At 40.0% G+C, this 932,780-nt stretch overlaps 1 protein-coding gene and 3 long non-coding RNA genes across 7 annotated transcripts; 2 read left to right on the top strand and 2 right to left on the bottom strand.

The window, feature by feature from the left end:
• Positions 1–16,718: 16,718 nt before the first annotated feature.
• Positions 16,719–358,665, bottom strand: LOC108388651 (uncharacterized). Its single transcript, XR_012126578.1, has 7 exons — positions 357,886–358,665; positions 353,970–354,025; positions 353,120–353,201; positions 62,135–62,750; positions 43,365–43,474; positions 19,221–19,354; positions 16,719–18,565 (listed from the first exon to the last, which is right to left on the bottom strand). It is a non-coding gene; the product is annotated as an uncharacterized lncRNA (long non-coding RNA).
• Positions 358,666–359,697: 1,032 nt separating this feature from the next.
• On the top strand, positions 359,698–501,756 carry CDH11 (cadherin 11). Of its 4 annotated transcripts, none has more exons than XM_037025415.2 (14): positions 359,698–359,892; positions 419,076–419,200; positions 438,151–438,255; positions 453,301–453,688; positions 457,830–458,124; positions 461,349–461,468; positions 463,211–463,378; positions 466,623–466,810; positions 472,555–472,808; positions 478,972–479,108; positions 479,921–480,054; positions 480,285–480,402; positions 496,259–496,510; positions 498,854–501,756. In XM_037025415.2, exons 4-14 carry the CDS (start codon positions 453,461–453,463, stop codon positions 499,348–499,350), a joined length of 2,391 nt encoding a protein of 796 aa, XP_036881310.1. In that variant the 5' UTR covers positions 359,698–359,892; positions 419,076–419,200; positions 438,151–438,255; positions 453,301–453,460; the 3' UTR covers positions 499,351–501,756. The 4 variants fall into 4 exon arrangements, with proteins under 4 accessions (XP_036881310.1, XP_036881309.1, XP_073081546.1 ...); XM_073225445.1 differs by lacking the exon at positions 359,698–359,892 and adding an exon at positions 402,865–403,009; XM_037025414.2 differs by lacking the exon at positions 438,151–438,255.
• Positions 501,757–654,701: 152,945 nt separating this feature from the next.
• On the top strand, positions 654,702–669,583 carry LOC140846951 (uncharacterized). The gene is made up of 6 exons (XR_012126515.1): positions 654,702–654,817; positions 655,085–655,118; positions 656,669–656,758; positions 660,903–661,045; positions 666,657–666,741; positions 669,445–669,583. It is a non-coding gene; the product is annotated as an uncharacterized lncRNA (long non-coding RNA).
• Positions 668,291–676,004, bottom strand: LOC140846952 (uncharacterized). Its single transcript, XR_012126516.1, has 4 exons — positions 675,964–676,004; positions 671,614–671,708; positions 670,433–670,533; positions 668,291–668,427 (listed from the first exon to the last, which is right to left on the bottom strand). It is a non-coding gene; the product is annotated as an uncharacterized lncRNA (long non-coding RNA).
• Positions 676,005–932,780: the final 256,776 nt, after the last annotated feature.

Here is a 932,780-nt window from a genome sequence, read left to right as displayed (position 1 = left end):
CTGGAGGACGTCATCTCCTGCATCTCTCTGCTCCCGTAGGCCTTTATCTGCTCCTTTCCTACGACTTCCCACCACTTCCTTCTTAAGCCCCTGACTTTGTGTTACAGTGTCCCAGCACTTGCTATATGCACCTGCCTAGACTGTGAGCTGGGTGGCACTGGGTCTGTTCATGTCCCTCTCAGGGACCCTTGTCCCTTCCTCAAAGACCATCTCATGCCTTTGGTCTCCTTAATGCCAAGCACTGTTCCAGGCATAGATTCAGAGGTGAGCCAGAATGACAGACCTGCCCTCAGGACGCTCCAGAGGAGAGAGTTACTATATACAATTAAATCAGAGGAATAGATAGTCACACATCTGGCAGGCTCCATGCAGCAATGTAAAGCAGAAGAAGCCAGTAAGGAGTGTTGGGAGAAGTTTTTTTGGAAAAGGGAGGATCAGGGCCCAGCAGGTGTGCCGGGGCTTTGGCAGGGCATCCTGGGTGGGGCAGGAGGCCTGCCTGTTCTCTTCTCAGATCCCAGCCCTTCTTGCTGGGAAGTCAGTCCAAGGCAGCCCCTGTCTCTTCAGCAAACTTTTCATTTCCTAGGGCTGGTCTAGTATATTATCACCATCTTGTTGGTTTAAAAAAACAGAAATTTATTCTCTCGCAGTTCTAGAGGCCAGAAGTGTGAAACCAAGGTGTTGGCAGAGTCTCACTCCCTCTGCAGGCTCAGGGAAGCGTCCTGTCCCCGCTCTCCCAGCTTCTGGTGGCTCCAGGCGGACCTCAGCGTGTGGCTGTGTCACCCCAGTCTCCGCCTCTGTCTGCACATGGCCTTCTCCCGTGTGTCTGCGTCTCCTCTCTGCCTCTTCCAAGTTGTCTTATAAGAAACATGTCATTGGATTTAGCACCCACCTGGATACTCCAGGTTGATCTGGAAATCCTTAACTTATTTACATCTGCAAAGGCCTTTTCTCAAATAAGGTTGTGCTCACAGGTTATGGGCATGAGGGTGTGGCTCTATCTTTTTTGGGGTCAGTGGTCAAAACATTATGGCAGGTGATTCCAGCTTCTAGGCTGGATTTTCTAATCAGCATTTTACTTTGAATTAAACTTATTTCCAGTTTTATTTTAAAGTATTTAAAACTTTGGTGCCATACCCATGGGTTTCCTTTCTAGGCACAGTTGGCTTCTCCCCCTCCTCTAAAGTCTTGTTCAGTCCCTCCCCGAGTGCTCCCAAACACGCCTGCCCCTGTGCTCACACCGAGAACCACCGCCACCTGTCCCGGGAGGCTGTGGCTGACCTCCCTCACGCCAAACCTCCGGCAGCCTCCTGCTGCGCCAGGGCCCAAGGCTTAGGGTCTAGCCCGCCTTTGTTTTCTTTTGTGTTTTAATTCAGATTTCTTTGTTTCTGTTATTGAAACACATCCACATCCACACATACACTGTGCAAACCATTCATGTAAGTTGGAAATAAGGTGAAAAGTATAAAATGAAGTGGAAAATCCTCTTTCCCTTTTCCTTTTGCCAAAACCCACTCTTACAGGTACTTCCTCTAGAAATGTATGCACAAGTAGAGTCTGGTTTTTTGTTTCATATTTTATACATGTACACATTTATATGCTTTCAGTTATGGGAAAGGGCTATCCTTCCCCATGGTCCTGCACGTGGCTTTCATTCCCAATGATCTATCTGGAACAGCTTTCCTTATTTGGATATATGGAGAGATCTCATTTTTAGCAGCTACAAAGAACATTCAACGGATGTAAAACATAATTTGTGTAACCACTTTAACTGGCTTCTAACAGAATGAGTTACATACAAGGTTTAGCATTTTCAGTCCTGTTCTTTCCTCTACAGCTGTGCATAAGCAAATATATGTATAAATACTGTAGTAAGTATACATATATAGCATTATTTATGCATATAATATTACATATTATATAATACTTATGCATTATATGTTATCTATGCATGTATGTTATCACAACTCTGGGATATTGAATCCTTATTTACAGATAAGTAACTGACTTTTTAATCTCTGATATGAAGGTAGGAAAGGAAGATTCATTGAGGAGGTGAGGAGTTTATGCAAAGTCAAGGTACATGAGAATCCAAGTTGTTTATTTTTTACGTGTGCCACACTGCCCCACATTTTACCTTCCCTTGACAATTTGGTGCAAACCACCCCTTTTGGTCTCCAACCCTAGCATCCTCTCTGGCCACATTTTTCCTTTCCAAGTCAGTTCTCTGTTCCTAAATGCCAGTGGGAATGCAAACGTCCTCCTGTCTGAGTAAGTGCAGGAGCGGGATGACACGTCAAGCCTGGCTGGCTCCTGATGGACTGTAAAGCCCACATGTTGTCTGCATTACTTCCTGTGCAGCCGCCTCCTCTGGCTGTCACACTTGGAGGGAAAGGAAAAATAAACTTGGTCCTGTGCTAGCCGGTCTTGAGTCTTGGGTGGGCCTAATAGCTTTGGGGCTCAAATCACTTAGCTCACGGCCCAGAGCTACAACTTCCTGCTTTTTGAAATGGGTGCCGAAGATTATTGGGTGAGCTTTAGGGCTGCAGCAGGTGTCAACTTGCTCAATCCTGATAGTGGCCCAGAGACAGCTTCATTATCAGTCAAGTAGGATTTTGCAACTGTTAAATCGAGTTGGTGCGATACAAAATGGGCTGTGGAGCTTGTGTTCCAGCCTTTGCCACTATATGGTCTTGGGAAAGCCCCCAGCAATTTGAGCCTCTGTTGCATCAGCTGCCAAAAGGAGCTATAGCTAGTGTCCTCAGTGTTGTGTTGGTGAGTAAATGCGAATGGCAAGAGAACTTTCCAGGGCAGCCACTCTGAGATTTTGCTGCGTATCTGACTCATAAGCGAGGTTTCTCAAACCTTGATGCCCCGGCCGCATTCCAGGTTAGTTACTTTAGAGTACCAGGGGGTGGGATCCAGGAATCAGTACTTATAAACTGACCAACCAACTAGTAACCAGGGTTCCTTACAAGCAGCCACGCCTGAGAGCAGAGATTTAATCCAGTGCCTGCCCCAGATGGAGTCTTCACTCAAATGCCAATAGCGGCTGCCTCTTCTCTAAATCCTAAAGAAAAATGTAAACTTCCAAATACTTAAGAAACTGGCACATGAAGGCAAACAGGCAAGGAGGGGCCGAGGCTGCCATGTCAGTAGAGCTCCCTGACTCTCCATCTACTCTGAGGGCAAGGTGAGTGTGAGGTCAGGGTTTGATTTTTTGGAAGTTTCTGGAAAGTGAGGCAATGGTATTTCTGAAATTCCTGCCCTTCCTTCTTATCACAAACCCTTAGCTCTGTTTTGAGTCAGTCTCTCTGCCTCAGGTGGGAGTATTAAGTGAAAGGCCCCCTCTAAGGCAGGGCTTGCTGGGTGGGGGCAGGGCACCTCCATGTACCGTCCTCATGTGAGGCTCAGTACCCTGTCAACTTCAGGCCTCCCTCAGTCTACATTTAGAATCATCCCCAAAAGGCAACTTCAGTTGGTTGCTTTAAGTTAAAAACGATCCTGTGCATTAAGATACATGAATATAGGGAAGCTTGTAGAGATTCACGGTTCACAACCAGCTGCCCCACTTAGGGGAATTACCTCCACATCCTTGAGGACCATCCTGGTCATACCTGAGTCAGCCATCACCCAGGACACACCATCCCCTGCCATTCGCCATGTGCCATCACAGCTTCCACAGAGCCCACACAAGGGTTCCTCAAAAGGTGGCCCTTTGGGACACTTCATGGCTGGCCTAGGAACCCTGGCTTCACATGCCTCCAAGGCAACCCCTCTACTCACACACTTGAAACATCTTTTCTAAGCCTTCCCCAGAGAACGGTGAGTGTAGTTCATGTGTGCGCAAGAAGCAAAGAGCAGGAAAGGAAGCTCAACCTCCCTCTGCTGTTATGGTTCCCTTACCCATCTTGTTCACGATGCCCATGTGTCTATTCAGCCAAGGCTGGAATGCCAGCAGAGACCCACCTGCCCAGAGCACCTCAGGACCCGCGCTTGCCGTGGAGGGACTCGCAAGCAGAGCAGCTGTTGGAAAGGCAACTTGCTGCAGAGGGAGGCCTTTTATACTGACCTGTCTGGAATCACCAGGAATTACTTTCATCTGCGTGACAACTTTGCCTAAAGGCTCAGGGTCCAGTTCCCCTTCGTCCATGCAAGCTCTTTTTCCCAAAGTGTGGTACTGATCATTTGTTTCCTGGGATGTTTCTACAGGGGAAAACATCCTGTGGCCAGAAGAGCATGCTGATTATTAGATACCGTATTTATCTTTTGTGCAGTCATAATGCATATTAGCCTCTTAAAGATGTTGAGAAATCCTGCAATTAAAAAAAAAACATGCTTAACTTTATTTATTCTGAGATTTCCCAAAATCACTTGACTAAGGAATGTTCCTTCTCTTTCTCCCTCCTCTCTCTCTCTTTTTCCCAGCCTAACTTATTAGCAAACCAAAGAAACAATGTTCTTCAGAGGAAACATTGGGAAGCCCTGTCCTGGAAGAAACAGTCTGTTGTTCAATGAATGAATGAATCAAAAAGCTCATAGTGATGCCCTCTCGATACACACACATACAGCCTTCCGTGTGCCAGTGTTCTCTGCCTCTGTGGTCTCTGCTCCCTCAGGAAGCTTAGCCCCACCAGAAAGAAGGGCTTCCCAGGGCTGGAGTCAGATGCTTTCACATGACCAACATTAGTCGGGATGGGGAGCCCTAAAGTACACTCAGGGTCAGACCCCTGTGCTTCTTCTGACCGTGCAGGGACTGCTAATGGGACTAATGTGGTGAGTAGGGGTGACGGTGAGAATAGGTGGTGCTTCATGCGTGTTCTTCTGCAGACCTGGAAAATTGAGTATATCTGATTTAGAGCAGCAGTGACTCGGTGCTAGCTCTTCTTTTATGCCAGTAATAATTAATTGGTTCATTTTCAAAGATGGAAACCAGTTCTAGGACACTCAGTGGTGTCTCTGTGACATGAGGAAGAGCAGGCAGGCCTGGCGTGTCTCTGTGGTGACAGGTCCCTCAGAGAGCTGCCCTCTCCTGTGCTCCTTGAGATCTTCCTCGCTCCCTGGCCCCAGGATCAGGGTCTCCTGATGTCTGCCACTGCTCTTACCCATGGCCACCAAAGCCCAGTTTGGAAGCCATACATGTCTTATGAAAATGAAACAACAACAAAAACAATCTGTGTGTGTGTGTGTGTGTGTGTGTGCATTTGTGTGCGTTGTATGTATGTAGGCATTTCTGCAGGCAGTCAACAAATATTTGCAAATATTGAACAAATACATGCTAAAGACTAGGGACACGAGAGGAAATAAGACAGACATCTCTGGTCTTGAAGGAGAAGCATCTTGGTAAAATGATTAACAAAACAAAACAAAACAAAACAAAGAAACCCCACTGTGTTAGAAACCAGATAGACCTGCCTTCCATTATCAGTCCTGTTCCATTATCTCGGCTGAGTGACTTTGATACTTCATCCTCTGTTTTTTTGTTTTGTTTTTTTCCTAACTAAAAAGTGGGCATACATGTCAGCAGCTGCTCCTTCAAGGGTGATTATGTACCATTATTGTATCAATTGTCATTTAGTGTCAGCAGCATGGGAACTTTTGAAGGGCCTCCCCTATAGCAAGTAGAAGAATTTTTTTTCAAAATGAAAGAACTGGTTTAGGAGGAGGAGGCCCAGGATGGTGTGTGTGCATGTTCAGGGGTGCACCTTCTTGTGTTATGTTTTGTTGAAGAAAAAAAAGAGTGGCAAGTCATACCCGCACATGACTTTGGCTAAAAATTAGCAAAATGATGTGTTGGATTGAGTAGGATAATCCTTCCATTGCTATTTGTTACATCCTTACAGTTTATATTAATCTGACCTGCCTTAAATGAAAAATTCCATTGAGAGAGGAGAGAAATAAAGGACTCTTCCAAGAAAAGGATAGACACCAACTTGCAAGTTCTGCTGAACACCAGGAGCAGGACTTTACCAAAATCAGATGACAATCGGGTGAAAACGGCAGTGAAGTTTTCACACATGCACAAAGGACACCCATGCACTCAGGGGGCCCTAAATGTGTCCCGGGCTGCCCCCGAAATTCTCCAAGTGGATAGTTTCATTTAAGCCCCTCATCAACTCAACAATTCACACTACATCCCCATTTCACAGATTAGGAAAACTGTGGTTTATGGGAGCTAAGTAACTTGCTGGGTTTAGGGCTCTAACCACCCGGGCAGTTCGGCTGTCAAGCTTGGGTTCACAGTGCCTGTTACAGTGCTACAGGGAAGAACAGCTCGCTATTTCCCTCAAAGGAGGTGGAGGGGAACACTGGAGAAAAGGTAGCCCTAGGGTCGGAAAGCCTGGCTGCAGTTCTGGCCACGCCCCGCGGCTGTGTGGCTCCCAGGGAGTCGCAGCATTTCCTAGGCAGAGAGTTAACAAGAGCGGGCTGTGTGAGAAAGTGCCCGGGGCACAGCCAGACCCAGCCTGTGTGATGTTTTCCTTTTGTCCTTTTCTTTCTTTCCAACCAAAGCACCCCATCCTTGAGCGTGAGGCCTTGATTTTACTTTCTTTGGCTTGAGAGCAGCGTTTGAGAGCAGTCAACAATCTGGAGACGTGGGAGACAGCCAGGCAGAGGAAGACAAACAAAACTGACACCCAGCAAAAATGCAAAGGTATTCAGAATGCGAGCTCTCATTTTCACTCCCCTGCCTGAAGCCTGCCAGACACAGGGCTTTGAGAAAGAAAGAAAAAAAAATCTGATTTGTACTGAATGGGGCCAAAAATAACCTTGCTTTTCCTCCTGCAGAAGAAAACAGAAAGCTGTGGTCTCCTCCCATTTGGATGTCCTTTTTCCTTGGCTGCGGTGGGCAGGCTGAACCTCGGAGCTCAGGCCTGGGAGGACACAAGAGGCCAAAACACTCGGGCGTGACAAGGGGGACAGTGGGGCTGTGGCTGAGCCGGGCCAAGTCTGCTTTAAAGCCCTGGGTTTTGCCAGGGGCAGGCGTGGCTCCAGAAGGAGGCGGTCACTGGGAAAGAGGCCTTTATTTGCATATGCTAATTTCAAGCTATTTCTAATGAGTTTGAATTCTAGGCCTGTTTTTTTCAGCCTTCTAAAAAAAATCTTGTGTGTCCCTCCGTACCCACTGTCTCTGCCCTGTTTCTTTTTTTTTTTTCAGGCCAAGGCCCCCTCCCTGGGCTCTCAGACTATCTTCCCTACATTTTCTAAATACAACTCTGCTCTCCCTCCTTGTTTAAAAGCTTCCAGTGAGGCCCCATCAACCACAGAAAACTGTGTACACCAGATCCCAGATGCACTTTATCTCTGCCTCCCTCTAATCTCCACCGGCTCTCTGAGTGTGCCACATTTTACACAGCTTCTTACTTTGTTGGATCAATAAACTTCACTCTCAGCTCCTTTTTGTATCCCTGCCTCTTACCCATCCTTTACTGCGTGGCTCCCAGCTCCCCTTCTCCAGATGTCCTCCTCAGCCCCAAATGGTTCTTTTTCTCTGAGGGAAGGACTCTCTTTCATAAATGCTCTTGCAGTGCATGGTCACATTGGCCATGAGAACTGAGCAGTTTCCCCCAACTTACTGATGAGGACTCCGGGCCCAGAGAGGAGACGGCATGCCCAAGGCCACATCACTCATAGTGCAATGGCCTCCGTGCACCTGCAGCTTCCTGGCTGGCCCCCGCTGTGATTGGCAGCTGCCAGAACCATGCGTGAGGCTCCCGCACATCGTTCCTGAAGCCTCTGAACTGCATGGTGTTGCTTCCGAAATAATTAAGCAGCAAGTCCAGGTGTTGCTGCTGACGGAGAGTTCATGTCACAGCCCTGGACTCTTTAGGCCTCTAAATTTTTCCACAGTGCAGAGAATCTATTTTTAGCTCAGAAATCAAGCAAGGTGTGCTTATTTCTGCCAATTTTTTTTTTTTTCCAAATGCATACTCCATTGCCATGCACAGAGGAAAACCCTGCCCAGGCCAAAGAGAAATGCCGACACGGACAACCCAGGACCGAGAAAGAGGCCCTGTGGGGAAAGGTCTAGGGATTACACTGAACCTCTGCTGACATGCCCTGACTGTGCCAAGCACCTGTGGGAACAAAGACCAAAGGTGAAAGGCTAGGAGGCAGAGGGCAGTCTGTCCAGTGTCCTCGGAGAGCAACACCGGCGAGGTGGTGACCTCCAGATCTCTCTTCACAAGGGTCATGTACTCACTGAGTGAATTCATATTTCAGCTTCTGTGGCGGTTTCGGCTTCCGCAGCCCGGGTGCGTGGCCTCCCCCGTCAAGGCTGTGACATATAAGACCCAACAGCCCATGGCTACCTGGATGCTGAGTGCCTTGTATATGGGCTGGGCATTGTGTTAAACTCTAGAGAAATTGAAGAAAATAAGAAAGACAATAGCACCTGCCTTTGTGGAGCTAAGAACCTGGCCAGAATAATAGGTAGTATTAAAAATAATAGATATTAAGCACGAGCGATGTGAGGTGGTCATGCCGACTGAGGAGAGGGAGCAATGTGGACCTGGCCTGACTCAGTTCACCATGAAAAAGAGGAAAGGGAGGGAGATGGACAGAGGGAGGGGGAGCAGAAAGGAGGGAAAACTCTTAGCTAAACCTGGGTTCCTAAAAGAATCTGTATGTACCATCTTTTACACCTGCCTCAGATCAACACCTTAGAAAGGGTGTGGAAGCAGCGCCGCTTGGCAATGTCTCCTTTCTGCCCAGCAGACTCCTCTTTGATGGGAAAGCAGTCGTTCTCCTGCCCCCCAGCAGATTTTCCTACAATACAGCAGGATTCCCTATGATTGGTGCAGCATTTGTAACACCCCCTTGCTACACGGAATGCAGAACCTCAGGAGTCTGTGATGGAAACAGACCTGCCAGGAGCTGGGTGGCCATCAGGGATCCCCAGTTCAATCTGATCCTTGGTCCAACACCACCCCAGGGTGGCTGTGGGAGACAGGGGCTTGATGGCTGACACCCATCCGCTCCTTCCTTGCCAGCATGACCCAAGTTGGTCAACGTCTGGCACCTCATGTCTTGGGGGAATCTGTGCCCCTGGAGAACCTAAATTAGTCTTGACCAGTGGTTGTCTATCCAGATTGCCCATGAGAAGCATCCAGGGGGCTTTTAACAATTATCCACTTTGGGATAATTTGTTTGAGATCCACTTCTGGTCAATGAGCTATGTTGCCAGGAAGGACTGAAGGGCTTTCTTATTCTTAATAAGAGACCTACGGAGGGGGGACAAAGCCCCTTTCTGCTTCAAGACATTGCTGTCTGCTCTGAATGCCTGGGATTGCAGCAGCCATCTCAGGACCAGCGGTCCCCCTAGGGATGGTGCAGCAGCAAGGTGGAAAGAAGCTTGGGTCACTGAGGATGTCAGTGTACCTGAATTAACCAGCTCTGAACTCCTACCTCTGTATTTAGTAGTCAAGTGACTTTAACATATCAACTAAGCCCCATTTTCTTTATTTGTAAAATGAGGATGAAATCACCCCACCCATACTGTTGCTGTGGAGATAGATGGATCGGAAATGCTGAGCAGAGTGCTTGACACTAAAAAATGGCAGATGATTATAATAATAATGTTATTAATATTAATCATAATGCTGCTGCTGATAGTTGTTAATCCTGGGAAGAGCAGAATGCAGTTATCCACCCATCTCCGTACTTTACATATTCTGCTTTTCTGAATATACTTTGAGATTACGTTAGGGTTTTGCTTGTTTGTGGATTTGTCCTTTAAAGCTTTAACAATTATTATTATATAAGTATACATATTTTTCCCAATGTGTCATGGCATTGATTTGTTTCTGGGGTAGAGTCAAGTTAGAATGAACTTTATAGCATAAACTATAGTGAGTTTAAACACGAGTCTTTACACTGTGATTTGTTGCTGGGCCAGCTCTCCTCTGCCTGCTGCTTTCTCAGTGGATTTGTGAACAGCACCAGGACCGGGTGCCGCACGCCAGTGGTCCAGGCTGGGCTGCGCTGTGCTGCGCACTGTGAGTGATGCGGTCTCTGGGAGGCCAGCAGCCGCATGCCCTGTTCATGCCATTTTAATCAGACACACCGGAGCTCATTTATAATGAGCATGGCAATTAGATACGGACTTTTGCAGGTGGTGTCTGGACAGCCTCATCTCAGGTTGTTTTCAAATTCCTCTGGCCTCTTTTCTGTGTTGGGCTGGGCCCAGGAGGGTTCTGGTGGTCCCTCTTTTCTAGGTGCCCTGGAGCACCTCGATAAACAGCAGACTCTTCAGCATAGCCTCAAAGGTGAGCTCTAACGTCACGTTGTGGCTGTGAAAGCAGACGCTGGAGTCAAGCCCTCTGGGTTTGACTTTGCCCATTCATGTTTGATGATCTTAAATGAATCATATCCCCTCGTGGGTCATCCATTTCTGCACTTCCAAAATGAGGCAGCTGGACTTTGTAGCTCCAAGATTTGAAACATCCAGAGACATCTATTTCTCATGAAGGCGCGTATTAATTTATTTATTTTCACATAAAGACATTTCTCTCAGGGTGAAGGCTCTTAGTGTTTGAATAAAGTAAGGTTTCCTCAAGTGTGTTGTGCATTTTTATAATATTCAATTGTCTTCAAGTCTGGATGAAAGGACCCCAAATTCTACACAGTAAAGTTTGCATCAATCTTTTATTTCTACCAGATAGCTCAAGGTTATGATGTTCTCTTGTCTTCGAAAGAAAACAAGGCCAGACGAAGCAGAATATATGAATCAGGCTCAGCTTTCTCCTCAGAGGAGCAGAAGGGGGGCTGCCATTCTTTTTCCATTGTTCATAATTCATTATTATAGAGATTTATAAAGGGCCTTTTCATAGGCGCTTCACAAAGCAGATTGGAACAGAAGCTTCCTAAAATTTAGTTAAATCTACTAAATTGCTGATAGAGGGGAAAAGTTGGGTTGGTTTGGAGGAACCAAATGTGATCAGTAATATAGTTTTCAAAGATACTAAGACACTGTCCTCGGAGAGGCCTTTCTGGTTCCATTCTGAGCACCAGGAGCAGTGGCCGTGGAGTGCCTATGTCCCTCCAATCCTTCTCGACGGCTGCCTCTTGCTGTCATTTCTCCTCACTAACTTCCTTAACACGACCCCCAATTCCTATTTAGACTCTCTCAGTGCTCTGCGTATGGCACTCCATGCAGAAATCCTCCCTTGACCAGCCTCCCTGCACTGGTCTGGGGCCTCTCGTCTGTGTCCCCCCAGCAGGCTGAAGTTGCCCTGCTCTGGAATCACCTACTGGTCTGTCTGAACCCCTCCTCAGCACAGGGGTGGGAGAGCCCAGGGGAGGGAGGCATTGTCTTCCTTGCTCACCTTCGTGCCCAGCGCCTAGCACAAGGCTTGGCATGCTTTGCAGATGCTATATAAACCTCTCTTAAATGAATGAATGGATTTCTACACTCACACCTTCACAGGAGTCCCATTCCAGGACAGCTGGCCTTTCCTCTCTACAGGTGCGCTGAACTCAAGTGTATATTTTCCAAGAGACACCCTCAGACACCTCCACCTACTCACCTCCACTAACTTCACCTCACACTGATTTTCCCTTCTCTGAAATCACCATGGCACGTGCTACTGGGTGGGGTTTAAGACTATGGATTTTGGAGTGAATTTTCTAAGTTCAAATTCAGAATTCCCCCAAATACTATCTGTGGGCTCTTGGGCAAATGGCTTAACCTTTGAATTTTTGCTTCCTCCTCTATACAATGGAAATGAAATACTATTCCTCAGTATTACTGTGAGGATTGGATGAATAATAAAGTCCTTTGCATAGTGCCTGACAAAATCTAAGTGCTTATTGAAATGAAATAACCAACACCTTAGATGTAATTTGGAGTTTCTAGAATGTTCAAGCCCTGCTGCTGAGGAGAATCTGGGCTCTCTGTGAACTTTTTCTCAAAGACGTGACATCAAGACCACTGCCCTGGAGGCAGTCATACCGAGAATCTGCACACAACATCCTAAAGCCTGTGCTGGCCTGCAGTGTAGTGGTGTTTGAATGCAATTCTCCCCACTAGGACACAAGTCTTTCCAATCCAGGCATCATGACATTTTATCTTTGTATCCTGATACTTTACATTATGTTTGGACCAAAGTCAGTGCCCTATAAATGTTTGTTGAATGAATAAATGAGAATAGCATACATACTTTCCACCTAATATTGGTGTTCATTGCTCCTTGAGTGAACTCTGAGCATCACATACCTTCCCCTGTTCTAAGATGTTGTCTTTTCCTATAGGGTTAGTCTATATAGCTGGCTTTTTTCTTACGGGTTTGCCTCAGGTCTCCAACCATGTGCAAAACCCGAGCCCACATGTTTATAACTTCATCTGTGCAAGGACACTGGCTGCATCCCCCCTCCACCCACAATTTGGCAAATATTTCTAGAAGACAGTGTACCAGGCTTTGCGCTTAAGCATGGGATAAAGGTGTCAGCCTTGTCCTCATAGAGCTTACAATGTGTTACGGGTCATTTTCTGGGACAACTGCATGCTCTCTCCCCTGTCTCTACTCTGGCAGTAACTGTATCTCAAATATGGCTGCTCCTTGAAGAATCCTGATGTTGTGTTACTTTGGATATTAGCACTGGGCTGAGACTATTATGCCTTCTCAGACACCGACACCCTACGTAGGTTAGTTCCCTAAATGTGACTCAACCCATCTCCATTCACCCTCTTCCCAGCAGCTGGCAGCCAACATGTGCTTATCAAACGCTGGACTCTGAGTATCCTGCCATCTCTCAGAGAAGAAATCAAGGCAGCTTTCAAGTTAGCCCTCCCGACCCTCAACTTATGTGGAATTTGGTTGTTCTAGGCTCAAGGGACTTTCCAGAGTTAAACACCCACCACTTTCCATCCTACTCTAAAATAATTTCCTCTTCTGTTCAAACAGTACAGTGTGATGACTAAACCTCTTCTACCAGAACAAAAAAAAAATTAATATGGTCCAACTGGTTAAAAATTTTGCACTCATTTCCTCATATTTACAGACATTTATAAAAAATTGAGAAATCTCATGAGTTATATGGATGGTCACTGTATAATTACCTACAAAGAGAGAGAAAAAAGTATTTAGGATATAGAAGTGAAAGAAAAATATGTATTTCATAATATGGAGATGTAAGGTGAGTGAATGTGAAATGCCTCTTCCCCTGAAAAGGTTTAATCATTTTTAAATATCAACACACCTCATTATAAAGACAACATGGCTTATCCAAATATAATCAATAAAGTACTGCAGTCTTTAATAAAAAAATTATGGAATTCTCAAATAGTCCCTGAGAGAGAGCAGTTTATGAATATGGTTTGAATATCAGTTAAATACAGATTTTTAAAATAGTTGAGCCATTATGTAATTAAATAATATTTGTATAATGACAATTGCATACTCCATAAGTGAAAGTTAGATTTAATGAGACATTTATCGGCACAAATGATTAATAATAAAACTCTCCCTGCTGAGGTTAATTTATACACATTCAATATGGCCAAGAAGAAAAGCTCCTTTTCATGCTTGCCTTGTGCTCCGTGCTGCCTACTCTTCAGCAATTCAGATCAATTTCTTGTTAAAAACAGCAGCCCAGGACTTAGGAGCAATGATCACTGGGAGCAAGACAACAGACAAAGGCTCCTTTTGAAACATGTTGAGGTTATAGCAAATTTGGGGCAACATTTAAGTTTAATTTTGCTAGTAAAAATCAGTACATTTCCCTTAAGAATGTATGGAAATGTCTCAGGGACCAAATTAAGCCCAGTTCTGATCTTCTGGGGGTAAGGGGGTCGCACATTTGAAAATTAGGTAATTTGGTAGTCGTGTGAGCATCATCTCAAATCTGCCCCTTATTTCCTAAAGTGAAAAAGGTGATTTGGGCACGTATTTTCCAGGAAGTCCTAATATCAGTACATTGGTCAGTCAAATTGCAGGTCAGGTCAATGGGTCCAACAAGAACCAGCTCCTCATTGTCAGCTGTAAAAGCAGAAAAGGTGATCTCATCCAGAAACTAAGGGCAGACTGCATTCCATAACCAGATAGACAATGCCATTTTTGGTTATCTTCTCCTGGCCCCATCCTTTCGAAATACGCCTTTGAAAGTATGGGAAAGAACTCAAGGTCCACAAAATCTTGTTATCTTTTCTGCCTGGGAACACAGCTGGACCAGAGCTCCCAGGCTCCCTTGCATTTCAGTGGAGAGGGGAGCTGACTTAACACCAACAGTGTCTAAGCAGAGACGACAAACCTCCCCAAGCCAACCAGTACAACCTCCCGTGTCACCTGAGAAGCTCCTGCCCAATCGCTGGAAGGGTGCAGAGCCTCCAGGGAGGACTCAGAGACCCAAGGGAATGGCAGAACCACCAGAGAGAGGAGGTCTGGGTCTTTGAATCACAGTATTGGAAGACCACCCATCAAATGCCTGATTCAACTTTATGTGACTAGTAAATATACTTCCAGTATATTAAGCCACCAAGGTTCTGGGTTTTTTTGTTACAGCATTCAGCCTCACCACAATACAAAGGACAGGCTTGGATTCCCACTCAGTGATGACACTTGAGAGCCAATGTGACAGTCCCTCCCAGTGTTAAGTACATTTATAAATGAAGACAGTTGCTGACAATCACAGGTATGGAGCTTGAAAAACAGAAGCAGAGTTCAGAACGCTGAGGCTCTGCTAGGGAGGCGTCTGCTTCCTACACAAGGCTCCTGTGCCCTGGAGACTGACAAAGCCTTGGCAGACAGGAAACGTGCTGGGCCAAGCCCCCTGCCACCCTGCACACTGCTTCCAGAAAATGAGATCACCTCCACAGGAGTATTTTTAGATCAGCCTAATTTCTAGAACAAGCCACATCTCCATGCCCACACCGGATGTTCATGCTCTTACTGATGCTTTTGCTTTTCGATTTCCATTATTGATACTTACGACAGTATGATTAGTCTGATTCCGAGTCTCTGAGGTATAACTTTGCCAACTATCAAGTCCATGAAGAAGACACCTGTATTCTGCCTCTTCTCAAAAATTGCACAGATTCTTGGTTTATGTGCCTTTCCTCCCTTAGGTTATGGACTCTTTGTGATCAGGCTCTGGGATCCCTTCCTTGGGAATCTTCACCCTTTAGCTGGTTTCAGTACCCTTTCCTAAGACCTCATAACATCTAATGTTAATGAATGACATTTATTACAATGACAGTATATTATAAATATTTCAATTTGCTTTTCCCAGACTGTGAGCAGGGGTTGAGTCCAAATAGTTTAATTTCTAGCACTGGGGACACACCTTGGTGTATCCTTTTATTCATTTGAGAAAGATTCATTGAGCACCTGCTCTGTTCCAGACACTAGGCAGTCTCAATGGGAACTAACAGCTGTCAGGGTCCTAGTCCTCAAGGAGCTAACAGTCTAAAGAGGGAGACAGCAAAGATTGTCTCTAATAAATTCATAAACATCGATGTTAGGTGATCTGGAAGGAATGGGTATGTTTCTGTGATGATGTCTTACCTTTCTTCCCTCAGACAGACCCTGAGATAAAGGTTTGGGTGCAGGTGGCTTGTTTGGGAGGTGATTTCAGGGAGTGCAGTGAGAGACTGGAGAAGTGAGACAAGGAACTGAAGAGAGCCAGTCAAGGTTTATGTTAAGGAGCAGATTAATGCTGTGGGCAACTGCAGTTCAGCCTTGCTGGGGGCCTCTGAGAGACTGTATGGAATATGGCTGAGAACTGCCCCGCTGTGGGGCAAGACGGGTCTCAGGCAAAGATCAGATGCTTAGAAATGCAAATGGATGGATAGATGTATAGAAGGATATGGATGCTGCATGGTAGGGCCTAACTGAAGGACTGAAGGAGGCAATGAATGAGAAAACAAGGACTGAATGGGGAATGCATGATTGATGGATGCATGATAAAGTCCAGTGGCTTCTGCAAGGGAATGTCTGATGGTAAGCCATACAATGTCATTGCCCTGAGAGCTGTATGAGAATATGAATGTGCTAATTCCACATGGAAAGAGATGCAAACTGTAGGGAAAATGGATGTTCCATGGCCAGGACTCTCACCTGATCCTAAGTTCACCCACCCATTGTGTACATGCAATGATGTAATACTTAGCCTACTGAGCAAGCACATACTTGTATATGCATTGGCAGTAAGCCATTATTGCCATATTACTATAAAAACAGGTTCCCTGGTGCTAAGAACAGAGCCTAGAGAAGAGAGCAGGAGAGAGGAGAGCAGAGGCTGGAGGTGAGGGCTGAATGGAGCAGAAAGAGAGCCTGGGGCAGAGGCTAAGCCAGATGCCGAGATGGAGTCGGAAGGGATTCTGGCATTTGATCTACCGCTGTGAGAATAAAGCTTGGTATGAGTGCCTTCTTACCTCCAACGTTCTGTTGTCATAATTCGGTCTCACCAAATCCAAAGTAAACTTGCCTGGGGCTGAAACCATCAGATGAGACAAAACCTAGTCTGAGTTTTCTCATGCACACAGGTGGACCTTTGAAGAAATTTCATATTTATTCAGAACCTTTGGTTTAATGATACCATGTCTCACATGCCCATTGGTAAGGAAGTGGAATTTGTGGTTCTAAATCTTCCTAGAAGTTCCTTATCCATCCCCGAAATGCTGACATGGCGCAACCAGGCCTGCAGATGGAGGCATCTTAGCCAGTGAAGAAAGGAATGCAGTGAAATTGTTCACATGCATATGTTAAACAACCATGCATTCATGTTTATTCACTCATTTTCTTATTAATTTAGTGTATATTTATCGAGCATCTACTAGGTAACAGGAGCTGGCAATTCCATGGTAAGCAAGCAATACCATCTCTTCTCAGAGATTTCCCTGGTGGAGGCTGAAGATGTTCAGTACATATGCAGAATTATGATATGGTAATGAAGGAAATAGTATAGAGTCCCACAGGATGGCACATATGGGCGCTTAATCTATCCTGTAAAGAAAGGGAAAAGCTCCTTGAAGAAAGGGTGGATGAGTAGGAAGTAGCAAGTAAAGAGTAGAGTGGCCAGCCGGGGGAGGATCCATGTCATGACCGCCAGGAGGGGACGGACGATGGCCCATCCAAGGACAAGGCAGAATGCCGGGCAGGCAGGAGCGCAGGAATGTGAGAGTGCTGATTCCGCAGAGAACTTGATAGGAGGCGAGGCTGGAGAAATGGGCAGGAGACAGATGCACAGTTTCCTGTATACAGTGTTACAAACTTCAAAACTGATTCATGGTCAGTAGATTTTTGGTTCAGCAAATTTTTTTTTTTTTTTGAGAGGGCATCTCTCATATTTATTGATCAAATGGTTGTTAACAACAATTAAATTCTGTATAGGGGAGTCAATGCACCATCATTAATCCACCCCAAGCCTAATTCTCATCAGTCTCCGACCTTCTTAAGCATAACAAACAAGTTCTTATATGGTGAACAAATTCTTACATAGTGAGTAAGTTCTTACATGGTCAACAGTACAAGGGCAGTCATCACAGAAACTTTCAGTTTTGATCATGCATTATGAACTATAAACAATCAGGTCAAATATGAAAATTCGTTTGATTTTATACTTGATTTATATGTGAATCCCACATTTCTCCCTTATTATTATTATTATTTTTTTTTTAAAATAAAATGCTGAAGTGGTAGGTAGATGCAAGATAAAGGTAGAAAACATGGTTTAGTGCTGTAAGAAAGCAAATGTAGATGATCAGGTGTGTGTCTGTAGACTAAGTATTAATCCAAGCTAGACAAGGGCAGCAAAACATCCACGGATGCAGAAGATTTCTCTCAAAACAGGTGGGGGTGGTGAGTTTCTAAGCCTCACCTCTGTTGATCCCCAATTTCTCACCTGATGGCCCCCCTGGGACTGTGCCTGTCTTAGGTTGTTCCTCCCTTGAGGAATCTTGGTTCAGTAAATTTTATAAAAGAATAAACCGTGATGAATGGTGGAGTCAGAGGCCACAGGACGCAGAGGCTCCTGGGTCCTGGGTGGAGTTAGAGAGGCCGTCTGTCTTCTTCCCACACTCTCTATCTGCATACGAGCCAGCATGAGAGATGCTGAGTCAGAGACGCAGTTTGGATCTCACCTCTGCCGCCCACCGTCCGCGTGACCTCGTCATCTGAGTGCATCGAGCCTCACTGCAAAATGGGAGTGCTGACAACCGTACCTGGTAACATCAGCGGGTCTTTGTGTGTGTGCGTGAGCGGAGAGGGGTGGAAGAGACGGCCAGCCCAAGAGCTGGTGCTCCTTAAGTGCTAATTACTGTGCCCGCAGACGGTGGGTTTGCCCATGAGACCACGGAGAACGGACACGAGGCTAGAGGCCATAGCTGCAGAATGGTCTCTCGGCGTGACGCAAGGAAGGCTGCTCGCAAGTTCATACCTGTCCAGCAGTAGAGAGGCTGCTCTTGGAAGTTAGAGAGACTTGTGGCCCAGCCCTGCACTTATCAAGCAGAAGTTGTAAAACCACTCAGTGGGGTTCGTGTGGATAGCGAGTTGAGCCATATCAGCATCTTCCAAATGTTAGTTTGACCTGAAGCCAGGAAAACTTTTGTCCTGTAGACGTTTCCTGCAACAGCCTGATACATAAAAGAGAAAAACATAGCTGTTCCAGCCATACCTGTGTGGATATTGGGATGTCCCCAGAAGGGCTTGTTGTCTCCGTCTCTCCCCTGACACAGACTCCATGTTCTCACTACAGCCTTTATGGAGATGTGAGAAAAACTCGGGGCCCAGGCCCTGCATCCAGGGATTTTTAGATGCTCGGCTTGTGCCTGAGCCCCTGTGTGGGCCCGCGGTGGCCTGGGGCGGGCAGCACCGGCTGCGGCGGATCAGGGGTTGGATTCCCAGCAAAGGTTCCCACTGTGCCCGGCACAGGGGTCTCACTCTGGTCGGGCTGGTTTGTCACCATCCAAGGGAGCTCAGCTCAGCTGGAAGTCAGGTCCTGTGGCTCTGAGCGAGGCTTCCTGGGTGGCAGCCATATAAGTCTGGGAACACCTGGTTTTATGCTGGGAGTCTGGGGTCAGACTGATTTGCTGGGTGTTTTCCTGCTTTAAAATCTGCTAGATGACCGAGATGATGAAAATGGTAACCTTGCCCCTCTCCTCCCTTCCAAGAGGCCGTGCTGTCTGCTTGCAGCCGGGGGAGCCCAGGGGCTCCCTTGGAAGCCTGCCCCTGCCACTTGACGTCATCTTGCTGAGCGCTGGCTCAGGTTTCCCAGAGGGAGGCACCTACCAGAGTAAGCAACTGACGGGTGACATCCAGGAATGATGGAGAGATGGCGACAAAGCTGTGTTCTTCGGAAGGAGTTGTCACTGGAGGGAGTGAGAAGGCGAAGGTCGACACCACGTACGTTTTTTCAGGTCAGCCTGTGAAGTGCATAAAATTGAAAAATTTTTAACATTTGGGTATTTTAAAATGCCCAAATGATTTTAAAACGACCACACCTGTGTTAGTTAACCTCTTTGTTTTCCTGTTCCTTTATCTGAACAGTAGGAATAATATTTTAGCTCCCATAAGAAGGGCTGTGAGGAGAAATGAATTCTTAAAAAATTTTTAAAACATTTGACACATGGGAGGTGCTCCATATATGTATGTTTATTTTATATTATTTTACATTTGCTTAAAATGTGAATGTATGTAGATCTGCATTTCTTCATTCATTTGTTCATTCGTCAAACATTATTTTCTGCCCTCAGTGTCCTGAACCTGAAGCTGAGAACAAAGGGCAGGAAGACCAGTTCCTTCCTGGGAGCCTCAAGTCTACCCCTTCCTTGAGCCTCTGGTTCTGATGGCTCAGGTGTCAGGCAGAGTTCAGAGATTTTATTTCCTCTTGTAGCTTTATGACTTTCAGACTGTTCCCCCCAAATTGTGCTTAATTTTAACTTCATTAACTTCCTGTTCTGTCACAACAGTTGAACGAGGATTTCTCCATGAGCAGTATTCAAATCAGTTTTTAATGAGCTATTTAATTAAAGGCTAATTGAGGTGAATTCATTAAAGATTTCTAAATTATGCTTATCCGAGTAGCTATGTTTTAAGATAAGTTTTAAATATTTGTTTTATATTGCATTGTTTGATCATAAAAGTATGTATAAAATTACTTTTTTAAAATGACTAATTAGAATGTGGGTGCATTTTTCTTCCTTAATACTTGAGTAGGGCAGCTAGAAAATCAATTTAAATATGTTTCGTGCTGGGCTGAGGCAATAAAAAGTTACTAGTGACGATGGCTGAGGCTGTGTTTGATCCATGAAAAGTCCCCAAGTCTCTTGAGAGGTGGTATTGTTGGGCTGCCTTTAATCTGATGTTCTGACTGCACTGTATGCCATAACTGCTTCGATGTGGGGTTCTTACCAAGCCTTGGTGAGTTTGGGTTTCAGTGGGGAATGGGACTCATCTTTTCCATGCCCAGTGCTACTCAGAAAGTGAATACATAAAATATGATTGGCCTCCCCCACACATACCAGGGCAGACCTAACTGTCAGGGCCATTCACTGGGCATAAACATTTAGCTAAACAAACATGCACTGAGTGTCTCCCTCCACACTAGGTATGGTCCCAGGATACAGATGAACCGGGGCTCATAGTTTAATGAGAGAGACACACGAGTCAGTGGACATGCACACGCCACTGTGATATTTGTCCTTCCAAGCCAGGAAAGAGCCTCATGAGAGAAGAGTGGTGGGCTGGCTTGACGTGGGCAGCCTGAACTGCCCCTGAGGGATGGGACTCTTAATTCTTGACAGACAAGTAGGTGTTGTCCAAGCAAAAAAGTGGGGAGGGTCATTACTGGCAAAGCAAGTCAGGTTAAGTGAAAGAATGTAAAGTTGAGGATTAATGTGGAATTCAAACAGTGAAAGATGGAGATGGGAATGGGAGATCGGTCTACCTAGGGAATCAGGTGATGGATTGATCATGAAGGCCAGCTCAGGAATCTGAAGTTTGAACTAGAAATGTAAGGAACTGTAAAGCCATTGAAAACCTGTCTCCTCACCACATCCACACACACACCTCAAGGGGCTTTAAGGAAGGAAAGGGGAAGCTGACAGTTCACAATGTGTAGTCCTTGGAGCAGCGTTATAATGTTCAAGCAAGAGAAAGAAGACTAGGATGATAGTGTTTTGTTTTTTTAGATTAGGAGCTAGTTTTGTTATTGAAATTTATTGTTGAGCATGAATGCTTTCCTAATTGGTGATCCCTTTTAGGCCAACTCTGGTATTGAAGATAATAGTTTAACTGGAGATTTTTCTACTCTTTAGGCAAGAGAAAGGACAGTTAGTGGGTTGTAAACAGAGGAGGAAAAAGCCAAGAGAAAAATCAAGGGATAAATATCACAGGCTTGTGTGACTGGCATGTAGAATGGTCTTAGTTATGGCTGCTGTAACAAAATTCCACAGACTAGGTGGCTTATATAAACAGAAATTGATTTCTCACAGGTCTGGAGGCTGGAAGTCTGAGATCAGCCAGCATGGGCATGTTCTGGTGGGGGCCCTTTTCTGGCCCGCAAACTGCAAACTTCTCATTGTCTCTTCACGTGGTGGGAAGAGGGCAAGAGAACTCTCTGAGGTCCCTTTTATAAGGACACTAATCCCATTCCTGAGAGCCCCACCCTCTTGAGCTAATCACCTACTGCAGGCCCCACCTCCCAATACCATGACTTTGTGGGTTAGGATTTCAACATATGAATTTGCGGGTGGGGAACACAAACATTCAGTCTGTAACAAGAAGGGGAAGGAAAATTGGAGGAGGCTCTCAGATTTGGTCTTGGGTGTCTGCGTGGAGGGAGGTTCCAACAACCCAGACAGAGACTCTTGACCAGTACATGCCTAGAATGCTCTGTTCAATGCCTGTATCTCATTTTAAGCGAGATAATGAGCAACTTGGGCCTTCAGGTAGATAAATGATCAGGAAGGAGAAGGCACTGGAACCATCCGCCATGCACATCTACAAAAAGAAAGGGAGCTCTCGAACAGGGAGCTACAAACCAATGAATGGCTCACAGGAAAGGTTGAGGGGAAGGGAGGTAGAGCTCTGAGAATATGGGGAGACCTACCTAATTTTTCTCCTTTATTTCAAAACAAATAGTTTGAATGGATTGGCAGTTACATGGAGGAGAGTTTGGCAAAGTGGTGAGCTCCTCATTCTAGGCATGAGACAAGAAGGGGCTGTGGTACCTATGACATTTTTACAGAAGATGCTGGTCAGAATGGGGTGAGGAATGGCTGATAAGACTTAAATGCCATAAAGGTTAAATGCCAGAAAGGGTCCATCCAAAGCTGCAACTGAATGATTCTGTGAATTCCTGATTGCACTGATTCATCAATCATTTGGCCTCTCTCTTGCAAGGAATGGCTCCCTCATCCTGTGTGTGCATGTGTGAGGTAAAGGAGGAAACCCACATTATAAATATGGTGGAAAATGGTGCTTAGCTAATGTCACAAATCCAACTGAGTAAAACCACTTTCCTTTAAAAGGGCTACTTTGCAGTTGACATTGCAAAGACATTCTCAAAGACAGGGATTTGTCTAAAAAGTAGAAAGGCTGACGAATTAGTAACATCAATAGACCAGTGTCCCCAGCAAATCTCAGCAAGGTGCACGTAGGCCCTGCTCTTGATTTCTTCTCACTCAACAATGCATATGCAATGCCTGCTGTTTGACAGGTGGGAGGAAGAACAGAATGTTTTTCCCAGAGCATAGACAGTAAGAGGCTCTCCTGCATAAACACCTCCCTCTGCCCCCCATATTTGATATAGAGAAATCTCTGCTACAGGGGACAGACATAAGATGAAAGGCCTCATTTTATTCACTTCGGGCCAAAGCCAGGGTTTCATAAGGACTACTGGGCTGGGTTCATTCACTCAGTGGATTTCACTAACTCACTCAAAAAATGGCTTTCTGTTTCCCAGCTCCTCTTGATGCCCTCTTCTCTTCTCTAACCTTACATCCACTGTCCTTTCTTGCCCCGAAAACTGCAGTGATATCGAACTGGGCTCCCCTCATCTATTTTTGCCGCACAGTGATCTCTTCTCTGTACTTCTCTCCAAGCAGCGTCTTTAAAAGTGAATTGGCCCTGAGACTCTGGTTTATCATTAACCTTCCATGGCTCTTTGGTACTTACACTGAAAGATCCAACCCACCTGGCCTTCTCCAAGTGTTGTGGGCTGAACTGTGTGCCCCCACCCCCCAATGCAGGAATGTTGAAGTCCTTACTCCCAACATCTTAGAATGTGAATGTATTTGGAAACAAGGCCTTGAAAGAAATAATTAAGCTAAAAAGAGGTCATTTATTTGAGTGGGCTCTAATCCAATACAATTGGCGTCTTTTTTATAAAAAGAGGAGATTTGGACCCAGATGGGTACAGAGGAGAAATCATGTAAATCAGATGCAGGAGAGGTGTCAGAAGAAACCAGCCCTGCTGACACCTTGACCTCAGAGTTCCAGCCTCCGGAACCGTGAGACAACTTATTTCTGTTGTGCAAGTCCGTCCCCCAGTCTGCGGCATTTTGCCATGGCAGCCCTAGCTGATCAACACCCTGAGTTTCCCAAACGTGCCAAGTTCTGGTCCAGCAGGGCCTCTTTGGGCCAGGAGTGTGCTCTTCTCCCTCTCTGTACACCTGGGTCCTTCTCACTCCTCTGATATCGAGTGGAATGTCACCTTTCCAGAAATGCTTTCCCTAACTACTCACTGAACGCAGCCCCCTCTTCTCCGTCTCTCCGAACCCCACCATTATCTGCTAATTCAGCTCTCCCCACATACTCTAAGTTCTGTGAGTCCAAAAGTCTGCCTGTTTGTTGATTATTGTAGTCCAAGGATTCAGCACAGTTCCTAGTTTGTAGAAGGCCCTCAGTTGATTTATTAAATGAATGAATGAATAAAATACAGATTAAGAAGCTCTCACACACCTGTCATTAACCAGGCATGAGGAGGAGGAGATGAACATATCAGAATTGGGCTGTCACTGTGTGACGTAGAATCCCACAGGTAAAATGAAAATTGACATCAAACAGGTAAACATGATTAAGTATAATAATGTAGGCTTGGGAGAAATGCCCCAGACTTTACAAACTGTGACATCTTTGTCCATCCTCACAGGCCAGAGACCTTCTGTGGTTGCTTGGGGAAGAGGACACCCTTATTGAATAATTTCTGATGAGCTGCAATTGACCGAAATATTCTGACTCTGAATATGCTGTTTTTTCACGGAGAAATAATTCAAACGAAGATTGGTGCACACCCCATAGTCTCCTAGTGGTGAATTTGCAGGATTCTAATTCCCAGAAATGTCACATACGGAGGTGGCAAGTGGCAGAGGACCATCATGCTCTAGGTCGAGCAGAGCTCAGTTAAGAGAAGGCCAGGGAGAATTTACTACCTCTAGAAGCAGATTGATTGGAAAGAAGTGCCAGGCAATTTCCATTTGCATTTTTTCCCGGGTAGGGCAAATGAGAACAGCCCAATCATTTTCTCCTAAAACTTGCCCTAACTTGTGTCCTCGCTGCCAGAAGTTACTACCTTGCATAATTCAGGGAGGGAGGCAATCAGCACTTTGAGTTACATCAGTTTGGCCTGTTCCTTGATAAGATGGCAAAATTCGCCTGTGAAATCCTGGAGTTCATTATGGTGTGGTTTTCTCTTCCCTTAAATCAAAGCCATTTTATCTCCTTCAGCTGAACCAGGCTTCAGAAATGGCATCTTTGCTTTCTCTGGCTTTTAATTATTCATATTCCTTTGCTGACAAAAACCCAGGCAGTGCGATCCTTGGGTGAGTTTTAGCTCAGACTCTGCCAACTGCTCACCAGAGCTGGGCTCAGATTACCATCATTTACCACCAAATGGAAAACAGCCACCCACGGGGCAGCCACGGCACCGTGAAAAGGCAATTGTGCTGGGGACACATATGGACACAAACTCTGGCAAATGCAGGCTTTAATTGAAAAATAAAACAATTACCTTTTAATACTTTTGAAATAACAGAGGGAAGCACATTTATAGGATGACTGGGAAGACACAGCCATACGCTGTTTCTTTTTTAATAACATTGAGTTGTGTTCACTGTTAAGCTTATTAAAACACAAAAGCAGAACATAGCAGGACACCAGGATGCCATTCAATTGATTATTTGTGAACAGGACCTTGCTCCAAATTCTGCTCTTGAAAAACAAAATGAGAAACACAAATTGGAGAAAAGACTCCCTGTAAGGGGCTCATCTGTGTTTTCTAATCTGTTCCAAGGCTGGCCACACAAGACTGTGCACCAAAGGGCTTTTGAGATGCACGAGAAGAACACAAGGGCTTTGGACACTGTGCTGGTCCACCTGTCTGCGAGGTGGCTCACTGATGTGTACACAGCACTTCATTTCAGGAGGAGATGACCCAAGGTGCTCTGAGCTAGAGACCTGAGCCTCCGTCTGGGCAGCCTGTTTCCACAGTGGCTCTTGATTTGGAGTTTTCCTCCACATGCTCCACATTCAGGTGCTAGTCTGAGGGAAGGGGACCCTTACAACTCTATGAACAGGAAGGTCTATGCTCCATTCTAGCACTTTTCTATTCAAAATACATCCAGGGGTCCTTCAGCTCCTCAGCATGGCTCATAAAACCCTCTAGGAAACTGCCCCCAGAACCTATCTATCTTTATCTAGCCTCCCCCACCTGTAATTCACACCCAACCACGCCCATCTACTTGTGTTGGTTTTGCAACTCCATGCCTTTGCACGAATAGTTCCCCCTAAACGAAATTATTTTCTTCCCCTTCCGGCAAATTATTAATCATCCTTATAGGTTCCACTCAGATAAAACTCCTTTGTGAAGTCCCTAAACTCAGATAATATATCCTCCTCTAATCCTTCTAGTCTTCTGTTTGTTTCTCTCTGCATCTATTCTAATCACTGTGTGGGGGTCATTTCATTTCCCTAGAATATCTGGAGAGCAGAGCATTTCAGCTCAGACATCTGGCTTATAGCAGTCACCTAACACTATCTGCTGGATGAAATATAAACCTATGAGATGGACTGGTGCACCGGAACAAGGAATTCTGTAGGTAGCTTCATCATGAATCTCATTCAACCTGTTGAGTTTCCATAGAGGATATGACCAGAGGACAACATGGGCAGGTCCATTTTATTACCATTTGATTTTTTAAAAATGATAGTGATAAAAATAGTAATCAACTGAAGGATATTTTAGATAAAAAAATAAATAGCTCTAAGTTTCACTTTCCAGAAATCAATGATTTTGCCTTTCCAATGTTTGTAGGGAAAACAGCCATACAAATAAATACTTTTGAAATAACAGAGGGAAGCACATTTATAGGATGACTGGGAAGACATAGCCCTACGCTGTTTCAGAAACATAGGTTTCTGCGTAACTGTGGTCACAAGTCACATTCAAGCAGACATCTTGATTTCCTCACTTTTTAAATCATTTATTGATTTTTCACTTCACTTAGTTCTTCCAAGGGTTTAAGGCAGATGCTTCCTTTTCCATTAAGTAAGTATCCCATGGCTACATATTCTTCACACTCGTCTTCCAAAGAATGGGGCCATATGCACAAATGTAGGCTTTCAGTGTCTGACTATCTGTGTTAAAATCCCAGGTCCATTACTTTCCAGATTAGTGAAGTTGCTTAACTTCTGGAAACTCCAGTTTCCTTTTTTATAAGATGGGTATAATAATAGTATTTAATAAATCCTATTGTTATTAAAATTTTAAAATATCATTGAGAAACAGTCTAAGCATAATGCCCAGAACATTCTCATAGATGAGTGATTGTTAATTATCTTATCACTGTCATTATTATCAGCAAGAAAATGGAAATTTAAAATAGAATTTCATATTCATCATCTGTATAATAAGTTTAACCACTGCACAATATGTTTTTTAGTTGTCATTTTTGTTTGCAGAAGGCTAAAAAGAGATGGCATAATTAAGGTACTTATGTTTCTGAAAAAATTTAAACAAATGTCTGGTCATTCAATGAGAGGATAGTGTGTGTGTGAAAATCAAAGACATTCACACTAATTTTTCACCACACAGGACACTATCTAAATGTGTCTGGTGGTGAGGGCAATGGAAGTCTTGAGATCAAGCTAGAGACTACTGTTGGTTTAGGAGAACACAAATGGCTCTAAATAGTTTTTCTCTGCAATGGTGGACAAGTCACGGCCCCGTGCGGGCTTTGGTTTTCTCCTCTGTACATCAGGATGGTGGACCACATGATCTGTGGAGTCAATTACAGCCCTTAAGAGTTCTTTCTTTTTCCCCAAACTTGCCATTGGCACATGGATGGATTTTCAGTGAAGATTTTTTTCCTTTTAATTGTCCTCCTGTCTTCTATGTTCCAGTGAATATAAATTATTAGAGGGAGCTGCTCTCATGAAAGTATCTGATGTTCTGTTGAGTTGCCATATTGAAGAAATATGTGGGCCACTTTGGGGAATAATGAGTTTGGGTCTCCCAAAATATTCCACTAGGCATTAATGGTGCCTTTGAGTTCTTGTAAAGATGCCTAAGGTATCCCATTAGGGATTGGACTTGATAACCCTAGAGGATACCTTTGTAACCGTAGAGTTCATTAAAATGCTCTTCCCCTACTCTGGAATGAAGTTCCACAGGAGGAATTGCAACAGTTCCCTTTCATTGCACTTAGTCATCTCCACTGTTACGCTAAAGGGGAGGGGAGTGCTTGCTCCTTCTGCCAGCCAGTGGAGGCAGAGACTTGGAAGCAGAGACACTGCTGGTTTGTTTCTCTGCAAAAATGCAGGGTATGCAATGTTCACAGATCGAATCCATACATTGGCCCCTCAGTCTGCCACTTGCTGGGATTTATGGAGCAGCCACCTGCCATGCAGACAACAGTGGGCTATTATGGTGCTAAAGTTCAGCTCCTCTCAGAGCCAAAGTAAAGAAAGGCAACTGTGTTTATTTTAAATACATAATCAATCATAACCCTGCGAATAGCCACTTTTCTATTAATGCCTTCATATATCATCTAAAGCCCTCTTGATTCTACATAATTCTCTTTTGTCTGGTTCCTTGTCTTTCATTCAGAGGGTAATATAGAATTGCTGCTTCACACAAATCTTTCCTCTATATTCTTTCTTTAGATCCAGTGTTAGCAAAAGAAACATTTTCTATAAATAATGCAGATGGGAATGACTCGTGAATACTCCAGCTACAAGGGATTTTAGAGTAGGGGAAAGACCAAATGACTTTTGAGAAGTGAGCCCCCAGGGCTGGCTCAGGTATTTGCCATTTAATATCTGTGTGACTATAGGTCGGTCATTACTTTTCTGAATTACAGTTTCCTCAACTGCAAAGCAGGGACCTTGTAGGACTGCTTGTGAAGCTCTGTGTAATGAATACATAGTGGTTCATGAGCACTATGCCTACAGGAAGTTCTGTTGATATTGCTTCTCATTCACTTTGAGTCAAAGCTATATAAATATTTTAAGAAGCTCATTGACTGACAGACAATCAAAGTTAAGTGAACAACAGGGAGAAGGGGTTAAAGCCTACAGCAACAACTTAAACAGTTAAAGAAAAGTGGGTGATTAATCTTGAGAGGAAGCTTAGGAGGAAAAAGTGCTGTTTTAAAATATAGGAAACTGAGGCAGCTTGCTTTTTCTACTAAGAGAAGCCTGAGAATGGGTAGACCATTATTTGAGGCATATTGTAAGATCCAATTGCTCAAACTCTGCTTTCAGAATGTGCTGCCTTTCAGATTCTGAGCTTAACTTTGCTGCAAGTATGGGAACCTGAGCAGTGCAGCTGGGGGTTCTCAGCATGGGTTAGAGAGAGAGCTTAATGGTATCAAAGCATGGTCTGCCTTTCCCATGAGAGACTGTAATTTCTTGGTGAAAAATGTTGACTATAATAAGAACCTCTCCTTATTATCCAGATTACCAGAAGTCTTGCAAAAAGGAAAGAAGGGTCTGTCACTTATTGAATTTATACTATGTACAAGCCATTCGATACTCAGGTTATTTCAACCTCATAACACCTAGTGCAGGACCAGGTATCTAGTAGGCAATCAGCAAATATCTGTCAAAAGAATGAAGAAATCAGTGACTCTCTAAAATGCACTATTGTGCAAATTTGACAAATGAGAGAAGATAGTTTGTAAACAAGAAGTAGCCATTTTGAGTGGTCTTAAAAAACATGCCTGTAATTTTAGACCATCTTTGAGAAGGAGTTTTTACCGGCCAGATTCAGACGTCAAACTTCATTTTGTCTTAGTGGAGAGTTTTGAGTTGCAAAATCAGCAATTTAGAGAATCCTGCTGCTTATCAAAAGTTAGAATGTCCTCCACCAGCAGACAGGACAACTGTGCTAGTGAAAACATATGCCTTTTCACTATTAAGCCAATGTGAACAATGTGATTGGAACTGAGTAAGTCACAATAGCTACAAGATTTGTATATAACATTAGGATAATTTTAATGTTATAATTACCGCAAATCTTCAACATTTTCTATTTACAAATAGACCTTGGGAAAAGGATGCTTCCAGCAGGTGTAATGTTAATATCCTTGTATAAGTAATTTTAAAACGCTGAAAAAAGGCACCATATGCTAAACTGAATGAAATCTATGAGTTCATTTTCTACTTCCTTTAACTAGGAGAAAGTTTACTGAATTCCTGCTGGTCTTTTCCATCATGCAGACAACAGGGTCCCCCAGATTGATCCTTTAAGCTGTTGCCTTCTGAAAGACATCTATCCTTAGGAGTCCACTCCAATGATGATTTAAGGAATTGCCCTTGAACAATCTTCAGGTTCGAACTCCCTAGACCTGTATCCAGTTTAGAGACAAATGCAGAGTTTGTGGAAGACACCATCCTTCCCCCATCCCAAGTTTAGCAAACGTGGCAGGGTATGTGGTCCCCAGTGCCATGGGGCTGCCGAAGCATGCTGCTGTACCCTGAAACCATTTTCTTTCTTCAGGAGCAGTTAATTTATGCATATCCCCTGGGGTTTTAAAAAAACAAAGAAAGCAGAAGGCAGCTGATGATGAAAAATGGACTTTTGTTGTTTTTCTAGGAAAAGTGTGTGCAGCAGTTTGGGCACTAGATTGGAAGGTTGACAGTGAATTGGAGAAATGGGATTTTTTTTGGCCATCTATTAATTTACTAAGTTGTGCAAATGTGCAGTTTTCTGATTGGTATGTTGAGTGCCTTTCAAAGGTCAGTGGTAAAGTCAGAGTGAAACTCCAGTGATTCTCTGTCTTGTTGAATTCCATCAAGCTGAATAATCCACCACAAAAAGTAAATTTTTCTTGGACATCCCAAAAAAGGCATTTGGGGCATCAACGGCTGTCCTCAGTTATGGATTGACCCTGGAATTATTACCAAGAAATTAAAGAAAATTAAGGCTTTTTATTTTTAGTGTGTGTGTGGGTGGGGTGGGGTGGATGGTAAAAGGAGTCCATTACTTATATTGCCTTCTTATTTTTTTAACAAATATGCATGAGTATGCCTAATATATCCCATGCTCTGGAATGAAACACTGTGAATACAGAAAAAAAAGAAAAATATGTTTCCTTTTTCGAAAGAGATTACAGTCTATTTGGGGATGCAGGCCATACACACAAGTCAATATGAATATAATAAAATAATTGTATATATTATATATAAAATATATATACACATACATATGTATATATAGAAATAATATAATAAATTGTAATTATGCTTGTACTATATAGTTTATCGAATGACTACTCAATGAATTGTCATTTCTTGATGCTAAAAAGTACTTTGTATTTACCTATGTATGAGAAGATTCTGAGTGAAGAAATTGAGAGCTTGTGATGCAGTCTTAAAAACTAAGGTCCAGAGAAGAAAGCTGATGGTGTGAGGAAGAGCTGATGAAGGGGAGGCTAATTTTTGCTGAGGTAATCAAAGGCACTTCCCAGGGGAGGCAGCATTAAATTGGACCTTGAGGGACAGGACAGGGGCGTGCAAGCAGAAAGTGAGTGCGAGGAGACCATTCTGGGAAGAGGGGGTGCCATGGGCAGAGCCATCTTGCTAGGAAAAGAAAATGAAGCATTGTGAAATGAAGAGAAATGTGGAATAATGGTTTCAAGTTGTATAGGAGAATGTCAATGGAGAGTCTGCACTGGTGAGGTAGAGACATTTAACAAAATACTGAGGAATGTGGACTTTACAGTAAGGACTCCAGTGTTCCAGAAGTAGTCAAGCACCTTATTGTCCAGAAAGAGAGGAGGTTGGGTGACTCCAGCATCCAGACGCAGAGCTGGAGGGGTATGCAGAGGATTTAGACACTGATGTCAAGTCTTCATGACCTGGTCTGGTCACCACTGTAGCCTCATTCCTTGCCATTGTCTCTCTGGATTCCAAGGGAAAACAATACCAGATTTCTTTCAGTGCACTATTTTTGGCCTCTGGACTTGGCACATTCTGTAGCGTGTGGTTGTAATGTCTCTCTTTCATCTATAGCTGGTACTTTACTCATCCTCCAGGCTTTAGCTTAGATACTACCTCCTCCAAAAGATATATTTGATTCAGCAATTCTGAGTTAGGACCCCTACACTGGGCTCCTCCAGCTTTGTTTTTTCTTCAATGAGGATATGTGTTACACTGTATGTCATTGTTTGGCTATTTGTCTACCATCCCCTCCTACAACATATACACATATAAATGGGCTGTGAGCTCATGAAGACAGGGATTCTGAATAACTACACGGGGCATTCAAGTTGGCTTATGTTCCAAGAGTCATGGAGTTTGGTTTAAAAACAATTAAGTTAATTTAAACAATTTATATTTGTTGAAGTGAAATCCTTGAGAGGCCTTAAGATAGATGGTTAAAAATGAATGAAAGGCAGACATGTTGAGCTAGATGACAGTGTAGCTACTTTTTAAAAAAGTTTTTTGATCCCCAAATGGTAACAGCTGTAGGACCATGAACTCCCCAATCCTTTTCCAGTTTCTTGCATTCCTGCCATTAACGTGGGATTTATAGGGGCCCTTTTCAAAGGAGGCAGGATCAAGAAGAGCTTTGACAGAGGTGTAAAAATAGTGATGGAGCTGAGTGGATAGAAACCTCCTAACTGAGCCGCTGTTGAAATGTGAGACTGGAAAGCAATGTAGTCACAAGGGCACAGGGGCCGGGAGAATGTGGCTGGTGTCCTGTCCCTGCGGCCGCCTGGAAAGTCATTGCTGCAGACCTGCTTCAGCCTGATTGCAGTTTTTGTGGGTTTAAAAACAAACAGAGATTAACTGGAGCCTTTGGACATTTTGGGGGCAGAAGTGGACTTCTCAGTTGAAATGTCTGTTCAAATATTCCAGATGTTCCAGGAGCGGGGAGGACACAGAAGCGTCCCAATTGGAAAGGACCAAATGCAGGAGCTGAAGCTGAGGTTGGAGCTTAGACTCTGGGGCCAGGTTGCAGCTGAGTGGTTAGGTCTGAAGATGGCGGGGAGGGAGAGAGTGTCACGTGGAGCTACTTCATAGAAAACCCATTATTTGGGTTTGTTTCTGTGGCCCCATCTTTCCTTGGTAGTATGTGCAGCCAAGACCAAATGGCCCCCATTCTTCTGTTTTCCTGCCTTGGAAATAGAATTCAATTCTATTGTATTTCCATCACCACCACTAACACCAACACCACAAAAACACACCTTCTCTTCTATGCGTGCACTACTTGGATCACGTGAGGTCACGCTGATCACCATCAAGGCTGATGAAGACAGAGCAGGAAGCTCTCCCACGTCACATTTGCTGCAATCATTAGCCAGGGCCCCAGGAAAAGCAATCAATAGCCACAGAGTAACCAGAGAAAGGCCGTTGGGGGTCCAGAGCATTCAGGACTACACGGGAATCCCTGCCTGGGTTTGACTCAGAGATCGACTGCTCTTGTCTCGTGCTTTCCACACTGAATTTAAGAAGACAGGGTCACTCATTTGTGTCCAATTTTTGGCAATTGTGAATAAAGCTGCTATAAACATTTGTGTAAAAAAAAGGCAGGGTCACTAGATATTACACAGATCACACAAACCATCAGAACACAGATTCTTCATGGGTGAGGCATTAGATGCACTCTGAAAAGAACCCTCCTGTTCTAAAAGAGACTCTCAGCACCTAAAAAGCCTAGGTAAAAAGCAATTGGAAACTCCCATCTACTCTACTTATCCTTATGTAGAATTCAATTCTATTGTATTTTGCAGTATACACATACTAAAATATTTTATTATATATGAAAAACTCCCCAGTCATAATTCAGTATTAGTATTTCTCCATTCCTCACATATGTTGCTCTCTGTACCTTGAACCATTTTTCTGTCTCTTTTCTCTGAGGTCACTGAAGAAGGAACTGAGAAAGGAGTCTGTGAACCCTCCCACTCAATATTAGAGCCTCTATGTATTTCTGAAGATACAGGTTTTGTTTTGAAAATATCTTATTAATTCTAATGTCTGGTGTAACTGCAGGAAGAGTCACATTCTGCCAAGCAGAGACTTGTCCTGATGGCTGGTATCTTCCCTGGCTTAGGGGCACTGACTCTTTCTGGTCTCAGTGACCTGCTTCTTCCTGTGAATTGGGAGATGAAACTCTAGGATCAAGGACCACTCAGGGTCAAAGTTGATGATGACAGAAGTGGGAGACAGGGTCGTAAAATGCATGATGCGGGGAATGAGAAGTAGGGACACTCCTCTGAGAAGTGGGAGACCCTGGGGACAGAGAGCAGACAAAGTGGTATGGTAAAGCCACACCGAGTCCCTGTGGAAAGAAATACGTGACGAATGCCCAAGCTGGTGTCGGGTATAAACAGAGGCTGAGAGATGATGGGCTTCAGGGTGTCAGTCTTCTCAACATCAGGTGCATTGGACACCAGGTACTTATCGAGCTCATGCTCTGAACCAGGCCCTGTGCTGGATGATGAGGTCATAGCAGTGAACAGAAAAAGACTTCTGTCTCCCTGTGTGGCATCTGTGTCCCTATGGCAGAGCACAGGCAGGTGGCATGAAACTTGGGGTTTAGCTGGGTTCAGGCCTTGGTCTTGCCACACATACTGACCACATGCCTTTAGGCGAATGACTTAATCTCTCTGAATCTGTTTTCTCTTCTGTAAAGCGGAAAGGAATGTTGTAAGGCATGAACTATGCATGCAGTGTGCACAGTGCTGGCAGAGGCTCCTAGTACAGGGCAGCTCACAGAAGTGTCTCTGGACCCCCAAGGGTGTGATGTCCAGCATGTGGTGTGAGCACTTTTGGTTGAGAGCTGATGGTCGTAACTCAACCACTCTTTGACAGTACGTCAACATACAGTGCTGTCAACTCAGACCTTCCTGTTCCCCATCTGTCAAAATAAGTGGAAAGTCGATTCTAGATCATCAGGGTATATCTGGGACCCCAAGGCATCCAGAAAACCCTTCACTGCTTCCATTTTAAAACTGATGAGATTTACTGGACAGCCATTTAACTGAGTCATTTTTAGTAGTTGCTGTTAATTTACTAACAGCAGCCAAGTACCTCTTCTTCCTATGGTAAGTGGGTTCCCACCATTTGGGACTCAAGAAGAGATGACATCTATAGGGGAGTGGGCTAGAGTTACATAAAGCAAAGCTTCTGGGTCTGTAAATAGCAGATCAACCATAATGAATTCTCCTTAAGGAATTTCTCAAGAAAACATGAAGAGACTTACTTGGCTTCTCATTTTTCCAGTATCACCCTTATTGCAGTCCCCTGGATGAAAATATTAAGGGATTCATAGGCACTGAGATGCCTATATAGTTATAGTTTATTAACCTAAAGTTATTTTTCTAGTCAATTTTTTTTTTTGCTATTTTTACATGGAGAAGAAGGTGTCACAAACTAATAATGGCCAGTATAACAGCAATGGGGTAGAGGGCTATGGGGCCCATTGTTAGCTCCTGGCACTGTTCTTTCTCCAAAGCTTCTATCCCTTTGGCATTTTGTCACATTAAGGGCATGACAACAAGAAATGGAAAAATGATGCCTGCTTTTGAGACCTATTCTCACCTGGAAGTCAGCATTATGTGTCCTGCCTGACTTGGTGTTGAACTCCAATTGTACTTTTGTGTACATACTAGGCCTTCCCCTGTAATGTGATCATATTCACAGAAGTTTGCCTTGAATTCCCATTATGAAAGAATTAACTTTTCAACTCAAGACTAGGCATACCCTATACATTTAAAAATTTTATTTATTCACTAAATTAAATAAATTAAACCTGTCAATTAAACTAGCTGCTATGGTTTTGACAACCTACTATGTGTTTAGTAGACACTAAACATGTGATTTCAAAACCTTGTAGCAGTCCTACAGGAGCAGAAGATATTATGGCTACTTTTTGATGAGGAAAAGAAGGATCAGACATTGCTCAAAGCCAAATCGATAGTGAACACATCAAAACCAGGCAAGCCTGGAGAGCTTTTGAATCCAAGCCAACACAGGCGCCTCTTGTCTTGATGCTTCGAGTTTCCGGTGCAGATTACTGGGACCTGCAAAGGGGTTTCATCAATCTCCTTCTGTGTCCTGGGTTTCCAGTCTGCTCAATTCAACACTATGGTCGTGTCGTTTGTATGGAAATTGAGAGCTCGAAGGGGCTGGAGTCCCCGTCCCAGGAAATGATGGGTCCCACCTTCGAACTTGCCATTAATAAACTGAGCTGTCCCTGTTTCTCTGTGGCACAGCTTGACATTTAGGCTGAGGGTTTGTGATTCCAATGAACAGCTCAGGGTGGGATGGGTGTGCGTGTTTGTCACACAATTAAAAGCTAAACAAAGGAGGCTAAGGCTTTCATTAAAAGCCATTTGCTTTTATTTACTTAGTGTTTTCCGGAACCTGGAAAGAGTACAGATCAGGAATAGGCCTCCAGAGGACAGCTTTTTACACACCAGCTGGTGATACAGATTAACTAGTGGTGGGCAGACAGCCTGATTGTTAAGGTTAAGAAAAAAATGAACCAAAGAATGTGGTCATTTGAAGTAATCATACGTGTGATTATTTCTCCCTTGCTACAGAAGTACCTGAGAGATCTACCAGCCCCATCTTTGATTAATATTGCTTATGGTGGTTGCACGCTGCTCAAGGTGGCATTGCATTTATCAAAATTTACCAGAGCAGACAGGCATCACCATGCATGAAGAATGATTATAACGGGCCCTTGTGCCTTGCCATGGGGATATCTGAGCCCATGAATGAAAGAGTAGGGCATGCCCGGATGGGTTCATGGCCTGGATTCTTGGTCTTTCTTCCTCAAAACATTAAGGTTTCATAAGTATCTCCCAAGAGGAAGGCTTCACCTTGATGTTCCACATGAGGTCATCTGCATGGACCTCTTTAGAGGTCCTAGTTCCCTCTTACTTGTTACTTGGTTCCTGCCAAAAGCCAGAAGAGAGAGAAGGGCTCCAGGAAGAGCCATCTCAACCGTTTGTTCCCAAATGCTGACCTGAACTCTCTGTTCTTCATTCATCGGGATAGTGAATTAAAAACCAAAATACCCATTCCTGAATGCTATTGCCAGTGTTTCTGACTCAATGTGTAAAAAACAAGAAAAAATCCACAAGTGACTGATGTTTAATCAGTTTTGTGAAATACTGATTTCTAAATGTCATGCTGACCTTGTCTCTGGACGCTCAACCTTTGACAGATAGACCCTTAGCTAAGGGTCATTCTCTGGAAACCTAAGCATGATAGAGGTCTTCGCAGTACTTTGGTACAAACCTAAAATCCATCATCCTAGTCCTCATGCGACTGCCATTGCTGAACTGGATGGCAGCCAGCTCCTCTAACTGTAACTGAAGGTTGTGCGAAAAGCTCGAAGAATGGATTAAACTTCTGCATTTGCAGTAAAATTCTGGCAGATAATATTGACCTTCATATTATCCTGTGCCCCTTGCATAATGACCCAGAAAGGAAGTTTCCCTCAGAAACCTAGTTTCTCTTGGACTCAGTTAGATTTGGGAGGATTTCTCGTGGCATATGAAATGGACCATGTTTCCTTCTTTATCTTGGGTAATCGGGAGCTCAGTGCCCTACTTTATACCTAACACAAGAATATTTTAACCCTTATAATTGCTGTATCTATTTTTTTTCTTTTTCATTAAGTTATTTTCCTTTTAGAAGTCCTACTTCACCAATGTCATTTTAATAAGCCATTTGAAGACTTTTGGGGAAAAAAGCATTAAAATATGAGGATTTGGACAGTGCAGTAGACATCTGTGGGAAGAAGGGTGCAGGTTTTGAAGCCCTGCTAGAGGTAACAATGGCCAAGTAAATGGTTACATCCTTTCTTCCCTTCTTTCTTCTGCTGCAATATGTTCCCTGCCTTAACTCCTCCTCATGCCTTTCAGAAAAATGGCTGTGCTATTGGACAAGCTCTTCCCTGGTGCCCAGGCCGTATCATAGATCTTCTTAGATTGTGAATATTATTCATCAGCATGAGCTACGTTCCTAATATTTCCAGGTTCACACACATAAAACTTTTAAATTATATAGGTCTATAGATTTCTCTTATTACTTTTTATATTCAAATCCATTAATATGAAAAATTTCAAAGCCATTTTAGATTGGAAGTAATTCAGCCCGATAGGATTTGAATATGAAGTCTGATTTCAATTGGTTTAGAAATATTGAGAGGGTGCTGCATGTCCCTATTTTAAGAGCCTGGCTAAGCTCGAAACCATAAAGTTTGCCTTTCACAGAATTGCCTTTCGCTGTGAATCTAAAGTGCTCACTTGGGCCAGAGTCGGGCACCAGGGCCAAAGTTCTTGCTCTGACCTTTTCCCAAAGCACCTTGCAACACAAATAAAAAAATTAGCAAATAAACAAAATACAAGAACTATAAGCTAATGATAAACTCTGGTGACACAATTTTTAAAAGGAAGAACTTAGAAAATATTTGTCACAGGTCTCAGACATACCCAAATCTCTGCACTTAGTAATTCTATTTATAGTAATCAACTCCAATAACTGTACTGGAGATATTTCAAAAAGAGAGGGGAAAAGAAATCTATGCTCAAACATTTCACGGTAGTGATATTTATAACATCGAAGTTTTAGAGAAATCTCTGTATTTGGTGAAGTAGGAGTGTTTACAAAATTTCACATATGCCCCTTGACTGATGCTTAAAGATAAGAGTTGTATTCATTGGCATGGTGGTGTCATGAGTGAATAATTTCTCATGCCTTCTGACAGTCACTAACAGTATATTAATATTGTTTGAGCAGGGAAGGATATTCAAACTTAAATAATTTTCACCTAGAAGCAGAAGTGGAGATGTGTCCATAGTTCAGAAATTCAGATTCTGTTTAACTGTATTAAATTTAGGAAATTATTGTTTCTAAATGGCTTCAATGTGGCAAGATATAGAAAGGGGAATGAACATTCCTTGAGTATGTATTCTCTGGCGGTTGGTTTCTTACATGCATTTTGTGATGAAGTCTTCACAAAACATTTCAAAGTATGTTTCTTAGTTGTCACCAGCCTGATGGTGAAGGCAGGTCACAGTGAATTTCTAAAAATGGTATTTTTTTTTTCTTTGTGCCCTACCCACTGTGTAGGAAAGTCAAGATGTTCTAAGCTCTCTTTACACATTTCTAGGAATCCTTAAATGAGGGGTGTCTTCATATGATTTATAGTGCAAGTAGCATCTCCCAGTGTCCTGGTTTCTGGCATGCGACTGCCCGCCCCTGTGCTGCCCACTGCAGAACCCAAGTGGGTGCTGCTAGTCGTGGGCACCCTGGACACCATGTCTGCTGAAGCCACACATTCTGAATCTGCTCAATACCTCACGAAGACTTGGAAATACAACGCTTTAGACTTAAGCAAACTTTATGTCCTTGGAACAGTGACATTTATACTGAAAAGGGCATGAATCATGCATTTAGAGCCCAAAGAAGTTTCGCAAACTGAAAACACCTGTGCAACCATCAGTGATGAAGAAATAGAACATTTCAGCATGCTTTTTGTGTTTTTTCCCCTGTTACTCTCCTCACAAGGTAACCACTCTTCTCATATTTAAACCCATCAACTAGTTTGCCTTATTTTTGAACTTTATATAAATAAAATCATAGAGCACATTAATCATTCTACTGTTGATGGACATTTAGATATTTGCAGTTTGGGCCCATTATGAATCAAGAGGGCCTAAACATTCTTTCCCTTCTCCCAGCCTTTAGGTTTTACTTGGAGAAAAAGCTTTCTTTAAAGCCTTTCACCTTAGTAAAGTGGTTTCCAACTTAAGTCCTGCCCCTACAATCCAACACAAACACCTAGGTCATCACTCTACCGGCAGGAATCAGAGTTTTCTAGAAAAACGAGTTCCAATGGAGGGGGAATGTTCTCTCTAGGTATGTCTTTTAAAAGAGTCTCATGGGAAAGCACCCTCCCCTTTGGATTGAGACATATGCAATGGCTCAAAAACCCGAGGGAGTCACACTGGAGTGATGGGCACCCAGAGTGACGGGCATTGAGCCTCTCTACAAACCCCATGGGTGGGCCTTACTTCTTTCTCCTCCTTTTCAGGGCTCAGGGAGGTACTTTCCTCACTAGAACTAAGGTAAATACAGCATAGATTCAAGCCAGGACTCCTGGTCAGTATTGAAGATGGGTTCTGGTGAGCAAAAGGTTAAGAAAAAATAAGTTCTTTATGTATATGCTGACATTCACTCCTCTCATCCTAGGTGAGATGAGTAGAGCAGTGGAATTCTCTGCTTTTGCATAAAACAATGATTCCAATAATAATAATAGAAAGTTATTGGACATTTGCGGCATGCAGGCACTGTGTTATTGGGCAAGCCCTTCCCCAGCACTCAGGCCAAATCGTAATCTTACCACACATTAATACTCCCCACTAGTTTTGAGGCTGGTATGATTATGTCCATTTTCCAGGTAAGGAACCTGAGGTTTTAAGATGCTAAGTAACCTTCCTGAGGTCACTCAACTAGGAAGTGGTGGAGCCAATAGTTAAAGTTGAGTTTCTGTGACTTCAGAAACTATAGTTTTATCTTCCTTGCTACTTTGCTTTGTACAGAGGAATGCCTGTAAAATGATTTACTTTTCAATCATGAAATGTAGAGATGCCCAGCACCAGGCTCTATTATAATTGGCATTCAGGATAATATTATATGAGAAGAGAGTATAGTGAGTGATGCTTACAAGTCTATTGTGTTTATTTTTCATGGTTCTGAGCCTTCCTCTTTGTCCCTGATCTTTGTGCACAGTGGACGGGGATGGCAGCATGCTTATTCATGTTGGGTGGAAGGGGGCAGAGTCCATATTAATGGGATCAGAGCACCTTCTCCACAAAGTCACACCCATGGGCTTGGCCTGTGCTGACCCAGCAGCATATAAAGTCAGGCTGCTAACAGGAAATGGGGTGATTTCCAACTTGCTATCAAGTCGACTGTCATCCAGTGTCCAAAGCATCCTCATTACCATCTCAGAAACAGAGCTACCGGGTTGCAACTCTTTCTCCCTCCTGCTGATACAGGAGGTAGAATGCAAATCTTTCTTTCCTGGGATTGATGACAGCAATTCGTCTTTCTGGGGCTTCCACGACCACTCAGGCGGGCAGCAGCCAGGCCTGAGAAGCCCTCCTGATGTTCCGAGTCAGCAGATTGCTTCTGGGCTGGCCACGCTTTGGCGCCTTCCTGTTAAATACTGTATTGATTTCAGGGCCTTTTACCTTCCACAATGCCTAGGACCCTAGTTTGGCTGGGGTAGGAAAATGGGGAGGAAAGTGCAACGAGGAAAACGACTCAGCAGGTTTGTGCATGCAGCCTTAAGCTATCCAATGCTACTGATCTATTTTGTTTATTTAGCAAATGTAGTAAGACATGGATGCCTCCTGTATAAGTGACTCTGTGGGAGGAGAGACCTAGGGATGAATCAGTGGGTACAGGGAATAAATTGATGTGAAACAGGAGAAGAGGTTACATTAAGAAAGAACAACAAAGGGCCAAGAGAATGGAATTCCATCACTGCCTCCCTCCTAGTCTGAGCTTCCACTGTCCTTTCCTTAGACAACTGAAGTCATATCCATGCATCCCTCCTCATGTCCTCCTCCTAATTAATTCCCCATGCAATTGTTGGGTATCCTTTAAAAAAATGCAGTAAAGTGCATATAATATAATATTACCGTATTAACCATTTTGAAGTGTATAATCAGTGGCATTAAATACATTTGCAATCTGTGCAACTTTCACTACTATCTCAGAACTCAATTCATCGCTCCGAAAGGAAACCTTGCATCCATTCGCAGACTCTGCCCACTTCCCCTTCTCCTCCAGCCCCTGGCCACTACTACCTTGCCTTCTGATTCTATGGATTTGCCTATTCTGGACCTTTCGTGTAAATCAAAACAACAATACATGGCCTTTTGTGTCTGATTTGTTTCACTTAGCATAATATGTTCTAGTTCATACATTTTGGGTATGTAGAAGATGTGGAGAAATGAGAACCCTAAAACGTAGATGTGGGAATGTAAACTGCTGTAACCACTGTGGAAAAATGTGGCAGCTAAATATTTAATGAACACAGAACTCAGCAATTCCACTCCTAGGTATGTTGTATTGTTGTTTCATTAAACCTCTTATTATGATTTTGAGCTCATGTGTTTATCCTCCATGTCAGCAAGTTCAAGGTTCTAGGAAAGTAGACTCTTGCCCGGCAACACTGTGTGTAGTAACTACATTGTGGGGCAGGGAGAGCAATATGAAATATTGTCCATGAGCAGTCCCTGCTGAACATGTGTTCATCTATTTCTACAATGTACATGTACACATGTTTATATGTATTCATTAGCAAGTGCTAAATGACTGCCTGCTGCAGCTCTGACCACCTGAAAGGAAATCACCTTGAGAACTTATTTAAAAATTTAGGTTCCTGACACTGGCCAGAACACCACAGAACACCTCCACCAGGCCGCCGGTGATCGTCATGCACAGCCGAGTTGGAGCAGTGTGAGCATTATCCTGAGAAAGGCGGTACAGCCTCTCATCTCCAGTGCTACCTGCTGTCTGGGGACCTGCTGCCCTCACCTGAGTGGGCCCTGGGGCACCCTCTGCATTCTCTCAGCCCCTGTACACAGCTCAGCTGCACCCCCCACCCCGCACAGTGGGCCTAGCACAGCTCCTTCACTGAACTGCATGCTCCCTGGGGGCTTCCTATGCTCCATTCCACATCCTCACCCCCTACCCTTCCACACACTCAGCACCCAGAGCTCACTCGGCATTGCAGTACACACCATGGGGGTGTCTGAAGACTAACAAATCATCCAATCAGCAAATAGGTGATGATGAATAACGTAACAGAAAGGTTTGAATGCAGTGGAAGAAACAAATGTCAGTGGAAGAAACAAAGAGGCAATGTGGAGAGAGGACAATGACTTAGTAGGGGTGACTAAGAAACCATCTAAAGGCAAGACCTGGTGCGGGGCTGAGAAAAGCAGCAGAGAGGGCCGAGACGACAAATTTGGCCGCTGGAGTTGAATACACTGTGTCATCATTTGAATGAAGAGGGTTTCCCCTGGGACAGAGCCGGGACAGGGGCTGCTCTTACACTCTGGCCCGCCAACCAGTCTACCGCAGTGGTTAGGAGCAAAAGCTCAGGCTGAGGCCACCCTGGTTCTGGACCCTGGCTGTGTCCCTTGCAGGCTGTGTGGTCTGTATAAGGCCATCTGCTCATCTGCTGGATGGGGATAGTGATGACAGCGGCTCACAGGGCCGTGGGGGAAGTCACCGAGACGGCCCACAGCCCAAGGCCTCTCCTGCCGGCATGATGGTGTCTATTCCGAGCCCTGTGAGGAACCCCAAGGCCCTGGATTTTGCCTCTGTGCTATCTCCCTCATTTTACTTTTTCAACTTTTACTTTAATAGCAAGAGGATCCCTCTCACTTTTTATTTTTGGTTTCACTTGCTGCCGCAAGAGATTTGCTGGTCATCCTCCATTTGTATTTGTGCCTAAGGCTTACTGCCGTAATTTGGTCTTTACCTTATGTTCAAGTTCATGTAATTATGTTCTCAGCTCCAGGTTTTTGTTCTTTGGTTTTTTTTCCCCAAAACCTCTTGTGAAGAGCACCCGGGGTGAGGAAACAAGCCACTTGCCTTCTTCCCCGAGCGATGGTCAAGGACACGGGAGTATTTTCTGCTTGTCTCCAATAGCAGTCCCTGCTCCTCAGCCTTTCTGAGACTTGTGTCCAGTGAAGGTTCCCCTTCGTCCTTCACGTTTAAACCAGGTGATTCGCATCTGAAAGAGTCCAGCTGGCATGCCTGCAGGATGGGGGCTTTGTGTGCTGTGTGCTAGTTTGTGTGCAGTGGGAAAGGACACCAGAGGGAACCAAGATGCTCTAGAGCCTGGCCAGCCCCACAGGCCATGGGAAAGGAGATAGGACTCACCCAGAGGTCACGTGGTGACTTGGCAGGTGAACAGGCTTCACATCTCCGGGTTCATTCTTCTTGTGGCTGTGAGGAGCCTGGTGATATCAGGTCTGATTTGCATGTAGTATCTTAGAAGAGCAAAAACAAGGCTGAAAGATGTGTGTTCAAATTACACACAAATTACTTTACAAGTAGTACAGGCAAACCATTAAGCTTTCTGACCCTTACTATATTTATCTGTAAAGAGAAAGTAATAGTTTCTACTTGATAACGTTGTAGTGACAATTAAATGACTTGTGACATTTAAATAAAATTGTATGTGTAATACATTCATCACAGAGTTGACCAATACCTAATATTTATTAAGTATTACCATTAATAATAAACATTACTATTTATTTTCTTTACTATTACTATTTTTATATACTTTATGTATATTTAATCTATTATTTAATATCACCATTAATGTTAATAATATTAAATGATTACTATTCTTATTACTACAGGCACCCACCGAGGTTCCCCAAGTCTGTAGTGTATTATAAATTGTGCCCTGCCTGGGTTTGAATCCCAGCTCTGCTGCTCAATAACTAAAGGATCTTAGGCAAGCTGTATGGCCTTTCTTTCAGATTCCTCTTCTCTCAAATGGAAACAAGAATTCTTGATTTGCTCTTGGAAGTAAAACATAGCTCCAAGAAAATGATAAGTTATTGAAAGTAAATTATTGAAAACTCCTGCCCCTCAATTACTCTTTAGGACCCAATGCTAGTTAGGTAAATGCTGATCTCTAATTCTCAGTCATGGCTACCCAGGCTTAGCATCCTCTGATATGGATAATAGATGAGGTTCTTTTATTGTGGTAGCAAAGGAGCAGAAGCTGACTCTATTGTGCACGTTAAGCCAACAAAAATATTATCTATAGATGCACTTCCATTGTCAGAAATAACGGAGAGGGAGAAAAATACTAACATCACCCTCGCCCCCCCCCCCACAATAGCTATCCCCCAAAGAGTGCATGAAGGTGGCTTATTATTAACGTTGGTGTTATTGCTTCTGCTGGGAGAGGGTTGGCCTGGCCCTCTGTGTCTCCTCCGGGGCACACAAGGGGCTGTAGTTCATCCCAGCTCGTGGCCCTCCGTTATTGGTGATGGTGAGCACTGACTGGGGTTGGTGAACCACCACCTGATTATTCCATTTTTTAAGAAAGTGTCTCCCACAATCATATCAGGTGCCATGTTTTCCCACCAGGGCCCCTTCCGTTCGGTTTTTAATGAAATACCTGGGCAAAGAAATTACTTCTCTGAACATTTCTCTTTCTTTCTCCAGCATGGTGAAATAAATGGTTTAGGGTCTGGAGGCATAATTTAATGACTTCATTTCAATTGGACTAGAGGTGATGCTATTTACACAGCTGGTTTTTTGCCATGCCCACTCGCTCGCCTACTCCTTGCCACATCACAAAGGGTGAGCTCCAAGTCACCAATCCCAGCTTCCTTATTAGAAACAGTTTGTCTCTTCTAAACCTTTTTGGTTTAAACATGTGCAAACAGAATGAAAGCAGAAATGGTTAGTCAGACTGTATTGGAAAAATCAATGAGCCTGGACTCAGAGCATTGGGATTCAAACAACGAGGACAATTATAGGGCTGAGGACTGATCAGCTAAACCCTCTGAGCTCATTCATTTCTTCGAGCAATTTTCCAGATCCTGGGGATAAAGTAATGAAGAAGAATAGCGTCTCTGGATCCTCCATTAAAGTGGGGTAAGACCAATCACACCCAAGTCAACAAATACATGATCAAGGCTGTACAAATGCTGGCAAAGAGATAAACCAGATGGTAAGTAAGGACGACACTGAGCATGACTTTAGATGAAGTGGCCAAAGTCATACTCTTACGAGAGGAGGCATCTGGGCTGAGACCTGAAGGGTGCTGGTGAGTCAGCCACAGGAAAAGCTGCTAAAACAAGCACTGTGGCAGGAGGAGCAGCAGATGCAAAGCCCTGGGAGTGATGAAGCCACTGACACAGCTGAAGAACGGAAAGAGGCCAGGATGTTGAGCTCTGGGGAGAAGAAACAGGATGCATTTTAGCAGGTACGCAGGAGCAAGGGTGTCTAGGCCATTTGTAGACTGCACTAAGACTAAAGTTTCTAGATCCACGATTCTCAAACTGAGCTGGGCACTGGAAGCATCTGGAGGACTTTGCAAACATACGAGGTCCATCTCCTAGAGTTTCTAATTTATTTGATCTGGGGGTAGGGGCTGGGCATAGGGATTTAAAATTCCCCAAGTATTCTCATGTGTGATCCTGGTTGAGAACCACTGCGGCAGATTCACAGAAATTAACTGTAAGGTTTGAAGCAGGAGAGTGATCATGATTACATGAGACACTTAATTTTTCTCCTTTAATAAAATGAGGAAGCGGAGACTAACTCAGTACCCCTGTTATGAGGACTGAATGAAATGACATGTGGACAGTAATGCTGCATTGTAGATGCTCATCAAAAGGGTGGTGATTCTTAAAAATTTTTATACACTTGACTGCTCTAAAAACACTTGGGTATTTCACCTGTCTGGAGATTTTTTTTATGGAGGGAATATATATCTCTAATGGCTCAAAAGTCTACTTGGACACCCAAATTATTTTCCTAGCTGTGGCCAAGTGGGTTGATCTGAATATATCTTCTCATATCCGTTAGAGTCATACAAAGAGTTCACATTGGATAGCTGTCCATTGGCTTGTCATGAAGCATGTGAATGCTCAGAGTGAAGGTGGCAATGCTATCTTTTTAATCTCCTGGTGGGCTGGGGGTCTCACAGGGACACCCTGAGAACATGGAGGGAGACCATACTCAAAGCAGGTGGGCTGCCCTACCAAGCCAGCTAATCTGGATTTACCTTCAGGAAATGTATCCCTTTTTATCCTCAGTGCCCTCAAAGGTACAGTGGGAACAAGATGTGCTAGAGGTTTCCAGGAAGAACCACTGACGTAATGAATTTGACGGGGCTTTGGCACACTTTAAATCAGTGGTTCTCAGACTTAGATGGGCATTTTAGTTGCCTGGAGGCCATGCTAAACAGATTGCTGCCCACCCCCCTCCAGTGTTTCTCATTAGGTAGGCTGGAAGGGAGCCTGAGAATTTGTATTTTTAAGAAGTTCTCAGGTGGTGCTGATGCAGCCAGTCCTGAGATCACACTTTGAGAACCACATCTTTAAAATGCAGATAATTATATAAAGAACACCTGTTAAATCAAAGGAAGCCACAGGGTCATGAGAGAGTGGAGGGCTTTATAATTACACCCCCGGCCCCACCCCCTCTTCTCATGCTTTTGATTATTATGGACTATTTTTCAGATGAAGTTGTCAAGGCAGGCTCTGGCCCCAGTGACCATGGTATCCAAACAACCTTAGTTTTATGAACTTCCAGAGTGGAGGCATGTGTAATGGAACACCGCTGTCCACCCTCTGCCTGCTTGTTACGTTGTCCTGGCCTCAGAGTCACACAGACATTTTGGAGATATTTTTACTTGATTTCTCTATCCAGGAACCATTAGAATCAAGAACGTAATCATGCATGTTCTGTAACTAGATTGACACCTTGGCTCCAACATGGACAGACTGTGTGTCCTCGGAGAGCTTCCCCTCTTGTGAAGCTCAATGTTGTCACCTGTAACACGGGAAAAGGGGAGCTGCAGAGCTCAGGACGTTACTGCGAGGAACAGGAGCCAGTGTGGTTCGGACCTGGAGAAGATGTCCAAAACTTCTTATTCCTTTCTCTCTTTTTCTTCTCCCTCTTCTCTTTCTCTTCTCTCCCTCCCTCTCTTTCTGTCTCTTACTCTTAGTAAAGAGACCTCTGAGATGAAAACTATGAATTCTGTCCCCAGAAACAAATGGAAATATACCGATACCATAGGGAATTGAGGGTACTTTCCTATCCCCTGGCATTCGGTCATGAACTCCACCCTGGAAACTACTGCATCTCCCAGTTGTCTGTCCTTCTTGCCTTCCACCCTTTCCTCTTCCTTTCTAGCCTCTAGCCTCTGATCTTTATTCAGTTCTTGCAACATGCTATGTTCTGCCCTACTGACCACTAGGTCTTTTCTTATGCTGTCCCTCTGCCTGAAACACACTGTCTCCTAATAAGTTAATCCCAGAGTTCCTCAGATTTCACTCTGGCATGGCATGTCAAGTCACAGACAGTGTATGAGTTGTTGGAGCTCAGGGAGAGCTGGATAAATGGCTTTCTCAGAGGAAGGGGCAGTAGATGAGGTCCTTGATGAATAGGACTTTGTCAGGTGGAACTAAAGTGGGGGAGAATCTTTCATTCAGACTAAGAATCATGTGTAAAGGAATAAAGCTGGCCAAGTGCCTGCATGGATGGGGAATTCAGACATTGGATAGTGGCAGGAAATGAGGTCATCTGGCCGAGAGCTAGGAGACAATCCAGACATGTATAGTCTGGTGAGATAGTCAAGGGCCTTAAATCACCTTTGCTTGGTCAAAAGTCCATAGGTCAGGGGTTAAAATCTCAAATGCCTTCAGGGACAGGGCAAAGAAGGTCAGTAAACAACAGGACTCAGATAAAACAGAAGGAAATGGGAAGAACCAAATCCGGCTACTTAATGCAGTGTTAAAATATTCAGTTTGAAAATTAAATATGACAAACACTCTTTCAAATCTAAATTTGGCCCATGGCAGTAGAGTATCTTAGGTCAGGTCCTTAGAGTAAGTTCTGAGATGAGGATTAATACACAAGTGGCTTATTAAGAAGGCACTCCCAGTTCCTCTGCCCATTTTTAATTGAATCAATAGTTGCTTTGTGGTGTTTAATCAATAGATGAATGGATAAAGAAGATGTGGTACAGATACACAATAGAATATTACTCAGCCATGAAAAAGGAAATCTTGCCATTGGTGACAACGCTGGTATCATGCTAAGTGAAATAAGTCATATAGAGAAAGACAAATACCATATGATTTCACTTATATGGGGAATCTAAAAAACAGAACAAACAAGAAGGAAACAGACCCATAAATACTGACAATAGACTGTTGGTTACCTTAGGGGAGGGCATGGGGGGTGCAGGTGAAATAGGTGAAGGGGATCAGGAGGTACAAACTTCAAGTTATAAATTTAATTAGTCACAGGAATGGAAGTGTAACATAGAGAATATAACCAAAAATAGTGTAATATCTTGGTATGGTAACAGGGTAACTACACTTGCTGTGGTGAGAATTTAATATGCATATAATTATCAAATCACCATTTTATACATCTGAAACCAATATAATATTGTTTATCACTATATTCCTTTTTTTTTTTTTAAAAAAAAAAGGAAGGTGTTCCTCAGAGAAGCCAGTGTGGGAATTGGGAAAGCCGGACAGGCCGGGAAGAGCAAAGGTGTGAATCCAGGGAAAGAGCCCCAAGGGGAGTGTCAGCCGCTTCTGTAGGGCAGCTGGGGAGTGAAAGGGGTGCCTTGGGGTTGTCCGACCCGTGGCAAGAGGGCTGGCTTTCCTGTTTTCATGCTGCCACGCCCACGGGTGATGGGTTAGGGCTGTCCCACAGAAACTTCTAGGCTCCTGCAGCCAACTACTGGGGCAAAAGCACATGAAAGCCAAGACAGGGTCAAGCAGAAATTGCAAAAAGATAGGCAAAAACCTAATGGGAGCCCCATTAGCACCCCGTACAGACGTCCTGCTTGTAACCTCTGCTTCAGATTGTGGGGACTGCTGAAGATCGTTAAGCCAGACATGTCATGGCAAGCTCAAGTCCAGCCGGAGAGCTTTGATGTGGGTGAGGTACAGAGTCCAGTGGAAATGGATTGATTCTGGAGATGGACGAGAATGACGGCAAAGAGACCCAGAGGAAGGCTCTTCGCGGGGCCAGAATAGGGATGAGCAGAGCGGGGAGGGGTAGAGCTAAGGCGGGTCATGAGCGCAGGTGGAAGGGTGCCCCCGAGCCAGATAAACATGCTTTGCCAGCGAAAGCTGAGGGGAAGAGGAGGAAAATCACATTCTAGTCCCTCCTCTTTTCATGGAAACATTTATTTTTGAGAAGTAGAAAGAAAAGACACAAAGAGTAAATTGATAAAGAAAAGAGAAACATCTGAAGATGCCAATTTAGAAAGTCCCATTGAAGTGTTCAGTGGGCATCAGGTAGCGGACACTTCCCTGATGAATGGAAAGTTTCTTAACTGCTGACCCCACCTTGGGCCCCTGCCTGGCTTATAGCCCAAAGTTCCAGCTTTCACACATGACTGTGAAAAAAATGTGGCCTTAGCCCTGCCAAGCAATGAAGTGATTTTCCTCTGGGATTTGATTATCCTTGAAAAAATGCAGGAAATATGCCAACATAGTCTGAGTTCCTGTTGGTATCCCAGAAGCCACTGTCCTTCTGAAATGAACAGTAGCTGGATATCTTGAGACCCAGCTGTGGGCACCAGGACTGCACTGAGGATATTGTATCATAGTTTTGATGTTGCTGTAACTCATCAACAAGCATCATTTCTTATCAAAACTCAGGTCTAGGTCTTTTCTTATATTTACACTAATATTGAACATTGCCCTTAGTGCTCTCTCACACCATGTCACAGAATTCTGTTATTCACTTTCTTCGTGATGATGATCTTTAGGTGGGATGACTATGTCCCTCAAGAGTTAGATAAATTGGGGTCTGACCCCAATCCATGACTCTAGGACAGTCTAACAGCCTCTTCATGATATTTAGAGATTCCTGGAGAGATGTGTTCTCATTGCCAACTTTGAGAACACTGATATTGTTCCTATTTCTTGTTACACACTTTATCATCATTTACCTTGATTTTCACAAAAAACACCCTTAATTAAAGAAAAAATGACACGTGTGCTTCTGTAGAAGATTTTGATGAGGAGTATTAAAAAAAAAAACTAAAGCCAGTAGTTTGTAACTGAGCATTAGAGATCCTTGTTACTAATGTGCCTTGAACAGTGGTTAGGAGACATTTTTCACTGTGTACCACATCCTTGTAGTTCTAAGTAAGGCCTTTCCCATATTACCGAATTCCTTTTTCCAGGCCCTACTCTTCAGCCACTGTTGGACACATATTTCTGACTCTTGGACTTCTGATCACATGGAGGGACCTTGCTTCCCTCCTCTCCCTTGTGTTGGGTGGGCCGTGAGCAAGTTCCTACCAACAGGTTTTAGAAGCAAGTATTTTGGTGCACTTCTAGACTTGAGCACTCAAATTGCCTGTACAAGAGTCTCTCAATTCTCCCTGATAGTAACTATTCTTTAGTCTGACTTTAAGCCAAACCCTCCTGTTGACACACCATGGGCACACAGAATACACCAGAAAAATCTTGTTTTAAGCCACTGAGATTATGAGGTTATTAATGACTGCAATAGAACCTAGCCTGTTCTGATAAGACCTCTCCTTCCTGCCTCACCAGACTGTCCCTTCCCTACTTTGGGCATAAATAGAATCATACTTTATTTACTGATTAGTGTCTGGCTTATTTTGCATAGCATAACATTTTAAAGATTCATCTATCTTGTTGAGTAAATCAGTAGTCTGTTCTTTTTCATGGCTAAATATTATTCCATCATTCCCACTATATGAATGCCCCACAATTTGTTTATCCATCCTCTTACTGATGACCATTTGTTTGTTTATACTTTGGGGCTAATATGAATAAAGATGCTATAGAACAAGCTTAAAAGTCTTCACAAGCATGCACAAGTCTTTTTAAGGGCATCTGTACTCGTTTCTCTTAGATAAATACCTAGAAGTAGAATGATTGACTCATAGGCTATACACATGTGTATTTTTAAGCTGAAAGTTTCCAAAGCTATTTTACACACCAACTAGCAATGTATGAGAATTCTAGTTGCTTTACATCCTAGCCAACACCTGGTGTTATCAGACTACTTAATTTTAGCCATGCTTTGGGGTCTGATGGGTTACCCAATGCCCAATGGTAATTTTGATTTTGCATTTTAATTATTTAATTTAATTCTGCATTTCCCTGATGACTACTGACGTTGAACAGCTTTTCATATCCTCACTGGCTTTCTCTCTCTCTCAGTTTTTCTTCTGTCCTACATTCAGGCCTATTGTCTACCTCAAAATAATTTTTGGTTAAGACTAATTTTTTTATTTGAATATCCAGCGATGCCCACACCATTTACTGAAAAGACTTTCTTTCTATATTTAATCACATTGGAATTTTTTCAGTCAAAAATCTAGTGACCACATGTGTGTAGGTCTATTTCTGAACTTCCTTCCCAGTTTGATTAACCCATATGTCTATCCTCACACTAACAGAGCACTGTTTTAATGATTGTAGCTTTACATGACATTTTAACATTCAAAAGAGTAATTCTTTTAATTTGGTTCTTTTTAAACATTTTATTGGCTGTTTCAGGAACTTGCATTTCCATATAAAGTTTTAGAAGTGTATCGTTAATTTCTACAAAGTATCAACAGGATTTTGAATGCAAGTGAGTTGAATTTACACAATTTTGGGAAAAATTGTATCTTCAATATCAGGTTGTTCTATCTCCAAATATGGCATTTCTCTCCATTTAATTATGACTTTTTTAATGTCTCTTAATAAATTTGGGGATTTTAATTTTTTCAATTTTTGTTCCTGGTAGACAGAACCAATATGTTCTTATATTTCAATCTTGTATGCAGTGACCTTACTAATGTCACTTGGTCAGTCCTAGTAGTTTATTTGTGGAGTCCTTTGGCTTTTCTATGTACCCAGTCATGTCATCTTTGAATAAGAAGAGTTATAACTCTTACTTTTCTAATGGTCTTTATTTCTTTTCTGTAACTTATTTTCATTAACTAGAGCCTCCTATACAATGTGACTGGATGAGGTAAGAGTGAACACATTCTTCTTATTTCTATGTAAAGGGTAAATCATTCAATGTCTGTTATTAAGTGTTATGTTAGCTACAGTTTGTTTAGTGTCTTTTATCAGATTAGGGAATTTACCTTTATTCCTAATTTTATGAGAGTTTTTTCTCCTTATCATGCATAGGTATTGATTTTAACAGACTTTTTTACATTTATTGAATTATTCATATATATGTATTTCCCCTCCTTTATTCTGTTAAAGTGGTGAATTTAATTGACTGAATATATAGAAACTAACCTATCCATTGTAGTACCTCTTTTCCCTTCTAAATTATAGGATATTTCAATATAAAGAAAAGTATGAAAAACAACAATCAGACCTTACTATACCTGCTCACCACAGTTTAAACAGTTAATATTCTGTTATGTTTCTTATTTTATTTGTAAAGAGATAAAATATTAGAGATATAAAGACCCACTCAGTCTCATTTCATCCTCCTTACACAGTCCTAAAACTAATGAGAAATTTTCCCATAAATACTTTTATATTTCAACATCATCTAATGTCCCTACAACTATATTTAGGATCGTTCCATGTGCTTTTAGCATGTCGATTAGTGGCATCCGGAAGTTATTTTTGTTTTGAGGCAAGTATCTACATTTATTTTATTTTGTGTATAGGTGACAATCTGGACACCCCCTCTCCCAACTCAATACCATGTATTAAACTGTTTATCCATTGCTCATTCATTATAAATCCAAGTGTGACATATAGGAAGTACCTATTTATATGTGGCCATGTTTTGGGACTCTCTAATTACAGCAGTGTAAAATTGGTTCATACATAGACTGACCTATTTGTCCATTGCTACACCGATACCACTCTGTGAAAATTATTACAGATTCATATTAAATTGTTCATTGTTAATCCTCATCTTTTTGTGTCTCTGACCCTTACCTATCTATATTAATTTTAGGCTAAGCTTACCCAGTTCTCAAAAGAAACCCTTTAGGATTTTGATAATATTTGATGGAGTAAAGGACATGTTTTAGTATAAGTAAAGAGTCACATCAGATTAATTTAAGGAAAATTGATATATTTCAAAAAACAAATCTTCCAGTGTATTACCATGCTATATTTCACCTTTTATTAGGTATTATGTCCTTCTGTAAGTCTTTATACATTTCTCAAAGTATTTCATATTTTCATTACTATTGTGAATCTTTAAAAATTACATTTTCTGATTTGTTTCTACCAGTTATAGGACACCATTGTTTTTTAAAAAAAATATTTTGTGTGTTTTGACATTGATCTATTACCTAACAAGAGTGATAAACATTATCATTCATTCTAATGAATTATCTGCAGTTATTCATGTCCTATTTTCAACAAAGGAAGATCATTTTTGAACACTTTTAATGCTTCCCTTTCAGCTACTTCCCCTCTCCCTTCCCTCCCTCTCTTCTCCCCTTTCTCTTTCCCTCCTTCCCTTCCTTCTTTCCTTCCTTCCTTAATTTGCTGGCCAAGATCTGAAGAATAGGATTGAATAGAAGATGTAATAATGGGAATCCATACCTTGATCCTGAATTTAATAGAAAAATTTCCAAATCTTCATATTTACCTTTTGTCAGGTTAAGGAAGTTCTCTTCCATTGCTAGTTTCCTAAAAGTCTTTTTGTTGTTTGTTTGTTTTTTAAATCATGAGTTGTTGCTAAATTTTGTTTAATTTTTTTCTGTACTTCTTGAATGGATTGTATAACTTTTCTCCTTGAGTCATTCAATATGGTGAATTACATTAGATTTTCTAATGTTAACTACTGTTTCATTCTTCAATAAGTCCTATTGGTCATAACAATGTTCAATTCTTTTTGCTAACATGTTACTAGGATTTTTATATCAAAGTGATTGAGTGTAAGACTGGTCTATAGCTTTCCGTTGATTGAATTGTTTGAAATAAGCATCTTTGCATCTTTAATATCATTACAAATATGAAATAAAAGGTATAACGTAACAAGGTGACTTGTGGCTAAACTGCTACTATATTTCTTATATTGTTTTGGCTATACATAGAATCAGATTTTACTTTAAAAACCATTACCATTATTTTTAATTCTTCTGCTATTGTCAGAGTAGGTCTGACAGTGGGATTAACACTTCTAAAGGCTTCAGGAAAATGTGGATAGGTTCTGAGAAGCTTTGGGGGATAAGTGAAGCACTTTCATCCCCAAGGGGTTCTAATCTGGTCCCTGCCACCTGGTGGCAGGCTAGGGACCAAGTAGAAAGATGGGGAGGAGGTATTCCCTTGCAGAAGCATAGGACATGGAAAGTCCACAGTCTACAGTCTAGCTTTGAGTTTAACATGCCTTTATTTTACTGTCTGCTTTAATTCCTGAGGACCCCGGAGCTCATTTTCACAGCCTGGTTTCAGCTGTGGTTTAGGGGATTAAGAGAGTCAAGCCTATAGCTTGGGCTGCAGTTTAAGGCTAGAGCAGAAGCCTGAAGAAGCAGTGCAAAGTGGGTGACAGGTGATCTGTGAGGACAGGAACAGCTGTCCAGAGAGTGGTGGGGCAAATGGCAAGACCAGAGACTGAATGCATCCACTGACCCAGGATTGAGCAGGCAACACTGGTATGTCCATTAGGCCTCTGATAGAAAGTTGAATTTAAAGAATGTTAAGCAAAAAAAAGGAATTTATTATCTCACAGAGTAGAAAACTCCATGGCAAAGGGTGATCCCACTCTCACTCCAAAGTACTGCAGCCTCCACTCCAGTGCACATTCAGATCTTGCTGAGCTGATCACTTGCTGAACACACCTTGGTGCTCCCAGCCTAAGACAGGGATGGCCACTACCTAGATGCACCCTAAGATGCCTTAAGACCCCAGCCAATTTAATCCTTCCTTGGTTGCATCCAGTTCCTTGCTAGGGCTCAGGGTGATGGTGGACTGCAGCCCTTACCCCATCCCCCATCCATGCTACTCAGTCACAGAACCTGGCAGAGGACAGCAGGTCTTACAGAACAGCTGGATGCCCAGGGAGCAGAGCCTAGTGGGGGCTCACAGCCTCGGGAGCAGGGAGCAGATAGCTGAGGACTTGTCCCAGGGAAGCAGGGAGGTGGCAGGAGGCAGAACTACTCATGAGCCATAGCTCCGCACTGCTGGTGCATGCTGTATCGTTCCATTTAACTTCACTTACACTTTGAGGATGAAATTAGCACTAATTCAGGACAGTGACTTTGGAGCATTAAACTCCAAGTGTGGGCCCCTGTGTGACTGCACTGACCCCCTGCATGTGAAGCCATCCCTGGTAATATGAGGCAGAGGCAATATTCTTAGGGGTTCATTATTCCTGGGAGCTGATCACCCTCCATCTCTTAGTCCTGCCCTTTGCCAGTAGAATTAATATCACATAATACACAGCTGCCAGCACCTGAAGGCTCACATCTTTCCATGTTCCAGTTTAGAAGGAAAGAGGTCACCTTATCACCATCACTCCCCCCAAAAAAGAACCTTGGGATTGAGTAGAAGGATGCCTGCCCATTCTTGAACCAACTGCTGAGGCCAAGGAATTCAACAGGGCTGATCCTGGAGCCCTGAGGTCAACCTGACCCTGGAGATGAGATGGAGACAAGTTCAACAAAAGTACCCAGACTTTGGTTTTAATGTGGTGGGAAAGGTGGGGTGGTATGCAAGGAAACTTCTGGTGTTTTAGAGCTGGGAATGCAGTCATTTGGATGTTAAGACAGTTTTATTGCTAAATACATGAAATAAAGTCGACAAACTATGAAAGTTTAGAAGACCTGCAAAGAGGTGGGTGGGATCAAGTGGTTAAAAAAAAATCTATAAAATAACCGAAGGCTGAGAAGAAACCATTATGTCTGGAAAAGGCAGCGACTTAAGATCCTTGAGATAAAGGATTTAAAGATGACAGAAGGGACACATACCAGATTGAAAAGGTTGCTGAGTGATAACAAACCATCACTACTCCACATTTTGTTGAATCCTTGGGGGTAATTCCAGGATGAAAATATTTCCATTAGCAGCATGGGCTTCCTGGACCAAGGTCAGGGGTGTCTGCAGATCTATTCACGGATGCAAACTGAAGACAACATGTCACCACTGGGACCACAAAGAGAAAAATAAGGTCCAGCCAAATCAGCCTGAATAAGAGGCTGTAGAAATAAGACCATTCTCTTTTGAGAATAAGGTTCTAGAAAACTTGTAAAAAATTGTGCTCTTCATGTTTACAAATGCACTGATTCTGCACATTTAGCTTTTTCTCAGAGTATTTTATTCAAGGTCTTAACATTCTAATGTGCTTCAAAAATGAGTTATTAGAGGGAAAGGAAGCGCTAAAGAAAAAGTCAAGGGGATTTTTTCCCCCCTTAGGAAACAACTCTGTTGTGTTCCTAGCAAAACTTTTCTCTTGTTTCTTGTCTCTCTTCCCACCTTTCTCCCTATCTCTGTTTATAACATGTTTTTCCTTTTTCCTGAGTAGGATAAATTAAAGGTCGACCATGTGGCCAGAGAAACCCTGTTTGGGTTTGAATTTTCGCTAGCAACTTGGTAGCTGTGTGAGTTTGGGCAATTGGTGTAAAGGCCCCTAAAATCTCAGTCTCTTCACCTGTAGAGATCAGAAGGTCTGTGTCTCTGCTGGCTATTTTCAAGATTAAACAAAGTTTATATATGATATTCATAGCACACACTGCCTCTCACATAAGAACTGAGTTTATATGCATTATTGTGTACAAAATCATGCCCACTCTCTATTTTGAAAAATTGTTTTTAATAATTTAAATATTAAATGACAATAATAATAATTTTCATTACCTTCCTGGGTCAACATTATCCTTTGCTTTCAGCTTTGACAAACATGCCTCACTTGATGGCTGAGTGAGGAATTCATGTGAAGCCAGAGAAAGACCTTCTCAAAGTGAGACTCCATGGCCTCCCCAGTCACTGATGGGGAGAATAAGAGTCCACATGGGTCCAGGGATGATGCTGTTTGGTGGAGAGAAAAAAAATCCTCTGGCTGTTTCATTTGTACCATCATCTCCCTCTCCTTAAAAGTCTTTGCTGGGCTTGGGGTCATGAAAATAGATGTGGAGGCTATAATGTATATTAGGGGCATACCATGTGCTAAGAAATATTCAGGGTATTTCTCTTTTGTTTCTTCTTATTTTAATTGTATAACATACTTGCCATCTCCTCTGAGCCCTATGAGTTGTGTATGTATGAGTTGAGCCCTGTTGTTATTACTATGACTGTCATCATTAAAATATTTTGTCATTGGTGTTGGTGGTGGTGACGATCCTACCGGCACAATGCGCCAGAACGACTTTCTTCGGCATGATGCTGACAGGCATTTCCTCAAGACGTTAAATGTTGCCATACCAACTGCCTCAACTGACAAGAAAAATATGCTGTCATGTTAATGTAAATGGTATTAAAAAAATCCACAAAGAAAACAGGGGTGGGAGACGTGTTTGGTTTATCAAGTGATTGTATAAGACATATAATAATGTCTCCTCTTATAAAAGTATACAAAGAGCAAAGCATATTAGTGTAACATTTATCCTTCTCGTAGGCAGAGAAATGATCCTCACAACCTTTCAATGATATTTCGCTCTTTCATTCAAAGTTGAGGAATATGCATGTGGGATTCCCCTGCTGTCTCTGTCCATGCCAACCCCCTGCCTCCTGATCACTCAGCAGTCAGTGCAATGGGATGGGGAACCCTCCAGGGCCCATCCAAGGGTGGATCCAAGACACGCACATTGTATTTATCCCTTGCCCCCAACCCTCCTAGCTCTTACTTATTTCTACAGCCCAGTGACCTGTGAGTCCTTGCTTCATTTACTTGCTCCATTACTCCCTAGCCTTCCTTGGAACCCAAGTCAAAATTGGGGTTCTTTGGTTTGATATTTGGTGTTCTTTTTGATAAGAAGAACGCCAATATTAGGCTTTCCTGGCAATGCCTCATTTAAAAAAATTAATCCGTTCTGGACCCTTAACAACCACCCTGGGAATGTCCGACGTAGCTGTCCGGCACATGTCTGGTGAAGCTTAGCTTCCAGGCTCCTAGGGGAGAAACTGACGGCTGCCTCAGTGGAAGCCGAGTCTGTGACCAGCCCAAGGGGAGGTGCAGGTATTTCTAATAGTGTTTTCATATCAGTTCAACTAAAATCACAGCCAACGATCTGATTGTGGTGAAGCACTCTGAGCATTAATGTATTTGCTCTGTGTCGGACAATTTTTACTCCTTGAAGACCCAAAGATCAATGGACAGCTTTAAAAACATAATTTTTGTTTCTTTATGCTTTCATGCAATTTTATATCAATTACAGGTGTTTTTGTGTGTGTGTGCAGTTGTAAACATCCATTCCTCTCTAAGTGTCGTTCAGAAGACAGGGTCTGAAAGAATGCTGACTTTCCGTAAGTTAAAGAGGACTTGCGTTTTCTTTCCATTTCTCACTTACTGTCTGTCATATTTCTCAGCCTCCAGTCTGTGTGCGCTGAAATGCAGTTTGTCATGCTCCACAGGCAGCCTGGAAGCCAGACGAATCACAAGGACAAGAGTCTGATGGTTAGAAATGAAACTGTCCCTCGCTTACTTTGAAAAACTCAGTTTATACTCCTTTTCTATGTATTTGAAAATGAGTTTTGGACATTGGCTCTGCAACTAATAATCTTAAAACAGGGGGTTCTCAAATGGATGGCCAAAATCTATAGGATAATGGTAAAACGTTTTCCCACTGTATCACAGGAGCAGAGTTTTTCTTTGAGATATCAACAGAAAAGTTAATAACCCTGATGGCTAGATAATGTGATCTCTTCCAGTGAGTGAGTGAAATTGTAAATAAATGGTGAAATTAAAATGGTTGCCAATATGCAAAGACAAAGAAACTCAGGAAGTAAAGAGCTTCACCAAGGGAGTGACAAGTGAATGATATCAAATAGTGCCCCAAGTTACAGGAAAATCATGGCTGAGAAGGGGCCATTATTTGATGAAAAAAAGGGTCATTTGTGATCTTTGAAAAAGGAATTTCAAGGTTGTAGTAGGAACAGATAAACAATTGCAAGTGATTGCTGAATGATTACATACCACCTGTACTCACAGCTTTGCTGAACTCCTGGTAATCCTTCCAGGACAAGAAATAATTGCATTAGTAGGCCTACTTGGAATGCCATGGCCAGTGGTACATAGGGATCTACTCATAAACCTAAGCGGAAAACATCTCATAGAGATAAAAGAGGCATCATGGCCACTACACTGCATGGCTATGCAATGAAGAATATCATTTTGAACCTAAAAGCTAGACAATATATTAATATGAATTCTTAAATTATATTACATATAAGGTGTCACTGAGCAGAAGTGAAGCCTTTTCTCATGGGTATTTTATTTATGTGCATAACATTTCAAGACCCTGTGAATAGACATTATGAAAAAACAATGAGTCTTAAAGAAAAGTGGGGATAGAACAATCTAAGTATTTATACTGTTCAGGAAATGATGATTTCTCTGTATCTGCCATTTTCTCTCCCCAGTTACTGCTTTCTCTCTCTCTGTGTGCCTGTTAGCAGAGACACACAATGCCAGTGGAGATTTAAGAGCTCTGAAGAAAATGTGAATGACTCTGAACATCAAATTCACTACTTCCTAGCTTGGTGTCCTTGGGCAAGCTTCTTAAATCTTCAAGGCTTGGTCTTCGGCATCTGTGAAATGGCATATTTCCTATAATACCTCATAATAATAACTGTAAGTTCTTAAATGACATAATCTACATAAACTGTAAGTCAGGGTACCTGATATATATTCAGCAGCCAGTGACAGTCCATTGAATTGCACCAAAATACACAGTAAATCCATTCCTGAATGACAAATGTAGGTGTTCAAGTAGGAACCACTGTAATATTACACTCTTTTGTTGTCCTTAGAATTGAATCCAGTCACTTAGGAAGGTGAGACTCAGCCTAGGAAGAGTTACATTTGTTCTTTTATTCCCTGATTCATCCAATCATTTTTAAGTATCCATTTTGTACCTGTGATAGGCATTGCCTAACCATGGTGGTATGGAGTATGCCTCCTACTTTCCAAGGAGAGTTTACTGCCAAGCTGCAATGACCCACAAATGACTTCTCTCTGTCTCACTGTAAAATAAGGTAATAACAGCAGCTTCTTCCTAGGATTACTGCGAAGACTAAATGTTTAATACACGTGAAGTGCTTGCAAAGTGCCTAGTCACAGTATTTACTGAATAAAATCTATTTATTATTGTTATTCTTGCTATTATTATTTCAAATGACTAAAAATGTGACAAGAGCTACTAAATATATACACACAAAGTATCAAGCAAATAAATAGAAACAATTCAGGCTCAAGACATTTCAGACATATTTCTCAGGAGATGGTACCTTTGGCCTGGAACTTTCACAATGAGAAAAGATTTTCCTAGTAGAACAGGATATTCCAGGGTTAGTAATAGCAGGAGCAAAAGTATGAAGGATAGAAGAACATGACAGTTTGGAAGATGGAGAGAGACATTTGATGATACAAAATAATTCTGTCATATAATCCATAATGTAGTGTCTGACATCTAACTGTAGGATGGATGACGGGAGGGAGGGAGGGAAGGATGGAGGGAGGTATGGATAGAGAGAGAGGTGGATGCGTGGTGGATAGACGGATAGATAGATGGAGGGATGGAAGTGAGATCGTCATGAAATACATTAACTTATGTAACCATTTTCTCGAGCTGTTCTGCAGAAAGCACACCCAGAGCGACAGGAGCCTTGCTGAGTGGCCTGGGGGACCTGCACTGGGGAACTGGCTGGGGGGAGTTCTCAAGGCATGTGCAGAACCAACCCTAAAAGACTTAGAGGAACCCTTGCCTTATTAGCATGTGAAAATCCTCACCTGGAGGAGCTTCCCGGCCATTTGTGACCACGTGATGTGTGAAGACGCATGATAACATGTCACGCCTGTGCACTGGCTAGCACCGCCCGAGTCATGGAGGCCAGCCTGACCACCCCTCTTCCTTAACGAGTGAACATTCACTTGAGCCATAAAACCTTCCCTTACATAATGCCTGAGGAGGCAGATCTGAGCAATAGCTCCCGTGTCCTTGTCTGGCTGCATTGCAATAAAATCCCCTTGCTGCTAAAGACCACGTCTTGGTGGATGGCTTTCTATCATGAGGGCAAGTGAACGGGTTTTGGTTCTGTTTCAGAAGGATGGATGGAGGAAAGGAGAGAGGGATGCGTGGAGGGACAGACGCTGGATGAGTGGACTGATTTTACTCTGGTCCCAGCTTCTTTTCCAACGATGGTTATTGGGGGCAAGTTTGAGATGATTTTTTCATACCTCAGTCAGAGTAAAATATCCCTTCCGAAGGCTTCCTGCACTTTGCTCAAACAGGTCAAATCTAATCAATGAGCAAACTTGATCCTCCAAGTCTCAAGAGACAACTGTGTGAAGAGTGCCTTGGAATTCGTGGTAATAGTATAGGCCTCAAGATTCCTATAATGAATCTGGCTGTCAAATTTTACAGGTTGCCAGAACTAATGTCAGAAGAGAATCCTTACTTGCAACCAGCCAATGAGCCTCACCTAAGTGGGTTTTCTACCTTCTAGGGGTTGGCCAAGCTCTGATGATATAAAACAATGGACTCACATCCTTGTTCTTCGGTGTGGCTTCCAGCCTTAAACTGCCACCTCCATTTACGACTGACAAGGAAAGAACCCTCATTTTGACACATTTTGGAGCACTGGAACTTAGAAATACATACTGGAAGTGCTAAATACTGCAACTGGGTGCATTTTTTTTTCCCTTCTTGTTTCTTTCCCCGTTTGATTTTTTAAACTGCCTTTTGGACATTTGGTGCCAAGTTAAAAAAAAAAATCAATAAGCCCAAACATAATACCAGCAAGTTTAATATAGCTTACCTTCCTGGAACAGGCCTCAGGGAAAGCAAGAAGCATCATGTTAAAACGGTGCTGACCTCAGATCTCAAAAGATGTTTGGGATGGAAGAGGCTTGCTCAGCAAGATTTTGATACCTTCAGATGCAAATGAGACACCCCCTGCAGGACCAGGCTTGGTGGGAGAGGACATGGAGATATTTATGGGGAAATGATACTCCAATAAGTTCCGATGGCCATACCGGGAGTGCAAAGTAGGCACAGAATGCAAGAAGATGACTTCACAATCGCCGAGGTCTGTTGGAAGGTTAAGAGTGAAACTCGTGGCTTGAGTCCTGTAGAGGCCCGTCCTTCCTGGGGACAAACTGCTGCACTGATTGCTATGCACCAGTTCACTTCATGAGCAGCACACTGTCATTAGAGTTTCCAGTTTTCTTTTCTTCTTTTGAAGAACATAGACTTGGAGGGCCAAGTACGTTGGGCATTTTGAATAACTAATAACAGTAATGATCTGTTCATCCATTTGTTGCTTAAACAAACAATCACTGAAGGTCAAAGTTGTGATCACTTTTTCTAGGATGTGCTGGAGACACAACGTTGAGCAAAACCAATGCTGGTCCTGCCTTCATAGGCCTTCTGATCTGGTGGGGAAGAAAGACAGTAATCAGATAGTCACCCAACTCAACATGAAATTACAACTGTGGTAGAAGCCACAAAGGAGAAGGGTTACAGCAAAACATTTGTTGAATGTTTACTCCATCAGGCCCTTCATATGCAATATCTTACTTAAGTCTCACAGTAGCACTTCAATTTGATGTGTTTCTCCAAACTGGAAATCGATAAAATGCAGCAGTCATCGCAGCCAATTTTAGAGAAAAGGAATTATGAACATAACCTGAGCTGGGTTAGATACTACAGACACCCCGTGGGCCCTATGGCCCTCTCTTCCCTGTGCTCTTCACAGTAGCCCTGTCTCCGTCTCCGGAGCAAGTAATGATTTGCTAATTGCTGACTATGTGCAAGGAACTGGGGATGCAACTGCCCTCTTCTTCACTGGTTCCAGTTCAGTGGAGAACACGGACAAAAATCAAACAAAGAAACTGTTTACTCTTTGTAATTCTCTTTGACTTTCTGAGTCTCTAGTGACTAAAACACTATGGCCACAGTGTTAAAAAAATCTAATCACTTTAGCCCATAATTGATTATTACATCTTACTAAGAAAGTATGTGGGTATTTTACTTACTTTGCAACAAGATATTTACATAGTTTGAAAGGATAGCCACTTTGTAAATAGGAGACTATCACTAAACTGATTACTTGGTCTAGCACTCTGCGCAATTGGTGTTTAATAGGTCATATTATAAATTATCTTCTGAAATGTTAATTAAGTGGCAAAACATTTGCTGAAAGTTAAAAGTTACCAAGAATTTAATTATAACCTTGTGGATGCCATTTCCAGTTAATTATATATCCTTCCTATATTCTTGAAAAACCACAAAATGTACCCTGTTAATGATCAATTGGTATTAAATTAGCTGGAATTAGTTTTTATTAAATCCAAATTAGATTTTTATTTGCGATACAATAAAATAGTGCACCCAGCCCTTGCCACTGTGGTGTGGGGTATTTCTGTAGAGAGTGATTACCAGATGTCTAATTGGGCAATTAATAGATACAGTTTCCAAATGAACATAATTGGGGAACCTAGAAAGAAAACAAAATGATTATTCAGCCAGCAGACCATCTTTTTTGCATCCTGCCATTCAGTAAGGCATGTCAACCAAGTGCTTATTCTTTTGGAAAATTGTGCTTCCCAGGGCTGGCTTCCCACCAAAAGGGTCACTGTGACCCTCAAGTGAACAGCTTCAAAGTGCTCCAATGTGGAGAACGCAACTGTCGAGGCCACCCGGGAGGGCAGTTCTAAAGGCGGTTCTCCCAGGCTGTGCTGCGCCTGTGGGCAGGTACAGTGAGCCTGCGTGGGGTTTACCAAGCCACAGAGAGAACCAGCTAGATAATGGGGTGTTTACACAGCTGACAGGAGTCCAAATGCATAAGCCCATCTCTTTCCAAAAACAATTTGCCATATGAGTTTAGTCTGATGTTCCAAAGCTTTTTCATTTTGCCATTTAATATACCACAGAAGGGATAGAGACTTAACCTCTCCATTTCTGCCATCTACTTAAATCCCTTTATAATTGCTTTCCCAACATGTTCAGCGCATAGTCTCAAAGTGTGTCCGCTGCCATCTGTGTTCTCCTAAGAGATGGTCCTGCTCCCACATGTAAATAGGCTCTGTTCAGATCCCACCTATGAAAGGGGGTCTCGGCTGCTCTGTTCACTCTTGGTACCCACACCTTACTCTCTGATTCCCGTTTGTCCAATAGTTTTCTTAAAACTCAGGATACTAAGCCAGCAAACAAATATGATGAGAACTACTGAAAACAAGAAGCTTAAGCTCTTTATATATATATTTTAAAGAGAGCATTCACACCAATGAATTACATAAAGTTTATAAAAATGTGGAGAGGACCACATCGTCTTCCATTAGTACCCACTATCCTCAGAATGACACCCCACCATTCACTTCTTCCAGGGGCACTGGTAAAACGCTGTTTGGGATGGACTACTGCAGGTCAGGGCTGATGTTATTACTGGTATTCTTCCCTTATCTGCTTCCTAACTGTATGTTGGTCCATCCTGTCTCTCTCTCATTTAAGGAATCCGTGTCTTCAATTGCTTTCCTCTTTAGGAACTCATTCATTCATTTAGCAAATAGACATGGACTTCCTGTTCTGCATGGCTGAGCATTTAGTCATTGGGATACAATGTAGGTAAGACTGGTAACTGTCCCTGATCTCACGGGGTGCCATCTGAGTGGGAGAAACAGACGGAAAGGAAAAATATATATAATTATAAATTATCCTAAGTGCTATACAAGGCAAGAAAAAGGGAGACCTATATGGAAAATTAGGCAGACAATAAAGGTGTCTTTGAAAACAGGTGATTTCAGTTGAAAACCGAGTGAAAGAAAGTGTGCTGTGGGCAGGAGCAAGATACAAACAGGCTTTGAAGTGGGAAGGAGCTTCCTTATTAGAGAAACTTAGGGGAACCTGAAGAATAACAATGTGATTTTGGCATGATGAATAAGGGGGAAGGTGGCATGAGTTGAGAAATGGGAGGAAATAGGAAGTGGCAGTCAATGCAGGTGATGGAGGAACATGGTAGGAGGCGGGGCAGTTGGGGTGCTTTGAAGTTAAGCAACAGAACATCTGATCTCCTCGGGCTTTATGACCGTAAGTCTTGCTGATGGGTGGAGAATGCAAAGGAAGATGAGATGAGAAATGAGATGAGATGAGAAAGCTGACGGGAGGCTGTTGAAGCTCTCCAGGTGAGAGAGGTGGTGGCCTGGAGTAACGGACGGGCAACAGAAGGGGAGAGAGGTGGCCAACTGGAGATACACTTTAAGAAAGAACCAAAAAGATGGAGTGTGTATGGGGCTGAGGCTAGAGAAAACTCAGGAATCCTAGGTTTCTGGACTGAGCAACTGAGTTTATTTGTTCACTCAATAGGAACACTCCTTTAGTACTTAGTAGAGCCTGACTTTGGAAATAACAAAGGTGGACGAGACAGCAAAGGTTCCAGCTCTCAGGAAGTTAATATCCCTTGAGAAGGAAGTTGACAGGCTAACGGAAGAAAATTCTTTTTCTTTCCAATCATTCAAAATCTGATTTGGAGAGTACAGGACTTTCATCAGCTATAATTTTGATACAATTTGCTTTGGCAATGATTGTGATTTGCTCCCACCCAATGTGAATTTAGTTTCCTCCAAAATGACCTTACCTCCTGCTGGTGCAAGAAGGATTTCAGAGACCATCTTGGTGTTGTTATATAACAAATGATTAACAGGTCTAGGGTCACCCAGTTGTGACTGGGGTGGCACCATCAAACGCCGTTCATCCCAAGCTGTGAAGCCACATGTAAGACTCTTCGTTTAGGGTCTCACAGGCGATCTGTCATATAAAGACTTCACAAACAATTCCACATTTTTTGTTTTAAATAAAATTTTCTCCTAATTATTAAGGTGACATAGATTACCATTGTAAGATCTGGAAAACAAAGAAAAAATAAAGAGGAAGTATAATTACTTATGACTTCAAGATTTTATAAAGTACCTTTATAATTCTGGTGCTTTATATGCATATTTCAAAAGTTTTGATAACAAAAATTTTTATTTCAAGTTGAATAATAACAAGAATTTATTTAAAAAAAATTTTTCATTGCTAAAACTTTAATTCTTTGGACATGTAAGCTATTCTCAGTGTATCACTATCATAAATATAATTTCAATGAAGGGCTTTGTGCATGAATTTCTTGTGTCATTCAAGATTATTTCTGCATCCTGGAGGTAGAATTAATGGGTCAAAAGGTAGGAATGTTTTAAAGGGCCATGATTATATAATGCTAAAATGTTCCTAAAAGGATTGTGCTAATTGATACTCCCTAGAGAAATGCAGAAAAGTAAGTTAAACTAAACTCTTTCAAGCATCATTTTCTCTTCTCTCCTGTCTTTTCAATTTTTAATGTGTGTTAATTAGATCGGTGAAAACTGCCTCTCATTTTTGCAATTGCCTCTTATTAATTTTTATTAGAGAGGCTGAAAATCCTCCCCCACCTCACATGTATTTGTTAGTCATCTGTAATTTCTCTTTTGTGAATTGTTTTATTCATGTCCTTTACTTGTCAAATGGGGTCTTAGTTTCAGTTTTTCTCTCTTTGTTTATTTATTTGAAATCTTTATATATGTAGCACCATGTAGTTCTCTTGTTTTTTTGGACTTTTCCTTCCTAGCCTTACTCCTGGTGAATAAGGGCATCTTTAAATGTTCTTAACACATGGATTTCTACAGAAGTGGTCAATGTAAGCAAGAGAACTTTTTTTTCAATTAATTATTCTACTCTTTAAAAAACCCTAAAAGTCAGAAGTTTATATACCATAGAGAACTGGGTAGAAACACACATGCAGTATGACCTGCCATTGTTACTGATTCACTATGCACTCTGGGATCCAGGACACTGCACTGCTCTAGAGCAAAACCCCTCCAGTACTGATCATGTGAAAACACTCACAGAGCTGAGGCCAGGGCTCAGGATGGAAACAGAGAAGTAGAAAGGGGAGGAAGGAGTGTGATCTTGGGAAATGCACATCCCTCAAACCAATGAAAAACAGTAAGAAAGCAAGCAAAGAAACAAACACCATCAACAAAATACATGCACACATAAGCAAAGAGCTATCTGCACTGGCTTCTAAACACTGTACTTTCATGATTGGCTACTGGAAATTAGAATTTTTTCCAGGAATGGAATAAAGCTTGCACATCCTTCCAATACTGGTGCCCACAGCAGTTCCTTCTTGTCCAAAATCAAGCAAACAGCAGTGCCTGCCGATTGCTATTTAATTTCTTTCTCTAGGAATTTTTCCTTTAGCTGAGTCTGAATAATGGGTGATCTCAGTTGTAAGGATTCTTCAGATTTGCTTTATCTGCCTATCTGTCTATCTACTGACCTGTCAATATATCTGTCAGTTTATATTTCTGTCTGTGGTATTTTATTTTATGTATCAACTTGACTGGGCCATGTAGTGTCTGGATAGTTGGTTAAATATTTTTCTGGATATGTTTGTGAGGATGTTTCTGGATGAAATTAACAGTTGACTAAGTAGACTGATTAAAGCAGATTGCTCTCCCTAATGTGAATGGCCTCAGCCAATCCTTGAAGGCCTACACAGAACAAAAATGATGAGTAAGGAAGAGTTCACTCTCTCTGCCTGTCTTCAGGCTGGGACACTAGTCTTCCCCCACCCTTGGACTGTAATTTAGTCCATCAGGTCTCTTAGATCTCAGGCCTGCAGACTCAGACTGGAACTATACCCTCAGCTCTGCTGGGTCTCCAGCTTGCTGACTGCTAATCTTGGGATTTTAGCCTCGAGAATTGTGTGAACCAATGGATGTTATATGGATAAATACATCTGGGATATCTACATATATCTCCTGCTGGTTCTGTTTCTCTGGAGAACCCTGACTAATTCTAATTTATCTATCTATCTATCTATCTATCTATCTATCTATCTATCTATCTATCTATCATCTATCTTTGCCACTACTTCACAGTCAAAAACCACTTTTAATCACCTGTTAATCTCTCAGTGCAACCTCTTCAACCTTACAGCTCTGTTTTGTTGATGATTTCTTCATGAAGATATAGCTCCAGGTGTCATTCAGGTGAAACCAAATGCCGTGCGTGCAGTAGCTCCAAGGAGTGAACTCTGACTCTGGTGAGGGCAGCTGGCTGCTGTGCGCAGGGCTGGGGTTACCATTTCACAGGACACAGCCAACCAGACCTGGGTCCCAACGCCATGGTTGCCCTGAGTCAGACGATTCCTACTAAGCCCACCACACAACTTCCAATGGAGAGCTCTTCCTGTAAGGTATAATCAATCGTCTTCTATTGCTGCTATAACAAATTATCACAAGCATGGTGTTGTTTGTGGGCTACAACAGCACAGACTTACTATCTTACAGTTTTGTAGGTTAGAAGTCCATCACACAGGTCCCACTGGGCTAAGAGCAAGGTGTCAGCAAGACAGTGTTCCTTCTGTCGGCTTTAGGAGAGAATCTAGGTCCTTCCTTTCCCAGCTTCTAGAGGTGGCTCACATCCTTGGCTCGTAGCTCCCTTCCTGTGTCTTCAAGGCAAGGCTGCGTCCCACTGACCATCCTTCCAGAGTCACACCTTCCTCTGACCACAGCTAGCAAAGGCTATCTATCCACTTTCAAGAATTCACGTGACAGGCTGGACTCACCTGGATCATCCCTGATGATCCTCCATCTCAAAGTCTTTAATCAAGTCTCTTTTGCCACATAAGGTAATATATTCACAGAATTCACCTATTTGTGGAATTAGGATGTGGCCTCTTGAGGGGAGGAGTGTTTTATTCTGTCTTCCTGCTGTGCTCAGTTTGAGCTGCTACAACAAAATGCCATAGACTGGGTGATTTGTAAACAGCAGAAATTATTTCTCACAGTTCTGGAGGCAGAAGTCCAAGATCAGGGTGCTGGCATGGTCAGGTTCTGGTGAGGATCCTCTTCTGTGTTGCAAACTGCCTATTTCTTGCTTTATCCTCCTATGACAGAGTGTGGAGAGGAACAGCAAGCTCTCGCGTGGCATTTACAAGGGCACTAATCCCCATCATGAGGGCTCCACCCACAGGACCTCATCTGATCCTAACTGCCTCTCACTTTGGAGGGATAACACTACCACAGCAGGTAAGCCCCATCGAAAAGAAAAAAAAATTCATTTGATAATTTGAGTGGATTTTTGGTGCAAGCTCATCAACTTGTGATCCTGAGCAAGACTTCTGGTCTCCTAAGATCTTAAGTACTGGACTATTAAATATGATAGAGACCAAAAAGTATAGATTTGCTTTAAATGCTCACACTGGAACTCCTTTCTGTGTGGCCTTTGAAAAATGGCACCACTCCTGTCATCCTTGGAATGGGGGCATAGGCTTGCTTATGTCAGGTTACTAGTGTAGTAGGAATCTTAAAAATATAAAGCAGTCCTCTACCGACCCCACAGACTTTCATTCTCCTTTGGACTCCCCTGGACTGTAGGCCAAGGTGTTCCTGCATTATTGCATGCATGCCATGCCCTCCTTAACTTCCTGGAGAAGAGACAGCACTGACGACTTCGGTCACCCCAACACAGTGACTAAGATTTCCAAACACCTTGAAATATAAATATATTTTTAATGCTTCTGCCTACCCAATACCTCAAATCTATCTCAGAATCACCATGTTTAAAATCAAATTGTCTTCCCCACACCACCTGATCCCCTGTGGGTCCCTAATGGAACCCCTATTACAGATAATGGCACTAGCGGTCACCTTAAATACCCATGGGCCACCTACCTCCTGAGTAACTGTGGAATTCTTCTCCTTCTCCAGCAACCTCTGGTCTGCGCAGCAACCATCACCTGCTGCCTTTAGTGGGCTCCTAACTGATGTCTCCACACAATCTGCTGTCTTAATTGCCGCCCTCAGGTCTGCATGTTCCAGGCTTACCCATGCCCCTGCCCACAGCCTGGCTCCTCTAGCAGTCTGTTTTCATCCTTCCCCATCGTTCATGGTCTTTCCATCCCCCAAATGCTCACACCTCTCTCCAACATGCACACAGTGCCACAGAATTAGAGTGGTAACATGCACAAATCTTGTTCATGCATGTTTCCTGGCAGCCAGTTAACACATACTCACTGAGCTTCTAGAGCTTCTAGAGCTTCTATTACATACCAGGCACTACGGACACAAGGCTGAATAAGCATAATCCTTGCCTGTAAGGAGATAATGCTCTAGGGAGCGACAGACAGGCAAGTAGTCACTTAATGTAGTCTTCCAAGTATTATGATTACCCCAAATAGTCTATAAACTCCAGAAGAAAAAAAAATCATATCCTTGGCATCCCTTTCACTCACATATATTTTAATGAAGAAGAGCTGTCCAAGCAATTTCAAGCCCTCAGGGGCTTGTGGTAGAAAATGTGACTCTGTGTCTAAATACAAGAAAGTGTAGCAAATACCATAGCATTTTACAAAGTCCTGCATATTAAAAGTATTTCTGCATCAGGAATGCAGCCAGACCCAGTCCCTGCTGCATTCCCATCCCATATCTGTCATTAGGAGCCAAATGACTACACTTCTTATGCAGAATAATGAGCAGCAATGCTGATTGCCATTATAACAGATGACAGCCCAAACCATTCTGAGAGGCACTTCGAGAATACAGCCTTAATGCAGTGTTGTCTTAATCAAATACTTCTTTATCGATTGCTTATGGTTTACAAAAAAAAGGACGTGTTTGCATATGCCCCTAAGGAGAGGTGTTAGCCATGGCAGCTTTACTGTGCCTTTGTCTGAGGCAACCATGATGACCTACTGGAATCATTTAGAGGAATAGTAACGATCCAAAAGTATGACCAACAAATGACACACATGCATTTAAAAACACTCATTTTTTAAAGAAAAAAAATGAGAAAAGCTGCTTGCAACATAGGTGGAAGATAAGACAGTATCTTTATTTCTGGTATTTTCTAAATATATGCTTCCCTGCCTCCCCATCCTGTCCCATCTACTAGAATGCTCTCTCCATACTGGTTCCCAGGCAGGCACATGGCATCCTTAGCCCATGTCCCTCCCTCCCCCGAGGAATGCACTCCTCTTCCTGAGCTCATTACAGCCTGTACCCCACTAGCCTGTGAACTTAAAGAAGATACAGGTCAGGTCCCTCCTCCTTTATGTCCCTGTAATGTACTGTGGGTATCTGTCCAGTGAAGGAAGAGTTCACTCCCATTGGTTAGAAAATTAATAACTAAGTGGTAAAAGGAGAGGATACAGCAATCCTCTTCACAACAGGCAACACAATTTCATAGTAAACATTGGAAATACAATAATAAAGTCATTAATAAAAAATTATAGCTAAAACAAACTTTTCACTTGTAAATAAATACGGTCTTAAAATGATAATGCCAAATGCTGTAGAACTTATGGTTAAACTGGAATAGATCACCCACAGCAGTGCATAGAGTATTATTTATGCTAGGGAAGTTATTGGAAATAAATTAGTAAATCATGGCATTTCAGTCCAATAGACCATCATACAATAATTATGAATGATAGTTATGAAGACTATTCTGATATGAAGCTGTTTATGAGACTGTGTATTTCATAATACACCAGAACTGAAATGCAAACAGAAACAATTTGACTTTGGATGTTACACTATGGGTGAATCTTAATATGTTTTATTTTTATTAGTGTGCTCTACTGCTTTAGCATCATAAAATTGAACTCTTTTAGGACTATGTTCTAAAGTTCCATATTCAAATATAACATAATCCCCAGAAATTTCATTTTTGCATTGTACTGATACTCCAAACAGTTTTTTTAAATTTTAAAAATATTCCTTTCACTACCTCACACAAATCCTATATGTATGTGTTTATGGATCTGTATGGCTGTGACTGGTTTATTGCATTTATATAAGAAAGAAAAGGCTACAGGTGGATTCCAGGTAAAGATGACAGATTGAAGGTGTTACATATATTTTCTCTCCCTCTCAAAATGCAATTAAAATGACAACATAAGGTTTCTTTAAAAAGTATAAATAATAAGAATAGAAGTCTACAAAATTTTAGGAGCTGGGAAGCAGATGGATAAATAGTAATTGACTTACTAGGACTGAGAAAGAAAAATGAATCAAGCTGGCAATAGGGAAAGTTGAGAAACAACCCAATTTTAACCATAGGACCCCTCCATATGGATCAGGATTAGATAACATGTCTGAAAATGAAGGTGAAGATAGTGTCTTTAAGGAACAGAACCATTGCTGAATGTGTGTTGAGAAATAGTTGGATTTCCAGATTGTTTTGCCGACTCTGCTCAGAGACTTTCTCTACTCCATGCCAGCATAAGACTGGGGTTTTATTCTCCTTAGAAGATAAAGCAAAGGGTCTGCTTTGCAAATAAGGAACCTCACAAAATATATGTGTATACTTACCTTTTAGAATCATCAACTCTAAAAAGTCTTGCTCAGTAACATGCACACATCTTGTTCATGCATGTCTCCTGGCAGCCAGTTAACACATACTCACTGAGCTTCTAGAGCTTCTAGAGCTTCAATTACATACCAGGCACTATGGACACAAGGCTGAATAAGCATAATCCTTGCCTGCAAAGAGATTATGCTCTAGGGAGCTACAGACAGGCAAGTAGTCATTTAATGTAGTCTTCCAGGTATTATGATTACCCCAAATAGTCCATAAACTCCAAAAGAAAAAAAAAATCATATCCTTGGCATCTCTTTCACTCACATATATTTTAATGAAGAAGTGTTGTCCAAGCAATTTCAAGCCCTCAGGGGCTTGTGGTAGAAAATGTGACTAAAGTGAAAGAAAGGCCTAAAGTGAAAAGTTTGAAAGATGGGATGGAGCCAGAAGGCAGAGAAGCCAGCGAGCCAGCTTGTGAAATCAAGACAAGACATCATTTTCAGGAGGAAGCACTGGAAAGATATTTTTCAGGAAATAGACATCACAGGCCTTAGAGAGTGACCGGATGGAGGTGAAGGGCAGAGAGGAGTAAGTCAAGGATGATTCCCAGTGTACTGGATGACTTCTGCATGGTCTCTTTCCATATCTCTTTCCGTTCCATTTATTATTTTAATTCTCAGTATTTTTGTGATTAACCCAGTAGCTCAAATCTTTTTGGAAAGGAGTGGAGAAACCCTGTCTCAGCAATCATTTCTCCATCCTTCCTCTGCTCCAGGATCTGAAGCAGGACTGAGTTTCAAGGAGATTAGAGAGAGAGGATAGATGGCTATTTGTGTGAAGTGCTTATAAACCAGGTAGTGGTAACTTAGGATTTCACTTATTGAATGTGTAAATGCAGAATGATGCCCTTTTCCATGCAAATTAGCGATTTCTTCTATGTGCTATCTATAGAAATTATTCAATTTGTCTTTGCTATTCAAGTAGTTTGGGAATAACAACTCACACTAGCAACAAACATGTCTGCATTCATCCAAGTTGTTAATTCTGCTTGGATAATAATGCTGAAAAGTCAGGGCATGGGGAGAGGGAAAGATCAAGTGAATCCTTGCTTTGCCTTATCTGGGCAATATTTCCTTTAAGTGGCATTTACTTGTATTTGGTGGCAGAATGAAGCATATCTTAATGTCATGTAACTTTTAAAAAATGCTATTTTCTATTTTGTATATGTCTTTCTGTAATTGAATAAGGACTCAAGAAATACACAGTGACCTTGACAATGGCTGAGTATGGCACCTAGACTCAGTTTACCCATCACAAAGTTAATATATCTCATATTATGGCCAGTTTCTGGAGCCACATGCAGCTGAGTCTTAAAAAAACAATCCCTTTTCATTATGGCCAGGGAAGAACTGCAGAATATCTGATTGGCTAATGTTGCCACATCTTTTTTAGGGGAACAGCTGGTAGCTCAATGGCTTTCTTTAAAAAAAAAGTGCCTCTTGCTCTGAAGTTTCAGCAGGAAGCTGCTGCTTCATCATTGAGTCATGTCACATATTTTATGATGCTAAACTTTGCCATAGGAGTTGAGAAACAAAAATGAATGAAAATTGATGCACTATATGAATTGGTGCCAGTGAACAGAAAGTAATGGGTGGGCATAAAACTCAGCATTGACTGAGAATGAAGGGTGCGCAGTCCCCACTGACATTCAGAACTTGAACATTAGAACCATTTCAGATGCCTGGAGGAACAATAACACTCAGCAGAGGGTTTATCGGTGATGGTATGATCTGATCATGGGTTCTTGGTGCAATTTCAGGGGGATGGAGTGTGTAAGAGAATGAACTCCAATGAAAAGGTTTTGACTCTGAAAGAAGATAGAAATGATGTGACAGATTCCTTAGAAATGAGAAACAAGAGTCAACTATGATACTTCCCACATGGTAACTGGCAAGAATGAAACAAAATCTAACTCCTTAATATGCCCTTAAGAGGAGAAATAACTCTTCGCGTGTTTAAAAGGGAAACAGTATACCAGAGTAATTAATGGAAAAAGTATTAGTATAATTTATATTTAAAGAGAGTTTACAAATAATTAAGAAAGAACATCCTGATGATACATAAAGAAATGACACAAACATGAACATTACACAAGAAGAAACCCACTGCGTGAAGAAACATTTAAAAAGTTTAGCCTGAGTCATAAACAAAGTACGCAAAGTAGAACAGCTGTGGGGTATCATTTTGCATCTTTCACTTAAGTAGAAAATGGTAACATCAAGGTGCACTGAAATGGCCATACTGGAATGCCTGATGGCAATGCATTTTTATAAATTTCCTTTTGGAAGCAATTTGTCAAGAGGTATAAAGTCATTCCTATCTGGTAATCAGCATCTGGAAATCTTTCCTGCATTGAATAAGCCAAAATAGAAGAGAAGGTGCATGAATGGAGATGTTAATTTATGTGTGGGTAGGTGTTTTAAGTTTTAAATTTGGAGGCAGCCTTAATGGCCAACACCGGACAGGTTAAATAAATGGTAAGGTATCCATTGGACCAATGAGTCACCAAACATTCTAATTATTACAACTTTGTAGCAACATGAAGAGCATTTATAATATCCAATTAGGTAGAAAACAAATAAGAAGAATATTTAATAGGAAATATACTTTGATTATGGACACAAAAAATAATAGCTAACATTAATATAGTATTCTTTATTACCAGCCACTTTATTAAGCACTTTACATTGATTATCCTATTGAATCTTTATAACAGCCCCATGAGGTTATCATCACATTTACAGATGAGCCAGCTTTGACTTGGAGAGATTAAGTAAATTACTTGCCTAAAGTGACAGAACTACTAAGCAGATTTAGGTAGTGAGGCCTCAGCTCTGGAGTTCTTAACCACTATACCGTATCACCCTTTCCATGAGAACAGAAGGAAGGAACTGGACAAGAACATGAACAGATTAAAATAAGTATATTCGGCTGGTGGGATGATTACCCAAATTTCTTGGATATTAGATTTTTCATTCTAGTAATAGAAAATATTCTCTAAAACTCCTGCTTCTAATGCAAAGGAGATGGATACAAGTGTCTGTGTTACACGGAGGTAATGAACGAAAGTGCATCTTGGTCTCATTTCATCTTCCCCAAGTACTGGGGAAAAAGCTCTAACCGTCAGCCTCAACCATACATTATAAAATGGGTCAGCTTATTACCCTACTGCAGGGATCTCAATCTCAGCACTATGACATTTTGAATGGGATATTTCTTGTTGTGAGGGCTGTCATGTGAATTGTAGAATGGCCGGCAGTATTCCAAGCCTCTATCCATTAAATATCAGTGGCACAATCCCTCCGAGTTGTGACAAAAGAAGTCTCCAGACATTGCCAAATATCCCCTTGGCGGGAGGGGGTAGGGGAGCAAAATTATGCTGGTTGAGACACTAGGTAATCATTTCTTTCATTTGGATTCCATGGTCCCGCATAGCCTTTTGATATTGATATGGCTAATATGGTTTAATCTAGAGTGGTTTTCCTACTGGAAAGAGGACATCCAATCAGTCAAGACAAGGATAACCCTTGAGATAAGAATATTTCTATTTCTCAGTGAATGTTGACCCTGTGCCATTTACATGCATCAGTCAGTCTTTTGGGAACTTCTCACTTTTAAGCCTATTCTCCAGGGAGAGCAGAGGCACTATACCCTTGGAAGTGGGCACCAAGAAAACCATGTTATCCCATGGGAATACTAGGTAGGCGTGATCTTACCTCTTTGAACCTTGATTTTATCATCTCTAAATGGGAATGATAATAGCCACTCTGAAAAACTGTAATGAGGATTAGAAAAGAAAGTATGCAAAATCACTAAGAAATTTTAGGATAACCCCAAGAGTTTAAGAGGTGGTACTGGGGGACAGATAGTCATACAAACAATGGCAGTGTTGGGTGAGAAGGGTCTATGAATAGTTCTCTGCTCTTGATTAGATTTCCTTTTCCCAGGAAACATCTTTCCTTTGCCCCCATACCTCTGTCAGCATTACACTCATTGCGGTTTTGGTGACTTTCCACCAAGCCTACAGGTTACAAGAACATGGATGAGGTCATTGCAATATCCCTAGCATCTGGCATGATGTCTGGCTTACATTAGGTACTCAAGAAATAATGTTTAAAATAATCAAGTGAAGAAATAACTGCTGAATGTAAAGGGTATTATAAAAAGGAGAGCCAAGAGGAATTAATTTTGCCTGGATCAGGTGGAAAAATGCAGTGAAGAAAGTGGCTACATCTGTATTGGGTCTTCAAAGTTAAGTAGAATTTCTCTAGGCAGAACTAAGTCTGAAGGATGCTCCAGGCAATGGATGGTACGTGCTATGCCTGACTGTGAAAAGCCTTGTGTCCCATGTTAAATGGTTTGGAATTCAACCTGAAAACCACAGAGGAGCTCACTGAGTGGTTTAATAGTAGAATTGTTACTCTCAGATTCATAAATGTTGCCATGCAGTTTCTGACTACTTTTTTATAAAAACTTTTTAAAATATAGAAAAGATCAAGCATATATAAAAGTAGAAGGAATAATATAATGAACCCCCAAGTATCCATTACTTAGTTGAAAAATATATCAGCTCACAGCAATTCTTGTCTCATTAACATCCTTACCCAATTCCCCTACCTTGGGTAATTTGGAAGCAAGTTCTAGATGCCGGTTCATTTTATTTATAAATACCTCCTTTTGAACCTCAAAAGTAAGGATTATGATTTCAGGAAAATCGTAATACCATTATCAAACTCCCCTCTCCCTCTTTCTCTTTCCCATTCCCCATCTTTCTTTTCCTTCCTCTCTTTGTCTCTTTCTTCAATTCTCCAGCTTATTTGCTGAAGAAACCAAATCCTTTGTCCTACAAAATTTGCCACACTAGATTTTTTTGCTGTATCTCCACAGTGTCATGTCACTGAACATGTTACTCTGTCTCCTCCACTTTCCTTAAGTTGGAAGTTAGATCCAGAGACTTGATCGAATTCAGGTTTGATGGTTGTTGTTTTTTTTACAATACAGCTAGGTAGTCTGTACATCCATTGGAAGGTTCTTATTGTCTGATTTTCTTTCTGTGATATTAACAACCATTGCTGATCATTTCTTGGATGTATTATTTCACTAGATGTAAAACTGCTATTATTGCATTCGTCTATCTTCAATTATTAATTGGAATAGTCTATGAAAAGAAATTGTCCCTTGTCAACTACTTTGTTATCATGGGGTATAGTTTATACAGGAAGGGCTTCATTCCTTTCCTTTATTTACCAGTATTCAAAATAAATCAATTAAGTCCATAACACCATGCAAAGGTAACCAGAGTGCTGTCTTGGACATAATTATGGCCTCCTGGATTGATTTAAATGCATGTACAGCCAAATCACTATGTTTAAGAGATATTTGAAATGATTCCTGTCTGTACTAATGTCAACAAATCAATATACCATTAGATTAATTTGTTTTACTTTTCATGCCACTTTTAGGAACTCCTTTTTAAGAAGTTAATTTTCTCTTACAGTTATTAAGGCAGTGATATGTTTCCAAAGTCAAGCCTATAGAGCAAGAGCGAGACATAAATCCAGAGTGAATTTAGGTTTTATCCCTGACTCTTCTTTGTTTCTTTCCTTCTGCAGCTTTAAAAATATATGTGTATCAAATTGTGTGTATCTGTATATTTGTGTTCCTTCCTTTTCCTATGTATTATGGACCTTTTTGTCACCTTGCTTTTTTCATTTTAAAGTGCATTTTCTAGGTCATATATTTTTCATACTTCCATTACACCTGCATTAGATGGATATATGTTAGTATTCAAAGTCCAGTCTTTATGGACATTCCTCCCAACTTGTGCTATTACAGAGTGCTGCAAAAAACGGTCTTTTGCACATTTCCTTTCATGTTTGTATCTGTGTATCTTTCAGATAGATACTCCGGAATGGGGGTGCTGGATCAAAGATAATTAGCTAAGTAATTCTGCTAGATATTGCCAAGTTCTTCTCCATACCACATTTTTGTATTTCCTCCAACAAGGCTCAAGAATGTCTATTTCTCCTGAGTCACCAATAGAGAATGTTATCATTTGGATTTCAGCCAACCTGATAGGTGGGAAATAGTATCTCATTGGAGTTTAATTTGCACTTCGGTTGCTATGATTAAGGTTAAGCATCTTTTCATATTTTTATGGGATTTTTTTTGTGTGTATGAACTGTCTGATTATATCTCTTGCTTGTATTTCTATAGAATTGTTATTTCTATTCTCTAGTTTTAGAAGATCGTTTCTATATAAGGGATATTAATCCTGCCTGTGTGATTCGGTTGCAAATATTTTTTCCACTTTGTTGTTTGATATGTGACTACCTTTCAAAACAGAAACCTATACACAGTTTGCAAATTCTAAGCCAAGTTTATATTATAGATTTCATACTGATGCAGTGTTGAAAGGCTGCAAAGTACTCTTCTAGTGTCCATAGAGACCACTGCATTATCTGGGACCAGTAAGTTATTTAAAAGATCATTTATTTGAGTTCATACCAGTTGTAAGGTATGTCTAAGACAGAGAGCATAGAAAAGGCAGAATTCTAACACTCCCCAATGACAATTTTACATGTATACTATCAAAAACGTACAGTAATTTACAATCCATACATCATTTTCATGTCTTTTAGATCACTAACTTTTTAAACACCTGGAAACTGACTTTTGATAATTAACCTCATGTGTTTCAAAGATCTTAGCACATCATAACACCTCCAGAAATGTTTAAAGATAGCACATTAAAGGGAACAATAAGGAGGAAAAATAGAAAGAATAAATAAATGGAAAGTGGACAGCAATTAGAAGGTCAGACACATTTTCTTATGGAACATAATATTTTCCACCAAGATGCCTATAGTGAAGAAGAATTTTATTTTCTAACTCTCTGAATTCTTTCCCTCAGAAAGCCACATCAAAATAAGTCCATGTTCAAGACATCTCTAATAAGATGCTATAGAAAAGTAGTATTTTATGCTGCTGGTGTCCAGAAGTACAGCACATGGGGAGGAATCACTGCTTTTTAAATTGGAATGGATATGGATTTGAGATTGGACATAGACATCTGTGCTTGAGAAAGCTTGTCTCCCTTGGTCTGTCAAAGACTCTAGCAGTAGATTAATTACAGGAAGGACCTTGCCGAGCCTGGGAAGGTGGAAGGGAGGACAACCACTGATGCATCGAAGCTTTGCTTATGTGAGTCATGGAAGAATATTACACAGGTTGAAATGTTAAGTGGAGGGAAAGAGATGGATTTTAAAGAGCACGAAATTTGAAAATGACAGATTTACAAATTCTGCGTGAAGTAGAAATCTATAAGCTAGCAAACATATATAATATATACATATATGAGTATACATAAAACAGGTAAATACATACACAGATGTGTTAAATTCTTCTAAAACTCTACCAGAAGGTAGTAATAGAAGAGCTCAGAAGCTAGATTAAGGGCTGTATAATATTTATTGGATATTACCATAGGCTAAATATTTTGCATACCTGATCTTATTTCAGTCCTTCCAAAGATCCTATGAAGGTTAGTACAATGTATAGTGGAGGAAATGAAGGTTCCATGTAGTAGTTAAACAGTTTTTTTTAAAGTTTACTCGCAAGAAGTTGGGAGGCTAGAACCCAAGGCTGAATCTTCAGCCTTTCATTATTTTTTCCCACTGTACCTGCTGACTTTAAAATATATTGATGGTTTCTCACACTACTGCAATGGATTTGGGTCTCAAATCCACTAGTTCTCAACAAAAAGCCACAAGACACTAAGAATCTGGACCAAGTTTTATTTTTCATTAAGTGGAGTTATGAGAATAAACAAGAAATATTGCTAACATAAAATACAATGGACCCTTCTACTCAGGAATCAGTTAGAAATCCAAGAAAAAACCAAACTGAGCCACAGCTAGTAAATAGATATTTTTTTGGCTGAAGCAACAATGCAAGATTACTGCTGATGCCCTGTCATGGGGTTGAGGTCGAGCTTGGAGAACTCTTGGATCTTTTACTGGAACAGGACATAATTATCCCACAGCAGAGCCAGAAAGATCTCTTTTGTTTGTAAGACAAACTACTTGGATTACCTTCTCGTGACTGTAAGGATCATAGAAGTATAACCTTAATATAATTGTGAAATGAAGATGTAATTTGAGGATGCTCCATTATGTTGTAAAGTTCCTTCTACATTACTTAAAGTATTTTGTGAGAACAATAACTAAGTTACTTAATAACTGACAGAAATACTATCTGCATCTATTCTCTGACAAATTACCCTATCCAATATGTTTTTTGAAATCTTGGGATATAGACTAAATTGATAAAAATATTTTGAACCAGAAAACTGAGTACTCTCCCAAATGTTTCTAGATCTTTTCAAAGAGTAGACAGAGGTATAATTTTTGGAGGGGATAAAACAAATTATAAGTTTAATTCTGGACTGAAAGGTTTTTACTCGACCTCTTCAGTCTTATGTCTGCATGTCCCTTTTCTTCATACTGAACATCCTGCTTCGTAACATAACTAAAATTATAATTCATTTATTTTTCCATATACTTAACAGTCTGTATGAAGATCTCAACTCCATCTCCATATTATTTAGTTTTGTAAAGGCCAGTGGCACAGTTCTGATCCTCAGAATTAAGAATCATTCCTGGATGTTTGGGGATCGTGTTTGGAGTTGGATTCCAGGGACCAGAGGTGGATCCCAGCTCCACCTGAAGATCAATGTCTTTACCTGCAGAGTCACATCAACCACACACATTTGTGTGGGTCAAAATAAAATCTTTATAGTAAAAGCAGTTCTGTTAGTGTGGATGCCAAGTAGCTGTTGGCGAGAAGATGCATTTGCCCTGAAGTCTTTCTACAAGCTATGTTTTTTTAAAAAATGAGTGCCTTAACTTACAGTTTCATGAGGGGGGAATACTGTTTTGTTCACCCCAGAAATCACACTGCCTAGGCACACTACCTGGCATAGCTCTGCATCTCAAAGTCGTAGCTTCTGAATAGGGAGAGACAAATAATCCATCAGTAAGTTAGTGGGTCATCAGGTATTTATTGAATGCTTACAATACATGTGTGTGGAGCCAATGGGAATTATATGGCTGCTTTATTACTCTATTGTCAGCTCAATGAGAACAGTTACTGGTCCAACTGGCTCAGCTCTTGTCTTTATAGATGTATAGTATTGGGAACAGTTGCTTAATAAACATGGGGTGAGGGAATGATTCCTTCTATCAAGTGTGTATGATAACAGAAGGGAGAAAGTAGATGCACATGAAAACTTTGGAAACCAGTCTGCCCCCATCGGTGGGCCCTGCAGAGGTGTGCAAAGCTTTCAGTGGAGAAGGGCTTCACAGAGGACGTGAGAACCAGCCACGGTGACAGCATGAATAAACCTCCTGGAAGTAGAAAGAACCAGGAAGGCTTTCTCTGAGGGGAACCGCAGGTGCGCACACAGAGCAGCAGGTGCACACCCCGTGTGGATGTAGGGAGATGGACAGCAACAGGGCCACTCCATGGCCTTCCTTGGAGGGGCTTTGTCACTGGTAAGGATGTTCCTCTGTTCTGTCATGGATTGATAGATGGGACCAGCCATTTAGATTCCCTCAGTCTTAGCAGTTCTGTGATGTCCTGGTTGCAGTACTTATAACAGAGGGTCCTGGATATGACAGTGTCTCTTAAGATTTTTGAAACATGAAAATTGCCATTTCAAACCCTTAAATTGTTTTCTGTCTCTCAGACTGATATTTGCATTAATCATTGTAGTAGAGTATCTCTTTTCATGGAAATTACTTCAAGGTTCTCTTAGATACCAGAATGTTAGCAAAGTCCCACTGAAAGACCTCAGAGAAAAGGGAAACCTGGCTCCTTTGAATGCGGGTGACTTGGGCAGAGATCAAGCTCTACAAAGCTGTGAAGCTGACCATTCTGGAGATTGTGAGGGAAGAAATTTTGCTTCCTGTATGTACACATCAATGTACTTCAGAGTCACAGGTGTTCCCTGGACAGTCTATTGCGAGGTGTAGAATGCCACAGCAAGGCCAGGCAGGTTCATGCTTGACCTCCTGCCACTGAAATAGAGGCAATAAAACTCAAATATCCTGGGTTTGAAACGACTCAACAGATTTGATCTTTTGAGTTGCAAAATGTGATGATATTTAATACCAAGCGAAGTACGGGAGTACACAATTCTTTTCTAATCTGTTTTAATTGCAGGGAGGGGCTGGGCTTCCCTGAGCTAAGTGTACATTACCATTGCCAGTCTTCCTGAAAGGAGGCTGAAGGTAGGACCAGAGCCAGTGAAAATCTGAAGGTGACTCTAAGCTCTGAGATGAAAGTCACTATTAGGCTGGAGTGAAGGGAAATCATTGTCATCTCTTCAGTCCTCACCGCATTTGGGGCCTGGATCTCTGAAGAGCAGATGTGCTCAGGATGCTGCTTACGTAGGAGGTGAGTGGTGCCGTCATTCTAGCTTCACACGGCAGCCACAGTGGGGCAAGACGGTGCCATTTCCTGGGCCAGTGGCAATGGCTGTCAGCGTGCTCTGCACAGTTAAGAGTATGAACCCTGAAGTCCTGTGGCCTGAGTTCAAACTCTGACTTGATGCTTTGGTTGTTAGGCAAGTTACTTTATCTCTCTGGGCTTTAGATTTTCATGTATAAAATAAGGATCATGTAGCATCTGATGGACTATTGAGATACTATATGTAAGTCCTCCTACTGTGCTCTTTCTTTTATTTTCTCTGTAGCATGTATCATCTTATAATCTGTACATTTGTATGCTTATTATTGTTTCATATTGCCTCAGTCTCCCCAGAGGAATTTAAATGTCCCAATGCAGGGAGTTTTGACTAATCAATAGTGTAAATGTCTTTGTATTATTCATATTGCAGCATCTGGTGTGAGTACATTTATTATGTTTCTTGACTGAGTAAAGGATGCTCAGTAAACATAAGTGGTCATTGTCATTGCTCTTTCTTCCCTTCTGTCTCCCATGGTGTCCAGGAGAATCTTATACATTTGAGGCTGGTCTCTGGTGTGTGGCAGGCAACACAAAATGACCTATGTCACGGTTGGGACCAATGGCCCTGCTGCCTCCACACCGGCACTGCCCTAACCTGCACCAGGGAGAAGCACTGGCCACCACAGCAGCCCCGTTTTGGAATTTAATTCTGGTTTATAAGCCAGCAAAGTCCAGATGATTGTCTTATGTAAGAGGGAAGAAAGAAAGCTAATGCTACTTTATTTTTACCCACCAGGGACACAGACCTTAAACCAACAGTGTTACAAGGAAGTAAGGGCTACAACTAAAATAAGGGTAATATTAACAACAGCAAGAGTGTAGCTCATATTTACTGAGCATTCTTTTAGGCCCTTCCCGTGCTAAATTATCTCAACAAACCAGGTAATATGGTCATTTTAGATGCGGAAACTGAGGCCTCGGGAGGAAACTGAGGCCACTGTCACTCAGTGAGGAAGTCACAGGAAGAGGAAACCCCACGTGTGTCCATGGCTCAGAAGCAGAGCACAGAAGCCCTTGGCCAACGTCGGTTTTAACTGTGTGGGTCTACTTATGCGCATATTTTTTTCAATAAATATATTGGAAAATTTGGTGGAAATTTGTGATAATATGAAAAAACATTTTACTTTCTATAGCTTCCTTTATTGTAAGGATACAGTGTATAATTAATATACAAAATACATGCTCGTCGGCTGTTTATATTATCAGGAAGGCTTCCAGTCAACAGCAGTCTATTAGTAGTTAGGTTTTTGGGGAGTCCAAAGTTAGATGTTGATATTCCACTATGCGGGTAGTCGGCTCCCTTAACTCCAGCATTGTTCAAGCATCCCCAGCTGTATTACACGGACTCTCAATCTGTGTGTGGGTCCAGCTTTTAAAGCGGGGAAGGCATGTAAATCAATATGCATAGAACGGTGTTTTGGGAGTTGGGTTAAGATGCTCTGCACAGGGGCAACTGAACATGTTTAGGAAACTTAGAAGGTTTCTAAAAGTGGTGGCATTTCCCAGAGAGCAGGAGAGAACCAACAGCATTTAATAGGCCAAGAATGTCCCCACGGAGGGTCCACAGGCAATAGCATGTGGAAGGGCAAAGATGTGAAAGCAATGGTGCTTCCAGGGTATGTTGAAATGGACAACTGGCCTTATTTAAGTCTGGGGTGCTCAACCTTGGTATGCATAGAAATCAACTTTGGAGCTATTGAGAAATACAGCTTACCAGGGCTCATTAGGTCCAGGACAGAGCTCAGGAACTGCATTTTAAGCAAGCACTCCAAGTGCTTCTGATAATAGCCTGTGGATCACATTTTGGAGAACATGGCTATTTATGACTTTTGAGAAAGGATAAAATAAAGAATGTGGTCACATCCCTGTTTTTATAAAATTTCTCATGGGGCTTGAAGGATGGCCTAAAAGAGGAGAGCTGAGGCAGGGGAGCTCTTAGAAGATTGACCCAATAATCCAGGTGAGAGACGCAAATGGCTGAACCTAGGCAGGGCTGAGCAGGTAGGAGGTTTCAGGGGGAGCAGCCCGAAGCTATGGGCAGCTTCCTTTGTGTGGGATTCTTCATTCAGTAGAGTCATGACCCACTGAAAGTATAGCATGAAAGTCCATGCCCGCTGGGGGAAAGATCCATCAACAGTAGGAAGGAAATACACTCTGGAACAAATGAGGCTGACATGCAAGCAGAGTATGATTCAATTAGAACTATTTCGAGAAGTAGGGCTGTTCGGCTTTCATGACAGTTTAGCTTCCAAATAACATTTCAGTGTATCTCATAGTCACAGATACTCTTGATTAACTCAGCAGTTGGCAATGGGGCACCCCATCACCATTTCAAGGGATAAAGTGTATTGTAATTATTTATTTAACATTTACAGAGAACCTGCTGTGGTAGAGAGGAAGAGTGGTGGGGGAGAAAATGGCTTGCGTTCAGCACAGCCTTTGGGGTGAGGGTGGTGGAACACAGTAGCACAACTTGTGATGTGCAGGTTCTAGGAGATGCCCAGGGAAAAGTCTAAAGTGTTCAGAGGCAGGAGGGAGGGCTCCTGGCTGAGATGATAATCCTAAAGGCAATGGGTCTTTGGAGGATTTGGTTATGTGTGCAGAAATTACATGGGAAAGAGATTTTAGGCTGAGGAAATAGCTTGAGAGCATGACTAGAGATAGTCAAATGAGGATCGCAAACACAGGGGATGGAAGCTCATATCAACTGAAGTGTAGGATTCACACATGGGTCAGGGATTGGAAACAATGAGTAGAACACACAATATTTATTGAGCACTCATCATGTGTGGGAGTACGCTAAGTACCTTGAGTGTACTGACTGACTCTTGGAGCAGCCCTGTGGGAAGGCTCCAAAGCCTGCCAGGCAGAAAGGCTGAAGGGCCTTGAATATGGATCGGGCTAACGGGCTGGGATTTCCTCCTCAGGCCAGTGACCCCACACTGCTCTGTGTTCCCTCCTGTTCAGTGGAGCGCCTTGTATGTGTTCTGGGCATGAGCAGGGGAATCCAAGGAACGAAGTCCTCCACTTTTGAAGTCTAAACTAAAGATGATTTGCCCTTATCTGTTTTATCTTCTAGACTTCTAAGTAAGGTTTTGTTTAGAGAAAATATCCCTTGATTTTTTTAAGTCTGTAAATTATTTTGGAGATGTGGAATACTGTGATAAAGTTGAATTCATAAACACAAGATTAATGTGGGAGTATGTATAAGGGGACATAGGGAAGGATGTCAGTTATAGGTTGCTTGAATAGTCCAGGGAAGAGATACAGAACGCAGTGCTGGAACAATGGCGGAGGATATGGGTGGGGTAGAGGTTGGGGTATGGATGGATCTAGAACTAAGGCATGGGTGGCTCCAGGTGACTTGGAATCTGATCAGGGAAAGTAAAGGAGGAAGAGTGGAGAGAACTGGAAGGCTCTGAAGTGAGCAGACAAACAGGGCTCAAGGGATGAGCGGAGGAACTCAGGTCTGGGTGTAATCAGGTTCCATCTAATTCCACCTGCCATCTTCTCTCTATGCAGCGGAGGCAACTTTCATGCTGGGAAGGACTCTGCATTCATTCTACACCCCGACATGGCATTGTCAGTGAAGTAAGATCTTGATAAATCTGTACTGACTTCATTTGACTATCCTATGACATCATCTCAAGTTCAAGTTTTAGACAAGGTGGAGACAGAAGGTGCCTTTGCTTTTGACTTGAAATAGATGGAGGGAAAGAGAAAAGCTTCCAGCCAGCTCTTGGGGCATGTATTCATAAGGCAGAGTGATGCAACAGAGAAAGCAATGGTTTTTGCAATTGCAAGGACTCAGTTTCAAAAGCCTGCCTTGTCCAGTGTTAGACATACCCTTTGGGAAAGTTTTCTTAACTGTTTAGCATCTGTTCTCACCTTTTTTCAATGAGGGAAATGATATGTGTCTTCTAAAAGTGCTGTGATAATACGTTGTGCTAATTTATGTAATGATCAGAGTACTGTTTGGGTATTCAGTAAGTGCTGTGCAAATATTAGCACTTCTGTCCACCAGACCATGGTAAAGAAATTGTTCTCTCTCATACCTCTATCTGTGTCCAAGGTCACACAGCTTAACATCCTTAACACGTGTTTGTGTATGTGGAAGATCATTAGGTAAATTAATGATAACAGCCATGATATTCTCTGAAGTGGGTGCAAAGGTGAGAAATCCACTAGGCCAAGCTGTGAATGAGGGTTGTACTCAGTTCAGTACTGGGAAAAGTAAAACCTTCACTTAGAGATGAAAGAGCCCCCCTCAAGGGCATGACATTTTATTATAGGTTCTATGTGGGCAGTTAGAAATCTCAAAGAACTGAGGTCATTTCAAAAGTGCTTTGTCTTTTTAATTTAATAAGCATTTAGGATTATTAGTATACTTCCCATGTGATTCTTTTCTTCACTTTTGCTTTCTGAAGGAGGGTGTACACACACACACACACATATATAAAACTTGGTTTTGTAAAAAAGAAAAAAACGTCCAGCTTCTTGATTTAAAAAGAATAACTGTAAAGCACTTGGAGGCAAAGTCAAATACTGAGGATTTAATACCAGTGCCGTTTGTAATTTGCATAGACTACAAAAGTAATCAATCTTGCATTGTTTTAAGTTCAATGAGTACACAGCAGTTGATGACTTTGCTGGGATAATCCTTTTCAAATGTTATTTTCAATTCAAAAGTGCCTGCTAAACAATACTGGATTTCCCAAGTATGACAATAGTGTGCTGCCCACGGAGGGCGGGTCTGCTGTGGAGCTGAAAGGGATGATGCAGAAGCAGAGAGCACCTGGGATACCACAGGTGTTGCACATGAACAGGAGGAGGCAGGCGCCTACTGAGAGCCCTGCATTTTGTGTTTCTGCAGGCACAGTCAAGGCCTGGGGCCAAGCTGGACGCAGGGCAGCTAGGATAGGAGCATGCACCTCTTGTGGTTTGTAGACGCTGGCTTGTTTTGGCTTGTGAGATTCAATTATGACATATTTGGAAATTTTGGGAGCTAGGTTTTGAACTGTCAGTAGCTTGAAACAGGATGTGGTGGGATATTTACAGGAGGGAAATAGGCAAATTCTACATAAGTGGCCAGGTGAAAACATAAAGCCACTTGTGCTTCAGCACATACCCTCAGGACTAGATGGATAATCTTGCAGAGCTTGTTTTCAGTGAGATGTCTCCAACCGAGATTATTCTCTGCACATGCCTAAATTTTTGATTTTTGATTTCTCTTGACTCTTGAAAACAGAGGCGAGACACAGCCCTCCGTCCTTCTGCATCGTCCTTAAAAGGAAGGAAAGCTCTCCCGTCAAACTGTGCTTCCCTGTGAGGTGCAGCTAGGTTATGCAATGGCCATTTTGTGAGTTATTTCTCACTTTGACAGATTTTTCTCAGACTGTGATATACCTCTGAAGAGCAATAACATCCCAGATGGCATCTTCAGTGAGGTATCTGAATGGCCCCTAATTCCGAATCAATATGATTACTCAGAGTGAGTTGTGTATTTGCAGAGTGATTCTGTGGGTGTTGCCAACAGCAAGTTTGCATGATTTAAGAGGAGAGATTCAGAGATTCTTTGAGAAAGCAGCTGTGGGGTAGAAAAATGGTTAGCAGAATGGGTAGTATGATGAACCTAAGTTACCCATTTAATTGTCAAAGCAGAAACCAAGGAATATTATTTATTCACTCACTCACTTATTCCTTTTCTTTTGTCCAACAAATACTTTTGAGCATTAATGGCATGATGTTGTGTGCTGAGGACAAAGCAGTAAAAAAGACATAGGGGTCCCTGCCCTTAGGGAGTTGCCAAAGGGGGAGACAGTTATCAGACTAATTATTACACTCATAATTATTTAATTTCAACTGTCATCGGTGCTCCAGGGGAGAACTATGGGATGCAACAAAAACAAATAATGGGATCCCATCTAGGCCAAGGTAATCAGACAGGACTTCCTGGAGGAAGTGATATTCATCAGTGACTGGAAGGAAGGGGAGTTGCTCAGATGAAGAGAGAAGGATAAAGAGCTCCAGAAGGAGGAGTGTGGGTCAGAAAGGTTCTCAGTATGTTCAGGGAGGGGAGAAGGCCAATGTGGCCGGTGTGTAGTGAAGAAAGAGGAAAGATGGAAGGAAAAAGCCAGTGCAATAGGCAGGGGACATTCTTGCAAGAAGTGGCAGATACTTTCTGATGGGATGTTTATCGTAAGTTCAAATAACTAGAAGTGGCATGTTGAGGGTTTTTGTTTTGTTTTGTTTTCCTCAAAGATACCTTGGGCTATATGGGGCAAATTGGAAAGAAGCAGGAGAGGAACAGGAGAAGATCCTGGGATCTTGAATTCACTCATCCATTCATTCAGCAATTCCTAGACATTCCCATTCCTCTATGTCTCTACAGTCTGCCCCACTCTGCCGTCCTAAAACATCCTGTGAGAGTGATGCACAGAAGCATAGGCACTGGCCAAACAATTGAAGAACATGGCATTTTAGAAAAAGAATTTATTTGGTTTACCAGTTCCTGATTTGCTTTTCCTCTAAGCTGCATGACACGTAGATGCAAATGTCAGTGCCTTCCACAGAATACTCCTACCTTGTTTCTGTTATGTGTTTGGGGGAATAACTTGTGCAATTTTTAGTAAAGGAATCTAGACTGCTTTCTTCTTCAGATGTCCTTCCATTTAAAATATTTCAGTTGTAGTTATTCATGTAGAGAAGCAAATGGGATCTGCTTACCAAGGGGACTAGAAATCTCGCAGTCTACATGACACACGTCATCATTCAAGAGTCCTACATCAATACTAGCCTTAGGGATCTACAGATGAGACGGCAGTTCCCTGTCCTCAGAGAGTACACGCTGTCTAATGGCCCGTTTGGTATGCTGAGCTGCCATGACATAATGCAATTATAAAGGGACACACACGGGATCTAGGGGAGCAGAGAGCAGGAAATCAGTAACTAGGTCTTAGAGTCTTTCTGGAAAAACTGATGCCTGTGCTGAGGCTAATTCATGAGCAGGAGTTAACTATGGAAAAGGTGGTGAGAGGTTGAGGGAGGGGACCCTTCCAGCCACAAGCAAGGTATGGAGGTAATAGACCTTCGGTGTCCAGATCTCTTCTGAAGCATTCAATCAAAAGCATTTAACTATGTGTCTTTACATTTGTTCTTTCTTCGAGAACAAGGAGTTTCAGAAGAGTGCAACATTTCTTCCATGGTTATACTTTAAGGCAGTGTTTCATGACTGAAGGAGAGCAGTTTGTGGATCTCACAGAACCTGATTTGGTTCCCTTCTCCCCCATGAGCTGTGTGACCTTGGACAAAGCACTGTGACTTCTCATCTTCAGTTTTCTCAACTGTGAAGCTGGGCAATAGGGTTTGTGAGTGTTCCCTTACATGAGGTTCTCTAGGCAAGATACTGACAGCAAGAAGACACTCACTGAGAGTTAAAGTGGATTGAGGTCATCTGATGATTCATGATCCAGCTGATATTTATGTTTGTGTATTTTTCTTTCAGGTTTCTGGTGATGTAAGTAAGCACAGTCTTAGAATGAAAACAACTTGGTAAGTGACTTAAGCATCTGAACCAACCTTGAGGCAGTTGCTTCATTTGTAAAATGGAGAGAGCTCTGTTTTGGTGCCCTTCCACCTTTGAGACTGAGGTCTCTGATTCAAAGATAATCCTAGTTAGTGTTGAGAGAGCCCGGACAGGAGGACCACCTTTTGGAATAAGCTCACCCGCCATCTCAGAGAGACCTAGGTTTCATTTTACTTAGGCTACAAGCATTTTCCAGAGGACACGTCAGCAAGCCAGAAGCCCACCTTTTCCCTGACCCATCCCCTCCAAAGCCCACCAAACACCCAGCCATAAAAAGCCTCTTAGCCTGTAAGAGACGCCTTGTTTGTTCTGCTTGCCAGAACAGGGCATTCCCTCTCAGGCTGAGCAATAAGCCTGCTTGGACTGTTGAATTCGCGGTCCTTCTTTTCCTTTTATCTGGTTCCGAAACCCAGGAGCGGAGCTGAGAGCACGAGCTCTTCTGCAGCCCCGGACGTGGTGGGCAGGGGCAGCTGGTCCTGAGCTGACCCCCAGATCCCGAGAGCTTCCTGTGTCTCACCCTGTTTCCCTCCCCTCCCTCCCCCACCCAGTACCCCCTCGTGAACTCCAGTCAGGGGACTGTCCTGCCAGACCTCAGTCTACACATCTACCACGGGCCACTAATCTACGGCCATTCCCAGGTGGGTAAGATTTCACCTTACCAGCTTTCTCTTGGTGCCCAGAGAAAGCCGACCCGCCATCCCCTCTCCCTTTTCTCCTTTCCCTGCCTCTCTGTTCTCCATTTGAGATCACCATAACAAAAGGGGTCCTCCGGCCCTCTGACTGGGGGGATGCTTCCTTCCAGCGTGCAGGACAATCTCCTCTGGCTCCGGGAGCCCACGGACTCCAGGAGGGAAGCCGATCACAGGGAGACATCCCGGCACCTGTTTCCCAGCCATGGCCACCTTTCTCACCCTCCCACGAAGGGAAATTCTCCCTCAAAAAATTGGGAGACACCCCTCTCAGCTGTCTCCTATGTACTCTTTCCGAATTGGGATTAAAAGGAGACATTAAACCAAAAAAATTGATCTTTTACTCCACTTCCATGTGGCCCCAATACAAACTGGATAATAGGTCACGCTGGCCAGCTGAGGACACTTTCGATTTCCAGACTTACTGAGGATCTTGGTAACTTCCTCCAGGGGCCTGGCAGATGGTCAGCGGTTCCCTATGTCCAAGCCTTCCTCACCCTCCGAGAGCAGCCCTCCCTTTGTTTCTGCCTCTCCTGTCTTCAAATCATTCCTGCTGAACAGAAACCCCCTAAATCTCCTCCCACTGAACAAAAGCCCTCTAAAGTTCTCCTTGCCAAACAAAAATCCCCTGCCCCTACCCCGACAACATCGCGCCTTTATCCCCCCTTCCATCCTCTGTTGACGAGTTTGACCCCGCTGACCCCCCTCCGCCTTATGGTCCTCTTCCTCCTGACAGCCTCAGTGAAGCCCAAATCCCTGCCCACTGCCGGCTCCCCACGAGCACCCCAACCCTCCTACCTCCGGATATCCTCCGGCCAGTCTGCCTCTTAACCCAAGCCCCTCTCCAAACCCGCCCTTCCCCCCCCAGATGCCCTCTCTCCCTTCCCACCTAGTACCTCTCACCGTATCCCACTCCCCCATGAGGCAGCAGGCACTGAAAGGCCCGTTCGTGTTCACGTCTCTTTTTCAATTAATGATCTGGAGCATATCGAACAACAGATGGGGTCCTTCTCAGAAAACCCTGATAAATTCAGAGAAGAGTCCCCTCTCGTTACTTAAATGTACTATCTCACTTGGGGGACATTTACTTGATCTTCTCATCCACTCTCATGGATGATGAGAGGAAGTACAGTTGGCGTGTAGCCAAAAATCATGCTGACGAGTCAGCACCCTGCTAATGATGCCCCAACAGCTCGAGCAGTCCCCAGGACTGAGCCCCAAAACCCAAGTGGACAGACCAGCTCGGTGACCCTGGGAGGGCAAGTTGTGGTCACACGATCACTTGCCTCCTGGCAGGGATGGAAGGATATAAAAATGAACAGGTCAACTACAGCACCTCAAGAAATTACCCAGGGGGCAGATGAAAACCCAGGCCTCTGTATGACCTGCCTTTCAGAGGCCATGATCAAATACACAAACACCAGCCCTACCTCTCCTGAGGGTCTTACTCTCCTACACCTCCACTTCATCTCCCAGTCTTACCCAGACATTCGTAAAAAGCTCCAAAAATAAGAAAATGGACCCCAAACACCCCAAAAAGAACTTGCAGACCTTGCCTTTAAAGTTTTCAACAATCGGGATGAGGAACAAAAAACTGAGAAAGAAAAACAGGCTAAAGCCAAATATCAAATTCTGGCCTCTCTAGTTCAACCTCCTGCTAACAAGCCTGCAAAAGGCTCCACCCCACACCCGTCTAGCAACTGTTTTCACTGTGGCAATCAGGACCAATGGGCAAAATCGTGCCCTAATTCCAGGCCTCCTACAAAGCCATGTCTGAACGGCAGACAATGGGGTCACTGGAAAATGGATTGCCCTCTAGGGAGTCAGCACCTCCCTTGAGTTCTTTCCCCTCCAGGTGACCAGACACATCTAGAGAGAACCTGGAGGCCCTCATGGCCTTGTCTTCAGTGACTGATTGATGTGGCCGGGATCACAAGGCCTCCACGATGACACCCGTGGATCCATGGGTAATAGTTGTGGTGGCCGGAAGGCAGGTTTCTTTCCTGGTTGACATGGGGGCCAGCCTCTCTGTGCTTACAGAATACTTGGGACCTTTGCTCCCCTCCTCTATCTCGGTTGTTGGGATGAATGGCTTAATAGAAACACCAGCCCAACCCACCCTTTCTATTGTTCCTTGGGCCATATTACTTTTACCGCTCCTTTCTGGTCCTTTCCCCAACTGTCCCACACCCCTTCTGGGAAGAGATATTCTTCACTGCATGGGGGCATCCTTACACATTCCTTTACTTCCCTCAGAACACTCCTTCATTCTCCAAGTCATACCCCCTAAAGTGGGTCTCCCCTCTGAGGTGGAAAAACTTATTAAATCACAAGTTAACCCTATTGTTTAGGACACAAAAAAACTCTTCTATAGCTTCACATCAGCAACCCCTCAGAACAGCTCTGAAAGATGCTACTCGAGCTGTTGCAGTTAGCAAACACCCCCTGAGCCCCAGTGGCCATCTTGGCCTTCAGCCCATCATCAGCTGCCCTCTTAAGGCCCAAATCCTCATCCTTACCCACTCCCCCAACAATATATCCATCCTTCCTGTAAAAAAAAAAAAAACCTGATGGCTCCTTCTGATTAGTCCAAGATCTCCAAAAAATTAATGAAGCTGTTGCTCCCACCCACCTAGTATCCCCAACCCCTATACCCTCCTCTCTCATATCCCCCCAGTACTCAATACCGCACTGTCCTAGACCTTAAAGAAGCCTTCCTTACCAATCCCCTCAGCCCTGATCCCCAAGAACTTTTTGCCTTCACCCATATCTCTGTTCACCCAACAACTCACATGGACAGCTCTTCCCCAGGGATTTCAGGTCAGCCCCCACTTCTTTGGCCAAGCACTACAAAGGGACCTCCGATCTCCTGAACTCACCCCTAGCTGCCTGCTCCAATATGTTGATGACCTCTTGCTTTTCAGCCCTTCAAAAAATGATTCTATATCCCACACTACGTTCATTCTTAGATTCCTGGGGAAAAAGATACCATGTCTTAGAACACAAAGCTCAACTAGTTCAGCAAAAGGTCACTTACCTTGGTGTTGACCTCACCCCTACCACTCGCTGTATACCCACCTTCCGAAAACAAGCTATTAATAATCTCCCTTTCCCCACCATAAAGCGAGATCTTCTTTCCTTCCTGGAACTTCTTAGCTATTTTAGACTCTGAATTGCAAATTTCTCACTCACTGCAAAACCCCTCTATGAGGCCTCCCGTGGGGATCCCCTAGAGAGGGTGCCAGAGGCAAACTGAATTCCTACTTCTTTCTGGGCCCTTAAGCAAGCACTCCTCAAGGCACCTGCTTTGACTTTCCCTAACCCTAATAAACCTTTCTTTCTATTCTTAACCAGCAAAAAGGGACAAGCATTAGGGCTACTCGCACAATCAGCCAGGGACTCCCTCTAGCCTGTGGCCTATCTTTCCAAACAAGCCGACCTGTGATAAAAGGTTGGCCTCTTTGCTTAGAGGTCCTAGTGTCAGCTTCACTCCTTATCCCCAAAGCCACAAAATTGCTCTCCACCAGGCCCTACAGGTATGCTCCTCACACAACCTCTCCGACCTTCTCAGCCACTGTGCTGCTCTAACCCTTCTCTCCCCGGTCCGAGTCCAAGTCTTACACTCTTAGATTCTACAACCTTCAGTTACCTTCTGCTGCTCTTCTGTCCTAAACCCTGCCATGCTCCTCCCAGTACCTGACTTCCCAGACTCCACCCCTCAATATCAGTGCACCTAGGTCTTTGATTTCACCCTCACCCACTTCCATCACACAGCCTCAGAACATATTCCAGGGCCTCCTGACTGCTTTATTGATGGAAGCACTTCAAAGACTGCCCCCTCCCAGACAGGGTATGCCATTGAGGGCTATCATGATAACCAGTCTTCCTACTCTCCCCAAGAAGTATTTGAGGTGGCAGCCCTCCCCCTGGGGATGATCTCACAGCAGGCAAAACTTACTGCATTCATCAGAGCTCTTACTCTGGCAAAATATAAAACTATCAACATCTATACAGACTGCAAATAAACATATAATATCTTACATTCAAATGCCCAGATCTGGCACAAGAGAGGATTCCTAATAGGAAAAAACACCCTGGACCCCAAATTCAAGATCTCCTAGAGGCAGTACTTCTACCCCTTAGAGCTGCTCTCATTCATTGCAAGGGCCATCAAAGACCTAACTCACAGGATAAAAATCTCGGACACATCATTTGTGGAACTAACGAGGCTGACAGAGTAGAAAAACAAGCAGCTGCCAACCCTCTCTCCATTCCCTGCTTCCTGTTCCCTCTTACACTCTCCTACTCATCCCCAAAATTAGCTCTACTCAAAGAACAGGGGGCACTACAAGAAGGACAATGGTGGTTCCTCTATGGAAAACTGGTCGTTCCTGAAGTCTTACAAAATAAATTCCTTTCATCTTTCCATGACCAGTTCCATGCTGGATCATTCCTTCTGCTCTAATTCTTACAGACCCACATACATCTTACTCCTGGTCTTAGGACTTTCCTACAAAAGATTATTGCCCAGTGCTCCATATGCCAAACCACCAACTCTCAAAGCAGCCTCAGACCTCCTCCCTTCCCTACCCATGGTTCGGGGAACCCCTCCCCGGTGCTGACTGGAAATAGACTTTAACCATATGCGTCTGGTAAAGAAACAAAGATACCTGCTTGTTCTGGTTGACACCTGCTCTGGATGGATAGAGCCCTTTCTTACATCAAATAAAAGATTCTCCACAGCAGCACATATCCTACTCACTGAAATCATCCCCTGCCTTGAACTCCCAACCTCTATCCAGACTGATAATGGACCTGAATTCACCTTCACAGACACCCAACAGGTGTCCTCTTCCCTAAATATAACCTGGAGGTTCCACATCCCACATCGACCCCAACCCTCAGGTAAGGTGGAGAAGGCTAATTACCCTCTCAGACAGAGCCTAACCAAGTTTTCCCTCCAGGTTCGTTTGGATTGGGCTAAGCTCCTGCCCTTAGCCCTTTTAAAACTCAGTCTCCCCCCTGCAAACCATGCTCAGTCCCTCTGAGGTTCCACATGGAAGGCCCCTTACTGCCTTCACCTTTCCCACCTCCAACTCAAACCTACCCCTCCCTTTCTCAAATTATTTACTTAATACCCTTAGACATCTCATCTGGAACTGCTGACTCTACCCTCCAAAAACCCTCCCACAATCTCCACACTCTAAGTCCTCTGTGGAGACTGGGTATATATGCAGCCCCTCAGCCCTCCCAGTGGCTAAAACCAACATGCACAGGGCCCTGTTAAGTAATCCTCACTACCCCAACAGTGGCCAAATTAGAAGGTTATTCCTCATGGGTTCACTTTTCCTCTCTAAAATAGGCTCCCCTTTTCCAGTACACAACCGGACCCACATCCCTGAAGATCACCACGCTGTCTCACATGGCTGAATAGACCGAAGACACGGCTAAGCAATCCCATGAGTCTCAATCAGACAGTCTCCCACATGGCTCAAATCATCCAAGCCTTTAATGGGACCATCCAGCCACCCTGCTGGGTCTGCCCCACCCTTCCCAGATGGCAGACTCAGCCACCCCAGCAACCCTTGGGACATGGGCTAACACTCCTGCAGGGCTACATTCCACCGAGACTGCCAGTCCCAGGGGTTCAGCCGAGCTGAAGGATCTGACATTAAACTTCCAGGGGCACTAAAAGGTATCAGACAGGCCTTAAAGGCTCACCAACTTCCCCAGTGGGCCATAACCAGTCCCTCCCCAAGTGGACTCCATATAGCCCATTCTGTGCATCTCTCGAGCCCAGCAAGATCACTATACCCCAGTCGGCTCCTTAGATCCCTCCCTCTGCAAAACCACCGTTCAGCTTCTCCCACCCTCTGATCACTGCTGTACTAGCCATCTGGGAACTCTCTTATAGTTATGTGGGTACACTTTCTTCCAAGGTAGTGTAAATACCACCACATCTAGAAGTTGCCAAGACAGAGGAAAAAAAAAACCCTAAAAGACTCCCCTAGCCCACAGAGGAGCCCAAGAGCGCAAACATCTCAATACGCCTGAGGGCAGAATCTTCCTAAACCAAAAGTTCTCCACTCTTAGCCAGGAGAGTCCTCTGCTACTGCAACCAGCCTCACCCCTCTCCCCCTTGATGGCTGCAGCTATTAGCTCCTCCCTCTATACATGGCACAAATTCGAGGTCATCCAACATTTACTTCCCAACCCACCCTAGACCTCCTCTTCTTCTCTCAGTTTGATCTTATGGGATGCCTTTCCCTGGAAACAGGCATCTTTTGGGTGTATGGAGATAAGGCACACATTTGCTTGCCAACCAACTGGATTGGAGTCTGCACTCTGGGCCTCCTCACTCCCACCCTTTTCTTAGCAACATCCGATCTACCCATCCCCATCTCCCCCATAAACCATGTCAGGGCACAATACGCCGTACAGCTAGTCCCCTTAGCGGCCTCCTTGGGACTAATCACAGGTGCTGGGACAGGGATTCGGACCCTAAGAGTTTCTCTTTCAGAGTTCACCAGGCTGTCCAAAGACTTTGCCGAAGGACTCAAAGAGGTTTCCTACCAGCTAGGAGACTTACAAGATCAAGTGGACTCCCTGGCTTCTGTCGTCCTCCGAAGCCACAGAGGCCTTGATCTCCCGAGAGCTTCACAGGGCGGCATGTGTGCTCTACTCCCGGAACAATGCTGTTCCTACACCCACAAATTCGGCCTTGTCAGGGATGGAGCAAATCGCTTTCACGAGCAAGCTTCCCAACTTCTTGAGGGCTCTGCCAGTAACCCATTTCCGCTTCCTCTTCACTGGCTTCCACCCCCCTCTTGGCCCCACTAGCCTTTATCACCTTCCTTTCCTTCCCCGCCTAATCAACCTATTCCCAAGATTTTTACGGGATTGAATGGTGGCCATCTCCTGGGCAACTACTTGAGAAAACCTCCAAACAGCCTTCCTGCTTCAAAATATCTGAAAAACCCCTTCATCTCCCTCTCTCAGCAGAAAGTAGCCAAGAAAAGAACTGCGACCTGTCTTCCTATACCCGTCTAGAGCCAGGCACGACAAAGCCCAGACAGGAGTACCGCCTTTTTGAATAAATCCACCTGCCACCTCAGAGAGACCTAGGTTTCATTTTATTTAGGCTACAAGCATTTTCCGGAACACGCGTCAGCAAGTCACAGGCCCACCTTTTCCCGACCTGTCCTCTCAAAAGCCTGCCAAAAAACCTGGCCATAAAAAGCCTCATAGCCTGTAAGAGACGCCTTCCTTGTTCCGCTGGCCAGGACAGAGGGGTCCCTCTCAGGTTTAGCAATAAGCCTGCCTGGACTGTTGAGCTCGTGTCCATTCTTCTCCTTTTAAGTGTAACATGCTACTCCTTCCAGCAAAGTGGTGAATCTCTATAGTCAGGGGAGAGAAAGATGCATTGCTAGGTTGTTATTAACTTTTTATTGGGATCTCCAATATAAACGGGTAGTTTCCAGTTTTGCTCTATATCATTGTATTTCTAATTTAAATGAAATGAAACTTTAAAAAATCCTCTGTTTCTAAATATTGGATATTGACAGTAATTGCTTGCAGAAAGGGTCTTTAGGTCACTCCTCTAATTGGTCTTGCAGAATTGATTTGGGAATATGTTTTATAAACTTGAATTTTGACAGCTGTACTCAGAACACAATTATTGTATTCTATCCAGGAGCTATCAATTTTAAGGTATATCATTATTATATGTAAAATGAGAAAAGAAAAATTGCTGCCAAACTATGACACAGTGATTTCTTATCACTCTGAGTTTTTAAAAACTCATTGAAAGAGCTCTTTAAGATTTACTTAGATTTTGCCACATAGAAGTCTTGTGCATTTATTTTAAAAAGTGAAATAAACTGGCTAAGGTATTAGTGAAACTTCATATTCAAAGGAAAACTCTTCAAGTTCATTTCTTAATTCAGAGCTATTGACATATGGTCGTACCTATACCAACCTCTGGTGATAGAGCGTTTCTTGAAAGTGTGCACCGTTACTGTAATGGGGGTTTTCCCCATGAAATTATTGATCCTCGTTCTGTACTTTGAATACATATGGACAGGCAATGACAACCGAATCAAGATGCCTACCTGCCAGGCCAATAGCATTCTGATTTCAGAGAAGTTAAAAAGTAAAACGGGGGGAAAAAAGCAAGTCAAATGCATCTGAGAATTGCTGAAAAACAGTAAAATTGTGGCTCAGAATGTACCTGAGATTCATCAACTGGTCTGGGATTTATTCTGATCACTAGGAACTTGGATAATTGTACAATGAAGAGCCAGGCGCCACATTTTCAACTCTAGGATAGATGTTTTACTTTATGAAGTTAGCCTAGGTCCATCATGACTTTTTTATTGTTCTTGCTAAAATTCCATACTGGACCTCAAATTCTACAGCATCATGTAACACTGATCCAATTGTGCCTTGGTGACATGCCCGGTGCCATACGACTCTTCCAAGAAAATGGAAACATTCATCTGGCAATAACTGCAACTGCAAGAGTCCATATGATACAAAGGAAATTTTTTCCCCTCTGATTGTGTATTTTATCTCATCAATTTTCCCCGTTTATTTCACTTTGAAAATTGCTGCACAAATCTCTGGTGGAACGATGTGGGTTAGGAAGGCTTTTTACTTAGTTTCAGCTTCTACCATTTGTACTTCCCACTATGCACCTGACATGCCAGGTAACTGAAATGACCTGAAGAAGGGGGCCTCTGGGAAGAGCCAGGGCATTATGTGGCAGCCCGTAAAACTACAGTGACATTTCTGTGCCTCCCAGTGAGTTATCCACAGGTTACTCACTAGCAAGCTTACTCATCTATTATTCCATATATTTGGCAAAAATATATGGAGAAAGCTCTATGCAGTTACCTGTGTATACAATGTGGGATACAATGACATAAAGTAAATATCCCTGCCTTCTATGAGTTCACAGTCTAGCAGTAAGATTCTTAAGATAATTGAAGAAGTCAAGACTGTATCTTATGTGCTAACATCAAGGTCAGCATAGCATATCATGAGAGTGGTGAAGGGAGATGGGACTCAAGAATAAGAAGGGTCCAGTCTTAAGAGCAGGAAAGTAACATGAAATAAAAGTCCATTTTATGTTCGAAAATAGTGCAGCAGATCCCATATATGCACTACCCAGTTCCTTTCAATGGTGGCATCTTGTAGAACTCTGGTGCATTATCAAAGCCAAGAAGTCAGTATTGGCCCAATACAGTAACCAGTCTATGGACCCAATTCAAAATTCACCAATTTCTTCATGTACTCTTTTTGTCTTTGTATATAACAAGTGCATTTTAAACCTGAGCATTTAGTGCAGCTATTTGCAGAGCATGTGGGAAGAAGTTTGGAATTCAAGCAAAAGTTTCTTTCCTTGTCCAATAAGCAGAGGTGACTTCACTCCAAAGAGTGATGGAGACAGGAAACAGGCACATCAAGAGCAATCAGTCCCAACATCCATCTGGGTGATGTGCCAGAGTCAGGAAATGAACCAGCTGTTGAGCACTGCCAATGGCATCCAGCATCATTTGTTTCATAACGTGTCACTGGTGTCAGCTGACACTGGGCTTCTGTTTGAATTCTGATGAAAATGGTAATGTGATGCAATGGAAAGGTGCTTGGCCCCCAGGGCAGACCACCTAGGATCTGAATCCTAACCACCATTTACCAGCTCTGTAATCACTTTATCTGAGTGGCAGCTTTCTTTGTGAAATGGGCGTGCAAACAGCACCTTCTGGAAGGAGGTAAGGCTTTTGGTACAATACCTGACAACCAGTGGGAATTCAATGAATGGGGAATTCGATTCTATTGATCACTAACATTGTTCTGTGATTTGCATTCCATAGCTTAATGATATGACCCAATGGTTTTTTTCTTTTAAATTACAGAGTGCCTGAGAGTTTGCAAAATGCTTACATGTATATATTTTTTGTTTGTCCCTCTAAACAGTCTTGGAAGACTCTTCAGGATGACTCGCCTGAGGTTACACAGGTAGTAAGTGGCAGGGTGAGATCTAATCTTCAGTCTAATTTCAAATTCTGTGTTCTTCCTGCTATACCCGGCCATCTCCCAGGTGCCAAAGGGGTTGTCAAGATTCTTGTGAGGAAGAGAGATGAAATAGCTCTGGAAAATTTGGGGCAAAGGAAAGAAGGCTTTCAAGTTTATAACCCAGCCAAACTTGGGAGTGGGAGTCTGTCCCTTCTGGGGAGCACCCAGGAGGATTTGACAGTGATATTGAGTTTTGTTTTGGTTTATGTATTTCCCGTGGCATAGAGAGGATATTATTTGTCCATTGTCGTGTTCTCTGCCAAGTCATCTGTTTGGTCGTCCATTAACTGAGGATATACGGTGTGTTTCCCTTTTATGCTCTAGCCCAGAGAGTTAGAATGAAAAGGTACCTAGATAATAGATTACTTTTCCGTTTCTTTTGAGAACCTGTTGTTTCTGGGTAATTAGCAAACAGTTTGGCAAAACGCTATTAGGCAGAGGACAAACCAGGAACACATATAATTATTTCTCCTAGTTAGAGACTAGGAGCTACATTTGTCCCTTTGGGATTAGAATATAAAACACCTCCAGAAAAAATCTTGTCAGGTAGCTGTTCTGTACCAGGGAAATGTCTCTACAGCTCCTGGTATAGAAACACCAAGAAACACAGCTGGCCATCATCATCATTAGCCTCTATCCTGGCCTGTCTTCACTCATAAAAATGTGATCTCTGCCTTAGGGAGGGCAGTTCCAGTTGGAGCCTGGTATGGGAAGTGCTGTAGTGTGAGGGGACAGTGTGGGGCATGGGCTGGGGAGGTAGGTGGGCTGGTGTGTAATCCTGAATCCTCCATGGCCCACGTGAGCCTGGGCAGGCTGTCATAATCCCTGAGGCTCCTTTGTATTCACATTTATATAACATGAGTTCCAATATATCCTTTCAAGTGTTAGTGTGAGGATTCAGTAAGACAATGTATGTATGCTAAATGCCTAAAACAAGAGTCTGGCATATAGTACATGCTTGATGAATTTCAGCCTTAACTCTTTCTTCCTGTGATGTTTTTCTTTACTCCCTACAGGGAAGCAGTACAAAGTGCATCTATTACATCTTCAAGAGCCAATGCAATCTTGCCTGATTACCTACTTAACCCATTTTTTGTGCTTCTCAAGGTCCTAGCCCTCTTGACAATGAGGTTCAAACTCTCTCTGCCTGCTGAGAGCTGGACCGCCATCTTGGGAGGGCATTTGGAGCCTCTGTCTGGTGACTATGCCCTAAGCATTTGCACCCACCCACCACGGGATGGATGAGAGAAATTCTCCAGCTAATTTGCCAGTTATATGGAAGAGTGCTTCCCAAATCACAAGGCTGTTGAGATTAAACTGGTAATTACTACATGCAGATTTCCCGAAGTGTTCACTTGTCTGTATCCGACGCTGACTTAGCGGCTGAGATTTTGAGTGACCTGTGAGCCACATTTAAATTGTGGCAGATGTGGGTGAACGTGGGAACTGTAAAGAAGGTCTTAATGATGGCATGGTCCTTGGCCATGGAGTGTGGGACGTGTCAGTCAAGGCTGCGGATCTCAGAATGCAAATAACTTTCTTCCTCTGACTGAAGCCTATCAGCCTTCCACACATGGACATCTTCCCAGCAAAGCCTTCCTTGACTCTGTTCCTCAACCCAAGCTAGATTAATTGCTGCAGATCTGTACATTGATGGCGTCCTCAGGACTGTCCACATCCCATGACAGTTCTTGATGAATGTATGAGTTGTTTGCCTCCACCAGTGGGGAACTGATTTGAGATCAAGGATCATGATCCTTGGCGTCTATGCCAGTACCTGTCACATAGCAGGTGTTCACTGATGGTTGGGAAGGAGGGAAGGAAGCTGCCTGACTCCTTCAGAAGGAGAGTGGATCAGAAACCTTTCCTGCCAGGATTTTCCTGAAATCCTTCCCTTGTTTCTTGGTTAGAAATATATTTGGCTGCTATACAAGGGGGAAAAACAGCAACAGTGGCTTTTTTACCAACCAAGACAGAGCCTTATTTCTCTCCCAAGTAAAAGAAACATGGAAAGGTAGCCTTTTCCTTTGGGCCCACAGAGACCCAGGGTCCTATCTTTATGCTCTATCACATTGTCAAGGTCACTTTATGATCCAAGATTGGTCCTCCCCCTGCGGCTGGGAAGGGCAAGCTTCGGGCTGGAAGGAGGAGGAAAGGCAAGAGACCAAACCGGAGGCAGCCGCCGGCTGAGCTGACTATGAATCTGTCGGTCTCACTTCCGTGTCTGCTGCTTTGGCCAGAACATAAGCATACGGTAGCAGTTGGCTAAAAGGGAGGTTGAGAAAAATAGCCCGAACCCCACCCGTCACTTTTTCCCAGAAAGGCAATGTGTTCTGCCAAATTCAGGGTTCCGACATGAAGGAGTTCAGAGAGAATGTGCCTTGAGGTAGGCAACCAGCAGTCACAGCACCAGGGATAAAAATAAAAGAAAAAAGAATGAAAGTGAAGGGAGTTGCATTTCCCTTCTTGATGAAGATTCAAACCCCTAAATGCCGTTTCTCCTGAAAAGCACAATTTAGATGTCTCAGGGAGAGAGAAAAAGATGGGAAAAATGATGTCTCCTTCTCAGTTTCATGGAAACAGCCCAAAAAATTAACCAGCGGGAAAGAAGCAAATATGTATTAATTTCCTACTTGCCCCAGGCACCAGCATACATTTTATCTTATTTAATTCTCACAACATCCCCAGGAGGTAACTATTACTTATTACTTCCATTTTGTATATGGAGACTTATGTTCAGAGAGGTTGAGTGACTTGCTCAAGGATGCAGAGCTAGTAAGGAATGAAGCTGAAATTAAAATGAAATCCCCTTACTACAAGCTCCTGCTGCCTGTTTAACAATAACTCTTGACAAAAGTGATAACATGGATGGACCTAGAGGGTATTATGCTCAGTGAAATAAGTCATACACAGAAAGACAAATACCATATGATTTCACTTACATGTGCAATCTAAAAATAGAGCAAAAGAGAATGAACAAAACAGCAGTAGACTCATAGCCACTGAGAAGTGATTAGTGGCTACCATGGGGGAGGGGTTGGGAAGAGTAAGTGGGGAGGGTGAGGGGGATAAAGGGGCATAAAAATCCCAATCATAAATTGTCACAGGTATGGTAGTGCAGCCTGGAGAATACAGTCAATGACTCTGTAACATCTTTCTACGTTGAAAGTAACTGCACTAGTTGGGGTGAGGATTTAATAACATGGGAAACTCTTGAATCACTGTGTTGTATATTTAAAACCAATATAATATTGTATATCAACTCTACCTCAGTTGAAAAAAGTTTAGTAAAAAGTAGAGGAGGGAAGAAGAGGCATGACAACATCTCCTATTTAAAGAACAAAATGCCCTTGAATTTTGGCTTCAACATTTGGTGTAGAATATTAAATGTTCATAGTTCCTTTCATGTACAGACATTTGTCTGATAGACAACACTTTCTGCATGCATGAATTTTGAAAATATTTTAAATCTCAACCAAGATGCTCTATATTGATGGTGGAGGGGAGGGAGGAAAGCTGAATGCAGAACTTCAAAGTCTGCATGTGAATGGCCTGCTGGCCACTGAACTCAGGAGGACTTGTCCTATGCTAAAGCAATGCTAATACTTATTGGTATGGGAGCTGGGTCACACTAAGCTTCTTAGATACACAGCATTGGAGCTGAACAAGGATTCTGTTGGTGCAATCCCTGAGGGATCAAGGGGAACTCAGACATCAGTGTGCTCAGCCTCCCACCTCTGGCAGAATAGAATGCTCCTTAACATCTCTCATGAGTAATTATCCTGCTCTTAGAAGACTTCAAGATTGGGGGCTTGCTGTCTTCCAAAGTGAGGCATTCCACCGACAGGCATCTCCTTTGAAAATAAAGCCCAAATTCCAGCTCCTGAGTTTAACAGCAAATAAGTACTGAGGCTCTCCCATGCACTGTGCTCTATTTAAATTATCTTCAATAATCCTAACATTGTATTTACAAGCCCAGAAGGGAGGTAGAGCTTGTCCCTTTCCTTTTGTAACTGAGTGAAGAGTCTGGGAGTGTAGAAACTCTCCAGAAACCACACAGCTGAGATGATGATCAGACAGGCCATCTGCCTTCAAAGTGGATGCTCTATCCTTGCACGGTTAAGGCATCTTTGTCCTGATTCTTGGTGTCTGTTCTTAACATGTGTTCCCTACTTCACTGGTTGGGCTGGCTAAATGCTAGGGGTACCATTATCTTTTCCACATAGGACACAATCTTCAGATTATCCATTATTTAACTGACCTTTCTAGGATACTGGTCAACGTTTTCAATGGAGTTCTTGACATGGATCTCCAAGCTGGGCATACTCTGTTGGCTGTGGTTGGGATGGGATGGCGTTCGCACTCCTTGCATGAAGATCCACCTGCCCTTTCTGCTGAGCTCGTTCTTCAGTTAATGTCAGTCACAGAGGCTCAGGAGCAGCTGAGTCTCTCAAGTTAACCCATCACAATTATGGACTCAACTAACAAACTCAAGTTAAATACCCAAACCTTGCAACTGATTCTGAGCATTCACAACCTTACAGGCTCTCCTATCATTGTGAACATTATTTATTTCTATCTGTCTTTCAAAACTGTTGCTACGCTATCTTCCAAGACATTTCCTTTCCAGGAGGCAATATGACATACAGAAAGGCTACTAGTGTCGATGTTTAGTTACCCATGCTGCTTAACAAATCACACCAACACTTAGTAACTTAAACTAATAACATCTGTTTTGCTTCTAAATCTTTCATTTGGGTAGAATACAGGTGGATCAGTTCATCTCTGTTCTTTGAACCTTCAATAGGGCACATTCAACCAAGGACTGGAGGATCCACTTTCAGAACAGCTCCCTCCATGGCTGGCAAACTGGTGCTGGTAGCTGAGAACCTGGCTGAAACTGTGCATCAGGGCCAGAGGCCTCTGCTTCTCTCAATTGCGTCTCTCCATGGGGTTCTCTGGCTTCATCACAGCATGGTGGCTGGGTTTCAAGAGGAAATGTCCCAAAGGAACCAACTACACAGAAGCTGCATGGCCTTTCCTAACCAAGCCTGGGATGTTGTTCAGCATCATTTCTACCAAACCCCATGGATGAACAGGTCACTAAGCTTGACCCAGATTCAAGGGGTGGGGATATAGATCCCGCCTATCAACAAGAGCTGTGTCAAATAATTTGTGCTCGCAGACCTACCTCAGAAGGCAGTCAGTTCTGATATGTACTTTTGTGTCATCTGGAGCAAGTTCCATTACTACCCTGAACCCACCTTTCCCTTTTCTGTGGTGAGAAAGAGTCGAATCTGTGACAAGGTATGGCTGAAATACCTGTCACCATCCCCTTTCAGGGACATGTGAGCTGGCTTCCCCCTCTCTACTTAGTTTCTTGTTATTATTCAGTTCATGTTATCTGAATAAATCAGTCCATTTTAATGGATCAGTTCATCCTGTCTGGCCTCTCCCAAGGTTTTGATGAAACTTTCACACAGGTCAGAGCACTGGGCACATCATCTGGGGCCTCCCTTTAGACTGGCCTCCAGTACCACGCAGAGGCAGGCAGCCCACTATGGATCCTTGTCAGCCTCTTGGAGTTTGTATAGTGTTCCTAATCATCCTCTTCCAAATGTACCGTATTTGCAGAAGTACTGATGAATGAATGAACAGGCAAATAAACAAATGGAATCTATATGAACAAGCAAATCCCATACTAGTTTTACAATGATACATTCAAGTCATAATTTCAAGGTACAAGTTAAGAATTTACTTTCCTGGTGGTCAAATTAGGCGAGTTTAGATACAAAGTCTTCCAGAGAAGAAGCTTTGGAAATCAGGAACAAATAAAACTGTTTTTTAAACCGAAAATTTATATTGGAAATTATTTCAGTGGCACAATTTGGCCTCGAGTCAGCTTCCTATCAGGCCACCTAGTCTTAGCCCAGTGGAAGTGTTTACCACAGAGAACTCCCCTGATAAAGTATTTGCAAAAAATTTGCTTTCCTTTGTTGGTATCTTGACATCCTATCATTTGATTCTTGGTAGACTTAAAGTGGTTAGAAATCATCATGGAATTATTTGATATATTTGACTAAAACTGTTAATTACTGCATTCTGTTGTGAAGGCATGAACCAGGGAAAAGATAAAACCATCTTTCAGATGTAATGTCCCAATTAATTAATTTTTACTTATAAAACTGGACACTTTGCCAAGGCTTCTGGAAATATTATAAAAGATTGATGTCATAAAGATAAGAATTTAACTGGGTCAAGCCCAGCCATCAGATTATTCTTAATTAGGAATGAATCTTTCTATAATTTCTATAAAATTGGCTGAATAACAGACGACACACTAAATTACTAGTGTAATTCAAGAAGTGTATGATTTGAGAATGGGCTGCTCCTTTTTTGCTGATTTCATCAATGGCGCTCTCTGCTTTGATTCATTCTGCAGGTTGTTGTTTATTTTTCAAGTTCAGAAAAATGTCATCTTTAATTACAGATGGTGCCCAGGACATATATCCCCCTTCATGCCTACTCTCGGTATTGAATGTAAAATATTGGCCTGGATGGAAAACATGTGCTCATGTCAGAAGAGGCATCATTTCAAAAAGGTCACATTTGAAACTTGTTCAGTGAATCAGCTTGGAACTTGTGTGCTGTGGTTTTGAAGAATCAGAAAGGTTGGTCCCTCCAGGCAATTCCAGATATTGCTCAGGAAGTTAGCTTTTGCAGAGAGATTTTTTTGAGAGACTATGCAGCTCATGGATGAATCTCATAAATGTAATGTTGAGAATACATACTCTTTTATTTCATTAATATGAAGATCAATAACATGTAAAACTAGGCTATGCTGATAAATGTAAAAAAGTGGTTGTTTCTAGGGTGGATATTACCAGGAAGAGGCATAAGGGTTGATGGTAATGTTCTATGTCTTGATTTGAGTGGTGATTAGACATATGCACACACATAATTATATATGTTTGTATGTACACATGACACACATGCGAAGGCTCATTATGACAATGAAAAGTATGTATGTCCAATGATCCTAAATATAGTGGCTCAAATTCCAATTCCTAATCTTAGAATAAGTACTGTTTCTACTAGGTCATGTTTGTTCAAGTGTGTTCCCTAGACTTCCGTCTCAGAAAGAACTGGAGTACTTGTTAAAAATACAGACTCATGGACTTACCCTAGTCCAACATACATACACACAATCAGTGGAAAGGGGGTTTTGAGATCTTTCAGAAAACTTCCCATGCAATCCTTATATCTCCTGAAAGATCCTTGCTAAAATGTCGTTTGAAGGAGGGATCCATAGACCAGTAATTCTGTACTTCTTGTTAACACAGATGGGCTCATTACAATTATTAGTGGATTCTAAGGAACCTCAACATAGAACCAGTACCTGAGGGTGGGTAAAAACTCATGAAACCATTCCTTGAACATTTGCTGTCTTTGTTTACACTGCCTCTTGGTTATCACAATTCTGATGTGACTTACATTAGTTTCACTCTGTATTCAAGAGGTGCCAGTTGAGGTTAGGATGGATAATCAGCACCCCAAGGTCACAACCAGAACAGGAGGAGTTGCCAAGCTGCAGCCAGCTCCACAGCCCTGGCTGTGAGCCCCTACACCTCCCCAGATGTGTGAAGGTTATGGTGTCCCAGTCTTTCAACTTGGAGAATCCGGGGCAAGACAGGTCTCAACTGAAAGAGGACCCACTCTGAGCCTTAGAGGAACAGCGAGTTCAGATGGTTAAGCGGAGTCTCAGATAGACACCCGGGTGAGCAGAGGCAGCTGAGTGGACACCACTGCTTTAATTCCATAGGAGACGAGCGTCAAGAATACTGGATGCATACGGATTCTAAAGAGAAAGAATGAATAATAAACACAGATGGGGAGGCCGGGGCAGTCTGGGGAGGGTTTAAATGCCAAGTTACCAAGTTGCCCTCTCCTTCTGGGTTATAGGGAAATAATGAAGGTTACTGAGCAAGAGTCTTACAAGGTGACGCCAGGCACTAAGGGAGGTCACTCCGAGGGCAGCACCAAGAATGAACTGATAAGCCACTGCCTGTGAATGCCATTGCCTTTCCCTTGCATGAGGATCTTCTCCTTGTTTTTCTTAATCTCCCTCCTTCCTTTTCAGGTTCTGGGCCAGACTGTTTTCAACAGTATGGTTAGCCTCATCTTTTGAGGGCAAAAGTTTGTACTGCTTGACTACATCCTACTTTACAGAAAGCAAACTCAACCATTCAACTATGGGTTGAACTGATGGATGCATAATGCATATAATTTGATTCCACACTTTCCTTTTTCTATCGCTTACTTTTTTATTATGTACTCTTGAGGCTATACATTATTATGTTTGGATACATAGGTAGGTGAGGTTAGTCCGTTTTGTGATATATAAATGAATTACTCATTCATACACTCATTTCCGTATAAAATGGCAACTATCTGAAAGGGACAATGGAAAACCAACTTTGATTTGGAGTTCGCTAGGGCACACTTAATTTTGCTAGAGCTTAGGTTGAATTTAGAATTTCTTACACTGCTGTATTGTGATGTTGCACCTGAAGAGAATTACAGGCCACACAGAGCTAGGGTAGAAGAGAAAGCATGGCTCAGGAAGAATTACCTCCTATGCTAACAGAGTGACCTATGCAAAATTTGTAATTGTAAAATTTGACCTTATGAATCATGTAGCATCTTGACCACTGGGAACATGAGCTCTTGCTTCTGCTTGCCTCTGTCCAAATATCTTTTTTTTTAAAAAAAAACTCTTTCTCAGTGAAATAAATTTCAGCTTTCTCTGCACCATCTTTCTGTTCATAAGTGCAAATGAGAGTTTTCCGTTGTGAGCTGAGTACAGGACTTCAGCATGTACACAGTTCTACTTTCGTTTTACTAAGAACTCTTCATTTCTGGAAATCACCTTGACAAACAACACACAAGAATTACAGAGCTAAGCGTAACCCAAATGTTTATTTCTCATGACCATATTTCTCCAGGCTAAGGCAAGAAAAACTATAGCTTTTGCTTCATGAGAGCAGTTGACTAAGCCACAATTAGTCATAAGGTTTGTGGGAATAAATATCTCTTGAATACTGTGCTGGAGACTTTACACACAGTTGCTTATAGAATTGTGCAGCATCGGGTTATTTCCATTTTTAAGTGGAAGAAAATGAGGCTCAGACACTTAAGTGACTTGTGCATGGACATCCGGGTACTCCAGGTGGAAATGTGAGCCGCAGAATAGGCAAAGAGAATCAGGTACCGGTAGAAATTAAGAACCAACAGGCAAAAATGAGTGAAAACTGAGGAAGCAACTACAAGAGCCAAACAAATAGGAACACAGGAGCCAAGATTATGACAGAGTGGAGAGAAACTGCAAGATGACCCGTGCACATTATAGAAATCTGAATATGGAAAATAGTAATAACTTCATATCTGCCAGGTGCCAACCAGTAAGCTGCATGTGGAGCATGACAAGGAACAAAACAGATTTACTCTTTGCCCTCGTGGAGTTCTCAGCCTCAGGGGAAGCACTGCTGGAAAATGGCTGTCAGTTAGTAAATTTCAAACACATTTTAAACACTTAAGGGTGTCTGTAAGGCAGCCTGAAAGGAAACGGAGCATCAGCAGCCAGCCTGCTTGCAAAATCTCCCGTGAGTAGGACCAGAGGAAGCTCCCTCTCTTCTCCCCGTGTTTTGCCTCAACCCATCATGGACTTGTCCAGAACTCAGACTAGCTCCCACTCACAAGAACAGTTAACCTCAGAGGGCCCGTTAGGCATCTATCCCTAAATGGGCACTGGCTGCAACGTCTGATCTCTCCTTTAAAGCTCACTAGCCAAGTCTCCAGTTTCACTTTGAGGACACTCGGCTTCCCAGATGACGCAGCTGAGCCAGAATTCAAATTCCGCTCTTCAGAATCCACGTGCCCCCACTAGGATATCTCAGCAGGAAGCAAATTTCCATTTACTCATCTATTTCAGTTCCAGAGACTTTACAAACAATGGCGTTTGCCCATTCGAGGGCCCACCTCATCAGATGTCATTGTGTTTAGTTTAGTAAATCAATAAATGAATGAATAAATAAGCAAAACTGGGAATATCGCATTCATGGAAACACTTTGGCATCTCAGAAAAATGAGCTGTTGGGTGAACTTGGCCCTAAAGGACTGAAATTAAGTAGTTGCTCAACTATAATTAAGCACCTCCATCTCCCAGAAGAGAAGTTTGGCCTTTAACTCGGGAAAGTAATTCAGCTTTGGGAGATTCCCAAAGTGCTTTATACCAGCGTTGCAGCATTCGTCATTTCACTAAGACTGTTTAATACCTGGAAGTCTTGTTTTGTTACTTGAAATTGAAGACGCTACAGGCTCTAAGTGGAAGTAAGTATTTCTACAATTGTATGTGGTCTTTCAACTTTGATGAGGTGTTGCATATTATCAATATGAGCTTTAGAAGCAAAAGAGACATGTGCAGAGGCACAGGTAGTTAACAGATTTGTTAAGACAGATGCTGGCTACAGCTCTTTCGGCAGGGAAAGTATTGTAGAGATCTAAGCATTGTAAAGATCCTGATGGATTTTAATTCCAGAGTGACGTGGGTTCAAATCTTTGCACCAAACCTTACTAGCCGTGTGATACAAGGCATTATGATGTCTCCCCATTTCACGTGCACAAAATGCAGATGATAATACAGATGCTATGGCATTGCTGGTGCTCAGTACTTAGAGTTACAAGGGAACACATGTTAGGGAACTGATTACAGACCCCAATTTTTTTCAGAATTAATTCTGGCATCAGTACCTTGCTCCCATCCCTCAGTCCTCATAACCCCCAACCTAGACACTGGTTGGCTTAGAGCAAGCATTTGTATGCTGGACAGGAAGATCCTTTTCTGAAGAAGATTCTGTTGAGATGCTATTTATCTTCTCAGTATCTCAGGTGAGCATGGTGGAAACGTCAAAATGAACACCTGGGGAAGAGTCAAGAGAAGCAACTCCAAATCCCAGCACTGTCACCTGGTGCATGTTTTAGTATAAGTCCCCTGACCTTAGTCCCCTGGTCTCGTTTCATGTAAACAAAAGTGGTGGCAGTGGTGGGAAGGTGGTGCACAGGATGTAGTCAAAGAAACCTCAAAGTTTTCTCCATTTTCCCCTTCAGTAATTAAAAGAACACAACCCTCTGTCATTTATTTCTTGAGGAGGCGGATTTTTGATATATACATTAACCCACTAAAATAATAAATACATTAAATAAACAAAGAAATATCCCAGACTGATGCACAACATGCTATTCTTCACAAAGAATGGACTGGCATCCCAGTGTATTGGCATAGCGGGATGTTTTCCATTCCTTTTATGAAAGAATGGTTTTAAGGAGCATAAATATATGGTCTTTGTCAAACATACATGTCTGTATTTTCATTTAAATGTAAATGCAGCAGGGAGTCTTAGGAAACACACATACACACTCCACAGTCTTTGCAGAGAAGCCCCAGGAACCATGAGATTTTCAAATTGAAATTCCTCTTAAATTATTTTTTAAGTCTCTCAAGATCATCTTGATAATTAATTTCTTTTATCTGTTAAACATCCACTTTTTTTTTCCTTGCAAAGAGGAAGAAAGCACCAACACCAGTGAAGAACTCTGCCTGTCAAGACAGCACAGTGTGCTAGTAGCTGGGGAGACATTTGTGCAACTTACATAGAGATATAAATATATTAGTTTGGGGATTGCTACTTTCAGAGCAAATATTACATTGTCACAAATATCATACCCTCAAGCCAAGGTACGTATTAATGGCTTCATTATTAAAATCTTACCGCTTCAGAACCGTAAACCCATCAGTTGTGATGATTTTATAAAATGAAACCACAACTATTAATAAAAGTTTTTGGTTCAATAGAGCATCAACAATAATCAGATAATAATAATTCTGGGGAAGTTAGGAAACTGTGTTTTAAAGTGTTAAGAAAACATCCCCTAACTCAAAACTTTCACTTCAGTTTTCAAGCATTCACCTGGACAAAAATTTCTTCTACTCCCCTCCCGGCAACAATGCGTTGTTTTCACGGTCTGCAGAGAAGAGCCTATGTTTTCTCAGCCTGGCGTTTAAGAGCCTTACGCTTTTGCTCTTTACTAACCTTCCGAACCGCTTCCTCCACACTCCTGAGGAGCGCCTTATCCTGCAGGGCACTCACCCTCAGGCCTGCCCTTCATGACACCACACTGTCTTGACTTAGAGCAGCCCTCAACTCAGAGGCCTTCCCTTTCAATTATTTTTCTCAAATAGCCGAATTAAATTTCTGCTTGGATTTTTAAGCTCTTTACCCACTGTTTTGCATGTAGTAGCTTCTCAAAGGTTTATCTACGATGACTGAGTGCATAAAACAAATTTGATTCTGGTTTCTATGCAAGAGCCACAGATTTTCTATCTCTACAGTAGGCAAAAAAGGCTTTGCAAATAAAAGAATATTAAAGCTCCTTAGGGAAATTTTGCTAAAAGAAAGATCTGGAGAGCAGGCAGATCTACTTTACGCCAGGGAATTTTTTTCTTTGAATCAAATGTACGGCCATGTATGCAGTTATTAAGCGGCCGCACTGTTTAGAAGGAAGGAGCAGGCTGGTCCCCTGCAGGTTAAAGGCCCTTGATCCTAACACATGTGTCACAGATTGAACAGGGCTACACTAGACTTACAGAGGCAACAATGAATTATTTTCTTTCCAAATGGCCGAGGAGTCATCTCCCCACTTTTTAATCTCCATTCTCTCTCCAGCCATTCTCCTCTTAGTCTCATTTGGCAAGATTACACAAAGAGCCACAGCAATTCTGCACACCAAATATGCCCTGGCTTCTTCATAAGTATTTCAAAGTACACTATTAAGGCAAAAAGAAAATCGAATCTTATTAACAGGATTAACTTTTGAACAACAAGTCTCAAAATCCATTAGAAATAGAAGTGATGGTGTCAGCAATAAGGCTCTGAGAAATCATTTAATTAAAACTCCTTTATTTCAAAAAGCTGATTACTTATGTGTTCTGGTTTTTAGCATTAAAACCTGGCAGAGAGGATATTCTGTGGTGGGCCACCATTCCTAACAGTCTGTGTGATGTAGACTGTTTCTTTAAGTCACATATCCGATATTCTATCTTGCCCTAGCAAATTAATTTATCCTCTAAAGAAAACAAATATAAGGACCATGCACCCAAGAGAGGGAAATTAATGCTATAAACCTGTCATGAAATATTTCAAGTCAAAATGAGATCTGGTGAAACTGGAATTCTTTAGACTAGCTGAAGCAAACCGTGTAGCCCACAGTTACAGACCCAAGCCATCCAGTTCCAACTTCTTCAAAATAAAATGCCAAAATCTTCCTGAGAATGAGATGCTCTCTTTTCTGTTTGTCTCCATGATTTCCACCCTTCTTACCAAATTTAATGCAAGTCATTTGTTCATTCACTTTTTAAACAAATATTTGACATGTGGAAAGAGCTGGAGGATGCCCCTGTGAACAGGGCAAAATCCCCATCCCCAGAGAACAGAGGTGTCCTTGACAAGGAGGTGGGCCTGATTTAACAACCACTGTCAGAAGAGCCACCTGTCTGACTGGTGTCTGGAGGGGATGTGGGACCGCTGGTGAGGTGAAGTTTTGCATTAAAGGACTTAAACTTCACTGTTGTAAATATGCCAGGAAGGTAAGAGGGACAGAAATCTTTACTTCTTGCAGGTGGGACTGCCAGAGTTTTGAAATATCAATTTAGTGAAAAATGTTGTTCACAGGCACAGGTTCTAGAGAGCGAGCAGGGAGGTGGTTTCGAACTGATTTTAGAGCCTGGCCTACACTTGGCTCAGGGCTCTCTGGATCCTCTTAGAGGTGTGCTGAGATGCAGCCTGCTGCCCACTCAGCCCAGGCTGGGCTGCTCGATGGTCAGTGGATCTCAGCATGGCTCTCCCATCCTCCTGAACAAATGGAGCCTTTTGTAGTGAAGTTTTTGGACATAGTCCTTTTACTTTGATCTCCAGACTTTATTTGAAGAAGAAAACTGTTCCAAGTAGCCTAAGGACTAGCATAATTTTGAAGGATTTTGACTTGCAATTCCCAATAATCCAATTTTGAGTGCTATGGGAATAAACATGTAATTTTTCTTATCCATGCAGCTATATTGCTCTGAATATTGTAATATCAACATTGAACCTTCAACCCTGGGCTATTTGCTTATTTGGCTACACTATTTATATTGTAGCAGTTTTCTACCTATGCATGTTTTGCTGATACAAGAGTAATGTCTCTTATTTAGACAAGAATTCCACAACCCTTGATAGTATCTTTTAAATATAATTTAGAAAATAGAGAAAACATCCGTTTAACAATGAATTGTGTTTTGGATGTGTTTCAAGGAAGGGGGGAATGTTTTGGTTGTGAAAATGTGTTACCAATTCCAATGAAAAGTAGTCTAAAAGAGGAATATATCTATCTCTCTATGTATTATTTCTCTTAAGACACACAGGCACACACACATTAACATGTATTTATTAAGTTCCATCTATTATCCAAAAAAGTTATTTTCACTGAAGGAATAGTTGAATCCCCACATCAGTTAGCAAATTCCAATGAACTGGTTGATCTACTTTTGTTAGCGGTATGGCTGGCCACTTGTGTTGCGAACACCTCTTTCTCTCTCTGTCCCTTCTTCTTCCTTTCCGTCTTCCTTTCCGTCTCCCTCTCCCTTCCTTCCTCCTCACCCACCCTCTCAAGCACATGAGGTGAGAGTGGGAAGCTCACCCAAGGTCATCTTCTCTCAATCATCTGTCTTCCCATGAGGCGGAATGGAGAATATTCAAAAACTACATTTGGACTTTGTAGAAAAGACAGCTCATTAGTGCTAATATTGACCCTGAACTACAATCTAGCTCACCAGAATTTTCTGTCCTTAAGATTTGGGGCTCAAGCCCAACTGACAATGAAGGCTCTTTCACTTTTGTCTGCTCCTGTTCCCTAGGCACTCGTCTTCCTTGGAGAGGGTGGGGAAAAAGAAGGCGGTTTACGGACCGGCCTGGAAATTCTGAGTCCAAATACCATTTTAACATCTTCAAAAAGGCTGAATCTTAATATTCCTTCAGCTATCTGCTTTCTTCTCTAAAGCACTGCCTGCAGGTCCTCCTGGATGAGAAACAGCCCTTGAATTGGGCACTAAGCTGGTAACACAAGGTATCTGGTGTCAATTACAGTTTCAGGTTTTCACTTGACACTGATCATAGTAGACCCTGTGCTCCCAGCAGGAGACCAAGTGGACTCAGCTTTTGAAAGCAAAAGATCAGAGAGCAGGGCGTAGAATGGCTTTGGGCTGTAAGTCGGAATTAGCTTTACGTGGAAAAGTGATTCTGACTTCATAAAATGGTTTGGGTGTCAACTGTTGCTCTCTTTTGAGCATTTCCCTTAAATTTGGTCTTGCTTATTGGGTTTTGTGATGAAAGGCTGTTATTGATTAGTGCTGAGCACTTGAAAGTTAAGTGGCTCTGTGGAAAATAGGGAATTAGATGATCATTATTCTTTATCTTTTCTGAAAAGTGCAATTTCTAGTTAGACGTCTGACTAAATAAAACCCAGGGTGTCTTTTATACCAGAAAGTAAATGAAGAAGTGAAAAGTGGAATCTCAAATGCAATATTTCAGTGCTATTGGATTTAATTAAATACTTTATATGAACCTAGGGGGATCTCACTGGAAGTGGTGGGCATGTACTTCTATGAATGAACTGGTCTAGGTGGTACAGGCAAGCCCTGTTGACCATCAAGGTTCCCTTTCCTTACACCCTACCCAATCCCAGCGGAGTCTTAGGCTAATGCTTAGTGTCAGCATGTCTCTGTCCCCAGATACTTCCTACAGGTGTTAGGGAGCTTCCGCTAAAGCAAGCCTTGCTCACCTCATCTCTAAGTCATGTTTCAGAGAAATCAACAGAGAACTGCAAGTGAAGTGCATGTTCGCAGTGAAGCTGGGCACCCCGGAATGGGAGTCTGATCCTGCCATACTTGCCTAGCCTTCTTAATCTTCCACTCCCAGCCCTTGGCTGAGTCGCTGTGCCTGCCCACCAAATGCCTTGCTGCTAACGGTGGCCATGACGAGGTCATTTTAAGAGCTGAGAAGGTTGCCTACACAGAGACTGTTTTCCTGAACTTCCAGACAGATGGATGGGTTGACGTTACGGGAAAATGGTCTGTGTCCTCATGCACAAGACAGGCAAGGTCCCTGCTTGCTTGGAGCTTACACTTCAGGTGGAAGAAGCAGCCCATGAACTAAAGAGATGAATATACTAGACAAACGCAGATTGCGTCAAATTCTGCAACAAAAACCCTACAGGGCCTTGTGACAGAATTTCACATGGGTTTGTAGGGACAACGTCATGGTTCCTGAAGGTTCTCTATCCCTCTTACAGAGTAAATGAAAAGTGATAGACTAGGAGATCTAGTAACGTAGCCCAAGCAGTTCACTGAAATGCGGAAGTGCACTGAAACTCTTGTTTAAAAAAAAAAAGATTCACACAAATTTTGTTAGTATTCCTTCCTATATTTATGATTATTTTGCTATGGAATTTATTTTACCAGTAGTCATGAAACATTCAGAAGGATGTGTGCCATATTTTCCTACTACTTTGCATCTCTGGACATGTAATGTGCTCCAACCTGACATGAAATTTGGGACTAGTACTGGGCCACCCTCCCAGACAAGGGCATCTTTGGGGCATTAACAATACGGAGTCACATCCCAGGTTGCCCTACCCCCTTGGATACTGTGTCCTGGGCTGCTGGGCCATCTTATGCATCTTATTGCCTGGCTGGTCTGCCCATCTCCAGCCCTCCAAGGACTCTCTTACCTTTACCTATATAGTAGCCACACTGAGGTCCCCACTATGCTGTAACTGAACTCAAAACAGGTTACGACCCTGAGAATCCTGGTTGTTACTTTTGAATCCTGCTTACCCAATGGCCTCATAGGAGATTCTGGGAACGTGGTGCTGCCCAGTTTCATTGTGATTCTATTGGCTTTGCCTGAGTCATTGTCTGGCTCCATGGGAAGCTGGGTGTACATAAGGTTTCTCTTGATTCCCAGGTAATCATTTTAGAATACCTCTTCCAAAGACTGGAAGTTAATTTCCTTGGGGTCAAATGGAGCCCTTAGAAATCTAAGGTTCAGAGGGTAAATCAGTTAATATTTGTTCCTCTTGTGCTCAGGAAAATAGTGATTTAAGATTTCTGACAACTCACTTAGGGCAGAGGAGCCCAGCAACGGCTACTCGTTGAGGGTGTGGGTAGGTGGCTGTCAGAGGAGGAGACACAGGTCTTGGATACAGGTCTGAGTCCTACTCAGTTCCGATGTGGACCATCAGAGTGATGGAAGGGCAGGACGGGGAGGACCCTCGACTAATAGGAATTAACTTTTAAAGCCTCCCCTCCTGATTCAGACATGAATGAGAACAGAGCTTGACTCCCTGGGCAAGAGGGAAACAAAACAGTCAACATGATACCTTGCATTTCAGTAAATACAAAAATAAATGAAAATAAAGCCATGGCATGGAGTCCAAGATCTAGGTTCAAATCTAAGCCCTTCCATGAACTGGGCAAACCAGTCTCTCATTTTGTCTGCTATGGGAGTGTAAATAGATACAGAACTCTTGTCCTGTGAGGTTCCTCTGAGTTAAATGAGAGGAGGAGATGTGCTGACCCCAAATGGATGGGGAAGCTCAGCACAGACCATGGTGTCTCCCAGGAGTATGTCTGAGGAGGTTCTAAGGCAAACGGATGCTAAGTGGCAAACAAAACACCTTGTCAGTCTTCGCCCAGAAGATGCTGGTAAGAAGTCATTAATTAATTGCCAGCCACCCACAAGGTGTTACAGAGCCTGCTAAGTTTAAATACGCTTTATTATCTGACATCCAACATATGGCACATGGTTATGAGGTGGATGACACTAGTTTTAAAGGTCATCGTTACCCAAATGAGCAGATCTGAAAAGGAGAAATTAGTTAATGCTCTCATCTGCTGATTTAGTGTGAACACATCCAAGAGAGCTGAGGCACTCCAGATGGCAGGCAGCAAAAATAGCTGAGAAAGATGATGTGTGTTCACTGTTTTTTAATGACACCAGTGGTTCACCAGGGGGGAAGACAGAGAAGGAATCTTCTCTAAGTGCTGACTAAATTCATGGGCAAGAAGACTCTTTACCTGGTTCTCAGTAGATTAAATCCCAACTGCAACAAATGGAAAAACTGCCCTTGTATGTGTACTATTGATGTTGTTACTTATTATTATTATTATTATTATGCATTGTTTCAGCTAATAGTTAATAAGTGTTTCCATGTGCTAGGCACTGTTTTCTGTTTAATGTTCATTAATTTACTAATTTCTCTCAACAACTCGTTCATGCAGTTGTGGTTAAGAATGCTGCTTGAAGTCAGATTTTATGGAATCCAATCCTATCTTCAAAAAGACTGAATCTTAATATTGCTTCTCATATCTGCTTTCTTCTCTAAAGCAGAAGTGACTTCTCCGTGACAGCTCATCTGTGAAATGAAGATGATGTTACTACCTAACTCGCAGATAACTGAGGCTCTCATGAATAATACATACAAAGCACTTAGAAGAATGTCAGGGACACAGTAGGTGCTCAATAAATGCTGGTGCCCCCTGCACTCCCAAGACAATTACCCCCTTTTTTGCATATAAGAAAATGGAAGAGCCCAGATGTTAAGGAGCATGCCCAAGGCTACATGACTCAAATTTGCAGACAGATTCCAGTCTGACCCCTAAGATCGTATTATTACTGCCTTAGGCAGCAGATCCTTCTCCAGGGAAAGCATCAAGTCACCCTTCAGGAGAGTGAAGACAACAGTCAATCTTCAGACAGACACACTGCAAGCAGAGAAATTCAGAAGATTGTGAAAAGCCAGTCCCAAGTTTTTTTCCTTCTATTAAAAAAAAGCAAGCTAACAAACAAAATAATTCAGATTCTGGGTGTGATGGTGCAGAAATACATTGGAAAAATACTCATAAATCCTTAAATCATAATAATGACAAATAGCACTTACCAAGTCCCTATTACATGCCAGGTGTCAGGTTAAATACCTCATCAATATTGTTTATCTTCAGAGTGACTGAAGTTTGCCCTGTCACTGCCCCTACTTTATACACAAGGGGACTGGGGCACAGGAATGGTGAATAATGTACCGAGAGGCACATGGGTATAAAGCAGAGGAGCTTGGCTTTAACTTAGGCAGTCAGGGTTCAGAGCCCCTGAACCCCACCATTGCATCCTCCTGGCCTTCATCTTCTAGGCATGGGCCTGGCTTGATGGTTTGCAAGCCTCAGCATGCATCTGAGTCACCTGACTTGTTAGCTGAAGATTTTGGAGCCCCGCCCCCAGAGTTTCTGATTTAACAGTCTGGGGCAGGGGACCAAGAATTTTCATTTCTAACATCTTCCAATGGGATGCTAATGATACTGATCTGAAGGCCACCTTTTAAATACCATTGGTTAATTAGACTTCAGAGCCTGAAAGTCACAGAAAACTGGTTTAGGTCCCAGATCCACCACTTCGTAGTTGACATTGAGCAAGTCCCTTAAGCCCTCCAAGCTTCAGTTTCCTTATCTGCTCAGTAGGCGTCCACATCATTAGAGTGTGATTGACTATATTAACAGTCATTAAAAGGACACAGTTAATAAAACCTATCTCCTAGTGCTGTTATGAAGATTAAGTAAAGTACCATGTATAAAGTATTACTTAAGTAAGTAAGTAGCCTGAACTCAATAATAGCTCTCACATGGTGGGAAATAAATAAATGTGTCACAAAATTATTAATCCTTCCTGTGTACACAGCATGGGGAGAAAGAGATGAAGTCACATTTCCAGCCTGGAACAAGTAAATTTAAGGGACAAAAAAAATCTAAGAAATATGTGTACACACAATGCACATTCAAACACTGGCACATCCACACTCATGTACACACACACACACACACACACACCAAATAGCACAAATACAAAGTCAGTTGTGACTCTGCCTGCCCAGGGGCCTGCAGAGCACTAAGGGAGCCTTAGAGAATGAACACAAACTTTCAGCTGGAGAATTATGAGAGGTTCACGGAGAGAGGACAATCTTAGCTGGCTCCTAAAGTATTTAAGCATGCAATTATATTGCTTATTTAAAAAAAAACACGATTGAGTGCTGACTATGTGTCAGACATGGTTTGGCACTTTGCATGGAATTATTGTAACCCCACCTGCTAGCTAGAGGCTGGGCACTGTTATTCTCCTTTGAGAGTTGAACTGACATCTGGTATGATTAAGCAATTTGCCTGAAGTCACACTCTGTGTGTGTGTGTGTGTGTGTGTGTGTGTGTGTGTGTGTGTGTGTGGTGCACAGGTGTGGCCAGTAGCAGTGGGGTAGGTGGGAAGGCTTGTTTTCTTGTACTTAAACCCCAGGGAGTGATCCTGTCACTCTGCCCCACAATTTCCTCTAGTGGAGTGTTGGCAAGCCAAACTCCAAAACTTGTGATTCACAGTCTCCTCACTTGAAAGCATGTTCCCTGAGGAAGGCTAAGAAGATGTAAATGCACATACAAAAAATGAGCTTGGAACATCTGAGGTGAAGCTGGAAGAGTTCCAGGGCACCTTGATGAGAAGCTGTCTGGAGCCCCCGGGAAAGCCGCACCCTTTGATGACTCCCACTTCAGCCCGGGCGTGAATCTCTTCCGGCAACCACCCTCACTGCTCTTTCTTCTTCAGTGCATGTAAGTGCCCTGGAGGCTCATCTAAGCAATGACATGTAAGGAGGGTTGTGCGCTCTCCAAATCCATACAGAACACAGTTGCCCATCTGAAAAAAAAACCCCAGATATGTCTCCCTCTTGCAGATAATGCATTTGCAAGAGCAATGATGATTTTCTTCACTGTGGACACAGGAACAATTCATTTGGGTCCCCAGTCTGATCACAAAACACATCCATTGGTCAATGTAAGAGATTCAGAGCATACCATTCATGGGATATTTGATATCTCTGTATGTTCAGATATGTCCCACGTACTCAGATGCCAGACTTTTAGTCATTCAACCAAAATTTATTCCTGAAATTTGAAATAAGTGGGAAGTGGTTGAGATGGGCAGGAATAGCATCCCAAAATGACTTTACACACACACATACACACACACACACACACACACACAAAGAATTTAGAACTCAGTACCCATTGGCTCTAACTTTATATATGTTTCTAGTAAACCTTCTTATATGGTTTCAAACCTACAGGAAACAATTAGAAAGTGTCATTTACTGCTTGGCACACTGAAGGTGATAAAGCAGATCGATTACCTGCCAGTTTAAAGAAGGGTCCAAAGACAAAGAAGTAGGAACCTCTGAACTCCAGAACAGCCACACAAATGACCAGCAATAAAGAATAAGCAAATGGAAGTCTGGGGCAGGGGAACTCTGAAGTTGGTGTTAGCACTGGCAAAAGAGAGCACTGGCAGGCTTGGCAGTAGATGAAAGCCTGGCTGAGCCAGTAGCCCCAGGGCCTTGGAACAGCATCTACAACTCAGAAAGGCTGTGTGGTCTGGCAGAGGTCATGCCAGATGAGATGAGTCACCAGGGACAGAAATGTAGATTGCCCTCCAGGCCAATAAAGGAGGCCTTCACAAAAGGCAGAAGAATGCAGATTAATCCACATCTCCAAGACCATGAGCCTGGGAGCCTGTGCTTGCACTTGGGTTGATGTGAACTGTTTAGTTTTATCTACAAATAACAACCTGAGTTGGGGACCAAGGTTTTCTTGGGATTTCTCAGGTCTCCAGATTCCTAGGGCCTCTTCTGTATGTCTGAGCACTCCCAAGTGGCCCCTTTGGTGCACAGTTCTGTGTCCAGGACATGGACCTCTATTCCCTGCCATGGGTAAGGGATCCAGAATGTTTATTTCTGTTGCCATATTTTTCTGAACCCTGGCAAAGGAAGGCTGCCAAGATCCCGAGAAAGAGACAGCTGTATGTTAGTGTTCAGCACAGAGTAATGTGGTTCTAACCCCAGAGTCTGGGACCAGAGCTCCTTCAGATCCTACATTCTGAATCTAAGTATTCCACGGCTCTGTAGCTTAGATGCCATTATATGAGAGGTGCCCCAGGACCACTGAAAGGAAAAGCTGAGCTTCCCTTGAAAAACGGGTTCTTCTTTTCTACCATCTCCTCACTCCCTCTCTTCTGTTGTTTTATAGGAATTGAGACTCAAGTAAGCAATCGTATTTTCCTGTTTCGTTTTGCCCACTGGAAAGCTTAAATGAAAATCTTCCCAACACTTAGCATCTTTAAGATTATGCAGAATGTTTATACAGTGGTTATGGCTTTTGTCTGAGTATTGTCCCTTATCCTTATCTGATTACAGACTCACCTAACTATAAAGATAGACATTGGAACGAGACTCATTTGATCGTAATAAAAATCCTCCCAGCAAGAAAGATATGCCCAGGGATGTCCATGTGATCCAAGCTGGGCCAATTAGAGTCCAAGATTTTTCCACCAGCACTGGTAGAGAAACTCACGCTTTCCTGTAGGACAAACCATCTCATACCCTTCAATGGAAGAATAGAGACCCGGTGCACAGAGAAGGGGAGATGACAAGCCTGTAGAGAAGATCCTGATAGTGTTCAGGCACTAATTCTGATCAACCTCAAGGCCATTTCCACCATTGTTCACTACTGCACTATTTTATATACAGCAATTAATTGCTCGTCTTATCCTCAAACAGTTCCAAGCTGGATTTCCTTCACCTGCAGGCAGAGCACGAACCTGCAGGCAAAGCCACAGAGCACCTGCTCATGGATATCGTCCCTGGCTTTTCCACTCATCTTGACTCCTCCAGTGTATTTGTCCCTTTCCTTTTGTTTTACACACAATTCTGTAAACTGCCTCAAGTTCTTTGTGAAGAGAAGCAAAGTATAGACATGTATATGGTATGAAATAACATGAATACAGTACTTTTCCCTCTGCCACAAGTGTTGATAATGACAACCTGTTAAAAGGTTAACTTGGTTTCTTCATCTTCTGTTTCAAAAAGCAAAGAGGCGTATGATACAATAAATAGTGGTTTCCCCCTTAAGATAGTTAAAAAGCAATTTCCAGTGAAGGAAATGCTAAGTGTCAGTTATCTGGAAAACACACTTAATAAAAGATACTCTCTTATTTGGCCAAACACATAGATATCATTGTAATAAAAAAATGTATTTTAAAAAATGATGATTCATAGAACCACCAAAACAGAGTTCGTAGCTGTTATTTTAGTGTTGGTATCTCTTTTAGAAATAATTCTCTAGACTACAGAGACTTTCTAAAGCATAATAATATTTCATCCCAGACTCTAATTTCCTAGAGACCATTGTGCATAATGATTTTGTGTGTATGCCTCTGTGTACTTTGCCTAGTCAAATAAATACCTCTGTGCAATGATGTCTTATTTGATAGAGCAAAGTAAACGATAATAGGACTAGTTTCTTCAGTGATCAACAGCTTAAAATACAAAACCTGCTGGATTTTTTATTTTAAATTACATTCTTTTATAAAGAAGTCATCTCGAAGGTGCACTTATTCTGAGAGTCTGCTGCAACTGAGCCAACCCACTAATGGACATTCAGTGATTATACTGTCACACCTCGAGGGTACTGCTGAGCCTGGTGACAGGGGATGTTTAATGGGGCTGAGGAGGGAAAAAGGGTTTATGGTGGCTGTATTTATTCAGTGGATAGTCTGGTTTTGGCATAAGCATCACACTGGATTAACTCTTCCCTCAGAAGAGGATCTAAAATGCCTCTACTTAAGCCACAGTTGTCAAAATGAGAGGGAACCCCCTCCCCCACCATCCACATACACCACCACTACCACACCACTGGAGGGAGAGTATGGGGTGAAAATGAGTTCAGGGTAGCCAAACAGAGAGCTCCTTCTGAACACTCAAACAAGCATAGCCAGAAGTAGGTAGAGCATTTTGTGGGGATGCAGAAGTTGACAGAGATACATCCTTCCTGGTGTAAACTGACCTCAGACTGCAGGGAAGCTGAGGTGGTCCAGCACTCATGGCATAGAACAATGTCACACATAGACACAGACACAGCCACACACATTTTGGCTTTTTCCAGATGGGCCAGACCTTTCCCATCAGGCATAGTGGTCAAGGGTTTTTGCCAGCACTTCTGGGAGGAGAAATGTGAGTCCAAAATCAGAAATCCTTGTCAGTCTGGGTCCAACAGCCTTTTATTTAATTACACCTATCTTGTTTCAAATGAGAGTTAGAGATGTTTTGTCTCCACATGTATATATTTTAAGAAGTTCTCAATAGCAATATCAGCCATGCTTAACAATACAAGCTATCAGAAAATGCGTGAAGAACATGGTATCTGTGGTTGGACTACCCAGTTCTGTCCTTTGTCTCCTGTGCAAACTTGACAAGTGCCTTAACCTTCAAAAGGTTTCAGGTCCATCACATTTAAAATAGAGATATTAACACTACCCATTAGAGTTATAAGGATTTATGAGATTATATGTATGTAAGGGCTTGGTTCAATGCCTGATACATTTAAATGTTCAATAAATGCTGGTTATGATTGTTTCATTATCATCATCATAATTATTAATATGATTACCAGAATTATAGTGTTCATAAATCCCTGAAAGCTCTCTATCCTTCTTCTAAATATTGAGGTGGGAAGGAAGGAAAGAGTAAACGGAGAGAAGGAATAAAGGGCATAAGGGAGGATGGAGGGAAGGAAGGAAGGATGGATGGAGGGAAGAAAAAAAAGGATGAAGGAAAGAAGAAGGAAGAAACTAATTAACTAATGATCTAATTAGGATTAGGAAACCCTGACTATTCATAACTATTAAGATTCAGGTGACCAGAACAAGACAAAGCATACAAGATATCTCCTGTGGAATCTTCTACTCGGGGCTATTCCTGTTTGGGGTATTAATCATTAGAATATCTCTCGTGGGTTCTGCTCTAAGAAGGCATGCTAGGACCTGAGTAACACAAGCTGGTGAGGAAGTGAGGTGCATAGAGACCCATCCAGATTCTGGGGCTGACTCACAGTAGTTCAACCACCAGGGTGCAGAGTCAGCACATTGAATTCAGACTTAACTGGGGCAATTGTCTGGGCATGTTGAACTGATGGGAAGGTAATGGTATTTAGATGTCTAGGCAGTTATGATCTCCAAGGTCAAGAGGACAAAAGGAGGGACAGCCAAGTAGGGATCCAGGCAGCCTGAGAATTCCTGGGATGAGAATGAAAGTCCAACTCCAGCATGGAAATAGACAAGTCCCTCTGTGGGCAACACCTCTACAAAGTACAGGTTGGAGGGAAGCCACAGTCTTGAGTGTGGAGTAAGAGCATATATGAGTGAGACTATGTTTCACCTCTGCTTGCAATCCTTCAAAAACTTCCCACTGTACATAATATGAAATCCCAGCTCCTCGGTATGGTTGGCAGTGCCCAGGTGACCTGAATCCTGCCTGCTCTCCCAGCCTCATCTTCTCCACCTGCTCCAGTTCCTCAAGCATGCCAAGCTCCCTCTGAGCTTAGAGACTTTGCACTTTCATTTCCTTCTAACCAGAGGGACCTCTGCTCTTACCCAGATGACTAGCTGTGTCTTGCCACTCAGATCTCAACTCCAATGTCATCTCCTTACATGTAGACAACCCCCACCGTCTCATCACATGTACCCCCTTCAGAGCACATACCACAGTGAGAAGAAATAATCTCATTCACTTATTTCTTTACTGTTTATCTATTTCTCTTCCATGGTCTCCAGGGGTCATGTCTGTCATACCTGCAAGGCCATTGCTGTAGTCAGGTCAGCAGTTCCCACCTGACCGAGGCCAACCAGAAGAGCCAGGTAAGCTATGGACTCTATCAGAATTACAATAAATCCATTCTTAGTTTGGCTACATATTACAATTTATGAATAGTGGGTGGGAAAAAGAAACAGAATGTATACATTAGTGTTGCTCAAGGACAAAAGGTGTGAGCAGTGGTGGTGTTAATGAAGGATGTGGCATGCAGGGTACAGGAGAAAGAATACAGTTTCTACTTCTAGCAAAGAATAGAGGAACTTCTTTTCTCATGTGGCTGCTGAGGACTGTTCTGTAGAATTCAAGAGTAGAATAAGGCCACTGTCCCCTAACTTACAGATGATGTCCAGAAGGGAATTTGGACATTTTTCTTCCATGAAAAGTGTATCGCTTAGAAGGGTCTTTGAAAATATTTTTAGAAATACACTGATGCTGTGGGATATTGCCACACAGTTTCCTTCTGATACCACATAATGCTCCCTAAAGAACCTTTGAAAGCCTCAATTTTAATGCTTGAAATGCCGGTTTGCAAAACAGTTTCAATTCTATTCTGATGAAAACAAAAAAACTTCTGTGAGTATTCAGTATTTGAGAAATATGGCTCCTAGACATAGACAAACTGTAGAGATGGAAAATATGTGGGGTGAATAATAAACACTGTGGACAAGGCAAAATATGTGAAAAACTTATATCTGTACTTTTGTTTTTGCAGTGTACTTTACACAAATCACTGCTTAAGCATTAATATTTATATTCCAAAGCATCTTTTTTTCTACCATGCCCATCAAACTGTCACATAATCAGGGTAGTCCGTATATCACAAAGCACAGGGGAGAGAAACTTGTTGGTTTCCGTTTCTGTAAATATTTTTCTTTGTGCTGGGTTAAGATTATCCTCATGGTAAGAGTTCTTGTGCAAGTAAAGTTTGCCAACATATTTTATGATTTAAAAAAAAATGGACACTTAAAGTTTCCACAGAATTGGCATTTATGTTCTGCATGGAAGAGACCTTTCTGACCTAGCCCCTGATGTTTTTGAGATTTATTCACTGAATTTATTTTTAAGCTAAAGAGAGGGACACTTCCTACAAAGACATATTTTTATTGGCAGAGAACACAAATACCAAATTCATTCTTAGGTGATGGCTTGTTTGAAAGTACCCCTGCTACCTTTTAAAACTTCCTAAAGGAGGTATCTGTTCTTGCATTGTACCTGCTCAGCTAATTTTAAGGATGCTTAACATCTACGTAAATGGGTAAAGCTCTTTTGGCCTGGTGTCTGAAAACCTACATGTTCTGACCTCAACCTTCCTTTACCATATTTATTTCTGGGGGTTTTCTTTCTATATGAGAACAGCTAGTGGGGGTTTTTGCATGAAGGTGTGGAGTCAGGCAGACCTGGCTTTTCAGCTTTCTTTTGCTACTTGGTATGTGCCTGATCTTGTCTATTTAAAATTTAACCATAAAATTTGGATTATAATGAGCAGTCAGTAGAGCAAAATGGTTAAGAGCTCTGACTGAATTAAAATACTGGTTCTTATGCTTTCTTGTTACATTTGACTTAGCAGAAGTGACTTAATTTTTCTAAGCTTCAGTTACCTCTCCTGTAAAATGGGGATAGATACTAGTCCCTGCTTCACAGTTTGTCATAAGAAGTATATGTATATCAGCTAGCTATTGCTGCATAACAAAGTAACAAAACTCAATGGTTTAAAAAAAGTATTATTGCTCATGAGTCTGGGTTAGGGGGATAGTTCTGTCTTAGCCAGGCTCACTTACGCTTATATGGTCAGCTACAAGGTGGGCAGGAGCTTTGCTGATCTTGGCCATGTTCTTTCATATATTTGGGAGTTGGATAGCTCAATATTAATCTAGAAAGGTCTTAACTGGAAAAATGGGGTTCTCTTTTAAATGGTAACTTATTCTCAGCAGGCTGTCCTGGACTTGCTCTCGAGGTGGTTGAGCAGAGTTGAGAAAGAAAGAGAGAGAGAGATTTATTATTTTTCAAAACCTACTGAGGCTTAGACTCAGATCTAGTATAACATCGTTTCTGTCCCAAAGCAAGCCCAAAGTCAGAAAGAAGGGGGTTTCAAAGTTACAAAAAGGGACAAGGACATGGGTACATGGAGGCCAATAATTGTGGCCAACAGTACAATTAATCCACTACAAAGTGCAAAGCACTTAGCCTAAAGGTGATCATAGAGCAACTGCTTAATAAGAATTACATATCATGACAGATTGGATACTGCCCAACAGTATCATTGTGAGGATTAAAATTCTGAGAGATAACCGTGAGTACACTGACATTATCTGCCATGGGACAGATTCTCACTAAAGAGTGGCAGTGAGGCCCCCCTGTGTTCTATACCAGCAACAGCATATCTTCCATTCTTTTCTGATGCTTCTGCTATGCATGTTTACAGGGCCTAGGATGCCCTTTCTGTAACTTCAAGGTCTTGCTCCTGGTTCCTTCCCTGGTGAGATCACCCTTATAATGCCCCTGCCCTGCCCTTCACCTTCACACTGTGTCACCCAGCACCTCCCTTTAGATTTTGGTTGTCTGTCTTAATGTGCTGTCTCCCTGTTAATTCTACTGGTTCCTTGAGAGTGGGGACTACTTAGAAATCATATTTTATTTCTATGCACACTTAAGTACTCAACAAACACGGTATTAGGGAGTTGGCTTGGGAAGAGAGAGTGAGGGAGAAAACTAAATTGTATTTTACTCCCTGGTTTAAGGAATACTGGCTGATCTATCAATACATTAAAATGTTTTTGCACTAATTATTCCATGGTTTAGTTGCAGAGATAGAAAAGACTTACTAAGTTCCATACTTCATTTTCTCTCCATTTGGCTTACTATTTATGTTTAAAATTTTACCATTAGAACTTTGTTCCTTATGCTTAAAGCATTATTACTCCTTAAAATGGCTCATATATAAATTACTTTAATGATAATTGATGCAGTGTTTCAGATGAGGTGTAAATACATACTAATTTATGCCTAATAACTCATTTATGCAGATGTCAGCTCTTCTCTTAATCCTGCTAGTTCCCTCAGTCTCAACCCGAGTCTACTGATATCTATAGAACTTGGCAACTGTTTACACTTCCCAGATGTCATTCCTTTATGTCAAAGCCATGGAGAGTAATGTCAGTTTTACTCACCATCCCTTAGGGGAAGGACGCAGTACTGCTTTGCATCCTTACAGAGCAGCTTAAAAAATTCCCTTTTCACGGGCCCCTTCTCCTCCACTCAGAGAGCCAAACTGCTACTTGCTGCTTCTCTTCTCCTCCGTGGTGGTCTTGCCCAAACTTCCCTGTTTTCTTTTCTTCACTTTCATTTCTTTAGATTCAACTTCATGTTCCCTTTCATTTCTTTACTTTTCTCCAGGGCTGAAATTAAACCAATACCCACCCCTGAGGGTAGGAGTTAGGACTAGTCACAGGTGACTTATTACTTTCTTGTCATCCTACAGGCTAAATTTTCATGCTTTGCAAAACCATCCATTTTCAGGCTGCCAGAGAACCTTATATTATGCCCTCTGGTTTCTTGGGGTGTCATGCTGGTGTTAATGCAGGGGTTTATTTTTAATATCAATGTTAGATTTACTTTACTTTGCCAATGTCTCTGAAGGAAAGGCAGTAGATAAATACAAACCATCATTATTAACTATTATTACATCAATGTATAAAACATAACCATTGTTCCTGATAGTTTGGTCTGTTGGAATTAGATGATGGTTAAATCTTTCAGGCCAGCTTTCAATACCTGTGACTTTTGCTCAGGTTTTTTCAGTGTTCAGAACCCTAGTGAAAGAGGCAAATTATTTCATGGGGGCAGAGCATGGTAATGGGCTTGTATAGATCAAGTTTTTCATTCCACTCTCTAAGCAATGGTTGGAGAAGATCTGTCTAAATGTCAGTCCCTGCAAAGTGGGTGGTTTTTGGTTGACCTTGTTCTCATGATGGCCACCAGTATGAAACAGCTGCTGGAAAAAGACAATTATGAACCTAGTTTGAGTAACAGCATCAATGGAGAAGAGAACAGACAGGTGAATCATCTTCTTTTCTAAAGAGGCTGCAGCTGAAATTTTGTGTTACGTTAGGGCACCACATTTGAACTGGGCACTGAGAGAGCACAGTATTCCCCCAGGAGACGGGAGGCCATTAGGATACTTAGGCCAGAGAAGGAGAGACCCGAGCAGGATGACAATGGCAGGAAACAGCTGCCTCCAATCAGGTGAAGGGCAGGCACATGAAAAAGGTGATAGACAGGTTCAAAGCAGAGAGAATGTGAAGGTTGTTCCAGAGAAATTTATTTGGATGCACAAAAGGAAACTCCAAGAGGTAAGAATAAGTCAACAATGTGTACAGCATCTTTGAAATATCAGGATCACTCTGTTTACTGAGTGTTGAGCTGGGATGGTATTATTCACCATGTCAGCGGTGGCAGTGAAATTACTGACCTGGTGTTACTGGGACCACAGATGATTGCATCACCTCTGAGAGACCATGGTCCTAGTTGGGGAAGATCTGGGGAGATTGAAGTCCAGAGCTGGGGATTAAGTATGCTTAGCAATCCGTAGGTAGAGGACATGTAGGGTGGAAGAAAGAAGGACTTTTCCTATGAGAATGAGGAAAGGGATGAAACCAGCTGTTGCTGAGGGCAAAGCTTACGGAAGAGACTGTGGAAGATAAGTCTTAATGTGTAACATGGGCCTGGAGCATGAAGGGCACCCTTAGAATTGTTCTTGATGCTACAGGTAATAGAGGCCTTTGGCACTTTCAAATGAATAGATTGGGAGAAGTTGGAGAAAAAGAATATATTTGGTATAGTGTTTAAAGGAGATGATCTTAGCAGAGTTAATTGAAATATGACGTGTGACAGAAATGATGAGAAATATTCAAGTAAGTGAAATGAAGTACTGTTAAGACTCACATCTCTATCCCACCAGGAAGGTGGTTATGATTCTTTGCAATACATTGCATTAGCCCATTTTTCATGTCTGTTACTCATGCCATGAGGTTGAAGTTAGCAGAGTTTCTATTCTATTTATTACCCCATCCAGCCCTTAATAAGTGCTTAATTTATGACTATTGAATAAATATTCCAGTTTCAGTACAAAATAAGGAGAACCTATGCATCTGGCAAAGAATAGAACAAAGGAAAACATGGAGAAATAATTTTAGAATCATGGAAAAACACCATTTGAATGGAGTTGTGTTGGTGGTTCTGGTCTGGTCCTGGGACATACCCCCCATCTCCCACCCACATTTATTTATTCCTGAACACTTTGAACCCTCCTCTTCTCAGAAAGGGTGTGAGATGCTTTTTTTTTCTGCTTTGCAACAAAAGATATACCTAAAATGAAACAGAAATAGAAAATACTAACTGTGAGGATGCCAAAAACACCCCCCAGCTCTTCCCAGCTATGCAACAAAGGGAGACTGGTTGCCTTTGTTTGTTTAGGTCAAGACATAATTTTTCCCTTGCAGGAAATCGTAGCCAGAAAAGTGGAACTGAAGGCAAATGGACATTGGAAAATTTGTGTAGCAGGTGTATGGCTAACAAGCCAAATTTTCAAGACAGATGAGGTGGTTGGTGATGATGTATTTTGTTCTACCCATGAAAATGGAAACAAATTCTGTACTGGAATCTGGTGTTTGCACATCCCACTCCCCGTGGGCATAGGGAATCTCTGGTAGACTAAGACCTCTGTCCATTTGCCTGGTCATGTACATGAAACTTGTGTTTCTGTGGCCCAGTGAAGCCCCTCTGACAGTTAGCTGTGTTGGTCAGTCACCCTGGTGGAAAGCTGGGTCATATTCTGAGCTTCTTTAGATTCAACTTCATGTTCAAAGTTGCCTCTATACGAATCATACTAAAATCTCTTAGTTGATCCCAGATGGAGGAACATGTATTTTAGGAGGATCATGGATTTGAAGCCAGAAACTCCTGAGTTTGACTTGCAACTTCAGTTTGACCATGGAAATTCTTTTAATCTCTGTGACCCTCAAATCATCTCATCTGTTAAACAGGAAAATTTTAATACTTGAAATGTTTAAAAGCTCTAGGACAGAAACAGACTTTTAGTAGGGTCCCTATGGTTACTGAGCACTAATAATTAAACATACATAAAAAGCAGGTGTGTGTATATGCATTTGTGAGGGTGTGCATGTACACACACTTGTGTGTTTCTAAATAGCATCCCCATTTTTTAGTCATTTCAAGAACATCATCTTATGACTTGGGTTACTTGAGACTCAGTTTCTTCATTAGCAAAATAGGTATACAAAATGTAATTTAGTGTTTGGATGCAATATGAAACAATGGGCTTTATGTATCAGTCACGAATAACTGGCACATGAATATAAAGACATTTTATCATCCTCCTGCCCTTGAAAGATGTTGCTACAAACTCTTTTGCTGACAATGTTTTGTGCATAGACTTTGAAAATAAAGCACCAAAGACAAACCCCAAACTACTTAAAATAGGTCCAGGCCAAGCCAGGGCTGTGTTTGGTAATTGGGTGAATAGTTTCCCATTGTATTTGTCACTTCTCAAATCAAGACACAAATAAATTAATTAATTAATAAGCAAGAAGAAAAGGAAATAATGCTCCGGAAACCCTAAGAGGCCCAGGAGGCTGAGGCAGCCCCAGACCCAGGGGGCTAGTACTCTTGAAGGAAGATGCCCCATATTTGAGTTAGTATTTGGGCTCCACGGGTGAGGCTGCTGTTCTTCTGCATCCCGGAAACCACATCAGGGTTTGACAAATCCCTTTATATCCCCTACTGAGAATGGATTCATAAACGTTACCCCTTTTGAAAAGAATGTTAAAGATACAGTTCTTTTTTGTGATCACACATCAAAGCAAGGATGGCATTTCCCCTGTTCTTCTGTGAATTGTTATTAACCTACAAACTAAATCTGTGGAGGGTCTTAGTGGGTAAATTATCATTTCATTTTCAGAAGGCAAAAAATGACAGCTTTGGTGGCCATATCAGTTCAGTGTGAGGAAGGTAAATGCACCTTGGATCTCACTGCCAGGCCTTCCAGGGTTGCACAAAACTGACTGTAAGTCAATAGTGGGCGAATCTGCCTTTCCTTTAATGGAATGGAGCACTAAAATCACAATAGCTAGCCGTCTGCTTTAGAGTCTGCCTGTTTCACCAAGGAACCATGTGACATCTGGACATGATCAGGGAAAAAACAGCCAATGGCATTTTTGGCGGAGCATAGATGATGGGGATATACAATTCTCTTAGGCATACAACCTGAGGCAAGTAACCTCACTTCCCTGGGCCTCACTTTTCTCAAAAACAAAATGGGACATGGATGGAGGTAGAGAGTAATATGCTCAGTGAAATATGCCAGGCAGAGAAAGACAAGTATCAAATGATTTCTCTCACCTGTGGAGTATAAGAACAAAGAAAAAACTGAAGGAACAAAATAGCAGCATATTCACAGAACCCAAGAATGGACTAACAGTTATCAAAGGGAAAGGGACTGGGGAGGATGGGTGGGAACGGAGGGATAAGGGGGAAAAAGGGGTATTATGATTAGCACACAAAATGTAGTGGGGGGGGACACGGGAAAGGCAGTATATATAGAGAAGACAAAGTAATGATTCTATAGCATCTTACTACGCTGATGGACAGTGACTATAATGGGCTATGTGGGGAGTATTTGATAATAGGGGGAGTCTAGTAACCATAATGTTCAAGTAATTGTACATTAACAATACCAAAATAAAAATTAAAAAAAAAACAAAAAAAACCAAAAAACAGGACTGTTGAAAGCATCTTGAGAATGCCTTGGAGGTCACACAGAGCATGTTAGTAAGATCCACTTTCCCCTGCCAGTGGGAAGGTGTTAGGGATTGAATTACCCCCCCTCCCACCCTGCAAATTCATATGTTGAAATCTTAACTCCCAGTGTCTCTAAATGTGACCTTTTTTGGAGATAGGGTCTTTACAGAGGTAGTCAAGTTAAAATGAGGTCATTAGAGTGGGCTCTAATCTAATGCATCTGGTGTCCTTACAAAAAGGGGAAACTTGCACAGAGAGACACAGAGTGAAGATGATGTGACGGTAACACAAAGAACATCCTGAGAACATGAACATGGTTGCCTACAAAGCAAAGAGAGAGGCTTGGGGCAGATCTTTCCCTCACTGCCTCCAGAAGGAAACAACTTGCCAACACCTTGAACTGGATGTTGAGCCTCTGGAATGGTCAGATAATCAATTTCTGCTGCATGAGCCACCCAGCTGGTGGTCCTCTGTCACAGCAGTGCCAGCAGACTAGTGCAGAGGGGCTGATGGCATCTAGATCTTCAGGGAGGGGATGGAGGTGCAGGACCCAAAGCTCAACAGGACTCTTTTTCTCACCAGTCAAACATCCTCTCCAGAAATGACTGGTCCTTCCCAACATTTGGGTTAGTATCTCATTATCTCAAGAACACAGTTGCTATGACAACTGGATATAAAGTTTAGTTCCAGAATTTGAATCTAAACATGCTAAAATCTCCACAGGATATTTTCTTTGAGAGTAAATTAAGCAAAGCATGTGCATTCATACACAGCACAATCTCTCAAAAACATTAAAAAGGGTGACTCAAATCTCAGTGCTCAAGAATATGAGACTGACTTCCACTGCCATTAACCATCTCTTCATTCAACTGGCATTTACTCAATTGGCATTTACTGAGCAACTACTATGTGCCAAGAACAGAAACAGAATTCTTGGCAGGCTAACTGCTTATATCAGAAAAAACTTGAGATCGTTTGACTGTCAGGATTAAAAAATGACGTACTTGCCTGTGGTAGTTAGGGAGCCCTGAGTAGGGGGTCTGTGTCTTGTCTGTTCATCACTTCCTCCCCAGAGACATAACACAACTCCAGGCACCTTGTCAAAGCCTCATAGATATTTACTGTACAGATGAATGAATGAACAAAAAGAAAATTCAAAAGAAACCGGCACCGGGAATCATAAAACACGGAAATGCCTAGATGTGGATGTGACACTAACTAATATTTATTGAGCACTTACTATGCTTCTGGTACCAAGCACTCCACATATATAATATTATACCTTCTGTGTGACATTCACAAAGGTCTTTGCTACAGTGAAACACATCTCCATTTTATGGGTGAAGGAAACAAGGCTTTTAGCCTGTGGTTATAGAAACAAACAGACCTGCGTTGAGCCCAAGTCCAAAGCCGTGCTTCCTAAGACGGCTCCCACCTTACCATTTTCCCTGGAAACCTGACCACTTTGCTGACTCCTTCCAGGCCAGGATCTTCTCATGGGAAGTAGTGGAAGAGTGAGGTGTTTTCCAAATCTATGGTTAGTTGCTCATTTATATTCTCTTAAACGTTTTTCATTAATTTTCATAGATAACAGCCCAAAGGAGCAACTTGAAGAAACAAGACATGTGTTTCGTCTTTTTCACTGTCTCAGAAAACCACCTAGTGATTTTTATTCTATCTGACAAAAAAAGGCAAAATAAGATCAACCTGCAACATCTCCAGATAGGAGCATAATCTGGCTCCCAGTGATGCCTCACTTGGCAGGATTTTTATACTAATTCCAAAATCTGCCAAAGAATGTCACTGGTTTGAATTTACATAATTGATAAAATAAGGTATTGATTCATGTTAGTAAACCAGAAGCCTTGAACTGAAGATGTGAGTTTATTGGGATTAAATGTTATCATCTCTTGATGGACAGTAATGCTTTAGGCTAGTCTAAATGTTTTAGTAATGTTTTCTGTTGGTCTCTGCAAAATGTCACTGCTTTCCCTGACTCCAAACAAATGGGGACTTATCTCCTGGAATTGCTGAATGCAGAGTCAGACTGGAAAAAGAGGGCTATGATCCTTAATAATGAAATCAAAGAACCTTGACCTTCCTCCCTAATGGTGAGTTTTCTGGAGTAAAGGAGAAATTACCAATCATGTTGCTTTGAAATTCAGGTGTGTGTGTTAGGGGTAGGGGTGGGAGAGAAGATGAAGTGTTTGAAAGGCCTGACTTGTTTTTAATGCCCAAGAGAAACATTCTCATGAGCAACTCTCCATGCATCGTAAACTTGGCCTGTCACCATAATGTATGCATTTATTCATACATTTGTTCAGTATTGCTTATCTGCTGAGCCTGGCACTGTGCTGGATGACTGGAACAGTAGGGGACAATCCTGAACAAGACATATGTCAGTCCTCAAAAGGCTCAACAGTTAATGAAAGCTAAAGATACAAAGACAGCAATCACAGTAGGGCAGCGTGCTATGGGAGCGCAAGCAGGTGCAACTAACTTAGCTTGGGGATGGGGAGTTAGAGACTACTTTAAAGGAAGGAGCTCATTCCTGGGAGTTTAAGTGAATGAGGATGGCTGTATTTACCCAGAATGTGAGGAACAGGGCATTATATAACATAAAGGGGTCAGCTTGGGAGAATATGGCTGTGCTGGTCCCCATATGAAGTTCGGTGAGACAAGAGTAGACCAGACACCATCTCGAAGTGCTCTGCCTTCTTCCTTTCTTGCCTTTGTCAAAACTGAAAATCATTCATTTGTGATTGTTTGTAACACTATCTTCACAGCCTGAAAACTCGGTGAGGACAGCATATCTAACTGGCTTGGTTGCTACTTATTCTTAGGGCATAGATCAGTGACTAGCACATCCCAGATGGTCACTATCTGTGAGTTGAATACATGAATGGATGTACATTGTGAGCTAAGATCAGTATCTCATCTCACCCATGTCAGGTCATTGGGAGCCTTGAATGCCACCTTGTAGATGCTCATGAAGTATTTATTCAATAAATGAATGAATGATAGTTTTAAAAAGCACTAAAACTAAACTTGGAATCTACTGTGAGAGGGAAACTTTGAAGGATGCTAAAGAGGGCACTGACAAGGTTTATTCTACCCAGAGAATCCTTTTATTACATGCTGATTATACTGGTATGGTGGTTTGCGATGTATCAATGATTTCAAAACAAATAAAACATACCACTCTTTTGAAGAGGATTATATTCCAGGAGGAAAAGAATAGATTTACTGTATACTTTTAAGTATTTTGGAGACTTCTCTCTAGGGAAATATCTATTTTTTGGAATACAATGGAAAACAGGACTTGTGTTGGAAAGAATTCTTCTGTGGCCAAATGAATATTACCTAATAGCACAAACTATATTGAGAAACAGCTACAAATATCTGATTCTGTCCCAGGGACCAGCCAACTATGGCATGAGGGATGAATCCATTCCACCATCTGTTTTTGTATAACTGTGAGCTAAGAATAGGTTTTACACTTTAAATTGTCTTTAAAAAATAAAAAAAAACAAGAATAAGATTTGTGTCATGTGAAATGTATATAAAATTCAAATTGCAGTGTCCTTAAATAATGAAGTTTTATTGCAACATAAACACATCTATTCTGACATGTATTGTCTATTGCTCCGGGCTTGCTACAAGAACAGAGTTGAACAGTTGCTACAATAATGCCCACAAAGCCTAAGATATTTACTATCTGGGCCTTTACAGAAAAAAGTTTGCCGACCACTGCTCTAGACTCACCGTGAATTTAAGTGGCAAGGTTGATGCCAGGAGGCATTTTGGTGACCTTCCCCTTGGGAGAATCTGCTTGCCGAATCAGTGGTTCCCTGCAAATTAAAATGTAACTACACTGGGGAATTTCATTTCCTACTTCTTAAAATGACTGCCTTGCAAATGATGATTGATTATGCCTTTGATTAGGAAGTAAGGGATATACAGCTTAGTATGAAATGCAAAGCTATTTTAGGTCAATGCAGCATAGTTGAAACAACAGCAGCTTAAGATAAGGAAGCTCGTGTTTTCAGCCTGCAAGCTTGAGCAGCCCACAGCCCCGCTCTGGGTCCAAACCCCTTATTTATCCAACAGTGGGACCTGGAAGGCAGCCATCAACATTCCTTCCAGGACTTTTTCAAGTCTGTAATTCTGCAAGTACATGTCACTGTTTGTACTCAGAGTCCTGCCTATTTCTTCCTAGTAGAGATACAATTTACAGAGAATACACTGATTGACCAATAGATACGTCTGATCACTTACACATGTGTGGAGTTAGGAACTGGGAATGCAACCCAGTCTGGAATTTCAAGTCTGCAGGAAGTATGGGAACAATTAGGTTTCTGCATTTCATCTTGTAGTTTCAGGATGTATTATATCTCTTCACTTGGAGGTGACCAGGTAAGGAAAGAAACTTAATGTTTTAGGATGGGCTAAAGAGGGGAAGGGTGAATTTTGAAAAAGTATGTCAAGTTGAAACCTTTAGTCAGAATATCCTGCCTTTTCCCTATCCAATGCTTTAAGAGCTGTGATCTTTCTTCTTCACTCCATGATTATTCTACCTCAAAGCCTCCTAACAGAATACTGGCAGCTGTTAGGGCAGGATCCAGGCAGCATACCTGACCCCTGGGCACATCGACAGGGTTTATCTGGGCCACTGAATGATCCCTTCTTGTTTTCCTTTTGAGCCCTGATAGCGGGCGGGTGGAAATGCTGGAAAGGTGCTTGCAAAATATCAATGCTTAAGTGACTGTTCCAGTTGTTAAATCATAATACAGTGTGATTTAGCTGAAATGAAGTAATTACAGGGGGAGAGAAGAAAAGTCAAATGATATAAAAACAGGTCCTTTGGATTATCTAAGTACTGATGTGTTCTCTGATGCATATGCATTACTCGTTTCTGACATGCCCATCGCACAAAATGTTCCTCTATTTTAAGTGTGGAGATTAGTGTTATTTTGGCTCAAGCTCTTATCCACAAATTTGGGCAAAGATGCTGCACTTACAGGCCCTCAAAAACTTCTCAAAGACGTTGTAATCATTCTAAATGAACACATCTCATGTTTTATTTTGAATATTAAAATTGAATATAAAAATTGTCTGAAACTGACAATTTAATCTCCTTGCCCTCTGACCCTTACTTTATGCATACAACATCTTTATTCAAGTCGTGGCTCTCCCATGTCCTCCTAGCTGTGTGATCTTGAACACATTGCCTTAGATTTCCCATCCTCAGTTTCCGCATCCTTAAGAGCAGGATACTAACAGAACATACCTCATATGGCTTCAGTTATCTTCAATGTAGATGAAAAGCACTTATCCTAATGCCTGGCATGCAGTTAGCACTTAGTATATATTAGCTATTATTGTAATTATTTAAGGAAGGTTCTACTTGTACTTTGGACTCAGATGTTACCCACCTGGGACTCTGTTCTTGAAAAAGGACACAACCCCAGTTGCCCCTTCAAGCTTTTCTTTTTCCTACTTCTGTTTACACTGTTTCATAATCATCTGGTTATTTGCCTCTCTTGTAAATGGTGGGATTCTTGAGAGTTGCAAATCTAATTTAATTCTCTCTCTTTGGCTTCCTTCTCAGACCCAGATACATTGCTTTGATCATAAAGTTTGTGGTGAAGGGTGAAGAAAATGAAAGCAATATGTATAGTAAAGCAAGAAAATCATGGAACTTATTTTTTTATTTAGGATGGAAACTCAGTGTTCTTAGAATAATAGTAAAAGAAAAGAATCCAAAACCTTAGCAAGGCACCCATATGGCCCCTCCTGTGACTTTCAACCTATTCAAAATACTGCCTCTTCTCCTTTTTACCTGTTCTCTGTACTACTAGCCACAACAGAAATATTTCAGGACCTCTGGCCACAGGACCTTTGCCAGGCTGCTGTCTCTGACTGAAACTATTATACCACATTCATTCTCTGGATCACAGTTCAAATCTTGCTTGGAGAAGCCTTATCCCACGGCCTCAGTCTGGGTCATGTCTGCTTGTTATAGGTACTCATATACATTTATTCTATTTTTGATATTTAATTATAGTTTTAATTAATTATTTAATTTTGTGATGATATAATTAATGTCTGTTATTCCTCAGGTGATTGTAAATTCAATGGGAACACAGATCATGTCTATTATTTCTCTCTCATGCATTCACTGTGTTGTGCATGGACAGTGCCTGACACATAGTAGGTGCTCAAGAAATATTTGTTAACAAATTAATGAATGAAGATTCAGCGACGTGCATTTCAGAAGGGGATGCAAAACAGTTTTAGTTGCCTGTTAGGAATTAAATTCTTTATTCATTAGGTTCAAACAATGGCAGGATTGTACGTGTTTCTTAAGAAGCAGGACTTCATCTGCCTCATCACCTCAAAGCTTGTTTAGGAAGCTTCATTGTAGCTTCCCTGCACACAGGAGGCAAAACAAATGTAACAACAAGCAAAGGTAATTAATTCTTACCTAAAAGGAGATGTCAGGCTAACGGAGGACTGGTTTCTGAGCTTCCCACTTGACCGTGCCTTTCATCTTTTCTTTAACATTTTTGACTGCTTGTTTGCTGGTTCCCTTGACACGCCCTGGTCTGAGTCATGACAATTTGTGTCTGTGCCTTTACTGGTCACAGCCTTGATTCCTCTTCACATGATTCTAATTCTTCCTTTTCTCCATACCCACTCTGCTCACCACCTAAAATAGCATCTGGTTCCTGATTTCAAGGGAAATCCAGCCTGGTCAGACCCACGTCCTGGAGTCTTCCTCTGGACACCTCTAGTGTTCACCAAGTAGAGCATCGTGAGTGATGAAATCATAGTTGCCAATTGACTAAGGAACCCAGGTGTTCAGCAGTGAGGGTGAGAGAAGAGAAGCAAGATGTGCACTTTGATCTTCTTCACTATTTACCTGAGGATGTTGCAAACACCAGGACCCGTAACCCTTTAGGGACTGGCCTTTCACACTCAGGTGATGATCCTGAAGCTGCTTACAGATAGCAGTCCTGCAGCGATTGACCTGCTCTAAAAGCACAATCTTGGACTTTCAGTCCCTGTAGCCCAGGGCCATCCTCCCTACTTCTTATCCACCTCACCCAAAACCTACTATGTCTCAACTTGGAATTGTCCTTTTATCTTTGGTTTCAATATATCCATTTTAAAGAGCTGAGCTATTGGATCAAAGACCTGAATGTAAGTCATGAAACTATAAAACTCTTAGAAGAAAACATAGGCAAAACCTCTTGAAAATAACATGAGCAACTTTTTCCTGAACACATCTCCTCTGGCAAGGGAAACAAAAGCAAAAATGAACAAATGGAATTACATCAAACTAAAAAGGTTCTGTACAGGAAAGGACACCATCAGTAGAACAAAAAGGCATCCTACAGTATGGGAGAATATATTTGTAAAACATATATCTGACAAGGGGTTAACATCTGAAATATATAGAGAACTCACTTCAAAACCCAAAAAGCAAATAACCTGATTAAAAAATATGAACAGACACTTCTCCAAAGAAGAAATTCAGATGGCCAACAGACACATAAAAAGATGCTCCACATTGCTAATCATCAGAGAAATGCAAATTAAAACCACAATGAGATATCACTTCCTACCAGTTAAGATGGCCAATATCGAAAAGACTAGGAACAACAAATCCTGGTGAAGGTGCAGAGAAAAGGGAAGCCTCCTACACTGCTGGTGGGAATGTAAATTAGTTCAACCATTGTGGAAAGCAATATGGAGGTTCCTCTAAAAACTAAAAATAGAACTACCACTTGACCTGAGAATTCCACTTCTAGGAATTTACCCCAAGAAAGCAATATCTCAGATTCAAAAAGACATATGCACCCCTATGTTTATTGCAGCACTATTTACAATAGTCAAGATATGGTAGAAACCTAAGTGTCCATCAGTAGATGAAGGGATAAAGAAGATGTGGCACATATACACAATGGAATATTATTCAGCCATGAGAAGAAAACAAATCTTACCATTTGCAACAACATAGATGGAGCTAGAGGGTATTATGCTCAGTGAAATGAGCCAGGCAGAGAAAGACAGGTACCAAATGATTTCCCTCATTTCTGGAGTATAACAATGAAACAAAACTGAAGGAACAAAACAGTAGCAGACTCACCAACTCCAAGAAGGGACTAAGGTTACCAAAGGGGAGGAGTCGGGGAGGATGGGTGGGGAGGGAGGGAGAAGGGAATTGAGGAGTATTACGATTGGTACACATAGTGTGTGGGGTGATCAGGGGATGAGAGCAGAGAAGACAAGTAGTGACTCTGTGGCATCTTAGGACACTGATGGACAGTGACTTCAATGGAGTATGGGGGGTGGGGGGACTTGATAATATGGGTGAATGTAGTAACCACAATGTTTTTCATGTGAAACCTTCAGAGTACATATAATGATACCTTAGAAAAAATTAAAAAATAAAAAATAAAATAGCTGGGTTATGTTCCCACTACCTTCCTGGTTTCATGACTGTGTATCTCCCCCAACTCAGCATTCTCTACTCCCCATACCCTATCTCTCAGGCCTGATCTTTGATGCATTTGACATCCTCAGAAAGACCTCAAGAACCTGAAATAGCCAGACCTTTTTTTCTGCATCCTATTCCATAGTCTTGATTCAAACTGTTCATCAGTTTATTCATTGCAAAAAAGTGGCTAATTGGTGTTCCTATCCTCCTTTCTCCCCATTCTGCCATCCAAAAGGTTGACAGGGTCATCTCAACACAAAAATACTGTACTTACTAACCTGTGATTAAAAGCTCTTAGCAATAGGTACCTTCTGGTTTCTCTAGCCTCACCTGCTTTGTCTCTTACAATGAATCAGGTACCCCAGCCTTATGGAACTTTCCATCAGTATCTTCCACAACTCCAGATCTTTGAAAGCACTGCTAACTTTTGATGAGCTCCAGTTTCCTTTCTTTCACTGAAAAGTATCCTTCCACTATCCTCTTAAGAATCAAATTAAAGATCATCTCTCTGAAACCATTTCTAACTTTCCAGGGAGAATCAGTGACCACATCTTCTGCAAAACCCCATAACTCTGTTCATATGTTTAAGAGGAAAAAACAGATTTTTAAATAATGATCTCCTTGCATCTCTCTCCTTTCCTGGACTGTGAGGTCTGACAGTGTGAGATCTACTCTTCTAATCCAAATGTCCCCTTGGTTATTAGCCCACTATCTGGCACATAAAAAATATTTTATACATTCAGTGGATAAACAGTTTAGCTTAAAAATATATCCTTTTCCTTAGATAGCAAGCATTTACTGCACAAAAGAAATGTGTTCTCCCCTGACATTGAAGTGGTATTTTGTTGAAGCAGCAGCCAGTTGAGAAATATAAAAAGTGGGTAACATCTGCATTTTGATGTGTGTACATCTGTAGTAAATTTTCATTTATGATGATCAAAAAGAAAGGGAGTTTAAGAAGTTTATGTTTTAAGACAGACTATAAAAATAACCTAGATTGTGATTCTGCCACTTTAATATTATCTCAGTTCTGACAAATATTTCACTTTAAAATGCTTACCCTCCTAAAGAGAGCTGATAAACCCTCCAAAGAGATCTCCCAACTCCTTCCATTTCTAAGCCTTTGATTTGGGTTCTCAGTAAATGCTAAATGATAAAAATAATACCCACTGTTTTTGAGGTTCTAGAAATACTCTTTTCATCTCTTTTTGGTTTTTATAGACAATCTGTATTAACATTCCAATTCTTCACTTTTTGTATTTTAAGAACAAAAGTTATTTCAATTCCATGAGCACTTATTGAGTGCCTACTGTATCTCAGGTTCAGTGTTGGTGCTGGTGATTCTGAAATACGTAAGACAGGGTGTCTGCCCTTAAGAAGTTTTAAAATCTGAGCCAGAGGCTTAAAGGAATAAGATCTTAGTAATGACTGCAGTAAAAAAAGGTGTGTTTAACTTAAGGGGAAAGGTTAGACTGACCCTGTTAGGAAGGCAGGTAGCAAAGTTAACTTCAAAATATGGTGACTTTCAAGCTGGGCTTTGAAGGCTGAATAGGAGTTTGCTATTATGTGGAATATGATGCAAATCAAATGATTAAAAAAATTTTTTTTGTAAAGTAACATTGCAGTTGATTTCAATCAAGTCCAGAACATAGATATTATAGAGTAGGGAGGAGAGAGAGTAGAGATGATCTGACTTTAAAAAAACTTTCCCCTTCTGGCCTTTTTGCTGTCGTTTCATTGTCTTTGAGGCTGCAGGAAAAAATACTTTATGAGAGCTGCTTTGATGTATATGAATTATTTATCATTAAGAAGTCAAGCAGCTGACACTAGCCTTTGTTAAAGCTACTGAGGGTTTTATGGGCCCCCCGGAAAAGCAGTGTGTTTTCTATTCCTCACTGCCCTGTGTGAGGGTCATCTGCATGTGTGGGAAGGTCTTGGTCAGCTTTTCTCTGATTGATGCAAATCAGAGGACATTTTGAGCCTTCCTGTCCTGTCATTTTTCTCCATTCTCTTTTTAGGATGAAAATCGTTTGTCATTGGAGACACAGGCACACACACATACCAAAACCTCCTGGGCGTGTGGGCTGCTTGCTTCATTAAAAACTGAGAGCTCAGTCAGATAGAAAGGCATGACCACCTAGTCCATTAGTGTTCTTGCTCTGACACAGGCAGCTTGACCTGGAAGCAGCCAGAGCTAACGCGATGTTTCATTAAAACAGATTTTGTCAGAGCGTTTTCCCTGCCATGTAACATTCTCCTGAGCATTGTGTAGGATGTGGGGCCAGGGAGTCTCCCATCTCGTCTAGAGTGGAACAGTATACATAATGGAAACCTTCCACTGGTGTGGAGAGCCCACTGCCTTTCCCATGCTCTCTCAGTAAAGTACAATATCCACAATGCGTCATTTCACATACATGCTAACAGTGAGTCATAAAGCTAACACTTCATATGTGCTTACTGGATCTCAGTGGCTAAATGAAATGCTTCAGATGCATTACCTCATTTAACCCTAAAAACTCTGTCCTATGCTTTATTATTGTTCCTATTTGCAAATAAAAAAACAGCAAAACTAAAGCAGATTAATTAACTTGTTCAAGGTTAAGAGTGAGTTTTTGATGTAACCAGACTCTAATGTGTATGCTCTTTCTACCACCCTATTCCACTTGTAATCTTTTATCTCCATAGCAGCCTAAGTAGCATAGAATAATTTCAGCAAGAAGAATGGCTGTGATGGTACTTTTTGCAGCTGTTACTTTTATTACTGAAACCAGCATTTGCTGAGGGGTTGCTGTGCGCTGTGTCCTGGACTAATTACTCTATTTGGGTCCCTCATTTCATTCTCTTTACAAGCCCATGACCTAGGCACTCTATCTGTTCCCATTTTACCAATGTAGAAATAGAGGTTTAAACTAGTTAAGTAACAAATGTCAGCCATACTTTGATCCCAGATCTGACTGACTTCAAATCAGAAGGAAGAGACTGTGACTTGCACTAAGGTGATACATAGAGACAAGTGAAAAATCTTGAATGATATTAATGGTTTACAAGGGATGAAGCTTGGTAATCTTTTGTTAAAATGTAATTCAATTTGATAGCTTCTTATTGGGTACCTGCTGCTAAAAGGCATTATGCTAAGACCTAAGTACATTAAGATAAATATCACACTACTTTATCCTTATATACAAGATACTTATAACAAGAAAATCAACAGTTACATGAACAAAAACAATGATATTACTGATTAATATTTTATTAGCACACTAGGCAAATAATGATGCTAGCAAACAATCAGGCAGCCCTTACTATAAACCAGGCATGCTTGTAAGTGTGATACCTAAGCATTTATTTTTTCAATATTCTTAGAAATTTGATGTGATAGGTGCCACTATCATTCCCATATTACAGATGAGGGAAATAGAGGCTCAGGGAAGACATGTAACTTCTACAAGTTCACAGAGCTCCCCATATATCCAGAGAACAAAGATGAAGTTATCATTATCTTCACTTAGCTGGGGAAGGAAGAGGCCATGGTCTGTAATGAATTCTGTAGAGAAATGAAATTTGGAAGGTGGGGAGGAGAACAGAATCAATGCCCAAGTAAAAAGCCAGAGAAGTCCTGGAAACAATGGGTGGTTTGTGTGAGCTGACTCTCAGTTAACGGCAAACCTCTGGACTCATGCAAGGTAACAGAAGTAGATAAGTGACTCAGTTTGAATTCTAGTTGCACAACTTACTGGCTCTTAGACCTTGAGTCTCAGGTTCATCCTATACCTATCTGACAGGGTTATGGTGAGACGATAATGGGATAAAGCAGGTCCCGGCCCCACAGAGTCTACCTGGGCTATAGTAAATGCTCAGTGACAGTGGTGTGGGGGACACTGTGCTGGGCCGCTGCACAGCCCCTTCAGGGAAGGACTGGTGGCCACAGCAGCCTGGAATGTTACCTGAAAACAGCTTTCGTCTCTCAGCCCCTTCAGCACTTCTCTCAGACACCAAGTGTCACCTTGGTCAAGGTCATGACTCTCTCTGGGGCAGCCCGAATACAGCAACTGATTACTGCAGGGGTATAAAGACTAGGCCACTGATCCCGAGTCAGAACACCCACTGATGGACACAAATATCGAACCATGATGTTGTACACCTGAAACTAATATAATGTAGTATGTCAGTTATACCTCAATAAAACAAACAACTCTGACGGAGGCATTCCAGCTCCAGGGCTCAGCTTGACACTGTGCAATTCTGTCGTTGTGCCTTACATTTTTTCCTCTTTGCAGAATCCTGCTTCCTTCCCCTTTCTCCCACAGGTGCTGGTTCTGAGGTCACCCCTTGATAAACATTTTGCATGCCAAACTCCAATCCAGAATCTACTTCCTAGCTACCTTTGATGTTCATGCTGTCAATGTCTGGGGTGGTGAGGCCTGACTCAGGCAAAGCATGTCATGATCTAGGTTAGTGTCAGGATGTGTGATAAGTGCTTCCTGGCTAGAAGACAGCTTTAATGTGCTGCTGACTGCTTGCAAGGAGGCTTGCCTCTGGTCCTGGGCTAGCTTACTGGATCTGTCACTTAAAATGTGAATTGTTAATGCAGTCACTATTCACCCATTTTACAGATGAAGGAAGGTGGGTTCACACAGGGAAAAAAAAAGACTATCAAAATCACCAGCTATAAGCAGTGAAGTTGGCTGACTCTGGCTTCCAATGGTCCTTTCAGGATGAAAACATCTCACCATTGTGGCCCAATTTTTCTTTGCTTTAAATTCTCTGGGGCTGCATCATATTTGAGACATCTCCACACAGAAATGGTGTTTTCTACCTTATAGGACCTTGGGGGTCCAGGGAAAGGTCTTTTCCACATTCAGCATTCTACCCTGTCTCCAAGGGCTGTCAGCCAGAGATGGCTAGGTAAGTGATGGAGCTTTAAAAGGTTAATTACCATTAATCATTATGAGAAGCAGACTTATTATTGATTCATAAATTCAGAATAAATTTATTTTGCTGACAAGCAAAATGTCCCACTTGCCCTGTGGACCTGGTTTCCATTCTGAGAAATAAGTAGTTTTTTCTAGATTATGGTCTTTGTATAAACTGCTGTCTCTTTCAACACACCATGTGGAGAAAAGCTTAATTAAATTCATAAAGTTGGTTAAATTATTCTAAACTTATCAAAAGACTTTAGGATTATGTGTGTGTATGAGTATTTGCAGACCCAGATGTATAGACATATATCTATAAATAGAGATGCATAGACGTTGTTAACCAACACCTTTAAGTGTGTTTTATAGGTGACTCATGGATGAATCTTCTATAAAAGATCTCCAAAACTTCTATGTATTATATTTAAGTAAATAAAATGCTTAGGCTTTCCAAGTTGCAACCTTCAAATCTTACTCTAGCCAGAATCTGGGTGGCAATTAATGTATTATTAAAACCATGCCTCCCCATAATAATCTGGAATTTTTTAATAATTGCTTGCATTTTCATTAAAGAAATTATGAAGCAAAATAAAATGATCCAAAATATTAAAAATAATAAAAATAATCAATCTTCATCATTTTAGAATTCTTACGTGTCGGGTCCTATATTGTGATGGTTCATTTTATGGGCTGACTTGACAGGCCAGGGGTGCCCAGATTTTTGGTCTAGTTGTGTCTGTCTGTGAGGATGTTTTTTGATGAGATTAACAATTTAGTCAGCAGAACTACTCTCCCTAATGTGGGTGGGGCTGATCCAAACAGTTGAAGGCCAGCTAGAACTAAAGGCTGATTTTCCCCTGAATTAGAAAGAATTCCTCCTGTAGGCTTTGGACTGGGACACTGGCTTTTTTCCTGCCTGGGACCTGAATTGAGACATTGGCTTTACCTGGACCTCAAGCCTGTGGGTTTCGGGCCAAGAACCACACCAGCCATTCTCCTGGGTCTTGGGCATGCAGAGTGGGACTGGAACTCACAGCTGGCCCTCTGTGGTCTCTAGCTCACTCACTTTTCAGACCTTAGGACTTGCCCTCCTTCATGATTATGTGAGCCAATTCCCTCTAAATAAATCTCTAATACATATGCTATTCATAATATTAAATATTATACTAAATATTTTATTTATTTAACACAAATTGAATACTTAAATGACCTTAAGAGAGGGGTACAATATTATTTCTATTTTACAGATGAAGAAACTGACATGTCTTTTTGCATCCTCCATGCCTGGCCCCTTCTCCAACTCGACTACCTTCTTCAACTAAACCTCAGGTTGCACCCACACATGGGATCCCCCTGCTTTCAGGAAGAAAAAGAACTTAGAGGAAGTTGGGGGTAGCTGGGCAAAGGGGTCTTTGTCATATCCATCTTTCCTCAAGTTCCAGTACACTGTCCTCCCGCTGTGTCTAGCTTCTTGCTCTGGTGATTGAAGGGCAGGCCAGCACGTCTACTAAGGCTTCCATATGGAGACTTCTGTTGCGGTCTTCTCAGTCTTCATGGGTCATGTGTTGACCCCACACCTCTTTTCTCTGGCTTCAAGGAGAAGTAGTACCTTTTCCCTTTTCCACAAAAGGTGATAGAATAACATCTAAGAACAATGAACTCTCCCCAAACCTGCATTCAGTCTTCCTCTTGTACAACAAGAGAGGCTGGAGCTGTGGATGGGGTTGCTGGTAGCCCAGGCGCCCTGAACCACGAAGCCCTGGGGGGAGATGACTGGCATTCTTATGCCCGTGTATACTTGGAGTACTTATTAGCGTCACCACATTTAAAGATGTTGCATCCTTTTTCTCTTATTTTTTTCACCTCCGTGTCTCCTCCCTTCTTTTCTCTTCCTCACCCACCTCTCTTTCTCTCCCTCTTCCCATTCTGTCTCTTTCTTGGTTGTTCAGTAAGAGCACAAAATTACAACTCTATGTTTCTTCTAACTGCTCACACCTCTGGGTGAGATGGGTCCTTCCTGGTTCTATCCTGTCCCATGTCTTCTCTGGTTCCACATACTTGCCCGCTAGACAACAGGTTTAAGATCGTGAAGTGTGTTCTGGGCTTGACCATCACAATGAAGACACTTGGATATGAAACATGTGAAATTTGGGGAGTTTCAGAACATGGTATCATTGGTGCTCTTTCTGATGCTGGCACCTGGAACCTTATGCAACCCATTATTCCAGGTGTTCTCAGAACATCATTATAATTTGGTTTGGCAGAAGACCTTGTTTAAACCTTAAATAACAACAGGTGCCCTTCCCTACACTGGCTCATCATTTAGTCCTGCCTTTACTCCCTGTGGGGTGCCGGGAGCTGCTTTCATAAACTAGCCTCAAGGAGTGGGCCAGGACATCATCCTTCTGGGAGGAAAATGCCTTCAACAGGAAGCTGAGGAGCTGGGAGGATCCCTGGAGTTTCAGTTCCAGTCCTCCCAACATTACATGGCCACAGTAAAACCCTAGAAAAGCCTCCTTTCTCTGCACTGGGGTTTTCAGATCTCTGAATGAGGCAAGGTGGTTGGGAGCCTGGGTTTCTATACACCTTTTAGCCTTAAAATGCTAGGATTTCATACACTCTTCTAAACTAAAATCAAACTCACTTTGCTTATATCCTTCTTTCATTATGAAATGCATTCAGAGAACCTAAATTTACAACATAAGGGAATACAGGTACCTATATGATAAAATATTGAATAACTATTACAAATGTTGATGAAGATTTTTATCAATGTGGGAAAATGGGAATCAGAGTCTTAAAAGGAATATAAGAAAACAAATAAAGTTCTGTGTGCATTGTGATTTGTGGTAAGTGGGCAAAAAAAGAAAGATGAATGAAGTCAAGACAGAAAGAAGAATTTGCCAAGCTACTGACAGCTACTTCAGAGAGGTGAGATCATGTGACTTTTTGCTTTCTCTACTTTGTGCAGTAGTTTCCTAACTCCTCAAAGTGATTGTGTAGTCTCATCAGAGGGAAAATAGCAGTTTTTTCAAAGAAGTTACTTTTCATTTGAATTGGGAGTGATTTTGAATCAATTAGAATATCAAAAAAAAAAGCCTACTGTCCTAGCTGTACTATCATCATTCCTTTGAGATGAAGTTCATGTAATAAATGTATTCCACATTTTAGAAAAAACAGGTGTGCCCATCATATGTGTGTATATATAGATACATGTGTTTATTTTAAAGTTGCTCATGGAGCCAATTTCTAGATGTCCAGTGAGCCTATGTGAGAAATCTCATGGAGCCAAGAGAATGACCTGGCATGGGGCTATATTAATAAAATTGTCTTTATTCCTTCTAATGGGAGAGAAATGCAAAAATACCAGTGACCTCAATTTTTAAAATTCATTCAAATTTTAAAACACATTTCTCAATGTAACTGTTAAAATATTATAATCTGTCCAAATTTTTCTACTCCTGGAAAACTCTCAGGAATTAGCAGTCGGCACCTGAAACTCCTCACAGCCATTATCCACTTGCTTGTTACTTGCTGTGATAATGCCCGCGCTTGCCTTACGCCTTTGGCCACGACTCCAATCTCAGCCAGTTTCCAGAGAAGGTGAATTGTGTTTGATAAGGGCGTATGTGTGCAAGAGGAAATCTGAGGGAGACATAGGGTCAAAGCAGAACCTTGCTTTGCAAGCCCATTTTTAAAAAATTTAATATATTCCTTTAAATTCATTCCTTGTGCTGGGGAAAAAATTTATTCAGAAGAAGCTGCTAAGGTAATAAGAAAATATAAATCTCTTGGCTGATTGTGGAGATTTTTAAGTGATGCAGATAGAGAAGCTGAGTTTGGGTTGCCAGGTAAGCTAGGAATCAGGAGTCCCTATCAGCTCCCCCTGCCTACTTCCTCCGCACAGGCATCACATTTCCCTAAGCCTCACTTTGCCCATCTGTAAAGGAAGCGAGATGTTTCCTCTATTACAGGGTGTGAGGAAGCTTAATGGAATCATGGTCATTAAGAGCCTTTCACAAAAGCCCCATGCTGCTATAATGTGGTATGAAGACTAAGAACAATTACCCTGCCTGAAGCCTAGAAGCAATTTTTCTTAGGCAAGTGTAGACGGAATGACGCAGCGGGTCTCATTTATGTTTGCATCCCCAGACTGACTGCTTTGGAACATGGTTTTCGTTCGGCTTGAACTCTCCAGGATGTGAAATACTACGTTCAGGAGGACAATGGCAGATGATAGGCTCATCTCTGCGGCTGCCTCTTGCTGCCTCTGAGGGTGTAAATTTCACCTTTCAGGTGAATCTCAAACATCTCTCTTTGAGAAAAGACATACTTGAGAACAGGCATCCTCTGAAAAGGGTGGATGGGATTATCTTCAATATACCTCAGAAGCAAACACATCTGGCATAGAGATAACTGGAACACACCTATGACAGCCCTATTCCCAACCAGGGAGATGGAGCTCACCAGTCTGCATCTCACTTGGACATCATCAAATCCCCATTCTCTTCCACCCTTTACCATACTCAGGATGACTGAAAAGGAGGTCAAGGAGGAGAGGTTTTTCCATTTTAACAGCCTGACCTTAATGTAAATCTTCCTTATTTTCTTTCCCATCAGTGCCCATACCCATCAAATGATCCACAAATGTTGACTCATTGACTAAGCAGTTATAAGGCGAAGTTATTAGAAGAGATGTGTTTGCAGAGAAAGCACACTATACATGGGGTCTTGATGGGCTGGGAAGGTGTGAACTGTCAGAGCAGGGTTGGGGAGAGTCCAGGAAAGTGGGAAGGACCAGATGTGTCCGGGGGATAGGGAAATTTCCACTTGCCTTTCTATAATACGTCTTCCCTTCACCTGTTCATTTACACACCATTCCTAAACTTTTATTCTTTCCCTACAGCGGACCAAAACTCTTCTATGTCTGGGGGAAGTGGTACTTCAGCTACAGTCTTTGCCTTCAAAATACAACCAGATGTATAGACTCAGTCATAGGCAATTACAAACCTCTAGATTGAGTCGATGGTAGGGCAGGTGCAGGACATGAAGAAGCAAAACCCTCTCTCTGTTGCACTAGGTTTAGAAAGTTTTAAATAAGTGATTATTGGAGCGGTTTTATTCATGCATTTATGTGGTGGACCAATAGAACATAAAAGTCAGGAAATGGGTATAGAGGATAGGATAAGGCACAATGGAGGCCAGGGCAAGTGGAGAAGGTTTTCGAGCAAGGGAGTGACGTAGTGGAGGCAGGAGATTACAGCGTACGAGATACGCACACATTTGCTAAAGTACAAGAGATTCTCCAAAGGATACTGGAATTTCAAGGGTGGAAATTTGGTGAGTCCCCAGTTCTGAAGGAAGCACCGACTCCCCCAAGGTTACTGTGCTGCTCCCAGCAACATAATAGAAGACCCAGGGGACACAAGTTTCTACAGAGGGAAAGCGGATTCCTGGGAGCCTTGCTCGACACAGGGTATCCTGGTATCAAACTTGCAGGCAGTGAGGCAGAAAGGTCACCTCACTGTGCAACCCCCATTTGGAAAGATTATTTAGAAGCATCCCTAGGGATCTGAGTGTAATTTTGTTCAAACTTTATTTAAAGATCCACTTCTATGATGACCAAGTTTTACTGGCCCCTTAGGTGATAACTTAAGACTGATTTCTCTTTAATAGTTTTATAATAATTTAAGTCTCCTGTTCATTCATCTCATTTCATTTCCCACATCCTTAAAAGGAGTCTGGGGTTCTCACCAGGGAAAAGAGAGGAAGCCAGGTACCGGGAAGGGAGAGGCAGATTCCCAAGCCTCTCTAACTGGTTGGTTGTGGCTCTACCTGGAGTCAATTCTACTTCCTTGAGGCCCATGAGCCTCAGTATTCTGGGCTCTTGGCTAGCTGACCCTTCCTGCAGACCCTAATGCTGTGTTTTAAAGGTGGTGTGACTTTGAAAAGTCATTAAAAAATTGAGAATCAGTTTGCTCATCTGCAAAATGGAGATAAATGCTGCAGATATATTGTGTGACTCAATTGAAATACCCTGTAAAAGGGCCTGAGAAAGGTGGGTGACTCAACAATAAGGACCATTTCTTGAGCACTGAGAGGTAGTTACAAGACCAGAAAGACCATCATAAGCATTACCTGCCCACTCTCCTTTGTGGACCACCATTCATATTTCCTTTACGCTCTACACCCATAAGAAAGAATTGGTTACTGGATATTCCAATTCCTATAATTTACAAAGTAATACATTCCAGGGAGGCCTGCATTCACAGAGCTGGTATGGAGCATATACCATGTACCTTAACTAATGTTCATTTGTAGCCATTAATCTGTGTGTATTCCAAGTGTATGCCAATAAACTGAATTCACCATCAGGATGCAGGTACACTGAGGAAACATACAGTCATGTGTAAGGAAAGCCAAAGGACCAAAAAGAAGAAAAATTAAACTTCCACATGGTTGCATGGTTTTCTGTTAGCACAAGAAATAGAGCTGTGGGCAAACCAGTATCCTTGGAACTCCAACTGTGGGCCACATCCTTGGTTAAGGAAAAAGAGAGTGGAGCCAAGTTCTGAGAATTTCAGAATCAAGAAAGGTAGAAATTGAACATAAGACACTGTGTCTTCTGCCAGTAAATGTAGCTCAAGGCTGACTTTTCAAACTCTTTTAACCTTAGCTAAATATAACTCAGAGGTTTGAATTACTATAAACTCATATCACATTTATCCACATGGTGAGGGTCACATACTAAATGATTTTTTTACAAACATAAAAATGGTCCCAGGCCATGAATTCATTGTCTTTTCAGCATATTTCACCAATGTTCCTTTAGTTGTAAATAGCGGTGGTATTTCTATTAAACTCATTTTCTCACTTGGTGGCATATCTACTCCAAATACTACCTCATTATCTGCAAGGAGGCAGATTCCCTCTGGACCCCTCCAAATTAGGCCATCAGACTCCCTTGTTTGTACCTTTTAAACTCATTCATACAGGGGCAATGCTATCTTGTCCTTCTGAGAACAGAATCTCACCAATCCACTCTGCAAAAGATAAAGAAAAATGAAGCTGATATTTCTCTTTGCTGCGCCCATATTTACTGCCTCACCGCAGCGCAGCTCTTTCTGCTCCCCTCTCTGATGTGCGCTAACGCAGAGCCGATGCATTTTGTTCCAAGTGCAGCTTAATGTGCCCACAGATAAATCTTCTGCCCTGCTCTGTATCAAAAACATCTTGCAAGTCTAGGTAAATTATACACCACCGCTCCAGTTTGGTCTACTAATTTTTTAATGTACATGAAATATTTAGGGTGATTTGTGAGGCATGAAATACCTCTCATGAATCCATCCTGACACCTCCCTTGCTGAGAATACATTTCTAAGGGCTGCCCACGTCCATTTGGGGATGAAGTTTTCTAACTAAATTAAAGATCTACTGGCTGAACTGATAGAAAGATGTAGTGTTGAAGCCCCCTCAGGGCTCTCTATCCTAGTCCTTTGCTCCCCTCCTTTGCTGCCTGTGGTGTTTGGAGTCTTCATAACTCCTCTTTGTGTCTTCTGCTCCCTGACATATTTACCGGGATGGTAAAACTGGAGCTGGGGTAATTTTTCAGCTTCATGGACTCTTAAGACACGTTATGTACCAAAGATCTTTTCCCCTTACAATGGATTGGAGGTGAAAACAAAAGCATGAAAATGAAGCTCTTTGAATGTAAGTTAAGAACAGAGGACTCGGCATAGGAGAAGAGTGATGTCATAGCTTTCAGGCATCCTAACTGGATGGATTAAAATGACTCATGGATTTTACTGGTTGGTACGATGATCCTACAGGATCAGGACTTCTGTCTTCAGAAATTAGGGCTTGATTTGCAGATTTGCCCATCATTAGCAGAGAGACCTAAGACATTTCATTAAAGCTTTCTGCATCTCCATTTGCTCCTCTGAAGTTGGGGTAAATTAATGTCACTGTCATAGGGTTATTGTGAGAATTAAAAGAATTAATGTGCGTGTGTGCCCAGAACATGGGAAGGCTCAGTCAAGGTGAATTTTTGCTCTTCCCTCAGAGTTCATTTTTGTAATGGTTCCTTCTGCTGTACCACCTTACTTAGCAATCAGAATAGCTTTTATGTGGGGAGGTGTTTGGTAGGCCATTTACATGCTTTTCATATTGGATGCTTATAAAAGCATACCACAGTGGATATTAGTGTTTGTCCCCACTGAACAGGGGAAATACTGAGATTACAGAGGTGAGGAAAATTGGCAGAGGGCACATCTTCCACACATCCTGATGTTAAGACTCTAACTCCAATGGTATGATCTAGCTCCAATTCCATCTATGTTCTTTCAAACATGCCTCCCTATTCTTCATCCTGTGAGAAGAAAAAAAAAATCCCTAGAATATAATCTCTTTTCTTTCTCTCCTGTAGTATGGCTATTTCACATTGCTCCGAATGCCCAATCAATGCCTTTGGGGCTACCGTATTGCCACTTTAATTTCATAAGAGCTACATGTCTCTCAGCAATTAATTTGAGATTTCTTACATGGTTCGGAGATGTTTCTTTTCCCCCTTTTGCCATATGCATTCCATTTCTGTGCTTTTGTATTTTACATATCCATTCCCGTATTTTTATTACCTTTGATGGCAGCTTAGGATTTTAGTATCTCACATTATTGGCCATTTATTCTTTGCTTTATTTATTCATTTATTTTCTCCTACTTCAACTTCTATTTTTCACTGCATAGCTCCCCGACTTCTCCAGATGCATTAAGTTATTAACACCATCTATTTCTTTCCTGTCTCCACCTACAATAATATGACTTCACATATCCATTCCTCTTCAACTTTGTTTACTGGAAATCCAATATAGGCAGTTCATGTTTTCCCTTAGCTGCCGTACGCTCTTATTTTTAGCGTAATTATGAGTATAATGAAGTTGTGATCATGATTTTCTAGGTTTCCCCTTCAATGGCTTGAGTCATAACCTCCTTAGTTGCCAAGTCTGGTACTTTTACTTCTTAGAAACATGAATAAAATATTAAATTAGAATGCCATCCTGCCCTACATCGCAAATATTCTGCCACTATTACTTCCCTTCTTCATTCTCTGCAATCTCAGCTACATTTGGTAATTAGAAATGACCCAGTTTGAAGACCCTTGTTTTTTTGTTGTTGTTGTTCAGTGTGAAAAGGGATTGTCGCTGTGGTTAGGTTTCTATGTGTGCTGGCTGTGTTCAGTGTCAAGCCCCGTATGGCAGAATTAGAGAACACGAGCACTGGGAGAGAGCCCTTACATGTCATTTTGAAAAAAAGTGGCAAAGGACTGTGGGATTTTACATTAAAGAAAAATGGACCTGGGAAGAACCACTGACCACCCCTGACTTTGCTAAGTCTCATCTGTCCCCTCCTAAACAGGGATTACAAAAGCATGTATCTACCTTAAGGTACTGTGGCGTGGCACAAACAAGGTGGCATTTGTGAGCAATTTCAGCACAATCCCAGGCATGAGTGTCTTCTAAATAAATAGGATGCTAGTATCCTGACACTGCTGATCCCGAACAAGCCCGAAAATCAGTACCATGTGGTCAGACAGTCTGTATTTGACCAAGGCAAGAGGCGAAACCTAACAATGTTCCAGATTTACCCATGCTCCCTCCAGGCAGTACCAACCCCTAAATGTTCTTTCACTTTTGGACAGGGCCTATATCATAGTTCAAGATGTTTAGTCAAAAGTATTTTCCATATACAGAGCCATCATCTGGCTCCATCCAAAATTCATCCACAGGCTCCTGTGTCTCTTTCTCTTTTAGGCACATGGGTTACTTTTGTTATAAGCAGGAGAGTTATTCAGGTTTTTGAATAGAATTCCAAGGACTTCCCCAGCAACTTCAGTGATGCCTCATGGTTTCTGTGGTTTCCAGCCCCTTCGGCATCCTCTCCTATCACCTCTGTACTGTTCAAATGCGTAAAGTCCCAGACCTGACTGCAGTATTTCAGGAACCTGACCTGACTGCAGTATTTCAGGAACAGCCCATACAATGCAGAGTGGAACAGAAGTGCCATGTTTCTTGTTCTGGAGAGTCTACTTCTCTTTATAAAGCCCAAGATCAAAATCACTTCTTTAGCAGCTACACCTAGCAGTAATTCATTTTAATTATGTTTCTAGTCAGCCAGAACCTTCAGTTTCTTTTCCTTCATCTACAATTGTACAGTTGAGTTTTGGGATCTAGGCTCAGACCCTCACATTTACTTTGGGCCCATCTGATTCACTGACACAATCCATTGTGGTTCCAAGAGATCAAAGACCACCCAAGGGACTTAGTGACCCATTTTCCAAATGTTTTTCTTTTAGGACTTAGTTTGAGATGCTGCTTTAGACTCTGAGGATACATTGGTTAACAGGACACATCTTTTCTTGTATGAATGGAACTTACAGTTCCAGCAGAATAAACAGATATTAAACAAATAATTTCAACAAAAAGTATAAAAATGCTATCAAGGAGGCTTATTGCAGGAACCTGGTTTACTCTGAGGGGTCTGGTCTAGTCTAAAACTTCATGTGGATATAACTTTGATTTCTAACTTATACAGAAATCACTTTGTTTTAAGCAATGAATAGCAGAATTCCATGCAATGGGAGTAACATGTAGAAGGTTCCTGGATACTGAAGACCGATGCAAATTGAGGGATCTTCAAGTAAAATAGATACTGATATAGGTAGGAAGAAAAGAGAGGTACAGATAAGTCTAGAGATAAGTCTGGATCTTATCATGAAGGGGTATGAAAGTCTATTAAAGATTTTGGTTGTTTTAAGAGGATGAAAAGCTACTGCTAATATTTTTTTAAGCAATGGGGCAGGGAGGGGGATATGATTCGATTTACATTTTAAAAGGTTCATTGGGCAGCTCTTGCGTGAGAATATGGATTCAAGAGGGAACAAGAAGGATACTTGGTAATTGGTGGTTGTAGCAAGAGTCCAGTTGAGAGACAATGAATGGTACCTTGGACATGGGTGGTGGCAGTGGAGAGACAGGGAAGTGGATAGATTTGGAAGACCTTTCTGGAACTTGATTATACAGAAGAAAGACATTGATTTGAAAAGAGGGGAGAAGGGAAAAGGTATAAAGGATGATATTCAGGTCTCTGATCTGTACCTATGGGTGGATGTTAGTACTATTCCCCACATTTGGGAAAACAGGAGGTGGTAAGAGTTGCGATGGGAGAACATAGTTATGTTTGAAAGGTCTGGAGTGCTCACTAGCTCTCCAAGTGGAGACTTGGGGTTGGGTATTGTTATTTTTCAGTTTCCTTCTATCTGCAAGTATATTACTACTTTGTGCATTATCATGGATAATGCTTAATGACTAGTTATGCCAGCAAAGCTAAAATAGTTCCCCTGCTACTGTGTGTCCGTGTGTGTGTGTGTGTGTGTGTCTGCGTGTGTATGTGTGTAGAATATAACTTGATTTCCTTCAATCTTGGTTTTCTCTAAGATTTTCTTCATGAAGTTGTCCAGTAAGCACAACATGAGACTTTCCTGCATGAAAATATGTTTTTATGTGTTAAATATGCCTTTAAAAATCTCATTTAATGAATTGATGCTCAATATCAAACTCCCAGGTCCTCACCTGCTGAGTCGATTTAACCAGTCAGATATCCTGACAAAGTAACTGTCCAATTACCAGATTTTTATAATTGCTACATCGGGGCATTAAGCCTGAAAAATATGCATGTTCATGACCTCAGTGCCTCCTTATATTTTTCATCCCTCCATTTTGAGTTTGAAAAATTGGCATGAAAATTGTTTTCTGACATTTCTTTTGAACCCTTAAATTATGTATCTATGACTAATAGCTATGTCTCAGGATGTTCTTTCAGAGAGGAAATCTAGTTTGAAAATCTGTCCTGTGCTTTTCATTCCATTGCAATTTCCTAAAAAGATCAGTTCAGGGATGTTCTCTGCCCCCTACAGCACACATAAGCCTGCCCTCTACCACCACTCCTAAAATGCACTTTCTTCACATTAACAGGCAGCTTATTTTTGTCCACCATATTCAACATGTTCAAAACAAAAGCAGAAGCAGGAAAATGAGAAGGGCTTCCACATAGAAAGAATCCACTGTGAGGTTTAAAGTCAAACCAAGGCTGCATTTTCCCCAGTATCAGCCGTGGGTGCTATTCATAGGCAAGTACATGCTAAGCTCCCTGGAGGGGAAGGCTGAGCATGTCCTGCTCACCACTGTGGATGCAGCACCTGGCGCCCTGCAGTGCGTAAGTAGCCACTCATCAGGTGTTGAATTGTGAGTGAAGCTGTAACTGGCACCATCTACTCCTCCCTGTCTCTGATTCATCCAGGCTCTGCCTGGATGCACCTGCTTCTTTAAACCTTCACTCTGTTGACTGCATTCATAAAACTGGGCTCCAAAGAGGCTCATACTTTAGGGTCATTTTCCTGAGCTTCTTCTCTAACCAGTCCTGTACTTATCATCTCAACCTGGGATCAATCTGCCCTGTTCTCACAGTACCCCATTCTTGGCCTGGTGCTTCATATTTTGTGGTTCATTCAGCCCTGCAGTCCTAACACTTAGCCTGACTTTTTCACTGTCCAGGTTTTTGAATCCCAGTGATGCGGATGCTGACTTCTGCTGAGAATGTGACTCCAGCAGTGTAGATACAACCCTGGCCCCATAAGTTGAGGTCTCTACAAGTTCCCCATGCTCCAAGTGCAGTGGTCACTCAGCCACCTGGACACACCTGTCCTGCTTTTCCTTGACTGACTTCTGTATCCAGCCACATCTGAGAGCTGAATGCCTGCTTGTTCACTGCCCTGTCCCAGAAGCTCCTGTGTCCCCTTTATTTGGACAGATAGTGACAGAAATTTTATAGAAGTAATAAAAGCAACAGCTGGAAGACCTAATTAAATTATCCTTGATGTCTCTTCATCGGGAACTCCTGACTATACAAATAAGTCCTGCAAAATATGCGGAAGTCAAAGTTTACCTAAGCCATGCTACATTATGCAATGTGATTCAAAACTCTGCTAAAGGATCTGAGATGGTATGCAAAGTTTATACTGGAGGATTCTGTCCCTTACTGAATGGAGAGACTAAATCATTCTTCCCTGAGGGCAGGGTTCTTCTAGTGAGGATGGCTGCATGTCTATCTGGATGCCTGAGGGCCCCTTTCTGACTATTCTTTACCAATGTCTTTATATCTCAGGAGATGGTCTACCTCATCACAGAATCTTTCCACAGAGAGGCTGAGGTGGTCTTCTGTGTAAAATGCATTTGTTCTTGTCTTGCTGAAGTCCTTTGTGGCTTTCTATTCCCTGTGGGATAATCTCCAAAGTCCTAGACATGGCCTTCAAAGCCCATGAGGACCAGGTTCCTCCTCACCAGTTGTTTCAGCTCACACACTGTCTATCAGGAGCGTGGCTTTGAGCATTCCAAGCTGGCTGCACTTCAAGGACCACATCAGGCTACCTCACACCTTCCTGGCTTTGCCCTCAAGGTTCCCTCTGCTTTGGATTATCTTTGCCCACCATCTCCTAGTCAAAATCCTTATTCAACATTTAATTTGAACATCACCTCCTTTGGGAAATCCTCTTTGAATCTGAATTGCCTTCCTCTATAAAACTTTCCCTCTGTAGGCTCCCAACACAAATGGCCTTCTCTTGGACCAAATTACACTGAGTTGGTATATTACTTCTGCAAGTCTTTCTCCCAGTGAGCTCCACACTATAGAAGTCCAGATCTCATTCATCTCTGTATCTCCTTAGTCCATCCCAACTCCCAGCATTAGTAAGGACATTATAAGTATAAGTTAAATGAATACATGTTAATTGATTAAATAGATAAGCATAGTTATAATATATTTACATAAGCCAAATTTCCAAATTATTTCCCAACTCCCATAGTTATGATAAAGATGTTCAGAACTATTGATTTCTCATCTGTTTAACATGACACCACTCTAAATATCCAAATATAACTCTTTCACCACTTTTCAAAATTATCTGAACTCGAGATCCTAAATGGCTTTTTACTGAAGATCATTCTCAATTTCAAACTTGTGTCACCAAAACATTATTTCCTTATCACCACCTTCAACATCTTCAGAGTTAATTAAACTCTTGTGAGCATCTCACCTTTACTGATAGTGCTTCACAAAGGTGTAGATCGTAGCCCACAAACTCTTAGAGAAATGATAGGACTATCTGAGGTCAATAGGATGGAAGTCTACCAGAGTTATCTATCATTTCCTATATACACTTGATGGACAAAAATCTTGGCTAATGTAACTATTTTAACCTATATTTTTCACTCTGAATTTTACACTGGCTAATGAGGCATACCATTTGCCATGCTTTGACAGATTCACAATATTTTGCAGAATTCTGCTAAACAGTGACACAACAGAATCACCTGAGGACTCTTTGTTAAACATGGAACAACTGTCCCAAGCCTCATTCATATTCTGGATCTGTGAATTTTGTCTTTTAATTATCATTCTATCTACTTTTCTTTTTTATTCTTTCTCTCTCTTCAAATCCCTCATGACTGGTTATCGATTCTATCCTGGGAAGATTAAGAACAAGTTCTTAATGATAAGTAACCTAGTGGTTATTAATAGGTTCTTTTTAATGAGATAACACTGGGTTTATTTTCCCCTCCTCCCCCTTGTGAGATTTTAGGCAGCCACATGCTTCTAGTTGACTTAGTTTCCATTTGAAGTACTGACTTCATGGGAGTGCTGTAATGACTAAATGAGATGCAGCAAAATGTGATATCTGACATAGATAGTAAGTGCTCATTTAAGGTGAGATATCCATTGGTTTTTCAAACTGTCCAGAAGGCCATCTAAAATAAAGACCAGACTTAACATCTGAAAACATCTACGAGCCTGCAAAGCAGGAACCACCTTAATAAAGATTACATTTCCAGCCTCTCAGAGACTGTAGGATATGGAGCGGAGAGAAGAAAGGAGCTAATGTGAATTTAAACCTACTATGTGACAGGTATTTCTCCAATCATTCTGTATGTATTTTCTTACTTAAACCTCAGAATAATCTTACAAGGTAGCTATTATTATCCTCACTTTTCAAAAGTTAAAAGCAAGGCCTTGAGAGCTGAAATAGCTTCTGATGTGAGATCTCAATGCTTGGAAGTGCCAGACGAAAGCTCAGATGTGTCTGTCTCCTAATTTATGCTTTATTTTTCAAAGAAAAACTAATATTTGGTATAGGCTAAGGTTCTCTTTCTTGACGTATGTTGTGCAGGATGTTAAAAGAGATTACAAGGTGGGATACCTTCTGTGATTATCTTTGGGATACATTAAATTACACACAAAAAAAAGATATATCCTCTTTTTGCAGGACTTCTCAGATCCTTGAATGAGAGACTAGAATCAACTCTCACATCCTATAGTGTGAGAGAGTTACTATAGTTAGTCATCTTCCATAGAACATTCTGGAATACCCTGATCTAGGGAAATGATCTGTAAGTAAGTGCCCACCTTCTCCATTAATGGGTCCAGTATTTCAGTATATTCTACATTATTGAGCAAAATAATCTTAAGTCCAATTCTGTTCTTTGGGTGCCTAGAGAACGACCATAACTAAATCTTGTGAGGCAAATAGCCATCCTCAGCAAATATTATCATGGTGTTTATTGAGAGCAGATTTACACAAAACATGCATTTTCCAATAGTATTTTCTCCCAGTTTATTGTACAGTGCATGGTTTCTGGGTACCAGAGCCCCAGACATCCACCTGCTGTAAATCACCCAAGAAAGGTGATCATTAAATAGATTAAAATGCATGGAAATTACCTAAATGTGAACCATTAGATTAAATGAAGCAGCTACAGTAATGTCCTGATGGCTCCAGGAACTTTATTTAGATTATAACTGTACTGGTGTTGTGCAAATCACATGATTAAAGAGAATATTACAAATCTTACTACTTCCCCCCTTCCACTCAGGGTTTGCAAATGAAATTCCTCCAAGGCTTAATAAACAGTTACCTCCAAGAAGGCACTCTGAAACCGACTTTCTAGACCGATCTGCATTTCGATGTGGTTGAGAGCAAAACCTTATCTCTGTGCGGCATGTTTGCAGGAATAACAATGTTTAAATAATGTCTGAAATGGAGCATAAAAATCCTTTGTAACTCAAATGGACATACTGAGAAATCTTAAGCTTCGGCTCACATTACCTTTTTGATATTTCTTTTCAAAGACTGACAGTAAGACATCACCACTTGCCGAAAGTAATTCTCTAAGAGCCCTATGCATATTTTTGATGTAGTTCTCACTTGCAAACTCTCCTCATAACTCTAATAAATGCCAATTTGTGGAGCAGGAGTGGTTAGAGTTTTAAATTTTTCATGAAACTCTAGGTGAAATTGAAGCAGTCTGTCTATTTCTTTTTATCTAACCTGATCACTGGAGAAAGAAGGAATAAAAAGAGTGTACATGTGTGTGCCTTCAAAAAATACCTCTTAATTGGAGTCATTTAGGAAGCTGTGGGTAAGATCTTTTTGGCAGAGAAAACCATCAGCCAAGGTATTTTTTTCTCCTTCACGTCAAGAGCATTTTTGTTCTCCTACTAGATCATTTTATTTTATTGAGGCTGAAAGCAAGAAAGGGCAGGGAAGAGAATACAGGTTGTGTGTTGATTCAGTGCCCAGAACTGTGCCAGTGTTTTCCATATTATCATAGTTCCTGGCATTTAATGCTCATAACAACCTTTCCAGACAGATACTGTTGACTCATTTATCAATTAATAAATTGAACTTGAAGGGATTAACTAGTAGGCCATCATGGTAGAATCAGATTTTGAACCTATATCCATCTTGAACCAGCCCATGCTCTTCCTATTATATTCAGCTAATTCACTGTGGCTCACACATGTGCCAACACAAAGCATAAAGGAAAGTCATAAAACTCCACAACTGCTACTTAGGTGGTGGCCTTGATGGCGGGCATGGTGACTAAGCCTGGATACCTTTTGCAGAATGGAAGAAGAATGGAAAAAAGGCAACAATAACAAAGTACCTGGGTATATCAGGCAATCTGCTAAGCATTTTACATAGATTATCTCATTTAACCCTCAATTACAGTCCCATGAAATGGCACTATTATTTTCACTTTACAGATAAGAAAACTAATGCTTACAGAGAGAAAAACTGCCAAAAGTCACAGAGGTAGTGAGTTACAGAATTGTGCCCTAATACCTAGGTTGTATGAACCCAGAACACACTCCAGGACAACAGTGTAGTTTAAATACTATAGAGTAAAACAGCATTTGGGCTTTCTGTTTGTTTACCTGTATTTTAAAACAGTTTTATTGAAGTATAATTCACTTGCCAGACATGAACCATTTAACATATAAAATTTAACATCTTTAGTAAATTCAAAGGGTCATGCAGCCCTGTGAAAAACCACAATTTAATTGTAAACATTTGTATCCTCTGAAAGAAACCCTATATTCATTAGCAATCCACTCCCCATTCTCCCCCAGTTCCAAGTCCTAGGCAACCACTAATCTACTTTGTGTCTCTATTGATTAGACTATTCTGGTCACTTCAGATAAATGGGATCATACAATATATGGTCTTTGGTGACTGGTTCTTTTACTCAGGATAATATTTTTAGGATTAACCCATGCTGTAGCATGTATCAGTACTTCATTCCTTATTACTGCCATGTAATAGTCCATTATATGGAGACACCACCTGTTATTTATCCAATTATCAATTGATGGAGATATGAGTTGGTTCTTCTTTCTGACTATTATGAATAATTCTGCTATATACATTTACATACAAGTTTTTGTGTGGATATATGTTCTCAGTTCTTTTAAGTATAGACCTAATGGTGCAATTATTGGGCCATATAACAACTCTGTGTTTAACATTTTGAGAAACTTTCAAAACTGATAATTCCCCTGGTCATCAAAATAATGAGACCTACATGTATTCTTAGACAAGATTCCCAAGTCAGGATTGCTTATCACCAAGAGCAGAGAATCACATGCCTGTTAATGCTTCCAGACCTTAGGATGGAGTGCTGGGTCTAGCCTCTTGTCTTCTCCTGGGGCCAGGAGACTTCTCCAAAGTGAAAGAGGTGAGCTTTGGTCTGATTTATACGTGAGAGCAGACGCCCATCCTTGATAACCCTTCATTCCCACAGTCCTAGACCCCCTATCAGACCCAAACGGGTGTTTCACACACACCGCCCATTCTTTCCCTCTGATGAGGTCTTACCATTACAGCTTCCCTGCATCTTTTCCTGGAGCTGCCCTGACCCATTCTTCGCCAGAGAAGGCTATACCTCAGCCTATGTCAGATCTCCCAGTTCCTTTACTTCTTACTTGTCTCGAAGAAAAAAAGCTCAAAGACCCCATTTTTTTAGCGGCTTTACTGATGACTGTTTGAGGAAACAAATAGGGATTAAAAAGCTTGGGGAAGTAATAAAAGTTCTGGTGTTTGACAACTTCTTTGTTCATCTTGGTTCTTATCCTTTGATAATCTGAGATGTAACCGGAAGCTGCCTGAGCCTCCGCCCTCCCTGCTAGCTGAGGATGGAGTTTCACAAACTCTGCTGCTGCTTCTCTCTCTGGATAAGATCCTGCCGGCCTTAGCCCAGCTGCTGGCTTGCTGCACAACTTCACCTCCTTACTTGCTTACACTCAACTTTATGCTCTACCAATACCAAACTACTCTGATATTTTTATAACACCCCAGTCATTTCCCACTTCCCTGTCTTTCAAATAAAGTGGTTGTGTCCTGGAGTGTCCTACCATCCCCCTTATTCAAAATGAAAACACATTTTATTCCCTTCTTCAAAAATGAGCTCAAATTTTAAGCATTTAAGAAAGCCTTTCTTGAGTCATCCCAACACCATATACTGCAAATTTTTCCTCTTTTCTGTGCTTATACATTGTAGGACCAGACTTACCATTTGGTATGACAGTGTCTTTGTATGTCTGTCTTCTTCTCAGACTATATTTCTGGAGGGTTACCCTGTCTTATTTGCTTCTCTTTTAGCAGCAACTATTACTTGACACAGAGTCATAGCTAATTAGTATTCAGGAGATTGGTTTAGATGGAAAGGAAAGAAGTCAGAAATTGGTGACTCCACTTCTTAATAAAGAGAAAATAAATCTTCTGCTGAAATGAATTAAGATAAGCCCTGAAAAGTCCCGACTGGTGATGCTTACCAGGCTCTGAGAAGTTACTTGTATGATGCACACCCTTTGGCTTACCAACACAGCAAGAGCTTACAAATAATGTTCACTGGATGGCCTTTAATTAAATAACATTCCCATCTCTACTGCTTCCTTTGGCAGAAACAAGTCCACAAATTAATGGGAATAAAGGATAGGGGAGGAGTATATGAAGACAGGAGGAGAAAAGGAGGCATTTCATAATTTATCAAGATGTGAGCTCTGGCATCTCATTTATTTTACAGAAAGGACTGCTAATGCTCATATTTGTATGAGTTGGGACTTAGAATAGGATTCCTGCTTCCCCACTCCCATCACCAGTCTTGCAGTCTGTGGACATGTTAATTCACCAGTGGGTTCCCTAGAACGACCCTTTCCCCTTTCTTAAGCTATCACCTAGGGTCACTTCATTCCCATGACTGCTGCAAGAGTCCTGAATATATCTCCCTTGCCGGGCCTTCAGCTCAATCCCCCTTAGTCAATACTGAGCACAGAACCAAGGAAATGGCACTGTGCATCTGCAAACTTCCTTTGGAGCTGATCAGCCCATTTAGAATGAATTAACTGTAATCGGCAAGCAATCATGCCTAATAATTTTTGGATCTGCTCATTCTTCAGAGTCCAAGCTCTTAGGATACTGTCAATAGAACAGTTTCAAAGGCTCTTCCCACTGGAAGTCACTGGAAGAGTAGTGTCTTGTCATGCTCTTGTAACTAGAACTCAAGGCAAGTCCTTCCAGCTCAGCTCTCTACAATAACAATAATAAAATATTAATACTAATAATAGTAAATAAAATAAAATGAAATTGGAGATCTGTACAAAATTAGAGAAACAAGTCCTTTTAGCCAAGTCTGTATAAATAGAATGTGTCTGACTATCTGCCAGGGACTTTTTTTCTCCTGCCAAATTCTAATCAGTTTATATCGCCTCTCCCCCTCCCAATTTGTGTCCTGAAGGGCCAGAGCAGCAGAGCTTTCAAAACAATCCTTGGGCCTCTATTGTCCTTTGCAAGAAACCCCCTGGGGTCTTTCCTTTCAATGTCAGCCATCCATTTCATTTTTTAAAACAATATTTTTTTTATATTGAGTCTGGAGACAAGAAAGACAGAACAAAGGGAAATGTCAGATGGCAGAAAGATTAGACCAGATCATTCTAGGCTTGGAAAACACCAGAGGTTACAGGGATTTTTCTGAAACATTCGTTCAAATATCTTTACATTCCATCTCGTATACTGTTTTAGTTATTCTTGGCAAGGAACAATGACACAGACATGATCCTGACTTTTCTAGACCACTGAAGCACTGAGGATATGTCTACGGTTTATAACAGTGGTATTTTGTACCACTGCTGCACAAAAACAAATCTCAGGGGGTCTCAAGAATCCCAAGGCCCATCTGCTATCCTGGAAGAATTCTGAGAACCCTGGAGCATTCCATCTGACTGAATTTAGAGAGGTCCTTTAGCTGCTCTCATTCTACCCTCACTCTCCCTGCTCAGAGTAGGGCTGGTCACCTGACATGTCAGGTGGAGGTTGCCTCTGTGGTGGGTGCTAATGCCCTCTTGCGGCACCCGTGGCTTAATGCTGACCTGACTGTGAAGAGTCCCTTTTCTCATACCACTGGGGGCTAGTCCCATCAACAAGTGAAGCACTATTTCAGATTTTTCTTGTTCACGCTTCTGAAGAAATTTAGATAAATTACTCTGGGTCTTAAGTGAAAGACAATTGGGTCTTGATATCCTGACACATAGCCAGTGACCTTGACAATATTTCAACGCTCTGTATTAGAGTGAATCTCAAGATCTCAGAATACTTTTTCCAAATAGAATTTCTCCTCTTTCTTTGTTTCATTATCTTAAGTCCTAAAGGTTTAGGTCTTGAATGGTAGTTTTAAGAGCTTCTTCAACACGTTTTCACAAAGACTTAGTAGGTCCTCATGAAATCTGGATTCCTTTTGGACATCTCTGGAATGTCAGAGTCCCCAAGGTGAGAGCCCACCCCTTAGATCCTCATTGAGTGTGTATGTGTGTGTGTGTGTGTGTGTGTGAGAGAGAGAGAGAGACACAGAGAGAGACAGAGAGACAGAGAGACAGAGAGACAGAGAGACAGAGACAGAGAGACAGAGAGACAGACATAGGGAAGAAGAAGGAAAGGAGGAGGAGGCAGAAAAGAAAGAAAGAGGAGGAGGTGGAAGAGGAAGAGGAAGATGCGGAGTTGGAGAAGGAGAAGCATATTGATACTCTGCCAAAACATGTGTGAGTTTGGCCAGGAATCTATTCTCTTACTTTCTTTTTCTGGCTACGAAGTATCAACAAACAATTCATCTGATTTTTCTTGGCACAGGAATGAGTTGTCTTCTGTGACTGGATTTTCCAATGGTTTTGTCCTTGTGTAATAAAGGCACTGCCCCCTGACCCCTGCTGTTTTAAATATTATTTCAGCAAAAAACTCCAAGTAGGCAAAATATCTCACTGGTTCCTTTCCACATTTGCTTTCAAAATTTTCTCTATCTTTGTGAACCTTAACACTGCCCCCTCGAAACCTGAATGCCCCAGACCCCTCACTGAGATGCTTCAATGAGCACTGCCTTCTCCCCCAAAATACTTCATTTCAAAAGAAAAGTCACCATTTTCTTCTTTCCCTCTAAGGAAAACACAGCAATAAGAATCTAACTCCATCCACTTAACACAGATGGCAGTTTTCCATTCTTTCATTTTCTTTCTTCCCTCACTTCCTCCCTCCTTCCTATTTTCCTTCCTTCCTTCTGGTCTTCTGGTCTCATATATATTTTCTTAAGAGCACTTGCCTGAGAGTTACTTTGTCCAAGTCGTTCAATCTTCCCTGCCCTTATCTTTCTCAGGTAAACACATCATGTGTGAAGAAGTACAGAGCGCCACAACATTAGTTCTTACCACTGTAAAATCCCATGTTTATTTCACATTTCATTCTCTGTGGCTGACTTCTTTATCACTTTAAAGTAGACTTTACTGAGGTTTTATAGTGACTATTTTATACCACCCCTTCCTTTTATTTTTTGTTTTCATGAGTTTTATTATAATGTGTCTGGGCATTATTTTATTTGTGTTTATCCTGTTTGGAGTTTCCTGAGGTTCTTGAACCTGTAAATGTATGTCTTCCCCAAATTTGGGAAATTTTCAGCCATTCTTTTTTCAAGTATTTTTTCTGTACCCGGTCTCCTTCTTTCTTTGGGAACACCAATGGCACAAGTATTAGGCCCTTTCGTATTCTCTCATAGATTCCTGAGACTCCCTTCCCAATATTTGCTCTCTGTTCTTTAGTTTGGATGATTTTATTGATATACCTTTAAGTTCACTGACATTTTCTGTCATCTCTTTCTGTTAATGAGACTGTCTAGTGAATTTTTTATTTCATATGTTATATTTTTCTGTTCTAAAATTTCCATTTGGCTTTGCTTTTACAGGCTTTTATTTCTTTTTGGAGAACTTCTATCTGCTTTCATTTCAAAAGTACTAATTCTTCCCTTATTGACCATGGTTATAATATCTGCATTAAATTCTTTGCCTCAAAATTTCTAGCATCTAGGCCTCCATCTCAAAAAGTGATATTTGTTTGGATTATATTTTGCCTTAAAAGAATTCAGCACATAATTTTTCTGTAAGGATTAGACAGTAATTATTTTAGGCTTTGTGGCTTAGCCATATGGTTTCTGTTGCAATGACTCATCTGACATTGTAGTGTGAAAACTGCTACAGACTACAGAGAAATGAATGGGTATGGCAATACTACAATAAAACTTTGCTATGGACACTGATACTTGAATTGCATAAAATGTTCACATTTTACAAATATTCTTCTGATTTCTTTTCAACTGTTTATAAATGAAAAATTTCTTTTGACCCAATGAGCCATAACTAAAACATGTGGTGGAGCAGATCTGGCCCATAGACCACAGTGTGCCAATGCCTACCTTAAGAGTTAGTCACAATTTTCTGGTTCCTGTTAATGTAATTTATTTTTAATTGTATCCTGGACAAGTTAAATACGTTGTGAGACTCTGATTTCTGTGAGAATCCTCTAGAGAATATTATTATTTTGTTTCACAGGCTTGTTAGGTACAGATCACAAGTTCTGCTTTGCCTTCTGCAAGCAGAGGTTCTAACATCAGTTCAATTTCAAAGTCTTTGCTGTGCTCTTTGCACGCACCTCATCCACATTTGCAGCACTCGGAAGTTAGTGTGGTCATACAAACCACCACTAAATGTGGGTTATGGTTTATATTCCAGTTCAGTTCCCAAAGCCTTTGGTATGCTGCTTTGGGTCTGTTCTGCACACGTGCAGCTTAGAGGTGAGCTCAGAACTACTGACGGTCATACGCAGGACCAGGAGACCTCCTTCTCCAGCTCTCCTCTCTCCGGATTCCCCTACACTCCCAATGATTGAGTCCCTTTGCCTTACCCCTATTCCTCTTACCAAGAAGAAGTATTCTTCTCAGAGTTTATCTGCTCTTGGCCATTTCCACATTCCTGGGGCTGACCCTGGGGCAAAGCACTGAGAGAAGAATGGAGAGAAACATAATAATATGCTTCCCCTTTGTAGCGCAGTTTATCTGACAATGAGATGGACTTTTCTCCCAGGGCTCTAATTGCCCACACCTCTGTTCTGGTGTCACCATCATGTAGCAAGATAAGCTGGCTTCTGGGCACAGCCAGGAGAGAGAAAAGGGGAAGAAAAGTAAATCTTAAATAGCATCATCACAATAAAATGGTAATTATGTGAAAGGGAGGTGATAACTAACCTTACTGGTTAGTTTTGCAATATATCAATAAAAATCAAATATATTTTGCAATATATGTGTGTATCAAATTGCCACACTACACCCTTTCAGCTTACCTATGTTGTGTGTCAATAATATCCCAGTAAAACTGTGGGAAAATGATGAATAAAAAGTGGCTCCCTGGCTCACAGTGAGCGCATATTCTCTGATTCACAGTGTTCCCTCTTCTATCTAGAGAGAGATTCTCTCATAGCTTTTGCTGTATTTACCAGATATGCTATTCTGTCCTTAGGTCAATGTTGCGAGACAGAGGAGAAAAAAAATCTTACTTCCATATTGGTCATCTTCAAATTCTCACTTCCCTCCCCAAACAACCTGCAGGGTTTTACATTTGGAGACTTCAGGTAGTTGCTTTGAGCATTCAGTTTTTAAATTTTGCTTATACCCATAGGAGAGATAGGATACAGTGCACATATGCCAATTGGCTAAAACTGGAAGTTTTCACCTTCTCATTTTTGAAGAATCAGAAGCTAATGCTCCAGGAAGGAAGGTGTTTTGCACAAGGTCACAAAGTAAGGTAGTGGAAGAGGTGGAATCAGAACCCCAGCCTTCTGGGTCTCTTTGCCCCTTCTTGAGAGTAAATCCAGCAATTCTTACTTAGGGAGGATGGAAGGGCATGGGGGTCCCCATGCATGTTGAGCTCTCCTCTCCACAGGTCACCTGTGATGCTTACCACCCTCACTCTTACACCTGGGTACCCACTGGGTGCTACAGCAGTGCCACATCAGCTTGTCTTCCCCCTGGGCTGAGATCTGTCAAAGATGATTTTGGAAGGTTGTATAAAAACTCACTCATTCAGAAATAATGGTGGTGATGGTGATGGTGGCTTTGGTATAATGAGTCTTAAGAAATACATATATTTCCCAGGTATATTTGGTCTTCATCCTGAAGTTCCTGAAGACACTGTAGTGTCTTAAAGATGAAATGGGTGTCTTGTCATGTTAAGGAGAGACTTTTGGACCCCCACACAAGGGCAGGGGCTGGAGGCTGAATCAGCCAGTGGCCAATAATTTAGTCAATCAAGACTATGCAGTGAAGCCCTCACAAAACCCCTGACAAGAGGTTATCGCCCTCTTGGACCCTGTTTCTCAGTTGGAGAGAGCTTCTATGCTTGGGGAACCAGAACGCCTCCACGTAACACCAAGCCAGGCCCCAAGCTCCACGAGGATAGATGCTTCTGTATTTGGGACCCTGCCCTGTGTATCTCTTCATCTGGCTGTCAACTGGTATCCTTTATGGTCTTCTTTATTAAACTGGCTATTCTCCTGAGTTCTGTGAGCCGCTCTAGCAAATTAATCAAACCTAAGGGCGAGGTCATAGGAGCCTCCAATCTGTAGCCAGTAGGTCAGAAGCACAGGGAACAACCTGGGGCTTGCACCCAGCCTCTGGAGTGGGGGGTGGAGCCCTTAACCTGGGGACTCTGGTGCTGTCTCCGGCCAGGTAGCATCAGAACAGAACTGAGTTGAGTTCTCAGATACCCTGCAGGTATTCGAGAATTGCTTGGTATTATGTGTGGGAAGTCCCCCTCCCGCACACTTACACACCTTGGAATTAAGTCTGGGAGCCTGAGCAGACTTACACTACTATTGCCACTGTGTGGAATTCTGTTATTTTTGTATATGAAAGAACATGTAATAGTGGCAAACATGACTTTGTATGTATAAGGATGTGTGTGTGTGTATTTATATGTGTATCTGGGTATACATTTTGTGTGGTTATTTATTTATACATTTGTGTTTGTTTTTTTATATGTGTGTGTGCCATACATATGGGATAAGACCTTGAAAAGAATTTAAGAAGGGAATTTGCCTAATCTCAAATTGCCAGATGAAGAAACACTGAGACCCAGACAATTTAAATAACTACTCTGTTAATGGGTCTTGAACACTACTTTTCCAACATGTCATGAAACATAAACAATAACACTTAGTTAGTCAATCTGGAGATGGTGACATCTAATAAGGCAACAGAGAGAAAGGATTTGGGGTAAATCAATGATGACAGTGTAGCAGTCCAGCTTCAGTCTTAAAGTCTCTTACTCAACCAAAACAAAACTAGTTTCTGCATAAACTATCTCCCTCCAGAAAGAATGGAGTGCTGGTGTCTGCCCCTGTTCGCCAGCTACATGTGTTCTTCTGCAATGTCTGATTTCCCCATGCCATGCTCACAGATTCCTGTTTCGAAGGTGCATATTCATATTCTGACATTAAATCTACAAAACACAGCCTACACTCAGGATGTGTTCTAGGAAGTAGGAAATGAAGAGGAAAAGCTGTGTTTGGCTTCATTTGCTCTATTTGCTCTCTGGAATTGAATACTTTTATAAGTTTGAATAAATGGTATTGCAAGGCCATGTCAGAATGTCCCAACTAGCACTCAGATAGCACACCAGGGGTTGTAGATTTGTGGATGAAGCATTGGTTCAAAATCTCCTTTTGCTGCATTAAATGAGCCTAATTTGCAATGTTCTTTATTGCAAAGGGACTCTGACTTAGCTATCATCATGTTTAACAAAGGGGGAATATTCTAGTGATTTTGCTTTAGTAAAATGGCTGAGGCACAAGCAGCTTTAGAGGGAGCCAGTTCTGTGGTATGGCACTGAGTGGGACACTTGATAAGCGCAATCTCATTTGGTGTAATGTTCAATTCAATAAGCAGGGGGGAGGTATTATTTTTCCTATCCAGGGGGTATATAACTGAAGTTCAGGGAGTTAAAACAATAAGCAGAGATTACAAAGACTAATATTCATGAAACTAGAGCACTATCTTATACCACTTACAAAAATTAACTCAAAATTAAAGACTTAAATGTAAGACCTGAAACCATGAAACTCCTAGGAGAAAACATAGGAATAAAACTCCAGGGTATGGGTCTTAGTAATTATTTTTTGGATATAATACCTCAATTTCAGCAGCAAAATAAAAAAAAAACAAGGGGAACAATATCAAACTCAAAAGCTTTTGTACAGCAAAAGAAACAATCAACAAAGTGAAAAAACAATCTACAGAATGGGAAAAACATATTTGCCAACATATATTTGATAAGGAGTTAATATCCAAAATATAAAGAGCTCATGCAACTCAATAGCAAAAAATTGAAACACATATAACCCAATTAAAAAACTGGCAAAATACCTGAGTAGCAATTTTTCCATAGAAGATATACAAAAGGCCAACAGGTAAATGAAAAGATGCTCAATATCACTAGTCGCTATAGAAATGCAAATTAAAGCCACAGTGATATATCATCTCATGCATGTCACAATGGTCATCATAAAAAAGACAAGAGATAGAAGTCAGACTAAAGATGGTGGCATGAGAGGTTAGACAGAGAACTCCTCCCAAAGCTACATATAATATGGAAATATATCTAATACAACTAATCCTAAAAGAGCAACAGGAAAGACTGCACCAGACTGCATACACCTGGAGAACAGAGCAGACCTCACAAAACAGAGTCATGTACCAAAGCCTTGATCTGGTGGGACCCAAGCCCTTCACCCACCCCAGCTCACTGGTGGGATGAAGAGAAATGGAGCGGGGAGTCGGTGGAAGCCTAGGACTGCTGAACACCCATCCCTGAAGATCTGCTTTGAGAGCACAAACCTACACATTGCATGGTGCTTTGGAGATTAGTGGGGTTAGAAAGTTAAGACAGGCAAATACTTGGAGAGACTGAGATTCCAGCTGTTTGTGGAGGACAGGGGTCCACATCTGGCTGCTCTGGGACAAAGGAAAGGCAGGTAGTCTGAGAGGCTTCCTAACAGTGAGAGGGCTGCTGAAGGGGCAGGGTTTGCATGGAGCTTTCTCTGTAGGAGAAGGGATATGTGGACAAGGTTGTCTGGGCACACTCTGCCCAGCAGGTTGGGAACTTTCAGGAGCTTCAGGCTCTCCATCCCCTTGGCTTGCTACTCAGCTCCAAGGCCTCCCACTGTGATACACAGTCTGCTGCACCTTCCTCCTGGCCTATCGGCACCAGCTCGCAAACCGGCAGTCCCTGCCCTGGAGTCTGGCTGGCCCTGCCTATGGCAGCTACAGACACAAAGCACAGAGGCTTACACCTGTGTGCTCGACCCACTGGTTCTGACAGTGCAGACAGGCACTACAGCAGGGAAGCAGGAAAGAGCTTTTTCTCCCCCAAGGCACCAGAGCCACACCCCTGCAATCCCTGACATCACTCCAGGGGCTGAGCACTCCAGAGTCTGGAACTTCTTGGCACTATAGGATGCCATATACAAATAAGAAACATCAAAGGAACCTGGCTCAAATAAAAATCTCACAAACACCAGAAAAAGGGCCAAATGAAACTGAACTCACCAATCTTCCTGAAAGAGAGTTCAAAACAAAAATTATAAACATGCTCATGGAGGTACAGAAAAATATTCAAGAAGTCAGGGACGAATTTAGGATGGAAATTCAATCATTAAGAAATTCCATATCTGAAATGAAACACAATGGAGGGATTTAAAAGCAGATTAGATGTAGCAGAAGAGATGGTAAAAGGAATAGAAATTAGAGAAGAGCAATACAAAGCTGAGGCACAGAGAGAAGAAAGGATCTCTAGGAATGAAACAATATTGAGAGAACTGTGTGACCAATCCAAAAGGAATAATATTTGCATTATAGGGGTACCAGAGGAAGAAGAGAGAAAAGGGGATAGAAAGTGTCTTTGAGGAGGTAATTGCTGAAAATTTCCCCTATGTGGAGAAGGATATAGTCTTTCAGGCCATGGAGGTGCACAGATGTCCCAATATAAGGGACCCAAGGAAGACAACACCAAGACATATAATAATTAAAATGGCAAAGATCAAGGATAAGAACAGACTTTTAAAAGCAACTAGAGAGAGAAAAAAGATCACATATAAAGGAAAACACATCAGGCTATCTTAAGACTTTTCAACAGAAACCTTACAGGCCAGAAGGGAGTGGCATGATATATTTAATGCAGTGAAGCAGAAGGGCCTCAAAGCAAGAATACTCTACCTGGAAAGATTATCATTTAAAGTTGAAGGAGGAATTAAACAATTTTCAGATAAGCAAAGGATGAGAGAATTTACCTCCCACAAACCACCTCTATAGTGCATTTTGGAGGGACTGCTATAGATGGAAGTATTCCTAAGGCTAAATAGCTGTCACCCTGGGAAATAAAAACACAGCAAAGAAAGTAAAACATTGAATTATTAAGCAGATGTAAAATTAAATCAACTACCCCCAAAGTCAATCAAAGGATAGACAAAGAATACAGAATGTGATACCTAATATATAAAGAATGGAGGAGGAAGAAAAAGGAGGAAAAAAATAAACCTTTAGATTGTGTTTGTAATAGCATACTAAGTGAATTAAATTAGACTGATAGATAGTAAGGTAATTACCTTTGAACCTTTGGTAACCACAAATCTAAAGCCTGCAATGGCAATAAGTACATACCTATTGATAATCATCCTAAATGTAAATGGTCTGAATGCACTGACCAAATGACATAGAGTCACTGAATGGACAAAAAAACAAGACCCATCTATATGCTGCCTACAAGAGACTCACTTCAAACCCAAAGACCTACACAGACTGAAAGTAAAGGGATGGAAAAAGATATTTCATGCAACTAATAGGGAGAAAAAAGCAGGAGTTGCAGTACTTCTATCAGACAAAATAGACTTCAAAACAAATAAAGTAAGAAGAGATAAAGAAGGACATTACATAATGATAAAGTAGTCAGTCCAACAAGAGGATATAACCATTATAAAAATCTATGCACCCAACAGAGGATCACCTACATATGTGAAGCAAACACTAACAGAATTAAAGGGGGAAATTGAATGCAATGCATTCATTTTAGGAGACTTCGACACACTACTCACTCTAAAGGACAGATCCACCAGACAGAAAATAAGTAAGGACACAGAGGCACTGAACAATGTATTAGAACAGATGGACCGAATAGACATCTACAGAACACTCCATCCAAAAGCAACAGGATACACATTCTTCTCAAGTGCACATGGAACACTTTCAAGAATAGATCATATACTAGGCCACAAAAAGAGCCTCAGTAAATTCAAAAAGACTGAAATGATACCAACCAGCTTCTCAGATCACAAAGGTATGAAACTAGAAATAAATTACAACAAAGAAAACGAAAAAGTCCACAAACACATGGAAGCTTAATAAAATGCTCCTAAATAATCAATGGATCAATGACCAAATAAAAACAGATATCAAGCAATATATAAAGAAAAATGACAACAATAATTCAATGCTGCAAAATCTGTGGGACACAGGAAAGACCGTGCTAAGAGGGAAGTATACTGCAATACAGGCCTACCTCAGGAGAGAAGAACAATCCCAAATGAACAGTGTAAACTCACAATTAACAAAACTAGAAAAAGAAGAAGAAATGAGGCCCAAAGTCAGTAGAAGGAGGGATATAATAAAGATTAGAGCAGAAATAAATAAAACTGAGAAGAATAAAACAATAGAAAGAATCAATGAAAACAGGAGTGGGTTCTTTGAGAAAATAAACAAAGTAGGTAAACCCCTAGCCAGACTTACCAAGAAAAAGAGTGAGTCTACACACATAAACAGAATCAGATATAAAGGAAAAATCTCTATGGACATCACAGAAATAAAGATTTACAAGAGAACACTATGAAAAATTATATGCTAACGAACTGGATAACCTAGAAGAAATGGACAACTTTCTAGAAAAATATAACCTTCCATGGCTGACCCAGGAAGAAACAGAAAATCTGAATAGACCAACTACCAGCAAGGAAATTGAATTGGTAATCAAAAACCTACCTAAGAACAAAACTCCTGGACCAGATGGTTTCACTGCTGAATTTTTATCAAACATTTGGTGAAGACCTAATACCCATCCTCCTTAAAGTTTTCCAAAAAGTAGAAGAGGAGGGAATACTCCCAAACTCATTCCACAAGGCTGGCCAGCATCACTCTAATATCAAAACCAGGCGAAGACACCGCAAAAAATGAAATTTACAGACCAATATCCCTGATGAACATAGATGCAAAATACTCAACAAAATATTAGTAAACTGAATTAAAAAATACATCAAAAACATCATCCATCATGATCAAGTGGGACTTATTCCTGGGATGCTAGGATGGTACAACCTTTGAAAATCCATCAACACCGTCTACCACATCAACAAAAAGAAGAAGAAAAACCACATGATCATGTCCATAGATGCTGAAAAAGCATTCACCAAAATTCAACGTCTATTCATGATAAAAACTCTCAACAAAATGGGTATAGAGGGCAAGTACCTCAACATAATAAAGGCCACATATGACAAACCCACAGCCAACATTATACTTAACAGTGAGAAGCTGAAAGCTTTTCCTTTAAGATTGGGAACAAGACAAGGATGCCCACTCTCCCTACTTTTATTCAACATAGTTCTCGAGGTCCTAGCCACAGCAATCAAGCAACACAAATAAAAGGCATCCAGATTGGCAAGAAAGAAGTTAAACTGTCCCTGTTTGCAGATGAGATGATACTGTACATAAAAAACCCTAAAGAATCCACTCCAAAATTACTAGATCTAATATCTGAATTCAGCAAAGTTGCAGGATACAAAATTAATACACAGAAATCTGTGGCATTCCTATACAGTAACAATGAACTAGCAGAAAGAGAAATCAGGAAAACAATTCCATACACAATTACATCGAAAACAATAAAATACCTAGGAATAAACCTTACCAAGTAAGTGAAAGATCTATACTCTGAAAACTACAAGACACTCATGAGAGAAATTAAAAAAGATTCCAATAAGTGGAAACACATCCTGTGCTCATGGATAGGAAGAATTAATATTGTCAAAATGGACATCCTGCCTAAAGCAATCTACAGATTCAATACAATCCTTCTCAAAATACCAACAACATTCTTCAACAAACTAGAGCAGATAGTTCTAAAATTCATATGGAACCACGAAAGACCCCCAAATAGCCAAAGCAATCCTGAGAAGGAAGAATAAAGCTAAGGGGATTACACTCCCTGACTTCAAGCTCTAATTCAAAGCCACAGTAATGAAGACAATTTGGTACTGGCACAAGAACAGACCCACAGACAAATGGAACAGACTAGAGAGCCCTGATATAAACCCAAGTGTATATCGTTAATTAATGTATGATAAAGGAGCTATGGATATACAATGGGGAAATGACAGCCTCTTCAACAACTGGTGTTGGCAAGACTGGACAGTTACATGCAAGAGAATGAAACTGGATTATTGTCTAACCCCAGACACAAAAGTAAACTCAAAATGGATCAAAGACCTGAATGTAAGTCATGAAACCATAAAACTCTTAGAAAAAAACAGAGGCAAAAATATCTTGAATATAAACATGAGTGACGTTTTCCTGAACTTTTTCCATGGGCAAGGGAAACAAAATAAAAAATGAACAAATGGGACTACATCATACTAAAACGCTTCTGTACAGCAAAGGACACCATCAGCAGAACAAAAAGGCATCCTACAGTATAAGATAATATATTTGTAAATGACATATCTGACAAGGGGTTAAAATCCAAAACATATAAAGAACTCATACACCTCAACACCCAAAAAGCAAATAACCCTATTAAAAAATGGATGAAGTATATGAAGAGACACTTCTCCAAAGAAGAAATTCACATGGCCAATAGGCACATGAAACAATGCTCCACACTGCTAATTATCAGAGAAATGCAAATTAAAACCACAATGAGATATCACCTCACATCAGTTAGGATAGCCAACATCCAAAATAGTATGAACAACAAATGTGAGTGAGGTTGCAGAGAAAGGGGAACCCTCCTACACTGCTGGTGGGAATGTAAACTAGTTCAGTCATTGTGGAAAGCAGTATGGAGGTTCCTCAAAATATTAAAAATAGAAATTCCATTTGACCCAGGAATTCCACTCCTAGGAATTTACCCTAAGAATGCATGATCCCAGTTTGAAAAAGGCATATGCACCCCTTTGTTTACTGCAGCACTATATACAATAGCCAAGAAATGGAAGGAACCTAAGTGTCCATCAGTAGATGAATGGATAAAGAAGATGTGGTACATATACACAATGGAATATTATTCAGCCATAAGAAGAAAACAAATCCACCATTTGCAACAACACGTATGGAGCTAGAGGGTATTATGCTCAGTGCAATAAGCCAGGCGGAGAAAGACAAGTACCAAATGATTTCACTCATGTGGAGCATAAGAACAAAGCAAAAACTGTAGGAACAAAACAGCAGCAGACTCACAGAACCCAAGAATGGACTAAAAGTGGCCAAAGGGAAAGGGACTTGGGAGAGAGAAGGGGAATAAGGCACATTAACAATTAGCACACATAACGTAGGGGAGTACACAGGGAAGGCAGTTTAGCACAGAGAAGGCAAGTAGTGGCTCTATAGCATCTTACTACGCGAATGGACAAGTGACTATAATGGGGTATGTGACGAGGACTTGAGAATGGGGGGAATCTAGTAACAACAATATTGCTCATGTGATTGTATATTAATGATACCAAAAAGAAAGAGATAACAAATGCTGGTGTGGATGTGGAGAAAGGGGAACCTTGTGCACTGTTGGTGGGACTGTAAGTTGGTACAGCTACTACAAAAAAAGACTATGGAAGATCCCCCAAAAAACTAAAAAATAGAACTACCATATGACCAGCAATTCCACTTCTGGGAATATATCCAAAGGAAAAAAACCCACCAAATTAAAAAGATATATGTACCCCTATGTTCAAAGAAGAATTATTTACAATAGCCAAGAACCAGAAACAACCTAGTATACATTGATGGGTGAATGAAGAAACTGTGATAAATAGATATACAGACACATAGAGAGATCAACAGATAGAAGGTACAGATATAGAGTCAGAGATATAGAAATAGTGAGATGTATAGATATAGACACACACACATACATATAGTAGAGTGGAATATTATTCAGCTATAAAATATGAAGAAGTCCTACCATTTTTAATAACATGCATGGACCATGAAGGCATTATGCTAAATGAAATAAGTTACACTGAGAACTTATTTAAGTTCGTAATACTATACGCTCTCTTTTACATGTGGAATCTTAAAAAAAGGCAAAAACAAAACAAAACAGAACACAAACTCATAGAAAAAGATCAGACATTTTGTTATCAGAGGCAGAGGGTGGGGGAGGGGGAAATGGAGGAAGGTGTCCAAAAGTACAAACGTCTAGTTATAAAATAAATAAGTACAAGGACATAATACACAACATGATTACTATAGCTAACACTGCTGTATGTTGTATAGGAAAGTTGTTAAGAGAGTAAATCTTAAAAATTCTCATCACAAGGAAAACTTTTTCCTGTCTTTTTATTGTGTCTATATGAGATGATAGATATTAGCTGAACCTTTTGTGGTAATCACTTCACAGTGTATGTAAATAAAACCATCATGCTGTATGTCTTAAATTTATAGTGGTATATGTCAATCACTTCTCTGGAAAAATATAAAAATAAGTGAATAAGAAAAAAATGGATTCACTGTTTACATGGGTTTGAAGCCCACTTCTGGTATAAATCTACTGTCTGTTATTATTTTCAACATAAACCACCCAAAGTATATTAGATTATAAATAGCAGTTTATTTGCTCACAGTTTTGCATTTCAGGCTGAGTTTAACGGAGCAGTTCTAGCAAACATGCTCCTGGCTTATCAGGTGGCCCATGTACGGCCAGTTGTTGTAAGATTGTTGCATTTATATACCCAGCTGGGGCTGTCAGGTGCTGTATTGGTCTCTTCCCTATGTCCTTTGCAGCAGGAAAGCCCTCATTTTTTTCATAGTAGTAACAGAGTTCCAAGAGTACAAAGTTATGTGCAAGTACTTATCAAGTCTGTTTGGTGTCAAGTTAGCTTATATTCCATTAGCCAAAGAAAATTCACATTGTCAAGCTGAAAGTCAATCTGTGGGGGACAATGATCTTCACAAGGTATGGATTTGGGAAAACAGGATTTATGAGGGCCATTAATGTAATACTCTCATAGTGATTTTGAAACCTAGTTCTGTCTGACAGCAAGGAAAGGCCCTTTCCCCATCAAATAAAGTGATGCCTTATTGTTTCAAGCTTTTTTATATGATTTCTCTGTCTAAACCATCATCATTAGTAAGATGGCAATTTAAAACACACACACAATTTCCACACACATTACAGCAGTTCATAGGCATGTACACATAACCAAAGTTAAAAAGTAATAAAACCCACAATCATGGGAATATGTCAAAAGGAAGGATATAAGGGCCAATTGAAAGAGCCACCAATGGCCAAGGTTGGAACAATCTCAGCAATGAAATAAACAAAATAGTATCAGATTATAATGCAAAGCATAAATTTAATATCCATTAGTCCATACTGATATAAGTGACTGAATAGATAAATAGAAGAGAAGGAATACATTTCCCATGAATGAAAATTCCAAATAATTTATATAGATATTCCACCCTCAAGGAGGTGGATGAAGCCTAACTCCCCACCCCTTAAATGTGGGCTGAGCAGTGACTTTTTTTCAAGGAGAACAGTATGGAAAGGGGTAGGGAGACTGTAACTTCACTAGAGAGAAACCTGATAACCACTAGCCAGGTGATCAATATCAACATCAACATGCAGAGTTGTCATGTTTACAGTGTGTATTCTTGATGGGACGTAATGAAGCTGGCACTTCACCTCTGTGTTCTTCGTCTAACCCCCTAACTCCAGTTGGATCATGAGGAAAAATTAGGAAAATCACAGTTGAGCAACATTTTAGAAAATAATCTGCAAATACTTCTCCATACTCTCAAGATCATCAGAATCAAAGAAAGTCTAAGAAATTGTCTTAGCCAAGGGGAGCCTAAGATGACGTGATGACTAAATGTAACGTAGTGTCCTGGACGGGAGGCCAGAGAAGAAAAGGACATTAGGGAAAGACTAAGGAACTCTGAATAAAGTATGGACTTCATCTAAAAATAGTATATTGATGTTGATTCATTAATTATAACAAATGTACCACACTAATGTAAGATAAGAATAGGGAACCCTAGATGGATTGTGATATTGTAGTTAGAAGAAATATATATTTGGTCTTTGCCCGCAGTTCCTGGAATCACAGCTCTCAAAACTCTTTGAATTTCACAAGTGAAAAGAGCAATGGAAACAACTTTTGTCATAGTATTTGGTCTCTTGTCCTCAGTTCTGGAAATCACTTCAGAGCCATAAAGGTGAAGTGGGTGTCTTGTTTTCAGAACAAGCCCCATTCCACCACAACTGGGTTTATGTTAATGAAATGGCCTTTGGAAACCACCTAAGGATGAGGGCTGGTCGCCAGGGGGTCAACCATGTGATTCGAGGGTGGAACTTTCATTCCTACCCTCTGATTTGCGGGGAGGCGAAGGGGCTGGAGATTCAGTCAGTCACTGGTAGCCAATGATATGATCAATCATTCATGTAATGAAGCCAAAAGGATAAGATTCAGAAATCATCTTGTTAGGGAACACGGAGATTTGGGAAGAGCTTCATACTCAGAGAGGGCATGGATGCTCTGTACCTCCTCCCCATACCTTGCTCTATGCATTTCTTCCAACTGGCTGTTCTCAAATATATCCTTTTATAATAAACTGGTGATCTAGGAAGCACAATACTTCCCTTGAGCTCTCTGAACTGCTCTAGCAAATTCATCCAACCCAAGGAGAAAAGGAGGAGGCCTTTGGAACCTCTGATCCATAGCTGGTAGGTCAGAAGCTCAGGTAATAAACCAGGCTTGTGAGTGGCATCTGGAATGGGGTGGGGTGAGGGGCAGTCTTGTAGGACTGAACCCTTAACCTGTGAGATCTGATGCTATCTTGGGGTAGATAGTGTCAGAATCAAGTTGAACTGTAGGACATCCAGCTGGCATCAAAAAGTTGTTTGGAAACCCCCATTCCCCCCGCACTAGAACTGGGTTCAGAACCCATTTAAGGATATAGTAGTCCCTCTCTCCCCATTTTTACTTTCTGGGGTTTCAGTTACCCTCAGTCAAAGAGAAGCAAATGATCCTTTTTCTGACCTATTGTCAGAGGTCAATAGTAGCCTGACACTACGTCACTATGCCTGCATCATTCAGCCATTCGTCTCATCATGGAGGCAATTTTATCATCTCACATCAATGCAAGAAAAGTTGCAAGCACAGTACAAAAAGATATTTTGAGAGGGAGAGGCCACATTCACATAACTCTTATTATAATATATTGCTGGAATTTTTTTATTTTATTGTTGTTGCTAATCTCTCCCTGTGCCTAATTTATAAATTAAACTTTATTATAGGTTGTATGTGTAGGAATAAGCATAGTATATATATATATATATATAGGGGCAGTACCATCCATGTTTTCAGTCATCCACTACTGGGGGTCTTGGAATATATTTCCCATGGATAAGGGAAGATTACTATATATGGGAACACTGTACAATCTTAGCAATTTCCCTGTAAATCTAAAACTGTTGTGAAAAATAAAGTTTATTAATAATAAAAGCAAGAATCAGGGTTAAACAAAACACCTTTTCAATATATAGTAGACAAAGGTTTTGATAGTTTTAGCACTAAAGGTCTTAAGCAATAGAAAACAATAGGACCCTAATACACAAGTGGGCAAGGGACACAAACAGGTAATGTATAGTTAAAAATAAGAGTAAATGGGCACAGGGAAAGAAAAGTCCAACAATTAATAATCAAAAGTAGTCAATGCAATGTGAATCATTGTAACCTTTAAACATAAGAACTATTTTAAAAATTATACTATCCTGTGCTTATTAGGAAGCCTCACAAGGGTCACTTTTTAACAAGGTTGTAAAAATCCACTTGCAAATTAATTTGAAAATCTCTTTCCATAATTTAAATATGTACATTCTTTTATTCACAGTAGTTCCATTTCTGCTCATCTTCTCTGGCAAAGGAATATATGTATAACACATTTTCCACAGAAAGATAATCACTGTAGATTTATAAATATGTAAACTTAGAAACTACTTAAATGCTCAGCAACAGGAAGTGGTTAAATAGTTCTGAGTTCTCTAGTTGATGAAAAGATATGAAGTAATTCAAATGATATTTAAGAAGTTAATGTAATAACATGGAATGATGTCCATGTGAAAAATGTGAAGAGAAGTGGCCAAATGTTAAAAGTTCTCCATCTAGTATCTTAATGCTTACATTAAATAATGTCTCCAGGTGGAAAATGAAGACATCAATACTTACAATAGCTTTCTTGGCAGTGTGGAAGAGTTGTGGCTTTTGTTCTTAAATGCTTCTAAATTTCAACTCCCGAACAAGTATTTTATTTGAGAAAAAAAAGATTAAAAACTAAATGAAGAAGTGCTAAAAAAAAAAAAAGAAACAAAGAAACAGAGAAAAGAGAGAAAACCACAGACCTAAAAGGGAGTCACTTGTCCCACAACAGCAAACCAAGCCTTAGCAGCAGGAAGGTGACTATTAACCAATTAATCCAGAATTTCCTGATCAGTACCAGTGAGGCCTGACAGACTCCTGCCCTTCTCCCAAAGGAAGGTGGCCATGCCTGAAACAATCCTTTCTTTCCTTGTCCTACCCTGTTTCTTTCATTCTGTACAGCTCTCGGAGCTTTCTGCTTGTTAGGTGGGATTCATGAATCATTGAATACAGCCAATTAGATCTTCATATTTACTTGGTTGAATTTTTGTTTTTTAACAGAAGAAATTGCACTTTCCCATAGTAGCAAAATGTGTTGGTTTGGCACACAGAGCTTTGAGATATTCATTTCTGTGTATCTGCAGTTTCCCTACGTTTAGTGAGAAGACACTATACTAGAATTAAATATATATGTATATATTATCCATACAAGGAACTAACCAAAGCATTGATACATTTAATGTGTCCACCAGACCCTGATTTGCACAAAAAAGGGAAAAGTTTAAAGAAGTAAAAATAAATGACCATCTGTCAGCCTGAAATCCAGTTAGCTTATCTGAAAATCACTGTGAGCATACACAATGGAATACCAAGAATCTTGTGGGAGCCATAAAAAAAAATTTATTTCTTAAAAGCAGTCTTTTTGAAAAATTTTGTTGCCTTTTAATTCATTTTTTGCAGGCCATATTTTTTCTAATTAATATAAAAATTAAATTTATAACATTTTTGGTTTTTTGTGTGTGTTTTGGCTTGGAAAGAACGTTTGCTTTGCAATATAATAAATGGTATATATAGTATTCTTCAATTTTTTCTTGAACCTAAATGTTACTGCATATCTAGATCCTGAACATCTTAACAGGTTCCCACACACTGACGGATAGGTTGATTGATTAGGTTTGCCCCAGTCTGAAGGCAAAGGGCTGGACCAGATGCTCCATGGAGGTCCCTTCAGCTCAAGGGTTGAGATCTCATCTCAGCCAATCTTGACGTTGTCAGTGAGAATCACCCACAGACATTATCCCTTTTTAAGACGTCAGCTGTCACCAGAGCCCAGGCAGCAGCAGAAAGAAACAGCTGATAAAAGTTTCTCTTTTTTCTCCCCATCCTGATAAGACTTTCTAGATACCCAGAAATTTTCCTTACATACTAAGTACTTTCACTAAATATAAGAATCTTAAAGGTCCATAAGTTGACCTGTACCCCAAACTATCTGGGTCCATATTTAAGACATTTAAGGGACTGGGGGAGACTTTAGGGGTCAATAGACGCCTTGGGGAAGTAGCTTATAGCAAAGTCCCAACACAGATTCCAGACAAAGGGATCCAATTCTAACTTGTTCAGGGGACTGAATGAAGCTGTTATGACCCTAGTTTGTCAAATGGGAATCATCACATTTTCTGCATAAAGTTACTAAGAGGATTTTCTTAAAGTAGAAAAAAAATTATGCACACAAAATAATAAGTACTCAAAAGATACAAGTCATTATTAAGCAGAAGCACAGTGTTGCCCTTGGTAAGAACAGAACTACTCTTCCAGAACTTCAGGAAATTTCCATTGAGTACAGACTATTCTAACCTCACAGACACAACACCCACCGTTTGGTCTCTTTTAAAAAAGGTGCCTATTTTCTATCTTGCTTATAGAAGCAAGTTAAAAAATATATCAGATAAACATTCTCCACAAAGCAGTGGAACAATTTGAAAAATAAATAAATAGGAAAATATCACTTTTCTGCATACAGAATTCTTCCAACATCTAAAATTCCTAACAGATCGTTAAGGTCCTTCACCTCTGGCTGGCCTGCCTCTCACGGCTGGAGAAACTCTAGCCACGGTGACCACGCTCGCTGAGCCTGCGAAGTGCTCTGCTCTTTCTAGGCCCCAGGCCTGTGTTTATGCTCTTGCCTCCCTGCCCCTCCCCTCCCCAGCTCTGTCCTTGTCTCATTCTTCAGATTTCCTATTTATATCAACGTGTCTGTGGGGCCACCAATGGCCCTGTAGACTAATTTTCATCCCATTCTGTTACTCTCTTAGGGAACACGGTTATTTTCCTCCTTTACGCTTAGTACTTAAAACAAAATTTAATTATGTGATTTTTTTTCTGTGTTAAAAGTCCGACTCATCATTGGGTCATCAACGTCATGGGGGCAAGAACGTATGTTGTGCTCGTCATCATGTGCCAACATGAAAGGAAATGCCCGGCAGCAGGTGAGCGACATTATCACTACCCTCTAAGGCAGCATTTTTGGCAAGGCAGGCCTTCTCTTCGCTCTCTTCTCCATTCCACTGTGTCTCTCCTCTCCGAGTATCTGAGCTCAGGCCCTTCCCATGGCTCATTCACCTGTCCCTGCTCTGCCTCCTGAGGAGCCATGTCTGGAGCTATCTCCTTTCTCAGCTTCCTCCCCTGGACACCCATACTGCACACCCCCTCCACGCCTTTCTCCCTCCTGCTGGAAATCTGCTCTTTGGCTGTCTGCTGAGTAGACAGGTCCAATCAGCTTGCTCGGACTATGATTTCAATTACTGATAAAGGCCCCTTGTCATGCCTCTGCTGAAGGTATCCACATGCTAATCCACGCATCAGTGCACACGCAGTGGCTCTCTAATGGAATTCCTGGCATCAGTAGGAGATTGGGAAGGGATATTCCCCAGGGGTGAAGGCTTGCCTGTCCCCTTCAAATCATCTCTGGAAGGCTCAAAGAATTTTACCAGCAAGGTTAGACATAGGGTTTATTTGGGTTAAAACAAATAAAAAAAATACATGGGCTACCTGATAATATGAATACGGTGATCTTATTATAGCAACAAAGAAAATATATGTATGCAAAGATAATGTCTGGAAGTATATATTCCCAAGAGTTCAATCAGATTATCTGTTAGTGGTATAATTAGGGTTTTGATAGGTATTATATGTTTATATAATTACATATTTGTATGTATTATACTATCAAAAAATCCTGTGCTTTTGAAAAAGGAAAAGAATAAGAATTTAAAAGTAATTTGATAGACTATACTCAATAAATAATGATAAACAACAAAGAACAAAAAAATAAAAGTAAGTTGAAAAATGAAGGAAAAGAGGTCAAATGGTTCTGTGGACCGTTCTTCAGTCAGAATTCGGTTATTTCTCTCCCTGCAGATACCTCCAAAGTGCCAGCAGCCCCATCTTGCCAAGATTCCTGCCCTCTGTGCCTGTTGCCTGGTATCTTCTTCCTTCATTATGCAATCAATCCATAAGCAAACAGAGATAGTAGGAAGATTGAGATAATATTGGACCAGGGTCCAGAAAACCTGGTTTATTTTCCTGGATCTGTTGTTTGTCCACAAAGAGCTGAACATTCTTTGAGTCGGCTCTCTTTTCTGGGCCTCTCCTTTCGTCAGTTCATGAGACTGGCTTATGTCCTCTCCTAGGAGCCCTTTAAGAGCGCTACCCTTCCATGCTTCTGAGTAATGAGTGACTCCTACTCCCATTCCAACGTTAGGGGTCAGCAAATTGTTTATTCCAGAAACTTTCTAAGGCTTTTCTGGACTGAAACTTTTGGTGGCTGTCCTGGGCTGAGTGTTTCACTTGAGTGTCCTAAAAAAATTGTCCAGCTACAGGTCCTAGAAGGAACCCTAGCAGTCATTGGTAGTGTAAGCATATAATTTAATCATCCAAAACAACATACTAGCCGTTAAAAATTATGCTCGAAGATCAGCCATGAACGGGACTGTTCTAGGCTCCACAGGGCTCCATGAAGAAAGGGGAAAGAATTGTCCTAATCATAATGGCATCTTCTCTTAGTAAGTGCCACTAAAATACGTCTCAAAAGAATGATTAGCTGGAGGAGCTGTGCTTTCGTCAAGTGGAAACTGGGTTAATGACATATTGTTTTCAGTTTCATGTGGAGTCTGCACATGATCACATAAGTATCAAATTGGGTTGTTGTTTCTTTTTCACCCAATTTTCTAAAGGAACACTCTAAGGCTTAGAGAAGCTAAGTGACATGTCTAAGCTCCATGTGGGCTGTAATTTTTGTCTTTTTTTCCTTTTCCTTTAAAAAATAATTCCCCTAAATTTTTAAAATTTTGTTTTATATATACTAACACATATTTAATTTATAAGCTCATGCTACTAGTTGTTGATTAGATTTGGACTAGAATCCATGGCTATTGATGTCAATGCCAGGATTTTCACAGCTATCCCTTGTATAATTCTTTCCTATCTCAAAGACATTCTTTCTGTGTTCTTAAGCTCTATGAGAGACAGAGAACCTCATACATTTTCCCTTAGGAGACATGGCTCTAGTAATAGCTTCCTGCGCACTGCCCCCACCCCCGCACACACACACGCACACGTGCACACACACATGCACACACTCAATATGCAGTGCAGAACAGTCTCTAGCAAATATTACTTTGGGCTCTAAAATAAGGTCCTCTCCTCCCTGTGAAAAGGAAAAACTAAATAATGTTTCCTGAAAAATAAATGCAAATGTTTCCCTGAATGACATTTCTATTGTCTGAGACTTATGTGACTTTAATGAAAGTATTTACATCAGAAAAATGAGAGGAAAGCATAAGGTAACCCAAATCTCTTTCTGGCTGAAAAAGCTCTCGAGTCACTGAAGACAGTTTTGCCAAAAAGGCTTGGCAAGAGGCAGTGATATTTGCAAATTGTTCAGTGAAACTGCTTTTATTCCATCAATTTCATTCTGGTGTCCAATGGGCTCCCTGCACAGGGATATGTTTCTTAGACAACAACAAGCTTTACACCAAATTGTGAGCTAGCTGAAAATATAGTACCAAAATGTCGCTCCTGATTTGTTTTGAGCTGGAGCTACGTGGTTAGAAATATCAAAGTGGTGATCTATGGGAGTGCAAATGCTCATTTTGGGGAGAGGAAAAACTTGAAGTGCTGTGGAATTGGGCACCGAAGTAGGCAAGCATGGCCAGACATAACGCTGCTTGCTCCAGTTAAAGGGAAGAGAGAAGGTCCCCTGAGCCAGCTGGCGTCTGACCGGTGAACTCCCCATCGCTCTCTGGCAGCATTACTGCTTCTGTCACACAAGGATCCAGCTTTGCAATTGAACTCTGCTTATGAGATCCAAGAAAAGACTCCTCCCAGAGGATGAAAATGAGCTCTTCGGAGTCTATGCTCAGTTTGAAAGGGGAGAGTCATTCTGTACTAGCTGGAGACCTCAAAGGGATCCTGGATGTTTAAAGGAAGCAGTGAGGAAGGAAGTGTGTTGGGAGAAGGCTGACTTTGGTGTCAGGCTGGGCAGGCTAAGGATATCAGATTTAGCCTGGAACCATGGGGAAAAGCATTACCTTCTCCAATCTTCATTTGCTTGTCTGCAAAATGTGGAGGCAGTACGCCAGCACCACTCCTCCCTCTGGTTTGGAGAGCAGGGGCACTTCCTTAACCATGGCCCTTAGTGGGATAGAGGCTCTCCACTCAGGGTGACCCAGAGGCTGGCTGCCTAGAACCTGAAAATACCTGGCATCAAAATAAGTTGCTGTTTAATCAGAATCTTTAGATGTTAATGTGGGTCAGCTGGGAGTTGAAGTGACAGGAAATAGAATCAGAGCTTAGGTCCTTGTCTTGGGTGTACTCAACCCATCTCCTACAAGGGTCCTCACTATCTAAAGCAACCCACCAAGCAGAGCACCTTCACCGAATCAAGTCTCTCAGTTTTGTATTTGCTGCAACTTGGCTTGGCCCTTAGACATGGGCTGTGTCTGGCTTCTTCAGCCTGGATGGAACATGTGCCCCAAACTGGATAACATCCCAAAGGGTGACATTTCATGTAGGCTAGAACTAGATACGTGCTCTGCAGGGCTGGCAGGAGAGGCAGCTCTGGTCAGAGTGTCAGTGAGAAAGGGAAGAGTCTGGTGCCAGACCAAGGTGGGATTCTGAGAGGGGTGACCTTGAGCACATTCATCAGCCTCACTAAACCCCAGTTTGCTCATCGACAAAGTGGAGAGTATTTTATCAGATTTTTGTTGGAAATAATACATGCAAAATACTTAACATACTATCCTGGGTTAAGCCCTCATCTCAGTACAGGACTATTATAAATTTTCCAATTGTAAAAATTCAAAGTTTTGAGAACCCTCTAATATTCCTTCTTTATATCTTTAATTTAACCACATACACCCAAAAATTTTTAATTGGTTTTTTATTTTAAAATGGTGAATGGGATAAATCTTATTTTATTTTAATTTTTATTTATTTTTTTACTGAAGTATAGTTGATATACAGTATTATATTGGTTTCAAGTATACAATATATGTGTCAAATAAATCTTATTTTAGATTAAATATACAAAATAATCTCCTAAAAATCTGCATGTTGCAAGGACCTCCTTAAATCGCATACCTATTTTAACAGAACAAAGAAGAACCACAAAGAAAAGTAACCCATCTACACCATAGAGAGAATTAGTGACTATGTTTAGAAATACTCAATTGCTCTGTTTATTAAGTGGGGCCATTTTCCAGAGTCATACTATCACTGTGAGTCTCTAGTGCAGATGTGCTCCTGTTGGTCTTTGAAACTGTCCCAAAGTGTGCAGTCCAGTCATGACCTGGTGATTTCTGAGCCATACATGTGTCCACTAGTATCTCAACGTTTTATTGTATGATGAAGGAAAATAATCCCAACTGGCTAAGACTGCACTATCCTTACCAGGACACTAGAAGCAAAGTCTCCCCTCCAGACCTTGATACATGATGAGATCTTGTTGGAATTATAGTTAGGAGGTCATGGAAGATGCTCTGTCTTTTTAAGCCTCTGACATCTGCCTGTTACATCAAGAAGATCTAGCCACAGAATGGAAGACTGGCTATGGTTTTTGAAGGCAGGGACACTTCTGTTCTTATTCCAGCTCTGCTAATTACTAGCTTTGTGACTGTAGGAACATTACGTAGCCTTCCTGAGCCTTATTATCCTTGCTGGGAAAGCTTGAGATAGGAATCCCTACCTCATAGAGTCGCCATGATGGTCAAATAAGGTAATGGGTCTAAGACTTGAACAGAGTGTCTGGTGCATAAAGGGGCTTGATAAATGACAACCATGATTATTAGCATTGTAAGTTCCTCAAGAAATGTTCAGTTCCTTCATGGTTCTTAAATGCTGTCAGGAATAAATGATGGAACAAAGTGAAATCATTTGGTAAATTCTGCTCTTAGAGCCAGGAAAATTGGCCTGCTGTTGATGACTGTTTGAAACATGATTCATTTTCAAAACTTTAGCTATTTTGAGAAGTTAACTATATCATGCATTTTTTTTTGTTTAATGAAACTTTTTATATCATGCATTTTTAAACAATTATAGCAGCATCGAGTTTGCCAGAGAATGACATAATTTGACCTTCCTTGAGTAAAGGATGGGGACATAAAGATAACGAAGAAGAGAATGGAAGAGCTTTATATCAAAGGGACCAACCAGAAAAAAGAAGTTCAATGAGGATCTTTTAAGAATTCTGTAACTTTCATGTGTCCCAGCTTTTGCTGTTTTGTTAATTCATCTCCATTTCCCCATGCATGTGGGCAGACGAGTCTTTAATAGCCTGACTTCTTGCTTGCTGTGTAATAATAGGCAAATTATTTCCTCTTTGGTACCTCAGTTTCTTAACCTATAAAGTGGGAATAAAATAATGTTTACTATAGAGTTATTAGAAATGTTAAATAAAGCAACTCATATAAAGGACTTAGCAATGAGTCTGTTTTAAAGTCCTATTTGAAAAAAAGTTGAAGTCAATTAATATAGTTATTTTCTTCCTTCAGATTTCCAACTTTAAAAACAAATAAGCAAATAAAAAGAGAGTCCAAGAGTTTAACCAGAAGAACAAGAGAATTACGGAAGTGGTGGTGGATTTGGCTGGGTGGAAAACTAGAAAACGGGGAAGTGGCAGCTTCAAAGTAGAGGAGGCTTAGGACCGGGTCTCTGATTTGCAAGGAGGTGGGGAGGATGAGGAAATCTCCTTAAGACAGAGAAGAGGCCCCTAAACCTGACCCTGTAGCAAGATGACCTAAGTGAGGCCCCTCACAGTGATGCAAGTCCCCCAGATTGAGATGTTAGATCATTTTCTCCTCAAAACAACCATCAGACAAACCACCAAAGGATCTCCAACCAAACTCTTCATCGGGGTCACTGTCTTCACTGTCGACATGAATTCTTCCCAGAGGACATCCCCCTGTCGTGGGCAAACATTTCATGGGTCACCTCACAAGAGAGGACAATGCTCTGACTGAGAGGTGCAGCTGGAGGGCCGGGTTCCTAGAAACATGCTCCAGATGGGTGAGCGCCACCCCGGATTCTGTGCACTGGGCCATCCCCCTGCGCTGCAGGAAGTGCTTCTCACCTGAGACTAGACCTTTTAGAAGAGAGTTTATATCGAAACTGGGCTTCCCAGCAAGTAAATTCTACTCAACGAACTGAATACCTCCACAGATAAGAAAAGTCTTTGACCATCATAATCGATCTACAACCAAGTCAGCTGCCTTCATAGATGGTTGTCTTAGAAAGGCTAATACCCCTGCTCTAAGGTGGTTGAAGATGCCAACATTTTAGATAAGGGCAACACTGTCCATGTGCCTCCCTCCTCGATCTCCCCTAGGATATCTCTACTTTTCCCAATGTAGATCATATGCTTCATGACGAGAGAAGCCAATTCATCTTGGTGACTCTTAGAATGCCTAGACTGAGGCCTCCGGCAGAGTGGGTGTCAGTAAATGATTGATATTGGGAGGGAGGCAAATGAGTGGAGGCAGTAGCTTGCATGTCTTGATCCTCAGTGTTGCAAAAATATGGCCAGGCAGCCATCCCTGGTCATAACTTATTTCGATTAATACCTCACAAAGCCAAGTCGAGGCCTGCTGGTGACATTTAACTTTTCAAGGTGTTTTCGGCATACCACCCTTTACTAGGGCCATCTCAAAAGATGGAAAGCTCTTTTTTACCATGTTGACAGAGTCTCAACTCACTGAAAAATGCATAACTAGGATCCTGGAATCTGGTCAGAGCAGACCCAGCATTGGAATTCAAAGCCCTAAACTGGAGCGACAATATTTTATCCTGCTTTATATATGTCACAGCACACAGATATTACTATATGGCATTTAGTGGGTGCCCTGTAAATAGTGGTTGAATGAGTCACAGGAAGAAATTACCTCTTAGGTTGAGGACATCTATGGTTATAAATATTTAACCCAGGAAAAGAACCCCAAACTCAAAAAAGTTTAGTATGTTTCCCAAGACGACAGCAAGGATGCAGTTAGCAGGGCTCCAAATACAGTGTAATTCTACTGAATCATTCTGCCCCAGTAAGTGAATGCAAACCATTACACCTGCAATTATGTTACAAGAATCAGAGTGCTAGTGAAGAAGGGTTAGTGTTGGATGGGAGAGCAACGCTTGCTTACACCCTCCAGATCACACATGCTTGCATAATCGTCAACTCAGAATAATGGTCATGCTGTAATAACTATGAGTGCATGGTATCAGCCCCCAGTGCTCTCTCACCCCTTCTCCAAACTCTAGTTTCCTGCAGCTTTTACCACACCATGTCATCTTTTTCCCATCTGTAAGATAGGGACAGTGGGAATCAGTAATCTCTTCAATCTCGTAGTTCACATTAAGAGGTTTTGATTCTATAGCACAACTCCACACATTTTCATCTTTTTGGAATCACTATTGCCTGAACTGCTGCAGAGATATCCAATCTCTACTCAGGACAGATATCACATAACACAGAGTTGACAGTAGTGATCTACCATGAGGCTCTAAACTTTATTATAAAGCAACCAAAAAGAATGGGATACTTTGCAAATTTTGTCAGTGTAGTGTTTATAACTGGGAAGAACTTCTAAACAGAAATGAACGGAATTCCAAGCAAAAGATTCATGATGTTGGTGAGATGGGAGGTGAGAGAAATCCTTCTGGTAATCCAAAGTAAAACAAAATGGACTATAATTTGCGTCTGGACTTTTTCTTTTCTTTGCCTTGAAGCTATGTGCTCTGGCTTGATGCTATGGCTTTCCCCAAGAGAGAACGCAGCTGTCACTGTATGTCTGTGGGGGAAGATATCCATCACCCGGAACGTATCACAAACTATTAATAATGCATCACTGCAAATCTACCTTGTCTCAATAAACACCCTGTCTCCAAGTACAGATGAAAGGTCCAGGAGGCAGATGTTAGAATTTATTATCCCCACATTTCCCATGTCCTGTTTCTCTAAGGATGGTGTCCAGTATCTGTGTTATCTTGTGGGTAGTGTAGGAAGAGGAAACTCACATTTACTGAGTAACTTCTGTGTGCCACATGCTTACAGGAAATTACATCAATAGCTCTGAGAAGTAGGTTTTATCAACCCCATTTTGCAGATGAAGAAACTGAGGCTTAGAGAGCTGGAAGTGAGGTTTAGAGAGGGGACTATCTAAGAACATTCAGCTTATGAGTACCAAAGGTGAGATGAAATTTCTTCCAGCTGTCTTATGACAAAGCCCTCTCTATCCTCTGCAACATACACCATCAGGTGGTTAAGGAACTTCACATTTTCATCTTTCCTACTCTACCTGCCACGGCTCTGCATACAGGAGCTGCTCAGGCAAGCTAAGGCAAATTTCATTTTTGAAAAGTGATCATGGAAAAACGCCTGCAGGACTGCTTTCTGAAAATAGATTTTTACCCATGAGCAGGGCATGAACCTGCGGAGCACAGAGCACTCCCCCTAAGAGGGAGTTGATTCCTAAGGCTGTCTCACTATTTCTTTTCCTCGCTCTCTGTCTCATTTATAGCATCTGTGATTGAGTTGATAAAAATGCAGCCCTTTTCTAAGCCTTTACAGAACACATCAAGTGACACTCATACTTATCTGTTTCAGTCTATCTCTGTCTCTCCTGCTTGGTTGAGGACAGGATGTTACATGTGTGCCCTGAACCTCCTATTTTAGTATCGCATGTTAGTGATGGGAAAACCAAACAAACAGAGAAACACCTGTGACCTCCTGCGCCCTCCCCTCCCCACCTGCCACACTTTTAGCTCCTTTTCAAATGAGACACTGGAGCTGCTTGCTATTCAGTAGGCCCTGATTCACTAGTTGACAGGGTTTCACTCTGCTGAAAAGTAATGAGCATCCATCTGCAGTGCACTTTCCAGAATGGGGGGCCAGGCCAGCCCACCCCATCTAATGCAGCTGATCCTGTAGGAGGACTCAGCACCCATCCCATGGGCCCAGCGATCACAGATTGAAAGAAGAGAGATAATAAAGGCAGCTATAACTTCAATAACATTTCCTAGTAAGTTCTAAACTGGGAGCTCTGAGAACATCTGAGCTAAGAATATAATTGACACTATGTTTTCTCCATAATCATTGCTATTGTGTGTGCAGTTCCCTAGGTCCATAAACCCAGAATGGAGGAAGGGAGATGGGCACCAAAATTCCATCCAAAATTCTAGTTACTCTCACTAGATAGTATGATGGCAGGGTAGGTGCCAACACAGTACCAGAAATACGTTGGTGAGTCAAATACCCTGTGTTTTAACTTTCACTCTCAAATCAGTTCTATAGGTCACATTTTTATCACCAGATGAGGTAACTGAGGATTGGAAAGACTTCAGGTAATTTACTCGTTGCATAGCTGATCAAGGGCAAAGCTGGGGTTTGACGGTGACTTAGAGAAAAATGCATCTCTTGGAATTGTGCTTCAGTTGTGGCTGTTTGCGACAAAGCAACATCTATCCCTAGTCTTCAAGGACATCCAAAGTGAAACTCAAATTCCCTGGATATTGAGGTGTCCTTGAAGGAAATCACTCATCCATTTCCCTTTGAAGCAGCGCCCAGAGATAGCCTGAGTGTTGTGCAAGGGAGTTCTTGTAAAAATAGGCGTTGCTTACCGGGCTGCATTTCCACTGCCGCAGAAGGATGAAAAACCCCAAGTGGTCATAAGAAAACTGAACGATTTTACCGACAAATTAAAGGTTTGGGAGGCAGCAGGAGAAACTGGTCAGCTGCAACTTCAGAGAAAGCTGCACTGAACATTTCAAAGCCTCCACTTCAATTACGGAGGGAGAGGCTGAGGTCTGGGAAGTAGTCCCCAGTGGGTGTGCATCCAGCATTAAATATGTCCTCTTGCACTCAGAAGGACTTGAGGTCTCTTAAGGAGGCTGGAAAGGAGGAGAGGGAGGGGTACAAAAGAGCAAGAGCAGGAGACAGGAAAGTGGAGGTGGGGAGAAAATGAGAAAGAGAGAGAGAGCTGCCTGAAAGAAGTCTTGCTTTGTTCATGAAATTGTACAGCATGAGAATGGGATTTTAGTCTGCCTCTTGCAAAATGAAGGTAAGAGTTGGTGAGTGACTGGCCCAAGCAACTCAGCTTGGCAATAAGGGCTGCCACTGGCTGAAAAAAATTGAATATGTGAAAAATATGGACAAGGCACCTATTGTAATATACACATTATATTTATAATATATAATATATAATCATCTCAGTCCCTATTTTTTATCCATATTTTATAGAAAAAAAGGGGAACAATGTTCAAAGAGTTTAAGCAACATAAATCAAATGGCAGAGCAATCACCACCTTTTCCTAAGGAGCTGCTAAGATGTGTTTTCCCTGGGAAGTCCTCCTTTTTGCTTCAGGTCTGGGTTATGTGCCACCATCTCTTGAGTTTCTACCCCTTCCTAGCACCTGCCGCTTACATCCAAGGACCTATTTACATCCCTGGCTCCCTGACTAGACTTTAAGCTCCCTAAGCCAGTTTTATTGTTTCACCCCCAGCCCCAGGATAGCTCATGCTGAGCACAAAAGTGAGGTTTTGAATGAACTGACTGAGACCTTCTTTCTTACCTTCCAGGAAGACCACAGATTCTATTCAGACTCCCCTCACCCAAGAGTCCATGCTTTGGTTTTTATCTCCATCATTTTCCTCTTCATCCTCCTTCCTCTCTATTCCCCCCAAAAAATCAACAGTCAGCTCCAAGTCAAGAGAATCACTCAATACATAACTTCTCTATGAAGCAAAAGTAACAGAAAAGAGTACCACTCATTTCTACCCCAGCAATGTCTGTAGTTTCAGTAACAGAAGTAATTGAGGTGCAGATGATAACAGCAGTGTTGATAATAACAGCCGATTTCTGCTGAGAATTTACTATGCCCCTCTCCTTTTGCAAGAATTTCCTCATTTAATTCTCACAACAGTTATGAAATGTATGAAGTATCATCACCCCTTTTTTATAAAAGAGGTTCATGGAAGCTAAGTCCTTAGCCAAGGATACATAACAATAACTTAAATGTATTTCAGTCTAATTCTGAAGTAAAGGTCCTCTTACATCAGCTGCCTTTCAAAAAAATAGTAATAAAAGAACAATGAAAGCAAATGGTCATATATTGAGCATCTATTATATGCCAGCCACTATTATGCACTCCATGTATATGTTACTTAATGAGCTAATGCACCCAGAAATAAAGTTAGTATCCTTTACAGAATGATATAAAAGGAACTTAGGTAGCTAAATTGATTTAGGGAGGTTAAGGCAAGCAGTCAAACCTAATGACCTTTTGAATTCCATTCCAGGATTAACAGACAATGTTCTAAAGATATATGAGGCCACATGGTCAACAAGCAAGGGTGGCCTGGGCCATGTCTCAGCACAATCTCTGTGGATTCACATAGAATGGCAATTATTTAAAATTGGCCCAGGTCTGCATACTCCACTGGATTCTTTTTTATCCCACTTTAAGTCTTTCCCTTGGGACAACTTAAACAGCTCTATCTTTTTAATGACAAACTATCCATCCACAGGACTGAAAATGCAATGAAGCTTTTGTTTACCAACCAGTCTGTTTATTTTCTAAGTTCATGAGTGTTTGTATGTATGCTGCTCTTAATGGGCAGTGCATAAAAATGCCTCTCTTTATTTTATTTTCATTTGCATTGTTGCCGATAATGGCTATTATCAAGCCATTAGAGGCAGGAAAGCAGCATTTTTGCCTTCCAAGATGGGCTGCTTTTGTGTACGTGTGTTCTATGCAGATTGGCCAATATGTTAAACTTTCTCATTTATTCTTCCTCTGATGCAGATGGCTTTATGTCAGCTACATAATTTTTCTCATGAATGCATGGGATTACATATATAACATATACATATATGCCATGTATGTGTGTATATACACATGCACATTAATACACATATATAAATGCTCACACACACACATATATATATATATACACACACAAACACACACATTCACATGCATATGCACACCGGAAATCTTTTTCAATCAAAATGAGAAGTCTGTGGCAGGAATGTGAAATGAGTTTTATGCCACATCAAAATCTGAAGCATTGTTATGTAAATCTATGACACCATGGTCTTGTTTTAAACAAAAGACTTGATGGACTGAGTCCACACCAGCCCATTTAAACTTTCATAGTCAACTAAAATTATGGTTAGGTTGCATCTGAGAGGCACAGCCATATGGATAAAAACTAAGGAAAGTTATTCTTTATCTAGATGTTTCCAAAAGTCTACTTAACGTATAAATACAAAATAGTCAAATTGGGGAAATGACTTTTTTAAAGATTTCATCAGTTCTTGAAGATGGTGTGGGTTATTAAATTCTTTCATGGAAACAGGAAAAGGGGAGCTCACTTTTCTTTAAAGTTTAGGTGAAATGGGCAAAATGAAGTTAAGTAGCATTTGTTAAGTATCATCATGTTCTAGGTCTTTTAATAAATAATAGACATTGTCATCTATGAAGAAGGTCATGCTTAAAACTTCACATTACTTCTATGAAGTATTCCCCTCCTTTTTTTGTTGATCAAACTGAGACAAGAAGTGATTGTTGGCAACTAGGAAAGGTCAGATTGACAGAAACAAACTGTGAGGGAAGACCCAGGTACTCAGTGGCTAACGAATGTTATGTTCAGTCCTATAATTGATAGCAAGACCTAGAGTGACAGAATATATTAGAACAGTGTTTCTCACCTGGGGCATTTTGTCCCCCAGAGGAAACTCAGCAATGTCTGTAGACATTTTTGGTTGTCACACTGGAGTAGGGGGTGGTACTGGCAGCCATTGAGGGGAAGTCAGGGAGGCCGCGAAATATCTTACAGTGTACAGGAAAGCCTTCCACAAGAAGTATCCAGCCCCAGATATCAACAGTGTTGGGGGAGAGAAACCCTCCATCTTCCATCTAGAACACCTGGTTCTCATCTGCATTTTATCATCCTTGCCATTTTTATGTATCATCATTTTAACCAAGACCTGGGAAACAAATATTGCAACATTAGCATTGCTTTCAGAGGAAGCGTAAGGAAGAGGGACCAAATGCAAGCCCTGACTCTGCTGCCTATAACTTGGACACCTTGGGGGAGTGACTTACCCTCTTGATGACTCAGTTTCCTCAACTGCAAATTTAGAGAAATATTAGCACATCCCCCACAGAGTTCTTGAAAGGATTAAATGATTTAGTGCACAGAGTTTAGTAAGATACCAGGTACATAATAAATGTTCAACTTCTTCATTGTTATTTTTATTTTCATTGCTGTTAGTATTACTTCATCTTCTATTTGCATTTTCTGGAGAGCCCTCATTTTTTAATACTATGGTTGCTCTTTAAAGAAAGCTTTTATCTCAAGGTTAGGGAGACCTTCTTTCATCCATGTTTGATTATAGACTACAGCGGAACGAGAATGAGAGGGAAATTGCCATGCTGCCTGAAGGAGATGTGGGCTATTTTTAAAAGAAATGCTCTTCTATGAACTAACTCCATATAAAACTTTCCATATCGTATCCTCAGTGTCCTACTGACACACCCAGAGCTCCTTGAAAGTTCCAGTTCTCTCCACATAGCACAGTAGGATCTCCAGCTAGCACTCCCCCAGCACACGGGGTCATAGCTTTGCCTTCATCCCAGAGCTGTTCTCTCCCAAGGAGAGCATCTTGCAGCCCGAGCAGCTCACTGCAAATGTCTTGGGTGGCTTAACATCACTGTCATCAAGCGCAAGGAAGACGGGACTAGAGAGAGGAATGGAGTGAGGATGGAGGAAGGGAGACGAAAAGCAGGAACTGCACGTTATAGAACGCAGGGTTCAAGAAATTTGCCCAAGGCCACACTACAAATATATGGGGAAACCAAAACTAAAACTCTAGGAACCTTTTCTTCCTAAGCCCTTTGCTGTTTTTCTTCAGACTAAAAAGAATCCCCTGATTAGAGAAGCCATAAACAGGATCCTGAATTCCAGTACTAGCAAGAAAGGCAGACAGAGGCAATCTTGTTATTGATAAAACACCGTAAGGAATGAAATGCAATGTGTTGTTTACTGCCGAGTACAGAAAACAAGAGAAATAAAAATTATCCATCAAACTCTCCCACATAGAAAATAAACTTGCTGTTGAAAGACAAGAGAGAATTCTTGTGTTGGATGTCAAATCCCTCTGCTCCCTGTCGGTCTTCTGCCTGGAGGTGGCTGCACGACAACACCCCTGGGCAGGTGTGGCTCACAGCCTTGTTTGCCAATTGGGAGATGCCACTCCATTATTTGGGGCCTCGTGAATGAATGGACAATTATTTGGGCAGACTGTCATCATTCTGTGCATCAGCCACTGAAAGGAAGACCTGAGTAGCTACTGAACTCTGCAGCATGTTTGAAGATTAATGATATCCGTGCAAATTGTGCAGTTTGTTATCCCCAGCATCACCACTACCATCACTGGTATCACCACCAAAATCATTACCTTCATCCTCCTCATCACCAACGATACCATTACCACCATTACCAGCACCACTGCCACCATTATCAACGCCACAGTCATGATGGTCATTGCCACCATCAGCACTGTCTTTATCCCCCTCTTCCTTATCACCACCACCATCATCCTCAGCATTCTCATGATGACGGATTTACATTAAATACTTCATTTAACATTCACAGCATGAGGAAGGTAGACCTTATTAATATTCTTTTCTTCATGGTTGAGGAAACTCAGACTCACATGGGTAAAATAGCCCATCTAAGATCATACTTGGCAGGACATTCCCCGGTACGTAGCCACTTGCTAAGTTGTGCCCATTCTTCTAGGACTGATGCAAAGGTCTGTCTCTCACTGAGCCACCCTAAGTCTTTACTACTGGTGCATCTCTTCTGGCAGTATATTCTAAGGTGCATTATGCCTGTTAGCACGTAGTTAATCAGACATTACATCTAGCCAAGAAATGAGAGGACAGAGTCTATTATTTCCAAGCATACAGTCAGCATTTAATACATTCGACATTGCGATATTGGTGGCCATGGGATAAATTTTACAAGACTGTGAATTTTCTCCTGGATCCAAATTAAAGTACTAAAATACACCTTTATCTGTCTAATCAGGTCATAGTTGAAACACTCCTAACTTGAAAAATACAAGATAAGGAACAAAAAATTGTGTTTAACTCTAAGGCTGATGAAATTCAATGTTTTTTATAAAAAAAATACTTTCCAATAGCGATAGAACTTTAGATTTAGCCTCTGTAGTAACCTTGGGCCCATGGCCAGGCCACTTTGGCCAATGTCACTATGAGCTGTCAGTCCCTTACAAGGTTAGAGCTCTCACCAGGCTGTGGCTATTTCCCTTGTTTACCAGACAGTGAGCTTCTCAACAGCAAAGATGTTTACTCATTTTTCTCTCATTCACAATCCCAGCACAAGCCTACCATACAATGGGTGCTGTCCAAATGTTTGGCTGAATGAATGAATTTTGTTATTCTTTATTCATTAGTTTTCCAACTGTAAAATGCAAGGAAGTGTGTTAGGTAAGCCGCAGGGAACAGCTCTATTTCTTACATTATAAAAGGGTTCAGGAATCTACTGTTATTAGGTCTGGTTCGCAGCACTGATGGCTGAGGTGGTTTTTGTTCCTATGCAGTTTTAGAAAAGATTTAAAAAGGCTTAATCAGGCTGGGTGAGCCATTAATCTGCCATTCTCTTTATCTTTGCAAGTGCAATGCACAACTACCGGTTAGGAAAGAACCCAGAGGATGCTCCGCTTTCCTTTTCCCTCTTCTTCAATTCTGATATTACAGACCAAGGTTAACTAAATGAGTCACCACCCCAATCTTCCCAACCCCACTGCATTTTATAGGAGGAGGAGGAGAAAGGTGGGGGTCAGCTCTGAGTGTGAGTGGCGGCAAGATGAGGCAGGGAAGGACCAGAGTTGAAGATACCATTGCTCTCTGCCCGAGGCACAAACAAGGTGGAATAGCAGATCTCTTTTGGGCTCTAGGACATAGATAAGTCAACTGGCCACTCAGGCTACTCCCAGATGTGGGCCTTTCAAAACGAGATCATTGCCAGCTTCATGGAGGAAAGGTTCGGCCACACAGGGGAATATGAGACTGGTGGAGAGAGGAAATTTGTAGCATCTAAAAGGCCTTCAACAAACACAGACAGGAAAAAGCCCAGCACATGTTGTATCCATACTGGGTGCCTTTAAAGTACATTTGGAAGGATGGTGTGGGACAATGAGGGCAACATTCTTTGGGGAGAATTTCTTTAATGGTTTTTGGCCAAAACCAAAGGACTGAACTTTCTCCTTTCTCCATAGAGAGACCAAGACAGATGGCTCTGGAGGTATCCAGAATATTCAGATGCTCTTATCATCTCCTCCCTGACTACTTTAATACTTTGTAAATGGCCTCTCAACATTCATTTTTATCTCCTTCCAACTCATTCTCACACCAGGGAGAGAAATTCACCACTGCCTACATTACTCTCCAGCTGAAATATTTCAGTGACTTTTTGGTATTTTTATAGTAAATAACAGAATATCAGTAATCTTATCAGTCCTGCATGACCTGGCTGCACTGCCCATGTCTACAACCTACCCATGCAGCTCCTCCTCTTGATTTCTGGGTTCCAGATATATCAGTCTCCCTTTCACTTATCAAACATTCTAGGGAACCTTATCTCCCCATCTATCTACTCAACAAAAATTTCATCTGTCCTTTAGATTTCAAGAATGTCTTCACTCCCCAGGCCGTTTGCTCTGAAGAGCCAGTCTAGGGCAAAGCTCTCTACCCTACGTTCTCAAAGCAGCCTGCACTTTCCCTCCTGTCACTGAAATTCAGATTAGTAAGTCTACACATGGTTGATCATCCCCTACATCTATTACATTGTCCACAACATGATAAGTACTCAATAAATATTTGTGGAATTGAGGTTGTACAATGGCAGAATGTTACCTCAAAAAAAAAGAAATGAGAATTAGGGACACCTGTGAGGCTAGTTGGAGTAAATGGCCACAATTAGTCAACTAAGAAAAAAAAAAGATGTGTATTTCTATGCTGAGTGCATGTACATGCACAACACATACACCTTTCTGATTCTGCCTTGTTAATCTAGTATAATATATCCAGAGGCATCATGAAAAATATTATTAATTGCAACCTGACAAATGGGACTTCCTGTATACAAATATATAGGAAAAGACCTATATTTGAAGTCAGGAGACAAGGGGCTTAGATTCTGGCTCCAAAGGGATTAGTTGTGAGGCTTCTGTATATTATGTCATCTCTCTGAATGCCCTAATTCTCATTTATAAATGGTGATACATTTATCATTTACCAACTTTAAGAAGTCTTATTGTGTGCTGAGCTAGTCTAGATATATAGTGAAAACAGAAGGCGCTCCATCTCAGCATTTTCCCAGTTAAATGGGAAAAAGGCATATAGATACATCTTTACAGTAAAAGTTCAAGTGCCATTTTCAAGATCTGGCCAAAGGGTTTTGGTATCATGAGAAGGAAACAACTTCAGGATATGTTTGGAGGAGTCAGGGATAGCTCTCCTGAAAGCCTGCTTTGAGGATTAAGCTAGAGGATGAGCTCACCTACTCCATTAAGAACAGTAATGGGCACCAGCTCTGGGGCCAGGAAGTACTTAGTAGAAATCCTACTCCACCTTTCACTCCCTGAGAGCAGGGTTTCTACAAAACTCCTCCAGGACCATTTTCCTTATCCACAAAGTAGAAGTAATGGCCTCTCCCTTGCCATGCTGGGGTGGAATCTAGAGATATTCTACACAAAGTACTTCTTATCAAAAGATCTGACTTAACAGTAGGCACTCAATAAATGGCAGCTGGATTTATGATTCCTCCTGTGCTCCATTCTCAGGCACTGGCAGGTCAGGGCACATGCTTTCAATGGATTCACCTTTCTGTGGGGAACAGTTTGCATAACTAAGCTAAGGGACAAGGTAAGACAGCTGAGTGTTGTCTTTTGATGTGCTTTTCCCCAGGCGATCCTCAGAGGCTCCCTCAATATTGCTTTCCTTGAAATATCAGGAAATTACAGAATGCCAAGGGGGGTTTGCAGGAGAAAGCCACATCTGACAGCAGTGGTGAACCTGGGAGGGGTAGGATACATGCAGGTTTCTGCCAGGCCTCACACTAGAGCCTAGGAAAGGCAGAGAGAGCTTGAATGGACCATCTTGGCCCAGAGGGGGAGAATGGACAAGGGCTGAATGATGCAGAGGATATGGAGTGTTTTCAGGCAGAGAGAGAAGAGAATCAAACAGAGAAGACGAGTGTAAATATCAAGGGCCCAAGTAAATGTGCAAATTTCTAGGCTCAGATTTCAGAGAGATCTCACAAGGAAAGCATATGGAGTCTTTGAGACTTCTCTGAGAACAATCTCATCACCCAAGACTCCTCCCAGACATCTCCTTGTCCAAGACACTTCCCTGATCTCTCGGGTCAGACCGGCCGTGCTCTACCTTGCCGATCTGCAGGTGACTGTGTCATTTGTTGCCATCATGCTGATGAGGAGGACTCACAGGGCCCCCACTTCTGCTCTCATGCTCTCTCCAAGTCCTGTCTGCCACTGGAGGGATATGACAAGCACCTGAACCTTTGTTGTCAGTCATAGCCCACGCAAACAGTCCTCAGGTCAACCCAGTTCCCCAAGAAACAAGCTCACTTGAGCAAGGATAACATCCAGTCCCACGGAATAATGAAATCTCAACTGTCTTTCAGAGTTGGGACTTTCCCCCCTGCCTCAGCTGGGCCCCAGTGCAGACATGAACACCGCCACTTCAGGAGGAGGCAAGTGGCCAGTGCCTTCTCTCTCTCTCTCTCCTCCCCCAGGGCTTGGTCTCCTTCTCTCCTCATCTGCCCACTGAGGTTTCTGAGCCCCACCTGGGTGGGATGGTGGGAAGAGGCACAGCCAAGCTGTTGTCTGATGGGCAGTCTTGTAGCAGCGTGGCACGTGTGATGTCCTGTTTCAAACTGACTTTCTCCACTAGCACATTTTGGATCCTTCAAAGACCCCTAGCCTCCTTTCTGGGGGCTCACCCACTTTCCCTGCCAGGTTGTGGGTGCTCTGGATGGACACTGGCTTGTTCCTCGGCCCCTAGGTACCCAGATTCTCTGCTGGGATCTGTTCAAACCTCCAGGCAGCCCAGTTTGGAAGCAACCTAAGAGGGTGGTGCCAGATCTCACTTCCTCTTGTGTGTTCACACGAAGGGGGGAAGAGGGCTGGCTTTTCCAGATCTTGATGAACACTCATACAACATCTGCAGGGTCCTCTCTATGTGTGCAGCTCAGTCAACACACCATTCCCGCCTTTGTTCCAGCACTGAAGCAAGCACTTCTTTATTATTACTGTTGCTGTTGTTTTCAAGTCAGGAGTCAGACACCAGGTTGCTGTGCCACCAAAATTTCAACAAACAGTATACTAAATTCTCAGAGTAGTCCTGTCAAGGCTGCCTGTTGTGGAGATTTGAAGGAAGGAGGCATCCTCTTCCCCTTTCCATTGAGGGGAACCAGGCAGACTCACAGGAAACTAAAAGCTCTCTCCAAAAGCTGCCTCCTTTAATTTCCCATCACCTTGGGTGCGTTTGGAACATTTTATTACTATCAACTCAGTTTTCCAACTCTAGAATGTCTCTTGTCTTGAGACCTCAGCCAAAGTTTCCATTTGACATTCCATCTGTGCCACAATTACTGAGTAATAGGAACTGCCCCACACCAACAGGGACCTTTACCAAGGCATCGCAGAATATGAATTGGTACTTCATAATTTCTTATTTCTCAAACTGGAGAAATGCAAGATTTAATTCAGTAGGATGATAATCATATTGAAAGAAAAAAAAAACCCAGGAGAGTGGGGGTTCAAAATGAATAAAACTATGCAAAAGGATTTCAAATACTCCTAGGAATTTGTTAAATATACATTACAAAGTGCTCTAATTATTCTGTAATTGGCCGAAGCAATGGTAGTGAAGCGTGTTCCATACAATCAAAGTGAAATAGATATGTGGTTGATGAATCAGACACATTCTTTAATCCTCTTAATAAGCGGGCCATCAGCAACAACGCAACATAAATTTAGAAGCATCTCAGTAACACTGTAGGGAAGGGATTGTAAATGGAAAATAAATGTCAGTTAAGCACCTGAAATGGGAAAATGGCACTGAAACCCCCTCTATTTAGTTTTCTATCTTAAAAATGATCTTTCACACATGAAACACTACTAATTAATGATGAGCATATTCCTCAAGAATTTTAGTCTTCTCTGTTTTTTTGACTAAATTGGGCACTGTTATCTCTGTTTCCCCAGTGCCTGGGGAAAAAAAATATATACTTAATAAAAAGTTGTCAAAGAAATGGATAAACTAAAGCAGGGATGAATGAATGGGTCTCTAAGCGGGGCACAGACTGATGAATACCTAGAGACCTTGGACTCAAGAAGTTTAAGTCTAAAGGAAAAGAGAAGGAAATGTTTTAAAATGATGCAAAGACAAGGTAGATAGAAGTGAGATTGCCACACAGGAGCTTGCAGGCTTGTAAAGCCTTCTCGTTTCTCCTGCAGTTGGCTCTAGGGATTTAATTCTGGCCCTCAACCTGGGGCTTCAACACAGAAGGAGCCCCGAAGGCATTTCCTGTACCTGGCTGACAAAGGACTGAATTGTTACCTTCATGTAAGGTCTAGATTGGGAATGTTGACAGGGTGATGGAAGGGTAGTCCGTCCTCTAGCTGTTAGCATAACGGAGGGGAAAAAAGTACACACAGTGGAACAAGCCCTTCCCATATCAGGACAGATGAAAATTCATCTTCCACCCATGCATTCAACAAGCATTAATTGAGCATTTGCTATATGACAAACTCAGTTCCAGACTCTAGGGATACAGAATGAACAAAAGCAGATACAATCTGTGCAATCAGGTGTTCTTGGTCTAGTGGAAGAAACAGGAACTAAACAAATATGTATAAAAACAAATATGAAATTCAACTAAGATAGATACCCTAAAATGAATTTTTAGACTGTTAAGAGAATGTCCAATTGGGTGGCTTTGAATCAGCCAGAGAGGGTGGGTGGTGAGGGAGGTAAATTTTTTGACCCCTGCAAGTATGAACTATTCTTACAACACAATTCAGCAAAATTGATACAGCCTGTTGCATAACTTCCATTTTATTTCTTTTTTTTATCCCTTTATGTCCTCCCATCTCCATTCACCTGTTTTCTGGTTCTGCATAAATATATTTCTTATGATTTGTGCCAAATGTTGTGATGGCAGATCTCATTTCACAGAAACGCCATGGCCATGAGATAGGGATTAGAAAACACAGGGGAATCAGACAGGCCTTCAGTTGAATCCTCTCTGTCTCTTACCTCCTGTGTGCCTTTGGAGAAATTGCTAAAACTCCTGAGTCTATTTCCTTATTTAGAATCACTTTGTAATAAAATAATTTTATTGTGAAAGCCATATAAGAGCAAAATCAAATATAATTTTGGAAAACAGAAATGGAATCCATAATCATCTGTCTAATGCCTCCATCTTTATCCTCACCTCTTTGCTTTCCATCTTTGTAGATGTAGAATACACTGGGACCTAGAAGTGGAGCGTACTCTCACTGTGCTTGGCTTTTGGAACTCCACAGCCAAAGTTTCTGTATAAATTGCCCAGTCAGTGTGGACTCTAGTTCATGTGACTTTTGAATCTCTCTAAAATTCACATGTGGGGAAAGGAGAAACAATTCCAGAATCTAAATGTGTGTCCCTGCAATGCTGACACTGTGAGGGACCTAGGACATGTCCCGACAATGCCAAGATGGTGACCTGGCTCTGACTGAATCGCAGAGGGGTGCAGAGGGAGACTCAGTAGAGGGACTGGAGTGGAGTTTCAGTTCTGCAGGAACGGATCCACACACTGGATCAGTTATTTGAGATGCCAATGGTCTAGGATCTTCCCCTTGCTTGCTCAGTACCAGGACTTCCCTTTTATAAGGCAGAAGAACAGGAAAGCAAGGAAAAGAGCAAAAGAGACAGAAACGGGGACGCAGAGAGACAGAGAAGCGTGGCCATAAAGCACTGCTAGCATGCGGGAAAGAACCGCTCTAGGGCTGAGGCCAGGGATGACTGTGAACCGAATCACTTGGTTATTTCAGGTCTTTCCCCAATGTTTTATTCATTGAAAAGGAATCCCATAGGTAGCTTTTCAGGTTTAATAATAATAATACAACTAGGATATTTGTTTACTAGTATGTAATATGAACACTGGAAATTAGAGTTAAAGTTCAACTTTACCTTTGAAAAGTGGCAATGGTTTCCTATTTTATAAGTAATACATTATTAGGAACAACATGGAGAAGTCAAAACACTAATAAAATATGAATTATATATTTATGCATATGTGTGTATGAAATTTGCGAACAGGCAATATTTATCATTGTGTTATGGGGTACTGACAATTTTACTTCTGTATTTGTACATTTCTGATATAGTTATCGGATGTAGACCTGTTTTTATTTGCAAACTTGAGAAATGCCATTTACATACAGTTTCTTTTTTCCATTTGACATTATAGTAAGAGCATTTTCCTCTGACATTAAATATTCTTAGAGTATAATATCTTTAATTGATGAATTTGGATGGATTATTCTTTATTGAAACACTTACTGAATTTTCCCCTGTTGTCAGGCATTTGGTTATTTCTAACAGTTCTTTATTATAAGCGGCACTTGTGTATAAGACTTTGCCAGCAGTTCATTTCTTTGGATAAATTCCAAGCAGTTATATTACTCAATCAAAAAATATGGGTAATGTGAGGCTCTTGATACTTGATGCTAAATTATTTTTTTTTTGCAGAAGTTTATATTTCCACCAGGAACATATGAATATCATCTCCTGGAACCCTTGCCCATGCTGGGTTGGGTGTGTGTGTAAAATCATCACCAGTTTGATTCTTTAAGTAACACATCTTATCAACAGGCTAATTCTCATTGTCCTCACACATTTTTACCATTTGCATATTTTTTTTTCCTGTTGTGAATTTTCTGTTAATACTTCATGTTTATTTGTGAAATATCCTCATTCACTTTTCTGCTACTCTTACCATTTATATTTCACTGGCTTTCAAAAGGACTGTAAGTAACTCACAGCAAAAGACAAAAATGCAACCAGAACATTAAAAGCAAGCCAAACAAATCATGCCTCACATGTGTCTCAGGAATGCTGTTGTTTAATAAACACTTTGACCCTCATCCTCCCATTTGGTCTTTGCAAGATGTTTGGGAGGTGTGAGTAACTGTGACTCTCCTTATGTAGATGTAGAAACTGAGACTGTTGGATGGGAAGTGCTGGTGCTGGAGCAGATAGCTGTTTGCTGGAAGCAACAGAATTGTCACTGCAGTCAGCTCAGTCTCAAACCCACACTGTCATCCAGTCCAGCCCATTCATTCATAGGTATTTAATGAGGACCTGCTGCATATACCAGGCACTGTTCCTGGCATTAGGGTGCACAGGAAATAAAAGAGACAGAGTATTGCTTTAAATTTTAGAGTGGATGGGGGCAGGTATTGTGTTAAGTGAAGGAGAGCTAAGAAGAATAACAAAGGAAGTAGGGGGGATAGGGAGTGAGGGGCTCAGCGTGGGCAATGCAGTCATTATTGCTGACTGTGTGATCTTACCTGCCCCTCCAGTCTGTGCAAATCTGCCAGGCATGAAGACTATCCTGTGCAATCAGGCTAGGGCTCTTTAAATGAGGACAGGGAGAGAGCTAGGCGGCTGCAGACTACTGCCACATCTCACCCCTCCTGTGGTGTCAGGCAGCCAGAATGTATTCAGAAGTCAGAAGTGAAATTGTGCAACTCCGTCATCAACACTGCCTTCAAGGTTACCTCTAGGGGAGGTGAATGCACCTCTGCAAGTGAGCTGTACATATGATGATGGGGACAGAAATTCTGGGGGAGTCATAAATGACAGCAGCTGCTTCCGCAGGAAACCCAAAGGGAACACAGCAGGGGAAGAGATGGGGCAGCAGAGGAGCCACCACCCTCACAGAGGGTTCAATGTCACTCCTCAGACACAACCAAACAACTCAACGGGTCTTCCCTACAAAACAGCAGCCCCTCCAATCTGCTTTTTCCTTGACTGTGTAACCCTGATTACAAACACGACCGAGGGAGTTGCAGGGCATTACTGCAAAGTTAAGAAGCCTCTGAAGGACCAAAGAGTCAGCTCCACAGAAATCCTAATTCCTAGCAAGAAACTGGAGAATAAAAGCAAAAAGGGAGAGAGAAGATATGTGTATTCGTGTCACACAGCTGTGGCTGGATCCCAGCACAGTGGCTGGAGGCTGCGAGATCACATCCAGAGATGCTGATTGGTTTCGTAATGACAGCCCAGTCATGCAGGACGGGGAAGCTAACCTCCAGGGTCGGAGACGACGGTAACCCTCAGGAGACCTGGGAGGTTATCGGGTGTTCTCGTGAGACACCAGGTAACCATCTGATCCTCACTGTGCAGACCATCCCGGCACACAGGATCTTCATCAAACCTCTCTAGGTCTGACCCACACAAAATAAGAGAGGTTTTCTTTTAATTAAAATCTAGTTTCCTTTTTAATTGTGATAAAAAAAATGTAACATGAGATCTATGCTCTTGACAAATCTGTACGTGTATTGTACATTGTTGTTAACTACAAACAGTGTACAGCAGATCTCTGGAAATTTTTCATCTTGCATGACTGAAATTTTAGACCCTTGGAGCAACAACTCCCCATTTGCCCCTCCCTCAGGCCCCTGGCATGATTCCACTGATAGGAGGTATCTAAAGCTGTCAAGCTCATCAGAGCAGAAAATAAATTACACTATTGAACTAGGTTTGGAAGCTTCCAGCTTTTAGTTTCCAAGTCTTCTTTGCATGCTCTGATATTTTAAGTGCCAATAAACATTAATTGAGCACTTACTGTATGCCAGGCATCGGACAGAGCACAGCAGAATGCACATTGCTTGCGGGGGAGGAGAACACAGTTTTAGTGGGAACACTGTATGGATACCACCGTCATCATCCCTCTCAGCACATACACACATACATATTCACAAAGATGATGAAGAGGTCAGGACCCTCAGTGTGCACATTCTTACCAAGCTGGAAAGACGAGGTGGCATGGGGACCATGGGAATCCCTCAGCTGGTCTTGTCCCACCACTGCCTTCACTGCCGCGCTACGTACGACCTGTAACTCTCAGCATTCTATCTAGCTAGGGCTCCTCAATTCAGTTAGGGCTTCCATACATACTGGTCCATTCCCTAATTTTATTCATTTGGGTATCAAACAATATTGTGCTGGGGATACAATGGGAAATAAGTCAGCTAAAATCCCTGCCTTGGTGAAATGTTCACTGAGTTGGGAAAGCCAGTATGATACCAGTCATTTAAAAAGATATGTCTTGCAATAGAGAAGTACATGGTATCTAGTGAATGGGAACAGGTAACAGGAGTTCTTGAAATTATGCAGGGCCTGAGAAAGGATCTCTGTGTGAGTGATGTTTAACCTGTTATCCAAATGGTGTGTGTGTGTGTGTGTGTGTGTGTGTGTGTGTGTGTGTGTGAGAGAGAGAGAGAGAGAGAGAGAGAGAGAGAGAGAGAGAGAGAGAGAGAGGGAGAGAGTGATTACACTCCAGACCAGAGTGAGCCAGCACTCATGTGAGCTTGCATGAAGCCAGAACACAGCCGCTATTTCCAATGTAAATTTCTTGGCCAGGGCCCTGCTTAGCTGTTTGCTTAGCACAGGGCAGAACCAACGCCCCTTCATACAGGTGTCCCTCACCTTACTCTGATCTCTTCAACCTGGCTAGGACTTCCCTCCAATACAGACTGGAGCCTGTGGTCCAAACCTCACATTTAAAAACATCTGGCTGCTCCAGCCAGATTATTATCTACATCAAAGGGAAGGAAAAGCTGAAAATGGGAACTGGTGAGGTAAAAAGGGTGAATGTGGAGGTTGAACGGACACAGATGGTCAGTGGTGTGGAGTCTCACTCAAGGACCCCAGAACTGTTTTGTTTGTTAGTAAAAAGAGATAGGGGCAGGCCCTGATTGCCAGGCTCCCCCTAATCAGCACCCAGTGGGCCAATTCAACTTCACCACCTGTCAATGACAACCAACTCTCCATGTATCTTCTGGGCTGACTCTACTTTTCTTTTTTAATAGCAATACACTATAAACTATTAACATTATGTACCATACTAAATGAGTTACATGCCTTCATACTTTTAACACTTACAGCATCCTTACGATGGAGACATTATCACTATACTTATTTTATACAAGAAGGAAATCAGAATTAGGAAAGTGAGTTCCTTATCCAGGATCCTTGTGAATATCAGAACCCAGATTTAACCTCAAATCTAAGCCTATGCTCTACATAGGTTGCAATGCCAGTTTATAAAGAAAGATGTTAAGGAATAATCCAGAGGTTTAATTCTTAACCTAGTGATACATTTCTTTCCAGTCTTTTATTTTTCTTTTTGCATTATTTTCTTTTTTTACATAATTGGCATCTGTTTGGGTATAATTTTGCATCTTTCTTTTTTCTAAAAAATGTAATATCATGAATATGTTAGCATCAGAAATTCTTGGTAACTCTTCACTATAAATGATTTTATAGTCTGCCTAGTACAGATCAACTGCATGGCTTTGTATACCATAATCTACTCAGACCAATAATATGGATACATGCTTGGGTTATTTCCCTTATTGTTTTTATTGCTTTGGGGCTATAAATAACATGGCCATGAGCATATTCTTATACACAACACAATTCACTTATCAGAGTCCAAAAGTAATAACATCTTAAATGTCTTGAAGTGGCTTTCAAACAAGACTTGATTCCTTTCTTAATAACAATCACACCTCAACAATTGTTTCCTCAAGTGAGGAAAATAATACTATCTAACTTATACATTTTATGATTGTTGGGTCATTTATGTGCATGTGTGTGTGTGTGTCTGTGTATGTGTCTGACACACAATAAAACTGTATTGTCATCTGCTATGATGACAATGTTGAGCGTGATGATTCAAGTCATACAGCAAGGCTCCTGCCTCTCCCTGCCTCCTGCTTTTCATTCCTCTTCTCCTAGTACTTGATAGAAAACAGAGACACTTACAATGAGCAAGCACCTTTGATACACAGACTCTGTATTAGACACTCTACACACATCAGCTTCTTCACTCCTCGCCACTACCTTGCAAGAAAGAGATTTAGAAGACAATGGCTCTCAATAGAAAGACTTCCAAGATTATACAGCCAGGAAATACTAAGCATCCATGGCACCCTTTGAGAGACCCTGCATAACAAACCTTTAATGCCTGAGTTGCATGTAAGGACCTGTAGTGTATGTGATAAAAATACATTTTCTACTCTTTTTGTGACAAGTCTGAGATAATTCTTTCTGCATGGCTTTTCTTCAACATCTTCATCACATAAAAGGGATGTTTCCTCTTAGCACCCTGCATTTTTGGCTTTCTAGGACTTCAGTTCTCCCCCACCCCCACCTCACCCTTCACTATTTGCTCGCAGAGATGTAGGAAAGGGTCTGCAGCCTGCTGTGCTTGGCTGTGGTTTATGGGCGGGAGGTTAAGCTGAGAGGCGCCAGCCACTGCTTCAATTACACTTTACCTGTTCCAAGGGCTTTAATCATGACTTCTTTCTCAATGGATCCTTTCAGAAAGGCAATGGGGAGACCAGGTAATTGGAAACCCTGGTAGTAATCAAGGTCCCAGACCTCCAACTCTACTGAGAAACATCGCTGGGACACAGATTCATTAAAGGAAAAAGAAAATTGAGAGAGACTAGCCATTCCTGAAGGATCCATGTGTACTGGTAGCAGGGTGGAGAGTGCACAAGAATCATAAACAATAGAAGCAAAGAGTGGGTGACACTAATTAGTTTGTGTTTTTAATTTGGAGGTCTCTTGGGCCAGATGTTCACTGACAAAGCATGAAGACCCCTCCTGAGATACATGACACTTAGACCCCCACGACTGGGGAAAGGGGTGGAGATGTTGAGAACCAACCATTACAAGCTCATAGGCCTTTAGCCTGAAGCTTCCAGTGATGGGGGGGTCGGGGAATGTGTGATTTTGGTGGAGCCACTCTCTGACCTCAGGCTGAGGCATGTGTATTCTCTCCTAGCAGCCCACTCAGCAGATCATGCCTGCTTCTGATTAACATAAGGAGGACAGTCAGGTGACTTGACTCCCTGCCTGGGTGGGGCTGTCTCAGGAATCTGGGTCTCACTGTCATAAGAAAAGAATGGGTAAAAGCCTTCTTATTTCACCCCTGCCTCAATTAGGGTGCCATGCACAGCTGGTTTTCACCATGGAAAGGGGATGGGCTACAAGAATACTTTTGCCAATCCTCTCACTTCCCAGTTATCTTCCTGTCCTATGATTTGTTTCCTACGGACCCAATCATTTACTGCACTATGAGCTACCAGCTATTAAGTGCCAAACTCCTAAATGAAGAAACATGGAGCTTAGCCCAGAGGGATGAAGGAAGAAAATACAGTCATTGTAACAGCAGCTAACATCCAACTAGGCACTTGCTGAGCAGTTGCCACGGAGTATCCCATTAAAGTTCCAAGAAAACACTGCAAGGTGGTTCTACCCAATCTCATTCTCCAGAGAAGAAAATGGAAGCTCGGATAATTTACGGGTTGTGCCCAAGCTCACACCATTAGTGAGTGGCAGACCGCGGATTTGATCCCAGGCAGGGTGTGTTCAGAGATTTCTCTCTTAAGCTCTCATAAAAGGAACTGAAGAGGACCAATATCAAAGAAAGGTAAGAACTGGGCAAAAGAGCTGGGGCAGACAAAAGTACCTTCCTCTGGGCCAGGGGCCAGCAAACTTGTTCAGTCAAGGGTCGGATAGCAATATTTTAGACTTAGTAGGTTATACAGTCTCTGTTGCAACTACTCAACTCTGCAGTTGTGACACAAAAGCAGCCATGGGCGACATGTAAGTGAATGTGTGTGGTTGCGTGCCACTAAATCTTCATTTTCAAAAGTAAGTGAATTTGTCCCATGGGTTGTTGTCTGCCAATCCCTGCTCTAGCCATCAGAAATTGAGATATGGAGGGGCTTTGAGTGAAAATATAATTCAATACCCTCATTTATAGATTACTATGTTGAGGTTCCTGGAATCCAGCGATTGAGATCTTAGAACCAGTACTTTGTTTGTCCACTAATAAACTTGCCTGAGATCCCAAGATGGCAAGAGGCAGATTCTGGACTTGAACCCACATCAGTCTAACTATGATACCCTTATCATTGCCCACTGGATTCTACTGACTCTGTTAATAGTAATTGAAATGAATGCCTGACGGATTCTTCCCCAACATGTCCCAGTGTTGGGCAGAGCTGTAAATGGTGAACTACACTCCTGCCAACCCTGTGACCTTGAGAAGGGATTAGCTTCTCTGAGAATTAGCATTATCCCATTGTTATCAGGTGGGTAGGAAGATCAATGACTATTCAGGTAGACCTTGTTCTGTCTATCAGCCTTGGGATTTGTAGCTATGAGATCTTAGGCAATGTCATACTCTCCTAGAGATGCTGACCGTTGTCCCGTACTCACATATTTCTAAGATACGTCCACTTATCACTGCCCCTGCCAACACCCAGAACCTGTGCACGCTGTGGACCAAGGCACCTAACGGGAACCACCCTGGCACACCTCTCATCACAGCTCCCTGGGCCTGACCCAAGGCAAACCGTATGCTGAAATAAACTAAATCAGTTTCTCTCTCCCCAAAACGTGAAGGCCTCCTAAGAGTTGGCAGCTGAGTCCTATTCATGAGGGACAGAGGTGTAAGGACCTAGCAAATCTTCACTCTGAGGTTCCTGAAGGCCCACTGGCTTCTGTCTGTGCCCGGGACTTCAGTAATTCAGTTTCTGAATCTTCTGTATTTTGAACCAGTTTGGATATATATTTCTACTTTTTAGGAGCCCATATATTCTATGACTTCTCATCTGTAACACAAAGATCACTGATATATACTAAACAAAGTTGTCCTGATGAATGCTAATGTCTAAGGACCAAAATCATAGATGTGACACACAGTAGAAATATGAAAAAAAAAATGTCAGTTCCATTCTTGACATTTACTTTCTGAAATGGTGTTTCAACATCTATTTTCAAGAAAATAAATACAACAGCTATATTGGAATCACAGACTCTTCCTTATGAACAGGAAGAAAGTGTGAAAGCTATCCTGACCAACTGCTGACTTGATCACGAAAGTCCTCTGGCAGCCACAGTGATAGACTCCCTTCCAGTTTATGCCTGGATAATCCCATAGGAAAAGAGCTCTTCCCAGCCTGGTGTCTGACTCCCTTGTTAGATGGCTTTAATTCTGAAGTCCCTCTTAACTGTAATGTGCTGCACACCTGCACCCTTTTAGGAGTAACATGGTATACATGGCTTCCCTCTGATTTTCATCACTGGCCTTCAGACTGATTTTTGGAGCCACAGAGGATAAGCAACCCACATGCACTGCAGTCCTAGTGGAGAATATGCAAAATAAATAAATAGGGCTCATGTTGGAATACTGAAACCTTGAAGACCTTCATTATTTATTTGCAGATGTTCTCAAACTTGGTCAAAATGTCACTTATAATTTTTAATGTCAGAGATACTTTAAGACTGAAGCATTTGAATATGAGGGATTTTACACCCCATCTTTCTGAAGTTATTTATTTCATAGTCAAAACATGTCCCAGCCCTACCATTGTCTCTCGTGAGATATAATTTCTGTCTCTGGATGTCATCCAGCTTATCAATATCTTTTTAAAACAAGGAATTCAGAATGAACACAATAGTCAGCCTGTGAGCTGGCCCAGGTCATCACTTCTATTGTTGTTCTACCTACCTTGATGTAAGTCCAGAGGACTTAAGAGTTGCCCCAATCCAAGCCCCTCATCCTGTGATTTCAATGGGTTGTATCAGTAGATAAATAACTTGTAAAAACAGTAAACAGCCTTTATGTTAACAGCCACCCCAGGAAGCCTGTGCTGCCTAAGGCACGAGAGTAACTTCATCTCTTATGACTGGACCCACAAGGCCTCCTTGTCCTCAGGCACATCTTCCTTAAGTCAACCCCCTGGCACCTCAGCCTGTACGATGATTCTGTGACATTCATTTTCTCACAGGACTTGGTACTGGCTATTGCTTAGATATTCCAGCTAGTATCCTAGCCTGAGCTGTTTTTAACTCAAACTTTCAGCTTCCTAATTTGATGCCTTTTTTGCAACACTCTGGAAGAGAATTTAACCTTTTTAACATAAAATTTGTCATGCTTGGTTATGAAAACTGTCAAATTCCATGTCTCAGAGTTGGTATTTTAATGAAGGCCTAGAACAACTGTAAGAAAGTAAGGTACCAATCTTAGCAGAATTTCTTGGCATAAGCTGGAACCAAAACAGTGACAGGAGTGGCCTGGACCATTGGCCAATGAGTCCTCGCTCGCTGGTTATAGTCCAGGAACGAAAGCCTGCATTCGGATAGGGCAAGATTATTGGAGAATTGATTTCTTTGAGAGCCAAAGCCTAGGGTCATCCATGGTGCCTACTGAGAAGCCAGTGTGTGAATCCTGGATAAGGAACTCAGGAAGTCAAGACAGGATTTTGGTTGCCTCAGAGTATTTTGCCAGGTTCCCCTCCTTTGCCTCTTTGCATCTCACCACCTGCAGCCACTGAACCAGACAGAGGAAGCTGGGCTGGCCCATGTGGAAAATTATTTCATTGGGATTTGTTTTCACTGAATATAGCCAAATCTCACAATGCCTCGCCCAGAAGACTCCTGAGGGGCTGTTTCTCTGTTCCTGAAAACTACAGCTTTAACTGAAGGGGCTGGAAGAGACTAGAAAACCCCTGGAGACTAGTATCAGGGGCTGCTTCAAAAGACTGTAGCAGGCATGGGGTCGTGGTTTTCAAACTTTAGGGGGCACCCAAATCACCTCAGAGGGCTTGTTAAAATTCAGATCTCAGGATATTTAGTGATTCTCAGGTGATGAAAAACACTGATGCAAAGGCAGGAAAAGGCTCAGAGTCAAGATTATGCTCAAGTCCCACCGCTGCACTTATAAACAGGTGGCCTTCGGCCAAGTCACATCACCTCTTTGAGCTATTGGGGATTATTGTCACTGATGCTGCTGTTTATAAAATGTTGAAAATAGTCCCTAGGTCAAAATATTGTGAGTGGGAATCCGTAAGATACTGTGTGTCAAAGCAGCACAGCTGCACACACAGTAGATCTTAGTTTCTTTGCATCCCTCCATACCTGCGCAGGTGGGTCTCGAGGAAATGATGCTCCCACTTCCTTTCAAAATCACCTCCCCTGACATTTTACTTAACAGAACTACTTAACGTGACCTTTCTAAACCCACATTGTCCACCACAGCAAAGAGCACTCAAAGCTGCTGGCCCGGCCAGTGGGGACAGGATGTCCCTGTTGTCTCAACATCTGGTCTCTCCAGCACACGCCTCCAATTTTCTGTGGCTCTCTGCTGGCCTCCCTTCAGTGTGGGGGAGTGGAGTGGATAATGAGCCCCATCTGGGAGGCAGCTGGGTACTGAAGACCCCCCTTCTCCTGGCCTTTGAAGCGTCCATCCATGTTCTGCCTGGAGGTCTCCTGTTGTGACTGGCACCTCTGTTCTCTATTAGCAGTGGGGAGAGCATCAATATGTCCACATCAGTGCCCTGTTCTGAGATGTGCTGAGACACGCCAGCCCAGAGGCTGCTGCCGAGCAGAGTATCCTGGACACAGATACTACTGAGGGTGCATCCTCATTTCTCTCTCATCATTGCAGAGCAGGTCAGTGCGATAGATAAAAAACCAACCACGGGATTCAGAGTCAAACATACTGGGGAGTGAATTCAAGATCTACTGGGTTATGGTGACACCAAACCTCAGGGCAGGGGGAGAAGTACAGAAAGGTCTACAGAGGTGTTTGAGGAAGGTCTCCACCCTAAATTAACATAACGTTATTTTTTAAAGCAGAAATGGATAACTAAGAAAACTTCACTAGTCTAGTTTACTTTAAGATATTAAAACCAACTGACATTCTAGACATATGAGCTTCAGCAGGTCAGAGGTGAAGCACACAAGTTAATTTCCTTTTCTAATTTTTATATTCATCTGTAAAGTCATTGTCTCTAAAATCACAATTGAACTCACCTGAAATCCTCTCTGAATCTGTATCAATGGTATCCTGACTTACTTCCATCTGAATAGTTCTGTGTGGATTTGGTGCAAAACTCGAGGAACTTTGGTTTCATTCTACAACATCAATAGCTGCTGAATGAGGCAAAACCCATAAATAGTGCTGATCTTTCAGGCTATTATTGAGTAGTGAGCTTTTGCCACTTTCTATTTCTGTGAGTTGGGCAAGTTATTTAATACTGCTTAGCCTCAATTTCCCTGTCTATCAAATGGGAATAATATCTACTTTAAAGCTGTGGTGAAGATTGCTTAAGAAAACATATTCCCAATACATGGAAGATGTGGAAAACCTGCTACCTGCCAACTGCCCCTGCCCACACACACACACACAACTTCTTGAACGTGAGTGTTTTTTTCCGAGTACTGAGTATAGGTGAGTGCTTTCATAGCTGGACGATCTGATTTTTTTTTTAACTGAGAAAAGGTTATTTATATCAATGTTCTATTTAGAAAGTGGCCACAACAGTGGTGTGTTGGTAAATGTTTGACAACTGGTTCTCTGCAGGGGAGGGAGAGGAGGTCATTTGTTACCTTGGCCAAATCCCATATTGTAAATACTCCCATCAGGGCCAATTTATAAGCTACCAAGGAGGCATCACTGATCTTAGAGTTGGAAACAAATTAACACAGTTGGTTCTTCCAAGGTAGTAGGGACTAGCTTCACTACAGCAAGGAGTCCTAGGATAAAACATTGACCATTTCAAGGTAGCTACAGAGAAAGGCAAGAAGGAGGGAAGGGTGGAGACAGAGCATACACAAACCAAAAGAAAGAAGGAAAGAACAGAAAGGAAAAGAAGAGAGAAGGAAGAAATGTACACCTTAGATCTCTCCCCTGACAATTCTTCCATTTTGCAGAAAGGGAAACTGAGGGCTGGAGAGGAGAAATAAGCTTCCAAACAGTCACCCCTAAAATCAAGGGTGGACTTGGGACAGCAAGCCAAAAGATGAATGATTGTGATTAACAACCAAGTATTCCAGAAGGGAACTAGAATTAACAAATGTAACTAAGCAAATGACATGATAGTTGGAATCACATACAACACTGTCCCACAGTTAAATCTACAAATGTTACAACTTCTGTGGAGAAACCCCAACATTCAGTCACTTCAACCTGAACCGGGCAAAAAGAAATGGTCTTCAGGAATGCCTATGTGGCTGGAGAATGACCTTCTCCTAATGTCCCCAGACCCCAATGTATGTAATTCTGAAATTGAAGGGCCTGCCATTTGGTCCTTAGTTGCTGCACAGGAACTAGCAGTTCTAACCTGCAGCTACGAGCAATTAGCATGCACAATCTTGTGAGAATTGCTGAGAAATTTGGTGGAATTACTCTGTGATTTCTCCCTCTAGCATTCGTTTTGCAAAGGGAATAATTTCTGTTGTGTCTCAGGTTTTATTCCTTGCAATGTCAACATGCATTTAGACCAGATGTTCCAACCATCTTAGGAAATTCAGAGCTACAGATCCTTCTTTCCCAAATTGAAAAGCTCAGCATTCCAGTTAATAACATCAGACCACTGTCTGTCATGATGGTGTGCAATTATTTGAGACCAGAGAAAGAACTTAGAATTTAAGGATCTCCAAGGGTCAGACCCCTAGTTGACCTTAGCATTCCCAGAATTCATAACTCTGTCACTTACTAGATAGTTCATCTCTCACACCTCTCCTAAACTCTCTAAACTACCCTTCTTTCATTTTTAAATTAATGATACTGAACTCATTACAAAATAGTTTAAAGTAAGAATTCCACAGCAGTTTTATGGAAGTTTGAATCCTGGCTCTGCCACATAATAGTACAACAACCTTAAGTAATGGACACAACATCTCTAAGCCTCAGTTTCTTTTTTTTTTAAATTAATTAATTAATTTATATATTTTTGAAGAACATTGTGTTTCCTAGGCTCTCCCGTACCCCAAGTCCCCCCCACAAACCCCATTACAGTCACTGTCCATCAGCATAGTAAGATGTTGTAGAATCACTACTTGTCTTCTCTGTGTTGCAAAGCCCTCCCCTTTCCCCCACCCCCCCACATTATACTTGCTAATCATAATACCTCCTTTCTTCTTCCCCACCCTTATCCCTCCCTACCCTCCCATTCTCCCCAGCTGCTTTCCCTTTGGTAACTGTTAGTCCATTCTTGGGTTCTGTGATTCTGCTACTGTTTTGTTCCTTCAGTTTTTCTTTTGTTCTTATACTCCACACATGAGTGAAATAACTTGGTATTTGTCTTTCTCCGCTTGGCTTACTTCACTGAGCATAATACCCTCTAGCTCCATCCATGTTGTTGCAAATGGTAGGATTTGTTTTCTTCCAATGGCTGAATAATATTCCATTGTGTATATGTACCACATCTTCTTTATCCATTCATCTACTGATGGACACATAGGTTGCTTCCATTTCTTGGCTATTGTAAATAGTGCTGCGATAAACATAGGGGTGCATCTGTCTTTTTCAAACTGGAGTGCTGCATCCTTAGGGTAAATTCCTAGAAGTGGAATTCCTGGGTCAAATGGTAAGTCTATTTTGAGCATTCTGAGGAACCTCCATACTGCTTTCCACAATGGTTGAACTAATTTACATTCCCACCAGCAGTGTAGGAGGGTTCCCCTTTCTCCACAACCTCACCAACATTTTGTTGTTGTTTGTCTTTTGGATGGTGGCCATCCTTACCAGTGTGAGGTGATATCTCATTGTGGTTTTAATTTGCATTTCTCTGATAACTAGCAATGTGGAGCATCTTTTCATGTGTCTGTTGGCCATCTGAATTTCTTCTTTGGAGAACTGTCTGTTCAGCTGCTCTGCCCATTTTTTAATTGGATTATTTGCTTTTTGTTTGTTGAGGAGTGTGAGCTCTTTATATATTTTGGATGTCAAGCCTTTATCGGATCTGCCATTTACAAAAATATTCTCCCATACTGTAGGGTACCTTTTTGTTCTATTGATGGTGTCCTTTGCTGTACAGAAGCTTTTCAGCTTGATATAGTCCTACTTGTTCATTTTTGCTTTTGTTTTCCTTGCCCGGAGAGATATATGCATGAAGAAGTCGCTAATGTGCACATCCAAGAGATTTTTGCCTATGTTTTTATCTAACAGTTTTATGGTTTCATGACTTACATTCAGGTCTTTGATCCATTTTGAATTTACTTTTGTGTATGGGGTTAGACAGTGATACAGTTTCATTCTCTTGCATGTAGCTGTCCAGTTCTGCCAGTACCATCTGTTGAAGAGACTATCATTCCCCCATTGTATGTCCATGGCTCCTTTATTGAATATTAATTGACCATATATGTTTGGGTTAATGTCTGAAGTCTCTAACCTGTTTCACTGGTCTGTGGCTCTGTTCTTGTGCCAGTACCAAATTGTCTTGATTACTATGGCTTCGTAGTAGAGCTTGAGGTTGGGGAGTGAGATCCCTGCCACTTTATTCTTCTTTCTCAGGATTGCTTTAGCTATTCGGGGTCTTTGGTGTTTCCATATGAATTTTTGAATTATTTGTTCCAGTTCGTTGAAGAATGTTGTTGGTAATTTGATAGGGATTGCATCAAATCTGTGTATTGTTTTGGGCTGGATGGCCATTTTGACGATATTAATTCTTCCTAGCCAAGAGCATGGGATGAGTTTCCATTTGTTAGTGTCCTCTTTAACTTATCTTAAGAGTGTCTTACAGTTTTCAGGGTATAGGTCTTTCACTTCTCTGGTTAGGTTTATTCCTAGGTATTTTATTCTTTTTGATGCAATTGTGAATGGAATTGTTTTCCTGATTTCTCTTTCTATTGGCTCATTGTTAGTGTATCGGAAAGCCACAGATTTCTGTGTGTTAATTTTGTATCCTGCAACTTAGCTGTATTCTGATATCAGTTCTAGTAGTTTTGGAGTGGAGTCTTTAGGGTGTTTTATGTACAATATCATGTCATCAGCAAATAGTGACAGTTTAACTTCTTCTTTACCAATCTGGATTCCTTGTATTCCTTTGTTTTGTCTAATTGCTGTGGCTAGGACCTCCAGTACCATGTTTAATAACAGTGGGGAGAGTGGGCATCTCTGTCTTGTTCCCAATCTCAGAGGAAAAGCTTTCAGCTTCTCACTGTTAAGTATGATGTTGGCTGTGGGCTTATCATATATGGTCTTTATTATGTTGAGGTACTTGCCCTCTATACCCATTTTGCTTAGAGTTTTTATCATGAATGAATGTTGAATTTTGCCGAATGCTTTTTCAGCATGTATGGAGATGATCATGTGGTTTTTGTCTTTCTTTTTGTTGATGTGGTGGATGATGTTGATGGATTTTCGAATGTTGTATCATCCTTGCATCCCTGGGATGAATCCCACTTGTTCGTGGTGTATGATCCTTTTGATATATTTTTGAATTCGGTTTGTTAATATTTTATTGAGTAATTTTGCATCTACGTTCATCAGGTATATTGGTCTGTAATTTTCTTTTTTGGTGGGGTCTTTGTCTGATTTTGGTATTAGGGTGATGTTGGCTTCATAGAATGAGTTTGGGACTATTCCCTCCTCTTCTATTTTTTGGAAAACTTTAAGGAGAATGGGTATTATATCTTCTCTGTATGTCTGATAAAATTCCGAGGTAAATCTATCTGGCCCCGGGGATTTTTCTTTGGTAGTTTTTTGATTACCGCTTCAATTTCTTTGCTAGTAATTGGTTTGTTTAGTTTTTGTGTTTCTTCCTTGGTCAGTCTTGGAAGGTTGTATTTTTCTAGGTAGTTGTCCATTTCTTCTAGGTTTTCCAGCTTCTTAGCATATAGATTTTCATAGTAGTCTCTAATAATTCTTTGTATATCTGTTGGGTCAGTCGTGATGTTTCCTTTCTCATTTCTGATTCTGTTGATGTGTGTTGATTCTCTTTTTCTCTTAATAAGTCTGGCCAGAGGCTTATCTATTTTGTTTATTTTCTCAAAGAACCAGCTCTTGGTTTCATTGATTTTTGCTATTGTTTTATTCTTCTCAATTTTGTTTATTTCTTCTTGGATCTTTATTATGTCCCTCCTTCTGCTGATTTTAGGCCTCATTTGTTCTTCTTTTTCCAATTTTGATAACTGTGACATTAGACTATTCATTTGGGTTTGTTCTTCCTTCTTTAAATATGCCTGGATTGCTATATACTTTCCTCTTAAGACTGCTTTCGCTGCATCCCACAGAAGTTGGGGCTTTGTGTTGTTGTTGTCACTTATTTCCATATATTGCTGGCTCTCCATTTTAATTTGGTCGTTGATCCATTGACTATTTAGAAGCGTGTTGTTAAGCCTCCATGTGTTTGTGAGCCTTTCTGCTTTCTTGGTAAAATTTATTTCTAGTTTTATACCTTTGTGGTCTGAAAAGTTGGTTGGTAGGATTTCAATCTTTTTGAATTTCCTGAGGCTCTTTTTGTGGCCTAGTATGTGGTCTTTTCTAGAGAATGTTCCATGTGCACTTGAGAAGAATGTGTATCCTGTTGCTTTTGGGTGTAGAGTTCTATGGATGTTTGTTAGGCCCATCTGTTCTAGTGTGTTGTTCAGTGCCTCTGCGTCCTTACTTATTTTCTGTCTGGTGGATCTGTCCTTTGGAGTGAATGGTGTGTTGAAGTCTCCTAAAATGAATGCATTGCAGTCTATTTCCTCCTTTGGTTCTGTTAGTATTTGTTTCACATATGCTGGTGCTCCTGTGTTGGGTACATATATATTTATAATGGTTTTATCCTCTTGTTGGAGTGAGCCCTTTATCATTATGTAATGTCCTTGTTTATCTCTTGTTACATTCTTCATTTTGAAGTCTATTTTGTCTGATACTAGTACTGCAACACCTCCCTATTGTTTGCATAAAATATCTTTTTCCATCTCTTGACTTTTAGTCTGTGCATGTCTTTGGTTTTGAGGTCTCTTGTAAGCAGCATATAGATAGGTCTTGTTTTTTTATCCATTCAGTGACTCTATGTCTTTTGATTGGTACATTCAGTCCATTTACATTTAGGGTGATTATCGATAGTTATGTACTTACTGCCATTTCAGGCTTTAGATTCATGGTTACCAAAGGTTCCAGGTTACTTTCCTTACTATCTAGGAGTCTAACTTAACTCACTTAGTATGCTGTTACAAATATAAGCTAAAGGTTCTTTTCTATTTCTCCTCCTTTTTCTTCCTCCTTCATTCTTTATATATTAGGTATCAGGTTCTATACTTTTTCTCTATCCCTTGATTGGCTTTGGGGATAGTCTATTTAATTTTGCATTTGCCTCACAATCAGCTGCTCTACCCTCCCTACCATGATTTTACTGCCTCTGGTGACAGCTATCCACCCCTAGGAACACTTTCATCTATAGAAGTCCCTCCAAATAGACTGCAGAGATGGTTTGTGGGAGGTAAACTTTCTCAGCTTTTGCTTATTTGGAAATTGTTTAATCCCTTCTTCAAATTAAATGATAATCTCGCTGGATAAAGTAATCTTGGTTCCAGGCCCTTCTGCTTCATGGCATTAAATACATCATGCCATTCCCTTCTGGCCTGTAATGTTTCTGCTGAGAAGTCTGTTGTTAGTCTGATGGACTTTCCTTTGTATGTGATCTTGTTTCTGCCTCTGGCTGCTTTTAACAGTCTGTCCTTATCCTTGATCTTTCCCATTTTAATTACTATGTGTCTTGCTGTTGTCTTCCTTGGGTCCCTTGTGTAGGGGAATCTGTGGATCTCCATGGCCTGAGAGACAATCTCCTTCCCCAGATTGGGGAAGTTTTCAGCAACTGCCTCCTCAAAGACACTTTCTATCCCTTTTTTCTCTCTCTTCTTCTTCTGCTATCCCTATAATGCGAATATTGTTCTGCTTGGATTGGGCACACAGTTCTCTTAATATTCTTTCATTTTTAGAGATCCTTTTTTTTCTCTGTGCCTCAGCTTCTTTGTATTCCTCTTCTCTAGTTTCTATTTCATTTATTGTCTCCTCCACAGTATCCAACCTGCTTTTAATACCCTCCATCGTGTTCTTTAATGATTGGATCTCTGACCTAAATTCATTCCTGAGTTCTTGGATGTCTTTTCGTACCTCCATTAGGATGTTGATTATTTTTATTTTGAACTCCCTTTCAGGAAGAGTCACGAGGTCCATATCATTTAAATCTTTCTCGGGAGTTGTATTAACAATTTTACTCTGGACCAGGTTCCTTTGGCGTTTCATGTTTGTATATGGCGCTCTCTAGTGTCCAGAAGCTCTATTCTGGAGCTGCTGAGCCCCTGAAGCAATGTCAGGGGTTGCAGGGGGGCGGTACTGGGGTTAGGAAAGAGCTGTTCCCTTCTCCTGGCTGCTGTGCCTGTCTCCACTGCCTGAGCCAGTGGGCCAGGCACACAGGTATAAGTTTTTGTGCCAGAGCAGCCAGATATGGATCCCTGCTTTCCACAAGCAGCCGGAATCCCAGTCTCCCCAGGAACTCTGCCTGTATTAACTTTCCAACCTGGTTGTCATGCGAGTCTCATGAAAACACCATGAAATGTAGGTTTGTGCTCACAGCACAGATGTCTGGAGCCAGGTACTCAGCAGTCCCAAGCCTTCCACTCCCTCCCTGCTCCGTTTCTCTTCCCCCTGCTGGTGAGCTGGGGTGGGAGGAGCTTGAGTCCCGCAGAGCCACAGCTCTGGTATGTTACCCTGTTCGCTGAGGTCTGCTCTTCAGGTGTGTGCAGTCTGACGCTGCCCTCTTCCCTGTTGCTCTCTAAGGATTAGTTGTGCCAATTAAATTTTCTAACTGTATCCAGGTTTAGGAGGAAGCCTCTGTCTCTCCTCTTATGCCGCCATCTTTAATCTAGTCTACATAATTTATATGTTATAATTTTGAGAAAGAAAGGGCAGGGGATAGATAGGGGTCAAGGGAGAAGGAGACAGAGAGCATATTAATAAGCCAAAATAAAGTGAAGAAAACATTGAGTTGTTCTTCATTGAATAGAGACAATGATATATGACTGTTAGTACTTTACTTCAACAATACAAAGTGTGCATAAAATAAATGAATTAAATGCTGAGATATAAACTAAGGACCAGTATTAGCTAAGAATTGAATTGAGGCAGCCATTGTGAAGTTATAAAGGGGATTTGTAATTTATATCTCAGATGGAAGAACTTTGTCCGTTGGAAGTCTGTCTCTTAGAATGGCTGTTTTGGAGATGACATCTTTACAGACATTCCTCTAGGTTTAGAGGCACCAGAATCTGAAACTTAAAAGAGAACATGGAGGACATTTTGTTCCCCAGGTTGTATCCATCCACTGTGGGTTCATCACACATGCTTTTCTATATAAAACACTTAACTTTGCAAATCAGTATTCAGGGTGATCCTTATTTACCCAGAAACCTAAATATTATCATTTACATTTCCCTCTAGGGTGGCCAACCATCCCAGTTTCCTGGTATGGAGGGGTTTCCTGTGACATGGGACTGTTGATTGGTCACCCTGTCAATCCATCATATGATGCCTCCAGACTTATGCATCTCTACCATCTTAGACCCTCACCTCTCCTCTGCTCTGCTTAACAGACCAGGCTCCTCACACCTTGTAATCTGTGCTCCCAACTTCACCACAGTGTTGGCTTTGAAAAGCATGGCTGATCATGGCAAAATCTGCTTCAGACCCCTGAAAGACTTCACACTTCTTGTAAGAAAAAAGACATACATGCATTACCTGGGTCATGAGGTCTCACATGGCCATGCCCCTGGCTGCTCGAGGTCTGCTCTACCATCATCTCTTCCTAGGCATTCTCCATAGCCACGCTGGCTGCTTTTGTCCCTCATATGTATCCTTTGGTGGTTAATTTTATTTGCTAACTTGGAAAGGCCACAGTTCTCAGAGATTTGGTCAATACCAGTTTTGATGTTACTGTGAAGGTATTTTTTAAAGGAGATTGACATTTAAAACAGTAGACCTTTGAATTAAGCAGATTGCCCTCTATAACACAGGTGGGCCTTATCCTATCAGTTGAAGGCTTTAAAAGAAATGGCTAAGGTGCCCTGAAGAAAAGAGGATTCTGCCTCCAGACTGCCCTTGAACTCCCTTGAACTCACCAGTTCTCCTCTGGGTCTCCAGCCTGTCATCCCATCCTTAAGATTTCAGACTTGCCAGCCCCCACAAGCCAGTTGCTTAAAATAAGTATTTCTCACACATCCTGTTTGTTCTATATCTCTAGATAACCACATACATGCTAATGCTCCAGGAAGAGATTTTTCCATTTTGTTAGTTCTTCCTGACTTCTCTAACAACTCAAACTTCGATGCTATATTCTGTTAAAATAATTTTACCTCCCAGACATAGTAATATTACAGACATTTATGTGATTATTGACAAAGGCCTCTCTTCTCCACTAGAAGATGTTTTTGGCTTACCATAGCAGATGCTTTTTAAATATTTACCTTAAGAATGAGTGAACCCTGAATGAATTATGATGTGTATCTTGGATGAATAAATACTGAGAATCACTGATCTATTCCACCCCTTTTATTTTATGGATGGGGAAACTGAGGCCCATAAACATGAGAGTGTGCTGAGACTATATCAATTGTTCTTACAAATATATCCAATTATTACTTTTACACTGTGAATTATTTTTAAAAATACACAGTGCCTCAGATAATCAGTAGTTGTCAATCCAAACTGCTAAGCAATGAGAAAAATATAATTATCCCAACTCATTCAGAATCACTGTCTTATCTTCATTCTGTCTTTATGAAAACAAAAAAATATATATATAGTGTGGTCTGCAAAGGAAAAGAGAAAAGAAGGATGTTTAGTCATTTTTTTTTTCCTAGACTAAATCCTTGGAATACATATGAGCTTAAAAATCTATTTGATTGTTCTTTTGCTTGTGTTTGAAAAATGAATGCAGAAACCTATTGCCAACTTACCCCTGACATATACTCACTCATTCAGACAAGCATTAAAGCAAATAATTACAGGATACCTACTATGTGGCAGGTACTTTACTGGGTACCAATCGGGAAAGGGCAGAAATGAATTAGGCAGTGACCACCTTCAAGTTGATATCTCTTGAAAGTGGTGATATGTGTCCAAGACAACATAGAGTAACACATTCCAATTAGGATTCCAAGTTGTGTGGAAAAGAGGAAATTCACTTCCTGTGGGGTGTTTTGGAAGGCATGTTGGAGGAGGGGTTTTTGGAATGAGGCTTTGAAAGATGAGTGGGATTTAGGAAATGCAGATCTGGGAGAGGCTGTTTAATGTTTTAAATGCTGAATAAAACAGCAAAAGTAAAAACCTGGAGGCTAGAAAAATCAACAATAACAATAAAACACTAGATTTCATCAGGCTTTGTTTGATGGCCTGCAGTATAGGTCACTCCTTTCCTTTATGTAGTCATTCATCTATGCATTCATTCATCTGTTTATTCAGCAGATACCTATTGAGCATCTCTTAGTTACTGAGTTAGGTCTGGATTACAGACAAAGGAAATCACAATTTTTATGGCCCCTGCTACCAAAAGTTTCCAGTCTAATGGGCAAGACAGACTCCATTCAATAGTTTACCCCACTGGTTGTATAGTTACAGGCTGAGGGGAGGGCCATGAAGTAAGGACAGATGGCAAAGGAACTCAACTCAGTGGCCTCCTTAGGAGAAGAGACCCTGAGGTGAGAGCTATCAGGGAAAGGAGTTAATTAAATCTGGCAGGATGGGTGGAAATAGGCCATCATGATCCAACCAGAAGGAAAAGGTTGTGCAAAGGCCCTGTGGAGAGAGAGGTGGTCAGACAATGGCCATTGCCTACCTCATTATCTCAAGGATTTTTTTAAGGCCTGTCTGTGGCTTTAGAACTGCTACAATTAGTGTTTTTTCCATCTAGCCATGGATTCCCCAACTGGCTGCAGATTAGTCAGAGTAACAGATATGTGTGTCCTTTCTAGTTACCAACTTGGGACTCCTCTCCCAGTGATTTTGATTTAATCAGTCCGAAGTGAGACCTGGGTATTGATATTTTTTAAGACCTCCCCAGCAGCTACCAGTATGCATCTGGGTCTGAGACCCACCCAGCTCCTAGGTGATCAGTTCACCCAGTTCTTGAATAGTGTAGCTGCTCAGGATGAATGGGGAGCTCTTGAAAGTGGAGAGGCTGCCAACAATCCATCTTCTTATAACTTTCCAGTTGGATCCTGTTTTGTACTCCCTGACACCTGTGCCCACTGGGATTACTTGGTTATTATTCTAAGGTTAAAGCTCTACAAGTTGGCCATCAACAAATAAGCAGTCGTGATAGAATTCACCTCCTTGACCTCCCTAGGAAGAGTGAGTCACTTCCTTTTATATTTCCCACAGTGCTTTGGGGAATTTCTCTTGGCATTTCTGCCTTCCAATTGTTCTCTCTCTCATACACAGGACTGCTAGTCCTTTAGCAATCAGAGCCCTCCTTGGTCTCCCTCCTACCTTTTTCTAGAGCCCAGCACTGATTTCTGCACTCAATCTTCAATAACTGTTGGAAAGGCAGGGATTTTGCTGAAATCTGGGAATTGCTATTCTTTAATACCTAGAGCACACATTCAGCATGAGCCATGGTAGACTGGGAAATGCAGAGTTAAACAAAGGCAAACCTGGATCCACACACTACCCTTTACTAGCTGGGGGACATTATTACTACTTCTCTGTTTGGAGCCTCAGTCTCCTCTTCTGTTAAATGGGAACACACCAAACTTAATTTTAGGAGAACCTGGAGGATTTGAGAAGGAAAAATACATAAAAACACTCAATACAGACCTGGTAGTTAGTAGGTCCTAATGAATGGGTAGGAAGAACAGATAACAAAAATAGCCATTAGTAAACATAGGAGATGTCACATTGGTTTAGGCTGTGAATCCCCCAAATTCTATCCTGAATATTCCTCCAGGAGAACTTAGACTCTCCAGTTGCAGGTTCAGTGACCCTCCTTCATACCCCTTGCCTTTCCTCCCACCCAGACTGTAGACACTGGAGCACAGGAACCTAGTTCCTACTGGACTCCCAGCTCCAACTCAGGGCCTGACCCATCATGAATACTCAGAAACAGACTTGCTTCATCTGTAAAATGGTGGCAATACCACCTCCCTAACTGGTGGAAAATGGTTAGGCCTGATGCCCACTCAAAAGGCATTCACCCCTGAGATGAATGGTAACTGGAAAGTCACCTGACCCCCCAAACCTCAGTTTTCCTTCTATAACTGATACCATGGATCAAGCCCACAGAAAAAAATGCAAAAGACTAATTATTTCTGGCTCCATCTACTAGGCCAGGTTTATTTTATGAAATTAATTTGAGCTCATCATTTTATTCATTTATACATTCATATATTCATTCATGCAGTATTTATTGGGAATCTGCAATGTAATGTTTATTTTACTACATCTTGTAAATACAGAGAGGAATACAGCACAGTCCCTGATCTCCAAAAGGCAGTAGTCTACAGAGGAAGAAACTACAATTTTAATAGAATATGGGGAGTGTTCTGATATAGATATCCTGGCAATATAATGACTGCCTTTGAGAGAGCAGCTAATTTATTTATTCTCATCTGAATGATGAGGGTGCCGTGGATCACAGAATATGGAGGACATCTTAGATAACATGCCATACTGAATCAGTCTTGGAAAATGACTCGTCATTCTCAAAATAAAGGGAAGGAGAAAGGAAGTGTCAGAGGAAAGCAGATCCAATGGCACAGAGCTGAGAACACAGGACTTTGGCACCTACCAGTAGAGCTCTTTGTGCACAAATATGATGAATTTGTTGGGGAGCAAGAGCTAAAGTAAAAGAGTTAGCCAGGGGCCAAATTCAGAAGGGACCCTGGCCCCTCCAAACTCTGAGGGGTTGGCTTCACAAAGACCCAGCCTCAGGCAGGAATGCAGAGCCCTTTGTAAAGGGACACGCAGTGTGCACCCTGGGATCTGCGCCTGCTCTCCTACTGAGTTCCAGGGCTGATTCTGGTCTGTGTCCACAGTCTGATTTGGGTGTAGCCTTCTTGGTAACAGATTTTCCCAGCTCCTTATCACAGCTCTTCCACTCTTGTTATGGCAACGTCTGTGACTGTCTCCAGTGGGGTGGGTCATGCCCCGAGATTAGTTATCTCTGCTCCCTTTCTCAGTGTTGTTTCAGTTGGCAGGAAGGTGCTGTCATCACAGGGGGAAGAGTATGGGAATGCTACCAAGAATCAGCTAACCTTCTTCTCCCCTCACTAAGATTCCATACACAAATACTAGTCTGCTTTTAGTCGAAGTCTAAGACTTGTGTTTGATTCCTCATGACCCTGAATGTCCAGGACAAGATAACAGCCCACCAAAGCAAACTGGAGGTATCATGCCTGATGGCTTTGAATGGCAGACAGACCTGGATGCATATCCTGCCTCTGCCACTTCCTCGCTCTCTGTTCTTACGAAGTAATTAATTTCTTTGGTCTTTAGTTTCCTGGAAATGAGGACTGTAACACCTGCCTTCTAAGCTTATTTTGCAGATTCAATAGGGCGAGCACTTAAAAAGCCTTGACAGTAGTCTGACACAGGCAAGCACTTGATACATGTTCTTTATCATCATCACCATCTAAAATAAAATATTCCATTAAGTTGACATTATGCAGGTCTGACAGACACAGGCACCTGATTCCAGCCTTGGCTCTCAGAAAATCTCAGTGGGACTTTGGACGAGTCACTGAACCTCTCAGGCACTCAGTTTCCCACCATGATACATGAAGAAAGTGGAGTTGATGCTCTGTGATTATTTTCAGTTCTGGTAACCTGTGATTTCTTTTTCTTTTTTCTTTTTTACTTTGGTATTATTAATGTACAATTACAGGAGCAACATTATGGTTATTAGACTCCCCCTATTATCAAGTCCCCATCACATACCCCATTACAGTCACTGTCCATCAGCGTATAAGATGCTATAGAATCACTACTTGTCTTCTCTGTGTTGTACTGCCTTCTCAGTATCCCCCCACTCCACTACATTATGTGTGCTAATCGTAATACTCCTTTTTCCCCCTTATCCCTCCCTTCCCACCCATCCTCCCCAGTCCCTTTCCCTTTGGTAACTGTTAGTCCCTTCTTGGGTTCTGTGAGGCTGCTGCTGTTTTGTTCCTTCAGTCTTTTCTATGTTCTTATACTCCACAGATGAGTGAAATCATTTTTTATTTGTCTTTCTCTGCCTGGCTTAATTCACTGAGCATAATACTCTCTAGCTCCATCCATGTTGTTGTAAATGGTAGGATTTGTTTTCTCCTTATGGCTGAATAATATTCCATTGTGTATATGTACCACATCTTCTTTATCCATTCATCTACTGATGGACACGTAGGTTGCTTCCATTTCTTGGCTGTTGTAAATAGTGCTGCGATAAACATAATGTCTTTTTCAAACTGGGCTGCTGCATTTGTAGGATAAATTCCTAGGAATGGAATTCCTGGGTCAAATGGTATTTCTATTTTTAGTTTTTTGAAGAACCTCCATACTGCTTTCCACAATGGTTGAACTAATTTACATTCCCACCAGCAGTGTAGGAGGGTTCCCTTTCTCGACTTCTTCGCCAACATTTGTTGTCATTTGTCTTTTGGATGTTGGCCATCCTAACTGGTTTGACGTGATATCTCATGTGGTTTTAATTTGCATTTCCCTGATTATTAGCAATGTGGAGCATCTTTTCATGTGCCTGTTGGCCATCTGAATTTCTTCTTTGGAGAAGTGTCTGTTCAGCTCCTATGCCCATTTTTTAATTGGATTATTTGCTTTTTCTTTATTGAGGTGCCTGAACTCTTTATATAATTTGGATGTCAACCCCTTATCGATATGTCATGTATGAATATATTCTCCCATACTGTAGGGTACCTTTTTGTTCTATTGATGGTATCCTTTGCTGTACAGAAGCTTTTCAGCTTGATATAGTCCCACTTGTTCATTTTTGCTTTTGTTTTCCTTGCCTGGGAAGATATATTAATGAAGAAGTCAGTAATGTTCACGTCCAAGAGATTTTTGCCTATGTTTTTTTCTAAGAGTTTTATGGTTTCATGACTTACAGTCAGGTCTTTGATCCATTTCAAATTTACTTTTGTGTATGGGGTTAAACAATAATCCAGTTTCATTCTCTTACATGTAGCTGCCCAGTTTTGTCAACACCAGCTGTTGAAGAGGCTGTCATTTCCCCACTGTATATCCATGGCTCCTTTATCATATATTAATTGACCATATATGCTTGGGTTTATATCAGGGCTCTCTAGTCTGTTCCATTGGTTTATGGACCTGTTCTTGTGCCAGTACCAAATTATCTTGATTACTGTGGCTTTGTAGTAGAGCTTGAAGTCAGGGAGTGTAATTTCCCTGCTTTATTCTTCCTTCTCAGGATTGCTTTGGCTATTTGGGGTCTTTTGTGGTTCCATATGAATTTTAGAACTATTTGCTCTAGTTCATTGAAGAATGATGTTGGTATTTTGATAGGGATTGCATTGAATCTGTAGATTGCTTTAGGCAGGATGGCCATTTTGACAATATTAATTCTTCCTATCCATGAGCATGGGATGTGTTTCCATTTACTGCTGTCCTCTTTAATTTCTCTGAAGTGTCTTTCAGGGTATAGCTCTTTCACTTCCTTGGTTAGGTTTATTCCTAGGTATTTTATTCTTTTTGATGCAATTGTGAATGGAATTGTTTTCCTGCTTTCTCTTTCTGCTAGTTCATCATTAGTGTATAGGAATGCAACAGATTTCTGTGTATTAATTTTGTATCCCACAACTTTACTGAATTCAGATATTAGATCTAGTAGTTTTGGAGTGGATTCTTAGGGTTTTTTGTGTACAATATCATGTCATTGCAAATAGGGACAGTTTGACTTCTTACTTACCAATCTGGATGCCTTTTATTTCTTTGTGTTGTCTGTCGTGGCTAGAACCTCTAGAACTATGTGGAATAAAAGTGGGGAGAGTGGGCATCCCCGTCTTGTTCCTGATTTCAGAGGAAAAGTTTCAGCTTCTCGCTGTTCAGTATAATGTTGGCTGTGGGTTTGTCATTTGTGCCTTTATTATGTTGAGGTACTTGCCCTCTATACCCATTTTGCTGAGAGTTTTTATCATGAATGGATGTTGAATTTTGTCGAATGCTTTTTCAGCATCTATGGAGATGATCATGTGGTTTTTGTCCTTTTTGTTGATGTGGTGGATGATGTTGATGGATTTTCGAATGTTGTCCCATCCTTGCATCTCTGGGATGTATCCCACTTGATCAGGATGGGTGATCTTTTTTATGTATTTTTGAATTCGGTTTGCTAATATTTTGTTGAGTATTTTTGCATCTATGTTCATCAGGGATATTGGTCTGTAATTTTCTTTTTCTGTGGTGTCTTTGCCTGGTTTTGGTATTAGAGTGATGTTAGCCTCCTAGAATGAGTTTGGGACCTGTGTTCTTGAATAAGACTAATGCCCACTTGTACACCATTCTTAGTCTGGATAACCACCCAATGACTGTTCTCCGTAACAGCACAGTAATAATGAACTTGCATTAAATACCTAGAGGGTTTCAGGTTAGATAACAAATGGTTTCTCTTAACTTAAAATTTCCAAAAGCTTTCCCACTAGCAACTTTTCTCTTAACCCAGCAGCATACGTATATGTGGGTTTTCAGCTATCAAAGTACTTGTTGCATAGAACCATCAAGTAACCCTGTGACCTTTTTAAGGAGGGAAGAGTGCTTCATTTTTTTTCTCTGTTTCTCTGCCCCTAAAATATGGCATGACCCATGTTGAGCTATGTGCACATATTTATTAGGTGAATAAATAAAAATATAAGTGACTAGGTCAATGAATGAATACATAAAATGTTCCTAATATTTACATGGACTCAAGTCACTGGACTTCCCCTGGCCTCAGATGCAAAAAGGATTTAAAGTCTATCTCTCTTTTGATTCTGAGAATCTTTCTTCAATGTTCTCACGATGCACATCTACATAAAAGGTTGGAGAACCCAGTGCCTCTCAAGGCAATTCACTTCACCCTGGAGCATCTATGACTATGAATTCCTTCCCTCCATTGTTGACCATGAGTCTGTCTTCTGCTGCAATTAGATGAGGCAATAGGCATATAGACGTATCATCTAGGAAGATTAATTGGCCACACAGACAAACCCACCAACTGCACACTACATACCATCCCGAGTTCCTGGGAGTATGGGAGGGGGAGATGTCAAGTGATGGGATCAGCAACATCCAAGAGACTGTGTTTGGCCTTGTGATGACATCCAGAGCTGACCAGACCTAAGAAATTCATTCATGCCAACCAAGTTTACAAATACCAATATATGAGCCTAATCACAATTTACTCGTTTTAAGTAACTGTAGAACTTCTTTTTACATCACTGGAATATACATATCTGCTATTCCAGACATGAGAATTCAATTTTATCTTCACAAGGTAGCTTACTGTGATGGCACTGAGATCTCTGTATCTTAGACTCTTGAGAGAGGTGGTTGAAATATCCCTCCACCATATCAGAGGATACCTCTCAAAGGACAGAGTAAGGTAGGTTCTCCAGGTCATTTCACTTCCACGAAGGAGACCCACTACATAAATTGCTTCACTTTTCTGCTCTTGGTGCAGACCACATTCTGTCTGTTGCAAGATACAGGAATTCTTTATATTCAGTGAAATATGGAATAATACAAGTCAGTGTTTCCTGCCCCTTCTTATTGTCACTGATTGAGCTAAGCATTGGTTTCCAGTGGCAGATCACCCTGCGGCTTGTATTAAGGTTTTGGATATGCCAGCACAGCTAGGTCATTCCTGGATACACCCTGGTCATCTTAATAAACTCATACCTTCCTGCATTTACTTAGTCTCCTATTTCCTGAGTTTTCCTTGGGTTGGCTTGTTAACATATGCATGATATCATTTGTCATATGATTTATAGGATAACCATCAAAGGGGGAGCAGGAACTGCAGGTTGGTTCCCTCAGTCCTTTCTGGTTCCCTTCTCCGTGTTGACTTAGTCTCCTTAGAGGCATTTCCCAGTGTCTGCTGGATCTAGAGATGATCATGTAGCACTGTTCTGGCCAGTGAGTTCCAACCCCCAACCCTTTCTCCTCCTCCTTCTCTGAACTGTATAGATTGGTACCATATCCATTTGTAAATAAGCCTTTAGGATTTGGATCCCTGTTGTGACCTGGGGTGTTCTGAGGCTCATTTTTCCTACCTTTGGAATCCTCCCTGCCTCTCAGCTGTAACTTGGCCTCTTTAAAGTCTGAGCTTCTGTCTCACCAGTTGGCATCCTGTGTGACCTGACCCCATCCTCTGAGAGAGAAACTTGACAGGTATTTCTCTTGCCTGGTTACTGGTGGAAGACACAGACAAATCATAGACCAGGAAATGTGACAGCTCGCCAACTTGGCCAAAGCAAGTGGAAAGACTCAGTAGATAATTTCATTCCAACAGAAAGAAGAGAACAGTGTCTAATCCTAGAGCAACTTTTAAGGTATCTTAAAAAGGCAGATGTTTTAGAGAATACTAGTCTTTGGAGTCAACTCAATTTAAGTTTGAATCTTGGCTTCAGCTCTTCCTAGTTGTGTCACTCTGGGCAAATTGCTCAATCTCTCTCAGTCTTAGTTTTCTCATATATTAAATGGGAATCCTAGAAGAACCTAATTCATTAGTTTGAAAAGGACTCAATAAAACAATATATGTAAAGTACTTGGCAAAGTGTCATGTATCTAGTAAAGTGTGTAATCAGTGACAGGCATTGTTATTAATGAGCTATTAATGATTATTAAGCTATTTGTTTATTAAGATACTAGTATTTATTAAGCTATAATATTTTTATTTAATAGAGAAAGGTGAAATATCTAATACTTGATAAATAATGGTGTCATTGCCCAATAAGGTTAGACTGGAAAGACTGGTTTATTCTTTAGTAGATCATTGTTACAAAGCCACAATATGTACCTTTGCTGTAATTGTAAATTTATTGGGCGCGAATGCCAGGGGCTGATTTCTTCTTCATTTCAGGTCCAAAACTCTTGGTTGTTTCCCTTTGGATAGAAGGAAAGCACGTGGCTTCGGTAAAGGCAGAGACGGGAATGTTCTAGAAATGCAGTGGCCAGGCCCCTCATTCCCAGAGCTGCCAAGAGTCCACAGCCACCTGGGTGGCTGGCTGTCCCACTGAGTTGCCATGGGGCTCTTCTTTTTCTATCCTCAGTCATAGAACCAGAAGGATCTTTAGACACCATTTAATCACATTTCCCTTTATTCCAGATGGGTAAACTGACACCCAGAAAGGAGACATGACGAATAGAGATTATACATCTAGTTACTCAATTATTTCTATTTTTTATTTCCTGATTATTTTTTTCTGCAGTATATTAAATGCTTACCTACTGAGATAACTAATATCTCCTATCAAATGAGAAAATAGCTATATTCCTAGGTGGGAGATGATTATCTTGAGTCCCAATATCCTAATGAAAGAACCAGAACAATATAAGGAATTGGGTATCAGTATCAAAAATAACTTACACAATATGCTGGGACAGGAGAGCCTGGAATTCCCTATATGGCCCCTCAATACTGAAGAGATAAGGAGTTGTCTTTGCAGGAAGAAAAAATCTATAGAAACAATAAATATGGTCTGTCCCTACTCTAAGAAGGCCAGAGATGTCAGCTGGACATCCTCACATCATCCATCATCAAGAAGATGAATCACAGGAGAAACACAGATTTGGAGTCACAGCGACTAAGGTTTGAGTATCTCTTCCTGGCTGTGTGAACTTGGATGTGTTATCTGACTTTCCTGTGCCTGATTTTCTCACTTGAGAAATGAGTGTGTAGTTCCAACTGCTTTCCAAGATAGCTTGTTGTTCATAGAATCTGATTCTGTTTTTTTTAGCAAGTGGGCCTTTTTTTTTTTTTTTAAATCAGCCATGCCCAGTGTGACTTCACACAGCAGCAATGTGAACAGAAAAGAAAGGATCTGGCCCCAACTTTCTTCTCTCATAGTCGCAACATCCTGGGTGGATCCTGGACCAGTCTGGGTGGAAAGAGGTGTGTCTAAGGCCTAGTTTCTCCCCTATTTGTTCCCGGAGAAAATTCAGCTCTTAATTTTGGCATTCCTTGGGCAAGTGTAGAGAAAACTCATAGAGTGGACGAAACCCAAGTTTCTTAATCACTAGTTTCTGAGCAGTGCATCCCCACATTCCTTTTTCAGTACCAGTGTTTATCCCAAGTCGTCTACTGCATGGTGTTCCCTTCTGCCTCTAGTTCATCTTGAGATCTTCTTGCTTCTTCTCAACAACATGGCAAGTGATTTTATAATTTCTTTGTGGAGCATGAAAGACTCACAAAGATCAAAACCTAGCATTTTACAGATGAGGCAACTAAGTTATGGAGACTTATCTTAAAACTCACAGTTAGTTCAGTTCATAGCAGAAGCAAGGCCTGATCTCTGGAAATCCTCCTTAGACCCCTTTCCTCCATGCCCAGATGAGGAGACCTCTATTTTGGATATCACTATTATATTAAACCAGAATTCCTGAAAAAGAACAACCTGTGGATTTGTGACTGAGCCATGATTGGAGTTGCAACCTTGGCCAAATTAAGTTCTTTGCCCGTTGTCTCCATTTGGGCATTATTTAGGGTGGGAGTGAGAGCCAGTAAGATCACATGGTTCATATGCCTAACATATATCCCATTGGGGAGCTCATGCAGGGTTTTAAAGGGAATTGGCCTGATTACTCTGGCTATTGCAGAAAATGCATTAGAGGGAAAAGGAGAGAAAGTGTACAGAGACGGCTGAACTGATCCAGGTGAGAGATAACAGTCTGGACCATAGTGGATACTCTGGGCATGGAGAACAGCAGGAGCCCTGGATGGGAGCAGAGGGAAAAGGATTGTGTGGCTTCATGAGGTCCTTCAAAAATAAACCTCCCACAGGTTCCCTTTCATGCTTTAAATTAAAACCTTGGCCTGATCTTTGATCTTATTTCTATTATACACTGATGCCCATCTATTCCATTGCTGAGCATGTTGTGAAATTTCACAAAGTAACTCATTTTTTACTGGGTATCTATTGCATCAGGCCCTGTGTGAAATGAGTCAAATAAGCAAGATTTCATGATGGATTCGATGTGAAGGATGAGACGAGGTTTGGCAAAAAATGATTCTTTGGGGTCTGGCTTATAAATCAGGATGCTTGACGGAGAAAATATCGGGTGAGAAAACTGGGTCTGGTGAATAGACCTTGAGTTTGGTTTCGGTTGTGCTCAGATGTTCAAGGGAAGATTTCAAGTAGGCAGTTGAGAGTCTGAATAGAATCACGTACAATCAGCACGATCTTGAATAGTTTCCTTAATCTTTCTGAAACTCAGTTTCTCCATCTGTAAAATATGTAAATTAATCACATCTCTGAAGACTGCCATTGGACTTAAATAATCTCTCTAGAAAGGCATTTAGTATAGTGACTAGAGTCCTGAAGGTGCTCAATAATTGGTAGCTATTGTATTAGTGTGCTAGGCATAGCAACACACCATAGATGGAGTGGTTTAAACAACAGAAATTTATTTGCACACAGTTCTGCCGACTAGAAGTCCAAGATCAAGGTATTTAGCAAGTTTAATGTCTCTCGAGGCCTCTCTTCTTGGCTTGCATATGTCTGCCTTCTTTCTGTGTCTTCATATGGCCTTTATTTTGTGCATGCCCCTGATGGCCCTTTTTGTATCCAGATTTCCTTTTTTTTATAAGGACACCAGTTGAATTAGATTAAGGCCTATCCTAACAACCTCATTTTAAAATTAATTGTCTCTTTAAAAGCTTTATCTCCAAATAAGGTCAATTTCTCAGGTACTGGAACCTAGTGCTTTAACATACAAATTTTGGGAAAACATAATTCAGCTCATAACAGCTACTGTTTCATTATTTTACATTTTATTAAATCATAGGAATAAGGATTTATGCTCATTTTTGTCTGTCTAATAAGCCTTCAATCATGTCACAATATTTGTACTTCTCTAACTCGAGAAATTTGTGAAACACAATGCTGTGCAGTCAAGGTGATGTGGCATTGAAGTCAGATTCAGAAGGAATCACCAGTGAGAAAGTCGGCCATATGCCCCGAGTCATTTCTTCTGGTGTTTCTCCACGTCTCCCTTCACGCACTAAGCAATAAGATTAAATGGTTTGTCATCAGTAGAACTTGCTGTGCCCACCATCCATTCTCTCTTCTGGTAACAGAGATTCTTTTTTCCATTTGGAACACTCTCCTCCCTTATCCTTAGTCTATGCGATTTCTGCGGGGCTGACATCATTGCAGGCTCCAGGAGGAGAGGCAGGATCCAGGCATAGCCTGTAATGTACGACATCTACCTGGATTCAATATTCTACTCAGGATTTCTCCATATAACTCAAAACTTTTCTAAAACAGAAGAAATACTCTATCCTCAGAAACACTGTTCTCTACAGATTCTAAGCACTTAAAGAATAGCTAAGCCCTGTGGCATCTTGGCTATTTTCATAAATAGAGTCAAGCTGGAAATATAGCTGACCAAGAAGATATAAGAACCAAGAGATGATTATAAAACATTATTTGAGCAGTTGTCTCAAACCATATCTGACACCATAAGAAACCCCTTGACTTCCTCAGTATGTGAGTAAGTAGCTCTCCTTTTCAGTTGAAAATAGTTTGAGTTGTATGGTAGTCACTTGTAATAGAAAGATACCAGACTATAGAAATTGGCCCAAAGACTCAAGTTTTTCCAAGTCATCTTCAGGTGAAGAATGAATGTTTCCATCTCTAGATGCAGATATGTTAGGTTAGTTACTCCAGAAACAAACCCTGGTGTAAAGATCAGGTTGCAATCCATGGTGGGCAACATGTTTGACACGGCTTGCAGACGTTCCCCCAACCTCTCCAAGGTCTCCTTTCGGATCGCCAGTGTCCAGGGGCTCTGGCCACCATCTCAGTGCACAGGCCCATCAGAGACACTCTTGCCCTTTAGGTCTCATTGGGCACTGGGGGGTTCCATGATTCTCTGACTTTGTTGAATAAGTGTGTAACCACGAGAAGAGAACCTTGGGGCTCTGGAAACCTGCCCCAGGTCCCTGAGTAAGACTTGGGAACTTCTTAAGAGAAGTTAAGAAGTTAAGTTCTCTTAACTTTTCTGACAGTGAAGGCCAGCCACTTAGCCACTTAGCAAGTGTCAACTTGGTAGATGAATCAGGAAGCTCTGTTAGAAGAGAAGAGAAGTCACTCAGGAAAAGGAAGGAAGACAAAAAGAGTATGTTATTCTCAAGCTTACGGCTGAGAAAAATCAGATCAGGATTTGTTCTCCCTGAAGAACTTTTACATACAGTATAAAAGAGACTTCAGTGCTATGTTTGAGCAAGAAAGTTGGGGTATTTTCTACCAACTCCGGTCAGCCACTGGTTTAGGGGTGTTCTTTGGGCATGTCTGGCTAGCTGAGCAGGCTCCACTGGCTGGAGAAAATCTTTGGGCAAAGAGTTGTAGCTGCTTGTAGTTGGAAGCCATCAGTATGGAGATGGTGAGTGTTGAGGGGATATAGGCAAGGGGCAAGATAGAGACAGTATTAAAGTCAGAGTGGTAACAATTGCAAGGGATATTGCAATTCCTGTTGTTGTCCACCATTAAGTAAAGTTAGGTGGTTACGTTAGGTGATAACAATTGCCTAAGGCCTTAGTAGATTTGTGAGATTACGATGGACTCAGCAGGGGTGGGGATGGGGCATTGCATAATATGACATAATATTAAAAACCCTAAACACAAGAACAAAGACATAGGAACACAATGTGCCTAATGAAGTTATGTTCAAAGCTGGCTGGGAACCATCCTGTAAAAGTGGCCCAAACCAGGGTGGGAAGGGCACAAATAAAGCTCAAAACACAGTTGGATTTACACCCAGGCATTACCACCTTCACAGAAGTATCATTCTCCACCCTGATTTGGAGAAGGTTTACTTTGGAAATAGCCAAAGTAAAATATTCCCAAGATCTGACTGTAAGTTTGGTGTAAATTATATTGTGTTTCAGTGCAGTCTTATGGTGCAGATTATAGATTTCTGAAGAGACTGATTCTGACCGAATTCACTTCTGTGTACTAGAACCTATCTCCATACCAGTACACACACAATGCTGGAAGAATGTTTGTGAGAGAAAATAAAGGAATTTGATTTGGTAGTTCACAGAACCCACAATTGTATCAAAGCAGTCTTTCATGCTAAAAAAATTCCTTCAGACCATTAGTATTGTGTCTCTGTCCACTCACCTGGAGAAAGCTAAGGGAAACTGTGTACAGGGCTCATGCTCAGCCATAAATCTCTTGCCCTATGAGCAAGGGCACTCAGAGTAGCTTACAGTAGGAATAAAGGGTGATGCAGGTTTTCAATAGACATACATTGTCCTGAATGTGGAAGAATATAAAGGTTGTGACAGTGAAAAGAAAAAAAAAATTCAGGAAGAGATTTCCAGACATCTCATCTCTGATGGTGCTCCTTGTCTAGAAGTTTGCTTTGCCGGGTATTGACACAGCCAGTCCAGCTTTCTTATTTAATTAGTGTTTCTTTCACATATCTTCTTTTTTTACCTTTTTATTTTCAACTCATCTGGGTTTGCTAGGCCACACAATTCATATCTGGTGGGGCTGATATTTGAACCTAGGTCTCTTAGATTCCAAAACCCAGTCTCTTTATTTCCATATACGTCGCCTTCCATGACTGTCTCATGGGCTTGTGGGGAATCACATCAAACCTTCTAGAAAAATGTGCCCTTCCTGGTGTGAACCCATCCCCTGCATGTGTTGTTAACCCCTTTCTTCCCAGCTGTGCAAGAAGAGGACCAAAAAGTAAAGTTGTGCACATCATTCTTGCTAATGAATCAAACCTTCAGATGATGCTTTTAGTCCATCATTACTTTCTCTAATAATGTCTAATTTATACATTTCTCATAGGTCCTGTAGGTTAATTTACCGGGGGGAAAAAAATGAGTAAAAACCTATTAGTCTTTTTTTTTTTATCCTGCCTCAGAAATTATAGACTTGGATGTTTCTATGAGGCAACATTAATAATGCATTTATCATTTCAAGCCCTTAACCTCTTAAGTTCTTCAAACAGAATTAAAAGAATCCTGAACTACTAAATAATTGCATTATGTGGCTGAATGGAGAGCACGAACACCTCTAAAATGACACTAATCTATTTATTCTCCTCCTCACAGCCTCACCACTCAGAGCTGGGTGGATGCTTTCACTATACTTTGTTTCTGCCCCACAGCCTCTTTGGAACTTCTCCCCAGTGCTCTGGGTTTTCTGATTTGCTTGTCCTCTCTTTTCTGGTAGTTGTTTGGGGGCATAAGGACATATTCATAAGGCTTATACTTCAATGTATAATTCATTTAATCAATGACTCTGTGGCCCCGTGTAGGCTGGCCTCGGTTCAGGCACTGAAGACTTGCACCTTGGGGTCCTGCTCCACTCATTTCTTAAACCAGTGCTAATCAAGGCCGAGACTACCCTGTGAGACTTCAAGGGACACCACCTTCAAAGGGAATTGAGAATCAGTCTTGCTACTTTAGAGCGGGTGTTTGTGGCAAGGTGGGAAAAAGCCTCGGCACTCGTTGCTGTGCATTCTCTCACAAACACCTGGGGTTTTCCCTTGGTCTTGGTGACAACTTCCAATCCCAGACTTTTCTCTCCCTGACAACTTTCAATCCCCAGTTTTTTCTCTCACTCCAACTCCTAAATGTTTCCAAGCCCTGACCAGTAGAGGACCATCTTTAACACCCATCTCATATCCTGGCCACTCTGTTTCATTTATTCAAAAACTGAGTAAGTGATTGAATAGATGAATGCATGAATGAACACCACCCTATCTAGATTCCCTGCTCAGTGATGACTGGTATACCACTTAACTCATGCATATAATTCTTCCTGGGGTATACCCCACTCAGAGGACAAGACCCTTCCCCACCACCAATATTTCATTTTATTCTGCTGATCACCTTCTGAGGAGTCAGTTTTACCTTGGCCCATTTCTGCCCATCTGGCCTCTCCTCTCCCCCACCTGTTTGGTGGCTACACCAACAGCTAGCATGATAAATTCTGATGAATCCTTTCATGATGCCCAAACATTTGGGTAGACATTGCTGGTATGTTTCATTAGCAGAGTGAGAGTCTCATTATAGCTGAAATATATTTTTCATCCACAAAGGATCTAAAGAATGTTTACAAAATATGCCCTTTCCTATGACTTAACCTCGGTCTAAACAGATCCTCCTAGACATATACCCCAAACTCCTTTTCTTCCTGACTTCCCACCCATGCCCACTCCACCATCATTACTCCAGGTCTCAGTCAGTGCCTTCTTCTATATCCCAGGACCCCAGCTCATGCCGGAAGAGTGGCCTTGTAGAAACTCAGATGAGAGTAGCTTCAAGGCAGACTCACCTGCTGTCTTTTACTGGGGATGGCTTCTTTGTTTTTATCCTAAGAAAGTCTCTGTCACTGTATGCTTCCTCACCAAAGTCTGTCTCCACTCAAGAGCTTGGGAGAGTAATGATAAGGACACGGGTGAGGGTATAGATCCTTCCACTTTGCCTCCTGGGGTTCTTCACCAGGGACTTTCTGAAATGTGCTTTGAGAATTGTTCCATATTCGCAATGCTTTCTGTATATTTTCCCTCACCTTACTGTAGATGGCTAAAGTGGGTATTGGGGTAGCCGGGAAGGACACAGGGAGATTCTTATTTAATGAAATGTATACCAAAGGCCAACTAAAGTTAGACAATTCATCTATGTCCCCAAGGAAGTATGTGACTTAAAGAAGTCAGGCTTTCTCCCTTTTTTGGAGATGTCTTTCTCTTTTTCCTACCTGGGCAGCATCTGCCTTGGGGCAAGAGTGGAATCCAGTGTTATCTGACCAAGTACTTCTCCCGTGGCACACTCAAGCCCATGCATCCACACTTACACACAGACGCAGGGCTTCTATTTCAGTTTCTGGAAGAGTGTTTTATAAACACAGAGTTAAGGTTTGTTCTACCCTTGCTAATCCTGATTCTTAAATAAGAGGATAAGAAGTTCTAAAATGCATGTTGTTCAGTTCTCAGAGGTCTCACCATCGGAAAATGAACTTGTTTTAGTCATGCTTCACCTTGTCCTGATGCCATGCCATTCTGTCTGATGTTGCAGAACAGTGCAGAACAGTGAAGGTGACATATCTCCCTGGGGACTCTCTCTAACAGTTCCCATCAGGTTTGTGATGCTCTCCATTCATGATTCCAGTGGCTCCTTGCAAAAACTCTAGGGAGTATCTTCATTTGACACATTAGGTCCTTCAGGCTTAGGTAAATTTATTGGTTAGTTCAAAGATACATGGCTAATAAATAACAAATTAGGAATTTTCACATTGAGGATTATTATATGACCCCAAACTGGCATATTTCACTGAACTTCCTTAGGAAATAGTGTTTTAGTTTTCACATATTGCTGTTTTCATGGGAAGCTTTAATTATATGTCTTCATTGTGCAACATAAAGAAATATAGAAAAAAATAGCAGGGAGGAGGGGAAAAGTGAGAGAGAGAGAAACAAAGAGAGAGAGAGAGAGAGAGAGAGAGAGAGAGAGAGAGAGAAGAACTTAACATAGTCTCAACCTGCCAACCAAGCCACATTATTATTTTTAGGATAAATGAGAGCTGCACCATCAGTGCTAAGTGAGACCACTTCCATTAGAAACCCAAGAGCAATGATTGCAGGTGATGGGAGAACATTTTCATTGGCTGCTGTGTTTGGATTGCTCTTCTGTCTTAATCATAAAAGATCTGACCACTGAGTGGTGAAATTCTACTCCCACTATGAGCCCAGTGCCTCTCATATTGGCATATCTTGTGAGTGAATTAGCCATCTAATAGCTAACACAATGACATGAAGAGAAGTCAAATGTACTATTGATTTCCCAGGAGGCCTCAAAGTAGATCAAGTAACACTAAAATAAAATTGTCAAACTAGAAAATGGTTCTCATCAGAATATTTTTTCTCGCTTATAAATAAATGGCTTAGACCAACCAGTTCAAGAACTTCACAGCCTGTGGAAGACAGAGCCTACTGTGGTTTCACAAAGTGCTTTGTTATAATTTTTTATAGTTAGCTGTAATATGAGATCAGTCACTTGAAGACTAGGAACTGGTTTAAGCTTGAGATTTCTCTCCAATCCCTTTCTTTCAGCCTTTCCTTTTGAGAAAGACAGAAATAACAATGATAAAACTGACTCCCAGCTTCCTGACATTCAGCTACCTGGAGAATGTTTGAGTAACTTGTCCCAGAAATTGCAAGGTTCTTTTTGCTCTACTACTTGACTTACCGTCTGGTTCAAGGACTCCCAAACATAAAGATTTGGAAAGAAGAGCAGTTGCAATGATTATTAAGAATACCTGCTCCCCTACTTCCTATGAGAGAATTTTTGCAAAACTTACGTTATGACCAGGAATAGAGCATTTGGAATCAGATAGGCCTACACTTGAATCCTAGCTGTGTGTCTGCGGGCAAGCCACTTCTTTTCAAGGATCATTGTCCTTGTCCATCTAAAGAGGTCACAGATTTTTAGTATTATTATTAAATATATCCATAATATTTTAAAGTCAACATTTATTAAGGTTTATTGTGCCAGGCACAGTGCTAAGTACTTTATGCACATTCTCTGATTTAATCTTCACAACATCGTCTTTTACAGTATCTGTCCTTCCTTTGCTTTGCTTTTTGTTGTCATTGTTTTTGCAGATGAGAAACTGAGGAAGTGAAAGACCTATACCCTGTAAACTATAAGACACTTTTAAGAGAAGTTAAAGAGGACACTAACAAATGGAAACTCATCCCATGCTCTTGGCTAGGAAGAATTAATATCATCAAAATGGCCATCCAGCCCAAAGCAATATACAGATTTGATGCAATCCCTATCAAATTACCAACAACATTCTTCAACGAACTGGAACAAATAGTTCAAAAATTCATATGGAAACACCATAGACCCCAAATAGCCAAAGCAATTCTGAGAAAGAAGAATAAAGTGGCAGGGATCTCACTCCCCAACTTCAAGCTCTACTACAAAGCCATAGTAATCAAGACAATTTGGTACTGGCACAAGAACAGAGCCACAGACCAGTGGAACAGATTAGAGACTTCAGACATTAACCCAAACATATATGGTCAATTAATATTCGATAAAGGAGCCATGGACATACAATGAGGAAATGACAGTCTCTTCAACAGATGGTACTGGCAGAACTGGACAGCTACATGTAAGTGAATGAAACTGTATCACTGTCTAACCCCATACACAAAAGTAAATTCAAAATGGATCAAAGACCTGAATGTAAGTCATGAAACCATAAAACTGTTAGATAAAAACATAGGCAAAAATCTCTTGGATGTGCACATTAGCGACTTCTTCATGCATATATCTCTCCGGGCAAGGAAAACAAAAGCAAAAATGAACAAGTAGGACTATATCAAGCTGAAAAGCTTCTGTACAGCAAAGGACACCATCAATAGAACAAAAAGGTACCCTACAGTATGGGAGAATATTTTCGTAAATGGCAGATCCGATAAAGGCTTGACATCCAAAATATATAAAGAGCTCACACTCCTCAACAAACAAAAAGCAAATAATCCAATTAAAAAATGGGCAGAGCAGCTGAACAGACAGTTCTCCAAAGAAGAAATTCAGATGGCCAACAGACACATGAAAAGATGCTCCACATTGCTAGTTATCAGAGAAATGCAAATTAAAACCACAATGAGATACCACCTCACACCGGTAAGGATGGCCACCATCCAAAAGACAAACAACAACAAATGTTGGCGAGGTTGTGGAGAAAGGGGAACCCTCCTACACTGCTGGTGGGAATGTAAATTAGTTCAACCATTGTGGAAAGCAGTATGGAGGTTCCTCAGAATGCTCAAAATAGACTTACCATTTGACCCAGGAATTCCACTTCTAGGAATTTACCCTAAGGATGCAGCACTCCAGTTTGAAAAAGACAGAAGCACCCCTATGTTTATCACAGCACTATTTACAATAGCCAAGAAATGGAAGCAACCTATGTGTCCATCAGTAGATGAATGGATAAAGAAGATGTGGTACATATACACAATGGAATATTATTCAGCCATAAGAAGAAAACAAATCCTACCATTTGCAACAACATGGATGGAGCTAGAGGGTATTATGCTCAGTGAAGTAAGCCAAGCGGAGAAAGACAAATACCAAGTTATTTCACTCATGTGTGGAGTATAAGAACAAAAGAAAAACTGAAGGAACAAAACAGTAGCAGAATCACAGAACCCAAGAATGGACTAACAGTTACCAAAGGGAAAGCGACTGGGGAGAATGGGAGGGTAGGGAGGGATAAGGGCGGGGAATAAGAAAGGGGGTATTATGATTAGCATGTATAAGGTGGGGGGTGGGGGAAAGGGGAGGGCTTTGCAACACAGAGAAGACAAGTAGTGATTCTACAGCGTCTTCCTATGCTGATGGACAGTGACTGTAATGGGGTTTGTGGGGGGGCTTGGGGTAGGGGAGAGCCTAGTAAACATAATGTTCTTCAAAAAAATTAATTAATTAATTAATTAATTTTAAAAAATTATGTATATTTCCTAAATATTTTGAGTCAGTTGGAAACAACTTGCTTCTTTACTCCTAAATATTTAAATATTTAATGGGTATTTTCTAAGAAAAATGACATTCAACATTGACACAACATTATCTAATCTACCATCCATATTCAAATTCAATCAATTTCTCCAATAATCTCATTTACATGCCTCCTACCTGTCCCCCTGCCTGCCACATCCTGTATCCATGGACTTTTATTTATATATTAATTTATGTACTCATTTATCATTTATTTGTTCATTTCAAGAAATTATTTTTCATTATAAAGTAAATTACGCTTACAAGAGAAATGAGGAAATAGAGATGGAAAAGAAGTATGAACTCAGTACCTTAGCTCAAGAAGAGCTTAATTTCATCCTTTCTTATAAATATCTTAACAAACCTGTAAAAATCACTATATTACACAATACTATACACATACAATATTACATACATAGTTTAGTTAACCTAAATTTTGTCTTTCAACATTGGAATATTTATGTTTCCTCTGTTGTGCCAAACTCTTTAAACAGTCTGCTTGATAATTGTACAACAGCTCAGGAAATGTCTATTTGCACAATTTAGCTGACCAGTGGCCATAGATGAGCATGTACACGTTTTTTCTTTCTTTTTTTATACAAATGAGACATTTAACATATTTGTGCAAAAGCTGTTTTGTATTTCTGGTGATTTCCTTAGGCGAGATTCCCAGAAGTGGAATTTATGGGTCAAAGGGCATTGGCAGTTAAACGTTCCTGATACATATTGCAAAACTGCTTTTTCAAAAAGGCTGTAGCTTTTTTCTAAGCCTGCCAAAAGGTAAGGAGGTGCCTATGGAAATGCAAAAACCTAGACTGGAGGGCGTCACAGTTAGAGGTGATTATATGAGGGGCTCCTCACTTGTCTTGCCCCAAGCAGAGCACCAGAATTTACATTTCTAGCCAGGTGGGTTCTTGGCAATGTAGGCATCATTTTAGAAGAATTCCTAAAGGAGATATTTTATAACAGTACCTGGGATCCATGGACAAATTTCATGGAGTCTTTGACTCCTTTGATTTCCTGTGAAATCTTTGTTTTTGGTTCTGGCTTTGTGTTTGTATATTTGCCTGTTTCCTAGGAAAATGCTCAGAGTTTCATCAGATTCTTGAGGATATCTGTGGTTAAACCACTATTTTTGCTGCCTGTGATTCAACATTCTCCTAGTAAAAGAGTACTCATAATTTTCTTTGGGAAATAATGACTCCCTACATTCAGCCCCTTGGTTTGAATGTATCCTCTCTCTTGTTGGAGGGACCCTGATTAACGTAAGGCTGTTAGTGTTTCCGATTTTCCCAGACCCAGTGATTGGCTCAGACAAGCCACATGACCCCATTCAGGACAATGTGATTCGTGCACAGTGTTCCTGCTCAACGATTGAGAGAAAGAACCTTTTCTTCCTGGATGGAAGCTCCCATCTCATGTGCTCATCTGACCCTCCTTGACATTTAGAAAAGAAACCTACACACCTTAAGGAAAGGCTTTTAGATGAGTGGCAGACTCTGGGCCCTTGACAACATCACCCTTGTCCCCTGGGTCAGTCAACCCCGGGGCCCTTCAGCTCACTGAGCAAATGAATTTATGTTTCACTTAGTGGTTTGGGTTCTGTCACTCACCACCAAGAACCCTAACTAATCTAAGATATATGAAAATAATAAAATCAAGACACACTGAATTTCAACTTCCTCACTTTACATCTAGGGACATGCAGGCCCAGAGAGTGTCCCTGCATTGGCCAAAGTCAACCTAGAAACAGACCAGGATGCACAGTCTCCTTCTTTCCAGTATAATAATCTTATAAAATGCCTAATTCTCCTTGCATTTTAAGAAAAGATCAATGGTTGTAAAGAAAGTATTTTCTGATTATTTCTGCATTATCTACAGTGCAGAGAGGTCACTTTTAAAGACTCTGTGCATCCAGAAAATGTACTATATATAGTACAATTATTGGAAATTTTTCAGTGTCCTTTCTATAATATGGAATTTTTCTTAAAAAAAAATTAGAAAATTCTTCCAGTGGCTCAGAACCCAAGAACGTCTATCTTTATAAGCTCATTTGAGGAGCAGAAAGATTTTTAAAAGGAAAACTCAATAATTTCCTTGTATCTTTGGCCAAAACCAGACATTTTTAGGCTGTTGGCTTGGTTATAAATGGAGCTGGTCTCTGGGAACCCCAGGTCTGTCTCGAGGACACAGTTCAATGGGGCTTTTCTGGAACAGTTTCTAGCATGTGATTCAAGTCTTAGAAGCTTTCCAGTTTTTTATGTCATGACGTAGTGCTGATTGTGAGAACTTTTTCAGTATAATCTGCAAAACTGGTTACATAACTCAGAATGACCTACTGCACGATGCCGCAGGGACAGAGCACTTGACTGCACTTGTCAACAAGAGGTCGTCTATGTTCTCATAAACAGACAGAATTTTTGAGTTGGAAGGGCTGAGAAAACACTTTTGAAGCCTCCTTATTGTTCAGAGGTAGAAACGGGTTATAGAATAAGAAGGTGAGTTCCTCAAGAGCATATAGTGAGTTTGTGGTAGATCTAGGGTGATTTTGCCTTTGTGTCCAACAGTCTTTCCAGGGAACAGGCCACTATTTTGTATTTCCTCCTTTGTTAATTTGGTAGAGAGAATCTCCACTGGCTTCTGAACATACAGTTACACAGTTTACTGTCACTCTGTCACTCACTGTCTACTGAGTTATGGTTTAAGAGTATTATCACCTCTTATGACAACACTCTGAAATAAGGTTGAAGCATTAAAAATTATAATTGTTGTTCCACTCTTTACTCTGAAGCCTGTGGTAAGCCCCATTTGGAATGGAATAACCCCAGCAGCTTACCAAGATTCATTACCCAACCCTTTGGGGCTGACTTTTGCTAGCCTATACAACTAGTCTGTTGTGATTCACCAGACTGGAATATAGTAAGGCCTCCCAGCCAGTCTTACCCATACTAAAGAGGTTCTTAAGGGATATTCTCTGCTGCTGTTTCTGGCTAAAATTTTCCATTCTCTCTTGCATTGCCTTAAATTCCAGGATTGCAAATAATCATGCATATCCCAAACACTGTAGCTCTGTATCCTTCATGTGCCTAGTTATGACTGAGATTGGTTAGAAACACATGCACAGAATGAGAGATGCCATAGGTGATAATCTGAGGTGTACATTTTAGTTATTTTAACATTGAAGTAGCTTTACCTAGTGACGCTCTTCCAGGAAACTAATTCCTAAATCACTGGGGCTGCAGTAGCACTGAGTTCCAGGACAACTGATAAATTGGTGTCTACACATCTTCTTTTCTCTGAGCCTCCTTCACTCCGATGTGACCAGGTGGCTGCAATGATGATGGCTTTAAAAACTTTCAACAGTTTCTTCTAGATACTCTTTCCAGAAGAATTGATAACAGATAAAAACACAGGATGTGAGAAAGAGACACATAATAGAATGATTTAAAGAAAAACAAACAAAAAGGAACCTTTGCTAGGCTGTAAAAGATTTCAGTCCATTTTTAGGTTTGTATGACTGGCCGTTTTCAACAGGTAAGCATATTGGCCTCTCTGAGTTTCCATTTCTTCGTCTACAATGAAGATTCCTGGTAGGCTTTTGTTAAAGTTAAAATAATTGATTTTTTGAACTAGAAAGAACATTAAACTCCACTACCCCAAACCACAACACATCTCAAAAGTGCCAGTTCCATCAATCCAATTTCAGAGTAGCTGGACAAAATGAGAGGTTGGGGGAGTGGGAGTTGTCACAATAGGTAAAGACCAGCTCACTCCTGAGGGGCTCAGATTGGGACCAGGATCAAATCTTTGCTGAAGAAGATTAAGAGAATGGTGAAGGTCTCAATCAAGGGAGACGGGTTTCCTAGTCTAGTCACTGCTCCCTCAACTTTGAGGATATGGCTCCAGACCTCCAGCTTCTTCAGAAAAAAGTCAGTCTGTTCCCAGACCTCAACTGTTGACTTGTTTCTCTTATCTCTTTAGATATAAACATATTTAGTGAATTCAATGAGGCTTGCTCTGGCAGAAGAAGTCTTTCCCCTGCAGTTGTGGAAGACAGAGAGGATACAGATCTTAAGTTCAACTGGGAAGCCAGAAACAAATAAGCCAAAGACCCAGCTTTTATATGGACTGTCACACCCATAGCAGCCAAACTAAAGTGTAGATCTCAAAGGCCCAGCGCTAGGATGTCTAAGGTAGTGCGAGGGGATATATCTGTTCCATACCAGAGGGGAGCAACTTTCAGAATATTCCTGGGGGCTGGTGATATGGTTTCTCCCATAGTCACAGTGTAGCAGGTGTGGATGGGTCACTGAGGTTCAAGACACTGGTAGAACTGCCTGGGACAGTCAAGAATTGGAACCTGGATAACTCCACAAGAGATGTGAATGAACTGAACCATAGAAAAAAATCTGCAGTTGACTTGAGGGGAACAACTGGAGAAGACAGGGTAAGGAGGCATATGCATTGACATGGCATTGGTGAGCTACGGCTAGTGGGGGACAGTTTGTTCTATTCCCTAAAACCTATCATCTGCCTAAATCCAAGCTTCATTAATGGTCACTTGGCCAACGTGTGGTTCCCCTTCCTTCCAGAGGAAACTCCTTATCTCCCGCCCTTCTTCTCTGCACATCGGTACCTTTCCTTCTCAGTCAGCACTTCATCTCTTAACGGTTTGATTGCCCTGTGATTAAGGAGGTCTGTTGGGGTCTAACATACTGAGAAAGGGGTGGGGAGAAGGCCATAAATGTTTAATGAGAAATTTTCCTTCTGAGCCTTCCTCTTAGAGGAGAAATAGAAATCAAAAGTCTTCATTGGAACCCCTATTGTTGGAGGACAAAGAAATGTTCTTGCACTGCTGTGAAAATGAGCTGCTGGCACCTCAGCAAGAGGCAGCTCTGAGAGGGGGAGTCTTAATGAATCACAGAGCAAAAAGCCCTTTCCTGGAAGGAATTATCCCTGGTTCTTTCTCTAATAACACACTCAGGCCTCCGCTTGATGGATGTGGAGTTATGACTTTGGGGTAGAGGCTCGCAGATTATAAAGTTGAGATTTACGCGCCATTCTCTACCAGCGCTCCCAGCCCCCTTCTGAAGGCAGAGCCATCGAGCTGGATCTTGCGGCTCCTGGGCCACAGAGAGGAACTGTTTGGGGTCTCAAACAGTAACAGACTTAAGGACAAAACTTTCTCAGAGGAAGCCTCAAAAATTGTGGGAGCTGGATTTGTGACTTTGGACACACCAATGCACCTCTCTGCTTTTGAGAGATTAATGAGATACTATTTTTAAAAAGCACTTATAATGACTGACATAATAAATGCTCTGTAAGTATTGGCTAATGTTTTTATTATTGTCATTGTTTGTGGTCATGGTGGGTATTTTAGAGGAAGTTGAGGCTTGGAACTTAGATGTTGGCCAACCGCTGCCATGTGAAGAGGTAGGAATGTGGCTCATTCAGAAAAGATTCTAGCAGTAAGACTCTTAGTAGTAAGAAGTTGATGTACTGAATGCTTACACTGCTCAAAGGATCTGTTATTTATTATATCACTTAATCCTCACAGTAACCAATGATGAAGACATCACTACCACCACCATTGCCACCACCACCATCACTGTTACCATCGTCACCACCATCAATAACACCACCACCAACACCATCATTGTCACCACCATTGCTGTCACTGCCACCACCATCATTGCCACCACCAACATCACTGTCACCACCCACCACTACCATCACCACCATCACTGTCATCACCACCAGTACCATCACCACCACCATCACTGTCTTCACCACCACTACCATCAACACCATCGTTGTCACCACCATTCTCACCACTACCACCACCATAGCCACCACCACCATCACTATTACCATCACTTACCATCATCACCATCACCACCACCATCATTGTCACCACCACCATGACCTTGGCCACCGCCATCATCACTGTTACCATCACTGTCACCATCACCACCACCATCACTGTTACCACCATCACTACCATCACCACCATCATTGTCACTACCACCACCATCATTGTTACCATCACTGTCACCCCCATTACCACCACCATCATTGTCACCACCACCACCACCATTACTGTCACCACCATCACTATCACAGAGGTAGAAAGGTAGAAATCAAACCCAAGTCTGACTGACTTCAAAGTGTGTGTTTGTTCTCCCTCCCATAGCCATCTCTGTGGCCCACTTCAAGCCTCCCACTGAAAACGGTGTTGGGATATCAAGAAGTTATTACCTCTTATGCTGGCCTTTCTTCTACCATGCCCCTTCCAGATCCATTCAGTTGCCACCACTGATGATATGGACTTGGTACCCCAATTCTGCTCTTTCCCTGAGATAAACCTGACCAGATCCATTGTTACTGTCACACCAGCAGGTGTCTTACTGCCTTGGGCCCAGGCTCCCCGAGGCCTTTGGAAAACTCTGGGAATCAAATCCTCTCTTGTCCTTCCCCTTGCTCCTCAGAGTTGGCACCATCTCTGGCCTTCTGCTTCAGTTCCCCTCCTTAGCAGTTCTGCTCCTATTTAGATCTGTCTCAAATCCTAGCCTCTTAGCTGCAACCCTAGGTATCTTGGCCTTATATATCAAAGCCAAATTTCTGCCTGGGATCCTTTCCAATTGCCTGAAATATGGCACTACAACCCATCTTGCTCCTTGACCCCTACATGCATGCCCTGACTTGCACCAAAGCCCCCTGGATGGTGGAATGACCTGAGAGAACCTGCAGTATATGTACTATGGGCAACCATGAATAGGAGCCTAACATTGCTCCTCACTTTACAGCTTTAGACTCCAAAGCCAATTCAGCTCCAAATAAAACAATGGGCCACCTCACTCACTTCCTTTCTGCTTTATTCAGACTTGGATGAAGAAGAAGAGGTAGGATGTACTGAGTCACAGAGAATTCATTGCTGAGGCCCAATTTTCCTCTATCTAGTCCTTGTCCAGCTTCCTTAGTTCTGTTTCAAGATGTCTCTCTATGCTACAGGTCCAGGTCTGATTTTCCAAGGTTTCATCACCCAGAGAGGCCCCTGCTCTTAGTATGTCCTGTCATGTAGGTGGGAATAACCTACTGCTCTGAGTAGTTGCATCCGTACTTAGTCCCTAGGACAATCTTTCTATGCTACATCTTTGCTGGTTCCCACCACTTCACTCCTTAAATTTTCTTTACCCTCCCATGTTCATAAGTGAATCTGATATAGGAAGATGAAGTGTACTGATTTGTGCTGAATGTTTTCAGAAGTCTAGTCTCTCCCTCCTCCCTGGAGACATACCTGTGCACACATTGTTCATAGAGTAGCATGGGATGGACTGTGAACTACTTGAGGACAAGAACATTGATGAATGCATCACTGCATCTCCAGCACCAAGGAGAGTGCCCTTGATACACTGGGGGCCTGGTTCCCCATTTTTCCTGGTGTTCACCAACCTTGTCAGGAAAGGGACTGCAAAGATCCATAAGCTGATCTATTCTTAAGAGGGCCTGAGATGATTAAAAAGTCCTACCTATTTGGTTGTTATCTGATTGTTCACAGGTACTCTTCTTAAGAATTCTAACAAGGAATTCTTCCCTGGCACTGTCCCTTTCCCCACAAGAACAACACGCTCATTACAAATAGATTAATTAATGAACAAATGAATGAACCACAGTGAATGTATGCATACAGAGTCTCTGCTAAAATGACTCACTCAGCTTCAAGGGGACCACTGAGTATCATACTTTGGGAGGGATCACAGATTGAGGATTTTATAAGTGAACAGATGGGAGATTTTGGGGAACAGATGCAAGGCCAGGAAGGTCGGAATTAAGAATCAAGACCTCTTGGCTGCCGGTGGTATTCAAGGCAGCTGCAATCATACTCTGCCAGAAATTCTGCAAGGCAACAGGGCACATATCTGAATCTCCCTCCCCTTTCCCCCAACACTTATTTCCACTTAATTCTCTGAAGAGACAGCTGGACCAAGTCCAGGTGAACCAGGAGCCTATACTGGGCTCACCTTTCTTTCCACTATAACAGCTGGCTGATTGCTCTGGGTGAAGGGGTTTATGGTGACCCTGTTAATTGATGCACAAAACAACCCATCAAAAGGTAAACTGATCACACCAATCCCTGAGGCAACAGGAAACCTTAGTCTTTGCAGCCTGCCTTCTGTTGCTCTTTCTATAGCTAAGGTAATAATGCTTCTCCAGTAAACACCAGCAGGGAAACAGTTAAGCATTGTGTGGTGTATTTCACTCCAGTAGGGCACTTCAGTGTGTGACTGAACATTCCATCATCATTTGCCATTTTCAAATTGCCCATAAGAAACCCCAACATCTAGATGTGGTATTAGAACAAAGAGGGCTGGTTGCTTTCCATTGTAGGCAGTGAGCAGGAAAATTTGAGCAAAGGCAATAGGATAAATGGGATGATTGGAGAGATGATAGAGAGAGATTCTTCATAGATTGCTTTTGTTGATGATTTTTCTTCTTAATGTAGAAAGGCCATATTTTGTGGGAGGAAGAGCAAAGAGTCAAGAAATGTGGTTTTGGATCCCAATTTACTTTGATGAAAACAGCATTCACCCCCAGAACCTTTCTGCATGTTTATGGCAATGTATATAACATATAGATATTCAAGAAATAATCTTTTCTCTGAGAAGTTGAAGTCAAATCTTCCTTATAGAAGAGAAGCAAAGTTATTTCCAATAATCTTCAATTTTTTTAATCCATGCTATGTGCATGACTAAGTGCTATGGTTTATATATCCATTAGCTTATTTAATCCTAAAAATAAGGCCCCAAATAAATATAATGATATCCATTTTATAAATGAGGAACCTGAAGTTCAGAAACTGAAATTGCTTACAATTGGTCAGAGGGTTAGTATATTCTGGAGCTGGGCTCCCAGAACCAGGTTAATTTAGTTTAAAGGTGTGCTGAGGCAGAAACGGAGAGTGGTTGAGGGTATTGGATACTTGACCAGGTTGAACCTTGCTGCTACCATGGACCAACAGGTTGATATTAGGGCATTTTATTCACCTTCTCCAAGGCTTAGTTCTCTTATTTGTAAAATCAAGATAATGAAAGTAACTTCTCCACAGAATTCCGTAGTTATGAAATGAAGTAATATATGCCATGCACTAAGTAAAGGGCCGGACGCTGAGTAGACGCTGAATAACTGGTAGTTTCTATTGTTCCCAGTACCCTATCAGGATGCCTGCAGTCTCAATTACTAGAAGAACCATCTTCTCCATAGACCTTGCATTGGAGAGTCTAAATACAGGAGACCAGTTAGGAGACTATGTCAGTTTTCTCTGAAAGACAAGATAGGGCATGAGAAAAAGGGATCATATCCAAGGAAACTAAGGTGGAAAATGGGACAGACTCCTAGTCTTCTGCATTGGACCATGTATGATAACAAGCAGCTCCCAGTTGTCAGCTGGGTCAAACTGCTGGCTGGTTTGCCCTTAACCAGTATGGCTAAACAGCTGGGAGAGGGAGCAACAGTATGTCTGTAGCGACCTCTTATCCAGAAGGGAATACATGTAACAGCCATCATTTTGTAGAAATATTAACCAGTAACCCTATCCCTCACTGAACTTATATTTTATGGTAAGTATAGCACAATAAGAATCTGGCATCTAACTGTGGTAGAAACTGCTTTTAGAATTAGAGACTCAGGAAAAAGCACCCATGGTTCATGGAGTTTATATTATAATTTTCTCTTTGTTTCTGGAACCTACAGACTCAGTGTTCTTATTTACTACGAAGCAAAATTCACCATAACATTCTTAGGTACCAGTTTCCAAGAGCCCCCACTTAATAAAATCAGATTCACTTTTGCCCTACAAATTTAAGTTGGAACAAGGTCGAGGTGTAAACTAGGCTTGATCACAGCAGCCTTCTAATGAAAGCAACAATTGTGCCCCTACCTCCTTTGTGTAATGGGTAACATGAATCAAAGTCCTTTCTTCACTTTGAAACTTAAAAATGATGCTGAAGTCTGAGCAGGCTGAAGGAATGGATGAGGAAGCACAGAACCATTTTTTCAAATCAAGAGTTTCTCAACTCAAATGAAGGTTTTCATAAAAGCTCCTGTCTTGGCCATTGTTGCAGAAAGACACTTGATTTGCACCTTAGGACAAATGTGCTAGACTTTGGAATTCTACACTTTCCCTGAGCAGTAAAAAATTTGCAGAAGTCAGCACACTGAGGACCGCTGAGCTTCAAAGCAGAGTGATTCTGCTGAAGGATGGCAGGCTAATAGGCAAGGAGCATCAATCACGTGCCAAGTACAACATTGATTCAATTCATATTTACTGATCCTCTACGAAATGCCAGGTATTGATACCAGTACAGGGACACGGGTTCTTGCTCTCAGGAAACTTCATTTCTTGGGAGGAAGCATACCAGTGCCTAGAACACACTCTCTTGCCTTCCTTGAGCTCAAAGCTTGAGAGATGTTGAGATTGCTGACACGAGCAAGGAGAGAGAGCCACTATCCTGAACTTGGAGGGCACAGGTTTTGGAATTGAACAGGCCTGGTTTGAACTCTGGACCTCCCACTTATTTGCTAACTGGTCCTGGGAAACTTACCTTAATTCTCTGAGTCTTAGAGCTCCGAGAATGGGCTGTTATGAAATGCACGTGCAATGTTCTAGGGAAGCAGCTAATATACTATATGTGCTACATATTTTGTATTGCCTAAATCAAAGATGTCATTATTACTAAGGACATAGCTTCCAGCAAGTTCTTTAACCTTTCTGAACCTCAGTTTCCTTATCTGTAAAATGGGGATAATAATACCTTCTGTAGGGTTGTGAGAAAGATTAAATTTGATACTTTCTATAAGGCACCTAGGCAGGACCAGTTCAATAAATAACAAATATTATTGTTAAGTATTAAACAAAGCAAGAGTTCTCTAAGCTAAATGTTCCAGAGCAGGGTTATTTGTTCCCTTTATAAACTATGGAAAGTTTAGAAGGGGATTTTAAAGAGTCTGCAGATTGGAAAGTTCTTTTGAAAATCATCTCCCAGGGTGTTGTTAAAGATATATTTTGATGAGGACATAAACAATTCACAGACCAAGAAATTGTATTTCCCTTGCGGTAAGTGTCATCCAAAAATCTAATTGGAAAAGGATTGCGGCAGACATTCGGAACACGTCCACTCAGAGAGTAACAAGTTGTAATAAAAACACTGTCTGAGGTTAGAAATGTTTGGGTTTTTTTTTTTTTTAGAGACTAGCAAGGGCCATTTTTTGACATATATACCTGTTTCTCAGTAAAGCAATATTAAGTAACTTCGCTTTCCATTTTCAAGAAAGTAAAAGAGGCCCTTTGAGTAGATATCATTTATGTGTAGGAAATTTTTCATTAAATGAATCCTGTTACTGTAAACCCCCATCAGCCATTCATCTCTGGCCTGAGCAGAAGCCAGAACTGACTCGGGGCCTCAGAACTGCCCACCCAGAGAGCCTGCTGTCTTCAGGGGAGCCCCAGTCGCTGCCAGGCCACCTCTCAGCACCTGAATGCATGTTTCCCCCCACCCCCACCTCTGCTTATTTCTCTTTGTCTCCGAATTCTCTGTGTCTCTCTCCATTGCTACTTCCTCCCCTTCCTCCCTCTCTGCCTCCGGATTCATTGCTCGCATCTCTGTCTCCCTGTCTCTGACTCAGTCTCTGCATCTCCGACTGTCAGTTTTTGATTGTTATCAACTCTTGTTTCTCTGTCTCTCTCTGGGTATGTCTGTCTTGTCATTCTTTTTATTCCTGTTTCTTTCCCCCATTCTTTCTCTGCTTCTCAACCCCTCTCTGTTTTTCTCTCACTGTACTTTCAGCATCTTTCCATCTATCTATTTTCTTTCTACCTTGGTCTCTGCCCCTCTGTCTGCCTGTTTCAATCTCTCTCTCTCTCTCTCTCTCTCTCTCTCTCTCTCTCTCTCTCTCTCTCTCTCTCTCTCTATACCTTCCCCTATGTTTCTACTTATCTTTGAGGTGGATGTTTTTCTTTTTCAGTTTTTTCTCTCCCCGCCTCACCCCTTGCTTACTTTTCTTTGTATCTTTTTCTTGTGTATTTTTCTTTGCATCTTTTTCCCTGCATTTCTCTCTGGTTCCCTATGCTTCTCCTGGTTTTGCCACGTCTCATTTTTCCTACTTTCTCAGACAGACAGACACACACACACACACACACACACACACACACACACACACACACACACACGCCCTCTTTTCCTTCCTGCATCCTGACCTGGTGGACCCCTCCACAGACAGCAGGTTGTAAATTTAAAGGGACTCCATAACACCATTGGGTGTTGTTTGGTTTATGGTGCCTTCATGACATTGCAGACACATATTTCATTCTAGCAACCACTTCTTTCTGGTTGAGTCAGCATCATGCTCAGCACCCAGATATCCGCAATGTAGCTGCCCTCCTCCCCACCATATTTCCAGGTCCGCCAGGCCTATTACTCTGGAGGCCTCCTCCATCAGCGACGGGGGGCTTTCTTCTCCCACACAGCAGTGCACAGGTCCCAAAGAAAGCCTGGCTCAGGGGAGCCTGGACTTAGTCAAGCCAAATTAAATATAGGTTGAAAGAGTCAAAGAAAATTAATAAAAAGAAGCCTTTATTTTAAAAGGGGAAATGGAAGGGATCTGCAGCAAGAAGGTAAGCTGCTTTGTGGGATATAGCATTTGGAGTATTAAAGGCAGGGTGGGGTCCCAGTCCTCCTGCTCTTTTTTGTGACTCTATCACTCTGTGTGACACTTTCACTGGCAACTGCTTCTCAAGGCAAAAGGAAGGAGAAGAACTGGTTAGAACCTTTCTCCACCCCTTCTCTGAGCTATTAAGCCTCGACAGTTTGATCACCTGTAAAATAAATTCCAGATTCAAGCCCCCATTTATCACCCAGACCCCACGTGTCAGGAGGGGTGTAGGAACTGTCTCACATAGGCCACCCTTCCCTAGGCCTACTGGCCAGCTAGGATCACCCAACACTCTCTGGAAGGCTGTCTTCCTCTTTCAGGTCTTGGTTTTAATATTGTCCTTTATGCTGGGAGACCTTAACAGCATAGATTCTTTCCTCTTTACACTCCATCAGAGCAATCTGTTTATTATCCTTTTAGAGCTTTGGCAGTTTATAGTAACATATTTATGCATTTGTTTACTTATTTATGACTCATTGGCCCTCATGAGACTATAAGTTTCATGGGGAAGAAACTATGTCTGTTTCATTCTCCAACATACATCCAGTGCCTAGGGTAGTGATACAAAAACTGAGGCAAGGAAGATGAATGAACTCATCCTGAGGGCACATGCCTTAAAAGTGGCAGTGCAGGAATGGAACACACAACAGCTTGCCCCACAACAATGGGCAAACTCCCTCCTCACCTTCTTGTCTGAGAATATTTGCCACCCAGTATCCATACAAGGAATAAATGAGATGTTATATATGCCAAAGGCTTTGCAACTGCAAAGCTTTTGGGAAATGTTATTCTTTGTAAATCTGGAAGGTTAAGTCAGACCATCTTTCAACATCTACAGTTCCTTGAAATAGGCATGGGTTTCTTCGAATCTTAAGCAAAAGTGAACACAGAGGACTGATTTTTGTCTCTATGGAGGTCGGAAAGGGCCAATTAAAGATGTTTAACCCTAGAAACTGATGAGTGGCAAGAACCTGAAGGGGCTCTACAGATTCTCAGAGTCCTGTCTCCCTGGTGTGCTCAAAGGAGTCTTAAATTCTCTGAAATTGCTGAGAGTGTTTCTTGTGGCTTACATGAGCTTGTTCCATATCAGGCCCTATGGCCACGTGACAGGGAAATCTCTGCATCCCCATTTCTATTATGTGGTACTAGAGGGTAAAAGGGGAAAATTCCTTTGGCTTCTATCATCAATGGGATTTGAATTATTATTTGGTTCTTGGAATTTAAGCCTTGCACTAACTTCCCTCTCTCTTTCCTCCAGATTCTGACCCAATTCTCTTTGACATTGGATGAGTCAAGGGTACCTGCCTTTATCACCTTTCCTGGATGTCTCAAGAGGTGTGAGGCTGGGAATCTCCAGTCAGGTATACTATCTGGTTAATGAGGGAGAGCCTCAAGGCTGCTTTGGCTCCAACTTTGTTAGAAACAAAACTGACAACTATTGTATTTGTGATGTATTATATCTAATAACACTATGTTAGGTATACTAGGTGTAATATATTAGGTATATTAGGTATGATTAGAATTATCAATGTTGATGTTTATGGTGTTCAATAATTTGCTTGGGGTATTTCCTAAGGCTCTCCACAGCCCTTGTGATATATGTATCATCGTAAATCCCATTTCAGAAATGAGGACTATGAAGCTTATGGGGATACAGTGATTCACCCAAGGCTACATGGTTAATAAAGCACAGAATGGTCTCTAAGTTCTAGCCAACTTTAGATGCTGAGGCTGGCATCGCTGTCTGCTACATTATTTCTCTCTCTTTTAGGCTCTAGACTGTGAACTTTCCAATTAATTATTTTATCTTAATGGTAATCCATCCCCATTTGTTTTTATTTTCCCACTGCCACTCCAGGCCATTACCACCTCACAACAGGACTGTTGTAATGCTCCTAACTGGTGTTCCCTTTCCTTCCATCAAGTCACCTCTGTTTTCTCAAAGCTTCAAACTATGGATTCTAAATGATGCTTCCCAATCCATACCTGTGAGCATTAAGGAATGTTCTCTTTAATGCATGTGTGATTTTTCTCTAAGGGATTAGGGCCCTTGATAAGATTCCTGGTCGTCAGCCCTGCTTCGGCATATGTCCTCTCTCTCTCTCCCCTGCTCACCTCTCCAGGCCTTGCCCACTGGCCTGAGAACTATCCTTTTCAGGAGTCTTGGAGCAGGATTCCCTCCTCTCAGGTAAAACGCCTGATTATCAGATTGTATGGGGAATGCATTGGCAAATATCATTAAGGATCTTCTCTATGGCTTACCTCTAGTCTCTGTTTAAATAGCTCAACTGGGGAATACTATTCAGCCATAAAAAAAGAAAGAAATCCTGCCATTTGTGACAACATGGATGGACCAAGAAGGTATTATGCTAAGTGAGGTAAGTCAGGTGGAGAAAGACAAATACCATATGGTTTTACTTAACATGCATAATCTAAAAACAAAACCAAACAAAATGAACAAAACAACAGTAAACTCATAGACACTGAAAAGTGACTGGGGTGGGTGGGTGAAGGGGATAAAGAGGCATAAAATCTCAATAATAACATATTTTAATGAAAGGGATGAAAACATGGAACATAATCAATGGTTCTGTAACATCTTTCTCTGTTGACAGATAGTAATTTAAGGTGAGGATTTAATAATGTATGTAACTGTTGAACCACTATGTTGTATGCTTGAAACCAATATGATATTGTATATCAGCTATACTTTGATAAAATAAATAAATAAGTAGCCCAATTGATACAAAATTTAATATCCCCTCTTATAGTGTTTTTTTTTATCTGGACACACCAATGTATATTTACATTAAAACATAGCTAGCAATTCTCTAACATTGTCAACATGCTAGAGTCACCCCCTGAATACTGTATCTCCTTTAATCCTCTCCTGAACTCTGCAAGTATAAATAAACCCATTTTACAGAAAAGGAAACTGAGATTCAAAGAATAAAGAGAGGTAGCCAGTGCCCCAGAGTTAAGTGGCAGTGCTTGGAGTCAAATCTGGGTTCCAGCACAAGCTCTCCATTTTGAAGTGTTTTCCAAATGAACTGTACACCTCACACTACACATCATTCCTGGGGGAGGGCTCTGCCCATCCGTGCTTCCACAGCCCCTTTTGCTGACCTCAGCTGCATGGCCTTAGGACTGCCTCCCCACAAGGACAAGCATTCCTTGAGGGCAAAGCCTGTTATGGGCCTGTCTCCAGTAAGCACAGGACCTGCCCAAAGTTGGTGAAAACATGTGTTTATTAATATGTGGTAGACTGCACTGAGGTCATCCTAATCTACTCTATGTGAATTATCTCCTTCAACCCATGCAATAGGTATGACATTGCCCTTACCTTATAGATGATGAAACTGATGCTCAGAAAACTTCCCATGGCACTGAGACTGCCCTGTAGCTGTGTGACCTGATCAGCCAGGAAGCGACTTGCCTCCTTCCTCACTGACATTCATTGTCAACTGTAGTTGAGAATGGGTCTTAGTCTATGCATATGATGAAGACTGGACTTGACTGTTCAGAGCAACATGACTGGGTTATCCTTTTCTTCTCTGTTTGAGGGTAGGTCACCTCCTTACTAAACATTTCCCATTATTTCTTCCAGCTGTTGAGTTGGGCACACTGTTGTTCTTCATGTACCAAATGCTGAGAGCAACTTTACACACATTGTTACACTTAAACTTTGCAAAAACCCTGCAAGGCAAATATTATTTTTTATTTTTGGAAACTGAGGCTCAGATAAAAGTGAGTTGTCCAAGGTCACACAACTAGTGCCTAATAGAACCTAATTCTAATACAGACATGTTGACTCCTGACATTATTATGATCCCATGATGTTTTATAAGACATTTCTTTTCCTCTTGTCCCTGCTGCCTCACAGAAATAACATACAAATTAGGTCTTAGAAATCCCAACAGGGCTTTCAATTTCTGAATAAGATAAAGAGCATTCTGAAGACCTGGAATCAGATCCAGGTTTTGCCACTTTAGAATGAATGTGAGATTTCAATGAAGGTTGGCTTCCGTGGGTTCAGATTCCACAGACATATAATTAAATAGCTATTATATTAGAAAAGTCCCCATTCGATCCTTACCACAGTCCTGTGAAATAGGGATCATTATTCCTATTTTATAAATCAAATCAAATGAAAATAACTGGGTGACAGTATCTGAGTAAAGACACCTTCCTCTCAGCATTGCTGTTTCTACTAATGAGATAATAAATAGGGCTGTGCTTTACACATGGAATGGGAAGTACAGTTACTGCTGTTATACAGAACCTGTAATTGAAAGAGTAGATGTTTGTGACCTTGACTTGACCTCAGCATCTTAATTAGAATTTAACCGTGGTGGTGTTCTGAGAGGCACTGCAATGCTGAGACACAAGTCAAGAACCCAGAGGAAGTGCATGTGTGTAGGCATGAGTTCTAAGAGAGGCCGTTCCCAGGGACAGGGCACAGGCTCCTGTCACCCGAGGTGGTGAGCCATTTGTCCTCTCCAACGAGGCAGAGAAAGTGGGGTCCGAGCAGGGACCCCTGTCTCCATCTACCCAGCTCCGGCCTGGGCAGTGACCGCAGCAGCAGCTTTTGAAGCTCTCCAGAGCCCACTTGGCTTTCACTTATGCACAAGAAACAAATGAGCCTTCCTGGGGTGTTTTTCTCACAGATTTCCAAGCCTGGCTATTGGCTTTCTGTCACTTCTTTCAAGCCTGATTAAAACACAGTATAAAATTGAGGGGTTTTCAGCCATTCTTCAAGGAGGAGGAGTCAGTTTTCTTTGCTCTCATTCTGAAATAAGCAATTGCATTACCTCCATATGAATGGAGGCTGGGGATGCAAAGAGATGTGATCAATACACAGTTAGAAGAAAGGCAGAAGCTGAAACGGCAATGGATGTGGTGCTTGGCTCAGGCTGGGTTGCTGAGTCCTACAATCAAGGGAATATCTGAGGTAATTCATTTCTCTGCCCATCAGGAGAAGGCCAAGTGGTAACACATGCCCTGGGGGGGTGGGGATTGTAACAGTGATGATTTTTGACATCTATCGGGCACTTAACGTGTGCTCTGCGAAGTGTCAGATGTGATCATCTCATTCAATCCTCACAAAAACCTTATGTGATAAGCGCCACCATTGTCCCCACTTTATAGATAATGGAAACTGAGGCTCAGAGGGGTTTGTGAGTTGCCTAAGATAGCACGAGTGGTGAGCAGTGGAGCTGCCTTAAATCCCAGACTGTCTGAAGCCAGAGCTCCTCTCCTGATCAGCACACTCTAATGAATCCTGGGTTGAAGCCAGAGGAACTTCCTAATTGGACCTACTGGCTAGCCAATCATTCTGCGAGATGGATGGAAGAAATCTCAAAGACTCAATAAAAGTGGTTTCCTTTGGGCTAAAGAAGCAGTCTCTTTTGCTGATGAAAGTCTAAATTCAGAAGTTCCCACGGGGGTTAGCATGGTGGAGGGCAAAAAGCATAGAGAGATAGAGGCCTCAATTTGACTCCCAATTCCCTCCATTCACCATGCCTTGGGACTCTGAGCCAATAACTTGAACTCTCAGAGCCCAAATTTCCTGATCCACGAAATGAGGATGGGGATACCTATCTCTCAGCAAAGTGCCTGGCCCATTATAGGTGATTAATATCTCTTGGCTTCATTCTCTCTTTCTGGGAGCCTAGATCCCTTGAGGTCTCTGAATGTATCAATGAATCTAACCTCCACTTTCCATTTTCTGAAAACCTGGAGAGAATGCATGCAAACACCTGTGGGAGATGAAACTCAAGGCTGAGCTTCTTTGCTTTGGGTTGGAATTGTATCAATGGCTACACATCCTACTAAAGAGAAATTTCACTTGGCAGACAGAAAGGCTTACGGTGAAATATTTTGGCAGGAAAATTCATTCCTTTTGTAAGAGAACTTTTCCAACATCAACTGTGCGGGGCACTGTCTTGCCAATGGGTTTCAGCCTCAGGCAAGTTTGCTATGGATTCAATGTGACCAAAGAAAATTGACAGCAGAACGCTCTTTGGGGTGAAAGGGTTATACCCAACTTTATTTCCAGGTGGCAGGTCAGTCACTAGAATCCCATTCACTCAGAGAAAGTCTGCATGCAGGAAGCCGATCTGTGCCTCTGGGCTCATCTGTCCTCACAGCTGTCCTCTGGGCTTCTCTGCACAGCTGTCCCACATATCTGTCCTCTGGGCCTCTCTGCCTGCACAGCCGTCCTCTGAGCCTCTCTGCACAATCGTCCCACACAGCCGTCCTCTGGGCCTCTGTCCTCGGTGCTGCCACACTCCAGCCTCTGCTCTGCTCCCCTGCAGCCTTGTCATGCCCAGAGCACTGGGCGGAGGTCTTTTTATAGAGTCAACAGCTATGTATTGCCCACAGGCGTGCAGTGAGCTAGTCAACCACAGCCAGGTGAGAATTCTAGCTACAGGAACTCTCATTTTATCCACAGGCACAGTAGGAAAAATAAGAGATTCCTGGTGAAGAGTTTTGTGCCTCTATTTCCTCTGGCCAGGCTGCCCTTCTGCAGGCACCCAGGCTAGACACACGGAAGCTATGTCACCTTCCACTCACACCAGCCTCCTAGGACCAGATGCCCAAGAAAATCCACTTGCGTTGAAAATTACCTTGGAAAGGGCAACATTTCTGTGATTTAAATATAGGTAAATTGACCAGTTTGTCTAAAGTGATCAAAAGGGTAGCATGAGAACAGAATAACAAAGCTCTGCCCATGAGTGACTGAATTAATCTTTTATGGAGGCTGGCAAGGCAGGATTGACAGTCCTAAAATATTTGACCTTGCCCCACATCCAAGTTGTTCATCACTGTTACACCTACACATACAGAGGCGCTTTTCAACACTGACAGCACAGTAGGATCACCTGGGAAGTTGTGACAAATCTCCATGCTCAAGCCTCTAAGCAGATCACGTCAATCACCCTCTCCAGGGGTGGGTCTCAGGCATCAGAATTTTGAAGTCCCCAAGTGACACCAATGCAAAGGTTGACAACTGTTGTTTTATGGAAAAAAAACTAAAGTAATTCAGAGGGAAAATGTTTATCCTAAACCCCACCACTCACCCTGTGGATAAAATGAGAGTTTCTATGGCCAGGATTCTTACCTGGCTGTGGTTGACTAGCTCACTGCACACCTGTGGGCAATACATGGCTGTTCGCTCTATAAAAAGAGCTCTGCCCAGCGCTCTGGGCACAATACGGTGGCAGGGCTGGAAGGCTGCAGGAGAGCAGAGCAGAGGCTGGAGTGGTGGCAGTGCCGAGGACAGAGGCCCAGAGGATGGCTCTGTGTGGGATGACTATGCAGAAAGGCCCAGAGGATGGCTGTGTGGGATGACTGTGCAGAGAAGCCCAGAAGACGGCTGTGTGGGACAGCTGTGCGGACAGAGGGGCCCAGAGGCAGAGACCAGCTCGCTGCATGCAGACTCGCTCTGACTGAACGGGATTTTAGTGACTGATCTGCCACCTGGAAATAAAGTTGGGTATAACCCTTTTACCCCAAAGAGCATTCTGCTGCCAATTTTCTTTGGTCACATTGAATCCACAGTGAACTTGCCCGGGGCTGAAACCCACTGGCAAGACACACCCCTTTCCCACAGCCCTACAATTAAACCCCCTCACAACACCTCCCTAAGAAGCATGATCAAATTTTCACGTGGCTTCGTTTCTGAGGCCTCACGCATTTCAGTCTGAAAGCTGGCTGGCCAAATGATGTGTGTGCTCACTGACAAAAATTCAACAGCTTTTCTTGGCATGTGTGAGCTCAAAAAGCTGAGAGATAAAGACCTCACATTAAACTAAGGGGTCTTGCTCAGTCTCCTCCAATCTCCCCAGGCTGATAAATAATGGATAATGAAGAACAGTGCTATTACATGCATAAAGCACTTTGCATCTGCCTCCAAGACAGCACTTTCCATCTAATCTCAGGTCCAGTTCAGCATAAAATCTGTTTGTTGGTAAGGCCAGGTCCTTTTGGAGGGCTCTAAGATGTTGCCAAGTTATTCAATGGGAAAGGAAATAATTCAACTCTAGAATCGATTGCAGAGTTGGTTTCTAAAAGGCCTAACGGCTAGATTAGGATGGATGGAATTTCTCTTCCCCTTTTAGAACATGACATCCAGTACCTACCTATTTTTGAGGAGCTGAGCCACAAAGCTTCTCAGAGAGTCCCATCTAAAACTAAATAATTTAGAAATCTTCTACTATATTTTTTCTTTGTATCATGTATCACAATCACCGAAACCTGTATGCTTAATAGTTCTTTATCTCCTCTCGCCAGATGTTACACTTTACACGGATGACACCGTTTCTGTTTTTGTTTTGTATCTCTTGTGCCTAACACAGCACCTGGCACATAGTAGGCACCCCAAAATTGGTTGAATGGATCCTGAAGGTGCAATGTGCAACACTGACTTCACACAGACTTTCAACGCATGTTTTGCTTAATTAGGAGTATAGTCTGTATACATTTTGGGGAAACTGGAGCCTTTGAAAAGTGAAGAGGAAGGATGGGTTTGGAGGCAGTATTTCCTGTTCATCAGAAATGCAAACTGGGGAACCAATTAACTCCTACCCCGGCATATGGCTGTGCAGCCTTGAAGAAGTCATCTTTAACTTTGTGGGCAAAAGAGGAATTCCATTCCAACCCCTCTGATCATACTGACGTTTCAGTAAGATAACGTGCCAGAGGAGGCAGACCCTTCAGTGATCCTAGCATGTACTAGAAGACATTCTATACATGGTAGCAGGGGTTTATGTGGGAGAGCCTAGGGCTCAAATTCATGAAACTTCAAGTGTCATGGGGGCTTTTGGGTCAATTACTTAACCTCTCAGTTTCCTCATTTAAAAAATATCCATGTTTAAACTTATTAGGACCCTTATAAATATAACATTTCACAAAGTATGTTCCACAAAGAACTAATCTTTCTAATACCTTATGGATAAAGGATTCTATTTTGAAATAAATTTGAGAAACAGTACACACTCTATGCTTCTTGATCTAGTTAAGATTCAACAACATATTTATTGAACATCTATTGTATAGCATATACTAGACACACCAGTGAACAGAACAGACATAAAATTCCTCCTGCCTCCATGGGACTTAAATGTTACTGAGGGGAATGGGACAACAGACAAAATAAGCAAGAAAATACACAATGTGCTACATGATGATAAATGCTATGGACAAAAATATTGCAAGGAAAGGGGTTGGAAAGGAGATAGTGAGGAAGGGGGACATTTCTTCCTCTCATCATTTCTGTGGCATCCCAGGGATATCTCTGATTGGCTGGCATGGTTCATATGCCCACCCCTTGGACTAACTACTGTTGAATAATTTTTATGGATTCTGATTGGCTAGGCATGGTCATGCGCTCACTCCTGAGGAGGGGAGACAAAGTTGGCTTTCAGAAGGAGAAGGAAGACAAAACTTACATCAACTGCTGTCACAGGCCACTATATTCCTCCTGGAAGACCAAAAGCATTTTTTTTTAATGAATTAAGAATTCTGAGAAGTCCTGTGGTGAATAAATGTATATATTTTTACTTTGTTCCTCAATGTAGTTAACCACATGTTTTTGTTTGGCTAACAGGGCACACTTTGTTAACACCTAGCTAATAAGATAAGCACCTAACTCCATCTGCAGTTCATATAGTCTCATTATTATTAATTCTAGAGTTAGGGTAAATTTAAAAAATTTTAAAGACTTTATAGACTCAAAGAGTTTCACTCCTCTCTTCTTATTTCCTTTAATGAAAGTATGTCTTGGTACAAGTAGGTGTCTTTCCTCAAATGTAATGAGAAGTTTAAGGAATTAGCTTCTAAGGCAGATTTGCCTCCATGGTTTAGGAAAGGATCTGTAAAGGATAAGTGAATGAATTAGAAGTTGGAACACCTAGTTTTAATGCAAGAAAAAAAACCTTCCAAACCACCAATTGTCCCAGTCAAATTAGTTTAGTTTAATGAGAAACTTTCATGATGTTTTATAAGAAATGTTTGCAAAATCACAACCCTGTGAAATGTCATGTCATATTCCTTGTGACTTTGGGAAATGTCATGTAGTAAGCTATAACCAGTAGGGTTCTTAATGCTTCCAATAAAAGTCTCTCATGGAGAGGGAAGCAGATATTTACCATTGCTGTTAGGCCATAGGTCACAAAACATAAAACAGCTGGTTGAACAATAGAAGCAGGAGTCACCAAACTATTCACAGCAGCTGTTGGTGTTTGTGGATAGGGTCCAGAACTGACCTCAGTACTAAGTCACCACTTCACTCTGGCAAGTCATTTTACCCTCTAGGGAAACTGTATTCTCTCTCAGTGGATGCTGGGATAGCAGTAGTGAACTCCTGAGGTGTAGGAAAAAAAGGTCAGTGAATTTGGTGACTAAGGGGCCACCCAGCATACTTTTCCTTCAGACAACTTTTTTTGTTGGTTGGATTCAAATGATTCTGGTTTTCTTTCATTTTAAAATTAAATGCATGGCTATTTAAAAAATATTAACATGTATGAAGAAAAAAAGTATTTTTAATTTCTTAGCTTCAAAATAATCACTATTAAACTTTTGGTGAAGTGTTCATTTGTACGTGGTTCTTATACATTTCTGTTTACATGAGTGCACAAATGAGTGGGTGTTGGTATTAAGCAGTTCTGGGTATTGATTTAGCTTATTAGCTTTATATTATAAATATTTCCCCACATCATCAGAAAGTCCTCATATGTATCATTTTAATGGCTACATAATAGTCTATCTATTAAAGGCACTGTAATTCATCATTGTTCTACCTGGAGATGTATGTTGCCCCCCAATCCCATGTTTTTTCCACTATAATAAAACTGATGTAAAACTCTGACTACAGTCTCCAGAAAATGTTATATTTAGCCCCCTTTGGAATGTTGAAATTTTAAAAAGAAACATATGGGCTAATCAGTGATTTTCCAAAGTCCCTGTAAAAAATTAAATAAGCAAGAGGATAGTGTTTCCATAGCTAAGTCTATTGTTGATGCCACACAGGAGTTTGCTTTGATGCTGGGGAAGTGTTTTTTTTTTAACTGTAGGAAGGAGAAAATTTCAAGAGGATCAAAGCTAGAAATTACTCTTTTTTCACCAAGACACGAGAAAAAAGCAACAATCAAACAAAATCATTGGGAGGTATGAAGGGACTGGCATCACTGAAGAAAAACACAACAGCATTTAGTGTTGATGAAGACAACTAGGAGCATTCTACTATTAACGGTCAGGAGGGACCCCTAAGAACAGAAAATAGAATAACAAAAGAAGGGGCGCGAGTAATCAATCCTGAAACAATAGGCTTCTTCATACCCTTGATATATTTTTCCAGTAATGCCAAAATTGTATTATCTGCTCAATGATAATGGAGACTTTGTGATACTTACAGCATCAGAATACATTCATTCACATGTGTGTACACCTACACATCCTCTCCTAAGTCATGTTTTTCCTCAATAAGCTCCTAATAAGACTTCAGTAAAAACAGAAGGGCTGCTCTTTTGTCTACTATACAAGTATAGAAATTGGGTTAATCCTACCAGTAACGTGTGTTTCAAGGATCAAGCTGACATTCCTAAACAAGGGTACAGCGACCCTCAGGGGAAAGGTGCACTGTATTAACCTTCTCTGTAATAGGTCATGGCATGTCCCATATCTTACCATGGAAGCAATGGCCTTTTCAGCCCCTGCATCTTCAGTCAGTACCACACAGTTCTTTAGGCCATTCTGCATCCTTCACATGGTATTTTAAAAGACTGCTATTGTGGAAAATGTGGCACCAAACTTTGAGGTCAGGCTCACTAACCCCGTTTCCAATTTAACCAAAGTGGAAACAGTTAATTATCTTGGAGAAACAATTCCCAGAGTTTTCTTTTTCAACAGGATATTTTCTTCCCCTAGTCGGGGTGATTTGGATGGGTGGCTGAACACGTTAGTGTGCAATAAAATCTAATTTTATCCCCTGCTGTTGGGGTAACGTAAGCTCTATTTCCCTGCACAGATGCAGGATGGAAGGCGTCAGAGTGGCGACCTGGCCAATTTCCCATTGATCCCATCCTCATCAACTGAACAGAGTCGAGAGGGAGAATTGACCTATGGAAATCTTTGGCTCATTGCCCCCAGAAGTCAGGGTGTTAGTTTTCAGGCTCTGCCCGGCACTGTGGCCAAGGCCATGGGTACTCCGTCACATCTATCCCTTTCAATTAAAGGCTAAAGAGTTGGGAAGTAAAATAATCAATTTTGCAAGCTGAACTCAATCATCCTGTCGACACTTTATCTTTGCTCCGGATATACTTGTGCGGGATATGTTTAATATGATCTTATGGCATTATTCACCGATGACACTTCTGGTTAGAGATTGATCAAAGCTTCTTTGTAAAAGTTATCAAGCTACAGGAAAGTGGCAAAAGTTTTATATACATGTGTATATATATAAAACATATATATATTAAAAATATGTAATATAGGTATACATACAAAATTTCTTTATAGCAAATAGCCTATCTGTCACTGGACGATCTCTATGATCAAATGCCAAGCTTTATTACTGAATCAGCTAAATTTTTCCTTAACATATATCCAATGCTTCAATCAAATTTATTGATTACCATTCCTCCCACATACCCCACAAAGATTTGGACTTTTACTAATGGTCTTTCCTTTGACAGTAATGTTCCCAATCATTTACTACCTCTCGATGCAATGTTTTAGTCATTTATTGAACAATTATGATGTGCTAGGCATTGCATTTGGAGATGTCCATACATCACCTGGTTTGATCCCTAAATCTTTGGAATAGACACAAATTCTAATAGATAATTGTACTCAACTTCAGTTATTTATTATTTATTTATTCCACCCTACTGTCATTACAGACATCACAGACAGAATTTTTGTATTGCACTCATTGAAATGTGATCTGTTCAGTGAGGCTAAGGACTGGATCTGTCGTCATCACCACTCCCTAGCAGCTAGCAGGATGTGTGAAACTGGATAAATATTCAGTATTTTGAGTAAATGAGTGAACTATTATAATGTCACGATCACCCCATTATAAAAAAAATTACCTGACACTTAAGGTGTTCAAGTAACTTGCCAAAAGTCACACAACTTGTAAATGTGAAAGTTGGAATTTGTATCTGGCTTTGGTCAACCCTTTCTCTCCTCTGTCTAAGCCCAACTGACTGACATCTCCATGGCTAGTTTATATCAAACAGTACCCATGTCCTGGTTTACAGTTATTTTCTGCTTGCCTGAGCACATGGCTTCAGCTGATATACTCTGAAATAGAAAGTGAAGTTCTGTCAAAGAGTTAGAATGGAAATAGAGAAATGGCTGTTGTTAGACAGCCAACAAGGCCTGTTACCAAAAAGAAACAGTGAAATAGTACATATGGGCTCTTCAGAGTGAGGATTATTACTTAATGTATGGCTTCAACTACCACTTTAATACTAGAATCCTGAAACTTCATTTCTAATTAAGTTCTATCTCCTTAACTCTCTGTACATGAGTATCAGTTCGGTATTCCATGCCTGAGTATGCCACAGACACTTCAGCTCAAGTTCTACGTAAACTGACTTAATCATCTTCTGCACAATATTCATTCCTTACCTATGGTCCCTCTTCTTTGGGCCTCTGGCACCACATCTGTCAGTTCATCCAAGGCTGAAACCTAAATAGCTTCTTAAAATCTTTCTCCACTCCAGCTGCTACCCCTTGACTCAAACACATGGATGATGGCATTGAATTTTGGCACTTCTGAGATCCAAATATCCCTTAAATTTGTCCACCCACCTCTATGGTTGCCATCACTATCTAGGCTTATATCCCCACAGTGTTTTCTCCGGACTATTTCTAGAAACTCTATTCTGGGTTTCTCACCAATCTCTGGTTCCCCCAAATCCAATCTAGGCTCATCTATTCCACTATACCACATTTCTTATTTGCTCACAACTCACAAAATTATCCTGGTTATGATAAAAAGGCTGCTTGTTGTGTGACTTCTCTTCAGCTATCCAGACTTGCCTCGTGTTCTTCCACCCTTTCAGTTTACCAATGAGAAATCCTGAAATACATGAATTTGAATAACATCCTATGGATGACTTGTGCTTCCAGTCTACTTTCAGCAAATAAAGAGACAGAATTTATGAAACAATGTTAGGCATTGAATGAAAGGTAACTCAGGAAAGTGATCACTGACAGAAGGAAAACAAATGAGGTAAGCTCAGAACTGCCTGAAGCTTACTGCCTAGAAAGTTTCCAGGCTACAGGGAAGGGAGGGGGAATTCAAACAGAGCCTCGGCCTCTTTGAGTGGAAGGGGATGGAATTAAGAGTTTGGGGAGGTCAAAACAGCTAGGATTCACAGGGAAGTACTGAAGAGGCCAAAGAGGAAATGAACATATGGACAGGAGGGCTGTACAAAGAGAACTCTAGAGATATCCTGAGGGTTCTCCTAGCTTCCATCTGAGTACTGATCAGTGCATGCATGTGAGGAAACTTCTAGAGGCTGGGGAAAGAACCACCTGGAAAAAAAGAACAGTTGGAAAAATCCCTTAAGTTCACACAAGGCCAGAAATAGTTTTTGCTTTCACCACCCAGAGTAAATAAATAAATAAAGTCCGAAGAATACATGTGGCATTGGGCAGAGTGCACAGAAAAAGTATTAGCCTTTGGTAGTGGGGTAAAATTAGCCCCATAATCTAAATGATACTCCAAACCTGCCTAATGAAACTGAAAAGCAAACCCTGAAAGTATGAAACTGTTTTCAAGCAAATTATCTGTGTCCTGGAAAAAAGTATAAATATATTTAAAAGAATACAAAAATATCCAGCACCCCACAATGTAAAATTCAGTGTCATCTTTTCAATATAAAATGAATAGGCAGGCAAAGAAGCAGAAAAGTATCACCCATAAAGAGCAAAATTTATTAATAGAAACAGACCTAGATATTACACAGATGACACAAATAGTAGATAAAGTCACTAAAACAGGTATAATAAATATATTTTGCATGTTCAAGAATGTAGAGGAGAATATGAAAACACTAAGAAAGATGTGGAAGATATAAAAAGACCCAAACTGAACATCTAGTGATAAAAATACATATAATATTTGAAATTACAGAAACATAAAAAGAGACTAACAGTATATTAGATGCTGGAGAAGAAGAGATTAGTGAGCTTGAAGACACAGCAATAGATAGCACCCGAAATGAAATGGAAAGAGAAAAAAATACTTAGACAACACAGCAACAACAGAGTTGTGTGAGTGCATCATGTGGCATAATATATATGTAACTGGAGTCCCTGAAAGTGGGAGAGGGTTATATTTAAAGAAATAATAGCTAAAAATTTTCTAAATTTGGTGAGTACTTTTAAACTACAGATTAAAAAAGCTCAAAAAACCACAAATAAAAATATCATGAAGAACATTATACCAAAGCCATTATTAATGGGTTGCTTAAATATAAAGAGAAAATATTAAAGCATCCACATATAGGAAGAAAAGGGGCATTGGATGTAGAAAAGAATAACATCAGAAACAGTGGAAGCTAGAAAACAGGAGCACATCATCAAATTTCTTGCAGGAGTATGTTGGGAGGCTGTCAAATCAAGAATGGTATACCAGGCAAAGCATGGTATAATGCAGCCTTTCAAAAATGAAGGCAAAATGCAGCCTTTTTTCAGATAGACAAAACCTGAAATAGTCCATCACCAGTGGATCTGCATTACATGAAATGCTAAAGAAATTTTTTCAAAAAGAAGAAATATCATACTTGCTAGAAATTGGAATCTATACAAAGGGATAAAGAACCTCTAAAATGGTGAATATATATAAAAGATGTTTTTTCTTATTTTTAAAAACCTTTTAACATTTTAATTTTTAAAGCAAAATAAAAAAAAATACTATGTGGTTTACAAATATATAAAAGTAATATATATGACAACCATAACACAAAGTCCAGGGGAAGGAAAATGGAAGAAAACTTTCATAAGATAAGAGATAACTACTATAAACACTAAGGTAACCACCAAAAAGAAAATAAACAGTGCTCTTGCTAATAAACAAATAAGGAAGATCATTCAAGTCTTTAAAAACCACTTAATTCAATAACACACTGTATTCTGTTTCTGTGCCTATTAGCACATTATCTCTGTCCATTTCTGCTCCAGAATACCTAGCCAACACCTATTTATCTTTCAAGGATCATCTGAACTGACACCTAACTCTGGAGGACCTCCTATTTATTATGCTCATAGTCTTGCATAATTTTGGAAAAATAATTATGTTATGACCATATTGCTTGTTTCCATGCTGATTCCTCATTAGACTTTCTTAAGAACAGAGGTGATGCATTTTCATCTCTCTGTTTTGGGCAAAAAGTACCGCTCTGCCCCACCATAGGCCTTTAGTAAATATTTACTGAATGAATGGAGTCTTCATGCAATGCATTTATTAATTCACTCTTTGAGTCTTGCCATCCAAAGCAGATGTACCTTGTTTGCACCTGGTGATCTTTCTGATTGTAAAATAAACTGTACGATGACTAATAACTCAGGTTAAACAATACTTATCCTTAATACTCTTGAGATCATAGAGTCCAAATATTTCCACAGTAAAATAATAAGACTAGCTCCAAGGAGAATTCTGGTATTATCTTTTTTCAAGAAAAATCCAGTATATCTTCGAGAATTTCTACTATTAACATGATCTATGAACTCCTTTCCTGTCAACAGTCTGCAAGATTCCATTCAAATGGTTCCCTTGCAAAAGTCTACCAAGTTTCTCCAAATAGAAGTAACCTTTTATCTCTTCTGAGCTCCCCAGGCCCTCTGCATGTCCCTTTGGCCATTATGCATAGTACTTTTAGATATAAACTAATTCTGTGCCCTTATCTCTCTTCCTAGACTATAAGCTCCTTGAATTTTACTCATCTGTTCACTAGCCCTTGGACAATATTGGCAAATTTAGTATAAGTTCAATTACTGTCTTAAATCAATGAATAAAGAATTCAGAATACAATATGCACAATTTTGATAAAATTCATCACAATTATGGAGTAGTGGGATCCACTGAACTAAGATTTACACAGGGAGAAACTGAGGCTTAGCAAGATAATAGTACCAAAGTGTCTGCAAAATTTTTTAATCAATCATCCGTAATCCATACCTATGTTATGAAACTTTTCAAGGATATAGTTTACTTGAGACATTTCAATAAGAGGCCAAAATTCTATTTTTACTTTCTGTTTGTTTTCTTCCTGAAAAATAGTTCTAGAAATTTTATTAGAGATCTATAACCTTTATCAATCCACTAGTCATTCACTTCTTTATCCTTTAGTCATTCACTGCAGGCTCTCTATTGTGCAAGGCAAGGTTCTACCAAAGAGTGAATATATAAAGATTGATAAAATTACAATCTCTGCTCTAAATGGGCTTCCAATCAGCAAAGACTGGCATAAGGAAAATATCAGTGGCACATAATAATTGAAATATAAAGGCATGCACAGAAAAGGGGCATCTACCCAGAAAAAAGTTATGGACAGAAAAGGCATCCCGGGTCACATAATACCTGAAATGAAATCTGCAGAAAGAGAAGATTGATGCCAAGGTAGGGGTGAGCATCAAGAGATGTATTAACAAAAGTAAGTAAAGGAAAAATAATGGAGAACCTTTTGTGCATAGTAACAAAATTTAACTGTATTCTGGAGACAGAGAATCATTGAAGTGTTTTAAGTGAATGACATGTTTATATTTGCATTAAAGAATCAGTGGGTTGTTTGGAGAATGTGTTGGAGAATGAGACAGATAATGAGCTTGCATTGGGATTCATTTTCCTCATCTAGAGAATGAGAGGAAAGCAATAGATGATTCCCAATGCTAATAATCTATGATTTTCTAACTGCGGTGTTTCTTCCTTGACACTGCCTGAGGGATCTCGACTACAGCACCTTCCTCCTCAGAGCCTCTAAATTTCACCATCCTTAAAATGAGGAATTTGGGCAAGGCAGTCTCTGAGGTCTCCTTTCACACAAATAATCCATGGTTCTAAGACTATTTTCCTTCTCTCAGGTAATCATAAAAGTGTCAGAGTGTGTAAAACAATGTCTAACAATTTTATAATTAAAAAATATGCAGGAATATTGCACTCAGATGTCCACTCATCTTCACCAATTAGAAAGTAATTAGACTGCAAGTTTTTAAAACATCTTCCGAAACTTGATGGCTCAGCAAAAAATTATTAATTGAAACTAAAAATAAATAAACATGTAATCCTCTTCATGTTCCCTGTGTACCCTTCTTCTTGAACCCTAGTGTGATATCCCCAGTGAGCCCCTTCCCCCATTTCTGCAAGTGAGGAAAGAGTGGACCTTCCATTATAGATTCTTGATAAGAATCATGTGTCTTGATTGAATAGAAGACTGCAGGTGACTGAGAGCTCCTGGCACCCACTGGGTAATTAAGTCTGGGATTATGAAAGTTGGAATTGCTTCCTCCTGCTCTGGAGCTCCTGGAAGACCATCACAGTTGCCCTAAATGCAAATAGTATATACATCGTTTACAAATGGGAAAGAATATATAAATTGGAACTCTCAGAAGTCCAGGATCTGCAGCAAAGGTTATCTAGGGTTGAGTCCAGTTCTGCCTCTTACTAGGAGTATGACCACGGGAAAACTCAGAGACCTGTATAAAACTCAATCATTCTTCTGAAAAATAGGAATAATAATGATAACACCTATATCATTTGGTGACTAGAAAATAAGACACTGTCTTGCCAATGGGTTTCAGCCCCGGGCAAGTTTGCTATGGATTCAATGTGACCAGAGAAATTGACAGCAAAACATTTTTGAGGTGAAAGGGTTATAGCCAACTTTATTTCCAGGTGGCAGGTCAGTCACTAGAACCCCATTCTCTCAGAGCAAGTCTGCATGCAGTAAGCTGGTCTCTGCCTCTGGGCCCATCTGTCCACACAGCCGTCCTCTGGGCCTCTCTGCCTGCACATCCTTCCCTCACAGCCATCCTCTGGGCCTCTCTGCACAGTCATCCTGCACAGTTGTCCTCTGGGCCTCTGTCTTTGGCACTGCCACCACTCCAGCCTTGCAGCCCTGCCACCATGTTACACACAGAGCACTGGGTGGAGCTCTTTATATAGAGTCAATAGCCCAGTATTGCCCACAGGTGTCCAGTGAGATAGTCAATCAGGACCAAGTGAGAATCCTGGCGACAGGAACTCTCATTTTGTCCACAGACACTTACTTCCCTGTTTAATACTATAACCTACCCTACCCCCTTCTGCAGTTTGATCCCTTTCAACCAACTCAACTTTTCCTTTTTACCATGGCACTTCTCATCTTCTGTCATACTGTATAATGCACTTATTTATTATTTTTGTGCTAACTTATTTTTTTCCACCACTATGAAGAATTTGAGATTTGTGAGGACAGGGATTTTTGCTCTGTCCATTGATTATTCTAAATGCCCAGAACATTTCCTAGCACACAGAAGGTACTTAATAAGCAGTTGTTCAATAAATTGTGAATTTGAAACTGCCTATTAGCATCCAGTGAATGAAAAAGTATTGTCATTGATATGAACATAATCATCATCAAATTCTATGTAATTTGGTGTTTTTTATAGTTATCAAGAATTGCCTTTTTAACCTTATTTTATTTTTCCACCATTGATAGCATCCACGGTTGTATTTTCAAGAGATGATTCAGTCAGATTTCATTGAGTTTCCCCTGAATTCAGCCTGGTTGACTGCCTATTGTGCTGGGCACTCTGCAACATGCTGGGGAAATAAAAGGAGATCGAAGTCCCAGCCTTAGAAGATTACAAACATTGTAATCATTATTATTTTGCAATTAATGAACTGAATCTGAGGCCCCTAATGAATTCATTCCTTATCTAGTTATATTGCCTATGAGCCTCACACATGCACAGATAAATGGTTTTCTCCTCTCTTCCTTCCCCCACCCCCAACTCAGGAACTTCAAGGAGACCATGGGCAATATTCATGGTTTAGAAAGCAAGAGTTAACAAGGGGCACAAAAATCACCTGGGCAACTTCTTAAATAGGGAAGGACCTGAACCAAGAAATTCTGGTTCAGTAGCTTTGAGGTGGAACCCAGACATCTGCATTTTTAACAAGCATCCCGGGTGATGCTGTCCCAGGTGAAGTGCAGACTAAACATGGCAAAAAACTGATTTAGAGGTTTTATTTCATCTGAGAAATAGTTATGTGTTTATTTAAAGGGTTTCTTTCATCTGAGAAACAATTAAAGCACGTGATGGCTTTAGGATTCTGTGTATTGTGCTAGGAATCGTGATCAGTGCTTGCTCAGGAACAGCAAGGCGGAAATATGAGCCACTGCTGTCAGTGGGCACCATGGCTCAGGAAATGGATGAGAAAAATATATAGGGGAGACCCCAGAGTGATGTGGCTTAGGACAGGTGAAGAAAAATCAAACAGATGACACAGTGGTCTGGAGGCCAGAATGGAAATTTTTATTCTATTTGGTCTCTTCCTTCCAACTCCATTACTAGGTTAGCCCCATTTTCAGGTCTTCACTCCTCTTTTTTCTACCATCGTTTAGATGTAAGGTATCTTATGGTTCTGTCCTTTACCTCTTTACTTCCATGTACCTCCTCATTTATGACAACAGTTTCAATATCTTCTTAAAAATTCCTCACTGGTCTCTCTGCATTCCTCATTTTTGCTGCTGTGCATGCCCATGGAGCTGGCAGAGGAGAATGGGATTCTCAGGACACAGGACAACCTTCCTAAGTCCACAAGCTTGCTCTGAACACCAATTTTGTGGGCCTGCAGATCCTCACCCTTGGTCAGTGCTTCCTGAAACACTGAGACCACAGCTGGTTACGGGAATGGCTTCCTGTTTGTTTGATTGTTCTGAGGCCCTCTGGGAAGAAATGGGCCCTTTAGATATAATCACTAGAGAACAAAAAAGACCACATATGAAAATAGTATAGACAGATATTTCCTGAAATCCCTGATCATGAAGGCTCCAACTTACAAGTGGGGAAACTGAGTCCAGGGAGAGGAAGAGAGATTCCCTATTTTTAGAAGATGGTCTTACAGATCCTACAAATCTTAAAATCTTACAAATTTTCTTTGTCCCCTAACTAGTTCCTTACACTTTTTTTCTTCCTTAGCCACAAAGAAGATATTAAAACAGTACATTTAGAAAATGAAAATAATAGTTGTACAAATGTCAACATGTTGATTCTTTCAAATGTAAAAAGACTCAGCTTTCAACATGGACTTAGCAAGTTTGCAAAACAAAACAAAAGACACATGACTCTGAAGAGAAAAGCTCAAGTGGTCTCATGAACTCTACCTGCTGGAGTCTATTTGGCCAGTATCTAAAGAACAAAATTCTCATTCCAACCTTATTATTTTTAATTATAATATTATCATTTCTGAAATGCACAGATGAAAATATCAAATATGTCACAAAATGTGCATGGACGGTGAACAAATATTTAAATTCTCAGTGTGTCCATCATCCAAAAATGTTCATATCCATCCATTTACGTATTTGTTAAATACTTATTGAGTATCTACTATATGTCTAGAGTATTATAAACTCTAGGGATATGATACAATCTGGAACAAGAGAAATAAAGTCTATCTTCAAGGGAGCTTTAGTCCAGTGGAGGGGAGGGATAATAAAGAATAATGTCAGGTGACAGTGAGGGTGAAGAGAACAAGAAGGTAAGGGAGGCAGAGAGCGATGGGTACCGCTTTACAGAATGGGGTTAAGGAAGGCCGCTTGGTGGAGCTGGTTGCTATGCACAGAGTTGACTGCAGGGAGGCAAGAATGGATGGGATCCTAGTTAGGTGTTCTGACAGCAATCCATGGGAGATCAGAATGAGTGGCTTGGAATGTGGTAGAAGATACGTGGTTAGATATGAACAAAACTTGGATGCATTTTGGGAGGCAGAGCTCATAGGGGGTTGCTGATAAATTAAATGAGAGGGTGTGGAAGAGAGAACTTATGAATGACTCATAGGAGTCTGGGCAGAGCAAATGGGCGAGGAATGTGTCATTTACTGGTCTGAAGAACTTCAGGAGAGAGATTCAAGAATTACATTTTAGATGTGGACACTTTGGTGCTCACACTTTAAGTGGGCATCCATCAGCTAAGGCATACATGCACAGTGTTTCTACCTGGAAAATCTTTACCCAACTCCCTTGTTATTTATTATTTGCACATATACTTTTGTAATAGTCTATATGCTATTGATTTCAAATTTGACTCTAAAGATGTTAGGAATTCTAGAATCTCAATTGTGTTATGGGACGCTTTAAAAAGGAGAGAGAATTATATGAGAGAGATTCCTAATGAATAACAGAAGGAAAGAGCCAAAGGGACCCAGAACACAGTGCTCACTGGGCAGAGAAAGGATGCAGAGCTTATTGAGAGAATATAACCTTTTGTAGGAAATCAAGTAGAAGGAACCTGGACAAAGAGCAATGAACTTGGAGTCTTCATTTCCCTCTCCAAAACTAAATCTTCTATTACTATACTGTGTGGTCTTAGGCCATCTATCTGTAATCCTGTATCTTCACAGATGATGTCCTTAAGGAGATCAGAGAGCTGTGACAAACTCGTGTTATTACAGTGTTCAGATACCAAGCAAAGAAACAGTGTGTATGAGATTTCTCCCTATGATACATCCAACGGAGACAACTCCAGGTATTCATATGAAGTTCAGATGCTTCATTTCTGAAAAGTCTTGTCGAATTCTCCACATCCTGCCAGAATCAGAGCTTGCTCACAGCTGTGGGGTGGGTTCGTTTTACTGTCTCCCACTCCCTACTTGTCCTCTACAACCCACGTGGGCCATCAACAAAGGTGTCTTGCCATAGCTTCCTTAGTAAACAGATACAAAAACTTGATGGGACACATGCAATTCAGGACCATGTCACCTTTCTTCAAGAAAGAGAAAGAAATGCTGTTTTCATCTGCAGTGATAACCATCTTCAGCCAGACCCAAATGTGGCAATTGTGCAAGGGAGCAGCTACTTTTCCAGCATTTTCTATGTGAGACCCACTGCAGTTGGCAATTTTTATTTCTCACTAGGATTCTGTGATTTTTATGGAGGCAGGCTTATAAAGGAAACATTAAGTGAAACTGGTACAAACTACACTGTTCTCTATCTCTGAGGCAAGGTCACATGCTAACTTGTCCAGACAAGTATTTCTTTGTCCCGTTGATCTTCAAGTCAGGATCTGGTACAATATTCCATTTCTTCTATTTCTTGATCAATGAAAGGACCACCAATGATTATTACCATTCTCTTTTGTCTTAGAATAATTTTCCTTTGGCTTTTCCCAGCTTGATATGTTGGAATTATACAATTGAAAGGGTTGTTTGTTCAATTGCTCCCAGCCACTGAACAACAGGGACTCAAGCATCATCATACTTAGGGGTGAGGTATCAAGAATGCCTGAAATCCTCTGACAATATTTCAGTGCTTATGGATCAGTGCTTGTACTAGATCTCACAGGATTTGTGAATCAATCATATTACACAAAAATAAGGTTGCTTAGGACTGAGATCTCCAAATTATGAGTGAAGAAAAGATTGCCTTATACTTCTCCTACTCATGTCAGGAATGGTCCAAATTCTTATCACAAAATTGGGCTTGTTATGTGCTAGAAGAGAGCCAAAATTAGAGAAATGTTATAAAAATCTTGTATTAAGACAAATGGTTTTGGACTTGAGAATGTGCTCCTTTGAGGGCTGGAGTGCACATAGTCTGCCTCCGTGTTGTCAATGGGCATCAATGAGGCTGGTAAGTTTGCGTCCCCATTTCAGAACCAAAAATAAGTTTAATTATTGCTATTGATGTTTTTAATGATTTCCAGTACTACAGCTGACATAAAAAATAAAAATAAATATAATAGAGTGATAAGTGATTATATGATCCCTAAATAACATACCTAATATACAAGAGACTTTTGCTATGATAAACCTGGATCTCAACACCTTTGAGAATCATTTTACTTCCTAATGACACTGGGGCACAGGCTACTGTGGGAAATAGAGCAACACAGAGACTTGGTTGCTAAGCCTGTCATCTGTCTCTGATGAATGGGGGGCTCATGGGAAAATTCCCACTAATACTCAAGAGGGCAAAAAATATCAATTACATCTGTCCCTCAGAAGAAATGTTCAAATAAAGTTTGAATTTGGTAAAAGAACAATGAATTTCTAAAATAATATGATCCTTTGTTGGAAAGGCAGCAGTCAAGAATTCTGAGTCAATTCTCTCACTGTTGGACATACAGAAACCCAACAGAACAAATTAACTTTAGTTTTAATCAAGATGAAAAAGCTGTAGGAATGCAGAGGCAGACAGCAGACTCCGTCAAAGAGAAGTTTCTTGAGGTGGTGGCTGATGGAGGAATAAAAGTGTGGCTGATAAGAAAATGTAGGCTCTTTTGTTTATGAAACAGCTCACCTCTTCCTCCAGGAGTCATGCTGCCTCCCATTTACTCTTTAAAACAGGAAATACATATGAAGACTCTTTGCAAGTGAGACCTGTATGCAACTATGAAATAGCTATAAGGGTGTTTGGAGTAGTCACTGTATGGTGGCAGCAGCATTGCAGTGAAGTGTTAATGGCAGTAACAGTAGGAATATTAGTAATAGTAATAATAGGAGTAATGATCACAATAGAAGTAGCAGCTTATATCATAGAACCATGGCTCGGATGATGGAGAGTGTAGGGCCCCCACCAGTAAGATGGCAAACTTCCGGCTTCTCTTCTGGGTCCTCGGTTCCCGACAGCGCCACCTGAAGACCAATCACCTCTCTCCCCCCTCCCACTCCCAGCACCTAGCCAATAGCCACCAGCCCCGTAGAAGTAACACCACGATCACCCCATGCCCCTTCCTATATAACCCAGCACCTTTCCCTAATAAAGCGGATTTCTCCAGTGAATTGCTGCTGTGTGTCACTCCTTTCCTTTCAGAGAGGGTACCTTCTAGTTTTTCTGTCCCATTGTATACATTAGGAAACTAAAGTTAGGAGAGAACAAATGGCGCATATAAGGTCCTACAGTAAGAAAAACAGGACACCCAGGAACAGTGCCCAAATTTTGTAATTCTCAGTCTTATAAAATAGAACATAAATATATAAATCTATGAGTCACAAAGCTGTTTTAAGAGGTAGAAAATCTGGAACTCATGGCAGTTTTTGTAGAACAATGAGACATATTACACTAGTTATGTCTTCACATAAACTAAGAATAGTCACAGCAAAAAGCATAACTGTGCTCTCTGTCTACAATGCATTCATTAAAGGGGGAAAAACGGCTGCTAAAGCCTAAATAACAATTTCTGAATCTTTAATGTTTATTTTCTTAATGTGCATTTATTTGGATATTTTTTAGGAGGCCATAGGAACACGAATTGTGGAATACTGAAACAAGAATATCTTGAGAGGTTGTATTTGTAAGGGCTCTTTAAGTGTCAAAGAATTATAAGTTATTACAAGTTATTAAGTAGCAAAAGAAATCTTATGTCCATACATGCATCCAATGGAAGGCACATTTCAGTTTGAATCCGATCTTAAAATTACTCTTTATTTTAGAGTTTTGGAGCTGTTGCTGGAAGGATGCAGAGACTAGAGAATCCAGAGCTCTCATGTGAGAAAAAAAAATCCTGAAGACTGAAAGAAGAGAGAACAGATGTTTCCCGAGATGACTGGATGGCAGCAGTCTCATTTGCAGAGCAATTAGAGGGAAGCAAAGACTCCTTAGCAGTGTAATTGACAAAGAGGAGCTTTAAATGAGCCCTTAAACAGGGCTTAAAGATAAAGGTTGATTGAAGTAGTCAACCATTTCAACACCAACCACTACGGGCTTAGATCTACTTGAAATATACAGAAGAGAATGCTCAGAAGATGGACAACCTAAGGAGATCGTCAGACTTGTTTCAAACAATTCTATAGTAAAGAGGGATTAGAAATAATGTATTAGAAACCCCTCAGGATGCCATCTGTAGTGTGTTGCATGCAATTACGCTTCAGTGAACAGTGTATTATATACCGTCAGGCCGTCAGGTTCTCATTCCAGAGTGTGGTTCAGTCATTGCCAGGTAATCCTGTTATTTCCATGAAGTCTTCAATTAAAGAATTCCTCCAAAGATTATCACAGACAGCGAGTTAGGCGAAGTGGACCTTAACTGACCATCAAAGTAAAGATCCACAAAGGTAGACTGGGAAGCCCTGTGCTGCCCGCCCAAAGGTTCCAGGTTCCTTCCCAAATGTGTAATAACAAAGTAACATATACCACCAGCAGTTAAGCAATGGCAGGTGCAAATGTTTAAGGGAGAAACAAAAGGAAGGGAACAAGAAAAATAAATCTACTTCCCCCTCTATTTGCAGGGGAAGAAAAATCACTATTACTTGATATTAGCTCTCAGATCACAGGACCTGAGTGTTATGTGATGGGAGCATTCAGAGACAACTTTCCAGATTATCAAAAACCTCTTCCCAATCTTTCTCCATACCCCTTAAGCTAGGGCTTCCTCTCTGCCTTCTCCACAGCTTCACTGATTCACACTCCTTTCCATTTCTTCACCTGCCACTGCCTCCAGAACCCACTGCCTGAGAGCTTGGTTTGCTCTTTGGGTCAGCACAGCCCCACCCATGCCCGGTCAGACCGCACCAGAACAAGGGTGCTCTCACGCTTCTGAAAAAAGCACCAGGGTACCTGATCATATTTAGTGGTAAATCCTACATTCAAGTATCTGAATACAAAATTTCCATGGCCTCCTTGCCAAATGAGAAGACGTCACTTTGTGCTTTCTTTTGATGAGTAGGACAGACAGACAGAGGAGAGGTCAAGTGGGCTGGGGTTGACTACAAAGACGCTTGTCAATGACCTTCTGTAGCAGATACACAATGATACCTGGAGCGGATTTTGGTACTAAAATTCTGCCCTAGGCTCTGTAGGAGTCTGCAGTAGAAGCTTCATTCTCAGAGCTAACTCTACTATTTGGCCTCAGGAAAAGTTTCCCAGACAAGTTCAAACCCTTGGAGACTAGAGGTGTATAATTTAAGTACTAATATAAGTTAAGAGGCAAAGCAACAATACTAGTGCTCCCATAATGGAAAGATCATTATTTTTAGGTTTGTATAGAAAGCAGAGCTGGCAGCTGTGAGGGAAAATGTACCCTTTGAAAAGAACGTACCATTGTTATATTTAAGCTGTTGGGATACAGCTTTTGACTCAGAGGCAATAGTCACAGGCTCAGAATTACCCCATGAACAGTCACAGGCTTAATGATTCTGAAAGTAGCAGTATACAAACAAATAAAGGTGAGGGGCCAGGGTCTGAGAAGTGTTTTATGACCCATTATTTCTTTTCTGTGCTAAAGAATTTGTAACCACAATCAGAGCTGATGGAGAATGATATTATCTTTCTAAAAAATTTTTTTCTTGATCATACTTATTTACCTTTCTTTCTTTAAACAGGGTATCAGAATGCTTAAGTACTTGCTCAAAGAGAGGTTATTTAAAATACTAGTCTGCTACTTACTGTGTGGCCGTGGGTAAGTTACTAATCTCTCTCAGTTTCCAGCTATTTATCTAATAGATGTAAAGTGGAGATAATAATAGCATCTGTCTCATTAGACAGTGCATAGCATCTGTTGTCTAGATGATCATGTTTCATTCATTCTACACATATTTATTGGCAGCTACTCTGTGTCTGGAGATGTGTTTGGTGCTGAGGCTACAACAGAGAATGAGACAGATATAAGATCGTTGCTTTCCTAGCCCCTTACAATCTAGTGAATCAGATGAGATAATGCATGTGTGTAACTGAGTATAGTGCCAGGTAGGTATTTAGTAAGTGTTAGCCTTTATTCAATGGTAACATCCCATTGTAAAGACCACCGGGTTTGGGGGTTGGGTTGATGAGGCTTGATCTCAGTTCTACCATATGAATGATTTGGCTGGGGATAAGGCACGTAACCTCTTGGAGTTTTTTTCCTCATTTGCAAATCCAGAGCTGTATTCTATATCCCAACTTTAGGGTAAGCATGAAATGAGGTAACTTAATTTCTGGCATTTAAGTGAAGTTTACAACCCAGAAACCCCTCAGACTGAGGTACTGATAAATTGATAATGGAAGGAGTGGGCAGAAATATTGAGTCTGAACGCCAGTGAAACAGCTGGCCAATTCCTGCCTCAGTGCCACTTAATTATCCCTTATTAACATCTGCTGTATTCCAGGTATCACACTGCAGGTATCACAGAGCAAGAGGCAGAAGAGCTCAGTTCCCTATTCCAGAGGGTGCGGGGAGAGGCAGTCTCATGAGGAAGACAGAGAGGCAAGCAGTCTCTAAGGCTGGGAGAATTTAGTGTGCTGCAGGACAGGTACAAGTGAAGGAATGAGGGTGCCTGTGGGAACCCAATCAGGTCTGATTCCTGGGACGGCTGTCTGCCATGTGGTTGACCAGACCACTAGAGTACTGGGTACTTTGCAAACATTATGTTTTGTCATTCTGCAATCGTGGATGCCTACCAGGGAGAACACTCTGCTACACATGAGCACCACACTGAATAGAGGGAGGGGATGAGAAAAGCAGCATCTGTAGGGACTGCATTAGGGGACAGTGCCTGTGCATTGAACATCATCTCCCTTCAACCTTCCATCAGTTCTGTGAAGGAGACACTTTTGTGCTCCATTCTAAAGGTAAGGAAACTAAGATTTAGAGGGCCTAATTCACTTGAAAAATTTATATAATCAGTAAAAGACAATGCAATATATGTTCCCCCAGGTCTTATTGACTCAAATGTTCTTTTTCCTACTATATCATGATATTTCTTAGTAGTCATATAGAGAGAGTGAAATCCATTTTCTTCGGGGGGAAAATGTAAGTTAAGGAAAGTAAAAATGATTAAATAAATTGATTCAAAGTGTCATCCAACTGCAGTGCACTATCATTGCCAAAGGTCCTCAAGAAATACTGGATTTTCCAGACAGAGTAGTTTACCAAAGAAAGTGAAGTCTGTTTCAGGTCCACCATTCAACTTGTTTTTGTCTGCGGATTTTTGCCTGATCCCTTTATAGACCGTATGCAGCAGACTTCCGAAGGGCATGTATACACCTTGACTTTGAGTAAAGACCCAGGCCATGATCTTGAAATCATTATGGTGGTTCACGATCTAAAATGGTTAGATCATCTAGAACTATCCATGAATTGAAATATAATTGGACTGGTTGGTAGATATTGCAAGTGAATGTGGACTTAAAAAGAAACTAAAGGAAACTAAAAAAATGTGTGGTCAAAGACTAGGATCCTGAAAGAGGTGGCTTCATTGTCGTCTGAGAGGTCAACACCCAAAATTCATGGGATTAGTCATGTAAAGCAGTTTTCTTTATGGATCAGATTTATCCCAATCCAAAGGCAAGAAGAGATATGCTTAGAAATTTAGTCAAGGCTTGGCAGGGTGTAAAAGATCCTGTAGCCTGGTCAATGGGTACTGTTAAATCTGAAGAAACAGTATGTTTTTTTTTAAAAACAAAGGGAGGAGGTTTTTCTGCACCCAAGGAAAATAATGGGGAAACAACACTTTTCAGATTAATTAAGTACTGTCCACGGAAAGAGACACTAAATACAGCACCTACCCAAATTCTGGATACTGGGAAGATTTCATGAGGTGTCTCGACTACCTTAAGAATAGATTTCTCAATATTATCAATTTTTTTTTGCTGTAATTGATGCTTTCAATAGGATAATTGAAAAGTCTGATGTGGATTGCTTAGAATTACAGATGCCTATATTCTGATTATTTGCAAGGTAAAACCTGCAAATATATAATTGTAAGTTAATGTGTTGGCCTCTTAATTCTAATTTGATCTCTTGTGATTTTGGGTTGGTATGAATTAATCCCAAGCAGTCACTTGTATTTGAGCACCCTGACATTCTGAATCCATGAAGCTAAAATAAGACTCCGCATAATGACGGTTACACCCAGGCTTATTGCTCAGAGACACCTTATCTGGCTACTGGCCAGGACCTTTCGGTAAGACTCTTATTTCAGTACATGGCGAATATTAAAACAACTCACTTTTTTTTTGGTATCATTAATTTACAATGACATGAGCAACATTATGGTTATTAGACTCCCCCCATCATCAAGTCCCCACCACACACCCCATTACAGTCACTGTCCATCAGCATAGTAAGGTGCTATAGAATCACTACTTGTCTTCTCTGTGTTGTACAGCCCTCCCTGTGCTCCCACACATACTATGTCTGTTAATCGTAATGCCCATTTTCCCCCCTTGTCCCTCCCTTCCCATCCATCCTCCCCAGTCCCGTTTCTTTGGTAACTGTTAGTTCATTCTTGGGTTCTGTGAGTCTGCTGCTGTTTTGTTCCTTCAGTTTTTTTCTTTGTTCTTATACTCCACATATGAGTGAAATCATTTGATACTTGTCTTTTTCCGCCTGGCTTATTTCACTGAGCATAATACCCTCTAGCTCCATCCATGTTGTTGCAAATGGCACTTGTTAATGTAGAAAGTTATTTCCTGGATCTTAGGATAGAAGACAATGGGTGTATCTCTTCTTTACTTTTGACCCTGTGTGAGTGACTCTTGCTATGTGATATTCAGTGAACAGCCATTATTGCCTTCACTATGTTAGCATGTTCAGAGATGAGTACAATAGAGTTCTTCCCATCAAGTACTGAGCCAAGTGGAGGAAACCATTGATGTATTCATACACTGATGCACTTATACTTGCATTCATCCATTAATTCATACACCCATTCATTCAAACAACCATTAAACAAAAATGCATTGAATGTCTACTAAATGCCAGGCTCTGAGGATCCAGCAGTGATCAAAACAGACAAGTTCTTTGACCTTATCATTCAATAAAGAAAGAAATATGTAGTGCATCAGATGATGTTCTGTGCTGCATAAAATGTTAAACCATGGTGAGGTAGATAGGTGCTGGGCTGGGGGTAGGGATGGTGGTGGTCACTACTTTATGTAGAGTGGTGATGGAAGGCTTCTTTATTAAGGGGTCATTTGAGCGAAGACCTAAGGGAAGTGAAGGGATGAACTAAGTGGATAAATATGGGAACAGTGTTGCTGGAAGAAGGAAACATCACATGTAAGGGCGAGAGCATGGTCAGTGAACAATATGGAGTGAACATAAAGAGAACAGAAGGAGGTAATTTCAAAGAGTTAATGGGGGTAAGATAGTGTAGGACATTGTGGGTCATAATGACGACTTTAACTTTTCCTTGAAGTAAAAGGGAAGTAAGTGGAGGGGTTTAGCTATGCAATGATGTGATCTGACATTTTACAAAGATTACTCTAACCACTGAGTGGAGAACAGGTTATTGGATAGCAAGGGTGAACATAAATACACCACAGAAAAACTGCATCTAATGTTATAAGTACCATTCTTATCCAACAATTCAGGAATAATCAGTCTATGTAGAGAAATCTGTATCTATCTTCAGAAGCCAGGCCCACAGGCCAGGAATAACTTCCTTTCTGTTAGAAGGCTGACCTTTTAGAGGAAAAAAAAAATAGTGGCACATGATCTATGGAAAGAGAAGCTAGTAGAGAATTTGCCTGGAATCTACTTGAGGTTGAACAGGTTTCCACTCTTAAACAAGGTAGGGATAAAAACGATAGAGATTCTGTCCAGTACACAGAAGGAAACACAAGTGACTCATTTCTTACCCTATCCCTGACCCCACTCAGTCAGGGGACAATACAAATATCTTCAAGTGCCAATGAAATGATGTTGATCCCAAGCTTTCTTTACTAGCCAAGAAGATGAGAAGAAGAGAAAATGAGAGGAATTTGGAGTGGTCCCTCTTAAGGCTACATTTTTATCTTATTGTATCTATTTTATTTTCTCCAAAAGTTGAAATGGAGGCTTCACTACCATCTTTGGGAGAAAAAGGCAGTAGCTTTGATAATAATGTTGGCAGAGGCAACTGCTGTTGGCCAGCTAAGACTCCAATGTTTCTGAATACAGTGGCCTAGGGGATGGCATGAGAGCTGGTAGGAACAGTTGTATTGTGGTGGGAACAGTTGTGATGTGAGGAAAATATGGCGAAAGCTCCTCACTACTAAAACAGTGACTCCAGGCACCACAAATACAAACAGACAGGTCAGCAAGACTCTGACTGGGGATTCAGAGGCCATTTCCTTCAGTGATCACTGTCAGACAGGGAGAAAGCGGAGCTTTAATAGGGGTGCTAAGATGAAGAGATACACAGAGAGGAAGGAGGTCAGTCATTGACCAGATACTGACGGGATTTGGTGGAAGTGGAATTTGGAGCACAACAGAAAGGTGGTAGTGGTGGTGCCTCACACCCTCTCAATGCTGGGGTAAAATATCACACATGTGCATATGATGCTTCCTTATAGTACCAAGTGGGAAAGTCTAAATGGGGTTAGGATTCATCTAAATGTTAAACTAACAATGTATTTGCTCCATCATCTCCCCAACATTTGTTTTTCCATTCTAACTTGGGTTGCGCTAATACAGATACATGAGAAGGTCTGTGTTGTAATAAATGGGTCTGAAAAATGGGAAAGGGTTGAAGCATTATGAATAGCTTTGGCCACAGAAGGGATCATGGCATTAGACAAAATGCAATGCATGGAGGATAAACTGGGCTTGTAGAGCTGGGCTGACAAACAAGTGAGAACGCAAGAGTTGTTCCTACAGGACACAGAAACCAAAATTCATGGGAAGGAAACGGCTGGGAATGTAGATACATAGGAAAGCAAGCTCTTTAAAGAGCTTTCAAAAGCTCCCTCATATAACTGAGAATACCAAGTACATACCCACGGCTAGACACATGCTCAGGGAACACCCAAGAAGACCCTAAACTTTCACCTCAAGCTGATCTTCAGACTCTGCACAGGCAGAGTGAAGACTGAGGCAGAGCTCTGATGGACTGGCTCAGCACTGAAGGAGTGCCCTAACACAGTCAATCTGCAAAGACTGGGAATGTGTCTTTTTCTTTTGGCTCCAGGTGTTTAAAGAACATCTATGAAAATACTGGTTGACGAGGAAGCAAATGGAATACACACTTTGGTGGTCACACATGACTAATACATAATTTACAAAAATAGTTCAGGAAATCACTAAAGAATCAACAGTCCACAGCAGCAGCTATAACAAACCATGGGGTTGGGGGAGAGTAACTCCTTTCTGGAGTTGCCACATTTTATTATTCAAAATGTCGTTTCAACAAAAAATGATGAGGCATGCAAAGATACAAGAAACTATGGCCAGTTCGCATTTAAAAAAGAAATTAATAGGAACTGGAATGTGTATAGTTTCACCAAAACTAGTATGTCCTTTAATAGATGACTGGATAAATACACTGCGGTAAATCCATATACTGTAATATTATTTGGCATTAAAAACAAAGGAACTACCAAGCCATAAAAATACATAGATGAATCTAAATACGTATTACTCGGTGAAGGAAGCCAGCCTGAAAGAGCTACATACTGCATGAATCCAATTATATAATATCCTGTAAAAAGCAAAACTACAGAAACAGTAAAGATAATCTGGTTCTCAGGGGTGTGAGTGAAAGGGGTAGGGTTGAGCAGGTGAAGAATGGGATTTTTTTCAGTGTGATGAAATTCTTCCATATGATACTATAATGGCAAATATATGACCCTATGCATTTGTCAAAACAAAGAGAACTTTACAGCACAGAGTGAACCTTAACATATGTAACATTTAAAAATACTACTTAGGAGATGAGGGATCCCAGAATGAAATGCATAATATGATAAAAAAATCTTAACCACTTAAAAATATATGAAATAGCCACACTAAAGGGGGTGGAGAAGGGATGGTGACCTAAGGAACTTTAGAAATGAACAATGTCCACAAAATAAAAGCAGAAGGAGCTGTCTGTCCGCACTGTGCTCTCATTTCTTGGTGGAGGGGTTATTAATTCTCATACAGTATACAGGTTCACTGTAACCAATTGAATAATTGATGGTGAATGATGGCAGCCTGGTTTCTCTCCGTTGAGTGGGAGGTTACACAGAAGCAAAGGGAAGAGACTAGAAAGGACTATGTGAGAATGGATTACCATTGGAAGCATCAGTAAGAATCCATGTTTAGCTTTATATTGATAAAGGTGATTAATAGTGAAATATTTATAGATACACATATGCATATAGTTTTAGTACACATACATATATTCCCCTGCTTTGCCAGCTAAGAGCATGTAGAAGCAATGACATCCCAGTGCCAATGAGCACACGAAGCTCCCAGATCTTGGTTTCTAATGCCATTCTCCAGTAAAAGGAAACAGGACTCCTTGGAGAGGCGGATTTTTCTAAGAATGAGGCAGACAATATACAAGATGGGCTTGAGGTATCTTACAGTGCCAGAAGGTAAGGAAGTGCTAAAAATAAATATCAATAATGGGGATCCTAAGGAAAAACAGTAACTAGATATAATATGGTATCCTAAATGACCCTGGGTCACATAAAATACATAAGCAAAAAGATAAGGAAACCTGAATAAAATAGGGACTTAGTTAATAATAACGTATCATATTGCTTTGTTAATTGTCACAAATATACATACTAGTGCAAGATGTTCATATCGGGAAAATGGGTGTGCAGTATATGGGAACTCTCAATAATGTCTATGCAAATTTTTGGTAAACTTAAAACCTTTCTGAAATGAAAAGGTTCATTTACAAAAAAAAATTACTAAAATCATTTCGTATTTTTCTCAAGTGTTCTCTCCTATGTATTTCATGTACATTAAAATTTACTTCAGATGTACTTACATAATCTTTTCAATTGTTTCATATAAATGCATTTACCTTTTTTATTAAAAACATTTTATTTAAAATACTGCAGTTGAAGCAAAAATTATGTATGGAGGTCCATAATTTATTCAATCTCTATTACTGCACATGAAAATTGTTCTAAAACATATCTATCTGTAAGTCATCTTCCATATAGTAGAGTAATTTTTAAGGATTAGATATGGAAGTTTTTTTCACTCATTTTTCCAAGATGAGTATCAGCGATGTGGTCATTGGAAGGGCAGAAAGGAGGAAACAGGAATATATGCTAAATACAATGTTCTCACATTTTCACATACATAAAGCTGGCTCAAAGATCTTCTTGATTAAAATACAGATTCTGAATCAGTAGATTTGAAGTGAAGTTCAAGATTCTGCATTTCCATCAAATTCCCAGGTAACTGCTGTTGCTACAAGGCCACAGACCACACTTTAAATGGTTGTCAAGAGCACTGCCTGTAAGGTTCAGGTGAGCTGGACGGTCCTCTTTACTATTTCTCTTTCTTGTGCTTCAAAAATCACATGCCATCTAAGAAACATATGCACCATCTCATACCCACTACCCCCAGCCCATTTTTTTCCATTTTCCTCCCTTGGCTCCTGTCAATTAGATTATGAATGTAAAAGTTCTCTGTGAACTATGAAACACTGAATATATGTGTGTTGAACTTTCTCTCTCTCACACTGGAATGCTCACGTTGGTAAAACTCCCACATTGTACATTGCAGCTTTTGCACAAGTGTCTCAATCACAAAAAAGTGGCCACATTAGCAACTGAGACATGCATGAAATGGCTGCAGTACCATTAAGGTTCTTACAATCCTCATTGCCAGGAGTCGGACCGTTTAATCCTCATTAGGACCGATATCATTAACGAAGGAGTTAGGAGACATAAGTGGCAATAAAACCTGAGCCTTGTTTTCAAGGAAATTGACATTCTTAGCAGAGCTGGGCAGGGCACGGATTGTTAGGAATGGTGGAATCATCATTAAACAAGAGCAAGTCAATCACACTGCAAACCTTGTGTTTTCCCAGAAACGGATGTTCTTGGCAGCATGTTCCAGTCAGGGACCGTGACAACACTCTCGCCAAAATAAACAGGCATGTTGGGGTTGGAATTTCTGCCCCTGGGATATGATCATTGGGTCATCAAGTAACATGAGATCCAAGAGATATAGATTTTATATAGAGGGGAATTCCACAATAAGAGAAACCTACTTTATTTCATTTATTTAATTGACTGGAAATGAATCAAGTAAAGCATGGTTTTATCTTTATCATGAAGTCTTTGCTGGCACTGATGGATGGATGGATAGACTGACAAAAGGGTTAACAAATAAGCGAAGGGGTGAATGCATAATGGTTGGACAAACCCTCTCTTGAGATTTGGTAAATAATGCAATTACATTTTTAACATGCCAGAAACTCCATTAAACCTAAGGTCCTTACTAGTATATGAAGAATGCTAAAGCTAATGGAAAGCAGGCAGAGCAAATGTGCCTACATGCAGATAGTGCAATTGGGAAAGGAGGAAGAAAAATGGCAAAAGACCAGTTTGAGAAATCTGTGAGGGCAGGAACTGGGCCTATCTTTTATCTGTGACTATATGTCCAACATCAAGCACACATCCTGACCCACAAGGGGCACTTAATAAGTATCGTTGAATGAATGGATGTGCAAGTGATTGCAGCAATTGAGCTGCATCTTTAAAGTATATGAGAACCATTTGTCGAGTACACTCAAAGGCTCCATTTCCAAAAATTCTGATTCTGTAGATCTGGGGTCAATCTAAGATATTTACTACTCAACAACGATTCTTAGGTGACTCAGAGGCAGGTGAACCTGACTGACAAACTCCAACCAATTCCTTGTAAAAAGTTATTTCTGGGTGGCCCCAAAGAGGCACTAGACATGACACATGACATTCTGATGTGAACAATTTAATAGCTCAGTGTTGAAACCAGATCTCAGATTTCAGGTTTAAGACTTGGCCTCTGGAATGCTAAACTGGACAGGCCACTGGCTGGGCAGATAGTTCTATGAACAGGTTACATTTCAAACTACACTGTATGTTTAGAGATGTCTGTGTCCTGCTCTTTTCCAAGTTAGTACAGTTGTTCTTAACCATGCATCAACCTTAGAACTACCTGAATGAAGGAGGGGTTTTAAAAAGACCAATGCCTGAGGCATACTGCAAGCTAGCAAAATCACAAAGCTAAGTGGTATGGCTCAGGGATCAATTTGTGGACAGATGTCCTCAGTACACCCAGCCTAGGCGGTCCTGCCTCATCCACACGTGCACCACTTTCAGTGAAATTCATATAGCCCTTTTTGTCTTCTTCCCCACCATTGGTTGTTTTATTTTCTGAAATCTGCTTGATATCAAAACATTTTATGTACTGAATTCTGGTAAAAAAAAACCAAAGAAAAGGCCCACTGCATTAAAATGAACCAGAGCAGAAACAAACTGGGAAAGAATCCATTTTTGAAATTGTAGTTTCATGTCATTTACTTTTATTTAATAATTTAGTTTGGCAAGGCCACAGTATATTCCATTGTCATGCAGCTTGGATTTGGGAAGGGGGTAAATTTTTGTAAGTCCAGTAAGTGACTGCTGTCTTACTAGTCTGCCCTTTCAATGACCCCACTGCCTGGGCTGGTGTCCTCAAGTGAGAGAGGATCCTTTACAAATGCATAACCTCCCTTTATCAATTAATAATATATACATGCTTTATACACCTCCTGCCTTGTTTCAAAACTGATTAATGGAAGTTCAAACATAATTGCATACATAAAGGCAAGTAGGTAAAGACAATGAAATAAAGAGAAACAAGGACACACCCATAAAATGAGGCTAAATAAGAGTCCACATCACCAGTCTACTCTTCTCTGGTCTCCCTGAGGCTCCCGGGGTCTCTCCAGCCCACCTGCATACTCTTCTCCTGATACTGATCTCATCACGCCCACCCCTCTGATGCTTACTGATGCACTGCACCCAGTTTCCTTTCTAACACTTCTGCTCCCACAGTGTTCCTCCAGCTTTCACATGAGCAGGAATCCCCTTGAAGGACTTTTAAAACCCAGATTGCTGGGCTCCTCCTCCTGAATGTTCCGTTCAGCAGGTTAAGGGTAGGGCCTGACAATTCACCGTTCCCACAGATTTCCAGGTGATGCTCATGCTGGGGGACCACACTTTGAGACCCACAGCTCTTATTAATGGTTTCTCACCATAACATAGACTCTACAGATCAAGACGAAATAGTTTCCCTGACTTACAAAGGCCTTGTAGTTCTGGCTTCCATCTACTTTAAGTCTGTTTAGCAGCTTTCTCTCCCTAGCCTCCCAGCTCCTATGACAGTGCCCTTCGCCCAGTATCTCAAGTGCACCTTCTGGGATAAGCCCTCTGCACATGCAGCTACCTCTCACCATGAACCTCATCACACAACCCCTGCCCCACCACCATCTCCACCACCCTAAATGGCCTGTTAGCATAGTCTATGTGTCATTTCCACAGGAAAGTTTAAATCAGGTTTTCTTGTTTTATGATCCCACAAAGCCCCATTCCTTTCCTCTACAACACTCATCTCTATCAGTAATTCTTCCCACATGAGTGTGAAATGCACCCCAAAGGGTCAGTTTCAGCTAAACCCACAGGCTGAGGCCACCAAAAGAATAACAGTAACAAAATGTGTCAAGATTATTTTTCGGAGGCAATAGGAATTTAGGGAGCTGTGAGAAGTTGCAACTGTGCCTGGAACCAGCTTAAACCAGACTGGAAGACGTGCAGAAACAGTTCCAGACTTCTTCAATCCACCTTGCCTGATTACCATACTAAAATCTCCACTTTGATCATTTTATGGTATATGACGTACAAAGTAGCATGTTAGCTTTCTATAACATTTCATGCAAGCACAGGAAAAATGCCTGCCCCCCAACTCTGTTAATTTCCTCTTAATTTCACCAACACTGTTAAATATGCATAAACTCTTCTAAATCTGCATGAATATTCTGAGTAAAGTCTGCATTCCCTCTAATTCTAGGAAACAGATTTGAGATTGTTCTTCTGTTTCCTTGCTGCTCAGCCCCACAATAAAACTTTTTCCTTTTGCTAGCATCCCATGTTTGGCTGATGGTGTGTGGGGCAACAGACCCTTACCTGGTAACAAGATTGATAGGTGGATTAATGTCTTTCTCCTTCTGTAGATGCCAAGCCCCATGAGGGTGGGGACCCTGTTTGTTTTTATACCTTGATTAATTCTTAGGTCCTAGCACGCTATTTGGGACAGAGGAAAAGCACCGACTTTTGACAGAATAAGGTTTCATACATTTGCTAGAGTTGATCTCACATTTAGCTCTAACTTTCCATCCACAATGTGAAAAACAACACATCAATTATGCAATTCAGTCTTCACATTACCCCTGAGTTGAAAGAAAATCAGTTGCACAGACTTAGTACAACCATCTCTGATTCTTAAATTGTGTGGAGGTTGCATGTAACCTAAACATCCCGGTCAGCTAAAAGTAACAGAACGTGCATTGACGTTATCCCAACTACAAACCCAGTGATCAGGGTCTTGGCTCCTGCCCTTCCCTCCACTTCCAGAGTGGGCCAGCAGAAGACGTCCAGAGCACACTGTCAACAGGATGTGATACTCTGCAGGTACACTGCTGATGGCCCATGGCCTGGTGTAATCCTCAGAGGAACAGATGAATTGTACATTCTTTAGGCCATATTCCAAGGACACAGTTTCTCTCAACAAACCTTTGAAAAATATTGGACATCACCAGTATGGTCAAGAGGAACTCCCTGGCAAATCACCAGAGGTTAGTTCAGGTGGGTTCCATTAAAGAGTGAAATCTTATGCTTTATGAGGCAGCCTAGATAAGAAACTTGAACCTCGGATGAGCTACCCAGGGTCATCGGAGGTAGCTGGGGTTACATCTATGACCCTTTTAACACTCCTATTCTGACTTCCATGATCTGGAAATCTAAAGTTTCAGGCTTTAAATTTTCTACAAGAAACTGCAGTGCAGGCTTAAAGATTCATGTGGTGGAAAGAAGGTAAGCTGGATGTGGGTCACAGTAACCTGGGTTCAAATCCTGCCTGCGTCAATACCCTTGCCAGCTGTATACCCTTGAGTACATTATGTAAACCCTCTCTAACCACCAGTTTCCTCAACTGGAAATGTTGAATGTGTTTTCAAAAGACTAGGGATAAATAAGATAATGTATGTGAAGTGCCCAGCTTGTAAAGTATAACAAATACTATTTTTGTTGTCTTCCGTGACTCATGATTTTAATCAGCTATTATTTCAATAAACCCAAGGCTTGGCATACTACCACAAAGTGATGTCACAGGAATTTTCATTTGTGAAGCAGAGCAGATTTGAATCCAGGCTAAGCCTGACTACTAGCATTTATTCTTGTTCCCTCTAATGCCTTAAGAAAGACCCAACGGATGCCTTTTTAAATCACTAAAATAGAAAAAAGCGATTCCCTGGGGTCTAGGGGGATGATGGCACCAAACGAATCAGGCTGCCTACTGCTCAGTGGGGGGGCAGCAGAGAAGGACCTGGGGCCCACCTCCGAGGCTTCGTTCACAGTGGAGTCCTGCAACTCAGGTGCTCACAAACACCTTGTAATTCAGGTATTAACCTGGCTTGCTCAGCTGCCAGATCCTCTCCCCAGTGGTTTCTGCAAAGAGTTTTACGTTTGTCAGCTCATTTTTCACTTGCAGCCTCTAACTCTGCAAATGGCTGATGGTCTTGGTCTGCCCCCAACTCTGATTAGAACACAGAGCACTTTTTAACAGATTCTTCCATTTTTAATGATGCTGGGAGTGAAGCAGCACTCACTGGGCATTAGGAGACATAGTTTTGACTTGGCTCTGTCCCTGAAAGGGCATTCAAGGAGAAGGCATGGCATGTGCAAAGTTGCAGGGGTAACCCAGGGACCTGGGGTATGCAGGAAACATTCATAGTCAGTGTAGCTTTGGAGTTCAAGGGGTCGTGGTGGAGAATAAGGTCAGGCAGGGATGTTGAGAACAGACATTAAAGGGCCCTTCTTGTTTCACGGTTCTTCTTTCTCTCATTAGCCACAAGAAATTAGCACATGTAGGGGAGACAGGGAGGTGCTGGCACAATCAAATAACGTTTATGAAATGCTGCTCTCACTCTGGTGGGCTTTGTGATGGATGGAGACAAGATAATGTAGACACAAGTAAACAAAACACCAATTACAATGTTTTGAAGTAGTTGCTTGAAGTATTCCAGATTTTTAAATTATATATGTAATATACATATATATATATTCCTTATGTGAACATCTTAATGACCCACACACACATTGTTTAAACAGAGAAATCACAGCAAGGATGGAGAGGAGTCATTAAAATGAGGATGTAATCCTAAGGAAAAATCAACTGTATGTGGGAAGAAATGGGGGAAAGAGCAGGTTTTCCATGTGCTGGCTTAGTACGTCTGGGTGAATAAGGAAATTATCATAAGGGAAGCTTTAAACAAATGCCTTTTCCTTCAGAGTGTAGACTGTACCATTTTTGAGATTAGCAGATTGGAAGACAGGACTTTACTGGGGTAGATGGCCAGTGGGTGATCTCTGCTGCAGCCTCAGTCATGTCCAGTGTGGCCTTCTGATCAGCAAACAGCTGTTTTTTGGAAAGGAAGTTGGTAATTTGAATCTATAGCATGAAGTTCTACATGCAAATATTTAAAAACCAGGGTTAATGCTTCAGGGTGTGTTGTGTCTCTGAAAACTAGAATAAAAATTGTGCTTGATGAAATGATTCTGTAACCTGGAACAGATAAACCTGGCTTCCCAATGTGCCTGGACTATTTTAACTGAAAATTCAACACCATTCCCCAAAAAGGCTGAGTTTTCTTTAGTATGCATCCATGAACTGGTCCTATGTTCTTAAATAATTTACATATGTTTCTTCATGTTCTTAACTCTAAATGGGGCTACTAATACTAATGATCTCATCAGACTTTAGTGAGGACAGAATGAGAGAAAGTACATAAAATGACCACCACACGGTCTGATATATAGAAGGGCTCACTTGAAGTTACTTTTTCCATCCTTCTGTTTAGAGGATTGAGACTCATGTCATGAAATAACTTACGATCTGGAGTCAAACAGGCCTGTAGCCTGTCTTACAAGCTTCTGCAGTTTAAGTTTCCTGAGGCTCAATTTTCTCATCTGTAAAATGGAGCTGGAAGTAGCTACTTTACATGGTTGATGAAGTATATAGGCAATAATCTCTCTTCATTTACCACCCCCCCACCCCCCCACCCCTCCCCCACCCTCCCACCCCTCCCCCACCCCCGTCTCAATTAAATGTATCAGCTGCTGCTGAATGAGCTTCAACAGGAAGCAGTGCATGGTTACAATGATTTGCTCAGACAATAGCAATCAACCCCAGAGACAAAGATCTGGAACGTTCCCTTTGAACTAGGTCACTAGGTGATGAATATGTGGAGGAGATGGAGTCCTAAGCTCAAAATCATTGGGAAAGAAGTGGTGTCTAAATATTTTTCTTTTTTGGACAATCTATTACAAAACACAACTTTAACAATTCAGTAAATAGCAAATTATATATTTGAATTGATATAAAATATATATACTGATCAAATACTATGTGGCAGACACAGTACTGGGTTTTAAAAGAAATAGAAAAAGAAGAAAATACAAGCTCTCCCATCCTTCTCAGGCAAAGTAACCCACAAGCAAAAAGAAACAAGGGAGTGGAATCACTCTTTGAAGTAATAATAAGCCCATTGTGGCAGTACACAGAACCTATTTCTTAGCTTGCATTCCTTTCTCAGGAAGCCAATACTTGCCTTTGCAAGGAGTTAATTCTTCAGTTAGGAATGCACCCAATTTTACAGCTTGAAAAAGAACTAAATCACAGAGGTAGCAGAAGACTGTGCTCACCAAGAGAGGCTCACACGGAGACACAAAAAGACCTTGAACATCTACAGAACATGGGCCTCCGCTGAGGGAAGCAAGAATGCATTTTCTATTTCTAAACAGAACTTAATATTTTTCATCTGGAGTTATTTCTATTTGTCAGCAGAAAAAAATCTTTGCATGTGGTTGTGTATTTATGAGTGAGTTTTATCTCTAAACAGATTTGTAACTAAAAACAGAAATATCTTTTTATGGGAGACAGCTGGTTGGGAGATTAAAGATACACATGGAGAGAGAAAGAGGGGCTCAAATTAACAAACATTCCTAGACATAGAATGTCTGTGAGTATTAGGAGTCTTTAAACTTGTGACCTAAAAAATATCTCATTCCCGCCAGTTTCCCAGGATAGATTTCAGTGTACTTGGCATTTAAGAGAAAAAGAAAAATCTTGGAAAGCCTAGTACAGAACTATAACTTTTCAAAATCTCAAGGAGTCATAGGTAACCTATAAATACTATGTGAACATAAAATTCCTAAATATGTAGTTCCATTCATGGGATTCAGAAAAAAAAAATTAGCCAATCAAATCAGGCCAATTCTGGGCTTACTTTTTCCCTCTTGGAATACAAAAAAGATGTGTTTCTGAAATTTTGGATTCAATCTCCAAATTCTGAGCATCTGCCACGTGTTTGTTTTGGGAGTATGCTGTCATTGCAATAAAACTATTTTTGGCTTTATTTTCCAAAGGGCAGTGGCAAACATGAATGCTCAAACCTTTTTACTGAGGCTGGGTGAAACACTTTGGATTTGGTAAACCAATCCCCAAACTCCATTTAGAACACCAGTGATCAAAACAGCTATGGTATTTGCTTCCGAGTCTAGGAATGGCTTTCCTAATACATGGCAAGAACTCAGACTGGCTTCATCTGAGGCTGCAGTCACCATTCTGGGGACAATGGTGGGAGAGGGTGTGGGGACAATCACTTTCATGTGGTGGACTCCATGCCCAAACTCAAAAGTCACATGTGCTTTATGATGATTTAATTTTTAGAATCACTGGAATAAGACCACAGCACTGAGTTGGCAGTACTCAATGATTTTTAACAATAAAACCAAAGTTGCAATCGGGGCTGGCTAATGCAAGAGAAATTAGGCAAAGTGCATTTCCCACACTTCTCCCAGACTAGCGGGATGTTTCTCAAAATTCCATTATTAAAATTGACTTATACGCTTTAATTTGTTTGAAAAGAAATGTATGCCTCTCTCACTTATGGAAAACCAGTATCAACTGCTACAAGTGGAAGTTATGTAAAAATAAGTACACTGAAAATAAGACAATGCTAGAAACTGTCGCTTCATGCAGATTCTCAGTGAGGTTGCCTGCTTATTATTCTTTTGTGGTTGTTGTTTAAAGGAGGGTTAGCAGGTTTTAATAAACGTTAAAGACCAATTAACAATAAAATCACAAAACCATCAGAAGCAATATTACCCTGATTACAGATGAGGAATTTGGGGTACAGGAAGGTGAGTTTACTTGCCCAAAGTCACTCTGTTGCTATATAGTTAAGATTTAACCTTACAAATTGTAATACCATAAATAGCTCTTTAAAATTATAGACTGTATTGTAGATCTTGAAGAATATATGTCAAATTATCTTCATTTACCTTGTAAGGAAGTAGTAGATGGATGAGGGGTAGCTCTGCATCCCTGACAGGGCACATGGTATTTGTTCAAGGCCTAGTTTGAGTGTGGAAAGAGGAAAGGCAATATTTCTATTTATGCTGTGGGTACAACACCAGGCTCACACTATTACTCTGTAAGATGAAATATCTGGGATTAAGATCTTCCAAAAGAACTCATCCTTGCAGGATTTTATTTTCACAACCATGGCCCTATGGATGTTATCTGGGCTCACTGGTTCCTAGTCCTGATTCCTCAGCACTTCCCACCTCCTTGACCTTCTCAGTTTGGCAGTTATTGTATCTAGATCACCCAGCTCTGTTTTATTTGTACCTCTTCTAAAATTTGGGGTTCTTCTTAAGGCCTCTGAATACCAGAGCTCAGCTTTTCCCTCCTTTTTGTTGTGGAGGGGTGTAGTCTCCATTTCCAGAGTGTTGCTGAGCCTGCATTTATGTCCCCAGGTTAGGACAGGCAGGCTTGAGGCGATGACAGCCAGTGGTCTTAATCTTTGGATCCCATCTCCTTTCCAATGGGAAGCACAGAGATATGTTCTGGGAAGCTGTTGATGAAATCACTGAGGCAGGAGCTGGCTGATTTTTAAGTACATTATAATCACTATTGGCAAATCTATTCTGATAATCTCTCTGGGAAAATGAAAGCTCTGGGTGGTATGACAAGTACCACCTTCCTACTGACAACAACCTAATTATTATTATCATTGTTATTATTCCACAGAGCTTTATTTGCAAACTTTAAATGCCAAGTATTTTTATCTGGTTTCCTGCCAGATACCAGGTGTCCCTTCCTCTGTCTTGGTTCATGATGCTTATAAACATCAATTGGAAATGTTTTTGTGAGCAATTATGTGATACAAAGCTGCAAAAGATGACCGGACGTGGGAGGACTGAGCTATGGCAACAAGATCAGCACTTCTGCTGGGTCTGATATGGGGTAGACACTATGAAGTTCTTCATATCCAGAATCTCTCATTGTTTCGAGAACACATTAAGGTAAACAGTTTGATCCCATTTCAGAGACTGGGATATTGAGGATTTGAGAGGCCATGTGATTTGACCAAGGTCACCAGTAGGTGGTGTAACCACGATTCAGACGTATACCTTCCTCACCTAAAACCCACCACACTGTCTCATTCTGTCTTCCATGCCCAACTCACAGATTTGCTTTGGTAACTTCCCATCGATGAAAGGAGTTCCCTTGACCAATCTGGATGCTAAGGCAATTCCTCTCTAATTTCTGGGTTGTGGCCACCATGAAGGGGTGGGGACATATGGGGAGAGTTTCTTTTCCCTTCCTATCCACAGCTATGCATTTTGGAAGCTCCTAAACCTTGGCACTGTGCTAGATCAGCACACAGCTGTGAGCTGTCTTCCAGAGAAGATGTTTATATTCACTGACCCTTCCTCTCCCATGCTTTAGCTTTAGTATCACTATTTTTTATGGGTTTAAGTGTGAACAGTCACCATCTACATGAAATCTTCCAGCTGCTTCTGGAGCTTTTTGAAGACCAAGGTCTGAAAGCCATAGTCAACCCCGCCCTGCTGGAGGTCCTCTCTGAGGAAAGAGCCCTAAGGACAGGGTGAGGCTGGGAGCAAGGGTAGAGAAAATCCAAGCCAGAGATGCCTCGGAACCTCAGTGGATGGGGGGGACTGGCTGCTGGGATGATCAGCAGATGTGCAAAATCCTTCCAGCTCTGCTCCTGTTTATTTCCCTACTGGTCATCTTTGTAGATTTTAGGACTTGCTTCCAAGTGACTTTCATGTGGTCTAAAGCAAAAGGCCCCAACTTTTCTGGAAAGATCTGCAACATTTTTGTTTAAGTTTTGAATTACTGTTATTATTAATTTTTTATTTCATAATTTAGATGGTATCTTATTTTTGCATTTCCTTTTTGGGGGGCTTTTTTATTGAAGTATAGTAAATGTGCAATATTATATTGGTTTCAAATATACAACACACTGATTCAACATTATTTACGTTATTAGATGCTCACCCCAACTAGTATAATTACTATGTGTCAACACAGACAGACATTACAGAACTATTGACCACATTTTCTATGCTGTACTTTCATTCTATGACTAATTCATATTACGAATGAGATTTGGGGAGCTGCAACTTTTCACTTGACTAACAGGTAATGGGATTTACTGGATACAGTCCAAATGAATGGTGTTGCATTATATACATTAAAAATTTTTTTTAATTGAGGTGAAAAATTCATATCCCATAAAACTCACCATTTTAACCATTTTAAAGCATACAGCACAGTGGTTTCCAGAAGATTCACAGTGCTGTGCAGCTATCACTACTATCTAACTTTAGAATATTTCTGTCAGATCATCTCACTGAATCCTATCAGCAATACCATGAAACAGGTGTTCTTGTTTGCACTTTACCAATGAGGAAGTGAGTCTCAGAGACCTGAAGTGACAAGGGTTACCAAGGTGTGGGGTGGCAGAGCTGGGTTTGCACACCAGAGTGCCTCACTCCAAAACTCAGCTGAGCCTGACCACCTGGGTCTGCTCACAGGAAGGTTTCTTCTAGGTATATGAAGACATTTAAGAGCCACTAAACACTGTGATTTACTTCTTGTAAGAAACCCAGAACAATTAGATGGAGGAGGAACAGTTTGTGGCATAGAGCTTAAAAACCTATCAGGGAAAAGTGAGACAGGTTTCATGAGACTGCAGTCTCTAACTTAGGATGGTTTTTGGGGTGATGACTTTGATGCAAAAGGAGCGCAGGGTATATATGAAACAAGAAACAAGGAACAAAAAAAACCTGTGAAATATTTGGGGTTCCCATCAGAAAGTCTGCACCCATGTTGAGACAGTATCTCACTATCTCTGTTTCAGTCTTGTCTCTGTAGAAATCTTCAGGACATTACTCTGATGAATGAATGTATTCTACACACTTATCCAAGGATCAGTTCAGCCAATAAAGTAAGAAGCTTGTGTAGGGCAAGACCAGACTAGTATGGATGGGAACCATTAGATAAGAAGAATGGCTATGAGAGTGAGAGAGGTGGTGCCAGACATGTGATCCCTCAGCATTAGGGGAAAATGGGGTCAGGCAGGAAAGACAGGCGACAGGCGAGACCCGAAGATGGAGGGTTCTGATTTCTTGCATCAGAGAAAGCCTCAGGAAGAATCCTAGAAGGGAAGGAATCCTGAGCAGCCCCTGCACGCCTGAAGCCTTTATTCCTTGGGCAGCAGGCTTCCCTGATGCTTCCCTTGTGTCTCTGTAATGTTCTGTCTCTGAGAGACACTGCTCCTTTACTACAGAGCCTGGTCCACTTGGGACCCCAGAGTAATTCTCATTTCCTCTTCCATCTGGATTGGAGGCAAGAATTATGTCCCCTTTGAATGCAGAGGACTGGCTTCAAAGTCAAATGTATGGCTTCTTCCTTCTCACTGCTAGTCAGTTAATTCCCTGTGGTTCTCTTTCTCTAGGTTTCTGAGAAGTTAAGGCCTTCAATCAGAGCTCTCATCCCTAACTGTTTCCTCAATAATTCCATTTCCATTACACATACCCCTTTTTAATCTCTTACACCAAAACTCCTGAAATTTCCCCCCTTTAAAAGAAAATACATTTTAAAAAGATTACTGAAGAATCAATACAGTAAAGATGTCAATTCTCCCCAAATTGATCTCTAGGCTTAATGCAGTTTCTATCAAAGTCTCAGCAAGATATTTTTTTGTCAACCTGAACAAACTTATTCCAAGATTTATATGGAAAAGCAAAGGACATAGAACAGGAAAACTTGAAAAGGAAGAATAAAGGAGTCACTCTATCTGATGTTAAGGGTTATTACATTACCACAGTAACCGAGACAGTGTGGTGTTGGCAGAGGGAAAGACAACAGAGCAATAGAACAGAATAGAGAACCTGGATACAGACCCATACAAATATACTCAACTGATTTTTGACTAAGACACAAAAGGGGAGTTTTTCCAAAAATTGTACTGGAGCAATTAGATAGACATCAACAGGCCCAAATAAGTATATAAATAAGTGAACCTTGACCTTAAACTCACAACTTATACAAAAATTAACTCCAAACAGATCACAAACTTAAGTGAAAAAATGTAAAACTATAAAACTTTTGGAAAAAAGAAAGGATGAAATCATTGGAATCTGGGCTAGATGAAAAAATTTTAGACTGGACACTAAGGCAGGAACTGTAAAAGGAAAATACAATAAATTAGACCTCATCAAGATATTTTAAATTTGCTCTGTGCCAGATCTTGGTAAGAGACTGAAGAGACAAGCTACAGATGGGGAGAAAATATTTGCAAACCACGTATCTGGGAGATGATTAATTTCTAGAATGTAAAGAGAACTCTCAAAACTCAAGAGAAAAAAAACTAACAAAAATGATTCAATTAGCAAATTTACCAAAGACATGAAGTGAAATTTCAGCAAAGAGGATGTACCAATGGTAAATAAGTATATGACAAGATGCTCAACCTCATTAGCTATTAGGAAATGCAAATTAAAACCACAATGAGATATCATTACAAACCTATTAGAATGACTAAAATAAAAATAAAGAAAATATCACTGTTGGCAATAAGAAACAGTAACTGAAGCACTCATACATTGCTGGTAGGTAAAAAAGATGACCGCCACTCTGGATAAGAGCTTGGCAGTATAAAATTAAATATGCAACTGCTATATATCCCAGCAATTGTACTCTGGAATTTTTCCTAGAGAAATGGAAGTTATATTCACAGAAAAACCTGTATATGAATGTTCATAGAAGCTTTATCCACAAGGGGCAAAGACCTGTTAATAACCCTAATATTCTTCAACAAGTATATGGTTAAGCAAACTGTGGTACATCTACACCATAAAATACTATGTAGCAACATAGAAGGAATGAACTAGTAATACATGGGTTGGGTGTATCTTAGGGCAATAATGATGAGTGAAAAAGTCCATCTCAAAATGCACAATTCCATTTAAGTAACATTCCTGAAATAACAAAATTATATAGATGGCAAACAGCTTAGTAGTTGCTGGGCCTTAGGTTTGGGGTGGAGAGATTGATGGGTGGAGCTATAACGGGATAGTACAAAAAAACCTTATGATGACAGAAAAACTCTGTATCTTGATTTAATTGTAGTGGAGGTGGTGACACAAAAACATACATGACAAAGTCATATATAATGATACACATACACAAATGAGCACATATAATTGCTGAAACCTGAGTAAGCTCTGTGAATTGTACCAATGACATTTTCCTGATATTGATACTGTACATGGTTATATAAAATATCACCATTGGGGGAAACTGGGAAAGGATACATGGGACCTTCTCATACATTCTTTTAAAACTTCCATGATTATTTCAAAATAAAAAGTAAAAAATAAAAATTCTCTTGAACGTAGTATCCCTGTAAATGATCCCTATTTCTCTTCCTCCCATGAAAAAGAGCCTACACTGGCCTCCCATGCTTCTCTCTCTCATTAATTCTATGACTTACTCTCTCATTTCCCTCCTACCAATTTATTCTAATCATTTCCTTCAGGTCTCTGACAATGCTGGGGTGTCTTGTTGGTTTTTCTAGAGAGATTTGATCATGTGGCGAATATTCACCAAATTCTGTCCTAAGGAACACTAATTTAATTAAAACTATCTGAGTAAGAAAATGGGTGGCAGAGTCTGTTATTAATACATTTCTAAAATATAAACTGAAACAACATACTTCACTGCTAAATTTCTGAGAGCCCTTAATAAGGTGATTTACTCTATGAATCTCTAAGTATCGGTCAGAGCTTGAAGCATATGCCAAAGTATCTTTCTAAAGAAGTTTTCATTCAGGGAGCTAATTCATGGAACTGGTGTTCCATGTGAGACTATTTTGGAAATTTTGCTATGCTCTCTATAGCTCCCACACCCTTATATACCCACATCTTACACATCACTTCCTTTTATGCATACTTTCTCTGACTCCCATGTTTCTCCATGATTCATGTTATCTATTCTATTATGTCTCTCTCAAGGTACCTTATATTTCTTTCTTGCAACCTCCTATCCTGTTTCCTAAACTATAATCCTTATTGTTTTATGAGATTCAGTATTCAGGATGTACATCTTTTTATTCTGTCTGCCCCTTCTTGGTATAAGTTTTCATAGTTTCATTTATCTCTATGAGGCACCTTCTAAACCTGTCTCATTAGTCAGGTGTTGACCCTCTAATTCATACTCATGTATCCAGTCAACAGCTGGGTATCTCCATTTGGGTGCTGTGAAGGCAGTTCCAAACCAACTTGTTCAAAACTGAACTACAATTTCCAAATCCTGGTTATTATTATGGCTGAATGTGTCCTCCCCAAATTCCTATGTTGAAGTCCCAACCCTCCATGTGATATTTGGAAGTGAGTCTTTTGGGAAGTAATTAGGTTTGGATGAGGTCATGAGGGTGGGACCCCCATAATGAGATTATTGTCCTTATAAGAAGAAGAACAGAGATGAGAGCTCTCACTCTCTCTGCCATGTGAGGACACAAGGCGGCAGTAACCTTCAAGCCAGGAAGAGGGGCTTCACCAGGAACTGAATCTGCTGGCACTTTGATCTTGGACTTCCCAGCCTTCAGAACTGAGATATGAATGTCTATTGTTTAAGACTGCTATGGTATTGTTACAGTAGCCTGCGTTATATCCCATTGGATACTGAATTAGGTTTATGATTTTTAACCTGGAATTAAAAATGATTTACATTATGTTCCACCCTCTATCTCCACCTATAAATGTAAAATTGCACTGTTTCTTTTTTATAAAATCAAACCCTCTCTTTTCTAACTACTTATATCTATGTCTTTGGTTTTTACATTTATTTACTGGTATGAGAACCTCTGGATTGGAAGCCTGGGGTCCTAGTCCCAGACGAATCTCTGTCTTGCTTATTATCTTTTAACAAAGTGTATAAAATAATCTGAAGAACTGTTAATAAAATAGGTGGGAAAGAAAACAGATGGGAAAGAACTTAATAGTAAGCAGAAATGGATGTGAATTCAAGTCATTGCCCACATTCATACCTAGGAAGAGTTTTCAAAGGTGAGTAGGAGGATGGATGAATTGATACAAATGTGTGTGGATGAACAGGTAGATCATAATGTGAGTTACAGAACATCCCTTACATATGCAGAGAAAAATTAGCTAACTTCTTACATCACCCAGCCTGAGATACAAATTAGAAGAATTGCCTTCATGCCTACTGATAAAGGCATGAAGACTCTAGTGCTAATTCCTAATTCTCAGGGCCCCACCACCTTATTCTGGCCATCCTACTGCCTACTTATGCCACATGAAACACAAAGATACACTAAAAGACCATAAAAATCAATGGCAGGAGATAGTGTCCTATCTCATCAGTGAATTTCCTATCGATTTAAATTTCCTCATCAGTAAAATGAAGACATTGGATAAAGCAATGTGGTAGGATTGCCCTCACCCTGGACTGCTGATTCTCCGGGTTTCCTGCTGCAGATGAGCTATACGTGAAGTGCTTTACTTGTGTATCTTCCACTAGACTGGACTTGGAGAAGCATGAGTCATTTCCTGCATGAGCAGGATGGGACTGTGGGGTCTCAGTAGATCACCTGCACCTGTCTGAGCTTTCCTTGGATAACCTTCCTATCTGTCTCTGTTTCTATTGCAGGCTTGGATTCCTAAAATGAAGAGTAATGTAAGAGCTGTGGGATTTCTATGGGATTAGCACCTGTGGGAAGATAGAGAAGGAAGCAGAATTGCATAGATGGAGAAGTCAAGTGCATTGTAGTCTTATCAAGTCTTACTGTAGCTTCGCCAGGATTCAAATGATTTCCTGAGGAGCTCTGAAACTTGATGGCCTTTTAGAGTTGTCCCAGTTTGAATGAAGAGATAGGTCTTTATAGCCCTGTGTCAACCAGACAGAGGACCCAGGCTGTCCCAGTTGAGCAAAGCGGTTTCTTCAGCCAAGGCACTTCACAAAGGGGACTGACCACTGAGGACTCTCTGCCCGGGCAGTAGCTGGGTAAGAGACTCTGTATTCCCAAAGGGGGTCTGGGTGGCCCACTGTCACGATGGCTTCTTTCCCAGGTGAAGTGTGGTGTGTAGAAATCAGTAATGCCTGACAAAGAAGTACAAAGGCTTTGTGCTGGCAGAGGTGTCTTAGCGGTTGAAATTCTTGTGTCTTTTTCACTGTGTTGAGAATTCTCTGGCACTAGCTACAGCTACTTACACATTCCTCAATATGCTCCTTATCGTTGACATTGGTAGTGTAATTTATGGCCTGGCCTATTTGACCTCTTTCTCCCAATCTTTTGTTTCCTGATTACTTTTATTCCCCAATTCTCAATTCACTTTTGGCCAGAAGACATTGTTTTTACTTCTTTCTGGATTCAGTATCCATTGTTCTTTTGGATGGTTTGCTTACAATAGGTTGAATCGTGAAGGCTGACTTGATGGGTAAATGATTTGATGGGATAAATAAGGAAAATGGATGTGTTTATGGATCAGTAGATGGGTGTAAAGGTATTTCCTGTTTTTGAAAGTCTGCATTCTGCTATTTCAATTTTACTAAAGACCGACATTAGTACCTGTTTTCACTAAGGGAAAAAAATCAGAAGACGATTTTCACTTTTATGAAAAAAGACAAAAAGTGACAATAGCATTCAGCATTTGTTTTGCAGTGAGCCATTGCAGAGGCAGCACGCACCTGGAGAAGTGAGAGTAGCCCCACCAAGCACCTTCCCCAGGAGCTACTGAGTTCAGCATCTCAGCATCAAGCCACCAGTGCTTTGAGCTGTGTCTGTGAGCATCTGTGCTTTCTCTCAATTTATTTTGTGTAGCCGTTAACATCTGTCCTAAGGTATTAGAAAAGCCTAAGAGAGGTTATTTTTGGGGTGTAGAACTGCTCAAAATTTTTTCCATGTAGGTGAAAACTTCTTCACTTTATGCTATTTCAGTTTATGAAAGGTTTTGTAGAAGAACATTGCTCTACCTTCAGATAGTGGGGGAAAGCTGTATTTGTTGGAAAACAGTACCCTATGGCCAGTTATCTTGAATACTTCCCTCTGTTCCTTTGTAGCAATATCAAGGAGAAAGAATGAAGTTAAAACTAGAACTTTAGTTGGAAGAAGGAGAAGAAAGTAAAGTACACTAGTGCCAAAGGGGGATTAATCTTGCTGACCTCTAAAGCACCGCGTTCAGGTCTGTCTCTGTTTCTTTGCCAATGCAGTTCTCTACTTCGGCCTCCACTCTGGTTACATCCAAATACAACCTTCCTGATCCAAAAGAGTTCACCTAGACTACTCTTATCTTCAACAATCTTCCCTGAACCAATTTACTGCTCATTGCCTGGATACCCAAACTCAAGGTAAGAAAAATTCACTGGTCACATATTCTGTGTGGGGACTGTTATAACCTCAAGATTAAAGAAAAAAGGCCAACACTCAGTTCCTCCTTTAAGATGTTTGTTTTCCCTTTCTACATATTTCATGGCAGTACAATATGGCAGTCATTACCACAGAAAATGCAAGATGTATTGAGAGCAGAAGGCATATAATAAATGCTAATTTTTAAAAAATAAATAAATGAACAAACAAGTTTGCATTTTAGCAAACCATTCAGGATCAATGGATAAAGTTTGGGATGAAGGAAGACCAGGGTATTGTCTGAAATGAGACCCTTAATGAGAATAGTGGCAGATATATCAGAATTAACTGGATAGTCAAGAAAATAGTGTCTTTCTTAGGGACACACACACAGAGCCTCTCAGGGATCTGACATTGGGGCATGTTGGGTCAACGATGACAAGGTTTGTACCCTGTCACATCCAAAGTAATAAATACACAAATTTAAAGAAAGCTTATTTCCTTTTTCTTACTGTTTTGAGTCTTCATCATCAATCTTCACATTTCTCTCTTTTCCCCCGTCTGTAGCAAATGCATTTATACAGTTCGATTTATGTAATGAAGCATTTTACACAGCGATCTTTTCACATTTAGAATAATCACTTGGGTTGTTTTCCCCAAACATATAATGTTAAGATATTGTGGAGGCAAATTTGCAGTCAGCAGACATCAAACATATATTAAAGCTGAATTTTAGCAGTTTGCCAGTGAAACAGAACAGGTTGAAATCTGAGTTGTCAAACTGTCATTTTTGGTTCAGGAACGACTAACTGAGGAAGGGCAGGCCTTCTCCTAAGCTCAGTGCTACGGCATTAAACACCTTGCTTATTGCTGATGTGCTTAATACACATCAGCAATAAGCATTTTTGAATTCTGGATTTTAAAAACTTTTGCCTCTTACCCATCCCCCTGCCACCCACGTTTACTCTCATTAAGCTCAAGCTACAAAAGACAACTGATTTTGTCCCCCAAACAGTTTTTTTCATTCTTTGTGCTTTTGTTCATGAGCTTCCTCAGTGATAAATGTTTCTGTAACACTTCTCTCCCTGTTGCTTAACTCCTAAATTTCCACTGTGAGAATTAGCCACATTGTCTTCTCTGTCTAGCAGACATCATATTAATATGTGTTATTATTAATGTTTGGCACAAACGATGTGTTTGACAAACATCCATTGAATTAAATAAATGCAGTAACCACAAAAGAAAATAAAAGACCAGGAAAGAAATGCATTTATAAAATTTCAATGAATGTACATTTCAGATTTTTGCATCTCATTGTATATAAATTTTTATGTGAAAGAAAAATATTATAAATAAATATTAAAGTCTAGTTAGTAATGTGCATATTGAACAAGTTAGTGAAAGTGTACAGATGTCTACAATTTACTTCGAAATGTGTAAAAAGTAGATCAAGGATGGATAGATATGTGACTTACAAAAGAAGTAAAATGTTCATGGTAGGTATGTAGGTGTTAACTATAAAATTCAATTTTACTATATATTTATAAATTTTTATAATAACATGTAGGGGAGGAAAAAAATGGTGAAAGGGAAGATTAGCCAACAAATGCATAAATGCAAACAAAGTAACCAGTATGATTCCTCTTGACTCTCGTAATCAGCATTAACTCAGTTTTATTTAGTAACATGTTTTAAAGCTCCCACTGTGGTTTATACAACAATGCTGTGCCACAGGATAGGTAGAAAAGAACCTTTGCAAAAGAATATTTCCATGGGATAAAGAAACCACTAACGGTCACACAGGTGGTCTCTCTTTATTCACACTTACCCAAATATTTATGCATCAAGCAGATATGATAACATAACTCATAAACAGAGAGATTAATGATGGCTTATGCATATTTCTGAGGTATGGGCAGGGACGTTTCATGGAAACAACCAACCCAAGATTTGTTGGAGGATCACAGGGAGCTCTGACCTGAAGCCACTGCATCATTCATACACAGTATTTTATTTATTTGGATTGCAAGGCAATAAATTAAGGATACATGTGAGGGGCTAGAATGAAGATTTGGATATCACATACATCTTTCTTCAGACTTGAGAGTTTAGAGCAGACTAATAAATAAAGAGCTGGGGGTTGGTTGGTTAAATGTAAGGAAGGTAGAGAAAATGCTGCAGTAATAGGGACTCAGGTTTAAGTTTAGAGTCAGCTAGTTTCCTGGGAGAAGCACCTAATTCACAAGTTAATTCACTAAACTTATGACCGTAAGTGTGTTACAAACTTTCCATACCTTAAGTGCCTTATCCGCAAAGTGGAGCAACACGCTCTATCTGGAATGATACTGTGGACTTCCTTTCGACCATGGCAGACTGAATACATTGGTTTGTCTCTGATCCCTAACAGTTCACTAAAATGCCAGTAGAAGACTAAGAGAGGCACATGCCTAAAAAGGAGTGGAGAACACAGGAGGGAATCAAAGGAGAAAAGAAATGGAAACATAGGTTTGGAGGATAGAAAGCAGATGGAAAGGTGAAAACAGCCTGAGGGAAAGGAGACAGCTGGGAGAACTAACAAAAGCAAGCCACCTTGTGCCTGAGAACTGGAGAAAGACTCTGTAACTGGACACTTAGCCGTCTCAAAGGCAGAAGGAGCTGAAAGACTGAACTCAGGAGGCTTTCTTAAATGTCTTTATAAGGTTGTTCAGATCCTCAGGTCACCGCTTTTACTTCATGGGACCAAGTAATCACCATCCTCAAATTCACTAAAAACTGTAAATTGAATACTTAGAGAAAGTGAACCAGAAATGCCAGCTTCAGGTCACACGGCACAGTTAAGGGTTTAAATGAGACAACATACTAAAAAGAGAGATTAAGTGAATGTCTACAGACTGAAAGGTGAGACTCCACCTCAAACCCCCGTTCCTTGGTTAGTTCCTATAATTATAGTGAGCGATCATAGAATTGTAGGATATGTGAGGATTCTTTACTATGGAAACAGACCAGCTTAACAGAAAGCAATAAAATGGATGGGTGGTTGGATGGATGGGTGGATGGAAAGAAGGAAGGCAGGGAGCAAGAGGGATGGGGAAATACATAGAGGTTTTTAGGAATGTAGAGAGTGAAGACGGAATATTTGAGAAGGGGAAGTGAATATAAAAGAACTGAACCTCATCAATCATCATGATAGGAAGTTAATAAATGGTATCTAAAACTGAAAAAGAGACAATAGAAATATAAGCATATTATTTAGAAATACAAAGGTAAATGCTTGATAAAAACAACCAAGGGGATTTGAAAGCAGTTGTTTCTGGGTAGAAGTTTAGGGAGAGTTTGGGCAAGGAACACTTGATGTTTATTACCTGTGTTACATAATTATTTTTTTAAAAATCATGCACATGTTTTACTTCTATAAAAATCTAGCAAGCATAAGCATTAGGGCTTATCAATAACATAGACTATTGCAAATGGGAGGCAGTAGGTCCTTGTAGTTAAGATGTCAACTCTGGGCTACATTTCTGGATTCTTAGTCTGGCTCCATCCCTTACAATCTGTGTGGTCTTGGGCAACTTATGTCCACTCTCATTGCTTTAATTCTCCCATATGTAAAATGAAGACAGTTTCATAATAAAATGAAGGACCTATTTCACAGCTTTGTTTTGGGGATTAAGGAATTAATAATTACAGTGGATTAGTATAGTTTCCAGCAAGTAGGAAGTTCCCAAAGTATAGTATCATTATTATATATTGCCACTTAAGAATGAAGCTTACTTGTAAAAATGTGTATTAATTAATAAAAGGATACTAAGGTCTATATTGAGAACTCTGTTACATATTTTTTAAATGGGAAAATCGTGGAAATACAGCAACATGGTAACAATAATTTTCTCTTAGTTATGAAATTTTCTGCACTTTCAAATTTTTCTAATAGTGAATATATCTCACTTTTATAATCATAAATAAAACCTTGATTTTGAAATGCAAATGAGCTTTAGAAGATAAATCTGGCTGTTGTAGGGAGAAATGATGTGAAGATTAAATGCGAAATAGTAACATCTGGTATATCCAGACAAGATACTGGCTTGTCCAGACTTACGTTCTGAAAACAAAGGGTCTTAACTAGTTTTGTCTAATCTAGGCTCCAGTTGTAATCTGTGATCCTAGCACAAATATACCCATTTCCACCAATACCTAAGGAAATTCCTTTATTCATATGCATGCAACAACAGTAAAAGTTTAGTCAAAAATGACTTAAAAGCATTAGTTTTAAGCACTGCTCTGTACCAGTGTTTAACAAGTAGTAAACAATTTAAAAATATTTATGGATTGAGCAATAAGACTATTGGGTTAAGAACTATAAGCTTACTCTATATCATTATCTTAAGTGTAATTACTGGAGGACAACCCCAAAGAGCTGCTGATTGTATTCCTGATAAAAACTTTTAATCCCCTATTCGTTAGGGGATTCAACTCCCTTAACATCCATTGTCATGGGACAATTGTATCAGCTCTAGTTTCTTTTGGACATCTTTATATATATATAAAGATATATATATATATACACACACATCTATATATATATACACACACACACACACACACACACACACACACACACACATTGATTTCAGGTACATAGCTTTATAATTTGACATCTGTGTATACTACAAAGTGATCACCACCAGAAGTCTAGTTACCATCTACCACCATTCAGCTGACAGCCTCTTCCATTTCACCACCCCCCAACACACACACCACTTTTCCCTCTGGTAACTATTATACTATTTTCTGCATCTATTAATTTGTTTTTGTTTTATTTTGTTTGTTTATTTTTTTAGATTCCACATATGAGTGAAATATATGGTATTTGTTTTTTTCCATCTGACATTTTGCTTAGCATAATACCCTCAAGATCCATTCATGTTGTTGCAAATGGCAAGATGTTTTTTTTTTTTTTGGTTGAGCAATATTCTGTTGCATGAATATACCACATCTTTATCCATTCATTTATTGATGGACACTTTGACTATTGTAAATAATGCTGCAATGGGGGTACATATATCTTTCTGAATTAGTGTTGTTTTATCCTTAGAATAAACACCCAGATGTAGAATAAGCAGGTCATATGGTGTAGTTCTATTCATAATTTTTGACATATTTCTATACTGTTTTCCACAGTGGGTGCACCAATTTACAATCCTACCAACAGTGTATGAGGGTCCTCTTTCTCCACTTCCTTTCCTACATTTATTTCTTGGCTTTTTGATAATAGACATTCTTACAGGTGTGAGGTGGTATCTCTTTGCGGTTTTGATTTGCATTTCCCTGATGATTGGTGATGTGAAGCATCTTTTCTTGTGCTTGTTGATCATCTTTATGTCTTCTGTGGAGAAACATCTATTCAGATCCTCTGCCTATTTTTAATCAGGTTGTTTTTGGCCTTGAGTTGTATGAGCTCTTAATAAATTTGAGTATCAGCCCTTATTGGATATATGGTTTACAAACATCTTCTATTATTCAGTAGGCTGATTTTTCATTAACATGATGGTTTCCCTTGCTGTGCAGAAACTTTTTAGTTTGATGCAGTCCCATTTGTTTATTTTTGCTTTTGTTTCCCTTGCTTTTGGAGTCAGATCCACAAAGATGTTGCTAAGAACAATGTCAAGGAGTTTACTTACTGCCTATGTTTTCTTCTAAGAGTTTTACGGTTTCAGGTCTTATATACAAGTCTTTAATCCATTTTGAGTTAATTTTTGTGTATGGTAGAAGATAACGGTCCATTTTAATTTTTTCTGCATGTGGCTATCCAGTTTTCCCAACACTATTTGTTGAAAAGACTGTCCTTTCTCTACTATATACTCTTGACACCTTTGTCATAGAAACTGTCCATATGTGTGTGGGTTTATTTCTGGGTTCTGAATTCTGTTCCATATACAATACTATTTTGTACCAATACAATACTGTTTTGATTAGTATAGCTTCGTAGTACAGCTTGAAATCAGGGAGTGTGATACCTCCAGCTTTGTTCTTCTTGCTCAAGATTGCTTTTGGCTATTTGGGATCCTTTGTGGTGCTATGTAAGTTTTAGAGAAGTATACCACTAGAATTTTGATAGGCATTGCATTGAATCTGTAGACTGCTTTGGTTAGTATGAACAATTTAACAATATTAAATCTTCCTATTCATGAAGATGGACCATCTTTACATTTATTTTCATTGTCTTCAATTTCTTCCATCAGTGTCATAGTTTTCAGTGCACAGGTCTCTCACCTCATCAGTTAAATTATTGCTGTGTATTTTATTCTTTTTGATGCAGTTGTAAATGGGACTGTTTTCTCAATTTTTCTGTCTGATGCTTCATTATTAGTGTATAGAAACACCAGATTTCTGTATGTTGGTTTTCTATCTTGAAACTTCACTGAATTCATTTATTGGTTCTAACAGGGGATTTTCTGGACTTCTTTTTTTGTGCTGCCCAAGTTCTGCTGATTTGCTTCTGTGTACTCCTCTCGACTCCTGTTTACACTGATCTGCATTAGGTTGGTCACCCTCTTGCATCAGAGTCCTCAAAATCTATTTATAAAATCCCTAGCTTTTTGCTGCTATTCGCATTAATGTTCACTTCATGTAACTTAACAATGCAAAAGAAATTCACTCCCCTCCAAAATGTATGTCAAGTGTTTTCATTCACTCATCCATCCATTTATCCATGTTGCCAACAAATGAGTCCTGAGAACATACTAAGTTCTTGATGTGCCCTGATGAGCAAAACATAGTTCCTGATCTCTGAAGTCTAGCAGATGCCCAACAGGTATTTCACTTTACAACCATAAAGGATTGATGCATGCCTCCATAGATATAAATACAGGTGCTAATGTACGCCTATAAGGAAGCACCTAATACAAACAGGATGATTAAGGTGGACTTTCTGTGGAAGAAAAACTGCATATTACCTTTGTTCCACCTCTCTAAATGGAATGCTCTTCATTCTTCCCAACTGGTGCTGCATTTTAGTCCTCTGTTCTTTCTGGGACACGCAGTTTCCTGATGTGAATCTCAATTATAAATGGATCTTCCAATGGTCTGAAGAATGATTACCGTAATATGTCAGCGTAACATTATCAAATAAGCCCTACCTTTACAAGAGCTCAGGTGACTTCTTTTTAACTCTTTCTCATCCAATTAATCTAAGTAAAATTTTGAGTTCAAGAAAGGCTTACAAGCAAATCTTTCTTGTTTAATTTTTTAATGAAAGTGTTTAGCACTGTTGCTCACATAGCAGGTATTCTATGAATATTGGTCGCATAAATAAATATATGAATAGACTGTGGGAGAGGGTCAATGTTCATCTTTCAAATGAAAGGGCTGTATGAGATGGTTGCCAAGTCCTATTTCAGCTCAGAAATGCTTTAGTTACACATCAAGTGGTTCTTTTCAGAAGAATGTTGGTCTCTGGGCTCTCCTTCAAATGCCTTCGGATAATTCAGGGAAAAGACTTCAACCATAAATCAAGGGCCTTAGAATCAAATGTTTATGGAGCAAAGCTGTGACAGAATGGACAAAGGCTCTAGAGTCAGACAGACCTGGGTCTTGTTCCTGGGGATGCCAGTTACTAATTGTGAAGCCTACTGTCAATTCAGCTCCATTCTCTGCACCTCTGCTTTCACCATTTTCAAAAGACAAATAGAAATGTGTACATGATATATAGGAGGCACTCAATACATATTTGTTGAATGAATGAACTCAATAGAAAACTAAACGAAATAAGCTATCTATATCAACAGACACAGTATTCAGGTGTTCACTTCCTCCTTTCACACATTTTACAATCAAATATAAGTAAATAGGACAATGGCTGGAATGATGACTACTCTGACTTTGAAAAAAAGTACACATCATGTCATATTTTTAAAGGAATAAAATGGCAAGACTTTCCTATTTTCCCACAGAATTTTAATAGGAAAGAACATGTGAAATGAGACAAGCAACTTATTAATCAATTTCACAATGGGCCCATATTACATTATCTTTAGGGTCCTTTAACAAACAAAAATTAATTTCGAGACCCACAAGTTGCTGGCACATTGATAGACTCCTTAATTACAGAGTCTTTGGTTTAGAAAATAATGATTGATTATTTTAGACTGCATTTCACTTAGTTATGGATGAGACCCTGAATATTTGCACAGAGAAATTATTTCAAAGATATTATGATTAATAAGTGTTATAGACAGGATGTCTGAGTTACTGCAAAATCTGAAACAATCAAAATAATTTTCCAGAGTATGTGAAAGACTTGTTCTGAGGTAGATGACAGGAAATTGGGGAAATGAATTGTGTTCTAATTATTTATTCCACAAATATTTATTTGATACTTTCTAAATACCAAGCCCTGTGGTGGACAGTGCAGATACAAAGTTAGGTGAGGTACGATTCCTGTCCTAAGAAGATCACAGTGTAATGGAAGAAACCAAATCTTAGGTAAACAAATACAGTGTGGTGAGAGAGGTGTCACTGAGTTCAGAAAGTAGTCTCAAATGTATGTATAATTTTAGCCAATGTACTAAATGAACACCATTTCACAGACAAGATGACGTGAGCTGAAGTTGGAGAGATACGGAAGGGCTTCCCTGGTGGACAAAGGCAGGGAATACATGTCAGATTACTGAAATAGAGTAAGCAAAGGCAGCATTATGCTTAGAGGTCCCTTCCAGGGGCTTGGTTGTGGGGTAGAGGGTACCAGCAGGTGAATGGCAAGGAAGAGGTCAGGGAGGTGAACTGTCTGCTGGGGGTTTGCAAACAGGAGAAGAAAATGATCACAATCACATTTTAAAAACACCTGAAAACGGCTAAAACTGGCTCCATGAGGCTCTTTGAGAAACAACATGAATTAATGGGGAAGGGCAATGCTGGAGTCCCAAAAGGCAGTGGGTGCAGTAAAGGTTAGGTGATTCTCAGGTTTCTGACCAAGGGCACTGGGCATGAGGTCAGGAGTGAGGTCATTCATGGAGGTATGGGAGTGAGAAAGAGAAGTTAAATTTTTGGGGGGCTGGACAGATTACCCCCTCCAAAAAAAAGAGATCACATGGATCTGAACTACAGATGATTTTTGTTCATAGAGGTAATTTATCTAGAAGTAGTAAAGTATTTGCGATAGGTTAGTCTTGGTTTTTTTTCAAAGGAGTCCAGTCTTTCAACCTTCTTGTTATGAAAGACACTAAGCGAAGTAAACTGCCTTATGCTTTGGTCTTTCCAATGCAGTGTAAGGGGAAAACGGTTCATGGTGATTTCTGTGGTGGTTGTTCTTACTTTAGGATTTATCACATGCTGTAAAATGGGAGAGAATCCTATTTGATTCACAAGGTAAGCATATCAGGAGGAAGTCAGGCCAGAGGTGAAGAAGAACATAAACACTCATAGCTTCTCCCAAGCCCACGATGTTTGTATATTTAATTACATAGGAATTAAAAATTATTGGAGAGTAAAATCTAACTCCAGTGTAGCTTGATGTGACTTCCATCTCCTTCCCATGAAAAATCCCTGAGATGTGGTTCTGTTTGTATTTTTTGTCTATCCCTTTTTGTTCCATCTGCCTCAAATCCCTTGGCAGGAGAGTTCAAGGAAATAACAGTGGTAGCAGTGATAAGATGTCTCTGGATGGCCAGCTAAGGGTGCACCAAGATAAATAAATTGTAAACAAGTTTAACTTCTATGTGTATAGACAGTGTGAAACAGGGATTGCTCCAGGAATTGTAAAAGAGCAAAAATTCAGAAAAGGGATTATACCCTGGACAGGCAAAGGTCTTCTTGTCCTTTTAACTTCTATATTTTGCTGCAATATCCCTTAGGCAAAATCCTCCCATAGTGGTAGTTTTATGTACTGGGACCCCCAAAATGGAACAGATTACTAAATCTCTGATTTTTATTCATTTATGCTTTCATTGACTCATGGATGCAGGACAACGCAAGTGTTGTGTATTTGGCAGTGATTAAATGATTGAATTCACATTTTATAGGTAAAGAAACTAAAATGGAAAAAGAGTTTAGAGGGTCCATAGTGGAGCCTGGATTGGATTCCAAGTCTCCTGATAGTAACCACAGATATTTCCCACAGGAGATGGTAGAGGAGGACACCATTCTGCTTCTCAGGAGAATGGTTCTATGAACTTGATTTGGGTTCTCTGGAATTAAAACAGCACTTTCCCGCCATTCTCAGGTATATTTAGGGTTGTGGGGCATCAAGGGTAACTTGGACAAAAATATTCGAGTAATTTATCAGCTCTCCACTTTGCTTAGTCTGTTCAGCTCTGGCCTGAGGGAGACAAACCAGGAGCCTCGCTCACCGACCAAGCTCATCAATCATTCAGTGCATCCTTGTCCCCAACCCACACAGAAGAGCTGGAGTCGCTAAAGGGAAGTTTGCTATTATTTAGGGAACAGCCAGCACGTAAATATGGTCATTCAAGATGCATGCCTTTTAAAAAAGAAAACTGTTTTGCAATAAATAGAAGCAATGATTATCAGGGCAAGAACCATGAAATAGCAGATTGGAAATAAAATATGTTTTATTAAGTCTCCATTTCTATGTGGCGGAAAAGGAAATAAATAACAGAAAGCAGAGCTAGGGCTGAGAAAATATTGCTAAGGGTGGAGTCTAATGACTTGACCATGAAACAAAGATCCAGCTTTGGAGAGAGCTAAATATGTTGGTGAAATCAGAATGAATTTTTTCAAGTACTCCACTGACCTAACATGCCATGTTTCTTGATTTCCTGACTTTTAAGCTCAAGATGGACTCTTCAATTTTTTTCTTTTTACTAACCTCTCTTGATTTCACTTTAAGAAGTACTTAGCCATTGTTAGGCTCAAATAAATCCTGTGATTCATTAGGATTCATTGAGATTTTATAATACGGTGTTTTAAATAATACTGCAATTAACATTCTTTGTGCTGTGCTTGTATTCTCTGGTAATCTGTCTTTTGTCTCACCTTGTGCTGCTTTGAAGCTATCACAGCCAATTTCATATATATACATACATACATACATACATATATATACAATTTTGCTGGTATTTGTCTAAGGTAGGTTCTGACTACTTTCATTTTGTAGGTCATTACAATGTCATATTGAAGTCTTAAGTAAATTGTGCTTTGTGCTAGGAGAAAAGCAGAAGCATGTTAATTTTCTTTCCTATCCTTAAAAAAAAATTCTCATTTTTAGCATCTTGATGAATTTATAAATCAGGCTTTAAGGTTTTATTAAGTTTCAGGTAACAACAAATTAAAATCTCATTCACAGATGCTTCATTAATTTCATTTGTTACCAATAAATGCATCTACATTTCTTGATACATTTGAGTGTGTCCTATAAATATATATTCACAATGAATTCCTAGCAAGAAATATAACACATTGTTGTATAAAGCATATTATAATGACAAGTATTTTTAAAGTATGTGCTTAATACATAATTCAAATTATCAAGAATGTGGGTATATAAATCAGAGTTTAGAAATGAATTTTTTGAATTTGTATATGCAAATTTCTAGCAAGAATTCTTCTATTTTTCCTGTAAATGTGTGGGTTTGAATAATTACTTGATAGGCATCCACACATATTAATGGTTTCTAAGCACATCATAATTAATGTCTTCCTAAATGTAGTGCAAAGGTATTTTTTTTCTTCAGATTACCTTAACTGTGCCACAGCTTAAGTTTACCTGATAGAATATCCTAACTCTGGTTTTCCTCTTGGTTCACTGAGTAGTTCAAATACTAGATAGGCTGGGTCATTGTTTTTGCTTTTGTGTGATTCAGACTGAGAGCTGAAGAACTTGGAATTTAAACAGAAGAATAAAAGAACCAAGAACACCCAAGCTGTCTTCTCCCCCTGGATGTTCTGGCTTCAAGTATTTATTCTGAGGGTGTTAAAAATAAGTGTTATCAGCAGGAAAAGAGGCTGACATGGGGTCTAAGTAGATTATATGAACACAGTCTAGTCACAGAGATTAAAGGTAAACCTGTGGGTGAGTGCAACTGGCCAGCTTCAGAAAGAACATCTCATCAGCCCAAAGTATCTTAACACGAAGACAGTTTTAGAGGGAATGAGTTTCCCGCTACTGGAAGCACTTACGAAAGGCAAGAAAACCAGCTGACGGGGAAGGCAGTTTCCTGTAGACGACCGTGATAGGTTCTTTCAGTTTGGTCATTTTATGATTCTCTCCCTAGGCCAAAGGCTTCTGAGGGAGAGCAATAACTCTTAGGTATTCTTAAATCAGCAGGTTAAATATTTTTTGGTCCCCTAGAGGTTGGTTTTATATCCTGTACGAAATTAATTTTAGAGTTTGGTATCTCAAGACTTTAGAATCTTGAAGCTGAGGCTGCTTCTAGATATTTCCTGGCAAAGAGATGTCATGTTGAAGAAAGTGGTATTGAAGAGCAGAGAGTAAACATTATTGAATTAAATCACACAGTAAATTAAGTTAGGCCTTGTGATGGGTTGAATTGTGTCCCCAGGAATTTGTATGTTGAAGTCCTAACCAACCTCAGAATGTCACCTTACTTGGAAATAGGGTTATTGTAGACATAATCAGTTAAGATGGGGTCATGAGGGTGATCCCTAAGTCAGTGTGATTAGTGTCCTTATAAAAAAGGGAGATTTCAAACACAGAGATAGAAATACACACAGAGAGAATATTATGTGAAGATTGGAGGTCTGCTGCCAGAAGCCAGGAGAAAGCAGAAAGCAGGAGCTGGCGGGGAGCCTGGAGCAGATCCTTCCCTAGACTCTCCAGGAGCAGCATGACCTTACTGACATCTGGACTCCAGGCCTAAGGGTCAGACCTCTCTTTCAGAGTATGTCCAGCTCCCACCCAAGTCTGAAGACTGAGAAAGAGCAGACTTCCTCTTCATCTAAAATGGTATCCTTTTTAATATTTGGACATCTCCTTGGAAGTAATACTGTAAATTAGAACTCTTTTATGATACAAAGGAGGAAGCAAATCTTTACTTACTTTCTTTCTCCATGTTGCAGCTATTGCCAGGTTAAGGGACAATGTGTGCCTCCCTATTTAGAACGATCCCTGATCAGTGGGGTGAGTAGACATGGCAGCATCTGACACCAGGATCCCACTGGACTTTTGTTTATTTATGGTTAGTTTGATTTACAAAGCATTTTGACATCTTCAGTACTTAATCCTTTCCTATTATCAGTTCCGGAAAGTAGGCAAGGAGGCTAGTATTTCTACTTTAAGTAAAAAATGGCCTCATCTGTAGAAAGATTAAGTGGAGTGCTTATGATCACACAGCGCACGAATGACAGAGTAGGGACCAGTATATTGGTATTTTATACCAAATTATTTTGTCTAGTAGATGTCTGTATGTATTTCAATCCTCTCCTCTAATACTTTGATATGGGGCTCTCAAAATTATCTATTGCGTCTGTGTTGGAAAGGGTTAAATAAATTGGCTTCATTGGCTTCTGGCTTGGCCATGTGACTTGCATGGTGAATGAAATCTGAGTGGAAACGCCATCCGTATATTTAAGCAGAAACTTGTGCGTTGTGTGGTACCCACATGCATAGTCTCTCTGGCATATGATTGGCAATATTCCCAACAGAAACTTTCCTCTGTTTGAATTCTGACATAAAAGTGGCATGGTGTGGGACATATACAGCACATAATGGTCATGTAGAGTGGATAAGAATAATCCTTGACCATAAACTACTAAGAATTGAGGACACTTCCTTAGCAAAACACATATAAGCTACTAATACAGACTTCAAAGGAGTTATCTTCTTTGAAAAGAAAAGGGTTTACTGTTACTCAAATATCAATACAGTAAAAATATGTGTTGAATGTACTATAAAGGCTTTTAATTTATGATGGGCTCTAAGATTAATACAGATTAAATACTTGTGTCTGGTAAGACCTGAAAACTCACTGAACAGCTACTATGCTTCAAGCATACCTCATTCTCTCCAGCTCACCTCGACCCTGATCTGCGGCATGGCAGATGACAGAAATGTCGACCCTTCTTCCTCTTCCTTCACCATGCCTTCACATATGGTGTAAGAGCTGGGGAATATGTTTTAAAATCATTTCCTTCTTTTTGAAATGTGAAAATTAAATCTCAAAGAAAGGAAAAGGTTCACTTAATATCCATATTTAAGGTTTTGAGAGAGTCAGCACCAGAATCAGTACTCTCTGTATCAATGTTAGCATAACTCCTCAGAAGGAAGACTTTTTTTAGGTAAGGGTTGGGCCTGTTATTTCCCTCTCATCTGTAACAGCATTTATCTAGAGTTTCTCCAGGTCTAGAATGCTGAATGCTCCCACTTGACACAAAAATTTAAATTTGAACCTTTTTTTGTTATAATTTTTTCTTGCATCATTAATCTACAATTACATGAGGAACATTATGTTTACTAGACTCCCCCCATCACCAAGTCCCCCCAACATACCCCATTACAGTCACTGTCCATCAGTCTAGTAAGATGCCGTAGAATCACTACTTGTCTTCTCTGTGTTGTACAGACCTCCCCGTGACCCCCCCACATTAGGTCTGCTAATTCTGATGCCCCTTTTTACCCCTTGTCCCTCGCTTCCCACCCATTGAACCATTTTCATGATTGATATCATCAGGGCTTAAATTTGAGACCCATTTTATAGTATCAAACAAGAGGCCTAGCAGCGTAAGGTAAACTTGGTGCAGAAGTTTGGGACAGCATGCAAGTGAATTCGTAGTTGTAAGGATATCTATGAAGATGAATATTTACCTGTGAAAACTCAATGGAAGCCATAGATACTAGACCAGAGACCAAAGGTGGATGGTAAAATCTGGTGGTGTTCCTGAGGGTCAAGAGGGTCATCACAGTATATATTTTTAGAGGTCCCTATCTGTTAATGTGAGCCCTGATGGAACTGTTACAGGTACTGATCTGGCCTGGCCACCCAGAGGAGGAAGACGTGTCCATCAGCAATTTAGGGGTGAGGGAAGTGCTAGAGACAGTGGATTGATAGTGGCATCAATTAAGAGGGCTCAGAAAAAAGATGATCTCATAGGATGGACATACCTCACAGAAAGCTTCAAAATAAGCCAATACACTCTAATGTGATTATAACATGTGCCGACTGCCATCACTGTAGATGCTGAGTTATGGCTGGAGGAAATGAGAAGCACCTGTGTCACATCTTTCAGAGGGATGAGTAATACTTGTGAAAAGTGCCTGAGATCAGCTACATAAATTGTACAACATAAACCACTGTTCAGTTTTTTTGTTTTTTTTTCTGGCATTGGTGTAAAACTTAAACTACTTCAAAAAAGGATGAAAAAAGAACAACAAAGAAAACATGGGATGACCAGGAGACAGAAAGGTAGAGGTTCAGGAAAAAAAAATAAATGTCTTAAGTTTAAAAACAACATGGACAAGAATGTGTGTGTGCTGGTCTACAAGTGCCAAGAATGCACACAAGGGCAGGGTTTGTGGAAGAAGAGGAAGGATTTGCAATATTTTACTAAAGTTAGGCTTATGACCAGTTAATTATAACCACTTGCCTTTGCATCCCTACTTGCTAAAATCATAGTTCTTTCTAGATAATTCTCTCAGGAAGATCTGTGTGATGTGATACAATGAAGAAAAAGGCATTTGCAGGAATCCTGTCTACGTCCTGTAATTTCACTTTCTAATAAGCTCACCCCTAGTCCCTAAGTAACATCCAAATGACTGAGGTCTTTTGACTCTCTTTGAACATTTTAAAACTTTGCTGACATCTCTGAAAATTCATTATACTTTATTTGACTTTCTTTCATTGTACAGAAATAAGGAGGCCCTAATGGAATTCTGGAATCAATATAGTTCAGAATTGCACCCAGAAAAGTAGAGGAGAATCTCTAAAAAATGATGTTCCCTAGAAGGCAGTTAAGCATTTATGTTTGTTCACATACATGTGCAAACATAGGCATCCACACACTCGTGTGTATCACTCATGACGTGATTACACATTTCCAAGGAAGCTAAATCACCACACCTTGAAAGTGAGGTCTCCCCACCTTGAAAGTGAAGTAGGCATGTGGCAAATTACAGGGCAAAAGAAAAAATACAAAAAAAAGTAAAAAAAGTAAAGCAATTTGGAAGGGCAATAGAATAGAAAATAGTAGCTAATTATGATTTATAAACTTATTAACTTGCTAAGCACTGTAACGAACCAAAGAACAAATTTAATTTTAAGTAACACTAAAGTAGCAAAGTTGTGTAGATGAAAACATGAGCCAAGGAAATGTATTTAAAGACTGAGAAATCACATTTTTTAAGGAAATAGCCCAAATGTCACCTTTTAATTCCATTTTCATCTATTTAACATAAGCACAAGTAGAACTAATACAGAATAATACGACTCAACATTTCGCACTTGTTATTAAGTGAGGTAAACGTGTGTATTTTTTCTTCCTTTGATACAGCTTGTGTATTACTTACAATCACAAATTACTGTGGCACTTCATAGTTTCAAATTCTAATGTTCTTTGTGTACCTACTCCATGAAAATTATGCTCTCATATTCCAATTATTATGCATATACAGTGAAGCAGAAGAAAGCATCCTATCCTCTACTTTGAAAGTAAAAGAGCCATTAAAATGATCAATTTTGATATAGAAATCATTGACATAATGTGTGAGGAGAAAGGTAACATGCTATGTTTGATTACATAGTATTACACATAAGTTGAATTATACCTCTGAACTTTCCAGTTTTTGCCCACTGGCATGGGAAATGAGGAAAATTGTAGTAGAAAATAAATCAAAGTGTATTTCTTTAGGCATAGCCCACTTGTTAGTGTTTTAGCACCTGAAAGTGATTCTGTTCCTACACCAATCATTCCAGTTTTAACATGGATTGATGGTCAGAGATAAAGAGAATACCAGTGTGTCTCTCTATACTTAATAGTTTTAAAAGTCTGAAAACTTTACATACCTTAACCCTTTTTTTCCTGATGAATATATTTTTACAAAGTGCCTGAGTTTTAGGCTCATTTCCATTTTGTGTTTCTGAACTCTCCAGACAGAGCTAATCTGTGCCCCCACTGAATCTCTATTTTTATGTATTATAAAATTGTACATTTGTGTGTTAAGCACTTATACTCTATGCCAGGTACTGTATAAAAAGTTTTATGGAGATTATCTACTTCCTCAAAAAAAAATCCATTCACTGATGGAGGAATTGACGATTAGAGAGTTCAAGAAGCCTTCCTAAACACGTCAGGCTGAACTGGTGGAGCTGGAAGTGGATGTCAGGCAGCCTAACTCTGTACTTCTTAAGTCTCATCCTGTTAGGATTCTCCCCCCTCCACCAACCACCACCCCTGGTTGTAGGTTTTACTCTCCTACAGCTTTCCTCTTCCTCACTTTATTTCACATTTTTGCTTTTGTCCCTGAGGACTCCAAGTACCCCCAGAGTCTTTGCATCAGGTGTTCTCTGCCTGAAACCTTGCCTCCTGTTACCTACCCGGTCAGGGTCCCCACTTTGTTCAGGCTAATACCCAAATACCATCTTTGCCAAGACTCCTTCCATGACCAATGTATGTGAAATAATCCCTATTCCATTATTCTATTTAGTTTTCTTCAGAGGAGTTTCATCAACTCATATATTATATGCTTGTTTGTTTTTTACATGACTTCCTCCCACTGTAATATAAGCAGCACAGGACAGCAATGTGGCCCATTTTATTCACTGCTGTACCTAGAATTGTGCCTACAGTGTCACAATCTCTCTATAAATGTCTACTAGAAGAATGAATGAATGAATGTAATAATCATCTACGGTCATTTGGACTACGCACACAAATGCTAACACTCTATGTGAGTAGATTTAGCATTTGTACATATTTCCTTATCTTTTCCTCCAAATATAAATACATACATACACATATGGATCTTTGTTTTTTTTATTCATTTGTCTTCAGAATGGAACTCTTATAATATATTCCATTTTATATTTTAGTGTTTCACTTAATGTGAAAGCCAAACCATTTTCACACATTATTTTGAACTTCTCATAAATGAATCTTAGAACAACAGGGTAACCTTTCTTCAAACAGATGAACTGGATTTTACTGATCCATCTGCCCATTACTGGACATCTAGGCTCTTTCCATTTTTCTTAGCTCTTCTTAGTAACAGGGTGATAAGCATTTGTACTGAATAATGTTTTACTATTTCAAACAACATCTTTAGGATCGTGTAAATACAGAACGGGTGGGATGAGGAGTAAGTTCTCTGAGAGAGGTTTAAAAGATTGTTTATATAGCCTTCCAGAGTGTTACACTTACATGTAGTCTAAAAGTGGGTTTCCTTGATCGGCCTCTGACTTTTTGCTGATATGAACACATTGCCTTGATAAACTCTTTTTCTATTATTAATGAATTTGTTCTTATTAATTCTCCACTCCTTATTTCTAGAAATACATGTTTTAGTCCTATTTCTGATGCTCCAGAAATACAGTAAGTTTTTAAAAATACTTTTCTTGAAAGAGTTGGTCAATGAGGTTCAGGTATTTTTTCATATGGAAAAATGCGTGACGGGGAATAACCTTACTATTTTCAGTACCATTCTGCTTCTAAAAGAATTTAACCATTTCCATCAATCTCTACATGCTTTTCTGTCTGCCTAATATGATTGCTCATATTGGGTTGTATTACTGAAACAAATGGTTTGCACAACAGGGTTTCAGGCCTCACTGCTTACATGACTGTGGGAGTCACTATCATGTCCTGGGAAGAGCGTGGGCTTTGAGTGAGTTGGGTGTGAATTTAAACACCAATTCTAACACATACTCTGTGACTTTAAGTAGGTTACTGAGTCAGCCTGCACTCAGCTTCCTCATCTAGAAACAAAAGTGGAAAGAACAATATGTATCCATAGCGTTGTGGTCAAGGCTGAATGAGAACAATATATAAAGTCCCTGGAAAACTGCAGAGATACTAGCTCTCCTTCTTCTTCAACTACCTGTAGATTATTATTCTTTGCCAACTATTCCAATCTGCTGCTGTTGTTATTGTAGGGGCCTCTCTAAAGGAAGATTATACAAACCTACCCCATTAAACTTGGGTGCCAATGCATATTGCTTCTGCCAGTGAAATGTGGAAAAAACATTCCATTGCTTCTGAGCAGAAGCTTAGACAGTCATGCCTCGTTGTACCCTCGGTCATGATAACCAAAGGGAGATGACTCTACCAGCACGGGTCCCAGACTAGAGATGACAGAGGACAGAGCTATAGCTGACCTTCAGTGGACATGCAGCATATGAGATGGCAATGAGCCTCTATTTTTTTGACTCACTACTATTGAAGGTTATTTACTATCACACTTTAATGTACCCTATATCCTGATTACCCACCCCATCAACAACAAAAAAGCACCTAGTGTGTCTCACCATTTCAACACAAAAGGAAGCAACCAGATGAAAGAAAATGTAAAACTAACAAACACGCAAAAAGTCATGCTTACTTAAAACCTAAGTATGGCCAAGGCTCTTTGTGAGTTATTAAAATTATTTATAGATGCTATTTGCCCTCAAAGAGATCACAGCCTGTTATTTCAGCATATGTTGTTATAAATTATCTCTTTTCTGTTCACACAAGGGAAGATGTTCTCTGACCTGGAAATATGAAGGAGATGTCAAAAAATGTTCTTCTGCCAAATGGGTGTGGAGTGAAGAGAGATTTTTTCCCATCGTATCCATATCATATTCTACATAAAACCCAAAGTGACTGGCTCACTACAGTGTCTGTTATTGTGGAAGGACAAAAAGCAATTCCACAAGCTATTTTAGATTTTCTAATGGAAAAACTAGATGCTGCAGATGAAAAAGTCATTAGAAAAATAAGTCTTAGCTTTTCCATAAAAGCATCCAAAATGTGCTGCACGTCTTGGCCAGTCAGTCAGCTGTGAACATGTAAGTTAACAGACAGGAGCTCTAATGAAAATATATGTTATATTTAAACACATTTTTTTCCCTAGGAAGTAGTCAAAAGACACATGAAGTTGAATGAACATGTTTAAGTCCCCTCTTTTGATGCACCTTGTTACCAGTGACAAAGAAAAGTCCTGAGGCTGGGATTCACCCAGGCCATTGATCCAACCACTGTTTTCTCTCTTCCCTTTCCTGGCATTTTGGTGTAAGTGGGATAAAATACACATAACATAACATTTAGCATCTTAGCAACTTTTAAGTGTACAGATCTGCAGTGCTAAGGATAGTTATATCATTGTGCAACCAATATCCAGAACTTTTTCATCTTGCAAAACTGAACCTCTATACCCTCGCTGTCCAGCCCCTGGCAATCACCATTCTTACTATCTGTTTCCTTGAGTTTGAGTACACTTGGTACCTCATGTAAGTGAAATTATGCAGGACTGCCTTTTTGTGGCTGACTTATTTCACATAGTTTAATGTCCTCACATTTCATTTACATTGTGGCAGCTGTCAGAAATTCCTTCCTTGTTAAAGCTGAATAATATTCCACTGTATGTATGCACCACATTTTGCTTAGCCAGGCATTAGCTGATGGACAACTGGGTTGCTTCCACCTTTTGGTTATTTTAAATAATGCTGCCATGTACATGGATATGCCATCTCTTCTTAATTTTGACTTTGTGTAGAACCTCAGTGTCAGATAAAGTAAGTATGTTCTTCTGTTCACGACCATTTGGGTAGGGATCAAAGAGCTATGTTGGAAGCAGAGTGAGGTGGTAAGGCATTTATCTTTGGTATAAAGTTTAAATGGCTCCAAAAAAACTCAGTAATTAAAGCCCATGATATTTCAATTCACTCTTTCAAAATATCAGAATTAGCGCATAGAGTCCATGATAAAAAAAAATCAAAATTTTAAGTAAAGAATAAAAAGTAGCAGTCCTATAGAGTCATATTAGAGTCAGAAGCAATTGCCATTCTGTTCATCAGGAAGTATTTACAATATTTTAAAATTATGCATTAAAAATTAGAATCTAAAAAAACTTAAATTGTATTAACCTTGATTACTAAGCTTTTTGGTATCTCCTTAAATGCTGTGAGACCTGGCATAGGCACCACACTTTCCTCACCCTATTCCCAGCCCCATCAAACAGGTTATAGTTGCATGTCTGTGGTTCCCACTGACTTTATAAAATTAGACCAGACCAAGCAATAGCTCCTTTATCATCATCTTTCTAAACTTGAGAAACTGGCCAAGTTCCATAGCTTAAATTATCATTAATCCCACTGATGATCCTGCCAAATGTATCATCCCTTGAAACACCCCTTTTTGGGAAAATACATTTTTCATGGCCAAATCAGTTTTGTAAGTGATCAACTGAACAGACCTGAACAGATATTACTTGAGAATGTCTAGGAAATATATGCCAGATGTACTAATGTATACCTATGTGCCAATTTATATTATGAATCTCTGAGGTAGGTAGAGCCTTTAATATTTTCATATTTGAGCAAGAAAGCACCTTTTCAAGGATAATCCAACTAAGATATCCAAGGAAATGCCTAGACAATCTTGGGGAAGAAATCTTAATAAACTCACTTGGAGAAGATGCACATAGCTTGTGAAAAGGTAAATTGATAATAGGCGTGCTGACACAACCTAAAAAATGGTGTCACAACAGAAAGTTGAAAATAGCTCACTTGCCACTCTGGGGGAAGAGAGTTTACTTTGCATGATTTAACATCCTCCTGTTGGATAGCACACTGCTTCATGTAGTAAGGAGTAGGAGAAATGTGAGTTATTGTTCACAACCCTTTTAGAGCTGATATATTTTCATTGACAGAAAAGTACCATTTTGCTAATTTCATTATAACTTTCATAAAGTCATCATTTAGAGCTGAAAGATAGAGTCAGAGCTGGTTTTATAAGAAGGTGGGGAAATGAATTGAAATTGATTAATTTGAAAGCAAGGAAAAAGGTTTCTTTTTTAGTACTATAATGGCAAAATCCAATTCTCTGGTGAGGCAATGCAGGAGTTTCTTTTTGTTAGATATCGGCAGATCTGCAGTCTTAAAGTCTTAAAGACATCCCATTATAAAGAGTAGACAAAGTTTATTGGTTGCTTTCCATATGTAGGGCCCTGTGCTAAGCACTTACATGAATTATCATTTTTAATACATGACAGTCCCATGAGGTAGAAACTGTAATTACCCCCATTTTACTCGAGAGGAAATTAGGTTTAGAGAGATTAGGTCACTTACCAAAATCACAAACCTAGTAAATGATGGAGTTTGGATCAGAAGCCAGGCCATCTGATTTGGGTCAGTTCAGAGCCATCAGAGGGTAGAACCTTAAACCTTTTGCCACCTAAGTATCAGCAGGCATTAAGGTGGCATCCAGCTGGCAGCAAGTTCATGTGGGAATGCAAACCATTCTGGCTGGGACCAACTTAACGTTACCTTGAAGAAAGGAAAGAGTAACCAAGGAGAATGGTGACAGGACTACCAGCAATTGTATAATAGCTTCAGTCTTTTCCTAGGCACAGTAGTAAAAGCGAAGACAGGGACAAACTTGGGGGGACATGCTACGGCAGAGTTGTCATGGTAAGGGAACTACTTCTTGGAAAACTAAAGATTAAATGTCTCTATACCACACTTATCCACAAACGTCCAGAGCAAGCAAGAAAGAAACGTAGAGGTGAATGATTCTCAAAACCTGACTGTGGCAGACATTAACTCTACTCCCAAAACCTATGTATCCTCCTCCATGATTCTCAGCTTCCTTCCAAGAGGGCCATGTGATGAGTCCTCACTGATGGATTTGGTAAAGATTTAAGAGCTGGCGAGTGACCCTTCAGCTCTTCTCTTCATCTCCTGAGGATGTCCAAGAGGATATAGAGACAGAGAACAGAATTGTGGATAGCAGGGACTAAGGGGTAGGGGAAATAGGGAGATGTTGGTCAAAAGATACAAAGTTTGAAGACGAATTAAGTTCTGGGGATCTAATGTGCAGTATGGTGATTATAGTAAATAATACTGTATTGTACTCTTGAAAGTTGCTAAGAGAATAGATCTGAAATTTTCTTTCCATTAAAAAAAAGGTAATAATATGACATGATGGAGGTGCTTGGTAATTTAGAGTGGCTATCATATTATTACATAGAAGTATCAAATCAACAACATATTGTACATCTTGAACATACATATCAATTATATCTCAATAAAACCAGAAAAAAAGAAAAGAAAAGAGGGCATCTTCTCTAGAGAGTCATCCAAGCAGTAGATTTTGTGAGCAAGAATAAACTTTAATATGAAAAGTTTCTGAGATTTCTTGGTTTATGTATTACCATGGCGTTACATTATCTTGTCCTGATAAATTCATGCTAGAAAGCATATAGAAAAACACAGATTAGAGGCCCACATGCCAAACTGCTAAATCAGACTTTCAAAGATGGGATGTGAATCTCTGGCCTTACAAAGCAAGGGTACCCTAATAATTAGCAGCTCTTAAAAACACTGTTAGAAACACTGTTAGACTAGTCCCAATCAGATTTCCAATCTGTCTCCTCTCCAAACAAAACAAAACAAAAGCCAAAGATTGAAGCTAAGCTAGAACAGTACAGCAAGGAGCATGGGTGTGACCACCACTTGGGGGACTTACTGCTGGTGTGGCACTAGGCAAGTTATTTAACTTCTCTGATTCTACTTTTTCTTATCTGGAAATTACAGCTAAAAATAGCATCTCTTAGGGCGATGGAAATACTATCTTCTTGACTGGAGAATCGGATACACAGATATATACATTTGCCAAAATGCATGAAATTATACAGCTAAGATATGAGCATCTCACTGAATCTAAGTTTTATAATAATAATAATAATAAGAAAACGGTACATACTTGGCAGAGGCGTGAGGATTAAGCCAGATAATCATGGAGAATACTTAGTATGAGGCCCAGCATCTTTTGGATGTCTGGCTACTATTAGAAAATAGTAGCTATTGTTATACTTTTATCATATGTTATGTATTATTTATTATGTATCATTATGAGAATATCTTCCAAAGTTATATATACCTAAAGCTATGGTTGATTTAGGAATCTGTGAGGAGAACTCAGACTTTCTTAGATTGTGACTTGTGCTCTCAAGGTGTATATTTTCATATTTTAAGTGCATAAATTCTCTGTTCCAAAAGCATTTCACAAAGCAAATTTCATACTTCTCTGTGAGTTTCTTACAGATTGTTTTTGATTCATACCTCAGCTTATCCATGACTTACAATTTTGCAAATGGTGCCTGCTCTAACACCCAGTATATATTTTGTTATGCCTTCACTATAATTAATCAAGCAAAAAATGAGTATTATATTTCCTAATGACAACTTTGTGCCTTGTGCCTGCAAAGAAAAACCTTGCCACAATGTTAATACATCTATATAGTCACCTGCATCAAAATGCACAATCCTTAATTCTAATTTCAAGCTTTAATTGCTATGGGCCATAAAAATAAAGGATATAAAAAAAAACACTTTCTGTAGGTTTTCTCTTTTAAAAATGCAATGTAGTATAATGATATGTGACACACAGGCAACAAGAAGATAAAGAATACCAAGCATTACAAATGCGTTTGGAAAAGACAGATTAAGTTGCTACAAATTTTAATTTACTGGAACCCAAGAAAGTGCACTTAACAATGACAGACTTAAAGAATAAGGCAAACGTCTTTGTTGAAGGAAATGTGTGAAATGCGATATAGACTCTTCCATCAAGAGGACCCCAAGAAATATCTGAGTCTTTATTGAGCTTCTATTCACTGCTAGAAATACTGGCGATGCAGACAACCAGAAGAGCAAGATTCCTCTCCTAAGAACCATACACTTCTTACTGGGAATGTTGTTGCCTTAGAGTTGGAATTTTGATAAGTTGCCAATCTTTTGTCTCCAGAACAAGGGACAATACCTAACAACAACACGTTCTGAGATTAAAAACTATAAAATAAAATAAATGAGAAATATGATCATAACAAAAAAATAGCCCCTGGGCAGAGGGAAGATTCGGCTGTAGCAAAATTGCTTGTGTCAACCTATTCGGAGGAAAGCGTAGCTATCAAAAGAGAAGTAGGAGATGAGACAGACAGATTTACAATGTGTTTCAGCAAGGTGTGGTGGGGACATGCCCCTGTGGGCCCCTCTCCCCTCTGACAGGGCTGGTGCTATTGCAGAGCTGGCACAAAGGCTATGAGTCTGAGGCTGTTAGCAACCTGGGTGGGTCTTCCCTGAGGCATATTTCTTCATCTGTGAGACTCCCCCAAATCTACAATCATAACAGGTCCTTTTATGCAATTCTCAACACACACACACATGCATGCACAACAGGCACCCATCTCAGACTTCTCATTGTTACCAACTTCATTAACACACTTAGTTTCTTATCAGTAGTTCATATAAGTTGACTTTCTTATAAGCAAACAGTAAACACATGTTGAGTATCTATTTCCATTGAGTTTATATTTTCTTTGTTTAATCCTTGTAACAACCCCAAAAGCTATTAAGCATTATCTCATAATTCTGTGTAACCCAAATGTCCTCTGCTCCTTCAGTTTGTAAGATGCAGGGAAAGTATTGCTTCACTGATGGTGACTCAGATTTGTAACTTACTCCCTTTTTAACAGCCTGCTCCCAAAACAATCCAGTGTCATGAAAACATCAAACAGGATAAAACTTATTGAAGGTGTTTGGCAGGAAAATAAAGAAGAGGACTTATATTGCATCTGTATGGAAAATACATCTCCATTAGACATTCATCTTCTCCATAGGCACCTCCCTGCTTGGGCACCAATAGTACCACCTGAAGTTGTGCAATGTAGTAAACCCAGTACAATTTAGATCTACCTTTACTCTGACTTGACTCCCACTTTTTCACCTGTCAACCACTCAAGATGCTAAAGCATCTTGCAAAAAATTCTCCTGGAGCTATGCTGCCCTTGAAAAGGCAATGTGGAAGCCATTTCTCTCCACTTGCATATGGTCTTGCTGCTTACCATCCATTCCAGACAGTATATTTCTTCAAAACACATATGGGGCTCCCCCTGGGAGAAATCCTGGTACATGAAGTTGTCTTCATTGCCTTACAAGTAGTCAAGACTGTGAGATTCTGTTTTGCCCAGATCACCTCTGTTTAACATTGAGATAGCTGCAGTGTTAGGAAAATACAATAAATACCCTCATCAATCATCATTTCTGGGGTTCAGAGAAGACTGATTTCTTAGAATTGCAAAGCTGAAGGTTCCAAGTTAGATCACACTGTGCAGTCCCTTGAAGACCTCCAGTGGGGAAGACCTTCCCTATTGACCCTGTAATGTGCCATGGGCATTTCTCTCACTTGCATGTGCAAGAACAGACACAGAAGAAACCCAAAACTACAAGACAGAACATGATTCCAAATCTAATTTTGGGGATACAGAGGGTAATTTCTATAGGAGCTTAAGAGAGAACCACAGAGATCCGAGAAGTGAATACAGACTTTGTAGTGGTGGTAGGCTTGAAAGATGCTAGAGAATGTACAGCACATAAGGAGAACACCATACATGAAAAAATAGACACTTATTCTAAAAAATAGACACTTATTCTATGCTTTCTATCGTTTTATCCCACTGATGCTAGCATGTTTGTCAGAACCAGTTCACCCAACTTGGATTTTTAAGTCTCTTGAGGAAGACACTATCTCTGTCAAATTGCTCAGAATCATTGTTTTCAGATATGTGCTTCATTTCATTATTCATGATATCCTGATGATATCCCCAAATCTTCCACCATCTTTGATTTCCAATCCTATTCAAGGTCTTTTACTTACCTTACCAAAGTCCCCCTTGATCTCTCTTTTTAAGATGTGTATGAGCCATACATATAAATTGATTGTTCTCATGCAACTGTGAGACAGCTTTTCCTATGAAGGATGCAGTGGCCACAATATTAAACGTATTCATCAGAGAAAGAATCCAACAAATGAATCTGTCATTGAAAACTGCAATCTATACAACCAGCAATGTATAGCTGGATACACAAGAAATTAGTACATTCTAGGAAAAGAGTATCATCTTTTCCTAAGATAAATCTGCCTTAAGCCTAGGATTATTATCTGTTATTCCCCTCCTTTGGATTCTTCCCCTCTCCTCTTCTCTTCTCCCAGCCCCTTCTCTTAAAACAGAGACATAATTGATTTTGTGGTTGGGCACACAAGGGCTTGAGCTGTACTATGTGGCTAACCATGCAGATGGTTTCACCTCCCAGAGCCTCGATTCCCTACAGCTGCAAAATGGGATTGATAACATCAACTATTCAGGACTGTGCAGGTTAAATGCCATGGTGCATGCAGAATGCAAAAGTTTAGCAGAGGAAATATATACCTGTTACACAATAACTATCCTGCAAACAACACCTATTACATGACTATTAATAGTAATTATGGTTGGAGTGGTAGCAATATAGTACTTTAACGTTTTGTCTAAGGTATATGGTACTCTAGGTAGACTTAGTATAATGTCCATTAAAACTTAAAAGGGACCATGGTGGCTCTGTAACATTCTCTCCTGCCCACAGCAGAAGTCCCCTGTGAAACATGACCACACCTGCCAGGTGGACATACAGTCTGAGTTCCTATGCCTGAACCAAACGAAAGCTCTCTACTCCAAGGTACACAAGATCTAGGGGCAGAAACTTTCCTGGCCAGAAATCTTCCCACAGACTGAGAAGCACTCTTCTTCCCTCCCTGAAGCTTCTATCAGTCCCACTTTTGTACCCCCTGGATCCAACCAAATTAATCTAATCACTATTCTTCATGACAAACCTTTAGATATTTGAACAAAGTGATCGTGTCACTCTAGAGCATTCTCTTCTTCAAACTGTACACCCTCAAATCATTTTTCTGTGTGGCTCACATTCCAGGTCCTTCAATGCCCTGATTGTTAATGTGACACTAAGGACTGATAACTCTAATAGTCTGTGGCAGAATACAGAGGGCAGAGAACCGTCATGGATCTGCACTGCATGTTTATCAATGTGTTGCCCATCTTTCTGTGTTGAAACTTATCGAGTGTATGATTAGGTAAAGTATCCAGATCTGGGATGTGTATGTTGTATAAGTGTTTGCACAGGTAAGTTACATGTGTATTTGCATAAGCAGTCCTCCCGTCCTTCCCTCTCTCTCTCTCTGTCTCTATCCCTCTCTCAAAGATCCTTGTCAATAGATTCAATTTCACATGTATATGATAAGAATGAAATGAGTTTACATGTAAACTGCTTAGAAAGGTGCCTGACCCATCTACACACTAAATGAATGCTAGCTATTATTTTATCTTCACATGCACATATATAGTCCATTTGCCAAGAGCTATGGTAGTTTCTAGGGTGTTGTATATATCTGGGGATATGTATCCCCAAATTATTTATAAAATATGGCCCCTACCCTTAAAGAAATAAGTGTTTTGGGAGGATTTTTTTTTAAGTGACCATTCAAGTACCATATCAGAATTAGGCACATGGGGCACAGAGCACAAAGGAAGGTTATTAAATTTAAACTGTTGGCAGGGGAGAGAGAGGGGCAAGGAGATTAGGAAGATACTTCTGGAGGATAGGACACCTGAGCATTTAATTTTCTAAGAATGAATTGGAATTAGCCAGAGCATAAAGGGGAAAGCTTGTTCTAAGCAGGGAAAATGGGGTAGACGAGTATGATGCTATGGGCATTTGGAGACAGGCAGAGTTGGATAGGTTTCCATGCATTTGGCTTCAGAACACAGATGTATTATGAAATGTTAAATATCCAGTTTACAGGAAGTTATTACCCATCAGACTGAGTGCTCATCAGTTTACATCTGAGAAATACCAGGGTGCAGTGGAATGAGAAAGTTGTATCCCAGCTCCAGGATGTCTAAGCTGTATAAATTTGGGCAGGCTCCTATCACCTAGCATTACTGTTTCTTCATCAGGAATGTAGGTGCAATGAAACTTTGAATAATGGGAAGGTACCTCCATCCTAGTAACTGGGGTGAATGCTGCCATTGATGCTGGTGGGGTTTTCCATTTTTAACATGATATTCAAAACAGACACTGGTCAAAAAGAACAGGTAAGCAATCCAGAAGTTGCACTGCTCACAAAAGGAAAGTAAAACATATTTTTCATGGAAAAGTAATTACTGGGTGTTGGGCACGTGGGTAGGAAGTAAGGTGAGGAGGGAAGGGATGGAAAGGACTCACTGCTTTTTGTAGTTGGCTTTCTTCTTTGAAATCATATTTCCATTCAAGTGATGGTTTGGCTAAATCTCTATTCTTTCTATCAGGATCATTTGTAAGTATACAGACTTTTAGCTGACAAAATAATCTTACTCCGTTTTATACATCCACTACATTCAAAACTATTTTATCTGATGATTATTTTGATGTACATCTCCCAGTGTTTGCTTCTGTGACTCATCTGACTTACAGAAATTAGACTGTCTGTGTGCATTTTCCCACTTCCCTTGATGTAAGCAAAGCTATAGGAGGAGAGCACTTTAGACTGTAAATGCACATGGTAAATTTTGCTTCTTTTGATAAATATTTTTTAGTCAATCAAGAATTGCTTGTGCTAAAGACTAAATGATGACTGTACGTCACAGAGTAGAGAACGACTAATGTAATTTGGGCCAGTTAATGGATTCTGCTTTTACTCTGTTTTTCCTTCATATTCTATACCAAAATCTCTTTTGAGGAGCTGGCATGACAGATGGGATTTTTTTTTCCTTCTCTCTGTCCTCATCCTTCTAGGATTCCTTCTTCAAACATCTTGTTTGGCAGTAGAAGTAAAGGTTAGCACACATTAACCGAACACCTACCATATGCCTGTGTGCTTGAGGTACAGTGATGAAGTATCAATAATTATTGGTCTGGCTGTACAGCATCTTACTACACTGGTGGACAGTGACTGCAATGGGGTATGTGGTGGGTACTTGATAATGAGGGGAATCTAGTAGCCATGATGTTGCTCATATGATTGTATATTAATGATACCACAATAATGAAAATAAGTAAATTAATATATAAACTGGTTTTAAATGAAAAAATAAATTATTGGTCTCTAGATATCTCTTGCAGAGATGAGTGAGACAGGCCAGCATAGCAGATAATACATTGTGGCAAGATCAAATTATAGACAAGACTTTCTGTGAGTAGGGGAAGGTCAGGGGATGTGTTCCTGAAATGTTTGATCCCTTAGCCCTGTTCTGAAAAATGAAAGATAATGGGGGCGGGGGCAGGGAGTGGGAACAGAGGGAGGAAAATACTCACTGAGGAACCAGGCAATTGTCACCTTTCTAATTTAGCAATAATTCTCTAAAGTAGGTACAGATATTACTGTCATTTTACAGATGTGGAAACTGAGGCTCACAGAGGTAAAAGATTTGTCCACCTCAAGCAAGGGCCATTACCAGAATTCAAACATGGGCAGCTCAATTCCCAAGCCCATTTCCTGTGCCATGGAATCCTGTTCTCTCCCCTGAGAGGAGCCAAGGACAAAATGAGGACGAGCAATGGTGTGGACATTTTAGGCAGGAAAGAGAGCAGGTTGCCACGAACAACGTGTTATTGGCAAATAGCCCTGAGTGGCAACATGAGGGGAACTGACCAGTGTCCACCCCGAGCTTGGGGGTAACCTGAATGCCTTTGTGTGTCTTCTGGTCATTACCACTGCCCCATGTCCTATGACACCTGTGTCTCAGCACAGGACTCCAACTGACATAGAATCAATACAGATGTATCATTTGGACATCATTTTGAAAAGCTATGCCTGGATGGATCATAATCAGTTATCATGGGCTTCAAGAGGGAAACAGGAATAAAGAAGTCCATGGAGCAAACCTTCTCATTTTAGCCAAGAAGAAGTGACTCAGAGCAAGGTAAGTATTCATTCAAAGTCAGAGTTCAGAACTCAGGGCTCCTGCTCAGAGCTGAGTGATTTCTATTCTTACGTAATGAATCATCAGGTGATGCTGTTTTCCTGATCCAGGAGGATATTTGTGGGCACAGGAAAGGAGAGCAGCCTAGTGCCCAAAATGGTTTCAAAAAACTGCAGGTTGGAGAACCTTACCTCCCACACCTGGTCACATATTTGTCATCCTCCTAGTCAATAGAAGCACGTAGCTACCCAATTGCTTGACTCAGTCATGGGAGGATGATCTTTGACATCTTACTCTCTCATCTACCGTAACCGATTCAGCATAAAGTCCTGCTTCAATTTACAAACACAGCTAGGCACACACTTTCTTCTCTGCCATTATTACCAAACAAGCAGCCCCTTTCTCCTCATTAATTACAACAGTCTCCATGAACGCATTTCTGCTCTCAACAGCTCACAGCCATCATGCTCTATGTCAACAAATACAATCAGATCGTTCCTGTTAAGAAAAAAATTCCACAACATCCCACTGCCTTTGGGATATAATTCAGAATTCTTTCCTTACCCTACAAACCTCAGGATTATTTGTCTCTGTGTACTTCCCCAAAGCTCGTTAAACATCAGCCTAATGGATCTTTCTCAGGTTCACACTCATGGAAGGGTTGAAGATGAAAGACTGAAAGGGAGGAAGAGAGAGAGGGAGGGAAGGGAAATAGAAGCAGAGAAGGTAAGAAGGCTTACCTTCTCTTACATCCTCAAGAGAATGCCCCATCCCATTCTGCCTCAATGCCATTACACAGTCTATTCCTTCTATGGAATGTTCTCTCTCTACACCTATCCTAACTCTTCCACATGTTTTAATTTTAAAAAAGAATACCTTTAAAGAAGGCCATAACTCACCTCTCCTTACCATGGTTCTCATATAAATTAGTCCCCCAGTTATGTCCCCTTACAGACTCTGAGCAATCAAATCACATTTAATTATTCATTTATTAGCAAACTGTTGGACTTTGAGTAAGCTGTTCAATTCTCTGAGCTTTACCATCCTCACCTATAAAATGGGAATAAGAATATATACTTTGTAGAAGAGCTATAAGGATCACAATTAAAGCCCTTAATAAAACATTTTCTGAATCGCTATTTAAAGTAAAGGTGTTATTCTTAAATTCTACCCATAGCCCAGAACAATATTCTGTACAACGGGGAATCCATCACAGCTTAAGATCCAGAACTAAGGTGACTGTCAATCAAATAAAAATAGAGAGACTTTTGTGGAATATTGTTTCCAAGAAGAAAGCTCTTGAGCCAGCCATGTGTAATAATTCTGTTTGACCTACCTGTGCACTATAGACACACCACTATTAGCTCGTAACCACCAAAGAAGCAGCTGAACAGGGACAGGGTAACATACACAACTAGAAAAAACACTGAAATAGTCATAGCCCATGCTGTGTTAAGTTCATCTAGCTTAAGCTTAGGACACTGAAGAAATATTTTTTTTAAAAAGCTTTCCCATTGGAAAGGGTGATTTCCGCCTTTCCCTTCTCAGCACTGCTGGTTACTGTTTCAACATTCATGAAAATTGGAATACAGAGCTCTTTTAAACCTGTTGTTCAAATTGCAGACTATTTGCAAAGCAAGCCAGTACCAGTCTTGAATAACATTTCCAATGGTTCTCCCGGAGTGCAAACACATTTAAATGTGCCTTTTCACAAGTTTAAAAAACGATGTAAATGTATGCACATACAAACATTGAAATAGCCTTCTGTGAGGCGTTTTAATAAGCCCATCTCTTAGTCCATACAGCAAGCAAACTAGAATTAGAAATGAGAATGTAGAACTGTCATTATGCATACCTGTAATTCATTTTAAGAAATTCGAATGTTCAAGAAAAGTCCGTATACCACCATTTTGTAAATTAGATTATATTTTTAAAAGCACTAAAGGAGGTAGCGGATTTAACTAGCTTTCATACGAAACTTTTGGTAAAGTGAAGAATCACTTTTTGTAATGTGAAAAACTGCCATCATTAAATTCACTTTGTAAACAGGGACACTTGCACCATGTTTAGATTCAAGCAGATGATCCATCTGCTCTTGGTTTTGGGATTCATTCATTCAGTTAGCGTTTTTCATGCATTTACTATTCATGTATTCACTTTGCAAATATTTACTGAGTGCTTACCATATGTCTGGCACAGTATTAGATGCTCAATGCACGAGTGAACAGGAGAGATGACATCCTTTGCCCTCCTGAAGCTTGTATCCTAGTGGAGCAAGATGACCAATAAAAACAGGTAAATAAAAGTAAATATACAATTCCAAGCAGCTATAAGTGTTATGTGCAAGAATAAAGCCACCTAAAGGGATGGAAAGTGAAGGGCTGCCAGGGACTGAAGTGTTGAGTGGGTGTTTCCACTCATGGGAGATCCAGGGAACTCCTGGTTAAACAGACAATATGAGGAAGCAAGCCATGAGAATGACTAGGGGCAGGGTGTTTTGGGCAGGGGAAACAGCAAATGCAAAGGTCTCAAATCTGGAGAATTCTGTTTTACCTTCTAGGCTATGGAATGGAGGTGTGCCTGAGACCTGTGAACAGGTGTGCCTGTTCTCAGCACCAGTAGGGGCAGGGAACGCTTGACCCTCAGAATCCAGATTTCTGTCCACCATGGAAAAGGATAGTTTCTCCAATTAGATCAACAAACTTACATCTTTTTTTCCTTATAGCCTTCTCTTACCTTCTCTGCTTCTATTTCCCTTCCCTTCCTCTCTCTCTTCCTCCCTTTCAGTCTTTCATCTTCAACCCTTCCATGAGTATTTATTGCACACCTACTGTGTTCCAGGCACTCTGCCTAGGGATCTAATGGATGCCCTCTCCCTTGGATGGAGAGGAAATCTCTCCCTTTTCCCCACAAACCCCCCAATCATATTAAGACTAGAATCTATGCATGAGCTCCTCTTCTGAAAGGCAGGCTAGTGGGACTACCTGTGAGCTATAAACACACATAGGTTGAGATCCTAGCTCCAATACTTACCAGTGGTATTATACTGGGCAGTGCATACAATTTCCTTGTTGTTTCAAATTTCTCATCTGTAAAACAGAAATAATAATACATACTTTGAAGAAATATTTTGAGAATTTCTAGTTTTATATATAAGCTCGTGACTTATATATGCTTATATATTACATTGTATCTTCTTCCTTTGTTCTTTTTCTACTTGAGCCTCAAAGTAAAGGAAGGGCCTCACTACAAGGTTTAGTATAAGACTAAACATCATCTCATTCTTTGTTTCTTCTAATATTCACCATTATAGGATACAACCTAAGATGACTCAGATGAAGGAGTGCTGGAAACCTGATTCTGCCTGCAGGGGAATATATTAATGGCCCCAACTCTTCATCCTCCCCTGTATCCACACCCTTTACTATGCAACTGTAAAGTGTCTCCCACTATAGAAAACAGCTTAGCGTTCTCCACCCTTTCACTTTCAATTAGGTCATGTGATGTTATCAGGCCAAAACAATGAGAGAGAAGAGTTTCCAGTTCTAAGTTTATACCTGGAGAGGGTGAATGTATTTCTGTTTGATGTCCTGTGCAGTTCCTATCACCACGAGAATGTGTCCAGACTAGCCCCAGCGGGAGAATGACAACTACAGGAAGCTGAGCTGAGTTGCCCCAGACCAGTCTAGATCAGACAACCACAGCCAACCCACAGATGTATGAGTAAATAATTGTTATTTTAAGCCAGTGAGCTCTGGGGTCATTCATAACCTAGTATTATTGTGGTGATATCTGACTGATATATTGGCCTTATTACAATCGAAATATTTTGTAACATTATCAATTAACCAAATATGGACTTCCATATTTAATACACCAGGTGCTGGGGGGTGCAGACACAAACCAGAAGGGTATCCTCACCCTTGGGTAATTTACAGTCCGGGTGAGAGGGGAAAAAACCAAGAAATGCTACTGATAACATTAGAAGAGAGTGTGTTTTAGAGGCAGGCAATGCCTGGAGTCAGGGCTGAGCCTGAGATGACTGGTTGACTACTCTTAGTGGTGGGAAGGGGAATTACATCTATGAGATGCTTTCTATTTTAAGGAAGAGGACTTAAGTTCAGAAGGTCAGCTCTGTAAGGATCCTCCCCAGAATTTATCTCGCTTCAGCTTCCATTTACAGCTAGGTTCAGAGAAAGAGAATGACTTACACAAGGTGACTCAGTGAATTGGTGGCAGATCTAGGACATGAACCCAAGGCCCTGTGTCTGTGATTGGCACATAAAATTCTGTATGACCCCAGGTAGGTCTTACAGTGTCAGTAAATTTTGAACTGACATAATATTCTCAGCCAGAAGTTTTATTACTAATACCATTTAAGATAAGATTAATCTCCATCATTATTATAATTCATACTCATAACATGACTCATTTCTTGCTCAGGGCACTTAAGGTATGATAATCTACCTCATAATTAATAACAGTAATTAATAACTTTCATTTATTGAGCCTCTACTCTAGGCACAGTGCTTACTGCTTTAAATATGTGGGCATATTTAATCCCTGCAACAATGTAGACACAGATAATAAGCACCATAATGTGAAAACCATAGGCACCGTTTATAGAATTAGAAACTAGATCTTATGGAGATAGTCTTTGACCAAAGTTGTACAGTTATTAAGTGGCAGAACCAGGCATCAGACCAGATCAAAGCCTGTGGCATTCACACTTTTCTCAGCAGACCCAGGCATGGAAATCCCCACCTGAAATTCTGGTTCAGAAATGCCATCCTCCTTCCATCTTTCTCAAAGTTCTCCTTCTGTCTAGGGAGGGCATGATTGGAGCCTGGTGCAATGATAAAATCCATCTCCCCGCATGGATCTTTCCTCACTTTTTATACCATTTACCAAAGGATGCCTCTAGAGCAGGAAGCTTTGAGAAGGCCTGGGGGATCCTGGAGCTTCTAAGTGGAAACAAGGAACTGACTCAGCAGGGCCTGGCTCTCTGCAGTCTGAGGGAAGCGCATCAAAGGGCTGAGAGCCTGGTACCTTTGATGCCCAAACCACCAGGAAATTATCAGCCTCATGCTGATGAGGACAAAGACAAGAAAAAGCCCACTGGGGCCTCATCTCTGTCTGGATTGGAAAAGGCAGGAAGCAGAAAGGGCTGTTTAATCCTGGCTCCAGAGCAACTGTGAACTCTGGCTTCCTCCTTTGAAGAAGAACAAGGTGAAGGAAAGGTGAGGCAAGTTAAGATAAACACCCAAACTTCTGGCTGCCTGGATGAACTCAATCTTTTAATTTAAGCTGTCAGTGGAGTTTTTTTTTTCCCCTCTTTTCCTTTTTTAATCTAAACTGTAATCACACAATACTCCACCCAAGCACTTGATATGGATTTCTAAGACAGATCCTAACATAGTCATAAAAAATCCCCTTTGAAATGTGCACTTTGTACTGTGTCTATGTGTAGGTGTGTTTAAAATGTCACGAACTGGAATACCTAACTCTAGTTCCCAGGAATTAATCACTTAGAAGAGTGAAAGGAGGGAATTAACTTGCTTTAACACTTAGAAGACTCTGGAGGAGTTGCCAAAATAGAACTCGCTGAATAGAAGTATGGTTATCTTTCCATAAAAACTAGAACACTTTTTGTGTTTTTTTTACATTTCATTTCTTTCTATCTAAAACTGCCTTGCAAAAAGTTTTCTCCCTGAGGCTCAACTGCAGAACACAGACTCTAGAAATAAAGGTGTGGAAGGAAGTTTTGTGGATTTTTTGGGGGCCTTTTTTAAGTTACAATTTACAACTTTTAGTTAAATGTATAGATTTGTGCAAACATCACCATTATTCAACTTCAGAAAATTTTCATCACCCAGTAAAGTTCCCACATGTCCCTATGTAGTCAATTCCTGTTCAAATCCTTAGCCAGGACAGCCACTGTTCTGCTTTCTGATTCTATAAATTTGCCTTTTCTGGACGTTTATATAAATGAAATCAAACAATATGTGGTTTTACATCAGGCATTTAGCATTTCTTAAGGTTCATTCATGATGTAACATGCATCAGTATTTCTTTTCTTTTTAATGCTTTATACTATTTCATTTTATGGATATACCACATCTTGTTTATCCACTCATGTTGGTAGACACGGGTTGTGGAAAGGAGCATTGACTGTGGCTCTACATTGGGTTCCATTTGATTCAGGTGTGCAATGTCAGTGGAAATCTACCAAGCGATTTTTAACTTTAGTTTTTTAACTTGCTTTGATTCAGGTGTGCAGTGTCAGTGGAAATCTACCAAATGATTTTTAACTTTAGTTTTTAACTCGCTTTTTTAAAATGCACTAATGCTATCATTCATGAATGGGATGATCTAAACAAACAAACAACCCAACTGCTGTCATTTGATGAATTCTGAACAGAAAAGCAGAGGGCAAACTGCAATCATGTTAAATTACATGTGACAAGGCCCATTCTTGGATGTGCCTCTAAAGCGGAATTACTGGAACATTCCTCATGGATCAAGAGATGTCTCGCCATGACTGATCTTGGACATTTCTCTGTATGTGCAGTTAGACTGACAGCGGCTTCACGGTCCCTTTATTCCCACGTGGAAAGGATGAGAAAATCCAGATAGTAAGTTAGTAGGAGAACGAGAGCAAAATTCAAGTATCCTCTGAGGTACAGTTGGGACCCTCTTTCCTTCTCTGCTGTGTCACTTCATTTATGAGTGGAAATGGAGAGGTCAGAGCGCCCTGTCATCATTGCCATGCCCCCTTGGAGGGTGGGTACTTCCGGCGGCGGCGGCCTAGGTCACACTACAAGTTCCAAGGCTCAGAGCCCAGGGAGGCGGCAGCTGAAAAGCCAGAACCAAAGAGGCTGAGAGAGGAGGCGGGCCGTGGACCGGGGCTCCGAGGACACAGAAGCGGCGGGCACCGCGTCTCACTCACCTGCGCCCTCGGCAACAGCGCTCGGCCTCGTGGGCCGCGCGAAGCCCTCACACCGTCGTGCGTGCGGCGGGGCTGTGGGTGTCCGGGGCCCTGAGGCCTGTCACCTTGGAGGCGTCGGGTAGGTTAGGGCTGGGGAAGCAGAGCAGCAAGGGAGCTGGGCAGCCGGAAACTTGTCTCCTCCCTCGGACGAGGAAAGGGCCCTGAAAGGCCCGGCGTCGCGGAGGGCCGGGGAAACGCGGCCAGGGGCGGCGGACGCCGCGCGGGCGCGGGGGGTGTGGTTCCCGGAGAGCGCGCCCCGCCCGCCGCCTCCGCGCACGCTGCCCGGCGCCGCGCGGACCCTGGGGAAGGGCTGCGCTCGCGGACCCCGGGGCTGGGGGCCGGGAGCCTGCGGGCGGGGCTCGGCGCCCCCACCCCTTCCCCGGCCCTCCGTCGTCTCCCCGTTCGCGCACCGTCCGAGGCTTTCTCTCCCTTCTTCGGCCCTTTTCCGTTAACTCCTCGGCTCCGCCCCGCCCCGCCCCTCTCGCCCTGCTTTCCCTCCGCGCCGAGCTTAGCCTACTTCGCGGACCGGTCCTTCCCCCCCTTCTCCCAGCCTCATCCCCGTCCCCCCTGGAGATGCCTTTTCCTTTTCTATCCACTTGCTGCTTCACCTTCCCTTTGCCCCTTCTCTTTCCGCCAGCTCCCTCCCTGGAAACTTGTCCTAGCCAGGGGTCCCCACCAAGTCCCAGCGGTTCTCCTTCACCCCCAGGGCCGTGGAGGTGCGGGTCCACGCACGGCTTCCCTGTCACGAGCGCCCCGCCCAGTCCCTGGCGAGATTCCGAAGCCCCGGCAGCCTTTTCTCCCCGAGCCTCCGCGGGGGCAGAAAGCCGGTCCGGGGCTCCCCGCCTCCGGCGGGTCTTCCTTGAGGGCTGAAGGGGAGGTCGGTGGGAGGCTGCGGGCACTGCGCCCTCAGGCCTCCTCTCCACGCCAGCCGCACTTGCCCGCACAGCGGTGCGTGTGCGGCAGGGGGCTGGAGGCAACAAGTGACGCTACACACAGGGGCCACTGGTACCTGCCCGAGGCGGGGACCCAGGCACTCTCGTGGGGGCGGAGGGGAGGCGAGGCCGACCCCGGCGAAGCGTTCCCCGAGACCCCGTCTGCACAGAGGCATTGTTGGCGGCGTGGGGGTAAAAAGTGGAGAGGACAGAGACGTGGCTCTTCCCAAGTCCAAAATCTCCCTCCCCAGGTTTCACCGCTCGCGCCCCAGGCGGAGTTGCCAGGGATGGCGGAGAGGGCAGGGAAGAAGCCACCGACGTGGAGGGATTTTCGGAAGGTGCGGTGGTAGAGTGAGGAAGAACAATTCCCGGTTGCCTCTCCCACTTGGCGATGCTTTCGCCCAACCCATCATCCAGACCTCCCGGGCAAGGGCCCAGCATGCCCAGCTGGAGCGGATTTGGGCGAAGGAGGAAAAAGGGGCTCCCAACCCCTCCCTGGCTTCCCTCCGCCGCCCTCTCTGATTGGCTGTGCGTCCCTGGAGCCCAACTTCAGTCGCTTTAGACTCTGTCTGAGCCCCGAAGGGAGCCGAGTGCAGCCACCCGGGGGGGGCAGGGCAGGGGCGGCCACGGATCCAGCGGTTGGCATCTCCAGGCCCCTGGGGGGAGGGGCGCGGACGGGGTCGGCCCCCGCAGCCTCTGCGAGGCCCTACTCGCCGCGTCTCGCGGCCTCGACTCCTCTCCGCCCCCCGCCCTTTCCTTCCCTCCCAGCAGCGGCCTCCCTCCTCCTCCGGCCCCCCCACCCCGCCCGCCCGCCACCTCCCCCCGGTTTCTCATTCCTGCCACTAGCGCGCTCGGCGGCTCATTCCGCGGCCGCCGCCAGCCGAGGGGAGCGTCGCGAGCAGATGCCGCGGGGGCCGCTCGCAGCCGCCGCCGACTTGTGAATGGGACCGGGACTGGGGCCGGGGCTGACACCGCCGCGCTCGTCCTGCGCCAGGCGCCGACGGCCCCGAGCTCGCGCCACCCTCCAGGGCCCCAGGTGAGGCGCGCCGCCAGACCCTTCCTCTCGCCTGGATGGGGCTTCTGGGGCGTGGGGGTGGGGGGTCCTCTGAATGAGAATGTCTGGGGTGGGGAGGAAGTCTTGAGAAGGTTTCTCTAACGCAAAGCAGAAACGGGGGACGGGGGTGGTAGGAGAAGATTTGTTCAAAAATCGAAAAGGGAGAAGGGATCCGGTAGTGGGCGCGGGCAGCGCAGGGGGCAGAGGCGCCAGATGTGCTCTCCAACATCTCCCCCCCCGCTTCGGCCTCCCCTGGGGGCTGCGCTGAGGCCGCGGAAGAGCGGATCCGCAGCCGGCTGGGGCACGAGGCTGCAGAGCCGCGCTCGAGACTCGCCGACTGCCCCCGGTCAGGTCCCTGGGGGACGTCGTCCCCCGCGCGGTGGCCGGCCCGCGTGCACCCCTTTCCGAAGGCGACGACGTGACCGCGCTCTGCAGGGCTCTACCCCCGGCTCCCGGTTCCCCGCCGAGCGCTCCCGCAGTTCAGCCTTCCGCCGAGACCGCTGGGGACGCCCGGAAAACCGGGGGGGGGGGGACACGCTCGCATCGGCGAGGCCCCCGCACCTCGGCGGCGTGGGATGGGGCTGCCGGCCGCGGCTGCGGGGCTGCCCACTGCGGCGCGCGCCCTCGCCCTCAGGCCGGAGCTCCGGGGCCGTTCGTCAGCTCCCGCCGGCCCGAGGGGAGCTCCGCGGGCCGCCCTGCCTCGGGCTCGGCTCCGGCGGGGACAGAGCGGAGCGTGCCAGGGTCAGCGTAACTTTGCGAACCAAGCCTTTTCCGAAGCCCGCGCCTCCTCCCGAAGCGCGCCGAGCTTCCCGGCTGCCCGAACGCACGGCCCTCCTCCCGCAGCTTTGCCCCGGAACGCGAGCCACAGGCGGGAAGCCCCGAGAAGCCGATGGGGTGGGTTGGGCGGCGGGGAGAAAGCCCCTTTCCCCCTGAGCCTGGGCGCAGCTCCAAGAGGGCCCGTCTCCCGCCGTGAAGGAAAAAGTCCCCAGAGAAAGTGGGGTCGGGGAGGCCCCCGGGTCGCGCTTATTATCCTTTTCTTGCCAAGGCCCTGCTTTCGTCAGGCGGGGTGTGTGTGTTGGAGGGGGGGGGGCGGTCCACACGCCTCACTCTCCGCGGTAAAAGGTTTTCTAGACGCTGGAAAAGCCCTGTTGCTTTTGCTGATAATGCAGCAGAAATTTAACGGGCCATCGCACTGCTATTAAGAAATTGCATCTTGTAATTATTTAATAATGCCATTCCTGCTTGACGACGGGTCGTCCCTGAGGGATGGTGGAAGAGGATCGTTCCCAAAACCCTGCTGCAGGAGGGTGTAGTTCTGTCTGAAGTCTTCCCTTCTTTTCCCCCTCTAAAGAAATATTGTTCGGATGGCTCTGAAATCTTTGCTCCGTCCTCTTCAAATCATTCCCGTCAGTTTAATATGAGACAGGGAGAAAGTTTCTGGCTTAATCACAGGGAAGCCACGATAATTAATATGGCAAGAGGATGGATCAATTTCTTTATCACTTGGGCTTGCAGCAGACATCGATGGTTTTGCAGGGTGTCTGATTTCCCGGGGATGGGGATGTAGAAGTGTCCTCAGGAGCGAAGATTCACCAGAATCGTATCAGCACATTTGCCCAGCTGGGCTGCGAGCGCTAGAGTCTAAAACGGTGGGAGAAGAGAAGGCTGGCCTTCATTTCATTAATCCTGGAATTACTTCTGCAAATAATAAGGAGATGCAGACACCAGAACCCAGAGGTAGTCCCCTGCACAATCCCAGCTGCAGGGAGCCTGGTCTTCTTCCAGCAGAACAAAGGAATAAAAGTTGCACAACAAAGGGACAGAGCTGCGGCCAATACCAAAGGGACGCTGAAGCTCCTGGTCACTTCATTTCGTTGACCACGAGCTCTGATTTGAGGTTTTAGCGTTGGCCAGTGGGCCCTGGAATTCGAACCTCATGTGCCAAACTGAAATCCTGTCCAGTATAAAGGAATGTGAGTAAGTTCTCAAGTGTAGACGAGGGAAAGGCTTCTGAGAGGCCAAGAAACTTGGCTTCGAGTGAGTGAGAATTATCTTTCCATCTTGCTTTTGAAACATTGCAAATTAATTTATTACAAACGTGTTGCTGTCATGCCTTATTATTGATAATAAATCATCACCATCATTATTTTTGTTGGTATTTCAGAGTCTGCATAAGCTAGCCAATTTATTACATTTGTTTGAAAAAAGAAATCACACGCACCCCTCCGTCCCCACCCCGCCCCCGCCCTTCTCAGGGTGTGGATGGCGGGATGAGAGATGCTTTGAAAAGACTGAGATAGGATAATCTTGGAGGCCCAGACGATAGATGTACTCAGACTGGAGTTGTTCTTTACTAGAAAAACAGGCTTCTAAAGTAGTTCTAATTGAAGCAGTGGACCATCTTGATTGCATTTCAGAACTTTCATTGTGTTCTGCATTCTTATCAGAACACCAGACAGTAAAATTACTAGAAACCTAAATTCTATTTTCAATTAAGATGCAATCTTTGTTAATTTGAGAATTTTTATTTTTTTAAAAAAAGGGGCTCTACTTTTTTTTTATGATCCAGAACTCATGATTCCTCGTTGCAGGGGGGCCTGTGGATGTATTTATTTGTTTATTCCTGGAAGGGAATTGGGGAGCATGGTTGGAGAACCATGCCATGATTTGGGGAAATACAGATCAATTTCATGCCCCTTTAATGCACTTGTCTTCATAATTCATGGTTTTTCTTCTACTCTGAATAGAATTACATGGCTGCTTTGTAAAGATTCTGGTCTGGGGACCCTCCTTTGGGAAACACCATGACTTTGACCTCAAGGCTTGATTTACAATACAAGCTACACTCCCATGAGCATAGTGCGTCTCAGAACCTTGCCTGTGAATGTGTATGACTTAGAAAGTTGAACTTCATGTAAACTTTGATCTGTGATATTCAAATCTATTTTTCAGAGCCACCTAAATGAAATCTGCAAATCTGGGTTTAGTCTTCCTTCATTTTTAATAAATTTCTGTAGCCAGATGTTCAAGATGCATAATAATTTCGTTTATTTTCAATATTGACTTTTCCAGTTCAATCATAAGCATACCTAAACATTAGAGTTTGGAAGTAGGTACTAACAAATCATTTTTTACTTTTGAGCTGCCAGGTTTGCAGAATGACTCTAAATTTTTAAGTTTTTTTCCAAGAAGACCTGAGTACTATGTAAATTTACCAGCCAGTGTTTAAGGGATTGAGATGTGTTCGGGATGTTTTCTATCCCCTTCCAAATTTACTTGTTTCATGAAAAGTTGCCTAATTCTTCAAGAACCCCCTCCAATCTAGATTTGCCAAGCATTGTGAGTTGTCAACTTTTCCAATCCAAAGTTATTGCCCCTGAAATATGTAAAGACTTTTGCTCTATATTACTGTGTTATTCAGGGACTAGTGAGAAAACATCAACAGGTCTGTTAAAAAGAAAAAAATAAAGCTGGAGAGAAAGTTGGACAACTTCTTATTCAACAAAGAAAGAGCTTTTTCATCAGGATTACCGTGATAGCCATTAACAGCCTTCTCTATGGGCAGGAAAGACTAAAGAAAACACTTGAGGAGGATAATTAGACATCTTTCTCCTGAAATTTTATCCTGACATTGAGAGCCTTGTGCATCTCTGGAAATGGGCTCCTTCCCGGAAGATTGCACTTTTGGCCACTAGAGGGCAATGGCGCCCTTTTCCAACTTTGTGCGTGGGGCCCATCTGCTTTTGAGAGCACCGTGAAAAGAGGTTTTGTTACCACCAGCCTTGTCTGGCCCTCTCAGGAGAGACCGAATTCAGTCTCGCTGTGGTTCAGGCTACCGCTCTAGCAGTTTGTCAGGATTAACATCTTTCTGGTCGGTGGGTCCCGTTGCCTTCAGCCTCTTCTTCACACCTTGGAATTTACTAGAAAGTTGGAAAAGCCTGTAACTTGAGATGGTCTGAGCAGAAGATGGGTGGGGGATAGGCTGTATGATAAACAAGGTCAGCTCTCACTGAGGCAGTGATCTGGGAGGGTTTTCTGCCCCCCACCCTCTCCTTTTCCCCCTCTGCCAGAAAGAACATCTTTTTTTGACTCGGAGGAGAAGGGAATGAATAAAGGAGAGAAATATTAGTGAGGTTGCTGTAACATCGTTGCCTGTTCTTTCAAGAGGTTCTGAAGATGTCTGCAAGACATTTGTAATGTGCTAAAAAGAATAGCAGTCGATATATGGTAAACACTCGGGGGCATGGAGTTTTAATATACCGGTAACATTTTACTCTTACCTTTAAACCATTCTTGCTATTGCTGTGCAAAACCTAACTTTAGTGGAGAGTAAAATTGAATTCAGAATTGGTCCTCATGCACTGGAGTTTAATCATTTGACTTTTTTTTCTCTCCTCAGTGATATGGAAATGCTTATGATTAAATTGCATATTTCAGGCTGTACAAATTTGTATTTGTTACTGTTTGATAGTGTCATTATGGAAGTTCAGAAGAAGAATGAAAAAAACCTAATACTTTATTATAATTAAGAGGAAAGCTCTATTAAAAAAATAAGTACTCTCTTAAGTGGATTCTTATTTGTATCTTTTTTTTTTTTTTAACTGAGTACAATTGCCTCCCTGGTGAATCCTCAGTAGAGTTCTTTGCAGCTCTGTGTTGGAATGCAGAGACAGTTGATGAAGAAGGAATCAATGCAAATGGATTATGGGAGGGAGTATTAAGTAACTCTGGAAAAGTAAGACAAAGTGTTTTATAAACTGATGCTTACTTACCATCAGACAGTTTATTTAACTTAAAAAAAGAAGGCCCTTTTAAATTCTAAGTGCTTGTAAATAATGCACGTTTGCTAGGAGTGGAATCACAAAATTTCATTGTTATTTGGCTTAATTAGTCATCACATGGATGCAGAGTTCCAGGATTCTTATTAAGATAAAGCATTGTTCTCCTAGTTTGCATAGAGAACGTTTCTGTTCAGGCAGAGGCTGGTACACTGGGTGTTAAATGAGATGACAGTATGAGAGAGAAGAGAGGGAAAGAGTAATGGGAAGAAAAAAAGATAGAGACTAATAATGCTGTTCTCATCGCAGGCCAGGTAGTGGTGTTTCTCTCGCTTTCTCGCTGTATTCCTTTAGATCATTTGTAGTCCTGAATCCATAAAGTTGGCATAAACAGCTCTACTTGCCACAGTAAACAGTGGTCAGGCTCTTATTCTGTTGCATTCTGGCACTGAGTACTCCTCAAAGGATATTGTGACTAAGCACTGCCTTTTTCTCAAATATTCCTGGTTGTGGCAGGTGAAGAAAAGCCTTCCTTCAATTCCTCTGCAAACTCCCTTATTTGCCAGAAGTTCCTTGACGTGGTCCTCTGAACTAGCATGATTTCACAAATTAAGGTTACCTCTCTACCCTGGCTTTTCTAGAAGAAAATGGCTTGGGGCACAGCTTCTTCCCCACTGTGATGATCACCTCACATAGCAACTGGGGCAGTGGAGGCTCCTCCCTGGCTTTAGTTTAAGCCACGTAGAGCTCTCTTTTCAGCCCTCCTTAGGCTCCATTAGTGAGAGCAAGCCATGAGAACTGGGAAGAGCATCCCTGCCATCGATGCAGTTTTATTCCCAAGAACAAGCATGAGGGATGGCAGATGTAGACACATCAGCTCGAATTGCTCTGCACCCACCGTGCCATGGGTCTCTGAAAACGTGTCCCCAAGGTTTGGACCGTCTCCGGGATTAGGGTGAGGAGAGGGAGTCTAAGTGCTCCAGTCTTTATTTAAAATTTTTACATTCTGCTCATCATGGCTGTTTTCCTGTTCATCTTGATTTTTCAACTATTGCACTGCAGTGTTATTTATCTTGATTACTGAGTTTTTTGGCCATCCCTTTATGTTTTATGCCCAAGGCCAGTACCCTACCTGACTCATCTAGTTGCAGCCCTGCCCAGGAAGTCTGATCCTTCTCCATTCCAGCTCTGCTGCTTACAAAGTACGTGACCAAGAATAAGCGATGTAACTTCTCTACAGCTCAGATGCCTCACCTGTAAACATGGATAATAATAATATCAATGTCCTGGGATTATTGTAAAGATAAAATGAGAATTAAGTGCAATGCCTAGCTCATGATAAGCACTCAATAAATACTCAGGCCTTTTTGTCCTCTCACACCTGGGATTAAGTTTTATAGGGTAATGGTGGCAGGTAGCAGTTTGTCCTTAAAATTATCAGCCCCAAATCCTGCACCGAACATTTGTTTTAGATTGAAGCCTCTCCCAATTAGTGATGAATTGTTTATTAGTGTCTGCCTTTTTATTAGAATTATTTCACAAGTTTAAGTGATCCATCCCTCTTCCACTTAAAATATTCAAGAGGCAGTTGAGATTTTAAAGATAATTACAGCTTTTGAAAAGCACCTGCCTCCCTCCTACCTTTAGCATTTTCTCTCTGTTCATTTTACATATGGGCTGCTGAGCAAAGTTGCCCTGAAGTGATATCTTTTTACTGGGAAAGATTGCCAGGCATGGGATGTTGAGATTTTCATCACAAGGTTTGCTTTTATTTAAAAGGACTCATTACTATTCCAGACTGGTTTAAATGATAATTAGTCTCTTGATAAATCATCTCCATGTCAAGAATATTCCTGTTTGTTTTTCAGGTAAACGTAGCTGGGGTTCTCAGGGGCTTGAGCATTGACAGTTTCGACTTTATACTATGAAGAGCATTAGGCGAAAGCACTGTGATTTGGCACAGTGTTTAAAATGCCAGGAGCCCTCACCGCCATGCAGCCCTCCATGGTTTTCCAACTGTGTTCACAGTCAGGCTGGGCTTTGCAAGGCTCCTGGACCTTCTAGGTTGTCCTGCTGTATCCCATCTGCACCCTTCCGTGGTCACCCGTTCTTACCCCTGGCCCACCTTCCCTCCTGAGTGTACCTTGCAATGAAAGGAACTATTTGAAAAGGGAAGGGGAGAGCCCAAATTTTGAAGTCCAACAACGTGCTAGGTGCTATACCTGAGACCTCATTTATTCAATGCAGTCGCCCTGTGTGGGAGTACAAGCATCTGCATTTTACAGATGGGGAAACTGATTCTCAAGGAGGATTGCAGACACTTGCCTTCGCTCACAAGGCTGGAGGAAAGAAACCTAGGTTTCCAAGCATGTTCTGACTCCACCTGCCCAGCAGTTTGCTATTTTATGTAATACATGTCATGAACCCAGGCCTGCCTAGCTCTCTAGAGCAGAGCAGCTGGACAGAGCGCTGAGCTGACTGCTGGACCCTGTGCCCCTAGAAGATGCCAGATCTTATCCATAAAAGGAGCTTCTGAGATCTGCTGGCCTAACTCTCCTCTCAGCAGGTTTTCTGTTTGCTGTTAATCCTGCAACTTCCTAAAAGTCCTGATGACAGCCTGCTAACTCTCTCTGAGGGAGCCTGTGACACTAGATGTGGTTCATTAACTCCATTCATTAAAATTCCCCATTCTATGAGTACCTAAAATGCCCATCTTTTGTAACCTCCTCCCAATAGTTTTTCTTTACTTCTGCTCCTCAACGCTTTTTCCTTTTCCCAACAGCCCTACAAATACTTCAAAATCAGTATCAGATAATAGTTAAAAATCCAGCATTTATTGAGCACTTAGCTAGTTTCAGGCCCTGTGCTAATAACATTCCTATATGTGTATATACATATATTCATATATGTGTATATATATATATATATATTCAAACTAAGGCTATGTTTAAGTAAGAGTCATACCACAGGAGTTCTACTGTAAAAAAGAAACAAAACAAAAAGTACCCACAACTTTTGTATATAGATAGTGGCGAGAGATTGAGTTAGGAGCCAAGACTGCCCAATGTTTCTTCCTTCTGCCCCTGAATCACCATGCAATCGTAGGCAAGTCGTGGTTCCTCTCTGTGTCCCTGAACCCTCACCTCTCTCTATATCTATATATAGAATATACATATATATATATATAGAAATATATGAAACTTATCCACAGTTGATCTGCTGAGATAGTTTCCAGACCTCTTCCCACCCTCATCTCTCCCATCTGCCTCCACTGCATTTCGTCACTGTTCCCTTTAAATGTGGCATCTTAAATCAGATTCCCTGTGGCAGACAGGCTAACTAAGACCTTTGACTTCCTGTCATGAGGGATGCACTTCTGCTCTCCCAAGTAGAACTCTGAGGAATCGGGTGTCTGAAGTCATCTGAATTCTTGAGTATTCCAGTCAACCTTCTCTTAGAGGTTTTTGTTTTGTTTCTTTTTTACAGTAGAAACCCTATGGTGTGACTCTTACTTAAACATAGCATTAGTTTGAATACATATAGAAAGATACACCATGTTATGCCTAAATGTGTTTTTGCATGAATCTCTATTATTTGGAAGCCACGGTCAGCCAGTCTAGGATCATGTGACATGTCATTTGGTAATACTTTGCAAAATGTGCCAGTCGATCCTGGCCTTCTGCTCTGTCCTGCTTTACAGTCACCTAACAGTAATAGCTCCATTCCAGGTTTATACAGATAACAGAATGGTGGTTTACCTTGCCGCCCCAAGCCTCCACAGGGCCCTCTGGCAGTGTTTGGTGTGAACGCCATTTCAAACCCATCTCTTCATCACTCACTTTAATGAAAGTAGTGGACTAGACACACAGAAATAGTCAAGTCATAAACCTTTCCCTCAGAGAGCTGAAAATACCAATGGTGCAGGACACGCAGGGTCTGTGTATAAAAACTCAAGGCTGCAAACAGTAAAGGAAGTGCAAATGGGAAGAACGCATCACATCCAGTTCAGTGATCAAGGATCGTTTTGAGAAGGAAAGTAGACTGGCTCTCATGTATTCATGATGGCTGGAAGAGCATTAGTGTTATGAAACCTATTACTCCCTAATGCAAACCATCCAGGTATTAGGAACTTTCACTATTAGAAACACTTCCTTTGAATGAGCCAAATGTGATTCTTCTTCCATGTTACACTTATTCAGCATTTAAGGTGTCTTCCAGGGCAGGGTGCCTTCTCCCAAGTCTTAACATCTCCAAAATGAACACCCCACTCATTACAGCTCCAGCCCTCCTCGAGGCAAGGACTAAAGACAGAATGTAGGCAGCCAGACTCTAGGCTATCAACTCCTTTCTACACACTTCTTTTATTGCAGCCCAAGGCTACATTACATTAGCTTTTACTGCCAGCCACATCACCCAGAGGACTTATGCTCCACAGTTTATTTGTTTATTTGTTTTTCCTTATGTGCTGCTGTTAAGTCACATTTCTCCACCTGTCCCTGTGCACATAAGACATGATAAAGGTACCTTCAGTGGTTTAGCCCAGGCTCTGGAGTCAGGCTACCCTGCTTCAAAGCCTGGCCCTGCCACTTTGCAGCTGAGCAAGTTCCTTTATCTGTTTCTCAATTTCCCCATCGATCACACTGGGTTAATATCTGCCTTAGAAGGTGACCTTGATATGAAACAGTATTCATTTATAAAAATGCTTAGAACAGTGCATGGACCAACTGCTGTTATTACCATTTCTGTTCTATATCATAGCGTTAGGTTCAGTCCTTTGATACAGTCTCTTGAAACATTTTTCTGGTTAAATCTTTAGTCTGTCACCCAAGACTCTCAGATGACCCACCTAGTCTCATGCTAAGGGTTACTTCACTCAAGTCTCCAGCCTTTCTTGATAGAGACAAAACAGCAACAGGAGTACCCAGGATAGGAGCAGGGACAGAATGTTATTAGACCACACGAGACACTTCCCTTCAAGCGACCCCACACCCTGCAATACAACATTCTACACATCGCTCATTCCTTGTAGCACATATTTGTCATTTTGTTGGCTTGTCTGTTTGACTGCATAGCATTGGAACTCTGTCCCGTGTTTGGAGAATAACGCCCAGTAAGATTTTCTACAGAAAGAAGAGCTCCACCCCATAGGCCTGAAGGGACAGAGACTTGCTTCCCTAGCTCTTCTGGAAGCTCGAACACTGACTTAGTGCCAGCTGCCCAGTGTGGTTTAAATTTGGGTTCAGTGCCTTACACATACACGGGCATGCACGCAACAGCCACGGACCACAAAGTACTTACTCTGGTCATTGTGGTGGTGATTTGGCAACATCCAGTTCTTAGGGACCACCAGGGTGGCAGTTTGTCCCACACCATCCCAGGACAACTTCCTGACCATCTTTAAAGAAATCAGCATCATCCTTCCAAAGAGTGAAGCCTTCAGGGCAAGCTCAGGATTTCAGAGCTTCTGAGACGCAGTAGCCTATCTATTGAGCTAGGTGGTAGAAGCATAGAATGGCTCTGTTTTGTTGCTGATGGAGCCCCTTGCCTACACCTGACTCAGTCATTATCAGGCTGCACAGAACTCTTGGAGCCATGCACTTCACGTCCAGTAGGACAGCTGGGGTGCCCTCAGCCACCAGCAGGATCTGGTCTATTGTCCTGACCATCCAGGCTCCTGACAACCCTGTTCATTTTCTGAACCTGCTTCCCCTGTTTTCCTGCAAGAACTGTACTTCCCCGAGTTTTCCTGTTGCTTTGAACTAAGAAACCCAAACAGTGTCATTTCCGTGCATATCCTTGGAGAACTGTGTTAAGAAACCTTATCCACCACAATACTGAGTGGGGTATCTGGTATATCTTTTGACTGCTGAACAGAGTATTCAGAGGTAAGTGTATAGTGTAAGGATGGAGCAGAGGGAACATTTATTAAACACTGAATAGTCTAATTTGGGTTGAGCAAGAATTGGTCAGGATGTCAGGACTTGGGCAATAGCCTAGTGATAAAGCTCACTAGATGAGGTGGGATTTCCGCAGCCAGCTATTGCAGACAGCGTAGCAGTTAGTCATGTGAGGAAATGGTCTTTTGGAAGGGACACGGCAAGTTGTGTGGGAAAGTGACTCATGGATGCTGGCTCTGAAGCCAATACAGAACTCCCAAAAATATTGTCCAGAGGAAGCTAAGGCTAGATTCAGGGACAAGAGTCCAGATTGGATCCCTAACCCAAGGACAGCTAGATAGAAAAGAGGATTCTGAATTCAGAGCCAGACATCTTGGAGAAGCCAGAATGGAGTACATAGGAACTCTCTACGCATTGATAGGGTCACAAGAGATGTCTCCATAAGATCAGGGGCTAGCTCCCACAGACTCCCGGCAGGGTGGCCTGTGTTGGCCCGAGGATTGGATGACCAGGTAAAAATTGTCAGTGCTTATGGCTGGGCGAGTTGGGGCAGCAGCAAGGACAGACGGAATGTTTCTTCTGCAGTTGGTGCCATTCCATTCCAGGGTGACTTTCCTGGCCCATCTTTGAAAAAAAATCAGCATCATCCTTCCAGAGAGTGAAGCCTTCAGGACACGCTCAGGATTTCAGAGCTTCTTAGACGCGGTAGCCAATCAGTCGGGGTATGTGGTGGAAGCATAGAATGGCTTTGGTTTTGTTGCCGATGGAGCCCCTTGCCCACACCTGGCTCAGTCAATAGCAAGCCGCACAGAATGCTTGCAGCCGGATGCTTCAATTTTTATGTGATGCTCGTGGACTGGTCTCCATGGTCACAAATCCAGACTGCAAACCAAGGATGACTAACCAAACACTGGGGAGGCTAGCTGGGCAGCTATCTGTAGTTATCAACATTTCTTTGTCTTCTTGTTAAAGCATACATATTTAAAGGTTTTCGGTATTTAACAACATTTAAAAGTTTTGTAAACCCGTGCATCACCAATAGCAGCAAAACCATTTTAAAACTGAAAACCTAAATTGAAAATCAAGGGCCATTTATGCAAACAATGTCGATTTACAACACTTTGCCCTAAAATATCCCAATAGTGAAGCAAGGTTGCTCTTGAACTGCACCACTCCACTATATGATTCATATATAGATGCAGCTTTCGTTATAAAACAGGGTCTTCGTTTTTATTATTATTCTTGGAAACCGAAGAAGCACTCTGTAAATGAAATGTCATGATTAGTATTATTATCTTAGAGGAAGAAACCCTGCAATTTAGTGGTTAGAGCTGGGCGCACTTGCATTTGAAGCAGTACATTGATGGTTCTTGTGTTTTATTCATCACCATTCCTACTGCAAGTATCGCAGAGAATCTTCAGCTTCAGCAGATCTCGGCAGTGAATTTGAGAGCATCAGTCAGGAAACTAATGCAGCCGGGGAGGCTGCGTCTTTGAAGTGAATGGGTCCCGCAGAATCATTTCAGCTGCCCTCTCCCCATCCACCCGCTCCCCACCGTGCCCTGCATGGCAAGCCAGAAGGGCTCCTGGGTTTCACTTACACGCCTTGTGTTCTTTCCTTATTGAGAGCTTAACTTCTGTCTCATTTCTCACGAATGGAGAAAGATCACCTGTCAGCACATTTGCGACCAATTGCTGACAAATTCTCCTTAATAGGCTGCCCTGTGATTCCCTCCCTCTAGGCTGGCCAGTCTCACGCTGCTGATAAATAGCTGTATGGCCTCAGGCAAGCCAGTTAACCTCAGTTTTTCTCATCTGGAGAGTGGCCTTTTGGGTCCTTTCCAGCTCTAAAATGGCCTGGCTCTCAGATATTCTTCCACAAATCTCTTGACTTGATGCTTTCTGGTCAGTGTATCCTAGCATTCTAGGGAAGGGGTGATGTGGCCAAAAACACCAGGATGTGAATGCACGGACTTGGTTTGCCCAAGCAGAGTATGCCTGCAGGGTGATAAATTTGGGCCTCTGTGAAATATGTTGTATGAGAGATTCATGGATTTAGACTTAGTTCCCTAGTTCCTAGGGAGCCTTTGAAGGGTTTGGAGTAGGAAGGAGATTGATGTGTTCAATGCTTCATTAAGTGATTTCTGGGACAGCACTGAGAGGGACTGATAGAAAGGGGAAGAGACTTATCTAAGCAGGGAAACCAGCAGGGAGGGAATTACGGCAGAGATGATGAAGCCAGGACGAGGGTGGCGGCATTATCATAATAGCTGATGTGCACTGAGCATTTACTATATGCACAGTGTGCTCAGCACTTCCCATAAATTATCTCAATCCATCCTCACAACAACCTCAATGAGGTAGACGCTATAATTATCCCCATTTATAAAACATGGAAACCAAAATTCAGGGTCATTAAACAACTTTCCCAAGTGTTATACAGTTAATAAGTGGACAAGGAGGGATTTGAGTGGAGAAATGCCCTGTTCTTCACTGCTCTGTTATAGGTGGACAGGTTTAAGAGGCTTCTAGGGATAGGTTCATCAGAGATTTCTCTTTGTATTTTTCCAACCCCATAAACAGGATCCTCAAGATAACATGGGTAAATAGTTGCAAAGGATTTGCACTCAGGACCTGAAAGATCCAGAAAGCTTTTCCTGTGACTCTTCCAATACATCCAGGATTGATGGATTCTTGGCTTTCGCCCCACCCAGGATGATTTAAAGAGATGACACAGAGTATTATGTTTTCTGTAATATGTTCATAAAACTTAAATATTTAAGAAGACGTGTTAGGCAGAAAAGATGTTGTGTTTCCAAGATGCATCTTCTCCCTTGAAATTTTGGTTCCTGTCCAGCCCTGGCATAGATGAAGGGAAGATGCCACCAGGAGTGTCACATCAGAACATTTATTTTGCACCCAGGGTTTATAATGTATTTTGTAGAGTATGTTGAGAGAAGACATGTAAGCCCAGTCTTGTCCTTCATTGGGCACTCCCCACTTCGTGTTGTGTTGGCACCATGACCTGGCACAATATATGTAAGAAGTGGGAGAAAAGAATCACAGTGTAGTTCTGCTGATGCATATTAATAAGGACCTAGGCTTCTGAGAGATAAAAGGACACTGGATTTTAAGAGGATCACAAGAAGCATCCCATTTGTCACACCAATCTAGGACTTAAAAAAAAAGGCAATTGCAAAAACCGTTTGGCCAAGTTTTGTTCAAAGAGGCAAGAGCCACAAGGTCTCTATGCTTTGTATTTCCTTATTCTCTCTAACATTCTTGGAGCATTTAAAAAAAATCTCTGTAACACTTGATGCATCCTTTTACCCATCCCATCTTGTTAACCAGCTCACTGGGAGATAAGAGAGAACTCACTTCCCTTGTCTCAATTCAAGTTTCTGCTTTTGTAGAAGAGAGTTAGAATGGAAAACTGCCTCCCCGCATGAGGAATCTGAAAGGACAGTTGAACTCTGTTTTAAAAGTCCAAAAAGAAGTTCTGGCTACCCTGCTTGACCCAGAGAATACATGTATTATGCTGCTCTACCTCAGCTCCAGGGGTTCAGATTTTTATTTGGACAATGAAAATCAAAGTAGGCTCTTGAGAACTCAGGACTTTGTTCTCCAGAATCTGTCCTGACTCGTTTAAATTAAAGCAAGTAAGAAAAGCTTTTTGAGTAAGAATATGAATTGATTAAATCCATGGAAATAGCATCCCTCTTCAAGGATTGTCTGTCTTTGCTTAATGTTGAAAATATTGATGCTATCTCTAGCATTGTTTCCCCTTTTTTTACATTTGCATGGGTAATGATTCAATTAACATTTTCTCTGAAGATGCTTTCCTTCTGAGAAAGCTGCATTGATTGTATCGCTTGACCCACTGAACATGCTTTTCCAGGAAGGCTGATTTGGATGCAAAACAGAACTGTTTTGGAAACGGTAACTTTATTGCATTGTTGCATTTCCTTCGAAGGCTCAGTTGGGTTTGCTATAGCAGAGCATTGAGAATGCCATTCACATGCTCTCATATGTGAGTAATTGTGCTAATACAACTTTAATTTTCAAATCAAATTGAACAAGAAATGAGTTTGTTGGAAATAATTGTTTCTATTGCAGAGGTGCCAGGTCGGATAGTTACTGAGATGTGACTGTCACTGTGCGAGGTGACCTTGTGTTGTGGGGATGTGTAGATGGAGCTCATCCAGCATGCTGGACTCAGTTACACCCCCTGGGAAACTCCTAGGTGCCATTCCCGGCAGTGGCTCCCTCCAGCTAGGAAGATACCCTGACCTCCCAGTATATTTGTTTCAGCCTCTGCCTCATTCCCAGTGCCCTCCTGGTTCCCCTACAGAAACCAAACCAAATGAAAGGAAAAAAAAAAAACGTTTATGCAAATAGTTCAAGTTCTATGAAATTTAAGCTTTACCTTAAGGAAAAGATATTACAATTTGATGCTGGGTCTGCAGAGATGGGCCTGGAAATCCAAGGTAATGTGAAAGGGACTGAGTAGACCTGAGTGCCTCATTATATGGAGCATGTAGAAACTGATTGTAAACCTGATAAGTTACCTGTGAGGCCAGTCCTTTTGGCTTTGTATTTCCTAGGTTAACTTTTGAATATATTCCCCACAACACTCAACAATTGTTACAGGACCCAGGATACTACGAATACATCAGCACTTCCAGAGCCAATTTAGGCTCCTCCTCTTCTTTTGGGGTCTTTCTTTTGAGCTAATGGGGCACAGGCTGATTCAGATCTTCTATTTTCTCAATGCACTCTTGTGCCTTCTCAAAAGCAATTAAAAGATGTACCCTTCCTAGATTCTCATGCTTTAAGTTCATTGTCTTGTTAGTTCTCATGACAGCAGTGAAAGTCTGATCTGAGTGTTTAAAAGCCCAAGTGTTAAAGGGGTTCAGACTAGAAAAGTTCAGATTCCACTACTACAAGTTTTTAGCTGTGTGGCCATGCATATATAACTTATCCTTTTCTACTTTAGTTTCGTTGTCTGCCCCAGTGGGATGACAACAGCACCTACAGAGATCCAAGTGAATACCTAAAAAAAATCAACTATCACCCTGTGAGTTGGGAGTGCATTATTATTTCTGCTTTGCACAGAGGAAGTGAGGATGCAATGTGTTTGTACATCTTTTTCTGGGTTATATGGCTAGTGAGTGATAATGGAGAACTTAACATCCAAGTGCAGTGACTCCAACCCACTTGTTCTTTTCCATTCCCTCTACTCAGGTTTACCAAGTGATTGTATCTCTCTTCTGCACCAAACCCTCACCTGGATTAGATGAGGACTAGATTTCCATTGCTGAGAAAGATTTCATGCTTTACTTTTAAAGAAGTTGACACAATGTTCTCTTTCCCAGCATGAATCATATTTGCATGGCACTGAGGATAAGAACTCAATATTCCCAACCAAATCCTTTGTTTTTGAGCTTTATATGTTTATAATTGAAAGTCCAGTACAGTAGCTCTCTAAGCCAAGTGCTGCCCAATACACATATAACACAAGCCACAAATGTGAGTCATATACATGATTTAAAACTTTCTAGTAGTCCAGTTAAAAGCATAGAAAGGAAATGTGATAATTGTAATAATGCATTTATTTGAATATATCCAAAATACAATGACATGTAATCAATGTAAAATTATTAATGTGATATTTCTCATTCTTTCATATTAAGTCTTTGAAACACATATTATATGTCTCAACTAGAGACTAGACACATTTCAGTAGCTGCATGTAGCTAGTGGATACTGTGTTGATAGTATAAATTTTGATTTTTCAGTGGACAATGTATACATTAAATATTTTTAAAAACTATTATGATGGAGATTCTTTGTTAGGCACATTGTTACATTGCATAATTTCATTCTCAAACAAAAAATAACCTGTACTTTCATCCCTACTTTTCAGACAAGAAAATTTAAGGCTTAGATTATATAACATGCCCATCATTGTACAGCTAGTAAGATGCAGAACTTGAATTTATATTTCACATGTTTTGTCTCCCTTTCCAGGGCTCTTTTGACAATACTATAAACCACCTAATAGCAATGATGATGATGACAGTGATGAAACAGTAATAATAATATTAACACGCTAATTTTGTTAACACCAGGCATTGGTGTTAACAATTACATTAATTGGTATAACAATGAATCATAATGCTTTCTCTTACATTTTCTCATTTAGGGTTGTGTTTTGTTCACATTTAATACACAATCCTTTAAAATAGGTATGTATATCCTAAACGAGTCCCTAGCAGGTTGCAGATGGCAAGATGCAAAGCTCACCAAGGAAATGTGATAACTCAGTGAACCAAGCTTCTTCCAATGGCAAGTTCATCCAGGAAATAAGATTCATGTGAAGGTTAGAGAGACTTTCAATGGGATATATGATCTGTGAATACCAAGGAGATGTGGTGTGGTGCTTGGTCCATGTGTGACTGCACATGTGCAAGTCTTAGGCAGAGGGAGACAAGGGGAGGTACAGAGAAATGCATTCATTGCCATAGGTCAACCTTTTAAAACACAGCCACGGGAGCCACCTTCTTTCACTCTTTTTAGCTCCATTGCATTTGTCCTGAGTCTCCACCTTAAAGCTGGGTCTAACAGAGGAATGACTCAAAATGCGATGGCCACGATAGAGTCATTCTTTCCTATAACCAGAGATAAGCATGGCTTTCAGAGGTATGAATGAGCTAATATTGACACACGCTTCAGACCCCACAACCTGACCTTAAAATGTGGGACACCTGTGAGTAAAGGTGGCCCTGAAGCAAAATACACTAGACTGAAATGTGTCACCCATTCATCTATTTAACAAATATCAATGCACTGATAATCAGTTAGGCTGGAGCTATAAGGATGGGCAAGATAGACATTGTTTCTACTCTTAGGGAGCTTATATTTTAGTTGTGGGAAAGGATAATAAAATGCAAACAAATGAGCAATATTGTTCAATAGTGGTAAGAGGGATCAGTCAGACATGGCAATGTTATATGTGGGGAAGTGACTCTGACTTGTGAGAATGGTAACTACTATCTCTGCCCATCCCAGCTGAGGAGTACTGTGACGATAATGATATTTACCATTATTGGGGATGTGTAACAGGATGAACAGGGAAAGAAGAAGTTAAATATATCTGGGGAAAAAAAGAGGAATCAAAATGAAAAGGAAGGTGGGAAGGGAGAGATGTAGGGAGGGAGAAAAGGAGGACAAAATATTAGTATCATGGCTGACATTTTTAATAATTGATGACTGGGAATTCCAGCAATCGTCCTGAAAGTTAGGTCCCCTAATGTTAAAGGGGAGGCCCAGAGGGGAATAGGAACTTGATGGGCATCACAGGTGAGGTCAGGCTCTTCCAAGAGCAGAAGGCAGACCTCTCTGTCATGGCACCTGCTTGTGCATGCCCACCTCTTCGTGAGCGTTCACTGCTTGTAGGCCAGGGAAGGTCATTTCAGCAGTAATGTATGAGGAAAGTTGTATGCAGCTCTTGGGGTTCTGAGAGGTCAGTGAATGTGTAGAACAAGTTTGTGTAAGTAAATGATTGGAATGGATAAAATTATTAGAACATAGTTTCTTTGAGTAATGGATAGACGCTTTGAGATGGTGCCTAGAATACAGCCCAAACATATCTGAGGAATTGCTATGAGGGAGAAAGTTATCAGATTTTTCACTTCTGACAAGATATTTAAAAAGGCAACTAAATGTCCGTCTCAGAAAGAGACATTTGCATTAAATCTGAACTCCCTTCATAAGAGGTGTTAGCTTTCAGAGGAAGGGCATGGGATTGTTTTCTCAGAGGGCTTTGAACATAGCAATTGCATCTCCATCTTGGCCATCACCAGTCAGTGCCATTCTGGGGGTCATACCCTGAGTTGCCCCTTACTCTTACTTTTTTTAGTTTCCTTGATTGGCTACTCACCTCTGCCTTTTCCCTTAAATAGTGGAGATTCTTAGTGATTTCTTCCTTTGTCTTTTCTTCCAGACATCCTCACATATTATACTTGTTTTCCGGGATGACTCATGAGCTTGTAACATCTACCATCCTCACATTGGTTCATCATCAGGCCGCATTCCCAACTTAACTTAGCAAACCTTCGAGCATGACCCTTTTCCTGTATTTCGTATTTCAGTGGATCAGGGCTGTTCACAGATGTGTCCAAGCCTCCAAACGAGAGAGTGAGCATAACCCTGACCACATACAGCCCATTGCCTGTTATCAGGGCTTTTACTCTGGCTTTCCTCTCACTGTATGTCTGCTTTCCAATTCTGCTATTATCTCAGTTATGTCCCTTGTCATCTTTCTCCTGCGACTTAACATTCATCCTTAATCTCCTGACTTCTCTCCTGGCTTCCATCCTTTGACCAGAGACCACTGACTTTCAGCTCCATCATTTACCACTTCTTCAGTATTGAGCACAAAACTGTAGTGGTTACAGGTTATAGAAACCTAGCTTGAAATAGTTTAAGGGGAAAAGAGAAGTTTTGGGCCTTCTGATTCCCTGCTTCTCTTCAAATGCTGGCCTCAGGTTCTATTGCTATTGAGAAGTTTTCTCTACGTGACAAAAACAAGAACACAGTGACCCACCGGCAGTCTCAGCATATATCTGTTGTGTTGTAAGATCGCAAAAGCAGCAAATAACTATTTGTCTGCCCCTGTATCAGAGAACTCCAAAGAAGATCTGAGATTTCCTTGCTTGGGCCACAGGTCTGTCTCTGAGGCTTTTTGCTATGTCCTATGAATCTCTTAAGGACCCAGCTTGGGTCATGTATTCATTCTTGTGGTTGACAGTGAAGCTGGGACAGAAAAGAAAAACCCATCTATCACCTAGATGCTCAGAATTGTTATTGGATGGATGGAATGATGGATGGATGAATGAGTTAATATTTGGCTTCCTAAACCTTTCCTGTCTTTTAGTTACTGTATGTCTACATTTGTGCTGTTTGCTGTCTGAGGGAGGAGGGATTCATGGCACCTTCCAATGTAGAATTCACAGGGTACAGCTGTCTGTGTGTTGTTTCTCAGTGGCTTTGGGTTCCATGAAGCCTAGGCCAGCACACTACCTCACAGTCCATGGTGCCCAGTTATATTACGGGGGTGAGTGGAAGAGCAGGGTATTCAAAGTATACATGAATGAACAAGAAAATAGATGGTTATAAGACACTTGCTCTTATAATTTTAGGTTCTTTGCTCAGTAAATGCTTTAAAATCCAAGCTCCAAAAGTAACCTCCAAGGCCATTTTACTTATTTACATTTTGTTTTACAGATATAAGTGCTGATGTTTAAAGAAATTTAGAAAGTTAACCCTAAAGCCACATGGCATCTTGGTGGCAGATCCAAGAACAGGACTTTAGCAGTTTAAACTACTAGCAAGCGTGCCACCTCCATTACACATTTTCTTTTATCAACACATATATATTAAACAGGCACCTACTACATTCCAGGCCCAATAGGAGATGCAATGTAGGACAATAAAAAAGAAAAGGCAGAGCTCCAGTTCTCCAGCAGCTCATACAAGAATGAGGGCAAATTGATAAGTGCCAACAGCACAAATATTAAATACCTGGAGAAAGCGTTTCAGTTATCTCGGTATTTTCTTGCTGTCCAAGTGGTATCTGAACATCTCATGTAACTAGACTACCAAGGTCGTTTCACAGAAACATCTGAAGACATGTCAACTCCATTGGGCCAGTCAACCATCCACTCGTACCCAGGGAACTTAGGGATAATAGGGAGGAGGATGCGATAACACTTGGGGACAGTTTATTACTCACCACCTCATTTTTTGACTTCTGAAGATACCATATGGTCCAGGTTGTCCTTTCTAGCTGTTGCTTTATCAGTCTCATGGCTCTTCCACATTTGATCTCTTTTGACAATTTCTTTTCTCTATTGAGTTAGATCAGCTGAATTTTCAGGTAGGAAGGAAAAAACAGTAAGAGTTGGCATCCTTGTATCGCTCAGTAACCCAGACCATCTTCTGTTGGGTTTGAGTGACTCACCTGTTCTCCTGTGATAGTTAGGTCATCATTCTAACAGAGCTTTGCTGCCTAGGCAAAGTCACATAGGAAATCAGTTGGTCGACTCATATTCTGAATTTCCTGTTACATTTTTAAAATGTATACCTTAATTTAACTAACCTAAAGTCCCCAGTAGTGACGAAAAGGAGTGAATGTCCCTGTGGTTGGTGGGAGAACTGACTGCATTCTGTTCTTTGTTATAGGGATGGTTACCTGGGTGTGTTCCCATAGTAAAATTTCATAGAGGTATGCTTTTCCATATGTACGTTATACTCAAATGTTTTAGAAAAGATTTTAAAAAATGATTGTACTTTTAGGACAATGTTATCAACCTGGGATGATTTTTCCAATAGGGAATATTGACAAGGTTTAGAGACGTTTTTAGTTGTCTCCACTGGTAAGAGGGTGCTCCTGGCATCTAGCGGGTAGAGGCCAGGGATGTTGCCAAACACCCTACAATACACAGAACAGCTATCCCCAAACAAATGATTATTTTGTCCCATAGTACTGATGTTGAGAAGCCCTGCCCTAAACAAGGAAGAACAATCAGAAAGATTCATTGTTTAAGGGCCATGCAACTACCATTTACAGAAACTTACAAGACAGAGCATATCTTCATTTCACAGTTGAGGAAACTGAGGCTAATAGAAGCTAAACTGTCCAGGGTCCTCCAGTGAGGACCCTGGTCCCCATGTAGCCCCAAATCCTTACTCTTTTCACCAGCCTATTATCTTGACTATTACCCCTTCCCCAGCATGAGATAATAATTTGAAAACACACAGATATTTTTGTCAATAACCAAAATGCTTTTTGTGGAAAACAACCAGATAAAGGTATCAATGAGAAAAGGCTTTATGAAGATAAGGATCCATGTGGTCTTCTGCAACAATGCCTTCATCAAATCATTATAAACTATGTGAACTACTTTTTCCAAGAACTTGTGAAAAAAAACAAACGTGCAAACTGGAATCGTGGCGTTCTTGTTATTGAAACCAGTTGAAATTTGACCTTTGGATACAGCTGTCTTTCAGGGGAGTTAAAATGTGTTCATGGCTGCTATCAGGAAATTGCAAGGCCTCTTCCATTTCCCTGAGTCGGAAATTTTCTAAAGTTTCCCATTTGTAAATATTGATGTACTCATAGTGCATCAGTTAGGATTCGACAGGGGAAAGAGAACCAGTAATATATATATATATATATATATATATAAAACAAAAAATATGTATATATACAATTATTTATTATATGTAGGAGATTATTGAAAGGAAGTGGTGTAAGTGATTGTGAGATCTGGTGGGGCAAATCTGAAACCCATAGGGCAGGAGGGCAGAAAGGGCAGAAATGGGCACTCCAGTCTGCAGGTGGAACTCCCTCTTCATTAGAGAGGCTTCAGTTCTGCTCTTAAGTGCTTTCTACTGGTTGAATCAGGCCCACCCAGATTATCTGGGATAATCTTCTTTATTTAAAATAAACTGATTACAGACTTTAATTACATCTACAAAATACCTTCACAGTAACAACTTGATTCAAGTTGGATTGTATAACTGGGGACTGTTACCTCACCAAGTTTACACATAAAACTATCACATGTAGTAACTGTATTTCCTTTCAAAGCCATAAATTATTTTAGATGGTATAGTATGGTTATCAAAAAGCATGACTATGACATAAGGTAAAATATACTACTTCTCTTAACAGCATGAGAATATTGGTTGCCTACACCGTGTGATCCAGATCTCACTGTTCTCCATGTTTGAGACATCTTTGTATGCAACCAATTATTTGTGATTTTTGAAAGTCAGTATGATCTCACACTGAGAGAAAATAGGGCAGACAGGAAAGAGCTAGGAGTGAGGCAGACCAGGACTCATGGCTCCACTTGCCACATAGGAGCTGTGTGAATGTGTGTTACTTAACTGTGCTAGAGATAACACGCTGCCTCATAGGTTTTGGTGAGATTTGCTTGAGAGGCACTTATGTAATGAACGACAACATAGATGAATGCATAGATATACGTATATACATGTGCAAATACATACACATGGTAGTTATTTTAGCAACCATTCATTTATCCAACAATATCTGCTCTAATAGCCTCAGTGCAAGGAGCTAAACATGCAGATATAAAACTATTATAGTCCTTACCTTGAGAGTGCTAATAGTTTAGAGGAAGAGGATATAATTGAATTGATAATTTCAGTCTGTTCTGACACATTGTAATGCCCACATTTAGAACCAATAAAAAGGGCTTTTGAATGTTGAATAACTGAACGCAAAAATTAATTAGCTAGAAGTCTGTTCTTTGAATATGTGCTCCTTGGGTGGACATTAGGACCAACATTGCCTTAATAAGGAATTATTGTTTGTTAGGTTTTAACTGAAGCTCTGGGAAAGTTGCCAGGAAAAAGGTGATTGGGTTCCCAGTGGTTGGCCATGTGAAGAGCTCAGGCAGCATGGCCTGTTTACTTGCCCGTTTATTTATGGCCTTTCCGGTTCTTAAGAGATGTCAAAGTGGCCTTCATAAATACCAGCAAGGTGCTAAGATTTCAACAAGGGGAAGTTTTAAAGAAATTAGGAGGAAGGGGAAGGAAGGTTAAAAGAAATAGGAAAGGACATCACTGAAAAGTGTGCCATAATTTACAACATAGAGCATTGTTTCCAAGTAACCAGAGCAACTGGAGAAACACCAAGAGTTATACAACCACCACGAAATAAAAACGTATTAGTGTCCAGGTGAGACTAAACATTTCTTGACACTGATGCCAGTAGAATTTCTCCCAAAGAGCCTTATAAAGAGACAAGAGCCTTTAACGGTTACTTGAGCATAAACAGAAAACTACACACATGTGGTACATGGGTATTTATAGATACATATAGATTATAAATATATGAATATATATACAGATGCATATCTAGGACTGGGCAACTTAAGCTGGGGCCCTGGCATACTGGTCCATCTTAGCAGCTGTCAGGATTCTTAGGTAGTGACACTTGTGTGGAATTTAGAGGATCCTATCTCAGCCCCAGAGAAGCGAGGATGATACAGAAGAGAAGTAGAGGAATATAACCAGGTGAACCAGAGCTGCTGATTGTTCCAGGACTACACCACTCTCAGAGTCCTGGGCTCAGAGCCACTGAGAGCCCCGAGTCGTGTGCACCTGCCCCTCATTTCCTCTAGTAATTTCAGGCAAGGCGTTTTCCTTGATGACCTCAGTGTTTGAATGCCTGGGAGTGGATTACTGGGCTAAAGAGATAGTGAACAGGTATAGTGTCTGAGGTGGCTTTGGCCTTTGGCTTCCCAAAAACTCCTGAGAAAAGAGAAACATGTTGCTTTTGTCCTTACTGGAAGTCTAATGAATCTGATAAAAATGGACATTACATTACTGTATGAATGACATTAAGGCAGGGTTCTTCTTATTTATTTACCTATAAGGAAAAGTCCCTCAAAATGAGGAGGAAGCAGTGTTCACTGTAGAAGCCTGGTGCATGGGTGAAAACAAGGAACCTGTGACGTGAGCTGCATTAAAGGGAACCTCGGAGACACATGGGTGGACTCGGGACGTGGGCACCTGGCCCTGGGCCTAGGCTCGGTCACATGGCTGTGGCCAAGTGCTTCAGCTCCTGTGTGTCCCAGGTGTCCGCACCAGTGAGAAGATAGTAATAGTGCCCCAACTTTATGAAGGTTGAATGTGTATATGGCTGTCTAAAGACGGTATTATATTTAGATAAGGGTGGGAGAGAGCGAGAGACAAAAAAGAAAGCTTCCTATTAGTTTGGCTCAGTGCACTGCTATCTCCCTGAGATCAGTGGGAATGAGGGACTCCTTCTCGCTCCAGGGTGAGAGGTGGCCATCAGTGGGCAGCCGCAGAAGGATCATTGGTCTGGGATTCAGGAATTCCAAATTCTTGTCCAGATTCTGTCATTTCTAGTTAAAACTTGGGCAAGTAGCTCTCTCTTGGGGCATCTGTTCACGTATTTTTTAAGTTGGTGGCCTCTAAGAGCCATTCCAATTCTGAGGGGCTACAATGTACCAATCACAGTGCTACAGAATGGAGATTAGTGAGTGCACAGGACAGATGCCACCATCTGAGGTCCCGTTGGGAGAGGCAGAGCATCCATGATAGGACAATCTCAGGTTGGAGTAATTGTCATAAAGGAAATGGGCAGAATCATGTAATGGAAAGGTGAAAAGAAATGGGTCATTCCTGCTAAGGCAACCCAGGGTGACCTTTGATTTCCCTCTTCATCCTTGCAAACTAAACAGTTAAAATGACATCTGAAAGAAAAGCTTTGTCCTTTGCAAATCCAGCTCAGCAAAGAGGTAGAAGACAGAATTGATTCAAGGAGAGGTCTTCTGTCCTAAATTCTTTGTGGAATGTGCTAGGATATAAATAAAGGAAAATAAATAGAGAAGGATCTTTGCAACTTGAGCAAGAGATGGATTTATAGCTCTGTGGGAGTGATGGGGGTTGATAAGTAATTTTTAAGATGCATTAGTCAATTCAGTGAGTGTTTACTGAGCAGCTGTTATGTGCCTGACCTCAAGTAGGGAACTGAGGCTAGGGTATTGAGTCATTGAGACTCCTCCTGAAAAAAAGCCTCGTTTAGAGGGAGAAGAGGCTTATAAAAATAAATGTCTCTTTTTTATTGTAACAGTAGTGGGAAGGGGTATAGGGCAATCCGGGACATTGGCAATGGCTCTGGTACGGTGAGGTATGAAACAGTTTCACAGAAAACACTTAAGATGAATGTTCAGGTGAAAAATTATGCACTCAAATTATTTTGAAGTAGTGATAGTATTTCTGCTGAGATTTTACAATACTCTTCTCATGTCTTTTGGAATCAATACTAAAAAAATAGCTTGAAATGTTAAAAAAATTTGACAAACAAAATATTTACCATAGGAATAAAAAACAAAAGAAAAAGAATACTTAAGTATTCAACAAGAGAAGATCTGTTAAGCAAATCATAGTATATTTTTATGATGGGCTGTAATTGTCACTGGAAATATTAATGAAGAAGCTGTAGCTACACAGACATATGCTTAGAATAAAATGTTCAGCGGTGCACAGTAGGCCACTGGATTTTCTGGTCAGTGTGATTTCAACTTTCTATACACATATCTCTGAAGATGGATAAGAGTGACTCTGAAACACCAGCAGCAATTATGCAGAGATGGTATGATTAATTGCTCTAGGTTAGTTTTCAATTTTTATTATTTTTCAGTTTTTCATTACTGCACCATAATATGTGAGCAATAAACACATTGAAAGTAACCCAAACTTGGGGGTATTTGTAAAAGAGTAGAAGAGCTGTTCCTTCTAGTTCAGTCTTTTTCTGATGAATTAGTCATTATCCTCTGGAACAGAAGCTAAAACTTGAATTTAAAAATAAACTTTACATTTTGTTTTTAAATCTAAGCTTTTGTAATAATGCAATTCATTTTTACTGTCCACATTTTTTTTCTCTCCAAGTTTAAATCAAGCAAGAATAGAAAGCATATGTGAGTTTAGAAAACCTGGTTTTATTGTCTATTTCTGTTGGCCTCAGGAAAAGCTGGAGGGAAGGATGGAAAATCTATTGGAAATAAAAAGGACCTTAGCATAAGCAGTTTATGGTTAAAAGCTCTGAGGCTTAAAGATGAAGGTGGTTTGCACATGGTCACATGGCTGGTTTATAGGGACATTAGGCCTTATAATGGTACAGATGGGGAGAATAAGGCTAAAAAAGGTTTGGCCCAAGACTTGTTTTCATGGTGATGATGGTAGTAATAGTGGTGTTGGTGATAGTGTTGAATATGGTATTTAGAGGTATAATGAGGAATGGGACTTATGCTCAGTTTAAAGCCACAGTATGGTCATTGTAAGAGTATAGTTCAGGTTACATTCTTTTAAAAGCAGAAGCACAATGTCAGAACGGAAGTTAGAAACCCAATACTAAACAGATGAAACTTAAGGTCTAGATTTTAAGCTTTGCTATTCCATGAAAACTCAGAACATGTCAATTTTCAGAACAGAAATGTTTATCTCCATATCTGAATTTTAAAATTCATTGTGCATATGTTCTGCGATTTGAAAGTAACAGTCTTTTCCATTTTTCTCATTCTATTGCAAATTGCAATCGCACCATGTCATCAAAAAGTTATTTAGTGACAACTTATGGGAAGCCAAAAAGTTTCCTGTAATTTGCATATATTTTCCACATTTGGAATGTTAGTGATTAAGTTTTTTTGTGTGTTCACTTAAAATAATATATTATTATTGAAAATAAATGCAATAATAAATGCAAAATGTTGGCTCTAACGGCATATGCTAAACATTTTCACAGTGCAGCATGGCATATGCTTAGTTCTTCATTAAGAGATTTTAAAATAACTCGTATTTAGCAAGAATACATTATCTTTTATTCAGAATTAATTATATGCTGTTTTGTGTACCATAATTTAAAGTGCTACCCACTTCTAATATGTAATACGCAAAAGAAACTATGGTTACAATTCATTAGAATTGGCTTCTTTCCTTTGCAATTTAGTAGCATAATGAATACATAGAGCTGAAATGCTATTTGTTCCTTGAATCAAAAGTTACATGAAGTGCTGATAACTAACAGTTACGAATCCTTCATTTTTTTAAAATCACAGCATGCCTTAGGAGAATGGAATAAGTCATGAGAGTAATTCATGCATAGTTATTTTACCATTCTTTGATAGTTTCAAGAACAAGTTTTTAGCAGGGCTATTGGCACTAGAAGGTACAAGAGCATTTAGAAATCATTTTGTATTATTTAAACACAGTGTTATTCTATTGTTTGATGTACCCAGACAGACACTTCTTTGAAAGCCAACTATGACTTCTATAAAAAAGGGGGAAGGGTTGGGGAGGGTGGGTGAAATAGGGGAAGGGAATAGAGAGGCACAAAATCTCAATCATAATATAAATTAGTCATGGGATGAAAGTACAGTATAGAGAATATAGCCAAGAATTCTGTAACATCTTTCTATGTTGGCAGATGGTAATCACACTAGTTGGGGTGAGCACTTAATAATGTATATAACTGTCAACTCACAATGTTGTATAGTTTAATATGATATTATGCATCAACTACAATAGAAAAATTAAAAGAATTTGATTCTATTAACTAAATGTCACATACTTTCTTAAAAATGAACTGCCCGCCCATGCCAATCTCAAACAATGACCAGGAGATACATAGTTTTCTGGCTAAGTGTCTGCCACCTTTCTTTGATCATCTTGTATTTTCACTGATGAAGAAAAGGATGTCCGCAGTGGTTAAATCCTTAGCTAGGGTCATACAGCTCACGACTGGGAACCAAGAGTTGTAGTCCAGGTCTTGGGTTAAGGCTGTTATTTGGGCTGCATACAATGTGCTCATACTGTCTCTCTCAACCTTAATTTTTATCAAGAAGTTCAATAAGGGAGGGCTATTTGAATGCTGTGTTACCTTGACTAAGCAGGAAGAAAGGACAAAGGCCTTGCACATCAAAAGGTAAAATGGAAATTCCCAAGTGCGGTTTCCATTTTTTAACTATATGATGACATCTTGACCTTTTCATTAACAGTGACAGGACCTTAAATAATAATATTAATCCTTATGCTGACCAGCGTAGAATAAGAAGAGCGCTCTAATACTTTGCTGATGGGGATATAAATCAACACTAGAGCGCATTTGGCAATAGTTTCCTTGAACCAAAGCACATACTTTTGTTTTCTTTGTTTTATTTCTGGTTATCCAGCTTTAGGAAGCACTGTAAAACACAAAGGGGATTTCTTGTGGTATGTAAATCACACTTCAATAAATCTGTTAAAAATTGCTCATCACGTTTTTATTTATTGGGGTTAAAAGTGAAAACATGCTAAATGACCACTCCTTAGAGGGAATCTTTAAATGCTAACCATTCATTCATACAACTTAAAATTAAGAAGTTATTTGTTAGATACATAAAAGATAGTTTTGATAATATGGAAAAATACTTGGGGTATAGTATTCATCAGCAAATTCATGATGAAAATTGTATGTAAACCACAATTGCTACTAAAAAATTTTTTTTAAATGGTTAAAATAAGTAAAAGATATTAAACCAGCATGGTAACTAATGTTAGGTATCACAGAATGATAACATTATCCAGTCATTTGTTTATTTATTCAATCTACTTTATTTAATTTATTTTAAACCCCTGCATTTTCAAAATGTTCTTCCATAAGGATTGATTACTGTTAAACATCAGGAAAAAGGGGAAATGTGAAAGTGAGGAGTCTATACACACAAGCACCTTGGCTATATCAAAAGGTGACCTCCTGTGTTCTGCTTTTTTGTAGATTCAGCTATGGCCCAAAGATAGTCCTTACCTGGGAGGGAGGTCTCAGTGAAATAGGATTGACAGAATTCCTAACATTCCACTTTCTTAATCATTAGAATTGTGGATCAGCCCTGAGAATATCCTGTGGTACAGGTCACATCAGAAACAGCCCACCTAATGTAATCAATTTACATAAATTCCTCCTTTTACATTTAGCCAACAGCGGGGGTTTTTAATTTCCATCATTTGTATCAACTGTAACCAAAGTTAAGAGCACACAATTCAGAACTGGCTTACTATGGCAGCATGTGGCAAATGATTGGCATTAATAAGCCAGCCCCTTGCTGCTTGATACCTTCTCACTGTCAGGCTTTCGGTTCCAATCCAGGATGTAAACATGTTTCCTGCAACTTGTTAACTCAATTACACAGTCCTCTGAATTGCAGCAAACATTTCTTATACAAAGCCACTTGTATAGTCTCTATGGTAGCTGACACTTCATAATTCCTAAGGGAAAGTATGAAGAATTAGACTGAATTCCCTGGATTCGCAAAGAAAGGGAAAGTGATTAAGACATTGAAATTGCCCTTGGCTATGCTGCTGTCATTGTTGGAGGAAGTGATATTGTGTCAGGTGCAAAATGTAATAGGTCTGATTATCCGGTACCTATCTTCTGGGACATTTCCAATTCACACCTAACTGAAGCATGCTCTAAAACGCAAGATTCCAGAGTGTGCTGGTCTAGGCTTTTCTTTCATCTCAAATGATACCATTTTTTTTCTCATTTAAAATTCACTCTGAAGGTCCTAAAGTCGAATATTTCATGTTTCCATGAAAAAAAATTTTTTAAATGCACTCTCTCCTCTTACTCTCTGTTGTGGAATATCTGAGAGTATACAGTTTTGTAGGATGCCTCATCTCTATACCACACTCTGGCTTAAGAGCCAAAAGTCATGGGACCTATTTTCTTACATACTCTGGGACTTGTGACAGGTGGTCTGAACACCATCTTACTCCATGTTACCTGGGGACCTGATTTCAAAGGAAGCTTCCAGAGCCCTAACCCAGGCTTTGGGCACCAGGGAGTGGGCTCTGAGAAGCTGCGTTTATAACAAGCCTCCTGCTGATTTCAGGCTTTCTAAAATTTTAATGCTGCTTTAGTTTTTTTCCCATTTCAAAAAGCTTTTGCCCTGACTGTCCCGTGCTTTACTTCATAACAGCTTTCTTTGCAGAGGCACATGAACACTCAGAAAAGGTGAATAAACATTCTACTATCCCAGAGCCAACCAAGATGAATTTAGCCTTGACTTTCCAAATGCATTCCCTGGACCAGCAGCCTTGGTATCACCAGTGGCTATGTTAGAAATGCTTTTGGGGTCGGGCTGGGGGTGCCTGGTAGAGGGGTGGTGGCCGACCCTGTGATGTCCTGAAACCTAAACACTTGGGGTGGTTTTAAGAAGCCATCCAGGTGATCTGATGATTTATAAACTTTGAGGACCACTGGTCTAAAGGACAGTTTTTCAGTCTCCCAGAGCTAGCTGCATGCCTCCATTTATTCAACTTATTCACCCTACCTATTCCTGTAAAGGGTGAGACAGCACCCTTTTAAAAGGTGAAGTTCTTCCCTTCAGACCACAATTCCTTTTAGAGAATCTCACAGACTTGAAGATCCAGAAATCGGGGAGAGATTTTAGAATCAATGTCACAGGCAAATGGTGCCTTTAAAAATAATGGTCCTGTGGGAAGGTAATGGTTTGGTCTTTTAAAAGCAGCATCAAAATAGCATGTCAAGACCCACTGGGTTTTAAATGAGATGACGGGCTCCTAGGTCTAAGCTAGTTCAGCTGAATCTTGGCTTTGACATTCACCAGCTGTGTAGCTTTGGGGAAAACTCAAGATCACCCGGGAGCCTTACTTTCTGTATCTGAAGAGGCACAGTGACCGTGTCTTCCTTTCGCACAGCGATTCGGAGCATTAAATGAGGCAATGATTGCTTTGCTGAGGGCCTGGTGATCCGCAAATGCCCAAAGAATGTTCTAAGATGTAACCATGGGTATGCATTGCAGTTTTCTGACCTTTAGTTCTCATTAAAAACTGGGAGGAATCGTAGTGCCTTAAAGTGGTGAGCTTCAGTAGGAAAGCAGAACGGGGTGAATCTCGTAGCAATAGAATCTTAAGATCATCCTGTGAAAGATGAAAGATGGAGAGCAGACTTCTCCCTGTCCCCCGCCTCCAGCCCTGGTTTTGGCACTTGATGAATAGACACGTGAGCAAGTCATCAAAAGTTGAATTTTACGAAAGGAGCTAGCTGCCTTCAGAATCCAGTTATACATACTTGGGCTAATACTCCCCAATAACCTATGAGAAACCTTTACAGAAGTTTTACAGAGGAGGAACCTCAAGCTCGAGCTGGAATGAACTAAGGTGGAATGAGGTGACAACTCAGGTCATCTGACTGCAGGGCCCCTAGGCCTAATTATTCCACTATGCTGCTTCCACTTCAGTGCAACTTTCACCGAGCATCTCTAGCAATAAGCAAGTGGTAAGGGTAGGGTTAGAGATATTTTTTTTAAGCACTTGTGGAAAACACAGGAAAAGAAATTATGCATGTAGATGAATCAGTAATACTTTTTTTTTAATTCAGTAGCTATAAGCTAATTAACTCCTAGCCAAAGTGAGGAAAGAGGAAACACAATTTTATTTTGTTGTTAATATGATTTTAAACTGTGCTCTTGTTAGATATAATATAGGAAATCACATAAAACCAAGTGTGTAGCCGAACGCATTGCTGTAAGGTGAACACACCTTTAAACCACCCCCCCGTGAGAAGGTAGAACCTTGCCAGATAACGCAGGAAACCTTCCCAGCTCCTCTGCTCTGCGCAAGCAGGATCCCTTTCCCGACTTGTACAGTGACCACTTCCCCATTGCCAAGGCATGCATCTCAAACACTATCATTTAGTTTTGCCCATGTTTCTTTTTTTATCTTTACATAAACCTTTCAAGTTTAATCTGTAAGCACCTCCACCAACCCCTGCCGTTGAGGAGATGGTACCATTTACCCTATAATACAGGATTTCTCAACCTCAGCATTCCTGGCATTTTGGATAATTTATTGACATTATGATACAATGACATTACTGACATTTTGGATTTTTTTTTGGTGCAGGGGTGGTCCTGTGCATCATACGATGTTTAGCAGCATCCCTTGTTTCTACCCACTAGATGCCACTAGTGTTTCCCTCCACAGTCATGACAACCAGAACTGTGAAATGTCCCCTAAGGGGTTAAAATTGCCTCCAATTGAGAATCGTTGGTATAGTTTCCCTCTGTCCTTTTACTTTTTGGAAATTGGATCCCAGATGAAAGTCTTAATCAGATTCACATTCAATTTTTGTGTTTATTTTATTCATTGCTAAGATCACTTCTTGGTGGTGGTGTATGCATCCCCCTGGGGCCACATCATGCTGGTAATTCCTCTTTCTGTGATGTTAGCTATCATTGCTGCCCAGTGCTTAGGTCCTTGATAAGGAGTTGCAGAATGTTGATACGTCAATTCCATCATCCCTTTGTCATTGATTTGTCAATAAGAAACCTGCCTCAGCTATGACTGGGTTGCCAGATGGTTTGAATGGGAAAGGTATGATACAAATTCTCTGTTTTCCTGGCAGGTCTTTCACCGAACAGCCAGCCTTTTCCATCGTTGCCATTTAGACACACTCCTCTCAGCTTAAAAAACCCAACTTACCAAATGAGTCAGGACCAGCGTGCCATCTCCTGGGATCAGCCACTTCTCCCAAGCTATTCAGCCTCAGCATGAAACTTACCATGTTGGGCATAGTAATTGGTTTTAATTGGTTCCCATGTCATCCTCTTCCACAGTCAGTGAGCACGGAAAGCAACACTGTCTAGGTCTTCTTCATTTCACTGCCTCGGTTTGAAGCAGGCAGCCCTGTATCTTGGAATGAGCACAGGCTTTGCAGTAAGACAAACCTGGATCCAGCTGCTAAATCTGGGGGGTGGCTGTGGGGTAATTCAAGCAAGACACTCAGAGGTTTTGTGCTTCACTGTCTTCATTGTCAAAACAGATGAAAGTAAGATCTCACATAGCTGTTTTCAAGGATCAAGTCATTTGGAAACAGTGCTCATGGGAGACTGTTCACTCCACATCTACAGTGCTCTTTCCTATTATATGAGTACCTTATATTTAAGGAGCACTTTCTCTGTGCCAAGCTTGACCATGTAGCGCCCCTCATAGGCCTTCTCATCTGATCCCCCTGCAGTGCCCTAATCCTGTGTCATAGGAAAAGAAAATAAAGCTTACAGAGTGATGTCACCTATTCAAAGTTTCCAACCTATGATGGGTTGGCTCTAGACTTCAACTCAGACTTTCCTGTTGCTAAAATCCATTCCGCTATCCATTGTGCATCCTGCCTTTAATTAGGTGCTAAGCTTTGAATGAATGAATGAATGAATGAATGAATGAATGAATGAACGAGTGACTAAATGGATGGATATAAGAAGATGCTAGAAGTTTATTAGCAAATAAATAATTCTGTCCACTTTTTCCTGGAATTCAGTTGAATCTGGACTTTACATTTTACATTTGGGTTGAGTCAAGAGAGAGCAGAGCCATGCCTTTGGTGTGAATTTGAGGGGAAAGTGGAGTATCAGGTATCCAGTCTGACTTCTGTGAATGGACAGTAATATGGTTTTCCTGCTCCTTATCTGTGCTCAGACACTGCTTGGCACTTGTTCCTAACCAGCCGCTCCCTCTCTTACCATGAGGGGCTCTCTAGTTTACCCAGTCTTACAGGCAGCACAGTGCCTGGGTCCTTGCTCTTTCCTCTCTGCACAGCTCTTACCTGTTAAAGGGTGAGCTTCCTAGTTGTTACCCGGGCAGACAGAGCTCAGCTGAGCCCTGCACCTGACCAGATGCCAGGGTGTCCCTGGGAGGAATGTGACCTGGCATTGCTCAGGAAGCCAGGCTCCCCTGAAAAGGATGTGAGTGGACTTTACTATAGTTTCCTCTAGGGCTTGGAATCTCCTATCTAGAGCCTCTGAGTGGAACCTCGTCCAGGTGGGAAGGTGAGAGATGATTAGGCAAACTCGGAATGAAATAGTAAGCACTGGGCATGGTGCATGGACTGGAGTGGCTTGTGAGCATCTGCTCTTTCTTTCGCTCCCTTCCCTTTTGGGTATGTAGACATTGTGCAATGTAGACTTTGTATGACATTTCCTTGAGTCTGTTCTTTTTGTGCCGCAAGGCACATCTATGTTTTCAACACAAATTGATTTCAGAACACATCAATAAACTATACATATTTGAAATAGACATTGTTTTATTTCAGAATATATTCAGAGTGAGGATTTCTGAGTGATACGACCTCTCTGTGGTATGAAGAACACACACAAAAATTCAGGGTCCTTTTGGTATGTTCTGGTTTTTGATACTGACAAATAACATTCCACTTCGATAAACAACGAAAGTAATCCACCATTTTAATGGACCTTATTGCATTGCAATCAACAGCCTATACTCCCTACATATCTTGTGTGAGCCATTCTATCGTTACCATTTCACTGAATGGCTTATCCTTGGAATACCATTAAATTTTTATAGAATTTTCAGAATGTGTGGTTTGATAGACCAACTTAAATATTTAAGATAAATATTGAAATATTGAATATAGAGGCATATAAATATGGTATTATTCAATATTAAATATACTATATATATAAATTATAAACATTTGCATTTTAATATATAAAAGCAAATCATTTGAGAGATGACTTTTACTAAGAAAATACAATACAATACAATCTGACAAGAATTTATTGAGTGATGATTCTATTCCGGGCACTGCCCTTCCATAAAATGCTGGAGACACAAAGATGAATAAAGTAGGACACCTGTCCTAATGGAGGTCATGGTACATCAGGGAGCCAGGCATGTGAAGAAACAACCATAAAGGAAAAAAATCATAGAGAAAAAAAATAGACAAATTAAACTGCCAACTTCTATACATCAAAAATACCATAAGTGAAATTATTTCTAAAGAGAAAATCTGTGAAATACTCAAAACAGAGATGACCTAAGGAAGTATTGTAATGTTTTTTTAAAAAGTCTTGCAAATGGATAAGGAAAATACTGTCACCCCAATGGAAAAGAGGGGAAAGACCTAACCATACACACTGTACACACCACACACATACACCCTCCCTACACACACTTACATGGAGAATTCAATTGTGTTACTATTCAAAGAGAGTGAAATTCAAACAATAAGGCTTTTGTACCTTTAAGCAAAAAATCTGTGGGTGGTGGGTTTGTTACCATAATGGGACCCAGGGAGTATAATGGGCATTCCATTATAATGCATGTGGGCATGTTAATTAAAACAACTTTTCTGGAAAATAGCCTGCAATATATACATAAAGGTTTAAATCTCACTCTTTGGACCCAGCAATTTTACCTCTAAGCATCCAAGCGAATCAGCAGGTATGTGGACGAGATTAATGTACAATTAAGTTTGCTGCATTGTTAGTTACAACAGAAAAAATGTTAAGCTACCAAGTAGCCAGATAGTAGGGGGTTGAATGGCTATATAGTTCATTGTACATCCTGACAGACAATTATGCTACCATTATAAGCAGGGTTCCCAAAGAATGTTCAGTAGGGGGAAAGTCAGGTGCAATAGAAAAAGATCTCAATTATGTTTAAAAATAGGGGTAAAATAGTGGAAGACAATGTTTATTTTCTCAATTACACATTTTATTTCCAAAATTTTGACACCGAGTATGCATTATCTGGTAATTAGAAAAATATCAATAAAGAAAGAAAGGTTTCCAGGAGGTTGATCAATTAATTCCACTTGATAAGTCAGGCCGAGAAAGCTGGAGAAAAGAGATGGAGTTTAAAGACTGAGATGTAATTTGCCTTGTGGATAAGGGAAGGAAGGCCATTTCAGGACTTTCAGGAACATGCGTTGTACAAATGACAGAAGCATAAACATACCTGGCATGTTGAAAGAATGAAATTGATCTATTGTGACTGGACCACGCTCTCTGCAGGGCAGAGGGCTCAACTAAATCAAGAAAGGTGAGAGATACCGGGCTGTGAAAGGCTTCCACTTTCAGGCTATGCTAAGGGCTTTAAGCATCAAAACCTAATCATAGAATCTGGGAGGCTTACAGCTGAAGAATACTGATTGGAAAACATGTACACACACAGGGTAAAATAAATTTCATTGAAATTATCAAAGTCAAAGCACACATATAAACATATGTATACATACTTTCCAGAAAACATCCTGGGAGTAAAAAGTCATTGTATGCTCCGTGATAAAAATTCAAAGGAAACCAAGGTAGGAAAAAAAAATTAACATACTTAAAAATACTATTTATTTTCCCATCACTTACTCTTTCCTATCCTTCAGGGCTTCCCACTCAAGTAAATCTGTTGGAAGGCTTTTCTGACCCACTATCCTATAGCAGCTATTGTGTCTTACCTGTTATTTATTAATAATCACTAATTAGATTACAAGCTTTATGCAGACAGTAAGGGGGTCTACTGTATATGCCATTGTATCCCCAGTACCTAATATACAAGACATGTTTATTAATAGTTGTTACATAAGTGAATTTCAAAATGCCCCTGCACACAAAATGTTTTGTCAGAATTCATAGAGTTGCCTACTTCTGTAACATCTCATGACTCAGAATACTCCTAGTCTAGGAATAACACAGGCATGTTGCCCTGGGGGGGTGTCACTTTTCACAGACGGTTGGTGTTCCTTTGGAAATCACTGTTAAGCTTGGAGACAAAGAACAGCTGGATAATACATAATGTCAGGCAGTCAGCAGCTCTGGGTTCTAGCTCATCCTCTGCCACAAGCTCTCCAAATGGTATTAGCTCTGCTTTGTTCCTTCCCCGGTGCTATGAGGATCTGAGTTGCTGTTTCCAGGATCCCACTCTGTTTCTTACCCTGTCTCATGATTTCTAGTGTGAAGTTCAGCAGCAAGCAGAGACTGATAAATGCTTGATGACTTTTTGATCAGAATGTCTATTAGATTACAATTAGTTATATTTTGAGATTGATAACACCATCCCATGAAGTTTCTGGAAAGTTCTGGAAAAGAAATATATTCCCCCAGGGTGAAGGGATTTTTTTCAACCGTGTTTTAATGGGCTACTTCGTGGTTTCCTCTGGGGACTCTCCAGGCCTTTATTAGAGTAATGGCATAATATGAAGTAGTGTCTTTGCCGATGCTGATATGAAGATATTCTGTCACCACTGATAAAGTAAATGAGCCTGCTGCCACCGGAAGCACTAATATATCACATATCTCAAGCAGAAGGCAGAGAATTTGAGCTTAATAAATGCATGTATATTTACTCACTAGTAGGGATCTGTGAATTGTTTTTCTACACATGAAAAGCAGCAGAGTGAAGGGAAGAAACTGTAAAGTCTTACAGACAAACAGCATCACAGATTTAGCTCTCAGAATTTCACTATCAGTGTGAGGGAGAGGTCTGTGACTTTTATATAATGTCAGAATATATGTACACATGTGTGCATGTGTGTGTGTGTACATATATGTATGTACAGATGAAAGAAATTCCTGGAAGATTGAACAGATGATGCCATAATTTGCTTTCAGTGATAATGTTCCTCCTGGGGGTGGGGTGGGGATTGCTAGAGCAAGTGATTATAGTCCGAGAATCAGAGCATCAGCATAATTGCCACCTTCTGCTTCAGAAACACTTCAACTAAACATCTCTGTGTTTCCATATCTGCGAATGAAGTCAACGCTGGTGTTAAGCACACAGAGAAGGTACAGATGCATTTCTGGCTAACAGAAATTGAAGCGAAAATATTTGAGAAGAGTCTGCTTTATCCTTGATAGGAAGAGGTAAGAAAAAGTCTTGCAGATGAAGAGAATAGCAAACTACATGATGTTAAAGCTGTTTTATGTATTCCATCAAATACTTGCAAAACTTGATATTGCTGAGTTCTGTAGCTGTGTAATGACTTAATATTTAATTTAAAAGGATTTCCTCCTATAAGCATATTGTGTTGATTGTAAACCTGTACGTTACCTTCTGTAGCACTTCATAATTCACTTTTTCATTGTCTTGACTACAAGAAACAGGTTAAGAGACTGTGTGGGTGAAATGTCGCATCTGTCAATTTGATTTTTCCTTTTTCTTTTCTCAGTTACCATTGGGTTTTTGCATTAGAGTACCACTTATATAATTAGGCTATGCAAAATCCTCAATCCCATTGTTATTAATTGTTCTCTTTACATTAAATTTTAAGTTTTCTGTCACAGGTGCCTTATAATAATAATAAAAAAATTCTCTGGAACCGTGAAGGGAGATAGCAATGTGTAATGGTTTCTACATTGTGCCAGACACTTTGCTCCATTCTCTCATTTTATCTATATGTAATCATCAATAAAGAATCTTATGCCCTCTTTTTTTTTAAATGAGACAAATGACCTTTAGAGAGATTAAGTGATTTTCAGGTGTTCCTATGCTGGGGTGGTGGAGCCTGAAGTCACACCTGACAGCGCCGTTACTTCTTTGTGACCTTTTTATGGACTGTTTGCTTAGGAATGAGAGCCTACGGGGTATTTTTCCACTTAGAAATAACATGGCACAATGGAAAGTGTATGGAATGTGCAGTCAAGCAGATGTGGGTTCCCTTTATGCCCCTGATCCTCCCTCGATGCCTTTCGGGGAGTTGATTCTCTTGAGTTTTAGTTGCCCCTCAAAAAAAAATGCAGTTGACCAGAGCTCTCCTTCCAAGTGTCTGTAGGATTTGAAATGCCACACAATCCCAGGATGAACTGGATCAAAGCGAGCTATTTTTGTCTCTGTCTTTTTCTCTACCCAACCTCTGTTTTGTTCAGGCTGTGAGCCACTGGTGGGGGTTATTGATGGCTTCAACACGTGGGAAAGCAGCTCCGTGAGCCTCAGAGAGGGAGGGTTTCTCTTTGGTCTGTGAGCATCACCGGTGAAAGAGAAAAGAACAAAAAAAAGGCAGACAAGCCTTTCAAGCTGGGATGCAGGAATTGGAAGAGGGGTTTGTAGGAGATAAATCAAAGAAAATCGTCTAGAATTGGTACAAACGAAATTTGAGCTTAACAGGTGCTGGAGTGACTGGGCAGGATTTGTGCTCCTCTAGCTGAAACACCTGTACCTCTCAGGGGGAAGGCAGCTCATTGGCAAACTCTCAGAGGCACGGGCCTACTCTGTCTCATTCTACCTGGGACCAGCAACCTGTAGCCCTTCCCAAAGGCGGGGCACTGGGCCGTCAGTGCCATTTCCTTCTTATCACACCTCTTTTACCAAATATCGTAGGCATTTTGTATTGTGCCCCACCCATAAAGCAGGTATAAGGTACACCAGGTACTAGATTACACTGGGGGAAAATTACAAACAAGGGTACATCCCTTGGGCTTCTTATTAGTGTTCAACTTCTAGGCTGTTTTTTTTTTGTTGTTGTTGTTTGTTTATTTTACTTTGAGAAAAGTAATGTTATTGTTATAATATGTATATATGAATTATCTCACAGTAACAATTTAACCTTTATGACAGCCCCAGGAAGAAGACTTAATCATTTATACTTTATACATGAGACAGCTTTTGCAGAAAGGTTAAACTGCTGTCCCAAGGTCACACAGCTCTCTGGGACAGCGCTGGTCCTTTCAATACCATGTCGTCTATGCTGGCTTTGCAATAGCCCCTTATCCAGGGGCAGTATCCTGGGAGTATGAGGCTGAGCCTGTTCCATCAAAACAGATAAATCTCGAGGGCTGTATTGCTTGTTAGAGGTAGATTCTCCTGAAATACTCTTTTTCTATACTGTGAAAGCCAGTGATTCAAAGATCCTTGCCAAGGGATCATCATAAATCCTGTTTAGACAGAGAAATCCCTAAAAGAAGAAGGGTTCTTTGCAGTGGCCCACAGCCTGGAGCAATAGGGTCCAGAAGAGGAAAATTTGCAACAAAGCTTGAATGAGAGCTGAGGGGCTTGTTTACATGGCCGGGGCACAGATGCTCCCATAAGTAGGATTGATGAAGAGGCCCCCTCACCCCAATGGAGAGTGGGGAAAAGGCTTTTGGACAGTGTTGTATGAAAGGCCCCTGTCACATGTGGATTCCTATAATCCTCTGCCTCAGTTGCTGTCTCTTGCTGAGATATCCTGTCCCATGCCACAGTGAAAATGAAAGCTATGGCCCATAGCCATTTCTCCCCATCCCATCTTCTTTTCCCTGTCCCTTTCATCTCATCAGACTGGCAGACCAGTCTGGCAATGCACACCCACAAATGGTGGAGAGATGAGCAGATGACCAGCCACACAGCTTTTTCTTCCATGGAATAAGTATGCTCATATTTTCCAGGACCCACCATGGGTAGGACACAGTGCCCTGTGCTAGAGGGTTGTGGGATGAGAGGGAGGAAAATGTGAAAGTGTGTGTGTGTGTGTGTGTGTGTGTGTGTGTGTTTATGGATGCTTCTTTCCTACATGATGACATTCCCAGGTACAGGCATTTTAATAAAAAATATCGACCATATCTTCCACCTAAGGATGGAAAGTGATTTAATATTTCCCTAATAATTTTTGCACTATTCTATACAGTGATTAGGAAGGGGTTTTAAAGAAGAACTGCCGTTTTTAATACACTCCCCCCACCTCACACACGCACACATACACATGCATTCTAAGAATGGCTTGGACTGGGAAATATAAGGGAAAATTACAAAAAAACAAGGGTACATCTATGGGAACTTCTTATTACTGTTCTATTTCTTAGATGCTTTTTGTGGACTTTGGGAAAAGTAATGTTATTGTTCATATATCACACATGTATACATATGAATTTGTCTTACAGCAACAATCCTTTAGGGTAGACACCACATTCTAGATAGAGAAACTAAGGTTCAGAGAGGTTGTCACTTGCCTGAGGTCACACAGCTAGTAAGTGTTGGAACCTTCATCTGAACCCCTGGTACCTAGGTCCCAAGCTCTGCACTCTTGCTCCTCCATGGAGTCTTACTGAAAGGCAGGGAAAAACAGGTATTTCAGCTGTATTGGACTGGCAAGTTTTACGATTCTCATCAGCAGCTTGTTCCCTTTGGAGCCTGGACATTTTTGCAGTGCTAACCGATGCACAGCCCCTTCCTCTGTGATATTCCTGCCCCTGCTTCTGCAGCCAGGCAAAGCAGCAAGGGAAATAGAAAGTTAAATGAAGTTCCCAAAGGGCAGTCACCAGGAGTCACTGGGTATTTGCTTTATTCTATTTGCTTGATTTAGAACAAAACAAAACAACAAGTGTTCCCTGCCTCTGGGTCCAAGGACTTCACTGTCGATTTAACAACAGCAGTTCCCATGAATAATGAAAGAGTTTCCAGGTTGTCTGAAAACAACCAGGCCATCAAAGAGACACCAAAATGAAACTCAGGTATTGGCTTCCTCTCCCCTGTCTCCCATATCCCAGAAGCAGCACAGCCATCCCCTGGCCACTTACTAGATATGCAGGACCTCAGCCCCCTGCCCCAGGCCTGCTGGAGCAGAATCTGCATTTTAATGAGGTCTCAGGTGACTTGCACACAGAGCTGGGGAAGAGCTGTTACCAGAAGTGCTGGGAAAGAGGAGGCCTTACCTCCCAGCCAGGGCCAGAACTAAGATGAGCAATGAGGAGCACATTCACAGGGCTGCCAAATTTTAAAGTGTCAAAAAAAACCCAGCAATATTTTGTGCAATAGATAAGATATATTTTTTTAAAAATACAAAGGTGCCTGGACATCTGCAGTCTTCTCCTTTCTGGATCCTTGGGGTAGAGGGTCAGAGAAACTGCTGGAGGAAGGCGGGGAGCTTTAGTTTCTTGTTTGCTCTAAATACTCTGAATATGCAGAAAGTGAAATTGCAGAAAGAGCTGTTTGCATTTTGGTCTGCATACTTCTTTTTTATTGGATTTTCAATCACTGTGGTTGCACACAAGGAATGTAGCATTATCACCTGAACATTGAAGCTCCAAATTCGGTTTGACTGCGGAACGTACATCATACTAATGATGGTGGTAACGACTTAGGTAGGTAGCATTCATCGAGTGCTTGCTGTATGCTAAATGCATTACGTGAATTAACCTATTTAATTTTTACAAGGACCCTGTGAAGGAGGTACTGTTTTCCTCTCCATTTTAGAGATGAGGAGATGGAGGTCTACAGGGGATAGGTAACTTGTCTAAGGTTATCCAACTAGTAACTGGAGGTAGAAATCAGACCCTGCCAACTCGCCCCAGCGTCTTCTCTCTTTACTGCTGCACAAATCTACAGTAAAATAGTGTAAAAGGAATGTACCTGGGATTCAAAGTTATAAAGCAAAACTCGTGCCTGCCTGCTTTCTTTAATGTGTATTAGGCTGGCCAGTGTTTTTATTCTGAAAATCTGTCCCTTTTTACTTGTCTTATGTGAAAATGCTCCTTAGATCAATGAAATAAGAGTAATAGATGATGGTGGTTGCCTTTTAGAAATACCCATAACATTTTGTCTGCCACTTTATTTTTAACTGGGGCGGGAGGGTAATAGAAATGTTTTTAGTTCCCAGCAAGAGAAATGCCAGGGATCCTCCTGCTGTGCGGGGAATAGCAGCGAGCCTAGGTGGGCCTGCATGGCCCCGCCCCACCCTTGTCTTGGCCTTTTGCTTGGCTCTGTTTTGCAGCAGCTCCTGCACTTGCCTCCCTGGCTTGTTTCTGGGAGAGACTCATTAGCAGTGGGTGTGTGTCTTACCACAGTGGCGCATTCATAGGGCTGCCAGCAGTGCCTGGGACTAGGGCTGCCTCTCTGTCCTGGGAGGCCCCTGCTCTAGGCGGTCCAAAACAAAGCTGGGCCACACCCTCTCTGGGTCCTGTAGCCTTTGGTGTCCCCACAGGAGATGCCCTAAGAGCAAAGAGGGAAGGCATCTCTATGGCATTGCCAAGACTGGATCCTTACGCACAGGGAAGACTGCAGGAGGCCAGCTGTTTGCTGTTTTGTGACCTTTGCGACAGTGGAGTGAGTAGGCACTGGATTTAACAAGCCTGGTCTCTCCTTCTGCCAGCTGAGTGCAGGTGCCAGTGACGAGGGAAGGGAATGGTGGCACCGAGATCCCGGCAAAGGGGACTGGCTTTGGTGGGCACAGCTTTAGCCTGGTAGTGCGCGCGCTGTGCAGCTGTCCACTCTGCACCCCTGTACGCAGTTGCTGTTTCTGTTTTGCTACTGACATTGCTATCTCCGTCCGATTCAGGGTTTGTTTTTAATTTCGACTGGGTTACTGCCAGAACTGTGGCACCCAATGGCAGGTTCTGTGTTAGGAGTTTCCAGAAGTCCTGGTGTATCTGAGAGAAATGGCATGGAATGCACCCCATTGCCAGATTGTGGTGTCTGGGGACATGTGCTTGTGGCATTATTTCCATCTTCTGTCTTTGTCTGGTCTCCTCCTCATTAAATCTTCCTGGGTCTGTGGAGTTGACTACCAATTGGTGCCTGACCTAGTTACAGAGCGCCACTGTGTTACCCCTTCTCGTCATAATAAATGAATCATAACGCTTTATTCACTGGGATTCAAAGTGGACTCTATTACTTTAGAGTCATTTCTGTGTCCCCGGAGAGTGTGTGTGTGTGTGTGTGTGTGTGTGTGTGTGTCTTGGAGCTGCCTAAATGAAGGCTGACATTTTCTGTCACTGTGCTGGGTCTTTGCTGCTGGACAGCAGTCATGTGGCTTGTGCAGAATAGTTAATGGGCTTGTTGGTTCCCTGCATCCATCTCCTTTCGCTTTCTACTTGGAGTACTTTCTCTGGAGCATGGATTCTCACATCCTGCTCTTCGTGTCAGCTCTGTTTGTCTCTTGCCTGCCAAAGGGCACCACAGAGTTACTCAAAGGACTTTTGAACTGTTTGCTCAATGAATGAAGAGCTCAGTTGGGACAGTTAGTGGGACAGAACTCGCTCACAAGTTGCAGCATTGCTGGGCCATGACTCAGGCACTGACTTTTGGCTCTGCTGATTTCCAAAGCCATGCAGGAGGTTCACTTTGTCAGTATCCCAGTGTCTGTGACTTTTCCATCACCATCATACATTGTACTTTGAAAGATACTCCCCCACACTGTATTTATAAAGTAATAACCAATCTGTGTTCTCAGTTTTAATTAATCATATGTATATAAATTGCCAATTAGAGCTTCCAATCAATATGAGCTGATCAGTGAACATTTATTTATTTATTGAGCACCTCCTCCATGACTGACCTACGCCAGGTGCTGGGAATAGAAAGTGAACAAGATTGTCTTCGCAGGAGTTTCCCATCTACGATATTCATGTTAACTCAGCATTTTAATTTGGGTAAAATTTATTGAGCACCTTCTGAGTAGAGTAGCGCAGAGTGCCTCTCACATGCCATCTCCACAGCAGCCCCTGTGAATCAGGCCTGAGAGATGCTAGTTTTCAGGAGAGGAAATAGACACAAAGCTGAGTCACTTGCTCAAGTCACACACTGAATCCAGAGGCAGGATTTGAACCCAGGACTGTCGGACTCAAAACTTTCCCATGGAGATTATAGTCACCAACACCCTACATTCCTTCCTCCTCTTTCCTACTGGGTAGGTGTTTGGTTCTATGGGCAGAAGAGGGCCCTGGGTCCTTTCCATGCTCTATAGCCTCTGGTTTATCCCATCCCCCCAGTTTTACTGAGTTCCAATTGAGATTTAATATAGTATTAGTCCAAGGTATAAACATAATGATTTGATATATGTATATTGCAAAATGATTTCCACCATTAGTTAACATCAATCACCTCACATAGTTAAAATTTTTTCTAGTAATGAGAACTTTTAAGACTTTTATTCTCTTAGCAACTTTCAAGTATGCAATACATTGCTGCTTAAACTTTGTAAGTTAGTTCGAAGTCTCTGAAAACTCTGAATACCAATGAGTCTGTTGCCTCACAGAATAATGGAATTTCAAGCTAAGACCTTCAGCTTCCTCACCTGTTAGATGGGGAAACTGAGGTGCTGAGTGGCAAAGGGATTTTCCCACAGTCACACGAGCATCAGGGTCTGGGCTTGAACTCAGCACCCTTGATGTGCAGGCTGGTTGTGTTGGTCACAGCACATTCCCTTGTCACTGCCCAATTTCTTCTGGGTAGGTGGCAGATCTCAAGAGATCGTCCAGGTAATTCTATCCAGGCTTGAGGTAAGAGCAGCCAAATTTAGATTATGATACAAGCTTATTAAGAGCAAGAGTCTAATTCTATTCATCACTGAGTCTCTAATCCCCAGCACAGTCCCAGGGGCACTGCAGGTGATTAGCAGGGTGTGCCAGGTGAGTGGACTGCATGGAACGAAGGGAGCCTCCAGGGATAGCCTTCTCATGTTAACTATTTGGTAGTTTGCTGACGTCCCTTCTTGGATTCTCCCACACCAGAGAATATTTTAGAATCAAATTGATGGTATCAGTGTTTAATTTGACACTTTGATGATTTGGTCATTTAGGATCGTAAACTGTTTCCTGCTTCTATTTCAGAATAAATCGGCTGATTCTTTTGATATCTTGGGGCAGAGTAGTGTTTTGTTTGTTCGTTTTGGCTGCACAGAAAAGTGATGGCAGGCGTTCCGTTCTCTGACCACTAGCTCGCTTTGGGTGTGGCCAGCACAGGTATCCACCTTGCAGAAGAGACGCTTCCAGTTTTATGGTGAGACTACTTAAAATTATAAATTTGCATCTAGGACAGATCATTTTTTTAAATATGTGAGAAATGAGGAAGAAGAGGGGGAAAAAATCACCCATGGTTCATTCCCTCTGACTCATTAATTCTTATTTTTTTCCTTCCTTCCAGTACTCAACTGAGTCGGGAATAGTTTTACATGATCATAATTAGAGTAAAGATTGTGTTTCATAGTGAACCATGATGAAATATTCCAAACTATTTTTCCACCTTGCTTTACAATTCTCATAATTACAACTCGAGGGGAAGGACGGCTCTTCCATGATAGATGCACACAGGGTGTGCACTGTGTCTTACTTAGACATTCTCCTACTACAAGGCAATGCTGGCTTGATGTGGATAGAAGGCTGTAACTCTTTCTGGGAATCTGGGTGAGATAGAAGGGATCATAAAAGATGGTCCTATTCTTCATGTCAGTTTTTCCTCAGGAGTCAGTTCGCTAAAGCATGAATGTTCTCTTTCTGTAATGAAAAAAAGAGCACTTAAAACATGCAGAGAGAAACCTAGAATTAGTCCGTCTTAGAATGTTTTTGGTTCTTTTGCTATTTTTTTTATATCATTAAATAATTAGGATGGCTTTCAAAGCGAGCATCTTTCCTAATCGCAAGAAGCATTTTTCTCATGTCAGTTAAATGGATGGCATTTAACTGGAAAATGGAACAACGAAAGCAATAAAAATGTAAAATTAACTGCTCAGGAAGGCTATCCTGGTCTTTAATTTCTTCACAAAGAAAACAACTGGAAAGGAGGAAAACTGTTGAAATCAATCCATCTGCTCACTTTCAGGTCAAACCTGGTAGGATTAGTGCATTCACGAGGTTACAGGGTGTTAGGGGGTGCATCTGCAGAAGCGATCTGGGAATGAGCCGACTTGGATGAGAAGGTTAGGAGAGCTTTCATTAAGTCTGTTTACACCATCGTTTGGCAAGGTCACTGGAGAGAATCTTCTTTAGGCCACTAAAAATAGAAGTCTCATAAATCCAATTATGCTCCTTTCCTCTTTAGTCATGGCTTATTCTGGGGCTCCTTTCATTCTTCTCACCCACTGGCCTCTTCTATGACTCTGCATTTGCTCTGGATAAACCTCGGCCCGCTGTGTGTTGAGGAAGAAAGGGAAGACAGGAAACTTCAGGACCCCCACTCCCTGGCTTGCTTTACCTTGAAGATACCATATCCAACTTTCTTCCCTCCCTCTTTCCCTATTTATCTTCTTTTCTCCTTCCCTCCCTCCCTCTCTTTTTCTGTCTTGCAGCCACGTAGTCCCTAGTTCTATGTGTTTATCTCTGCAAGAAGACTGGTGCTACGTAATAACTGAATAAGTGAAAGAAACAGAGGAATGAATGGTCAGAGCTATCAGAAGGCCAAGTTCTAGTGAGGGATCCTTGAGGCTAGAAAGGCCTCTGCCTCCCTTGAAAGCATGTCCCAGTACTATTTTAATATCCCCCTCTTTCCAAAGCCTTGAACCCCCACTTCCTGATATGTAATCTGTTCACGGCAAGTGTGCGTTCAGTCACTGGTCATCTATCTGTAGTTGTGTACATCTGTCAGTGTCTTACTTAACATGCACAGTTGTTCAGAATGATGTTCTGTAAAAATTCGAAGGAGTCATGTAACTCCCAGATTCATTATTTCTATGTTTTCTATCTTGACTGAATTTCATGCAAATTATTGTAAATAAAATCTTATCCCAACCCTAATAGGTATAAAATGGAGGAAACAGACCTGTGGATTAAACAGAAGAAGGAGGAAGAGTTGGGCATCTCAGAACCACTCCCCAAATGCCCTCACCTACTATAGCTACTGTAGTAGCCTTTGGAGTACCTGGAAACTACCCGGTCTGCCAAACACAGAACAATCACCAGATTACTCACTGCTGAGTTTCCATTTGGCTCTTATATCCTGTGATTGGTGATGTCCCTCAAACTTTAAGTCTGGGTCTCTGTGTTCATGGTTTACAGCACCTGCAAATGATCATGCAGTTGGTGCTGTAGAAGCTATAAATGATGCAGCTAACAGAGCCTCTGCTCCTCATTAACTCCCAGGGATTGGGGATGGTGGACGAATGGTTAGGGAAAGGATTTTCTAGAACCACAACACATCTGAGGACTTAAGCATTAGGTGTTGCCTCTCATTCCATCAAATACTGATTGAGTCTCAGCTGTGTGCTTGGCATGTGTGTGCTGATTTAAAGGAGTCCTAAAAAAAAGACATGATTCCATCGATTTTATTAACTTTCTCAAATTTTCTGTGTCCTTTATCACTAATTGTTTGCTGTGCATCTTTCTGTTCACTTTCTAACTTTACCCCTGGATGAAAGTGTTATAAGAATAACACCCCTGTCTGTTTTGTATGCTGGTGCCTGGATCAATATCTGGCACATAGTAGGTGCTCAAGAAACACTGACTGATAGGATGAATGGTTGTTAGAGATGATGCCATGCTGAGGGGTGTGTATGTGTTGTTGGAAAAGGAAGGTGGGTTATCAGAAGGAAACAATTTGGCCAAGGCCTTATAGGACAAAAGTTAATAATGATAAGAAGAGAAACTTTGATTCTGTGCAAAAGCAATAGTAGGAGCAAAGGCAGGGGAACATGAGATAATACGGTGAGATGAGTAAGAACAGTGGGTTCCTGGAAGGTGAAGCTGAAGGCAGCTGGACTCACTCCAAAATGCAGGGCTTTCCCTAGGGGAAGAGCTGGTGGTGATGAGAAACAGAAGCTCTGACATCAGATTGCCTGGGTTTTAATCCCTTCAGGCTGGGCAACTGGGGTACATTACTCATCTTCTCAGCCTTGGATTTCTCCACTTTCAAATAGGAGTGACTGATGTGACAATTGAAAGCACAAGACCTAGAACAAAGCAGTGACTGCTTATTGTTGAAAGCAGAAGAGGCAGACCGAAGAGGCCTTTGGTGCTTTGAAACCAGGAATAGCATGAGCCTCCCATTTCAGAGTGAGCAGGTAGCAGCGTGTGGAGCATGGGCTGGCTCTTGGGTCCCCGGGGAGAGAGATGCTGCCTGCATCCTCTCCCTACTCCATCCCTCACCTGCTGGAGATACTGAGTGTCCCCTGTGCATCCATGCCACTCTAAGGTGCCAAATAATTCCAGTTCTGTTATGTTTACTCTAAAGATGTTGCCCTTTGCCTAAGTCAGGGTCATCTCTGAGAACCAATGGGTTAAAAATCTGCCTGTTATCAGTGTCTGGAATGGCTGTGATGTGAGGACCAGTTTTAACTTGATGAGCTCTGTGGTCCTGTGCCTGGCCGCGTGTCCCTGTGTGACACAGCCCAGGCAAGCATGACTTCTTAGCTTGGGCTTTGCATTTGAATCTCTATTCAGATTGTTATTGCACGCTTTCCTTTCTCCTTTTCTCACTTCTATTAAGTAAAGCAGTCCTATATGTTTTTGTACTGCATGCACCTTTGCAGGCAGCTTTAAATAGCCTTTGGAATAATTGCAGTGTGAATAAAATGCATGATATGAATTACAGGGAGAGGTGCAAGGTGGATTCTGTGCCCAGTGAGTGTTCAGCCTAGTTTCTTCTCCATGAAGACCGAAATTACTGGAGAGTTACTAGGCTGTTCCCACCTCTGTCACCAGGTCAGAACTGACATTTGTCTCTTCCTGCAGTTCCCTCTCTGCCCTTGGAAGAGAACTGTGGTCATTGTAGATAGTTCCTCCTCACTTGATTTGTGTTAAGGGAATGTTGCAGAGGGACCGTGGGATGCCAGAGGCAGGGTACCTGTGGGCTCTGCTCCTCACCCACTCCCCACTTGGGGCCTCAGACTCTCCAGCTGTAAACAATTGCAGGGTGGCAGATCATTGTTCTTCACCCTTCAGTCATTTGTGCTTGTCTTCAAAATATCTGGGTGCCACTTATACTGTTACTTACTTAATATTTTCTTTGACTCATTATTGCTTTTCTTAAATATTTTTTAAAAAGAATTCTATCACTATCATTGATGGTCAAATGAATATCTCTTGTGATGAACAGAAGGTAGCCCCAAAATAGGTATAATTACAAGGAAACACTATAATTGAATCTACTCTGAGCCTGAGATTGCCTTGTCTGTTAAAGGAGAGAGATGTTCAGGAATCGCAGCAAATGGTGAACTTGCCCTTTGCTGAGATCAGGATTGAAGAGAACTGAAAAGGTTTCTACTTACACCCTGATTCATTGTCATTTAGTGCCAATAACAATAATAGCAATTTGTTGGCTCTTACTGTGTCAGTCATTGCACTAATTTCTTTGTTTCTTTATATAGAGTCCTTATAATAAAAAACGGATACATTTTTTATCATGATGATGTCGACTAATATTTAGTGAATAATAAATCTGTGCCAGAAGTAATAGCATATAATAGACATGCATTATCTCATTTGTCCTCAATACCTCACAGCTGTGAGGTGTTCTGATGTTCCATTTTACAGATAAGGAAATAGAGTCCTGAGTCACTGAGCTGATGATTGTTGGTTTACAACTCCATGGAGAATGGGGCTGCTGGACCCAGAGTTCCACACCCCAGCATGGCTACACACCCTCCCAAGGACTGTCTGACTCCCCAGCTTGTCTCCCTGCTCTCTCCCTGCTTCCTGGGTGGCATGCCCACTGGGTTTGGCCTTTGGAAATGTCCTCTAGCTTTCTCTGAGGCAACGAGACCATCTCGTCAGGGACTGAGAAACCTGGCTGTGTCTGCAGATACCCCTGAGAGCTAAAGGGAGATCCCTTGCGCCCTCATGGTCTTCGGTACAAAGTTTCCTCTTGAAGGTCTTCATCGTGGTACCAGGCTCTGCCCATGAAAATACGGGTTTGTGTTGAATACCAGAGAGGGAAAGACCCCTAGAGATCCTCCAGTTCAGCGGTTCCCCAAGCGTGGTCAGAACTCTGCTGCAGGGAGGTGGGCTGCTTTGAGCTGGGGAACTGATTATTCCAATTACAGAATTCTGTAGACTCAGAATAGGAAAGAACCTTACACACCCTCAAATCCACATTAGTACCTAATGTCAAAATTCATTTTATAAGGTGCTGGATAGGGAATGTGCTTGAAATATTTCCAGAGATGAGAGATAAACCTCTGCATAGGGTGTGCATGTGTGTGTGTATGTTAACTTACACACAGGATCTGTGTGCTACTGATCCCAAAGAAATCATAATGAGCAACTGCTTCAAAGTCCAACCTGGTTTTCTTGGCTAAAGTCAGAATATGGAGATTTAATAAGTGGACATGACAGTGGAAAACCTCACAATGTCTCTGATATGAATACTAACAGGACCATTTGCCTGGCACTTCCACATCAGTGGTCCAAGCCTAGTCTAGTAAGATGACCCAACTCTATACAACTATTGACAATGTTATTTTTCTCTTCATTCTCAGGTCTTATCAATGGGATTTGTAAAGTAGGCTTTATTTGTAGTCATTTGAGAAACTGAAAAAAAAAGAGAAAAAGAAAAAGAAATGGACTGGTGTGTGTGTGTGTGTGTGTAATGTGTCTGGGAGGTGAGTCCTAGGGGAACAGCTTTCTACCAGAATATCAGATTCTTGATATTGGCTGCAATTTTTCCCAAGATTTTCAAGACTGCCAGAATTTATGGATACAAATGAAGAATATTAAACCACCAATAAAGTGCAGCAAACTGTAACTGAAACATTTTGATGTCCCGCTTCCCGTGTAGACCCTGAGTGAACCCAGTGAACTTAATGAGGTGTGGTGAGGATGCAGGGTGCCCGCTAGACTCGCTGGCTGGCTCACGTTGGCCCCTCTGTGGCCAAATTCACATCTGTGCCTGAAGAAAATTACAAGTCACCACCCACTGTGGGCCTCCAGGGGCGTGTGTGTGTGTGTAGGAATACTTACCTGACTTTGTGAAGATGAAGATTTACAGATAAATATCATCTGCCAGATAAAATGTCAGACATCTGTCCCAGGCCTTGGGTCATAAGCGATCTTTGCTGCTTATTTCATGTGGGGCCTTCCTCAACAGAGGCTCTTACTCCCTGGATAGCTCAGTAGAAAGCAAAGCAATGTAGTTCTTAGTCATTTTTGTATAACTCATTGGACTCGTTCCCTAAATTTGTGCCCTAGTTTATGTCTGGAAAAAACATTTGAGTATAGCTGTTGGGAGGATGGCTATAGATTCAAACTGCCGGTGTCCACTGTGCCCAGATCCTGGTCCTGCTGCTTGGTGGCTCTGTAAATGAGGGCAGCTTCACTCAGCCTGTCTGTACCTCCATTTCCTAGTCATGAAATAAAGGAAATCATAGCACCAACATCTAGGGTTGTTACAAGATCAAATTATATATTATAGGAAAGTGCTTATCCTGGGGCCTGGCATATTGCAAACTCTCAATAAATGTTAGAAATCGTCTCTGCCTGTTGGGATTAAGTTGTGTCTACGTAACAGCTCCTGGGGATGTAGAAGGGCTGAAAGAGCTAGCATGATGTGTTCATGACTATAATCAGGCCCTTAAATACTCAAAGATTATTAAATGCTTCACTCGGCACCTGAAGTATTTGAGAACTATCGATCATACTTTTTCAAAACTCAGTACTTGCATAAACACATGGATTTACTGTCAGTCAGTTAGGAAGTACTTCTTGGTCCCTTGTTAATAGCCGATTGTTTGCAAAATGATAGCCTATTTTACTGATCTTAACTATTTTAGAAAACCAACCTAACAGCTCGACATTGGTTTGATCAAGGCTGAATAGTTCAGGGTAAGCGAATACATCATTACAGCCCTTAAAAAAACTTAAAAATTATACCTGCCATCTAACATCAAGTAGATACAAAGATGGTAATTCTCAATGTCTTAGAATTTTTAAAGTAATAGTTTATGGTTATTCTCTGTTTACTGCCATTCATGTATTTCACCAATAAGCTAAGCAGGTCCTGAGTGAGGCCAGACATTAAATGAGAATTAAATGTTGTTTCTGTCTTCAAGGGGCTCAAACCTTCCTTGGATGCAGTGTTGGAAGTGGCAGACAGCTTTAATAACAAAGAGCTCCACCTGTGGGGGAAATCAAGAAACAGTCTGGTGCACTAAGGCAATCCGGGGGCTTGAGTCCACACCAGGAAGTGAGGAGAGTTCCACCACAGTGATGCTGACAGTGAATGAGAGGGGAGCTCAGGCAAGGAAATAGTATGTGCAGAGGAACAGAGGTGCATAGCTTGCCAGCATCAGGGAACATCAGGCCTTACTTGGACAGGAAGTGAGACCAGGGGGAGGTGAACAAGCTGTGCTAACCAGTGTGGATATCTTCTTACCTGAAAGAGAGCCATTGAAAGTTTTAATATTATCAAATTTTTTAATGTAAAGATTGCTACGCTTCGGGTAGGTGGCTTCTATCAAGAAGGGAGTTTCTGTTTTACCATGTGCATTACTATCAAATGTTGAACTATTGTTCATTCACAACAAGAAGGCCAACAAGTAAAATAAAATAAACTACAGAAGAGATAAATGTTCAGGAGCATATATGTCTGTTTCCTGGCTTCCCTGTTTGCTGTTTACCCCAGTAATTTTTTCTAAAACTTTACCAGTGGACCATATGGATGTCCGTAAACCTTTCCTAAAGTGGGTCATATTTATTTTTGTTTGCTTGCCATTTCCCTCTCCCCATCCCCTAACCAAAAAAAGGTTGAAAAGTAAAAAGGTGGGCATTTTAGGCTAGAAATAAAACTCTCTTGGAGAAAAGCTTTTTACATTTTTCCTTCTAAGTGTTCTGAGGCTCTATAACCATAAACTGACTTGATGTATATCTGTTAGCTTCTAGTGGTTATGCTTAGATTTCCCTCTCTTATTCTGACTCTTTATTCCTTTTTTATTCAGTAGAGAAATCATGGCAAAGTGGGAAGACAGAGTTGTGGAGCACAGGAAATCTAGGTTTGAATTCCCATTTGGCTGCTAATGAGCTCTGTTATCTTGGGCAGGTTATTTAACTTCCTTGAAGTTTAATTCCCTTCTCTTTTAGGAGGTAGAACGAAGTAAAACAAGCCCCTCCCAGTGTTGTTGGGAAGATTAATTAAAAGAAAAAAGATGCATGCAGAAACACCAAAGCAATACAGAGTGGGGGTATGTAGTAGGTGACAAATAAAACTGGAACTTCCAGTATTGCAACTGTTAATATGTTAACAGGGAGAAAGCGAAACTACATCATTTAGACAAGAAATCAGGATAAATTGTAAAGTAGCAGGAGGTTTGCTCATATGCTAGATGACTGTTTGTTTATTCATTTCTCAAAGATTTTACAAAGGCTGTGAATATTTATTTAGTTCTGCTCCCAATAGCCCTTCTAATAGGGAATTATTTGGGTACAACGAGAGACATTTGTTAATGCGGCTGATAAGACTGGCATCGGACAAGGCGAGTTTTGTTCAACACAGGAATTCTATTGTCCCTGGCTTTAGTTGTCAAGTGCCCGGAGAACCCAGAATTTATGGTAGCTGCACAATGGGCCTTTCAGGGCCCCACGAAAGAGCTGTGAGATCCCGCTCCCCGGCTTTTCAGGGCCTCTAATCTTTTTATCGGGTCCGGACAATGTCGAATTCAGCGGCTGCCTGAGCCTCCTGACTGTCCACTGGCCCTCAGGTATTGTGCAGTAATTACCATGGTGACAATGGACTCTGTCTGCGTCCGTCCATCGACTCTTTGGAAAATGGTGAGGGTTGTCACTTTGTATTAGGCGCCTCTAAAGGCATGGCTTACTTAGAAAAACGACTAAAGAGAAATAAAGATAATTGTGTTAAGAATTTGATTTAAAGGGCCACTGTGTCAAGTCCTTTTGGAGCCCCAGAAACTCGTTACGGATGTGTTCTTGTAATTACAGTCAGACACTGGGCGTCAGCCCTGCACAGGCAGTGAGTGGCTGGCCCTGGAGACTTTGCAAGGAGGTGTGAACTATAGGTAGCTGGCAGCCCTCCACGGCCTAGGGGGAGCAGAGGCCTGAGCCCAGTAAGTGAACTTAGAAGGACTCCTGAACATCTTTGAGTCTTAGGATACACATATGAAAAAGAATGGTGTAGAAAATGCGTATAGATGAATATGAATTGTATGTTCTATGATTGCATATTAACATATGCAAATATATGAATATTAGTTCCATACAAATGGTTATACATCTGCCATAGGGCTTTGTGAATAGCAAATATACAATAAAAGGGAAACTCATTTTTTAAATCATGTACTGTTGAAAAAGCATAATCCATATCTTTTCATAATCACAGCTACTGATTACTGAGTGCCTGCTCGGAGTGAGGTGTTGCATTTATTATCCCCATTTGTCACAATAATGCTACAAAATAGTTGTTATTATCCCCATTTTAGGTTGAGGAACCTGAAGTTCAGAGAGTTCCTGCTTGCCCAAAGTTAAACTAGCTTGGAAAAGGCAAAGCACGGATTTTAAATTCTCATATTCAAGAGCTTACTGCTTCCCCCCATTAAAAAAAAAAAATTATCATCTACAGACCTATCTTACAAAGTATGCTTCACCATATGGCTTTAGAACTTGGGCAATAACAGGGAAGAGAAACACCCTGTGAGGATCATTAATTTGGTGTCTTCATCCCACCAACAGCGTTAGGCACGTGGGACACCCACAGAAGGAAGAAGCCCTGTTTGCAAGGTGCCCAGGGTCTCCGCCAGTGCGCTGTCCCTTGACCTGCAAGAAAACCCACAGCAACGTCAGCAAAACAATCTGGGCTTTCTAGACTGAGAGGAAAGCATAGGGCCTTTTTTTGACTGCTTTGCCCAATAAAAGTTTCAAAAACCTATTATTTGACTTGTTTATTTAACAGTAATATAGTTAATTGTAGTTTGTTTGAGTCAACTCTATACCAAAATACCTGAAATTACCCGTTGTGTCACTATAACAAGAAGTAGACATTATTTCTGGTCACGTCCCAAAGGAATAGGCATGATTCACCCCCAAAATGGGTCTCCTTGTGGGTTTCTAAGGCTGGCAGGAAAGTGTCACTTGTAAGTGATCCTGTCCCGCTGTGCTGGTTCTTTGCCCTAAGCATTTGGGCATTTCCCACTTAGCTTCAGTTTCTTCATCTGTAAAATGGAGCTGTCACTGTCTCTTTGGCTACCCTGCTCCTGTCATTGACAGCTCTGTCCCTTTTAACCCATCACCCCTTTGTCATACCTGTTTGAGCATTTAGCAAATAGTAAGTGGCCTGGGGATCCTGAAATATGTGCTGAGTGGGGCCTATTTTAAGTTCATATACTTTCAGCCTGTACCCTCACCACCGTCCCCACTTCCAGCATTACATGTTTTTGTGGTCATTGTGCTTCTGACAGTGATCCTGGCACGTGACTGACCTGGCTGCATCCACATTCTAGAAGAGGACACATACACAGAGCTTGTCCTCTAAGCCAAGACAGTTGATTTGGAGCAGAGATCCTATAAGAGTGGTGGCAGCATGCCCCATGGGTCAAAGGGAAGGACATGGCCTTGCATGTACCAGGCCTTCTGTACAATCAGAGATCAGCAAAAGAAATCGCCACCATCACATGCTTTTCTTCTTGATTCTCATATGTTTGTCAAGTATCTCCTCCATCCCACTTTACACCCTCGGCTTCATGGTGTTCTTTCTCTTGAATTTTCAGTCTCTCTGAAATAATATATGGTATGAGTTTCTGTGCTTTTGAGGCTCTCAGTACTGTGGGTGGCTGAGAACAGCAATGGAAGGGGCTGATGAAAGGCAGTGCCCCTGTTCTTGGAGAAAGCCCGAGATAGCCTGCAGGCCTTGGGAAATAAAGGCGAGATGCCCTGAGAGAGGTAGGAGTAGATGCAGCAATTGTGGGTTGTATTTTCCTGGCTCAGAAGGGGGCACATGATTCCTGGTCTTGTAGTCATGAGACGTGGAGGACAGAAAAGAAGTGAAACTTCCATCCAAGAACACAGATGAAGAACAAGAAGCTGCTCACACCTGACCCTTGAACTCTCTCTCTCTTTTCCCATCAACTCTGCTAAAAACACAAAAGCATCTTAGATTTCTTATGTTCCTTTTTTTCTTTCCTAAAAATAATGGTGTAGTCATATACCAGCATTTTCTACAGAACCCACAGCCCACCCTCCCCAGTGCTCTCAGTGATCAGAATTCATAGACAATTCACACAGCTATTTTTGCTTTCCTATCAACACTTTTAATTGTCCGATCAGGCTTTTACTGAAAGGAGTTTTATAGAGGAGGTATTTTGCAGGGAGGTAAAGAATCAAGGCAAAGAAAGGAGATCGATTAGTTTTATGGATTTGAAAAGTAAAATTTCAAAAACATACTGGCCACAGATACAGCTGGATTATTAACTGACCGGAGACCACAGGACTCAAACAGAAAGGGTGCAAGCTGTGAAGGCAGCACCACAGTATTCTGATTCCCAGCTTGGGTGTTAACTGGCTGCGCACCTTGGCCAAGAATCATGCCCCTTTGAGCGAAGGGGTGAGACACCTAGCTGGGTCATGGTACCCAGGGCAGTTATATGTATTTAAAGAGAAGACACTGGCCTGTGGCAGATATTTGCTCCATCACTGTTTATAGAGTTATAGTTATTCATTGCTGAGTAACATACCACCCCCAAATTTAGTGGCTTATAACAACAATTTATTATTACCTCCTACAGTCAAATTGACTGAACTCACCTGGGTGGTGTTTTCTTGGTATCTCACGCTGTGTAGTCAGATGGCTGAGGTCAAATGAAGGTTTGACTGTGTTGGATGTCCAAGATGGCACCTTCACTCACCATCTGGTGCCTCAGCTTTGATGCCCAGAACAGCTAGTGATGGCTGGGCATCTCTCTGTTTCTGCAGCTTCTCCACACGGCTAGCTGGAGCTTCCCCACAGCATGGAGGTCTAAAGTGTTCCAACTTCTGACATGTCAGCTGACATCTCCCAGTTCAAGCTTTCCAGAAGCACAAGACAGGCTGCAGAGTTTCTTATGACCCAGCTTCTGAAATCATAACACCGCATCCCTTTTGCCATGTTACACTGGTTACCCGGAAACAGCTCAGATGCACATAGAAGGGGATTGCACAGGGGCATGGACGTCTGGGGGTGTGGTTCATTTGAAAAGGGGACAGTTTTGGGCACTCCCTATCATAGACAATGTCGTTACAAAGTAGGGTCTCTCTGATTCAGTTGTGTGTTGTATGAACTGCCCCATGTGGCTTTTTCTCCATGACACCATGTGCATCTGGGCATAATGCCAGTGGTGCTCTGTCCTTGGCATCCTGGGAACAGCACACGACAGGACACTTTTATTGTTCTTGCTATGGTCATCCAGATCAACGTGCTGTGCTTAGATATGCAATGCACCTGCAGCCCTTCACCAAGACAGGTTTTTGCTTGCCTCCTTCTTCTTGTTTTAGAGAAGGCATGTGTGTGAGGAGCTGTTAGAAAGGACCGAGATGAGGCAAGGAAGAATGGATTTGGGGAAAAAAATGAAGTATGATAAATAACGTCAGAGTAAGCCTCTCATTAAGCCCTCATATAGGCTGAGTTGATCCTAGAAGGTGGAAGCTGTGGAGATGAAGGGCATTCAAGAACTCCTTTATGCTGTTGCATGAGAGAAGCTGTGCCAGCTGCCACCTTCCTTGGTTCAGTGCTGCAGTTTCTAAAGACGACAGCTGTTCAGACACTCCATAGTCTTCTCCTTATTCATTCAACAAATATACATTGAACAGTTGCTCTGGGCTAGGAAATGTGTTAGACACTTCGGGAGATATGAATATGAATCAGACCAGAATCCAGGCGGAACGCAGCCCCCCCACACATTCCAGAGTGCGGTGTAGCGTGGGAGGGGTGTGCAGAGGAACGCGGCCTTGATGAAGAATCGTGGCTCTATTAGCACAACGCTGTGGTCTGCTGCTTGGGGGTGACATCTCCCATCACCACCGCCGCTGTCACTCTTTGCCCTTGAGACTGTCATTCCATGAGGATCAGGCGGCACAGAGCACTGCTTCTCACTTTAGGAAGAAAGGTACTAACTTTGGACTTAGAGAATGTGGATTCTATCAGAAGCTGGCTCTAAGACTTCCTATCCCCCTACCACTAAAGAAAATGCATGAAAATTTCATAACATGTTATAAGAAGTTGGATTTATTATTACTTTTATTTGTGTTATCAAAGTACCAAATGCACATGTGGTTAATCTCATCATCCTCAGGTACCTATAAATCCATAACAAGCTTTTCTCACTTTGCACATATTTGTGTTGTTTACATCTCTCTCAGTGCACCTGGGTTGTTATCTTCTAAGAGAAAAGTCTGTCTTCTGCCACTGTGTACCCCTAGTGTCTAGTAATGTATCACTTTATTGATTAGTGTCACCTCTAGGTTACTAATAATCCTTTCATTTTTTGCAGAAATTACTATATTTTTGGCTCCGTGACCCCGTGATCCTCATTCCTGTTGTCATTTGTTGAGTGACCAATCAGATGGGTGGAGTGTGTTACAGAAATTGGCAGCAAGTATCCAATGGGTGAAGAAGGTAAGATGGACCAACATTACTGAGTGATTCAAATGTTACTATATATGTGAAGATGGAAATGCTGCCTGCCAGGTTCAACCCTCAAACCTGGCTTGGTTTGAACCCTCACCAAATCCTAAGAATAATCTGAGATGGAAGTAGGTCTACTTTCTTGGACTTCGAGGAATTTGGTTATTCACTGTCATTACAGGGTTCTGTTTATTTAACACCTACTATGGGCCAGTACAAGGATGCTACTTTCTATGACAATAGAAGATTTGGAGAAGAAAGAATGAATTAAAAGGGATTATAATTCTTTAGCAAAGACTCAGCTGGACACATTAACTAAGATAATTGCCTTGTTGCTTTATTCCCCTTTTGTTCTTTTGAAAAGAATTCTTTAAATATGAACAAAATGGCTTAAATCCCACCAGGGAAAGTGATTAACAGGAGGCTAAACCTTATAGACCTCAAAAGACAGAGCATTACATCACAAGTCAGCAGGTTGATTTCGCTCCCAGGCCTAGCTCTGCCATTCACAGTCTGTGTGCCCCTTCAGGCGATGGGCTCTTTTCTGGGCCACAGAAGCGGTTAAACTCAGGGTCTATAACAGTTCTGAAGTTTTAGGATTCTGTGAATCCAATTTACCTCTGCCATCTGCTCTGTGGTAATGGAGCTATTTTTATAAGACATCTAAATATCCAGGCAGATATTTAAGAGCTAATTCTAGCAACATGGCTTTCCATACTTTAGGGTTCTAGACATATCTATGCATATATCTGTGGCTCATCTCCTCATGGGTGTCCACTGGGTGCCTTAAATGCAGAAGCCAAATAATACAAAGTCATTATTTTCTCCTCTAAACCTTTGCTTTGTTCTGTGCGCCACATTTCAGTGTAGCATCTAAATTCACCCAGATCAGAAACATGGGAAGGATCCCATGTGCTTTTCAATCCTTTACCTCCAAAAGCAATTAATCGATTCCTATTTATTCCTCTTGATTTTACTCTCTAATTATCTCTGCAATACTTCTATTTCTCTCTATCCCCTCTGCCACCATCCAAATGCAAGCCAAATCCTCTTTCTCCAAGATCACCGCACCTGCCACTCACCAGTTGTTTTTTTCTTCAGGGTTTCTTTTCCTTTGTTAGCTCCAGCATGATCCGTACGTCCTGGGCAATGTCCCTGAGTCCAGAAATTATGTAACTTTCCTGCTTAATCCCTTTCGGTGTTAGAGATCTGAAATCCTTAATAAGCTTAGGACCTTTCACTGATGGACCATTTTTCTGTCCAGACTCATCACAGCCACTGCATCTGCACAACAGCCCTTACTATGCATGTCCACCCTAGGCTCTACCCTAAGGCACAAGCATCATTTTCAGAGCCCCATCAGGAGTTCTTTCTGAACCCCAGAGCTCTGGGTGTCTCCTAGACAACACTTGAGTAATAAGAGATTACACCATTTACTGATTTCCACGTTGGGCTGTAATTGTTCAGTTGTCTGTCTTCCCAGCTAGACCTGGGGGTTCCCCAGGACAGGACTTATTTTGGGACCACCATGCTTCCAGTTGCAAGCACTGTATCTGGCCCAAGGTAGGTTTTCAATAAATATTTATTAAGTGTATGACTAGAGACTTTAAGTATATTTTGAATAGAAGACGAGGCAGGGTGTTAACGTTACCACAGAGAATAAAGCCGTAACCGTGGCAGCCTACAGGCACTGCCTGAGTGCTTACTGTGTGTCAGGCACAAGAGGTATCACCTCCCTCAGTCCTTGCAAAACCTAAGGTGGTCGGTACTATTCATATTTAAGATTTTCCCAATGAGAAAAGTGAGTCTTAGAAAAGATAAGTAACTTACCAATGCCCATATTGACATAATTTTTATCCTCAGAAATTTTTATCCTTGGGAACTCTGACTTTAGCTCAAGCTTATGTCTTTTACCACTCCTCTCTCTTGCTTTCCCCTGAATGAATCTCCTACATTATGAACAAAAAACATTTCCTCCACCTAAGACTGGAGGGTCTGCTTGCAGCCCGCACAGGCTATTATCACAACGGTCGTCCATTGTACCTTGTACATCCTAAATCTCACGTCCATGCATCATTAAGATGGTCATTCTCTGTGGCTGGGACCTGTTAATCTTGGTGGTTTTCTAGATGTTTCACACTCATATTGTATAGTGGATCTGTTTGGGAACAAAATTTCTGTTTGGGGAGCCCTCCCACCCCCAATTCCTTCTCCCCTGCTCCCTTGTCAAAGTTTGTTATGGGAATAAACCAGTGATTGAAAACACTCTTCCTGGCACAGAGCTGCACTCCCTTGCGAATGCACCATTCTGTCTTGGAAACTGTGTGGCCAGCTTGCAGCATTAGCATATCTTGTATTCATTTGCTCTGAAGCCTGGCTCAGCAGACGGAACACATCCCTCCTGTGGAAAATGTCTGTGAATGGTGATCATCTCATTTCAGCCAAGCCAAATAGGTCTCTTCATTTCATCAGCCCTGTGAATTCTTCAGGAGGACATGTGACTGACATTTCCTATTTTTCTAGATAATAGGGACAATTAGAATGAGGGATCAATGGAACAGAGTCAGAAGTTAAATAGAATGTACTTGAATTTAATTTACCTTCTATGAAATCTGCTAGACTGTTTTTTTCCACTAAGAAATTAAGAACAGCCTATATTGAAGAGTTTGGCACATCTTTCATTCCAAGGAGAGCAAGGTAAATTGCCCTAACCCTTGTAGCACCCCTAAAAAAAAATACTTCACAGCATGGTACAGATGGAATGGCCCTTTCATCTTCCAGGATACGATTTTTGTTCTACAGAGAGGGGTTATTTTTCCTAGAGAGAGGAAAAGACATGTTCATGATTATACTGTAAGGTTTTGGAAAGCAGAACTAACCCAGATTCAGATTCGTGATCCCCAATCAGCATTTTTAGAACAGGTGCCTATGATGAGCCTCCCCTCTCCTTCCAGGAGCTCACAGTCAAGTAGCTCTCAAAATCCAAGTATAAAGTACTCAAAACCTGAGCAGGATGTGAAAAGAGAGAAATATGGGGGTAGAGAGAGTGAGCCAGAACAAGAAAGACTTAATGAATGGTGGTGTGGTGTTCTGGGCTTACGGGGTCAGCTCAGGCTGACTTCTGGGGAAATCCACTTAGCCTCTGTTCCTGGTACACTTTTCTTACTTCTATATCCCCCAGAGCAGGGGAGGAATTACCTGGTTAGTTACAGGATAGGGCTTCTCAGCCCTGCTACCTCGCTGGGCTTTTCATAGGGCACTGAGGTACCAGTTATGAATATCTTGAAGTGGAAAGTATGTGTCCTTATGCTCATGAGAAGCATGCACACACTGAGATCCTCCTGAGTGACAATCGGCAGGGGCTGCTGGTCACAGATTACTCAGTTATCTTTCATTTGCACAAAAATCAATCCCAAGAAGCCCCCTTGTTTGTGTTGTTCGGGTGTGGGGGGGACGGGGAGGATGGCTCACGTGTGCTGGAGTGTCCACCAGGCTCTGCATTGTCCCTGACAGTTTGAAATGCTGGCAGCCTACCTCCTTGCTTGCTGGGTCTGTTTGTGAATGCACATTTCCTATTTCGGGATGTAGGCCACTGTAGAGAAAGAGGCCAAGTATCTGTTTGTAGCTAGTGTTGCTAGAATCATAAACAGACCCTCGGTTCCCTTGCTGACTACTTTGCTGAGATCTTTCATGAGTGTGATGAGACTATCACTCACACAATTAAGAATTACAGGAAACTCTCATGTGCCAGGCAATGTGAATGTCCTACCTTTGCCCAAATCAGTACTGAAGGAAACATGCCAATGAACCTTGTGGTTCTCTGATCTTGCTTTATTTAATGAATGAGGAACCAAATGTAGAGACCGCTTCTGATGATGACAGTGAGAGCTGATATGTAATGAGCGTGCCCGTGTACAGGCACTGTGCCATGTGTTTTACTTTCATGATCATGTTTGACCTCACCAGAACTTGGCCTGGTCTGTGGGGTCACCAAGATTTTTTTCAAAGGGGTTAATGAACTTGCTGAGGTCCACCTGATTCAGAGTAGCTACAGTCTGAGTCTCTGCTCCTGAGCACTGTCTCTAGTAATTCTTTTGCATATTGTCCTCCAGTCTTAACCAAGTTGGAGGGTAATTACATCACAGTTCATTTGGTATGGCCATACCCTAAATCTCTACTTGGGTTATAAAGGAGACCTAGCAGCTTCTGTCTAATGCAGCAGTACACAGCTGAATGTGTAAACCGAATGGGAGGTAACACGTGGGGAGAGACAAAAAGGGCCCTGATACATTCACTCATCAACTGTCTCTTGAGGACTATTCCTATTTGAGCCCTTGGACTAGGTACTAGAGATCAACAATAAGCCAAATGCACATGCATCTGTGAATATGATGAAGTCACAGTCATGCCATAAAAGATCTCCCCTTCTTGTGACGGAGCTACAGTAGAGTTCCTTCTAGCCAGCTCCAGGGTCCACAGGAGCCAGACGGACTGACTCTGATCAAGGAAATCATGGGACACTTCAGTGAAGAGGTGACCTTTGGGTTTAAACATGAAACACGAGTAGGAATTTAGCAGGAGATCAGGAAGGTGTTTCCAGGCAATGACAGCAGTACTGATGTCCTTGAGCCAATGTTTGTCGTGACCTGGCACTTGGTTTGTTTTCATTTTCATCATCTTTAAATAGGTGAGACAGTTCAACAGATAGAGTTGGTTTGAAATTCAAAAGATGAAAATTCGTCTCTGAAGAATTAAGGGCCCCTCAATCCCTATCATCTAGCCCATGAATTTCCTTCCCTGGAGGCAACTACTATTTCTGGTTTTCTTTGTGACTGTCCAAAGACTTTCTGGAAGTTACAACCACTCACACCTATGCAGTCACTTTGCCCACATTTGTATACGTAGATGGTATTCAATTGTAAACATTATTATGCACACTATTCTACATCTTGATTTTAAAAAGAACACTTTATTTTTCCCCTTTTTTGTTTTGCTGGCTCTCCTTTGGTTTTAAATTTAAAAAATTGTAATACATTTCAGTGTGTGGAAGTGGCAAAAATATGCAATGAACTCTTCCAAACCCTTCATCTAGAGTCACTGATTTTTTTTTAAGCCATTTTTGCCATCTTCTGGGCAACAATTGTATGGATATAATCCCTAATCAAAGTATAGCTTGGCTGTCAGTTTCCCAGAGGCACTTATTTTGTGAGATGCCCCAGGTGTGCTTCAACCCGTGAACATGTTCTTCTCAGTGTCAGTTTCTCTGAGATGCCTTATGTCAGGAGGGACACTCTTTGGGCCATTTGGTACCCACCTTGTGCTCAACATTGGGAAAGGTTTTTGCCCTGCCTTCTCAAAGGCTCACTCAGCAAGAAGCGAGCGCCACAGGCAGCCAAGCATCCTCCCTGCACTTGCCTCCTGGGCCTGGTGGTCCAGAGCTGGAACACGCAGTCCGGTGGAAATCCAATCACATTTCCGACAACCGGCCGTTTATAGACAGTGCAGCTCTTCTGTTCTGCTTGTCAGAGTCACATATCGCACCTCAAAGTCCTGGTGTAGGATTCCCTCTTTTGAAAGATGAAAGCACCTGAACACTGATCAAGTTATCTGTGCACTTCCTCCCTGCATTCCATGGCAAGGCACAGTTTGTCCTCATTGTGAGCGGGACTTTGAATACTGTGATTGGCAGGAAGTAACCCAAGAAGACAGTGTGATAGGGTTTTGCAGCCAAATGCTCTGGGCCTAGGATGGTTGTTTTCAGGGATTCATTCATTTACTCACTCACTCATTAAATAATTACTGAATGTGTTCGCGGCACCCTTTCATCCTTTGTGCCAAGATAGGTGCATGCTCTTTGCAGGCTAGGTGACTAAGATCTGTGGGATGGCAGACATGTAGATATATTTCAGCAGAAGAAAACAGGAGAGCCTGACTGGTGGGGTGGAATCTCCAAAGAATGACTTCTTGGCCATTCATTCATTAAACACATATTTATTGACTGCCTGCTCTGGGCTAAATCCACATGTGTACTTGTGAACAAGACCGTTGTCATTCCTATTTTTATGGGACTCATATGCCAGTGTTGAGGCATTATCCCCTGACCTCCTTCTAAGCCTGCCTGTTTCCTGAAGTTGGTTCCATCAGCAATGTTCAGCTGCTCCCCAGTGTTTCAGGGCAAAAATCAGGCCATTGCCCATCAGCTCTCCCTGGCCCCATGTGATTCCTAAGTCACAGCATCACCATGTCCTCTGGAAGCCATTAACCCAAATTACCCTGTGCCCTGTGGCGGACTCAGAGCTCAAGGAAGTTTGAGAGAGAAGAAAAGGAAAGGTAACAAGCCATACAAAAATCTACCACCAATTAACTGTGACTGCTGAGGATGTGGAAGGCTGCAGCTGGACACCTGGCAGATGCCTCCATTTGGAAGCTTTAGAAAAATTGTGGAGGGGCCAGTAAGTTCATCTTTTCAAGAGGCTCTAAATTTTAGAATCTAAGCATTGGAAATGCTGTTGTGTTGCCATAGCAACCATTCTTATACTTTTTTTTTTTTTAAGAAAACGAATATTTAAAATTTCGGCCACATACTTGCCAGGGCTAGTGAGGAGGTACCTCTCTAAATGAATGTCTCACAAGTTTCCTCAAGTACCAGATTTCTGTCTATAACAGATACTATTTTGGACCTCTCAACACTTCCAATTTCTCTCCAGAATTTCCACTTGGAAAATGAACCCAGGAGGATTGTTATTCGTTGCTCCTACACCATTTACATCATGCTTTGGACAAAGAAAGAAAAGGCTTTTGTCACTTACATAGTTTTACTCTCATCAGGGGTGTGAGCCGGACCTCCGTGCAGCAGGCAGCCTGCGCTCACCTGGAAACAGCCAGGGTGGCAGGTCCTCAGGGACATGGGAGCATGGCCGGTTCCTTCTCCCTGGTCCTCTGCCAAACTGCAGCAGGATTTCTCTAAAATCCAAATTGTATCATGTTGCTTCTAAAACCCCAAGCTTCAGAAGCTTGCAGTCCCTCACAGGATAAGTTGCAAGGACCTCCACCTGGTTTCTAAAATCAACATGGTCCAGGGCCCAACCCTCTCATTTCCTGAAGCCCCCATCCCACCCTCCCATTTGCTCTCCATCTATGTGCATTGCTGGTGGCCCCTGAACATGCTGGCACCCTTCCCTCTTGATTCTGTGGCACAGGCTTGTCCTCTCCATCCCCATTTGTCTGGGTAGGCAGAGAAGATCTCTTTTTTCTGGGTGGGGTTCCCCATAGGGTAGACTTTCTCACCTTTTGCCCCCCGACTGCCTTGGTTTCTTGAGAGTCAGTATGTTTTCCATGGGGGCCTGGGCATCTTTGCCTTCATGAGCTCCGTTTTCCATAAACATATTAAATATTATATTATGATTAAAATTCACACAGAGAGTCCTTGGGCATCAGTCCACTTCTAGATCCCTTCAGATGTGCATTCTCCATTCTCTGCAAGAATAAACCGAGGCTCAGAATCTACAAAACAGAGTTGTCTCCTGCCCTGGGTCATGCATAATACACGGTGGAGCCACAATTCTAATCCATTTTTGCCCGAGAGACCACTGTCAATGTTCTTTCAACCACAGATCAACCCACCCAAATTGAGGCAGGAATTGCTTCATTTTCTTTAATGTTTTTGGGAGTTCCAAGACCCATATGAAACAGATGATACCAACCTGGGTGGAATAACTTCCAAACTGCACACTGCTCTACACAGCCCCCTGCCTGCCTCCCTGAAGGACTGACTGGTGGTCCCAGCTGCAGGAGTGCTCCCAGCAGAGAACCTGCTGCTCTCAGCCCCATCTGGGTTTGCCTCAGTTGAAGCAAAGGTCACCACCTCAGTCAAAGTCCTGCCCCTTCCTGGGACAACCCATAGCCGATGACTGATCAATAAAAGCCAGGTCCTCTCAGCTCTACTCAAGATTGTTTTGAAGAGCCGTCCTTAGCCCAGAGCAGCACGCAGGGTTAGCTGCGTCAAGCTGTTGATTCTCCTTTCCATCTCACTTCCATGTCCACCACTCCTGCTACCCCATCTTTTCCCTCTCACATGTGTGGTTATCAAGGGCACCCCTTAAAAAACATCCCCAGCAAAACTCCATCTCAGAGTTGGCTTCCCAGAGACCCCAACCTGCCCCCAAACTCTACTGAGTATTTTGCAACAAGCCTCCTAGTGTCTGTGTGTGAATGTGCCAGATTCGTTGGTTCCTTCGCTGTTTTCCTCGAATGCATGTTCACTGGATGCTTAGCACTGTGCCAGGTACCAAGACATTGTGGGGAACAAGACAGAAAAGGACCTCGGGTCACATGCAACCTAAATTACATCTACAGGAAGATAGATTTTCATCCTGTTTCTGCACTCAAACTGTGCTGCCCCTGCACTTAGGTGGAAAGCAGGGAGGTCCCCCACTGAGCCCTGCTGATTGCTTTGCAGAACGGATGCTGCTCCCAAGTGTGTCTGGATGGCCTCCTCATCCGTCATGGGACTCCGTTGTCCTTTCATTTGGCCCCATCGGAGGGCACTGAGTGAAGTCCGGGTTAGGAGGGGCTTGAGCTTGAACGGGAGAACAGGAGTTTGAATGGCTGCCCAGAATGAGTACGGAGAGGGAGGGCAGAGGTGCAGATGAGAAGGCCAGTGGGAGTCAAGGTGAGGATTAGAAGTTGAATTGAAAAGATAAGATGAAGGGAAGACAGGGCTAGATTTACTCTGCAGCAGGATGTAAGGGACTGGAGAAGGGTAAGGCAATGGAGGCTTCTTTGCAATGGCCCATGGCCCTTACCTAGAACCACACTGTTGACATCCCATCTTAATCAGAATAAAACCCAGACCCTAACTATGCCATCTGCCCTCCTTGATATGGGCGCTCCCTATCTCTGCCTTCATGAAGTCTGCGCAGCTACACTGGATATCGCTGGCCCTTGGCCCTTCCTTATCATTGAGAACTCGGCGGAAATATCAAGAGCGTTTCCTGATGTCAGGAGCTCTAAAGCCACACCTGCCACCCACCCCATAGTCGTTCAGCACTTCAGCCTTCTGTCTAAGCCTTTACAGCAGTCATCATAACTTGGGAATATCATGTCTATTTCCTTTATAGTTTATGTTTTCACTGTCTGTTTCCCCCTGGAGATTCTAAGCCCCCTGAGGGTTAGAGATGTGATCTGCCTTGTCCACCCCTGTAGCCTCAACGTCAAGAGCAATGGCACCCACACGAGTAGTGGTTCAGTAAATATTTGTTGAATGAATGACTAATCCAGTACCTAATTCTTGAATGTTTCCCTATGGGTTGACAGGAATGGGATGGGTGTCCTGCCTGCCTTAGACACAGGGTTGGAACATGGACTGCCCCAGGAAGCTGGGTTGAGCAGAATCTTCTGACATCTCTGTCTGCATTCCTCTCTCTCTCTTGCTGTGAGCTCCTCTTGGGCCATCATTCAGATGTGAGTGATGTCAGTTCCCAGATCCCTCCACTCCTGGGAAGCCAACAGCTGCGTAATGGCTTCCCTGTGTGTACAAAGGTGGTTAACACGGGCTTTTCTGGGGCCTGCTCTGGCTTGCCTGACCCATCCCCTGCCAGGGGAGGACATGCATCTCTAATACTCTGGAAAATTGGGGCTGACATGTAGCTTGGTACCCAACACGGTTTCATTCAAGCAGACACAGAGAATAATAGCCCTGCACTTAAATGCTTGAGCAGATATCAATCAGAGGATTGTCCCAATAATCACTTTTATAAAGCTCATTAGGATGAATTTTTGAAATAACAACTTCTTCCACTTCATTCTTGACAAATGGCATTTGTAGCCTTCGAGATATTTTATTTCAACTATGCGCCGGTGTTGTAGGGAGAAGCTTTCTGACAATAGCAAGACATAAGCCATTTTTATTGTGCTTCTATCACTATTCCCATTGCTAAACTCGACTGGACAGTTCATTAAGATGAAAAATTAACAGCACATGCTTTGGGGAGAATAATTATGGAAGATGACAGCTCGTGGAGGTATCGGCCTTCAGAGAAGCTGACAGACGACATACATTCTGGTCTTCGGAAGAACAGCTATTGGCCAATCAGCCAGAAGCCATGAGGTTACCGAGCACCTACTGGGGTGTTCAGCCCTGGGCTGAGGTACGGGGGAAAGAAAATCCAGGAAACGTGGCCTTTGCCCTCCAAGAATATACCATCTATTTGGAAAGGCTAGGGAGATTTCAGATGTCAGTCTGGGAGCCCCAGAGGGGTATACATCAAGTGCCTGACACTGTGGTGCTGACTATAAGCTGGGGAGTAATTTCGTTGTTGGCTTTAGGGAAGATTTCTTAGACCTTAAAGAATAGCAGTATGTTCATTAGTATATGATGTTCTAAATATAATAGCTGCTTGTGGCTGTGACTTCGCTTTTGGGGTGTGATGAAAGTGTCCTACAATTAGGTAGTGGTGGATTGAGGCACAACTTTGCAGATATACTAAAAAATGCTGAATTTAAGAGTTAACTTTATGATAGATGAATTATATCTCAAGAAAGCTGTTATGTTTTAACAAACTCTACACAGATAAATTACAGTAAATTTTATGATATGTTCAGAGAATTGGGCTGAGTTCAAATAGAGAGATGGGATGGGGCAGACTAACCTTGATAGGAAGGAAGCATATGCCCATTTTAGAGATGAGGAAGTGAAGAGTCAGATCATTTCATGCCTTCCTTACCCATGAAGCCCAGGAAAAACAGACCCTAGAATGTAGTGACCACAATGATTTGCCTCTGCAGAGTGTCCTCACCTTTTCTCTCTCCACTGTTCTTAGGAGGGGGGGCTGTGATCAGTATGGGTGCAGCTGTAACTGTAGAGGTGGGGTGTGTTTTAGGAGAAAAGAGGGACAGAGAGAAAGGAGACTATGTCTGTTTTCCCCAGCTGCACAGAGAACATTGCATTCTCTTTTCCAGGCATTCACGGATTCACGGTGTGCCCCCCTCCACTAGGGCTCTGTCTCTCCCTGGACTTCCATCCGCATCCTATTTCTCCAATGCAAGTGGAATTTCTAAATGAAACCATAGAGATGTGGGATCCACGGATATTTAGAAACAAGGCTTGGAATTAGATGTCCTGTCCGTTAAATATGAAAGTCAATGCTCTTTCTTTTCTCCTCTTCAGAAGGAGCAGATACACATTTCTATTGTACAGCACATGTCTAGATTAAAGCCTCTTAAGTCATTATCTCCCCTGCAGTTAATAAAAGAGCTTTTGATGTCATTCTCAGCTTACTAGTGTAAATAATGGGTCAAATTCTCATCCTGTTGGACCGGATGGAAATCTGACTCAGGATTTGTAAATCCTGTTGCATTTAGTTTATTTTCATGGGGACATTTTCTTCCTGTGCAGACAGTGGAATAACAGCATCCCCCGAATCAGCCTGCAGACGAATCACAATGCATTAACCTAAGGAGAGAGATCAGAACAAAAGCTTTGTTTGCCATCTCCCACCAGGGCCCAAATCCCAGCAGTCCCCACTGTTTGGCTACATTCCGGAGCCGTAAATAAAATTAGATCTTCGTGCAGTTAAAAGGAACTAGGGTTTATGAAATGGAAGTCTTGCTCAAGCAGTAGACATCCTCTCTCCCCGTTTCATATGAGTTCTGTTCACTTTAAAGGAGCTCTGTTGAAAAGAACAATAAAGTGATAATGCTAATAACGAAAGATGAGTACTTCTTGGTGTGGATCCCTGCCTATTTCAGAGTATTTGCTTTTTTCCCCTCACTGAAGGTGCCTGACCTGTGGCTTGATTCAGGAGTGGGAAGGCTGGGGCTCAGATCTTGCTCCTGCCTGCCAGCTGCTGGGAGAGTGACTGCTCTGTGCTTCCCTTTGCTTATGTGTCAGATGCAGTCAGCAGTAGGGTGATTATTATACTCGCCCACTAATCAGTATCTTCCCTATAGGGATTGTGTGAAGACTGAAGGAGGACAACTGTGTGCATACATCTTTGGGAGGGGCCACTGCTCTTACTTATAGGACTGTTTCAGGGTTCAAATGAGATAGTGCATATCAAAAAGCTAGCACAGTTCCCAGCACACAGTAGTCACTCAATAAATGTTTATTCCTCTCCTTAGCATTACTGGTTATTCTGCATTCCTCCAGGAGACAGCAGGGGATTACCACAACTCTCTGCTCTGGCAGGAACGGTGTCCCTGTTTGGCAGTTGCTAGAGGTTTCCCCCCATCTTAGCCCTGGAAGGAAGCTGGTCTACAGAGAGAGTTTTGTCTGAATAACCCTCTCTCCAACAGTGGTAGCTTGGCCAGGTTTTGCCTCTTTTCTAAGTATCAGTTTTCTTATTTGTAAACTGACATAAGGGTGAAGGGGCTTGACTCAGATTCTTACTTCCATTGAAAAATCTATGAGTGATGATAACTGATCATGGATGAATCAAAAAACGTGCAAGTTATCATTAAGGCATTTTACTGGCTTCTCAGGGAAAACAGCCCATTGTAAAATAAGAGCAGCAATGGAAACAAGTGTCACCCCTTATAACCTTCCATGAGCCTCAGAAGGTCTCCTATCTGGATGCTTCTGGCTCAGGCTTGGCTACATGGTGACATGTATGGGAAACTGGCACTGGCCACTCTCTGATGAATGGATCAGCAGCCAAGTGAGGATTTGAGCTCAGGCTTCTGAGCTTAAGGCACGAGCCGACTTCATATATTTAGAAGATATGCTGTTCAAGGATCAAGGTTGGAAGAGGAAAAATGTGGGAAAAGGAAAACCCTATTATGTATCAACCACATGATCGAGGCTGTCTTCCTGTCCTTTAATTCCTACCATTTTGCCCTGTGCAGGGGAACATTTTATCTCCATTTTTTAAATGAGAAAACAGAGGCTATCAAAGACTGAATAATTTGCCTGATGCCTCACAGCTGGTAAGTGGTACGAGAAAAGAGGAATTGAATACTTCAAATCCAAAATGGAGCTTTCTACCTGTAACAGTGGGCCCTGCCTCAGCCTGACCTATCAGCTTTTCTCTCCATGTGCTGGAATTCATGGCAGACTATGCCGTCAACCCCCTTGAATATCTCTGCCCCCTCTCCCTAATGGACAGAAACCCTAGGCCACAGTATAATTTGTTGCAGTGCATTCTCTTTCACCCAAAGTTCTTGCAAAATCATCTCTGTCTGCCCTGACTTCTTCTTTTTATGTCACTTGATATGAGTGGTGCTGAGTAGTGACTTGTGGCTCTAATGAGATGGGTCAGTGCAAGTTCTGGGACTGGGAAGCTTCTCTTTCTGGACATTTGGATGCATGGGTTCAGGTGTTGGCACAAAACCAGTCTCTTTCATTGCAAACCACAGTCCCTAGGAAGGTGGAGCAGAGCAGGCACCTTACAAGCAGGTGCACATCAGATCTGTCACCTCCAGGAGTCCTGAGCAGAATGGCGCCGTGCCTTGAATCAAGCTCGTGGCATACCTGACCTAGTATAAAGCCGCAGGGAAAGTCAGGAGGCTCTGGAGGTGGAGAAAAAAAGACCAGATACCACAGGATTGTTTTTTCTTGTAAGAGAAAGGCTGTAGTAATTGTGCAGTCCACCCTAAAGTCAAATTGTTAGAAGTGAAATCTCTAAGATCAGATGTCAGGGGTCACACTAGTTGTGTGACCTTGGTTGAATTACTTAACCTCTCAGAGCTACAGTTTCTTCCTCTATAAAGAGGGGATAACAGTAGTGAAAGCCCACAGGGAAGTGTGCAGATTAACAAACTAAAGCATGTAGAGAGCTCAGCACAGCTTTCAGCGTGGAATAAGCTCCAGTAATTGTCAGCCACCTTCAGCATGGGCTACTGTTAGTCAGCTGTGGCCTTCTGGATGAGAAGCATCCCACTGAAGGCCGATTCGGGGCTGACTTGGAAGCAGACCACCCCCCCCCAAATGGGAACTCAGCTTCCCACCCAGGGAAGTCTTTTCCTTTCTTGGGGTAGGATTTTCAGCCTAAGCCTGCTCTCAAGATTGCAGCCCCTATCTTCACTAGTATAGCTGAGACGTATACTGTTAAAGAGCATGACTTATTCTTTCATTCTCCATCAATAAAATGAGGATAATAAAAGCCCTTACCTTTGTCGGCTGATGTGTAAAATGAGCTAATGTTTGGGAAAGCCCTTTGTAAATTACAAAATGCCATAAAATGTGAATTATTATTGGGATCGCTCTATTCCAGGCAGTTCATAAACAATTCATAAAATTAAAGACACATTCTACTGATACTCAAAAAGCATTTATGCCTTTTTAAGTGTATAGCTATAAACTATGAGCAGATGGGTTTGATAATAGAGTCTCCAATCTGATTTAAATATTAGTAACCGCCCACTGAGAGCAACTTTCTAGCAGGGACAGCGCTCCAGCTGCCAGCAGTCAGTGGGGCACAGTGGTTCACTGTGACAGCTCCGTGGTTCCACCGGCTACCGATGTGCTTTGTGACTTTGCCCTGAGTTGCGCAAGGTCTTCTGAACCTCACTTCCCTCATTTGTAAAATAAAGATACTAATACGGACCTCACTGAATCCTGGTGAGGAGTAAATAAGATTATGATCACAAAGTCCTGGACCATTACCTAGTGCAGGGGACCTGGGGACCTCCGAACAGCAGCCCCTTGCCCTCAGATTGACAAGGGTTTTCTCTCACCTTAGGCCCCTCATTGAAATGCTACTCAGCGTCGGAGCCCAGGCCACCAGCTGGACTCCCAGCAGCCTCAACAAGGTCACTGCCATTGCAGCTCAGCAGTCCACTCCCAGCACCTCGCTGGCCCTGCTGACTTTGAGGCTTCCACGGTCAGTCCCAGCAAGGCCAGGTCTTTTCAGATACCAGCACCCACCCTTGATTAAGTCTGTGTGTGGGGCAGCAGGGTGGGATGGAGTGGAAGACGACCTATTAAAACCCATGTGAACAGCTTGAATTCCTGGCCATCTCCCTCCCATGGTGTGGGGCCTCCCTAGACTCCAAGGACCCTACATCACCAGCCATCTCCATTTGAACAGTCCAGATGCAGCCATGTCCACACCACTCCAATGCCTCAGTGATAAACAAGATGTAAAATTGACCTCGACACTATTAAATTCTAGGTTTTAATGCTGCCAAAAAGAACAGTATTTATTGAACACATGTTCAGCATGTCACTAGAAGTATCTCATTTAATCTTCACAACAAGCCAAGAAGAGATGTGTTATACTGCTACCCCGTGTTTTGGATGCAGCTACGTGATGCAGAAGAGGGGAGGTTGGCTTTAAACCCAGTGCTGTTGGCCACCGCAGTACCCACCAGCCCTCGGGGGACAAATGTCCTTTTATCAGTAATTCCTGATGGCTCATCGAATGGGACAAGTAGCTTCATCATTCTGAGTAAATATCTAGAGAGAATGACCCGAGACAGGGACTAACATTCGATTGACTTAATTTCCATGTGCACATTGCCAACTCATCTTTTGCTTTACAAAGTGGCATGTGATTTCTTAAAGCTGATTTCTTAAAGTCTGTATGTGTGGGTTTTTTTTTCCTTGTTTACTGGTGGGGTGTCACCACAAGCCTCCCAGACCAAGTGCTGTAAGCAGGGTGATTTTACCAATATGTACCGCTTATTAGATGGAAGAACGATTAGCCTGTGCTCTGTTTAATTAAGCTTCTTTTAATGGGCAAACGTTTTCTTTAACGGGCTTGCTGTCACCTCATCAGTTATTTAAGGCAGTTCATTTCACATCAGGGGGAAAAAACGAGAGAAGGGGAAAAAAATGTCTCATTTGCTCAAACTCGATTGGTCTGCGAACAAGCGTGGCTGTCTAGAAGATGCCTAATTGCTGCTGTGATCGTGCGCTTATTCCCTATTTAGTCCTAGGCTTCTTGCTGAAACGCTAATCAGGGTTAGGTCTTACCTCTTGATGGATGATTTTGTAAAAACTTGATATTCTTCAGCTTAGCTAGGAATGTCTCCATGAAAGTATAATGCCACTCTGAATGAAAAGATAACTAATGCCCTTAATTTTGCAAAGATGGCTGTGATTTGGTACATACACTACAGATCAGGGGAAATCAGAATGAAATTAATTTCCTTCTTTGCATAGGCACCACCTCTGTTATATCATGAGCCCCTTTTCTTTTAGCTCTTTTTGCTGGGGATTTAGAGAACACTTGGCACGTGTATTTGGTCTTATTTCACATAGCCAGGGTCAAATTCAGGTTACGCCATTTTATCTGATGTCAGAACTTGGGGAACTTGAGTTCTGTGTTCCTCTTTTCAGTTGTCAAGTAGGAGTAATTATCCCTATCTCACAATGCTCTAAGGAGCAAGTACCATTCATGCTTCTCATGGAAGGTCTAACTTTGTAAGTATGCAGGAAACATTATTTCCCTTCCGTTTTACACCCTGCCTCTCCCGTCCACCAACCCTTGAAAGTAGAACAGAGGTTGTTCCTTCGGGATTATTTTTTTCTTCCCAGCAGCAGTCACACATCAATCCTAAATCTGAATCTTAGACCCTTTGCCAATTCTAAATTCTAGGGATTAATACATCCAAACTGGAAATGAATAGCTGAGGCAGACCTCTGTGTATTTTCACTGACGGACACCAAAATTACGGACATTTGGCTGTTTCTACACGTTCAAATGACTTCTTCTGACTTTCCATCTTTACATGCTGCAGTATAAGTATGAATCCAAGCATTTTCTTCACCTGCTCTGGCCCAAGAGCAGAAGTTATTTTTATTATAATTATTTGTGTGTATGTGTGTGTTTGTGTGTGTGTGTGTGTGGTCTACCACCTGCTGCACTTCTTGCCTCACCATTTCCTCTTTCTTGAGCAGCCTTTGTGCTTTCATGTCTCAAATTCCTGTCATTACCAAACACACTCTAATTTCAAGTCTTAGATGCTTGCTTCTGCCATTCCCTCTGCCTGGATTGCTGTTCCTACCTTTCAATACTTAGCTCATGTCTATCAAGTCAGTCTTCCCTGACCTGTAACCTTGTTTATGTGAGTCTCCTCTGAGCATTCTCAACTCCTAATGCCCCATCCAAGCATCTTTCACATTTTTATTTACAATTTTCTGGGCTTCCTCCCAGCCTGCCACCACTGTCATTAGACTCTCAGTGACTTTAGGGCCGTGACAGCATCTTGTTATTGCCTCTGCTTAGCTCAGTGCCAAGTTCGCAGCTCATGTAGGTTTGGTGAATGCATTTTTGTTAATATGCGTGTGTGTGTGTGTGTGTGTGTGTGTGTGAACAAACATCCATGAAAGCTGCACTCCTAAAAGATCCTGGAAGTTGCCCATGTTTCTGGCATGGTACATGCTCCTGATATAAATGATCCTGACTTCAAGATTTGGGTATTGGTTGTTTTCTCAGAACCAGTGTCAACTCAGAGGATGAAGGAGAACATTATTCCTAATTCTTCAATCAATTAGCACTATAGCTAATCCTTTCATCCTTAGGCCTTTTACATCGTAGATCACCTGTCAATATCTAAGGGCCTCCTCTATCTCCTCCAGGGAAATCAAACATCCTTCCTTAGTTTTCTCTGGCTTCAGTTACATTGATGTTAAAAGTTCCCACACTGTCCACATGTCCCCAACCATGATCTCTTCTGCCCAATGGTGGTGCTTCCCTGAGGACCAGGCAAGAGCATTCTGAGTCCATAAGATATTTGGAGACAAAATGATTCTGAGATTTAAGATAAAAATAACTTGAGGCTTGAACTGATTTCAAGCTCACCTAGTCCAGTTCTTCATTTTTGCAGATTGGTTTCCACTTTTTCCGACAAAATACACACTTCCAGTTCAATTTGAATTTCAGATAAAAAATAATAACAATAATTTTAGTGTAAGTATGTCCTTCCAAATTGTATGGGCCATCCTTATACTAAAAACAATGCTGTTTCTCTGAAATTCAAATTTAATTGGGTGTCCTGTATTTATATTTCCTAAATCTGGTTCCCACAAAATAGATTACGTGCTCATTTTGATTTGACAGGGTTAATATCATAGACAATAGGGTTTGAAACATCTGAGTCCCAAACATGTATCCATTCCTAGATCACATGACTAAGGGTGGACATTTTTCTACTCCAACATAAAGTGCATCTCACAAGTTTGTGACGATTATTCCTAGATATCTGTCCCATCTTAGCAAAGCAAGAGTTGGCCATATTAAGAGAGTTTTATCATGGGTATGTGCAACATTTTTTTGTCACAAACCTGACTGCAAGTGTCAAGTGAGTTCCCATTGAGGTCAAGCCCTTTCTAAAAAAAATGCTAGAGACTTTGGTTGTGTAGGATATTGAGAAAGTAACAAAAGGAGCTGTTTTGAGGATAACCAAAGCCACACAATAGAATAAGGGCAAACAATTTACTCTAAAGCTGCACATTTACCTAGTATATGTGACACCCAGTTTTCTCCAATGTAAACTGTCAGTTATCTGAGCTTGCTTGCTAAGGAACTGCTTTAAAATTCTTTAGCCAGTTAGAAGTGCAAGAATTGTCACTCTTCTGCTGTAATCTGAAAATTCCTCCTTTATCATGGTTCTCATGCTCCAAGATGGCTTCACTGAAAAAAAAAATCACATCTTTGTGTTAATGTCGTTATTACTCTGCAGAAAAAAGAATGTATCTTATCTACCTGCTTGAAGTTCCGTCTCAATGCCAAGTCTGTGATTTATAATGAACTGAAGGAGACTGCTTCTTTTAAATATGTTCAACGGAAGTGTCTGCTTGTTGTTTTTTTTTTCCTGATGACCCCAGAAAAATTTTCTCTGGCGTTTGATTTGAGCACCACCGGTTTTCACTTGGAGTTTTCTCAAAGTGACACTTCCTTCCCCTCCTCATGTCAAGAAATCAGTGCTCTGCTCACTCCATGGAAGCATCGCTTTTCATTTAGCATCCGGTCTGAAAAGTCATTCCTTCTTTCATGCAGAAGCTGTTACCCGGACATATCCCGTGTCACATGAAACCTTTCCTCCTCGGCAGGAAGATTTGACTGTTTACCTGGGCACTGAAGGTTGGATAGCTATTGAAAGAGGTGTGTAAACTAGTGAAATACTGACATAAGAAAAAGATATAAATTATGTAGCAGGCAAGCGCTCAGTTCACTCCCAGCAGGACAAAGTGCGATTCAGCGGCACTGAGCCATAGGGCCTGAAGGAACGATTCAGCTGCAGAGTAGGGGAGGGAAGGAAGGTGGGGCATAGGCCTGTGCGTGTAGGCATATAGGCTTACAGACATAGATATATAGACCCGCATGTAGGCATGTGGGGGGGGGGGTGCTGGGGGCTAATATCCAGAACAATTCCAAGGCAGTAGAAACTTTAAGATCCCAGAGCCCTTGATCTGGGTTGGTGGGAACAGTGTCCATCTGGGGGAGGGGCACAATCACGATCAGAGATACACAGATACAGGCAGGAGGCAGCATTGTTTACTGTCTCCTCTGCCCAGAGAGAAATAGGAGCTCAAGCAGTAGGAAGAAATGCCGGAGGCAGGGGCATATTCCAGGGAGAACCCCCTCCTCCACCCCAGCATGGCCTAGGTGGAACCTCAAAGCCCTAGGCGCTCCAGCTGGGCTTCTCAACAGAGGACCGGACAGTAGGTTTTCTGGGAAACGAGTCGTGGACTTGGTACATGGAGCGCATGTCTCCAGGAGAGGGATGAAGAGGTTCCACCCATTTCTACCTTTCAAAATTCTGCCCTTCTTATTCCAGATCTAAGTCCTGTCTCCTTTCTTCCTGTAGTGGCCATCCCATCCTGCGTATATCTGGACCTCTATTAATGTTTACATTTATCACTGATTTTAATGAGCTGATTTGATCTGGAGCTGTTATTTCTAAGTGTGTACATTATTCAAATCAACTAGCTTTCAAATTCTGAATCTCCCGCTTGCCCTTCCCTTGGGAGTTCTGGGTGGGCTTGATTATGTTGCCTCAGTTTAAGATCTTAAAATGTCTATACATGGAAGAGATGGAGGATGGGAACTTAGAGCTCGGGATGCAGAAGGCCTGAGCCCGGAAACCCAGTGTTGTGGCTGGATTAAGGAGCAGGAACCGACTCCGAACTAGGAGACTAAGTCATGTTTCATTGGCTTTGTGGGCAGCCATCCCTGAGATGCAAGAGTGGACATTTCTGCCATGGCTGTCTTACCAGGAAGGCAGTACAGTCCTTAATGGCAAAGTCCATGACCTAGAGTAACTGCTTTGTCGTTTTATTCTATATTGGCTCCTTGGTTGATTGAGGCAGTTGTGATCCAAAGGAGATTTGCCTTACTGAGTGATTCTGGAAAGCACTTTCTACCTTATCAATGGTTCCATGGACTGCAAATTGGCCCTTCAAGTGAAAACTTGTTTGGAGAGGGGTGCTTGGTAACAGGATGGAAGATGCCTGAGAGTGAGAGCCCAGCCGTCTCCAGCCCCGACACTTCTCCTAGGGAGACATTTTTCCTGCCTGGGGAAACACCCCGTTGGATTTTGTTGGCACTCTATAACCTGATTAAAGTTCTATATTATTTTATTTGTTTATGTAATTTCGTGAAACAAAAGCCAGCTGATGTCACTTCCCATTTGCTGTTGAAAATAAGATTGAACCTTCTTTGCCAATGTGGGTCTTGAAGGGACCAGTGGTGAACAGTGATTGGATAACAGCCACTCTTCCTGTCAAAGAATGATTCCCCGCCTCCCCTTTACATCCTCAGATGAAATATTGATGTGTGGGACTTGCCTGTAGCACCACGTAACTCCTCTCATGAACGACATACCTAATCCTTTCGACAGTGATTAGCCCGTGAGCTGTCACAGAGCTATGGCATGTTGGGCTGGTTACTTCTGTTAGAAGATATTGTCTGGCTGCCTTCCTACCGTTCCTGCACGGCTTGCATTTTATTACTCATTAGCACCTTCTTTGGAGGCTGAGGCAGTGAAGGACATAGAACAAAATTTCATTCTAATGTGGGAAACGTTATGAGGGAGAGCTTTGAAAGTCGTGATTTATTCCTTCAAGGACTATTTGGAAGAGCGGGCAGGCTGGAGAACATCTGGGGAAGAGTTGGGTATTTCCTCTAAGGAACCATTGGATGAACTGGCGATGTCTGAAGTAGAAAATGCAAGACTCTTGGGTGAAATACCCACTTTCTAAAAATTCCAGCAACCTATGTGTTCCTTGAGGGCAGTTTCACTAAATTCATAGCACTTAACTACTGCAGAAATCCCAGTCTCCACAAATATTTCTCAAATGGTTGCTTTGTGGAATAAAATCTAGCTGAGTTCTGAGCATCTCCAGAGGAAAAATATTAAGACTTTCACAGGAGAATTACAGAGAAATTTGTTTGAAAGGTGGAAAGGCAAAAGCTTCCAAATGGGCCGTATGTGGCTTCCTCTCCTATTTTGGGTGCTAACTAGCCATATGCACTAAACTGCATGTTCTGAAGGTGAAGGACCCCACGCCCTTGTTTCCTTATCTGGACACTGGAGGCAATAATGCAAAATTCTTGAAGATGCTGGAGGGAAAGAGTGAAAGGAAAGGAGCGACACATAGCAGCAATTCACCGGAGAGTTCCGCTTTATTAGGGAAAGGTGCTGGGTTATATAGGAGGGGGCATGAATTGATTGAGGTGTCACTTCTACGGGGCTGGTGGCTGTTGGCTAGGTGCTGGGATTGGGAGGGGGGCGAGAGGTGATTGGGCTTCAGGTGGCGCCGGCGGGAACTGAGGACCCCGAAGAGAAGCCGGAAGTTTGCCATCTTACTGGTGGGGACCCTTCAAAGAGGATGTAAAGGATGTATGTAAAGCACCTTGCACGGTGCCTGACACCCAGTAGGTGCTCATGTACACCCCCCCCACCAGGGGCTGGGCTGGGTCAAGTAGAGGCTGAATGGAGAATGAATGGTTCACCAAGATGGGCCCCTGGAACTTACCTGGTCAGGAAAGTCCAAACCATCTCATGTGACATACCTAGTAGCTTTGTCCACACTTGACATGATTGTTCTATTCTCATCCCATATCAAGGATAATTAAAAGGCCCGTGGTCTCTACAGAGGGCTTCTGGCCTGTATCCCTACTGAGTCTGGGCCCCTAATATAGTTTCACAGCTTTACTTGTTGGAGTCAGCCGTCCTCCCACCCCCAGCCATCATCCCCCAACCAAGTTGCTATGCCTGAAGGCAGCGCTCTCCTAGGTCAGCAGTACAGCATCCCTTTGAGTCCAGGGACAAATGTAAAGGATTCATATGCACACAAAAGGAACCCATTTGCAGCACCTGATGGGCTCTACGTCCCCATTAGAGAAAAGGAGCAAAATCCTGTCTCCTTCTTGTAATAATAACAGGTCATTTACATTCATCTACAGCTCACACTACTAAAGGCTGAAAGCCAAAACTTCTAAATTACCCAAAGAAATGTAAGTTGCCACTGCTGTCAGTGTTTCATCATCCTCCCTTCACCTGGGCAGCCCACATTATGCCTTTACAAAGAGCTTCCCAATCCATTATCTCATTCGACCCTCAATTAACTTGGGAGCCAGGGAGGTCAGGCATCATTTCTCCTTTTTTTTTCCATAAGAGAAAACAGAGGGGAAGTGAGTTGTCAGTTGTCAGCAGTCCCACTGCTTCCTGAGCAGGGGTCTGCTCCCCAAGCCAGGAGATTATAGGCACTGAAGCAGGAATTTACTAACCTGCCACTGGACTGAGACAGCAAGGCTGTTAGGTATCAAGATCTCAGAAGCGGCTTCTTTTTCCATTTCATTTTTTTTTTAATGCAGCAGAACTGCTTTTGCAAAGAAATCTTGTGCTGAGTCCAGCTGTACATTGTGTTTGCTGTAGGGTATGGAGCCAATGGGTCCCGCTACCCCTACCATTACATCCCCTCACCCACAGGTGTTTATCACGGCCGTCTGCGGATCACCTTTGGAGACCCCACCACCCATCTTATCCAGCCCTTCATTTCACAGAAAGGAAAACTGAGGTCTAGATGATTGAATGCTGTGCAGTGAGTTCGTGGCAGGCCTTTGAATGCCCAGTGAAGTGTTCTTCATACAGCTTCATTCATTGAACAGGCATTTGATGCTTCAGTTGAGGCAGATTAGTGCCTAAGACCAACACTGATTAATAGAACTTTTTTGATAATTGAACTGACCATTGAACACTTGAAATGGAAGTAGCACAATGAGGAAGTACATTTTTTATTTTATTTAACTTAAATTACTCTAAGTTTTTAAAGCCATATGTGTCTAGGTTGCTACAGTATTGGATAATGTAGCGCTAGACCAGAGGTTCTCACTTGAGTGTACACTGGAACCAACTGGGGAACTTCAAAAATACTGATTCTTGGTTTTTGTGGATTTTTAATTGGTTTAGACTTTAGAGGAAGGCCTGGGCAATGAGATTTTTAAAACTCCCCAGTTAATTCTAATGAGCAGTCAAATTCTAGAGACATTGGTCTAAATGTTAAGCTCCACGAGGGGCAGAGGCCATGTCAGCTGTAAACATCACTGTACCTGGGAGCAAGGAATTCTGGGAAGAGTCAGCTATGCTCCCAAATTGTAGGGGGCTCCATATGTCCTGGGGAAGAGGAAGACCTAATCAGGAGTAAAGAGTTTTAAAAGTGCCCTTATTAAATTATTTAAAAGGACAAGATGATCCAAAGAAGTGGTAATGTTCAGTTCCACCTGAGAGATGAAGAAAGAGAAGGAGTCTCTTTATGGTAATGATTCTGGTAATGAATTCTAAATAAAGAATTTTTTCCAGAAATGCATTTGTAGCAATAGATGTTTCTGCCAAGCACGTCAAAACTCATGTCTGTAATTCACAATAGGATTAACCTGGGATTATGGAAAATCTAATTAAGTGAACCATGCTATCTAAGACCCACAAAAGACACTTAATGTTGTCTTTGAAAGTCCTGCCTGTCTTGAGAATGTTCAGCACCTGCTTCAGAAAATGCTCTGCACACGTACAAGGCACTTGACTAGTTTGCTGTATCGCATTACTTTTCTTTTATGCTTAACTTAAAAAAAATCCCATTTCTTTTGATAAATGGCATTAATATATTTGAAAAGAAAGAATGGGGATTCAAGATTGCATTATTTGAAACCACAGTGAGATTATTATGAGGCTATTGTTGATGTCTGCTTTCCAAAAATAACAGGGTGGGGTTGGCGGTAGTGGGGAAAAGCCCTCTGTGGTATATGTAGAGATACAAAAATGTGATATAAAATGGGGCAGAGTTTGGTCAGCTCTGAGCAGGATGGCCTGGTCCGGGGAGGTATGTTAGAAAGAGACCTCCAGAACAGCCCACCCACATTCTGGTAAAAATCAGGTTTCCAATAATTGACAGCAGCTTGACTTTCTGCATTCCTCACTCCTATTCAGAGGCTGATTAAGCTGAGCAGATGCAACTGGACTGTGGTGGGCTGGGGTCACAGCTGGACTTCTCAGAATTGTAAAGGCTCTTGGCCATGGTGATTAGAGGCACTTTCTCCCTTTGCTTTGGTAATTATTTCAAAAAACCACACCAAACCCTTGTCAGTTATTAAGGCCACCTTGGGATAATTCCTCCTATTATTGTTTACACTTTTAAAAAGCTGGCTTTGTGGAAAGTGGTTCTCTGCAGGATGTCAGATTCCAGCAAGAATATTCAGATTGCTTTCTCTCTCCCAGGTCTCCACTGGCAGTCTTTAAAGAGAGCTCTCAGGTTCTTATTTCTGAATGTCCTTTCCCTTATGGATCCTGGGCTGCTGGTTTCCATAGAAATAGTTTGCAAGGGATGACTGCGTTTAAGCCAGGTTTTGGGTGCATCAGGGTAGGGTAGATGCTCTTTACCTTTCACTTGATGCTTTTCCCTCCCTTTTTTTATTCTTCCTCTATGGGGTGAGGACTCTAGGGTTTGTTCACTTTATCTTTTATTTTGCACAAGTTACTGTATCTCATTTCGATATGTTATTTCTGTATCTCAGTTTATCTTGGTTTTAATCCAGTTCTGAGATTCTAGATTTGAATAATGTACCAAAGTGTCCACACTTGAAACAGATGTGGTAATATTGATAATACCCACTCTTGGAAGAATTTGGGAGCCAGACTATCTACTCTGAACTTGCCACTGATCAGTAGTCAGTCCACTGGCTTCACAAGCTTGACATGTTTAAAACCAAACTCGTGTTCTTTATCTTCAAACCAGTTCCTTCCCCCTGGAGGCCAGGAGCAGGACCACAATCTTTCCATGATCCTTGGACGGCAGCCTCCATCCTTTTCAATATGTCCAGTTCTCAAGGCCCTCCACATATGCATGGTTTCTACAGGGGCCCCCTTTCCTCCACCCGAGGCTTATTTTTCTAGTTCAAACCATATTACCTGTCACCTAAACTATTGCAACAATTTCAGGAAGTGTCCCTTGACTGCATGCCGTGCTCTCTGAAGCAGACCTAAAGGGACACGTAAGGCTATTGAGCTCTGAAATGTGGCTAGTCCAAATTGAGAGGTGCCATTAGTTTAAAACACACATGGATTTTGAAGACTTCGGAAAAAAAAATGGAGAGGAATGCAAAATGTTTCAATTCATATATTGATTACATACTGAAATGGTATAAATGGGGGCATACTGGGTTAAAGAACATAGATTGCTAAAATTAATGTCACCCCCTTTAAAAACTTTAAAAAAATGCAGCATCTAGAAAAATTTGAAATTATACATGTGATTCATTATATTTTTGTGGGACATCACTGCTCTGCTTTGTCTCATCTCCCTCGTATGTGCATCATTGCATTTAGCAATCCCTGTTGTATTATTTTGTTTATCTCTTCTTCAGAGAAAACTTCCTGGAGCCCTTTGCAAGGCTCACACCTTATCGCATGTTGTATGTACAGTGTATATTAATTACGTCAGGGTATTCAGGGTGTGTAGTATATATCTACATATTCTTGTTAAACGAACAAAACTCCTCATTTATCCTCTTGATCACCTACTGTGTGCCAGGCCATATCAGGTTCTACACAAAGTTCTCTCCCTGTATCATCTCTTTTCATTTCAGTGCTCTGTGTTTAAAACCAGTCCTAGCTTTTTCACATTTCCAACATGGCAGGGTGGAGACTCAGAGAGGTTGAGTCATACACTAGCGAGTAGCAGTTTTCCAGCTTTAACCCTGTGACCCCGTCTGACGCTGGAGCTTGTGCTCTCAACCCTTTTGTCAGAACTGCCATTTCTCATGACACTTTCCCCTGTATGCCTCTGACAGCTCAGACTCTGTCCGTCTCCTGACCAGAGTCCTTAATGCATTCCCATTGCCTGTCAGGAGAAGTCCTGGCTCCTCGTGCTATGCTTCAAGGCCTGTCACATTATCAGGGCTCTGCACTGCCTCTTGCTAGAGGACACCATTCTCATCATATCTGATGTAAGTGGGGCCTTCTGGAGTTGCGCGCAGTGCAGACCTGCCAGCTGGGATGCAGACCTTCTAAAGAAGATGAAAACCTCTATCTGGGGAAGGTTGCTATGTCTCAGCACAGCAGAGACTCATAGGCTCCTGTTGACATGGAAAACCCCTAACAGGCTGTGGCTGGCCTTCTATTCACAGGAGGAAAAACTTAGTCCTTGAAGAAGTATCTTTTTCTAAGGTTACACAACTGTTCAGCAACAGAACCTTTGCTAGAACACAAGTATCTTGACTTTTGTTGTAGAGATCTCCCTAATGACGCAGTATTCCTCAAATTCAAAAAAGAAAGCATTTTCTATATCTGAACAAATGAGCTGCTCATCTATTGTACTTCACCTTCTACTAGAAGAACCACTGAACATTTTCCTCTGGATGATGGTCATTTACTAGATTTGCTGCTTAATGATAAAAGAAAGCATGCAGGTCAGCTCCCGAGCAGGAGGCTTATTGTAACGAGATGCATAGGGCATTGCAAATGACATAGAAATTCAGGAACAGATGATCTGTAGGGCTGGGCCCTGTGGACAAGCAGCTGGAGGGCAGTGGCCCTTGGACAAGCAGCCGGAGGGCAGTCCTTGAGGGCAAGATCCTCAGAGAACAGGCCAGGCGGTCTGCCGTTAATCCGGCTCAGGGACTGAGGCCATGCTTGTTTCTATTTGGTTTCTAAAGGGCTTGCTCATAACCTTGATTTCATTGAAGCACTGGCCATAAGATGTTACTTTGTGACTACTCTATACCCCAGGTGCCTCATAACCTTTCAGTCCCCTCACTAACTGGAAAATGGTTCCCGTTTTCTTTCATTCAAGTTCCCAAGTGAATCTGGTTCACCCAGTTTATCATCGTGAGCCAGGTTACATGGGTTGAGACCATCAGTGGTCAGTTTAAGGTTTGGTTATCCTTGGACCAGATGTGGTTCCATCAGCCATGACTCAGGGTAAGAGCTGAAACTTCCAATATTGAAGATGATGGAGATAGATGTCTACTTGGAAGAGGCTGACGTGGGCAAGTACCGGAAGACTGCAGTGTTATGGTACAAGCTCAAGTGCAGACACGTGGTCACTGATTCCTCTGTGCCCTTGTACATAGTCAGTTTGCATCAGTTCCATCGTCCCATTATTCATCTGTTTAGACAACTGTCTCACCACTGTTTGAGTACTGTCTACGATTCAGAGATACATGCTAGCCTATGTATCACCAGGATTCAAACCAAGCTTGGCACTGTGAAAAGTTTTTTGCTGAATGAAGGAACCAGCAAATGAAGAAAGCTTTTAGACATTTACCACTCTGAGACAAAAGGAAATTCACGTTTTTGCCTTGGGTATGGCAAATGATGCTACATTATGTTGAGTATCTGTTTATCATTGCCATCTCTGCCCTGCTCTTCCCTCAGGTATTTTAGCTGGTGCAAAAGAAAAATTGAAAATAAAAATCTCTCTCCACACATTCATATAGAGTGTTTATTCATAGTCTGAGATGACACTGCTGACAACATTATTTCCTGTATGTGTTGGAATATTTTATTCATCTTAATGATTAACATTTAAAAATATTACAGTGAGAAAAAAACTATCTTAGGGATTTAGCAGAGCACAAATAAGAAGTTCTTTACATACATTGTATTAATCACCTTACCATTTGAGGGTGATTTAATTATTTGAAGAGATAAGTAAATAGTCAAGGAATGATTCTACATGTTTAGAATTTGGGAACTCAAGTTGATTCTTATGATGCTTTGTGGCCAGGAGAGCCTAAGAATATAAAAGCTGATTGTACATCCTTGAAAATAAGTGAAATTCATACCTAACAGAGGTCATTTTCACTATCAAATACAATTTTGGAGCTGAGATGATCCTTAGAGGTGGATCGTGCAGTCTCCTTGTATTGCAAATGAGGAACACAGACTCTCTGAGCCTGGGAGCCAGGTAGAGCCGAAGCGTGAGTTTTGCGGTCCGATGAACTTGAGTTTGAATTGCAGCCTTGCCAGTAATTCAGGGTGTACCTTTGGGTGATTTACTTAATCACCCTGAGCCTCAGTTTCCTTATACATAAAATCTAGGTGATGTTTACATATAGCTGTGGTGAAGTATAATTAAATGCTGTATACCAAGCCCTGAGTATACTGCCCCGCACTAAAAAAATCTAGCACCTGGTCAAGGATAACCCCTTAATCCTTACCTGGTTTTATGTATCTGGTAAGTGATGGAACCAGGATTTAGACCCAGGTCTACCCAACACCAGGCAGTGAGTTATCTTTTCACTTGCAAAGCTGACACCCCCAGGTTCTCTCTTTCTCCAGAAGCAGAGAATCAGACTGACATTGCAGCAGTTTTAAAATGTCCGCTCGCCCTTAGAGAACGTCATATTCATTGAAAAGGGACCCTATGCGCTGCATACTTTAACATTTGGTCTTTGAGAGTAAAGCAACATATACAATGACCCTTTTGCCATCTCTGTTGTGTATTTTGCACCTGACCAGAAATGATTATCACCCCAAGTTTATGCTTTGCTCTAAGTGTAGAAACCAGGGAAGAAGAAATGTGATTCAATATACCTTGTAATACTTCCTCTCCCCAGTCTCTGTGATTTCCACAGACATGGCATAATTCCTGTGATTTGATTTGAAACTAGAAACTAGCTCAGTGCTGAGTGATGAGATCTGAACTGGGAATAAAATATGCGTGAATTAATTTGCATAATAGAACCCGATTGGTTACAAAGCTGTGTTTGTTGAAGTGGAGACGGGAGCCCCTGAGCTCCCTCCGCAAGGGGACATTGCACATGCAGGATGGAGTTTTGAGTTCTGGTGTGGGCCTTGGTAATATTCTTAATGTAATGATAACCTGTCTTTAACTGTAAATTAGCTCCCTGGTAATGAAAAGAACAGGTCAGCCTGTCTGATCCCTCCAGCTCTGTGGGGAGGAGAAAGCTGAAAAACCAAAGCTGCTTGCTTTCTGCTAAGCACTTTCGTCTTCTTTCTCTACCCGATAACAATTTCCAGCAGGAGTCCAAATATACTTAAACACCCGTATATGTCATTTTCTTTTACCGAGACAAAAGCAGGCGCAGCAAGAGAGTTTTATGTTCAAGGCGCAATAGCTTATGACGGGCTATCTGCTCTCAAGATAGAGGGGCGAGCCTTCCACTTAGAACTGGTGGTTTTGCAAATCCATTTTTCTGTCATGTTATTACTCCTATGACTTTCAACAACATTTATTTTTCCTTCCAAGCAATATACTCCCATCATAAAATAAAGTCTTCCTATATGTTTTAGCAGAACCCCAATGCTTAGACATCCTGGCATATTGCTATAAAGTGCTCTAATGGGAGGATTGTTAAGAACTGCCTTAGGGATCTTTTTAGAACCAATTAGAACATGGATATATTTCCCTGATTATTACCAACGTCAAGGTCTTCTTAGGAGGGCATATGTTCATACTAATGTTCATATGTGATCCCTGCAAACTCCCCACCATTGAACACATCAATTGAATCTGTACATTTTAGAAGCATGTGTTTACAAAAAAGAAACTCCCTAAACACATGTTTTTTAACCTATACATATAGAAATTTTGAAACAGGAGTTTATAAATAAAACAAACAAATTAACTTTCATAGGACCCAGTGAAACTGTTGTTGGCAGACAGATGTCATTGCCTCCTGCTCGCCTTCACTTTGGTCGTTCCTATAAAATGCTTTCTCTTCCTCTCTTGGGTTTTGGTTTTAACATTGGAGTCACAGTATGACTGCCTCTGCCCCAGTGCCACCAAAACTTAAATTGTTATCATCAGAAGACTAGCGTGCATATAACGGGGTAAGTGTCTGTAGGCGATCTGCACCTTTCTGTTAGAGATGTTCGAGATGCAGTCACACAGGATTGTAGGAGATAAGAATGCAAGTCTTAGAACAAACACCCAGGGTTCGTATCCCAGTTCCTCCACTTGCTAGTTCTGTAACCATGGCAAGTTAATCTTGCTATGCCTCAGAACTACTTACCTGTAAAATGGGAATCACAATAATATGGCTTCATATGGTTATTGTGAAAACTTAATGACTCAACTCATCAAAAGTACTTAGAAGAATGTTGGGCAGATAATAACACTGGACAAATGTTAACTGTTATTAATATTTTCATCATAGTCATGTTATTCATGTACTCCTTGTTCTGAAGTTGGTGTACTGCAGGTGGCTTCTAGGTTACTGTTTTTATCACAGTGTCTATATCATTTTCTTATAAACTTTAGATGTAAACAAGTGGGTGGCAAGACCTGGCATTGGTCACTAGTTAAGAACATGGACTCTGTAGCCAGATGGCATGGCTTCAAATACCAGCTCTGCCATTTATCAGAACCATAACCTTACATAAGCTGCTTAATTCATGTGGGTCTCAGTTTTGTTATCCTTTAAAATAATGATATTCACAGTACCTATTCATGAGTTTATTCCAGAAATTCATAGATGAATGAATTATTATAGTTAAAGTTTCTAGAACAATGGCCAGAAAAAGCTTTTACTAAGTAAAGTTTCATTCTGAAAGTGGTAAATAAAACAAATCATGTCTGAAAATTCATGTTATACATATTTGAGATAATTCATTAAAATAACTTTATACATTACATTTAGTCATATAAGCGCTTACAAATAATGGGTCTGATGAATTACTTTTAAAAGCAAGTCAATTTTGCTATTCTTTCCAACAAAAGAAGATAGATAATTTCATTTTTTCAACAAAAGGTTTGCTGTTTATTGGTCATGTGGAAACTTTTAAATTCATTAGTATCAGGCTAGAATGTTGTTTTTATAAAAGAAGAAAAAAGTTGTCATCTAGTTTCAACACTTTCACTGTCAGAAATAATTGTGCTGTACAGCAAAATGGCAGCCAGAAGAAAGAGGTGCAGAAATATAACTTTAATTAAACCCTTCCTTTCAAATACACTTCACAGTTTATATGCAAGAATAATTTATCACAGTGTGAATGAACACTTAATATTTGGCATGGTGTAAAATGGGCAGGGATCTCATCACACCACATGCTCTTTCCTTCTATTTCTTCTACTTGAGATTCTATGGCGGCAGTATCAAGTTGGAACTTGAACTGTATGGTTCAAATCATGTGTTAAACTTTTATTGATGGCCTGTTTTGAAAAGCTCAGGGACTGGACATACAATCGTGAATAAGATATAATCCCAACCATTAAGATGCATCCAGTCTTGTTGGGAGAAAATGTGTGAAGCAGAGGAAGTGCCCCACAATCTCTCCCTGGAGCTCCAACCAGGAATATGAAACTGGAAGCCATTTGTGGAAAATGTCACCCAGTGGCTTCATTTTACAGAGAATGCACCAGGAGGGGAGCGGGTGGCATCCCATGACAAGTTCGTGGCAGATCCCCAACTGCATAGCCAGCTACCTGGCATAAGCCCGGGGACCTTCCTTTGCGGCACGTTGCCTCATTTTAGGATCCGGCCCCTCCCAGGTCCTTCTCTGTGTTTGTCCCACAGTCATTTTGGCTGGCAAGAAACAGCCCTTGAATTCACATGCCTGAGTCTGAGGGTGGAGCTATTAAACGGCGACACTACCTTTTCATTTTTGTCTTTCTTCCCAGCCTTTTACATACCTGGAAGTGTTCAGTCTACAACAAATATTGAACTCCCTATTCCTTGAAAGGGGACAAACAGTACATCATAGAGTGGTACTGGGGACAGTGATGGACACCTGAAATTAAGTGCATGTCTGTGGCCTCCCCAGATACCATTTTGCCATATAACCAATGAAGCAGAAACACTTGGGTTGGTGAAATCAAAGGCTATCAGAAGGAAAGGGGTGGAATTAAAATTCCACCCAATTCCCTGATTTTCTAGACTACTAAGGCCAGATGGCTGTGGTACGTCCATGCAACTCTTATTCCTCCATTCCTTTCTTGGAGAAACCCCCTCACCACCCTGTCAGGGGCATCTCCATCTGCAAGGCAAGAGAGCCACCCTCTGCTGAGTGACACCTGCAGGCTTGGATTGTGGCACTCTAGGAAGAAAGAAAGAGACCCCATGTGTGCCCTGTCCCTACTCTGTGTTCAGCACTATGTGTGTGCAGCAATTCTTCACATCCCTGTTGCTCCAATGTGACCATATTGGAGGCTCAGAGTGCCTGAATGACATGCCCGAGGTCACCCACATTGTAGAATATGGAAGTGATATTCCAGTCCAGGTCCATCTGATCACCAAATATAGGTACATTCCACTGTGCCCCATCTATGCTCCCTTTTTCTGTTCCCCTCTTCCCCCTACCACTTCATCTAAACCAGACAGCTAAGAATTAGATGGTGGTTTTTATTCCTAGAATTGTCAGGAAGCTCACTGATTTCATTTAGACCCACCAGTGCTGAAATGAAGTGTGATTTCAACATCAATGTGTCATCCTTCAGGCCCAGCCATTGTCTGTGGTCCCCTCATGTTGGTGGTGGACATAGTGATGGGGATCGTCACTATGAGGTGGGAGCTGGGGCTCCAGCTGGATTCTGGGGGGCACTCCAAGCAGAGAGGATGATTGTCTAGAAAAAGGGTGGAGAGCTGGCAAGGGAACAGGCAAGGGAAGTTCCATAGGGGAGAATTAAGTTTCCAGCTTCAGAAAGACTAAGTCCAGTGAAGAAGTCCAGGAACCTGAGTCAGTTGAAAGACTGGAGAGAAGAACCAGAATACTGGAGAGAGGACTGGAGTGACCGCAGAGCAGAAGAGTTGGCACTTATCCTAACTGTTGGTGAGTAGCTGTGTCGTGGGTGGGTGCTAGGAACAAGACCTTTGGACCAGCTGGTAGGACGTGCTGTTTTATTTTGCTTCTCCTGGTTGGAGAGAACTTGTAAAGTTATCTTTGGCTGGTTAAGGAATGAGCTTCAGCTTCTGGACCTTTAACCAGACAAGAGCTAATCTTGCTCATTGAATTTATACTATAACCTTGATTCACCAATGAGAGCTTGATCAATTGTTTCACTGACAAATGTTTAGTGACCGTCCGTGGTTTCTCAGGTCCACCCAGACCTCTCTTCTCTAGCAGGGATCAGTGCTGCCTTCCTCCTTCATTATGCCATCCAGTCATGTCAGTCTTAACGTCTCCACTCCGTCATCTCCATCCTCAGTCCCTGTCAACTAGACGCTCCTCTCCTGGACTCCCATAACGCCCTAAATTTCTGTATTACAAAACATACCCAAGCAGAATCATGATCATGAGTAATAACACATTAATCTGGAGTGCTTGCTGTATAGATTGTTCTCAGCAATTTAGAGGCATTATTCATTTAATCCCTCTGTGGACCTGGGAGCACAAGTCTCTTTCCCAGTTCATAAATGAGCAGGCTGAGCTCAAAGAAGTTAGTTAGCTTACCCAAACCCCACAGCCAGCAACAGCTGGAACTGACGCTCAGACCTAGGCAGCTGGATTCCACAGCACACACATTTAAGCCTCAGGTGGACCTAGAGAGGCTTCTTATGTGTGTGTTTATCCCACTCACCACGTGGTGAGCTGGGAGAGGGCAGGGACTCATTTTTACTCATGCCTGCCTCCTCAGTACCCAGAACAGGGCATGCACGTGGTTCAATATGCATAGTGTTTACAGAATGGAATTGAAATGAAGTGCAGATGGAGTCTGCAGCTAATCTGACCTTTCTTTCTGCCTGCAGAAGCCGACTGGGAAAGTGGGTGATGTGCTCAGCGTGCAGAGGCATTCCATTGCAAGAGAGGCCTGCGTGACGAGTCGGGGAGGTCACCATCAGCCAGGCTGCCACACGGTTTCTGGAAGGGGTGACAGCCACCTTCTCCTGTGCCTAAGATAACCAAACAATGAAGGAGAACTACTGTTTCCAAGCTGCCCTGGTGTGCCTGAGCGTGCTGTGCCACAGCCAGGCCTTCCCCACAGAGCGGCGGAGCCACCTGCGACCCTCTTTCCACGGGCACCACGAGAAGGGCAAGGAGGGGCAGGTGCTGCAGCGCTCCAAGAGAGGCTGGGTCTGGAACCAGTTCTTTGTGATAGAGGAGTACACCGGGCCTGACCCCGTGCTCGTAGGCAGGGTAAGGCTGCTGCTGCTCAGTATTTATTTCTCTCCCTGTCGATCCCATTGTAGGGTGTGGTCAACAAGGATCTAGGCAGGAAGACACTGATGGTATGGGCAGGCAGTGAGAACCATGGAATTATTGTTCATACATCTTTCCAGCCTTTTTTTTCAATTCATAGACTTATTCATGTTAAGAACACTTCTGTTTTCCACTTAATATTGTACCATAAAAACTCCATTTTTAATGGCTACACACTAGTCTACCAAATTGAAGCACTGTGTATTTAACATTCCTCTCTGGGGCATTATCCTGACCACATCCTGACCCCAAGGTGGATGCCCCTTCCTTTGTGCCCTCATAACGCTCTGTACTGTTTTTATCAGCCCTTTCCTTTTTGTATTACGCATTGTCTGCTGATTCCTCTGTCTTTTCACTGGACCCTAAGCTACTTGCCTTCAAGAACAGTGTCATCTTTTGTCCCCAGATTCCAGCTTTGAAGAAGCTAATGTAAATATTTGATGAAATGAATGATGTGCCATAAGAATAGTGGGGGTTTATCTGCTTTGGCTTAGAGATGCAAAACTCAGTTGGGATGACACGAGGGTCCTAGCGCTACTCAGATTCTGCATTCTTTGTGTAACCTTCTCCCATCCCTCCACCCCCAACACACAAAAGTGCAAGAGTAGAAAAGAGAATGCAAAATATGTTTACACAACTGAATGCCTGCTATCACTTCATGGTAAAACGCAGCCATCTTTCAGAGGATTGTGACCTAATCTGCAAAGAGATAGATGTTCAGATATATAACAGAAAGCCTTGTATGCACATGTCCAGAGCTAGGCAAATGGTAAACTAGGATAAAATAGTCCCTAACCTCAGAATTCAAAGACGCGTGGAAAAGACACTTACTTAAGGACATTTCTTTTTAAGAAGCAAAATGGGGAGTAAGATAACGAGCAAATTCAACAGAAGTGATTATGAATTGACACAGTAATGTTTGGGAGGGAGGAAGGCAGGTTTCATGGAGAACATGGTACTAGCTTGTGACCTGGAAGAGGAGTCGGAGGTATCCAGCAGGGTGGAAGGAACAGGAGCAGAGTCGAGGGGTGCTACTTTCCGAGCCTTATCGGGTCCAGTGATTTTATCTTCATTATCCCTTACATGAAACAGCAATCCATGTTTACATAATTTATACATTTGGAGGAGGCTCATATCAGCATCTCAATAATACTGTATTGTTCAGGGTTGGGAATGTCTTTTTAAAGAGACATACCAAAGGGATTTTTATTCATTTACACCCCAAAATGGAAGGACTATACCCAAAATAGAAATAGACTCGGGAAATGGGAACACAGGGAAATTATTGGCATGTTGAATTTCCTGCACTGAGGACATGGGCTTTGTGCCCAGAGAGGAAGAAGAGACTTCAGTCAAGGCCATGGCTGGACAGCTTAAGCAATGTGGAGAGGTGTGCATGAATTGTCCTGAGAAAATACAACCTTTACCTCTGGATCTTTCTCAATGGGGAGCCATGTGTTGCTGTGGGGGAGCAAACAGGTGCCATGCCTACTGAAAGATGCATAGGGAAAAGCAGGGAGAAAAGGAAGGAGTGATCTTTACTGTCTAGGTACATGAGAATGAGTCTGATGTCAGACTGGATGGGGAAAAGGAAAACAGTGGCTGGGCCCTGCGGCTCTTCCTTTTGAGATAATGTGGGTATATAGTTACCCATGAATAAGGGGAATAGACGCCTAACTTCTTCCCTAATACCCTTTGACTTGGCAACATTCAAGATTGAGTGGTTTAACATGCTCTGAAAAAGTCGAATTTGGCAAACCGCAGACTGAGATTTCTTGCAGGAAACACAGTCTGTGTCATGCTGTGCTGTGCAGACGGGGGGGCCATCGGTCTTCGGGGTTAGGAATCGCTGCGTACGTCCTAGCAACTGGGTCCCTGGATAGCTTTGAATGACTTCCCAAACTACTTTCTGCGTTGAACCTAATAAATATTGTTGTATAGGTCCTCTTTGTTGGAGAGGGAAAAAGAAGGAATTTATATCTGACTTTCACATCTGAGAACACCATAGAAAAAAATAACAAGCAGGATATTTTTAATTTTTTTTGGTGATTTGATCACGAAACAGTATGTTTAACTCAGGAAACATGCCAAACTCATATGTAATATATGAAGGCCCCCCAGAAACATTCCTTCTCTAAGCGCTCCCTTTCAAGTAAGCATTTCATTTATTTTCTTTGTTCTTCATTCACAAGGCTGAGCCCCTAACTTTTGCCAGGTCAGAGGCAGAGAAAACAAACAAATGCAAACCACTGTTGGGCGGTTGGCAGAAGAGCCAAGGGAATGGGGTCAGGGTTCCTGCCCTCAAGTGGAAACTCACACTAAGATAGAGACAGTTCAGTTCCTCCTTTGGAGGCCACCAAATAGCTTCCTAATTTGCTCACAAACTGCCTTACTCATGAGCAAAGTACTAGCCATACTTTCAGGACAACACATAGCTTGTTTTGAATGGTATGTTCTGAAGGGAAGTATTCTTTTAAAAAAGATTTTCTTGAAAAACACTGTGGAATAAAATCTGAATGGTGTTTGTCATTTGTACCTACAGGTACCCCTCTGAGTTGAAATATGCAGTGGTTTCACCAAGGCACTGCAAATCAGTTAGATAATCTTTTGGAAATTGAAACAACACGAAAAATGTTTTAAAAGCAGGGTGTTCAATCTTGCTTTGTGATTCTGGGCAAGCTTTGTAGGCCTTAGCTTCATAATAATAATAATAACAATATTAAAATGATATTACTAATTAATTAATCTTAAAATGGCATTGATAATAATAAGTATTCTTATTTGTTATTGTTATTGGTAATGCAAGTATTAAGTATTGTTATTATCAATGCCATTTGAATACAGGGTTTTAGTTTATACTGAGTTTTCTTATGCAGTAGGTAAAACCCAGGGCTTTTTAGCCACTTGGCTACTCTCGCAGCCCATGAGCATGGTGAAGGTGATACTCACCTCTTCCCACAAAAGGCAGAACAAGGACAGGGGAGCTCTGATTAAGATGGGAGGGGCAAAAGTTGAGATTGGACAATAGAGGGTGAGGAATTTATTTGTACAGGAAAATCAGACATGGTCTTGGGGGTGACCACACACAGAACAGAGGCAAGGCCGAAAGGCGTGGGATGGATGATTAGGAGACCAGGATGATTTCCTGACCCTGCCAAGTGTGGATTTAAGCAAATGACATCATTTCTGTGACTTGGTCAAAGGAGGGGAAACACCTAAAGACATTGTCTGAGGAGCTGTAAATATATCAACCCACCCCACCTACCCCATGCTTATGATCAGAATGGGAGCTTCCTCCAGGCAGGCCACATCCTCAGATCTTCATACCCTGTATGCTACACAGCAGGTCTTCTGGAAAGGTCTCAGCAATAAATTGTTTGTATAACAAAAGCCTGGAAACAACCTTAGTGTCCTTTGGAAGGTGACTGGTAAAGGTAATGACAGTAACCTCCATGCAGGGGATGAGGTCCGTCCATATTCTCCGGAGTAGAAGGGCCACCTGAATTTATTGTTATAGGAATCAGGTGAACACTGGTGTCTGCACTGTGCCATGTTATTGCATAACAATAAAGGCATTTATGTATCTGTGTAGATATTCTTGCATGTGCATAGAATAGAGGATTCACAGGAGACTGGTGAGGGTGTTGTATGTCTCAGCAGGAAAATGAAGGAATGTGAATCAGAAGTAGATGGCTTATTTATCACATAAATGGTACTTTTTTATAATATGTGTATCTTTCAGAATAATTATTAATATATATGCATATGTTTGTATATTTTGTACCTATGTATATGTGTGGGGAGATGGGGAGGGAGAGCGCGAATCTTAGAATTCACAAAAATTCAGGGTTCAGGTTTGAATCCTGATTTTACTGCTCCCAGCTGTGTGACCTCAGCCAAGGCAATTATCTTCCTTAAGATTCCATTTCTCCATTTGTAAAATGGTGTGAAAAATGTCTCCCTCGTGTGTGTGTGTGTGTGTGTGTATACAGTGTACTATAAAAAACAGCTTGCAAGTGAGTCTACTTCCCCAATGCATCCCTCGTGGAATTAACAAGTCTCAACTTCTCTCCTCCAGCTTCATTCTGATATTGACTCTGGTGATGGAAACATTAAATACATTCTCTCAGGTGAAGGAGCTGGAACCATTTTTGTGATTGATGACAAATCAGGGAACATTCATGCCACCAAGACATTGGACCGAGAGGAGAGAGCCCAGTACACGCTGATGGCTCAGGCGGTGGACAGGGACACCAACCGGCCTCTGGAGCCGCCGTCAGAGTTCATTGTCAAGGTCCAGGACATTAACGACAACCCTCCTGAGTTCCTGCACGAGACCTATCATGCCAATGTGCCCGAGAGGTCCAACGTGGGTATGTACCGTAGGAGAGACATGCTTTGTCTACAGCCTGGTGTCTCTGTGGTGCCTGGTGGGTGGGCTGGTGCCTGTTCTCTCCAGTCAAGATATAGACCTTATGCTGTATTTTTTCTGGCAAAATAACAAAAAAAAATTGTTTCAAATATTAAAATGGACCTGGGGTTTTAAAATCTAAACTTACAAAACATGAGGAAGGTATGGAGGTATGGAGGTATGGCAAGTCCGTGATTGAATCCAGGTTATCCCAGCTCTGAAGCTTGTTAGCTGTGTGACTGGGAGCCAGTATGTCTGATTGTTGAGCCTTAATTCTCTCCTCTGTGAAATGGGAATAACAATTTCTAGTCTTGCAGGATTAGAGGTAATATACACTCAGTCACTAGTGCCTGATGACATTCGATAAGTAATAGCAGTGGCAATGTTCATTGCATGTAGGTGTCATGCTAATTGATTTACATGTACTATTGCATTTTATTTTTGCAATGATTCATCTTTGCAATGAGGTCCTATTTGACGTATCTTGCAGATGGGAAATCCAAGGTAGAAACAGTTTAACTAATTTATCCAAGGTTCTCTGAACTATTAAGTGAATCCATAATATACATTTAACTATGACACAATGTCACCATCTATTAGAATAATTCAGAAGTAGGAATGTCATCATGCATAAAGACACATTGTCCTGTTAATAATTCTCTGAAGGATTTCCTCAACTAGACACCTTCTCCTGTAAATAACTTTGGTTTGGTTTTATAAAATGCATCTGTTGGCATCTTTTGAAATATATACCTCAAGAGTTGTCTTTCAGACAGTGGCCGGTGCTTTTCTGCTCAGACAGTGAGTCCGGTTTCATGAATCAGGGATTTAGAGCTCGAATGAATTTAAGGATCATCAGGGACAGACTGCCCATTTTACAGATGAGAAAACCAAGCACCAAGAATTGAAATCAACCTGCTCAAGAAAGTTAAATGCAGAAGTGACCCTAGAGCCTTAAGCCCCTTCCACTTTGTGCCTAGAACCTGTGATGCTAAAAACATAGTCTCCTTCTCTTCCTCCAGGTAAAGTCAAACTCTACCCGTACTTTAGGAAGGCCAGTCCGAGCTGTTTCTTGCCTTCTTTTGCCTTTGTCCTGATCAGTCTGTTAGTGCCTTGGCATTTGCCTGGGGATTTAAGTGAGAAACAGCAGACATCACATGAATCACTGCACAGAGGACAGTAGTGTCAGCATCTGAGCCAGGGGAAAAGGCCAGTCATCACAAAGGGTACTCCAGGGGAATTTTCAGTCCCCACCTTTGGGGCTCCCCGATGCTTAGGGATCACAGCACAACTTGCCATCATGGCTTGTGAGCATAAAGCCTGCTGTCCGAAAGCACTGGGTTGGAAGCCCAGCTATGTCGTTGACAAGCCAGGTGAACCTGGACAGCTGATTACAACTGTTCAGTTTTCATTTTGTCATCTATAAAATTAGTGTCGCGACCCTTCAGGGGCCTAGGCAACACGCCCAAGGTCTTGATTCTTCTCTAGGCTTTATTGTCTAATCTCTCGCAGCGGTTACAGCAGTTGTCGGGAAGCTCCTCCTCCCTCCCGGCGGGCTCCCTTATATTCAGTCACCCAACCAATCCGGGACAGTATCATGCGTGACCTTTAAGCGGATAGGTGTCACGCACCACTCTAAGCGGGCAGCACGAGCTGTGCACGGTACGGAAGTCTGCTGGGCCAATCCCCAACAGGGAAGAGGGGAAAGGGTGGTGAGCAGGAAGCAGGCACCATCTTTAGGGCGTTGTCCAGCTAGAGTGGGGCTCAGCCTCCGCCGTAGGCTGGGCCCCCACAATTAGGATAATGTAAACTATGCTGAAGGTTATGTAATGTAACGTAAGTGTAAAATACAAAGCATTGTAAGGGACTTAGTGGAATTCTAGAAGCACATTAAGCATCAAAAACAATAATTTACTAGCTGTACAATGATGGACAGAGAATGGAGCTCATTCTCCTTTATAAATCTCTACTTCCTAACATGGTGCCTGGTTTTACGGGCAGAGCTCAGGAAAAGTGGTTTGCGTGAAACAGTAAATTACAGAGAAGTAATTAGGAAAAAAGTCAGATTTCTTTTTATACCAGGTGAAAATCATGGACAACCATGTAAAGAAAGGTTTTCAGAGGCTGTGTAAACGGGCTCCTTTGCCTCCCACCCAGGACCTTGCCCCTCTGCTGAAAATGTCGTGGGAAGAACTTAGGTTTGATTGTTTGCTGGGTGGGGGTTGGACACCTGGCTCTGGCAATAACCCACTTTGCAAAACAGATTTGCAAAACTTTATACCTCTCACAACCTGTTTCCCACAAATACAATGAATGTAAAATATGCCAAGCAGAGGGACACTGGCAGAATACACAGAATATGCCCCAAACAGCGCCAGGCAAAGAGGAATCCAAAAATTGCCAGTTTACTTCCGCCAGCATCTCTCCCCCATTCGGCGCCCAACACTCCTTGCCCTTGGGTATTTGTGACCACCAGGGAACAGAGGATTTTCTCGGAAAGGTAGAATCCCATCTTCCTCCAATTCCCTGGCTTCTTTTAGTTCTGATCCGTGAATTCTCACCTTAGGTCTCACAATATGTCAATGGTGGTTTCTGTTAAATGATTCCCAGACCCGTTAGAGGTGGGAAGATGCAATTTTTATGCCATTAGGGAACAACATTCTCTACAATATTTATAGCCATAAATTAATTAAAATGTAGTATTAGCAGCCATTTTATTACATGCAAAGCAACAATAAAATGATATATTTATTGCTCTGCTACAGATGGAGGACTGTACTCTGTCCTTTCCTGAAAAGCAATTCATCATTAATTATCCTTTATTATACTCTTTGGGAAGATTTTTATTTAATTATTTGATTTACTGAACATTTCAATTGCATAAGTCTTAGAATATTTTTGCAATAACGTTCATATCATTTCACCAACTAAGCAGGATGTACTATGAATGTAGAAAGTTCACTTACAAGCTATGGGAATTTTTAAAAAGAAGGAAGGAAAGAAAGAGGGAGGCATTGCAGGAGAGAGGGAGGAGAATTATTTTGCATCTCAAACCCAGAAAATGAGAATATGTTGAATGATCGTGGAGCTTTCCTCAGTTTTTAATTATAAGATGAAATGTTATAAACTAGAATATAATTTGAAAAGCTGAGAAGGTGTTGCTAATGAATTTATTTCACTTTAAAGGAACATCAGTAATCCAGGTGACAGCGTCAGATGCAGATGACCCCACCTATGGAAACAGCGCCAAGTTAGTGTACAGTATCCTGGAAGGACAACCTTACTTTTCGGTGGAAGCACAGACAGGTACCGTGGGATGTCAGTGTAATTTGTGGCACACTGTGAATAGGGAGTCCTAGCCTGCTCACCAAACCTGTTGGAGTCTCAGTTTTCTTGAATATAAATAGGGCTACCTTACAGGATTATTGTGAGGACTAGACACACATACATGTGCCCAGCATATCGTTAGCATCCAGGGAACCATATTTATTACTGCTTCTGCCTGTATGTCACCATGTCACAATAATAACTATCACCTTAAAATGCAAGTTTTATCTTACAATTTTTATCTTAACATTCAACTGTGGGTCCGAATTGAGAAACCAGTAAACTTGAGCACTGATCTAAAAACTGGCTGCTCTCAATGCTTGCTTTGAAAACCACTGTGCAGGGTGGTGGGAGCGGTTGTTAACATCCCAGTAACTTTAGGAGGTAGCGCACTCCCAATCTCTTCCACTGTGCTCATAGATTCCCAGTGGGCATCAGCATCCATAAAGAAGATTGCAAATTTCTTACAGAAAACAAATAGCAAACCAAAAGTGTGCCAAATGTAACAACCCAAACCAAAATGTTCCACTTCATTTATGCCAAATATTTTTCTAGGATCATTTTATGAGAGTAAACACTGAAGTCCTGTGAAACTGCTGTGAAATATAACATTATTTCCAAACCCTTTTTTCCACAATGTGCCCCATATATTTGAAAGATATTTACAAATAATCTGCACTTACTGTTATTATTAAGTTTTACCAAATATATATGTGAACATAGATACACAGTCTGCCAATCAGCTATGTTGCCCATTTACCATATGTAACTTCCAGTTACCTTTGCAATCCTTTATTTGTAGCTACTTTGCTTCAGAACACAATCTATGGGGCTACTTGCTATGATTTCATCAAAGTCATTTATATTTAGCCTTTCCAGATTAACTGCTGATAAATGTGTGATTTCACCTAGATTTTTAAGATGTTAGAAAATAGTAGAGCTACCCCATTTGCAATCTTCTTTGTCTTAGAAAATCTTGGTTAAGACCCTACCAAATTATTTGACAGATCATAAGGAAAATGAGGTTCAGTGAGTTCCGGGTTTTGCTGAGAACCATAGAAACATTAAGGGGTAAGAGAGGGACCAGGATTTAAGGCTTCCACAGTGCTCTGTATTTCCAGTATAAATATTACCACACCTACAGGGAGAAAAAGCATACACACATTCCCAAGAGATTTAAGTGAGCACGGTTTCCATGCAAATCATGTGCTACTGTCCAGGGACCTTGTAGAATTCAATCATTAATTTACCATTGTTGTCCTTGATAGGCAAGAGTAGACAGTCATGTTTGTATAGCACTGCATGTATTTTTAACCCACCTGCCTCAATCTTTTAAAATTTGGGATTAACATTTTAATGTAATACATGGAGAAAGTTCTGCTGACAGTGCAAAAGCATGTGTTTAGTCATTGATATCCATGCAATGGGCCCTCACATATTAAGTGTTAGGCCTGAGAATAGTGAGGTTATTACTTGCATTTACAGTGCAACCTATAAACATATAAAATGTAAATGCTATATTAATAAATATGGCCCTGTGCTGGAAAAGACATCTCTGTGATGCTCCATGTATTGGCTACTTTATAATTGTCATGTTGAAGTGACTTTGCTGTGAGGTCAGGGGGTGTTGTATTCTTCGTTGCTTCCCTGTGCCCAGAACATTTCTTGTTATCATGTTGTTATCACTGAGCATGTGTGATGTTTCCCACTCGCCTGCCCAGGTATCATCAGAACAGCCCTTCCCAACATGGACAGGGAGGCCAAGGAGGAGTACCATGTGGTGATCCAAGCCAAGGACATGGGGGGACACATGGGTGGACTCTCAGGCACAACCAAAGTGACGATCACACTGACTGATGTCAATGACAACCCGCCCAAGTTTCCACAGAGTAAGTACAGGGCTTGGCTTTCACTTCTCCACGGTGCCACAGCCAGTTGTCTCCTCTGTCCCATTCCTGCTCTCTCCACTTCCAAGAAGAAAAATCTGGAAAAACAGAGGCTCTTATGATCACTTTTGCCATAAATGAAAACAAAAACAACTCAACAGCATAAACAACAACAAAAATGTAAGGTGGAGCAGAGGTAGTAGGAGTAAGAAGAGACATGAAAAGTTCCATGACACTGGAAACAGAAAATCTATTTTATGAAGTTAGTAGATACTAGCGATGCAGTCTAGTAATCCATTAACCTTTCTCCATCTCAGTGTGCTCATTTCTAACCTGGACATAGCAGTGCCTGCATCAGGTATCTATTGCTTTGTAACAGACTTTCCAAAATCTTTGTGGCTTTAAACAATAATAATCATGTGTCACGAGTCTGCAATTTGGGCAAAACTTGGAGGAAACACCTTGTCTCTTGTTTCCATAGCATCGAGTAGGGACACCTTGATTAAGGCTGGAGGATCCACTTTCAAGATGTCTCACTCACGTCGTTGGTGAGGTGGTGTGAGCTGTTTGGTCCTCTCCATGTAGACCTCTCCCTGGAGAGGCTTGGACAGGCTTTGAAAATGAAAGCCCCAAGGACATCAAGCAGAAACTGTATGGTCTGTTGTGACTTGGCTTCAGAAATCACATAGCATCTTTCCGCTGTAGTCTTAAGACTGCCGAAATGTAAATGGAGTTCCTGTGGCCCCCACCTTTCAATAGGAGACTGTCAAAGTCATGCTGAAGAAAATGCATGTGGAATGGGAGATACTGTTTTGACCATTTTGGGAAAATACTGTCATCCACAGGACCTAATTAATAAGATGTTATTAGAATGAAATGAGCAAATATAAAATCTTATACCTGGCATAAATTGTCAACAAATTTTAAAAATATTATTATTGTCTGGGGGACAATGATCCTTCTATAAAATGTATAGGATTGCTGAGGGAAATAAAAGAAAACAGTTTAATAATCCTAATACATCATAATTACAACTGCCATCTTTCTGCAAAAGCCTACATTGTACAGATAAAACTGGATTCCATGAAAGGTGCAGGAAGTTGCCCAAAGAATGTAGCAAAGCCAGAATTTGAACACAAATCGATTTGAGTATGTAGAGGTATAGACCAAGCTGTAGTTTGATGATAATGATGCCATTGCTGCTGCTATGTGTGGGATTCACCAGGAAAGAATCTTCTTCCTTAGATTAGGGAGCAGCTGGAACTACCTGTGAACTTATTGCCAGAGAGGTGGTACTTTTTGCAAATGTGGGTACAAGGAAGGCAGACAAATACAGCCCCAGGAGAGATGAAGGAAGACTGCTTCGCCTGGTCACGCACAAAGTTCAGCATTCCCAATAAGCTTAAGGCTCATAGAGCACTCCACAAAGCTGCATGCTCCATTACCCACACTGTAAAATTGTTTGGTGTTCTAGAAGCAAGAGGCCAAACAGGATTATTAACAGGCAGCCCTTGCTCACACAGAGACTAGTTTCCTAGCCATGAACTCAAATGATATTTGGAGAAAACCAACTCACAGCAGGTTTTTCTAAATTTTTGTTTAAATTGGTAATGGTCTACAGAGACCCTGCCTCCCACTGGTCCCCGAATTTGGAGGTGTGATTAAGTTGAATATGGAGCCAAATGAAAGTATTCAAAGAGAAATCATATATATACATATAGACAGAGTACTGGAACTGATAAAAATCCACGTAGGAGGAAACTAAAATGTGAAGTGGTTAAATGGCTTGCCCGAGACCACTCAGCTTGGAAGTGGCCCAGGCAAGGTTTCCAGCTCTGGCTTCTCTATATTGCTTCACACAGAATGTTTTTAAAATATGAAAATGTTAGCAAGATCATCTCAAATATCACTTCCCTACCAAAACCCTTCCAGTGACTCCCCACTGAATTTAAGCAAAACCTGAAATCTTCTCTGTCTCCTCCAAAGCCCTTTTTTTTCACACTGTGGGGACCCATCCTGCCTCCATTCCTACGTGCCCTTATCTCTTAATGGAAGGCTCCAGTCACAGTGTGTTCTGGCCAGTTCGGATGCCCTCAGTGTGTGCCCGCATCAGGGTTTTTGGCATTTGCTCTTCCCTTGGTCTGTCATTTCTATCCCCAGGTATTCATATGGCTGCTAGTTCCGTCCATTCGAGGAGTTTGCATGCCCTGTGAGGGGTGTCTTCTCTGACCACCCCATTCTAAGCAAACTCTCTCCCTCCTTCTTCTCACTCCACCTACTGGGCACAACCTACACATCCACACACACACATAAATGCACGTCTCACACACTCATGTACACACATATTTGTACTCACAAGCACACACTTAACACTTAGATGCACATTAACACACACACACACATTCCCCTCATGCACAGCCATATACTTACACACAGAGCTGCACATGCACCATCTCATTACTGCCCACCCCAACCCTACTTTATTTCTCTCTAGCCATGACATCACAGTCTGGGTACAGTTGCCTTTTGTTCTCTTTAATGTACCCCACTAAGGGGGAGAAACTTGATAGTTCGATTTACTACTGAGTCTCCAGGGACTAGGACAGTGTCTGGCACATATTTGGTTCCCAATAAATATTAAATAAATGTATATAGAAGAGCCACCCTGGGGGACACCTGTCCAGAGAAGGCAGAGCTTGATCACATGATGAAGGAGGTAAAATAGGAGAAGAGTCAAATAGAGAGACAGAAGGGTAAGAACCTTGAAGGATAACTTTTTCTTTTGATTTTAAAATAAATATGGAGCTATAAAAGGGTTTTAAACAGAGAAGAGATTTTTCCTGAGCACCTCGCAGTGCCACACATGAGCCTTGCAATTAATTCATAGACCATCCTGAAGATATGAGAGAAAATCTTGTCTTTTTGAATGTATAAAGACATACATGGTCCTCCGTCATTTCCTGATGGGAAATGTAACTGAGTGTTGTTTTCCTTTCTTGCATGTGGTGGATGACCCCACCACATCACCCTGGACCCCAGTAGTATTTCATCATCTTTGTGGAGCACATTTCTTTGACAAGCAGGCCATGTGGGATCTTCCTCCCATCCATTCACTTATTTCATGTTTTCGATCAATAGAAAGTTCAAGTTCGAGCCCTTTGAGAAATTTATCGGGATTCAGTGAGATCTGAAGTCTTACAGCTGCCAAATAAAAGGGGAAATGCGAACAGGTGTCTCCTTCTTCCAGGCGTGTACCAGATGTCTGTGTCAGAAGCAGCTGTCCCCGGGGAGGAGGTGGGACGAGTGAAGGCAAAGGACCCAGACATCGGAGAAAATGGCTTAGTCACATACAATATCGTTGATGGGGACGGAATGGAGTTGTTTGAAATCACAACGGACTACGAAACACAGGAGGGCGTGGTGAAACTGAAAAAGGTGAGTTTGGGTGAGGAACGAGCTTTATCAGGGATGTGGCTTTGCTCAGCCAGGGTCACACTGCAGGCCGCAGGGAGTTGAAGGTTAAGAAATGAGAATCTGGGCAACTGTGGGCCAACTTGATGTTGCAGTTGAGCTCTGAGCTCTGAGGAGGTATCAGAGCTGTGTTTCTTTCTGGGAGCTAGCGAAGAGGCCGATGATGCCTGCCGGAGACTGCTAGTTAGTTCTTGGAGGATTTGGCACAATTTTCCTATGGAAAGATGGATAGCCAGATAAATCTAGGTTTGGGAGAAGCAGCCCTGAGCATGCATGGAGTCTCCCTTCTAGCTTTTCCAGGCTGCATCTATGTGCATAGGCTGTTGAGAACTTCTTTATCTCAAATGTCCAAGGCCTACTGCATTGCTGGGCCCTCTGTGAAACGTGAACCAATTCTCTGCTTGATTTGGTCTCAAAATTGAACCCAAGAAAAAAGAAGAGTGGGTGTTCTCCATAGTCAAATGGTCACTAAAAATCTTTTCCTTGGGATCAGTTCACTACAAAGGGGAGTCTATTATCTGTCCTTGTTTTATTTTAAAAATCTTGCATTTACTCAATACCAAATATTGGCCAAAGCCTGGACCTCTTACAAGCATTCATTTATTTTTTACAAAAATCATATAGCATAGTTACCTATTGTCCCAATAGGCAATAATACCTTGTTTTAGTTATGAGGAAATTAGTGCTCAGATAGATTAAATAATTTGACCCTCTCATAATTCCATGGCTACCAATTTGCAGACATGGAATTCAAACATAGGGTAAACGTGGGGTATTCTGGAAAATCTCCCTACCTAAGATGCTTTGGAAACAGCTGGACCAGAAAGGGTTTATAAAGGAGAGCCAGACAGGATTCACTTTCAAGGGGAGAATCAGTTCTGGTATGTTCTAAAATGGTTTCCCCCCTGATTTACCACTTGAGAAACCAACACCTCTCTATCATCAAAGTGCATAGAGCATAACCTTTGAATTGGATGACAGGATTACCTTGGTTTTAATCAAGCATTCATTTTCAGCTTGGTTTTGTGGCATGAGAATTAGGCTCCTTGGTGTGATGGAGAAGGTTGGACTGTAACACTGATGCAAAGTTAATCTGAAGAATCAACAGAGGCCACTAGCTGGAGAGGAGGCAAGGGCACCAGATGGGGAAAGATTCCAGGGAGGAATCTTTTGGTAAAGGGAGAAGGGAGACATGGGCTCTAGGAAGGTAACTTTTTGCAACATTCGGAAGCATTCTTGGTTTTGGGAGAAATATTATGGGACAAAAAAAGAGAATGGAGGAGGTAGGTGACTCTGTGGTAAAATAATATGGAAGTTGGGAAAAGTCAACATTAGTGACAGTCAATGGTATAGCCCAGGGACCCAAATCATCAGCCAGAAGAGGCTGGGCCCTCATGCCCTCTGGCTTCTCCTTTAGAAAAGCAGCTGTGTGAATTGTGTTTAGCATAGAGCTGTCCACTCACTCATCAGTTAATATTGCTGTCCCTCCTGCTTGTGGCTGCCGTATGAGCATTGCCATCAGAGATTCCTGCCTTCCAGCCTTTGCTGTTTAAGTAATTGCATAGTTGGTTATGCTAAGGTTGTCACCTGGTTTCAGTGTATTCAGGGTATAAACATACATTGTGTCTCTAAAATCCTGAAACATTTAAATCACCCCATGGAACTCACATGTTGCAAATGAGCTCTCTGCATATAATTAATTTGCACATTTCTCCCCAATTCAGTGTGTTTATTCCAGGCAACGGAATAATCTTCTATAAAGCACCGAAGTTTTGGTTTAAAACAATAAGATGTTGCTGCATTTGTAACAGAATGTTTGACTAAACTTGTACCACTAAGTTCCAAATGCCCAACAGGAAAAAAATGCGTATTTTTCAAGAGGTGAATTTAATAGCATAAGATGATGGATCCTTGTGGAAGTCATTAAGTATGATTTAATAGAAGCCATTAACTATGATTTAATAATTTAAAAGGATATAGAGGAGAAATCATCAGAACACTTTTGTCTCTTAAAAATATCCTTTAAATACAGTATTTTCATTCCTTTTTTCATTCATTCACCTATTTTTCTACCAAGAGTTACTGAGTTGTTATTATTGGTGAGGCACGTCCTTTGTGAGAGGCCAGGCATCTATAGTGAAGAGACAGCGGCTTGGCCACAGGGAGATCACAGTTTAACAGGAGAACTATGTGAAAAGACAATTCAATAGAGCTGGTGTTCTCAGCCTTGGCACTATTAACATTTCAGGACAGACAGGCTTTGTCATAGGAAGCTGTGTTGTGCATTATGGAATGTTTAGAACACCTCTGGCCTCTCCTCACTAGATACCGGTAAGCACGTACCCTGCCCCACCCCACTGGTTGTGATGATATGAAAGAGCTCTAGACATCACCTACCTATCCCCCAGGATGGGGTAGAATGAAATCCCTCCCCAGTGGAGAACCAATTATACTAAAGTGTGATAAAATCTATGAATATGGATCATGAGTGACTTCTTTCGGTGGCATTTCTTGAGCTGACTCGTGATGGATGAGTAGGAATTTACCATGTAGATAAGGAGAGGAAGGGCAGAATAAAAACAGCTCATGAGGAACTGGTATTGATGAAAACTGAGTCAGCTCAGTCTTGAGGGTTTTGAGGGGGACACAGTGGGACCAGTTGAAAATGGCTGTTGGAATTCATGGGGAAAATGACAAACAAAGAAGGCACAAGAGGTGAAGGGAGAGAATCTAAGAGATATTTAGGAGATAAAGTCATTCACTTATTGCATAGCTTAGGAAGCAATAAATATTTCTGGAGTACTGACTCAGTGTCAGGCACAGTAAGTGTCAGCGGCATAATGGTTCGTGAGAGGGAGAGAACCTGCCCTCAGGATATTCAGACAATCTCTGTGTAGTTAGCTGAAGAAGAATAAAGGCGGAACTTATACTGTAGGCAGCTTGGTAGACTTGGAAAGGAAAATCTAATTTGTTCACTGCGGTACCCTTGACCGAGGGCAACTCTCATTTATCGCAGAGAGATCCTGTCACAGGTTCTGAGCTATTTATTTCAACCAAATAAACTCCTTGTAAAGCAGTGTGAAAGCCCCTTTAGAAACATTTCAAATAATCCTATTTTAATAAACTGTCTTTATGTCTGATTATTTCTTTATGTTCTTTGTCCACATGTATAGATGTTGGCTATATAACATTTAACACAGCTGCAATCATAGGGGGATCTGATTTGTTAATGTCATGGCATAAACATTTTACATGCTGTTATATAATATACATAATCATTTTTAATGACTACATAACATCTCATCCTATTGATGGGCCATTATTTCCTTAATAAAATCTCACAGTTGGATTTGGTGTTCTGTGCGTATGTTTCCCCTGACTAGACATAACCTTCTGTTATATCTAACAAACATCATGCATTTTTGAATATTGTTTGTTTTGGCTTTCTGTTGAATTAATCCCTCTGGGAGAATTTTCAAAGGTGGGATTAGTCAACTAGGGGGTATGAAGCTTTTTATGGCTTATGTAGTGTGTTGCTTCATTTAGCTTTATTTCAGCTACTCATCACATGGATATAAATGCTCACATGGGAAACTACCTTAAATCTTTTTTGAAAAGAGTCAGGGGATAAATTGTAGGTAAATGTTTTCCATCCATCAGCCCGCTTCCCATTCAGTCAAAATGATTAGCGCATATGATCACTTGATAGAGTCACTCCTGGGTGATGGAGAGGCAGAGATGAACAAGGCTCAGTATGGTGAGGTGGGAGATGAGGGGTCACAGAAGGGCAGCCATGGGACCAAACCGATCTGCATGGGGAGTAGACGAGGCCTTCCCAAGGCAATGTGGCTTGGGCTGACCACCAGGAGACTTACTCATATTTCACCAGATCAGCCAAAGGCATTCCAGACAAACATTTGCAAAAATCTGGGGAGTTTTGCTTGGAATCTGAGAAGTATGAGTCCAGTTGCAGCATGACTATATACTAGCCTCAACCTCAACAGGGCCTTTCTTTGGGAATATGGCTCTGAGCCCCTAGGCATATGCCTAAACCAAGTTCAAAAGACTCTGTTCTGGGAGCATCAGTGGACTATCTGAGGTTAGAAAATCTTTTCTTACCTAGTTTCAGAACTATCATATTCCAGTTTTTGATTTTGTCTAATAATTGCCAAGATTTTTGAGAAATCGCAGCAATCTTATACCTTCAGCCTGTGCACACAATTCCTTTCAGCTGCTCGGTAACCCAGAGAAAGACAAAGGAGCTGCTGAGTTCCTAAATGATGGTACAGCTGAGGACAGATTTCACTTCAGGAGAAAGGAGTGTTCCCTGACTCTGGGGAGACCGGGGTGAGAAGATGATAGGGAAGTGTCAGGTATTTTGAATGTGTTTCACCTTCCAGAAACTGGAGTCAGCCTTAGTTTGGGGTTTTGTAGAATGAGGTCAGGACTAAATCCTATGATTATATGGCCCATTCAAAATAAGTGTGTGCCAAGCAGTCAACAGCAGCCTGGCAGGCAGATGCTGGTCTTAAAAGACCAACTCTCCAAACATTTGGTAGTTGAGCATCTTCCAGAGTGCTAATTAGAAAGTTCTGTTCCCTAAGCATGGGGGCTTGTTTCTTTGCTACAGTTTTACTTTCCACCCTTTGGTGATTGATTCTCTGTATGTACCTCCTCTCATTCAGAATTAGGGCATATTTACTATCAATTTTCCAGTATCTGCAACCATTCGAATGCTACTTCTCAATTTTTTTTCCATATCTGTATAAAATCTATACCATTTATAATTGTTTTTCTTCAATGGACTTTTAAAAGCATATATGCATTTTTTTAACAAGGAAGCATTATTCACATAGTCATATATCACATGCCATACATAAAAGGTAACCTAAAAATGAATGCAGTCAAAACAAAACTATGTCATTGTATTCTCAGCTAGAGAATTGCATCATAGTCTCTCAAAAGAGAGATTAAGAAGCATAACAGGTTTGTTAAAAATCAGCACTTACTGAGATATTCTCCTTGATGTGTTTGGGAATGGAAGAATTAGAAAAGGAATAATAGTGTCAATTAGTAAGTTAATGCCATTCAACAAATCCATCCACTGAAATTACCCATAAACCACCTTAAGTCATCGTACAGGCCACTGCTAGGAAGGGTCCCAGACTTAGGGAAATGCTACATGGTCAGATATCTTAAAAATGTCACTATCAGTATGATTAAGCCAGATGTGTATGTGTGGTGGGGGGTGTGGGGGGGTGTGGGTAGGGGAGAAGTCAACAGGTCCTATTTTTATTCTTTGGCTGAAATTCAGTGGGTATTTTTATTTTTATTACCAAGTACTTTACAGAATGGGCAACAGTATTTATTTTCGTGGTGTTTTAGTTCCTTTCCTTACATGATTTTGAGTGACTGATTCGGGCAGCCATAGTGTTGTTCTATAGAAAAGGTTCATTTTAGGTGATGTCGTGTTTCTGTATGTGTTGTCTCCTAGAATAACTAACCCATTAAGCACATTCCAAATTTCAGCAATCGATTTGTCTGAATTTCTGACCAAATGGCTCAGGTAATTGGGTATTGAATAGACGCTGATTTTCTGTCTTTGAGGAACTATTCACTCTGCCCTATAAAAAAAAAATATAGCCAGTGTTTCTCCTCCATTATCCTTTCAAGGAACTGGCTGTCAATCTTCTCTTTCTTCTTGCCAGCCTGTAGATTTTGAAACCAAAAGAGCGTACAGCTTGAAGGTGGAGGCAGCCAATGTGCACATCGACCCGAAGTTCATCAGCAACGGGCCTTTCAAGGACACTGTGACCATCAAGATCGCAGTGGAAGATGCTGATGAGCCCCCCATGTTCTTGGCCCCAAGTTATATTCATGAAGTCCAAGAAAATGCAGCCGCTGGCACGGTAGTTGGGAGAGTGCATGCCAAAGATCCTGATGCTGCCAACAGCCCAGTAAGGTACAGACAGATTTATTTTAAAAGCCTAGATGGTAAATTTTAGAGGCAGGAGGTTTTAGGAAAGCCCTGCAGGAAGCACATCCTTCCTTTAAAAAGGATCTAGGATGACCAGGTTCAATGCCATGTAAACAAGATTAAGATTTTGAGGGCATGAGTTCTACTCCACCTCTTACCCTGATTTTTTGGATAGGCTTGTTCGATTTCAGAATCTTTCTCTGGAGCAGATTTCCTGGAGTAGAGGTGGTGATGTAACCCTTAGCTGGACTTGTCTGTCTCAGGGAACTGTGGTGAAGTATAACTCATGATTGTGAAACAATTAGGTAATTATAATTTGTTGAACACCTTCTTATGCTCCAGTTATTCTACTAAGTGCTTTAGTTGTAGGTTCTAATTTATTTCATAGGAATAGTCATCCCTTCAGTTGAGAGGAAAGTGGGGCCTCTGCACAGGAAAGAGATTTGCCCAGAGCAACACAGCCTGTGGACAGGAGGCCAGGAAAGCAAGCTCTGTCTGTCTGATGGCTGCAGAGCACTTTGAGGAGATAACAAAGGGCGACACAAAGTTAGGGGCTTTTATTATTATGAGTGTATTTTTGTGACTAAGAGCGATTCAGAACCCTGCCTCCGCACTTCTCCCAACCTGAGTTAGTGTCCAGGGAGGCTGATGAAGAAAATGGGAGGCTGAGGAGAAGGCTGCAGTCAGAGATTCGAGCCATGTGCAGGGCAGAAACGTGCTGCTGTCTGAAACCTGCCCTGGACTGGCTTCTGGCAAGTGCTTGTTTTTCCATAGTCACTCCCTGAATCCCTTTCTTGCCTGGATTCCTTCCTCTGCCTCCTCATGGCCTCCCTGCCTTCAGTCTCCCATCTACCTTTCTATCATCCTATAGCCAGGCTGATCTTTTTAAAATTCACATCCAAACATCACATCATACTGCAGTTAAATGTCGACCAAAAAAAAAGAGCAATGACCGAATCATTTCCTTACCGCCCCTCCCCAATAATCCCAACTGTCTTACTTAGTTTAAGCCTCTTCTTCAAACGCCAATTCCCACGGTGCCCTGCTGCTCTCTTCCACTTCCTGTCTTACTCTCCATTTGCATCAGACTCGCAGTTGCAGCTACACAGTGCTAATGCCTGCTTTGAAGTAGAACTTGCTCTCCTCTAATTCCTGATCTTTACATGTTCTCCTCCTGCTTGGAGCTCTCTCCCTCTTTCTTTCCATCTTGTTACATGACACCCATTTTTCCCACCTCCACTTAGGTGTCATCTCCTCTAGGAATTCTTCCAAGGTGCCATGGGTCAGCTGCAGCTTCGCCTCATAGCACTCACTACGCTGTGTCACAGTGACGCCTCATGTGGTGTGTTGTCCTGGGCACACTCTGAGAGGGCCAAGGACATGTCTGTGTTGATCAGGGGTTGATAAACTAGAGCCCACAGAACAAATCCAGCCACCATCTGCATTTTGAGGAATCTTTATATTGTTTTCCTTAATGGCTTTATCTTGAAGAACTGTCTTTACCCCCATGTTCATTGCAACATTGTTCACTGTAGCCAACATATGCAAACTGTCTAGGTGTCCACTGACAGATGAATAGATAAAGAAATTATGCTGTGTATCTACAAAGGAATATTATTTAGCCTTAAGAAAGAAGGAAATTCTGCCGTTTGTGATGTCAGGGATGAATTTGGAGGACATTATGCTAAATGAATTAAGCCAGATACAGAAAGACAAATATAGCACGATATCACTTATTTTGTGGAATCTAAAAAAGTCAAACTTAAAGAAATAGAGAGTAGGACAGTGGTTGCCAGGGACTAGGGGATGGGAAAAATGGGGAGATGTCAGTGAGAGGCTATAACTTTCAGTTATAAAATGAATAAGTTCTAGAGATCTAATGTACAACATGGTAACTATAGTTAATAATAATATATTGTATACTTGAAATTTTCTAAGAGTAAATCTTCAGTGTTCTTTCCACACACACACAAAATGGTAACTATATGAGGTGATGAATATGTTAATTAGCCATATCATTGTAATCATTACACACAAGATATACTTATAGCAAAACACTACATTATGCACATTAAATACAGACAGATTTTTATTTGCCAATCATACCTCAAGAAAGCCAGGGGGAAAGTAAACAGATTTGAGTATGAAAAAAATTTCCATGGACGTTGGAGTTTTTCGATTTATACCAAAGAAAATGATGACAGGGCAGAAGGAAGTCCCAGATGTAAATGTTGTTTAGATGCCTTTAAATCTTTGAATCTTCTCCCTTTGGGGAGAAAGGAAGAGAATTACCCTTTATTGAGTATCCTCTCAGCCCAGACATGTTGCATTGTTAGGTAAGTTAACCCTCTAACACTCTTTGACACTATGGCTGTTTTAGGGTCCAAGAAATGGAAATACTGAGGCTCTAAGGGGTGACATGAATTCTTAGGGTCACATGGCCAGTCAGTACTGGAGACCAGATTTTAGTGTAGATCTACCTTGAGTCCATTCTGAGCTTTGTACTCTAGCCAAGCAGCTGCTAATGAAAAGATTACCTGAGAAGGTTGGAGTACTGTGTTCTCTTGTCCAGGAAGATACATTACATAATGACTAAGGATCATTGTAACACCTTTAAACTACTCAAAAATGTTCAAGGTGTGACTTTTAGATGAGTTAGCTTTAACCTAAAATCTTGAGATGCATTAGCACCTTTTTAGAAGAGGGGTGATGAAAAAACAGCTCATTTCCTCTGCCATCTCATTGTCTCCAAGGAACCACATCTGCAATTGTTTATTTGGGTCATGTTTGCAATGGTAGCTGTTCTGATCATGCAGACAATTTCCGTGTCTGTGATTATCCAAAGATGCTCAGTACTGCCCTTGAACTAACCCCCTCACCCACTCAGGTCTCATAGACTTGCCAAACAAATTGTAGAACATTCCAAGCTTTTTATTCCATGGGCCTCTGTATCTCCAGGAGTAAGGTGGTTCCTCGTCCAGGACAAGTTCATTAAAAGTCCGATGAAACTGAACGGCAGGGCAGGCTGGAAGGAAGGGTTGTATTGCTCACAGCTCAGTCTCCCATCGGCTCCTCTAGCTGGCCCCTGTTCTGTCCCTGCTGCCAAGGCACATGCTCACTTCCTCTGCCCGCCCGTTCCAGGAGGAACTCACTGAAGGGTCCCTGGGGACTGGCAGGCACCAGACCAATTAAGTACCAGGAATGGAGGGGAGGAGAGAACGGCTCTTTTCTCCCCACCCCTTGCCCACGTGTGGCTCTGCCATGGCCCATTGATATACAAATGGGCCCTTATCCTCAGACCACTATGAAAGCCAGGCAGAAATTCTGTGTGAAAACCTCCATGTACCCCACAGCCTCCTTTCCATACTACCTACTTTCCTGATGCCTCATTTTCACCTTTAGGGGAATTTGTGCCCTTAGACATGTGGGGAAGGCCTTATAGTGTCAACCGAACTCTTAGCTGCTTGGAAATTTTGCAGATCTTTCTTCTTATAGTCTGTAGCATTAGACACACTTTTATTTACCATCCCCTTCCTGAAATATTTTCTCCTCATTGCTTACTTGAAATAACCTCTTCACGCCTCAGATAGCACTGTAGGTCTTCACCAGTCTCTGATCACTGTCCCAGCACTGGGGGCCCCCTAAGACTCAGCCCTTTGACTTTGACCTCTCTCTTTCTCTATGCACTCATCTATAGAGCAAACCCATGCGCCCACCCCTGCACCACCCACCATGCCATGACTGGTTTGCATGAATACTCTAGATTCTCTGTCACTGGGCTGATCTTTCTCCCTGATTCTGCTCTGTTCTTCTGCTGTTAGCTCTACATTTTCATATGCTTGCTTTCTCTTTTCCTGGCTCACTCACTCATTCAAAACATATTTTTGAACTCATACTTATTGTGACATACTTAAAACAAAACTTGACTCCACACCTGGCTCTGTGAAACCTACAATAGGGTTTACTCTTTGCTCTCTTAGCATGGTAGCATATCCCTGGTGGAATTTCAACCTCTCCTTCCTACTAAGTTGGCTTTGTTTTTGTGTCTCCCAATGTGTCCCTCTCTCCAACACTCAAGTGAGAAACTCTCCAGGACTCTCCCAGCCTCCCACAGATATGCAAATATTAACTGAGACCAACTGATGCTCTCTTCATCATATAGTCTGCCCTTCCCTTTGTTCTGTTCTCACTTGCTTAGGCCATCTTGCCCACCCTACCTTATTAATCATGATGATCACCATATTCCTTTGATCAGAAACTTCCAGTGGTTTCTCAGTGGCTACAGAATGAAGGTCATAGTCTGTAGACTGACATTTGAAAGCTTCCCTAATCTTCTAATACAGTGTTATAGCCGCAGCAACAAAAATAACAACAGCCACCACTTGTTGCACTGCTTATTGTGTGTAATGCACTAGGTTATGTAGCTTAAACATCTACTATTTCATGTAATTATCAGAGATAACCAAAAAGTTAAGAACTATTGATACTCCAGTTTAAAGATAAGTAAGCTAAGATTCAAATCACTTAACTGGCTTTTCCAATGTCAGCCATGTCTTGGAGCATGATCTTGTGTGTAGGACATCACAGACTCAGATCCATACCCTTTACCTCTACAGAATATTGCTTTGAATTGCTAGTTATCTTTCTTCCTGAGAGTGTGTTTTGTCATGTCAACTAGCTACTAAACTGCCCGGTGGCAGCAAAAAAATACTCTCTTCTTCTCCTTCTCACAGCAGGCTATGTGCTGAGGGCTCGGTACTGAGTCTCTACTCACCCGCATTAGGTGTGTGATGGTTTATCTTCATTCTCCTCTCTGGGGAAGGGGACTCATCATTCCATTCCCACCAGGAGCTGGGAAGTCAGATGATACCACCGATGAGCTCATGTTCTCTAGAATGTGAAGCATGCTCCACGTGTCGTCCCTCTTTCTTGGAAAGAGCATACTCTAGAATCGGGAGATCTGGGTTCTGATCCTGGCTCCCCCAGAAATTAGATAATAGATCATTTGCAAATCTCATCATGTGTAAATTGAAGAGATTAAATCCTGTGATGTCCATGGGCTTTTCTACATTTAATATTCTTTGGTTTTATGACCTTCGGTGAATGCCTTCTGACGTATGTATCCTGTAAACTTTGTGAAAACACAGCTCAGCCCTTTAAACGCAGGAAACCCTCCAGTTATGAAGCGCAGCATGTAACCTGAGTAACATAACCATCTTTGCTCTTCTCCATTTTGGGGTCAGTGTCGGGGAGTGAACAGACAAAGGGCTTTGGAGTTCGGCAGCCTCCCTGAAGCAGGATTCCAATGCTCACAGCTCTGAGTATCCTGGGCAAGCTGTTACCTTACCGCCCGTACTCGATAAAGGCCATTCTTCTTGCTCTATCTCCGACTTCATCTTGCCATAAATATATGCCAATCAAATTCTGGGAATTATTTTATCTTGTTAGAAAAAAGTAAATTTTCTAGTGGACAGAAGTAGCTAAAACCTTCCAGCTGTGCTGTTAGGCACAGCCCGGAGTCATTAAGTGTGAGAAGAATGCTCTATAAATGAATAGCCAAGCCTGCTTTGCATATGTCACTGTGGAATTCAGGCAACCTGAAAACCCCTAAAACCAAATAAATTAACTAAATAAATTCACATGAAACAGAGTTAATTTTTTTTTAAATAAGGAAAAAACTGACTTTTTAGGTCCATAAATGATCCTTGATGATAAATTTAGATAAGCTTGAAACTACTTAATATTTCATATGCAAAACTCTGGCAAAGGTTTGATCCATTTGTGACTTTTTAAGTAGTTTGGGAGCAAGGCAAACCCACTTCCTAAATATATGCAATTTCATAACTATTCAGATGGTAGGTGATGGTAGTAAATATGGAGAAATATGCAACATGTTATTACCCTTCTCAATCAAATATGCTAACCAACTCTTTCATTGTACTGAATAAAGAATTCCAACATGGCAAAATGATTTCTATAAAAGATTCATGTATGAAGTTTAAAAACTAAATTTGATTACAAAAGAAACCTAGCTAAAGCAATTCATTGAAAAAGTTACCTTAAATATGGCATAGAGAAAAAAATATTCAAATATTAAGTGGCTCAGGTGGGATGTCTCGGTTAATTGCCTCATTTGCATTCTGCTTAGGTATTCAATCGATCGTCATACTGACCTCGACAGGTTTTTCACTATTAATCCAGAGGACGGCTTTATTAAAACTACAAAACCTTTGGATAGAGAGGAAACCGCCTGGCTCAACATATCCGTTTTTGCAGCAGAAATCCGTAAGTACTCTCTAAGGGTTTTGATTCCACTTGACCAAATATTATTCTTTCAGACTCTGTATATCCTGGAAAATGACAGACAGCTAAGACAGAATACATTTTTTCATCTTAAATATATTTTTCAATCTTTAACATTTATTTTTAGTCATCTATCTAGGAAGACATATAAGCAAATAGAGATGTTTTCATTTTCTCTGGCAGAACTGGGTACAGACTTGGCAAGTGAGCTGATGGCGCTTGACTAAGTTGAACTTACAACCATCGCTGAAGGATTCCCCCACTTTATCCTGCCACACAGTTTTATTTAAACCCAGAGCAGCAGCATCTCGAGAGCCAAGATCTGTGGGTTCTTGTTTACCTGTAGACCGGTGGTTCTCAAACTTGATCTGCAATGGAATAACAAGGAGAGTTTGTTATAAAAGATATCTGGATCACACCCTCAGAGCTTCTTCTCAGTAGCTCTAGGGTGAGACCTGAGAATTTTCATTTCCAACAAGTGTGGACCCCCTTTGAAAACTGCTGCTATGGACTATAGTCTGGGGGAAGTAGGCTCCATTATAAGCATCTGGAAGTAAGCCTCAGCATCAGGGCCAGCAGAAAGGGAATACTAGCGTGGTTCTTTCTGGTCTAGTATTGACACTTCCAGGACATGCCCCTCACACTGGGCCTAGCAGACTTCAGATGAGTTTTTGCCAGCAGTGCCTCTCCCTGCAGCACTGAGATGAGTAGCTGGAGCTCACTCTTTCGCAAGAGTGACCTTAGACCAGTTGGATTCCACCCTGGCATTTACTGTCTGTATTCTCTCCTTTCAGACAACCGGCATCAGGAAGCCAAAGTCCCAGTGGCCATCAGGGTCCTTGACGTCAATGATAATGCTCCCAAGTTTGCTGCCCCTTATGAAGGTTTCATCTGTGAGAGTGACCAGGCCAAGCCACTCTCTAACCAGGTAACATGCTTTCTCCTTCCCTGGTGATGAGCAAGGCATTTGGAAAGAGAATTTGGTTTTGAGCCTCACCTGGAGATACACCCACTGCCCCAGAAGCCTTCAGACCCCTCGTGCAGCTCTGGAGCCATGTTCTCTAATTAAAACTGGGCTTCTTAGCCAGCCAGGAATTTTTTAATAAATGATATGCCAATGTCAGCATGATTTATTTATGGGCCACCTTTCTCTTTCAGCCAATTGTTACAATTAGTGCAGATGACAAGGATGACACAGCCAATGGACCAAGATTTATCTTCAGTCTACCCCCTGAAATCATTCACAATCCCAATTTCACAGTCAGAGACAACAGAGGTTCGTACCAAGGTTCCTATGCATTCAGAGAAGTAGTGGAAAATAAATGGCTTTTATATATTGCAGAGCACAACTATTTTCCCTAATCTTAATAATGCCTTTCTGTTTGAAGAGCCAATAAGAAATAATAATGCCACCTTTTTGAGAAGTGGGCTCATTTGGTGCATATGAATAGGGAGTCTAATTTTATTTTACATATTTCTTTGTTGCCTTTGATATTCATGAAGCGGTGGGAAAACCAAACGGGAACGGGGAAGCTTTACAGGGTCAATATGCAAACAACTTCATTTATCTTTTTTTTAATAAGTTGATAAATCCTTGGGTGGAAGTTTGGCTTTATGAATATTGATATCAAGTAAAACATTAAAAGAGGTTAGATCAACTTTGTAAGGCAATGTAGATTTTCAGCTGGCCTTCCCTTCCAAGGCCACCCAACCAAGAGTGATGCAATGTGGTTGAATACAGAGCTTGATACCTAAAGGTGGTTGCAGAATTATTGCTTGAAGGGCATGAAGAAAACATTGACCACTGTAAACATGGCAAAATTTAGTACAATTTCTACTATTCATTGCATCAGTCACAGAGATTCTGGACTTGCAGATTATTTGAAGAAGTTGTTTCTGTAGTACAAGCCCAGACTGATGCAGTTACTGACAAACTTGGTAGCAGGGCCAGGATCAGAAAATAAGTTTCTTGACTCCCGGCCAGGCTATTTTGGTCTGCGTCTGTTCCTATTAACTTGTGACAATGCAGGTCAGTACAAACAGGTAACTAAATGCCATCATTTGACTTAGGACTAGAAGGTGGTCCTCCTGAGTACATATGTTTTCATTAGCCACGTGCCAGAACTGTGACCATTTCGAACTGATGGGGATCTTAGCCCCCAAGATCTCTGTGACCAAGATCAGGTTTCTAGGACCCTAAATTAATCTAGTAAGTGTCCATCCTTTAGCCCCATCACCACCATCGTTATCATCAATATCATAAATAGAGTAGCTATGTTCCAAACTCCCTGCCAAATCCTTGCCATATCTATCCACTTAATTCTCTCAACAAACTATAGGTAAAGGTTACTGTTATCATTGCCATTTGAAAGATGAGGAAATTGAGGCATAGGATCATTGAGCAACTTGTTCAAAGTCATTCAGCTACATGGAATTCAGACCTGGTTTTTAAATTCCAGAAGACAGGGGCTAGAGGTTTCAGCCTTAACCACTGCCCCCTTCTGGACTGATTGTTAAAATAGACAGGTGTTCCCTGTGGTACTTGGAATCGGGAGAATATGATCCGACATGCTTTGTTATTGTCCTTGAACTCATTTGAGCATTTAATTATTGCCCTTATTAATCAAGCATGTATCAAATGAGATCGTGGGCTGAAATTTCCAGATGCTATGACAGAGCTTTTCTCTCTTAATGCCTCGCTTTTGGCATCGGACCTGATCTTGAGAGGCTGCATGTGAAGGAAGCTACACGGAGGGACATGTGTTTTTCAAAAGGACCCTGCAGAGCGCCCTGTGAATCACTGTGCCCATGATCCCCATCAGTTCGAAATAGAAACACTACTTGGTGCTCTTTATTGCCTAGGACTTTTCTCTTACTGTTAGCTGTGGTTGATATTCACGTGTGAGCACTGTAAGCCCCTTGGAGGGAATTCCGCAGAGCATGGAGATAGACGAATAGTTCTTAATCTTGCAGGCCTACCTCTGGTGGTACCTGAAGATAATATAGGAATTTCCTTCCTTAAAAGTAGATTTCTCCAAAGCGGGGAGACCCTGGCATATAGTGGGCATTTAATAAATGCTTATCCAGCTGAATTGAACAAGATGGCATAAACAGTGTCCTCATGATACTTTCTAACATATTTATCTGAGTTCACGAGAATCCTTGCTCCTGCCCTTAGAATTTTCTTGATTCCCAAAGTATTTTCTGACCCCACCCTGGGATGATGGATTGCTACAGTTTTACAGCTTTTAGACTAATGTCAGTTTATGATAATGAAGATATTTATAACAAAAGATTTCAGCATCTTTTAATTTTATCCATAGTGAAGTGATCGACTCGGTTGTCCAGAAAATTGTTCTAAGATGCTTCTTGTACTGCCACCTCTGTTACTATCTGTTTACTCAAATATTTGTGGTCAGACTTTTATCTGTGTGTTCCTATAATCATCAGCTTACATTTGAGGTCTCGCGCCTGGATGTATTCCCAGCAGCATCGCTGTTTATTGCTGGACACCTCCTGGCACTTTCTTACTGTGCTAATGTCGCCTCCAACATCACCTGCCTTGTCTTCTTTCTTTTCACATGTGCAATACTCTTTAGTTGCTGTTAACCCTCTGAAAACATTATACTAAGCTGTATTGTTCTCCAGGGAGTTATAAGTATTTCACTTTGTCACAGTACTTCAAGGATGCCATTTATATTTTCAAGGAGATTTTATTACTATGGACAAGTCAACCTACTGCACAATCTGTCTCCCCTGCTCTTTCCTCTAGGAGATTATTCCTACGTGCAGCTACCACTTTCCCAGGGAAATTGCTACTTTTTAAGAAAAATGACTTTATTAACTATGGCAAACAGTTAATGAAACTCCCATGTTTAGAGCTATTACAAAATCTTAAAGCAAATACACTCCTACAATTATCATTTAATAGAGTTTCTTTCTACTAGCTCCTAAAAGTAATTACATGTTGAAGTAATCCAAAAGTAGTAATCACATTCCACATCCTATTAATAGCCTACTGAGTTACCAAATTTCTCGGCTGAGACTGTTTTCCATAGAAAACATGAGATAATAGTTCATATCATGCTGAGTAAAATCATCAAGTCTCTTTCTCCTTGAGTGTTTTCTTCCATTATGCCAACTAAATGATCAGGGCTGTGTTTGCCTAAACTCGTCATACACATTCGGCATCTTTCGAAATATGAGAAGAGACGCTATCTTAATACACACACGCCTTTGATTTCTGTTTGCCTTACTTCGTTCTATAGCCAAGCTTCAAAGATCATTCAGCAGGCAGCAGAAACGCAGAATACTGTGTGACTCTTGAACAGTTAAGTCCATCTTGAGCTATTGATATCAAGAATGGTACTGTTGCGGCAGATGAAAAGCTGATCTGCCAGGATTAGAGATGCATTTCCTTTGAATATATCAGACTTACAGCATCTCTGAAAACACAAGACACATGTAGTGGGTGAGAAAAGGGCCAAGGAAAAAAACAGTACTGGGAATACTGCCCATCTATCTTGCTTTGCTTTTCATTAATTTAGTAAACCTTCTCATGACGATTTTTTTTTTTCATTTAATTTCTCAAACAGTGCTATGAGTTAGGCATGTTGAACATTTCCTTTTATCCCCATCTTTTAGAATGGGAAAGCATATGAGATATCAGATGCTTGAGAGACTCGCTTAAGGTCACACTGCCAGTAAGTGAAAGAACAAAAATATTTGAGTGTTTGGAAGATTCTGGTGTATGCAACACACCATATTATAAATATAAGCTCATGTCTTCTTTAGTTAATTCTTTTTAAAAATCTTTACCCCATTTGCCCCACAGTCAAACAATAACAATAACAATCTTTAGAAGAGGAAAAATCTGAAACTCAATTCATTAGTCTAAGGTTCCAGGGAAAATATGAACAGTGAACAAATATTATTTCTATTTTAATCACAGCCATAATTACTGTAGTAAAACATATTTGCAAAGAATTTTATATTTTCCTTCTACTGCATTATCACATATTCTTTTACTGTATAAATAACACATTCATATATAATTCTGTGAAATTAGAAAACACAAGCAAAGATATCATTGAAAATAATAAAATAACTTGATAATGTGCTCTCCAGAAATAATCACTGCTATATTTTACTCTTCGAGACTCTTTCTTTGTATATATTTTGATCTTCAAAAAGGAAAAATTAAAATACATGTCCACTTTCTTTCCACTTAATAATATGTGATGTACACTTTCAGCATCAAAATGTGTATGACAACATTTTCTTCTAAATATCTTCCTAACCTTCATTTTAAGGGTGTCTGATATCAGTTGACTATTGTAGAGGTACAATTAGGCCTTGAACAATGTGGGGGTTAGAGGCACCAGCTCCCGAGCACAATTGAAAATCTGCATATAACTTTTGACTCCCCTAAAACTTAACCACTAATACCTTACTGTTGATCAGAAGCCTTTTTGAAAACAAATAACCAATTAACACATATTCTGTATAGTATATATATTGTATACTGTATTATTTCAATTAAGCTAGAGAAAAGAAAATTTTTTTTCAAATTGTCCCGTCTCAAAATATTTTTTCTATATATATATATATATATATATATTATATATATATATATATATATATATTTTTTAAATGCATGAATAAGTGGAATGTTACAGTTCACACTCATGTTGCTCAAGGGTCAACTGTGCTTTGTATTTACACATTTTTACCAAATACCTACTCTTTTAGGATAAATTCCTAGAGTAGAATTATTGGATCAAAAACTATTGATACTTACTGACAAGCTGTCCATCAGAAATATTTTTACTACCAGAAATACTTACAATATTGTCTATGAAATAGGTGAGGTTCATTTGCTCACATTCAAGTCAAATCTAGATTTTGTTCTTTTTAAATCATTGACAGTTGTGAAATATAACTGCATTTTAAAATGTCAATCCCTCATACTAGTAAAGTCAGAATTTTTAAACAAATATTGATCATTCCTATTTTTTTTGCTTTTGTAAATTGGCTGTGCATGTTCTTTGCCCATTTTTGAACTGCGTATTCATTGACTTGCAATTGATTTGTAAAGTTTCTTCATCTTTTAATGCTATTAACCTTCACCCTATCATACCCATTGCATAGATTGCTTCAATGCTTCAATGTCCTCTCAATTCAGATTATGCTGTGTTCTTAAGTGTAAATGTTGCATTTTTTGTTAATAGTTTTTCTGTTTAATATTATCCTCAGCAAGGCTTTCCTTATCTAAAATTGATATCAATATTCACATATTTTTTCTTTTTTCTTATATATTGTTTCCCATTTTTTGGCCATTTCCTAAATTTCATTTAAAAAATAATCAGTCATTTCCAACTGCTTTGTAACACCATCTTAATTATCATCTACATTACATACTATCAGAAAATGTTTGGACTTTCAAATCTTTTCAGTCTATTTACTCTAATGCTAATATCATATTTTTCTTTAATGGTTACATACATATACAAGTAACAATCTGACAGACGCTTTCTCCACATTTGTCTCATTGTATTCCTCTTTCTTGTATTTTGGTTTCTTTGTTCCTGTAGATACAATTTATTTTTTCAAGTGCCTAATAAGTACCTTTGTAAATTTTTTTTTGTTTTTAAATTTATGGATTAATTTAAGAGCTAAAAATTTAAAAATACTCTTCCCATTCAGAAGCATGATCTGACTTTCTATTGAATCAATTTTCTTTTTATTACCATCAGGGATACATAGTAATTTTCTTTATTTTTTTTCTAGACATTTCTTATTAAGTTTACAGTTAGCTACTTTATAATTTGGATGCTATTGTGAAGTGGATTTTTAAATTATATTTTCTAAGTGACTATCTTTAGTATAAACTGCAGTTATTTTTAATTAGTTTATTTATTCCTGGACATTGCTCTAAAGTGATATGACTTCTCAGCTGATTTTCCTGGATGTTCTAGGGAAACAACTAAAAATTATGTAAACTTTTAATCTGAAGCATTTTAAAGGAAAACATTAGTTTACATAAACACTAAACAATGACAATTAGTCTCATCTTTTTTTAATGTTTAAGGGATTTTTGGTCTAATTGCATAGATTTGTACTTTTAGAATAAGGGATTTTTGGTCTAATTGCATAGATTTGTACTTTTAGAATATGTGTTAAATAATAGCAATAATAGTGACCATTCTTGCTTTACTTGCTACTTTAATAGGGATATTAGTTCTAGTTTCACCATTAAGCATAATGTTGGTTGTTAGATTAAAATTAAGATTTGTGTTGTGGTGTATGTATGTGTTTTAGGAAATTCCTTCCATTATTTTTTTATGAAAAACTGGATGTTCAATTTTATTGCAATTTTTGGATTCTAACAAGAATGTAGTATGATTTTGTCCTTTAATCTAATGATATGCTAAAGTAATTGAATTGAAGTATCCTAATATAAAACCTCATATTTTTAATTTCCAAAACTTTTGTTCCAAAAATGATCATTTTATGAAGTATAGAAGAAAGAGCACGGGCTAGAGATTAAGTGCTTGGCTTCACTGGTTATCTCTACACAGGGGACAGTCTTAGTGTTAATACCTGAATACTTAACACATAATTAATCTTATTACTGTTTCATTTTAAAAATTGTCAATTATTACATCACTCCTTATTCATGGATTGAGCTGCTATTTTGAAAGACAATGGCCCTGAAGTACCTACCGAAAGCTGGGCACAACTGGAGCACATCCCAGGTTCCCAGAATCCCAAGACTGTATGCTTTTCAATGGGCCATCTCAGCTAGAGTTGGAGGCCTATCAGATCATGGGGCTATTTAGCTATTAAAACATCATTTAGTCATTTGAACAATAGAAGACAATTTTGAGAGCTTGCAATAAGTTCTTATTGTAATAACAACAAACATACTCTTAGGATTCTTACTCAACAAATTGAAAAGAGTTGCCCTTTAGACATTATGGAGCATCTTTCCTCCTTGTGACTTTCTCTGCCCATGATGTTTCCTGCATATTTAGTGTCAGTGTGACTTCCACCAAAACCCAGGTATTTCCTAGTTCCCCTACCACGATCTCTTCTTTCCATCTTACCCAATGGTAGAAAAATAGTCTGTTCTCAGGTACTGTGTGCCAGGATGTGTCCTGGGAATGGGGCTTTAGCAGTGAACAAGGCATAGTCCCTGATGTCAGCAAGTTTCCAAAAGCACATCCAGCAAAGTTAGTTATATTGTGAAAGCACAGCTCATTTCCATAGCAACCACTATCGAATGGCCTACGTACAGAGGAGCTGTGACTATCACGGTGGCCTCCCAACAGGCCACCGTGACTCCCGTCCTGCACCCCACTTAACTCAGCTTTTGCTAATAAACATACCTGATGGTGTCTTTCTTCCTGAGGTCCTCCTCTGGATTTAAAATTCTTCTATGGGTCTAAATGAAACTTCCTAGTTTAGGGGGCAGACATTATCTTAGCTGTCCCCCCCTGAAACTTTGCCTCTATCGTCTCCTTTCTCTTGCTACTTTAAACCTTAAGCTCCAGAAATTTCAAACCACCTCTAGCTCCCCAGATATGCCACCCTCTCCTATGTCCATGCTTTTGCTCTGTCAGGAATGTGCTCCTTCTGCCCATTCCTCCTCTTTCAAGTCTCACTATAAATGGAATCTCTTAGGTGAAGCTTTGCCAGACATCCCCAGTCTTTTTCTTATCACTCTGCATTCTGAACACTCATTTATCTGTCTCCCATCAGAATATGAGCTGAGTGAGATCAGTATCCCAGTACTTAAGAAAAGTGGGTTGACCACGTGCATGAATGAAAATGAAACAGTGCACACGTAGTGTGCTTCAGAAGTTTCAGGGAATTAGACATTACCATGGGGAAAAAATGGTCATGTTATGACATAAGCTTCAGGCTGAAAAAGACAACCCATCTTCTGATGTTGGAATGTTCTGAAGAAGTCAAGACCCTATCACTCACCCTTCCATCTGTACATTATTTATCCCACAAAGTTATATTGGACATTTAGGGTTTAGATCCAGGGAGAGATGACCTGTAAGTGTGTTTATTTTGCAAGTGTAGTATTGTCTAAGATGGGCCAAGTGACAGATAAAAAAAGCTCAGCTAGGTGACACATTCAGAGTCAAGTTAAAGCAAAACACAAACAAATAGAGCAAATAAAGAAAGTCTGTGTGAGAAGCACGTTTGGCTGAGAGGAAAGAAGGATGGCCAAGACAGATTCACCTTGTTAAACGAATCAGCAAACGTCTTTCTTTTTTCTTTTTTCCTCTAAATTAAGGGCATTTTTTTAATGAGCAGCACCAAATAGCACCCATATATACTTTGGGTTTTTCTTTTTCTTTTTTAATTTTTATCACTTAAAGATAGCCAGACAGATTTCTGTGGAACTCTTTTCCCCCCAAGTTGCTTCAATATGGAAGATGCCTCTGATGGCGGATCCAAATGGCAAATGTCTTTTAGTGCCCTGTTACTTTTTTTTATTTTTATTTTTTTATTTTTTATTGAAGGGTAGTTGACACACAGTATTACATTAGTTTCAGGTGTACAACACAGTGATTCAAGATTTATATACATGATAATTCTAGCTACCAGCTATCACCATACAAAGTTGTTACAATATTTTGACTATATTCCTTATGCTATACATTACATCCCGGTTACTTATTTATTTTACAATTGGAAGTCTGTACTTTTTTGTTTGTTTGTTTGTTTGTTTGTTTGTTTTTTGAGAGGGCATCTCATATTTATTGATCAAATGGTTGTTAACAACAATAAAATTCTGTATAAGGGAGTCAATGCTCAATGCACAATCATTAATCCACCCCAAGCCTAATTTTCATCAGTCTCCAATCTTCTGAAGCATAACAAACAAGTTCTTACATGGAGAACAAATTCTTACATAGTGAATAAGTTACATGGTGAACAGTACAAGGGCAGTCATCACAGAAACTTTCGGTTTTGATCACACATTATGAACTATAAACAATCAGTTCAAATATAAATATTCGTTTGATTTTTATACTTGATTTATATGTGGATACCACATTTCTCTCTTTATTATTATTATTTTTAATAAAATGCTGAAGTGGTAGGTAGATGCAAGATAAAGGTAGAAAACATAGTTTAGTGTTGTAAGAGAGCAAATGTAGATGATCAGGTGTGTGCCTGTAGACTAAGTGTTACTCCAAGCTAGACAAGGGCAATAAAACATCCACAGATGCAGAAGATTTCTCTCAAAACACAGGGGGTGAGGTTCTAAGCCTCACCTCTGTTGATCCCCAATAGTGCCCTGTTATTTTTGCTGTATAAATATGTTCCTTTTCTGCCCAAAATTAATTGTTGCAGTTTGTCCAACACAGCACAGTTTATGTGGGAACCCACCCCCATTCCAACCCAATAAAAAAAGAAATAGGTTGTCTTGGTGGGTCAGACACATTATTCTTTCAGGGTTCCCTCCAGTCACTGATTTAAGTAACTCCTAGGACTTCTCAACTCACTAAATGATGCTCAATGTTTATATCCCACTGAATTCCTTGGTAGTTTTTCTTGTCTTAACCCAAGAAATACTTAGGCAGTATATTTCCTTCTCCGTCCACATCACCAAGAAAATATCCTCAAACTAAACTGGAGAGAATTGATTCTAAGAGATGTGATAAATTATAACAATGAAAAATCTACTAATACCAGCAAATGGCTCACACTTAGATGTCTCATACACAATTGCACATAGGCAATGCTTCCTACAATGTTATATATTGTATTTCCTATATTTCCAATTCCTCAGTATTGAAGGTGCTAATTAAAAGATCATAACCATCCTCTCCTGAGCACATACAGCAACTTGTTTCAGTTGGATGACATTATAACCGTCAGAGTCTTAGTTCAATTTTCTTTGTTAGTGTTTTAAGGCTAGACTCTTACAGAATTTACCTCATTGTAGCATTTCCTTCACTCTAAAATACGGGGGAAGAGGCTTATTTTTGCCTCTTGTGTGCTGGTTTGTTTTGGAAGGTGTATGTGTGTTTTCAGGAAATGCTGTGGGAAAGAAGGTGGTAAAAAAGTACCCTTCATTCTTTGTAGGTCTCTTTACCATAAAGCTTAGGTTTTTAAGAAGAGCTCTTTTATATGGGACATGAATATGTCTGGATCTATTAATTAACTAACCATGTTGGGGAGATTTGGTTAAAGAAAAATAAAAAAGAACCAATGCAATTGGCATGCAATGCTATCAGGATTTTAGGGTCAGCAGTGTACTAAAAAAAAAAAAACAGTGAAAGGTAAAGGAGTTTGAATCTTAGCTTTGTTTGTATTTCCCATGTTATTGAACAGTTGCTTCACTCTTGCTTCTCCATTTTTTTTCCCTATAAATTAAGGGTAATTATACTTTCTGCACATAGTTTCAAAAATTCTTTGGGATAGGTATGTGGAAGCAACCAGGAATAAGGTTTGCACAGAGTCCTAGCTCAATAGATATTTGCTTAGTTGAATCTAACTCAACCTAAACAATAAGAAAAGAATAATAAGATAAACAAATGAAGATATTTAGCAGGAAAAAATCCACAATATATATATATAGGCAGTATTGATCATGTTGGGTTCAAAAGTGAGGAGTGGGCGATGGTAGAGACTGGAAATTGGTTGTAAACTAACAAATCAATGAAGTCTGACTACGTGCAAAAGCCAGATTGGTCCTGTGATGTAGTGAAAGGTGTAGCCTTTCAGCTATTCATTCCATTAGCATGCAAAACACTGCCAACTGAGCAAAAATGAATGGGAATGGTCCACGCTTTCGAAGAGGTTACTGTCTGATACAGAGCACAGACATTCAAACAATCACATAGACTGTGAAATGTGCATAGGTTTGGTGGTGCAGGTGGGTAGATGGTTCATATGGTGTTCAGAAAGACAAGAAACTATATATACACAAGCTATTAAGTTCATCTTTAAGCTAGCAATATCAGAAATGTAAATGCTACAAACTTAAAATATTATTTTAAATTTCTAGTCTTTCAGTCCCTCAGGCCAAAGATGGCAAATACTGGCATCAGGAGTTAAAATTCAGTTTTCTATGTCACAAATCTAAATGAGCATAAAAAATATCTAAGTAGTTAAGCTTTCCAGTGACATCTTTTATAATGCAGAGCATGTGTAACTTCAGAAACTATTAAAGCTTAAAATTCCACTAAGACTTCTGGGACACACACACTGTATGTATATTTCACATACATGCTTTTATTCTTTTTCTCATTATTCTGATAGAGCTATTGCCACCTTTCTAGCTGGAGTGGAGAGGGCTCAGGGGGAAGTAAGCAAATAATGATTAATCTGCTAGTGATGGCATCACTAAGTGTCTTCAAGTGTAGAGGAGCTTTTTATGTGGTACACAGATCTACTTTGTCTCTGAGGTTTGAGCAGAAAGAGTAGAATAGATAGACTTGTATCAGAAGTGAAGAAAATAAGAGCAAGGTTTGGCCTAGATTCTCTAGATCTTCAACAGTCTCAAGAGGGGACCCCAATCTGACGCATCCGGGACCTACTCTCACAGACCAAAGTGTCTCTGATCTGGATGAGCAACGGGAGGACTCAGGGAAAAGACTGGCAAGGAAGAGCATCTTAAGAACTTCAAGGAGCTGCTCAGGTGACTGAGTCCCACACGTTGGGTCAAGCCTCTCTCCTGATACCATGGTGAGAGCAGAATGTACTAATCCTTTGCTGCACTGCCTCCTAATTTTCAAGTTTTTAACATGCAGGGGCTATGCCCACAGACTCCATTTTTGCTCTGTTACCAGTGTGTTTTTTTTGGCTAATACAAGGTTGGCACCCAGTGCAGTCTTTCTGTTGGGTGCCATTTCCTCATCATAATTTTGCTTTTTAATGTCAGTTGTGTGCATCTCTCCCCTTGGGCTACATCATCATAACCCTTACATTATTTGCATTCCCAAACTGGTACCCCAGAGAGCATCTTTATCAGGAACCTTACGTTCTGTTAGTGTAATGACAATGTGCAGGTAAGAACACATTGTGATTAGGAGTCCAGGTTGTAGACATAAAAATTTAATATTTGAATTTATTTTCCATTAATAGAAACACTACCATTTGTGCCTGATATATGCTGGTAATTAATGACTCCATTTACAAGTGGAGACAAAAAAATGGAACTGGTTATATGTCTGAGGCCAGGGATGAGAACATTGGGTGTCAAGATGAAACACTGAAGTGCTTGAACACATTTTTTACCATGAGAAATACTTTGCAGGACTGAAGAGCATGAACTGTTTTCTTACCTCTGGATGATGAGCCCTTCTGGGTAGGCAGTTACGTTCCAAGTTGCAGTGACATTTCCAAGAATTCACTTTTCTCTCTTCGCCAATAAGTTTCTCTCCCTCATTAGTCTCCTGTTCAAAGACGACAGCTTCCAGAAAAGAATTAATATTTACTGAGCATCTCCAACAGTCTGGCACTGTGCTAAGCACCTTTATGAATGGAATCAAATTTAACATTAAATATTATTCATTTCCTAGTTGAAAATATAGAAACTCAGGACATTTACTTAAAGTCAGGCAATTAATATGTGACAATTCAAAATTCAAATCAAGGTCTATTTTATCCCAAAGACAACGAGGTTTGCTCTTTGGAAGCTTTATAAAGGAGAAGGATCTGGAACTGTCTTGATGAGAAATTTAAAAATTGATACATTCCTCTTTTCTGCCTCATCTTATAAATCATGGTGCCTGTTTGACACTTTCCTGGAAATGTGTCTATTTTTCTTGAGTCACCCATAAACCTCAGTAAAAGTGTATGTTCAAAGTGAGGGGAAATATGGATTGGGTGTGGCTGCTAATCTAAATAGTTTTGGAGAAAGACACTCTGTGGTCAAATTTAGGATGCATAATTGATTTGCAGAATAGGGGTTCTGTTAGCATTGTTTGTTATTTTTTCCAGATTTGTTTTTCATGCTCCTGCCCATAGTGGCTCCTTTTGTTAGTGAAAGATCAGTGGTCAGAGTGGACCCCAAGAAAGACCATCACAGGCCACAGCACTGACTCTTCTGAAACGGCCCTCCTGAAAGAAAGCTCATCCTCCCTTTGGTTCTGGGGCCACTTGGACCCAGAGGGGAAATACTTATTTATTTAAGCAAATCAACCGCCTAAGTGCCAAGCAAGGCTTCGACACATTTCCAGTCTACCATATTCACCCGTCTCCAGTTCACCAGCCCTGGAGAATGTCAACACTGGGTGCTGTTTTCTCGTAGAAGGGCTCTCTGCGCCCTCTGGAAGCACAGTGCAGAGCACCAGCGGCTTCTATTACACTGTTTGGTTCCACTAACAACCCCACAAGGCATGCTTGACACCAACCAGTGTTCTCACTTTAAAGATGAACAGGACAAAGGACTCATTCTAAAGCGATTAGTTAGTGTTTGCCCAAGAAGAGACCCTCAGTCCATTTCTTTCCTACTCTTGAACTAATGTTAAAGTCCATATGGGAAACATATTTGACTAGAAGAGATTTTTTTTTTCAAGTTCTTGAGATTCTACGGATCACTCAGAGATTGTACATAGTTCAGTCAGCTGGATACTTGGATGAGTTTTTATGTAATTGTTTCAGTGTGTCTAAGAGGGCTTAGCTGTTCAAAGTATGAAACATCTTGAATTCACCCTGTTTTCCATTAGCGTTTCATTCTCCATTACCTTCATGTCATAAGTCAGCCTGCTGTGGTCTGGAGGGACAGTCTTGCGAGAATAGCACCTTGAATAATGTATTTTAAATTATGGCTTCCACAGCTTTACAAAAACAAAACATTCAATTCACACTCCCTCCAAACCAACAGCTATGGGGGGCAGGGTGGAACCCAATTGATAAAATAATAAATGATCTACTGGGGATGACATCCATACCAGACAGGAATATTTGACTGAGCAATTTAATTCATTTGCTTTTCTTTTTAAAATTTTTTAATTTAATTTAAATTTGTATTCATGATGGTGCTAGTGACATTTCAGATCATTAAAATGGGGTAGATATTGTAACTTATAATTTGTGAGGATCTTATGTTAATTCAGAACATTTTATGAGAAGGAAAATAGCATATTTTGAAATGATTTATTATAGATACGTACCATTTCTGTAGTTGTTAAGCGTAGAACCATGGCATAACCTAGAACAGGAAAGAATACTCAGGACACTGGATTTTTGGTTAACATGTTACTTAACCAGTTTATTTTTATTTTTTCACTATTTTCCATTGTATATATAAATTTTTCCAGTGATAAGAGCAACATGTGCCCATCATAGAAAATTCAGGAAATAGGGAAATGAGGGCTGGCTGTTTCTCCTCGTGTTGATTGAAATGTTGGCAGTGAAGGGCAGAGAATCTGGCATTATACGGCTTGCCAAAAACAAGTGTATACACACACCTTACCTTCTGCAACACTCAGAACATCTCAGTACTCAGATTAAATGACATTTCCTTTAATCTAAAACACAACAATTTAAGTTTGAGATTCTAAGATATTTTTTTCCAAAGACAAGAACCAATTCATGGTACTGCCAATCTGTTTAAAACCTGCTAGCTACTGAGCCCTCATTCTGGCCATAACATTCATATTGCATAAATGACTGATGCTTAACTTACAAACAGGGGGAGACCATATCGAGGATCTGTGTGTGTGTGTGTGTGTGTGTGTGTGTGTGTGTGTGTGTGTTTATAATTAGATGGAGCATATTCAGAACTTTTACTATCTTATCATATGATTTGATGTATTACCTTAAATCAGCTTGGAAAGAAGTATTTTTGGCTTTTAGAGAGATGCAGAAAATATACTGAGGATGCATTTGGGGGCATAGCTCACTAACGATGGAGAAATACATGAAAGGTAACTTCTGGAATTTTGGTTAAACCTTTTCTAGAACACAGTCACAGCATTTGTTCAACAAATATTTATTGAGTGTCTGTTGTATGCCTAGCACTGGAGAGACTGAGATCAATCAGATAAAATCCCATGTTCTCCGGAAGTTCACAGTCTAGGAGCCGTCAAAGTGGCTATATCAACAAATAGTGACAGAAGAGTGGGATCCTGGCTTCTGTGAGGATATACAGTGTTTATCCTGAAAATGTGTCCATTTTTCTTGGGTCACCCATAAACCTCAGTAAAGAGGTTTGATGAGTGAGGCCTAGAAAGGCCTCTGTGAAGTGACAACTTCTGGGTTCGAATTGGAGGCTGGAGGAGTTTACTTGTCCTCATAGAAGGCTCAGCTTTTGTAGGCAGGAGGGCAGTGGGCAAAAAGGCCAGGCACACGGAAAAGTGTGGTGTGCTTGAGGGACACAGTGAATTTTGCATGCCAGGCTGAACTGGAACACGTGGAAGGTATGGGATGGGACTGGGTAGCAATACAGTCCAGACTGGGGAAAAATCTGGCGGTCCGACAGGTAGCGGTGGGCTGTGTGGTATGGGCAAGAGAGAAAACTTGAAATTATTTTAAGCAGTAGGAGTGACAAGTTTAACTGGGTAGCTGATGGTGCTTGTATTTCAAGGAAACCATAAACCTGCTTCTGGGCTTATAAAATATTTCCTCCTTAAAGCTGCTCTTTTCCTTTAGGACTCATGGCCAGGTTCATAGTTTGGACGAGGTTTGAACATGGATTGGAAATATGTTTTAAAAAACAAAAAACTGGCCAAAGGCTTGTCATGAAGTAGGGACAGGGCAAACATGAAAAAGAAGTGGGTTGTTTTGTTTTTTCTGCATGCTCATTTACACTGAATTATCCCCTCTACAAAATAGACTATGTAGTCAAAGCCCACAGCCGTTTGTGGCGTGCGAGGAAGGCGCAACTGCCACACAGAAGAGGGTGTGGTTAGCTTGCCAGCAGAGGCCTTCCTGTCTATCCAATAAAAAGGAGCTGGCTTGGGGGTTTTGTTCCAAAATGTAGAGACCTTATTCCCTGTGACTGTGGCCTCTGTAGATACCTAGATTAAAGAGCAGGTGGGAAGGACTCTGGTTGTTGGCCTCGGTGATGAGAAGCGCACCTCACATGTGCCACGCTGAGGGCGAAGGTGTGAAGGCTCTGCCTGGAGCGGTCCCGGTCTCCCCTCTTCCAACAGATAACACCGCAGGGGTGTATGCCCGGCGCGGGGGCTTCAGCCGGCAGAAGCAGGATTTGTACCTCCTGCCCATCGTGATCAGCGATGGTGGCATCCCGCCCATGAGCAGCACCAACGCCCTCACCATCAGGGTCTGCGGGTGCGACGTGAACGGGGCGCTGCTCTCCTGCAACGCGGAGGCCTACATTCTGAACGCCGGCCTGAGCACGGGGGCGCTGATCGCCATCCTGGCCTGCATCGTCATTCTCCTCGGTAAGGGACCGCCCGGCACCTGCGGGCCAGGCCTTACAGCCAGGTCCCAGCCCGGAAACAAAGATATTTCCAGAGCGCAGACTGGTACCCAGAACTATGTATACACTGCGTGTACAGTGTGTGAGGAAAGAGATGATTTGATGCAGTTTGGTGGTGGGGGGGGTGTGGGGGGATCCCTGCTCTCCTGAATTTTATGGTAAGGTCGGGAGAGTGGGCAACTGAACGCATAGATCCAGCAGAGTCTGGGGAAGGTTTTGGTGAGTGAAGTGCTGAGAACCACAGATCCGCACAGAAGGAGCCACTGGGAGGGCTTCGCAAAGTGTCGTTACACAAGGTTCTGCAGAAGAGGAATTTAGGCAGAGACTTCGTTTATGCGCAGTGGTTGTCTTACAAGAGGAAGAAGAGTTAGAATAATCGTGAGGCCAAAGACAGCGTGTGGACTGAAGGAGCTTAGGGAAGGTTGCCCTGGCTGAAGCTGGATCTCGACCCTTCTCTGATTGTCACTGTGATATCTGGGGGTAAGCCTCAGGGGATGGGGGCCCAGGGGAAGCTTTCCCTGCATACACAGGCTAAGTGAGGTGCCCCCTCTTCTGCACTTGTATCCCATTTGTGGTTACTCTGTAAAAACAACAATGTGCTGAGCTAATACCCTTTACTATTGCTGTGTCTCAGGAAGATTAGATCAGGTGCCCCAGAGTCTCAGAGCTAGTGAGGGACAAACATCAGGACTGAAATCCAAGGATGTCTAACACCACATTTATGTGTGTGCCTTGATGTTTGGCTCTCCATGGAATAAAGAAGAGAGGCTGGCTGCACGGGGAAGAGGCAGTGAGTTCTGTGCAACAGGTGGTTCCTGAGTATTATCTGGGCCTGGGACCCTGTGTTCAACCTTCAGGGATAAAGAGAAGAATTACACAAGATCTCTGTGCTTTTTAAGTTCATAGTTTATCAAGGGAAATACAATAAACTACAGAGGAACATGGTGAGTGCCATGATAAGGATGTGAACAAAAGGTAGTTTAGGGACGCAAGAGAACACCGTGCCCAACATTGCCTGGGAAGGTCAGGCACATCTCCCTGGAGAAGGTGACATACTTGCCAGATGCCGAAAGAGTTTTCTGGACGGTACAATGTTCTGGCATGGATGGATATTCCAAGCAAAGGGAGCAGAGTATGAAAGAGCTCTAGTCAAGTTCTAGTCAAGTGGGGAGGTGGGTGTGTACACCATGTGGTACGTGTTACGGTGATAGTGAAGAACAGGGCCGGGTGGATATGTGGGGCAGGTGACACCACCTGTTGTGCGGTGTCAGGATGAGTGCCAGGGAGACTTCCATGATGAGAGGCAAGTGTCAGCCAAGCACAGAAAGTGACAAGGGGTGGCCTGTGCAAAGGTGTTGTCAAGAACGAGGCACAGAGGCAGGACTGTGCTCGGGGAGCACGTGGAGCCACGTGCAGTCCAACGAACACCAGCCCTCACCCCCGCACCCAGAGCAGCTCTCGACCACATGCCGATTCAGCCACAGACATTTTCTTCAGTCTTGCTAAGTGTGTGGGAGAGAGCATTCTAATGGAACATTGTAGAAGTCTCTTGTAGGGAGGTGAGCATTCAGTAAAGAATCAAGCAGTCCCTGAGATTTCTGCTCTGCCCCCTCAACCTGAATTGCCTAAGCTTAGTGGGATCCCCTGTCTCAGGGAAAAGATGGGGTTGCTTTATCTGGAGTTTCAGCTGATGCTATTTTCCTAGAGCCAAGTAAATAGATTCGTCTCCTGAAGGTCTTTATAAACTTCCCCTCTTCTGCACAGTGGTCTGAAGAGACTCCAGCCAGGCTTATGATAAGATTTTCACTAAGGTAAGAGTAGGATCTATGCTGGCCCCCCACTCCCTGAACCTCTAGGCATCACCTCCTCTAGCAAATAGGACCTGAAGTCTGGGACCATCCTCCTTCATTAACTCTGGGGAGGCAGCTGTCTTCCTGTAAAAAAGAAACTGGCATAAGCCATTTTAAAGAGGCTGCAGGCCAACATATTTAGAATCTTCTGAGTTTTAGGAAGATGACTTCCAAATAGTGTCAGATTCATTTATAAAAAGCTAAAAATAGCTCCAACTCGCCAGTTTGTGTGGATATAATATCTTGCTGGCAGCATTCTGCACCCGGAGAGCCAGGTGGAGGGCACTTTTACACATCTTCTGGGATTCCAAGTAAAGCTCTCCTGTCGTAGACTGTTCCCAGTTTTGAAGCATGCGTACACCAGGCCTTATGGTAAGCAGGGTTCCCCCGGGGGCAAGAATAAAACAGGAATGCCAGGCTTCACCTAGGCTTACTTCCTTTTTCTTTCCCTGCAGTCATCGTAGTGTTGTTCGTGACCCTGAGAAGGCAAAAGAAAGAACCACTCATCGTCTTCGAGGAGGAAGATGTCCGCGAGAACATCATCACCTACGACGACGAAGGGGGTGGGGAGGAAGACACGGAGGCCTTTGACATCGCCACCCTTCAGAATCCTGACGGGATCAATGGATTTATCCCTCGAAAAGACATAAAACCCGAGTATCAGTACATGCCCAGACCTGGGCTCCGGCCAGCGCCCAATAGCGTGGATGTGGATGACTTCATCAACACGAGGATACAGGAGGCGGATAACGACCCCACCGCCCCTCCTTATGACTCCATTCAAATCTATGGTTACGAAGGCAGGGGCTCGGTGGCCGGGTCTCTGAGCTCCTTAGAGTCTGCCACCACAGACTCAGACTTGGACTATGACTACCTACAGAACTGGGGACCTCGTTTTAAGAAACTGGCAGACTTGTACGGTTCCAAAGACACTTTTGATGACGACTCTTAACAATAACGACACAAATTTGGCCTTAAGAACTTGTCTGGCTTTCTGAAGAATCTAGAAGAAATGTAAACAGGTATTTTTTTAAATCAAGGGAAGGCTCATTTAAAACAAGCAAAGTTTTACAGAGAGGATACATTTAATAAAACTGCAAGGACATCAAAGTGGTAAATACTGTGAAGTACCTTTTCTCGCAAAAAGGCAAATATTGAAGTTGATTACCGACTTCGCTAGAGAAAAACCACTCGGCATACGAAATATTTAAGTGAAGGAGCTGTCCAATGGTGAACTCTGAAGGGAAATTGTTTCTGTGTTATGAACATCCAAGTCTTTCTTTCTTTTATTTTTTTTTTATTTGTCAAAGAAGCTTCCACAAAATTAGAAAGGACAACAGTTCTGAGCTGTAATTTCGCCTTAAACTATGGACACTCTATATGTAGTGCATTTTTAAACTTGAAATATATAATATTCAGCCAGCTTAAACCCATACAATGTATGTACAATACAATGTACAATTACGTCTCTTGAGCATCAATCTTATTACTGCTGATTCTTGTAAATGTTTTTGCTTCTACTTTCATCTTGAACTAATATGTGCCAGATATAACTGTCTTGTTTCAGTGAGAGGCGCCCTATTTCTAAGTCATTTTTAATGTATCTATTTGTACAATTTTAAAGTTCTTATTTTAGTATACATACAAATATCAGTATTCTGACATGTAAAAACTGTTATGGCATCACACTTATATTTTATGAACATTGTACTGTTGCTTTAATATGAGCTTCAATATAAGAAGCAACCTTTGAAATAAAAAAAAGATTCTTTTTTAATTCTGGGTTTCATTCTTAATATTGAAAAAATTAAGTTTTTCTATTGACCCATTTATATTTCTAATTTAAGATAATTGTGATCTTTTAATAACCCTATTTATGATCTGTTGTAGTCTGCTGTTTTCATTGTTTATTTAAAATCAAATATGTTTTGCAAATGTTTTTCCAGACAAGATTCTGTAACATCATGTAAAGCTTTTTTGTACATTCTCCGTGTTAGCTTCCTGGCTTTGCTTCACATGCGTCTTCTGAAAAAGAAGGATGCTAAAGATCTAGGTCAGTCTATGATTCTGCAATACTTGTTATATAATATGCATTTATCTTGTATATCAGTAGTTCGATGGTTATGAGAGACAAATCCATGAGGGAACAAAATGATCAGAACTCTGATGTTCCAAGATGTAGATTTTATGCCCCATACCAAGCACTTGGGCATTGGCGAAGTGAAGAGTCAAAAATATAAATTTGCCAATGTGTAGTTATCAGACCTCCAATGTTACTCTCTTTTTCCCTGGTTTGAACTTGGCAGGCTGTCATAACAACTCTGCTAGTTGAAACTGCTTATTTTGCCTCCTGTAATATTAATTCCTCTTAAAAGAATATAGCATTTCAAATTTTGATAAAAGAAAAAGCAATTCACTTTCAAACCTTTGCTATAAAGTATGCTTTGGGCCATAAGCCCAGAATGAGGGTAGGGATGGCAGCAGATTTTAGGGTCAATGCCATTCGACCCATGAGCATGCCTACAGTCTCCAGCACTCCGCTCCCACTTACTGCCTGGGGAGTGGGACTTCTGTGAAGGACATTTCAGCTGCTCAGTTGGGCCTAGGGTCAAAACATAGCAATACTCGGAGAAGACAACAAAAATTCATGCTGCAAGCACTTTCCCTTTTCCCTTTCCCCCTAGACACAGGGCACAAGCTTTCTCTTGGATGGCAGACGATGTTTAGATCCTTTTTGTTTTACTTTATTGTGAAAGTTTGTTTCAAGCATTTCTTGATATCCTGCTACATACTATTTTTATGACTCAGTCAAAATGCATACAAAGAAATGTTTTTATGAAGTGCTCACTTCCATTTTACTTTGCATTTAAATCAAATTGAACACTTCAGTGGAATAAATTCTGTGGACAATGTCACTTTGGCATCTTTCATTTCACTGAAGGATTGCACATTCTCAATGCTTCCATAATTGCAGGTTTTGTTCGTTTTTTTACATAGTTTTTGTAATCCAAAGAATATTTTGCTAGATTTGCACAGATCTCCAATTGAATTTGAAATGAAGAAATAATTCAAAAGGAATTTGAATAGCACTTAAACAAGCATATAGCTGTAAGTAACCCCATCACCACAGATGATCCTTTTTCTAGGAATGTATTTGGATTAGATTTGACAACTACATTTTCACATTCTTATGTTTAAGTTTAAAAAACAAAAAAGGCTGTCTACTTTTCAATAGTTAAAAATACTTGTTTTTCTTTTTTCTTTTTATCTTCTCTTTTTATTTTATTTTTTTACTTAAAGCCTCTATTGTTTGTAGAACCCTCTTAGAAGCTTGGAAATAAAATGTCTTTCCCGACTAGTGGAGTCTTCTTTCATTTGGAACATATTACCTTAAAAGCAGTCTGAAGTTATATATGGTCCTTCTTCACATTGATATAAAGTAATCATTGCTGTATGGCATTGATTCAGCTGAACGCTGCTCTGTTCTCGTCCTTGCCTAGCGGGTATTGTTTACATTCAGCATTCATGCATTCATTCATCAAAACCTTATTTTGTGGCCCCTGTAGTGTCACCTAAGGATGCAGAATGAGTGGTGTTACCTTCCTTGCAAGGCTTTTGTCTTCTCAATCCCATTCCGATATGTCCATTCCATTGTCTTGTTATCGCCAATTTACCTCCACGCCCACCCACCTCTCCAGATGATGCAACGGGGTATTTCCTCCCCCTCAGGATTGAGGGAACAAAGTAAAAAAAAAAAAAAAAGAAGAGATGGTGAGATATTGACCATGAATGGAGGGTAAGCCAATTGCAGCAGTTCTGGACTGATCTTATGTTTAGCTAAGTTGTACTGTATAGGCCAGTGTTCCTGGGGATGATGGGGAAGGTAAGGGAGCAGATTATCTGCATCACGTGGAGAAATGTATTAAAAATACACAGTCATGGTGCTCAAAGAGTATCACTCTATACTCAGGTAGGACCTGGTCAGGGGTATTTGCAATTGCTCCTGGGCAATTGTGTGGCATCCTTCTGTTCTTTTTGAGAGCCTTTGTGGGACAAATCTGGGGGTGGGTGGGGAGGGCATTGGCATCTCTGAGCAGAAAAGGAGCCAAATGTGTATGGCAGGCAGCATGGAGGGCAGATTAGGAGCATCTAAACCTAAGAGGCACACCGGGAGGGTTTTTATGAAAGTCAACATGAGGTATAAATGAGGGCCCAAAATAACTCAGTAATTTGGGGATGGAAAAGAGACAAGGATATTCTGCTCCTGCACAGCCGTCTGCTGGTCAAGGCCATTGTGTCAGTCCTGGAAGACTGAAACAGCCTCCCGGCCATTCTTTGCCTCCCAATCTCTTCTCCACAAAGAAGCCAGGTGTATTAACACACAACTCAGATCACATGACTCCGCAACTGAAACCTCTTCGCTGGCTTACTGAAGTCTTGGAATAAATTCTGGCATCCTTCCTTTGTTGCTTTACATGACCAGGGCTCTGCAAACCTCTACAACTTCGTCTTACTCCATTGTGTTTTCAGTGCACTGTGCTCCAGCCACACTGGCCATCTGTCATTCCTCATGTGGACAAAACATGCCCCCTTTTCCAAAAAGTAATTCAGCCTTTGTACTGATTACAACTCTTTAAACGTATTTTGCTTACTGGCTTTTCTGGCTTCTATGAATCTGACTTCCCCACCAGAATGTGAGCTCCCAGAGGGCAGGGATCTCGTTTTCTCGTAAGCCCCATTCTTTACGGTGTCCTGAAGCATAATAGGTGCACAGTCAACACTTCCTGAATGAAGGCTGGCATAACAATACAGCAGATTTTTCAGGATTTGATGAATGATTAGAGAATGCCAATGTGATTTTAAGCTTCCTCCCCTGAGATCTTGAGTGGTTTGTGATCTTGGGACCTGGGGCTATGAATCCAAAAGGAAAAGTGGGTTCGGGGGAAAGAAGTTGAATTAAGTTTGTGTTGGACTTGTAAATTGGACGTGTTTGTGGAACTGTCAACTAGGTAACAGGAATTGGGGTTTGCAGCTAGCTCACTACACAAGTAGGGCTGGGCATGCTGAGGAAGGGTCAGATGGTAGGTGAAGTCTCAGGAGTGTCTGTGTTTTCTTCTAACTGGGCTTCAGTGCTGTCTTCTAGCTGTAAAGGAGTAGTTCGTTAATGGTGAAGTAAGTCCCTCTGGTGTTGGAAAGTAATGCTGACTTTAGTTTTACTAATCAGGATAATTAGGAAACATAAACCTTAGCCTTGTACATCAAGTGCTTTGAAAACTAAGAATGGATTATTAATTAATTCACCAATTCTTTCTTTGTCAGGGAGGCTTTTTTGAGTTCACACTGTGTGGGAGAGCACGTACTAGATATGAAACGCTGATCTCAAGTCTATGAGAAGGCAAACATGCTACAATCTCCAAGTCATGTGGAAGGAAATGGTAGACCAGAGAGGCTAAGCACCCCTCTGAGGCATACACAGGAAGTGATTGTCAAAGCTGAGTGGGAATAGGTCCCATTTCTCTGAGGCATACACAGGAAGTGATTGTCAAAGCTGAGTGGGAATAGGTCCCATTTCTCCCCCCCTTGCTCGAGGGATTTTTCCTTTAAACTTTGGTTAAAGAGCCAGCGATGATGTTGCTCATAATCAGCTATTCAGCAGCCACCCTGGCCAGAAACAACTTGGGAGGGATGTGCTCCAGCCTGTCTGGGTTTGGTTTCTTACTTTGACTGGCCAGTCACCACAGAACTGAACAAAAGGATCCGGTCAGGCCTCTGAATGCCCAGACTGCCCCCCAAGTCCAATGCAATACACGGGACACCGTTATGAATAGTTTCTACTGGGGTTTGCATCTTTCTACAATATAAATGTTGAAAATCGAATATAAAAGAGCCTGGTTGGGCATTTTATAGTTGTATTAGGCTTCACAGAAAATACTGGCATTTCATCCTCTTCATGGGATTAAAATTGCAGTTAAACGGAAAAAAAATCAAGGGTCAGGATTGGGAGCCTCTGTCAGGTCCCAATGGTCCCTGGGGGGAAAAAATTGTGCTTTCCTCTTGTAGACAAACTCTTCCAATGATTTTTCATTTTTGTATGATCAGAGGCTTCCAACTTCTTAAAAGGGCCTTCTTTATTCCAGTTATTTTTATATATTTTAGAGATGATTTTATAGTTCTTTGTCACTTTAATCAACTTGGTCATTAATTATTCCTCTTTCAAGGCTCATAGAAGCACCTCTCTAGTCTCTCCCTCTGAGACTATAGAACATGGCTCACCACGTGGTAGTTTAGTTTAGGTGGGAAACTGACAATTTCCTACCATTAAAAAAAAAAGAAAAACAAACCAATAACAAAAAAATAAGACAGTCCGATCAATGAATTCACTTACGTTATGTAGCATTAATATTGGCAAAGCAACAGGTAAAATAGCTTTTCAATGTTTTATTAGGAGATAATAAAATTCACAGGATTATGAATTATATTTAATCGGATAGAAACTGTGTATCCGCTGGTATTTAAAATTTGGATGGGCTTGTCAAGAACTGCACAAACTGACATTTCAAATATAAGAATGTCAATTTCATATATTGTTTCTCATTTGTTGAAACTATGGAGCTCCTTTTTTACAGACATAATTCTCTGAAAATATTTAGATTTGAAGACATGTAATTTCATTAGAATACCTTTTTTTCATAACGACTTTGATGAGTGTAATTTAGCCACAATTTTTACTTCATTTAGCACTCAGGAAATTGGAAATTATTTTATGCTATGGTAAATTTCTCCCTCTTCTTTCTTTTTTTTTTCAAACACTAACTGGGATGTGAAAGAAACAGCAGTGCTTGCAAATGTAACTTTCAAATTACTTTCTTTTATGAATCAGTAAAAATGTGGTCAGTTTGGGATGCTGACCTAGCAAACAATGTGGGTAAAAGTGCAGTATTTCCAGAATCTCTCGCCCAGCCTTAGTGCATTTGCATATCAATAGGTGTTTCCAAGGAGTGGAGAGTAGTCCATCTCCGTATCAATAGGTGATTACAAAGGGGGTGGGAGGAAGCACACACCAGGTCTAGAGAGGTTTGGTGGGGTCCGGTTGCAGCTGGGGCCCAAGAGACAAGGGCAAGCAGAAGTAGACGACTGCTTGTAAACAATAAACAGGTTTCTCCCACTTTATTTCTCCCTTTGACTGATTTCGGTTTCAAAGGTTATTTGCCCCAGGGAAGGAACATATTTTCCCTCTGGAGTTACAAACAGCATTGGCCCACTGTGGGGCACACGCTTTTTCTTGTTTTCACTTTGGATTCCCAGCAGAGAATAGGGGCAGGAATATAGCGAAGAGTGGATAAAGGGAAAGAAACTCATCATTCTGTGTTCTAGGCCTCATAGCAAAGTGAACTAGTAGATGTGTACATGAGTGTTCGTTGGGGTCGCCTCCCTCCCTTCCCACATTCGTGTATTTATTGATAGTTGATAGTATCATTATAATGCTTTGATTCTAGATTTCACGTGACTGGATATTCCTCTCTAGATATTCAACCCCCACACACTCAGATCAAATGGGCCTCATTGCACTGAGCATGACTGAAGTGCCATCGGATGATCTGACTTGCTAGCCTTGTAAAGTGTGCTTAATTTCTGTGGGTCTCATTTTCCTCATCTAGGCAATGGAGAGTAAGTAGTCTGTGTGGTATGTCTCCAAAAATTCTAGAAAGATTGACCTAGAATAGGAAAAATAACTAAATATATAACTTCCTGCATAAATGGATGATTTTGTTGTTGTTACTCTTATTTGGTCTTTTTCCTACTGTAAACCCTACTTTTCTAGCATCAGCAAATGATTCAGAAGACAACCTTAAATCCAAAAGTGATTTTAAGGGATCTTTGGCTTCTCTTTTGAAGATGCTGACCCTGTATCCCTAGGGTGGGCTTTAAATCGCCTCTAAGAGATGGATACTGCATCCTGTAGAGTAAGGATTTTAGTCCTAGGAGTTCTCCCAGCATAGCCTCTCATCTTTCTGTAGCCTCCTCCCGGCATGGACTTAGTGACTCCTGAGTCTAGGCACTGAGGACTCCTGGCCCATTGTTTTTCAAGTGTGGAATGTGCATTTCTGCATCTCTGGTGGTTGGAAGGAGTGGTTTTAAGTGACCCTGAATAACAATACATTTTAAAGGCAAAAAGGTATTCCCTTCTAAATTACTAAAATGATACTCTTCACACAATTCTCTTTCTGTCTGGAATTGCTTCCCTTAAGGTGTCTGGTTCTTTGACCAAACAACATAAAGCAGCCTCCCATTCCCTGATTGCTAGATTACCCTTCCTTCATTTTGTGCAGAGTAATGAAGCCCATCTCCTTTGTCCAAACTTTAATCAGCTTCCTCTGAGTCCTTGGTTCCACTAGGCCTGAACTTGGCTTTCCCTTTGTTTTTTGTAGAATACAGTTTGAGCAAGGATCCTACTGAGTCACTTCAGTAAAAATTCCCCACCCTTGGCATCTGATGTCTCTTCAGTCTTAACCACTCTGGCCTGCCTTCAGCAAGAAACCTGTTGAATCAATGTTGCAAATATTCCTCTTATCTCTGATGTCTCCCCTTAGTAATTTACCATCCATTCCTTGGAGTCCACCTGATCCTTGGACGTAAAACCCCACATGGCTGTGTTTAAGTTGGAGTTAAATCCCATCTCTCTCCCCTACTAGAAAACCCTGCTGCCGTAGCCTCCCTTGAATAAAGTGAGCCTTATTGTCTTTAGTAAGTGTCATGTGAAGGGTCCCCACCAGTAAGATGGCAAACTTCCGGCTTCTCTTCGGGGTCCTCAGTTCCCGCCGGCACCACCTGAAGCCCAATCACCTCTCGCCCCCCTCCCAATCCCAGCACCTAGCCAACAGCCACCAGCCCCGTAGAAGTGACACCTCAATCAATTCATGCCCCTTCCTATATAACCCAGCACCTTTCCCTAATAAAGCGGAACTCTCCGGTGAATTGCTGCAATGTGTCGCTCCTTTCCTTTCATTGGTGCCGAAACCCGGGAGACGGGACACCCCAACTGGGCCCCGTCTTCCCCCCGACACCAGCAGCAGCTTGCCCTCGTCCTCTTTTTCCGGCGCTGGTTCCTCACACTCACCACTCCTCTCTGGCCTTTAGGTAAGTTTTCCCCCCGGAGTGGGCCACTCTTCCCCGAGCTATCGCAGTGCCATTGACCGTGATCGTCCGGCAAGGCCCTGATGCTCGGAGATGAGGAGGGAACTCTCCCCGCCTCAGGCCTTCGCGGCTGCGGCGGACCCTCAGGCCCCTCCTCCGACAGCCATAAATCCCCGCCTCAAGCCTTTACGGCTGCAGCAGACGCTCAGGCCCCTCCTCCGACAGTCATAAACGCATTCACCGTCCCTTCAATCAGTGCTGAAACTTTTTAAGCAAAATTTCCCCGGCGTGGGCCGCTCTTCCCCGAGCTATCGCAGTGCCATTGCCCGTGATCGTCCGGCAAGGCCCTGATGCTTGGAGATGAGGAGGGAACTCTCCCCCCCTCAGGCCTTCACGGCTGCAGCAGACTCTCAGGCCCCCCCCTCCAACAGCCATAAACGAGGTGACTCCTTTGCGGATGAGAACGCTCCCTTTCCCCGCCCCCTCCTCCTTCTGTTCCGTCCTCCGAAATCTGTTATGTCTGCCGAAAACGCCTAGCGCTAGGTACCTCGTGACTCCGGCACTCTGCCTTCTTAGGGAAGTCTGGGTGACGACCCACACTTCCCAAGAAATTCCGACTCGTATACGAGTTTCCGCAGACCACCAAGGATCATCGGGGACGCCCTTTGTCTCCTTGTGGTCTGCTTCCAGTCCGAGGATCTCCGTTCGTCTTCCCCTGTTTGTCTCCTTCTCTGTCCTTTACCATGGGAGCCTCCTCATCCCTCCCTGAAAGTTCACCTCTTGAATGCCTGCTTAAGCATCTGGCTACCCTCTCCCTGATGCCTGATATAAAACCAAAACTTCTCCGTAAATATTGCTCCCAAGATTGGCCGACATACCCCCTAGACAATAAAAACCAATGGCCCGCAGGGAGAACTCTTGATCCTAACATCACTCGCGATCTTTTTAACTACTGCCAGCGCCTGAAAAAATGGAAGGAGATTCCCTATATCGAAGCTTTCCGCCTCCTCCTCTCCCCGCCCCCTCCCAAGTTCTCCTAGCCTGCAAGCCGCTGCCCCCGCAGAAGCCTCCCATTTACTCCCATCCCCTTCTTCTCCTACAACAGCCCTTCTCCCTTCCTCCCCAACCATCTCCTCCCCCATCTCACCTCCTCCACCTTCATTCCCTGCAGATTAAGCCTGAGCCTTTCAGCCCCCCTTTAACTAGGTCCCAGGGGTCTCCTCTGTCTTTGCCCTCATCACCTGTTTCTCCCCTGTTAGGGACCGCCTTTGTCTTCTCACATGTTTGTAGAGAGAATGGGAAAGCACCTCCCCCCATGTCTGAACGCAGCATGGGAAAGCACAAGCTAGAGAACAACGGGTGCAGTCCTTAGAAGTTATCTGTCCACAAAAACATATCTTGCCAAGACTCCTCACTCTGAAAATAGGGAGACCTTGAAGATGTGTAGAAACACCGCCCCTGCTTCTAGCTATGCCCTTCCCCCACTTGCCGATGTGGCAGGAATAGAAAACAACGCACTCCATAAGCAATTAACTGGAGCCCTGCTGTAGCTCAGTAGAGCATGGGACTCTTAACCTCAGAGTCATGAGTTCAAGCCCAACTAAAGCAGCAGAGGCAAGCAGCTGGGCTGCTAGCTGGCAACATGTGGGTCCGATTCTATCTTTATTTTCTTTGCCCCCCTTCTGCACTTCAGGACCTGCTCAACTAGGCACGGCTAGACCGCGTCACTCCCCCACAGACTGAGCCAGAACCCTTCAGTCCCCCTCAGACTCAGTCCCGAGAGCCTCCCAAAATTATCGCCCCCCTCCGGGAGGTAGCAGGATCCAAAGGCATCGTGCGCGTTCACGTCCCTTTCTCCTTAAGAGATTTAGCCTAACTAGAGAAACGCCTAAGTTCCTTTTCCACTGATCCCATGACATACATCAGGGAGTTTCAATAGACCCTCCAGTCTTACAGCCTCACACATCATGACATTTTCATGCTCCTGGCCAATACTCTCCTCCCTGAAGAGCATAGACGAGTTTAGGACTTCGCCCAAATGCAGGCTACTGAAACCCACAGGACTGACCCCACCTATCTCCCTGGCCCCACTGCTGTCCCCAAACAAGACCCACACTGAAATTATAACACCGCCATGAGTCTCCGCTCTCGAGATATTTTTGCCTCCTGCTTAATAGCAGGTCTGAAAAAGGGCAGCTTGTAAAGTAGTCAATTTTCAAAAGCTCCAAGACATAATTCAAAAGAGAGATGAAATCCCCTCCGAGTTCTTAGACAGACTCACTCAAGCCCTATTACAGTATACCAGCCTGGACCCAGAAACACCTGAAGGAAGACATGTCCTTATGACATACTTCCTAGCTCAAGGCTACCCCGACATTAAAGTTAAACTCAAAAAGTTAGAACAGGGCCCCACTACCCCACAAGACTGAGATCCTAACAGTGGCCTTTAAAGTCTTCCATAAGCGGGAGGAGGAGAAAGAATGCCGTAAACAAAAGGCTGATCAGGCCAATTTCCAGATGTTGGCCCAGCTGATAAAACCACAACCTGGGCGCCCCTCTACAAACAAGCCCCCCCAAGAGCTTGTTTCAAGTGCAGAAAAGAGGGACATTGGTCAAGGGCGTGCCCCTCCCCCAGATCTCCTACCACCCCATGCCCCAGATGCCACAAAAAGGGCCACTGGGGGTCTGATTGCCCAACCACCTGAAGGGGAGGCTGGACGAACAACCCCCATCCTAAGCCTGCCGTAGTGGGGCTGGCAGAAGAAGATTGATGGGGCCCGGGGGCTTCTTGCCCGACCATTTCCATCACCAAACAGGAGCCCAGGGTTACTTTAACAGTAGACGGTCACCCCATCTCCTTCCTCCTAGATACAGGAGCCACCTTCTCAGTCTTGTGAGAATACCGGGGCCCTACCACGCCAGCCATTACTCCTATAGTCAGAGTAGGAGGTAAACAGATTTTCCCATTAAACCCCCCACCCACCCTTTTATGCACAATCCAAGACAATCCCATACCTTTCTCCCACTCCTTCCTGGTTATGCCCCAGTGTCCCATCCCTTTACTAGGACGAGACATCCTTTCCCTCCTCCACGTTTCCGTAACTATATCCACTCCCACAGCCCCCAGTACTCCCTTTCTGATGGCCCTCATAGCCGACGACCCCCCTCTACCCAATGAAAGCTCCGGTTCTGCCCTCATACACACTGTAAATCCCAAAGTTTGGGACATTACAAGCCCCTCTGTGGCCCTATGTCCCCCTGCTTCTATCAAATTACGTGACCCCTCTCAGTATATCTGTCAAGCCCAATACTCCCTAACCACTTCAGCCCTCATAGGCCTCCAACCCATCATTCAAGATCTCTTAAACATAAATTACCTCAGACCCACTCACTCCCCATTTAATACCCCCATATTAGCTGTTAAAAAAACCAACAGATCTTTCCGCCTTGTCCAAGACCTTCGCCTCATCAACATAGCCATTGTCCCTATCCATCCCTTAGTTCCAAATCCATACAGCCTCAGCATCCCACTTCTCAGTCCTAGATCTCAAGGACCCATTTTTCTATCCCTCTAGACCCCTGCTCCCAAGATTTTTTCATCTTCACCTGGACGGACCCATACACAAGACATTCTGAACAACTCACCTGGACAGTTTTGCCACAAAGCTTCCGAGATAGTCCCCATATTTTTAGACAGGTCCTAGCTCAAGACCTCAAACAGTTTCATCATGATCACTCCAAGTCCACCTTATTATAATACATGGACAATCTTCTACTCTGCAGTCTCTCGTGAGAACAGTCTCAACTTGACACTGCCTCCCTACTTAACCTTCTAGCGTCCAGAAGTTACCGAGTATCCCCCGTCAAAGCTCAAATCTCTTCCCCTCCTGTCACTTACCTCAGATTCCTTCTATCTCAACAAAGAAAGTCCATTACCTTAGACAGAAAATGGCTCCTCTCTGACCTGCCCATTCCCAAAACCAAGACAGAAATCCTTTCCTTTCTAAGCCTGGCTAGATATTTTAGACCGTAAATCCCTAACTTCTCCCTGCTCCCTGTTGGCAAAACCCCTATACGACCTCAGCAAGAGCCCCCCCTAAAAAGCATTATCCTCCTCACCCCAACACTCCTTCATTAAGCTCCGTCAAGCCCTTGTGGAAGCCCCAGCTCTCCATCTTCCTGATTTGTCGAAGCCCTTCTCATTATACATTCATGAGAGGTCCAGTCAAGCTCTAGGAGTCCTAGGCCAATATTATGGCCCATCCTTTGCCCCAGTAGCTTATCTCTCCAAGCAATTAGACCCCACAGTTCTGGGATGAGCCCCCTGCCTACGAGCATTAGCCGCTAGACAGCTCTTGCAGAAAGAAGCTCATAAACTGACATTCAGGGTGCCCCTTACCATTCTGTCCGCACATCACCTAAAAGATCTCTTAACCTACAAAAGTTTACAGACTCTCCCTCCCTCCAGACTCCTGACCTTACTGTCCTCTTTCCTCCAAAATCCCGTTCACCCCCTTTGCCATCCATACCCGAATCATGACTTTTTCCTCCTTTACTGCTCTCTCGCTTTTTTTCCTCATTCCTATTGTCTTCCCCACCACCCCAGCCTCCTTTGTATGGCGATTCAAAGTCAGACAGACTTACACACAGCATCAAACAAAAGTTACTGCCCTCATTGCCACACCAGACTGCCCTCTGAAAAGCTGCTCTGAGCCTTTATACCTCCACTTTCCTCCCTCCACCGAAGTGTTCACTAGCAGCTACCCTTATTCTCCCTACCTCTGCTTCCTCTATGACCAAAAACAAGCCTATTGCAGGCAATAACCAGACACCTACAGGAGATGTCCCTACTGGTCTTGTGCCATTCACTACATGAGTAACTCCTGGTACCCACAGTATTACTCCTCCAACCGTTTCATGAAATATCCCAACGGCTCATTCTCCTTATCAATCCCAGATCCCTGGGACTCTTGATGAGCTGCCAGAGTCACAGCCTCAGTTTACTATGGGGGGGTCCTCGACCCCCACGGTACCCTTCATATCTCTCAAAAGTATGTTCCCTCTCATTCCCAGATCTCTCAAGTTGCATCAGATATCAGACATTCTGAAAAAGTCATTATCCAAACTCTTGACGGCGCCTCTTCATCTTCTTATCCCCGCCCCTCTTCCCATTTCTCCTACTCTTCATTACAGCTCATTCAGGACACCACCATCTTTCTCAACCACACCCTTAACACAGCCAATTGTTTCTTGTGCGCATCACTACAGCGCCCACTGCTGGCCGCCGTGCCCCTTAATATTTACAACTACTCCTTCCATGCAGAAAGACAACCCCTCTGCCCCCTGGCAGACATACCCCTATGGGAACCAGAATACGCAGATAATCTCACCATCCACCACTGTGTAGGCCCAACTCAACCCCCCTCCAGTGCACTTCACTGCCTCTCTATCTACACCCCTACCTCTGGCTCTAAGACTTTTACGCAACCAGGACACTTCTTTTGGTGTAATGGCAGTCTTTTCAACTCACTGCCTCTCAACTCCGATACACCCTGCATTCTCGTCACCCTAATCCCACAGCTTACACTTTACAGCATGGCAGAATTCCTTGAGCTCCAACCTCCCTTGCCCTCGCGCACAAAAAGAGCTGCTTTCCTTCCCATCATGGTCAGTAGCTCTTTGATCACCTCAGCCATTGGGACAGGGTTTTCAGGAGAAGCCTTGGGTCACTCTCTATGGGCAGTTAGAGATCTCAACGCCAAACTTGAGGGAGCCCTGACATCCACTGCCTATTCCCTAGCCTCTCTCCAAAGACAGGTCACTTCGCTAGCTAAAGTCACCCTTCAAAACCGGCGAGCCCTAGATCTGCTTACAGCCGAGAAGGGCAGCACCTGCGTCTTCCTCTGGGAAGAGTGCTGCTATTACATCAACGAATCCAGCATTGTAGAAACTGACATTACCAAACTCACTGACCTTGCCTCCAGCCTCCACTCTGCTTCCAATTCCAACCCATTCTCTTCAATACTAACAAACCCCCTCCTCACCTGGCTCTGGCCCATTGCAGGCCCCATAATAATCATTCTTCTCGCATGTCTCTTCTTACCCTGTATAATAAAGTTCATCAAATCCCAAGTCGGAAAAATCTCTAATCAAGCTTTCAATCAGCTTTTACTCAGGAACTACCAGCTTCTGGCCACAGAAGATCCCTCACCCTCACGTGACCTCCTCACCACACGCTGAGATGGACCCCTCTCTCCACTGGAAACTGTTCCTGGAAACAATAGCCGCAGACGCCTGGCTCCTGACACCCATATCCTCTTGGCCAACCTATGGTTACAGGGAACCTTCATTGATTTCCAAACCTGAAGAAGTCCACATGTACTCGTCCTTACTGCGGGGAGTCCTATCAACCCTTTCCTCCCAATCCTCAAGCCCTCACTCCCTTCTCCGCCCCTGTTCAGCAGGAAGCAGCCAGAGAGAAAGCAACGTCCACAAACCCATAGAGGAGAAAGGGGGGAATGAAGGGTCCCCACCAGTAAGATGGCAAACTTCCGGCTTCTCTTCGGGGTCCTCAGTTCCCGCCGGCACCACCTGAAGCCCAATCACCTCTCGCCCCCCTCCCAATCCCAGCACCTAGCCAACAGCCACCAGCCCCGTAGAAGTGACACCTCAATCAATTCATGCCCCTTCCTATATAACCCAGCACCTTTCCCTAATAAAGCGGAACTCTCCGGTGAATTGCTGCAATGTGTCGCTCCTTTCCTTTCATCATGAATATTTTTTCTTTAACAAGAGTACATATCACTTTGATTTATTTCTCTTTTCAATACTTCCTTTGTTCTTAGTAAATCTGTTTATTCTCTATAATGTAAGCCCCATGGAGAGCACTGTCTTCATCTTTATCACTATGCATCCCAGAGCCCCGTATGTTGTAGATGGTCAATAAATAATTGTTGGCCCATTAGGGGTGTTGGTACAATTTTTATTGAGTTTTCTCCTGGGGTATTGCTCTAGAAAGAAGGAGCTCCCCGCTCCACACAAGTTCACTATGAATTTGGTGAGACCCAATAAAGACAAGAGAAAGTTGGGGGTTAAAAGGGGCACACACCACATTTATTCTCATGGAAGTCACCTGGCTATGTCTCCCTTCCTAGCACTGGGGCTCTGATTTCTCTTTCCTGCACCCTTTCTCTGCCCCCTAAGCTCTCCACTTTTCCACTCCCACCTCTCTCTCTGCTCTCTACTTCCCCAGCCCAGCATCAGGAGGGACTCCATGAGCTGGTCTCTCTGGTCACTGGTGCGTGCCAGACTGATTACATCAATGCATTTGTGTGTTTTCTCTCCACCCCTTCCCTGGGTCAGTACTGCCATGATTGACCAGTGGTTCTGTTGCTGGTAAACATCCTGCGGTTCATCTGTATGGAAACAGCCTCTTCTATGTATTCAGCAGGTGACATTCAAGCCAGGTGAGAATCCTGGCCATAAAACTTCCATTTTCTCTACATGGGTTAAGGCCAAGTTTGGGGTTGTATGTCTAACCATTTTGGACTCCCTTTTTGGAAAAGGACATAGTCCTCAAGTTTGAATAACTTGTTAGCAACAAATGTCTAACTAGAGTTTAATAAAATGGTTTCCTTTCCATGTATTTATCTGTGTAGTTTACCTTCCATACCATGAAGAGTCTTCTAGTCATACAATTAATACAATCAGTTTCCTTTTAAAATTTTGAGTGTAAATCATAATAAGAAATACATGTCTAGTTTTTCTGGCAAAGCTACTAAAATCCTTGGAATTTCCTAAATGATGAGATCAACAAAGGTATCTTTTGTTATATAAATTACAGGTCTTTTGGATCCCACCCAGGGAGCCTGGTTGCTAGGAGAACTGACCATGTGATTAGGGGGTTGGGGCTTTTAGTTCCACCCCTGACCTCCAGGGAGGGGACAGGGATTGGAGGTTGACACAATCAGTCATGCCTATATAAAGGAGACTCCATAAAACCCAGGACAGGGATCAGAAAACTTCCAGGGAGATGAACACATGAAGATTTGGAAAGGGTGATGTACTCAGAAACAACATACATCTCTGTGCCCTTTCTCCATATCTTGCCTTATGTATCTCTTCCATCTGGCTGTTCCTGAGTTATATCCTTTTGTAATAAATCAGTAATCTAGTAAGTAAAATGTTTCTTCGAGTTCTGTGAAAAGCTCTAGCATATTTAGTGACCCCAGGGAGGGGGTTTTTGGCACCTCCAATGTATAGCCAGTCAGTCAGAAGCACAGGTGACAGCATGGGTTTGTGACAGGTATCTGAAAGTGAAGGGAAGGGCATTCTTGTACAACTGAGCCTTTAACCTGTAGAATCAGACCTTATCTCCAGGTCAGAATTGAGTAGGACACCCAGCTGGTGTCCAAGAATTGCTTGTTGGTGGGGAAATTTCCCTGTCTTCACCCCCCACATTGGAATTGGGTACAGAAAACTTTAAAAATATATGTTTAGATAACAAACTATTTAAAGACACATGTATATCACATCAATAGTACATCTGGCACTCAAATATGCTGATTGGGCAGAGGGTGTGGAGAGAGGGGTGATGTATTCCACAGTTTGGGCAACATTGATGGGGTCCAGCCAGCCCTTATGGATGAGAGAACTGGGGGTCTAGAAGATGAGATAATTTGTTTCAAAAATCACAGGACCAGAAAAAGGATTAGGAAAGAAAACACAGATCCCCCGCTTGTGACTTCCCAGTTCTAGGAAAACGGAACTCAGCCATTGGGCCAGTCCTTATTTCAACAGGTGTTTTTTCCTGTTCATATACAGGAATGACTTTCTCCTCATATTCACCATTGCTTTATTAAATGTTACCTCCCCAGGAAGGCCCCCCAGTCACCTTATATAAAATAACACCCCTTGTCACTGAGTGCCTTTCAAGCCCCTTATCTCATTTTTTCCCCCTTTCACTGCATTGACCACTACCTGACATTATAATTGATGCCTATGTGTTTGTTTATTGCTTGTGTCCCCCATCGCACTGTCAGGAAAATTCTATGAGGATTTATGAGCCAACAGTTGTTTACTAAACATATACAACATTCCAGGCTCTTCGATTCATAGTGAAAATGTTGAAGACTTCGCTGTCAACAGTGCTCTCATTCTAGAGAGTAACTAGATTTACTGGGAACAAGGAAAGGATTGAAAAGAGAAAGAAATCAGATAGTGATGTGCACCCTTATGGAAGAGAAAAATACTCATGACACTTGTTAAAGAAACAGTAGTTGGTCTTCACGTTGCTCACCTCTGACTTGCAGAATCTAGAGCAGTGCCTGGTGTATACAGTGGCCCAGTAAAGAGTTGTTGAATGAATGAGTGAATAATACTAAGCATTATCACCACTAGGCTTTTCATTTATTGTTTTACTTGAGTGAGACTTTTCATTCAACTTCTTTCAGTCCTAGTTGTTAAGCAATGATGTTGGCAGTCAAACGAGGATCAGAAAGGATATAGAGGAACTGCATTCATTCCCTTTACACAGGCATTTCAGATACTCAAGTGTAGTCATTGGTCAGCAATTGCCACCCCCTTTTGGAGTTTCACTTTAGCTTTTCTAGTGTCTGAAAAGCTAAAGCAGCAGAAACTAGGCAACCCCAATGCTAAAGAAGAGACTCTAGATGAAGGGAATGTAGCCTTGTGTGAGCTGCATGCACAATTTGTTCTTTTGGCCATTTTTCTCTAGGGTTCCAATGTTTAAGTGCAAGAAAGTGTCAAAATCCCATTCTGATGACCTCAAAGTATGTGCACAGCTTTGCCATGAAGTGAGTTTCCAGTTCAGGGGACAAATTTTTGTTTTCACTATGATGGCTTATTAAACCCAGACTAGTTGGTGGAAAGGGCACTAAAATAGTTGCTAGTCATTCTGCTAAATATTAAATGTCTGCTCTTACCGGTAATGGTGCACAACATGCACATACTCCTCACACTCAAAGATCAAAGGGACACTGTATCTGTTCTAGAAAGTGGACTCATGTAATATTCATAGTGACTCCCTTCCAACTGCTCAGCACTAGAGATAAAACTCCAAATAAAAAATATATTCTAGAAACCAAAACCACTATGTGGGAATTTTTAAAAACTTAATTGAGTTTTAATGAATTAAGATGATTGAAGTCCTGAAGACCCAAATGTTCCATACCATACTTTTCATTTATTTGTTTCTTTATTGGGAACAAGTGTGGGCGGTACAATTCTTACGGGTATCATCAATAACATGTCCTAGTTCTCCCTCGACTGTCCCAGTTTTTGTTAGCGGTTCTAGAGTAATTCTCAATAGTGCCCCCTTTCTTTCTCCCAAGTGACTCATTATGGATAATAATTTATATGGTCATCCTACCAATAATTTTACCCAAGTGTGTTGACAGTGTAATAGGTTTTCAGTGTCCCACAGAGACTTTTCTCCCAACTGCATAAGGTGATTGCCTATTTTAAGAAGGAAAGAAAAGCTCCATAAACCTTAATCTTATTAACATTAGAAAAATACACCAACATATCAACTTCTCCCCTCTTTCCAGGTTTAAATTTTAAGGCTGATTTAAAAGAAAATAACCTTAACCCTCTACCCCAACGTATAGAGATACTGAAAATTAAGAAAAGAATACTGGGTTCATATTGTTTATACAGTTTTACGTTCTCAATGTTTCACTTATCAGGAATGGTATTCTATATCAAAAAAAGGTATTTTAACTCTTATTTGAATCATTTCATGATACTATATTGTGCAGATGAATCACCAACTTATTTGTTTGCTAAATTAGTAAATAGTTATAAAATCACTTTTTATAAGCCAAACACTCATCAGGGCCAAGGGAAAACAATAGGCAAATAGACCAAGTCTCAACTTTCACGTGGATTCACCTCTACTGGACATGTTCAGATGGTAAGTAAGAACTGACATAGGCATGTAAGTTGATAGGAAACTTGATAGGACGAATGGCTTGCTTCCTCCAACTAATCAATAGGAACAAAAAGTGATGGGAGAGGAATCTAGAACTTAAGAAAGTTGTAGGTGCTATATCAACCAAACGAAATATAATGGATCCTTGTTCAACCTTTCTTGACTCTTCGTTTAAACAAACAAAATGCTTTGAAAAAAATAAAGCACTCAAAAAAAGTTGAACACTGCCTGGATATTTGATAATAATTTGATAATATTATTTTATAATTTGGCAATTGGATTTTTAAAGAGGTTTTCTCCTCCAGTGTTACCTATTGAAATATATATATATATATATATATCATGCTATCTGAGATTTATTTTGTATGAACTGGGCAATGGCAGGGCATAGGGATGAAACAAGAATGTCCCTGTAGTAATTGCTGAAGCTGTCTAATAGACACATATGGGCTCATTATGCTCTTCTTTCTACCTGGGTTTGAAATTTTCCATAATAAAAAATAAATAAAATGTTCACCTGGCTTAATTCTTGTTGCTCTTCTGGAAAATATCTTGCCCTCATCCCAGACCAAGTGATTCAGAATTAGGATGATATTTACACATCTGTATTTTTTTTAAAGCTGTGCCTCATCTCTCAGTAGTAGAGCCAGAAGAAAAAGGAAAAATGAATTATACCACTACTGCTTTTCTTTTAAAAGTTGACATTTTCTTCATCGTGCATTTTTTTGCATTAAATTTGAATTTCTAAAAAAAGATTTGCATTCCATTTTATTTATCTTGGTAATTAGTTTTGGGAGCTCTCTTAAATTTTGCACCCACAGCCACCCCATCAGGGCAATTTCTCACCCCTGGGATTCTAATTCACGCATGGTGACAGCTGAGAAACCTCTGGTGACTCATCTAGGCCAGCTCTTCTCAAATTTTAATGTGCATGTGAATCAACTGGGGATCTTGCTGTAAACTGACTCAGTAGGTCTGGAATGAAGCGTGAGATTATGTATTTTTAATAAGCTCCTAGGTGACACTGCCGCTTCTTGTATAGACCACACTTGAGTAATGAGTTTCTGAGCTTTTCTGAAAGGTATGAGATAAACATACGTCATATGCACATGGAACCGAAGTGGATGTTATCCCACTGAAGGCAGTTTCCTTCCACATGGAGATGAGGTGAAATGGACGGGGTTTCCATATCCCTCAGGATGTGATTGACAGTGACAAAGCCATCTTAAGTGAGCCATTTCATAACCCATAGGGCCCATGAAGTCAGAGATGTGGACAGCAATCAGCTATAGGTCTGAGGCTCCTCTGCCATTTCCATTGATCAAGACCTGATATCATTCTTGCAGGGTGGAGACCCTAAGTGCAGTTGCTTGGAAATCACCACTAACTGCTGCTGTACTTTATCACATTAAAATCTTTCCCTCAGGTCCCCATTCAAGCTTGTCACATCGGAAGGACAAAGCTCCTCTTGGGTCAGCTGTCATCAGGCAGCACATCCTACCGGGAGGACTTCCAGGCAAACTGCTGCTTTGGTTCCATGCATTCAGCCCGAGGTGGGCCGGGCCGCCACCAGCAACTCTCTGACAGGGAAAGTGTATAGGTTTTATATCTCAGACAACAACCTTAGTACTATAGAAAATAACACTCTCCTTTTTTCTTTGAAGTCTTATAATCTCCATAGGGCATGACCATTGTGCCAAGCTGGAGGAATTGCACCCCATCAATTATTGTCCCTTAATGTCCTATTTTCTATTCAGGGATGCGTTGGAATCCAGGAACCTTTTGAGAAATGGGGAAATGACTTTTAATCTCCATCTCTGTGTAGTCTCAGTAGATGTCTTAGTTTGGCAAGCCATACTTAGTTAAGATTTGAATCTTAACTTCCTAGGGTATAGAAGATACCTAATGCCTAGGGTCTCCCTTCCTTAATTACCCTGTAGCCCATTCCTCTGACATATGTCCAATTCCTTGGGGTTGTGCCAAAGAGTAACCTGTAGGTCAGCTCAGTGGGATGGACTGCACACCTTTTGTCTTAGGTGAGAGTGGAAGAGGATCGTTAACTGGCTCCCCTCTTGCTGTTATTATTTCTTCACTGGTTTTAATCTTTTATGAAATAGTTTGAAAAGCTATTTGACTTCAGGCTATGTCTGCTTTCTCCAGGGCAAATATCATTGAAGCTGGAAGCACAAAACACTCTGGCAGCCTTTTTAAATAGAATAGAGTAGGACAGAAAATATAAGGAGAATCGGGTCTGATTTATTTAGTGAAAATATTCTGCTATATCATTCTGGTGGAGGGACGGGGTAGACAGTAATCATGACAAACCAATAATATATATATATATATATATAATTTATAATTAAAGTCATATATAAGCTGTATAGTGATGAGTGGTAAGGAAAAAAAATAAACTAGGGAAGGTAGAAAGGAATTGTCAGGTGGAGGAGAAGGTGCTCAAATTTTATATGGTCTGGCCAGCGAAGGCCTCAGGGAGAAGGTGGTATCTGAGTAAATCCCTAAGGGGATGAGCAGCAAATCACACAGACATCTGGTGTAGGAGTATTTCAAGAAATAGAAACAGCAAGAGCAAAGGCAACTGAGTCAGAAAGGCAGGAGAGAGAAGGGAAAATATGTCCATGAAATCAGGCACCTAAGGGATCACATCTGTAACATCCAAATGGCTCCTGTGCATCAACAAAATACTAATAGATAAGAGAGTAAAGATTGTGAAGAAACTAGAGACTAGATGCAACTGACTCACAACGACCCAGACAAATCACGTGTATATCACCACCAACCAGCAATCAAGTAAATGTGTACTAAATGAAGGTAACATTGAAATCACTATGTTTCAATGAAAACAAGGTAAGAACAAATAAAAACAGTTAAAATTATAATGCTAGTACTGACAAGCATTCAGAGAAATAAACGCTTCCACGTTTTGATGGCAAAGTGTAAACTGGTATACTTCCTTGGAAAATGAATTTGGCAATGTGCCTGTGAACCAGACTGTCACAAGAGTAGTCATTCTAGCTCTGAGCATCTACCCAGGGATATTACCCAAATATGGAAAAATATGTCACAAAAGTGGTGAGTTGTATCAGAAGCAAATTAAATGTCCAACCATGTGATACGAACGAAATAACTGGCACATTCTCTCAACGGATTAATATGTAGCTATTACAGGTAATGATTCAAAAATGGTTTACTAACATGGTGACTTGGTAAATGCTTATGACATGTTGTTAAGTGGGAGTAGGTGAAGTCAGTATAGAGCATTATATGTGTATCTTGATTATAGTTTGTTTATAAACTATTTTTGCATATGTGCATGTTCCTGTGTGCTTTAATCTTCCTTCATTTGGAGAAAAGGATGGCCTCTGTATTCATCAGAGTTGTCCAGAGAAACAGAACCAAAAGGATGAGTGTGTGTGTGTGTGTGTGTGTGTGTGTGTATATATATATATATATATATATATATATATATACATATTTTTTTTTGTTTGTTTCCTTTTTCTATTATGACCTTCAACTAATTGGACGAGGCCCACCACATTATGGAGGTTAATGTACTCAGTTCAAAGTTTCCTGATTGAACTATGAATTTCATCTATAAAGTACCTTCATAGAGACATCTAATGTTTGATCAACTATCTAGTACTGTGGCCTAACCCAGTGGATACATAAAATTAAAATTAGTCTTCATGGCCTGCAATAGCTCTGGGTTTACATGAGGCTCAAGTCCATAATGCCAGAGGACAAAATGAACACCTTTTCCTTGATGATCCCATTAAAATCCAAGAAAAGATTGGACTGGCTTGGATTATATGGCAGTCCCTCAAGTAGTCCCAGTGGCAGGCATCATGGTGTTAGGGTTGGACAAGCCTAGATCACCCAGTGAGTGGGAAGTGGGGCAACCCCACTTATACCATATGGAATGGACATCTTGGAGGAAAGGGATGTAAGGAGGACAAGATAGGCATGTTGAACAGACAGAAGTCCTGACGAAGAGCTCACTACAGGCGTTACCCTAGCCAGCCTGCACAGCGCTTTCGGTATGGCATTCATACCTTCTTTTTATAATCATGTTATTTTCCAAGTATAATTCTTTATTGGTTCAAGAAAATAAAGGGGAAGATAATAGATTTCTGTCTGTTCTGATCACACCACAACTGTACAATTGTTTTTCGATATGAAAACCCCAGTTGTTAAAAAGCGCTAACAAATTGATGTCTGTCTAAGTGGGAAAGGATTTTAAAACATTTCACAAGGATAAGCACCAAAGGTCAAAGTCTTCTTAGGTTAGAAAATAGACCTGTCTGGATATATTTAGGACTGACAACAAACCCAAAGATTATCCTGGGAATGGGGTTAGGCTTCCTCCAGGTGAGTTTGTGGGTGGAGGTAGAAAAAACCAAAAATTCTCAGTGTACAGAAAGACCCCAGAATTTGTCTTTGGAGAATAATAAGCTCCTCATTATTGGTGGTACTTAAGGAGATGTTCTAGAATCAATGATAGGGGTATTACTTAATACATATTGTTGGGGATTAGACTCAAATCTAAGGGCCCTTTTTTCTCCCCAGGTTCTAAATACTATTACCAAACTCAGGAATGTTAGGGTTGGGTGGGTGCCTTATGGGCCTAACACCTATATGTCTCAATATAACAATGATTATTTCAACAGAGCCCCATTTTAAGAAAACCCAGCTTTTTATTTCCTCTGCTAATAAAAGAAATACATGGAACTTTAATATCAAAATATTCAATGCTGTGCCTTTTTGTTTCTCTTGAAAAACACATTTGGTTATTTAACCTTGCATTTTTGGAGGTATTAACACATTTTTATAAACTGTAAAAAAAGGGAATATTTGAAACCTCCTTTCAAATTGGTATTCTATAAGACCTGGGCCTATAGCTCTTCAATAACTTCATCGTCAAATGATTTAGAAGAGGGAGAAGTGAGTCAGTGAATTTGTCCAACTAAATGATAGCTTCTTATGAATTTAATTATCATATATTCTTTCTAAATGAATGCCTTTAAATCTTAACATTTCCTCAGAACTCTAAGCAAATAAGAAATTGAAGAAAAAAACAAAAATCAATTTACAACATATATGAGGAACTATTAAACATCAATTTGATAAGAAGGGTCCTATTAGGTTAAAATTTTGTTTTTATAGATCAAAATAGACAAGTATTGGCAATTTTAATACAATAATAATAACAAGGAAGAGGAGGAGGAGGAACGGGGGAAGGAAGAGGAAAACAGGAGAAAAAGAAGAAAAACAACAATGAAATTAAATGTTAATTAAGTAAATCAGATTATAAACATTCATGTACAAAGAACTTAAATCCATCCTTTGTACCTTGTGCAAAATTAATTCAAAATGGACAACAAACCTGAATACTGAGACCTAAAACTATGAAATGTCAAGAAGAAAAATACTTGTGACCCTAGATTAGATCGGGATATTTTAGCCCAATCTGTAAAGGAAAAAAAAAAAACTTGGTGAATTTAATTTCATCAATATTAAGCACTTCTGTTTTTAATGAAATAGCAAGTCATAAACTGAGTGAACATATATACAATCACATATTTTGTTAAAAATCTTATACCCAGAAAACTGAAACCCTTTTCAAAATTCAATAATTAGAAAACATACAATCATATTTTTAAAAATATACAAAAGATCTGAACAGATATGTCACTAAAGAAAATGTATGGATGTCAAATATACACATGAAAAGATGCTTAACAACATTAGTCATTGAAGCCACAATAAAATCCACCACTACACCCCTTTTAGAACAGGTAACAAAAGAAACAAAACAACAAAAATAAGGAGTGTTGGTGAGAACATGGACCAACTGGAATTCTCATAAACTGATGGCTATGTACCGGATATGACAGCCTATCTGGAAAACCTGTAAACAATCTCATAACATTAGGCATACCCACTCTACAGTATTTAACCAAGTGAAGAAAAAACCTACATTCACACAAAACCCTATATGTAAAAATTCACAGTGGTTTTATTTGTAATCACTAACAACTGGCAACAGCCTCAAATGTTCATCAACTGGGGAATGGATAAATAAACTGGTACATCCAGTAAAAAGAATGAACTGTTGATACAAGTAATAACTACTCAGCCATAAGAAAGAAACAAATCCTACCATTTGCAACAACATGGATGGAGCTGGAGGATATTATGCTCAGTGTAATAAGCCAGGCGGAGAAGGACAAGTACCAAATGATTTCCCTCATCTGTGGAGTCTAACAATGAAGCAAAACGGAAGGAACAAAACAGCAGCAGACTCACAGACTCCAAGAAGGGACTAGTGGTACCAAAGGGGAGGGTTGTGGGAGGGCGGATGGGGAGGGAGGGAGAAGGGGATTGAGGGGTATGACGATCGGCACACATGGTGTGTGGGGGATCAGGGGAAGACAGTGTAACACAGATGCATTTCTAAAGCATTTATGCTCATTGGAAGAAGCCAGCTTCAAAAAGCTACATGCTTCATGTTCCTATTTACAGGACCTTCTTGCAAAGACAAAGCAGTAGGCAGAGTAAAGCAGACCAGTTTTGCCAAAGGGTGGGGGTTGGGGAGGACTTGACCACAAAGGGGGATAGGGTAATTTTTTTCTATGTCTTAATTATGGTGGTGGTTTTGTGACTGTCTGTTATTTGTCCATACTCGCAGAACTGAGCACTTAAAAGTGTGCATTTTACTTTATATACCTTATACTTCAACAAAATAAATGGGGGAAAAAAGTATTAGGTTAACAACCTTTTTTGCCTCAGTAAACGAGAACATCTCCACCCTGTGCCATCCTCCCAACAAGCTTCCTGGTCCAAATGGGAAATCCCAGAAGGTGGGGACCTAGCCACATGGCATAGTATGTGTATTTAACGTAGGGTGGGCCTGCTGCCAACTCCAGGCAGCTTTTCAAGCTGCCAGGATGTATTCTTCAATTCCCATTAATCCCATTAAGAACAAGACAATGACTTTGATTTGGATTCCTGACTGAACTATACACTGCACTCCATCTGCTTCCTAGTCTCAGCAGCAGATAGGCCAACATCTCCTGGAAAGGATTTCACTTAAATACTTGAATAGGGGACATGGGCAGCTAAAGATACTAGTGCCAAACCTTTGGTGACTAGGAAGATCTCCTTCAGTCCAAGTGTGAGAAGGAACATTTTCTTGATATAACCATTCATCACTCTTAGGGCCCATCTGGCATTTGTGGGGGTGCAGAATGGTTACTGCATCTCTTAGTACACCTGATAAAAGTATATTTCTATCATCTGTTTGTGCAGTTAGACCCCAGACTAACAGGCTTGCCCCAAGTGGTCCTTGCTCAAGACAATACCTGATGTGGGCAGAAAGAGGTGTTTTCCAACTGGTGCCTGGGCTCTCACATGTTCGTTGCTACTTTTTTAAGAAAGATAAATTGTTCTGGTAACACTGGAGACTTTGGTCTGTGACCATAGCAGCATGTTTAGAGCCTTATCAATACTGAGGAGTTCCAGGAGAGAGGATATAACTGAACTCCAAAGTCCGGAAACCCGTGTGATGGAACAGAGCATCAAACTGATTATCCCCACTGAACAAATTCAGTCCTTGCTTGCCTGCTTTCTTTACCTAGTGCACCCCCAAAACTGAGCCTGTATGGCCAAGCTTGTTCTTTGGGGCTTCTGAGGTACAAAAGAAGAAGGAGAGGGGGAGACTGAAAACAAGTTAAGGTCTCAGGGTGGGAACAGAGGGGACATATTTCAGGGAGAGTTGAAGAGAGAGGTGATGGAGTAGTTACATTTATAAAGAGAAAAGATGGAAGAGAAAGTAATATTTTAAACTTAGTTGCTGTGATCTACATTCAAGATAGGCATGGAAAAAAACCCAGTTATTTTGCAATTAATTTGGGTTCCTCAACTTTAGTTGCTTTTATTTCTTTTTCTTAGTCTGCTTTAAATTTTACCAGCCATTGGAGCTCGGGGGTCACAACTATGATGAACTTTTTGCCTAAGACCTAGTAGATATCTTGCCTTTCTCCTATTTCTCACTCCTATATGTAATTGGTCATCATAATACTGCTTTACCTTAGAAATATCTCTTGCTTCTTCATACAACTGCCAATCATTTTCTTACGGGCAGAAACTTTGGTAACAGCCTCCTCAACTCCCTACTTCTGGTCTATCCTCATTAATCCTTTCTTCACCAGATTGCAAGAAAGCTTTCTTGAACATAAGTCCGATTGTGATTTAGTCAATATAAAACAATCAGTCAATAATTCTCCACTGCTTATGGGATGAGCTAGAAACCCACCTTTGAGATCTTCCATGATTTCAGTCCAACCTCTTCCATCCTCGTCCCCGACCAGGCACCTAGAAATACTGACCTGTTAGAAGTTCTCAGATGAGGCTCTATTTTATTGCATCGCGGTGTCTTTGGCATGCAGATCCCTTTGCCTGGAATATCCTCCCGAAGTGTTTACCTGATCCTCCAATTCTGCTCCTCTTGTGGTTCTCATTTCAAGGCATCGTCTCTTTTCTGGAATCTCCCTGTACTTCCTTGGTGTCCTTCCTTTCTAACCATCCTCTCTCCCACCACCTAAACACAAGTGGACATTCAACTAAATTAATATTTAAAAATATTTCTGCTAAGATGAACATTAATTTATGTGGAATGCATTAGCTTCTCTTCATCTCAACCCCCTAATTCCAGAATAAGATCTTAGTGCCAACAAAAGGTCATTTAAGGGCTGTGCTTAAGTTTATTTTTCCTTATCATCCCTCCCCCAAAACAACTGGTCCCCATCCTTATCCCAGCGAATTATGTGATCACTTCATGATGCAACTAGCACAAATTATAGCCTATTTTTATAACTGTATTGATGTATAATTCACATATCAAGCAGTGTGTGTATTTGATGTATACAACTCAATTGTTTTTAACATACTAATGAGGTTGTATAACCCTTAGCACAAACTAATTTTAGAATATTTTCAGCCCCCTCAAAAGAAGCACTGTACCCATTAGCAGTCACAGCCCATTGCCCCCAGCACCACCTCAGCCACTGCAACTGCTTATCAACTTCCCATCACTGTGGATTATTCTATTCTGAACATTTCATATAAATGAACTCATACAATATGTGGTCTTACGTGACTATTTCTTGTATGTCTCACATTTTTTTTCATTTAGATAACGTAGTAATGCATTGTTTCTTACATGTCTTGTAATTTTTCATTGCAAATTGGACATTTTAAATGATACGTTGTAGCAATTTCTGTAACTGATAACCAACCCCCCAGCAGCCTCCAAAGCCCTGCTCAGACCTTCCCCCTTGTTTTGAATCCTTAGACTGGCTGCTGGGGCTTGTCCCTGGGTCAGCATAAGCCAGACATTGGTCAACAGCTGTATGTAAGCCCTCTGGGTCAGTTATATTTTTACTTTTTATCATTGAATGGGTGAATGGCTTGGAGGCTGCTATTGATTAAGGAGTTCATGGCATTTTGTGGCACATTCAGCCAAGGACTGGCATTTGGGAGGCTCTTCTCTGATCTCTCCCAAGAAGGCACACAGCGGACATGTAGACGGTCTTCCAGACTGACAAAGATGGGCATGATTTTATTCTCAAGCTTGGCTACCTAGGAGTTGCCTCTTCATCAAAGTAGCTAGTATTTGGTCAGATGTTATGGGCGTAAGCAGCTTCTATTCCACATTGATGGATCTGTGTGTGGTTTTGAAAATGCTTTTCAGGTTGGCCCGCTTCCTACGTGCTCCCGAGTGGATTCAGCCGAGTACATGTGCACAGCCTTCCTGACTTTCAGCACTGACTACTAACTTCCATTCTGTTCCCTTGGTTCTCTCTTTTAAACTTCTATTGGCTTTGCCAGTTTGCTTCTATCCCAGAGCTACCAGCCTCATCTTAATTGCTCTCCACCAAGATCTCCTTTGTTTACCACAACACTCATCGTCTTAAGTCCTTTCAGGCTGCTATCACAACAGACTGGGTAGGTGATCAACAAGAAAATTCATTTCTCACAGTTCTGCAGGCTGGAAGTCTGAGATTTGGGTGCCAGCATGATTGTGTGAGGACCGTCTTCCCAGTTCATAACTGGCACCCTCTTACTGTGTCCTCTCATGGTGTAAGGGGCTAGGGATCTCTCTGGAGCTTCTATTGTGAGGTCTGAACCCCATTCATGAGGCTTTCACCTTTGATACTTGAATACCTCCCCAAACCCTACCTACTAATACTCTCATCTTTAGGGAGTAGGATTTCAACTTATGAATATTGAGGGGACACAAACATTTAGACATAGACCCTAGGCAAGAGAGCAGAATGTGGAAGGGATGGGACCCACTTTTCCCAGAGTGACACAAACATGCCACTCATGAGCACTGTGGGGAAGTGGAAGCCCGTGGTCCTCTCACCTTGCCACCCCCAGCATGGGAGACCCCCTCTAGGACTCCTGCACTGGGGTGGAGGTGATGGGGAGAAGTTGAGAGGTTGGGTGGGGTGGGAAGCATTGACTTGTTCTGCCTGAAGCAGAGCTTCCTCCCCAGGAGAGAGAAATGGGTAGGAGGGAAAGGCCACTGTAGATTGGAATAGAGCACAAAGCCTCCATGACATGGGGCTGAGGGCAAGCAGCCTGCTCTTCCCAGGTGGACTAGGAACCCCAGACTGTGAGCTGGGGATGGGAGATCATCCCTTTGGGGCCATCTTTCCAGAGTAGAGTGCCCAGGGCAGTTTCTGAAGCATGGGACTAGCATGGGAAAACGGAGCAGGTCCTGGCTTAAATGTCTATGACTCCTGCTTTTTGTACTGAAATTCAACAAATTTTTGTGAATACATATTTCTTCATTTGAGTTCTGTCCTTGTAACAATTCGCAGACACTTTAAATGATTGTGTGTGGTTTTTTTATAGTTTCTACCAGTTCATGCTATTATTATTATTATTTTGCTGAGAAATGGGTACACTGAACTACTTCCTTCACTATTTTAGAAGTCCTGAAATTATTTTATTCCCACAGCAAGTACATAATGGGCCAGGTCAAGGAATGAGTGGATGCTTTTGTCTGTACATGATCACTATTTGCTGACCTTATCACTTTGGTTTTATCTATATGAACTTTTTTCTCTTAGCTTGGGATTTTGAAATTCTGCCTCAAATTCACCCCTACCTCCACACACTCAGTTTTCATTTGTCTTTCTGCTTTCTTTATGAAAATAAATACAGTTGAGAGTGTTTATCAAGTTCTTTGAAATCCTTGGCTTTCTTTCTCCACAGCCAACTTTTATATACTTAGCATGTGGAAAGGGCTTAATAAACGGTAGTTCCTTTCCTTCCTTCTTCTGCATCCTTACCTGCTACGTCTGAGGTTCAGGGGCTAACCAATCCTGGCTCATCTCCCTTGCTAGGCTATTCAGTCTCTGAGGGCAAGGACACCCATGTTTCTTTCTCTGAAGTTCCCATGGACTTGGCACTATTCTCTTCAAGCAGCAGGCATGGAATATGTGTCTGTTTATTGAGTAATTACATCAAGCAGAGGTGCTCATGCTGGAGTTCTTCCAGAAGGAGGAAAGTTAGAGAGAAAGTGTCCAGAAAGATCACCATCAGATTGTGTATGCTTTAGCAGAAGACCACACTGTGGAGGAGGCTATTGGCCAATCCCACTTATTACCTGGCCTAAATCTCAGGCTGGATGATCAGATACATGAGTGTCATAGGCAGTGGACACCTGGGGCAATGCTAAGTATATCCTCATAAGATGTGAGAAAAAGGCCATACTATGTGGGAAGAATGCATTGGGCTAAATATAGATTGCAGAAATTTATGGAAATCTTGCAGCAACAGTTTGCTGGTCTAGCAGAAGGTTTGCAGTACAAGGGGCAGTGACCTTCCAAAAAGAGCTGATAATGGTACTTGGGAACCAAACTGTAGGTCATGCCAGAGGAGAGAGGCAGATAGCAGTGACAGCTGGATCAAGAACAAAGTTAGTATTGAAGAAACTGACATCTTTCTCTTTAGCACAATGTAGGGGTCAGAAACACCAGACAAATTACAGAAATATGTATGTTTGTTGTCTAGTAAAGTAGCCAGACTCTCTGTGCTGTGGGTGGGCTGTGTGGGAATGGCCTTGACCAGGGAGAGAGTGAGTCTGCCTCTGTCTGATGTTGCATGTGTGGGCTGAGAAGCCTCAAACATATATGGAATTTATGGGGATCTGAGTCCGATAAAGAAGGAAAGCAAACAGAGACATGGGGGCTGGGTGCCTGTGCACAAATGTCACCCTGGCAAGAAGGAGGAGAAACTTTTTGAAGAAAAGGTACTAATAAAAATTTTCTGCAAATATACCTGAAGAAAACAATGCTTGACCATTTGAAAGTACCTGGAGTATTCGGTAAAGTAGAAACAAAAGAGTGAAAACAATCCACACAGAAATTGACTGCCAACATTTCTGCCTCCTCCCTTTTCCCAACTCTACTTCATAGGCAAGTTTTACATGGTCATGATCATATTCTATGCACATTTCTGCACCTTGCTTCTTTCTCCTAACAATATATCATATATGTTTTTAATGTTACCAATTTTCCATAAGCACCATTTTAATGGCTGCATAACAGTCCATCATATGAATATGTTATCATTTAATAATTTCTTTTATTATCTATTTAGGTTTTTTTATTATCATATCAACAGAATAAGAAACTATGGTGTGATGAACATATTTCTGCAAATACATTTATGCATATTTATTTTCTCTTATGTCTTAGGTTATTTCATTTGGATGGATTTCTGGAAGTGGAATTGCTGGCTCATAATAATCCTGTATGAACATTTTTAAGACTCTTGATCCATTAATGCCAAATTGCTTTGCAGGATTTCTGCATCAATTTACATTTCCATGCAGTGTATGGGAGTTTGTGAAAGATAAATATTAAGACAGAGAGGGCGCACCAGAGTCTCTAGGTAAGAATTAATGGAATGAGCTGCTAGGTATCACCCCAAAGATGAAAAAGAATAAAATCATATCAGTGATGTACAAATAGAGAATATTCCTGGCATATACCTGAGTAATAAATGGGTGCTTGTTCTCGGAATAATCCCCTTTATTCAGGAGGCAGCTTCTATGATACCACCTCCATGACACCCTCCCATGTTACTCCAAACAGGTTACTCTTTCCTCATGGACAGTCTTTCAGAACCCCGTTTCTGACTCCTCTTATTAAAGTTAGCTCTACCCGGGGTGTCAACGCAAGTCCAGGTTCATCACAGGTGCGTGTGCAATGTTTGCTGTACCTAATCTGCAGCCCAAAGGCCATGGGAATATGAACATAAAGAAAGCAGAAGAAAGATGATTACAGGGGGACAGGATGAAGTCAGTGAATTCATTTATTGTGCATGCTTCACTTTCTCTTTGGTTTGGACAAGGAAACTATTGGTGTAAGGTTTTCTGAAGACAATAGGGAGGAGAGACGAAGGATAACTGGTGTAGTCTGAGGTCATCCACATGTGGGGTATGGGATGCGCAAAGCTTACCTAGAGGAAGATGGTGATGTCTGTGTACTATGACGGGGTCTCCTGGGGGTCATAGCAAGGTCATACCCCATAGGTCATTCTGGTGATGGGGGTGGGAGACTGTTTCTCAAGGGAAACAGGTATTCCAGCTATCAGTCACCCTGAGAAGAAGTTGTCTTGAGTAGGAAAGAATGAAGATGAGGAAATCCCATTTCTGTAGAGGCAGTCAGTGAAGCCTGGGTCCCAGTGAGGAGGAAATCAGGTTGCACCTTCTACAGTAATAAAATATTCGGCACAACTTCCATGTCCATGGCTGGCTGACAGTGCCTCTGTGTGGATGTCAGGGAGGGGCCTGATCCCAGGACCAGAGGAAAGGAAGCTAGACGAGCACAGAGTGGGAGCATTCAGGGTCACCGCAAAGATGCCACTTTGCCCAGGCAAATGGTGACTTCTGCAGGGTCACTGCCAGAGAGTGAGCCGAGGTCAGCTAGATGACGAGGTGTGGAAAAGGCCACGGGACCCGCTCCAAGCACACCTCAAGCACCACCTAGAGGACCAGTCAAGAATAGCTCATGATTACATTAGGCATGGCCAGTTTCCAAACCTAAGGGCCAAGTAACTCTTGTCCGATAGCAATACAATAGGGACAAGATGAGATAGATGCTCTGCTCAGGTTTTTCTTTTCCTCTTGTTATGGGATTTTCACATAGATATCTTTGTAATTTCTCACAGTCACCTTATATATTCATAGGATGTTCATACAATTTTCATGTAAAAAGAGGACATATACAATTCATATTAAACATAGATATTATATTCTGGGTCAGGAAAGTCAGAATCTGGTCATCTATAGAGAAAAGTTCAAAGAAAAGAAGAATAAGAGAGCTTAAAGAGAGAGAAATTGATCTTTCTTTAACAACAACAACAAAAAAAGTTAGGTAAAACCTAAAACCTATGAAACCAATTAACCAAGATGCTGGAGATACAGAGGTGCTGCAGATCACATTTACAAAGTAAAGGGAAGACATTTTATTCAAAGGTTTATATACAGTATAGGCTTTGGATTAGGACGAGGTGATTATAGTGATAGAGTCATTTTATTTAATGTTGATTTGACACATTCACTACTAATTTAATATGTTTAAAATTAAAGCAAGTTATCTTGGAACGGAAAGACAAAGGCAAAGTTTTTCAAGAACAAAGATTTTTTAAAGACATCCAAAAAAGCTGACATCTTTTAAATGTGTGTAGTGGTAGGGATTGGATGTGATTCATTCAGAGAAAGGAAAAACAAAAGTCCAAAACACAGGATTCATAAAAAACTGATGCACAACATCTAGTATATAGCTTACATTATTGAGAGAAGAGGCTTACATGTGCAATATAAGAATATCCTTTAAATGAAAATTTTATCAGGATACAATTAAATGCCATAAAAGTACACAAAAAGTATAAAATTAATCAAAAGTAAAAAATGATTTATCATTATTAATATGATTTAGGTAAAAGTACTACCAGATGAATTATCCCTTTATGGTCAAATGCCCCCAATGTCTCTTATATTCCAAATCAAAGACCTATCTTTCCTGATCAACAGCACTTTATATTTCTAAATCACTTAATTGTAATAGTTTCTCTTGGGCAGAGTCAATCTCCTCTGGAGATCCCTATTGTAGCGTTTTTATGTTTAGTGAGTGTTTGATAAAAAGAGACCAAACGCATACAGGAGAAAACTTGGTCATTTCAAAGACTTCTTCATTATTTCAGTTCAGTAATGTATCAGGTGTGAAAGTAGTCTCATTTGCAAATTTATACTAAAATGGACTTACCTCAGTCCCTTCAACTTCAATATTTGATAGCCCTCTGAATCAAACGGAAAATAAATAGCCCCACTGGTGAGCTCTTGTTGACACAGCACATCTATTCTGGGTAAAGTTCTGTGCTCAGCATGCGGGTGGCTGAATCAATAGAACACTAAAGCCTCAGACCCATCTTGGAGATGTTTGAATGCCCGAATGGAAATGTTGACCTTTCCTTGTTGGAAACTCACTCTCTCATTTAACGAAGTTGCAGCTGCAAAGAGAAGTGCATGGGCAGCTGGAGTCAGAAAATAATTTTGTACTGATTGGATGTTGATCGTTCCTGACATCAGATTCCCTATCTTGATCCTGTTATTCCCAACCCTTGTTAGAAGGCATAGTCTTGCATGGCCTCCCCTAGCTCCTCTCTGAAGAGAAACCAAGAGAAATGAGATTTCAGGAAGACTGGCTAAGGAACGAGTCACCCATTCATTCTCCAAGGGACTCAAACGTGGATCAAATTGGATCAAACAAGACATTGAAAAGCTATCAGCTTTGAGAGGTTGCAAGGTAATAAAAGAATAATGATTTAAAATTCTGGCTCCCCTCCACTGTCTAGCAAAAAGAAAGGGGACATGTTCTTGGAACACATAGATCTTAGAAATGTATGTTGAGGACACAGCTTCCCCTGGGCTCAGGGTGAGGTCCAGGGATTGTTTTGGTAAGGTCGGAATTTTTGATGATTGGGGTAAAAAACCAGATTTCCTTGATGCTCCTGATATATGGTCCTTTGAAAAGGAAACTTGGAGTTCCTAAATGTGAGGACACCAGAACTGGTGCCAGATTCTCTGTCACTCGGTGGGAATGGGTGGCTCCTTGGAGTTGTATCTGAGTAGAGAGATAAGAACTTCTCTCCCTAGCTGCAGAAGCCTCAAATAGGGCCTAAGGTCAGAAATGGTAGAGAAACTGCGTCTGGTTTGGCAGAGAGGGTGATCTTGTTTGTCTGTTTTTAAAACACCCAGGAGGCATCCCAGAATGGATGGGACCTTGAATCCAGCAAGACATAATGTGTGCAGAAAGACTTCTCTGCCATGTTATCGCGATATTAAAGGTGCCAGTGAGCAAGGGGTGGTCAAGGCAGTGGTTCAGATGTCCTTTATGGGCCCACTTCCATCTCCCAGGTCTGAAGCAATTTCATCACCTATAACAATGGGCATTTAGAAACATCCTTCCCTCACAGAGACTTCATGAAAGTTGAATGTGGCACCATGTGTGCCATTCCTAACTCAGGGCCACATCTCTGGCAGGCCCACCATTAAAGTTACTTCTCTTCATTTGAACAATTCAGGTCTAACCAAAGCTTCACTGTTCCTGGAGTTGTGATTAAACTTTTAAATCTATATCATGCTCCAAGATACCCAGCGGCAATGTCCCAGGAAAGAGAAGTTTTAATACATATACATGCTTACAGTGATGATATGCTGACATTTAAACGCAATAATATTTGAACTGATCAAGGAGAAAAGGCCGACACCCCAACGTGAATGCTTTGCATAATCACCGCGGCCCTTTTCTTGTTCACAAGGCAAGATTATACATCCTAGCTCAGCGGGGCACTGCTTGCTTTGTTGGAAGGTAAAACCTAGATCCACGGCCAGTCATTGATTTGTTATTGCTCTGTTTGTTGAATGAATGTCACAGTCAGAAAAGAAGAAATAGAAATCTGATTCCTCCTCATAATGCTCAGACTCAGACCTCTGGCAGGCAAGAAACTCAGTCCTAAGGGAGCACTATTAGGGGTAAGTCCTGTGTAGAGACACGAGGCAATCCCCTTTTCCTTTGATCCGTAAGGAGTAGCTGTATTATGAAACATCACTGAGTTAACAACAAAAAAAAGCCATTTGCTTAACATACCTTTAGAAGTTCATGCATAGAGTCCATCCAATCCTAAATAGCACATCAAGAGGAAATGCCCTGCAACAAAGTAAAATTATTATAAAATACATTTGGACATATACATGTCAAATAATAGTTTAATGAATTAGGGGATGCTAGCTCTTTTGAATATAAAAATATATTCTACAGCAGCAAAAATTAACACAGCATGGTGCTTATACAAAATCAGACAAACAGATCGATGAAATAGAAGGGGAAACGTGTATGTGCATTTACCCATATTACTTCAACCTATCAGTGTATAATTGGAGGCAAAGGGATCATTTTATAAATGATGTTTTTATAATTAGCTAATCTTTAAAGGAATGAACATTTCAATAAATCCTTTGCATTTATATACACTAGTATACATTCCTGATGGTTTATATAATCTAAGCACAAAAAGTAAAGTAAAATCAACATTCTATGAGATGTTTTGATGGAAAAATACTTGTAAATTTTGAAGTGATTAAAAAGGCGTAAAGGGAAAATCCAACAGTTTTATGTCCCATGGAGTGAAAATTTTCTCAACAGTAAAATAAAAATTTTAGAAGTCAGATTCAGAAAAAATAATTTTCTAGGGAAGTTCTTTAAAAATATGAATTCCTGAGTTCTGTGAGCTGTGCTAACAGATTTTCCAACCTAAGGAGAGAGTCGAGGGAACCTCTGACTTATAGCTGGTGGGTCAGAAGAGCATCTAAGTCACAGGGTGATTTGGAGTGACAGACAGCTAGATAGTGAGATACTATCTCTCTCTATCAAGGCACATGGGTACCTCTAAGTGTAAACACAGCATGCTTATATACACCGACGGGTATGTGTGCATTATAGGTATATGTAGGTATATATATATATAAACTTGCTCACATTTGAAGAATGCTCACTGGATGCTAATCTTTCTCCTCCCTCCAACACACACACTTTGCTAACCTCTGAGTCTCACAGATTTTAGAGGTCAGCTTGAGGATACAGGACAAGCACTGGGGAGGCCAAGAGGTCCACTGTGGTAATCCAAGCTGTGAGTGACAGAGCTCTAGGCTGGGGCAGCAAGAAGTGGTGAGTTCTGATTAGGGTGGGAGGCATTCAGGAGGTAAAATTAGGGAGACAATGTTCTTATTCCTTTGCTTCTGCGGGTGAATTGGGCCTTGGGTTTGTCAGTTGATAACACTGTTCCTGGTTTAAATGGCATCCTTTAAGTGAGAGGTCCAAGGGGCCTTCCTTGGTGAGGACACACAACATGGACAATATTGTTCCCAGCTCTTGAAACTTTAGAGCTGCATTTTATCAAAAAGTCCTGTAATTTGAGGTGTTCCTGCACTGGACATATTATCCTCCTCCCAAGTGAGTAGAACCAAAGGCTCGTGACATAAAACAGTCCTTCTGTTAAATGAAATCATGCATTCCATAACAAATCCCCAGGCACATTCTGCCTCAGTTTCCTGTGGATTCTTCCTCTGGACTCTGCTCTCCTCTTTAGCATGATCTGTCTCATCTCCTGTTTATCTTTGAATTCTAAAGAATGATCTTCTGCTCTCCTCCTGGCTTTTGCAGGCCAACATGCTGATGCAGAGGAAATTCAGCCTTGTGCTTTGTGGTGAACTTCCCTGATGTTTCTGACCTTGGCCTCTCTCCTCCAAAGCAGGGCTTCCTGACAGCCTTGGCCAGGCTTTTATCTCTCCCATCTATGCGAGGGTGTCAGAATGTCCCAGGGAATCATCAGTCAAGGGCACTCTCCTGACATGAGCTTGTTAGAATGCATCTGGAGATCTAGTCAGACCGCACTGGGCAGCTTTTATCCACAGACCCTTCACAGAGCAGTGAGCTGATTGATGGCAAAATGGAGAATTAAACATTCATGTGTGGAAGACCAGAAAGGCACAGGAAGAGAGGAGTTTAAGTGCATGTGCTTGCTGGAGGAACACTATCCATATCAGCACTGTGGTTTCCCTGTGCAACATCCATCTCCCTTATTCCTCTACGCCTGTAAGGACAATCACCTCCATGTAGACTCCCTGATTGACAAGTCATACTAGGTAGCTGAGTTACTTCTCAATCCAAATTGAAAAAGACCTTTTTCTCTTCCTTTAAGATTTGTTGAAGTATATCTTCTCCAGTTTGTTTTCTGACCTTCTTCTCCCACCCTAACTCCTCGATGAATCTCTTCTCTCAGAAATAGTTGCAAATCAGCCACTCCACTTCAACGAATCCCCTGGGGCATCAGGGGAGGGTGGATGATGCCCACCGAGTCTTATCGAACATGTGCCATGAGCGCATGAGCAAGAGGTGCCTCATTCATTCTAAGTGAGCATGGAACAGGGAGAGACAAAATTCATCTCAAGAGAAGCAAAAACTTTCTAACACTGTTGCCACAAAATCAAATGCACTGTTTTAGCAAGTAATGGAATTCCCTACATCTAGAGATTTTTTTAAAGATAGTGTTAGATAACTCTTAATAACAATGAGGGATCCATGTTATTGGTATAGAAACAAGTGATTTCTAAAGGTTCTATACCCAAATCTAAGATTCTAGGAGTTTCTTCTGCTCCTTGATATTACTCAGCTTTCTCCCCATAATATTTTAGGATCAATAATCTATATGCTAGACTCAAATCTCTTACAATGTTGGCAGATGCCTTCATGGAATCTTGACCAAAGGCTACCACCATTAGAGGACAAAACCAATCATTTATTTTGCTTCCATTCCTCAAATGAATTCCAAAACTAGGGTCTATGGGTTCAGATGCCTAATGGATTAAGGTTACTAAATTGGTATAGAAAAGTTATCTGCAAACTTAAATAGCTGCATTGTGCTAAGTGGAGAGGTGAATTGCCTACTTTTTATAATGATTGGATACTTCTTAAGTGTGACAAGAACTTTTCTAATGCAATGACAGCTTTCTCAGCATATGGTAGAAAGTGTGGCCACCTTAGGTCCCTTGGTGCCCCTAGTTACCCCCTCTTTGTCTCAGTGTCTCTGTTTCTATCTGTCTGTCTCTCTCTTTTTCTTCCTGTTAAACTGGATCATCCCACTGAAAGTGTGACACAAGTGCAGATGTCGTGAGTACTTTACATAACATAGGAGGCTATCAGAGGAACTTACCAGAGAATAGGTAAGTTATTGAAGAAGCATTTGAGATTTATAACCACATGAGACAACACATGCTTGAGCACAGGCTTTGGAGTTGGTTTAAAGTAAGTTTTAATTCTGCTTTGACCTCTAGAACTCTAATCTGGTATCTCACTAATAAAATGGAAGTAATAATGCCTATTGCCTCCAACAGATTAATATTGACAGATATCATCAGATCTTACAATAATTTCAATAGATTCTTGAGGCAGAAAGTCCTGATTCATTATTAATTATTAGGGTAATAACTTATAAAAACCACGGATGACATTTTTTTCAATTAAAAATGTCAGTTTTATAAATTTGATAGAGAGATGGGCTATTTCTTAGGAACAAAACTTATGTATTGACATACAGAGAAATAGTAGAAAGGACTCCTGTTTTCAGGAAGAGTAGTTTTTGGAGCTCAGTGATTCTCAGTGGTGGACATAGTGAGCTGACGACATAATTAGGCCTAAACTACAAAGTTGAGGTGTTTCTTAGTGTTGGAGTTTAATTTTTGCATATTTAAAATGTCAGAGTGTTGGGAGGCACTGAAGACCTTTGATTTCATTAGATAAAGATCCACTCTTGGAGGCTTCATTTTGCCGTGTGGTCACATGGCTTAATAGGTTAAGGAACTGAGCAAGAAGGTGAAGTAAATGGTATTAGTTTTATGCTACACATTAGGTAGGTGTGGGTCTTTTGCATGTTTCCTGGTATCTTCACAACTCAAGACATAGCTGCTATTTTTATAAGGGTTTTTCTATTTTCAGGAAGCATCATATTTTAGAGCAAAGAATCTTCTCACAAATTGCTAGCTGCTTTGTCACATATACCTTCCTTTTATCTGTCCTAAACTACTTCCATTGAACATCTTTGTCTTGATGTCTGAAGTTTGGTTCATTGTAGCCAGGACCTCAGTGACTCCATAGTCTGTGATCATATCTCTTTTTTATCTTTTGCATTTTAAGATTAACTTTTTAATTCTTATCAAATATATGCACACACAGACACACAATGGAACTAATCACATTGCATTGGAACAGTTGATTTATGGGTCTTTCCACTTTTGGGGACCACGAACAGGTTTTAATCATCTTTGCATGCCCAGCTCTTAGCATAGTTGCTACAAAAGAATGTGTTCAAATTGCTGAATGATGAATTTATATATGAAACTTTTCTCTTTGGATCTTCTCAGCAATGATTATCTCTAGTGTCACGCATAGATAATACTGGGTGAGGATTACTAGTTCCACCCTTCCACACAAGATAAAATGATCCTTTGGATTTTTTTAGAATCTTCTTTTAAGGAAGCAATTTCAGACTAATGGAAATGCTTTTCTGCCAACTTAGGTACATCATAAAACAAATCAGAATGATTTATAAAATTTTCATCTCAGTTCTAACCAGTCATTTAAACACAATCAAACATGAAGGCATTTCTTGATGATAATGAGTATGGGTTAAGTGGGAAAACTGGGTTTCTGTAACTCAGGCCCTCTCCAGGATAAGGTAGTATCACACTTCTCGGAAACTACATCAACAGCATTATCTTGGGGGTCCCCTTGAGACCACCTTCACACACATGCATTATGAAGGGTCTACTCTCTCCTGCTGTCTGATGGGCTGGTGGTTAGATATTTCAGCCTCAGTGAAAACAACTCTTTGGTGTGTGATCTCATATCCAAATGGCTATTTATTCTGGGCTTTCCTCAACCTATCAAACCACACTCCTTAGAGACTTCTCACTGGGTTTTAATGTATTATAAAAGCAGAAGTTATCACATGGCAAAGGAATTTTCCTCTGCATACTAACTGTCATCTGTAATAATATATGGTCTTTCCCTTACTATACATCAAACTACTCAGATATAAATAACTGTTATATTAGCTTTTGTCTTTCCTGAGAATGCTGGATCAAATGATACTTTTTGGAAGATACTTTTTTTCTCTTTTGGAAAAAGTCTGTGAATTCAAATGTGGATAAAAAGAGGATCAAGAGTTTGGTTTCTTCTTTTCTCCTGTTGGAATTTCTAATAAAAAAGACACATTGGACATTTCTGTTCCAAAATCACTGATGTGGTCCTATTCATATAGAGACAATTCAGAAACGTGGTGAACCTTGCAATCCTGGTCAATCCTGGTATTCAATTTTGACTCTATTCCAACTTTGACAGTGACTGGCATGTAATATGTTCAATAAATACTAAGCAATATTATTACTGTTGTCAGGGCAGTTCAAGATTGGTAATATGGCCATTCCATACTCCACTTGTCCTACATAACAGCCGCTCTTGGATAACATCCACTTGGATCCCATTATCTGCTCTTAAACTGGAGCTGAGCTCTTTGAACTCATTTCCATATTATATTGTGAAGGATGTTTTATGTTACATGGCTCTTGCCTACCTATTCAGTATCAGTTGTGACTCTTCCCTTCCTCTACTTTGCACACCACCATAGAGAATTCGTTATAGGCACAATGATCTGAGACAATTTGCCCAGCACCTCTTAGCCTTCTTACATGTAAGACCGCTAGTACCCACCCACAGGTTGTTGAAAGGCTATTTGAATTCATGCACACAAAGTGTTTATGGGCATTTCAAGCATCTCTACATGAAGAAAGACTGAAAGGATAAAAAGGAGAGTCCAGGGAGGGAGAAATTATAATTGAGATGAGATCCCAGACTAGAGCAGTAGCAGCAATGAAAATATCTACTGTGTATTGGCAGTTTACCTACCCAGGTGCAGGACTAAGTATTTTACCTGAGTTGGCACCGTTATTCCTTGGGAGAACTCTGAGATACAGTATCCCTACTTTGAAAATGAGGAGATTGTGTTTCAGAAAGATTAAAAATGGAACAAAACAAAATCCCTTTTGATTGGTAGAGTCAGGATTTGATCATATGGGAAGTGAAAGTACCTGTCTATTTTTGAAATAGAAAAGAAACAGATAGTTTATATTGTGTTCATAGCTTACAAAATGCTTTCGCACATTTTGTCTAATGTGCTTCCAAAGCATACAATAAAATCACAAAGAACCATATTTAAAGTCTGATATAAACAGGGGTATTATAATTTCAAGAGATGAAGGACTGAAGATCAGGGGAAATGGTTCATTCATGCAATGAAATATCATGTAGCTATTTAAAAAATGACGATGAAGTCTATTTTGATGTTGAAAAATGTACTCTGCATATTGCTGAGTGATACAAGTGGGTTAGAGAGCAGCATGTGAGGTGTGATGTCATGTTTACGAATGAACACGCATGGCTTCCATAATCAGAAAAAGATAATTACATTACTTACATTTGAAAACCAAAACAAACTCTTTTCCCTAGCCTGGCCAAAACAAAACTCACACTTCCCTTATACTGGTTTCTAATGACTGTCTCCTCCTCTGACCCATAAACTCCCTGAGGGCAGTGGTCATGTATTTCTATCACTTTGTCTCAGTATCTAACACAGGGACTAGCATAAGATGTTTTCTCAAAGGAAAAAGGGTTTGTTTGTGTTAAGAATGGATGTGTGCATATATAACGTAACACGTGAGAGAAGCCTCATCACTTAGATGAATCTGTCCTCAGTTTTACAAGCTATAATGCTAGATAAGAGTTTTTCATTCACTAATCTGCAGTAGTTTGCAGGAAACTTTTGCTCAGCCAATAATCTTGTACTTTTGAAGTTTCTTCTTAAAACAAATAAGCAACAGAAATTACCCATAGTCTTGAGTTCCCATCTGCTCCCCACACCTAACAAAGAATAAGCCTTATTGTAACTCTGGCGATATGGACAACAGAGCAAAATGTCCCAGCATTCCCGGGCAAGGGGTGCTACATTCTCCACTTGCTTCCAGTTTGTGGTGAGAGGTCCCTGGAGCCACACCCTATCCAGTCAACAGCTTTCAGTGCTTACAGCTGTCTTGCCTACTGATTTCTTTCCTAGAGGTCTGCTAAGCCTGTCTTCCTCACCCACTGTCCACCCATCTCCCCCTCACTTCCAAAGAGAATGTGATTGCACTTCATTTCAACCAGTCCTTGTGCAAGTTTATTCCCTGGTTAACAAACAAGGACAGTGCCATGCGCAAAAACTGCAGCAAAACAAGGGTGAGCTTCTCATCCAGGGCAGCTAAAGGCAGTGGGATGGAGTGGGATTTGAATCTTACTCCAGAAGTGAAGCAAGAGATCATAGCAGAATATAGCAAAATTAAGAAGAAAATTGTAAGATCTCTCTCTCTCTCTCTCTCTCTCTCTCTCTCTCACACACACACACACACACACACACACATACACACATAGACATACACAGACACACACACACACCATCAAATGACGGGGAGAATGAGAAAGGTTTGGAAGTACTGTGTGGGTTAAGTCAAGAGAAATCATTTCATACAAAATGTGCAGCCTGCATCAAAGGAGGTCTTTTATTTAATGCTGTCAGGAATAGACTTCGTAAATTAAGGGATTCAGAATAAACAGAAAGCGCTAAGAGCAGGCAAAGCCTTTTCGGGCAAGTGCTTTGTGGCAGACACACCCTTCTCCTCAAGTCTGCTTCAGATATGTCAAACTTCCTAATGCAGAGACTTAAATGTTGGTGTTCAGCTTTCATACCTACTCCATCCTTCTCCGGATTTCAAAGGGAAAAAAAAGTGTGGGGCAGGAAAAGTCTGAGTTAGAGTTCTTCCAAGGTACTTTTTACTTTCTTTTATCTGTTCAATCTTTCAGACCCACATCATTTTTGCTCTTGAGCGCTCTTGCACCATTTACAGGAACAGCGCGCGCGCGCGCACACACCCACACACACGCACACTGGTATTCAGGGTCTGCCTTGACTTCATTTGTGCTCAGCTTTGCTAAGCTTGCAGATGCCAGTTTGAGGACATTCAGAGGGAATGCAAATGGCCACCAGGAATTTTATTGATCAAAAGGAACATGTTTCAACAATTCTCAATGGATTTACAAATTAGAAAACTTCCCACATTAGAATTTCATTTCGTGAGCATTTCCTTCCCTTTAATTGCCTGCTTGCTCCTTCATTACACTGACATTCTCCATCAGTGTTTAAGTGCTGCAGATGTTTTTTCTCCCGGTGTTTGTCTCTTTCAGAGTAAACCATTAACTTGCCATTTCAATCTTCTAAAAAATGCTTATGATTGACAAAACTTTATGAAACAGTGGCAAATTGGAAGAAAATTAGCGCCATGAACAAGGAACAGCTAAGCGGTATTCACAGAGAAAATTGTCATTGTGGGCTAACAGTGTAATTGGCTGGTTAAGTATGTTACAAACAGGTTCAGCTTTATACCCCCAACCCCTCCCTTTTCTTTCTTTATTTTTTGTTCTCCGTTGACTTGAAGTTGTACAATTTCATGTCATTTGGCTTTGCAAGGCTTTCCATTTGGAAGGGTTTTTCAATTTTTCCAAAAAATTTGAGTCATTTTATTTTATTTGGTTCATTTTTAAATGCATGTTATGAATATAGAATATACTATATGGTTATAATCTTTTTAAACATGAAGTGGCATGTTTTAAAAACCTTTAGCGGCACGTTTTAAAGTTTGAAAGACATTTAGCTATTTTCTCACCAGTAAGTAATAACTCTTAATCAGTAGCCATCCCCTAAAAATAGTCAAGTGGACCAGGAATCTAGGTAAACTGGACTTTTTTTTCTAATACTTGTTTATTTTTAATTAAGAGGTATAATTTACAAATAGTAAATACACACATTTTAACGTAGAGTTGAGTGATTTTCTTATACATGTGTATACTGCCATGATCATATAGAAAGATATCAGGTTTCTAAAGTCTACTTTGTAGCACTATTTGTATAGGTTTTCAGCTCCCCCAAATAAATTATTTTGTAAAAAATCCCTTGTGAAGCATACTCCTTTAATACTTTGTAAAGAACTCATGATTCGAACTCTAAAATAAGCCTTGTTTAGAAGACCTTATTTTTGAAACAGCAGCTGGGTGAATGAACGAAGGAAATTCAGTGGGGTATGATGACTAGGGGGAAAACCAAGGCATTTTCCTGGACTGAAATATAAGTCAGTTAAGAGGTGCTGGTTTCAGTCTTTCTATAACTACTCCTTGAACCATAGTCACAACTCTGTGCTCTGAAACAGAACCTTGCCAACAGACAGAGCTGGAAAATCATGTATTTATTTTCCTTGTGTCTGTAGCAGCTTGGCGGCTAAATGCCTCTATAATGGCTAATTAAAATAGCTTTAGACACATTTTTCAATTAAGATGCAATCACTAAACCAATCAATTATAGGTTATTATAAAATTTCAAAGGTGACTTAAAATGCAACAGCAGGAAATTAAGAGACCATCATTTGCTCAAAAGGGCCACCTTGATTTTGAAGCGTCAACTAGCAAACTGTATGATCTCCAAAAAATGCGGTAATTTTATTTCCTCCATTCCCATGTTTGACTAATGTACTAAAATAAATTAGAAGGGCAATTTAGAAATATGCCTCTGAAGTTGCCCCATATTATTAAATCAGGGACAAAGAATCATATTCTTTATGCCACCTTGCCATCATTTATACTGCCCTTGAGATGAACACAAATTGGTACTAGCTAACATCAGTTTTTGGAAAAGAAGCATGTGTTGTTGTGAAGGCTCACCCGTCTTTTGGCTTTGCTAACACGCCCCTTTATGTATCCAGAAGTGGACATGTGCATAATTCTGATGCATTCTCCTGACAGAAGCTCAAAGTGGGAAAATTTTCATTAGCCAAGAGCTGTGGGTGTCATTAAAAAAGAACAAGATTAGTATTGACTGAGGGAAGCAAAGGTCAGAGAAGGGCCTGCCTTTCCCATTACTGCATTTTTTCATATGTATCTAATCATTTCAGGTCCAGATGAGTCCTCTGTGTGTGGGATTCCTGTTTTAAATGTTGTAATATATCAAGCCAAGTCTCATCTCCAAAAATGTGCTTCGAAGGCTGTTCCAATTTTGCTGCCGTAAATTTATTATTTAAAGAAAATGCTGTGACATCCAATATTTTAGTATCTTAAAAATGCAGGAGGGCTAGCACAGAGGGCAAAGCCAGGAAGAGAAGATGAGAGTAACCTTCATCAGTTGTTACACTGGAGCTGGACTCCCCAGCCTGGCCAGAGAGATCGAAAGCGGTGGCGGATTCAGAAATAACAGAGAAGATCAGAGGACAAGGCCTTTATCTGCACTGCCCTGCCCCCAGGGCGACTCCTGCAGCAGAGGTTCCAGGAGGCGGCGCTGGCAGCACCGGACCTGATAAAGAGAACTTTTCTCCTCTTAGATTGCCAGCAATGACAGCTTTAGCCTCCACTGCACCACCTTCGTCCCGACCCTCCGGCCAGAAATGCACTCCAGAGGGCCTCTGGCCCTCACACCCGCCTCCCGTCTTACCAGCCAACAGAGTGTGGCTGGGGATTGTCTCATTCCCTTCCAAAATCCCTCAGGTATAAAAACAAGTTCAATAGGCTTGGACCAAGGAGGGCAAAGGTACCCTTGCCCTGAGAAGAAATCTGCAGTCTTAGGGTGCCCACCACTGATGTCAGCCTGGGTTCCCATCTCCCTAGCCACACACTACGGGGCAGGGGAACATCTTCCTCTGTATATGGGGGGCCTCACTTGTAAATACATAGACCCTGCCTCATGATGGTGGGACAAATCAACAGTGCAGCACCGCCAGCGTGCTGGGCACAGGGCCCGCCACAAAGCAAGGACTCGGGGTACTAGCTCCTTCTTCCTGCAAGGCATCTCCCAGGTGCTCCTCTACCCGCCACCTTCCTATCATTCTGCAGGCCCAACCTGTTGGTGCCACCAAAATGCCCTCGGGGAAGGAGGTTCCGTTTTTTGCCTTTGCTTTGTCTGACTCAGCTCTCTGTGGTCGCCTGGGACTCAGTATCCAATGCTCCCAGCCTCCTCTTGACCTCCCTTTGCAAAGGGGATGCAGATTTTGTTCCCTGAAGCCACCTGCAATGGTACTGGGACATTCTGAGAACTGTTCCTTAACTATCATCAGTTGTTTGTCCATTTACTGATATTCATTTACTTAACCAGTATTTACTGGAAGCTTCCTCTGTGCCCTCAGCTCAGGCTCAGGGATAATCTCCGGCTCTCCAAGTCAGTGGGGCCCATACCTTAGTTCAATTTTTAAGAATTGAAGAAAAAAAAAGGGATACATGGAGGGAAGACTCTAACATTGTGGATATTCTCAGGCTGAGCCTCCCTGTGCCTGTGAGCATCATTTCCTCAAGGCTCATCCATGTTGTACATATGTCACCATTTCCTTCTTTTTTAAGGCTGAATAATATTCCATTGTATGTATATGTCACATTTTATTTATCCATGTATCCACTGATGGACACTTGTGTTGCTCTGTGATAAATGCTCCTACAAAAGTGGATGTACAAATATCTCTTCCAGACCTTGCTTTCAATTATTCTGAGTATATTCCCAGAAGTGGAATTACTGGATTATATACTAATTCCATGTTTAATTTTTTGAGAAACCCCATGTTATTTTCCACAGTAGCTGTACCATTTTACATTCCCATTAACAGAGCACAAGGGTTCTGATTGTTCCCTATCTTTGCCAACATTAGTTCTTTTCTTTTTCTTTTATGCTAGTAACCATCCTAATGGGTGTGAGGTGGTATCTCACTGTAGTCTGGATTTGCATTTCCCTAATGACTTGTGACATTGAACATCTTGTTATGTTCTTATTGGCTACTTACTTATATCTTCTTTGGAGGACCTTTAAAATGTATTATCTGTAACCCACAGCTTGGCCGAGTGTCCAATATCACATATATAAGGCAGAACTGAGTTTGGCCCCAGTGTTCTCCCAAACCAGCTGTGTGACCCCAATGTGAGGAAACTATGAGACTCAGTTTTCTTTCCTATAAAATATGGATAAAAAAAAGAGTACTCCCCATAGAGGAATGTCGTGAGCTGAGACCGTAAAGCACTCATTTGAGTCGGCTCCCAGCAAGAGCAGCAGATGAGCAGGGCTGCTGGTATGATCATCGGTTCTTCCTTATTATTATTATGGGGAAAGTGAGTTCCTTGATTACTTTAGCGGGAACAGCCAAATGGGATGAAGGTGTACCCTCTCTACCAAAGAACAGAGCACCAGGAAGTTGCAAAAAGACTGGGATGATCTGCAATGCAATTTGCATGCTTATATGACTCTTTTCTCTGTCATCCTCCCATTCTTTCCTAAAATCTCTCAGTGCCCAGGAAAACACACCTGAGAACCTCTTCCTACCACCAAACAGTGTGTGTGTGCCAGCTGCATGAATGATTCTTCTGGTCTGCAGTGTGGGTAACTTAGATGAAGTCAGTGTTCGTAAGGAACACAGACTTCTGGATGGCCCCCAAAGATGCAACATCTGGGTGATTTTTTCTGTGTACACTCAGATATACTAATACCTAAGAGCCAGTGTGAACTGCCTAAGAACTACTTACTTGTGATTACTATGAGCTGCAGAGCAAGAATTACACATATTCATCTCTTTTAATACTCACCATGAGTCTGTGATTTAATGTCCCCATTTTATAGATGTGGAGACTGAGCCTCAGAGAGGTGCATTAACTTAATTTTAGCTCACACAGCTTTTCTAGGAGGGCCTGGGATTTGAGTGTAGCTCTGTTTGAATCTAATCTTTCTACTCTGTTTTTCGTCCTCTGGGGCAACCCACAGAATACTGGCGGGGGAGACTCTTGTTTGTCTGTATATTTCAAAGTGGGTAGAAGGCAAGTGACACTTTAAGCATGGATTTTTAAGGAACTAAGAATTCAAAATTAGTACTGCTGTTTCCATGAGATGGAAGAAGGCTAATATTCCCAGTGCTAGTGTTAAAACTTAATGGACTGGATCATAAATGAATTATATAGAAGAATAACAAAATTTTTTTTAAAAAAGAGCCCCATCTCCAATATGTGGTTTTATTCTCATCTGTACAATAAAAATATTCTCCTCTCTGAAAGCTTGGAACTAAAATATTCTGACATTTGAAAGTGATGTCCAGAAGCTTCAAGAATCCTCCAGGGTTTAAATGCCTTTCTACCACATCTTACTCCCACCTCATAGATAAAGGAATGGAGGCTGACTGAATCCATTGCTGGCAGTCAGTCAGAAGGAATGTAGTAGGTCTAGTTGGGGTTCCAGACGATCTTTCTGGGGCTCATTCCAGACAGCAATTGCTCTTCTAGGAAGTCTTTACTCCATGCAACTTAGTGGTATGATTACAGGCTCCAGAATCAATTGGACTCTAGTTTGATCCCAAGATCCCCTTACATCTGTAGGACCTTGTTAGGTCCTGCCACCCCTGGGGACTTGAAGTTTTCTACCTGGAAAGCAGAAATGACATTGTTTGTCTCATGAGGCTTTTGTAACTATTAAATTTGATAGCATTTGTGAAAGCGCATTTTGCCAAGTTTGGTGCATGCTTCATGCTTTCTTTGAACAAATGCTGCTTTCACTTACTTCCCTTTGGACAGTTCTTTTAATAAATAAAGTAAACCTTACCCCATTGCTCAGATTAAGATGCTCAGTCTACAGCTGCTGACAGCTTGCATGGCTTTGTGTTCACCGAAGAGGCACATGGAAGATTTATCACCCAAATGTGACAAATGGGACCTTTCCCTTTTCATTAGCTGGTGGCAGGCCATACATTGAAATTACAACCTGCCATCTCTCTTGATGACCTTTGAGCTATAGATCCTTGCACTTTTCTTAAATAAATAGTTCATCTATAGTACACATGCCTGCCAATTTCAAAGATCAATTCCACCCTTTTTGGTGGTCATTATGGGAACTTGTTATGTTACTCATCAAACAGATGCTTGAATCAGAGGAAAGTGATTCTTTCTGTCCAGTGCAAACAGACCTCAGCATTTGGGTTGTGAAATCTAACAATCTCAGAGAATCACTTTTTCTAGTGGGCAGTTCTTAGTGGGAAGGGTTCTAACCTCAAGCAGAATTTGAGTCAGTCATTTATAGGCTCCTTAAAGATTTTTAGTTTCTTTGTACACCTATAGTGTGTCAGACGTGGTCCTAAGCAGACTGTCTATAATCAGTTCTATTTAGGATGAACACACACACATACACACATTACCTATATTTTATGCATGTACACACATACATGTGTGCACACATGTATATGTGTATATGGTAGAACTACTGATTTACAGGGATGCAATGCACATAAATAACTACTAAATGACCAAATATATTATATGTTGAAAGAGGTAGACAGCTAATATGTTATAACAATCTGGAAGGGAAAAGAGAACACCGTTTCCACACTGGTTGTATCAGAGAAGGATTCGTAGATTGTGAAGTTTGGGAAGAATTTGGACAAATGCATGTAAAAAACAAGGTATTGAAGAGAGAAGAAAAAGTGTAAGCACTAAATGTGTCCATGAAATAGACTATACACAAGATAATTAAGAGCAGGGACTTGTCTCACTGATTTTTGTTTTCCTGGCACCTGTGCTCATATGTAGTAGGTGACCATTAAAGGTGTGTTGAAATGAGAATAGCTGTGGATCTAAACAAGGATTGGGAACAATTAATTTTCTATCATAATATCAGTATTACAGATTCCATCTTGGGGAGATTTAGAATAAGAAGGGGAGATAGGTATATGGATATAGGTATCAATCATACACATTTCTCCCTCTGTGCTAAAATGTATACTTGTTAAGGTTCATAAACATTGTGCTAATGGTTTACCTTAAACATATTTGGTATTTAAATAACAAAAGTTACTTCTTTCCATTTAAAATGTGGTCCAAAACTCATTCTTATATTATAAAGGGGAAACTGCCAAGAAGGTGTACCTGCTTCTGGAGGGAGAAGCCCATATCTGAGCTGTAAATCTAACTTGTGGAGCCCAGTAGTTTGGAAGAAGCTTCATTTATTTCTGGCTGTCCTTTGAATCTGTAAAGGTCTTCACACTGGAAGAAGCTGAAATTCTCTGAGGCTGACCCCATTGGAATTCATCAGCAAGCATGCGGCAAGCCCCGGAAATAATATCCCATCTGGTGTGCTCAAGATGTATGTGGCCTTGGGGCAGGGTGAAGGGTGGTACCATTCATGGGTACTCAGCGTTTGACCTACTTTCCCATAATCCTGTGCACTGGTGGCAGCCCAATCTTCGGAGGCTGTTCATGTCATTGTTGAAGAAAGGTCAGGAATTTGAGAGAAGGCATGATAAAGGGGATTGATGATACAAAGGCATGGAGAAACAGTCTTTCAGTAGCATGGAGTAGAAATCTAACTCAAACTAACCTTGAGGAGGAGAAAGCATTTACTTGGTCACATAATGAGAAAGTCTGAGGTTAGCCCCAAATGTTTCCAATGACGTCAGCAATATTGTCATCTTCCCCTCTTTCCCTCCACATCTCTTCTTCATCTTCCTCCCCCTTTCTCCATGTTTTAGCCTTGATTCCCTCTAGCAGGTAGTCCTTGGTCTTTCATCCCATAGTCAGGCATCCTTTGCAGGATGGAAAAGAGAAGCGCATGCATATCCAGCTCCAGGCTCACATTAGATTAACTGTGCCAAACCTTGTCCATTTCTTTAGATTATTCTATCATTCAATCCTTCAGAACTCCCACTGGGGAGAAGTTGTTATCCTTTCTTCATCAGAAGAGAAAATTGAAACACAGATTTTCTTGTACAAGATCAAACAATGACCAGGGTAAAACCTATTTTTGCTACAGTGCCACGAACAAATGAAAGTCATCAGCAGTAACCACGATGTCACGATACTTCATCCAGGGCAATTAGTGTTATTAGAACAGAGAGACAAAATGCTTTAGGACCACGAAGGAGTGAGCAAAAAATCCTGCTGGTCTTGAAGGTTATATAATGTTAGCCAGAAGGAGCAGAGGAAGAGGAAATGGAAATGTATTGGGAAGGACTTTGCCAATGCCTAATGTTCTTAGACATCAGATATTTCCATTGTGAGCACCTGCCCCCACAAGCCCTTGGGGAATGCACATTAAAGGAGTGTATGAATGAATTGGAATGAATGGATGTTTATTCATTCAGTATTTTTTACTTATAAACCCTCATTATTAATTCACAATAGATATCACATCTGCTTGAGTCTTTGAGGAATTGAACTAATCAATATGCTCCTCATCTCATTTCCACAAAGCTTTCCACAAGAATGAAGTTGAAAGGGAATGGGGGAGGGGATGTTGGTGTATATTTTCCCTGCCTGTCTTCCCACTCTTCCCCACCCCTAGATAGCTCCCCTAAGGGGTTTGTAAATCTCTGCTTTATGTACCAAAATCCTGGTATCTGGCAAAGAAAAACTTCCCATGAATTATAATTTGGATTTTTTTTTTAATATAGGGCAGCAGAATGAAACTTTGTGGTGGTCACTTAATTTGGAGGGCATTATTTTTAGCCCTGCCAAGGACCAGTGGCACGAAAACAATTAGGATCTTTTGTCAAGTTAATTAAATTTTACTAAGTGTAGTAATCTCAGTGGGCTTCGTACACCAGAGGTAAAACTAATTAAAACGCAAATTCTTCCTAGTCTAATAAGAAGTTCTAACTCAGGTAGCTGAGGAATGTTGTGCATACTGAGAGATATTCAAAACTAATTTATAATGAGATGAGGGCAAACCCTTAAATGGCTCAGTTCTGTTGAAGGCTCACTTGAGAATGCCAGTAAGTATGTTAAATTGGAGGCAGCCCCTTAAAGAAAGGAAGGCAAATTGGCAAACCTTGCTGGGCTCAGGAGAAAAATGGATCCAGCTTAGACAAGTTAGGGTGGGGAAGACAGTATCCAGGTTTTAACTGAAAAGAACTATTTTCTCCCCAGGTTCCTTCTCTTCATTAAATTCTCCCAGGGCAGGCTGAACTAATGGCAATTGCTTTTCCTGTAGTATTCTTTTCTTGGAACGCTATAAGGAGCAAGCACGTTTAGTTCACAAGGATTCAGATTGGTAGTTAATCCACACCAAATCTCCTATTGCACTGGCAGACCCACTTTAAAGATGAGGCAATTGAAAGTCTAAACACTTCACTCTCTAGAAATTAGCAGAGTATTAAGATGGCAATCCAAATCTTAGCCCCTTCTTTAGAACCCAGTGACACTAGTTTCTACCTCCTGTCAAATGTCTAGGAATATTTGCGGTTGAGAAATTCGAAGTGATTGTTGAATCACAATGGGCAACCTTCATATAAACTTGGGCACACTTCAATTGACATGCTATTACTCTCCCATTGATTGGAAGTGGCATATACCTGCTGGCATTTTCCTCGTTTCTCTGTCTCATTTCACACCCGGTGGTCTGGCTCTGGACCTGATATCCCACCGACTTTGGCACATGCTGCCAAGACCCTTCTAATCACCAAATCTAATGGCTTTTCTTTGTTGCTACCACTTTCAACCAGATTGGATCATTTGTCACACTGACCACCGCGTCCCTCCTGACCCACACTGCTTTATTTAGTCTGTAATGCTGTTATAAACACAGCAGGACATGCTGGGAACAAGCAATAGCAGAGTCTCTTTCAGAGAAGGGGGCTTCTTGCCTAGTTTTGCTCAGCAGGTACACTGGGATTCTGCCTGAAAAGAGAGCTGGTGCCATCATATTTGATATCCATGATGAAACTGGAATGTTTCCTTGTCCTGTATCATTTGAATATTCTCATTACGTAAGTAATGAACGCTCATTGTAGAACATTTAGGAAGACCAGAAAAATAAAAGGGAAGGATGCAAACCACAACTTTACTATTTCTTCCTCCTTTTTTTTTTTTTTTCCTATTTTCTCCTTTATGGTCTTAAGGCAATACATTTATCTATGATCATCTTTGTTATACAACACTCTAGGCTGGGCATTTTTCTATGTCACTGAAAATATTGTAAGCAATTCAGTAAAGCGGGAAGAATGTGGACTTTTTAATTTGGCATATCTGGTTTACCTGGTTCCATGTTTACTTAGCAAGACTGTTTTTTTTTAGTCTATCTAGGTTCCTTGTCTGAAAGGTAAGGATGATATGACTATATCATAAACTTGATAATAGGATGAAACTGGCTCATGTTTGAAACTTGTTTAGCTGTGTTTTCAGTTGTTGATATTATTTTGAATTAAATACAGTGTGTTTCATAGTTCACAATATTTCATTTTGTAAATATTCTATGATTTACCTAAATTAATACCTACTGTTAAACATTTAATGTCTTCATTAGTCTCCTAATGCCATATTTTTATTAATAATATTTTCTACACACAGATGTACAAGTTACTCCCTAGAAAGCTGGCATCAGTTTCCACCCTTGCCAGCTGTACACAAGCAAGTTTGGCTTCTCCAAGCTCTTCTAGTTGCCTGGTGCCTCCAGCAGGAACTGGGGGGCCTTTCCAGCACCGTAGGCATTGTGGAGCACCAATGGCCTCTCCAGAAGTTTTCCACTCAAGGTTTCTTCCCAAGACTCAGAAACCTTTACCCCAAGCACAGTTGACTTACCAGCCTATACTTTTTAAGGAAATTCCATTGCACACAAGATTCTGCAAATAACTCTGATAAACTGCTCCTAGTTCTTCAGTGTCACTTCTCTCTCCTCATTCTAAGTGCTGAATCCATAAGACAGGTGTGTAAATCCATCTGTGTAAGTCCATGCCTAGAATTATGTGCAGATAAATAGAGAGATTTCAGTTCATTTGTGGTGTACTGAAGATGGCATGGGCCCTTGTGCTGCAAGGATGAGAAGGCTCAGTCCAAAATGAGGCAGCCAGGTAGACAAAACTCTTCCACTGCTATTGAAAATATAAGGAGGTAAATGCTCTGTAGGGTATACTAATCAGTCACTCTATTCACTGCACTGAGCAGCAATGTTCCAAACACTATCCTAGTCTCTGAGAATGCAAGATAAACATGAAAAGTATTTCTCCTTTGAAAAACTCACTGTCTGATTGGGTGGGGATCCACAGAAATAGGCTCATGAAAAATGACTCACTAAGGTGAGAAATATATATGGGAAGACACTGGAACACAAACGGGAGAAGTAAGAAAGATCGTGAGGTAGGAATCCTTTTCATTTGAGCTGGGTCTCCACAGCTAAGCATAGATGCATCACGTAGATGGGGAAACCCAGCGCTGGAAACAGTTTGGGTGATGGGCCACGCTGGGGAATGGATCTCTTACAGTTTGGCTGTATTGGACATGGTTTGGAGGAGACAGGATAGGAAATGAAGCTGAACAAGTAGGGGCATCACATCATAGCTCCAATGCCATTCTAAAGAATCTAGATTCTGCCGTCTGTGTGCTGGAGGATCACTGCAGATTTTGACCCAGTTTGTGTTGTCAATCAATAGCTTTAATTTACCCAGTGTAGGTCTATGCGTCATGGGGATTGTGCAGAAGCTAATGGACTATGTTCACTCTCCTAAAACTAAAAGGTAGGGGTGCCGCTGTCTGTCCTAATTCACAGATTGGTGGGAGAATCATAAAATGAGTAAAAGCAAAGCTAAGTACAAGGTAACATTTCCTTGCAAGAGTGTTACACAAAGGGCAGGGTCCTAAGGGTAATGCCATCACACTGCAGGGCCATAAGCTAAATGCTGTGTTTATCTTCTGCCTTCATAGAACTCCAAACTGAATGAGTAAACTTGAAAAATTAATTTAAAGTCATGAATAAGCAAAACCACCAGCTCCCGAAAGAAATCCAAAAGAAGAGACATATTAGGATGCTCAGACTCAGCATGTTAAACTGTGTTTCCTTTTCCCAAATCCAAAGCCTCTTTATTTTCGCTCACAATGCTCCTGCAATACTAGGAAAGCCAACGTGGGGAGGTCCTGTTCAGAGTCAGGGTTCTGATACAGTACACATTGCCTCAAGACAAACGTTCTAATTCTGACTCTGTGACCTCGGCAAATCACTGGTCTCTCTCCGACTCCGTTTCCCCCGCTGGCTTTGAGGCTTCCAAGCTCCAATATTACTCCATTAGCCACTTGGAGCCTTTCTATCCCCGGGGGCACTGATGAATATAGTTATTTTGAATCTTATTTATTCAATGCCTCTTTTTAGAACGATATTTTATAATATTCCCTCCTGAAATGAAATTCTTAGGTAATATAAATTATCTACATAATTAAAAAAAAACCTCAATGCCCTAATTGTAATACAGAAGAGAAATAAGATTATAATAAAGTAATAATTATTTCCCACAAGTTAAGTATTAATATTATACTAATAATTATTTTCCAGAAGTTAAGCTCTAATGTCTGACATGACATTATAAGAAAATTTAATGAAGTAGAGAGGTGCCTACATCTATACACAAAATAACAATGAATAGGTAATCTAAAACTGCAGATTGAAATGGGTATATTGTCCTGGCTGCATAAATACCAATAAGGGCATTTCTATAACTGATATGATTTTCCAAAAAGTAAAGAACTCTTGGTCAGATTTTTAAAATTGAGGTATAATTGACTTAGTAAGATTTAAAAAATCTACCTTTCTCAATTTGCACAAAAATTGTATTCCTGAAAAATTCAGTGCATTGCTAAGCAGTGAGATACATTATACATGTTCATAAGTAACATGGACTTGAATCTGGATACATATGATTATAAAGAGTTTTTAATCTACTTAAGTACCTGGTGGACTTTCAAAAGTCATATAGAATGCAAGAAAATTCTTTATTGTACAGAAATGTTCTTGCATTGCATTCCTGTGCTCCCCCAGTTCCAATACCAGTATCCTTTCCCCATCACTGTTAAAACACAGCCTCTATAGTATTCTCTCAGTTGAGTACCACAGTTCCAATGTTTTGCTTGAACCATTACTTAGATCACTACTTCTGAGGTTGAGTGCACTAGATTCAATAATATAAAACATTCCAAAGAATTCCTGACCCACAGGAACTTGGTATGTGTAAGGTCTACTATCATGGGCTGAATTGGAACTTAAATATTGCAGTTCTAACCTCCAGTAATTCAGAATGTGACTTTATTTGGAGAAAAGGTCTTTAAAGAGTAGTTAAGATAAGGTCATTAGGGTGGTTCCTAATCCAGAATGACTGATGGCCTTATATGAAGATCAGATTAGGACAGATGCATGTAGAGAGAAGACCATGTGAAGGGCAGGGAGAAGATGGCCATCTTCAGGAACAAGGTCTCAGAAGAAACAAAGCCTCCCAACACCTTGACCCTGGACATCTATAGTCTCCAGAAAGGTGAGAAAATTAACTTCTGTTGTTAAAGCCACCCAGCTCTCACAAACTAACATACCTACTTTTCTACTGCTACCATGATTACTATTGCAACTCTATAATTATTACCACTATTAGCACTCTTACAACCACTCCTGTGATTAGCAATATTTATTGAACTTGGAGTTATTTTATGGTAGCAATTACTCTCCATGACTAGCAGATAAGCAAACTAAGCTCCTGCATGGGCTACTTAGCTACTAGGTGGCAAATGGTATTTAGGTCCAAAGGCCCTGTTCTTTACTTCTATACTGTTCCCTTATTTTCAGGTGAATAATACTTGAGGTAAGTCAAATGTTTGGACCACGAGTCTGAATCCTCTTGGGCCACTATTAGGGATGACATCTGTGAGTATTCTGATTGTGAAGAACTCGTGAAGAAAACTTGCCTAGCCCTGGCAACAGATAATCCCGAGTCGGCAAGCACTAACAGATCATTCATGATATGTCAGAGGCGGTATTGTACAAAGGTTTAATAAGAACACTGATTTCAGGGTCAAGTTGCCTGGGATCAAATCCCAGTCCTATCATCTACAAGCCAAAAGAATCATAACCTCTTTGAGTCTCAGTTTCCTCATCTATAAAATGGTAATTCCTATCTCAGAGGGTCACTTTGTAGTTAAAGTGAGTTAATTCACATAAAGAACTTAGAACAGTGTTGCAAAATACAGGGGCAATATAAGTTACCTGGTATTATTTTTGGATTTGACAAATACCATCCCATTAGCAATTGTAGCAATTGAGAGCATTTTACCCTCCTGACACTGGAATGGAACTCAGGGAGGTTTTGTGATTTTCTCAAGATCACAGAGCGAGTAAATGGAAGATCTGTGTGACTCCCAAGCCGTTTTTGGTCTGTTCCTTTCTCAAATGTTTACAAAGCTACATATTAAAAAGAAATAACACTGTTTCTATACACCCACTACAAACAACCTCTATTCTTTTAGGCACGTAGTATACCTATCTTTTTCATGGCAAGGTGAGATATAATATCAAACCCTGGGATTGTGTGGTGTCTGGCTATTTTCCATTTTGCTGGAGAAATAGCAATGCTCATGAGTTAGCTTATTCATTCAAACCAGAAATAGATCCCCAAAGCACACCAATTGATATGCCCCACGAAAATGTGTAGATGTAACAGGAAAAATGTAATGTATCGCCTCAATTTTTCTTTTGCTATTTGGTGCCAAATACCTGAAGATATCAAAACATCTATATGCTCAACAAGGAGAAAATATCTGGAAAAAGAAACATTTTTTTTTACTTTCCATTCAGATGCTACAGCAGCATGTGGAACTACCAGGTCTCTAAAGGAAAGGTCTTTAAAGCTTTTTACCTTAATCTGAAGGTCTTGGAGCAGATGGAACTTGGCTGTGCCCATATCAGAGCACAGGGAATTAATGTTCTCTGGTTGCATGAAGGAATTACCTTCATCTCCCACCCCCACCCCACCACCAGAAAGTGTAGGAATGTATTCACTGCCAGATTCAAACTAGCATCAATTTGAATCTCTGCTTTACAGCACTCTAAGTTCTGTGAATATTAATGGAAATTTCTTTGTTGGATGGTTGGCTGCTTAAATTCATCTGCCGTTCTCCGGTTGGAGTCATTCAGGCAATTAATGTTGAGCATCTACTCACTCAAATAGGGGCCAGGGGCAGGTCACAGGCATGCAGGAAGTGGATGTTTTTAAAGGTCAAACTTGAGAAATCCAGCACAGGGACAATGGAAAGGCACTACCAAGACTGCTCATTTTGAATATATTTTAGGTAGAAAGTGATACAGAGACAGCTTATTTTTCATTCTTATTTGATAACTTTCAAGCCCCAGGTGTAATGACCACCTGCCTCTGAAAGTCACTTACTGTCCCTGTCATGCCAGTGCAGGCCAGGTGGCTCACATGGGTCCCATCATGGCCTCTATAATGGGATGTGAGGTTTTGCCAGGAGCTCCACTGAAGCAGAGGATAGTTTTGAAGATCTGGGTGAGAAACCCTACTACCCCATACAATTGCTGTGCACATACCAACAATTTCTTAACCTCTCTGGGCCTCTGCTTTCCCATTTGTGAAACGAGAATAGCAATGGTGTCTCCTTTGTGGACATGTATGAGGATTAAATGACTTCCTAGAAGTAAAGCATGTGAAAAAAATGCCCAGAACAGCATAAACACTGAGATACCAGTTATTCTTTTCAGAGGGAGTTGAACCAACTAACAATGTCAGAAAGAACATTAAGGATGAAAGAGTGATTTCAAAACCATGTCAAGATCAGAAGGATTCAATGTATTTATTTGCTAGGTTTAACGATCCAAATTAGTTTGCCTGGTGCTAAAGTACATTTTGAGACAAAGAAGATGACCACAGAGTCAGGCTATTCAGTTTGAAACCAAGTTTGGTGGTTCACGAGTTGATTGTTTTGGGGGGAACTGTTGAAGTTCTCTGAACCTATTTTCTCATTTAATACAAAAATAAAAACACTTGCCCATGTTATAAGATTTCAGAATGAATTAAAGTAGAAAAGTACAACATTGGGAGTACAGTTAATATTGTATTATCTTTGTACAGTGGACAGATGGTAACTCCACTTATCATGGTGAACATTTCATAATGTGTTTGATTGTCGAATCGCTACCTGAAACCAACATAATATTGTATATCAACTGTATTTCAATAAAAACATCAATACTTATGTCAACTATACTTCAATAAAAATTTTTTAAAAGAGAATTAAAGTAAAATACATGTGCTTAATAAATGTAGTTTAAATAAAGGACTTGAATTAGCCTTCCCAGCTATTTTTCTCATCACTCACTGAAATGGAGAATATGATTTTTCTCCATATTTAATTCCCAGAAATATCTTTTCCTTTCATTCAGAGGTCCCTTTGCACACAATGTCAACTTTTTACAATGCCTTTCCCCTTGCTTTATGCCCAGCACAACCTATGCACCCTTTAACCCTGCAGGTTGCTTTTGAGAAGAATGGAGAAGTAAAGCTATGAAGAACACTCTGCTTTTTGGTCAGATCCAGGGGGCGGATAGCCCCAGGGATGGAACACAAGCAAAGCCACAAGGAAAACAGGCTGGTGGCTGACAGAAGAGCCATCACAGACATGAGAAGCCATTATTTGTCTCCAGCTCAAAGGTGTAAGTCCCAGTCTGTTCCCTCAACTGTCTCATACAGTGCAAATGCCTTCTTGTGAAACACACATTGTTCCACCAGCTGTGGATAATTTAAATTGGTACAACTTTCTCGGAAAGACATTTGGCAATATGACTCAGAAGACTTAAAAATGTTCGTGACATTTGATGTATCATTCCACCGAGCAATACTAATATACAAACAAACTTGGGAACTGATAAATGAGGGCAAGATATTCATTAAAATATTATGTGTTACAGACCCAACTCAAAACCCCAAAATGTAAAATTTGTTAATATTACATCTATGAAACAGCCTTCTTTTCAGCCACGAAAAATTACAGTGTAGGAACATTTAGGAGTAATAGTCACGATGCAAACTTAAGTAAGAAGCAAAAAAATCTTTAGAAAGAATGAAATCCAAATTACGTAAGAGTGTGTACAATAGAGGAAAAACTACCCTAGAAATTAACAGTGGCTCCCTGTTGTGGAATGTTGGTTTTGATTTTGTTTTTTGTATTGAATCTCTTCCCCCAAATTAACTCAAATGATCAGGAAAAGTATTTTAAATGTTATTCTGGAGTTCTTTTGCTTTAGTTCGAGTGGTGTGTGGGTGGACTGGGTTACCAGGGCTGTCCCAGAAGCCTGACATGTTGCTTCTAAGTCTCAGCACCCCTGCCATGTCATCAGTGGTGGCTTTCTGATGGACTCCTGGGTGGCCAGGAACACGCATCCCACTCTAGGCATGGCAGGGAGCCAGGAGTAACATCCGGATATGGTTCTGGAGGTATCAGGCACACTTGCTCCCATAGTCCTGGACGTTTCTAGTTAAAGAGCACCATTTACTGGGTGTCTGTGCTGTGTAGCGCAGTAGGTGCTTTAAATGTCTCCATTCATAAGATTCTGAGGCTCAAAGACAGGTCCAGCATGACAGTGTGCAAGCAAGATGCCTAGAGGGCAAAATTAAAGGAGACTCTTGGGGTCGTGCTTGGCTCCTTAGATTTTACCTCCTCCGTGCCTCCCTTACACCACCCTCATCCTGGCCCTGCTCAGAGAGGAGAGAGAACTTGCTCAAAGTCACGAACCAGCAAGGGTTGAGCTTAGGATCAATTCCAAATCCAACTGATTCTGGAAAACCCCATGTCTTCTCCATTGTATCAAGCTACAGATTTTTAAAAGCCCAGTGTATTACAGGTATATAGGGAGGGCATTTATATGTGTGTGCGTGCACCATGATGGAGTAGAATTCTTCATACTTAAAAGCATAAAGAGATTGTATATCTGATAAAACACGAGCCATCTCCCATTTAGAAGGGCACTGTCAGGCACATCCCAGGCCCCCACCAGAAACGGACGTGGAAAGCAGCCGCAGGGTCAAAGAAATCTGATGCACAAATGGTTCTTCTAGCAGTTTGTGGATTTTTACCATTCTGTCATTGGCACTCAAGATTCATGTAATTAGACATTGAGTCTTTCTCAGCTGAGCTGAATTCTGGGTTCGCAGAGCCATCGGGGGCCGCTGGGCAGCCAGTTAGCACTTCACTGCTAAACCAGTGCAGCAGGAGCGAAGAAAAGGGCTTCTAGCCAATTTTATGGTGGAAATATAACCCGTCCTACAGTATCTCTTGGTGCTGGATGAAGGAGGGTTGTATCCTCCCTCCTAGGGATGGTATTCCAACACCTAGCAAAACAGAGCCCACCCTCTTAATTAACTTTGCTTTACCCAAGGAATAGATGGCCCACAAGCAGAGAAATACTCAAAGTATCTGTGCAGGAAAAGGAAATCACCAAAAAAAAAAAAAAAATCCTAGATATTTTATAAACCATTCATGCATTTAGGAAGCATTTTTAAGCACTTATGTGTCAGGCTTCTTAGTCTTTCCTTTATACTTTCTAGGTATAGTATGATTTCATTTACTCTTTCCCACATACAGTAAGGTCATTATTAATTATTATTCTCCTTTTACTGATGAGGAAACTGAGACTTACAGAGGTTATATGTTTCACCCAATATTACAGTCAGCAAGTATTAAAACCATGATTGAAACATATATCCCATGTTCTTTCCTTTTCCTGCCTTCTAAATACTTGTAAAAATGAATTGCATTGAATTGAATTACGGCACTGTGCACACAAGTGATTAATACATGTTGGCCGAATGAATGGTTAGTGACTATATTTATACCTTGTATCCATAAATTTAATATATGTTGTGCTGAGGGAGATGCCTCAGTAGGAAGATGAAAGTTAACAAGGTCATTTTCTGGTATGGGAAATACATGAATGTGTATGTGCCTCTTGCATTTAATTTCACCACTGCTTCTGAAATGGGTATTTGCCACTCAGCTGAGAGTTGCTCTTTGTTATCTGAACACAACACCTTTGTTGCATATAGTACAGAATAAAGAGGGAAGATTACCCCCCCTTGAAAATTTACTCACATCTTCCTAGGAATGGAAAGTGCTAAGGCAGCCAAAGAAATCACCCCTCTGACTCACACTTGCCCTGTGAATTCTGATAACTCATTTCCTGACCCTTGGTTTCCTTGTCTATTAGGCAAAGGGTTAGGACTAAAGCTTTTCTTGGGTTCCTGAAATTACATGCAATCTTTTATATGCCATATATTTAGGGACTGCTAAGAAGTATTGTGAACCCACCCAGCCTTTTTGTACCATGAAGCAAGCTTTTTTGTACTTGTAAAGAAAACTTCAGTTTTGATCTAGTATTGCGTTATTTTATGGTGCAAATTTTAGTTCAGAATATGGTTGGGATATCTTAGCTACTTCAGAGGAGCCCCACTCAGCAGGGTGTTCTTGAGATAGCTAGCCCACCATGCAGACATCACCTTCTCCCTGCCCAAACGGTCATAACCTCTCACTGTGTTTTAGAGATACTGTAAATGCTAATGGCTTAAAGGACCTGTGATGGCCTGACCTCATCTACTTCCCCATCCTCAGCTCCTATTACTCATATAACTCATAGAGGCTTCTTTGCAGAGGCTTGTTTGGCCTAGACCATGCTGATTCATACACACTGTATATACACTGCCTGGCATCCATAGTAATATAAAGTTCCTTTGCATTTTGAAAGATTAATGAGATTTAACTATATTTCAAATCAAAGCAAAACATTTATCAGTGTTGCCTTGTTAGCTGATAACACTGTATTCGACAATAATAGAATGAATGCATGCACATGTACATCAATTCACCACTTTATAATTTTTTTTTCCTCCATGGCTAATTTGAATGGGCATTTAAGGAGAAGAATATCAGGCTCTCTTGTTTTAGAAACAAACATACACTAACAGGCACATATGGGCTTCAACAACAATACATTTACTTAGAAAAAAGGTATATATCAAATATCAATAAAATAAGAATTACATTGGGTTATAGTTTCCTACTTAAGACGTGAGGCATGGCTAATTGTTTTATTTCATAGGAAATCGTTTAGTGAATTTAATTTCTTTCTATCAGAGTTTGGGTGTTCATATTTCTAAGTGTTTTTCAAGCTGTGTTTTTTCAAGTTTCTGTTGTACGTTTCTTCACTGAGGAAGGCTGTGCCAGAGAAAGTGGGCAGTGAATTCCTAAACCTAGGCTTAACTCCACGCTCTTCCCCTTTCTAGGTCTACAACCAGGGGCATTACTTAGTACTATTCAAATTTAGTTCCCTCATTGGAAAAATTGGGATAAAATTAGGATCAAACCTCATGGGGGTTTTGAGATGGTAACACATGACTACATATATTAAACACCTATCATACTAGTTAAGACACAGTAGGTACTCCATAAATGTTGAATTTTTTTCATGTAAACATTGCAGTGTTCTCTAAAATGATTGTCAGAAATTAGAGAATAATTTGAATACTTCCTTATTCTTTTGACTCCACTTAAAATCATGATTTTTTTGGGGGGGGGTTGGGGGCAGATGACATTTCCCTAAACTATTTCATTGTAGGCAAGAAATGATTTAATTAAAAATTAAAGTCAGAAAAGTTTCCCCTGTGATTCAAAATGCTCTTGCCCTCCTCAACATAAATGTTGGCTTTTAGACAAGAGCATTAATGAAAAGAATTTGTTCTTACTGCTAGAACAACCCAGTCGGGGCAACTCTTCAAGAGGTGAGCTGTAGCCTTTTATTCGTGATTAGATATTTTGGTTTCAAAGTTCCTACTTTGAAATGTACAGATCAGACTTTAGAGAGAAAAAAATGAAAGACCATTTAGGGATTTAGGGACATTTCCATTTCCTTGGAAGATGTTATCTGAATGCATTTGAAGAAGGCCACTGAATTATAGAAATGTTCTGATCCCCCCAAATCTTAAAAAAGCAATGGTCCATTATGGTTCCTCTTTTAGACACCTTTACACACACATGACCTGCAACTCTGTGACTCTCATTTTCTAGGCCTTTCTGGCAGATCACCTCCCTTTTTGATGGGCACCTTCTGCCTTTGGATAAGTTATTCCTGTCCGCCAGGTTACCATCCAGCTGTGGTGTCCAGGCAGCTGGAGGTCTAAATCCCTGAAGCTTTCAGAGAGGCATGTTGAGCTTCCCTGTCAGAATCCCAGCTTATTTACTTTATTTGCTGGCTTGGGGAGCACCTCGCAATAGTCCCCAAGAGTCAGTAAATTGAAATAGCATAACTAATTTATGAATTCTTATTATTTGGCTTCAGTTTCCAGGCTCTGTTCATGCCCCTTTCCACTTCTTCTGAGCTCAAAGACCAAATGATGCTTATGGCAAGTGTGACGCTTCTTTTCCTGGCTTTCCAATGTGTGGAGGGGCCTGTGTGAGAAGCAGCAGGCCCCTGAAGGGCCAGCTGGTGGGTCTTGAAGTCTGTCTGTTGACTCATTATACACTCGAATACCAGCTTCCTTTTTTCATCTAACACCTACTGCCTAGGTAGCATTCTTATTAATTCCCCCATCCTATAAATAGATTTCCAGCCTCTGAATGTGATTTTCTCAGTGGAGAATTTTCTCAGGTCTTTATCTTTTTTACAGCATCAGGACAAAGGGTGTTGAGGTAGTTATATCTAGAGAGACAACTTCAGAAAATACTATTTTCTGGGCACTTCTTCATGGCTTGGTGTAGCTATTCTCCTTAAAAGTTTGCAGAAACATCCATAGTTTCAGATTTACATAAATGAGATACATTTATAGGCTGCTGTGTATTTCATTTTCAGCAGGGTAGATATTATACCCTTTGGCTGGGAAGTAAGTTTCATCTTATGTGGCAACTCTGCTGTGTTAGTGATGGTTACTGAAGCCCCGTATTGAGAAGGATCCTGAGCTAAATTTTGGTTCAGCAGAATGGAAACATAATCATAAGATATGCAATCACGACAGTGTGAAATGAAAGTAGACATGGGAATTTCATAAATGTCCACCATGCTGGCAAACATCGTTTTATTAAATCACAGCATCTTAAAAATAAGAAAGTTTTTAAAGACTTTTTTGTGTGTCGCTTCTTAATTTCGCATACCAGAAACCCAAGTTCTCAAATTCTTGAGCCACTATCTGTAAACTAGAAGTTAAATAGAAATAAAATCAACCCCCACTTTTCTTCTCTTCTTATCCCCTCCACCCTCGTGTCTCCTACGGTCTACAAACTCATTTTTGATCACACCCGAAGTCTGAGTTCATAATGGCAAATTGTTCCTTGACAAGCTTGACACAAGATTTTTAATGTAAAATCAGTTGGTTTTATCCACAATAATAAGGCTAATAATAGTAAGTACCTACCTCATAGAATTGTTGCAAGGATTAAATATGTAAACCCATGTAAAGTATTAGAGCTGTTCTAGCATATACACATTTGGATATATCATTATCATTGCTGAAAATTAAGTTCTGGCTTTTTGACTACAGGTGTTATAAATAGATTAACTTCCAAATTTAAATTGGTAATTCTATTTGGGCCAAAAATTAACATTTCTTGAACAATAAGGAAGAGAGTTCCTCCACTTTGTAACCTATGTAGGGGTCCCATCATTTGCCATTAAGAAGAATGAGGGAGGAGTGGCCTGGTTTCCCATGTACACTATGGTTTCAATGGGCTTTTTTTAAATTTCCACATGAATATGTTTTTTCAGGGATCACAATACCTTGAAGAATTTATCTCAGTTGTCCCATAAGTCCAACAGGAATAAATTGACCACTTTGGAATCCCATGACTTCATCTACACTGTGGTCTGGGCTTTTGCAAAGTATCTCCCTACAGGTCTCCCTATGTTCACTTTTCCTGCCCTCTAAGGCATCTTGTCCACTGGCTAATCACCAGAGTGGTATTTTGCACACACTAGATCACATCAGTGCTTAGAACCCTCTATGGCTAACCCGTTGCCAACATTATGAAAAGAGCGGCTCCTGACCATCATTCTTGCCTTAGCTATGCCCTTATACATCTTTGTGACCAGACACAGAGAACTGTTTAGGGTTCTTCAAACACATCAGACACTTCAAACATGTGGGAGTAAAGGAGATCAGATCTGATTTCAGACTTTTCACATACTAGTATCTCAGAAAGTTTAATTACTGGTAAAATGGAGAGAATAACACACACAGCAGTGTTCGCCTCTGGGAATTGCAATACACACATGAAACAGAGGAGTACATCCCACATCCATGTTTAGTGGGAAAAAATAAAAGGATAGGTGGTAGTACATAATGCTTGGTAGGGTGTGAAGGATCCCTCCAGTTTTCCTCGTTTCTTTCATCTTTTATAATATCTAGTTTTTCAGAATGTCAGTTATGTTGTAGTTAAAAAAATAGGAACAAGAAAAAGGGAAGCTGACTGCTTACGTACTGTGCAGGTTAGCCTAAAAGTACAATGACACATTCACATTAGATGTTTTTAGATAACGAATTTAATGGATTATCTGACACATTATGTCAGAATTTGTTGTTCTCACCTAGGGATTCAGTTGAGAATAGAGCATTAATTAATTTGAATGGATGGTTGTTACATGTCTCAAAAGCATAGTTTCTGTATGTTCCACAAATGTGTGACTTAATAAAACCACAACCCACACACCAAACAATCACATCAGGAATATTCCCAATTCGCTTAATATTCAACTTCACAAAAATCCTTCCCAAGAAATCAACAGCTCTCAGCACTTGGGTCTCTGCATCGCTCATCCCCTGGCACCTTGGCGGGCTCACCGGGGCATGCTGAGAATGCTGGGGGGATGGGTTTGTTCACTGATTGTTCCAGAACCATAACACTTGGAGCGACGGGAATAAAACTGTGGGGTATGTCACTGGATGACTCCTACAGTCTCTACCTATGCAAACTATGTGTGATTAAATGGGAAATTCAGAAGTGCAAATTCCTGAGCTAGAAAAATGTCCTTCGTACCATCTTAATGGCATACCGTTCCAGCATCTTAACCCTCCTCACATGCTCACAACAAGATATCACTACTCATTTTCCTCTAGAAGGTAGAGGTGCATTTTAATGGCAGAAACAATTATAGGAAGTAAACTAATATAGCCATTATTAAACATTTATTAAGGTCCCACTGTGCGGGAGTCACTGATGCATTTTTAAAAATAACTTTCTCACCATAACACTTGCACTATAACCTAACTTACTTTGCATTTAATTTTTTCATGTATATAGGAAATTATAATAGTTATGCTTCTGCAATTCCCATGGTGGCTGGGGCAGAGGGAAATGAAACAAAACTGATATTTTATTAGCTTGAAGGAGTAATGCTCTGTAGGGGTCACACTGACAATCAAATAGAAGTACAAAGAAGATTCCAGGACCCTCTTAAATTTGTGGTGACAGAATATAATCTGGGGTTCCTCAAAGCCTGAACTATCTGGGGATTTGTAGCAGGAGGCTAATATTAATTAGTAAGTATGGAGAAGAAGACAGCTGCTACTCCAAAGTCATTGAAGTTTGTTAGGTGTAGAAATTCTTGTTGGTGAGAGGGAGCACACTGCAGCGATGACTCCTACATACAGTAGGTACTTTCAGGGGATATCTGTTATCTCTGTCTGCCCTGATCCAGGGAGACTGTGCCTGACAACCCCACCTGGTTCTCACGGGACTATCTTGGAGCATCTTCTCACATGCATATTGCCTGGTATCAGTTGCCTGTTCTCAGAGATGGATACAAATGGTGAACACCTGGCTCAGACAGGCTCTTCCACACAGCAGGGAACCTATTTGGGGAGCCAGGGGTTTCTTTTCCTTCTGCATCATAAATTTGAGGATAGGGGTTTGTTTCTGGCAGCAACCATTTTTCCAGCTTTTGGAAGAAACCATATCTGAAACAGGAGAGAGTCAGGCTCACGGATAAAGATACACAGAAGTAGAGATGAGAAAAGTGAAGTAACGAAGGAGGGGAGTTGGGAGGGGAAGAAAGGGAAAAGAAGGGGAGGGCAGACAGAGAAAGGAAGTGGGAGGGAAAGAACATGGGGCATATGAGGGAGATGGAGAAGATGGTGAGCATGATGGCATATTTTCATCTCCTGTGACTGCATTCACATGTTCCTCCAACCTTCCTGATGACGGAAGCCAATAAATTACTCTCTTGTTTAAGCCTGATTTCTGTTTCCAGTTGCTTACAACCAAAAACCTCAATTAATATAATCTTCAGTGATGTTAAATTAAAAGAGCATTATAATTTAATAGTATTATTATAGCAAATATTACCAAACTAAGTGCCAGGTACTAGCTACTAAGTTTAGTTCATTTAAGAATTTCATTGCCTCATGCGTTTGTATGGATGCTATCAACGCCATGTTACAGATAAAGAAACATGGGCAGAGTACGGTTGTGGCATTGCCTGGAAGTGTCACATATGAAGGAATAGGTCATCAGAACTCAGACTCACATGTGTAAGCAAAGTCGAGGTGCTGGGCTCTGCTCCTGGAGCTCTTTATAGCATTAATCCCCTAGTCATTTCTAGGAGGGTATGACCCTTCAAAATCCTGTGAGAGAATAAATCCCAGAACCTAAACTTCTACAGGAAAACCAGACAAACAAGGTTGAAGTGAAATAGTTGAAATACATTATATATGCATTTTACACACATTAAATTAATAATAACATTTGATGCTGTATTATAAATTTCCTTCGACTGTCTGATGCTCATTGGAGACTTTTAAGATTTTTCTCCTTGGCCTCCACAAAATATGCCTAAATGTGTCTTGCTTTGCCAGAGGGGATATACCCAGTTTAAAGCATCAGAGGATACAGATCTCCATTCTAATGCTTAATTCACTTCTGGTTCATGTGCCAGCCGAAGGGTCCTGACACCCACCTCACCTTCCCTGTTTCCCTCCTGAGGCTTTCAAAACTAAAATCTGTTCAACTTCATATTTTCCCAAGCTTTTCTATTCCCAAACTCCAGTGTTTTTATGTTAGACTCTTACTCAAATAGAACTCATGTTCGGGGAGGGATGACTCTGCATTTTTTACATAGGTAAATGTGGTGATTTCATGTACCAAATGGCATATAAAACAAATTTTGGTGGCTGCCCAATATCCTAGAAAAGGTTTAAGGCACATAAGGTAGAGATGAAATACTGGGTGAGATGATATTCTGAAGGATCAGTCTTAATGAAAAGAACTGGTTTTCTGAGTTGACTGCACAGAGTACTAAAGAAGTAAGAGTGTTTGGTGTAGGCTCTTCCTACAGCAGAGGGCAGAGTGCAAGAAGTTAGGTCAAACTACACCCACAGACACACCCACACCCACACGCACACACACACACACACACTTTAAAAACCTTTCTTTGGATGTGGCATATGTACATTCCACTGGCAAGTCACCCAAAGACAATATAGATCATGTGTGAGATGAAATCATGGTTGAAATCTACTGAGACAGGAAGGCTCTTTGTTACGCTAGCGAGACCCAGCTCATTAATACAAATAGCAAAAGTGCTTTTCATGTTCTCATGAGCTTTCTCATGCATTTTGTCATTTGAGTCCCATATCAATATTCTAAGCAAGTCAGATTGGTTATTATTCCCGTTTTAGAGATAGAGTAATTCAGGCTTAGATGGCATGCTAAAAAAATTTATATATATATATCCTCATCTAGGTATTGGAAAAAAATAGTCTTAGTGAATTTCTGATTCCTTTTCAGGCTCTCTGTTCTTAATCACATCCTGCGACATAAATCAGTTAAGTCCAGAAGGATCCTGGGTTCTCTGGAAGCTACATTAAGCCATTCAGGATACTAAGTGCACTTATTGTGAGAAGGACATGAAATATTAAACATTATCCTAGTGACCTGGAAAGTTTATGGAAAGGGGCCTCCTTATAGCATTCTGAGGGTTATTTACCCAACAGGCATAGACTCAAGAATGTGTTAGTCCCGGCCTTGACACGGTGGGAGTGGGTAAGGTCCCTTCTGGCTGTCAGCTCAGCCACAATGGAACCAGCTGCGTCAGATGTTCAGGAGAGCCAGGGCAGGTCAGCAAACCCCTGTTTCTGGAGAAACAACAGCCAGCGAAATGATAAGGGTGGTTTCGGAACTGAGTCAGGCAGTGATGAGCCCACATTTGGGTGGAGGGCCACGTGAGAGTAAGACTCTAGGAATTAGTGATGACCTGAGCTTGTGTGGGGTGGGGAGATCCAATACCAAAGAAATTAGAGCTGTCTATTTCAAATCTAGAAGAAAGGGACCAAAGAGTGTAATCTCCAATCCTATGGACATCATTACGACTTTTTATTTACAATTTTCTGCTTATAAAACTGGACTGCGTATTTACATTTTAGGTATTTCATTTATAATTCTGCTCTCTGCATTGTATAAGATTTTTTTTTTTTTGCATTCTGTTAATGTTGCCTCAGACAACCACTTCTCTTTCTCTCTCTCAAATGAAAGACTATGAATACTTGCCAGAAATATCAAGTTAATGTTCAAGCCAGCTCAGCTCTGTGTTCTGATTTATCTTCCATGTTGACTCCAAGTAACACAGCCATACATTAAGGAACAAAGCTCACTGCTGGGGTATTTATAACCTTGTCTTTTAAAACATTTGGCAGACGTTCAGACCCTCCATATGTTCACAGTATTAAACTTTACCATAAAAGGAACTTAAGAGTTACATTTGAAGAGAGCTGGTATTGTATGGTCTGCAAGTCTGGCGGTTTAAAAAAATAATCAAGTCCAACTTGAAATAACAGATGTTCTGTAATCCTGCTGAAAGTTTAAACGCTGCCCAACAAAGTCCTGCTCTGCTTAGCACTGCGGATGTCATATTTCAGAAGCATTTTCAGTGACGCAGAGCAGACACACCGTACTTCTGAGCCTGGTTTAATAAGGATGCATTCCTGGGTGGTAAGGACCAGAAAGAAAGGCTGTAGTGTGGGGGCTACAGTGTGCCAGCCCCCGTGTGTGCTATTCCTTCCTTCCGGCATTATTAAAGCCAACAGAGGTCAGCAAGCCTCCCTCCGGGGCAGAATCCCTCCAGTGGGTCAAGTTCATCTATGGAGATATGGAAAGAAAATATTGGAAACTATTTTTCTATTCATTTATCTAAATAGACTTGTGCCTATTTAACTAAAAAATGAGAAAAAATCAACTTTTTTCCCCCTGATACTTAGGCTGGCGCCCTTAGTTTCTTTGTCTTTCAGAGGGTGCCCGATACTGAACAATATTTGATGAATCCGGTGAAGGGGTGAGAATTCCATAACTTGACAAGGTTGGCAATTACTATTCTACTGTGACTGTATTGGAAAGTCCTGCAGCTTAGGCAGTTCTGTTAAGTAGATTTATAGATTATAGAATGTGGGCTTGACTAGAGAACTCATTTAAAAAGAAGTGTATTTTTTTGACCCTGTGACCTTACTATGTTGACGGATAGTGACCACACTGGAGGGGGTGAGGACTTGATAATATAGGTGCACATTGAACAACCACTGTGTTGTGTGTTTGAAACCATCATAAGATTGTATATCAATGATACTTCAATTAAAGAAAAAGAAGGCTATTTCAGTAATTCCTGAAAAGAGAATATGGGTTGAAGCTAATACCAGTAAGGCAAGCAGAACAAACTGCTCTTCTGAGGGTGAACCTGCATCAGCCACATTTCAAATTGGCCTATCAGCAATCTAGTTCTATGAGGAATTCGATAAGAAAAAAAGCAAACTAAATTTTATGTCGTATTTGGACTCCGTAGTAACTGCATTCTAGAACAGAAAAAAGGTGTTAGTGGAACAATTGGTGAAACCCAAATGAAGTATGTAGTTTAGTTAATAGTATTGTATTGATGTTAATTTCTAGGTTTTGATAAATGGTCATATACAGAATCAACATTAAGAGAAACTGGGTGAAGGGTATAACAAGCATAGTCTAGAATATCTTTGTCACTGTTTTTGTAAATTTCAGTCATTCCAAAATAGAAAGCTCATTAAAGTAATTCAAGGTGAACTGAGGATGAATACTTATAAAATAAACTAAAAATCATAGAAATGAGAAAAATGCCAATTAACCATTAAAAAATTTGAAATTCTAACCTAAAGAAAATGGTTTTATTTATTTAATTAGACATTTTTACTGATTTTATTTTTTTTCTGGTAGAGACCTTAATTACATATTCACTGATAGCTTTGACAAAATATTTTAGATCTAGTTTTATTTTTTCCAGCTTTATTAAAATGTAATTGACAAATAAAATTGTAAGATATTTAAAGACTACAATGTGAAAATCTGACATATGCATACATCGTGAAAAGATTCCCCCCACTGAGTTAATTAACACATCCACCATTTCACATATTTACTTGTGTGTGTGCATGTGCATGTTCATGCGAGTGTGTGTGTGTGTGAGAACACCTAAGATCTACTCTGTTAGCAAATTTCTATTATACAATACAGAGTTATCAACTGTAGTCACCATGTTATACATTAGATCCTCAGAACTTATTCATCTTATAACTGAAAGTTTGTACCCTTTACCAACCTCTTCCTATTTCTTTTCTACAACCACTTTCTACCCTGTTTCTATTACTTTGACTTCTTAAGAAAATTATTTGAAAGACAGACTATCATCCCTATATCCAAGATAAACCTCCTTCTAAGTATCTGATTTTTAATTCACAAAAGAAATAGAAGTAACATTTTTGAATGAAGGTTATGCTACAGAGAGAACATTTTGAGAATGTTTCCATTGCTACATGATTTTCTTGCTAAAAAGGATTTATCTCACCTACAAATTGTATTCACAGTTAAAACATACATTGATCAATAAGAAAAACAAATTAAAATAAATCGGGATTCACAATTTAAGAAAAAAGAGTGAGCAATAAATTGGTGCTGATTTATGGCCTTGGACTGTTCTGTCTCTTGAATAAGAGTCACTGTGTAAGGCAGGATTATGATTAGCTGATGATGGGCCAGTTGAAAAGGCCAACTGAATCAGCAAGAAATGTAATCGACTGTGTTGCCCAGCTCTTCCTTCATTAACCAACTCTTCCTCCAAACCTTATTTTAAAGTTCTGATAATTCGCAGTATGACTAAGCCACAACACCATTTTTAGAAACCGTTTCCAAAATTTGGGAAATATATGACTAAGATGAGTTCATACTAGTAAGTCTATTTCTAGGAATACATTGCAGAGGATAACCAGAGATGCATTTTTTTGTATACAGGGATGTTTACCATGACATTATTTGTAATACCAGGAAAAAAACAGAAGCTACTTAAAGATCCCAAGGATAAATTATGTTTTATCCATTCGACTATTATTCAATCCTTATAATCTTGGTCCAAATATTATATCAGGGTGTGAAAACACATTCAGGATCACTTTTTCTTTTCTGGGATACTAATGTGTATGTGCAAGATGCTTTAAATAGAAGACAAAAACCCAACAGAATGTGAATGTATTCCAAGCCTTATTTCCTTCAGTTGGAAAATGGAGATGATGATAAATGCTCTTCATGTAAAGTAGTTGTGAGAACTGCATGAGGTAATACCTGCCACATACTTAGGAGGCCAGTCTGATCCTGCTTCTTGCCTGTAGCAGGTGTATTTTGACTGAGGATGATGACAATAGCCTTTTGCAAAATCCAGTGGAATCTAGCTGGCTGACGGGCTCTGTGTGTTATTTCAGTGTAAGAACTGTAGCCGGCCAGCACTTTCAGGAAAAACTTCTGCTGAAGGTGGGATGCAGCATCCCAAAGATGTGGGTGATTCTTCCCCATGAGCTACTCCAAAAATAATGCCTGCTACTAATATGCATGCCATTTAAACATTTGTCACAGAAACACCTGCCACTATAATGCCTGCCACTTGAAGGTGTCTTGGTCAAGGTCACCCAGAACCCTTCTACTTCCTGGCACAGTGATCGGCATTTGCAAAGAGCGTTAAGAAGGTAAAATTATCTCCCCTCTTACTACTGGATGCATCATCTAAAATTCAAATCTGAGCAATTTGGTTCTTATTTTAAAAGTCTTTTTTGGCTTCCTATTTTTCACTGGGTAATGTTGATGGGTGCAGCATAAACATTTCTTCATCATTGAATCTCAATATGCTTCTCAGATGCATTTCAAACCAACCTCGCCATCCTATGCTTTGTTCTTATAGTACAGAAAAACCTCCTCCTCCTTGAAAGCACTATTCATTAAGCTCTGCCTAAAGACAGAGCGTATCCAGTCTCTGCGAGGCTCTGATTCTATGTGTTTGCCTTGAGGACTCTTGCTTCATCTTCCTTTGTCAGAGAAGGGGTCTACTCCCTGAACTTCCCTTCCCCTCATCCAGAAAGATTATTTCTCCTTCCTTTCTGCCACTGCTAAACTTCATATTGTCTTATCATGTAGCATCATAATTGATTGTTCCATGTCTGTGGCTACCACTGGGCTGTGAGCTTCTTGAAAGGCTCTCTGTTATTTATCTATAACTCCAGGCCAAGGAGCAGTATTTCGTACACAGTAGACCCACAGCTGACGGTTGATAATTTGATTGACAAGTCCTGTTTGAATGCCTGTGTGTGTACAAAATTCCCACCATTACTATGCCTAAGAAGGTACTTCTAGAAAGTCTCTGATAAAGTGCAAATAGGTTATTAAGTAGCATTCACCATACTAGTGTGGAGTATCTATCAAGTTTAATTTCATTGGTTAATTTCTATGGGCGAGAGAGGTGTTAATGGCTTTAGGCACAGGTAGATATGGGTATGAAAAGATCATCAAACCTTTTCTTTATTTTCTGCTTTATTTCATTCTCAGGCCAGCCGCCTCATGTGGTGGCACATATGAGCAGTGACCTCTCTCGATTTATATCCTCTCAGACTGTAGGCCCTGAGAAAGCACTTCTTTATAATATTTGCATTCATTATTTGTCAGAATTAGTTGGGTGTTACTCTTATTTGGTCAAATTTAGGTCTTGCCTCCCTCCTTAAATGAATCAATGTCTCACTCTGACTTATTAGGCAGAGGTCAAAGACAAATAAGATTTATGGATTGAGAGAAGAGGGGTAGTTTTGTAAAGGAACATTTTTATTAAAATAGGAAAGAAGGGGGAGGGACAGAATATGATATTTATGGTATGTTGGTCAAACAAAAAATAGCGGCCAGCCATAGAGAGGCTAAACAGAAAAACGTATTTGACACTACAAATCCTTATGAGATCCTTTTTTCTCCATCCGTCTTTAAGGCTCATCTCAAATGTAACTTTCTATGTGAAATCTTCCCTGAAACTCCCAGGCAGAGTGGGTCATTTGTACCTGTGTCCCCAACTCTTGATCGTGCTTCCATTACTGCACATATCAGGCCATCCTGCCATTCATTGTTCACCATCATCTTCCCCTAATAGAATGTACATTCCTGAGGCAAGGGCTATCAGTCTATTCCTCGTATGCATCTTCAACCCCTGTTGAACTAGTAATGGTCTGTTTTGAAAGATTTGCTAATTGTAGCATAGATATACAGGGGATAAAATTGAGAGGGAGAGAATGTGAACTGGTTGAGAAATAACAAGCCCAGGGAGGTCCTGTCTCCCTTATGAAAGAGAGGCCAAAAACAGGCGACACATTTTTCTGGGCCACATTCTATCTTCCTCCACCCTGCAGTGAAATCGTAAAGAATGTTCTGGCTGAATTCAGATAAGTCTGATTAAAATTGTTGATCTGACCACTTACCAGTGAGGCAAATTATTTACCTTTTCTGAGCCTCCAGTTTATCATATTTAACATAAGGATTATACTATCACAAAAGCAGCAATTTAAAAATAAAATAAGAAAATGTATTTGAAAGTACATGGGGGCAGACCCTCAGTCTGTGTTAGTCTTACTTCCCACACATGTAACTTCCTTACCTTTTATTGCCAATTATTTAGTTCTATCTCCTTCATGAAAGTTGTCTTGGACTCTGCAGCCAGCTACAAGTATAACTTATTTTCTAAACCAGTCCATCATCTCATGACATTGTTCTGCCTGAATTCTTTATTTTGACTTTCTCATGACCCTTGTGATTTGCTTCTTATGTGGAAACAGTATTCTTTCATTTGCTCAGCTGTATATGTTAACAGTTTTTCTGCACACATCTTCGCAGTAGACATGATGAACACATTTCTTGCACTTTGCTGGAAACAGAAGCTGGAGAGTGTTCTTGGAAGGAAATCAGGCCCCCAGTTCACGCAGGGATCTGAAGAGGGAAGGCTTTGGGTAACAATGCACACAGGAAATCGAGGGCTGCCCCCTGTGTGGTAGGGTCACGGCAAATGATAGAAACCCAAACCTAGAAACTCACAGATGAATAAAGAGGTGTATTGGCTAATGTGATTAAAAACCCAGTGATAAAACCTGTCTGGTTTCTTTCTGTTCTACTTCTCAGTGTCTCTTGTCTCCTTTTCTCCATTCCTTTCCATCTTTTGTCTGTGATTAGCTCTATTTTCTCATTCAGACTGGATGGGCAGAAAAATGGACCTGGTAGCTCCTTGCTTTCAAAATTCTTTCAGTTTTTTATTTTAAGACAAGAGCTCCATCCTTCTCTTTTCTTCTTTCTCTTTCCTCCCTTCCCCGCCATTCTTCCTCTACTTACCCCCCACCCCCCACCCTTCTGTCTCCGTCTTTACCTTTCCCTGACCTCCAGGTTTCTGTATTAGATCTTACAGAAGGCAAATTCCTGGATCACCCCTGCTGAAGTCAATGTCTCCCTCTCTGGACCTTAGGGGAGGCAGGATGGAGCACCATTACTGATGAACCTGCATGGCAGGTCCAATGTGCAGGCGATGCCATCAAAGGCTCCCTGACAGACAGCTCTATGAGAATCCCATGGGGTGAAGAAGGGTACTAGAGAGATACATTTGACAGATGTCCACCAGCCACTGAGAATGCTCAGCATTCTCGGTAAGGTAACCTTACCCATGGGGTTTATCATCAGGTATCTGAGGAACTCATAGCTTTAACAATTTGAGATTCTTTGAGACACACTTTTACTCCTACACAGTCATACAGCCCTCCTGGGTTGGGCCCTATAAGAGAAGGGTGGGTTTAGCCTAGGGTAGTGTTCAAAGGAAGCCTGATACTTATTTTTCTTTTATAATCTTAATAAATGCTTGTGTTTTATTTTTTTAATTAATAGGCTTTATGTTTTAGAGCAGTTTTAGGTTTACAGAAAAAGTCAGAGGAAAGCACAGAGAATTCCCACATACAGCCTCAGACCCTCCCACTCAAGTTCCTTATTACTAACATCTTGCATCCATGTGGTTCATTTGCTTTGATCGACATATCAATATTGCTACAATATTAGCCAAAGTCCATAGTTTACATTATATCCCACTCTTTTTGTTTAAATTCTGTGGGTTTTGACAAATACCTAATGACATATATCCACCTTATCCCAGAGATCCACAGTACAACAGGGGATAGTTTTCTGCCTTAAAAATCCCTTGTGCTCCAGATAGCCATTCTTGTCTCCCTCCTTTGAAGCCCTTGAACACCACTGATTTTTCTTTCTTTTTTTACTGTTTTCTGGTTTTTCTTTTTCAAAATGTCAGATAGTTGGAATGGTGCAGCGTGCAGCCTTTTTAGGTTGGCTCCTTGCACTTAGCAATAAGCATTTATGACCCTTTCAGATCTTTTCATGGCTTGATAGCTCATTTCTTCTTGTTGGTAATATCACCCCACATGGCTGCACCGCAGTGAGTTTATCCCCTCACCGAGTGAAGGACTTCTTGGTTGCTTGTATGTTTCGGCAATTATGAATAAAGTTGTTATAAACATTTATGCGTAGGATTTTGTGCAGAGATAATTTTCAACTCCTGTGAGTAAATACCTGGAAGTCTAAATGTTGGACAGTATGGGTAAGGCTATGTTTAGTTTTATTCGAAACTGCCTAGGTGTCTTCCTCCAAGATGTCATCCCAAGTGGCTGTGCCATTTTGCACTCCCACCAGCAATGAATGAGATCCTTTTTGCTCCACATTCTTCCAGCATTTGGATTTGTCAGTGTTTTGTGTTTTCCCATTTTAATAGGTATGTAGCAATACATATGCCCTTGGGACAGAGATCAACAGAAGCAGCTGCTCAGTCAACTGCTTCCTTCCCAGTGAGCTGGCTTCCACATATATCCATTTGTGCATCCTACCATTCCACTACCTAATTCTTATAAATGCACAACCCAGTCTTCTCTAAGCCCAACTGAGTCCATACTCCTTACCTGCCACTTCCAGGATTACTCGGGTAAAACGGCATGGGTGAAAGGTTATGAATTAATCACAGCTGGACCTATGTTAAACCTGCCTGGTTCCTCTACATCTCTACTTGCTTCACAAAGTTACAGGGGCTGAAGGGTAAAAATCAAGTGGAGTGCTATTATTTCCACCACAAAGGAGACTTTGATATGCCTGTGCTGATGATGTCTGTATGTCACATATACATGAGACAAAGCTTACAGAGGAGAGATCCTGACTTGAACTCTGAGTCCGCATGATGTTCTCAGTTAGAACTCCAGGAGGATGATCCAACCCAGTCTTATTATTTTGGAAATGCAAAAACGGAAGTACGGAGAGAAGTCATACTGTCGTTACGGCAGAGCTGGAGGTTAAAACTCTTGGACTTGAAAGTTGGCTTTTTTATGGACTTAGCTCTGGACTCTGCATCTGAGGTCAGCTTCTACTTGACTATGCTCTCTCCTTGTGTCCCTGTTATCTTGTGTCATATCTACTTCAGCTCCCTTGCTTAAAGGATTGATGGTTGACAGTTCAGGTTTCCATCTCTGCTTCCTGGCTTCTTATCTCTGATGGTTTCCTCAAAGGCTGATGATGGGCAGTGCTATCTCCCCAGTGATGTGACCCTAACATATCTATATACATGTCTCCCTCAAGACTCTTAGCTCCTTGGGTCCCAATCAAGACATTTTCTTTCGGCACCATGTTGCTTTTGGACAAAGCACTCTGTCTTAGAGAATGATTTTTCATCCCACTTTATTTTGAAAGGATGAGCTTAAAATATATTTTTACATTTATGTGCAAGAAAATACTCTTTTTGGTGTATAGCTCAATGTGTTTTGACAAATGAATAGATGCTGGTAACCACCATGGCAATCAGAACACTGAGGACTAACTTTTAAACTAATTCTATTTGTTCAGTGATATTTAATTCATTCCTTACTTTTTATTCCTAGCAGTTACCTTCCAATCATAGCTTCTAATCTGAGTGACAGCATCAGTATAGTTAAAATGAAACTTGTTAACATTTTCCAATAGGGCAGAGATGTGGAATTTTAATTGCCTTGGGAAGCCTGCTTGCCCATAGGTTTCATTCTTCTTTAGGCCTTAGTGGAAGCATCTCATGGATTCCTACAAGTACCTTCAGTGAAGCTAGACTCAGGTCTGAGGGGTATGAGGGGTATGTGTGGGTCTGGTCTAGAATTGGGTCAAAATGCTTTCCTTAAACCCTTTGAAGTTATTTCAGGGGATACCCCTGTGGGGGCATTCGGAAATTGTTGCAAAGATTATAGCATGGGGCTCGAAGATATGAGGTGTTATTCCTGGCACAGTATTAGAGAGTTTCTTCTATCAAGTCATTTTGATGGCTAAGTCTGTATTGATCTCTACATTCTCAAATATCAAAACCAACTTGTCAGTGATAAAAAGAAAGTGGCCAGAGACCTCCCAGGAATTTTCTGCTAGAAAAAAAATTTTTTTTTTGCTCTTTGCTGTCCAAATGCTCAGCATGTTAAACCTCACTTTGAATCAGTCTCTTAGGCAGATAATGAGGTGGTAACACAATACAGGCCCATAATAGAAACAGATTGAGTGAAAAAGAATTTCTCAGGATATGAGCTGAGATATGTATACAAAACCAGGCAGCAATCATTAATAAAACTCATTCTCTGGCCTCACTCTCAATCTGTCTTTCCTGCCTGGTCGGAAACTGAGATTTTTTAGAAGGGAATCACACATCAAACAACACATGTGCGTGGTTAATGAAGGTGTCAGACTGTAGTTGGGTTTTAAAATGGAAATCCTTTGGCAAACTGCAATGAGGAGATAACATACTTTTTTGGATTGCAAGAATTTAAATACTTTGAGTTGCTTTCACTGAATGTCCTTAAGTTTTAATAATATCCAGACATTCTTATTTTGCAGTGAATGAATAAGGAGAAAATGTGTCATACATTGCCATAATTACAGACAGACTGGCTATTTTGAAAACAAAATAAAGTAATGGGATCACAGTCTTTTTTTAAAGAATAGAAATGAAATTTGGAGCTACTAATCTCATCCTAGTTTTTCATGATAAGCAAACAGAGGCAAACCTATCTGTACTCTCTAAATAATTAAATAGTGACAAAGACTAGCATGGAACCAGGGTATTTAGGGACCATCCATGATTCAAAGTTATGTTAGAAAAGTGGTACTACATGTACCAGGCGTGTGACCCATGGATCATAGGATGGAGCTTATTTTAGCACCTCTGTTTTGCTTTGAATGCAATAAGAAGTTTAAAAAATAGGGGAGTTAGAAGTCATTTTTAGATCAGAGTGGTGGTCAGGAAGTAAGACCTTAAATGAGATGATAATGGGTGAGGGTGTTGTGCCTGGAGAAATCAGAGCTGAGAACTAAAATAACTTTGCCAATGAAAGAAAGCAGGTAGCAGACTGGATTCTAACACAATGACCAGCCTCCTCTGTGCTAGATGGTCGATCTTGGGCAAACTTGGCTCTCTCTTTAAGCTTCATTACACACACACACACACACACACACACACACACACACACACACTTACTGCACACTGCCATACAAAAAATGAAATAAATTCCAGTCAGATAGGGGTAGATTTATATTCCAGCCCAATGTAAAAGAGAGAATAATAAAGTAATAAAGCTTTCAGGATGATATCTTCATGAACTTGGGGTAGGCAATTAATTTTAAGAAAGACACAAAAAATGATGTATGCTGGACTGCATTTAAGTTGAGAATTACTTTTCAAGAAAAAAACTTTTTATAGAGAGTGAAAGGCAGTTCACATAATTGGAGACTACATTTACAATCCATATATCCAACAGTGGACTTGAATCCAAATGCAGAAAGAACTGCTGCAATAAGGCAAATGACCCAATCTTTAAAAATGGGTGAAAGACTTGATCGAGCATTTCACAAAAAAGGATATGAAAGCAGCCAATAAACAGGAATCCGTGCTTCACTCGTCATTAGGGAAATACAATTAAAACCACAATGTAAAGCTAGTACTCCTCAAAAACAAAGGGTAAAAATGAAAAAGACAGATGTCACAAGTTAGTGGGGAGAGGATGTGGAGCAACTGGAAACCGCTACAATGCTGGTTGCAGTTTAACTTGGTACAATAATTTTGAAAGAAATACACACACAACCGCCCTGGCAAAGCTGAACAACAAAAATAACAACAGAAGACATGCCTTAGGATCCAGCAGTTTTATCCCTAGGACTATAGAAATGTGTGCATGTGAGGCCAAAAGACATGTACTGAAGTGTTCATAGCAGCACTATTTGAAATAGCCCAAAGTGGACTGAATGCTTCTGTATGATAGCTAACTCGTGAATCCATGCAACAGAATGCAACAGTGGGAGTGTGAGGAACGAGTTACAAAGAAACACAACAGCATCAATGAATCTCACCAAATAACGTGGACTGGAAGAAGACAGCCCCCCACCCCAAGTACATATTATTTTATTTCACTTATGTAAAGTTCAAAAATGAGCAAAACAACCTGATAATGTTACAAATGGGGAGAGTGGGTATCCTCCCCAGAGGGGGTGGCTGCAAAGGGCACCAGGTGACTTCTCAGTATCTAGTGTGTTTTCTGATAGAAGTGCTGGCTTTGAAGTTGCATTCTCTTTGTGAAAGGTATTCATTTGTGTTCATTATTTCTCAATAAAATTTGAAAAAATGGTGAGAGGAGCCAGAGGAAGAATTTATGAGACAGTACCTATTAGGGTTTTGTTTACAAATAATAATCTTGGGGAGTCAGCTAAAATGACAGATAACAGGATTCCATCTATAGAGAATGTTTACTGTTAAGGCAAGAGTAGGGCTTATTTCAAAACAAGCCACCTAGGTAACCCTCACTTGAATGGGCTCATGGGCCACATTTTGAGAAATTGTCATAAAGAGTCGCTCAACTGTGATATCTTGAAGCTATGTGGGCAACTAGCAGCTCAAGCTAGTCATAAGGGTATGAGGGCAACTTCCCTAACAGTTTTGACCTAACAAGTTAGCATGGAAAATACAGGGTCATGATGCCAACTGGGGAGACTTCTGCTCTCAAGAGTGCTATCCTTCTTGGGGTGTTTTCGATTTAATAAATAACTTTGCAGTGACCTTGGAAGTAGCCACTAGGGTAGAGGAGAGGTTCTGATGATGGGTGTGGACAATTCTCTTGCTCAAGCCACCACTTCCAATTGGTCGGTTAATAAGGGCGTGCTGAAGTCATTATAATATGAGCACTTTTATGGCATCCCTAGAAACGAGTTTGGGGCCCAATGCAGTATATCACTGGCACTGTGTTCACACACAAAGGCCCCAGAAGGTGGAAGGGGGACACTTTGAATGACTTCATTACAGAATCCTGCTTCCTGGATCATTTGTCCTATGTGATCTCCAATAATAAGAACCTTCTACAGTGCACTGTTGCTGAAGAACACCACAGTTCATGTAATTCTCCTAAGACAATCAGTAATAAGACATACAATACATTTTTCAGTAAACCATTTAATATTGTTCATCTCATGAGAACTTTTTTTTCATGTAACTCCTTAATAGGCCCATCAGGGGAACTGCTGGCTTAATATGCATGCTAATGAAACAAATTTCTCTGTCCAACACTGGTTTGGGATTATCATCACTGGTAGAAATCATGTAGATGCAGGAAACAGTAAGGGAGGTGGCTTCATCCACCAGATGACACTGGGAATATTTCTCCTTCAGATGGTATTAAATCAATGATAAAACATTGTTAATGTTACTATTTTTTATTTTAATTTTGTATACTAATTCAGATCTTTGGCTAGCAGTAATATGTGTCTTGAGTTCATTTTAAAGGGAAACTAATTAAGAATGTTTAAATGAATTCAACAAATTTACGTGCATCTCTATCTCTACCTTTCACTTCCTTGTCTCAAGAAAAGAATGAAGTTTTTTCCTTCCCTTAGTCATCTGTCCACTGTGTTTTCCATCCTGTGTTCTTGTAGACTTTGAGTAGCCTTGCTTCATCAATAAATCCTCTTTTTCCTCTATCTTCAAATTTCCTATCAGCATGTAAATATAAACAGTTTTTGTTTTTCATTTCAAAAAAAGTCCTCCCCATTCTCCTTTCCATTCCTATGGTCACCCTTGTATACCCTTCTCTGTTCACCGGCTTGAAAGAACTGTCTGGTCCCATTGGAATCACTTCCTCACTACTCGATTCTCAAGTCACTGGAGTCTGGTTAATGCCTCCGTTACATCTCTGAAGCTGCTCATTAAAACTCATCAAAGCCCTCCTCGTTGGTGAATCCAATAACTAATTTTCAATTGCTCTCTTAACTTGAGGTTTCTGGAACATTTAATCTTATTGATCTCTCCATCTCATTGAAGTTCACTTTCTCTTTGGACTCAGCGCAGTTTTTCCTAGCTCCCGAGTTACTTGCAGGAAAGAATTAATTCTCCAGACCGTAGTTTTCAAAATGGGGAAGGTGCTAGTCACTCTGAAGGTGACATGGTGAGAGTGAGTGGTCCCCTTTCCCTGTGGTTCAGTCCTTCACAGGGAGGGCATGCAGGACTAATCTACTCATCTTGGGGATGACTTATCTGCTTGGTGAGAGAGCTGAGACCCTGGGTGTTGTTTACCAGAGGGTAATTTCTGAACCTGCAAAGGAAGCTCATGCTCTTTCTTTTCTGCCCATAGATATCGACTCAACTTGTCCTAGTCTTCAGGTGGAAATAGACTTGTTCTCTTATTTCCCTTTCTCAGCTTCTCAACTTTCCACTGGGTAGGTGTGACAGGTCAAGCCTGTTAAAAATAGTGAGAATGGACCCCATTTGTTTAAAGTTACTGTTTCTGACAGAGAGCAAGTAGGAGATCATTAAATTTTTGGCTTTTGTCTCCAGATATGTTTTTCATAATATGTAAGTCAACATCATATCAGGTTAAGGAAACAGAGGCCACTGTGGGTGATTCAAACTAGTTCAGTATAACGTGCTATACTAGTGACGAAGAGCTGAGAAGCCAACCAGGGCATGGTGGAAAGTCAAAAACTGAGAGATTTTGGAAACAATGGGAAGCTGCTCTGCTACCATCCTCAGGGATGAAGGGACGGGAAGAGGAAGTTGATGGTACAAGTAGAACCCAGGATCTGGGCCTATCTGGTGGGAACTAAAATCAGAGAGAAGTGCGCCTCACTCTGAAGAGAAAGTGGCACTCAGAAGCCAGGAACCCTGGGGAAACTCAGTCATCATCATAAACCATTCCCAAACCATCCCTTCCATCTTCTACCAGTATTATCCATTCACCAAAAACACCCAAATACCCACTGGCATGGTAGCATGAGAAGGATTCAGGAGACATTCAGGGACAGGGCTTTAGGCAAACCCAGTGTTTCTGAGGAGTTGTGTGTTTTCAGAGTTACTGGAACATGAATAATGCTGATCTATTGATCTCCACATGTCTTTCCTCTACTGGTTGTAACCTGGAGGGGACAAAGGGCAACTGATTTGCATTCCAAACTCTGTCTGCTTCTCCTGGGCAATTTTGAATGAGTAATCCAACTACTTTGACTTTTGCCTAAATACTGGTATTTCCAAGGCTCTCTTTGTTATTTCTATTGCCATTCTAAGCTGACTCCCAATAGCTACATGTCCAGATTTGATGTATTTCCTGAATTTCTATAACTTCCAACTGTCTGATTGACTTTTTTCCTAAAATATCCCACTTGTGGGATAAGCTGGTACATTCAATTCAACAAACAGCATCCCCAACAAACAGCATCTTGTTTTCTAATTTGTTTATCTTCCGTTATTGCTTATCTTAATGAACGGTGCCCACATCCTTACAGTTGTGTAATCAAGGATCCTGGAAATCCCTCTTATGCTCTTCTATACAAATTATTCAATTACTCAAAGGACTACCAACTATGTCCACCCTTAGTATCTCTCAAATTCTGACCACGACACAGTCCGATTGTCTCCATTTTATCTCTGCTGCTGATTTTTCAGGCTCTAATTGTCTGTCTTCTATGTCATTGCAACACTTCTAACTATCCTTTTTGTCTCCTATGTTTCACTCCCTTACTTCATTTTTGATATGAGCTTTCAGCTTATCTTTTCAAAACAAATTTCTAATCATGTTACTTCCTTGCTTGGAATGTTTCAAAAGTTTTCTACTACTTTTAAAGAGAAAATGGTCCCGTCAGCTCACTATATCATACAGAGCCATTTCTGCTCCGCTTCATCCAGCCATGATTTCATTTTCCACCACTGATCCATACATGTGATAGACTAACCTGTGCGTTAGGAATGGAGTGAACAAGAGAGTACTTAGTAATGAAGTCACACAGGTCATGGAAAAGTAGATCATTTAGCCTTGTAGGCCATGGAAGGGGTTTTAATTTGTGCTCTTTGTGAAATGGGAAGCTAATACAGATTTTTGGGTATGTAAACATCACTCTAGTTGATGTGATGGGAATAGGTGGTAGGCAGTCAAGGACAGAAATATGGAGACCTATTGTAATCCAGATAAGAAATAATGGTACCCAGACCAGGGTGATCAGGTTGGGATGATGAGAGGTGGCTGGATTCCTGCTCTATTTTGAATGTACAGCCAGCATGATTTCATGAAAGATGAAGGTGGGGCATGAAAGAATGGTAAAAATCTAGAGTCATTCCAAAGATTTTGGTCTGAGCAAGCTGTAGCTGGCGTTGCCATCCATGAGATGAGGAAGGGGAAGGGAGGATTCAGTTTGAACATGTTGAAGTTGAGGTATCGGTTCAATATTTGTGTAGAGATGGTGGTGATTTTGTGTAGGCTTCTTGTCCTTCAAGACACAGCTGAACTGGTAACTCCTCTCCAAAACTGTTAGCTGAAATAGGTGATTTTCCTTCAGCCTCTCACTACATGAGATGGAAGCTCAAATGTAAGGCTTTTGAATAAATAAAGAGGTAAATGAAAATAGAACTTTTTTATCTTAATGTGAAGATCAAATGAGATAAAGCAACCGGCATAATGTATGCAGTGGGTAACTGTGCTCATGGCCACACTGTTCCTGGGGTGGTTCATGCCCCGTGGCTTACTGAGGTGGGAATATAAAGGTAGGCTTTTTCAGCCCAAGGTGGAACAATGCTGAGGGGCCATTGTAACTACAGAAATTCCAGTGAGATGGGTCAAGCCTCACTGAGCCAGCATATCAGCTCGAGGTCTCCCTCCACCAGATCCTACTTCCATCCTCTCTCTCCTGCAGGGGTTGATTCCAAGAACATTCCCTAACAAGAGTCATCTTCCTGGAGAGGCAGACCCACAAAGCTGGTGCCAGGAGTGGTTTGAGATAGCAGTTGATAAGGTGGTGTTTTCAACCTGATCACTAACTACCTAGCTGGTGATGAGCAGTTGGTGGTGGTGAGCAGAACCCAGAGAGCCCCGGGCACAAAGTGATGATCCTATTGTTAACTTTTACTCATGGTGAATTGGGATCTATACCGGTGGAAAGGAACACATCGACTCCTGCAGTGTGTTGGGCTTTGATTAAAATCGGGGCTGTAATAACTCTAAGGACAATAGAATAAGGTAAGCTCCTGTCTCTTTCTAAGTGAGTATGTCAAAAGCTGGAAGTGATTAATGGGCAATCGAAAGTCCCAATGAAAGCCAGAGGGCATCTTTGACAATGTATAAAGAGGTCATCATCTCTTTGAGCAAGATAGAGAATGCTGAGGAGACCAGGATTTATCCAGCAGGTTAACTTAAAACTGGCAACATAGTGGAGCATGGGTAGTATTTTCAACAAATGGTGTTGGATCAACTGGACAGTCACACACAAAATAATGTTACACAGACCTCACACCCTTCACAAAAATTAACTCAAAATGTATCCTAGACCTAAATGTAAAACACAAAACAGTAAAACTAAGAAGGTAAAAGAAAACCCAAATGACCTCAGATAGGGTGATAACATATTTAGATAGAACAGCAAAGACATGATCCATGAAGACATAATTGATATGCCAAAAAATTTTTAAACTTTTAAATTTAAAGTTTCTGCTGTGAGTTTTTATTTAAATTTAAATCTAAAATTTATGATCTAAATTTAAATGTAAATTTTCTGCTCTAAACCTTTTAAGCCTCAAAATTTTAAATTTCCTCTCTGTGAAAGACAGTGTCAAGAGAATGAGAAGACAAGCCACAGGCTGTGAGGAAATGTTTTTGCAGAAGACACATATAATAAAGGACTGTATTCCAAAATATATATGAAAAAAATCTTAAAACTCAACAGTAAGGAAACAACATACAAAACTGATTTAAAAATGGCCCAAAGATCTTAACAGATACCCACCAAATACATACAGAGGGAAAATAAGATTATGATTATGAGAAGATGCTTCACGTCATATGTCATTAGGGAATTAAAAATTAAAACAGAAAAACACACTATACACATTAAGAATGGCTAATACTACAAAACACTGATAATATCAGATGCTGGCAAGGATATGAAGCAGCAGGAATGCTCATTCATTGCTGCTGGGAATGCAAAATGGTTCAGCTACTTTAGAAGACGGTTTGGTGATTTCTTACAAAACTAAACATACTCTTACTATATGATCCAGAAGTCACATTCCTTGATATTAACCCAAAGGAGTTAAAAACTTATGTCCATATGAAAACCTGCACACAGATGTTTATAACAGCTTTATTCATAACTGCCAAAAAGGGGAAGCAAACAAGAAGTCCTTCAGTAGGTAAATGGATAAACTGTGACATATCCAGATAATGGAATATTATTGAGCCCTAAAAACAAATGAGCTATCAAGCCATGAAAAGGCATGGTGTATGTAACCTTAAATGCATATTATTAAGTGAAAGAATCTGAAAAGACTATATCTTGTATGATTCCAAATGATATGACATTTTGGAAAAGGCAAAACTACGGAGACAGTAAGAAGCTCAGTGGTTGCCAGGCGTTGGGGGTGAGAAGAGAGATGAATGGGCAGAACATGGAGGATTTTTAGGGTAGTGACAATACTGTGTATGATACTCTAATGATGGACACATGTCAGTGTATATTTGTCCAAAGCCATAAAAAGTACAGTGTAAAAATGAAACTTAATATGAAGTATGCCCTTTGGGTGATAATGATGTTTCCATGTAGGTTCATCAGTCGTAACAAATGCTCCCCTCTGGTGGGACATATTGATAACAGACGAAGCTATGCCTGTGTTTGAGTAAGGGGTATATGGAAAATCTCTGTGTTTTCCTCTTAATTTTGCTGTGAACTTAAAGCTATTCTAAAAAAATTATTAATTCTTAAAAAAAAGGAAAAGAAAACAAGGTAGGTTTGCTGTGTGAAGGTCAGAAACCTGGTTAGGAAAAAAACAAATGGGAGTATCTAGGTTGATGAACCTGAAAATACTGATTTCCTACATTTCCCTGAATCATCTGTGGCCCACCCCTCCCTGTTTTAAAGCTAAGGCATCCCCTTCCTTCAAGGCCATTCAGAGAGCTTTCCTCCAAAAGATAACAATGGTCCCTTAAGATGCTCCTTCATTCCCCTCCTGGACGCCAGACCTGCGACCAGGGTTAAGTTGCCTCACAGCACAGCTGTAGATGTGCTGAACCTGATAATAAAAGCAAGAGACTATTTCCTAAAGGAATTCATGGATGGAATAATAGCGAGAGTTGGATAGAGTGTTTGAAACTGGATTCTGAATTTGCTTGTTCAAGGAAGTTGTTCACTTTCAGTTCCAGAGCTCCTTGTGGAATTAGTGTTATACCTGCATCGCAATTTGACTTTCTCCTTCCTCCCTAACCTTCCTCTCTCCCAAAGGCATTGATTCCAAGGGCATTCCCTAATGAACATCCCGTGTGCTATCCTCTATCTCTCAGCCACTTCCATGCAGAACATAACCTGTTAGCACATAATGAAATCTTTCTAAGTGACTCCAAACAGTTCACTTAAGTACAGAAAGTACACTTTAGGGGTACATATTTTTGTCCAAGTCAGAAACACCTCTGAGACCTGTCTGAAAAAAGAACTGACAGTTTCAAAAGTAGAGAAAGTCCTATCATTTGAGTGATTCAAGCAGAGATGAGATAACCATGTGGAGGGAACTTGACTCAAGGGTTTTATATTCAGAAAACTGAATAAGAAAAAAAATTGAACTTCTTCAGTACCACAACTAGCTTTCAAGCTCCATAGAAGGCGATGCTCAGGTTGAAGTGACTCAGGGGGCTTAGAACTTCACTTGGCCTTCCTATTCCTTCCGGTGGCTCCCTTGAGCAATTCTGAGGGAATCCCAGGGTTCCACAGAACACACTTTGAAAATTGCTGGAGTAGATGCTCTCACAGCTTCCTTCCAGTCCAGTGGTTTTATGGATTTAAAATTTAGTGGGAAATGACTCATCAGAAGGATTTGAAACAAAAAGATATGACTTGGGTATATTTGCTATGCCCTAAAGCATTAGAGTTGTCTAATTAGTAATTCATATATTTGGCATATGAACTATGATATAATCACGTTTAAATATGCAATCACTTTTCGACTTGATTGTAATAACTTGTCTATAATATAAAGAGGTTCCCTTTCATTGCTATGTTGAGTAAATGTTAAATTAATCATGGTCCCATGCCAAATCTTTTTACAAAAAAAAAAAAAAAAACCCAGTAAATAAATTGCCTTTCCAGAGCTGAATCATGCTGTCTTCCAAGAGCATTTTTGTAATTACTTCTTTGATTACCCAAGTGATAATATCAAGATGGATTTTAACCTTTATACCAAGGCTTTGTGTGCAAATACATTGGAAAAGATGGCCAGATGATTTAATACTCAATGCATGGGAGCCGGCCCAAGCACTGCCCCAGTTCTACAACAGACTGAACAAAACCTGTGATGGAAAGATGAGATAACAAAGGGAGAAATCCTGGCAGGAAAATTACTTTTCTTTGAATCCTAATGGCAATTTTGAAAAAGCTAAGATTTCACACAGAGGTTGCTTCAAATGTGAAGAAATTCAAAAGTAACACAAAATTCCCTGCAACAGGTAGATGTAAGGGAATAAAGTATATAGATGTACATCATGTGTGAAGAAACTCATTTAAATCACACTGTTTTAGAGACTTCACAAATTTTCAAAAATATTCTCAAGAAAGTTCTTTAACATCTTAGAGAAATAGGGCTGTGAATTTTGGAGGAAGGAGGGAAGTTCTGTGTAATTGAATCTATGTACCTCTTTTCACAGATGAGGAAATGGTTTCACGAAGAAGTTAAGTGACTTATCTAGGGTCTTATACCTAGAGTGGAACCATACAGTGCCATTTTTAAAAATTGGTTTAACCCAAGTATTACATTACTATTTTGAGTGAAAGTTAATTTAAAGATACTGTTTTGAAATTAAAAATGTTTTTATTTGCCTTTTGCTTCACAATCCTTCTTCAGTTATGCTTTTAATGGAAACCTTCAAGTTTCTCACAATTGGAGTCATTCAAGGAGGATGCTTGGAATGTGGAAAAAATAAGCTGATCCCCTCTCTTGGGATAAGGATTTTACCTTTCAGGATAAATCACATACACATAATTTCAACACTGTGGCTTGAGAATTGAACACAGTTTTCTGAGAACAAAGATGAGGGAACACCTTTTTGTCTGCTGTGTGTCTTAGAAGCAGCAGAACAGAAGGAGGTAGTGAAAAGCACAGAAGGAGGATGAATCAGAAATCCTTTCCATGCAATGGGGGAGGCAATTATTTGAGTCTCTCAGTATCAATATCAGTTTAGACTCTTTGTCCATCTGTCCTTGAAATGTCTGGGAAGTTCCATTTCCCCAGGCTATTCTGATTTGAACAAAGCCTCAAAAGTATTTCAGTACATACTTGCCATCTTGTTACAGGGTCCTTCCCTCTGGAAACTTGGCCATTTCTTTGGTCAGTGAGTTCCAGGCCTAAAATCTTGCCAAAGAAACTAAGAAGCAAAGTCCCTTTTTAAAAGACCGACATCTTTTGGGGATCAAGTAATAAATGCAGTCTTGTCCAAAATCTGGCTTACAGTTGGCAGCAGGTGTACTGATTTTTGGACACCAACAGTGGTCATTTTCCCAGTCCTCTAATGTACAATGAAACTGGCATTGTTGCAAGATTCAGCAACCTAAACATTATGGTTTTGGCCTGTGAGATAAGAGCTGTCATGGTAGAGAAGGTCAAGTGGAAAACTCTGAAACAGCCCCTGAAACAGCCAAGATATAAAATCAAAACAGTATTTTTTGGCAAGGACGGCATATGGTGGATCATGGAGATTAGTGTCACTCTTACTAACAGTGTCATCCTCAAAAACGTCTATTTAATTGGCCAGTCTGGCCCCTGTGGAAACTGTATGGATCCTGAAGGTGGATTGTAGGCGACTCATCAAAGTAGTAGCCCTGACTGCAAGTGCTGTACTGGATGAGGTACCTTCTACAGCCAATCAGCAAAGCTTCAAGGTGTGGCACTGAGGCAGCAAATGCATTCTTTCCTATCCTGCCTGGAAACGAGGATGAGAAATAGTTCTCACTCAGAGGGAATGCAAAAAAAAATGTACACTTATAATTTTGTCCCAGGGCTAAGTCCAATGTCCTATCCACTATTATACCATAGGCTGAAAAGGTCTGGGTCTTCTGGATCTCCCAGAAGACATCATGCTGCTCTGTCACTGATGACAACATGCTAACTGGGGCAAGATGAGCAAGTGGTGACTGGAGGATGGAGATAAACTCGACTAATATACAGGGACAAACTAGTGCCACTTCAACAAAGTTTTAATCACCAGTGGTCAGGGGTGGGACAAAACATCCCCTCCAGGATAAAAGATAAATTGCTATATCTTATATCCCCTACTACAGAGAGGGAATTAAAATGTCTAGTAGTCTTACTCTGATTAAGCAGAAAATAAATTCCACACCTAGGAATAGCTGTGTAGTTTATACAATGGGTGAAATTGGCAGGCCAACAGTTTTGAGTCAGTGAAGAGCAAAAAGGGCTTTGGCTGGTCCAGGCTACGGTGAAAGTAGGCCTGCCATTTGGCCATACAATTTGGCAGACTCTTTGACATTGGATATGTAAGTGGTGGGATAAGATGTAGAATGGAGCTCATAGCAAGCCTCAAGGGGAGAATCACAATGCAGGCCCCTGGAATTTCAAATCAGGCCATGCCACCTACAGCAGAGAATTAAACTCCTTTCGAAAAACAGTTCCTGCAATGCTAGAATGCCCTGGTAGTAACAGAATGTTTGACCAAGTGATCATGGATCCGGAATTGCCAGGAAGAGGTGAGTTCTAGTCATAAAGTTGGCATGGTCCAGGAACAATCATCAAGATTGCAGAAATGTTATTCTGGGGATCAAGCACAAGCATGAACAGAAAACATAAGCAAGGTGGATGAGCAGCAACCCAGACTCCCACGTCACCCCCCACCATTACACCAGTGCCACTCCCTCACCTCACGTACATTGTCATCATTTATGCGTGGGTTAGCTTGCCATCTGAAAACGGATGGCAGCCTTAGTCAGAGGAAGCCTCAAAAAATAGGTGGAGGGGAAGATTCTCTGGTTTGGATGAGACCTTGTCATTCATCTTGCGAAGAAGGAGAAGTAGCACGAGGTAAAAATATGTATGGATTCATGAGCAATAGATAGACACATGGGAGTTGGCACAAAGCCTGAACATCTTCATGTCATACATTAATACCCACCAGTACGTCTCCATCATTGGAATGGCACAAACCATCAAGAAGACAATATGATTTGGCCAGCTGATGCCAGCTAGCTTTTGTCAGTGGCCACCCCAATGTGGCTTGAAGCTGCTATGTCAGCAGAGGGGTAGGTTATGCAAGGACCTGACTGCATGGACTCCCACTCACCAAAACTGATCTCCTGCTATCTCTGAATATCTAACCTGCCAGCAACAGAGACCAATGTGAGCACTTACCTAGTAATATTTCTTAAGGAAGCTAATTGACCATGTGGTGAATAGTGGACTACATTGGGACTACATTGGGTGGACAGTGGAAACAGTTTATTTGTTATTATAGGATAGTTATATATCCTGGATATGAGTTTGATGTTCCTTCCCATAGAGCCTCAGCTAACACCTTATCCTAGGGCTTATGGAGTGCCTGATTCACAGGCATGGACCCTACACTGTAAAGCGTTCGATTGGAGGAAAAGTACTTCATAGTGAAGCGAGTGCAAAAGTGATCTCGTGTCCTAGAGGTGTCAGAGTCCTGTTACAGAGAGCAGCTCCCAGAAGCAGCTGGCCTGCACACAGCACTGAAATCATTTCATGGAGCTTTAGCTGAGGCACCAGCTCAAAAGAATGCACTCACCCCACAATAGTAATAACTTAAAAAGAGTACTCTGCAAAGATGGATTGCCTTCCTCTGGAATGTGGTGTATCCACTGAATTGAAGCCATTTGTATTATGCTGTGCTCTTTAAATGAAGATGACCAGGGTTTGGAAACGGGGGTGGAAGCAGAAGTAGATCTACTTACCATCATTCTCAAAGACCCACTGGGGAATTCTGTGCTTCTCATCCTTGAAACTCAGAGCTCTACAAGGTTGGAGCTCTACAACTTGTTGCTGCTGCTTGAACACTAGGAGCTAATTGTGTCGGTGGACCAGGAAAAATAATCATCTTGTCAGATGTAATGGGTCCTGATCAGCAGTAGGAGGTGGACGGCGAATGGACAAGAGCAGTGACTGCTGGGGAAAGGGTATAATCACCAGGAGCTCAGATTCCTCAGGAATGAGATTTAAGTTATTGGGTAGCTGAGCAAGAATGGGCATTTTGAATGGACAGTGGAGGAGGGAGGACAAGTTGAAGCCCTGAGTCTAACTATAGCTGCAAGTACTGTAATTCATCCCGCTAACCTTTGTCTTCCAAGTCTGCTCAGGAAGAGAGGACCCCCAGATCCTTGGGTATTTCTGCAGAAGTGGCCCCGTGCAGCACCAGGGGTACAGAGCATCAATTGCAGGAATGCACTCAGCTCCCGCTTCCAGAATAGACTTGCTCCCAGCCGGGAAGAGAGTGGTTAGCTGACAGCCCCAGTCCAGTGTGGGAACTCCTTCAAGGTCCACCTCTGCTTCTGAACAGAAATCACACTCATTTTGGGGTGTTTGCCAAGAAATGGCTGAGCAAATGGTGGTACTGATGGCCTAGCCACTTTCACCCAAGGTCCTTTTGTAATCAGAGATCTTTGTTCCAGACCTTCCGTTTGTGCTGTTAGTCGGCATCGCGGTTTGAGGGTCCTCCTGCCCAATCCTGCTTCCTCTTTTCAATCACAAGTGCTACTTCTCAACAAACCTTTCGTATTCCTAGCTGTGCCTCAGTGTCTCTTTCCGTCATAGTAGGTAAGGCCAGGTGTCTCTCAGCTCCGGCTTCTAAACACCCGTAACCGGTTGAATAAGTTAGATGTAGGTCCACTCAGAAGAACTAATGTCCTAGAGTGAAATGGAAAGGCTGTGGAAACCTCAAACTGTAGCATCTTTCTTACTGTTCGAAGAACTCCAGTTCCTGGAGGATATTAGGAACTAGCTTAAAAACCACTAAAGGGGTACTTTATTTCTGGGAGAGAACACCCCAGATTAAATGTGGGGTAGGATATATATATACTAAGACAGTAGCCCTGAACTCAAACCAGAACCAGTGGTAAACAATTTCAGACAACTGATTCTTACCAAAGCCAAGCATCCATGGGAAGAAGTTGCAAGACAGGATCAGATAATGAGGTAGACAAGGTTTGGATCACAGAGGGTGATCCCTTAAATGCTTTGCCAGAATGGCATCCCTACACAGAAGGGGCCAACTGGGTACAGGGATGCCACTCAGAAAGCCATTTGATTAAACCAGGCAATAAACTATGGGTGCTTGATGACAAAGAGTGGCAGTGAGAATAAAGAGAACTGCTGAAGAGGTAACAAAACTGATGGCTGATTGGTTTGGTAGGAGTGATGAGGGAGGGGGTGAGAAGCAGGAGTGCATCCCGGGTTCAGGTTCTGGGTGTGCAAGAAGGATGGCTGAGCAGATACTCAGTTGGGTTTTCACTATGTTGATTTTTAGGGGCCCCTGTTACATCTCAGTGGAGATAGCCAATGCGCACTGGGGATACATGGCTAGGTGGGCCTCTGACCCTCCAGGGCAGTTTGTTTGGTATCCTCTGGGTTCACACCTCCCTGTAGCTATGTGTGTGGGCCTTGCCCCCACAGTGAGATTAGCCGTGATACTCTGTGTATACATGTGTATTCCTTGTGACTTGGAACGCATGCCCCAGCCTTTATTAGGGGCTCCATAAAATTTGATGAAATGAAGCAGTTCACAGTGGGGAGAGGGGAGGAATAAATGTATTTCATTTACAAGGAGGCTCAACTGTCTTCCTAGAATTAAGCCCAATTTTCTGTGCATTTTAATTTAATGAACCATTTCAAATGTTGGTACATGGACAGCTGCTTGGCAATTAGAGATGCTTATACATGCTCTTTGAATTGAACTGGACTTTACAGACAATTTAAAAGAAGTTGGACTTTTCTTCTCATCGATGGAATCATATTTATTGAAAGGTTTTCTAATTTGACCTCCCATCCGTTTTAAGGATCTCTCGAACATCACTGCTGACGGTTGTTTACCAAACTTGTGCTGAGCACTTCTATTGGGGTTGACCTTCACACGGGACCACTTCATTGGACAACTACAGTTACTGGAAAGGTATCCTTATGTTGGACCAAGATCTCCACCCTCTGCCCTGTTTAATGCTTGTTCCTACCTCCTCCCTCGTAACTATAACCTTGTGTCTGAATTTTGAAGTCAGTCGTCTTCCTCCCTTGAGCCACCTGTTTTCAAGGTCAAATGGAGCTCTCATTTCTTCATTATTGCCCTTGTTAATCGACTTCCAATTTTCAATACCTCTGTCCTTGAATTAGCCAGTCTTTATTTTTTACATGCCTCAATATTCCTCATCTTAATCATAAATCCTTCTTTAATTTTTAAATGACTTTATTGAGATTTTTACATAAAATAACAGGTTCCCATTTAAATTTACACCTCAGTGAGTCTTGACAACTATACACACCCATGCAAGCACAAGCACAAGCAAAATATAGAGTATTCCCATCATCCCAAAAAGGTCCCCAGGGCCCGTCCGCAGTCAGCTCTAACTCCTAGCCGCTAGCTGAAGTACTCGCCGATCTCCCTTGTGTTCCTATAGATTAGTTTTGCCTCTTCTTGAACTACATATAAAAGGAGTTTTCATGATATACTCTTTGTGCTTTGCCTCTTTTGGGCAACAGGTTTCTCAGATTCATCTATTTTTGTTATATACCTCAATAGTCCTTCCCTTTTTATTTCTGGATAGTAGTTCATCAAACTGTAACACAGTTTGTTACATAATTCACCTATTAGTGGGTATTTGCAGATATTTGGGTGATTTCCAGTTTGGGGCTATTATGAATAAAGCTGCTTTGAGCATTTAGGCACAAGTTTTTGGGTGCACATATGTTTTCATTTGTCTTATTTAAGCACCTAGCAGTGAATTTGCAGGGCCATGTTTTGATTTCTGAAATACAGGAAGAGGGGACCATTAAATTATAACTTTCTTAACTACAAGACACTCTTTTTTTACCCAAGAGATGTCTAAAAATATTTCTTCCATAGAAGTTTGATAGGAGTGTGGATGCACACATTATTCATTAATAGCCCTAGATTTTGGAGTCAGGCCTGAGTTTGAAGCTTATCTCTGCCACTGAATAGGTGTGATATTTGGCAGGTTACTTAATTTCTGGAAGCCTCAGTTTTTCTCATCTGCAAAATGGATAGAACAGAAATACCTGCCTCACAGTTTATTGTGCATACCCACTGAGATTTGAAAAATAAATGAAAAGCATTTATTCCAGTGCTACTGGAGGATTCATATTTGAGACCTAATAAAATACCTTACATTACAGGGCACTTTCTCATTTACTGTAGCTTGAACAAAGCACCACACATTAGCCTGAAAGGACCTCAATCAATACTCGTTTGGATTACTTAAATAGGTCACTGGCAGAATCAGTTAAAATTATTTTAAAAAGGCAAGGGAATTTAACACAATTTAGCAATTATTCCTGGGGATCTTACCTCATAATTGCAAGCTTAGATGCTGTTGTAAACAAGCCTCTTAAAGATTTCTTTTAAAAAGAAATAGAGTAAGTAGTCACATTATAGAGGTCAGAAATACAGGCTAATGGAATGAAGAAGCATATTTTAGCAGGGGTTATTCCTCAAATGACATCATCATACAGGGGCTCAAAATCTCTGACATTTAGATAACTCTGATGGAAGTGAAAATTGTGTGGTCTGAAGAGCTCTATTAAGTGACACAAAGACACTGATCTTGAAGAAGGAGGCAAAGAGACTGATGTTTCATTTGAATGATAAAAGAATCTGTAATACATTCAATAACTCAGGTTGATGCTTCACATCTTTTTGGATTTTCACATTGGGAAAACAGATCGACTTATATTTGGGCATATATGGTATTTGCTGACCCCTCTCTGGTAAAAATACATGTATTAAAACCTCAGTAGATACAAGCCTGTGAATGAAAGACCACTGAGTCTCTTTTTTAAAGACGTGGGAGCTGTCTGTCCACAAGCTGTGACTATGATCACATGGGACTCATTGCCAATTCAACTGAGCAACGCCAGACACTGCGCTTTCTAGTTTAAAGAAAGTGTCCGTTCTGTTAGCAGCAGGAAGGAATGGGAAATTACCCATGAACAATGCTGGGGTTATTTGCAGCCTGGGGCAAAAGCCTGGGAGAAAGTGGGGATCAAATTGCTAACAGCACCACTTTTTAAGGTTTCAGAAATTACCTCAGTACTCTGATAATACATTAAAAATGTAAACCACAGCAAATATCAAAGATGTCTCCCATCCTGCTGGTGCGTGTATGTGTGCATATGTGTGTATACATATTCACATGCAGATGTATTTTGCTATAGGTTTCAAGATTACAAAGAAAGAAGGAGCACAATATTTTTTAAGGTATATTTTTTTAAGTATAATTTAAGGTACTTTGCATCGTAACTTGGAATCCTGAGTTGAAATTGGTTTGCCCAGCTGTCAGAGTTTTCAAGGTGATAAAATATCCAAAATTGGTAAGTATCTCCCAGTCCAAGGAGTATAGTGTTTTGATAAGGTCACTAGCATTATTGCCAAACATGAACCTGAGTGCCAGAAGCAACTGCAGTAGAATCTAGATTTGGGAACCTTACTAGGTTAATTTTGGAATATGTGCCAGATGCTATGAGGTGATTGAAATGTTATCTCAGTTCTTGAAGATCTTAGGATATTATTCTTAAAATCCTTAGATAGTCTTGTCCTTGCATTACAGATAAGGGACATTGCAGAAGAGTGACTTGCTCAGGGTGACACAGTTGTGGGGCTGGAAACCAACATCAGATCTGTGGATATCCAAAACCCTGAATTCTTTCAAATATAATTTGAGTGGACAGAGAGAGTCCTAGTTTGTTTTATCCACTTTATTCTACAGGTGAAAACAGCACATAGTAAGTGATCAATAAATGCTCTCCATAAATATTTATTCACTGAAGAAGTAGATGACACAGGCTCCAAAAATGTGTATCTCCCCTCTATTCCATCTCTCCTCGAGCACATTTCTATTTCATTAACTGGAACACACACACACACACACACACACACACACTCCCCATATACCAGAAGGTTTGCCTTTTTAAAAAATTGATTGGTTGGTCTGCTTCTTTAAAAAACATAATCAATGAAGTGTTTTCCCTACCGGTAAAAACTATTCAGCAGTGTAAGAAGCCTAATTTAAAAGAAGATATATCTCCTGAGGAATACTATAAACATTCAATAAAACTTAGTGTTTGTTTCAAATTAATGCAGGCCAAATAATGTCTATAATTTCTGCTGGATAAATACAAAAATTCCCTGTTTAAGAGCAGAAAAATCCCTTAGATATCACTGTCAACAGCCTTCTATTGGACGATAGTAACAGCCTCCTTACTGGTCTCCCTAAACCCAACCCCTGGACCTCCAGTTCTCTCTTGTGGTTGAAGCCAAAATGCTTTTCTCAAAGAAATGCAGATGAATTAATTTCAGTTTTCTGCATGGGAACTTCAGTGGCATCTCACTGCTCTTATAATAAAATCCTTAGCTCACAAGGCTCTAAATGCAAAGGGAGATACAGGCCAGACCACTTTCCCTGGGCTCCAGCCACAATGATCAGCTTCTGCTCCTCAAAATCCATGCTTCAAGGCACCCCTGGGTCTTTGCACATGCTGCCCAGTCTCTCTTTTGGGATGCCTCACACTTCTGCCTCATTTATCCTACTTGTCCTTCAGATCTTAACTACAGGAACACTCTCTCAAATAAGATTTTTCTGATCCCCTTAAGAAAATCAGGCTTGTTTGTTGTACAGGCTCATGGACTTCTATCCCTCACTTCAGACTACTTATCTCAGTTTGTTTATAAAAATTTACTTCCATGAGTATGGCACTGGTATCAGTCTCCCCTACTAGATAGCCAGTGTCCTGTGGGCAGAGACTGGTTCTGCTTTTGCTCACCCAGCACTCACCACATAGTAGGTGCTCAATAAATGCTTCCATGACTTGACACCAACTCTCAACCTTGTTTCCATGGCAGTGTACCCTGGTGGTATTTTTGTGGAAACACCCTGCAGTTGCCCCATGGGGATTTTAAACTCAGCCATGCATGCTAAGTTGGACTTGAACAATAATGGTACTGCAGGGGAGAGCCAGCACTAAGAAGCAATACCCTAGGGCTGAGATGGATCATATGAGGATTTTTCCCAGAGCTGCACAAGGTCACGTATCAAGAGAACAACTCTGAGTGTTAGATGGAGAAGAAAGCAGTAAGTGAAGCTCAAAAAGCAATGTCAAAAGTTAGGGTCCTTTGCCAATGATTAAATAATAATAATAAAGAGTAATAAATAACAATAAAATAATAAACTATTACCTTCAGCATCAGCACCATAAACATCTTCAGTTTTATCATTGTCCAGTTTAAAGGTCTGCAACCTGAGAAGATTGGAAATACGTTAGTAATTGACACACAGGATGAGCTTGAATGTGAGATTAATTACTAATAAAATGAGTAATCTGTGGGAGGTGAAGACTCACTATTTTTGTAGAGGTGACTATGGGATAAAAACACCAGATTGCTGGGTATTAACACAGCTCATTGGGCTTATTGAGACCTGGTTTTAAATTCCATCTCAGCTCGTTTCCTGTGACCTTGGACAAGTGCCTTCATATTTCTGAGCCTCAGTCTCATCATCTGGAAAATGGGGATAGTAACATTTCTGACTTTTTAAGGTGACTTAGAGAATTGAACGAAGCCATTCATGCAAAGTGTTGACATGGGGGTAACTCATGATATGGGCTTAATTAATGATCATTGTTATTACTAAAAAGCAAGATTGGGAAGATGTCATCTCAAAATACATCTTAAAAGAGGAAGATGTAATAGATCCCAAAATGGTTAAGGACAAATAAGGACACCAACATGTAACACTGACTAAATTCTCTTCATTTCTCCTCTGTGTGGAGAGGACCTCTGGGGGGAAAGACCATTCTTTATAACACTGTGTTCTATGGACATACAAATTAAGAATGATTGGTGCATCTCAGAATTTCTCAAAGTATAGTCCAGGGACTATAGTCTAACCCTTTAACGTGATCTTGTAAACAAAAAGTCCATGGTCAAAAGGGGTTTCAGGAAAATATTAAAGTCTCTGAGAAATCTTACAACAAAAATCCTGTCACACGCTGTTTAAATTACTTGATCACAGTACATTTTCTATGTTGTCATAATTAGCATGGCGATGAATGCACTTTGTGAATTGCTTATGTATCCCATTCTTTTCCATCTGACAGATGAGGGAATTGGGCCAAAGAGAGGTCCAGCTACATATTTTCCCTAAATGTTATGTTTGAATTAGAAAGTAATTTATAGCTGCAAATATTTAACCATATGGGAGAATGAGAAAAGGTGTATCATGCAAAAACATTACTGATTCACTGAGGACTTACTGTACTTGCTTAATCAAAATTTATCCTTTTAGTTTGTAATTTTTAAAGTTGGGCACGTGTATGACATTGAAATGGGAGGCAATAGACACATTCTTAACCTAAACTCTCTTTAGAATTTCAGAATACAATTTTGTCAAGATTGAGATGTGCTAGAATAATGACATGAGGTTAATATAAAAAAAACAGTTCTTTACCCAGCTTCTTTTCATAATACCATAATAATATAATGTTAGACGGATGATACCCATGGGTGCTTGGATGTCAGAGGGCATGGCAGATTTTTTATTCCAAAAATGGTCACAGTACTATTTGCATCTGCATATTCTTCCAGAACCCTGCCATTCCCCATCAAAAGCTAGAGACGATTTCCCTTTCCCTTGAGCCTGGGTTGGAAGGGACTGCTCTGACCAAGGGTACAGATCCCACCTGTCCTCCTCTCTGGACATGGAAACTAGCCACTATCTTATGAGGAAGCTCAGGACACATGAAGAGTCCACACATAGATGTTCCAACTGACTGTTTAGATGATTTCCCATCAAGTCTTAGTCCACAGTCAGTACTGTGATATAGTCCTACCTATGTGATATAGATATTATTTAATACTAGATATCATATAAGATCTAAATATCATATCAGCTAGGTATGAGAGTGACAGGGCCTTCAGATGATTCCAGCCCTAGCCTTCAAGGTGCTGGACATTGCTGAGTACAGACAACCCATCCCAGCTGTGACCCGTTGTAGTCTGGGAAACATGTATCTGTGAGGATGATAGATAGTTGTTTTGTGACCCTCAGTTTCACAAAGCAGCCAGAACAATGGGAACAAGGGATAATTTGAAAAGGAAAAGGGAGAGAAGACAACCAACTTTCAATGCATGCTTACTATGTTACTTTGGAGGTACTCGGGCTTTATTAACTCACTCATACTATGTATATCCCAATTCCTTCTTGTCGAACATATTTCTAAGTGTATATTATTTAACTACCACAATTCTATGGAGACAGTGCTTTGTCTCCATTTTTCAGGTAAGAAATTAACCCCATGTTCCCTTCATTTGCCAATGTTGGTATAAATTCAGTGTCCAGTATACTCAGGAAGGGAGGTCACATTTGTTGGCCATTCATACAAATGGTGGATTTCCTAAAGATTCCTATTCTGTTGGCAACAACTGTAATGCGCCCTGGTCAGATGTGTCTCCATAATGTGTACATCATAGTCATCACTCAATTTCCAGAGAAAACTTGAGTATTCTGTTCCTTTCATGTCCCTGAACATGCCCTGACCCACCCTGAGAGACGATATCAGAGGGTGCAGCCAGAGTTGGTGTTGGCATCTGCTTTATACACCTGACAGCAAGTGGAAGGAGTGACCCAAGTTACAACCACATTTCATGCGTAAGTGTCTCCACCTAAGAGTACCTTGATCTCAAAACACAACCTCACCTTTCCCTCTGGATTGTGTTCCATATATTTATTGTAACATTCTTTTTCTGATTTGGCGATCCAACAATAGACCTTAATTTTCCAATGCCTTTACTCTTTCAGTTTGATTCATTTAAATGAGATCATTAAATGAGATCATCTGAATAATGGGTATAATTTAGTTCCTAGTGTGTATGAAGCACTCAGTATGTGCAGGACGACTGTGCCTGCCCTTTTGTGCAAGTTTGCTCTCGGCACTCAGTATTCCTAAGGTGAGTGGGTCAGACGTCACTCTCTTCCATTTGCACCCTTTTCTGGTGTTACTCTGACCCTTGACATCAGTTCTCCCAGATTTTCTTGGTGACATATCCTTTCTGGTGTCAGATTCAATTCTCCTCTCCTTAGTTTCATACGCCATTCCACAGGAGGCAAACATTCTGGGCCACTGACCTGCAAGCAAGGGTGGTTCGCCAGACAGCTAAGATTTGGGGATATCTGAGCTGGTACAAAGTGAGGCTGAGGCAGAGGGATAAAGGCCTCCTGACAGCAGACATAGCTAGCGCAGTGTCTGAGATCACCGTTTCTGTGTATGATTACATACGATTTGTCTCCATTCAAATCCTACCCCTGCTGGTTACTGATTCTAATATCTTTGACAAGCTACTCAACATGTTCAAACCTTGGTCTCTCCTTGTATATAATGAGCCTAAGAATCACATCACCACTTAAGAATATTGCATACATGGAGTTAATGCTTTCAAGGTGCTTAGCACAGTGCGTGGCACATCCTAAGCATTTTTATTGTTCATGTGTATTTGATGCCCTGCCATACCACCTCCAGTTTTTAACCAGTCCCACAGAGGTGTATCTGGTGCCAACAGCAGATATCTATTCAGCTGTGGATTCAGCTGTGGCCATCTGGCAGGCAGTGTCTGGGAGTGCTAGAGAGTGAGGTGGCTTCTGTGTGGGGATCAGTAGCATCTGCTTCTGGGAGAGAAGCTCTCCATGCTCCCTGGCATGTGCTCCACTCATAAATTATCCCAGAAATGGGGACGCAGCTGAGCCCCACCATTTGTGGAAGCAGGCAGACTCCCTTTCTCTTTGCTTTATCTGTTTGGAGCTAGGGCCCAGCACCACTTGGTCTGACATGCAGCTGCTGTCTTATAGTGGCTTTCCCAGCAGAGTCCCTGCAGGCTTCACTGCCATAGTTCCTAGAGGAGAAGGATGCCTATTGCTAAAAGATAGCCACAGAGAAAGAAATGCTTATTTTAACAGATATAGGTAATTTAATTAGTCACTTTAAAAGCATTCAATGACTCCTGTGATAGACAGAATGGCTTACCAAAGGTGTCCATGCCCTCATCCCTGGAACCTGTACCTTTTTATGTTAAATAGCACAGGGGACTTTGCTCATAAAATGAAGGCCACAGACTTTAAAAAACAGTGAAGGTAGCCTGGATTACCCAAGTGGCCCAATCTAATTACAAAGCCTTCTAAAGCAGAGAACTCCCTCCAGCTAGAGCTAGAGAGTTGTGCCAAAAGAAGTCAGAGTGATTCAAAGCATAAAAGGAACTCAGCCTTCTGTTCCTGGAGGTGGTCACTTAGAAAGCAAGAAAAAATTTGAATCATCGAGTAGCAAAGACAAGCCCCCAGCTGATAGCAGCAAGGACACAGGGACCTCAGCTCCACAACTACAAAGAACGGGTTTCAGCCAACAACCTGAGTGAGCCTGGAAGTGGATCTTCCCCTAGCGCCTCCAGGTAAGAACGCAGCCCAGCGGCAGCCTGCATTGACTTCATCCCAGGCTACTCTCCGCAGTCTCAGTCATCCCCCTACATCACCGTCTCTGACTGAGACTCTCCAGCCCTGGATTTTTCGATGGGAGCATTATTGGAATTGGGGACAGAAAAATTCCTCATTGGACAGGACATTGTTTCAAGCACTGCAAGATTTTGGGCATCCTGAAGTGCCAAGGGTGGTCCCCAGTCATTGTGACAACAATAACTAAAATCCCTGGAAGTGTTAAGTTTGAGCATCACTGTAAGCAATGTGTAAATATTCAACGAGAATGTTTTGAACAACTACTAAACAGCAGGAAGCCTTTGATGCTGGATGATCGCAGTGAACAAACCAGATTTCCTGTGTTGATGGGCGTTACCTTGTAATGTAACAGATTAAAAAAAAAGAAGAAGAATGTGTAGACAAGCACTTTCAGGTAGTTTTAAATGCTGAAGAAGACAAAGCAGGATAATACAGTGGAGAATGAAGGGATGTAGTACATGCTTTTTCTGGAGTGATCAGGAAAAGCCTCTGTATGGAGGTGCATTGAGCTGAGACCCAATGTTGGAAGGGAGTTGCCACCTCAAAGTGAAGAGAAAGAAAATTCCAAGCAGAAGGATGACCAGGTTCCAAGCCCTTGGAGGCAGGCACAGCCTGGCATTTTCAAAGGCCAGGGAAGTCAGTAGATCTGGAGTAGAGTGACATTGTAGGCTAAGGTTGGAAATGTGTCTTGGATTCTGCGTCTCAATGGCAATCCACCAGGAGGTTTTTTTAAAAAACAAAACACAACAAAACACTTTTTTGGTGGAAAATTATAAAGTTAAGTTGAAAAAATAGTATAGTAAGTTAGCTGTGTTAATACAATTACTCACCGGGTTAAGCCAGTCTTGTCTATCCATATTGCCATCTGCCTTCCCCACCCAAGATTACTCTGAAGTGAATTCCAGGTGTAATTAAAACGACAGCTCAGCATTCAGTGTGAGGATGGTACTTAGAGAAACCAAGCTTTACTCACTGTGAACGGTTCTTCAGTGACACAGGGTGGAAGGTTTGAACTTAATCTACTTCAGGTCTGAATTAACAAAGAGCAGACACTTTCATTTCAGCCTAATTTGTGTAAACAACTTGCCTTTCCTGCCTCCCCCCACCTAACCACTTGCAATGTGGAAGTGAACTTAACCTATCCCTTCAGTCATTAAAGCTTTGCTTGGCCATTATTTAAGAGTTCAAGAGAAATCTTGGGATTTTACTATGTGGAAATTCGATCATGGCCATCCATAAATCCCAATTAGGAAGCCTGCAGCAGAGACTTGAGCACAATTTCTGTTTGTTCCCAGCGTCTCATTAATGAAATTCCTTCACAATGGGTTACAGATGGAAATAAGGTCTCCAACCTGGATTGTTAGCAGATGGGTGGAGAGAGGGGTCACAGGTTACTCTTTCCTGTGCTGTGAAGTTTTGTAAAGGCAGGAGGTTCAGGACCCACTTAAAAAAAACAACAACAACCTGGGAGTTGGGACGTGTAGATCCGCACTCACGTCTCTCAACATTGATATTGGACTCCTACCTGGGATTGAATCCAGCTTTTTGTAGTGACTAATTTAGAACCTTGGCAATGCCTCTGACCTTCTCCAAGCTTTCAGGATTTTCTCTTATACAAAAAGTGAGTACGTTTAATGCATTCCACATGGCATTCTATGAGGAGGAGAAGACTGTGTAAAGTGTGTAGCACAGTGTCTGGAACACAGTTTTGTCAATATAAGTAACTTCTCTCTATTCTTCCTCCCCTATCCCTCCATTTCCTTGTCTATTAACCAAAGAGACTAGTTGCAGCAGAATATTATTTGAGAAGAAAACCTGTAGTATGAACAAATAAAATGGCATCCATGTACTTCTGTTTCTGGAACCGAGTTTTCTATTTTGTAATTTAAAAGACAGTCTGGAACACTAAATTTTCAGAGACACAGAGACTTAAAAAAACTGTTAAGTGAGTACAAAGAAGTCAACTTAGAACTTAAAAATTAAAGATGGAGGCAGTGAAAAAGACAGTAGATTGTATCCTAAGTTGAATATAAGCTTGAAAATGACATTCTGCAAGAGCACTTTAAACTCTGGCTACACGACAGCTTCTTTACTCCTGCTTCCTGGTGATATCGTCTCGGCCTCTCACAGTTTTCATAGGAAGAAGTGGTTGTTCCGAGGACATAAGCCACCTGCCTAAGCTCAGGCAGGTAAGGAGGAAAGGGCAGGCTTGTGACCCAGGTATGACTTATTCAGAAGAGTATCACTTTTCCATTAGACAGAGAGGCCTCTCTTTTAATGAGATACTAGTTTGTATTTCTTGGATTGAGTTTCCTTGGTTTGAGTCTTTTATCTCTTCAATTGTTAATTAGCTAATTAGCTAATAATTAACTAATTCTGTAAACGCTTAGTCCCAGCTGTGAGTTGGATGGTCCACGCCCTTCAGGAGCTCACAGTGAGTAGGGGACAGGACGACTCCTATCCAGCCACCAAGCAGTAGGTGCCGGATGCCAGAGGAAGCTGGGAGGGAACACGACTGGACTATGCCTGGGAGGCGGGAATCTGGGGTGGCTTTTGGAAGAGGTGATGCTTTTACTATGTTCAGAGGGATGAACTGCCAACCAATGAGCCACAGAAGAAACAGACTTTTCATTTCCGCCCAGAGAGATACAGAAACTCAACAGTCTTGGGAAAGAAAAACTATTAATTGCCATTTTTACACTGGAACTTTTTGGTATTAATCATATTATTTATCTTGATAAAATATTTGTATGTCTCCTGGTGGAGAATCTAGAGAGAGAGAGAAAAAAAGAAATTCCTTTAATTCCCCTTCCCAGTAATAGTCCAGTTGTGGTGATCTTCTACCTACCTTTTCCTTTCTGTGTATGTTTGTTTAGGTATCTACATGCACTACATGTTATCCACTTTATGCAAATTAGAATCATTTTTACCACCACTCTTTGCCACAGGTCTTTAATCATCTTTATTTAATTATTCTCCAAAATCATGCTTTCAGATGTCCTCATAATGTTATTGCCATAGCTAATTGACATCCCCCACTGGATTTAACACCATATACTTAATCAGCCCCACGGGAGGCTGCCCTCTGAGGTGAGGACCACGCCCGCATCTCCTCATTCTCCATCCCACCCAGCACCTCACTCAGGTACGCTTGCTTGCACATAGTAGGCATCCAGTTCATGTTTGCCAACAAGCAGATTGGAAGTGGATATTTATATTTTCATCATTTACTTTTGCTTACACACATACACATACACACACCCATAGTACTATTGTGAACATTTCTCAACCCAAGTCTCAGTTGAGCCGTTTACATGTTTTTCTGTTAATTTACTACGAGTGATCTTTTGGATCAAAGGCCAAGGTGAACTTGCAATCTTTCAAAACGTGCTGCCAAATTTTCATTGCACTGAGGCTGTAAACACTTTTTCCCTCCCACCACTAATGTATGACAAAATCCTTTCCCTGTACTCCTGCCAGCAGTGGGTATTATTTATGTTTTAATCCTTGCTAATTAGAGAGGTAGGAAATGGTATATTATTTCATTAATGAGTAGTAAGGCCGAACATTTGCTTATGGGTTTAGAGTCCTTTGTAGCTCCTCAGTGAATTCTGTTCTTTTTCTTTTTGTTTATCTGACTTTGACTTCTGGATTATGAATATTTATGTGAACAGAATTGTGTCTGATATATAGTTAGTTATATTTTTATATATAAAGATTTAGTTGTATGTATATATATGTTTGTATGTAGATATATAGCTGAGTTAGTTTGTAGATATGTTAGCAGTTGGGAGAAGCCAAATTTACAAATCATTATTTGTGTGTGTGTGTGTGTGTGTGTGTGTGTGTATGCGTGTATGTGTATGTTTTAAATAGGATACAATGAAATAATGTGTGCAAATACAATAGTGTTTGAAGTTTTCAATTTCTCTTGTGAGAGATAAGTAACATACAGGACTGAGAGGCATAACAAAAATTGCAATTAAGAGCATAGCCTCTGGATCAAGACTTCCTGGGCTCAAATTCTAGCCCCTCTACTTAGAAATGAATCATTGGTAAATAAACCAATTTCAGTAAATCTCAGTTTATCAGCCTAGGAAAAGGGGATTGATTGTGCCACCTACTTCATGCTGGTATAATGAAGATCAAAGGCTTTAATAACTGTAAATACATAGAAATTGCTGAGACGTAAGTGTTCAATTTATTTTAGCTAGTTTTAAAAGTAAAGAGCTTAGTTAAGCATACCTAGAGATAATTATACAGAAGAGGTGCACAGAATTGTGAGAGAGAATAATTGCCAATGAGGCAGGGGTTGGGAAAAGATGAGGATTTACAGATAGTTAAGGATGGTGACTCTGAATGAGTGGCTGGATGAGTAGAAGGCAAAGCAAACAATGGGGGAAAGAAACATTCAGACACAGAGAACAGCATGTGCAAAGGCCCTGCAGTGGAAGGAAACAAAAGGAGATCAGTACTGCTGAGGGAGAATAAATGAACAGGAAATTTGGGTAACCCTAGGAAGAAAATGTGGGCTGAGACCAGACTACTCAGGGTCTTATGGGCCATCAAAAAAAAGTTGGGATTTTAGGAGACATATATAGAAGATGCTTTGAATTAAATGTATTATACATATTTATATCAAGATAAAAGATTGCATTTTTAACACCAATACCCATGAATGTCTTTCAACTACTAACAGAGCTGCAATCTTGGCTGTGAACTCACATTGCAGATAAAAATTTCAACTATTTATAAGGTGTGAGAAGGCTTCCTGCTTGCTTTTCTCACAGGAGAGTGGTTGGGCTCTATGCTGCCAGTGTCCCTCCAGGTTGTAGGTGTCTTTCTCATGCTCCAGTGTGGCACTAAGAGATTGTAACCGTTTTATAACTTGGCCCAGCTTATTCTCTTCTCTTCACATAGCTTAGCTACTGGAGTTACATCTATTTGATGCGGGTTCTTTTATATCTTTAGAACCCTGAGTTAGCAGCCAGAATGTTAGGTTACCACCAAGGTTAATAATAATGATAATAATAATAATAGAAAGAAGAACAAAATAAAAATATTGTTCGGTAACAGATGTCTGTATGAGGAAGCTCAATCCTAGCCAGCATCCTCTGCTAAAACCATATTTCTTTAAGCCTGGAAGGATGGCTTCTCATTCCTTCTTTAATCTCATTTATTGTGCTGGCCAGCAACTGGATAATGAAGTTGGTGATCTTCTACCTACCTTTTCCCAGGATTTGAGGGAGGTATTAATTAGTATATTGCTTTTTCAGTCTGGAACATCTGTGTAGCAAAGATGTGAACAGAAATGTACTGAAAGGTAATTAATAGTTATTTGCAAAATTTTTGATTATATAATTTAAGAAGTCAATCCTCCAAGGGCAACAGAAAGAGCTCAGACTTTTCATTCAGAGCCACTGGGTTTGAACCCTAGTTTTGCCACATGCTAGCTGCAAAGAATTTTAATCATCAGTCTCATTCTCTCTTATTCTCTTTCTCTTGTCTCCTAATGTAATAGAAAATGAAGGCATTTCTAATGCCTCATTTTTGTATTGCTCTAATAATTAAATAATACTGAGCTAATATTTATTGGGTGGGAATTGCTTATGCATTTCTCATTCAAACATCACAGTAATCCTAGGATGTTGGTTTAATTTTCAAGGAAGAAAACTGATATTAGATGACTGGCCCAAAGGAATCAGGTCTGACAAGCTCCGAATTTCATGAGCCTTCCAACCCAAACCATTGACTGGCAATGGATCTCAAGTAAACCAGGACAACTTGTTATAAATAAAGAGATGTTCATGCCCCAAAGCCCTCCTCTTGAGAAGTTACCACTCAGAGGACCATGATTTTTGTGATCATAAAAGATGGAGGTTGAACTCAGTTTTTACCCCCTTTCCCAAAGCTATCTACATCTAAGGAATTGTTAGGACCTGTTGTCTGTCTCAGATTTCATATTTGCAACCATTTCCCCTTTTTATGTCTGCCACAGCTGTTAAATTCCAGTTCACAGAATCTCTAGCATGGATTAATAATCCCACTTTCCCTCAATGTTTTCTCCTCAAGGCCCCTGTCAGTACTGTCAGGGTGACTTCTGTCATACAGAGTTCTATACCCCCTCTTGTAGAACTTGGCTTCTTCCATGGTGGTTCCAGACTAAACCAAAGGCCTGGCCTTCTGTGCTCTGGTCCCTCCCTTGTCCGGTGTCCCTCCCTCCCACTGTACCTGGAGTTTGGCACAGCCTCCTGCTGCCTTCTCCGCTTGCTATACCTGTTCAATCCATGTAGATGTGTCTTCCTGTAAGATCCAACTCCTACCTGTGTTGAAAGGCTTGGTTTGAACTTGATATGTTCTACCTTCCATAATTTCCCCCAGAGAGGAGGATTAATAGTACTTTATCATTTTCCTCATTAAATTAAAGTTCCTAATGATATATGCACATTATTTCTTGAGTTAGACTGTAAGTTCCCTTATGAAGAACTCTTGCCATTTTTCCAGAGATCTCTCCTGGTGCTCAGCACCTGAACCTGCACATAGAAAATGCACACACACACATGCACACAACCCCTAAAAAAATGAACCCATGAATGTAAGCTCTTCAAAGGCACAGGTTCCTATTCCAGGTTCCTGGTACAAGGGCTGAACTTCTGACACCTGGGATCCAGTTAGGTTGGTTACTGCTTCCCAATATTCCTCTGGGGTGAGGGTGGGACTCTACTGGTCCCTGATGTCTTTATGTGGGGTTCCATCAATCAGCATATCACATTGCACAATCACAGTGAATATGTGATTAATTCAGGATTAGGCAGTTAACTCAACCAAAGTCAGAGAGTATCCGAGAGAATCAGATTCTCATGCCTTAATGGAGGATGCAACAGTAATCCTCCTGTAACTCTTAGGGGAGATCATCTCCTAGCATGGATTCAACACGTGAGAAGCAGAGCTGAGATACGGAGGGAGAGGACCTCCACCTGAGTATAACTTCTGTGCGTCGTCACATCCACATCTGTATGTAGCCAGTTCTCCCTTTCACGCTAAATTTACTTGAAGAAACAGAGTTCTCTCTGCTTAAACCAGTCTGAGTTCAGTTTTCTGTCACTTACCACCAACTGAATCTTATGTGCTAAGCAGATATCTGTTAATATTTTGAAGAGATTCTTAAGGCAGTAAACAAAGCTGCCATTGACAGCCCCGCGGAAGAGCTCTTAACAAGCAGTCTTTGATATTGGAGAGAGGATCTGAATACTAATGCCGGTTCTCCAGTGAGGACAGTGAATCTTGGTTCTGACCTTCAGTAAAAGCTAAACAAACCAGACTCTATCAACTCCTCACAAGTTCCTGTCAAGTAGCATTAAAAGCACAACACCGCATAGCAATTGATGTGCAAATCTTTTATAGAATAGAACTGCTTATCAGTGAGATATTTAGGATACTGTGGGGTAAAGGCCAGAATGAGGGGTACAAGGTGAGAGAGGTTATTTAAATGATACAGCAAAATGGTGAATGAGGACATTTCATAGGTAGACCTATGAAAATTAGAAAATATTCATTTCACTCCCTCAACCTGCTTTTTAACCAGGTGGGCTCTGTGGTTCAAATACCTGTGAATCCTGACTTTCCTTATTATATCTAAGCCTCAGTATTTCCCATCTGTAAAATGAGACTAATAAGGTAATACATGTAAACTTTTAGCAATTATTCTGGAACTCCATGTTCCCTAGTTCAATGATTCTCAATGTTTTTGACTATGGCCACTGTAAGAAATAAATTGAATGTGTCCACCCGGGACATACCCATACACACCGACACCTGAAACAGAAGTTTCAGAAAACAATCTTTGCCCTTACATTGCACAATGCATTCTCATACTTTTTCACTCAAAGTGTGATATTCAAATAATATTCTATCATGACTTATTTTTATTTAAAGATGGCCATGATCCACCAAACTGGTTTCAAGCTCATCAATGGGTCTTGCCCTGAAAATTGAAAAATACTACCCTAGATCAATATACTATGAAAATGTATTCCAGGTAAGTACCCATTACATCTAAGCAGAGATTTGGCCCTAAATCCCTTCAGAGACTCCTAACCCAGTGAATAGGGCTGTACCATAACAGGCTTTTAAGTAATTCTATGGTCCCAGGCTTAAACAAAGAGTAGATGGGAGAAGGCTGCTCCACACCCTTCTCAGGGACACCCCTCTTACTCTCAGTCTGCTTTCAAGGTGTTTCTTCCCACCTACTTTGCTGTGTGAGAGGAATTGCCCCAAATGAAGAAACTTCAGAACAATAAGATGCTAAGGATCTCACAGTTCAGTTGTTATAAGAACCTCTCAAGGTTGTTCTAAAATGTTTAAGATGCTCAAAGATTGTATTTCAGAAGTTTTGGCAGGGGTTCTGGAGTCTGAATAACAAGCACCAGGGGTTTTTGATGACAGGGGAGGGGTATATATTCCTTAGATAAATACAAGGTTACCTAAACTCCATTTGAAGTAGAGATGTGGAAGCACACCATTCATGGCCAGCAGCAAAAGTGTGAAGATTTCCTTAAAACTGAGGGTTGAGGATGGGGAAGGAGAAGAAGCAGGTTGCCTCTGTCTTCAGCATAATGTGAAAGTGGAGTGGGAGAGACAGCACACAGAGCGGTTCCCTGTGCATGCGCTCCCCTCTCCTTCAGCCCAGCTGGCTTGCTTTGTTAAGCAAGTATTAAATGATAAGGGGATTTGGGGTGTGAAGAGCTGGCTGGAATGGGGGCAGTAAAAGCACTAGAGCAGTCTTCAGTCTTGTTATTTTTAAATGTGGGTGTTCCCTATGTGGGATCCCAGTGGGTGGCAGCCTCCCCGGACCCAGGGAAACTACGTTCCTGTAGTTGCAGTAGAGGGAGGGCCTTGTTGATTCTTCATTATTTATCCCAAGTCCTGCAACTCCACTCAAGTGAGAGCCTGTTGAGCATTTGTTAGAGTCGTGTTTGGAGAAATCACACCAATAATCAGAGTAGTAATTTAGTCACTGGAAAGCAGAGAAGAGAGGACCCAGCTTCCCACCCTTCATTCTTTGAAGCGAATGGTCACTTAACAGGTCACCATATGACATCCTGTGGGCTAGATGTCTTCTAAGGTCCCTTCCAACTCTACAGTGTCTAGAAATCTGTGAATTACTGGGATACAAAGGTAATTTAGTTCACAGCCTGAAGTAAAAGGTTGAGGAATGACAGAAATATGTTGGAAATAAACTTTGGCCAATGAATCCCATAGCTTCAAGTTTCTGAATCAGCCTGGGAAATAGCAACAGTTTAAAGAGGAGAAAGTTGTGAGAGGGTGGCAAGAAAACTCCACTCTGAGCCAGGGATGATTGAGATAAAAAACAAATTCTCTAACTTGTTAGCTGCATGGCCTCAAGCAAGCCACTAAAACTTCTCCAAGTCAGCTCCACTCTGTAAAATGGGAATAACACAGTTGTAAGGTGTAAAGTGTGTGTTTTCATCAGCCATCCATCCATTCATGTACTCACTCATTGAACTAAATTGAGTATCTACTATGGCTGGTTTCTGAATCAGCACTGTTTGATGAAATGACGGTAGAGAGGTGAGTATGTCTTGTTTAGTTAAATGTCTACTAATTGAGCATGTCTAATTTAGTAGAATGTATGATAAATTACTAGCTGTCCTCTATATGCCAAATTTTCCTTCCTCTGTAACTTTTCTGATAATGTTCTCTCAGACATCCTCCTTGTCCTGGACCTCTGCATGTCCTATGGTATTCTTTACAAATAAATCTATTATTTTAGCATTCGTAGTCTTAATGCCCTTTGTAAGGCTGGAGGCACTGGGGGGAGGGTTGAGCACATCGGACACTGATGACGTGCCAAAGTCCCCGGCTGCTGCCCCCTTCCAATCTGAAAAAGGTGCCTTAGGCTAGCCAATCTTCGTGTGTCACTGTAAATCTATGCTCTGCCTCCCACTACCTTCTTTAAAAACTCACCGCCTGCCCTGCTGGGCGCGACTTCCCCGGCCTGTGACTAGCCAGACCGGTGAACATCGCCCGGGATTGCACTCAAATAAACGGCCTGGCCGTTTGTTGCCTCTCATCGCCTGCTTATTTCAGTTAGAATTTATCTTACACCCTTCTTCTCCAATTTCGTTTTCTTCTAAGAACCACCCTTTTCTTTGAGAAACCATTCTTCCATTGTTCTAGGTGGTCCTGGTGAGGCTGTCAATCTCAGTAGAGCTAGGAAAATGACCCAGGCTGTACAATCAGAGTATGCCATCATTCTCGGCCATAGCCATTGGTCCAGGGATGCCACCTGACCCAAGCATGGCCAATCAGAGCCTTCCCTAAGATTTACTCTAGTATTCTGATAGAGAAAGATTCTCTTTTCTTTTGGATATTGAGTCATAAATTTAAGGCTTGAGTATGCAATGGTTTTCATGACACAGAAGGGTTTAGAACTGAAAAATAAACATGTCAGAGGCCTTAAATGTTCATGTGAGCACCTGGCTCCAATTGTGCCTGAAGCCAGACCTAGATCTCCCAGTTCTGTAAGCCAATACGTTCCCTTTTCAGCTTAACTTCAGTGGACTTCAGTTTCTCTTACTTGCAAGTCAGAGTCCTAAAAAATCCATCCCTCAAAGTCTGCTTCAGTTTATACTTCCTCATGTCATCTCCTTTGATCCCCTCAGCCAAAGGTCACCAGTAGAGTATATTTTATTCCCCTTTCATTGAAATTTTATCTTTCCTGACTGGTTTTGTGGTTAATTGTATACATATCTGTGCTCTCCTCTTGTCTGGTCTTAGATCACCTATTTTCAAAGGATGTTAAGTATTTATCCTTAATATTGTTGTGATGAAAAATAGTGTAATATTATTAGATAACGGTAACTATTATATGCCAGAACTTGTGCCTACTTATATATGCTGTCTTATGTAATTATTAAAACATAACCATGAAGTGGGCTGTATTTGTTCCTTTTATAGATTAAACAAAAACTAGATTCAGGGAAGGTAAGTGACTTCTTACCCATGTTCTTCCAAAAAGTCAGAAAGAAGGGTTAAATTCCAGGTCTGTCTTACTCAGTAAATTGTACGCTTAATCTTGTGTGAGTGTGTGTGTGCGTGCGTGTGTGTAATTTTTCTCCAACATAACAATGATCTCTATTCCACAATATTATCCTGTACCCCACACCTTCTCCCTGTTTAGAGCGCTTGGGATATGCCTAAAGCAATTAAATCAGTGAGTGAGTGGATTGATGACTTGACACTGATAACCAGAATAGCTAAATGACATGCAAAGGGCATCATATAGATCATTCATAGCAAAACACAGAGCTGAATATAGATGGCTCCATGACCTTTATGGTCTTACAACTTAGCAGTTGGCAAGAAACCCTACAAAGGTACCAATTTATGAAAGAGAATCCCACTTAGAGAAGAGTAAGCCATGATGGATGTGCAATCCCAGCAAACACATGATGAAGGATAGAAACATTGCTATGCATGATTTTTTAATAACTACAAAAAATCTCATGTATGGGATTTCTGCATATGAAAATTGATAGCGTTGCCAATGCCACTCATCTCTTTAAACAAGCAAACTCATCTTCCCTGGTGCTGTTATATCGGTAATAAATTGGCTCCTCCGACAGATCGGCTTGCAGGTTAGAACTGAGATTGAGTAGATAATATAATAACTTTTTGGGTAGCAATGCCTGGCATGGCAAATAATAAAGAAATGCATGACCTGCAAAGTGCAGGGAGATCATGTTCCAAAAATATATTTCACCTGGTCCCCAAGCATGTTCATTAGATATCCAAGAAGCTGCAAAAAAATATTCAGTATGTACAGGGAGGTGCCTCAAGAAGAATGATCTCAAATGTAGACAAACCAGTAGTTATGAAACATGTAAGTTAATGAGGGGCTTGTTGCTAAGTACCTTATAAAATCAAGACACAGTGCTGGGCATTTGGTGTGGGACATGCTTATCTCCATAAGGGAAAGTAAGCTGGATTTTTCTAGTGACTATGAAATGTGGCAGCTTTTGCAAATATTCCACTGGGGGCAGATCACTTTGATGGGGGTTCAGTAAGTTGATTCTCTTTTTTGGGTGATGATTTTTCTGCCTTAGAAAAATAAGTACGGTGTCAAGAGTGAGCTGAGTCTATCAATATTGTGTAAACATAATTAAACTGAATGAATGAAGTGGTAGACAGATAAAATTCCCCAGGAAGGTGACAATGTGGAGTGGAAGGAAGTTTACGTTGGGAGCTGAGGTCTGCATTCAAATTCTGGGTTTAGCATCACTGGCTGTATGACTCAGATCCTGTCATGTTCTAGACTTTCCTCATCTTTTAACACTAGGAATTTATGCCAGCTCGTGCCTTTGTCTGTGGGACCACAGTGATGATGAGTTTTATTTTTACTATCAACTAGGCTAGGGCCTTCTCAGTAAATATAAAAAGTACTAAGGCAATGGCTGATATTATAGCTATACAAGAAATATTAGATGCAGCCCCAAAACTGGTATTCACTTTTTCCATTTACTGCCCCCATTGGGATTCACCAGCAAACCCTGTTTCATGCCAGTTATTAAAATATATTAATTGATCAGGTCATGAGGTACATGAACAACTTTTATGCCATCAGTGTGTGGTTGCTGGTATCAGCAATTTTTGTTTCTTTGATTTTTTTTCTCCGCATGGACCTGAGATAATCTGGACAATGACGAGCCCAGACCACTGTTCTGGCTCCTCAGGATGTTGATTTCTACCCTCTACAGCCCTCTGATTGGCAACTGAGCTCTCCTGTTCATTAACAGGTCCTTTCCTATGTTTTGCCAGAACCTGGACCCTTCACACATTTCCTGTTAGCTCCTTGGCTCTAGTCTGGACCCTCCTGCTGGATGTTTTGGTGGCTCTATCCAGACCCCATTCTTGGGGAGGAGTGGGTCTGTTTTCCCAGCCCTCTCTAGATTTCCCATCTCCTCTCCTGAATTCCATCAGCCATGTTGCTGGCATAGGACGGCTCAGGTTTGAATCTCCTTAATTATGTATAGGGAAGTTATTTTTAAGAATTAGAGTGTTTATTTTAACAAATGAGTTAAGAACGCTAATAAAAATATAAACAAAGAAATCTCTTAGCACAACAGTTTGACTCCCTAAACTCCTCTCCTTTGTATATAGAATGAATTTTTAACAGTCTGATATCCATGTGCATGTAGAGTTTTATATAAGGATAAACATATTTAAGTTGTCAAATTAAGCATTTTGTTAAATAGGCACATTCTGGACCCAGAGGATTTTTTCTTTGCTAACTAAAATATGTTGATATTTTAATCTGTATGAGGACTCTGGTACACATGCCATCAGAAATACACACCTCCTGGGTCATGGTACTAGATGGCTTGAAAAGAATTCTGCGATTGGCATTATTTTGATGAAAGACTCAAATGCCCAAGCTTTAGGTGTTATTTTTATCCACACTCATGTTGTTGAAATTTAAAAAAAATCTCAGCAGATAGGCTTCAGAGTAACTTAAATCCTCCTTTTTAGTCCCTTATTTTAGAACACTGAGATGAGAACTCACATGAAGTGACCTTATCCACTACATGTTGAGCAGTGTGAATAGCAAGAGGAACAAACAACCAAAACAAAAAACAGGTAATTTTTAGTTCACTTGCTGGATTTCTGTTAAAATGTATTTTGGATTAGTTTAATTACGAAAAGAAACTTAGAAATACACACAGTGGTCATCTCTTTTAAGCCCTTTCTATATAATTCCAACTCTCAAGAGGTAACTTCTTTTTCAGTCTGTGTCTTTCCAATCCATTTTATGCACTATATATAATATGTATATAATATATACAACATAACATGTTATATATAACACATTACATGTACATATTATATATAAAATAACAATTTTATATATAACATATCAATATAATATAATGTATATATTATAAATAATATACACAATAAATAAATACATAGAAGTTTAATTTTATGTGTGTGCTGTAACTTTTGTTTCACTTAAAACTCTCACACATGTATAGATATATACTCATTTGTGGGATGTACTGTAATATATTCTTACTGATAATGATATGCATGTTAAACTATTTATTTATATACAAATATATATGAAATTAATTATCTGCGTATTATCTATTAATGCATATATAACATGCATTTATATATTAATACATATGCATATAATTCTTATGGATAATAGAGTGTAACAATAAAAGATAATATGGTATGGAAAACACCACAATTTTCCTTACGCTATATTATGTTCAATAGAAAGTAAATACCAGCATTTATATGACCAACTGACTAATGATGGCCATTGAAATTGTTTCCAAACAATGTTACAAATAATGCTGCAATCAACATGTGAGTAGATAATTTAGCCGGTTATTTGGCTTATAAGAAACTGAAAGTTCAATCCAATTATTTCACGTAAGCGGAGAAGTTCAGCACGCATATGCCAAAGAACCCAATAAGAACTGATGAACTAGGCCCCAAAATGTCCAGGGACTCTCCTGTAGGACAGGAATTCTGGAGTGAAATCTGTCTCTGGACCTCAGCCCCTCCCCTTGGGGCCCCTCCTCCAGCCCAGCCTCTTGTCTTTCCCCACTGCTGTTCCTTCCTCCCCTGCTCCTCTTCCCACACAGCTGCTGTTCACTCCGGAGGCCTCTCTGGCCTCACTGTCTGTAACCTGGCCTTTCAGGATTAGCTCTCTGACAAGTACTGATTCCTACATTTCTGAAGTTGGGTTTCTTACATCTGATTGGAGTGAGTGAGTGAGTGAGTGAGTGAGTGAGTGAGTGAGTGAGTGAGTGTGTGTGTGTGTGTGTGTGTGTGTGTGTGTGTGTGAGGCCAGGTCATGTGCCTCTGGTCCATGCTTTCTTTTGGTCAGGTGTCCACCAACAAGGAGAGGAAGGGCGGACTAAGTAACATGACTAGATGGGACTGTCCCTAATTTAGAGAGGCAGAGAGAAAGGACATTTCCCCCATGAAAGAAAGAATTTAGCTTTCTTTACTACTTCATTCCCAGCGCTTGGCCTAGGATGGCTCCTGGCGAACCCAGGATGGTTCACTAGATCCCAGGGGATGAAGGGTAAAATATATTGTCCCACAATGGGCCTCTCTGGTGTAAGGATGATTTTGACAAACTGCAGATACAATAGCAGCTCTGAAAACGGAGTAGAATTTATCCTTTTTTAAGGGAAATTTACATTAGAAACGGGCCCTGTACCTGAAAGAGAGCTATGATCAGAGATAACTTTTACACCTGAGAGACCCATCTGCTTGGCAGGACACCTTTGTTTACTAAACATTTCTCAGTTCTCACCTTCCTGTGAATTGCCTCCTCTCTTTGAAGCCCCAGAGCCTTATCCCTTTCATTAGCTCAGGATGGTATATAAATCTCAAACATCTGGCCACCTTTTGAGTCTCATATCTTTGTAGGGCTCTTGTCTGAAATATAAATATGTATTTCAAATTGTTTTTTCTCCTGTTAATCATTTATTATAGGGAGCAGGTTTGGCCAAGAACCTACAAGTGTAGAAGAAAATTAATATTTCCTCCTGTAAAGGATCATCACATCACACTCTCCCACGTACGTAGTATGAAAAGTTATCAGCAATGCTAGGCTATGATCCAGAGACCTGGTTCAGCTCCAGCTGCCCTCTGGGCTTTACCCTGTAATGTGTAAAGTAAATCCAATAACACACACATTACACAGAGTAAGGATTAAATGAGTTAAAGTCTGAAATATTCTATGTAAACTCTAAAGCACTGTTTGGCCAATATGTGAAACCAGTACTAAGAAAAAGAAAGTAAGTCAATAATCAGGAGAATGTTTTACTATCCCAGCACCAGGAGAGTTCCAGGCTCCACCAAACATGGCAATTGGTCATAATTCCTCTTAGCTACATGCTGAGTTTAAGGGTGTGAACAGAAGAGACTCAGTTTTTCTCTGGCAGCCACTCTAGCTTGGGAGATCCAATTCTATCATTGATTAAAGACACAGGTTTTTGTCATCTTCATGGCAGATGACATGAAGGAAAAAGTAAGGATGACATGAAAGTTCTGTCTCAAGCACACCACCGACCTTTTGCTCAAACTCCCTGGCATAGAATGGCCTCCTCTCTGCTTGTCAAAGTTTGGCCCTCCCTTTGCAAGTTAGATCATGAGGCATCTGGCCTCATCTATACTGGGAGGTAAGTGAGGCCCAGAAAAGCTTCCTGTTTGTGCATAACAGGCTTTTCGGGCTGCAATTCCCTGGAAATATCTTAATACCTATATAAAGCTTATTAATATTAGATTTATGTCATATGGTTTGGTGGGCATTTATTTATTTATTAAACAACTTAACTTTTGCCAGAAGTTTTACCATATAAGGATTAGATATCCTCAGAAATATCAGGGAATGTGGACAAAGCCATAAGTAAATAACTAAACAGCTTTGGAAAATTCATTCAGGTTTACCCACAGTTCTTATTTCATGGTTCCCTCAATAGCTCCATGAGATGCAAGGATTAATATTTCCATTTGGTGGATGTGGAAGGAAAGTTTTGGAAAGGCTAAGTAACTTACCCAAGGCCACAGAGCCAGCAGTAACTGGGTACCTATAACCAGCCCAGGGGTCGTTCCCTCCCAAATGCTTCTTCATAGTTTAGGTCCCGTGCCTTGATTGATGAGCCCTGCACTAGGTGAGCTGAAATCCTGCAGCATTAGCTGCAAGGTGGCACCTGAGCTTTAAGACTCATTCCGTTCATTAAGCAGTGCCATTTATAACCTTCCATTAGAGAGCGATAGGAGGAAATTGTTTAATGGCAGTCTGAAAGTAATACAGGAGCAATCATCTAGCTAAGCTTCATTTCCAGGCAAAATTATGAAGTCCACGTCGTAAAAGTGAAAAACGGGAAACAACCTAAACATCCACCAACAGGGGACTGATGATATAAATCATGTTATACTCATGTCATGGAATGTTGTGTGATCAAACTTAAGAAATAGACAAATATTAACTGGCTTGGAAAATAATAGGTGGTATTAATTATATGCCAAAAGGTCTTCAAATACCTTATAAAATATAATGTATGCATAATAAAAATGCATATATGCATATTAAAAATAGTGGTTATACATGGTTGTGTGGTAAAGTTGTATGTGATTTTTTGTTTATATAAGTAAACAGACTTTCTTAGAATAAAATGCTTCCTTCTACCCTAAGAACAAAGGAAGATCTCATCAAGCTTAAACATACAATATTTCTTCCTCTTAGATACAGTAGAAATGCAGAGGATAATTCTAATTAAGTTCCCAGAACACCTGTAACAGAAGGGACTGGACTTGCATGATGGCTTGGCAAAGTCTTACAAGGGAATCACATATTTTTTTAAATCTAATGTTAATACATTTTGTGCTGATCTCCAAACTAAATATATGAAAGACTTATCTGATTATCTCCATGCTCCTACCCCAGTCTGGTTTAGACCTCCATTCCTACTTCCAACCACATCCTTACCACATTATTATTATGCCTCTCTTATTATGGTCCTCCCTGGGAGTAATCGTGTATGGTTTCTTCTGTCTCCCTGACACCTAGCTTAAGGACTCAACGTGTAGTGAGAACCTAATAAATGCTGTGAAATATAAATTGTTGCAACTTAGTTGGTGCCTGGGACAGAGATGAACAAAAAGCCTCTAAAACCTCTTCCTGGAAATTAGCACATGTGTTTCAAGTCAGTGAACAAAGGTGTTGGATAACGATCTGAGAAGAAAAGGTAAAAATAAATAAATAAATGAGTGTGTGTAGGTGCTGCCCTAAGGGTTTCTGACTGGAAATTTCTGCCTAATGATGGAGAGCTAGGCTCATTCCAGAAAGTCCCATCTTCAGAGAAGGATGCCTTAATACCTAAGTCATTTTATTTAGCTGTTCATTTACCCATTTTACAATTACTGAGCATTATACTTCAGTATCAAGGAAGCTGGGTCGAAAGCAGGAATCTGTCTCCTGCTTTCATTTATCTGAAGTGTTTTTTGCCCAAAGCAGGGAAAGGACAGAATTCAAAAAGTTGAATTCTTATTTATTTATTTTTTTGCCTTGAGTTACCTTTTCCTGCTCATGAATCTCATTGAAATGGAACAGTACAACATGTATATTCTTTTGTGTCTGGCTTCTTTTACTGAGTAAAGTGTGTTTGAGATTTATGCATATTATTCTGTGCTTTAGTAATTTGCTGCTTTTTAAGGCTGTAAGCATTCTGTTGTATGAATATATCACTTTTTTTCTATTGATCTAGCTGTTGATGCATAACTGGAATGTTTCCAGTTTGGAATATTATCAATCAAGCTGCTATAAACTTTCTTAAACAAATCTTTATATGGACGTGTTTTCATTTCTCTTAGATAAATACCTAGAATTAGAATAACTGTATCACAGGTTGCCTTTAAAAGTGGGTGGGAGAGCTCATACAGTTCAACAGCAAAAATAAAATAACCCAATTAAAAAAATGGGTAAAGGACTTGAATAGACATTTTTCCAAAGAAGACATACAGATGGCCAAATGACACCTGAAAAGGTGCTCAACCTCACTAATCTCCAGAGAAATGCAAATCAAAGTCAGTTTACACCTTTTAGGATGGCTATTATAAAAAAAGATGAGAGATAACAAATGCTAGAGAAGATGTGGAGAAAAGGGACCCTTGGCACTGTTGGTGGGAATTTAGTGCAGCTACTGTGGAAAACAATACGAAGGTTCCCCAATAAATTAAAAAAGAACTTCCATATGATTCCACAATCCCACTCCTGGGTATCTATCCAAAGGAAGCAAAATTATTATCTCAAGAAGATATATGCACTCTCATGTTCATAGCAGCACAACTCACAATCACCAGTGTATAGAAACAGCCTTAATGCCCACTGGTAGGTAAATGAATCAAGAAAATGTGATACACGTGCACACACACACACACACACACACACACACACACACACACAATGGAATATTATTCAACCATAAAAAAGAAGGACATTTTGCCATTTGTGACAACATGGATGGGCCTGGAGGGCATAATGCTAAATGAAATAAGTAAGTCAGGTGGAGAAAGACAAATGCCCCATGGTATCACTTATATGTGGAATCTTAAGGAAAAAAAAAAAGGAAAAATGATAGAAACAGATTGGAAAAGTGGTTGCCAGAGGCTGGAGGGTGTGGGAAGTAGGGGTTAGTAAAATACTACAAAATTTCAGTTATAGGATGAATAAGGTGTGAGAATTGAGTGTATAACATGGTGATTATATTGTATTATATAATTAAGTGTTCTCAAAAACAACAGAAAAGAAAAGTTAAATAGGTAAAGTGATGGATGTGTTAACTAACTTGATGGGGGGAATCATTATATCATGTAGACATATACCAAATCATCACATAGTATACTTTAAATATTTTACAACTTTATTCAATTATACATCAATAATGCTTGAAAAAAATAATGGTGGGTGAAGATGAAGATGGACTAGGATGGGATTTGCGATAATTTTCTGGGGTATATAATATTCTATATCATAAGAGGAGTTTGATCATACAGGTGTATACATTTGTCAAAACTCATGGAATTGGATACAGTTGAGGTTTATGTATTTCAATATATGTAAATTTTATTTCAACTTAAAGAACCATAAATAAATATTGAACTTTAATGATATTATTCTCAAGTATTTGGGAGAAATTGTAATGATGTCTTGAACTCAATTTGAAGTGCATCAAAAAATAAGATAGATTAATGGATGAATAGACAGATGGATAGATAGATATTTGCTAAAACAACTATAGCAAAACAATTATAGAATCTAAGTGATGGGTATATGTGTATTCCCTGTATTCAACTTTTTGGTGTTATTGACATTTTTCATAGTAAAATGTTGAGAAATGGAAATACCATCATTTTTCTCCTGCACAAAATACTCCAAAATATTGTCAGCATACTTAGAATAAAATCCAAAAGTATTTTGGACTGTAAGGCCTGCACAATATAATGCCTGGCTACGTCTCTGACTTACCTGCTCATACTCTGACCATCTCTGGTGTTTTTATAGTCACAGTGGCTTTCTTACTGTTATAAGTTCTCCCTTAGCCTTCTCTGGGCTCGGAGCTTTTGCCTTTATTGTTACCTCTGCATAGGATGTTCTCTTCCCAGCTCTGTACATGGTTACCTGTCCCTGAATCCCATGCACATTTAGTCTTGTCTGCTCACTGGCCACTCCTCCAAGAGACCTCTCCTGCCTGTCTTGTCTGTCAGTCTCTCTTCCCTATCACTGTTATGCTGTCTTTTATATACTGTGCAGCATTTAGCACTGCAAAATATAATTTTAAATATATTTGTATTCTATTTATTTTCCTCTCCCAATGGTGTACGAACTCTCTGAGGGAGGGCTAGGACTTCATTTTGTTTATCACCCAATCACCAGCTCCTAGAACAGTATGTCAGACACGTACAGCCATCCAACCGTATTTGTTGGCTAAATCAATGAGTGGCCATTTTCCATAATTCTATTAATATTTTTAAAATGAACTTTTTACCTTAAAACAGTTTTAGATTCACAGAAGAATTGTGAAGTTATAGAGTTCCCATGTACACCCAACCATTCTTCTGTTATTAGCATCTTATGTTATGGTACATAGGCTAACATGAATGAAACAACATTGATACTCTGTTATTAACTGAAGTCCATGCTAAATTTCCTTAATTTTCATCTCATGTCTTTTTTCTTCTGTAGGACCTCATCCAGGACACCACATAATATGCAGTCATCATGTCTCCTTGGGCTCCTCTTGGCTATAATAGTTTGTCAGGCTACCTTTTTTTTTGATGACCTTAGACATTTGAGGACTGGTCAAATATTTTGCAGAATAGCCACAGGTGGGAATTGTCCATAGTATAAATTTACAGGACAGTGGATTAGATTGGAAAATATTACTCCCTCAGGAATGCTGACTTGAATGCAATTGTCCAAAACTTTTGTACTTTAAGAAAATGGATCCATTTTATAGATTTTAACTCGTTTTGTGTTCCTGTAAGCCCTGAGCAGTGTGGGAATGCAATTCTATGACCATCTTCCATATGAGCAAACTTAGTGTCCATATGGTAACAGTGAAAAACCACCCAAGATATGTGGCTGAGGAGAAGTCTAACCAGAGCATTCTGACTGCTGGTCCTGCTCTCTCTTAGGCCCCCACATCTTCTTGTTGACACCATCACAACCTGCCCTTTGTAGCAACTGCCCAAACCTGAAACTACTCAAAGGCATGTCGTATCAAGCATCCCTTTTCTCTGTTGCTTTCAATCAAAATAGTAGCACTGAGTCTAACAATCGTACTTAAACAGAACATGAGTGTTCTGGAATAAAATTCAAATTGAAAAGATGTATCTTATTAAAATACCACATTCTGGGGTTGTTAGGAGCTGAGATAGTTTTAAGGTATTTCATTAGAAAGGAACCAAGGGTGGTGAGTGACGGCTCTGTTCCCGTGTCACCCCCTCTCTCTGTAGCGGCTCCGTGTCCAGACTGAACACTGAGCGCTTCCTCTTTTACTGTGTACCTGAGGCATCTTGTGGCCAGCAGAGCAGTGGCCTGGCCTTTGCACACCTCATTCCCTCCCCCTGGAGCACTCTGTACAGCCCCAAGTCAGTGTTATCAGTCTCAAAATTCTGTTTTCCTTATGATTATAGACTCTACATTGATTTGTTTAGCTCCATTATAAAATGCCTTATTCTGCAGTTTAAGGGTAATTTATTATGCCGAGTCTAGGAGAAAGAAAGATACATTAGCTTACTAACTCCTATTTCACCCTTCAGGAAACCTTTTACTCCACCATATATTTCCATTGCCCTCATTTAGAAGAATCCATTGCCCATCTTCTTTAATTGCTTATTGTAAGGGTGGGGCTGTGTCCATCTTGCTCATCATTGCATCCCTAGGGCAGAGGTCATTGTACATGCCCAATAAGTATGTCTTAAATAAAGTAGCGTTGTATATACCAGGCTATTATTTATATTTTTTGTTCTTTGTGTACAACTGAAATATTTCATAATTTGAAACTACTTGAAAAAACTTAAAGTGCTCTTAGTGCACTGAATTGGCAATCACACATACTGGTGATCAGGAAGCAATGCTAAGCAAGTGAATAAATGATATACTGTGAAGCGTGGAAGAGTTTAAAGTCTAGATGGAGGCAAATCAACATTTGGGGCCATCCCATGATACAGACAACTTCCTACAAGCATGGGAGAATCCGGAGGTCCTTTTCAAATGCTCACCGTTATTGGAGGCAAATCAACATTTGGGGCCATCCCATGATACAGACAACTTCCTACAAGCATGGGAGAATCCGGAGGTCCTTTTCAAATGCTCACCGTTATTAGAGAAGAAACAGTATCATGCCCTCTGACACAGCAATGTGTACTCTTGTTAGTAGTATTCTCTATTTCTAAATAGGGAATAGGCTAATTTTATGTGAGTATAACATGAATGCCCATGACAAGGCTGATTAGAGGCCATGAATCAGGGATTTTGAATCCTTAAGTCTCCTTCCCAGGAGAGTGTCTCTGCTGGATTCACTTCTAAAGTGGGACCCAAGAGAGCCATGTGGAATTGGCTTAATGGGGGTATTTGTAGAGGCTGTGATTGACATAAATTGGGCCTTGTCTTTTAATGACATATAAGTTAATCCTGTCACTCATGTATTCTTTTGGTGAAAAGCCTCATTACTTTTTTTATAAATGACATGCAGTTGGGCAAAAGTCCACTTACTTAGGACATCACCTCTCAGTTGCCGGGTAGTGGCCAAAAGGGGCCTGTGATTATGAGTAGGGACAGACAGACTCAAAAGGCCACATTTGCAAAGTTGTTTTCCATATCTAATGTACTGTTTATGTTTTTCTCTGAGCTAGGACATTTTCCTCTCTAAATCTAGAACTTCCATGGAAATTTATCCCTTTTAAAGTTCTCCTGGAGTTGATTTGACTATGATATGCCATCCCAATCTCTGTTTTCCTATAGCATTTGTACCAACTGGGATACTATCTTGTGCAATATTTGTCACATTTCAGTTCCATTTTCTTCCCATTTTATATGGTGTATTGTTTTCTCTATTTAACTCTTTCTTCCATCTGGATCTTATGCACATTCGAATTTTACTATCCTTGTATCCAATAAATTATACATTAATAGGATAGTTATGGCTTGTGAGAAGTTATTTGTGATTTGTACAGAGAGATTTTAATCAAGTTTACCATTCTCAAAAATCTGTTTTGCATATAAATTAGGACCCCTAAAAATTGGTCTGTTTTGCTCAATTATAAAATACTTCGTTTAGAAGCCTAAGGGTAATTTATTACCCTGAATCGGTGGAAAGGAAGATGTATTGCATTATGCTTAATCTTATCAAATGGCTGCTATATTTAATGACAATGTCTGTTTATCATAATTATTATAAGTTGTCTAGGTTAATAAAATCAGAAGACTTATGTGAGATTTTCAAATGCTAAATTTATTATTTACGTACTGCCTCGGATACCAGCTGTCCCCCATGGGTGTGCAGTTGGCCTGTCTGTTTGATTTCTGCTGAGATTGCTGGAGAAATTTGTGTATGCCGAAGGACACTATAAAGCCAGGTCCTTAGAAATGTCTACAATTATGAATGTAGAAGATAAAAATACAGAAGAGGAAGGAAATAATGCATACCAGTTTTCAGGTATTTGATAATTCATTTCTCCCATCACTGAATATGTCCTTTCTAAACATGGCCTCATCAATAGGAACTCGCGCAATTTCCTAAGTGATGGAGTGTGTGCATGTGTGGAGGGGTGGGGCTGGAGGTACCTCAGATAGTTGTCTCCAGAAGTATCCTGTAGCACGTGTATCTTTATTCAAATTTAAAAGCAAGGAAACTGAGGTTCAGATCAGTGAGTAAGGAGCTCCAGGCCACACTGATGGAGGAGTACTATTTTAAACTCATCTCTCTGATTTCAAAGCCAAACTTTTCTCCCACACTGGGCTATGCTATGGTCTGAATGCTTGCATCCTCCGAAAGCCTATGTTGAAATCCTAATGCCAAAGGTGATGGAATTAGGACGTGGGTGGGCAGGGGTCTTTGGGCTGTGATTGGACCATGAAGGTAGAGACTCCATGAATGGGATTAGTGCCCCTATGAAAGCTCCAGGGAACTCTCCTGCCTCTTTTGCCAGGTGAAGGTGTGATGAGAAGTCTGTCACCCAGAAGTGGACCTTGGCCCCACCATACTGGCACTCTGATCTCAGACTTCCACCCTCAGAACTGTAAGAACTTCATGCCTATTGTTTCTAGGTTGCCTAGTCTCTGGTATTTTTTTCTGGTGGCTGGAATGGACTAAGACAGGTAACCAATGACTCCAGTGGTGGAGGTGAAAAGGCATGTGAACAAAAGCTTTTAGGACTCAGAATCTGGAACCTTTGGTTCGGTTCTTGGCTTTCCAGATCTGTGATGAGCCAGTTTCTTCATCGTGCAAAAAAGATAACAACCCTTCTGTGTCTACCTCATGCGTTTGTTGTGAGGGCACCAGTTGACAGGATTACTCTATCAGAATTAAACCCATATGCCTATCCAAACCTACTGCTCTTGCAAAAATGTTATTAAAAGCATCATTTATGAAAATGGGAAACTCACAGTCCATTCTTGCAATGTCAAAGTTACAATCACAAGACGATGCTGGCCTATGCTGCTTTTCCCATACTTTTACCTTAGCAGACAGCAATATACAGAAAAGAAGAAATTTGTTCACCCTTGGATATTCAGAGCTCCCTTTAGAGACACTGTCCTCTGAATTGGCAAGCTTCCCACTCCCATGAAACAATGTGGGTCTATGCTGGATGTTTGGCGGCTGACATTTTGACAAATGGGGGTATTAAACCATGCGTTAAATTTCAGTTAGGACTTTCTTTACCTGCCGTTTTTTTTCCCCAGATGTAGATGTACTTTAAAGCAGAAGGGGAGAAAAATCACCATAGTAGCTCCACATTTGTATAAATGCTCTTTTTGCCAAAAGTGCTTGGTGATTAGCCATAAAACATATAACTGCTTTTAAACTGGAAGGAAAATTCTATGACACGTTGCTCAGAAGGTGTTGTAAAGGTGATTGCTCTGGGGAGGGGACCAGGCCTGGGGTGCAGGAAGGTGCTGTCTTGCTCAATTTGTATCTGGTCCATAGACCCTGTCCATGTAACCACGATCGAATTAGAAAGAAAGGAAAGCTAAATGGGGTACCATCAAGGCAGTGTCCTGGGGTTCTGCAGTCTCCTCCGAAGTCCTTTGTCCAACACTCTCGATCAGAAATCTCATTCTGTAATCCCCACCTCTTTGTCATTCTTCTTATAGCTCATTCTTCTCCATTTCTGCTCAAACTACTAATGTCAGCGCTTACCACCTTCCAGGACTTGCAAAAACCCTACTGCTTTCCCTGCTTTCAGTTTTTCCAGTCCAATCAAGCCCTGAACCTGGATGTCAGATCATTCTGACTCTTAGTAAATATGATGCTGTAATTTGTCAATTCTCACCCATTCCTGAATATTGGAATCACTAGAAAAGGTTTCTAAAAAATTACTGATGACCAGGACCCATAAAGATGTACAATTGTGCACTAGGAGTCATTTCAAAAGAAATGTGCCGCATATTAGCAACACTAACCATGTTAGGCTGATTCAGGATGAGCAGATCAGAACCCTGTGCAGAACTGTATTTTTAACATGCATCCATTTCCTTTTCCACTGACCTGCTTCTCCCTCCCGCTCTTAAGTAGCTCTGTGTCACCGCTTTCCTTCAGGGTCACTGTCATGGATTTGACTTTAGAAGCCTTTTCTAATCAGGGTTGTGTGAGAGAACAAGCTCTGATAGTGTAAAGATATGATTCTCAAAATGTTCTTGGACTAGGAGCACCAACATCACCAGTATACTTAATGAGATGCAAATTCTCAGGCTCAGACTCAGACCTCCTGAATCAGAAACCCCAGGGATGGAGCCCAGCAAGCTGTAGTTTAACAAGCCTCCGGATGTTTCTCATGTATTCTCACGTTTAGGAACCTCTGGCCTAAAATGATCACAGTCAAGTATCTGGTCCTCAGAATTACAAGTCCAGGGGAGGTGTGTCTATATGAGAAACACTCAAAGAGTTTCAAAAATACAGGCTCCAAGGAATCCCGCTTATATGTTCATTCTTTGTTTGGGTTTGCAATGCGGCTTTGAGATCTGGATGTTAGATCTGGTTCCCTTGGTCAAACTGACCTTCACTCAAGTATTGGAATAAAGGGGCTGGCTGGTCTCTGAGCTCTCTGTCAGTCAAGAGATGTTGTCCTCTTCCCATCATTACTCCCTTTCTTCTTCCTTAGCTCCTGCGGGAGCCAGGCAGCATTGTCTCAAACAAATGAACAGGTCCCGCCCACTCAGAGTAAGTAAACTGTGTATGAGGGAGGGGCCTAAGCACTGGTATTCTTTAAAAGCCCCCCAAGTGATGTTAATGTCAACAAAGACAATACAAATGGGACACCAGGCCATGGGGACACTGTGCCATGTGTGGGCCACAGCTTAGTATGTGATGGAAAAGAATTTGGCTAGAGGCCACAGCTCTGCTAATGCCAAACTATACTCTTTAGACACAGAGGGAGATAATACCTGCCAATCAAGATTTTTCCCTGGTGGACACTGGAACCCTCAGCAGAGAGTGCACCACACCCGATGATGCCGTAGATGCAGTCTTAGTGCGGCTGTGTTCTGGAGACGAATCTGACAGCCGCTCTTTCTGCAGCTGCACTGGTTTCTTCCCACCTCGGTTTTGGTTGTTAAGCCTTTCTTTTGATTCTGTGCACCGCTCTAGTTATCTTTCCAAAAAGTCGTCGTATTTTCTTAAGTTAAAGTTGGTTTGTTTAGCTGGCAGCCCAAAGAACATTCTGCCGTGATTTGATGGTGTGCGGCTCATCTTGCACCTGTGGACCTCAGTTTCTCTCAGCTATAAAATGAGGCTAGTGATTCAGCTCCATATTTTTCAACTACGCAGAAAACAAGACTCTTATATAAACGAGTTGTGGGAAACTTGAATATATAAGACAAGTGAAGGGGATGCATGGGTTTCTCAGAGCAAATGTTTAAGTGATGAAACTTCCATCACTCTGAGCGGAGCCTCAGCAAATCTCGGAGAAGAGCTAAGCTTCCTTGCAACATGGATGACCCTAAAGCACACTACCTTTCAGTTTTGTAGTCCTTGAGTCAGAGCCCTGAGCCCAGGAACAACTGGAGTTTTCTGTTTCATCGCTTGATGTAAAAGGCTTCGTAATGATACTTAATGGAACACACAAAGTGATAAAAGTCGTGCAGACTCAAATGTAAAAACTCCTTCTCTAGAAGGCCTTTTAAAAGAGAACTGATTAAATGATCTGTTTTTTAGTTATAGAAAATGCTATCTAAAAATAGGTATCCTATTATTCTGGACTGTTTGGTTACCTGAGGAGTATTGTCTCTGAAGTGTTTCAGGACACAGTTAAAACCTGTGGAAAGGTCAAGACAGCTCTCAATTTCCAAATTAAATTGCTCGGAAACACACTTTGGTAGGAAGTTGGGTTTTAGAAGGCCTGCTGCGAAAGTTAGCAAGTGAAACGTAAAATGTGTGAAGTTTTCAGTTTTAGAAAAAAGTACCAATTTAAAAAAGATTGTGGCATTTTTTGCTTTACCAAATGAAGCTCTTTTGGTGGACCTAAATGTATCTCTTGCATATTCTGAGGCATATATGAAAAAAATCTTCAAAATATGATTCCATTAAAATCTGCTAAACTTCAGAGGTCGCAGTCTAGGTGATTTCTAGCACCTGTGCGTAACATTTCTGTATGATACTCTAGGCATGGCCTCCACAGCAAAAAAGAATAAGTATCAACCTAATAATGCTGATGGTGATCACACCGTGTGAAAAAGTATCTGTTGGGCATCCTTACAATCTTAGCCCACTAAAGCCCCACAAGTCTCCCTTGAAATCTATTCCCCACTTACTGCAATCTCACCTTTCTCCAACCCTCTATTGGAACTGCTCTTGGGGAAGGTTGGAAATTGTCTTCTAAGAGTCTCTACCCAGTGGATATGATGTTGCTTTCTGAAAACTGACTTCTTTGCTATGGGTGGCAGTATACATTCATGATGGTCATTTTTCTACGACGTCTCCCACCCTTCATTCAATACTCCTCTTTCCCTTCCTGAATATTACTTCTCTGTGTCATTACTGTGTTTCTCCTCGGCCCCGCCTATAAACATTTGTATTTCCTGGCATTCTATCTGTGGACCACTACTGAAACATGCGCTTGCTCCCTGGGTAACTCTACCAAATGCCAAAATCCGTCCCTTTGAGTTTCAGAAACCTGTGTCCAACATACCATTGACATCTCTGCCTAAATGGGTGTAGTCATCTCAAACTTGCATACCTGAAGATGATGGTCGTTGACAGAATGTTTTCTGACATTAGAATGTCTGGCCATGAATCCCCACTCAGCACTTATTATAGACTTAACTTTAGGAAGTGTCTTAAGCTCCCTGGATCTCAGTTTCCTTATATTTAAAAAGTGAGGATTAAATGAAACAAGAAATGAAAAAGAATTTAGTATAGTATATGTCAATTACTCAGACTTAAATAAAACTTAGCTATATTTAACCATATTTCCTTTGAGCCTGCTAATGTTTCTGTATCATGAAACTTTGGTTTCACATGTTTGCCCACCTCCATAAAAATCAATCATCAAATTCTACTAATTTTAAATTTAAAAAACTTTTTGAGTTTATTCTCTTTTCTTTGCTACCATTAACTTTGCCCTAGTTCATGTGTTTTCTCTTGGTTCTATTTATCATCTATCTATCTATCTCTATCTATCTATCTATCTATCTATCTATCTATCTATCTATCTATCTATCTATCTATCTATCTATCTATATCTACCTATCTACCTATCATCTATTATCTATCTATCTATCTATCTATCTATCTATCTATCTATCTATCTATCTTTCTACCTATCATCTATCTATTATCTATCTATCTATCTATCTATCTATCTATCTATCTATCTATCAATCATCTATCATCTCTCTCCCTCTGAATACGACTTGCACTTAGAAAACAGGGGGTTTAAAGTTTAATGGAGAGAGGCAATAAAGATAAAGGAGCTAGGGAGAAAGAGAGAATGACTGAGGAGAGAGAGATTCCTTACCTTGAAAAATCTGAGACATGTTCTCAATGGAGCTTTATGATATTGGGTAAAATTCAGGAAAAGAAAAATCTATTAATAAGCACACCTGGACATGGTGCCAGTACTTAAGGAGGTTGGCAAGCCAATGCTAATTGAATAGAACCATAGAACCATACTGCTGATGTGACTATTAAAATAACCTTTCCTTCCTCTAGGGCTGTTTAATAAAAATGCAGTGTTTTTATGTATATCCTAAATGTTGCTTTATTGAGGAACTTAAAAGCAAGTTAATAACAGCATTCTTAGGGTTTAGGTGGAAGACTACAATAATGGCATATTTGGAAAGGAAAATTACATAGTAAACGTAGTCACACACTGGAGGTGATTTTACAGATCAGATTTGGAATTCTAAGCAATCAAATGCAGGCAGTGCTCAAGGTCACCCTACCTAGTAAAGTTTAATGAACACAAGGAAACATTCAAAGCAAGTAATATCTTCAATATTTTAACCATTGTGGAGCTACTTTCTTGTGCCTTCCTGATACATTCACAAATCAGAAATAAGCACTATTCTTTTAAAAATTAACAAGGTTTAAAATCATACTTGAAAAATAGGATGAAAGATAAAATATATTAATTTTCTTACAGGCTATTATTTTTCTAAAATGAAAATCTGGGATAATGCTCACATTTTTCAGCTTATGCATACTTTCTCTTTCTCATATAAACAACCAAATTAGAATCAGAAAAGATTTTTTAGATTTCTAATTTGGTATCTTTACCTGAGTTGTATTAGTATTAATATATAATCTTTCTAGATAATAATGAAGTTGTTTTATAGAAATATCATTGATTGTTCTTCAAAAACATAAAATATCTTGCAACCTTTGACAATCTTTTAGTTCCTACAGACAAAAACACGTGATCACTGTCTTTATGGCTATCAGTAATGCAAAATGTGGCTTCCAAATATTGTGACCTACCACTGAATGATTAAATGCCAAACCTAATATGTAGAACTCAACAATAATTTACAAATTTTTAGTTTATTTTTGCTACCTTGGAGTTTAAATCAAAATGATCCTTTATCTTGCTCTTTGTTATCTTAATCATTGTCTAAACTTGCAGGACTCTTTCCCAAGTGTATAGCACTAAAATTGTTTTGTTAATTTTCAACCAAATGATCCATTTCCACAAGAAGGACACATTAAATCAGAGTTGTTGTGGTTTTTTTTTACACTGTAATTTACACTTTAATTAAGCTGGGTAGGTATTCTTAGATTGTATGTTTTATCCTGCTTGTTGAAGAAGGAATAGGACCAAAGGGAATATTTAAATAAAATGTAATGATCAAATTATTAAAGTCAAGAATTTATGAAACTAAAGAAAAACGTGACATGCCTTCCTTTGTGATGAATTTTAGTTGGATTAGGAAACACACCCTACCAAGACATAGATACTTGTTTCTAAATGTGTGACATACAGGAATAGGTAGTATGGCTAAAAACAGGCCCTTGAAACAGAAGCAATGAACCCAATTTGAAATATTTTCCATGGTGAGTCTGATTATCACCTTTAAAATCACTATAAAAAATTGAAATGTGGTGAGAAACCAGATTTCCTGATAAAATAAGGAACAAGGCAAGGATGTCTGTTCTCAGCACACATTTTTAACATCTTAGACATCCTACCTAGCTAGTGCAATAAGACCAGAAAAGGACATAAAACGTATACAGTGGGAAGGAAGAAATAAAGCTGTTCTTGTTTATAGATGCCATAATTGTCTATGTAGAAGATCCAAAAGAAGATCCCCCAAAATCCTTGTAACTAATAAGTAATAATGGCAATGTTGTAGGATAAAGGTTAAACTATACCAGCTATGAACAAGTGGAATTTGAAATGAAAAACCTAATACAATTTGCATTAGCACCGCACAAAATGAAATACTTAGGTATAAATCTAACAAAAATATGCTCAATATTTCTATAAGGAAGACTACAAATAAAAAAGGAATTAAATAAATGAAGAGATATACCATGTTCATGAAGAAGACTCAATATTCCCAAGATATCACTTTTTCCCAACATGATCTACAGATTCAATATAATCTTAGTTATAGTCCCAGCAAGTTATTCTGTGGGTATTGATAAACTGATTCTAAAGTTTATATGGAGAAGGACCCAGAATAGTCAAAACTTATTCTAAAGCTCAATAATCAAGACAGTCTGATATTGGTCAAGAACACACATAGATCAATGGAAAATAATAGAGAATCCAGAAATGGAGACCTCCATGAATACAGTCAACTGATAAGTAATAAGAAACAAAAATAATGCAATGAAGAAAAGATTGTCTTTTCAGGTATAGAGACAATTAGACATCCACAGGCAAGAAAAATAATTTAGACAGAGTTTACAATCTGTACTAGTCCTCGAGGGCCACCATAAACAGATCGTATGCACTGGGTGGCTGCAAGTCCAAGATAAAGGTGTTAGAAGATCTAATTTCTCTGGATTCTGTGTCTTGACATGGCTTTTGCTCTGTGTGTACACATCTCTGGTGTCTCTTCTTCTTAGAAGGACAATATTCCTGTTGGATCGGGGCTTAGCCTTAGGAATTCATTTAGCCTTAATTGCCTCCTCGAAGGCCCTGTCTCTAAGTACAGACAGAGGGTCAATTCATGAATTTGGGGAAGACATAATTCAGTGACTAACACACCCTTCACAACAATTAACTCAAAATAGATCATACAGCTAAATTTAATGCAAAACTGTAAAGCTTCTATATAACAACAGGAGAAAGTCTAGATGATTTGGGTCATAGTGATGACTTTTTAGAATAAAATACAAAAGGCATGTTCTATGAAGGAAATATTCAGTCTGCCAAGATAAGCGGAGATTACTTGTCAATCATCTCCACTCATCTATCACTTTTTAAATACTTGAAATTAAGCTTCAAATTTGATAAACAAGTGCCAGGCCACCATTAAAATCTGAAGATCCTTCAGACAGAGGAAACAGCATGCTCCAAGAGATGGGGTTTAAAACAAGATAAAATATTTTGATAATTTTTACTTCAGTTGATATAATTAAGAAGCACAAACAATACTAATGATGATGATGATGATAATGATAATTTGATATGTCAAGTCTTTCCATGTATCAAGCATCATGGTTTGTAATGAATTCTCATACAAGCCCTATGATAATTATTACATCATTTTTACTGATAAGGGGCTGGGGCAGAGAGGTTATATGACTTTCCCATGTTCGTATCGCTACCATGTAATGTAGCTGGAATTCAATTTAGGTTCCATCTAAATTCTGACTCCATGCTCCTCTCATGTATATTTTCCTCCAGGGCAGCCAATGGTCAGGGTATCATGGTCTTAAGCCTGTTATTTAGAATTAGCTTTTTATCTACCAATGCAGGTGTCCTCTTGATCTCTGTTGTCCTACTGAAGAATCAATCCAGAAATACTAATAATCAATAAAATACAATTTCATTGAACAGGGGAAACAGTACCCTAAATGAAAACTATTTATCAAAGAGGTCTGAAATTGGAGAAAAATGAACAGAAGTATCAGACAGTGGTTGCCTATGTTGCACAAACACAAAAATAAACTTATGTTTTCACAAGTTGTGACTGGATGTTTGTAAGTAGCTAAATGACAAGTTGAAAAAGTTATTGCATTTCACAATTCAATACTTTACAAACTCCTTTTTTTTCTTTTTAAATTAAATGGTAGCTTTGGTGATACTATAGGCAAATGGTGTGATTTCTTTGTCATAAAGCTGGTTTTAAAGCATCCATTCCTCTTCAGACAAGAAATACGTACAAAGTACCACTTCTGTTTCTCAGATAGTAGGAAAACAGACCAAACTTTTCAGGTTCAAACAAGAAGCACTAGTTGAACTTGTGAAGATAATTTTCTTGCAGTGATTGATTTAGTAGTGTCAAGGATAATATGGTTTTTATAGCCACAAGAAGGCTGTAATCTAATTTTGCAGAAATTCTTATCTCATTGGTACTGTGCTATCACTTTTAATCTTAGTGTTTTCATTTGCATTAGCTTAGAAAAATTCAATGGGCTGCTTTACTGACAGCTCAACCCTCAGATTGGTCTTCTGCACTGAATTTCCTGGTGCCAACGTTGTATTTAAATCATGTTATCATTACTCTCAACAGTCAATTAAGGAGTTATTTTTGCAGACTATTAGAGGCTGGAATTGCCGGGTATAATTTCTTCCACACAGTAAGAACTATTGCTTTTAACAATAGACATTGTAAACTTAATTAGAGTGGCATGGCCAGGTCTAAGATGAATTTTGGCAAGGAACAGTTTTCAAATTATCTATCTTTGAAAAGGAAGACATAACTTTTTCTTGCTCTTTTCTATATGTGACATGGCCAAGCAAGTTCCAAATGATTTCCTAAAGCCTACAATCTGCTAATCTCTTTAATTTAGGAGTCTGAAGTACCATTATAATGGAAACCAGTCGAAGTGTGTCAGTGTCTCTACAGTGATAGCTACAAGACTGTGGTCTAGATAATCTGTCACACGCCCTCCCCGCTTCAAAGCTACAGTTAGGAAGCATTTGCAGTGTAGGAGAACATGTCCAAGGACCTCAGTTCTTGTCAGTCTTCATTCCACTCCACCTGCTTTTCAGACCAGACTCCACTGGTAGTGGTTGAGACATGAAGGTGAGGAAATCAGGCTCTGTATTTGACAATTCTGTTGAATTTTAGCCGCTTGTATTTTCCCAGGGAGCTCGTTCGTGGTTTTTTCCCTCCTGCCCTTGATGAAGCAGGTAAGGTGCTGCACACCGGGGAATAGTTCTTGGAATCAGCCTGTGGGTGCCTGCTTGTAAGTTTTCTTGTGAAATGGTCCTCGAACCCTTTATGACCAGCCTGCTCACTGCATAGTTAAAGGAAACTGAAGATCCGTCAGTCATGGTTCTACACTTCAAGGTCATATTTGGCACTATATATATGCACCCACACAACACACACACACACACACAAGGTTGGTGAAACTTAGCCAAAAGAGTGTGACATCTCCAGAGCTGGTAAAAACTACCACCTGATGGATGGCTTCAGCTATCTGTAGAAAGTCTTAAAAAGATACTGATCTCACAGGAACAGAAGGAGATGACTTTCAACTGGAGATGAACTGATTTCATTCACATTTCTCTTGGGAATGTGACAAGAGGAATGGTCAGTGAGAAAATATAGACCCAATTTTACAATTACTTGTATACCTTTTAAAGTATATCTATCTCACCCACAAGTCTGTAAATCTCAGAAGGACAAGGGCCAAGGACATCTATTTTTGCTAAAATTGTATCCTAAGCAACACATCTCAGTGTCATGAATGAATAAATATGTGAATTAATTAATATACCTTTTGTTTACTGTTTGGAAGAATTACCATAATCTGGTAATTTATTAACCTAAATGCTTGCATTTAAGACCTGTTGGCAGTTACAAATTTCACTTCTAGTTAATATAATGGAATATTTCTATTTGTCCGTATTTTAGGGGCTTAGTTAATGGGAGACAGTTCCCCTGAGTCTGATTATATTTGAATGCATCATTAAGATGGGGTTTTGCCAAGTTCAGAGGGAGAAGCTGACATTGGACTTGCACTGACATCACAAAGATCCCTATCTAGGGTTCTGTTTTAGTGGCCCCAGGTGGTTTTTACATTGTCCCTTCCTTTACAGGCAACATCATGAATTCTATCCACCTTTCAGAATGACAGCTAATATGATTCAAATCACATGCAGACATCTATACACATCTCCCTTGGATTTCCCAGAGTGAATGTAAAATTAAATACACAATACTTTCAATACTTCCTCTGTAAGTGAATCAATACTGAATTCTATCCAGTTTCCTTATATGATTCAATCAGGAGAAATACTTTCCGTACATTTAAAGTATATACTTTAAGAGTATAGACTACTAATATCTATGTATTAAGCACTTGCTAGTATAATAAAGATATTGCAAAGCATAATATAAAATGTCTCAAGAAACACACATGGGAAAATTGTGTTTCGATTTAGTTAGATATAAAAGCCACAGACTAAAAGATGAACATCTCTTCCTTTCTTGCTAAATTCAATTTCAGATTCAAATCAACGAACATTTACTCGATACCTGCTATGCACTTGGCTCTAAGTGAAACAATTGCACATGTGTTTGTTTTCTTTTAATCCAGATACTTCATACAGGTGGAAATAGAAGCCAGAAAAGTTGTTCAACCTGTAAAGGTCAGAAACTGAGTGGAAGAGACAGGATTTGAAACCAGGAACTTCTCTTTCTGGGTTAGGTTATGCAATCTCTTTGTTTCCTTATCTTTAGAGGACTTGGTATTAGTATCTACTCCATTGATGCTATTGAGGAGTTTGATATATTGATATTGAGGAATCTGAAGGATTAAGTGATAGTTAATAAATACATACAGAGTCCTTGGAATAGTTCTTGACACATAATCAGTTTTAATTAAGTAAAGATGCTTATTTATTTTTTTGTTATTATGGTCCCAAGTCCATGAGTATATTTACCTAATGTGGGAAAACTGATATTTATTTGATTTTTTAAAAATTTTAAATACCTGATTGGATGTTATTTGCTAGGAACCCACTCAATATATTAATAATGTTTGATAAAAGTAGGAATGCTTCATAAAAGAATTTCCAAAGATTCTTCAGTTATTTTTCAAGAAGTTTGACTAACATGCATTTCTTTGCAAGTTCTAAAGCTCTTTTTGTGCACATTTAGAAAATAGAAAATTTCACAGTCTTATTAAAAAAGGTCTTTCCCTGTTGGAACATCAGTTGTGCCTTGCCTTGGTGATGGAATTTATGCTGTTTTTGCTTTTCATTGCAAATTCATGTGAGTTTGATTTCCTCATTAGCAATTTAGTTTGTTGGGTTCAGTTGTCCTTAGAGGGAGATAGATGCATATTTGTAAAACATTCTTATAATAGTTTTTAACTGGACTTAAAAACTGGATGAACTGCAGTTTAAATATATTATCTACGTCCATTTCTTAAGGAGATGCCTATGAATACTCCAAATATGCCTGTAAAGTGATTTTTGTTAATTAAAGGACTACTTCTGAAAATTGCTATTTAAATAATTTGGTTGATAATGTTAATTGTTTATTTTTAAGTTCAAATCATCTTGTTTTATAGTTTAAAATCATATACACAGCTACATGTATAAACAGTGTCGGTATATTTCTCTCCAACAGTTTGTTGTAACCAAGAGCTTTCAAATAGGGAGTAAGTGGGGCAGAGATTTTTGCCCTACTGAATGCACTGTGGTCAAAAAGTTTGCAGGCCACTTCTCCATTCCCTGCTGAGTCTGTAATGGTAAATGTGGTACAACTCTAGTGGGCATATCCTGAAGGTTCCTGGACCATATTTCTTATTCAGCATTAGACTTTCTTAGTACACCTGCTCAATTTATTGTTTTCCATGTAGTGTTCCATCAGGAATTTACAGAATACAGGGAGAGTGTGTGCAGCAGGCTTATTGTAAGCCTGTTCATCTTCCTTTAATTTTATAGAGTATTTCAATCTCCTTCCTCAACCCAAATCCTACTTGGAATACGTTTGACATTATGTTTTCATTTGAGCTTTGGATCCTTAATCTTATTACTTCCTGTTTTCCTAAAACTGGAGTGAATAAGCTACTTACAAGAGCATAAGCGGAATCTGTTCAAAGCCGTTTAACTGTATTTACTCCGGTCTTTGGTTTATCCCCAGTTCCTCTTCTTGTAAAAATTTCAGGGAAATTACAAACTCCCAAAACACAGTCCTGACTGGGGCATGACTTGAGGGGACATTCAACTAACTGCTACTCAACTTGATTTGTCTTCTCTAAATGTTAATGTCACACACACACACACACACACACACACACACACACACACACACGCGCACACACAGAGGCAATCATCCATTTGTTGTTGCAGTGTGGTGCTTTGTCCTAATTTTAGTTAACACTTGCAAGGGTCCTGAGAGAAAGTGAGGACTTGTTGCCCTTACTTTATAGATAAGATACCTTAATTGCAAGAGTTAAGCCACTTGTCCAAAAGCACAGAGCTAGTAAGTGGAAGAGGTTGGATTTAAATCCAGATCTGTTTGAGTCCAAAGTTCATCTTATGGCTATTGTATACTGTCCTCTGCTTAACAAGCTCATACATGGCTGGAGTGCTCCAGACATTCACAGATCAGAAGCCTGTGTTATTTGCTTGCAAAGTAAGCCTTTGGCTTCATACAAGTGGTGTTTGTTCTCCTTGACTAAACCACCAGATTCAAGGTGAATCATGCAGTCCTGGACATGGTGCATGGGGGTCCATTGTGCAGTGCTGTGGTGTGCTGGACGGTTGTGCTGAAGGAATGAGCCTTCCATGTGTCCTTTCTCAGCCACTGAGCCCAGAACTGCCAAAGTTCTTTATTGCAAAGACATTAAAGCCAATGGATTGCTCTCTGTTTCTAAAGCAACCACACTAATGTAATCTCTTTGTTTTGCAATTGCTCATTCAGTGAGCCATTGTTCATTAGACTCCTGGGAGTTTGCAACCCTGGAACAATTGTTTCTCTGCTGATCAGTTCTCATTTGTCACTTTGCAGACAGCCAAGTTTTATTTGCTTTGCAACCAAAATAATTAGCTGTTTACCTGGTGGGTTGGCTATGATTATGTACGACTAATGACCATAAACGAATAAACTTGGGCTTTTTTGGAAGAAAAGGACTGGGTCACTAGGCATGACTTTGATCACTGATTTTTCTCTGAGACTGGTAGTCTTAAATGAAGCACATCTACCTTTGATTATGGGGTATTTGTGTGGCTTCCTGTAACATGCCTTAGCAGAATCAAACCAGGATTCTATGCCTCTGCCATTTATAACTGTGATCTTGGACAAGTTTCTCAAACTCTTTGAAATTCAGTTTCCTGATGTGTAAGATGGATATAATGACAGTTAAGTCATGGGTGGTTTTGATGATCATGTGAGACAATGTATACAAACTAACCAGCACATATTAGCTTCTTAATATATGTCGAGTAATCCCTATACCTCTCAGTGCAAATCGCAGGCACTTAAAGATGAGTACTTGATTCTGAAACTCATCTTATTTATCTGTGGCATGTGAATAATATATAGCTTACATTGCTCCTGTAAAGATGAAATAAGATAACACATTAGCAGTGTCTAACACACAGTAAATACTTGCTAATTGTTGTTTGAGTAGTTTTACATATTTAGGGAAAAATCAATAGATGGTTTATGCTGTTGTTGGCAATGATGATGGCAGCTTTGATGATAAAATATTTCCTGAAATTATTCATTAACTTTTCCACAGTTTGCTTCAGGAAACTTTATGTAAATTCTCTTTCCTCTTTCCCATCTGCTGAAGTAACCGCAGAACAGGTTTTATATTCTCTCGTCTCCTCAAACGTATTTGAACTCTAATCCAAGTTTCTCCCTCACTCTTCCTGTTAGGAGCCTCTGTTGTCCTTCCTCATCTCTGACTGGTGATCACCGTCAAGTCTTCATATCCATAATTGCCTTGTTTTCTGCTCTATTGCAATCGCAGAAACATTTTCCACTTACTTCCTAATAAGATTTTGTTTTTCTGAATTCAATATAGTGTTCAACAGCACAGTCTATTTCATTTCTATTCCCTCTAATGCCTATAATGGTCATTATCCTGTGTTAGCAAAGAAATAGAAGAGCATTTCCAAAACTCCTACTATGTTCCAGGTAGTCTACTCTTTGAAAAGTATTGAATTATTCCTACAACAGGCCTGGGACATACATATTATCATCCCTTTAATTTATTATATTTCTGTGTTAAGTCCTGGGACTCTCAATTCACTACAGTGATGACCATGCCCAGCTACCTCTCTGAAAATGATCTGACAGAGAAGAAAAGACAATTTACTCACTCACATCTAAGACATCTGACAATAACAGAATCATGTTATGGTCATGCCAGGTCCGGGACCATTGTCTGTTCACCACTGACAGAAGAAAAATTCTATTCAAGCCAAGCTAAGTCACCTCCCTGTTTTCCATGAAGTGTGAGGAAGAAAACTAGAACCTGCAACTCAAGCTAGTACTAAAAACAACCAAAATTTATGTCATGAGAGGAACATGTAGATCTTTACACTTTCTAAGTAGGTTCCTATCAGTCCTGACGGTTGACACGTTTCAGGTGAATCTGAGTCAGTTGGAAACTTGTAATGAGTTTCCCTAAATTCTGGGAACTGAATTTGAATTCAGCTTTTGCCTTTTATTCTCTATGTGATCTTGGGCAAGTAAGTTCCCGAATATGTGCCCTAATTTCCATATCTGAAAAATAGGGAAATTTGTACCTATCCCACCCGGGGTAAGGATTCAACAACAACAAAAAAATGAAACAGAAGTCAGTACTCATGGTGCTAGAACATTGTAAGTGTCCCATACTTGATATTTCTTATCAGTAGTAGTTGAATAAGCCCATTTCACTCTCCAAAAGTAAGCTCTTTGTCTCCTCTCCCCCTGGTAACTGAGCACCATTTATCACCGCCACCCATGTTTCTCTCTCTCTCTCTTTCGTTAAAACGGAGGCAGTGCAAAGGATGGTTCATAACTGGAAATTGTATTATTTCTAAATGTCAGTCAGTGATATTTTCTCAGGAGAAATGATTCTTCCAAATACTTCCAAAAAAACATGATTTGAGAGGAAAAACAGCTGAAGGATGAATTCAGAGTTTTGAGTTGATATTTCTGATGATTGGACTTATCTTTCCTCTTTCTACAACTTTGGGTAAGCTTTGCAGACAGTAAGGTGTTCCCGGGCCTGTGAGCAGGAGACTGTGCTCCGATTATCTGTGATGCTCTAAGTTTCACTCACTTTTAAACATTTTTCTTTAGGAAGAGGTGTTCTGAGCTTTTACAAAAACAATGCAGCTATATTTGATATATTTTTACATCTTTACTGGAGACAGTTGTGGACACAAACTGTGTATTTATTTGATTCCACAAGAGTTACGGGGCAATGACTGAGCTGTCCTCAACAGCAGAGATGTGTTGGGAGCTTGTGCTTCTCTTGAAGGTGGTAAGTACCCCTGAGCACTGGACAAGGAGTCTAGTTAATCTGCGTGCCTGCTAACGGAGGAGTCTCTTCAGTCTGGAGCCTTCTCTGCCTCTTGCAGTTACCTGCTTTGTGCAGGAGCTGCCTTTGGTTAATTCTTCCAATGTGAAAGTGACCTGAACTATTTGTTAAACTGTTTCCTTTCCTCACATTTTAGGGCCATTTCTTTTCACTTACTATTAACAGGGAACACATTCTGAGCACTTGCTATATACTTGCAGAAATTACTAAGTATTGTTCATTCTGCATTTCTTGCATTTAAATCTCATAAAAAAAGTCCATCCTCACTTTAGAGATGTGAAAACAGAGGCAAGTGAGCTTGAGAAGATCGCTCAGGGCCACAGGACTGGGACATGCCTGCGGGCTGTGCTTCTTCACTGTCCCATCTTTGCAGTGCCTGCATGTCACACAACTCCCGGCTATACGGAAGGTCATCGGGAAATATGTGTGAAAGTGATGTGTAAAATCCAGAACTTCTCTGAGTCTTAATGGTTTCATTTATAAAATGGAGATAATAACCCCAACTGTTCTGGTTATTATGAGCATTAAATAATTTCGGGTACAGGAAGACAGCTAGTGGATGGCCAGGCATGTAATAGATGGTGTGAATGTATTTGTTCAATTTTATCAATAAGGCATATTTTCTTTTAAGAAAGATACTGATGGGTCAGGTAGCCTTGAATCTATCTTTTTTCAGTTATGCCACTGGATCCCAGTGTGGGGTAGGTGGGGATTTGAGCACTGTGGGACGCACGTGACAATGAAATGCAAACTGGCGAAACAGGGGGTGGCTTCCAGGGGCTTATCCGTGGGTTCTGTGCTGGGGGCCTGTGTAGGGGAGGAGTTCTCATCCTGGAGCACTCATTCGATTGTGAGGGCTGACCTCTTTGTGGGCATGGGCATATAGTGGTAGAGCAGGCATCATCAAAGGAATAGATACGGAGTGAACGCTGTGTGCTGGAGTCTCTCTTACCTTCATAACAAATCTGGCATGGGGATTAAAAGCCTATTTTACAGATGAGGAAGCTGTGTGGCTCATAGGAAACCAGTGACACATCCACACAGGTTGTAAATGACAAAGACCGAGTTTTACTGCAAGCAGTGGCTAAAGTGGACTTTGAGTTTAGGATATCTCACTCTGTAGTCGGGCATGTAATTACAATTATACTCCTGCTCTTGGGTAGTTTGGGGCCGATGAGGGAAGTAGGGAGGGGGCAGGAAAAGGTGTTTCTGGGAGCAGCGTCTGCACTGACAGAGTGTAAATGTTCAAGGTACTTGCCCTTTGGTACTGCTTGTGGAGTTGCATTGTAAGGGCGTTGTTCCAAGCAGGGGAAGCTAAGCGTATGCTTTAAGCTGGATTTCATGGCAGGTTAATTAAACAGATCGGGCCAGGGTGGACTTCCAGTGACGCACACAGCTGATGCCAGGAGCTGATGCCAGGAGCTCACTCAGCGGGTGGGGGCTCCTTGGGGGTGTCTCTGCTATAACGCGCTGGTCCTCACCGCCTCCTGCTTGCTTTCACTCTGTCAGCAAACTCATGGGGAACCAAGAATCTGTTTCTTTCTTTTTGAATGCACTAATATATAGTGGATATTGCAAAAACCTAAGCCCTCAATGAGGATAAATATTTTTTAGTATATTAGATATTAATCTTCCCAATTTGCCATCTCTTTGAGGGGAAAAATACCTTAAAAGCAAAAGGTAGAAACATTGCTTTGGATTTTTAACTCTCCTCAATAACATACATCCTCCAAATATCCAAGTCCAGAGAGTTAAACGTTGAAGATGCAAGAAAGTAGTAGGGCAGGACAGTAGAAGTTGTGCCATTAGGATGCCAAGGTTGTATCTGGAACTAGCTGAGGGATTGTTTGGGGGACACCTTCAGTGTACGTCTGGGGAAACACTGTAAGGATAAGAAAAAAAAATGCAACAGAATTTAGTTTGCAGACATTGCTGGGTGGCTTCTGTCTGCCAGATGTTATAATAGCCTCTGGGTGCACAGGGGAGAATCTGGACAGGTTCTGAATTCCTAAGGCGCTCTTTGATTGATTCAGATTAAGTCATATTGACACATATAAGAATGTCAATTTTATAGTTATGAGCATGCAAGTACGCTGGAAACAAATGCAGAGTGGGTCCCTAAATCAAACTAGATAGAGGCTTCTGCATGGTTTCCTGTTATTATCTGAGATACGTTTTGAAAGATTACAAGTAAAATAATATTTGGAAAGGTATTACAGGAAGAGGTAACAGAATTAAGAAGAACCCTATACAATGAAATAGACTTTTGTGTTCAGAGATTTGTAAGTAGTTCAGTATGACTGTGGTGAATTGTACAGGGTTCAGAATTTCTATTCCCTAAATAAATGACAGGCATTTCCCCATCTTTATCTGTGCATGAAAGAAGAAATAACATGAGACGAGGAATTTATACTTAAGGAGAGCTCCTAAAAGTGAGGAAGAAAAAACATATTTAAAGTAATCCACCCAAGGGTATTGCTCAGCTGACTATACAGAAGATGAATTTAGGGGGAGGGTATAGAAGATGAACTGGGTGAACAGGTTTTAATTTTAATCTATTTATTTATATGTGTATGAGAACAATATAAAGCAGCACACACCATACAATTTTTTGTAACTACTATTTAGAACACTGTTAAAGCTATTAGAGTAAAAAATAAGAGTTGCATGAAGTAAAATTATTAAAGCTCTTGGGTGGGTAATCTACATGGTGTTGACCCAAAGAGTAGTGTATTGTGTTGAAGGAGCAAAGCAGTCAATGTTGGTTTGACATAAAAGGAGTTACTAAGTTTAGAGTCCAAAGGAAGCTTGGGAAGTAATAACAACAAAAAGAATTTGGAAGAGGACAAGGGGGAGGGGGAGAGGATGAGAAGAGAAGAAAAAGGAAAGAACATTTTCTAGTATTTGCCTTCTTGCCATCACCAGCAAGAGCTGAGACAAAAATATGGTTCATGTCTGTCCAATGTGGCACTCAGCAAAAATCAGGCAGAGCTGTACCCCTCCTGGTTTCCCAGGCAACAGCCAACTTCCTCCATTACGTTAATGATATAATGATGAGAAAGCCAGTATAAGTGATAGAAATGGTAACAGAAGGGAAGCCATTCACGGTCTGGTTTGCTCCACTCGAAGGGAACATTTAAGGAGTTTGGGAGGTAATTGGGTGGCAGTGTTTGCAATCTTAAGGGGAGAAAATCCATGTTGTGCATCAATGAGTTAATGGGAACTGTGTGCTTGGGAATTTAGGATTCTGGCAATGCAGACAGTTCACTCATTTGTTCTTACAAGTGATTGATATTAATAAACAAAAGCATATATTTACCCTAAGAAAGGAGCTGCCATCAAGACCTGTTAAGGGGAAATAGACTCTGGAAATAAAAGGTGTTTGCTGGGCTTGAATGTAGGCATCATCATTCTCAGGCAAACAGCCCCTTCCCTGTCTCCCACTCCAGAAAACATTCTCCCTGATGTAGCTCTAGGGCAAGGAAACTGAGGGTCTGCATATTCCAAACACTTTACTATCTCCCGAAGCAATCAGCCAAATGAAATTGAATTATGGACAAGGATCAATGATTTTCTCAACTTTTTCCTGGGATGGATATTGAAGTGGGTGAGCTTCCAATGCTTTTACAGTCTTATCCCCAACCTTGCATTAAGCTCATCTCTGTCTACCTCTCTGTACAACCTCTGCTTTAAAGCTGCATTAGTTTTCCCAAATTTTGTGTTGACTTCCCCAAGCCCTCAGGATCAGAATATTAACTCTTTGGAGCAAAGATGCATTCTTCATCAGTCTAAAACACAATTCTGACATCAGGCATATTTCAGTAAGTGAACATTTAATAAACTCATTCTTACAAAACATTTAGAATCTTCTTTGTGCCAGCCCTACTGGTAGGCAATTGGAGGACTCAGTAAATGCATGACATGAATTTCTGAACTATAAAGATTCATTTAACACATAATAAAAGGATTTTAGAGTCACTGACATATACGTAGTAAGTCAGAAGAATGGGTAAGAAAATAGAGGAAGAGGTAGGGAGGGAAAATGAAAGAAAACAAGAAAAGTGGGCTCTGGGGGATATTATCTTGGAAAAGTACCACAAAGTGGCCAGAGATTTAAAAGAAAGAAAAAGAAAGACAAGACATTGAAAGGAGAGGGAATGGTTAATGGTGTCAAAAGATGTGTTGTGTCTTTTTCACAGAAGGGAGGCTCCCCACAGTCGAGCAAGCTCCAGAAGGCCAGGACCAACCATGCATTGTTCACCTGCCAGTGCTTCTCGAGAATTTAGCAACAGTTTCTTCTATGTGAAAAACCCTCAACAGATGTTTATTTGTATTTGAAACCTAGCACCAAGCACCGTGTTTGGCGTGCCGTAGCTGCTTTTTCATTGTTCATGAAGCGAAGAAGCAGTCAGTTATTTTGGGAATCAGAAATCGTCTACTGACAATAACGCATCAGCTCCTTGAGAAATCTCCATTTCAAATTTAAGTGTGGTTTGTCTTCTTGTTTATTTGCCTCCTTGGGGAGCTGCATCGCTCCATTAAATGTGGGGATTCTGGGAAGCACAAAAGGATGGAAACTCTGAAACAAATTCATTACATAGCAGCATTTTCCAAAATGTGGATGTTGAAACAAGAGTTACAGGACATACTAAAAAAAAAGCAATGGCCCATTCTGTTTGGGAACTGTAGCTACTGGGATATGATGTGGAGTAAAATTAGACATGATCTTTACTCACATGGTGCTTAGAGTCTAGTGGGGAACACAAAATTAGTCTACACTCATGAATGAAATATTAAGTTGTAATGAGTTAATTTTAAATATTGAATTGTAACTGCAAGGCTATGAAAATAGATGAGCAGATGTGGTCTAGTCATTCCGTATCTCTCTTGGGCATTTACAATGTGCTCTAGCCCACTAGATGCGCTGAGAGTCCCTGGGCGCAGGTGTTCCTTAGACATCTCCACCAGCACAGCGTAGACCCCAGCAATGCGACTCCATTCTGACTTCATTTTGTAACACCTGGAGAGTTTGCAGGACATGTCTGGGTGTGAGCCAAATAATCCCGAATTCTGTGATGGAGGGAACCAGCTGATTCTCATGTGTAGTTAGGGTAAAAAAAGCCTTTCCTCAAATTAAGGGAGTTTGGCACTGGGATTTCCCCCTGTTAAATGTGCACCAAAGTAACAGCCTGGATGGTGGTGCCCTTAGGGTTGAGTTGCAGGATGCTCCTCATTCCCCTGCTCTGTCGTCAGGGCCCTTCGGCACATTTTGTCTGCTATGTTTTCATGGTGGAGACTCTGTGAATATTGGCTCAATGAAAAAATAGCATTTCTGTCATTCCTAATAAGGAAAAATTGCACTTGTTAAAACAATTTTTGAAATCTTGGTCAGTATCATAAAATATGACACAAAAATACAGTAAAAAAGGAAAATGTTATGTCTAACAGTTTATTTGTGCACAATCCAAATAATTAAATAGAAACTCCAATCACATCAATATTAGGTCTCATTTTTTAAAAAATCTGAAATTGAAATGAGTCTTACTATCATGTGTCTACTTAATAAGGTTATAGTTTAAGTTGTTATTAAATCAATGATGTATTTTACGATAAAAGCTATCTTAGGTTTTAGTAAAATGTCACTCAAATCAGTAAATGTTTATTAGGCTGGCTGAATACAATGTAAATAAAATCAATTGTTTTTCTGTGAAGAGCAGTGCTCTGTTAGATAAGAACAAAAAGTTAAATTCCACTTTCAATACTGAAAACAAAATACTTTTACAGTAAGTATAACAAAATATTTGTGACCTCTATTTATAAAAAGTATATATAAAAGAAACTTTGAATAAAATGGAAACACTTTACGTTTCTGTATGAGAAAACTGAGCAATCCAGGTTAATTCTGAGACATAGATGCAGCAGACTAAAATGTATTGATTCACTCATAAAATATTTTTGAGCCCTTAATAGGCACCATATTCTATGCTGACTGCTGGGGATTCAGTGGAGAAATTTAGGTGGGTCCCCACAGAGTTTCAAATCTGCCATCTTTACTCTAAAATTTATGAAATAAATGCATTCATATGATTTGCAAACACTTATACCTTTAACTAAATAATAACCAAAAGTACAAGACGGTTATTCTCTTGGAAGAATCAACATTATCAAACATTATTTTGATAACAAAATCTCCAGAAAAAAGTCTCTACTGATAGTGATAAATAATAAGGGTATGCATCCCCCTTCAAGAAATACAAGAATCTAGATCAAAGGAACAGAGTAAGAGTTCAAGGAAAATATCTGATAATATATATGGGATTTAATATACAATGGAGAAGGATTTCATAGCAATGGGGAACAGAATAACCATTTAATAAACGATGTAGAGAAATCTTGTTGCCTATTGAAGAATGAAAGTTAATTTATATCCACATCTTACAGAATAGGTCAAAACAAATAATGAATGGATTTGTTAAGTAGATGTGTGTATATAATAAAATAAAATAGAACTAGTCATATTTTATGAAATGTAACAACACCTAAGCTTTAAATCAATACAGAAAATCTGAGAGGAAGTAATGAATTCAATATTGTACATATTTTAAACATTCATGTAGGGAAAATAGTATAATAAGAAATTAAAAATACAAAGCAAGAAAAACCATTGATATCAAATACACTAACTTATTTTAATTTTTAGATGTGATGAGGGGCTAACTTATACAACTTGTTGAAGAAAACAATTAAATCCCCAATAGAAACTAAAATAGAAGAAGAGGTAAAATTCACATGACAGGAAATATATTCAGGTTTAACAGCTTTATTCTGTTCAGATAATCATTGAACAGTATAATAAAACCATTGAATGCATAATCTATACATATTACTAAAAACAAGGACACATTATTGTGAAATATCTATATTAAAACGTGGTGTTTTCAGTGTAAGTGATAAGCCATTTGACAAGACCCATTAACCTTTAACCTCTGTCACCTGATCTATGGCTTACATTCTTAAAACATTGCTAATTCTGCTTCCAAAATGTATCTTGGATTTGACCAGCTTTCCCCATTTCCACTTCCATCACCTTAGTTTTAAGCCATATCAAGTCTTGTTTGGAAGACTGTTGTGGCTTCTCCCAGACCACCCCATACTGACTCTTCCTTATCCTGCACCCTGAAGACAGCAGGGTAGTTATAAAAAACAAACTGCAGAAGTTATTCTTCAGCATAAGGAGTTCTGCTGGCTTCTTATTATCTCTAGAATAAATCCCATGCTCTTAACTGTGGCTCACAAACTGCAGCATAATCTGGTCCCCACTGGTCTTCAGCCTCGTCCAGCCACCCTATTCCCTCACAATGCTCTGGCCACTCTATCTGGTCCTCTTTCTAGTCCCTTCCCAATTGCAAGGCCTCTTCTGAGCATGCTGCTCCCTATGCCAAGAATGCCACTGTCTCTTTCCTTTACAGACTGTCTTCTCCTCATCCTTGAGACCTTGCCCTGCCTGCCCTCACTTCCTGCTCTAACACCATACCTACATCAGACCACCTACTTCCCACTCCCACCCCACTCCATCCTTCCCCATGCCTTTTCTTCTTTGCAGTGCACATAATTTTTGAGTATTCACTTGTTCTTTTCTTCTTGTCAGTGTCTTCACTAAACTCCAACTTTCATGAGTACAGAGTCTATTTTGTCCATTATTCTTAGAATCATGCACAGCTCCAGGTGCATAGTTAATTAGCACTGATAACTGTGGAGAATGAATGAATGATTACAGGAGTTAATGAAAGAGTGATATCTCTCTGCGCTCAGTACCCTTATCTTTCCGTTGTTACACTGGCTTTCTACCCAGAGTTATCTTTTCAATATGACCACATTCTGTCTTATTCTAAGCATGTCAACGGTTGCTCCTTGCACTCATGATAAAATGCAAACCATTTCACAGGTTTATTAGTTTCCTAGGGCTTCCATAATAAATTACATGGCAAGGCTGAAAATATTTATAATGCAGAGGCAAAAATAAATAAAATTATACCCACATCATGAACACAAGCATGCAAAATGTGCATGGACATTAAGAAAGGCTCAAATGATATATGGAAATACAGGAACTGTTCACATGCCAAAGTAAGAGAAATGCAGGGTATTATTGTGGACTTTTCCCCTATTTTGTCTAGCATTGTCTGAATATTCTTTGTATAGTAGAACCATTTGGGGGCAAAACCTTCATGAGAGGAGGAACTCACCCATTTGATTTTTGCCAAAATACAAACAACACCTCTTACATTTCCTGGTTAGAAGTGGAAATGCCTGTCTTTGGCTGTGCCTTGTGACTATTACTATTAGTATTGAGAGACAAGAGTACTAATAAAGTAATCCATAAGACCTTAATTTTGGAGGCCCAAGTTCATTTACTCTAGCATACCCTTATTTTCATCTTCTATAAAATACACAAAGTTGGACAAGAAAATCATTTTCTTTTCTCCTCACAGAATCTCATAAATGTATCTATTATTCCAAAGGTAAGTCTTTACTCCCTGATTTATTTACTATTTCAAGCTTACTGGCTGGTAAACTCTACAGAGAGGCTTCTCAATCCTCATTCCATATTAGCTTTATCTGGAAAACTTTGAAAAATGCTGATGCTCAGTCTCTCCCCACCCTCCAAGCTTTCGGATATAATTGGCTAAGGAGGTGGGACCAAGTGTCAATGTTTTAAAGCTCCTTAGCAGGCAGGGCTGAGACCTTCTCTCCTGGAGAAAATGATTTGCCTCTGAGCCACAACTATTCCTGCTCGCTTCTCAAGGGGGCGTCGGGTGTGTGTGCAGGTCTGCATTGGCTGGTTTAAAGTTGCTGTTGGAGAGGCATGTTCTTGGTGGCTGTCGAGAGCCTGCATTTTGGGGCTATATCATCTTTCAGGTCTTAAGTTCACATTTACCACTTGTAAGATAAGCTTCCATCTAAAATGGACCCCTATTCCTCTGCCGCGGAATCCTCCTTGTCACGTGCCCAGCAGCGCTCTGTAGGGAGGACGAACCATTATAGCGGCGGCAACGGAGACAGGACACACCAGGCCTCCTCCTTCCTGGGAGTGGAAACAAGCCAGGCTATGCACGTGAACCACGCAGCCCTTAGTAACCTGAGAGGAAGGTACTGGTGGGACACTGCATGGCCCACCGATTTGTTAAATTTAATCCCATAAACTAACATTTGTAACTAGCAGAAAGGTGTAACATTCCAACTGACAGATATGTAAGGTAAAGGAGTCAGACAAAGGAATGTTGCTTCTAATTAAAGAGAGATTAGTTTTTCCTGAATCATAGGTGTTAGGTTTTTTTCTAAGTTTTCTCTACTGCATATCTGTTCCTTTAACAAACAGCAAAATCACATTTGTAATGATAATATGTTTTCCTTCAGGGAAAGAAAAAAAACATGCTGATGTGAGTCACAGGTAAGTTTGGCTTAAGAGCAACTGTGACAATTGCCTTTGGTGCGGTGACTGCTCTTCCCCTCCCCACCTCCCCCAAGTTCCTTTCAAAATCCTACATCAATAGTCTAGTACTCCTAAACATTTGCATTTGCAGTTTTATTGCGTTCACCCAATAAATTGTTTCTATAATTTCTCAGTTCCACAGAATTTAAAATGTTTCTCTCTTTTAGCCAAAATCAGGTCAATTTTATTGGCTCTTAAAAAGAGGTAGTTAGCAAGACTATGAAAAGGTATCCAATGACTCTAGGTTCATGGAAATAGCTTTAAACAGATTCCAAGTGTTGGAAAGATTGAACCTCAACCATGCTGACTGCAGCAGAAAGTAGAAATTAAGTCTTCCCTGAGGATGGTCAACTGTTTAATATAATTTTTAATGATGAAACACCTTTAAATTAGGAGGTGGGCAGTTATTTTGACCACAGAGGGAAATATGTAATGTAAACCCTGAAAGAATGAAGAATGAAAGTGAATTGAATAAGGCAAGATGAGAAGTAATATAGTGTCTCAAATCCTAAAATGATTAAAGTCTGTCTTCTGGGCACCTGTTTTCAAAAGTGTCCTCTACAATAACATCCGTCCCCAAACAGCGGTGATGTTTGCAAATAGGTCCCAGTTACGTGACTTGATTACAGATTCCACCCAGTGTCTTCGGCACCAACTAGACTCAGTGTCCTTTCCTCTGCCTCTCTGCCTTGGCCGTGTTGGATAAAGGGTGGCTTCGCAGAATTGCAAATACTTTCCTCATGAGCAGTGTAGGGAGGAAAACTTTTTCTTTTACCCTTCTAGGTTCTTTTTGGCTGGTCTATTAATTAAATTGACATCAGACAGATTAACAGGAGAAAAACAAATACAATTTTATACATATGGGATCCCCGCAAAGACATGAGAGGCTTAGACAATCAGGCAACTGAGCTTCTATGCCATCCTGAGCTAAGGAGAATGGGGTAGGGCTCTCGGGCTCCAAAGAGGACGAGGACTCACAGGAGGTGGGAAGAGCAAATCTTTAGTAAGTGTCATGCCATGCTGAGACAACGGGCCACAGACGTGAAGCAACTGCCCTGGTGAGCGCCCCACAGCTTACCACGCCTAGCGCAGGCTCTCTGTAGCTGTCTCTGGGGAAAGCTCTCTTCCTGAACCAGGCCCCATAGGTAAATTCTTAGAGGCAGTTGACAGGGAGGAAAAGCTCTTCTTCCTAAATCTTTCAAATCTTCATTGTTGTCAGTACAAAATAATCCACACAGCAAAGTGGCAAGTGGCACATTTTGGAGAGGCTCCTTCTGAACCCCTTCAGCAGGAAAACAGGAGAAACACATCTGCAAAATGATAAATATTACAGGAAGTGTTCTAGGGAGTGAAGTCTGCATGACACAGCTGCTGACAATTAGGAGTGTATGTGTGTATATGTTTATCTTAGGCTTTTGCAGTTTCATCTAAATGCCTTTACATCTGAAAAGCAGTATATGCATGTTATCTGTAATACACAGCTAAGGGTTTGCTTTTGTTTTTTTCAGATCATATCTGGCCTTTCCAGCAGTAACAGATGAAAATATATCAGCTTTACAGAAGAGGAAACAAAACCACAGAATTTTGAGTTCTTATATGTAAGAAAGAAAAGCAAACTAGAAGCCAGTCTCCTGACTCTAGTCTAAATTAGGGCTCTTTCCATTAAGCAGAGCTTCTTAAACATACAGGAATCACATAGGGTCTTGTTTAAATGCTGATTCTGGTTAAGCAGGTCTAGAGCGAGGACTGAGATTCTCTTTAAAGTCCCAAAGCTGGAAGGCCAAGCACTACACTTTGAGAAGCTAAGCATTAAATCATAGTAGCCAGCCAGAGCATATCCCTTAACCATACTTTGGCCTGAACATGCTCAAGTTTTTTCCAAGATAATTTTTCTTTCTTCCGGGGAGAGGGTACCAATTAAGGTAAATAAAAAATTACAGTTTCTGAAGTACTTAATATTGCCAAGTACTGTGTTAGGTACTGTGGCTGACATCCTATCATCTATTATATCATTCAATTCTCACTCAAATAATGTATTGTTTTCTCTTTTATATCCACCATGAAATACCCTTAGGGAGACTGAGGGGGGGGGGGGTTTCCCCACAGTAACGCACAAAAATGACAGAACAGGAGTCCGAACCCAATTCTTCTGACCTCCCTGTGGTTTATATCAGAGCACCGGCACCGGCACCGTAAAGGGGGTACCTTTGAGCTACTTCAAGCACATTTTTGTGCCTTTGTTTTTTTAATGAGTTTTAGTATTTCCAATAGTGAATGTATGTAATGCTTATAGGAGCAGCTTTATTCGTGGCTACTTATCTTGACACAGGAGTTCTCAGCTTGGCGGAGGCGGAGGGAGAGTTTGCAATGTTGTCTTAAGGTGTAATTTTGGATGGATACCAAAATAACTTTTTACTTTCATACCTCCTTTGTGAAAGATGAAAATCTTTTAAAAGCTGGAGCTCAAAGAAATGTAAATAAAGCTTATTCAGGTCTGACATTTCAAAAGAGGTCACCTCACCAGCAGTACCAGCCCTTGTCTATTATCAGGTTTTGTGTCACTCATGTTGATTAAGGTTGATAAACAGTATGAAGCACTAGGGGAAGGCCAGAGCGCACAAAGAAAGATGCAGCTGACTTAAAAAGAACCGCCTTTTCCTGAGAATAGAAAAGCCCACCCTCCCTCTATGCCTTTGCTTCCAAAGAGAAAACATTCTTATTTCAGAGATGGAGCAAACACCTCACAGAGTTCTGCTGCAATGTTAACTGTGCGGACAGTTAACCAAGCTACTAAGCCTACTGGGTGGAAGAGCTGATGCTCTAATCATCCGGCTCCCACTGTGATCCCCATTCCATCCCTCAAACGGGTCCTGGATGGACTTGGACATCAGTGCAAAAGGCGACTGGGATGCATGAAAGCTTCTGTGGGATAAAGAGATTGTTTTATCAGTCCTGTCCCATCCCCATTCCTACCACTGCCCTATCATATCCCAGTATACTTCTGACCTCAATTCCAACATAAGGGAGTGTCCACCACCAGCAAGCAGTAGTCTGCCATCAGCTGGGTGTCCTACCATTCAAAACAGTTCTGACTGTCTACTGGATACAGCGACAGACTTCAGGTTAAGGGCTCAACCCTACAAGATTGTCCCCTTTCCCACTACCCCCGCTTTAGACAGCGCTCCAAAGTTCAGGGTGGTACCTATGCTTCTGGCTGGCTGGCTATTGATCAGGAAGATTCCAATGATCTCTTCCTAGGGATAGATTAATTTTCTAGAGCAGCTCACAGAACCCAGGGAAACATTTTACTTACTAGTGTACTGGTGCATTATAAACATATATACTTCAGGAACAGCCAGAGGGAAGAGATGCATAAGGTTAACTGTATGGATAGGGCACAGACCTTCCACACTCTCCTCCCTGAGCAAGCCACTAGCCCCCAAACACAACGTGTTCACATACCTGGAAGACATAAGAACCCGTCCTTTCAGTTTTACGGAGGCTTCATTACATAGGCATAGATGAGTGAATCACTGGCCCCTAGCAACTGATTTGTCTTCCAGCCCCTCTCCGCTTCCCTGAGGTGGCAGTGGGAGACCTAAAGTTCCTGCCCCCTAATAGAGTGGTTGGGTCTCTTAGCAATTAGTGCCCATCTTTATCCAAAAGTCCCTTTATTAACATACAAAAGACACCTTTATTTATTGCTCTCAGTACTTAGGAAATTCTATGGTTTTTAGGAACTCTGTGTCAGAAAAGGGGATAAAGACCCAATACATATTTCCTATTATAAATTGCAAGGATTGCATCCAACATTGGAGACAGTCCCATGGGCAATGGCATCTGCCTCACATTCTTTCCCTCTTTCCTGGACTTTGTTTCATGGCCGGCGCTCTGCCGCCTCCTTGCCCACTGTGAGGCAAGAGCATCTTATGCAAGCCCAAGATCCAGGCATCGGGCCAGTCCCGTCCCCTCCTGATTTTGGTCATCTCTACTCTTTCCTCGTTGCTTTCCCTTTAAAGCACACAACTTTTTTTTATTTTTTCAGTATTTAGGAATAGACTTTGGATTCAGGCAACTGTTTTCTATCTTATAAAATCCCTAAAAAAAGGGAAGTGAAACTACAGGGATGACACACTCAAATTTATATCTCAATAAATTGTAACAATAATTAATTTCCTTTCCATTTGTTTATTTCCCCCTAAGTAGCACACTTAGGAAATATAGTAAAGGCACCGGACACAAACAGGCTGAGACTCGGTGCCCAAAAACATAACAGAATAGCTGTGTGAATTTGGGCAAACCTCAGTTTCCTCTACTGCAAAATAAATCCAGTAATATCCCTCCCATCAGGTTGGCATAAGGGCTATATCGAAAATTTTTACCCTGTAAGACTGTCTCACAGTGCCCAACAAATTGAGTCTTTGTTGCCTAAGACATGTTTAATCAAACCAGAGGAACTTTACATTCCAGAGAAATAGTACTATTTCTACCTACCACCTTCAGAGAGGTTTGAAAGGAATCTTTATATCAATTTGAAATAATCCTTAAGCTATAACACTCTACAGTAAGATTAACCTGCAGACCTATGCCCACCAATTCTAATAGTTTAAAGAAAAAAGGAAATAAAAAAGAATCTAGTAGGAAGTTCATAGTTGAATTAATTTTTGAGTTGTTTCTTCTAAATATAAATGTAAAAGTTCAACTCCACCATATAAAATATAGACAGTATTTCCCAGTCATTTTCATACTGTGATAAACAGAATATGATCATGTTTGCACAATATTGTGGATTAAATAGATGAGGTTGCTTGTGATTGAAAGCAATGGACGTGGGGGCCTAAATAGCCTAAGGTCCCATTTGGCAGCCCCTAGGGCTGACAAAATCAAGCTTTTGGCCTATTTGCAACCCATTCAGGAGTACCAGAGGCTAGAAGTTGAGGGGCTCTGAGCTAGGATGTAGAAACGATTTTCATACATGTATGGAATCTGAAGCATACAGCTGTATTTGGGAGTGGGGTATAAGTTGGAATAAATAATAAAGTAATTAATCAATACCTCCATTGATCCGTGGAGTAATCATATGTGCCTTTGGATCTACTTACTGGTTTTATAGGAAGGAATAAGATGCATTTACTGCTTTTGAGGGACTTCTGAGCTAGAATAAATTTGTCCAGTAGAAATAACAGGCAAGCTTTACATGAGAGCCACATATATAATCAAAAAATTTAGGAAGGTAAAAAGAAACACATAATATTAATTCTAATTAACTTTAATTAACTCAAGATAGTATCATTTCAACATGTAATTAATATGAGTCATTAAGATATCTGGCATCTGTTTTTTTGTACTAAGTCTTTAAAATCTAGCATCCGCATCTCAGTTTGGACTAGACATGGTTTTAATGCTTGGTTGCAACGTGTACCTAATAGCTACCATCTTAAACACTTGAAGTCTGCTAAATTAAGACAAGCATGCAAGAAGATAAGAGCAATAGAAAGATGGATAGAACTGAGTGAGAAAACAAAGGTAAAAAGAGGCGAACCCCCCTTTCAAGAGCACTCAAGTAAAATATATAGTTTTATCTCCTGCAAACTCAAGAATAGACCCACTTTCCTTATTCATTTACTTGAGAAGATATGGAGGCAAAGCTTCCTTTCAATTGCCCTAGAAATAATGAGAAAGCAATCATTTTAAGAATGATGTAATGCCCTGTGTTTATTTGCTCTCTTTTGCCTCTTACAGACTACCAAGTGCATTTTAATAATCCCATGTGAACTAAAGGTGCAGTGTTTTTCATCAAAGAGACTTTTGTGCCCATCACCCTCCTTCCTCCTACTCAGTCAGTGGGGCTGCAGCAGCTGCCCCACAGTGCGTGCCCCAACCAGGTAAAATCAGGCACCAAAAACTGGGCCTCAATGAGAAAGACAATGGACGGATGGGGAGAAGACGGTGCGGGAGTGAGGGTGGGTGGGGGGCTAGAAAGAGACAGTGACATAGAGACAGAGAGAGAGAGAAAGAGAGAGCTTTTAAAACCATTAAGCTCCAAATTCCTTAGTTATTTTACTTTCAAATGATTTGGGGTGTTGCCTAGTATGGAAAAAGTGACCTAGTTATGGTCTTTAAGACAGCCTTTAGAACCAGATTAGGCAGTAAAATGAAGCATAATTCACTAAGTGGCTCAGAGGAAGGGGAGAAATGTAATTCAATAAGTAGAAGTACTAGAGAGATATGCAAAATTCATGGGTTTCTTAACGCCTGGCATTTTAGGATAAGACTGTTCCTTATTTTAAAATTGGACTCTTTAGCAGGATTATTCAATATCAGCAGTGCTGGAGTTGGCTTTGGAACTGTAATTTAAGGTGTAAATTAAGGTGTCCTCAACTAGGATGAAATACCTTTAAAGAAACTGAGATATAAAATATGAGCCATTTTCAGGTAACAGAAGACAATTGGGAGCTATTGAAAACGGACCAACAAAAGTGAAAAGGGGAAATAAAGAAACAGATTACAGGACCAAGCCTGAGTACCTAATTTAAAACAAAAATGGTTTCCTATGGTTTATGATGAGTGATAAACAGAGTCCACTGTGTGGCCATAAACATATATCTTTAGCTCAGAAAATATGAGTCTCACTGTCAGCTTAATGTAGTGATTGAAGTTCATAGCCTTTCTCCTTGAAAGAGTTACAAGGCTGAAGTTACCATTCTGAATGATGTGCTTGGAAATTATGAACTATGACCAAGAGGTATTAGTTTTTAGTGCAACTTAATCATGAATTTAGCTATTGCAACTTATGTTGTAAAATATGTTTAGTTACATATTTCTAAGAGCAGCTAGAGCAGTGAAGTATTAATAGCGATAAAACTTCATTAAACTGGCATTAGACTTCTGAGAAAAACCCATAAAACTCGAAAGGAAGAACAGCCCGGGAATTCTGCCTCCTCTGGCTCCAAGTCAGCTTTGTTATAATAAAGTCGTTCAAAAGACTCAACAAGGAGCCAAGAAGGGTCTACTGAGAAACCTCCGGTGTTAAAAGAGGAAATCTCTGATTCACCTAGAAGACTAATCAGGGTAGAAACACAGGAAATTCTGAGATAAAGCTTCCTAGGAAACACTAAAATGGAAGATGGGGATATTGACTGCATTAGCATACAAAAACAAAGCAAAAAAAAAAAGGTCCAAGAACAAAGAAAAAAAAGAAAGAAACCATAAACCTGAGGGTAAAATGACCATTCACAGTTCTTCCATAGACAGTCTGCTCCCTGTGTCTGGGCAGCAAAATTTCCAATTCCAAGGTCATCATTCTATAAACACACTCAGGAAGGACGAGTCACAAATCATTGACTGTCAAGCAGAGTTCAACCAAGGGCAGGAGCCACGGTATTTCAAATGAGGAGTTCCACTGAGAAACCATCAAACTGGAGATTTGGAACAAATGTAAAAACCTGCTCCCATCTCCTGGAAGTTTTCTAATGGGAAGATGGAGAGAGCTGAGACTGGGAACCAACATTTCTGGATGTGTATTAATACTGGAGGCTCTGCAGCTTTGTTATTCAAACTGTGATCCACGGGCCTGTGACATTGGCCTCACCTGGGAGCTTGTTAGAAATGTGGACCTACGGGCTCATCTCCTTTGGAGCACAGTGCCTTTGTACAAGAGTCTGGGTGGTTTTTAAGTATCTGGAAAGATTGGTTGAGAAGCAAAGCTTTGCACCAGGTTTGTCATTTAAGACTGACAACAAACAAGCATAGGAAAACAGTGCTTGTAACTGTCCAAGGTTGCTGTGCTAGCCAACTGCAGAAATGCAATTCCAACCTAAATCGTTCAAATTCCTCTAAAAACAAAAATAAATTATTTTTCTTTTTCTTTGCTTTGTAATATTATTTGTATATATTGCATATACATTTTATATTTCATTGTAAATGAAAACAAACAACAAAAGATTCTTGAGATTGTGTTTCATTTGTTCTCATTTGCTTTTCTCAAGGGCCTAACAGTTGTTTAATATTAAAGTGTTGATGGAATAAGAGTTTATTTGTGGAACACCTGTTCTGCGTCCAGTGTGCTATAAAATAGACCACAGTCTCCTAGTATGATGGACAGACACATGGCTTGACATCTAAAATCAAAGTGAGACTAACACTGAAAAAAAAGATTTTTCTCAAAATCAGCAAAAATCCTAAGACAATTTTCAGTTTACAGAGCCACAGAAGAAAACGGTCATTTTCCAAAGCAATCTCTCAGTCAAAAATGAAGGAGGGGTTATTAAAAAGGGGAAAAAACTATGATAAAATCCCTCCAAAACTTTCTAATCTCTTTTTTAGGCAGGAAACTGGCTGTTGATTTTCCTAAAGCTGCACAATTGCTGAGAGTTAAGCAAATGCAAGTTCCCTTTGTGAGCCCTCAGAATAATAGCTCATCAATCTCCCCCCTCCCCCGCCCTCCACCTCTGTCTTGCTGAAAATTCTAGCACATATTATAGAAGTTTAAGGTGATGGCAGTAAAACAATTTGTTAAGGGGACTTGTAAAGAATCACAGTGTGCTAGTGTGGGACATTAAAGGTGGATAGAGACATCTTGATTCTCCTTCAATTATGAGTTCAGATTGAAGTGCCCCCTCCCCTTGAGTATGAGATGACCTTAGCTGTTTGCCTGACCAATCAGTAGCAAGCAATGTTCCTGGACTTTGACGCTAGGTTGTAAGAACTGTTGCAGCTTCCAACAGGGCCCCTTGGAACTCTTTGAGAACCCTGAGCTGCCCAGTAAGAAGATTGATACTAATACTGCCTGCAGGAGAGGCCGCAAGTACGTCCTCTGGTTGACAGTCCCAGCTGAGCCCAGCCTTCCTGTCATGCCCTCCCCCCAACCTCACCAAAGCACCAGACATGTGACTGAAGGTATAGTGGACCCTGTGGTCCGGCTGTTAGCTGAATACCACCAGTATGCAACTCTTGCTGTTCCATCCAGTTTCAACTTCTGATCCACAAAGTTAAGCAATATATTCCTATGGCTGTTGGTTTGAGAGTAGTTTTATTTTTCTGAATGCAGCAGTAGATAGCTAGAACAGCTGGTATAACCCAATCTATTCACGGGAAAGCTTTTTACTCTAGATCTAGCTTCATTACAATGTTCACAGCAAAAACTGAATTCACTAAGGAATACATTTACTTTGCAAACATGTCAGGAAATTTCAGAAATGTGTGAATTGATTATGCAGTAAACAACTAGTCAAGAATCCTACCCTATGCTCATTGCCAAGTGTGCATTTAAAGTGAGAGATGATGGCCCTCCCTACCCAAATATGGAGCAAAGCAAAATTCCAGGCAAGGAGCTACTTAGTCTATGCAGATGATTTAAAACTTCCAGCACTTTCTTTATGCAAAGAGCACCTTGAGTGTTCCAAAGCAATTACTGCAAAGATAACTGAGATGAAATGAAGCAGAATGTTGGATTTATCTTCATGGACAGTTTTCCACATAGTGAAATGTCTCCCATCTGTCTCTGCTTCTTTGACATTAGATTGATCGGTTAACTAGCTTTAGTAGCAAAAGATCAACGAGCTGACAAATTGTTCCCCTTGACTTCAAAGCACACTAAGGCCTAAATTTTAGGCCTAATGATTTTAAATCACCCTTCTGGTTACAACGAAATGCATGATGTGACTTAATCAAATCTCTAAGCAGTTTGTAAAACATGGTTTGTTTGTATAAGTCAGAGACACTGGGGTAATAAATGGATATGGAGTGGATGGGGGTGATCGTAGCTCCTATGTGCCACATGCAGGATTCTATTGAATTAAAAAAAAACCCTGTTAATGATGACACCATATAAATGGACTTGGCTGTAAATTAAGCAGACCTCATTAGCCTGCCTTTCTGGGGGAAATGCATTCCTTTTTGTGGATAAGGATGAAATAAAATCTCAAAGGCTCATGTAATAAAAAGAAATTGGAACATTCTACATGGAAAAGCAAAGCACCCAATGATCCAAAAGTGATTCATCTACCAATTTTGGCTCATGTTCCAGGACTTGAATGTTAATAATCATAATAATACCATTTGTTTGTAGTGAAATATTAGTAATATTACTGTGGCTATAATGATTATTATTAACACCAGCAATTACAGCTTCCATTTAGTCAGGTTTTTAAAAATAATAGAGAACAGACAAATTTGAGAATCTCATAAAAGTTAGGGACTTCTTTCTAATGAAAAGAAGGCCTCCATTTAGAAAAACACTCACCTACGGAAGGTTTATGCATACCTCAGGTTCATCTAGGGGTTCCCAAAGTCCCTCCCGGGGGGGGTTTCATTTCTAGGTTAAGAATCTCAGGATAAGTACACAAACTGAGCCAGGCCTTTAATATACAGTCTATTTGATTAATCCACTCAACAACTCCACATGTGGGATGTGACTGTCCTCATTTCTGTGTTGGAAAAACTGAGTCTCTAGGGGTCACTAAGTGAAGAAATTGGTTTGGGATGTCATGTTTGTCTGATTCCAAGGCCCTTGGTCTGTAGAACAACGTGGACTAATTTGAGACATTTTCCTTTGCATTGCTGCTTTACAGGAAGGGAACACTAGCCTTCAATTTTATTGAGATTGAGGAGAGGATAGAATGTGTTATGCACCCTTGCCTAATTTCCAGTTCTGGAAAATAGGCACTTGTTTCAATCAGTGAAATGTATATGCTATAAATACATATATATATATATATTTCATACACACATTCCTATCATAATACATATATAAATCATCAGTAGGCACTAGGCACTTTGTAGATAACTAAAATTTATCAGTTACTGGTATGTACTGGCTAACTTGTTTCTCTTTTCTATAGATCTTCCTTTTCTCATCTATAAATAAGGTGTTAAATGTTTGAAAGCCTGTGCTGTTGTAGAACTGCAAGAGTTTTGAAATACAAACTGGGGCACAGGGATGGGAGAGGAAGGAGGAAAGAAGGAGATGAGTGGAGGGAGGGAGAGAATCAGAGAGCAGAAGAAAAAGAAATGTAACAGAGAAGACAGGGAGTTTTATCCCAGGTTCGTGCTGTGAGCTTTCGTTCAGACAAAAATGGCTAGTCTCAGGCATTTTTGGCACCATGGTGAGCATCTGTCTTTCATTGACAAGGCTGTGTACACTCTGAGCAACAGAAAACATAGTCGGTCTTTTTAAAAAATAGTTCTCTCTAATGCTCTTGTGCCTAGTATTTGGACGAGGGTAAACGTGCTTTCTTCTAGAATTGCAATGACATTATTGACACATAAAAATCTACGTTTCTGAGGTTCATGATGAATCATCCCTCTCTACCTGGACTTTGTTGTAAAAGTGACAAGATGTCGTTCCTATTGGTGTTTTAGAACATATTTGCTTTTTATAAGTTGTTTTCTAAAAGTAGTTTTTGTTCTAATTATCATAATTATCAATAGTCATGGAAAAATTGAGATGCTTAAGTATGGAAATAAGTTGAATAATGAAAGTCACTCTATCAACAGCTTATACCTGTTCCAGTTTCCAGAAGTGCTGCTATTAAGAATATCTTGCATACAAGAGCCCATCTGTCTATCGTCTTTATATTATGTAAGTCCAAAAAATGGCTTATTATAAGAAAATATATTAAAAAATAAATACATATTCTCTAACATTTAAAATTATATGCATTAAGCAAATTCCCATATTTATACACAAAGATCTGCTCCATTCATTTTACTGGTTACATACAATTCCATTATATATGTTGCCATTATTTATTTGGCCCATGATTGATGAACACCTTAAAAGATTTTCCCTAGAACGGTACTATTACAACAAATACTTCTATAAACATTCTTGTAGGAATCACTTTGTTCACTTGAGTAAATGAATGTATGTACAGATTTCTAAAAGTGGCTGGGTCAAAAATATATCCATTTGAAATGTTGAGATATTACAAAATTGCCTTGCTAAATGGTTACACCAATTTTCATTTCATCTAATCCTGTAGAGCAGTGTCTGTTTCTCCACTCGGTCAAAATGCGACATTACCAAGCTTTTTCATATGTAGTCAGTGATATTAGTAAATTATGACTCTTAATGATTTCTAGGGTTTCTTTACATTAATTATTAATGCATTTCCCATTCTCCTCACCTTTTAATAATTGTCATATATCTCTGTTTCTATTTTCAAATCATTGTTCTATGACAATGCATTACTTCTGAGGCACCACCTATATTTGCTGATTGTAACTTACACAGAAAGAATTACCCTTTCGGATCTTACATTTTCCATATTACTCCCTCTCATCGCCCATTTCTTCCTGCTATGGCTTGCTAATACACTCATTTATATTCCATCCATTTCCAAGGCTGATTTGAAGTGTCATATGAAAAAATAGCAGGCATGAAGAAAAACAGCATTTAAATGGAAGGAAAAATTCCTTAAAAAATTAATATTGTGACTTTAGCAGTAAATCTAGTTCTGGGCTTCCTAGATATCAAGGCGAAAAGAGCAGTCAATGTTTTGATTAATACACAGACTATATATATAGAAAACATATTAGTTCATATAGAGATAAACCTTTATTCTGATGCTTAATTATTTAATAAATGTTTCAGGTACACATTAACAATAGAACATACTGTATCCTCAAAAATTAATGGCCACATATAGCAAAGATTTTTTATAGGACTGTTTAAAAAAGAGACAAATATAACCTGAAAATACCATTCACAAAAGGCATTTCTTCTAAGACAGAAAAAGCTTAGCTATTACTGGTAGATATTAACTTGACTATAAATCATTTTTTATAGTTAATGTTTTCCCTATTGAATTGAATTTTAGGTCTGAAGAGAGAAAAAAATGTGAAATATGTTTAATTGTCTGAGCAAAGGAATGTTGCTAATGATAATTATGATTTATCCTCAGACAAATTGCAACTGCTCTTTTTGTCACTTGCATCCAATATCCACTTTTTTTCCTCACAATAACACAAGAATTTCAGGTAAACCAACCTAGAGTAATTGGGGAACATGAAGAACATTTCCGAGCATTAATTCAGTGTAATCCAATCTACCACCTGAACAGCATCACCATATATCAAACCAACTCATCGATCCCTTTATTCATATTGTCTTTTGAGACAGCTCTTCTGTTCCCTAAGCACATGGGTGTCAGCGTTCTCTCATGAATGCCCTCCTTCTTTTTTTCAATTATTTACCTTTTGATATTTTCCATGTGCTGGTTGAAGAAAATGTTGACTCCATGCTCAATGGCAACTGTAGGAAAAACTAGGGAGAGAGCCCAAATAAATTGAATTCAACCATTTGACAAAGTAGCTCTTTTTTAAGGCTACATCTATCTGTACCTATGGTACCCACTGGATAGAGTCTAAACTCTAATGTACCCCTTTCCCATCATTCTGAACTACTTGTTTTCTGAAAACTCATGGAATTTCTTGCCTTTCAGGTTTTCCTCCTGCTGGAATTTCAATTGAATGACTTACTATTGCCTAAAGCCCTTCTATGCACAATCAGCACTTAATATATTTATAGTATGCATCATGTCTTATGAAACTCTATTGACTTGATTATTTCTTCCATTGAATGAATATATATGTGTATATTAACATCTGGTCACATGAGTCTAGTAAGCACTAAAAAATATTTCTTAAGCAAATTAATTAATATTTCTTAAATAATAAAGACTTTTCAATCACTCATCAGGAAAGCATTCATTCTTAACTGCTTTGTGCCATGTATGGTGAGAGGTTCTGTAGATGCAATGAGGGCTACACAAAATTCCTGTTTCAAGAAGCCCAAAGTACACTGGGAACGTGCGTCCACATATTCATAGCATATTGATGGAAGGTAGCAATGCTCTCAGAGATAAGCTCAGGACTCTCTCAAGTTACTCAGCAGGGAGTACCTGCACCTACATGTGTGTTCAGGAAGAGTTTCACATAGAAAATGCTAATGAAGGATGAATAAAAATCTGAAGGTTGAACACAGACAGAGGTTTACACTGGGCAGAAATAAGAATGTAACCACTCACTGAGGCCTTAAATCTGTATTAGGAGGAACACACACTCACAGATTTTCACATACAGAAAGAAGATAAGTAAATCCGTATAAGTATTAGCTATAGATTCATATGTCACCCTTCCTAGGAGTAATTGCATACACCCACAGGAAACACCAAGAAATAGTCTGAAATAGAAATGTACTAGACATAAGGATAAACTCTATAACATTTACTAATCAGAGGCTATACTAACTTTAAAATTTATATTTGAACTGTTTACTCAGAAAAACAATGGAAGAGACAGCCAGCTGCAGAGAGACCCTTGATTGTATGGAATTAAACAAATTTCTCACTGGATAAAGAAGTACTTTCTGAATCGACCCACTTCTCACCTTCACTACTGCACATCTAGCCCAAAGCCCAGTTGTGTCACATCTGGGTGAGTGCGGTTATTTCTGAACTCATCTCCTGCCTCCCTGCAATGTGTGAGCATATAAAAAAAAACACTGAGTGATCCTTCTGAAATACCAGCCAGATTATGTCACTCTCCTTCTCAGAGGCTGCCAGCTGCTAGGGAAATCCGTCAATCCTTGACAATAGTCTGTAAAACAGTAGACAATATGGCCTCTTGCTCCCCTCTCTCTGTCCCACCTCTCTTCCCACCTAGCTCCAGCCACATGGCTTTCATTCATTTTTAAACCAACAAGCCATACACCCATTTTCAGGACTGCTGCATTCTCCTTAATAATATGTCTATATCGCTCCATCTCTTCGTTTAGACTTTTGTTCCAATATCAGATTTTCAGAGCTTTTACACCTGACTGCCCTCTGTGGAATAGCATGCTCCCCAATGCTTAGCTCCTTGCCTGTTTTATTTGTCTTTGTAGCACTTATATTTTTACTGTCTGTTTCCCCACAACTAAAAGGCAAGCACCATGAGAGCAAGGAATATTTTATGCAAAGCTATCTATATACGGTGGACACTCAATAGATACTCACTGAGGAAATGGGCAAATGCCTTTCAGAGCCCTTACCCTGTAATGTGCATTATAAAAAATAACATAAATTACAAAATCCAAGAGAAGGATGTGATATTTTGTGCTTATTAACAGCTTGGACATGGAGCTACTCTGTCAGTTATCTCACATTTATCCGTCTTCTGAGCAGCTATTTACTTGTCATGTTTCTACTAGCTTAGCATGGAACCTATCACATTTCATACACACTTGGGGTATTACTCTTCCAACAGATATGAAGGGAAGAACACTTTACCTGCTTTGGGGCCTTCAATGAGTCAGATCAAAAGGAAATCAAGTGGTCTGTAGGTCTGTCCCAGTGACAGTCCAGAATTAGTGGTTGGATAAGACTCTGAGCTTTGAAATAAAGAGATAGAACAGAAAATCTGGTTGAAGCCAATGAACACACTCTCAGCGGGCAGGTGGTAAGATCATTAAAGGGAAGAATGTTTAAATTGCTAAAATGGAAGTTGTGATGGTTACATATATGTGTTAATTTGGCCCATGGCTGCCCAGGTAGCTGGTTAAACATTTCTGGGTGTGTCTGTGGATGAGACTAACATTTGAATTAGTAGACTGAGTAAAGCGGATGGCCGTCCGCAATATGCAATACAGGTGGGCCTCATCCAATCCAGAAAGACTGACTAGAGTAAAAATCTGAGTAAGCAAAAGTTAGTCCCCCTGACTGACTGTCTTTGAGCTCAGGTATCAGTCTTCTACCTTTGGACTTGGACTCGGACCACAACTTAACACCATCAGCTCTTCTGGATCTTAGGCCGTCAGGCTACTGGTCCTACACCCTGGCTCTGCTGGGTGTCCAGCTTGTGGACAGCAGATCATGGGATTTAGCCTCCTTTTATCACATGGGATTTCTTGGTCTCTTACAGTAAATCTCTCTCCCTCTCTCAATCTCTATCCATATGTTAAATATATGTGTATATATCTATATAATGTATACATATAGATATCTATATATATTCTGTTATCTCTATCTATCTCTACCTATCTATCTATCTATCTATCGTCTATCTATATCTATCTATCATCTATCTATCTATACTATTGGTTTTGTTCCTCTGGAGAACCTAGACTTAATATAGAAGTGAAGAAAAGAAGAAAATATAGCACAAAGGAATCCAGACAGTGGATTGAATATGCAATTCTAGATAAAAATTTTACTTAGATCTGTAATGAGTGAGAAGTTGAAAATTTCCATAAAAACTCTAGAGCCCCTTGCTTCTCCAGCCAGATGCAAGTGACTTATGAGGGCTGTGCTTTCAATAATATGCTCTAGATTCACGGTCAGAGGAGAAAAGCTTATGAAAGAGGGGAGGGCGCAGAGAGCAGGCAGGAAGAAGAAGAAAGGGAGGAATAAAGACGGAGAGGGGACGGGAGAGGGAGGAGGATCCAGGAAATGTCAATGGGTTTTCTACTCACTTTTCTCACGGTAACTTCTGAGTTTATTTTTCAATAAGAACTGGCTCTTCTCAAAATTCTGTTTTTTTTTTCTTTCTCAGGAGACTCACATGAAACTGCAGGGTTGGGGAGAGGGGTTGCCATTTAGTTTCCATGGAAACATCTCTGATTTCATCGTGGCACCTCTATCATCTTAATCAGCATGTTGTTAATAAGATAATTTGATGCTGAATTATAAATATGAGAGATGAGAGGAAAGCAAGGCTTGGTGGTGGGAGGTATGTGGGGAAGCCACTGAGCCCCCGAGGAGAGCCGGGGTCACATGGGCCTGGAAGGATCAAGCCCCAGGCTCATCGTGGTCCCACTGCCTGTGGAGCACATGCCCCGAGCAGGGGCACCAAATTGCAGCAGAGCTGGATTTGCATCTGGGCTCTGCCAAACAGCCCTGTGACCTTGGGACATTCTTTACACTCTCTGGGCCTCATATTTTATTTAAGCTTTGAGACGAGGATAATCATGCCTACCGTTTACAATGCACCATGACTATTAAATGGCATAAAAACATGAGGTGCCTGGCATGTGGACGGAGCATATTTGGAATTCAATAAATGTTAATTCATCCTTCCTTTCCTGAGAGAATATTTTCTTTCATTTGTTCAATTATTAATTTATTCAACAAATATTTACTGACCAACTCCTGGATGTTAGGTACTGTGCTAAGCACTGATGATAAATGATGAGAGAGAAAAAAGGAAAAATCTAGTTCTTTATAAGTGAATAAAAATATGAATCATTTATTATAATAATCACTATTTTTTATAAATTATTACTCATAAGCATGATGATGTACAGTATAATCATCATATAATATAAATAAAATAATATAAAATTATTTCTTAAAAACTATTATTTATAATTTTTATTATTGGAGCTATAATTCCCATTTCTGGAATTGTTGAGGCTCCTGATGACCTAGAATTAGAAGAGGGACATTTTGCTCTGATGACACGAAATGGCACCACACCTTCACAATGTCACTTCTTTCATCTAATAGACCTTCTCCACCCTTACTTGCCCTGAAAGCTCTCCAGAGTTCTTCTGAGGCCCTCTATATGTACCAGTGTTTAGCACTGAGATTATAGCATAGAAATAAAAAGATGTGGTCTTGGAACCCCAGAGGTTTACAATCTGTTTTTATAACTCGGGTCTAGCATCTAGTATCTAACACAGGGCTTAGCAAATACTTTATGCATGTTGAGGTAGCATATGAATGATGAATATCCTACAGGAACTGTGGGTATCTAGGAAATTCCAATCAGCACTATCATAATAATAGTGCCAAATCAGCAAGTCTGTATGGCTGCAGAGAGGTGGGGCTAAGGTAGTGGTTCTTAGCCCTGGGCACACTGGCATTACCCAGGGAGCTTATAAAGTCACTGATTTAATTGCCAGGAGTTTTAGGAACTCACCAGATCCTAAGCTGAGCATGGCTCTGATGGAAAGAGTCAGTGTGAAATCATCTTAGCTCCCTTAGGCTCCCTCAGAGGCTAGTAGAGGTAGATTTGGAATGACTGCTCTTCAGGCCTGACGCTGTTGACCTGAAACCTTTCCATCAGGCTAGTGTGCCTAGAATGTTATCTCCCAATATGGGACACTTTAAAAAATAATTCAAGTATTATACACTTATTCTAGAAGGAACCTGAATATGAACCTAAGTTCAAAGAATGTCACCAAAAAATATATATTCATGACAACTCTAACTCAAAGACAGAAAGAAAACATGACAGTGAACAAGAATCTTCCTCATTCTCCCTCCCAGACCCTGTCTCCCTCAAGGATAACTGCTGCTTGGATTTGTAGTAGCAGAGATTAATTTCCTTGTTTGTATACTTATATAAATGTAATCATAGAGTCTATGCTCTCTTGTCTGGTTGCTTTCATTCGGTATTTTGTTTGAAAGGTTCATCCATATCATCTGTTTAGTTGAAGACCATCCATTCTTGCTGCTGTATAATAGCTCATTGTGAATGTTACCATGATTTATCTGTTCATTGCACTGCTGGGCTTTTGGAGAGCTTCCAAGCTTGGACTAGTACTAATAAAGTCATTATGTGCAAATTAATACATGTACTTTGGTGAGCATATGTATGTATTTCTTTTGTTGAACTTTGGTAGATAACTGCCAGACAAGGAATGGTATCAATTTATTCTTCCATTAGCAAGGAACAGGGTTTTTACTTGCTCCACACCTCAGTCTTTATCAGTTGAGCCATTGTGACTGGTTTATATTAGTAGATAACTGTGGTCTAAATTGCATTTCCATAATGATGAATGAAGTTGAGCATGTTTTTGTATGTTGATAATTTATTTGCATAACATCTCTCAGGAAGTACATGTTCAAGTCTTTTGCCCCTAGTGGGCCGTATTGTCTTTTTTTCTTAATGATTTGTTGAAATTCTTTATGCATTCGGTATTTACAAATTATTTGTTCGATATATGCAATCAAAATATCTTTTTCCCTCTCTGTGGATAGACTTCTCACAATTTTTAATGGTATCTTTTGATAAATGGAAGTTCTTAATTTTAATAAGATCCAGTTTATCTTTTTTAATCCCTTGTGATTAGACTTTTTGTTGATTTTTAAGGAATAGATGCCTACTCCAAGCTCAGGACACACTTGAGAGTGAAAAGTGGTGCTAAAATATTCTAGCACAAATGACATGAACTGGACCATCTCAAGCCTACCAAGACATCTATGCATTCCAAGCTTGTTGTGTCCACTCTGGGATACGAGACCAGTGGGTCTCTATCCTGTTGGCCCATTAAATTACCTATGAAGCTTTTTCTTAAAACTGAAGTATCATTAATATATAATCTTATATTGGTTTCAAATATATAACACAGTGGTTCAACAGTTACCCATATTATTAAATCCTCACTCCCTCTAGTGTGGTTACTATCTGTCAAGATAGAAAGATGTTATAGAATCATTGACTGTATTCTCCATGCTGTACTACCATCCCTGTGACCAACTTATATTATGACTGAGAATTTTTGTGCCCCTTTATGCCCCTCATTCTTCCCACCTACCCAGCCCAAAACCTCCCCATGGTAACCACTAGTTCCTTCTCAGTGTCTGTGAATCTACTACTGTTTTGTTCATTCATTCTGTTTTGCTTTGTTTTTATATTCTACAAATAAGTGGAATCATATGATATTGTCTTTCTCCACTTGGCTTATTTCATTGAGCATAACTGCTGCCAAGGGTACCACCTCAGATGAGTGAATCACAATTTCCAACGATGTTGCAAGGTGTGGGTGACTTTTTATTATATTTGAGAGCTACCCAGGTAACTTTGTGACCTACTAGGTGTGATGAACGACCACTCTCGGCTATTGATTCTCAAACTGTAGGCTTATCCCAATGACGTTTGTCCCACTAAAAATTCTGATTCAATTTGGTGGGCAAGGTGAGGCGCTGTACTTCTATTTAGCATCCAGGTGATGCTGACATTGATGGTCTGAGAATGCCATTTGAGTAGAAGGATTCTAGACAATATTTCTTCTCCTGGGTAACTGCTGACCCAGGTATCTTTGTTGGGTGAAGCTGTCATATGCACTGTTAGATGTTTAGCAGCATTGCTGGCACTACCCGTTAAATGCTAATTGCATCCCCCAAGGTGTGGCAATAAAAATGTTCCCAGGCATTGCCAAAAGCCACTTGGGGGCAAACCCAATCTTGTTTGAGAATCACTTGCCTAAATCTTTTAGACACATCTTCATATGGCTGAGAAACACAGGAAGAGAGTGCCATGGTGGATCCCAGGTCACACTACTAAGTGGTTGGTTAGATAAAATCTTATACAAGTATTGCATAATATTTTATCATTGTGAATATACACAATCTTGATTCAAAGAGCCAAATCACATTGCCACATCTGGATTGGATGAGCTGATTAGATATTAGTTTGTTTCCTTTGAGTAAGATGACAAAACATGGCACCTGATCTCTGGGTACTTTTCTTTTCCAGGCCCAGGGTAGGAAGTGTCACTGAGGAGTCTGGCGGAGAAGGAGAGGCAAGGGTGACAATAACTGCTCCTTCACAAAGGTTTCAAAAGCATTACAACCCCATCCATGCATCCAAAAAAAAAATATCTCTCAATGCCTAGTCAAGTATTACAAAATGCTTTTCTTACATGGCTACTTTGACACCTAAGTCATTCTAAGTTACTGGAGCTTTAGATTTCAGAAAGCAACTGTTAGTATATTTAGTAAAGTCCTGTAGATTACGAAAACAAAAACAAACCACTACTCTGTTTTATAGGCTGGGCAAGATTTACGCATGCGCACTTTTCCCATTGAAACTGTACCTTGTGGATCATATTTCCAAAGCCACTGTTTCCAAAGCTACTATGCCTTCTCTACCTCCCTGTGACATCATAGCTGGCTTCGTGTTCATTCCATGATCATTTGGAAAAGGGATGCTCTGGTGCACAGAGGCATAGTTACCTGCTTTCCTTGTCTCCTGTACTTTAATTTTCTAGGGATCAAAATTCAAGGAAGTTCCAAATGATAGAGCACAGTGGACATCTTAACAGCCACGATTATTATCATTAGACATCCACTATCTTTTTTTTATTTTCTTTACAAGAGTGCTTTTTGCTACATTTATTTTACTTTTTTAAGAGAAAGAAATCGTGTGCCAGATAGAATAGAAGTAATCAGAATTCTGAATGCCAAATAGGATTCAAAATGCCTATGAATAATCTCAGCTTAATATGCTCTTAGCTTTGCCTTAGATAAGAGATCCTGCCCATAAAATAGTACAAGAAAATTGATGTAAAGAAATTGTTCAAAAGATAAAGTCTGTATCTTTTGCATTTGCAAGCCTTCAATTACCCTTACCCCAGTAGAATCCAAAGATAAAATCTATTTTTGAAAGATGGAGAAAAGGTCTAAAGGAAAGTCACAGCTATGAAAACAACTCTGAAGTTTCAAACACCAAATATACCAAGAATATCAGTCGTTTTGTTTAAGTTTTCTCTATGTGGTCTTGATCCAATTCAACCCAAATTGTTGAGCACCCATTATGCGCCATTCAATATGCTAAGAGGCAGGAACATTAAGATACACTCAGTTCATTCTCTAAAAATTTTGCCTTTTAATGTTGAAAACAAGACATGCGCCTAAATTATCATTATTATTATTGGTGATACCATCATCACCTCCACCACCATCGTCATTATCATCACTATGGTAATCATATATATTAGTGGATGTTGTGCCATAATAAATGAACAGATTCAGAGATTCAGGGGTTTTTTCTCTTTCTTTTCTTTTTTATTAATTTTAACACTGTGTGGGGTACAAAAATCAGGGAAAACCTTTTGAAGTAGATGCTATTTCAGAATGATGTTCATGCATTACATAAGGGCAAAGCTCTTGTCAGAAAGCTTCTCTTGCTACTTCTCTGAAAGGCAGAGAATTAGACACTCGCATCTGACAGGAAAAGATTCTGGGCCATAGGAGGACATCAAGTAGGAAAGAACAGAAGCCTGCAGAAGCCAGGCTACCTACCAGCATGTGCAAACTCTCAGCAGAGCCTGATGTAATCAGTTGAGCCTAACGGAGAGGACCAGTTTCCCTTGGAGGAGGTCTTGGTACAGCCGGATGACAGGGACAGGTGTCATCATTTCTGTTCTCTCCCTCTCTCAATTTGTTTTTCCTTTTCAAACAAGCAATTGAAACCAGAGGCTATTTTTAGTCCTCTGGCTGAGGGTGAGTGATAGAGTACATCAGTGCATCAGTGGGGCTGGAGGTAAATGAAGTGGGAACCTTGATGGTATAGCCCCATATAGATGGCTGCGGGCCAGAGATTGGAAGCAACATTACACTGACACACAAGATCGAATGGAGCTCCTCAGGGACTGCAATTTCACGAGCTGCAGCTAGTAGACTCTGCATAAATAGGAGGGAAGGAGCAGAGGGAGAGAACCAAGTTCTAGGGCTGATTCCTTTATGATTTGGGTGCACAGTTTCAAGAGACTGTATGGACTTTAGATCAATTATCATAGGCACAAAAGATCCCAGATGGTGACCCAGATAGTTTTGGTGTCGGTGTGCATTTTATAGGTTTGACTTGTATATGTAAGTTCCAAGAATTTAAAAATTAATTTCAACTATCTATCGTCTATTTTGCATTTTTAAATGTCAGCTGGCAGAGCTGCCTTAAACCTAAAGTCACATACCTGCAGCCAAAGGAAATTCACCTTTTCCTTTTCCTCAGTGAAGAATAATGACAATAGCTATTCTTGTTATCAGGTATTTTACTGGAGATCAGATTCCACACATATACAATATAATCTAATGACATATATATGTATGTGTGTATACACATGAGATCTAATTTCATATTCAGTGAAGCCCTACAGTGTAGACAATAACCCCAATTTGTGGATGAGTAATGTGAGACTCCCAGGAGTTAGATTTGCCTCAGCTCCAACTCCATGTAAGGAGCTGACCAGAACTTGAGCCCCTGTGTTTCCACCTGTACATCTTGCCTGTGCAATCCTTACCTGCTCGTTTTGTGAGTGGGGTAGTCAGCACCAAGGCTTATTCATGTATCATGGTTCAGAGAGATGATGGGAGGGGATCATGGTGGGGATCCTGTTCTGGTAAAGAAAACAGAAAACAATTCTTTGTAAATGGTTTGCACAACAGCTGTTACATGATGATCACTTCACATTTTTAAAAACACATGAATAAAAGTGGGTTATGGAAAGCCAAAATTGATGGAATTTAATCAATTAACTGTTGAGGTACAAACCCAGCCAATAGCCTTCTGGCATGAGCTGCAAAGGAGGCTAGTGCATCTAGTGGGCCAGTAATTATGGAATAATATGATTGCTTTAATCAGAGACCCACATTGTTCCAGGGAAATCCATACACGGGGGGAGGGGCACAGAGGAAGGGGGAACAGAGCTTCCTGCTGTCCAGTGCAGGATTTTCAGAGACAATCTATTGGTCCCTGGTTTGCAATTAACTGTGTGAAGAAAAAACAGCCCAGAAGCCATGGCTTGGCAGCTGAATTTGTCTATAGAAACTAGAAAGACCTGGAATGGTCTCCTTTCATTGTGCAAATATCTGAAGGTGGGAATAAACAAGCCTATGTTTCTGGAAGAAAAAGAAAAATACAATCAGTCAAGGAAATCTCCAAGTTTACATTAATTCACAGTTATGGAGAACTGGCCCCTATTCTGGAAACAGAGGAAATATAATAGTGATGAAGATAATACCAACAACTAAAACAATGATAATAACAGCAGTTATTGAATTCTTATTGTGTATCAAGTATTGCTGATGCACTTAATAAACAACATTTCATTTGACACAACAGTACTACAGGGCGAGAACTATTATAATCCCTTGTTACTGATGATGGAATTAAGGTACATTAGGTTAAGTGATTTTTGCAAGGTCACTTACACTAAATACATGATGAGGCTGGATTTTTATCCTCCTCAGTCTGATATCAGAGTCCATACGAAATGGGGACATAATCAGATAAAATATCAAGAGTGTTCTTTTGATTTTTTCTACTCTATGCAAGGATAGGACAGGCAGATTTTTTAAGGCAAATTCTACCCTGCAGTGGTCTAGTTACTCTTCATCTTATCTGCAGGGGCCATTTATCCATGCTCATTCAATCACACTGAGTGAGTGTATAGCACATCTGGATGTGTGGACTGTTGAAATAACTTCCCAGGACTACCATGTCATTTATGATCAGCCTCCTTTCTTCTTTTTGTTTCTCTGAGTGGCTTTATCTGTATAACCCAAGGTAGAATTTCTAGATTCCCCACTGGAAATGAAATTTGCCTCTTCCTGGTTAAGTGTCTTGCAGGCTGTTGAGGGCATTATGAGTTGAGAATGAGGCATTAGGGTTCAGCTTCCCACCCCTGTCCACAGCCATGATGGGCTTTTCCAGTCGAAACTCTAGAAGTGTGAGACCAAACAGGAATACATAATTTATAAAGACTACACGAATCCTCTGAAGAAGACAAGACAGTGTCTCTCCTTGCTGGCTACATTCTGGCACTTTCGTCTGTTAGTGGAGATGGAGAGAATATGGAAACAATAGAAATGAATTCTAAATTTAGGTTTAAGTGGTCACTTTTGACCACTTTTTAGAATCAAGGACTTAATACCCGAGAAATGTTTGAGTCTGTGCTCAAATTGAGGTATGTTCCGGATAAATTTTAGTTCTAGAAATTTGGACGAATGCCTTCTTCTGTTAAATGGGGAAGATGACAAATGCTCCCCACAAGCAGCCACAAAAGATTGCTCTATTTTGACCCTGCAAATTACAATGAATTGTTTTGTATTTTATCTTAATAAGAAAGAAAAATACCCTGAAGTTTATATTTCTTCCATATCCACCCGCCGCAGGGACTCATAAATGCCTGTTAATGAAATTAAGGAGAACTATGTGCTCAGGCACTATTAGCCCTAAGCACTGGAAAATGATTAAATTAAATGCTTATGAGAGGCATTCTTTTTTTTTTTTTTACTTGGTTCTGAAATCTTTAGATTATGGGAACATTTTGACCTTACTGTATCTGTTTAACTTGGGCTGAAACTTTTTACATTTTATTTGCTTAATAAATGTTTGATCATGATGGAAACCAAATAGTTTTGACTATTTTAACAACAGCAATAACAATCAAACACTTGTGGTGTGTACATTCCATTTTTTATTGTCAATATCCTTGGACTATTATCCCAAAAAATCAGCAAAACCAACTGAGAAAACAATCTTTTTCTCTGTCTTATGGACAGGAAACAATGACTGCTTGGAAACTTTTGAAACCAGGGTAAATTTTGAATAATTAATATCAGTTTTTATGCAAGTTTTCAAGTTGCATCAGTATTTTATTACATCTTTGTAAGTTTTAGAGGAAAATATTTAAGGCTTTTCATATGAAGACCTCCATGACGAGATTTCAGCCTGTAGCTCTGGTGTCATCAGTATTTTCCACAAGCCATGGCTATTCCCTAAATTTCACTTGTAACAGGAGTGAGGGAATTACACATCAATAACCCACAGTTCAAATCTGATGAGCAGCAGTGTTTTGCTTGGCCTGTTTGAAGTTTGGGAATTGGGATATTTTACTTAAAAAGCTAGAATTTAGCAACACTCTAAAAAAAAAAAAAAAGGAAGGTCTGCAAGTAGGGAGTTTATTCCTGTATGGCAATAGTGAGATAGAAGTAAGTAATGCCTGAACTGTACAGATATGAAAGGAACTCTCCCCTTAGCCCCAGTCCCTACCACTCCTTATTGTCCTATCTCTTGTTCTTTTTGCTCATTTGCAATATAATTTGACGATTATAGACATTTGAATTTGCCCATGATGTACTTTTCTACTGGCTTTCCTTTGTTTATAGTACCCCTTTGACCCTCTTCCTGCTTTTTTTCTCCTCTGACAGATGTTTTCTTAGCCTTCTTCAAAGGTTACCTCTTTTGTATATCTTTTTCTGATACATATGCTCTTTGAGGATATAACTGATTATACCTTCAGCTGTCTTCATTCATTAAACAAACATTCAGGGGCAGAGGTCATATGTCAGACACTCTGCAAAACATTAGAACTTGAGTGGTAGGTGATTACAATTGACCCACAGATACCTGGGACGTTTTCTCGGTGTCATTTGATCACACTGCAGTTAAAGTAGTCTGATTAGGTTTATAAATGTGGGAACTAATAATCTGATGTGAGAACTGTTTGAAAAGTCCATGTGGTTCCCCCTCATAACTGCAGTTTTTTTTTTTTACCAGGCAAAGTGTACTATTGTAGTCCTTCCTTTACTGTGTTAAGTATGGCTATTTGACTTGTTTTGGGGAAAGAAACATGAGAGGAACTGATGGGTATAACCTTTTCAGGGGAAAACATTACAAAATGGTGAATGATTGACTACACTCTCTCCTTCCCTCTGCCAAAGTGACCAGTAGCACTAGTGGCTGCTCCGGTGTCCTACAACCTAGGATGGGATAATGGAAACAGAGTCACCTGAGGACACATGACGGACATGAGCTCTGAATGAGAAATGAAACTTGTTATTTCAACTTCCTGACATTTTTAGTTCTCCACAGCACATCCTAGTCTATGCTGACTGGTACATTTAGTAATTCTTGAAGTGAAGACAAAAAGATTCATAAGATTGCTTAACAAATAAAATGTATTTACGACTAGAAGTGCATTTGACAACTGAGGGTGATAAAATTTCTCATTTGCTGTAATTACAGAAATTGAAAAGAGACTTATTATTTTAAAATTTCATTTTCTTAAGTGTTATCCACACTGATTTCTCTGAACAGAGTCTTTGGACTTCATTCAAATAGAAAAATTTGTCCTTTTGTCAAATGATCCATCCAATACCTAAACTCAAGAAATACTCTTCTGGGTGAAAAGGTCCTCTTCAAAAATCATCAATTTCGGTTTCGGTAAGTTTCAACGAAATGTAAAATATATGCAGAAAATCATACAAATCATAAAGGCCAATGAATTTTTAGAAAACGAGCACAATTGTGCCATTATCATTAAGGTCAGCATTCCCTCCTCCCAAAGCCTCTCTGTTACCCCATTCTGATCAATATCTTTCCTGCCCATGATCAATATCAAGATCAAGTCCTCTTGGGACTCCCAACACAACAGGTTAGTTTTCCTGATTTTTGCATACATTATATAAATGCCATCATACCGTATCTACTTTTTGGTGTTGGACTGCTTTTGCTTAAACTTTCTAGGATTTGTTCATCTTGTTCTTCGCAGCTGAGTGCCTTCATTCTCATTGATTATATTGTAATCCATTGTGTGGATATACCATACTTTATCTAATGTATTGTAGATGGACATTTGGATTGTTTCAGCTTTTACTATTTTTGAAAACATACACATTGTACATGTCTTTTGGTGAACATGTATGAGTACCTACTTTTGAGCTTGGCTGCATACTTCCAGGGTAGAATCGCTGGGTCATAAATTATGAGAAGTTCAGCTTCAAAGGATATTGTCAAACACTTTTTCAATGTGGTTGTACCGTATTATGTTTCTACTGGAAATACGTAAGATTTTCAGTTACTCTAAATCCTTGCCAACACTTGGTATTTCCATTGCTCCCCTGTCTTGCCTCTTTCTCTTCCTTCCTTCCGTCCCTCCATCTCTTTCTCTCTTACTCTCTATCTTTCTCTTTCTTTCCAAAATTGTTTTGGGAGCATTGCTATTTTAATTTGTGTTTGCCTGATTACTTATGAATTTGAGTATCTGTTTGTACGATTTTGCCATTTAAAAAAATATCCTTTGCTTTTTTCTTGTTGACTTGTAAGAGTTCTTCATATATTGTAATGCATCTCAAAGCATTGAAGAAAAAAATCTTACTGGTTACCCTTTACTCAGATTCCTCAAATATTAATGCTTTACTATGTATGTTTATGCTCCCTCCTCCTCTCTCAACTACGTAGATAATGTGAAATACATTTCTAGGCCCAAAACGGAGCTGCTCCTGCCTGGGGCACCAGACCAGCAAATGGAAACTTAGGGAACTTTCATGTTCCTGTAAATGTTCTGCTTGACCAGAAACACAGTACATCCAGTCAGCCAGTCCCCAAAGGCCAAGCCACCTCTGGGCTTTCTCAGCCCAAATGAGGTTGACTATATGGCCACAAACAATCAGATGTTTTCTATTTGTTTTTTCCTTGTTCTTTATTCTTTACCCTATAAAAACCTCTTGCCTGCCACCCCATGTTAAGTTCTCTGAGACTGCTTCATGAAGTGCTGAAATTAAGTTTGTTTTTATCATCTCAATTGTCTTCTTTAATCGTTTTTTAACAATAGATAAAGCTTTCATTTATGACTGTGCATTTTTAATTTTATGTAGTCTAGTTATCTTTTTTTTTTTTTTGGTCTATGTGGTTAGAGCCTTTAGTGTCCTATTTTAGAAAACTTTTCCCTCCAAGCCATGGATACATTCTGCTTATCTTTCTTCTGCTTCACTTCAAAGGGAGAGGTGTGCTGACATTGTCATTTATATTCCTGGACATTATTAGGTGGCATCGCAGATACTAAGTGAATATGTGGACAGAATTATGCATTTTCATTATTCCCTTAAATGTCTCTTTTTTATTTTATTTCTTGGCTGTATGTTTTTGTTTCTCTATTCCGTACATATTTTTTGGTTCTTGTTGTAGTTTAATATGGTTGTTTTAGATTTATTAAAGCGGTGAGTCCCGAGATATAAATTTCGGTTTCACTTAAAATTTCCAACCATAGCAAGAGAATTCCCCTTACAACCCAGCTCAGTTTACTAAGTTTAAAGCCAAAGCCAGTCATGTGTAATGTACCACCCTGCCTGTTTCTGCCTCGTTTGTGTCTGTATCTACCCTCACACAATGGGGAGGAATTATGGCCAAATGACTACCATGTTCAGATATTTCTAGATCCTGTGGATCAAGTATCCCTTATTAGACTCCCGCTGTCAACTCTGCCCTGATAAATACCTTATTTATCCTGTGAATTTTCTAGTAACTGAAGAAAAATCAGTAAGAAAAAGTAAAGCTGTGATTGGTTTGACTCACTAGGGAATGAACTTTCTGGGGACACTAGATAGAGTTAATGAGGAATTGGGGGAGCAAGAACATTACCTTTTGGGTGTAATTGTTTATTAATAAAACATGTGGGAATTAAATAATCTAGATTAGACAGTCTTCTCTTTGTAGTATATCTCATGAAGAACTGTATTATTTTACACTGGGATAAAGCCCTCCTACAGTATGCCCAAATATTTACTTTCACATTATGAACATTTGAACTCTTACGACATTTTCTACAAATCTCAGAGCATCCATTTAAACCCAACTGCTCACTTCAGCCTTTTAATTTCTTCATGCTGTAATTTAACACTAGAGTTACTTTTCTGATGTATTTGGTATGAATAAATTACATTCTACAAATGTTTCAAATGTTCAATAGGCTCTAACTAGTCATCATTTATCTATGAGTACCCTTTAGAAAAGAACAAAGTGATCTTCACTTTTTTTGATTTGTACAATTTAAATCTAAAAATGTGCAGTTATGTAAGTGCAAGATCAAGGACTTCTCTCATTGCAAATTTCTAATCCTCCTGCTGGGGGATTATAAACTCTCATGCTGTTATAAAGTTTCTCTGTACACCAGGGTCTTATAATCTGGAAGATTGAAGGCTTTCTTTTCCTTTTTTTTTTTTCCAATTTAAATATGCGTGAATTATGGGAGTCCATTAGAAAAATACAGTTTCATTGGAGTTAGGAGAAAACATACACTTTGTTCGACAGTTAATATTGCATTTCCAATTCACATATAATTGTTTATATGGTTTTCAGTCTCCCACAACCCAAATAGAAAAAAAAAAAGGTTTTATATTCTATAGCTGTAAATTTCAAAAGACAACGTCAAAACATTCAGTAGAACAGAACTTTCTTATCGCTCCTGGCAGACTCTCAGCTGCAACATGGCATGGGGAGAAAAGGGCTTAATTATAATCAGTTTCCTATTCCAGTAACCTACTTGGTTACCACATGTTTCAAAGTTAACAGACATGAAAAATGTGGATCTTGTTTCTGTTTATTTTTCCAAGATGTTCAGGGAGGGGAGTTGCATCAAGAGAGCAGAGTTATCCCCTTTGGGGACACCCCTTAACGATCACTAAATTTACATTAAAATGAACTATAATGAAACAGTCTCCATTCTGTGTGTGCCTGAACTGCGGATTATTCAGTAGACTGCAAGTCAGCCTAACTGAAGAAGTGTGTGCGTGTGTGTGTGTGTGTGTGCCTGAGCTTACATGTGGTGGTGAAAATAAAGAACAGAGGAGCAGCCTGTTCCCTTTCTTGCTGACTTAATGGAAAAGGGACCAGTGGGATGCAGACGGAGGGCCTAGATATTTGGCCTTGGAAATAGCCCTGATACTTTGGGCTTGTGCCAGTACCTACAACGCATAAAAAAGAGAAAGAAAGACAGAGACAGAGGAAGGAAGAGAAAAGAAAAGTGCTGGTATCCTCCCATAATGGTACTTAGGACTCAGGTCAAGGACACCTGGGTCTGTCTATCTAGGGCTCTGTCATAATATGTCACTGTGAAACCTTGGCCCCATCACTTCCTCTTTACAGACCTTAGTTTAATTTTTATTTAAAAATGGGGAGAGAGGATGAGGATTTTGTCTCTGACATTCCTTCTAGCAGTGCCTCAGATACTTAGATAACTGTCTGAAGAAGCTGGACCCCTGATAACCGGGGACAGTGGCTGAACTGAGATGCTAGGCTGGCCCAGGTCAATAACATGAGCTGGAGAAAATGCTGGGGGTAAAAGGATGTCTCCTGAGCAAGACTCACTGCTGGAGGTAATTTTATTTTCAACTGTCTATTAAGATGTGCCTGGTTCAGAACCCAAAACTTAGGAGATTGATACCTGAACCTAAGGGAGGGTCAAGCTGACCCATGACTGAAGCAGGCTCAAAGGCAAAGAGTATCGCCCGCTACAGGCTCCCGTTCCCAGTCTTGATGAAGTGTTGTAGCTGTAGATCTGCTAACCTCGTCAAGCTTTTGGCAAGCTCTCTCCTTCATCCCTCCTCTATGCCTTGCTTGGGCTCTGCTGCGAGTGAGCTGGTGGCTGCAGCCCCCGAGGCCAGCATCGCAGTGGCCCATGTTTAAGGGAGCTAGTGAAGCATCAAGCCCACAGGTAAGGAAAGCTTTCCCCAGACCTTCTGAAATGTGAGTCCAGCATCCCACCGCATAATAATCTACATCACATTTTTAAAGAAAATGAGAAGCATGGAGGGAAATAGGAGGGAAGGAAGGAGTCTAGTGCAGTAGGACAGAAGCCTTCAACTTGGCTTGAGAAGATTTGCATCGAATCCCAGCACAACTGCTTTCTCCCATATTCCCATCCCTTCCCTCCCTCCTTCCTTTCATTTCCTTTATTTGCATTTTTTTGTTTATTCTCCTTTTATTGTTAGTTGTACCAGGTGCTGTCACAGGCAAAGTGAGGGCAGGTGGTAGACAAGAACCTGTGCCTGCTCCCATAGGACTTCCTTTTTAGTGGTGGAGACAGGAAGGGAAGAGGCCGCTAGAAAATATCACACAGTGAGATGACAGATGATCTTAGAGAGAAGTGCTAGGTCTTAGCAAACCAATGATATGAAGGAGAACTGTGGGGTCTTAGAAATCCATGTAACATGAGAACTAAAAGGAGACCCTCTGTATAAGTAAGAGTAACAGGTTTCCAAGTTAAGAAAAATCAGAGACAAAATTTAAATCACTGTTCCCTTTTTTCTTTTTTCTACTTCACCTCTGTGCTTATTTGTGTAGCCAGCATAGACACAGCTGGCTATCATTCCTGATACATTTTAAATTCCTTGCTTTCTTCTTTCACAAGTTGATGGTTGAGGATTTTACTTCTAAAAAACTTAAAAAAATTTTTTTAGTGCTGTGTTCTTTCTTAAATTCACAGCCAGAAGGAAGTTAATAATCATCTTACTCTCTACAACGGGAAATGTTCTTTTGGGCAAAGCATCGAAAGATCTGCAGTTGTCGATTTTTGGTCACTGTACTGAGCATTTTAAGTACAGGATCCCTTTTAATGTTTGCACAACCATGTAGGATATTTACTATTGTTTTCCCATTTTACAGATGATAGAACTGAGTTACAGAGAAAGGAAGTATCTAGTCCCCAACTACTGATAAACTGAATCTGGAATGTGCAACCAGAAAGTTCTGATGCTGATGGCTGCATATTTAATTTCATCCATTACATGCCTCTTTAATTTAATCAGCTTTTGCTTTTACTGAAGCCCAAAGAAGGGAAATGCACTTGCCTAGTACGGCAGAGCTTCATGAGAATAGTGTCCTTATATTACCAATATCCCGTAAGGAGAGAAAAAAAAAAAGACTTATCTTAAGATACTAAATCTCTGTCTTTATCTCATCTAGGTAAATAGATAAAAAGATGAGAGGTGTTTAGTTTAGCTATGTCTATATTTATCACTTGGATATATCTATTTAGATTTAATGTCTTTTATGAATAGACATTTTAAACTTTATTAATAGTCTAGTCGATCCTTTTTATTTCCCCTTTGTGGTTAGAGTTTCTGTTTCAGGACTGGAATCCATAAAAGCTGTAGGAATTTTGGCAAAACATCTTAATGTCTCCACCCTGAATCTTCCCATGTGAAAATGGAATTAATTCACATCATGTGTCTATAATGTAGGCTAGTGGTTGATGGAATATATTTCTAGCAGCTTGCTCAGTGGCAATAGACAGCAGACATCAATAATGAGAAATTAAGTCAAGGATAACTCATAAGGCAGGCATGAAAGGAAAAGATCATTCAAGGGCAGTCTGAGTAGACGTGTCAATGGAGGGAAGTGGAGACAAAAGACATAAAAGCATTCCTTTTTATTTTAATCAGTTACTCTGTACTTTTTCATAACATACCCTAAGCTGGAAACATTCTATGAGCTCTAACAATGTGAGATGCTCCAAATTATGAGCAAATTTCCTCTAAATTAAGTAGTCTGAAGATGACTGATCATCCCTGAAATCTGTTTTTGACTCTGGATGCCATTTATCTGCGGCGCTCTTCCAAAATGCATCTCTCGCGATCTTGGTGACTAAGGTACGCCCTCCCATGATAGAGCATGAGCCCCTTAAAGGCACGGCCAGTATAACTGTTCTCTTGCCTTATGGCCCTTAGCACCAGTTATGCTTTTACATGGAGGAGGGAACTGGTAAATGTGGGCTGGCTGAATACAGAGAGATTTCTTCTTTTCTCTGCCTTTCTTTCTCTTCTCTGCCTTTGGTTTACAGTCACCATTACAAACACTTTTTTTCCTGCTTTGCCTACAGATTATCACAAGTTTGTGTACAGTTTACTTACCCAGGCCCCTAGGCATTTGGCTGGCCATGATGTGAGATTTGCAATGAACTTCCTTCTGGTTTCAGCTTGGACTTTGATGGACCACAGCTTTTCCATTTGAAAAATGAGGCTATAGGTGTGCTGATTTCCAAGATCCTTGATTATTTAAATTCCAAGACTTTTGGGTAGTCACCTTATTTCTAGAAGTAAGCTCTGAAAAAAATTGTTAAATGAGAAGTTTTCTTGTGAACAGGTGCTCATAGATTTTTATGAGGTTCATCATCAGGCCTGAGAATGTCAGGCCTCTTCCCGAATCTGTCCCTGTGTCTGGATCTTGCCTGGCTCCTGTGGCTATAGTCTTCTTTGCATGGATGACAACAGAACATCAGTTGAGTGTGATGTCATGTTCTCTTTCTCTTTCCTTCCAAAATTACCTTCTATTTACTTCTAAAAAATGAAACCATACCCTCAGATACATTTTAAGGTGTGAAATGCACATGCTATGTAGACACTTTACTTTCTATAGAAATCAAAATGTTTCTCAGACTATACTCATTTCATTCCTTACTTCATATGACATTAACTTTAATACAGAAAACAAAAGTTAAGCTGGGAGAAAAATAACCTCTGATCTCTGATTTTTGGCATTGATGGTTCCAACTCTGTCACAGACTTAATATGACATTTCAAATAATTTGTTTAACATTCCTTTGCCACTTCTTTCTTTATGTAAAATAGAGATAATGGTACTTTACTTTGTAGGGGACCTGACTCTGAAGTCTGAACCTGACTATGAAGTGACCTGTCTTTGTCACTTACTAGTTGTAGTGATAAATCACTGAACTTACTAGCACAAATCCCTTAACTTTGTGAACTTTCTTAAGATGATGGCACCTGGGTCATGGGATTGTCACGAAAGTAAGGACTGTGTCTTAATTTCTGGCACATAGTAGGTGTTCAACAAAGGGTAGTAGCAATAGCTAATGCTTTAAGATCACATATGTATACATATATGTATATATATGTGCTACAGAACAAGGCTACAGTTGCTACAGGGAGCATGTTGGAGTACACATGGTGTGGCCCAGTTGTCCTTTTATTTGAGGTCTGAAAGAAGACGTACAACAAACATAGAAACACATATGCCTGGGCCTTAACTGCTTTTTGATGTTTTGAAAATCATTTCCCATTCTCTTGTCCTTTATTTTTCCTTGACTATAATTTAAGGGCTTTCAATTAGGTAATTGTCAATGTTCCTTCAAGTTTACATTGTTAGGGGTGAGAGATTGAGCTCTTCTTTTTCCTGGGAGCAGTCAGTAGAGATTTGAGGGTTTAAAAATTCAAATAAATTGTAGCTGTGCCCTGGAGGTATAATGGGGAAAATTCAGGTATGTTAAATCCATTGTACAGTGGGGAAACTTTAGTTTCCAGGATGCCAGCAGCAATGCCCTATTTGTAATTTTAGTGGCTCATGTATTTCTTGGCCAAAATATTCACCAAGCCTCAGAAATATTTATACCATTCTTTGTTCTATACAAAGACCATAAGACTTAGCTTCTTAAAACTATATGTGAATTTTTTTTTGCACCAAGGCTTGATAAACAACAGGGTATGCTAATAATAATCATTATGAGGATTTTTTATGATAAAAGTATATCTATGCCAAATTCTCTAGGCACCTAAGAACGCCAAACTGAATATATTGTCTAATAAAAGGGCAGCCCTGCTCTATAAATCTCAAGCACAGTGAAAAAAAATTCTCCATAACCACCACCAACTGTATTATAAATAAAGCAACTATTCACCAATGTAAAACAAAGGAAAGAAGGAGCTTTAAAAAGCACCAGTGCTTTGTATCTAAGGACTCCGAAGCAGAAGCTGAAAACCTAGAAAGTTGTTATATGCTGAAATGATCTACTGGGCACTCAAAAGTGAACCCAAACCTCCTCTTAGGTACTGAGTAAACCAGTTAGCCATTGACAACCTTATAGCAGTTGAATTAGTTCGGATCGGATATGCGTGCTGCAGTAACACACACTCCCAACATTTCAGTAGCTTAACCCATCTGATTTTGCTTTCTGCTCTTGATAAACCCTATGAAGGTTTGAGGTTTTAACTCTCATCCCCCTCAATTTGGAGATCTGGGTTGGGTCTTGGCTGCTTCTCTCTGGTGACCTGGCCACTTTGGTGGTCTTCACTTAGATGCAAATAGAGAGGAAGCAGTACGAGAGCATACAAGACTCTCCAAAATTCCCTGGACAAAAAAACAGCACATTCCAATTGTACTCACAGCCCATTGCCCAGGACTAGCTTACTGTGAGACAGGCTGAAATAAGGGGGGTACTTCATGGTGAGCATGGCTGTTTTGCTATACTGTTTAACACCGCTCTTTTACCCACAGGGGTGGATTTTGCCTATGACTCTTACCTTACTACATGTCCTTGTGCAGCTTGCATGCCCTTTTGTGCTATGCTACACTCAAAGAGTGAAGACAAGAAATAGGATTGTGTCAAAGATCAAGTGGAATAATGACCATGAGAGTGTTGAGCTGGCCAAAAGCCACATCCAAAGGTGAGTTTATATATAGCATGGAGGGTGTGGCTCCCGGTGCCATGGTATCTTTGTTCAAATTCTGACATCAACACGTATTTTAACTACTTTTTGTAAGTTCCTTAATTATTTTTAAGTTTCAGATTTCCCATTATTTAAATGGAATAATATTTGCCCTAAAACCATGAGAGGTGAGTTATGAGTTTCTTTTAGTTGATACGTATGGAAGGATGGTCACATTGTTATGAACTTGATAAGTTTAACCACATTGGTAGATAAAGTTGAAGGTTTTAGATCCTCTTGAAGTCAGATAGAACAGCTTCAGTAGCAAATAATAGATGACCTGACTTAAAACAGGCTTAAATAATGAGGACACTCATTATCTCCCATAATGGAAAGTCCAGATGAAGGTTAATATTGGCAGATCTTCAATGACAGGTTTGTGTCATGTCTCCCCATCAATATCCTTTATGCTAACTTCATCCTCAATGCATTACCCAAGAGACTGGCAGCTTCAGGTGTCATACCCAGACAAAAGAGTTAAAAGCAAGAAGAAGGATTATTATTCATTGGTTCTCTTTTTTTTAGCCTGAAGAAACATTTGCATAAATTCCATCTTTCCCTCCACTCCTTCCTAGCAGAAATTCCCTCAAAGGTTATTTGTCAGAATTGGGTCACATGCCTATTCCTAAATGAATCATTGGCAGAGGGAATAAGACTGCCATGATGGGCTTGAACTAAATATGTCACGTGGAATTTAGGATGTTTAGCAATCAATCAGAATAACACCAAGATTTAGCTTGTTTTCAGTTCCTGGAGGAACATTTCCTTATTGAAGCTAGGTTTCCTTCTGACAGTTATCCGTGTTGTACTCTTTTGGAATCTAACAAAGAATATTAGCTCTCCTGTAGCTGTCAAGGGATTCTACCTGACACCAGGGTGAGAATCTCCCAGACACCAAGACTAGGCTGGTCACCTGGACTTGTGAAAACACAAGGGCATTGTATGCAGTCAGATTTAGATTAAAGTGCTGACATAGCCCCTAGTAACATGAACTTCAGCAGAGGCTTACATATCTTATGCTTCATTTGTTCTCTATAAAGCAGGATATTAAAAACTACCTCACAAATCTTCTGGGATGACTGAATTAAATGATGCATTCTTTCTGGCACAAAGTAGACACTCAATGGGTATTATTGGTAAGAGTATTAATAAGAGTATCAGTATAATGAAGAATTAGAAGAAAAACTATTCTTGGTATCTTATCCTATATCCCTTTTCTCCTGGTCATGTTGGGTATATGTTATTATGTTCCTTTTGCAACAAACCTGTCAATATGAATAGTTCTCATGTTTTTATGCAAATACAATTTGAAAGATATATTTGTCCCCATTGTTCAAAAACAGGGACATGCTGAAGTAAACTGGGGAAAGACCGCGTGATACAAAGTTGGTCAACCATTAAAAATGAAGTTTGTGTTTGTATTACAGGATTTAAAAGGTGTTCCCAGTGTATGTACCCAGTGTGGTCTCAACTACGTAAAAGAAAAATATTCAGAGGAAAAGAGCTAGGAGGGAAAAGCACCAAATTGAACAAATTTCGGATTTCACCAGAAAGATTCTCTGCAATTATTTTGTTCTTTAATTCCATATTATCCATATTTTCTTTTTTTGAGCATGTACCACTTATGTATTTAAATTAAATTATATGGAATATAGAGTTGTCATATAGACACATGGTTAGATATAAATATACAGATATTATCATTCACCAAGCTTATGTCTGGCCTTGTGTTAAACTCCTTACATAGGCATTACCCCATGAATTTCCTGCCAGAACCCCAAGGAATAGGTATAATTATTCCCATCATTATTTCCATATGATGAAATTGGATCTTAGAATAGAAAGCATATTACCAAGATTACCCTCTCCTATGGTGGAGCTCGAATTGGAAACTCGAGGTTTACCACCCAACATCCATGATGGTCCAAATACCTTTACCTTTATGAAGAAGAACTTAGAGATTAATTATGTGTAGGGAATAATGTAGAGGTGATTTAAGTACAGAACCACATAGCCATAAAGACCCCATGCAGTGCAGAGGTTCTCTGACTCCAGGAAAGTGTAAAGTGGGTTGCATGTTTTGGATGTGTGAGTGTTCAGCAGAAACTGCAAGTAGCAAGAATTACTTGGTTTTGGTAGAGATCACAGGGGGGAGAGGATTATGAAAATCAAGAGAAGTAGAAAACAGCATTTTAGTATTTCTGATTACTGAAGGCATGAGTGCACTTGCATTTCAGCTGTGAAACAATGCTTAGCAACTAAGTGTGGAAGCTGCAGTTTCTTGGAATGGGAGACCTGTGTAATTTGTGTAAAAGTCAAATAATTAAAAATATAAATTAAGCTGAGATAGCAAACCTGAGACATACAACTCACCAGTGCTGGGGATGTTCAGATACATTTTTTTTAACGCCTTGGTGACTCTGTGAAGGAGCTACAGTGAGCGAAGTAGAGGGAAGGTGCCCGAGTTAAACTTTTGTAGTCAGAGTTACATCTGATCTTCCATATTTCACTGATTTTTTTTTTTTGATGTGCACCAACACGATGATCTGTGCAAAGCTTCCCTTGAATCCAGTTAGACCTTAACTCTATGTGGTGGAAAGAGAGCAGTCCCACAACAAAACTCCATGCAACTCCTAATAGTTCCTGTGGATTCTGGTCTGTTTCATGTTGAAGAAATACAAATGTAAAGACTATGTTTGCTTGTTATGGATGTACTTAGATGACACGAAATGGCATGACTCAGTGGCTTTAATGTGCACTGTTCAACACATTATTTTTAAATGTTGATCTCAAACCACAGATGCTGCCTGGACTGAAATGTGATGTGCAAGTGAAGTTGGATGTAACCTTGACACACCAAAACCCATTAGGTCATCATCTGGCGACAGTGGGACCTCGAGGTCATTTGGAATTTGGTCAGTAAGAAAGTCCTTGGGAAGCACATGGTTAAAATTATAGAGAATATTTATCGTTTCTACCTGCTCAGCCTCTAACTCTCTTTCTTCTAAGAAGAACACTTGGATGCTGGTGTTAAAGATGTTAAAGATGACATCTTTATCTTTCTGGGTCCAGTAAAGCTGACGCTGTTTTTAGTGCCAGGAGTTGAGTATTGACCAGGTTTGGCCAACCAGAGTCTCACATCTCTAAGGCTTCAAAGCTTGATTCAGGGATGGTGAGATGGCCTGGACTGGGCTGATATGAGGCCACAATGCCTAACGACTTCTCTTAGTTTTCTTTGAAAGAAACACAGAGATGAACAGAGAGAGCAAAATGATGAAGACAAGCCTTATTCTAAATACATGGAATGAGCCCCTGGAGCCTGCCAAGTTTGCTTCTTGTTTATGAGTCAACAAAGTCACCTTTAGTTTATTCCAGTTTGAGTTGGGTTCCTTTCGTGCAAAACTAAGAATCTGTTATGTATGTATATAACACACACATACTCTTACTGTGTAAGACATATACATACATATAAACACATAGATTTTAGATAAATATATCTGTAGTTGGAAAATAAAACTGGTAAGTAGTTAAAAATAGTGTTGTAACTTGTACATCAAGAGCAAGCAAACAAAAACTTCACACTGTTCCAATGTCAAGTGGAATAATTTGTTTCAGAATTAATAAAAGGAGCCAGGACCTCTTGTAACAGGTTATAGAAGATACGGAGATATGTCCCTTGAAAGTGGGGTTAGTCAACAGCAGCTGATACCGCATTCAGCTGTCAGAATGTGTGTAGACCGGAAAAGAGAGAATAATCACAAAGGCTTGTGTTTGGAACCATTGCGTTTAGAAAGGAAAGACACCAATGTGTTCAAGCTTATCAGAGACTTCTGTTGAAGCATAAAAACACGCGCTACGTGAGGATTGATGTACACCAATGATGACCCCACTATGCTTGAGTAAATTCTGGAATTGTTCCCTAAGAATGCAGTAACTCACAGCTTCAGTACACATTGTGTGTCGCACCGTCATGAAAAGGCTGCAGATCCCATTCATCATGATCAAAGGGAGCCCTGCTTACTGCGGTGAACACAGTCAACTTCAAGGGAGGACGTACTCCTAATTATCATTGGTCCTATTTCTTTAGTGAATAAATTGACAGAGAGCCCTGATTTTCTTTTCCTCAAAGAATTGAGGTGACTTTCTTATAGCTGGATGAATATTAGTATTTTTTTCCAAATACACAAAATGTAAATCTGTTTCTTTACAATTAAAACAATAATTTAGTTGACTTAGAAATAATTGCCTATAGCAGATACACTCTAACACTTAAACGTACAAAATACTTACACATTAGTCAAAACCAGGTAAATGCAACAATGGTTAGAGTGAAATTATGTCTTTTTGTTAGGAAATCTATAGGGCTTATGGGACTTCAATAACATAATTATTTTACTACCATACTTTTTTTAAAAATTAAGGTATCATGGATATACACTCTTATGAAGGTTTCACAAGAAAAAAATGTACCATTCTTTTTTTAAGAAAAAGTTGTTACAGAAAAGGAGGGAATGACCTCCACATGTGACGAGACAATGCATTTGCAACAGCTGAAGGTTCTTTTCCTTCCGTGGGTCTTTTCACACTGGAGATGTTAGTGTGGGGGTTGGGGAGAGAGTGAGGGCTAAACCTTTTCCCAATATTGGTATGACAGATGCAGCACATTAAGTGTAAGCTTTTACACTGTAGTGTCCCAGGTATTAGCATCTGGCCCAGGACCTGGGATGTAGTAGGAGCTCAAAAATATATTGTGAAAGAAAGCAAGAAGGAAGGGTCAGTTGTTGCAAATGAAGGGAGTGATGCTGAAGTTTGAGAATGTCTGATGTGCTCAAGTATCCTCTTTCCCCACAATTTGCAAAGACAATGCTCTGGCCCTGGTGCTACACAGAATTATCATCACTTTGCACATCCCAGCAAAGACTGGACCACTGAATTGTGTGTGATGACGTGTGCATGTCTGTTTCAACAGGGGTCTCATTTTCTTTTCCCAAAGTCGTAGACAAAAGTTCTAGCAGAGGAGAAAATATATAAATAAATATAAGGACTAGTAAATTTGACAATGTTTCTTGCATTCTTAAGATTCTTTTGAAAATAAAATGTAAATGATAACCTTTCACTGCTTACTCATGATATATCTAAATGTTAATGACAAACCCCTCACATGGTTTTTAAAAAGAGGTATGGGGAAATATTTAAGAGCAAAAGGCAGGGGTTTGGGGAAGGCTGCAGTGAGATTAAGTACCCCTGATGTGGACAAGGGTGCACAGTGTTCTGAAATACACAGAAACTATCAGAAAGGAGAGACAGACTGCTCACAGCTTGCATCATGCAACCCTTTTGTACAACCTCTGACATTGCAGAGCCAATTTGAAGGAGGTGGGAGACTACATTTAGCCTCTGCTCTGTTCATCGCCCTCTTCTTGTAGGACCAAGACCTCAGTTAAACCTGGACTCTCATTCTCTGGACTCATGTAGGGCAGGTCAGAGGGTTTCAATTCTACTCATCCAGTACAGAGGAAGCCAGGCAGCAGCCATGGGGTAGGCATCTACATTTGAGAGTGAAGGTGTCAAAGAGCAGCAGAGCCTGGGCCAGATGCAGGAAGGATGCACTTGCAGGAAAAAAGAATCCAGGTGTTTGTTAACTCCAACCATATCATCCTGTCTTAGACAAAGAGATGGGTGAATATAACCCCAGCGCTAGAGCTCATGCAAATAGAGATGAACAATCACTTTTAGAGTGACCTTGATTTAATCTCCATCAAGTATAGCTGGAGGAGAAATCCTATGTGTATCCAAGCTATTTCTCCATTCTTCTCATGGGCAACAAAAGGCTATAACCCTAATGCACAGGACATGGCCTTCATTTGCCCGTGAAAACGTCATGCTGATGTACAGACAAGATGCACCAGCTTCTCTTAGATTCAGCTCCTTTCCCCATGAGGCTCTGGGAGCTGCTCCTTTGACCTCCATGCACTTGAGTTTAATTTAACCCTCTTTCCCAAGACTGCAGTGCAAAAACACATGTACTTCTGTTGTGCAATTCATTTTACATAGCATTTCCCTTATTTTCTGCCAAATCTCTCTTTTACAATTATTTCTTAAAAGTATAATTGTTAAACAAACCAATTACAAGCAAAGAAATTGAAACAGTAATCAAAAAACTACCCAAGAACAAAACCCCGGGGCCGGACGGATTTACCTCGGAATTTTATCAGACACACAGAGAAGACATAATACCCATTCTCCTTAAAGTGTTCCACAAAATAGAAGAAGAGGGAATACTCCCAAACTCATTCTATGAAGCCAACATCACCCTAATACCAAAACCAGGAAAAGACCCCACCAAAAAAGAAAATTACAGACCAATATCCCTGATGAATGTAGATGCAAAAATACTCAATAAAATATTAGCAAACAGAATTCAACAGTATATCAAAAGGATCATACACCATGACCAAGTGGGGTTCATCCCAGGGATGCAAGGATGGTACAACATTCGAAAATCCATCAACATCATCCACCACATCAACAAAAAGAAAGACAAAAACCACATGATCATCTCCATAGATGCTGAAAAAGCATTTGACAAAATTCAACATCCATTCATGATAAAAACTCTCAGCAAAATGGGAATAGAGGGCAAGTACCTCAACATAATAAAGGCCATATATGATAAACCCACAGCCAGCATTATACTGAACAGCGAGAAGCTGAAAGCATTTCCACTGAGATCGGGAACCAGACAGGGATGCCCACTCTCCCCACTGTTATTTAACATAGTACTGGAGGTCCTAGCCACGGCAATCAGACAAAACAAAGAAATACAAGGAATCCAGATTGGTAAAGAAGAAGTTAAACTGTCACTATTTGCAGATGATATGATACTGTACATAAAAAACCCTGACTCCACTCCAAAACTACTAGAACTGATATTGCAAAGTTGCAGGATACAAAATCAACACACAGAAATCTGTAGCTTTCCTATACACTAACAACGAATCAATAGAAAGAGAAATCAGGAAAACAATTCCATTCACCATTGCATCAAAAAGAATAAAATACCTAGGAATAAACCTAACCTGAAAGACTTATACTCTGAAAACTACAAGTCACTCTTAAGAGAAATTAAAGGGGACACTAATAAATGGAAACTCATCCCATGCTTCTAGGAAGAATTAATATCGTCAAAATGGCCATCCTGCAATATACAAATTTGATGCAATGCCTATCAAATTACCAGCAACATTCTTCATTGAATTGGAACAAATAATTCAAAAATTCATATGGAAACACCAAAGACCCCGAATAGCCAAAGCAATCCTGAAAAAGAAGAATAAAGTAAGGGGGATCTCACTCCCCAACTTCAAGCTCTACTACAAAGCCATAGTAATCAAGACAATTTGGTACTGGCACAAGAACAGAGCCACAGACCAGTGGAACAGAAATTAACCCAAACATATATGGTCAATTAATATTTGATAAAGGAGCCATGGACATACAATGGCAAAATGACAGTCTCTTCAACAGATGGTGCTGGAAAAACTGGACAGCTACATGTAGGAGAATGAAACTGGACCATTGTCTAACCCCATATACAAAGGTAAACTCCATGCACTTGAGTTTAATTTAACCCTCTTTCCCAAGACTGCAGTGCAAAAACACATGTACTTCTGTTGTGCAATTCATTTTACATAGCATTTCCCTTCTTATCTGCCAAATCTCTCTTTTACAATTATTTCTTAAAAGTATAATTGACAGCTTGCGAGCAGTCAATGGCCTTGTGAGAACGGTGCTAAGAGAAAACTATCTGAAGTGAAGGAGATAAAGTTTCTACTTTGTGACAGTGGCCATCGCACACCCAGAGTGTTGGTCTTCATTCTGGGTACCACACTAAATGAACCCTGACAAAGGGATGGTGTTGAGAGAGAATTGGCAAGAATGAGAAATGAATTGAAAATACATTCTTGTGACAAAGTCAAGGACCTGGAGCCCGGAGAAGAAAATGAACGACTGAACAGGAGGGTAGACAAGTTTTCCCAAAATGTGCTACTTTGGCATGTGGACTGTTTTGAGCTGAAGGCAGTTGAGACCATACAGGTTCAAGAGAAATATCTGCCCCTCCCTTAACTATCTTGTAGAATGTAAATGGGGGTCTTCCTCAGAATAAGAGTTAAATTTTATCTGAATGGCCCTTCTGTACATTGGGACAAATACCTGATTATCAAACATCTCCTCCTCTTCATATCATCCTGTGAATTGCCCTCCTCCCCTTTGAAGCCCCATGCCTCTATCCCATTCCTTAGCTCAGGATGGCATGAATCCCTCACTTTATCTTTCTGTCTTTGAACCTCTCACATTGGTGGGGTTCCCATTATGTAGAAACTTAAATTTGTTCTCCTATTACTTAGTCTTATGTTATTTGATTCTTAGACTAGCCAAAGAACCAAGAAGGGTAAAGGCAAATTTTTCCTTCCCCAATTCTATGAAAGTAGGGACTTTCAGTGTTTAGCAAAAGTTTGAATAGGTATTTATTTCAACAGCTCAAGATGACTTTGTAAGAACCATAGTCATCCATATGAAGGAAGAAAAAAAAAGCTTTATATCATATAGTGAGATATAAAGATCCCAGACCCTAGATGATCCATAGTCCTTGAAGAAACATCTGAATAGGATGTTGTAGAAGAGGAGTCAGTTGAAGAAAAGCCCTGGGCCAAGTCCAGCCGGCCTCCGGTTTTTTGGGACTCCCCTCATCCACTCCTCTGCATATTACCTATGCCCGCTTTGACTCTACAAAGCAAAGCTGAGTAGTTGCAACAAAGCCTATATGGCCAAACAAACTCTAATATTTACTATCTGTCTCTTTAAAGAAAAAGTTTGCTAATCCCTGCTGTAAAAGAAACCCAAGTGTGCAAGCGGAAACCCTAAGAAGTTAAATGTTCTGACTTTGTCTTGCGAGCTTATTACAAGAGAGAAATCCCCATTTGGATGCAATGGAGAAGAAAATAATTTAATTTCCAAAAATATTTTGTGGCAACACACCCTTATAAAATAAGTATGAAAGAGGGAATTATAGCCTGATGGTGAATTTATGGATTACCTCATTAAAATAGTCATGAGTGGGAGGCATTAATAGTCTAAGTTTAACAGTTCAAAATAGCTACTGTAAAGTCATTTTCATGATCATCAACAAAATATTATTACCTAGTTCTTTTTGAAATACATGGAACAATTTCAGATTTCATCTCGGTAATGTCTGCATACAAAGCATATTGGCAGAGGAAGCAAGTCACAGAAAGAATACAATTTTTAAGAAATAAATGATAAATCTCTACATAATAAAGCATACTCCAACTTTTATGGAACCTTATTCATAGTCTTGGAATACGTTTGAAAGGTTCAGGCATGTTTTTACTGTACCTGAAGTGAAGTAAGTCTTTTAATTGCAAACATTATGTTCATTTCCATATGCTCATAACTTCGAAGATGGTGAATAGCAGACATTTTGCAAGATTTATTGGAGTGTTATTTCCTGTAGGCATTCTTTTGGTGAGTTTTTATGTGATGAATGCCTTTCTAATTGGGATTATTTACATAGGCATCTGGGACCTGGTTAGGGATGGAAGAGAGGGACTGGGAGACTCAGGTTTAGTTGATTTTACATTTGATTCAACATTTTCTAGAGCATAGCAGAGTTCACATTATGTCATTTCTGCCACAATGTAGTGTGACACAGGTAGCTTTTCTGGTTCCTTCAAGTTCTCAGTGTCTATAATTCCATATTCCAACAAAATTTACCTTTATAACCTCCTGGCTATTCTTCTCTTTTGCCCTTTAACATATAGTCAGATTAAAGGGCAAGAGAGAAGATAAAGAGGTCATAAACCCCTTGCTCAGGCTGAAGATTTGTTGATTTTGTCAGTTGTGTTTGAATGGGAAGGAAAATATAAGCCTACTCCAGAGAAACAGAATTTTTTCCCCCAAATGCTGGCTGTGTGCCCATCCTCATGGGGCCTAGGGACAAAAGGAAGATTTGGGGGAAAAAAGCTCATAGAGTACTCTGGAAACTATTTTTGTTCACATAATTTGGGCATCCCTCATGTAAGACAGCTATTAAAACAAACCATTTTTCAAAAACCACTGTCAGGGTGGATAGCTATTTCGCCTAAAATAGTTCGGCTGTTCAGACTTGACAGAAGAATCGGGAATAACAATGACAAAAATTGTGTTCTATGTGTTTAAGTCTGCAATGGGCTGAACTGTCCTCACCTTGGGTTCTTTTTTTGGCAAATAGTTCACCAGAAAGGGACTGAAACCTCTGATAGGAGGGGAACTGGCTGGGAAGAGAGAAGTGGACCGGGGTACAAGGCCAGGCCCCACAGAAGCTGGGGCTGTCCATTGTGGAGAGTTATACTTAAGACAGGAGGTTGTTTAACCATACCAAAAAGAAAACATGTACCAAATGTTGTGTGTATCATCTTGGGAGATAGGAATCTCCTCTCACGATTGTGTAATTTTCAACCCTGAGGTCATCTAGTTTTCCAATGTCTATGTGAAATCTGAACTTGAAAAGTAGTAGAAAGTTACAAATGCAGGACCTTCCCTGGATTCTTTCTTCTTGTGTGAGACACTATGTGTTTTTGTTTATCTACTGCTACACAGCAAACAATCCCAAAATGTAGTGGGGAGCTTGTAGGGCTGGGACACTCTGGACAGCCTCCCCCACAGGCTTGGGTTCTTGGTTGTGGCAATTGGCTGGCGAGCTTCCGCGTGCTCCTTGTGGCTATTTTCTTGATCCCTACTTCTTCAGGAGCCTGATCCAAGTTGCTTTCTGTGAAAGCAAAAGTTGGCTCTGTCTAGACCTATTAAGGGCTAATCCCAGATATGGAGCAGGGCGATTTCTGCAACATTCTATTTGTTATATGAGACCAGGGTAAAGAGACTCAGCTGCTTTATGGGAGAAGCTGAAAGCACCTACAGCCTTCTGCATTATCTGAAGTTTTCTTTGGAGATAATCTACTACACCCTGATTAATGGAAGTGTTCAGAAATACCACATTGCTATTATGGAAAACTATTTTCAACGTCTATGTCTTATTTAGGGAGTGGGTGAAAGATGATTACATGTGAGGTAGAATATCAAAGTAGAAACTCGGTTATATGGGGTTTGAATAATGGCAATGTGGAAATCACAAAGAGCTCCCTGCAGTCATAGAAGTTTGGAAAATGCTAGGGTGAACCTACACAGGCAGTTTTTCTTACTTCTTAGACTTGTAGGATATCTGCAGGACTTCTCAGAGCTTTTAATATGCTAATATTCATTATTGGTATCAAAATAATATATTATGAAGCATACCTAAATGGATTTGATTATGGATCTCTATTTTTAATGGAACTCTTTGAAGATATAATGCTCAATTAAGACATTTTGGGAAATGCTGAAGCAACACGAGAGAGGGCCGGATAAGTAGGACATAGAATATATCCTGTGACACTTTAGAGAGATAAGGAAAAGTAAAGGGAAAGCCCACAAAGCATCATGGGACATGGAGGAAAACACCCATGATTTTGGGGTCGGACCACCAGCCGTGCTGACTATGCCTGACCAAGTGATTTCATTTCTCATATCCTCAGATGTATAGAAAGGAATAATTGAGCAACATTTCACATGGAATGACTCAAGGGTTCATTTGGGATACGAGTTATGATTTTGTTGAGGTAGTTTCCTAGCTTTTCATTAAGAAAGTTCTGTTTTATTACTTTCCTATCAACCCCATGACCCAAATTTGCTTACAGAATAAAGGTCAAAGAATGATTCAAGGATAAATTGGTGCATTGTAAGTATTTACGCACTTATTAGCTTGTTTAATTTTTATTAGTAAAAAGGCATATTCCGACTTCGGTCCCTCAGGAGGCCATCAGCATAGGATTTTACTTTGTGGATTTGGAGGAGGTAAGTAGATCTCCTGCTGACCGTCTCTTTGACTTCTTGGTTTTGAAATCTGTGTTCTCATCATTTCCATTCCTGCCACTGTTTTCTCAAAAAGAGCCTGAAGAGTAGCAGACAGTGGTATCCTCAGACTACAACGATCTTGAGGCATACTTTAAAATGATGTAAAGAGAACTTTCAAGAATTGTTGAATTACTGGCACCCAGGCAATTGTACCCAGAACGATGGTTTTGCCTTCCGTATTTCCACCAGGAAACATGGGTATTCGCCTCTTTTTAATTCCTTCCTCCCTTCTTCTCTCCCTCCTTTCCTTCCTTCATTCTTTATTTGTATCACACCTCTGTTAATCCTGAAGGATATATTAATTCTATTCTGCTCCTTAAGATTGAATACCATCATGTCCTGCATTAAGCTGCTCCAAGACTTCGAATAGCAACGTTGGTTAGCATCACTTTCTGTCACAGAAATTGTCAGTTTGCAGTTGGAATCTAACAGTCTCTTCTGTTGTGAAAGCTAAACTTTAAAGCCACATGAATGCTGGATTCAGGTCATAGGATATTTCAAATCCACCTTTGGCATATAATAGGTATTTGGCATATTTTGTGCAGTTTATTGATATCACTACTTAAAGGAGAATATAAAAAGGCATATAATAGGTATTTGGTATATTTTGTGTGGTTTGTTGATATCACTACTTAAAGCAGAATATAGGACTCGACACTTGGTAAGACAGTGGAGTAAGAAAAAAATCCCATGGTGTAATATATTTGAGAAACTTTGCATTCTTCTTAGAGAATTATAACATATATTCTCTTCTTAAAGTCTCTGACAAGCCCTAGAGCCAAGAAATATTTATTTTTCTTTAACTCAGAATTTTCAAATTATTTGAAGATAGAATTTTAAAAAATCTACCAATATTCTGGGGTTGCAAATGAAAGGCAATGCAGAGCAGTATTGGGAAACTTGTTCTAGAATTTCTTAGAATTCTTCAATCTATCAACTCTATAATTATAAATGCACAGGGTCTCTTTATGAATTTGTTATATTTTTGTTTAATGTTTTCTATAAATTCTGTAACCAAGAAAAAGAATCCCTGGCCTGCTTAGATGTAGTAATTGGGGTATAAATTATAATTTTGTGTGATGTGGTTTCCAATTTTTTCATTTTCATTCCAAGTTTTATTATTTTTCTATCATGTCCATAGCTTGAGTTTGCTTACCAAACAAACTGTATATATTAATACCTCAAATGTTTTCTTATAATTATTAATTGGAGATATACCTTTTGATCAGAGTGCCTCACCAACATGAGCTAACCACACTGACTTACATGAGTACCAACATGAGCTAATTACAGTGACTTCATAGAATTTCAGTCCCCGTGCCCCAACTCCCAACACACAAAACTATGCAGTATAATTAGGAGCAGGTTTTTTTAAATGTGGAAAATAGCTCACCCATCCCAGTTATTGATGTTGTAATACCCAAGGTCTAGAGCAGTGGTTCTCAACTTTGACTTGAAAAAGAAAATGCCGGTGCCTAACCTCCAGCCCAAATCATTTAAGTCTGAATCTTGGGAATAGGCCTAGACCTCAGTACTTTTTTAAAGCCTTCCAGATTATTCTCATTTGCAACAAAGATTAAGACTCTCAATCCCTGGTATCTCAAATTTGGTTAAATCATACAGGTGAGGCACAAATTTTCATAGAGGCAGTATTACCTGTTTTGAGAGGGAAGGCAACGGTCCTGACTAATAATGAGCCAGCTCATCCAGGATCATTGTTCCCTTTGAAAAGAAGGGTTTTTTGGTTTTATTCAACTTCCTGTGTTATTTTATAATCTTTGTCATAGAATTAAATCTTCCTGAAGCAATCACGTGGGATGTAAGTGGGCTTTTTGGGTAAGAACCCCAAAACAAATTCTGCTTAGCTACAGAGAGCAATTTATTTAACTCTATTGCTCTAAGTTTCAGTTTCTTTGTTATTGTTCCAATAAAAATATGTGTGTCACAGGTTTCTGTAAGGATGAAATAATATAATACAAATCAAAATAGCCAGCAAATTTTAAGTACAAACTCGATATTCAGTAAATGGTAGTTGATTCGGATCATTAATTTCAATATATATACATGAGGATAAACATCAATGATGAGTGTAGCTCCATCCTGGAGGAGGTTTCCAGCTCTGGGCAAGTTCACTTCGGATTCAGTGAGACGGAATAACAATGGAACATTGGGGGTAAAAAGGAGCTCATACCAAGCTTTATTCTCATGGTGATAGGTCAGTGCTAGAATCCTGTCTGCCTCTGTCTCTGCTCCCAACGTGGCCTCTGCTCTCCCCACCCCTGCTCTCTTGCTCTCTTCTCTAGGATCTCTCCTCTTCTGCTTCCCTCTCTGCCTCTAGCACTGGGCAGGAACTTTTTTATAGCAACACACACAATGATGGCTTATTGTCAGTAGGTATACAAGTATGTGCCTGCGCAGTAGGCTAAGTATTACATCATTGCACATACCCAATGGGTATCAGGTGAAGATCCTGGCTATGGATCTTCCATTGTCCCTAAAAAGAGCTTCAAAATTAACCAAGGATGAAGGGAAGTAAAAATCTTGCTTTGAATTAGAACCCTGAAATTGTTTTGATAAATATGAAACATCTCACTCTATCTTACCAAACACTATGAAAGAAATTCACTGATTACATTTTCGGTGCCTGCGGTGGCTCATAATACTGGATTGGTAGGAATAAGTAATAATAATCTTATTTTTTTATATTTAACACAAACTTGAAGAGGACATAATGCTAGTTCAATATGTGCATAGTCTAGAATTATTAAGAAAACAGCTCCTTAGTGATGTATTAATATATGTAGACTTGTAATTTTGTCTTTGGGTGAATTTTAATTTTTTCAGTATTTGAAATCTTTTCCGTTTTCTGGAGTCAAATCTCTCAAGCCTGTCTCACGTTGTTTTATTGCTTAGTAAGGTAGAAAAGTCTTGCCTTTCCCTGAATTATTAGATAATTAACTATACTGGCTTCTTATTTTAAAAATGTATTTTTAATTTCCATTTAATTATTTAATCTAGTTCAGAGTAATTTGGTATGTGTTCTGATACAAGGAACCAAATCTGATATTGATTTTTAATACTGGTATTCAGAAAATATTTGGCATATATAAAAGCTATTTTGAATTCTTTTCATGATGTTTATGTCATCTTATATTTAAAGTAGACTAATGAACATAATATAAACACTGAGCATGGCACACAGGTCTGTCAAGATTCAGCACTAACTCCTTCTCCGATGTGCCTCCCACTCCCTTCTGGCTACTGATTCCTAGAAAGCCTCTCCAAACACTACAGGAAACATCCAGCTGCACCTTGATCCTGCTACATCCTTTCATTCACAACACCACACATTTATACCCATTGATGTCTCCTCTTCAACTGGTAAGTTTATAAGAAGAGGAAGGAAGAATGGATAATGTCTGTCAGACTTTTCCTGTATGCCTGATGATATCTATAATTATCCCTGCAGTTTTATTTATTTATATTTATTTATTAAAGTATCATTGATATACAACCTTAAGAAGGTTTCACATGAGCAACATTGTTATCCCTGTATCTTTTTATCCTGAGAAGAATTTTCAGTGGAATTTCTTCCTTATTTTCACACCAGATGTGTCTAAAGTTGTGAGTCGTGAAAGACCTGACCAAAGTCACACACTGGCAAATGGCCAAAATGGGATTGTGTAATGTTGATCTATCTTAACACCAAAGCCCATTCACTTATATATAATATTATTTTGCTTCTTGTTTTAGCAACTTCATGCAGTCTGCTTGCCAGCTTGGACATCTCTAGTCATCCACATTTCAACATATGTATATTACTAGGCATCCTTATTTATTATGTATTATACTGTAAGTGTAAAATTTGTGCCTCTCACTTATGATTTTATGAGCTCCCTGAGGAATCATGTAGACTTAATGTTCGTGTCTTCAGCAGTCAGCACAGAGCTGGACACAGAGTAAATATGATAACAATGTATGTTGGGTAGATGGACAGACAGATGGACAGATGGATGAATATAATTTGATTCCACAGTTTTGTCTATTCTCTTATTTTACTTTCTATTTGAGTTATATTACACCTTTTAGAATAAAATTCCATTATCATGTATCATCCAAAATGGTTTGGAGGGGTTTTTATTTTAATTGAAGGTATAATATTGCAGTTGTGTGAGTGATATCACACCTTTGCAAGAGACAAATTCTTTTCTTTTAAAATACATACTGAAGAGTTTGCATAGGAATTGTTTCCAAGTTATAAAATTATTTACTGTTGCAGTGAAGAGAAAACAAAATCAATTTCTCTCCAAAATTTATGAGTGGTCTAGATAGAGTTTTAGCTAATACATCTCAAGGAGATCTTTCAATAGACCCTTGCTGCTGCTGTATTTCTTTTGAACCACACTCTACATTTCCTAATCAGCTATATCCAGACATTAGAGTAAAATTTATGATAAAAATAGAAAAGCCTAAAGTCCTTGAATTCCATTGGTTTGAATAAAACACTTGATGAAAAAACTTGTTCAACAGTTGATTTTTTCCATTAATCATCTTATTTCAATATTTTTCTAAGTCAGAGAAATAGAAGTGCATTTTCCACATTATATTCCATCAAGTCTAAGGCAGGGAAAGTTCCCTGCATAATGAGCACCAGAAACAAACAAAAAATCTTGTTACCAGTATCCTTCATTTTCAGCACCCTCATTGTAGTATATTTAAAATTAGGAAAAGAAAACAAGAATTCATACATCTTTGACACAGACAGGTTAGATTCGTTAAACTAAACTATTTCTATTTTTTATTGTGACTATGGAGAATTCAGTGAAAGGAAATAAACTATAGGAATTGACTCAGAATCAATGTATCTTACAATTACAAATATCCAATGGCATGGCAATTTTCTTCCTGGATGAAATTAGCATTTGAATATATGGACTCAGTAAAGCAAGTGTCCCTTCTCCGTGCGGGTGGGCATCATCCAGTCCCTGAAGGCCTGAATAGAACAAAAGCTGGATGAAGGAAGAATTCAGCCTTTTCTGCCTGATTGTTGAGCTGGAACATCCACCCTTCCTGCCCTTGGTGCTCGGGCTTTCAGACTTGGACTGAAGTACATCATTGGCTTTCCTGGGTCTCCAGCTTGTAGTCAGCACCCCGCGGAATTTCTTGGACTCCATGATTACATGGTCTAGTTCCTTATATGTATGTGTGTGTGTGTGTGTGTGTGTGTGTGTAGCTATATATATATATATATATATATATATATATGTATGTATGCATAGTTTCTATTTCTCTGGAGAACTCTAACTAAAACAGCACCCACTTTTATGCAGAAAACCACTATGTAAAACAAGAAAATGCTAAATTGCTCTTGTTGAAGCAAGGATGGGGACTGGAAACCTGCCCAATACTTCTCTTCTCTCCTAAATCCAACCCTAGAAGGCCCTCAGCTCTACAGATTACAGTTTAAAACTACGAACAAGTCCTATCGCTTCCTTCTAATGTTGTGGAAAAGGGGGGGCTCAGGGGAGTTGACGGGCCAACCTGAAATGGGGCGTACTTTTGTAACAGCCAAGTCAAGCTTGTGTAGTTTAGTTCCCAATTTCAGAACTTTGTAAATGAAAAATTAAATATTATTTTCAATGGAAAGTAAGTAGAAGCATGGGAATTGTACAACCAGGCAGTAATAGAAGAATTCTAGGATGGGGAGCGAGGTCGTATTCGTTCCTACCTTCTAATTCTCAGTACAGAGAACTTCCCTCATTTTGGAGAATTAGGAGAGCCTCATTTTCCATTCCCTGCCATGAAACATAGAAAACTTGAATACACTTTAAGTCATTTTAAAAAATGGTCAAGAGGATAAGAAGTATATTTTCAGTTAATACGAGTGAGTCAAAGTCTATTCTTGCCCATTGCGGTGTCAGTATGAGCGTACACGTAAAGGCAGAGCCTGCTCGCTTCGGTGAGCTGTTCTTTGAAAGGGAGGCCTGTTCTTCCTCTCATTGGCTCTTCAGGATGAAATTCTATTTTCTTTTTCTTTTTTTTTTCATGTATGTGCAGATGCCTTAGAGTGTTTTTCCTTTGTCTGGTTTGCTTTTGTTTTTGTACTCAGCGATACACAGAGTACGTGGATTTATTTTGTCCTTGCTGTTCACTTGAAGGCTGGTCAGCTTCTCTTTCAAACTCCATGGGACTCTCATTGTTGTGGAGTTCGACCCTGTTGTGCAAGAAGTGGTTGTTCCCTATCTCTAGTTCCTGCTCCTCTCATGCTCTGAATGGTTGGAAAGGATGAAAATCTATAGCGGGTTGAACTGCTGTAAGAACTCTTTATTGCCAAGTCCCTGACACCCCTTTTACCTATTACACTTGCTTCTATCTCTAGGAGTGCAATTGTCCATCATTTCCTTTTACTTCCTGTCCAATGATCTCCTTGGAGTTTTACACTCTCTTTGATGTTAGAAAAGGGAGTTTCTATGGGGAGGGGAATATAAGTAGCATCATTTGGGAAGCCACACATACGCCAGGGCACACATGTGTATGCACACACACACAATCAGTTAATGAAAAATCGGCATTCAGTTCACTGGGATGTGAGATGGATAATAGCTTGTCTGATACTCAACAGATTACAGAATATGAACTTGTGAAATAAGAACCAAGGAGTGAGAAGAAATTAGAGATTTTCCTACCTAATTTTGGGGGAAACAAGCATACTCTAGTTATAGCATTTTTCCATTTTTTTGCCTTCAGACTTGAGGAGAATTCCTCTCCAATTCTGGTAGTAAAATTGACAGATCTGTCTAGTTTTCTAGGATGTGATTTCTCACCTCTGGTATCTTCATAGGTAAGTTGGCAGAGAGGTGGGAAAGATGCCATCAAGAGCTGCTTTCCAAATGTCATTTAAACCATATCACAACTCTCTTTTGATAAAGGATGGGCAGAAGAATGTTCTATGCTCAGCTCCAGACGATTTTATTTCCCTCTTATGTAAACCACTTCACGTCAGAATAAGAGTTTATATAAAATTAATGTGTTATATATACCAAGCCTAAATGACTTAATTTTGGATATATAGACATTTCCAAAGATTAAATATTAGTATGTAGAAATTGAAGGGCCTCTCAGGAATGACAGAGCTCCCAACCCTCCTTTATGTTGTGTCTAAAGCAGGATTTAAAGGTTTTTAATAGACTTTGGAAGGGCTAGAAATCTCCATATATACAGCCTTGCCTGCCCTGATTTACTGTTGGGTTTCCTGTGGAATTTTTATGTGACACTTGATTTCCCCTGAGGGGTTTGTTAATTCCTGATTGGGTAATGTAAATTTCCAGCCAAGATGAGGCCCAAACAAGGCCAAAATTCATTTATTTTAATAAGAGAAATTGAGGTTCTGAAGGTTTGGTGTTTCCTTTTTCAAATAAACTAGTCTGCCAGATGATTCTTTTTAAAATATTTGGTAGGAATTAAGAAAAAATAAATGTTATGCTCTAATTTCTGGGTTAGTCATGAAAGTTTTCAAATGAGAACTGGATCTATGTGAACATATTCTGCTGGAGTCTTTCCTTATTCCCCACTTTTTTTTTTTTATTGCTCAAAGGATAAACTGTTAGAAGAAGTATTTTTCCTTTTCCTTAGACTTCAGTATTTCCCATCTCTAATGCCTTGCTGTACTCATTCTCAACACAGAGATGGCATTTCTTCTGGCCTTTCACAGATGAAGATGAATTTTCTAGCCTGAGAAAAACTAATGATATACTTGTATTGTAAACTGTATAGGCTCCCTATACATTTTTTTCTATTATGCATTTCTCACTGAAAATGAAAGTTCTAATGGAATGATAGACTTTCCAAACAGTGATGACACGTGATAGAGGAGAGCATTGCCAGGAAAGACATTTAGGAGATAGAGTTGACTGTGGGAGAACATCAATGGGAATAATGTAGGACAAAAAGGAAGAAATTAACATTCCATATTTGCTGACTGGAGTGAATTGATGATAGATTTACAGATGGGAAAGGCATGGGGAAGAGTACATTATTGGTTGGAAGGTGAGAAATTTAATAAACTAGTATTTTTTGGACTTGTTAAATTTAAGATTGAGGGGCCCCCACCTGTAAGATGGTGAACTTCCGGCTTCTCTTCGGGGATCCTCGGTTCCCGCCGGCGTCACCTGAAGCCCAATCACCTCTCGCCCCCCTCCCAATACCAGCACCTAGCCAATAGCCACCAGCCCCGTAGAAGTAACACCACAATCACCCCATGCCCCTTCCTATATAACCCAGCACCTTTCCCTAATAAAGCAGATTTCTCCGGTGAATTGCTGCTGTGTGTCGCTCCTTTCCTTTCATTGGTGCCTAAACCCTGGAGACGGGACACCCCAACTGGGCCCCATCTTCCCCCGACACCAGCAGCAGCTTGCCCTCGTCCTCTTTTTCCAGCGCTGGCTCATCACACTCACCACTCCTCTCTGGCCTTTAGGTAAGTTTTCCCCCTGGGGTGGGCCACTCTTCCCCGAGCTATCGCAGTGCCATTGACCGTGATCGTCTGGCAAGGCCCTGACGCTCAGGGATGAAGAGGGAACTCTCCCTGCCTCAGGCCTTCATGGCTGCGGCGGACCCTCAGGCCCCTCCTCCAACAGCCATAAATCCCCGCCTCAAGCCTTTACGGCTGTGGCAGACCCTCAGGCCCCCCTCCAACAGCCATAAATCCCCGCCTCAGGCCTTCACAGCTGCGGCGGACCCTCAGGCCCCCCCTCCAACAGCCATAAACGAGGTGACTCCTTTGCGGATGAGAACGCTCCCATTTTCCCCCCTCCTCCTTCTGTTCCATCTGCTGAAATCCCTTCTGTCTGCCAAAAATTCCTAGTGCTAGGTACCTCGTGACTCCGGCACTCTGCCTTCTTAGGGAAGTCTGGGTGACGACCCACACTTCCTAAGAAATTTCGACTCGTATACGAGTTTCCGCAGACCACCAAGGATCATCGGGGACGCCCTTTGTCTCCTTGCGGTCTGCTTCCAGTCCGAGGATCTCCGTTCATCTTCCCCTGTTTGTCTCCTTCTCTGTCCTTTAGCCATGGGAGCCTCCTCATCCCTCCCTGAAAGTTCACCTCTTGAATGCCTGCTTAAGCATCTGGCTACCCTCTCCCTGACGCCTGATATAAAACCAAAACTTCTCCGTAAATATTGCTCCCAAGATTGGCCGACATACCCCCTAGACAATAACAACCAATGGCCCGCAGGGGGAACTCTTGATCCTAACATCATTCACGATCGTTTTAACTACTGCCAGCACCTGAAAAAATGGAAGGAGATTCCCTATATCGAAGCTTTTCGCCTCCTAGCTCAAAATCGCAGCCTCTGCACCACCTGCTCCCCGCCCCAAGTTCTCCTAGCCTGCAAGCCATCTCCCTCCCCTCCCCACACTCCCAGTCCCTCTTCAATTACCTTTGACCCAGCGGACGAGCCTCCGCCATACAGGCTTCCCCCTTCGGCCCCTCTCCCTCCTACAACCCTTCCACCCTCCACTGCCACCGCTGCCTCCACCCCTGCAGAAGCCTCCCGCCCTCTCCCTTCCCCCTTCTCTCCTCCCTCCACCACTATCTCCTCCCCCACCTCACCCCCTCCGCCTCTGTCCCCCTCACCTCCCCCCTCCCACAGATAGAGCCTGAGCCTTTCAGCCCCCCTCTAACTAAGTTCCAGGAGCCTCCTCCATCTTCACCCCCTCAGACTCAGTCCCGAGGGCCTCCCAAAATTATCACGTCTTTGCCCCCATCACCTGTTTCCCCCCCACAGACTGAGCCAGGACCCTTCAGTCCTCCTCAGACTCGGTCCCGAGGGCCTCCCAAAATTATCGCCCACCCTCCAGGAAGTAGCAGGATCCAAAGGCATCGTGCGTGTTCACGTCCCTTTCTCCTTAGGAGATTTAGCCCAACTAGAGAAACGCCTAGGTTCCTTTTCCACTGATCCCACGACATACATCAGGGAGTTTCAATGGACCCTCCAGCCTTACAGCCTCACGCATCATGACATTTTTATGCTCCTGGCCAATACTCTCCTCCCTGAAGAGCGTAGACGAGTTTGGGACTTCGCCCAAATGCACGCTACCAAAACCCACAGGACTGACCCCACCTATCCCCCTGGCCCCACTGCTGTCCCCGAACAAGACCCACATTGGGATTATAACACTGCCGTGGGTCTCTGCTCTTGAGATATTTTTGCCTCCTGCTTAATAGCAGGTCTGAAAAAGGCAGCTCGTAAGGTAGTCAATTTTCAAAAGCTCCAAGACATAATTCAAAAGAGAGACGAAACCCCCTCCGAGTTCTTAGACAGACTCACTCAAGCCCTATTACAGTATACCAGCCTGGACCCAGAAACACCTGAAGGAAGACATGTCCTTATGACATACTTCCTAGCTCAAAGCTACCCCCATCCTAAGCCCACCGTAGTGGGGCTGGCAGAAGAAGATTGATGGGGCCCAGGGGCTTCTTGCCTGACCATTTCCATCACCAAACAGGAGCCCAGGGTTACTTTAACAGTAGACAGTCGCCCCATCTCCTTCCTCCTAGATACAAGAGCCACACCTTCTCAGTCTTGCAAGAATACCGGGGCCCTACCACGCCTGCCATTACTCCTGTAGTCGGGGTAGGAAGTAAACAGAGTGGGAACAGTCTCAACTTGACACTGCCTCCCTACTTAACCTTCTAGCTTCTAGAGGTTACCGAGTATCCCCCGTCAAAGCTCAAATCTCTTCCCCTTCTGTCACTTACCTCAGATTCCTCCTATCTCAACAATGAAAGTCCATTACCTTAGACAGAAAATGGCTCCTCTATGACCTGCCCATTCCCAAAACCAAGACAGAAATCCTTTCCTTTCTAGGCCTGGCTGAGTATTTTAGAGCATGGATCCCTAACCTCTCCCTGTTAGCAAGACCCCTATATGACCTCAGCAAGGGCCCCCCTGAAGAACCATTAACCTCCTCACCCCGACACTCCTTCATTAAGCTCTGTCAAGCCGTTGTGGAAGCCCCAGCTCTCCATCTTCCTGATTTGTTGAAGCCCTTCTCATTATACATTCATGAGAGGTCCAGTGAAGCTCTAGGAGTCCTAGGCCAATAGTATGGCCCATCCTTTGCCCCAGTAGCTTATCTCTCCAAGCAATTAGACCCCACAGTTCGGGGATGGGCCCCCTGCCTACAGGCATTAGCCGCTGGACAGCTCTTGCAGAACGAAGCTCATAAACTAACATTCAGGGCGCCCCTTACCATTCTGTCCCCACATCACCTAAAAGATCTCTTAACCTACAAAAGTTTACAGACTCTCCCTCCAGACTCCTGACCTTACTGTCCTCTTTCCTCCAAATCCCATTTACTGCCTTTGCCATCCATACCCGAATCATGACTTTTTCCTCCTTTACTGCTCCTTCGCTTTTTTCCCTCATTCCTATTGTCTTCCCCGCCACCCCAGCCTCCTTTGTATGGTGATTCAAAGTCAGACAGACTTACACACAGCATCAAACAAAAGTTACTGCCCTCATTGCCACACCAGACTGCCCTCTGAAAGGCTGCTCTGAGCCTTTGTACCTCCACTTTCCTCCCTCCACCGAAGTGTTCACTAGCAGCTACCCTTATTCTCCCTACCTCTGCCTCCTCTATGACCAAAAACAAGCCTATTGCAGGCTATGGGCAGACACCTATGGGGGATGTCCCTACTAGTCTTGCGCAATTCACTACATGGGTAACTCCTGGTACCCACAGTATTAATCCTCCAACTGCTTCATGAAATACCCCAATGGCTCATTCTCCTTATCAATCCCAGATCCCTGGGACTCTCGATGGGCCGCCGGAGTCACAGCCTCAGTTTACTATGGGGGTCCTTGGCCCCCCACGGTACCCTTCATATCTCTCAAGAGTACATTCCCTCTCACTCCCAGATCTCTCAAGTTGCATCAGATATCGGACATTCTGAAAAAGTCATTATCCAAACTTTTGACAGCGCCTCTTCATCTTATTCCTCCTACTCTTGGTTACAGCTCATTCAAGACACCACCATCTTTCTCAACCACACCCTCAACACCGCCAATTGTTTCTTGTGTGCATCACTACAGCGCCCACTGCTGGCCGCCGTGCCCCTCGATATTTCCAACTACTCCTTCCATGCAGAAGGACAACCCCTCCGCCCCCTGGCAGACATACCCCTATGGGAACCAGAATAAGCAGACACCATCCACCACTGTGTAGGCCCAACTCTACCCCCCTCCAGTGCACTTCACTGCCTCTCTATCTACACCCCTACCTCTGGCTCTAAGACTTTTACGCAACCAGGACACTTCTTTTGGTGTAATGGCAGTCTTTTCAACTCACTGCCTCCCAACTCCAATACACCCTGCATTCTCGTCACCCTAATCCCACAGTTTACACTTTACAGCATGGCAGAATTTCTTGAGCTCCAACCTCCCTTGCCCTCATGCACAAAAAGGGCTGCTTTCCTTCCCATCATGGTCAGTATCTCTTTGACCACCTCAGCCATTGGGGCAGGGTTTTTGGGAGGAGCCTTGGGTCACTCTCTATGGGCAATTAGAGATCTCAACACTAAACTTGAGGGAGCCCTGACATCCACTGCCAATTCCCTAGCCTCTCTCCAAAGACAGGTCATTTCGCTAGCTAAGGTCACCCTTCAAAACCGGTGGGCCTTAGATCTGCTTACAGCCGAGAAGCGCGGCACCTGCATCTTCCTACGGGAAGAGTGCTGCTATTACATCAACGAATCCGGCATTGTAGAAAATGACATTACCAAACTCACCGACCTTGCCTCCAACCTCCACTCTGCTTCCAATTCCAACCCATTCTCTTCAATACTAACAAACCCCCTCCTTACCTGGGTCTGGCCCATTGCAGGCCCCATAATAATCATTCTTCTCGCCTGTCTCTTCTTACCCTGTATAATAAAGTTCATCAAATCCCGAGTTGGAAAAATCTCTAATCAAACTTTCAACCAGCTTTTACTCAGGAACTATCAGCTTCTGGCCACAGAAGATCCCTCACCCTCATGTGACCTCCTCACCACACGCTGAGATGGACCCCTCTCTCCGCTGGAAACTGTTCCTAGAAACAATGGCTGCAGACGCCTGGCTCCTGGCACCCGTGTCCTCTTGGCACCATTAGAATCAACAAGTCCTCGACCTATGGTTACAGGGAACCTTCATTGATTTCCAAACCTGAAGAAGTCCACATCTACTCATCCTTACTGTGGGGAGTCCTATCAACCCTTTCCTCCCAATCCTCAAGCCCTCACTCCCTTCTCCGCCCCGGTTCAGCAGGAAGCAGCCAGAGAGAAAGCAACGTCCACAACCTCATAGAGGAGAAAGGGGGAATGAAGGGACCCCACCCGTAACATGGCGAACTTCCAGCTTCTCTTCCGGGTCCTCGGTTCCTGACGGCGCCACCTGAAGCCCAATCACCTCTCTCCCCCCTCCCACTCCCAGCACCTAGCCAATAGCCACCAGCCCCGTAGAAGTGACACCTCAATCAATTCATGCCCCTTCCTATATAACCCAGCACCTTTCCCTAATAAAGCGGATTTCTCCGGTGAATTGCTGCTGTGTGTTGCTCCTCTCCTTTCAAAGATACTTTTGGGACATACAAGGGGTCATGCTCACATTTTGAAATATTTATCTGGAACACGGTAGACTAAGGATGTAGTTAGACATTTTGGAAGAGTTTGTAGAAAACTTCATTGGAAACTCTGGATATCAAGGTTGTAATGTATGTTTTATCTTGTTTTCTGGCACGTATACGTCTGTAACACTCCATATGTATTTTTGGATGAATGAATAAATAGATGAATCAGTGAATGAATTGAAATATATTATTAGAGAGAGAGGAGTTATGTAGGGGTGAATGAAGATGCAATGAACATTTTAAATGAATATACCTTTTAATACTCTATCATTACTTGTCTGCTTGCAATTTTCTATACTCACTCATTCAGCAAATTCAATTCTGTTAACAGTTTCTACTCCTTAACTTTTCTAACACTTCAATGTCAGTCAGAAATTGCCACTATACTGTTTGACAAACCACTCCAAAACTCTTAAAATAAGAATGACTTATTTTTGCTCACATGACGTCACATCGGTTGGGATTCATTTGGCCCAGACTTGACTCATGTGGACTTGGCTTTAGGCTACAGGTTGTACCCAGTTTTTCCTCATATGTCCCTCATCCTCCTTCAGAACAACCACTCAGCTGGTCACAGCAGACACATAAGAAGCAAAGACCTACCCTCTGAGCACTTTCCCAAACTGCTTCCATCCCTATCTCATATCCAAAAAGAGTGACAAGACTGGGTTCAAAATTAAGGGGCAGAAGAGTCTGTTCCCTTCACAGAATCATGGAAGTGGAGATGAAAATTTTTCAACAATGGTCTTATCTATCACATTTGCAAAAATCAGCCCCTGAGGTTTTGTGGTCTTTCCAACATCTTACTGGTATCTTTCCTTGAATGTGCCCTTCTACGGGGCATCACTTTTCACACTCCTGCCAAAGGCTTCTTATTCACCTTACAGTTTCCATATAAGCTCTCAGGCTAGAGAGCAGAAAGCTTTATATACTTTGAACATTTCATAGCAATCAGTCCCTCTGAATATTTTCTAAGTTTCCAGTGACATTCCTCTTTTGTTTCTCCTCCTCTGCCCCATTCCAGCTGTCCCCAGTACACTGACTCCCTCACTCTCTCCTCCTGGGATAGCCATGCAAATTCAAGCCATCCTCTACTCAGATAAGCATGCATGCATATCATTTTCACTTGCCCACTTAAGTGTATTTTCTTATGTCAAGCACCTATTCAAACATTGGTTGACTATTTTATTAACACAGCACATATCTTTTAAGCCATCCTAAGTGCCAGGTGCACTGCCATGTGCAGGTTAAAATGTTGAAGAAGGAGGGGAAGGTCTCTTGGTGCTCATGCAGCTTCATTCTAGTAGGGTTAGAGAGAAAAGAAGCATGAAAGTAATCTGAGAAATATATAATAAGAATCTTAGATAATGAAAAGTACAATGATAAGCACTGAAGGGGGGTGATTGGACTGATCACTCCTGGAGGTCCCCATTAGAATGGGTGCTGGGAAGGCTTCTCTGAAGATGTGGTGTTGGATACTTGAATGACAAGAAAGTGACAGACATGAAAACACCAGTGGGCAGAACATTGTAGGTGAAAAAAGTGCCAAACACACGAACATCAGTAAGAAGAAATTCTAGGCAGGGTGAACAGCTGGTGCAGAGACCATGAGGTGGCAGAAATGACCTTGGCAAGGCTGAGGAACAGAAAGAAAGCCAGTGTGTCTGGAGCATGGAGATGGAAAATAAATAGATTGATAAGTGATACTGAAGAAAGGCAGAGAGAAAACCATTTCAGGGCTTGAGGTCAAGGAGATGAGATTTATACTCTGTTCTAAGAGTGATGAAAAAAGACATTGAGGACTTTTAATGACAGTGGCATGTTTTTTAATAGGGTACTTTGGCTATGTTTCAGAGAACTGCCCAGTCAGAAGTAGTCAGGATTGGAACAAGAGACCAAAATTGTGTGGTCACGGTACAAAAGTACAAGCCAAAAAAAAAAAATTATAATTAAAAAAATATATTTTGCATTGTTTTATTTTGTGAAGAAGTGAAATCAAGAGTTCTATTTAGGCGTATTAAGTTTGAATTGTTTATTAGACATGCAGGTGGAGCTGTCAAATAGACAGTTGAATTTAAAGGTCTGGAAATCTGTCGAGATCAGGGCTATAAATTGTAAGTTCAGCAATCATACAAACATTGTGTTGTACTTTCATTTCAAGGTATGAAGACTATTTGGATTAAGTGAGCTTCAGTAACTTGTTCAATCACAGATATGAGATGATGCTAGAACTAGTCCCTAGACAATTAACCTCCAACTAGTGCAGAGCCCTTGACTAACCTCGTCCTATGCTTAACACAGAATAGGTAGTTATTACAACCATTAAAAAAAAACAAAAAAACTAGATAAGGCAAGCAGTAGCTGTCTGCCAAGGCTTAAGAATTCTCTTTGGGTCTGGTCATATTCTACTTAACCAAAAGGATTCCTTGCTACTGCTCTACAGATTGGCCGCAGTCAAATCTCCTTGGGACCAACGTGGTCTTTTTCACATTCCAACTAAATGCTCCCACCTTTATCTTTACCCAAAATCCTGTTACTACTTTTCTCTGTGTTCTCTGATTTCACTCATTCAGGGTCTCAAGCATGTTAATCCATAAAACTGTCTTTTATTTCCCAGAGCCGACATTGATATCTCAACTCATTTTATTTCTTTTCTGTAAGATTCAACACTTCCATATCATCTTATGTCTATTTAATTGTCTTTGAGATCCCAAGTGGGTTTTCTTCCCAGCCAGACCATAACCATCTTTCTGGGTTCTCATATCTTGGTTATGGAAACATCAATGAGAAAAATATAAGCTTTGGAATTAGAGAGATCTAAGCTCACCTTGCAGCTCCATGCTTTATTAGCCTTGGACTTAGGGCTAATTAGGGTCTCTAAGTTCTCAATTTCCTTTCTTGTAAAACAGTTCACATTGGTTCTCCCTCATAAGGATGTTGTAGTTCTAGTATGAAATGGAAGATGCAAAAACTTCTCTTACAATGATCAGCATGTTGAAAATCATCACTACATAGTAGATTGCCTTATTTTCTTCTCCTTTGTACCTTAGCATCTACCCAAGTATTAGGATCACAATAGGAGTGGACACAAGAAAGAAAATTATAATTGGTTATGCATTTCTATACCAAAGATTGCTGTTTGTTTTTTCATTTGCAATACCCCACTGTGGCTCACTTGATTTTCTGAAATGTCCTTCTTAATCAATGTGCTGCGTGGCCTGCAATTTTGCAAATTGAAGTGGATTGAAATTAGTTTTGTTAGAGAATTGTATGACACCTTCAACTCCAACCTGGAAATAATTGGAGACACCCTGGGGTATCACAGTCCTGGGCTCAGGAATCATAACTCTCTGTGTTGCTTCCCTTGTGCTTTTATGAGAACCAAACTGACAGCACCAGTTCATTAGGGGAGTGTGGCTGAATGTGCATGGTTTGCTGATCAACTTGGAGGCACTTGGGGGACCATAAAAAACACCTTCCTTTTTCCCAAAGAGGTTGAGCAAAAAAGGTCTAAGTGTAGGTGTACATGTGTGCGTGTTTAATAAAAAATTAGCTTGAAATAAGCTGCCTCAAATTCCAATCCTAATAAGAAGTTAGTCATTATCAGGATAGGCATTTAGAGATCTACACATATTTTTCACTTCTTCACATCATGTACTAGGTCAAAGTATTAAAATCATATACCCCCACTACATGTTTGGTGCCTACAGATGGTACATAATTCAAAAGAGGAAAAGATAAAAGGAACAAGGGAGATAGAGGGAGGGAGCACCAGGAGTTTTTTCCTGAACTCCCGTGAATGAAGGAGGAAACTCCTCAGCATTGGATGCTGGGGGCAGGGGGTGGGGCGGGGGTACAAAGAAAGAGGCTATTAGACCTGAGTTGGACAGCTGCCCATCATGGATTTCCGAGGAAAAGCTCTCGCTCTAAAATCCACACACAAAGAATGGAGGACCACAGAGTTTGTTAATGTTGTATGTCTGACAGTTGTTTACTAGAATTTGTGTTTCATGTCTTCACCTTTTCAGGACTTGCAGTTCGAAATGTACCATCTTGTTTCCCAGCACTCCCGGACACGCAGGGCACTCAGACTAACTCTACATCCTTTGAGCATTTTAAGCTTATTCTATGGATCTGGTCATGCTCATTAGCAAATGATCTGCACACTAATCCTTCCGCCCAGAGGGCTCACAACAAGGAGAGATCTCATTAGGAAGTCCTTGGACATTCCCTCCCTCTTTCCTTTTCATCTGTTCACTTCATCCTGAAAAAAAGCATATGCGCCACAAGATCTGCCTCCTTTGGCCAGAGGCCTAACACTCATGGAAACCAGCCACACAGGAAATGTGAATTCAGGGGTAGACGCCTCCTTTCAAGTTCCTGGGGATTTTTTCAGCACTAATTAGAGCAAATGTTGGAGGCCCACAAGTCCTGAAACCAGCGATGGTGGGTCAAGGGTCAAAACTGCAGGAGCCTCCCCTTCCCTCCCCTCTGTTTTCTGAAGTATATTTTATCCTAATGTTTTCCCTCTCATCTTCTCCATGAGGACCCTCATGCAGTCTGAACATGAGGACAAAATATGGTTTAAAAAATGCAGTCATAACAAATGCATATAACAGCATATATAATAAATATTACTAATTACTAATGACTAAATATGGAAAAGCACTTTGTATTTTCTGATTTGATCCTCATGGCAATCCACAGATTTTACTGTTATTTTAAGTTAAAGAAACTGGCTCTTAATAAGAAACTTGCTCAAAGCCAGGAAGTGGTAGTCAGGTTTTTAAATTTCAGTCTGTATTATGTCATAGTCTGCGCTCCTCTCACCATACTAGGCTGTTAATAGACCCATAGATGAATGTATAGATAGATAGACACATGTATGTATGCTTATATGTACAAGGGTATCATCCATCAAGGTTGGCTTGATGTATTTTTGTATACAAAAACTTCTTATTCTATTTCAGAATTTTAAGATGGATATTGTATACATTCATTCATTTATTTATCATTCATTCCATAAGTCAGCCAACAAATATCTTTTGAACATCTACTCTTCCCTGGGTATTATTTAATTAATAATTTTTATTTAGCTATAATCAACATAACATTGTATTTGTTTTCAAGTGTACAACACAATGATTTGATGGTTACATGCATGGTGAAATGGTCATCACAATAAGTCTAGTTACCATCTATCACCACACAAAGTTTTAGCACCATACTATTTTTTTTTCCTTGTGATGAGAACTTTTAGGATTCACTTCCTTGGCAATATTCAAGTATTGCACTATAATGTTGTTGACTATAGTTACTGTGCTGTACATTACATCCCCCCTTATTTTTTTTATAATTGGAAGTTTGTACCTTCTGACTCACCTCACCCATTTTTCCTCTCCCCCAATATCCTTCCCTGCCAGCAACTACTATTGTCTTCTCAGTATCTATGAATTTAGTTTTATTTTTATACATTAATTTGTTTTGTTTTTTAGATTCCACATATAAGTGAAGTCATATGATACTTGTCTTTTCCTGTGTGAATTATATTACTTAGCATAATGCCCTTAAGGTCCATCTATGTTGTTGCAAATGGCAAGATTTCTTTTTTATGGCTGAATAGTATACCATTATATATACATGGGAGGGGTAGGTGGGTGGATGGCAGAACATATATATCATACCTTCTTTATTCATTTACCCATTGGTGGACAATTAGGTTGTTTCCATGCCTTGTCTACTGTAAATAATGCTGCAATAGACATAAGGGTGTATATATCTTTTTAAATTACTGTTTTTGTTGTCTTTGGATAAATACCTAGTAGTAGAATAGCTGGATCATATGGTAGCTCTATTTTTAATTTTTTGAGAAACCTGTGTAATGTTCTGCATAGTGGCTGCACCAATTTAACATTCCCACCAGCAATGGAAAATGGTCCACTTTTCTCCACATCCTCACTGACACCTGTTATATCTTTATTTTTTTATAATATCCATTTTAACAGGTGTGAGGTGGTATTTCATTGTGGGTTTGCTTTGCACGTTCCTGATGATCAGTGATGTTGAGCATCTTTCCATGTGCCTCTTGGCCACCTGTATGTCTTCTTTGGTAAAAATGTCTGTTCAGATACTTAGTCTATTTTCTAAATGAATTTTTTTTTCTTGCTATTAGGTTGTATGAGTTCTTCATGTATTTTGGAAATTAACCCCTTATTGGATATATGATTTGCAATAGCTGCTTTTTCATTGTGTTGATGGTTTCCTTTGCTTTGCAGAAAAGGTCAGTTTTTTTCTCTCTCTTTCAGGGGAAGGTCTTACGTGCTAAAAGCTGTCCCCAAAGTCAGAATGTGTGATTTGGGGGATGTGGGGAGGCTGCTTTAATCCTGGTCATTCCTACTGTTGATCAGCCCTCTTCCCACCCCTAAGGGTAAATCTTATTGACAATGCTGGCACCAGCTATAAGCTCTAAATTGATTTTCATTTGATAGGTGTCCTTTGATAGTAATTTGTTCTTTCCTTAGTGTTCATTGGCTTTGGTCTGCTTTCCTTTTAGTAAGCAAAATTTAATTAAACTTGGACGCATTGCTTGAAGTCCATTCCCCAATGCCCCAATCTTTCTCCTCCAAATCAATGTAATTACAGAAAATGTTGATGTTAAAATAGATTTGGGAAGGAAAAAAAGCATATAGCAAGAGAGTGGATTCCAAAGTTCAGGGTGGCCTTTCGCAAAGTCAGAGGACTAACAATGAATGAGAGGCTGGGGTGTGGATGGAACAGAGTAGACTGAGTAAAAGCTGAGTGTGTGGCTCTGATCAAGGTTAGCCTGGGAGGTTGGGCTCAGCAGTTCACAAGGGGTAGACTGACGCCGCCCCTTTCCCTCAGGAGCCCTAATGGGAGAAAAGTCACGGGGCCTCCCAGTTTTAGATGCTGCTCCAGGGAATGTCTACTAGCTGTTTTTGGGCAATGCTGCCTTCTCTGCTCCTCTTTTCTTCTCCCAAACCAGATGCCTTTGCAGGTCTCGTAGCCATTTAGTGGTTCCCCTTACTCTTTTGAATTTTACTGTTTATAGTGGTATTTGTCACCTATTATTGTAAATGTCATTAGTTTTGCTCTTGCCATCTACTTATTCTGTACCTTTTTATGTATATTTTGGAGAGCTTGAAACTGTTGTTTTTTTCCTTCTACAGTGTGATTCCATAGATCCTTTCAATGGTGTGGGACTCCTTGCTTTTCATTGCAGATCCAGACCATTTTCTTTCCCTTCTCCCCTATAACCTGAGTTCCTTTGAAACACACAAGATCAGAACATTCTACTCACTACCCCTTCATTAACTTTCAGGTCATTTCCTCTCATTCATTAAAGATTTTAACCATTAGTTTCTTATATGTCAGTCACATGGTTCCTTATTATTCTTAGAAAACACAACATCCTCAAAAACCATTTATTCAAAACCCTGGTCTCATGAGTCCCTGAATTCATTCTTACTTTAACCTACTATTTTCCCACCTCAGGAACACATCCTTCTAGTCATATCTGAGTAATACTAATAACAGCACCATTTGTAAAATCTTGATTTCAAGTACACCATGCACCTCTAACCACTTTCCATCATCCTGTTTAACTATTCTATTATCCCAAATCCAAGAGTTCTTTGATCTTATTGAGACTCCAATCCCTTTCCTAGCATATTTTTTCACTGAACATAACCTTCATGTTTTTATTATCATCCTTAATTAATTTAGAGAACGTAGCCCATCATTACTTCTCTCCCTTGAATATACCATTCCTGGAGTATAGTAAGATTGTGTGAAGCTTAGGACATATATTGGCCACCATTTTTGGAGGGAATTGCATATTCAAAGGCCTGAGGTGGAAGGAGGAGGCATTTTTAGGAGAATAAAGATTGATATTTTGAAGGTCAAACCATGTTAGGCTAAATAAGTACACAGAGGCCAGGTGGCAAAAGCCCTTTCAAAGAAGTGCCAAAGAACTTGTTTCTGTTTTGTTTTGTGTTCTGCAATAAAGTAGCATTGAGAGTCAATGAATTGATAGTTGATTGTGATATTCTGGGTTGTCTTAGTTTACTAAGGCCTTTGTAACAAATTATCATAAACTGAGTGGCTTAAACACTGGACGTTTATTATCTTTCTGTTCTAGAGTCTAGAAGTCTGAGATCAAGGGGTTGGCAGGCCCACACTGCCTCTGAAGGTGCTAGGGAAGGGTCTGTTCAACAACTGTCTCCAAATTTCTGGGACTTCCTCAATTCGTGGGAGCATGCCTCACTTTTCACATGACATTTCCCTAGTGTGCATGCCTCAGTGCCTAAATTTCCTCTTTTTTAAAGGACACAAATCCTATTGGATTTAGGGGCTCACCCTACCCCAGTATGGACTCATCTTCACTTAACTAATTACGTCTCCAATGACCCTATTTCCAAGTAAGGTCATGTTCTGAGACACTGGGGATAAAAAATTGAACATATGAATTGTAGGGAACACAATTCATCCCATAATGTGGATGTTCATGAAAAAATATTTTGACATATATGCAAATTTCAAATGCCACGGCACCAAAGAGGACCCCATTTTTTCCTACCACTAGGACATACATGTTGCTGTGGAATGGATGAGAAAAACCCAATAAGGGACCCTTTGTAGATTTCCTTTCTGCAAATGGCCTGGTTAAGAGATGGAGCAAGGATTATAAAATAATGTGCAGCCATCACTTGGGGCTCACGAGGGCATCCACATGGCAGGAGAGGAGGACCCAGAGCGGAACTCGGAGACGGAGCCTGTACCTATTTCTGTGGGTGATGCGCAAAAGGCCTCTGTTTTCATGTCTGGTAGCACTCACCAAAGTTAGGCCAAGAGAAGTCAAAGTAATTTAGATTCAATCTTCTTTTAGAAATGAAATGAACAGAAGTTTTATTAAAAGGAAATGAAGAGGAAATTGAACTTTCATATTTCATTGTGCAATTGCTATGACAAAAAACAATATTCGTGAACAGAAGTTTGAAAGATTGTTATTTATATGTCTTTTCTCCCCCTTTGTGCTCACCTACACTGTGCTTGCTCTTGTCAAAATAAGGGGCAAGGCATTTTGTTCTTTCCCGTTGAGACCTGAGTCATGGTAAGAGCTTGGCTAGCCTAAGCTGATGTGCTTCGGATTATCTAAAACATTTTTTTACATTTTCTATAAAGAACAAGTTTTCTTAAAACATTTAATAGTGAAAGATGAAATAAAACTCATAATTAACTTTATATATCGTTAAGTAGCTACAACTTGGATAAAAACATAGTTTTGGCCTTTTATATTTTCTTAGGGAATAGTGTATTAGAACACGGTTATAGTAGTAAAACCATAAAAGGATTAGAAATTACTTTCAGCAAATTTTCCTATTGAGAAATCAGAGCATGTATTTTTAGGATTCCATTTCTATTTAGCTGTGCAATCCTATATAAAGATAGTATGACTGAAATAAAGCTTTCTATGACTGAATTATTTGGACAGCAACTCTGGACACTAAAATGTTGACTTTGATGGTCAGGTAGGGCCTCAAGGTGAGGAATCTATAATATGGTCTTGAGGATTCCTTCATGTAGGACTTTATGAGTATGTAATGGATCTTTGAGAAGAGCTTTCTCTTCTCAAACTGGAAACTGCTTTCTCTGTATACCTAAAAATCAGCCCCTTTTTCCATGGCATTTAGTGTGTCCAGAGATCTTTCTTCTGTCTTTTCTCACTAAGGTGCTGGAGATAATTTTTAACCAATGAGTACTGAGGAATGTAACATCAGCTTAGACTGTGAAAAGGAGCAACTCCAACCATGACAACAAACGATCCTTACTCATCCAACCTGTCCCACATATGTGCATGAGACCTCTGCCCCACGCAGTCTTTCAGGGACTGAGGCTGACAGAGTCTCTGCAATCTTGTAGCTTTACTTTTAAGTCACGGCAGCAAAGGATAAAAGGATACTGGAGATTTGTGTATCACGTTTTTGCTGTTACAGCTCCCAAATGACACACATCAGTTTTGATCATGTTAATGGGCCAGAATTAGTCACATGCAACTAATTAACTTCAAGAAGCTTAGAAAGATTGGGAATGTTTAGCACATAGTAACATGGGTCCACGTTTTCTTACTGCACATCTGAGTTCACTTCATATTGCCCTCCATTTCTATAACCTGAGCTTTATGAGCTATAGTGCTCTTGGTAGCTGAATTTTCTTTTAGTGGTTGGCAATGCTGGGAAGGGATGAACGGACACTCAGTAAAGCTGGACCACCATGTGGGGTGAGATCAGAGGTTAGGGAAGGATAATGGGGAACAGCCTGTAGTCTAAAATGGTTATGATTTGGGAAGACTATTTATGAGTCAAATAATTTCCTTGACTTTTTCAACTGTAAGTTTATTACATCTTCAACTCTCTGTCCTTTTTATTGTAATAGTCAAATCCATAGATTCTATATTTATAATAGAAAAACTAGGATACCAAGGTGGAAGAATAGATCTTTTGAGGGAAACTTCAAAGAATTAATGTCTCCAGAACTCTGGAAGGTGACATTTGTGGTCTTCCAACTAATTAAAGGGTTATTTCTGATAAAGGTGGTGCCTCAGAAGTAGCTCTCAAAGTTCAAGGAGGAGCTAGAAAAAAGGAATGAATTTGCATGAAAGCCCAAGAGATTGAGGTCTTAAGTAGGGGAGCTTCTGTGTATGAATATGATAAACACTGAAACTGGTTAGCAGTGGGAAGTGGTGGAAGCACGTGCATTCCTAAGGCACAAGAGGTCCTGACATTTGGAGCCGGGTGTGTTCTTAAATGTCATCTAGTCCATCTCCTTAGTTTTTTTTTTTTTTTCTGAAGTGGAAACACCAAAAAAAAAATTAATTTCCTAGGATGTTAATAGGTACTCCTGGAAAATGTATTCTGTAGATAATTCAGTTTAGGAAATAATGCTTCAACAAAGTTAAGGACATCTGTGTGCTTCGGGCTTTCTTTTGTTCTTAAATAAGATAATGTACATAGTTGCTCTCTAAGATAGGGATATATTAAGGAACACGTCCTCAAGATTTCACAGTGGTAAATGATTTTTGTCAAAATAATCTGGCAAAATGTGTGTGTAGAATTATTGAAATAAACAGTCATTTCTTCTTGGGGCTGTGAATGTTGACATTTTTGTTAGAAAGGGATACACCTATCTTTCCTTCCAGAGAACCTCATCAGTGACAGCCATTCAAATATTAGGTCCAGAACTTGTTTTCTTACAGGTAAGGCTACCATTATAATTTGTTAGCTCTTTGCTTTCTTGGTCTTGGCACTTGGGGCATTGAAACCTCCCCGGAAATGCAACATTCAGCTGAGCCTTTCACTGTTCTCTGCCCTGAGACCCATCCAGTCTGTGCATATGCTTGTCAGGGGCTGTGAGTGTTCTTGCTGGCATCTGTGTAATTCAGTTGCTGGTCATTTCCATTCATACAAGGATGGTTTGGTATTTAGGCAAAACTAAGCTGAGAATTAGCAGGCCGATATTCCTCAGAGAGCCTTCTGTTCTACCGCACCCCCACTGAAACGCTTTTGTCCTTTTGCAGCAGTGGTGAAGGAGAACTTCAGAAACAAATTTTGCTGCATGTGCTCTGGATGGAGATTCTCATTCTTGCACATTAATCTGATGCTTGAAAACAACCATGATTTCAAATGTAAATAAGCAAATAAATGCATAGGGCCTTGTATATATAGGATAATACCCATCAGTAATAATATCCTACATTTCAGCTCTACAATTCCTCATTGACAATTACTGATCATTCATGGCCCTGACAGAAGACAGTGCATGGATACAAAAGGGTCTGATGTTTGCAGGAATACGCAGGTAAGAACTCAGAATGATCATATTGCTCCCAGACAGTGCTTTATTTTCTTTGTTCGCTTCGGAAAGTAGAAAGCTGCCACAGAAACTGCTGTCCTGATTTGCTCACTTACTGAATTTATTTTAGAGTCACAAGAAGCATTTAAAGTTTTAGGTAAAATTGAAATTCAATAAAGGTCAGTTCTTTTGGCTATGAAAAAGAAATCAGAGCATGAGAATAGTTGAGTGGGTCCCACCAAGCTGACCTATAGCAGTTAATAATAATGATTTCCGAGGCATTGCAAGGGGAAATGAATGACTTTTGTGAAAAAAAGTGGTGAAGTTGTTGGTAAAAAGGGGGGAACAAGAGAAAATGAATATCCTTTGTTAACATAATTAAATAATATTTCTAGCTGAGATCATTGTTAGAGTAACTGTCCATAGTACTTTCATTTTTATTAAGGAGCCTAGCTTTTATTCATGGTAAGTTAGATTATAATAATGGCATTAGGGACTTTCAAATGTATTTCAGTAACAATTTTTAAAGGACTGATTTTGAATCCATATGAAGAATTGAAATAGACCAAAGAAATTTTTGCACTTATTGAAAAGTTGAAAATCTGGCTGGAATATGAATGTCAACACACTTACTGGGGTTTTATTTGGATCTGTTAAGAAAAATCACTAAACCTCTTTACATATCATTGAAATTATGGGCTGCAGAAGGTAGATTTTTGTTCTTTGGTTTTGGTTTAGAATGCAGAGATGTGAAACAAAGTATGTATAAGTGTGAGCACATGGGTGACACATTTGTGGTCTGGTACAAAACGAGTTGAAGTCTTCTGGCTATTTCTTGTGAATATCATTTTGACCTAAATAAACATGCTATATTGAGATATAGTGAAGAATTAACAAGTTAGCTACTTTTTAGAGACATATACATATTTTAAGAAATTGGAATATCCTTAAGAGTACTGAAAATGATGACACTAATAATAAACTTATGTTTTCTCATTTTTATCCTCCTCATGTGTCTATGGATCAAGCATTAGTCTACACTCTTGAAAATTTAAAAAAAAAGAGAAATTGCTTAAACTTTCTTTGAAAATTCATAAGAATCTTCTAAGCCTTTAAATCTGCATTATAAATAAGACTTTTCATTGCATGGGTGAGTAAAGGAATAAATACCATATACAGTGAAGCTGAGTACAGCTTCCTGTTTAGATAGAAATGGTATTTTATTATGATGCAGGTTAGTTTCTGCAACCCAGAGGAGTTATACTTGTTTAATGTGTTCTTGTAGGTAATGTACATGCAGTCATTTTAATACTGGGCTAAGTTTCATTATATTTTATCAAGGATACTGAAAGCAAGCTGCCGCACAAAGCAGGCACACATAAGCAAAGCAGGGTTTGTCTTCCCTGGCCCTCAGAGTGAGTGACTAATGCCATCATTCAGCAGCAGACAACTCTCATCTTCTTAAAGTGTGTTTTAAGGAGTCAGAGGAGCACAAATTGTTGCTGCACCAGAGCCTTTTACACTTTGGTTTTCCTCACCATTCCTAGTTCTTATGGGGAGCCAGACCCTTTTGCATTCCAGCCACACTCAGGGTCAGTGTCACCAGGAGGGCACATGTTCTGGAGTATCATCTCTACCTGCTGCTTTGCAGCCCTGTGGAAGCCCATTGCCCTGTATATGGAATCCTCCACTCTCTCCCATGGGCATTTCTCTCACCCCAGTGGGAGATAAATTTCAAGAGACAGGGCTTGCTGTGCCTTTTGTGCTTACTGCTAAATTTTTCACAGTTGGATTGCCTGACACAGAATGGGGTGTCAGTTAATTCCAACCAAATGAATGCATCACTTCTTCAATAGATAAAACACCATCCACACCCAAGCTCCCTCTACGTGGAAGACATCAGAACCTAGGGGTCTTCTGACTTGTTCAATCATTCCCCATACTCTGGATTTTAGCTGCTTCATATGTAATAGACACAAAGAATCTTCTGACCTTTCCCAAGTCTGAATAAAACTTGTAGTACTCTCCCCACCAAGGTATGCAATTTAAATTTTTTCTCTGTTCTCAGACCATACTTCTTTCTTTTTCTAGCATACCGCTAAGAAAAACCTGAACAAATGAAATTTCTTCTTTCAAAAGCACTGTTGCAATTTCAGCTTGAAATAGTGACTAAAAACAAAAGACAGAAATATATTCCTGTATTTTTCCTGTTTGTTTTTGTCCTCATAAAAGTAATATATATGTATCATAGAAATTGAAGATGGGAGAAAGATAAACATCTCACATAATTATATCTTCCAGGGATTTTGTGTGACTGTGGTTTATATTGTTTCCTGCTCTGTCAGCACACACACACACATGCATACAAATACACAAGCACACACAGGCTAAGGCATATGTGTTTTGTAAATTGCTCTTCCCAAAAACATTTTATTAGACAAATTTTCTCCTGGGGCTCCATGTCATGTTATACTAAGTGTTGTGCTATAAACTTGCCTATTACAAACACAAAGAAATGCTGGACACAATATCACAATACTTAGTCATTGTCAACCAAGGTGATAAATCTGTGGGCAGATAGGTAGAAAAGGGAGCAATGAGGCTGGAGTGGGGGAAAGATCCAGATTAAAACTGGAAACAGAAATCTGGAAAATCAAAGTCCCCTGTTAGTATAGGAGATACAGCTTTGGGCCCCGTGAATCAGGGAGCTGGAAGACTTCCGCAGAGGACATACACATGGAAACAACACAGACTCTGAATAGAGGGCTCTAGTGCTGCCCCATGGACCACACAAATGGTAAGGAAACTTATTTCTGCCCAACTCTCTTCAAGGCTATATATTAAAAAAACAAAAAAAAAAACCCATGAGAATTTGAAAGCTCTAACCTTGTACCATAGACTGACTGATATGAGGCCTCAGTTTTCCAAACTCATGTGATATCAATATTCTTTGACAATATATTACATAAGGCATGTTGCCAGACCTAAGTTTAAAACTTAAACACATGCCTTAAGTTTTAGGGTCACATAACACAGCACCACTGGCTTTGGCAGAGAATACCACTCTCTTTCTCCAAGGGAGCTTAGAGTCCATAATTACAGACCAGCAGAAGAAACAATACTCTTTAAAAGCGAGCCAGCACACACAACTATCAGGAATACAAGTGCCAGTGGTGTACCTAGCACATTAGTCACCCAGTGAATCTGAATCTTTCTTTTTCTACAGTCCCTTCCCCTAACCACAAAATTATTCTCAATAGCAGTCATGAAATGTCATGATAATGATACTGCCTAGTAAAAAAAGGCAGAGAATGAAAATTTCTTTCATTGAAACTTCTATGTAGAGTCAATTCCCTTAAAAATAAAATAAATTCAATAATGCATAAAACTTAAAAAGTAACAGGTTGATAGTATTTGAGTACATTAATGTCTTCTTTGAAAAAGGGCAAAAAGCATTTAAAGCAATATTTCCCAGAGAAAGCTCTACAAATTTCATAGAACAGTTTGACATGGAATGCAAAATTGAGGTGATTTAAGTTTTGTTTCTGTGTCTACAATCACTGTACTATATTTAGTGTTGAACCTATGGTTTGCATTAAAGAATATAAAGTACCACAGGGCTAGAGATCCAGTTCCACTGAAAGAGAAAACAATTACTCCAAACATATGAGCTCACTTTCTAAACAAATGTATGAAGCTGAGGTCATATAAGAAGAGGTTCACCATATAACCAGAGCTATCAAATTAACTTCTATGAGGAATATGATGTCTATATGTGTGTATATAACAATTAAAACTCAACATTAATTGAAACAGTTGTTTAGAATTTTAACAAAAATAAGTTTTCATGGAGGAATATTTTTATCATTGTTATTGATTAGAATTGCAAGTACATGGTGATAATTAGTGATGATAAAAAGGAGATTGGTTTATCTTCTTTTTATATTGTTTTAAATTCTCTACAGATGACACACTGTTTATCAACTGGACCCAGTATATCATCTATGGAACACCACTGACCAGCACTCCAAAATCTTGAATTAATAGAACAAATTGAAAGGGAAAACAATAGTGGTAATAAAAATAATAATATTTAATTTCTTTATTGTAGCTATTGTTCTTTCTTTTTTTAAAGTGAGGAATAACTAAAATATTGGAAACAATTCATTAGAAGAACTAAGGGGATAGGTAGTTTTAGAATATAAAGGACCTTAAATTTTTGAAAGACAAATTAAGATACTGATTAATTACAGGCTTTATGTCAAGTATACAAGTTAAATGTTAAAGATACCCATTTTAAATGTGAAACTACAATAGGTGAAGAGATGAGAAGCAAAGATTATTAAAATATTCTGAAAGAGTATGGCAAAAAACCCCAACATAGTAAATATACATTTTAATAGAAAACACAGCATAGGATGGCAGAATTAAGTCCAGAAATATCAGTAAATTTCCAAAAGAAAACCTAGTATAGCAAATGGCCAATATTTATAGCTATTTTACTTATAAAACTATCATAATTCTTAAAATTATCAACTTAAAATTCTCAAAATTAAAAATTTTTTGTAGTAATACTTAATTTAAGGATATGGTTTGTGATAAAGGGAGAAACTTGCAAGAAAAATTACCTATAGTAAAGTTTTATGCCCCTATATCATTGGATAAAAAAGAATAAGGAAAAAATCCCACAATTTCAAAGAGAAATTGAAAAATCACAGCAAATTCATATCAAATAGACACAATCAATTAAGAAACTCAATAATAGAATGCTGAAACAAATAATGAATACATTTATATATCCATAAAAGTTTAAAAATTGATTATATGCTAAGCTGTGGAGCATGTTTTAATGAACAATAAATTAAAAATCAATAAGAGAACATGTTTAGAAAAGTCATTTTTGGAAATGTAAAATTATATAAATGAAAATTAAGATTTTTTGAGTGACATAAAATACCATGTATTAAAATGTGTATACATACTGCAGCTAATGCAATATTTAGAGGGAAATACATAGCCTTAAATGTGAGCTAGGAAAGAAAAAGGGCTGAAAATTAGTGACAGGTATTGAACTCAAGATGATAACTATAGGCAACTAGTCTAAATTTCAAATAGTAAGGGAAGAGTATAGTAAATATACAAAAGCATTAGTAAACTTTTAAAAAAAACAATAAAGAATATAACTAAAGTTTGGATTGGTTTCATGAATTTTCAGAATGAAAACAAATTAACTGGGAAGAGCAATGACCATGGGGGATAAAATCTCTATTACAGAATCAATATTGAGGATATACAAAAGGACCTTGCTGAGACACAAGATTTTTTTTAATTATAAGAAAACTTTCTCATGTCATTGGATATTGTTCAAAAACATCATTTACTGATTATATGCTATTCATTAGTTGCAGGACTATCTTGCAAAACATTAAGGACAATTATATCAGAAATAATTGCTCACCATTCCCATGGTTTAAGCGAGAAGAGCATCTTCTCACCAGATTCCTATTAAAGAAAAAGGAGAAATGGCAGCTGTCACCAAATCCCCCCATCCACCCACCTGCCTACTCCAGTCCCAGCCCAGGTAACTCACACTGAGCGTTTTTCATCAGAGAGGCATGACTAACCACAAATGGGATATTAATCATGCATTTTGTGACATGACTTAATTGCTTTGTGTTAACATTTTCCTCTCTCTTTCATTCTCCTTCAATTTCTCTCTCTCTCTTTCTCTCCTTCCCTCTCTGTCTCTTCTGGTTACTTGTTTCTCAAATGATAATAGTTTGGGCTTAGTTAATCTCAAGATATCACCTGCATAAGAACAATATACTTGATAAAAAATGGAACTAAGCATTCTTTAATCTCTTCAGAGAAGAGGTGCTACTGTTTTAAGTATGTTCGTTATATCAGAATTAGGGCCTTAGTTTCCAAAGAAACAAAATAATAAAGCAGCATTTTGGAAAATTCCCTGTAAATAAGCAAGCATGTGCTTTCATTGTTCCTTGCTCCATCTCTACTCCTGGTCAAGCTCAGATAATCAAGAGTAGACCATTAAAGAGGGATCTTTTATAAATGTTCTCCCACTGTTGGATTTTTTATTGGTTCTAATTTCTTGCTATGATAAAAATTTTATAATGGACATACATGTATAATTACTCAGCACCTCTAATTTTCTCTCCCAGAATACAGTCTGAGAAGTAAAACTATTAAGTCAAAGGGTGTGATGATTTTTAAGGATTCTGATACATATTGTTTTATTAATATTCATTAAAATCTTTTAATTTGTGCTCCTATCAGCAATGTATGACATATCCATCTCATGGCAGCCACATGAGTTTGGGAAATCAAATATTCTTTTTTTTACCAAACTTGTTAAGTAAATATGATATACATTGTTTTTAATTTATTTGACTACTGAAATGATTTTGCTTTAATGACATATATTTTCATCTTTTATATTTCTTTGCTTATCTGGTTCCTACCCATATCATTTGCCCACTTGTCTAGTAAGGTATTAACATTTTATCCTACTGATGAAAGCAAATATTTGTATATTAAAGTTTTGAGTCTGTTGTCTTAGTTGTTAAAATCAGTGCTTTGCATTTAATTTATTTTGAATACATTACCATTATTTATTTATTTTATCATTATTTTCATTACTTTTATGCTTTAACAAAAGTTCACTATCTTGAGATCATTATTTGTCTTTATTTCATATTCAGTTTTCAAGGTTTGGGTTGTGTATCTTTAACTATATAATTTAAAAAAATGCATGCATAAGTATAATGAATGAGGTGATAGAAATGGGTTAATTTTTAACAATGGGTTTTATTTTTATTGCATTCAAAATGATAATCAATTTTCTATTATATACATTATACATCTATCAATTCATTCTCATATGTATTTCTTGACAGCCATTTTTCATTCCTCAAGAAGTCATGGAATTATAAAATTTCTTGTTATGACACGAGGAATTCTTAAACCTGGCATGGTTCTACCCATTTTGAGTTACTTGGTGGTCACAAATCTCTAAGACAGAATGGTATGTGCCATAGATATATATTATTAATTAAAAATCTGTTTTCTTGTTTGGAAAGGTGAACTCCCAACTGTTATGAATCTATGGGCACAGATGGAGTGTTCTTAATTACTGTTTAAAATCTTTCTGGGTCATTCTACATGATTTCATGCCAAATGTAAGATCAGGGTCTGATGTGGGAGGGGGCAGCAGCCAGGGACTTTGACACGTCATCAGGGTCCCACGTGCTTGCTCCTCCCGTCAGTGCTCTCAGCCTTACATTTCGGCCTTTTGGTTATAATGGGTGCCGACTTGATCTTGCTACTTCCGGCTGAGGAGGGGCGATGTGGGGGGTTTAAGGCTGGTTGATGGCCAGAGGCTCAGTCGGGAGGGGTGAGTACTCACACAGCAACAGTTGATTAACTTTTATGTGTGAAATTTCTGCTATGCGCTGTTGAAGGAACTTGAAAACACATGGGGCAATTAAGAGTAAACCAGAAACTGTTATTAAGGGGCCTAGCAGAGGCATTAGCCAGACCATAATGGGAGACTGAAGCCACCCATAAGGGCTGCCTTCAGGTACTCGTGCTTTGTGGAGGTCTTTTTGTAATTCTTGCAGTTTTTTTACCCTTTGCTCTACGACCCCAGACTCATTGATATAGTAGCAGCATTCTTCTTGTAAGAAAATACAGGTTCCACCCTTTTCTGCACTAAGCAGATCTAAGGCCCGCCGATTTTAAAGGGTGACCTGGGCAAGGGAAGTAAGTTGTCGCTGGAGGGAAATAAGGGAGGTTGAGGTTTCTCCCAAGGTTAGGCTCACTCTATCGTCTAATGTTGCCAATTGACTTGCTAGACCCTGAGAGCTCACTAAGCTATGGCCTAACGCTCCTGCCCCTGTGGCGGCTGCGGACACTGCAGTAACTAGACTCACTCCCACCAGCACTGGTAGAAAAACCGCCCTCTTCTGTCTAGTGTTTTGATATATAGACCATTCATCTAGTGCCTGTCTTACCTCAGGTATGCTGTACAAAATTAATTGGGGCACCAGCATTACTGAAAAGCAGGGTCCTACCATGGTGCTGTTGATGCATTGGGTAAGCGTGCTGTTGCACCAGAAGAACCCACCTCCTTGAAGGGAAATTGGAGTGTCTAAGGTCACCCGTCATCGGCTTTGGCTTCCCATTGGCCATTCTGAGACAGTGGAATGCTGGGTCAGGTAGCAGGTGAGCGGGGACGATGGCTTTTCATGCCATTTTCTGGTGACCCCGGGCTTATGCTGAGCTTTGGGCTCAAGGCTTGTTTCCCACATCGGTCTTTTTCAGAGTTTACTGGTTGAGCCTGGAAAAAACTAATGGGAACTGCAGCTACCGGGGAGCGTTGGAGGGAGGCGCAGAGGAAACAATTAGACACATTGCTGAGGATATGTGAAGCATTAAGAAACTGCACTGTTTCTCTCATGACTCTGGCCCAGGAAAGTTGTGATCCTGCTGGTCGTAGAGAGTGGGGGTAGGGGCCTGACTGGATCCTCTGTTTTAGTGCCTGTTCTGTTTTTAAAATATTACTTGATACCCATGCTTGGGTGTTTAAAACCTCTGTGAGAGTGGGGTTTACAGTGGTTCATTCTCTTTTGATGTCGATCGTGCCCCCTGGAAAGGCTTGACTGCTTTCGTACAGCTTGCCCTGTACTCCTTTTTCCCAGCGTTGGTCCCATGGGTCACTAACGGTAATGTATAGCCTATTTTGTATCTTAGTAAACATTTTGTCATTGGTTCCCCTTGTCGTGTCTCTTACTGCATGGACTTTACATTTGTTTGCTTCAGGATGGCATTCTCCATACATGTCGAACTGGAATGTACATGTACTAGAGGTCTGGTCATAAGGGAAGCATAGCGTTGGGTTTGAGAAGGTATTTAAGATGTCTGTGTATATTGGTATTTGAACTGGTGCCTGACAGCCCGCACGCAGGCAGCTTTGGGTGCCTACTTCTCGGGCCTCAGTTCCACGAGGAAGGGTTAGGTTAAGCCTGAATTTCCATGCCGAATAGCTCTGCCTGGAGACTATAGGGTCATCTATTTGGCTGGCTGTACTTGACATGACTCACAAGACACCCAGCCATCATGTCTGGGTAGCCATTTGAGCCTAGAAAGGTGATTCCAGGAGGAGTGCCCGTGTAGTTTGGCTGCTGAGGGTGTAGTGAGGATTACTGTATGAGGCCCTGTCCAGCGGGGTTGGAGAGATTTTGACTGGAGTTCTCTTAGGAGCACTTCATCTCCTGGCTGAAGGGTCGCTACGTCTCCTGGGTTGCTGGGTGACGTAGGTTGGGGTAGGAGCTGGTCTGCGTCTTCCCTAAGAAGATGCCTCAACAGTGTAAAGTAAGGAAGGCAGGAGGCCAGAGGAGGAGAGGCAGCGGGCAGGCCTGTGTTCAGTAAGAAGGGCCTGCCATACATCAGCTCAAATGCACTTAGTCCTGCTGGTCCCCGGGGGCAGCACGCAGCCGAGTGAGAGCGGTGGGGAGAAGATCGGGCCACGAGAGCTTTACTTCTAGAGACAGCTTAGTTAGTTGGTCTTTTAAGAGACCGTTTAGCCCTTTTGACCTTACCTGACGATTGGGGGTGGTAGGGTATATGGAGGTTCCAGGTGACATTGAGAGCCTCGGCTGTTAGCTGGGTGACCCGAGAGATGAAAGCAGGCCCGTTGTCCGACTGTAGCAAGGCAGGCAGGCCAAAACAGGGGATGATCTGCACTACCAATGTCTGTGCCACCACCAACGCTGTCTCTTGGTTGGTGGGGAAGGCTTCAATCTATCCTGAAAAGGTATCAACCAGAACTAGTAAATACTAGCCGAAATATGCAGGTGAAGAGAGGCAACAAAGGGCCAGGTAATTTATTTGAACGCAAACACCCAGGTGAGATTTCCTCAGTCTACAGAAATAGAGGCTGGGGAATTCACGCGCGTAAGCAGACAGGCAGTGAGTTTTTAAAGAAGGTAGGGGGAGGCAGAGCTTAGATTTACAGTGGTGCGAGGATTGGCTAATGTATCAGGTTGGGAGGGGGCAACAGCCGGGGACTTTGACACGGCATCAGGGTCCGACGTGCTTGCTCCTCCCGTCAGTGTTCTCAGCCTTACACGAAATATCACCGCTTTTGGTCTATTTCCCAGTGATAAAGGTTTCCTGATGAACAGACATTTTCCCCTTCACTTTACCTGAGATCAACAGCTTATATTCTGAAAGCATCGATTATTTAGGTAAGCTCATATGCATATGTGAATAATGGACAGTAAAGATTATGGAATTAAGGGCAAGCTTTATGGGTGAAAAATTGATTGGAAAAGAGAAGTTACTGATAATTTAGAACTGAGATGAGCACATATTAAAAGGATTTGGGGGTTACTATTGGAGACAGAGAATGTGGGATCAGGCCTTCCTTAAGAATCTATCTTTCAGGAGGTCATAGGCAGTATTATAAGGTCATTATTAGTGTACAGACACAGGGACCAGTTGGAACTGGCCATCTCCTGCCTCTGTCACCTTACAGCTCTGTAACTGCTTAGGACAGTGCCTGTACATATCAAGACACAGTAGGGATTAGGTAATAATAAATAGAAGAAGAATTTCTATCTGCCACATTAGTATTTTTCCAGTTCACAGTTTATCTGTATCATGTCCTTGATCTTAGTCCACAAATTCAGCCCACTAAGATTCTGGCAAAATCTTTGTTTCCTTTGTGATATTTTCATCTGTATTTCTTATTCTGAAATTTACTCATTTCATTATTCACTCATTCATTTTATTCATTAGTTAACTCATTTTCATCATAAAATCACTGAAGATATACTCTGCTCAAACTACTAGTGGTTTACGAAAATCACAGAAGATATTTTTCCTTCTTAAAGCGTACTTGCATTGTCACCTCATAAGAGTTAAGATAGCAAACTCTGGGGACATTCTGAGAACACTGCTGAAAGGCATCTGCCGCAATCTTGATAGTCTCAGGACACTCCTTGGAGGAAATGAGTTTGAAAGAGAGACCTGAAGATGAATAGGAGTTGGACAAATTGGGAGAGTGTGGAGTGGTTATGGTGGTGAAAATATTATCAGGAGATGGAAGAGCATGTGCAAAGACGTTTTATTAGTTAAGGTTTTCAGGAGAGCAGAACCGAGAAAATATGAATGTTCCACAGACAGACGGAGAGAGAGAGAGAGAGAGAGGCAGAGACAGAGAATGAGGATGAAGAGAGAAATTTATTTTAAAGAATTGACTCATATGATGGATAAAGAACATACACAAAATGAAATGTTATTCAGCCATAAAAAGAAAAGAAATCCTGCCATTTGCAATGCCATGGATGTATCTAGAAGGTATTATGCTCAGTGAAATAAGCCAGGCTGAGAAAGACAAATACCAAATGATTTTTTAAAGTAAAGCTAAACAGAAGGAACAAAACAGCAGTAGACATAGACACTAAGAAGTGACTAGCGGGTTGGGGGAGGGAAAGGGGGATAAAGGGGCACAATAATTCTCAAGCATAATGTAAGTATGGGAGGGAAGGTAGTGCAGCATGGAGAATATAATCAACGATTTTGTAACATTTTTCTGCATTGATAGTAACCACACTAGAGGAAGTAAGGATTTGATAATGTGGGTAACTGTTAAACCACTGCCTTGTACATTTGAAATCAACATAAGATTGCATATCAATGACACTTTAATAAAAATAAAAGAATTGGCTCATCTGATGAGGGGTCCTGACAAATCTGAAATCTGCAGGACAGGTTGGCAGGGTAGAAATTCAGGTCAGAGTTCTTTCTGTAGTCTTGAATCCAGATTCTACAGAGAGCTGGGTGGAAACTCAGAGTTTTATGTTGCACCCTTGAGGAGAATTTCTTCTTCATTGGGCAACCTCTGTCTTTACTCTGAAGGCCTTCCACTGGTTGGATAACTCATATTACAGAGAGTAATCTACTTTACATAATGTCGTTTGATCATAAATATTAATGCATTTAAAGATTACCTTTATAGTGACATCTAAACTGGTGTTTGATGAAACAACTGGACACCATACTTTAACCAAATTGATACATAAAATTAATGATTATAGGCACCAAGAAAGCATCACGGTCTATGGTCCTAAAAGAGATCCCGGGTAAGTCAAGTAGAAGGGGTTAAGGTCAGCTATGACTACAGAGACTCGGACTACAGGGAGCCTCCTAAGACATTTAGGACTTCACTCCCAATCTTAGCTGTTTGGGCTTTAATATTCATTCTGCCTCCATGGATGGTAGCTGAACAGTTTCAAGGAAGAGACTAATACTTCCGAGTGTACAGCAATGGCCCTCTGACTCCATTTTATTCTTTGAATCAGCCATACTCTCTATTTATTCTACCTTTAAGGACATAATCCAAGTGTTCTCATATACAGTGACCTTGAATGAAAATGCTCATAGAGTTCAATAGTACTATAATAAATAAATTCAGTATTTGTACATGTCTGTATTCCAGAGGCATGAGATTGCTGTTAATTCTGAAGTCATGGTGAGGGGAGAAGGAGATTTTATTTTTCCCTGGCCTCTGCCCCACTTAGCCAGTTTACTTGCCAGACTGTATTGATCCTTCCTTTGTTATATTACTAAGTTTATCATTGATACAAATTTTCCTCAACCAGTGTGATCTGACCACCTCATACCTTCCCTGTGCCTATTTAAACTCAGCAGCTTCATTGGCTGTTTCACGTTAATCTGCTTAATGATCATTACAAAGGATATTATAGAGAACATAAAGTTGGCTATAAAGGCCAAGTTCCAATATCTTAATGAAATGTAAAGTTCCCTTTCCATCCTAATATGCTTTTGCCCCTTTATTGGGTCAGTTCCTTTTGGTGTGACAGCTTGTGCTAAACCATTAATCTGTGGACATGGGATTCTAATGTCTTCCAGAGGAAATGTTTCTGTCAAATCAATTTGCTGGAGATTTTCCCACTTTACGGCTCAATAGAACTTTGTGCAATGAGGGACATACTTCATGTCTGCACTGTCCAATATGGTAGCCCCTGGCCACCTGTAGCTATTCAGCATTGCAAATGTGGCCAGGGAGAGGGAGGGGCTGAATTTAAAATTTTATTTAATTTTAAATGAATTGAAAATTAAATTTAAAAAACCATATGTTGCCAGTGGCTCCTGTGTCTAACTTAGACCCTGTGTGGGGCCCTAGCAACAGAGTTTATTCTGTCAGACCCTCTCCATATGAGGGGAAAACCTGAAGGCTCGGAGCACATCCCCACCTGGAGCATATCCCTCTCCCCTTCAGCACCTCTTCCCCAGGACAGCAGAATTCCATGCACAGATGGGCCCCAATGGACCTCTGAGACTTGTACTGGCTATTTCAATTCTGCCCTCTGGAAGGGAATTCTTGCAATCTGAGTAGGGGTTTGGAGCTTCTGAGCGTGCTCTTGGTTGTATATATAGATGTGTGAGAGACCAGTAGAGAGAGAGGATGAGACTAGAGATGGGAGGAGAGAGGGGAACCCAGGGTCTGCTCTCCTTGTGCCACTAAGATATGAGGATTCCAAATCTGAACCTTGCTTTTCTGCCTTAGGTTCTGATGTGTGCTGGCTTAGAATGGGTCAAAGGAGAAGAAATCCAGCAGAAAGGGGGAGAGAGTATTGTTAGGTGGCCAACAGCTAACCTTGGATGGGGATAAAAAGAGCCTCCCCTCCCTCACTCCCCCAAAAAAGGGAAAGAAGTTGAATTTTGTCCTGTGGATTTCCCAACTGATTAGAAGAGATTGAGAGAACAAAAATGAGCAAGCCAGCAAGTATTTACTCTACTTTTGTTGCAATTGTTTATCTGTCAAGATTTAATATTTTATTAAACAGTTGCTAGCTTAATTTATTACTCTTAAATATTTAAAATAAAATACTTGGGTATCCATGTGTACTTTTGCTTCAGGCCCCACAAACTTCAGGAGTGAGCCTGGTGCCTACACTGAAACTTCCCCATTACAGTACCCATTAGACTGCTTCATTATTAATTTATACTTTTTATTTTCTCTTTCTAGACTAGACTGTGAGATAGTCTATTCTCCAATGACTAAGTAGATCCTTAATACATGAAAGTTGGAGGAAAGAAAGAATAAAGCGCCACATAAAAAATACTAATTTCCTTCCACAGTATCTGCAGGTATGAAGTACCCCCGGTTCTAGGATGATTATATCACCAAGTATATTTCTTAATCTTAAAATTCAGATATTATCACAATGATTATCTTGCTTCCTTCTCTATCAGACTAATTAGTAGATGTAAGCACTTCTTTCTGCATTTTCTGAAAATACCTTTGTGTGAAAGAAAGTAAGAAAGAAGAAAGAGAGGTTGCCAGTTGCTGGAAGCACATATTTTCCTTGAATCTGTCTCTTGCCTTTGACACAGTTTTTATAATCAGAATGTGCTTTGACACTTTGGAATAGATATTTTTCCTAAATTAATGAGAATTTATCAATTGGTGGACATGTGCTGCTACCTATTTGGTAAAGTCTGTTCTGTTTTATAAAGTTGTTGGACATGGTTGTGATACACAAGATGAGTACAGTAAACTAAATGCATGATTTTAGTAACGTGGGAATCAGAACAACATTTATTTGACACCAAAGATTCCTTAGCCATACATTCTACAATTCAGTATTGCCTATTAACTGAACCTAGCCTGTGACTGAGGGGTGGACTAATAGAGTAAATAAAAGACTGTTGGAATAAATCTGAAATTCAGTGTCAATGGATTCAGGTTTCTGTATACAACTCCAACATATATAGTGAAAAATAAATGGGTTCTATCTATTTCAGTGCATAAAATAAATTCTTTGGAATATTCTGAAGTTTAGTCAAGACAAAGAGTTATTTGTAATTTTTAATTCCCATTCTCTTTTAAGAAGGGCAGATCCTGGCAGCTAGAGGTTCTTTGCTTTGCTGATCACAAAATTATTATCTTCTGGGTAGTGGTCAATGCCACACTTGAAGACTCTTTAAATTGTTGGTGGAAGCAAGCAAGTTTGGCAATAGAAATCAGGACAGTTAACTTGTTCTGCTGGTGAGAGGGATAGAAGGAGGTGGGGAATACTCTGACTAAGGGCCAGGAGCAAAGTAGGCTCACTTCTGGAAGAGAATATATAGGGAAGACACAGTAGCATGTAGAGAAGAAGGATGCATCTAAAAGGGTTTTTCAAGTGAACTGTCTTACATTATGGGATATAAGCTCTTTCCTTTATCTTCTGTTTTATAATCCATTTTGGTAATGAAGTCTTCCTTGCTAATTTTCTGGGACAAAGGGCATTTGGGGACAGGTGGCCGAAGAAGAAGGTGAAAGAATTACAAACATAGAGAAAGAGGTAAAGTTCTATAAACAGAAAATAAGCATTTCTGTATGTATGTGTTTTTTGTATGTATATGTTTTCCTACCCAGATGTCAACTTATTAACCTGTCAGGGCACCTATTTGTCCTCGTCTGGCCCAAGGGGAACCTCAGACTGAGTTTGATGTAAGCATATGTATAACTGTAAGCATTTCCTAAAAACTGGCTGTATTTTAGTCTCTGGGTTACACGACGGTTACCTGCCTCTCCTCTCCTAGAGTTCTAGTCTTTTGTTCATTCATTCAACATGTGTTTCTAGAGAGCCCTTCTAGAAATATCTTCCTCCAGAGACATAAACTCACCTCCTTTAGAGTACAAACTAGGGCTCTTTATCATTTCAGTGATGAATGACATTGTTAGTGAGAAGTTTTGGATTTGATATGTCATATTTTGATAACAATAAACTTAACTGAAACATATTTCTGAAGTTCAGAAAAGTATCCTGTAGAAAGGAACTAGGTTTATGTTATATTGGAAAATAATGGAATGCTTACTTGCTCTCAAATTTCTTCAATACTGGAATTTTAGTTATTATTCCATATTTCAACAACCTCTTATTGAACATCATTTATTAGTTCCTTCTGCCTGTCAGTCACCTCTACTCTGACATCTCAAACTCAACATGTCTAAAACAGATCTCACAACTTATGCATTTCTTCAAAAATGGTATTTGGTTTGACTTTGAGATTTTTCTCTTGGATGAACAACTTGTCCGTAAGATGCTGGAATCCTCTACCAGTCAACAGCCTCCCTTGTTCTCCATCTTCAGTCACTAGGTTTCTCTGATAGCTTCCCTTATAAAGATTCATTCATCCAATTTCTTGTGGTTAGCTCAGAGACTAAGCAGGTCACAACTCGACTATTCAAAGAGCAACTTAGTTTGGCTTTTTACTCTCTGTTCAAGTTACCATGTCAGATAAAGATTCCAGAAGAGTCTGAAAATACAGCTCTGACCTCCACTACTCCCAATCATCCAAACCACCTCTTTTCTCTTACACATAACCTCCAAAAAACTTAGTTATTCCTGCATCTTACTGTCTTTTCATCTGAGTATCACCTTCCATTTTAACTGCCTCTTCCCACCATGGTCTATGTCTCTCTTCTCTCTTCTCTCAGCTGAGGAGATGTCTTTCACCTGAAATACTCTTTTCACTATTCCTGTTTCTTAAAACTGTACTTGTTCTCTCCTTTAAAACTCAGGGCACCTATTATGTTAATATGGGTGCGCAATTTAGTTAGTAGTTTAAAACCTATACATGCTTAAGTTACTCTACAAGAAGATATGTCAAAGAAATAATCAATCCTCCCATGTTTCCTTCATATGCTACCTCTATAGCTTTTCTTCTTCCTTCCTAATTACAACCCTTAAATAGAATTCGTGGCTCATATCGAATTTACCGAGTATCATAATTCCTCCAGGTGGTAAAGATACCTCAAGACAAGTGCTGGGCATAGAAGCCACAGGGCATAAATCTGCATAGAAGTAAAAACCTAACCTTTTCAAACAATATGGCTTCTCTCTCACTTACCAACTTTACATCTCCCTGTATGGCCCCGGAAGATGACTGGTTAGCCAGAGACGGGTAAGATTCCTCAAGGGAGGAACAACCTAAGACAGGCACAGTCGCAGGGGGGCCATCAGGTGAGAAATTGGGGAACAACAGTGGTGAAACTTAGAACCTCACTGCCCCCGCTGTTTTGAGAGAAAGCTTCTGCATCCGTGGATGTTTTATTGCCCTTGTCTAGCTCGGATTAACACAGTCTACAGGCACACACCTGATCATCTACATTTGCTCTCTTACAACACTAAACTATGTTTTCCACCTTTATCTTGCATGTACCTACCACTTCAGCATTTTATTAAAAATAAAAATAATAATAATAAAGGGAGAAATGTGGGATCCACATATAAATCAAGTATAAAAATCAAACGAATATTCATATTTGACCTGATTGTTTATAGGTCATAATGCGTGATCAAAACCGAAAGTTTCTGTGATAACTGCCCTTGTACTGTTCACCATGTAAGAACTTATTCACTATGTAAGAATTTGTTCACCATGTAAGAACTTGTTCGTTATGCTTCAGAAGATTGGAGACTGACGAGAATTAGGCTTGAGATGGATTAATGATTGTGCATTGAGCATTGACTCCCCTATACAGAATTTTATTGTTAACAACCATTTGATCAATAAATATGAGAGGTGCCCTCTCAAAAAAAAAAAAACTCAGGGCATATGGTATAAGTTTCCACATATTAATCCTTTTTTTGTTTTTATTCATTTTTCAAATACTAAATGAGTAAGCATTTTGTGTCAGTATACATTGATTAATACTCTTTGGGGTTCAGATAAGAGGAACTCAATTTAAACTCCTTTAAGAGATGTGTTTATTTAGATCACATGGTTGAATTGCAGTGAGGAAAAGTAGTAAACTATTTTATACACATCAATGTTTTTGGCTTATTCCACACCAAGGCAGATTTGAATTCCAAAAAAAAAAAAAGAATACTTTTAAAATAAAAAATTAGAAAGTGTTCTGTAAAAGTATTCAAGTGTCTCAGAGAGCCCAATAACAAGATCACACTTTAATTTCAAGAAAACCTGAATCCAAAGAAAAATCCTAGGAAAAAAATTTGACCACATATTCTATGTGATCTGTCATCCAATCTACTGAAGTTTTTATCTCCCATTTACACAATCCCATGCTTTAGAACATAGCAAACAAAGCTCCCAAGCGTACAGCAACCCTAGTTCAAAATAGTATGGGCACAATGAATTGGTATTTTACTCCATTCTGATAATCTGGGAAAGTATCTGATTGGTTCCACTTGGATTATTTGCTGATTTTGAGCTGGGAATTAATGCTACTTGGTATCAGCATGGTAGGGAAAGCGGCTGTTCCTAGAAAAAGAGGAGCTCTGGGCACTTAATATCATAGCTGCCCACTCCAGAGGTTTATAAAAACGAAGAAAACCAATTCCTGAGTCAAGGAGGTCAGGATGGGATGGAGAGATGAGGTGTTTCTCTCTGGGCACATTTAAAGTCATTTTCAAATCCAATAAGATATTTTAATCTAATCTTAACTTTGTCATCACATTGTTGCATTAATTTGTGATTTTACATTTTAAATATTAATCCCAATTTTGGCATTTTGGAGTAGTTCCATTTAAGGTGAATTTCTTAACAGCCATACTGGTGGGGAAACATAAAATCAAATTAGCCTTTAATATATTTTTCAGGTAATTGAGTTGCACCAATATGCTTGTACACCTCCCACCTAAATTTACTTTTCTCTGATACTTCTGAACCATTCTCAGTTTAATGGGATTGCTACCCCTTAAATTTCCAAAGCACTGTGGATGCCGCTGTTCACATATGGAAAAAGGTTTGGAACAGACTTAAAATTCCACTGGGCAGCAAAGCTGGCAACACCTCTTACGGTTCTGTTTTCCTCTTCCTGTTACACCTGGGCTGCTTTATTTATCTGGCAGAGTCCTTCCCTGCCAAAAATATATTAGTACATTTACCCTTCTAATTATTGCAGCACTGAGATTCTTCTGAGAAAAACTTGGAGAGGGGTCCCCACGCTAAAAGCCAAATGAGGAGAGGAGTGAGCTATTACCCAGAAATTTGATCAACAGGAATTTGTAAGCTGTGATAGGCAGAAGACCTAGCAAGGTCAGAGGCAGACCCAGTGACAGCTCTGGGCATAGTATCAAAAGATCAGAGAATCTGGGAAAATTGTAATAATAACTGGGTGACATTTTTAGACTCATGTTAGCATTTTCTATGTTTCAGAGAAAGATGAAGTGGGGTGGCAAGTGTAACGACTATAAGCTTTACCAAACATTTCTCAATGTCCTTTTCCATGTCATTAAATAGTTCAGTGGTATTCTTTCATTAAAACAAGTTACTATTGGTCTTTTACAGACAGGTTCACTTGGGAGTGACTAATCTTTATTTAGAACCCTTCACTGTATTATCTTTTCCCCTGGTCTTATTGATCATCACATCCAAACAATATGAATGGTTATCTCTTCCAATTAATTCCAAGTTCTCCAATCTCTTAATATTTCCAGAGAACATATGAACATTCTTTTCACAGGAAATGGAACACAATAATTTAAATACTATGATAGTGTGCTACATTGAACAAAAGCAAAAATAAATAGATTTAAATCTTTGAAAAGTTAAAAGGATTTAAATTTCAAGGGTTACACTTGAAGTGGTTATAATACTGAGGAGACAGAATCATGTAAACATCCCTTTTATGAGATGCAATAGCAAGTAAGAGTTTTCAGAAAAAAAATAGAAAGAATACTATTTTGATCACTAACTTTTGTTGTTACTGACTGTGAATGGATAAATTCATAAACTGCCTTAACTTTCCTCTTAAGTATCATACTTAAACCTCCTTTAATTCAGTGTTTGTAATTTTTTGTGATTCATTTTTGGTTATACTATACACTAATGTGCATGTCGATATACCTTTTGGGATAATTGCAGTTTTTTTCTTATCTCTTAAAAAATTCTTCCATTGAGAGTTTTCATTTTAAATAATATGGAAGAATCCAGGGGATTTGCCTGCTTTTTATCTGTAACTAAATCTATGGTTTTATTACATTTTTCAGTTGAATTATAAATCATTTAAAATTGAAGGACTTTTCTCTAAGATCAGCTGGAAGCTTTTAAAGTAGTAAGACTGTAAGATCTTGATGGTACAGAGATTGCTTAAACCAACTTGTCCTGGCTTTGAAGTCTCCGACCTTTTCTGAGAGCTTTGACAGTTTCTATTTTCTCCCATCACATTGCCTGATATATGACTGGAGATGATCTTTTCATAAAATGATTGTCATTTCAATCTTGCATCATGATATAATCTAATAAAATACATTTTCAGTGACAATTAAAAAATTAAGCTCAAATTAAAATTCATCCCCATGGGGCACCACCATACAAATGTCTCATCTTGCCTCAGTCATATAGATGATCACATAGTGACGTACTTGAACACAATACTAGGTTTGTTTGTGTGCTTTCAATATCAGCTCCTCACTCCTTGGGGTTGGCTTTTGATCTACGGAAAAATTCATCCTCATTTCAAAGGTATTAAACACTGAAAACGTGGTATCAGGATTAAAAAAGTTTTGCAAAGAATAGATTTTCAAAGAAGAAAAACACATTAAAACCAAATAGTTCCTCTCACACTATCTAATTTCTTAGATAAACAAATTAGGTAGATCCAAGGAGTTACCAAATATGACAGATTAGTTACCAAGTATGATGTAGCAATGTACCGGCAGAGCCTACAGCAGTTAATAGTTTATTTTACTTCTCAGTTGGGTCTTTTTTTTACCATGACTATCTGCTGTGTGAGCATAAGTAAATGTTCCAATTGAAGAAATGAGAAAAGCAATCCAGAGACAAAGAGACAAAGGATTCATCTTTACTGGGTATCTTTCCATTTACTGGGGTGAGAAGGGGTTGATCTCAGAGGTAAAATAATGAAACTTGAAATGAACTGTGCTAGACTGTCCACAAGGGGAAAAATGTTTTGTCAGATCAATCATTCTAGGAAAAGAACAACTGGCATTTCTCTGAGATTCATCAGGTTCCACAAGGTTAAAAGGCAGATGGATTATATCCCATAAAATACTAATTTATACAATAAAAGTTTTAATAATAATAGAATTCCACGTAACATCTATCTGACTGGCAAACTTTAAACTGTTAACACCTTACTGCTGAAGATGTTCTATTAAAAATAGCCTACCTTATTGGCAAGCAATTGGGGTTATAAAATCAAAAATAATTTGACTCAGTGAATTAAATTCTGGAAAAGGATACTAGAAATAACTGCAAAAGAAGTAATATAATGTGTACATTAAATTTTACTTTGCAAGACTAATTATAATCATGAAAAATAAAAATGGCCAAAATGGCTAAGAGTAGAAATCTCCTTGAATAAGTGACTATTTGTCTTCAAAAGAGAAAATAGTATAGCAACTCACTATGGTAATTGTGAAATCAGGAAAACTATGAACAATTCTTCTTGTATAATGATAAGCTAAAAAGGCAGAATGCAAAATTATCATGGTATTAAACATGATTTGATGTTGACAGACATTGGAAGCAATATATATAAATGTAAAGACTACCTTTAAGATCTAGGGATTACAAGTGAAAATCTTTTCTCTCTCACTGCTCTCTTCAGATTTCTAACAATGTCAATAAATGCATCCAAATCTCCTGACTCATTCCCACCTCGCCAGTTCTGCCTACATCTCAAAGAGCTCCCCTGGTATTCTGGGACATATCCAGCGCTACACAAATCTTCTGCAAAGCATGTCCAGACCATTTATTCCTCCTTTGTAGATGACCTTGGCTGCCTACAAAGGAATTAGAATTCATCGCCGACATTACGGCTGCAGTCTGTACTTTCCCAACAAAGCAGTGCCTCTCTTGGGAACTAGCCCCTTGTTGACTACAGAGATGCAAGATTCTTAAATAGCAAACTAGGACCTCCATTTCTTGGGATAGGGAGATGCTCTGGGTTCTGTGCAAACACAGAAAAACCTTTAGAAAAAGCCAAGAGAATTGTCTCCTCTGCAGTCCCCTCCCTGTGTTCTTCCATTCCGCACTATGAATTGCACAAGGGGAAGGAATCAGCACATTTTTATTCATTGATTACCTCTAGGTTATATGGCAAAATCAGGAATTCAACAGATGCTCAACACATAATTGTTGAATGAATGAACGTAGACAGATTAGCTTCCACCAGTCAGTCACAATCAGGATTAATGAATGAGTCAAGACTCCACCATATCCAGGTGTATAAGGTGTGGATGACACTCACCATGCAAAGTACACTTAGGTTACCAGCCATGCAGGCCTATTTTTAATCACACTTTGTATTCCTTCATATTTCAAAGTGGGTTGTGGTAGCTGAACTGTTATTAGAGAGTCTTGTAGGCGACCCTCCTGCTATAGGGGAACTCTCTCGGGCACTCATCCTGCCAATCTTTATTTCATCTATGTTTTTGCAGCTGCTGGTTACTCTTTTTGTAGAAGACCCCTCCCTAGAGCCTAGAACATAGGAGATACTCAATAAAAATATTTAATAAGACAACTATATGGCTGTTGTTTGCAAAGGGAAAAATATAATTCCATGATCCCTTCCTTACATTTAGGATATCCTCATGGAAATAGGGCTTCCTTTTCTGCTTCTACAAAAAAGTTTCAACACCTTAATTCATGAGAAAAATTTAAAACTGTACTCTCTCGTTACCTCCCCCTTATCTTAAGATGCAAACACTTTTAGAAAAAAAAGATTTAAAAAATCTTATGTAAAACACAACCTGTTTTATCTTATAATTATCATCTACATAATTATAGCTCTTCCTTATATTTCCACATTCTCTTTTACATTAAAAAAGCACTTGCAAATATACTATTACATTTGCTCTTTCATTTTTATTCATGCATTCATTCATTTAGACAACAAATAATTATTGAACACTCAGTAGATGCTGGGAAGTCTGTCAGCAAGTGGGAGTCAATATGGACCTGATAGACTGCCCAACAATACAGGGTTAGGGCAATGGCAGGGACCAAGCATGTCAAACTACATGAATAAATATGTACTTGCAGTCATGTAAGTGCTGCAGAAGGAAAGCTCAGGGTGCAATGAAATTCAAAAGAAGCTGTTTGTACATTCATGCTCTTTCAGCTGAAATGTAAATGATGGTAAAGAGTTATCTAGATTAAGAGTATGTTTAAAGCCCCTACTGAGAGGGAATGGGACATGCAATGCTCCAGAGGTCAAAATAATATTTTCCCAGTTTGATAAAGAAAGGGAAGGCCAGCATAGCTGGCACATAGTAAGAGACAGTGGAGTGTCTGAAGTGATGCAGGTGGAAAAGTAGCTGCAGATTATTCAGAGCTATATAAACCAAATTAGTGATTTTAAATTTTATTCTTCAAGCAGTGTGATGATATTAATGGCTTTTAAGCAAGCAAATGATGTCATGAGATTCAGACTTTACAAATATTTCCTTTGGCTATCAGATGAAGAATAGATTTAGAAGGAAGGGTCGAGAGCAAACATAGGTGCCCAGTCAAAAGCCTCTGTAGAAAGCCTGTAGATTATTGTGACACGAGAATGGAGAGTATTGGAAAGATCTGATTTTGTGTTGGAGGCAGAACATACAAAAAATGACAATTTCTGATACTAGTGAACTAACAGTTATTAATCTCAACTCAAAGAGAAGAAAATTGGTCCTCCGAAAACTATGTTGTAAGCATTCATAAATGTGAATACCCACTACTGGGCAGTCCTTTGAGATGAAATTAAATTTATATTAAGAAAATCTTTAAGAGAGATAGCTGGCTTAGTAGTGCTGTTCACCAAGTACCTTTAGCTCTCGTGAGGACAGACTTGGGGCTCTCCCCTCTTGGTGCTTGGTAAGCTTCTGTACCTCTCTTTGGCCAAGGAAATAGGATCATAAATGCCACCTGCCACTTCTGAGCTAGAGCTTTAAGGGCAAGCACACGTTTTTGTCCTTTTTTTTCTCCCCCTAACAAATCTAGATGGAGGCCATTTAACAAGCCTGGCTCTCGAAATGAAGACAACATGGAATAGATTCCATATAGAAGGAATAACATGCCTAACATTTGTTATTCTAAGCCACTGAGGATATTGGAGTTGTATGTTACTGCAGGAAAACCGATTTTTATTCCAGCTGTTTCAATTTATATGTTTCTCATTATTCTTATCATGTTTTGGAAATTTAGAGTTCAGAGAAGATTTAAAAAGTTGCACATAGGGAAGTAGAACCCAAATCTATCTGACACCAGATACAATGCTTTCCAAACAAGGATTAGGAGAATCTTTTCCAAATACTGCAAATGTAAGAATCCACAGACAAACGCACTGAACACATGAAGACTAGATGTCAGTGGAAAAAAGATGAAAACTATGTGAACTGAAGATAAACAGTAGACCTATTTCAACACTTTGAGAAGCTACTTTCTGGCTGGTGTGTAACTGAGAAGGAAGAAAGAAAACGAAAATACTCAGTAGGAACATGTCATTGTAATGTCTATGTTAAAACTGGTTATATTGAAGAATTAAAGCTGGGTATGCATTTTAAGATTGGAGTCAACAAAAAGGTGTTAGAAAGAAATACGTAAGTGTATAAAGTTTGAGATAGAGACAATCAGATGAGAAGCGCTTTTATTTTGGGGGGTCCTTTTTTTGGCAGATAGATGCACATAAAAAATGGGTTCTGGGAATAATAGCCATTGGAATTGTAAAATTTCTCTAAGATTTTTCAAAACAATTCCATCATTTTCAGAATGGAATTCTACAACATATGTCAGTGTCAGCTGTGTGGCAGTAAAGTGTCCAGTTCCAATGTGAGTGGGTTTAAATGGCTCCTGTTTGCCCCTGGCCAACCCCCCCCTCCCCCCCGCCCCCCTCCGCTCCCCCCCCCCCGCCCCCCCCCCCCCCCCCCGCTTAGAGCTCTCCTTTCCTTAAGAGTGGTTGTTAGAGAAGATCAACATATGGCAAATTTGTCAGTAAAACATCGTCAGTGAAAAACACCCACAACTGCAGAAAGTCAAAAGAATTTTGAAAACTACAAACAACCTTGAGGGCTTGATGTGGTTTGGAAATGTACTTCTCCGCGCCTATGCGGACGGTGCGCTGGTTACCTTACCAACATTCCTTCTGCTGCTCTAACCGTGGATTCTCACAGTGAGTGATTCAGGGTGAACGCATGACATACAATCATCAGATCAGATTTGCAGACACTCCCTGAAAAGAGTCTGTCTTTTTTTTTAATTGATGTATTTTTGATGAACAATTTTATCTTGGTTTCAAGTATACAACACAGTGGCTCAACAGTTTCGCATGTTATTAAATCCTCACCTCCACTAGTGAGGTTACTGTCAATGTAGAAAGATGTTCCAGAATCATTGGCTGTATTCTCCACGCTGCTCTATTATCCCCATCTTTTTTCTCTAGATTTCAAATTGTGAAAAGGTAAGATTGGAGCTTCTCTAGCCATCTTTTCACTTTGAAAGGAGAATAGAGACAACGTGAAAAATAGTAAATGGTAAATAGAGAGAAACTGGATCTGAGGATGTTGTAAGAATCCTTACACCAATTCACAGTCTCAACCTGGTCGTGTCTGATATGTGAACCAATGAAAATTATCTTTTTCTTTAATCTTCTTTGTGTGAGTTTGTTTTTATTTCTGTTTGTGTACTAACATTTTTTGGTCACTAACGCCTAAAAGACTCATAATTGAGGAAGTACTCTCAAAGTTAATTACCTCTAAGATAACATCTTGTACTCAACCATTCAAAATCCAAGTTACATATGAAAGTGTATTTAACCAACTTTTCGATGAACATTTTTTTGGGGGAATTCATTCTTGCTTAAGGGAATGGAGTTGGTGAGAATTACATAGAGACCTAGCCTTCATGGAAGTCTTCACTTATCTGGAAAAGGCAAATAAATAGATAATTGACATATAAGACAAAGAGGACAAAGATAATGGATTCCATGAAGGCGAAAGACAGAACAATTTGTAAGCCTGTGGACACTGCAGGTGCCCTGGGGGAAATGATGCCTTAGCTCTGTTTCTGAGAGGAGAAATCCATTTTTATGTTGGGGTACAACCTGAGGACCTGCTCCATCATTTCAGTATAAAGAATGCCAGCTCCCTCAATATTCCACTGGGGAAATGTTTTTCTGCCTGGTACCCTCCGGTTCCCAGGATCATTCCATTCCCTATCCCCAGGGTTAGTGTCCACTTCAAAGCTGTCTCTGAAGCTCCTGCTCCTGGAGGCTGCTTTCTCACACACAATCCTCTCCCTTTGGAGGGCACTTTTTTCCAGATCTTCTCCTTCTTCACTTTTACAGATTTCCTTAAAGACTCTATTCTTCTTTTGTTCTGTATCACATGACCACTTTCCCCTCTCCCTGGAGCATAGATGTTATAGCCCTACCCAGGGGGGCAGAGGGAGAGAGGGCAAAACGGGGCACTCGTGGGGCCTACTTAGGAAAGTTCAAGGTCTCTTTAACTGAAGATGATATTTTAAACAATAAGTGAGAAATCCAATGCTTTTAGAAAGAAATTTAGACTGGGAAAGGGAATTAAAGCCGAATGTTTAAAAGTGCTCTTATAGTTATTATATTTTGTTCCTGTAAATAATGTGTTATCGCTAAAGGCTCTTAATACGTATATACATTACAAAAAAGGGGTAGAAAAAAGGAATAAACCTAGGAAACAGTTTTCTTTTAATAAATATTTCCAAAATTCATTAGGTTTCAAATCAACTATTGCTTGATTTTACTTGATAAATAAAACAGACTTTAAAAATATTTAAACATATATGAACACAGTTGTTTTTACCAAAACTGTTATTAATGGTGAAAGTTGTATTCTATATCTGTATACCTATATAGATATATTTATCATATTATATGATTATTTTGGGAGACCAAAACTTTCATAGTGTTAACAAATACAATAATGTTTTAAAGACTATTTCATTTTATCATTTTCCTGATTGCATTTTGGAATATGTTTTACATTGTACTTTAATATATTACAGTGTGTAAACACATATTATTTTTCATAAATAAATAATGTATTTATGTTAGCATTTAAAAATATCTTCCTGTTCAATGTGTGATTAAAAGGAAAAAGATTTGAACCACTGTATTAGATTGTAAGTTACATGAAGGAAACAATCTTTTATGTCTTAATTTATTGTTTCATTCTAGAGTTTAGCAGCATGTCTGGCACATTCTAAGTGCCTAATAAGTATTTGGTAAATGAATGAATAAATGAAAGAAATCATTATTTTAGGTAACATTACTTTCTATTGTTACCTAGAAAATATCATTATTATTAGAAAATCACTTTGTAGGTAATATTTTGATGCTTAGCATTTGTGTTAAATTTTTGTTTGTTTGTAGGTCTATATCACCACACAGATGCTTATATTCTATTACTGTTTAATCATTGAAAAAATATTCAGTGAATCAATAAACAAGTTATTATACAAACATATATTTATGCTCACATTTCCTGTACAACAGACAGAGTATCACTTTATAATAAACACCTCTGTTGCCTGCTACAAAATGCCAGAGATGTGATTTCTCTGTTGCATTTTAGCCATGGAGAGCTGTTAGGTTTTCTGATTATTTTTATATCAGGGATATGGAGGTATGGATTTGGAAAGCTTAGCAGTTTGGGGAACCTCATCACCAGAATTTGTTGAAGGGCAGAAGGAAATTTTAATCTAGCAAAAAGAAAAAATCACTTATGATGTATATTGCACTGCTGTGCTGAATTTCAATCACAGACTATTGGGATTAGATGTAACAAATACTTGTGGAATCCAGGGAACAAACAACAAGACTGAGGTATTGGATCCATTTGGTAATGGAGAATATTTGACTAAGATATATGGCATACTTTTTTATTTATTTGCAGTAGCTCAGAAGCAAATGCACAATTCAAGGCTAGTTTTTAATGTGAAGCATTAAACTAAAAGCTTCCCTTGGGGACTTTAAATGGATAGCTAAGAGAATAATAACTCAGATCTTTTATGATGATTTTGCTTGCTTTTAAATTCTTTCTGATGGAGAAGAATTTTTGTATGGAATTTTCTAATCATCACACAGCTTGGATAGATATTGATTAATGTGGATTGTGTTATAGATGGTGACCAACTTAATGATATTTTTACTTCACGATAGTGCAAAAGTGATGCACATTCAGTAGAAACTATACTTCGAATTTTGAATTTGGACCTTTTCCTGGTCTAGCAATATGCAGTACACTACTCTTTCCTGATGCTGGGCATGACAGCAAGCCACAGTTCACGAGGGTAAACAATCCATTCACTTACAGCCATTCTATGCACATACAAGCACGGGGTATTTTTCACTTTCAGTACAGTATTCATAAAATTGTATGAAATAGTCAATACGCTATTATAAAATAGGCTTTATGTTAGATGTTTTGCCCAACTGTAGGCTAATATAATGTTCTGAACACATTTTAGGTAAATTAGGCTAAGATGTGATGTTCAGTACATTAGGTGCATTAAATGTTTTTCAATTAACAATATTTTCAACGCATGATGGGTTTATCAGGATGTAACCCCATTGTAAGCTGAAGAAGATCTATAGTAGATTATTTTTTAGGTTGTGAGATCCTTGCTATGAGAAATTAATATAAATCATTTTAACATCATTAATCTTCTACTTCAGGGTTATTTTTATGTTGAATATAACAAGGAATGAGTTCTTCACTTAAGGGATTTCATATTTAAAATCTGTATGTTGTTGGGGTGATACTTATTTCCTTTACTGTAGGGTGAAAGAAAGATTTCTCCTAAAGTTCCTGTCCACTTGATCTATCTGTTATTCCTTCTTAAGAAGATAAGAAATCACCCTGTTGATAGGTAGCTGTAGCCACCGTTCACTTTTCTCCTCGGCCAGAGATAATCCCAAAGCCCCAAGGCAGGAAATTTGGTTTATAGCTGTGTTTTCCTTTCTGAAAAAGGGAGGCAGAGATTTTAGGTTTTTGCTCCACATTCCAAACATTCCAGAGCCTAGATTAATCTGTGTGTGTGTATGGTGTGAGGTGGGGTGTCCAGGTGATGATAAAAGTGGATGAAGTATTAAAATGTCCAATGTTTAATTTATAAGTAAGATGATCAATCCAGCATTTACTGGATAAAATTGATATATATATATAGGGATCCATTTGAATGTATACTTTGTCCACACAGTTGTTGTTTAACTAGACATTGCCTAATGTTTTAGTTGTTATCTAATTCAAGGGGAAAAAAGGGTGCCATTTACTGGTTGCATCAAACCCCATTGGCTTTCTTAACTTTACACCATACAATTTTTGTCCTGCAATAAACCAAATTATTTGTATTGCATGTACGCTCCAATCTTTCACAACCTTGTTCTTTGCAGAGATTGACATTCCATTCTCTTTTCTGTGGTCTAGAAAACAATTTATCTTTCAAGACTTTATGCAAATTTGCTCTAGGACAAGAGTCCAGATCCGGTGGCTCAGTTTTTCTTGAAATAGAGTGTCAGGCAAACTTGAACCCAAATTTCTGTAAAGCAACTTTCTGTAAACTATATCCCCCAGGCCAAATCTGACCTATCATGTGTTTTGTAAATAAAGTATTATTAGAACACATATAATAGCCACAAACACTCAGTTATTTATTATCTATGGCTACTTGTACAGTACGAAAGCAGACACGAGTAGTTGTAACAGAGGCCATATGGTCCATAGTATTTACCATCTAGCTCTTTACAGCAAATGATTATCAACTGATACTGAAGGCAATAATCATCTGAAAACAAATAGCAAATATTCCTCTTTATAGATGCAGTGTTTTGTAGCTCACCACAAACCCTATCAGTACCTCTATTGTTGCACTCAGAATATATCATTCATTTATGTTCCCATCTTGGCTCTTACTGGCATTTGAATATATGTCATCCTTCTTAAGGAAGATTTACTTGATGACCACAATCTGGTATGGGTATGGTTCTGAACTATTTGTTTAGTTATTTTTTTATTATCTATATTTCTCTGCAAAGATTTGCTACAATTTCACTCATTATAGACATATTTTCCTTTATATTCTTGAATTTAGTTTTAGTAGTTCCTATAAAATCTTTTTCTGCTAATTCTAACAGTCTGGATCATCTCAGGGTCAGTCTCTACTGATTCTGTTTTCTTGAAAAGTGGTCTTATTTTCTGATTTCTCTCTGTAATGAGGAACTTGGAATTGTATTCTGGACACTGTCAATAATATCTTGTCAAGGACTCTAAAATTACTATTTTAGATTTTTTCGTAGACAATCAGCTTGGATTGACTCAAACTGACTAATTTATCTTTCTTCCAGGAAGAGAAAAGTTAAAATTACAGTTCAATTCTTTTAAACTTTTGGGGTGATTCAGACATTTCTTTTCAGTTTCTCCATCTAACTTTTGGCCATCCAGCAAACTTGGTATTAAAAGCCATAAAAATGCAGAACTCATTAATAGTTCTTCTCTTCTTTGAAGTATCAACTATCCATTATTTCTGCTTTTGTTTGCTCTCCAGTGTCTTTAGTGAGTTGTCATTATTTATTTTGTCCAGAGTATATTGTTATTTGAAGGAAGGTTGGTTTGACTGGAGCCATTTGGATACTGGGAATGAAACCACTGAATGCTAGGTTTTTGGTTTGGGTGTTTTGAGGGTCTTGTTCTCTTACTCATTGAGAAGCCCTGTGCTAGAATTTTCTACAAACAACATCTTCCTTAATACTCACAATCACCAGTTTAGTTTTACTATATCTAGTTTACAGATTAAGAAGCTGAGGATCAGAGAGAAAAAAACAGAACAAAAACAACACTAGCCAAAGTTTCATAGAGCATAAGATATGGAAACAGAATTCAAATCCAGATCTGGCTGACAGTTGTTCTATAATTATGCTGCCCCCATTGCATAACCTGTCAGTCTATTACTTAAAAACTTCTGTCATTTCAAGGGTAAATTAAGCTCTGTAGATAAGAGACTCTGCTCTGCTGTTAGGGCAAATTATTGAGAAACAATAGTAACAACATCTAAAACGAAGTTCAAAGCAAGCTCCCCAATTTAATCCTATATTTTTAATGTCTTAAGAGTATTGCATTTATAATTTCCCCTTCTTAATCTTCAGGTCATCTTTACATGATAACAATGGTATAAAAAATCATATTTCCATTGAACTGTTTCTCTACTATTTATCCAAGTCCAATTGCTAAAGGTACGAAATACCTACCTTTACTGATAGACATTAAATTTTAAACCTTCCAAAACATGCTGAGAATGAGGCAACCATTGGGATGTTGCTATTAATTTGTATTTTCATTAGCAAAGAGTTAAATGCATTTTTAGTAGTTCCAGTCAAATGAAAAGAATGGCACAAGGTGGATTTTTCCCTATATTTAATCTATGTCATGGCAACCTCTGTACTTGTTTGCCCACCATACTTCCCTGACTTGTCTGTCAGACAGATCCTCTGCGCTGTCCACAGGGACATGAATAGGACCACAGGTGGGCCAATTATATACTCCCAGGAACTTGGAACTAGAAGGAACACTCACAGGGACTGAATACTGTTGGAGGGAGCAACTGAAGAAGCAGCTGTAGAACTTGAAGATTTCCAGTGCTGAACTGAACTTTTTTTCCGAAAAATTGCTTTTATAGCAATAATTTTAATTCTGTAAGTAACTTCAGTTTCTCTGCATTAAGTTCCTATTTATTCTCACAGGACATCCCCTGTTGGTTGGTTTGTTACCAACAACCCAAATCCACATGGAATAATGTACAGACAAAACACATATGTTCAAGAAGGGAGGCCACTATGAATTATTTAGATACAAAATAATGGGAGTTCGAAATTATTTTTTAAATGGTCTCAGTTGCTTCAGTTCCCCACGAGAAAAATATTAGAAGAGGCAGTGGTGTTATTAGTTGTCAGATTTAGCAAGTGAGAATAGAGGATGCCCAGGTAAATTTGAATTTCAGATGACTTTAAACAAAAGACTAATAATGAAAGCTGATAATAGGATATTAAGAATATGATGGGATATGATATGTCTGGGTTCAACTGATAATTCAGAGTAAGTCCAATAATGTACTTATATATATCATGGAGAGGATTAGTCATTTGGGGAAACAGTGGAAGACAATGCAGCGTTCACCATTCATTAGTTCCCTCTTTATAGACATATCTATGGTACATTACATTTTGTGCTGAAGATTCATGAGATATCTCAAAGGATTGCAGCTATTAGTCTCAACCAACAACAAATAGGTCTAATGCTTATTGACAATATTTTTCTTGATAGGGCTCTTTTTTTCTCATATTATGTGAAGAAAGATTATAAGCGAGGTACACCCAGTTGTCTCAGGGAAAGGATGCTGCTGTCTCTCTGAGGGAGGGAGCTCAATGAAGCTTTCTGTTTCCAATAAAGTTATCTATAAATTTCATGCCAGAAGAAACTCCAACATAGGAGCAGTATATCACTGCTGCAACTTTCTTTCAAGCACAGAAGTGCAAAGGGGGAGGACGAACATTCTTCTGGACTAAATTCAACATTATGTTTCCTGCAAAATTGACCATAAGTAAGACACATGGAAAATACCAGAGGCTGTAAAATTGAGGAAGAATTTGCTGAGAAATGGCTGTAGATACTGCTTATGCAACTGGCATCTGCTTTAAAAATTGGATAAAGATAAAAGCTACAGAAAATTGCAGAGTCTGAAGTTTATGATGGTGAGGAATTGAATACATTGCGAACATCAGAGTCCCACTCTTAGAAGATGAAAATGATCTGGGAGAGTATCACAAATGGTTGAGACAATGGTAACAAATGAAAGATAGGCCATATTTCAGTTCTTACCTTTAAAAAGTGAGGTGTAGAGAATAAATATGATAGTTTGTGCCAGATGGAGTTGTCTTCTATTATGATTTCAAGCAGTTACCCACAAGTTGCATGCCCAGGAAAAAGTGATTTACTATCTCTGATCTTTAAAGTCCTTACTGTAAATCAAAGATAAGCCTAAATGTCCATGAAGTTTGATGGAATAATGAATGAAAGTAGGTGGCAGGTAAGCAGCTTCAGCAAATACTTGTCTTCTTTGACGCATTCATGTTACAGCTGAAATACCATTTTTAAAAGTTGTGGTAATTCATCAACTAATATATAACCACTGTACAGATCATTACTTACAAATCTCTGTAACAGGCAATAAGATTTTAAATGCACCTCACCATTTTATAGTGCAATTAAACGACTTCTGGAAGAGATCTCTTTGGAGAGAGAACCTTGAAGAATTTTCTGATTTAGATTGTTTCCATGCTGCCCTTCCATTTGACTGATACTCACTTTTCATCAGGAATTGAACACTGTTTAGCAAAATGATAAAATACCCATAAATTGGCATTTTGGAATTTATATATATATATATATGTATACACACACACACACACATTTTTTTTCAACTGGAAGCTATATAGTTATGTAAACTCTTTTCCTTGAAACAAAGACTATGAAGAGAAAATATGATTTGGCTTACTAATTTCAGTCAGGATTTGGGGAATCTTTGTTGATATCCAATCATCTTTTTCTTTTAAATTTAAATTTTTAAGTTTTCTAAAGCTAGATTTGATTTAACTTCTTCCCTGACTCCCCGTCAATTCAATAGATGAAGAAGCTGAATCACTGATTCACAATGAATAGTCTAGCTAAGAATGCCACAGGTCTTCTGGTCACTAGATAAAAAAATGCCTTCCTTTAAAGTATGTAGCTATTTCCTTGCCTCTTGCAAATATGATGAAAATTATCTGTTTTTTTTCTATTATTACAGTTTTTTAGTACAAAGATGATTTCAGTGCAAAAGTAGTTTCTATGCTAGTTGTTTGGTCAGAGGCCACCAAATGGCCATAATCTTGCCCTCATGGGGGTGTACTATATATGTGTGTATATATAAATGACTTTACTTAAAAAAATAACTATAGTAGTATATGCGTACATACTATTACAGTGTATATAATATATAAATATAATACATATAAATACATATACCATGTGTAGTATATTTGCTTAATGAATTAGCAATTACAATAAAGAGAAACAACCATTTTAATGTAAAATGTATCATTTGTGTAATAGAGAATTCCGTTTAGCACATCTCTTCTATGAAATTTTTATTTAAAAATAAAGTTCATATTATTTTTAGTTTATGTTTTTTTTTAAATCTATCTCATGAGGCAGGAAGGAGATGCATCAACATCTCCATGGAAGAGGAATCTCTTCAGATTAAGGAGCAGTTTATGTCGGTCTGCACAGTGAGACAGTGACTGCAGGGAAGGGGGTGGGTGGCAGTTTGCCAGAGATCAAAGGAGCAACCTTTCTAGGTTTTTCCATCCCACTATTCTTTCTTAATTCCACTGACATAGGAGTCCAGGGGGGGAAAAAGGGAGAAAGTGTTCATTTAAAACACCAAGGACAAAGTCAATGACTCAAGAAGCAGTTATAATAATCTTCTGATATGTAATTCAAAAAGAAATTTGTTGTAAGAGTTAAGAAAAAGGGTCATTGATTTTGCTGAAAGATCTTTTATGACAAAGCAAAGGGGCAACATAATGATGGGAATTTGGACATTTAATGCTCCGACAGTCTGAGAATTTACAATGAAAAGAAGAATTGAAGAAAAACAGAACTAGGGTGTCTTTTGGATTGAAATGTGTGAGAAAACTGAAGACGTGACAACTTGCTTGCATGGGAGTCTGAAATCCCTGTTTCTTAGGGAATAGAAAACCATACCGATGATATGGCTCTTTAACAGAGCTGACAGGAGCTGAAAGTGTGACTGCAGGAGTGACAAACTGTTTGGAACTTGAGACAGGAAATTGGGAAGCAAAGTAGCATTTCAGCCAAAAAAAAAGCCCACAGAAGGAGGTTAGCCATGCAGAGAGAGCGCCCCTTCAATAGGCAGTGTGTGAGACTGGACAGACATGATCTCTGAATCAGACTGGTCCAAGTTTCCATCCTAGGTCCACTAGTTGCTAGACAGATGAGATTGGGCAAGTCTCAAGACTGCACTTCCAAGGGACGTTGTAGCACTAGCCTATCAAAGTTCCTGTCACATGGCACTGTTGGTAGCCTATAAGTGGCTGTTGAAATTTTTTATCATTATCACCAACCATCACCACCATCAGCATCCTTGCTGATACAGGTGGACTCTCGTAAGGTCATCCCTCATCCTCCAAGATGGAAAAAAAGTTAAATTCAGACATACACATATAAAAATTTTCCTCTTCACCTCTTTATTTAAAGGTGTATTTCTTAATGAATTTTACTAAAGCTTTCTTGAAGAGGGCCACACAATTCTCGTAAGACATAGCTGAAAAGTAAAGTTTGTTTTTTCTAAGTAAAAGATTTTTCAACAACTATCTTCATTATTCACAACCCTTTTCTTTTGATAGGTTTTACTGTTTTTTCATATTTAATACTCTGTATGTAAGATTTAACCAAGTTTTCCTAAGAATTCATCATTTCCTTCCCTTCCTTTTTTCTCATTCTCTTTCTTTACCTGCACTTCTGCTTCCTCAGTCCTTTCTTTTCCTCTTCCCTCTTTTTCTCTGTCTTCCAGACTCCCTCTCTCTTTCTTTCTTTTCTGTGAGACAGTTTTGTTTCTCTACATCCTTGGAATTCTCAAGAGGAGGCACTAAGTATGGGTCTATCATTTACCCTCCGGCCCTCAGTGGATCCCTTCATTCTGAGTAGTAATGTGTTTCTTTAGCTCAAGAAAATTTTCTTCTATAGCATTCTTGGTTTTTTATTTTTTCTGGCGATGAGGAAACATTTTTTGAAATTCAGCAATTCCTCCAGTTTTATTCTCCTTATAATTTAAGTGAACTTGCATTTTATTACTTTTTATAAAATGTGACCTCATTTTCACCTTTTTTTGAATGTGTATCCATCTGCACACTTGTACACTTAGGGAGTTGTCTGAAGTCATGCTCACCTAACAAAAAGATAACTTGTCTTTAATTTTTAATTTAATTTTGATGTTTTACAATTATATTTATTGTTTTTATATATCCTTCTCACATTATTATTATTATTATTACTATTTTATTATTTTGCATTTGGGCTTCCAGTAGACAGATAATAAAAATTTGAAATCTTTCTTGTCTCTTAACTTCTATTTCATTTAAGTATGGTGTTTCTTTTACTTAATTCCTTTCTGCGAACTCCTCCACCCATGTATGGAAAGCATAACATAATTTTGAGTTTGGAGTATGTTATATTGTAGCTTGGCTGTGTCTTTTGTGTTGTGGCCTCTGTTTTCTTTATGAATGTACTGGTCTGTTGAATTACTCTTACCTAGTAAATTAATTTTTTTATTGAAGTATAGTTGATACACAATCTTATATTGCTTTCAAGTATACAACATAGTGGTTCAACAGTTACCCATATTATTAAGTCCTTACTCCAACTAGTGCAGTTGCTATCTGTCAACATAGAAAGATGTTACAGAATCATTGGCTATATTCTCCATGCTGTACCATCATCTCCATGACCAACTTATATTATGATTGAGAATTTTTGTGCCCCTTTATCCCTCTCATACTCTCCACCCAACCACCCCAGCCCTTCCCTCATTGTAACCACTAGTCACTTCTCAGTGTCTATGAGTCTACTGTTCTTTTGTTCATTTTGTTTTTTTCTATATTCCACAAATAAGTGAAATCATATGGTATTTGTCTTTCTCCACCTGGCTTATTTCACTTGGCATAATACCTTCCATGTCCATCCATGTTGTCACAAATGGCAATTTTTTTCTTTTTATGGCTAAATAATATTCTATGTTGTGTATGTGCCACATCTTCTTTATCCATTCATCTATTTATCCACACTTTGACTGCTTCCATATCTTGGTTATTGTAAATAATGTGGCAATAAACATAGGGTGCATATATCTTTTTGAATCAGGGATTTTTTTTCCTTTGGGTAAATTCCTAGAAGTGGAATTACTAGGTTGTATATTACTTCTATTTTTAGTTTTTTGAGGAAACTCCATACTGCTTTCCATAGTAGCTGCACCAATTGACATTCCCACCAACAGTGTAGGAGGGTTCCTGTTTCTCCACATCCTTGTCAACACTTGTTATTTCTTATCTTTTATATAGTGGTCATTTTAAGTGGTTGAGGACTAGTTAATCATTTTAAAATCTCTGTTATATTTATGTCTGTATTCAGGAGGAGGTCTGACTTTTCTTTATGTCAGAGAGAGTGGGGTGTTTAACCTCATGGGTTTTCACTTAATATTAATGACTTCTTTTTGTTTGCTTTACTACCACATTCACAACCGTACCCATCACCAGTGGCACTATTTACAAAATGGCAACTTTTCTTTGCTAGTGGAGACTAGTATTATGTATTCCTCTTGGAATAGCAGCCATCCTTTAACATATGTTTTCTTCATTTCTTCTGCATTGCTGTGGAGTTACCTCCAGATCTGTTCTGCTTCTTACTAATATATGTATCTCACTAGATTGTACCCAGGCAGAATGCTCACAATAAGTTTTTGTCTTTATTTTTATTTTTGGTTCAAAAACATTTATTCTTATTTATGAAAGGGATATGTTCATTGCATCACAGATCAATCATTGTTACTAAGATAGCAAACAAAAGAAGTACGAATTATAAAATCAGCCTACCCATTTACCACCATAGGGACGAGTTGATTGATTTATAGACCATTTTATAGACTTCTTGACCACAGCACAACTAAAGGGATTTTACTGCAGGGGAGGTGGGGCATTCAGCTTTCCTTCACATCATTTAAATATATGCTAACTCACTTAGTTTATGAAGACAATTAAAAGAACATTGTTTATGATTAGTGGCTTTTTTACCCTCGGGAATGTAAATACCTGTTTTCTCTACAACATATTGATCAAGAGCATATTACATCTACCAGATACAACTTTGGCTTTGAATAAAGGAAAAATATATTCTGGAATTAGCAGTTCAAATTTTTATCTCATGACAAAGAGATACAGGCATGCCATAATTAGGATCTTAATGCCGTAACAGTCTATAGGATGATGAGCATATCCATTTAATTACCTAAATATACCAAAATAAACCACTAAGAGGAGCTTTGAAAGAGGATGTCTGGTTTTCACCATAGAATTTTTCATCTAATTGTTTTAGAATATACTGTGGGTGTCAGAATTTTGAAAAAAATCCCTAGATGAGGTAAAGATAAAAACCATTGCTCAGCAGTTTTCTCTCTATGAGTCTACTGCTATTGTGTTCATTTTGTTTTTTGTTTTTAGATTCAACATATAAGTGAAATCATATGGCATTTGTCCTTTTCTACCTGACTTATTTCACTGAGCATAATACTCTCTACTCCACCCATGTTCTCACAAATAGCAGGATTTCTTTCTTTTATATGGCTGAATCATATTCCATTGTGTGTATCTTCTTTAGCCATTCATCTATTTATGGACACTTTGGTCACTTCCATATCTTGGCTATTGTAAATAATACAGCAAGAGACATAGGGGTGCATATGTCTTTTCAAATCTGAGATTTTACGTTCTTTGGGTAAATTCCTGGAAGTAGAATTACTGTGTCATATGGTATTTATATTTTTAGCTTTTTGACAAACCTCCTTACTGCTCTCCAAAGTGGCTGCACCAATTTGCATTCCCACCAATAATGTACAAGAGTTTGCTTTTCTCCACATCTTCAACACTTGTTATTTCTTGTCTTTTGGATAGTGGCCATTCTAACTGGTGTGAGGTGATATCTTATTGTGGTTTTGATTTGTACTTCCCTTATGATTAGTGATGGGGAGCATCTTTTCATATGCTTATTGGCCATCTGTATTTCTTCTTTGGAAAAATGTCTGTCCAGGTCCTCTGCCCAATTTTTAATTATTATTATTATTATTATTATTACTGGTATTGATGTATATGGAAATTAATCCTTTATCATATAGATCCTTTAAGAATATATATTTCCATACTGTGGTTTTCCCTTTCATTTCTTTTGCTGTATAGAAGATTTTTAGTTTGATGTAGTCCTACTTGTTCATTTTTGCTTTTGTTTCCATTGCCTGGGGAGACATGTCCAGATAAAAACTGCTCATGCTTATGTTCAAGAAATTTTTGCCTGTTTTCCCCTAAGAGTTTTATGGTTTCATGACTTACATTTAGGTCTTTATCCATTTTGAGTTTACTTTTGTGTATGGTGTTAGGAAGTAATCCAGTTTCATTGTCTTGCATGTAGCTGTCCACTTTTCCCAACACCACTTATTGAAGGGACTGTCTTTTCCCCATTATATATTCCTGCCTCCTTTGTCACATATGAATTAACCATATATGTGTAGCTCTCTGTTCTGTTCCATTGATCTATGGGTCTGTTCTTGTGCTAGTATCATACTGTTTTGATTACTGTAGTGTAGAATAGCTTAAAGTCAAGAAGCATTGCTCTTCTTTGTCCAGATTGCTTTGGCTATTTGGGGTCTTTTGTGGTTCCATATAAATGTTAAGATTATTTGTTCTAGTTCATTGAAAAGTGCCATTGGTATTTTGATAGAGACTATATTTAATCTGTGAATTGCTTTTGGCAGGATGGACATTTTGACAATGTTAATTTTTCTATCTATGAGCATGGGATAGATTTCTATTTATTTGAGTGTTCTTTAATTTCTTTTGTCAGTGTCTTATAGCTTTCAGAGTACAGGTCTTTCACCTCCTTGGTTAGATTTAATTCCTAGGTGTTTCATTTTTTTTGATGCAATTGTAGATAGAATTATTTTCCTGATTTCTCTTTCTGCTAGTTCATTGTTAGTATATAGGAATGCAACATATTTGTATATATTGATTTTGTATCCTGCAACTTTGCTGAATCCAGTTATTAGTTCTAATGTATTTTGGTGGAGTTTTTAGGGTTTTCCCTATATAGTATCCTGCCATCTGCACTCAGAAATAACTGGTAGTTACAAGAGGGAGGGGTTGGAGTGGGTGATAGGGACAAAGGGGTACAAAAATCTCAATCATATTATAAGTTGGTCACGGGGATGGAAATGCAGCATGGAGAATATAGGTTCTGGAACATCTTTCTGTGTTGACAGACAGTAATTGCACTATTTGGGGTTAGGACTTAATAATGTGTGTAGCTGTTGAATCACTGTGCTGTATACTTGAAACCAATATAATATTGTCTATCAAATATACTTCCATAAGAAATACAATTAAAAAATAAAAATCATAACATCCAAAACAAACAAACATTGTCAAAATCACTCCGTGAAGAGTCAAGGGAAACTTTGGTGGAAAAGGATTACTTGAACAGAGGTCAAAAGGATAGCTTTGATCAGAGGCCAGATTGAAAAAGAATACTCTGGCTGAGTTGAGCAAAGACAAAGTCTTCTGGTTTTTCGATGGATTTTACTTTATTAATCTGCTCAGGCTGCCATACAAAATACTACATACTGAGTGTCTTAAGTCACAGAATTTTATTTTCTGAGTTCTAGAGGATAGAAGTGCCAGCCAGTTGGTTCCAACCAGGGACTCTCCCCTTGGGTTGCACATGGCTGCCTTCTTGCTGTGTCCTCACATGGCTTTTTCCTTGCTGTTTCCATGTGCACATGCACACACACAAACACACACACACATGCACACTCACAGACACACACACACAGAGTTCTCTGATGTCTCTTAGTGGGCCAATCCTCAAATACAGTCACACTGGAGGATAGGACATCAAAAGTGAGTTTTGATGGAAACAGTCAGTTCCTAATAATTACCAAAAAGGAATGTGTGATGACTCATGCTAACTCCTTCCCTTCTCTTTTTTCTCACCTTTTCTATGACCTTCACTCATTGGTTTAATTTGTTTCTTCTTCCTTTTCTCAGTTTCTTCCTCTTTTATCCAAATAACCACTGAATGCTTACCATGGTACAGGTATTGTTCTAAGCTCAAGGAACACTGAGATGAATAAGGTCTGATTTCACTGCATCCATGGTGTTTACCTGTTATAGTGAAACATACCAAGGCAAAGCCTACAGTATAGCTTCACCTGTGTCTCCTGGGAGCCCCTCTGAACATCTCAACCACAGAGCATAGAAACATCTCTACTTCTTCCTTACTAGCCAAATTCAATGTCTACCTCACATTTTAATTATAAAGCCTGCTCACCCATTGTAGTTTTCATCTCCATGCTTGTTATCGACTCTACAATGGCAGTGTCAGGGGTGGCACCTGGAGAATCTTATCAGAGTGCTTCGAGACCAGGATACGGCTCCACGAGGGCAAGTTTTCAGAGCTTCAGTTCCACGATTCCGAGGACCCTCAGTAATGGGAGGGTTGATTCGAAGCAATCTTCCTCTGGTCAAGGGCAGACAAATTCCCAGAGATCCTGAGAATCACAGCTCAAGAGAGCAAATGAAACCTGTGAGAACACCAAATACAAACTACTCATCTTAGAGTAAAGCTTCTGGCACTAGGTACGGGAAAGGACCACCATGAGGAGTACCGTGCTCACTCAGTAATGAAGCCAGGCCATGTATCTGGGTATTCTAGTACTCAGTCCAATGTTGTATGACTACTTAAGAGATTTTGCATTTAAAAATTAAAAAAAAACCCACAACTATTGGACTCTGAAAAGGAAGGGTAAAAAAAGAGGGACAAAAGAGAATGCTCAGCAATTACACACATTTTGAGTTTGTGACTGACCTGGAACAGAATATAATATTAGCATTAATTTGAGAAAAACATTTCCACATTTTCATCACCCTTAAATACTGTTGTTTGCTTTTGTAAAAATCATTTCATGGTAGAGGTTAAAAATGAAACGAAAAACCAAAACATTTTTTCTTCTGTTTCTTCCAGAAGACTTCAAGGAAAATTGGGACCACCCAGTGGAAGATAAAGAAGCAGAATTATTTTCAGTGGTGTTTTTATTTAGTTCTTAAGTCAATGGGAAGGTTAATCCACATCTGCTCTGTATGTTTAGGTAATTCGGGATAGATCAACACTTCTGGTTGTCAATAGCCAGGTTGTCCTATTTCTTTGGTTAATGAGATGACTCCCCTTGTAACGTGAACTAATTGGGATGACAAACTTCTCCCTGACCTCCTGACTGTGTAACTTTGACACCAAGTGATAAATAGTCATTCCAGAATAAACCAGTGGATAAATCTCCCAAATCCAGGATTTCCTCTCTTACCATTTTTTAAAAATTAAGGCCGCATGGCTTTTATTTTTTGGCTGAATTATCCATGTAATTGCCTCAATTCTTCATATCATGGGTGTGAAATATTACCTTGTAATTCTTACATTAACTTGTCTCATTGCTGAACTAACATTTAAATACTTCTTAAAGTGTAAGGTAGCACTATGGCATTAGCAGCTTAAATTAAAATGCAATTTAAAAAGTCATAATTCTCATTCTGACAGGAGCAATGTAATAGAGATAGTACCATATGGGAGCATTAATTTTTAAGGAAATTTTAAAAAAGAAAGACTCCTACTTCTTTTGTGATTCTACTGCATTAGTCTTTACCACATTGCTAAACATTGCTTTAGCTTTCCACTTTAATAGTGGAAAACTCTGAGGTCTGACATGAAATAGGCTATTTCATCTGAGATGGGTTAAGCTGGCCTAAGGAGTGACAGGAGAATATAGCAAGCAGTCAGTGCTAATGACAGCATACCATTTTTATAGACTAAAGGTCCAGCAATGAATTTCAATTATAGAGTGTCAGGAGGCCCAAATGCAGGTACCTGATAACAAGTCAGAAGCTCACAGTTTCTGTAAGTCTTCTGTAGAATTTCAATAAAGCTCTTAGCCCTTAGCACAGCCTTCTTTATGCTTTTATTTTTTTCTTTACCAGAGCCAAGAGATGTAATCTTTTCTGAGCAACTCCATCTATAGCACCCTTCAGCCATCATGTTGCAAGAGCTAAATGAAGCATGCCTTTCTAACATATGGGCTTCCCCTGTGGCTCATCTTCCAGTGTGTTTGGGAATGACATAGAAAGTAGGCATAGATTTTCTTCTGCAACGTTTAAATGGAGTTTTCCAAAAATGTATTATTAGCTCAGCAGTAGCGAAGGTTCCATGATGACCTGATGTGGCCATTTTCCTGCCAAATATTTGAACAGTTTGGAGGCGAAAAGGTAATTGTAAGGGACCACACTACTCACTTGAAATAGAATAAGTGAAGATTTATGCTCAAAAAGTAGTAAATATCACTGATTCTATTAAGTTCACTTCCTATATTGCTCAGGGGAATGGCTAGGAAAGGCAAAATGAGAGCAATCAATGTATTCCATCTTTCTATGTTGAACTAAAATGACAAATGGGTTGAGTTTACCATCCATTTCGTTTAATATTTTTTAGTATACCATGCCCAAAAGACAACTTTGGATTTTCTTCCCTGAACTTGTTTTACCTACAGTGTTTCTTGACTTGATGGTAGGCAGCTCCTTTCAGATGCCAATGCCAAAAATATTGGATTCCTTCTGGACTCACCCTCTCTCTCTCTCATACCCTACAGACTGCCCAGCAGGAGATCCTGTTTGCTCTGGCTTCAAAAGTAAACAGTACCAAACTGTTTTCCGCACCTTTAATGTCATCATTGTGGTGCCAACCACCTGCTTAAGTGCATGGATTTCTGCAGTAACCACCATACGGCTTCTCTTCTGCTCTTGCCACATGCTACCCTAAATCTCTTTATGTAACTCCAGGGGGTAAATAAGTTCCCAGGGCAAATTACGTTTGAAGCCAAAATCAGTCAAAGGGAGAAACAAAGAGGGAGAAACCCGTTTATTGCTTACCAGCAGTCCTCCACTTCTGCTTGCCCATGTCTCTCATGACCCAGTTGCAAAAAGGGACCCCGCCCAACCTCTCTGGTCCAGATATGCTCCACTCCCCCTTGTAATTACCTTTTGATATGTAGATAGCTACTTCTCTCCACCCCTTGGAAACACCTATTGACATGGCATTTAGATCAGGTGAGAGATTCTGGAAATACTGCAATTCTACCCACATTTTCCAACACAGCAAACCGAATGTTACTCCTTTGAACATTATACATATAAGGGCACTGGCAATGAAAATGTGAGGATTCCTCTAACTTCATTAAAAAAAATTTTTTTTAAAAGGAACCCTGTTCTTAGTGTAGCTCATCTAATCTGTCCTTCTTATTTGAGGCCACTGACATTCCAGAAAGAAATGGAATGTGTTAGAGAGCTAATGTACAGACCAGGGAGGTTCAAAATACCCACAGGCATGAATCATCTGGTCTAGTGTTTCTGTACTTAATTCTGGGTGAATATCTTTCCAGTGAAATTTGTCTCAACAATGTTAGTTTATTTTCAGATAAGAAAGTTAAGTTACAACATAACAAAACAAAACAGAAACTAGTCTACACATCTCAGTATTGTCCTTCCTTTTTTTTGTTTGTTTGTTTTTTGGAATGTGTCTTCTTATGGAATTCTGCTTGCTGCCTCATCCTCTCAATGTTATCTCTGCAGATTTTAACATCTAAGCCTTTAGTGGATATCCAATAGTCCTAAAGAAAATTTCAACAATGAGTTTTGCATTGCATAATCAATTTGCATGCATTCCTAATTTCATCAGAATATCAGTGTTTTGGATCTCACTGTTGTTCACATTTCTTCAGGGTCCCAGTTTCCAAAAGGCAAAAATTTGATTACTAATAGTTTCAGAAGCTATATATCTGCCATGTTTCCTATATTACTTTGGTTTTTCAAAACCCAAAACCCCATTTTGTGTTCAGCTGAAACATCTACTCTCAGTCTAAATTTCTGGGATAAATATTTTCCCATCCTTCCCAAATTATTACTTAACTCTTCCTGTTTGACACTTACTTAAAATTTGCATTGATGATGAATTTTAATGAGAATTTAATTCATGATAGGTTTTGTGAACTAAAAAGCTTCTGTAACAATAAATAAGCACAAAACTGAGTAATTTAAACCTTGAAATTCCCAAGCACTTGAAAATGTTGTTATGGAGCTTGTTACTTAATTTTTTGGATGGCCAAATACAAATGATGCCCACTGTAGAAATGAAATAATCATCTGGGAATATTGCACCCAAAGTAATTATTAACTAGTAGCTCTTGCCTTTCCCCAGTTTCTGCCTGACTTGGTTATTCACATTTTCCTTTGCAATTTGTCTTGCTTTATGTCCCCTGGAAACTGGTATTTTGTTCTTTCATTTCCATAATTTCAGTCTAGCTTGCACATTTCCCTAAAATGCATACTTGTAAATCATGTGTGCATATCTGTTTTGAACCTTTCAGTGTTTTCACTCTTAAATAATTTCAGAGGGACCATAGGAACTCTTTATTTTTTGCTATTTGGTTCATTTTAAATGTTCTCAGGTAAAGAAGTCATTACGTTTTAACATTTCCAATGAATAATCCTAGGTATATAGAACATTAGAATGTTTGTTTTTAATATCCAATAATTCAAATTCATCTGTTTAGGTGGCTATGTGTCCTTTTAAAGAATCATAGTTAGCTTGGATGAAAAAGTTGTACTCTAAATGTTCTGATATTTTCTCAGAAATTTGACAAATAAATTGACAGATATAATTGGCATTGCTGGTATTGTTTATATCTTGGATTTGGGAATTTGATTTCTTTGTCCAAGGCCTGGCAAAAATACTGTGTAATAGAAGTTGTGGTCCCCTAGATATTCTAAACACATGTCTATGTTTATGAGCCAATATACATGCCTCCTTATTAATGGGGAATTTGTATGAACATGTTTATCTGGGAAAGGCTGAGGTGTAACTGGAAGAATCCTTGCTCCTGCCACAAAGGAAACTTGGAATATTTAGTGGAAACTTTAATATTTCATTCAAACAAAGATTAGTTTCTAGCCTGTGGTGATTGATTGAAAACTAAAGTGTCTTGACTATAACTCTCTGTGTAAAATCCTATAATTGAAATTAGGGAAGTAATTCCATTGTGTTCTAGTCAAGGTGTACCATTCGTGATCATGTCAAGGGGAACTCTAATTGCCTTTTTCCCCCTTTTTCATCATTTTTGTACTTTGAATCAGGAAATCCAGTTTTAAATCCCTATTACACACACACACACACACACACACACACACACACACACACACACACACACACACAGAGTTACAGGTAATTGGGTACAGATATGTTCATGGCAAACTTAATTTAAAAAGTAAAGCTTATGGATGCAGGCACACTTGAAGAAGGAAGAACAATCCCAAATGAATAGTCTGACATCACAATTATTGAAACGGGAAAAAGAAGAGCAAATGAGGCCTAAAGTCAGCAGAAGGAGGGACATGATAAAGATCAGAGAAGAAATAAACAAAATTGAGAAGAATAAAACAATAGCAAAAATCAACGAAACCAAGAGCTGGTTCTTCGAGAAAATAAACAAAATAGATAAGCCTCTAGCCCAACTTATTAAGAGAAAAAGAGAATCAACACAAATCAACAGCATCAGAAATGAGAACAGAATAATCACGACAGACTCCACAGAAATACAAAGAATTATTAAAGACTACTATGAAAACCTATATGCCAACAAGCTGGAAAACCTAGAAGAAATGGACAACTTCCTAGAAAAATACAACCTCCCAAGACTGACCAAGGAGGAAACACAAAAGTTAAACAAACCAATTATGAGCAAAGAAATTGAAACGGTAATCAAAAAACTACCCAAGAACAAAACCCCAGGGCCAGATGGATTTACCTCGGAATTTTATCAGACACACAGAGAAGACATAATACCCATTCTCCTTAAAGTGTTCCACAAAATAGAAGAAGAGGGAATACTCCCAAACACATTCTATGAAGCCAGCATCACCCTAATACCAAAACCAGGCAAAGACCCCACCAAAAAAGAAAATTACAGACCAATATCCCTGATGAATATAGATGCAAAAATACTCAATAAAATATTAGCAAACAGAATTCAACAGTATATACAGCATGACCAAGTGTATATACTTGGTCATCCCAGGGATGCAAGGATGGTACAACATTCGAAAATCCATCAACATCATCCACCACATCAACAAAAAGAAAGACGAAAACCACATGATTATCTCCATAGATGCTGAAAAAGCATTCGACAAAATTCAACATCCATTCATGATAAAAACTCTCCACAAAATGGGTACAGAGAGCAAGTACCTCAACATAATAAAGGCCATATATGATAAACCCACAGCCAACATTATACTGAACAGCGAGAAGCTGAAAGCATTTCCGCTGAGATCAGGAACTAGACAGGGATGCCCACTCTCCCCACTGTTATTTAACATAGTACTGGAGGTCCTAGTCATGGCAAATAGACAAAACAAAGAAATACAAGGAATCCAGATTGGTAAAGAAGAAGTTAAACTGTCACTATTTGCAGATGACATGATACTGTACATAAAAAACCCCAAAGACTCCACTCCAAAACTACTAGAACTGATATTGGAAAAGAGTAAAGTTGCAGGATACAAAATTACCACACAGAAATCTGTAGCTTTCCTATACACTAACAATGAACCAATACAAAGAGAAATCAGGAAAACCATTCCATTCACAATTGCATCAAAAAGAATAAAATACCTAGGAATAAACCTAATCAAAGAAGTGAAAGACCTATACTCTGAAAACTACAAGTCACTCTTAAGAGAAATTAAAGGGGACACTAACAAATGGAAACTCATGCCATGCTCATGGCTAGGAAGAATGGTCATCCTGCCCAAAGCAATATACAGATTTGATGCAATCCCTATCAAATTACCAGCAACATTCTTCAATGAACTGGAGCAAATAATTCAAAAATTCATATGGAAACACCAAAGACCCCGAACAGCCAAAGCAAACCTGAAAAAGAAGAATAAAGTAGGGGGGAATCTCACTCCCCAACTTCAAGCTCTACTACAAAGCCATAGTAATCAAGACAATTTGGTACTGGCACAAGAACAGAGCCACAGACCAGTGGAACAGATTAGAGACTCCAGAAATTAACCCAAACATATATGGTCAATTAATATTTGATAAAGGAGCCATGGACATACAATGGGGAAATATCAGTCTCTTCAACAGATGGTGCTGGTAAAACTGGACAGCTACATGTAAGAGAATGAAACTGGATCATTGTCTAACCCCATATACAAAAGTAACCTCAAAATGGATCAAAGACCTGAATGAAGTCATGAAACCATTAAACTCTTGGAAAAAAACATAGGCAAAAACTTCTTAGACATAAACATGAGTGACCTCTTCTTGAACATATCTCCCCGGGCAAGGAAAACAACAGCAAAAATGAGCAAGTGGGACTACATTAAGCTGAAAAGCTTCTGTACAGCGAAAGACACCATCAATAGAACAAAAAGGTACCCTACAGTATGGGAGAATATATTTGTAAATGACAAATGTAAACTACAATGAGGTATCACCTCACACCAGTAAGGATGGCTGCCATCCAAAAGACAAACAACAACAAATGTTGGTGAGGCTGTGGAGAAAGGGGAACCCTCCTACACTGCTGGTGGGAATGTAAATTAGTTCAGCCATTGTGGAAAGCAGTATTGAGATTCATCAAAATGCTCAAAAGAGACCTACCATTTGACCCAGGAATTCCACTCCTAGGAATTTACCCTAAGAATGCAGCAATCAAGTTTGAGAAATACATATGCACCCCTATGTTTATCGCAGCACTATTTACAATAGCCAAGAATTGAAAGCAACCTAAATGTCCATCGGTAGATGAATGGATAAAGAAGATGTGGTACATATACACAATGGAATACTACTCAGCCATAAGAAGAGGGAAAATCCTACCATTTGCAGCAACATGGATGGAGCTGGAGAGTATTATGCTCAGTGAAATAAGCCAAGTGGAGAAAGAGAAATACCAAATGATTTCACTCATCTGAGGAGTATAAGAACAAAGGAAAAACTGAAGGAACAAAACAGCAGCGGAATTACAGAACCCAAAAATGGACTAACAGGTACCAAAGGGAAAGGGACTGGGCAGGATGGGTGCGCAGGGAGATATAAGGGGGGGAGAAGAAAGGGAGTATTAAGATTAGCATGCATGGGGGAGAGGGAGAAAGGGGAGTGCTGTACAACACAGAGAGGACAAGAAGTGATTCTACAACATTTTGCTATGCTGATGAACAGTGACTGTAATGTGGTTTATAGGGGGGGACCTGGTATAGGGGAGAGCCTAGTAAACATAGTATTCTTCAGGTAAGTATAGATTAAAGATTAAAAAAAAAAGAAGAAGAAAGAAAGAAAGAAAAGGGGGATTACTCCTTGATAGGATAAAACTAATGGTAAATCAAAGATTAACACATGCTTTAAATATCCTGAATTTTGGTTAATTAAAGGGTGTCAGATGATCGGCTACGGAGGTACACTTTTCTGAAAATATTCCTTTCTCTTAATAATAATAATAAAAAAGCAGTTCCTGTGTAGTGACCTCCAAAGAGTTCTACACAATGGTATAAAGGGCATATCAAAGTGTGGGCAAAGGGTCTGTTTGTTTTTATACAGAAGATCAAAGCTTAATTTGGCTCCCCAGAAAATGAACTAAGATACGATATGAAGAAGAACTTCCAACATCAGCCCTCTCTGGAAGACTCATACCAGAAGATGATCATCAAAAAACCTCCACAAAGATCCAGGTGATGCTGCAGTTGTAGCTGCATCCTTCCCACCATTTCCTGGACTTGCCATTGGAATGAAGAAGGAGATATCTAAGCTGGCCTGTGCATACAGTAAAACAACAAATTTGACTGGATCTATACTGTTCGAACTCAACGAAGAATTAGGAGAAGTGCAAGTTGTAGCGCTCCAAAATCTTACAACTACAGACTATCTACAGTTAAAAGAACATATGGGATGTGAACAGTTCCCAGAAATGGGTTGCTTTAATTTGTCTGATTTCTCTCAGACTGTTCAAGTACAGTTGGACAATATCCATCATATCATAGACAAATTTTCACAAATGCCTAGGGTGCCTAACTGGTTTTCTTGGCTTCACTGGAGATGGCTGGTAATTATCGATCTGCTTTGTTTATGTAACTGTTATGTGACTCCTATTATGTTAATATGTGTGCGCAATTTAGTTAGTAGTTTAAAACCTATACATGTTTAAGTTACTCTACAAGAAGATATGTCAAAGAAATAATCAATCCTCCCATGTTTTCTTCCATCTCCTACCTCTATAGCTTTTCTTCTTCTTTCCTAATTACAACCCTTAAATAGAATTCATGCCTCATATCGAATTTACCGAGTATCATAATTCCTCCAAGTGTTAAAGATACCTCAAGACAAATGCTGGGCATAGAAGCCACAGGGCATAAATCTGCAAAGAAGTAAGAAGCTAACCTTTTCAAACAATATGGCTTCTCTCTCACTTACCAACTTTACATTTCCCTGTATGGCCCCGGAAGATGACTGGTTATCCAGAGACGGGTAAGATTCCTCAAGGGAGGAACAACCTAAGACAGGCACAGTCGCAGGGAGGCCATCAGGTGAGAAATTGGGGATCAACAGTGGTGAAGCGTAGAACCCCACCCCCCTGTTTTGAGAGAAATCTTCTGCATCCGTGGATATTTTAATGCCCTTGTCTAGCTCGGATTAACACATAGTCTACAGGCACACACCTGATCATCTACAATTGCTCTCTTACAACACTAAACTATGTTTTCTACCTTTATCTTGCATGTACCTACCACTTCAGCATTTTATTAAAAATAAAAATAATAATAATAATAATAAAGGGAGAAATGTGGGGTCCACATATAAATCAAGTATAAAAATCAAACGAATATTCATATTTGACCTGATTGTTTATAGTTCATAATGTGTGATCAAAACCGAAAGTTTCTGTGATGACTGCCCTTGTACTGTTCACCATGTAAGAACTTATTCACTATGTAAGAATTTGTTCACCATGTAAGAACTTGTTCGTTATGCTTCAGAAGATTGAAGACTGACGAGAATTAGGCTTGAGATGGATTAATGATTGTGCATTGAGCATTGACTCCCCTATACAGAATTTTATTGTTGTTAACAACCATTTGATCAATAAATATGAGAGATAGCCTCTCAAAAAAAAAAAAAAAAGTAAAGGCTTATAAAGTTGAAATGGACTTTAACAACAAGTGAATGGATGAATAAATCATGTTTCTTTGGCATGATGGACTATTATTAAATTATAAATGAATAATAAATATAAATTATGAAGTACATTAATAGAAAATTGATATGAAATTGCAGGGTTAAAAATATGTCTACATGTATATTTTTAGTAGTATAATTTGGCTTCTCCTTCCTGGACTCAGATAACATGGAACAGGGGAGGGAGGTGGCCTCATGTACTGCTGGACAGTGTGAGTACCTTGACTGTCCTGTAGGCCTCCTCTGATGCCACCACAATGGAGACAGAGGGGTGCTGCATTACGCCAGGTGGGAGTGGCAGTGTAGGCTCCGCTGACACAATGGGGGTGAAAGCGTCATTCCTGGTAGAGAGGGATGAAAATACTGGCAACATTCTGAGCTTCTCTGTCATCACACCAGCAGAAGGGGTGGGGAAACTTCTTTCAATCTGTTGAGAGAAGAAGTCTGGTTTTCCACTTTGCAGGTGGGGTGGAGGAAGAACCACAGCGTGTGTGTGTGTGTGTGTGTGTGTGTGTGCCTGCAGTAGAGCAGTCACCTCAATGTTTTCTGTCTTGCTAGACTGTCTCCCCCCTGATCTATTGGCTACAAAGAAAAAGCTTTTTGGGGGTCTTTTTTTTTGGGTCTGTGTTTTGGCATTTCCAGAATACAGTATTTCCAGATTTCCAGTATCTTTAGCTCCGTGTCTCAGATGTATGAGGCAAAAAATAAAACCCATGGAACTCACCACCATGTCATGTCATCCTTAACTCCTAAAGTCCCTTCCTTTCTACTTTCTTTCCACTTTTCAAAATCATTTTTATATTTGTTTTACATACAACATTCAGGGTATTGGTTATAGTTGGTGGAAGAAAAAGGGAAGTGTACATCTCCTCCTTTAGCCTAGAAATAGGTCAAGTATTTTATTTTTACAGTTGGAATATCTAGATACCAAGCCATCTCACATGCCCACACTGTCTAGTAACACTAATGTGATTATTCTTGCCCTTGCAAAGTCTTTCTGTGTATGGAAGCCACTCTAAACTAGAAGAGAAAGTATTTTTTAAATAATTCAAAAATTGATAATTTAACAATATATGCTAGAAAGACGTTGTGGCTGAATGTCCATCCCTCTGTTGTTTTTTGTTGTTTGTGAAAGGTACTCCGGACACATCCAGACACATTTCCTCAGGTTTTAGCTTTCAGAATTGTAAACTTGAAGCAATTTGTTACTTTCTAAGTTAACAAAAGTTTGGTATTATCTAAAAGTTTTTTTATTTAAAATGATGATTATCAACATGATTTCTAAGTTTTTATAACTTACAGAGGCATATTCTATGCCTAAATTTAAGGACCTGATTTAATAAAGATGCTTTACTGATTCTAAAATCAGTCAGCTAAAGCATATAAATGGGAGATATCAGCTATTACATATAAGCCTTGTTAGTCAAACCAACACAATTCAATAACTTCACATTTTCTTTTTAATCATCATCAATTTCTGGATGAGATGATTAGATGGCATGGAATGTTGGTTAGAAGAAAGATAATGAGAGTGACTGAGAGACCAAATTCTCCTGAACTATGTAAAAATATTAGACAGTTTAAAAGACATATTAGAAAACTTACATTTTTTTTCCTATTAGGCAACAGGATATTTTATGGATTTAAGACTATTTCTGGGGGCCACGTTTAAAATTTAATCTTGCTAGAAATCCTGAAATACCTCTCCTACCTTCTCAAGACAATGCTTGAGAAAATTCTAGGGAAAAAAAATACTCTAGGATGTACATTATATACAAAAATTGAGAGCAGCCTATTCCTAAATCTGTGATGATTTTCTACTCACTGTAAAGATAATGCAGACTAAGCAGAAAGAACATTATCAACAATGGACATCTTCTCTCTACATTTCATTAGATTCTTCTATACTTAAACAACATTAAGAGAGAAACAAAGGGATTTTGGTGAGACTGGTGGTGACTTATTGCCAGGAGAATATGCAATCCACAAATAAAATGTTATGAGGTGAAGTGGAAATGGAAAATGCTACAAATCTTTCTTTTTGGTTCTCTTGTGATTTGTACTCTACAAATGCAGTGTTATCTGGAGCTGAAGGCCCAAGTGTTCTCTCCAGTTTCCAAAAGCAAGCAGAACAAAGGGAATCTGCACCCTGTGTCTATTGGTAAAAAGTGTGCATATAGATACATATCTTCTCGTTCAACATGGGCAAACAAAAGGGCAAAGTCCAACAAACACAACCTGAAAATAAGGGAAAATAAAATTGATATGCAGAAAACAAATACACTTTTGTAACTGATATACTGGGAACCAAAATTATTTTTGGAATGTGTTTGTCATTTCTAGGAGAATACACGAAGAAGAGAATTTCATGAAATTATCATACAACATCACAAAGAAATATGGTCCAGAAAAAAAAAAAAGACAATGCAATGTTATCTTCTAGATTAGGACAAGGAAGGATTCATTATGTCTGAGCCATGTTTGCTCAACTTCCATTGATATACCATGTAATACAGATGGATAAATGTAAGTCTTGTACCAGTATTGGAAGTTAAGAATATCACAGTCACCAGAATGATTTTCTAGTCATCACATTACTAAACGGGGCCTTAAGAGAAAACAGTGGGCCCGGGGGAGAAAAGCGGTTAAGAGATTTGTATCATCTCAGTAGGACCTGTCTGAGACAGGAATTCCCTGGGATTGGTGCACTCTGGTAGTTGTAGCTCTTTGAACACTCTCTGGGCAAGAAAGTTATCTCAGGTGAATTCACATTGTCCCTTGTACGCAATCAGTGGATCAATACAATGGTCAGAGAAGATGCTTCTTTGATCCAGGAAAGCTATATTTTAAACATGACAGCTACATATCCAGAAAACGGACTAGGTTTTGGGCATATGGAGATGAAGAAGGATTACACCAGAGACCTAGTGTGACCTGAGAGAAAGCTAGGCCAGTACATCCACTCTGCTCACCGGCTTCAATAGGGGATAGGATAAGCATCCACTTAATTAAGGATGAGTAACAAGATTGGGAAAGCAGGGGATACAGGACAGCATGAGACTTACGACAAGCTTCTGCAATAGAAATGAAAGGAATCTTTGAATTCACAAAAGGCACACTTTCGAAGAAAATTTACAGTACAAATAGGAATAAACTGTGGAAAGCAAATTATTACCATACAGCATAAAAATAGTATTTTAATACTGAAATATGAGTGTGTCCTGAAGGCTATTGGAGCATGAATGCCTTGACTTTATCTGGAAAGAACATTGAAACCAATTCAATGTAAGTTACCTCTAAATAATTTATTTTCAGTGGAAGTCCTTATTAAACCAATTCATAAGCAAAGCATTTTATTAAAATTTAGCCACATGAAATTGGACCTACAGAATATAAAAATTCACATAAAAATATTCATTCAACACACATGTATTATTATTTTACTGTAAGTTAGACAGTGGTAAATGCTGATGAATCAACAATAATCTGGACAAAGCATCTATGAATGACAGCAGAGTGACATAGCTTTAAAACATAGGAGGCAGAAGCTCAAGTTTACATCCTGGCTTGGCCATTTGTTCTGCCACTGTGACTAAGGAGAAATTATTTAGCATCTTTGTTCAGTAATTTAGTTATTAGTTCCTCATTATGTAACTATGTTAAACAATTTAGCCTTAGTTCCTCATCTATAAAATAGGGATAATTTTACTTATGCTATCAAAGTTGTATTATGTTTATTAATATATCTGTGATTATATATGGTTTTCCATATATATGATTATCCATATTACTGATTATACTTATAGGTATTTGTGTGATTATATGATCATTTATAATATAAACAGATGACAATTACATATATATTAATTTTCATATATATGTGTATATATATTCATATATATGTGCATGTTGTGTGTGTTTACATATACATATATGAGAGCAAGAGAACATTTAAAATTACATTTAACATGTTTTAAGTACCATAAAGCATGAAAGGATCTTTATCATTTAATCACAGTAGCTTGGGTAGGATAGAATAAGTATCTACCTAATTAAGTATGTGTAACAAGACTGGGAAAGCAGGGGATATAGGACAGCATGACATAATCATTTAAGATCATACTAGCTTGAATAAGATGGATAGTAATAAATATCCACACACATTTTTAATACAAAAACTTTGAATTATAATTGGTACAAATTATTGTGAAGAGTCAAAGGATAGCACTTTGTTGGGAAGTATTAGATGGTATCCTCAGACTGGAAATGTTTTGGCCTGATACTTGTTTTTAATTTGATCCCAATAATAAAATGTTTTTAATTTTATCCCAAGAGGCATAAGAACATTATTAAATAAATAAGGAGTATGGGATATTCAGGGGAGAGTGTTAAGCTCAGTAGGACTCATTATAAGGTATCTAGGTCTTGAGTCTATGGTGGGATATTAGTGGCAAATTGTAAATGGTATTATACTCCTTTTGAAGTAATTGGAGGTTTACTTTATTCTGCAGAATTATCAGAGAATTTAAGCAGTCAGATATCAGCACTTGGTGGATTATCATACTGTTAAATTGATTTGACACCAATTTTTTACCTGGAAACAAACTGATGCTAAGTTTTAAAAGATATACTTAACATTTTTTCTTACTCTTAAAACTGCACAGAACCATAAAGCTTACATCTAGAAAGATGTTTAAGATCAAGAACCACCACTGTTTCTTAGATAATGACTTTCTCAGTACTAGAGAACATACTTCAGTTGAATTTTTATTTTCAGCAGACAAAACAATATAATATTCACTTAAATAGATCCTGAATGAATTGAAGGTATTAAGCAATTGATGTTTAAAAGCCTTGGTCTAATATTTTACATGGACCTTTTGAATAATTCATTAGTGGGAGAGAAAGAAAGAGATGCTAAAGCAAAAGTTGTTTTAGCTGTTTTCTTTATAGAGTGTTTGCTTTTATATACAAGTGTAATGAATGAATGATGAATGGGGAATCTAGAACTCTCAAGGAAGAGTCATTAGATCACCAATATCTAGAGCACAAAGGGCTAGGCTGGGTTGGGATGAATTCTGATTTGGCCATTTCCCAATGGTATATCCTTTATTGTCTTCTATAACCACTCCTACATATGAATTTTGGCAATTTTTTTCTATATTGAAATATATTTTTAGTCCAATGGTTGACTTTCAAATTCCATAAAGCAATTTCTCTTTTTTCTCCCTTACCACTTTATATTCCCATAGCCATCTCTCAATAGTGGATTATCTACTTTTATTATTATTTAAAGTTAGTGCTAGATCTCCCAGACTCCAGTGCGGTTTTAGGTGTGCTCTTTCCTTTGGGGAATCACTGGGTAGCAAGAAATGTCCACTTCTGTTTCCAGCAGTTGAGACAGACATCATGATAAATGTGAGATGCTGAAGGAGTGTGATAAGTTCACAGAAAGAAATGAATTGGGGTGGGGGGGGGTACTTTGAGGACTTTGTATTTGCCATTCATTTCCCAAGTTGACAAAACATTTTTTGAATCATCATTTTTCTTCCTTCCATCCATTCTCCCTCACTTTTCTTACTCTTGATTGAATTCATCAGACACATCCTTGGCAACTAACTAGAGCTGTATTATATATGGGGGGTAGTGATGATAAGTATACTATCTATAATGGACTGTGTGGACACAAGAATAAGAATCAACTTGTCTGTAGCCATGTAAAAAATTCAGTAACAGAATGAATTTCTTACCTTGAGAATCTGTAAATTTCCCCCAACATCACATGTCCTAATCCTAAACTTCTCTTTGAGGTTTTGCTATTACACCTTCCACTGAATTTATTATTTGAAACCTCTGTGTTTTACCTAATTACCATTATGACTGTTCTTCATTCTTCTGAAAAGCTGAGGTTGCTTTCTGTGACTCAAGTAGAGTTGAAGTTTTTATACCAGAAGAGTACTCCATTCCTACTGAATTTTAATGTCTCAGTTCATGTTTTTACTCTTCTCTGACCAGCAAGATTATCTAGTGCTAATGGGTTGCAATGCATTAAGTCAATATGTAGTTGAGATGTGAGATGGAATAGAGGAAATAGAACATGAAAAATTAGGATAACTTTTTTCTGTGTGTCCTTGAGCAGGTCAGGAATTTTCCCTAGATTTCTATTTCTTCATCTGTAAAAAGAGGGTAACCAACCAATGCTTTCTCTGCCTTTCCCATGGGCATTGAGTAAAACTTAAGAAAGCATGATTCCACATTGCATCCACATTGTCTAACAGGGTGATATGCATAAAGAAATTATGTTGAATAAATGTGTGAAGAAGTACATTGAAATGTATAAATACTGTATAGTACACACATAACAGATTATTACTTTATTTATTTAGAGCTTGTGTATTCATGAGTGTTTGGAAGAGCTGGACAAATGGCTCTCTCATATCTTCCTTTTCAGGCTGATAAAATGGACATTAAATCAGTTCAAGGATAAGAATGATATTCTGCGATGAAGATTGAAGCTCTGCAATCTGATATTCATGCATGGAGATTCCCATAGTAGCCAGGGGCAAGGCACCTTCATGCATCAAAATAATGGAACAATGCTGACAGTAATAAAGATGAATGGCATGATTTTAGGCATTGATGGACTTGTATTTTCAACCGTGAAAATGTGGGTGATTCAAAGTGTAAGCCAGTGCTGCCTGAAAATTGTTCAATAATTACCCATGTAATTACATAGGAAACAACTGTATATATTTATTCAGGTATATAAAATGCTTTGAAATGTTTTCCAAATGAATGTGGGTATCACTATCACCTTGTGTGGTATCAATAATTAACTGAGCAAGAAAAACTTTTATGTTCACATTTCATTTCTGATTTGCTTTTAAGGCTCTGTGAAAATGAAATTTGTTCGTGAGCATTCTGCAGTAATCAAATGATTTTCATCATCAAATACTTGAAGCTTAGAAAAAATAATCTTATCAACTCCTACTGTCTAAAGAGGGAGAGTATATTAGCCTGTACTATTTAAAGATATGACCTAGTCCAACATGACTTAACATAGGGAGAATCCAAATGTCCTTTATTTTTGTCCTAGCTTTACAGGCTCCTAAATAATTAACAAAGAACTCTCTATAGTACATATTTACTTACTCTTAAAAGGTAATATATAGTCAATGTATAAAATGTGAAAAAGATGAAAAAAGGGAAAAAATCATAATGCAAAAATCATCTCTATCCCACAGCTCCCTGTGAACCACCGTTACAATGTTGGTATATGCTTCTGGTTTTCTTTTCCCTCAATATATGTGTGTGGGAGAGGAGGAGGGGGATCAAATATTGGAGAAGGGCTCATATCGCAAGTATTTTTTTTAATTGTTCATTCATCTAAGAATATAACTTGCACATTTTTCCATGGAATTATATTGTTCCAATAAATATTTCAATGTTCCCATGCAATATCATTATATGTTTATACCTTCATTTTTTCATATTAAGTTTACACATTTTCACTAATACACATAACTGTGGTGGACATTCCAATGATTCCAAGACTGAGTTTATTAAGATACACAAGTCAAGTGAGCAATTTACTCTGATTTCCAACAGGAGATGTAATTGGAAGTTAATTAGATTAAAAAAGGTAACCCAGATGCACTGCTACTTTGATTTCCTTACAACGTTCTACAAACCTTTCAGCTCTACCAGCAAACAAGCAAACACTTGTACGACCTTCTCCAAGCTACCGTCTTAGTACCTGTCTCATCTCACCAACCTCCAAACTGGTTTTCTTGCATCCATTTCCTTGAACCCTTCTCCATAAAATATCCAGAACAAACTTAAAACTTTATACTATCTGGTTAAGTCACAACCTTGGTAAAAATCTATTATCCGCTGCCTATGAACTACTTTAGGATAAAGAATGAACTCACCATGGCTTACAAGGCTCTGAGATCTGGTCCTGCTCCTCTCGTCTCTCTAGCCTCATCACACATCCATCCATTCTTGTTCGCTCACCTTCAATTGCATCAGCCTTTTTTCAGCTCTCTTTATTTTTTTCCCTAACAAACTACATTTCACTCTGTCTCCAGATATTCATTCCTGCTGCTTGACCTCTGCCTCATTTCCCTCCTACGACCCAATCCATTTATCTAATGAATACTTTCTTGTCCTTCAGAAGATGCTTCAAAATTCTCTTCCAGAAGTAATCTCCCCTGATACTCAGTCCAGATCAGGTCCCCTATACGCTCACATTTATAGCTTACTGTATTTCCACTTGTGGAGCTTATCCTATGCAACTTTGTATTATTACTTCTGTGGGTATTATTATTTGATTACAAACTTATAATTAATAAGTCTCCCCAATGAGAATGTAGGCTCTATGATATTAAGAATCTCATCACTTTTAAAACATTACGGTATCAATAGCAGAAAACATGGTGCACTATTAGTGAGTGGGGTTATTTTATTTCAACACTATTTCCTACTGATAGGATAGGAAGGTAGTAAATAGAAATTTTCTTTTTTCCTGAGAAGTACATTTCGATGGAGAATTATCAATTCATTGGTATTGCCATCATCTCAGTAAAGGACAGAAGGCATACAAGATATTTAAAATGTTGAGATCAAATGAAGTGACCTTAAGTCGGGCAGATAGTTGATTTCAATAAACAAAGCCCTGAGCTTGGACTGAAAAGTTGTAGGTTTGCCACTCATGCATTGTGTGATTTTGGGCAAGTCACAATATGATTTAGAATCTTTGGGTTTGGTGGAGAGAAAGAAGAGAGGAAAGTAAAGTTTATTGATAAATTCGTACATGTAACAAATTCTCTAAGATGCTCTACATTTTTTAGACCATTTTATTTAAAATTATCCTTGCAACACCTTGAACAGTAACATTCTCATTCTTTTTCACAAAAGAATCTGCAACTCAGGCTGATGGCCATTTCCAAAGTTATATGGAGGATAAGTGATAAACTGGTTTAAAATTACATGTATTTGACCTCGAAGCAGATGCTCCTTTTAATCATAAACTGTGTGTCACTAGTTGGGAATAATAGCAGCTTTCTTGTTGGGTTATTTTGTGATTAGAATGTGATCATATATGTATGACCACAGCAGTGCTTGGCTATTAGTAGGTAATTAGTCTGTATTTGATAAGTAAAACATAAATGTATATTCAATGGAATCATTTGTAAGTAATAAACACAAATTGCACACTCTCCTCACATAGAGTCTTTACCCATCACAAAGACCTTCTGCAAAGATAGATCAGTTTCTTCCCTGGATTGCTCATAAAAACTAATTTACATCTTCTTATAAGAACACTTGGCTACAAGTAGGAATCACTGAAAACATATAGGGCAATTTTGAAAAAAAAACTTGCATATCTAAGACATTGTTTCACACAACTAGTAATTAAGATCTACTAGCTGTTGAGAGGCAGTAACCTTGAAATACATTTTTGGCTCTGTATATCACAAAAGCAACATTTTATGATTGTTCATAAAAACATGCATGGGTTTAGAAGTTTCAGTTATTAAATGAATAAATAATGTGGCAACTGCACAGAAAAATAACAATTTGAATAATAAACAAGAGTTGTACGGGTATTTCAATGATTTATTTATAATGGTAACAGTTTAAATTAGATACTGGGATATTCATAATCATTGCATAAACTCTAGTTGAGTATTTCAGCTCTATGCACTTAATATACTATACATTTTCAATGTAAGCCAATTTGTCTAATAAAATCATGAAAAAAATCTAACAGTTCAATGAAGCAGCTTTATAAAGACTGTAATTTAAAGACATTAGAGTATTAAGCAATCATTTCATGCTGTTCCCTGCCTGCATGTTGAGCAGCATAAACACAAACCTAACAATCTGATGCTTCAGAGCAGGTCCAAAAACTTTAAAATTAAACAGAAACTTCTTTCATCTAAACAGAATACTCCCCAGGTACAAAAGTCAGAACAATTTGCATCTCTTATAATCAGTTGTGCATTCACAAATGCAGTTAACCTGAATGGTTATGAGTCTGTTAACACATTGAGGTTGAGATTTATTTAAAAAAAATTTTTTTTGTTACCATGAAAGAACTTTCATTATATTACTTCACATTTTTTCAAATTCCAGCTCACACCTGAGCCTAGGAAGTTTAATATTTGGGGCTTGCAAAATCAGGCATCTTTTTGTGAGCATGTTAGGCAACGAGAGGAAATTATTTTGTTGGAAAGACTGCATAAACAGAGGACTTTTCCCTGAACATGATATCCTATAAGAGAATTTAGATAATCTCACCAAAAGGTTAAGGGAATCAGGGCGGGGTTGGTGTGTTGGGCGGGGGATAAGAAAATCAAAGTAAGTCTGTACGCTCTAAGCCTGAAATGACTTGTATCTGCGGTGGGCTTAGGACTCTTGGATATGAGAACACTTATGACTTTAAGCACAATAAATTAGGTTTTGGTTGTTTTTGTTTTCATGATGTTTTCTCAAAACATTGAGGAAAGAGCATGGATAAGGAAACTCAAATAAAATTGGGAGGAATGAAATACTGAAAACTCAAGCATGAATGGAATGCAGTTATGTTTATTAAATTTCTTACACATAATTATATGTTATGCATTCGCTTAGGAAGCAAATGAATGGTCACTTATAATTTTTTTTTTTTTTTTTGAGAGGGCATCTCTCATATTTATTGATCAAATGGTTGTTAACAACAATAAAATTCAGTATAGGGGGGTCAACGCTCAATGTACAATCATTAATCCATCTCAAGCCTAATTCTCATCAGTCTCCAATCTTCTGAAGCATAACGAACAAGTTCTTACATGGTGAACGAATTCTTACATAGTGAATAAATTCTTACATGGTGAACAGTACAAGGGCAGTCATCACAGAAACTTTCGGTTTTGATCATGCAATATGACCTATAAACAATCAGGTCAAATATGAATATTCGTTTGATTTTTGTACTTGATCTATATGTTGATCCCCCATTTCTCCTACTATTATTATTATTTTTATTTTTAATAAAATGCTGAAGTGGTAGGTAGATGCAAGATAAAGGTAGAAAACATAGTTTAGTGCTGTAAGAAGGCAAATGTAGATGATCAGATGATCAGGTGTGTGCCTATGGACTAAGTATTAATCCAGGCTAGACAAGGGCATCAAGACATCCACGGATGCAGAAGATTTCTCTCAAAGCAGGGGGGGTGAGGTTCTAAGCCTCACTTCTGTTGATCCCCAAATTCTCACCTGATGGCCCCCCTGCGACTGTGCCTGTCTTAGGTTGTTCCTCCCTTGAGGAATCTTACCCGTCTCTGGCTAACCAGTCATCTTCCGGGGCCATACAGGGAAATGTAAAGTTGGTAAGTGAGAGAGAAGCCATATTGTTTGCAAAGGTTAGCTTTTTACTTCTTTGCAGATTTATGCCCTGTGGCTTCTATGCCCAGCACTTGTCTCAAGGTATCTTTACCACCTGGAGGAATTATGATACTCGGTAAATTCGATATGAGGCACGAATTCTATTTAAGGGTTGTAATTAGGAAGGAAGAAGAAAAGCTATAGATGTAGTATACGAAGGAAACTTGGGAGGATTGATTATTTCTTTGACATATCTTCTTGTATAGTACCTTAAGTATGTATAGGTTTTAAACTACTAATTTGCACACATATATTAACATAATAGGAATACGGTGACATAAACAAAGCAAATCTATAATTACCATCCATCTCCAGTGAAGCCAAGAAAACCATTTAGGCACCCTAGGCATTTGTGAAAATTTATCTATGATATGTTGGATATTGTCCAACTGTACTTGAACCATCAGACAAATTAAAGCAGCCCATTTCTGGGATCTGTTCACATCCCATATGTTCTTTTTATAATTATTTTAAGAATCAATTTAACTTAAGGTCTGGGCTTAGGAGACTAGGAGCAAGTTTTGGCATGAGGTCAATGAAATACATTTCTGGCTATCAAGGACAGCTTTCTGATTTTATAGATAGTAAGTGAGATGCACCCAGTGAAATTTGTAGAAAGCTTCTTCAATATAATTCAATTCAAGGAATGTTTATGAGCACTATATGTGTCCTGAAGATATCTATCTTTTAATAAGGTAGTTTATTTTCCCTCAGGATGCTTGCAAGCTAATGGATGACTCTTCGATGGGTGAAAATTATGTTATCACATATCTTCCACTCAGCCCAATGTTTGGGCAAGTTACCAAATGTTCCACTATACCAAGTTACCTCTAACAAATAAATCTAAGGAAGCCAAACTTGAAATGTCTAACACAGTTTCAAGAGATTCAAAACAGATGCATTTCCTAAATGCTCTCTTTGTGAATGTGTATTGAGTTGTAGTTTTCTGCAATGGTGAGTGATAATTGGAAAGAAATTGCTTTCATATGCAAATGCCCAGTATAAATGCACAAATTCTAAAACACTCCAAGTTCATGGCAAATAAGAAAATTGGACTGCAGGAGAGTACAATATGTGAATACATGTGGTAGAGTGGAGAAATTCCATTTGTTTAAGAGGTACAAAAATACATACATACATTATTTGTGAATTCATATACATATATATGAATTTGGATTTTTCTCCAGTACTCCTTACAGAGTAATAATGAATAATCAGTTCCACATGGATCTTTGAACTATCAACATGATGGCCAGAGTATGATAGGCATTCAAGTACTCGTTTAAAGAAAGAATACATAAATTAATTGAAGGATGATGTTATTGCTCAAGATAATCAGATATTTGGGGAAAGTTAGTTTTAGGACAGGTGAACTATTCTACTAGGACTCTCATCACTCACACAAATTTATTACCAGACTGAGAATTTAGTATTTCTGAAACCCATGTGTATGTAGTAGAAAAGAAAATTAGAAATATAACAAGGAAGCAGCTAACCACCACAAGAGGGTATCTCTTAATGATAACTCATACTACTGGAGATGAATGTGAGAGCAGGCCCAGGAAACCACAGATGAAGGCACATCATGAACTAATGGAGTCATGACCTCCATGTGACCTTTGCTCAGGAGATAATTCTCAGCTCTATTGTCCCATTCATGTACCCTTCTCAAACAGGAAGGTTATCAGAATCTCTTTTATCAGAACTTTTTGACAGATGGCGTAAGCAAAGCTCATTTCACTCTGAGGATTTGCATAAATTGTCCATTTAATAGCATTTCTTGTGTCCACAGAATCTGCATTAGCACAGAGAATGGTAATAGCTGGACTGATAGGAAACAGTTGTAAATGCTGCTGTATGCTCTGTTGAAAACATTTCTTTATTATAAAGACTGAATTCTGAGCTCGCTGGCAAAAGAAAATGAGATATCTGCAATTATTTACGTACTTGGTTTGCTTCAACTCAGATTCCTGGAAGCATCCCATCTATTTTTTGAGAGTGGAAGTAACACCATCAGGCAGAACAGAATGCGACAGGGAAAAAAAGAAAAAGAAGCAGCAGCAGCCGTTAAGAATGAGCTAGAGAGAAAACAGTAATGCCACCAGAACACGAGGAACTTGTTGAGGGAAAGGCTTCTTTGGTACTCACGGCTGCATCCACAAATCCTAAAACAGGGCCAGACAGATGTTCTTTAAATATTGGTTCGCTCACATACAATATACCTCCTAGGAAAGGAATGCATCAGTATTACTCTAGCTACAAACTACAGATAGCTAATGACCATAACTCCATCTACTTAGTCCTGTTTTGCTTTATTTGTGATTTGAATGAATATTTATTCATTAGAATAGTGTGCAATGAATTAAACATAGTTCACTCTGCAGGATGCAGTAACTTCTCAAATTTTTTGTCATTATTAAACATTGAATTAAAAATATTTCATTCATTGAATACATATTAACTGAGAATCAAACAATACACAAGGTATTTTCTAGACATTAAGGGTTAAGAATGAATAAGAAATGAATATGAATACACAATCTCTTCTCTGGAAGAGCCTAAAATCGTGAATTATAATTTTTATATACATTTTATAGCGGGGGGGACTTCACTGGAGTATTCCTAGAAGCTTCTGAAGACCATTCTTTTGGTACCTGCAGTGGGAAAAGCAAAGAGTATCCTGTTTTACACATGATGCTTGAACAATATTTATTTATTTTTATTTATTTTATTGCTATTATTATTTTATTATCAAAATGTTGAATTTTGTCAAATGCTTTTTCAGCATCTGTTGAGATGATCATGTGATTTTTGTCTTTCTTCTTGTTGATGTTGTGCATGATACTGATTGATTTGTGAATATTGTACTATCCTTGCATCCCTAGAATAAATCCCACTTGTCATGATAATCCTCCTGATGTATTTTTTAATTCAGTTTGCTAATATTTTGTTGAGGATTTTTTCATCTATGTTCGTCAGGGATATTGGTCTGTAATTTTCTTTTATTGTGGTTTCTTGGTCTGGTTTTCGTATTAGAGTGATGTTGGCCTCATAGAATGAGTTTGGAAGTAGTACCTCCTCTCCTACTTTTTGGAATGCTTTAAGAAGGATGGGTATTAGCTTTTTAAAAAAATGTTTGGTAGAATTTGGCTGTGTAGCTGCCTGGACGAGGAGTTTTGTTTTGGGGGAGTTTTTTGATTAGCAGTTTGATTTCATTACTGGTAATTGGTCTGTTCAGATTTTCTGTTTCTTCCTGGGTCCATCTTGGAAGGTTGTATTTATCTAGGAAGTTGTCCATTTCTTCTAAGTTGTCAGTTATTGGCATAAAATTTTTATAGTATTTTCTAATAATTCTTTGTATTTCTTTAGTGTGTGCTGTGATTATTCCTTCTTGGTTTCTGATTCTGTTTGTATGTGTAGACTCTCTTTTTTCTTGATAATTCTAGGGGTTTACCTATTTTGTTTATTTTCTCCAAGAACCAGCTCCTGGTTTCATTGACTTTTTCTATTGTTTTGTTCTTCTCTATTTTATTTATTTCTGCTCTGATCTTTATAATGTCCCTCCTTCTACTGACTTTGGGTTTCATTTATTCTTCTTTTTCTAGTTTCTTTAATTGTGATTTTAGGTTGTTTATTTGGGATTGTTCTTGTTCTTGAGGTAACTTTCCTCTTAAAACTGCCTTTGCCTCATCCCAGATTTTGGGATGTTTTTTGTTTTTATTTGTCTCCATGTATTGCTTTATTTCTGTTTTAATTTGTTCATTGATCTGTTGATTATTAAGAAGCATGGTGTTTAGACTCCATGTGTTGCTAAGTCTTTTTGTTTTCTTTGTGTAACTTACTGTGTAACTCTAGTTTCATACCACTGTGGTCTGAGAAACTGCCTGATACACTTTCAGTCTCTCTCAATTTACTGAGGCACTTCTTGTGGCCTAGTATGTGATCTATTCTGGAGAATGTTCCATGTGCACTTGAGCAGAATGTGTATATCCTGCTGCTTTTGGGTGGAGTGTTCTGCAGATGTCCGTTACGTCCATCTGATCTAATGTATTGTTCAGTGCCTCTGTTTCTTTATTTATTTTGTCTGGTTGATCTGTCTATTGATATGAGTGGTGTGTTAAAGTCTCCTAAAATGAATGTGTTGTAATCTACTTCCCCCTTTAATTCTGTTAGTATTTGTTTTACATATTTAGGTACTCCTGTGTTGGGTGCATAGATATTTATCATGGTTATATCCTCTTGTTGGACTGACCCCATTATCATTCTGTAATGTTCTTCTTTGCCACTTGGTACTTTCTTTGTTTTGAAATCAATTTTGTCTGATACAAGTCATGCTACTCCTGTTACATAAATTTTGATTACCGATTGCTGGTAATTGGTCTGCTCAGATTTTCTGTTTCTTCCTGGGTCAGTCTTGGAATGTTGCATTTTTGTAAACAATTATGTAAACTAGCATTGTTCAGGCATAACACCACTTACTTTTGAGAACACCTGAAATTACTCATTCAGAGCTAAGGGTGGTGAATTGGGTTTGTTGTCAAGCTAATGTGTGGTCTCAACCCAGCATAAATACAAAACAGTGAAACAGAATTTCTTGTGTCTCATAAACTGTCTGTGGGAGTGATAACCAGCAATGAATCTTTAAATATACTGAGTACAATATAGCTGCATTATTGAAGTATGTGTAGAGCTTTGCCAAGGGAATCACTGAAAAATTCTGCTGTTTGCATGCAGAGATTCTGGCATAAATACCAGAAACATTCGTTTCTTTGTGTCCTATACATGAAAGTTTTTATTTCTTCTTTTCCCTGTATTTATCACCAAAGGAATTAAAATTTATTATGTATGCCAAGAGACTGAAAGGAGAGATCATTTTAAATGCCCTCTTTGTCTTTTTATATTAGTAGAAATACCATTTGAGCAATTTAATTTTTTGTCTTGTATATATTAGCTCAAATATCATCCCTGGAGACTGGATGTGCCCTTTATTCCTCATCTTCACTTACTTTACCTGGCATAGTTTCTATCTTAACAGCTCATACATAAATACAATTACTTTAAAAAAGAGATATGTTTACCTGTTTGCTACCTTTGTCCCTGATGAGAATGTAAGCTTTATAAAAGCAGTCTTTTTTGCCTGTCTGATGAGACTATTATACTCTATTCCCAGATCCTAGAACAGTGTTTAGTACATGAAAGATTCTTAATAAATATTTGTTGAAAGAATAATTGAGTAAATAAAGTTTTCCTGTGTAGCAATTTCCCTTTTCTCTCACATCCTACACTTTTGAGTGATTATTACATCAATAACTGTAAAATTACATCAGTGGGTCTCAAATATACACTTTTCTATTATAAATAAAGCCATTTTCAAAACTAAAGTCAATGCCTAAATAGGGCAATAGGGCATCAGAAATATTTACAAAGGTACTAAAACACTGACCCTTGCCAAAAGTAACATAAAAGTAGAAAACCACAGTCCAATCTCATTTTGAGTACAAAACAAAATATAAGATACTAGCATATTGAATCCAGTAATAGAATAGTAAAGTAATGTGCCATAGCCAGTTACAGTTCAATTAAAAATTGTAAGAATTGCATGATGTTAGCACAGTTTATACTATAGTCACCTCACAGGCATTAAGGAGACATTTAATACATTTCAAAGATCAATAGTCTACCTAATGGTCAACTATGAGACACTGGAACATTTTTATTAGTGTTAAAATAAAGATATGATTGTGCATGATAACTCCTATGATTTAGTACTATTCTGAAAGTACTATATAGGAAAGGGAATGAAATCAGAGTGGTAAAACAGTACTTTTAGAAAGTGCTTTTGGAAATTTTGAGAAACAGCAGGCATGTTTATAATCATTTTGAATTTACCTTAATGATTATGAGGAAACCATTAGTAGCAAATGAAAACAGTCTAAATAATAAGAGGATGAATTGATGTTACTGACTCTGAAATGAGTGATAAAAATCAATGGTTTTCTTATACACAAAAAATAACTGGTCAAAAATATAAAATAAGTAAAACCTTCATAATGATAAAGTTCACTAAATAATTAATGCTTAACATCAGAATAGTCTAGGGCCTTTATGTTATGAGAGAGTCATAATCTTCATTTACAGATCCATACATGGATATGTAAATGTAATAAGATTTCCATAAGATTCCTAAAAATTTTTGGAGGAAAAGATGAAAAATATTAATCTAACTGTAAAAGCTTAAAGACCAAGCCTGTGAAACTGGTCAGAAAAAAAAAAACATGAAGAGAACAGAAAAGGGTAATAATACCTCTTCTAAATATTTATATGTGTATTTTAATGTACCAATTAAAACTCAACAGTAATGACATAAATAGGCAGATCAATAGAAGATAATAAAGCCTGAAATACAATCAGTATATTTATGAACTTAGTATGTGAGAAAATGGTAATTTAAATAAAAGAGGGGAAACATAGCTTATTCATAAATAATGTTGTTATACCCATAATTCCCTGTGGGAAGAGTTAGCGTCCTAAGTCACTCCATTCAACAAAATAAATTTCAGAGGCATCAGATTAAACACACAAACAAACTGGGAAAAACCTTAGATGACTTTTTTTCTTTTCTTTTCCAGCTAATGATGTTTCCTATGCCTATCAAGAAGCCGTAAAGGTAAAAGTTGTTAATTCTGACATCAACATCATTTAAATAAAAGCCATATGTCTTTAAATAAAATGAGATATAGAAAAATAAAACACATATGACAAAAAGTTATATTGTTTTTAAGGTAGAAAGTGCACCTTCAAAGACTTGAACAAAAAATGATAAATTCAATAGAAAAAATAATGGAATTAATGACATGGTGAGTATATTCAAAGACCATTTATATATTTAATCAGGAAAGGATCATGAATTCAGATTTTGCACTTCCTACATTCCATCTTGCACTAAACATATTATAGCAATTATGTATGAAGTCTATAGAAGTATGACAAGACACTGTAGCACTGAACAATGAAATAACATTCCCACAGAGCCAACTAGAACAGAAAATCAAGAAGGCGAACACAGGTAAACTTGTGGTCCTGCAGGCTCCTGGTTCAGAAGCAGCCATGGCAGAGATTGATGGCTCCCGTAGGTGCTGGGGAATAAGGCGACCCACACGTGGCCTCCTTGCAGACTCATGGTATGAGACCAGACGCCAGAATGGCTCCTCTCTACCCCTGAACAGACGCAGATGAAGTCTGAGATTTGCTGCAGCTCTGGTTTACGTGATGTAGAGAAGAACGAGAAAACGGAGGAAGCACAGCAGCTTCACAGCCAGAGCAGAATCAATCGGCAGCTAGCAGATGGACAGAAAATCACTTCTGCATTATCAAAGGGGGTGGGGAACTCCATGATTGTGACCCAAAAAGGAGGGATGCCTTAAAGGACTGAGGATGGTGAGTAGGAGGCCTAGACAAATCCCTAGGAGAGAGACAGAAACTGAGTCTTACTCAAAAAAAGTCTCCATAAATAAATAAATAAAAACATACCAATGTAGAGTCACAAACATTAAGTCAGCAGACAAGACAAATCCCTCAAAAATTTGAAAGTAACAGAACATTATGAAATGATTTAAAATCAATGAAATTCAAGATCTTCAGAGAAATAAAGGAAGAAGTAACAATGATTTAAAAAAACAGAACTAGAAATTACACAAGAACAAGAAAAGGAAGATATGACAAAGACCCCAATAAAAGTCTATGAAGGCTGAAGACTGTAACTGAAATAAAAGACAAAAACAAGAGCACGCAGTTGATAGAATCACTGAACTGAAAAGAAAGTATAAAATAGCCCACCGTGCAGCACTGAAATTAAGGACATATGGAAGAGAGATTGAGATATTCGTAAAGAATGTAATTGTTCCAGAAGAGAACAGAGGAAAATTAAAAGGCATAATATTGAAAAAGTTGATTTTCTGTTTGGAAATCAAGAAAAACAGGCATGATTGAAATAAAACTATACTTTGAGCAGAAGGCAGATGGATACAATTCAGTGTGCACCAAAAACACAGTAATAAAACAGTAGCGTCAAAAATAAAGTTAGAAGGTAGAAATAGCAGAATGATGAAGCTGACATTTGAGTCTTTCTAAGAAGATGAAAAAGAAGATAGAGAAGAAGAAGAAAGAGGAAATAGGTGGGGCAGGAGGAGAATCAGAAAAGAAAAAAAGTAGCGAGAGCAGAAGACAAAGGCGCAGAAGGAAGAGGAGGAGAAATAGAATTGGCCACTGCGCGCACTCACTCTACAGCACCGGTGACAAAAACTGTCAAAATTATAGGGTAAGTTTAATTAACGATTGACTGTGAAAATCGTTATAGGCATTTTTAAAATTCCATTGAAAGGGGGAACTAAAATTATAGAGATTAATACTCACCTCCAGGACTAATATATTTAGAAGGCAATTAAAATATGTTAAGGCACGTGCTATGTTCAAGACAGGGATAGTTGCTGCATGGCCTGAAACACTCTAGAAAATATAATAGCTAATAATCAGTGGAAATTGTCACCAAAACAAAATTAAAATCAAATCCCTAACTTCTGGAAAAAACATACTGATCTGAATTATGCTTTGCCATAATTAATTGATCTTTCTGAAGGCTGAAAGAAATAAAAAGGAAAACAAAAGAAAAAAGAAAAGAAAAAAAGGGTAAAGTCCAAATATTGCTGTGACCTGGTAAAGGAAAATTAAACTCATCTTGTAAGACAGAGAGACTGCCTGAAAAAATAACCGGCTTCTCTAACCACCATGCAATTTCATTGGAAAGATAACAATAAGAAAATAGCCTTACATTTTTCCTAGTAAACACAATGGAAATTATAAAATATGTGAACTAAACATTACATTATTACATACCAAAATGTATAGAACAAGTTAAGATGAATGTTTAGGAATATTTAGTCTTAAACATATTTAATAAAATGAAAATGATTAAAAATAAATAAGATAAATGTTCAACTCGAGTTATGCAAAATGAATACTGTAACTGAAAAAAAGTGTTAGAAAGAAATAATAAATACATGAGCGATGTTTAACAAATAATATATACAAATAGTAAAGGATCAACAACATGAAAGAGAGTTTATTGAAAAGCTAAGCAAAATACAAAACCTTAGCAGCATGGAAGAAGACAAAAAAGGAAGAAAATATACAAATAAATAATAATATAAGAAACAAAATGGCTCTGGATGTCTAGATTCATAGATGAAGATGTACACAACTGTAGTAGAAATGTTATAAATAATAAAATAAGTAAAACGCTGTAAGCAATTAATTTGAAAATTTAGATAAAATGGCTATTAAAAATATATATCTGCATGTATATGTATTTTTTGTGTATATATACATATATATGCAATATATGTATATATACACAAAAGTATAATACAGATTAAGAGAATTATACTCATCCTTCATAGATTAATATGTTTTAACTAAAAAAAAAAACAGGTCTTTAAATTGACCAGTTTAAAAAAATATACTGAATTATGTACCTATAAGGTTTATTCTAGGAAGAAGAATGACTAAACATCTGAAAATATTCTAATTGTAATGCATCATGTTAAATGAAACCAAATAATGTAGATATATCATTTTCAATAATAAAAGATACATTCCATAACTTTCAACATCACTCATATTAAATCTTAAGAAATGAGGAAGAGATATGTATTTCCCTAAGATATTAAAAATACAAAAGCCTACAACAGTAAAGCTTTAGAAATATATTCACTAAGAACAAAATTTGTATTGAACTTTATATAGTAGACTAAGAAAAACTTATAATGTAATATAAATTTAATTAAAAGGAAGAAGAAAAGAGAACACCAGTATTTTCATATTATGTAACTTCTAAACAGATATCAAGAGAATCTATATAAAAGGTATTTGTAGCAATGAAAGTCAATCAGTCATATATAATATCAATATGAAATTAATTGCATTATTATATACTAATAGCTACCCAATTAGAAAATAAAAAAGCATCTTTGTTAACTCAAAACCAAAAAAATATTGGTAAATGTAAATTTGGGCCAGATCTTAAATTGAGAAATTTACAAACTATTACAGAACATCATTAAAGAACTAACTAAACATATAAACAGCAAGTTCATTAATGGGTGAATTCAATATTGCAATGAAAATTCTCTCCCAAATTAATCTAATAATTGAACATAATGTTAATCAAAATGTCAAGAGGGCTTTTTCCTAAAGATGACAGGTTGTAACTAAAGCATACATAGAACAGCAAAGGGCTGATAACGCTGACATACAGTTTTAAGAAAGATAGGTGGTGTGTGTGGTGGTTTCTTGCCCAATATTTTGCCAAGATTTATCATGAAGCCATAGCATAGTTTTTGGGCAAGGATTAAAATAATAGCACAAAAGTAGGATCCAGAAGTTACAGTAGAAGAGTCTAGAGAAAGAGCATACTTGCATGGAAAGTCAATATCTAACAAGTCTGTGGGGAAAGATGGATTATTCAATAAATGTCTCAGAGATAAACTGCCTATCCATATGGAATAAAAAACTAAAATTATATTCTTATGCCATCCATCATGTCAAACTATTTCATGGTAGATTCAACATGTACCTTTGAAAATCAAACCCTTAAAGAATCATCAGGTGTAAGTATAAGAAAATATTTGTATGACCAAATGGCACAGAAGAAATTTCTTAACACACTCATACAAGCACCGAACAAACTGTAAATGGATACAGTAAATTAAACTTCATTAAAATAAAATGAAGTTATCCATTTAAGGAAGCCCTATGATCAAAGTGAAAGAACAAGCCACATAGAGGGAAAAAAAAATTTACAATTGAGTGGAGCTGAAAAAGGATTAGTGTTGCAAAGCCAAAGTAATATCATCAGTCTTTTATAATCAGTAAGTTAATTATAACAGAGTGGTGGGATATAATCATTGAGTTAAATATGGGTAAATACTATTTGATAAGTAAATTCACCTATAATAAACATAAATGGGTACATACAATTATCTGCAACTAAGTCTTGAGTTTGGGACCTATAAACAAATTAGCTACTGTTTTTTTTTTTCTGTTTTGTTTGTTTTATTTTTGGAAGTCAGCAGGTCGCAACAAAATTGCTTGGTCCACCCCACCAAAAGAAAAAAGAGAGAAAGAGAGAGAAAAAAGAAAACATCGAAGGCAATGTTTTATAATATATAGTCTGTGTAAATGTAAAAAGGAAAGACCTATGACAAACTGCTTACGACTCCATTCTTTTGGGTGGCCATGTTCCTTTAACTTGTGAATATTCTTCAGTCTTCCTCATCTTTATAACACATAGTTAAAGGCTAGTCTTGTATTTTGAATTCTTAAGCAGTTGTATTAGCAGCCCAAAGCTTCTCTTTCTCTTAAAGCTTTTGAAGTCTTTGGCCTATGATCCTAAATTACTTTCAATTAAAGCTGAATTTAATTTATTTGAGACTGATCATTATTTCACTTCCACTATATAAACAGGCAATCCATGGAAGATGAAAACTGAATAATAGCATATGTTAGAAGATGCTTAACTCCACTAATGATCAAGGAAGGCTTTTTAAAACTACAGTGAAATGCAATGTTAAGCATATCCGATTTGGATATTCAGAAACTATCAATTACATGATTTTTTATTACTTACAGTATCTAAAAGAACTACATAAAATGTTCACATTTGAATAATTTTATTGATCATACACAAGCAGAAATATACACTTTTAAGAAAGGAAGAGAAAGAGGCAATGAGAGAGAGGCAGTTAGGTAGATAAGACATATGCAGATAGACAGACAGACATCAGAGGGGAATATAACAGAGTGCCAGATACTGACAGTGAATAGCACAAACAGAGACCAATATAGAGAGAGGAAAGAAGACTTCTGGACACTGCACTAATTTATGTACAGTTTTCCCTAGGAGATTCAGCTGTACTACTTTCATATCTCCTTTCTGTTTTTTTTTTTCTGTTGAAAAACTTTATACTGAATATACTTTGTTTTTGAATAATAATGAAGTTTTAATACAAATACTAATAAAAACATAAATACTGATTCTATTCATGCCAATGTCACCCTTAGTATATATTGTGAAACCTTTGAACATTTTTCATCCCATCCCATCCATGATCAGGAAAGTAACATTTAGAATATTTTATTAAGTTTTATAATAAAAGTAATAAACACACACAACTAATAGATTTATTCACACCAACATCCATCTTTAGAATGTATCATGAAATTCCTGAACACTTCCCACTTTTGACAAATAAAATTATTCTTTTTCACTTAATATTTTTAAAAATCTTCATGAGTTTCTTTTTTTTTAATAATGAACATGCATCAATTAGATGACTTCAATTTTTGGAGCTCTGACTTGATAAACAGTGGAAAATCTTCAGTATAATTTAACCATCCTAATTATATTTGTACGTAAACTCATTTACGTCTGTGTTAAAATCAGTAATTTATTTAGCCATTTACCTGTTCACAGCATAAAGCCTAGGATAGCACTTGCTTACTACTACAAATGTAACTATGGATCTTTGACTGTATTTTTCACTAAGCATAACAAACCTCAAGATTCAACTACATTATCGGAACTAGAGGTTTTAGGTTGCAGATGATAGGAAAACCTGTCTTTCAGCTTAGTTGCAAATTACTATAGAATCTAACTATAACTTCCATCAATTATAATTATTAGGAAACCATCTCAACAATTTCACTTCATATTAATCTTTGTTTACTCTTCTTAGACTATTTATTATCTGTATCATTCATTTACCCAAAGTATTAAACCAACTGCCCTGAACTACAATTTTTTATTGTTTAAGGATTAGATAAGCATCAAACATATACTTTATGACCTAAAATTTTCTTCCAGGAAATGGGGTTTCTGGTGCACCATGAATTTGAAAGTAGAGTTAAATGGAGGGACTGCTGGATATTAGCTTCATTTTCTTCTAAGACATAGCTTAATGGATGTTAAATATGGTTTGGTAACTAAGAGGAAATCGAAACATGTTTTACAATAGGAACAGATTCTTGCTTCCTGGGTGATGAAGTCTGAGTGAAAAAGGACTATGGCATGAGAAGAAACTGAACATCAGTTACAACAGCATCCTCTTAGCAAGATCATTGGGAGTTCTCTTGCTGAGAAAGTGGGAATCAAAGAAACTAACTAGTAGCCTGGATGTTTCTACTCCAAGAGATTCCACCCATCCTCTAAATCCCCTAACAATCCAATCTTACAATGTATGTATGTGCATTGGGAGGATGGTCCCTTTCCTCTATTCTGGAGCCCTCCTGTGCTAAAAGACAGATCTGAAAGAGCAGATACTGTCATTTCCAAATGCTTGTATATGGAAACCTGTTATTTTGAGAAAAAAGATATTTATCTAAGGGCACAGAATTAGTGATACTTTATAGAAACAACTGCAGAGAAGATGTAAGAAACAAAAAACTGCATCAGGATTGCTGAGTAGTTTAGAGAATACTCATAGAAATAAAATATCTTTGTTATAGTCTTAAGATAATTTTGGGATAGATCCTGTTATATATGAGGAAGTCTTGGGCAAAGATGGAGAGAAGTCAAGAGTCGCAGTAAAATTTGAACATAATTCTCTCTTAAAACATATTTAAAAGAAATTGGATAATGCAATTAAATTGTATACATATTCTATTTTAATGATGTTAAATCATTTTCTATGAAGTTTACACATTTAACATTCTGTGATTTGGATCCTATTAAAAAGCACATTAAACTTAAATAAAATATTCTAGGAATTATTTTGGCAACAGAAGAATATTATAGACACAGCTAATTGTGAGCATGCATACATCATTCCATTTAAAATTGTATTAAGTGTAACAAAATTGTAAATTAAATTGAGAGTAGAGCTAGGCTTTTCTGAGCATCATTTATTCTCTAAAGGATAAAGTTAAAGTTGGATGAAGATTCAATTTGAAAGAGAATCTTTTGAAGCAACTGAAAGAATAATCATAGTTCTATCAAAACTTCAAAAACTGGACTTTATTTATGGTACACTATTCGTCCTTCCCAAATTCCATCCTTCTTCAAGCCTTCTCTGTTTCAAAAGATGATACCATTTTTCATCCCAGTTACTCAGGACCAAAATAGGCAATTTATTCATGTTTTCTCTACTTCTCATACATAACACATCAGTAAATCCTGTCAGTTCTACTTGTAAACAATGTCAGATTTGACCAGCTCTTTCTACTTGCAAACCATGCCAGATTTGACTGGTTCTTACCACTGTGTCTGCAATTCACCATCATCTACTGCTCAGACCTTCAACTGCTTTTTTGTTCTCTATTTTTGCCTACTCCACAAAGCAGCCAGAATGACCAGATTGTTCCTCAAAACCCACCAATGACTTCTCATTGGAAAACAATTATGAATAATCACAAAATAATCCAAACTCTTATCAGGATGTAGCAAAGCCTTACTAGATGCTGACCAGTCCCTGTGTCCTCTTTGGAAGAATCCTGCTATTAACTTGACTTCTCTATTTACATTGTAGAATCAACTTACCAAGTAACATCATAAAGCCATACTGATTTTTTATTAGCATTTCATTTGCTGATCAAAATTTGTGGGATTAATTTTGTAAAATAGATACCTTTTTAATATTATCTTCCTGTCCATATTCATAGCTTTACTTTCTCATTTATTTAGGTCTTTATGTCTTTATGGACTAGAACACTGTGGTGGTTTTTAAACATGTTTACATGTTATTTGACTTTCCTCTCCAAAGTGTACCTAGCCAGGCTTCTTTGACTACCTTGGAGAATAGGTGTGGAGGGTATAAACTGAGTGACTCCCAAGGTTAGGTTATAAAAGTCAATATAGTTTCTCACTGTCTCTCTGGACATAGACTTTGGACTTTGAACTATCAGATGAACAGCCCAGCTACTCTAAGCATTCATACTGGAAATACAACTGAGAGGTCATGAGCCAGCGATGCTTATGGAGCCTCAGTTGCTGCCGCTCTCAATGGCTGAGTCTTCCCAGCCCAAGTGCCAGAAACATGAGTGACTTAGCCTATGTGTGATTCCAGCCCCAGGTCCCAACTGACTACAACTACTTGAGAGAAGCTGAGTGAGAACCACCAAGCTGAACCCCACCAACCTCCAGAACCATGAGACATAATAATAAATGACTGTTGTTTTAAGACATTGAAGTTGCCATGATTTAATATGCAGCAATATAGATAATTGGGAAAGTACCATTTTTTGTCACTGTTCCAAGGGAATGTGAGAACTTCAGAGCTTGAGAATACTGCATGCCCATGTATCTGCCTTAGTGATTGTGTTGTTCAGATCACTTGTTATATCATAATATTTATATAGTACATATTTGTCTGAAAGTTTATCTGATATTAACATAGTTAATACAACACATAATTAATACACTTAGTCTCTTGTCAGTGATTATGGAGAAATAAGAATGCAATCCAACAGTTATTTTTCTTTTTTGTCCTCCCACAGATGGGCTGCCTCCTGCCCCAGGCCAAAGCCTATGCTTCTCTCTCTTTCTCTCTCTCTCTCTCTCTCACACACACACACACACATGCACACACCAGTTCAAACAGTCTGGACACCCTAGGGTTTCACATCGTTCTCTCACTTTTCATTAACTTTGATATCTTCCCTCTATGCTTCCTCTTGAGCAGGGATCTGCAATCCTTTTCTGTAAAGGTCTAGGCAACAAAATTTTAGGGCTGTGGGACTCATATTCTCTCCTTCTCTCATCCTCTTCATCTTCATTGTCTGAACTGTCATCATCTTCTTTTCCCTTTCTTTTCTATTTGCTGTTCTCAAAACACTTTTAAAATGTGAAAACAAACCTTAATTCCTGGATGAATAACAACAGGCTTTGAGCTGGATTTGACCTGCAGACCATAGTGTGTTGATCCCTGCTCTTAGGATCAGTTTGGGTGGATGAAGTCTGCAGGAGTTCAGCGTCTTAGAAAATCCAATTAATTTTTTTCAGAGTACACAGAAAGGTTATATTTTCCAGTGCCATGTAACTGGGTTCCAGCCAATGGAATGCAGGTGGATATAATGTAACTAGTTCTAGGCTTGAACCTCTAAAGTACCTTGCATGATCCACCACAATTGCTCTCATATCTCATTGTCTGTCTGGATGGAGAGATATGAATAGAGACTTTGAAGAGGATCTGGTGGGAGAGTGAGAACCATTGAGTCACTGTTTGGAAAAGAGCCACCCACAGGAATTACTTGACTCACATTAGAGTTGAAATGTGAAGGAGAAACAGACTCATTTGGGGATTATATTAATGTGATTAGGAGGTTCTTTGTTAGAATACAAGTGCTACTTACTATGACAAGTTCTTAACACCCTTTATGATATTTCATCTACTTCTCTAATCTTATTTCTCTTAGGTTTCCATTGCATTTACCACGTTTCAGACTCCCTGGACATTTCTCTCTTCCTTGAATATACTAGGATGGTCCATATTCAAGGCCTTTGTACTCTCTGTCCTTCTGATTGGAACCCTTTCTTCCAAATTTTCCCATGGCCCTTCCATCATGCCTTCAATCAAATATCAGTGTCTCAAATAGAATCTTTTTGACTACCGTTTGTAAAATAAGTACCTATCCAATCTTTACAAAATTAATATATAATCTTGATAGCACTTAATGTTTACCAAAATGATCAAATTTCTATATAAATCATAGACTTCCCTTCATTTTCACATGCAGAGGCTTTATCTCACCAGTGTACTGTTACATGCCTAAGCATCTAGAACAGTATTTGATATATAGAATACACTTTAAGACTATATAAAGCTGATTAATGTGGTATAATTAATTATCTAAGGCATTATTATGCTTTTAGATGTATTTTTTTTATTTCAATTTCCTTTTACAAATATACAGAACATAAAATACTTAAAGCATAAACACATGTTTGAATAAATAAAATAAAAACAATACATTTATGTGGGTTGAGGGGTTAAGACTTCAATGTACAAATTTTGGGGGACAAAATTCAACTAATAACACTCAGCCTTCCCACTCTTTGGTCCTCCAAAATGCATGCCCTTCTTACATGCAAAATGCATTTACTCCATCCTGACAACCCCCAAAGTCTTAACCTATTAACACCAATTCTGTCCAAAACCTCATTTAAATATCACTTATATCAGCGATGGGTGACTCTGGGTATAATTCACCTTGGTTTGAAATCCTTATCTCTAACTCCCGGTGGGGGGGGAAGTCCCGGGGCAAAATACCTTTGAAACCGAAATCAGTCAAAGGGAGAAAGAAAGTGGGAGAAACCCATTTATTTCTTACAAGCAGTCCTCCGGAGTCTCTCTCAACCTGGCCGCCGAAGAAGAGACCCCATTACCAACCTCTCTGGTCCAGATATGCCCTCACTCGCCCTTCTAATTCCCTATTGATATGGAGATGCATTAAAACCAGATGAGAGATTCTAGAAATACTGCAATTTTACCCACAGTATCCTTCTGTGAACTTGTGAAACTGGGCAAGTTATCTGCTTCCGAAATACAACGGTGAGACAGGCATAGGTTAGATGTTCCCATTACAAAAGGGAGACTTTAGAAGGAAGAAAGGGGTCCTGGCACCCAAACAAGTCCAAAACCTGGCATGGCAAATTCATTTTGATTTTAAGGCTTGAGAATAGTCCTCTTCTGCACTATCCTCTGTCTTCCCGGCCCACCGTGGTGGTGGTTCTGCTCACTTGGCCTGCGCCCTCTGGGCCCGTGGTGGCAGTGGCAGCTTTACTGACTTCAGAGCTGCTTCCAGGTTATTCTTCTCTTTTCTTGAAAGAGAACATGTGTGAAGTTGGGCAGCTTTATCCACCCATTTCCTGCCTACAGAATCCTAGAAGTCTCACAACATTCCTTCAGGATATCTTCTCTCTGCCCCCTTAAATCCAAGCTGTCAGGGTTTGTGCTGATATAAAATTCTTACAAACCTTGTAGGCCCTCAGTCTGAATCATGCAGATCCAAGTTATCAGACATGAAGTTCTTCCACACGTCTTTCCTTGATGACCTCATCTCTATTCCTGGCTTCACCTTGAGATGGTTGATTGGATCCATGAGTCATGTGCCTAATCTCTTTAGCAAACCCTCGTCCAGCCACATCTTTGGCTGTGTTTCTGCAGTGCACTACCTGGATAGGCTGAGAATTTTCCAAATCTTCAAGGCCTGGTTCCCCTTTGCTTATACCAATTTCCTTTTCCACCCATCTATTTTCTTGCCATTTTACTATAAACAGCAAAGACAAAACAGACCATACTTTCAGAATTTTGCTTGGAAACAGCCTCACTTAAATATCCAAGATCATTGCTTACAAGTTCTACCTTCAACCAACATGAGAACACAATTCAGCCAAATTCTCACCCACTTTATAACAAGGATCGCCTTTCCTCCAGTTTCCAATAAAATCTTCTTTATTTCTATATTTCTATATGATATCTTACCAAAAGCACCCAACATTCAATTTATGACAATATATGTATTGTCTAAGGCAACAGAAGCTTTTTCTGCAGCTCTTTTCTTCCTGAGCTCTACCAGCATTACCTTTAAAGCCCGTAATTCTAACATGAGTGTTTTCAAGTAAAGCCAGGCCTTTTTTATAAAGCACCTCAAATTACCCTCTGCCAATTACCCAACCCCAAAGCCACTTCCACACTTTCTGCTATTTCTTACAGCTGCATCCTACTTCTCATTTCCAAAATCTGTGTTGGTTTGCTAAGGCTGCCATACCAAAGTGCCACTAACTGGGTGGCTTGAACAGCAAAAATGTATTATCTCACAGTTCTGGAGTCCAGAAGCCTAAAGTCATGGTGTTGGTGGGGTTTGTTCCTTGGGGGCGGTGAGGGAAGCATCTGTTCCAGGTCTCTCTACTTGCTTGCAAATGGCTGTTTCCATGCTCACATGGCATTCTGTCTATTTATGTCTCTGTCCGAACTTCCTCTTTTATACGGACACTAATCATATTGCATTAGGGTCTCTCCTAATGACCTCATTTAAACTTGATTATCTCTGTAATGACCATCTCTTCAAAGCAGGTCACATTCTGAAGCACTGGAGCTTGAGATTTCAACATATAAATTTTGGGAGGCAAAATTCAACCCATAACATCCCATAAGATGTAGGCTAGAAAAAAAAATGTGAATGGCTGTTTAAGCATCTGTTTAAAGACTCATCTGGTCTCATTTGTTAAATTTGCTGTTCTCAAAGCTAATCCATATTACAAAGATACAAATGCTATCTAGAGATAATCAGCAACTTCATTCACATTTATCTTATGTCATGGACACATACTTATTTCAGATACTATGTAGAATAGGATAATCTTATAAAATAGTTTCAGTTAGAAGTATCATTTGTATTCAGCATTGCTCTTAGTCTATATATACATGCCTGAGGTTGAACAACAGCATTAAATTAATCTCACAGCTCCTTCTTACTTCCTTAATGCCTTTAGTCTGTGGAATACTCATACTTTTTAGTCTGTGGAAATCAGGCTTTGCCACATGCTGTTTGGTGTGCACATCTTTGGAATTATGCAAAGTGCCTTTAGCCTCGCAAACAATTCTCCACCTCTGCCAATGGTGATGACTACTGCTATTTCATGTATAAGCCTATGACTGTAATTTTCTTCGGCATGATCACAACAGCAGCACACCTGTAAACTTTATTCTTAGGTAATTTCTCTACATTTGTTTTTAAGAAAAGCCTTTTCCTGTTTTCCTTTTTAATTTGCTTCAGGGGTCAGCTTAGGTATGGACTGTGTATAACTGTTGGAGTTTAGTCAATTGAAAACTGAAACACAGGGTCTCACTAATCTGAGAGCAAAGGGGAAGAATATTTAAAATCAGAACTACACCAAGAAGTTCTCAATATATGAGATATGATTGTCTTGACTATGTGCCATCAAAGTGTAGATTGGAAACATCTTTAAAAGCATTGAAGTAAAATAGAATGCAGAGATACTAGCTAATTTTGTCGTCATCAAGGGCACTTGAGATGTGACTTTCTGCCACTCTTGTCAATGACTGGATGAGATGTCAGTCATAATATCTAAATCAGAACCACTCAAGGCAATACTGAATAAAATGTTATCTCCAGGGGTGAAGAGAATTTTCTTGAACTGAAAAACCACCACAGGTAAAATATTAGCATGAGGAATTCTGATTTGCATTCAATTTGATGCTTCTTTTTCCCTGACCCTTAAATATTGATAATACACTTTTTCCTTATTAAATGTACTCAAGTTCTTTATAAATCCAGCCTAAAGCTAATAGTCTATAGTGCTCTATTAGGGATGGGAACTTAAAGATTAATATAAGTGATTTCATTAAAATCAGACAGAACAATATACAAAAATTCTATGTCATTTTTTAAAAGTAAAATAGTTTCTTTATGTGAGACTATTATTATTGAAAACTGGAGTTGTCAAGGGTTTCAGGATAGCAGTCTCTCAAGTATTCAAATAAACATTCTAGCTTTGTATAGCTGATTGGAAATCATAATTGAATTTGAATTGTAGTATTAGCTAATGACAAAGTTTATGATGCAGGTATTGTCAACCATTAAAAATATTTCCAATGTAAAAGATCAAAAACATAAAGGCTTACTTGATAAATGTTCATTCAGAAGCATATGTTTTCAATATTGTGAACTTTTTGCAGACAACTATATGCTAATCATGTTTCTTTATAGAATTTAAAATAGTTCAACAACATTTTGAAGCAAATGCCTTACAAAAGAAATCTGTTGCTATCATATTTAGGTCTTCTCTATTTTTTAAAAAAGTTAAAATATCCTGAATGGTCTTTTCCTTCTAGTGAACTATGGCAATCAAGGACATCTTTCTAGATATCCTTTATGTGTAAAATGGAGAAAATAATGGTGCATACTTGTTTGGGTAGGTATGCAGAGTAAGTTTAACACATGAGGCAGTTACCACAACATGTAGAACAAAGTATGTGCTTAATAAAAGCTAACTGCTGTCTGTCATTATTTTTATTTCCCAATAACTAAAATGTTATCTCCTAAATTAATTTTGTTCAAGGTTTCAGGCAAGGAGATATGTTTAATGAATCATATTTGAACCACTTCCGTATAGGACTGTGTGTGTGTGTGTGTGTGAAGTATAGATAGAAAGAAGCTGCTTCATTAAAGTAAAAGGCTACCTAGGTTTGATACAAACTAATATGCTGCAATCAAAACGGGCTTTCTGCATCAAACAATAACAGTTACTAGGTTGGGGCAACAAGAATTCAAGACACTCAGAAGATTTTAAAAGCAGAATCAAGAAACAAACAATATATGAATAATGGGCCACAATAGGGGAAATGGAAATATATCAAAAGTGTAGGACAAGGGAAATAATATAAAGTAAAAATAACTTTAAAACGTATCTTAGGTTGGGTTCCCCAAAAAACAAATGCTGAGATGCAGTTTTTCAGAAGGAAGTTTATGAGGAAGTGACTTCTGGATATACATCTATAGAGAAGTGAAGGGAGTCAGAAGGGGCATAGGGAATACTTGAGCTGTGATGCATTTGGGACACAGATCTCCGGCTTCCCCCTCCCCCAACAGCTGGTATGGCCCTTCAGAGCTGGCCCACCTTAAGGCAAGAAGGAAGGGTCTTCATACTTTACCATTGACCAGTCATTGCATACAAACTACCAATAAAAGGCAGTTCTCTTCTGGGGAGGGAGATTTCAGGGTCTTCACCAAAACAGCAGCTGGAAGAATGAATGCCTCCCTTGAGGGGGAGATCTGGTGCATACAACAGCATCTATTACACAATTCAAACTCTGAAGCTTGATTTTATTGCCCTGTAGCTTTGAGGAGAGAAGGAGATTGTAGCAAGAATATAGGAAGAGAGCTGAGAGATCACATGAAGTCATCCTCCAAGTAACTTTTTCAGGTTTCTTTAAGGAGGTAAAAGTTAAGCTGATAATCTGGAAACTACCAAGGTACAGAAATTCCCTTTTTGTTTAGAGGATCACACAATAATATCAGTATTATGAGAGGAATTTGTCAATGAAGATGTATTAATTAAACTGTGTTGAATTACATTTCTTGTGTGCACAGCTGTTTCCAATTACACGATTATAGCTTACAAAGCCAACAATTGAAATCATGTTTTTTAACCATCCATGGGAAAAAGCAGCACAGTACATAACTATAAAAATAAACTCTATTCTGCAAAAGCATGAAAAGCAAAATGAGGGCCACAGACTGTAGCCATTGAGGGAATTCATGCAGAAATATACCCTCTGGCATGATGCTTATTCTAAATGATGTGACTTGTCTCTGAGCTTCTTTCGCCAAGCAGATCTTTAAATTAACAATGGCTCAGCTTCAGAAGCATTTGATTAAGGGAGAGTCAACTTAAAAAAGTGTTTCTTCATTTTATTGGCTCACAGCTTTCATGTCAGGTGTCCCCACGTCGCTTATGATGTTACATTCAGATGTCAGTGGGGCTCCATCACCTTATGTCTTGTGCACTTAGAACCAAGGAGCATGATTCCTGTTGCCTGTGAAGCCACATGAGTTCAAGGGTTTAGCCTTTAGGCTCTGTGTTCAGACACATCTGGACTTAGATCCCAGTTCCTCCACTTAGTCACTCTGATTTTTAACAATTCAGTTAAGGAAATAGGATATATGCTTCAAAGAAAGTTGTCGTGGTGATAAAATATTTTAGACAAATGATTTAGCAAAGATACCATTTCAGTGTCCTAATTAATTGATTACCATCTACTGAACATCTGCTATATGTCAGAAAAGTTCTAACTATTTCCATGTATTAATTAATTAAATCACCAAGTCAGCTTCATGAAGTGGGTGCTATCTATCATTAGCCCCATTTTATAGATGAAGAACTAAGACTTTGAGGAATTATATACATCACCAAAGATGACCCTGCTAGTAAGTGGCAGAGCCAGGATTATCAATTAGCGATACTTAATAATAAATAGTGGTAATGACAAGCAATAAATGTTAGGTACAAAGGTCACTATGTCTGTAATACTAACACTACTTCTATGGCAGCTGTTCTCTCTATACAGTGTTCAGGGAATAGAAGAGAGTGCACTGTAGCTATGGAATCATTTTGCCTTGTCTACATCTGATTGAAACCTTGGTTCCTTTTGGTTATATTTAACTGAAGATCATAATACTTTCAGTTTCAAGGTATTTTTTTATTTGATATCTAATCTGCACTATTCAAAGTCTCCAATATATTACTTATGACAAGTACTTCTCTATGGCAGAGGTGAGAACACTGAAGCACAAATACAGGAAAGGAAACAGGCAGGATCTCAAGACCAGGAAGCTGAAGGACTGGAATCAGAGCTCTGAATTGATATTTTGTTCACTCAGTTTATGACAAAAGAGGAAAAAAAGACTACTGACACACTTAAATCTCTCTCTCTCTCTCTTCCCAAGGGAATGTCGCATCCCCAGGGTATGTCTCCCGCCTGTTTCGTTCACAGCTGGGTCAGTGGTGTCCTGGAGCTGGCTTGTTTGAGCTAGTGAGAGCAGATTGTTAAACTTTCAGGAATTTCATGAACTGACTGACATCATGTAGGTTGCTTAAGTCGTGTTAAGGGTATTTATACAACAACAGTGAGCAAAAGCTACAAATATAGTTTTCTGGGAAACTGGTTGTTAAACATTCACTTGAACACCACTTGCTGTGTCCCAGTGCCTAGAGCATGCTTGCATCATGGAAGAGGCCGAATCAATGTGTGCTGACCAAGGCAAACAACTTGGTCTGTCTATCTATCTATGCATCTATGTATCTATGTATCTATGTATCTATGTATCTATGTATCTATGTATCTATCTATCTATCTATCTATCTATCTATCTATCTATCTATCTATCTATCTATCATCTATTATGGACAGGAGTGTTAACCAATTTAAATCAATTTTTCTAAGGGCTTGAGTAGATACTATCATTGGGCAATATTGCAACCAGAGTCGTATAATCATTGTTCATGTTATTGAGGGTCTGACAGTTAAATGCACTTACATGCTCGAGACCAGTTTAGACACACACTAGCTCTAGTCAACTGGGGTGTGCTCGTGTGCATGTGCATGTGCATGTGCATGTGTGTGTGTGTGTGTTTTATCTACTTCTTGTCCACAAAGAGCATATGATCAATTGGGTCTCTGGATAAGTTACTTAAATTCTGAATTTCAGACTTCTCAACAAATTTGGACAATATTGCATACCTTGCTGCTGTTTTTAGGAATTAAAGAAGTAAATGTTTATGAAATGTTTGGCCAAGTACTTTTAGTAATGCACTAGTCAGGGTTCTCCAGAGAAACAGAACTAATAGGATATATGTGTGGATGTATAGAACGACATTTATTAAAAGGAATTGGATCGGGGATCATGGAGGCTGACAGGTCCTAAGATCTGCAGTTGGCAACCTGGAGACTCAGAAGAGCCGGTGGTGTGTAGTTTCAGCGTGAGTTGCAAGGGCTGAGAACGAGGAGAGCCAGTGGGGTGTGTTCTAGTCGGAAGTCCAGCGGATTCAGGACTCAGGGAGAGCCGGCGTTTCAGTTTAAGTCTAGAAGCAGGGGAAAGAAATCCCAGCTCTAAGGAAGTCAGGCAATAGGATTTCCCTCTTACTCATTTGGAAGGATCAGCCTTTTGTTCTGTTTAGGCCTTCAACTGATTGGGTGAGGCCTACCTCCATTCAGGATGGCAATCTGCTTTACTCAGTCTATTGATTCAAATGTTGATCTCATCCAAAAATTCCCTCCTAGATGCACCCAGAGCAAGGTTTGAACAAATATCTAGGAAACCAAGGGTTCCAGTCAAGTTGACACTAAAATAATTCATCACAATTAGGTTCCCCATATAAGTTGTTATAATAATTATCATTATTAATATTATCACTTATTAGTATTGATATTACATTATTAATATTAGATGACATTTTGCAAAGCATTTTCACACATAGGATCTTTTGCTGACATCACTCCTTCACATATAGTATTTTAATAATTAAATCTCAAAAAGTACTGTCATAGCATATCATAAATTAAAAAAAAGAAACATAGAGAGACCCTATCATTTAAACTTGTATTCATCTGCTGTGTTGCACATAGTAGGTATGGCTTTACAGAATTCTTTTTAAATGTACTTTGGAAAGTCTAGAGTGCAACTCAGGGGCCTTATTCAGGGAAGCAGAGAAGCACATCTGTCATCAGAAAAAAGCATGTACTTATTTTAGCAAAAGTTCTTTACATTATTATTATTATTTTTTGCCTCTATCCTCTACAAAGTCCATGGGTTAAGATTTATTCTTTGAATAGCTACAGGCCATTATATAAAAATGACCTCTGAATGCAAGAATAGCAACATAGTTAAAAGTTCATAGTTTGGACAGTCAGCATTAATGTAGACTGTAGGAGTAATGTGGCAATCTCTTTCCCTTTCCCTAGGTAGTTTGATGAATGACCATTTCCTTTATTCTGTGTTCAGAAGTTTTATGGGCCATAGAGAGTGCAAAATCAGAGTTATTTGTGCCTGAAATCAAAAGAAGTATTATCCGTACTTAAATAAATGCAGAAAAAGGCCTGAACAAGGCATTTCCAGATACCAAAAATTCCACTTTTCAGAGAAATTTTGATAGTGTTTGCAAATAAGAAGAGAGAAAATATATAGGTGGTTCCAAAGCAAGGTCAAAGCTCCTCGCATTGCAAATTATTTTAAGAACTGGTATTCACTCAGACATCCCTTAAATTAAATTAAGGAGCATGCCAGATTGATTATCTGGAGCTCTAAATTGGAGAAATTTCTAGATATTTTCAGGGACTATTGGAAATACTGAGATCAGCACCAATTTAGTTAAAACAAATAAAAGTTTGATACGTCCCAGTCTTCTGGCGGAAACACAGAATAGGGATGAGAAAGGAGAAGGATCCTAAGCTCTGTGTCTGATTCTCAAAATTTCTATTCATGGTAGTCTTGATATTCTGAGACAATTATTATTTTATAAAGGTGTCTTCCATCATTAGACCACATATGCCGAGAACGGATTCACTATTTTGATGCTCTAATTTTAACAATCATTTTTATTCATAGCTCCCTAGTGAAAGGTGATTCTTTTCTCCCTAAATTTGTTTTAGAAACACATGCATATATTTTGTGTCACCTGCCATTCTTCCTTCTTTCCAAGTTCTATATGTTCAATATAATTTCGGATACTAGTAACTTTGCTCCCCGAATTTCTCCTGAATCTACACACTCCATCTCAAATACCACCTCCTCCCAAATGTGGACCCCCTACACTTGCATCAGAATAACATCCAAAACATTCGCTGCAGAGTTTTCCCTGCTTCACAGAGCACTGAAGAGTAATCTATCTAATCTAAGAAGTAATCATACCCTGTCATTTCTCTGATGAAAACCTTCTATTCTATAGCTGTCGGTGTAAACCCCACGCTTCTGAAGCTGTGTTAGAAGCCTTGCTGAGGTGACCATGGCTTTGTTGTGCAACCATTCACACTTGTGTTCCACTCCATTCTCCAGTCATGCCAAACTTCCTCCATCCAGGAAAGCAACTCGCATTCTCTTGTCTGCTGAACTTTGCAACGCCAATCACTAGAATGTAATCCATTTCCTGCCAACTGCTCATTTATTTGGCCAAAAACCACCAGTTCTTTGATGCCACGTGATTGCCACTTCTTTCGCCGACAGCCCAGGAGTTGCTCATGTGCCTTCCCTGTGTGTTCTCATCATATAAGCCACTTTGCAGCTCTTATTATTCCTCCCAGTGTACTGAACAGCCTATTTTTGTAGCTGTCCTCCCAAATAGTCTACGAGGGCAAACTGTGACAAATTTATCATTGTAAATTAAGGCTTTATCACAGCTTCTGAACATAGAAGTGTCTCAATAAATATGTGTGGAAGAAAAAATGAGTTTTGCTATAGGAAATAATTATAGGGAACAAGATTTACTACTTACTCCAATCTCCCTCTTCTCCTTTCTCCTCCTCTCTTTCCCTTCCATCCCCTCCCTTTTCCTTCAGTCTCCTCTAACCCCAGTCCCCTGCTATTTTGACTCTCACTGAACTTGTGTACATTATTAATTGCTTCTTTTCCATAAGAGCAGCCTTACTGATGAGCTATTTCCAATGAGTTTTGGAGACGGAGTAAGAGGAAAAGGAGAGGAAGAAAAGCAGCAGAAGATTTAACATTCAAGGAACAGTAGCAGAAGATTTAAAATCTGTGAAGTGTTTTTTTATGTGCCAGGCACTCTACCAGGTACCTTACCAGCATCTAAGTACACCAAGTATATTCACTCACACCAGCACTATGTGAAAAGCATAGTTATCATTCTTATTTTACAGAGAAAGAAACTGAGGCACAGTACAGGACACACCCAGGAATTAAACCTGGGCCTGTATACCTCCCTCTCAAGTATATATTTTTTATGAAGCCATACATGCCCCCTCACTATATATTAAGTCACTGCTTATGTCATCAGGTGTGTACAGGGACCCTGTGGTCCCTTTAGACCATAAAGCCAGAACTCAAGATTTGGAGATATTCTCCTAGATGTGTGTATGCAAATGCTAGAATGAATGAACGCATGTATCTTTCTTTTCCCCCACCCAATGCTGCAATTTCCTCAGTGAGTATCCTTCCTAGGTGTAACACAGTGACAATGAAATGGAAGAAACTCCTTGTTCTGGGGGCACATCCCAACCTGCCTCAGTCCAGAAACACATTAGGAGTAAAACTGTGGGTCCATGAAGTCCCTTCCATATCATGGATTTCTCCTTTGGCTGCAAATCTCTTCATTCTGCTTCTTTCAACATTCTTGTGTTTCCTAAGGATCGCCATGTGTTTCTTCCTGTCATAGCCCATTACACCCCTAGCTGTTGAGAAATGAAAGCTGCTGTTAATGCAGTTGGTGCCCTCTCCAAGAGTTGCATTGATTTGAGGTCCTGCACTGCAATTCCTTTGTGAGATGTGTGGGAACAGGGCTCCCCCATTCATTAATCACAGGTGCTATTTCTGGTGTGTTTGAATTTGCCTTCTGCACCTCTGAGCCCTTCACAGGCTAGTGCTGTGCACATTACAGGTGTGTGGTGAATATCAAATACTCATTGAATGATTGTAACAATCTATGTAACTTTCTAGGACTCTTTAGGAAGGCAGCAATTGGTTATGCCTCTTCAGGTTGCTCACATGCATCCACCTCTCTCCTCCTTGCATTGACTTCTCTTTTACACGGAGGAGCTTTCCTCCTCCTTTTGAGTTAACTTGGCCTGACCTACTTCTTGAGATTCAGCTCAGGATCTGCGCTGTTCTATTAAACAAGACTAGGTTCACATGTCTCTGTTACAGTTCTATCCTCACTGGGTTGTGATAACTAATTTACTCATACTTTTGTAGTGTCTTCAATTAGCCTCATTGCTTTCCAAAATCAGGAGCTACGGGCTCTTCATCTTTAGTATCTTATACTGTAGCTGGGACCAAGACTTATTTCAACATGATTTTGTTGAGTGAATAGATAAGTCTTTTATGATTTTTACTAAGTTCAAGAGAAGTATATCAAAGCAATCAACCAAATCCAATAGTTTGAACAAGATATTCAGGATATTCAGGACACCTTGTTGTATACCATTCATTCAGGGTCTCAGTTGTGCCAAGGGCCAAAGTTTGTTCATCTTTTGAAGTTTGGCACATTTGCTACTATTTATTTCTTCTACAATTGGTGCTTTGCTCTAAATAAAGATTAAAGGATCCTCTCTTTCTCTCCTCCCCTTTTTCTTTTTCTTCTTCTTCCCCTTCTCCTTCTCCTCCTCTTCCTTCTACAAATGGGGTACCATGAAGGGGTGGAGAGTGCAGGGACTGGACACTTGAGAACCTGATAGCCATCCTTAGTTTTCTCATGTCTTAGGGACTGTCATATGAACTCTGAGAGCTTTTATTTTCTTGTCCCTAAAATGGAACAATGCCTTCTTTGTACATTTTAAGGGTCGTTGCAAAGATCAAAATGTTAGTACTCATATTTATATTCTCTGGAAATACTCAAAGAAATGTAACCTTTGCTAATTATTTATATTATATAGAAGACCTCCAACATCTCTATCCATCGATACATCTATCTATAATCTATATGATAGTTCTCAAATAACTGCAAGTTATATCCAGTTATGAGTAGCCTAAACACAAGCTACTGCACATTTGTTTACTATTTCCCTGGGTACATGTTTTTATTTCACCAAACTTATGAACCTTCTGGTGAAATGCAAGAGTTACTTCTTCAGCTTGAAATAAATTTAATTGACTTACTCATTTAAATACAAATAGAGGGCATTTTAGTAGTACTGGATTACAGTATTGTGAAATTATGGTTTTCAAATACAGTCGGTTCTCAGAATTATCAACAACAACAAAAACCAGATTTTCCCACAGCTGAGCACTCTCATCCTGTGGGACACAGTCTATTGCCTGTGTTCATCACAGAATATCAGTGACAGTTGCTTTTATGAATACACAGGACTACCATATACAGCTGTAGAGGTTGTGCCCCATATGGGATCCTACGATCAGCGGATGTTCAAACGCAGCCTTAGTTAATAGTCAGTGATCCTTGGCTTGGAACTAAATCTAATTAGTTCAGTAAGAAGGAGCCTGTTTTACAGTGTATCTTCCTGGAGAGGTGGCATTTTTCCAGTTTTTCTCAACCAGGAGATGATACCTTTCTCTAATTGGCACAATTGGCCACAGTGGCCCTAAATATGTCCTCATTAGCATGTAATTTCCCTGAGATCTGGAACCACAATCATCTTTAAATTCATTCATTTAAACATCTACTCATTCAATCACTCAACAAGTTTTTGCTGAGAACCTACTTTGTGTCAGTTACTCTCCTGGCCTGTGGATCCCTGTCTTTTGTATCTCACATGGTAGATAATATACATATGTTACAGTTTCCACACACAGTTGGTTGTGATTTTGTTTCCATGAATAAGTATCTGGATGAATGTGAATAAAAACCATGCTAGACAAAGTTCCTTTTTACCTCAGTTTTTATTCTCTCATCACTAGCTAAACCTTTGACTTCTGTGTATCTTACAAACAATATTCAATAAAAATTAAAAAGAAACTACAGCTACCAACAACTCTGTTTATAATGTAGATTCATCTGTCCATCCATACTCAGTATTTTTGTGCATCTACCAAGTGCCTGGCTTGAAGTTACTCCTAAGGAATACACAGGAGATTAATTTAGATCCCAACTTTGTAAAGTTCAAAGTTTAGCATTTTTAAACTAAGTAAATGATATTTATATTAGCTAAACTTCCATGTTAGCATTAAAGGAAGTGTTTATAGGATGGGGGAGGATATTGTAGAGAGGTCCAAAAATCCCAAATATTGAGGTCTCCCGTCAGGTCAAAGAGAGAAAGAGACAGATAAATGTCATAGAGCAGAAGTGATAAAACTAACCATTTTATAACTTGATCTGGAGACCCACATTTCATAACTTCTAAGATAAGGGTTTGTCTGCCAATTTTTATCCTGAAGGATTGTGGATGGGGAGGAGCGAGGATAGATGAAGTGGGTAGAAGTAGATCAGCTTGCCTTTTAAAAATAATTCTGGCACAGGTGGAAGTATTGCTCATAGTGTGGAACCTTGGAAATTTGTATCCAGACCCTCTGAAATGTTTGGTAAAATGCTTGATGCTAGAACTCATTCCAGATGTTTGGAATCAAAGAAGCTTGAGATCACGCTGGAAAGACCGAGCACCACTGTATGTGGGGAAGAAGACCAAAGGGACAAACACCACACAGTAGGCTGTCTCCTCCTAAGAGGGAAAGATGTCTTTATGCTGTGCTATTCACCATTATGGAAAATAATTTCCTTTCTGCTTGCAATATGAAGTGCGGCATCACTTTCCTTGTGGGAGTAATGACAGTCTGACATAATGAAGAACATAGTCAGTGACCTGCTTAGTGCCAATGTCACTCATTTGCAAATTAGGGATTTACTTATTGACTTACTAACTCCTTGGTGATCATTCCCCATAGCATCCTGGTACACAGAAACCTCCTGAGAGGCATGCATTATTAACCTGCAGGATGATGCTTTTATCCTTCAGCCCAGGCCAGTGCAGGTTTTCAATGGGCTCACTCAACCATATCCACATTTAAAAAACAAAACAAAACAAAAATCACATTACTCTCATTAAAATTAGTGACTGTTATGCTTACCCACAAAAGGTGGACTCCACCATTCACTCTGCAGCAGCAAGAGATAGCATTAGATAATTCTGGTTGAATGTATTAAGACATAAGCACTTACTTTCCCCTTTACAAAATTAACAAAATTATCAAATCCTAATTTTAAATCCTTCTACTGTCACTCATGGAGTTTTCTTTTTTTTTTTGACCCATTTCACTTTTTCATGCTACCTACCCACCAATAAAAATTTCACCACATAGAACATGATGATAAACTCGAAGGTATGTGAAATATTTTCACAGAATCTAGAGCCTCAGCATCTTGATATTGTGTAACCATGGACTGGAGAGTCCATTTACATCAGGTGAAATACTGGGAAGTTTATCCTTACTATTAAATCAAAACTAGCCTCAGTTAATGGTGAAGCTGAAAGAGATCATATCTGAGAATACACCAACTGGAAGTTCAAATCTCGCTAGTAAAATAGCAAGGAAAAAAAAAGAAACTTCCTGAATATTTATCAGTAACTCACCCAAAGTTTTAGCAATCTTAACAGATGTTAAAACCAAGGTACGTACAGAGGATAAATGACTGTGGATTGTCAAGCATTCAAAGAAGCAGGCAAAGGACTGTTCTCAAGTCATGTATACAAGCACTCTCTTTAATATTTTCCTTTCTACATTACTCAATCTTTAAGTTCACTGCTGTTTTTAATGTTAACCACTTCTTTAGTTTTAATTTGAAAGAGAAAAATGTGCAATGGCTTCTAAACATGTTCATCAGAGTATGCACTGTGATCACAATCCCTTTCTCTAGGGCAAATCATCTTTGCTCTTGAAGAGGCAGCCTGAGATGAGCCATGTTTTACCGGGACCATGGAGAAAAGAAGTGAGCAGTGTACAGGCAAATGGATAGACAGAAAAGCATGTGTCTATTATGACAGCAGAGCTGAGGCAAGATAAAGGTTACATACTTGCTTCTGAGGCACCTGAAGCTAATTTTAATCCAGAACAAAAGACAGTTTTAGTTTCCTCAAATGCTGGTCAGCTGAATGGAGCCACTTTTTGGATATCCACAAGAGTCCATCCCCCTTATGGCCATGTGTATGCTTGTAAGATTGTTGCACTATTTCAGCTAGAGGGGATGAGTGGTAGCTGCTTGCAAACAATGAACACTACTAAAAACAGCTATTATCATTTGGCAAACACAGTAGTGCCCTGAGAATATATAGTATTATCATTACATCATTTGTTAAGATTTTTTTAAAAAATGGAGGACTTTATGTGGTTTGAGTAAGTCTAAATCAAGAAAAAAAAATTACCAACTGGGAAGTCATACACTGGGAAAATAAACAGGCAAAACCCTAGTACATGCTTGCCCAAATCTTTGAATGTGGGCACACTGAAATTTTACAAAAATTATCAAACACTGCAAAAGGACTTTGCAAAGCCAAAAGCATTTTATATGCACAATGGGTTCTCTAATACCAAAGAAACATTTTGACCCCAATGGTTCCAACTTACCTTTTAAAACTTATTGAGAAAAGTGCCTAAACTTACCTTAAAATCAAAGACTTAACTTAAAAATAATGCCAGTTTACAGATAATTCTTATGGACAAAGATTATATGAAAAGACAAAACTTAAAATGTGAAGGGAGAATAGAAAAGGAATATAGCACATAATTAGGAGACAGTTTAAGGTCCTAAGTATAATTTGACTATGCCAAGAAGTGAGCTCATAAATGGTATAGATTCCATGTTGGGAATGGAAACGTAAAGGGTAATGCCAAAAAAGTCAAAGCTAGCTGCCTTTATTCATTCTTAATGCTAATTGAAGGTACTGCAAACTATTATACTAGGTATATTTCACCCTGTCATGGGCCTCAACTATAAGCCAGTGTTTAAGTAAAATCATGGACAGGAGCCTTTTTATATAGGAATCTTTGGAACTGCATTAAATAATTAAAAGTGTACATAATGAGCAAAGCATTTTAAGACACATTATCTCTTTACATACCCAAAGTTTCATCTTTGTCTCAGATATATGGTTCAGGCTGATGGGTTTTTGACAATGTGGCCTGTCAAAATTAAAATAACAAAAAACAAAACAATAACTTAGATTGTTCATTCATTCACTACTCGTATATTACCACCTTCTGTGTCTGAGGTTTGTGTTAAGAACTAGGATTATATGTGAAGAAACATAGCTCAAATCTTCAAGAAGCCTATGGCCTGTTGAAAATGGCCGGCCAGCCTAGTCATACTCGCTGGGCCTTGGGTTACTTCTACTAACTTTGAAGGGGTTGGATACTCTTGTGTCCTTGTGGATTTTCCTGTGTTCTCTTTTCAGAGAGAAAGTTCAGAAAATGCTGACAGGGCTGCACAGAATCTTTAGTTTACAAATGAAATGCATAGACATTCTAGGTGTACGATGAGCAACAATGTTTTGAAAATTCATTTTATATCCTTTAGCAAATGCTGTGTTCCCAGTCCTTCTCATCAGTGTAGGATAATAACTTGAGCTTAATTCATTTGATATTCATTGCTACTTCCACTCCTATTTAGAGAGTACTGTCTAAGGACAGGGTTGTCAGTGTGCTAAGGATATTAAATGCATTACCTTGAATTTGATTCTCAACACAATCCAAACATTATTATCTGTATATTATAAAGGAGAAAATGGGGCTCAGGAAAACTGAGTGCCTTGTCTAAGGTCATGTAGGCATCCAGTGAGCAGGCCAGTATTCAAACTCAGGGGGGCTGCTTCCTAAGGCAGCTGCTCTTAACCTCTTCATTAACATTGTCCCAGGGCCCTTGTTTAAAAAAATAAAAACAAAAAAATTGTCCCCTTGCTAGCTATGTCATCATTCTACCACTCTGGGAGCCAAGACCCATTAGATGCATGGGCTCTCATATCCTCCAACATAGCACAGATGTCAGCTACTCTTGAAGTATTTCCTGACACTCCTATCTAACTTGGTTGAAAGCAGAGCTCCTTTGTGCTTGTTGCTATTATTGTGCAATCAAGTTTTTTATTTTCTGTCTTACATCTTTACAACCCCAGTCCCTAAGTATAGGATCTGACTGTGACAAATATAAGAGTAACTGTTGAATAAACAATACATGGCACATGTGAGCAAATGAATGCAATACTGTTCATTCTGCCTTGCTAACTATAATGAAACCATATAATTTTACTGGGTCTTGAGAAGTTATGTGTAGGTATGGGTGATCTATAGGAAAATATTATACTCAAATTTTATTGCCCTCCATGTCTTTCCAATTAATGAAGGAAAAAAATGACAGAAAGGAGTGTCTATGAGCAAGGTGATATGTGTTCTTACTGTTCATATGTTGTATAAAATGTTTGGTAGGAAATGACATAGAGCAATATTTCTCAAACTGTGGCCCTAAACCAGAAGCATGTCATCACTGGAAATGTATTAGATTCAGTAACATGAGGTATGTGTCCTGGCACTCTAAAATTTGTTCAACACTGGTATAATCATCCCTACCTCCTGGGGACTAATTAGGGAACCCAACCATAGCAATCTTGAACTGAACTTTGTGCCACTCATTTTATTATATTGCATATAGGAGGTGGGAGGGGAATATTTCTGGTTCTAATGAGGTCCCATTGAAGCATAATCTAAGAGATCTCCCTTGGAGACATATTTGTGGATGACTAAAATAGCACCAAGTAACCACATTGATAGAATGTTCCTGGACATTCCCACCTATGTATACTGTAGACATTCAATAAACACTGTTGACTGATTTAACAGTCAGATGACCTGAACTGACAGTACAGACCTTTCCAAGGAGTTTCTTTTCTGCTAATGGGTTTAGACAATATTCTGTATTATTAGAATAGGATATGCAACATTTGAGCCCTCAGATTCTAATCATAGACTCTGTCGCAGTATACCTTTTCTCCCCTCATGCAACTGTATAATCTTCTCTCTCCGATTGCTTTCAGAAAAATTCATTTACAATTATCTATTGGTTATTCTTGGGCGAGCAAAACCCATGTACCTCTTGTTTTTCTTTATTACTGTGTCATTTTCTCAAATAAATAAACAAGAAAACAACCCAAGAGCACATAAGGCAGCATCTGGACAATGTCCTTTGTAGATGGATTGTGTTGCTCTCATGTTTGCGCAAAACCTCTATTGTGCATTGCTGGAATGACTTTGGGGAACACATGCTCTTTATCTGCACAAGTGAAGCTTTTATTTTCCTGTCTTCCTTAAGAAGATAGTGCAATCACGTTTCAGCAATGCAAAGTCAGGAGGAGAGAGAGGAGAGGAGGAAAACAATCTAAACAAAACTTCCATCCAACAGCGCTCTCTTTTCCTTTGCCTCTTTGTTGGCCTTAACACAATTAACACAGCTGGTCAGTGATGCAAAACACTCCAGCCTCTATGGAGATCATATGTAGATATTAGGCAAGTTGTGACTGCAAGAGTAGCCAGTGAGATAAAGACAATTTTCAGGGAATGTTCAACTGCACCTCATGGTGGATGGCCGCATTAACTTGTTTCTGTTAAGACATTCTGGGGATGGGTAATGCTCAGTTTCATTTTGGAGCATTGATATTGCAAATACCCACTGTAGATGTAAAACTGGCTTATGTGTGCTTATTTTATTTGAAAGGCACTGCAGACTATTGATTTTTTGACTCTCTTTCAAGGAAATGAAAGTAGCACCCTAGTGTATCCTTGGCCAACTGATGTAACTTACACACACCTTTCCTTGCTCATCTCTATCAGGTACAGTGCTAAAAGCTTATGGCATAGTTCATTTATTTTGTAATCACAGATTGAGATATAGTATATGTAAAATCTCAAGTCAAGAACAGGGTCAGAAGGGTCAAGAAGGAACAGAGTGGAAGAAGAGGCAAGGGTGAGATGCTCAGGGTGGGTAAACATCCAATGAGCACATTGTTAAAATAAAAGATCTGCAAGTGTTACAAGGGGTGCGTATGTCATGTCTTGGACTAACACAGAGAAGTAATAAGTAAGTCAGCTTGAGGGTTTCAAAGAAAGAGACCCTTCCTTTCATGAAGCGCACAGAACTTGAGCTATTACCTGGGAGAGCACAGGAAAGTATCCTGCAAAGGGAGAAAGAGTGAGTACTTCATGAGAGGATAAGGATCACTTTCAAAAGGATGGGAACAAAACGAGGTTGTTGTGGACCCTGTAGTGAATAAGGAAAAGTGATGGAAAGTGAGCCCAGGAAATGTATAGTATGTAACTGCAATCTTGCCTTTCTTTTGTTTTAATGCAAACCGACTGGTTAGAAACAAATGTACCAAGACATTAACAGTGATTATCTCCGCATGGCAAGAGCATAATATAAATTAATTTTGTTTTATATTTCATACTACTTTATATTTACCATATTTTCTGTAATTGTTGCAGAAATTGTTATAATTGCTTTTCCACTTGCTGCCCAGCATGCCAGTGGTCGAGTGTCAAGGTGCCAGGGCAAGGAAGAGACTCATCGGAAGGCCTGCAGATGTAGAAGATGGTAGGCTATTGTCCCAAAGAACTACCTTAGCTTAGGGATGACTTCAAGCTTCTTTTATATTAGGGAGGGGGGTTCATGAAAGGGTTGAAGTCAGGAGCTAATGATGGACCTCAGACATGTGGATGTCAGCAAGCATCTAAGGAAAGTTTTGAGATTCCTGATCCTTGACTCGGCATTTTGTTCATGTCGGTCTAGCCATTAGGTTCCTATAAGTCTTCAAAAATCCAATCATCAATTTTGCACATACTCTTTTATCTCCTCCGGCGAGGTGAGTTTAGGATAAGGGGCTGGTTGCATCAATCTTAAGCCAAGAGCAAAATTCCTTCTGATGATTAACAAGCCTACATGCAGGACTGCAGGGCTGAGCAGAAGCTTTTTGACCCAGAGTAAGGCAGCAGAGAAGACAGATACACTATGAAGGCAGAGATGCCAACCTTTTTCACTGTTACATAATGAGCATGTACTGCTTTATAATCGGAATGAAATGTTGTAATGTATTATCTGTATCACACAGGGTCATGGTACAGATTAAATATGAATGTAAATTCATTAATCTATTGAACATTTGCATGGCTACTCTATGCAATATACTCTAGTAATTTGAAGCCAAAGAAGAAGAAAGGGCCAGTGCTTGTTTTCTTTAAGCTCATTGTTTTTACAATGCAGGCAGAAACACAACCAGACTGAAGAGGGACATCAGGTTAGATGGACACACTGAAGAATGTCTCTAATTTCAGAACAGAGTTACTGGAACACTTTCCTAGAAAAGAGGATGTCTGACCCAGGGTGGACTTCAAAGGATAGGTAAGAAAGGGCAGACTGGAGGGAGAAGGCAGCACACATAGAGCAGGACCGTGAAGTGGTGTTCGGGAAACCACAAGTAATTCTGCCGAGTAACACAGGATGGGAAGAATGAGCAGCTAACATTGGAGAAAATCATACAGAACCTTCAGGGTCCAGCTCAAGGATCAGATACACTTCATTTAAAGCTGGACTGGTTGGAGAAGTCTCTTTCAGAAGAGTGGAAAAGAGTTAGTTTACCATGGAATGAGGTTCTTAACAACCTGGAACATTCTTAAGAAGAGGGAGGGCATTAACTCAGAGGAACTGAACACCAGAGATACAGGACCATGAGCACACGGCAAAGGTCAGCTGGGAAGTGAGGGTGAACCTGGGGCTGGCTGGCTTTTCACTTATGAGTAAGTAAAAACTAGTGCCTGATGGCCATCTGCTACTTTTCAGTCTCGCCTGAAATTTCTCCTTCTTTAGATTTCCCTTCTATTGCTCCATTTGATTATGGTGTGATAATCAGTCATGGGACTTACCTGGCAAATACAGAGGTTTTACCAAGGTAGGCTAACCAGAAGGCTCTGTCCTCTTAGATGAAGTGATTCTTTTAGATGGGGCCACATAGTATGGTTAGGAACAAGGCAAATCTTTCATAGAAATGTTTAAGAATGTTTGGTAAGAGAAGATTAGCAGTAAGCATGGAGTTGGTGGAAGTTTGAGATACATGTGAAATCTCTTGGGGATGAAGGCAACCAGGAAGGTGAAGGTGACTGAAAATGGATGGGGGCAAAGAGTCAGAGGAAGAGGGGGATGAAAACGAGTTAACAAAATGGGAGGAGAACATGTAAGACAAAGAGGAGGAGGAAGACAGAAGGACAGTGAATCCTGACACCATTGATTAACCACCTGAAACCAGCTCTGGCTGACATTAGCACCTCCTACTGGACTTCTTCATTGAAAGAAGTCCATTTTTTTCCCTTAAATGGGTTTGCATATGGTAATCACATATTGGGAATATAGACTATATGGAATCTCATGTGAATAATGAAGGTGGAGAGGGGTGGGGTGGGAGGAGAGCCGGAAGAGCACATTGAGAGAGGAGGCAAAACATATTGCTTGGCGTCTAACAGATGAAACAAACGGGACAGGAATGCAACCAGAGAAGAACAGTCAGGTTATAAGGGATGCCAGAAGAGGGGCACTTCAGAATGAAGTTCCCTGGAAAGCCCAGACCTCTGAGGACAGGTGAAGATTTGTGGCTCAGGAGGAGAAGGCTGGTTAGATTTCTGTTGGCAGACCATCTTCTCGGCTCGGTGGCTTTTCTATCAGCAGCCTTCCATTCCTCTATAAGCTTTCCCTGCCATATCTAGAGAACACTGTCTCTATTTATTGCTAATATTTTTATATAATGATATTCTGACATAAACCACTTTAAGAAGGGAGCATACATTATAGGGACTTAAAGGTGTACAGTTGAAACTGTTTGATCTTTGTATTAGGTATTGCTACATAGCAAATATGGAGGTTTAAAATAAATAATGCGCATGTTTTTCATCACTGACTCTGTGGATGAGAACTCTGGGTGTGGCTTTTCTGGGTCTTCTGCCTCAAGATATCTCATAAAACTTCTAAGAAGGTGTCAGTCATGCTAGGGTCTCATATGAAAGCTCAATTGAGGAAGAATCTGCTCCAAGCTAACATGATTGTTGGCAGGATGCAATTCCTTGTGGAATATTGGACCTGAGGCCTCAGGTCCTTCTGGGCTGTAAGCCAGAGGCCATGCTCAGTTCTTTGCAATATAGACAGGTTCACACTGGCATGGCACAGCAGAGGGCTTCATCAAAGGTCATCAAGAGAAAGAATCTATAGGGAGGATCTGACAGAAAGATGGAAGTGGCAATTTTTATAATCGTAGAAGTGATATCCCATCAATTTTGCCATATTCTATTGGTTAGAAGCAAGTCAAAATTCTCACCCACAACAGAGAACATAATAACACAGAGGAGAAGAGGACCATTGGTGGCCAGCTAAGAGTATTTCCATCATGATCTTCCCACTTAACAAGGGTAAAATCCCTCTGTCTCTCCAAGAACATTCAAATTTGTTAAGTGAAGTAAAATAAATGTTTCAAAAACATTAAAAATATCATAGGCAGAGGGAGGTGATATTTTTAAATTTTTGCTTCAATGACATTAATTTTTAAATTTGTATATATAATATAACATCATGGAAAATTATGTCAGAAGAATGGAAAGGAGAGAAGAATTTAGTATTTGAGTAGCCACTGTGTCAGATGGTCATTCCCTCATTTAACTCACTAACTTTGAGAGTGGTTGTATTAGCCCGTTTTACTCAGGAATATAGAACCTTTGTATCTAGATAAGAATTACTCCTAACTAGTACAGTTTGAGCTGGGCTTTTGAGTAAGTTTAACATATGGTTTAATGTCAGTTATGCTGCCACAAAACCTCTCTAAGTCTCAATAACTAGTTTATAAAATAGGACAATAGCATAGTGTTTATATGAGAACTGACGAAGACAAAGATAAAGCACTTAGCACAGGGTTTGGGACCTAGTAAATGCTCAATAAAAATTAGCTTATTATTGTTAACCCAAAGCCATACACTGGTAAGGGGGAAATTCACTTGTGGAAGCCAATTCTGTCTGACTGTGCTCTTTTTTTTTTTTGAGAGGACATCTCTCATATTTATTGATCAAATGGTTGTTAACGACAATAAAATTCTTTATAGGGGACTCAGTGCACAATCATTAATCAACCCCAAGACTAATTCTCAACAGTCTCCAATCTTCTGAAGCATAACGAACAAGTTCTTACATGGTGAACAGTGCAAGGGCAGTCATCACAGAAACTTTCGGTTTTGATCATGCATCATGACTATAAACAATCAAGTCAGATATGATTATTCATTTGATTTTTATACTTGATTTACATGTGAATCCCACATTTCTCCCTTATTATTGTTATTCTTTTTTTAAATAAAATGTTGAAGTGGTAGGTAGATGCAAGATAAAGGTAGAAAACATAATTTAGGGCTGTAAGAGGGCAAATGTAGATGATCAGGCGTGTGCCTCTAGACTAAGTATTAATCCAAGCTAGACAAGGGCAACAAAACATCCACAGATTCAGAATATTTCTCTCAAAACAGGGGGAGTGAGGTTCTAAGCCTCACCTCTGTTGATCCCCAATTTCTCACCTGATGGCCCCCCTGCAACTGTGCCTGTCTTAGGTTGTTCCTCCCTTGAGGAATCTTACCCGTCTCTGGCTATCCAGTCATCTTCTGGGGCCATACAGGGAAATGTAATATTGGTAAGAGAGAGAGAAGTAATATTCTTTGAAAAGGTTAGCTTTTTACTTCTTTGCAGATTTATGCCCTGTTGCTTCTATGCCCAGCATTTGTCTTGAGGTATCTTTACCACTTGGAAGAATTATGATACTCTGTAATTTTCTATATGAGGCACGAATTCTACTAAAGGGTTGTAATTAGGAAGGAAGAAGAAAAGCTATAGAAGTAGCAGATGGGAAGAAAACGTGGGAAGATTGATTATTTCTTTGACATATCTTCTTGTACAGTAACATAAGCATGTATAGGTTTTAACAAACTACTAATTAAATTGTGTACACACATTAACATAATGGGAATACAACTACATAACAAAAGCAGACCTACAATTACCAGCCATATCCAGTGAAACCAAGAAAACCAGTTAGGTACCCTAGGCATTTGTGAAAACTTATCAGTGATATGATGGATATTGTCTAACTGAATTTCAATAGTTTAAGAAAATCAGACAAATTAAAACAACACATTCCTGGGACTGTTCACATCCCATATGTTCTTTTAACAGTAGTCTATAGTCACATGATTTTGGAGCACTGCAACTTGCACTTCTCCTAATTCTTGGTTGAGTTCTAACAGTATAGATCCAGTCAAATTTGTTGTTTTACTGTATACACAGGCCAGGTTAGATATCTCCTTCTTTATTCCAATGCCAAGTACAGGAATTGGGATGAATGCAGCCACAACTGCAGCAGTGCCAGGATCTTTGTTGAAGTTTTTTGATGATCATCTTCTGGAATGACTCTTCCAGAGGATGTTGGTGTTGGAAGTTCTTCTTCATATCGTATCTTAATTCGCTTTCTGGGTAGCCAAATTAGGCATTGATCCTCGTATAAACACAAACAAACCCTTTGCCCCCACTTTGACATGACTTTTACACCATTGTGAAGAACCTATTGGAGATCACCACACAGGAACTGATTTTTTTTTTAAGAGAAAGGAATATTATAAGAAAAAAGTACTTCCATAGCTGATCATCGGACACCCTTTAAAAGATCAAAATTAAGAATATGTAAAGCATGCATTACTTGTTGATTTGCAGTTAGTTTTATCCTATCAGGGAGTAATCCCCCTTTTCTTTCTCTTGTTTTTGTTATCATTAATCTACAATTACATGAAGAATATTATGTTTACTAGGCTCTCCCCTATACCAAGTCCCACCCCCCACAAACCCTATTACAGTCACCGTCCATAAGCATAGCAAAATGTTGTAGAATCACTACTTGTCTTCTCTGTGTCACACAGCCCTCCCCTTTCTCCCACCCCCACATTATGCATGCTAATCATAATACCCCCTTTCTTCTTCACCCCCTTATCCCTCCCTACCCACCCATCCTCCCCAGTCCCTTTCCCTTTGGTACCAGTTAGTCCATTCTTGGGTTCTGTGATTCTGCTGCTGTTTTGTTCCTTCAGTTTTTCCTTTGTTCTTATACTACACATATGAGTGAAATCATTTGGTACTTGTCTTTCTCCACCTGGCTTATTTCACTGAGCATAATACCCTCTAGCTCCATCCATGTTGTTGCAAATGGTAGGATTTGTTTTCTTCTTATGGCTGAATAATATTCCATTGTCTACATGTACAACATCTTCTTTATCCAGTCATCTACTGATGGACACTTAGGTCGCTTCTAATTCTTGGCTGTTGTAAATAGTGCTGTGATAAATATAGGGGTGCATCTGTCTTTTTCAAACTGGAGTGCTGCATTCATAGGGTAAATTCCTAGGAGTGGTATTCCTGGGTCAAATGGTAAGTCTATTTTGAGCATTTTAAGGAACCTCCATACTGCTTTCCACAATGGTTGAACTACTTTACATTCCCACCAGCAGTGTAGGAGGGTTCTCCTTTCTCCACAACCTCACCAACATTTGTTGTTGTTTGTCTTTTGGACGGTAGCCATCCTTACTGGTGTGAGGAGATATCTGATTGTGGTTTTAATTTGCATTTTTCTGATGACAAGTAATCTGGAGCATCTTTTCATGTGTCTGTTGGCCATCTGTATTTCTTTTTTGGAGAACTGTCTGCTCAGTTCCTCTGCCCATTTTTTAATTGGATTATTTGTTTTTTTGTTTGGTGAGGTGGGTGAGCTCTTTATATATTTTAGATGTCAAGCCTTTATTGGATCTGTCATTTACAAATATATTCTCCCATACTGTAGGATACTGTAGGGTAACTTTTTGTTCTATTGATGGTGTCTTTTGCTGTACAGAAGCTTTTCAGCTTAATATAGTCTCACTTGTTCATTTTTGCTTTTGTTTTCCTTGCCCAGGGAGATATGTTCAAGAAGAGGTCACTCATGTTTATGTGTAAGAGATTTTTGCCTATGTTTTTTTCTAAGAGTTTTATGGTTTCATGACTTACATTCAGGTCTTTGATCCATTTCAAATATACTTTTGTGTATGGGGTTAGACAATGGTCGAGTTTCATTCTCTTACATGTAGCTGTCCAGTTTTGCCAGCACCATCTGTTGAAGAGACTGTCATTTCCCCATTGTATGTCCATGGCTCCTTTATCAAATATTAATTGACCATATATGTTTGGTTTATGTCTGAAGTCTCTAATCTGTTCCACTGGTCTGTGGCTCTGTTCTTGTGCCAGTACCAAATTGTTTTGATTACTATGGCTTTGTAGTAGAGCTCGAAGCTGGGGAGTGAGATCCCCCCACTTTATTCTTCTTTCTCAGGATTGCTTTGGCTATTCGGGGTCTTTGGTGTTTCCATATGAATTTTTGCAATATTTGTTCCAGTTCGTTGAAGAATGTTACTGGTAATTTGATAAGGATTGCATCAAATCTGTATATTGCTTTGGGCAGGATGACCATTTTAACGATATTAATTCTTCCTAGCCACAAGCATGGGATGAGTTTCTATTTGTTAGGGTCCCCTTTAATTTCTCTTAAGAGTGTCTTGTAGTTTTCAGGGTATAGGTCTTTCACTTCTTTGGTTAGGTTTATTCCTAGGTATTTTATTCTTTTTGATGCAATTGTGAATGGAGTTGTTTTCCTGATTTCTCTTTCTATTGGTTCATTGTTAGTGTATAGGAAAGCCACAGATTTCTGTGTGTTAATCTTGTATCCTGCAACTTTGCTGTATTCCGATATCAGTTCTAGTAGTTTTGGAGTGGAGTCTTTAGGGTTTTTTATGTACAATATCATGTCATCTGTAAATAGTGACAGTTTAACTTCTTCTTTACCAGTCTGGATTCCTTGTATTTCTTTGTTTTGTTTAATTGCATGGCTAGGACCTCCAGTACTATGTTGAATAACAGTGGGGATAGTGGGCATTCCTGTCTTGTTGCTGATCTCAGAGGAAAAGCTTTCAGCCTCTCGCTGTTCAGTATGATGTTGGCTGTGGGTTTATCATATATGGCCTTTATTATGTTGAGGTACTTCCCTCTGTACCCATTTTGCTGAGAGCTTTTATCATGAATGGATGTTGAATTTTGTCAAATGCTTTTTCAGCATCTATGGAGATGATCATATGGTTTTTGTCCTTCTTTTTGTTGATGTGGTGGACGATGTTGATGGATTTTCGAATGTTGTACCATCCTTACATCCCTGGGATAAATCCCACTTGGTCATGGTGTATGAGCCTTTTGTTATTTTCTTGAATTCGGTTTGCTAATATTTTGTTGAGTATTTCTGCGTCTACACTCATCAGGGATATTGGTCTGTAATTTTCTTTTTTGGTGGGGTCTTTGCCTGGTTTTGGTATTAGGGTGATGTTGACTTCATAGAATGAGTTTGGAAGTATTCCCTCCTCTTCTATTTTTTGGAAAACTTTAAGGAGAATGGGTATTATGTCTTCTCTGTATGTCTGATAAAATACCGAGGTAAATCTATCTGGCACGGGGGTTTTGTTCTTGGGTAGTTTTTTTATTAACGTTTCAATATCTTTGCTCATAATTGGTTTGTTTAACTTTTGTGTTTCTTCCTTGGTCAGTCTTGGAAGGTTGTATTTTTCTAAGAAGTTGTCCATTTCTTCTAGGTTTTCCAGCTTGTTGGCATATAGGTTCTCATAGTAGTCTTTAATAATTCTTTGTATTTCTGTGGAGTCTGTCGTGATTTTTCCATTCTCATTTCTGATTCTGTTGATGTTTGTTGATTCTCTTTTTCTCTTAATAAGTTTGTCTAGAGGCTTATCTATTTTATTTTCTCAAAGAAACAGCTCTTTGTTTCATTGATTTTTTCTATTGTTTTAATCTTCTCAATTTTGTTTATTTCTTCTCTGATCTTTATTATGTCCCTCCTTCTGCTGACTTTAGGCCTCATTTGTTCTTCTTTTTCCAGTTTTGATAATTGTGATTGTGATGTTAGACTATTCATTTGGAATTGTTCTTCCTTGTTTAAGTGTGCCTGGATTGCTATATACTTTCCTCTTAAGACTGCTTTTGCTGCATCCCACAGAAGTTGGGGCTTTGTGTTTTTGTTGTCATTGGTTTCCATATATTCCTTGATCTCTATTTTAATTTGTTCGTTGATGCATTGATTTTTTAGGAGCATGTTGTTAAGCCTCCATGTGTTTATGAGCCTTTTTGTTTTCTTTGTAGAATTTATTTCTAGTTTTATACCTTTGTGGTCTGAAAAGTTGGTTGGTAGAATTTCAATATTTTGGAATTTTCTGAGGCTCTTTTTGTGAACTAGTATGTGGTCTATTCTGGAGAATGTTCCATGTGTCCTTGAGAAGAATGTATATCCTGTTGCTTTTGGATGTAGAGTTCTATAGATGTCTATTAGGTCCTTCTGTTCTAGTGTGCCTCCGTGTCCTTACTTATTTTCTGTCCAGTGGATGTATCCTTTGGGGTGAATGGCTTGTTGAAGTCTCCTAAAATGAATGCATTGCATTCTCTTTCCCCTTTAGTTCTGTTAGTATTTGTTTCACATATGCTGGTGCTCCTGTCTTGGGTGCTTATATATTTTGAATAGTTATATCCTCTTGTTGGACTGAGCCCTTTATCATTATGTAATGTCCTTCTTTATCTCTTGTTACTTTCTTTGTTTTGAAGTCTATTTTGTCTGATATTAGTACTGCAACCGCTGCTTTCTTCTCTCTGTTGTTTGTCTGAAATATGTTTTTCCATCCCTTGACTTTTAGTCTGTGCATGTCTTTGGGTTTGAGGTGAGTTTCTTGTAAGCAGCATATAGATGGGTCTTGCTTTTTTATCCATTCTTTTACTCTGTGTCTTTTGATTGGTGCACTCAGTCCATTTACATTTAGGGTGACTATTGAAAGATATGTACTTATTGCCATTGCAGGCTTTAGATTCATGGTTACCAAAGGTTCAAGGTTAGCTTCTTTAGTATCTTACTGCTTAACTTAGCTCACTTATTGAGCTGTTATATACACTCTCTGGAGATTCTTTTCTTCTCTCCCTTCTCCTTCCTCCTCCTCCATTCTTTATATGTTGGTTGTTTTATTCTGTGCTCTTTTGTGTTTCCTTTAACTGCTTTTAGTGGGTAGTTGATTTTATTTTTTGCCTTTAGTTAGTATTTGGTTGGTCTGATTTCTTTGCTGTGATTTTATTTTCTCTGGTGACATCTGTTTAGTCTTAGGAGTGCTCCCATCTAGAATAGTCCCTCTACAATACCCTGCAGAGGTGGTTTGTGGGAGGCAAATTCCCTCAACTTTTGCTTTTCTGGGAATTGTTTACTCCCTCCTTCATATTTAAATGATAATCGTGCTGGATACAGTATCCTTGGTTCAAGGCCCTTCTGTTTCATTGCATTAAATATATCATGCCATTCTCTTCTGGCCTGTAAGGTTTCTTTTGAGAAGTCTGATGATAGCCTGAAGGGTTTTCCTTTGTAGGTGATCTTTTTCTCTCTAGCTGTCTTTAAAACTCTGTCCTTGTCCTTGATCTTTGCCATTTTAATTATTATGTGTTTTGCTGTTGTCCTCCTTGGGTCCTTTCTGTTGGGAGTTCTGTGTATTTCCATGGTCTGCTCGATTATTTCCTTCCCCAGTTTGGGGAAGTTTTCAGCAATTATTTCTTCAAAGTCACTTTCTATCCCTTTTTCTTTCTCTTCTTCTTCTGGTACCCCTATAATACAGATATGGTTCCTTTTGGATTGGTCACACAGTTCTCTTAATATTGTTTCATTCCTGGAGATCCTTTTATCTCTCTCTATGTCAGCTTCTATGAATTCCTGTTCTCTGGTTTGTATTCCATCAATGGCCTCTTGCATCTTATCCATTATGCTTATAAATCCTTCCAGAGTTGTTTCACTTCTGTAATCTCATTCCAGACATCTGTAATCTCCCTCTGGACTTTATCCCTTAGCTCTTGTATATTCCTCTGCATCTCCGTCAGCATGTTTATGATTTTTATTTTGAATTCATTTTCAGGAAGACTGGTTAGGTCTGTCTCCTTCTCAGGTGTTGTCTCTGTAATCTTTGTCTGCCTCAAATTTTGCCTTTTCATGGCGATAGAGATAGTTTTCAGAGCTGGCATGAGTGTCGGCTGGAAGAACTTCCCTTGTTGTTGGTTTGTGGCCTTCCTCTCCTCAGAGAAGAGCGACCTCTAGTGGCTTGTGCTGGGCAGCTGCATGCAGACAGACGGGGCTTCTGATTCTTGGCCATCCGCTATGGAGTTTATCTCCGCTGTTGCTCTCGGCGTGGCCTGCTTCAGGCTGCTGCTCTGATATGGTGGAGCCACTTTGGAGGGGGAACGTCTGGGAGGCTGTTTATCTCCATGAAGGGCCTCTGAGCTGCCCTGCTATCCAGGATTTTAGGGTTCCTGGAGTTCCCTGCTGGTGGACTAATTGTCCCAGGACACTTCCATCTAGTGGTGGGTTACCTGTCCCTTTAAGACTTCCAAAAAGCACTCACTTTTCTTTGTCCCCAGGGTGCCAGCTGCAGGGACCCGCTCACAGGTCTTACTGTTCTGTTTCCCTAGTATTCAGGACCCCATGCATGCACTGTCTGCACTCTGGTGAGGATGGCTGGGGCTGGGTGTACAGCAGTCCTGGGCTCCCTCTCCCTCCCTGCTCCAACTCCTCTCCTCCCACTGGGAGGTGGGGTGAGGGGCGCTCAGGTCCTGCCGGGCCGGGGCTTGTATCTTACCCCCTTCACAAAGCACTGGGTTCTCACAGGTGTGGATATGGTCTGGATGTTGTCCTGTGTTTTCTGGTCTCTCTTTTAGGAAGAGTTGTCTTTGTTGTATTTTCAAAAATACATGTGGTTTTGGGAGGAGATTTCCACTGCTCTACTCAAGCCGCCATCTTGGCTCCACCTCTCTCTGACTGTGCTCTTTTTATTACATGCATCCCTAATAAACTTTAGAGGGAGTTTAGTTTCTCTTTAATTTAGATGTTAAAAAGGTGTGTTTGGGACAACAAAGAATTAAAGTGATATTCATGATAACAGCATACAGCCAGGACTGAATTCAGTTTATCTGAATTTGGGCAATCCTGTGAGATCACCAGAGCTAGGAGGGCCTGTTAAAACACAGATTGCTGCACCCCACCCCTAAAGTTTCTGATTCAATAGGTTTGCAGTGGGCCTAAGAATTTGCATTTCAAAAAGTTGTCTTGTGAAGCTGGTGCTGCTGGTTCAGGGACCACACTTTGAGAACCTCTGATCTAGGGCATTCAAGCCATGCCATTATGTTTCACCTTGTCAAATGCAAGAGAAATGAATGCCATTCTATGTGTCCTGCTAAAATGGGAGCATATGTGACTTGCAGCTGAAATATATGCAACTGTTTCATATTTAGGCTCTTATGTAGAACTATTTTGCTTATGAGTGAATGGCCCAGGCTGGAATGTAAATCAGCTTACATACTGCTGATGGTGGATCTTGCTCTTGTTTAAAGGTGTGCAAACTCAGTAAACTCTTATTAGAGATATGCTGTTCTCTGTTTCTATTTCTCCAAAACAAGCAAGTGGTCGATGAAAAAAATGAGAGCAAAAGCTACCTATGGTCCATCCTAATTTGCTTATATAGAGGAATTCAATACAAATTGGGTCTAGTTTGCAGAAAAATTAATTTTGTAGATCTCTCTAGAAAGCAAGGCAGATGTACTTTATTACATTTGGTTTTTATTCAACATGTTTCTTCAAGAATTCTAAGTTTTTCCTCTGACACCCAACTGTCTCTCCAGACTGTTCTCTGTTATATACTAACACATCATATAGAAGAGGTGCATGCATGCATTAAATATCCAAATACCTCATTTTTCACCAGCACATGCTTATTTTCCTTATAATATAACCACTGTCTGGCAGTGGTTTTCAGAGGCTCTGATCCCATGAGGGAGGAAATCACTATTTAACATTAAAAAAATTAAACCATTTAAAACACATCATTTCTACTCTCAGACTTTTATTTTTTATTTTGGCTTTTATTCCTGTTTTAGTTTGTTTGTTTCTGTGAAGAAACATGTAAAGGTCATGTATCCTGATAATCAGTTATGAAGCCAGGAGTTCAATCCAAAGCAAATTGTTTCCAGATTTTTGAGCAATTTTAAATTCATGGAAATTCCCTCTCCATGAATTAATTTTCTGTACACATAAGGGGAACAGACATAAAGGTTGCCACCAAACACTGACATATAAATAGAGGTAAAGACTTATATCATTCGTTTTTTTGTTGAGTAACTACATATTGTTATTTCTGTAAGAGAAAAAGAATGAGAGATACTTTAAAAAGAGATATTGTAAAAATATATTTATTTCTGCTTTACCTACTATTGTAAACTGAGGTCTTAACAAACAGCTGAAAAATAGTGGAAGAAATACACACCAAAATATGAATGCTTTTAGAATTTAAAATGACTAATTCTCTTCAGACATATTTTTAAAATACAGTATATATATCTTAGTTTTTTTAACAGTATGTTTCTCATTAAATTCTTGGCTGCTATGCTTTCCTATTGTGTGCTCAAGACTGTACTTGGCACTGAGGATATAACAGTGAGGAAAAGCACAAGCAACCTGCTGTTCATGGAGCTCCCAGCTTGGTAGGAGAGACAGACATCAATCCAACAGTCCGCAGATATATTTACTACACTGAAATCAATGTGCATATGATGTGGGGATGGGACACAGAGATTTAGCCAGTGAGGTCTTTCCTGAGAAAGTGCTTCTGAGCAGCTATCCAAAAGAAGAGCTAGAGTTACTAGGCAATGAGGAGGGCGATGGCGATCAAGGCAGATGAAATAGTGCCTGCAAAGGTTTGGTGGCACACAACATGACCCTTCAAGGACCAAAACAACTTGCCTTTAGAAATTGATAAAGTCAACTACATTAGGATATCCATTGTAAATACACAACAGAGCTTGGATATCTTATTTTTTTAATTGCATAAATCATATAATATGAGATTTTTTTTACCCACTGAAACACAGGGCACCATGGCCCTCACCATGGCCTTTGCAAAGGTTGAATGTATGCCTTCAGTCAAATGAGAAAGTGACTCATGGCTGCACCGATCTGGCTCTTTCATAGCCCAGAGTTGATGGCTAAGCTAGTGGAGTGCATAAATACAGAAAGTATTTGTGAGTTAAACCCTTAATTGTGCACTTCTACATAGGAAATTCTCTCATGCAATCTTACATAAATCTGTTTTCTGAAGCAGTCTGATTTATCTTTGCAGCCAAGGAGCTAGTGTGGAAGCGACTGCTAATAGTGCATCGGTGGGAGTCCACACAGTGCTTATCATGGTCAGCATGCAGACCTCCAGACCACTGTTACTGACCTGATCAAAGCCATGGGTACCACTGAGAAGCTGTGCTCGCACTTCTACTCCATAAATTTAGCAGACCCAGAGTTTATTACTACCCTGAGACAGGCTGATGATGGAATGGCTGGTTGAGTTAGTGCCTCAGCTCTTTCGATCTATTTCCAATCACTGTTGGAGGAACCAAGACTGTGTAATGTGTCCATTTTTATTCAGTTCATGTTAGCAAGACCATATGATAATTCTCCTGGAAGAGAGTGTGTGGGGCTTTTAGCAAAACCTCAAAGGCCTGGTGAGTTTGGTCTGGGTGGGAATGGCAATGGAGCAGGGGGATAACTCAGTACTGATTCAGAAAGTTGCAAACCTGTCAAGAGGTTTTGAGAACCTGATCCCTGGTTAGGACATGGCTGACTTTTAGATTCTGTTATTGAAGGCATTTTAAAGCAGAATTTCAGTTCACAAAGTTCTCAGGAATTTAGTGATAGCTACCTTAAGTCAAGTGAAATCATCTTGCATTTAGAAAAAAACTAGGGATTGTCTCTGTGCATTGGTATGATCAGATCTGATTATACAGCTTATAAACCCAGTTTGATTTTAGCTCATTAACCTTTGTCTATAACAAAAGATGGAAACAGGACATGGAAGTATAGAATGGTAGTTAAGAATATCTGTCCTGGTGATAGCCTGTCTGTATCTAAATTCCACTAGTGCTACTTATTGACTGGGAAGCTTAATAATACCTTGAACCTCAATTTCTATATGTATAAAATAAAGATAATATCACCATACACTTCAAAGCATGGTCATGAGGACCAGCAAAGTATTGTACTCTAAGTGCTTAGCACAGTTCCTAACACAGTTCCCATGTCAATCGCCTTCATTAAGGTATGATTTGTTCAGTGGATCCTATGAGCTAGAGCATCAATTCTCCACTGCCATGCCACAGTCCACTAGTGTTTAACATGAAGGAGAAAAGGTCTTAGTCATCAGTGTATTGGGAATGCCTGGCTCATTCACCCCACAGAATTCAAATCATCTGGCCATCCCACTGCACGTATCAACCGGCATAAGCCCATGAACTAAATACCACACATGTTATAAGGGAGCTATTGAAGGGCATTAGACAGGGGAGTGACTGGGTTCAGTTTCATATGGAGGAAAGATTGGTCTAATAGCATGAAGAATATGGGTTGGCCTGATTAACACAAGGGCCAAGATTCCATCATAGAAATCAGTTTGGAGATAAATCACAGCCTGACCCAAAATAATGACAGTGGGGATAGAGAAGGAGGGACATTTATGTATATCATGATAAAATCCTTTAGATTTAGTGACTAACTGTATGTGAGGGCTTTGGAAGAGCAATTATTGTGATGCCCTCCTTTTAATTTGTATTCTTTCCTTTTTATCCTTTTAAAGCTCTTTATTCTTTCATCCTTTCTGGGTGAACCACCTTTTGGGTACCCACAGGACTTCTCTACCCAATATGGAGAAAAATGGAGAAGGAACTAAATGGCAGAGGAAGAAGCTCTGAAACCAGAGATCTGTGTGGTGGGATTGTCCCCCTTTCAACAAGACATATTCCAGCCAGACACAAGGACACCTGTGGAGGACATCTAGGGAGCAGAGCTCAAAATGGAAAGGTTGGGCAGCAGGTCATCTGTTTGGGCCGAGTAGTCACTTTGGATATGATTCAAAAAACTCATTTTTGTCTGTTTAATATTAGGAAATATAATGCCAGGACATTTGAATGGGAGTTAACATTTATTACTAGGTCTTGGTATAAAGACTAAAATAGTTGACATGGTCTATAGGGCTTACAAGATTGGCCTCTGCCTAGCTTTTCAATCCCACTTTTCACCAGCCCACCCTTCATCAATACCCTTCTGCCATACTGCCCGTTCACTTACTCACCCACTCCCACATGCTGCCACTCTGGGGACTCAGGCCCTGCTAGTCTCTTTTCCTGAAATACTTTCCCAATCCTCTTTATCTGCAAAGTTTCTCTTCATTATTCACATCTCACCTTGGCTTGAGGTGAGGAGGTCTGCTATGGCATGTCATCCAGGTCAGCCTCTTGGGAAATTAGTCCTTGGAGAACAATGTTCCCATTGAATTCAGTTATTTTCTGCAGAACACATCTTGGGTTGTAACTATACAGTATTTAAATAATTTTAGTTTCTCTAATTAGACCATTAGCTCACAAAAGCAGATTCTGGACTAGTTTTTGCTCACAGAAAAGCCTGGAATATTCTAAAAGCTGACATTGGTGAATGACGGAATGAATGCAGCAACTGGCTTTGCAATATTTGATTTTTATATAATCTTCCTAAAGAAGGTATTATCTCCATTTTTCAGGATGAGGAAAGAGGAGCCCCAAAAAGATTATATTAAATTTTGCCAAGTTACAGATGCTAGATTCCACTCTTACCAATGACCTCTTATATACAAACCTCTTTCTATATCTGTTTTGCTTTTCAAATAGATGAAGTGAACTCCACATGGCGCACACACAGAATTCACATAGACCTCACCTTAGAGTTATTTCCATTCTCAAACCTTTGACAATTTATTTTTAAAAGCCACATGACCCAGCAAATGCTGAAACCGATCAAATGCACAAAGAAGCAAACAAATAACAAACTAAATTGTGAATCCCTATATATGTTGCTAGTTAATATTCCCTAAGAAAAATGAAACAACAAAAAAGAAGCTACTCCCTCCTCCTTGCTTTCGTTTCTTAAACCTTTTAAGTGGCTCAGAAATGCTGGAGTCAGTGAGACCTATCAAAACCTCTACAAAGAAGCACTCCATAAGCAGATAACCAGAAGCAGTAAATAATAGGGAATAAGAAGATGAGGGTTTTGTGTGGAAGAGTATGAGGCTGTAACACATGAAGAAAAATATGTGATTTGGCAATTCCAGTTTTCTGCATTTGCTCATATTTTTGAAAACTTATGCACTGTTAAATATGTATTTATTCAACTCAAACTTTAGAGCCCTTGCCATACACCAAATTTGTGTTAGAATTCTGGGCAAACAAAGATCATCAAGACAGGTCGCACGCACTCCACTGATGAGAAGAAAGCTTAAATGATTCTTATAATACAAAGCGATCATGACCGGGATATGGGTGCATTTTCAGTATTTTGGAATTGCAGAGGAGGAATAATGAGGCTCCCCATTTGAAGTTTCTCTTTGGAATGTTTTTTTCCTTACTCACAAAAATGTTAAGAATGTGGCATTTATTGCATTGCTGTTTTTAAGTGGAATCAAATTCAGTTGACATGGTTTGAAACATAAGGTACATTTTCAGGGCATAAACTAATTGGAGTCTGAGAGTAATGGATAGGTGTAAAGGTGGCACTCAGTCACCTTCTCAAGTTGTCATGTTTAGAACCTCAAGATTGTCTGCCTAGGACATCCCCCAGTTTCTGCAAGGGTGGCAGTTATTTTACCATGCACACAAAGCTAGGATGTATCAGAGATGAGATTTTTGAACATACAAGACTTCTATGACATAACCAGTGTATACTGATGGTGGCTCTGCAGGTAAAAACTACCTTAATATCAAGGGCTAAATGTGATGTCCCCAGCAATAAAGAACTGAAGACCCATTTCTGAGGGCACTGGGGAGCTGGCCTGGTCATTTAGGGAATGAGAAAATGAAGGTTCCATTTAGTTCGTCCATCAGTTTTCAGGCACATAGGTCAGTGGAGATGGAATAGAATAAAACAAGGAAGAGGCACTGGTGAATTTCTCCTGCTATTTCATGAGTGACCTCATTTGACTCTCCTCCCTGCGACTGACATGTCCTTTCTTTTAAAATTACACATAGTGCTAAACAAATGGATCTCTTCAGAGTCACTTAGCAGAACTAATCAGCACACAAGCCTGGTTTCAAAATGAAGTGTCCATTCCACGGTGGACGAGGGCGATTACTTTCCGTTCTTCCATCAGAGGTAGGGGTCACCTGCAACTCGGAGGGAATTGGTGCTCTGCTCTCTCATTCAGGGCAAAAAATTGTACCCCTGTCACAATGAAATCTCATTCTTCCACCTGAAAGCTCATTTCCTTTTAGGAATTTTCCCTTGCTGGCTGGAAATTGTGTTCAGACCCCGTGCACATGGAAGTGAACATGGTCTTTCAGGCTTCCAGGGGCAGTGTTTCTCATCCAGGCCAAATTGCTGGGTGGTGAGAAACCAGCTAGCTAGAAACGCACACTTCAATAAACTTTCATTTGATAACTGAATCTTATTCTAATCAATGGCAAAATGGAGCCACTCTGCTCTCCACCCACAGTAATTAGAGCCCATAAGCTAGTGATGATGGTTCGTGTGTGGAATCGAAAAAGAAAGGCAGTGCAGCAAACAGTTTTCACTTTGATTTGCAAACACTGATTTCTGCCCTATTAAAAGTAGATCTCAAAACCAAACTGTCCCTGTTTAATGCTTCTTTGAGATACTCTCCAATTAAAAAAAAAATCTGTTCTAATTCCCTATAACTACAGTTTTTGAGGGAGCAGACAGACTAACAGCAAACACAATTAGATCTTTTTACAGTGATTTAGTGGATCCCAGAGCACAAAGTGACTTTAAGCTGTGACCTTATTTTATACCCACAATCATCCTGAGTGCTTGGAGGTGTTGTCCCCTTTCTACAGATGATGAAATTAAGGCTCAGCAGAGTTAAGTCATTTGTTGCCAAAAATTAAAATGTAGTAACTCAGGAACAAGGATTGGAACAAGAGTTTCTGCCTTCAGTCCCATTGGGCTGGAAAACAGTTAAAACAGGCATTTGGAGTCAATGCCACAGTCCTTTTGTATTCTAGAGATAGTGTACCCTCCTTGATCCTAGAGCTACTGGGGAAGAAAGCCTCCGGAGGGACTCTGTCATGCACAGGAACAGTAAGAACGCTATACAGCCACTTCCCTCGTGCCCTTCGAAAGATGCAGGGGCAAAGGGCCAACAGGACCTCCTTCTCTTCCTACTGCTGGCTAATCTTATGAAAACTATATTCATAAAGATATGCTAGCATTAGTGCTTTCATACTTGTAACAAGTACCTAAAAACATTTTTTTTCCCCAAGTGACTTACCGTAGTGAAATTTTCAACTACATTTTGGGCATGAATGCAGATTAATGTCTTAACACTGTTCATATGTGAGAATCACATGCCAGTCTCTGTAGATTTTTATGAGGCACTTTCCAAATCAGATTCTGTCCATGCTCCTGACTGAGTACCTAGTTGTTCAAGAATTAAGTATGATTTCACACAGGCATCAAGTACAAAGCTAATTGCTCAGATTCCTTGAAATAGTGACAGAAGAAAAGTACGTTTAGCCCTATAAAGGACAGGGCAACTCTTACACCTTCAAAAGCAATAACTAATTTTTAAAAAGGTACCTTTAAAAAGCTAAGCTCACTATCTTGAGTATAACATATGCAAAGAAAAGCCACATCCATTAAAGATTATTTGCCTAGTTTGTATTCATTTTTTTCAAGGATTCGTTAACTTAATGAATAAAAAACCTTACAAGCTCAAAATAAGTTTGCTAAAAACTGGCAGCAAACATATTTACTGAAATTTAGTTCCTATGGGGACTGTCAAAATCGTGAATAGGTAAGCAAGTTCTCTCTTAATATTTGCCTATGTTTCCTGAAAAGTACATCCAGAGAAGTGAGGATTCTTGGCATGAATGGACCATGGAAACAGATCAATGACGTCAAGTGTATCCATTCCCTGGAATGTGTAGGCATCTGAATCAAGAAATAAATTCAAGTTCAGATTTTGCCTAATGCACAAGCTGCACAAGAGTTTATTGGACAAACAACTTACAAGTGTTACTGTGTCGCAAATGAATAATGGAACATGTAAGTATACGCTCAATGGAGTCTTGTATTTTCATCTATGACATGATTGACAGTAATGTGTAGTTATTTATCGGGAGGTGAAAATGAAGATTAATCAGAGGTAGACTAAAATTCTCTGAAGATTTCTCCCATGACACACCTTGATATGGAAGAAAGAAAAGTTCTCTATTATTTTTTCTATACCCTATTTAACATCTTCATTTTGAACATCTTCAGTGAAGCTGTCAGAAAGGTTCTCAAATATAGAGATGAGATTTATAGAGAAAAAGATGGAAATTTCACTGGGCATTTTATTTCATCATGTCTGTATTATATTTTATGATTCTACAAGTTGTTACTTAAGTGAAAGCAGAGAGAGTTTGGCTTTTCTTTGTGTTTTTAGAAAATAAAATATGTATACGCTCCTGGTAGAAATTTGAGAAATACAGAAAAAAAGATGAAACAAATTAGCAGTAATTTCACAAATCCTTGAAAGCTACTAGTATTATTTCAGGGATTCCTTTCAATTACTGTTTTATATATATATACTTCACATATTTGTATTTATTATTAGGCATACTGAATTAAAATTTTTTAATCTTTGTGTCTGCACTCTCAGTAACTATAATGCTTAATGAGATCATAATATTCTTCAGATTAGGTTAATCGTAAATTATTCATGTTGAATATTTCAAATGATTTTTGATGTTGTATTTATACAGTGACTATAATAAATATCCTTTCATACAGAGGTTTTCCACATTTCTTTGGATAACTCCTAGAGGAGAATTAATAAGTCAAATGGCCTTCATTTTGAAAGCTGTAAATGAACATAGAAGAGCGCTTTCAAAGTGAATATGACTCTCTTATTGGTGGAATCTCTCCTTTCCTTTCTCCCTCCCTCCCTCCCTCCCTTTGTCTCCTTCCTTTATTCCTTCCTTCCCTCCATCCAGGGTAGTAGTTCCCCCATGAAATGACAATGCTATCACTTCTGGGGAAGCATATAACCATTCTGGAATATAATGCTATCACTAACTTCTAAGTGAATAATTCAAACATTGCCATGGTACCATGAAGCGTATATTTGTCAGAATGCTTCGTTCTGAAACTGCCTTGAAATTCCACAGCCGGACAGTTTCTGGTTTCAGCATAAATTCCATTTAAGAATGCTGCTGGTATTATGGTACTATTTCTTCTCCTGACTCTTCAGTTTTTCAGAGGCACAGCTTACCAAAACACAGTCGTTAAATTTGTTGAATGCTACATATCAGGTACTGTTTAGGACTTCACGTGTATTGCATTATTTCATTTAATGTATATAACAGTGTAATGAGAAAGACACCAGTATTTTGTTCTCATTTTACAGATGAGAACATGATCACAAATTTTAAATAATTGCCCTGGGCCATGCTCTTATTTTACTATGCAGACAATCTTCTGGGTTAGGAATTGAAGCAGGTCACAGCAGAAACAGACTTTCCCTTCCATGATGACTGAGTCCTTGGCTGGGGTGGCTTGATAAGTGGAGGTGTCTAGATAAAGTTTCCTTGGGGCTATATATGTAGGGCCTTCTTTCTGACTATTAGCTGAGTTCTTCATTTATTCCCTACATCATGTCTACTGAGTCTGACACGTTCAATGTTGCTTCTTCACAAACATGTCTGATGACTGGGCTGGGATGACTATCACATGCAGGGATGTGCAGGCCTCTCTATCTCTCTCTTTCTTCAACTGGCCTTTCCATACAGTGTAGCAATTGCAGGATAGTCAGACATATGGTGGCTGATTTCTCCCAGAGAAAAAGTTCCAAGAGATTGGTAATGGAGCCTCAGAAGTCACACACCTCATTTTTTCCATATTCTGTTGGTCAAAAGGGAGTCATAGGCCCAGTCCAGAGAAAAGGACAGGGGACATAGCACCCCCCAAACCTCTCAATGAGAAACATGTTAAATAATTTGTGGCCATTTTAGTCTATTATACAGGGTCTGGTTGACTTCAGATCCCATAATTTTTAGCTCCATTCACGGTGAAGATGTGGTTGACTATTTCTCAATAGAGAGAATTTTCCAACACTGCCAGTATTCCTTAGGTAGTGAGCATGCACTAAGTGGAATTCTGTGGGAAACTGGGGGGTTTGGGGTAGACCCTTATTGCCCAGCTCTATTTTCCATGTTACATCTCCTACAAAGTATTGGGATAAGACTTTCAGCTTCTTTATGTTCCTTAGCTGTATCTCTCTTTTCTTTCCATTACAGGGTGGAAAGGTATTTGGTGAAAGCTTGTAAGTGGTTTTGGTCTTTTGGTCCCCTCTGCGCCTGCCTGCACACTGCAGAGTTTAGAGATAAGAGCTCTCTCCTCCTCTGTGTGGTCAGTCTATGAAGATGGCGAGAGCAGTGCATCGAAGCCAGAATCTGTCCTGCTGCTTTGGCTGTGATGGGTGAGGAAAGTTTAATTCAAGGAGAAGTGTCCACATGGTTTGGGTATAAGCCAGCACATACATTTTGGTATATATCTGACTTTGTGTCTTTTTGTTCACTTGAAATGTGATGTGATCAACTGGCCCTGTCAGATATCAGTACGCAGTGAATTGCACTACTGTTATCCACAATCTCTTTTGTGGTGGTGAGAATACCAAAATTGCATGCATTGGGTTTCTATTGATTTTTTTTTCTATTTTACAAATAGTAAAAAATGCATAATCTTTTATGCATTCTAATAATGTGTCTTTCTAAATTACTTTCTGATTTACTTGTTCCTTTTCATACTATGTAGTGTAGAGTTTCCAGAACAGTGTTGAAAAATGATAATGATACAAATTTGTTTTTTATTTTTCTTGATTCAAATGTCACTACTGTCTGACTATTAAGTAGGATATTTATCCTTTTACTTAAAAAAAAAGAGGAAACTTTGTGAGAAATATATTCCTCAACTGAGATAACCATGGGGCTTTTAAAATAGATGTATTGTTACACTTATAACTAGGTGGATATTTAGGAACTTACTTAGAAATTTTAAAGTATTCTTTGGGTGGGGACAAACCCCATTTGATCAGGGTGCAATCATTTTATAGATGTATCCATACCAACAAATCAGAAGGATTTTTAACTATTTTCTTTATGTGAATGTATTTGTTTTATAATACAGTCTTTTTGTGTTTCCCACCTTTGTCAGGGTTTAATATCAGCATTTTGCTAGCTTCCTAAAATGAATTTGATAGCTTTCCACTGAAAATAACTGCTTTGATGAGATTCTTTAAACATACTAAATTGACACGTTAATTTTGGTGACTATTTTGCTGGTCACAAATTACTGTAGTCAGAAGGTCAATTAGTAGAAAAATAGAAACTGTAAAATATTTAAAGATACAGCAAATGGACTGGGGAATATGTGTTTAGAATCAGACAGAGGTAGTATTTCTTGCATATAAACGTTTCACTAAGGAAGGAGAGTTTATATATTTGTTGTTCCTTTTCTTTATGAGGAAAAAAGAAATCAATGTTGTTCAGTCCTGAAGGGACTTTGGCCACACAAGCCTCATTTAAAGAAATAGCAAGTTAGAACAAACACCAGCTGAATACAAATACCCTATTTACCATGTATATCAGAAATTAACAGCATTTAGAGTTTTCATGACAACAGTATAACTGGCTTGCACTTAATAAACTTTAGGAGAGAAGAATTAAATCCCAGCTCAAATCTACCCATTCAGCAAACTTTTAGAGAATGATGGGTAGGAGGACAGACATGAAGTTCGGCCCTGGGTCATAGACATGAGAAAAAAAGAGGGAAATTATTATGTCTTTAATACAGTGATAATCGTTTTTAAATTCTCACAAGTGCATTGGTTCATAATGCTTACTTACCAAGGTAGAAGATGATTCACCTCATACTACAACACAAAGGTTTAGAGGAAACTATGATCAGATGTGTCTACCCTTCTTCTTTTTCTCTCCTGTCAATTGAGAGAGTGGGGAAGAACAAGGGGAAGTCAAATTTAAGGTATTACACTGCAGTATTCTTGTGCACCTACAGTCTTATCTAGTCATCCACATAACAATACATCATGTTAATAAATAAGGGTAGATAAGGAAAAATCTTAATACCAAACATGCCTACTCTGCAAAATTTGCTAACACCGTTGTCTATACTTTGAAATGCTATGCATGCTTTAAAATCCAATCCAAATGTCCACCTCCCTTACAGGAGGTCTAGTGAGGGCATCAAATGAAAGACAGGGATTTTAGCCAACAGTAGTTGGTCACCAACTACAGGCCAAGTGCTCTGCTAGGTTCTCTACAAATGCCATCTCATTTAATCTTCAGAACTATTCTTTACACCAAACATTGTTTCTCACTACATAGCTCAGGAAACAAAGGTAAATAAAGGCAATTACATTGGCCAAAGTCATCAGTTAGTCCATAGAACATCCTGGATTTAAATATACATCTTCCTGAGTAAGAAAAACCCCTTATTTATTCCACAATAAGGCAACATTTCCTTTGAACTCCCATATAATTGTGTTGACCTGCCTTAAAATTCTTAACACATGTTACCTTGTCTTATATATCAACACAGGACTTGGCACTTTGAAAGCACTATTAAATTTGATTTAGATTTATTTATAGACATTAGCTGGAAACCAGGTAAATGCCACATTCAGTAAATGCCTGATGTACACTTAATTGGGCATATTCACAAATGCTAAGAGACAAGGACCCCTTTGAATTTATGCCTGCCAGATAGAATAGGGAATAAGATTAGAGGAATAAATAAATTCACCCACTTCAAAAATATTTTATACCTAACAGAATACGATTTTCTCCTGCAATGTTTTCTGATGTTTGGCTATCTTTGGAGACCTTATTTTCCTTGAAAGGCTTAATTTGAAAAAATTCCCTCAAAGAGGAAGTTGCTGCAAGTACTGGGTACTTGCCTATGAATGTGCCACTCACCTTACAGTTACTGACAAGTTGTTCTATTAATCATTGACACAGATATTTACTAGAGCATGTGGTTCATATTGAGCAACAGGACCAATTTAGACCTCTCTTAGAGGGAAAAAATCCCCATTAGGCACTAAAAGCAACCCCAGGAGATGACAATTACAAGCTAATAGGGTCATTTATTTTTGTGTTTGTATTTTCAGCTGAAGGAAATACGTTAACTACTAAGGGAGACCTCGAGAGAGTGTGAAGGAGCTAAAAGGACAGTTTATTCTCTCATTTATAGGCCAAGCCCATGAGCCAAACAAGTAAGGTATGAACCAGACATCACTACACAAAGGTAAATGCAAGGGAGGAGAGCTGCAGAGTTAAGAAGCTGTTTTATAAGGAGTAACTCTGCACCTGAGATTCATTGGAAAACCACAGAATAACTTCCAAGATGAGGTAATTCCACATTAGTTCAGAAACTAACAAATGTTCATTAAGATCAAGTGTAGGACACTCTGCTAGGCAACATGGGAGATAAAGATAGAAAGCTAAGTCAACTTTAAATTCCAGAGTTGGAAACTGAGATACTGTGACTCAGTAAGAAGCAACTGTATGTCACAACAGAGGAGATGACACACACACAATAAATATAAAATGTACATATGAATATAAATTCTTGAATATTAGCAGATAATTCATGTACAGATTTTGCTGAATCAATAGCAGGATGGATAGAAGGAAAGTGTCTAAACATATAAACGGCAGCTTTAAAAATGAGAATTGCAATTAGAATGTAGAAAATTCTATGAGAGACAGAGAAGTTGTAGGAGAGTAGAGAGGAAAAATCATGAGAATGTGAAAGCATGAGCAGCGGATTTCCTTTTTAGGTGTCCGAACAGAGGGCCTGGGTTGGAAGCAGGGATCCACAATACAGAAACGTACAATTGAGTCGAAGGATCAGGAAACCATGGGATATATGAAGTACACCAGTTTCAGTTTGAGTGCTTCATAAAAGGGCTTATAAAAAGTATAATAAGAAGTACAGATTTCCTTTTGAAGTTAAAATTAGTCATTAATTTTTTTAAAATCAAAAGAGTGGTATGTAGGGGGTTACAAAATATTTAACAATGTTTGTTACATTTCAACAGGTAACATTTCAACAGGTAACACTTCAACAGGACTTAAACTATCATACAGATTAAGAATATGTGTTTTAGACAAATGTTAAAACACAAGAATCCATCCAAATATCAGAATTCAAGGCCTTGTTTCACAGCTTGGTAGCTCTCTGACATGGGGAAACTGTGCCTCACTTTTCTTATATACAAAATGGGATTAATGTTGCTTACATCATAGCTTTTTTTCTAAGTACCAGAGGTGATAATATTTCTATAGCATTCAGTACAATGTTCAATGCATAGTTAGACCTTAAAAGATGACATTGAGGCAATTATTTTCATTATTATTGATAAAACAGAATATGTTGACATGAGGCTATCCTTGAGACAAAATTATGACAAAAGCATAGGAAACAATTTCTGAAGAGTAGGATTTTGACCTAAGAATAAGAGGGGATGGCGCAAATTTGAGAACATTTTCAAAGATAAAATTGTCTGATATAGGAGGGAAGAACCTGTGAAGAAGCCCCTGATGATCTTCCAGACCTTTGTTCCATTTTTCCTAAGCATTTGGGTTTTGTTTGTCTGTATCCGTGAAAATCATTTAGAAAAGATCTCTGAGTGGCTTGAGGATGATGAAAATAAGGGAGTGTGTGTAAGTGAAGGGTGGTAAGAGTTCATCAGTACTGCTTGTCCCTGGGTGCCTCACCATCCCCAGCTCCCATCACCTGCAGGCACCTCTGTAAAGACTTTTATTAAACTCCCTCACTTACTCTGTTGGAATGTGCTGTTATTTTCTTGTGCAGATAGAGATGAATGGAACCCCCAACACTGTCTCCCGATTTGGGGAATAGTGAAAGAAAGCTTTATTACCTTTCTGTTTTTGTTCTGTTTTGTTTTTTGTAGGCTTGTTTTCTCCTTCCCCCTAAGAAGATAGTACCAGGTGAGATAACTTGCACACTGCATTGATTAGAAGAACATCTGCATGAGTAGCTGGAGATTACATGGGAAACCTAACTGGGAATGACATGAGTAACTGGTCGCTCCAAAGACTTTTTATTTCTGTATGGAACCTAATATCTGGAACCATACTTTACTGGTGGAAACTGATCAGGACTATCTCCCCAAGATCTGAAAACACCCAGAGCTATCCAAGCACTCCAGGAAAAATGTATTTCTTGTGTGGACCTCCTACTAAAATTCACTCAAATTAATAAAAGCATTACAATCTTCTTGTCCCCAGAAATACTTTTTCTATCTAACATACCAAAACCTAAGTCCAGTTATTATTTTCAAGAAATCATGTCTGAAGACATTTCTGCAATATTATATGTGGTAGACCACTAAATGGCCTGTGTCAAGGAAGTGGGCCAGGAGCGGTGTCAGACATTGCAGGGGACAGGGGCAGGTGGAGGACTTCTTTGAGGAGCACTGCTAGATGATGAAGAGCCAGAGATGAGCAGAATTCTCCAGGCTTTCTGTGAGCATAATCATCACACTGCCCACATCGAGCACAGGCCAGTGTCTCCACTCAGCCTCTACTTGAAAATCTGGAACTCCATGCAGAACCACAGCACTAAAGGGGTCCTGTGAAAAATCTAAGGGATTGGTCAGATCAAGATCCTGTACCTCCACTTCAGTGTTGAACTGAATTATGGAGAATCATCCCTAGGCTCAAAGAGGGGAGTCCATCTGCCCTGGTTATAGGCGATAAATCAAATACTTATAGGTGACTGGTGCTCGAGTCACACTCATCCTGAGTTCTGGTCTTTCCTCTGTTGTGCAGTAGCTGGATAATTTTGATAAATATATTGAGGAGATAGACAAATAGAACAGATATAGATACAGACAAATATAGCTAAACATATACACATATGTATATACATTTGTGTTCACATAAATGTACACATGTACATGCAGCATACACATATACATATAGCATGCAGCTACATGGGAGAATGTATAAAAAGTGCTTAGAATTGTGTTTAGAAACTGCAAATACTCAATAATTGGTAGCTGTTTTAATTTTAACAATATTTTTTGAGATAGCAAAATACGTGATCAATTGGCAACATTTTACCCTTTCATTTGTAATGTTGTATAAACCTAAACTTCCGTTCTATGAACCTTAATTTTTCTCAAAAAATATTGCTATGAGAGAGAATTTTGAAAATGCTTCTCTCCTAGGAGGTGCCTATTGCTCTTCTATGTTTACAGTATCACATTCCTTCAATTTTCTGAGAAGTTTGGTCAACAGGAAAACACAAATAAGTTCAGCATTTAATATACAGATTTAGAGATCTGCTTATCTAGGAAACATTTTATCATTATCATTATCTTATTTTGTTCCTGCCTGGTTACTGATAAGGAAAGGACTGGGCACTTAAAATTAAAAATATAGCTAACAGTCCATTCAAATAACATTAGTATAGATCTGCAACAATGATGCCCAACAATAGTAATTGATGCCACCACTCAAAATATCTGAAGAAGATGCAGCAATTTCAATCCCTGTTTTGAGAAACCTAGCATATTCCACATACTCCACTGAGGGCTTAGGATACCTGACTCAGCCCAAGGAAAAGTAAAACAATAAATGAATGAACATTTGAAATAAGCTGCAAAATATTATCAGTGACTGCCTGGGAGGAGTTAGTCAGGATGGAAATTAAGTAAAAGGGAAAAAGTATAGGATCTTACAACAGTTGAAATAAATGCAGATAACTACATATAACAAATATATAGTCCTTATGCTTTCATCACTGAAACATGTTTATATTTAATAGAAAATACATTTAAATGATCTTGATTGACATATACTCTACTAAAAGATACCTTCAGGGCCTGTAATCATCTTTATTTTTTCTTCTGAATCACTGTAATAAATATATCAAGAGTTGCATCTCAATAATACATATTTGGTTCAACTGGAATCCCCCTTCGTGTTCTCCATGTTATAATCATCATATTGATGTCAAACCCACCTGGGATCTAAGATTGTCTTGTAAAAAGAAAATTATAGAAACTTTCCAGTTAGCATGGGGGATGAGAGGCACTATTAGGCATTCTATTTTCACTTCACTTTAAAACTTCTTGACACATCTTTTGAAATCTGTTCCAAAGTTTTACCAAAGTTTTACTCTATGGAGGTCTTTCTACCCCTGTGAGAGCAAAAGAGGGCCACTAATCCAGGAGTCCACAAACGTGGGAAGTGTTAGTTGACAACTGATTGTGTAAAAATTTCACTTTCACATATCATAAAGCTACAGGCAAGGTCTGCCCCTGTTGGGAGAATAAAATGAGCACTGGTTGTGATGATTCCTTCATTTCCCAAGATATAAGTGGGAGGAGTTATCTAAATAAAGCATGTCTATAGGAAGTCGGGAAATAAAAAGCTCTTTTTATAATATTTCTGGATTTAAGGGGTAATTTCTTTAGTTTTAGGTCATAAAGTTAAATATGAACTATCAAGTAAACAGTAAATGTTAATGAAGAAATAGAAGATACCATGTTTGGAGTTCTACCTGTATTGCTAAGGACTGTAAGATATGTCAGAACTTATCTCAAATAGTCTTTACAATAACTCCACAAAGTAAGAATGATTACCTTTAATAATAACATGGACATTCAGAATTTAAGTAACTTCCCCAAATTTTCAGAGCTCCTCTAACATCTCCCCAACAGTACGAAGTGTGTCTCAATAAATAAATCAAAGTCAAGATTCATTTTCTCCTTGTGACCCTTTCCTAGAATGAGGGAGAGGACAGAAGCAGAAAGGCATCCTGTGGTTTTATGTGGGATAAGTTTAACTGGAATCACGGTACATGGATCATGGTGAAATACATAATACAGGTTCATACACATTAGCTGCTATTAGAAGCAGTGTAACAGAGGGTTATCACAGCAGAATTTCGTTTAGCTGGTTGAATCCCATAATAACTCACATCAGTGTCCTTGAAAAAGTAGACATCCTTAAATAAATAAAAGATTATTACAGAAGAAGGAACTCAAGCATATTTATACTCACTAACATAAAAATATGGTGACGCTTATACCCAAACTAAGTTCTTGTTTTTCTGCACAGTAGGTGCTTCATAGATGGTTTTGTTACTACACAATTAAAAGTGTATGTGGAGCACCAGAAGGAAAAATACAGTGTTTGAGCAATCGTGTATTGTTGCCCAAAGTAGAACAAATCTGGTATCCTTACAAGAAAAAGGAACAAGACTTTCTCCATTGTTCACTCCCGGAGAAGGTCTGTATAAGCCATAGTGATAATGGTTCTGGTATATAATGTTTGCAGTCTGTTGAAAGCCTAGAGACTGCTTATCTTGCTTTTAACAATTAGAACCTGCTATATGAAGTCAAGTCACACAAACAACCCCAAGAAAATAACTTTACAGAGCAGGGAAGTTTGGTAATACCCCCTGGCTTCCTGGGAGGAAGAGTCCCCTGCATGTTCTGAAGTTACAGGACAAAGCCTGAAAGAAATGCTGCCTTTACCATTCTCCTTGTGTTCAGAAAACAAACAGGAGGGTAGAATTTCCCATTTTAGGGCAAAGATAAAGATTTACAATATCCTGTAGGAAGAAAATTGCTCAGAGGCTACAAACCAACCTGCTCTCCTTATCAGGAGGAGACCTGTCTAACTCCACCAGGGATCCATATTTCCAGTCTTTGGACAAATGCCACTTTGCAGATATGTTCCTTCCCTTTCCAGAATGTAAGATTAGAAAGTAAATCAAATTAAAAATAAACAAGCAAAGCACAGCCACCTCAAAAAACCATGAAAACAAATTCTCGGGTCGTGAAAACTAAGTGGCTGAGACGGCATTTCAGACATTTTTTTTAATCCAGGAGAGAAAAGGAAAAGTTTTGTTATTTTTAAATGATTAGAATTTTTAGCAGATAGTCTATAAATTTTTATGTACTCTGCTTGTCTTTGTTAAATATCTTCAACTTTTTTAGGTACCTGGGTTAACATAGACCAAACAGATCTGTTTGGATTATAGAGAAGTTGGATTTTGGATTGATGTTCACTGTTTGATGGTCACATGTCAATGTCATGGGAAAGTTTCTCCATGCCTCAAGTCTAGTCTAAGGGGTGTGTGTGTATTCTATTGAGGTATAATTTATATTCAGATAGAATTCATGCAAACTAAGTGTACAGATCGGTAGCATTTGACAAATCTATGCACTAATATAATCATCATTTCAATCAAGATAATGAGGAGTTCCATCACTCTAGAAAATTCACTCAGCCCAGGAAATACTTATTTGCCTCCCTTCAGTATAGCTTAGTTTTGCCTCTTCCTAAATTTCATGTAAATGGAATCATATGTATGGAATCTCATGTTAATTTCTTTTGTTCAGCATAGTATCTACCAGATTAACCAATGAGAAGTTTGTTCCTTGTGGCTGAGTAGTATCCATTCAATGGGTATATCATAGTTTATTAATCCATTCAACCCTGATGGACATACAGGTTTTTACTGTTTTGGATTAATACAAATACATTTTTGTTTAAGTCTTTTTATGGATATATGCTTTCATTTCTCTTGGGTAAATGCCTAGGAGAGAAACTACTATTTTTGTTTCTTTATGAAAACCTGTCAAAAATGTCTCCAAAAGTGATTGTACCATTTTATACTCTCTCCACAGTACATGAGAGTGTGACATATTATTGTCTAGAGTTGGTATTTCATGTCTCTTAATTTTGGCCATTTTAATAGTTGTGAGATTGTCCCACTGTGATCTTAACTTGTATTTTTTGGACAACTAATGGTAATAAACATATTTTTATGTACATATTTTCAATTTGTGTATCTTCTCAAGTGAAATGTCTAGGACCTCTGCTACCTTTAAAATTATGTTTTTCCTATTTGGGATTACGTGATTTCTTTATATATTTGGGGCTTATGTCCCTTCTCAGATATATGAGTTAAGAATGTTTTCATCTATTACTAAGCTTTTAATTTTTAGCTTACATATTTCTTAAAAGAAGTTTTTGCTTTGATCAAGCTGAACTTAATATATATATATTTTAGATGCATTCTGTGTTCCATATTATAAATATTTGTAATCCAAGCTTGAAACTTTGTTCTGTTTTCTCCTAGATATTTTATAGTTCTATTTCTAACATTAATGTATATGAGTTAATTTTTATGTATGAAGTGAGGTAGGGGTCAGTTTAAAAAATGTTTCTTTTAATATATGGATATTTAGTTTTTCCAGCACCATTTGTTGAAATTATTTCCCACTGAATTACTTTGATTAATTGAAAATGAATTAATATTACATGTAGTCATCGATTTCTAGATTTTTCTATTCTGTTTCAATGATCTGTATATCAGTCCTTAATATCATTCTATACTGTTAAAACTTTAGAATAAGTCTTCAAGTAGGTAGAGTCAGTTATTTTTTTCTTAAAGTATTTTGATTATTTGCAATCCTTCGTATTTCCACATATATTTTAGAATTTACTTGTCAATTGATACAAAAATCCTGCTGAGATTTCAGATGGGATTAAGTCGAATTATAGATCAATGCGGAGAAAATTTGCATCTTAATAATACTGAGTTCTTTAATCCATGAACATGGCATAACTTTACATTTATTTATATATTTTTTAAGTCTTTAAGCAATGGTTTATAGTTTTTCATTGTGCTGATATGCACATATTTTGTTAAATGTATCTCTAGGTATTTCAAGATTTTGATGATTTGTGAATATATTTTAAAACATTTTATTTTCTAATTGTTGCTAATATATAGAAATAAATTTCATTTCTGTATACTAACTTTATATCCTGTGACCAGGCTAAAGCTTTCTAGAATTTTACAAAGTAAATCTCTTAGGATTTTCTATGTAGAGAATTGTGTCAGTGTCATCTAAAATGTAAACAGATTTTACTTCTTTTTTTCTAATATGTAAGCCTTTAAAAGTAGTTACTATGATTTTATCATATTAAATGATGATAATGATGATGATTACATTACTGCAAAGCTACCACTCCCAGACCAATATTTCATAGAAGGGATAAGAGGGAATATCCTTAGCTTATTTCTGGTCATAGAAAAATGTAATTCATTTTTTTACCATTAAGAATGGCAGTAGACATAAGATTAATGACTTTTTTGATATTGCAAAAGTTTCTTTCTATTCCTAATTTGCTGATCATTTTGATGGTTTATATGTATTGGGTTTTATCAATATTTTTTTCCTATTTCTATTCAAATGATCATATTTTTCTCTTATTCTGAGTATACAGTATATTTTACTGATTGATTTTTCAGATGTTAGATCAATTTCACATTTTTGGTGTGAACTAAACTCATAATTATGGTTCATATATATACTTATATGCAAATTATATATATACGCTTATATAGATAAGCAAAATATAATGCTATTATTTTGTCCAGGACGTTTGCATCTAGCTTCTTGAGGGATGTTTTATTTTTGTTATTGTGCTCTCTATTTCATTGGTTTTTGCTCTTTATTAGTCTTCTATTTTACTATTTGGGATTCATTTTATTTTATTTTGGCTTCCATAGGTCTTGTTTTAAGCATGTCTTCTTTTCTAAAATAGTCATTAAAGCTATAACTTTCCCTCTAAGCACTGCTGCAGATATAACTCACTGATTTTGATATGCCTGTCTTTTTGTCTTTATATAGGTCAAAATATTGAAATATTCCTATTGTACTTTCTTGTTTGACTTATGAGTCATTTAGAAATTTGTATCTGATTTGTAAATATCTACAGATTTTGAAGGTGTTTTTAGGTTATTGATTTCTAATTTAAATTTTCACAGAGAATTCTCTATAACATTTCAAACTTTTGAAATTTATTGAGATTTATTTTACAGGTAAGTATATGGTCTATCTTGAAAAGTATGAAATGGGTGCTTGAAAAGCACATATATTCTCTGAATTTTGATTGAAATTTTCTATATGTCAGGTAGGTTTATAATGTTTAGCTCTTTTATACACTTAGTGACTTTTTGACTTTGGTTAACTTGTCCCATTAATTACTGAAAAAAGGGTGCTAATACCCAAATATCTTTGAGAATTTATCTATTGCTCCTTTTAGTTCTGACCATTTGCTTAGTGAATTTTGATTACCTTTTATCAGGTAAAGAGATACGTAGAATTGTCATGTCTTCCTGGTGAATTGGTTCTTGTATCATTATGTAATTTTTCTCTTTGTCTGTCTCTTGTCATCAAATATACTTTGTTTTTTATTAATATAGCCATGCCAGGATTTTTTAATCCTTACTGTTGACATGGTGTATTTTACTTGAAATTCATATGGATCTTTAAATACAAATTGCATCTCTTGTAGACAGCAAACAGTTGGACCTTTGCTTTTTGCTTTTTGCTTTTTAAGTCTGACCATCTTCTCTTAAGTCACTTAGTCCACTTACTTTTAATGAAATCATTGATATGTTTGGGCATATGCCAAACAAATGTCTTAAGCTTGTTTCTTCTGATTTTGTTCTTCTGTTGCTCTCTAATGACATGTTTAGGTTGATTAAAATAAATAAAAGTTGCAGTGTAGTGTTGTTTTTCCTCTATTGGCTTCTTAGCTAGGACTAATAACTGTGTATTTTTAACTCATCAGATATGATTGTATATCTTCGTTCTTTAGGCTTCACCTTCACACGTTCCCCTTCTTGATTCACATTTCACAAATATATTCTCACAACAGGATAATTTCACTTACCCAGTCAGCATTCCCTTTTCCTCTATGGAACAGTTTATATTATAGACCCTAACTTACATTGTTATGTTTTTTTGGTTTAAGTGATCAGTTTTAAGTAAATTATGGGAAGAAAAAAACAGCATTTTATAGTTACTCCCTTTCTTACAATGTCCAGATTTAATAATATAAACAATAGATAAAATTAAAAAGAAAACAATGTATCTTAGAAGAAAGTTGATTTTTAGACTGACACAGACATATCATGCTATAAGGCTAAAGTGCCTGATATTTGAGATCATTGGAAATAGAAGCTTGATTTAAATGACACTTAATTATATTCCTGGTCTCAAATAGTTAACACTGAATGATTTTTATTTTTGTGAGTGTAGGGAAAAAGAGGCTTTCCAAAAATGTAGAAGAAAGAAAATATTTAAAAAGAAGGCTTTTAAGGTTACAAATGAAACAAAAGTATGAAACTGCTTTTAAACCCCTGGTAATATATTTAAAAGCTAAACTAAATTTAAGGAGATGAGAAGAAAAAATGGAATAGTGCTAAGTATGGTGACAATTGGCTTTATAGTAATACTGATTAATCATTAAGAGCTTTGTGTGTGCTATTTTGGGCATTAAGTACTTTACATGTATCATGCCATTTCATCATTTAAAACTGTAAGGAAATGGGCTTATCAACATCATTCAACTAAAAAAGTTTTGGAAAAATAGTAATTTATTCAAGGTGTAGTTAGCAAAGGTTGAATAAAAACAAGTCTCTCATTCCAAAGTCTGCTTGCTTAAGAATAAACTTCATTCCCCCTATCTAGTTAAATCACTCAATTTGATAAAAGGAAGCCACATCTGTAATAAAATAATAATGCTTAAAACCAAATCCATTAATTTTGACTATTATTTTACAAAATAAGTAATCACCATCATTAATAAAATCAAAATGTGTAAGTTATCTTCAAGCATACCAAGAGGTAAAAGTCACTAAAGAGGACATATAGCAAAACACAAAATTAACAAACAAGTAAGATAGTCAAAGATAGATAACATAAGCAACAAAGACGAAAATGATAGTGGTCTATCAATGACATTTGTTTAAATACATGTAAATCACTTGAAACTGTCTTTTAAATTCCAAGACTCTTTGATTTGGTAAGTCAACTCAAAATTGTTTGTAAGAGATACAGTAAAAATACACAGGGCATTAATAAGTTATAGAAATTTTTTTAGGCAACTTCAGTGATAGAAAAATTCTGAAAAAGTATTTGAGCAAAAATTATCGAAGAATAAATGATTAAAAAAAGAGCATTACTTCATAAAACTTACAGAAACCCAACAACAATATAACATTCCTAAAACTTTATGTACTTAATAATAGAGTTCAAGTACATTTTAAAATGGAAACTTAAATAATAAGGTTAATTGATAGAAACAAATTTCTTAAAGACTCTAGTAAGTCTCCATATAGTTTTGACAGATTAATAAATTATAACCATTATTTTTATCCAAACAAATATAAGAATAAACAGATTCTTATCCATTAGGTATATTCCTTAGATATATACTACTCTTCATAAAATGGGCTTTTGATAATTATTTAATATAAAGACTGGAGACCTTCTATTCAAAGCTTTTATATAAGGACATTGAAGAGTCAAATAGTTTAAGTAAAAAGAAAGAGCAAATACATGTTGTAATTTAAGAAAATAGTTATTTCTATACTAAATATATATTGACTAAAATATATATTGTTTATGTTTATGGTAGGAAAAAAATGCAGCTAATTCTGAATAAAATAGTTTCAAAGCCATCATATATGTTTTTCATTATTGATATAGGACTCATGTCCTGCCTGTCTCCAGAGTAATGAGACTTTAGTTTAAATTTTTAAACAATCGAATATGGGATAATTGAGGATAAAATTATAATGAAGTCAATCTAAAAGCAGCTAAGGTTTTAAATATCATCAGTTCCCTGATATAAATTGCCTTTTCATGTTTTGTCCTTGACATAAGGAAAAGCAGAGTAAGTTTATTGTTTCCATTGCCTAAGGAAAATGATAGACTGCAGTTTTTGTTTTTGTTCTGTACAAGTTAATAGAATTTAAAATATTTTTTTGTGCTCTAAAGGCATTATAAGAAGTTGTAGACTTGTTTGATAAGCAAATTTGTGGTTTTAAATGTAACCATCAGTGAATGATCTATAAAATTCTAGGCTGTGACTCTTTTATAAATTTTTAGATACAGACTTTTAGGAGAATCAAACAACTCAAGTGTATATAATTTATAGTCAACTTCAATCCTAATCACTAACTGATTTAATATTATCACAGTGAATTTTGATACATTGTATACAAGGCTACACACCAGTTCAAACTCTACTGACCCAAGGTAATAATCACTAATTCAGTGAAATTTTGCCCTCTCTACTGGCAGAAACTTTTGCAGATTATGTTATCCATATTTAATATCTTGATCAAAGAGTAGACACCTATAGTCTTAACATTTTTCTGACATATTTCAAAGGAATCTACCATCATCCCTTTGTCTTATAAATATTCATTTAGACAGATTTTATGTTTTTGTTGCTTGTGTGATCAATGCAGTTCATAATGTTGATGAAAGATTATCTTCATTCCACAAATGTTTTTTTCTAGGGCTTATCAAGGACTATAAATAACCTGATTCTATTCCATTAGTATTTCAGAACTAAAAGTACAAGGGAGAAACCCACATGCAACAAGCCTACTACAAAGCAATGTGGCTCATGATTTGATAGAAGTGTAACTGACCCATATGAGGGGCATAGAGGAACCCAGAGGAGATGTATTAGAGGCAGTAATGGGCCATGATTTCACATGTCACATTGAGATAAAATTAGTTTGTATCAGCTCAACTGCAAGGTAGTCTCTCAAATTTTTTATATTACAGACTCACACCTTTTGCTTTGTTCCTTGGACCCAGTCTTCCTCTTTAACATGAACTAGCTGTTTTATGAAATGGACACCATCTGACTAGGGGAGCTCAAGTGTATATATCTCAACAGTTCCATTCTGAGAAATGGAAAACACGGGGCCTTCTAATTAAGGTGGATTAAAAAATTCTTCCTGTATGAATGATTCTTTAGTTAGAGGTTTTTATTTATTTAATTTTATTTATCATTTTTACTCTCATTGGCCTCTGTAAACATTTATTTGGCTTTCCGTGTTTATTAAAATCTATGCTAATGAAAATTTCGTTATGTGCATTTCATTGCTTTGATGAATATTGTGCAATATCATGAAGGACATGTTTCATATAGTTGTAACTTCTTTAACTTGTAGCCTATGATCTGTTCTATATCTATCTATCTATCTATCATCTATCTATCTATCATCTATCATCTATCTATCTATCTATCTATCTATCATCTATCTATCTATCTATCTATCTATCTATCTATCTATCTATCTATCTATCTATCTATCTATTCTATTCTATTATCTACCTACCTATCTATCTATCTTTTAAAATACCACCCCTACAGGTACAGGAGAAAATGTTGCTATATAAAGTGGTAAGAATTTAAATGGCGGTGGCAGACATGGTGACTAACATCATTTAAGGGTATAGTTTGTGCCACTCTGTGGCAGCATTTAGAAAACTTTATTTATTTATTTTTTCACCATAACCTTTTAAGGTAACTGCTATTTTTAATCATTGTTTGACCACTGAGGAAACTAAAATAGAGAGTGGCTAGGCCCATTTTCCAAGGTGGCAAATCTCAGAGCTTGCACTGATCTGGGGTCTGTGTGATTCCAAGCCTGACGTTCTGCTCCCCCTGTAAGGCCACTCCGATCAAGTATTCAGTAGAATGGATGAGAAAAGAGAAGTTGAACAGAGTGTCTGCCCCTGAGAATACACCAAGGCTGCCTGCTCATGTTCATCATGGTTACCTGAAAACACCAAACTGAAGTTGTTTCACTACCACATCCTCCATCTCAAGAAAGAAAACTTGTTTCCAAGTATCTGCTCTGGCTACTGTCTTGTCTTTCCTTTCCTGTCTCAACAATCCCTCTTTGGGGCTGTACCTTCTTATTACTCACTCCTATGCCCCAACCTTCGCAGGGCTGCCCAGGTAATCCTGGCGTTCTGGTCCCTGGTTCACATTTTCCAGTAAGAGACCTTGTATCTCTTCTCAAATAGGTGCACCTACTGACCAGGGAGGTGCCTTGTTTTGTCCTGTAGACAATGTTAATAATATGCAGGACTAATGCCTGGATTCAGAGAACATAAAAATAGCACCCGTTTCCATTCCCTTCTATATAAAAACATATCTGAAACCCTTATTCTGAAACATTTAAAATATTCCTACATCTACAGGGCACATCCAACTTGGCTTGATACATGAATAAGTGAAAGGTGTGTCATGTCTTACAATAACAAGAAAACCTGTCACTGTTGTAATCACTCTTTGAATCTGTGGAGCAAATGACCTCTTTAAGTAAAGCCTCAGATTCCCCAAAACGAAGTTCTCTCATGGGAGAGCAGTCATCAAATTCCTTGAAGTGACATCTCCATAGATCTGCCAATGTGCAAGGGCAACAAGCGACTTAATTGCTGAATAGGCTCTCCTTCCCTGAGGTCCCTTTGTGAAATTGTATGAAACAATTCTCTTCAAATTTATTCCTGAGATGTGTCATCACTGCACATCTCTTCATTATTTTCACAAAAGCGGGGAGATGGATTCTTTTCCAAATGTGTTTATTTGGGTAAGATCCTGGCAGCTTTTTCTTTCTTTCTGTTTAAAAAATTTTTTTTAAAATCAGCTATGATGTTAGTTCCTGTTGGGAAAAAAAAAAGTGCCAATCATTTTTAGAACCAAACTCACCAGCTTGTGAGTAGAAAGTGTGGTTATTCTTCATAACTGAGTGAATATCTATTTTCCTTTAGCACTTCTTGGTGTTCTAAAGTTCTGGAACTTTTTAATTCTTCCTGATTCTCCCATAAATATTGCCTTATCTATTTTCCTTATGATGTCATTTGTGTCCCTACTGTGTGTTCCAGGTCCTTTAGGGATTCCTCTCAGGACACAGTTTTCAAAAACCCTTCATAAGTTTTGTTATAATAGTTTGTCATTAACTTCTCATACCCTTGAAGCCATTACTGTTTGAATGTGTAGAGTTTCCTTATTCAGGCTCAGGTTGCCCGAGTTTAATCTGTCAACTGAAACTGGTCAAGTTGGGGACTGTACATCCTCACATAAGCAGGCACACACACAAACTGCCCTCCAGCAAGGAGGGTAATATGGAACTGAGAACCCTTCTCCCTTTGAATTTGCTGGCACGGGTCCACATATCTTTTTGCAAGCAAATTTATTTCTCTCATTCTTTTCCAGGCCACCCTATTATTTTTTCCTCAACAGCTGCAGTTAGTCTTATGACTATGTTTCTTTCATTAAAAGCCTATACTTAACAAAACCTGGGTTTCTTTGTAATTAGCATGTTGCATACAATTTGGAGGAATGCTGTTCATAAGCCATGCATCTTTTATAAAGAAAATTTTTTATTGTAAACTGCTCATTTTGCTAATTTCTTTTAAGAACTTATTATTATTATGTTTTCCAAAGCACAGCAGGTCAAAAAGGGGAGTGTCTCTTACGGAAATGAGTGAATGCTAAAAGGAGAGAGGAGGACATGCTATTCTTTCTTCGCTGGGGTCTTTCTTCATTAAGTCTAAAGAATCTTAGGATTGAGCTTGTCCTCACTTGTCTTGTTTCATGAAAGTAGTCTTTATTTGGCTTGAAGAAGCTGAGAATTTAATTTTTTATTTCTTAAAGCTATTTGACAATGATCAGTGGCTTCTTCCAAGTGGTCTGTAGACATTTCTTTCTCTGATGGTTAAGGTGTTGTAAGAGTCATACTACACTGGAAGAACCCATCTAGAAGAACCCCTCTGATATACCAGGGACACCCTTACTGTATATTGTAAAGAGGCTGTGTTACTAATTTTTTGTGACCTGAACAAGTATCCCATGAAGGCAAAGCAGCAGAGTAGTTAAGAGCTTGGACTCTGGGTCTGGGCCACCTGGGTTCAACTCCTGGCTCTGCTGCTCATTATGGGGCTTTAGGCAAGATATTTAACCTTGTTGTGTCTAGTTTCCTCATCTGCAAAATGGGAGTCATCAAAATAAGAAAGTATTTCATAAAGTTGTTATGAGGATCAAATGAGTTAAATACAGAAACATTATTGGAACAGTGCCTGACACATTCTAAGTGCCAGGGAAGTGATATTATTACAGAATCATTCAAACATAGTATTAGCGCTCTGTGTCACATTCTGTGTATATGAGGATATAGAGTACACAAACTGAAGAAAGAGCTAACAAAAGGTGGGCAGAAATGTTGCATAGACTCAATTTATTTATTATACATCTCTGATAAACCAGATGCCCTCTTCCATGACTTAGTCATTGTCATTGGGGAACCCTCCAGTATTTTCTGAGCCTCAGTTATGAAATGAGAAAGCAGTGAAAATTGTGTAAAAATGGTACATACATACAGACATTTCACTTGCCCTGATCACCTCACATCCAGTGCACAGCAGACGTCCACCATGAATGGCACGGGCACTCTCTCTCTTGGGCAGTCAAGCACACTCTGCAGAGCCAGGACATAGTCTCGGGCTCTTTCAGCTTCCTGTCCCAGGCAGCCATGCTGACAAAATGTCTCTGTGATAACTGCCTTGAATTACTTCTAAGGTTTCTTCCAGCTGAAGTCCAAGAGTCTAAGATTACAAATGAACTTGAAAACACAGTTTCAGTTGATTGGAAAATACAGCACAAGGATTTACTCATCCAAGCTAGACTTGACTAGCGCCCATCAGATCTAAACCCATCACACCTGCATGCAAGGTCATCTTGGATTGAAAGTGTCCTTCTCCCCTAGCTCTGCCATATGTAATTTTTTTACAGATTACCTATGAAGAATTAATATTTACCTTCTAGAATAACTCTAATTATAGAGGTTTCCTGCATTTTGAGGTAGCACATTGCATCTTTTAATAAGTTTGCCTAGTAGAACATTCATTTTTGTATTAGAACACTGTAATGGCTATTGTCTATTAATCTGCCTGCCAGATTAATATCAATTGTGACTGAATTTACTGAAAGTACATATAGTTGCAGCCAGCTCTGGTTTCTTTTTCGTCCAAATTAACCATTCACAGGCCTTTAAATATTCTTCCAATGAGATGAACTTTAAATCCTTCACCATTTCAGTTGCCCTACTATGGGTATGATCTAACTTGTTGACTGGCATCTTATTAAGCTTGCATTTTATCATGTTTCTTTTCCGTATTTAGTAAATATGTCCTTCCTTTTTTTGGCCTCTTTCTTGTATGGAGTGATGTGGAGAAATAATACCTGGTTTTGTAAAAGTATAATTCAAACTGGGTTCTGGGAACATTTTTGAAATATCGATTGAGAATTGAAGAAAGCTATCTGTAATAAACATGGGTCCCATTCTAGCAGAAGTGTCTATTATAGGGGCATATTGGCATTGAGCAAAATGTAGACACCTAACCCTTCTCTTAACTGCGAGACCTTTCTACATTCAATGTTCACTTACAGTGAAGCACTGTGCTGGTTTATCATGGGGCTCCAGACTGTTTATATTGAATTCCTTCCTTCTGCTGGGAACTACCAGTAGAACCAAGGTTACTCATAAATGGAAAGAACAATGTTTTGTACAAGTAAGTTAATATTGATATTACTACCAGTACTATATTACTACTACTACTCTTTCCACTTAGAGTCCTTGCCCAACACCAAGCTCTGTTGTAAGAGTTTTACATTGATGTTCTTACTTAATATCTCGGTAATTTTGTTAGGTAAGTATCATTATTCACTTTTAGTATAAAACAAAATTCGCTTTTAGTATAAAACAAAACAAGAAGCTAAGATCCAGAGGTAAAATGAGTTTGGAATTTTACTCATAGTTATTTGGCAGGGGGCATATTTGGGGAAAATTTTTTGCCAAGAAGGCAATATTACTAAAAGTCAACATTTAAAATCCTGACAATAGTTTGAGGATGTAATGAAGTTTGGTCTGACTTGAGATTCTGAGCTCTGAAGAACGCACCACTGTAGTGCACCTCCTTCTATATACTGTTAGGCTATTCAAAACTGCAAAAGGAGAGAAGAGATAAATTAAACTTTGGGGATTAAATGCTGGGGTCACTGGGAGGCTTATGGTGCTTAACTAAAACAGTGGCCCAGCTAGATTTAGAGATTACTGAACTTTTCAAAGCACATGTGGGAAAAGTGCCTGAGTCCTTAGAGGGGCGCTGAGCTAGTTCATTGTTCCTTTGATGATTAACTTTTCCCATTTTTCTATTTCATTGTAAGAAATAAATCCCCACCCAATCTGTGCTGCCATATAAAGATCTGTGCACATGTTGTTTAGAAATCTTCAAAGTTTGCAGATAATCATAGTTGTGTACATTCATATATGCCTTCTGGGTAATTATAATGACTTGGTGAGAATTCAGCTTATTCCAGGAATAGGAGAAAATCCTATGTGCAAACATACATTTCCCATGTACTCATATTGCAATTTTTAATGAGTTTGAAAAAAGTTTTACTGCTTAAAATATTTCTTAACATGGTTGACATAGGACATTTTAAGTGATGTTAGAAAAGAAACCTGGTTTGTGTGTGTGTGTGTGTGTGTGTGTTTATGACTAAAGTATCAGCTTGTGTGGCATTTGCAGCACTTTCTAAAATAATGTCTTATCTTTCAAAATAAATCATAAGCACGGACATCCAATGTGTTGATCCTTTGCCAATATATACTAACTGCCACTATAACAAGAAAGTAAGTTTTCCAAATGACAGGAACCTGGGGATCATTAAGGTCTGAAAGGTGATTTCCAAGAAATATTTCAAGGTTATTTAGGTTCACTGGGTTCTCTGGACCAGAGAGGCATATCTGCAACCCTCAGTAGAATGATCCTAACGATGAGGAAGGAATCAGCATCATTAACTTATAATGATGATGTGAAGATAACTCTGTGTTTCTGATGAAAGAAATGAGAGAGAAAATTCTACAGGGAGAGCCCTGCTACTTCATACCAGTAAAAGAATCTCTGCTATGTGACTGCCAAGTTCCCATGTGAGTTTCTCATTCAGAGAACAGCCAATACATTAATTTCTTTCATTCTGGTTTCTCATGAACGTCACCAATAAAAAACAAAGCCAAACTTTAATGGTGATGCCATTGACCCAGTCCTGTTTGGTCACCAGTAAGTATCATTTACTGAGGCCCTGAAAAAAAAAACAAAACTGAGCTAGACATCCCACACAACTGACAAGTTAAATGGAAAAGGAGTTATGATCTCTGATGTCCAGAAGGACAAGCGTGGAAACACTAGAGTCTGTAACCACTAAAACTCATATTCACTGCTCAGCTCTGCCACCACTTACTGGTTCAAGACAGCCTCTCGGTGCCTCAGCTCACTTGTTAAGTGAGGAAAATTATGCCCATTGTACAGGATGGCAGTGAAGATTAGATGAAATCACTGTCATATGTATTGTTCTATGTCTGGCACATTACAGATTCTCAATTAAGTGGTAACCCCCTACCTCACACCTCCTTTTCTCTCAAGGGTTAACTTTCTACTAATTTAAGAAACCAAATAGATAGAGGAAAATAGAAAGCAAAACAAAATGCTGAAAAACTTTAATGTTAATGTAAAATAATTTGTATATGGAAAGAGAAATAGAATGAAAACATGAGGATTGCTTTAATATATCAGAACCATAATCTTTGGAAACATTGAAGTTATTTCTAGAAATATTCAAATTTTAATTTATATTTGAAAACTCAGTGAATCAAATTATTAACTTACAGTACAAACTTATAGTACTGTCTATGAGAATTGAGTAATGTGTGTGCATATGAGTCTGTGTGTGTGTGTGTGTGTGTGTGTGTGTGTTTCATCACGGGGACACTAGTAGTAACCCTTAGTTTATTTTTCCTTTCTTCTTTTTGTTTTTAATTTTAAGGACTTTGTTTCTTGGATATGTGATTGTTATCTCAAGAAACAGAAGGTGAGGGGTATTAACCTGATATTTTGCTCAAATGTTATTATTTTGAGGACACAGACATAACTTTCAACTTAATGTCTAATAACTCTCTGATAGCAATAGCATTTTCCAAAGAGTGGTGTGTGTTTGTGTATTCATATACAGAGTGCATATAGCATCATTCTTACTACTGTCATTTGACATCTGAGCAATCTGAAATCAGAACATGAGTGTATTGGCAAAGATCACACAGCCAAACCATGTCATGTTATTTTTCATATACTGCCCTGCTTTTTCCTCTTTCAAAGATGATAACCTGCTGAGGGCCATTCATTTTCAGTTCAATTTATTCTGTGACCGTTACCTGTAACAAGCATGGTTTCATCAATCATAGATTGACTCATAAGTAATTATAATAGCTTAAAATATAATTCAGTGTTTCCAATTTGATTATCACCAATGAGATTATAGCCTATGACTAAAGTAAATATGTGTGGATTTCTTTAGGTATCACTTGTCTGTTCGAACTCTAAGAATGACAATAACCAAAGACCCTCAGACTTTCAACCCAGAGACCCTTGTCTATTTCCCGACTCACTGGACACTAAACCTGGCTTTGTAATGCAATTTCCACACAAATCTTAACCACAAGAGAATGTAACACCATTCTTTTGTTGAGTTCCTACTGTGTGAATCTTGTCTTAAAAACTTCAATTATCTTTAATTGATTGGGCAAAACTATAAGGAAGGAATTGCAATCTCTCTATAAACTTCAGGAGAAGATATTTAAAGGCTCAAAGAAATTAATAACCCTACCAAAGGATGAACACTCAGTGGAGAAAGAGGTTTTAAACTCAAATCTCTGGACTTCAAAACTCATGTATTCACTTTCCTTTCTTGCAGCCTGCTGCATAGGAACCAAATACGTCCTCTGGTGGCCATCATCACCGCTACAGTTTTAAATCTGGATTCCCTTTATATTTTTGACTCAACACCATCTGAGTGGTCTTGGCTTTTTTGTTCCTTTCCCTGCCCTTCAGCAGCAGACACAATTAATAATGCACAAATAATCTCGCGATACTAGGGAGCATACTGTTTATAGGTGCTAAATCTAATCTCCTGTAAAACAAGCGGAGTAATAATAAATGAAAATAAACCCATCTCAGTGTAGGTCAGATTCGTGTGTACCTGCATTTCCTAAAAGAGAACATGACTATAGTCTCTTTTTTGTTCCTAAAGGATATCATAAATCTTGCAAATGCTCACAATTTAAGATGTATTAAAATACTTCTTTATGTCTAACAAAATCTTACAGTTGAACATAAGATTCATTTTGGTTTTATTTAACTATCTTTCAGGTGATCACATGATTCCCCAGTGATGAAAAGAGTATATACCAAGAAAAAGCTAGAGGTGGTTTTCAGTACTGATTCCGAGCTAAATCTTAGTGAAGGACAATTTTGCTTTTTGATAGTAAAACTACCAGTTGAGTTGAATCTCTATCTAAATAGAAATTTAATAGTGTTTATTTCATGCTTGGTTGGTCAGGTTTTTGGTCCCATTTGTTTGTAATGAGTTTGAGTTACTGATATGCTAATCACTGTTGGTTAATTAAAAGTGGAGTTTCCACTTACTTAGAAAACACATTCGAGGGCCAACCATATAGCATGCTAGATGACCTGATTCACATATTTGAACTCTTAAAATTAGGAGGTGGTAGAAAATCTATTTGATTTGTTGCCAGGAGGAGTGTCACTAAGTTCTATCTAGGAACAGATTTGGGCTTGAGGATCAGAAAACCTGGACTCTATTCTTCTTAAATCCTCAAAGACTCAATTCCAAGAGCAAAGGATGGAATAGGATTAAATAATGACTAGATCTACTTTCTTGTGATTCTATAGCCAGAATTCAAAAGTAACTCAGGGGTTTGACTCTGCTCAGCCACTTCCTAGCCCTGTGATTTTGGAAAAAAGAAAATTTAATCTGTCTGATCTTCATTGAGTCATTAGGACATGTGATAAAAAGTGTAATACTCACAAGGCATTGGTGCTCAGCTACAAGTCAAAGCAGAGGTGAAGGATATGGTCATGAGAGAAAAGAAGGAGGGAATAGCAGGATAAGAAGCTGAACAAGCGGGAAAGAAGAGAGAAAGGAAGGAATAAATGCTCAAGTTTACGTATTTTACTGATATCATAAAATTATCTTATGAAACTCCTTAGAATAGAAGTAAATTTATAAAAAAAAAACAAATCCATACATAGAGACACTGAAACATAATCCAGTGGAGCTTTTCCCAAAACTTTATTCACAGGATAGGTTCTTTTAGGAAGTGTTAATCCAACAGGTATTTTATGGTTGACTAAGTTTGGGGAAGAGACCAGTTAAACAGAATGATTTACAGAAAGTAGGTTCTCCTGGAACTTTCGGAATATTAGTGTACACAGTGATTCCTCAAGACTCCTTCCCTGAAATTTCTTTTTTTCTTTGTTTTATTTTTGACCTCTTTTGAGAGGGGTTGGGGAGGTAGAGGTTTGGAAATCGTACATGCCTAGTGCCCTGTGGATAGATTTCAGGCATACTTTCTCTTGTTGAAGCATAAAATTGTGGATCTTCTCCCATTCTCCACTTGAAATCCATTTGTTATGAAACATCAAAGACTGATTCCCATATGTCGGACACTGTGGAAGCAATTTGTTGTTGATTACTTCCTTCTTGAAACAGAATTAGAAGAAAATGGGATGAAAAGCTCAGGAGAATTTGATTCCCCCAAAGAAGGAATCTGAAATAAGACTGAGGGGGTGGGCAGAATACATATCTTGAGGTTCATGCTACTAAAAATTAACTCTTTCTGGAGCATGGATATCATTTGTGGTAAAGCTTCTGCCAACTGTTGTGAAATACAAGGGTAGCTGGACTTGTCCTTGAAACAAGCCAATGAGAACAGGCCTGCAGGGGTATGATTAAAACTACAGCCATTTTCAGAGATAATACATTTATAAATCATGGTAATAAAATGGCCATCATGACAGCAGCTCGGTGACATTTTTTCACAAGCTGAGCTGTATCCAGGCAACCAAAATGTCTTAACTCAGATGGTAAGAAAGTCAGGCTGGGGCTCCAGGAGTCGGGGAGTAAGAGCGCACTTTCTGGTTCTCTTTCCCCATGAGAGAAGGTGATGGGCTGACGGCTCTAGGAGCAGCATGTGACCCTGCTTACTACAGGTCACTTGATGCGCATGTCAGAATCAGTGATCATCAGGAATTTAGGTGTTTCTCAACTCTTTCCCCATTTTAGCTATTGATAAGTGGCAAACGCCAAGGCCCATTATATCCACATCCAATTTTGATCCACACTTTGCTGTGAAAGATTCAACTAATCAGCAGGAGCTGGAGAGAGAGGAACATATGGCAGAAATCCAGGTAGTCTCTACTCAGCTGTTTACATGCGTAATTGCAAATCGACAGTGGCTGTGATATCATTGAAAAGAGGTTTGAATAAGCATCATTACAGCAATGATCAAGAGCTATAATGCTAGAAAACTGTGTCCCTTTCCCTTAGAGGAAAGACACGCATACTCTTGTCATTCTTTTGGGATTTTTCTATGGAACCCATCCTTGCATACTTCTGACAACTGAACTGTCATGACTCAGCAGGGATTTAAATATTTAAAATAAAAATAAATTTTATCAAAGGCTTTCTTCTTTGCCTTTTTAAAAGTACTGTAGCACAAATAAATTTATATAAATTTCATTAAATGGCCTGTCTTCATGGAGAAACCAAGTATGGATTGTTAAGCATCAAGTATTTATGTCTCTTTGTGTATACATATGCACATATGTTAAATGAGACTCATTTTCAGCATCTGTCAATGGAGAATAATAATCCTTACCCAGCTAAATGGAGATGTGTGAAGGGGCCAAGTAGTATGTTCAGGGAAATTCTGTAATATAGGCATTATTACTCTGAAAGATGCTGCAAATGTTCCCATGATTCCTTTATCCCCCGCCTTTTAAATTTTATTGAGGAATAATCTAAAAATATAATGGCATATGTTTAAAGTGTACAAGGTGGTGATTTGATAGACATATACATTGTGGAATGATTACCAAGATCAAGATGATTGACACATCTATTACCTACATAGTTAACTTTGTGTGCATGTGTGGTGAGGTGCTTAATATTTACTTTTGTGTGTCAATTCTAAGTGCGCTTTTACCTGTAACAGCTACACTTTTCAGTAGGAAGCTTGCCCTCAAGCTGTTCGCAGTCATCTTAGTTCAGGGACAGTTTCAAGTTCCTAGAGGCAGCCTTCAACCAATAAATCATGTGGACAGCCATTATCTTGTTGGCTATTGGGGATAATTCCAATTTTCCGGCTTACCTGCATAGCTGGGTATAACCCATGCTGTCTCCAGAGCTCAACTGCGCAACTGAACAAGCCTTTCCCTTCCTGGGGTTTGCTTTGTACACCTTTGCGTGATCTGCTTCTTTCCCACTCCTCTCCGGTACTGTGTTCCCTGAATTAAATTACAGTCCCATGAATCCTTTTCCTGATAGCTCCCTCTGAGGAACCGAGCATGTATAACTGGAAAGGAGATGGAAGTAGTTAGGACCTGAGTGGGCTGGACTCAAGAAGGTTCCCAAGTATTTATGGGATTTTTAGTGTAAGACCTAAGAATTATCAAATAACAAGAAACCACTCCAGGTGAAATGATCACACAGAAGGTGGCTAGAAATAACTAAATTAATTACAGTATTAATAATTCACAATTGTAGTAACATCTACAATCGATTGAAGCTTGTGTTAGATGCTGTCCTAAAAGCTTTAAGTGCATTTTCCCCCTCATTCAGAGCATACAGCATTGAGGTAGGAGCTATTATTTTTCCTGTTTCGAAGATGTGGAAACAGAAGCTTAGCAATGTTCTGTAACTGACCTAAGGCTCCATCGTGTGGACTTGGGTTTGTGCCTATATCTGGCTGAATTCTAAGTTATAAGCTTAATCATTATATGGTAAGGTTTGCTTACCAGTCTAAAGTTGTTCCTGCCAAGGAGAAAAGTTACAAGGATCATGGTGGAAATGATCAAGCTGGTAAGACAGCTGGTTACAGCAAATGCTACATTTTAATGACATCTCTGTGTCCCCTGCTCGTGTCTTCAGAGCATTAGGCACAGCAGGTAGGGTTAATGTACATTTTAGTAGAGGAAGAGATTTGTTCTTTGCTCTCAATAAATCTACCTGCCTCTTACCTCCCAACCCTCCTCTCCACGGCTCCTCATTTCAAGCCTCAGCAATGTTAAGTGGCGTACTCAAGGTCACATAGCTAATAACGGCAAGTTTGGCATCTAGTCTGTATCTTCTGACTCCTAGCCCAGGTGGGTTTCTTTCCAACAATATCATGCTAATTTAATGTCTCATACCCCGATCCTGGGCAAAGTCAGAACTGGTTTAGTAGTAATAGCTATCCAAACATAAGTTTCCAGTGGAGATGCCAAAACCAACCGTCTATAAACCTCAGTTTTCTGAAGGAATGTTGAAATTCAGCTTCCCTCATCGTTTGCCTGCCAACCCTCTGCCCCTTGAACTCAGCTTTATTTGAAATGCTAATTTAGAGTGCTTCAAGTAGATATCAACCAAAAAAAATATTAATAAGTACTTCTCAAGCTCAAGTGCATTAGGCTCCATAGAATACACAAAATTGTTTATTCAAAATATTTAAATGTGTTTTAAATGAACTAATTGCTTTTTCTTGGGTGCTCTGCCAGTTTTGTGGCTTTATGCATATGCTAGAAATTGGGCATCTGAAGGAAAGAGGCTATATACCATGACATTCATCTCTCAGTATATTTGCAGACAAAGAGGCATTAGCATAGATCATTTAATAGAAATAAAGTCACAGACATAGTGCCTGCCCTCCTGGGTTGAGCTCTAACCACACCAAGAGGATCAGAATAACTTATACACAAGATGGAAGTCAAAGACAGCTATACTCCTCCATTTGTGAGGAATCATTGCGACCCTTTTGTTTCCACTCTACCTAATTTCCCTGACAGGCAGGTTCATAGCTCCCTTGGGAATTTGCCCAAATGTTGCTCTCTGATTACAACCAGTTATCTTTCACCAGTGAGCTGACCATTGGTGTATTTGCTTTCAGATCAGCTCCTTTCCCTTTACTTGCTCTGCTCTGATCCTTGCAAATTACATTCATCAAGCCAACCTCTAGTTCAATTTAAGTAATAGGATTCCCTGGTAGAATACTGCCTAGTAGACAGAAGAGGCCAGCTTACTTCTCTCCTCCTCTCTATGATTTGGTACATATTGCTGATGGTGGGGAGCATATCCTCCCAGACAAGGAGTCTCTATTAGTGAGATTACAAGTTCTCATTAGGTGGAACCATATCTTAGGCACTAGAATATGATGTCTGTCCCTTTATTTCCAGAGATGGTAGCAACTTCCAGTCATTGATGCTATCTTGATTGCCTCACTACTTTCCTTTTGGCCTTTTATCGTTTCCAACATCTTTGTGTTCAGTGCCCCATATAAATTTCTCCTTTGAGCTACGTATTGTGAGCTCATCTTCCCTAAGCTTCAGCTATGTGCCCTTTTACCGGAGTGGGTATATGAAGTCATTCTTAATCTTCATGTTTCCCTGAAATGAGCACAGCAGAGTTTCCATCCTTGCAAATGCATCATACTCTTATTTTCAAGACATTTGTGATTTACTTCTATACACTTTCATGAAAGCTTTCTATCCCTGATGTACGTAAGTGTGACTCAATGAAGAATTTTCAGAACTTATCAAAAAGACCTCACTTATCTGATAAGAATCCTCAAGGACACAGAGTTGAACTCTGCATAGACGAGATAAATGGTAAAAATGAGCAGCTTTAACAGTCCAAGCACCCACTCCTGAGGACCTCTCAGGCTGGACCCCAGAATCCGCTCTTAGTTTACACACAGTTCCTGTGAATGGAGATACCTGATTTCAGAGCTAATTAAGGAAGAACTAGTGGGAATTCCAATAGCCACCGATCTGTGGCAATAATACTGATAGCTGATGATGAGAAATTGATAACTAGAAGCAAAATTTTAAGGTTAATTAGAATATTCCTGACATAAAACAAGCTAGGACCTTTAAATGTAGGACAAAAAAGAACTGCCCAAATACATGAATCTAATACCGGAATATGGACAAAGAAATTAGTATATTTAACACTAGGAATCTTTTTAGGTATTGAATATACATTATTTCAGTATTGAAGTACTGATAAAATAGAAGATACATATTATTCTCATCATTTTACAGGTAAGGATAACAAAGCCCTTACAGCTAAATATACCTTCACTGTTGTCCCATGTCTGTGACAAGGGAAAGTGCAGAGCTTTGAAACCTGGTTGGCCTCATTCAAAATCCCATGGCCTTACTGCTCCAGGATAGAAAATTGTTTATCATCACAAACCTCAGATGGTTTTGTTTTAAAAAGAAACACTTGATATTTTAACTACTCACATTTTAAGAAAATGGCCAAGCATGTAATATGTTGTAGAAAAACCTTTACATTAAAAAAAAAAGCAAAGCAAAAAAATGTTTTACAAATCAGCCTATGAAAGCTTTATATATGCAGGGGGGAGAAGAGGGTGATGTGAAATAGCTCCAATGTAGACAGTGCACTGAAACGGACTGCACTCTATATTGCAACCTGATCTCTATTTGTTCTTGGAGACCATTTATAAACCAGTGGTTAAGCCCCGGCTTTCCTGTCTTTCTCTTTGCAGAAGCATCCATATTATCTAGGATGGCCAGAATTGAGCAGCTTCAGACATACAAATACCACTCACTTCCTCTGCTGGTGAATGGAATTTCATCAGACTATCAAACTAAATCAAAGTCACACAAAAGGGTAATACTTGATGCCCTTAACGAGAAACTTTATGCAACTGTTCCCATCAGTCAGACTTAGAATAATACGATGCTATTTTTATTTCATCTTGCCTTTCCACAGAAAACTTTAAAAGCCTTAGGATCAAAGCTGATTGTCAATAGATGGTCTCCCACCTTGTGTCAGGATTCACTGCTGTGTCCGTGAGATCTAAGAATGCTATTGACGTGGCTGTCCCTAACAACTTTGGGTTTATTCTCTCTTTTGTTGAAATAAGAACTGAGAATGAATGCTACAGCTTAACTGCCCAGCTTTCCTCCTTGGCTTGATCCTCTGATGCCAAATGAGCACCTCCAACCTCACCATAAAGTATGGTGTTTATTAATTCAACATTTATTGAACATTTATTCCATGCCAGTTGTAGTGCTAGGCACCATGAGGATAAAAGGAGTAAGTCACAGACACACGTTCCAGAGCTGGCCAAGAAAAAAGGACGCATACATTGAAGCAAAAATTCTGAAAACTATCTGATTCCTCACTGATCAATCACTAAGGCTTTTCACTTCTACATAGTATGATTTTAAATAAATCTACCTATTAATGTTTAGACCTTCTCATCTGGGCTATAACCAGTCCTCACCTGGACTACTGTCATCAGTCCTGCCATCTTTTTGTTTGTCTTATTAAACTTTAAAATTGAATTGTAAAACACATAACAAAAATACACAAATACAATTGTACAACTCAATTAATTATTACAAGTTGAAATTACATGTTACACTTCCTCCTGGGTCAAGAAATAGAATATCACAAGTACCCAGACGCAACCTCCCTGAAACTGTTTCCATTCACCTCCCTGAAGACAACCAGGATTCTGAATTTAAACACTGTGGATCAAGATTCAAGGTGTACAGAAATGGAATCATATAGTACATGTTCCTTTATGTCTGGCTTCTTCTGTTCAATGCTTTGTTTGGCAGAATCCTCAATGTTATATGTAGAGATGATTTGTTTATTCTCATTGCTGGAAAATATTTCATTATATGATTATACCATCATTCATTATCCAGTCTACTTTTGATGAGCATTTGGTTTGTTTTTAGTTGGAAGACAGTACAAATAACATTGCCATAAATTTCTTTCACATCTCTTTTGGTGCATATATGCATTCATTTCTGTTTAATAATACACATGGGGTGGGATCAATAAATCAACTGATTACAACATGCATGTTCAGTTTAAATAGCATGGACAATCAGTGTCTAGTATTTACACTCCCATTAGTACTGTAGGAGAGATTCTAAAATCCATTCTTGCTCCGCAGAAATCTTCTTTATTTACTTTCTGAAATGCAAATGTGATCATGTGATGCCCCTGTTTAATGGCTTTCAGCAGCTGCTCATTGTCCTTAGCATAATGTTCAAAATTCCCTAGTACCCAAAAGGCTTGCAGAGTCTGCTGTCACCTATGTCTGTCGACTAATCTTGCACCTCTCTGCCTCTCATGTTCTCCACTCTGGCCATACAGATTCACATGCTGTACTCTCACCCTCTGGTGAGCTCAAACTCATCTTCCTCAAGATTTATTTTTCCAGACCTACCAATCACATATTTCTTCCCCCTTCCTCTTCTGATATTAGCTATCACATTGCCTTGACATAAATTTCCCTCATTACACAAGTCAGTGCTCAAAATTACATCATTGCCTCATTTGTTTACTTGTCTACTCTCTATTTTGCATGCTAGAATCTAAGTTCCAGATGATCTGGGTATTTTTCAATTCGTTCACCTACCAGTTTCTAGTATCTAAGAGTGTTCAGCATGAAGTGGCATTCCATCAATGATTGTTGATTGAGTACATTAGTGAAGGAAACAGCAAATTTTCCACCCTCAATTGTTTCTCCCTTTTCTTTAACTTGTAACTTGTACTCATTCTTGAGTTCTTGGCTTAAATAGTATTTCTATTGGGACAATTTATTTGATTTATGAAGCTAAGTTACTTGACATACTCTTAAAAGATCAATTAATGATTTGTAATTTTCTTTTTTGCTTATGAGTCATATTTACTCCTATCTTATAAGCTGTAAAAGAGCCTGGTTATCTGCTTTGTCCACCACAATATCCCATGTCCAGCACAGTGCTGCACACAATTCACAAAGGGAGATACTCAAATTCTGAACATCTGGTCAAGAGAAAATTGTTCAGCAGCCGTCTTAGGGCTGAGAATCTGGTGATGTGTGTATATAAAGAATATTCAGCTAGGGCCAAATAGGACAGGAATGGGGAAATATTCATAAGGTTATACTACTTAATCCAAACATAACATATTAAGACATATTTTGATAGGTGCAGATACTCCAGGGGACACAAGAGCCATGCAAAGCAATGGAGACAAAAATGGAGACAATATGTTTGGGTAATTGTAAGAAGGCAAATCTAAAGACTCCAAATATTTTTTTCTTAATGACCTCCCTCTACCACTATGTGGTACTACCTTTAGCAGCACCAAATAACAGCATCAAATAATTTGCAAGAAATTTATATCACACTCTGTGTGTCCCCAGAAACCAATTTATAAACATCAAGGCACGTTCCTGTATGAAGTTGGAGTGGTGGAAATGGCTGAGGCAAAAAACTAACAGTGAAAGGATAATGGGAAAATACACAGAAACTCACACACACACACATACACACACACACACACACACACACACACACACACACACACACACACAAAGGCACACATATTGAGTCTTCTTTTCATATCCCAAATCTACCTTCTATGGGTAAATAGGTAATAATATTACTTAATATTTATTGAGTACTTCTATGCCTTGTGCTCCTCTAAGACATCCACCTATCTATCTGTCTACTTTGTGGGGGGCATGAACTTAGCCTATGCAGACATCTGCTCAGTTAATCATGACTTGATCTGGAAGTATTATAGTTTTCTGCTGATGTTAGTATTATCATCTTCACCATCACTACATTTTACTGAGAACCTAGCACATGTCCATCCTAAAGTAGTCGATTAGCACTAAATGACAGAAAGCAAGTATTAGGGGGGAGGCACAAAATGATTCTTTCTGATAAGTTGGATGATGAGGATATGGTGATAATGATATGGTAATGATGATGCAGAGCTTCAGAGCAGAAATGCAGAAGTAGAGAAGACTTCTCTATCGGACAAAGCAAGTGATTATGGCAGAGGGAGAAGCTCTTCTTCAAGGAATCACTTAAAAATTGGCATTCCACCTCAAGCAAGATGGGCAAAACAGACCATCTTTCTGGGAAATTTGGAATGACAATTGGGAGCCTGACAGTGAGCCTGGTTTTACTTGCTTAATAGGAAAAGATATGCTATGCACACCAAGCAACAGAAAATAACAATTTGAACAAATGAGGACATGGCACAGATTTAGACGTAGGCAGGGAAGAGAAAAACAAAGATGCAGGACTACCTCGACTTTTTATGGTTTTTCCAGTTCTATTCCTGGAGAGGCCCTGGATACCCTTGGGTTTCCAGAGAAATCAGAAAGACATTCAAAAGAGGAAATTCCATATGGCTTCTTCATAAGTATGGCATCTTTATTAGGAAGCTGTGACACAATATTATATCTCCAAAGGCTCTCTATGATCTCCATGGATAATGGTAGAATAGCTGTCAGAAACGTTTGTTACATCAATACTCTAGTGAAATGAAGAAAACAACTGATTGACCAAGAGAGGAGGGAAAGAGGAAAGAAGGAAGGAAAGAAGGAAAGAGGGAACGAAGAGAGGGAGGGAGGAAAGGGGAATTTAGAAGAGTGCTTCTAACTAGGCTAAGTCTGTGAAATAAGGTAGAGCGTTTTAGGACAACCCTGATACCCAAAAGTCAATTCTAATGATGCAGAGTTTAGTAAGCACAGCTGGGTCCCCAGATCCTACATAGGAAGTAGTGAGTTGATCTTAATGCTATAGATTCATAAAGGGGATGGCAGTATGTCGAAAGCATTTAGTATCTCTCTGCCTTTGCCAGTATTGCCTCAGGGACCATGAATTTTCGAGCCTGCAGGGAGAGCTGGAGTACAGCCCACAGCCAAGGACTGTGGGATCTGGAGAAAAGCAAACCAAAGTAGGCATGCATTTCTAGCTGGGTTAAGCTGTTCTCTGTTCCAAAATTAGAGTCATGTTACCAATTTAATAAGGCTTTTTTCCTCTCTCTCTATTTCTCTTACACTCCAGTGAGTCAAAGAAGCATCAAACAAGCATACAGCAGACAACCCAAAGAAATAAACTCTTCTTTTTGGAAAATGGCCTGCTTTTTTGTCTGTCAGAAAGTAGAACTCAAAACAGGGTGTAGAAATTGGCCTTTGGAGGCTCAGTACTCTCCCTGGAGCTCACCTTTATTTCTGAATGTTTAGTCTAGCATTTGTGACAAGCTGTGTCTTGCAAGGGGAATCTAGATTTCCTTCTGCTGGGAAAGTGGAAAAGAGGAACTGTTGATACTATAAACTCTTTTTAAGACAGGCCTAAAAACATATAGCCCTTTTTCTTATGTCTAGCACAAGCCATAAAAGATCATTTTATATAATCCACACAAAGGGTATTTCAGAACCCAGTGTTATTTCATAGAACTAATGTCCAACTCATGAAAAAAACTTGGCTTCATAATATAAAGAGCCAGATACTATTCATATACAATTTAGAAAAACTACTCTTCTTTTCTTTTCTAGGTTAAATATACACATATATAACTAGTTAAAGCAGGTCCACTGCTAACATAACTGACAGAAACCTGATTATTTGTGTTTGTCTCTGTTTCACAAAGAATTGGTTTTCTGTATCAGTGTCCCTTATTCTACCCAGTCTGGGAAGGATGAAAATATGGTAAACGTGTGCCTAATCAAAGTAACAATTCTAATGGGATGGATTCAATTTTGAGTTGCTCAAAAGATGGCTAAAAATATTGACTCAGAAGTCCAACCATGTTCAAATCCAGTGATATTCTGGCTCTGCCACTAACTAGGTATGAAATGTTGGGCAAAATACTTAATCTCATGGTACTCCAGTTTCCTGAGGTGTTAATATATGCAACTACTTATAACCCTTCCTGACACTTTTCGTTATAAATATTACTCTTATTTATAAATCATAAACATATTTATATATTACACTATATCAGTTTTTATTATGTTTGCTTTATAAATGTTAATTATTATTTTTGGCTAAAGAAAAAGAAACCACATTCATACCTTTCAATCTTCTACCCATGCTTGTTTCTTGGTAATTTGAATCCCATCTTTCGGAAATTAAAAAAACAAGTCTAGTTCTGTGTAACAAATTTTACTGGAGACACACCACGCAGTGAGACTTTGGAACTGGATATTGAAGTTATAAAGGTAAATAAGAAAAAAAAATCCTTGCCTTTGTGGAAAAGAAAAGTCTAGTGGGCACCTAGTGTGGCAGGCATTTGGGAGGAGCATGGACAGAGAGGCCCATTTTAATGCCCTGACATGGCCCAGGCCAAAATGACAAGCCCTGGACCAGCATTTTCCAAAATGAAGTATCCATACTACTAAGGAGTCATGGGGTAAGTTATAGGGTGCAGAAGAGGTCAAAAATAATACTATTAACATAATGAGTTTCTCTTTTCAGTATTATTTCAGTCCTTATCACCCAAAGTAGAAGGTCTCAGTTCAGTGATGGCTCTTCACACTTCTCTAAAATTTGCTAACCCCACATCTCAGCAGACAGAGCGGACCTCCAGGTAATGGCTTGCAGCTAAAGTTAAACAAGTCCCTTTTTTTAAAAAAAAATTGTAATTACTCTAAGGTTATTTTCTCTATCCTGAGCTAGTTTTCCATTCATGATTGGACCATAAGGTTTTCTTTTTGAATACATGCATCTAAGCTTGTGAATTTAGATAAATACATTAGATAAATAATAGTTTGCATGTTACATGAACAGAAAACATTTAAAAAGTGATAGTCAGTGGCCAAAACTAGGTGTGCACTGGACAGCAGAGATTAAAAACAGATTGGAGACATGTTTAGAGCTAGGATAAGCTGAAGTCAGTGACTTTTTTTAGGCAAGGAAAGAGCTAACTGGTCAAGTAGTCAAGCGATTCTAAGCCTCAACTAAACCACTAGTTGGTGCAGGGTATCGGTTGAGTCATCTACCTGATAAATGCTGGCATTGCTTACAGATGGGAAACCCACTTAAGGAATGTGCAGTACAGGTCAGTCATGGTATCTTCATATTCAGTTTCTTGATGAATGTTGTTTCTACCCAATTCTGTGTTTCTTGGCATTTTTTGTTTGATTTCTGTAGAATCAGCACCTTCTTAAGGGTTTGAATAGGTATCACCAATTAATTGTCCTCCTTATTCAGAAATGATGGCATTTGCCATCTTATTTCACTAGGATGTTCTTCGGAAGTGGCAGAACTCTAGTAAGGTAAAAAATGCACAAGGCACCTGATATTTAATCCTTAAAAATGAAACTTTCTGTCTAAAAGAACATAATCATTTTACTTTGTGAAGAATTTCTGATGGCTCTCCTCTCTCTTCTTTGCTGGTGGGGTAGACATATATTTTGGAGCATTATTAGACTTGATAAGCAATACTTTATAAGTATGGTGACTTAGGAAAGAGGGATATAGGCAAGACACACTCTCTGTGAGTCTTGAGTTTCATAGGAAAATAGTGCCTGCTTTATATACTTCTCAGAGTTGTTAGGAATAGCTAACAAAGTCACATGGAAAATGTTCCCAGGAATTTCAGTGAAAATAAACAAACCAAAAAGGATTTTCTGTTACTAAGTATTTAATCTGCAATATTTCAGGCTCATGGATACTCACACTAATTTCTGATAAAATCCACAATCAGCAAACTGAAAAGGCTTTATTCTCTGGAGAATTTTCTTACTCCCAAGACAGTAATTCAAACCTTCCTTTGCATTCATAACTATGTATGTATATGTCTATATACTCACAGTTTCTCAACCTAGGTACTATTGACATTTGGGGCTGGATAGTTCTTTGGTGTAGGGGGCTGTCTTATAAGATGTTTAGTAGCCTCCCAGCCCTCTAATTCATTAGATGCTAGTAATACTCCCCATTTGTTACAATGAAAAATGTTTCCAAACATTGCTGAATATTTTGCCTTGTAGGTTGAAAGAGTCTCTGTTTGAGAAATACTGCTATAGAGTTATATAGCATTTCTCTCACGGTATTGAAGTTATTTGCTTTTATTCCTATCTGTATCGTAGATTAGAAATAATCTATATGGCAGTGAGCACTGAGGTCTATGCATAGTGGTTGCTCGTGCTTTCTGGATTTTTCTAGACAATGCATATTCTATAATAGGCAGAAATTCCTAATCTTCTCTCCATACTTACAGGACTTACCTAGAGAGGGGTTGGTGTAAAGAAGTCTCAATAACATTTCCTCAGTGGTCAGTTGATACATGATCTTTTCAAAGGCAGCACCTAAATAATTTCCAGCTTGGCATTTTCAGTGTAGGAAATTCCAAACACAGTGTATGAGATATAGGGGATTCTCCATGAGTGGTTTGGGGATGAATCAGTGAATGAATGAATAGAAGGATGAATCAAGAAAGAAAGACTCATATAATACAGCCAGACATGCTCATGTGTGTAATCCTTAAACTTCCCCTCAGTTACTATGGCTACAAACATCTGAGCTGCCACCTTTCTGCCTGAAACTCTAAACAAGATTCCAGGTGAGGAAGCATCTTTGGCAGGGGCCCAGCAGATCCAGCAGCGGCTCGCAGGAGGAAATCTGCACAGACTTAAGTGAAAACCAGATTCATCCTTGCTGAACTAATCTGTGACAAGAGAAAAAAATATCATTGCAAGTCACCATGGTTGGGCAGGGACAGAAAGAACTAAGATCAGACAATTTAATGCCAGTCAGTTTCACAAAAGCAGTGTCCAGAAAAGGTATTAATGGAGTAATTGCTTCTACAAAGTCACAGAACAAGCCTCCTTGTTGAATCAGGGCAGAACATTTTAGATCTAATTATTTTGGGAGAAAAGGAATCCATACGGACTATCATAGAGTTTCCTCTTTTTGTTCCTCTTTCACAGGGTAATTTGACACTTCTGAGTGGATCTGGATTCTACTGGAAGCTTTATCATAACTTGCAGAGATTTGATGGCTTGCATAGAAGAGGGAGGGTCATAATCTCCTGGAAAGGAACTTCTACCACCATCTGATCAACATTACGTTCACAATTTCAGGGAAATTTTATTTGGAATACTGAATCTCTGCTCAAGGAAGTTTTCTTGTTGAGGCTTCCTTTTCTCCACTAGTTAAATCATATTCAGGGTTTAAGATGTCTCTTAAACTAAATGATAATCATAACCTGAACTCATATCACATCTTACGTCGATCTAAATTCTTGCCTATAATGTCTGTTATTTCCATTAGATTTAAATTCCTTCAGACTTGAGGGCAGGGGTCCTGTCTGAATAACAGTAATAATAGAAGAGAAGAAACAAATTAAGAAGATTTGTTGAACATTACTATATAATAGTCAATAGTCTTAGCATTTTATTTTAAAAATTGCATTTGATTCCCACCACAAATTTATGAATCAGATCCAACTCTGTATTCTTATGTCTTTTTGGTGCCTCATATGGGCTCTGGTGTAGTGTTGGTCGCTAAGTACTCTTGAATTGAATTTATATAAAACTAAGTGGAAAAGTGGAGTAAGAACAGGACAAAGAGTCCAGAGATTGGGACACAGTGTTCCTTATGGACAATGTAATTAAGGTATGAAGACCTGAATCTGAATCTCAATCTTGTAACATCTTTGGGAATTCATTTAATAAGCCAAGCCCCTAGATTGTGTGTAATCCTTGTGATATTTGCCAAACAGAATGGTTGAAAGGATGTGCAATTAGCAGGGGCCTAGCCTTTACTGTTGGTAATATTCATTTTATCAACTATAAATATCATAAAGAAAAAAAAGTAAAGAGTCATCCAGATCAAAATGGGGTGATTACCTCCCTCTCAGACCCTATTCCCTGGTTCTATTGTTGTTAAGGCAAATATATTGCTCCCCCCAAAAAGGCTTTTATATTTTAGTTTTTAAGCTTAGTTATTACACAATACTCTTAAATCTCCAGTTCATTTGCTCAAATCAATGACCTAAACTTCGCATTCAACATACTTGGAAGACAGCATGACATTAACTGTAGTTAGCTAACACTCAGGGAGTTTAGCAGAAATCCTCACTTTGAACTCTTGGTATCATAGTCCAGCTCACAGGTACTAATTTATGGTTTCTTAAATAGCGAAGCTGAGTGAACAGCTGTGAGGAATATGTACCCCAAAATGTTGCATGATGCCTCCTTTACTAACCTCTGAAGATAAAACTTAGGCAGGCTTGCTTTGATAATTTAGATAATTGCAGCTCTATCTCCTTAATGCTTTAATGTTTAATGGGATACTTCTAGTGAGTTTTAATAACTCCAAGTTCTAGAAACATATTAAACTTGGTAACTAAGTACTGGATTATATATTTATCACCAATAAACCAGTAGAATGTATTTCAATATGTTTTCCAATAGTGTTGCTCCATGAGGTTCTATGACCAAAGATTATTCCTCAATGAATTCTTATCCACATTTAATATTTTCAGTATTTTATTAACAGAAGAAAACACCTCTTGTTAAAATTTCTTTAAATAAACCTTACTAGCAAAAGATCTCTGTATGACTGGAAGATTTTCTACTTCCAGGTACAGATAAATTTGCTTCAAGTAAGTAGTCTTGATGTGTCCAAGGAATGTTTTGATGCTATGCAAACACTCCCATTAACAAACATTACTGTAGCATATTCTTTTTCACCATAAAATGATATAAAATTTGATAAAATATTAGTGACCTCTTCATGTATTTAATGATTTATAAAGAAATAAGAAATAAATGAGGTCACGCATAGACTTATTAAATTACATTAAAAAGGATAAAACTATAATTTGTTACAATTGTAATTTCCTCCTCAGCATAGTGGTATTTCATAAGGTCATGCAAGGATTGGATGTAGCAGTGCATTTAATTACTCATAATTAATATATATTAAGTGGTTTATAAATGTAAGCAATTACTAATATCATGATTACTTCTAATCCATCAATAAAAAAATATTTGTTGAGCCTTTGCAATATGCAAAGAATCCTGAAGCTGAAAATATGATGTCCGGTACATCAAGCAAGATGCTTACTCTGTGGAGTTTGCATTATCTTAAGGACAGAATAATATTAGTAAATTACTAAGAAATAGTAGATAGTATACTGTTAAAAAATTATAAATAAAACCAGGTGATGTGTTAGAGAAGAATGGGGTGCAGGTGACTAAGCTAACTGCACCCCATTGATAGATTGACTGATTGTCAAGGAAAGCCTGGCTGAAAGGTAACATTTGCAAAGAGGTGTATATGGTAACAAGACTTCCTTCTGGAGAAGATCTGGAGGCAGAATATTACAGGAAGAGGAGACAGCAAGGGAAAAGCTTCCATGATTATTATTTTTTTTCAGAATCAGTGAGAATATAAGAATGCTCCAAAAAATTACCAAAGATTTAGAAAAATGAGTAGTGGCCCCACCAAGTAAGGACTCATAAGCTATAGTAGGCATTGATATGCTATACAATGCATTGTATATTTATATGTATAAATATTATTAAAAGATGGTGCTGGCTGCTGTGGTGAGAATATATGGTGGTGAAATGGAGAAAACAGTGAAAGGGAGGCAACTTGGAGACTGTTATGCTATTTGAGGTTTAGAGAAGGTTTGGAAGTAGTAATGAGTCAAAGGTGATTTCCAACTTTTTGTTTGAGCAATTCTAACTGACGTCATTATTTACCAAACCAGGAGAAATGAGCAAAGAAATCTCAGAGATGGAGATAGAGGATAAAACGTTTGCTTTTGACCATGACAATGTTCAGGTGATTATATGATATCTAAGTGGAGACTTCACATAGGTATTTGAATTAATAAACCTAGCAAAGTGTAGCAAGGATGTTAGGGATGGAGATATAAATGTGGAGTCACCAGTATTCAGTAAATTCGTGAAGACTTGGGGGCTGATTGAGCTGAGATGTTAATGATAATGAAGATAATTCAGTGAGAAAATAATCTTTAAAGTACATGGTCTATCTTGAGGGGCAAATACCACCTTCATAGTCCCCATGCACAAAACCATTTTTTAAGGTAGATCCTACATTATCACTCTCTGGGTGTCACTAGCCAGTGATTCACTTTTGTCCCACCATTCAATCAAATTCCTAGTTCTCTAAAGTCTTCAAATGACTTTATGCATCTGAGGTTGCTTATGAATATAAATATTGCTAAATGCTTTATACTCCAAAGGATTTACTCTACTTTCAAACATTTTTCAACATTCATTCAAAGGCTATATTAACAAAAGATACACCAAATTCCTCAGTGATCAAGTATTTTGGGGAATTACCTCAGATGAAGACAGTTGTCTTGTTAAGATCTCATCCTCTCCTTGAGGGACAGCCTTCATCAAATGACTTTTCCATGGAGGAGCATAAAAACTACCTCCCCACAATTTAGGACAGTTTTGTAGGAAACACTCACCGATAATCATCCCACACACTGTTCTCCATCTCATTATCTGTTTCTGGGAACCCAAGCCAAGACAGAAGCTAAGTGAAAAACAGTCATAGTTCATACTTATTGAAAACGTATCATTGTCTCAAATGTCAAAAAGCACCAAAAGACAGAGTGTGAGTTCTAACTACGTCCTACAGAAAACTGAGCACTTAAGACACAGGAGCTGAAGTCCACCGCAGTGCCCCAAGGCAAGCCCAGATCTGTGAGGGAGAAAAGAATCTAAGATCTCAAAAATTGCACATGGATCAGAATTGGATGAGAGCAAGAGTCAATGCAGGGGACATGGTAAAGATTTGGCACTTTTTGATGTTAAGTTTGTATTGATCTCCTTCCTGCCATGTCCTGTATAGATGGGACTGTTTGATTTAAGGGTATGGGATCAGGAAGACAAAAGTGGCTGCTGTGAAATGACCTAGTGTACTTGATCTGCAAGGCTGTCAGAATAGAAGTAGATAGGGTTTACTAGCTCTGAGAACAGGTTAACATCAGAGATACGGTTGCATCACTTAAAAGAGCTGATGTCCACCTCTACCCTTCTATTCTGAGGGTTGAAATTTCACTATTTGAAATCTAAGACAGGAAAAAGAGATAAAAGTCTAAAACCATTAGAAGTTAACTGTCACATGAAGTGAACCTGTTCTTAGACACAGTAGGGAATACAATCAAAGCTAGGTTTTCTGATCAATGAAGAGAGAGCTCCAAATCCCAGAGTGCATCCAAGTGTTAGTGTTTTGAAAACGTTCCATCAACATCTAGCCAACCTCCTCCACATCTTCTTGACTTACAAAGGGGGATGGACACAATTCCCCTCTTTTAACTTTTTACTTTGCAGTCCAATAAAAATATAATAAAGGGAGTGAAATAACTGTAAGAGGTAGTTGGAAGTAATGGACATTGCAAAGGAGCAATAGAGAATGTTCTGTGGGAATTGATTCTTTTACCTGGAATAAATAGATAAAAACATTATGGAAAAAGGTTTTTTGACCCAGATTTTGATGGATAAGGGACAATTGTACATTCAAAGCTGTATCAAGATTTTTACTTGCTTTCTAGAGAAGATATAATAAACTATAATTTCACCATAGTTTTAATACACCCAATATGCCAGTTATATTGTTCGGTGTTATGAATGCACTAGAGAACCAGTTCAATAAAATTCCTGGCCTCATGGTGCTTATATTACAGAGGAATGTAATGCCAAACTAATACTCAATCATAATTAAAAGCATAATATTAATATGAACTATTTCTTCAATTTCTAAGGCTTGATGGCATTCAAATGGGTTATTTCAGTTCTTTTTGACATTCTATGTCTGAAATGAGTTTACCTGGATTCCTTGAGAAAAATGAAACAGATTTGCAATCAGTATTCTCAGGAGCAACAGGGTGCTCTCTTTCTTTCTGTTCCATGCTGTGGAACAGAAGGGTAGAAAGCAGAACTGGACATGAGGTAAGAAATGGGCTGCAATGCAGTCTCAATAAAAAATTAAGTTATCATCATGGAGAGATCTGGACCTGGGATGTCCCGGCAGAGTTGTCCCATGTTGAATATTAGGGGCCAAGCCTTAGAACTCTGCATTTGCTAGTCTTTGAGAGGGGACTGCTATTAAGCAAGGGATATAACTTTGGGCAAGGCAATTGCATGTGGCTTTGGGAAATTCTAGAGAGGGACTCAGTTTTGAGCTAGAAGGAGTGCCTCAATTCCGAAAGGAGCATTTGGACAGCACACAACAGCCTCCACTATAGCATCTAACGCCACTGCTTTCCGTGTTATCAGAAACCGTATTCCTGATTGTGCACGAGACCTTCTCATAAAGTATGAGTTTGCTAGAGGCATATTTTTCTTGCTATTTCACTTACTAATCAGGGGAACTTATGGCAGTGTTATGGACTGCATAGTGTTTTCCCAAAACTCATATGTTGAAGCCTTAAACCCCAAGGTAATTGTATTTGAAGATTAAAATGAGGGCATAAAGGAGGGGCCGTAATCAGATAAGACTGGTGTCTTTATAAGAAGAGGGAGAGACGCCAGGGACACACATGCACAGAGAAAAGGCCATGTGAGGACAGAGCAAGAAAGCAGCCATCTGCAAACCAAAGTAAGAGGCTCCAGAGAAACCGAACCTGTCAACACCCTGATCTCGGACTTTGAGCCTCCGGAAATGTGAGAAAATAAATTTCTATTATTTAAGCCAGCCAGTCTGTGGTATTTTGTTATGCAAGCCTTAACAGATGAAGCCAGGAAGCAAGAAGGTGAACTTATATTTTCATGTGTCAGAAAGGCAAAGACTCAATCATCAACACGAGGCCTGTAGTTCCAGATCTGGGTTTCTGACCTGGTATCTGGAGAACCTGAAAGAATACAATAATTTCTTCAGCTGTAAAATCCCCATGTAATGAAGATTTTAAAGGTTTGATTCTAAAATGCAATTCATATAGTTAACGATATCTGAATGAATGTTTATATGTCTCTATAACCAAAATATATGCCTCTCCATTATTATATATCATATGGGTATATGCATGTGTTAATGTGTGTGTTTATATTTACATATACATATATGTACACATAGATATGATTTGAACTTTTATCTTAGCTTAGAATTAATGCTAATATTTATTCATTGTGCAATTTTAAAATGTACTTATGTCTACTAGTAATACAAATTCAAACGAAGTATAAAGTACCTGTCCAGATACCTGTGATCTAGCTGAAGAGAAAAGAGCCATAACTTTTCCCGGGGAGATGGTGGAAGCTGCTGATTTGGTCTCTATAACTTGACTTGATCATTTCAAAACTGCTTTGCTCTGAAGACTGGGAATTCTTCTAAAATGCACATCTATTCACACTACTTTCTTGCTCAAGTCTATCCCCATTGCCATCAGCAGAATGCCCAAGAACGGTGTGCCTTTCCTGGACTACCTTTAGCCTGTCTCTCAAGCCCACTTTGCATATCTTGATATCTCTATATGCTCCAGCCATGCTTAAATGCTTGCAGGTCTTACACAGATTCATGCTGCTTCCATGTGTCTATGCCCAGGAGAGTTGCTCCCTCTTGCTTCCCAGTGGAGAACTCTTACTCTGACCCACTCTCTGCAGCTGTTGTATTCTGGTTCTGTTCTTAGAGGCCCTATAATTACACTCTGTTTCCACACTTATTCTCTCAGCCACTGTGTTCTGCAATGGTCCAGTTTGCTTGCCTCTTTCCTCATGAGTCTGTGAGTACCATAGGAACAGGGAGGAGACCTTTATCTCTGCATCTTCAGGAACTTCACAGCACTCTGCACCCTCTACATTTACAATGAAGGTTCATTGATTGGAACTGAGAGATGAATAGAAAAGTGCATATGTATTTTAACAGGGGAAATAAATCAGGTTTTGTCATAAAATCACATTATTTTCAAAGAATAACTGCTGAATTCTAGATGGATCATTTTGTTTTCTATGATAAAGAAAATCCCTCTTTTTTTCTTCAGATGTTCACATTTAACACCATATTGAGTTCAGTGAAGATTTAAGCAGTTACACAGTCACTAGGGGTCACTCTTACAATTTTGAATCTTGTGAATGTGTGTAGGTTATTTTCCTCAGAATAATTTAATTTTAACTCTTCTCTCAGGGACATATGTAAAGGTTCTGAAGACAATACCTGAATTTAGCTAAATAAATGATCTAAACACTATGTTTGCCTTTTTATTTGTTAAAATATCATCAAGATGGTTTTTCTGTATGTGTTTAAGTTGCAAGGTAAGTGAAAAATCCGATTATTGAAGCACATATTCATAAGAAACAAAATAATATTTCATCAATTGTTTTCACTAGAAAATTTCACCTTATTGTTGTTATGGCAATTGTTACATATTTTTTGAAAGGTTATGGAGAGCCTTATTTCTGTGCAATACAGATGATCTTCCTATGAATCCATAGCTAAATTACTTGAGGAAATGCAGGCACAACACTTGGCTTTTCAAACCACCAAGTGTCATTTCAGCAGGATTCTTAATCACAAACAAGCTGAAAGGAAACGAACAGACATTAACAAATGACGAGGGAGCAGCAGAAAGAAAAAAATCTCTTTTTAACTGTTCTGTGATCATTTCTATTCTTGCACCCACTCCCAAACCGTCCATGTAATTAGTGCATGGCAATCAATCATGGCTCTATAGGCAGGCACCAACTCAGATGTCTGGTGTTTGACTGCACATCTCCCAGGAACAAGAATTTAAGGAATTAGGAAAGGTCTAGGAATGGCAGGAAGCTGGGCAAAATAGACAAATGACTGTGGACAAGTTACCCCTTTACCAGCTATCTGTAGTCAGATGACCAAGAGTCAAGGGCATGTTCTCAGTAGGAATAAGTCAAGGTGAAGAAAGAAAATCTGCATTCAAAAAAATAAATTGGGAGAAGTAGAAGATTGAGAATAATGACTGTAGGCTTTAAAGCCAAACCACCAGGTTGGAGTTTCATTTCAGCTACTCAAAAACAGTAAGCCTTGAGAAAGTTGTAAACTTCAATTTTTTCACTTGGGAGCATAAGGGCAGAATTTGTTTGCATACGTTGATAGAAAGGCATAGAAGATGTATATATGTGCATGCATACATGTATACACACATATGCATACATATACATGCATATGCATACACACACACACACACACACACATCTCTCTCCAATTCTAAATGCCAGGACAAATACTGAGGTTCAAAAATCTCCCTTCCCTAATACACTAGCTGAGGAAAGCATATCTCTGTAATCAAGAATCAGGAAATAATGACCTAATATACAATTGGGGGATAGGAGACAATATTTGAAAACATAGGGTGTTTGGTTGTCATAATAATATGGCTAAACCCAATTTCCATTCATTCAACCTCTTTGAAAGGCATCATAAACCATTTATTGATTTTTCTAAAAGGAGAAATAAAAAAAATGTACCAATTGAATATGAAGCCAGGCCATACAATGTCTGTCATAAATTTGGGCACTGGGCTTGCTAGATACTTTCAGTGTACTCAGATGTAAAAATTAGAACATAAAAATAAACACAAAAAAACACCAAAAAACATCCATAAGTTAGAGGCTCCTTAACTGAAGGATAAAGGGAAAGCTTAAGAGCAGTATTAACTAAAGGCCACAGATGAGATGGTGATTGCAGGCCATGATGCTGGGCTCTGCTGACTCTGCCTCATGCTACATGTAACCTTATATGCAGCTACATGTTTCCCACAGCCTCCGCCTACAGAACCAAGAGGAAAACGGCAGTGAAAGCCACAGCACAGGCAGGGCTATTTGAAGAATTTAGTGGCTAGCACTGAGAATAAAACTCCATGAGCAGCTTCAGAAGGACATTCAGGGAAATCTACTGGTTCTATCTCTAAAGCATTTGCTTAAGAAGTGATAAAAAGGCATTACTGCTGTTAATACTTAAGATCTACACAACTCAACACCAAAACACCCTCACAAATAATTAAGTTAAAGAATAGGCAGAGGACCGGAGCAGATATTTTTCTAAAGAAGACATACAGAGGACCAATATATACATGAAAAGATACTCAACGTAACTAAGCATAAGGAAGTGGAAATCAAAACCACAATGAGGTATTACCTTACAGCAGACAGAATGGTCACTATTCAAAAGACAAGAATAACAAGTGTTGGTGAGGATGTGAAGAACAGGGAACACTCCTACACTGTCAGTGGGAATGTAAATTGGTCCAACCACTGTGGAAAACAATATAGGAGTTCCTAAAAAAACTAAAAATAGAAATGGCATACAATCTATCAGTTTCACTTCTGGAAATTTGCCTGAAGAAAACAAAATCGCTAATTTGAAAATATGTATCACACCTATATTCATTGCAGCATTATTTACAATAGCATAGACTCAGAAGCAACCCAAGTGCCTATTGATAGATCAATGAATAAAGAAGATGTGCTATAGATACACAATGGAACATTACTCAGCCATAAAAAATAAGGTAATCTTGCCATTCATGACAACATGGATGGATGTAGAGGGTATCATGCTAAGTGAAATAAAACCAGGCAAAGAAAGACAAATACCATATGATTTCACTTATATGTGGAATCCAAAAAAGAAACAAAAAATAAATAGACTCACAAATATAAACAACAGACTGTTGGTTACCATAGGGAAGCAGGTGGCGGGAATGGGTAAAATAGGTGAAGGGGGCAAAAAGGTATGAACTGAAAATTGTAAAATAAATTAGACATAAGAATGGAAGTACAACCTAGAGAATTTAACCAACAATATTGTAATATCTAGGTGTATAGTAATTGGGTAACTACACCTACATGGAAAGCATCTAGTAATGTATACAATTATCTAGTAACTATGTTGTACTCCTAAAATCAATATAATATTGTGTATTAACTTTGTTGCATTAAGAAAAATTAAGATTCAAAGACAGAAACTTTCTATGTGGAAAGCTTATCTCATATATCTTTCTATAGTCTCAAGGACTTTTGCATAAAGGATTCTTCCATTTTGGAAGTGAGTTTCATGGTGCTTCTGTGAGCAGGGGGCATAGGGCTTTGGGGTGAAGAGCAGGACCTTGTAGGTACAGAGATCTGACATTGATTGCATTACTTAACTTTTCTAAGATGATTTCACTATTATCTAAAATGGGATAATGCTACCCATTCCTCACAAGTTTCGTAAAGAAGAAAATGAACCAAAATGATAATGTGCTTAAAGAAGTTGGCATGGTGCCTAATGAAGGAGTTTTATTAAATAGTTATTTTATCGGAATAATAAAATGTACCTTCATTGATTTTTACATTGCAGTTGCTGTCTTTTTACTATTCTGATACATTTGTAAACAAGTGAGAATAATACAATACTATAAATGGAAGGTGTGGTATCTTCAAAGCTAAGATATAATCACTACCATTATATAGGTACTTAAATGTGCTGCACTGCCCAAAAATGTTCTATATACATCTTCCCATTGACTCTGCAACCAAGACATTATGAAGAAGCAACAGCATTCCCAATTTACAGATAAGGCTCTGACACTATAAGCCAACTTGCCAAAGGCATATTAGATTTAAACTCAAAATCATGGCATTCTGATTCTGGAATTTATGCTCCTAATAATCACTGAAATATTTCCATTTTTCATTATTATCCAGCGTATTACTACTTGGAGTATGGACCACTGACCAGCAATTTTAGAATTACCTAAGAAAATACTAAAAATGAACATTCCCAAGACCTACTCCAGATCTTCTGAATAAGAATCTACATTTTACCAAGATCCCAGGTAATTCATACACATAGTAATGTTTGTGAACATTGGTTTAGTCCATTCCATTCCACTATAAATCTCATATGCATGAATGTCCATCTCCTGCATAGAGGGTCAAGAAACTATTTCATTTGCCAGTGTTATTTTCTTAATTGCTAATGAAACCTGTCTTTCTGTTACATAATCACAGTATGCCCTTCCTGTGATGACAACTCTTCCTTCTGAAACAGTGGGGCATGAATCCCCTCACTCTTTCATGTGTCAAACTGTCACATATGTGGGTCCAATTTTGAATGTACAGAATATCTTTTATTCTTCACTTTCATCTAATTATTCCAATTTTTTTATTAATGATGTCAAGTTTACCTTCATTTTCCTGGTCCATCATTTATGGGCTAATTGTAGCTCAACATTGTCACTCCATGAAATGAACCAGCTAATGCAGATATGTCAGATATGTTCTTCCTGAGGAGAATATAGCTTGAAAATCACTCCCAGTGATCTGAATATGCTGGACTGTTATTAATTGAACAACATTAAACATCTACAGCACGTCACTAAGCCAGTGATCAGCTCAAGTGCCAGATGTGCCCAGACACCAAAACAGGTCACCCCCATGCTCTCTCTGTTCAGGAACAGTTTTGGGGAAATGGGACCCATTCATATGTCATCACCCCATGTCAGAGAATAGCAAAGCATGTATCTTAAATTCTCTTTCCTTTTGAGATCTAATATCTAAATTCAGCAAAGTTGCAGGATACCAAATTAATACACAGAAATCTATTGTTTCCTATACACTGACAATGAAATAGCAGAAAGAGAAATCAGGAAAATAATTTCATTTACAATTGCATCAAAAAGAATAAAATACCTAGGAATAAACCTAACCAAGGAAGTGAAAGACCTATGCTCTGAAAACTACAAGACACTCATGAGAGAAATTAAAGAAGATACCAATAAATGGAAACACAACCTGTGCTCATGGATAGGAAGAATTAATATTGTAAAAATGGCCTTCCTGCATAGAGCAATCTACAAATTCAATGCAGTCCCTATCAAATTACCAACAGCATTCTTCAACAAACTAGAGCAAATAGTTCTAAAATTCATATGGAACCACAAAAGACCCCAAATAGCCAAAGCAATCCTGAGTAGGAAGAATAAAGCAGGGGGGCTTATGCTCTCTAACTTCAAGCTTTACTACAAAGCCACAGTCATCAAGACAATTTGGTACTGGCACAAGAACAGACCTATAGACCAATGGAACAGACTACAGAGCCCAGATATAAACCCAAGCATATATGGTCAATTAATATATGATAAAGGAGCCATGGATGTACAATGGGGAAATAACAGCCTCTTCAACAAGTGGTGTTGGCAATACTGGACAGCTACATGCAAGAGAATGAAACTGGATTATTGTTTAACCCCATGCACAAAAGTAAACTCAAAATGGATCAAAGACCTGAATGTAAGTCATGAAACCATAAAACTCTTAGAACATAGACAAAAATCTCTTAAATATAAACATGAGCAACTTTTTCCTGAATGCATTTCCTTGAGCAAAAGAAACAATATAGAAAATGAACAAATGGGACTACATCATGCTAAAAAGCTTCTGTACAGCAAAGGACACCATCAGCAGAACCAAAAGGCATCCTACAGTATGGGAGAATATATTTGTAAGTGACATATCTGACAATGGGTTAACATCCAAAATATATAAGGAACTCACATGCCTCAACCCCCAAAAGCAAATAACCCTATTAAAAAATGGGCAGAGGATATGAACAGACACTTTTCCAAAGAAGAAATTCAGATGGCCAACAGACACATGAGAAGATGCCCCACATCGCTAATTATCAGGGGAATGCAAATTAAAACCACAATGAGATATCACCTCACACCAGTAAGGATGGCCAACATAGAAAAGGCTAGGAACAACAAGTGCTGGCAAGGATGTGGAGAAAGAAGAGCCCTCCTATACTGCTGGTGGGAATGTAAAATAGTTCAACCATTGTGGAAAGCAGTATGGAGGTTCCTCAAAAAACTAAAAATAGAAATTCCATTTGACCCGGGAATTCCACTCCTAGAAATTTACCCTATGGATGTAGGATCTCAGTTTCAAAAAGACATATGAACCCCTAAGTTTATCACAGCACTATTTACAATAGCCAAGAAATGGAAGCAACCATGAGTAGATGAATGGATAAAGAAGATGTGGTACATATACCCAATGGAATATTATTCAGCCATAAGAAGAAAACCATTCACAACAACACGGATGGAGCTAGAGGGTATTATGCTCAATGAAATAAGTCAGGCAGAGAAAGACAAGTACCAAATGATTTCACTCATCTGTGGAGTATAAAAACAAAGCAAAAACTGAAGTAACAAAACAGCAGCAGACTCACAGTCCCCAAGAATGCACTAACAGTTGCCAAAGGGAAAGGGACTGGGGAGGGAGAAGGGGAATAGGAGCATTACCATTACCATTAGCATACATAATGTAGGGTGGGGGGCACCGGGAAGGCTGTATAGCACAGAGAAGACAAGTAGTGACTCTATAGCATCTTACTATGCTGATGGACAGGGGCTGTAATGGGGTATGTGGGGGGACTTGATAATGGGGGAAATCTAGTAACCACAGTGTTGCTCATGTGATTGTACATTAATGATACCAAAATAAAAGAAAAAAAAGAAGTAAAAAAAATCCCTTTATAGAATAATAGCTTCATCTGTAATATAACTTTTCTTTCCTTAAGAAAAAAAACTATCTTTCCTTTTGAAATGTCTTCAGTAATTTTCTTCTCTGACACCTTCATACACTTTGAATATTCACTGAGTAATCAGGAGATCAGGAGCTTTAATGGAGTATTATTTAGGCAGTACTAGCAGTATCCATAAAAGGAGGAGAAAGTTACCCTTCAGTTATCCCTAAAAAACTCAGTGAGTATCTAGGCCCTGGGGAAGCAAAGACGAGTAAGAGTCCTTGCTTTATAGAAGGTCACGGACTAGAGAAAGAGAGACAGATAAGTTAAAGTGTAATCACAATAGAAAGCATGAGCACAGGTCTTTAGGAAACTGGGAGAAATAAATGATTAATTGCCTCAGGAAGGAAGAGAACCGCATTGAGAGAAGGCATTCAAGCTACCAAATAAGGATGATTTTGCTAGTCAAAAAAGACAAAAATGTCATTCCATGTAGAGGACCATCTTGCGAATAGTCAGAGTAGAGAATTTTGTTGTAGAGTATTCAGATAATGGTAAAGAGTTTAGTATCTTGGATTTAGGAAAAATGAGGAGAGAAAAAGAGATATTCTGTCCCCAAGTTATACTTTCAGAAGGCCTTGTATACTGAGCCATAAAGTAAGAATTAAATCTTTGAGCACGGGGAAGTCATACAAGCTTCTTCTTAAATAAAGGATATCATGATCTGATTCATGATTGGAAGTTCAACTCACTGGTTATATTGGACAACAGATTTGAGGGGAAGACAAACTGAAGATCAAAAGACCTCATAGGTTGCTGGTACCAGAGTCCTGACTAGAGCTGCTGAAAGTTCTGTCTGACCAATGTTTGTAAAATGTATCACCCGGATATAAAGGGCCAAAGCACATTAACAATAATAAAAGCTTCACCAGCACAGCTGCCTGATTCCTAAACAAAACAAATGCTTAAAGCTCTTAGAAATGTACAGGAATTAATTTCAGTTCTTTAGTGGGAAGGGCAAGAGTCCTCAAGCACATTTTCTACTGAGCACTTTACTGGATGAACAAACCAGAACAACGGGGGACACGTTGTTAATGAAATGTATAAATATTCTACCCATTCAGAAGAAATCTGTACAGCAAATCCAACAAAAGAGGAAAATAGCTTTGAGAATAAACACTAAATGAAAGAAAAGGCAGATCACATCCAGAACGAAATAAAAACACGTAAACCCCTGTGTATTCTAAGCAAGAAATCACTTAACCACTAGGGACTGAAAGTTTATAAACCCAACAGCTCACTGGGGTTTTGAGGATGCGAATGCAATCAAAGTGAGTTTACCATTTTCGAAGTGTGTTCCCACCCAGTGTCACATTTAACCCACACATCACTTCTCACTGGTTTATGCTATTGTCTGTATGTAACTGGATAAGAAAAATGTAGGTTCTAAGACTTGAATAATTGATTTAATTCTTAAGTCTCGTATTGTGGCCAAGACTGAAAATTTTCTTATAGTGAACCATAGAAATTGCCATTTTTTAGTTTACAATGTTTAAATATTGGCAACTTTGTGTAATTCAAACTAACAGATCCTAAGTAGAGTGCTCTAAAATTTTCAATCAACAACATGTAATTTTATACTGGTTCTATGGTTATAAATGCAAACTAATTGAAAATATCAAGTGACAGAAACAAGTCAGGGGCACATTCTGACTAGGGAACTTGGTAGAGTTCAGATATGTCTGATTTGGATCCTCAAACAAGGAGTTTTGCTGGCCCTAGAGCCCAGATTTCCCACACTGAAGCAAGGAGCTCAGTCATAGCCCCACACACTGCAGATAGTGTCTTTCAGTCCATCCCACCAGAAAGGTTGGTAATGCTCTTGGAAGCTGAGTGGTCCAGTAGCATTCAAGTCAACAGGTGGGCAAGCAGAGCCAATAGTTTGAAGAACAAAGGCAGGGACCCTGTTCAGCCAGGAAACCTGGGGTGTGGGTCAGCTTGAGTCAAGACAAAAACAAAGAGCTTTATGAGCTTAGAGCTACTTCTCCCACTGCTCCCAGACAAGGAACCTAATTTGCAGCATCACTCATCATTCAATATAGCCTTCAGCCTGTCTAACCAGGGAACCTAAGCAGAGCACTCAGGAAGCCACTTAGACCATTCAACAGCCCTATATACTGTGGCACTTGAACACAGCATGGCTTCCCCCATCTGCTGGTGGATTCACCTGACCAGGGAATTCAGTACACACTCTGGCCTGATTTGGGTCCCTAAACAATAAGCTGTATAGGCCCCAGGTTCTGTTCTTCTGCCCTACAAGGGCAGGGAAGCTAATTCACAACCCTATGTACTACTTAATACAGTACTCAGTCCCAACCACCTGAAAAGCTTGACCAGAAAATTCAGGCAGCTGTGGAGTCCATCGTACAGCCTCCCTTTGGGTAGGGAACCAAGCCAGCAGTCTTACCAAGGGTTCTCATCCAGTGGCACATACTTACATCCCCATCCTCAGAGCTTGAACAGGTGCCTCACCAAAATAATCCATGCTAGTAGGCCCCACCTGCCCAAAGACATTACCAATAGACACCAATAAACACAAACTGAGCTGACTGTAAATAACTATTTCTGCCAAATCAAACCTGTCAAATCTGAAAGAGTAGCCAAATTACTCAAATGTGCAGATACTGGTGTAAGGAATCAAAGATCATGAAAAATTAAGTAAATATGATACTACTTAAAGGCAGCAAATAAATCTCCAATAACTGAGCCTAAAGAAATGGAGTTCTACAAACTGTCAGACAAAGAACTAGGAAGAATCCCCTTAGGGAAGTTTAGTGAAAATAGAATAACTTAACAGAATAATTAGAGTATCAAAAGTAGACTCAACTCAAAGTAGAAGAGAGAATCAGCAACCTCAAGGGTAGGACATTGGAAATTAACCAGTCAGAGGAGTAAAAGAGAAAAAAGACTGATAGCCTGAGGGAATTATAGGACACAATGAAAGAAACAATGTTCACATTATGGGAATTATAGAAGAGAAAGAGAAGGCAGCAGAAGGTGTACTTAAAGCAATAATGGCTAAGAAACTCCCAAACCTGTGGAGAGAAATGGACATCCAGATCCATGAATGTCAAAGGACCCCAGATAGGTTGAACTTGCATAAGACTACTCAAGACACATTATAATTAAATTGTCAAAAGTCAACTATAAAGATTAATTGGAAGCTACCTAATAATTTGAAAATAAAAGTACATTCCTAAATTTAAAAAAGAAGTCAAAAGAAAAGAATTTGAAGAGCAGCAAGACAAAGAGAGAAGTTACATGTAAGGGAACCCCCATAAGACTATTGTCAGGTTTCTCAAAAGAAACTTTTCAGATTAGAAGACAATGGGATGATATATTCAAAATATTGAAAGAAAATAACTGTTATCCAAGAATTTTATAACCAGCAAGGCTGTCCTTCAGAAATGAAGCAGGGATAAAGATTTTCCCAAACAAACACAAGGTAAGGGCATTACTGCCAGACCTGACTTGAAAGAAATGCTAACGAGAGTATTTGACTGAAAGTAAAATAATGCTAATTAAAATCATAAATACATAAAAAGGTAGTGTAAGTCTCACTGATAATGCTAAGTATATAATTACTGATTATGCAATATATAATAGTGGTATATCATTTACTTACAACTGTGCTTAGAATTAAAAAGAAATAAACATAGTAATTATAAATATAATAATTTGTTACTAGCTACCCAAGATAGAAAACATAAACTGCAACAGTGAAAACCTAAAATGTGAGAGGGGCAAGAAATAAATAAGTATAAAGTTTATGAATTCTATTGAAGTTAAGTTATCAATTTAAAATAGGGTGTTATACATATAATGTATTTTATGTAAGCCTCATGGTAACCACAATGAAAATTACTGTAGTAATTATATAAAAGAACACAATAAAGATGTCAAAGCACACTGATTAAAAAAAGACATGAAAACAAACAGACATCAAGATAAGGAACAAGAAACAATGGATCTTTAAAACAATCAGAAAACAAAGAACAAAATGGCAGTAGTAAAGACTTTACTATCAATAATTACTTTAAATGTAATCAGATAAAATTTTGCAATTAAAAAACAGAATGGCTGAATGAACCTTGTTAGAAAAAAAGACAAGATCTAAAAATATGCTTCATAGAAGAGATAAACTTTAGTCCTAAAGGCACACACAGACTGAGAGAGAAGGGATTTAAAAGTAGCAGTAGCTATACATATGTCAGACAAAATAGACTTTAAACTAAAAAATGATAAAAAGAGACAAGTAAGGTCATTATATAATGATAAGGGGGTTAATACATCAAGAAGATATAATAATTATAAGTATTTATGTACTCAATATCAGAGCACCTAAATATATAAAGCAAAACTAAGAGAGCTAAAAGGAGAAATAAGCAGTAATATAGTGATAGCTGGGGACATACCTTACTCTCAACAATGGATAGATCATCCAGAGTTTCAATAAAGAAACAGGGATTTGAACATTACAGACCAATGCAGACATATACAGAACATTTTATTTAACAACAACAGAATATACATTCTTCTCAAGAACACATGGAACATTTTGTGTAATAGACCATTTGTTAGGCCGCAAAACAAGTTCTAGCAAATCCAAGATTAAAATCATACCAAGTAGCTTCTCTGACTACAATAGCATGAAATTAGAAACCAATAACAAGAGGAAACCTGGAAAATTCATCAATACACAGAAATTAACACTCTCCTGAACACCTATGGATTAAAGAAAAAATTAATGGAGAAACAAAAAGTTTCTTTAGAAAAATGAAAATATAAAGCACAACAGATCAGAACTCGTGGGATATAGCAAATGCAGTTCTCAGAGGGAACTTTATAGCACTAAATGTCGACATTAAGAAGCAAGCAAACAAACAAACAACTTTGTTTTACACCTTAATGAATTAGAAAGAGAACAGACTAAGTCCAAAGTCAGGAGAAGATATGAAATAATAAAGATTAGATCTGAAATAAATGAAATAGAGAACAGAAAAACAATAGAAAAGATTAAGCAAACTGAATGAGTTCTTTGAAAAGAAAAAGAAAATTGACAAACCCTTAGGTAGACAAACAACAACAAAAAGAGAAAGGATTCAAAACAAAAAAATTATAATGAAAAATGAGACAGTTCAACAGATATCACAGAAATTCAAAGGATAATAATAATAGGCTGCAATGAACGACTATATGCCAACACCTTGATAACCTAGAAGAAAAGAAAGAATTCTTAGAAACATACAACTTACCAAGACTGAATCAGAAAGAAATACAAAATATGAATAGACAAATTACTAGTAAGGATGTTAGATCAGTAATCAAAAAACTCCCAACATAGAAAACCCAGGACCAAATGGTTACACTGGTGAATTTTGCCAAACATAAAGAATCAATACCATTCTTTCTCAAACTCTCCAAAAAAATTGAAGAGGAGGGAACACTCCCAAACTTATATTATGAGGCCAGCATTATCCTGATACCAAAGCCAGGAAAGGATGCTACTAGAAAAGAAAACTACAGGTGAATATCTCTGATGAATACAGATGAAACAATTCTCAATAAAATACTAGCAAACTGAATTCAGCAGCACACTAAAAGGATCATTCACCACGATCAACAGGGATTATCCCTGGGATGCAAGGATGGTTCAACAAATGCAAATCAATCAATGTGATACATTGCATTAATAGGATAAAAGAAAAGAATCATGTTTATTTCAATAGATGCAGAAAAAGCATTTGACAAAAATCAATATCCATTCATGATGAGTTCTCTTAACAAATTAGGCATAGAAGGAACATGTCTCAACATAATAAAGGCCATACATGACAAGCCCACAGTTAAAATCATACTCAATGGTGAAAGGTTGAAAGCTTTTCCTCTAAGATCAGGCAAGAAAAATAAATAAAAGTTATCAGAAATGGAAAGGAAAAAGTAAAACTGTCTCTATTTGCAGTTGACATTTTATATATAGAAAATCCTAAAGACTCAACCAAAAAAATTCTGTGAGATCTAATTAATGAATTTAGTAAAGCTATAGGGTACAAAATTAACATCCAAAAAAGAGTAGTGTTTCAAGAACAAAGTTTCTGAAAAAGAAAGAAACCTCTCCCATTTACAAAGGCATCAAACAATAAAATACTTAGAAGTAAATGTGACTAAGAAGGTAAAAAATCTCTACTCTGAAAACTACAAGACATTGCTGAAAGAAAATGAAGACACAAACAATTGGAAGGGTATACTGTGTTCTTGAATTGGAAAAATTAATATTGTTAAAATGTCAATACTAACAAGAGCCACCTATAGATTCAATCCAATTCTTATCAAGATTTCCAACTACATTTTTTACAGAAGGAGAAAAAAACACTTCCAAAATTTATATGGAACCACAAATGACCCCAAATAGCCAAAAGAATCCTGAGAAAGAACAAATCAGGAGACTTCACACATCCTGACTTCAAGTTATAATACTATAATGCTATAAAACCATCAAAACAGTATGGTACTGGCATAAAAACACACAAGAAGACCAGTGGAATAGTCAAGATCCCAGGAATAAATCCAAATAGAGTCAACTAATATTTGACAAGGGAATCAAGAATATACAATGGAGAAAAGAGAGTCTGTTCAGTAAATGGTGCTGGGATAACTGAATATTAACACATAAAAGAATAAAACCAGACCCATATCTTACACCACTCATAAAAATTAACTCAAAATGGATTAAAGACTTAAATATATGACTTGAAACCACAAAACCCCTAGAAGACAACAAAGGAATAAGTTTTCTTAACATGGGTCTTGGTAATGATTTTTTGGATGTGACAACTAAAGCATAAGCAACAAAATAAAAAATAAGCAAGTAGGCTATATCAAACTAAAATGTTTCTGCACAGCAAAATAAACCTATGTAATGGGAAAAAAATATTTGTAAACCATATAGCTGATAAGGGGTAAGAATCCAAAACACATAAAGACCTTATACAACTCAATAACAATAAGCCAATTAAAAAATGGCAAAAGAACTGAATATACATTTCTCCAAAAATATGTGAAGATACTCAACATCACTGGTCATTAGGGAAATGCAAATTAAAACTATAATGACATATCACCTCTCACCTGTTAGAATGGCCATCATCAAAAAGACAAGAGATAACAAATGTTGGTGCAGATATAGAGAAAAGGCAACCCTTGTGCCCTATTGCCGGGATTGTAATATGGTACAGTCACTATGGAAAACAATATGAAGGTTCCTCAAAAAATTAAGAATAGAACTACCATAAAATCCAGCAATTTCATTTCTGAGAATATATCCAAAGAAAATGAAAACACTAACTCAAAAAGATATCTGTTGCCCCCATGTTAATAGTAGCATCATTTTCAATATAATAGCCAAGATATGGAAACAACCTATATGTCCACTGATGGGTGAATAGATAGTGAAGTTGTGGTATGTATACATATACAGGCATTTATTATGGAATATTACTCCACAATTAAAAAGAGGAAATAAACCATTTGTGACAACATAAATGTTTGAAGACATACGCCAAATGAAATAAGTAATTTAGAGAAAGATAAAAACTGAATGATCCCACTTGTATGTGGAATCTAAAAAAAAAACCTCATAGAAAAATAGATCAGACTTGTTAGCAGAGGCAGAGGGTAGGGTACGAGGGAATTAGAGGCAGGTGGTCAAAAGTACAAACTACCAGTTATAAGATAATAAGTACTAGGCATGTAATGTACAACATGGTAACTATAGCTAGCACTGCCGTATGATGTGCAGAAAAGTTGAAGAGTAAATCTTAAGAGTTCTCATCACAAGGGAAAAACCTTTTTCCTTTTTATTCTTTGTTTTGTTATTGTATCTATACAACAAGATGGGTGTTAGCTGAAGCTATTGTGGTGATCGTTTCACACTATATGTGAATCAAATTATTATGATGTGTGCCTTATACAGTGATATGTGTCAATTATTGCTCAATAAAACTGGAAAAAGTGTTATAGGAAACTAAAATAAAAGGTAAGTAAAATGATTCTGTATCTCAGATCAGCTGGCTATTAAACTAGCCTATGTCTGTCATTGAAATAAATATTAAACTAAAGTAAGAATTATTTGAATGCCATCCCTTCTCTCATTATCCTGAGTCACCATAAATGTTCCTTTTATTCATAGATTGACTTCTCTAGAATATTATAGATCACAGGGCAATGTACTATAGCCATATATAATACATAATAACTATCTTAATTAGGCATACAAACACATAATTATTATTTTGTTCCAGTTCAAAATGTCTTTTTTGTGGAAATGTAATGTTTCAGGAGGTATATTTTACCTCCAGTTTTCTGGAAAGAAAAATTAAGAAAGATGTTCAGTAAGACAATTGTAAAGGTGATTCTGTGCCTTGTGAATCATGATAGTTGGTGGAAAAAATGATATAATGTCCCTTACCAGAAAGATTCAGTCAAGAACTCGGAATCACGTCCTTGTGGTTACAAGGTGAAGGCCACAGATATTAAGGACTTTTACTTCGTTATTTGCTTCTAATTGAAAGAATGTGTCTGCAATGAGTACAGAGAATTCTCATTATCTGAACTTCATCTCAGAGCTTGAGCAAGGCTGTTCTACAACTGACCTTCAGCTGGTTTGTTTTATCAGCATACATTCTAGTGGCTGCATGCGGTGACCAGAGCTATCCATGAAGGCATAAAGTGTTTACAAAGGACTTAAATACTCCAAGCCAAGTGCCCACCAGACATTTACACTAGTATCTCCAGCTAGTGATCAATCAGAAGCCACTGGCAAATATTTCTAATATTGAACTGAAATATGTATCCAATACCTTAACAGATCTTTTAGTGTCCAGATCACAAATAAACTGTTTTCTCCCCTTCCACATGGCACCAGATATCCTACATTGGTCTAACATCCTCCAGCCTAAAATCTATTTCAATTCTTGCTTCTGTTCCTTAGATGATATGATGTGAAATTCCCTCAACAATCTGATCATGCCTTCCTGACTTTTAAAGGTAGTACTCAAAAGTGACTTCTTCCCCACCTAAAATGAAAACCACATTACACCACTGTCCTGCTTAAAAATCTGAAGTCGTTTTATATAACCTTCAGGATATAAGCCTAACTCTTGACTTCATCACAAAAATACCATGATGCAATCTCAGCCAGTCTCTCTGACTCACTCATATCACATCATGCCCATTCCTGCAGACAAATCTTGTTTTCTTTCCTCTCCAGGCCTCTGCATTGGCTATGCTCCTTCTCCTGGAGAAGTCCTATAACACAGCTCAAGACGGCCTCCTCAAACAAGTCTTGAGTGAGGGGAGTAAGGCATTGTTCTGGTACGTTCCAACAGAGCTGTGTCTTTCTCTACATTTGGCATTTATCCTACAGTCGTGCATTTGTAAATTTCTTTTTCTTTCTCTGTCCCACGCATGCACAGCTGGACCATCATCTCTTTCAGGGCAGGTGCTATTCCTTCATCTCATGTTTGTCCCTTCCTGTATCATCTCGGATAGGGCAGAAGCCTAAGTTAAATGATCAACTTGAATTAACACAACCAAAGCAGTTGAAGACTGACTAGGACTACCTATGTAGACCAGATTTCAATGGAATGAAGACTGTGTGAGCACTTAGATCTCACAACCACCAGGTTGGACATGTGGGACTTTCTTGTAAGGAGCTCTCCAATCACCCCTCAATAGGCCATTCTTAGTAGTTTCTGCTCAGAGAGAAGATATGGCATGTTTCAATGACTAGAGAGTTAAGTCAGTCTCCATCATTGAGCTCATACACATTCCTAGTCATGAAAAGAAATAGAAAATAATGCCTAAAACTAGGGAAAATAAAGCCATACTGAGGATAAGCAAATTAAAACTTTGCTTTCTTCTCCTTTTAATTTTTGACTGACAATGTCAGGATGATCTTAATAACCAAGATTTTAAACAATTCTAAATATAGTAGTTGAATACCCAGGCAGCCAGATAAAAAGAGAGATTTAGGGTTAGTAGGGAAATAATTACCCTTTAAATAGAAATGAGGTGGCTGCCAATGAGAGATAACAATTGGACATTGGAACAACCAAGTCAGAGGGAGAGTGTTCATATCAACTTTAAGAAATAGAGGAAACTAGAATTCTCTTTATTCTAACCCAGTAAGACAGCAGAAGTTAGCACAGAATGATAAAAAGATGCAACCTCTAGCTAGAACATTTTTTATCCTCATCCTCCTCTGTAAATAATAACTCTTCTTGGAACTAGAAACCCTTCATAAACTGGTCTGTTCCTAATTCCAAATCAACTGGTGTTGGATTGCTTTAAAAATGTAAGGATACCCAGAAATTCTATTTTAATTGTTCTTGAATAGGTCTTGTACATGGGTATTTTTAAAGCTTCTGGGTGATTCTAATCCTTTTCCAGGACTGAGACAACATAACTCTAGTCTTAGCCAAACCTGTCTTTTGCTAGTAACAAAAATAGCCATACTTTCAGTGATGCATTTATGGACACATGATCTTTGCTTTTATTAAACTGTTTGCTTAAATGTGATTGATATTTGGATCTTTTGACCTATTGATTGGTACTGACTGTATACCTCATATCTGCTTAAAGTCACTGGGTAGCATCAGGGTATAATAACAATAATTATACCATCCAATATTTGAGGTATTTTCAAAGCACTATATAAGTAATAATCCACTTCATCCCTGAAACAAACATGACTAACTGCTTATTGTCTGCTGTTTACATTTTACAGATGAGGAAAAAGAGGCTCAGAGAAGTTGAGTAATATGACTAAAATCACAGTAAAAGAGAAGATTGTGTTTTGTGGAATCCAGCAATTCACAATGAAACTTGTTCAGGATGATTTGGTAAGCATTTAGTACAGTAGGAGATGTAAGGGATGGTTTAAGAATATGGGGTCTGGTGCTAATGCATCTGACTCAAAGTTGACTCAACACTTACTCGCTGTATGACCTTACAAAAAAACCCTAAACTCTTTGACCTAAGTTTCCCGTATTTGATTAAATGGTGATTTTAGTAGTTTCAACTTCACAGTAAGCATTCCAAGGCTTATAATAGCTAAATAGTTTAACAATAGGGATTCACAGAGTTAAGTATCAGAAGAATTAAAAACCTAGATATCTCAATTTATAAATTCATTTACATTTTAGCATGATAGCTTATCCTGGAGCCAGCTTTGAAAGACCTAAAATACTCAGATAAAGAACTGGCATTTTCTAACCATGTGTGCTAGATCCAGGATGGAGAGCACACTGGCTCACTGTAGGGGCTCAGCCAGGTGTTTAAGACAGTTAATGAGTTAACTGAAAATTCAGTGGGGATCCTTGTTTGTTAGTGCATTTTTCTGGAAGTCCATAGAGTCTGACAGTGACCTATCAATCCTCAGTTTCCAACATGAGAATATGAAGGTTATGAGGGTAGGAAGCTCCCTTGGGTCAGACAGATGTTTCCTGCAGCTGGCCCACACTGAACACCACTACACGTGGAGATGAGGCATCACCAAAACCACAGGGACCCCGCATCCTGCCTCTGTGCTTTCTAATTGACCTGCTTTCTGTATGGTAAACCCTTGGTCTTCATTGTGTTCTGGAAAGTAATGAGCCATGGGTAAGACAAGGGGGCTTTTAAAAGGGGGGCATATGGTTTACCCATCTAGAGCTCCATTCACCTGCAGGGCAGCATCAGCTTTAAGCCTGTAGTTTGTGCAAACAGTTATTTAATATACAAGCAAGAACCAATTACCTCATTTTATTAAGCACTAGACATTTCACATTGGTCTGAATGGAATAATTTGGCTTTCATTCATCAATGTTCTGGTAGAACTTGGTCTTACTGAAAATAAATTGAAGTTCTATTTTGTGATAATACACAAAAAGTGCTGCTTTCGGGGGTGGAGCCAAGATGGCGGTGTGAGTAGAGCAGCAGAAATCTCCTCCCAAAACCACATATATTTATGAAAATATAACAAAGACAACTCTTCCTAGAATAGAGACCAGAGGACACAGGACAACATCCTGACCACATCCACACCTGCAAGAACCCAGCGCCTCACGAAGGGGGTAAGATACAAGCCCTAGCCCTGCAGGACCGGAGCACCCCTCCCCCCAGCTCCCGGTGAGAGGAGAGGAGCTGGAGCAGGGAGGGAGAGGGAGTCCAGGACTGCTAAACACCCAGCCCTAGCCATCCACACCGGAGTGCTGACACAGTGTATGCGTGGGGTACTGGAAACAAGGGAAACAGGGCAACAAGACCAGTGAGTGGGCCCCTGAGGCTGGCACCATAGGACAAAGAAAAGCAAGCAGCTTTTTTTTTTGGCGAGTGCTTTTTTGAAGTCTTAAAGGGACAGGGACCCCAAAACCAGATGGAAGCGCCCCGGGACACTTAGTCCAGAGGCAGAGAAACTGGGGATCTCTAGGCACTCTAACCCCCTGGGCAGCAGGGAGCATGGAGGCCCCTCACAGAGATAAATAGCCTCCCAGCCGCACCCCCTCCAACGTGGCTCCACCATTTTGGAGCAGCAGCCCGAGGCAGGCCACACCCATAGCAACAGTGGAGATAAACTCCATTGCAGCCCGGCAGGAATCAGAAGCCCTATCTGCGTGCAGCAGCCAAGCACAAGCCACTAGAGGTCGCTATTCTCCCAGGAGAGGAAGGCCACAAACCAAGAAGAAGGGAAGTTCTTCCAGCCGTCATTTGTCCCAGCTCTGCAAACTATCTCTATCACCATGAAAAGACAAAATTACAGGCAAACCAAGATCACAGAGACAACACAAGAGTAGGAGACAGACCAAACTAGTCTTCCTGAAAAAGAATTCAAAATAAAAATCATAAACATGCTGATGGAGATGCAGAGAAATATGCAAAAGCTAAGGGATGAAGTCTGAAGGGAGATCACAGATGCCAGGAAGGAGATTACAGAAGTGAAACAAATTCTGGAAGGATTTATAAGCAGAATGGATAAGATACAAGAGGCCATTGATGGAATAGAAATCAGAGAACAGGAACGCATAGAAGCTGACATAGAGATAAAAGGATCTACAGGAATGAAACAATATTAAGGGAACTGTGTGACCAATCCAAAAGGAACAATATCCATATTATAGAGGTACCAGAAGAAGAAAAGAGAGAAAAAGGGATAGAAAGTGTCTTTGAAGAAATAATTGCTGAAAACTTCCCCAAACTGGGGGAGGAAATAATTGAGCAGACCATGGAAATACACAGAACTCCCAACAGAAAGGACCCAAGGAGGACAACACCAAGACACATAATAATTAAAATGGCAAAGATCAAGAACAAGGAAAGAGTTTTAAAGGCAGCTAGAGAGAAAAAGGTCACCTATAAAGGAAAACCCATCAGGCTATCATCAGACTTCTCGACACAAACCTTACAGGCCAGAAGAGAATGGCATGATATATTTAATGCAATGAAACAGAAGGGCCTTGAACCAAGGATACTGTATCCAGCACGATTATCATTTAAATATGAAGGAGGGATTAAACAATTCCCAGACAAGCAAAAGCTGAGGGAATTTGCCTCCCACAAACCACCTCTACAGGGCATCTTACAGGGACTACTCTAGATGGGAGCACTTCTAAAAAGAGCACAGAACAAAACACACAACATATGAAGAATGGAGGAGGAGGCATAAGAAGGGACAGAAGAAAAGAATCTCCAGTGTATATAACAGCTCAATAAGCAAGCTAATTTAGGCAGTAAGGTACTAAAGAGGCTAACCTTGAACTTTTGGTAACCATGAATTTAAAGCCTGCAATAGCAATAAGTACATATCTTTCAATAGTCACCCTAAATGTAAATGGACTTAATGCACCAATCAAAAGACACAGAGTAATAGAATGGATAAAAAGGGAAAACACATCTATATGCTGCTTACAAGAGACTCACCTCAAACCCAAAGACATGCACAGACTAAAAGTAAAGGGATAGAAAAACATATTTCAGGCAAACAACAGAGAGAAGAAAGCAGGGGTTGCAGTACTAATATCAGACAAAATAGACTTCAAAACAAAGAAAGTAACAAGAGATAAAGAAGGACATTACATAATGATAAAGGGCTCAGTCCAACAAGAGGATATAACCATTCTAAATATATATGCACCCAAGACAGGAGCACTAGCATATGTGAAACAAATACTAACAGAACAAAAGGGGGAAACAGAATGCAATGCATTCATTTTAGGAGACTTCAACATGCCACTCACCCCAAAGGATAGATCCACTGGGCAGAAAATAAGTAAGGACACGGAGGCAATGAACAACACAGTAGAACAGATGGACCTAACAGACATCTATAGAACTCTACATCCAAAAGCAACAGGATATACATTATTCTCAAGTGCACATGGAACATTCTCCAGAATAAACCACATACTAGTCCACAAAAAGAGCCTCAGTAAATTCCAAAATATTGAAATTCTACCAACCAACTTTTCAGACCACAAAGGTATAAAACTAGAAATAAATTCTACAAAGAAAACAAAAAAGGCTCACAAACACGTGGAGGCTTAACAACATGCTCCGAAATAATCAATGGATCAACGAACAAATTAAAACAGAGATCAAGGAATATATGGAAACAAATAACAACAACAACACAAAGAACCAACTTTTGTGGGACTCAGTGAAAGCAGTCTTAAGAGGAAAGTATATAGCAATCCAGGCACACTTGAAGAAGGAAGAACAATCCCAAATGAAGAGTCTAACATCACAATTATGGAAACTGAAAAAAGAAGAACAAATGAGGCCTAAAGTCAGCAGAAGGAGGGACATAATAAAGATCAGAGAAGAAATAAACGAAATTGAGAAGAATAAAACAATAGCAAATATCAATGAAACCAAGAGCTGGTTCTTTGAGAAAATAAACAAAATAGATAAGCCTCTAGACAAACTTATTAAGAGAAAAAGAGAATCAACACACATCAACAGAATCAGAAATGAGAACGGAAAAATCACAACAGATTCCACAGAAATACAAAGAATTATTAAAGACTACTATGAAAACCTATACGCCAACAAGCTGGAAAACCTAGAAGAAATGGACAACTTCTTAGAAAAATACAACCTTCCAAGACTAACCAAGGAAGAAACACAAAAGTTAAACAAACCAATTACGAGCAAAGAAATAGAAACGGTAATCAAAAAACTACCCAAGAACAAAACCCCTGGGCCAGACTAATTTACCTCGGAATTTTATCAGACATACAGAGAAGACATAATACATATTCTACTTAAATTTTTCCAAAAAATAGAAGAGGAGGGAGTACTCCCAAACTCATTCGATGAAGCCAACATCACCCTAATACCAAAAGTAGGCAAAGTCCCCACCAAAAAAGAAAATTACAGACCAATATCCCTGCTGAATGTAGATGCAAAAATACTCAATAAAATATTAACAAACCGAATTCAAAAATATATCGAAAGCATCATACACCATGACCAAGTGGGATTCATCCCAGGGATGCAAGGCTCGTACAACATTCGAAAATCCATCAACATCATCCACCACATCAACAAAAAGAAAGACAAAAACCACAAGATCATCTCCATAGATGCTGAAAAAGCATTTGACAAAATTCAACATCCGTTCATGATAAAAACTCTCAGCAAAATGAGTATACAGGGCAAGTACCTCAACATAATAAAGGCCATATATGATAAACCCACAGCCAACATTATACTGAACAGCGAGAAGCTGAAAGCTTTTCCTCTGAGACTGGGAACAAGACAGGGATGCCCACTCTCCCCACTTTAATTTAACATAGTACTGGAGGTCCTAGCCATGGCAAACAGACAAAACAAAGAAATACAAGGAATCCAGATTGGTAAAGAAGAAGTTAAACTGTCACTATTTGCAGATGACATGATACTGTACATAAAAAACCCCAAAGACTCCACTCCAAAACTACTAGAACTGGTATCAGAATACAGCAAAATTGCAGGATACAAAATTAACACACAGAAATCTATGGCTTTCCTATATACTAACAATCAACCAATAGAAAGAGAAATCAGGAAAACAACTCCATTCACAATTGCATCAAAAAGAATAAAATACCTAGGAATAAACCTAACCAAAGAAGTGAAAGACCTAAACCCTGAAAACTACAAGTCACTATTAAGAGAAATTAAAGGGGACACTAACAAATGGAAACTCATCCCATGCTCATGGCTAGGAAGAACTAATATCGTCAAAATGGCCATCCTGCCCAAAACAATATACAGATTAGATGCAATCCCTATCAAATTACCAGCAACATTCTTCAATGAAATGGAACAAATAGTTCAAAAATTCATATGGAAACACCAAAGTCCCCGAATAGCCAAAGCAATCCTGAGAAAGAAGAATAAAGTGGGGGGGGGATCTCACTCCCCAGCTTTGAGCTCTACTACAAAGCCATAGTAATCAAAACAATTTGGTACTGGCAAAAGAACAGAGCCACAGACTAGTGGAACAGATTAGAGACTCCAGACATTAACCCAAACATTTATGGTCAATTAATATTTGATAAAGGAGCCATGGACATACAATGGCGAAATGACAGTCTCTTCAACAAATGGTGTTGGCAAAACTGGACAGCTACATGTAGGAGAATGAAACTGGACCATTGTCTAACCCCATACACAAAAGTAAATTCAAAATGGATCAAAGACCTGAATGTACGTCATGAAACCACAGAATTCTTAGAAAAAAACACAGACAAAAACCTTTTAGACATAAACATGACTGACCTCTTCTTGAATGTATCTCCCTGGGCAAGAAAAACAACAGCAAAAATGAAGAAATGCAACTATATTAAGCTGAAAAGCTTCTGTACAGCAAAAGACACCATCAATAGAACAAAAAGGTACCCTACAGCATGGGAGAGTATATTTGTAAATGACAGATACGATAAAGGCTTGACATCCAAAATATATAAAGAGCTCACCCACCTCAACAAACAAAAAACAAATAACCCAATTAAAAAATGGGCAGAGGAACTGAACAGATAGTTCTCCAAAAAAGAAATACAGATGGCCAAGAGACACATGAAAAGATGCTCCACATTGCTAGTTATCAGAGAAATGCAAATTAAAACCTCCATGAGGTATCACCTCACACCAGTAAGGATGGCTACCATCCAAAAGACAAACAACAACAAATTTTGGTGACGTTGTGGAGAAAGGGGAACCCTCCTACACTGCTGGTGGGAATATAAATTAGTTCAACCATTGTGGAAAGCAGTATGGAGGTTCCTCAAAATGCTCAAAACAGACTTACCATTTGACCCAGGAATTCCACTCTTAGGAATTTACTCTAAGAACGCAGCACTCAAGTTTGAAAAAGACAGATGCAACCCTATGTTTATCGCAGCATTATTTACAATAGCCAAGAACTGGAAGCAACCTAAGTGTCTATCAGTAGATGAATGGATAAAGAAGATGTGGTACATATACACAATGGAATATTACTCAGCCATAAGAAGAAAACAAATCCTACCATTTGCAACAACATGGATGGAGCTACAGGGTATTATGCTCAGTGAAATAAGCCAGGCGGAGAAAGAGAAATACCAAGTGATTTCACTCATCTGTGGAGTATAAGGACAAAGGAAAAACTGAAGGAAGAAAACAGCAGCAGAATCACAGAACCCAACAATGGACTAATAGTTACCAAAGAGAAAGGGACTGGGGAGGATGCATGGGTAGGGTGGTATAAGGGGGGGAAGAAGAAAGGGGATATTATGATTAGCATGCATAATGGGGGGTGTGGGAGAAAGGGAAGGGCTGTACAACACAGAGAAGACAAGAAGTGATTCTACAACATTTTGCTATGCTGATGGACAGTGACTGTAAAGGGGTTTGTGGGGGGGACCTCGTATAGGGGAGAGCCTAGTAAACATAATGTTCTTCATTTGATTGTAGATTAATGATAATAAAAAAAAAGAATGAAAAGGGAGATTACTCCCTGATAGGATAAAACTAACTGTAAATCAATGATTAATGCATGCTTTAAGAATCCTTAATTTTGATCATTTAAAGGGTGTCAGATGATCAGCTATGGAAATACATTTTTCTGGTAATATTCCTTTCTCTTAAAAAAATTTAGGCTGGAGGGCCAAGATGGCGGCGTGAGTAGAGCAGTGGAAATCTCCTCCCAAAAACACATAGAGCTATGAAAATATAACAAAGAAAAATCTTCCTAAAATAGAGACCACAGGACACAGGACAACATCCAGACCACATCCACACCTGCAAGAACCCAGCGCCTTGTGAAGGGGGTAAGATACAAGCCCCAGCCCGGCGGGACCCGAGCGCCCCTCCCCCCGGCTCCCGGCGGGTGGAGAGAAACCGGAGCAGTTTTTTTTTTTGGCGAGCGCTTTTTGGAAGCCTTAGAGGGACGGGCCCCCGTTGCTGGGGAGGCGGGGTGGCGGGACCGGTGAGGAGGTGCCTGGGAACGGCACCGGAGGACAAAGAATATCCCGCGTTTCTCCCTGCGAGACCTGGGGGCGGGTGCCTGAGACCGGTGCCTGAGGACGGAGGAGGTCGCGCGTTTTTCCCCTTTTTTTTTTTTTCTCTTTTTGGCAAGCGCTTTTTGGAAGCCTTGAAGGGACGGGGACCCCAGTGCTAGGGAGGCACGGTGGCGGGACTGGTGAGCGGGTGGCTGGGACCGGCGCCTGAGGACAAAGAATATCCCCCGTTTTTCCCTGCGGGACCGGTGGGCGGGTGCCTGAGACCGGCACTTGAGGACAGAGGAAATCGCGCGTTTTTCCCCTTTTTTTTTTCTCTTTTCTGCGAGTGCTTTTTGGAAGCCTAAAAGGGACAGGGACCCCGGTGCTAGGGAGGCAGGGCGGCGGGACTGGTGAGCGGGTGCCTGGGACCGGCACCTGAGGACAAAGAATATCCCGCATTTTTCCCTGTGGGACCGGTGGGTGGGTGCCTGAGACCAGCACCTGAGGACGGAAGAAATCACGCGTTTTTCCCCTTTTTTTTCCTCTCTTTTTGCCAAGTGCTTTTTGGAAGCCTTGAAGGGACAGGGACCCCGGTGCTAGGGAGGCAGGGCGGCGGGACTGGTGAGCGGGTGCGTGGGACCAGTGCCTGAGGACCAAGAATATTGAGCGTTCCTTCCCTGCGGGACAGGTGGGTGGGTGCTTTTTGGAAGCCTTGAAAGGACAGGGACCCTGGTGCTAGGGAGACAGGGCAGCAGGACCAGTGCGCGGGTGCCTGGGACCGGCACCTGAGGAAAAAAAAAAAAAAAAAAAAATCGCGTGTTTTTTCTTTTTTTTTTCCTTTCTGTTCCCTCTCTCATTGTTGCTGTTGTTGTTTTGGTTTGGAGAGTGCTTTTTGGAAATCTTAAAGGGGCAGGACAGGTCACTTAGACCAGAAGCAGGGAATCTGGGGATCTCTGGGCACTCTAACCCCCTGGGCAGCAGGGAGCACAGAGGCCCCTTACGGAGATAAATAGTCTCCCGGCTGCTCCCCCTCCAACGGGGCTCCACCATTTTGGAGGAACAGCCCCAGCCAGGCCAAGCCCGCAGCAACAGTGGAGATAAACCCCAAAGCAACTGGGCAGGAAGCAGAAGCCCTGTCTGCGCACAGCTGCCCAGCACAAGCCACTAGAGGTTGCTATTCTCCCAGGAAAAGGCTACAAACCAACAAGAAGGGAAGCTCTTCCAGCGGTCACTTGTACTAGCTCTGCAGACTATCTCTATCACCATGAAAAGGCAAAACTACAGGCAGACAAAGATCACAGAGACAACACCTGAGAAGGAGACAGACCTAACTAGTCCTCCTGAAAAAGAATTCAAAATAAAAATCATGAACATGCTGACAGAGATGCAGAAAAAAATGCAAGAGCAATGGGATGAGATGCAGAGAAAAATGCAAGAGCAGTGGGATGAGATGCAGAGAAAAATGCAAGAGCAGTGGGATGAAGTCCGGAAGGAGATCACAGATGTCAGGAAAGAGATCACAGAAGTGAAACAATCCCTGGAAGGATTTATAAGCAGAATGGATAAGATGCAAGAGGCCATTGAAGGAATAGAAGCCAGAGAACAGGAACGTATAGAAGCTGACATAGAGAGAGATAAAAGGATCTCCAGGAATGAAACAACACTAAGAGAAATATGTGACCAATACAAAAGGAAAAACATTCGTATTATAGGGATACCAGAAGAGGAAGAAAGAGGAAAAGGGATAGAAAGTGTCTTTGAAGAAATAATTGCTGAAAACTTCCCCAAACTGGGGGAGGAAATAATCGAACAGACCATGGAATTATACAGAACCCCCAACAGAAAGGATCCAAGGAGGACAACACCAAGACACATAATAATTAAAATGGCAAGGATCAAGGACAAGGAAAGAGTTTTAAAGGCAGCTAGAGAGAAAAAGGTCACCTATAAAGGAAAACCAATCAGGCTAACATCAGACTTCTCAACAGAAACCCTACAGGCCAGAAGAGAATGGCATGATATACTTAATGCAATGAAACAGAAGGGCCTTGAACCAAGGATACTGTATCCAGCACGACTATCATTTAAATATGATGGTGGGATCAAACAATTCCCAGACAAGCAAAAGCTGAGGGAATTTGCTTCCCACAAACCACCTCTACAGGGCATCCTACAGGGACTGCTCTAGATGGGAGCACCCCTAAAAAGAGCACAGAACAAAACACACAACATATGAAGAAGGGAGGAGGAGGAATAAGAAGGGAGAGAAGAAAAGACTCTCCAGACAGTGTATATAACAGCTCAATAAGCGAGCTAAGTTAGGCAGTAAGATACTAAAGAAGCTAACCTTGAACCTTTGGTAACCACGAATCTAAAGCCTGCAATGGCAATAAGTACATATCTTTCAATAGTCACCCTAAATGTAAATGGACTTAATGCACCAATCAAAAGACATAGAGTAATAGAATGGATAAAAAAGCAAGACCCATCTATATGCTGCTTACAAGAAACTCACCTTAAACCCAAAGATAAGCATAGGCTAAAAGTCAAGGGATGGAAAAACATATTTCAGGCAAACAACAGTGAGAAGAAAGCAGGGGTTGCAGTACTAATATCAGACAAAATAGACTTCAAAACAAAGAAAGTAACAAGAGATAAAGAAGGCCACTACATAATGATAAAGGGCTTAGTCCAACAAGAGGATATAACCATTCTAAATATATATGCACCCAATACAGGAGCACCAGCATATGTGAAGCAAATACTAACAGAACTAAAGAGGGAAATAGACTGCAATGCATTCATTGTAGGAGACTTCAACACACCACTCACCCCAAAGGATAGATCCACCGAGCAGAAAATAAGTAAAGACACACAGGCACTGAACAACACACTAGAACAGATGGACCTAATAGACATCTATAGAACTTTACATCCAAAAGCAACAGGATATACATTCTTCTCAAGTGCACATGGAACATTCTCCAGAATAGACCACATACTAGTCCACAAAAAGAGCCTCAGTAAATTCCAAAATATTGAAATTCTACCAACCAATTTTTCAGACCACAAAGGTATGAAAGTAGAAATAAATTCTACAAAGAAAACAAAAAGGCTCACAAACACATGGAGGCTTAACAACATGCTACTAAATAATCAATGGATCAATGAACAAATCAAAATAGAGATCAAGGAATATATAGAAACAAATGACAACAACAACACTAAGCCCCAACTTCTGTGGGATGCAGCGAAAGCAGTCTTAAGAGGAAAGTATATAGCAATCCAGGCACACTTGAAGAAGGAAGAACAATCCCAAATGAATAGTCTAACATCACAATTATTAAAACTGGAAAAAGAAGAACAAATGAGGCCTGAAGTCAGCAGAAGGAGGGACATAATAAAGATCAGAGAAGAAATAAACAAAATTGAGAAGAATAAAACAATAGCAAAAATCAACGAAACCAAGAGCTGGTTCTTTGAGAAAATAAACAAAATAGATAAGCCTCTAGCCCAACTTATTAAGAGAAAAAGAGAGTCAACACAAATCAACATAATCAGAAATGAGAATGGAAAAATCACGACAGACCCCACAGAAATACAAAGAATTATTAAAGACTACTATGAAAACCTATATGCCAACAAGCTGGAAAACCTAGAAGAAATGGACAACTTCCTAGAAAAATACAACCTCCCAAGACTGACCAAGGAAGAAACACAAAAGTTAAACAAACCAATTACAAGCAAAGAAATTGAAACAGTAATCAAAAAACTACCCAAGAACAAAACCCCAGGGCCGGACGGATTTACCTCGGAATTTTATCAGACACACAGAGAAGACATAATACCCATTCTCCTTAAAGTGTTCCACAAAATAGAAGAAGAGGGAATACTCCCAAACTCATTCTATGAAGCCAACATCACCCTAATACCAAAACCAGGCAAAGACCCCACCAAAAAAGAAAATTACAGACCAATATCCCTGATGAACGTAGATGCAAAAATACTCAATAAAATATTAGCAAACAGAATTCAACAGTATATCAAAAGGATCATACACCATGACCAAGTGGGGTTCATCCCAGGGATGCAAGGATGGTACAACATTCGAAAATCCATCAACATCATCCACCACATCAACAAAAAGAAAGACAAAAACCACATGATCATCTCCATAGATGCTGAAAAAGCATTTGACAAAATTCAACATCCATTCATGATAAAAACTCTCAGCAAAATGGGAATAGAGGGCAAGTACCTCAACATAATAAAGGCCATATATGATAAACCCACAGCCAGCATTATACTGAACAGCGAGAAGCTGAAAGCATTTCCACTGAGATCGGGAACCAGACAGGGATGCCCACTCTCCCCACTGTTATTTAACATAGTACTGGAGGTCCTAGCCACGGCAATCAGACAAAACAAAGAAATACAAGGAATCCAGATTGGTAAAGAAGAAGTTAAACTGTCACTATTTGCAGATGATATGATACTGTACATAAAAAACCCTAAAGACTCCACTCCAAAACTACTAGAACTGATATCGGAATACAGCAAAGTTGCAGGATACAAAATCAACACACAGAAATCTGTAGCTTTCCTATACACTAACAACGAATCAATAGAAAGAGAAATCAGGAAAACAATTCCATTCACCATTGCATCAAAAAGAATAAAATACCTAGGAATAAACCTAACCAAGGAAGTGAAAGACTTATACTCTGAAAACTACAAGTCACTCTTAAGAGAAATTAAAGGGGACACTAATAAATGGAAACTCATCCCATGCTCATGGCTAGGAAGAATTAATATCGTCAAAATGGCCATCCTGCCGAAAGCAATATACAAATTTGATGCAATCCCTCTCAAATTACCAGCAACATTCTTCAATGAATTGGAACAAATAATTCAAAAATTCATATGGAAACACCAAAGACCCCGAATAGCCAAAGCAATCCTGAAAAAGAAGAATAAAGTAGGGGGGATCTCACTCCCCAACTTCAAGCTCTACTACAAAGCCATAGTAATCAAGACAATTTGGTACTGGCACAAGAACAGAGCCACAGACCAGTGGAACAGATTAGAGACCCCAGAAATTAACCCAAACATATATGGTCAATTAATATTTGATAAAGGAGCCATGGACATACAATGGCAAAATGACAGTCTCTTCAACAGATGGTGCTGGCAAAACTGGACAGCTACATGTAGGAGAATGAAACTGGACCATTGTCTAACCCCATATACAAAGGTAAACTCAAAATGGATCAAAGACCTGAATGTAAGTCACGAAACCATTAAACTCTTGGAAAAAAACATAGGCAAAAACCTCTTAGACATAAACATGAGTGATCTCTTCTTGAACATATCTCCCCGGGCAAGGAAAACAACAGCAAAAATGAGCAAGTGGGACTACATTAAGCTGAAAAGCTTCTGTACAGCGAAAGACACCATCAATAGAACAAAAAGGAACCCTACAGTATGGGAGAATATATTTGAAAATGACAGATCTGATAAAGGCTTGACGTCCAGAATATATAAAGAGCTCACACGCCTCAACAAACAAAAAACAAATAACCCAATTAAAAAATGGGCAGAGGAACTGAACAGACAGTTCTCCAAAAAAGAAATACAGATGGCCAAGAGACACATGAAAAGATGCTCCACATCGCTAATTATCAGAGAAATGCAAATTAAAACTACAATGAGGTATCACCTCACACCAGTAAGGATAGCTGCCATCCAAAAGACAAACAACAACAAATGTTGGCGAGGCTGTGGAGAAAGGGGAACCCTCCTACACTGCTGGTGGGAATGTAAATTAGTTCAACCATTGTGGAAAGCAGTATGGAGGTGCATCAAAATGCTCAAAACAGACCTACCATTTGACCCAGGAATTCCACTCCTAGGAATTTACCCTAAGAACGCAGCAATCAAGTTTGAGAAAGACAGATGCACTCCTATGTTTATCGCAGCACTATTTACAATAGCCAAGAATTGGAAGCAACCTAAATGTCCATCTGTAGATGAATGGATAAAGAAGATGTGGTACATATACACAATGGAATACTACTCAGCCATAAGAAGTGGAAAAATCCAACCATTTGCAGCAACATGGATGGAGCTGGAGAGTATTATGCTCAGTGAAATAAGCCAAGCGGAGAAAGAGAAATACCAAATGATTTCACTCATCTGAGGAGTATAGGAACAAAGGAAAAACTGAAGGAACAAAACAGCAGCAGAATTACAGAACCCAAAAATGGACTAACAGGTACCAAAGGGAAAGGAACTGGGGAGGATGGGTGGGCAGGGAGGGATAAGGGGGGGGAAGAAGAAGGGGAGTATTAAGATTAGCATGCATGGGGGGGAGGGAGAAAGGGGAGGGTGGGCTGCACAACACAGAGAGGACAAGTAGTGACTCTACCACATTTTGCTAAGCTGATGGACAGTAACCGTAATGTGGTTGTTAGGGGGGACCTGATATAGGGGAGAGCATAGTAAACATAGTATTCTTCAGGTAAGTGTAGATTAAAAATTTAAAAAAAAAAAAAAGAAAGAAAGAAAGAAAAGGGGGATTACTCCTTAACAGGATAAAACTATTGGTAAATCAAAGATCAACGCATGCTTTAAATATCCTTAATGTGGATCACTTAAAGGGTGTCAGATGATCAGCTATGGAGGTACTCTTTTCTGATAATATTCCTTTCTCTTAATTAAAAAAAAAAAAAAAAAAGCAGTTACTGTGTGCTGACCTCCAATGAGTTCTGCACAGTGGTATAGAGGGCATGTCAAAGTGTGGGCAAAGGGTCTGTTTGTTTCTATGCAGAAGATCAAGGCCTAGCTTGGATACCCAGAAAATGAACTAAGATACGATATGAGGAGGAGCTTCCGGCATCAGCACTCTCTGGAGGACTCGTGCCGGGGGATGATCATCAAAAAGCCTCCACAGGGATCCGGACGATGCTGCGGTTGTGGCTGCATCCAGCCCACCGTCTCCTGGACTTGCCATAAGAAGGAGGAGGGAGATGTCTAGGCTGGCATGTGCATACAGTGAGACAACGAATTTGACTGGATCTGTACTGTTGGAACTCAACCAGGAGTTGGGAGGGGTGCAAGTTGTAGCACCCCAAAATCTCATGACTATAGACTATCTATGGTTAAAAGAACATATGGGATGTGAACAGATCCCAGAAATGGGCTGCTATAATTTGTCTGATGGTTCAAGTACAGTTGGAAAATATCCATCATATCATAGATAAATTTTCACAAATGCCTAGGGTGCCTAAATGGTTTTCTTGGCTTCACTGGAGATGGCTGGTAATTATAGATTTGCTTTGTTTATGTCACCGTATTCCTATTATGTTAATATGTGTGTGCAAATTAGTTAGTAGTTTAAAACCTATACATACTTAAGGTACTATACAAGAAGATATGTCAAAGAAATAATCAATCCTCCCAAGTTTCCTTCATATGCTACATCTATAGCTTTTCTTCTTCCTTCCTAATTACAAACCTTAAATAGAATTCGTGCCTCATATCGAATTTACCGAGTATCATAATTCCTCCAGGTGGTAAAGATACCTCGAGACAAGTGCTGGGCATAGAAGCCACAGGGCATAAATCTGCAAAGAAGTAAAAAGCTAACCTTTGCAAACAATATGGCTTCTCTCTCACTTACCAACTTTACATTTCCCTGTATGGCCCCGGAAGATGACTGGTTAGCCAGAGACGGGTAAGATTCCTCAAGGGAGGAACAACCTAAGACAGGCACAGTCGCAGGGGGGCCATCAGGTGAGAATTTGGGGATCAACAGAGGTGAGGCTCAGAACCTCACCCCCCCTGCTTTGAGAGAAATCTTCTGCATCCGTGGATGTCTTGCTGCCCTTGTCTAGCCTGGATTAATACTTAGTCCATAGGCACACACCTGATCATCTGATCATCTACATTTGCCTTCTTACAGCACTAAACTATGTTTTCTACCTTTATCTTGCATCTACCTACCACTTCAGCATTTTATTAAAAATAAAAATAATAATAATAATAGGAGAAATGTGGGATCAACATATAAATCAAGTACAAAAATCAAATGAATATTCATATTTGACCTGATGGTTTATAGGTCATATTGCATGATCAAAACCGAAAGTTTCTGTGATGACTGCCCTTGTACTGTTCACCATGTAAGAATTTATTCACTCTGTAAGAATTCGTTCACCATGTAAGAACTTGTTCGTTATGCTTCAGAAGATTGGAGACTGACGAGAATTAGGCTTGAGATGGATTAATGATTGTACATTGAGCATTGACCCCCCTATACTGAATTTTATTGTTGTTAACAACCATTTGATCAATAAATATGAGAGATGCCCTCTCAAAAAAAAAAAAAAAAAAAAAAAAAAAATTTAAAAAAAAGCAGTTCCTGTGTGGTGACCTCCAATGAGTTCTACACAATGGTATAAAAGGGCATATCAAAGTGTGGGCAAAGGGTATGTTTGTGTTTATACAGAGGATCAAAGCCTAATTTGGCTACCCAGAAAACGAATTAAGATACGATATGAAGAAGAACTTCCAACATCAACATTCTCTGGAAGAGTCATTCCAGAAGATGATCATCAAAAAACTTCAACAAAGATCCTGGTGCTTTTGCACTTGTAGCTGGATTCATCCCACCGGTTCCTGGACTTGCCATTGGAATGAAGAAGGAGATATCTAAGCTGGCCTGTGCATACAGTAAAACAACAAATTTGACTGGATCTATACTGTTGGAACTCAACCAAGAATTAGGAGCAGTGCAAGTTGCAGCTCTCCAAAATCTTGTGACTATAGACTATCTACTGTTAAAAGAACATATGGGATGTGAACAGTTCCCAGGAATGTGTTGTTTTAATTTGTCTGAGTTTTCTCAAACTATTCATATTCAGTTAGACAATATCCATCATATCATTGATAAGTTCACAAATGCCTAGGGTGCCTAACTGGTTTTCTTGGTTTCACTGGATATGGCTGGTAATTGTAGGTCTACTTTGGTTACGTAGCTGTATTCCTATTATGTTAATGTGGGCACTCAATTTAATTAGTAATTTAAAACCTATACATGCTTATGTTACACTACAAGAAGATATGTCAAAGAAATAATCAATCTTCCCATGTTTTCTTCTGTCTGCTAATTCTATAGCTTCTCTTCTTCCTTCATAATTACAACCCCTAAGTAGAATTCGTGCCTCATATCGAAATTACCGAGTATCATAATTCTTCCAAGTGGTAAAGATACGTCAAGACAAGTGCTGGGCATAGAAGCCACAGGGCATAAATCTGCGAAGAAGTAAAAAGCTAACCTTTTCAAACAATATGGCTTCTCTCTCACTTACCAACTTTACATCTCCCTGTATGGCCCCGGAAGATGACTGGTTAGCCAGAGACGGGTAAGATTCCTCAAGGGAGGAACAACCTAAGACAGGCACAGTCGCAGGGGGGCCATAAGGTGAGAAATTGGGGATCAACAGAGGTGAGGCTTAGAACCTCACCCCCCCTGTTTTGAGAGAAATCGTCTGCATCCGTGGATGTTTTGTTGCCCTTGTCTAGCTTGGATTAATACTTAGTCTAGAGGCGCACAACTGATCATCTACATTTCCCATCTTACAGCACTAAACTATGTTTTCTACTTTTATCTCGCATGTACCTACCACTTCAGCATTTTATTAAAAATAATAATAATAATAATAATAAGGGAGAAATGTGGGATTCACATATAAATCAAGTATAAAAGTCAAACGAATATTCACATTTGACCTGATTGTTTATAGTTCATAATGCATGATCAAAACCGAAAGTTTCTGTGATGACTGCTCATGCACTGTTCACCATGTAAGAACTTATTTACTATGTAAGAATTTGTTCACCATGTAAGAACTTGTTCATTATGCTTCAGAAGATTGGAGACTATTGAGAATTAGGCTTGAGGTTGATTAATGATTGTGCATTGAGTCCCCTATACATAATTTTATTGTTGTTAACCATTTGATCAATAAATATGAGAGATGCCCTCTCAAAAAAAAAAAAAAAGTGCCGGTTTCCACTGAGGCAATTTGCCATTGATTTTATGTTTTGCATATATACAATTCAAGAAGATCTGATAATTAAAATAATATTTACCTAGTAAAGAATTCACATACCTGTTGATAACTAATACAATTGGCTTTTAACCTATTACAAGTACTGTTGCATATGTTACTTCAATTGTTACACAGTTGCATGAGATGGCATCATCGTGTCCATTTTCAGTTAAATCAACTTAGCAAGGGAGGCCGAGTAAATTGCCTAAGGTCACACAGCTACAACTTTGTGTTAACCATTAAGCTTACACTGGCTTTCACTTAAATGCCTTGCTGTCAATATGAAATATGAAATATTTCTTTATTATTTGTTTTTTGGATAGGCACTGTCAATAGAACTGATATGGTTTTCTTAGGTTAACTGAGATGATAAACATTCTGGGGATGTTCAGAAGTGACTTACATGAACATTTAACTCAGAAGAACCAATTTCTTAAGAATTGACCATTGAGGAAGTTAGGAGGCCCGAGTTCTAGTAGCCCATGTCAGGACACCTCTGTGTAGGTCTCACTGGAAATATAATATTGTCATGGAAGCCTGGGTTAAGCCTCATCTCTCTATATTAAATAAGGACAATAATCCTGTCTTCCATGCCACCAGGGGTGTGGCAAAGAACAGCTGAAATATTTACTGTTTTGTCAAGATAAGGTTTGTGAGGCTCTAGAATTTCAGAGGTGGGTTAAGGGTGGTCGGTGCCCTGACCACCACTGCCCTGCTCCGACCAGCACAGTTCCTCTGCTCTTTCTTTTACATTCTGATGTCTCAAGGCTGGAAATACACTTTTTCAAGAGAATAAATGTTTGAAACACTTGAGATGATGTATGCAAAGACACACTTTATGGTGAACAGCAAGTAAGATATTTTTATGATTTCCCAAGTATTATCATAAAAAATAAGCCATGTTTTCATTCACTGAGAAACAGAATAGTGACAGAAAATATACTTGCCTTGAGGTTAGAAAGGCCAGTCAGGGCTCAGCTTAGATAAATAGATAGATAGATAGATAGATAGATAGATAGATAGATAGATAGATAGATAGATAGACAGACAGACAGACAGACAGACAGACAGACAGACAGACAGACAGACAGGGTCAGGATTCTCCAGAGACACAGAACCAATAGGATGGAGATATCTATACCATCTATATATCCCTATCTTTCTATCCATCTATTTATCTATCTATCTATCTATCTATCTATCTATCTATCTATCTATCTATCTATCTATCTATCTATCTATCTTCCTACCTATCATCTATCTATCTGTCACGTGATATTGAAGGCTGAATTGACTCACATGCTAGTGAAGGCTGAGAAGTCTCAGGACCACAGTCAGCGGGCCAGAGACCCAGAAGAGCCCCTGGTAGTTTCAGTCTGAATCAGAGGGCAGGGAAGAGCCAACACCCCAGGCTCAAAGCAGTTATACTGCAGGTATTTCTTCTCACTTGCAGGCAGGTCAGCATTTTTGCTCATTTGGGCCCTCCACTGACTGATAAGACCCACTTACTTTAGGGAGCACAATCTACTTTACTCAGGCTTTTAAATGTTACACTAATCCAGAAACATTTTTACAGATAAACTCAGAATAATATTTGACCAATGGCTGGGCACCCTGTGGCCCAGTTAAGCTGACACAGAAAATTAAAGATTATAGCTTCCTATTCTTCCTTGTACTAAAAGTGACTGGATAAATCACTTAAACTGCTTAATCATCAAAAAATGGGGATGAGAAACAACAGAGGATTAACTGTGCCATTGTCTATGAAGTGTCTTTTATTGGGTGAATTATACCTGTGTTTATTTTGCATTCTTCCACATTAATGCTTCTTCATCTATAAAACGGGAACCATTTTTTGTGCCACTTCTACATACCATGAGAGATGAC

Source organism: Manis javanica, chromosome 17 (genome assembly GCF_040802235.1).
Source record: "Manis javanica isolate MJ-LG chromosome 17, MJ_LKY, whole genome shotgun sequence".
NCBI classification, from domain to species: Eukaryota; Metazoa; Chordata; class Mammalia; order Pholidota; family Manidae; genus Manis; species Manis javanica.
The sequence above is the reverse complement of the archived record's forward strand: the minus strand, read 5'-3'. Positions and strand labels throughout refer to the sequence as shown.

Excerpts from the sequence above, each read along its gene's own strand:
- CDH11 (XM_037025414.2), top strand. The coding sequence starts at position 453,461 with ATGAAGGAGAACTACTGTTTCCAAGCTGCCCTGGTGTGCCTGAGCGTG. Across the intron at positions 458,125-461,348 it reads GCCCGAGAGGTCCAACGTGG|GAACATCAGTAATCCAGGTG; the intron begins GTATGTACCGTA and ends TTCACTTTAAAG. Across the intron at positions 463,379-466,622 it reads CCCGCCCAAGTTTCCACAGA|GCGTGTACCAGATGTCTGTG; the intron begins GTAAGTACAGGG and ends TCCTTCTTCCAG.